This window comes from Chiloscyllium plagiosum, unplaced genomic scaffold (genome assembly GCF_037043375.1).
Source record: "Chiloscyllium plagiosum isolate Xiang-an unplaced genomic scaffold, Cpla_swu_hap1 HiC_scaffold_18, whole genome shotgun sequence".
Taxonomy (NCBI): domain Eukaryota; kingdom Metazoa; phylum Chordata; class Chondrichthyes; order Orectolobiformes; family Hemiscylliidae; genus Chiloscyllium; species Chiloscyllium plagiosum.
The window spans coordinates 61,319,872-62,473,304 of NW_028270156.1; the positions used below are offsets into that span (position 1 = coordinate 61,319,872).

Below are 1,153,433 nucleotides of genomic sequence, written 5' to 3' on the forward strand. Positions count from 1 at the left end.
ACGAGGGATGGCATGGCTAATGACTCGCCCTTGGTAAGATACGGTGAGAAATCTCACTGGCCCTGACGGGAAAATTCAATTTGTTAAAACAACACAACCTCCACTGAACCAGGAAAGGTAAGATTCAGCCCATGGTTTAAGGGTCTAAGGGAACTTGCAGGTGCCTCTTGACTTGTGCTGCAGATTCACTTTCTGGGGTCTGTGCGAGAAACAGAAGGTGATCTTTGAGGCTGAGAAATTCCCTGAGGTTAGAACTGAAACATTGATTTCTGATCATCTCAGTATTCTGCCTGGCTGGTTGCCAGATTTTTTTTATGCTTAGTCACAGATTTCCTGCATCTGCAGTATTTCATTTCTCACTGACTTACTGAACCACATTCAAGGCAGTTTTGTGAATACTCCAACTTGCTTTGATGCTATCAGCTTTGGAAAGGTTAAAAAAAATCAGCTCACGCTCCTGGTTCTAATGTCTACCAAGTGATCTCAGGTGTTAGCTTTGAGTAGAAGATCGAGTGTAGTATGCCATGTACCATTAAAGAGCAAGTGGTCGCGCTCTATGTAGGCTCAGATGGGCCATTGGGTGATGGGAGGATGATATGGGAAGATAGAGGGCCAAGGCAGAAGGAGGCAGAAGATGACAGTGAAGAAGGACACTCAAGAATTCAAGGTTTTCACTGTTAAATAGTGAATAGAAACATAGGAACTTGGAAGATAGGAGCAGGAGGAGGCCATTCGGCCCTTTATGCCTGCTCTGCCATTCATCACAATCATGGCCAATTGTCCAACTCAACAGCCTAATCCTGCTTTCTCCCCATAACCTTTCATCCCATTCGCCCCAAGGGCTATATCTAGCTGCTTAATGAATATATTCAATATTTTGGCATCAACTACTTCCTGTAGTAATGAATTCCACAAGCTCATCACTCTTTGGGTAGAGAAATGTCTCCTCATCTCTATCCTAAATGGTCCACCCCGAATCCTCAGATTGTGACCCCTGGTTCTGGACACACCCACCATCGGGAACATCCTCCCTAATCTACCCTGTTAGAATTTTTATGTCTCTATGGAGAACCTCCCTCATTCATCTGAACTCCAGCGAAAACAATCCTAACCTAGTCAATCGTTCCTCATGTGTCAGTCCTGCCATCCCTGGAATGCATTGCCTGAAAGGATGGTGGAAACAGATTTGCGTGTGACTTTCCCACTGGGTTTGAATCTATAATTGAAAATAAGAAAAAATACAGTTGGATATCACTTTACAAAGAGCCAGCACAAGCATAATTAGCTATCTTCCACACTGTAATTTTATGGTCAGCATGGCTACTTGCATGAAACGTAGTTTATTAAGAAATTGCCTGCCTTTTGACCAATTGAGCTCAAATTCAGACAGAGTGACTGATCAGGTTTCCCGCCCACAGCACATTGAAGATGCCAGCAAGTGCACACAGAGAGAAAATAACTCACCCCACAACAATTCACATTTATCTTGGGATTTTAACATCACAAAACATGCTTAGACACTTCACAGCTATGTAATCAAACAACACAAATTGAATGTTGAGTCAAAGAAGTTGGTTAAAGCCATAAGATTTAAGGAGTTTCCTAAAGAAGGTGCAAAAGCAGAGACATTTAAGGAAGGAATATTAATGTCTACAACTGAATAGCTGAAGGCTTTTGTGGTCTGCTTAATAAACAAAGTGAAAAATAGAAATGTTAAGCACCTGAAGCAAACAGAAAACATGCAGAGCAATTGAAATATGCAGCAGGTCAGTTTGCATCTGATTTCTCCACAACTGTTTTGGGTGTGACATTCATCATGCACACCCTGCTTCAGCCACCTGATTGACTTGCTGTGCAATTCATATTCTGCTTAATTTCAATCACTCTGCCTCATTGGCTGAAAAATAAAGATGAACTGTTGATCGTGGCGGGGTGGAATTTTAAAAGTACCAAAGAGCAGACAAAATTGTCTTTATAAAGCGGAGAATCTGGAGTATTCAAAGGCTTAATCCGGGTTAATCTGTTGCCGACTTGATGTATGTGTTTAGCATTTGCCTTACGTTCCGATATTCATTTTAAAGGATACTCTCAGAGTAAAATCACAGGGCTGAATTAGCTCTTACTTTCGGCCAATGGTGGAAGAAGACTCTTTGTAACAACAATGCTGATTTGTAATGAGTAGGTTTTACCCTCAAAGGAGAAGGAAGTTTTACTTCATTGTAAATTGTAAAGAAATGATTCATTCTTGAGATATGCATGTCACAAACAAGGCCAGCTTTTGTTGCTCACCCCAAGTTTGTTAGCTCAGTATTTTGACACAGCAACATTGAAGAAGCAGTGATATAAACTCAAAATGCTCAAAGTGTTGATTCTCCTGCTCCTCGGATGCTGCCTGACCAGCTGTGCACCACACTCCTCGACTCTGATCTCAAGCATCTACAGTCCTCACTTTCTCCCAGTGATATAAACCAACTGACTTGAAGATCAAAGACCCTGGAGTTGATGGTGACCCTATTTTTCTGCCTCCTTGTGCTTCATGTGGTCGGGGTTTCAGGTTTTGAACATGCAATCAGAAGTCTTGGCATGTTAGTGCATTGCAGACGGTAAAACAACATGCAATGCAGTTATAGTGCACTGGTGATAGAAAGAGCAGATGGATTTTAAGAACAGATACCTTGGTATATTTAATGGCTATTCTTATCTTTTGACTCCACGACTTATGATTCAAACCCATTGCTGACAACCTAAGAACAGAAATATGTGGCAGTTCCTTCAATTGCGAATTGAGATTGGGAGATTGGGATTGCTGCTGTAGCTTTTCTTTATCATGCTTCATCGCATTACTAGAGAGACCAACTTAAGAGGCACAATTTTTCCAAGCTTAGAGTCATGTGGGCAGACTCCCATTGTTGAAAGAAAAAGTCTCAATTTCCTCCTTCAGGTTTAAGTGGCGAATTCTGAACCTTGCTAATGAACAACGAGCACCTTTCCTGTGCATTGCATGTGTTTCAATTCAATGGCCGGTTTGAAAGTCAAAAAGGGCCAGTCCTTATTGACATCAAACAGGACTATGCTCAGTCAGGAGTTTTGCCATTGTCTAGAGTCATGTCCAGTTACAGTGAATGCTTTGGCCATGGTCAATCTATTGTTTGGTTATCTCACTGTCCGGAGATCAGAATCCTTGCTGTCTGGAGATTGAGGAATGGTCAGTCGCAAGACATGCTATTAGTTCTGCAATAGGGTGGTCACTTGAACATCTTAAGAAGCAATTAACACTGGTGTCACTGAGAAAGCAGTGCAGCACAGCATGACCAAGCTTACTGCTTTGGTTAGACATGGAACTTTCAGTGTCCTCAAACGAATAGTATTGGTCCACTCCAGTCATTTCATGGATCTTTTTCAGGGTGAGAAGCAATATGTTATCCTCCTGCTCCCACCCATCTTTATTCAGATCAGATGTTTGACGGTTTCTCCTCCAATGAGACAAAAGGAGGGATTGAGAAAGATAGAAGACATGAAAGTTGAAAGCAAGGAAGTTGGTGGCAAGGCAGGAACAAGGAGGCAATGAGATGTTTCCAGTAAGACATGCAGAGAGCATGTTAGTAATTTGGACAGATGAAATAGTTGAGGGCTTTTGAGTAAGGAATAGTGAGAGAGGGTAGACCATTAGTCTTTGTGATCTTACTGTGCAGTGGCAAGTGTAGAGTGGGTGTGAGGTAGCAGAGAGACAATGGTGGCACTGACCTGTGAGAGGTGCAGAAGTACAGTGATGTGATTCCTGCTTTTCTGGGTGTTTTGATTTGTCTGGGAAATGTCACTAACCTGCTATCTTGGTCCAGCCTAGCTGGGTCTGGTGAAGTGGCTTCATTTGCTGGTCTGCAGGACACCCCACAACACCATCCACCAGTACCTCCAGATCCCTGTGCAAAATGTGGGATGCAGTAATGTCATGGTTGTTTCCTGTCTGGCAGCATCTGTGGAATTGTGAAGCTGGGCTTTAAATATGACACCATTGGCATGCGTGTTAGACTTCCAAATCCATAATTTCTACCACGAAGAGGACAAATGCATGGGAACACCACCACCTCCAAAAGCTCTTCTATCCTGACATGGCATGGTGGCTCAGTGGTTAGCATTGTTGCCTCGCAGTGCCACAGACCAGGGTTCAATTTCAGTCTCAGGAGACTGTCTTTGGAATTTGCACATTCTCCCTGTATCTGTGTGGGTTTCTTTTGGGTACTCTTGTTTCCTCCCACAGTCCAGAGATGTGCAGGCTAGGTGGAAAATGCAAGGTTGTTAGGAGCAACATTCTTTGGAGGGTTGATGTGGACTCAATGGGCTGAATGGCCTGCTCCCACACAATAGTGATTCCATGAACCACTCTCAATGCTAACTTGTTACTATATCAACATTCCTTCACTGCTGCTCAGTCAACATCCAGGAATTACTTTCTTAATGGCACTTATGGGTGCAGTGATACAACACAGACTGTAATTCAAGAAGACAGCTCGCAGCCCCACCACCTTCTCAAGAACAATTAGGGATGGCCCAGCCAGCAGCACAACATCTGCCATACAATTGCATGAGCCCAGCGTTGAATTGGCAGTATATAATTAGTGGGCTGAAGAGCAGGTGATTGCTTAAGAAAAGTGATATCACCCAAAGCAGACCATCGACCACGAATCTCCCTGAAAACAGTACTTTGCCAAAGTAAGGGGAAAATTCATCCTCAGGTATCATAGTGGTCATTGAGATTCATACAATTTCATTGGTTTGTGCTTGTAAGTTAGTCTTTACCAAGGTAGAGTTTTATATCTGATGCCTAAAGAATGATATTATTTCGTGTAGCCTAAAGCACTCACTAATGTTTAGCAATGACTTTATAATGCTGAACATCAGCTATGGTGGGCATATAGTTATCAGGCTCATATATGAACAACTATTGGCACTTGAAAGCTGACTGTGCCTTTGGCACTATGTAGGTGGTACACACAATTGCTTTTTAAAAATTGTTTTACATGGCTTCCTGGTTAGACGAGGACTTATTGCTCTTTACTAATTGCTCTTGAGTCACAATCTTGAATCACCACAGTTTCCAGTGGTGTAGGTAGACCCATAATGATATTAGGCAATAAATTCCTAGATTTTGACCCAGTGACAATAACAAAACCTGATATAGTTCCAAGTTAGGATGGTGTGTGATGGAGGGGGACTTCCAGAAGGCAGTGTTTCCATGTACCTACTATTCTTGTCTTTCAAGGTGTTTGAGATTGTACGTTTGGAAGGCACTGTCTAAGTAGATTTTGAGAGTTCCTGTATAAAATCATAGAATCCCTAAATGTGGAAGCAGGCTATTCAGCCCACGGAGACCACACTGACCCTCCCAAGAGCATCCCACCCGAACCCCCTCCCCTACCCCATCCTTACAATCCTGTATTTCCCATGGTCAATCCACCCAGCCTGCAAATCTCTGGACACTATGTATGGGCAATTTAGCTTGGCCAATCCACCTAACCTGCACATCTTTGGACTGTGGGATGTTATAAATGATACACACTGCTGCTACTGTGGTGAAGAGAATAAAAGTTCAAGTATGGTGAATGGGTTGAAAATCAAAAACCTGCTTTGTCTGGATACCACAAAGTTTCTTGAATTGCAATTTTTGGAGTTGCACCAATCCACGCACCATCATGCTCATGACTTGCGCCTTATAGATAGTGGACCAGCTTTGGGGAGTGAGGAGGTGACTACTCACTGCAAGATGACTAGTATCTGACTTGCTCTTATAGCCACAATACTTATATAGCTAATCCATTTCAGCCCAGGATGGTGACTTTGGGAAGGAACTCAGCAACAGAAATTCAATTCAATGCCAAGAGGGGATGGTTGGATTTTCTCTTACTGGAGATAGCCATCGCCTAGCACTTGTCACTTACCTGCTTAAAGCTGGATATTGCCCAGGTCTTGCTGCATTTAGGCATGGACTGCTTCAGTATCTGAGGAGTCACAAATGGTACTGAGCATTGTACAATCATCAGTGAACAGTGATATATTTTGCCGGAGAGAATGAGGAGTGGCAACATAAACTAAAGGATGCAATTCAAAAGTGGGTGCAGAGACATCTGAGTGTACATGAATACAAATCTTTGAAGGAAACAGTGAATGTTGAGAAATGGTTGAAATAGCATAGGGAATGTTGGGCTGTAAAAACAAAGGCATTCAATACAAATGATTTGACAATGAAACTTTATAAAGCAATGGCTGGTCCTCAGCTGGAGTGTTGTAAGCAATTCTGGGCACCACACTTCAGGAAGAATTAAACAAAGTCATAAGTCACATGACACCAGGGCATGGGTTATAGTCCAACTGGTTTGTTTAAAATCACACGCTTTCAGAGCACCACTCCTTCGTCAGGTCAAGTCACCAAGCATGGCTTCAAAAGCTTTAAATAAACCTGTTGGACTATAACCTGGTGTCATGTTACTTCTGACTTTGTCCACCCCAGTCTAACACTGTCATGGTGCAAAATGCTTCTGGCATATTTCAGTTCTTTGGATGGATCAAAGGAGCTGGGTTCATTTTCACTGGACATGAAAAGGTTGAGAGATTTGACAGAGCTGTTTAAAAGCATGAGGAGTCCAGGACTGAGGAAACACGGAGAAACAGTTCCCCTTAGCAGAAGGAACAGCAACAGAGAAGTAATAGCAACATAAGGAATAATTTTTTCTTTTATATCCAGAAATATTCTTTCACACAGCTTAACTTTTTTTTCCTCATCTCTCAATTACCTGTGGTATTTCTTTTCAACTATTAACTACCACAGTAGTTGCTTTAATGCAGCGAGTAGTTAGGATCTGGAGTGGACTGCCTGAGAGAGATGGAGTCAATTGTATTTCCAAAAGGAGTTCAGATAAGCACCAGGAGGCTCTGAATTTTCAAGGCTGTGAGTAAAAGAGCCAGCAAATGATAGGAGTGAATGGTAATGTCACTAGAGTAGCAATCCAAACACCCCAGACCAATGTTCTGGGGTCAAGCGTTTGAATCTCACCATGGCTGCTGGTGAAATTTAAATGAAGAGCAGGTGTAATGGTTACCATGTAAGCACTGCATGTTGTCATAAAACCCTATCAGGTTCACTAATGTCCACAAGGAAGGAAATCTGCCATCCACACCTGATCTGGCCTACATGTGACTCCAGTCCCACAGCAAAATGGTTGACTCTTAACTGCTGTCTGGCACCAAGGCATGGCCACAAAATGTTGACTTAGCTAGAGTCTCTCACATCCTGCGAATGTACTAAAAAAAATCTCTTTGAATAAGTTGAATAACCTTGCTCCATGCTGTAACTATTCTATCAGTTCTTAGTTCAAGATCACTGTTTCTCAAAGATATGGTTTTGTTAATCTATTTCCATCTTAGCCAGATGGCTGGTACATCTTATTTTTATCTTGATTGTAATACACAAGCTTCTTCTATCTTGAATTTTTTTATAACGTTAAAATGGTTCCACAGATGGAATGCATTTAGTTTTCAGATGTGGAGTCATTAATAAGCTCATATTGCACAGTAGTAGAACAAGGTGGAGATGACTTGTGGTATTACCTATCTCATGTTTAATACTTAACTGTTTTCACGCCATCTACAGATTCACTAGAGGCGATAGTTGGTTTGAGAGCATTCACAGCGGCCAATGAGAAGGAGGTGCATTATACTTGCCTGAAGGAACAGTTAGGAGACCTGTGCCATTTTATAGTTAGGCTCCACTTACACTCATTCAGGGAGTTGCCAAGATGAAACATACTCCCCTTGGGTACTTACCAATGCGGGTCAGAAAATCTGGACGGGGGGGAAGGGGGTTTAAATTTACAAGGCTGAGCTGTAAAACATTGGGAGTGAAACAGAGTTTAAGTAATGTTCACCAGCACTTAATTATACATTTAATTTTGCTCGTAGCATGGTGGTGACACTGCCAAGGCTAATCCATAATTAGTGAAAGTGGTGATGAAATGCTGCCATCGTCAGAGTGTAAGGGGACCCACAGTGCTGTTCAGATGGGACATTCAGGATTTTGGTCCATCAGCTATGAAGGAAGAGCAATTAGGATGGTGTGTGCCTTAGATGAGAACTCACGGATTGTGGTGTTTCCAGGTATTTGCTGCCCTTATCTTTCTTGGTGGTATAAGTGACAGTTTTGTAAGTGGTATTAGAGGAAGCTTGATGAGTTACTACATCTACCTTGTATGCACTGTTGCTACTGTGCATCCATAATGAAGACAATGAATGTTGAAGGACATGGGGGCCAACCAAGTGGACTGCTTTGTCCTGGATGGTATCAAGCTTATTGAGTCTTGTTGGACAGCTCCAGCAAGCAAGTGAATCAGACTCCTGGCCTGTGCTTTATAAACGTTTGACAAGCTTTGGGAGGCAAGAAGTCAAGATTAGTGAATGTAATACAAATGAGCTTTGAAATACAAATGGATTTGAAAGTGTATTAAAGCAGCTTCTGTCTTTACTAGACTGTGGCTGAGGATCATCTCAGGAGAAAACCAACATAACTGCCCTTCTTCCAACCCCTCAGAAAGTCTACTACCCATGTCCAGTGAGCAGAAGCAAAAACTGGAGGAAATCTAGCTGTCAGAGACAGAAATGGTGCTAAGGGCCATCTGACTCGCTGACTAATATGTAAACAGATGTTTGCCAGAATCTAAAATAAGGAACCATGGAAACTGGTGGCAATGAAGTGACAAGTTAAGTACACAATACTTTGGTTGCATAGTGCTTGTTTTAGGTGCAAATGAAGAGTTAAGAATACAAAAGTCACTAACTCGGGCTGACTCTGATTTCTCAACATCTTCTTGAGATGTGTGTATCCCTGGCAAGGCTCACTTTTATTGCCCATCCCTAATTGGCCTTAAGAAAATGGTGGTGAGCCACTTATTTTTAATGTTTGCAGTCAAAATGCTACAAATGTGTCAAAATTGCTGTTAGGGAGCGAATTCAAGGAATGCATCCATTGACCATGAAGGAACAGTGATAAAGTTCAAAGTCAGAAGATAATAATTTGGAAAGAAACTTTCACCTCGTGGTATTTCCTACCACTGTTCACCTCGGTGGTAAATGCATCTGCCTGCAAAGCAGGTAAAGAACAAATACAAAACAGACAACACAACATTTCTACATACTCTATGCCATAGAGTCATACAGCACAGAAACAGATCCTTTGGTCCAATTCATCCATGTCGAACATAATCTCAAACTAAACTAGTCCCCCTGCCTGCTCCTATCCCTCCAAAGCTTCCCTATTCATGCACTTATTCAAAGATCTATTAAACCTTGTAATTGTGCCTACAACCACCACTTTCTCAGCAAGTTCATTCCACATACAAACCACCTTCTGACTAAAAAAATTTGCCCTTCATGTCTTTTTTTAACCGATCTCCTCTCACCTTAAGAATGTGCCCCCTTGTCTCAATATCTCCCATCCTAGGGAAAAGGCAACTATCATTGACTCTATCTATACCCCTCTGTTTTATAAATTTCTTTAAGGTCGTCTCTCAACCTCCTACGCTCTAGTGAAAAAAGTCCCAGCATATCCAATCTCTCTTTACAACTCAAACCTTCCATACCTGGCAGTATCCTGTTCATAAATCCAAGGCTGGCCTATCACAATGGTATACCACTGTGTCTTCTTCATCCGGCAATGGCACTTTCCAGATAATGTTTATAAGGTACTTCAAATTGTAATTATCCCTCACTGGGATAATGTGCTTGAAATCAGCCCTGTATTTCTGGAGTCATCATAAAAGTTAAAGATTTTGAAAATTACCAGAATTTCAGCTGCCAGACCCAGGTTGACAGAAAGAATGTCCTTTTATTAAAAATAGATAGACTCTAGCTACATATAAACAATTATGAAATGTCAACATGTAAACTCCACTAGTTAAAAATCTAACCACCTCCTTATAAACACACAGAAAGATGGCCACAGACAGGAATATGAAATGTGAGTGCGATGGGCAGAGGAAACGACTCAGAAGGCAGTTCAACGGTTTCTGTTCTCAGGGTTCACTGCGAGTCCTTTTTGGCTTGTCAGGACTTGCTACTCATTGATTCTCCTCCAGATATTTTCACTTGCTTACAGGTGTGGAGTGGCTGGTTCAGATTTATGAAGTTACTGGCTTACTAGGTAAGAGTCACAGCCCACACAAGCAGCTGACAGAAAGATAATAATTGGGCTTTGTCAGGATTAACGTGGATTTTACTGTAGAGGAAAGAAACAGCTCCTGCTCCTCTGGAGATCTGATGGTCTCCCCCTCAAACATTGACACTGCTGAATTGTTCAGTTACCTCCCAGCCAGTCACAAGGTTTTTGGCAGGCAGGAGGCCTTTGTCATCGATAAGTGGTTACTGGTCTACGGAACAATCAGCTACTTGTTACTGGCCGAAGCTGCATTGATACACACCCTTTGGCTCCAGCTCAATTGTAACCAGATTTACACTGCTGCTTAAACAAGCAGCTGTGTAAACAATACAATAGATGACAAGTGCTTTTGAAAAGTGCAGCAATCCTTCATCAATCCTTAGTTTTTGTTCTGAAAACAGTTCTGTTCTCATTTCAGCCTCTATCAAAAATACAGCAAAATGAAAACACGTGGTGTTTGCATGATGCCTCGGCTGGTTTTATTTTGCTTTCTAATATAAAAAATTTGATTTATTTGCATTTTAATGCCATTTACATTTGCGTTCGCATTTTTGAATTTTAAATTTTGAACCAGCGGCATACCAATTTTATGCTTATCTGAAAGATTTTAATATTTCACTTCTAGATCCTTCTATAGCTATGGTGGTATCTTTTTTAAAAAGCCACAACATGAGAGAAAGACTTCTTGGAGATTAATGGGTTTTTTTTGGTTCACATTGGCGAATTTTATGAGCAAACTGTTTTGCATTAAGTTTTGGTTTAGAATGTCTCGTGCTAATTTTTTCTTCCTTTTGATTAGAGGAGACACTCATAGTTGAGAAAAAAAATGTCTTATTTTAGTTTCAACTGGACAAATCTGCAGAGTTCTTGGCTAAAGATGGATTTGTCAACCAGCTACTCCTGAAAAAGGGAAAAGGTAGATTAGAGTTGTTAAAAATGTATTGTCTCTGTTTAGGGGGTTTAGGAAAAGCTCAGATCAGAGGTGTTTCGTTCAAACATTTAAGAAGTTATTTCAAACTGAGGAAGTTTAAACTCAGTGGTATAAAGGCTTTGTGAAGAACCTATCAGATTCTTAACCCTGGGAGTTGAAATCACTGTCAATATAACGCATTGAGGAATGATAGAGAAGGGAATTCTCACTGATGTGAGTATTGTAAGAGGGATTAATAGTATGTTCTTATCATGATTTGAAATCTTTACATATCATTACTTTGGTTTATTCTGTACTATCTTCATTTATTTTGAATAGTAAACTTCAGCATTATTTTTAAACCTAAATATGGGAGCATTATGAGTTTATTTTCTCATGAAATATAAATTTTTAAAAAATAAATTATGATCTATCAAGCTAAATTTAATTCGGCAATCTAACTCGTCCAGTAATACAACCAGCAGATATCAGAATAATTCTCTTGTTGATCCTTCTGCCACCAAGGGTTTTTTTTAGCAATAGTATTTACTGGTTCCATTAAACAGAACATAGTTATACTAACTGCTTAAGCATCTATTTTCAGAGAATGTGATGTCAAATTTATTTTGAGGATGTTCAGCTGGATGCTGTAAAAATCAATGTAACACACACATGCCAACATTAACAAATCGCAGACAGTGACATGTTCTTAATAACAGCAGCATCACTCCTTCATTGACTCTACAACTCATTCTCCTCAAATCTACCACCTCCAACTCACTAGCATCATAATTCTTACTCAACCTATACTTATTCCTCCAGGAAGGCTAGTGTCTATGGAACAGCACTTTGGAAATGAAACAACTTCACAGAGGCTGCTATCCTGACCCCAAGCCACCCTTTATTTACATGTGCACAGCACACTGGGATCCCTGATTGGCCTAGATTAACAACCCCAATCAAGGATCTCACAGTCAATAAGATCCATCTGGTTCCATTCACTCCAGGGAAGAAATATTACTCTTCAGAAGCAGAAAGAAATAGAAAGAGGGCAAGAACGTGTTTGTGGGGCTGTGATTGTATAGAATGGTGAGTCAGGCTTGAATTGCCGAATTCTGTTCTGTCCACTGACAACAAAGAAAAGGCTCTTGTATTTAACAATCAACCAGTTCCTTAAAGAAATGCATGGAAGTTCTGGTGCCCTGACATGTCTAACATTGTCACCTTGACCTTCTAACCAGCACTCTCGGTTGTAATTGCAACATTATGAAATTACCTTCTAAGTCACCTCTTCCTTAATTATTTACAAAAGTTGTGTCTTATCCCATTGCATATCATTAACAAACAAAAAAGAAATCTCACTGTACAAATATTATGCACAAGAGCACGTAACAGGTTTCAGTTTCAACTTAGAACTAAAGGCCATTCATTGATCCTCAGTGCCTTGTTCTCTGCCTAAAGCAGGTAAATGAGAAAAAAGGTTCTGTATAATACAAAGGTAGTTCTCCAATCTGCAATAACACACAGAGGAACATGCTCCTAACTAAACAGTGTCCCTACTCTAATGTTTGCTGGAGTTATCCAGAGTTTTCTTCTTCTACTCAATATATGAGTAGAACTTCCCTTAATACAGGTAGCTGCCACTCACCTCCCTGGCAGTGAATGGTATTGCAATGAACTGTTTCTGTGTGTACACATTTACCCGGGGGTAATGTTGCCCATAAGTACAGCCATCTCAAAACACCCTGCACCACATTTGTATCTAAGGAGGATTGGAAGACTATCGCCAGTAGCACTTCAATTTCCATATTGTCTCTCAGCATCTTCTGATTCTTCTCCTCTCGTCCCAGTGACTTACCAACTTTAAATAGAGCCAGCCTGTCTAATACCTCCTCTTTATCAATTTTTAACCCCTCCAGCATCCCAGTTACATTAATAATGACTTTCACAGTATCTGCTTCCATTGATCAGGACATGCCTTACACTTCAAGTCACGGGCTCAGCTGCAAGGATCTCAGAAGTGAGCTGCTTTGTTCAAATGAAGCATTGGATGATTATTTGGGTATGGGGAGATTGGCAAGAGTTAATGATGCTCATTTAATAAGCTGCTCTAGGCATAATGGCTGGAATTGCTTCCTTCTGCGCCGTAACATTCCTGCGATTCTATGATCTTTTCTTAAATGATATATTAGGTGCCATTGATCAAAACATAATTCTTGTGCTGGCTTCCTGCAGGATGCAATTGCAGATGAACAGTACAAGAAGGGATTTCGATGAGACCCTCAATGAAGCAGTATAAAGGAAGACACAGATAGTGATACACACTGAGATATCTGGAACATTGACAGGTCTGCCTGACAGCCTCCTATCAGAGTCAAGCATACCTGGTGATACAGCCATAATGCAGAGCTTCCTAGGAATAGAGTTAGCTACAAGAGTGGCATGAAGAGGCCCTTAAATGGTCATTAATTGACTACTTAAGGGTCTTAACTAGCATCGATGTTGATAAGTTGAGATTGAGCCTTGTCACCCTGAGCCTACCTTCTGTTTCAGTAGGAATACAGATGGTATCTTCCCTTTCCCAACCAATCTGATCATCTGCTCCTCCTCTACTTCTCAGGAGGAGACAATACTGCCCACTTAACTCAAGGCAAAACCAAACTGCTCCACAGCTCCCCTATCATTGATAAATTTGGCAGATATCACATACAGCATACTGTAGTTCTCAATTTAGCCTGAGTGCAATTCAAATTATGAACAATGATATTAAGTGTAAAAAAAAACTGGACACTCTAAAGAGACCTTAATCTAAGCTATGAACGCTTGATCCTCATATTTGCAGAATCAAAAATGTGTTTAATTCCGAGAGTTGGCATTTACCTCAAACATTTTGTTGCTGTCGAACAGATCCACCATAATACTTTGAGCACATAATACTTTGCCAGTTGTTTATGAAGAAAGGTGTTTAGTTTAAAACAAAAAGAAGCAATTGGTTTGAGTACAGGAGTTGGGAGGTCATGTTGCAGCTGTACAGGACATTGGTTAGGCCACTGTTGGAACATTGCGTGCAATTCTGCTCTCCTTCCTATTGGAAAAATGTTGTGAAACTTGAAAGAGTCCAGAAAAGATTAACAAGGATGTTGCCAGGGTTGGAGGATTTGAGCTATAGAGAGAGGCTGAACAGGCTGGGATTGTTTTCCCTGGAGTGTCGGAGGCTTGAGAGGTGACCTTAGGGGTTTACAAAATCATGAGGGGCGTGGATAGTGATAAATAGACAATGTCTTTTCCCTGGGGTGGAGGACTCCAGAGTTAGAGGGCATAGGTTTAGGGTGAGAGGGGAAAGATATAAAAGAGACCTGAGGGGCAACTTTTTCATGCAGAGGGTGATACGTGTATGGAATGAGCTGCCAGAGAAAGTGGTGGAGGCTGGTATAATTGCAACATTTAAAAGGCATTTGGATGGGTATATGAATAGGAAGGGTTTGGAGGGATATGGGGCGGGTGCTGGCAGGTGGGACTAGATTGGGATATCTGGTCGGCATGAACAGGTTTGATCGAAGGGTCTGTTTCCGAGTTGTACATCTCCATGACTCTATGACTCTATGGTGTTGAGGGGGTTGCAGTACTACACCTTCGAGAGATAATGATGCAATCAGACACCAGAGACCAGGCATCTAACTGACCCCTGACAGGAGAGAGGAATCTGTGCTGTCAGCAATCAGGGACTTTTTCCACCAACCCTGGAAGGTACAGGCATGTTGGAGACCCTCGTTGCCTAGAAACTGTAGCAGTGCCACAGCTCATTCAACCATCTGGCTGCCTCCATGGACAGGTTGGTAGCTGCTATGGAGAGTCAGGGGTCCAGCACCCTCAGGATCTGTAGCATCTGTGCACATCCTCCATCACGCCAGCCATTGGTGCCCAGATTAAGGGGATGCCGAAATGGGATAGGATCCTTACCAACTCTGGGTGCCTCACAAAGAGACAATGTGAAGAAGGAGACACACATCTCCCCACCCCCAACAAAATGCAGTGGCAGCTGACCCCGCCCCTCCCCCCCACATCCCTGCCCCCTCCTCTGACTCTTGGAAGCTTGGGCCAATGGCTCACTAGCCTCTGGCTGGAAGACCCTCAGCATGTCTGGGCCGACCAGACTCAAATGCCCCTCAAGTAAGCCTGAACTAATCTCCGGGACCAATAGGGTCCACTGCCGAACAGGGTCCCCTCACACCCCGGCCACAGAACCAGGGATTACACTAAGACATCATAGGAGGGAGAGAAATAGAAAACCTATTCACTTTGGGTATGCAGTGACAATGAACTGTATACGATTTCTCACATTTGTATAAATTTTATTATTTTGCCCCTGTATCTGTTTGTTTGTGTTTCTGTGTAACTCTGAATGCAACTGCCAGCAAACCTAACTTGCTGTCCACACAGGAAATGGCATGGGATTGATGTCTGTGTTGAGAGGCTGCTGCAGCTTCTCAAAGCAAGAGGACCCTGCAGACATCATCCCTTTATTTCCTTGGCCTCTGTATCCAAAAGTGTTGGTGTGATTGACTGGGTAGTGATATCCAGAGCTGGGCAGCTGTACAGCACACATTAAGCCAATGCATTAGGATCCCCGATGATTAGGGACCCACAGATCCATATGTTGTGCAGTTCTCTGGTCTTGTTTCCCTCTCAAGAGGCCTCACATCACAGATTGAAGCACTTACCCACCCACTCAGAGTGTGGATGCAGTTTTTTTCTCCCCATTGCTTTTCCAGCATACACTGAGCGACCTTTGGGCAGTGGCTTCCAACCTCCTCCTCTATGTGTTGGTGAGGCCCTGAACATCCAGATCCCCTTACTGATGGCCCTTTCCATGAACCCCATTGGTTTCCCATCTGTGCAGGTCCCCATCCCCATGAGCCTGCACCAACCCAGCTTTGTGCCTCAACCCTGGCACACTATGTGACTGTGCCCAGTGCGATTACTGTTCTGGACCAGACCGAACCACCTCCAAATATATTAAGAAGATAGCTTTGACCCTAAATTTTTCTTATTTTAAAGGTAAACATTAGATGTTACATTCCAGATGCAATTCGATTGGTTAAACTTTAAAAACACGCTTTACTTTTTATATGCAGGTAAAATGCAGACAAGATAAAAAATCAAAGTACTGGCTTAACTGTAACTCTATTGAAATGCTTAACAAAATAAAATGTATTAACTACTATTAAGTAACTGTACAATATCGTGATACCCCATGAACACACCCTTGGCAAAGGCAAATTCAGTAAAATAGATTGTCTCACATATAATTCTAGCTGTGAGAGGAGAACCTCAGCCTTTAGCTGTAACAGAGAGAGAAATAAGAGCTTCCACATCCAGCGTCAAGAGCCCATCAACTGCAGAAAGCTAAAACTAAAAACCCTAATTCTGTGGGAGCTTAACCCCACCCATTCAGGCTGCTTTTATTATTCCAACGTTTAAAAAAAACATTCAAGGCCTCACAAGCTGTTTACTCTGTTAGCTTTGAGCAGACTGCATGGCACATCTGTCTCAATGTCTCTTCATAAAAGAAAACAGGACAAACTGCATCTCTTAATGCCATAGTATCATTGCAGTCATACACCCTTGAAATCAGGGTGCTCCCATTGTAGCTGAACCCCTTCCCTCATGGCTTCATTCCCATCCACACTTTCACAAATACTATTATCTCCACTTTCATCTCTCTCATTTTCCCAAGTAGTCCTCAATCCAGATTCTCCTTCCTGTTGCACCTTAGCCGGTTGCCTGACCATGGTCAATCCCCTAGACTGGTATCAGAGGCTGCCCCTGACTTACTGTGCTGGGACCCACTGACTGACAGGTACCTCCATGGACTCTCGTGAGAACTACTGCTTTCAGTCTTGGAGTCACTGCGACTTGCTTGCTGCATAACAGTGGGTTTGCTGCATAAGCTGCTGACAGATAGTGCAGGTGTGAGATTGAGGCAGCACGGTGGATGGCTTCCTTTGACTGGCGAGCAGGGCAAATTGTCTCAATGTTTCACTGTGTTATTTGGCATGCATAGACATAGCACAGCAAAGCAAGGCAGAGATGATCTTTGCATGTTCCTCCTGCCCTGAGATGATGCTTGGCGCTGAGCAACATGGACACCCTTGGTGGCTAGTGGTGAATGCTGGAGGTCCCCGCTCTGACTTCCAAATCGAGAATTCTCAATGTCCAGTGCTTTGGTAAGAGAGGAAGTTGAGGCGAGCTGCAGAGGTAACAAAGCTTAATTAGCAACTCACTGTTGCCTCGTGAGAAACTTGGCAGGTCAGACATCATCCAAGGAGCAGGAGAGGCAATGTTTCGGGCATAAATCCTTCATCAGGAATGTGGATGAGGAGTGGAGCTGGGAGTTAAATAGGGGAGTGTGGGTGGGGCTGTTGAGGAAGGTGGGTGGGATGGCAATAGGTTGATGTATGGAGGAGGTGTCGAGGGTTGAGCAGATAGGTGGGAAGGAAGATGGACAGGTAGGATAGGTCAAGAGGATGGTGCTGAGTTGGAGGTTTGGATCTGGGATGAGGAGGAGGGAGGGGAGATTTGGAAACTGGTGAAGTCGATGTTGATGCTGTGCGGTTGGAGGGTCCAAAGGTGGAAGATCCCAAGATTCTTCCTCCAGTTGGTGGGGGTGGAGGCCCAGGATTTGCATATCCCTGGGGGAGTACGAGGGGGTTGAAGTGTTTGGTGACAGGACGATGGGGTGTTTGATACCTGTGTCCCAGAGATGTTCCCTGAAATGTTCCCAAGTTGGCATCCTGCATCCCCAACGTAGAGGAGACCACACTGAGAGCAACAGATGCAGTAAATGAGGTGGGGAGGATGTGCAGAAAAATCTCTGCCAAATCTGAAATGATCCTTTAGGGCCTTGGACTGCACCCCCACACCATTTATCTTCCAGCCCCCTTCCCCTTCACATTCCTGATGAAGCGCTTGTGCCTGAGGAGTCGACTCTCTTGCTCCTCAGATGCTGTCTGACCTGTTGTGCTTTTTCCAGCGTCACACTTTTCAACTCTCTATCTCCAGTATCTGCAGTCCTTGCTTTCTCCTTGCCTCAAATGCATAAAGGATGCAGCGAGATTTTCCCAACATTGAGATAGGCATCGCCAGACTTACAGCTGATTCTGCTGCCAATTTTGACATTGTCCACGTTGCTCAGATTCCACCCACACAAACTCTAGGTTATAATTGTTAATATTGTTGAAATGACTGAACAGAAACTAGTTACCTTAGCAACAAATTTATATTCAAGCACTTTACAGCACACAAACAGGTCATTTGGCTCAATAAGCCTAAACAATTATTTTTGCTCCTCATGAATTTCGTCCCACTCCATTTCATCTAATATCAAAAACATATCTTTCTATTTCTTTCAACATCATGTGCAAACCAAACATACCTATGCAGTTATGGAGCTCAATAAATTGTTCCGAATGCAACAGTGTCCCCCGTTGTATTTGTTTGGGGACTGCAGACTCTTACTCTTAGATAAGTACATCTCTGGACAAAATAATTGAATCCACATTTGAGTGAATCATGGCAGAAACTAGCACAAAGACCAGAATTTCCCAGGTTTAATTCTTGAGTTAACTGGCCACAAGTTGAAAATTATATACAATACCTCGAGGAGTCAAACTAACACTGGCCAGCCAGAACACAAACATAGGGGTTTGAATGGGAGGGATGAGCTAGGTTGTGAGCTGCCCTGTTGCAAAGTAGTCATGTCAACAATCAGACTCCCAGCCCATGTATTCACCTGGATTGATGTGAGGCACTTATAGGTAGCTGACACCATTCATTAGGAGTTACAAATCAGCAAAGTTCAAAATGTAAAGCAAAATTGCCAGTTATTTCTATTCGGAAAACTACTGGGCATTGTGATAAACCTGATAGCAACAGTAAGGGTGTCCTTTTAACTTGATGTCACATATGCACTTTTGAATGGGGAAATGTGTATGATGGTAGCCATATCATCTGTTTTAAACCATTGTTGTGTGCTTTATGTTGGTTTCTAAGGTTTAAACACAGAGTGAGGGCTGAGTATGTTTTCCTTGGACATTAGAAAAGTTTTTACATCTGATTGTTTCTTCACTCATTATAGTGTGAGCCTGCAGCAATAGAACGAGTGTTTTATATGAGTGCAGCACTCTGTAATTTGTGGCTTGTGCCTTTGCACTGCAGATCTTAGCAATGAAATAGCAGATGCCTGGGAACACTTTAATTAGCTGTAACACAATCAAGGCTTTCTGATCTTGTAAACAGTAAAGGGCTAAGCTTAGGTAATTTATACAGCCATCAGAAATCCTGGTCCCCATACCAATAATGTTCTCCCAGCCATCTATGACAAGTGTGAATCCCTGCATTTCATTTTTAAAAAGTAAAATTCATTCTCCGAGTTTGGGCGTTGCTGGCAGTATTCCTAATACAACAGAACAACTTGCTAGGCTGCTTCAGAGGGCTATTATGAGTTGATCACTGTTCGTATATAGGCTAGCCTAGTTCACAACCGCAAACTTGCTTCCGATAAAGAATGTTCGAGAAGCTTTAACAAACCATCTGAATTATATGTTATAGCTTCATAATCACTTTTATATTTACACTTACAGTTATACACTTTATATTTCCAGATTTTTTTTGAATCTCTAAAAGTTCGAGCATGCTAGTCCAACAACGTAATGACAATGTTAACATTTCCGTTCCATTAAAGTCGAGGACAGGTCAAAATAATTCAATTATATGATCAAAAGTAGTTTTCATCTGTACCCCAGGACTGGGTTACAATAAGAATCATAGAATCCATGCAATATGGAAACATGCCATTTAGCCCATCAAGTCCACACTCACCCTCTGGACAGCATCCCATCCAGACTCATGGATTTTCCACAGCAAATTCACCTAGCCTGCACATCATGGGTAATTAAGCATGGTCAATCCACATAACCTGCACATCTTTGGACTGTTGGAGGAAACTAGATAACCCAGAGGAGTCCCACATAGATACAGGGAGAATATGCAAACTCCACATAGACAGTCACCCAAGGCTAGAATTGAACCCAGTTACTTGGCACTATGAGGCAGCAGTGCTAACCACTGAGCCACTCATTTGATTGGGAATGAATGTTTATGATATAGCAAGTACTCAATTTGTGGCTGTGCCACAGAATAACGGATTCAAATCTGAGCACATAGGATAGTTCAGTGTAGTCCAAAGAAATATGCTCAAGATGTCATTCTTTAAAATGCATGTTACATTAAGGTTGGGTTTCTCTGTTCTTGAGAATCTAAAGTAGTTCTTTGATCTAGCAAAAAGGGGAAGGAAATTTTCTTAAAGTCCTCGTCAATAATCATCCTCTCAACCAACAACATTGCTTTTGTGGACCTAACCACATCAGAAGGCTGACATGTTATCTACAAAACAACAATGCCCGTGCTTCATAACTAGCACTTGGGGACAGCTAGAGGTTATGAAAGGGGGTATCTAAATGCAAGTTCATTGTTTCATCATGGACAAAACCTCACTTGGTCTTAAGGCATTCTTCCATACACTGTTTTTAACCAAACAATTCATTTTTTCTGGATTAACACCATTATTAACATACCAAACAAAGCATTGCAATTCACACAGTAGTTTCAGTCTTTCCCTGAATGCTTTTCTCCAGTCTGATTTGCTGTTGAGCATAATCCCAGGGCTGGGTTCAATCTGTCGGGATTTGTCTTCTGCGACAGATGTCAAATTTTAGTTTTTCAAAGTGACAATGTATGATCGGAAGATAAAGCCAATTCAAGCATAAATATGAAAATAAAAGATTACCAAATTCTCTTTCCTTGTGCAAGGGTGTGATTTGCATTTTGTGGCCACCTCTGGGATCATGAGAGCACTTGTATAAAGCACCAAGTTCCATGGAGATTCACTGGCAGGAGAACGAAGGAATACTGGGACCTTAATGGTCTCAAATAAAGATTTGCCACTGATTTTGATGGAGATTAATATTGGCACATTGTAAGAATAGTGTCGCATCTGATCTTGGGGCAGGTGGGTTAGGTTAAAATGACTTTCTATAGCCATGCTGTGGAGCAGCCTGCATTTTTTAAAGTCATGCATTGCACTAAAGAGTAAATTCATCAGGGAACAGAACACAGGAAGCTGCAATCATATTGAAAATTATAAGATGCAACTTGTTCCATAGTACTGCACTAATTGCCTGTAGCAGTGTAAAATATTATTTGGCATTGATGGATGGCAATTCGGGCCTCAGAAATAACAAGGAACAGGATTTTACATACAAGTGTATCAGTGGTATCATTGCTTTGATGCTGTGGAACAATATGTCCCATAGGGTATACAGAGTCCCTAGACAGGTCTGGCATGCGCTGTTTACTTTGATTTAGGTTCCAGAAGTAAAAACTCCATTGCTTGCATATGAGGAAGGGTTGGGGTGAAACACTCCCATGCACTGCAGTAATGGAGACATTAAGGTGAATGTAGCACTCATTTTCATTACAATAGGCACCTATAGGATTGCTGTTGGAGTAATTGTCAGTATCAAGTACGTGAGCACTGTCCCAGCTTTGTTCTGAAAACAAAACTGCTTGACTCAGGAGGAAACTGTATCAAATTCCCAAAGCACTAGCAACAATCATGGTGCACAAGAGAAGCATTCTTTGGCACTTCTACCTACCCCAATATTTCATGGTAGTCATGCATCAAAGAGTCAGAGAGGCATTAAAAAATATGACATTGAATGAGGCTATGTTGGCCCACCATGTCCTTGTTGGCCAAATAACAGCTATTCTGCTCAAATCTCACTGTCCAGTCTTTGGCTTATAGTTTTAAGAAGAAATGCACATTTCTATTGCATTTTACATGACCAGAGGGCATCACAAAGCACTTTACATTTTGATTTGACTTACAATTGACATTTGTACCTAAGAGGAGTGAAAAGTTTGGTTTTGCAGTGGTACAGGCAGGTCATAACATACAAAGATCATAGAGTGATAGAACAGAATGAGGAATACTAAGTTATTGCTACAAAGAAGGTGCACAAAAAGCAAAGTTAAAAATCACACAACACCAGGTTATAATCCAACAGGTTTAATTGGAAGCACACTAGCTTTCAGAGCGACGCTCCTTATCACCTGATGAAGGAGCGTCGCTCCGAAGCTAGTGTGCTTCCAATTAAACCTGTTGGATTATAACCTGGTGTTGTGTGATTTTTAACTTTGTACACCCCAGTCCAACACCGGCATCTCCAAATCACAAAAAGCAAGATCAACATTAAATTTAAAATTTGACAGGTCCATTCAGAAGTTTAATAACAGCGGGGAAGAAGCTGTTCTTGAACCTGTTGGTAATGTGTTTAAGCTTTTCTAACGGCCAGTTAAGTTGTTTTAAAATGTAATCACTATTGCAAGATAAGAAAGAACAGATTTCCATAAAGAGCAATGTGAAAGTGATCAGGTAATCTGTTTTTGTGAAGTTGATTGACATTCACCAGTCAGGCCAAAGGGCCTATCTCCATGCTGTAGGACTCGATGACTTTGTGACTCTCTCATTAGGCGATGGTACTTTGAGACCATGTCCATGCACTTTTAAATATATCATGAGTTTCCACGTCTCCTTAATTCCTCTCTCATCCAATTGCTTGAAATCTATCGACCCCACTATTTTTGGAAATAAGTCCTTCCTATCCATTTTAACAAGGTCTTTTGTAACGTCAGACATCTTAGTTCAATCTCTCCTCACCCTTTGCTGTTGCAAAGGAAATTACTTTGGAATTTGGAATCTTTCCTCAAAGCTGAAATCCTTCATTTCAGGCACATCCCTGTAAATCTCCTCTTCACTGCATACATATCCTTGCTGTAAGTGCTTACTCAATCTGTATTTAGTACTCTCGAGCTTTAGTCAAAGTGGTGTTCGATCCAGTTCTAGTATAACCTTCCTGATCTTCTGTCCTATTATTTGGTTAATAAAGAAAAATATCTTGTATGCCTTTCTTCAACATACCTACCTGTCTTGTCACCTTCAGGAATCTGTTGCCACACACTCGAAAGTCTCTCAGTTCCTCTACAATTCTCAGTATCCTATCATTTATTGGTCTAGATTTTCCAGTCAACAGTCATTTTCTGCACTCTGTCCATGGCGTGCATTTCAGCCAGGACTTCTAATCCTACTTACAGAAGTGAACCCGTGCAGCCTTTCCAGGGTAAAGCTGGTGAACATGGACATAGAGAGGGAAACATCCCCTTTTCACAACAAGAATGTACCATATTTCGGAAGGTTTTTAGAGGTATGGCATAACTCAGGAAGGGCAGTGAAGAAGTTTTAGAGTCATAGAGTCATAGACTTGTACAGCACAGAAACAGACCCTTTTGTCCAACTTGCCCATGCTGACCAGATTATCCAACCCAAATCTAGTTCCACCTGTCAGCACCTGGCCCAAACCCTCCAAACCCTTCCTATGCATTGACGCATCCAGATGCCTTTGAAATGTTGCAATTGTACTAGCCTCCACCACTACAGGAAAGCATACCAAATGCCTTCTTCACTATCCTATAAGTGGAAAGGAACATTGTTTATAGAGCCTCTCCTCATGGCATACAAAGTACCAGTCATGGATGTAGGGTTATGCAGACCTACCTTGGGGTCTGCTCTATAAAGAGCTCAGGTGATGAGTTCCAGCCAGGTCGGTTATTGTCTGTTACCAAGGGAAATCATGCTCAGAGAGGTCCACAGGGAAATTAATTAATGATTCTTTAAGGGTCTTGCAAGGGTTATCATAAGATTTCAAGTATTTCAGGAAGTGAGTGACTGAGTGGGTGGGCAAGTGAGCAGGTGAGTGAGTAGGTGAGTGAGTGGGAGAATGAATTATTGGGTTAGTGAATGAATTGGGTCAGAGCGGAGGATGCATCATTAAGGTTATGGTGATCAGGTCAGTTCTTGAGGTAATGTCTGACTTATACCAGAGATTAAACTGTGTAATTTTCCATAGCAAGCATTTAGTTAAATGCTATCCATCTAGCCCAAGTCTCCAGCAGTGAAATCAATGTAAAACACTTGCGTGTAGTGTCCCTGGTAAAGTGGATCAGAGCACCTCAGGGTTACATTTCCCAGCCCATTACAAGTGTGTGTAATAGGACTTCTGCAGAGTCCTCCCTCCTTTCTTCAATAGAGGTGTCATGTTAGCTACCTTCAGGTCCAACAGGACTTAGTGTATAGAGATTTTTGAACAATCACAATGAATAGATCTACTATCTCTGCTGCTGCTTCTTTTTAAAACTGTAAAATGCTGGCCATCAGGCATGGGAGATTGGTTGATGATTAGTTTCTTCCTTACTGTTTCTTTATTAATGTTAATTAATTCAATTTTTTCACTATGATTAAACTCGGGGTTCCCTATTATTTCAGTTAACGTATTTTGGTATTAACGTCTCTGCCATTCCTGTATTCACCATTATAATTTTGGTATTAACGTCTCTGCCATTCCCGTATTCACCATTATAATTTCTCCTTTCTCTCCGTCAAAGATACTTACATTTACATAAATTATCCTCCTTTTCCAAATATGTTGGAAGCTTGGCAATCATTTTGTTCAGTATTGTTTGCTATTTTACTTTCATATTCCATATCCTCCTTCTTTATCATTTTTTTTTATCAATCTTCCTTGGATTCTAATACTTTCCCAATCCTGAGACTTACTCTTTTTGGCAACATTATAAGGTTTGTTTCTAACTCGATCCTTAATGTTTTTAATTCGCAACAGATGGATAACTGCTCCCACAGAGTCTTTATTTCTATTTGAACTGTACATGTTGAGAATTATTATATGTTTCTTTAAATGTTCACCTTTGCTTCTCTACAGTCAAGCTTTTAATCTAATTTTCATTGTCAACCTACCCTAGTCCCACATCTCACCACTCCGCCTCCTTTTTAATTTGTCAGTCTTTTTGAAAGTTCAAGTACCCTGGAATATTGGCCACCATGTGACACATCTCAATTAGATCAAACCTACTTGTCCGTATTTGTGCCTCTAATATGTTTACCTTGGTACGAACATTTCAATCTTTAAAAAGTACACACCTTTAATTCCAACTTCTTGCCATTTTTCTCTTTGATCTTATTTTCTGATACACTATTACCACTAAATTCTATAACTCTTCTGGCTTATTTCCACTGAAATTGCTACACTGCTCTATAGTACTTAATTGCCTCTTTAGATTTATAAATTTTCCCTCGCTTGTTCTGCCCTTTCTGTTTGAAGTCTTACAAATAGCTCAGGTTACTCAATTCTTCAGACATTAGTCCCAGTCCATTTTAAGTGGAGCTATTCCAGCGAGCAAGCTCCTTCTTTACCCAGACTGTGTCAGTGTGCTATTAAGCTCTAACACTGTCTTTTATGGCAGTTTTTCAATCAATACTCTGATCTATTGGATCCTGTCTCAATTTGGTTGTGGTTTAGATAAAAGCCCAGTGGTGATGATCCTTAAGGTTCTGCTCATTGATTTGGATTGTAGTTTCTCAGCATTCTTAGTTCTCCCAATGTTGCTGGTTCCTATGTGATGATGTTTGCATCTTTTCTCACCTTTTCAGTTCTTTTCCAGTTGTTCAGAGATATCCTTAGCCCTTGCATGAGCACCCAACTTATCTTTCTGGATTCCCAATCACAGAGGCAGAGAATAAGTTCTGTCCCCCAATGATCGCCTGCCAATAATGCATTCTTTTTGACTGCCATCTTTACCATGATTCTGTGGTCACATTACCCATCTTCGCTGAAGTACACTGCACATACAGTAACAGTTCAAGAAAGCAGCTCACCATCACCTTCTCAAAGGTAACTAGTTAAGTATTTGCCTAGACAGTGATGGCTACATTCTGTAAGTAACAAACTAAAATTTCAGACAAAAAGTACCTGTCAGACCAGTTTAAAGCCTTCCATCCCTGCATCCTTAGTCCCTGTAGCTGGGTTTGCTTTAGAGTCTCTTCCTCCTGTCCTTAACCACTGATAAAATCGAAACTATCACAAAAACCTAAGAGATGTGATACATTGCGGCCAAAGTATCTGGTCAAAGTAACTCTCCCTCTCCTGACGTCCCACGGTGTCTGCTGCTCACATTCCAGCTCAACAACTCTGGCTGCAGTCCTTTGAGTTGCAGGTGTTTACTATGGATGTGGTTGCTCAGACTCTAACTAGGTTCCAGCAATGTTCACATCCTCTAGTTTTAACACACCGTTTGTTCTGCCAATCCTATTGACACTGTGTAATATATTTAATGGCTTCAGCTTTTTAAATTTATTTGACACACTTTGGTTTTATTAATTAATTGATTCTTTCTTGTTGAAGTTATTGACTTGGTAAGGCAATAGTAAGTTTCTATTCTTCACTTAAGCCACTCTGCTAGGTAAAAGAATGAAATACTAAGCAACCTAACTACATATTCTGGAATGTCACATCTTCATCGTGCTTTGACCTCTTTCAGTTCCATTTAGTTTGCATTCTCTCAGTGCCCAGAACTGTTGTTTTCAGCAAATAGATCATTACATTTAGATATCCTCCATACCTATCACTGAAGGAATGAACATTTTACTGCATTCAGCGCTGAAGGAATAATATCCTCATTGTTATGTTGCCAAATCATGTAATTTCTAACTACTTTACTGATAATGTAGAGAATAGTGCTTAAGTCCTAATGTGGCAGTTGTTAAAAAAAACATGGAAATACATTAAAAGTGTCAATGCAATTTTCAGCTCATCATAAAAGCTGACTGGGTCATGAAAGTCCTTTAGAGGAGGAAATCTCATTGCATATCTGATCTATCCCATAGATATTTCATCTCACAACAATTTGATTGACTCTGCCCTCAGTTGACAAAGGATGAGCAACAGCACATGCTAAAAATGATTTCGGAGTTCTTTAAAAATGCAGTTTCTTCAGGTGTTACGTAATTGTCAAATGTATGTTAACTTGGTACCACCTTCAGTCCATTTTATATTTCAAAATTCTGAATGTCAGTATAGAGTCATAGCTATATGCAGCACAGAAACAGACCCTTCAGTCCAACTCGTCCATGCTGACCAGATATCCTAAATTAATCTAGTTCCATTTACCAACATTTGGCCCATATCCCTCTAAACCCTTCCAATTTAAATACCTATCCAGATGTCTTTTAAATGTTGTCATTATAACCAGTCTCCACCACTTTCTCTGACAGCTTGTTCAATGCACACATCACTCTCTGCATGAAAAAGTTGCCCCTTACATCCATTTTAAATCTTTCCCCTCTCACTTAAATGTCTGCCCTCTAGTTTTGGACTCCTCTGTCCCAGGGAAAGGACTTTGTCTATTTATCCTATCCATGTCCCTCATGATTTTATAAACTTCTATAAGATCACCCCTCAGCCTCTGATGGTACAGGGAAAACAGCCCTAGCCTATTCAGCCTCTCCCTGTGGCTCAAATCTTCTGATCGTGGCAATATCCTTGCAAATCTTTTCTGAACATTTTCAAGTTTCACAACATTCTCTCTATAGCAGGGAGACCAGAATTGCACACAGTATTCCAATAGTAGCCTAACCAATGTCCTTTACAACTGCAACATGATCTCTCAACTCTTACATTCAATACACTGACCAATAAAGGCAAGCATACCAAACCACTTCTTCACACTCCTATCTAACTGCCGCTCCACTTTCAAGGAAATATGAACCTGCACTTCAAGGTCTCTTTATTCAGCAACATTCCCCAGGACCTTATCATTAAGTATATAAATCCTGCTCTGATTTGCCTTTCCAAAATGCAGCACCTCACACTTATCTAAATTAAACTCCATCTGCCACTCCTCAGCCCATTGCCCCATCTGATCAAGATCCTGTTGTACCCTGAAGTGACTTGCATGTAAGCATTCTCCCAAACCAGCTTTAATACTCTTGTCTCAATGTCAAAATGTTGTGGGTTCAAGAGGCTTGTACGTATTGTACAGTTTGTTTTTATATAATTAGTGCATTGCTGGTGTCGAATTGGTGGAGACACTGTCTCATGGTTGAACATTTAATCTGGCCACCTGTTCTGGTAGATGTGAAAGATTGCATAGCATAAAACTTTTTGAGTCAACTTTCACCCCTCAGTTAACACCTGTTTGTGAAATACTGCTGGGTGCAAATCATCTATTTTCCCCACCTAACAACAGTAATTACACTTCAAAAATGGTATTTTGGCTATGCATCATATTAGAACATTCTGAGTTCACAAAAGATACAATACAGTCAGCTCTTCTTCACCTACATGGAGCTTCCACAACCACTTTAGTGATAGCAGACTAAAGTGTGTGCAATTCAACCATAAAGGTCCGATTTTATATCTACCTGTCACTGTACTGGCAATGTCAACTTTAATTGAAATTCAACAGGTCAGTTTCATCTTAAGTAATTCCATTACCAAACTTATCAGGGTGACCTGGAGAGTCAGAAGAAAAGAAAAGTGAAATCTTTGGATAAAGTCCAGGTACACAAACTTCAAAGCAATATTAAGTATGATTTAATGGTCAATACAAAACTTGTTTCTTGGTTTTTTTAAATGCAAACTGAGGGACACAGTAGCAAGGAGAAAATGCCACAGCACCGAAGCTGAAATGTGAAACTGTGAAAGAAAACAGTATCTTGGAAAAAGAAAGCTGGGATTTTAAATAATCCAAAATAACAGACAGCACAGGTTCATTTGGAGTATTCACAGTCTTTTTCTCAGTCTGTTTGCAACTACGCGGATGGGCAAGAAGATGCACAGTGCACAGCACAAGTTCTGCAATATGAAGGAAAGTGGGTCAATCTCAAAACAGGCACACACTGTTTCAAACATATTGTGGTAAAAATCTCAAACTCTGTTACCGATTCTGTGGTTGTGGAACATTGGGAGATTTGAAGACAGATTTCTACAAGTGAAATGCATCAAGGGACATGAAGCCAATGCAGATAAATGGAGCGAGGTACAGATCATCTACCGTCAAATTAAATGATGAAATAAACTTAAGGGACCAAAGGCACTCCTATCCCTATACATGGTAAGATAGTGATGTAGTTGTAATATTTTTGGACAAATCATGCCAAGGCCCAGACTAATGTTTTGGAGACATACAACCAGTGAAAGTGAGACTCAATTGCAAATTCTGGAACTGAAACCTTGTCTCAGTGATAGTGACCACAAAAACTGCCATCAATTCTCACAAAAATCTATCTAGTTCTCTAATGCACTTTAGAGAAGGAAAAATATTGTCTTTACCTGGCTTATGTGTGACTCCAGAGTAGACAACAGGAGGCTGGAATAACACAGCAGGCTAGACAGCATTAAGAGGTGCAGAAGTCAATGTTTCAGGCATAGCCTTTCTTCAGGGCCTGAAGAAAGACTATATCCGAAAAGTTGAGTTCTCCACCTCCTGATGTTGCCCGGCTTGCTGTGTTCTTCCAGACTCCTGTTTGTCTCCTTCGGATTCCAACATCTGCAGTTTTTTTGTCGCTGTGTGTGACTCCAGACCCATAGTAATGTGGTTGATGACCAACTGATCCTGACATGACCGAGCAAGGCACTCAGTTTATGAGGGACAATGAGAGATGTGTTTTTAAAAAAAATGACACCCTTATCTCTTGAAACAATATGAAAAAACAATGGAAATAATGAAAATTTATAACCTCGTTCCTATATGATGAAACAAATCAATCGGCTAACATCTGGACAGGATTACTATGATGCAAGATTCAGAATACGAGATTCACAGCTAAGACAACATTAAAAATCACACAACACCAGGATCTAGTCCAATAGGTTTATTTGGAAGTCCAAGCTTTCAGAGCGCTGCTCCTTCGTCAGGTAACTGACTGGGTGATTTTTAATTTTGTCCACCCCAGTCCAACATGGCACCTCCACATCACAGCTAAAGACAAATAACCTGTCTGCGTATAGAGCTGTTATGGTTGGAAATGGTAGAAACATTGCCAACCTTTGTTTTTTGTCCCTCAGGTTATAGAAGAACACTGACTAAACTGAGTCCTTCAATTTCAGTAGTTCATTTTGAGATTCACTGACACTGAAATATCAGTGGCTCATCAAATGAAATTTTACCTGTACAAATCTCACCAGACCATGGTTATTACAGCCCAACTTTGACTGTCCAGAATTAAATTCAATGGGGAAAAAGAGACTCACTTATAGCCGGACTTCAAAATAAGATCCTGTTGACATTTCTTTTACTGTGGAACGCTTGCTGACAGATCAACTGTGCATCAGTCTTAGAAGAAAGAATAAGCATGATACTGGTATGTTGACAGTGAAGAACTATCAGCCTCAATTGCGAGGTGTTGTCACTCCAGATAGAGACCTTGCACTCTCTTCACTTGTGTTATTTAATCAGGTTATGTGTTTGGAGAAATAGCAATGGGTTATTTTTCCCTATGGAACAGAATTTAATCTGATAAAAGCACAGAAGCACTGATTAGAATGAAGTCAACTCCCTCTGACATTGTGGGACAAGCATTCCTCTGGTTACTTTGGAGCTTGAATTCTGCCCATGTCATGCTGGTGACATAGCCACATGCTGGACAAGGAACTTTGGGAATTTTGGCTTTATCACTTATTTCATGCTGATTTATGTAAGAGAGAGAAACAAAACGAGAGAGAGAGAAAACAGAAATAGAGAAATAAAATGCAGAAATAGAAAAGAAAAGAGAGAAAACACAGAAAAAGAGAGAAAAACAGAGAGTGATACAGAGATAAAGAAATAGAGATACAGAGAGACGGAAAGAGAGACAGAAAGAAAGAAAGATAAAAGAAAGAAAGAAAGAAAGAAGTTGGATTTATATAGAATGTTGAATGGCCTCAGGATTTGGAATGCTCTTTGCAACTCATGAAGTGTGGTAAAACACAATCAGTCTTATGATGGAGGAAATATAGCAGCCAATTTGAACATGATGAGATCCCATTTAAAATAATTCACAGACCACAGGGTGTCCATAGACACTTGCCCTGGGGCCTGCTAAAGAATCAGTAATATTGCTGGACATTTGCTGAGCATATTCAGCACAGTGACACAATGGTTAGCACTGCTGCCTCACAGCATCCGGGACCCGTGTTTGATTCCAATCTTGGGTGACTGTGTGGAGATTAAACATTCTCCCTGCATCTGAGCGAATGTCTGCTGAGTACTCTGGTTTCCACCCACAGTCCAAAGATATGCAGGTTAGGTGGATTGGCCATGCGAAATTGCCTTTGGTGTCCAGAGATGTGTAGACTAGGTTGATTAACAATGGTAAACAGGTATGTGGATCTGGGGAGGATGCTTCCTGGAGAGTCAGTGTAGGCTCGATAGGCCAAATGGCCTCTATCTGCGCTGTAATGATTCTATGTTTTGCAACAGTGATGGAGGGAAACCTAATAATAGCATGACCATTCTGCCCCAGAACTCAAAGGATTATATGGGACATTCAATACAGGAACTGACTATTCAGCTCAGGCAAAACATGTTTATGTCCCACTTGAGTTTCCTCACATTTCTTAATCGTGTAAATTTTCACTGTAACCAGCTTTTCCTTTCTTCACTAAATGCTGTCCAGCTCCTCCTTAAATAGATTTCTACAATTTGCTTCAATTACTAGTAGGAAGATCCATATTCAGTTGACTGTTAGTGAAGAATGCAGAGGGTTTTGCAATGCAGAGGGATGCCAACAGCAGGGCTCAATTTCCACCTTAGCTGAGGTTTCCATGAAGGACTCTCCATCTCAACTTCAGACCTCAGGTTTATAGACTATCAAATATTTCTCTGTAATGAGAGAGCAGCCCTACACTCCTCTGGGACAAAGGCACCTTTACCTTTTTATTATTTTCATCTGTATCCCTGTTAGCTGAGCTTTCGTATATTGGTATACCTTCCCACACAGGAAACATTCTCTCTTCACCCACTCTATCATAATGTCAATGGCTTTTCTTTGGTCACCCCTTGAGCCCATTTTACAACGAGAAAGAGACTTGGCCAGTTTTAAACAGGGTCAAGATTAGTGTGGTGCTGGAAAAGCACAGCAGATCAGGCAGCATCCGAGGAGCAGCGAAAGCAATGTTTTGGGCAAAAGCCCTTCATCAGTTTTAAAAAGGTTTAAATCTAAAGTAATGTATAAGGTCGACATGAAAGGACCCTCTATTGCTTTTACAGCTGGCTAACACGCAGAGTCATTGGCATACAGCATGGAAACAAATCCTTTGGTCCAACTAGTCCATGTCAAACATTATCCCAAACTAAACTGGTCCCACCTGCGTAATCCTGGCCCATATAGCTGTGAACCTTTCCTATTCATATACTTATCCAAATGTCTTTTAAACATTGTAATTGTAGCCACATCCATCACTTCCTCAGGATGTTCATTACACATGAGAGCTACCCTCTGTGTAAAAGATTTGCCCCTCATGCCTTTTTTAAATCTATTTCCTCTCACCTTAAGTATGTGCCCCAGCCTTGAAATCCCCCACCCTAGGGAAAACTACCATTAATTCTAACTATAACCGTCTTTATTTTATAAACTTCTATCAGGTTGCCTTTTAAACTTCCAAGCTCTAGTGGAAAAAGTCCTAGCCTATCCCGCCTTTATTTTTAGCACAACTTGTAATTAATTTCTATGTGGGATTGTGGTTAAGACAAGAGTTAAACAAATGATTGCCATCTGGAAGTGAGCATGAAGAATGTCCTGATGTAGGGCAGAATGCTCTCATCATATTTGCAGTGTTGAGTAGGCTGGGTGATCATCTAAGAGGGGAGCATACATGGATAAGCATTAAGTCTGGCATGAAGATTATCAGGTAGTGGGTGTTATAATATTGATAAGCCATAATTTGCGGATGACACTAAGGTAGGCAGAGTTGTAGATAGTGCCAAAGGATGTTGTGGATTTCAGAGGGACATAGATAAAATGCAGACCTGAGAAGTGGCAAATGGAGTTTAATGAGGAAAAGTGTGAGGTAGTTCACTTCAGAAGAAATAGCAACAATGCAGAGTATTGGGCTCATGGTAAAATGTTTGGCAGTGTAGATGAACAGAGAGATCTTGGTGTCCAGGTGCATAAATCCCTGAAAGTTGCCACCCAGGTTGATAGGATTGTTAGGGAGTCATATAGTGTGTTGGTGTTTATTGATGGGAGATTGAGAGCCATGAGGTCATGCTTCAGATGTACAAGACACTGGTAAGGCCACACGTGGAGTATTGCATGCAGTTCTGGCCACCATATTACAGGAAAGATGTGGAAGCTTTGGATAGTATTCAGAGGAGATTTACTAGGACGATGCCTGGTGTGGAAGGAAGGTCTTATGAGGAAAGACTGAGGGAACTGAGGCTGTTTTCATTGGAGAGAAGAAGGTTGAGACGTGAATTAATCGAGATGTATAAGATAATCAGAGGGTTAGATAGGGTGGACAGTGAGAGCATTTTTCCTTGGATGGTGAAAGCTAACACAAGGGGACATAGCTTTAAATTGAGGGGTGATAGATTTAGGACAGATATTAGGGGTAGTTTCTTTACACAGGGAGTAGCAGGGACGTGGAATGCACTGCCTGCAACAGTAGTAGACTCGCCGAAGTTAAGGGTATTTAAATAGGCATTGGACATACATATGAATAATAATAGAATGGTGTAGGTTAGTTGGGTATCAGATTAATTTCACAGGTCGGTGCAACATTGAGGGCTGAAGGGCCTGTGCTGCGCTGTAACGTTCTACGTTCTATGTTCAATAGTGTGCAAGTGCAAGAGTATAACTTCTGCTTTTTTTCACCCCTCTTTTGGCACACTGGTATTGACCCTACCCCTCACCTAGAAGGTCTTGGTTCAAGTGCCACCTGCTCCAGAGTTGTGTAACAACATCTCTGTACAGGCTGATTAGAAAAATAGGTTAAATTAAAAACAAACCTTCTGCTATTGGTTTGTTTAACAAGGATTGTGAAATCTTTGAGGAGAAAGTGAGGTCTGCAGATGCTGGAGATCAGAGCTGGAAATGTGTTGCTGGAAAAGCGCAGCAGGTCAGGCAGCATCCAGGGAACAGGAGAATCGACGTTTCGGGCATAAGCCCCTCTTCAGGAATGAAGAAAGTTTGTCCAGCAGGCTAAGATAAAAGATAGAGAGGAGGGACTTGGGGGAGGGGCGTCGGAAATGTGATAGGTGGAAAGAGGTCAAAGTGAGGGTGATAGGTCAGACTGGGGTGGGGGCGGAGAGGTCGGGAAGAAGATTGCAGGTTAGGGAGGCGGTGCTGAATTTGATGGATTTGACTGAGACAGGGTGGGGGGAGGGGAAATGAGGAAACTGGTGAAATCCGAGTTCATTCCTTGTGGTTGGAGGGTTCCTAGCCGGAAGATGAGGCGTTCTTCCTCCAACCGTCGTTTTGTTGTGGTCTAACGATGGAGGAGTCCAAAGACCTGCATATTCTTGGTGGAGTGGGAGGGGGAATTGAAATGTTGAGCTACAGGGTGGTTGGGTTGGTTGGTCCGGGTGTCCCAGAGGTGTTCTCTGAAACGCTCCGCAAGTAGCCGGCCTGTCTCCCCAATATAGAGGCGGCCACATCGGGTGCAGAGGATGCAATAGATGATATGTGTGGAGGTGCAGGTGAATCTGTGGCGGATATGGAAGTTTCCTTTGGGGCCTTGGAGGGAGGTGAGGGGGGAGGTGTGGGCGCAAGTCTTGCACCTCCTGCGGTTGCAGGGGAAGGTGCCGGGAGTGGAGGTTGGGTTGGTGAGGGGTGTGGATCTGACGAGGGAGTCACAGAGGGAGTGGTCTTTACGGAATGCTGATAGGGGAGGGGAGGGAAATATATCCTTGGTGGTGGGGTCCGTTTGGAGGTAGCGGAAATGACGGCGGATGATGCGCTGTACATGGAGATAGGTGGGGTGGTAGGTGAGGACCAGTGGGGTTCTGTCCTGGTGGCGGTTGGAGGGGCGGGGTTCAAGGGCGGAGGAGCGGGAAGTGGAAGAGATGCAGTGGAGGGCATCGTCGACCACGTCGGGGGGGAAATTGCGGTCCTTGAAGAAGGAGGCCATCTGGGTTGTGCATTTTTGGAACTGGTCCTCCTGGGAGCAGATGCGGCGGAGTCGAAGGAATTGGGAGAATGGGATGGCGTTTTTACAGGGGGCGGGGTGGGAGGAGGTGTAGTCCAGGTACCTGTGGGAGTCGGTCGGTTTGCAGTAGATGTCCGTGTTGATTCGGTCGCCTGAGATAGAAATAGAAAGGTCGAGGAAGGGGAGGGAGGAATCTGAGACTGTCCAGGTGAATTTGAGGTCGGGGTGGAAGGTGTTGGTGAAGTGGATGAACTGTTCAACCTCCTCGTGAAAGCACGAGGCGGCGCCGATACAGTCATCGATGTAGCGGAGGAAAAGGTGGGGGGTGGGGCCAGTGTAGTTGCGGAAGATGGATTGTTCCACATATCCTACGAAGAGGCAGGCATAGCTGAGGCCCATGCGGGTGCCCATGGCTACTCCTTTCGTTTGGAGGAAGTGGGAGGATTGGAAAGAAGGGCTTATGCCCGAAAGGATTGTGAAATGACTAAGAGAGAAACATCACTAACTATGTCTTCTTAAGCATCCCAATGTATCTCAAACAAGATTGTTGAATGTATTTAACGGTTATGCAGGATCCACTTTTGAATTTGTGGCAATGTTTGGAATTCTGTCCTTATCGAGGAGCATATGAAGAATCTGGAAACCATTCAGAAATGAGCACTGAAATGGACGTGCCAGAGTTGTTCCAATACAATCAAACAACTATTTGGTGAGGCAACTTTTAGAATACTGCATACTTCTATAGGAAGGATGTTGTTAAACTTGAGAGTTTGCAGAAAAGACTTATAAAGATGTTGCTGGGACTGAAGGTATAGGAAGAGGCTGAATAGGCTGGCGCTTTTTTCCCAGAGAATAAGAGGCCGAGGGATGACCTTATTGAGGTTTATGAAATCACGATGGGCATAGATAGGGGAAGTAGACAAGGTATTTTTCCTCGGGTAGGGGAGTCCAAAACTAGAAGACATACTTTTAAGGTGAGAGAAGGAAGATTTAAAAAGGACCTGAGTGGTAACTTTATCAGGCAGAGTGTAGTGCATGTATGGAATGAGCTGCCAGAAGAAGTGATGGAGTTTGATGTCATTGCAATATTTTAATGGCATCTGGATGGGTGCATGAATAGGAAGGGTTTAGAGGGATATAGGCCAAATGCTGGCAAATCGGACTAGATAAATTTAGGGTATCTGGTCGGCATGGACGAGTTGGACCAAAGGCTCTGTTTCTGTGCTGTATGACTCTATGACTCTATGCATTCCCTTGGCGAAAGCAAAATGAAAAGGTCCATCTGGACTTCAGTAGAAAACTATTGATTGCCACCTCCCATTGCCATTATTGCTGACCCCAACTACTTGAAAGTAAATGAACATTGGAATTAAGAAGAAAAGATACCATTCCACAAACAAGATACAATATGAATGGATTATGAGATCATTCAACCTCTATTTTATCAAACTTATATATAGTATATAAATGACTGGAAATTCAATCAAATCAACCTATGAACCATAAACTTAAACATAGATGTAAAGAGCAATAGATCTTGAAGTTTGCACATTCTCCCTTGTCTGCGTGGGTTTCCTCCAGGTGCTCCATTTTCCTCCCACAGGCCAAAAATGTGCAGGTTAGTTGAATTGGCCATGCTAAATTGTCCGTAGTGTTAGGTGAAGGGGTAAGTATGGGGGAATGGGTCTAGGTGGGTTGCTCTTTGGAGGGTCGGTGTGGACTTGTTGGGCCGAGGGGCCTGTTTCCACACTGTAGGTAATCTAATCTGATCTAATCTTTTATTTCACAGAATTGTTAAAGTGCAACAAGAGGTCATTCAGCCTCCGGTTCGATTATCGGGCATTAATCTCCTACCTTTCCTCCGTAATCCTGCACACTATTTCAAACCAAATATTCACCCAATGTCTGCTTGACTAGCTCAATGGAATGGACCTCCACCACATTTCCAGGCAATGCATTCTATACACTAACCAGTTGCTGTGTGAATAAATATTTTCTCACATGATCTCTGTTTCATTTGCATGTCACTTTAAATCTATGCCCTCATTTTCTTTCTTTTACGAGTGAAATCAGCTTCTCGTTATCTGCTCTATCTGGCCCCCTTCTCAATATTTTGAAAACTTCTATCAAATCCATTTCTGTAACATAACTTAAGGGGACCTGCAATTTGTAGTGTGTCATAATTATTCGAATGCTGAAATAGCTATAATTATGCAGTTTCTTTATTAGTTTACAGTTTTTTTTAAGAAAAGGTTGTTGTTACAATAGTATTAATGGCAATCATTTGTTTTGTTTATATTGTTGTGACCATTCAGCAACTGCCATCATAAGGACTTTTTGATAAACTAATATCTATCTATCCATCTATCTATCCTGATGAAGGGCTTTTGCCCGAAACGTCGATTTTGCCTGTCCTTGGATGCTGCCTGAACTGCTGAGCTCTTCCAGCACCACTGATCCAGAATCTGGTTTCCAGCATCTGCAGTCATTGTTTTTACCACCTATCTATCTACCTACCTACCTCTCTATCTATCATATATCTGTCTATGTATTTGTCTATGTGTCTATCTATCTGTCTACCTGCCGACTTCCTCATTCACTCACTCTCTGGATTTTAAAAAAGTTTCTTTTCACTTCCCTGTTTGATTTTTTTTATTATATTGTATGGATGGCCTCTCATTTAGTTGCTCCCCATGAGTGGTGAAGAACCAATCAAGCCCCAAGAATTTTGATCTCTATTTGAATACCTGCAGAAGTTTATCACAATTATGTTTACAGGGATTCATCTTGAATCTTCTTCTCCAAATACAATCTATATTTGGACTTGTGGGAGAATTTGAGTAACTGGCTTATATTCCTGCAAAGAGATCTACTGTATATACACTTCTCCTTCAGATACCAAACCCTTTTATTGTTGTGTGGAGTTTGAGAGACACTAATTGCCCAAGACAATATGTGACCTGCTTATTGTCAGGAGCTCACTGATAACCCCACCCTATATGGTTTTGTTCCACCGTTTAAATGTCTTTAAATACATTAGCTGAGTTCAAAGACTTTTTCACAATACAAAGCAGCTTTTCTAAAATCCCTTTTGTGAACATGAATGCTTCAGTGTTAACTCCTCATTCATAGTGAAGATTTTGAACAAACCTTTCATAATACATTTTAAATGAACATTGGTTCCTTGATTCACAAGTCACACTACAGAGTCTTTTTCAGAATATCTTATTTACTACAATTTGTGATTGTGGTTTAGCAGCTGCATTTTTAAACATTCTACGTTTTTTTATTATTTGATGTAGTTTATTTTTGTATGTTGTTATACTAAAGGCCTTTACACACTCAGTTGTCTCCAGGGCAACTGGGGATGGGCAATAAATACCAACCTTGCCAGTGACGTCTACATTCCCAGAATACACAGAGATAAGTTTCTATCTCTCTGTAAGATAAACTATTACACAGGACATGCTATTCCTAGTCACGATAAATTGAATTGTGCTCAGCCTGTACACTGAGAAAACCAAAGCAGTCTTTTCAGATCAGTTTATCATCACAGTTGAAGGAAAATGAGGCGCATATTGATCCAAGAACAGAACTGATGCACAAGAGAGGATATTTGATGTGAAACGATCATGTTTAAACATAAGTGGCCATATGTTGCAGTGAGATGAATGGTACAGGGTGTGGCTGGAGTCAGTTAGCTCAGTTGGCTGGAAAAGTGCTTTGTGCTACAAAGTGTTTCACATTGATTGATGGTGGTTTAACCTAAGGGTCTCCACTCTCTAAGTGGGAGAAGTCTATAGTCTATGCTGACATTACCTCTTCATGAGATAGCACTGCACCTTGCCTGAAGGGGATGACAGCCGTGTCCACTTGGTGTTGGAACTGATATGAAATGTGTCTGCTTTCTACATGCCATTACAGCTACACGGGGAATATATGCATTTAAACAGAAATTTATCATTGAGACCATGCCACACTAACATTTTCCAAGATCTTCATGGATCAAGCATAATCTGGTGCATGACGCATGACATTTACTGACACCCAAAGTGGGTGAGAAGGTGTTTATGACTGAGTAGGTACTTCTTTGACACATAATACTTGAAAAATACTTACTCCTCGGGAAATAAACCCAGACTAGAGAAAGGCTCTGAAAATGCAATCCATTGATTCTTCTGCAGTAGGCCATTATTGCAATGAAGAGTATGTAAACAGTAAAGGAAGATGATGTCACAGTTTTGAAGTAACTTCACAGAGACCGATATCCATCACCAAGTTACCCTTTATTTACATGTGAACTGTCCTTGACTTTAGTACTGCCTCATTCAGAGTCAGCTACCAGAGTGTGAGTACCTCTGACTTGTCCCTTTTTTATCAGTCAGCAGAAGCTCCCCGATTGGACCAGATTAACAGCCCCAATTAGGGAACTCATATTCTGTTGACCTCGTTACAATCACTCCAAGTTTATCTTCAAATTCTTGCTTTTTTGTTATGATCTGGATGCAGACTAATAACTTTTTAAAAAGATGTTTGAATGCACGGTGACCAGCATAAAGGAATTGCACAACAGAATTTCATGTTTTAAACCTTTTACTTAACAAACAGCTTTACACAAATCGACTAAGCATTATCTATTCAGCAGTTGATAAGCTAAAGGACAGAAATTATAGCATTGAGAGAATGTCTGCTTAACACCCCTAAAATACTCTCAGAATACATATGCAAAATATGCATTCACCATATGCTTGTCAGTACTGCCTGTAATGTCATTCCATTGTCATATTTACTGTGCTTATTTGGGTGCCACTATGTTTTTTTACTGGCAAAGTCATTTCACAAAAAGTGCCTGTGCAGATCCTCTGGTGTGCACAATGTGAATTTTTCGAGAGGTCAGGAGACACAGCCTAGCACTCATGAAAGCCTCAACATGAACATTAGCCACATGCCACATATACACTTTACAGAATGACCGCCACAGTAATAAACAATCCACAGTCAGTCCAAGCTTCCCATGGGGTTACTTCATCTCATTTTGCTGGCTCATAATGTTAAGCGCCATTGAACATACTTCTATAAGTTTTTGGACAATCCTCAAATTTGCATACATAGAATCAAATGCAATCAGACGATCTATCTTTTGCTGCTTTTGGTGTAAACATTGAGAAAACTTCTTCAGGCAGTGTCATGGGAACTTTTACATCCGCTGAAGAAGGCAAGGATGATCTAATATTAAAATCCTTTTGCTTAATAACATTTATATGGTACTACTGTGAAATGCTAATCCAGATCATGATTCAAGTCCACAATGAGAAGAGAGCATCCATTGATTTGACAGCAGTAGGACCTTGACACCCAATACTCGAGAAGGTCAACTTAAACATTATCAACATCATAATGAAGTTAGGTACTGTGAAGGACTACCAGACCAGTCAGAGGTTGAAAGTCTTGCAGAAGTTGCGGTGGCAATTTCATGTAGTGCTTTGCTCGTTTGGGCAATGGAATGCATGGGCATTAAGAACAAAGGATGGATGTTTCAATGAAGTTTACAACATTCAAACAGCAGACCTCCATGGTAACTGTTCTACTCTGAATTCAGTTGCAGAGGATAATCTGAGGAGGACAGCAGAAAAGCTTTAGGGATTTCCTCAAAACATCCCTAGAGAGATCAAAATCACTACCCACTCATGGGAGTTCATGGCTTGTAAGTGACAAAATGAAGAAACATCATTCAAGAAAGTGCTGAAACTTTCATCTAAGACATTTAATCACTAAGATATACCATCAGGAGAACTGAGAGGCAAAGACACAGCATTGGGGAAAGCACATAAACTTTCAAGCTTCATCAGACCCGCATTTATTAATAGAGTCATAGAGTCATAGAGATGTACAGCATGGAAACAGATCCTTCAGTCCAACCCGTTCATGCCGACCAGATATCCCAACCCAATCGAGTCTCACCTGCCAGCACCCAGCCCATATCCCTCCAAACACTTTCTATTCATACACCCATCCAAATGCCGCTTAAATGTTGCAATTGTACCAGCCTCCACCACTTCCTCTGGCAGCTCATTCCATATACGTACGACCCTCTGTGTGAAAATGTTGCCCCTTAGGTCTCTTTTCTATCTTTCCCCTCTCACCCTAAACCTATGCCCTCTAGTTCTGGACTCCCCGACCCCAGGGAAACGAATTTGGCAGACTCCACAGATTACACATTGCTCTTACCAAACTGCTCAGAACTCATTGAAAGTAGGAACAAAAGTGAGTACTATCTAAGATTGGTAATGTTGATACAGTCACTCGTAATGAGTGTAGACAAGTTTCTAAAGAGCCCGTGGTCTTTGACCATCTTTCCAATGAACCGTTTCCCTTTGTTTTCATCCACTAACAATAAGGCTACTCATGAAAAATGTATTCTTTTGTAACTGAAGTCAATTTGATTCTGTGAGAAGTTACATAGAAATTACAGCTCAACAACATGCATTCAGCCCAGCCAGGCCACGTTGATGTTTATCCTAAATAAAATGGTGAAGTCTTTATAACAGTGGCCCTGTCTTCAGGGGCTCAGCAATAAAAACAATTCACTTACCTGCTGTCCAAATACAAGGTCTGCTGATCATGATTTGAGATCTGTTTGTTCTTCATATGAAGAGACAGCCATTCTGTAGAAGGTGGTGGTGTCAACAAAAACATCTCCTTCAAGTAAGTTGTTGATAAAAAAGAATCAAGACCCTGGGGAACATGTGCATAGATTTAGCAATAAGACAGAAAACATGCTTTGGAGGAAGTTGCACATCCATTTCAGTGATTCACCAGACACACCTGAAGAGTCAGTCTCTTAACTGGAAGTCATAGGATGGAAACATCAAGTACTTCATTATTTCAAGAGATATTCCATTCTATTTGGTAAAGATTTCAATGTGCGAGACATTTACCCACCATTGTCCTTTTATTTTCATTTTTCCAAGCTGCATTTGTTTTGATCATTCCTCTAACTGCATTATCTCCATAAATACTGTAGTGAAAGATTAAACCATTTTTGATCAATGAATGTATGCTTTTATTTTTCAAATAAATGCTGGTATTCTAAATCTGCATTTCCCTTTCCGTGTTTTTTTTTTTCGGTGTCTTTCTGCCCAAATATATCACTGCTCATTCACTAGATACACAACATCTTGATTGGACTTCAAATTCACACCACCCGCAAAGATGAATTTGAGAGAACTACATGCAGCTCGTGGGATCTTAAATACATCTGACATTTCATCCAAGAAATGAAAACAAATAAATAAGGCTGTCATGATGAATTCTGTTCTGATGAAAGGTCTGTGGACATAAAATGTTAACTGTTTACTCTCCATAGATGCTGTCAGACATGCTGGGTTTCTCAAGAAATGCCTGTTTTTGTTTCAGATTTCCAGCATCTCCAGTTCTTTGTTTTATATGATTGCCATGAAGTATTAATGGATAAATCTAATGTCTGATTATTATTGTGAAACACACTGGGGTAATTGGAAAACTTATCTAACACACTGAAATTTTAGAATATGCTGTGTATAGTTGGAAATCATGGTGAAAGCAAGTTCAATGTAACTTTCAAAATGGAATTTGTACAAGCAGGTGAATAGAAAAGCCATTTGACTGACTATGGCAAATGTGATAGCTTGTTCAAAGATCTGGAACAGGTATGTTGGTCTGAGTGGCCTATTTCTTGATTCTACAGTTAAATGGGGCACAAACTAAAGCTTTTAGAAAAGGAATGTCCTCAGTTTGAAATCCTGCTTCTTCTCACCTTAGCCAGAGAGGCAATACGCATGTTCTCAGTATCTTTGTGTTTGAAAAAGGCACTTCTTTCCCACAACCAGGGAATTTGCTGGCAGGAACATGTGTGGACTTGGGGTGAGGACACGATATGCAGCCACTTTTAGAGTACTGTGTACAATTCTAAAAATCACACAACACCAGGTTATAGTCCAACAGGTTTATTTGGAAGCTCTAGCTTTTGAGGCACTGCTCCTTCAGCAGGTGGTTGTCCATGACCTGATGAAAGAGAAGCAGTCCAAAAGTTAGTGCTTCCAAATAAACCTGTTGGACTATAACCTGGTGTTGTGTGATTTTTAACTTTGTACACTCCAGTACAACACTGGCACCTCCAAATCATGTGTACAGTTCTGGTTGCCCCTCTATAGGAAAGAAGTTGCTAAATGTGAGAGGGTGCAGAAACGATTAACAAGGATGTTGCAGGGACTAGAGGGCTTGGGTTGTAAGGAGAGACTGAATAGAGTGGGGCTATTTTCCAGGAGCATTGGAAGCTGTGGGGTGACTTTATAGAGGTTTATAAAATCACAAAGGGCATAGATAGGATCAACAGCTAAGGTCCTTTTTTTCCCAGGGTGGGGGAGTCCAATACTAGACGGCATAGTTTTAAAGTGAGAGAGGGAAGATTTAAAAAGGACCCGAGGGGCAACCTTTTTCATGCAGAGGGTGGTGCGTGTATGGAACCAGCTGCCAGAGGAAGTGGTGGAGGCTGGTACAATTACAACATTTAAAAGGCGTCTGGATGGGTACATGAATATGAAAGGTTTAGAGGGATATGGGCCAAGTACTGGCAACTGGGACTAGATTAATTTAGGATATCCGGTGGGTGTACATGAGTCGGACCCATGGGTCTGTTTCCATGCTATATAACTCTGTGTCTCGGCTCCTGGTTATTTCTCTTGCAGAACGATCCATTATTCCCTCTGCGAGCTGGCTACAGTTAGTAGTTTGTCAATATCAATGAGATTTATTTCATCTAACTACTATTTTCAGGTTCCTTCAATATCTCTTGTGCCCTCCCATTCAGTGATGCCACCTGCTTGTTCAGTGGGGGGAGGACATCTGGGTGGTCTGGACCATCAAATACCAAAACACCGGCACATTGAAGCTGGAGCGTGTCTTCATAAAATTCACAATTAACCGGAGTCTCCTTCTTAACCCCCTTTTTGTCGTTTGCAGTGATGGAGATAAATTGCGAACGAATTGATCTGTAACGATTTCAGGTCATTTGCTCTGTGGCAAGACTTAGTGTTCCGTGATCGTGCAGAGCCAGAGATAGTGCCGCTTGGAGCAGTCAGCCTAAAGCGCTATCCAGAGGCGCCCTTTCCAATTACATTGGATCCTACCCCAGCACCTTTCAAAAATGTGTCAGCACAGGGTTTCCGACAGCCCCGTTACCCGCTGCATCTTGACGCTTTTAGCTTTACATTACAGTTTGTAAAGGGAATTTGGAAAAGTAAAAGTGGTAAGCCCACCTTGAAAAACAGTAGACCCAGTGTGTGGCTTGCTTTTTTTTTCGAAGCTAAAAAAATTACACAACACCAGGTTATAGTCCAACAGTTTTATTTGGAAGCTCTAGCTTTCAGAGCGCTGCTCCTTCATCAGGTGACTCAGGAACGCATTTGTGGTTTCGTGAGCCCCACACTCTGTGCATATGATACTCCCCACAAACATTTTCGTGTTTGCTGCATTTTTTGTATCTCATTGGAACAGACTGGCAGATGTTGGAGATAATTTGCAAATTACATTGCCTATAAATATTGCCCAGTGTGTTTTACATCTTTAAATAAATTTCCGAGTGAATTAAAGGAAAAGGGTGGTTCATTTATTTTGATGGTCCACCTCTACCCCCCCCATGTCTTTCCATCGTGCCGACTCATACAGTCAACAAATGCGGCTGGCCAGTCATGGTAACACTGCAGGAGTCCCTGAAGGATGCTTCCTCAGCACAGCCTTTTTTTTTAACTGGGGGCAAGTCTGCTCACCGAGAATTACCCAGGGTTTATGTCCCGTTCGCAACGCTGCTGGTAATGCAGGCTCCCACCTCAACAGGAGCTAGACAACACTGACGCTTCAGTAGACGAAGGAACAGCTGAAATCTGCATCACACAAGGACGAAGTAATAACCATCTTGCACAAGGGATGGCCCCAGGCTGCCCCACAGTACCACCGTAACTGAGGTCACATCTTCAACACCTTGGTGCGGAGGAGAGAGGTGGTCACGATTGGCAGATCAACTCGACATCGAAAGAAGTCGACAGACTCTGGGAAATGTCTCACCTGATCCCTGCAGCTTTTCTTATCAAACCGAGAGTATGATTGCTCTTTGTGGGGGGTGTTGGGACGGGGGGGTGGTTGTGAAACAACATAGAAGACTCTCAATGCCATCCAGGAGAAAAAAATAATTTGGTTGATTGTTCTCTTATTTCCCCATAGGATGTTAGGCATCACTGGCAACGTCGGTATTTGCTGTCCCATTTCTAATTACCCTTGAACTTATTGGGTTGCAAGGTGCTTTCAGAGGGCAGTTAACGGTCTGATGTTACTGTGGATTTGGAATCACACCATAAGGTTGGCAGATTTCCTTCCCGAGAGGATGTTAGTGAACTAACTTGGCTTATCTGCTGCAGTGATAGTGTTCCTCCCTCAGAATCAAAACAGAACAGGCTGATTTTCATATTGACCCAGATTGGGTTTTAGCAACAATCACTTCACGCTTACCACACCAGGAGCGTTTTACTTCACTGAAATTAGTTAAAAGATGCTTCCATCGGATTTGAGCTTAGAAGCATTTGCCTAGGCCTCTCTTCACCAGCCCATTGACAAACCCACTGCGCTGCTATCTCCGTGGTAATATTCTCACGAGTTTCAGTATTGTTCCCCCTATCATTAGAGCTGAAAATGTGTTGCTGGAAAAGCGCAGCAGGTAAGGCAACACCCGAGGAGCAGGAGAATCGACGTTTCAGGCATAAGCCCTTCTTCAGGAATTAGGCCTATCTTCAGACGTCTACCACTGAGGGCAAGAACAGCAATGCATGGAATCACAATTAGCTCCCCCTCCATCACCCTGACATTGACATGAGCCACAATTTTTTTCGTTACTTTGTCAACCTTTTTAAATTCCGACAAAATAAGATGAAAATAAATAACTGCAGAAGGCAGGTTAAACTTGATGGGTAAACAAAGACAAAATATAAGGAGCAGGAGTACAGCATTCAGCCCCTTCAGCCTGCGCCATTCCAGCAGATCGTATTCGATCTTTAAATACTCAGATGCTGGAAATCTGAAATCAAATTGGAAAGTGCTGGAAATTGTCAGCAAGTGGGGGCCTAGAAGAGGTGAAGACTCATCATGTGTTCTTCCACTCAAGGCGTTACCATTTTTATCTGCTTTTCACCAGTGTTCCCTGTTACCGTTTACCTTCCCTTTTGTTCACCACCTCACTCATCCCCTTCTGTTCTGCACTTGCTTAAAGCTTGTGATTTCAAATAAACCTGTGCGGACTATAACCTGTTCTGGTGTGACTTCTGACCTTGTTTAAAATCTGTCAAACCTCGAACTTTTCCCAGCTCTGATGCAAATGCTGTTGACCTGAAACATTAACTCTTGTTTCTTTCTCAGCAGGTACTGCTGGACATTCCAACATTCCCTGTTTTGATTGGACATTTGAGCAGTACTGTTCCTTGAAGTCATCCCAGCAAGGATTGTCATAATCTGAGGAAGGGGCTACCCCCAGCTCCCCCCAACTCTCTGTGAAGACAGCTTTGTCGCGTTACCCGCACCCTGAGGACAAATCTTTCCAAACGTGACATTCTCCACCGTTCCTGAAGAGGTTCTCCACCTGCAGCAGTCACTGTTTATGCCCGCTCTGGCCCAGTTGACAGTTGTGGCCTTTGAGTCAGACTGTGTGCATTCCATTCTGCAAAAGTGGAACACAACTTCCGTGCAGTACTGACGAAACGCCGCATTGGCTCTCAGATAAGACATTAAATGAATGCCCCTAACTGGTCTCTCAGGTAATAGATCTAAATGAACTATTTTTGAAAATGACAGTGCGGCCACCCCATGCCATTTTCCATCCTTGAACCAGCAATGAGTAAAACATGACAACCTGGTCATTAGCAGGTTGCTGTCTGCTCCGTCGTTCCTGTATAACAAGAGTAATTACATTTCAACACCAAATGATTACGTGTAAAGCGCTTCCGGATAGCCTTATGAAAAGCGCTCTATAAATTATTTTCGTGTCAATGAAGGTAAGATCTCCCACAATGAATGAGAGATCAGTGAATGAGCCATCTTGCCCGCTGAACTTGATGTTAACCCAGACAGCAATCTTGAACTCCTCAACACTCTGAATGCCTTACTGAAGTTACAAAAGCACGTAAGGCTTTAGTCTAAAAAGACAAGTGCAATCGGAATTAGGTTAAAATTGAGTGCTTTAAATGAGATCCGGTTAAAACGGGAGCTACAGTTTGATCCCAATCCATAGGGAGCTGCAGTCATTCCTATATGGAGATGAGGCTGGCTGGTACTTGGCTGAAATTCCGCTTTTAAGGTAAAAGGAGACGAGGGGGAGCGGCGATTCAGCTGAACTCCTCCTGTTCTGTGTAATAAGTGAGCCTCCGAGGAAACGGGATTTTCCGCAACCGGACTTTTCAGGGACACGAATCCCACTGTTAATGACAGGAAAAATGCAAACAATCCCCTTGAAAGAAGGAAGTTGTCCCTTTGCGGTGTCACACTAATTTCAGGACCGAGTGGGAGAGTGGGGAGGGGAGGGGTAACTGGAGTGAAGATACCGGGGACCCTGTGTAGGCTGGTGGGTGGGTGGGTGTTGGACCTTAGTGACCGGGCAAATGCATTCTGAACGTTATCTGTATCACCAGAGACACCACAACAAAGCTCCGTCTGTCGAGGAGCTGTCATTTGCATATCTCTGCTTCCATATGAACCTTTTGTCACAATGTTTTGAATTCCTCGTGCTTACGATGTTCCGATAACACCGGCAAGAATTTTCCAAGTCGCCTCCCTTTTGGTTTTTGTTTCAGGTGAACGAGAAAGGGGGCAAGGCACACTCGGAGCGTAAAGTGGTTAGCGAGCACGCCCTCCGAGACTCTTGACAGATCTCTTTTTAAAGGGACGGTGCTCTCCTCGCTCTGGTTCGCGCTAGGGATTTTACTGCGGAACCTCCGGGCTACCTGGCCGACCTCCTAGTGTCCGGGCTCCGGTCCCCTTCCAGTGTGTCTTTTCTTCCCCCCCCCCCCCCTCCTTTTGACGGCTGTCTCCAGTTTCTCAAACCTCCCCGGGTACCATTACAATCGGAGACATGAAAGAAAGCCACGAGGTTCCGCCGGGTCACCTGTGGTTCGTGTTGCTTTGAGACAGAGTAGAGGTCTTGTTATTTTTTTTTGGAGGGGAGGTGAAGGTTGAGGTGACTACTGGGGGTGTTGGTGAGGGGAATTGATCCGGCCCCCATCGCCAGCACCCAGTCAGGCTGCGGTTGCTCTGGTAAGTGTTCGCTTGTGGTTTGAAAATTCTTGACGTTCTCTCTCTGACTGGGTTCCTCACCCTTAGGGAGGTGTGACAGCGAGGACTGTGTGTGTGAGTGAGAGAGAGAGAGAGAGAAAGGAAATGGGAGCTGAAACTTTCACACGCGCGGAGAGGAGGGTTTAGAGAAAGGGCCAGAAGATTCTCTCGACCCATCCTGACCACTTCCACCCTCCCTAGTCTCAGGCTGACGAGTAGACGGTCCACGGTTTCACTCCTGTCACCGTCAGTCTCAGACAGCGACAGCAGCTCCTCTCCCAGCTGTTCAGATCGCAGGAACGACACTCCCGTGTGCATCAAAGTTACTTAATTCACCAGCATTCGAAATGTTCCCTCCTCCCTATCCCCCGAACCCCAAAAAAGCCCAAATATCTAAATGGCCCTCCCGATCCATTGCAGGGAACCAGAAATCGTACACAATGTGAGATTTAAGTTTCGTTTTGCTCATAACTGCTTCCCCGAGAGTTGTGCGATTCAGATCTGGAAAGTGCACACCTCTGATCAAATCCCATTGTCTGCGTGTTTGTTTGGTAGCGTGTGTGCATGTGTGTGTGTGTCTGTACCTGATTGTTTCTACGTCTGTTTCTCTGTGTGTGTCTGTGTTCCCTTCTGGGTATGTAGCTGTATATTTCTCGCCGTGCGTGTCTCTCTGTGTGAGAGACGGTGTTTATCTCCCTGTGTGTACATCTCTGTGTCTGTGACTGCATGCGTTTCTCTCCACGTGTGTGTTTGAGTATGTGTGTCTGTGTTGCACTTGATTTAAAATCTCTTCCTTGGCCACAGTCTACGAGTGCTCTCCCAGGACTGACTCCACCTTATTCCCAGCAGCAGTACTAACCCACAACATCGCTGAGAAACACCTGTGCCTGTGCTGTTGCTTCAGAAGCTCCTTACTGCCCTGCTCGCTGGATCTGCAGTTTCTCAAAATTGCCTTAATTCTTTTTATTCACGTCCACATCTTAATTCTTCCCGATCACTGCTTTCTCGGTGTTATTTGCCTCCAGGCTCCGTACAAGATCAGAGATCTCAGAGCTGATGCCTCTTCGTCTCCGCGGTCATTTTGGTCTCTCTCTATCCCTGATGTGAACCTTCAGAGGTCCTGACTGTTCACTTGTCCGTACCGTGAAACTGCCTGGACCCATGTCCCCACTCTCCTCACTGTCCCTCTCCCTTTCTCTCTCCCTCTCTCAGTTGTGCTCGGTCTGAAGACCAGAAGCTCCAACACTGCCTGCTTGCGTTTCCCTCCGCACACCCATGTCCTCGGAAGTCAAGTCGCGATGGAGTGGCTCTGGTTCCCTGAAGAGCGGTTCGGCCCGCATATCGACCATGCTGGAGATGTCTGAGAACGCGGCCAGCGCGCAGTACGAGCCGGTCCCGCTGCCCTTGCAAAGAAGCAACAGTCCCGAGGGGAGTACCCACAATAACCCGCCGATCCAAGCCGCCGACAGCCAGCCGGAGGTGATCATTAACCCTGACCTTCCCCCGAAAGCTCTGTCCTTGCCTGCACACATGTCCTCTTACAGCGGCCGCAAACCACTCTTTTCCAAAGTCAACATTCAGGGGAGAACTTACAACTTCTTAGAACGTCCAACCGGCTGGAAATGTTTTATCTACCACTTCACAGTGTAAGTACTGTTTCCCATTGTCTTTCAGAACTGCCATATAATGTTTCTCTGCTCTGGTTTTAAGACCCCTCTGCTGGTATGGGATTATACCAGCATTCGATTTTGACCCGGTCTATGTTTAGAGCGGCGAGTTTGTATTTTGTTTTGTTGTGACATCTGTTTTGGAGTTGTGGGTGGTAGGAAGGAGGGTTGTTTAAATCTTGTTTGCGCTCGAACACTTTCTGAAGCAAAACAACAAAACAAGCTGTTGGTCTGTTTTCTAGGCCGTGTTGAGGTAGCACTGTTTGAAATTGCTCTCTCAGAAATTTCCGAACATGATTTGAGGTTAAAGCCGGGAGAGATTGAGAAATTGAGCAATGGTTTATTGGCAGACCTTTAAATAGCTAGAGGCGCGTTTCCCAGAATTGGTTTGGGATGGGGTCAGGAGTCTAAGTGTTGTCCTGGGAATGGTGGTGCCAGGAGCAAACCGTTTATGAACTGGCTTGAATCGGCTCAGCTTTACAGAATAAGCAGAATTCGTTAGTTTTATTTAGTCTTCTGAAATATATGCCAAGATATGCTCCATGGTGTGTAGCTCAGTGGTACAGAGCGCCTTAGAAACACAGGCTGTACTTTCACGATGATTTCAGAGGGGAATCCGTTTCTTAAATTGAACTCCACTCCAATAAATTTACAGACGTGACGGTGTTAGCTTCCAGAAAACAGCTAGCTTCAGATTCCCGCTGAACTGCTTCCCCCTCAACAGAACCTTCCAATTGTTTTCAGTCCAATATCAATCAACCCCCTTTCTGAAAATCCATAATGGATCTGCTCTCTCGGATCATTTCAATTCGTAGCGAGGTTGTTATGGACAGAATCTTTTTCTGTTTCCCATAGTTTTAATCTGGGTGATTTTATTATTCCTCTAGGTGATTTCATCTTGATAGGCAGAGTCGAAAGGGACACGGGGAGGGGTGGTGGGGTGGGTGGTTATGTGGCAAATTGAAAATGTTGAGCAGAAGTTTGCTCAAATTGCCTAAGTCTAGCCGGCGATGACAGAAATAACGGCGCACCTGTCTGTGCAGGTTAATGTGGTTTCGAGTTGACCACTCATGTCGTATTTTGTTCAGGATCACTCGACATCTCATCAATCCCGGAGCATCGATTCTAATACTGAGAAAAGCAACACCCTTTGTCGGAAAGATATTGTCAAAACAGACTCAATACTGAGACATGGAATATATGTTTGAAGTTTCATTTCTTGCGTTGCATGTTGAGATGTATATGGCATCGTTTCTTTTTTATGTTAGAAAGGTAAAATCAAGAAAGGATTACCATCCGGGGAGGTCAGTAAGGGTCTGAGTCGGTGTGGGAGAACTTTCTCTTCCCCAGTTCATGGAGAATGCAATATCAGGCGGCACATATATAAGACCAGCACAGCCAGGGAACAGCTCGAGCAAAACTTTCTGAAAATATGCTTTATTCATAACATTTGTGAAGGTACATTTCGGATCAAGCGTATAGGGAGTCAGCAATTTAGTTAATGTATAGTTCGTGACATCTGTATTTACATGGTTATTTGGATATATTCTGATAGATACGCAGCTTCAGGGTCTTGCATTGGCACCAGCTCCTGTGTGCTCCTGGGCAGGATACCCTGCCTTACAGAGATTCTAGAGATGAAACTTGACAAAAAGACGGAATCCGAGAGGGGCCTGAATGATGTGGTGAGAAATCTGAGAGAATACGCGTGAGACATCGGGCGATGTCCGTACTGTCTCAATGTCGGAATTTCCAGGCATGGAGATGAGGTTCTTACTGGTAGGCGGCGAGTTGTCTACGAAGGCGTTTTATTGCTCGGCCTCATGAGCTGCAAAGCTCACCTTGTGAATGTGCAACTCCATGCCCTACTGCTCACTCCGTGGAAATGGCATGTGGACAATTACTGACATGAAAGTCTGATGTGCTTGCTCCTCCAGGACCTCCTCCTGGACTCTCGGCAACAGCTTTTCAAGGCTCTCTCCATGCCCATCAGCCCCACACATACACCCTTCATCTATGGACACTGGCATCTGATCTGTGCCTGCCACCCCACATTATCATGGTACATTACAGATGCGTTTACAGTAAACGTCCTGCATTTCAGTGCTGCACCTCACCATGGCCTGGCACCTCTCATTAGAATATTGCAGGAAGGACATTTTATGTAGAGACAGGTACCCAGCCCATAGACTGGCATCTCAGGGCTGCTCACTTGCTCTGTCAGTGCCCACTCACTATGAGCCTTATCTGGATGCCCACAGCATCCCTGACTTGCCTCACTGTGCCCCTTTGCGCTTTGTGCCCCCAGCCAGCACGACAGGATTTCTATATTTCCTTGTTCTTTAGTTCTGACACAAGCCAGGAAGCTGTCAGCAGTCCTCAGTCAAATCATGGAGGCAGCCTTCAGTGAGCGGCAAAGATAGCCTACAATATCTGAACTTCCCTCCTGTGCAGGATTCCATCCAACAGGTCCCTGCCCTCACAACGGGCACCACTTCCCTCTTCTCTTCATGCCTGAAACAGATGTCAAGAACCATTCACAGTTCCAGACTGGCAGTGCTTGTCTGGGTGCACAATGGCTTTTTAAAGAAGGCACCAGCATCATTGAGCCCAGGATCTCCCTGGATACCTAAGGAGATGGAATCAGATTGGTATCAAATGAAAATTGGCACCATAGGGGCATGGTAGATGGATAATGAGGCAAGTTTACTAAAATGGCATGATAAAACATGTCAAGTGTAATGGAGAGAAAAACCATCCACGAAAAATTGACAAAACTTGACACTTTGCCAAAATATGACAAGATACAGCCTTGCAATTCTTTCCAGATCTGTTTTGCAAAGACACTGGAGAAGGAGGTTGGCGACAGTTCCCCCCCCCCCCCCCCCCCCCCCCTCCTCCGTCACAGCCACCATGTGAACAATGTGAAGAGATTCTGATTGTGGAGCGTGGATCTGCCCTTTACACCAACAATCAAACTACGCTTTGATATCTATTCAAAGTATTGGTGATGCTACAGTCTGCAAAATGATTTTGACAGCTTGTTCAAGGAACCAGGACCTCTGTGTTACCCAGAATAGTATGCAATTTTCTAGACATAGAGAAGCCGGCTTGGATAATGTGTAAGCAGAAGTTAGAGTTGGTTATGAGGGGAAAAGGAGTGTGATTTCTTTCTAATTTAATTGAATTAATTAGTTTGACTGGAGCTCCTATGGAACATAAATGCCAGTATATACCTGTTAGACTGAATGTGCTCATTCTGTGCTGTAAATCTATTCAATATTGTGCACTCAGTCTGATCCCTTAGTGCCATTCCAACCTGCCCATTAACTCTAACATTACAAAAGCCTTGACTTTGAAAACTTCAAAGCAATTGTGTTTTATATGTGTGTATGCATACCATGCCCACAAGCTCAGAAATATGATTCAGTCTCCATTACTCCCCATATCATGCAATAAACTGAAATCCAGTATTAGTGTGATTTTGTGCCACAATTCCATCTTCAGTTTAAATTATTGGAGACAGATCAGTCTTTCTCCTTACTTGTCACTGCCCAGGGGAACATCTGCCAACAACAGAAATGCCTCTGATGCATGTGTACCTGTTATGTAAGAGACCCCCATACCAGCAGAAAGTTGTGAAGAAAGCTAGTGCTAAGCTATGAGTGCTTTTAGACATGTCATACTCTCTATGCCATCCTTCAAACAGTAACATCTCACTTTATCTGTTGGCATCACACCCTTGCTAGTTAGAAACAAATTTATTGTCTCAAAGTGTACGAAGGAAATCTTTCCTCTTTCAGGTTCCAGTACGATCACAAACAGGGTGAATTGTGTGGTGCTATTTTTAAAAACAAAACCTATTTCAAGGAAACCCACGACAGACAGCCTTTATGAATATGACAATGTGCCAATCAGTACTTTGGATATATCATTATGCCTTTGATTAGAAATGTATATTTGAGCAATTGGCTGGGATTAAGTATTTTGATCAAGGTCAAGCCTGGAATATGCAGGCAAACACAGAATTTCTTTGTCACTGTTGGTAGTGATTCCAGATTCTTGAATAAACCTCCAAATTCTATGTCCATCAGCCAAAGCATTGTGAGACTTTATATAAAGTTATAGAATCATTCAGTACAGAAGAGGCCCTGCAGCCCATCAAGTTTGCAGCACAAAAAGTACACTACTAGCTACATTAGTCCCATTTTCCCACACTCAGCTCAGAACCTTGAATGTTATGACACTTCAAGTCCTTTTTAAAGGTTGTGAGGTTTCCCAATTCAACTATCATTCCAGGCAGTGCATTCTGGATACCCACCATCATTTGGTTGCAAAACAATTTTCTCAACTCTCCTCTAAACCGCCTGGCTTTCACTTTAAAAGTATTCCCTATCTTCTTGACCATTCAACTAAGGGGAATAGCTGTTTTCTATCATAAACATATACACCTGCATCAGGACCCTCCTCAACTTTCTCCTCTCTTCATAGCTGAAATGCTTCATTCCAGGCAACATCTTGGTAAATCTCTTCACTAGTGCAGTTAAAACCTTCCTATAGTGTGGAAATCAGAACTGCACAGCTATTGCCAATCAAAGTTCTGTATTGTTCCAGCCTCATCCCCCGGCTTTTATCATCTGCGGATTATATCTGCCATAAATGCTGTTGGTGTGAATCTTATCAGATCAAATGGATTGTTTGGAGAGACAGATAGAAGCGATGAGGAATTTGCAACAACAACAGTATGTGATGGATGGCAGTTACAGGAAGGGGGGAAAGTCTCAGATACAGCCACATGGATGGGTTAACTCCAGGAAAGGTAAGAGAGGTAGGCAGTTAGTGCAGGAGTCGTTTGTGGATATACGCATTTCAAACAGGTATGCTGTTTTGGAAAATGTAAGGGGTGATGGATTCTCAGGGGAATGTAGCACGAACAGCCAAGTTTCTGGTATTGAGACTGGCTCTAATGCAACAAGGGGTACGTTGGGTTCCAAGAGATCAATTGTGTTCGGGGATTCTGTAGTCAGAGGTACAGACAGACGTTTCTGTGGCCAGCAGAGAAAAAGCAGAATGGTGTGTTGTTTCCCTGGTGCCAGGATCAAGGATGTCTCAGAGAGGGTGCAGAATGTTCTCACAGGGGAGAGGGGCCAGCAGGAGGTCATTGTCCACATTGGAACCAACGACATAGGAAGGGAAAAAGTTGAGATTCTGAAGGGAGATTACAGAGAGTTAGGCAGAAATTTAAAAAGGAGGTCCTCCAGTATTATCTGGATTACTCCAGATGGCTGGAAAATGGGAAGCCTTCAGAAATGAGATAACGAGAATCCAGAGAAAGTATATTCCTGTTAGGGTAAAAGGAAAGGCTGGTAGGTATAGGGAATGCTGAATGACTAAAGAAATTGAGGGTTTGGTTAAGAAAAATAAGGAAGCATATGTCAGGTATAGACAGGGTAGATCGAATGAATCCTTCGAAGAGTATAAAGGCAGCAGGAGTATACTTAAGAGGGAAATCAGGTGGGCAAAAAGGGGACATATTTGCTTTGGCAAATAGAATTAAGGAGAATCCAAAGAGTTTTTACAAAAATTTAAGACAAAGGGTCTGTTTCCATGCTGTACATCCCTATGACTCTATCACTCTATGACAAAAGGGTAACGAGGGAGAGAATAGGGCCCCTCAAGGATCAGCAAGGCAGCCTTTATGTGGGGCTTCAGAAAATGGGGGAGATACTAAATGAGCATTCTGCATCAGTATTTACTGTGGAAAAGGATATGGAAGATATATACTGTAGGGAAATAAATGGTGACATATTACAGAGGAGGAAGTGCTGAATGTCTTGAAACGGGTAAAGGTGGATAAATCCCCAGGACCTGATCAGGTGTACCCTAGAAATCTGTGGGAAGCTAGAGAAGTGATTGCTGGGCCTCTTGCTGAGATATTTGTATCATCAATAGTCACAGATGAGGTGCCGGAAGACTGTAGGTTGGCTAACGTGGTGCCACTGTTTAAGAAGGGTGGTAAGGACAAGCCAGGGAACTATAGACCAGTAAGCCTGATGTCAGTCGTGGGAAAGTTGTTGGAGAGAATCCTGAGAGACAGGATGCACATGTATTTGGAAAGGCAAGGACTGATTAGGGATAGTCAATATGGCTTTGTACGTGGGAAATCATGTCTCACAAACTTGATTGAGTTTTTTGAAGAAGTAACAAAGAGGATTGATGAGGGCAGAGCAGTAGATGTGATCTATATGAACTTCAGTAAGGCGTTCGACAAGTTTCCCCATGGGAGACTGATTAGCAAGGTTAGATCTCACGGAATACAGGGAGAACTAGCCATTTGGATACAGTATTGGCAGAGGGTGGTGGTGGAGGGTTGTTTTTCAGACTGGAGGCCTGTGACCAGTGGAGTGCCACAAGGATCGGTGCTGGGTCCTCTACCTTTTGTCATTTACATAAATGATTTGGATGCGAGCATAAGAGGTACAGTTAGTAAGTTTGCAGATAACATCAAAATTGGAGGTGTAGTGGACAACGAAGAGGGTTACCTCAGACTACAATAGGATCTTGACCAGATGGACCAATGGTCTGAGAAGTGGCAGATGGAGTTTAATTCAGATAAATGCGATGTGCTGCATTTTGGGAAAGCAAATCTTAGCAGGACTTATACACTTAATGGTAAGGTCTTTGGGAGTGTTGCTGAACAAAGAGACCTTGGAGTGCAGGTTCATAGCTCCTTGAAAGTGGAGTCACAGGTAGATAGGATAATGAAAAAGGCGTTTGGTATGCTTTCCTTTATTGGTCAGAGTATTGAGTACAGGAGTTGGGAGGTCATATTGTGGCTGTACAGGACATTGGTTAGGCCACTGTTGGAATATTGCATGCATTTCTGGTCTCCTTCCTATCGGAAAGTTGTTGTGAAACTTGAAAGGGTTCAGAAAAGATTTACAAGTATGTTGCCAGGGTTGAGGGATTTGAGCTATAGGGAGAGGCTGAACAGGCTGGGGCTGTTTTCCCTGAAGTATTTGGAGGCTGAGGGGTGACCTTATAGAGGTTTACAAAATAATGAGGGGCATGGATAGGGTAAATAGGCAAAGCCTTTCCCTGGAGTCGGGGAGTCCAGAACTAGAGGGAATAAGTTTAGGGTGAGAGGGGAAAGATATAAAAGTGACCTACGTGGCAACTTTTTCACACAGAGTGTGGTATGTGTATGGAATGAGCTGTCAGAGGAAGTGGTGGAGGCTGGTACAATGGCAACATTTAAGAGGCATTTGGATGGGTATATGAATAGGAAGGGTTTGGAGGGATATGAGCCGGGTGCTGGCAGGTGGGACTAGATTGGGTTGGGATATCTGGTTGGTATGGATGGGTTGGACTGAAGGGTCTGTTTCCATGCTGCATATCTCTATGACTTTATCTATGTCTCAACTGATAAAGCCATGGTGTGGAGGTGCTGGTGTTGGACTGGTGCAGACAAAGTCAGAAGTCACATGACACCAGGTGATAGTCCAACAGGTTTGTTCGAAATCACAAGCTTTCAGGGCCCTGTGCCTTCATCAGGTGGAGTCACTGGTGTTGTGTGACTTCTGACTTCAACTGTTAAAAATAAGCATCCTATATACCTTCTTGACCTGTCCTGTCACTTTCAGGGATCTGTGGACAGGCACCCCAAGATCCCTCTGTTCCTCTGAGCTTCCTCATGCCCTGTCATTCATTGAGTATTTCTTTGTCTTTCTGGTGCATTTTGACTTGGCGTTTGGCTGTAAGAGCTGTCACACTCAACGCAATCCCGTTGTCACCAACACAGATAGCTTTCAGTTGGCTCGCTCTATAACACTGAGCCTGACAGCTGAGCATTTGGGTCTCTCTCTTTAACTTGTGGAGCACAATAATCTTGTCTGATACTCCAGCACAGTACTGAGTTGGGTGCTGCCATGGGGATGTGAAACCTGTTCCGTTTGCTCTCTCAGATGAACCTGAAAGTTCCCAAGACACTGACTGGAAGAGGAACAGGGGAATAAACCAGGTGTCACAACCAATCCAGCATCATGAAAAATATTATCCAATGATTAGCACATCACTGCTGGTGGGAGCTTGCTGTGCTGTTTTTCATACATCACAGCAGGAGCACTCAATCACTCCAAAAAAGAAGATATGAAATACATTGGACATCAAACGTTAACATTGATTCTCCCTCCACAGATCTGGCCAGACCTGCTAAGTTTCCCAGCACTTTCTATTTTTATTGCAAGTCTTTTTACATCGTTAGCAGCACCTCTCTGCCCACTCAAAGGATATCGGAGACTAGAATCATACAGAAGTACAACATGGAAACAGACCCTTTGGTCCAACCCCTTCATGCTGACCAGATATCCTAATCCAATCTAGTCCCATTTGCCAGCACTTGGTCCATATCCCTCTCAACCCTTCCAATTCATGTTCCCATCGAGATGCCTTTTAAATGCTGTAATTGTACCAGCCTCCACCACTTCCTCTGAGGAGTATGCCTTGCTAATGTGTCCTAACTAGAAGCCAAGAGGCAGTTAAATCATCCCTGTAAAGTTCTATTTGTGTCTTTAATCTGCTGTTAATGGCTGTGTGTTAAACTGTGTAATCTCAGGTATATCAGGTGCTGACTTTGTGGTTTTTCTGGGGCAGGTGTAGGGGGGCACGGGGGTCGGGTTGGGTGGTGTGGATGCTGTGTCAGGTCAAGGCGATGAGCTCTGCCTCAAGGGGGAACAAAACAAAAGAGTTGACCAATCTCATTGATCGACTCGAATGGGCTTCACCAGCTCAATGTTGAAGAGCAGCCGTTGGGAATGGCAGCCCTCGCACCCAGAGCATGCGATCTGCTAAATAAGAGAAACGACTGCAAGCTGGAACAACTGGGAACGCGAAACAACAGAAAACAAGGAAATGTGTCTGTCAGCCTCTGACAGAACTGATCAGCTACCTTGCTGTGTGCCCATCCCAGGATCGACTCCAAGTCGATCGATCGAGAAACACTCAGGGAGTGGACTGCGGCTGGTGTGCAGCTTGGGGAAGATGGAGGGAAAGCGAGAGTAGAGCTGGCTTCTTTTTTTGGTGGAGTTTGTACTTTATAGCGACATTGTTTTGACTGCTGATAGGTAAAAAGCTGAGTGTAGAGCAGACGTGTCCAAATGCCAAAATAAAGCAAAAAATATGCAAGGTAAAAGGAGTTAATAAAGAGCCAAGTGAAGAAACAAAAGATAGAGCCAGAGGTAGTGTGATCACTATTCCTCTACGTTGTACACTACTTGGAAGGAACAATGAAGGTAGAAAGGGCATATAATGTACTCTGGGTGGAGAACATCAATGCCCCTATTGCCAGACTCAGTGATGTCACTACCAGCTTTGTGCTAAAGGGCATATCTGCCAGACTGGTGAGGGATGAGAGAACCAACATGAGGGACAAATCCACTTGAACTTGCTCCCAGTAAGCTCCACATCACAGATGTATCTGGCCATGAGAACATTGGATAGCAGTAACCACCTGCACAGGCCTTGTGGAGGCAAAGTCACATCTTCACAATGAAGAAATGTCCACCCTGCGCTACTAGCAAGGTACTAGCGAGAGCTTGCGCTCCAGAAATAGCTGCACCCCCAGTGAAACTGTTCCTGTGCAGCTGCAATGCATGGTTTTTACCCAACCGTGTGAAAACCTGCCTGTCTAACCATGTCTGATCCCCCCAAAAAAAGGAAAATCCAATCTGGATGATTACCGCTGTCAGTTGACTTGTTATCACCAGCAAAGTGATGGTACAAGTCACTGGCAGTGCAGTGATGAATCAGGTTCACCCCATAACTTGCTTTTGCCATGCTCAGTCTGGGTTCCATCAGGATCATGTGGCTTCAGATTTCATTACAGTCTCAGTCCAAAGGTGAACAAAAACGTTGAACTGCAGAAATGGAGTGAGGTTGACTGCCCTTGACATCATTTGAACGAGGGTGATATCAAGGAGACCAAGCAAAACTAGAGTCAGTGGGAGTCTTGGGAAACCTTTCTGCTGACTGGAGTCATACCTGTCACAGGGGAAAGTGATTGCGGTTTGAAGTCAGTCATCTAAGTCTCAGAACATCTCTGCAAGAGTTCCTCAGGATAGTGTCTTAGGCCCAACCATCTTCAACTGCTGCACATTTTATCACTTTATTTCTGATTGAGAGTAGACTGAAGGGGCACTTTTTGGCTGGGCTGGATTTATCCTCGTTGTGAGCAGCATTGCTCAGTGGATGCCAGTGTTGTAGCTGTACTGGAATAGCTTGACTAGGGGCATGGCAAGTTCTGGAGGATGGGGAGATTTGTGGAGCCTCTTCTTGCATTGAGTTGTTTAATTGTCCATTACAAGTCATGACTGGATGTGATGGATTGCAGGGCTTAGATCTCATCTGTTCATTATGGAGTCATTGAGCCCTGTCCATCACTTGCTGTTTGGTGTACAAATAACCCTGTTTTGCAGATTCACCAGGTTGACTTCATTATCAGGTATGCCTAGTGCTGTTCCTGGCATGCCCTCCTGAACATTCCATTGATTCAGTGGTGATCAACTAGCTTGAAGGTAATGGCTGATGAGTGGATATGTTGAGCCATGAGGTTACAGATTATGTTGGGAGTACAATTCTGCTGTTGATGATGGTCCACAGTATCTCATCAATGCCCAGTCTTATCCCAAGTGATAGTGATAGTGATAGTACTATACAACGTGTTGTATGGTATTCTCTGTGTGAAGGCAGAACTTCATCGCCCCTAGGACTATACAGTAGTCATTCTTACTGATCGTGCCATGGACTGATGCATCTGCAGAAGGCAGATTGGTGAGGATGTGGCCAAATACCCTGCTCCCACTTGTTGGTTCCCTCACCACCTACCGCAGACGCTATCTAGTAACGATGTCTTTTTGTTGGCCAACTTGATCAGTACTGCTGCTATCAAGCCTCTCTTGGTGATGGACATTGAAGTACCCCATCCACAGTGCATTTTCCCCCCTTGCTACCTCAGTGCTTCCTCCAAGTGATGTCTAACATGGGAAGAAATGATTAATCAGCTGAGGAAAGGTTGTACGTGGTAATGTGCAGAAGGTTTCCTTGCCCGTGCTTGACCTGATGCCATGAAACTTTATAGGGTCTGGAGTCAATGTTGATGACTCCCAGCGCAGCTCCTCCCTTACTGTATACCACTGTGCTACCAGCTCTCCTGCTGCCAGTAGGGACAGGACAAACTAGGAACAGTGATGGTGGAATCTGGGACATTGAATGGTATGATTCCATGAGCATGACTGTGTCAGGCTATTGCTTGACTAGTCTGTGAGACAGCTGTTTCAATTTTGGCACTGGCTCCCAGATATGAGTACGGAGAATATTGCCAAGTTGGTAGGGCTGTGTTTACCTTCACCATTTCCAGTGTCTAGGTCGAGGCCAGGGGGTCTATCTGATTTAATTCCTTTTTAAAAATATTTTAGTGAGTGATACAACTGAATGGCTTGCTACGGCATTTCAAAGTTTAGTAAAGAGTCAACCACATTGCAGTGGAACTGGAGTCCCATGTAGGCCAAAACAGCAGGTTTCCTTCCCTAAAGGATATTAATAAATTAGATGGATTTTTTTATAATAACTGCTTCACAGTTAACAATAGAATTTGAATTCCAGATTTTATTGTATTGTGTTGGGATTTGGACCCGGGTCCCCAGAACACTGTTTTTTCTCTGGATAAACAGTCCAGTATCTACACTGTCACCATCCATCCAACTATGTTGTCACCCCCGGGTAAAATCATTGACAACAAACTTAACTGGGCCAACATTGGCTACAAAAGCAAGTCAGAGGCTGGGATTTCTGTGATGCGTAACTCATCTCCCCAATCCCCACAGCCTGTCCACCATCTGCAAAACGCAAGTCAGTAGGGTGATGGAATATTTCCAACTTGCTACAATAGGTGCAGATCCATCTCAAGAAGTTCAACACCATCCAGGACAAAGCAGCACACTTATTTAGCAACCCGCCCACAACATTTACCATTGTCTCCTTTCACCTCTTTTGCACTGGTGTATGCAAAGTGTACCTGCAGCAAGTCACTAAGACAGTTTGGACAGCATTTTCCAAACTTTTGACCCTTGCCACCAGGAATGAAAAGAGCAGTAGATGCATGGGAATACCACCACGAGCCTGTTCTCTCCCAAGCCGATATACCATCCTTACTTTGGAGAATTTCACTGTTTCTTCATTGTCTTCAACTTAAAATCTAATAACTCCCTTCCTAACTGTGGGAGTACTGATGCAAGATGGATTGCAGCAATTGATACCAGCAGCTTATTGCCACCTTTTCAAAGGCAGTTTGGGATGAGTAACAATACTGGCAGTGACAGCTATTCATTTCACAGGAAATAATTAAACGTATTTATCCTTTTACCTCTCATATCCCTCCATTATCTAAATTCTTCATGCTTCACCATGTTCTGAATTGTTGAAGTCTCATAAGATCAGATCATGGAGTCAAAGCCAAGTAGAATTCAGGAAAGATCTCATGAAAACAGCCCCAAGTGCTGTAGCTGCTGCCGCTGCCGAGTGAGCAGGAATTCAGAAAATAATGGACATTGATGGACGTGCAACACTTTCTTGAAGGGGATGGGGTGTTCTTGACTTAAGTGATCAATTTGCAGAGAATAGACATCAGAGGCTTTCACTCTCACCCATGTGTTATGCGCTATGAATAGTGCACATGCCAAGAACTGCAGAATTGAAATTCTTGCCCAGTCTTGCATTCAAATCATAGGCTAATTGCTCTACATTTGTATGACACACCAGTGCATGCACAGACTGTAGTCTTCTGTACAGTAGTACAGGATCTATTTGTCTTGTCAGTGTCTCAATTCTTACCCAACCATTCCAGCCCACAAAATGTCTGGAGGGTGCAAAAATAACTTTTCTCACTAACCTGTCTTAACTATAAGATAGTGACTAATAAATGGATCAAGCTCATTTGAAAAAAAGCAGCATATGAGCAGAAAGGCCTGTTCTTTTGCTGTAAGTTATATGGTTCCCCCTTTGTCTGATGGCACAGAATGCTACTGGTGCAGTTACACAATTTTGGGCAGACAACAGCATTACCATTCTTGGTTTGTCCTGTCCCACCAGCAGGACAGGCCCAGTAGACATGGTGACATAGTAACATACTGTCAGGAAGGAGCTGCCCTGGCAGTCTTCACCATCGGGTCCAGATCCCATTTAGTTCTGTAGCTTCAGGCCAAACTCATTGTCATTGTAATGCACCAAAGAGCAACCACAATCTTTCAAACCCTGCAACTTCAGGACCAAGCCCATGGTAAAGTTCAGACATCAGGTCATTCTGGTTGGGATGCTTTGGCCAAGGTTGGCTTGGGCTATTGGACCCCAGAAACAGACAGGCAGGTAAAGCCAATAACTGCTTGTGCTCCACTGTGCCAACACCTATCCCAACAAGCTTATAAATTATTTCACTTAATAATACTGCACAGCAGCTTTAAGAAAAATGATGTTTGGCTCTCGGGCACCATTTTTGGATCACTGACTTTGTAATTCTGGAGGTACGATAAAATGACATGGAGCATTTCCCACAAACGCGGGCAAGATGTGGCTCTGAAGTGATCATGACAAAAAGCCTCAGCTGGTGGTAAGGCATGACTCTCAAAAGAGTCATCCTATTGCCCAGGCCTTTATGGCAGCACAGTAGCTCAGTGGTTAATGCTGCTGCCTTACAGTGCCAGTGACCTGGGTTCGATTCCGTCCTTAGGTGACTGTTTCTGTGGATTTTGCATCATCTCCCTGTGTCTGTGCAGGTTTCCTCCCACAGTCCAAAGGTGTGCAAGTTAGGTGGAATGGCCATGTTAAATTACCCATAGTATCCAGGGATGTGTATCAGCCATGGGAAATGCAGGGATAGGGTAATGGCGTGGGTCTGGGTGTGGTGTGGCTCTTTGGAAGGTCAGTATGGACTTGGGCTGAATTGCCTGTTTCTATGCTGTAGGGATTCTACATGTATGGAGGGTAGAAGCAGAAGTGCTTCGGTACCTCACTATCTGCCTGTACTTTTTATAATCATTCTTGGGATGTGGGTGTTGTTGGCCCCTAATTGACCAGAGAGAAATTATAGGTCAACCACATTGCTGTGAGTCTAGAGTCACATGTAGACCAAACTGGGTAAAGATGGCTGATTCCTTCACTAAAGTGCATGAGCGAATCAGAATGAGTTTGTACAGCTCTTGATTTAGAACACAGAAAAGTACAGCACAGAACAGGCCCTTAGGCCCACAATATTGTGCCGAGGTTTAATCTTAATTGTAAAATATAATAACTTAATCTACACGCCCTTCAACTCACTGCTATCCATGTGCAGATTTCAGATTTCAATTGAACTCAGGTTCCACCAGTTGCCGTGGCAGGATTCAAACCTGGGTCACCAATGCATTAGTTGGGCCTCTGGTTTAATGGTCTGCTGAAAGTAACAGTAGGCCATCACCTCCCTCAGTTAATGCCCTTCCCACCTTCATGCTCAGCACCAGCCAGGCCATGGTTTAGAAAAGGATGAGAAGGCATTGGGCCTAAAATGATGATGGCAAAGCAACAAATGGGTTGTGAAGGGAGCTGACAAAGCACAACAGGCCAGAGATGGAAAGTTCAGATTGCTCAGTGTGTTGACGAACTGGGTGAGAGATAGTGAAGTCAAGATGATGGTGGTATTGGTGTAATGAAAATAATATTAATTTGGATATGGTGATTGACTGATGTAAAACAAATAAAGACAAGCCTAATAGTTAAAAGTAGGGTTTTGGGCACTGTTGTAACACAGGAGTCCTAGGGGTTCAGGTACATAATTTCTTGAAGTTTGCATCATATATGTAAATTGGACATGCTAAGTTGTCCATAGTGTTCAGGGGTGTGTAGGTTAGGTGCATTAGTCAAGAATAAATATAGAATAATAGGGTAGGGAATTGTGTCTGGGTGGGTTACTCTTCGGAGGGTCGGTGTGGACTTGTTGGGCTGAAGGGTCTGTTTCCACACTGTAAGGGATTCTATGATTCTATATAGACAGGTGGATGAGAAAGCATTTAGCATGCTTGCTTTCATTGCTCAGATATTTGAATATAGGAGTTGCGACGTTTTGTTGAGGTTGTACAGAATGTTGATGAGGTTGCCTTGTTATAGGAAGGATATTATTAAGCTGGAAAGGGTTCAGGAGAGGTTTATCATCATGTTGCTGGGTATGGAGGGTTTGAGTGATAAGGAGAGGTTGGATAGGCTGGAGGTTGACAGATTACCTTATAAAGGTTTATAAAATAGTGAGGGGGCTGGCTAAGGTGTCATTTATGATGACATAAGGTGTCATCATAAGGTGACTAGCAGGTGTCTTTTCCCTAGGGTCGGAGATTACAAGATGAGGGGACATATTTTTAAGGTGAGACAAGAAAGACTTCAAGAAGACATTAGTGGCAATTTTTTTACACAGAGTGTAGTTTGTGTGTAAAATGAACTTCCAGAGGCTGCAATTACAACATTTAAAAGACGTTTAGATAAGTACATGAATAGGAAATATTTGGAGGGGTATGTGCCAAGTGCAGGCAGGTGGGACTAGTTTAGTTTGGGATTATGGTCAGTATGGACTAGTTGGACTGAAGCTGTCTCTATGACTGCGAGTTAATGTAGACAGCTATGCGTAAGGCAAAAGGGTGAATTAGATTTTGTGTGAGCTAACCTGCTTGAGGAATAGTTTAAATGATTTGAAGCTTAGAGAGGGTGGAAGGTATAAGATCAGCCATGAGTGTGTTGGAACAGTTGAATTTGGAACGAACAAAAGTGGCAATGAAGTTTTTAACAGTAGATGGGTGATGTGAGTTAGCCGACCTTTATCTTTGGAACAAGATACCAAAGGTGAGCAGGCTAATTGACTACTGGAGTCTTCACTATGAAAGAAATGCTTACATTTATATAGCATTCTTCATGGCCACCAACCACCCTAAAAGGTTGCACAGCCATAAAGGTATTTTAGAACTATATTCATTGTTGTATTGCAGGAAGCATAGCAGTCAATTTGTGCAAAGCATGCTCCCACAAGCCAAAAAAGACAATAGTCTAATAATCTGTTTTTGTGATGTTGATTGAGAATGCAAGAAGTAATCCCTTAGTTCTTCTGTAAAATAATGACATTGGATCTTTTATGTACATCTGGGAGGGCAGACAGGTACTCAAGTTGAAGGTTTCAACTAAAAAGCAGCAACCCCTCAATGCCACACAGGAGTGCTAGCCATGACGGGTATGGAAATCCTCAACTGAGATTTGACCTCACTACTTCATGACTTGAAGGCAAGTGAACTAGAGCTGACAGTGTGATAGCTTGTTCTTGTAGGGCCACACATACATAGTTCAGAAAGGAGTTTCAAGTTAGCAATCAGAAATGGGAACTATTTATTAGCCCTCAGCCGAGTAACGGTTTGACTTTTAACTGGTTGAACGATTTATGAATTGTTGCATATAGATGAAACCAAAAGATCTGTCAAGGGTCATCTTCCTTTCAGTTAAACCAACCAATAAGACCCTAGTTTGTAGTTTGACCACTTCCATTAAAGCATCAAGTTGTTTAGTGTCTGAGTTATTTTCACTGCCTTCAAGTTTTGACCTTTATACTCCACTTGCACAAAGCTCCAAGATTTTTTGAATCTTTAAACTGATCATCTTCTGATTTCAGTTCTCATTTGGAGTTTCCTATTTGTTCAGCTCTTTTTAAACTTCCTTGGTGCTACTTCTAGCTCATAGGTCAACAGGTCACATAGACTATTTATCACTTTGTAACTAATCTCTTTACAATTGATGTAAACCCTTTAAATCCCTTTTCAAATATTCTTAACGGCAATAAGAAATTCCACAGCCATTTTAAAGTTTTTCTCTTGCACTGCTTTCAGATCAAAGGTTGTCACAGTCCTAAATTCATTTCTAAATTAAATTAACCACAATTTCACAATAACTAAGACATTAAAAATATACATATTGATCGTTGGCTGTCAGCATTCATTCATTTGTAGCACTCAAGGTTCTGAGTTAGACAGTCAAGGGTTTAGGTTACACTTCTAAATCTGATGATTAATATTCTAAATCAAAATGTGGAGGGTTTGAGCTATAGTAAGAAAGTGAATAGCTGGGGAAATTTTCCCTGGAGTGTTGGAAGCTGAGCTTACAGAAGTTTATAAAATCATGTGGGGCATGGAAAGAGTGAATAGTCAAGGTAATTTCACTGGGGATGGGGGAATCCAAAACTGGAGGACATAGGTTTAAAACGTGAGGGGAAAGATTTAAAAGGGACCTGAGGGGCAACCTCTTCACACAAAGAGTGGTGCGTGTATGGAATGAATTGCCAGAAGAAGTGGTGGAGGCTGGTACAATTACAGCATTTAAAAGGCATATGAATAGGAAGTTTAGATTATATTCCCTACAGTGTGGAAACAGGCCCTTCGGCCCAACCAGTCCACACCGACCCACTGAAGAGTAGCACACCCAGATCCATTTCCCTTTGACTAGTGCACCTAACACTATGGGCAATTTAACATGGCCAATTTACCTAACCTGCACATCTTTGGACTGTGGGAGGAAACTGGAGCACCCAGAGGAAACCCACGCAGACACAGGGAGAATGTGCAACCTCCACACAGAGAGTCCCCCGAGGCTGGAATTGAATTTGGGACCCTAATGCTGTGAGGCAGCAGTGCTAACCACTGAGCCACCATGCCGGATATGGACTAAGTGCAGGCGAATGGGACTAGATTAATTTAGGATATCTGGCTATCATCGATGAGTTGATCTGAAGGATCTGTTTCCATGCTGTATATCTCTGTGACCCTATGACTGCTTCACTCCTTTGGAGTTGGAGGAGTTCTTCCAGGTATACTGTCAAGTAATGCTCTTTTCTACCTTCTCGAGGCACTATTTAAAAAGTCAGTTATCATGGCCAAACTTTATCCCTTAACCAACACTGTTAAACTAGACCACCTGGTCCTTTATTGCAGATCGTATGACTTCACTTTGCACGAAATGGCAGCCACCTTTCCCCACGTTATATGATGATACTGTTTTAATGATCATTGAAGGCTCATGAAGTGTGCTGTAGAAATGCAGGCCTTTGGGGGGGTTAATAACCATTCCTACAAATAGAACCAAATAAATTAAAAGAAAATACAAAATCCCTTCAGTCCCCTGGATAACAATACTCTTTCATGCCATAACCCAGGCTAACTGATGATTCAGGGTCAAGAATATGGTGCTGGAAAAGTGCAGCAGGTCAGGCAGCATCCGTGAAGCAGGAGAATCGACGTTTTGGGCAAAAGCTTCCTGATGAAGGGCTTTTGCTCGAAATGTCGATTCTCCTGCTCCTTGGATGCTGCCTGACCTGCTGCGCTTTTCCAGCACCACACTCTCGACTCTGATCTCCAGCATCTGCAGTCCTCACATTTAGTTTCCTTTAACTGATGATTCATTTCATTGTTGTTTGTAGAATGTCAGAAATGTAAAATACTGCACCATTATCTACATAACAAAAGTCATGGAACTTTAAAACTACTTGGTTGTATTCAAAGTGCTTTGTTGCATTATACTCATGTGTGATAATGAATGCAATTTTGAATGATTGATGCTTTAGTAGTATCTTGTCTGTCTCATTATACATTCATACTCCTTTAATTGCTCAGTAAATTTTATTTTATTTTGCTGATTAAACAACATATATACTGCGAAACCCAGATCATTTGACCCGAAGGATTCTTCAAGGGAATACTAAGGATTCATTTCTCATAGGTCTGAAACTTGCTGAGGCTGGTGTGGGATTACAGTCCGGGGGGGGAAGGGATATCTGTTGGCATGTCTTGTTAGTTTGACTCTCTCCCCTGTCATGTATCTTAAGAATGTTTTGTATTGTGAGTCATTGTATATGCAAGTGTATGAGGGCTCTGTTAGTGTGAGAGGTTATCTGGGGCCTTAGCAAACATTGGGATGAACAGACAATCTCTTTTGCCTATTGATATGCAAGGGTTGAAAGAAAAACAGTGGAATACTGAGAATGAGAGTGAAGTTGAGTGGGTGAATTCAATGCTGAATCAGGTGTAGGAAGCAAATTTAAAAAAAGAACAGAAGAGTAAGTATCTTAAAGGAAAGGTAAGAAACAAATAAAAATTAAGAACTTATAATTTTCAGATCTCCAACAACAATTCACTCTCTATTGGTAATTCAATTCAAACTGCACCCTATCTAGGTCAGAGAAGTTGATTAGGAATCATTAGTTATGATCAGGTCTTTAAAAGGACACATATTTTCACATACTCAACTTTCACTGGTGAGTTAATAGACAATGAATATGCAACATAATGAAACTTAAAGGAAATTAAGGGCAACTTGCAGTTTTGTAAAATGAATATTTAGAAATTTATGGTAATTCCAATTCACGAGGTATCACCTCATCACACCAAATTGCTGGACAATTTATCCATCCATGTCTGTGCATATTAAACTCATCAGTAATTATTGATATATTACATTAAGCCATTAGATGTCTTTACTTATTCATTTAACTGTATTGACACAGTTTTGTGTTGGATAACTGGTTAGAAAGGGAATATTATCAAGGGAACAGGATGTTGGTATCATGGACAAGATGAACTAGAAGGTGGAATGGAGGTAGAAGTGAAAAACTAGGGAAAGAGATAATACCCCTGAGCCTTTGCCACTCCAGGGGAAGACATCCCAGCCTATTCAGCCTCTCCTTATAACTCAAACCTTCCAGCCCTGGCAACATCCTTGTAAATTTTTTCTGTACCCTTTCTAGTCTAACAACATCCTTCCGATAGCATGGAAACCAGAATCACATGAAATATTCTCAAAGCAGCCTCACCAATATCTTGGACAGCCGCTAAAAGGAAGCTGCTGAGTAAGATAAGGGCCTGTGTGTAAGATGAAAGGTACTAACACGGATAGAGGATTGGCTGTCTGGCAGAAAGCAGAGTGGGGATAAAAGGCATTTTCTCAGGATGGCAGCGGTGACTAATAGTGTTCCACAAGGGTCAGTGTTGGAATCACAACTTTGCATCTGAGATATTAATGATCTGGATGAAGGAACTGAAGGCATTCTGGCTAATTTTGCAGATGATACAAAGATAGATGGATGCACAGGAAGTATTAAGGAGGCAGTTAGGCTGCAGAAGGATTTAGACAGGTTAAGACAGTGGGCAAAAAAGAGGCAGATGGAATACTCCACTTGCACAAAGCTCCAAGATCTTCTGAATCTTATGTCGATCATCTTCTGATTTCCACTCTCCTTTGGAGCTCTCTTGTTTTGTTTGGCTCTTTGGGAAAATCATGCATTTTGTTAAGAACAATAGAAGCACAGACTATTTTCTAGATGGGGAGAAAATTCAGAAATCTGAAGTTCAGAGGGACTTGGGAGTCCTTCTCCAGGATTCTCTTAAGATAAACTTGCAGGTTGAGTCAGTAGTTAGGAAGACAAATACAATGTTGGCATTATATAAAAGCAAGGATGCACTTCTGAGGCTTTATCAAGCTCTGGTTAGACCACATTTAGTGTTTTGTGAGCAATTTTAGGCCTCATACCTCAGGAAGGATGTACTGGCCCTGGTGTGGGTCCAGAGGACGTTCACGAGAATGATCTCAGGAATGAAAGGGTAAACATCAGAGGCCTCTGGATCTATACTCAATGGAATTTGGGAAATCTAATTGAAACTTACAAAACATTGAATGACCTGGACAGGTGGACATTGGGAAGATGTTTCCATTGTCAGGAGAGACTAGGTTCCGAGTGTATAGCCTTATAGTAAAGGGAGCTCCTTTAGGGAGATGAGGAGAAACTTCTTCAACCAGAGAGTGGTGAATCTATGGAATTCATTGCCACAAGGCTGTGGAGGTCAGGTTAATCGAGTATATTTAAGACACAGATAGATAGGTTCTTGATTGTCAAGGGAATCAAGAGTTACAGGGAGAAAGCAGGAGAATGGGGTTGAGAAACGTATCAGCCATGATTGAATGGTGGATCAGAATTCAATGAGCTGAATGGCCTTTTTTCTACTTCTAGGTTTTATGGTCTTATTAACATGACACTCCAACTCCTATACTCACTGCTCAAACAAGCTGCCAGAGGAAGTGGTAGAGCGAGGTACAATTAAAACATTTAAAAGACATTTGGACAGGTACAGGAATAGGAAAGGTTTCGAGGGATATGGGCCAAATGCAGGCAAATGGGACTGACTTTGGGAAACCTGGTCAACATTGATGACTTGGACCAAAGGTTCTGGTTCTGTGCTGGGTATGACTCTATGAGTCTATACCAAGGGCAGGGAAGGGAAAAATGTTCGAGGAGGTTTAGCCAGGAGGACCTGTTGGAAGTTGGGGACGTGGCAGTGGCAGTTAATTTGGTTTTAGTGACACAAGTTGGCCACTGTGTCCTTTCAAATCTGAATTCCTTGGACTAAAGGGAGCAAAGAGAGAGAGAGAGAGAGAGGGAGAGACAGAGAGAGAGAGAGAGAAGTCATACCAGGGGATCAGCCATGATGAGATAATGTAATGGTTTTGTCAGGACTGGGAGTTCAAAAATAGAGATGAGTTTAAAATCGCTGGTGAAACATATTACAGTCACAACATATTGGGATTCTACACTATATTTTCACATGAACTAATTCTCGTACAGTTGTCTTTGCTTGCTACAGCTTAAGGCAATTCAAAGACATTTCTTTGTTAACTATTTCATTCGTTCTTTCAAGCTTATGGTGTACTGCATAATTGGTTTTGTTTGATGCATCCTATGTGCTGCAAGTTGGAATGCTTATGAACAGTTCCCAAATGCTTTGTTAATGGATTATTATAAAAAGCTGCATCCAGGAGAGATTATGTACAATCAAAGATAATTGAGCAGAGGAGGAGTCCATTTGTGCTATCACACAGTGCTTGTGTTTCCACTCCACAGTGGAATAATCCTCTGTTATTGTTTGCTCCAGTTCTTTTCCAAAACTCTTTAATATTTTAGCAGTTCTTCTTGAGGATCTTGTCTCAACAAATGCACTGATGAAATGCAAAATCAGGAACAACTTGCCAGTGGAAAAGTAACCAGGAAGAGCATTTATACCATAAGTAACAGTTTGAGACCCTACAGTGGCATGGGACGCTTTCCGCCAAATATACAGCTCATTCCACAATGCTCTCTAGACAATGAGACAGAACTTACTCTAACATTTAAAAGGTTAAATTGTGACTGCAAGGTACATTGTAAAGTTTACTTTACACTAGTTATCAGGACTCCACAAGTTGAGAGAGACATTTTTATTCAGTAAGAATCAAGAATTATAGCAAAAAGTCAGGAAATAGATTTGTGGTTATCAGATTTGCCGTGATTTCATTGAATGAAGGAGCAGGCTCAGTGGGCTGAATAGTCTCTTACTGTTCCTACACTTTTATGATCTTATGGTCTGCACACCTTTTGTCTCATCTTTAATAGAGAGAAATGCCCTTGGTCCCTTGTAAACCATGGCTAATTGTAGTTGTAATAGGATGATTGGTTATACCCTGTCGTGAGGTGGGCATCACTGGCATGACAATTACTTGGAGATCTGCTTTGAACGTGAGATTCTGCAATGCACACAGTAACATTGAAAAGGAGCAATCAGTTCTGTCTGTTGTTTTATGTAAATGAGGTTAAAATGAGATTACAAAAACTCCACTGGCAATACCTGTCATTTCCACAGGCCTGATGTACAAATTAGGAGTTGATGAATTTGCTTCCTGGAATTGGTCTATGGTATTAATACAGATGGTCAGTGCCTCTAGGCTCAAGGTAGAGTCATTTATAGCCCACCCAGCTTTAGCTCTGGCTTAATGTCCAATCAAAAAGCCCTACATTAATACATCCCATACCAACTCCATTTCCAGAGTGGTGCAAGACTGCTGTTGTGTCATTCACTCAATGACAGATTATCTCACACTTGAGATTTTAGCTTAATTTGCATTGACGTTGAAAGGAGACATTGGAAATCAATTGCATAACAGCCTTACGTTGTGGACGTGTTTCCCACATGGTTTGGTAATTATGGTGAGCATGATTGGGAAATTGACTCCTGGTGGCACAGTGGTAGTGTCCCTACCCTCAAATGTGAGGCCCAGGTTCAAGTCCCACCTGTTCCAAATGTTTGTAATAACATCTCTGAACCGATTGATTAGGAAGAATAGGTTAACTTCCTGCAGCATCCTAAAGGAGCTTGTACTTTTCAAAGTTGGATAATATCATTAATAAAGGGTATGGAATAACAATGTCCATAGTATGAGAACATTTTAGTTTTAAAGTGCACATCCCCATTGCTTACAGTAGTCGTTTGGAACTAAAGTATTTCGATTGCCATACATACTGCTCAGTGACATCATGCAAACCTGTACCTTTGTAAAGTTTTTGGTCATTCGGACCAAATATATTTTTGATTAGGTTGGAGTGTGCGGATCAATTTACTGCCACAAAATGATTCAAATCAATTTTGCAGTTAAACCCTGTAGTGATGTACTTGAACTCATGTTCCTGACTTGATACCATGGTTGGGAAAAATTGGCGGAAGTACTTGTGTATTATGTATCAGGCAAATCCTCACTCGCTTATAAAGGGAACACTACAAAGGTTTTAATTTGTAGCCGGAAACATTTAAATAGGCTTAAGTAAAAAGGGTAATTGTACTTTTCTCCAGATACAAACAGCTCACTGGACACCTGCTATTTCCCTACATAGCTGGTTAAATTCAATAGACTGTTAATTATATCATTGTAATTCACAGTATTTATGGAGGCAAATGGTTAGAATTAGCTACCCAGTTTAATTGTGGGGAATTGCATTTGACAGTGCAACAATATTCTACTTTTGTCCCATTCATCTTATTTTCAAACAACAATGACACAAAAGAATTTCCAAGATGTTTTGTAGAAACTCCAGTCAACCAGGATTTCTGCTGGGTTTTTCTTGACGTCTTGTGAAAATCTGTACGAGTGGGCCTTCCAAAGGTACCAGGCGAATGCTTGATGATACCATTTCTCCTGGCAGAGTGGAGTGCTCAACCACTCTTCCACCAAATTTACAGCAGGAGCTGAAAAACCTGACTTGGAAATTCACTCCTTTACTCTTCAATTGAATCTTAGTTCCGAAGTCTTCTTTCTGTAGTTAGCACTCCCCCACCCACCTTGTTAAGCATTCTGAAAATTTGGGTGTGAGGAAGGTTAGACGAGAGCATGTTGGTATCTCGACTGAGCTTAACTGTGTACATTGAGTTATGTAGCTGCTTCTGATTTCACAGATCATGAGACAGATGCCTAAGTAGGTTTGTGTTATCAACATAGTCACAAGATTGAATCACTGCCAACCAGACATTTGCTGCTGGATGGTTTTGTGCTTTGTATTCTCTTTTATAACAGCATGTGGATAGAGATAAATTGCTATCGGTAGAAGGGTAATAAAGGTGGCTGTGTGTTATTTCTAAGCAATGGCTTAAGATTGATGAGCTAGGTCCCTGGGCTGAGATTGTTCAGTTTGGACAAAGGTTGAAGAAGTTGGGCCTGTTATCTTTGAAGAGGAGAAGGCTAAGAGGAGAGACATTAGTTTTCAAAATCATGAGGATCAGGGCAACGTGGAAAGGGAGAAACCATTCATACTTATGAATAGATTGAATACCAGTTTTTAAATGCTTTTGTGAAAGAAGTAAATAGGAGGTGGAAAAAGACATGGAATAGGCTCTGGAACACTTTGGCTGGAAGGGGCTAATTTAGAACCCTTTTCAAAAAGCTCCCAGTGCTGGATAATTGCTGGTTGGAAGTTGAAAGTTCACAGGTAATTCCCACATAGTCAGTGTGTTGGGACTTCCAAAGGGTCCTGACAAGAATGTTTTAGGGGTATGTCAAATGAGGTGTTCAAGATGGCATTGGATTTTGTTTAAATGGAAACAATGGGCAGCATTACAGGAGATAAAAGGCAGGAGATTGACGCTAAATTGAATTTCTCAGTGTAGACACAATTCCAAACAAATCAACTTGGCTCCTTTTTTTTAAACTCCTAATAAAGCTCTATATTTTTGGCCTGGACTTATGAGCAAGATCTCTTTATAAATGTAGAGTATACCTGTTTTCTGAATTTTCAGGGAGTACAAACCTCACTCCCCCTTGTTCCATCATTAGTAGCTGCATCCTGTTAAATACATGGTTTATATATCCCAAAGGATGTTTGAAAAGCTATGGAGAGGAGAAAGATGTGTAAGGTATGTGGTGAGGGGTTAGGGTGGTAGGGGGTGGCTGAGGAATGGGATAGCAGATTATTTGATGAGAGATTAGGCTGGTTTGGGATGTATTCAGTTTGAGTTTGGGGTATACTCGAGTTGTAGAAGTAGTTGGTTATTGGGAGAATTTATTTGGTAGAGGCAAGGAACGTCTGGGTATTTGGTGGTGAGTGGGATGTGGTAGGCGGAAGGTCAGTTGCATAGTCACCTAGAAGTTAAAGTTTTATGCCTATAACATTTCCTGGATAACTGTCAAGGTAAGTGAGTCAGAACCCTCAAAATTCTCAACTCTAACTCAGAACCCTTTTCATAGGGTTCCCAGTGCTGGTAATCCATGTGAGACCCTAACCTGAAAAAGGGATGACTTTTGAATTCCTTCACCAACATTAATCTCACTAAAGGTTAGGGAAGTTCTCTTCCACTTCTGTTGACCAACACCATTTCCTTTCCTCTGGAAAACTCTACACTTTGTCAAATATCTAATTTCTAAACTGTAGGCCTCTGGAACTAACTCATAAGGGTAGTATTCTTTACTTCATCATAATCACTTGAGTTCTCTGCTGAAAGAATGGAAGTCCACCTCCAAAGAATTCCCTTCCTAATCACTTTATGGAGATCTCTTGCATCCAACTGAAAGGACAGGTGGGACCTGGGTATCTCCTGTGCTTTTATTTTAAAACCAAACGGTCTTACCTTCGCTGCTGCTCGCACTGTTGATTAGGGGGTTAGATAGGGTTGACAGTGTGAACCTTTTCCCGCGTATGAAGTCGGGTATTACAAGGGGGCATAGCTTTAAATTAAGGGGGGGTAGATATAGGACTGAAGTTAGGGGTAGGTTCTTCACTCAGCGAGTCGTAAGTTCATGGAATGCCCTGCCAGCAGCAGTGGTGGACTCTCCCTCTTTATGGGCATTTAAGCGGGCATTGGATAGGTATATGGAGGATAGTGGGTTAGTATAGGTTAGGTGGGCTTGGATCGGCGCAACATCGAGGGCCAAAGGGCCTGTACTGCGCTGTATTCTTCTATGTTCTATGTTCTATGTTTTATTTTGTAAGTAAATTCCCTTTCAGTAAAGCAACCTCTAAAACCCTCGAGGGGAAAGTGAGGACTGCAGATGCTGGAGATCAGAGCTGAAAATGTGTTGCTGGAAAAGCGCAGCAGATCAGGCAGCATCCAAGGAGCAGGAGAATCGACGTTTCGGGCATGAGCTCTTCTGCCCGAAACGTCGATTCTCCTGCTCCTTGGATGATGCCTGACCTGCTGCGCTTTTCCAGCAACACATTTTCAGCTTTAATCTCTAAAACCCTCAAATCTCTCTGCCTAAGACTAGATTTCAACTTGAGATCAAGGTATTTTCCAGTTGCATCATCCTAGGTGTAAATTTACTGCTGAAAGGAAGGAACTAAGGACCTATAATACATTTGTGCTCACTTTACTGAGAGCGAGGTTATATGTGTTTGTCTTCCATGTGTTTTTAAGCAGGTTTATGTTTTGTGTCACCAGCACTGCTGAACAAGTGAAACAATTTGGCCTCTTAGCTAATGTCTCAACTTGCTATCAGTTTATGCAGGCTATTTCTTTTAATAACAGAACAAGATTCTGTGCAGAGTTGGCACATGGTAACAAAAGGTGGATATCCCCGACCAGTGTTTTACTGGTGTCTTTGTTTGGAATTCATCCACCAGTCAGTCGTGTTTGAGGTACAGCATTGCTTAGCAAGGGGTCCGGGAAATCTTATCAAATTAACTCAGTGTTCAATTATGAAACATATGCACTGGCAGTGATCTGATGCTGATTAGGCTACAGCAGGGAGCTGAAAGGAATCCCAAAGGTGATGAAGTGTTTATATCAGCAGAATGGTTATTTCTGTGACACTGCATTTACAGCAGTGCAGTTAATTATTCTGTAATCTGTCTTGGCATATGTACCCATTTGTGGATTGAGAAGAATGGACCATGTTTATTAATGAGTGCTGCACTCTATCCATTAAGTTACATTTCCTTGCTCCTCATCTTTTCCTTTCCTTTAAATAACGATCTGATTAACTTTACAACGACTTTTAACACTCCGTACAAAGCTAAGAAATCCTTTACTCATTATCTAGCTTTTCATAGAATGGAATCCCTACTGTGTGGAAACAGGCCCTTCAGCCCAACAAGTCCACACCGACCCTTTGAAGGACAACCCACCCAGACCCATTCCCCTACATTTACCTCAGACTAATGCAACTAACCTACACATCCCTGAACACTGTGGGCAATTTAGCATGGCCAATCCACCTAATCTGCACACCTTTGGATTGTGGAAGGAAGCCCACACAGACACGGGGAGAAAGTGCAACCTCCACACAGAAAGTCATTCGAGGCAGGAATCGAACCCGGGCCTGTGAGGCAATAGTGCTAACCACTGAGTCACCATGCCACCCAGGTCAAAAGATAAATGAAAGAGGTTATATTGTAAAGCAGAAGCTCAAACTACTGGATATTGGTTCTCAACCTACACACCAAAATAGATGATGTTGTGTTTGATGACATATAATGTAATGACGCTGCTATACTGAACCCATTCCCTTACTCTATGAAGGAATAAATGAACAAAACTGCTTGTCCACTGGTTGCCTGGCTATGACCTTGCAGCTATAACTGAACAGTCAGGCTGATCAACTAAAAATAGTCCTGGCTTTTCTTCACTTGTGAGTGATACTGAATGCTCTCTCTCTGTCTGTTTCTTGCAAACTGTTTATTGCATGTTAAGCCAAGTTGGTGTATGCCTGAAAACCAGTTTCAGAGCTGGCCTATGTTCGGCATTGAAGTGCCTGGCCAGCAAGGTCACCTGTACGATGCAGCAAGTGTTTTGGGCCATGTTTTGGCCTTGAGGTTGTGGCAGTCAAAGGTGCTGAGCAGTAACTGAGGTAGTTGATTGCTGTGCCAATTGGTGTTTGAAGTGCTGGGTGGGATTGAATGACATGCAGACGTTTACTTTGCCACCTTTCTGCACTGGACTTTGGATAGTCGTTTTCACGTGGAAATGTTTTCAGGAAGAAATTGAGCGCAAGAGGAGCCAAGGTTGAAAAAGAGTCAGAGAGGAGGGGAGGCAAATCAGGTGTTGCTGAGCTTTGTTTTTCCTTTTGAAAGCTTGGAGGAGATAGGGAAAGGGAAAATGTGTGGAAGGCAAGCAGTGCCAGATTGCTGACTTCACGGAAAAAGAACATGTTGAAAAACGAGAATGGGCAATGTGTCTTGATTTAAAAGACAGTCTTGAGTTTAAAGATGAGAAAAAGTGCATGTGACAGTGCGCATGAAGTTTAGAAAGACAGAGAGAGGAAAGGTCAGAGGTCACAGAGTATGGTCACACTTAGGCTGTAAAAACATGATTTGGAGATGGGTGTTGGACTGGGGTTTACAAAGTTAAAATTCACACAACACCAGGTTATAGTCCAACAGGTTTAATTGGAAGCACTAACTTTCGGAGCACTGCTCCTTCATCAGGTGGTTGTGTGATGAAGGAGCGGCGCTCTGACAGCTAGTGCTTCCAATTAAACCTGTTGGACTATAACCTGGTGTTGTGTGAATTTTTACGCTGTAAAAACAAGCATGGTCCATTAGAAACTGGAGACTGGAGATGAGAGACACCTCCCTTTACAGCATATAAACAAAGCAATCCATCCTTTGTAAATAGAAATCATTTGCATCTGATTTCTGCACTTTGGAGAGAAAAATTGCAGAGGATTTATGCTAATCTGATGACAATGTTATGATGAACCCATTCGCTTACCCCATGAATGAATAAATTAACAAAAATGTTCATTGGTCTCTGTCTTTCACCTCTGCTTTTGGCTTACACCAAAGAACAGGAAACAAACTCTAGAACAAAAATAGAAATTACTGGAAAAACTCAGCAGGATGACTAGCAGCAATTGTGAAGAGAATAGAGAGTTAACATTACGGATCCAGTGACCCTTTATCAGAACAAACTCTGGGGCACCTTGAAAGATCCAGAGCTGGTGATGGTAAGTCAGGCAAAATAAACTTAGCTTATCTGCCCAAACTAAATTTTAAACAAACATTATGCCATGCTGATGTTGATGAAAGGACGAAGGATATTGACTGGAAGTCCTGACCTTGAGAAAGCTTTTGGTGATGAGGATTCCCTCCCTATAATGTGCAGTGGAGTTAAAGCCACAAGTAAATTAGCAACAAACCTACAAGCGAGGGTTTATTTAGTCCTTCCTCACAGCTCTGACATTTCTGAAATCGGGAATTAACTTTGCAGATTTTCTCTGCTTTCCATCCAACAGTTGGCTATCTCCTTTGAGATATGATGTGGAGGTGCTGGTGTTGACAAATTTAAAAATCTCACAACACCAGGTTATAGTCCAACAGGTTTATTTGGAAGCACTAGCTTTCGGAGATTTATAGCCTGGTGTGTGATTTTTAACTTTGTCCTTTGAGATGGACATTCAGTTTGCCACAAGGGTTGTGGAAAGGTGTTGTGATTTTACTATCTTCATGTCCCAATTAAAGGAATTAGGCAGACAGTACCACATTTGACAAGGACAAAGGTACAAACAAAGGCTACTTGCATTAGTTGGAGATTGCATATTTCTTATATTTCCCTTATAAATATTGGAGAAAGTAATCAATCACAATGATTGACGTTCAGTTTTCAGACTCCATTTCAAGTCCCTTCTTTCATTCTTTATTGACTGCCCAGTTACTGTGGTTGTGTATATTGCAAAGCCTGCACATTTTATTATATTGCCTTCTCTGCTGCCCCTCTGTTGGGGAGGTATAAATAAGGTTAGTCCAATAATGGCTTTTTGAAGTTGAGCTTATGCTCGTCTTGGTTAATCAGGAATGAAGGGCTTATGCACGAAACGCGATTCTCCTGCTCCTCGGATGCTGCCTGACCTGCTGAGCTTTTCCAGCGCCACACTTTTCAATTCTGACTGTTCAGCATCTGCAGTCCTCACTTTCTCTCAGGTACATTGTATTAATCTTGAATATATAAAATGTTTGGTAGCGGATGATTGGAGCCCTTTAGACCCCCTCCTATATTCTATTCTGAATCTGCCATTACGATTGGCTTCTGGTACAATTCCATCTAAGTGGCTAACTGGGAAGTGACTATGTGGCACCAACCAGTAGTACCGAGGGTAGTGAGTGGCACACAGCCTGTAATGTAAAAATGCGGCATCAGGATAAACCCAGAAGGAGAGGAACATGGTGCTGCATTGAATTCAGGTTCCTGTCACTCATAGCAATGGTGCAACCAATTGAGTCATTGGAGTCATACTGCGTGTGGTGCTGCAAAAGCACAGCAGATCAGGCAGTATCCGAGGAGCAGGAGAGTTGACGTTTTGGACATAAGCCCTTCGTCAGGGTTCCAACGCCGACATCAGGCTCACCGGTCTATAGTTCCCTGGCTTTTCCTTACCATCTTTCTTAAATAATGGCATGATGTTAGCCAACCTCCAATCTTCTGACACTTCACCTGTGACTATTGATGATCCAAATATCTCAGCAAAGAGCCCAGCTATCATTCCCTAGCTTTCCACAGAGTTTTGGTTACACCTGATCATGTCCTGGGGATTTATCCACTTATATGCGTTTCAAGACATCCAGCACTTTCTCCTCTGTAAAATGGATATTTTTCAAGATGTCACCATCTATTTCCCCATATTCTATACCTTCCATGTCCTTCTCCACAGTAAACATTGAAGCAAAGTATTTGTTTAGCATCTCACCCATCTCCTGCAGCTCCACACATAGGCTGCGTTGCTGATCTTTGAAGAGCCCTATTCTCTCTCTCGTTACTCTTTTGTCCTTAATGTATTTATAAAAACCCTTTAGATTCTGCTTAATCCTATTTGCCTTTCTCATGTCCCCTTTTTTTCCCTCTTACATATACTCCTACTGCCTTTATACTCTTCTAAGGACTCACTCCATCTCTGCTGTCTATACCTAACATACGCTTCCTTCTTTTTCTTTAACCAAATTTCTCTAGTCATCCAGCATTCTTTACACCTACCAGCCTTACTTTGCACTCTAACAGGAATGTACTTTCTCTGAACTCTCATTATTTCATTTTTAAAAGCTTCTCATTTACTGGCCGTCCCTTTACATGTGAACATCTTTTCAAAGTATTTGCCTAATACCATCAAAATTAGCCTTCCTCCAATTTAGAACTTCAACTTTTAGATCCAGTCTATCCTTTTCCATCATTATTTTAAAACAAATAGAATTATGGTCTCTTGAGACATCTTGCATAAATTAATTTTGGTATCTGTGTCCTCAATCACTTTCAGCATTCCTATCTCTGTCTTGACTCACAATGCAAATCTGTTACTTTGGAGATGTTTTTGCTCAGGAACTTGCATCCTGTTTACACAAAAAGGAAAACCACATGTCAAAAAGAATGTCATGTGATCTGGGCATAATCAATGGAGACTGAGAGTCTGAACACCTCTAAAGAGTGTGCCATTGTTCTCGGGTAACTTTAAACCACAGCCTCAACCCACCCAAGACACTCTTTTGTTTGTTAGCTCGAAATTTAAAAACTGCTCATTTCTTCACTGCATCATTTGCTTGCAATTGAGCCAGAAGTCTATTTAACCTCATTACTAGTGTCGTGGACTGAAGTGACCAGACACCTAAGTTGACCCGTCTGCCTGAATAAATAGAAGAACGCCACTACTTTTTTAAAAAAAAGATATAAATAAGGTGCAATTGAGGTTAAAACCTTTTTTAATGTGGCGAATGGTTAGGATCTGGGATGTACTGTCTGAGAGTGTGGTGACACTCGAAGCATTCAATAGGAAACCAGATAGTTATCTGTCAAGTAAGAATGTGCAGAGTGACAGGGAGATGGCACTAGAATGACACCAGATAAATTGTTCCATCGAAGAATTGATGCAGACACTGATGGGCCGAGTGGCCTCTGTCTACACTGTAACCACTCTGTGATGATGAGGTCGGGCCTCTCTGAAACAATTCCAAATCAGTTGTTGATGAAATCAGTGATGTCCAGCAGACGATGGCCTATCTGTTGAGAAATCAAATTGGTTGGTTCAATGTTGCACCGATTCACTGCCTTCCATGTAATGACACTTCCTAGGCTTAATTACACCCACATTTTCTTCTGTGAAAATAAAGCTAGCTTTTACGTCGCATCTTTCACAACTGTAGTGGGGTTAACATCAGAAACATACCCAATGATAAGGCGATAATCACACAGGTGGAGAGATTTGAAAAGGAGAATATAAGATCTAGCTGTAAGTGAAGAGTTTGTGTTAAAAAAAGGCCACTGTCTCAAACCGAATACGTTTGGAAGACCAAATAATTACAAGCCTAGATTAGACAGCCAAACAATAACAACCAGACATCTCAACACACTTTACTGTCAATGCAATATTTTCAAAGTCATAAAGCCATTGAGTCATACAGCACAGAAACAGACCTTTGCCGACCATAATCCCAAACTAAACTATTTCCACCGCTGTACTTGGCCCATATCCCTCCAGTCCTTTCTTATTCATGCACTTTTCCAAATGTCTTTTAAACATTGTAATTGTAACTGCATCCACCACTTCCTCTGGAAGTTCATTCCACACATGAACCATGCTGTGCTAAAAAAAATAGCTTCTGACATGTACTCACTAGCCTAATGCAGCAACCAATTTGCACACAGCAATCACCCAAAAGTAGTCAGTTTTACTGATATTGATGGAGGAACATATATTGGCCAGGGTACTGGGGTTAACCCCTCCTGCCCTAGTGCCATGGAATCATTTCACCCAGCCCAAGAGAGACTTCAGTTTAAGGTTTATCCAAAAGGTGGCAAGTCTAAAACTACTGGTCATGATTTTTGTACTTAGGTCTCGGAAAGAGACTTGAGCCTATAATTTTGTGACTCTACAGCAAATGTGCTTCGAACTGAGCAATGGCTATAATGCATTCAGATCAAAATTTCTTTCTTGATGCCCTTTATATTCTAGACCAGAATACTTGATAATTTGATGTTAAATCTGATTGGCCTGCTGTCTAAACAAATGATCAGAGGCCCCTGGCATGTATTCAAAAGTGAAATAATCATTGGGATGTACTCTACAGTGCCATTTGCTAGTATAAAGGCAGTATCTAAATGCAAATGATTGAGTCTGTTTATAAAATGTGTAGATATAGTCAACATGTGCTTTACCACTGGTTGAGCTGCTATTGTCAGTAACTACTTCCCAGACCATGGCACAGGCAGCATGGTGGCTCAGTAGTTAGCACTGCTGCTTCACAGGGCCAGGGACCCTGTTTGAATTCCACCCTCAGGCGACTCTCTGTGTGGAGTTTGCACATTCTCCCCGTGTCTGCATGGTTTCCTCCGGGTGCTCTGGTTTCCTTCCATAGACCATAGATGCGCAGATTAGGTGGATTGGCAATGTTAAATTGCCCCTAGTATCCAGAGATGTGCAGGCGAGGTAGGTTAGCCTTGGGAAATGCAAAGTTACAGGGATAGAGTGGGTGGGGGGAGGTCTGGATGGAATGCTCTTTGGAGAGTTGGTGTGGATTCAATGGGATGAATGGCTCGCTTTCACACTGTAGGGATCCTATGATTCTATAAATCAGGGTAAAATCAGACAGATTTCCTGCAAACTTCACTTCTACTGGAACTCAGCATTGTAGTATCTAGCTTTGCTGTGATTCTCTCAGTAGTTGAATAGCCACCTAAGTTGAAACTTTATTGCTGGAACAGCACAGCAGGTCAGGCAGCATCCAGGGAACAGGAGATTCGACGTTTCGGGCACAGGCCCTTCTTCAGGAATGAGCAGAGAGTGTTCAGCAGGAGAAGATAAAAGGTAGGGAGGAGGGACTTGGAGGAGGGGCGTTGGAAATGTGATAGGTGGAAAGAGGTCAAGGTGAGGGTGATAGGTCGGAGTAGGATGGAGGCGGAGAGGTCAAGAAGAAGACTGCAGGTCAGGAAGGCGGTGCCGGGCTGGAGGGATTCGGCTGAGACAAGGTGGGGGGAGGGGGGATGAAGAAACTGGTGAAGTCCAAGTTCATCCCCTGTGGTTGGAGGGTTCCCAGTCGGAAGATAAGACGCTCCTCCTCCGACCATCGCGTTGTTGTGGTTTGGCGGTGGATGAGTCCAATGACCTGCATATCCTCGGTGGAGTGGGAGGGGGAGTTGAAATGCTGTGCTACAGGGTGGTTGGGTTGGTTCGTCCGGGTGGCCCAGAGGTGCTCTCTGAATCGCTCCGCAAGTAGGCGGCCTGTCTCCCCAATATAGAGGCAGCATTTCAACTCCCCCTCCCACTCCACCGAGGATATGCAGGTCATTGGACTCATCCACCGCCAAACCACAACAACGCGACGGTCGGAGGAGGAGCGTCTTATCTTCCGACTGGGAACCCTCCAACCACAGGGGATGAACTTGGACTTCACCAGTTTCTTCATCCCCCCTCCCCCCCACCTTGTCTCAGCCGAATCCCTCCAGCCCGGCACCGCCTTCCTGACCTGCAGTCTTCTTCTTGACCTCTCCGCCTCCATCCTACTCCGACCTATCACCCTCACCTTGACCTCTTTCCACCTATCACATTTCCAACGCCCCTCCTCCAAGTCCCTCCTCCCTACCTTTTATCTTCTCCTGCTGAACACTCTCTGCTCATTCCTGAAGAAGGGCCTGTGCCCGAAACGTCGAATCTCCTGTTCCCTGGATGCTGCCTGACCTGCTGTACTGTTCCAGCAATAAAGTTTCAACTTTGATCTCCAGCATCTGCAGACCTCACTTTCTCCTCGAATAGCCACCTAATACTTACTATCAAGGACAATTTAGGTGAGTGCTGTCATAAGATTGTAATTCCCCAGCAACAAGTTAGGAAGGCAAGAGAAAAAGCCTTCAAAATATCTCTTCCTTCCGAAAAACAAATCAAGCAAAATGAACCATCCAAAGAGTTAATGTTTTTGACACTTCTTTGGAAGCCGGGTATGGAAGAAGAGTCATATTGGATCGGAAACGTTAACTCGACTCCTCCCTCCACATGCGCTGCCTGACCTGCTGAATCTCTCAGGCACTTTCAGATCTCCAACCTTTTGCTTTTATCTATAATATCTATCTTACAAAAGCCAGCTGTCCAGATGCCTTGCTGCCTTCCAGAGCATATTCATTCTTACATTTGGAAACTGCTCATATCCACATCTCCCTTCATTTCTCTCTCTCTCTCTCTCGATTATACTCTTTAAGGTGTTTAGCTGACAGTCACTTCCTGAAGCCTGTCTGTCTGTTTCTATGTTATCCACTGTTTTCCTCTTAATAGGAATGGGGCAGTTCTAGAGCAGGAACTGACAATACTATTTAGACTCAACTTTAAAAGGACTAGATTGTTCACCCATTTGTAGGGCCAAGAACCCTAGTTGATTTATATATTGTTCTGTGCTGCAGCTCATGTTGACTAAAATATCAACATTCCCCAAGTGCTGCAACTACCACAGGCCAATCTTAGTTGAATCAAATCAATATGGGGTTCAGGAAACAAATGGCCTCATTAAAAAATTCCCATTGGGTCAAAAAGGCAGAAAAGCCAATTGAATATTATTTTACTGAGATTTATGCAAGAGTAGGGAGGTTATGCTTTACTTTTACAGAATATTGTGAAGACTGCATATGGAGCACTTTGTTCATGACTGTTCACCATACCTTTGGAAGGATGTTAATGTGTTGGAAGCACTTCAGAGAGGGTTTACTAGACTAATACCTGGAATGAGTGTATTGCCTTATGAGGAAAGACTAGACAGGTTAGGCCTGTACTCTGTATTGTTTAAACGAGTCAGAGATGTCTGAATAAGATTCTGAGGAGGTCTGACCGGGTGCATGTTGAGAGGATGTTTCCTCTAGTAGGAGAGTCTAGAACCAAGGGTCCTAGTTTAAAAAATAGAGGATTGCCCATTTAAACTGTCATGAGGAAGCACTTCTTTCTCTCAGAGAGGTGCAAATCTTTGGAATGTCTTTTCTCTGGATACAGAATCTTCAAGTATTTTTAAGGTAGAGGTAGATAGATTCTTGATTACCCAAGTGGATGAAACATTATCGAGGATATGCAGGAATGTAAAGTTATAGAGTCATACAGCACAGAAACAGACCCTTCAGTCCAATGAGTCCATGCTGACTATAATCCCAAACTAAATCTGCCTGCACTTGGTCCACATCCTTCCAATCCTTTCTGATTCATGTACTTATCCAAATGTCTTTTAAACATTGTAACTGTGCCGAATCCATCATTTCCTCTTGAAGTTTATTCCCCGAAAGAACCACTCTCTGTGCAAAAAAAAGTTGCCCCTTTTGTCTTTTTAAATCTTTCTCCTCTTATCTTAAAAATGTGTCCCCTAGTCTTGAAACTTCCCACCATAGGGAAAAGACATCTGCCATTCACCTTATCTATAGCCCCTCAAGTTAAGGTTTAAGTCAGATCAGCCATGATCTTAATGAATGGCGGAGCAGGCTCAAAGGGCTGAGGGGCCTACTCTTCCACCTTGTTTGTATATTCAGTTGTCAATGTCGATGGGAATACAGCGGGGTGAGACTGTGCAATGGTATGCCCAGGGTAAATTGGAGTGTTGAAGTGTTGAGTGTAGTGTGACAACCAGCCTTACAGCGTAATTTGACACTGAGATGTAATATTGCCCAACCAGTTAATCAAGAACTCTTTACTCTATTACATTGACAGCACTGTTAAGCTTGCTGTGACCACATATCTGCTGCTATCTGTGACTTCTCTTCAGGTTTGTATGTTCTAATAAATTAAATGTGTCATCGTTCCCCAAACACCCCTGCCTATCCCAATGTTAAAACGAAACACCATTGGAAGTCCAGCAACCCCATTAAATGAAAATGACATTTGAATGAATCACCAGGAATCGAGTTATGATTTGGACATATTCCTGGAGGTGGGGCTATTTTCCCTGGAGTGTCATAAACTGAGATGTCTATAAATTATGAGCGGCATGGATAGGATGAACATTTCCCCAGGGCAGGGGAATCCAAACCTAGAGGCATGAGTTTAAAGTGAAAGGAGATAGATTTAAAAGAGACCTAAGGGGCAACATTTTCATGCAGAGGATGGTGATTGTATAGAATGAACTGCCAGAGGAAATGGTGGAAGGTGGTACAATTACTACATTACCACCTGATGAAGGAGCTTCCCTCTGAAAGCTAGTGCTTCCAATTAAACCTGTTGGACTATAACCTGATGTTGTGTGATTTTTAACTTTGTACACCCCAGTCCAACACCGGCATCTCCAAATCATAACATTTAAAAGGCATATGGATGGGTATATGAAAAGGAGGGGTTGAGAGGGCGATGGGCCAAATGCTGGCCAGTGGGACTAGATTAATTTAGGATATCTGGTCGGCATGGATGAGTTAGGTGGAAGAGTCTGTTTCCGTGTAGTACATCTCTATGACTCTATGTTAGCACATGATTGCCTTCTCCAACCAGTCAAGCAATCTTTCTTCCCATCGCCAATGGTTTTGCAAAGAGATCAAAGTGTTTTAAGAAAAAAAAACATTTTTTGCTTTGGTATGTGCTCTCTGTTGTCAGAAATATGAACGCCAATTGCTCTTTGATCTGTCAAACTGGTAAAACTGCACCACTTTCAGGCAAATTCAAGTCAGATGTGCGCTCTTCCAGCAAGAAGCAGCACAAGCCAGTTGCATCCAAATTGGCTAAAACAATCAAGTAAACTCATCAACCTGTGTCTGAGAGGAACTCCACCTTTTTTTCATTCTCAGATACACAGTAAGTTATACACAGTCAGTTATACTTGGAATCAGGTAAACGGGTCTAGTGCTTTAAGGATCTTAGAGCTGCCTGTGCATTAACCTGAACCTGATCAGTTAATTCTAATGGAACATGGTTTGTAATCATGATACTGATTTCAGTAAAATGAGAACAATCTCAGTCTAAAATAGCAGAGCCTCTGGTTAAAATACAATTATACTGGGTTAGTTTACTAGCTTAAGTTGCAGGATTTAATTAATCAATCAATTCATTCATTGATTATGGGGCTTTTTTTTCCAAGCAACATGTTTGGGGCCCAAAGATTGAATTGCTGTGTAACTTATCACCAAAAGTAAGAAATTAATCAGACATCAAGTTGAAAGCATGGAAATGTGCAACAATCCTATGACAATAAAAATATACAAACAAATTCAGAAGGTAACAGGGAATTGGTAGACATAACACTTCAAGAATCAATATTGAATTGAATTTACAAAGCAATTACAAAGCAATACCATTACCAATACAATTGCAATTCTTAGATAGAAAGCACTGAAGTAAGGAATAGGGCTACATTGGTACCTTTCCATCCTGCATCTTATATAAATAAATTTAGCTGGACCTCTGAGTTGCTTTGACTATTTTGGGTTTGGTAATGACAGCAGCAGGTCTGAAATGGAGCCATTTGCAGAAGAAATTTTCCAAACGTCATACAAATATTAACTCTGCATATTTGTAGGGTTGCTTTGTGACGTGGAGAATGTTGTCGTATGATTAGTTACTGACGATTGAAGGTTAATCTGAGCGCAAGGCAATGCATGCTTTCAAGCTGAATGTTTTTCATGTGTGAGGCCAAGATGCCACACAGACACTGAGGATTTGAGCGAGTGATGGATGTAGTCTGTGCGCATCAATAAAGGCTGATGAAGAGAAGTCTGAAAGGACTGAGAGATCAGATAATAAACATGATATTTGTTTATTTGCTTTTGTAGTATACTGTCCACTTGGCCAGCCCACTTCAAGTCAGCTTGTATGTGTATACCCAACATTCCAAGGCTTTCATCTCCTCCAGGGATCAATTGCATGATATAATGCAACAAACTATATTGCTTTGAGTTGAACTGAGAAGTACAACTTCTGCAAAGCCTGCCCCAACACAAATAACTCAAAATGTTGCATGACTGTGACAACATGCTTCACTTTAAGGAAGCACAGGGAAAAATCTGTGGTTGAAGACTGGCAAATTAATCCCCAGTATCTCAATAGGTTGTGCTTTCCCTCTCCTGTTAATCCACCACCTTAATATTGTGTGTGTTAGTAGTTTTTTCTCCTTCCCTTGCAGTTGCAGTTTCAGAGAAGTGTTTTGTTAAATCATAAACCTTATCTGATCTGTGTCTTTTACACACCATATTTCAGGAAGATCCCCCTGTTTCCATTGGGATGTAAATCTCCAACCCCCTGATGAAGTGGGAACTTTGTTTTTGATCTCCACTTAAGTCACTCTGAGCTGCACATGATTATGGAAAAAAAAAGAATGATTAGTCCAGATTAACTCAGTCCAATATAACCTCTTCTCCGCCACACAAACATATATGGCATCTGCCTTCTATGCCAGCTGCAATGTTAAAAGCTGTCTATTTATAAGCTTGAACGCCATCTTGCACAAATGTAGATACAGCAATCCTAAATTCTTGCTATATGAACAGACAGGCTCTTGATGTTGACTGACCAACCACTTAAAGATATCTGTGACCTAGCATGTGAATGTAAACATATCTTGCAACTGTGCCCAATGAGTGCCCTTGCAAAAGCTTCCATCACCAATGCATTTCACAGGCAAAGACAAACATTTGTTCAAAGCATTTCTGATAAGAGAGCAGAGAGTACATTTTGTGATATTCTGTTGGATTACTGAATAAACATCAGCTTTGGTTGTAAGATCTCGCCTTTTGATTCCCCGAGCATTAGATTGATCCTTTCTGTGCACAAATCCACATACAGCAAACTCTGTACTGATCTGTGTTTAGAATGATAGAATCGTAGAGAAAAACAGCATGGAAACATACCCTTTGGTCCAAATTGTCCATCCTGACCAGATATCTAAATTAATCTAGTTCCATTTGACAGCATTTGCCTCATATCCCTCTAAACCCTTCCTATTCATGTACCCATCAGATGCCTTTTAAATGTTGCAATTGTACTAGCCTCCACCACTTCTTCTGGCAACTCATTCCATACATGCACCCACTCTGTGTGAAAAAGTTGCCCCTTAGATCCCTTTTAAATCTTTCCCCTCTCACCTTAAACCTATGCCCTCTAGTTTTGGACTCCCCACCCCTGGGAAAAAACATTGCCTATTTACCTGAACCATGCCCCTCTTGATTTTATAAACCTTTACAAGGTTACCCCTCAGCCTCCAACACTCCAGGGAAAATAGCATCAGTTCTATTCAGCCCCTCCTAGCAACATCATTGCAAATCTTTTCTGAACACGTTCAAGTTCCACAAAATCCTCCCTATAGGATGGGAGACCAAAATTGTATTCATTATTCCAATAGTGGCCTAACCAATGTCCTGTACAACCACAACATGACCTCCCAACTCTGATACTCAATGCTCTGACCAATAAAGAACACCAAATGCGCTTCTTCACTATCCTATCTGCCTGTGACTCCGCTTTCAAGGAGCTATGAACCTGCACTCCAAGGTCTCTTTATTCAGCCACACTCCCCATGAAATTACCATTAAGTGTGTAAGTTTTGACCTGATTTGCCTTTCCAAAATGCAGCACCTCACATTTATCTAAATTAAACTCCATCTGCCACTCGTCAGCCCATTGGCCCATCTGATCAAGATCCTATTATACTCTGAGGTGACCTTCTTCACTGTCCACTACACCTCCAATTTTGGTGTCATCCACAAACTTTTAAACCATACCTCGTATGTTCACATCCAAATCATTAAATAAATGACGAAAAGTAGTGGACCCAGCATCAATCCTTGTGGTCGGTGGTCACAGGCCTCCAGTCTGAAAAGCAACCCTTCATCACCATCCTCTGTCTTCTACCTTCAAACCACTTCTGTCTCCAGATAGCTAGTTTTCCTTGTACTTAGCATGATATAACCTTTCTAAATTTTTCTGTACTATGAGGAACCTAGTTGAACATTTTATTGAAGTCCATGTAGAACATGTCCACCTCTCTGCCCTCATCAATCCACTTCATTATTTCTTCAAAAACTCAATCAAGTTAGGGAGACATGATTTCCCATGCATAACGCTATGTTGACTGTCTTTAATGAGTCCTTGATTTTCCAAATATATGTAAATCCTGTCCCTCAGGATTCCCTCCAACAATTTGCCCACCACTGATGTCAGGCTCCCCGCCTATAGTTCCCTGTCTTTTTCTTACCACCTTTCATAAATAGTGGTACCACATTAGCCAACTTCCAGTCTTACAGCCTGTGACTATCGCTGATCCAAATATCTCAGCAAGGGGCCCAGCAATCACTTCCGTGGCCTTCCACAGAGTTCTAGGGTACATCTGATCAGGTTCTGGGGATTTATGCACCATTATGCATTTCAAGATGTTCAGCACCTCCTCCTCTGTAATATGGTTATTTTAAAGATGTCGCAATTTATTTTCCTACATCCTCTACCTTCCATTACCTTGTCTGCAGTAAACACTGATGCAAAATACTTATTTAGTATCTCCATCTCCTGTGGTTCCACACATAGGCTGCTTTGCTGATCTTTAAGGGGCCCTATTCTCTCCCTAGTTACCCGTAGGTCCTTAATGTATTTATAGAATCCCTTTGGATTCTCCTTAACCCTATTTGCCAAAGCTATCTCATGTCCCTTTTTTCCCCTCCTGATTTCCCTCTTAAGTATATTCCTACTGCCTTTGTACTCTTCTAAGGATTCATTCGATCTCTGCTGTCTATTCCTGCCATTTGTTTCCTTCTTATTCTTGACCAAAACCTTAATTTCTCTAGTCATCCAGCATTCCCTATATCTACCAGCCTTGCCCTTTACCCTAACAGGAACATAATGTCTGTGGAATGTCATAATCTCATTTTTGAAGGTTTCCTATTTTCCAGCGTCCCGTTATTTGTGAACATCCGCACCCAATCAACTTTTCCAAGCACTTGCCTAATACCGTCAAAATTGGCTACCTCCCATTTTGAACTTCAACTTCAAAAGGTCTATCCTTTTCCAATCACTGTTTTAAAACTAATAGAATCATGGTCGCTGGATTCAACACTAAACACTCCTCCATATGGCTGGAAGTCAGAGGTATAAAGTCAATTGGCATATTCACTGGGGGAAAAGGCAAAAATGCCATCCACCAATTGGTCGTGTAGTGTCACAAACGTAGAGAGGGTGTGTATACTGATTTTAAACACAAATCTTGAGTTAGTTTTTGCAAAATAAACCCATTGAGCTGGAAATTTTACATAATAGAAAAATGTACCGAGGGGAAAGAACAGCTCCAAATAATTCTGGATGGAGGGTCCCTGTTGTAAAATATGTTTTAAACTTGGTACTTTACTTGGTACTCTTTCAAACGGCTGCTGCTTCAGGTGATGTCCTATTTATTTCAAGTCAGAATTGGCTCTAATAGATTGCAGCCTCAGAAAAGTGAAGATAGATTTATAGAGCCCAGGTAGCAATATGGTACAATGGCCACCACTTAGACCGTCCACCTGCTTATGTCAGCCAGATAACAATAAGCATTTGACACCATCGGCATCAAGTAGAAAGATACTACTTAAATTCTAATAACTGTGTTGACAATTTTGGTTGGTTTAATCACCGATTCTTACAAATACCACTGGAACAATTTTCACGTAAATAGTGCATAGAATGTGAGAAAACCTTCCAGGAGGACTTCACAGAGAGGTAACAGAACATTTGGCACCAATTTGCAAGGAAGATATTATCACAAATTCTTGGTCAAAGAGGGAAATTTTGAAGAGCAAATTAAAGTAATCTGATGTAACAAACTTCTTTTTCTGTGTCACGGTAAAGAAATCCTTTATCCACTTTTGAAAACGGCATTGATACTTGCAGGTCACCAGACAAACATTTCCTATTTGTGTTTCGAGATGTGATTTTTGTTTGAACTGCTGAAGGCGATTAATTGTGTGCAGGATATTTAATATGTATGGGCGGAAACCTTAGCTTTACATTAGGTCACAGGTAGCTCACTTTCAAATGAAATAATGCCTACAGAGGGGTCACAGGTGCCAGTATCATGAAGATATTGTACTCTTTTAGCCCTTTAATATATATGTCAAATGCTTCTAACCGTTTACTCACTGAATCCTTTGGAATGTATTCGAGCCTAAGGCTTAATGCTAACAACCTCTGGTGCCTCTGCTTTCTGCTAGGGAGAATCCAAATTCTGGAATTTCCTCACTGCACTACCTCACCTTCCTCTTTTGTGGAAACTTTTAGGAAATTGACCTAATACCTCCTTACATGGTTTAGTGTCACATTCTGTTTGAATAATGTTCATATGAAGTGCTTTGGAATTTTGTTTTTGTATTGGGGCACTATGTAAATATAAATTGTTGCAACATTCAGGGACACCTTGTTGTATTTGCTCCCTTCAGACTATCGGTAGCCATTTTTGGGAGGGTGGTTGGGGTTGGGGGGGCGGAACAATAACTTGTATTTATATAACACCCTTAACATAGTGAAACAGTTCAAGGCTCTTCACAGAAATTCTTTAGGAAAAACAATTACACAAGTTTAGAATTGAGTTACTGAAAGCTTCATAAAAGGAAATGCATTAAGGGTAATAAAAAACTTCATCAAAAAGAAAAGCTTTATGGTGCAATTGGGAACAGGTAGGGTAGATCGAGAGAAACTATTTCTGATGGGTAGGACTAGGGATGTAGTCTAAAAGTTAGAGTCAATAAAGGTGGTGCTGGAAAAGTACAGCATCGTGGAGCAGGAGAGTAATTCCTGATGGAGCGCTTATGCCTGAACCATCGACTCTCCTGCTCCTCGGATGCTGTCTGACTGGCTGAGCTTTTCCAGCCCCACTATTTTCGGCTCTGACTCTCCATCATCTGCAGTCCTCACTGTCAGAGCTGGAGTTCTGAGGAGTAAAATGAAGTAAGGTTTCTGAGCACAATGGGTAGGAAAGGTTTGAGTGTATCTTCTGAAAGTAAGTACTTTGTATGGCACCATGAGAGTTGACTTTGTATATTTTTCTCTGTACTTTGAGTACACCTAACAATAAAAACTTAATTCGAAGTTCTAATTCTAGCAACTAATGCTAAGTCAATTTTAAATTTTTAGTCTGGCATTGATAGATTTTTGATATCCACAGATGTTGAGAAGGCATAAGTAGTGGATTTCAGGTTAGCCATGCACTCATTCATTCGTGAAACAGACTGAAAGGACCAATTCTTTTGGGAGGGAGGTGGAGAGTTTAAGGGAGGGCCTTGGATCCAGGTAATTAAAGGCAGAGCTGTCAATGGTACAGGAGTTGTACAAGAAACTGAATTAGAGGAGCTCTGATCTCTCAGAGGGTTGTATTGTGGGAGCGTAGAGATATACATAAAGAGATTTGGACAGAAAGACAAGAATTAGAAAATAAAAGTCATGCTGAAATGGGAACTAATAAAGGCTAACAAGCACAAACGCTAGACTCAACCTATTTCCCTGCATCATAATAGATGAATTTGGACAGTGATTTTCAAGCTCTTGGTGGTATTTTGATGTGACCCTTGTGGATATGCCATGGACTTTGTTGGGCTTTATTCCAGTTAGTGATCCTATGTCTATACTAATATTAACTATTAATGTTAATTATTACCTTATTTCATTATTTTTCTACTTATTCTATGAAGGTAATGCTTAAATGTTTAAACTTACATATGACAATAAAATCCAAACCTGAATCTACTATCCTGCGGTGTTGTCAGTCCCTGCCCAACAGTAAATGTACACAGCCATTGTCTTGATAAACCAAATGTTGTATGAGCTGTAGTTGGCAAAGTCTATTTTACACCAGGCCATTACCCAGCTACAACAAGCTTCCTTAGACTGTCCTGAAGATAGACCCCACAATGCAAGCTATCACAGGTACCAATTGCATCCCCAAATCACCAGTTAAAAAGCTGCTACACTGGCAAAGTTACTTTTCATTGAATTATATCCAAAGAAAGAATATAAATTCTTAAACAATGCAGGCAAAAATTGTTTCACTCCATCTGGCGTCTGTCCTTCATTGGTTTCTCACTGAGTAGATGTGCGGTGGAATGGGCCTATGTTACTGAGAGTTTAGAAGGATGAGAGCTGGGGAACAGTGGCTCAGTGGTTAGCACTGCTACCTCACAGCGCCAAGGACCCAAGTTCGATTGCAGCCTCGGGCGACTGTGTTTGGAGTATGCACATTCTCCCTGTGTCTGCATGGATTTCTTCCCACAGCCCAAAGACGTGCAGGTTAAGTGAATCGGCCTTGCTAAATTGCCCATAGTGTTCGGGGATGTTCGGTTAAGTGCATTAGTCAGGGATAAATGTAGGAGAATGGATTACCCTTCAGAGGGTCGGTATGGAATTGTTGGGCTGAAAGGCCTGTTTCCACACTGTAGGGATTCTATGCTTTGAATTGAGTTTAACTAACACTGATCTTGCTTTCACCTCTGCTGGTGTACGCTCCAAGCTAGCCTTGGCAAGGTTTTTTCCTGAGTGCGTGTTGTAAGCAAGGTGCTTTTCAGCGTGGGTTGTCTCCTGTCGCAAGCCCACTCTGTGGATCGACCTCTGGGGGAAGAAGAAGGTGAAGAGCGGGATTGTGTTCACTGCACACTCAGCGTCGGAGTTCTCACATGCTCACTTCCTCTTTCACCTGCATGCACACTCTCACCCACTGTCACACTCTCCATTCCCCCCCACCCCACCTCGCCCTCCATCTGTCCCTCGTTCACTCCACACACTCACAGGACCAGAATGAGCGGTTGGATCTCAGACTAAGGGGTTGCACATTTAAGGCGGAGATGAGGAACAATTCCTTCTCTCAAAGGGTTATGAATCCACAGAATTCTTTATCACAGATGCCTGTCGAGGGAGGCTCATTATGTGTATGCAAGGCTGAGATTTTTAAACAGTAAGGGAATCTAAGATTATAGGGAAAAGGCACAAAAGTGAAATTAAGGATTATCAGATTGACCATGATCTCATTGAATAATGGAGCAGACACAATGGGCTGAAAGGTCTGCTTCTGATCCTATGTTTTAAGAACTTATCAACTCATTCTTTCACACATTCATTCCCACTCACACGCATACACGTGTTCTTATTCACTCGTGCTGCTTGCTCCCGTTCACTCACAGTCTCTCTCATTTATTCACTTACTCACGCACTTTTCATCCTTTCATCCTTTCATCACTCTCACTCTCACTCTCACTCTCACTCTCACTCTCACTCTCACTCTCACTCTCACTCTCACTCTCACTCTCACTCTCACTCTCACTCTCACTCTCACTCTCACTCTCACTCTCACTCTCACTCTCACTCTCACTCTCACTCTCACTCCCTTCCTCCCTTACACATTCAAAGCCCCAGCATAGATCCAGGCACCTGCCATCTTGACTGTCCCCTTCAGGATGTGGGTACTGTGTGGTAAGGTGAAAACCTTGTCCTCCCTAACACCTTCCCCAACTCCTCTTTTCTCCCCCACCCCACTCCCAGCTAACAGGCTGCTCTTCCTGATACACACACCTCAAGCTCAATAAGCTACGAACATAGCTTGCTGCTCTTTCAGTCACAGGTCATTCCCTTTCCATATTTGCTGCTAGCCAACCTATCAACAGCAAGTTGAGAGAGAAAAGTTGCCTCTGATTGGAGAAGTATTCCCCTGCAAGATCTTTAGTTCCATGTTCTGTATTTGGATTGGTTAATGCAGGCCAATAGGGACCCTTGTTTGGCCACACTATGGTCCCTGGGGGACACCAGTTGGACAAGCCTGATATAAAAGATCACATGGCACCATTAGGCAAGAAGAGCAGTGCAGTTCTCTCCCACGCCTCTGTCAATATTTACTTTCAATCGTTGTTTGCAAGGAACTGATTGTCTGGCCATTATTACATGGTAGCTAACTGTGTCTGAATTGGCTTTCAAGTTTAATACATTACTGTAGAGGCCACATTTATTACATAAATACTTAATTAACTGTAAAGCACTTTGAGAAGTCCTGAGATTGTGTAAAGAAGATGCAATTTTTATCTTTGTAATCAATGCAAGGTCAACAGCAAAATGTAGTATACAGGATACTTCTATATTGGAGCCTGCATACTCCCCAATGTTTCCATGCAGAAGTAATTCAGCTTTTAATAACATGAGCTTCTGTGTTTCTATTTTCAAAGTTTTTTCACCAAATTTATTGTATTCTAAGTTGGCTATGATTAATAAGTATGTTTTTTTGTCATTTTTAAGCGAGCAACTCTATTAGCGTCATAACACATCACTTGGGTATCATACTTATTCTTTATCAAACAGTAAATCATCACTTGCTATGTGCAATGCACTCAGGATGTATTAGGCATGTATATATGGCACATTTAACACTCATTGTCAACATACTTTACATGCAATATTTTGGCACGTTGGCTCAGTGGTTGGCACTGCTGTCTCACAGCACTAAGGATCCGGTTCGATTCCAGCCTCGGGCAACTGTCTGTGTGGAGTCTGAATGTTGTCTGTATGGGTTTTCTCTGGGTGCTCTTATTCCTCCCACAGTCCAAAGATGTACAGGTTAGGTGAACTGGCCATGCTAAATTGCCTGTAGTGTTCAGGGATGTGTAGGTTAGGTGCATTAGTCAGAGGTAAATGTAGAGTAATAAGATCGGGGAATGGGTCTGGGTGGATTACTCTTCGGAGGGTTGGTGTGGACCTGTTGGGCCAAATGGCCTGTTTCCACACTGTAGGGATTCTATAATTCCATGATATTCAGCATCTGCGGTTCTTTGTTTTATTTTACTGAACCAGCGAATTGCTTTCAGCTAATATTTTCTATACCTGAAGTTGCCAAGTTGCAAGGAAGATTTGTACCATAATATAGACTTAAAAAGTGACCTAATTCAGAATAACATGATAAAACGTATCAATTGAACCACCTTGAACTTAAGATTTTGCTCAAACTCTAGCTGGTTTGAAAAGCATGCAAGTGGATTTGATAACTTTTGTAGAGAAAAGTTCTGTCACTTGAGATCAGGTAACAACTACACTTAACTTTGCAACCCTATGCATTTCCATTGTCACTCATGTGACATGCTTTGTAAATTTGTCACAAAATACTTGTCCACACAAACATGAAGAAAATCATTAATACATTTCAGTGGCTCTCTCTTGTAAGTGACCAAGGAGCAGAAGGGAAGCCAAATGAATTAATAGAATGTATCTAGTTCCTCTCCTGCTAACATTGGCCTTATTGTTGTCAGCTCCCTGAGCCCAGAAACTCATTGGAAGCGTTAGAAAGCCTCACTTCAGAGGGACCAAAGTGTGTGCTTAACCACAATAGAATGAATATGAAAGGATTTACATACTAAAAGATAAGTGAACATTGTTTTTACAATGGAACTCTGAGTTTTCTGTGTAAAACTATGAAAATTAATGAGTTTTGAAAACATTTGTAGCTCAGGTTGAGGTTCTGGACGTAGGTTTGCTGGCTGAGCTGGAAAGTTTGTTTTCGGACGTTTCGCCACCATTTTGGATAACATCTTCAGTGAGCCTCTGAATGAAGCACTGGTGGTGTAGCCTACTTTCTATTTATATGTTTGGGATTCCTTGGGTTGGTGACATCATCTCCTGTGGTGACATCATTTCCTATGGTGATGTAATTTCCTGTTCTTTTTCTCAGGAGGTGGTAAATGGGATGGTGATGAAACGTCTGAAAACGAACCTTCCAGCACAGTGAGAAAACCTATATCCAGAACCATGAAAATTTAAGTAGACTATCAGTACCTAAACTCAAAGAATATTAATTTATACTCAAACATGTCTCTGTTGGAAGACAACACCCAATCCTGAATGTGGGCCTACAGCATGGTCAATCAGCAAATTTTTGAACATTTCAACTTGTGTTCAACTTTTGATTTTTCTTTAGCTAGACCTACAGAAAGATTTTGGCCATGTAAGGTCATTCTGTCATAGCATAATGGGAGTCTATTCAGTTATTGGGTGCTGCTAATGCCTCAGCTAAATGTCAAGAGGTTGACTGTAAATATCGAGAATGGTGAATGTGAACGCTTAATTTGTTCTCTAAGTAAAGAGAATATAGACCTCAATGACTTCATTAACCGTACATGCACCTGAAGGTTTATTTTGATATGGAAAGTATATTTTTGCGATAAATAAATACAGAAAGATGATGGAAAATCACCGAAGCCCTGCAAAGTTGGTTCTGCATAAATGGAGGAGGCTTATTGTGGATTTTAAAAAATGATAGTTATATTGCTGGAAGGAAATTTTTTTCAATCTTGTTGAAAGATCGGTTCTGTGCCAGTTGTCACTTGTACAGCTTTTACAAGAAAGAAGTATTTTATAAGAAAAACGTAATTACATTTAGTATTATTCCCACAGATGATGCTGTTTTTCAATTGGGCCAAATTCCTCCTTGGACTAATGAAAAAAAACAGTCAGCAGATTGGACAGCACTTAGCTTTTAATTCATTTTGTTTGTCAATGGGACATTTGAGCCAATCAGGATTTTCTGCCTTGCAGTGTTTGCCTCACCTTAAATTTTTATGCTCTGTGGATAGCTGCCAGATGCAAAAAAAAACATTAAACTTGGGTCATTCGGAAGAAGAAAGAAAATGAGAGTGTTTTACGTGGTTGTCTGCGATCAGGGCAAATAATGTGCTTCTCGCTGAGAAAAAGTGCCTGAGTAAATAAAGCTGTGAAAGTATGTCACAAATGGGACAAAGTAGGGCCAGGGATTTCCTTGACACTGCTCCCTTGCAGCCACTACAACACCAACTAATTTGCACTAAAAGCTCTTTATATGTACAGAGTGGCAATTTCTTCTGCAGTTAACGCTCGCCTCATGGGAACAGTCTTGAGTAAATTTCTAGCCTTGGGGTCCGTAGAACAGAAAATAATCATAGACCCCCCTCCGGTGCAGAAAGAGGCCATTCAGCCCATCGAGTCTGCACTGACCCTCAGAACAGCATCACACCTGAACCCAGCCCCTGACCCCATCCCCTGTAGCAGTAACCATGGCTAATCCACTTAGCCTGCACGTCCCTTAGATTGGAGTTGCCTCAATAAGAGTTGATTAAACAAGTGGAAATTGCTGTCTTTCACTAGTTTAAAACTCAGGGTTTCAGAACAGTAAGAAGCCAATTCATGAGTGATACTCATTCTCAAGCTCTGAATGATCAGCGTAAGGAGTAAATGTCCAAACATAGTCATGAAGATGAAAATCGAATGTCTAATGAAACAGGAATGGGAGTGGGGTGTTAAGATCTTTCTCAGGTGAATGTATTTAGGTGGGCCAAATGGTCTTCTTCATCCATTGCTGCATCATTGCCATGGAGAGTCCAAAGTTTCCAAATTGGCACAGTGAGGCCAACAGCCTCTATTTCAAAAGCAGGCCGGCCTACAGTGTCCATCCAATTTGGTTCCACTCTCCAGACAAATTCCAATAAACTTGTTAGGTATGACGACCTGCCTCTCAGAGACTCACGTTCACTTCCCCCACCCCTCCTCCCCAACCCCCACCACCACCACCACAGAGCTTCTGTCAGGTATGTACCTGCACATCAAGAGCATGCTGTCAGCCTTTCTGGTATTTGCTTTTGTGCATGGAATATGCATCAGACTGACTTTCCCCTGTCAATATTCAGTCTCTTTGTTGTCTGCAGCTGAGGGCCTTAGCCTAAATGCTTTAACTTTTCCCAAATCCAAATGCTGACCGTTAATTATTCAGTCGTGACTTTGAGATTGTCAGGTGCTGATGCACGAGGTGCCTATACAAACACGAGTTAGTGGCAGAGTTGATTATTTTTGTCAATAGAAAGCGGTAAGCACTTTCATTCAGAGTTATTAACGCTTACATGTCCTTCAGAGAAGAAAATGTTGCCTTTTCAGAGTACAATGGAGCACCTGTCTTTGACATAATGGATTATGCATGATCTGCTGGGAAATGAAGCCAGGTGGACCTTCTGATGATGACTGAAGCGGTTGGTGTGTGCAGACTGAGCAATCCCAGGGTGCTTTGATTTCAATGCTAATCTATTTGATTAAGTTGCTTGTTTCCTGGCCTTGACTGACAGTCCCAGTATTCAGCTCTGCCTATTGTCAAAAAGAAGGCTGCTTGTGGCAAAAGCTGCCCAGCAGTTTGTTTTAATCCCCAAGCCGACTCTTGACGCCTCCCACTCAGACTGTTTAAAATCGGAGTGCTGCTGCAGGCTTAGCAATCCTTTGCTGTTGTTCCAGTTTAATTGCTAGTTGCAGATGAAATCGTCCAATATCCTGTTTATTTCTTTTTCTGCTGACGCCACTAAAACTTGCTTCACTGCGGTCTGAGGGACTTCGCTGTTTGTACAAATCAGCTGCAACTTTTGTTTACATGAACAACTTAACTATATTTCAAAAAGTGCATAGTTATCATGAAACATGTGAAAGGCATTGTGTGCACACAGGATTTCTCTCCTGTCTTTATGATGGGGAAACTATCAGTGCTGCCCACCCCTATGTACCAGTAATTCACACATTTGTGGCATGGAGGGACAGAGTTTTGGGTGAGCGTGACTCGATTTGAAGGCAATTTTCTGTTCTTAAAGAGGATGTTCAGTTTGCCCATGGTGCATGCGTCTGTGTATGCATTCGAAGAAGCACAGTCAGAAAGAGTTTTGAAATGGCTCCAAGGTTTGCAAACAGCAAGGTGGAGATCCTATAGTGGTGCCCAGCAGGCTGACGAAGATCCTGTTACTGGCTGCTGGGAGAATCGAATCACGGTAAATGGCCTGGCAACAATAGCAGAGGAGATCCAGGTTTGTAGAAGTACATCATTTTGAACTGAGAACTGTGAAACTGAACCAGAAAAGATTTGCTCATCTGACCAGAGCTGATAAAGTAAAACTTTACATGCCTTCTTTAATTCTCTGCATAACCTTGCACTAAAAACGGCCCCATTCCCTTCACACTTCCCTTCAATCCTCCTTCAATTACAGTTGCATGCTATGCTCTCTGCTGCTATATCTGCATCCTCTGTGCTTGCTGCTGCCTCACTTTCCCACATCTGGCCCTTCTCTTACAATGCTGATACATACATCTCCACAATCCTTTGGCATGGAGGATACTAACACACTCTTTCTTTGTGCAAGTAAGAATGGTGATGATACAGAGGCACATTAGGGGAGGGGGGCTATCATTAACCCAAGAACTCATGAGAATGGAAGAGGTCATCATGGATATGGCAGCTGGAGCATTAGCCTGAAGCATACCAGGTGTTAAGTCCACAGTGAAGCAGCCCACAAGGTGTTTGATCATCAAACTTCACTTTTTCCATTAAACTCTCTCCCTTGTGCAGTCTGCTTGGCAATTTGGAGATGTATCAAACTGTAGTCAACTGCGAATGATGAACCTTACCATGGCCTTTGTGCCTTCTGCCCTAGTTCCATATGCACTTGCTTGCTCTCCAGAGCAGCCTCGGCTAAAGAAGAGGTCATTTCTTTCGAAGATACATTGTCATTCGCAATTACCCTTGCAAGCACCAGAAACTGGCAAACCATGTGTTTGCAAGTTCTGCAATGGGATAATCTTTATGGAAATGAGGAGCAAAGGCAGGGGTAGAGAACATTTCAGGAACCAGCTCTCCAGAGGCCAAGCCCATCCCCAATCCTGGGTAGAGATGAAGACAGCTCAAAACCATTGTATTAAAGGTGATCTAAAGCCATACAGCAGCCAATTACTCTGTGCATTGGATTTCTCGATAAATCATGTTAAACAGTTTGAGAGTACATCTCCAACCTGTATGAGTTCCACACATTTGGTGCCAAAAGACTGATTTTGGTCACCTCAATGCACAATTCAGCCAGCTCTTAATCATGGGGTTCTCAGTTTCCATTTTGATGTCTTTGATGGAAGCAAAGTGATCACCATCTTTAGTACTTTTGCTTTCATCATCCCTTGCAGTGAGTTGAGCATTGAAGAAAGGCTTGGGTCAGGTCTCAGAAACCCTTGCATCGCTCCAACACTTTGTTCTTTTATAAAGAAGCTGAAGTGCTGAAGAATGTCTCAGTCAAGTGGGAGTGACATAGTGGGAAAGGCACCCAGTGCCCTCTCTTGAAATGATATCATAACCTCTGCACAATCTTCCCACTGCTGCCTTAACCCATGTACTTATTGGTGCGAGAGAACTAGCTGGTCCACATGGCAGCTTGTAGCTTTGCATCCTCATCCGAATGCCATTGGATTTTCTGTGATGATCACTTCATGTACCTTCATTGGCTGTGTAACAGTCATCCACCTCTCATTACAACCAGGGATAGCACTGCATCAGAACAAAGTAAGAGGACATATATGGATTTTCCACTGCCCTTCCAATGATCAGTTGCAGAATATAATTAACTTTGTTAGAATTCTCGGGTATGCTGAAAGATTTTTTTTAATCTTTCCTTTAGCTTCAGTCAATAGTTGCACATTCATAAAACAGCTCCTATGCCTCTTGTTTAGTGTAGGAGTTTTCTATGACAGGCCTTTGAAGTCAAACAGTGACTATTGAAGGAAAAAGTAGCATCTCCATCAAACATTTGAAATCGATCTGTTGCGATAATTATGAAGCGGTCATACCTCAGATTCAATTAGCTCCAGTTGTAAGCCGTTATTCCATTTACTGGAATAAATAGAACTATTGAATATCTGAGAAGTATGTACACCCAACAAACAGCTGACTGGTGAAATGAATTTTGTGAGGACATTACAAAAAAACGTTTCCTCTAACATCAGCCCTTACTGCGGAACTAATTATGAAAGTAATCAATTAATGGGTGCAGCTTGAGTTGAGAAAGATTTGGGCATATAAACCAGGAGCCAGCTTCCAGATGCACTGCACTTCAGTATAGTTCTGAGGGAATAGTGTAATGTCAGATGAGGTATTAAACTAAAGTCCATTTCTAAACTCCGATCTCATGACACAATTCATAGATGAACAAAAGGATTTCAATAGTTTCTTAGCCCAGCATTCATCCCTCAAACAACATAATAAAAATCTGATTAATTGGTCCTTTCTTCATTGGTGTTTATGAGATCTTGCTTTGCGCAAATTGGTCTGCTTATTCTCTTTCGCAACAGTGAGTGCACTTTACAAGGTATTTAATAGCTTTGTAAAGTGCTCGAGGATATCCCAGGGATATGATGAGGCACTGTGCAAACTCAGTTTATGTGAATGACGAATATTTATTTGACTCGGGAAGACATACGTCCTGCTCGATATCATAATGATCTGATTATTCAAATGAAATAGTTGTCAATGAGAATATATATTTTGACTTCCCTTTCCATATTTAGACTGCAGAAAGTCTGCCAGCAATTAGTGGCAAGTAAGGATGACTCACCGATGCCTACTGATGAAAAAAAACCTTGGATATAGCACATCTGTGCAATTGCTCTCTGATGCCTAAAGACAAAAAGCAAAGCTCCAGCGTAACAAGCAACATTAAAATCCAAACCGGTTGCATTCCACAAATGATATTCCCATGGTCCCAGATGCACTGGAAATACAGTACTTAGTAGAATATGTGATCATCTATCACTTGTCTTATCTCTGTTTATTTAGCTAACTGTTAAAAATGTTATAAAATAAACTCAAAGACTAACTCAACACCAGCATTCCATCAGCATTTATTCCCTGTGTGGTGCTTTACAGATAGTGTGAGGGCTTGTTAGTCACATGTTCAGAAAGCATAAAAGAAAGGAGGTTTATCTTTTAACTATTTTAAAATGTGCCACTGCTTGACAAACGTAATTACATCACTTCATGCCCGGAATTGTATTCATAACAAAATTAACTTGCATTTAAATAGAGCCTCTGTCAGGCATTCCATGGTACGTGAGCAAAGGAAAAGTCTGCAGAAATTTCAATGGAGGAAGATGGCATTTGGCCAATCCTGCCTCTGCTGGTCTAGCTGCATGTCAGAGAACTTATGTCAAAACAACAATGTAGGAACAGATTATTCAGTCTAACCTACGTGTGCTGGTATTAATCATCAATGCAAGCAGTAGTCATAATCTCATGTCAGCTTTGTTCCTGTGTCCCTTTATTCCTTTTTTCATTTCACCATCTACTGAACCTATTCTTGAATATTGGCATGAACCAGGAATTTCCTGGAACGTGCTGTCACTGCAGTTGGGGGGCAAATAACTTTACTGGACACCGCTATTATGCTTGTAATTGGGGTTCCACTGCTCTTCCACAGAGGGGACAGTGCTGAAGAGGACACATTTACTGCCTGTCCCTAGTTGCCCTTGAGAAATGACAGGGAGCTAGCTTCCTCAACCACTGCAGGCCATATGATGTAGGTAGACCCACAATTCCATTAGGGAGGGAATTCCAGGATTTTGGCCTAGTCACACAGAAGAAACAACAGTATATTTTGAAGTCATGTTGATAAGTGGTTTGGAGAGGAACTTGCAGGTGATAGTGTTCTTATGTATCTGCTGCCTTTGTTCTTCCAGATGGGAATAGTTGTGGATTTGGAAGGTGCTGTCTAAGGATCTTTGGGAAATTTCTGCAGTGTAGCTTGTAGACGGTATGCATTATTGCAGTGAGTGTCAATGTTGGAATGATTGGATATTTGTGGAAGTGGTGCCAATCAAGTGAGCTGCTTTTTCCTAATGGTGTCAAGCTTCTTGAGTGTTGGTGGAGCTGCACATCCAAGCAAGTGGGGAGTACTGTATCACACTCTTGACTTGTGCCTTGTTGCAGATGGGCAGGCTTGGGAAAGTCCAGAGGTAAGTTATTCGCTTAAACATTCCTAGTCTCCGACCTGCTTTTGTTCCCGCTTTATTTATATGTTGAGTCCAGTTGAGTTTCTGGTCCATTAAACTCACCAGGGTGTGGAGTAATGGGGGATTCATTGATAATAATGTTATTGAAGGTCAAGCGATGCTGGTTAACTTGTCTTTTATTGGAGATGGTCATTGGCTGGCATTTGTGTGTCACGGATGTTATTCGCCACCTTTTAACCCAAGACAGGATATTACCTTGGCTTTATTGCACTTGAAGTTGGAATTATTCACTATCTGAGGAGTCGTGAATGATGCTTAACATTGTGCAATTATCGGCAAGCAACCCCATTTCTGAGCTTTTGATCAGGAGAAGCAGCTGAAGATGGTTGGACCTAGGACACGATCCTAAGAAACCCCCGCAACGATGTCTTGGAGCTGAGATGACTGACCTCCAACAACCACAACCATCTTTCTTTGTTCCAGGTATGACTTCAACCAGTGGAGAATTTCACTGCTGATTCCCATGAGCTCCATTTTTGCTAGGGCTCCCTGATGACACACTTGACCAACTGCAGCCTTGACGTGAAGGGCTGACACTCTCACCTCACCTCTGGAATTCAGCTCTTTTGTGTATGCTTTTGAAATTAGGCTATAATGAAGTCAGTAGCTGTGTAGTCCCTGGCAGAACTGTACAGGTTATTGCTGAATAGGTGCTGCTTGATAGCACTGTTGATGGCATCTTCCATCAGTTTATTGATGATTGAGAGTGGACTGACGGTTGGATTTGTCCTGTTTTTTGTATATCTGGACAATTTTCCACATCATAGGATTGAAGCCAGTGTTGTAACAGTTTGGCTATTGGACCAGCAAGTTCTGAAGCACAAGTCTTTTCTACTATTGCTGAAATGTTGTCAGGGCCCAAAGCCTTTGCACTATCCAATACATACCTTGATATCACATGGAGTGAATCGAATTAGCTGAAGACTGGTATCTGTATTGTTGGGGACTTCTGGAGGAGGCCAAGATGAATCATCCACTCGGCACTTCTGACTGAAGATTGTTGTGAATGCTTCCCCCTAATCTTTTCCACTGATGTGCTGGGCTCCATCATCATCGAGAATGGGGATAATTGTGGAGCCTCCTCCTGCAGTGAGTTGCTTAACCGTCCGACATTCACGACTGGATGTGGCAGAACTGCAGAGTGTAGACCTGATCTGTTGGTGGTGGAATCAATCTGCTCCGTCTATCAATTACTCTTTATGCTGTTTGGCATGCAAGTGGCCTTTTTTATAGCTTCAATAGGTTGACACCCTATTTTTAGGTATGGCCAGTTCTTGCTGGTGCCATTTCCTGTGCCTCAGTCAAGGCTGGATGGCCCGTGCAATTCATTTCAATTCTGCAGTGGAATATCACCCTGGATTTGAAGCTCAAATCTCCAGGTCACCTCTTCAATACAGAACCTTCTGAATCATAGCTGACACAGTGAAACGTGTAGTTGTGTATTGGCAGATTTTATTGTAGGTTCTCTGGACATTCCCTTTGGATATATCCTTTCGCAATAAGTGGAAACTCTGGGGTGTAATTATTACAATTTGCTTATATGCATCTCAGGTCCCTCTAGTGGTCAATTAAATTATGTGACATAATAACCGCAAAGGACTGCGGCTGCTGGAAATCAGAAACGCAAATGGAAATTGCTGGAAAAACTCAGCAGGTCTGGCAGCACCTGTGGAGTGAAAACAGAGTGAACATTTCGGGTCCAGTGAACCTTTTTCAGAACTGAGTGGAGTTGAGAAAAGGTTGGTATACGTGTTGAGGATAGGGTGGGGGGAGGTGTTGGTTAGGAGGGTGGGGTGGGGTGGGAGGGGAAGTGGTAAACAAAAAGTGGAGATGGAGCCCAGAGAGAGAGAGAGAAAACAACAGTTGGGTAGATAAGGGAATGGGTAAAAATCAGCCAGGGAACTGCTAGTGGGGGCCATTAGTGGCTGACAATGGGCTGTTTGTGATAGCAAGGTCTGGTGTGTGGGGTTTGGGATAAGGATATAGGAGAAGGTGCTCAGGCATTAAAAGGATTGAACTCGATATTAAATCCAGAAGGCTGAAGGGTTCCCAAGCAGAAAATGAGGTGCTGTTCTTCGAGCTTGCGCTGAGCTTCATTGGAGCACTGTAGCAAGCCCTAGGCCAGCTTGTCCAGCTTCCTTCTCAACCGCGCTTGACAGGGCCCTCAGCCATGTCCAACCCATCTCCTGCACCTCAGCCCTTATCCCCTCTCTTCCCTCCCACAACAGCAATAGGGTCTCTCTTGTCCTTACCTTCCATCCCACCAGCATCCACATCCAGAGCATTATTAGTTGCCACTTCCACCACCTCCTGCAGGATGCAACCATTGGACACATATCCCATCTCTTCCCTTGTCAGCCTTCCGCAAGGACTGTTTTCTCCTCCACAGCCCCACAGCACTTCCTTTGCAATCTGTCAGTTTACTTTCTCCTTCCTCAGTATCCAAGGTCCCACACAGAGTTTCCAGGTGAAGCAGTGCTTTATCTGCATTTCACTCAGTCTAGTCTATTATATTCACTGCTCACAATGTGCTCTCCTTTACATTGCAATGATAAATTGCAGACTAGGTGACTGCTTTGTAAAACACTCAAGTCCTATCCAAGAAAATAATCCAGGGCTTCCAGTTGCCTGCCATTTAAATGAAATTAAAAATCGCATAAAACTAGGTTATAGTCCAACAGGTTTATTTGGAACTGCTAGCTTTTGAGCATTGCTCCTTTGTCAGGTAAGTATCTCCAAAAGCTAGTGCTTCCAAATAAACCTGTTGGACTATAACCTGAGGTTGTGCAATTTTTCACACAACCTGTTCAGAGATATTAATAGCCCAGTCCAACGCAGGCACCTCCTCATGGCCATTTAAACACATCACCCTGTTCCTTGGCTAATGTCTCTGTCTTGGGCTTGCTGCAGTATTCCAGTGAAGTTCAGTGCAAGTTGCAAGAACAGAATCTTATTTTCCAAGGATAGCACGATGGTTCAGAGGTTAGCACTGCTGCCTCAGAATACCAGGGACTCGGGTCCAATCCCAGCCTTGGGCGACTATTTGTGTGGTGTTTGTACATTCTTCCCGTGTCTGCGTGGGTTTCCTCTGGGTGCTCCAGTTTCCTCCCACAGTCCAAGATGTGCAGGTTTCGTGAATTGGTCGAGCTAAATTGCCCCATAGTGTCCAGGGATGTGTAGGTTAGGTGCATTAATCAGGGGTAAATATAGAGTAATGAGAAATGGGTTTAAGTGGGAGACTCTTCGGAGGGTCAGAGTGGACTTGTTGGGCCGAAGGGCCTGTTTCCACACTATAGGTGATTCTCAAATTCACTTGGGAACTCTATAGCCTTTTGGACTCAATATCAAATTCAATAATTTTGGAGCTGAGCACTTTCTATGTCCTGACTCCAATTCCCGTACCCAGGCCTTGTCATCACATGGAGCTGCTACCACACACCACCCATTGTCAGTCACTAATGGTCCCCATTGGCAGCTATGCTGACCATTACCCACTCCTTTGCCCAACTGTTGTTCTCTCTCTCTGGGCTCCATCTTCACCTATCGTTTACTGCTTTCCCCCCTCCCCCCACCCCCATCTTCAGCAAATATACCAACTTTTCCACACTACAGTCAATTAAATTATATACTCTGATATATCAAAAAAGGACATTAAAGATTATTAAGAGAATGTACCAGAGGGATGGGTCTTGTGGCATGGTGGTAGTGCTTCTGCCTCTGAGCAAGAGGTGCTAGGTGTGTGTTCCACTTTTTCAGAGCTGTATGATAATGTTTCTGAATAGATTGGTTAAAAATGTATAAACATTTCTTAGTTTTAAGGCTCTTTTGGAACACTGGTAGTATTCCTTCCTCTCGACCAGGAGGCTCAGATTCAAGTCCCACCTGTTCAGGTATTTATTAACATCTCTGAACAGGTTGATTGGATCACTTCTTATTCAGTCAATCACAAGTTCAGGACACAATCTAATGGATAAACTTTATCATTCATTAGCAGAAAAAGCCTCTTCTGTTTTTAATGGATTCTTATAACAGTGTTGTCATCTGTTACCAAGTCTATTAGGTGCCTATTTTAGTTGTTTGTAATTTTCCCATAGCTGAAACTTTGGATTCACTTTCTGCATAATTCCATCAAGAACAGATATTTTGATTAGAATCCCTACAGTGTGAAAACAGGCCATTTGGCCCAACAGGTCCACACTGACCCTCCAAAGAGTAACCCACCCAGAGCCATTCTCCTACCCTATTGCCCTCCATTTACCCCTGACTAATGCACCTAACACCATGGGCAATTTAGCAAGGCCAATTCACCTGACCTGCGCATCTTTCGACCGTGGGAGGGAACTGCAGCACCTGGAGGAAACCCACCCAGGTACAGGAAGAATGTGCAAACTCCACACAGACAGTTGCCTGAGACTGGAATCGAACCCAGGTACCTGGTGCTGTGAGGCAGCAGTGCTACCCACTGAGCCACTGTGCTGCCCATATTTTATCCAGCTAGCAAGTGTAAGTGTAATTAATAACTGGGTTACCTTGTACTGCATTTAGGTTGTGTGGAATTTTCAAGGGAGCAAAGCATTTGAGAACTAAGTCAGCCTTCCTCTGATTTCATTGCTAGTTGTTGATCAAGCGATAGAATTGTTGTTCTATCTTCAGCTTCCATCGTTTCTTTCATGTGTGCTTTATCTTGTGTCTCGAAGCCATGGATCTCAAATCAAATCTTCAGGCATTGATTGGAAACTAGGTGCATGAATATTGGAACTATCCAATATTGTTCACAACAGTACATTATTCATCAGTAAATGCATTGGTTTTAAACCATCTCCTGCCTCTCGCCCCCTAAAGTATTTGATACTGAATCTTGCCTTGGTGAACTTCACAGTGTGGGAAGCTGTATTGGCTGTCACGTATGCACCAGATAAAATCAGCCGTTGGTCTGCCTGTCACTTAGTCCTGTGCTAGGCATTTTCCTTTCTGTTTGAGGTCAACTTTCTGTCAAAGTTGCAGTGAAAACAGTCGAGTTACCAACTAAGATTAAATATATTCTGCTGTGTTTCATTCACCTGGCATTGTCCCACGCTCCAGCCATTATTTAGCCTCTAAATCCATCCTTACAATGCACTTGCAGATCCCAGGCCAGTTAACTGGTAACCTGAGTTAGCAGTTGTCGGGAGTTGCTGAACACTGACTTTGAAATTATTGTTTCTTTTCCTTCCCTGCTGGTGGGGATTTACAACAAGACTGGGCTCTTTGTCTCCTGCTGGTTGGGATTGGTTAACTGCTGCCAGGAATCATTGTGAAACTATGTGGCGTGGTGGTTTAGGAGCACTGTGACAGTGCAGTATTGTGCCACCATGTTGTGATCACCATTGGCCACTGAGCGTCTTGCTGCTGATGACATGTTGAGAAACAAGTGTGTAGTTTACTGATTTGAAAGGGGTACTGTTTAAATTGCTGTTCCACCTGGAAACTATATCTGGGGTTTTGGATAGTGAGAATGGTGCAGGTGTAAGGACTGCTGTTGCATCTCTTGCACTCATACACGGGAAAGGTAGGGGCTATTGTGATGACTGTGGAGAGAACCAGGAAGGGTATTCTCCCTTAGGAATTTTGAATTTGGAAGTGAGGGAAAGATGCGTTTGGCGATGGCATCAGCTGGTTCAAATGGCAGGGTAGTTAGTTGAGTACAGAGGTTGGCGAGGGGGATTTTGAGAGTAAGGTCCTGAGAGGGGAGCAAGGATTTAGAATAGATGTCCTTGATTGAGTAGAGTAATAAGCTTCCAATTTCCACTCATCTAACCCCCCACCTACTGCATCTCTGAGTGTACCCTTTCCTTCATTGAGTATTCTGCCTGTATGTCTAGGGATAGACTTTCAACCAATATTCACAGTATGTCCACTGGTTCCAACAGCGCTGGGTTTCTTCACACTCCATTTCCTGTTAGGCTTCCATCCCATTCTTCCTCATTCTTCTTCATCCTATCACATGTGTTTTGATGATGCAACTTTTCAGATTATTGCTTCCAATATATTTCTTCAACTGGGTAACCCCTTTACTCTCATCTTCGAACTGAGCAATTTACAACCTTCTGAATGCAACAATCTTTGGCTTTAATCTCTACCCCCATTTTGTTTCCTGTACTTTTGCTTATTTTGACACTCTTTCTTGTTTCCTCTCTCATTCACTTCTTTCCGGTTTCAGGCCATAGATGTTCATCATTCTGCCATTCAGGTCTCCTGTCTATTCTACAGGTTCCATTACCATTCCCTCTGGAATGCATGGGCACATTTGTTTTTTAATCCGTTTTTGCTGCTACCTTGGCACAGACTGCCCTTTTATTCTTATTCTCACCCTCCTCTATTTTTTACTTGCTTAAATTCTAAAGCTTCTCCAGGTTTTCTCAGTTAAAATGTAAGGTCTTCAAGCTGAGGCCTCTCTCTCCACAGACCCGCTAAGAATGACTCGCATTTCTGTTTCCATTTCTGCATCTGTTGTATTTTGCTTTTCTATATATGCTAAAAAATCAATCACTCTGAGTGAGTATTACATGCATGAAAATGCCAGGCCAATGGCCAATGAAGTATTTATTAGAGTATCGTCTCAAAGAAGGGGTGAATTGGGAGCTGTTGTAACTTTCAGTGAAGCCTTATAGCCTGCATTGATTTTCGTGGTTAGCATCCAGCCAAGTTATATGGCTTTCTTATTTTCTTTACAGATTAGAGCCTTGGATGTAATCAAATACATTGTGCACATGATGTCATTGACATAATTGGAACCACAAAAGAAAACAAAAGGGTTGCAGCTGAATTATTCAACGAGGCATTTTGATCGTGTTGTAAACATGTTTGTGTTGGGTACAGGGTTAATGCTGTACTTAGAAGACTCCTCAAAGCCCAGAACTCAGAGGAATTTCCAATGCAAGTTTTTTAATGGGTAGGGAGAGGTTGAGGCACAGTGCTCTGGAGGTTTTGGGAATGTGAAGAGTGTGCTTTTGAGTATGAGGGAACTCAATCTGTGTTTGCCTAAGGTATAAACCTGTGATGAACACAAGAAAGTGTCAGCAACTGGCAATACAAGGAGCAGATGGCAACAGAAGAGGCTGATTACACAACAGCCTGCAGTCCTCCTAGGGAGCTCCATTATTTCACTAATGGCTCTGAGTCACAAAGGGACTAATTAATAATGAAACCATCAGGAGAGCCCAAATGCTGTCTGCTTCTTAAGGACAATAATAATACTTAATAAATTGTAAACTACATAGAAACAAAATGGCCCACACTGGGCACTTTTAATCACCTCCCAAAGCCTCTTATTCCACCTGGCTCATTTGACAGACCTTCCCATTTCATGTCTTCCTTATGAGCAGAAAGGCAGTTCAACAATCCACTATTCAAGTCTACTCCCCACCACCCCCTCATTTTCAATCTTAACATCAATGAAATAGTTTTTTGGAAGCTTTTTTCTATATATGCTGGCTGCTGTACTTCCAATGATACAGTAGTGGCAACGGTTGAAATGAACTTTATTGGCTGCAAAGCTCTTTAGGATTTGCTGAGGTCTTGAAAGGCACGATATAAATGAAAATCTTTCTTCTTTGTCAATGGTAAGGGGTTTGCCACCATCTGCATTCATATTTATAAATCCAGCAGATCTCCTGTCAAGAATGCAGTGCTGACTTTGATTTGTGGAGTGGGATTGTAACAGATGATGACTGGAATTCGTAATGAGACCATGCTGGAGGAAATAAAGGAAATAAACTAATTAGGAGATTGTACAAAGGGTTTAAAAGAACAGGAAACTACAAAACTGGAGATTGAAGATGAGAGCATATGTGGGATTGGTGGGAGGAGTACTCTCATCAGCACACATCCTATTGAACATAGAGCAGCATAGGGATAGGCCCTTTGTCCCAACATGTCTGTGTCGACCATGATGCCCTTCTAGATTAATCCCATCTGTCTGTACGTGGTCTGTTTTACTCTATTCACTGTATGTTCACGTGCCTGTTTCAATATCTTTTAAACAGTGCCGTTGTGTCTGCTTCTACCACCTCCTTTGGCAGCAGGTTCCAGGCACCCACATCCCTCTATGTAAAAAAACATGTCATGCACATCTCCCTTAAACTTTCTCCTTCTCATCTTAAATCTGGTGTACAAAGAGCTGGCAAAAATGTCATGTAACGTGATTTGGACCTGGCCAGCATGATGGTTCAGTAGTTAGCACTGCTGCCTCACAGCGTCGGAGACCAGGGTACGATTCTGACCTCAGGCGACTGTCTGTGTGTAGTTTGCACACTCTCCCCGTGTCTGCGTGGGTTTCCTCTGGGTGTTTCTGTTTCCTCCCATAGTCCAAAGATGTGCAGGTTAGCTGAATTGGCCATGATAAATTACCCATAGTGTTAACGTGCGTTAGTCAGAGGGAAATGGGTCTGGGTGAGTTACTCTTCAGAGGGTCGGTGTGGACTTATCGGGCCGAATGGCCTGTTTCCACACTGTAGGGAATTTAATAATAAAAAAACACTTGCCCTATCTCTGCTCCAAGACTGAACCAGCTTTCAGCCTCGGTATTGTATTTTACCCATATATTTGGTCCATCATCAATACTGAACTCCCACCTCCATAATATTGCTCGACTCCATCATCTGCTGATCTCCTCATCCTTGTTACTGTAACCTCTGGACTTGGCTATTCCAGTGCTGTCATAAATATTTGAGCTGATCTAAAACTCTGCTGTCCATATCCTAACTTACACCAAATTATGTTCACCCTTCACTGATCTACATTGCTTCTCTGTTTGGATTGACCTCAGTTTAATAATCCTATAACATTTGTCCTAGTTTTCAAATGATTTTGTGGCCTTGTCCCTCCCAATTTCTGTTACATCTTCCAAAATACCCACTCAATGATATATGAACTGTTTCAATTTTAGTCTTTTGAACACCATTAATTTTAATTGCTCCAACGCTGGAGACTATGCTTTCAGCTGAGTGGAGCCTCTGCTTTGGAATTCTGACACCAAAATCTTTTCACTTGTACATCACTGTCTTGCCCTCTGCATGCTTTTTAAAACCCCATTTCTTTGCCAATATTTCCTAATGTAGCAGGTCGTTCTGCTATAACACTCATTTAATCAACGCGAATTCATTGTAACGTGATTGACGAATTGTGGACACTGTTTCTACAGCCCGAACTTTTAAAATGCGTGTTGGCTGTAACTTGATTACATTGTCAACACTTTAAGCGCTTTTTCTAAAGCAAGATTTTTCTATAACATGGGCTTGTACAAGAATGCAACTGTCACGTTATGGAAGAACTGACTGTATCAACCTATTGTTATTGTTCCTATGAAGCAACTTGGAACATTTTAAAACATTAAAGGTATTATGTAAATGCATGATGTTGTTGTCTTGGCAGCCAATCACTGGGACTCAGGAGCTATATCTTAATCAAATGAACCGATGCAGTACTCACAAGGTGAGATGGGGAATGGGGATCAGGCAGGGTCGCCAATGGTGAACACATACTGGCCAACACACCTGCCCCTCAGCCACTTAAAGCTCCTCTGCCTTTTGCTTGGGAGGAAGTCCTGATCTGGAGAGCTACCAGCCAACCTACCAGCCCCAGCAGTTCCAGGTTCCCATGGTGACCACTTTTTGGATTTTAGGCAGTTTGTGAAGAAGCAGAGGTTATTGAAGCTGGAGGTGTTTGACCCAGTGACGCAGTATGTGGGGTGAAGAGTTGGATTTGAGAGACTGCTGGAGTTTCAATCAAAGGGATGTACAGCACAGAAAAAGACCATTCCATCCAATTTGTCCATGCTGACCTGATATCCTAACGTAATCTAGTCCCATTTGCCAGCATTTCGCCCATATCCCTCTAAACACTTCCTATTCATAAATCCATCCGGATGTATTAATTGAACCAGCCTCCACCATTTTTTCTGTCAGCTCAATCCTTACACACATCACCCTCTGTGTGAAAAAAATGCCCCTCGAGTCCCTTTTAAGTCTTTCCCCTCTCACTTTAAGGGATTGAAAATGGATAATGGTGGCTATGAACATTGGAAGGTTTCTATTGGCTGACGGAAATGTGTTGCTGGAGAAGCGCAGCAGGTCAGGCAGCATCTAGGGAACAGGAGAATCGACGTTTCGGGCATTAGCCCTTCTTCAGGAAGGGCTCATTCCTGAAGAAGGGCTAATGCCCGAAACGTCGATTCTCCTGTTCCCTAGATGCTGCCTGACCTGCTGCGCTTCTCCAGCAACACATTTCCATCTCTGATCTCCAGCATCTGCAGACCTCATTTTCTCTTCTATTGGCTGACGTCAGCTAAAAGCTGTTGGGCTCTGCACCAGGTTTGGGCCTTTTGCAGACATGGATAAACTTATGGTGGTGGGGGGACTGATTTTCACACTGCTTTTACTGAGCTTCCCCTCACCTTCAAACCGTGCCATGAGGGAACACTAAGTGTCTGGGAAACAACTGATACAAAAAAAACCCAGACCATTGAGCTCAACTTGTCCCTTGATGTTCAAGCTCTATTGAATCTCCTCTGACCCATTTTCTTATTCACTCGTGGGATGTAGGTGTTATTAGCTGGGCCAGCATTTATTGCCCATCCCTAGTTGCCCTTAAGAAAGTGGTTGTGAGCTGACCTCTTGAACAGCTACAGTCCATCTGCTGTAGGTTAACCCTTAGGGAGGAATTCCAGGATTTTGACTGAGTGACAATGAAGTAACTGTGATATATTTCCAAGTCAGGATGATAAGCAGCCTGAAGGGGAACTTGGAGGTGCTGACATGCCGACCAGATATATCATCCTTCTAGATGGATGTGGTCATGAGTTTGGATGGTGTTGTCTCAAGATCTTTGGTGATCTTCACCTCACCTTACCTTCCATTCCATGTGCATGTCTAGCTTCCTCTTGAACTGCATCAATGCTTATCCCCTTAAATATTCCATACACTGGAAAGTTCCACATTCTTACAACTCTGTGTGAAGTAGTTGATCCTGAATTCCCAGTTGGACTTATTGATGACTGTTGTACTTATGACACTTAGTTCTGTTCTTCCAAACTGTTTCATTACAATATATGATGTACTTGAAGGAAAATGCAGCAGCAGCTATTCTGGAAAAGTTAATGATTCTGTGGAAAGGGGAATAAAATTCAAGAATGGGATGGACCCTTTATAGGGAAATGGTAATGAACCAAAAGTTGCTTTCAGTGTTGAAGGATTGAGGGAATGGGATACGTCAACTGAGGTTCACAACATTTGCTAGCTGATTCCTGATAGAAATTACACATATGCCAAATCAGGGTAAGACTAGACACTTCTGTGGTGACCAGAGTCCATATTCAGAACCAAATAATAGCTTATAATTTGAAGGTGATTTCTACTGATGTAACTATGACCTAGAATATGCTGCAAAAGCCAAATATGGTGAATACCAGAAATCCCAAATTAAAAATCAACAAAAAATTAGAAATGCTAAACAGGCTAGACAGGAAACAAATAGAAGTAATGTTTCCATTTGTCTTTAAGAGCTCGGAGGAAAGATTATTGACCTGAAAAATTGGATGGAATCTTGTGGAGGCAACGGGGGCCCCAAGCACAGATTGGAGAGCCCCATGCCCCTTCTTTCCTGGAAGAGCTTGCTGTGTCATGAGCCCCTTAGGCACTTGACAGGTCAGCATCAGGATTTCCGCTGGGGTTAAGGTCTGAGAGTGAAAGTTCTTCCCGCTGAGAGCTGCTTCCCAATCATCGGCTGGCAGCTCAGCAGTGCCACCAGAGTGGCACTGGCTGCTGTAGGTATTACATCGGACTGAGGTTTCAGGCCGAGGAGGGATCCAGGCGTTTGAGTGATGGCAGCAGGAGGAGCATGGACCAGGCAGCAAAGGCAGAGGACATTGGTCGATCCCATTGGTCGGTCTCTCAATTAAGAATGAGGGACCTGCCTGTCAGTCCCCATGGGCACCAGGGTTCTATTTGACATGCTTCCCAAACATTGAGCCCTTTACTCTTCACTCGGCTGATACCAGTGGGCCGGTGCAATGTGACCTTTGACTGGGTACTGATTTCCTGCGTCAGGGCCTCAAATCATGGCAGGATTAGGTAGTAAATGCAGCGCCATATCTGGGCCAATGACTTAATTGGGGTGAAGAAGGGCTGTGGAGTGAGCCCCACCTCCAACCTGCACTCCTGATTAGATGCCCTCTTGTCACTGAACACCCCGTAGGGAAGGGCCTGTTAAATGATACAACTTGCCAGTATTTGCTGTTTTGCCCCAAGAGTATATCACTGCCAGGAGGGGAGAGTGAGGAGAGAATGTTCAGTGCTTTCTTTTTTTGTGGCTCACACCTTGTGGAAGCACCACAATAGAAGCCTGTCACCAATGGCAGCTGCGAGCTGTAAATGCCTGATCCAAACAATTGTTGCTGAAAGACACAACCTCAGCTGAACTATTATTTTGTTAAGATAAAGACCGGCAGTTCTGTTTATAGTGGACACATGTCAAACAACAAACTGACAGGATCATGACACAAACCAGCCTGCAGTTTAAACCTTTCTTTGTGTGACTTTCACTGATTGTCATGTAAGCGATATTAAGTAGATTTTGATCTGTATTCCTTCCACACAAAGCAGCAAGACTGAGTTAATAGACACCTCATCTGAAAAGAAAATGGTACATCGACAGTGTAACGTCTCCTCCACACTGTACACAAGTGTCAAATTAGATCAGACCTTCAAGTCTCTAGAGGTGGATTTGAATCCACAATTGTCAGGCTCAGAGTGACAAGAGTGTTGTCAACTAAACCATAGCTGACACCTAATACTCCGTGGGAAATATTCCTCCTGCTGAAACTGGTGAATGGGCACAAGGAAAGTAACTTAAAATAAGCAATAAGTCAGATATCAATTGTTATGATGACCATTCGTCATGTTGTGAATTAGATCTCCAGGTTTAGCTCAACAAACCTTTAAACAAACTAGTCCATTATAGTAAGATATGTTTTACATTTCTTTCTGAAAGGAATTATTAATTTGGCTGCAGGACAGAGTGGGGGTACAGGTTGGGGAAAAATAAAATAAAAATATAATAATGATGAAATATTTAAAAATAAGAAGAAACAGAGGGAAAGGAAGGAGGAAGAATGCCATTATAGTCTTAAGAATATTATTGTCCTCTGCATGGCTTTTGACATTTTGCTATGCGTGACAGTAAAGCATTTTGTTCCCACCAAACCTGACATAATTGAATGGAGTAATGACAACACATTTTGTAAATAGACACCAGGTTGTACAGTGTTTGAAAGAGAAAGACAAATTTGTGTATCTGTTTCCAATCAACAGTAGATTTTCAGATTTTGTTTCAAAATCCCATTATTTGCACTTTCTCCTTTTGTTTTTGTGAGAGTTGGAAAAGCTTCAAAAGATAATGTAAAAACCAGCAAATTAATTTATATTCCAATGAGGATGAAAAATTACAAAATGAAAGGTGCACCATCCATAGGAATTAAAGATAGCATCAAACTGAGCGACAAAGCATACAATTGCACAAAGGTGAGTGACAGATCAAAAGATCAGACGGAATATAAAAACTGCAAATAGTCATTAAACGATTCATAAGGAAGTAAAAATATAGGCTAAGAGAAAGCTAGCCAGAAATATGAAAACAGATATGAATAGTTTCCATTCACAGTTTGAAAACAAGAGTTAACAAACTCAGGATTGTACCTATAGAAAATGACTCTGTGAATGATTAAGAGAAAACGAGATAGTAATGTAATTTGAACAGGTATTTTGGACTGGTCTTCATGGTTGATGACCAGAGAGATAATGCAACATATCCACCACGCATACAGATATGATCAATGACATTAATAACGAGTAATTGAACTGTACAGGAGTGAAACAAAATCTTCGGTCCAACTCGCCATGCCGACCAGATATCCTAACCTAATCTAGTTCTATTTGCCAGCACTTGGCCCATATCCCTCTAAATCCTTCATATTTATATATATATCCTGATGCCTTTTAAATGTTGTAATTGTACCAGCCTCCACCACTTCCTCTGGCAGCTCATTCCATACATGCACCATTCTCTGCGTGAAAATATTGCCCATTAGGTCCCTTTTAACCTTTTCCTCTCTCACCCTAAACCTATGCCCTCTAGTGCTGGACTTTCCCACCCCAGGGAAAAGACCTTGTATGTTTACCCTATCAATGCCCCTTGTGATTTTATAAACCTCTATAATGTCACCCCTCAACGTCTGACGCTCCAGAGAAAACAGCCTCAGCCTATTCAACCTCCCTCTATAGCTCAAATCCTCCAACCCTGGCAACATCTTTGTAAATGTTTTCTGCACCCTTTCAAGTTTCACAACATCCTTCCAATAGGAAGGAGATCAAAATTGCACACAATATTCCAAAACTGGTTTAACCAATGTCCTGTACAGCCACAACATGACCTCCAAATTCCAATACCAATTTCTGATAATAAAGGAAAACATACTAAACGCCTTCTTCACTATCCTTTCTACCTGTGACTCCACTTTCAAGGAGCTATGAACCTGCACTCCAAGGTCTCTTTGTTCAGCAACACTTCCTAGGACCTTACCATTAAGTGTATAAGCCCTGCTCAGATTTGTCTTTCCAAAATGCAGCACCTCAAATTTATCTAAATTAAACTCCATCTGCCACTCCTCAGCCCATTGGCCGATCTGGTCAAGATCCCATTGCACTCTGAGGTAGACTTCTCCTTACAAATTTGTTCCCCAATTTCCCATTGACTATTGGGGGGGTGGAGGGGAGGGTCTATAATACCATCCCAATAAGGTGATCATCCCTTTCTTATTTTTCAAATAGCTTCCATGGATATATTTCCAGGAATACCCTCCCTAAGTGCAGCTATCCATTATCAAAAACGCCACTCTCCCTCCTCCCTTGCCTCACTTTTTATCCTTCCTGTAGCATTTGTATCCTGGAACATTATGCCACCAGTCTTGCCCATCCCAGAGCCTTGTTTCTGTAATTGCTATGATATCGCAGTCCCATGTTCCTAACCATGCCCTGAGTTCATCTACCTGCCCTGTTAGGCATCTTGCATTGAAATAAATGCAGTTTACTTTATCAGTCCTATCTAGTTCTCTGGCTTGTCCCTGCCTGCCCTGACTGTTTGACTCACCTTTGTTCTCAACTCTACTAGTCTCAGATTGATCTCTTTCCTCACTATCTCCCTGGGTAACCCCCTCACCCGCCCCCCGCCTTACTAGTTTAAATCCTCCTCAGCAGCTCTAATAAATCTCCCTGTCAGTATATTAGTCCCCTTCCAATTCAGGTGCAATCCATCCTTCTTGTACAGGTCAATTTTACCCCAGAAGAGATTCCAATAATTCAAAAATGTGAACACTTCTCCCCTGCACCAGCTCCTCAGCCACACACTTATCTGCTTTATCCTCCTATTCGTACCCTCACTAGCTCATAGCACCAGGAGTAATCCAGATATTGCTACTCCAGAGGACCTCCTTTTTAAATTCCTGCCTAACTTTCTATATTCTCTCTTCAAAATCTCATCCTTTTCCCTTCCTATGTTGTTAGTTGCAATGTGTACAGTGATCTCCTGTAGATCCCTCTCCCCTTTGAGAACATTCTGCACCCTCTCTGAGACATCTTCGATCCCGGGAAGCAACACACCATTCTGATTTTTCGCTGCTGGCACTGAAACGTCTGTCTGTGCCTCTGACCAAAGTCCCCTATCACAATCGATTGCCTGGAACCCAACGTATCCCTCCTTCCATTGGAGCCATTCTTGGTACCAGAAATTTGGCTGTTCGTGCTAAATTCCCCCGAGAGTCCATCACCCCCAACATTTTCCAAAACAGCATACTTGTTTGAGATGGGGAAAACCACAGGAGACTCCTGCACTGCCTACCTTTCCTGGAGTTAACACATCTACCTTCCTGTATCTGGGCTTTTCTCCCTTCCTATAACTGCAATCCATCACACTCCCAGCTCCTGTAAATTCCTTATTGCCTCTTACTACCATTCCAATTGATCCACGCGTTCTGATAGGATTCACAACCAAAGAAACTTCCTGCTGACGTACATGGAAGTAAATGGAAACTCTCCTTAAACTCCCACGTCCAACAGGAAGAGCACATTACTCTACTAAAGGCCATCATTGCTCCTTCATAGTCTACAGATCCAGAAAATAGCACTGTCTTATTGCTCTGAAAAAATACTGTTCCAGGCTAACTTAGTACTTATGGTTTATATTTTAAAAGTTTAATCGAGACAGATCTCAATAAAATGTAAAATCAAGAAAGAACCTACTCTACTCACAATGATAATTTTACAGCAAGTTTACACTTAAAAACTACATACTTATCTGCCCCTGGGCCATGAGCTCTCGCACACAGGTTGCTCCAAGGTCAGCTATGAATTTCACTGTTTTTCTTAGATGCGCCGCAATGTCCAGAGATACTTTTTCTATCTTTCTCCTTTTTAAAGTGCCATTGTTTTCCCCCAAAATTCCAAAACAATGCAACAGCATCAAAAACAGTAATTGCTGCTCCTGGAATTCAAGGAAATCACCTCCAACACCTAAAATGCCCCAAAAAATGAGCAGCTTTTGTAGCCACAGTTTTTTTCCTGTCCTCCATCTTGGATTACGCAGAATCCTTCTCTACCTGACTACAAGAAGACATTATAGAAGGCGACAAGTAGCCCATCCTGTCCAAGCAGGTTTCTGTGATGACAATTCACCCACTACTACTCATTCTGCCTCTCCCTGTATCCCTGAAGAATGTTGCCATTCTGTCTGAAATACTCAAAATGTGAGTTTTTCCTATGAATTATGACAATTTTCCACAGTGACAGAATATGTGGCCCATCTGTCAGCTAGTCATTTGATTCCTGAAATATTCTAGTTGGATTTTGATAGGGGACAGAATGTTATGTAAAATGCCAGCCATTGTTCTATAGACACTGATAAATATTGGGATCCCCGCTGTATGAAGTGACAAAAATCCAAATGAAATTCTGATGATATTAAGAGGAAGAACATGTATTTTATTTTGTGAACATCTCTGGGCTGAGTTTGAGTTTTTATTAACAACCATTTTGATCACACAGTGATAAAACTAAATTTGCACTGACATGTGAATTCTTTTGCCAAAAATAAAAACAATTTAGCTTTGGTTTGGATATGCGTGCATTTTTAATTCAATCATATACCATAGCCGTTTATAACATCCACAATATTTTTTGCTCATCCCTCTATGTCCAAGAGATGATGCCTTCTTGAACTGTAGTCCATGTGGTGCAGATGCACCTTTGGAAACAGATTCCAAGACTTTGATACAACTACACTGAAGAAATGGTGAGATAGCTCTAAGCTAACGTATTTTGTGACTTGAAAGGGAAATTACAAGTGACAATATTCCCATGAATCTACTGTCTTTGAAAGGTCAAAAATAGCTATGTCTTGAATGCTCTTCTTGAGATTTTCTCAATGCCTACTTTTTGAGTTTTGGGTCAACTTTTCAGTTTGCAGGGGCTACTTTTGCATTGTCAGTAACTCGTCTATTAGACAGTGAAATTACATGATAACAATACTTTCTGTATTTGTGTTGATGTATGGGATATTTGGATTTACACAGAAGCTGGATTGGAAAAACTTGTTGCTATATTAATTTTTTACAAACTCCCCGTTAAGCATAAAGTCACAACACACAGGGAAAAGATTAATTTCTTGGAGACCACAGATTTGAATTTGACATAGGATTAAGCCAAAACTCAACAACACAATTTTGTTTTACTACAAATAACTGACACACACTTCCACACATGAAAAGCCATCACCTTAAACATACCTTCTGCAGACTGCTGAGATCATAGCTGATGAACTTTATCATACAGACACAAAGCTGGAACATTTTTAACAGGCAGTTACAACTCTGTTTACTGCATGTCAGGTCTCAATCTCAGATTTATGTTTTACAATTGACACAGCTAGTCATTCATTAGTACAGAATTTGTGTGTTGCTGAAAAGGACACATTTACTGAAGTTTTGATCTTGCACTCATTAGGCTAACTCATAAGAAGTATCGAACTAAAGGGGAAATAACATTGATATTCGTAAAGAGGAGAGAACTGATTTAAAATCTGCCACAAATGTGATTTTTTCAACAAAAATCAATTGACACATCTTTCATTACAGTAGGACTCAGTATACTTTTTTTTCCCAGTATCGTAATTCCTGAACGTATGCAGGCTTAAATTAGAATTCTCCATTCATTTGCAAGAAATACAATGCCTTATTTAAAGTTTTCTTGAATCCCAACTGGCTGAGCATTCAGTTATTCACAGGTTGGAAACAGATCTCTCAGTTACAGCCTCTCTCTCCTCCCTTAGCAATGTCTTTGCTCTCCCTCCCTCTTGCAGCCTCGACCTCCCTCAACTTCCCTTGCAATCTTCTTGTCTTCCCACTTTCCATTGCAGCATCCTTGTCTATGCACTTCCTCTCAACCCCCTTGCAGCCCCCTAACACCCCCACCCCTCTTTCTCCACCCTCCCACAATTCTAACCATTCTCCAACCCTTCATTTCCCAGATAGATGCCAGCAGAGATCTGGCAAAAGGCACCTCTCCTAACCTCAAACAAAGGATGCTTCTGATCTCAGTCAGGCTATAAGTGCACCTGAACCTCGCCTCAGCAAAAACTGCTTCACCCTTTCTTCTTCCCCCTCCTTTCCCTCTCCTTCTCCCCGTCCTCTCTACAGCTTCCCTGATGATTCCCTCACTCCCAGCACTATCTGCTCACTGATCCTCCATTTGCAGGTTACTTGTCTCCCACGATTGCTGCTGATAAGTTAAATAGAGAGCCAGCCCGTGAATGGAGGAGGTAGATAGAGCTTTGAAAGTTTGGGAAGTTGAGGGTTATGAGGCGCTGGCAGGAAAGCCCTTGGGCCAGATTAGCCACCATCTTCTTGATTGGTGCACCAGACTTGAGGGGCTGAATGGTCTACTCCTGCTCCTATTTCTTATGTTCCCCACCATTTCCTGACTTTCAAATTTTCTCTGATTGATCAGTCCCGTGGAGTGAACATTCCCAGGCTGTTTGGGGAGTGCAGAGTTGGATTTTCCTGCTATCCATTTGTATTTTGAGAGTTGCTGCTTTAGCCCTCTAGTTCAGAAAACCACCTGCTCCAGGGCAAGAGTTGGCCCCTCTTCGCCTGTTCGTGGAGCTGCATTGTAACTTAGCAATTTACTTAAGTGTTCCATCCCTTTAAAAATAATAAAAGAGAGTGTGGACTGTGAGGAACCAGGTTTTCAACAAAGAAAGGATGTGCTGAATCTTGCAGCTTGGATTTAGCAAAAAGAAAATGTGTCAGTTTTTTGTTTGGAGGGACTTTCTCTGCGAGGCCTAATGAGTTTTCTCACAATCTTACTGATCCCTCTGTGTTAACTATCAACGTCCTGCCTGATTTCCACCCTGTTTACCAGGCACTGTTCCCAGAACAGGTCACTACTCAGTGACATCCTCAAATTCACCACATACCTACACCCGTGCCACATGAAAAACGTTGCCCTGCATCTAGGCAAGCCTGCAGATGCCATGCCTGGTTGCTAACATTTGTCCCAGACGTGGCAGCCAGGAGGAAATTGTTATCCTGCTGTGTGGGCTGGATGGGGTGGTGCAGAGATGGGACTTCAGGAGAGTGGGAGTGTGTGCTGCTTAACAGTCAGCCCTCTCATGATCTCAAAGTGGCCTCTTTCAGTTTGAGGTTGCTTTCCTATCTTTAACCTGTTACCATTTCATTGGCCCCACACAGAACTTTTAATGCCTGCGAACCACTGAATTTAAACCTACAATCTCTGGAGCAACCCTTTCTTAAGAAAAGAACATATTTTAGATTTAAGGGCTGAAAGTGTCCGGAGTATTGCAGAGTTCCAACCTGTTGGCATTACAAAAAGTGCCTTTATAAAAGAAGACATGGACAATGTAGCTGGCAAGTTGCATTCTGAATATCCTCCCCTCCCCTACACATTTTCAAACATTATATATTATCAAAGCTATTGATACATCTTACAATTTCCACATCCAGACAAATCCCTAAGAGCAAAATGTTTTTCCACCTTTGTTCTTAGTTGGCAGATATCAAGAGATTGGAAGATGCTGTCAAAGAAGTCTTGCCAAATTTCCGCAGTGTACCTTGCAGATAATATACACTTTAGTGATGGTGTACAAGTAGTCCAGGCAATAAATTCTTAAGATGGTGGATGAAGTTTCTATCAGGTGGGCTGCTTCATACTGTGTGATGTTGAACCTCTTAGATGTTGTTGGCACTGCACCCATCTAGGCAAACAGAAAGTACTCCATGACACTCCTGTCTTGCACATAATGTAAAGGGAGTTAAGAGGTCAGGCACTCAACGCAAGATGTAGCTTTTATAGCGAGCATTCTACAGTTAGCTTTAAGAAGCAGAGATGTGAGGGCAGATGGTCAAAGCAAATGTGGTAACCATCATCAATCACCCATGGCCTACAATTCAGCAATGACCCCAGGCCTCCAGGAGATGTCATAACATTGGCAACCACCACTTCCCCTATGGCACTGCAGTTCAATAGAACTACCAAACTGGCCAGCAGCTCTCATGGGGTGAAACTTTAACCTCTAGGGTCTTTGATCCTGTGGTGAAGGCTTATGGCTAGTCTGTTAAGTGCCTGTGTGGGACATGAATTTTCCAGAGGAAGGAAGATGAGCTTTGGGCAGCTGTCCAGTAAGCAATCAAGATCTTAGTCGACTTCATGAGATTCCATCCCCTGTTAATGAATAAATTTGTCTTATGGTGGAAAGGCAGTGTAACGAGCTAAGAAACCAAAGCCTGGAAAGCAGATTGTTGTGAACTCTTCAGTTCAAGTTAATGGGCTGGAAGGACATTTGTTTTCACTTATCTGGGACATGTTTATTGCTGGAAAACCTTGCTGATTCATCGTTGCCATAACTCTCAATTCCAAGAGGATGAAGCCTAACATTTATGGAAAAGAGTTGGAGCATATGAAATAGCCCCACGGAGGCCGGTCTCCCGTCATCAAGTCACTCTTTCTTTACACATTCAGAATACTTGACAATGTCTGGCTTCCTCAAAGGCAGCACTCAGAGTGAACAGAACCTCTGGCATTCCTATTAATTTTTTGTTTCTTTTTTTTTCTTTTTTTCTTCTTCTTTTTTTAACCCCACACTACCGCCTAAGTGCGGTAGTGCTTATTTTATCCCCAGCACCCATGGTGTGTGTGTGTCCAGGTGTGAGACACAGTGAAAGACACAAAGTGCACAAATCTTTATTCAAATTCCACCACCAGGAAGATAGGAAAACACCCAAGTGGCCAGTGACAAACACTGCCCTTCACATCAAAGGGCAATGCTGTGTGATCAAAACAGTGAGGGGGAGGGGAGGGACTAAATCAAAATAGAGTTGGAGGGAGAAATGATGCACTCCACTCCCTGCGGCGCCCACCTCTCCGGAATTCCTGTTAATATTTGTTAGCCAGGGCTCCCTGATTGGACCAGATTGACAAGGAACTCGCACTTCATGAGGTCCACCTGGCTGACTTTGTTATAATCACTATGGCATGGTTATGTGAAAATAAATAGTGGAACAGTTTAGCTGCAGGTGTAACACAAAGTCTGGCATGGACTGGAAATGTGTAATGAAAGGCGGTAAGTGCTGGAATAGAGAAGTTTTAGGTCAATGATCTTGCATTCAAGCTGGAAGGGTTTAGAGATATAATAGATTTTAAAGCAAATGTGCAGAGAGGGAGAGGGAATTTTTAAAAAAAGAAAGGTCTGTGTTTAGTGGAAATTGAGAGAGATTGCATGATAGTGTGTAAATCGAAGGGAGATGCTAATCAGGCATGTAAAGAAGCAAAAGGTGAGTCTACAAGAGCGTTAAATGGAAAATAATACTGATTACTATCAAATGCCATCAGATAAAGTGGGAGCAGACTTCCTATCATGGTTCTGGGAGGGGCAGGCAAGGGCAAAAAAGTGATAATGGGGTGGACATGGTTGAGTGCCTTGTCAACCATGATGGAGGGGAATCCTTGGATGATTAAGAAAATGAAAATGTTACTGGGTATGCTTGATGTGCAGCCGATGCAATAACATTTTCATTTTCTTAATCATCCAAGGCAAAAAGAATGATGAGTGATGACAGGATTTAGATCTTCAGAGATTTGCTGAATAATCTTTGAACTAGATTTCCAATCATCTTTTTTTAAAAGAAAGAAAGCCGTATGTTTCAAAGTGATGGTGATTTCAGACTTTGTATTGTTACAATGGAGATTAGCAGTACATTGTATATCAGAGCTGCGTGCATATTTGTTTCAAAGTAATAATTTATGGAGTTTGATTTTCTTGAGTCCAGACATTCTTAGCAGCTGGGAATATCACTCGTTGACTGTACGGATTCTTCAGCTCTCAATATGATGATGAGCCAGTCGAATTTCATGTCAGCTATAACTTAATGGTAGCATCTTTGTCTTTAATTCAGAAAAAGTGTTTGACATCTGTTGTAGAAATTTCACCAAAAAATGTAGCTCAGTGCAGTCCTGTGAGATTTCTATATTCTCTTAACTGAGATGTTAAATGAAGTCTTGAAGAAAAATAGTGAGTACTTTGTGATGACCTGATCAATATTTAGCCCTCAAGCAACATTGCTAAAACTTGTGTCCTAATCATTATCTAATTGCTTTTGGTGAGATTTTGTTGTGTCGCTATAGTTTCACCAGACCACGGGAGATGCTCTTGCATGAGAGAGAAGCGACTGGTGGTGACTTAACCTGAGGGCCACCAGACCTCAGGTGAGGAAAGAAGTTGAGAAGGAGAGTCCTTCATGGTAACCTTAAACTGGTGATGGGAATTGAACCCACACTGTTGGCATCACACTGCTCTTGGTGAGATTTTACTGTGTGCAAATTAGCTGCTGTATATCGCCAATGTTTTTATTGCTTCAGTGCCAGTTCACCCTTTACTCTATCACCAATTATTGGAAGATTCGGCTATCTCACTTTCTCGATCCAGCCATTGTTTCATCACTTCCATTCTCACTCTGAGCTTCAAACACGTATTAAAGCAAAGATCGATGTACCAAGTGGACATTGGAAGACCTTATAGCAAAGATGTGAAAGGGTTACTTTCCTGACAAAGCTCCAGACAAAAAAAAACAGTTTTTCTCTGTTCTAAGAAAGGCACTTTGGGACATTTTATTGTGTGAAGGACACAAAACTAACACAAAGCTCTGGTGCCCTTTGTTGCTGTTTAGTCTTTGACTCTCTTTTCACATTGGATTGCTAATTTGGTCACTGCCTGCAAATTTAATCAGATTGCACCAATTCTGAATGTGGCCTTTAATCTAATTTTGAAACAGTATATGTCCTAACTCCAGTGTCTTCGGACACTTCACTTTGTGATCCTCTAACCGGTAGCTGCGATCACACTGCTACGTCTGCAGGAAATACATGAATGGTATTCTCCATGAGTTTCAGAAAAAAGATAGATGGGAAGATTGTTCTGGAAGTGGAAAATAGGAGACATTTAGACGTGATATTCTGAGAAAGATTAACCTAGGTACAAATAATCTAACCATGAGGTGAAAGGGAGTCAGGCCTGAAGTGGGAATTAAACAATGGCTTTGTAAGGAAGAGGTTATAATTTATTCAGGACTTCATGTTTGAGGGCTGTTGGAGAGAGTGATCAAATCAACAGTGAACATGAAGAACTAAAACAGGAAATCGATAGCCTACATATGGAACTTGATACTATTTACATTTGAGAGAGATGTCAGTTATTATGCTGTATTTTGACTTCATTCGAGGAATAGCTTGTGTTAATATACACCCATTATCATAAGAAAGAAAACCTCAGAGTGCCAGTAATTGGAATGTTACCTGCCATTTATGCTCCATTTGACCAATGAGGCTCCATATCTCTTAATATCCTTCTCCACAGATACTGCCAGAGCCATTGAGTATTTCCAAAATGTTCTATTTTTATCTCTGATTTCCAGCATCTCAGGATTTCACTTTTCTACAATATTTTGGGGGTCTGTACACGCAGACCCTTAAATCTCTTTAGATCTCTAGCTTTTCATGATTTTAAAATAACTGCAAGCTGTACTTTTTTCGTTCAAAAGGGATTACTTCATGTATGCTTACGCTGGAATCTATCCATCAACTAAAAATTACAGAGACGGAGATAGATTATGCTCCCATCCACATTATTTACTCTGCCTCCATCCTACCATGCCTCCAATGACATACTCACTATGCCATTGCTAAACATAGGAATAGACACAGGCCATTTAGCCAATTGAGCCTGCTCTTATCTAGTTATTCATTAGATTGTGGTGATCTTCTCCTCAGCGAGTTTTGAGAAGATTTGGAGCTCAGGTTGAGGTTTTGGATGTAGGTTTGCTCGCTGGGCTGAAAGGTTCATTTCCAGACGTTACATTACCTTACTAGGCGACATCTTCAGTGGGCCTCATGTGAAGCAATGCTGAAAATTCCTGCTTTCTATTTATATGTTTGGGTTTCTTTGGGTTGCTGATGTCAGTTCCTGTGATGATGTTATAACATAGGGAATGACATCAGCAACCCAAAGAAACCCAAACATAGAAAGCAGGAATTTTCAGCATTGCTTCGCATGAGGCCCACTGAAGATGTCGCCTAGTAAGGTAACGAAAGTCTGGAAATGAACCTTTCAGCTCAGCTAGCAAACCTACATCCAAAGTCTTCTCCCCAATATGGCTTTCATATGCTATTTCCCTTAATGCCATTGGTCTCCAGAAATCCCGACTAATTTCTGTTGAACATGATCGATGATTGAGCCTTCGGGGTGAGAGAGTTCCAATGCTTCACAATGCTCTGAAATGATGGAATTCCCTTTTAAATGGCCTACCCCATAACCTGAGAGCCTTGGTTTGTGAATCACCAGCCAGTGGAAATATCCTATCTCTATACACCCTGTCACGCCTGTGTGCATGTTGTCAGTTTCAGTGAGTCACCTCTCATTCTTTGACACTCTAAGGAATACAGCCCTGGGTTCCTCTCGTCACAAGACAATTGTGCCTTTCCAGGCATTAATCTGCTGAAACAAAAACAGAAATTTCTGGAAAAATCAAAAGGACTGCAGATGCTGGAAATCAGACAGAAAAACAGAAATTGCTGGAAAAGAAAGCAGAGTTGATCTTTCGGGATCCAGTGACCCTGGCCACTGGTCCTGAAATGTTAATTCAGTGGAGAAGTGGCTGAATTAACATTTCAGGACCAGTGGCCAGGGTCACTGGATCCCGAAAGATCAACTCTGCTTTCTGTCTGTAGATGCTGCCTAACCTGCTGAGTTTTTCCAGCAATTTTTGTTTTTCTGTCTGATTTCCAGCATCTGCAGTCCTTTTGATATTTGCTAAATCTGTTGAAGGTCTATTGAACTCCCTCTATGACAAGTATACATGTCCCCACAGGGACACTTGTGATGTAGTGATGTGTCCTTACCTCTGAGCTGGAAGGCCACATGATAGGAAGGTGTATTATAACATTTGAATAGGATGATTAAAAATATCTCTCTCTCTTTTAAATAAGGATGGTAAAAATGTGCAGTGTTCCAGGTGTGGTCTCATCATGTCTGTGTACAGCTGCAGCTGGACATTGAGTCATTGAGATGTACAGCATAGAAACAGAGCCTTCGGTCCAACTCGTCCATGCCGACCAGATATCCCAACCCAATCTAGTCCCATTTTTTACTTTTGTCCAGCAATCTCATTAAAATGAATGGCAACATGCACTTGTTTTCATAATTGTTTGCAGCACCTGCATGCTAACTTTGAGTCGCTCACGAATGAGGACATCCTGATCCCGCTGGGGTCTATGAGTTATCAATAAATAATCGATCAATATTGAGATAGTCAAGGCCCAGCACAGTTCCTACTGCAAGATCATTCAACACTGCTTCCTATTTAAGTGCTTAGCCATTATTCATCCTCTCTGCCTTCTGCCACCTAACCGATTTCCGAATGAGGTCAATAATTCCCATTCAATTCCTTCAGCTGGAGCTTGCTTGGTACCTCAGACACACTGCAAATTGGAATCCTCTGTAGTCACAATAGGAAAACAATCAGAAATGAAGTTGGGTGAGGCCTTCAAAAGATTACCCCAACCCCCATTCCCTCAGACCATTTAAGCAATACGTTAAAGTTCCCAGCATTTCAGATACAGGAGATATTGATCAACTGTTAGATTTAATTTATAAATATAATTTAAAGAGAAAAAAGATCATGCCAAGTGTGAAAATTCAGGGACTTCTTTATTTGTTTGGAAATTTGCATTGTTTGTTTACCTGTGGCCTGTAAATTGTATGGGGTAGTGGTTAGTCTTATTGCCGATTGATATAACTATTGGCTTTAGCAAATACAACATGAATAGGAGATTACAGCCAGATTGGCTTGGAATATAGGATAATAAATATCTTGAAAAAATAACATTGGTACTTGGAGCTAGAGCTTCAGGTTGCTGGGGAGAATAAGAAGTTGAAGGATACCACCATTAGGAAGGTTGTACTGGAGAAAGTAATGGGGATGAAAGTTGTTGTTTGAAGGAGGTGACTATGAGCAAGTGAGAGAAAACTGAGAACTAAAGACCTGTTAGCCTGACATCAGTAGCTTGGGAAATCACTAGAATGTAATATGAAGAATGCGATAAATAGACAGTTGGTTGCTAATGGTTTGATTGGGAATAATCAGTTTGAATTTCTTAGCATGCTTTGAAGATATTACAAATAAAATTGACAAAGAGCAACCAATGGATGTTAATATACATAGATTTGCAGAAGGCTTTTGATAAAGTACACCACAGGAGGCGAGTCATTATAGATATCTCCCTACCACACAGATCCCTGTAAGTAAAGGCTTGGTAAAATAGCAAAATGTGACTGCGCTATATAAAAAAAAAGCATGACTGTCCATTGTTTCCTCTCTGATTGGTAAGGAACTGGCAAAGCAGCTGGAAATAGAAACGCAAGTGAGCCATCACCTTATTTAAAGGAAAAAGTGATGAGAACTTTGGATATGGAGTGGAAATTTTTTTCCAATTCATTCTTGAGATGTGGGTATCACTGACAAGGCCAGCATTTATTACCTGTGCCTAATTGCCCTTGAAGATGATGGTGAGCTGACTTCTCAAACTGCTGCAACTCCTGTGAGGAAAGTACACTCACAGTTCTGTAAGAAATCATGTCAGAAAGATTGAAATCTCTGATGCTCAATTCCGTATCGACTAATGGGATATAGGCATTAAAAGTAGTAGGGATATTAATTCATAAGTGACCTCCACTAGACAAGGGATCAAGTTGCATTTGTCTTTTGTGCAAACAAACTAAGTGTGATTGAATATTGTCCTTGTTTAAGTCCTTTTTCAATTGTGAATCCACATGTAATTGTAATAAGTAGATACTGAGGAAAACAATTTGCATGACGGCACCTTGTACTTGTTAACTGAATCCATTTACTACATATTATATGCCATTCTAATGACCTCCTAATTGCATTTTGAATGGCATTGCAGCATTACGTTTATCAATGTTCATCTGCTCCTCTGGCAGCAGAATGAGGGATAAGAGTGTTGGAGAAGAGAGGAAAGTTAATATTTCTAGATTGGGCTTTTTTAAAAAGAGGTCAATTGTTTGTTTGACTCTTGATCGCATTTGTCTTTCAGTTACACTGTGAAAAATCCAGTCATTGCATCGCAGAGTTCCAGTGTTCCAATGTTTATGAACAATGACCAGTCAAGTTTCCCCAATTTAATGTTCTAGAAGGGATTCCTCAATATGACACAAAAACAGATGAAAACAGTGTCGAGGATTAACACACAGAGTGTATGGCGGAATCTAGACAGGTTAAGTGAGTAGGCAAAAACTTGGCAGATGGAATGGAATGTGGGTAAATGTGAGGTTACACAGTTTGCCAGGAAGGATAGAGGAGCTGAATATTATTAATTGGAGAAAGAAATTGCAGAGAGCTACAGAACAGAGGTACTGAGGAGTCCACACACGAATCACAAAAAACCTAGCATACACGTTCAGTGTGTAATAGGAAAGTCAAATGACGTGTTGGCCTTTCTTTCAAAGGGGATGAAATATAAAATGATTGGCAGACATTGCTAAAGTCAATCAAGGCACTAGTCAGGCTGCATTTGGATTACTGTGAACAGTTCTGAGCCCCTTATCTATAGAAAGATACATGTGCATTGGAGGTTGTCCACAGAATATTGACCAGGTTGATACCAGGTACGAAGAGACTGTCTTATGAGGAGAGATTGAATAGACTGTGAGTTGTGAAAAAGGGTCACTGGACATGAAATGTTAACTCTGATTTCTGTCTACAGATGCTGCCATCTAAGTAATCTAATATAAGTAACCTAATCTAATCTGCTGAGATTTTACAGCAATTTCTGATTTTGTTTCTGAATACCAGCATTCACAGTCCTTTCAGCTTTTTTAATTTGAATAGAATAGGCCTGTACTTGTTGAAATACAGAAGAATGGGTTGCAGTCTTGTTCAAACATAAAAAGATTCTTAGCGGACTTGTCAGGACAGATGTGCAGAGGTTGCTTCCCCTTGTGGAAGACTAGAAGACCAGACGGCATAATCCTGCAGTAAGTGGTTACAGATTCAAGGTTAGAGATGAGAAGGATTTTTTCTGATGATTGTGAATCTATGGATATGGTTTACAGCAGAGAGCTACCGCAGAAACTGGTTCATTCTGTATATTCAAAGGCGAAATATATTTTTAATCAGTAAGGGGATCAAAAAGGCAAGAAAGTTGAATTGAAGATGATCATCAACTATGATCTCATTAGGCTGGGGCTGCTTTTCCTGGAGTGGTGGAGGCTGAGGGGGTGACCTTGTAGAAGTTTATAAAATCATGAAGACCATGGATTGGGTAAATAGACAAAGTCTTTTCCCTGGGGTAGGGCAGTCCAGAACTACAGGGCATGGGTTTATGGTGAGAGGGGAAAGATATAAAAGAGACCTAAGGGGCAACTTCTTCATGCACAGGATGGAAAGTGTGTGGAATGAGCTGCCAGAGGAAGTGCTGGAGACTGGTACAATTGCAACATTTGAAAGGCACCTGGATCGGTATATGAATAGGAAGGGTTTAGAGGAAAATGGGCTGGGTGCTGGCAAGTGGAACTAGATCAGGTTGGGATATCTGGTTGGCATGGACAAGTTGAACCGAAGAGTCTGTTTCCGAGCTGTACATCTCTCTGACTCTATGACTCTATGAATGGCAGAGCAGACACAATAGACTGAATGGCCTATTTTTGTCTTGTGCTTTTATGGTCTCAGTCTGTGAGCTCCCAGTTGAGGAGGAGCGAATTGTCTCTCCTGGGCTATTCACCTTCATCTTTGGCTGGTCACAATAAGGTTAGTTTTAAAATGACACCTTCCTTCCTAATTTTATAACTAAATTAACTTAAGTTATAAAAGGAGCCAATTTAATCACGCTTCTTTCAACTACAAAAAGTGAGAATATAGATTTCTAAATGTAGGAAGAAGAGCAACAGACATAAAAGCTCAGTCTAGCAAGATAAAATATTTTGAAAGAATGGATATGTATCTGGATAGTTTGTGAACGTCAGATATTTCAATGTTGTAGTCATTGCATGAAGATTACAAGCAGTATTGACATAGCTAGCTGGACTGCCAGTTTTGAGAATCCTGGCTTATAGGTCAATTCAAATTCCTTAGAGAGAGTGAGGACTGCAGATGCTGGAGATCCGGGTCAAAAAGTGTGATGTTGGAAAAGCACAGCAGGTCATCTGAGGAGCAGGAAAGTCGACATTTCGAGCATAAGCTTTTAATCAGGAATTGAGTTGGGGGCAAGGGGGCTGAGACATAAGGGAGAATATCACTGGGAATGCGATGGGTAGATGAAGGTGGGGGGGGTGATGGTGATAGGTCAGAGAGGAGGGTGGAGCCGATAGGTTGGAAGGAAGATGGATAGGTAGGACAGTTCAAGAGGCGGTGCTGAGTTTGAGGGCTGGATCTTGGATAAAGTGGGGGGAGGGGAGATCAGGAAACTGGTGAAATTGACATAGATCCCGTGTAGTTGAAGAGTCCGAAGGCAGAAGATGAGGCGTTCTTCCTCCAGGCATTGGGTGGCTAGAATTTGGCAATGGAGGAAGCCCAGAACTTTGTATGTCCTTGGTGGAGTGGGAGGGGGAGTTGAAATGTTCGGTCACAAGGTGTGGTGCGTGTGTCCTGGAGATTCTTTGAAACGTTCCGCAAATTGGCATCCTGTTTCCCCAATGTAAAAGAGACCACACCAAGAACAACAGAGACAGTAGAATTGAAACTCCTTGTCTGATTCCTTTTGACAGTGGCTTACTGGGTGGAAGTGAAAGAAAGAGAGAGCAGAAGTTATTTTGTTTACTTGGAGGACAGGGGCGTTTGAACAGCTGAACCAGTACGTTAAGTTACTAACATGCACTGAGTAGTGTGGAGGTTGTTGACCTTTTTTTTAATATTTGTGGAAGAGATAGCTTTCTGCTGAGACGAGGGAGCTAGTCAATCTCTTTGTTATTTTTTCCTGTTACATTTCTCTCTTTCTCTTTGAAGTTTCCCTGACACCATGCAGACAATGACTGGACTTACAACTGAAGTCACTGTGTTATAGCTGCAATAGACGTTAATTTGTAATTCCAAATTGTGTTTTGAAAAATAATTGAATATCAGTGGTACTTTCGGATTCTGATCTGTCATCATGACAAACCTTTATTGTTCAATCATTTGACACAGTTAAGCATAGAATTAGCTGAAGTCAGGGGTCACATAATGCATTATTCTTATCAGATAACACCCTTTATTTTCTTTAATTCATTTGATTAAGGTTGAATGTTGATCAACCCAACGTCTGCACTTACAACTCAGGTAAATATACCAGCACGGTGATGAGCTTGTAACCTTGCACCTTAGTGCAGTCTTTCACAGTATTCCCTTGGATATGTTCTTCCCCTTTTATTATTGCTAATTCTTAAAAGGTCATGTTTTCCTCCATTCCATAGCTCAAAGGTAGAGAACAAGAGAGAGTGTGCTATTGGTAGAAAACATGAAGGACTCAGATGTTTGCTCACCAGGGAATGAGAGAATTTTGAGCTCCATTATCCTGACCTTTGAAAGTGGCTGCCTGTGCATTGGATATTTGGTCCAGAGATATGAGCTGGATTACTACCCCTGGAAGACCTGAGGAGTTGGAAACCCCTTTGGGGTTGGCCAATTGAGTATTTAAAGGTTAAAACATGAAACATCCTTTCAGCCCTCACATCAGCTCCCGACTCACACACTCCAAATATAATCTCATGTTATGTCAGTGTACTGCAACCCGCCAACATCCTGTTATGACTGAGGTTGGAGGATCACATTGTCACTCTAATCCCATTAGTCTATCGGTACGACATAAATTAAAAATAATTTTTCCAGTTACCACCATGACCAACTCAATTTTATCAATAACAGGTTTTACATAACAAGATCTATCAACCAGGTGTCAAAATACTTATTCCTCTAAATATACTCATAACACATCTTTCCTTCTCTCTTTCGCATTTCTTTCTTTTTGATTCTTGTTTCATTTTCTCTTGCTGTTTTTCATTCTCTTGCTCTCTCCCGTGGTGTTGTGGGTGAGTATATTGCTTGGGTTTGAGAGGAGTGGAGAGTATGGTGGCTATGACTCACAGTTTGTACTACACCAGGTAGTTCTTTGATTTTAGAAAGAAGCAGAGCATGAGGAGTTCCAGGCTTGTCCTGCAGATTGTGCTAAACTACGCTGCATACCAACAGTAAATGTTTAAATTTTGTGTTTTGTTGCCGATTATATTAATAGTTCATAAAGTACAAATAGCCATCACCTATCAAAGCAATTCAGTTCTGACAAGCCTTAAATTACCCCATTCAGCTCATAATATTGGCCATGCTCCATTATTGATTACTCAGAATAGGAGCTTTTTTTGCTCATCATGTACCTCAACAAGTAATGTTGAGGAAAAAGGTAAAACATGGACAAGGGAACAATATTGGATTTAGTGCATCAGAAAGGGTTAGGTCAAACCAATCGCTCTAGACTCGAAATGTTAGCGTGCTCTCACCATGGATGCTGCCTGACCCCCTACAATTTCCGACATTTTTTGTTTTCAGGTTAGACCAAGTACAAAAAGGCATCAGCAACAAATTTGCATCAAAGTCCTTGCCTTGCTATGAGATCTGTCTGCTCTTTCAACATTCGCTTGAAATAAACTGGTTATTGCCCTTAATGAAATAGTAGGCAGAGGACATTAAAGGTCTGGGCTACAAATATGATTTCATTCCACCACTGAAAATAAATGTGATCCAAAGTTCCACAATGAAAGAAGGTTATCTTATGGCATTATGGGATGACGTCTGTCGGCATTTCAATTTTAGTGACTCGCTTCACATCTGCAAGAACTCTGAATTCTTCTTTTCTCCCTCTCTTATATGCCTCATTCATCTTTTTACCACTTTCTGCTTCTGTCATGTGAGTGACTTTCATGAGTAATTGTGCAACACTAATAGCATGGTCCGACTGTAGATATATTAGGTGCACATAAATTTAGAGTTCTCTTTCTTCTGCTGGATGCTGCTTACCCTCAAATGTATTGCATTCTCACTCCTGTGAGTCATTTCACCTTCCCCGAGTCAGATTTATTGACCGCAGTTAACATTCAGCAGTACTGTTGTTTAGATGAGAAATACTATGTACTTTGAAAGATTTAATCTTTTTTTTTATATCTGGACTGGACGGTTGCCTACTTAAGATGTCTGGTCAATGTGGTTCTGCTAATTGTCAGTATCCGAACAGCATTTAAATCTATAATTGTGTGAGTTGTTGAATTACATATTGCTCAAAATTCTCTGAAATTACTATTAAAAGAAGTGACCTCCACAGAGGTTAGAATGTCCTGAAAGGAATGGGGTTCATTGTTGACCTTTCTACAGAATGTCAGAAATAATTGATGATGGCTGACTGGGACATGAATAGAACAATCAGATGCTTTGTACTGAGATACCTTTTACTCCAATGTATTTTCTGACCCCTTTCATTCTATCTCTGGACCGTTGTGGCACATGCTTGACATGATTCTATAGAGGAACGGGTTCTCTGAAAAAACCCATCATGAGCTATCATTCGTTTTGGGAAATTCTGTTGCATACAAAGCTACGGTACAGAAGTTTGCGATCTCTTTCTTTCTTTCTTTCTGTCTCGCTCTTTGCCATTCTTTTGGTCCCTTTCCCTGAGAAGCGTGAATAACGTGGGTTAAAGAGCAGAATTTTCTCCACATGAATCAGAATCCCAAGGTGAGAGAATCAGAAGATCAGATTGTCTAGGGATCAGTTATTTTCCCTGAATTGGTCAATTTAATGACCAGGTGGTCCCATTAAGGATGTCGGGTTAGCTCTCCAAGCTGGAGAATTGAAAGGAGGCTCTCCAGTTCGGAAGAAGCTGTGGAGTCATTTGCAAACAAGTGAGGAAGATGATCAGCCAAGGTGGAAGGGTCCCCTCTCTATTTTCTTAGAGTGGACAGCCACCATTGTGGTGGGGGTAAATCCCTCCACAGAGTGAACTGTGGCTGTGGTTAAAGCCAGGCCGGAATAGAAGACCTCAAGTCTCCCTGGAGTTTTGGGTCCCTTGTCCGCAACCAGGAGGTCACCTGAAGGCAGGTACACGCTTCCCTTAAACCTCTGGAGGCCTGGGTGCTGATGGAAAAGTTCTGCTCATGGTGAATAGACCTGTTGCCCTTTTATCCTGTCCCTGGAGGAATGGTGCAGGAGCACCAGAGACCCAGGTAACCTGCACGGTATGAGTTTACACACCTCAGCCTCCTCCCGCCAAGCCTCCTCCATCCCTGTTGTGGTTTAAAAACTCAGCTGAAGTATGTACAATTACTGCAGCTGAATCCAGCAACTACCTTTCAAACTGTTCTAGGGGTGCCCTTGCACCAGCTTCAACACAGTCGGCCTAAGAAGGTTAATTAGTAATAAATGCTGGCATCCTCAGCAACTCCTGTATCCCAGGAAGGAATTTGAATAAAAGTTCCTTTCCTGATCTCAGACATCCCTTTACGGTCAATTAACTACTTCTGAATTACAGTTTCATTAGTAATGTCGGAAATTAGGGAGTCTAGTTGCACCCAGCAAAGTAATCGTGGAAATCGTAAGATAATGATCACATACAGGGTTTTAGTCACATCGATTGAATACTAGAGAGAACTCCAGGGATAATATTCCTGCTGTTCTTTTGAATATTGCCATGAGGTAGGGTTGGGGTTAAGATTTTCCTCCCCTGAAAAGATGACACCTTCAATGATGCAGTATTCCCAGAGTGCGTTAAAGTGTAAGTATTTTGTACTTAAACTCTGGAGTGGTGACTGAACATATGACTTTCCCACACACAGCAGGGAACTAAGCCAAAACTCTAGTCCTAAAAAGGTTGACCTCCCCCAGCTGAAATAGGATTTCCAAAACAAACACCCCAATGGGTTCCTCCCACAAGACACGTTTATTTTTCATTATGTAACATGCTGCAGAACACAAACTCTGTCATCAGTGCTTAAACAAGAGTAAAACTTCAACAAACAGGCAGGATTTGTAACTGCTAAAGCATGACACATGGTCATTGTTCAATAAACGATCGTGAATCATGCCAACTTTAATGCCATACATCTCTGTTTAGGATCCTTTTAATCTAATAAAATTAACAACGGAAATACGTGGTAATAAATGTCAAATTCAAAGAAGAAAAGTGCAAATTTAATTTAATGCTGATTTCTTTTTGTTTGCTTTTATCAAGAGGTTCCAACAAAGGCTCTCTATACAAAGAGTAGTGGAATCTGTGATAATCACAAAACCATTTTCCAAAGCAAAATTCACATTTTGACTGGCTTTGGAGTGATTTATGGCTTGATCTCCAACATATCTATTTGCGTGCCCTGCTCAACATCTTAATATGCAATAAAAACACTGATAAGTACCAGCATGCATTGGGAATAAGTAATGTGAGTAAGTACAAATGTAAATAAATCTATACTCAATTATGCTTCTGCCCTTTGGAGCTTTGGCAATGAGACTTGTGGAATATAACTTATCAGGATTGAACAGCAATGATAATATTGGTATGTACTATAAATTATGATTAGTATCATCAATTCTATTTTTAGTTGGGTCATTAAGATTATTCAGTTTTCTTGTTGTTCCCTGCCAGGGCCTGAAGTCTCTCAGTGAAACCTGGTGACATTCTACTTCTGTCGACAAACTGCTGTTACAAGCTGGGATGTGTAGCTTTGAAACATGGGAGTGCTGGGAGTGTTAGCAGCAGAATGTAAATGAATCAAAATTATAAGTTCACTTTCATTCAACTCTTTGGGTTTTAACAAGTTGGGCCATTGTAAAGCCAACAGTCAGAGGCGGAGGGGTGACCTTATAGAGGCTTATAAAATCATGAGGGGCATGGATTGGATGTATAGACAAAGTCTTTTCCCTGGGGTCGGGGAGTGCAGAGCTAGAGGGCATAGGTTTAGAGTGAGAGGGGAAAGACACAAAAGAGACCTAAGGGGCACATTTTTTCACACAGAGGGTGGTACGTGTTTGGAATGAGCTGCCAGAGGAAGTGGTGGAGGCTGGTACAATTGCAATATTTAAAAGGCATCAGGATGGGTATATGAATAGGAAGGGTTTGGAGGGATATGGACGAGGTGCTGGCAGGTCGGACTAGATTGGGTTAGGATATCTGGTCGGATGGACATGTTGAACCGAAGGGTTTGTTTCCATGCTGTACATCTCTATGACTCTATCCCCTCATTTGTGAGATGTGGGTTTTGCTACCTGGGCTAGCATTTACTGCTCACTCCTAATTTCCCTTGAGAAGCAGCCTTCTCAAGTAGGTAGGTAGGCCCACAATGACTTTACGGAGGGAATTCCTGGATTTTCACCCAGCAACACTGAATGAATGGCACTATATTTCCAAGTCAGGATGGTGAATGGCTTGGAGAGGAACTTGGTAGCAATTTTTTTTCCCCCTTTATTCTTTAACAGGATGAGGGCATCATTGGCTAGGCAGCATTTATTGCCCAGAGGGCAGTTGAGAGTCAACCACTTTGTTGTGGGTCTGGAGTCACATGTAAGGAGAGCAGTTTCCTTCCATTAGTGAACCAGATGGAATTTTCCCAACAATTGGCAATGGATTTTTTTTATAGTAGTCCTAATTCCAGATATTTATTGAATTCAAATTCCACCTTTTGCTATGGTGGGATTTGAACCCAGGTCCCTGGGACATTACTTGGGTCTCTCGATTAGCAGCCCAGTGATAATACCACTAGGCTATCACACTGAGTGGGCACCCTATTCTTTTTTGGCAGGCAGACCTTACATGGTAGTCTTTCCCCACCGCGCCTTGGTGGCAGCTGCCTCAAACTTCAGCGGGTCCCTCAGCACGTAGTCCTGGATCTTGGAATGTGCCAGTCCGCAACACTCAGTTGGGGTCAACTCCTTCAGCTGGAAGATCAACAGTTTTCGGACAGACCAAAGAGCATCTTTGACCGAGTTGATGATCCTCCAGGCACAGTTGATGTTCGTCTTGGTGTGCGTCCCAGGGAGCATACCGTAGAGCACAGAGTCCCGCATCACGGAGTTGCTCAGGACGAACCTCGACAAGCACCACTGCATTCCTCTCCAGACTTCCTCTGCATAGACACATTCCAGAAGGTGGTGTGTGACAGTCTCGTCCCCTCCACAGCCGCTTCGAGGGCAGCATGCGGTGGGGCAGAGAGTCCGGGCACGCATAAAGGATTTCACAGGCAGAGCCCTTCTCACCACCAGCCAAGCTTGTGCTTTTTAAATTTTTTTTATATTTCAAAAATATACTTTATTCATAAAATATTTTGATAATCTGTACAATTGGTCATGCCATACATACGTAAACATTCCATTTCTTGGCATACAGAGACAGAGTAATCATTCATATATACAGGTCTGTACAATTACTATCCACATATTTAGCAGGGGGTGCTTTTTATATAGTGGACAAGCTTTGTAAAGTCAGAAAGTGAGTTACTCAAAGGAGAATTCCCAGCCTCTGACCTGGTCTTGTGACCACAATATTTATATGGTTGGCCCAGTTTCATTTCTGGTCAATAGTAACACACAGAATGGTGATTGTGGAAGAATTCAATGATGGTAATGGCAATGCTTGGATTCTGTTTTGAGGAGATGGTCACTGTCCAACATTTATGTGGTGTGGATGTTACTATGCAAATCATTTTCAACAGGCTGACACCTCTGTTAAGAGTAGAATGGAATTTCAATGGGGGGTCTTAAAAATGATATTGAAGTGTCATATCCAAGTTATGGGGAAGCAAAATGATCTTCTTACATTCTAATAACTAGAGAAAGACAGATTAGCAACCTGTATTCTGCTGAAACACAGAAGTGTAGAATCATTTTGAAACCATGCAAAATTTAAATCTAATGTGTGAAACTGGTTAAGCAAAAGAAATGCAGAGCCTGTACAAAAATCGATGTTAAGCTTATCAAAACATGTTCATACAGCATGTGACCTGAGGTTGAGGGAGAGGAGATAATCAAATTATGGTTCAGATAAAAATCACTTTGTAAAACTAGACCTATCAGCTGCCCTTTGGCCAGTTGGATTTTAATCCTTATAAATTGATGACTGATTAAAGAAAGTACCAAGAAATAAGAAATTGTGCAAACAGATTTCTCATAGGAGAAACAATAAGATCTCATTTTAAGGAATCTCCTCCACAGGACAGTGGAGTCAGAATAGCCACTTCTTGAATTTTCACGAGAGTTTCAATGGCTTTCGCTGGCTGTGGCTCACGTTAATTCTTAGTATTTGTTCCATAAGCAATTACCACACTCAGTAGAAAATATTACACAAACTGAATAGCAAGGAGCTTTTCTCCAGAGTGGGAGCTGTCTGAAACTAGGGGACATATTTCTAAGGTGAGAGGAGATGTTTTTAAAAAAGACACGAGAGGCCACTTTTTTACACAGGGAGTTGTTTGTGTGTGTAATGAACTGCCAGAGGAAGTGGTGGGTGCGGGTACAGTTACATTTAAAAGACATTTGAATAAGTATGGATAGGAAAGGTTTGGAAGAATATGGGCCAAGTGCAGGTGGGGACTAGTTTAATTTGGAATCATGGTCATATGAACTAGTTGGACCGAAGGGTCTGTTTCTGTGCTGTATGACTCCATATGGCACTTTAGTTGACTTTAGGTGTGGATGGGCCTATATGTACCAATTCATTTCATTAATACCGTGCAGGCCACATTGGAAATGACTAGTGCATTGTGTGTATTATAAACTCAGATAAGCCTCAGAATGCTTCTAGTAGCGGCGTTATGAAGCCAAATGGATGTCTGATATGACAAGAATAATACAGGGGATTTAACATGTTTAATTATGATGTCTTGAATTCAGATGTTGGGAACACATGCATGTAACTGTCCATATTGACTTCCAAAAGAAATATAAAAGATAAAATCTTGTGTGATTATCCCATTTACAGAGACACTCTAGTGACTCAATCTGGTTATCATGGAACAGTTGCTAGCAAATTGACAGATGCACTTGTTCTCTATTGTCGAAAAATTAAGTGGATGGAAAAAAATGTGTCACTGGCAAAATCTTTTCTATCCAAAGGGATAATGGTCCACATGTTTATAATGATTCAGATCTGGTGTTTTTTCCATCACTGTAGAAAATAGGATGATGGAGAATTTAAGGCTGCCCTTGTCCCTGAATTAGTAATGATGCTTCCAAGTGAAGTGAACAGCTTTCTTGTGAAAACATTGAGAATAGGAGTTGGGATGTCATGTTGCGGCCGTACAAAACATTGGTGAGGCCGCTTTTGGAGTACTGCATGCAGTTCTGGTTGCCCTCTATAGGAAAGATATTAATAAATTGGAAAGAGTGCAGAAAAGACTTGCAAGAATGTTACCAGATCTGGAGAGTTTGAGTCATAATGAGAAGCTTGATAGGCTGGGACTTTTCTCCTTGGAGCATAGGAGGTCGAGGGGTCGCCTTTTAGAGGTTTACAAAATCATGAGGGGCTTTGAGAAAGTGAAAAGCAAAGACCTTTCCTCAAGGATGGGAAAGATTTAAAAAGGATCTGAGGGGCAACGTTTTCACACAGAGGGTGATGTGTTCGTGGAATGAAAGCCAGAGGAAGTGGTAGTTACAGGTACAGTTACAACATTTAAAAGATGTTTGGACAAGTACATGAACAGGAAAGGTTAAGAGGGATATCACCAAATGCAGGCAAATGCAATGAGTTAAGTTTGGGAAACCTGGTCAGCATGGATGAGTTGGAGCCAAGGCTATTTCCATGCTGTATGACTCCATGACTTTGAATATTTTCTCTCTCCTTTGAAAATGCTCTTTGTATCGTTTTCTGATTTCTGTATAAGGTAGCTTGGTAGAAATAGATAATTTTTTTTTAACCCAATGCATACTCACACTACTGGGTCAGAAGTTTGAATGTTTATCTTGAATGAAACATCTAGCCTGACACTTTATTGCAGAACCAAGAACTGCTGCACTGTTTTATAGTATCATGTCAGCCATGTGAAGCAGAACTTCTTGATACTTTGTCACAATTGAGCTTTTACTTCTTTTCTCGTCTTGTTTCCTTCCCATTTGTTTCAATTTTTTATTCATTGGACGAGGGCTCTTAATTCCAGATTTTTATAAAAATTGAATTCTGGGAATTCTGCAAAGTGCTTTGAGACGTTCTGTGACAGTGCAAGTTGCCTTTTGAATACAAGTTTATTTTTCTCCTTTCAGAGACTTTTTATTTTCAAATATTATGTTCAAACATCATTCTGAGTTGTCACTACTTGAAGGAATTTTCTGTCTGTGTGCACGTGTATGACTTTCAGTAACATTTTTCTCCCCTGGAAACATCTAGCCTGACACTATTGCAGAACCGAAAAATGCTGCACGGTCAGAGATATGATGTTTTGGTTCAGCCATGGCCCTGTCAGTTATCTCAAGTAAAAGTAAAAGATTCTATTGTACTGTTTGTGCTTTTCTTTAAAGGACAGTAGTTTGACCCATCTCCTGTCTAGTATTTGTCTTTCACTAACATAACTAAAACAAAGTTAAAAATCACACAGCACCAGGTTATAGTCCAACAAGTTTAATTGGAAGTACACTAGCTTTCGGAGCGACTCTCCTTCATCAGGTGTTGTGTGATTTTTAACTTTGTACACCCCAGTCCAACACCGGCATCTCCGAATCATAACTAAAACAGATTATGTGCTCATTGACACAGTACTTTTTATGGAAGCTTGCTTTGTATAAATTGACTACCATGCATCTTGCATTATGACAACAAAGACTACTCCTCAAGATTACTGTAAAGCAATAAATACAACTTCCTGTGGTTGTGAAAGGCACTATATAAATATAACTCTTTTTCAACTGCCTGAAGGCTGTGAGGAATTGATCTCCTGATACTGAAATTTTTTCAAAGGAATTTTTTGTTCGGGATCTGAATTGTGGTTGCTACAGATGAAGGCCAGCTTTGCTATGTAATGGAATAATTGACTGTCAGGTCAGCTATATCTCAAGCTGATGTTGCCCCAGCTAAAAAACAGAAAGTCTAACTCTGAATGGCATTGGTGTTATGTGCTGTAATCTTTTTATGATACATACCAGTCATTCTTTACTGTTATCATAGATGCCAACCCTAGGCTGCCTCTCCCCACTGTTGCACTTTAAAGTGTTCAGAGTTTCACTACTCCACCCATAGGTCCATTCCAAATGGTACTGATTCTCTGTTGGTCATTTGGACATTGGTCAATGATATAAATTGGACAATATTATTTCAGCTCTCACTCATACATCTCTCCTGACCTTTTTTTAATTTCCATTATTAAAGACTGGTATATTGTCTGTTTTATAATATCATGTCAGCCATTTGAAACAGAACTTCTCAATAATTTGTCACAATTGAGCTTTTACTTCTTTTTTCATCTTGTTTCCTTCCCATTTGTTTCAATCTTTTGTTCATTGGACAAGGGCACTTAATTCCAAATCTTTTTAAAAAAAATGAATTCTGAGAATTCTGCAAAGTGCTTTGGGACGCTTTATGACAGTGCAAGTTGCCTTTTGAATTCAAGTTTGTTTTTCTCCTTTCAGAGACTTCTTACTTTCAAATATTTTGTTCAAACATCATCAAGGAACTTTCTGTCTGAAGTATATGTGCACGTGTGTGACTGTTGGTGAGATTTTTATCCTCTAGTCTTTTAAAGGTTGTTTTTTTATTTTCATCAGCAACAGTAAATTAGATTAGATTAGATTAGATTACAGTGTGGAAACAGGCCCTTCGGCCCAACAAGTCCACACCGACCCGCCGAAGCGAAACCCACCCATACCCCTACATTTACCCCTTACCGAACACTATGGGCAATTTAGCATGGCCAATTCACCTGACCCTGCACATCTTTGGACTGTGGGAGGAAACCGGAGCACCCGGAGGAAACCCACGCAGACACGGGGAGAACGTGCAAACTCCATACAGTCAGTCGCCTGAGGCGGGAATTGAACCCGGGTTCAATTTAGTGGGCGGCACGGTGGCACAGTGGTTAGCACTGCTGCCTCACAGCGCCAGAGACCCGGGTTCAATTCCCGCCTCAGGCAACTGACTGTGTGGAGTTTGCACGTTCTCCCCATGTCTGCGTGGGTTTCCTCCGGGTGCTCCGGTTTCCTCCCACAGTCACAAAGATGTGCAGGGCCAGGTCAATTGGCCACGCTAAATTGCCCGTAGTGTTAGGTAAGGGGTAAATGTAGGGGTATGGGTGGGTTTCGCTGCGGCATGTCGGTGTGGACTTGTTGGGCCGAAGGGCCTGTTTCCACACTGTAATGTAATCTAATCTAATCTAATCAAATGTAATCTAATCTAAATAGAGCTGTAGAATACATGTACTCCATTTCCAAAGGAATCCACTTTTAGCAAGCTGTCTTATTCATAATTGAATTCCTACCAGTGGTGGGGACTGAACCTACATCTCCAGCACACTATCTGGTCCCTGGATTAAGAGTCCAGCAGAAATACCACTAGGCCATCAGCTTCCTCTGTTGCTCCATGTCAAAATATTAAAAATCACTTTGCCCAATCTTTTCTGAATTATATGAGGGTGAGCACATTCACTTTGCTGGATATTTAGTGTAACCTTCAACAGGATGTGCATTGATTCACTTTATGCCTAGAGGCTGGATTAAAGTAGTTCCTGGAACACCTATTGGTAACTTTCTCCAGCAGAACATCCTAGTTCTGAATGCTATAAATAACTGTGTTAAATACAGGGTTACTGTGGTGTGATTTGTGCCACGATATAAATAGCTATCCTGAAAGAAAATGTATCAGCATCATTTTCACTGTTCAAACAATTTAATGAAGCATAAACAGAGAGCAGCAGTATATTCACACAAGGCCTAGTCAATAAATAGTTGAAGTATTGGTGACTTGAATTAGAAATGTTTATTTTCTTCAAGAGCACTCATCCTCCAGTTGTTTTTTGTTATGATTTTTTATCATTCCATCACAACAGAATTTTCTCCATGGATATATTTGGCTCAGTAATTTAGGTTAGGTTAGATTCCCTACAGTGTGGAAACAGGCCCTTCGGCCCAACAGGTCCACACCGACCCTCCGAAGAGTAACCCACCCAGACCCATTTCCCTCTGACTAATGGACCTAACACTATGGGCACTTTAGCATGGCCAATTCACCTGACCTGCACATCTTTGGACTGTGGGAGGAAACCGGAGCACTCGGAGGAAACCCACGCAGACACGGGGAGAACATGCAAACTCCACACAGACAGTTGCCCGAGGCTGGAATTGACCCCGGTTCCCTGGCGCTGTGAGGCTGCAGTGCTAACCACTGAGCCACCATTCCGACCCTGATGAGTGTTCCTAACCATCCACTTGTCTGCATGAGCTAAAAACATTTATTTCATTGTGACTACTGTACAGTCTTGTTCCTTGACTTATTGTAGCTACAAGGCGGTAACCATGGTCAAAATGGTGTTATCTTGTGTGACCAAAGTCATTATACAGAATGTATTTCAGGAACAATACTCCAACTTCCACCCCACTGCCACAACCAACAAAATCCCCACCTCACAAGCCCCCCCACTCCTCCTACACACACACACACACACACCCTGCCCAGATCATTTTAATTTGACATAGTTTTGGTCTGCACTCATCATTGCAGGAATGAAAGGACAAAGTACAAAAGACAAATCAGGAGCACATGTATTCTGCAGCTCTATTTGCTACTGCTGAGGACTAAAATTACTGCTGACAGAAACAAAATACTTTTACAAGTACAAGACCAGGGGAGAAGAACCTCGTCTACAGTCACACACGTGCATACACATTTCAGACAGAAAGTTCCTTGAAGTAGTGACAACTCAGAATGAAGTTCAAATATAATATTCAAAGTTAAGAATTCTCTAAGAGGAGAAATATAGACTTGTTTTCAGAAGGCAACTTCCATCATCACAGAACACCCCAAAGCATTTTCCAACCAATTAAGTGCTTTTTGAGGTGTTGTCACTGTTGTGGATTTTCAGTTTCTAACCATGTAGTGCTCCTGCTGTATGGTACTGTACTGTTAACCTGGATTATGTCTTGTGGGCACTGGCATAGGACTTCAATCAGACAGCGGCAAAGTGCTGCCACTAAGGTTGACACTTGGGCCCTGCAGTAAGGGCTCAAACAATTTTTTGTTTCATAGAATCCCTAAAGTGTGGAAACAGGCCCTTTGGCTCAACAAGTCCACACCAACCCTCTGAAGAGTAACCTACCTATTCCTCTACATGCACCTAAACTATATGTCCCTGAACACTATGAGCAACTTAGCATGGCCAGTTCACCTAACCTGCACATTTTTTGACTGTGGGAGGAAACCAGAGCATCCAGACGAAATCCACGCAGACACAGGGAGTATGTGCAAACTCCATACAGACAGTCGCCTGAGTCTGAAACCAAACTTAGGTTCCTGGCTCTGTGAGACAGCAGTGCTAACCACTGAGCCACTGGATTCTTTGATTAGCTTTGATTGATTCAGTTCCAGTAACTTTTATTTATTCATAATCTTGTACTGTTTTTGGAACCTTTAAATAATTCCCACAAACCCCATGTTTTTCCCACAATCACCTCATATTCTTTCGCAAATAGGCAACAGTGCAGGATCAGCAAACATTGTTAGTGCTTGGGGTACTGAATTACTGTTTTGTTTCAATTAATATCCTTCAGTTTTCAGTGAGTTCCACACTCACTCTGCTAGGTTTATCTTCAGACTGATGACATTAATGATCATTTTCCTGAATCTACCTCCCCTAACATTCTACCAACACACTGTAACAAATCATCTTGATATAATTCAGAAGTCTTAACCTAACAGGACTTTGAGTTTATACCTGAAATACTGTGCAAATTCTTTTATCTTAAAGATGGATAGATATACGTTCCTTTCTAAGAGAGCATATCAAAGATTCGCTCAATTAACTCCTGGTGAGAGAGTTCTTGCCTGAAAAGAGTTTGAATAGAAAGGCCTCAAGTCTCTGTCTGGAGGTCACTTCATTGAAATGCGTAAAACTTAATTGAAAGGACAAATGCTGAGGTGCGTTTCACCATTACAGAGTATTGATAAAGAGTTGTAGTCTTGGGATATGAGGCCAATGAATTGGAATTTAATTGAGGAGCAACTTCTTTCTCTAGAAGGTTATGAATCTTTGGAATAGTAACTCCAAAACAGCTGTGGGGACTCAATTATTCAGTATACTCACAGATGGAAATCGATAAGGACACTCAAGAAATAAAGTACAAAAAGACAGCATAGTAGCCTCGTGGTTAGTGTTGCTAACTCACAGCACCAGGGATCCTGGTTCAATTCTAGCCTTAGGTGACTGTCTGTGCGGAGTTTGCACATTGTCCTTGTCTGTGTGGGTTTCCTCCCACAGTCCAAAGATGTGTAAGTTAGGTGAGTTGGCCTTGCTAAGTAGCCCATAGTGTTCAGGGATGTGCTGGCTAGGTGCATTAGTCAAGTGAAATGTAAAGGAATGGGTCTGAGTGGGATGCCCTTCGAAGAGTCAGTGTGGACCTGTTGGGCCAAATGGCCTGTTTCTGTGCTGTAGGGATTCTATTGTATGAAATATGAGCAGGAATAGGTCATTCAGCCCTTCAAGCCTGCTTCATTATGTTCATGGCCCTGAACTTCCGCATTCCTCTGGGACTGAGAATACCAGAGAAGATATTCCTCCTTATCTTGACCCTTAATTGTCTGCTCCTTATTCTGAAAGTGATTTCCCTGGTTATCTCCTAACCACCAAAGCCCCCTACTTCACAGCCAGGGAAACATCCTTTCCACATTAACTCTGTTATTCCCATAAACATTTTACAGGTCTGAATGAGCTCACCTCTCTTACTTCTAAACTCCAAGGATGTAGACTCCTAGGAAAATCCTTCCCTCCTAAGAATTAGTTAGGTGAACCATCATTGCACTCCCTCTATCACAAGTATACCTTTCCATGGGGTGAGGAGGCCAAAACTGCGTGCAATCCTTTCAGTTTGTTCTCACCAAACCTCTAGATAATTGCAGATTGACATCTTTACTTCTCTCCTTGAATCCTATTCTAATAAGCACCATTTGCTGCTTTAATTACTTGCCAAACCTGCATGTTAACTTTCACGAACAAGAGTGTCCTTGAATTCAGTCAAGTCCCCACCAAGTCTCTTTGAAGTTCAACACGTATGCGGAGAGATGGGAAAATGGAGTTGAGAGGCCATCAGATTTTTTGATGTGTGATGGGGGCAGGACCGAAGGTGAAAAGGCACAAATATTGGCATCAAGAGTGTAGCATGTCAAGGTAATAATGTGTTAGTTCCTCAGGATCATTTTTATTCCGGGATGGAGAGTAAACAGAATGGTGTGATGACACTGTTTAAGTCATTCAGCAGAATTCGACTAGAATTTTTCAATTGTCTTGTGCACTCCTTGACTGAGGCCAAAGCTGGAAATGTGTTGCTGGAAAAGCGCAGCAGGTCAGGCAGCATCCAGGGAACAGGAGAATCGACGTTTTGGGCATAAGCCCTTCTTCAGGATGCTGCCTGACCTGCTGCGCTTTTCCAGCAACACATTTCCAGCTCTGATCTCCAGCATCTGCAGACCTCACTTTCTCCTCCTTGACTGAGGCCAAGACCTGTTCTCCTGACAGGAGAAGCTCCATTATTAGGAATTTGCCTACCTTTCTGTAACTAGAATACTGATTGGTCATCCCTGCAGAAATCGCATTGAGCATTTGATATTGACGTGACTCAAAGGGTGAGCTTTCCCAACTACGTTGGGTTCCTGATGCCAGAACAATAGTTCCATACATTGTATGGAGGAATAAGCTTGAGAACCAATGTGGAGAGTGTGATGCAGGAAGAGCATAGAAGATCAGCCAGCATACCAGTAGCAGGAGAATGGATAAGCCCTTCATCTTTCCTGATGAAGGGCTTCTGCCCGAAACGTCCATTCTCCTGCTCTTCCGATGCTGCCTGACCAGCTGTGCTTTTCCAGCATCACACTCTCGACTCTGATCTCCAACATCTCCAGTCCTCACTTCCTTCTCCTTGAGAAACTGTGTGGCCGACTCTTGCATATGTATCCTATCTCAGTGCATTTCTTAACTATCAGCAGCTCCAATTTTAATTTTATGTTACCATGTATTTAACTACTCTACATTATTTTAAAGAAATTGACCTATATTCTTCCCAAGCATCAAATTAGTTTTTGTTTATGTCGTGTGTGTGTGTGTCTGTGCGCGCACTGGTGAACAACCACCTGATGAAGGAGCAGCACTCTAAAAGCTAGTGCTTCCAATTAAACCTGTTGAACTATAAACTGGTGTTGTGTGATTTTTAACTTTGTACACTCCAGTCCAACACCAGCACCTCCAAATCATGAAGTAGGTAGGACATGAACCCAGGCCTCCAGGCCCAGAACTAGGGCCTCTTCCACTAAACCACAAGACCCCTTAGTTTTAGCTGAATTGTAAGGCAGTGGTCACCCCTGTTGAAATCAGATTGGACGGACCTCTAGCTTGCAAGATAAACTCCAACCGTATTTTTGCTCACTGTGGTGTGAATGAAGCTTCTGAGAGTCTAAATGTGCAGCTCCGACGAGTTGACCCTTGCCCCCAAAGGTAGCTAACAGGAAAAACTGCTAACATTCTGACCATAAAGGCCAGAAGAAGAATTTAATTGCTGGAGAGTCTTCCCACCCTGTTAATGAAAAGGTCAGCGAGGAAATCGCCCCACACTGACCTACAGCTACTTAACACTCAGTCTGTCTGTCAGTGCTCTGGTTCCAGCAGAGCTGTGGCCACTGTTGGAATTCCATTCATTCTCAGTGAAGAAGGGTCAGTTGTTAGCGATGTCTTGGCTCATGGTGCAGCCAGGCCAAGAGGCTCTGAGGTCAGGGGTTAGAGGACCAGTTCAAAATGTGAAAAAGGTGGGTGTCGGGGAGGAACTCAATTGTAATGGGGCGGGGGATGTTCAAGTAGCAGTGACCATCCCCTTGTGGTGAAATCTTTCTGGAACATTCTTACACCTTCTCTGAAGCTCTACATTAGTTAAAAAAAAAAGAAAATTGATTCATTCAAGCCTGTGAAAAACTACATACTCATTCTCAAGAGCCTGTTTTATGTAGATAAAAGGAAATCATACATGCATCGCACCTTTTTTGTAAAAGCAAATTGTGGAGACAACTAAACATTTCTGAATCACCTTAGCAATGCCCTGACCAATCAGAATCAACAAGCCTTGTCTGAGAATTCAGATTGACAGTTAACTGTTGTTGCTGCTGCATCTCCATTGCCAATTATGACCCAACCAATCAGCATCCTTTTTTTTTAAAACGGCGTCCTTTCTTCAAAAATAAAACTAAGAACTGCAGATGCTGGAAACCTGAAACGAAAACAGAAACTCAGCAGGTCTGGCAGCATCTGTGGACAAAAAGCAGAGTTAATGTTTCACATCCAGTGATTCTTCTTTAGAAGTGATTACAGGTAGGAAAAGGTTGGTAAATATGCTGATGGTGAGTGTTGGGAGGAGGGCAGGGGGTAAAGGAGTAAGTGAATACGTAGAGATGGAGCCCAGAGACAGCGAAAGTGAAAATAAGGGATGGCTAGTGGTAAACCAGGCAGAAAGAAAAGCTGATAATGGAAACCATAAGTAGGTGAGATCACTGCATTCCCTGGTCAACATTTCTGTCTCTAACCTAGAGGAGTGCTGTTTAATATATCTCAAGCTGTTCTCTTTGTTTTATTTTTCAAAGGTAAAAAATAAGTAATGTACATCAGACACTGAGAGTGTTATTTGCTTAAAACTGGGCTTTTAAAAATAAAGAGCTGAAAATGTGTTGCTGGAAAAGCGCAGCAGGTCAGGCAGCATCCAGGGAACAGGAGAATCGACGTTTCGGGCATAAGCCCTTCTTCAGGAAGGGCTTCTTCAGATTCCTGAAGAAGGGCTTATGCCCGAAACGTCGATTCTCCTGTTCCCTGGATGCTGCCTGACCTGCTGCACTTTTCCAGCAACATATTTTCAGCTCTGATCTCCAGCATCTGCAGACCTCACTTTCTCCTTTTAAAAATAAAGGTTGCTGTTGCCTAATCAAGCATCCAAAATGGAGAGACAGTGACAATATTAATCATATTTTGTGCTGTGAATAGACATTATAACTTTCCAAAGGATTGCATTCAATTTAAGTTCAAAGGAAGTTGTTACAGCTATCCCAAGGATCGTGTCCCCCGGCTTTGGCTGTTAGATAACTATAGATGAAACAAACAGGCAAACTCACGAGAAATATTACTTCAAGCACACTCTTGACCCTGCAGTAAAGGGACATTCTTGGAAGATTTTGCATTCCATCGAATGCTGTCTTGTGAATGCTGTTGTGGTTATATGCTTTCTCCACACTAAAGGATACGCTAACAGTGTGACAAAGTCATCAAAGGGTATTCAAACTCTGCTTTGTTAGCAATGATCTAAAAGAGCTGTTCTAAGATGAAGAAAAAGAAACATAAATTGATTTTTGTTGGTCTGAAATTTCCAATGTCTTTAAACTGAATCATTGGATGAAACAACACAGCAGTAGTTGACCATCCACTCCATTGCACCCATTCTATTTTTGAAAGCCGAGTGATTAGTCTCTTATTCCTGCCCTTTTCGGTCAACCTTCCAAATTTTACTTTGAGTACATTTCCAGGTCCTTTTGAGTGTTACTACTGAATCTACTTCCACCACCTTTTCAGGTAGTGCATTCCAAATCATAAATTTGTTTAAAACAATGTCACATAATGTCTCTTTGTTTTATTGCCAATTATGTTAAATATGCATCCTTTCACTATGGCCACTCGTGCTAGTGGGGACAGTTTATTTTCATATACACTGTCAAAGCAATTCACAAGTTGATATTAACCTCCTGCTAACCTTTTCTGCTTTGCAAAGAACAACCTCAGTTTCTGTAATCTCTTCACATAACTGAAGTGTCAAATTTCTGCTTTAATTCTCATAAATCTCTACTGTTCCCTTTCCAGTGCATTGATTCCCTTCCTAAAGCAAGCCACCTTGAAGTGAACACTATCACTGAGGTCTAGCCAGGAAAATAGCAAAGCTGCTCTCTTCTCAATAGCAAACTGAGAAATAAGTATTTGTTCCTCATTGTGTCAGTCAGCTACCTAAAAGATTTTCACGTGGACCTCTCCATAAACCTATCTTTTCTAGTCTTCACTTTATTGGTTTGTGTCAAAGTTTACAATGCAAACTGCGAGGCCAACTGTTACAAGGTGGTTGCAGACCTGAACCCATCAGCTGGCTTTGTGGAGTGAATTTTGGAGCCATTCACCTGCTCATTCTAACTTCTGTTCTGGACCAGAGCCCATTGATTTATTTCTGCTGCTGCTTTCTAATTTATTTATCTTTACTCTTCTTAGATTCTCTTCAGTTGTGATGCTTGTTTTCACTTCTTTATTCTCATGAACTTTACCCTCCCAATTCCTGATCCAGTGCCTCAATACACCAGAAACCTGCTTCTTTGCCACTGCCCTGGGCTTGATTCCCTGTTAGGTAGGCTCACTGCTTCCCTACGTGCGTTCGTATCCTCTGATGGGCTTATTGAACAGGTGGCACTTGCTTATTACATGCAACAATTCTAATTGCTCCATCCTATATTCCCATTAACCTTTGTGCTCACTGCTTCTGCTGGGGCCTAATCCTGTCAACCTTTATCTTGTCTGACTTACTCTGTGAGTTGAACTGATTGATCCATTTGTATTGTTTTTCTGTGAAAAGGTAAAGTTGCCACAGTTTTACCAGACCCTTGGGCTGCTCTGTCATTAGAGACAGCCACCTAGTGGTGGTTTAACCTGGGGTGGGTCACCACACCTCAGGTGAGGGGACAGGTTGAGAAGGAGAGTCCTTTGTGGTAACCTCAATTTGTATGGGGATTGAACCCACACTGTTGGTGTCAGTGCATCACAACCAGCTCTCCAGCCAACAGAGCTAACCACCAATTGGGTAGGTAATGGCCTTGTGGTATTATCACCGGACTGTTAATCCTGCTGATGGATTTGCTGATATGGGAGCCTGCAAGATTCCCCAATAGTCTATCTCGCCGGTGGCTGGGCCAGATCTGATCGCAATTTCTGGGAAATGGCTAAGACTGAACGCAACTGGCCCATCCACCCCAACTGAAGCTACTCGGTCACTAGTTAAATATGGACACACTTCATCTCCAGTTCCCCAGGGCTTTCTTTCATCCCCAACCCCCATCACTGCCATCCTCACCACATGACCCCAGACTCCCCTGAACTCATGAGTTTTTGATCAGGGGACTGCTTGATGTCCCCTGGACCCATTGATGGTCCTGGAACTTGAGAGAGCTGCTAGCCAATCAGATTATGACCTTTCTGAGGCAAGACTTCTGCCTGAGTGAGGGGTGGAAAGACCACTTCTTGTCAATTAACTTCCTTCACATGTTAAAAGACAGTGGAGCATTCCTGATCACTGGCAAAATTCTCTGATAATCTTTAAGCCATTTTTTTTGAATAGCGCACGAGTTTTCGCTGGCTGTTTATTTAGTGTCTGTTGGTTCCTAGGGTGATTTTGTTTCTTTGAAGAATGTTATCATCATGGCCATTGTTGCTGCTAATTTAATGAGTTTGTTGGGGAATGCTTGAACTTTGGCACTGATTGTCATTCAGTTCCTTGCTCAGTGGAAAAATCAGATCTACTTCATCAACTGTCTGGTATAAAGGAAAATCTCTGATTGCATGTAAGTGTATGCGGTTGTGTTGTTAGATTTTGTTGTGCATCTTTACCATGAATTATTGAGGTGACAATGTTTCTACTCAGACATGCTGCCACATTGAGTGTGTTGAATGTTTGCACTCTCATTGAGTCTCCAAACTTCAGTTCTTGCAGCAATTTGACTGCTCCTTTCTCTCCTTTCATTTTGATCTTGGCACTGACTTCCATTATGATTTCTCACTGAGAAAGATTAGTTAGCTATTGGAAGAGTAGTCTGGATGTGACATGAGGAGAGAGTGAGGTCTGCAGATGCTGGCGATCAGAGCTGAAAATGTGTTGCTGGAAAAGCGCAGCAGGTCAGGCAGCATCCAGGGAACAGGAGAATCGACGTTTCGGGCATAAGCCCTTCTTCAGGACCTGCTACACTTTTCCAGCGACACATTTTCAGCTCTGGATGTGACATAACATGAGTAACAGTGGGTAATGACTTTCTATGTCTTCAATAGGTTTTTTCCCCTTTTTTTAAGTTTGCCTTGTGCATGTCTATGCTAGTTTATTTTATAACAATTTAATCTTTTGGCAATTTTCATTGCTTCTTTGATCTTTCAATTTGGCTGGGGGCAGCATAGGGATGATGCATTGTGCTGAATTTTCCAATTTTCACAAATGCCTGATTAATATTTTCCAAAATAATGAAAATATCTCCATTGAATTTGGCTGAAATGAATTATTTTTGTAATGTACAGTAATATAAAAGTTAACTTGGTTTATACATTTACTATTGCCAAACTTGGGCTATGAAGATATGTGTGGTCTTTGAGAAAATGTCTACACTCATGAAGGATACGTGCTGAGATCATCTCAATGCTATTCCCTTTACCTAGCTGACTACAGAACTGAACATATCAAACATTCATTGACATTGTCATTCTTCATTTTGACCGTACATATAGAAGAAGGTAAAGTTTGTTTAAATACTTGATATTGTGGCAACTTTGAACATGTTTTAATTCTAGTTAGAGCAGAATGAATCTTTCTATCATTATTAATAAATTGTGGTTACTTAATCCAAAAGGGAGAGAAAGTAAATATAGGACATGTGAATAGGCTAATGAGAATTGAGTGCATTTATACATCAAGAGGCTCTGTGGCTAGCACTGCTGCCTCACAGCCCCAGGAGCCTGGATTTGATTCCGGCCTTGGGTGACTGTGTGGAATTTGCATGTTCTCCCTGTGTCTTTGTAGGTTTCCTCCCAGAGTCCAAAGATGTGCAGGTTAGGTGGATTGGCCATCGTAAATGTAGACATAGGTTGTGTGGGATGCTCTTTGGAGGGTTAGTGCAGACTAAATGGGCTGAATGACCTCATTTGGCACTGTATGGATTCTATGATTTTCAAATCGCTTCATGTCCTTGCCCCTCCTTACCTCTGTAACCTTCTTAAACTGTTAGAGTAAAATAGATCTGAAAACAAACTGCCTCTACCCTTCCTGATGTGCAGTCCCCTGATCAGATACTGATTGTCTTAGAACAAGGGACTTTTGAGGTGACAAAAAGCCTGCATAGTTTGGCCAGTTGACATGATGCATTGCGCCAGACCCATTGGAACTGTGTTAATTCCAATGGATGTGGGATAAGGCCCTCAACAGTTCCTTAAAGTTTTCAACTGACGTCAAGGAGAGAATTTGACCATGTACTTTCCATACCAGAACTAAATGCTGCCTGACATGGGAAGGCTGTGGAGTTTGGGTAAAATGCCACACTGTCATTAAATGCCCTTCTTGCCACTAACCTCACCACTAACAGAAGAGAAAGTTCCATCCATATTGTGGGATGTACCACAGCCAACTTGCACATAGCAAAGTCCCCTTGACTGAAATGACATGGTGATAACTGGACCATTCATAAAGTAATACTTTGATAACCTTTTCTCCCTATAATTCTGTATGCAACCAAAATAAGTTTCGCTTTTACGATGAATTCAAAGGGTAGATAGAAAATTCATGATGAATGACTTAGAATTTGCAGATTGTTTTGCAGTCCTTTTAAAAATTAGGTTTGAAATGTTTGCAGATGCAGCTTTGACGGTCGATCTGAAATACTCTGAAACTTTGCCAATTAGCAAATATTGAGATAATTAAAAGGTGGTGATTAGATGGTTGTTAGTTCCTCAACAGAGTCTATGAAAAGCAAAGAAACAGTCACTCCAAGGTCAAAATAATCCAGTGATTCACATCAAGTGAACTTACTCTATTTATTATTCTTCACAAATCCTGCAACCTTTTAGGCTTATTCTGTCACATTAAGTTAGATTCTTAAATAGAGGCAAACATTTTCGCTAAATTGCAATACTATCAACACTTTAAGCCTGCATTGACTGGATGCCTGTTTCTAAAGAAAATCTACACTTGTGGCAGGTCAGTGCAAAAGGTTTATCTTTGCAGAGGTATACAACACAAGGTAACCTGAAAATTAGCCAACTGACAATGTTCATCTTCACCAAATCACCCATTTAACACACAGCAGGGACAGTAGTAGGCTCCTCTGTCACACAGTGAGATCTTCCATTGATGTAATAAGACTGAGAGAAGTCAACTGCACATTCCTTCCAACAAGCTACAAGTTCCACTTGAAGTGAATTAAATCCAAGATTGTTATAGGCCGACCCAGCTGGCGCTGTAAAGGTTGAGATGGGATTTTGCTTGTTTGATAGTGACTCTGACATCAATGTCAAAGACAGGTCCTGAATCTGCTGTCTGTTGGCAACTGTGAGCCAACAGTGAATTAAGGAAGGTGGGTGAGCTCTTGGTGCTGCAGGGTCAATGGGAGGCCCCCTTGCCTTCATCCAATCCTCGCATAGAGACAAAAGTCCTCCCTAAAGTCACAACTTCAGTTACAGATGCTCTCACAATGCACTGTGTTTCATCTAAAAACTCTCATCCAATTAATTGCCCCGTGTATTACTTCCAAACTCACCTTGTTAAACTCTGTTTGCTGTGTTGTTGGAATGGGCAATGGTTTGGACAGATTTCACAAAGATCAAAAAAAAGCATGAATTTAGAAACTATTCCACTTCACAAAGGGAGTGCACTGGAAATCAACTAAAATACCTTTCAAGGAAAGTACACATGATGGTGAGAGCATTTTCTTCCACTTGTAATGTGGAATGGTCTAAGCTTTCTTTCACTAGCTTTCAGAGGGACAAAATCAAGTTGCTGCACTCACGTTTTGCTCTGCTGTAACATCTAGTAAAGACCAGACCTTTCTTTTTTTGTGCAGTTGTAATTGTGGACTAAAATAGTAAAAAAAGATTGTTTCAAGGATTGCTGCACTTTTTAAAAACAAGGCACTCATTGTAAGTACTGTTTACACAGTTGCTCATTCAAGCAATAGAGGAAGCTAAATATAGACAACTGGGACCTCTGCATGAATGGAGTGACCATCAACCAGTAAGTGTAACTGACTGATCTGTGGATTAATGAACAGCTCTCAATAATAAAAGCCTTCCAACAATTACGTGATTGGTTTTCCAGGAGCTGAACAGGAGCTGGAAATGTTTGGGTAAAGCCATCAGATCTCTGCAAAGAAGGAAGTCTGAAGGAAGCCTAGTTATTTTTCTCTCAGCAGCTGTGGTAAACTGTGGATCTTAAACAGCAAGCTGGAGATATTATAAATGTGAACCAGGCACCCTACACCATCTGGAAACAAGTGAAGCTCTCTGGAGAAGCAGAATCCTCAAGTAATATATTCTGACAAGCCAAAAAGGCTATTTCAGCAAACTCTGTGAACAGGAATAATTGAATTGTCTTCTCAGTCCTTCCTTTGCCCATCATACCCTGTTCTTTCATGTCTATATGTGTGTGAAGAGGAGGTAATAAGAGGGTTAGCAGAGTTATTTGTCTATGGTTTACAATTGTTTATCTGTAGCTAGAACCTATTTATTTGAGGTAAATAGTTTTTGATAAATTTAGTCTGTATTTGATGACAACCTGGGACTAAAGGACAAGTAAATTGGGGAATATTGCATACTGTATAACATTTTGTGATGACACTGGGCATAGTGGGGCTTGATTTTCAGTGTTCTCCCTTCGAGAGGTGGAACAGTTTCTAAATTCATGCTTTATCCAGGTCTTTGTGAACAGCACGATTCAATGCTGAAAAGGTGGTTTTTTTTCAAATGTGCAGCTAAGTTATTAATCAAGCGAAGACTACCTTAAAGCACAAACTATTCAATTCATACTCTGCAGCTGTTATGGAATGCTTTGGTTCTGGTAGTTCATTGAATTTATGCCCTTGTTATTAGAATGGTTCCTACATTGTGCAAAAGCTGATAGTGAGTGGTTATGTTTTTGTTAAGTACCATTACAATCAGGGGGTTTTCTGTAGCTACTGTGATCGTCTATGATAACAACTGTGTTTGACACTTGTATGTTCCAAACAATGTTCACTGATAACACCCTTGCCTCAAAGTCAGAAGGTCTTTGGTTTTAAACCCTATTTCAAACAATTTAGCACAAAATCTAGGCAAGCACTCCAGTGCTGCACGAAGATTATATGCATTAGCATAGAATCCCTACAATGTAGAAGCAGTACATTCAGCCCAAATCAACCCTCCAAAGAGCATCCACCTCTCTACCCTATCCCTATAACCCTGCATTTCCCATGGTTAATCCATCTAGCCTGCACACTATGGGTGATTTGGCATAGCCAAACCACCTAACCCAAACATCTTAGGACTGTGGGAGGAAACCCCTGCAAACATGAAGAACATGCAAACTCAACGCAATCACCCAAGGCTGGAATTGAACCTGGGTTCCTGGCACTGAGGCAGCAGTGCTAACCACTGAGCCAACATGCCACATCATCAGTGTGATCTTTTGAAAAAGACATTAGATGGGATCCAAATTTAGCCTCATGAGCCGATGCAAAAGATCATACGAATCTCTTTGAAGAAGAGCAGAGAACATCTCCCAGACCCTCAGCCAACTGAAATGGTGGTGCTTACTGCTGATGGTGCAATGTTCAGTACTTTTCTCAACACCCCCGATACAGAAGCTATCTACTTTCATCCTAGACAACAATCGGACTGAGACTAGAAGTGACAAGTTATATTTGTGCCACACATATGCCAGGCAATGACCATTTCCAACAAAAAAGAATCAAACCATCATCCCTTGATGAATGGTGCTGAAGAAGGGTCACCGGACACAAAACACTAACTCTTGTTTCCCTCTCCATAGATGCTGCTAGACCTGGCTGAGTTTCCCCAGCATCCACCCTGTTTTGATTTACTGAGCTGAAGTCGGGAGTTAATTTCCAACCCCCTCCTCACCTTGTTTGAAACACAAGTACATCTTGATATTTCTGATAGTCTCTTCTCTTTTCAGCATTTGGAGATGCTGGTGTTGGACTGGGGTGTACAAGATTAAAAATCACACAACACCAGGTTTTAGTCCAACAGGTTTAATTGGAAGCACTAGCTTTCGGAGCACTGCTGCTTCATCAGGTGGTTGTGGAGTACACAATTGTAAGACACAGATTTTGTAGCAAAAGTTTACAGTGTGATGTAACTGAAATTATACATTGAAAAATACCTTGATTGTTTGTTAAGTCTATCATCTGTTAGAATGACCATGATAGTTTCACTTTTTTTATATGTAAATCACAAAACTTTTTTTAAAAGTTACATTCTCAGGTTAACTTTAGAAACTGGTGTCAGCTCAAATAATGTGTTGAAGGTGTTAGCCCCCTGTGTGCTGTTGTCTGTGCCATAATGTTTAGACTGATTCTAATCTAAAAAATGAATGAACAGAGTCTTACATGGATTATGTTTCAGTACCCATAGGGAGGGCCTCAATTGGAACCTTGGGTTCACTTCACACTACAGGTGACCACCATTGCACTATACACACAAACAGACACTCCACGCACTCATGCACACATACAGACACTCACACACTCCCACAGACACACACACTCCCACACTCACACATGCACCCTCTCACGACTTAGACCCCTTTACACTCTCACACAAACTCTCTCACAGACACTCACAACCCCCCACCCCAGACACTCACACACATATACACATATATGTTTGTGGGGTGAATTTGTACTTAGAGTTACATTGTACTTTGCTCAAAACTGCATGAATCCATGTAAGATTCAGTTAACTAATTTTTTAGATGAGACTCAATCTAAACATTATGGCACAGACAGCAGCACACAGTGGGTGAACATCTTCAGCATATTATCTCGGCTGACACCAGTTGTTGGATTTAAGTTCTTGGATCACTGGGGTATATTTTGTGGTAAACATAAATTCTACAAGAGAGACGGCTTGCACCTTAATAGGTTAGGGACCAGCATTCTGGCAGGCAGGTTTTCTACTGCAACACCGCTACATTTAAACTAAGTAGCGGGGGGGAGGGGACAAGCTGGATGTTTAAAAAGGAAATTGAAGGGAAAGTTAGAACAAGAGAAGTCAAGAAAGACAACTGTATTAATGAGGCAGAAAACTCGGAAAGGCATCATGCTGTAAGGTTGAGTGAAATAAGGGTTGATGGGAAGGGTGAGAGCAGTAACAAATTAAAAACACTATACATGAATGCACGAAGCATTAGACATAAGATGGATGAGCTTGAGGCTCTTTTGGAAATTGGCAGATACGATATTGTGGGGATAACTGAGACGTGGCTTCAAGTGGACTGGGCCTGGGAAATGAATATTCAAGGATACACATGCTATCGTAAGGACAGACTGACGGGCAGAGGGGGTGGGGTGGCCTTGTTGGTAAGGGACGATATTCAGTCCCTTGCGCGGGGGGGGACCTAGAGTCAGGAGATGTAGAGTCAGTGTGGATAGAGCTTCGAAATACTAAGGGTAAAAAGACCCTGTTGGGAGTCATCTACAGGCCCCCAAACAGTAGTCTGGATGTCGGATGTAAGTTAAATCAGGAGCTGAAATTGGCCTGTCGCAAAGATGTCACTACAATTGTTATGAGGGATTTTAACATGCAGGTAGACTTGGAGAATCAGGATGGTATTGGGCCTCAAGAAAGAGACTTTGTGGAGTGCCTCCGAGATGGATTCTTAGAGCAACTGGTGCTGGAGCCGACCAGGGAGAAGGCAATTCTGGATCTGGTATTGTGTAACGAACCAGAATTGGTCAGAGACCTCGAAGTGAAGGAGCCATTGGGAAGTAGTGACCATAATACAATAAGCTTCAATCTGCAATTTGAGAGGGAGAGGGTACAGTCGGAAGTGACAGTACTTCTGTTGAATAAAGGGAATTATGGAGCTATGAGGGAGGAGCTGGCCAAAGTTCAATGGTGCAATACCTTAGCAGGGATGACCGTGGAGGAACAATGGCGGATATTTCTGTGTATAATGCAGAATCAGTTCATTCCTAAAAGGAAGAAAGATCCCAGGAGGAGGCATGGGCGGCCGTGGCTGACAAGGGAAGTAAAGAAACATATAAAGTTAAAAGAGAAAAAGTATAACATAGCTAAGATAAGTGGGAAAACTGAGGACTGGGAAGCTTTTAAAGAGCAACAGAGGATTACTAAGAAGGAAATACGCAGAGGAAAAATGAGGTACGAAGATAAACTGGCCAAGAATATTAAGGAGGATAGTAAAAGCTTTTTTAGGTATGTGCAAGGCAAAAAAATGGTTAGGACAAAAATTGGGCCCTTGATGACAGATACAGGGGAATATATTACTAGGAACAAAGAAATGGCAGAGGAATTAAATGGGTACTTCAGATCTGTGTTCACTTGGCAAGACACAAGCAATCTCCCTGAGGTAACAGTGGCTGAAGGACCTGAACTGAAGGGAATTTATATTTGCCAGGATTTGGTGTTGGAGAGACTGTTAGGTCTGAAGGTTGATAAGTCTCCGGGGCCTGATGGTCTGCATCCCAGGGTACTGAAGGAGGTGGCTCGGGAAATCGTGGATGCGTTGGTGATTATTTTCCAGAGTTCAATAGATTCGGGGTCGGTTCCTGAGGATTGGAGGGTGGCTAATGTTATACCACTTTTTAAGAAAGGTGGGCGAGAGAAAGCAGGAAGTTATAGACCAGTTAGTCTGACCTCCGTGATGGGAAAGATGCTGGAGTCTATTATAAAGGATGAAATTACTGCACATCTGCATAGTAGTAACAGGATAGGACAGAGTCAGCATGGATTTAGGAAGGGGAAATCATGCTTGACTAATCATCTTGAATTTTTTGAGGATGTAACTATGAAGTTGGACGAGGGAAATCCAGTGTACCTGGACTTTCAGAAAGCTTTTGATAAAGTCCCACACAGGAGGTTAGTGAGTAAAATTAGGGTGCATGGTACTGGGGGCAAAGTACGAGATTGGATTGAAAATTGGTTGGCTAAAAGGAAACAAAGGGTAGTGATAAACGGCTCCATTTCGGGATGGCAGGCAGTGACCAGTGGGGTACCGCAGGGATCCGTGCTGGGACCACAGCTTTTTACAATATATGTTAATGATATAGAAGATGGTATCAGCAATAACATTAGCAAATTTGCTGATGATACAAAGCTGGGTGGCAGGGTGAAAAGTGATGAGGATGTTAGGAGATTACAGGGTGACCTGGACAAGTTAGGTGAGTGGGCAGATGCATGGCAGATGCAGTTTAATGTGGATAAATGTATGGTTATCCACTTTGGTAGCAAGAACAGGAAGGCAGACTACTACCTCAATTGAATCAATTTATGTAAAGGGGCAGTACAGAGAGATCTGGGTGTTCTTGTACACCAGTCCATGAAGGCAAGCATGCAGGTACAGCAGGTAGTGAAGAAGGCTAATAGCATGCTGGCCTTCATAACAAGAGGAACTGAGTATAGAAGCAAAGAGGTGCTTCTGCAGCTGTCCAGGGCCCTGGTGAGACCACACCTGGAGTACTGTGTGCAGTTCTGGTCTCCAAATTTGAGAAAAGACATTCTGGCTATTGAGGGAGTGCAGCGTAGGTTCACAAGGTCAATTCCTGGAATGGCAGGATTACCTTACACTGAAAGACTGAAGCGACTGGGCTTGTATTGAGAGGGGATCTGATTGAGACGTATAAGATTATGAAAGGATTGGACACTCTGGCAGTAGGAAACATATTTCCACTGATGGGTGAGTGCTGAACCACAGGACACAGCTTAAAAATACGGGGTATACCATTTAGGACAGAGCTCAGGAGAAACTTCTTCACCCAGAGAGTGGTGGCTGTGTTGAATGCTCTGCCCCAGAGGGCAGTGGAGGCCCACTCTCTGGATTCATTTAAGAAGGAGTTGGATAGAGCTCTCAAAGATAGTGGAATCAAGGGTTATGGAGATAAGGCAGGAACAGGATACTGATTAGGAATGATCAGCCATGATCATATTGAATGGCGGTGCAGGCTCGAAGGGCTGAATGGCCTACTCCTGCACCTATTGTCTATTGTCTATTGTCGATTGTTAAAGTTAATCTGAGAATGTAACTTTTAAAAAACCGTTTGTGACTTACATATGAAAGAAGTGAAACTAACGTGGTCATTCTAACAGATGAGAAACTTAACAAACGATTAGAGTATTTTTCAATGTATAATTTCAGTTACATCACATTTTTGCTATACATTCTGTGTCTTACAATTGTGTACTCCATAACCACCTGATGAAGGAGCAACACTCCGAAAGCTAGTGCTTCCAATTAAATCTGTTGGACTATAACCTAGTGTTGTGTGATTTTCTCTTTTTAGCAGTGGATACAACATCTCTCAATTTTTCTAGATTTCTTTCTTTGCGATATATAATCCAGAGATGTAGAATCATAGCTATTCCCACAACCTTTCACCATGGTCATCAATGCACTGGTGTTTATCAGTCAGTTATCCTTCTCATTGGTTGTGATGTGTTAACAAGCTAGCAATATTTAGCTGCAATCTTGCAAAGTATTTGTCAAAAGGCAGAGATCTTTTCTGGTTATCCTTTACAACCTTGCATGAGGACAAGTGTCTTTGTTAGATGGCGAAATTGAGATCGTCTACCGAAAGGTGGGGTTGTATCGTAAGTTACTGCCTGGTTACTGGCAACGATAAGTAGATAAATCATCCATTCTCAAATAGTGGCAATTAATACCTTTGAGCTTGTTCTGATCCCACACCAACGTTCAGGCAGAACCTTGTGTGTGTAACTGGAGGTCCCATCAAAGTTACCTCAGGAGTGCAGAAAAGTCCGGAGTACGTTTTGTTCACCCCTGATCATTTGAATGGGATGAAATTGGGACAAGGACCCTAATGGGCAGGCAATACACTCTTCATTATATTCCCAGCATTGGAAAGGACATCTCTCACTTCAGCCGCTGGCATTATTGCTTGCCTTTTGTTTTCATTGTGGTATTGGTGTTAACTGGAGAAAAATGAATCACATTTGTGTGGATCACATCATGCTGATAGAAGAACCTACACATGTTACATCAACAAAATAATGGTCTAACGTACACAGCATTCAAATGTACAAAGTCCATAACAAGTTTAAGTTGACAGTTACATTGCATTCTCACAGACGTTTTTGATCTGGACTGGAAACCTATTGGAGTTATTGGAGGATTATTGCACAGTACACATTAATGCTTGTGATATTGTGCTGTGTCTTTAAATAACCCTATTATCAAGGTGAAAGGGGTGTATGTTGTACTCTGCCCCATTATCAGCACAGTGTGCTTTATTGCCCTTTATTATTGAGTAGCTCATCAATGGATGCTGTTAAAGGTGTGGTGAGCTTCAGACCCATTTTCAACAGAATGGAAGACTTCAATTCCATTTGTACCGGGAGGCGGTTATTAAGCTGCATTTTATTTGTGTTTATAACAGAGTCAAGCCTATACCAGATGCTTTGGGGAATAAGAATTTGAGCAGTGGAAGCCTTGACAAGGGCAGCCCCTTGTGTTGAGCTAAACATTTCCTTTGGGTCTTTTTATTTAGGTTGAACCTATTATAAAAGCTTTACAGAACACACAGGGAATAAACTCGCACTCCAGAAAACATGTACTTTAGTCAAGGATATCTATTAACTGGCTTTTGTCTGTGTACAGCGATTATTAATTCCAAGAAAACAATCTCCTCAATATAGACTGGCTGGGATTGTGGTAAGATCCAAACACTTTCGGTATTTCTCTTGGGCTTTACCTATAGAGAGTAAACAATTCGGTGTGTTGTTTAAAGGGATATTGCGTTTATGAGAAATGTTTTGCCAATGCCTTTGTTTATTTACAAACACAGAAGGGAAAGATGTCCGTTCAAATGGAATATTGTGTCACTCATTCATAGCACTCTGCTGGACGTTCTGCAAAGGCTCTCTACCCAGTCCAGGCACAAAAGGTTTGCCAGACACTTTATCATGAAGGCAGCATCCCTTTAATGTGAATCCCAGAAGGCACAGTTAGCTATCTCTCGAGAATAGCTGCAACCAGTCGTGAAGGGAAAAGGGTTGTCAGTCTCCAGTGAGAATGAGTTCATAACAATGAGTCTCCTGATGATTCAACCTGTATGAGATGCCAAATACACAGAATTTTAGATCTTTTGAGTTGCACTACCATCTCATTTTAATTTGGTTTGAATTCACAGAACGCGGAGACCTTCTCGGAAGAAACAAAACGATAGAGTTTGCATTTATGTGGCACCTTTTGGAAACATTTTGAAAAGAACTCCACCTTAATGAATCCCTGTGTAGTGTCACAGGCATAGACTCACTTATCACTTAGCACAAATGGACAAACAGCACTGAGATGAATGTTAGTGCATTGATCAGGTTATCGGAGGGAAGGAGCATTTTCCAGAACGCAGGGGTGCTCCTTCTTAAAATAGTCAAAGAGTCATAGAGATATACAGCATGGAAATGGACCCTTTGGTCAAACTCTTCCATGCCGACCAGTTATTGTAAACTAATCTTGCAAATATCCCCCTAAACCCTTCCTAGGTGAAAGTGAGGACTGCAGATGCTGGAGATTACTTAGGACCAGTTCAGCCAAACGAATGAGTGTCTGTGGAAGTGTACTGGTGGGGATGTCAGGAGAGGAAGAAATGGAGGGCTTGGAGGCCCTGGTCATGGCAGATGGGGGTGTATAGGGCCTGGATGTCCATGGTAAAGGTGAGGTGTTGGGGACCAGGTAAACAAAAGTCTTCGAGAAGGTGGAGGGCATGGGTGGTGTCCCAAACGTATGTGGGGAGTTCCTGGACCAGGGGGCATAGGACAGTATTCCTGATGAAGGGCTTTTGCCCAAAATGTCTCCTGTTCCTTGGATGCTGCTTAACCTGCTGTGCTTTTCCATCACCACACTCCTTTTCTATTCATATACCCATCCAGATGGATTTTAAATGTTGCAATTGTCCCAACCTCCACCAATTTCTCTGGCAGCTGATTCCATTCTCCCAAAGGATTGTAAATCTGTGGAATTCGCTATCCCAAAGTGTGGTGGTTGCTGGGACAGTGAGTAAGTTTAAAGTGGAGTTACAATAGTGTTAAGGAATACTTAATATTCATGCAATAAGAACATGCTGATAATCCAAAAGATATCCAGAAGCCTTCCCCTAGTGCATAAAAATACATTAGGCAATATCAGCTAGGTTCAGTATATGTTATTAATATATATTTGAAAATATGAAAGAGGAGCACCTGAAGACAGTTCTTCCATTCAATAAAATCATGGATGACCTGTTTGTATGTTGCATTTCACACTTCTATCTATCAGTGATTTAAATCCTTGATTTACCTTCCTCTGTCTTAAAGTTATTCAAAGACCCTGCCTTCATCCCTTCTGAGGCAGAGAGTTCCAAAGGCACCACAACTTTCTGAGAGGAAAATATTCTCTCATCTCTGTTCTGAAGGAGCAACTTCCAATTTTAATACACTGCCCTCCCCTTCAGTTCTGGACCGACCACAAGAGCATACATCCTTCCTGCACTCAATCTTAACATGATGGTTCAAAGTTTCACACACTTCAATCACTCTTTTGAAGTCTACTGGAAATAAACCTGATCTTTCCAGCCTATCTTTGCAAGACCATGCTTCGAGTAACTTGAGGTTGTGAAAAGGGCTAGTTTATATGATGTATCTTACTGCATGAGAAAACTCTGAAATGCACCTGTAGGTCTTTGTTAGCTTAGTGGTCATGTCGCATTTTGATGCAATTTCATCAAGTCCGTTCTGTTCTGATATAACCTGATAATTTTATTCCTGTGCAATCCCACGTTATAAGAAATTTGCGACTGGGACTGAAACCAATGGGACTGGAATCATGTTGTAGTCAGTACAGATAAGGAAAGTTCATGTTCTACAAATAACGACCTAAATTCTTCAAACGCATTATAGCCAATGAGGGTTGAAGAAATGCACATTATAGCAGAACCGACTGTATAAGAGAAATATCAGTTTCCATGACAAAATCATACACCTGCCCATTATGTCCAACACAATATGATTTTCCAAGGGCAGTGCATTCTCCCAGTGGTCTGCTGGAATGATGGTTCAAACCAATGAATATTGAGGGTGTGAAATGTTTTTGTCACCTTGATTCAGGAAAGTCATTTATACAAATCATTTCTTCTGAGTCTTGAGATATTTTCAAAACTGGAATCAATGAAATGGGATATTTAAATTCCTTTTGGAGGGCAGGAATTTTCTTTTTAACAAACCTAGTTTGCAGCAGTTATGACAGTTCAGGATATACTTTGTTGTTAATAGCTTCTGGGACATAAGATAACAAGAAATAGGGGCAGGAGTAAATCATTTGGTCCATTGAACCTCTCCCACTATTCAATAAAATCATGCCATTAACTCCACTTCCCTATCTGTTTCACCGTAACCTTTGATTTGCATCTGATCAAAATCTGTCCAACTCTACCTTGAATGTATTCAACTATCCAATCTCCATTGTTCCATTTGGAAGAGAATTCCAAAGACTAACGATCTCCTGAGAGAAGAAGTTCCTTTTCATCATTGTCTTCTACAGGGGGCTCCTTTCTTTTTTGTGTGTTTCTTTAATTGAAAAAGATTTTTCTTCTTTACAAAATTATGAAATTACAGAAAGTATAACATTCCGAGAGGAAACGGCAATGACAATAAGCTAACTACTACCCTACAGAACATAATAACCCTACCACAATTCCACAAATAATTGAATGTAATAAATTCAATTAAGTCCAATTACACCACTCAGTGCAACCCCCCCAGAGCTCCCCATCATTGGGAGCATTAGTTAGCTTAGCTGTATCTTTTTGGAATTCTTCCTCAGAGGGCATGAGGCTTAACAAAAGCCCTAGTTAATATGGCGACAAACCTTCTTCTAGGTGGTTCAGAAAGGTCCACCATGTCTTGCGGAAAGGTTCTGTTTTCTGGTACACCATAATTGTAAGGAGATCCAGGGGGATGTGTTCCATAACTAATCTACATCTTCCCAGCAGGCCCAGAGGACTTTCCGAGGCCCAACTCATCAAAATGTTCTTCCTCACACAGTATTTAAGAATATTATCAGCTTTTTCCTATGCTCAACTAAGGAAGGCAAACTTTTCAGGCTCAGGAGAAGAGACACCAGATCTACCTTGACCTCAGCCCCCAGGATACATCCCATGACACTCACTATAGTGTCCCAATACTTGCAAAGCTCATGGCATGACCACAAATGGGTAGGAGTGACAATACCTACTCTGCATTTGGGGCACAATGGAGATGCTCCCTTTTTGAATTTCACAAGTCACTCTGGGGCCAGATGAGCTCTTTGAAGGACCCTCAGATGCATAGCATGTGTTCTGTTGTAGACCGGATCCTTTTCACATCCTCCCATATCTCTGATGAAATCTCCAATCCCAACTCTTGTTCCCAGACCCCACGGAGCTGCTCGATGTCTTTTGAGCCGCCACCTCCCAGTAAATGGAAATGGGTGTTAACCAGGAAAGTACCTGTAGCCTGAAGTACTCTCCTCTCTATGTCAGACCTATAAGGATCAATCAGAAGTGTGGCCTTTTTCTGGTTAAAGTCCCTGACCTGAAAGTAATGAAAGAGGTCCCTGCTGGGCAATTATTACTTGTGTTTAGATCAGAGTGGTGCTGGAAAAGCACAGCAGGTCAGGCAGCATCTGAGGAGCAGGAAAATGGACGTTTCGGGCAAAAGCCCTTCATCAGGAATCGAGGTATGCTGCTCAGGCTCCTTGGATGCTGCTGACCTGCTGTGCTTTTCCAGCACCACTCTGATCTAAACTGTGGTTTCCAGCATCTGTAGTCCTCACTTTTGCCTAATTATACTTGTGACTCATCTGATCGAAGGACATCATGACCCCCTCCTCAAATAAATCTCCCAGACAAGAGAATCCCCTGGACACCCATAACTTAAAACCGGAGTCCATCAACCCCGGCCGAAATCCTGGCATTCCTTCTACAAGAGTGAGAAAGGAGGTTTTAGATAAACAGCCTTTGTTTTGTCACATCGCTTTCCACTTTTCGCATTAACTATATTGATGACAATTGGGTTCTGACAATATTCTGTGACAGTCCTCATCTTATCCATGAATAACAGATTAATAAGGGGGCACTTCGCCTGGGTGGCCTCAATATCCAGCCAAATTGACCTCGGGTCCTCACAAGCCCAATCATTCACAAAGGGTAGCAAGGAGCTTATTTTATACCTCTTAATATTTGGAAAGTCTACCACACCCCCACACCATCCCCCTCATTCCCTGGGGAAGCTGCAATTTGACAAGCTTAATGAGAGGCCACCTGTGGTGTCAAGTAAAAGAACTGAGCCAATGTTGAGTCTCCGTAACGTTGAACTAGGCATCATCAGAGGGAGCATTCGCATGGGATATGGTAAGCGAGGAAGAACATTCATTTTAATAAGAGCTATTCGGCCTAACCAAGATATTAGAAGAACCTCCCAAAGTTGAAGATCCTGCCTTACCTTATCGAGCAAGTGCACATGTTAGCCTTATATAACTGGTCAAAGGTGGGGGTAATGAAAATGTCTAGGTACAGGAAACCTCCCTGTGACCACCTGAAAGGGAATCAGATTTCACCTTCAAGATTGGGTATTCCCCCAAGACCTCCCGCGGGCATGGCCTCTGACTTCATAAAATTAATCTTATATCCCGAGAAAGAACCAAATAACTTGATACATTGTATTAAATGAGGTACAGGCACTGTCAGGTTTGATAGGAAGAGAAGAACATCATCTGCGTAGAGTGGATCTTATGCAAACCTGAACCCATCTCTGGAGTTCCTATATGGGTCCCTCCGGATGGCCTCCACCAACGCCTCAATCACCAGTATTAACAACAGCAGTGAGAGGGACAACCTTGCCCGCTGCCTCTACCAAGACTATTAGATCTTATGCCATTAGTAAGGACCACTGCCATAGCATCACGATATAGCACTTCCACCCATCTAGCAAAGACTCTGCTGAGACCAAACCGCTCCAGAATGTTAAAAGGATATGGCCACTCCACCTGGTCAAATGCCTTCTCCGCACCAAGGGAGACGACCAAGCCCACAATTGACCTCTGCTGGCACATCTGGACCATGTTCAGTATGCTTCTAATGTTATTAGAGGAGCCACGACCCTTAACAAAACCTGACTGATTCACCTTTACAATAAAGGGCAACACATTCTCCAATCTCAACCCGAGTGTCTTAGATAAAATTTAAAAATCCGAGCTTAGCAGTGAAATGGGCCTGTACGAAGCACAGTCCTCCGCGTCCTTCCCTCTCTTGAGGATGAGAGAAATATTAGCTTCTCTCAGAGAGGGAAAGAGGCAGTCCTGACACTATGAATAATTGCACATGTCCAGCATTGGCCTGGTCAACATATTCATAAATTCCTTATAAAACTCACTTGGAAGGCCATCTGGGCTAGGTACCTGACCACTTTGGAGCTGTCTTACTGGCTCCTGTATCTCTTGCACTGTCAAGGGAGCATTCCAAAGGGACGCCTGCTCCGGAGTCACACCTGGAAGGTCCAGGCTCTTAAAGAAGGACTTCACCTTTGCCAACCAGTCCTCACAGCCCTCTGACTAATACAGTAAAATTTCCTAAAAGCCATATTAATCTTTTTGGAGTCACAACTAAGAATTCCAGTGCCCTCTCTGATACTTGTAATAGATTGGGGTGGGGGTGACCTCTTTCCTAGCCAAATAAGCCAGGTATTTACCTGGCCTATCCCCATACTCAAATAACCTTTGCTTTATGAAAATCTCTCTCTTCGCTGTTTGAGTAAACGCGGAATTCAGAGCAACCTGGAGAGCTGTGATTGGCTGTAACTTAATCATGGATAGCCTGTCAAAGTACACGGTTTCGGCTGCCTTCAGCCGGGCCTCAAGCAGACTTCGCTGCTCTCCCCTTTGTTGTTTTTGACTAGCTGAATAAGAGATGATCTACCCCTTATGTAGGCCTTGGCAATCTTTCAAAGCACAGATGGGTTGCTGGCTGTGCCTGAATCGATATCCAAGAACACTTTAAACTCCCGCGGGAATTACTCGATAGTCTTACTAACCTTAAGGAGAAAAGGATCCATGCGCCAATGCCACAAACCTACCCCATTAGCCCTAGTCTTAACCTCCAAATACACTGCTGCATGATCCCAACTATGTTCCCAACTTTACATACAGCACCTAATCCAAAAACAAACGATGGAGCAAGAAACAGATCAATCCTTGTGTAACACTTGTGCGGATTAGAGAAAAAGATAAAGTCCTTACCCGCCGGATGAAGACATCTCCATACATCCACCAACCGTGACTCCACCCATAAGTCCACCAATTGTTTAGATTGTGGGGAGATGCCCGAGAGACCCCTGGACATCCCAACCACTGTGGGATCCATGAGGTGATTAAAGTGTCCCCCTGTAATAGTATGGTGTGTCTCAAGGGCAATCAACCTAGAAAGTGCATCTGTCAGAAATTTAAGGGGGTGTGCTGGGGGACAGTAAACATTCAAAATACCATACTCCTCACCATGTATTAAAGCTTTGAGAATCACAAACCACCCATATTCATCCTTAATTTGATTGAACAACAAGAATGGGAGATTCTTCTGAATGAGTATAGCCACTCCCCTGCTTTTAGTGTTAAAAGATGAAAAGTAGCACCATATCAAACCCCACCCCCTCCACTGCATCTTTAGATGTTCTTTGTCATCAAGATGGGTTTCTTGTAACAGAATGGTATCCACCCTCTACTTCCTAAGACTTGAAAGTACTTTCTTTTTCTTAATCAGTGAGTGACTCCCCTTGATATTCCAGGTGCACCACAACTAGCCATAGTCATCTAAAACAGCCTATGAACCCAACTCACGATGCTCCGAGTGGAAACAGCTAAAGACTCATAGAGCCTGAACGTATCTATCAAAACTACCAAAGCAAAACTTTTAAAAGTTATAACTACAGTAAACCAATACAAAAACAGATAATAGGAGACTTTCCCCCTTGCCCATAGGGGGCACTCACACTACCCACACATACCTCCGTGGCTCCTGCTAGATGAAGCTGCACCCCAAACCCAGACGAAACAAGAGTTTTAAAAAAAAATACATAAACCTTATAAACACAGGAATTAAAAATGGGCATTTCACACATCACACCCATAAATCGATTTCCATTATTGCTGGAAAAAACAAGCTAAACAATCCAACAATGCTTCCCACCAAGAAAGTGAAAAGAAAGAAAAAAGAAATTAAAGGGACAAAACAAAGCGAAAGAAACAACAACAAAGGAGAACCATTATTGTCCATATTGCTTGAGCCAGTCAGTCTATTTTAAAGTGTCAAAAAGGTCTTTGCTTTCTCTGATGAATCAAAGACATGTACGGACCCTCTGTGGCTAAAATGGAGTACTGCTGGGTACTTTATACTGTATTGAACCCCTCAGCCTCTTCTTTATCTCATCAAAAGTCTTCCTCTTATGGATTACGGCCGCAGAAAAGTCTTGAAAAACATAATCTTCAATGCCTTGTAAATCAGGGCCTGTGGATCCTTTCCCGGTGTTCTGAAAGCTTCCAACACCTTTTGTTGTCCCTGTGGGACTGGAATCACACTAGGACTGGGCGGAGACACTGGTCTGACCACAGCCTACGTACTGTGATCCGGTGAACCTGATCGATCCACACCTGGCCTGCCTCGGCTACTTATCCTAGGAACTGCGGCAGCCATTGCACAAAAAAGCTGTCTGGCTGATCCCCTTCTTCTCGCTTCAGCAGTCCAATAACACGAATGTTCTTTCTTTGACCTCAATTTTTGAGGTCGTCAACCTACTCCACTAAGGCCCATACCTGCTTCTCCAGGGCCTGGATCCGTCCTGCTGAGGATTCAGGCGTGGTCTCCGATGCCTCTCGACATCCTCCACATGCTGCCTCAGGCACTGCATCTCCTGCTCATGCTTTTGTAGTGTGGCCAAGATCGGTTACAGCCTGGCCTGGGTCTCCTTCATCGCTGATTTGATCTTTTCTCGGAGTTTCACGAACTCCGAAGCCAGGCCTTGCTAAGCAGGTAAGTCCAGCAGGACTTCCACGGAGGTTGACGCTGCGGCCGCGGGTGCGCCCGTTGCTTCAGGGGACTGCCCTGCTTGTTGTCATCCACTCAGCCCTTTGCCTTTACACATCCTCCCAGTTCACTAAAAAGGATATATAACGATTCTAATTGCTTAAAATTACCAATTTTTCCCAGAGTAGATAAACTATGGAGGATGAAATCACCACTTTTCCTGGGTTATGGTGGAGAGCTCAGCAAGGCAGACCTGTTAGATCGCCACATCTTGAATCCTCTCCTTTATTTTTTTAAACTGAGCTCCCTAATTCTACATTTCCTGGTATCAGGAAGTGTTCTCTCAGTATCAACTCTGTCAAAACCATGCAGAATCTTATAGGCTTCAATAAGATATCTGGGACTGTGAAATGTGCCATTAAAATGAAATGATTTCGTTTTTGTTTTCTTACAGGGTGCAAACAAAAAAAATGAATCGGCCATATTGTCACACCTACTCAAATACGTACAGTGAAAACTTTACAAGTCGCTGTTTACAGTGCCATCTTGAGTACCTGGGTACGGATTCTTCAGTGCAAGCTCTTAGGAAAAATAATAGAAAAATAAAGACATTTTAAAAGTCCAGCATGATAGATCATAGGAATAAATTAGAAAAATAGAGAAATAAAAGGTTCTGAATAACAGTGCACACTGGCACCTTACCTCCAGTCCACGGTGAGGCCACACCAGGTCCAATCTGTTGCAATCTGATAGCTCAGTTATTTATATTAGCATGATTCAGAATTTTACGCAGGACTGGAGCAAATATTGCCTTTGAGTGGGAAATTTCCCCCTTGCGACATTAAACGGACTGGCACACAGTGTGCAGCACTCCCCAGTTATGTCTTTGACACTAAATGTCTACACAAAAGGCTAGTTTATAACACTCTCTTTCTCGAGAAAATGGTATGGTATCAGAATTAAATGGAGACTGACAGACCAATTTTAGTGGGCATCACAATGCCAATGTGCCTAGTTGCGGCTTTGGCTTCCCTTTCTCTACGATAACCTCAGGATCCTGGCTGTTAATTCTTGCTGTTTTGATCAGCCTTTGAAACACTTTATATTTGCCTTTCCGGAGATGGTGAGCTGCACTGGTGTGGGTACCTACACTTTGCTGCTGACATGAAATGTGACCTCTCCCTCAAAATGGATAGGTCTCCCTCAGAGTCATTGTGCAACCAATATGTCCAGGGTGCAGGTTACTCCTTAATAATTAAAATCACTTCAATGTCTGATTCTAGGCTTTTGAAAGCCAATAATTTCAAATGCCAAAATATAGTAATGAAGGTCAGCAGATGCAGTGTTGGGCCATTTGGCCCAACAAGTCCACACTGAACCTCTGAAGAGTATCCCACCCAGACCCATTCCCCTACCCTACATTTACCCCTAATTAATGCACCTAACCTACACATCCCTGAACACTGTGGGCAATTTAGAATGGCCAATTCGCCTCACCTATACAAGTTTAGACCGTGGGAGGAAACCCATGCAGACATGGGGAGAATGTGCAAACACCACACTGACAGTCGCCAAAGGCTGGATTCAAACCCAAGTCCCTGGCACTATGAGGCAGCAGTGCTAACAACTGAGCCACCATGCCACCCTTATTCATGCTTATTCATTTTTCTTCAAAGCATCTAGGGTTGTGTGATAGGCCATTATCATGTGCAAGTATGATGACAGATATCCTAACCCAACTTCTTGATCAGGCATTTTTAATTTAGAAATCACATGACTCCAGCTCCTGAATGAACACAAGTCCTTCTCTCTATCACCTCCTTGATGCCATAAGAATCTATTAACTTAGTAAACAGTTTGTTATTGTACAAGGCACTGAAAAGCATTAGTTTTGTCCACTGTTATTCAGTAGTTCTGGACTTGAATCCATTCAGTCTCCAGATTTACAAGAGACTATGGTCAATTCTTAGTGCCTAAATGTTTCAATTCCATAATAAATAACTGCCACATGTGCTTGGAAGCTGATGCCAGGAAATTACAGTAATAATTGCGCCTATGTGGAAGGGACAATGTGATATCTGCAACTAAATTGTTGGTTTTTATCTGGACTGCCATTTGGAATTTCAATCATCTTATTGAGGTAAAAGTTTATTGTGCACTTGACTAAATTCCACCAAAACAAAATCCCAGGGATATAAGTGTTGGAGCACCATTGGGTTAGGGGAATGGCAGGATGTCATATGGGTGATGGTGGTATATTTTGTTTGTTAGTTCATTGAGTTCTAACTGGTCTGAAGCTGTAGCATTTAGTATTGACCTGGCAATCACATGCACCTTAATGTTCCCATTAGATCCGCCACTCATACAAGGAATCAGATGTAATTTTTTTTAGTTTCCTTGATGTGGGTGGGAGGAGTGTGGCAATACTTAATTGGTATTTGGCATTTAAAACCATGTTTTACACAACGACAATGATCTAAATGTCACTGCATGGAAATATTCCTGAATTCAAGCTTTGTTCTCCATAATTTGCGGTGTTGCAATTTTGTTCAGTTCCTGAATATCAAACTACAGTGAAATGATCTTTTTTTTCATTGTCTTTAATCCTTTGCCCATTCTGAAGGTGGAGGGTGGGGACTGTGAAGAAACTGCGTTATGACTTTATCTGTAACCATTATCTTCTTGTGTTAGTAACTTAAGATCAGGCACCCGGTGGCAAATTGTTTTAATGATTTTGATCTACTGCCCCATTGTTTGCTAACAGGCCACGTGCTTGAAAGTGGTTCAGCCCAAATGCAATTTTTTGGGTCAAAGAGAGCAAGTTTTCTTAATTGAGCAATGGATAAATGGTATGAGTCACATGGATCGGGAAATTCTGAGATCCAGTTTGCTTTAAGTTAGTTTATGTGTCAGCCTTAGCTCTGTAGTAGCATTTTGGTGACCAAGCCAGGAGTTGTTCTTTAACCTACTCTCATGATTCACTCACTTAAGGTAAAATGGCAATGGTGCATTGAAGGAGAGCAGCACTGTCTGTAATGCTGATTTTGGATCAGAAATAAACTGGGAAACTGCCTGCCATCTTGTGTGGGAATATCAGATATTGTCAAGATCAGAGTGGTGCTGTAAAAGCACAGCAGGTCAGGCAGCATCTGAGGAGCAGGAAAATCAACTTTTCGAGCAGGAGGCCTTCATCAGAAATCATCAGGATTCCTGATGAAGGGCTCCTGCCCGAAACGTGCCATGCTTTTCCAGTATCATTCTAATCTTGACTCTGATCTCCAGCATCTGCAGTCCTCACTTTTGCCTATATCAGATATTGTGGCTGTCTTTCATCTGAGGAGTTGTACCAGTGTCAAAACCAATATTTATCCTTCAACAAGCATCATTAAAACAGATTGTATTGACATTCTCACATTGCTATTTGTGATGCCTTGCTACACACAAATTGGTGTTGTTTAAACAAAATCTTTTCTCTTTAGCTTCCTAGGGCTTCATTTCAAAACAGTCCATTTTATGTAAATCTCCCCTCACCCCTTTAAGATTTTCCCATGGCTGAGTGTTTTTTCCCATTAAATGACTTCCGAGCATTGTTGCAATGTTGATATTTAAATGCAAATTATTGCCAATGTTCATTAACCCAGCCATTATACTTGGAGTGTTTAGTAGAATGCAAACAGTGTGGAAACAGGCCCTTCAGCCCAACAAATCCACACCAACCCTTCAAAGAGTAAATCACCGAGACCCATTCCTCTGCCGTACTATCATAGGTACCCCTGACTAATGCACCTAATCTACACATCCCTGAACACAATGGGTAATTTAGTATGGCCAATTCAACTAACCTGCACATCTTTGGATTGTGGGAGGAAACCCACGTAGACACAGGGAGAATGTGCAAACTCCACACAGACAGTCGCCCGAGGCTGGGATTAAACCCACATTCCTCGCACTGCCAAGCGCAGTGCTAACCACTGAGCCACCGTGCCACCCCATTTTCAGAAATGCCCTTTATTTTCCCTTATTTTCAGAAATGTTACAGCTAATTTACTTCTAAGAGTGACTGGGTTGATCCAGGTTGAGGATAGATATTCCCTTTTTGCAGATGACGGTGAATTAACAGCCCAGCATTTTCAATAGATATAAAAATTGGGAGAGGCGTAATAATCAGCAGCACCTAATTTTCACAGTCGCAAAAAGCCCAAAGCTGTTCAGCTATATGTTCTGCTAAGAGCAAGAAGCAACACATCAACACAGTAATTTTGGAAACAAAATGTCAAACACCAATTTTTGTTCTAAGCCACTGAAGTCATGTTTGCACACACTTGATTGTGTGTCCTATTCAAAGTGAAATATTTTGGTGCCATAGGTTTTCTAGAATTGTATATAAAGAAGGAATCTAAACAGTGCCACTTCTGTGCCTTCACACTGTTGACAATCCATTTTACCACGTCTCCCAAAGTCATGATGCTGAAACATCAGGTGGTACAACATGGTTAGTAATAGAAGGAGGGCAGGTCAAGTCTGTTAAGTAACACGTGATTGTGCATCCTAAATCATGCATGGTTTGCTTGTTTATCCTATTTATTGTAAAAAGAAAGACTAAGGCTCTTCAACAGAAAACAACACGTGTAAGTCAAGCTTTCAGTCTACGTGAGTGCAATTGTGGAGAATTTAATAAACTCCTGTACCACTGCTGTTCAGAAGAAACAATTTTAATTGCAATAAGCCTAGAAACCAGAATGTTCTTGACTTCCTTATGATTGTGAAATGAATAAGAATATTCAATCCTAATGTTAATCTTGGTACTGGAATTTTTAAACATCATGGGCAGGAATTTTTTTGGATTGGGGCTTTGTTGGAAGGACTTTTAAAAATCACTGCTGGATCTGATTCTTGACTCTGTTTCCATTTCAGACAGCTTTTGTCAGCTTTAGGTAAGTGTATGGATAGCTTGCCTGTCACTACAGTCCTACCCTGTTGATTGCTTCATAGTAGTTGAACCCTTTTGATGGAACAATGCCCATTTTGGCTGTGAATGCCATCTTAGTGGTTGCCATCTTTGTAATATATTGCCTTATAAAGCTGTCACTCAATCACATACATTCAGATTATCAATGCCAAAAGCTCCAATTCACTTTGTATCTCTTAAACATGTACAAAGACGTATGTAAGTATTGGAAAAAATATTCTTCAAAGGAAGGTCAAGTTAATAAAGCTTTTAATAAACAAAACTAGCACTCCCCTACAAGTTCTCTCAACCAAGCTAATGGATTCAGTCCTGTAGACAATTTTCAGCAAAGCATTTGTTTTGAAAGATAGATGCTTAGCCATCAGTTAAAATTGCTTCTACTAATACAGTTGCCAGATTCCCTCATTTTAAGAAATAAAGCCTGGCTGAGCTTTAAGACTTACTAACAGAACTTGGTTCAGTTGGGGAACTTTCACTCAGTTGAAATGAGGAGTGTTAGCTTTGTGAGATTGATACCTAGTCTTTCCTTGAAAAGAATTTTCCATACCTGAGTATAATCGTACACATTTAAAGGTGTGAAGTGAATTAAAGTTTTTGGCATTGATATCCCTTAAAAGCAGTGTGTGATTAACACTTCCAAGAGATTGTAAAATGACCAGAGATTCACAATGCCCTTTTTGCTCATTGTGTCAATTTCAGGAACACCTCCAAGACTTGCCAATGCTTCATTTGTTCTGAATCTAATGGAAAGTGTAGGTGTTGAAAGGTATATGGAAATCTGTGGAAGGAGCATGGTAACTATGTGTGGGTGTGAAGGGGTATGGGGAATATGAGGGTTGGTGGTGGAGGTGTCATGGGGGAATGTTGTCCTCACCCCTCAAATGCTTCCATTGCTGCCAATGCTATTGGAGCTCACTCCAGACAGCCCACTTACCTGTTCCAAATGCTATCACTGAGCAAGCCAGCATTTGTTTATGCCATTCCAGTGAAGCTCAGTTGATAGTATTTGGATCTTTGAGTTAGAATGCAGTGGGTTTAAGACTGACTCCAGACCACTGAGGGACTATTGAGGCTGACACCTCATTGCAGCTCTTGAGTGCGATACCAATACTGTGTTTTGGATGAAATGTTAAATAAAGGCCTGTCTAACCCTTCAATTAGGGAAAAGGATTCAGATAAGCAGTTACCTGTATTGGACTACTTTGAAGAAGACTGGGGAGTATCTACAGCAGGTCAATATTTATTCCTTAATTGTGACTACTAAAAGTATTACCTCGTCATTATCATTGTGTTGTATGTGGGAGCTTGCAATGTTGGTCCCAATGTTTTGGATAGTTAGAAAAATAATGATATCTCATAAGAGCAAAATACTTTGGAACATCCTGAAGTTGTGGAATTCAGAATATAAATGGACATTCCTGTCTTTTTTTCACATGCTACACTTCTGATGCTTATAGAGAATCCTATATTCACAGTTATGGTTGATGGATCAGCATTGTGTTTGGGAAAGTTTTGACTAAGGGACCCAAACATACTATGCTGAGCTAACTCACTCTTATTCCACATGAGTTCTGAACTTGTAGTAAATGCTGACCTTGCAGACCCGTGACTGAATTGAACCAAAAGGTCCTCGTGGTTGGAAGATAATCTGATTTGAAGACAGGTCTCTAGATTGAAAGTGTGGTATGCTAAACCACTGGGTTCTGCAATCCCCTCGCAAAAAAGCACTTTGAGATTGAATAGGTAACATGGTTGTTTCCAAATGGTTGCAATTAATGTTGGGAGTTAAAGCTGGCATCTGCATAGCTCCAGCTGTTAGCGTCCTGAGACGATTTTCCTGAATGATTGTTCTGTTCTAATTATGCCACATGATAGAGCAAAACATTGCAGAGCTAAGTGAAAGTGTGGGTGTGTACTGACAATAGGTATATGCAGATGAAAGATATAAATGTCCATACTGTTGGCAGAAGTAGAGGGAGTGGTTCTTCTTCTTTCCTCCACAGTTTCTTTCTCGCCCTGGAGTAAAGCCAACATTATTTCCTTGTTTCAGCAAGGCTGAAGGTTTGCTGTGACTATTGGAAATTAGGTCAAAGAGCATCATATTTATTACTCATTCTTTTCATGTTCTTTGTGAGATATGATGCATCTGTAGTTTATTTAATGAAAGCGGCTGTATTTCACCGAAGAGGAAAAGCTGCAGATCTTGGGTGAAAGTTTGAAATGAGGTTCCCCTCCAGAACTTGGATATTAAGCCTAGGCTGACACTGAGGTAGTGCTGCATTGCCGGAGGTGCTATGCTTTAGGTACAGTATTAAACTGAGTTCTCCACTTCTTGTCCAGATAAATATTAAAATACTACAGCCCTGCCTAAATCAGAATGGGGAAATTAACTGTAGTCTTCCTAACATTAACCCTTTAACCAGTTGCAGTAGATTCGCTGAATTGCCACCTCTTCAGTGTCTGCTGATGGAAGGTCAGAATTAGCTGTTGTATTTATCCACACAACAGCACAGAAGTTTCGGATATTTTAATTGCTTTAAGATGTTCCTGAGAGATTTAAAAAGCCGCCACATCAATGCAAATCTCATTATCATTGCTCATTACTTTTTGCACCTTTAAAGTGATATTTTAATATTCATTTAAACAATAGGAGATATTTTCAGAATTGCCAGTCCAAAGAAAGTAGAGAGAATAGCTGGCTCTTTCAGATTTTGGTTACTTCAATGCAAAGAGAGAAAAAGAATGATGTCTCTTGGAGATTGTCTGTCTTTGTATTGTTCACATACATGTCCACCTGCCTGGGAGCCAATCAGAGAGCTGTTGTCATGCTGATGACTCCTGTCCCATACAACTGGTCCTAATTGAAAACCCAATCAGCAGTCTGTCTCCAGGCAAAGCTTGCCCTGAAAGCACCCCCAAGTATCATTGGCTCTCAAACATCTTCCTCCACTGGTTGAACAAAGGAACAGTGTAAACACAACTTGCAATGAGTTCCAGTAAGTTATCTTTAAAACTGTAGCAACGCCTTCTAAAATCCTTGGTTCAAGGTAGTCCCTTTCCCATTCTGTCAGTAATAAATAATACCACAGTTGTAAGTACTCCTTGGATTCAGGCAGTTTGTTTCAGCAGAATAGGAGAACTTCACGTAATTTGAGGTATCCTGATGCTGACAATGAATGTCAAAAATGGAAAGAAATCCATTTCTTCATTACATTATGTGCAAGTAGTCTTGGGCTCCGCTAAATGACTTCAAGATACAACACAATGTAGCCTTCCCAAGAGAACTTGGAAAATTTCCAGCCACTCCAACAATTAACACAGTAAAATCTATTTAATATTTGTGCCAATGTTACCTCCTATAATGTGATCTCCCAGTTGTTAGCCTTGGCACAGTTTATAGCTCTCTTGTTGCTCTCTCAGCTACATCCATAATTCAAGAACCTAAGTAAGTAATCAAAGCATGCACTAACAGGGCAGTACTGAAAGTGTGTAGAAGGTACTGTATTCCAGACAGAATATTAAAACATTACTTCACCTGCTATCCCAGGTGGACAAATAAGATCCCATGACACTATTTCCTATGTGGGCAGCATAATTTTTCCTTTTGTCCAAGCTAATATTTCATATCATTAACATGGATTATCGTGTTACTTGTCTCATTGATGTCTACAAGAATCTTGCTGTCTGCAAAATGGCTGCTGAATTTCATACACCACATCAGTGACTAAGTTTAAAAGTAGTTAATTGTCTGTAAATTTTTTTGAGATGTCTTGAGCTCATCAAAAGCCCAATGGAAACTCAATTTCCTGTGTCCGTTAGTAAAACTGATTGCACATCAAAAGCAATTCACTGTTCATGAAGCGCTTTGTGACATCTTGCTAAGGACCGAAATAGCACAGGATCTCTTTCTTCACTTGTATGTCTCATCAATTTCAATTCAGAAATAATTGGCATATTGATGAGATTTTCTTGCGCATGGAATTGGAGGCTGAAATGAAAATGATCACACTGTAGAAATGAAAAGATGTTGGAAAAGCCCAGGGTTCATGTGCTTTATTGAGACAGTTAAAAGGCTGAGGCAGAATGACACTAAATGGATTAAAGTCAATTGCTTTTGCCATATATCTACTGGCAAGGATCTCCAGAGATGTCATCCTTCAGGTTAACTTAATCCTTTAAATTGCAACTATTTGCTGGTTGAGTGCAGAATCAGAATTCCTACAGTGCGCGAGCAGGCCAATCAGCCCATTGGGTCCACACCCATGCAGACAATGTGCAAACTCCACACAGGCAGTCACCCAAGGGTGGGATTGAACCCAGATCCCTGGTGCTGTAAGGTAGCAATGCTAACCACTGAGCCACCATAACACCTCTGGAAAGTGCTTGATAATTATACAATAATATAAGAAACTGAAGGCTAATTAGACTGTGCAATTGCAAACTATTCCCTGGTCTCTCTCTTCTGAAAGCATGATTTGTGCATTGGTAGTGTCTCAGACATCCTCGATACATATCCAATTTCTGTATGTGAGATTAGATGCTAAGCAAGACCAGAAATTAAATTTAGGCTTTTTTGGCCTGTGTGGCTCAATAGCAGACTTTATGATACCTTTGAGCTAATGTTTCTGAATTATTAAAGTGAAACATAGATTGAAGTAAATAGGTCTTTAAAAATTCTTTTCTGAATATGACTTTGTGTTTAGTATCCTTTTCTTCCCACTGATACTGTACCAAATCACATTAAAGATTTTCATTCACATGTGGCATCCTCCTCCAGTGTGTGTTCATGTAGTTGAAGTTCAGTGCTCTCTCCACTTCAGTCATGTCGTTCGGTGGTTCCCAGTCTTGTTTATTTGAAGCTCCTGTGATTAACCTTTATTACTGGTGCTGTTATTGGTTAACTAGTTGAATGTTGAGTTGAGGCTTGTGGTCAGCCATGGAGAGGGAGGTTGTGGTATCATTGTAATATCACATGACCGGTAATTCAAGATTAATGTTCTAGGGGCATGGATTCAAATCTTGACCAGGGGTACATGGTGGAATTTGAATTCAATTCAAAATGAAAGCCTGTAATAAAAAGCTAGACATTGCTATAAAAAATGCAATGTCTTTTAGAGAAGGAGATCTGTTATCCTTAATTGGTCTGCTAAGGATTTGCAATCACATTTAGGCCAATGTGACTGACTAGGTCACTGGGCTTTTAGGGATGGGTAATAAATACTGACCTAGTCAGTGACACCTACATCCTGTGACGAATAAAACATGTTTAAAAAAAATTGAATGGGAGAGCAAGTCAAAGGGCTGAAAGGCCTTCTCCCATTTCTAATGTTCCTATAATTTTATTACACATACTCTTTTTTTTTATTGTCAAAGTTAGCAGAATCATTTTCAGGAAATTTCTTCTGTATTTTTTAAGTGGACTGGTGAAAATACTGTTTTCTGATTTGGTGACTACTGTTTTCATAAAGTGACTCTAAATATTACTATATCAGGACAGTTTTCCCAACTTCCAGCGATTTCAAGATCCCCAAAGCATAAAGTGTCTTGCTTGGTTTTCAAAATCCAACTATCGCCCAATTAACTGTAAAAGGAGTGAAAGATCTCAATTAGCAAGAAAAAAAGGAGAATGGCACCATTTTCTCTGTAACTGATGATCCGCCAATTAAAATGTTAGAAGACCGGGTTTTGGGATTAAAAAGTTTCAAGCATGAGTTATTAATTGGGAAATACCTTGTGGTGAAACACAGGCATTCTCCAGCTTTGCACTAATGTTATGATTTGAATTACACCACACAGATTAAACAGCGCAACACCATCAATTCTACAGAATTTCACAAGGAATTTTTTTGTCTGATCTAGCTTCACAATCCTAAAATGAGCATTTGTCAAAAATGCTGCTCACCATTCCACTTTGATGCTCTTTACAATGTATATCAAGTACTGTACTCCTCTCAATCAGTGAGTATTTATCAAGCAGCCAAGGACCAGATTAACAGGGCTTGTTCTCAATAAGCCATGTAAGTTTGTCTGCCAAGATGCAAAGTAACTGAGCTCAGGTAAATGTGGGCATTGAGCTGAAACTTAAATTGCTTTGACTTGTCGGATATTCCAGAGTATAACTGCCAGCCAGCACAGATTTACTAAAAACTAATCGAAGGAATGTGGAATAAACCATAGAAGAGAATTTCTCACGTTGTGCAGGTGATCATTTATCTAAATTGTCTCACTGCTAAGGTGATTTTGTTTGTAAAATGAGGTCTGAAAAGTCAATAGGGCAGCTGGTAACACAGAACTTGGGCTTTGTACAATAATCCAATATTATGTTACAACTGATGCAAGCCAGTAAAATTAGTATGAACGTACAGCAACCACTTGTAAGAGTCTGTCCTGTCTGTACCACACTCCTGACAAGGAAGAGATTTATTGTTTGTGCAGTTAGCCTACACAGATGAGATTAGTTCTGTAAAAGGACCACTGGATCTGAAACGTTTACACTGTTTTCCCTCCACAGTTGCTGCTAGACCCGCTGAGTTTTTTCCAGCAATTGATGTTTTGGTTTTAGCTGAGATTTGTCCTTGGATTGCTGGATGTTCTTCCAGGAATTCTTTTTTTTTCTGTTTTTGTTTTGTTGTGTTTCTATTTAAAACGCTTATTTGCAAAGTAGGTACCAAACTTGAATTGAATAAAACTGCACCTAAGGTTGACTTGCTGGAACAAGTCATTTATCTGCACTGCATCTCCAATGGCAGAAGAGTTCACCACCGATTCAATTTACATGCCATGACACTCTTTAGGAATGCTTATCTCTAGGACCCAGTTGTCTAAGCTATCCATTGTTGAATTTAAAAAAGGGACTGAAAATTGGTTTTGACATCCACCCATTTCAATTTGTCTTGGTTTAAACTCTGAGCTTCTATTTCGATTGATGTATGCTAACAAGGAAAGGTAAATGACTTTCTTGTTAGGTTTTTAATTCTCTGACAACACACTATGGTTTTCCATTTGGTTCTTTGATATGCATTTAATTGATTTGATTTAGTTTATTATTGTCACATGTGCTGAGATATAGTGAAAAGTATTGTTTTCTATGCTAAGCAGACAAATTACACCTTACATCAGGGTAATAGAACAGAATGCAGAATATAGTGTTTCAGCTGCAGAGATGGTGCAGAGAAAGATCAACTCTGATATATGAAAGGTCAGTTTTTAAGTCTGATTACAGCTGGGAAGAAGCTGCTCTTAAATCTGTTTGTACAAGTTTTCAAAGTTTTGTATCTTCTGCCCGATGGAAGAGAGTAGAAGAGAGGAGAGGTCTTTGATTATATTGGCTACTTACCCAAGGTAGCAGGAAGTGTAAACAGAGTCAATGAATGGAAGGCTGGTTGGCATGATGGATTGGGCTGCGTTCACAATTCCCTGTGATGTCTTGCAATGCAGTTGCCAAATCAAATTGTGATGTGTCCAAATAGGATGGTTTCTATGGTGCATCTATAAAAAATGGTAAGAGTCTTTGTGGGCATGCTGAATTTCCTTAGCTTTCTCAGAGATGTTGGTGCGCTTTCTTGACTGTAACATTGACGTGGATGGACCAAGATAGCTCGTTCATGATATTTACTCCAATAACATAAAGCTCTCACCCACCTCCACCTCAGCACCATTGATACAGACAGGTGCATGTCCTCCACTCTGCTTCCTAAAATCGATGACCAGCTCCTTTGTTTTGCTGATATTGGGGGAGAGATTGTTGTCTTTACACCATTCCACAAAGCAGTCTATCTCTTTCCTGTACTCTGTCTCGTCATTGTTTGGGATCTGACCCAATATGATGGTGTCATCAGCAAATTTGTAAATGGAGTTAGAGCTGAATTTGGCCACACAATCATGAATGTATAAGGAGTATAGTAAGGGACTGAGTAGACAGCCTTACAGGGCACCAGTGTTGAGGATTATTATTGAGGGGATGTTGTCTCCTGTCCTTACTGATTGCAGTCTGTGGGTCAGGAAGTCATCGATCTAGTGCAAAAGGGGGAGCAGAGTCCTGGGCCTCTGAGTTTGGAGATGGGTTTGTTTGGAATAATGACATTGAAGGTGGAGCCAACTTCAATAAATCAGAAACTGACATAGAAGGGCTTATGCCCGAAACATCGATTCTCCTGCTCCTTGGATGCTGCCTGACCTGCTGCGCTTTTCCAGCAACACATTTTTCAACTCTGAGCTCCAGCGTCTGCAGTCCTCACTTTCTCATAGGTGTCCTTGTGGTCCAGATGTTCCAGGGATGCATGTAGGGCCAGGAAGATGGCATTTGCTATGGACCTGTTGTGACAATAGGTGAGTTGTAGTGGGTTAAGTCAATCTGGGAGGCTGGAGTTGGTGTATGTCATTGATAACCTCTTAAAGCATCGCATAGCGATGGATGTCGGAGCTACTGGACGGTAGTCATTAAGGCATTTTGCCTGACATTTCTTTGGGACAAGGATGATAGTAGTTTTCTTGAAGCAGGTAGGAACCTCAGATTGGAATAAGGAAAGGTTAAAGGAGTCTGCAATTACTCCCACCAGCTGATCCACACAGGATCTGAATGAACGACTGAGGTCTCCATCAGGGACAGTCACTTTCAGTGGGTTCACTCTCAAGAAGGGCGATCTGATCTCTGCAGTGGTGGCTGTGGGTACAGGTGCACACGAGGCAAGGAATCCTCCATGGAATTCATAGAAGCCCTACAGGAAACAAGCCATTTGGTCCAACAAGTCCGCACCAACCCTCTGAAGAGTAACCCACCCAGACCCATTCCCCGAACCTATTGCTCTTTACTCCTGACTAATGCACCTAACCTTACAAATCCCTGAACACTATGGGCAATTTAGCATGGCCAATTCACCTAACCTGCATATCTTTGTGATTGTGGGAGGAAACCTGAGCACCCAGAGGGGACCCATGCAGACACAGGGAGAATATGCAAACTCCTCACAGATAGTCACCTGAAGCTGGAATCGAACCTGGGTCCCTGGCGCTGTGAGGTAGTGGTAACCACCGTGCTACTGTGCTGCCCACATTGTAACAATGGCTTTCTTAAGTTAAACACATGGGCTGTAATTTATTTCTGTGGACAAAAATAATAATATAAGTGAAAAGGTGATCTGGCTAGAAGGTGCTAATGCATTTAATTATTCAATCTGTTCATTTTATGTTAAATTGAACATACATTTTAACTTGCCAAATAGAAAGACTTATTTACATGTTAGGGTTGTTTAAAGACCTGTCAAATGCCAATCAACTGAAATGCTTTACACCTTATTCACAGTTGGATAAACAGTAAGATTGAGTAGGATTGAATGAGATTCCTAGGCAAACTTACTCTTTATCTGTGAGGTCTGTGTGATCTTACTCTGTGAGATTTCATAGGAAGGTAATGATTTCAAAGTTTTTAGCGGGAGCCTGGCTGAACTGAAGTGAACAGAAACTTTGAGCCTCCATTGACACCCCCAGTGAGATGAACGATGAGGGCTATGATAGTGCACTGGTAATTTCCCTAATCCTGGACCAAGAGTCCCATGTTCAGGTCCAACCTGCATTAGAGGCATATAATAACATCTCTGAGCAAGTTAGTTAGAAAATATCCGAAATTATTAGCAGAGGTGTTGTTGCACAGTGGGAGTGTCCCTTCTTCTGAGTTGGAAGACACAGTTCAAGTCTCACCTGCTCTAGTGGTTTGTCATAACATCCCTGAACAGGTTGACTAGCATATCTGAAGTTGTTGTTGGATTGCGAGTCATAGAGATGTACAGCACAGAAACAGTCCCTTCGGTCCAACTTATCCATGCCGACTAAATATCCTAAACTAATCTATTCCATTTGCTGGCACTTGGCCCATATCCCTGTAAACCCTTCCTATTCATATATGTTTGTAAGATGTAGATTAGATTAGATTCCCTACAGTATGGAAACAGGCCCTTTGGCCCAACAAGTCCACACCAAACCTCCGAAGAGTAACCCACCCAGACCCATTCCCCTACCCTATATTTACCCCTGACTAATGCATCTAACACTACTGGCAATTCAGCGTGGCCAAATCACTTGACAACCATCTTTGGATTGTGGGAGGAAGCCAGAGCACCCAGTGGAAATCCACGCAGACACAGGGAAAATGTGTAAACTCCACACAGATAGTCGCTTGAGGTGGGAATTGAACCTGGGTCCCTGGCACTGTGAGACAGCAGTGCTAACCACTGAGCCTGTGCTGGCCTCTCCCCCACCCCCCATCCCCCTGTACTTCTTTAAGTGAAGTTGACAACAACTCATAAACAGTGGGTCCAGTTCAGACTATCCCCATCTGTGTTTCTTTTTTGTGCTGGTGTAAAACACAGTAGCAGATGGTGGTTGACTAAAGGTGAAAGTGGGTTACTTCAAAAACAAATCAGACAGAAAACTATAGTCGTTGAAGTCAATGTAGAGAAATTATTGTACATCTTGGGGCTATGGTTATGATTTTTTGGAGGCTGAACAATATGACAAGTGGGGGAATGAAGAGGGTATTTGGACAACATTTACAGCCCTTCCAAATGGAAACTACCTGTGGATTTGAAGTGTTGCTTCTCATAGGAAGTAAAATCAGAAGTAGTTCAGGAGTTGGAAAAGGACACAGGTTTGGACTTTCTTCAGAGTTCTTGAATTAAAGCTATAAGAAGCATGATCTGTTGAATGTTTATAAGGAATGATCCAAATTTGATGAATTTTGGAAAACGGATGGAAGATTTACACAGATTTATATAAAACGTTGACAAACTTGAATTTGGGAACTGTGGACCATTACTTTGTTTCAAATTACTGGACTATGCAAAGGTGTCTCCACAAACAGCAACTATTTATAATTGGTGTTCTACCTTGGAGCAAACACTTAGTGAAACAGTCGAATTCTCCAGTCTTCATGAAAAAAAAGAGATATGTTAAGGTGTTAAAAAGGATAGAAGATTAAAAGATTTCCATATTTTGAAATATGTTGGTTGCAGACATTGATATAGTGGAAGGGTTAAAGGCAGTTGGAGTGAAGGTAAAAGCTCCTTTCCAAGATTCGGTCCTGAGGAAGGGTTTCATCCAAAACGTCGACTTCTGCACCTCCTGATGCTGTCTGGCTCACTGTGTTCTTCCAGCCTCCTGCCTGTCCCCTTTATAAGATTTGGCTTTTACAGCAGAAGAAAAAATTGGATCCCAAGAATATCAAAGGAAGAGTTAATAGATGAGATTCTAACTATCATTGCGCTGAACTCCCCAAATGGAAAGACAAGGCCCTCAAAATGCTACATGATGTTATTCTGAGGAGTAGAATGGAGCTCATGATAAATCTGAACAACGTTTACTGACTGCAAGGAGTGCTAGTACTATGATGTATGCTTTCGTCATAGCCTCATGTAACTCTTGCCATGTTTGATTGTGTGTAAACTTCTTCAGTATGTGGGATGGATTCGTTTTTAAATTATTCTTTAATTCCCTCATAGGACATGAACACTGCTGGCTGCACGAGCATTTTTATCTCATCTCTTGTTGCCCTTGAGAAGGTGGTGGTGAACTGCCTTCTTGAAATACTACAATCCGTTTGCTGTAGGTAGACTCCTGATGCTGTCAGGGAGGGAACTCCTTTAAACCCAATGGCACTAAAGGAATGGTGACATAGTCAGCATAGCGTGTAGCTGAGGGGGAACTAGCAGGTGGTGGTGTTGCCATGTATCTGCTGCCCGTGTCCCTCCACTTGGTAGTGGTTGTGGGTTTGGGAAGTGCTGTCTCGGGAGTCTTGGTGAATCTTTGAGTGTATCTTGTAGTTGGTACACACTGCTGTTACTGAGTGTTGGTGTTGGAGGGAGATGTTTGTGAATCAAACGAGCTGCTTTGAGTCATGCAGGCTGCATGCAGAAGTTGTAGAAATGCGGAGGCCACATAAAGTTCACATGCTGCCTGCCTCAACTGCAACAGCGATAATCAGATCACGAACCTACATCTGCAAATGAGCCTGATTGAACTTGCCCTCCTTTATCTCCATTTGCTCACCTTGCTTCCACATCACTTCATACCCTAACATAACAAAGACGTACCAATCTATGTTCTGAAATTTTCCATTGACCTTGCCTTTGGTACAGGGAGCTCCAGGTCACCACTGCCCTCAGTGTGATAACTGAATAGAGCAAATTAAAACTACACAAATTAACGTGACAGAAATTTCAGTGTATTTTGCCAAGGTTAAATTGACATTGCCGGCTTGTAGTTGAGAGAGCACGCAAATGAACTTTTGCCTGGGAGTGCTTGTCTCATAGAGATTGTTTTTGGAACCAACTTGAGCAGTTTTGGAGTCAATCCAAAGGCAGCATTGTCAGGTATTGAATTTAGATGTTAAAAAGACCAGCCAGTGGGTAAAGAGGAGCCAACAGACATCAACAGTGCCAGCAGTACCAAGGGAATAAAGGTCAGCACATAATGAGAGTGAAAAGACTGCCAAGCTGAGGAAAAATAATGACATCTTGGCAGCAGTGAGAAATAAGGCCACAGAATGGGCAATTTAGTGATAGGGTTGTTGGGGGTTATCGAACTAGCAGCTGTCAAATTAGACTAGATGTGGCCCATGCATTGACTATTATTGTGGACCAACAAACTAATATATTTCTCGTGAGGAATTTGGAAATTTTGATCATAATGTTATAGAATTGTGTTTTCCTTGCATGATCTATGCTTTCAGGAGTATTTTAAAATGTATTTTACCAACAAAAACAAATTAAGTTTGTTTGATTGTATGGTGTGGAATGGCATCTTAACACGGTGGCTCAGTCGTTAGCACTGTGCCTCACAGCGCCAAGGACCCAGGTTCAGTTCCTGCCTCGGGCAACTGCCTGTGTGGAGTTTGCACATTCTCCCTGTATCTATGTGGGTTTCCTCCGGGTGCTCCGGTTTCCTCCCACAGTCCAAAGATGTGCAGGTTAGGTGAATTGGCCATGCTAATTTGCCCGTAGTGTTAGGTGTGTTAGTCAGGGGTAAATGTAGTGGGGTGAGTTGCTCTTTGGAGGGTCGGTGTGGACTTGTTGGGCCAAAGGGCCTGTTTCCACACTGTAGGGAATCTAATCTAATCTACTTAGTTATCCAAATGACCCATGAAGTTAACTTTCCTGTGGCAGGGGGAGAGGAAGACTTGCCAAATAGATAAGTCCAATAATTCAATGGATTTAGAATGGAAGCTTCAATTCCTTAATAAAAACATATAAAGCAGCCTTTATAAAGAGAATATTAAAAACTTCCTCACTGCATGTTACGTTGTCAAATGAACAATTTTCATTGTTCTGTTGCTAGTGAAATAGGGTTATGTGCAATGAACCAAGAATGAAATAGTGTGTAGAAATGTTAATCAGGCTTTCTGATCAGACTCAGGAAGAATTCTAAACTACGTCCTTCAGCTGTCCCATGAAGTTATCTTTGTCAAACTACCCAGCCATGGAAAACCTTTCCATCAGGGTGAAGACATTCACACGGATTTCCCCCAGATCATCATTACTGCATCTATCATTAAAACCTATCCCTCCGACTGCATCCTTTTTCGTGCTGAGGGACGTTGAAAAAAGTCACATTTTCACACCAGACTGCCATTTATATTTTGCATCAGGTTCTAATTCCATAAACATGTCAGAGTGTGGGCACTAGATTGCTCATTGAGCTACTACATCCACACCAGGAACTTGCATTTATGTTGTCTTTGTAAAGAGAAAAGCGAAAATCGACAACTTTACAAAATGCCTGCAACGGCAAATTTCTTTCCAAGTCACACATCATTCAGGTTTGGAGGCATTTCACTGTTTCTTCACTGTCACTGTGTCAAATTCCTGGAACTTGCTCCTTAAAAGCATTGTGGATATAGCAGATCAAAAAGACTGCCCATCACTAGGGTGATTAGGGATGTGCAACAAATTCTGGCCTTGCCAGTGATGTCAACATTCTGTGAAAGAAAGGAAGAAAGCAGACATGAAGATGCCAGGTTTAAAGGTCACCGGAGTGTCTGAAATCTTGATTGAAGGGATGGACTTTAGCAAAGAATTCAAAATCAGAAAGAAGTCCATAATAGAATGAGAAGAACAGAATTCGAGAGATTGAGGAAGAAAACTTAAAGAGGAGAGCTGAATCAACTTGTGGTTCTGTCGCCAATTGTGAAGCAAAGGGAAGAGTTCCATTTACCACTGACCTCCTTCTGACCTAGAAAAATAAGTGTGCTATCAAATGGAACTTGAGCTGTTTGGGCATCTAACATGAACAGGATTCAAGATTTGGAGCTGCCGATGCTGGACAGGGGTGTACAAAATTAAAAATTACACAACACCAGGTTATAATCCAACAGGTTTATTTGGAAGCACTAGCTTTCAGAGCACTACTCCTTCATCAGGAGGATTCAAGACATTATGTATTATTTCTGTATTAGTTTCAGCTGCTTAATTGGAGACATGTGCTCTCTTTGTTCAATGGTGCTGTTCTATTTGTGACTAGAATGATATCTGAGCAATCTTAATTCTAGATCTCTCTTCCATTGTTTCCATGTCACTTTCAATGGATTGCAACATTATAGCATAAACAGTTTTTTGTGGCTCAAGTTTTAATTGCCTAACAGAAGAAAGATAAATCAGAGATTTGTTGACCACGCTTCATGTTCTATTGGGTTTCATTCTATTTTACGTGACCTACATAACTGTGTACTTGCTAGAAAATTTCTGTAACAGTGATTGAGAGATCTATGCCTCTGTGGTGTTTACTTCCATATAATTTGATAATAGTCTATTTTGGCCCATTTCCCAATTCAAAGTAATGTCTCAAGTAACATCTGAGGGCTTTAAAGAATTCACCAGGAATTTTGCGAGGTGCCCGATTGGAAAGAAAATGTACTTACTTTGATTGTCACTGTCTTTTGAGAGTAAAGTGAGAAGTTTCCATTTTCTGATGAAATCCTAGGTGTTGTTTGGTCAGGGGCAGTTAAATTGATACCAACCTTGATGTGTTATCTTACAATCTTTAGGCAAATCTAGATATTTGAGCACCCATCATAATGCTATAAATCCACCAGTTGTATGGTATGGAAAATGCCATTCATAGTTCATTGGCATTGTCCATAACTGTTTTTTCATAGCATATATAGTTTCAAATGTTCTTTGGACAGCCACCTGGAGATCCTGAGCAATAGCGATACATTGTTTGAATGTAGGCTAATCTTCAGCTTCACTGGAAGGTCATCAATCCTTGATTTCCTCCTTCTGCCGATGGCAATGAACAAAGATCCGAAGTCCAGCGTGAACAATAGTGACAGAAGACACTCCTTGTTGGATACAACACACTGATCTGAAAGAATACGTAAGGGACTTATTCTCTGCCTTGGAGGCTGTGGAAATGAAGACTATTTGGATCCACTTTCACAAAACTAGAGCAATCCCAGATGTATTCAACAAAACTTCCACTCAACCTTGTCATGTCTTTTTTCCATATGTGCTGAGACATTGATAAGAACCATTGAAAAATAAGTTATTTCATTAAATAAGATAAGCACAGTGCTTGAAGGCCATTGAGTCTTGAATGAATCCAACATGGTCCTGTGTGCAAGGTCCTTTTCCAGCCTAAAGCCTCCTGTTGCAACATTCAGTGTAAATTGGAAGCTGCCCGATTACTTAAACCTTTCCCTTTTTTAAAAGAGAGATGTGGACTGAACTAGGGCGTAAAGGCTAATCAGCATTAAATTTGTTATTCCCAGGGGAATCCTTCTCTATTGATATAATTCTATTCCGTAAAAGGAGGCCACTTAATCAATCATGCTTGTATTATCTCACTAAAACAGCTGCTCCCATAAAAACTATTCCCTAAGCCATTAAAGTTTTTGTTGTTTCAGGTATTTATTCATTTATTTTTTAAAACTATCATGGATTTTAATTCTGAGTCTTCCAGTTTGTTTGCTCTAAACCTTATCATTTAGTGTTGCATCTTAGCCTTTCTCGCAAGATATATCACTTTGTGTTCAATTGCATTAAATATCACATGACGGATATTGGCTCTATCTACCAACTTGTCTATGCCCTCCTGAAATTGCTTATTGCCCTAATGTTTCCCCTTTTTGTAACTGAAAGAAATGGGACAGCTGCATCAATTAAATCCACCAAAGATTTCAAGAGAAACTGCTGTTACCCACAGAGTGGTTAGAATGTGGACATTGCTATCAAGTGGGCTAGTTGGGATAAATAATATTTGGAGGGGCATGATGAACATATGTTTGCAGCAGAGATTGACTCGGTTCATCTGAAGCATAAGTTGTGCAGTGCAGAATTGTTTCTGTGCTGTAAAATAAGATGGCATTAACTTTGTTGGCGGGTTCAGCAATTTTACACTGATGTACAGTGCTGTTTGGCACCACACCTTGTTTTGATCACAGTAAACAAAGCATTCGGAAAGATGAATGAAATCACTAGAAAATAGTGAAAATGGGTAACACAGGGAACTATGAGGAGTTCAAGAAAGTGGGTCTGGGTGGCAGGTTATCCAAAAATAGCTGCAAAGAGCAATCATAAAGCCTTTGATGTCAATAAAGTGTTGTGCAGTTCACATTACTTTCCCTTGGCAAGTCGAAAATATGAGCGCAGCAGAAATGTTATCAGGAAGACGTTATGTTATCTCTATTGATTAGTGATAGCACTTTTGCCTCTGAGTCGGTAGATATGAGTCAAGTCAAGGGATTTGAATGCACAATCTAAACTGAGGAGGCCCTGAGCTGTTGGAGGTGCTGCTTTTCAAGTGAGATGTTCAAACAGTGTTCCACCTGTCATCATATTGTACGTCCAAAATCCCACAGCACAATTTTATAGAAGAACGTTTTCCTGGTGTCCAATCCAATGTTTATCCCTCAACCAACATCACTGAGACAAGCTAGTTTCTTTTAGGTTGTAATGTGGAATCAGGTTGGGTGTAACTAAGAAATAGCAAGGAAAAGAAGTTATGGATGGAAGTCTCTATAGGCTCTCAAAGTTATTTCATTGTCACACAAAGTATACGTCAGAAAATGATAGAGGCATTGATAAAGGGCACTGCAATTTTCATGAGTGATTTTAATCTGCGTATTGACTGGACAAATCAGATAGACATGGATAAACTTGAAAGACTTGTTTCTTAGAGCAGCATATTGCAGAAGCTGCCCAGAAACAGGCTGTTTTAGATCTAATAATGTATAATGAGGTAGGGGTAATCTGAGATCTTATAGTTAAGGATCCACTAGTTGATAAACTATTAGGGCTGAAGGCAGATAAATTGTCATGTTTGAGGGTTTGTATCTAAGGGTTTGGAAGGAAGTGTTGTGGGAGGATTCCAGTAGATTGGAAAATCATTGATATGATGCCTCTGCTCAAAAAGAAAAGGAGACAGAGAGCAGAAAACAATAGACCTGTTTGCCTAACATTTGATGTGAAAATGCTAGAGTCCGTTATGAAGGAAGAAATAACAAAACATATAGAAACATATAGCATAATGCAATCAAACAGAGTCAACATTGTTTTGGAAAGTGAAAACAAATTTGACAAATGTTTTGACAATTAGAGTCATAGAGTCATAGAGATGTACAGCACGGAAACAGATCTTTCGGTCCAACCCGTCCACGCCGACCAGATATCCCAACCCTATCTAGTCCCACCTGCCAGCACCCGGCCCATATCCCTCCAAACCCTTCCCATTCGTATACCCATCCAAATGCCTCTTATATGCTGCAATTGTACCAACCTCCACCAGTTCCTCTGGCAGCTCATTCCATACACGTATCACCCTCTGCATGAAAAAGTAGACCCTTAGGTCTCTTTTATATCTCTCCCCTCTCACCCTAAACCTATGCCCTCTAGTTCTGGAATCCCCCACCCCAGGGAAAAGACTTTTTCTATTTATCCTATCCATGCCCCTCATGATTTTGTAAATCTCTATAAGGTCATCCCTCATCCTCCGACGCTCCAGGGAAAACAGCCCCAGCCTGTTCAGCCTCTCTCTATAAGCTTAAATCCTCAAACCCTGGCAACATGCTTGTAAATCTTTTCTGAACTCTTTCCAGTTTCACAACATCTTTCCGCTAGGAAGGAGACCAGAATTGCACACAATATTCCAACAGTGGCCTAACCAATGTCCTATACAGCTTCAACATGACCTCCCAACTCCAGTACTCAATACACTGACCAATAAAGGAAAGCATATCAAACGCCTTCTTCACTATCCTATCTACCTGCAACTCCACTTTCAAGGAGCTATGAACCTGCACTCCAAGATCTTTGTTCAGCAACACTCCCTCGGGCCTTACCATTAAGTGTATAAGTCCTGCTAAGATTTGCTTTCCCAAAATGCAGCACCTCGCATTTATCTGAATTAAACTCATCTACCACTTCTCAGCCCATTACTACATCTCATCAAGATCCCATTATAATCTGAGGTAACTTTCTTCACTGTCCACTACACCTCCAATTTTGGTGTCATCTGCAAACTTACTTACTATATCTCTTATGCTCAAATATCTCATATATAAATGATGAAAAGCAGTGGACCCAGCACCGATCCTTGTGGCACTCCACTGGCCACAGGCCCCCAGTCTGAAAAACAACCCTCCACCACCACCCTCTGTCTTCTACCTTTGAGCCAGTTCCATATCCAAATAGCTAGTTCTCCCTGTATTCCATGAGATCTAACCTTGCTAACCAGTCCCCCATGGGGAACCTTGTCGAACGCCTTACTAAAGTCCATATAGATCACATCTACTGCTCTGCCTTCATCAATTCTCTTTGTTACTTCTCCAGAAAGCTTAATCAAGTTTGTGAGTCATGATTTCCTATGTGCAAAGCCATGTTGACTATCCCTTATCAGTCCTTGCCTTTTCAAACACATGTACAGCCTGTCCCTCAGGATTCCCTCCATCAACTTGCCCACCACCAATGTATGGCTCACTGGTCTATAGTTCCCTGTCTTGTCCTTACCACCTTTCTTAAACAGTGGCACCACATTAGCCAACCTCCAGTCTTCTGGCACCTCACAAGTGACTATCAATGATACAAATATTTCAGTAAGAGGCCCAGCAATCATTTCCCTAGCTTCCCACAGAGCTCTCGGGCACACGTGATCAGGTCCTGGGGATTTATCCACTTTTATGCATTTCAAGACATTCAGCATTTTCTCCTCTGTAATCTGGACATTTTCCAAGATGTCACCATCTATTTCCTTACATTCTATATATTCCATGTCCTTTTCCACAGTGAATACTGATGCAAAATACTTGTGTGGTATCTCCCTCATTTCCTGCAGGTCCACACAAAGGCTGCCTTGCTGATCTTTGAGGGGCCCTATTCTCTGCCTAGTTACCCTTTTGTCCTTAATGTATTTGTAAAAACCCTTTGGGGTTCTCCTTAACCTTCTTTGCCAAAGCTATTTCATGTCCCCTTTTTGCCCTCCTGATTTCCCTCTTAAGTATACGTTATTGTGGAAGATAGGAACTCTCATATTGGGAATAATTTATTAGCATGGATTGAGGATTGTTAACACACAGAAGACAGAGTCAGGATGAAAGGATCTTTTTCAGGTTAGAAGGATGTAACTAGTGAACACTGCAAGGATCAGTCTCTACGACTTCAATTGTTTACCATCTACATTAATAACTTGGGGGAAGGGCAGAGTGGAAAGCAGGCAAATTTGCTGATGATATAATAATATGTGGGAGGACGCATTGTGATGAGGACTCAAAGATTCTGGAAGTGGATATGGATAGGTTGGGTAAACGGATAGCATCTCGGCTGATGGAGTTTAATTCTGGAAAGTGTGAGGCTATGCGCTTCGGTAGGAAGAACCTAAAGTCTGACTAATGTTTAAATGGGCAGAGACTCCAAAAAAAGTCTAACACTGAGGGTGCTGGGTTTTCTTGTGTATAAAATCTGAAAAGTTAACATGCAGTTGCTTCAAGTAATTAAGAAGGCAAATAGAATTTTGGCCTTTATTGCTAAGTACTGGATTTTAAAAATAGGGAACTGTTTATTGTAGATTAATGTCACCGCTAGTCATTGCTGTTCTCTTATCACATGCATCCGATACCTCTTCTTGTATTCTTTTGTCCTAAGTATAGTTACTATTGGGTGGATTTGTAAACCACATCCACTCATTATTTCTTTTTCAACTATGCATCATCTCCAAATTGATTTTACATCCGAATGTTTTGAAACAAGGTCATTTCTAGTTATTGCACAAGTTTGATTAACAGTGCTATCTCTCCACCTTTGCAAGGTTTCCTATTCTTCTTGAATGTCATCTGCTCCTCAAGTTTTGGGATCCACTCCTTATCATCATGCACCCTTCCTTGTCTTCGTAACAGCTATAAGATGATTTTCATTAACTTCAACATGAGCTATCAATATGTCACGGTGGCTCAGTGGTTAGCACTGCTGCCTCACAGCACCAGGGACCCGGGTTTGATTCCCGGGTGACTGTCTGTGTGGACTTTGCACATTCTCGATATGTCTGTGTGGGTTTCCTCCAGGTGCTCCGGTTTCCTCCTGCAGTCCAAAGGTGTGCAGGTCAGGTGGATTGGCCATGCTAAATCACCCATAGCATTAGTTACATTAGTCATGGGGTAAGTGTATGGAAATGGGTCTGGGTGGGTTACTCTTTGGAGGGTCGGTGTGGACTTGTTGGGCCAAATGGCCTGTTTCCACACTGTAGGGACTCTAATCTACTATGGATGCTGGAAATCTGAAACTCAGCAGACTGGGCAGCACCTATGAAGAGGAAAAAGCAGAATTAATGTTATAGGTTTTCAAAGGAGAGTAGTATCAGACTTGAATTGTTTGCTCTGCCTCTGTTGCCAGACCAGAGTTTCTTCAGTAACTTAGATGCTTTTATTTCAGCTATCAGTTTATTTACTTTGTTACAAATGCTGTGTGTATTTATACACAGAGCCTTGAATTTTGTCCTTGTGTTAATCTTGGTCTTGATGGTCAGTGTATTCTTCAACTTTTTTCTTTCTGTGTTCCTTCCTGTCACTCTCTGACCCTCGTTTCCCACATACTGCTTTTCTCCCTTATCTCATCTCTACTTTTCAGTACTGTACACCACATCTTTCCTCATTTGATCCCTCACCCCTCTATTCACCTTAAGTCTTCTTTACTTGATGAGTATGTAATTTTCAAGAAAATTGGCCACAACACTCTCATTGGTATCACTCCCATTTTCCCTTGTATACGTACCAGGGACCAAAGGATAGGAACACATACTTATAGAACATAGAACGTAGAACAATACAGCACAGTACAGGCCCTTCGGCCCATGATGTTGTGCCAAGCATTCATCTTAATCTAAGATCAACCTAACCTACATACCCTTCAATTTACTGCCGTCCATGTGCTAGTCCAGCAGTTGCTTAAATGTCCCTAAAGTCTTTGACCCTACTACCACTGCTGGCAGTGTATTCCACACACCCACCACGCTCTGCATAAAGAACCTACCTCTGACATCTTCCTTATATCTTCCTCCAATAACCTTAAAATTATGACTCCTTGTGACAGTCATTTCTGCCCTGGGAAAAAGTCTCTGGCTATTCACTCTATCTATGCCGCTCATTAGCCTGTACACCTCTCTCAAGTCACTTCTCTTCCTTCTTCTCCCCAGTGTGAAAAGCCCTAGCTCTCTCAACCTCTCTTCATAAGACACGTCCTCCAATCCAGGCAGCATCCTGGTAAATCTGCTCTGCACCTTCTCTAAAGCATTTACATCTTTCTTATAATGTGGTGACCAGGACTGGACACAATATTCCAAATGTGGTCTAACCAGGGTTTAATACAGCTGCCGCAAAACCTTAAACTCAATCCCCTGTAAATAAAAGCCAAAACACCATATGCCTTCTTAACAACCCTATCAACTTGAGTGGCAACTTTGACGGATCTATGTACGTGGACCCCCAAGATCCCACTGTTTCACACTGCCAAGAATCCTGTCTTTAACCCTGTATTCAGCAAATGTTCAGCACCCTATGCCAATTTGCATGCTTCTCGGTAATAGTCCAGAGATTAATCTTTGAGTTTTTGTTCTTTTTGTAATTATATTCTCATACAATCAACGCTGAAACACATTTTCCTGGTTCCACCAATGTCACTGGTACCTGGATTAACCGTGACAATGGGATCCTACCCATTATACTTCAGACTCCTCTCCAGCCCTGAGCCGGTGTCCCAAACGCTGGCACTGGGCAAGCAAATAACCGCCTGGACTTGCACTTCTTGCTGCAAAGAATGGTGCCAATCCCCATCATTATTCAGTCCCCAACTATTACTATTTGTCCAACTCGAATGGCTTCTTCATGGTCACTTTGTTCATCCACCCTGCCATCTTATGTAAACAAGCTGAGACAGCTCCAAACTGACTGACCAATTGCACGCGCCATCACCCCTTACTTGCCTCACTCCCACTTGCCCCTCCTACTCCTGACTGCTGACCAAATCAGAAGACGTACTATAATAGGTGTGCCTGCCTCCTAGTCCAAACATCCCTTCCCTGCCCTGTCACAGTGCCTGTAGCGCAGCCTTTAGCTCAATGACATTGAGCTCAAGCTTTTCAAGCAGTAAAAATGCAGATGTGCTTGCCCTACAATCTAATAGTATCCAGGAGCTTTGACGTGCCGCAGTCTTGACGCATCACCTATCCTGCCACCCTTAATGAGCTTCAGTTAATTACTAAAGATAGTGCCCCACCCAGCACCAAACCCACAAAACAGCTGAAGCTGATGGTCAAGTGAAAATTTCAGAACTGGCATAGATTGTTTTGAGGAAAGCTGAAGAGCTGGAGACCGAAGGGCACTATGTGAAGTGACAGTACAGATCAGGCTTTTATCCATGGAGCATTGGAGGTGGAGGGCTGATCTTATAGAGGGTTTCCCTACATCTCTGCTTTAAACTATCTTGACACTAGACTCTGGAATTCCCTCTCGAAATGCTTGCACCTATACTTCTCTTTTAAAGCCATAGTGCTTTGACAAAGTTTATACTGACCTCAGGAGGATTGACATTTCTTTCATCTCAAAAATACACTTTATTCATAAAAAATATCTTTACAGTTCAGTTCTGTACAGTAGCGTAAAAAAGGAAACAAACAAACATTGGAATTTGACTCCATCCAAACAACCAAAGGCATCTCTTAGTTGAACCAGACTATATGTAAATACATTTGAGGCTCTTGGGGGGGCCTGGTAACTGCACAGGCACCCATTTATCTTCAACCAAAAGACCTCAGATAGTGGTCTTTCCTCACTGTGCCTTGGCAGCAGCTGCTCCATGCACGTAGACCTTGGATTGTACCAGTCTGCCACACTCGGCCAGGGCCAATTCCTTGTTCTGAAAGACAGGAGGACTGACAATCTTTTTGCTATTGTGTTACATCCAAGGGATCTCCTGACAATTCCATCAAATAGCCGGATGAATAGCAAGAGCACCTTTCTTGTGGGTGTGGGGTGGTGGAGGTGAAGTTGATCAGTAATGTACAATTCATGAGGCTCTTGGCAGGTTGAGTGTGTCTAGGCTTCCTGGCAGTTTGACATCTTTTCAAGTTAGCTGGAATTAAGGCAGGTTTCATTTTTATTTATTCATATCTACGTGCAAATAAATCTCTCTGCATGCAGGGAAGCTTAACTGCTGTTGACTGTGCTAGGAAAGGAGGGGGAGAAGGAAAGGGACATCTTTTTCTTAAGAAGTTGTGTTTTGAATAGAAGTGAAACGATTCAGAGAAAGAATGAATTCTAAGGAGTGATACGTCACACTGTGAGCTAACACTTAAAGCGCCTATTTTCTTTGTAATATTGTCAACAATTTGACTTCCTCAATGTTGGTGTCACTGCATTAAAAGATTGAGGATCTATTGCAACTTTAATTTACTTTTAGATTAGCAAATTGGAAAGAAGGTGCAATTATATTTATCCAGGTTGTAAAAACAGTGCAATTGTACTTTATTTCCTCATTATATTATGACCATATGATTAATAGAGGGAAGAATAATGTACTTTTTCTCCTTCTCAAAGATTAGGGGTTGTGTTGTGTCCAAAACCAATAGTATTCTATGTGATGAATCTAAAGTTATGTGTTTTTATTTTGCAACACAGCTAATTGTTTGCTTTCATTTTCCAGATTTCTTATCGTTCTGGTTTGTCTCATCTTCAGCGTCATGTCGACAATTGAGCAGTACCATTACTTTGCCAATAGAGCTCTTGTTTGGATGGTATGTAAACAAATGATCTGAACCTTTGAAAACATTGTTATCTCTCTGTGTGTACTGTGGAACTTTTCAGCATGTTTCCTGGATTGAGTGGCATTGCCATTGATTGGTCAGTATGTACATGGAAATCTTAGAGTCTTTAACCTGAATGATTTAAGTTGATCTAATATTTGAATTATGATGAAAACCATCCATTCCAGGTGTTGAACTTAAAGAACCAACTTCCCTGCTGTTCCTCCAATGACCTGTTGTGCATCTGTTTCTTGTGCAGTTTTGAAGACCTTGTAAAATCCAATCCAGGCCTTTGATTGATCTTTACATTTCCTTTCATTTTGGCCAGTCATCTCAAGTGCTCATTGAATGGGTCTGATAGTTCTCTGATTTAATTCCTTGCTTAATTGACTGCTTTCTTTTTTGATTCGTTCATGGAACGTAGAATCCCCTCAGTGTGGAAGCAGCTCACTTGGCCCATCGAGTCCACACTGACCCTCCAAAGAGAATGCCACCCAGTCACAACCCCCTATCCTATAACCCTGCATCACCTAGCCTGCACATCATGGGCAATTCAGCATGGGTAATTCACCTGACCTGCACATCTTCGGACTGTGGGAGGAAACCGGAGCACCTGGAGGGAACTTACACAGACACGGGGAGGATGTGCAAACTCCACACAGTCAGTCGCCTGAGGCGGGAATTGAACCCGGGTCTCTGGCGCTGTAAGGCAGCAGTGCTAACCACTGAGCCACCGAGTCGCTGGGCAGGCTGGAATTGAAGACCCATCTCCAATTGCTCAGAAAGCATTCAAGAGTCATCCACATTCCCAGAAGGACATTGGATGCCTTTAGCCATTCTTGATTGTCATAAAAACCCATTTGGTTCAATTATATCCTTTAGGGAAGGAAATCTGTCAACCTTATCTGGTCTGGCCTATGTGTGCCTTCACACCCAAGGTAATGTGGCTGACTTGTAAATGCTCTCTGAATAGTTAGGAATGGGCAATAAATGCTGGCCTAACCCCTGACATTGGCATCCCATGAATTAATTTTTATAAAAGCAGACATTTGAGCAGGAAGTTAAATGGGAGAACATTCCAAAGTTGCTTGAATACTGAGCCCTGAGTATCCCACACTTTTTAATTTAATGTCTTGTCAATTGATTCTGAATTTAAGTGCCTGTGAGATTACTCATATGAAATCTGAGATCTGGTAATGATGAAATACAGTCTGGAGGAAAAGGGATGAGATTGTAGTTTGAAGTTTGCTTTTCAAGATCAGTAATGTTGGTGGTAGGAACTCGGGAAATCTGGGTTATACAATCGGAGGAGTTTCAGAATAGACGAAGAGTATTCAGGCCTTGCTGTTTTTATCTGGTGTCACTCTCCCACATCAGGCCATGCAGAAGCAGATGGGGACAGGTGGAAATAAAGCAACAATATTTAAAAGAAGGAAGAAGATTTCCCTTAACTCAGCACTCACCACGAGTCATTGGGCAGCTAAGTTGTGGTAAATATCAGAAAAATTCAAATTGAAGGCTGAAAAACTGGCTGCAGGGATTTTTTTTCAAAGAACCTGAAGTTCTGCCTTGCGCACTCAGTTTACGTTTCAAAGATTTCCGTCCAACTTACTCAACCAGTTGGGTGAATACCTTGTGGGAAGAGGACAAAAAGAAGGATTGGACGGATGATGAAGGAATTTTTTGAATCAGTGCAACATTGAAATATGTCCTCTCACCGACGAGCTGCCACACTTTTTGTCTTGCACTGTGCTCTGGTTGAAGTAAATTTGGACAGTGGAAGTGGTGAGGGAGAGAAACCTGAAAGTGTTGGCTAATCACGCTCACTTAAAACGCTGCGCTAATCTCGTCCTCCTGTGTCAAACCAGTCCGTGTTAATCCTTTCTGCTGGGAGGTTTCCAAAATGTGGGTAAAAATGTTAAACGGTGTGTGACGTAGGAGCCCCAGGCCTGTGTGTGGTCATGGTTCAGTACAGCAGAGCTTTCAGCTATCTGTTCTGAGATAACCTAGGCTGCAGTGGTGACGGAGTAGAAATCTTGACATTAATTGAGGTTCGGTGAGATGAAGTTCGGGTTAAAACCGCTTGCGGGTCGCAAACTGCAGTCGGGAGTGTGGTCGGCTGCCAAGTGTGCCAACTGTTGGACTCTCTTGCTGACGCGCAATGTCATTTGTTTTGGGGGAGACATTTCCCAACCTGCTTTCCCAAGCCAACACCTCTCGCTCCTGGCTATCTCCGCGATTCAGGTTTTTCAATGTCACATTTTTCTTTAATTAAGTCCTGGTTTGGTTCCAGTGGCATCATGAGATGGCTTTCTCGTCAGACTCGCGTCATTTGTAATGATTCGGGGCTGTTGCCAGTACTGCGTTCCCATTCTAAGCCATGCTATTCACATGGCTCTGTAGGAATTGCCGGGGCAAACTGCACTGGCTGTTACATGCATGGGGGAACACTGGGGTAACAGCGCTGGTAAATTCTTGAGGCAGCTTTCCTTGATGTGTCTCTGTGCCTTCAGCCAGTGCAGAGTGTTAGATGACAACGATCCCTAATAAGTTGTCAAGTGATGTTGGAGGAGCAGAGACTGCTTCATGTCCTTTAAGTGTCTTCTCCCATGCAGTATTTTCACGACCATAATAAGACCTTGAAATCACTGCTGACTGTGACAGTGTCATTAGCAGATAGAATCCTGCTTAAGGCACACTCTTTTTAGTTTTAAAAGCTCCTTCTGATATAATCTTCCAGAACAATGCAAAGAAGCTACAAATAAAGTTTGATAACACTTAGCTTTTAAAAATTCTGTCTCTCAGCATCTGGTTATGTTTTGTTCAGTCATTCCAGTTGGTAATTCAAGAAAATACAAGTTTCAGTTCCATCTGTAATATACCCAGACTCCAATAGATGGCGGCGTTGCCTATATTTTTTCATCTTTTATCCAAACTTTATGGATGCTCAAGGATCCCAGCCACCTGGAAAACAATAATTTTAGGCTCTGGTCTCGAAATCCTGATTCCCAAATACTGAGCTGACACACGAGAGGCGATGATGAATTTTATCAGCTATGTCTAGCTTCACTGAGAGGGTCAGTGCATTGAGTCTAGGAGTTGGGTGGTCATTTTGTGGCTGTACAGGACATTGCTTAGGCCACTTTTGGAATACTGTGTTCAATTCTGGTCTTCCTCCTATTGGAAAGATGTTGAGAACCTTGAAAGGGTTCAGAAAAGATTTACAAGGATTTTGCCAGGGTTGGTGGGTTTGAGCTATCGGTAGCAGCTGAATAAGCTGGGGCTGTTTTCCCTGGAGCGTCAGAGGCTGAGGGGTGACCTTATAGAGATTTATAAAATCATGATGGGTATGGATAGGATAAATAGACAAGGTATTTTTCCCGGGGAGTCCGAAAGTGGAGGGCATAGGCTTAAAGTGAGAAGGGAAAGATTTAAAAGGGATCTAAGGAGCTACTTTTTCAAGCAGAGGGTGGTGTGTGTATGGAATGAGCTGCCAGAGGAAGTGGTGGTGGAGGCTGTTACAATTACAACATATGAAAGGCATCTGGATGGGTGATGAATAGGAAGGGTTTGGAGGGATATGGGCCAATTGCTGGCAGGTGGGACTAGATTTATTTAGGTCAGCATGAATGAGTTGGACCGGAGGGTCTGTTTCTATGCTGTATATCTCTATGACTCCATAAGGAAAACAGCACACGTTTTCCAGGAACCTGACGTTTGCCTTAAAATGGGGTGAGCTAGGGGAAGAAAGGGTTTTGCTTTGGGAGCTGGTTGGTGAGGACTTTGGTTTTCAGTTTGCTTAGTGAAGGGCCCATTTACTCCTATATTTTAGCAAAAAAGTTAACAATGGCTTGGAGCTCAGTGTCTGAGTCTGCACGTGTGTAATTATCATCCACATACTGAGGTTGAAGTGGTTTTGGATTGACAGTGGAGTAGGTTGAAGAGCTCCTTGCCTGTGGGTAATTTGCTGGAGGTAAGATCCAGGACTACAGTGAGAAAATTAGCAAAGAAAGTTGTTGCAATGACAAAGCACCTGTTTGAGCCCCAGTCTTTGCAGATTTGGGAATGAGCCTCCATGACCTGCCTCTGAGACAAATATCCATAACTCCATTTTCTCAATACTTCGTCCAGCTTGGTCTTGGTGTCACCCTGGTCCAGAATGAAGTAGATCAGACCTTTAATTGTCCTTGTTAAACTATGTCCCCTATCAGGCACTAATTGCACTATTTAACTCTCTGCCCCTTAAAGCTCTAATTGCCTCTCGTTAACTCTCATAATGCTCTCTTTCCATTCCTTAACCCTCTGCCCCACTGTGCTCTCTTTCCCCTCCTTAACTACATAATGCTCTCTTTCCCCTCCTTAATTCTGCACCCCACGATGCTCTATTTCCCCTCCTTAACTCGCTGTGCCATAATGCTCTATTTCCCCTCCTTAACACTCTGCCTCATAATGCTGTTTGCCCCTCCTTAACTCCCTACCCCCTATTTTGCTATAATTGACCCGTTTAACACTCTGCCACACCCCCTCCCTCATTATTGCTGTTTAACCCTGGGGCAGATGGGATCTGTGCTGAAATTCTGAGACACTGTGGAGGTTCGTTTCTATCATCGTGGTACATAACCCATATCCCTCACCTCAGAAGAAAGGCTCGTGCCAGAGAATCTGGGACAGCATTGTGCTTGTGACTAGATTGATGTTGGTGGGCCAGAGCGATTGTGGGAGCTGTCTCCTTCGCAAGGCTCCTCCTGAGCCAGCTCTTGCCAAAGGTCTAAGTGTAGTCTGCACCCATCGAGAGGCACTGCAATCTCGAGGGAAATCAAAGGAACAGCACCAGCCTCTATACGTGGCCGTTTTTAACCTCAGGAAAGCCTCATGTATTTAGCTCCCCTCATGAAACCTGTCAGCATCCTGCCAGCTATGGTCCTCAGTAACAAAACCTCTCAGACCCTTTAATCCAGGCAGCAATGAGATGAAGGATTGATTTTATATTTATTAATGCTGGTTGGAACATGATGGTTGGCCAGAATAACATTACAGTGCTTTGTTCTTCTTATTGACTGTGTTGTTGGATCTTTTTTATATCCAAACGGGGACTTTGTCTTATTGTCTCTGCCAATGACTGGCCTTTTTGACAGTGCTGCACTCCAGCAGTACAGCAGCAAAGTGGTAAATTAATTCCATGGTGAGGGTTGAACATACAACCTTCTGTCTCAGAGTTAAAAGCTTGGCCAAGTGAGCCTGTTAATAAGAACTACAACACGTGCGACGATTAATGGGAAGCCGGTATGGAAGTATCAGACAAAACTACACATTTCAGATTGGGGTTTAGGTTCCATGTTATGTTAGAGTCATAGAGATATACACCATGGAAACAGATCCTTTGGTCCAACTCGTCCATGCCAACCAGATGTCCTAAATTAATCTAGTCCCATTTGCCAGCATTTGGCCCATATCCCTCTCAACCCTTCCTATTCTTATAACCATTCCAGGTGCCTTTTAAATGTTGTAACTGTACCAGCCTCCATCACTTCCTCTGGCAGCTCATTCCATACACGTACCACCCTCTGCGTGAAAACGTTGCCCCATAGGTCCCTTTTATATTTTTCCCCTCTCACCCTAAACCTACACCCTCTAGTTCTGGATTTCCCTACCCCGGGAAAAGATCATGTCTATTTATCCTATCCATGCCTCTCATAATTTTGTAAACCTCTCTTAAGTCACCCCTCAGCCTCCGATGCTCCAGGGAAAACAGCCCCAGTCTATTCAGCTGCTCCCGATAGTTCAAACCCACCAACCCTGACAACATCCTTGTAAATCTTTTCTGAACCCTTTCAAGTTTCACAACATCCTTCTTATAGGAGGAAGACCAGAATTGCTCGCAATATTCCAATAGTGGCCTAACCAATGTCCTGTACAGCTACAACATGACCTCCCAACTCCTGTACTCAATACTCTGACCAATAAAGGAAAGCAAACCAAATGCCTTCTTCACTGTCCACATTCTGCTGGGTTTAATGAGGGGAAGTTCAGACAGGATCCTGACTCAGATTGCTCTTTAATGTCTAGCTCGTCGCTTATGTCAGGCCATTGTATATTAAAAAAAGCTGGAAATCCTGACAATGCTTGATAGTGTCCCTTTTGATCACTGTGATCCCTTGTCCTGCTTTCATATTTTAATTTCAATTCATGTCAGGGTTAACCTTTTCAGTACTGTCTTATCAGTGACTGCTGTCTTTAGTGTGGATATGATATGCAGGTTCTTTTGCTTTTCAGATCCCTGTCCAACTTACATGAATAAGTCACTCAGTCCTTCGAACCTGCTCCATCATTCGACAGTACCTGGTTTTAGATTAGATCTCTTACATTATGGAAACAGGCCCTTTGGCCCACCAAGTTCATACCACCCCTCCAAAGAGTAACCCACCCAGACTCATTCCCCTTCCCTATATTTACTCGTGACTAATGCACTCTAACGTAATGGGCAATTCACCTAACCTGCACATCTTTAGATTGTGGGAGGAAACCCACGCAGACGCGGGGAGAATGTGAAAACTCCACACAGATGGTTACCTGAAGTGGAATTCGAACCCAGGTCCCTGGTGCTGTGAGGCAGCAGTGCTAACCACTGCGCCACCATGCCACCACTTTTAATGTCAACTCAATGTTCCTGCATATGTCCAGTAATCCTTCACCCTTTTGGTGATCAAGAATCCATCTACCTCTACCTGAAAAATATTTTTAAGATTCTGCATCCACTTGAGGAAAAGACTCAGTCCTCTGAGAGAAACAAAATGTAACCTCTATCGTAAATGGATGACACACAATTTGCAAACTCTTTGTAGATTCTCTTACAAAGGAAACATCCTCCCCAAAGGCAGCCAGTCATTTACCTCAGGATTATGATAGGTTTTAATTAAGTTACCTCTGACTCTTCTAAACTCTACAGGACACAGACTAGCCTATTCAGAGAAGGTAATCCACTTATTCCAGGTATTAGTCTAGTAAACCCTCTCTGTTTCCACCACACTGGCAACCTTCTATAAGTACGGTGGCCAGTGTTTCTGAAGGGACTTCCTGTTCCTGGTCAAGGAAAGCCAATTAGGAGGGTGCCACGCAGTAGGATGGCCACACTGAGCTGAAACCTTTATCAGTGATGTTAAGCCACAGTAGCTGCTGAATGACCAGACCCACCATTCTAGGAAATGGGAGCAACAGGGCTCCACTCATTTACAAAACAAAAGTCCTTCACTTTTCACGATTTTAATCAACCTGTTGAGATGTGTTACAGTATATCTCGGGAGCACGTAAGACTTGCCGCTCCAGACATGGGGACTGCCATGAGAGCCCTAACTTATACCCACAGTCAAATCCTTTATTGGAAATATCTTCACCCATTTAGTCCAGTTATGTTCTTATTAACCTGTTCAGAGCTGTTATGACGCACTTCTGGAGCAGGTGGGATTTGAACCCAGGCCTCCTGGTTCAGAGATAGGAATACTACCATTGCGCTACAAAAATCCAATCTCATTGCTTCAACGTGCATGATCCTAATCTGCTTTACTATCAATCATCAATCAGTAATTAGCAGGAAACAAGGCCAGATGAAACAGTGGCTCAGTGGTGAGGCAGCAGTGCCAACAGCACCTGAGACCCAGGTTCGATTCCAGCCTCGGGCAACTATCTGTGTGGAGTTTGCACGTTCACCCCATGTCTGCATGAGTTTATTCCCACAGCCCAATGATGTGCAGATTAGGTAGATTGGCCATGCTAAATTGCCTGTAGTGCCCAGGGATGCGCAGGCCAGATGAATTACCCATGGGAAATATGGGGTGATGGGGTTAGGATGGGGGATGGCATCTGATTGGGATGCTGTTCAGAGGGTTGGTGCATGCCTGATAGGCCGAATATCATTGTGAGTCTACAATTGGTTCAATAGCAGATAGTTAAAGCTGTGTCAATCATTTGGGTTTAAACATTGATGTTTCCTGTATTACAGTGCTTTAAAAGCACTTGGTTTGGCTGTAATGCATTTTGAGACTTTTGGAGGTCACGAAAGGGGCTATATCTTTAGAATCATAGAATTCCTATAGTGTTGGAACAGGCCATTAGACCCAACAAGTTCACATCGGCCCTCTGAAGAATATCCCAACCAGACCCATTCCCCTACCCTATTACTTTACTTTTACCCCTGACTAATGCACCTAACCTACACATCCCTGACCACATTGGCAATTCAACATGGCCAATTCATCTAACCTGCACATCTTTGGATTGTGGGAGGAAACTAGAGCACCTGGAGGAAACCCACGCGGACACGGGGAGAATGTACAAACTCTACACAGACAGTCAGTCAAGGCTGGAATTGCACCCAAGTCCCTAATGCTGTGAGGCAGCAATGCTGACCCACTGGGCCACCATGCCACCTTGCATAAAGTTATGGCTTTGTTTTTACTTAGGCATGAGGGACATTGCTGGAGGTGAATGTTCTCGGTCCGCAGTTTGCACATTTCTTCTGTGTGTCACTTCACAAATGAAACGAATGCAGCAAATGAAGATAGTGCCGGTGGTGTGGAGAGCTGTGACCAGAGGCATTGCCTAGGAGAATGTGCAATATGGGTGCTGGCGATAAGCAGTTAGTTGTTTGTCAAACCCATGATCAGTCAGTTTTTTAGCTGGGCAGCATGAGTGGCTGGATGGGGCAGCTCCAGTAGTGCGTCGGCTGCTAAACATAGAGAAAATATGTTTCGGGTGCCCCCCCCCTCCCCCATTTGGCATAAAGGGTCACCTTGTGGATGGCAAACTGGAAACAAAGCATGAGAAGGGGCTTCAAACTCTGTCTGCCGCTCCCCTCACAGGATATTCCGAGTGGTGTTCCACAGGGAACAATGCCGGAACTACTGTCATTCACCACACGCACCCACATTTATTCCTGGCAGCTGCTATGTATCACTTGGCAGTGACTGTACTACACAGCGGAGGAGCATTGATAATGAACACAGCCCTGCCTAATACAGACCGGCAACTGAACTGCACTCCCTTTGTCCCAGCAAACTCTGGACAAATGACTACTCCCATCCAACCATGTTGCCTTGGTGCAATTAAGAGCCACATTTCCTTCCACATGGTCTCTCCCCTGCCTACTGATGGCTCTGATTCACACTGAGCTTTAGCCATCACCAGTTTCAGCGTAGTAACATCCTCTCAAGTGACTGAGTGTGCCAGACAGTGGGTCCTTCTGGTCTTCAAAGATTCATGCCGATCTAACCTCTGAGAAAGGAGAAAGAAGCTGCTTCTATCTGTACAGCAACATTTTTTGTCTGGTTTCCTGACTGAATTGTGATCAAAGTGTGGCAATTGGCATGGCTGCCAGCACAGAGCCCACAGCAGTGAGTGGACATAATTACTCCTGGATGAACATCCGTACTGCCCAGAGGTAAACCCTTTCTCACTCAAATGAGTTTCACAGCGTTCTCTTTTTGTTTATAAATTTAATTTCAAAGGAAAGCCCATGGCATCAACTCACTGATCTACAACACACTGCACCCTTTCTCAGTTGAAGAGGGAAGTATTGGAAACCACACATGGCTTCTTCCCCTTTGAGAGTGCAAGATCAGAGAATTTCATCTCTGAAGAAAATTGTGCAGAATTCAAAATCCCACCCCTTTCTTTGCAAGTGTGGAGTGTTTACTTAGTTTCAGTCAGTACTGAACCACCTCATTGGAGGCCTTAATGCAAGTGACGGGTGTTCCTTTGGCCTCTCACTCTCTCTCTCACACACACAAACTCACACATGCACTCACTCTCTCACACACACACATTCACTCTCCCACACACACTCTTACACACACACACACACTCTCTCTCTCTCACACACACAGACACACACTCACATTCACTCTCTCACACACACACATACACACACATTCACTCTCCCACACACACTCTTACACACACACACACACACACTCTCTCTCTCTCACACACACAGACACACACTCACATTCACTCTCTCATACACACACATTCACTCTCCCACACACACTTACACACACACACACACACTCTCTCTCTCTCACACACACACATTCACTCTCTCACATACACACAGACATATACACACACACACACTCTCTCACACACACACATGCACACACATTCACTGTCTCATATATACACACACACAAGTCAATCATTAAGCAATGCTTTCTGCAAATCACTGCACTCCATAGAACTCTGAGGCCTGTTGTCTTTTGTATCATGTTTGATTTTACATCTGACCTTAGCCAGCTGGAGTTCCATTGTTTTAAGTGCAACGGTGCATCTGATGTTACAAATCCAAATCAGCTGAGATGGGCGCAGCAGCTTTGGTTCCCAGGACAAACAATAACGGCATGAGTCTATCCTTCTGAGAAAGTTGCCAATTGATCACAGCTGAAGTGATGCTCTTTGATTTGAATCGGCGCTTTGGATGGCCCTGCCAGCTGTTGCCGATAGTGACCAGCCCACAGGTTGCTTCTGGGAAGCCAGAGGCTACATGTGGATTGGCTGCAGTAACCACTGGGGCCGGTAGCGCGTCTTAGTGGATTGTGATGTCACCGCAATCTGCGCTCTTTGACTCGCCTTGCTGAGGAGGCAAACTCCCTTCAACTGGTGCAACCATTACCAGGCAGAAGGGGAAGCAAGCATTGCATTTGCATAGCACCCTTCACATCATCCCAGTGTGCTTTACCAGCAATGTGTAGTGAACGTTGTAAGAAGACCTTAGAGTGCAGGTTCATAGCTCCTTGAAAGTAGAATTGCAGGTGGATAGGGTAGTGAAGAAGGCATTTGGTATGCTTCCCTTGATTGGTCCGAGTATTGTGTACAGGAGTTGGGAGGTCAAGTTGCGGCTGTACAGAACATTGGTTAGGCCACTTTTGAAATATTGCATGCAATTCTGGTCTCCTTCCTATCGGAAGGATGATGTGAAACTTGAAATGGTTCACAAAAGGTTTACAAGGATGTTGCCAGGGTTGAAGGATTTGAGCTGTTGGGTGAGGCTGAATAGGCTAGGGCTGTTTTCCCTGGAGCGTAGGAAGCTGAGGGGTGACCTTATAGAGGTTTATAAAATCTTGAGGGGCATGGATAGGGTAAATATACAAGGTCCCTTCCCTGGGGTAGGGGAGTCCAGAACGAGAGGGCATAGGTTTATGGTGAGAGGGGAAAGATATAAAATGGACCTAAGGGGCAACTTTTTCACACAGAGGATGGTACGTGTATGGAATGAGCTGCCAGAGGAAGTGGTGGAGGCTGGTACAATTACAACATTTAAAAGGCATCAGGATATGTATATGAATAGGAAGGATTTAGAGGGATATGGGCCAAGTTATGGCAAATAGAACTGAATTAGGTTAGGATATCTGGTCGGCATGGGCAAGTTGGACCGAAGATTCTGTTTCACTCCTGTACAGTTCTATTACTCTTTGACTAATGTCATTGACCATATCTGTATGTGTGGTGGATAAATTGCATTATCTCTCTGGTCATCAACCGTGAAGACCAGTCCAAAATACCTGTTCAAATTACATTTAAAAGGCATCTGGATGGGTATATGAATAGGAAGGGTTTGGAGGGATATGGGCTGGGTGCTGGCAGGTGGGACTAGATTAGGTTGGGATATCTGTTATCTGGTCAGCATGGATGAGTTGTACAACAGAATTTCAGTTTAGCAGTCCATCCGAAATGATAGTGCAACATTGCTTCCTGAGTACGCTGAAAGGTGATGATTGACTAGGTTGCTGGGATGGGATTTACAGCATGGGGCCCAGATTTTGGAACATTAGTCTCAGAAAGGGTACTCTTTTGCCACAGTTTTAATAAGAGACTTCTGGAATAAGTTCTCAGGCCAAGCAGTGAAGTGGTTAACTACAACTTAATCTGCTGAATGCAAAATAGCTGGTCTGTCAGGTAACCATTGGGTTAGCATCTTTTGTCTTTCTGTTTCTCTCACTTGCTCTCTATCTCAAGAGACGATGGATAAAACTGGAATCTGTTGTGTGGGACATGGAGCTGAGGTGAATGCAACAAAAGAGTTGACCCCAAGCGATAGCTTACCATCTAGTTTCATCTTGTTGGCTTAATTTTTATTTTGTTAATTTTTACAATTCCATCCTTCCTTCCTGACATAAAAGAAACTATCAAAACATTTTAATAGTTAATATAAAATGTGCTAAGTATAATAATAAGTGTAATATATTTTACTGGATAGTGACTCCAGGCAAAATGAGATGAAATTAAAAAAGGTTAACTATAAAATTTGAGTTGCCAATGTTCATTTTCTTTTTTTGTAGTTTACCTTTTCCCCGTTAGTGTTCAATAATTTTTTTCATGTGTGCTGATCTGTAACTTGCAAGGTTTTGTCAACCCATACATTGTTGTACTGGTACTAAAACAGAAATTGCTGGAAAAGCTCAGCAGGTCTGGCAGCAGCTGTGGAGAGTAAGCAGCGTTAACATTTCGGGTCCAGTGACCCTTCCTCAGAACTCGACACGAAACGTTAACTCGGCTTGCTGTCCCCAGATCCTGCCAGCTCTGCTGAGCTTTCTCAGCAATTTCTGCTCTTTTTTCTGATTTAGAGTTCTTTTGGATTTTTTATTGTACTGGCTACGCTGGCAGAGACCAGGATATAGAGTACCAGCTAATTATGTGGGATCTTTAGAAATGTATTGACAGGGAAATTGGGAAAGGAGGAGTAGAATTAGAATTAGAACTAGCTTTAGACCTTAAGACCATAAGACATAGGAGTGGAAGTAAGGCCATTTGGCCCATCTAGTGCACTCCGCCATTCAATCATGGCTGATGGGCATTTCAACTCCACTTACCCGCACTCTCCCTGGAGCTTTTAATTCCTTGCGAGATCAAGAATTTATCAATCTCTGCCTTGAAGACATTTAACATCCCAGCCTCCACTGCGCTCCTTGGCAATCGATTCCACAGGCCCACCACACTCTGACTGAAGAAATGTCTCCTCACTTCTGTTCTAAATTGACCCCCTCTGATTCAAACATTGACCGCCTCTAATTTAAAAATTTTTATTGTCACATGTACTCGCATGTGACAGTGAAAAGTTTACATGTTGCCACTTACGGCGCCATCTTAGGTACAATGGTACTTCGGTACAGATACTTAAGTGCAAATTCATAGGGAAGACAAATTAGAAAAGTAAAGAAATTAAGAAGTCTATCATCGCAGATTATAGGAATAAATTAGAAAAATGAAGAAATAAGAAGTTCAGATTAACAGTCCTTCCAATCCTGTCCACGCCAGCACCTAATGTCCAGGCTTCACCAGGCCTCCCCTCGAGGCTCTCATGGTTGGTCTTCAGTCACCTCGAGGCCAGAGGTCTGTGCTAAGGATACATCAGGCCAAACGACCACCACACCCGGCCAAGAGACCACCCCACCAGACCACTGAGAGACCGTCATGACAGGCTGAGAGACTGCCATGCTGTGTCCACGCTGAGGCAAGGAGTCCATGACATCGCCAAGAACAAAGAAGAAGAGACAAAGCATAAAAGAGGAAAGAAAAGAAATGGACGAAGTGGATGAGCTCCAGCTGAAGAGTCCTAATTTGCCGCCATCTTGGAGTTCAATAAGTAGGAATAATATTAACAGCTGTGCAAAAGCAAAATGAGTTTGGTGAGAGTAGGTAGAGTGGAAGAACAACACACTGATGATTATTCCAATGGTTTCGACAAAGTTGATGTTGATGTAATTGGGGAGGGAAAGGGATGTTTAAATAAATCCTACCTGAGGGAGAGATGTAATGAGAAATCTTAATTTGACTATAGTTATTTTTAATCAACTTGTTCAGACACATCTCTGGGGCAGGTGAGACTTGAACCCAGACCTCTTTAACCAGAGATAGGAACACTTCCACTGCATTTTGGGCAAAGTAGAACACTACCAAAAGCCAGGAATTTCTGGAATGTATTCAGGACAGTTTGCTACAGTTAACTGATGCAACATTGGGCAATACTGGATTTAATGCTGAGCAATTCATCAGAATCGGTCAGCAACCTTGCAAACTATGACCATTAATCGTTTAGTTTAGGATATCTGGTCAGCAGGTGAGTTGGACCAAAGGGTCTGTTTCCATGCTGTACAGCTCTATGATTCTTGGTGGTGCAAATTGCAGAGTGACAAGAAATACATTTACCACAGGAAACTGGACAGGTCTGTCAACACACAAACAGTGGAAATTATTCAAAGAAGTATTAGATTAGATTCCCTACAGTATGAAAAATGGCTTTTCGGCCCAACAAGTCCATACCGACCTTCCAAAGAATAACCTACCCAGACCCATTCCCCTGACTAATATACCTAACACAATAGGCAATTTAACATGGCCGATTCACCTGACCTGCACATCGTTTGGACTGCGTGAGGAAATCCACACAGACGCGGGGAGAATGTGCAAACTCCACACAGACAGTCCCCGAGACCGGAATCAAACCGGCATCCCTGGCACTGTGATGCAGCGGGGCTAATCACTGAGCCACCATGCAGCCCCTAGTATTTGGTATGACACAAAACCAGTATATTCCCCTAAAGGCAAAATGCTGTGCTGGTATAATGAAGTAACACTGGTCAATAAGTAAAGAAAGAAAGAATATTGAGCTGAAAGAAAAAAAGCCTTGCAGAGTGCAAGGAAATCTGGCAGACTGGAAGATTATTAAAAATATTACCGATACAAAGAAAGTAAATGAGGTGAAAAGGGACATTAAAAAAATCTAGCACGGGGATAGCAAAGCTCATATTCCAGCGCGTTAATGGGAGCAAATGAGAAAGTTACAAATACGACCCTCAAACTTTTTCAAAATTCTCCTGATTCAAGAATTGTGACATTGGATTTAAAAATGACAGCAACCACTATGCTCTTTGCAGAGGGACATAGATAGTTTAAGGGAGTGATCAAAGGTCTGGCAGATGGAGTACAATGTTAATAAATATGAAGTTATCCATTTCGGTAGGAGTAACAGTAAAAAGGAGTATTACTTGAATGGTAAGAAATTGCAGCATGCTGCTGTGCAGAGGGTCCTGGGTTCCCTTGTGCATGAATCACAGAAGGTTGGTCTGCAGGTGCAACAGGTAATGAAGAAGTCAAAGGGAATTGTGTCTTTCATTGCTCAAGGGATTAAGTTTAAAAGCAGAGAGGGTATGTTGCAGCTGTATATGGGGCTGATGAGGCCACGCCTGGGGTACTGCGTGCAGTTTTGGTCTCCTTACTTGAGAAAGGATGTACTGGCACTTGAGGGGGTGCAGAAGAGGTTCACTGAATTGACTCTGGAGTTGAGGGGTTTGGCTTATGAGGAGAGACTGAGTAGACTGGGATTCATTGGAATTTAAAAGAATGAGGAGGGATTTTGTAGAAACATATAAATTATGAAGGGAATAGAAAAGATGGAAGTAGAGAGGATGTTTCCACAGGCAGGTGAAACTAGGACAAGAGGGCATAGCCTCAAAATTAAGGGGACCAGATTTAGGACTGAATTGAGAAGGAACGTCTTCACCCAGAGGGTTGGGAATCTATGGAATTTCCTGCCCAGTGAAGCCAATGAGGTTACATCATTGAATGTTTTAAAGCTAAGATAGCTAATTTTTTGAACAGTAAAGGTAGTAAGGGTTACGGTGCGGGGGCAGATAAATGGAGCTGAGGCCATGATAAGATTAGCCATAATCTTATTGAATGACGGAGCAGACTCGAAGGGTCAGATGACCTACTCGTGCTCCTAGTTCTTATGTTCTGTAAAAGAGGAAGAGATGAACCCTAACTACAGAGTACTCACTTTTACATGAGTTGTAGGGAAGGTTTGTCATCAGATGTGGAGTGATGAGCAAAGTTGATCAGTTAGTCAACAGGGTTCAGTGCTGGATGAGTCATGAATAACTATTCTCATGCAGATATGGGGAGAATGTGCAAACTCCACAGAGACAGATGCCTGAGGCTGGAATCGAACCTGGGTCCCTCGCACTATGAGGCTGCAGTGCCAACCACTGAGCCACTGTGCCAATCTAACTGAAGTGTGAGAGGAGAGTGGAGACAGGAATGTCTCTGAGCAATGCCTGTCAGGAGTTTCAAAAGTATTTGATAAGGTTTTGCATGAGAGATTATTAATTGGAAAATCAATGCATAGATCAAGTATATCCTTGCAAGGTAGGTTAGATTTTGGTTGGGGAGATGGGAAGCAAAGGATTCATATTCTGAGTAACAAGTAACGTTCGTCAGAAAACTGTTGTGTAACCTATCAAAACATCCTCCACTTGGAGGAACTAGTCCAGTTTCCTTTTGTAGTAAATGCCGACTCACCTCAGAAACAGCCATGTCATCGCAAGATCGCTATTGCACCATGGATTGATGTATTTCCTGATGTCCTGACTCTATAAATGTGCCCACCACTCCCCTACAAGTTTAGCTCAAGTTAATTATCCATGTGAGCAGAAGCTAAATCGTTAATTATTTCCAATATCTCAGCCATGTCACCTACAAGTTTGCCCCTTTCCAATTATTAAACAAGCTCAAGGCCATCCTAATCAATAAGAGCTCCTTAAACTGGACATTGTCTCATTATTCCCCACCGTGTAAGGAGACTGAAATGGATAGCATACTCTTGTTATGGCTGGATCAGGGCCTTGTTTTAAAAAAAGGAACTGTGGAGGTGGGAGATATGAAACACAAACAGAAATTGCTGGAGAAACTCAACAGGTTTGGCAACATCTATGGAGAGGAAGCTGAGTTAATGTTTCGAGTCCAGTAACCAATAGGGGAAAGAAACCAAATACGTGGGAAAAAATGAAAATACTTCTGGGTTTTACTAAAGCCAAGCATGAATTTTAAACAATTGTACTTCAAACAATTGCATGAGTCGAACTTCAAACAATTGCAAGTTGCGAATAATACTGTTGAGTGATTCCTGGTGGCGATGCTGAGTTAGTGTACAGTACCAGTTTGAGATCGCCACCTTCGGGTCATTTATGATATTGCTGCTGATTTCATATCATTCACTTATCCATAAATGATGACCCATGACAGTTTTGGAATCATTATGAACTCAAAGGTAGCATCAATTGTTAATGTGCTTTTTATTAGGGTCTCAGAGTATTTGATACACATCTTTACAGGTTAACTTATGTCTCAGATATCTACTAATATCTACTTATTGAAGTAAAATATCAAGTATCCATTGAATTAATTGGTTTGGGACACTTTTTGGTGCTTAATAAAGCAATATATTTAAATAATTGGATATGGGTGCCACTAGCTAGGCCTGTATTTATTGCCCATCCCTAATTACCAAGAGAGCAGTTAAGAGGAACTAGTCCAGTTTCCTTTTGTAGTAAATGCCTAATCACCTCAGAAACAGCCATGTCATCACTGTTGGTCTGGAATCACATGTCAGTCAGACTAGGTAAGGATGGCAGGTTCCTTCCCTCAAGGGCATTAGTGAACTAGATGGGGTTTTCTGACAATCAATTCATGGTCATCATTAGTTCCAGATCTTTACTAAATTCAAATTCCACCATCTGCTAAGGCAGGATTTGAACCCCATGTCCACAGAACATTACTTGGATCCCTAGATTAACAGTCCAGTGATTAATACCCACAAGGCCAATGCCTCTCCCTGTTGTCAATAGCTGAAGGAGAGAAGTATACGGTAGTGGATGGGGGAGGAAGGGGTTTTGTGATTGAAACAGTGAGCAGGCTCAGTGTGGAAGAAGTGCTTCAATGCAGATGGATATGGAGTCCTGGAGAAACTCTCAGAACAGAATACAGTCCAAAACTTACATTTCTCAGCTCAGTCAAAAATTAGTGTGCAATTTCTCACTGGAATTATCAGTTGGGGAGTACTAATGACTTGTGGTAATGAGAGTATACATCTGGCTGCGATAAAGTGCTGTAAGACAGTATAAAAAGAACTTGGTTTGTACCAATACAACAATTTCCTGATTGAATTCACAATATCAGAGGCTACAAAGGCCAGTCGATGGATGGAAGGTTAAAATCTCCTTCAGGTCTAAGTCAGTTCAGTAGAAAGCAGTGTAGGCCGAGGACTGAGTTGCCAGTTCAGCTTTCTGTCTCACCTGGGGAATGGCATAATTAGAGTCGGGGAAGTTTTGGTGAGGACTCTAACTCTTAACTGACAAGTTATGAAAAGAATGTCAGTGAAGTAAAATGTGGTCATTAGGAAATTTGGTCTTCCAAAACAAAACTGAGGACTTCAAAAATTGTGAACGTGATAGAGCCATTTTGCCTCAAAGCTCCTTGTTGCCATGGGTCTGTGCTGTAATATAAACATGACTACAGTGTCCTCTTTTCTCTCAAAGTTGTTGTGACAATGCAGTGTTTGTGTGTTTTGAAGTAGCCTGTACAACACATGCAATCGTAGAATCAAGAATAACAGACTCTCAGAATGCTGGCATTGTGTGACGATACATGATCAAAGAGTATCTTCTACCAACCTGGTAGTCACATGAGACAATAAGAATGGAGTTACAGAAAGGATAAAGGAATCAGGGTATTTGGCCCAAACTGGTCTTTTTTAAAAAAAGTCTATTCCTTGTCAGGATCGAGATGCTGCTGACAATACCAGCATCTGCTGTCCATTCCTAATTGCCCTGAGCTGAGCGGCTTGCTGGGCCATTTATGAATCAACTACATTGTTGTTGACATCGAGTCGCATCATGGCCTGACCAGATAAGGTTGGCAAATTTCCTACCCTGTGTAAAGTTATTGAGCTAGACCCATTTTTACAGCAACCAATGATAGTCGTCATGATTACCATCACTGAGACTAGAGTTCATTTTCAGATTAATGAATGGAATTTGAACCCATTAGCTAGGCATTCTGGATTTCGAGTCAAGTGACCTTGTATTATGCCACTGTCTACATCACACTAGATGTTTCAAACACTCAGTGTAGTAGTAAATTAATTTTCTATGTAAAGGAGTTTCTGCTGAGTTTTTAATTGGGTTCATTAGTGACCAAATAAGATTAATGACTAATATGATAATGTAATATTATGGGCTGCACGTTGGCACAGTAGTTAGCACTGCTGCCTCACAGCGCCAGAGACCAGGGTTCAATTCCCGCCTCAGGCGACTGACTGTGTGGAGTTTGCACAATATCCCTGTGTCTGCGTGGGTTTCCTCCGGGTGCTCCGGTTTCCTCCCACAGTCCAAAAATGAGCAGGTTAGGTGAATTGGCCAAGCTACATTGCCCGTAGTGTTAGGTGAAGGGGTAAATGTAGGGGAATGGGTCTGGGTGGGTTGCGCTTTGGCGGGTCGGTGTGGACTTGTTGGGCCAAAGGGTCTGTTTCCACACTGTTAAAAAATCTAATCATAAAATATGGCAATGGCTGCCCACTAAGAGAAAATAAATTCAGTTTGAATGGTCAGCAACAATGACAAGATGAGTTGCACAGCACCGGGTTATAACCCATTATTTAAGATGTGGAGATGCCAGTACTGGACTGGACAAAGTCAGAAATCACACGATGCCAGGGTTTAGTCCAATAGGTTTATTCAAAATCACAAGTTTTCAGGGCACTGCTCCTTTTTCAGGTGAAGTGTCACTTGATGAAGGAGCAGTACTCTGAAAGCTTGTGATTTCGCATGATTTCCTGATGAAAGGCTTCTGCCCGAAATGTTGATTTTCCTGCTCCTCGGATGTTGTCTGACCTGCTGTGCTTTTCCAGCACCACTCTGATCTAAACTCTGGTTTCCAGCATCTGCAGTCCTCTCATTTGCCTATATATCTTGTACCTGTGCTCCTTTCTCCACCACCTGAAGTAGGGGGCAGCTCTGAAAGCTTGTAAATTCAAGTAAACCTGTTGGATTATAACTTGGTGTCGTGTGACTACTGATTTTGTCCACCACAGTCCAACACCAGCATCTTCACATTAGGATGAGATGCAGTATAGGAATCTCCTTTCTACACAGGTGCTGGTATGTTCAGCCTGTTACTCACGGACAGTTCATCATTTGAACGGGAGACTGGACAGACGTTCCGCTTCCACGTTTTGTTTGAATAACCAGTTAGCTCAACAAATCCTGCGGGATGACAAATGAATCGGTTCATTGGGTTGAGCTGGCATGGGGCAGCAAAAGCAATTTTACACAGTGATCGGAGAGGAATTGAGGACTGTGGAAATGCTGAACGCAGTATTTATCAATTGTTCAGTATTGCAACAACAAGAGAAGAGGCGTGAAACATCAAACAGATGCATTGGGTGAAAGTGAAATGAGAGCCAGAGAGTTAATATTCTAAGTGCACGGTGGCACAGTGGTTAGCACTGCTGCCTCACAGCGCCAGACACCCGGGTTCAATTCCCGCCTCAGGCGACTCTCTGTGTGGAGTTTGCATATTCTCCCTGTGTCTGCATGGGTTTCCTCCGGGTGCTCCGGTTTCCTCCCACAGTCCAAAAACGTGCAGGTTAGGTGAACTGGCCATGCTAAGTTGCCCTTAGTGTTAGGTGAAGGGGTAAATGTGGGGGAATGGGTCTGGGTGGGTTGCGCTTCGGCGGGTCGGTGTGGACTTGTTGAGCTGAAGGGCCTGTTTCCACACTGTAAGTAATCTAACTTAAATATACCAAAACACCATGGTATCATGATATGCTATCGGCCCTACTTTAACACAAGAAGGAGGATCTGCAAGGCAGGTGTCGCCTTTATGAGCAAAGGAAGAGAAATGGGCTGGTTTGGAGAGGAGGAGGAAAGCAGATGCATGTTTTCCAATCCCCAGGACAGGCCGACATGCCTCTCAGTCCCAGGAGTTTGTTTATGAAGTGCATTCACTGATGTTACGTATGCAAATACAGCAAGCCAATTTCCAGCACTGCAAGGAGATGAATGAGCAGTTCATTTCTGTTGGCTGAGGGAGCAATATTGGCGAGGACACAGGGAGCGAGAGCATTCAGAACTTGGAGGCCGTTCAGAGAGGTACCACAAAGCAGATCCCAAGAGCCTGTGAGATGAATTACGAGGAAAGACTGGACCAACTTGAACGTTTGAAAGGAGGCGACTGAGAACGTTCTAGAAGTATTTAAAGTACTAAACAATGTAAAAAAAAGCACAGTCTCAAAAATATACTTCAAGCTATTTATGAGGATAAGTTGAAAAAGTAAAGGTTGGTGATAATAAAACGCAGTGGTTTAAGATTAGATAATCTCCTCTCGGTTCTGAAGGTGTGGGAAAACTGTCAAAGAATTTGTCCTTCTTTCAGCTGCACATACTCTAGGTGGCACCATTTCTATTCCAGTTCGGTAAACGCCAGGGATTTTAATCAGGCAGCACGTTGATACTGTATTTGTCCTCTAGTTCGGCTCTTCCTATTCACAGGCTGTGACCCATAATGATTAACCTTGTGTTGAGAATAAAAGCGAAGGTTTGCCTCAATAAATTGAGCTCCAAAGCTCTCTCTATCACGTTTGGTCATGGCTGAAATCTGAATATTAGGGCAGAAATTGCTACAACATCTAACGGACTGTCTCTCTGGAGTCTTGGCACTGAGACTGTGACAAGATGTTTGCATTGCAGGTGCAGCATTACGGTTTGTCTGTGCACCGAGGTATTGCAGATCAATTGAATTACATAACGAACAGCACAGTCCATGGGAATCTGGGGAGTTTCATCCATATCCTCAATACTTATTAGAGTAACAGGAAAAGCAACTTTACACAAAGTTAACTGAGGGGACTTTGATAGAGCAATGGTAGGTCAGTGCATATATTGTTCACGTGATTTTTCTATTGCTGTATAATCATCAACTTGCAAAGTTTCATTGAGTTGATTTCACTGAGATTTCAATTTAAGAAAGATTGTCAGCACCAACAGAAATCTGGTCACATCACATTGCATATCTGGGTCAAAATCCTGGAAATGCCTCAGTAAGGGCACTGTGGGTCTATCTTCAGTATGTGGTTCAAGAAAGCAGGCCATCATCTTCTAAAGGGCATCTAGGGATGGGTAATAAATGCTGGCCCAGCCAACAATGTCCATGTCCCTGAGTGAATAAAACAATACAGTAAACATGTAGATATGAAGATTAATAGAGTTCCTGACTGTGCATATTACAGAGATTAGGGTATGTGTCACTGAGAGAGCTCCTATCAATTTTATCGATACCCAACACCATCTCTCTCAGCCCCTCCATTATTTCAGATTTATCACATTGCTGGTCCAACATGCAGGACAGGATGAGAAACATTGGAAAGACCAAAGTCATTGTCTTCAGTCCCTGCCACAAACTGCATTTCCAACCATCTCACTCATTGTCAACTCCCTAAGGTTGGACTGGCTGCAACTTCAGTGCTGAACTTGGTCCCTGCCCCTGAGGGGAGCTTTTGACTACATATCCATGTTATTACAAAGATTACCTAATTCCAACTCTGTAACATCAGTCAAGTTTGCAGGTCATTTGAGCCTCACCTCTTCTGCTGATTAAACCGCCGTCCACGCCTCTATTTTTCCTACATTAGATTGTTTGAATATATTTCCAGCCAACCTCTTATCTTCCATATCCTTGACCTCATCTGGAACACTGCTGCCCTTGCGCTAATTCTCGCCAATTCCTATTCACCCATCACTCCTCTTTCTTGTCATCAAATCCTCCACGACTTTTACCCTCTCTATCTGTGTTCATGCCCTGCAGTTCTACAATCCTTCAAGAACTCTGAGTTGCTTACATTCTGCACATGAATTAAGACCAGGAGTAGGCCATTCAGCCCTTGAGCCTGCTGTAAAAGATCATGGCTGATGGGGCGACACCACTTATTCCAGCTTACTCTCAATTAACCTCCTGATGTTTTGTCTCAAAATTCTAGCTGTCTTTGCCTTAAAAATATTCCTGGACTCTGCCTTCTCCATCTGTGGAGGATGAGTGTTTCAGAGACACATGATCTTTGTGAGAAACAAATTTTATTCTCATTTCTGTTATAAATGGGCAACCTCTAATTTTTAAGCTGACCCCTATTTCTTGATTCTCCCACAAGTGAAGACATCCTTTCTATACCAACATGTGAAGGCCCCTCAGGATCTTCTCCTGTCCTCTTTTTCATTGTGAATGAGCTGCCTTTACCCTATGTTCTGGAATTCCTCTTCAGAGCTCCAAGCCTCTCCGTCTGTCTCTAGCTTAAAATATTCTTTAAAACTTGTCACTTTGATTATGCCTTGCATTAATATCTGCTTGTGTGGTTCAGTGTCAAATTACATTTGCTGAGCTCCTGTAGTATAAGGGTTTTGTAAAATATTACAAATGTGAAATAAATATAAACTGAAGTTGCCTTTGTGTTACAGAAGTGAGGAGACGGGTCACTGACAGAACTGCGGTTTTGTAAATTTTATCTAGAATAGGAACATGTACACTCTTTGCATACTTAAGAATATTCATTATGTTGTGTTTGGTTGAATGGGGCTTCACTGCAACTGATCTAATCTCTCTATCTTCCATTCACAGCCAACATGATTAATAATGAAATCTCTGACCAATGACTGAATGTTCAGTCAATGGGTATCAATAGAGAGGAAAATTATAAACTCATCAAGGTGGTTGAGTTGGAAGATTTTCCATATTTTGTTTCTGTGATTCTATTATTTCAGGATGAATTAAGTGCAAAGTCATAGTCCTGAATTTCAATCTCAATGGCATGCTTTAATGTCAATCTTGGAGGAGCAGCTATCCACTACTTCACCAGGTATGTAGGTGAGTTTGATCTTAGAATAGGAAAAGAGATTGGCACAACATTGAGGGCTGAAGGGCCTATACTGTGCTGTACTCTTCTATGCTCTATGTAACGTATGCAGGCTATATTCCAAAGTAAAATCAGGATACAGGTGGATCTTGCTGTGAGGGGCCTAAAAATAAAATTGCTTGAAATATTTTGTATTTTTCTTTCTGATTTGAAGCATCCATATATTTTCCCTCTGTGTTAGAAGGGTAATCCTTAGACTAGGGCAAGAGGAGAGAGATTTAAAAAAAGACATAAGGAGCAAATTTTTATACAGAGTGGTTCATGTGTGGAAAGACCTTCCTGAGGAAGTGGTGGATGCTGGCACAGTTACAATGTTTAAGAGACACATTTATATAAGTGTTTTTTAAGGAAAGGTTTGGAGGGATATGGGCCAGGAGCAGGCAGATGGGACTAGCTTAGTTTGGAAATATGTTTGGCATGGATTGGTTGGATCCGTTTCCGTGGTGTATGACTCTATGATTATGAACTGGTCTATGCCAAGTTAAATCATTTTAACACAAAATGCCAGTCAGAGTGCGACAAATAGATTCAGAATCCAAGGTTGGGGACAGGAAGGGTGAAGGTTACTTGCGAACTGTGATCATCAACTCATGCTGGCAATGATGCGTGTATGGAGATTGAGTTAGGGTACAATTAGGCTCACTTATGACAAACTTCATCGGTTGCTTATCTTGCCAATGTTGACATTGTGACAGATTACCGATCCTGAAGAAATGCACTCCAGGAAATCAGAAATGGCAAGAAATGGATAAGAATGACATAAAAGTTACTTTTTTTAAAAAAAAGGATATAGGGATCCAAGGTTTTTGTCATATACACACATGCGATTAGCAAATGTTGCTATGATTAGAAGCAGGCAGTAATAAATTGGGACCCTGGGTTTCCTTAACTGTTGACATGAGGTGAAGACATTAAGCTGTCACCATTAAACACAGAAGGTCATTGGTTCAGGTCATTCTCTGTGCTGAGAAACATGTACTTAAACTGGTTGTGTTACTAAGGATGCTAATGTGGTGGTAGTGTGCCTGGTTAAGCACCTGGGGTTGGCTGAGGATGCTCTTTTGGTCACCTATCTCTTAACACCTGGGATATGTGCACATGTGAATATCATGTGAAGACATCTGACTGTAATGGTGTCAATGATAAAGTATCTTGCAGCAAGCCCCATTTCTTACCCTCTGCAGCTAGCCTCACACTCATAAGACATGTACCTGGATGAGGTGCCAGTTTAATCACATAGCTGCAGGAGTTGTAATAAAAAATCAATATTGGAAATGGCTTGATCCTAATTTACTCGTACTATCTTTCCAACACCAAATCCCCAGCAACATGGCAGAGTCCATTACATTAAACCAGTTAATTATTAGTTGTGGATGGTTTATAATTAAGAAAAATAGCATGATAATTTCTTCCATATTGCTTTGTACAGATAGTAATGAAAGACTTGAAGATGGCTATGTAGCAAGGTGGTCTCCGAGGCCAAAACATTTATAGTTAAGCAGTAATTTGTAAACGTCAAAAGGTTTATTTTGTGACACACAACATAAATATATATTTGAGTTGCTTCTTTTGTACATGGTCTAAATGTTTTCACCATTCTATTGCAAATTTTCATGCTAAGCCAGAAAACGTTCACTATAGACTACACATGGGCAAGTCTATATATTAATGAGGAATCTGTGATTAGGTTAATGCCTTGCATAAAGGTATTTGCTGTATTGCTTCACTATCTCAGTATGCAACCTCACATTTCGATGCTGTTTCATTGCAAATTATTGGGTTGGATGCTATTTTGCCAGTTCATTGAGATAGACAACTTGAGTTCAGAAGATGCTGTCATAGATGTATTTAGACTTGGTAAGATAGCATTGAATAGGAGATAGTGAGTCGGAAGTTCATCTTTGCAAATAAAGAAGATTTTGTACCATGCCTTTAATGTCCTTGGGATGCCCTAAAGGGTGTCAGACCCAATCAAATACTTTTGAAGTGTAGTCACTTCTGTAATGTAGAAAACATACAGACAGATTTTTCACATAAAAAGCTCTCACAAACAGCAAAGAGAAGATTGGGATTGAGGTTTGATTGCTGTGTACATTTTGGGAACACCCCAGACCTTCCTTCATATTAGTGCCACAAGGTCCTACGGGTTCCCTTGACAGAACAGATAAGGGCCTCAGTTTAAGAGCTATCTGTAAGAAAGGCAAAACTTGGTGGATATGTAAAGCAGACTCTAGATTTACAGGACAACTTTTGAGAAAAAAAAATTGCAGAAAATCTCTTGCATGAACTGAGTCTTTTGTCTTGTGCAGGTGAAGGAGTTGCCACATCTCGAGTTTCGAGCCACCTCTGTCTCTTCCCAGCCATTCCCCATCTGTGTCTGTCTAGGTTCCCTCTGCCTCTGGGGTTGGGGGGGGGGTCTGTCACCAGCACAGTGGCTGCAACCAGATGAGCAATGTTTAGCGTAATCTTGGTGCATTATTATAGAGTAAAATCTATATTGCAACTTGTCTTCTGGCTTTCAAATTGTGCAAAAAGAATGTGGAATCTGAGGACGTGAGTTTCTAGATGCTAAAATATCAAAATTCAACTTCAACGTGCACTCCCTGTTATTCTTCAGTGTTTTCGAGCGGCTTATTCCCAGCAGAGAAACTTTTTTTTTATAAAACTTGTTTGGGGAAAACTAGACTCCGCAGAGCAAAAATGAATTTGCAGCATATGCAAGATTTTTTTCTTTGGTCTCCAACCCCCTCTGTCTTTATGTGCCACGTTCATTAAAGATTAGAACACATTTTAAAGAGCTCCAAGGAATAATTTGGGGAATTCACACTCCCAGCGGAGAGCTTTGAGAGTTGGGAGTGCACTTGAGGAATCCGGACATGGAGCTCAGCTAAACCCCAGAGATTTTGATTTCACGGTTTCACAGTTTTCTCTGCAAACTCTGTCACATTTGGTACTGGGAAGAAAAGTCTGTGAAATCTGCAATCTATAGTTATTGCAACCTTTATACGATTTCCCATTTTCCTCTAAATGTACACCAGTAGCTACCTGAATTAAGTGCCTGTTCTTCACATCCGAATTTAAAGATGAGCGTCTTTCCTTTATGTAGCACCTTTTGTGATCACGGGATGTTCCAAAGTATTTTACAGCAATTGTGTACTTTTGAAGTAATGAGCTGCGAGAGGAGGTGGTGGAGGCTGTTACAATTACAATATTTAAGGGGCATCTGGATGGGAATTTGAAAAGGAAGAGTTTAAAGGGATATGGGCCAAATGCTAGCAAATGAGATCTAGATTAGGTTAGGATACCTGGTCGGCATGGACGAGTTGGATCGAAGGGTCTTTTACCATGCTGTACGTCTCTATGACTCTATGATTGTAAGTGGCAGGCAATTTTAGCGTAGCATAAGCAGCAGTGTGATAATCTGGTTGTAATGTGAAAGATAAAGATTGGCCTGTGCACAGTGGAAAGGTCCCTTATTCCTCTTTAAAATAGTGCAGTGAGTTCTTTTACAACTGCAAGAAGAGGCAAATGGCTTAACATCTCACCCTAAATCAGGCACCTCCATCAGTGCAGCATGCCCTCTGTATTGCACTGCATTGGCAGCATGTCTTCACTGTCTGGAGTGTCTGACTCAGAGGAGTGAGATCTGCCATTAGGCCATTGCTGGCAGAAGACTGAGACTCACTACACAGTTCAAACCTCATTGTTTTACTGAGAACGGATACCACAGACTTCCTCCAGGGATCAAATGTTTTCTAAGCAAAAAAAAAGACCCCAAGAACTGCGGATGCTAGAAATCAGAAGCAAAATCAGAAATTGCTGGAAAAGCTCAGCAGGTTGGGCAGCATCTGTGGAGAGAAATCAGAGATAATGTTTTGGGTGCAGTGACCCTTCTTCAAAACTCAGATGCTGTCTGACCTGCTGAGTTTTTCCAGCAATTTCTGATTTTATATCCAATGTTCTCTTCTTGATATTCCTACAGTTGGTGTCTCTACAAAGGTGGAAATCTGTATTAAGAAGCAATGTAAGGTCCATTAAAGAGCCATCTGAATGATTTCCATGGTTACAGAGTCAGTGTTGCAGAGGGATTTGAATTGAATTGTTCCACTGAGGTGTACTGTTTTGTGTGGATGATGTGAAGGGCTTCATGATAGGAAGGATATTATTAAGCTGGAGAGGGTTCAGAGGAGATTTACCAGGATCTTGCTGGATATGGAAGGTTTGAGTGACAAAGAAAGACTGGCTAGGCTTTTTTCACTGGGGTGTAGGAGGTTGAGAGATTACCTGCTCGAAGTTTATAAAATAATAAGGGGTATAGATTGGGTCAATGGTAGTTGTCTTTTCCCTAAAATGGGGATTTCAAGACCGGAGGGCACATTTTTAAGGTGAGAAGCGAGAGATTTAAAAAAAGATATGGGGGCAATTTTTTTAACGCAGAGGGTGGTTTGCAAGTGGAATGAACTTCCTGAGGAAATGGTGGATGTGGATACAATTTCAATGTTTAAAAGATATTTGGATAAGTACATGAACAGGAAAGGTTTGGAGAGATATGGGCCAGGAGCAGGCATGTGGGACTAGTTTAGTTTGGGATTATGTTCAGTTTAGACTGGTTGGACCGAAGGGTCCATTTCTGTGCTGTATGACTGTATGATTCTATGTACATATTTAAGATTCTTGTTTTATAGAGTAACACAACAATCAAGGGAAATGGAAAGAAATTAGCATTCCTTAAGGCAAAGGTTGGGGGGGGGTGAAGCGTGACAAGAAGTTAGTAGATTATTGGGCAAATGTGGACACTTCATCCTGTGAAAGTGGTAATGTTCTGTTGCTGACTCATTATCACCCTATTGGGGGCAAAGAAAGGTGTCCCAGTCTGATTTCTGAATATTCCTCAGATGTATGATTCTGTTTTAATATTGTGCCTCTGCTGAAGAGATCATGACTTTTTTAAAAAAGACTTTAACTGTGCTGAATCTGATATATATGGTTTGGAGTGGATCCATTCATTGTGTTTTCAAAATTCTTTTGCCAATGGAAGAGTTGACTTTGCACTTTTATCTCACACCTTTAGTGACCTCCTAAATCATTCATTGAATCACCATAATTTGGCTTTCCCTCCTGGCCCTTTAAGTAAGCTGGCTATGTGCAGTTGCAGTGAGGGATGGTGGGATTGGGGTTGAGGGTAGAATAATCAATCCCTCTGAGTGGTAAGGAGGAAACGTCCCTACTTTAGGGATAACCTCCATGACAATCATCCTCACAAGTCACATCCCAACAAGACTTCTGGGGGAGGTGGTTTCCAAGGGGAAACTGTTGCTATAGGTAAAAGGATCAATAACACAAAAGGACATGGATTTAAGATAAATGTCAAGAAAACACAAGAATCCAAATGAGGGTGTTTTTGTTTTTATAAAGCAGCCTGAAAGAACGGTGGAAGCAGATTCAATTATAATTTTCAAAACCCCATTGAACAGGACAGGTTGTAGTGCGATGGGGAAAAAGAGACTAATTGGATAGTTCTTTCAAGCAACCAATATGGGCACAATGGGGCAAATGGCCTTCTTATGTACTATATGATTTCATAGCACAGTCATAGATACATAGAAAGTAGGAGCAGGAGTAGGCCATTCGGCCCTTTGAGCGTACTCCACCATTCAACATGATCGTGGCTGATGATCCAGCAAAGTCCCCTGTTTCCATTTTCTTCCCACGCCCTTTGACCCCTTTAGCCCTAAGAACTATATCTAACTCCTTCTTAAAAGCATTAAATTGTTTTGTCCCAATCCACTTTCTGTGACAGAGACTTCCACAGGCTCTGGGTGAAGAAATTTCTCTTCCTCACAGTCCTAAGTGGCTTACCCCTTATCCTTCAACTATAACCTCTGGTTCCGGATTCGCTGGTCATTGGGAAGATCCTTCCTGTGTTCACCCTCTTTAGTCCTGTTGGAATTTAGTGGGTTTATGTGAGATCTCCTTCATTCTTTTTAACTGCAGTGAATATGGTCACATTGGAAAGGCACTTCTGAATTGTATCTCATGTCAAAGGTGGAATTGTTGCCAAGCTAAAGATGCAGTACGCACTAAACTATCCTTCCCAAAATGTTTCGTGATCTGGCTATTGAATTGTATCAGCCTAATCTAAAGCTAGTCACTGCCCTTCTGTTTCCTTCCCAATTACTCTTATCATTTGGATACGGAGGACGGAAGTCGATCAGATAGTACTGCAGGCTATGATTGAATTGCCTGTGTGTAATGTGGGGGTCAGTACAGAAATACAACTGATTTGTGTGTTATTGCGCATTTAAAATGGTAGGCCATTTGGAAGCCATTGCTGTATAGTGACAGAGTGTTAACTAGATGCATTATTTACTATGCTGCCAAGTGCAACACTGAAATTTGTGTTCATTAACTGTCCCTTCATGGTAAGAAGTTCTACCAGCCTCAGCTGCACATTTGATATACACCCATTACTAATTTGAACACAATTGGGGAAGTGTGGGAGCTGGAAATTTAAATAGCGGTTTAATGAAGACTAGATGAATAATGATGTTTTAACTGAGGGTATTATGAGGAGAGATTTGCAGGAAGGATGTATTGGTGTGCAGGGAGTCTGCACCTAACATCGCCCCTTTTAGCACAAATTCACTTGAAAGTTCCTAAATTGTTAGGAAAAGAAACCTCATTGAGAGATTGGCATTAAAGTTGTTCAGTGATTCGCCTGACATGGTGAGCAACACTTTAGAACAAAGTTTCCCTTTCTCAGGCAACTCCCACCTTCCAATGTGTACAGAAAGCCCACGTCACTGTCCTAGATCTTTCACCAAGCATCCATCACCCACCCAGACCAAAGATCAAGTCGCCATTGTCTTACAGACCATAGGGCTGATCTGACATTAGAGAGATACAACTGGTGGTGGTTTAACCTGAGGGTCATCATACCTCAGGGGAGAGGCTAAGAAGGAGAGTCCTTCATGGTAAACACAGCTGGTGTGGGGATTGAACCTACGCTGTTGGCATCACACCACTCTGCATACCAATCATCAAGCCAACAGAACTAAACAGACCCGAAGTGCACCAGACAGCCAGCCTGAACTGCTGCATGCTCTCTGCCCATGACACAGTCGCAGCATAAACACGCCTCTTCAAGAGCCCATGAAGATGTTCTGCCTACAGGAGCCATCCTTGTCCTGACACACCCACCCCTCCACCCATCTGCAGGCCATAGCCAAGTCTGGCAGCATGTTCCCAAGCTGCAGGCTGTCGGCCTAGTATTTTTCTCCAAGTGGTGCGTGGGATGTAAGACATTACTGAGCAGTGACCATTATGTGGGCAGGAATAAGCGCTAGCCTTGGCATGTGGACTGGAACTCAGCAGCTAAATATCCTCTGGTGCAGACCACGGGCAACGATCCCCCTGGGATCCCTCCTTGAGAATGCACTCTTAGAATCCACTACAGCAAGTACCATCAGCAGAATGTTAGAATTAGCTTTTCTATTTTTAAACTTATTGGAGGTTATTTCATTTACTGATGTTAAAATTTAGCCATTTAAGTTTTGTATGATACTGAGGGTACAAGTGCAATGTTTTATTTATTTTTTCTCTGCTAAGGTTGACCTTCTGAAACCTAACTCGAGGTTAAACATTGTTTCCTATGCTTCAAATAAAGTTTTTAATTTAACCTCATGACTTTCAGGAATGTAACGGAAAGTTTAAGCGATTAATATGCTGGTAGCAAAGATTAAAATCACTTCAAGCAGTACAACAGTGATGTATAACAAAAACACATAGAATAACTTGTGGGCTGCATCAGCAACTGAATTTGTAATGCTTTTTTTGCAATATTTCTCTATTCCATGCTTTTACCCATGAACTATGAGTGTGCTTGAAATTGTTTAATACTGATTAAATTCACCTGCAAAAAGCACATCAAGTACTTGACTGCAAGCATATTGAATTTTGAGTCCTGGATTATAATCAGATCAATTGATAAAGCTGCTGCCATTGTGCCAAGTAGAAGGGAGGAGGATGGAGAAGAGAGGGGTGTTGGTAGTATGGAGGAAATGAGTGCCCAGAGATGGGGAGTGGTCCTTTCAATCGAGGAAGTAGCATCAAAAGGTGGAGGAGGTACCAATGATTGAACCAATGGCATCTTCAAACTGATAGCAGTGATGTTTTTGTTATACAGAACAATTCAATGAAAAAGCATGGATGAACAGTCCATAACTTGACACCTAGGAGTGCAGTGAATGGGGGGAGAGGGGGGCTTATGTTTTGGTGGGAGGGTATCCAATTACAGGAGTTGCAATGATAGTAAACTGACCAAAATAGAACAGAATGGAATTCCTACAGTGTGGAAGGAGGCCATTGAGTCCACACCGACCCTCCTAAGAACATCCCAGCCAGACTCACCCCTTCTACTCTTTCCCTGTAACCCTGCATTTCACATGGCTAACTCACCTAACCTGCACATCCCTGCACACTATGGGCAGTTTAGCATGGCCAGTCCACTAACCTGCACATCTTTGGATTGTGGGAGGAAACCGGAGCACCGGGAGAAAACCCACGCAGACACGGAGAGAATGTGCAAACTCCACACAGACAATACTGTAACACTGGAGTGTTACAACTATCTAACACAGGTGAGCACCATCTCCATTTTCTCCCATTCGTACACACCCCAGTTTGGAGATATATATATATATACCATTCTGTTAATGCAGCTGGATCAAAATCTTGAAACTCCTTGGCCGACATCAAATCAGGAGGAGTTTTAGAAGATGAATTGCAGTACCCAGAAAAGACTGACTCACAAAGACACTAACGATAGGTTTTGTTAGACTTTATTGCTCATGTGTCAAGGTTGGGTTTTAGAACGTTCCACTGGATAATCATTCTAACCCATCAAAATCTTGAAATCAGCCATCTTTATCCCACACCCTACCTTCTGATCTCTACCTGAAGGGAAGTCCAGCCACAGTATTGCAATCTCCCTCACAGGAAGGCCTGAGGGAAGCATATTGGCAATCCATCCCATCTGGAATGGGTCTTGAACTCTGTGTCATTGGCACTAATCTGATCTCTCTGACTGTGCTGCCAACTAAACTAACCAGATTTCACACAGATTTAGATACGGGCAAATGAGTGGGCAAAAATTTGGCAATTAGAATAAAACGTAGAAAATGGTGATATTTTCCACCTTAGCAGGAAGAAAAAGTGGAGAATAACTGCAGAACTCTGAGGTACAGAGGGATCTTGGTGTTCTTAAGTGTGAGTCACAAAATGTCAGCATGCAAGTGCAGCAAGTACTTAAGAAGACTAAGGGAATGCTGTCCTTTATTACAAGCCCAACAAGTCCACATCAACCCTCCAAAGAGTACCCCACCCAGACCCTATTGCTCTACATTTACCCCTGACTATTGCACCCAACCTACACATCCCTGAGTACTATGGGCAATTTAGCATGGCCAATTCACCAAACCTGTATGTCTTTGGATTGTAGGAGGAAACCTGAGCACCTGGAGGAAACTCACGCAGACACGGGAGAATGTACAAACTCCACACAGTCACCAGAGGCTGGAATCAAGCCTGGGTCCCTGGTGCTGTGAGGCAGCAGTGTTAACCACTGAGCCACCATGCTGCCCTGAAGAATTGAACATAAAAATAAATATGTCATGCTTCAAGCTATTGAGTGACCACACGTTGAATACTTCTGGTCTCCATATTTAAGGAAGGATGTAATTGGGTTGTAAGCTGTTCAGGGCAGGTTTACTAGATTGAAACCTGGAATGATCAGGTTGTCTAATGAGAAAAGGTTGGACAGATTGAGCTTGTTTTCACTGGAGTTCAGAAGCATGAGGGGTGTCTTGAGGAAGCATTAAAATGGTTCTGACCAGAACTCATCCACTCTAATCTTGACCCTTTCTGTGACCCTTGACACAGAAAGGGTCAAGATTAGAGTGGATGAGTCCTGGATTAGAGGCTCTGCTTTAAAATAAGGTGGTCACCCTTTAAGGACAGAGTTGAAGAGAATTCATTTCTGAGATGTATGACTTTGGAGCCCTCTGCCTTAAAGGGTGATGGAAGTTGGGATCGATTAATATTTGTAAATGAAGGGTAGGTCGTTCTTATTAGATTTGGCAATCAAACAGCTTCAGAAGTAAGTGGAAATGTGGAGTTCAAAACATAAATAGATCGGCCATGATCTTACTGAGTTGATGGAGCAGTCTTGGCGGACTGATTGGTCTGCTCCTGCTCCTAATTCATATGTTTGCATCAATATTTCTAGCTCTTATCATTTACCACTGGTGTATTTTGGAAGGATTCAAAATTGATACTCTGCCTGTACTATGACCACACTTTCCTTGTCCATTACGTTCAGGAGTCATACAGTTCTCAGAGGTCAACAGCACAGCAAACAGCCCTTCAATATTTTGCGTGCACTGATCAAAAGCAAGCACCTAACTATTCTCATCCCATTTTCCAATACTTGGTTCATAACCTTGTGTGCATTGGCATTGCAACTGCACATCTAAATACCACTAAAATGTTATCAATGTTTCTGCCTCCACTACCCTGAGTTCCAGATTCCCATTGCCCTCTAAGTGAGGGGAAAGATATTCCTCACATTCCCTCTGAACTTCCTGCCCTTACCTGAAATCTACCAATTCCGTGGTCATTGATCACCATTCTGGTCGGCATGGACAGGTTAGACCAAAGGGTCTTTTTTCATGCTGTACATCTCTATGACTCTATGTGCAGGTCAGGTGAATTGGCTATGTTAAATTGTCCATAGTGTTAGGTGCATTAGTAAGAGGGGGGTGGTTTACTCTTCGGAGGGTCAGTGTGGACTTGTTGGGCCGAAGGGTCCGTTTCCACATTGTTGGCAATCTAATCTAAAAAAAATCTCCTGTGCATCCTCTCCAGTGCAATCACATCTCAACTTTAATATGGAATGGAGGTTTTGGCTCAGAGGCAGTGACAGTTCCGACATCATCACAAGACCTCCTCCAACCTATAGTATCACATTTTGTTAAAACTGTGATACTTCGCACACCAGGTTATCGTCCAACAGTTTTATTTGAAATCACAAGTTTTCAGAGTGGGGCAGAACCGAAGGGCATAGGTTTAGGGTGAGAGGAGAAAGGTATAAAAGGGACCTAAGGGGCAACTTTTTCCTGCAGAAGTGGTGAGTGTATGGAATGAGCTGCCAGAGGAAGTGGTGGAGGCTGGTACAGTTACAGCATTTAAAAGGCATCTGGGCAGGTAAGTGAATAGGAAAGGTTTAGAGGGATATGGGCTAAGTGCTGGCAAATGGGATTAGATTAGGTTCGGGTATCTGGTCGGCACGGACGAGTTGGACTGAAGGGTCTGTTTCCGTGCTGTACATCTCTAAGACTCAGAGCTCCGAAAGCTTGTGATCTCAAATAAACCGGTTGGACTATAACCTGGTGTCGTGTGACTTCTGACTTTGTCCATGGGCACTTCCATGTCAAGGTTACCACGGACACTTTAAAAAAAATGTTAAGTGTGCAAGTGATGTTTCTGGGGTGCAGTATTCAGTTAGTATGGGAGGGTAGCTCTCTGACACTGTTTTAGCATCCAAGCCTCATTGAAACCGTGTTTTGACTTTCTGGTGAGGTTGGTAATTACAGTATCCTTCATTAACAGACTGTGTGTCTCACTGAAAGGAAGAAGGTTCCTTTTGAAAAATCTTGCTGAGGCCATCCACGGAGACAAGCTGGAGGAGTTCAGATGGCTGGGCGTGTGTTTATAATGACAAAATGAAGGGGGAGGAAACGAAAGACGTTTGAACTATTATAACTTTTCATATCCTATTGAAGGTGTAAACTGGTTGAAACAGGTTTCAAAGGGAGGGAGGAGACAAAGGGTGGGGGGAAGGGGAGTCAATCATACTTATAAACTTCTCAGTGTGGTGACAGGTTGGATATGGTAGTAATTATCTGGCTTATAAAGAAGGAAAAAAAATGGGCGTAGCAAAGGCACAATAGGATGTGGATTTTAAACTTTTTAATGATACATGGCTCGGGGAGTCATGGGGATAATACACTGTGATATCAGTGGCCTGTCTGATGTAGTTTATTAAAGGGAAGCGCCACTGAACAGCAGTGTGACATCCCGCAACTTTTCAAGAAACCTATTTATATTATTTTCAAACGCAAGTTGCTGGAGGAAGTAAAACTCAAACTATCTTCTTCCCATTTCCAATCAGCAGCCCCTTCCCCGTGAATTTAAAATGTTAAAAATCACCCCTCACACTTTATCTTTGGTGTGTTGTGACTTCAGTGGTGTCTTTCTGATAAATTGATCAGCAATTTCACAAAGGTATAATTAGTCATTTTTGCTCAGAGCAAAGAGAAAGGGGGGGGGGGGGGAGAGGGGGAGGTGAAGGTGTCTTTTCCAGAGACAATGTGCTGTTGAAGGTCGCTCCCATTAACAGAGGGCTGACAGGCAGAAGATTAACTTTATTGCAGGGGTTAACTCTGATGTTTACGGTTAAATGTTCAGGAGGGTTTAATTAATCTCAGCCCTTTTTTTTGTTTTGGTTGAAACGGTGCTGGAGTCAGACTGGAGCTAGAAACGCAGTCGCAAACAAGTAGAGGATTTTTGCTCAAACCGGGAGGGTGACTGTACAAAGAGCTCAAGGAAACATTTCAGTTAAAGCGAACCTGCAGAAGAATTTCTGCTAATAAGCAGCATCTCAAACGGCAGAAATTGGGCAATTTGAATTGGCGACACCGAGATTTTGTGTCGCAGGGGGGGTTGCAGATAGTTTAAAACCCTCTTCGCTTTTTTTTTGGCTGGGAGCAGGCAAAACTCAAGCCTCCCACTTCTTTTTATTATGAGACAACAGCTGGTAACTACTCCCCTCTTCACTGCTGCAGGGTGGATGGGAAAGCTGGTCTCCACAGCAACCAGAAAGGCATTACAGCTGCTTCCCCCACCCCAAACACCCTCCCCTCACAAGCCTCATGTCTCTCCCGAGAGCCTGGCTGAAGACATCTGGTCAGTGCAGCCATTTCCCAAAGGAATCACTTAATTTCATCCAAGGCTGGCCATGGAATCTCTTGACTGAGCTATAACTGCGTGATGATGAATAGGAGAGGGCGAAGATGGCAGCTTCAGTGGTTTCAAAGGTCAGGGGTTATCAGTGATTTCGTGAAAAGAAACTAGTTACCCACTGTTTGGGAAGAAGGTCCAATGTGAGGCAGAAAACTCTGTTGTTAACAGGTAAAGACCCTGCTGTCAGACTGTCCCTTAGAATTGTGAAGTGCTAAAATTCAAATAGCAAACATTTACATAAAATCCAGATTTTAGAAAGTGTTTCTCCCCGAAGACTTCATTATAATTCTAAAATTTAAGGGTGACATATTTAGACAAAGAGAAATCCTGATGCTTTTCATTTATTTTTCCCCCTCGAATTCCATTTTCATATAAAATTTGACACACTCTGTGGCCTGTGTTTATTTTCGCTGTCACCCAGGACACAGTCTCTAGGAATTTCTGATTATCTGTTGGATTGTAAAGGAGGTTTGTTGGATCAAAAAAAAATCTCTCTGCACTGTTAATTTTAAAGCCCCATGTGAAAAGAATGGGAAAGCAAGGGTTTGAAATGTTCATGAGTCCTTCAGGACGAATCACACAAGGTATTGTGCCATAGAGTCATCCAACACGGAAACAGACCCTTTGGTCCAACTCGTGTATGCTGACCACGTTTCCCAAACTAAGCTAATCCCATTTGCCTACACGAGGTTGGTATCCTTTTAAACATTTCATGGAATCACAGAACCCGCGATGCGGATGCAGGCTATTCAGTCCATGGAGACCACACTAACCCTCTGAATAGCATCTCACCCAAGCCACCCCCTTATCCTGTCTCTGTAATGCTGCATTTCCCATGGTTAACCCACCTAGCCTACTCATCCCAGGACACTATGGGGCAATTTAGCATAGCCAGTCCACCTAACTTGCACATCTTTGGAGTGTGGGGGGAAACTGGAGCACCCGCAGACACGGGGAGAGCGTGCAAGCTTCTATTCTTGTACCTGTCCAAGTCTCTTTTAAATGTAACTGTACCTGCAACCAGTCTTTAGAGCAACATGCACTTCCATAGTGTCTTTGATGTAATAAAATGTCTCAAGGTATTATGCGGGAATATTATAAATCCAATTTGATACTGAACCACAAGTGTAGATTATTGCCAGGTCAAATGACCACAAGCTTGGTCAAGCACGGAAGTGGTCAAGGATTTCTTGGAGATGGAACGAGAGATGGAATGATAAAGAGACTTGGGGAAAGAGTTTCAGAACTCAGAGCCTGATAGCTGGAGGCATGTTGGATCAAGAGAAACCGGCAGTGCTGAAAATATCAGAGTTAGGGGAGGACAGCTAGCTCAGAGGATTGGAAGGCTGGAGGGGGGTGCAGAAGATTAGACCGGGAGAGCATAGAGATGTACAACACAGAAACAGACACTACGGTCCAACTTGTCCCTGCCGACCAGATATCCCAACCCAATCTAGTCCCACCTGCAGCATCCGGCCCATATCCCTCCAAACCCTTCCTATTCATTTACCCACCAGATGCCTTTTAAATATTGCAGCTGTACCAGTCTCCACCACTTCCTCTGGCAGCTCATTCCATACACGTACCACCCTCTGCATGAAAACGTTGTCCCTTAAGTCTTTTTTATATTTTCCTCTCTCACTCGAAACCTATGCCCACTAGTTCTGGACTCCCCCATCCCAGGGAAGAGACTTTGTCTATTTATCCTATCCATGCCCCTCATGATTTTATAAATCTCTATAAGGTCACCCCTCAGCCTCCAATGCTCCAGTAAAAAACATCCCCTGCCTATTCTCCCTATAGCTCTAAACCTGGCAACATCCTTGTAAATCTTTTCTGAACCATTTCAGGTTTCACAATATCTTTCTGGTAGGAAGGAGAGGACATGGAGGGATTTAAAAACAAGAGCATGGATTTGATTTGATTTGTCGTGGTCACATTTACCTAAGTACAATGAAAAGCTTTGTCTTATGAGCAGAACAGGCAGACCATAAGACATACAGATCATAGAGTGCTTAGATAGGGCGGGGCATACAAACAAGAGGGACCGTATTGTGTATTTACAAACGAGAGGGACCGTATTATGTATTTACAAATGAGAGGGACCGTATTGTTGAAGAGGAGAGTGTGAAACGGACTGGTAAGCTAGTAGAGATACTTGTTAGGAAGGAAGATGTGTTAGGCATTCTGAACAACTTGAGGATAGACAAGTCCCCCGGGCCTGACGGGATATATCCTAGGATTATGTGGGAAGCAAGAGAGGAAATTGCAGAGCCGTTGGCAATGATCTTTTCGTCTTCACTGTCAACGGGGGTGGTACCAGGGGACTGGAGAGTGGCGAATGTTGTGCCCCTGTTCAAAAAAAGGAATAGGGATAACCCCGGGAATTACAGGCCAGTTAGTCTTACTTTGGTGGTAGGCAAAGTAATGGAAAGGGTACTGAGGGATAGGATTTATGAGTATCTGGAAAGCCACTGCTTGATTAGGGACAGCCAGCACGGATTTGTGAAGGGTAGGTCTTGCCTTACAAGTCTTATTGAATTCTTTGAGGAGGTGACCAAGCATGTGGATGAGGGTAGAGCAGTGGATGTAGTGTACATGGATTTTAGTAAGGCATTTGATAAGGTTCCCCATGGTAGGCTTATGCGGAAAGACAGGAGGCATGGGATAGAGGGAAATTTGGCCAGTTGGATAGAGAACTGGCTAACCGGTCGAAGTCAGAGAGTGGTGGTAGATGGTAAATATTCAGCCTGGAGCCCAGTTACAAGTGGAGTTCCGCAGGGATCAGTTCTGGGTCCTCTGCTGTTTGTAATTTTTATTAATGACTTGGAAGAGGGAGTCGAAGGGTGGGTCAGTAAATTTGCAGATGATACGAAGATTGGTGGAGTTGTGGATAGTGAGGAGGGCTGTCGTCGGCTGCAAAGAGACTTAGATATGATGCAGAGCTGGGCTGAGGAGTGGCAGATGGAGTTCAACCCTGTCAAGTATGAGGTTGTCCACTTTGGAAGGACAAATAAGAATGCAGAATACAGGGTTAACAGTAGGGTTCTTAGTAAGGTGGAGGAGCAGAGGGATCTTGGGGTCTATGTTCATAGATCTTTGAAAGTTGCCACTCAGGTAGATAGAGTTTGTAAGAAGGCCTATGGTATATTAGCATTCATTAGCAGAGGGATTGAATTCAAGAGTCGTGAAGTGATATTGCAGCTGTACAGGATCTTGGTTAGGCCACATTTGGAGTACTGTGTGCAGTTCTGGTCGCCTCACTTTAGGAAAGATGTGGAAGCTCTGGAGAGGGTGCAGAGAAGATTTACCAGGATGTTGCCTGGAATGGAGAATAGGTCGTACGAGGATAGGTTGAGAGTGCTAGGCCTTTTCTCATTGGAACGGCGAAGGATGAGGGGTGACTTGATAGAGGTTTATAAGATGATCAGAGGAATAGATAGAGTAGACAGTCAGAAATTTTTTCCCCAGGTACAACAGAGTGTTACAAGGGGACATAAATTTAAGGTGAAGGGTGGAAGGTATAGGGGGGATGTCAGGGGTAGATTCTTTACCCAGAGAGTGGTGGGAGCATGGAATGTGCTGCCTGTGGGAGTGGCAGAGTCAGAATCATTGGCGACCTTTAAGCGGCAATTAGATAGGTACATGGATGGGTGCTTAAGCTAGGACAAATGTTTGGCACAACATCGTGGGCTGAAGGACCTGTTCTATGCTGTATTGTTCTATGTTCTATACAGGTTACACTGCATAAGGTGTGCACATAGCAAGACCTAAGATGTTGTTTAGGGTCCCAGTATGACCAAATGCATCAGGAGTTAACCCCACATTCTAGCTATGAGTTGGCCAACACCTCCTTCATGGTGTGTTGCCTTCCTATGTTAACTGTAAAGCAAAAAGACTCATTGCCCGATTCAACGATGTTTGATTATCTGTCAAACAGGCTATTCCCCCCTCTGATTTCAATAATTTTATATTTGGTAAGGAGAAATATTCAAGGGAAACAACAATAAAATCAAGATTTTTTTAGTGTCTTTAGGAATTTTCTCTGGAATTGCACATAGCAGTGTCCTGGAAATTCAGCTTGTGGAGACTCCAGGCCAATTCTGGAGATTGACTAACTAGAAGCCAATGTAGGTCAGTGAACACAGCTATTGGAATAATGGGTCTTGTTGTGAGTTAGAACTCAAGCAGCAATAGTTCTTTTTTCTCTTTAGTCTGAGCTTGTGTACAAAGGGTAGCATGTGAGACATCAGCTAGTGATAAGTTGGAATAATTAACTCCACAGGTCTCAAATGCATGGAGGAGTCTGACAGCAGCAAATGAGCTGAGGCAGGAGTGAAGTCATTGAACATAGGCAAGTGGAAATAGACAACCTTGTTGATGATTTGGATTTGTGATTGAAAGCTGATCTTCAGTTGGGGTAAGACCCTTGTTTCAGGGAGTAATATGCCTCAGCTGTAGACACTTGACAGAGACAGGGAAGGAGTTGGTGGCTCAGGAATAGATGAGGACTGAAGACAAGATCTTCCCAATGCTTAATTGTTGGAATTTTCTGGTCCAGCAGTTTGATCATCAAAAGACCTCAGATGAATTGAGATGTTGGGCTGATTTAAAGCTGGGTGTCGTCAGTGTTTAACTGGAAATGATGCTATGTTTCCAAATGATGTTGCCAGTCCTTGTCAAATGATTTTGGTGCTCCTCCAAGTAACATTAGACTTGCATCAAACAGCACCTCCAGAAGAGCAGAAGGGATTGGAAGATTGGGATCTATTTATTTTAAAAACACTAGAGATGTAAAGATTTTAATTGGACTCCATTAAAAACAAAAATTCCTTTCAAAAACCACATACTTAAAATAAATCTCCACAATTTACAAGCAAGCAGTGCAAAGACAATGAAGTGTAATGGCATGTGTTCTGTTTTACTTTTAGCATTTACTACATCCTCTGAACTTGTAAAACTCATGACATTAACAAGATACTACAATCTTCCTTGACAGTGGGGATGAGGCACATTTTCTCATCATTCAAATGGGGCAGGATCACTTGTTTCAGCCACACTCTCAGATCCCTTTGCCTGTTGAGACTTTAGCTCCTATGTTGCATGATTTTTCCACTTGTGTCATTCCCCTCAGGTCGACCTTGTCGGATCTTGTTGCAAAATTGATTTGATCAATTCACAATGGGGCCTTCAGTCTTTGCCATACAGAAAGACAATTGGTTTTTGAGCAATTTGTTACTGGCTTTTAGTGTTTTCAACTGGATATATATGTATGTATGCAGATAATCCTAAATAGTTCTAAATATTTTTAGTTATGTTATTTTGCTGAATATTTTTGCATCTTTAACTCAGTATTGTTTAACATTAGTGACGCTTGGTAAGACTAAATAACATTATTTAAAACTACAGTAGCAGTATTTTAGTATATACACACAAAAATACTGTACAGGAGTTTGATTCTGTGCTGGCTGTTTCTAGCAACAAATCACTTGGTTTCATTTCCCCACTCTTTCCATGTATCTTATCCTTCAAGTGTCTACCTAGCTCCCCTTTGGGAGCTGCCAATGAATCTGTATTCACCATGCAATTGAATTTAACATTCAAAATGCAAATTACATATTTTAAAAAGATATATTTCTAAATGCCTTTGCTTCTTTTGCAAACTGCCTTACATCCCTTCCCTGTGGTCATTCGGACAATGGAAGCAGTCTCTCTTTTATTTATGCTCGCTAAACCTTCACCAATTTTAAACACCTCGATCTGATTTCCTTTGAGCTCTCTGTTGAGGACCTCAAGTCTTTAGAGTGGCACCCAAACCTGTGAGCTTCAGATTAGCAATTCATTAGCATTTTATATAAGAGAAATCATTTCAACAATCAAAATTGTATAATTTTTAAATATATTAAAAGCCAGTCAGAAGCATGTAGGGAGGTTTACTACAATCAGGTAGAAAGCACCCAAAGGCAGACAGTACACCAGGTAGAACCTTTATACCTTTTAAGAATAATTGCACTGTGGGACCATTTCTGGATCCCAACTCTGCATTTGTTTGCAACACATCCAACGGCACAGTCTTCTGGTAGGCAACCTCCTGAATGGCAGTCTTTGTGTCCACCATTCAACTGAGAGCTCCCAATGTCATTAAATATCTACTCCACATTAAATTTCATCTTTCATCCCTTCCAAAAAAAAACACACTCGTTTGGAAAAGTGAATTCCATCGTTTTGAAGAGATAATGTGTGTGGGAGGTGATCCTAGAATTATTTGTCTGAGAAAACACTATGTTTAAAAACAAAACAAATGATTTAGGCTTGTATTTTATGCCTTTTAATTTGATGGATAATTGCAATATTACAGAGTGTGGACATAAATGAAAATTTACAGTCTGTTGGTCTGGATGCTATCATTTTGCAGCGCTGACAAAACTAAGCAGTTTCTTTTAAATATTTTATAATAGGATTTACTCGATTCACATAATTATTCCATCATCTTTGTACTAATGCATTTGAATACACATTTGGGTTTTAGTGAATTGAGTTGGGGGTGGTGGGGGAATTATGGGAAATTGCTAATTATTTTTGATGTCCAGGCTCCTGAGAATCCTTAGTTCTGCTGATTTTATTTTAATACAACGCTCTCCCTGTCTTAGTTTAAAACAGAATGTCAGTTCTGAAGATATAAAAACTTTGGGTGAAATTTAATGCTGTCCCTGTGGTGCGTTTGGAGTCGGGGCCATTTAATCAGTTGTGATGGTGGAAACTGGGTAAACTCCTTCCTTCCTGCCATTGCTTCAATTTCAGTCTGCGGCAACAAGGTAATTGATTCCCACTTACGGGTTTTATTCCACCATCTTTAGTATTCACACAGATGTGAGTAGGGAATGTTATAATATGATGCTCGAGTCCCACCCGTTAGTTTTGTTGGAGTTCCTACCGCTGACCCATGGCTGCCGTGGCAGAGATGAGTTTGGGTTCCCGATGGCATCTGTGTCAGGTACAGATTCATGGTGGCGAGAATGTGTTTGGACCTGGTAGGAGACCCTATGGCAGCGGCTGCATCGGTCAGGTGGATCCAAAGTAGATTTAGGGTGGGGGGTGAAGTCGGGTTGTGGTGCCCAGTGACATTGGTGCCCTCTGTATTGGCGAGGACTCCTAGAGGCAAGGGTGTTCCTGGAGGCCAGCTGCCATCTAAGACTGGCAACTTGCGTTCGGTGGAAGTGCCATGACGAAAGGAACTCAGTGCTTTTAGATGGCGCCAGAAAGTGGCAGCAATATGCCACACCTTTCACTGTATTTTGTAACAAAGTACACGTGATAATAAATCAAATCAAATCAGTACATTACGCAGAGGATTAAACCACTTCTTTCCCTTAGCAGCACTGATGAAATCCATGTGTTTCAGGCTAGAGTAATGGAGCAATGACAACAATAATATCAACAGTCAATCAGCAAAGGATTTTCGAAAGATGTTGTGAAACTTGAAAGGGTTCAGAAAAGATTTACAAGGAGGATTTGAGCTATAGGGAGAGGCTGAACAGGTTGGGGCTGTTTTCCCTGGAGCGTCGGAGGCTGAGGGGTGACCTTATAGAGGTTTACAAAATTATGAGGGGCATGGATAGGATAAATAGGCAAAGTCTTTTCCCTGGGGTTGGGGAGTCCAGAACTAGAGGGCATAGGTTAAGGTGAGAGGGGAAAGATATAAAAGAGACCTACAGGGCAACTTTTTCACGCAGAGGGTGGTATGTGTATGGAATGAGCTGCCAGAGGAAGTGGTGGAGGCTGGTACAATTGCAACATTTAAGAGGAATTTGGATGGGTATATGAATAGGAAGGGTTTGGAGGGATATAGGTCAGGTGCTGGCAGGTGGGATTAGATTGGGTTGGGATATCTGGTTGGCATGGATGGGTTGGACCGAAGGGTATGTTCCATGCTGTACATCTCTATGACTCTAAGATAAAGGATGCCCCAGAGGAAAAATAAACAAACAATAAACCAACATCAAGGTCAGTGATCTTCAAGCAAATGATTACCAATCTTCCTGGACTGAAATGAACTTCTAGCAGAACTTTCAAACCACCAGTTTGCTTAAATTTGTGAGATCAGAGGTTCAGTTGGAGAGGATGTGGGGAGGATGGTAATCCTGACATTGTTATTTATACCACTCTGTAAAGGGTTAACTGAGGGGAAAGAAACTTGGGAGTGGAAGATATTGGTTATGAATTTGAAATGGTTAATACAAGTCCTGGGCTCAATGTCTACCCATTCTAATATATAACACAGTTACTAGCCAGAACATGAGGCAGTTTGAACAGACTGAATGGTCTTGAAGTGATTGGAAAGAGGTCAGCCAGATGGATCTCATAGAATAGGAGTTCCCTGATTGGGGCTGTTAACCTGATCCCATCAAGGAGTCCTGACTGAGAGATATAACAGGAATGTAAGGGGTTCTGCTCACTTTGGGAGCTAGCTTTGAACTAGTTGGGTCAGTGTCATGTATTATACATGTGTAAATAAAGGGTGACTTGGTGATGGGATATCCACCTTCATTGGAGTTATTTCATATCTGTTGGACACAGTTCCTGTTAGAAATGCATGTGCCTTTTCTACCTCTTGTTAATAATAATTACTATGCTAAAGAGTTCATATAACTTGTATACGGTTAATGAGATGCAAGAAACTATCATTATTGTTAGCTATAATCTAAGATAAGAGTCCCTTCTACTGAATATTATTCATGGTCAATCTTCATCATAGACTGTTAAAAGGGCCCTTAGACTGGCATATGAAGGAGGATGGGGAGAGCACTCCAACAAAACAGTGAAAGGTGTTGCATATTGCTGCCACTCTCTGGTGCCATCTGAAAGCACCAAGTTCCTTTCGTCATGCCATTTCCACCGAATGAAAGTTGCCAGTTTTAAATGCCAGCTGGCCTCCAGGAACGCCCTTGCCTCTAGGAGTCCTCGCCAATACAGAGGGCACCAATGCCACTGGGCACCACAACCCGACTTCACCCCCCACCGTAAGTTCACTTTGGACCCACCTGACCGATGCAACCGCTGCCATGGGATCTCCTACCGGGTCCAAACACATTCTCGCCACCATGAATCTGTGCCGGACGCAGACGCCATCGGGAACCCAAACTCATCTCTGCCACGGCAGCTATGGATCAGCGCTAGGAATTGCCTCATGGATGCAGAAACGGCTGGGGAACCCAAACTGACCTCAGGAGCTGCTGCCTTGTGTCCACGCTGGGCCCGCTCACTGCCATCGACACCGTTACCACAACCGAGCTCTTCAAGAAGAAGCAAGTAAAGCAAAAAAGAAAAATACAAAAGAAAAAGAAAATGAGAAAAGAGGGAGGAAAAGAAGGGAAGAAAAAAAAACGGACAGAGCAGACCAGCCCTGGGCTCAGACGCCCTCCTCCACTGCCATCTTAGTAGAAGATGGACATACGACTGATCTCTGTCAAGACGATAGAGCCATTGGGTATCTGTGATTTTTGCTTCGTCTTAGGTTTAGTCATTAATCTTGGAAAGTCTATAAACTCACTCATTGGTTATATTTTCCCAGCTTAGTTGATAGTAGTTTTCTTTTGCAATTTCATCCGAGAATTGGAGAATGTTCGGGCAAAATACACATCTTTACTCAAGAATGAGCATTGATGGTTCTAAATGACATAGATGTTTTTGAACATCTGGTGTTCTTTACATTGTTGTGACATTTGTAACACTCCTTTAATCTTAGATGTCACTCCCTACACTGCATATCTCTGGATTCATAGGCTGTAGCTCTTTTCATTCATTCAGGGAAGGTGAGCATCTCTGATTGGGCCAGCATTTGATGCCCATCCTGAAGTACACTTGAGAAGGTGGTAGGAAGCTGCCTTCTTCAACTACTGCAATGCTTTTGGTGTAGGTAGACTCTCAATGTACTTAGGGAGGAAATTGCAGAATTTTGAAGCAGCAAAAGTGAAGGAACAGTGATATTATTCTAAGTCAGGAAGGTGAGTGACTTGGAGAGAAGCTTGAAAGTCGTGATGCCTCCATGTATCTGTTGCTTTGTCCTTCTGGATGGTACGGGCATCATTTTGGAAGTGGTGTATAAGCAGTCTTGCTAAATTCTTGCAGTGCATCTTGTAGATAGTAGTAATAGTGTGTACTGAGCGTCAGTGGCAGAGAAAGTGAATGTTTGAGGATATAATCCTAACCAATGCACCCCACATTCTCTTAAAGACACATTGACATTTTAATAAGACTTTATTGCCTCTAAATTGTTTGTTCTGGTTTTCTTCTGCTTTTTAAATACACTTGCAAACTTCTGTCATTGGATTTAACTTATGACCCCATTTGAACGTTTTTCCTTCTGGCTATTGTTACAGATTTTTGTGACTGCGGTACTGCTTTTACAGTCTCTCCAATCCTGGATTGTTTAAATCTGAAGTTTGGTCACTCACTTCTCATCAATTCCCAACTCAGCTTTACCCCTTCCAACCAAATGTGACTATCACTTGGCCATGCTGGCTCTTCCCTGATCTGACCTTTTCCTTCCAGCTCCAATTCAGCTATTTCTTCTAGCTGCTTTCTGTTGAAACAGTTTCAGAAGCTGATTGACGATGTGTTTCTTTCTTAAAAGGGCAATACTTAAATTAGCAATTCACTGTTCTGCTGAAATGTTCTCATTTTTTCTTTAAATTCTTTTGGATTCCCTCTCTTCATGTTGAGGGTCAGGTCTGCATCTCTGCGATCATGTTATAACATGACGTGATAACAACATTGGTGCTTATAGTAGTTGCCACTAGTTGTCCTCCCTATGCTGTTCTAAGGACTCTTCAATAGTCTGTGATAGAGGATGAACTACAAATAAGACTCGACAGAACAGGATCTTAGAATGTAGTTTATTACATCTCAGCATCTATATACAGGTTATATTAACTCTTAAAAGTTATTATCAACAATCAGCAGATAAGATTGCATTTCCATCAGGAGATTGTATCTGACTGTTTGCTCAAACTGCCTTATTATACAATATATCAGAATGATCCTGCTTAGCTCATGGATGAACCCTTTCATATCTGTTACTGTATACAACAGAGGGTTCAGCATGTGGGCAAATCAGAGAAAAAAGTTTGGTATATTTGCTTTTGTGAATGAGGGAATCTCTATCAGAGGCATCCATGGCTTTTTGAGAGAGTCTGCCTTGAAAAGCGAGTGTCTAGTTGCAGCCTCGCTGTTCATGGTGCCAGATCCCTTCCATACAGCCCCCACTCAATGATCTTTGCCTGTCATTATTGGCTCCAGCTCGATTTTAGGCCTTTATAGACTCTACGTTGGCCCTGCCAATCCACAAATAGGCTTTGCCTCTGTGGAAATGCTGCCTGGTCTATTGCTCACCAGCTCCCAGGTTGTGAAACTGGGTTTTTCTAGTGGAATGTGGTGTGGTGGAAAACACAGGAGGCAGATGCTTCAGAGGAACATGATAGCAAGTAAACTGAATATATGTACAGAAATGGAAAAAAAAAGCATGTTTCAAAACCTGATTATTATAGGTCAAAATCAGATGCCTGAGACTTGTCTGTTAACTTGAACCCCAGTCAACCCTTGCAGCCCAGATTTGATGCCACGAGTTTAAAATCACAGTGAGTAATTGCTAACTGATGGGTGACAGAGAAAAGAGAGAATGAGACACAGAGAGAGAGAGAGAGAAACTCGCTAATCCCAGACTCCTACTCTGCTTCCCTTCCCGAGGGATGCTCTGCACCATTGGCTCCAAAGCCCATGCCCCCTTATCCTAACCAAGATGGGACAGAGGGTTCCGATGACCTGGGGCTTACCCCTGGAGGTGGACGTAGGCTTGGAAACTTACGTCCAAAGTTCAGAGGGTTTTGGTCCAGGGTATATCCACAAGCTGATGGGGACTTTTGTCCCACCTTACACTTCTGAATGGCCTGCACCTTACGGCTGGCAGAACATCATCTCAGGGGTCCTTGATTCATGGAGAGGCCTGCGTCTTCCCAGTTACTGGCATGTAATGTAATAGGCCTTTCCCAATGTATTTGACGTGGAAAGAGCAGACAAGGGAGACCTCCATTGCACCCATTACATACTGTTTTTTTTTTAATCTGGTTTTCTCCATCTTTCTGTTCATATAATCGTAGAATCCTGACCGTGCAGAAAAGGGCCATTCGATCCATCAGGTCTGCACCGACCCTCCAAAAAGAATTCACCCAGACCCCTACCCTATTTCCCATGGCTAATCCATCTAGCCCACACATCTCTAGACACTATGGGGCAATTTGCAGGGCCAATTCCCCGAACCTACACGTCTTTGGACTGTGGGAGGAAGCTGGAAGAAACCCACACAGACACAGGGAGAACGTACAAACTCCACACAGACAGTCACCCAAGGCTGGAATTGAATCTGGGCCCTGGCACTGTGAGACAGCTGTGCTAACCACCGAGCCACCGTGCCACTCCCAAATCTCATCCCAACATCTCATCAATCCTGCATTTGAACTATTTCTCCAATTTTTTTCCTCTGCATATAATACCAACATTTTAAAAATCAATTTTGTTTTTTCTGCATCTGTTCCGTATGTGTGCAGGGGTTTTAAAAAAGGGGTTGACTTTCAACCAGTAGGTTTATGTCGTCAGTTCATAGTTTTGTTTACCTGCAGCCAGAATGTATTTTTGTGTAACAAACAATTGTTCTTGTGAAGTACAGGAATAGGGTCAGTCTTTTCTATGTACCTAATGCCATCATGAATGTAAAATTACATTTACGAGGGTGGTGGTGGAGACAAGATGGCGCTGAAGAGTGGCAACTTAGATCCAGCGGTGGTGGCATGGTGAAGGGGATTCATGCCTGGCCTCTAGGCCCATGGCTTAACAAGGACTGTAAAGGTGGATATATTTTCTCTATTTCTTCGTTTTTCTGCCTTTATCATTCTATGTTTTGGTTTATTTTTCTTTTGTTTAAGATGGCGCCAGAGAGTGGGGACACCACACAAGACCTTTTACTGTGTTTTTGTAATAGGATACACCTGACAGTAAAGAAATCAAATCAAACTGGGAACTTTTGTACGCTTTGACCAAATCGTTCACTATTGTGGAAACCCCAGAGGAAGTGGGCTCGCTAATCCACATACCGTCTCAATTGGGTTGTAACACCGTGGCGTTGAAGTGCATCGCAGTGACGTGACACATTATGTTGTTCGTCCAACATTGTGAATTCTGGAGAAATAGGCTGCAAGTTAGTTTCCATTAAACTTGCATTCCTCATCTGAGTTGCTGAACTGTTAGGGAGCCATTGAACGAGACCATGTTGTTTCCTCACCCCAGGACAGGTGAAAAAAATCTATCACTGATGGAGTTAAAGGGAAATCTTTCCTGGATTTCATAAAAATCATAGAAGTCCACACCAACCTTCTGAAGTGGAACCCACCCCGCCACCCCCCTACATATACCCCTGACTAAGAGTAGAGTAGAGAAGCTTTTTATTTTCCATTTCTACCATATACAACTGATACAATAAAAATGAGGCTGCGTTCCTTCAGGACTGAGGGTACTACATGGACAGCACAAACTACACGAACATACATGGCATAAATTGCATAAGAAGTGCAAAACACGCAAGTTGCAGTATAACAGAAGAATGATAAATAAGAGATATTTTTCTAGCAGCAATTCGAAGTCTTGCAAAGAATTTCAGATGGGATAGAGTCTGATCATACCGTGTTAAGGAGCCTGATAGCTTGGGGGAAGAAACTGTTGTGCAGTCTGGCTGTGAGAGACTGAATGCTCTGGTAATTTCTGCCAGATGGCAGGAGGAACAAGAGTTTGAGTGAGGGGTATGCGGGGTCTTCCACAATGCTCTTAGCCTTTTGGATGCAGCATGTGCTGTCAATGTCTGTAATGGAGGGAAGAGAGACCCCAATGACCTTCTCAGCTGTCCTCACTGTCCCTTATAGGGTCTTACGATCAGAGACGGTGCAATTCCCAAACCAGGCAGGGATGAAGCAGCTCAGGGCACTCTCAATGAGCCCATTGTCGAATGTGATGAGGATGGGGCGGGTGGGAGGTGGATTTTCCTCAGCCTGCGCAGAAAGTGCACTTAATGCGGTTAACCTAAAAACCCTGAGCACTATGGGCAATTTAGGTTGGCCAGTTCACCTAACCTGCACATCTTTGGATTGTGGGAGGAACCCCACACAGACACGGGGAGAGTGTCCAAACTTGACACACTTAGCTGAGGCTGCAGTTCAATGTGGGTCCCTGGCTCTGTGAGGCAGCAGTGCTAACCACTGAGACACCATGCATCCCCTTGTCTGTGCACCTAATTACTCTTCTCTTCTAGCTGCTGTCATCTGGAAACAACACCTTCCTATGATGTGTTAAGCACATTAAACATGCTGAGGCCCTTCACAAGAGCATTCTTAAATCACACCAAGCTATATAAGGAGATATTAAGGCAGATGACCAAAAGCGTGTTCAAAGAGGTAGCTTTTAAGGAGCATTTTGATAGGGGCAAGTGGTTCATGGAGGGAATTCCATGGCTGAAGGCCTTGGTTGCTTAAGATTAATGGTGTGGGCATCGCCAGAATTGTTGACAACAAACAGTTTGAAGAGCTGCAGGGTTTGACATTACGGAAATGAGTAAGATTTGAAAGCAAGGGTAGTAGTTTTAACATATCTTGGCCAGCAGCAAATATAGGTCAGTGAGGAGAAAGATAATTCAATAAATAGGCCTGGTGTTGTGAGCATTAGTGGGCGGTACAAAACTGGAGGCTGTCCAACAGAGAAGGTCAAAGTTAGAAAAGGCATGGATGAGATTTTCACCAGCAGATGAGCTCAGTCAGGCATGGAGACGGACAGAGTTAGGGAGGAGATTTTAGGTGGTCCTACTGATGGAGGGGACAGGTGGGCTGAAGTTTGTTACAGGATCAAATACAACATTAAAGTAGGAAACAGCCTGAATGAGTCTCAGTCAGTTCCATACAGTGGGTTATGGTTGGCAGTCAGGGAACAGAGTTTGCCAGGTACTAAAAGCAATGACTTTGGTCTTCTCAATCTTCAGTTGGAAGAAGCGTCTGATCACTCAGTACTGCCAGTGGCGAACTAGTCTGAGTATTTAGAGGCGATTGAGGGGTCAAGAGAGGTCTCAGTGAAGTAAAACTGGGCAACCTCAGCAATGATGCTGTGCCTTTGAATGGAGCCAGAACAGGACAGGATGCATATGAGAAATAGAATACTGCCAAATACTGTCTCTTGTGGGGGGTCACTGGAAGTCATGATGTGATAATGGGAAGAAAAGCTATTGCAGATGTTTCTCTGGCTCAGTTTGGGTGAGTGAGAATGAGCCTAGATGAGTATTATTCCATCCAAGTGAATTACAGTGAAAAGTTGTTGGTGGGGAGAAGATGGTTTGGTCAACTGTGCCAAAGATGACAGTCAGTTCGGGAAGGATAAGGCAGGATAGTTTACATTTTTCACCGTCACATAGGATGGCATTTGTGACTTTAGTACTGTTTTGCACGGGAATAGCGAAGGAAATTAGATGTCCTGTGTCTTAACCCACTTCTACATTATTGGCCTAGAATTAAACTGATCAGATTATCGTTCAATTAAGAGTTTACTGAGGAAATGTTACGGCCAAATCATAAAGCTTCAGTTTTCAGGATCGGATGCCAGCCGAGTCGCAGATTTCAGTTTACTTCGGAGTCCAAAAGAAAAATAAAAGGGAATCTCTGATCCCTCCAGCAGACAAGGGTAACAATGGTGTCTCACCCCCCCCCCGCTTAAGCAGCATTAATCTCCCTGCTGTTCTCCTGCTTGTACCTTCACTGCACCCAGTGCCGCAGAGCAGATTAAAAAAAAAGAAGGCGCCAGGAGCAATGGGTTTATGTAAAGCCATGGTGCTGCTAATTTGTTTTTCTGGTCAGAGCAACAGGTGCCCATGTTCCAGTCTGCTCCTCGACCAAGAGATTTATGAGCCCAGAATGTGCCCTATTCATCTCATTGCCTCCTAGGAGACAGATCCTTCCAAACATGTCATTAACTTGGATGGTTTAGGGGCAGGAATCAGTAGCTTGCCCGTCTCTAGTTAGCTACTGTAGTTGCAATTTTCCTTTATTTGTCTTATGCAGACCTTGCTGACATTCACTCTTTTGATACAAAATCTTTTGCACCGTAATGGTTTACATTTTATTTGTTTTCTTTTTGTCTGTGCAAGTACATGTTGTAAATTGCATTTCCACAATGCGTACCTCACACCCATTTGCTGTTGCTAGAGTTAAGAATGGCTACAGTTTAATACGGGTCCCTCCTCCTTCCTTGATGTTCTAACTACTGTATACAGATGAAGGTCAGCTCATTGGCATCCCCGTGTGTGAGTCTAGATTGCAAGTATTAAACAGTTTGGCTGTGTGACCACATCACAGCGCATCCTTGTACAATGTTCACTCCGAAGGTGTCATTACCAGGAATTGTGGCTGTTAATTTTTTTATTCTGCACTCACTGTCTCTCGAGGGATGCTGTGGATTCTTGCAATTTCTATTAACTTAATTTAAAAATTCAGTGAAGAGATCTTTTTCATGATGGCTCAGTCTATGATAATACATTGAATCGTTGAGCTAAATAAGATGTTGGGCTGGTCAATAAGCACTATCCATGGATAACTATATTCCTGCTTGACTGTTTCAGAATTGACAATATATTGCCGGAGTCATTTTTGCAAGTGTGAGTTGGAAACAGGGAGTTGCTCTCTTCCTGATATGTGGGGTCAGAGTGAACTGGAGGAGGAACTGTATCTCCTTAATCTTAACAAGTTATAGAATTAATAACTGAATAAAGAAATAACTTAGGGCAGTGAATTCAATGTCAAATTGTGTGAAAACAAAGAGATAAAGAGAGAGCAAGAGATTGGATGAAAAAAGAGCTAGAAGGAACAAGTTTCAAAAACCATTCCAGCATTAATTAAAACATGAATGCATGAAAGTTGTACTAAATATAAAATATAATAAATAATAATGTGAAGGTTCTCATGACTTTTTAAAATATTCTTTCTTGATGTCTCAATGGCAAGACCAGCATTTTTTGCCCATTTCTAATTGGCTTTGAACTAAGTGACTTTTCAAAGGGCAGTTGAGAATCAGCCACATTGCTGTAGATTTGGAGTCAAATCCAGGCTTTACTAAGCAAGGATGGTTCATTTCTTTCCCTGAAGGACATCAGTGAACAAGATGGGTTACAGCAATCTCTGATCTTTGCAATGGTCACGGTTACAGAGACAAGTATTTATATTCCAGATTTATTAATTGAATTTAAACTCTACCAGATGGCCTAGTCAGATTGCAAAGCATAAGCCTGGACCTCTGCATGCCATTACCACTACTCCATCATCACCCCCAGATTTATAAATGAAGGAATTTTCCCTGGTGTTCTAGCCAATATTAATCCTTTCACCAAATCATTAAATTAGAAATCCAGTCATTATTATTGTTGTTTGTGGGACAGGGCTATGTACTAATTGGTTACTGGATTTTCTACATTACAATAATGATTCTACTTCATTATCTAGATGCTAGATAAAAACAAGTTCTTCCTTTCTCACTGTTGACCTGAAACTAGGTTTTATTGGAATTAACCTTTCTGGAGCTATGTGGGAGATTCCTAAGGGAGGGGAAGGCTCTACTGTCTTGGCCAATCTAACTTTTATCATTGACTACCTGTGGGGTTTTCAGTCCAAATCTAAGTTAAGGCAAGAGTGGGTCATTTGGCCCCTCAAGCTTGCTATACCATTCAATGAGATCATGGTTACCCCCTTACACTTAGATTCCTAACTAGGGAAGAATCTATCTACTCATGTGTTTCAAATGAGCTCACCTCCACTGCAGTCCTGAGACGTGTTTTCCACTTTCTTTCCTCATTCTGCTCATCTCTGTCTTAAGTGGGTAACCCCAAATTCTTCAACTGTGTCCCCTACTTTTAGTCTCTCTCACAAGGTTAAATATCCGCACAGCATTTGCCTTGTCAAGTCCTCTTTGGATTTCGTATGTTTGATAAGATCATTCTTCAGTTTGAATTTTAGCAGCTTTTCTGATTATTGCAGTGGTATTTAGATACAGCTTAGATTCAATTTATTTTTATTATCCTTTATTATTAGTCATTTAGATTGCGGTTCCTGATTCAATGAGGGTGCAGTCAAAGTTGATGATTGTGCAGCTTACACCGTGTCAATCTTTATCTTCTTAGAGTCAGAGAGTCATAGAGGTGTACAGCACGGAAACAGACCCTTCAGTTCAACTCGTCCATGCTGACCAGATATCCCAACCAATCTAGTCCCATTTGCCAGCACTTGGCCCATATCCCACTAAACCCCTCCTATTCATGTACTCATCCAGATGCCTTGTAACTGTTGTAATGTACCAGCCTCCACTTCTTCTGGCAGCTCATTCCATACATGTACCACCCTCTGCGTGAAGAAGTTGCCCCTTAGGTCCCTTTTATATCTTTCCCCCTCACCTTAAACCTATACCCTCTAGTACTGGACTCCCACACCCCAGGGAAAAAAAACTTTGTCGATTTATCCTATCCACACCCCTCATGATTTTGTAAACCTCTATGAGGTCACCCTTCAGCCTCCAACGCTCCAGGAAAACAGGCCCAGCCTATTCAGTCTCTCCCAATAGCTCAAACCCTCCAACTCTGGCAACATCCTTGTAAATCTTTTCTGAACTCTTTCAAGTTTCAGAATTTTACCTTTTCCAGGATTTACCTTGCTAAAGGGTGTTTGTGAGTGAATCTGCGTTGTGGCATCAATGTAGGCTGCAGTTTGTGAGGAGGAGTGTGCTGATCTCCAGTCCGTAGGCTTGTCGCTTGGTAGTTCACATCTGAGAGTGCAGACTGACTTGCTGAGAGCCCTTGATCATGCTGCTGCTGTGACCTTTCACTAGAAGGCGTCAGAGAGCTGTTGAGGCTTGTTCTCTAACTGTGGAAACACTCTGGCTCAGACATGCCTGACAGCCTGCCTCACATCAGAGATGGAACACATATGGAATCAGAGGGTGTATTGGTGTCCTGTCATTACCTTGATGCCTTCTTGTTTTTCTGACAAATTGCACCACTGGGACTGATGGCTTTGTGTCATTTTAATTATACATCTATCTCGTATTCCCCAATATCTGAGGTACCACGACAGCTCTTTATCTCCAGGCTGTTGTTTTACTCTTCGCTCTATTTCACTGTTAATCTTTGATTTTGTCCTTTTTCCACTCACTTTTCCTCAATTTGTGATTGCTGTTTCTTATTCCGATGAGCTCTGAGTCACCGGCCTTCCAGTGCCTATTTGTTACGTGCATTGATTGACAGTGAGCACTTGATTTTAATTATAATTCCTCTGACAGAAATGCTAACGCACATATGCGCTGCGTAACAATGCTGTTGGATCGAATGGGTCAAATTTGGCAGATGTTGGATGTTACGGTGTGATGAGAACCCAAGCTGGTCTCATCAAAGGGTTAAATCTCCTTGTTCTGTCTAAGGATGCATGATTGACAATATGTACCCTTCGTCCTATTCTGTGACCTGGTTTTCCTGACTGTGTATGGTTCGTGTCAAACATGAGTGACTTGTTACCTGGTTTGACAGTGCACTTAACAATAGTTGACATCCAATCCACATGGGTGCCTGAACAGAGGCTACAAAATCCAATATTTATTTCTATTTAATTGAGAAAGAGAGATTTGTCATCCGATTAATTGACAAAATTTTATTGAATCAGCCATTCAGTAACATCCAATAGGTCTGATTATACAAACTCCATGTACAGGAACATAATGTGCCTTTAAGAATATCAGCAATAGGAGTAGTCCGCCCTTTTGAACCTGTTTCTTTATTTAATATGATCGGGGGTGATCTGATTGGGGTCTTCATGCCATTTTCCTGCCAGTTCCCCATGATGCTTGACTCCCTTAAAGATCTAAAATCTTTCCAATTTAGCCTTGAATATTTTCAATGACTTAGCCTCCACAGCTCTCTGATGCAGCGAATTCTAAAGATTATCAGCTCATTGAGCAAAGATGTTTCTCCATTTTTAATGGGAGACCTTTAGCATAAAGGTGTGCCAATTCCCCATAAGGGGAAACATTATCGCAGGATCTACCCTGTCAAGGCCCCTCAGTATCTTTTTGTTACGTTAAATCACTTCATGTTCTTTTACACTCTGATGAATGTATTCCCAAGCTGCTCAATATTCCTGTCACATTCTGTTTATTCTTTTCCATATTGATAGTCTACATTATTGCTTTTTGTACTTTGTCTTAAACTTTTGAACTTTTTTCCTCACCTGAACTCTCCTTCCCCCACTGTTTAGTGTAAAGTTCTCTTTGCAGGTCTAGTTATCCTATTTGTCAGCACACTAGTCTCAGTGTACCTTCTTTATTTCAGCCATTCATAATTGCACTGTTTTACCTTGTGTCAGGTATAAATGATGCTGAAGGCACATGATTCTCAGCCTTTCGAAAAGTCCTATATTGTGTGGCTACGGAATGGCATTTTGTTTTTTATTTTCCTTCACTGGCATTGAATACCTTGTAGGTCTTATGCTTAAACCGATGACAGTGATCACTATGAGCACCAAAACTCAGGTATGGCTAGCCCAAAGATGAATTTTTGCTTGGTCTGTATTCATCTTTTCCTTCCTTGTGGGGAGGTCACCTAGGGGTCAACGATGTGTTCTTGTGGCTGGAGAGGTGAGGCATGAGGAGGGGTGACTGATCAAATCTGTTTCCCAACCAACACTCCATTGGAAGAGCTTCTAAGAAGGGATTTGGCACAGTCCTCCATCTGGCCCTTCCCCAAGTCATTGGTCAGTGCTCACTCAATCAATTTGCATGACTGTGTTTTACCTCATGTTAAGGAAGGGAAAGTTCAGGCAGGGCTTTGGAGACAGCAGATGAGAGTCAAATTGGCTAAGGCACCTGTTTTGGAATTTAGAGGAAGATGTGCTGAGGACAGATTGCATAAAGTCTTGCATTTATGACTTTTGTTTATCATGACTATCCAACATCCCAAAGCATTTCCCAGTGAATTAAGTACTTTACGAGGTATAGTTGCTGTTATAACAAAGGGGATACGGTAGTCAGTACATGTTAAGAGAGGTCTCACAGCAGCATGTTGATAATAACCATACAATCTGTTTGTTTGGATGTTGGGTTGAGGGATAAATGTTGGTCAGGAGGGACACAAGGGATAATCTCTTGGTATTTGTCATGAAAGTGCTACAGGTCCCATTTGCACCCACCCAAGGAGATGGATAAGGCCTTGGTCTACCATTGCATTTAAAAGACAGTTTCTCTAACAGTGTAGTACACCCTTGGTGTTGCACAGGAATGGAAACCTTGATTGTTGTGATGAAGCTCTGGGTTGGACTTGAAGCTAGTGACTCTGAGGTGAGAGGGCTACCAATTGAACCAAGCAGGACTCAACAAAAAAAGCTTTGATTGCATTCCCTTGTGGGTAAAATATGAAGGGTGATTCAATTCTGCACTTCTCTTCCAGGTTGGAGAGTTTAGAACTTGGAATCATTAGCCTTAGAAGAAAGGGGTCAGCTATTTAGGATTGAGCTGAGGAGAAACTTCTTAAATGGTTATGAACCTGCAGAATCGCCCACCACTGAAATCTGTGGATGTTCAGCTATTGAGTGTGTTTACAAGTGAGAGAAATTGCAGAGCACTTCAAGACACCAAGGGGATCTAGGGCAAGGTAAGAAAGCAGAATTGAGGTTGGTGCGTGATCTTACTGAATGGGGGAGCAGGTTTGAGGGGTTATAAGGGCTACTCTTACTTCTCGCATTCTCCGGAATGTTTTGAGCGGTTCAAAATGATTCAGTACAGAGAAACTATTTCCTATGTTGGGTAAATCATAAATGCAGGGGTACAATCATAAATTTGGAATTCAATCATTTATGAGAGAAAAAACAACCTTTTCACGTCGAGGATAGCAGAAGTTGCAACTGCTCTTCCTCCACCACCCCGTCTCCCCCCACAAAAACAAAAGGCGGTAGGCGCTACAACAGTTAAAGCTCCCAAGACTGAGCCTGGTTGATTTTTTTTTGTGTAAGGACACCAACAGATTTGGAGAAAAGGCAATAATGGATTGGCCACTACCGAATGGCAGAACAGGCTTAAGGGGCTGAATGGCCTAATCCCTGTTCCTTACTTTCTCATGCTCTGTGTGATCAACTAATGTCCACTTTCACCCCATCACAAAATAGTGCAGGAGCAGGCCATTCCGCTCAGTTAATACATAGTGTTGACTGATCATAAGTTAAATGAAATCTGAGCACCCCATACTCAAGGAGCAAGAAATTAACTCCGTCAGTATAGCCAATGGAGAAAAATCTTTACCAAGTGAAAACCATGTAAAGTTCATAGAATGTATGCGAATAACATCTTGCATCAGCGGTGCACAATTCAGAAAGTGCTGCAGGGTTGTCCATACACCAAGCAGACCCTTCTAATGTTTCAAGAGAAGTCATTTACTTTCTGTAAACGTCTTGCCGATTAAAAGTGCATTAACTTTTCTCTTAAATCCTCGACTGGGACTAAGGATCCAGCACAGAATGGCTGACTAAGTGATCCTGCCTTTTCCCCGGTGGTGGTGGCTTCCTGTCTGTGTCAGTAAAGAATCCACAACTTCAACCACAGTATGGCAGGGCTAGAGGGCACGCCGAGTGTGAGCACTAATCACGCGCTGACGTTGACATTTTTCGCCAACTTGAACCGCCTGCTCTACTGAGAACTGTTAAGTGCTGGAACTGAAAGGCTCGGTTTCACTCAGTGTTGTTGCAGCTGTGCGCTGGAGCATGCCCGGAACTCCCCAGAGCCAGCCGAAGATGGAAAAACTTGTAACGTTTACTGACATGGGGGGGGTTTGAGTGTCCAGGCAGGCAGTTGTTTTCATAACTGCAGCTTAAGCAAACATGGCGACAGATTGTTTGCATGTAATTGTCCCAAAGCCTTCATGGACTGCAGTTGCTACCATCAGATCAATCCTGTTTGAAACCTTTCAAGACGTGAGCAAGATTTGAAAATGCCTGTGGGCCAGGCGGATTGAAATAATGTTTTTTTTTTAAAGCAATTCTGAGATACAGTTGGACGTGATTGCTTATTTTGTGCGTGCATGTATGTGCTTTCACTGACACCCGTAACCTACAAACCCTGGGTTCTTCCAGCCTCCCGTTTGTCTACTTGGGATTCCAGCTTCTGCATTTTTTTTAAACTCACTGTCCCAAGAATTTCCCCGTTACTCTAGTTTTGATTTTATTGTCATGTACTATGCATGTGTAAATAAAAGGTGACTTGGTGACAGGATACCAGCCTTCACAGAGTTATTCCAGAGACCAGTACTGTTTACCTCTTTAGGGGTACTGAACAAGACCAGCCTTCTCTTCTTCACCCTCAGAGCAACCCTATCAGTTACATTACCTCTATTCCTGATGAAGGGCTTTTGACCGAAACGTCGATTTTCCTGCTCCTCGGATGCTGCCTGACCTGCTGTGCCTTTCCAGCACCACTCTGATCTAAACTCTGGTTTCCAGCATCTGCAGTCCTCACTTTTGCCAACATTACGCAATAAGCCCATTCAAGAGTTCACTTGGAGCGTTTGGCCACATTGATGGCCATGACTCAGTATTAGGTTCAAGTCCCATCCCACTCAAGTGTGCGATTTAGTCTGACCCTTCAGCGCAGGATTCTAATGAGGGACTTGGGGGTAAATTATTGAACTTTGGCAGCAACGCAAGCTGGGTAAAAAGGAATTGGCGGCTTATTTTGTTTACTCCATCCAATTGGGAAAAGAATGCTGCAAAATTCAGTATAGGGCACCAGATTCAAACTCCCCAAAACCAAACATTGTATGCTGTTGTTTATCAGGTGAACTCTGTGATACATTTTGATATTTTGTGCATTTTTGTCATGCTGTAATGTAAAAGCTTACTTTGCTTTCTCTGTTGAAATGTAAGCAGTAGTGAGGTAGACCAATGTCAAGAGCTCAAACTGGATGGTAGCAAGATGAAGCTACATAGATAGAGAGATTCAATGAAAAATAATTCCAGACAAAAACAGGGAAAATTTGGAATTGAAACAGGTGTACTCATTCTCACTCTGTCTCACATACACTCTCTCGCTCTCACGCTCTTTCTCATGTATGCTCTCAGGCATTGTCTTTCTTGCTGTCTCTCGTGCTAACGCTCACTAATGCACAGTCTCCTTCATTCTCGTGTACTCTCTCCCGCACTCTCTTTCTCATGCACACTCTTCTTTGCTCTCTCTAATGCACACTTTCCCTTGTTCTCTCTCATGCATACTCTCTCTCGATCACATTCTCCTTTGCTCATTCTCATGCACTCTTCCTCACTCGCTCGTGCCCAATCTCTCACTCTCTCTCTCATTCATGCTCTCTCACACGCACACTGAGTCTCTCTCACACACAGTTTCTTGCTTTCTTTCATATATTTTCTTGCTCACTCTCACAGGCTAACCACCCGATGCCTTGTATAAAGCAACAGAACCAGCAACCAGCTAAGGTACAGAAATTGTACCCATGGCTGGCATACATTTGGAGACATCCCCTGCTAAGTGTGAGAAATGACCAGATGAATGTGGTCTTGTTTAGTGAAGTTGAGATTGGTAATCTGAATTGGAGGACCTGCTTTAAGGCATTGCCTTATGTGTCAAGGGACTGGGAGGAGAAGTTCTTCTTCAACTCAGTCCTAAATCTGTTCCCCTTTATTTTGAGGCTATGCCCTCAGTTCTAGTTTTACCCGCCAGTGAAAACAACCTCTCTGCTTCTATCTTATCTATTCTTTTCACAAATTTACGTTTCTATATGATCCCCCCTCATATTTATAAATTCCAATGAGTATAGTCCAAATCTACTCAGCCTCTCCTCATAAGCCAATCCTCTCAACTCTGTAGCACTGAGGAAGTGGGGAGTCTTCAGAGTAGTACTGAGGAAGTGGGGAGGCTGCAGAAGGATCTAGACAGTTTGGAGAAGTGGTCCAGGAAATGGCTGATAGAATTCAATGTGAGCAAATGCGACGTCTTGCACTTTGGAAAAAAGAATAGAAGCATGGATTACTTTCTAAACGGTGAGAAAATTCGTAAAGCCAAAGTACAGAGGGATCTGGGAGTGCTAGTTGAGGATTCTCTAAAGGTAAACATGCAGGTTGAGTCCGTGATTAAGAAAGCGAATGCAGTGTTGTCAATTATCTCAAGAGGGTTGGAATATAAAAGCACTGTTGTGCTACTGAGACTTTATAAAGCTCTGGTTAGGCCCCATTTGGAGTACTGTGTCCAGTTTTGGTCCCCACACCTCAGGAAGGACATACTGGCACTGGAGCGTGTCCAGCGGAGATTCACACGGATGATCCCTGGAATGGTAGGTCTAACATATGAGGAACGGCTGAGGATCCTGGGATTGTATTCATTGGAGTTTAGAAGATTAAGGGGAGATCTAATAGAAACTTACAAAATAATACATGGCTTGGAGAGGGTTGACGCTAGGAAATTGTTTCCGTTAGGTGAGGAGACGAGGACCCGTGGACACAGCCTTAGAATTAGGGGGGTAAATTCAGAACAGAAATGCGGAGACATTTCTTCAGCCAGAGAGAGTGGTGGGCCTGTGGAATTCATTGCCACAGAGTGCAGTGGAGGCTGGGATGCTAAATGTCTTCAGGGCAGAAATTGATAAATTCTTGATGTCACAAGGAATTAAGGGCTACAGGAAGAATGCGGGTAAGTGGAGTTGAAATGCCCATCAGCCATGATTGAATGGCGGAATGGACTCGATGGGCTGAATGGCCTTACTTCCGCTCCTATGTCTTATGGTCTTATGGTCTTATGGAATCAACCTAGTGAACCTCCTTTGTACCCCCTCCAGTGCCTGTAAATCCTTTCTCAAGTAAGGAGACCAAAACTGTACACAGTACTCATTGGTGGCCTCACCAGTACCCTATACAGCTGCAGTATAAACCTCCCTGCTTTAAATTCCATCCCTCTAGCAATGAAGGACATGGCAGCATGGTGGCTCAGTGGTTAGCAGTACTGCCTCACAGTACCAGGGATCCAAGTTCAATTCCAGGCTTGGGTGACTGTCTGTGTGGAGTTTTCACATTCTCCCCCTGTCTGCATGAGTTTCCTCCGGGCGCTCCGGTTTCCTCCCACAGTCCAAAGATTTGCAGGTTAAGTGAATTGGCCATGCTAAATTGCCTGTAGTAGGTTAGGTGCATTATCTTTGTCAGGGAAATGTCTTGGGCCTCTTCCACTGCCAAACTGTTACCACCCAACACCTGGAGGAGGAACACTTCATATTCTTCCTTGGGACCCTACAACCACACGGGATCAATGTGGATTTCAACAGCTTCCTCATTTCCCCTCCCACCACATTATCCCAATCCCAAGCCTCCAACTTGGCACCGCCCTCCTGACCTGTCCATTGCTCCCCTTCTAACCTATCACCTTCATCCACCTATTGTTTTCTCAGCTACCTTCTCTCTAACTCCACCCCCCCATCCCATTTATCTCTCAGCACCCCAGCCCACAAGCCTCATTCCTGATGAAGGGCTTATGCCCGAAACATCGATTCTCCTGCTCCTCGGATGCTGCCTGACCTGCAGCAGCACACTCACAACTCTGATCTCCAGCATCTGCGTTCCTCACTTTCTCCAGGTTAGGTGCATTAGTCAGGGGTAAATGTTTGGGGGAGTGGTGTTGTGAATGGGTCTGGGTGGGTTATTCTTTGGAGGGTTGGTGTGAACTTGTTAGGCTTAAGGGCTTGTTTCCACACTGTAGGGATTCTCTGAAATTCAATGAAAAAATATTCCATTTGCCTTCTTAGTTGCCAGTTGCACTGCATACTAACTTTCTGTGATTCATGTACAAGGACCCTCAGGTCCCTCTGCACAGCAGCATGCTGCAACTTTTCACCATTAAAATAGTGGTCCATTTTGTTATTATTCCTACTAAAATGGATGATCTCATATCTACCAACCTGCCGTTGAAGCAGTTGAGATTACCTCATTGAATGTTTTTAAGGCAACAATAGATTTTCAACAGTAAAGGAATTAAGGGTTATGCTGGGAGGGCGGGTAAGTGGAGCTAAGTCCATGAAAAGATGAGCCATGATCTTATAGAATGGTGGAGCAGGCCCAACAGGGCAGATAGCCCACTCAAGCTCCTATTTCTTATGTTCTTATAAAATAGAGGTCAAACTGCCCAAAATTGTACATGTACAGGTCCTGGAGACAGCATTAACAGCAAGGACTCTTACCTATCCATTTCGGAGGTATCTAAAGTTCATTGTGCTAACATTAATTGGATTTCCAATGATGTCGTCATGACTTCCAGTCGCAGCAACCATCTGTGTTCAATGTTACTGGAATCAGCCATTCGGGGCACTGTTTTCACTTTGCTGAAGCAGAGTCTTCCCACATGAACAAGAAGCTAGAATAGGGCCACAGTCCACATTGCCTGAGATGTTCAACTGATAAACCTATTGGTCAAGCACTTTTTTTTCATTCTTTATTATCTTTTCAAAGACAAATAATTCATGTATGTTGCTGGAGAGGTCAATACATAATTGCGCTTGTAATGCAACTGCCTTTCATTCATCTCCATCCATAAATCAGCACATGATCTTTCACTCTGCAATGTAAAAAGGAGAAAAATCTATTCCAGTATTAAGTACAGCCTGGCTTCTTTTGATGTCAGCCACAGTAGCACAGATTTTATTCATGAACCAGCTGGATCCTCTTGAGCTGAAAATATCAGACTGATTAAAGCAGTTTTGCTGCCAGGACATGGCTCAGGCAGTAACCTAGCATAATCTGAATGTCCCTTGTATCTTTTTAACAGTTGAGCAAAGTTCCTATCACATCGATAGTATCTGTTGATCGCTTTCCAGGGTTCCACATTAGGGGAGAGCGTAAGAACTAATTGCTATCTCTTGTGATGAACCTCTTCTGGTGGGTCATGTCCTAAAGAGTTGCATTTTGGCTTTTACCCCTGTGTCGACACCTACAATATCCTGGCGGAATTAATTTTGCATTAAGAGTCAGGAGGTTTCATGATGTGTTGATGGTTACTGAAATGTGTAAAACGGGTGTCCGAAAGCCTCCCCCGCCCCTGCACGAATGAGAACTCAGACTTGCAGTTGGCAATTCCTTTTCTAAAAAAAGTGTTTCGAAAGGTGCCAAGTCCTTTGGATCCACTTTAATCAGCGTGGCCAAGCGATCCCGGGTTTTGCTCATTCTGTCATGGAAGGAAGAGAGGAAAAGGGGAAAAGGAGTATGGGAATGAGAATGAGGAGGGAAAGCTCTGACGAGATACTGAAAGAGAACAGAAGAGTGTGACTTTCTCATTGTTAAGGGGACATCTCCAAATGTTTCAGTGTCGGCTTTTGAGTGTAGTCACTGTAATTATAATGGGAGTGGCAACAAATTTGCTCACAATGATCTCCCTCTGCAGCAAAGAGGTGGTGGCCAACGGCCTGGAGCAAAGATGGCTGCTGTTTGGAAACCAGTGGAACATAGTCAAACCATGTGGAAGCCCTTATAAAAAGAGTATAGTGTCTGTCTTTTTGGCCTTAGTTCTTATTTTCCAAGCTTATACTTATACTGAGGAGAAAGTGAGGACTGCAGATGCTGGAGATCAGAGCTGAAAATGTGTTGCTGGAAAAGCGCAGCAGGTCAGGCAGCATCCAAGGAGCAGAAGAATCGACGTTTCGGGTATGAGCCCTTCTTCAGCAATGAGGAAAGTGTGTCCAGCAGGCTAAGATAAAAGGTAGGGAGGAGAGACTTGGGGGAGGGGCGTTGGGAATGCGATAGGTGGAAGGAAGTCAAGGTGAGGGTGATAGGCTGGAGTGGGGGTGGGGGCGGAGAGGTCAGGAAGAAGATTGCAGGTTAGGAAGGCGGTGTTGAGTTCGAGGGATTTGACTGAGACAAGGTGGGGGGAGGGGAAATAAGGAAACTGGAGAAATCTGAGTTCATCCCTTGTGGTTGGAGGGTTCCTAGGCGGAAGATGAGGCGTTCTTCCTCCAACCGTCGTGTTGGAGAACGCCTCATCTTCCACCGAGGAACCCTCCAACCACTAGGGATGAACTCAGATTTCTCCAGTTTCCTCATTTCCCCTCCCCCCCACCTTGTCTCAGTCAAATCCCTCGAACTCAACACCGCCTTCCTAACCTGCAATCTTCTTCCTGACCTCTCCGCCCCCACCCCCACTCCAGCCTATCACCCTCACCTTGACTTCCTTCCACCTATCGCATTTCCAATGCCCCTCCCCCAAGTCCCTCCTCCCTACCTTTTATATTAGCCTGCTGGACACACTTTCCTCATTGCTGAAGAAGGGCTCATGCCCGAAACGTCGATTCTCCTGCTCCTTGGATGCTGCCTGACCTGCTGCGCTTTTCCAGCAACACATTTTCAGCTCTATACTTATACTGAGTACATGTATAATGTAGTGTAATTCTTTTTTTCTTTTTTTTTGTACCTAAGATTGTATCTAGGTACTTTGTACCTATAATGGCACATGTGTTGGTGACTTTTCACTATACTCCTGTTCTTTTGTAACTTGAGTACATGTGACAATAAATCTTCTAATTCTTCTAAATGACTGGATAATCTGTTTTCCTTTTGCAGTATTTATTGTATTTGCCAAGAAACCAGGCGAACTGCTCCTTGTTGGTTCTTTTAGGTGCAAGCCTGACTGTTAATGCCTCAACCAACAAAGGCAGCATTATCTCTGATAATGAAGTAATCCCTGAACACTACCCTGAACCTAGCTTATGTGCTCAAGTCTTCAGAGATGGGTTTGAAATCCTGTTCCAAAACAAGAGGGCTGCCACTGAACCAAACATCTGAACAAATTTGATCAAAAAACATGGAATCGAAAAAACAAAAGATTTTGGCAAAATAACAAACAAGAGAAGCATTAAAGAAAAAAAAAATGAAAACACAATTCCAAATGGGAACTAAGATCAACCTAAATAGTTAGGGAAAAGCAACTAGAAACGAGGTAACTCAAATGGCCTGGTAGCATCTCTGGAGAGAAAACACGGTTATTGTTTCGAGTCCAGTGACCTGTTGAGCCCAGTTCTAAAGAGGGTCACTGGACTCGAAAAGGTAACTGAGCTTTCTCTCCACAGACGCTGCCAGACTTGCTGAGTTTCTCTTGCACTTTGTTTTTGTTTGTTTCAGCTTCCAGTTGCCTGTCACTTTAACATACTAGGCAGAAGTGGGTACTGCAGATGCTAGAGATTAGAGTCAAGATTAGAGTGGTGCTGGAAAAGCACAGCAGGTCAGGCAGCATCTGAGGAGCACTTTAAGATACTACCCTGTTTCCTGGCCAACATCTCTGTCTCAAGCTTGCTGCAGTACTCCAGTGAAGTTCAGAGCAAGCTAGAAGAACAGCACCTCATTTTCCACTTGGGGACCCTGAAATCCTCCAGACTCAATATTGAGTTCAATACCTTTAGGGCCTGCACTCCCTTAGCCTTCTATCACACACACACCAGGCCTTGTTATCCTGTCATCTGCCAATACACACTACCTATTGTCATCAACTAACCTTCTCCATTAACAGTTATTCACTCTCCCAGCCAGATTATCGAATCCTTTGTCTAACTATTGCTCTGTCTCTTTGAGCTCTAAGGCTACCTATCGTTTACTCCTTACCTTGTCACCCGACAGTACCTTCTACATATAAACCAACATTTTCCAAAATACCATCAGTTCTGAGGAAAGGTCACTGGACCTGAAAAGTTAGCTTTGATTACTCTTCACAGATGCTGCCAGACCTGCTGAGCTTTTCCAACATCTTCTGTTTTTGTGACCAGAAAATTTTGTTTTTGATATTGGTTGTGAGATACAAATTGGCCAAGTCATCAGGAAGAACCCCACTTATGTTCAAATTAGTGCCGTGGATTCTCCCATATTCAACTGGATACAATAAGGCTGTAGGATTGGATTGAATTAAGGAGAGTATGCTATATGAATCATTCCGATCATCTCGCTTTTAACTCACACCATTGTAGATGAGGAGCCCAGGGAGATTTCTTGACTCTTGTTCAACTTAAAGCCTGATCTTCTAGCTTCACAAAGCAAAAACTTTGAATTGAGAGCAAGCCATTTCTTTTTCTGCTTTACATCGGTATGAGAAATAACCGACTTCGTGTGCTCTTCATATTCAAAATAAAATTTAAAAAACTTACAAGACTTTGGGGCAATGCTATATTTACTTTAGAAAATCAAAGACTATTACTCAAAGAACATTTATTTCAAAATGTGTTTCTTGTACTTCTCGCTCTTTTCTGTGGACATTTTTTGTGTGTCATCTGTAACATCACTTCAATGGTCACTATTGCATTTGCCACAACGGTGCAGTTTGTCAAATAAACCCATGTACACTTTAGGGACTTAGGTCAAGTTTTGATCTCAGCCACTTGGTCAGGCTTTGTTACACTGCAAATGTTTGCACGGTTTCTCAGGCAGCAGCACACCCTTTCTTGAGGCCTTGGCCTTTAATCCATGCCTCAGTGGTCACAGCTGGCAGGTCTGCTGTTATCGTATTCTCATGTGCTGTATTAAAATGTAGTTTCTACCTGACATTTAACCTTTTAATGTGGTGTTACTCTTGACTCAGTTGGCAGCACTCTCACCTCTAAGCCATAAGGGCATTTCAGGCTTAAAACCTCACATTAAGATTTGAGTGTGTTATCTTACAATAACAGCTTGCATTTATATACCATCCTCAATGTAGCTAAATATGCCAAGGTACCTCCCTTCATCAGTTATCAATCAAAATTTGACATCCACTCACTTAAGGAAATATTGGCTAGGTGATGAAAAGTTTGGTTAAAGCATTTTGAGGGATTTTTTAAAATGTTGAGGGAGAGGTAAAGAGACAGACATTTCGGGAGCTTAAGGGCCCACATAGCTGCTAAGAAACCAGAATTGGAAGAATGCTAAGCTCTCGACAGGCTATTGGACTGACGGAGATATCAGAGATAAGGAGGGGGTGAAACCCCCAAGCAGGGATTTGAAAACAAGATGAAAAATTATATATCAAGGCCCAGACAAATTGAAATGAAACTTTCACCACAGTAATGAAGCAGTGCCTGTGATTTGTTTAAGAGATTAAACTGCAGGGCTTTTCTGTCTTTGAGTGGATTTATATATTGTCCTAATGGATTGTTTGAACATATCATCTCACTATCCTGGTAAACACTTGTGCTTCAACTCCAATCGTGAAAAGCAAAGGAACTGATTCTTTACCTCAGTGCTGTTTAACAGGATCTATTGATGACAAAATCTACAATAAAACAATGAGCTTATTAGAAGTTTGTCATATAACCAAGGGTTGGAAGATAGGCTTTAAACATAAAGTTTTAGTCTCAGCAATGAGAAATTTTGTTTAATTCCCAACTTTCCATCATATATGAATTAGGAGCAGGAGTAAGCCACTCTGCCCCTCCATACTGCTCTACCATGCAAGAAAATCATTCCTTATCCGATTACTTTATACTCCTACCTAACCCTGATAACTTTCACCCGCTTGCTTACCAATAATCTATTTACCTCAGCTTTAACAAATATTCAAAGGCTCTACTTCCACCACATTTTATGGAAAAGAAAGCTTGTGACCCTTCGTGAGAATAAAAACATTGCCATCTCTCTCTTAAATGGCTGACAGCTTATTTTTAGACCGTGATCCCTAGTTCAAGATTCATCCATATGAGGAAACATTCAGCCTGTCAGGGTCCCTCAGGCTGATCATGATCTTCTATCTGAATTTAATGGATACAAGCCCAGCCTGTCCAACATTCCTCAGAAGACAACCCAATCCAGTCCAGGTATTCATCTAGAGTATCTTCTCTGAATTCTTGTCAATGCAGTTCCATCCTTACTTAACTAAGACTGATAGTGTACACAGTACTCGAGATGAGGTATCAGTAATCTGTAGTATAATTGAAATGTAACCTCCATGTTTATGCATTCAATTCCCCTTGCAAATAATGCTGACATTCTGTTAGCTTTCCTTATGACTTGCTGTACCTGCATGCTAACATTGTATGATTCATGAACTAGGACACCCAGATTCCTATGTATCTCTGAGCTCTGCAAACTCTCACCGTTTAAACAATATACTTTTTCCTGCCAAAATGGATAATTTCACATTTTCTCACATTATCCTCCATTTGCCATTTCTTTAACCATTTATTTAACCTGTCTGTATATTTTTCCTTACCTCCTTGTATTCTGCATACAATTAATCTTTCTCCTCATTTTGTGTCTTCAGGAAAAAGTATATATGCAGACACATATATATATATATATATATATACCTTCAGTCCCTTCATCCAAGTCATTTATATAATTGTCAAGTGTGGAAGTTCCTATGGCACAATACTTAGGACACCTTGTCACTAGAAACCATCCCATTTATTTTTTCTCTGTTTTTCATTAGATAGCCAAACTTCTAGCCATGTTTTTCTTTCATCCCTGTGCACCATAACCTTTTGATTTTCCAAATGCCTCTGAAAATCAAAGTACAGTGCTTTCACTGGTCCCCTTTGTCCACAGCAGGTTACTTCTTCAAAGAATTCTATGAAATTGGGTAAGCATGGAACAGAAATTTCCCTCTTTCAGTCAGCGTTTTGTAAAGTGAGATATAGGGTGCCTTGTCTGCCAGAGTTTCAGAGTGACGTTTCTCATGGAGTCTTCCACTCTTCATCTCCTTAGTTATGCAACCAAACTCGTGGTTGTCCTTCCTGGGAGTCACGCAACCAGAGACGGAAGTGCTTGCTGCTCCCAGGTTCCTTTGGGCACTCGTGCCATATTTAAGACCTGTCTGCATTACCACTTCAGACACAGTAAGCCCCTCACACTGTGATCTTCAAGCCGCAACTTTCAAGACATAGTCCAGAGGAAAGGCTTACATTACAGTCACGGTCAGCACATTGTCCTAGGTAATGGAGGATACCTGGTAGTGACCTTAGAGAGATGTTTTGTCCATTAAAGGCAGATTAGCTTTCTTTTCAATTTCTATAATGTTGTATGTACCTATATTGTTATGACCACAGGTTTCGCTGTCATTCAATATAAGTCATGATTTGGAGATGCCGGTGTTGGACGAGGGTGTACAAAGTTAAAAATCACACAACACCAGGTTATAGTCCAACAGGTTTAATTGGAAGCACTAGCTTTCGGAGCGAAGCTCCTTCATCAGGTGATTGAAGGAGCATTGCTCCGAAAGCTAGTGTGCTTCCAATTAAACCTGTTGGACTATAACCTGGTGTTGTGTGATTTTTAACTTAATTCAATATAAGTGTTGCATATAGCAGTCAATTCAAAGTTGTGTTATTGAACTAACCTTTTCATAAGTTTGTTTTCAGAATCAAACTGGTACTTGTGTTGTTTATTGATATTGTTTGATTCAAACCATTGAGCCATCCAAATAATTAAATCGTCTTTATGTTTTGTAGTGCAATAAACAGCATTGGACTGTCAGGAGTACAGAGTACATACCGTTTTAACCACAGGCGCTCTGTTATCATAGTTGTGCTGGTTTTGGAGAAGCTAATGTGATGGGAAGCATGATTTGACATGTTCCATAAGTTTACCAATAAAAATAATCGCAATGGCACAGCATCTCATAAAGCAAGGAAAACAGAAGAACCTCATTCCTGTTGTGCACTTCATCATGCAGAACAAACACTCAATTTGGCTTTTCTTTATCTGATGCATTGAGTCCAGTTTTAATGAAGTGAGCTATGCCCTTGGGCAGGTTTCTCTGTTCACTGTGTTATGACATTGTTAATATCTTTGTGAAGATTGCTGTTGCCTGACCTGGAAATTCATACAATTTCACCAGACTACATGTGTGCACACATTAATGAGTTTAGAAAGATGAGGATTGTTTTTACCAAGATCTTTAAAGTAATGAATGATTAAATAAAGTAAATACAGATAAAACTGTTTCCTCTAGTCGAGGAATTTTTCACATGGTGCATGATGTTGAAATGAAAAATAGACTTTTGAGCAGTAAAAATAGAAAGTGTATCTGAATGATTTGACTCATTAGCTCCCAGTTTATTTATGTTACCAGCGCTGCTTCACTTCCAAAGTGGTGCCTATGGCAAGCATACACTGTTCTGGTGTGAGCTGCATGGGATGTCATTTTGATAAGGGCACTAATGCACACACAGGGCTTGTCAACTGGAGGTGTGCAGGGTAGGTCAACAGTGACGTCAAGCAATGAATTGGTGGCAGCACTCCCATTATGAATTTCAGTCTTCCAACTCCAACGCCCTCTCTTTAACTTCATATGTGTTCAACAGGGAAAGGATCCAGCAGAATTCGCCCTCGCCCCCCCCCAACCTTGCAATCCAGAATAATACAGAGAATAAGCAGAGGTTGCACAGAGCCTAAAAAACTGCAGAGGCAGAGGATAAGGATGTGAGTTGGGTGAGGAATGCTTTCGGCTGAGGAAACCATAACAACCCAGAGGGTTCAGATAGGCATGTCCCTACCTTAACCTTAGCACAGAAAAAGTATCAGAAATTTCCAATTCACTAAGGTTATTCTTCATGAAACCTGCCACCTGCTACAACTGCAACATCAGTCTGAGAGCAGGGTGAGGGTGGCCTTGCTAATGGCTCTAAGCGTGACTGTGACTATGAATGTTTATTTCTCTGGCTCCTTTCGGGTTGGATTCTACATTATTTGCAACATCTGCCAGTTTGCCAGATCACTCTTACCCATGAGAGATGTCTGAGGCTCTGCATTTCCTGAAAGCTGAATAGGTTTAATTCTCTCTGGTTGGAGAGAAGGCTGAAAAAGCGAGTAGACGGTTTCACAAGATTGCAGGGTTCACCATGGTGCACCATGTCGTTGGCAGAACAGGCATGCATTTTGCAGGCACTAATTTCAACTCTGAGGTGTATGACAACTAAAAGGTAGTGTATTTCCTCTATGTCCTGTTGATAGGCACCCATTGACTACATAACATGCAGGGAAAATCTCTGTATCCTGGGTGCAGCCATGATGCCATTATGCTCTGCCAATCCACCCTACTCCCCACATTTGAGACACCATGATTAGCGTGAGAGTGGCTACCTGATGGAAACGGCTATCCTTAGACAACGTGACTCAGTAGACATGGACAATACACAGATAGCAGCACAATGTGATGTAGCTGACAATCAGCTTAAAAATGCTTCCAGTACCTGTAAAGCTGTGGAGGAACCCTGCTGCATTTGACAGAGCACATATCAAGATTCCCGTAGACGTGTTGAATGTTGCTGAAGTTGACATCAAAAGCACATAAATCTTGCCACCAGTGATAGAGTGACCAGTTAAGCATGAGGAGCAGAAAGGAAAGCTGCATTTCCTGACTAGGCTGTCTATGGTTAACATATTCGATTCCAGCAAGCTCATAAGGTCATAAGAAATACGCGCAAGAGCAGATCTAACACTCCCTCAAGCCTTTTCCACCACGCAATAAGATCATCATAGATCAAATAGTGGCTTTAACTCCATTTTTCCTGCATGCTCTCCATTACCCTTTCCTCTCTTGGGTTTGAATCTGTTCAATGACCCAGCCATCACTCCTTCTTTTAGAAGAGGATTTCCAGTTTCTTGACCACGCAAGGGAAGACATTCCTCCTCAACTCTGTCTAACCAGAAGACCTCCTATTCTGAGAGTGTCCTCTTCCTCCACAAGAGGAAACATCTTCTTGCTATCCATTCTACCAATTCCCCCAGGATATATTGATAAGATCACCTCTCATTCTTCGAAGTTCTGATGGATTAAAAACCTTCAACCTTTTTTCACAAGGTAAGCCATCCACCTCCGGAATGAGTCAAGTGAATTTGTGAACTGCCTCTAAAATAATTATATCTTTCTTTAAATAAGGAGTCATACTGCAGGGAAACAGACCATTTATCCAACTTGACCTGTGCACACCAGGGGCATATCATTCTGACCTAGTCCCATTTACCAGTATTTGACCCATATCCCTCTAAACCCTTCCTAGTCATTTACCAATTCAGGTGTTTAATTTAAATGTTGTAATTGTACCAGCCTCCACCACTACCTCCGGCAGCTCATTCTATACACACACCACCCTCTGTGTGAAAAAGGTACCCCTCAGGTCCTTATTAAATCTTTCCCCTCTCAGCTTAAACCTATGCCTTCTAGATTTGGACTCCCCTATCCTGGGAAAAAGACCTTGTCTATTTACCCTATCGATGCCCCACATGGTTTTATAAACCTCGCTAAAGTGACCCCTCAGTCTCTAATGCTTCAGGGAGAAAAGCCCCAGCCTATTCAGCCTCTCCTTATAACTCAAGCCCTCCAGTTGCAGGAACATCCTTGCAAATCCTTTCTGCACCCTTTCAAGTTTAACAACCTCCTTCCTATAGAAGGGTAATCAGAATGGTACGCAGTACTCCAAAAATGGCCTCACTAATGTTCTGTGCAGCTGCAACATGACATCCCAACTCCTGTACTCAATGCTCTGACCAATGAAGGCAAGTGTGCCAAACAGCTTCTTCACATCATGTCTACCTGTGACTCCACTTTCAAAGAACCAAGCACCTGTACCCCTAAGTCTCTTTGTTTGGCAACAGTCTCCATGGCCCTGTCATTACGTTTATAAGTCCTGCCCTGATTTGCCTTGCCAAAATGCAATACCTCACATTTATATAAATTAAACTTCATCTGCCATTCCTTGGCCAACTGCCCCTTCTGATCAAGATCCCGTTGTACTCTGAGATAATCTTCTTCACTGTCTGCCATCTATTTTGGTACCATCTTCCTATATTCACATCCAAATCACTTGAAAAACAGTGGACCCAGTACTAATCCTTGTGGCACACTGTTGGCCATGGGCCTCCAGTCTGAAAAAGCAACTCTCCACCACCACCCTCTGTCTCCGATCATCGAGTCAATTTTATACCCAATTGGCTAGCTCCCCCTGTATCCCATGTGATCTAAGCGAGCTTACCAGTGTACCATGCAGAACCTTGTCAAATGCTTTGCTGAATCCATACAGATTAATATCACATCACCTTAGCAGATCTACGGCCCCTGTTTTTCCCCGAGCTTACTATTATTCTGAAAGTTCACCAATTTTCAGGTGTTAATTATTAACATCAGACACATCAAACAAAAACTAGAAGGTGCTGGAGAAACTCAGCAGATCTGGAAGCAACTATAGAGAAAACAAAAGTGCCACAGTTTTGTGTTCAGTGTGAATTTTCTTCAAAATTCTGTCCTGCTCTTCAAGAAGTTGCCGTCCGAAAATTGTCTGTTGAAGTTGCAGTTCTTGAGTAGGGAACGGAGAAAGGCGTAAGGGTCAGGATATAATGGAGATGGAATGGGGAAATATGTATAAATGTGCTTGTTTCTGTCCTACTGCCGGCAATGCCTTTGGTCATGGACATGCCAGTGATGAACTGACCTCTTTACCACAGTTGTAATGAAATGCAACCATGCTTGTCCTCACTTGTTGTGCTGCTCCTTCCAATTATACACCCCACCTTGTTTTGCAAGCTAAGGGCAAGTGTGACTATGAGTGCAGTGCAATAAGGCTGGATGATGCAGTTAAGATGGTTAAACAGCTGGCAGTGTACACTGGCTGTGAGATGTGGATGTGAGACAGCGTTAATACATGCAAGTGCAAGGAAAGCTATATAAGGTATAAATTGTGATTAACAGAGATTTTCAAGTGAAAGGGATATGGTGGTGACTTTGGCACAGGAAGGAATCCGCTCATTAAGAGAGGGAGGAAAGAGTCGAGGGAGAAAAGGAGATGACCATATCTGTACAATCAGATGGCTCCTTCTTTCTATCCTCTGGGAAGAGAGCCTCCCTCCTCTAACTATCCAACATTAGATGCAGATTGACATCAATAAAATGAGGGGTAGCTGTGCCCTATGGCCCAGGCCTCCAGCACTGTTGTGCCATCTCATTTCCCCTGGTGCAGAGGAGAGCTTTAAGACAAACTGCGCGCATCTCTTCTCCGGAGAACCAGCCACCTCAGTCATGACTGCATTGGGTTGTCTAAATAAGTTCCACACTTCAGCTAATCTGCCTCTGTCCTCACCCTGACTGATTCTAAGTGGACAGAAGACCCTGCTCCATATTAGTTAAGAATTCAACACTGAGAAAGTGTGAACTTTAATTAGCTTCTCCCCAAAGGCAGGTTTCTGACCCCTCTTGTCTCCCTGAGCATTCCCACACCCTTTGTCTTGAGGTCCCCTCAGAATCACTTTGTGAATGACTTCCAGAACCTCCATCGGCCATATTTATGGTCCCGTAAATAGGTTTAACTTGTGCTCACTTCTTATGGTTTTCAGCTCCCGCTGAGACATGCAGCCTCTGGACAGCATGATTGTCACTTGCTGTACAATGCAATTGTTAACATTCGCCGACAACACAACGTCTGCATGCTGCTCACATTAGAACAAATAGACATGGGCCTGTGTAGGGCCCTGTCCAATTTTGCACCCTCATTATCACGCAACAGGTAATGGAAATCTGGGACTCTCATCCCTCAAAAGGCCAAGAATTTATAAGGATTGAGAGTGTTGAATTATTATGTAAGTCGATCGAGGAATATGGAAGAAAAGTCGGTAAATGGAATTAAGTTTTGGTTGGTTATGAACTGTAGAAGAGCTGAGTTTGAGACCTGAATGGCCTACGCTTGTTCCTATGATGTTGTTTCATACAGTAACCAAAGTAGTCCTTCTCTCTCCCTCTGTCAAACCACCTTCCCTGTAGTTACTGTTGCTAGAAGAGAGAACTGATTTGTTTTAGTGAGAGAAATGTTGTTTTGTATGTGTTTTTACTTTTATGCAGGATGTGGGCATCGCGGGCATGGCCAGCAATTTTTGCCCATCCCCAATTGCCCTTGAAGTGAATGACTTGCGACACATTTCCAAAGGACAGTGTGAAGAGTCAGCTACATTACTGAGTCCAGACTCACGTGGAGGCCAGAGCAGGTTAAGGAAAGCACATATTGTTACTGGAAGGGCATTAGTGAACCAGATGGCAATGGGGTTTAGCTTTAAGTTCTTCACCAGCTCCTGTTGGATTTTAATCCATGTCCCTTGAGAATTAGCTTAGTCTGCTCGATTATTCGCCATGTGACACTGCTACTGTGCCACCATCGTCCCCTTCTTTGTTTTAAACTTGCATTGTAGTTGACTGTTCTGTGGAGTAGAGGAATGAAATGGATGACTAGAAGGAGAAAAAGAATCATTGACTCTAATTAGGACACTCAGCTCTGATCTGATTTGTGAGTTTTACTTGCCTGTGGAGTAATGTTCCCGTTACGAAGAGATTTAAGTCCAATTAATAACATTCTGGAACCTTGGTATTCTTTTGTTTTTATTTTCATTAACGTTGCACTAGTTGTTGTCTAGAGCTGAATTATTGCATTCATTATGGAGAAAAAAAATCCATACTTTAGCTTATTTAACTCATATGAGCCGTCGCCAGAGATCCCAGATAAGGAATCTTGGCAGCACATGGCAATCTAGCCTTCTCATGCAAAGATAAAATCTCTCTCCTCAAGAGGCTAAAAAGCTTTGGAGTTGTTTTTCTATTAGTGTTCAAAACAGGTCTTTTCCTTAGCTTGATTTTCTGCCCCTCCCCGCTCCCTAAAGACTTAGTGCTAGCATTAATGTTCAGTGATCCACTCTTGAAATGACAGCACATTTATTTATGAGAGAATGGTCGGTTCCCTCCTTTTGGTTTTGCCATGCTGCATGTGTCGTGTTGCAGCCATTGGTTTTAAACGTCTGCAGACAATTATTGATTCCTCTTTTATAGTTTTTATTCCCTCAAATTTATTTTCCTTTTCATATGTGATCAATTAATATAACTTGCAGCTTTGGAATGATCTGAGCTTTTTAAAACCAGCTTTATTTCCCTTACCTCAGTAACGTGATCTGCTCTGGGTCAATCTTGGCAAGCTTTCTGGGCTGCAATGACAGTGTATTCATCAAACTGCAGAACTGCTTGGGCTCATGTAAGGACAGATGTAGAAACATTTTCCGATATCAGGCAGAAACTGGGGGCATGTTCTTGTTGCTAACGGATACCTGGATCAGTTTTGTACAGCTATGGAGAACAGCTTGTGCACTTTCACCTCTGACCTGTTGTGAATATCTAAGGTCTCGTCGGGGTCAGTGGTCCTCTATTTAAACATCAGACATGAATAATGGCGCCTGGCACTCAGCCAACTAGTCCGCTCCTTTAAGTCATTCTAATCTCCAGCAGGATTGATGGATACACACTCAGCTTGTCTGGATGTACAGTAAGGAATTCAAAGACAGTAACTATTGCCGCTTGTCTTGTGCTTTGTCTTGCTGACAGTGCACATTTACATATTTGACAATGCTTTAGTTTATGAGCTGTACATACACAATAAACAAAACTGAAAATGCTGTTCTTTCTACCACTATTCATTAAGATCTTTTGAGACGTTCTGGCAACTGATGAAGTTCTGTAGTGTGACAAAGCTTGTTCAAAACCTGAATTATTATTTTACAAAGAAAGGTTAACCTATAATCTGCCAGACAGAAAGAAATACATAATACAAAGGAGGCTTGAATGGGAAGAGTCCCCAGTGAATTCTAGTGTGAAAGGTGACCCGTTCCAGTTAAAGGGTTTCTTTATTAACTAATGAGGAAACTTCCATCTGCCCATGAATGCTAGTTAACTTGTCAATGAAATAAGAAAAATGTAAACTAGGCTTTTATACCAACTTCATGATGGATTTCATCAGCCTGAATATTATGCGCTGAAAAAGCATTTTCAAAGCTGTACACTTACATGTGCTAGCTGTACATGCACCTGATGCAGTGAAGTTAACAACTTTTTTCTCATCCGTGAGTCAGATCTACTTCAAAACTCTTGTGCCCACTGGACATTATGTCGCTTTGTCAACACTTTAATGAAGAAACAGAAACTGAAGCAAAATGATGGACAACTGAAATAGATGAGTTTTTTTTTTGCTAACATCGAGAAGCACAATGAAAAAGAATAAGATTTACTAGCCTTGCGATCTTAACGGTGTTCCTAGCCACCGATGCTATGGGGACCCTTCAACTGGTATTCCCAGTTGCAAGTACCCTGATGGCTCTCCTGTGATTTCCACCAACATGGTGGCCTTGTGATCTTTCTGTCGTTTCCATTGACCCAATTCTCTGGTGGCGTTCTGTGGTCGGCATCTTTCCCCCATCGAGCTGTAATGTTGGTCAGCTGCGATGCTCATGGAGAATGGTCGTGCATGCCAGTTTTCCCTGGGATTGCCAATTTCAGGGTCAATTAGGGATTATGGGCAAATTCCCAAAGCTGGAAGGCCAATAAAAACACTTCCAGCATGAAAGTGGTAGCAGGAAGGGTTAAGTAAGGGAAGCGGGTGCTTGAAACATCCTCTCTCCAACTTGGTTAAATTTGAACTGAGAAAATAGTGACATTTCCAGCCAGGCCACCACTGTGAACAGCTTGGTATTGGCCCTGCCCCCTTCTCAATCTGTTGTTGAAGCTAAACTCCACCGAAGGTCCTGCAGGAATCAGGTCTCCTTTAATTGGCTGTTTATAACACTTAATAGCTGGCCTGGGTTGAGATGACTCTGGGTCGAGGAAGAGTGATATTTTTAGCATCAACAACCCTAGCAGGAGGGCTAAAAGTCTAACCCTATTCCTCCTAACCACCAGAATCTCTCTGTTGCTTCTGGACATGGGCAAAAAGGCCTCTTCTATTTCAGGTGTCCATCATTCCGTTTCTGTTTCTTCCAAAAAGTCTTGTCAAAGCAAAGTAGTACCCATTGTGATGAGTGGGTATAAGAGTTTAAAGTAGATCTGACTCATGGGAGGAGAGCCATTTCACTTCATTTCAATTCACTATTTTAACAACCTGATGCCATTTGTATTTCTCAATGACAATCTGTCCCAGTGGGTAACACAATTTTCACAAAGAGTGAAACTATTCTGAGGACACCAGAGGAGTGGTGTTCAGATAGGGAAAAAGCATGGTTGTCAATTTGAATATTACAGTAATTTAAGACTTGCACCAGCACTGGAACTTGTGGTTTTAACTTGACTCCATACAGGAAACCTTGGTTGGATTTGAGCTGCGCTGTCAGATTCAAATGTAGTTTCACATAGTTTGTGTGGCATTGTGTGACCGGTTAGTCGATGGAGTTCCTGACTACCTGATTTTTTTATTTTGACTGCATCTTAGGAAAGTTCTAAAGGTGGAACAATGGTGTAAGTCAAGAATGAAAAGCAAGTGACCAATCCAAAGGCTTTCCAATATGGTCTTTAAAATAAGTGCACAATTAGTCCCAAATACTTGAGATGTCCAAAGCCTTTCCCCATTTAGAAAATAGTCTGTGCTTCTATTTTTCCAATGAAAGTGCACAACCTCACACTTGCCCATATTGTATTCTAGCTACCACTTCTGTGCCTATTCTCCTAGCCTGTCTGAATCTGTCTATGCTTCTTCACCACTACCTGCCTGTCCATCTATTTTGTGCCATCTGCAAGCTTATCAACAACGCTGTCAATTCTCTCATCCAGATCATTAACGTACAATGTGAATAGTTGTGGTCCTAACAAGGACCCCTGCAGAACTTCTCTCGTCACTGGTTGCCATCCTGAAAAAGATCCCATTATCCCTACTCTCTGCCTTCTGCCAATCAGCCAATCATCTATGTGTGCCAGTATCTTGACTCTAACGTCATGGGCTCTTATATTATTTAGCAGCCTACTGTGCAGCACTTTGTCAAAAGCCTTCTAGAAATCCAAATAGATCATGTCTATTCTGACTTATTCATTGCCTCCTCAAAGAATTCGAAGAGATTTTTCAGACATGACCTCCCCTTGACAAAGACATGCTGACTCAGCCCTATTTTACCATGCATTTCCAAGTACTCCACAGTCTATCAGTCCCTTTGTCATTTCTTTGTTCCCCATTCTTCAGCCTCACTTTCTAGCAGTCCAATATCCACTCTTGCTTCTTTCTTACCTTGTATATATCCAAAATTAGCTGTTGCAGTTTTCTTTCATATTGCTAGTTAACTTACTTTCATATTTCATCTTCTCCCCCTTACTGCTTTTTTAGTTGAGCTCTGCTGGTTTATAAAGGCTTCCCAATCCTCTGGCTTCACACTCAACTTCACCACATTATATGTTTTTTTTTGCTTTTATGCTGTCCCTGACTTCTCTTGTCAGTCATGGTTGCCTTGTCCTCCCCTTATCTGTTTCCTCTTCCTTGGGATGAATTTCTGCTGTGCCTCCTCAATTACTCCCCGAAACTCTTGCCATTGCTGCTCTCATTATTTTGCATGCAACTGAACCCCCCCCCCCCGCCCAACAAACACACACACACGCACACTTTAATTTAAAGACTCTATCCATAGGCCTAGTTATGCACTTCACCAGGACTCTGGTCCCAGTATGACTCAGGTGGAGGCCATCCCATTGGAACATCTCCCACCTTCCCCAAAATTGGTGCCAATGTCCCATGAATCTGAACCCATTTCTTCCACACCAATCTTTGAGCCACACTTTCACCTCTTGTATTTACTTGTGACTCAAGTTGCAATCTGGAGATTGTTACTTTTCTTCATTCTGCTTGTTAATTTAGCCCCTAGCTGCTCCGATTCCCTCAGCAGAATCTCTTTCTTCTTTCTACTGATGTCACTTAGATAAACTATGACAAATGGATCTTTCCCCTCCCACTCCAAGTTCCTCTGCAGCCCACATGCGGTATCCTGAACCTGGACACTAGGACAGGCAATACAGCTTTCGGGATTCTCATTCCCTGCCACAGAGAACATTAATGTCTTACTACACCATAGGGCTGCTCTCTCATTAGAGAGAGGCAACTGGAATTGTTTTAACCTGAGGGTCACCACAACTCAGGAGAGGAAAGAGGTTGAGGAGAAGTGTCCTTTATGGTAATCCCAACAGGTGCAGGAATTGAACCGCACTGTTGGTGTCACTCAGCATCACAAATCAGCCAGCCAGCTAACTGAGCTAAACCAACCTCCCTTAACATGCAGGTGCAGTTGGCAGTTCAGAAGCCAAATGCAATATCAGCATTCTTTTCAGGAGAACATTAGAGCAGGAATATACTGCTGAGGTTGTATGAGCTCTGGTCTGACTGCATCTGGAATATTGTGAGCAGTTCTGGGCCCCGTATCTAAGGAAGGATGTGCTGCCCTTTGAGGGGACCCAGAGGAGGTTTCACCGGAATGATCCTAGGGATGAAGGGCTTGTCATATGAGAGGTGGTTGAGGACTCTGGATATGTACTCAATGGAGTTTCAAAGGATAAGGGAAGATCCAATTGAAACTTACAGAATATTGAGAGGCCTGAATGGAGTGGATATGGAGAAGATGTTTCCGCTCGTAGGAGAAACCACAGTCTCAGAGTGCAAGGACGTCCCTTTAGAACTAAGAAGAGGAGAGGTTTCTTCAGCCAGAGGGTGGTTAATCTGTGGAACTCATTATTGCAGAGGGCTGCCGAGGCCAAGACAGAGATAGATAGGTTCTTGTTTAGTAAGGGGATCAAGGGTTACAGGGAGAAGGCAGGAGAATGGGATTGAGAAACATTTCAGCCATATTCAAATGGCTGAGCAGAATTAATAGGCTGAATGGCCAATACTGATGCTAAGTCTTATGGTCTCTTGTGCAAGGATATAAATCACACTCTCCATTCAACTGTCATACTTCTTAAACGGGAACTGACAAACTTGAGAGAGGTAGACAGGCTTATTTTATATTGTATTAAAGATAACAAGGAAGTAAGCATTGAAAATAGAATGGATTGTAAAACAGCAATTCAATCTAACAAGTCTACTTTTTATATCTATAGATCATCTGCACATTACCCATTCTGGGCCTCTTCTCATCCCTAATTTCTGAGGGAAGATTCTGACTAAACATTCTCTGATCTCTAAAGATCATTAAGCAGATCACCTGGCTATCACATAGTCCTTGTGTCGATCATTCGACTTTACTTTTCTAGTCAATTCATTTAACATTGTTGAAACTTTATTGCTGGAACAGCACAGCAGGTCAGGCAGCATCCAGGGAACAGGAGATTCGACGTTTCGGGCACAGGCCCTTCTTCAGGAACCCTTCTTCGGCCTGTGCCCGAAACGTCGAATCTCCTGTTCCCTGGATGCTGCCTGACCTGCTGTGCTGTTCCAGCAATAAAGTTTCAACTTTGATCTCCAGCATCTGCAGACCTCACTTTCTCCTCAATTCATTTAACATCCCTTGTCCACCTCCAAAGCATGTGCTCCTTCATTATAAAGTGCTGATTGTATAGCACAGCATCACTACAGCATTTCCTTCACTGCTGTAGATAAGTGTTTAGGTGTACGCAGGATCGTGTTCATACAAACAAAGGGTTTGGAGTCTCTGTTTCAGCACAGATGTTGTACCATTTTGGAATGGCTCTATCCATCAACTTCTCTCTTTCTTTGTTCCAACAGGAGATTGTATTAGTGGTATTTTTTGGAACGGAATACATCGTCCGACTGTGGTCAGCAGGCTGTCGCAGCAAATACGTTGGATTTTGGGGAAGGCTGCGCTTTGCCAGGAAACCAATCTCAATCATCGGTGAGTCACGTTACGGTAACAGCTTTTACACAAACTGTACACTCAGGGGTTAGTCCCCAGCACCTTTTAATGGCAATGATCTGTTCAGTGACTGATTAGCCTTTTGGAGAAAGAAAGATGTTGGGGAGCATTACACTGGGGCATATAATGACTGGTGCCCCAATATATTAAATTGCTAGTTAGACCACTGAAGTATTGTATTCAGTAGGCATTTCAGGAATGCTTATTTTATAAAGCATTTCTGAGATCCTGGGGTGGGTGCCAGGAAGACTTATTGAATGGGACAGAGGTTAAGTGACTTCAGTTATGTTGAAGGACTATTTAAGTTGGTATTGAGGCAGAGAAGGCCAAGGAGAAATTTAATTGTGAAAAATTTTGATAGAGCAACTAAGCAGAAAGGTTTTGCAGTGGCAGAAAGGTCTGTAACCAGAGGAGGCAATGGTCTAGTGGACTGTTAATCGCTGGACTGTTAATCCACAGACCCCAGGTCATGTTCCTGGGACCCAGGTTCGATTCCTGTCACAGCAGATGATGGAATTTGAATTCAACAAAAATCTGGAATTAAGAGTTTGACAATGGATTGTCGATTGTTGGAAAAACCCATCTGGTTCATTAATGTCCTTTCGGGAGGGAAACTGCCATCCTTACCTGGTCTGGCCTACATGTGACTCCAGACCAACAGCAATGTGGTTGACTCTTAACTGCAAATTAGGATGGGCAATAAATGCTGGCCTAGCCAGTAACACCCTCATCCCATGAATGAATAAAAAAAACATATATTCAAGATAATTCGCAAAAGGAGAGTGAGATGAGGAAATCATTTTTTATGCACTGAACTGTTAGGATTTAGAAAGAAAGAGTAGATTCAGCACTAACTTTCAGACGTGAATTGAATAAATACTCAGGAACTTTGCTCAGATGCAGGGAAGGAGGCTAACTAAATAGCTCTTTTGAAAAGCTAGAAAAGAGGTGATGGGCCACATAGCCTCATTCTGAGCTGTTTATTACATGATTCTGGTCATACAGAATGGAGGAGACTACTCAGCCCATCACACCTGTGCTGGTACTTTGAAAGAGCCCTCCAATTTCTTTAATTCTCCCCCCCCCCCCCCCAACCCCACTCTTTCTCCTTTACATATCCACGGTGTGCTTTTGTAAATCTGGTTCTAAGTTCTTTTCTGAGGGTGCAGTTATTTTCATTCAAGAAGGGCAACCCACTTTAACTCTGTGTCTGTGCATCTCTCGCATTTACCTTCAGTGTGATAGCAATAGGACATCTGGAGCGAACTCTGAGATATTTCAGATGAGGAGAGTAAGTGGTACTGAAAACCTTGACAAAAGGAAGAGGCAAAATCTTGTAATTAGGAGGAGTCACAAAATAAGATATCAATTCAGTCTATTGTGAATGTTTCCCACAGCAGAATGAATAATTGATGATGGCATGTAGACTGATGAGCCAGCATGAAGTGCCACTGCACAAGTACCTGTTCCATTTTAACAAATAATACATAATGTGAATCCTGAGTTTTTATAATCTCCCTGATTTTGTGCTTCTTCCTGGCAGATCTCATAGTAGTGGTGGCTTCAGTTATAGTCCTCTGTGTGGGATCAAATGGACAAGTCTTTGCAACATCAGCCATCAGGTAAGCAGAGTAAGCATGGATCTCTCTACCAACTGGGTTCAGGCATGGAACGCTGTTGCCGTTAATAGTGGTTTCAGCAAACTTATAAATAAGATTTGTTTCCCCCCACCTCCTACATACATAACATATGAATTTCCACCTATTTAAACAATTAATTTGTGATGTTTGGGTCAGGTAACCCACCAGCATCTGTGAGATCAAAACATTGCCCTGTGAAAAGCCACTTCTCCCATTTTGGGCTCACTCTTTGGAAGGTTTCTTTGATACCATCTTGTACTAGACTATGGGGCTTTCTCAGTCATACACCGTGGCGAGTGAAAGAAACCAGAGAGTGACTTACTACCAATGAGAATAGTCTGTCTTTATGGTATAAAGGAGTGTAACAGAGAGTGAGTCACTGTCTAAAGTCCTCTTGTGTCTTCACTTGCACTCTTCCTATTGTAAGCATCTGGTCTCAATAAGATGGTGTGGCTATGATCAGGATCTCCAACGCAAATGTAAACATGAAGCAACTTTTTGGATCTTCAGCTTGTACCTGGTTTCAGACTTTGGGCCAGAATTCTATGCCCCTCTTGGATTGGCAAGCAGGATTATAACATTGGGGGTCATTGCAGCAAGGCTGCAGTGAAACCCTGGATGTATCTGTAAGTCAGAGGCTCCATGTTGTTCATCTTTTTGAGAGGTTTGGGAGAAGTGGAATCTGCCTGACGACCCAACAGTGCCACCGTTCCTGCATTCCAGAAAACTCCAAAATCTAGAAATGACTTTGTCCCAAGTAATCTGGACTGAAGAGCTTGCAATCTGTTAGTAAAGATCATCCATGAAGCCGTCAGGTTGTCACAAAATGCCTAGCTGGTTCATTAATAGCTTTTAGCGCAGGAAACCTAAACATGATTCCACTACCCTGTCAATGCGATTGAGTATTAACAGCCTTCTGAAATAGGTTAGCGAGCCATTCAGTTGTTTGTGGACACCTTTACCATACTGACTGGAGAGGTTCAATAAGGTCTGTCACCAACAACAAGACATAAATGGCAGTGATGCCATTATCCTGATATCAACAAACCAAAAAGCTCCAGGGCTGTAGCCAAAACATTATTTTTTCTGTTCTGATTGTCTCCCCTTTATATGTCAGCTCGGAGTTTCATTGCCAGTAGCTAAAACCACAGGCACGAGCACCCGCTGACGCATTTAATGGAGCATTGTTTCCCCTTTTGTTCCAGGGGCATTCGTTTCCTGCAAATCCTTCGAATGCTACATGTCGATCGACAGGGAGGCACCTGGAGACTTTTGGGATCGGTTGTCTTTATCCATCGACAGGTGGGGTGATCTGACTCCACGTTCTGTGGGTCAACTTAAGTGCTGAGTCATAAAGACAGCTGGCTCCCATCAAAACCTTCATCTGGTTTAACCCTAGTGTGACAAGAACTTTCTTTAACATCCATCCTTTTTGTTTGATTCAGTTCTCAAGACTTATTTATTGTACCTATAGTTGGTAGCTGTTACATTCACTGCCAAATGCAATAATTTCAATTCGCAAGTTGTATTTTACCGTTGAGGTTGATTAATGTTTTGCAGTGAGGAAATGTTAATGAGCCAGAATTCACTGAGGTGAGGCATTGCAAGTCAAGTCTGTGGACAGTTAGACATTTTCATAGAAAATCAAAACAAAAAGAGGTAAAATGGCCCTTCAGGCCTACGCATTCATTCAATATAATCGTAATTGAGCATCCTAATCAGTACCCTATTCCCAATTTTGGCACATACCCTTTGATCCTTTTAGCCCGAAGAACTAAATTTAACTTACGAGCTCATTCAACTCCTTTAAGGGATAATAATTTGCCCTAAAAATTGGAAGTTCAAGCAGGTAATGGGATATCTGGGATCTGTTAAATGAATAACCAATTTCATTACCCAATGAGATTTTAAAATCAAAATTTTGCAATTAAATTGAGCCTTTACAAACCACTTGACTTCTTAAAGTATTTTCTTTACAATCGATGCAAGACTTTTAAAATGTAATCCCAATTGTAACGAAGGAATATATTGAGAAGTAAACAAGAGAAGCTGAGAAAGAGGGTCAATTTGAGGGGCTAAATTTAAGGTCAAATCAGATGCAGAAAGAGAAACTAAGAGAGGTTGAATTAAGAGAAAGCGTAAATTAGACTGAAGGGGCAAATAAGAAAAAAAAGTTCAGACTTGGCACTTCTAAATATCTCCAACAGTTCACAAACTGAAGGGATGAGCAGTCACATTCATAATTGTTCACTTTCTGAACCAGCGAGGTGGTTAACACACTATAATAGTTTCATATTGTCCAAATGGTACTAATGCAATTAATTACTAGACTTAACTTGCTGTGCCATGTTTAATGGGTAACTTTCATCCAAACCTAGCAACTCCTTGAATTATATGGTGAAGTGATAAATGTGATATTGTTAAGACAAAACTATAGAAGAGTGATACATATCAATCAATTTGTGATTTGCAATTCAGTACAAAATCTCATGTGGTAAAAACTCCCAACAGCACAGTACTCCCTCAGTTTAATACTGGCCTGCAGTGCTTTAGCTATTTTATAATGCTACCCTTGTACCTATCTTAACTGTTTTGGTGAAAATCACGTTAAGTTCAATAAAGAGAACAAATTTTATATTTGACCTTCCACGCCTGGGGTATGTGCATGCATGGGGGAAAGAAAAGTTAACATAAGACTGAAACAATCAGACAAACCAAAAATAAATAAATTAAAAATGAGCAGACATAATACGGTATGACATTGTGCAGTGTGTGGAAGAAACAGACAAGTTTATTATTTAATCATTGAACACAACAATGTGTATTTTGGAGATATTTGCCTTTTAAAGCATTTGCACAATTTTTAAACAATTTAATTTAAGCTCTGACTAAGACTGATAAGATTAAAGCCTCTTATTGTTATGACTTAGTACATTCTTAGGTCAATTTGTGGTCAGGATAAATTTGTAACACTCTTCGCAACTAAGTTGTAATTGTCAGTCCTCTTCCATGGATGTGAAGTGAAGAGGTGATTTAGTGGGTGAAGATGTTAATCTGTTGTACTGGGAGTACTGTTCTGAGATTGGAGATGATACAGGCTAATGGGCCAATCTAGAAGTAGCAATACTTTATATCTGAACTGAAGAAAATTGTTTCTGAATCTAGCTTCAAATAAAAGATTAGATTAGATTACTTACAGTGTGGAAACAGGCCCTTCGGCCCAACAAGTTCACACAGACCCGCGACCCACCCATTCCCCTACATTTACCCCTTTTACCTAACACTACGGGCAATATAGCATGGCCAATTCACCTGACCTGCACGTCTTTGGACTGTGGGAGGAAACCAGAGCACCCGGAGGAAACCCACGCAGACACAGGGAGAATGTGCAAACTCCACACAGTCAGTCGCCTGAGTCGGGAATTGAACCCGGGTCTCTGGCACTGTGAGGCAGCAATGCTAACCACTGTGCCACCGTGCTGCCCAAAGGTAGAAAATGCTTCCTAATAAATTTGGCTTTTATTCCTTTGCATATCAAAACACAATGAATGGATTGAGAGAATTGAAGTATTTAAAATATATTTGAATAACTAGATGCAGACAGTTAAAAATCACACAACAGGTTATAGTCCAACAAGTTTAATTGGAAGCACCCTAGCTTTCGGAGCGACACTCCTTCATCAGGTGATGGAGAAAGAGCGTCGCTCCGAAAGCTAGTGCTTCCAATTAAATCTGTTGGACTATAACCTGGTGTTGTGTGATTTTTAACTTTGTACACCCCGGTCCAACACCGGCATCTCCAAGTCGTAGATGCAGAGATGTTGTTTCCACTAGTGTGAAAATTAAAAAATAAAAGATTAAAGCTGATTAGGAGGGCAATGAAGGAAACGTTTTTTTACATAAGGAGCAGTAAAATCTTGAATTTTCTTCCCTCATAAAGTCATGGATGATGGTGACTCCCAATAGTTTGGTATATTGGGAAAGTTTTCAAGAGCATGTTGAGTAGATTTATGTTCAGGAAGAGAGCTAAAAGACATTTTGTCATTTATATATATGATTTGGATGTGAATATAGGAAGAACGGTTAGTACGTTTGTAGATGACATCAAAACAGGTGGTGTAGCGGACAGTGAGGAAAGTTATCTCAGAGTACAATAGCACCTTGTTCCGATGGGCCAAGGGGTGGAAGATGGAGCTTAATTTAGATATTAATTTAGATATTAGGTATTTTGGTAACTCAAATCAGGGCAGGATTTGTGCACTTCTTGGGGAATGTTGCTGAATAAAGAGAATGTATGGTGCAGGTTCATAGTTTTCTGAATGTAGAGTCACAGGGAGACGGGATGGTGAAGAGGCATTTGGTACAAATTGGTCAGTGCATTCAGTACAGGAGTTAGGAGGTCATGTTGTGGCTGTGCAGGATGTTGGTTAGACCACTTTTGGAATACTGTGTTCAATTCTCATCACCCTGCTTTTGGAAAGATGTTAATAAATTTGGAAGGGCATAGAAAAGATTTACAAGGATGTTGCCAGGGTTGGAGAGTTTGAGCTTTAAGGAGAGGCTGAATAGGCTGGGGCTATTTTCCCTGGAACGCCGGGGGCTGAGGGATGACCTTACGGAGATTTACAAAATCATGAGGGCTATGGATAGGATAAATAGACAAGGTCTTTTCCCTCGTGTGGAGGAATCGAAAACTATAGTACAATGGTTTAAGGTGAGAGGGGAAAGATATAAAAGGAACTTAAGGGGAAAATTTTTCACGCAGAGGGTGGTGCATGAATGGATTGGGCTGCCAGAGGAAGTGGTAGAGGTGGGTACAATTACAGCATTGGCAATTGGAGTCAAGATTAGTGTGGTGCTGGAAAAGCACAACAGGTCAGGCAGCATCCGAGGAACAAGAAAATCGACGTTTCAGGCAAAAGCCCTTCATCAGGACCTGATTTTCCAGCTCCTCGAATGACCTGCTGTGCTTTTCCAGCACCACTATAATCTTGACTATGATCTCCAGCATCTGCAGTCCTCACTTTCGCCGAGCATTGGCAATTGGATGGGTGCCTGAATAGGAAACATTTAGAGGGATATGGGTCAAATGCTGGTCAATGGAACTGGATTAATTTTGGATATCTGGTTGGCATGGACAAGTTGGACTGACGAGTCTGTTTCTGTGCTGAACACCTCTAATGTGTCTATGACATGGAGCTCAGGCAACTAAATGGAGTTGCAATGCAGATCAGCCAAGATCTCGATAAATGATGGAGCAGACTCTAGGGGTTGAATTGCTTTTGTGATAGTGTCATGCTCACAGCATCTTTCACCAGTAATAATAATGATTTGAAAATAACATTGAGTAGTAAATGTCTGCCTTTTAATTTTCTTACTTTATCTTTGATAGGAGCTGATTACAACTCTTTACATCGGGTTCCTGGGCCTGATCTTTTCTTCCTACTTTGTGTATCTGGCTGAAAAAGATGCTGTGGATGACAGTGGCTCCCAACAGTTTGGTAGTTATGCAGACGCCCTATGGTGGGGTGTGGTAAGTATCTTTAAGCTGTCCGCTGAACTGAGTCGTTTGGGAACTAGGGATTACTTTAGCAATCTGACGCGATAAGGAAATGGGTTGTAAAAGACTGTAATAGGGGCCAGGGATAATTAGTATCTGCTGTTTCCAGTTTGAAACACTCCTGTAATTTTCTGCTGAGCTACAACCCCTGTCTTCTCCTGTTACAATTTTCTGATTGATATCTGGGTAGGTTAATGAGAAACTTGTGCTGTCTGTTCCAACAAGACCTTATAGGGAACCCAGAGGTCTGCTTGGTGTATCGTGGCTCTGTAAGCAATGTTGCTCCCTGACTTACAGTGGCTGAAAGGTGGGATTCTTTCTCTTCACTATGACCAACTGAATTGGCACTGGAGTGAATGAGATCTGGCCCAGGGCTGTCTGACAGTGCAAAGCACTAAATGAATGTTACCTAAATCCCTGCCAAGTTCCTTTTCTGTGTACTGGATGCTTTCTAAATAAAAACTATATTTTTTTAAGGAAAAGTCATTAAACTGACTGCTGTGGAGAAGTAATGCTCCTTGGAACCATAGCAATTTACAACATAAATTGATGCCATTTGGCTCATCATGTTTGTGCTGATTTTTTCCTGAAGCAATGTAATAGTAAACCCACTATTGTGCTGTCTCCTTCAAGCCTTTATCTTCCTCTGCTTAAAATATTTATCCAATTCTCCTGCAACATACACAATTATCTCCGCTAATCACTCACTGTGGTAAACTATTCAATGTGCCAACTCTGAGTTAAAAAAGAATTCTCCGAACCTTTCTCCTTATTCACATAGTTAAATTGTCGAGCAATGACTGTGACTGCTCAATCAGGGGAAATAACATTTTTCTAATCCAATGAAAGCGCTTTAAATTAAGACTCGTCTATAAAATTTCCCATGAGCATTTTGTTTTACATTTCAAATGCTCCCAAGTATCTGTAGTCTTTCCTTAGAATAAGGGTTTCTAATTTCTTGAATTAGGATATTCTGGGGCTCAGTCTATAGCAATCCTGCCTTTGAAATACTCAGACCTGTTGGCCATAGTTGAGATGTACACACTGTGGTTTATCTACTTTTTGTAATTTACATAAATGATTTGGATGCGAGCATAAGAGGTACAGTTAGTAAGTTTGCAGATGACACCAAAATTGGAGGTGTAGTGGACAACAAAGAGGGTTACCTCAGATTACAACAGGATCTTGACCAGATGGGCCAATGGGCCGAGAAGTGGCAGATGGAGTTTAATTCAGATAAATGCGAAGTGCTGCATTTTGGGAAAGCAAATCTTCGCAGGACTTCTACACTTGATGGTAAGGTCCTAGGGAGTGTTGCTGAACAAAGAGACCTTGGACTGCAGGTTGATAGCTCCTTGAAAGTGGAGTCGCAGGTAGATAAGATAGTGAAGAAGGTGTTTGGTATGCTTTCCTTTATTGGTCAGAGTATTGAGTACAGGAGTTGGGAGGTCATGTTGAAGCTGTACAGGATATTGGTTAGGCCACTGTTGGAATATTGCATGCAATTCTGGTCTCCTTCCTATTGGAAAGATGTTGTGAAACTTGAAAGGGTTCAGAAAAGATTTACAAGGATGTTGCCAGGGTTGGAGGATTTGAGCTATAGGGAGAGGCTGAACAGGCTGGGGCTGTTTTCTCTGGAGCGTTGGAAGCTGAGGGGTGACCTTATAGAGGTTTACAAACTTATGAGGGGCGTGGATAGGGTAAATAGGCAAAGCCTTTTCCCTGGGGTTGGGGAGTCCAGAACTAAAGGGCATAGGTTGAGAGGCGAAAGATATAAAAGAGACCTACGTGGCAACTTTTTCACACAGAGGGTGGTACATGTATGGAATGAACTGCCAGAGGAAGTGGTGGAGGCTGGTACAATTGCAATATTTAAGAGGCATTTGGATGGTTATATGAATAGGAAGGGTTTGGAGGGATATGGGCCGGGTGCTGGCAGGCGGGACTAGATTGGGTTGGGATGTCTGGTCGGCATGGACAGGTTGGACCAAAGGGTCTGTTTTCATGCTGTACATCTCTATGACTCTATGACTCTAATCACCAGGCAGACCATACCAACATTTGACCACTATTTCCCAAAGTGTGTGGGTGAATATAAGAAACAGGCAGATGCTGGCATCATCTGTGAATCTCAGCCATGTGCGGCCCATCACCTGAGTTCTTCCTATGATGAAGTATCTATAATTGCAGACCGTTCTTCAACAGTGACCTCTGTATGAAGTTGTTGTCACGCCTTCACTCTTGGACAAGGTGATCCGTTTTCAAAACAACGTGAATCTCTACTTGGTTTTCTGTGTCTTTTCTTTTGCTAATCTCCAGCTCCATATCACAACTTGCTTATCTAAAGAATTGAGAATTCTCCTTTCAAATTCTTTTAATAAGGGTGTATGCTGACTGATATATCAAACTTAAATACTGTTTATGTTGTTACAATCCATTCCTTACCTTAACCCAATTGTTTCATGTCCTGTCCTAAATATTTACCCCTATACTTATAATTTGTAAAAATTGAAGCGAAATGCCTATGTAATTTTTTAATGATGAGGGAGAAGTGTAAATTGAATTCTTTGACTTTTCTCATCTCCTGTGTGTAAGTTTTGATTTTTCTCCCTTTTGTTTGTCTCTTTTGAAAGGCTATGATACATTCCCCTCTTTTTGTGAAGTCCTAGAGGAAATCAAGCCACGTCAGATTCTCTTTAGGAGTTAAAACAGATGAATGGTTTATTCATGCAGTTGAACCCAGGGAATAATGATCAACACACACACACACACACACACACACACAAGGAAAGGTAACTTGAGAGGTATGGGCATGAATTCAATGTCTGGAGAAACTACTATTCATAGGAACTCATGTTCACATGGCAATGGTTTCAGAATTATTTTTGAAGTTGACAAAGGTACAACATGATGATGTTCGTCAACCTTTTAGGCAAATTTAAGATTTCTTCCAGAAACCAAGGGCAGACCTTTTCCAGTTTCAGTTGTGGTTTTGCTGATTGCCTGGTCTGCCATGGTTCAGAGCTAGGTTCCTTCTAAACTATTTCTTTCCTGCGGCATGGACCTTCAAGTTTTGTGCATGGCAGCGACTTCCAGTGTGTGGCCACATGGCTCAGAGGGAACGCCGGCTTAGAGTCAGTTGCTTTGCACAATCCTCCGCTCTTCAACTCCTTTCGTTGTGCATTTGGGCTCGTTGGTGGTGTTCACATTAGAATGACATGGAAGGATCAACCAAACACCACTTCAGAGACTGCAAACCAGAAGCTGCCCCTCACACACTGATGCTGGACCATGAAGGTACAGAAAGGAATACTGGCACCCCACTTCTTGGATAGGGACATGGTGTTGCTGAGGCACAGGCTGGAGGACGGGAATTGAATGCTAAATGTCATGGTGGGCAATGGTACCAGAGTAAGCCAGATAGCAGCCAAGGTCAGTGTTGTGTCTCAGGATGAAGCAGAGTGCCCCTCAGTACAGGAAGGAGGTCAGTGATCTTCAATGTCTTCCAGATATGTGCACAAACCTGAACTCTATCGCTGAGGCATGAGCACTAAAAGGGGAGGATCTCAATGGGTTACCCCACAAGGGTAACTGCTAACATCTTCTCTCTGCTACCATGCACTCTCGGAACCACCACTCACTCTAACTCTGCCACTGTACATGCATCTCACCAAGCCTCATGGACCTCATCTCTCACTGTTGGATCAATTACATTCATGCACTGGCTCTCATTCACCTCGGTCTCCCAAGCTGCTAACTCTTTCTGACCTCTGGGATCTTCCTACTCACAGAGGACACCTCACCACCTCCACCCCTCTCCTGCTCATGCATCACCATCAACTGCTCTTTCACATTTCATTCAATACTGTACAGTTCCGCTCTTTCTTTCATTACAGGAAAAAAGGCCCATAACAAATCTGAGGGGACATGAACCTGTGAATTGGTGGCAGACATTAAGCTGCTTGCTCCCTGTGAGGAGTTAATTCTAGAATTATATAAAGAAGAACACAATTGCTCATGTGGATATAGGGAGACCTCAATGGGAAGCTAGCCCCATTAGCTCCATTGAGCTGTGCTGCTCTCCCATTACCACCAGCGCAAATTCATTCTTAATGTGCACAAGCTTTTAGACAACTAGTATTCTTTCTTTGCTTATGCACCCAATGAGCTTCCACAAAGAAGCGGCCAGCACTGGAGACCGTCAGCTCCATCTCCAACTTGAGGAGGAAGTCATGGACACTCGCCAGCAAGACCTTCCTCTCCACCAGCTCACACCCTTTCTCCTCAGTGGCTTCTCTTCCTAGATTAGAGCACAGTCTAGTGAACATATCACTAGCACACCTGGCCGAGAAAGTAACGTCCCTAGTTTCTGACTCTAGACACCTGCACCTGCTCAGCTCCATAAAAAAATGGTCCTGGCCATTGGTAACTTAATAAAAATGGTCAGGCAGGCAAAGGAGCAGCAAGCACATTCATTAGAAGTGGTTGATCAACTGGATTAAAGGATGAAGGAGTCCATCAATGTTAGCAGTACTGTGCTGGCTCTGACTTGAATGTGACTGGCTGTCTCCATGGGCAAATCGTCTCTGCAATGGAGAACCAGGTACAGCATACCCAGTGCTGAAAATGTGTTGCTGGAAAAGCGCAGCAGGTCAGGCAGCATCCAAGGAACAGGAGAATCGACGTTTCGGGAATTCCTGAAGAAGGGCTTATGCCCGAAACGTCGATTCTCCTGTTCCTTGGATGCTGCCTGACCTGCTGCGCTTTTCCAGCAACACATTTTCAGCTCTGACCTCCAGCATCTGCAGCCCTCACTTTCTCTCACAGCATACCCAGTGTCTATCAGATATGTGCACACACCTGAACTCGATCACTGTAGCCACGAATGCCTAACGGGGATGACCTGAAAGGACCTCAACCTCACTCCAGATTTCCCTTCTTCTCCAGAATTCAGGCACCCAAAGCAAGAGATGGGGCTACAGACATGAGCCTCAGAACCATCTTCTCTGGACAATCAAGAGATGTTTAGCCCCTGCCTGAGGGGACCTGACAGGCCAACTCCCCTGAGTAAAATTGGATGGTCCCCTTGATTGACGGTGATAGTGCCTCCTGACTGACCATACCTGACTCAACACCACTAAGGACTGTGCCACTTTGACTTTTACACATGGCCTTTTCCTTGAAGCATGTGCAGTGTGTTTTCCACATAATCTGCTGGCACATGCTGCAGCAGTAACATTAGTGCAGCATGATGCCACACAATGACCTGTCTACATCCTTGATGTTTCATGTCTCTCCACTATGACCAGCTCCCTGCCTGAGCCTCTGTACTCAAAAGCCATGCAAGCCAGAGAGACTGAATAGCCTGTAGCTGAGCAGGGAAGGGCCTGTGCACCAAGAAAGCAATGTGAATAGACAGACTGGCAGCCTCTATTTAAACTCAAGGTGAATGAGTGCTAAGAAAGCAAGCTAAAGGCCAGAAGGTGCATCTTGTCCAAATGCCATTTGGCAGGGGTGTAAAAGTCATGCGTTGAACTCCAAAGTACAATGGCGAAGTGCTGAAGTGTGGGAGTTGGTCTGAATGTGGGCGTGATTATGTGGTGAGGCTTGGTGGTTTGTCAATGCCAACCTTCATGGGTGAAGGGTCAAAGAGAATGATGTTCACAGAGATGCAGTGACAAGATGCTGAAGGTACATTGGATGATGGCAAGGACAAGCAATCGTGAGCTGTGGCCACCAAGTTTCCATTCTGATTGGAGGGTCCAGAATATGCAGCATTTAGTTTCTCAGGGAAAGAGAGGAGAACTGGAACACTGAAATACTGAACACTTAAAAAGAAATGCAATTTTGGATATTAATAAGATCTAAATATATGAAAATCAGGAAGCTGCCACTCAATACCAAGAGTCATAAGTATTTGAGGCTTGAGAGGAATATCCCAAAACATTTTCTTGACGTCAAGATTCTGATATTTTCATCCTCTGTATTTTCCCAACCTCATGCCATTGCTCGTGTCACACCAGGGAGGAGAAATTTCTAATCCAAGTTTTCGAGCAGGTTGAGACTTGAGGCAAATTTAGTTCGACATGGAATCTTTGATTTCCTTGCTTCCAACATTCTCCTTGATGCTAACATTTGGTTCTTATCTCAGTGAGCCAACGGTGTCTCAAGATTACAGTTAGTTTCAACAAAGGCTGGGGTGATATTTGTCCTGTATCTGATTCGGCAACAAATGGTCCTCGTCCTTCTAGCCAGGGGTCCAGTGCTCACCTTAGGAGATAAATGTGACTATTAACACCACAACAGGCATAATGTCTTTAAGCTTCAGTGACCCAGTGAAGATCCATAATTCCTTTATATGTGATAAATGGCAAGCCATTAGTGTCAATTCAAGCATAATGAGTTTCAGTAGTTCATCCTGTGTTCAGAACTGACTGGGGAGACACATTGTCTGCTGGTCTCTTCTGTTTGGGGACCAGAAGGTCTAAACTAGGGTGTGACATTCCAGGGGTACGATGTCTGAGCTCTGTCCTGGTAACTGGTAGTTTGACTTTTGCAGAAGTTATATCATGTGATTAAAAGCAGCCCTGCCTTTCTTTTAGTTTGGCCAAGTCCTTTTTCAAAATTAAACAAGCATAGCACTTAAAACAATTTACGATCTCTCCTCATGCCTATGATAAGCATCTCTTCTGCTCAATCCTTCATAGTTGAGTTTCCCCATCATGCTTGACTGGTCATATGTCCACTGAACAGTGCTTTTACATTAGTTATTTTATTTGACCTAAATTTTGCTTTCATGTTAGCTCATTCCAGCCGGTAGCTGGGTCTAATCATTTTTTTCAATTAATCTTAATTTTGAGGCTACTACAGCTGGAAGCCTCAAATTTTGAACGCTGACCTTGTCTTACACAAAGCCAATGTGACCAATGTATTTAATTGTTTGAAAGATACCAAAAAGTATGACACTCATCGACGCTATTGTTAATTAGCTTTAGATTTTCAGACTTTAGTGATGATTCTAAGCTACCCCTGCTTTGAAGCAAACTGGTGATGTACAGATTTCTTCTGTCCTGAAGAACTGCCCAAAAGCTTGCAATACTTTACTTTATAAGCTCGCTGCAATTGTTGAGAAATTTTACAGTGCTAAATTTCCACTTAAAATAAATGTACGAGAGGGAGGGGGAAATAATATTCAGAGAGAAAAAGTAACGTCAACTTGATATTCCAAAGCAAATTCTTTATTTCTCCACTTCTCTGCCTTTGTATTCTATGTGTTGGTTTATTTTTTCTGATGGTGCCAGAGAGTGGTGACACTATACAGCATTTTTCACTGTATTTTGTATCAAGATACACATGACACTGAATAAATCAAATCAAATAAATAAATACATCAAAACTGCCTGCATGGACAATCTTCACAGATCACTGGCAGGAGAAAAGGTTCAAAGCTTCCTCACTGCAATGAAAGTATTTCTAGATCTTAAATGCATGTTTGGATTCATTGTATCACCACTGAAGAAGGCACACTAACATCATTACAACCACACACAAGTGATTATGGCCCAGTTTCATTTTGCTATAATGGAGCGTGTGTCCACAGCAAAGAAATTGGAAATCACAAGTCCCAGACCTGAGCTGTCGTCTCTCACCTACATGGAGATAACTCGCAGTTTAAGTGTGCCTGGTTACTGGAGGTAGCTAGGAGAAAGTGAGGACTGCAGATGCTGGAGATCAGAGTTGAGAGTGTAGTGCTGGAAGAGCACAGCAGGTCAGGCAGCATCGGAGGAGCAGGAGAATCGATGTTTCGGAAATCAGCCCTTAATCAGGAGCCTTGATGAAGGTAGCTGACTGTTTCCATGATCAGCTGCCTTCCTTTAAATTGGAGTTTGAATCAATGGTTTGGGGGACCCAGAGTTTGGAATTTAGATCAGCTAAGATCAGTTCTGTTCTCAGTGAGATAGCTAAGGTGGTCTTTTTGTCAAGAGAAGTCAGGCATGGAGGCTGAAGGGCAAAGAGTGGGTGGTGGGTGCGAGTTGAAATAAGTTGCCTTTGCGTTATCATAAAGGCCATGAGGATGATTGAGGGTATAAGGGACTTGAAGGGCTGTGGGTGATGGGCAAAAGGGACAGGGTTGAATGGAGAAGCGTATGAACGACCATGCAGGATGGTCATAGAATGGGATAGTGAGTATGAAGTGTCATGTAGGTAAGTAAGTTACCATGCAAGAGGGACAGGTGGGCACCGGGTCATACATTGGCATGAGTGAGGCTTGGCTATCTTCAGGATCTAGTCACCTCCATCCGGGTTGTCTGGCCTCACTCCCAGCTACCTCCTCACCCTGCAATAATCCCAACTTGCACCCTCCAAGTCCCACGGAACTCTGGAAGTATGGCTGGTGATTTTTAAAGCTCAAGTGCTTTAAAGCACAAATGCCGGGAGTCAGGCGTTATGCAGTTTAAATAGTGCCAATGTTCACAGAAGCAGACAGTTTTATTGAAATGATATTGAGCTTTCTTTTGTTGATGTTACAGGGGGTTAATCTTCCTTTCACAACCATGAGAGATTCTCAGGACAATCAGAGCAGATTTTCACTTTTTGTAATTCAGTCATTTTGAGGAAAACAGCAATGCCAGTAAAACTTTGGGTTAAGCACACATTAAGGTGTTAGCAATGTGTGCTATTACATTTCCAACTTATAGCACCTTTATAAATAAAACTGCTTTACTGTTCGTCAGCACATACCCAGAACTCCCCTAACTGCTGACCAAAGCCAATTGTTCCTTCTCACACCATTAATTTGAGTTAGGTCTAAGACCTGTTTTAGACAGAAAGTTATAAACTATGTGCCTAGGATCATAACAACACCAGCACAGAAGGAGACTATACAGCCACTGTATCTGTGTCAGTACAGGCTGAGTACTGAAATTATGTACTCTGCTCTTCACCTTGTCACCTTTAATGCTTTCCTTCTTCAAGTGTTTATCTAATTCCCCCTGAATGCTGTGATTAATTTACGTATTCATTTACTTATTGTACTGTATTCTTTGTGTACAAAAAAAAGCTCTGCTAATCTTAATGTTTCTAGCATGGGGTTTATGTGCTTTGTTATGTATTTAATAAGTTTCTGAAAATAATATACTTCTTCTCTTCAACTATTTTGAAATGAAGACCATTTTTATAACTATGGCCACCAAGCCACTCCAGTCTCTGCCCACTACTTCAGCAAAATTAGTTCTTTCCTCACCACATTAAATCAATTTTGTATTTTTTAAAAATGCCTCCAATATACCCAATCTATTGTTAGTTATTTGATTTGATTTATTATTTTCATACACACCTAAGTACAGTGAAAAATTTTGTTTTGCGTGTAGTACAGCAAATCACAACATACAAAGACACAAAAATCATAGGGTGATTGAAGAGGGTGAGGAATACAGAGTTACAGTGTCAATTTTACAGACTTGGAATTGAGGTTTAAAAGTGCAGAATGATTCTAAGAAACGGAAGAATAAGATTTGCTGTAGAGAGCTCACAAAGAGTCATCATGTGTCAGCACAGATATGTAACATGTTCTGTCAAAGGGCTACTGTGAGCACCATCAAAGGGCTACAGTGATCCTGAAGTATCAATCTACAACAGAATGTATTCCATAGGTTGTACTAATTCAAGATGTTAGACTGCAACTTCATACCACTTTCTCACCTACCATTGGTAAAAATCACTTCAAATGTGGGCATTCTGTCAGTTGTGGTTGGTAAATGCAGATGTGGAGTTCCTATTTTGGGTTTTATTTTGCTGAGAGGCAGCGTAGTTGCTTGTGGCTTCCTTTTCAGATGGATTAGAATTCAAATTACTACCTGCTCTCTCGCTTTCACTACTTGAGTGTCTAACGTGCTTCCTATTTCTTCCACAGAATCAGTAATAGAATAGTTTGTTAAAGTCTGCATCGCAGTGAAAGGCTTGATTTAGTGATAAGGCCCCCAACTGTAATGTGTTCTTTTCCTTCCAATGAGAGAATCAGTGCAGTTTTGTAACAGGACACCTGTTTGCACTTCAAATGGAAACCAGGGGTGTATGTTGGTGAATTATTGATAAAGCTGTGTTATCTTTGAAGAAAGGACATCTGTGCACTGGTATCAGTCAGTGGCTCTGCCTCCAGGACTGAAAGCTGAAGCTTTTCCTTCAGATCAGTATCATGCTGTCGTGTGACTTCACATTTCTAATCCTTTCTATTTTTGTTCAGGCACATGCTCCCCAGCTGTGCTCCATTACATTGTTCCTCTAATCATTCACTGAATTAAGAAAAGAAAGGGAAGGAAAAAAAAGTATCTCTAACAAGGCTTTTACTTGTGTGAACTTGTTAAGTGTCTGATTTCAAACAAAAGAATATCTTTTTCTCTGCTTGGAATGAGAGCTGTACACCTCGGATATTGTTTCACTCTGTCTTCATACCTTTATGGTTGTGACCCCTTCCCTTTATGTTTTACTTTGCAATTAACTCCTAAAACGTAAAGCTCCCATAGACTACTCGGATATTGAACTTTTTATTTCAAAAGCTGACGTTTAAAGAATAAACAGCAATCACCAGTAACCAACGAACGATGCAGGCTGAGCCTAGTTATTCCAATGCAGCTGGGAATGTGCATGATTTCACTTCTTCTCAACAGCAACATTTTGGAATAGCGTTCAAGAACATTGGCTCACGTGTTTATGCACATAGATCTTTGAAGGTGGCAAGCCAAATTGCTGTTCAAAAACAGCACATGGAATCTTGTCTTTAGCAAAATGATGACGAGCATAAAAACAGAGAAGTTAAGAAGGTTAGTCTTATTCATTCACAGGATATGGGCATAGCTGGCTAGATTTATAGCTAGTACCTAATTGCCCAGAAGGCAGTTAAGAGTCAACCACAATGCTGTGGGTTTGGAGCACATTTTGGCCAGACCAGGTAAGGATGGCAGTTTCCTTCCCTAAAGGATGTTAATAAACTAGACGGGTTGTTCTAACAGTCACTGATGGTTATCATTGGCCCCTTAATTCCAGACTTTTATTGCTTTCAAATTCTACCATCTGCTATGGATTAGAACCCATGATCGAAGAATAACCTGGGTGTCTGGATTAATAGTCTATTGGCAATACCATAAGCCCATCACACTCGTTCCCCCCCATCCCGCCACTTTATAATTAAAGCTGCACGGTTCACTGAGTAGGCCTCAGCTGGAGTATTGTGTCCGGTTCCAGACACCACACCTTTGTGATAGATGTGAAAGCCTGAGACAAGATAGAGAGGACGTGTCGTAAAATGATAACAGAGCGTGGTTATGCAGAGATTGAAAAGCTAATAGTAGATTTGGCAGAATTACGCAAAATTATGAGAAGTTTGGATTGAGTAAATGAGGCGAGACTCAGAGGGGTTAGAAACAGATGGCCAGAGATTTAAGATAATGATCACAAAAAAGGCAAGATTTGACTTCGCAAGATGCTGTACTTTGAAGGACGGTGGTAATTGGATTCAGTAACACCTTTCAGAAGGGATTTGGATGTATACTTGGATAAAATTGCAAAGGTAAAAAGAAAGAGTTGGGAGGGGTTTAAGAATAATTGGATGGCCCTTCCAAAGAACTGTTGGATGCAGTGGTCTCCTTCTGTACTGCGCTTTTCAATGTATTTATGGAGAATATCTTAACTCCCCTGAAGCAGTTTGAGTTTGGATTTGGTGAGAAGTGAAAATGCTTAAAAAAGAAAGGAACCTCAATGTCAATCTATCTCAGTCATGCCCACTTGCAGTATTTCTTCATGTTTATTTCAGTTTTTAAGCATCTGCAATACTTTGCCTTTGTAGTGGCAACACCATGCAGCTCTCCTCTGATGATATCATCATCACATAGGATCAGAAACTCGCCTGTCTGTTATACACCCTATGCAATATTCAGTCACTCTGAGTTCGATGGTGCTGATTTTTGGTGCGTCATGTGATGATTGATTTGGCAAAGATGAGGAAAGTGATTTAAACTCAGTTAAGTTAATTCCACTGCCAAGATTTCAGTGTTTTGACACAGTAGCACTTCCCTTGAAAGCAATCTTAAAATTCACAAGCTGGTCTTTTCCTACACAGGTGACAGTCACAACAATCGGATATGGAGACAAGGTTCCCCAGACCTGGATCGGCAGGACAATTGCTTCATGTTTCTCCGTCTTTGCAATTTCATTTTTTGCACTTCCAGCTGTAAGTTTTTTTTTTAATCTAATTTTGTGGCATAGGAATTGATTGAAATTTTGACTTATTGCTTAGGTCAACCAGAATAAGAGTTACCATATGTATCGTCTCATTGTATGTAGTAATTCTTTCATAAGGGAATGTATTTAGTTGGAAAGCTTGTTATTGTGAGGAAGTGTCCAATGATTAACCTACCTAGGTTCATAAAGACACTCCAATAATCATCATTATTCCAATTGAGAAGCCGAGTCACTGGAAACATAGAACTGATCACTAGCATGCCATGTTGATACTCCCCTTTAGCATTCATTGAGGATAAAAAGGAATTATGTAGTCAACAGATACCTGGGTAATATGTTGGTACAGGCTGAATAGAATCCTGATGAGAAAGATATGTAGCAAAGTATATATCTGACTAAGACAATCAAATGAATCTGATTGGAATTCATTCATTTTAGTTTATACGTAAATCATTTCATTATATGTGACTTTAAAATAAATCTGTGCCATCTAATTATCATCTGTCTATTTTACCTTGGAAATCTGATGACTGACCTTGCTTTGCAATTGCTATATAGAAAGTGAAAGACCAGTGAAAGTCAATCAAGGATGTAGAAAACATTGGGGTATTTGGAACAGTAAGGATGAAGCCGCAATGGATAGTCTTTCAGACTTCCAGAGGGGTGATGCAGAATAATAGCAAGTCCAACTGTATTGGGTCACATAGGTTGATGTAGTGATTCCAGGAAAGAGATTGGCAAATATTGCAGTTTTCGGATATCAGGTCAGACAGCTTTTAATCAGACGTGGTAAATACTAACTATATATAGGCCAAGGCTTCATCTATGCCACGAGGCTACTAGAGAGAATGATCTCTAGTATCATGTGATTTTACATCAATTTCCAAAGAACGTTACCTTATTTACATATTCACATTGAAGCCTAATACTACAGCTGAGTCTGCTTCCATGCTCGACATCTCTATGACTCTATGACTCTATCAGTAGTGTAAAGTGACAACCTTTGGGAGAATTTATACAACAAATGACACCATTTTGAAAAGTGCAGGAAGTCCTCAGCGTCCATGTACTTGAAAGTGGAAGGGTCAGTTAGTAAGATCTTTAAAAATGAATCATATGGGTTCCTTGAGTTTATAAATAAGGAACAGATTGTTGAGGCAAAGAAAACATGCTAGAACTTTATAAATCCAACTCTGTTACCAAATTAGAATGGGGAATTCAGGAGAAAGTTATTTATCCAGTATAGTTAGCATGTGTGACTTAACCACTGTATGGAGTAGTTAACGCAAATACCATAAAATCATTTAAAGAGAAGTCAGATAGTAAATTGGACGGAAAGAAATAGATGGATCAACAGGTAGGTTAAGATAAAGAGCAATAGGAGGAGCTACTGGGGAACACAAGCATCTGTATTATCTATATCATCTGGGGCAGCATGGTGATTTCATGGTTAGTATTGTTGTCTCACAGTGCCAGGGACTCGGGTTCGATTCCGCCCACATGGCGACTGTCTAAATGGAGTTGGCACATTCTCCCCGCATCTGTGTGGGTTTCTTCCGAGTGCTCTGGTTTTCTCCTACGGTCCAAAGATGTGCAGGTTAGGTGGATTAGCCATGCTAAATTACTCATAGTATCCAGGGATGTGTAGGTCAGGAGAATTAGTGATTAGAACTGCAAGGTTACAGGGATTGGGGTGGGATGCTTTTCGGAGGATCGGTGTGGATTTGATGGACGAATGGCCTGCTTCCTCACTATAGGCATTTGATGAAGTGAAGTATTGAAGAGCTGTGTTGAATGGCCTGTTTCTGATGAAGGGTCAAAACATTCGCTGTGCTTTCTCTCCACAGATGCTTCCAGATATGCTGAGTTTCTCCATCAGTTTCAGTTTTGGACCTGTTTGTGTTGTACCTCCCTTTGAACTCTACGAGAGAAGCCAACACAACTGATATGTTTTAATTCTGTATCTCTTGTGTTGTTTCAGGGGATTTTGGGTTCAGGGTTTGCTCTAAAGGTTCAACAGAAACAACGCCAGAAGCATTTTAATCGTCAGATTCCAGCAGCTGCTTCTCTCATTCAGGTAGGTTGTGGTTTATTGACTAAGTTGCAAACTGAACAGAGTGACATATTGCAACAGTCAGGGAACCAATTGTGAATGGAATTTTACAGTCAAAAATCTACACTGGCATTGAATTTAGCCTCTTCAATTAACAATGCATTTGAATGTTTACTAGTGGGATTATTTTTCCATCGGCAGATCCAATTTCTTTCCAGAAACTTTAGAAATTGTAATTTTCTTTCTTAAAGTAAGTTGTTACAACCAGATATAATATGAAAATTACAACCATGACGTTGAAGAAAGGTCAAGACGATTCAATTTAATATTTCAAGAGCTATTCTATTGTTATAATGCAGAGCACAAACAATATGTGAGTATGTTGTAATCAACAGCAGTACATAAAACCAAAGTCATTTTGCAAGATAATAAATTTCAAGATGCATGAAGCTTGCCAGATGTACCTCCTTAATGCATCTCAGATGTCTTTCTTTTTAAATACTCCCATGACAGACTGTCCCCATTTCCTGACTGCTGCACACAAATATAGGGAAGGATTGGTGTGCAGAAAAGTAAAGAAATATTTGTGCTATTAGAGGTAGTGGCTCAGTACTTGTAGTACAATTCAAAAATTTCCTCGAGACATGTTCATGTACAAACGTATGATTATTCAGAATGTTCTGTGGAATATACTTCAGGGAAATTCACATACAGTCAGAGCTGCAGATAAAGGAAGAGGATGATAAGGAGATGGCATTCATTGGCATGAATACAAGAGCATATAATTTATTAAAGGAGGGATCAGAGGGGAAAGAAATGACCAAGAGGAAAAGCATAGGTACAGACGTGAAATGTAATAGCTAAAAATTATTTTAATTCTTTCACTGTAAGAAGTTGATCAAAGAAACAAGAAATTTAGGAGATACAGTTAAGACTGTATAATACAGTATTATTATTTATTAAGGACTAATAGATTCCTGCCCACTGTCCAAAAAAAACCAGCAGGTTTCCAATGCAATTTATTTCATTGGCCTTATGCCAAAGTTGTGATGAGAGTCTGGGAGAGCCCTTGTGAACTGTCAAGACAGATCCCCATGGGATTGGAGGGTAGTTATCCTAGAGTGCTAAAGGGGTCTAGGGAAGAGATTTATAAGGCAGTGATGACATCATCTTAGATAGGGGAGCCTTATTTAAAGCTTATATAAAACAGAAACAAGCACATAAGGACTCAATGGATAATGAAATGCAGACGTGAAGATTATCTGTACCAGAATAAAACAGTAAACAACAATCAAAACAGACACAAATTTTTGCCAAACAACCTTTTTTTACAATGGAGGTGATATCTCTATGGCCAACAGAAACCATTACAACACCTTGTACTTAGTATTTTAGAATTAATTTGAAACCAATCTGCATGGAAGTCTTTTAGTTAAGCTCAAAACTTTGGAGGTCAAGAGTAAATATTAGGAGTTGATAAGAAATCTTCTGATAGAATACCAAACATTTTTTCTGAAGAATGATGTTTCATTTTAGGTGGATAATATGACTATACTGAAGAAGAAGGTGTTCAGTAAAATGATTTCATTTTAGTGCTTAGCTCAAACAGACCATTTTGTCTGTTGTCAAGGCCCTAACCTGCAGTCATAGAGATGTTCAGTGCAGAAACAGACCCTTCTGTCCAACGTGTCCATGCCAACCATATATCCCAAATTAATCTGGTTCATTTGCCAGCACTTGGCCCACATCCCTCTAAACCCTTCCTATTCATAGTATGAGAGTCATAAACTTATGAAGCAGCTGTAGATATTCTAGAAAGATGGATAATGTCTATTTGGTGCTCATCATCTGATGTTCTTTAAGTCCCTACGCCACTCATTAAACTGTGAACAAAAAATTTGGTGAAGATCAATTTTAAAAAATCTCTGCCAGCCTTGATTGGTAGACCACACAATGTAACATTTGTTTGAGCAGGTTCAATAAAGGTATTTTGAATTCAAAGTGTTTGGGCACATTATAACACATCTCTGTAGCCATTTCACCCTGAGTGTAGATTAGATTACTTACAGTGTGGAAACAGGCCCTTCGGCCCAACAAGTCCACACTGACCTGCTGAAGTGCAAACCACCCAGGCCCATTCGCCTACATTTACCCCTTCACCTAACACTACGGGCAATTTAGCATGGCCAATTCACCTAACCTGCACATTTTTGCATTGTGGGAGGAAACCGAAGCACCTGGAGGAAACCCACGCAGATACAGGGAGAATGTGCAAACTCCACACAGAGTCGCCTGAGGCGGGAATTGAACCCAGGTCTCTGGCGCTGTGAGGCAACAGTGCTAACCACTGAGCCACTGTGTCTCCCTGAAAATGGATCTTGTGGTCCAGATATAGTGGCACTGCAAGACTCCAAAATTATTTTTAATCACCCTGTGTAGGCACGTTTTGGCAACTTCTAGGGCAGGTGTTACTTGAACCCAGACCTTCTGGCTCAGAGTTAGGGGCATGATCGTTGTGCCACATGTCAGTTGTTCAACATTTTTTTCTAAGGACTATTTGTTATGACTGCTCACCTGAGTTTCACAAGCTTCAATTATCTGAGCAACAGGATTCTGAGTTCACAGCCTGATTATCAAATCAGAGAAGTATTAAAAGATTGGAAGCATGAACAGACTGTTTGTTTGCTTTTAAATGAGATTAAGCATTTTAAATTACAAAGGTTTCACACTTTATGCAGGTTTGCATAGCGAGAGCTGTATGAGGTATTTAGAAGGTTATCTTATTTTTTCCCCACATGGTTCCTTATATCTGCCTATGGTGGATAGTGTGCAAATTGGCACTGAGAAGGTTTAGGTAGCGGCATGAATTTAGTGGGTGAGTGGTGAGAGTTAGAGCAACAAGGACAAAGGCCAAGAAAACTCAGATGCGCCTTCTTTCTCCAGCCTGCCTTCTTATTTGTGTGACCTTGTGTCCTCCTAGGATCGAGAGCATCACGGTGGCTCAGTGGTTAGCACTGCTGCCTCACAACGCCAGTCTTGGGCCACTGTCTTTGTGGAGTTTGCACATTCTCCCCGAGTCTGTGTGGGTTTCCTCTGGGTGCTCTGGTTTTCTCCCACAGTTGAAAGGTGTGCAGGTTAGGTGGATTGAGCCATGGTAAATTACCCATTTTGTCCAGGGATGTAAAGGTTAGGTGGATTTGCCATGGTAAATGCAGGGTTATAGAGATTGGATAGGGGAAGTGGGTCTGGGTGGGCTACTCTTCAGAGACTCGATGGGCCAAACAGCCTGCTTCCACACTGTAGGGATTCTATGATCTACTTCCAGGTTTGACAGTGGTCAACCTTACCTCACATCTCCTACCCCATCCATGCCAGAGCAAAAGCTTGTTAATTTGGGTTTTTTTTAACTAAGGTCGGTCTTGTGCATGTGAAATTATCTTGACTCATACTACCCACTTCAACAGCCTCAATCCAACTCAGAAATCCAATGTAACCCAAATTTGTATAGATTATTAAATAGAAAAAGACCGTGGAATGAAGAAAAAACTCAGTAGTAAAGTGACAAAATATGTATGTGGATAGAGCAATGAGTCATTGAAATTGGTTACAGATCAGACCAAAGTGGATCCCATACAATGAGAAATAGAATCTGCTTGAAACAGCCAAAGATAAAGTTAAAATAAACTTAAAATTCATTTAAGACTTCATACTGAGCATATTTATCAACTTTGAGCCTTGATATCAACAAATTGGTCGACTGCTGATTGTATAATTAAATACGAGGAAGAGAAATTTAAGGTCAAGCCATGCAGTGTTCTCAAGTAAAAGATCCATTTGTGAGCACTGAGGTACAAAGGGCAAAAAGCATAAGTTGGAGACACTGCAAAAGGGCCCACAAACCGGATTCCTTTGTTCGAGCTATCAAAAAAGGGAGGATCTCAGAATCTCAGTTTCTGAGCTTTAAATGGTAGAACTTGAGAAGGAAAGGGTAAATCCAGGCAGTTGCTCAAAATATATTGTAAGCATCTAATAAGAATTCACAGGTTCAAAATGGTGCCTTTTCAACTCTTTTGCTTCTGTTATATTGAATTTGTTGGTTTACACTGGAAGTAGGTGTTACCTATGAGATTCAGTAGACTTCCTTGGTCTCTTTCAACTTTGATGTTAGGTATTTCAACTCAATTCTTTGGAATGTGTAAATTTATGGTTGATATCAGGAAATGCTTCCCTCAAAGACTGGATCAATACACAGTGTGGAGTACTGAAAAGAATAATTGAGGCGAAAATCCTGAAATCATTTGTGGATGGATTGGATGCTGTAAAAGGGGAACATCAGATTCATCAGAGTTGAGGAATTGAAATGGGCTGAATGACTTTTTCTGATCTAAATCTATAAATGAGTTGGCATTAAGTCAGAAATATGTGTACTTTTATTTGATGTTTTGCTTTGTTTGGCAAAATCACAAGCTTAGTTACATGTTGAATTTATTTTTGACTCTTGACATTTCTCAATGAATTTGAACCTTTTGGGATTATTCACTAATTTAGTGGAGTTGGTGAACTTGTAAAACAAAGAGTTGGTGCTCAACTGTGCAAACTTATTTCTTCTTGCAAACTTTAAGCCACGCGATAGCGATTTGAACATTCTGAAGCTTTCAACAAATTGTGTCAAGTCAATTAAGCGCTTGAAAATCAGCTCTTGTCATAAGTAGGTGTACTGCAGGGTGTTTGCTCAATGATTAATTCACTAGAAATATTTAAGCTCTTCCAAAAAGACAATCGAAACAACTTTATAGTTTCATTCCTTTCAGACATCATGGAGATGCCATGCAGCAGAAAACTATGAATCTGCAACTTGGAAAATGTATGTCCGACAGCCAGTCAAAGCTTATGCTGCATCTCCAAGTCCAAAGACAAAGAAGTTACCGGTAATTACACTGTTTCCCTACCTCTCTCTTTTCTTCAAGTTTTCTCCACCTCTTTAATGCTTTTCTCTCTTTTTTGAATATGCACCAACTTTTCTTGAAATTCCAACACATTAATAGGCAGCTAGCTGTGGTTTTGACAAAATCAATCTTCATTTTGACCTCTGACGGTCTCATGTGAATGTGAACCTTGACCCTAGGTGTTCACCAATCATGTTGTTCGAACTTTGACATCCCTCTTGTCAACGGGCATTAATGTTTTACATAAGTAACTAACTGCTTGCACTTTCAGGGCAAGAAAAAGAAGCCCAAAATTGATAAAGATAATGGACTGAACTCTGAGAAGGCACTAAATGTGCCTAACATCACATATGACCATGTCGCTGACAAGGATGACCGAAAATCTGAAAACTCAAACATCGATGGATGTGATTCATCAGGTAGGAGAGAGAAATGAGTGACATTCAACAACACCTGCCCCATTGGCTGGTCGAACTAACCATTTCTTGTGTACAATAGGAAGACAGTCTGCTGCCACTTACCCAGTTGCACTGAAGGAAGTTATTTCAAAAGGAAATGTTAGTAGACCCTTTAGATTAGAGTTTCCTACAACATGGTTTAAAATCTCTTGTTGGATAATGGTATGCACAAATATAGAGCGAAGGGTAGAAATTGAGGTTTTGGTTGAGATGAGCCATTTTCTGGTCGAATGTTGCAACAGACTCAAGGATCTAATTAGTCCATCCAAGTCCCCAGTGTTGCTGTGTAAATAATTTGATTCAGAAAAAAATGTTGCTAGCATTTTGTTTAAACTCACAAACTTATGCGACCTTTTTGAACACCTGCTTGATCTATGCCTCTCAGTGCAGGTAAGTTATGACTCTCCTGAATGCAGCTCAATGACCATGAAAATTTGAAGCATTGTAGTAATTTAAAAGGTAAGATACGAGAGAACAATTTCTGTAATCAAATGACCAGGTTGCTAAAGTACAGTGAGGTCTCAAAGATGGTCTGAAAGCTAGGATTGCTGCTGTCGTTTTGCAATGTCTCTGAATATTTGTTGTCCTAACAAATTATGTTATAACATTGCAACCTTGAGTTCTTTACTATTATAAAGAAGGTACAGCAGTGCCCGAGAACACTTTTGAAATAAAAAGTGTTCCAAAATTTTCTTAAAATATTACAATCACATGTAACATGAGAACCTGTTTTTTAATTAAAAGGAACAGTGCAGCATTTGACCAATACAACATCCTTTGAACATCTGAGTAATGAGCTTATCTGGAAAATGTATCGAAGGAAATTGATAACTCTGCAAACAAAGCAAACATATGGCATGTTATAAACACAACTTGTCAAGTTTTTTTAAATTAACCTTGATAGTCATTAAATAAATGTAGGGTAAATAGATGGAGTTGAGAAGTAATACGATTACACTTGTACTTTCCACTGGGTTTAGCAAGTCTGAGAGAATGGAATAGATTGACAGCTTGGCAGGTAAAGATGGCACCGAGGAATAGACCATTCACTATTGGCATAATCTGATTTCCACTGCCATGGAAATGAAGATTTTCCTGTTTCTGCAATGGTCACTTGATCCTTAGCACTGATGCTATGCATGGGCAAGAAGTTGAAAATTGACCTTAATATATATGTCCTACAATTGTTTCACCTTAAATTAATATCATGAAGCAAAGGGATGCTGGGAATGAAAGGACAATGCAGAGGAGCAGGCTGTTGTTTCATTCTATTTGGCATGTTTTTAAGAAACAAATATTCCAAAATCAAGGAAGTTGTTTTTATTATCTAGGACAGCTCCACAAAATGAAAGTGATTCCTCTTTATTTGTTTTATGGAAACAAATAAATGTATTTCTTTTTCATGACTCTGGAAGTTATATTATTTGATACTACCACCGAAACATGGTAATGCATTCCCTTGAAGCTTCATTGTGTTAGATAAAACACTATTGTTTCCTGCAAAAACAGTGAACAATCTCATGCATTAAGAATGTGAATAATCTCACTTCATGCCCTTCATTTCTGGGATATGTTTTCATTATCATGGAGAATTCTGCAAGGTGTTCCAAAGGAATCCTCTGCAAGAACAATCCCACATGTCCTCACCTTTGTCCCCTTGAGGCTTGTTAATGCTGCATTTATTCACAATATGCTTGCAAATGCATTTTCCAGTTTGTAATCTGATTTGCATACACATTTATTGTCACTGTCAATATTTGATAATTTTTTTCAGTTTTTTTTTAACAATGACAAGAGGAAAATAGCATTATATATTGAAACCCATAATACTAAGCATTCAGGTTTTTAATTATTTTGGAGCGAGGAGACTGACTGTACTCATCTGCTAATTTCAATGGATATGGTGCTTGGTATGAGAAACCACCAGAACAAATTTCTCAACCCAATTCACTTCCAATTGATGTTGGAACAACATTTCTGAAATGTTAGTGATCCAGAATTGAATTAGGAAAATACTGTGCTGTAGGATGGCCAAGAAAACTAAAGTAAACAGGTAATGGTAATGTTGGCTTGTGGAAAGATTACGAAAATGACCCTTACTAAGTACAGTTTCATTAAATGTCGAATTCAGACAGATCATTTTGTGTTACAAATCTGGAATGTAGTTAGTTGAATCCTATGATTGTGTATCTAATTCAGTTACTATATGAGTGAAGATCACAGAACAAAACCCTAGGTAGCTTTATTTGGAGTATTCGCACAATATCAATATGTACTTTACTAGTTTTGATGTGAAAAGGTTCATCCAAGTGTAGAATGTGAGAGATTTTGTTTACGTGGAAATAATTTGTGTCTTGGGGCTGGTGGTATCTCACTTTGTGATAAATATGTGGAAACTGACATCTGATATTTAACTAATCGTCCAATCGAGAAAAGCAAAGTGCAGTGGAGTTGAATTTAAATTGAAGTCAAGTGAGAGTTAATTGGTTTGAGTTATATGATAACAGCTAAGATAGAAGGAAAGAGAATGGAAAAGGAAGAGGAGGAAAATGTGGCCTATGTTGCCACAATAGATTAAATAAGAGAGTAGACACAGTGGGGTGGGTGAATGAGTGGCTGTTGAGGAGAATAGATAAAGCAAGGGATAATAGAGAGACGGTGGACATGAATTGAACAAATTAACTGCAAACAAGTATGAATGAGGGAAATCAGCAAGGAATTAGAGATTACAGAAGGAGCAAAATGATTTTCAATCTCATCAAATTTAACCATATTGAAGATATTTTATCAGCACAATTTAAACTATGGTTAGCATTCACCTCATTATATATGTCTCTTTTTTTGTCTATTCCAAACATTGGGCTGAACCTTTGTTGTCTTCTTCATTAAAAAGAATTGTTGAGGTTGGAATACCTCAAGTGACTGTGAAACTGCAGATATGTTGTAATATTTTGAGCGTATGAAATTTTATACTATTTTCTCTGACTCTTTCTATCTTTCTCTGTCTATTTGACACCTTCGTCTGTAACCTCTCTCCCACTTCTGCAAGTATACAGGAAAAGCAAGGATGTTGAAAACAACTGGTAAGTTATTAGCTAGTGTGCACTGTGGTTGTAGATATGCTTGTGTTGTTTTTAATCTTGGACTTTTCAGTGATGTAGTTAATACTGTGAGTGATATTTCTTGTAACGATTGTCTTGGTGATTAGCTTAGAGTAGAACACTAGAAACCCGCACAATTTAGTCACCAAACTGTGAGTGAGGCATACGAAGCATGCTTTGGTTTGTAAATTAATTTGTGGTGTGATTTCTGTGTTTTGTTGTTGAGTACAAATATTGACTGCAGTAAAGGGCTACAATAAGGAGCTAATATATTTGGCAGAGTGGATGATATAGAACTGAATGTATATTCCGCTCAAAGTTGGAAAAGGCATTACTTAGTTAATATGCACTGCCCAAAACTGATGTCAGTATTTGCAATATTGTACTGTTTGTTTATTTTCCTTTAGAACGAGGAAATAATTCACTTCCCGATATGCTATTCAGTTTGGCGATGACACATTCGGATAGCCCCACCTTCTCTTAAGCCATAGAGTCATCCAAATTGGATATAGAATTCTGATGACATGGAAGAACAAAGTTCTTGTTCTCTTTTCATGGCTATCTTTCTTGATGGCTGGGTATTAAACTTGATACCTCAAATACCATTACATCAGTCAGAGATTAGATTCCGTACAGTATGGAAACAGGCCCTTCGGTCCAACAAGTCCACACCGATCCACTGAAGACTAACCCACCCAGACCCATTCCCCTACCCTATATTTACCCCTGGCTAATGCACCTAACACTATGGGCAATTTAGGGTGGCCAATTCACTTAATCTGCACATCTTTAGATTGTGGGAGGAAACCAGATCACCCAAAGGAAACCCACAAAGACACAGGGAGAATGTCCAAAATCCACACAGACGGTCGCCTGAGGCGGGAATCAACCCTCGGTCCCTTGCGCTGTGAGGCAGCGTTGCTAACCCCTGAGCCACTGTGCCATCTATTTGAACCACCGTGCTACCCATCTAAGCCATCGTGCCACCCAAGTCCTTTGGGTGAAACCAGGAAATACCAAAATTTGATAGAGGCCATCGTGAACAGATTGTGATTTTAAAATGACTCTCTTTAAAAAAGTTTCCAACCATAATTTCTTGCTTCTCCCTGCTAAAACTGCTTACAAGAGATGGATGGTGATGAGCCAGCATCACATCATCTTTGCCCCATCAATCACTTTGCAAAAGCTTCTCTCACCAATCAGGAGCACTTTGAAGACTGGTTCTTCTCTCTCCTTGCTGATCTTGGTTTATGAAATGGTGATTTCCCTCCTCTTTTTCCAAACTGACATCATTCTGAAAACTGTGCCATTGTTTTGTGACACTTGCCTGAGATTACTTACTGCAGGTGACCTTTGCTTAGTCATTCGCATGCAAAGACTTATTCCAAGGGCAATATGTATATGATTATTGAAAGCTTGAAGCATTGTATACTGTATCTGTGTGAAAAATGGGTTCAACCTGTTCAACCACAAGGAAAAGCTCCCATGTATTGATACTTGTTTCTTGATTTGCCTCTTTCCTTTATGCTGTCTCATTTCAAATTCTATAATGATAAGAGTCGAATGGATTGAGGTGCAAAAAAAGCATTTCCTTCTGGGCAGGTATGAAGAATCTCTTTTTATTCTTTCATCTTAAAAGTGATGCTGTCTTTTTTTTCTCTTCTTATTTCCTATCCTCTGATTCCGTCTCTGGCTGGTGGTCAAGTTCGCCAGCATTCTTGGGCTTCCTTTACTCCAACCTATTCCTTCAGCTTTCCTTCTCCTCAAGGTAATGACTGAGTTGGGTGAAATAATTTGATTTGATTTGTTTCCAATACAAACCTTAACCTTCACTGAATGTGGTCAATGCAATGTTCCCATTTCCTGAAAGATTAGCTTGTAACTGCTGCTGCAAGACCAAGATGCAGCTACAGCCCAAGACTTCCTGATGTAAAGAGTGATTGTCCCTACATAACACAAATGATATGGTAATGCTGAACAATAGTCCTGTTGGACTATAAAGTGGTGTTGTGTAATTTTGACTTTGGTTTACAAATGGAAGACTGAAGCTATTTGAGATTAAAGACTCCATTCATGTGATTAGAAATAAAAAAAATGATAAAGCATTATACCAGATTTGGAAGACACCCAAAGTTTTCAGATAGTGAAGTATTAATGCTTTCTATGTATATTTGACTATCGTTCACCACAAGCAAACATTATGGAGGGTTATTCAATGTCTCTCTATTGCATTGTCTAAGATGGGAAGGCTAGTCTGACCACTGGCAGAATTTCCTATTCTTTTTCATGAAGCAACATGGATTTATTTGTTTCTGCCTGGATCAGTGGACAATCTCATTCACATCGTAGCATCTCTCATATATAGTAACATACTAGAATGAAATTTTGCAGGTTCGCTTTATCCCATTGCCTTCTGACTAAGAGACTAAGTAACAAAAAAGTTAACAAGAACTTTTTAAGTGACATAGTTGAAAAGTTATGCTAAAATCTACATTGTTCATGCTATTGGCTACTTAATGCTGACATTTCCCAGGAATCTTGTTTGCGTTCACTGGAATGAAAGAGCGAGGAGAAATCAATGTATATTTTTGGAGCCTTTCTCCTTCCCTACCCCTCCTCCTACCCCAAAGAATGCAGAACGTAGACCACCAGGATACCCAGGTCCCTTTGCACATCAATGATTCCCAAACCATCACCAATGCCATTCTGCTTTGCATAACAATGGAGACAACTGCACACAAATCCACATTATGCTGGATCTGCCAAGAATCAACTCAACTTCGCTACATTGCCCTGAAGACACCTTACAACCTCCTGATCACTCACAATCCAACATAATTTTGTATCACTGGCAAACATAGAAATATTAATTTTGATTCCTCCACCCTAATGGTTGATACATATTACAAATAGCTGGGGTCCAAGCATGTGCCCACTTGCCATTGCTTTTCACTCTGAAAATGGCCCAATTACTCCTACTTTCTGTTTCCTGTCGGCTCCTCAATTCTTAGTCCATGTAAGTGTGTTATTGTCAATCCCGTTGATTTTGCACACTTAAACTCTGTAAGTGTCTTTTTACAGTACAGCTGGAGGAGTTCTCCTCTCCCAGCACCTCAAATGAATCCTCATCTACAATAAGCCAACTCGGCCAACTCTGATCTCTTCAAGTTTTCTTTCTTCCTCAATCTCTGGACCACCAAAAACGCCTCCCCACTGTGTCCCTTAGCAACCTGAGATATTTCCAGATGCTTGGACGTCAGTTCAAATGGTTGTTGGCTGTGGTTTTGTACCACAGGAGTGCTTGAGTTTTAACAGGCTAGTTTGGCAAACCTGGTTGGTTGTCAGATGGGAAACAGGATAGCGAAATGACAATGAGGTCCTGCCATTAAATTTGGCAAGTACCCATTATTTCCAACTGTCACTTGAAGGCACTTACTTTGTTGCATTTTGTTATCTAACAGAATAGCATACAGAGCCAGATAAACATTACAACACTGTTTTCATTTTATTGTGGAAATAATCTCTGATCGTGTTTTGGGGATCTTGGGGGGAGGGGGAGCAGCCATAAGTCGTGGTCCACATTAGCACCAATGACATAGGTTGGAAGAGAGATGGGGACTTGAGGCAGAAATTCAGGGAGCTCGGATAGAAGCTTAGGGCAAGGACAAACAGAGTTGTTTTCTCTGGTTTGCTGCCAGTGCCACATGCTAGTGAGGTGAGGAATAGGGAGAGAAAGGAGTTGAACACGTGGCTACAGGGATGGTGCAGGAGGGTGGGTTTTGGGTTTTTGGATAATTGGAGCTCTTTCTGGAATAGGTGGGACCTCTGCAAGCAGGATGGTCTTCATCTAAACAATATCTTGGGTGGGAAATTCACTAAAGCTATTAAACTAATACAGCAGGGGGATGGGAACCAAACTTGTAGGACAGGTACAGAAGAGGATGAGAGTAGGGAGTTTCAAAATCAAGTGTCTCACACTGGCAAGTGAGAACCTGGTTTGAAGTGTGTATACTTCAATGTGAGGAGCATCCGAAATAAAGTGAGTGAACTGGCAGTGTGGGTTGGTACCTGGGACTTCGATGTTGTGGCCATTACGGAGACATGGATCGAGCAGGGACAGGAATGGCTGTTGCAGGTTCCGGGATTCAGATGTTTCAGTAAGAACAGAGAAGATGGTAAAAGAGGAGGAGGTGTGGCATTGTTGATCAGGGACAATATTACAGTTGTAGAAAGGATGTTTGGGGACTCGTTAACTGAGGTAGTATGGGCTGAGGTTAGAAACAGGAAAGGAGAAGTCACCATGCTGGGAGTTTTATATCGGCCTCTGAATAGTCCCAGAGATGTAGAGGAAAGGATAGCAAAGATGATTCTTGATAGGAGTGAGAGAGGCAGGGTAGTTGTCATGGTGGACTTCAACTATCCAAATATTGTCTGGGAACACTACAGTACGAGTACTATAGATGGGTCAGTTTTTGTCCAGTGTGTGCAGGAGGGCTTCCTGACACAGTATGTAGACAGGCCTACAAGGAGTGAAGCCACTTTAGATTTAGTACTGGGTAACGAGCCTGGCCAGGTGTTAGATTTAGAAGTAGATGAGCACTTTGGAGACAGTGATCACAATTCTGTCAGGTTTACTTTCATGGAAAGGGATAGGTGTACTCCACCGAGCAAGAGTTACAGCTGGGGGAAGGGAAATTATGATGCAATTAGGAAAGATTTAGGAAGCGTAGAATGGGAAAGGAAACTGCAGGGGATGAGCACATTAAAAATGTGGAGCTTATTCAAGGAAAAGCTCCTGTGTGTCCTAGATAAGAATGTACCTGTCAGGCAGGGAGGAAGATATAGAACGCGTAAGCCGTGGTTTACTAAGGAAGTGGAATCCCTGGTCAAGAAGAAGGAGAAGGCTTATGTTCGGACAAAATGTGAAAACTCAGTTAAGGCGCTTGAGGGTTGCAAGGAAGTCAGGGAAGACCTAAAAAGAGAGCTCAGAAGAGCCAGGAGGAGACATGAGAAGTTGTTGGCGGATAGGATCAGGGTTAACCCTAAGGCTTTCCATAGGTATGTCAGGAATAAAAGAATGACGAGAGTTAAATTAGGGCCAATCAAGGATAATAGTGGGAAGTTGGGTGTGGAGTCAGAGGAGATAGGGGAAGCACTAAATAAATATTTTTTGACAGTGTTCACTATAGAAAATGAAAATGTTGGTGAGGAAGATACAGAGATACTTGCATCTAGACTAGAAGAGATTGAGCTTCACAAGGAAGAGGTATTAGTAATACTGCAGAGTGTGAAAATAGACAAGTCCCCTGGGCTGGATGGGATCTATCCTAGGATCCTCTGGAAAGCAAGGGAAGAGATTGCCGAGCCTTTGGCATTGATCTTCAAATCATCATTGTCTACAGGAATAGTGCCTGAGGACTGGAGGATAGCAAATGTGGTTCCCTTGTTCAAAAAGGGTAGTAAGACAACCCTGGTAATTACAGACCAGTGAGTCTCACTTCAGTTGTTGGTAAAGTGTTGGAAAAGGTTATAAGAGATAGGATTTATAACCATCTAGAAAAGAATAATCTGATCAGGGACAGTCAGCACGGTTTTGTGAAGGGTAGGTCGTGCCAAACGAATCTTATTGAGTTTTTTGACAAAGTGACCAAACAGGTAGATGAGAGTAAACCGATTGATGTGGAGTATCTGGATTTCAGCAAGGCGTTCAATAAGGTTCCCCACAGTAGACTATTATACAAAATGCGGAGGAATGGGATTGTGGGAGACATAGCAGTTTGGATCAGTAATTGGCTTGCTGAAAGAAAACAGAGGGTTGTCGTTGATGGAACATGTTCACCTTGGTGTCCAGTTACTAACGGCGTACCGCAAGGGTCAGTGTTGGGTCTGCCGCTGTTCGTCTCTTTTATAAATGACCTGGATGAGGGCTTAGAAGGGTGGGTTAGTAAATTTGTGGATGACACTAAGGTTGGTGGAGTTGTGGATAGTGATGAAGGATGTAGTAGGTTGCAGAGAGACATAGATAGGATGCAGAGCTGAGCTGAGAGGTGGCAAATGGAGTTTAATGTGGACAAGTGTGAGGTGATACACTTTGGACGGAGTAATTGGAATGCAAAGTACTGGGCTAATGGTAAGATTCTTGGGAGTGCAGATGAGCAGAGAGATCTCGGTGTCCATGTACATAGATCCCTGAAAGTTGCCACCCAGATTGACAGGGTTGTTAAGAAGGCATACAGTGTCTTGGCCATTATTAATAGAGGGATTGAGTTTCGGAACAAGGAGGTTATGCTGCAGCTGTAGAAAGCTCTGGTACGGCCGCACTTGGAGTATTGTGTACAGTTCTGGTCACCGCATTATAAGAAGGATGTGAAAGCTTTGGAAAGGGTGCAGAGGAGATTTACTAGGATGTTGCCTGGTATGGAAGGAATGTCTTTCAAGGAAAGGCTGAGGGCCTTGAGGTTGTTCTCATTAGAGCGAAGAAGGTTGAGAGGTGACTTAATAGAGACATACAAGATAATCAGATGGTTAGATAGGGAGGACAGGGAGAGCCTTTTCCAAGTATGGGGACGGCAAACACGAGGGGACACAACTTTAAAGTGAGGGGAGATAGGTATAAGACAGATGTCAGAGGTAGTTTCTTTACTCAGAGAGTAGTAAGAGTATGGAATGCTTTGCCTGCAACGGTAGTAGATTTGCCAAGTTTAAGTGCATTTAAGTTGTCATTGGACAGGCATATGGACTTACATGGAATAGTGTAGATGGGATGGGCTTCAGATTAGTATGACAGAGCGGCGCAACATCGAAGGCCAAAGGGCTTGTACTGAGCTGTAATGTTCTATGTTCTATGTAATCTCTGAAATAAAACATAGATGATCAGAATCCTGTGGCTTTGAAAATTGAACAGAGTTGCGCCATGAATAAAGTTGCTGCTGCAATTGGTAAGCCTGCACAATGAGACTGACCCTGACCTTGTTGAAAGGAATTTATGAAGGTGGAAGTAGTTGTCTCATATTGAGGTCATAAGGAGTACTCTGTATGTGATTAAAATTAATGGGAAGGTCCGGTCAGGTGAGTGCGCTGTCTGTGAAGTTGGCATATATAGTTCTGAATTTCTGTGATTTTTGTTTCTGTAAATATGCTCAGTATATTACAATGAAATAAGAAACAGTCTGTTGCTGGAACACTGTAGTTTGGTATTTTTTTGAAGTTTCATCAGAAGGTGGGAAGAACAATGTGACGTGCGTGTTCTGTGTCTGAATAGCAAATCCTAAGTGCAGAGCATTTGAATAAGTTCTACGGTCCGGGTAGGATAGCAGAGTTATATAACTGTGGAAATATTTTCTCCTCTTGCACAATCAACTTCAATCAAAAAATTGTGGCAGCATGTTTTCTTTAGGTATGAGTTTGAATGGCAGAGTAGAGAGTTACCAGACTGCAGAACAAGGGATGTAAATGTACTGTTCTACCATTGATCCAGGTAGATTTTGAGTTTGTATATTAGTGAATTGATGGCACATTTTACGTCTTTTCCCATTCTTATTTCACTGCATGTTTCCTGTGAGTTAGAAATGGGATGCAATATTGAGCCTTCCTTTGGGTGTCAATATTTTTGAACGAGATTTCCCTCTTTTGTGTGCCTGGTTTGAGCCTGCCAGCTGTATAACAAAGTCACTAAATCATTTTGTGAAGCAGTTTTCTCTCCACAGACATTGACTCAAACTGAGTAATGCTCCTTCACACCTACCATCCTCTGTTAATGCCAAGAGTACCCCCTTTCCGCCCATCCCCTAATCAACTCTCTTTTAGTTTTCAGCCTAATGTTGACGCTGTGGGTTGGAATATAACAAGCACTTCTGTCCTAGTCTCAACCTGATTTTCACACTCATTTGGGGTAAATTTTCTTTTTCCGCAACGACAAAATGGACAGTGGAAATATATCATAGTTGGTCCATTTTTCACCATCCTGAACATAACAATCTACCTCACCTTTTCCAGCTGTGATCACTGGAGGTTGGGAGAGGAAGTCTTAATTGAGTTTCATCCCTTTAATCTGAGGGTATAAAGATTACTGTTTTCCCTAATATTTGTTAACGGAGCAAAGACAAGGGTGTGAACTGTTTGCTTACCAAGTCAGTATAACTGTTTGGAGAAGCTTTGCTTTGCTTTGTAGAATGAAAAATGCATATTTCATTTTGTATGCACTCCATGAAACCTCATTTCAATCAGTCAAGGACATCCACTGTGTTCCAGTCTGATGAACCTCCCATCACTTTGGAATGGGGTGGTTGTGCTTGGGTGGACGGTGAAGTATTAAATAAGCTGCCCTGTGGATACATTAGGTTTCCCTTTTCAGTGTTGTGTGTTGGGCCATTATGTTTCCTTTAGCTAATGGTGACATTTCAGATTTATCTCCTCACCCACATGAGCCACAAAGGTTCATCAAACACTATATAGGACAAACAGGAAGACAGCTAACAATCCGCATACATGAACATCAACTAGCCACGAAACGACACGACCAGCTATCCTTAGTAGCCACACACGCAGACAACAAGCAACATGAATTCGACTACTATCATAGGGCAAGCCAGACAGAGAACAGCCAGGGAATTCCTAGAGGCATGGCATTCATCCACAAACTCCATCAACAAACACATCGACCTGGACCCAATATACCAACCACTACAGCGGACAGCTGAAACTGACAACCGGAAGCGGCAGGGACAGACCACTATAAACACCGGAGGAAACATCAAAGAAGCGCTTCGCAGGAGGCTCCCAAGCACTGATGATGTCGCCTAGCCAGGGGACGAAACATTTGCAACAAAAACTTCCAGCTCGGCGAACAGAACCACAACAACGAGCACCCGAGCTACAAATCTTCGCACAAACTCCAAAGATGTGCGGGTAAGGGTGAATTGGCCATACTAAATTGCCCCCATAGTGTTCAGGGATGTGTAGGTTAGGTGCATTAGTTAGGGGTAATAGGGTAGGGGAATGAGTCTGGGTGGGTTACTCTTCGGAGGGTCAGTGATAGTCACTCCCAGCTGTGTCGATGTTTGCAGTAGATAGCTTAATGCTCTAATGGGCAAAAGCAGCACCTCCTTAGTTAACTGAGCCTAGTTACAGTTCCTATGCTCAGTTCCTTCTATGGCTGCTACTGAGAGCATATGTTTGATTAACAATGATTAAGAGTTAGTTTGGGGAGGTGGGACTGTTAGTTGTAAGGTTATATGTGTATATGTTTGGAGAACAAGATTGGATTTGTCACCAAATAAGCTGCTCTCTCTCTCGCTGTCAAAGCTCATTTGTGAATGTCAAATTACGATGAAGATGCTAGAGGGTTGCCAGCACCTGTTACAAACTCTGACCAAACCACCAACTTTATATGATCTGGTTCGGGACCAATAACTTTTTTTTTAACTAGACAAAAGGTGAGGTCCAATGGACTTACCAGGAGAATAAAGCCACACGATTCCACAATTTTGAATAAACATGAGGACTTTACTATGCATGTTAGAACAGGCATACAATCCACAATATGTTTAAAAGTTACTCCTAGCACTCAGAATTAACATGTGATTAATCACTGTGATTGAATAACCCATAGGGCATATTATGCAACTTTCTTGAGCATTCATTATCCAGAACTGTTCAATGGCTGTAGGGCTTCCTAGAGTCTTCACTACGCAAAGCCAGTGTAGTTTCAGCAACACTGTTAATAGCAGCTCTGCTTACCATCAAGGTTTTGTCTTGCCTTTCCATTTCCAACTTACTGTGACCCCAGAATGCTCCATAGTGACCCATGAACCATCCTTTGTAACCTGTTGGAAACTTCACAATTAGTTCTGCCACAATGTCTACATTGCATGTAACTGATTTTGGATCAGCCAAATGTTGCAAGCCTTTTGTGGGATATAGGTGAATTGATGTTAATTCTGCAAATTATAAGTTCTGATACAGAGTAAATGAATTCACATTAGTCTATGATTGTTTCTCAGCTAAGAGCTAAGTTAGCAAAAATGGGAATTACATAGAGGAAGGACTTAGCATGAGACGTGATTACAGAACAATGGTAGAAATACAGGCACTAGATAAAATGCTGTGAAAAGAGGCCTTTATAAACATCTGTTTCCCACTTGTACAGAGACACAGGAACAAACCCCAATTAAAAGGGCTTAGTGATAAGATGCTGTGAGGGGCAGCGCAGATGGAGGGAGTAGATAATGGTAAGCAAAAGATGGGATGACATCAAACAACCTTATGGGAGGCAGAGATAGGCATTTGTCACTGACAAGACCGGATAAACAGAAGTTGTGGGATCAGTCTTAAGGAAATGAGTGACGTAAGCGGAGGAGAGAGCAAACAATGGAATAAGAAAAAATATGGGGATTCAAACTGTATAAATTTCGAGAGTTTGTTGGATTTGGTGTGTATTTGTCATTGTCTTACTTGGCATTAGACATTGCACCCACTTGCAAGTGTACAAATAAAGCGGCACTACTAGTTCAGATTTTTGGTCTTGGACTGAAATTATTGAAGTGAGTGAGCTTTTGTTTCTCACACTTTCGTGTGTTCTGTACCCCGAAATGTCCCCAGTCACACAGCTGCTAACTTGCTCAGTGCAAACAAAAGGGGTATATCTGGAGGATTTTGCTACAAAAATGTGAACCAATTAGGTGAGGAGAAGGGGAGTGTTTTTGGGAGCAAATAGCAACTGTTGTTGTATTCTGAAGTGCTTTATCAGACTGATGCTTGTTTTCTCAACCTTTATTTCTCACAGTGAAGAAATCCCTGGGAATGCTTGATGTGAACAGTGGAACCTTGTCGAGAGCAAACAGCTATGCAGATGATCTTGACCTTATCGAGGGAGAGCCAGTACTGGCTCCCATCACACACGTTTCTCAGTAAGTGGCAGTGCTCGGTTGCATTGAATTGATTCTGCTGTGAGTTTTGGGAATGCTTTCGGGACCTGCTGCAATAACTGGTGTGGAGTCTGTTCCAAACTGCAGAGATAGACCCAGAATGTTTTGAATGGTGCATCCAAGGGCAATGGGTCTGTTTTACACCATAAAAGCCCCTGAAATTTTCAGGTAGGGTGTTCCAGACAGTTTACTATTAAATGCATTGTTGAGATTGTTAATAACTTTATTTTTGCAAATTATGGGTGGATTCAATTTCCCCAACAATCTTTTAAGCATCACAAAAAATGCTGGCTTGGAATCAAAGTGGACCTTGTGTAACAACAGTAACCAAAGAGAAACACTTGCAAGTAAAATATCCTGAAATGCAAGAAATGGATGTATATTATTGGATCAGCAAGAATATAATGGGAACATTTCATAATAAAGCTCAAGGTGGATTCTTCCTGATCCTGGCCCTACCAAACCCCCTCCCACAAATGACTTGCCGAAATATAATTACTGAAAGGAAATTGGATGGGGAGGTGCACAAGCCCTTAAGGGAGATTTTCCAAGTTTCTTTCCTCCTTGGTTTGAAAATCCAGTGCATTTGCTCATGGCAGTGTGCCTCTCCCTACCCAATTTCCTTTTTACTGGCTACTGTTAGGCAAATCAGTGCATGTGGGCACAGGACCAGGAAAATCTACCCCTTCACATATCAAAGTTCTTACTCGTCAGTTCAGACACATAGGGAGTCATTTTAACCTTAACCCACCCAGCAGGGAGTTGACTAGATTGGATCAGATGCCCCTTTCATATTGCAGCTGATTTTACATTTCATTGACTTTGATGAAAAGTAATACCGAGCAGAATGTAAAACAGGCATCTGATGTGACCCGGTCAAATTCTCGGCCCCATAGCCAGATTAAAATTACTCCCCTTCAGAGTGTTATCAAGCTTGATCAGACGTAATGCTATCTTGTTGCTTTATTTTTTTTTGTTTGTTAATTATTAATAACCTTTGCAATTCTTGTTGAGCTGTTTGTGGTTTCTGTGGATTTAAATCCTCAAGTATCACACTGGGTGTGAGCTGCTCAATTAACCACAAAGTTGAAGCTGTCAGTGCAGATGGAAAGCTCAGTCAGTGGTGGGCTGGAACATAAGTTTGTGCCTATGAGTGTATTATAGAAGAACTTGAACTTTTATTGTTTGTTTGAAAGCAATTGCACATTAAAACAATCCCTTATGGATTGCTTGGGTCTCAATCGGATATTGTAGTGGCTTGGAGAAATTCAATTGAAAACATTGTGACTGGTGAGATACCATCGCTTCTCCTTCATTCTAGTTCTTAGTAACAACATGACTATATGTGGATTATAACCAATTATTATAGCTTTCTACTCATTGTAATCTTGAGAACGAGTGTTTCACTCAGATCAAGAATTTTCAAACAAGTAGGAAACTACCAACAAGTAGTTCCTTGTTGGTAGCTCTGGTTCTCTGTCTTTGTTGTGGCCTTTTCTCCAGGTAATTTGGGCCTTTAGTCTGACAGATTTGTTTTCATTGAATCAGTTAGTCCACAGTGAGTGTTTTCTCAAGGGGAAAAATTAGGATGTAGCTGAACTTTCTCCCTGAATTTCAAATTCAGAAAGAAATTAATCAATTCCAGGAACAAGAGATTTGCTCATGTATTGAATTCCCAAACATTCTGCCTTTGTATTAAAATGTAACGGAATGTTCCAAGTAACATGGAACTTAGTTTAGCTGTATCATATACAAATTGGATTATTTTGCTAATGCACCAGCACAGACTTCAAACGAGGGATAAAGAGTCTCCTGTAACCTGTAACCTTATCTCGTGAATTGGAGAGAAGGTTAGGGCATTCAAACAAAGTACTAAATTAACTGTTCTAAGACAACAGAATAAGGTCACAAGAGACCTTGAGTGATACATTGAATACAAAATTCTGTTATTTTGAGTACCACAAGCTAATGTAGCATTTCAGCTTTTTTGATGGTCATTTCATTGAACATCAGAGCATGTGCCACCGTTGTGGCCTCAAACTGAGAAGAGCAAAATATTCATGTAATCATTATTGGAACCTTTACTTTGTGAATCATAATTCCATTTTCGGGTGGGAGACAGCTGATATCTCCCAGCTCAACCTTCTGTGAAGACATGCCTTCTACTATGGAACAACAATGACAACTGCCCGAAAGACTAAGTCCCAGAACCAGAGAAGATGGGGCTACTTGACTTAAAACGGAGCCAAGAACAGGAGCAACAAGGGGTAAGTGTGAATTGTGTCAAGAAAGGAGAAACCAGTAAAGCGGTAAGTGAAGTCTGGAGGTCTTACAGTGGGAAAACAGATTCCATTGGTGAAAACCTGGGAACAAACAGAAAGGATTCACGTGGGAAGAAATAAAAGTGAAGGCTGGAGAAAATTAAGACAATGAAGAGGTCTTGTTGCACATTGGAAAGCATCTCTAGCTCTGAGTCAGAAGCTCTGGGTGCAAATACCACTTCTGGACATGATAACCATGGAAAGTGTGTCATTATGGGGATAAAGCAACTTTATTATTAATCTATAAAGTTTTCCAATACACCTATGGCAGATGCGAAGAGGAGAGATTCCTGGTCAGCTAGAACTATTGGTAGCTTCAGAACAACAACCTCCCCAGGTTCAAAAGTACACGCACAAGGTTCTTACTATCATTTGCTGTGATCTGTATTTTCCAACTATGTAGGTCCTTTAGGGAATTATGTGGTCTGGTTTGTATGAGGATAGCCACTTTCCACTCAAATGAGAAGAGTCTTGTAAATGAGCTGTAGTTTATTCCAACTCTGCAATAATTTACAGGTTGTAGGGTAGGCTGTTCATTACTGCAAGACTGTGTCTGGAGAACCCAGCCTTAGCTTTCACTTTCATTAGATCCTACTTTACTCTCCCATCATGTCCTCATGGTGCAGTCATGGGAGAAAATATCATCATTTCAGCCAACTGGTTGTCCCCTTTGTAGTGATTTCTATAATTCTGTGAAAGCTTTCCTTTTATCAAGTCTAAGTTCAGAGCGAGGCTTGGAAATGTTGATGCTGAGCCGAGCGACAAAGATTGTGCCCTCTGAGAACTGGTCCAGAAACTCAGCCCACTATCCTGGGTGAAGTCTCTCAGCTTGATTCATGTTGGTTCATCTGGGTTTTACTCCATATAGTTCAAGGAAAGATCAGCTCTTTAGGTGAGCTCAATAGAATTATGATCAGCTCTGACTGAGGTTCTCTGTTCACATTTTCCATGGAACCAAAGGAGTTAGTGGAAGAAATTGAGTCTATTAAAAATGGCATAAACATGGAGCAAGCCTCTCCACATAGTGCAGGGAGACTCTGGTTATGGTCTTACAGTGAATGTGTAGACAGGATTTGTAGACAGGAGCTTGTAGATAACTGACTAATTGTTCAATAGATTCAATTATCATTGTCATTTATGAAGGAAATCTGTGGGTTGCCACTTTGAGTTGCAAGCTGGAGCACAATTATCTGGAATTACATTATCGTGGCTACACTGGATGCAAAGTTCCTGCGTCTTTTGGCTTCCCTTTGCAAATTACTCCCCTACCATTGGATTCCCCACCCTTGATCTATCTCTTTGTTATCTTCAGTCCATGCTCCTTACCTGCTCAGTTCTTAGTGTTTTGTACATAGCAGCTGCTGATGTGAAACCATGAACACTTAACTACAGGGGACTGCATCTTTTATGAGGTTCAACCTTTATAAAGTCCAGTAACTTTGCCACCACATTTCTGTGCTCTGTTTGGAGGCAGGGAAGTGGTTGGCAGCAGGGCACTGCCCCCCCGTGGGAAAGGAAACTTGCTCAGTAACAGTGCTGTCCCACCCAATTTAAATGTCTTTGATGCGTATCTAAATCCATCCTGCACCCGCCCAGTAAAACGAATCAATGGGAAAAAAACAGGGACACATCCCTACTTTAAAAGAAAACCCAAAACATGAGAAGAAAAAGATTAGAGAAAAGTAACTTTCCCAAAGGGATTAAGTCAGTATTTATAACTTCAAACTGACGCATTCAAAAATAAAAATAAACTATGATGTAGAAGCAGTTTGAATGCGACTTTTAACTGGTAATTATGTTTCATGATATTTTCCATGTTTGGAGACTAATGTGGTGGGATGTTAAAGTGGCATGTTGAGTATTCTCTGTTCCTAAAAGAATGAAGTTGGTTTTGACAATATTTGCATGACAGTTCTGCAATGAGAGGCACATGCATGCATACATCAGACACACATATCTTAGGTATATGTAAAATGCATGCTCTTGTACAAGATGAAAATTCTGAAGGGTGAAGCAAAAGTGTTAAACTTTTTATTTTAATGGTATTTAAAGCTTTTCATTGGAGACAAATGTACTTGGCATGCAATCAGTCAACTTACCAGTGAACAAAAGAATTCTTCACTCAGTAAGTAGACATTCCTCATCAGGAAATCTGCACCCCTTGCTCGAGAGGGGAAAAGAAGCATGTTCATCTATTTTGGCTTCAAAGAGTCTTCAAAGGGTTCACTTAAAAGATGTTTAATTTTGAACAGTTGCATGCAATTTATTGATAATGAAAGCTGATGACATCATGTCCATGACATTGTGTTCAATTCCAGTTGACAAGTGGGTGCTAAGAACACACATGCGTTTTAACTAAGCTTACATTGCAATAAAACCAATTGATGTGTGATGTTGATACAGCAGTTTGCAGTCAAACTTTAATTCTGCCAGTACCCTTTCTAAGGTTTTCTGTAATGTCTCGTTTGGTTTCGTTAAAAAAATCTGATGCTTGTTTTCTGGTTCAGTGCACAATGGAGACAATGAAAAGCTCTACATAGTTTGATTTCTTGAATTTAAATCATTAAATGTACTTACAGTTGAGGGTGTTATTATAGTTAGTGAATGGCTATGTTTTTAACAATGCCCTGAAAGAATATTGGGTTAAGTTTGGTAACAGCATAACATAGCCATTCTTCTGTTAGGTTGAGTTTTAGATTGGTCAGCTTTAATGCTATGTTTGAACAGTTCTTGCTGTTTGAGTTTTTTGAACAAAATTTGATTCCACTGTCAAAGTAGAAGGTTAGTTGGGCTTGACACCAAAAATAGTCACTTGAAAACTTTACAGATGAATTATAGGGTTTACAAAACTCCAGTCTTTAATTGAATATCCCATTCCACTATATTTAAATACAGCATTTCTGAACCTCATCCTTACATTATTGGAGTTGACTTTATAGAAAGGCTAATCCATTTCCTTTGAGGCCTGGGAGAGAGAATAATAATTAACTCAAGCACTTTACTTGAGCTTTTTGTTCAGGTGACAGCAACGGTTGATTAGAGTACTGCAATTTCTGTGATGTACATGGACTTCCAAAAGGCATTTGATAAAGATCATTTCATAAACACAGCAGCAGAGTTGAAGTGCTTGGAATATTAAGGTCATGAGCAACATGGATGTTAAGTTAGATGAGTGGGTGTAAATGGAGGGGTGTGGTGGATACTTGGTTTTTGTATCAGAGGAAGGTGTGCAGTGGGGATCTCTGGAGTTGGTATGAAGACCATTGTTTTCTTGTTATGTTTTTATGACCTAAACTGAAGTACAGGAAGAATTTCACATTTGAAGGTGACACAACTTGGAATTGCTGGGAACTGAGAGAAAAATAATGATAGATGTCAAGGCCAGATGGCCAGGAAGGTAGAATGAGTAGATACCAGACTGAGATTTAATAGGGGATATTATAATGGGATCAATTTTGGAAGAAGGAATGAGCAGCGGTAATGTAAGTCTAAAACCAGTCTAAAGAGGGGGTGGGAACTGAAAGGTCTGCGGTTATGCATGCACAAATCATTGGAAGTGGCAGGACAGTTTGAGGTAAGGGGTTAGTCATATATGTACTGCATCTTTGCATTTCTAAATGAGATGCATCAATTACAAAATGCAGGAAAGCTTGTTATTAACCTTCGTAAAATGTTAATTTGGCTTCAGCAAGGAATTGAGTCCAATTCTGGGCACCACACTTTAGATAGGATAGGAAGGCTTGAGAGAGATTTTAAAATATATTTACAATTTTGTTTTATTTGCCCATTCCTAATTGTTCAGAGGGCAGATTAAGAGTCAACTACATTGCTTTGGGTCCGGAGTTGCAATGTAGGCCTGACCAGGTAAGGACAGCAATTTCCTTCCCAAAAGTGCATTCGAGGGTTTTTTCCAACTATTCTTTCATGGTTAATTTTAGACTCTTAATTCAATTTTTTCCCACCATCTGCCATAGCAGGTTTTGAGCCTGGGACCCCAGATCCTGGGTCTGCTGGATTACTAGCCCTGCAGCAACACGTCTAGTCCATCAGTTTCTCATTAATGTTTCTGGGGATTAGGAATTTCAGTTATGTGTCTGCATTAGTGAAACCAAAGTTGTTTTCCTTAAAAATGAAGGTTAAAAAGTATGTTTGATAAAGGTAATCAAGACTATAAAGGGTCTAGACGGAGTAGACCCTTTGGAAAGACATTAATTTAAGATGACTAACAAGCAAACTAATAGGAGGCACAGCAGCTCAGTGGTTAGCACTGCTGCCTCACAGTGCTAGGGTCCCAGGTTCAATCTCAACCTGGGGCGACTTGCTGTGTGGTTTGTACATTTGCTTTATGTCACCGTGGGTTTCCTTTAGGTGTTACGGTTTCCCCGCACAGTCCAAAGATGTGCAGGTTAGGTGGATTGGCTGTGCTAAATTGTCCACAGTGTCCAGGAATATACAGGTAAGGTGAGTTAATCTTTGGGCAGGGTTACAGGGATAGGGGAGTGAGATGGGTCAGTGTGGACTCAATAGGTTGAATGGCCTGCTTCCATGCTGTAGTGATTTTATGATGTAACAAGAGGGAGCAAAGTTTTAAACAGTGAGTGATCAGGAGCTGGGTTGCACTGCCTGAGAGTGTCGTGGATGCAAATTCAATTGTGGCTGTCAAAAGGGACTTGGATAAGCACTTGAAAAGAAAGCAATTTTCAGGCCTGTAGGAGAGGGTGAGGTATAGGTGAGATGCAGTGGGTTAAGTAGTCTCCTTCAGTTTTGTAAACATTCTATTGAACATTGCTGCACATGAGGAAACTAATAGCAGTATTAAGCGAAAGGATTGAAGGCATTTTCGAATGTGATAAATGGCAGACTGTCGAACAACATTCTCTTTTAAGATATAGGTATGCTTCATTAGCGAGGAATAAGATGTAAGCAGCACCTTGCAACTACACAGCTTCACAGGAATATTGCTGTCCAAAACTGTTTAATCGGATGATGAAGCATCTGTTTGTCTGTCACTAGATAGCTCTTCGCCTTGCAACTGGAGGGGGACAATGGCGAAGCAAAGATAGGAGCTTTAGCAATTTTTAGCAGAAATGTGATTGCTGGAAGGAGAATGTCATATGATGAACCAGGGTTGGTAACCCTAACTGCTGTGCCCCACATCATTTCCCACCAACTCCCCACTTCTCCAGGGGAGAAAATATTTCCTAGTAAAACTTTGGAAAGATGTAGGAAAATTATTGTGATAATAGCCATATCGAAGGTCATGAAAAAAGTCCCAGGCAACAAAGAAGTGACAGGTCAGAACGCTGAGGCTGCATAAATGTGAAGCGAAGTTGGTATATATTGTTTCTTTTATCAGGGTTTATTATACTGTAACCAAGAAAATGTAATGATGTTTGAGAGAGAGGTGACTTCCACTTAATTTGATGGACTTGTTTGGTTACTTTGTAGAGCGTAAGTACTAATCTGAAGTGCATCAGCATAAGAAAGATCCTGAACCTTTGAACTCAGGAATAAACAGCTTACCTAAATTAGTTTTAGGGTGGCACTTACAATGGGAATCCATTCAATACATATAGCACCTTTGGTGACATACTTTGAATATGGATGATGTCTTTTTAAATTGTATAGTCAAATATTCTGGTGCCACAGTCAAAATTTATGTTGAACTTCTGTATTATTTTATTTACTGGATGTTGCCATATCAACTTATTTTCCCCTCACCTGTGAGAACCAGTGCAGTTCCTTAAAGCATCTTCTCAAATCTGAGGCTTTTAAACACTGGAGGAATCCTGACTCTTTTTTAACTCTTTCCTTAGTGTCCTTTTAATGTTGGAAAACAGAAAGGGCACGGCTATGGTAAGGGACTAACAGACTGGACGTCACAAAGTCAAATTCTACTGGGCAGATTATGGGCTAGCAGTGAGAGGTAGCCATGAAAGCAGTTGGGTTATTGTAAGAATCCAACTACACCCCAAATCTCATCAGAAAACTGAACCTTCACACTTTTGACTGGCCTGATCTCATGTGACTAGAGTTCCAGACTACATGATTGCTTAATACCCTTAAAGTGACCAGAAACGCACAATAATCACTGCTTTCCTCATGTCACACATATTTCAAGATCAAATAATTTTGATATAAATTCGTTTTTAGTAATTGTAAGATGAATAATTGCAATGTAACCTAGCTATTGAGCTATGGCTGTTTCTAATAACTATAGAGTGGCATGTTTTATTCCTCCCTATGGTTGAATCTTACCAATGGAATTCGTTTATTCAAATTACTTAAACTAAGGATTATTAAATGCACTTGGTTAACAAAACCACTGGAAATGACTTAGAGTGTTGTCAGAATAACCTAAAGAATGGAATCACACCCAAACTAAAGCATTAACTAACTACATTTGAAACCGAAGGCATCTTTTCTGCCTGAATATTAATTCTGCTTCCTCTTCAGAAATGCCGTCAGACCTGCTGAGTCTTTCCAGCAATTTCTGCTTTTGTTTCTGATTTCCAGCATCTACATTTCTTACTGTTTCATCTTCTCTGCCTGTTTATCATGCAGTGGACATGGTTCAATCTGATTTTAAATTGCATGATTATTCCTACTCTTCTGTCTTTGTGCATATCAAGACATTATGTAAATTCTTCCCTGAACCTCTCCCCTCCAATTATGTTCGTGTGGACCAGATTATAAATAAAACCTCCTCTAATTCTTGATATCGTATAAAAATCTAATGAAAAGTTCATGTCAGTAATTTAAAGAATCACATAGTGTGAAGGGAATAAAAAAGATGTGAAGAGAATGGGCACTTGAATTTAATGTTTTATGGATTGGGAAGAGCCCTACAATCTTAAATTAACATTAACTCTGCTCTGTCAGTCACCCAGTGAATCCACAGCACGGGAGTCGTGCCATTTTCCCTCATGTGTTTGTAGAGTGACGTTATCAATCAGTTTCGCTCGGGCGCTTAGAAATGTGTACATACAGTCTGTTCTGATATAACGCGATAGTTCGGTTCCTGTGCAATCCTGCATTATAACAGAGTCGTAGCACCAGTTAGCCCAGTGGGATCAGAATCACATTGTAGCCAATACAGGTAAGAAAGTTTGCATTTTACAAATATTAGTCTAAATTCTTCAATCTCATTATAGCCAATTCGCGTTGAAGAAACATGCATTATAGCAGAACCAACCGTATCTGCATGCATATATTTGGTCAAGTTGCAACCTTCGCAAGTTAAGTCAGTGCAATGCTCTTTCAAGGCATGGTTCGACTAACAGCAGGAGCTAAGATGCAGGGAATGCAGCTCAATCTTGTGTAGGACTACTGTGTGGGCGGCACGGTGGCACAGTGGTTAGCACTGCTGCCTCACAGCGCCAGAGACCTGGGTTCAATTCCCGCCTCAGGCGACTGACTGTGTGGAGTTTGCACGTTCTCCCCGTGTCTGCGTGGGTTTCCTCTGGGTGCTCCGGTTTCCTCCCACAGTCCAAAGATGTGCAGGGTCAGGTGAATTGGCCATACTAAATTGCCCGTAGTGTTAGATAAGGGGTAAATGTAGGGGTATGGGTGGGTTTCACTTCGGCGGGTCGGTGTGGACTTGTTGGGTCGAAGGGCCTGTTTCCACACTGTAATCTAATCTAATGTAATCTAATCTAATCTAATCTAATCTAATCTCTGAGGACTAAAGAATGCTCGGAATACACACTGGGTCTGAAAGCATCGGCTACAGAGGAACAGATTTAATCATTCATCAGAGACCACAACCTGGATTTCACCTTGGGATTGGGAGGTAATGTCCACGTATCAATCCTGCAGCACATCAGCATCAGCAATACAACACAATGCATTCTGCAAATGTCAATCAATGGGAATGTGGCTGAGCAAGATGCAAACGAGGTGCCAATTGTGGCACACATGCAGGAAGTGAGTGCAGGCTGAAATAATGCAAGGTAAACAGAAGTTATTACATGGCTAATCATTGCCTTGCTGAATGGTGCAGGGAGGAGAAAGTGAGGGCTGCAGATGCTGGAGATCAGAGCTGAATTGTGTTGCTAGAAAAGCGCAGCAGGTGAGGCAGCATCCAAGGAACAGGAGAATCGACATTTCGGGCATAAGCCCTTCTTCAGTGAATGGTGCAGGGAATAAATCATTGCTCCATCACAGATAAGGTGCATAAAATTGGCCAAACCTTCACCAGGAAGGGAAGCAAAGCACCATGTTTCAATCATGCTATTTTTCACTCGCTTAGATGTACCAGAGGGGAAGGCCAGCAAAATAAAAGCCAGCAATACTTAGAAATGAATGTACTGGTCTTATTGCAGCTCTGTTTTGAGATATACAAGATGAGTCAGGCCTCTAAGTGTCACTCGCAGGTGTTACTGTTTTTTTACCTTTGAGGTGGAAAATGACTCAATGTCTAATATGTTTCAGCCAACGTGCACCAGATTGCTTTCAGCTCCCACTCCCCACTTTATAAAACCCTCTCCTTCGCCCCTCCCTGACTTGTTAGTAAATCCTCTCTATGAGCTGAGCAGACTGATGAGCGGGTTCTGGATTAGCTTCCCCCTCTGATCCTGCTTTGAAACTTGGAGCGTGTTTTGGAGACATCAGGACCCAGACACCATCCGGGAACGCATTCTTCAAAATGCACCAGCCCCAGTGCTAACCCTCCAAAGCATTTGGAAAATTGAGCTCTACTTTTCAGAAAGCGGGACTAACAAGATTTTGGCCCTTAATGTCAGCTGTTTCCCTTTCATTCCCTGTGTGGTGCTGGTCCCCATTTTAATTTCATTTTATGTTTCAATATTATTTCTGTTGCATCTGCAACTGTTAATTTTTTTATTTTGCTAATTTCTCTAATTTTTCTTTGACAATGACTGTACTTTTGCCCTGCCTTCACTCTATTGCTATATTCATTTCCTCATTGGATATGTGTGTATTATCTCAATTATCTTTTTAAGCACCTACTTTTTATTAAGCATTTTGCAGATCACTTAGCCCCTTGGCTCCCTTTCTCTGACTGCAGACATTCCATCCTAACTCTTGTTTTGCTATTTCTTACCTTTACTAAGGTGATTGTAGCCCTTAACTTGATAAAGGAAAAACATCCAAAACAGTATAATCTACCTTGCATCTCGATAGGGATACAATGATTGGAATATATTGAGTATTTTGGGATGTGGCCAAAAGGTTGAGGATCACAGTTCCTTTTGTCCTATTATTTCTGCTGAATGAAAAGCTATTGAAATCACCAGCTCTGTTTCTATTTTATGCTCTGTTTAGATACGCACAATGTATGCCCCTTGGGTACTGACAGCACTGTGGTGCAAATCATGATTCCTAAGATAGAGATTGTTTCCACGTTTTCTGATAATTTCCTCCACTCCCTTCAAATTGTAAGCACTTCCCCACAGAAGGCTTTTCCTCTGTCATGCTCTAGCCGGATCTCATGGGACGTTGGGTCAAGGTACTTAGTAAGAAGTGCAACCTCTTCAAACGTGAAACAGATGGAACTGCAACTATCTGCTGTAATAGTGTCTGGAAGATGAAAGTACACAGCCAAGTCTTCAGGAGTGGTCTGGTAATGAGATGAAAGATTCTGAACTACGCAGGTGCCCAGACATCTCTCCAGACCTCAGACTTGTGGTGTAAATGAACAAATACATTTCGCAGCTGGCTTCAGTTTTTATGTTGCAATTGGGATCTTCACTTCCTATTCAGGGTGTAGTTAACAAGTAGGTGATAGGTAACGAGTGCTAATGAGTCACGTTCTTGTCATCTCCAATTTTTTGCATCAATAGAGAAGATGGAAGCTTGGGAAAATGCCCTCACTGCCTGAGCAAGGGAACTGAGTAGGAAGGTGGATACCCTGAAGGTTGAGAAGATTGGAATTAGAAGGTGTAATGATCAAGCTAATTATCGTCCAATAGCTTTGGAAGAAAAATAATACAAGTGTGCAGGTTGAGGACATACATCAACAACAACATTTATTTACCACTATTAACATGATAAAACATCTCAAAACATTTACATGAGGTGTTATGCAACAAAACATGATGCTGACTCAGTTTGTTATGATCCCAGCCGTTGTTATTAGTAGGCAAGTCCGATCCCAGGCCGAAATCTGATCCAAGAGATGTTTTTGTTTTCTTTTGGTTTTAATGTGATAGTTTTTTTTTATTGAAACACAAACACATAATTCTGCAAAAATACAGAAGTTTATTACGTAAAATAAATGAAGAAAAATAAAGTAAGTTATCTTGTCGATGACACACAGTATTGCTACTGAGTGTTGGTACTGGAGAGAGTAGATGCTTGTGGATATGGTGCCAGTCCAGCAGAATATTTTGCCCTGGATGGTGTTAAACTTCAAGTGTTGTTGGAGCTGCATCCATCCAAGCAAGTGGGGAGTATTCCATCACACTCCTGACGTGCCAAATAGATGTTGTTGTCGAGAGTTTGGTGCTGGAAAAGTACAGCTGGTCAGGCAGCATCCAAGGAGCAGGAGAATCAATGTTTTGGGCGAAAGCCCTTTCCTGATGAAGGACTGATTTCCAGCATCTGCAGTCCTCACTTCCTCTTTATAGATGTTGGACAGGCTTTGGAGAGTCAGGAGGTGAGGTGTACGCTGCAGGATTTTTAGCCTCTGACCTGCTCTTGGAGTCTCAGTATTTATCTAGCTTTGAGGAGAAAGTGAGGTCTGCAGATGCTGGAGATCAGAGCTGAAAATGTGTTGCTGGAAAAGCGCAGCAGGTCAGGCAGCATCCAGGGAACAGGAGAATCGATGTTTCGGGCATAAGCCCTTCTTCAGGAAAGCCCTTTCCTGAAGAAGGGCTTATGCCCGAAACGTCGATTCTCCTGTTCCCTGGATGCTGCCTGACCTGCTGCGCTTTTCCAGCAACACATTTTCAGCATTTATCTAGCTTTGTCCGGTTCAGTTTCTCTTCAATGGTGACTCCCAGGATTTTAGTAGTGGGGGAATTCAATTGTAATAAGCCCACTGAATATCTAGTGATAATGGTTAGACTCGCTCTAGTTGGAGATGGTGATTTGCCTGGCATTTGTGTGGAGCTAATGTTGCTTGTCAGCTCAAAGCTGGATATTATCAAGGTCTTGCTGCATTAGCATATAGACTGCTTCAGTATCTGAGGAATCATGAGTGGTGCTGAACATCGGGGAGTCACCAGCAAACCTCCCCACTTCTGTCGTTATGTTGGAGGGAAGATCTTTGATGAAGCAGTCAAAAATGGTTGTACCAAGGACATGACCCTGAGGAATTCCTGCACTGATGTCCTGCACCTGAGATGACTGACCTCCAACAACTACAATCATCTTCCTTTGCACAAGGTATGACTCCAACCAAGGGAGAGTTTTCCTCCAATTTCCATTGACTCCACCTTTGCTCGGGCTCTCTAATGCTACACTCTATGACATGCGGCCTTAAAGTCAAAAGCAATCATTCTCATCTAACCTCTGGAACTCAGCTCTTTTATCCACGTTTAAACAAAGTCCGTAATGATGTCAGGAGCTGGTGGAACCCTAACTGAATGTAAGTGAACTAAGCAAGTACTGCCTGATAGTACAGTTGATGACATCTTCCATCACTTTACTGATGATATAGAGTGGACTGATAGTGCATTACTTGGCTGAGTTGGATTTGCTCAGCTTTTTGTATATGGAGCACATATCTAGAGTATTGTTAAGACCACATCTCACATACTGTGTAAAATTTTAGTCCCCTTATTTAAATCAGGATTTAAATTTATCAGTGGTAATGCAGCAGAGATTTACTAGATTGATATCAGAGATAGATAGCTTGTATTACGAGGGCAGGCTAGGCATGTTTCTGACAGAATTGAGAAGACTTATACAGTTGAAGTGTATAAGGTTCTGAATGATCTTGACAAAGTGGATGTGTTAAGTACATTTTCTGTCATGGGTCAGTCCAGAACTAGGGAACATTGTTTTAAATCCAGGGATTGCCCTTTTTTGGAGAGAGCTGAGGAGACTTTTTTTGTTTCTCTGAGGATTGTACAATTGTGGAACTCTCTGCCTGATGGTGGTGGAAGCAGGGTCATTGAACATGCTGAAGACAGAGGTGGATTGATTCCACTGCCCAACAAGGATCTTGGTTCAATAAAAACCGAAAAACTGTGGATGCTGTAAATCAGAAGCAAAAACAGAAATTGCTGGAAAAGCTCAGCAGGTCTGCCAGCATCTGAATGAGAGAAATCAGAGTTAATGTTTTGAGCCGAGTGACCCTTACTCAGACCCTGAGGCAGAATTTTACTTCATTAACTGTAGATAGGAATATGGAATTTGAAACACAAACATATCAACTATGATTTTATTGAGTATCAGAATGAAAGGCCGAAAAGTTTATTTCTGCTCCTGTTTTGTGTGTTTATGTGTAACCTAGTGTGATTGAGAGCAGCATTTAGTGGGGAATGTGAACTTGCAACATCCCGTCCACTGCTCTCCAGTGCCTTTATGTAGATGTGAGTGTCCTGCTATGTGGGACATGCACTATAGTAGCCAGTGGAGTGGAAGAGGAGGTGTGGCAGAGAAGACAAAACAATATAAAGGCAGCTTTCATGAGCATTAGCAGGCACAGTCAATGGTAAAGACAACGCTGCTTGACCTGCTAACCAACTCTTCTATAAATAACATGCTTACTTTGTAACCCGACGATTTCAAAAGTGAACAAAAAAGAAACTGCTTGATGTTACATTTCTCTATTACTGTAGTTTTTAAAATTTGTTTTTGTTTTGTGAGTGCCCGCTCCTGCCAGCTCCCTCGCGAGATTGCGCTCCAGCTGTGATTTGGCCCAGGACATGATTGATGTCAGTAATTAAAGTGCTTGATTTGTGATGCAGATTCAGTCTGTGCTACTTTGATCCTTTGATCTGATAATGAGGATCCTGCCTCTGAAGAACATTCTCCTGTTATTGTTTATTTTTCTGGATGTCACGCAAAGCCGGAGCTGGAGGATCCACAATTGCCAGCTTGCGTTGGACATAAACTTGTGTGACTCTCTGCAGACCTATCCTAACCCTTGTGATGTTCACTGGAGGGAACCTTTGAACAGAGGGAATTAGTTTGCATTGACATTATGAAACCGGTGGAGTAATGAAGAAACAGTGGGGAGTTGGGGTTAGCGACTGGTTAGTTTCTTGAGATGTTGGAAGACGGAGGCTGGGACAATTACAGCATTTAAAAGGCATCTGGATGGGTATATGAATAGGAAGGGTTTTGAGGGATAAGGGCCAAATGCGGGCAAATGGGACTAGATTAGTTCAGGATATCTGGTCAGTATGGACGAGTTGGACCGAAGGGTCTGTTTCCGTGCTGTACATCTCTATGATTATATGTTACATTTAACCAATGTGGGACTTTTCTGGTGACTAGGATTAGTTGCAAAATCTGACGTCCTGTCTGTTGTAGATTTATGACTTGGCACTGTCTCCTCAATTCCACTTGGAAGGAGTTAAGTCCAAGTCTTTTTCTGCTGGTCTTAAGTTTTGGGGTGGGGGTACTGGGACATGGGTGGAGAGTTTGAATTTTACTGTCCCTTACAACTGGAAAGCAAAACTGGTAAAACAGGCAGCTGGTACATTGGATGGAATGTAATGTAACTGATGCAGGTTTTTCCCACCCTTTGGAAACCAGAGTTGTATCTAAGAGGGAGGCCAGACCAAATTAAGTGTCTGCCAGTGGCCAGTGTTGGGCCCTCCCTGATATTTGAGACCCGGAGTGTGGAAAACCTACTGGTCAAACAGAGGCCTGGGTGGCTCTCCAATGCTGCCAGTACCATGGGGCCCACTGCAGCAGTGCTCTGGAAACCTCAGCATGGACCGGGTGACTAGGACGTTGGGCTGAGAGCTGTGAAGAGAGTGTACGATGATCAGAGGTGAGAGACGAGGGTGCCATAAAGTGGTTATTCCTCCACCCAACGTTGGGTTCCTCAAATGGGCACTGAATACCTGATGGCAAGGATCCCTCCCCAAAAGTAAGCCAATATTATTGGGTGGCATGGGAAAGCAATATCAACTGTGTGTGACCCCTGACCTCCCATTAACCTATGGTGGGCTCGAGTGTCAACTGGCTGATACCATCACACAAAGCAGGTGAGGCATTCTATGGGTCCCTTCCCAGTTCCCGCAAAAGGCTTTCTTACTGGTGATAGAGTGATATACAGCCTCTCCTGCTATTAATTGGCCTAGTCACCATGATATCCACACATAATTCTTTCCCAAATCCCTGACTGGCTGCAACAGTTAAAATGACACATTGATCTGATGGTCGGGTTGCTTGTTTGGATAGTTTCACAACGCTGCACAGCAGATTTTTCCATTTAATTCCCTGCTATCCAGTGCGATCTTCTCTCTTAATGGGCCTAAGATCCTTTCAAGTAAAGGGCTGACCATAGGTGGAGGAAGTGAAGATGAAACTTGATAGTTGTCCTGGATGCAGTTGATCTGATGGAGGAAGAAGGGACAGGATATGACACTTACCCAGAGGTTGTGTCCTTTGAAATAAAGTGCCTGCAAAAGATGAAACCAACGAAGGGCCCCACTCAAGAAGCTAGTGCCTATTTTCAGACATGGGTTGTGGCGCTTTAATTAAAAGCAGTGGTTCCCTTTGGATTGCTTAGTTGGTGAGTTCACAGGCTTTTGAGGAACAGGCCTCTGTTTAATGGCCCTATTTGTGACTAGTATCTGGAACACTCAGTGTCCAACCAATTATAGTTGTACTGCTAGGTTTGCCTGTTCTTCTGTGTGTCAAGGTTAATCTGTAAGCATTCTAAAGTTACGATCTTCATTGTAATTGGGAAAAAAAACCAAGGGCTGGATTATCAAACCCGCTGGTAGATCAAAATGGATAGGCACAAAATTCTGTGCACCCGACTTTCATGCAGAGTCTCCTTAGCAATCCCGAATCCGAAAAGCAGGATCAGGGTTGGGTAGGTGACAGTACTACCCTTCCACAAACAACAGTTGGCAGATTCAGCGTATGAATGGACTCTTCTGATCAACTGGAGGAGATCAGTCAGAAGTTTCAAGGCAGCCTCCAGGCTCCTGTGGACAATGGGGAAACAGTAGTTACCTATACATGGCAGCATGACAGCATTCAGAAAGGAGTCTCTCTTTTACTGTAAAGTTGATAAAATTGAATAAAGTTCCCCTCCACCTTTAGGCGCCACACACATAAAGGTTCAACCTCAGATCAGTGCCTATCTCACCAGCTACGACATTTGATTTCAATGTTGTACTGGTGAGAAATGGAATTGTAGCAACGATTATGATCCTGAACTCCAAAGCATCAAATGATGAGATCAAACTCTGTTGTGATACCTGAGGGCTACATTGCCAAATATGTGTGGGAAGAGGGAATGATGCATTGTAGAGAAATTCCTCCCACAGAACCATACGCAGCAAGAAGTTAATTCCTCATTACTTCAGCAGCAGCTCCTTGGCCACTTCATTGTAAAGGCCAACAGCAGTAATGTTTTGGCAATACCATCACCTTGATTTTCAACCACACTCCCCTATCTTTGAAGCTTGATGCCTCTGTGATGTCCCTACTGGGTCAATATCTTGGAATTCTTATCAAACGCCGTTGTGGAAGTACCATTACCACAGGGATTACAAAGGTTGGAGAAGACAGCCTACCATTGAGCCAAGTCTGGAAGTCAATAGGAATGAAAATTGCAAGAGATGTATAATGGGAGGCTGAATTGATGACACCCGTTTTGTGCACAGTAAGAATTATCCGCTTAGTCTGTACTGAGCCACAAACACTACTAAAATTCCACAGCTGATCTTTGATTTCTCCTGAATTAGGTGGACTGAATATTGAATGGAAAAAGACTGAATCAGATTATTTGTAACTGCAGATTTACAACTTACAATTGATATCATCGGTCTTTTTTTTCACTTAAATATAATTTACAACTTCATCTTAACATTCATCAGTCCTGCTTCAACGTTAACAATCACACTGACATTTATATGCAGTGTCTTTGATTTAAATAAAGATGTAAGATGTTTCAGAAGCAGTCCTACAAAAGGCTTAGTTAAAGAAATAGGAGACCTAAGGAGAGGAATGTTTCAGAGGTAGAGAGGGATTCAAACACATTGACAATTTGAAATTTGAGGCCTTGTGAGGGAGGCTGGGAGACAATGCTTTTCAGGTAAGAAACATTATCAAATACTTTTCAGAAGTCAAGCACCTCTGAGTTCCACATTCCCCTGTCACCAACCAACTCTGTTACATCCTCAGGATAAAGCCTCATATTGTTAGGCATTAGTAGCTATTATAGACATGCTTTCCATCATATGTTGTGGTTTTAACCCTGCTACATGCTACTGATTTGCTTCTGGTGTTGTGGACAGTTTAGTCATACATCTCTGGTTAGTGAGCTCTCCAGCAGTTTATAAATGCGACTGCTCACCTCTTCTCCTTCGAAGAAGCTAACTCTGGCAGGGAAGAGGCTGAGGAGGACAGTACTTCATGGTTAGCTCAGTTAGCTGAACAACTATTTTCTGATGCAGAGTGACACCAACAATGCGACTTCAATACTCATGTCTGCTGGGGTCACCATGAAAATCCTTCTCAATCTCTCCCCAGTAAACCATCACCAGTCATCTCTCTCTCTAATGAGAGAGCAGCCCAATAGTCCTCTGATGATATTACCTGAATGTGGTTTGTGGCTTGAGTGAAGAACAAATTGAAGTAGATAGCTCCAGAGTTGAGCTGTGACACATATCAGCTCCAGAAGATAAATAGCCTCCTTCTGCACTGAAATTTCATTGAGGGCTAATCATTCATTTAACAACTCATCCCACCATCTACATGCCTTTTCTTTTTATTAATTCATGGGATGTGATCATTACTGTCCACGACAGCATTTGTTGCCCAGAGGACAACTTTTAACTTTGAACTCCCTGAAGGACATTAGTGAACCAGGTAGGTTCTTCCTGACAATTGACAATGATTTCATGGTTATTTTTAGACTCCTAATTCCAGACATTTATTGAATTCAAATTCCACCACCTGCCCTGGTGGGATTTGAACCCGGGTTCCCAGAACATGACCTGTGTCTCTGGATTAATAGCCCAGTGATAATATCACTAATCACCCCTCACTGAAGCAGCTGAAACAAACCTGTGACTTACCAGCAGAGGGCACTGAATATACATTTTTGATCACATGTCGATCATGGCCACAAATCATTATCTTTTTGAATAGAAGTCACTCACGATCTGAAACATGTTGTGATTATTAACATTTCAGTGTGTGTCTATATTTGTGTGTAAGTAAGGCTGCACTTAGAAGAACTAGTATGATTGTCATCTTTCCCTCTGTTAGTAAAGTGTGACTAAACAAGTGTGTAGACAGCAGGGAAGCTGTAATGGTGCAGAGATAACAAACTTTTCTTCATACATTTTTGCTACTGTTCACAAACTCACTGCTGACTTCTTGAACTCGCAAACCAATCCCTAACGTCTCCCACTCACTCACTCACTCATTTACTCGCTTACTCACTCTCACTCACACACACACCCACCATATACACACACAAACACACACACCCTCCCCACCACCCCAAAACTCTGAGAGAATTGCTGTTAGACACTCGAATGAAGTACTGACCTTGCCTTTACAGTTGTGGACTACCAGTGTGAAGGGACAGAGCTTGATTTTAAAGGTTGACCATGGTCTTTGCAGTCATAAGTGCCATCTCATGTCATAGGTTCAGTAACTAGAGTGTAATAGCTGTCGAAGGATGTAGATGACTTAGACTAATTGCAATTTTTGAGAAGTTTGCAGAGATAATCAATGAGTGGCAGTTAAATTCTCTGCCCTTCCTAGTTTTTATTCTATCTACCAGCCATTTACTCACCACAGAACTCCAGCAGCTTTATTTATTCTGAAACGTTTACGTAGCAAAAATATCCAAAGGCACTTTACAGGCGAGTTATTGAACAAAACCTGACCCTGTCACATAACAAGGACATTAGAACAAGTGAGTAAATGTTTGGTCAAAGAGATGACCTTTTAAAGAGTGCTTAAAAGGAGCAAAGAGAGGCAGAGCGGTTTGTGGAGGGAATTCTAGAGCGAAGACAAGTCTGTCAGAAGTAGAGCAATTAAAGTCAGGGATGGTTTGTGTCCTAGTTTAGAGGAGTGCAGACACCTCAAATAATTGTGGGAGTATAGGAGATGGCAGAAATTGGGCCTAGAAGAGTTTGAAAGCAAGAATGAGCATTCTAACCAAGAGGTATTGCTTAAGTAAGTGCCAATATAAGAGTGACAAATGTTATGGACCAGGCTAGACCCCCATAAAGCATTTCACAAAAGTAGCTTCGACCCTAACGTTACAAGTTGCTTGAATCTGGTGTAACACAGATATCTCAGGAGTGATGTAACTGGTCAAACAACATAGTTTTAAACAAAACAGAGTTTATTCACAAGATTACCGAATGAAGCACGAACAGAAAAGAACAGAATACTGAATAACTTACCCTATCCGAAAACCCAACAGATTATTCCAACGTAATGATGCTGTTCCAAGTACGTGCAACAATCCCCAAAAGCACGCCTTGGCACAAAAGGTAAAATCAAACACAGGGTCTTCCAGGAAAGAAGTCAGGGAAAGGGAGGATCAGTCTGGACCTGCTTTGTTGGGTCCAGCAGCTTTTACAACTGGCTGAGAGGTGACCTTATGGAGGTTTATAAAATCATGAGGGCCATGGATAGATAAATAGACAAAGTCTCTTCCCAGGGTGGGGGAATCCAGAACTAGAGGGCATAGGTTTAGGGTAAGAGGGGATAGATATAAAAGAGACCTAAGGGGCAACCTTTTCACACAGAGGGTAGTACGTGTATGGAATGAGCTTCCAGAGGAAGTGGTGGAGACTGGTACAATTACAACATTTAAAAGGCATCTGGATGGGTATATGAATAGGAAGGGTTTGGAGGGATATGGGCCAGGTGCTGGCAGGTGGGACTAGATTGGGATGGGATATCTGGTCGGCATGGACGAGTTGGACCGAAGGGTCTGTTTACATGCTGCACACCTCTGACTCAATTACTGCTTTCAGTGATTAGCCAGACTGCCAAAAACCAAATCAAACCAGGGAGAACTGGCTGCACCCCTTTCATTGTGCGTGTTTTATTTTAAACATGAAAGTTTTTTTACTGAGGCAGTATCTGTTAGCTAGAATCAAATTGGTCCTAAAACCCATCCAAGCCCAGACTTTTCAGAAGCTGTGTTTTTTATGACGTCTAGAAAAATAAAAGCCAAGGACAACATAACCTTGTTAAAGAAGTAGCATCATCACACAGGTGACTAGGACTTGTGATGAGTTAGAAGACAGAATGCAATTGTGGGTCACCTCAAGATAATATATTATCAATGATGATACGTGTTCATTGCAGTAGTCAGGTCTGGTGGTAACAAAGGCTTGGATGAGGCTTTCTGCAGCAGATGAGCTGAGACACACGTGACTTGGGGTAATGTTACAGAGGCTGAGATAGTTGGTCTTCCTGACAGCACTCATACATGGCCATCTTATTATTGATAAAGGTTTCAAACAGCCTGAATCAGCCTCAAGTTGTTGTTGGGGGGGAAGGATGGATTCAAGGGAAGAGAGAATTCAGCAGGGACTGCAGAAAATGTCTTCTTTGTCTCAATAATTAGGTTGAGAAAATTTCTGCTCATCCAGTTTTGGAGATCCAATGAGTGGCCGGATGTCTGGGAACCACTGGAAATGTCCAAAGGTGTGGGCTGGGTACTTGCAGCAGAAATCATGAACTGAGGCATTGTGCTACATGCCAAGATCACGGAGGGGAATCATTGCTTTTGGAAGAGCATTATTAAATTGGAGAAGGTGCAGAAAAAATTTACCAGGATTGGAAGGTTTGAGTTATGAGGGAAGGCCAAATATGCTGGGACTTTTTTCCCTGAAATGTCGGAGGTTGAGGAGTAACCTTATTGAGATTTATAAAATACACGAGCGGCATAGATAAGGTGAATAGCAACTGACTTTTCCCCCTGGGGTGGGTGAGATCAAAAGTAGGGAGCATATTTTTAAGCTGAGAGAAGAAAGTTTTACAAGGAACTTGAGGGGCAACATATGTGGAATGAACTGCCAGAGGAAGTGATGGATGCAGATACAGTTGCTTCATCTAAAAAACATTTGGGTAGGTGCATGAATAGGAAAGTTTTAGAGGAATATGGACCAAATGTAGGCAAGTGGGACTAGTTTAATTTGGAAAACTTGGTCTCCATGGATGAGTTGGACCAAAGGGTCTGTTTCTATACTGAATGACTCTATGACTCTATAATTCACAAAGTATATATTTCGGCTAGGAGCTTGTGAAGGACAGATTCTTGGAGATATCAGATATAAAACAAAAACATTGCAAGTTGTTCTCTGGCTGGATGAGAGTTGAACCAAGCATGTTCCTCACACAGCTGAAGAATTGTGTAGAGCTGCTGCAGGAAGCTGGTCTGGTTAACCCTGTTAAAAGCTGCAGACAGGTCAAGAAGACCAAAACAAGAAGTTTATCAATGTCGCAACCAGGTAAGATTGTGGCTTTGATAGGAACTGTTTCTGTATGATGGCATTGGTGAAGCCTGGAGTGACTCAAGCACGGAGTTTGGGAAAGATGGGTGCAGGTTTGAGAGATGACCTCTTGTTCAAGAACTTTGCAAAGGAAAGTGAGACTAGAGATTATAATGGAGGGGTCAGGATTTCTTTTAAGGAGATGGTTGATAACAACAGACATGATGAAAAATGGGGCAGTGTTTGAGCAGAGCGGTTTGTTAAGAATATTCAGTAACATGGTGACCAAGAAGGAACATTGGTTGGTCAGCAGTTTAATGGGACAAGGGTGGGTTGTATGGAAAATATGAGCTCTGAGAGGCCTTGTGCAGACACAGGAGGAACGAGAGAAAATACAGCTCTTGGTTAAGTGGGACACTAGAGGAAGCTTGAACAGTTGGACTGAGAGAGAGGTGTAGAGGCAGCTGAATGGATGATTTCAACCTTAGAGACAAAGGCATCTCTGAGATCCTTGCACTTATTGATAAGGGTGGAGGAAGACAACTGCACAATGTGCTGCTCTATCAATTAAATCAATTCAATTATTGAAGTATGTCGAGAGGGAAGTTTGTGGTGTGTTCCCAATTGTAAAGCCATAGGGTGTTTCAAATGCTGTGTGACTCTTCGCTTCCATGCCAACTAAGTTTCCCAAACTAAATTAGTCCTATTTGCCTGTGTTTGGCACATATCCCTTAAAACCTTTCCAATTCATGTACCTGCCCAAATGTATTTGTTTGCTCTTCATCATATTAACTGGGTGCGCCCTACTCTACAAATGATTTCTCGGGATGACACTGGGATGAGATGCCTGCATTCAGCAACACTGACTGCTCCTGACTCTGATGTGTGTGTACATTAATGCTTGAAGTGGTCTGTTTGAGGAACCAGAGCTCAAGGCCGCCACCCTAATGCAGGAGTGAGTGCAGTAAATTTGAGACAAATCTGCAGAAAAAACAACAGGTGGATTAGGACACGAGGTAAATAAATGACAAACCTAAGCTTAACTCGGGAGTAGAATGAGATGGGTAGGAGATTAGCCTGCTTTTCCCATCAATGGCACCCTCTTTGCCTCATATCCAAGTCTACTCTTGTCTATATTGTTGGACAGAGATTGATTGCTTTAATCAGTCAACAACTCCATTTATTGTTGCACTAAGTGACTACAAGAAGGGAAAATAGATGAACCTCAATTATTTTCTTTCATTGGGCAGCTTTTTAAGCTGCCCAATCCCCCAAGCTACTATGAGATGCCTGTCAGTTGTACAGATGTAAATCTGGCAAAAATAAACTCCCTGCTAATGTACTCCTCAGCTCACTGTTTCAAATGATCAGTCTAATGCACAGAGGCAGCATGCTGCTTGTTCCAGCCAGTCAGCTGTGTGTGGCATGTTTGTATTTTGGCATGTTCTTGTTTAGATGAAGTTGCTGAATGAACGATCGAATGTGCTGAGATTTGCTCGGTTGCAGGGGAGGTGGGGAAGGGAGGTGCGTTTTTTAAAAAATCAGCAACACTGAAAATCTCAATCCTAGGAGAGCATTCGTTGGAAAACCTAAGGACGTGTTTCTCAGAAGAACTTGCCTGCAATCCTGGAAAGGTCAGGTGGTAGAAGTAATAGTCTTGGCATGGCTTTGAGCAGGCAGCCCTTGATATATTTCACTTTCGAATGGTTGTTAATCATCAGGCTGAAATGCCTGCTGTTCCTGTAAAATCAAATTAAAAGTGTGCCTGCTGATTACTCAGGAATTATCAAACCATCATATCTGAGCTCTTTAACGAGCAAAACATTTGCTTTTCCTTTCCTATTTTACTTTGACTTGATTCATCAGTTTGCTCTGCTCTTCTGAGGCTGCCTGTTTCACACCAGCTGTAGCCGTTCCATATGAAGGCCCACTGCATCATGTTACACCAATTCCCTCCTCCCAGATATTCCAGATATTAACCCTATTGCTCAGGTAGGGAGTGGGGAGGAAGCAGGGAGGGGAATGGAGTTCACTGTTCAGTGGCAGGATGCCTAAGATGGGCATGTCCCAAGCTGCTCCATTCAAGTACAACTTCAGTCAGAATGTGGTTGGCCTCACTACTCCCTGGTGTACTGTAAAAACAATGAAACAGGACCTGTACTTCAAACCAGATTCGAAAATAACCCTACCTCTCAAAGGCGCGCGCCCACAAGCCAAAGTAAAAAAGCCCATTTAATCTGGGCCAAGCCAGGTTCTTTCTGTAGTTGCAGTATCTGTTTATACAGGTGCTTGGAACTCATACTGCAGCAGCGCTGACTGAAAGTAGACCTCTGTTCAACAATATGGGTGCAATTATACATGCCACGTTTAGTTAGATTCGCCTATAGGGTGAGTTTCATGCCAGGCAATTTAGGCTGAAAGCAGAATTGCAACCTTTTTTAAAAAGAAATTCTCAATGTGTCCACTTCAATGCTTGAATGTCTCAAAGCCCTTATCCTTCTTAGGCAGCCACATGGCCTCATTTTGCTTCCTCGAACAGAATTCTCTCCAGCTCCTCACTCGTCCACATCCTATTTCTCACTATCCTTCTGGTTTGCTTTTACAATCACTAACCAGCTCAGCACAACGTTCCTCTTTGTAAATGGTTTTGTTCTGATTGTTCCCCACATGGTGAAGTCCCTGACAAACATCGCAGAGAAATAAAAACAGGAAGTGGATGGTTTATTACAACAGTGAGAGGGACAAACTGCGATATTCTCTTGATGAGATATTGGGGCGGAGGAGGCACAAGGATTCGTTGAGGGGGCTACAGCCTTAGGAAAACGTGAGGACTGCAGATGATGGAGATCAGAGTCGAGAGTGTGGTGCTGGAAAAGCGCAGCAGGTCAGGTAGCGTCTGAGGAGCAGGAGAATCAACGTTTCAGGCATAAGCCCTTCATCAGGAATGAGGGCTAGAGCCTTATCTCATTTATTAATCCATTTGGTTGGTTTCATGCATGCTTTCAAGTGTACCTCCAGCACCCCCATTGAGCTACCTTTGTCTTCAGATTTATTGTGGAGACTGAAACCATCATATTCAACACCAGCAAGAAGCCTTCATACCTCTGCCCCCATTGCTGACTCCCTCACTGACTGCTCATACAGGTCAGACTTGACAACGGGCAGCCTTGGTTTTGTGTTAGGCTCTGAGCTGAAATTGTACACCTCATCCATCCCCCTCATCCTGTACAGCTAGAGGTTAAAAGACATGGTGACTTTCTATTGGTCAGACAGTTATTATTGCAGCGTCGATGGGCATCATGCATGGGGACCCTGCAGAATCCCCCTTGTAGCACACTCCAGAAGAATTTCCTGGGGAATTATATTTTCCTCTGGGCAGTTCCTATATGCTAGAATCCCATTTGAATTGGAGACTTGAGATTGTTCCAACTAAATTAAGCAAAATAGTTACTCAGCCAAGTTAGGCTATTAAACATGTTGTCTAACCCCCTGTGTAAATTATTTGAGGAACTCCATACATAGTTCTCACACCCAAAAATTTACATCTTGTCACAACCACACTGAAAATTTGACCACACCCACCTCAACCCGTATGATTCCGAACATGACCCAACTCAAAAGCTCCAGTGGCTGGAGTTGACCTGCCAGCCCATTGGGACAAAACTTTCCCCACTACTCACCTGGATGCCCTCCCCCCATGACATGCACCATCATCTCTCAACTGACCCCACCACCCTTCCCACACACCTCCACTGGACTTAACAGCCCTGCCAGACCCAAACTAACACCTCCCCAAGATCTAACCTGACCTGAAATCATCCCTTCCTCCCCCTCCAATTCCCCATCCTTTCACTACTGACCCAAACTTACCCCACTCCCAGACCTGACACTCACCCTCACTGACCCCCACCAGAGATCCCCCACTCACTCTGATCTATCCCAAACACTGTATCTTTACCATGCCACCTTGCATTGTACCTACATGGTAATCTGCCTCTTTTTCACTTGGTGGCTTACCCCCTATTCATTTGGCTTGCTGCTCAACTGGCACCCTATTTAACTGGAAGCCTGGCATTCCATTCACCTAGCCCCAAGCTTCTGGCATTCTGCAATTTGTGGCCAATCCTTCTCCAGTCAACACCTTAGCATGCTACCTAGTTGGCACTCTACTAACCTTACACCTGATCCCTCTCACCCAATTAGCACCCTAACTTACCTGGTTCCTTATTCCCCCTACCCAGTTGGCACCCTTCTAACTTGGTACCTTATTCCCCCTACCCAGTTGGCACCCTACTAACCTGGCTCCTTACTCCCCCTACCTAATTGGCACCCTTCTAATCTGATACCTTCTTCCCCTACCCAGTTAACAACCTTTTAACCTGGCAGTATATTCCTCCCCTCCACTCGCCACCCATCTGGCACCCTACCTTGCCACCACCCTACACATTACAATTACCTTCCAGCATCTATCAAAGTGGCAATGAAGACCTATGGAATACAGTTGCCTGACTGCTATGGGAAGGTGGTGCCTGGTTTGCCCTCATAGTTCTGCACTTTATGTCAGATTGGAAATGCAGCTCTGCATTTCTGAGGGAGACCTGATTGGAATAATCTCCTCTCAGAAACATGGAGCTCCCTCTTTCTGATATTAAAAGAAATGTCAGAATAGCAATTTGCGAGACTGCCACTCCTTGAAAATTCCAGCCTATGGTTTGCCATTAATGGAGACGATGAATGGTTGGTTACCCGTACTGCTCAATCAGTGAAGTCTTTCTATAGCCTAGAGCCATTCTGGATGTGTGCCAGTCTCAAAAAAAGGCTTTTCCACAGGGAGTGGTCGACGCAGAGACTATTACACTTTGAAAGGAAATGTGGAGAACTCTTTCAAATAGATGAAAATGAAAGGGTATGTGAAGACAACAAGGTGGGAGGATTAGCTTTGCTTTACTCCAGAAAAGGGGACATGGGCCAACTGGTTTCTTCTGTATAAGATCCTTTAATTAAATTCATTTCTTCATCACCCATAGGTGGAGCAGTACACCACTGTTGAAACGTGTTACATTATGTACAGCGTTGGCTGCAGTTTTGGCTCAATGTAGTTCATTAATCAGTAATAATGCTATTTGGCCCACATAATTGTACAGACATGACAAGAATTTTATTGTTATTCTTTTTTCTGCGTGGAATGGTTTTAAATTTAAATGTATGCAATGGATCCTGTCACAATGTATACAGACAACAGCGAAAAAATTGTGGTATGCCCTTCCAATACCTTGCCCTATTGTCCACAGCTGTTCAAGGTGTCAGCCTTGACTGAGTGGTTCTTAATAACTGTCTCAGCATTAGTAGCTTCTGGGTTTCAGTCCCAATCGAACAACATCAGCATGTAATCCTCAGACAGTCATTGCAGTACACTATTGAGGGAATTTGCTTGGTTAGTCTTTTAGCTGGAATCTTAGACTATTTTTCCCCGCCAATGGATGTAAAAATCAAATCCCATAATGCTCTTAAAGAGGAGCAGGAGAATTCTCCTGCTGTCCTGACCTCCACTAATCCTTAAGCCAACATCTAAAACAAGTGCCAAGTCAATTAACTTATTGCTGTTTGTAGGGGGAGAGAGGAGGCTCTTGCTCTATGCAGATTGACTTGCATGTTCACTACAGCATGACCGTACTACATTTTAAAGTGTACTTCATTAGGTGTAAAGGAGTTGGACATGTTCTGAGGTTGTGGAGGTTGCTATATAAAGTTGTGTTCCTTTCTTCAAGTCGAAGGTAAATTGTATCCAGAAGACCCAAATGAAATTGTTGACTAGTAATCTGACTTGTTTCCTCCAGGTATCCCTGCCAATACTTTTGCCCCAGTAAACATTGCAAAGAGAAAGGATTATCTGATCATTTGTTACATTGCCTTTCAGAGTCATAGAGTCATAGAAATGTACAGCATGGAAATAGACCCTTCGGTCCAACCTGTCCATACCGACCAGATATCCCAACCCAATCTAGTCCCACCTGCCAGCACCCGGCCCATACCCCTCCAAACCCTTCTTATTTGTATACCCATCTAAATGCCTCTTAAATGTTGCAATTGTACCAGCCTCCACCACTTTCTCTGACAGCTCATTCCATACATGTACCACCTTCTATGTGAAAACGTTGCCCCTTAGGTCTTTTTTATATCTTTCCCCTCTCACCCTAAACCTATGCCCTCTAGTTCTGGACTCCCCGACCCCAGGGAAAAGACTTTGCCTATTTACCCTATCCATGCCCCTCATAATTTTGTAAACCTCTATAAGGTCACCCCTCAGCCTCCGAGGCTCTGGGGAAAACAGCCCCAGCCTGTTCAGCCTCTCCCTGTAGCTCAAATCCTCCAACCCTGGCAACATCCTTGTAAATCTTTTCTGAACCCTTTCAAGTTTCACAACATTTTTCCGATAGGACAGAGACTAGAATTGCACGCAATATTCCAACAGTGGCCTAACTAATGTCCTGTACAGCCACAACATGACCTCCCAACTCCTGTACTTAGTACTCTGACCAATAAAGGAAAGCATACCAAACGCCTTCTTCACTATCCTATCTACCTGCGACTCCACTTTCAAGGAGCTATGAACCTGCACTCCAAGGTCTCTTTGTTCAGCATCACTCCCTAGGACCTTACCATTAAGTGTATAAGTCCTGCTAAGATTTGCTTTCCCAAAATGCAGCACTCACATTTATCTGAATTAAACTCTATCTGCCACTTCTCAGCCCATTGGCCCATCTGGTCAAGATCCTGTTGTAATCTGAGGTAACCGTCTTCGCTGTCCACGACACCTCCAATTTTGGTGTCATCTGCAAACTTAGTAACTATACCTCTTATGCTCACATCCAAATCATTTATGTAAATGACAAAAAGTAGAGGATCCAGCACTGATCCTTGTGGCACTCCACTGGTCGCAGGACTCCAGCCTGAAAAACAACCCCCCAACACTACCCTCTGTCTTCTACCTTTGAGCCAGTTCTGTACCCAGATGGTTAGTTCTCCTTGTATTGCATGAGATCTAACCTTGCTAATCAGTCTTCCATGGGGAACCTTGTCGAATGCCTTACTGAAGTCCATATAGATCACATCCACTGCTCTGCCTTCATCAATCCTCTTTGTTACTTCTTCAAAAAGCTCAATCAAGTTTGTGAGACATGATTTCCCACGCGCAAAACCACATTGACTATCCCTAATCAGTCCTTGCCTTTCCAAATACTTGTACATCCTGTCCCTCAGGATTCCCTCCAATAACCTGCCCACCTGATGTCAGGTTCACTGGTCTATAGTTCCCTGGCTTGTCCTTACCACCCTTCTTAAACAGTGGCACCACGTTAGCCAACCTCCGGTCTTCCGGCACTTCACCTTTGACTATCGATAATACAAATATCTCAGCAAGAAGGCCAGCAATCACTTCTCTGGATTCCCACAGAGTTCTACGATACATCTGATCAGGTCCTGGGGATTTATCCACTTTTAACCGTTTCAAGACGTCCAGCACTTCCTCCCCTATAATATGGGCATTTTGCAACATGTCACCATCTATTTCCCTATGGTCCATATCGTCCATATCCTTTTCCACAGTAAATACTGATGCAAAATACTCATTTAGTATCGCCCCCATTTTCTGCGGCTCCAAAGGCTGCCTTGCTGATGTTTGAGGGGCCCTATTCTCTCCCTAGTTACCCATTTGTCCTTAATGTATTTGTAAAAACTCTTTAGATTCTCCTTAATTCTATTTGCCAAAGCTATCTCATGTCCCCTTGTTGCCCTCCTGATTTCCCTCTTAAGTATACTCCTACTTCCTTTATACTCTTCTAAGGATTCACTCAATCTATCCTGTCTTTACCTAACATATGCTTCCTTCTTTTTCTTAACCAAACCCTTAATTTCTTTAGTCATTCAGCATTCCCTATACCTACCAGCCTTCCCTTTCATCCTGACAGGAATATACTTTCTCTGGATTCTCGTTATCTCATTACTGAAGGCTTCCCATTTTCCAGCCGTCCCTTTACCTGTGAACATCTGCCCTCAATCAGCTTTCGAAAGTTCTTGCCTAATACCATCAAAATTGGCCTTTCTCCAATTTAGAACTTCAACTTTTAGATCTGGTCTATCCTTTTCCCTCACTATTTTAAATCTAGTTGAATTATGGTCACTGGCCCCAAAGTGCTCCCCCACTGACACCTCAGTCACCTGCCCTGCCTTATTTCCCAAGAGTAAGTCAAGTTTTGCACCTCCTCTAGTAGGTACATCCACATACTGAATCAGAAAATGATCTTGTACACACTTAACAAATTCTTCTCCATCTAAACCCTAAACACTATGGCAGTCCCAGTCTATGTTTGGAAAGTTGAAATACCCTACCATAGCCACCCTATTTTTCTTACAGATAGCTGAGATATCCTTACAAGTTTGTTTCTCAATTTCCTTCTGACTATTAGGGAGTCTATAATACAATCCCAATAAGGTGATCATCCCTTTCTTATTTCTCAGTTCCATCCAGATGACTTCCCTGGATGTATTTCTGGGAATATCCTCCCTCAGCACAGCTATAATGCTATCCCTTATCAAAAATGCCACCACCCCTCTACTCTTGCCTCGCTTTCTGTCCTTCCTGTAGCATTTGTATCCTGGAACATTAAGCTGCCAGTCCTGCCCATCCCTGAGCCATGTTTCTGTAACTGCTATGATATCCCAGTCCCATGTTCCTAACCATGCTCTGAGTTCATCTGCCTTCCCTGTTTTGGCCATCACCTCTCTGACATTTTGACAGTGACTACTCTTAAAAATACCTTGACTTAACGCACTTCACGCAATATGGTTGAGAAAAGATCTGCTCTAAAAGCAGATCTTTCTTTGCATTTTTGATTTCAGTAGTGTTGCTTTTTTCATACTATTTAGTTGGGGAAAGATTATCCATGATTGATGATGGCTAAATCATTGCTGGCACTTACCTAAGATTCACCATTTTTAAGCACAATAGCACTTGACAGCATATTCTTGAGATGTGGTTTGTGAAGGGTTAGCCACAGTGACCCAGACTTGAATTGAGAAAGTCCCCTTCAGGGAAAATCCTAGAGGCTGCACAAGGTAATACTGAAAGTGACTAGGACTGAAATTGAGATTAGCAAGGGTTAAAATGCTACACGCTGTCCATTAAACTTGGATAGGGAAGGGTGAAATTGCTCCATAATGACCCTTGGCACCATTCCTGCTAACGTTGAACTTTGGAAACTGACATAGAGAAAATTCTGGAGTTCAGGCAGGGTCAGTAGATCAGAAAGTGCACTCACTGTAACATTTGTGTAGGGTGACATCTGATAAACCCCTACCAGTTTTGTAACTCTGGTTGCAAATGCTCAGCATTTTTCCCATTTTTTCCAGCGAAATTAAAGTGGTCTGGAGGCACAAGATATAAACACAAAACTGCCTCACTGAGTGAGTTACAGAAAAGCAAATAGAACATAGCTTGCAATGAAGCAGTAATGCCATATGCCACTCAGCTGCTGTCTGGTTAAAAGTCTGCTGGCAATTTAGGGGTCTGGTTTATTGACTAATGGGAAATGGTTTACATTAGGATACACACCTAGAAATGTCTGTTGCTCATGCTAGTGGTTACATATTTAATGTAGTCGTATGACATTCATCTGTCTGCTATTTTGGCCGAAGCACAATCTGCTTAAAATTATTTACGATTCCTCCGTTGTTATCTCAAAGAATAACCGCTGGAGTTTACCCATAATTAAGTGGCTTGCTTATTGATTCTAAATGAAATAATGGACTTTATGAGACTGGCAGAAAGAATGATGCACTTTATTTTCAAAATTGCTCATTTTTAAGAGGAAAATGAATCTCACTACTCTTTTATTAAGTAATCCCCTGAGCATGGTGGCTGTGTCACATGATGTCTTACTGCGAGACAGGAAAATGCGTTTAAGAGGATAACAGGCAAGTGTTAAATTGAGAAACGTGAAGGTATTTACCTTTTGAAGAAGCAGGGAGAATTTATATAAAATTTTGCCTCGATGACTCACTGTGTATGGTGGAAGTGTTCGACTTGACAGGTCTATAACTGTCATGCATTCATCCTCCCTTCTCTCCTGTGCCAATGCCCTGCCATTTTTATTTTTTTATTGGGAGAGTTGAGAAATATGTGATTCACTGTTTGCTCACCTGTCTCATGTCAATGAAAAGATTTGTTAGCTTAGAGTAGAAATCGAGTGCGAGTGCACAAGCAGAAAGCTTTCAGAATGGAATAGAATGGAATCATCAATGGTTTGTCTTTGCGATCAGGTTCCTCTGTTGCAATCTTCGACTCATACTACCAACTTTCGAGATATCAGTAGAAAAGTCTGTAATCTAAATCAAGGTCTGACATAAATCCAAAAGAAAGTAATGCTTGGATTTAGTTCAAATGTTAGGTGTCCAGTGCGGAATGAAATGCTGGTGGAAACCAAACTGGGGTAGTTAGAAAACCAGAATAACTTCTCTGTTCTGACTCCATTCCCTTCCTACTGTGTTCAAAAATTTGTTTCCTTTTTTTTAAGGAGTGTAGGACAATTGTTAGAAGGAAGCATGGAAGAGGGTCTGATTCCCTCTTTGGATAATACCTGCCTAGAGCAAGATCCTAGGCGAGTAATAGTAGCTTTGTGACTCAAATTTCCTGATAGACCTGGAGCCTCCTGGGTCTCAGGGCTCCTTTGTGCAGAGTCAGGTCCTCCTTCTCCTCCTGAACTTAACCAGGCTCAACTGTTTCCTTGTAAGAGGGCATCCAGAACCACGTGGCTAACACAATTTTGCCAATATCCTGAAGAGCTTTGTTCTGTGCTGTAAACATAAAAGATTGCCTGTCCATAAGAATTTGTCTATGCTACCCTAGGTCTACTATCTAAAATGCATTCGAGCAGTCTTGGATCTACTTCTGATCTGTCCCTCCCTTGGTTAGTTCTAAAATTTTTGAGTGGTGTTGAATATCCTGCCGATAAAGTCTTGAGGAGTGTTGCCGAGCAAAGAAACCTTGGAGTGCAGGTTCATTGTTGCTTGAAAGCAAATTCAAAAGTTGACAGGGTAGTGAAAAAGACAATTGGTACATTTGCCTTTATTGGACAGAGCATTCAGTATAGGAGTTGGAAGGTCATGTTGTGTCTGTACAGGATATTGGTTAGGTAACTATTGGAATATTGCATTCAGTTCTGGTCTCCATGCTATAGAAAGCATGTTGTGAAACTTGCAAGAGTTCAGAAAATATTTACAAAGATGTTGCCAGAGTTTGAGGATTTGAGCTGCAGGGAGAGGCTGAATAGACTCTGGAGCATTGGAGGCTGAGGGGTTACCTTGTAGAAGTTTATAAAATCACGAAAGGCTTGGATAGGGTGAATAGTCAAGGACTTTTCCCTGGGATAGGGGAATCCAAAACTAGAGGGTTTAAGGTGAGAGGGAAAAGATTTCAATGGGGCCTAAGGGGCAACATTTTCATGCAGAAGGTGGTATGTGTATGGAATGAATTGTCAGAGGAAGTGGTGGAGGCTGATACAATTACAACATTTAAAATGTATCTGGATGAGTATATGAACAGGAAGGGTTTAGAGGGGTATGGGCCAAATGCTAGTAAATGGGACTAGATTAATTTAGAAGATCTGATTGGCATGGACGATTTGGACCAAAGTATCTGTTTCCATGCTGTACATCTCTATGACTCTGACTCTATTCTACAGCAGAATATATAGCATGCTACTCCATCGTAAACACAACTTGTTCAGATGCTTTTTGATTTAAATCGTGCATACTTAAAGACAAACTGGTGTTTTGTCTTTATCACCTGTGCTTATTTGATCATCTTTTTTGGTTTGATCAATTCAGTAATGGAGTCCCTCAAGTAATCTGTTGACTGGCCTTGCTGAGCAAGACAGGTGTGCGACACTTGATACAGCCCCGAAACATCACAGTGTGATTTGTAATAAAACAGGACCCTGAGAAATGCAGCAACAGCTTGCTGGCAATTGCTCCTGCTGATCAAGTGTTATGAGTGGATTTGGACCTGCTGTAAACATTGGATGGAAGCAATTCATTTCCCAATCTTTGCAATTCAGTCTGTTGAATCATTTGTTCTGTAGCTTCAGTAAAATCAAACTCATTGAAGATTCCTGATTAAAGCTGACATTTTACTTCAAAGTCACTGTGCGTCTACAGCATTCCACTGCTCCTTTTGCTCTGTACAGTAAGAACTGCAATGCAGCTCCAAAAGGTGAATGGTCTGCTGAAGCTAACTGGACTTTCAGTTAGAGGATAGCAACATAGAGGAACCACCAGAAGATACCTGGCACCTATACAGCAGGCATGTTTCTCAACAGACAGTGAATACACAGTGAGATGAAACCAGCAGGAGGGTGGAGTTAAACTGGTTGTGTTCTATGTATCTTTCTCTCTCTCTAGTGTCTCTCTCATATTGGCCAGCTGTGTTGTTTTGTTGCATTTTAGCCATTAGAGGACTGGATATTAGAAGATTTGATTGTCTCACGTACATTGCTAGCTTTCGTCTCTTGGTAGTCTTTAAGCTAAGCATTTAGTTTGTCCTTTTTGCCCCATGTCTAAATAGCAAGTTGAGTACAGCAAGGATTAGTTGCTTTTCGTTATGATGGCTTTATTTGAGCGTTTGTGATTCAGCTGCTGATGTGCAGCTCTGTTTGTGACAGTTGTAACGCTGGTGTTTTGACTCATCATAGTGGTCTGCTAGTGGTGGCAATTTCCATGGAGGTATCAGTACTGCTACTGGTGGCAGAACTTTGGATAGTCGACATGATTTGGACTGGGGTATTCTAAGTTAAAAATCGCACAACACCAGGTTATAGTCCAACAGGTATATTTGGAAGCACTAGCTTTCGGAGCGCTGCTTCTTCATCGTCATGGTGACTTTGTTGTAACTGGTAGCAGTTCCATGGGTAATGGTAGTGTTTCTGTCAGAGTTGACAAAATTCTCTGCTTTATTTCTGAATAAAAGAATTTGAAACCAAGGTAGCTTGTTCTATAAGCTTCCTGCATTAAAACCACGAAATAAGCTCAGAAGTTAGTAATCAATTCTCCCACTACTGAGCCAAACCATGCATTTATCCACAAGTTAATACCATTTTTCGCTTTTATTGCCCATAGATAATGGCACAATAGAGAGTGAGAGAGTTTCAGCTCATCAATCAGTGCTGGCTTCAATTATAAGATGATTAGTCAATGTTCAGAACAATCATCTCAAATCCGTATTTCACTTATTTTAAACTTGATGACTTATCATCACCTTGTCACCTCAGATTTTTAAAAACAGATTTGACTCCTCAATAATTGATACCACGTGCCAGACTTGGGTATCTAATGGATCAATTTTTCCACAAAAAGACATTGAACCAAAAAAAGTATTTTGTAAGAAACAAAGCAAGCTTAGAAAAGCTTAATGATTTGAAGTTAATACATGAATGAGCTACTTTTGATATTGTTTCTTAAATTGTAAACAATGAATAGTTCGCTCGCTTGTCTTGACTATCAGATGATATCAAATAAACATATGTTAAAATATTTCAGTCCTCTTTGGCTATGAATGGAGGGAGGGGAAATACAGAGGTAGCGATGCTTGTAGTCAAAATTTTGAAATTGAAAACAACAGCAATGACTCAGAGCAAGACATTGCAATTGCAGAAGGAGAGAGAGAGAAGTCAACTTAATTAAGTCAAATTAGACCGCTATTAATGTGGAAATGTGAGGTACATTCTTTATTTTGTATTAGCACAGAAAGTGAAGTTATATTCAATAAATTAACTGGATCCAATCCTATCAGTTTTTTCTGGAATGTCAACCTGAATCTGAAATAAAGCAGTTTGTCAGGTTGTAGCTGGTTTCATCTCTCTGTGTATTTGCATAGTCCCCCTTCGGAATCCGCCTTTAGAGCTATTAAAGAAGCATAAATGCGAAATGTCTGAATATCTGGTTAACTTACAAGAGAGTACTACCATTGCACACCCTGGGTTTTGCTGACCCACAAGTAGGTAGGTCAGGTTTAGAGGCGTATAGGCCAAACACAGGGAAATGGGACCAGCTCTAGTTTGGGAAACTTGGTTAGCATGGATGAGCTGGACGGAAGGGTCTGTTTCTGTGCTTCATCATTCCATGACTCTATGTTCAGGGAAGTGGTAACTAACTCCTAGAAAAGTATAATGTTCAGAGTGCATATGCATGCAGCAGAATACACTGAATCCAAACTGCTCATTAACTCTAGTGAAAATTTATAACAGGTTCTTGTATCTTTTTGCCAAAAGGTTATAATACTACATGTAGGTTTGCTCACTGAGCTGGAAGGTTCATTTTCAAATGTTTCATCACCATACTAGGCATGTCCAGACACCCTAGCTACTCTCCCCTACATCAAAGACATCTCAGAAATGATTGCCAGATGACTCAGACCCTTTGGCATCATGATAGCCCACAAACCCACCAACACACTAAAACAGCAGCTAATGAACTTGAAAGACTATACAGACAAGAAGCAAAACTAATGTCATTTACAAAATATCATGCAAGAACTGTAACAAACACTACATTGGACAAACAGGTAGAAAACTAGCCACTAAGATACATGAACATCAACTAGCCACAAAACGCCATGACCCACTCTCACTAGTATCCTTAAATACAGAAGGACACCACTTTGACTGGGACAACACATCCTTCCTAGGACAAGCCAAACAGAGGCACACACTAGAAGCATGGCATTCCAACCAGAACGCTATCAACAAACACGTTGACTTAGATCCCATTTACCACCCCCTGAGAATAAGAACAGAAAATGACATCACCATAGGAAATGATGTCACCACAGGAAATGACATCACCAACTCAAGAAAACTCAAACATATTAATAGAAAGCAGGCTATACCACCGGTGTTCATTCGGAGGCCCACTGAAGATGTTACCTAGTATGGTGACGAAACGTCTGAAAACGAACCTTGCAGCTCAGCGAGCAAACCTACATCCAGAACCTCAACCTAAGCTACAAACCTTCTCAAAACTTGCTAGATTATAATACTGTTTGAAATCTATATGCTTCAGAGTTGACATTATTATAACCCCTTTGTACTGTCTGTCTTGCTTTTAAATGTGCCTTAAGGTCTAAATCTTAGATCAACCTTTTGATGTAACATTTTTACTTTTACTTTTTAACTTTAACTCAAATAACTTTGCAAATGGTTTTCTGTCTTTTTTTTGTCTGCTGAAGGTTTCCAGAGAAAGTATTTGTAACATTAACAAAAGGTGTGAAGTTGTTTGCACAGAGGCTGATACCAATTCACAGTGTAGGGCTGTTAGTTGCAATTTATTGTATCTAGTGACTCTTCTGAAACTATAAGTGAGTAAATTTGTTGGGGTTTGGTACTGAGCCATACAAATGTGGAAAGGTCCTAATTTCAATCCCTGATCGTAACATAAGTTGTACAGATGGCTTCAGTATTTCTGAGTCAGGATGAGACGTGCCAGCCCAATGTCTTGTGCTTGTCATGATGTAACTAATACCATTGCAATGTGCACATACTGTATCAGTCACAATACTGATTCTACTCTAATAGCTACTGGAACAAAAAGTCAGGAATTTCATGAAAAGAAAGGAGAAAGTTGAAAATTGAATGTTGGGAGGTGGGGGGTTAAGATCGTTTGTGGGAGTATTAGTCGACAGTTATCTGCATCCACTTTCTAAATATAATGTTCTATCGTTAATTAATTGAAGAAAGCAGCAGAAATAGCAATGAGACATCACTGGTAGCTGAGCAATGCAGACTAATAAAGTCACAGGTTCGATAGCTATGGTATGTGCTGAGTAGGCTGATAAGCGTGGGCTGCATAAGTATCACGATGACTCAAAGCTTTGGAGATTTAGGATTCCTTGACTGTCATTTGTCTGAGAGTACACTTTCTTTGTTTACTAGCCAATGAAACTGAGAAACAATAATCAAATGACAAAGACTGACATTGTACTGATCTTAAACCTGTAAACTGAGAGTTTGTTTTTTTTAAAATTCTGCATTGGCCTTTACCAGTCAATTGCTGTTCATGCTTCAACTGACAAAAAGGAAGATAAAGGAACACTAAAATTCTTGTCGATATAAGTAATTTAACTAAAACAGTAAAAATTACACCGTGAGCTAGAATTTCATTTTCCTGATGTGCTTTTGAATATCTTTCAGTACATCATAATCAAAGTTTGGTTTGGGAAGTAATCCACTTCAGAAGTTCAGCTTGTGAATTTTATATACTCAGTTCTATAATCATTCCAATTGGTGCAAAATATTTTGAGGTATTAATCTGGTTGGCTGCACACTCAGATTTGTATCCAAATTGTTAACTCAAGTATCTTTCATATTAGTTGGTCAATGCTCCAGTCAAATAATGCCCAAACTGCTCAACCAGCAATGATTCTCACTTAGAAGCACAGACATTTGTGTAACACTCAAGGACAGATGAGAATTAATCTTCTGTGTCATGATAAATTCACCCTTTCCTTTCCACATATTGTGCTATGATGACATATCATCCGCTGTTTTGACTGTTAATATAAATCAGGTTTTAAGACATCCTGTTATGTCGACTCAGGGTTCTGTCTACACTGGCTATAACTCCATTTCTTGAGTTCAAAGAGTGCAGGTGTATTGACAACAGTGTCTCTCAAATGATTGTAAAAACAACAGACACTTGATCTAATCCTTCAATGTATTTCCTTCTGCACGTTTTGGTTACAATTGCATCAGTGATTCCAGCCATAACTACTGCACATATGGGAATTATCCCATTTACAGTGTTCAGACTAGTATAGCTTAGCCTAGCACATATTTATCCCTCAGCCAATGACACAAACATTGATATTAGGTCATTATCCTCACTATAGGTCCAACCTATGCATAAATTACCTACTTCACTTTATATGTTTAAAAAAATTTCACAGGCTTTAAAGCATTTTGCAACAAATGGAGATCATGAAAGGACAATCTCAATTCAAGTTCTTTTTGTTTCTTCTATTAAAACACAGATACTTTTCATTCATGCTTGAATTTGCACAAAACTTTTGCATTGCATTTGTGTTTAGCATTAAATTTGGGGTCAGTGCCACTCGAACTTGCATTGTCATTAGCCATGAATGAGTCTACACAGTTGTATTTTAAGTTCTTTATCGGTGAAAGACATAATCTACTCACTTACAGTATCAGAAGAGCAAGCACACAGATACAGGACAAAGGCAGTACCTGTGATTTAATATGCAATTTTCTTTTAAAAAGACCTTGAATGCCAAGGTGATGGCGCTACTGATGGTTGTTGGAGCTTGATGGAGTTCATTGCAGTTGACCATGATGTCATCCACTTTGAACCCAAGACAAATAACAGTACTTGTTCAAAACCTGTGTAAAGTTAAAAATCACACAACACCAACAGGTTTATTTGGAAGCACTAGCTTTCGGAGCGCTGCTCCTTCATCAGGTGGTTGTCCAGCCTGATGTCCAACAACGTCACCATGATGATGAAGGAGCAGCACTCCTAAAGCTAGTGCTTCCAATTAAATCTATTGAACTATAACCTGGTGTTGTGTGATTTTTAATTTTGTACACCCCAGTCCAACACCAGCATCTCCAAATCAAAACCTGTGTCTGTTGGGATATTTGTAGGGTTCAAAAATGAGATTGCTAAATTTTTGTTAACTGTATTAAAGGATATGAAGCAAAAAGCGTTTCAATTGAATTGCCGTCAGCCATAATTTATTCAAACGACAGACAATATTGAGGGACTGAAATACTTACTCCTGTTCCTACTGTTGCCATGTTCTTTTACTAGTCAGTCACTAACATTATAAAATAACTCGGGCTGTTTGTGAAGGTATACTGTGTTCACAAAGTTACTTGGTTAAGTACGTTACACAGTTACCATGTCATCATGACTGAAGCTCATCACCTTTTTCTGTTACCAATTATGTGCTAATTATGAAGTTGTGGTATCACATGTCTTGTGGTCTTGTTTACAAAGTCCAGCATGGCTTGTTGGTGTTCCACTTCCTGCTGTCTGAGCCGCTGTCTGGTTTCCTGGTGCACTGCAGATACCCACAATCAACTTCAAATCAAAATTGGTGGTTAGAAAACAAAACTGGAACTTAGAGGATTTCTGCGTAACACTGACGCACTTTCATGTTTTAAAACAAACCCCAGTAACCTCAACAAAACCAAGATTAAATTGCCAGCCTGATTGAATCTGCCAACAGGCAAATTATAAGGAATAAATAGAAGATATAAAACAGGAGAGGTAGCACCAGAATGAGTTTATGCAAAAGGCAGACTGACAAGGGAAAAAAATAGGAAAGAAATGCATTTTATGACCTCAACATCCCAAGTTTCTTTAGAACAAATGCAGTATTATTACCGTGTTGTGATATGGAATACAGAAAGCTTTCACATGGCAGTAGACAAAATGTTGGTGAGAATATATTTTGAATATTGTTACTTTCCAACTTTCTCTCCTTTGCTATATTGTTCACTGCTTGTAGGCACCACAGTCAAACACCCATTTTGACTAGACATGCCCAGCATGTGACCATTCCCTATCTATTTGACTGCAGGGGGCATAACTGTCACGTCCTACTTTATCTTCACTTGGCATCTAGTGAACAGTTAAGAGCTGAAATCATCACAGTAGCTAATGAGTAGCTTTAATGAATTTTTAATCTGGCACACTTTCCAGGTAGCTAATTTATAACTGCAACCCAGTAATGGAAAATACGCCTGACTGAGACGTTACGGAGTAATGTGCTGGCAATGCTGCCTCTATCTGAGTAAACTTGAGATTAAAACAACACTCTCAGACAATGCTATCGGTTTTCGCAGGCACTTGTGAAAGGGTCTAATGGTGAGTTGACTCCAGAATTCCAGAACGGTGCAGTAAAAGCAGGTTATCTGATAACATTAAGTATTACCTCACCACACTTGGCAAAATTCCTTCCAAGATGACCCTGTAACCTCCACATTCTAATTTAGTGAAGCACTACAGGGAAGTAGACTTTAAGCTGGATGCTGCTATCCAACTATCAAGAAGAAATGCCAAAAAAAAGTCAAACTTGTCAAAATACCAGTTACCTGGTAATGGGTGACACTAACATCTCAGTGCAGAACACCTTCATTGTATTTCCACAGGAAAGCTGCTGTGTATTCATTAATTTCCTCCTTTAGTTTTGGATTGGCTTTTGTAGCATCTCTGTGAAGTGTTCTGGGATGCTTTTCCTGCATCAAGGCACAGTCACTGAAATCTGTAGCCATGAAAAACGGGAGAAAATTCAGATAGATAAGAAAGTAATCTCAACTTGCTAGATAGGGAAGGAAATATTTTCATTCCCAAGCAACACCCTTCCCAGGTGCCATTCTGGGATTGGAACTAATGTTTCCAGGTTATTAAGCAAGTGTGTGTAGTATTAGTGCAGTTGGATAAAACATTACGCCATAATACTCTCAGAGTCAGTCAATAGGTTATCTATTGACTGACTCTGAGGCAAGTTCAATCTTACTCACTGTAAGATTTTAGCAGCTGCATGAGAAATTTTATTAAACATTTTAGCACTGACATAACCCTGTTTGCTGTGTATAATCATGTGGCATTTTGTTTAGGATTGATAAAGGCAGCAAACCCATTCTACTGCCTGAATCTGAATCAAATGAATTTGCCCCATTTGTTCTGATTTTTTTATTTTCTTTGTATAGGTAGTTCTCCTGTAATGCTGTAGCTGCAATTCAACGAAACTTTGCTTCATCAAAAATCACTTAACAGAAATAATCGGGCCTATGGGAAAAGTGGGGTTCGGGACAGACTAGGAAAACATATCACTCACAATCACTCAAAAATCACCCAAAAGCCTAACGCAAAGAATAGCACAGCCTGAATGAAGGTTTAAATCATATTTATTAATGAAACAAAAGTAAGTTTAACACAGTTCATTGAAAAAATATTGGTAATGCAAGGATAGAGGATCATCATCATCACCACATTCAGGTGCAGTTGTGTTTGCAGAGTGGTTGGCTGTGGTTGATTATCTTCTGACTGTTTCTTTGGGGTTGGTTTGAAAAAGACATCCAATTTTTTGCTGCTTTGCCCTTTCTCTTCTGTCTTGAAAAAGCTGTTCATAGGGTGAGAGAAGATATCTGACTGAATGTGGCAGAGAAGGAAAGTCAAGGAAACCAACCCTGCACTCCAATCCTGCTACCTCATCAAACATCCTGCCCCGTGTACTCAAAGATATCCCAGCTGAGAATCAGCTTGCTCAGTCACACAGAGGCCCCGTGACAGAAACTCGCAACTCTGAGAGATGTCATCATAAAATGGAGGACAGCCAACAATGACAAACTGTTTCATTTGTATCATCTCTGGTTCTTCTTTGTCCAATGGAAACAGTTATTCCTTCATTGCTAGAACAAAACCCATCATGACGTTTTTTAAAACTAATATTCAAGATCCTAGCCTTTCGGCTCTAAAGTAAATAACCCCAAATTCCTGTAACTGAGATATTCATCTTAAGGAGAAACTGATGCTGGAGCTGAGTCGAGAGTGTGGTGCTGGAAAAGCACAGCAAGTCAGCCAGCATCCAAGGAGCAGATGAATTGACATTTTGGGCATAAGCCTTCTTCAGGAATGAGGCTTGTGGGTTGGGGCTGAGAGATAAATGGGAGGGAGGTGGGGTTCGTGTGAAGATACCTGGGAAAGAGATAGGTGAATGATGGTGAGGGAGAAGGAGATAGGTCAGGGGGGGAGTGATGGACGGGTTTGGAGGATGGTGCTGAGTTGGAGGCTTGAGACTGGGATAATGTGGGGAGAGGGGAAATGAGGAAGCTCTTGAAATCCACATTTATACCGTGTGGTTGCAGGGTCCCTAGGCGGAACATGAGGCGTTCCTCCTCCAGTGGAGGTGGCTCAGGATCTGCATGTCCTTGATGGAGTGGGAGGGGGAGTTGAAGTGTTCAGCCACGGGGTGGTGGGGTTGGTGAGGTTGGTGTCCCAGAGTTGTTCTCTGAAATGATCTGCCAGAGACCACACCAGATACAATGGATGCAGTAAAATGACATTGGTAAAGGTACAGGTGAATCTCTGATGGATGTGGAAGGATCTCTTGGGGCCTTGGACGGAAATGAGGGGAGTGGTGGAGTGGTGTTGGCTCAGGTTTTGTATTTCCTGCGGTGTCAGGCAAAGGTGCCAGGAGTGGGGCGTGGGCTGGTGGGGGTTGTGGACCTGACGAGGGAGTCGCAGAGGGAATGGTCTTTCCAGAATGCTGATAGGGATGGGGATGGGGAATATATCTTTGGTGGTCGGGTCCGTTTGGAGGTGGCAGAAGTGGCAGAGGATGATGCATTGTTTGCGGAGGTTGGTGGGGTGGAAGGTGCAGACCAGGCGGAGGGGTTCTGCCTTTGTAGTGTTGGGAAGGGTGATGTTCAAGGGTGGTGGTGCATGAAGTGGAGGAGATGAGCTGGAGGGTAACGTCAACCACGTGGGAATGGAAATTGTGATCATGGAGGAAAGAGGCCATCTGGGATTTTCTGAGGTGGAATTGGTCATCCTGGGAACAGATGTGGTGGAGTGGGAGGATTTGGGAATAAGGGATGGCTTTTTCACAGGATGTAGGGTGGGAGGAGGTGTAGTCTAGGTCGCTGTGGGAGTCGATGGACTTTTGGTATATGTCTGTGGTTAGTCGGTCACCAGAGACAGTAATGGAGAGATCCAGGAAGGGGAGGGAGCTTTCTGAGATGGTCCAGGTGAATTTGAGATTGGGATAGAAGGTGTTGGTAAAGTTGATGAACTGCTCAACATCCCCGTGGGAGGACAAGGCGGAGTCGATGCAGTCATCATTGTAGCAGAGGAACAGGTGGGAGTTGGTGCTGGTGCAACTGCAGAAGATGGACTGTTCCACATATCTGACTTGATTCATATGTCTCCACGCCCTTTCTGAAATGTCGTGCCCTGAACTAGCTGCAAAGTTTTAGTGAGAACCGAATTAAAGTTTTCTTAAAGTTTGTCGTAGCTTTGCCACTTTTGTACTTTATGCCTTTTTAAACAATCCTCTTAATGTCTCTGGTTGCCTTAAAAGATATGTGAGTGTACAGCTCCAAATCTCTCCTTTTCTGAATCCCGTCTAAAATTTGTACTATTGAGCACATAATGCCTGACCTTATTATTCACTCATAAATGAAGCACTACAACATGGTATGGTTCCTGTTATGATGCTATTTGCAAGCATCTGTTGTAGGTTGGCAGGTGCTTCCTGAAGACATTGAATTCCTGATTGCAAAATTAAAAGGACAAAAAAATTGGTGGAGTTTCAATCAGTGCATTTTTCAGATTAGTTTTGCAATACATATCTGATTACGTGTGAAAATATGGGTTAGTGCTTTTGCATTCCGAGCAAATGGCTATAAAGCAGGAAATGTGTGAGAATGGTACCATAATTATTAACTTGGAGAAGTGGTGTAGCAGGAGGAATTTCCACAATAGGTTTTCATTATACTGTTGCAACAGAGATGGTAAGAACCTTTTTATAGTACCACTTCGAGAGAAAAAATTGAAGACAAAGGGGTCATTTCTCTGCACCCACAATCTCTATCCATACCTTCACATGGCTCCTACTTATGTCCACTCCACCATCAGCAGCTCCTTTAGCGATCCCTGTTCCACACTGAACCTTCTCCCTAAATCCTTTGTTGTTTGCTTCCCTTTCAACAAAACCTTTCCCAGAACTCTTCTGTTTGGGTTTGGCTTCTCTTTACTATCACATAGCATCTTCTGAAACACTGCTCCCTTTAGTTTTCCACCCGAACTTTCAACAAGCATAAGAAGCTCATGGAGCCTCTTTGCCACTGACACTGCTGTACAACTGCCTCTTCCATTTACTTTCATCATCCTAGCCCACCAAGGAAATGCTTCTAACTTACACTTCCTCATCCTTCTTGAACTGTCTGTAGACATTGATGCAAGTGACTGCACCTTGCTCCTTCAGTATATCTCCAACATCATCAATCTGGATCAGGCTGGCCTTGCCTACATCCATTCTTATTTACCTGGTTATGTGACAGTGACACCAAGCCGGAGAAGGACTTGTAATTGCTTTTCTTCCTCACCATTACATCTGGTGTCCCCCCGGATCTCTCCCTTTTCTCTCATATTTATTACCTATATGCTGCCTCTGAGCATCATCATGCAACGACACTACATTTGGTTTCATGTGTCTCGTGATAACATCCAAGTCTACCTCATCACATTTTGAACCCTGCACTGCCTCTAATTGATTAGATGCTTGCCTGATATCAGCAGTGAATGAGTAGTATTTTTGAGGAGACAGAAAGCAGAAGACATTATCTTGCGTCCTTACTTAGGGTCCATGCCGCCACAACTCTCCTTGGCCTGGTCTGAGGGCGAACTTGACCATTTGCACACTCTGTGTCATACTTAACATTGAAATGAGCCTCTGAAGACATAGCTACTTCAAGACCTCTAACTATATCTCTGTAATATCACCTTCTCTACTACTGCCTCATCTCACCCACAGAAACCTTCATATTTCGAAACTGTTCACAATACTATTCTCGAGCTTTCTGAAACCAGATTCTTAACAGGTACCTTCTTGTTTGAGTTCACCTAAAGCTTTGCCGCTCATAAGCTAAATCACAACAATCCCATTCACCCATCAAATTTCAGCTTGCTGAGCTACTTTAACTAGTGGTCTGACAGTGCCTCAATTTTAAATTCTCACCCTTGTTTCAAATCTCTCTCCAAGATCTCATCCCTTGCTGTTTTTTGTAACCTCCAGCAGCCCCATAACCCAACAAGATATCCAATCTTCCCCAGAAATAGAGTTACTATTTCAAACATTCTGGTTTGTGTCACTATTATTAGCATCCATGTTATTAGCTAGCCAGTGACGTCTGCAGCTGAATTTTACCAGGCACACATTAGAAGAGTCGGTTGCAAATCAACCAACATTAAAAAGGCTGTTCCTTTAATGTGGCTTGAATAAGCAGGGAGTGCAACCTTCACCCCTCATCGGAAATTACTTCAATCCACAGGAGCTGTTGACCAATTTACTTGACCGACAGCTGAGTGGTTCTAAGAGCTCCAGAACGCATACGATCAAGATCCCATCATACTATTAATTTTAAGGATCTGGCATGTGAATGTTCACTGCACTTATGAATGGAGACTTTATATTGTAGCAGTTTGACTGTTGGCTGGATGACCAGTTTGCGAAGCAAAGTAATGACAACCGCATAGCTTCAATTCCCGCACCAGCTGAGATTACAGTGAAGGGCTCTCTTTCTCAATCTCTCCCCTCTCATAAAGTGTGGTGACCCTCATGATAAACTATCACCAGTGGTTTGACTCCAGTGAGAGAGCAGCTCTATGGTCTGGTAAGGCTATGGTGATTTCACCGTTATCTTACGTTCTGACATGCGTACAAATCGACTTACGAATGTACTCAGGAACGAAGCCCATTAGTAACTGGGCACTGCTGGTACTGCAGCTAGTCAATAAGATTATCATTGGTGATCAGACTGATGTAAGTGCCAGGCTTTTTTGAATGGGGGTGGGAATTAGGTGGAAGGGATGGGAGAGTTCGATTTTGCAGGCCAAGTTGGGATTGACAAAAAAAGAGTATGTTTGTAGGGAGTGGGTGGCCCCAATATACTCAAGGCAACACCCTAAGGATGTCTTCCACATCTTTGCTGTCTTTCCACCATCTTTGGTGGAAAAAAAATGGCCATTCTCATCCTGCCTGCCTTTCAGGCCCGAGTATACTATTGAAATAGATACAGATTGAGGTCCTTAAGTGGCCATTGATTGGATGTTTAATTGGAATATGTTGTCCATTGCAGGGTGGCAGCTTAACCCTGTCACACAACATGCAGCCAACAAGTCAGAACCAAGTGCTTACTTCATGCTTCATCTAAATGTCACAATGCAACCCATGATGTTGGCATCCATTTTGGGCTTCAGTTCTTACTCAGCCATCTGATGCAAACCGGCCCGAGCCCATTAAGTGTAAAGGAAGGCGGTCAGCTGGCACTAGAAATGCTCCCAGAAGGGGTCCAGTGCCTGGACTTCTTTCCCTAAACCCCTCTCTCGACATTTTTTTAAAGATGCTCCTTAAAGTCCAGCTCGTTGATGAAGGTTATAGTTACGTGCCCTTCTGCAATCCCTAATGTATTTTGGCATCAAATCCTGTTTGATTGCTTTCCTATGAAGCCTGTTAGAATGTTTTGCTGTGCTTAAAAGCATTACTTAAATGCAAGTTGTTGTTGCATTACTTCTGGTATAACTTCTGCTTGCTGAGTATTTGATAGCTTTGCCTCGGTGAAACACATTGTGGAATATTTTGGTACGTCAAAAGTGATGTCTGAGTTGTGTGAATGTGAGCCTGCACTCCCCATCCCCTTTCTTCAGTCACTACAGCTTTTGAAAGAATATTCACATAAAACCAGGACGTTTCCTCCTCTCTCTCTCTCTCTCTGCTATTGAGTCTTTGGTTCAGCATGTCCCCAGTGGCGGTGAGTGATATTAGTGCATGCCCCCTGTGAGTGCAAGGCAGAAATGGGCACATGAATCAGATTCCACCGCAATCTTTGTCTCAACAAGCTAGTCTCACCGATGGCATCTGCATTTTACACAAGCTCTGGCCTGTCTGCATCAGATGGCTGAGCAAGAATTGAAATCCAAAATGAATGCCAACATCGCAGGGGCAGACTTGCATTGCATTGTAACTTTTGGATCAAGTGTGAAGCCAGCACTTGGCACCAGTTGGTTCTGGCTTGTTGGCTGCACGTTGTGTGACAGGGTTAAGCTGACACCCTGCAACGACAGCATATTCCAACCAAACGTTCTCCATGCCATCTCCCTCCCTCCACCCCAACCTTGACAACTTCCTGCACCACACTCTATTTCCCACCAGAAACATAATACTTGACGTTCAGCCAGTTAGTGTTCCATAAGCTAAACTGTCAGCAGCTGGGGCACAAAGGCTTTAATCATTGCGATGTTGGAGCATTCACTTCAACAGTCTTCGTGCCAGCTCCCAGCTGACCTTTCAGAATCAGAACAGGTCGTTTGGAGTCCAGAATTTGGAAGTTCCTGCCTTCCAGAACTTGTAAAAAATTTAGTTTACAAAGACAATTTTTAAAATCGACATACACGAAATGGCAAGACCATATACTTAGTTCCTCATCGTTTTTCAAAATCAAATTAAGAAGACGATGAGTCACCAAATTATTTTAAGATTTAAGATGTTGGATGGTTTTAAATTTCCTTCTGTGAGGTGAGTTTGGAGGCTATCATTTTTGAATTGGTTGGGAGGATGGTGGGAGGAGACACACATTCCCCCCCCCCCCAACCCCCCACCCACCCCCCACCCCCTCACCCGCCACTAAAATCATTTTTGGATGCTTTGCAATTTCGATATTTTTGGCCTGGGACATCCTGCCTTAATTTCTGGCTTCAGTTCTGACTCAGCGTTCCTTACTTGTGAAAGACCCTCAGTCATTTAAATTAAAGCAGTGGTTTTTGCGTGCAGATTGTTGTCAGTTGTCATTCCTGTGTTTGTTTTTATTTCTCGAATTTATAAGGCGACAGATAATGAATGGGTGGCCAAGCTCACACCAAACATTGTAAAATAAATCTCACCTTTTGAATTAAACTAGGTCTGCTGATATAAAAAAAGCAGTTGGCCTTCTCCAATGGATTAGCACACTTGTTCCAGGAGATAAGTCTCCCTTTGCTTAGGTTTAAATATGTGTTAAATTCATACATTCCTCAAGGGCTATTTTGATTAAAAGGTGAAAGCAGGCACTAAAGAGTGCTACACTGATAATGCCTGTCCTTTGAAAGTCTGCTTTTTGCATGCACCATGAGTCTTAATGGTTAATTATCATCATTCAAAGTTTCATGAAGGTGCTAAAACACACATCTGCACGTTTGGCATTCAAGTGCTGATGAAATGTGGATTTCCTGGTGTAGTACATCAAGATTCAAGTCTTTGGTTTTCTACTTTGGCAGAGGAAAGAAAAGAACAAAAAGAAACATTTCTTAAACAGTGAGAGGTAGGAAAGTGTAGATGTGAGTTGGATGTCGTTGTTAATAAATCAGTGCAGGTTGGCATGCAGGTGCAGCTAGCTAGTCAGAAGGCATCTGCGAGGTTCAACTTTGCTGCAAGAGGATTTAAGTGCATGAGCAGTGACGTCTTGCTTCAGTTTAGAAGATGTTAAAAATCACACACAACACCAGGTTATAGTCCAACAGGTGTGGATAAACTGCACCTGGATCACTGAGTACAGTTTTGGTCTCTTTATCTCAGGAAAAATATGATTACCAGAGAGTGTTATCCTACGAGGAGAGATTGGGCAAACGGGGCCTGTATCCTGCAGAGTTTCGAAGAATTGATCGCGTTGAAACCTGCAAAATACAGGGTAAATGGGGATGAAATGTTTCCTCTGGCTGGAGAGTTTAGAACAAGGAGGGCCACAATTTAAAACTAAGGGGTATGCTATTGAGGACTGAGATGAGGGGACATGTATGGACGGGTGATGAATTTGTAGAATTCTCTACCCCAGAGGGTTGTGGAAACTCAGTCTTTGAGTGTATTTAAGATAGAGGCTAATAAACTTTTGCCATGATATAAAGGGTTGTGGGAATAATATAGGTAAAATGCACTGAAGTGTTCAAGCAGCTATAATCATATGAAATGGTGGAGCAGGATTAATGGGCTGAATGGCCTACTCCTGTTTCCATGTTCATATAATCCAGCTAACATTTCTGCCAGGAGATTATTGAAAAACTATCCAACTTATTTCTTGCAACAGAGTTTGGGACCCTCCAGCATTGAGGGTGAGGATATTTGTGGAGTTTCATCCTCCAGTGAATTGTTTGATTGTCCACCATCATTCACGATTGGAGGTCGTAATCATTGATTGTAAAATGTCTTAACCCTGTCTCTCACTGGTTGCCTCTGCTGTTTGACAATCAAATAGTCCTGTTTTGTAGCTTCAGCTTATTTTAAATAGGCCCAGGTGCTACTCCTGGTATGCCCTCCTGCCCTCTTCACTGAACCAGGGTTGATCCCCTGGCTTGAATGGTAGACATAGGGATATAGTAGGCCACAAAGTTGCACATTAAATTGGAGTACAATCCTGCTGTTGTTCATGGCCCACAACACCTCATGAATGTCCAGTCTTGAGCTACTAGATCGCAAATCTGTCCCATTTAGCATAGTGATAGTGCCACACAACACAACGTAGGGTACCCTCAATTTGAAAATGAGATTTTGTCTCCACCAGGACTTTGAAGTGGTCACTCTTACTGATGCTGTCATGGTTGGGGACATCTGTTGTAGGCAGATTAGTGATGATGAGGCCAAGTATGTATTCCCCTCTTGTTGGTTCCCTCAGCATCTGTCATAGACCAAGTCTCATAACTGTGTCTTTCAAATGTGACCAGCTCAGTCAACATGAGGGTCCATGTTGAGGACTCCCAAGGCAACTCCCTCCCATCTCCATATCATTGTGATGCCACATCTACTGGACTTGTCAACACAGAATGTACCAAGGCGTGGTGATTGTGGTACATTATCTGTGAATGTTACTATGTTAGATTTTTGCTTGACAGGTCTGAGACAGCTCTTCCAATTTCAGTAATTGGTCCCAATTGGCAAGCAGGACTTTGTAGAGTCAACAGGCCTAACTTTTCTAGTGTCATTCCATTGCCATAGTTGATGCCAGGTGGTCCATCTGGTTTCATTCCTTTACTTGAGGCTTTTAGGTATAATTGAAGGGCATACATGTTGGACTCATGTTTAGGAGTCAACCATTTTACTGTGGCATGTAGGCCAGATGAAGTAAGGACAATAGTTTTCCTTCTTTAAAGTGCTTTAGTGAAACAGATAGGTTTTTACAACAACTGTTTCATGATCATCATTAGATTTATAATTCCAGATTTTGTTGAATTCAAATACTGTGGTGGGATTCGAACCTGAAAAACAAAACCAATATTTCAGACTCTGAATTGCTAGTCCAGCAACAATACCACTACACTAACACCTCCCTTCACTGATATTGTGTACTATCTGGCCACTTAAATGGCAATTAGCTTCTTAAGACCGTATGATGTTGGAGCAGAGTTAGACCATTTTGCCAGTTGAGTTTGTTCTGCCTTTCGACAGCTGATACATTTCTCAACTCTGTTCTCCTTTCATCTCCCCGCAACCTTTGATCCCATGACCAATCAAAAACTTATCTATCTCTATTTTAATAAACTCAAGCACTTGGTCTCCACAGCCGCCCTCTTGCTGAAATGATTCATGCTCATCTCAGTTCTAAACAGTTATCCATTCACACCAAGGCTGTGTCTTAGACTCTCCTACCAGTGGAAACATCTTCTCCATGTCAAGCCTATCTCGGCCTCTCAGTATTGTGTAAGTTTCTATAAGATCATCCCTCATCCTTATAATGTCCATTGAGTACAGAGGCAAAGTCCTCAACTGCTCATCTTATGATCCTCTTCAAGCTCCCGGTGTAAGCTTCAAACTCCTCCACCATGATTTTAGCTTTCATGTGCTAAAGTATTGCTGAAGCTTAAGATCCATCTGGTCACCTCAGAGACTCTTTAGCTTCCAAAATAACCGTGGAAAGTCACCTCTTACTCCAGCTCCTTATGAACGAATGCGTTCCACATGTATTTGCATCTGGTTCAGTGTAGATTGTTATTATGGAAGCACTTACTTAAGTTTTAATGAAGCTTTTGAATGAGTGTGAAAACCAAATGGTTCACTGATGTATGTTAGGGAAGGAAGATTCTGTCCTTATCCAGTTGGTCTATTCATGCCTTAACTCTCAACAACACTTGAGATGCTGACTGTTCTCTAAAGTAGCCACACAGAATTCTAACAGCACCTCCACAACAAAGACTGCAGTAGTTCAAGAAGCAGCATCTTCTCTGTAAATGCAAGCATATTGGCATTGTCATTCTCATCACAAAAATAATTTGATAAAATTGTATTGTTGGTCACGCATTATTGAATGGTTTTGACTTCGCAATGAAGTTAAGCACCTTAGGAACAATTTAAACTTGCCAATGCTGTAAAATGGGTAAGATAAAATTGATTGCATGTTATGCACTCCCTTTGGTTTTCCCTTTATTGACTTCAGTGGATAGGCAAATTGGGTATAATGTATAATGGCTGACTGACTGACTAAGCTAAACTGCAAAGGACCACATTGTAGTGCCATTCTAAATTGTTGACTTAGGGACCTTCAATTCCTTTCACCTCATTGTCAGATGGGCTTTTATTCAAGAATCAGGCTGTAAATTCTCTATTACTGCTTTGTTTGCCTGAAACAAAAGCAATGTGGGTTAGAATTTCTCCTGGAGTTCCCCAATCCTCACTTCAGTGGAATATTGGCATAAGCCCCAGAAAAACAACATAAAGTTACAAAAGGCAGTTGAGAAATGCTTCCTTGGAAATTATTAAGATTTCTCCTCATGCTACAGTTTTACTCAAGAAGTCGTAAAATGGCTGATGTCGATAAAGGAAATGGCGTGGAGAAGCTTGTTGCTCTGAATTTGTGACTAAAGCACATTCCACGGGAGAGATGAGCAACTTTTATCTCATAAGAAAAACTGCTGCTTGACTCAGGATGTCACAAAAGTTGAGAGAGAGATTTTGCAGGTGTTGAAATCCTGTATTTTAATGCACATAAAATATCACAACAAATCTTAAAATTAGGAAATCATGGGAAGCGCCTTTATTCAGAGAGTAGTGAGAGTGTTGTGTTGAACTGTCAGGCATGGATAATCTGATTCAGCACAACTTTTCTAAGGCAGAATCCAAATCTCAAAGCACCTTGTATGGCTTTCGCTTGATGATGTGGATGCATGTAGATGTGACTGAGGGAGCAACAAAGCTGAAGGCAAACACTGTTGTCCTGTTTGAAAAACAATTTAAAACTCTTAATAGTTTTGAAGAGTTGTATAGATACACCTATGGAAGCCAGGTTAATGTATGACAGAGAAAGGATCAAGGGTATATATTGATAAGGTTCTGCAAAGTAGGACCAGAGGATTGTAAATGCCAACTATAGACCAGTTAGACCAAGTGGTCTATTTCTGAGCCACACCTTCAATATAATTCTCTGTGGAAATATTTTAAAGTAGGGATGAAGCTGCAGGTCGTGGCTGCCAGAGTTTTATTGTGCACACAATGCCTTGCAGCCGGCAGAGGTTTCTGAACCTGTTTGTGTGCGTTCGACATTTTAAAATACATAAGTCGTCAAGTGGCTAACAGCTCTATCTCTCAACTGATTTCATAGCCACTCGTTTGTCTGCTGCCATACACACTGCCATTCACTTACCTAGTTTGATCTTCATCCTGGGAGAGGTGAAAGCTCCACAGTGCTAAAACAGAGAGATGTGTATTCATTCAGCAAACATTTATTGCTGCATGGGGATGTCCATTAAATTGAACCACTGTCAGCTTTGGGGTATTGGGCTCAATTTTGCCTCTACGATTTTCAAAAGATTGGAATACCACAGCCTGGGGAAACAGAGTGACTTGCAATCTAAACTTTCAGTTAGAATGGGGGAGAGACAGAGGTAGATAAAGTAAAAGCTGATCAATGTTGTTCGAAATGAGAAGATTTTAAGAAACCTTAATAGCATTGCTCCTTTGGAAGAATAATTGTGTACATTGTGAATAATTAAAAGTGCGAAAAATTGATTTGAGTATAGGACTATGCAGCTGAAGGGGGCATAGCAGAACTCTGTAAACCCAAAAAGAAGCAGAGAACAAGTCATGGTGCTAGAGAGATGGGGTTTATGATGAAGAAAAACAGAATGTAACAAGTTGCCTGACATGGCGAAAGAGAATGTCTGATTAGAAATCCTAGAAGGTGGGAGCAAAAGTGCACTGAGCAACTTTAACAAAAACAACTGCCTCCACAATTCTGCACCCCACCCCCAAAACAAAATCCCACCACTATTGCTTTTGAGTGACAAGGCAATATGTTGTGTGTTTTGTGGTTCCTGGCCATGATGGTGGCCCTGTCCTTACTTGAGGGTGTCACCTCCACAGGTGGCTGTTTCTGAAAAGTCTCCAAAGGAGTAGCAGCAGCTGCAGGTCGTGGGTGCCAGAGTTTTATTGTGCACACAATGCCTTGCAGCCGGCAGAGGTTTCTGAACCTGTTTGCGTGCATTCGACTTTTAAAATACATATGTCGTCAAGTGGCTAACAGCTCTATCTCTCAACTGATTTCATAGCCACTCATTTGTCGTTTGCCATACACACTGCTCTGTTTTAAGATGAGGTTATGACTGTTCCTTTTTCCTCTCTGCAAACTATTTGTTACTCTCTCTCTTTTCCTATTATAGTTTGAAAATGGATCTAAACTGTTGGTGTTTTTTTAATCAAAACTTGTAGGAATGGAGCGTTGATAACTTGATGTATAATTGGCAACCTTTCCGTAAACAAAACACCAAGAGTGACTTTGAGTCAGCCAAGTGATTGGAATATACAGCAGACATGTGTACATCAAAATAAAGTCACCATGGGGTGACTCTCTCAGTTGACTGGTGCTGGTTTAATCTGAGGGTCACCAGACCTCAGGTGAGGAAGAAGCAAGAGGACATCTAGAGATTCCGTAAACTAAGGATGATGGGAGAGACTGGAAACATGCTGGAAGGGATTTACTTATAAGAGGATTTTACAAGTGGCAAGAAACATTGGGAAGCAGGGGGGACGAGAAAGTTAGTTCTCAGGGGCAAGATGTAATGGCTGAGAATTAACCATATTACTAACTGTGAAGGGAGCACAGACGCACAGTTAGAAAGATTGTGTGCAGTGAAGGATGCATTTTGAGGCATACAGTTGGCAAAGATTGTTTTGGGATAGGGGCCAATGTGTTGGAATTTGTATATCAGCAGAAAAGTTCCAAATGCAATGTCCATCCACTGTTATTATCCTTTAATGAACTGAATCAACGGGAATTTTCAAACTTCCAGCATTTACAAATGAAACCCTGAAGGGAGATAATGTTGAGATTGGCCCAGGAATTGTAAATAATGTAGATTTGCATCATGATTATGGTAAACAGGCTTAGATATGTGTGCACGCTGATCAGGATGACTGATTTTGATTATGATTTTAACTTAATTTAATTACGATTTCAAATTATACATCCGCCAGTTTATAGAAGATTGCTCTTGCTCATTTTAAAAGCAATAAAAATGTCATTTTATATCCAGATCCAGGATATTGAATATGCAATGGAAAAGGGAAGAATTGCGGTTTGGACTCATTGAATGGCATGATGGTCCAAAAAAAACTCTTTTTAAAAAATTCATTCACAACATGTGGGTGTCGTTGGTCCGGCAAGTATTTATCACCTATCCTAACTACCCAGAGGGTGGTTGAGAGTCAACCACATGGCTGTGGGTCTGGAGTCAGGATGGCAGATTTCATTTCCCAAAGAACATCAGTAAATCATGATAGGGTTTTCTGACAAGCAACAAAGGACTTATGGTCATCATTTGACTCTTAATCCCAGATTTGTATTGAATTCAAATTCCACTAATCTGCCACAGCGAGATTTGAATTGGGCCCCCAGGACTTTACCTGGGTCTCTAGATTAATAATCTCGTGATAATAACACTAGGCCATCCCTCTCCTTTTTTGTGGTATTGTTAGAGACCTGGAAAGCTTGTCCGTTCAGAGTTGGGAGAAAATCCACCAGTGTGAACACTGAACAGACTCAAGGAGCAGCCATCCTCACAGGATGTCTAGTTATTGATCACAAAGGTAGCCCGCAGAATAGACAAAGTCATACCACAGAGTGTCAGAGTCACCCCTCCGCATTTCCCCAAATTACCTACTGAAAATGGATAAGGACAGAAGGGTCTGTGGCTTATGGAAGTTCCAACAATAGAAGGAATAGAAGGATAAGACCGGTCCACAATATACAATAGACAATAGGTGCCGGAGTAGGCCATTCAGCCCTTCAAGCCTGCACCACCATTCATTATGATCATGGCCAATTATCCACAATCAGTACCCTGTTCCTGCCTTATCCCCATAACCCTTGATTCCACTATCTTTAAGAAGGAAAATAGGTGTTTAATGATCTTATCAAGTCATGAATAGTGAGAGGAGTTAATAATGCTTTCTAAATGCCGTGTTACTAATTATGATTATCCGTTATATTTATGCATGATTTTAAACAACTAATACTGGACATTATGCAGTGCCAATTATGCCTTTGCCCTCATTTATGAAGGTTTTCAAATCCTGAGGCTGTAAAAGCAGGATCGATAAACTTTAAGGGTAGCCTTTCCTTAATGGATATGCAGGTTACTGATATTGACACCTTGAACACAAAATTGGAAATAGAAACCTCTGTGGTTTGGGCAGGCTTGGTTTTCGTTGCTCCACCATTAGTACTCCACCTAGATTCCTGATGAAGGCTTATCCCCAAAACGCTGATCCTCCTGCTCTTTGGTTGCTGTTTGACCTGCTGTGCATTTCCAGCATTGTACTCTCGACTCCACCATTAGTGGCCATGGTTTCCCTTGTCTGGGCCAAAAGCTGTGAAAGTCCCGCTGTAAACTTCTCTACTTCTCAACCTCTCCTTCTTAAAGTATGCTTAAAGCTTACCTCATTGCCCAAGCTTCTGTGTTCATCTGATCTAATATTCCTTTAGCGATGGTTTGATGTCAAATTTTGTTGGATAATGTTCCCACAAAGCAGCTTGGGTATTTTTACTACAATAAAGATGCTGCATAAATGCAAGTTGTTGATAATCTCTCTTGGTCCATATCCCTCGAAACCTTTCCTATCCATATATCCATCCAGATGTCTCTTAAATGTTGTAATTATACTAGCCTCCACCACTTCCTCTGGCAGCTCATTCCATACACGCAACATCCTCTACGTGAAAAAGTTGCCCCTTAGGTCCCTTTTAAATTTTTCCCCTCTCACCCTAAACCTAAGCCCTCCAGTTCTGGACTCCCTCACCTTAGGAAAAGGACCTTGTCTATTTACCCTACCCATGCTCCTCATGATTATATGAAGTGCTATATAGTCACCCCTCAGTCTCCGACGCTCCAGGGAAAACAGCTCCGATTTATTCAGCTTCTCTCTATTGGTCAAACCCTCCAACCCTGGCATGTCAGACAAGGAGCTAAGAACTGGAACACTTGTCACTCGATGTTGGTTTCAGGTCACAATGGATGATCTGTAGGAGTGATCCTGAATCTATATTCAGCTGGAAAGCATCAGAGATCCTGTGAGTAAAGTAAAAAAAGTTCATGATGGGCAAAGGGAAAATAAGCCGAGAAAGTTAGAAGTAGGTAGAGTTTTACTGTTTGGAGTGAACATTGTCTCCATTACAGGAAACACCACAAGGAGCAGCAAAATTAAAGGTCATGGAAATAATTTAACTGATAAGATCCCCTTCAGGTTGGATTACCAAGTGATTTTTCTCCACCATTTTACACTAGTCAAGTCCTTTAAATCCCAATCTAAAAGGAGGATGATGGCACTGCAACTATCTGATGTTATTGGTGAAGGTGACAAGTGTAAGAATCAATAATGCTCCATTCACTGGCTCCATTTGGTCCCCATTGTCACTCTCACAAGCGCAGGTACTCTGTTGGAGTCTTGAGGAAACACATTAATGCTGAAGAGGGTGGACTTCATCTCCAAAGTGCCACTCAGCAACCTGCAATTCTGAGATCAAACACAGTAGGAAGGAAGGGTATTTTAAAAATAAATGAAGCCTCCAAAGAAATTAGATTTAACTTGTCTGATGGTGCACTGATGATCACGAGTAAGCTGCATGTTGAGGAAGTTGAGTCCTTATCTACTGATGTTGTGGTTGCAATGCAAGAATCCCTGCACCTTGGGGTGAGTTTGCAGTTTTCTGTCATTTGTCAAGAGATGAAATTCTTAGCTGGCTTGATGCACCTGTGCATATTTGCTCAGCTTGTGTTTCAAGCTGTCCTCAGTGGCAGCTCTTGACGGAATAACCCCATGGATTAAATGTTAAATGCACTGATGACATTAACAGCCACTGGCAGGACAACACACATAGTGGCAGAGGCTATGAATCTGTTTTCAGCACAACTCTGTGGCACACTTTCTGTAAAGCAAAGCCTCCATTAGCACTGTTTCTCCATTGTATACAGGTATGAGCATTTCTGTCTGTTTACTCCAATCAGCACATTATTGGCATAAGGTTGCTGACAATCTGCAGAACACCTTCACCAACCTGGTCCTTCTCCCCTAAGCGACAAAGATAACGGAAAATTCCAAATAGGAAACCCATCAAGCCAAGCCTGAAAGGGCTAGAGCACCACAGAAAATTGCACCAAGAAATATATAAAAGTTGATGGCAGCAGAATTTTGTTTCACAAGAGGACAAAATCCATGGAGTCTTCAATCATCTAATGGAAAATCACACACGGGTTGAAACAAAAGCATTGCTGTATGACAGATCAAACTCCACTTGCTGCCTGATACCCTATCTCAGGGGAAGTCGAGATGAAGGTGGTTTTAGGTGGTTACCCTGCAAACTTGTATGTTTTCTATTTGACGTGTGTAGAGAGGTCTGCGTATTTATACAGCTGGCTAAGTAGAAATGGTTTGTCCTGGTAATCGTGCACTGCTACTTTAATGATTTTCAGTCAGGCATGACCTGCTGGAAGTCTGCATGGAAAAACTGAGGGTGCTTTTGAAAAGAACAAAAAAAAGATCAGATGTTTGTTATCATGAGAACATGTGTGGTGGGCACGATTCTGGACACTGCGTTTGATAGCTGTGCATAAATTACACTTAGATGTTGTTTGTTCTTTTTCACCAATACTCAAGCTACTGTTTTGAAAGTGGGAAAGATATTAATAGTTCTTCTGGGTGTTCAAACAAGTTGTTCTAATTGGAAGCCTGTCGAAATGTGACTACTTAGACCTTCTAATTGATGCCATATTTTCCAGGCTGAACATTTTGAGTGTTTATTAGTGCGTTTCGCCTAATGAATTTTCTTTGATGCCAGACTGCAGACTACCGTGGCAACGGAGATGCCAATGCCCCTCATACTTCTATGTGATGACTTCCTTTCAAAGACATAGTGCAAGTGCTGAAATTGAGCAAAGCTGAAATTGGCAAGGATGCCGAATCGCAGATTATGTTTGTGCACCAATTAGATGCCAGCGTGCCAAAAACCTGGGACTCATTTGCTCAAATATTCCTTACCATTAAGTGTGGAAAACAAGCCCTGGTCTTCCTGTGGTGATTTGTTTTGTTATACCATATTGACGCTAAAACAAACTGTTATTGAAAGATGATTTGCAGCAGCTCCACATGTTTGCTATTTATGCCAGTATAAACCTGGGTGGTTTGTACCATGCTTCTGCTCTACATTTTTAAAGAGTTGAGGCAGCATGTTTCCAAAGAAAAAACAATTACTTAGGTTTATAGTCTACTGTGGAAGCTGTTATGCTAGTCAGATTCTGTAGAGTTGTATAACTAACCGTCCCTCTCAATCCTAATAACTTTCTATCAGTTGATCATTCCTTCTAAGTAGTTTTCCATTGACCAAAGCTGTTTTATACATTTTGGAGGATCTTGGACACCAAGAACATCACAGAACCATGGTATAGAAGAAGGCCATTTGGCCCACCATGTCTGCACTGGCTCATTAAATGAGTGTCATTGCCTAGTACCATTCTTCTGCTTTTTCCACATACCCTTTCACATTGTTTTTCTTATCCAAGTAACCATCCAATGCTCTCGTGAATGCCTCGAATGAACTTGCCTCCCCATATACTCTTCTATGTAACTTCATCTCTTACCCCACTAGCATCCTTCAACTCTGAACTTTGACATATGTGACATGATGTATGCAGAAACAAGTCTATGTTAGCACATTTGTTCACACATATATTGATACTTTCTTTATTTATTCTTGGAATGTAAAAACTACCTGAAAGGCCCACATTCAGTGCCCATCTCTAATTGCCTTGAGAAGGTCCCTGTTTGTAAGTACCCTCACAGTGCTGTTACTCAAGGAAATCTTGGAATCTAACTGAGTGACAGTGAAGGAGTGGAGATATAATTCCTAGTCAGAGGAGGTGGTGAAGAAGTGGTTATTCAGAACCCCGCGATAGTGTTCTGAAGCTCATACGTTTGAATCCCCCAAAGCAGTTGGTGAAACTTGAATTTAATTGGAAGGAAAAATCGAGAATTGGAAAACAAACTAGCCTAATGGTGACCATGTAACCACTGTCGATCGTTGTGAAAACCCATCTGGTTCACGAAATCTTCAGCAAAGGAAATCTGCCGTCCTTACCTGGCCTGGCCTACACATGACTACAGAGCTGCAGCAATGTGGTTAACTCTTAACTGGCCTCTGGGTGATTAGGGATGGTCAATAAATATAACCAGCGGTGCCCATTTCCCGTGAATGGATAGAGTCAAGCTGGACTTGAATGGAAAACTGCTGTTGATGGCATTCCCATCCGTCTGCTGCCCTGTTCCTCTGAGGTGAGTGAGAGCAAAGGTTTGGATGGTGCCATGGTGGAAATTGTACACTCTAGTGTGTTGGTAGTGGAGGAAGTGAATGTTTAAATAATGGATGGTCACTATTTGGCATTTGCCCTGATGCCATGGGAGAATCCTTAAAAGCAGGGCAACCTCTTTGGATTGGTGTGAGGCCACCTGATACAATGAACCCCTCACATTGAGAAGGGGGGTACTGCGATATAAAAAATGTAACAGGCACGTACACGGCACAGCAACTATGTGCCTAAATGACCAGGTTATGTGGAAGGCTGTTTGCTTAGCACCTTTCTAATTTAGTGTAATCTGGGACTCCTGTGCAGTGCTGGCAAATCAGGCTTAGCCTCACAACATGTGTATCTCAGACAACAGCGGGTGGTGCTGAGTTTGCCTTTTTAACGTGTGAAGCCCTCAGAGTGTTTGATTTGACTAAAGTAGAGAATGGGGAAGGCAGTCTGTGAAATATGTTTGGATTCCCTTTATTTTCTCAAGAAGAGGTACAAGCTCTTAAAATTAACATTGTTCGATCCCCCTTTATGGAAAGGGCAAAAGTAGTGGAATTTTATGCAAACAGAATCGCCAACCTTTGTCTTGCGTCTCCCTCCCAGACTGCCCATTACCACCCAGGTTTGAAAGGCTTGCTTTCAGATGAAAATGGCAGCGACACTGGGCCACACAATAGAGCCATTTCACGCCTCATTTCATTATTTTAAAAAACTGATTGCAGTTGCATCCTTTTTCAGCCTCTAGGATTCTCAGCACACTCCGCAGAGCAGGCTCAGGGTTACAGGATAGGTTTGTTGTGGAGGGGTTAGAGGTGGGGATAGCAGGAGTGTGAAACTGCAAAACAAAAATGCTCTTGTGCACTGTAGGACAGGAGAGAGATAGGGAGAGTACTAAACCTGAGATTGCTAACGTGATTCGGAGATGCCGGTGTTGGACTGGGGTGTACAAAGTTAAAAATCACACAACACCAGGTTATAGTCCAACAGGTTTAATTGGAAGCACACTAGCTTTCGGAGCGACGCTCCTTCATCAGGTGATTGCTAACAGAATTTTTGTGTCACTCAGCAAAGGAGATCATTCGGTTCATAACACCGATGACGATGCCCCTGTAAAAGGCTCCAGGGTTTGGTTAGTTCAACCGGCTGGATTATGACACTGTGTGATGCCAACAGTTCAGAATCAAGTCCTGTATCAGCTGAAGTCACCACCTTCTAAACCTCACTGTTCGCCTGAGGCAAGGTGACCCTCACGTAAACTCAACATAAGCTATCCCACTTTCTAACGAGAGAGCAGCATCTGCTCCTCTGGGATTAGGGTGTCTTTCATTTTCAAGAAAGAGCAATCGAAATAGTCCCATTTCGCTGCATTGTGTGTGAGGAAGCAAAAGGTCCAGTCATTTTGAACACTTCATTACGTGCAGTCTGGGAAAGAGAAAGTAAAGAGGGCTGACAACGAGACAGGGAACTCAGACATGGATAAATGTACAAGGCTGAGATTGAATTGATGAACCTCAGCAACATGCACCCTCAGGATGTATGTAAAAAAGAAAGAGAGAAGAGAAAGCCACAAGACTGCAGGAGATGCATGTGGTGGGAGAGGGGAAAAGAGGCTGCTAGTTGATAAGGGAAATAGGTCAAAGGAGGCAGCCAGGTTCCAAAGAGTGACATGTGGAGAGAAGAGAGACAGATCCTAGGTATGGATCTTCATTCTCAGGAAGGTGAGGAAAGTGGAAGGAAACACACAATGTATTAATACAAGCCAATTGGGTATTGTTATCCTGGGGTTCTGCTTAATATCTCACACAGAAGAGGGACGCTGCCATAAAATCAATAGGAGTTGTTGCCATCAGCTCCTTCATATGTGAGAGACTGCAAGAAGGCCTGCCCCTTAATTTTCTTCAAGCTAATGCAGGAGTATTGTGGCTGAACAGATGAAAGATCCAGTGATGGTGGGAATTCCCTCAGGCACAGGTCTTCCAATCCTGCATTGCTGCACCTTTCTGCCCCTGTCTCACCATCGCCACCAATTTCAAGTGGAACTCTTACCAGGGAAAAGACCTGTATTAATTATCTGTACCCATAAATTTAGTCAGATACAGGCTTCTAAATGTAAAACATACAACTTAAAACTTACACTCAGTTAAATGGGAAAGGAAGATATTGACTTTTTTCCTTTATTTCTCCCCGGTACTCCTGAATTTCATACCTTTTGTTCAGGTATTGACCCATACATGCCAATGGAAGCCATTTTTCATGCCTCCATGAAGGTAACTGATTGAACACAGGTTGGGGCTCCAACCAGGGTCCTTTTCAATCCATCTGGTTCACATTTTGTACTTAATATGGAAGCTCAAACATTTTTAACAAAGGGATATGCATGTGTTGCATGCTCAATGGATGTTAAACCTCCCTCTATGCTGAATGAATGATTCCATTCTAAGCCGTGTTAATATTTTCCATTCAGGTTGCCCCAATCTGTCAGATTGGCAGAGACAGAGTAAATTACTATTTATGTTCATCTTTGCAATGAAAGATCCAGCATAGAGTCAAGAGAGTAATGCAGCATGGAAACAGACCCTTCGGTCCAACCACTCCATGCTGAACATAATGCCAAACTAAACTAGTCCCACCTGCCTGCTCCTGGCCCATATCCCTCCAAATCTTTCCTATTCATGTACTTATCCAAATGTCTTTTAAAAATTGTAACTGTGCCCACATCCATCACTTCCTCAGGAAGTTCATTCCACATGTGAACCACTCTCTGTGTAAAAAAATTTCCCCTCATGTCTTTTTAAAATCTGTCTCCCCTGACCTTAAAAATTTGCCAACTTGTCTTGAAATCTTCCATCCTAAGGAAAAGACATCTACTTATCTATACCCCTCATGATTTTATAAACTTCTATAAGGTCACCTCTCAACTTCCTATGTTCCAATGCAAAAAATGTCCCAGCCTATCCAGCATTTCTTTATAATTCAAACCTTCCACACCCAGCAACATCCTGGTAAATCATTTCTGGACTCTCTCCAGCTTAATAATACCCTTTCTATAACAGGACGACCAGAACTGCACACCATACTCCAGAAGAAGCTTCACCAATGTTCTGTACAGCCAAACATGATGTCCCAACTCTTGTCCTCAAAGGACTAAGCACCCTTGCAAAAATCCTACCTCATAATCTAGGTTGAATTTACTCACCTTTCTAAAGTTAAATCAAGTTTGGCCCCAGGGAAACAGTACTCAAAACTGTTTCATAAAGCAGCCATTCTAAAGATAATGCAGTTGCTACTTACATATTATGTGAGCTTAGATTTCGGAAGAAGTTGTACTTTTGTATTCAGTAAAATTGTTTATGGATTGCATAGGAATACCTCCTTGATTCAACATTGCCATTTGTAACGAGAAGCCCAGTTTTGAACTGTTAGGTTGATTCAGTCGAGCAAGCTGAATTGGTATCATCTGTAATTGCTAACTGGATAGATTAGGAGAAAGTGCATGATCTATCTTTTCTGTGAGATCCTGCATGTAAAATTGGAAATTGTTATTGAGTTTGATCATCGCTGTTTGTATATGGATGCTTAATGGAATAGAACTATGTGCGCAATACTTTTGTTGAGGGTGTGACAGATCAGCAATGGGTAAAGAACAGATCCGTACTGGGAATGCAGTGGATTGGGAGTGGGTATGAAATCCTGCTTTTATTGTCTTGAACGAGATTCTACTCATTCTGCGATTATAAGGTTGTGTGTGTTTAAACCTTGCGTGATCTTTAATTACTATTTCTTCTGCTTCTTGAAGAAAACAAAAAAAAAGATGAGTTATTGAAGTCAGCTGGAATGGACACCCAGGGCTACAGCCAGAATAAAGCAGAAGTGTGCAGTGGCTGATCTGAGTTGGGACCACCCAACTCTTTATGCTAAACTCTTTGCCCTTTGTTCACCAAGCTGAAAATGTGCGTCTCATATTTCACCTTTTAAGCCTCAAGATTGATTTAAATTATAGACTGGGTAACAACAGCAAATGGGATTTCTAAAGATAGCAGACATTCCATGGTCTAGTGAACTGCCTGAATATTAAGGCTGTGTTGAAATTAGAGTTTTGTTAATGCACCCATGTATGTAAATAAAAAAATAAAAGCTATGTTGAATACCCTGCGCTTGTTACCCACGTATGTAAACACAACTAAAAAGAGATGAAGGATACCTACAGGGAAGATTTTTTTAAAGGGTTGGATAGAAGCAACATTAATAAATAAAAGATGGAAAGCAGGTGAAAGATTAAGTATTTGTTTGCGTCGGGGGTTGGTGAGTATATTTAGGTGGCTAAGAATCGAGTAATTTTTTCTTTAATTTTAAGGAATCCTACATGGCTGTATAACAAATCTTTTAGATATTGTAATCTCCCTAATCAGCAAAGACAGTGGTTTTGCTTTACTATGGTCTTTGGGACCAATGGTTTTCTTTAAGTAAGTACGAATAATATAGGCAGAAGTCACACAACACCAGGTTACAGTCCAACAGGTTTATTTGAAATCACAAGCTTTCGGTGCATTGCTCCCTCATCAGGTGAAGACTTCATCTGATGAAGGAGCAGCGGTCTGAAAGCTTATGGTTTCAAATAAACCTGTTGGACTGTAACCTGGTGTTATATGACTTCAGTCTTTGTTCGCACCAGTTTAACACCGGCAACCCCTCATCATTACTATGTAACTCAGGTTATGGATTCTTGTTCTTAATCTCCATCTCTCCTATTCAAGAGTATTAGCTGGAGTAGTTAAAATGAAAAGCTTGGGAAAGTTAGATAAATACATGAGGGAGAAAGGAGAAAGAGGGTTGCATATTAGGACTTTTGCAGCCAAGACTGAATTTTGATTGAATTATTTGGAAGGTTACTCGTCACCAAATCTGACGATACTTGCTCCGTTAATGCACTACCTCACCCCTACGGCATGAGTGGTGTCTAATTTCCTGCCCTCGTCCCATATGCCTATGCCAGGACAGCTTGCCACTCGGTGGCTATCCAGACTGGCACCCCTTTTGTCTCCGTCTTCTCTGAAAGGCTGTAGGCTCCTGGATGAGCATTCCAAAGCTAGCCCTTCTTATCAAAGGACAGAGTCAGATCATGATGAAGAAAGGAAAGAGGGCACAACGATTGCCACCAACAGGGGGCCTAGTGGGACAGGTTGATGCCAAGGGGAGAGGTACTCATCCCAGAGCATCAGGGGAGGTGACCACACTGTTAGCCCCTACCAATTTGATCCAAGGTGCCCCCCAGGTCAGTGCCATCTCCAGGTTGCAGTGGAAGAACCCGCAGTGCCACAAGAGGTCAATGGCATTCTTCACTCTGCCAGGCTAAGTGATCCACTCTGCTCTGATCTTTGCTCACTGTCATTCACTGTATCTTTGCAAATGCACCAATTTCCCTTCCACCAAGGATGATGATTGCAAAACCTTCCCTCAGCCGTTCTATTCTCCCCACCCATCCCTTGCCCCACCGACCTCTCACACCACTAAACACCTGCCTGCCCTCAGTGCTGCCTCCTCTGTCCCTCTGTACACCTTTGCCCCATGTGCACATGTGCTAGAAGTCGTGGCACTCACTAACATCTCACACAACAACGCCCAACCCCCACCCCCTGAATACACGATAAGGCAGCCCTTAACAGGACAGAGCAAGGTCATGTGGCTGATGCCATTAACCCCGGCCATCAGCCTCATTCATTGCACACTACTTTGAACCAGTGACCCGCGGTGCTGTCGCTCTCTTGGGTCTTGCAGGTACTGCCAGCTTGCCACGATGTCTCTGGAGAAATACCCGGATTCTGCAGAAGCCACCTCCCTAACCACTGAGGGCAAGCACCTCATTGCCCAGGCTTGTCAAGGAGGAAACAGCCAGGCCACTGGCACTCGGAAGACTGCTGGAGGCCATGCCCCTGCTAAGCCCGGGGTGGGAGAGGGCAGAGCAGCAGTGGCGGATGGGACACAATTGCCCCCATGGCCAAGGAACTCTAGCAGCGCTATGAATGGTCTTGCTATCACCTTGGGTAGATTGGGAGGCTGCCATTGGACAGCCATGCCCAGAGCCCTCAGTGGCTGAAGATGTGCACACACAAACCTGCACTCCATTGCCCCAGCCATTGTTCCTCAGGACTGAAGCCATAGCCCCGGAGAACCCTTACCCCTGACCACAAGGAGGCAGGACAGTGACAGGAGGCACCTGGCTGGAGGAAGAACCACACACACAAACACACAAACACACAGTCACACGCATGCACACACGCAGACACACACACAGACATACACTAACACACACATACACACACGCAAACACACAGACATACACAGACACAAACACACATACACACACAGACATGCACACACACATACACAGACACACACATACACACATGCAGACACATACACATACACACACACACGCACACACACAGTCCTCCTTCCCCCCCTCCCAACCCCCCAGCCCTTCCTAGCCCTTGGAAATTCAGAGTCAGCAGTGTCAACTTACTTCTGGTGCGAAGATCCTCAACATGTCTGATGTGTGGACACAACTGCCCCAAGGTCACCCACCAAACATCCACGGGCAATGGAGACCACTGCTGAGCAGGCTCCCTCAATCTCAGCTGCAGAACAAGGGAATAAGCTAAGGCTAAGTACCGGGAGGAAGTAGAAGAACCTATTGTGGGCATTTTGGTGGCAGAGGGGGCAATAATTTGTATGTGACTTTCCCCATGTACAAAGGTTCATGTTCTAACAGCGTGCAGGCCGGAAACACATTATTGTCCAATCCAGCATCACTTCATGGCTACAGACAAGGTTCAATGGATTGGGGTCTGTGCTAGGAGCCTATTGCACCACTGAGAAGCAGAGGGAAGCAACATGTAATCATAGCATTGGGTCACGCTGACAATCTTGGTTGTCGCTGTTCACCTCCCTCTGTGCACAAAGGTATAGCTGTCAGCGAGTTGTATGTCAGTGGCTGTGTCAGAGAGGGTCAATGCTGCAAGATGGCCAGGGGTAGACTGTACAGCACATGCAGCTGTGAGGAACATTTTCTCCATTTAAAATCCCTGCCATCAGTGGTCACTTCAGACCCTCCCCACTAGTCAGGACACTTAGCCCTCCCACTCTGAGTGGGGCTGTAGCCATTTTTCTCCCCCTTGTGCACAGCATGATGGGAGGTAGCGAGCGCTCCTTTGCAGGTTTGGTGGAAGTTCTTAATTGGCCTCAAAGTGCAGGTTAGAGAGGAAATCAATGATTGCTGTCCAGGAACGCACCCCTCTTTGGACGTCAGGTGTCTGACTCTAGATATTTTTGATCAACCAGTTCAGAAATGTATGACACACCTTGCGAGCAAGCAGAACATGGGTCTTCTGGCTCAGAGACAGAGATCCTATGACAAGGTTTATAAAATAATGAGAGACATGGATAGAGTAAATAGACCCGAGACCTAAATTGCAGCGAATAGGATTGATTAACTCGGCTTTGAAACATCACATTTAGCCCTGCATAAAATGTTTGAATGCCACCTACTAGCCTGATTGTTTCCAGCATTAGATTTGTTCCTTGTGTGGGGGTGTAGGAAATACTACATCACAACTGTCTTAATAAATGATTTGGAGATGCCGGTGTTGGACTGGGGTGTACAAAGTTAAAAATCACACAACACCAGGTTATAGTCCAACAGGTTTAATTGGAAGCACTAGCTTTCGGATCACCTGATGACAATCACCTGAAGGAGTGTCGCTCCAAAAGCTAGTGCTTCCAATTAAACCTGTTGGACTATAACCTAGTGTTGTGTGATTTGTAACGTTTTAATAAATGACTTCTTAGATAGATTACTTACAGTGTGGAAACAGGCCCGCCGAAGCGCACCCACCCATACCCATTCCCCTACATTTAACACTGCACCTAACAATTTAACAATTCACCTAACTTGCACATTTTTGGACTGTGGGAGGAAACCGGAGCACCCGGAGGAAACCCACGCAGACGGGGAGAATGTGCAAACTCCACACAGTCAGTCACCTGAGGCGGGAATTGAACCCGGGTCTCTGGCGCTGTGAGGCAGCAGTGCTAACCACTGTGCCACCGTGCCGCCCACTTCCTTGGTGTATGAAAGACCTGTCCCATTACAAAGAGAATGAAGAGAACAGTTTCATGTCATGGTATTGTAGGCAAGTAATTTGGTGAGGCCAGCCTAGTTAATCACTAGAATGCAGCGATTCTAATACAAATTAACATCACACCCTGATTTGAAGCATTTAAACATCTACCCACTACTTTGAAGAAACTGATACGCCTTTAAATTAGCTACAGAATAAAACATTTACAGCTCGTTAGAGACTGTCTTTGATGTGAAAATTTTGGATTCCATCCTTAAACTTTGATCTTTTTTTAAACAAAGGCCTTTGGCATTTTCGGTGACAAATCCATTAAACTAGCTAGTTGCATTACTTGTATCAGTACACTCCTGTGTAAGGTGCTGGACCCTGATTTGGTGCCAAGAATCTGCCCCTTCATAAAGATGGCTTGTAAAACGTGTCCACAGACTGATGAAAGGAAAATGACGGAGGGTCATCCTGCACTTAGAGTCATAGAGTCATAGAGATGTACAGCATGGAAACAGACCCTTCAGTCCAACCCGTCCACACCGCCCAGATATCCCAACCCAATCTAGTCCCACCTGCCAGCACCCAGCCCATATCCCTTCAAACTCTTCCTATTCATATACCCATCCAAATGCCTCTTAAATGTTGCAAATGTACCAGCCACCACCACATCCTCTGGCAGCTCATTCCATACACGTACCATCCTCTGCGAGAAAAAGTTGCCCCTTAGGTCTCTTATATCTTTCCCCTCTCACCCTAAACCTATGCCCTCTAGTTCTGGACTCCCCGATCCCATGGAAAAGCCTTTGTCTATTTATCCTATCCATGCCCCTCATAATTTTGTAAACCTCTATAAGGTCACCTCTCAGCCTCCGACGCTCCAGGGAAAACAGCCCCAGCCTGTTCAGCCTCTCCCTATAGCTCAAATCCTCCAGCCCTGGCAACATCCTTGTAAATCTTTTCTGTAAATCTTTTGAGTGCGAAGGATTATCCATGATACTTAACAGGGTACTGCTGGGGCAAGATGGTACTACTGGATTCTAAAATGAGCAATGGCCCCAATTAGCATTTGTTCACAGCCTTTAACACAGTAAAGTTTCCAAAAGATTTCACAGTGGTGTTATAAAACAAAATTTGACACTGAAAAAGAGATATTAGGACAAAAGCTTGGTCTGAAAAGGATTTTAAAGAGAATCTTGAAGGAAGAGGTAGAAGTGGGGAGAGATTTAGAGAGGGGATTCATACCCAGGTGACTGAAGGAACAGTTGCCAGTAGTGATGCGATAAAGTACTAGGAAACAGAGCAACCTTGATTATCCGAACAACACAGGTGGGGAGTATTTTGTTCGGAAATCGAATGTGCGGACAATTGAATGGTCGGATAACCCAGTTTACCCAAACGTTGGGACCTTGAGATCTTGTTTGGATCACCTGAACTTCGAATAATCGATTTGCGGATAACTGCAGTTGTACTGTACACAAGAAGTTAGCTTGACCCTGCAACTTCTACTTTTGAGAAGTCCTTTCTCATTACCTCTGTTGAAGGCAAAAGTGGGCCAGTTTCCCTAATCTTTCCCATTTTTTCAATTGCCCATCACTGGGACGTTTATGAAGGCAGCTCGGAGTGTTCAATTCTTGTGGATTTGAGTTGCATTTAGCTTTGGTGTGGCAGTCAACACTTGTAGCTGAGTGGGGAGAAGGAAAGTAACAGCATTGAAAAATGCTGGGCAGAGAAAGGAAAGCTGGTCTCCCTAATCTGGCCCACATCCTTGATGCCTGGAGCATCGAAACAGAAGAAGGCCATTTCTCTCTATCAGTCAGCTCCTGCCATTCAATTAGGCGAGTGGTCTGCATCTTAACTCCATCTATTGCTTCCTGTAATACAATGTGACTGAAAAATACTTCCCAACCTCAGTCAACTGACATAACTGCAATAGATTTTGAGGGAGGGAGTTTCAGATTTGCACTACTTTTTTATGTAGATGTGCTTTCTGCTGCCATCCTTGAATAGCCATCTCTAATTTTAAGATAATGCCCCATTGCTCTAGACCCCTCGTAAACCCTGCAGGTCAGCAATTCTGCAGTGCCAAATTCAGATTTGGTGAGTGCACTTTATTGTACAGATCGTTTTGCTATAACGTGGCAGTTATGTTCCTCTGCAACCTCATGCTACAGAAAATTAAGCTATGAAAAACCTCTATCGGAAATCACGCTGTAGTAAATCGCTATTAGAAAATCACTAAACCCGTTCAGTAGAAAGTTTACGTTATTGAAACAACGTCTACAATTCGTCAATCATATTTTGGTCAGTTCACGCTGATGAAACTCACGTTATAGCAGATTGATCTGTGCAGTCAGTTCTGCTGTAACATGCATTTCTTCAACGTGAATTGGCTCTAACGCGACTGAAGAATTTAGACCACTATTTGTAGAACGTGAACTTTCCTTCCCTGTATTGGCTATAATCCAATTCCGGTCCCATTGGTTTAAATGGTGTTGCTATGACGTGATTTTCTTATGATGCAGGATCACTTGGGAATGGAACTATTGATCAGACCAGACTGTATGTATGTCTGATAGGATCAAAACGCAGTGCCATAAACAGTGTCGACTGTGGAGATGTCATGTACACTATTGATAGAACAGCTTCGAATTTTGAATGAGTCAGATCTTGCATCTAGACCTCATGAAAGTTTCTATAACAATCTCTATAATATCAATGTAATCTGTAACTAGTTCATAACTATATCCCGTTAACTGTTGAGAATATTATAGTTAAACCAAGGAGTAGTTTTCCTCTGCCACATTAGATCAAGCAGGCCCTGTAATTTCCTGCACTTAGAGGTTGATGACAGTAATCTTCATCTTAGACAGTAATTCATGTAATTTCATGAGTGGGCGTGTCCATTTCCTGGGCACCCTGAGTACCATGAGAGCACCCCTCTGTAAAGATGCTTTTAGGACGAAGTCGTGCAGATCAGACAAAACAAAAATCGATTAATTTGTTTTCCATAAAGAAAGGGGCGAGGATGGTATTGTTCATGTTTAACCTCCACGCCCTACCTTCAGCTCAGGTCTGCTTCCAGTAGTGACAGCCCTGACCCCAGCCCATTTCCTGTAGCCCACCATGAAGGTAGGGTAGGAAGGCAAGGCACAGGATTGCAACATCCGACAACCTAACTCCCATTTCTGAACTCCCAGGATGCAAAGCTTGCCCCTGGTCTATTTGCCACGTAATGCTTCATAATCTCTTTTGATGTGCCTGTTATGCTTAGTCCTATGAAATATCCCTCTCTTTTTGTTTCACTCTCTTCTCAATTTTGTTCTTGCTGTTTCTCTCCCTGACTGATTTTCTTATTTTCATTCCAGGGATGGATGGTGCATTGCTTTTTCAATAAATGGTCATTTCTGTCGTGACTGATATTAGTTGGGTAATCCCACAACTGCAGGCATATCAAAGGGCAAACTTGAAATGACCCTGAATCACATAAAACAGCTGTATGAAAATGCTGTAATGATTATTCCTGTTGGAGATAGTTGTTTGATTTGAAACATTCCTTTGACCTTCAGTTTGAATCTGGACAATGAAGCAGATTGTGACTTTCTCAAAGGAAGAACTTGTGTTCATTAAGTATCATTTGTGACCTCTGGGAGTCCCAAAACACACTGCATTTGATCAATTAATTTTATAATGCAATCATGTTGGAGGCAAGCATGGTGGCCAATTCATGCATGGCAAAATTCGATACAACACAAAGAAATAGCCTCTAATGTTATTAATTTGCTTGCAAATGTCATGATCAGGGTTTCTAACTCAAATTTAATATTTTGCTGGTGGTTCAATCACATACAGTTATCTCCACACGACTTGGGTCACGTGATACTAAATCGTATGACCTCCCATGAGACATGCTGCATAATATTCATGTTGTTGTATTGGTTGATTGCTTTTGTGCATGCTCTTGTGCCAACAGTACTTGTACAAGTTCAGAAAATCAGAGGGATCATCACATGCAGATAAAGAAAGTTCGCAGAATGAGGGGTGACCTTATGGAGGTTTATGAAATCATGAGGGTTTGGATAGGGTGAATAGCCAAGGTCTTTTTTTTTTCCCAGGGTAGGGGAGTCCTAAACTAGAGGACAGAGGTTTAAGGTGAGAGGGGGAAGATTTAAAAGAGACCTAAGTGGCGACATTTTCACACAGAGGCGGGGGTGCATGTCTGGAAAGAGCTGCCAGAGGAAGTGATGGAGGCTGGTACAATTACAACATTTAAAAGACATCGGGATGGGCATAGGAATAGGATGGGCTTAGAGAGATATGGGCCAAATGCTGGGAAATCGGATTAGATTAATTTTGGGTATCTGGTCAGCACAAATGATTTGGGCTGAAGGGTTTGTTTCTATGCTTTTCATCTTAAAGTCAATCAAAAGTGGGAAATTCCAAACAATGGAGATCCGAGGCATCAATTAGTTATGGTAGGCGGCATGCAATGAGGCTTTTTTTTTAAGCACAGGAAAAATGCACACAGGAGACAAAATATGTTGTTATATTAGGATTTCAAAAGGAAAAAGAAAGTTGACACAGCCGTTGATTCAATTGGAAGGCATTATGACCAGGATAGGAGGAGTGCAATTTTATTCTGTGGCCTCTCGACTTCACAGATCGCAATATCTGTTGAATTGGTTTCTCCAGTAACCCGTACGAGGCATCAAACTCTTCCTTTCTATTTGACTCAGAATAAAAACAACAACTAGGTTTCATTTAATAAATATAAAATTTTTGATTTATTATAAAACAAGATGCAAAACTCAGCAGCATGTGGTTTTTAACTTGAAAATATAAATGTTTATCCCTATTAATAATATTCAAGTGAAAGAAAAAAATATTCTCTCTCCAGTGATTCATTTTGGTGGAAAAATACTCTTTTTTTTGCCAATAAAGGTTACTTTGGAATTTCCCACTTTTGGTCAACTTAAGACTCATAGATCATAGAATCCCTACAGTGTGGAAACAGGCCATTTGGCCCAACAAGTCTACATCTACTTCAAACCCATTGACTCCCACAGCAACCTGGACTACACCTACTTCTATCCCCCCTCCTGTAACAACACTATCCCTTACTCCCAATTCCTCAGCCTCTGTCACATCAGCTCCCAGGAGGACCAATTCCACTCCAGGACATCCCAGATGGCCTCCTATTTCAAGTACCACAATTTCCTCTCTCATATGATCAACAATGCCTCCAGCGTATCTCCTCCACTTCCCACACCTCCTCTCTTGAACCCCACCCCAGAAACTGCACAAGGATAGAACCCTGCTGGTCCTCGCCTTTTACCCCATTAATCTCCGAATACAGTGCATTATCCTCTGCCATTTCCACCACCTACAGTCAGACCCCACCATCAGAGATATATTTCCCTCCCCACCTTTATCACCTTTGCACAGAGAGCATTCCCTCCACGACTCCCTCGTTAGGTCCACACCACCCACTAACCCATCCTCCACACCCGGCACCTTCCCTTGCCACCACAAGAGGTGTAAAACCTGTTCCCACATCACCCCCCTCACCTCCATCCAAGGTCCCAAAGGATCCTTCCACATTTGGCAGTTGCATATCACAATGTGCAACTTAACATGTCAACTGTACAAATGAATGGGTACACATGTCCCTTTATAAAGAAGAATTTCTATGCCTCTCTGCCTCTCTACCTTTTCTCCTTTAAGACTTCCTCAAAGCATTCTCTTAGGCCAAACATTTATTCACCCTTTGAAAATCTCTTACAGATCGCTGTCAGGTTTGTATCCTACAATGCTCATGAAGCTGTTTGGGTGGTTTTATAGTATTCAAGGCAATGTACATTTGTTGAGAGTTGCATTTTGTCCATGACACTGGGAGAGCTCATGTACTGTTCTTTGAACAATAATATGGCTTTTTTACACCCAACTGAGGGGACAGAAAGAACCTTGGTTTAATACCATATCTAAAAGACAGTCATCCTGAAAATGCAGCACACCCTTAGTACAATGCTGAAATGTTAAACTGTTATAAACTCAAATCGTGCAGGGGCTATTGAAAGAAGAATGATTTGTTCTTCTATAGCAGTTTCCCCAACAACAGGATTTGTTTCTCATTCATTGTGAATGAAATGAATGAACATTAGTTTCTAGGCCAGCTTTTATTGACAATCCTTCATTGTCCTTGAGAAGATGATGGTGAGTGGCCTTCCTGAATTCCTGTAGTCCTTGGGGTGTAGAGACATCTTCAATGCTGTTAAAGAGAGAGTTCCAGGGATTTGACCCAGTGACACTGAAGGAACGCTGATGCACTTCCATATCAAGATGGTGTGGGCTTGAAGGAGAACTTGCAGCTGGTGGTGTTCCTGTGTTTCTGTAGCTGTTGTTCTTCAAGATGGTTTTGGTTGGGTGATTGGAAGGTGCTGTTGGAGTTCTCTTGATGAATTTCTGCAGTGAATTTTGATATGCACTGCTACCATTGTATTATTGGTGACAAGGAATGAACGTTGAAGATGGTAGATGAGTTGCCAGTCAAGTGGGTTGCTTTGGACTTCTTTGGTGCCAAATTCAGTGTGTTGTTGCAGCTGCACCCATCAAGCAAATGGGGAGTATTCCATCACGCTCATGTCTTGTGCATTGAGAACAGGACATGAGCAATCATAAGGTGAGTTATCCAATTCTCAACCTCTGACCTGCTCTTGTAACCTTGGTTTATTATATTCTGGATTAGTGGTGCTGGAAGAGCACAGCATCCGAGGAGCAGTAAAATCGACGTTTCAGGCAAAAGCCCTTCATCAGGAATAAAGGCAGAGAGCCTGAAGAGTGGAGAGATAAGTGAGAGGAGGGTGGGGTTGGGGAGAAAGTAGCATAGAGGACAATAGGTGAGTGGGGGAGGGGATGAAGGTGATAGGTTGGGAGAGGAGGGTGGAGTGGATAGGTGGAAAAGAAGATAGGCAGGTAGGACAAGTCATGGGGACAGTGCTGAGCTGGAAGTTGGGAACTGCGATGAGGTGGGGAAAGGGGAAATGAGGAAACTGTTGAAGTCCACATTGATGCCCTGGGGTTGAAGTGTTCCGAGGCGGAAGATGCGGCGTTCTTCCTCCAGGCGTCTGGTGGTGAGGGAGCAGCGATGAAGGAGGCCCAGGACCTCCATGTCCTCGGCAGAGTGGGAGGGAGAGTTGAAATGTTGAGCTACAGGGCGGTGTGGTTGATTGGTGCAGGTGTCCCGGAGATGTTCCCTAAAGTGCTCTGCTAGGAGGTGTCTAGTCTCCCCAATGTAGAGGAGACCGCATCGGGAGCAACGGATACAATAAATGGTATTAGTGGATGTGCAGGTAAAACTTTGAATGTGGAAGGCTCCTTTAGGGCCTTGGATGGAGGTGAGGGAGGAGGTGTGGGCGCAGGTTTTGCAATTCCTGCGGTGGCAGGGGAAGGTGCCAAGATGGGAGGGTGAGTTGAAGGGGGGCGTGGACCTGACCAGGTAGTCACAGAGGGAACGGTCTTTGCTCCCGATGCGGTCTCCTCTACACTGGGGAGACTGGACGCCTTCTAGCAGAGCACTTTAGGGAACATCTCCGGGACACCCGCACCAATCAACCACATCGCCCTGTGGCCCAACATTTCAACTCTCCCTCCCACTCTGCCGAGGACATGGAGGTCCTGGGCCTCCTTCACCGCTGCTCCCTCACCACCAGATGCCTGGAGGAAGAACGCCGCATCTTCCGCCTCGGAACACTTCAACCCCAGGGCATCAATGTGGACTTCAACAGTTTCCTCATTTCCCCTTCCCCCACCTCACCGCAGTTCCCAACTTCCAGCTCAGCACAGTCCCCATGACTTTTCCACCTATCCACTCCACCCTCCACCCCCAACCTATCACCTTCATCCCCTCCCCACTCACCTATTGTACTCTATGCTACTTTCTCCCCACCCCCACCCTCCTCTCACTTATCTCTCTACTCTTCAGGCTCTCTGCCTGTATTCCTGATGAAGGGCTTTTGCCCGAAACGTCGATTTTACTGCTCCTCGGATGCTGCCCGAACTGTTGTGCTCTTCCAGCACCGCTAATCCAGAATCTGGTTTCCAGCATCTGCGGTCATTGTTTTTACCTACTTGGTTTATTATATGGCTGGTCCAGTCAGCTTCTGATCAAAGGTCAACCCGAGATGTTGATAATGGGGGATTTAGCAAAGATAGTTCCAATGGAGCAATGGTTAGATTCTGTTTCGTTTAGAGAAAGCTATCCCCTGGCACTTGTGTGGCGCAAATGCTCCTTGTCATTTATCAGCCTGAGCTGTTGGCCTGGTCTTGCTGCAGAGGAAAACATGCTGCTTTTAGTATCTGAGGGGTTGCAAGTGATGCTGAACAGTGTGCCATCATCAGTGATCATTCCCATTTTTGACCTTACAATGGAGGGAAGGTCACTAAAGCAGCTGAAAATTGTTGGGTCTAAGACACACACCCCCCCCCCCCCCCCCCCCCCCCCGAGGGATGGAGGATGCCCCAGAATGCTTTTTAGCTGACAACTGTTTTAAGCCTCCATTTTACTTTTGTAGTAAATACATCAAGGTATTAAGTTATTGCCTACCATATGGCCTGAATTTAGATGGCAGTTGGCATAAATCCTGGATAATTTAAAACAGTAAAATGATGGTGGCAGCCATTGGCAGAGGGAGCAAAGGATGATCGTGTAATGAGAATGTGAGGTCGAATACAAATAATGCTGCCTACACCTGTTGTATCAGACAGTTGGACTCAAAGGACTTGGCCTTCAGTCTGGTGTTTCAATCCCCCTTCCTGTTGTCAGGTTTCCCAGCGCAGTGTTTTTACAGGTGCCGATTATTTCTCAACCATTTAGCCTGCAGTTGGTACTGATTGTGTTGCGGACAAGAATACCTTTAACTGAGGCAGTTGCCTTTTCTTTTTCTCCCCCCATTGATTGTTGGCTGGTGACACATAGACTTGCTAATTACTTTGTGTGTGTGTGTGAAAAGCTTACCGCCAATTCTGCAGCATTTCTTTCTCCACCCACTGCCTTTGTGTGCGTTTTTTTTTATTTGACCAGTGACCTCTGAACCCACTCTGTTGACTCTGAAACCAAGAAAAAGCAATCAATCCCCTCCCTCTCTCAACACTCCCCCTGTCCTCACACCCCCACAGCATCCCCTGCCATCATCATGGATCTGCTTTTCCATTCTTTTCAACACACAGACCATCTGAAAGTAAAGATCATGTCTCCTCCCTGGCTGCTAAATTTCCTAGAGTTGGGCTGCGCAACTTTTAAATTAAGAAAACTGAGCTGGGAAAAATGTTTGACAAGGTGGTAGAAAGCATTCAGATCCCGTAACTTACATATGTCTGGTTTAAGTTAAAAATCACACAATGCCAGGTTGTAGTCCGACAGGTTTAATTGGAAGCACTAGCTTTCGGAGCGACGCTCCTTCATCAGGTGGTTAAGAAGCAGCACTCTGAACGCTAGTGCTTTCAAACAAACCTGTTGGACTATAACCAGGTGTTGTGTGATTTTTAACTTTGTCCACCCCAGTCCAACACCGGCTACTCCCAATCATGTGTTTTAGTAGTTGGTCATGAACCTCCATGTTTTATTGCACAATACTCTCTATCTGAATATGCTGGATAGATTGGGATGCAATAGAAATTAATTTTGTGTGGGTACAAATGACATAAGCATCGAAGGAGTATTTTTATGTAGAAGGCGAACATTTTGCTCAGGGCAGTAAGTATGGGGAAGACTGGAGGGTTTTGTTTAGTTTTCCCTGTGGAGAAACATATCCATGTAAGGAGATGGTTATGCAGGGATTGAATTTGCTCAGGCTGTACGTGGGGATTTCTCAGGGACTGAAACAGGGAGGATCCCAAGCAGCTGTTCAGATTGAGCTGTCACTCACATTGAGCACATATTTTGGCACTATCCTCCCCCTCCACCCCCACTCCCCCCCCACCTCTCCCCATCCACACCCAGTCTCCTGTGAGTTGTGACCAACTTCCATTTATGCTCAACACCTCTGCCACACAGATACACTTTATCTAAACATTGAAAGATATTTTGCATCAAGTAGCAGACCATCATCATCATGTTTATTTGTATTTTATTAATACAGCAGACTCCAACCCTTTAAAGTGTTGCTGATATGCATTTCAGTTTTATTTTCATTACGTGGCCCCTTCAAATCTTTTCGCATCACTGTGCTTTGGTGATATTTAACAGGGAACAAGACCTTTGCGGTCCCTTCAAGATTGCTGCACATTTCCACACATGCAGAACTTATTGGGAATTTTGGCTGTGGGATTCTGTGTTAAAAGAGCTGGGCTAAAGTAGCTACCACGATACTGCAACTCTCAGTGGCCCCTCAGCTAGAATTGGCCAACACATTCACCAAGGTCTATTTTTCTGATTGGTATTAGTTAAAACTACTGAAAATTAACAGAAAGGTGACAGCAGAATCTGATGCGGTTCGAAGTCAAATATCATTCCAGACGTCTATGTGAAATATAGTCACTTCGGGCAAGCTAAAAGAGAGGTGGTGCTGATGAAACTATTTTGACAGTCCAAATCAGCACATTAAGAAAAGCTAGAGGCCACAGGTTGTTTGCAGGGGGGTCGGAGTGATAATAAGAATTGAATTGTATCTCAAAAAGATTTTCTTTTAAGAAGTGATCTTACTGTATGTAACAGCTGCACGACTAGGGGCTGTTAAGTACTTAAGGCAATTTGTAAAGATAATGAGCCTGCTGAAAAGGGATTGTATGGACTGCTTTAAACTACACAAGTGACCCTTTGTTAGTCAACATGCTTAGCACCATTGTAAATTAATCCAAGCTTGAATCGCCTCCTGTGTTCCTCATAATAACATATTTTAGATTAAATGCATAAAACTTTGTTCAAAACGTAAATCCTAATTTAGTATTGTGTGCACTAAAGCAGAACGTGGGTGATTTGGCTGCTGCTTGCATTGTATTCGCGTATTCAGACTATGAGTATAAACGTCAGATTGTTGGGGATGTAAATCATTTCATACTGCGGCCTACAACTATTATGTTTGCTGATTAGCACAAGTGATTATTGAATTGCTTCAAGCAAAATATTCCTGGCTTCTGTCCTGGAACTGGTGACGACAGTTATTAACATTTTGGTTGTGTGTAATGCAGGGTTGTTGTGCCCAGTAGGATACAACATTCAAAGGTCTTTAAACACTTTGTCTATCAGCTTTTGTAAATTGTTTATTGTTTCTGGAGTTAGAAGAAACACCAATTTACAACAAGCCTTTTTTAAATGATTATAGGCTGTGCAACTGGCCCTCTTCAGACAATGGAAAGCAAAAACCTACAACAGAGATTAAGGACTGGGTGGGCTGCTACATATTGGTAGCAAGGCATGAGTATTGGGCAGGGGACGTATGACTGGACAAGGCTAGTGAGCAGTTGGGATTGTACAGGATACACACAACTCGAAACTGGTATCTGGAATTGTACTTCAGTATAAATACCACCATTTCTGAGCTACAATCAATTCTAAAGAAGGGTCACTGGACCCAAAATGTTGACTCTGCTTTCTCTCCACACATGCTGCCACACCAGTTGAGGTTCTCCAGTAATTGCTATTTTGGTTCAGTTTGCAGCATCTGCAATTCTTTGCTTTTTTGTCAGGATTTGTACTGCTCACTGGCAACATAGAGCCAGGCTTTGGAAGATATAACTTTTCTCTGGTAGCGAGTGTCTTGATTGGGTAGGGTATACAGTGGAACCTTGAATATCCGGCATTCGATTAACCAAATTTCGGATGATCCGAACAAGATCACAAAGTCCCAGAGTGTGGCTAACTATGTTATCTAGCACTGATCATCCGGCATTCGATTAACTGAACGAAATACTCCTCGCCTTTGTCCTTCGGAAAATTGAGGTTCTTCTGTATATGACAGTACAGGGGCAGTGAGGATAAGATTATGGGAAAGGCACTTGTGACTGTACACTGGCCGTGAGGAGGTGAGATATGCAATGGAGAGATAGGATTGGTAGAGTACAGTCAGTGGTACACAGACTAATTGTGTGATTACACTCTGTAAGTCAAAATTTGAGATTGAGCAGAGTGCAAAGCAGTGTACATAAGCAATGAGGAGTTGGGATTGAATTGTCTACATTGACTACTCACTGCTTGCGAACAGTCACATGTTGTCAGGCTGTATGTGACTCTGTGGAGTTTGGATTAGCAGGGAATGTTTGACTGGGTGCAGGCAACTGCATGTGACCTTATGCTGACGGGCAGGTTACTGTACACTGGCAGAAAACTGAGACTGGATGAGGTATATTGTTTCTTTATAACAATGAGGAGTCATGCTGGGCAGGGTCTGTACAGTTTTAAAATGTTAGTGAGAACTCGGAATAGGGCAGAGTGCATGCGACTGTGTACCAGGAGTCAACCGAATACTTTTCCTCGGACTCTAGAGATTTCTCAAAAGTTACTTTTTGATTTTCAGGGCTACATTTTCATTCTCATTAACTCCTTCATAAGGTAAGCTGCAGTCATTTATTAAGATTACCTTCTGTGTTTATGATGACATATGGAAGCAAAATTAGAAGAATTCACCGATATCCTCAATAGATATCAACCTGCCATTAATTTTTAACCACAACGGATAAGGAGGCTTAAACTTCCCAGACATCACAGTATTTCCCAGTCATATATATGCAAGAGAACTTATTTTTTAATACTGATATACACTTCATAAAGAATTCAACAGTTTGAAAGGAATTCATTGCTTTTAGCTTCAAGTTTCACAATTGCAGTTAGCCAAGCCTTCCTTTCACAGCTTGCCCCTGTTATGGACCAGACCAGCCCCCCTCAAAATGTTTTAAGAAGGTAGCCTAGACCCTATTTTTTCCTTATTTTAACAGTAAATGTGAGGTACGTGTTCCAGATGTGATGCAACTGTTCTAATTGCTTCATGTTAAACAAAACACAATTTATTTAAACAGTGTAGTCAAAATACAAACAAAAGAATGAGGAACTTAGAATAACCTAACTGTTGGAAAATTTAACTGAACAATACATACAGTACCTATTACTAATTAACTGCTCCAACATAGTCACATCCCATAAACACACCACTTGGCAAAAAGCTGAATTCAGACACAGATTTTCACGTGCAGCTCCCCAATCCAGAAGGAAACAACATCAAGAGAAATTTCAGAGAAAGTAACAGCTAGGAATCCTTTCCTGAATCTTCAACCCCTCTGGGACCAAACAGCTTCTGACTGCTACAGCTAAAACAAACTAGAAAGCCTGATCTGTGAGAACTGGCCACTCCCCTTCCATTGTTACAACTGTTTTTAAAAGAAAACCCTAAAGGTCTCCTAAACTATTGATTTAGGCTGTCTCTGGTAGCCACTTCACCCCCTCTGCCTTTACAACTCTCTTCAAAAACAAATCCAGGACAAAATAACCTTTTTAGAGTGACAGCATCATCACAGCCCCAAATCCTCATGTCAGCCAGTCATTTATCACCAGCCCCCACTGATGCCTCACCGTTTCTAGCCACCCACATCTCACATCGTTCAGCAAATCCTCGCTTCTACTGGCAATGCCTGACAGACTGGCAATTCCTGTCCAATTCCTGGGCTTACCCAGCAGCCCATTTCCCCATGGGCTTGCCCACATGTTCCCTGGCTATTTCCCTTCTGCTCTTGCTGCTGACATGCTCACTCATGAGCATGGGCATTTTGACCGTTGCTGTGTAAGAGGGTGAGGCATTAGTTGGGTGACCAGGGATGTGCCAGATTTGGGCAGAATATACACAATCCTATGCAAACATTGGGAAGTTTGAGATTGCATTTATTCCCTCTTCCCACACTGAAACACAAAGTGAATACTGAAATGCAAGTCATTGTCTGAATCCACCTTATGCTGAAAGCATGGACTGAAAAAGCATTCCTGATACTGTGGTGAAACTCGACCACTCTCAAGTCTGTGTGATTCAAGGAAGTTAAAATCATATTTGTGTATTTGCAAAGGAGAAGATTCCAGTTACGCTAAGACATTTAGGCACGGTGGCTCAGTGGTTAACACTGCTGCCTCACAGCACCAGGGACCCAGGATTTGAATCCACTTTCCGGTAACTGTCTACATGTAATTTGCATATTCTCCCCGTGTCTGCGTGGGTTTCCTCCAGGTGCTCCGGTTTCCTCCCACAGTCCAAAGATGTGCAGGTCAGATGAATTGGCCATGCTAAGTTGCTCCATAGTGTTCAGGGATCTGCATGGTAGATGAGTTCACCATGGGAAGTGCAGGACTGCAGGGATAGAGTAGGGGTGTGTGTCTGAATAGGATGTTCTTCAGAGGTCAGTGTAGACTCGATGGACCGAATGGCCTGCTTCTACACTATAGGGATTCTATGGTCTGATTTCAATAGTACTGAATTTACAACACATATTTATAGTTCTCAACTTCATGCAGGTCCCTTTTATCTCAACTCTCAGCCTTGTGACCACTAATTTCCATCGTGAAACACATCACTCTCTCTGGCCTTCGATTTCCCTTATCTCCTTGCTCCATGTGGCAATGAATATTGCGCTCACACAGTTCATTATTTTATGATGGGTGAATAAACATTCCCAAAAATGTCTTTGGCCAAATATCTTGTCATGTCTGGAAGAATTGAAGCATAAAGACAGCTCTTCTTTCGAGACTATCATACACTTTAATTTTAACTCCACGAAGATTAACTCTTTCACGCCTACTTCACTATTAATCCTGCAAGATGCTGTGACAAAATCTGATTGACATGTTGGTCGTGGAGTATCAGAATGTTAATTGAGCAGACCCCAGTTTGAACAGTGACTATTCTTAACAGAAAAACAAAAGGCATTTGTTGACCAAGATGGTAGCACAATGGCATTGGTTGATTGACAGTTGTATACGGGTGTGTAGTGACTTTGACAGTAATTTTCAATGAAACCTTTGTTTGAAAAATGTGTGGTGTAATCAGAGCTAGCGAAACAGTTTTCATTTTCTTATCAGAACTGTGCCTAGTAAAGTTGTCAGAGTAGAAGACATGATGCAGTTCCAAAAATAAAAGTTTTCTAAATCCAAAAGTTGAAAGTTTGAGTTTAACAAAATTGGATGCAGCTTTTTTTTGTTTCCAGACCTTACCATTCCTGCCCAGATTCAGTGCTTGTAATCTCTTCTGAGCTGATCTATTGATCCAACTTGCACCCTCTGAAGTTGACTGGTGGCAAGGGCTATGGCTTACCTCTTTCATGCACCACCTTTCAACAAAGAAGATGGATAGACAACTTTCGATACACATCCAGAAAGTAGGAAGTGCTCCTCAAAAGCACTCATCACTTCCAACACATTTCAAGGATGCTGGTGCTCTGTACACTATACACAGGTTCACACAAAGTCCCTTACTGATACCTGTTAAACCTACGTGCATTGTGGGCAGGGCACAGGGAACGGGGGGTACATCAGGGCTTGATAGCCACAGTACTGGGGGCCTGCTCTGCTCTGGTGCAGGGCTGGGAACCTGAGTCAGAAGCAGCTCCCGGGCCTCTAGTCCCTGTCACTGCCCCTGGTTCTGGTCAGTGAACATCCAAATCACCCACATAATGTCGGAAGGTCATGATCAGAAACTTTTCAAGCGTTTCACATCTGCAGGATGCAAACATAACCAGCCAGGTTCGACTCTTGTTCCTCCAGAGTGGGAAACAATAGCTGAATGGTATTGCCACTGGACTATTAATCCAGAGACCCCAGTAATGTTTCTGGTTTACTAATGTCCTTTAGGAAATGAAACTGTCATCCTTACCTGGTCTGTCCTACATGCGACTCCAGACCAACAGCAATGTGGTTGACTCTTAACTACCCTCTGAGTCATTAGGGGTGGGCAATTATTGCTTGTCTTGCCAGTAACACCCTTAACCCATAAATGAATAAAAAAAACACAATAGAACACAATGATTCAGATCAACATCCAAGATCTACTCTGCTTTGGACTCTTCCAAGTCCTACCACTGGTGATTGTACTGCCTAGGATCTTAGGTTTCCTGCTTAAGCTTCAGTACTTTTCTATCACCCTCTTGTCCTTGAAGACACTCCTTAAAACCTACCACTGTCCAAGTTTATAGGCCTCAGTCCTAATGTCACCAAGCTTATTTGATAGCATCCAAGGAGCAGTAAAATCGACGTTTCAGGCAAAAGCCCTTCATCAAGAATACAGTAGTCCTGATGAAGGGCTTTTGCCCGAAACATCAATTTTACTGCTGCTTGGATGCTGCCTGAACTGCTGTGCTTTTCCAGCACCACTCTAATCTAGACTCTAGTTTCCAGCATCTACAGTCATTGTTTTTACCAAGCTTATTTGATAGTTTGATAGTTTTTACCACATTGAAGACACCTTGTTTATGTTTGCTGTTACATTAAAGCTGCTCTTGGCACACTCGGTGCTGATACTGAGAGGAAATCAAAGTGCAAATAATGTTTTGCTCATCAGCGTTGCAACATTTCTCACTCATTCAAGACAAAAATACACAAACACAAAAATGAAGAAAAAATGTCATTTGAGATGGTTTAACTGTAGAAACATTGCTGCCTTGGATACTGGTGAAAATCTCTCACTGAGAATGATTCAGTTTGAAGGAAAAAAGTCTTTGAGCTTCAGGCTGAGGGAGAAGTCCACCTTTCATTGATATGAATGTATATGAAGGCAACATTGACTGCACTGATGCTTGACATATCAGAGCATTTGTCTGAGTCATTATCGATAAAAATATAATGTCAAATAAGGGGCTGAGCTATGGAGGGAAGAGCACTTTTACCCTCATTGTTTAGTGAATTGGAAATGGTTGGGGACAGTATGTTCAAGGAATTAGGATTAGCTTTATTGTCATGTGTTCTCAAATGTGTATGGTGAAATGTTAATAAGTCACCACTTGCACTGTCGTCTTAGGTACAAAGGTCCCTAGGTACACCTCCTTCAGTTACAAGATCTTAGAAAATAGAGAAATAAGATGTCCAGCATTGCAGCAAGAAGTCAAGGCTGCAATGCACTTCTGTTAATAAGCTAAATGAGGTCAGAATCTAAACCTGTGGAGAGAATCAGATAGAAAATGTGTTATGAAAAGGAAAACCTATAGTCAGCAATGGAACCAGTCACTCTTTAAGGTGGGCTTAAGTGATGTGTTGACTGTAACAAAGTTGGATTAAAAGAAGAAAGTAAGTCACCATTATGCCAGAAGACCAGAGGCTGCTCTCTCATTTGAGAGAGATGGCCGATGGTGAGCTGACCGTGAGGCGTCACCACGCCTCAGTAAGGTGCACGAAGGCAGAATCTTCACAGTGATCTCAGCTAGTACAAGGTCTGAAACCCTGCTGCTGGCATTAGTCTGCATCACAAACCAGGAACGTCATTGCCTCGCTGATCGTTAGAGCAGAACCAGCTTCCATTACTCTCAGGAGTGTTTGGGGCAGGGAGTAAACTAGAGACAGTGGGAGGTTAATTGACTGTTCAGTAAAAAGCGTGGGATATATTGAATAAACTGTTGGGGCCATCGTTATAAAACATGTGTGCAGACTTCCCTTTTTCTTTGAAAACACATTATTGTCTTTCCAGAGATTTCTTTTTGCCTTGGTCTCTTAACTGAAACACTGTGAGGTGAAATTTATTTAGCCTGAGGAAGCAAAATGGGAGATAATGAATCAGCAGCCCATTTCACATTTATACCACCCATTAAGGCTAAATTTACCAGTTTCATCTTTTGGACCCATGTATTTATTACTATTTACATAATTTCTAGCCCTTCATTCACCCAAGAAATGCCAAAAGACAGTCACTTAATTGCCATTCAAGTTTTTGTTCCAAATTCTATCCTCCACCCATTATTTTCAAATAGATCAAAGTTTCCCTCACCCTTTGTGTAATGGATAAATACATGAAAACCCCTCCATCGTGGGAATAGTTTCAACAGTCTTACATCTTCCCTGAGTTCTCTACAATTTATTTTTATACCTATTTTTGGTTGCCCATATTTGACTTGAGGTGTTGCTTCTGTTTCTGTTTCCACAGATGCTGCCAGATCCGCTGAGTATTTTAAGCACTTTCTGTTTTGATTGCAGATGTCCAGCATCCACAATATTTTGCTTTTATACCCAGAAAGATATTTGTGGAGTGTCAGTGGACTACTGTAATTGAATTGATATTTATCCAAAGGGTTCAGATGGTACGCATTTAAAGCTATATCATTACAGTAGGAACTAACTTCAAAAGCACTTAATTGACTGCAAAGTGCTTTGGGCTATCCTAAAGCAATGCAATTTATTTCTTTAATGTATACGTAGTATTGAATTAACTGGCTGTTACATAATTGAGAGGTACAGGTACAAAAATTTACATATGTTGTTGTGGAACTATGTGTTTGTTTAAAGTTGCAATTCAGTTGGGAGAGGATCAATAACTTGCACTGTGCTCTTTCTTTCTCTCTCTCTCTCTCTCTCTCTATTTTTATACATTCTGGCCCAGCTTTTACAGAGCAGTAACTAAATTAGAGAAAACTAATTCAGGCAGACCAAACTTGTACCACAATCTAAACCAGTTCTTCTTGGTTTATATCAAGCTTCCAAAGATTTACCCTTGCCCAGCCTTCCTTTAAAATGTATATTTATAGTCACACCATCTGGTTCCTGTGCACATGCTGACCTCAATCTGAGTAGTCAGGGTAGCATGTGCCAGTGTGTTGAGAGATTTCAGGGCATAGTGAAAGGCTCAATCTTCTGTGAGGAGAAAGTGAGGTCTGCAGATGCTGGAGATCAAAGTTGAAACTTTATTGCTGGAACAGCACAGCAGGTCAGGCAGCATCCAGGGAACAGGAGATTCGACGTTTCGGGCACAGGCCCTTCTTCAGGAATCAATCTTCTGTGAGGATTGTTTGCTGAGGATTCTCCATCGGCAATGGCCTAGTGCTATTATCACTAGACTTTGGATCCAGAGATCCCACTAATGTCCTGGGGACCCGTATTGTCATGGAAGATGTGGAGTTTGGATTCAGTTAGGAAGAAATTTTGGAATTAAGAGCCCAGTGATGACCACAGATCCATTAAAAACCGAAAGAGCTGGGGATGCTGTCAATCAGAAACAAAAACAGAAGTTGCTGGAAAAGCTCAGCAGGTCTGACGACGTCTGTGGAGAGAAATCAGAGTTAATGTGACCCTTCCTCAGAAGATTGGATCCATGAATCCATTGTTGATTGTCAGGAAAAACCCATCTGCTTCACTAATGTCTTTTCGGGATTGAAACTGCCATCCTTACCTGGTCTGGCCTACGCGTGACTCCAGACCAACAGCAATTTGGTTGATTCTCAACACCTGGGGACGGGTATTAAATTCTGGTCCGGCCAGTGACACCCACATTCTGTGAATGAACAAAACAAAAATCTGCATTACCAACCGCTAGATTACCTGGATTGTTCTCAAATTTCATTTTGCCTGGGATACTGGGATGAAGCTCAGATGGAGGAGCTGATTAACTGACTTGCTTTTCCAAGGAATATTAAGTACTTGATTTCAGGAAATGGTGGGCATTTCCCAATGGTCGCTTCACTCCCACCTCCCAAAATAAAAATCCTCAGATTTGAGCGTTGTTGAGTGATGTTGGATTTGCGAGTTATAATATCTAAGGTACCCCAAGCTGTTATTTGCCTTGGATGCTAACACAAAGTAGGCAGTAGCGAATTGACTGCCCATTTTGCAGCCCAGCCTGTTTCTTTTCCAGTTGACATGTCAATTAGGCAGACAGGTGTCCAAGACCGAGCTCACACCCTGAGGAGGAATTTATGCCACCTAAACACCCTCCCCGCCCCCAGGGAGTCAAGTAAATAGGGCATTAAAAACTGGATGTGCTGAAAAAACTCAGCATGTCTGGCAGCATCTTTACAGAGAAAAGCAGCACTGATGTTTTGAGTCTGATATGACTCCACTGAGGCTACCAGACAAGCTGCTGTTTTTATTTCAGTTCTCTACTAACCACAACATTTTAACTTGTTCTTTAAATATAGAATCCATACAGTATGGAAACAGGCCATCGAGTTCACAGTGACCCTCCAGAGAATACCCCATTCAGATCCACCCTCCTTCCCTGTAACCCTACATCTCCCATGGCTACCCTACCTCAGCTGCACACCCCTGACACTATGGGCAATTTAGCACATCCAATCCATCTAACCTGCACATCTTTTGGATTGTAAAAGGAAACCCACACAGACACAGGGAGAGTGTGCAAACTTCACACAGCCAGTCACCAGAGGGTGGGTGGAACCTGGTCCCTGGCACTGAGAGGCAGCAGTGCTAACCACTAAGCCACCATGCCACCCCAAAATGAAATAGGGTGTGTGCTCTGTCCAATACCTTGCTCACCCATCCTAAGCTCGTCCCCACAAGGTAAGTGGGAACCATAATTGGCAGCCCACATGTTAAAGCTAAATACATGGTTAAGGGTCACTTAGTTTGCTGCCAAGCCAGTTTAGCATGATGATGTACTGCCTTTGCTGTAATGTGGTTGCCATGGGCAGCTTTATAATTGTCTTTAAAGTTTAATGTTATAAGGGTGGAAAATAAAGGGGTACTGTCTCCGGAGAGGTACACCAGGGGCAGGACCACACCCTGCTATGCTCATCCCCTACTGATGATAGAACATAGAACAGAGAAAAGTACAGCACAGAACAGGCCCTTTGGCTCACGATGTTGTGCCAAGATTTAATCCAATGTAGAATATAATAACTTAACCTAAGCACCCCTTAACTCACTGCTATCCATGTGCATAACCAGCAGTCGCTTAAATGTCCCTAATGACTCTGCTTCCACCACCACAGCTGGCAACGCATTCCATGCATTCACAACTTTCTACATAAAGAATCTAATTCTGACATCTCCTCTATACCTTTCTCTTAATACCTTAAAACTATGACCCCTCGTACCATCAATCCTGCCCTGGGGAAAAGTCTCTGGCTATTGACTCTATCTATTCCTCTCATTATCTTGTATACCTTGATCAGATCTCCTGTCTTCCTCCTTCTCTCCAGAGAGAAAAGTCCAAGCTTATTCAACCTTTCTTCATAAGTCAAGCCCTCCAGTCCAGGCAGCATCCTGGTAAACCTTTTTTGCACCCTCTCCAAAGCCTCTATATCTTTCCTATAGTAGGGCGACCAGAACTGGACAGAATATTCCAAGTGTGGTCTCATCAGGGACTTGTAGAGCTGCAGCAAAACCTCACGGCTCTTAAACTTGATCCCCCTGTTAATGAAAGCCAAAACACCATTTGCTTTCTTAATAACCCTATCCACTTGGGTGGCAACTTTGAGGGATCTATGTACTTGCACACCCAGATCCCTCTGTTCCTCCACACTACCAAGAATCCTGTCTTTAATCCTATATTCAGCATTCAAGTTTGACCTTCCAAAATGCATCACTTCCCATTTATCCAGGTTGAACTCCATCTGCCATTTCTCAGCCCAGTTCTGCACCCTGTCTATGTCGCACTGCAACCTGCAGTAGTCCTCTATACTATCAATGACACCTCCAACCTTTGTGTCATCTGCAAATTTACTAACCCACCCCTCAACCTCCTCATCCAAGTCATTTATAAAAACTACAAAGAGCAGAGGCTCAAGAACAGAGCCCTACGGGACCCCACTCAATACTGTCCTCCAGGCTGAATACTTTCCATCCACAACCACTCTCTGCCTTCTGTCAGCCAGCCAATTTTGAATCCAGATAGCCAAATCTCCCTGTATCCCATACTTTCTGACTTTATGAATGAGCCAACAATGGGGAACCTTATCAAATGCCTTGCTGAAGTCCATGTACACCACATCCACTGCTCGACCGTTATTGACCTATCTTGACACCTCTTCAAAGAAATCAATAAGATTTGTGAGGCATGACCTGCTCCTCACAAAGCCATGCTGATTGCCTTTAATCACACTATGCTTTGCCAAATAGTCATAAATCCTATCCCTCAGAATTCTTTCCAAAACTTTGCTGACCACAGACGTAAGACTGACTGGTCTGTCATTGCCAGAGATTTCCTATTACCCTTCTTGAAAAGTGGAACAACATTCGCCTCCTTCCAATCCTTCGGTACGACACCTGTGGAGAGGGAGGATGCAAATATCCTCGCCAGCGGCTTAGCAACCTCCTTTCTCGCTTCCCGGAGCAGCTTAGGATAAATCTGGTCTGGCCCTGGGGACTTATCAATCTTAATGTTTTCCAAAATTTCTAGCACATCAATTCCATCAATCTTGATTTGGTCAAGACTGTATCCCAGCTCCTCTAAGTTTTCATTTACAACAAGTTCCCTTTCCTTGGTGAAGACCAAAGCAAAAAACTCATTTAGGGCTTCCCCTATCTGCTTAGACTCCACGCACAATTTCCCTCTGCTATTCCTGATCAGCCCTACCTTCTCCCTGATCATTCTCTTATTCCTCACGTATGAGTAAAATGCCTTTGGGTTCTCCCTAATCCTTGCCAAGCCTTTTTCATGCCCCCTCCTGTTTCTCCTCAGTCCATTTCTGAGTTCCTTTCTAGCAAGCCTGTAATCCTCTAAAGCTGTGCTAGATCCTTGCTTCCTCCACCTTACGTAAGCTGCCTTCTTTCTTTTGACAAGAAGTTCCTCTGTTCTCGTCATCCAAGGTTGCTTAATCTTATCCCTTCTTACCTGTCTCAGAGGAACAAATTTATGCATCACTCGCAACAACTGCTCGTTAAACAGTCTCCACAAGTCTGCTGTGCCCTTTCTGTGGAACAATTGCTCCCAGTCTGTACTTCCCAACTCCTGTCTGACAGCGTCGTAATTTCCTTTTCCCCAATTAAATATCTTCCTTCGGTAACTGCTCCTTTCACTCTCCAAGGCTATGCTAAATGTAAGGCAGTTGTGATCACTTTCACCAAAGTGCTCTCCCACTGTGAGATCTAACACCTGTCCTGGCTCGTTGCTGAGCACCAAATCCAAAATGGCCTCTTCCCTCATCAGTCTGTCTACATACTGAATAAGGAAACCCTCCTGAACACACCTGACAAAAACGGCTCCATCCAAACCATCTGCACTTAGGAGGTTCCAATCGATATTGGGAAAGTTGAAATCACCCATAACAACAACCCTGTTACTTTTGCATTTTTCCAGAATATGCCCGCCTATGAAATCTTCAATCTCTCTGCTGCTATTAGGTGGTCTGTAGAAAACCCCCAATGAGGTGCCTGCTCCCTTGCTGTTCCTAACTTCCACCCATACTGACTCAGTAGACAAACCTTCCTCAACAACCTTCGTTTCTGTAGCTGTGATGCACTCTCTGATTAGCAATGCTACACCCCCTCCTCTTTTTCCACCCTTCCTGTTCTTTTTAAACGTTCTAAACCCTGGAACATCAAGCACCCATTCCTGCCCCTGTGAAACCCACATCTCCGTTATGGGCACAACATCGTAGCCCCAAGAACCCTCTTCCATCTTCCTACACACCCATTCTCGAAAACTGACTCTCTCCCAACCCAGCCCATTCCCTAGGTTGACCTGTTCCCTCCCTCCGCTGCCTTCCAGGCCCAATGCCTTTGACCTACTCAACTTGACAATCCATTGGGCCTTCTTTATGTCCCTTCCTGCTGGTTCAGCAGCCCCACTGAGGGACAGAAGTCCCACTCGCTCCAAATTTAGCCCGTCCACAGAATGCTAGGGCCCGGCTGCAGGCTTCTTATTGATCGTTCGGCAACCCGAGGCAGTAGGTTTCATGCAATATCTCATAAAGATCCAACTCCTAAGTCTTCTTCGCAACTTGGGTGTTCTCCATTTTGTCACAAGCCTGAGGTGATGAGAGCTATCCTCTTTGTTGTGCCACTCTAAGTTGAGGTCAGAAATGATTCCTTCTCTCCCATCCTCATGATTTTTCCTTTTTACTGTATGGGTCAATCTGTGCCCTTGCCCAATAGGAGTGCAGCTAACTGCAGGATGGGAATGTGGAAATGACCATTTTCCCAAGTGTATTGATGCTGTAAAGAAAAAAATGGGACATTATACACTTTTGCCGGAAGAATAGAAGAGCTTGAGTATTATTAAGAAGGGGGAAGACTGTAGAAAGCTGTGGCATGGAGGATTTGGGGGTCCCTACAGTGTGGAAACAGGCCATTTGGTCCAACAAGTTCACACTGACCCTCTGAAGAGTAACCCACCCAGACCCATTCCCCTATCCTGTTGCTCCACATTTCCCCTGACTAACGCACCTAACCTACACATCCCTGAACACTATCAGCAATTGAGCACGGTCAGTTCACCTAACCTGCATGTCTTTGAACTGTGGGAGGAAACTGGAGCACCCAGAGGAAGCCCACACAGACATGGGGCGATGCAAACTCCACTCAGACAGTCGCTTGAAGCTGGAATCAAACCCGGGTCCCTGGCGCTGTGAGGCAGCAGTACTAACCACTGAGCCATAGTCCTCATGCTGAATCATATAAAGCCAACTTCCAAGTTCAGTGGGTAATGTTTTTTTTTAATTTACCCATGGGACATGGGCATCACTGGCCGGCCAGCACTTATTTCCCATCCATAGCTGCCCTTGAACTGAATGGCTATCTCAGCGGGCAGTTAAGAGTCAGCCACATTGCTGTGAGTCTGGAGTCACATTAGGCTGGACCCAGTAAAGATGACATATTTCTTTCCCTACAGGACATTAAGGAGAGAGATTTTTCTTTTTCCTGACAATCAGCAATGGATTCGTAGTCATCAGTAGATTCTTAATTAAAGACTTTTAAAAAAATTGATTTCAAATTCCACCACGTGCCATGGCAGGATTCAAGCCCAGGCCCCCCCGGAACATGAGCTGAATTTCTGGATTAATTATCTCGCAATAATACCACCAGGCCATTGTCGCCCCAGAAATAGGGAAGGGAAATGGAATGCTGTCTTTGTTTCAAAAGGAATGGCACATAAAAGCATGAACATCTTTGTTACAACTATCTAAAGCATTAGTCAGTCCACAGTTGGAATTCTGTACAGTTTTGGCCCCCCTATCTAAAGAAAGATACACTGGCATTGAAGGCAGTCCAGAGAAAATACTGCTGATCCCAGGTACGGAGAGATCCCATTGTGAGGAGACATTGAGTAGGTTGGGTTTGCACTCTTTAGCGTTTAGAAGAATGAGAGAAGATCTGAGTGAAGCATATAAGATTTTGAGGGGTTTGACAGGTTAGATACAGAGAAATTGTTTCATCTTGTGGGTGAGTCTAGGATCACAGCACTTAATCTCAGATTAAACAGTCACTCCTTTAAAATGGAATTAAGGAGGAATTTATTCTCTTTTAGTGGTAAATCTGAGCAATTCTTTACCACAGAAGACTATTGAGGCTGAATCATTGAAGATTAGATTACTTATAGTGTGGAGACAGGCCCTTCGGCCCAACAAGTCCACACCGACCCGCCGAAGCGCAACCCACCCATTCCCCTACATTTACCCCTTTACCTAATACTATGGGCAATTTAGAATGGCCAATTCACCTGACCCGCACATCTTTGGACTGTGGGAGGAAACCGGAGCACCCGGAGGAAACCCACACAGACATGGGGAGGATGTGCAATCTCCACACAGTCAGTCGCCTGAGTCGGGAATTGAACCCAGGTCTCTGGCACTGTGAGGCAGCAGTGCTAACCACTGTGCCACCGTGCCGCCTTGAAGATATTCAAGGCTGAGTTGGACAGAGTTTTCATCAGAGTGGGAATCGAGGGTTAATATGGTTAAGGCTAGAAAGCGCAGTTGATCAGCTGTGATCCTGTTGAATGGCAGAATGGACTCGATTGGCTGATGGTGTTACAGCAGAGGTGTGGAATTCCCTTACCAGCTTGGCAATGCAGTATCTTTCCAATTCCCACATCTCATGTCAGATGTGCTGTTTCATTGGGCTTTGTGCCAAAATTACACCAAAGTCACGCTGGAATATAAGAATAACTTTTACAGCAATTCAGCTGCAGGGTTTTGAGCAGTGAATGCGGTTAGCAATAATGTAATCACATCTGCATTTGAATTGGCCTTTTCTTTTTCACAATATTTTACTATCTATCTTCACTGATCATCTAGTGTTCTCTGAGGAGAAAGTGAGGTCTGCAGATGCTGGAGATCAGAGCTGGAAATGTGTTGCTGGAAAAGCGCAGCAGGTCAGGCAGCATCCAGCGAACAGGAGAATCGACGTTTCGGGCATAAGCCTGAAGAAGGGCTTATGCCCGAAACGTCGATTCTCCTGTTCCCTGGATGCTGCCTGACCTGCTGCGCTTTTCCAGCAACACATTTCCAGATCTAGTGTTCTCTGTTGTGCCCACACATTTAGATATAATTTGATGCCTCCTATTATTAGTTGGGAGAAGGTCTTTTGCAGAAACACCAAAACAGACTTTTTAAGAAGTAAAATAATTAGAGATTGGGATTTGTCCAAAGAACGACTATTAATACATGTTGTGTTTGATCTCCTACATAAACAGGAAAGGAATGCAAACAGTACTTGCTTCTGTCTCCTGTGTTCTTTCATTAATTGTACACTGGTCAGCCAATTCTGTGTCTCTGTCTATCTGTCTGTCTGTCTGTCTGTCTCACAATGTTAGTCCAGAGTCAGGAATTCACAATTACAAAATATCAATAAAGATGGTCCATTGCACAATTCCTTGTGTTTTTATTTGTTATTGAACTATTTCTCTGAAAAATGAAACTAGTATATACTTGCAACAGTTGAACAAAATTGAAATAACAATTAGGGCTATAAGCTTGGCAAAGTATGTAATTTGAATAACAGCAAATTAACTGGAATTTCAAGGAGAAAACAGTTTGGGTTGAAGGAGGGGATGCTTAGAGAGTGCAGAGGGAAATGACAGAGGATTTTCAATTTTGGCTCAGTAAACCAAAGTGGCATTTTTCCAACAATTTTTTGCCACGCAGTTGATTGCTTTTTAGGGAGAGGATGTTCTGAATGAACCTCTCTGGTTTTGCTCTCTTGAATTAACTGAAATGTTCAAGCTTCTTTTGAAGTGAATTTGCAATATTTATCCAGACAAATGTTTCAGTGAGGGGTTCAAATTTCAATTTCTTTGCCAGTTATGCTAAATCTCTGCCCTCCAGTTACTGGCCCTCCTTCCAGTTTCTCCTCAGTTGCTCTTTCAAATGCTGCATCAATCTGACCACCTCTATAAAAATTTCCTTTTAATATTTGACTAACCACAGTTTCCAGGTGCCGGGTGACACCACTTCTGCACCATTCCCAAGTTCTCTAAAGTGAGGTGCCTAGAACAGCTTGCAATACTGAAGCTGAATTGCAAAGGTTTTACTCAATTTTCTTGCTTCTTGGTTTACCGACGAAGGGATGTGTTTCTGGAGGGAGAAGTGATAGACGGATATGAGAGTAAATATTGCTAATGGATGAAATTGGTGCAGGACAGATCCTAAATTCTTAATATTCGCTCATCTTGCATGAAGCTCTGTATTAATGCATGTGTTTGGAAATTCTTCAATTTATTGAGCATTATTGTGATTTGCTTTTTAAAACAAACACTGGAGATAATTTTCACTTCTGGCAATAATGATAGAACAGTTGGATATTATTATATCAGTATATTGTATCAGTTGCATGACAATGTGATCTTTTGCTATAAATGTTGCAGCTTATGATCATGCTCGACTAGTTAGCTAATGATGGAGCAGTGCTCCGAAAGCTAGTACTTCCAAATAAACCTGTTTGTCTATAACCTGGTGCTGTGTGATTTTTAACTTTGTCCACCCCAGTCCAACACAAGCATTTCCACAACCTGGATATTGGATTGACCCCTGCTCTATATCTTTTCTTATTTACCATGCCCTTCTTCACCTCCAATGGAATCAGCACTGATTTATTATTACTTCACAGTAAGTTAACCAGGTTTGAGTTGACACATAACTATCCTCCCTCTTTGTTCCGTTCCTACTCACCGTATTGCTGCTGCTGCTGCTGCTGCTGCTGCTCCTGCTCCTAGCTTTGTAGAGAATGTTGTCCCGTTCCTAATTCCCCAGTCGTCTCACCTCCGTCCCAGCCTCATTCCAACTGAACCTCAGTCTCCATCTCTTTATCCAGCCCCATTATGTAGATATCTTCTAATTTCTCTGCTCAGGATTGTTATGACACACTTCTGGAGCAGGTGGGACTTGAACTTGGTTCAGAGGTAGGGACACTACCACTAAGCATTAAAGCCCTAAAGCCCCATTTTGTATTCCTGGCTGAGAGCCCAGGCAATTTTGAGATGGCATCTTTTATTAATAGCAACTAGTTTGTTTGGAAAAGCTTCATTGACAGCTCAGCTTATCTAACCTCCCACAACACCACAATTTAAGGAGGGTTAAGTGATTTCAAATGCCTTAGAGTCATAGAGGTGTACATCACGGAAACAGACCCTTTGGTCCAACTGTCCATGCCGACCCAGCTATCCCAACCCAATCTAGTCCCACCTGCCAGCAGCTGGCCCAAATCCCTTCAAACCCTTCCTATTTATATACCCATCTAGATGTTGCAATTGTACCAACATTTAAATGTTGCAATTGTACCAGCCTCCACCACTCCCTCTGGCAGCTCATTCCATACATGTACCACCCTCTGAGTGAAAAAGTTGCCCCATAGGTCTCTTCCATATCATTCCCCTCTCACCCTAAACCTGTGCCATCTAGTTCTGGACTCCCCACCCCAGGGAAAAAACTGTCTATTTTAAAACTTTAAAGAGACTACATGATTGGCACTTCCATTGTTCTCCAGAAAAAGACAATGAAAATTTTTGAATAAACTACTTTTCTGAAGCTATTTTCTACTACATACAACTGCTACTACAGAGTCCTTTACTTCAATACAGTGTAAATGGGTGAATGGACATGGAAGGGGCATACCTTAGCATGGCGAGCATGAAGAGGCCAGAGGGCCGCTTGGTAGGGTTTTTCTTGGACTGGAGAGCATACCTTGGGAGGCAGTTCAAATTACCTTTCAAAAGGTTCCCTTAGGTAGAATAAGGTTCACAACATCTCAGATGTGCCATGAAGCACAATCCTTTAATCACCTAATTTAACTTGTTGACCACTGCAAAGGAGTTGGCCATGTCTGTTTCTGAATTGGAGGTGACTGCGTCTGTGCTGTCAGGTGTGTGTTCACAGCCTGAACCTGCACATTTCAAACAAAATTGCTGAAAATTGCAAAGCTCACAAAGGGGTGGGTTAGGAGTCCCAGAACTGGGTGCCTGTCACTACTTTTAAGTGGCTCCCAATTTAACTGGCCTGGCCCATTGCCCAAAGTGAAGCTTTTGTAAAGATCTGTTTAGAGTATCTCATTCAGCTTCGGAAAGTCATCTGAAGCTCTTAGAGAGAGTGCAGTGACTTGCTACATTGGATCCAGGGACTAAGAGAATTTAGTTACGGGGTTAGGTTTGGAGAGGCGGGGATTCTTCCTTTTGGTGCAAAGAAGGTCAATGGAAGCTCTGACAGATTTTGGACAAGTTAAGACACGTACAAATGAGGTACACAAGGAATAGCAATTGCCATTAGGTGATGACACAAGGACTAGATTTAACGTGTTGGACAAAAGATATAAAGGAATGTGAGAAAGAGTTTTTTTTAATAAAGTACTGGAACTTACTGCCTTTGAAGGTGGCGGAAGTGAAGTTGTTCAGAGATATTATAAGGAATTTGGTTGAACACATGAGAGAATCATACTTGTAGGGCTATGATGATAAAGAAGGGGAAAGGGACTGACTCCATTGCTCTACGATGGGCTGAATGGTCACCTTCTGTGTAATAGTGGCATTTAGGCTAAGTGAGTAGTCATCTCACTGATCCTTTGTTTGCAAGCAGAGCCTATATTGAAGATTTTTTGAGAAAATATTCCAACATAATTGTCAAAATAGCTGCCCAGGGACTGTTAGAACCGTGATATATCTGGTTTATGGCAGCTTGCTTCAAGGAAGATTAAAGTCACAAGGAAAGTGATGGAGATATTCACAGACACAATGCAATTGCTGTGGGCCTCAGTCATGATGTGAGATGAGAGATAGTGGAGCACCCTCTTCAGTACAGAGGTCAGATAGAGGTATTCGAATTGAGCAGTTCTGAAGCAGCAACAGTTTCCAGTGGTGTTTGAACAAGTGACAATGTGGATTAAAGGAAGAGATTTGGGTCTTTTAAAAAATTGTATCAGAATAAGTAAGGACATAGTAAACCTTCCAGAAACAAGGAAGAAGTATAATCCATAAAATACTTCATAAACAAGTGGAATTGTTTTCATTGCTATCATATTTAAGGATGTGAGAGTGAGTTATAAAGCCATGTACCTTCTCAAGTGGACATGAACCTGAATGAGTCCGTCTTTCTGTCTGTGCAAACACAATAATTTCTCCTGTCCAACTGATGCAACTTTTGGTCTCTTTACACACTGTGTTCCTGACTGAGAGCCCTGACCCTGGCCGTATAATGACTTCGGATGCCCGAACAGTGCGAGCAAGTTGCAATCAATTATCCTTTGTTGCCGTCATGAACATTGTGCCCATTGCTGTGGAACAAGTGTTACAGGATAATCCATCATAACTGCTGCGCAGGTTCCTTGCAGGCATCAGAGGTCAGACTGAGAAGCACAATGAGGACTTGTTTAAGAAAACACACACACACACACACACACACACACACACACACACACACACAACCACAATTAGCTTGTTGGCGGAAGTCAAGGAGTCAAATTGAGAGAGAAAGAGAGTTTGTTTGGGACAACAGATGGAGGTGACAGGACAATGGATGACCAATGATTCTCAGGTTAAGGGATGAAACAGTCACAATGTGTAATAATACATTTACAACATTGAAATTCAAAGCACAATGAATTCTCCACTCCCCCTCATTCAGCACTCATTGAGAATTTGTGTGGTACTTAATGTTTCTTCTGCAGGTTCCAGCTTTAACTTCAACAGTTTGAAATTGACCATGATCACTGATATCTCTCTGATATTTCCTGCTTCCTTTGAAGACTTGATCCCATCGTAATTTCTATACTTCCGCCCCTCGCATTTTCTTTCCTCTGACCCTCCCTGAGGTGAGACAGTCCTCTTGTACCCACCACACTTTTGGATTAACAAATCATCTTCTACCATTAGCACCTCCTCCTTTTGCTTCTGACCCTAAACACTTCAACAATTGTCAGCTCAATTCTCCATGCCTCTCTACTCATTCTGTTTTTGACCTTCTATTATAGTTCACAAGCTCAGGACATCACAAAGAATAGGTATTTAAGACAAAGAATTAAGCTATTTGGCTTACCGTGCTGGTTACAACTGAAGAGTTAGCTAGTCCATTTCCATATTCCAAATATTGGTCTATAGTTTTGTAGATTACTGCATGTTTTTTACACAGAGGGTGGTTTGATTGTGGAATGAACTTTCTGAGGAAGTGGTCATTGCGGGCACATTTACAACGTTTGAAAGACATTTGGATGGATACATGAATAGGAAAGGTTTTGGAGGGATATGGGTCAGGAGCAGATAAGGAGTAGTTTAGTTTGGGATTAAGTTCGGCATAGACTGGTTGGATCGAGCGGTCTGTTTCCTTGCCGTATGACTCTGAATGAGGGATAGATGTCTCTGCCATGTAACCATCTCCTTTTCTTTGTTCGTTCTAGGCACATCAGTGTTTGGACATTGTAGTGATTGGACCTAGGTGGATGTTGTTGACTAGGAGATCATTAATTGGGGTTGTCAACCTGGGTCAATCAGGGAGTCCTGGCTGACAGATATAAACATGACATTCACAGTCTCCTCATTTCAGGGACTGATTCCAAGCTGGCAGGTCACAGCTAGTGTACAGTGCACATGTAAATAAAGGGTGACTTGGTGACAGGATACCAGTCTCTGTGCAGTTATTTCAGACATTGGACATTTTTTCCTCCTCCTCCCTTCCCCTTTGCTCTGTTCCTTTTTTTATGCTTTGTTCATCTGTAATACTTTCCAGTGCTGACCTATTTCTGAGAAAACAATTATCCTTTGACTTGACTTGCTGAGTGTTTCCAAACTTTATTTCATGTCAATATTCCAGTATCTGCAGTATTTTGCTTTCTTTTTAGGCTACATCCAAAGACTAGAAACATCCTCAGAGCTCCCTACATTTGAAGTGTGCTGAAAGCCCCATTAGTTTGCGAATGGAGTAGGAAATTCGTGGCAATTTTGTTTTGCTGACACCCAACAATAGGCATTTTGGAATGTAGGCCCTACTCGAAGGAGGATTATGGCAAACCATCTTTATGCACTTTGATTAAGAGTCGGCCATAATCACAACATGCCTGTTTTGAGGACTATGAAACATAGGCCATAACTGGAGGTCCAGAAAGTGGTATAGTCACCAATCTATTGTGAAAGCATGGGCTCTTGTGACACAGTGATAGTGTTGCTACTTCTGAGCCAGGAGGCCAGGTCCCGAGATGTGTAGTAACAACTCTGAACAGCTTGATTACAAAATATCTTTAAAATGCATTAAACTGAGAGATTCTCTCCTTTATGCTCACCAGGGGTCAGCCCACTGGTTTCCTATTGATTCCTGATAAAGCAACACCCTAATTTAAAAATTCTCATTCTTATTTTCAAAATTCCACCTCTTCCTATCCCTCCAGAACCATAATCCTCTAAAGTATCTGTGTTTTTTTAATTCTGGTCTTCTAAGCATGGCTGATTTTTAATGTTCCAGTATTGTTGCCCATGTCTTCAATTACTTAAGCCCTAAACCTACCTGTTTGACCGTGTCTTGTACCTGACCGTATCACTCATTAAATGACTCAGTCGCATCATTTGGCTGATTATGCTCTTGTGAACAACCTGGGGATGTTGTATTGATTTGATGAAGCTTTGCAGATTTGTTGCGTTGTTCAATTCTTGCAGTGTTGACCTGATTTCCACCTTCAAGCTATCAACCAAGATTCTGGTAAGATGGCAGTGGAGTAGGACTGCTGAGCCTGGGGCTTGTCCACTCTGTCCATGTTTCTTTTCACTTCTTTTCTTTTTATTCTCTCTACTCTCTTTTATTTCTCTTCTATTTTATTTTACTTACCTCTTGTTGAAGAACTCAGTCATGCCAACAGCATCAGCAGTGGCAAGTGGGTCCAGCAGTGTGGAAACGCATAAGCCCAGCAGCGTGGACTCGAATAGACCCCAGCACTGTGGAGTCGTGTAGACCTGGCAGTGTGGAGTCGAGTAGGCCTGGCAGTGTGGAGTCGACTAGGCCCCAGCACTGTGGAGTCGTGTAGACCTGGCAGTATGGATTCGAGTAGGCCCCAGCACTGTGGAGTCGAGTAGGCCTGGCAGTGTGGAGTCGAGTAGGCCTGGCAGTGTGGAGTCGACTAGGCCCCAGCACTGTGGAGTCGAGTAGGCCTGGCAGTGTGGAGTCGACTAGGCCCCAGCACTGTGGAGTCGAGTAGGCCTGGCAGTATGGATTCGAGTAGGCCCCAGCACTGTGGAGTCGAGTAGGCCTGGCAGTATGGATTTGAGTAGGCCTGGCAGTGTGGACTCAAGTAGGACAGTGTGGACAGCATAATGGTGAGGCTATTGATGAAGGCATGATGGCACCGAAAGGTGGCAACTTTCATTCTAGCGGCATGGCAAAGGGGACTCATAGCTGGCCACCCAGCCCATAGCCCATGACGCAGCACTTAGCAAGAAGGACTTTGTAAAAAGTGGACATTTTCTTCATTCCTTCATTTTCCTGACTTTATATTCTATGTTTTGGTTTATTTTTTCTGTATTTTAAGAGCGGTGACACTATACAACACTTGCTACTGTATTTTTTTAACACGATACACGTGACAATAAATAAATTAAATCAAATCAAACTCTAAACGTATGTTTTTGAGTAAGCATGAATTAAATCTCATTCTGATTGACAATGCAAGCATCGACATTGGAATTGTGCTACAGTAAAGTTCCTTCAATCTCAGTTCAATTCAGGTTTGCAATAATGCTTGGTTAAGGATTATTTCTTGATAAATCCTCAACCATATTCTTGTTGAATTGTTTCTAATTAAAAATCCCATACGAGTCTAGTCAAAATCATCTTAAGTAATGAATGTGACTTGCAATAAAGTGAGAAAACTGTAGCTTCAAATTAGAATAAGTTCTTTGTCTATGCCTCACCCTTCTTTTCCTCCTTTTAGCCTCCTTATACCATGGAATTTAACTTGAGTGTGGAAATAATAATTAACCGACTGCCAGGTCTCGGCCAATTCACAATCTGAGTCAGATTCATGGACTGAAACCCTGGGATTTCCCTGCCTGTCCATTTCCAGTCAAAACCTCTGCATCTTCTGAAGGCTTAGTGTGTCGGGAAATCACCTCCTTTTGAAGTGGCCAGAAATAAGGTGGCAGACCTAATCGCAATTCCTGGCAGCTTCCATAGAGTTATTTTTTGTTTATGTCTGCAATTTTGCAGGTCGCTGTTTAGAGGTTTTCTGCCCTCGCTATGGATTTTGCACTGTTTACAGCCAATGCACAGTGTTTGCATGTCAATACAGATGGTGACTGCCTCTGCAGAGGGGACTTCACACATCAGAAGAGATTTATGTGGCCCTTCCCCCAACCAGCTGAATATACCTTGCTGTTCCTTTCACTAAAGGTTGAGCTGAATCAATAGTTGGCCCACTCATTCTCCAATATAATACTACTGTGTTCTGATTTAATTCTCTCCCTTTGCTCTTTCCACAATTTGTCATTATTCCTTACGCGGTCTCCTGTGTTGTGTTGACCAGATAACACCTGCCACCTTAAAAGAAAGCAACGAGGTGGCGAATTTGAGGAAAGAAGGAAGAAACTTTACGATCTGCCTCACTGTTGGCATCCAAAAGCGTCTTTAATGCTTGCTTATGAGACCTGTTTTAAAGAGGTGCGTCATCTCCAATGCTGTGGATTGAGGCTGACACACCTGTTGGAAAATAAGCTCCTCTCCTTGTTGCTAGATCCTTCTGGCATTGGGCCGATCTCCGAGCTTCTAGGTTCTTCCACTTTGCTGCCCTCAACCTTTTAGGACAGTGCGCCTACAGCTTCAATAACATAATGCTACAACTTGCACTTCCCTGGAGAACTGAGGGTCACCGTTTAAGAATACTGGGTCGGCTATTTAGGGCTGAGATGAGGAGAAATTTCTTCCCCCCAAGATTGGTGAGCTGTGATTTCTTTGTCACAGAAAGCAGTTGAGGCCAAAGCATTGAATGTTTTTAAGAAGCAAATTGATATCATTCTGAGGTCTAAAGGGTTCAAAGGGTACAGGAAGAAAGCGGGAATGGGATACTGAGTTGGATGATTGTATTGAATGGCGGACTAGACTCAAAGTGCCGAATGGCCTATTCCTGCTTCCATTTTCTCAGCTTTTATGTTTCTCTCCCCAGGAAATGCCTGCCAGAGACCTCTTCAGTTGCTGATTGGCTTGTGGTGGGCCTTCCCCATAGGAGGAGAGACCCTCTTTGCCATTGCAATATTCTGGTCAGGGAAGGTACAGAAGCTGATCATTCACTCTGTGTTCCTGTCATTCTCCCATATCAAAAATGCTAATTAGTTGAACACAATTTGCCTTTAAAAAGATCTGTGCTACAATCATTCATTATCCCATATTCTTCCAAATTATTTCGTCTCAGAATAATGCCTGTAAAAGATCACCCACCAATGATGTTAGGGTGACTGTCCATAATTGCCAGTTCTAACTGTCTCTTCCTTTTTAAACATGATTGTAACATTTGCAATCCTGCAATCTTCTGGCACGATCCCATAAGGACAATCAGGTTATTATAGCAAAAACCTCAGAAATTTCTAGCTTTACTTCCCTCAAAAACTTAGGCTGCATCCTATCCAGACTGTGTGACATTTCTACTTTGTATGGCGACAGACTTTTCATTGCCATTTATTAAGTCATTTTTATTCTATGCCTTTTTTTTACTGCCTCCTCCTTTGACTTGGTAGCAGCCTTTTTTTTAATGAAGACAGATGCAAAATATATATTTAATACTGTAGTCATGCTATCTACCTCTGTAAGATTATCACCTTTTTGTGATCTAATCAACTCTACCCTTCCTTTGGCTACTCTTTTACAGATTTCCCTTGTGCGTAGGCAGTTGAGAAGCGATCTTATAGAGGTTTATAATATCATGAAGGGTATGGATAGAGTTAATGGTGGGGGCTTTTTGACTGGGAAGGGAGATTTCAAGACCAGGGGGCATATTTTAAGGTGAAAGGAGAGAGATTAAAAAAGACATGAAGGGCATTTTTTTTACACAAAGGGTGGTTTGCATGTGGAATCAACTTCCTAAGGAAGTGGTGGATGTGGCTACAGTTACAATGTTTAAAAGACATTTGGGTAAATACATGAGTAGGAAAGGTTTGGAGGCATATGGGCCATGAGCAGGCAGGTGTGACTAGTTTAGTTTGGGACTAAGTGAAAACCAAAAGAACTATGGATGCTGTTATTCAGAATTCGCTGGAAAAGCTCAGCAGGGCTGGCAGCATCTGTGAAGGGAAATCCGAGTTAATGCTTCAGGTCTGGTTCTGAGGGAGTGTCACTGGACCCAGAATGTTAACTACAGTTTCTCTTCACAGATGTACCCAGACTTGCTGAGCCTTTCCAGCAATTTCTAATTTAGTTTGGGATTGTGTTTTGGTTGGACTGGCTGGATCGAAGGGTCTGTTGCCATTCTGTATGACTCTGTGATCTGATTACAGCATTGTTCGCAAAAACAGAAACGAATCCATTCTAAAAAAATCACTGACTTTACCAAATGAATTATTCTGCTTTTCCGACTCTATATGAAAATTAAAATCTCTCATTATGAACTCACTGGGCAGTATTTTCCTGTGTTTTGGCAAAGTATCAAATTCAGGCAGTTTCATAGAGGATTTCCTTCCAAGCGTCCTGGTGACTTTTCTCTCTCAATTCCAACTTCTGACTGTTTACCTCATTCCACACACACTCTGCCTCTACAGTGCTGATTTTATACTGTCCTGCATTCATTAATGGCAGAAGTGCTCTCTGGTGCCAGGAGCTTACTATTGCCATTTTTAAACCCTAGTGGTGCACCATTTCAAACTTTGTAGGCTAGGCACTGCCCTTAATGTTGTACTACCCTGTCTTTCAAGTTGGGTACCAGCACTGTCTAGTGCCTCATCGGTAGAGATTAGAAACCTGCATCTAGGCAGGATTTGGTAATGATCAGATGCATACAAAAATTCTCTCGTGACTTACCAGCAGGATTCTCATCTAGATTTTAAGGGGAAAATTGAACTCTATTGCTCGGTGTGGAGAACCTTATTTTCTTTACTCTTGTTATATTTTTTAACATTGCCCATGTCATTCAAAAGCTTCAACAATGACACCCATTATGCCTGCCTTATTTCTTTGTAGCACCCTGCATATCTTTCTCCCGCCTACATCACTGCTATCAGGAGATCTGTAGGTAGTTCTTATCAGACCCCTTGCTGTTCCTCAAGTCTAACCCTTTCATTTCCCACTGCCTGGTCATCTTTCGGCCCAAAGCTTTCCCAAGTTCTCTACCTCCTCTAATTCCGGTGTCTTCCACATCTCTCATTTTAATAGACAACCCCCCCTCCTCACCATTGGTGAGCATGCCTTCTGCATCCAACAGCCTGAGCTCTGGAATTCCCCCCATCTCTCTGTCTCTGTTGCCTTCTTCAAAGTCCATCTGTTCAACCAAGTTTTTGGTGATCTGACCCAATATCTTGCTACATGGCTTGGAGACCCTGATTTTGCTTTATAATGCGTCAGAGATGCCTCGTAAGATTTTGTTACACTATATAAGTGCAGGTTGTTGTTGTTTCCTGAGATACCTACTTTCTATTGCAGTAATTTATTGCTGAAGCCCTCTCCACTCCTCAATTTCTCTTTTGTGGGGAATGTTACTGCAGCAAATAGAAAGAAGTGATATTAGTTGCCATTTTTACCCAAGGATCCCCTCCTTGTAACAGATAACACATGACATCATGTGAATGGCTCTATTCCTGGTGTCTGATCAATTAAAGCTCTTGTATTTACTGTGCAAAAAGATCGATGTTCGATCTTACATGAATAGGCATCTAACTTAATTCTGTTCTGGACTCTTGTTGCTGAGACTGGAACTCAGTGTTTTCAAGCCCCTTCATGTCATTGGTTTTCCCCATATCATTGCCTTCCTCCAGTCCTCTGAGATATTCACACATGTCCAATTCTGGACTCCTACACACCCTCTATTATTGACACACTGGGTCAGACCTCAACCCCCTTATTCAAGCCTTGTTATAAATATTTTGTTTCCCCATTTTACCAGTTACCTAAGTGCTTTTCTCCTCCCAGACATTTTCCCTCCATCAACACTGTCTCCTTGTTCTTGAACTGTGCCTTTTCTGCTGTCAGTTCATGTACATTGCAGAAGAGAGTTCTTCATGACTTTTGACAGCTGAAAGCCTCATGCACAGCCTCTGCATTTAACATCCATTTCACTGATGTCATTGTACATGTTAGGAAAAGCTAGGCTGTGAAAAGGAGATAAAAGGAAACCCTTTGACAATGGGATTGATGGGAATGATGTCACTCTTTCCCATCAAGTCAGGATGTGTCACTGTGGGGTTTTGACACCCTGCTCTATTTCTGGTACATGCGTATGTGTGGGTGAGTCATGTGAGAATCTTCGGAGATGACCTGAATAGGAGAAAAAGGCACCAAAGTCTTTTGTATGGGCGTTGACCCGATGATATCATCAAGATCTCTCAGACACTGCCTCATACTCTGTAACAAGTGGGCGCAAAACAGAAACAGGAAGGGAGCTGATGTCATGTTTGGCACTCAGTGTGTTTGATTATCGTTTGATAGCAGTTTTAGTCATCTTGGTATTACCTGAGGCTGCCTTACTGAGCAGGAGGATCGGTCGCTGAGGGACAAATTACAGATCCCATTGAAATCATAACACCTACTTATTTATTGGAGGATTGCAAATAACTAGTGTTATTGAGTGGGAGTGACAGTACACTGTCAATCACCTGACTGATGGTGGGGGTTGCCAAAATGGGTCTTGGCACACAGAGTTCAAAAGACAGGGAATGGATCTCTGGTCGTTAAACAGCAGCAGTAGCAAAAGGAGCACTTGCACCAGCAAGGAGGAGGCTGATGCTGCTGGGGCTCGCCAGAGCAATTCCCAATGTAGGGTAACTGGTCCTTGGTCTCCCCTTAATGCACAACGACCACTCTTGCCCTCTTACAAAGCATGCAATGACCCTGGACTGATTAGAATCAGGAGATAGGTGTATTTTGGACTGGCAGAGGTCCCATCCCCACCACTAGAAAATGCAGACTTTTATACTTGATAACTATTTGCTTCCATTCTACCAGTCTATGTTTTTGTCTCCAGTCTTGAATTGGATGCTGACCCCCTGGCAACTTATGCAAGTATGTTTGTGCTGGCGTTTACCTCTTATCCCCAGGATGTTGTAAATGCACTCTCTCAGTCCATCCTGAACTGAACCTCACAGGGGCCATTCTTTAGCTCCATTAGTTGTTCAGCTGATGAATGAAGAAAAATCTCAGGTCCAATCTCTGAGTTAGCCAGAACTCAGCCCTGGGGGACAGAAGAGGTGCTTCTGGGTTCGGGACTGGAAAAGGTGTCACGTTATTCACTGCTAGTGTTTACATAAAGAGCCTTACAGAAAAGGGCAAAATCTGGATACAAATCTGATCAGACACACTTGTGATTCATTCTTTTAGTAGAATAGCAGACTAGCATTTGCTATCCAGAGTCATGTGCACTTTGTGCTTCAGGCAAGTGACTGGAAGATACTCCTGAATAATTGTCCTTCACAAGAACAGGAAGTTGTGGAATACTCAGCTACAGGCAGCCAGTGTAGCGCTCACGCTGATGCCTGAGAGATACCAGTCAGACAGCATTGTGCTTAAAGAATTGTCTTCTTTAAGATTGCTTTAAAAACGTCACCTCACTGTTTAAAAATGAGCTGGGTTACAGCCACTGTTACTCTTACTAATCATAATCATCAATCCTAATGTTTCCCTGAGAGTCACATTTCTGAAACTGTCTAAAACTATTTAAATTATTATTATTTCGAGAATAATCTTTCTCGTTCACTGGTGTGTTGTTTCCTGAGGTGTCTGTGTATAATTTGTCTCTCCATCAAATTGTTCACAGTAAGATCTCAATCAGTAACATGATGATGTCCAAATTGATTGTTTTTATGGAGTCCTTTTTGGGATAAATGTTGGCCAGGGGTCAGTGAGGGGTGTCTGGTAGGTGGAAGGGGAGTATGGGGTACAGTGTGAAACTGTCACTATTCATTTTTGGATTTGTGTCATGACAGAGCGGACAGGGATCTCAGAGAAAGATCATTTCCAAAAGGTCAGCATTAGTATAGTGTTTCCTTAGAATTTCACTGGGCAGTCAGCTTAGTGAGGTGCTTGACTCCCTGTGGTAGAACCTGAACCCACAACATTTGACAGGCAAGAATTTCACCAGGCTGATGTTTAATCATAAAATAAACTCACTGAAGTGTTCAGCTGTGTATCATAACATGACCTTTCTAAGGGTTATCACTCACTGGTGAGATTGTCCCTTTAGACAACCCTATGAAATGAGGCATAGTTATGACTCTATGGAAATGAAAATCAGCAGAAATGCATAGCATGAAGCTAAAACTTTACACTGTGTTTGACAAAGTGAAAATAAATTCTCGTGTGTTAGTGTAGATAATAGAGTCATAGAGATGTACAGCACAGAAGCGGACCCTTTGGTCCAACTTGTCCATGGCAACAGATATCCTAAATTAATCTAGTCCCATTTGCCAGCATTTGGCCCATTGCCCTCCAAACCCTTCCTATTCCTATACGCAGCCTTTTAAATGTTGTAATTGTACCTGTCTCCACCACTTCCTTTGGTAGCTCATTCCATATTCCCTCTGCATGAAAAAGTTGTCCCTTATATCCCTTTGAAATCTTTCCCCTCTCACTTTAAACCTATGCCCTCTAGTTTTGGGCTTGCCTCCCCTGAGAAAAAGACCTTGGCTCTTCACCCTATCCATGCCCCTCATGATTTTATAAACCTCTATAAGGTCACCCCTCAGCCACCAACCTTCCAGGGTAAACAGCCCCAGCCTAGTCAGCCTCTCTGTATAGCTCAACCCCCCCTCAACCCTGGCAACGTCCTTGGAGATCTTTTCCAAACCCTTTCAAGTTTATTATCTTTCCTATGGCAGGAAAACCAGAAATGAATGGCATATTCCAAAAATGGTCTAACCAATGAATGAATTAGATTAACCTCTTTATCAAGGGTTAGTTAGAAAGTAATGCAGGGTAAGGCAGGAGATAGCAAACAAGATCGAGGTTTAGTCTGTTATTCAAGGTAGAGAAAGCCTTTGAAACAGGCGATTGAAGGTTTTAACTCAAGGGATCCATTTGGTTTAAATGCTTTTTGTATTCTTTCTCCACAAGCCAGTCCAACTGTGTCACTGTTTAGGCCCAAGCAATATTCTATCATGTGTTGGCATGTTCTGTGCAGTAATAAGTAAATGCAGCATTTTGTAGCTATCTGACAATTGAGTACTGGGTATGCTGAAGTTGCCTGAAGCCTTTTCATCTTCCATCAGGATATGTCAGTCAGATGAGTAGGGCTGAGTGGACCAGCAAATTAAAGAGCCTTTTTTTTAACCTGAGAAAGAAGGGGGCATTTGGTAGATTTTAGAGTAAGACTGAGAAATAGTTACCATGGCAACATTCACTAGAGACAACATCTGCTCGTTGTCTCCTTTTTTCCTTTTGTCAGGGTGACCAATGGGGGCTGAGCAACTCATGATGCTTATTTGTGATAATTTCAGCTTGAGTTTCCTGTAAAGGTAAATCCTTCACCACAGAGCAGAAGCAAACTTCAGCTTCGTTATTTTTTCCAACTGGAGACCTATCCACAGTGAATAGAACTGCACTGGGCCAGTAAACCTGTCCAAAAGTGTCAAAACTTTATTTTTAGTTCTGGTTTTCCATGGTTAGCCACTGTTTCTCAATTCCAGAGAATTACATGGAATATTCAGCCCAGAAATATGGTGTCCAACCCAACCAGCCTATCCTTGCATTTATGATCCACTAAAGCCTCTCCCTTCTTTCCCATTTACCTCTGAACAGTTTCATGCTCTCTCACAGTCATTCCCACACTTTGTTTTGGTCTTCTACAGCTATTCAGCTTGACAATTTTTGCATAATGATACATGCCAACCTTACCTCTCTCATGACCTCAAGTTTTGTAAGTAATTCTAATGACACATTAGGATTAGCAATCTCTCTGTAATTAGAATTTTTTTATTTCCCATTAATGTGATATAGAGTCATAGAGATGTACAGCACAGAAACAGACCCTTCGGTCCAACTAGTCCGTGCTGACCAGATATCCGAACCCAATCTAGTCCCACCTGCCAGCACCCGGCCCATATCCCTCCAAACCCTTCCTGTTCATTTACCCATCCAGATGCCTTTTAAATGTTGCAATTGTACCAGCCTCCACCATTTTCTCTAGCAGCTTATTCCATACACGTACCACTGTCTGCGTGAAAAAGTTGTACCTTAGGTCTCTTTTATATCTTTCCCCTCTCACCCTAAACCTATGTCCTCTAGTTCTGGACTCCCCCTCCCCAGGGAAGAGACTTTGTCTATTTACCCTATCCACGCACCCCATGATTTTATAAACCTCTATAAGGTCATCCGTCAGCCTCCAACGCTCCAGGGAAAACAGCCCCAGCCTATTCAACTTCTCCCTATAGCTCAAATCCTCCAACACTGGCAACAACCTTGTAAATCTTTTCTGAACCCTTTCAAGTTTCACAACATCCTCCCGATAGGAAGGAGACCAGAATTGCATGCAATATTCCAACAGTGGCCTAACCAATGTCCTGTGCAGGCAAAGGATGACCTCTCAACTCCTGTACTCAACACTCTGACCAATAAAGGAAATGATGAGACAAAATTAATTTTTGTTGGAGCATAAGCTTTTGAAGCCCCTCCTCCTGACCCCATTCCCACTCTCTGTCACTTAACAGTCCGTCTTTCTAATACTTCCTCCCACTCACTCACTCACTCACTCACTCACTCAACAGTCCCTCTTTCTAATACTCCTTCCCACTCTTTCAGACACTCAACAGTCCGTCTTTCTAATACTTCCTCCCACTCACTCACTCACTCAACAGTCCCTCTTTCTAATACTTCCTCCCACTCACTCACTCAACAGTCCCTCTTTCTAATACTTCCTCCCACTCACTCACTCAATAGTCCCTCTTGCCAACATTCTCACTAGATGAAGACACTTCGTCTGAATTTCCTGTTCGTCTATGTGATGGTGATTTTATCTGGATGACCTTTAAGGTTGCTCTACCCCATGGGTTGAAACCATTTCTGTTTCTAGTCCAAGTAAACCTCACAGAATTTGAAAGGTGTCTATTAGGTCACTGCCTTCAGCGATCTCTATTCAGGGGTAAAGAGAACCCTACCTTTCCTGGTAGGTATCATCTCAGTTCTGTTGTTATCCTGGCAAATCATCTTTATACCCTCTCCATACCCTTTTTTTATAGTGGTGATCAAAGCAGGACGTAGTACTTCCACTGTGCTCTGTCCTAGGTTTGGTATGTGTCTTTTTATAATTCAGTAATGTAATATCCGTGTCAATGGCCAGGCCAGTATTGGTATGGAGGTGCTGGGCCTCCTCTACCGGCGCTCCCTCACCACCAGACGCATGGAGGAAGAACGCCTCATCTTCCGCCTCGGAACACTTCAACCCCAGGGCAACAATGTGGACTTCAACAGCTTCCTCATTTCCCCTTCCCCCACCTCATCCTAGTTTCAAACCTCCAGCTCAACACTGTCCCCTTGTCTTGTCCGGACTTGTCCAACCTGCCCAGCTCCTTTTCCACCTATCCACTCCACCCTCTCCTCCCTGACCTATCACCTTCATCTCCTCCCCCACTGACCTATTGTACTCTATGCTACTCTCTCCCCACCCCCACCCTCCCCTAGCTTATCTCTCCACGCTTCAGGCTCTCTGCCTGTATTCCTGATGAAGGGCTTTTGCCCGAAACGTCGATTTTGCTGAAGCTCCTCGATGCTGCCTGAACTGCTGTGCTCTTCCAGCACCATTGATCCAGAGGCCAGTATTTATTGTCCATCCTTTATTAGGTTAAGAATCAACCACATCGGTGTGTATCTGGAGTTGCATATAGGCCAGACTTGGATGTCAACATTCTTTCCAAGAAGGATATTGAAGTGAGCCAGATGGATTCTTAGAACAAATAACAATGACTGTATAGTCGACTAGCCCTTACTTCCAGATTTAACTAAATTAAAACTGGTCGTCTGCATTGGTGGAATTTGAATCCATGTACCCATGAACATTGGTTTGTGTTCCTGCATTAATGATATTACCACTACCCACCACCTCCCTGCATAACTTTGCATAACCTTTCAACTTTCCGACTCTACCCTTCTTTCAATAAGACCTAGAGGTTTGCTTTTGTTTAACTTTTTATGAAAATGTCACAACATTTAACCATTTGCATTTTTCTACCTCCAGATTATTATGCTTCTTAACTCTCTTTAGATTCATAACCATAATGCTTGGCTTCCTGACATTTCTTAACATTTTTAGCATTGAACCATCTTACAACGGTAACCCCATGATACTGTTACCATCCTCAAACACAATGGAAGCAGTTTTGTAATGTACACACATTTGTTAAACTATATAAAAGACTATGCACAAAGGTAGAACATTGGGTCTGGAAATTAATTTGCAATCAGTCAAGCCAGCACGAAAGATGGTGGAATTTTAAACTCAAATTATGTTCAGTGCAGCTCAAGTTTCCTCAGTTTTTGCACTGGTTTAATAGTCATGATACTAAAGTTGCCCCTCCCTACAAAATAGAATTTATCCTACTTGCACATTTCAGCCACCTACGCCCATCAATAGATCTTCAAGGACAGTTTTTAAATTCCAGCTTGTTTTTAGCTGCATAAAAAATAGACATCTACTAAAATCTTTTAAATGATTTACTTTAACCAACAAAATATTTTAAAGGAAACTGTTACAATACATGCAAACGAGTAAATTCTTTTTTATTTTATATAAATCATTTTCACATTTTCCAAATCAGACAACTTACAGGTGGTGGACAAGACTCTCTGAACGGTGCTTTTTAATAATCCTCTGCTGTATTGATAGCATTGATCAGGTTATCACTGCTAAATTTATCAAAGATGTTTAAAATGACTTGTTCATGGGATGTGAGCCCACCTGAGTCCAGCATTTACTGCCCATTCCTCTAGTAGTGTTGAACCACCTTCTAGAAAGGCTGTTGTCAATGTGGTAAAGGAGAGAAGTCCAGGAGTTTGACCCAGAAATGAGGAAGAAACAGTGATATATTTGTAAGGGCAAGATTGTGTGTGTTTTGCTGGTGGTGTTGTTCGCATGCATCTGTTGTCCTTGTTTGTCTAGTTGATGGAGTTTGTAAATGTAGGAGGTTATTTCAAAGGAGCACTGGCTAATTGCTGCTGCTCATCTGAAAGATGGTACGCATTGCTCCAATTATGTGCAGGTGGTGGAGGAACTGAATGATCAAAGTCACAGAAGGGGTGTCGATCAAGTGGGCTGCATTGTTCTGAATGGTATCAAACTTCTTAAGTGTGGTTGGAGTTGCCTCATCCAGGCAAGTGGGAATTTTCCATAGACTCCTGACTTATATTTATAGATAGTGGACAGGCTTTGAGGAGTCAGAAAGTGAGGTATTTGCTGCAAAATGTCCAATCTCTGACTCACTCTTGCAGCCACAGTGAAAAGATGGCTGGGAAAGGGCTGCATGAGGAGTGAGGATAGGAAAAAGGCTCCAAGCTATGTTGGGGATGGAAAGGGATGAAGGAGGCTGCAAGAGCTGTGAGGCAAGAGACCACAGCTAGAAGATGTGAGTGGGGGTTGGGGAGGGGAGCTATGAGAGTTTTTTTAAAAATCTTATCAACCAGACAAATACTCAACTAACTATGATCCTAGAAAACCTCAAATCACTGAGGTAACGAATGTGGAATGTCTAGCTTATGGTTGCGTTCAGGAGCTACCACGCTTGGAAAAACTGTACTGGCTACTACTTTAATGAATACTGTCAATTAGTTAATTTAAGTCTGTGGTTGAGATTTGAAATGGGAGTGGTGGTAATTAACTGGTTAAAATGTTCCAACTTTGTGCACGTGTGATGGAACCACATTAGCTGTCACTTCTCCAGTCTGTGGAGGGTGTGTTTAGGATGTTGTTTTTATGTGTGTCAGACCTCAGTGTCCTTATGCATAGGTCCCTGAAAGTTGCCACCCAGGCTGATAGGGTTGTTAAGAAGGCATACGGTGTGCTAGCTTTTATTGGTAGAGGGGTTGAGTTTCAGAGTTTTGGAGTTTTGGTTGCAGCTGTACAAAACTCTGGTGCAGAGCACTTTGAGTATTGCATACAGTTCTGGTCACCAGTTATAGAAAGGATGTGAAAGCATTGGAAAGAGTTCAGAGGAGATTTACTTGGATGTTGCCTGGTATGCAGGGAAAGTCTTATGAGGAAAGGCTGAGGGGCTTGAGGCTGTTTTCGTTAGAGGGAAGAAGGCTAAGAGGTAACTTAGTAGAGGCATTAATGATGATCAGAGGATTAGATATGGTGGACAGTGAGATCCTTTTTCCTCGGACAGTGATGGCTAGCACAACAGGACATAGCTTTAAATTGAGGATTGATAGATATAGGACAGATGTCAGAGGTAGGTTCTTTGCTCAGAGAGTAGTAGGGGCATGGAATGCCCTGCTTGCAACAGTAGTAGATTCGTCAAACTTAAGGGCATTTAAATGGTCATTCGATAAACATATGGATGATAATGGAATAGTGTAGGTTGTATGGGCTTTAGATTGATTTCACAAGTCAGTGCAACATTGAGGGCCGAAGGGTCTGTACTGCACTGTAATGTTCTATGTTCTGGTTATTTAGAAGAAAAAAACAACTGTCCTATATCCATCATCCCTCAATGTAAAGCTATGTCCCCTTGTGCTAGCCATCATCACCCGAGGAAAAAGGCTCTCACTGTCCATCCTAGCTAACCCTCTAATCATCATGTATGTCTGTTATTTTCTAACAATTTAAATCCTGTGGTGTCAATAGAAAAGGGATGCTTTCCTTGCATGTTGAAGCTCTAAGTTTAACTGAGAGTTGAGAATTTTTGAGGATATTGATGATTTTTTTTCTAATTCTGTCCCAGAGTGAGTCCATCGTTGCTACATGACAGCATCACTGAGTAAATTAACAGTGAGAATGAAAAAGTAGCCTCTGATAATCAAAACAAAACCTCCTAAAAATGTGGCCGTTGAAAGTCAAAAAGTAGCCTTCAGAAACTGTATATCTTAGAAAGAAAAAGCATTTGACTTCTGACACAGATCCAATGGCCTCCATTCCCCTGCCTGTACTATTGCAGCCAAAGTTCCTCAATTTTTTATTTGTAGTTCTTTTTCTTCATCAACATGTTCAAAACACATCTCTGCTTTTTTATATATATATATATATATATATATGCAGATGAAACCAAGCATTTTCTTTTTTTCCCTATTAATTGTATCTCTGCTATTATTTACTCGTCTGAATACCAGACTCAGATAACTTTTTTTTGCAGTCAAATATTGGAAAGGTTGATGCTATCTCCTTTGCTTTCACATTCAATATCAATACCAATTTTTTGCCACAATCCTAGGATAACCAGACATCATAATCATCTTGTGCCGAACTTTATACACTACATCCTCTCATCCACATCCAGTTCTATAATCCTGTCTCCCAGTAGCCCTACATCAGTCCATAGCCTTATTGTGTCACTAAAGCACAGAAGGGCACCATTTGGAGAACAGAGTCCATACCAGTTTTCTGTAGAGCATCCAATTTGTCCAATTCTCCTATTCTCACCCTGGAAATTTCATTTCCGCAAATGTCCATCAAATTTAACTCCATAATCATAGATGGTCATAGCTTTCACCACCTAATAGGCAACATTTTCCAGGTCATTATCACTTGCTGGATGAAAAACATTATTCTCACATCACAGTATAACTCTTTCTCAAGGCTATAAATCTGCTCTGATGAAGAGTCATCTAGAATTGAAACATTAACTTGCTCTCTTTCCACAGATGCTGCCTGACCTGCTGTGATTTCCAGCATTGTTTGTTTTCAGCATAAATCTATGTCCCCTGGTTCTTGTACCATCAGCTAATGGAAACATGTTTTCTTTGCTGACGCTATAAAGTTGGGAAATGGAGTAAATTTTGTAGATACGAGCACAAGGTTACAAATTCTTATAAAGAGGCAAAGTGAGTGGGTGAAACTGTGGCAGATGGAGTTCAATACTGAGGAAAGCATGGTCACCCACTTTGGATTCTGTAGTATAAGACAGTTTGTACCTAAAAGGGCGAACTGACATCGTGAGGTAAGCTCTGCCCATCAGGATTTAAAGGACCGTTGTTGGGGAGATTAGGAACCAGCTCTAGTTCCACCTGTACACTGTGCTAAGTTCTTTTTATCTAAACAATAAGGTACATTTTCTCTTCAGTCTAGCCTGTGGCCTCACAAGAGGCTCTAATGTAAAGAAACTAGCTATTAAGTACTAGGTGATAAACATTTACCACAATGACACCAAAATTGGTGGTGTAGTGAACAGCCAAGAAAGTTACCTCAGAGTACATTGGTACCTTGATCAGATGGGCTGATGGACCAAGGACTGGCAGATGGAATTTAATTTAGATAAATGTGAGATGCTGCTTTTGGGTAAGGCAAACCAGGGCAGGGCTTGTGCACTAAATAGTAAGGTCCTGGGAAGTGTTGCCAAACAAGAGACTTTAGAGTGCAGGTTCATAGTTCCTTGAAGGTGGAGTCGCAAGTAGATTGAATAGTGAAGAAGGCATTTGGTATGCTTTCCTTCATTGGTCAATGCATTGAGTATTGGAGTTGGGAAGTCATGTTGCGGCTGTACAGGACATTGTTTAGGCCGCTTTTGGAATGCTGCATTCAACTCTGGTCTCCCAGGTATAGAAAAGATATTGTTTAACTTGAAAGGGTCCAGAAAAGATTTACAAAGATATTGCCAGGTTGGAGTGTTTGAGCGATACGGAGAGGCTGAATAGGCTGAAGGTATTTTCCCTGGAGTGCCAGAGGCTGACGGGTGATCTTATCGAAGTTTATAAAATCATGAGGGGTATGGATAGGGTGAACAGCCAAGGTCTTTTCCTTAGGATAGGTGAGTCCAAAACTAGGGGGCATAGGTTTAAGCTGAGAGGGCAAAGACATAAAGGGGGCCTAAGAAGCAATTTTTTTCGCACAAAAAAAATTCCATACATACAGGTGGCGCATGTATGGAATAAGCTGCCAGAGGAAGTGGTGGAGATAGGTACAATTATAACATTTAAAAGACATCTGGGGGGTTTATTAATAGGAAGGATTTAGAGGGATATTGGCCAAAAATGCTCGCAAATGTGACTAAATTAATAGAGAACATCTGCTCAGCATGGATGAGTTGGGCCAAAGGGTCTGTTTCTGTACTGTACATCTCTATGACTGTATGACAAGCCTCCCTTCATTCTCACTTGCTATTAGTTATGTGGATAATACCAATAGAAGGGCTTGTAACTATGAGTTGACCTAAGACAACCAGATGGTCTAGTTTTTTATGACCACAATACCAGATTCAAGAAAGACAAATTATTTCATTTTCTCAATGGGGAAAAGTGAAGAAATTGTAGAGGATCAAAGAATTGCAAGTGTCCGGGTACACACATCACTACACACCAGTATATCAGTATAAAAAGTAACCAACAATGCTCATCAAATCTTGGCTTTTTTCTCAAATGGAGGAGAAAGTGAGGACTGCAGATGCTGGAGATCAGAGCTGAAAATGTGTTGCTGGAGACAGGCCGCCTACTTGCGGAACGTTTCAGAGAACACCTCTGGGACACCCGGACTAACCAACCCAACCACCCTGTAGCTCAACACTTCAATTCCCCCTCCCACTCCACCAAGGACATGCAGGTCCTTGGACTTCTCCATCGCCAGACCATAGCAACACGACGGTTGGAGGAAGAGCACCTCAAAATCCGCCTAGGAACCCTCCAACCACAAGGGATGAACTCGGATTTCTCCAGTTTCCTCATTTCCCCTCCCCCCACCTTGTCTCAGTCAAATCCCTCAAACTCAGCACCGCCTTCCTAACCTGCAATCTTCTTCCTGACCTCTCCGCCCCCACCCCACTCCGGCCTATCACCCTCAGCTTGACCTCCTTCCACCTATCACATTTCCAAAGCCCCTCCCCCAAGTCCCTCCTCCCTACCTTTTATCTTAGCCTGCTGGACACACTTTCCCCATTCCTGAAGACGGGCTTATGCCAGAAACGTCGATTCTCCTGTTCCTTGGATGCTGCCTGACCTGCTGCACTTTTCCAGCAACACATTTTCAGCTTTTTTCTCAAATGGAAGAGGTCATCCTTCAGTTGTGCAAAGTTTTGGTCATATCTTAGCTTGTATCTCACTTTCAGTTCCATTCCAAACATCACGTATCAGGAAAGAGCTATTGACTTTTTGGACTCAGCACAGGCTCACCATATCCATGGGATATGAAGGGTTCAATTATGAAGACAGACTACGTACACATGGCTTGGGTGAGCTTTATTCTTGATGGTTAAGGTATTTTAAATGACAAAGAGACTTGATTAGATACAAAGAAACTAATTCCTCTGATAGGTTATTCCAGCACTATGGAGTAGACCTTAAACTTCACCTTGGGCGCATTCAGGCGTGAAGTCCAGAAGCATTTTTTTCTCCCCCATATTCAGCAACTCTCTTCCCTAAAAATTTTGGAATATTAGAATTAAGTGTTTTCAAGACTGAGCTTGGTAGAGTTTTGTGAAAATTATCAAGTTTTATAGGCTTTTCAAGATATTTAGGTTAAAGGCTATTGTAGAGGGTCCAAATGGTTTATGACTGTTCCTGTGATTGAATGTTCCCAAACCCCTCTGCCTCATCACCTTCCTTTAAGATGCTCCTTAAGACCCACTTGTCAAACAATCACTTAGTGATACCCCATTTTGGTGGCATCTGTTTCGGTGTGCTCACACCACTGTGAATCTTTTTAAAATATTAATAGTAAATATGAATCCAAGTTCTTGTTCTTGATCTGAATAATAGCTCCCATGGCTTAAAATCTAAACTATTTACTTCAAAATTTTCATAATTCTTCATTTTTGCCAAGTATGCATTTTTGCACATGCCATGATGAAGAATTACTGCTGGGAAGGAAGCCATTTCTCATTTTCCCCTCAGTATTAGTAACGACTTTGCCTGAAGTATGTTTCTTAACCCAATCCTTGCCAGGGTGTTACTCCTTTGTACACTAGCTTTTACATTTCTATTTCCCACCCTTTTGTATTACTTGGGAGAGACATTGTTAAATATCACACAACTCTGTGTTATAGTCCAAAGGTTTATTTGGAAGTTCAAGCTTTTGGAGCGCTGCTCCTTGTGTCATTTTTGACTTTGTCCACCCCACCCCGGCACCTCCACATCTTGAGAGACACATTGGTTATGCCACAATTGGAGTATTGCCATCTGCTATAGGAAGGATGTTGTGAAAACTTGAAAGAGTTCAGGTTAGTCTTATAAGGATGTTGCCAGGGTTGGAGGGTTTGAGCTGTAAGGAGAGGCTGAATAGACTGGGGCTATTTTTCCTGGACTGTCAGAGGCTGAGGGGTGAGCTTATCGAAGTTTAGAAAATCATGAGGGGTATAGATAGGGTAAATAGGCAAGGTCGTTTCCCAGGAGTAGGGGAGTCTAGAACTAGAGGGCGCAGGTTTAAGGTCAGAGGGGAAAGATTTAAAATGGACCTAAGGGACAACATTTTCACGCAGAGGGTGGTATGTGCATGGAATGAGCTGCCAGAGGAAGTGGTGGAGGCTGGTAAAATTACAATATTTAAAAGGCATCCGGATGGGTATATGAATAGGAAGGGTTTGGAGGGATATGTGCCAAATGCTGGCAAATGGGACGAGCTTAAATTAGGATATCTGGTCGGCATGGATGAGTTGGACCAAAAGGTCTGTTTCTGTGCTGTAAATCTCGACAAGTGTATGACTCTATAAGCGATTGCAGATCAGATGCCATTTACTGCTAGTTTTTACAGTAGAGGCAGTGTGAGTATCGTTGTTCCTGCCACCCTTGACTTCCATTATATGTCATGGCTATAACAGCTGATGGCTCAGGAGGCTTCCATCCAACCTTCCTTGACAGGAAACATTGAGGAAGATTGGGTCCTCCAGTCTTTTCTCTGGGTGTGGGGAGAAAGCAAAGATAAGCTGGAAGCATACATAGCAGCTGTATCCAAAATGAGGACCCTGGTTATTTGAACTACTGGCCGCCTTCAAACTTAACTGGCTGATCTTACCACAGCCGGAGTGCAAGAAATGCAGCAATTAATATGCGCAAAGCTAGATCCCACTAGCAGCAATGTGACAATAACCAGCTTATCTTTATTTTTGAAATATTGATTAATTAATTGAGAAAAATGTTGATTGCGTGATCTCCCGGAGCTCCCCTGCTCTTCGAAATAGTGTCATTTTGCACTCAGCCGACGTCAGATGTGACTTCAGTTTAACATTTCAGCCAAAACAAAAAGTATCTTTGACAGTGCAGCATTCTTTCAGTACGGCACTGACGTGACAGCTTAGATTTAGTGTTCAAGCCCCTGGAATGTGAATTGAGCACACATCCTGCCTCAGAGCTGATAGTCAATATCATGTGCACGTGGCTCAGAGATTAGCACTGCAGCTTCACAACGCCAGGGACGTGGGTTTGATTCCAGCCTCAGGTGACTGTCTGTGTGGAGTTTGCACATTCTCCCCATGTCTGCGTGGGTTTCCTTCAGGTGCTCCTGTTTCCTCCCACAGTCCAAAGGTATGCAGGTTAGGTGGATTGGACATGCTAAATTGCTCATAATGTTCAGGGATGTATGGGTTGGATGGATTAGCCATGGGAAATGCAGAGTTACAGGGATAGAGTAGCAGTGGGATGCTGTTTGGAGTGCCATGTGGACTCGATAGGCCAAATGGCCTGCTTTCACACTGTAGCGATTTATGACACTGAGTGGCACAGACTATCATTCAAAGTCATCAGCTACTGTGACCCCCAGGGAGGGGTGGATAGTGAATGGACTCTGTAACTTCAATGCATTGCACTACAGGCATGCCAAATATCGTGAGGGTGAAACCACTAGCAGGGTGATCAGCCCATGAAAGGGTTAACCACAAGCCACTTTGAAGCAGCTGATATTGTGCCTCAAGGTCCCGAGAAAAGCTGTGACTCAGTAAGAGCCTGGGGCTGGAAAGGCAAATAAAAGAGCCCCTTTTCTTTTCACAGAGGCACTCTCCGCAAATAGAATGTGCAGATTCTACGTTAGATCACCCATCGTCCTTGCAAATCCCAGCCAAGTTGCAACCATTTGGTTATTATTAGACCGTCTGTGATGAAGGAAACTCTCTTGTGCAATGAAAGCATGCTTTGAAGAGCTGAAGTGAAGTCGGAGTAAAATTGATCTTTTATCTGTTGTTAGTGTTTGGATCAATGCTGGTCTGCATAGTGGCACCACTGTACCCATCCATGTGGCTCTCTGCAGGGCACCATAATGTTTACTAATCTGGGACATGCAGACATCTAATGTATTCTGTGAATGCCAGACTGCCACAAAGCTGGGATTGTGACTATGTTTCTAGTTTACCCAGGTCACAATAGATTTGATTATTACTAAACCTGTTCAAACGAGGCCTTTTTGTTTAAAAAGGAGGAAAAGAAACTTTGATTTAATGCTTCAGCGCTTCTGAAGGACGACAAATGAACAAGTACGGAGAAGCTTGCGTTTCCTTGCCTGTGCCTTTTTTTCCCTCCAGATTTTAATTAATGGCCGTTTCAAGTTCTGACACACAGCACAGAAGCACAGGACAGAGTGAAATGCTGTGATTAATGACTCCCAGGAAGTTGGGAAATTTTACTGAAAAGGCCAACCTTAATTTTGAATAAATTGGATCAGTTAAGGAATCTTTTGTTGGAAGCGGGCCTCTTTTTGCTCCAACCAAATTGTGAATGGAAAGTTTTTTTTTCTTTGTTTAAAACAAGATGTAGCTAATTTAATCACATCTCTCATCTGCAGCCACTGTTTGCAAGGGGTATCAAATCTGTGATATCAGGTAGTTCTATCTTTGCCGCTGATCTAGAACGGATTCTTATCGGTTTCCTGTGCTTTCGTATTTGGCACCAAGACAGCTCACAGGTGTCTTTGCAAGACTGTACAAGGTGACATTTCTTATCATCTCCTGTAAACATTGAGCTTTTGTTCCAAATTTCTCCTCTAATTTCCATGGATAAGGCCTGATGACATATCCTTTTAGTGAAGCCTCCCAAGCAGGCCATGTCTTCCACCATTTGCCCTATTAATTTGTGGTAACAGTTGAGCACTTATCAATCTCTCACCTTGCTTTAACCTTTCACTCATTTAACGCTTTCTCCTTCTTTAAGCATCTCACCCTCCCACCTCCTCTCTCATCAAAAGTCATCACTCCCTCCTGTCCTTCTGAATATATTAAGACTGTACTCACTGAAAATTCTTCATTAGTTTCATCTTTCAGTCTGCCGCTTGGTGATTTCCACCTTCATCTCAACTCACCAGATCCTCTCTCCTTTGAGTTCACCGCCCTCTTATCCTCCCTAAATCTCTCCCTATCTGTAAGTTCCCCAACCTATATTTACAGCCTGCCTGTTGACTTGTGATCTCACGTACACTTGCATGTCCATCACATAAATCACAGATAAAACCACCTCTGATCACTGCCTTATATCATTTTGCACCTACCTCCCCCTTCCCTGCGCAATCCAACTTCCTTCCTTATCTGCCCCTTAGAAAAGAACCACTTCCAAGTCAATTATGGCAGCACTTTCAAAATTCTACCAGTCTAGCCTTTGGCCTTCCATTATTCACATTTTTGCAGCTATGATACAGAACAGAATCCTCACCTCCAGTCTTGATTCTCCTGTCTCCAATAAAACCATCACTCTCTCACATCTTGGTCATTCGCTTCAGAATGGTGTTTATCTCTGGTCATAGAGTCATACAGTGCGGAAGCAGACCCTTCAGTCCAACTGGTCCATGCTGACCCAGTCCCAAACTAAACTAATCCTACCCTCTTGCATTTGGCCCATATCCCTCCAAACATTTCTTATTCATGTACTTTTTCAAATGTCTTTAAATGCTGCAACTGTACCCACAACCACCACTTCCTCTGGAAGTTAATTCCACACACGAACCACTCTCTGTGTAAAATAAGTTGCCTTCATGTCTTTTTAAAATCTTTCTCCTCTCACCTTAAAGATATGCTCCATAGTATTGAAATTCCTCCCACCTTAGGTAAATGACATCTGCCATTTGGCTTATCCATACCCCTGATGATTTGATAAACCTGTATACACAAAGGATGGAGACTTGAAAGAAGATGGTAGACAATTGATTTCAATTGATGCCAGGACTGCTGCATTATATAAAGCTCTGCTCTCATCTGTTGAAATGGTTCACAATTCCAGGGTCATGCTGAAATGCAAAGATCACCCTCCCCCAACCCCAATACTCTTCTGTGCTGCAAACCCCATTCCTCTATCCCCTCTGATCTTACCTCCAACAATAAGTGATTAGCTTATGGACCTCTTTGTCATTACACAGGCATCTTTTCTTTTGTTCTCTTTCACTGGCCGACCTGGTCAGAGTATTCCAGCACGTCGCCCTGCCATGGCCCTGAACTCTCACTGTTTGTCGTATTGTCCAGAATTGAATTTTGTGCTTTTAGGTCATTGGCAAGCAACACCTGTTTCTTTGCATCAACCCCAATTCCATTGGTAGCACTCTTACCTCTAGGCGAGGAGATTGTGGTTTCAAGCTCTGCCCCAGAGAGTCGAGCATGTAATCTCAGCTGACGTCTCACTGCTTTATGAATGTGTGCTTTATTATCAGAGCTGTTGCATGAGATGGGCCAGCACTTGTTGTTCATTGTTAATTCTCCTTGAGAAGGTGGTGATAAGCAGCCTCTTGAACCACACTAGTCCATACACTGGAATTAGCTCTGGGAGTAAGGAAATTCCAGGATTTGGACCTAGCAACACTGGAGGAAAGGTAATTAAATTTCAAGTCATTGCTTGGAGGAGAACTTGCAGGCAATGGTGTTCCCATATATCTTCTACCTTTGTTCTTCTAGGTGGTAGGGGGTGCAGGTTTGAAAGGTGCAGTCTTAAGAAGATCTGGGGAGTAGTTGTAATGGATTTGGAGATTGTATGCATTCCTGATACTAAGCATGAATGATGGAGGAAATGAGTATTGATGGTGTTAGATAGAATGCCAGTCAAGTAGGCTGCTTTGTCCTGGATGGTGTTGACCTTCTTGAGTGTTGTTCGGGCTTCATTCAGACAAGTTTCAGATTGTCTCAGATTCAGAGAAGTGAAGAGTATTCGTTCACACTCCTAACTTGTGTCTAGCAGATAGTGTTTAGATCAGAGTGGTGCTGGAAAAGCACAGCAGGTCAGGCAGCATCCGAGGAGCAGGAGAATCGACGTTTCAGGCTAAAGCCCTTCACCAGGAATAGAGGCAGAAAACCTCCAGGGTGGAGAGATAAAGGCGGGGGGGGGGGGGCTTGTGTGCTGGGGAGAAGGTAGCAAAGAGTACAATAGGAGAATGGGGGTGGGGATGGAGGTGATAGGTCAGAGAGGAGGGTGGAGCGGATAGGTGGGAAGGGAGATTGGCAGGTAGGACAGGTCATGGGGACAGTGCTGAGCTGGAAGGTTGGAACTGGGGTAATGTGGGGGGAGGGAAAATGAGGAAACTGGTCAAGTCCACATTGATGCCCTGGGGTTGAAGTGTTCCGAGGCGGAAGATGAGGCGTTCTTCCTCCAGCCATCGGGTGGTGAGGAAGAGGTGGTGGAGGAGGCCCAGGACCTGCACTCGCCTCCAACACACTCCACCCACCTGGACACCCCATACTGGCCTATTACCCGCCCTTGACCTCTTCACTTCCAACTGCCGCCAAGACATTAACTGCCTCAAACTGTCTGCCCCCCTCCCTCTCTCCAACCTCTCACCCTCACAATGCACAGCCCTCCACTCCCTCTGCTCCATCAAACCAGCAGATAAAGGGGTTGCGGTGGCAGTCTGGCACACTGACGTCTACACCGCTGAAGCCAGACGCCAACTCGAAGACACCTCCTCCTACCGCCCCCTCGACCATGACCCACCCCCCCATCACCAGACCAACATCTCCCAGACCATACAGAACCTCATCAGCTCAGGAGATCTCCCACCCACAGCTTCCAACCTCATAGTCCGGGAACCCCGCACCACCCATTTCTAACTCCTTCCCAATTTCCACAAGCCTGACCACCCTGGCCGACCCATTGTCTCAGCCTGCTCCTGCCCCTCTGAACTCATCTCCACCTACCTCGACACTGTCCTATCCCCCCTAGTCCAGGAACTCCCCACATACGTTCGAGACACCACCCATGCCCTCCACCTCCTCCAAGACTTCTGTTTCCCCGGCCCCCAACGCCTCATCTTCACCATGGATATCCAATCCCTCTACAACTTCATCTGTCATGACCAGGGCCTCCAAGCCCTCCATTTCTTCTTCTCCCGATGTCCCCAACAGTACCTTTCCACTGACACTCTCATTCATTTGGCTGAACTGGTCCTCACCCTTAACAATTTCTCCTTCGAATCCTTCCACTTCCTCCAGACGAAAGGGGTAGCCATGAGCACCCATATGGGCCCCAGCTATGCCTGTCTCTTTGTTGGCTACGTAGAACGGTCCATCGTCTGTAGTTACACCTGCACCACTTGCCACCTCTTCTTCCGCTACATTGATGACTGCATCAACGCCACCTCGTGCTCCCGCGATGAGGTTGAGCAGTTCATCAACTTCACCAACACATTCCACCCCAATCTTAAATTCACCTGGACCATCTCTGACACCTCCCTCCCCTTCCTGGACCTCTCCAACTCTATCAAAGACGACCGACTTGACACTGACATTTTTTACAAACCCACCGGCTCCCACAGCTACCTGGATTACACCTCTTCCCATCCTATCTCCTGAAGAAATGCCATCCCATATTCCCAATTCCTCTGCCTCTGCCATATCTGCTCCCAGGAAGACCAGTTCCACCACAGAACACACCAGATGGCCTCCTTCTTCAGAGACCGCAATTTCCCTTCCCACGTGGTTGAAGATGCCCTCCAATGCATCTCATCCACATCCAACACCTCCGCCCTCAAACCCCACCCCTCCAACCGTAACAAGGACAGAACCCCCCAGTGCTCACCTTCCACCCTACCAACCTTTGCATAAACCGCATCATCCGCCGACATTTCCACCACCTCTAAACGGACCCCACCACCAGGGATATATTTCCCTCACCACCCCTTTCCGCCTTCTGCAAAGACCATTCCCTCCGTGACTATCTGGTCAGGTCCACGCCCCCCCTACAAACCACCCTCCCGTCCTGGCACCCTCCCCTGCCACTGCAGGAATTGCAAAACCTGCGCCCACACCTCCTTCTTCAGTACCATCCAAGGCCCCAAATGAGCCTTCCACATCTATCAAAGTTTCACCTGCACATCCACCAATGTCACTTATTGTATCCATTGCTCACGATGTGGTCTCCTCTACATTGGGGAGACTGGACGCCTCCTTGCAGAGCACTTCAGGGAACATCTCTGGGACACCCGCACCAATCATCCTCACCGCCCCATGGCCCAACATTTCAACTGCCCCTCCCACTCAGCCGAGGACATGCAGGTCCTGGGCCTCCTCCACTGCCGCTCCCTCACCACCCGACGCCTGGAGGAAGAACGCCTCATCTTCCACCTCGGAACACTTCAACCCCAGGGCATCAACGTGGACTTCACCAGTTTCCTCATTTCCCCTCCCCCCACATTACCCCAGTTCCAACCTTCCAGCTCAGCACCATTCCCATGACCTGTCCTACCTGCCAATCTCCCTGCCCACCTATCCATTCCACCCTCCCCTCTGACCTATCACCTCCATCCTCACCTCCATTCACCTATTGTACTCTTTGCTACCTTATTCCTGATGAAGGGCTTTTGCCCGAAACGTCGATTTTCCTGCTCCTCGGATGCTGCCTGACCTGCTGTGCTTTTCCAGCACCACTCTGATCTAAACTGTATTTTCCAACATCTGCAGCCCTCACCTTTGTCTAGCAGATGGTGGACAGGCTTTGGAGAAAGTAAGGACTGCAGATGCTGGAGATCAGAGTCAAAAAGTGTGGTGCTGGAAAAGCACAGCATTCCTAATGAAGGGCTTATGCCTGAAACTTCGACTCTCCTGCTCCTCGCATGCTGCCTGACCTGCTATGCTTTTCCAGTTCCACACTTTCTGACTCTGAGGCTTTGGAGAGTGAGGAGGAGACTTAGCTACCACTATTCTCAGCCTTTGACCTATTTTTGAAGACAAAGTGTTTATAAAGCCAGTCCAGTTCAGTTTCTAGTCAATGGTTACCCCCAGGGTGTTGCTAATGGGAGATTCAGTGACAGTAATGTGATTGATTGTCAAGAGGCAATGATTGAATTCCCTCGTGTTGGGAATGGTTGTTGCCTGGCAATGTGTGGCATGACTGTGACTTGATAACTATCAGCCCAGGCCTGAGTATTGTCCAGGTCTTGCTGCATTTGTACATGGTCTACTTCAGTATCTGAGGAGTTGAGAACAGTGCGATCATCAGTGAACATTCCTGATCTTGTGATACAGGAAGCTCATTGATGAAGCCATCAATGCACATTGGGCTAAGGATACTAACCTGAGAACTCCTGTAGCAATGTCTTGGAGCTGAGATGATAGACCTCTAACAAACCATCCATCTTAAATCCAGAGGAAGGTAGTTAAAACTAAGCACTAGAGGAAATTGTGCTTTTATGCAATCCCACCTTAGCTGATTTCAAGCCAGTTTTGGCCACGCCGAAGATCCTAAGAAAGGATGGGGAGAGAAATAGACAAATACTTGCCTGGACTAGCAGCAGAAAGCCACTTTACTTTAGAAACTGGAAGGAAGGTCTAAATCTCTGTTTCATTTTATTCAATCGATAGTATGTCTTTATTTTACTTTAGTGGAACTTGTGTTTTTAATAAAAATCTTGTCAAAGTGATTGGGAGAAAAACCTTTCAAGATCTCAGCGGCATTCGTAGAATCAGTAATGGGCAGCATTTCTTACAGGACCTTAGAGGGACTCTTTGGACCATTCTATTGTCATGCTTTGTCAGCTCCTTGAAGGAACACTCCAAGTTGTTCCCCTAATATTTCCTTTTCCAATATATATCCAATTCCTTTTTGCAAGTTACTGGAGAATCTGCTTTCAGGCAATGCATTCCACATCAGAACAACTTGTTTAAAATCTGCTCCACTCCCTTCTAATTCCTTTGCCAACAAACTTAAATCTCTGTCTTCTGTTTATCAATCCCTCCACCAGTGAAAACAATTTCTTCTTATTTATTGGATTCAAGCTCATCACAATGTGAAATCGTTGATAAGTGGAAGCCAGTGATAGTGAAGGAATTTGGGAGGTGGGATGGAGGTATGTTTGATGGGAGTTTCCTGGAGGAGTTCAGAGACACAGATTTTCTTGAGCTGTAATAAAAGATGAATTACACTTTTAATTTGCTTGGATGCATGTTACTGCTTCAACAGGATGGTCTCATGCCAAGAATTATCTTTAACTCGCAACTCTGACAAGGAAAAGTTATGTTTTTTTTATGCAGGATATTAACATTTAGATTGTGCATTGTGGGGATATTTTCTAGTCAGCTGGTTCAGAGATGTTAGGGCATGGCACTGGATCAGGTGGGACTTGAACCCAGGCCCCCTGGTAAGGACACTACCACTGCACCATAAGAGTCTTACACATTGTTGGTGTGCCTACACCAGCTGTTGATTACTGTGGCTCACCATTACCTTGTCAAGGTCTCAGTCAGGAAGGAATAACCACTGCTGGTTTTACTAGTGACACTCATGTCCAAACATTGATTATCAACACTGCGCATTCCACTTAAGTTCTACTGCTTTATTTAAGTATATTTAACTAGTCAATATTTAATACAATTAGCTGCTTTGACTTGATATTTACTTATAGATAGTTTAAAATCCTGAACTGAGATGTTTTCAGTCAAGATCTTAAGAGATATGGAGCCATGCAAGGTAAGTAGAATTGAGGGGCATATCAGCAATGATTTAATGGAAATGGTGAAGCAAGCTCTAAGAGTAATACATTTTAATTTGCATCGTACCTGATAATTACAGGATAGTCTTAATTCACATGTGGGCATCACTATCTGGCCAGAATTTATTGCCTGTCCCTAGTTGCCCTTAAGAAGGTGATGGTGAGCTGCCTTCTTGAACCGCTGCTGTCCACATGTTGTAGATTGAGGGTCATAATCGCTTGCTGTACTGTTGGAAGGGCATCAGCAAAATTTTCACAAAACAATCTCCCAGAGACAGCATTGTGATAATACAGAGCTTTATGACCTATTCCCATTCCTACAATGATTTGCAATATAGGATAAGAGCAAACATTTTGAACATTTGATATATCAGACCTTACCTACCCCATGGCCAGGATTTCAGTTTCAGTAATTCTGTGGGCTGATCTCCTCTTTTGCTTTATTTAGTTGATGGGAATGTTTGGTCTTTGATGAACATCCTCTACTTGGCTCTGTAATTTGGAGTAACGACCTGGTGCCAGCTAATCACTGGCTGAAGAGTAAATACCAATTTTCTTTCTCTCGCTTGTCGATTTATGAAAGGTGTTAAATTGTAACATTGCTGTTTAATTTCTGTCTGCTTGTATTTGTTGTTTCTGATAGTCATAAGTTCTCAAACCCATGAAGGAGCGAGTAAACTCTTTGTTTGTCCTTTGAAGGTTTTGCTATTCTTAAGTGTCACTGTGATGTGGAAAGCTCAACTGTTATCTGTCCAGCATGTGGAAATGCTGAGATTTAACCATGTTTTTACTGAATTCTCTGCTTGGGTAAAATCTTCAAAGACTGCTGTCCATTTTCAGTGCTGATTATTCAGTCAAAACATGGCATTGGAGCTAGGGTGTAATTAATCTGAATAACAGTGTGTTGTTGAGTTTTCCCACTTGAATGCTTGAATGATGAATCTTGACGTTACAGTCACTCAGCACCGTGGGCAGCATGGTGGCTCAGTGGTTAATACTGCTGCCTCACTGCACCGTGGACCCGATTCCAACCTCCTGTGATTGTCTGTGTAAAGTTTGCATGTTCTCCCCGTGTCTGAGTGGTTTTCCTCTGGGTGCTCCGGTTTCCTCTCACAGTCCAAAGATGCACACATTATGTGAATTGGCTCTACTGAAATTGTCTGTAATGTTCAGGGATGTGTAGGCTGGGTGGATTAGCCATGGGAAATGTGAACTTGGGGTTTATGGTAGGGTGTTAGGTCTGGGTGGGATGCTCTTCGGAGGTTTGGTGCAGCCTCCTTCCACATTGTAGAGGTTCTATGATAGGAAAAAGAAAGGAAAACAATACATTCATAGAGAACCTTCTTAACTTGATGTCCCAGAGTTTTCATATCTGATTACCTCCTTGTTGAGATGTAGTCACCATTGCTTTAGACAAACATAGCAGTCACGTCATACATAAACAATTATATAGCCAGCTAGTTAGTGTCTGAAATTTGTGTGGAATCTCTGCCACTATTTGCCAGATTTTTACAAGAAATGCACAGGAACATTTGACTCACATAATCAGGGTTTCTGGAATAGTACAGCAGAGTACCTCAGAAAGACCAAAAACATTCAACACCAAACAACTGTGATCAATGAGGGGTGAATATTGGCACAGATGTCAGGAGAATTTCTCAGCCCTTTATAACAGGGACAGCTGAACAACTAAAGGTTCAACATCACAACCAAATGAAAAGGGGGTGCTGATGAGATTGACTTCCTTTAGCCCACAGTTACTTCGTGTAAGACCATAAGACAAAGGAGTGGAAGCAAGGCCATTTGGCCTAACGAGTCCACTCTGCCATTTAATCATGGCTAATGGGTGTTTCAATTCCACTTACCCGCACTTTCCCCGTATCCCTTAATTCCTTGCGAGGTCAAGAATTTATCAATTTCTGCCTTGAAGACACCCAACGCCCTGGCCTCCACTGCGCTCCATGTCAATGAATTCCACAGGCCCACCACTCTCTGGCTGAAGAAATGTCTCCTTATTTCCATTATAAATTGACTCCCTCTGATTTTAAGGCTATGTCCATAGGTCCAAGTCTCCCCGCCTAACAACTTCCCAGCATCCACCCTTTCTAAGCCATGCATTATCTTGTAAGTTTCTATTAGATCTCCCCTCAACCTTCTAAACTCTAATGAATGCAATCCCAGGATCCTCAGCTGATCATCATATGTTAGGCCAACCATTCCAGGTATACATCTCCGTTGGACATGCTCCAGTGCAAGTATGTCCTTCCTGAGGTGTGGGGCCCAAAATTGGACCCAATATTCTAAATGGGGCCTAACTAGAGCTTTATAAAGTCTCAGAAGCACATTGCTGCTTTTATATTCCAACCCTCTTGAGATAAATGACAAGTGTAATACAACTCTCAATACTTTGTCGAGCTGTTTCATACAATATATTTCTGTTATGTGTCCAGTTCATTTTTTCCACCAATTACTAAGAGAAAAATATGAAATATTATCACCCTTTTATAACCTGCCCATTTGTTACAATTGCAGACCATGAACATAGAACAGTACAGCTCAGGATCAGGACTTTGCCCAGTTCTGCTGACCATGAAGCCATTCTAAACTAATCCAAGTTACCTGCACATGGTCTGTATTCCTGGTATTTCCTACCTGTGCATGTGGATGTACAAATGCCTCTTAAGCTATTGATCTGCTCCTATCATCTCCTTTGGCCATCAAAATTTAATTAACGGAAGATTTAAAATTCACAACTTACCTGTTGTCCATTTGCACCTTTGTAATAAGTAACTTGAGCGCCATTTTCTTGTGTGTGCCTTTGTCTTTTAAACCCACAGGTTGTATTTCAGCAGCTTCTCTGGAGTCCCTGTATCATTTTAAGTATAAAATCAAAAGTCATGGAGCCAAATAGCACAGAAACAGCCTTCGGTCCAACCAGTCCATACCGAACGTAATCCCAAACTATACTAGTCCCACCTGCCTGCTCTTGGCCCATATCCCTCCAAACATTTCCTATTCATTTTACTTAAAAGTGTTCAATATCCAGCAACCATTGATGGGTGTTGATCAGTTATAGAGAAATAATGAAGCACCGTAGACTTACCTCAAATCAGGAGGCAAATTCTAGCATGCCACTGCTGGGATCAGCGAGCTACAGATACTGGCTTCAGTCTAGGCCCTGACTAATCCAATCGTTAAATCAGTTAAAATATACAAATTTGGAGTGGGCAGAAAATAACATTTTCTTTACTTGCTTTGTCCTCATCATCCTTATCTTCGTCTGACTCTTCCTTTACCTTTCCTGTCACTACAGCTGAACACTCAGGAGTAGGTTTCTGTCCTTCCACAGAGTAGACTGCTGACTTTAGATTACAGTTGACACTGTTGTAATCTCTTTATTTTTGCTGAACCTCTACATTCACTCATTAGACAGCCGTCTGTTTCTGCTGCTTTTCTTTTACTAACATTATGCCATTCAGGACATCTTTTCTGCTATGACTGTTCGGAAAATTGCTGAACTGTACTGCTGCAGTTACAGATCTTTTTCTCCCTGAATGACCTGCTTCTGACTGCCTTTCTAAATTAGCTTGTTTATGTTTCTGTCTCTCTGTGTCATTGGACACCTTGCTCCTAGCTAACTGGCCATTCTTTTCTCTCTCCTATCCTTATTTCTCATGCACAGAATTATTCACTTCAGGCATTTCAAAGACCTAATTTAAGTGCATGCAAACAAGCTGCCACATAACCTGTCACTACTCACAGAAGTTGTACATGAAATTAGTGCTGTTCCCTTTGTAATGCACACAATCCAAAAGTATTCTTCCACAAGTTATTCTTCCACAAGTTATTCTTCTACATTACAACCTAAATCTACAAATACAAATATCAGCAGGACCCCACGCATCTTCTTCACACAATTTCTGCCACCTCAAAAATCCAGGTGCCTTGGGAGAGCTTGTCCATTAGAACCTAGTGGTCCCAACCTCAAAATGGTCTCATCATTACAGCAGTAGACAAACGAGAGAGACTAAGTGGACATGATCCCACATTTGACAGTGTAATCTATGCCGATACTTTGAGTGCAGTACTGAGGAAGTGCTGCAGTCTTGAATGTACCATCTTTCAGATGAGACATTCAACAGAGGCCAAATCTGCCCTCTTGGGTGAACCTCACTTTCCTTCTTTAAGTCACACCTTCGTACCTACCTCATTTACCAAGCTTTTGGTCATCTGCCTTAATAGACCCTTAATAGCCTAAGTGAGAAAGATTAGTTTGATTATGCCCCTGTGAAAGACTACAACATCGCTGTTGATGTTGTAGTCTATTGATTCAAAATGAGCAGAGACATTCTAGCCAATATTCACCTCAACCATTATCAATGAAATTAATTAACTGGTTAACGTCACATTGCTCTTTGAAGGGTCTTGCTGTATACAAATTGACTGCCATATTTCCCATAGTGACCAGCCTTCAAATGGCCTCAGGGACATCCCAAGTCATGAAAGGTGTTAATGCATTTTTTTTTCTTTTTTATCATTGCAATCACAAAGATATCAAGCTACTTCATATTTACAAAAGCTTTCAATGATTGGCTTTACTGGATCCAATGTGTATTGTCTTCTTTTAAAAAGTGGCCTGATATGAATCCCATTCCCCATAAGCTGCTTGACAGATGGATTAGTCAAACTTTTTTAAGGCCCATTTTTATAGGAGAGGAAATGTTTTTAGCTTTTAAATGCAGTGAAAAACAGCAGCATTGTGTGGCAGTATTAAAACATCAGCAACAGCGATCTGCAAGATGTCCACAACATCTCTGTACAAAGAAAATCTTGGGTGTTTGGTGAGAGAGAAGTGGGACAATAAAGCTCCCTTTGTTTCCGAGATAGAATGAGTTTGACCTTTGACCCCACAGTTGAAATTTTGGATAGCTTAAAAAAAATAAAATAAGATAACTGCTGCATTTGCCCTGGGGCTTTTGAATGTAGATCTCCATCACTGCCCTATAATATGCTGTAAGTTATCTCAATAATTCTTATTTTGGCATTTTTCATTAGTCTTGAAACAACCCCCAAACCACTGGTGACCCACCAACCCAACAGCAGCAAGTGCTGGAATTAAGCAGCGTGCTTAAATATATGACAGCCAATATTCTCTTCACAGCACCATTACACTCAAGCTGTTGAAAAGTAGATGAGGGAGATGGTATGTATAGTAATGTGAGATTTACATTCTTCGAAGTGAGGACCAACAAGTTAATTGAACATAACAGTGTACAGAAGGAGACTAACTTTACGAAGAACAAAGATGCAATTCCCCTTTACTTTACATCTCTCCCTGTTCCTCAAGTTCTTTAACAGCACATCCGTTTTACCATGATCATTTGGCACTTTTATTACCCAAACTTCCTGCAATACTCTTTTGCATCAGGGACTAATCTCCAACAGCATCCTCCGTTGTCTTGGAGAAGTTGGTGGATGTATTTGTCATTCTCATAGAGAACTAGTGCATTGGTGGAGCTGAACAATAGCTTCTCGCAATAGCTTGTCTTTGGGCTGTGACTTCTAAAGGTTTGAATCTACCTGCAGTCATAACAAATCAAGACCAAAAAGAATTGATTCAAAGGGAGGATTCAGATTATCCCAGTCTCTTAAAAAGGAAGACCCGCAAGTGATTTTATTTTTATTATTTACTCATGGGAAGTGCGCATTTCTGGCCAGGCCAGCATTTTTGCCCATCCCTAATGGCTCAGTGAGCTCTCAGGAGTCAGCCACATTGCTGTGGGTCTGGAGTCATATGTAGGTGAGACCAGGTACAGCTGACAGATTCCTTTCCCTAAAAGATATTAGTGAACGAGATGGGTCTTTCCAACAATGGTTGCGTGGTCATCATTTGACTCTTAGCTCCAGGTTCTTTATTGAAATCCAGTTCAACTTTCTGCCAAGTTGGGATTTGAACGCAGGTCCCTCGAATCCTAACTGAGTTTCTGGATTCATAGTCTAATGGTAGGTACCACTCTCCAGGATCACCTTCTCCAAATGCTTTGTTGTCTGATCTAGAGATGAATGCAATGGACCAAAATAAAAGATGACCTGAAGACAATGCAGGAGGCAAGGAGGCGAAAACCTCTCAATTACTTGTAGAGCAGGAATTTCTTTTTCCGTAGGCAGTGCAGTGAGAGGGTGCTGAGCTTCATGACACTGTACCAGGCTTTATAGCACTGTACCATCACATACAACTGTGCAAACAGCCAAAGCAGAATCAATAGGAAATTCTTGTGTGGTATTCGGATTTGCAGACCTACTTTAAGGGGCAACCTCTTTCTGCAGGTGCTCTTTGTCATTAATAAAGAACAAAGTTTCTTGTTCTCCCGCCCAGAAATTCTCTTGAACTACATTAACTGTAACAGAGGAGTTTTTTTTCAGTTCGTCATTCACCAGGGAGTTCTGAACATTTGTTATAAATCTTCTGCAAGCTTCTCATTTTAAGCCTGCAAGGCTTGATTGCTTTGACTGCTAACAGCTGGAGTTTCAGTTCAGTAGTCTCACTGAGTGAGTTCGACCGTGCCAATTCTTAGCTGTTCAAGCTCGTTCTGATGTCCGACTTTAAACTGCGCCAAGGTATTCTGTAACTCCATGAGCTCAGTTGTCTGCTCCTGTAGGCTTTGGCTGAAAAAATACTCCAGTTTTAGAGGGGGCATGGTGATTCAATGCTTAGCACTGCTGCCTCGCCAGCACCAGGAACGGGGGTTCAATTCCACCCCCCATTCTCCCCGTGTCTGTTCAGGTTTCCTCCAGATGCTCTGCTCCTCCGCCCACCTCCCCCCACCCCCACCCCCACCTCCCCCTACCATAGTCCAAAGATGTGCAGGTTAGGTGGAGTGGCCATGCTAAATTGCTTATAGTATCCAGGGATGTGTAAGCTAGGTGGATTGGCCAAGATGAAATGTGGGGATGGGTGTGGGTGGGATGGGATGCGATGCTCTTTGAGGGGTCGGTGTGAGCTTGTTGGGCCTGATCGGACACTGTAGGGATTCTAAACTCCTTCTATGACTTGCTGATGGGCTTCACTAGGATCTTGCAGTTATCATCTATACAGATTAATACTTTGAATGTTAACATAATTCCCTTTGGAGTTAAAGTTTTTCTTTGGTTATTAATTGTTTGAAATTGTTGCAAACTCTTCTCAATGGGCCTTTGCAGAGAATGGAACACTTTTTCTCAACATATCAACCTCATGTTAATGTTTGGTATGGGCAATTGTGGCGATGTGTTAAGTGCAGTTATCTGCTGCCTGAACTGATGTAGTACCTTGCACTCTGATTGAGGATTCTGGTTTGGGACTCTAGGATCTCTTCCATGCATTATTAAAGGCCTGTTTCTAACTCCATAACTCGGGATAGCTCTGTGCGGTCAATTTAATGGCGACAAAAAGTTTTGAAACTTGCTTTGATCAGTGATTGAACAAAGTGTAAGGTAAGTTTGTATGACCCAGCTGTGGTCTGGCTTCTGACTGTGGATGCAACTTCCTCATCGAACGGTGACTGCAGTTGTTGTTGATGCATCTCCTCGATAGGATCTGTGCAGAAGTAGACAACTTTGCTCCATCAGTAAACGCTTCAATACAAATCCAGTTCTCTTCCGAAGAGAGAGCTGGATTTTCAGAAACAGTGTTCCCTTGAATGTAAAGACACAGGAAATTCTGAAGTGTCAGGTTCCAGGAGATGAATGAGATCTATGCTGGTTTCCTTCTTAGTAATTATATTCTGAAAGAGGAAACTATTGTTCAGAATGACGTCTGGTGTCTGGTCACCTCCTCCTTTATGTCTTTTCTGTTCTGAGAGCAAGTAAGATCTGACCCTCTATTGCAATGCTAGGATTGGAGTGCCCTCTGTGTCTGTCAACCAAAGAATGCCTGAAGCTATATGTTCTTCGTATACCTCCATGTAATAAAGAACTGCAATGATTAGGAATCGCATTCAAGATTTCGGTAATCTCTTTCTCTATGTAGCATAGTTTAGCAGGTGTCAGGACTCTTACTCTGATTCTTGCATATCTCGAGGCCCAAAATTTAATGGAGGATCCCCTTTTTCAACCATGGCATGGTGTCCAGAAGAATCAGTACATCTCGCCCTCTATCTAATTTTAAATCAAAGTTTAAAATAAGTGATCGGGAAATGAATGTTTCAGTGTTCGGCTTGTGGGTCTGTGCCATCAGAGGAATGAAATTTCTTCTGTGGGCCTTCGGTATTCCAGACGAAGAGCTCAACTTCCTTTATGTCCAACACAACCGGGATTTCCTCAGACTGCTGTGATCCATGCTTAACTTTTTGTGCTGCCCTTACAGCCTTAGCCCAGTGTCTGATTTTGCACTTGTGAATCTTTGCAATGGATTAGCTTGGATGCTCTCTGGCGGAACTCCTTTGTATCTTAGACATTGTCCTGTTCCTTTGTGCTTTTGAGGTTGCTGTCGAGGTATTTTCTGAGTGTTCATTTCATTGCTAATCAGGTACTCTGTGGTAAAGCTTCTCCTATGCTTTCTCCAGTTTGTGGGTTGTCTTTGTCATTCCATGGTTTCACTATCCTGATAGAAAAGGCATAATTTCATTTATTCTATACTCCGTCAGGTCTTTAGCCCCATTCCACTGCCCTGGGATTGCTAAGATCTTTTTTTGAAAGGATGAATTTGACCTTGCAATTGTAATAGGCGTAAGCTCAGAACTGCCGGGGAAATAAATTGGGTACGGATATTCATGGACCTTGCCATCCATCTGTTGTAGGAAGATGCTGAAACAAATAAAGCAGCTACAGTCTTCACAGTACATTAGTGGCTGAACCCCGATCCATAACAGTAACACCTCCAGACAGGACCATCAATAGTCAAAATTAGAGTGGTCAGGCAGCATCTGAGGGGGCAGGAAAATTGACGTTTCGGGCAGGAGCCCTTCATCAGGCATACACGCTGTCCTCATCATCTCCCATCTCCTCACCCCAAAGATTTCAGCTTATCCACAGGCCTGCATTCTATCTAGCAACAAGTCCCATTCACCCATCATGTCTGTCCTTTCCACATGATTCTGTAACAGCCTATTTCTAAAATTTACATAGTCTTATTGAAAATCCCTTTTATGGACCAGGTCCTCCCTTTCTCTGTAACTTTTCTCAGTGCTAAAACCCAAAGGCCTCTGTTGCTTTCACTGACTTTGTATATCATGCTTTCAAAACCTTCAGGTTTCCTTTACCACACCGTTCGATCATCTCGGCCTTTCATCCCTCCACCTACCTGTTCATTCTTTAGGAACCCCAAAGAAGGCAACCTCTGACCAAGCTTTTGACAATATTTTAGAGTCATAGAGTCAGACAGCATGGAAACAGACCCTTCAGTCCAACTAGTCACACTGACCATACTCCCAAATGTCCCAATATTTTCTTGGTTTGGCGTTAATTTGCTTATTGGCTGATTTGTTTCTGTTTAACTCCTTTTAATAGAATTGGAACAACACAGAAAAGAATAGCAGGGACCCTGTGTAAATGCACACAGCCGCACAACTTCAGAAGCCCTTTCTCCTGTGAGTTAATAGTTGACCATTGCGGTCTCTTTTGGTCTCCAACCAGACCCATTACACACTCTTTCCCTGTTACTCTATTCTTGCACCAGTTCTGCAGTTGGTGACCAGTTTCATTTTATTCCATCCTGGTTTTTTTCCCCTTGACTGACTAGCCTTTTACCCAGTGACAAGGGAGTCTGAAGAAGACCACATTCTAATCTGACCCTTGATGTCATTGATCGATCAAGTACAGCATTTTATATGAAGATTATAACCTTTGCATTGTGCAAGTTGGTTGAAGCAGGCATGGTTGTGGGGGAGACCCAGAGAATTAGGCTAGAATACATGATTCTTATTCCACCTGTCACAAGAAGTTTCACCAATTTATTTCTGTGTATGGAAAAAGCCCAACATGGAATCTGATCTGGCAGTGGCATGTCAATTAGGTACATTAATGAACCATTTAAAGTTAGCCTTGAGGCAGCTAGAATTTATTAGTGGGTCAGGGATTTAGGAGGATTCATGGGCCCTCTTGGGGTGCAGTGTTAGTGTCTCTGCCCTGGACTGAGGGGCCTGGGGCTCAAATCCCCCCTGCTCCAGACGTGTCTGATAACACCTCTGATCAGGTTGATGTTCAGGAAAAATAGGTTAAACTAATGAAGAAGATTCACTAGGGCCTGTCAGGAATTGCCATTGACCAATTAAGGGAAGCACCCTGTTTCCAATCGAGGATCAAGAAGGGATTGTAGGAGACGATGTCATTGAAGGCCATCCCCACTCCCTGTGCACACATTGGCAATGCTGGTAATGGAGAGCGGTTGGCTTCTGAATGGCCGACAGCTCTCTGAGCTGAAATTCAGACCAAATGCAGACTAAATCTGATCTGCTGTACAGGCGAGTGCCTGCTACTTCTCATTGCTTAGTAGCTTCTGGAGAAAAGAAGCATAGCTTTCCCATTAGTTCTCTTTTGTCTCCCACCATCAGTAGGGAATGGGTGGATGCAGAGTGGCAACCCAATGCATGGAAATAAATTCCACCAGCCCACTGATTCAATTTATCAAAGGAAAATACCTCTGGTTGCTAATAAAGCAAGTGGCCAAGCAGGCAAATGCAGTTAATTGATTAATTATTTGACTGGTTCAATATAAAGGGGTCAAAGATGGGACTGGTGCATAGAGGAATCTTTATGACTGAGTAGTTTATAAACTTTATTCACAAAGGAAAATCTCTCATTTTTTTGTTTCATCAGTTGGTTTGGACTCAAGTTTGACATGAGTAACAGAGGAAGGTTGCCTAAAAGTGAAGATTGTAAGGTTAGAGTTGTTTTCAGACAAAAGATTGTAATTTGAGTTACTTTTAAGTGTGGCTGAAATCAAGTGTAAAGTATTGAGAGACAATTGCCCACGGATGTTCTCTGAAATTGAACCTGTTGATAGATGGAAGAATGAAATGGAGCTATGGGTATAGGTTACATTAATCAAGGATATAAAGTAAGTAACTGCACTGAAAGTGATTCAGGGGAGATTTACTAAATTGATTTCAGAAATGAGTGGATTGTCTTCTGAGGTTAATAATTACACAACGCCAGGTTACAGTCCAACAGGTTTAATTGGAAGCTCTAGCTTTCGGAGTGCTGACCCTTCACCTAATGAAGGGTCTGAAAGCTAGTGCTTCCAAATGTTGTGTGATTTTTTAACTTTGTCCACCCCTGTCCAACACCGGCACCTCCAAGTCTTATGAGGATGGGTTGGACAGAGTTTGTTTCCACTGGAGTTTAGAAGAGTGAGTGGGTGGTAATTTGATTGAAGGGTATAAGATGCTGAAAGGTCGAGATCAAATTGAAGTGGAAAGAATGTTCCCTCTTGTAGGTCAGTCCAGAGCTGGGAGACATTCTTTGAAATGTAAGGGTCACTTTTTCAGGACAGAGGTGAGATTTCTTTTCTCTGAGGGTTGTGCAACTTTGGAACATTGCCTCAGAAGGAGGTGGAAGCAAGAGAATTGAATATTCTAAAGACAGAGGTTCTTGTTAGGCAAGGAGATCAAGGGTTACAAGAGGTAGATAGGGAACGTGGATTTGAAGCACAAACATGTCAGCCATGTTGGCAATGCAGGCTGAAGGGGCCGAATGGTCTACCTGTGTTTTGTAACTTTGTACACTCGTAAAACAAAGTTTTGGCTTTGGCAGTGTTGCGAGAAGTGGAATCAGATATAAAATATTCTTGGGGTTAACGTCTGAAGAACTGAGCACTGAGAAGGTTTGGATAATCTATCAGTATTTAGGAACAAGAATGGTAATCTGTTAGTTATGTGCAATACATGTCCATGCTTTGATAACTTTAGAAAACCAGACTGCTGTTCCATCAAACAATATATAATGGAACTGGAATAGATGATATTCAAGATTGAAAGATCTCATTTTGGAGATTCCTAACTCAGGGCTTGCCTTTAAATAATTGGATCAAACTAAAGTGCTGATCAGACCTTTGTTGTTAATTGTAGCTATACATTCAGAAAACAAAATCCTTTTGGAACAGAAGTCAGAAACCTTTAAAATGATTTTCTAGTAAAACATTCATTCCCAGTGGCCTTTGTGCCTCAGTTGAGACATTGAGCAGAAACACAGAATGGAGGTTTCGAAGGTAGCACCATGTGAGATTGCCCTGATACAGGCCACAGGCTGTACAAAAGGAGTGAGGAATGAGATACCGCAGGCAATTCAAGCAAACAATAGGAATTTGGGAATTATAACAGAACAATGAACTCCGGGAATGCCTGGGGAATGGTTAACTCATGTTTTCAATGTGACTATGAATACCATTATACAACGAGTTAACTAAAATGGAATAACAGTTTCAAAATTATGCACGAGGTAGGAAGGAGAAGATAGTGATTCTGATCAGGCAGAGGGAAGTGTACTGACTAAAAGAAATTTCAACCAAGTAATTATTGGGTGTTCAATTAGCTGGAAGGTTGATCTGTGAAGAGGCAATGCCAAAGTGCAGATTCAGTTCCTACACCAGCTCTGGTTAGTATGAAGGTGTTCCATTCTATCAACCTTGCCCCTCACGCAAGGTGTGATGACCCTCAGGCTAAACTGCCATCACTTGTCTTTCTACAATGAGAAAGTGATCCTCTAGGACTATGGTGAGTTTACCTTCTTTACCCTTTGGGAATCAGGGGATAGGAGTTTTAAAGGAGTTTCAAAGTATATCGAAAGTCTGCCATTCATCATCTCAAATGTTCAAAATCTTACTAAAGCAGGCAGGAATAAGAGACAGTGAATATATTAAATTTATAGAAGAGATCACATAGGATAACATAGGAGGACACCAGCATAGCTTATAGTAATTAATAACCCAAAGAACTGCAGATGCTGTAAATCAGAGGCAAAAGTAGAAATTGCTGGAAAAGCTGAGCAAGTCTGGCAGCATCTGTGGAGAGAAATCAGAGTTAACATTAACTCTGATTTCTCTCCATAGCCTATAGTGAGTCTCCCATTAGGAAGAGACTTTAACAAAGTTTTAGCAATTCAGTTGAAGTTATGCATGGAGGGAAAAACTTCTATTTAACACTTTATAGACATGGCAACTTTAGTCAGTCTGCTATAAAACATAATAAAACGAAGAGAATAATAGTGCTGAAGTTAAGGGAGAAATTTAAGGTTTGTGTAAAGTTTGTGTAAACATACTCACAAGCATAATAAGGGAGAAATTGATTGGAACCAGATCGAGGGCACAAGCTAAACTCTTACCTGATGAAGTGGGTGAATTTGCTAATGAAAAATTTAGGGATATGTCTGAAAATATGAACATTGTGGCAATGAACGTAACAGTGGAAAGTGCCACTAGTAGTGGGGTAGTGAAAGAAATCCCAAACTAATGGATAAGGCACTGAATAAAATCTTAGTAGACCAACCAAGTTGTAAAATAACATTTACCCTGATGTGAGCTGGACATGGGAAGAAATCACTGCAAATAGTTGAAGACAGTAGGCCATTTCAATTTTGGGAGAAATCCAGAGATTCCCTTGGTGATGAGTGATCATTCCTTGCCTTGAAAATGGCTACAATTAGCTGCACTTATCTGAGCACTTGAATGTCCTGCATTAGGAAGAGGAAATAATCAAGACTGCAGTTTCAGACAAAATTCAGGGAAACCTATGGATTGTATAAAGGCAGCAGAAATAAATTTTCATTTGGGGACATGTTACAAAAGAGAAGGGCAAAAAAAAGCATAGAAAGGTCTGAGCAAGATTACAGGCAGCGAGGATGGGGAAAAAAACCAGTAATTTTAGACCATGGTAATAAACAATCAGGGTGCATTCTGAATTAGCACTGATTCCACCTTTACAGAAAATGACGAGGCACCATGCACTTTATAAACACAATTGTTGGACAATGGTGCATACCAGATTATAGCAGATGAAGGCCAAATGCAGGAGATGCAGGATCAAGGCTGTTTGCTCTAGTGAACAACTACTGGAAATTGGTACTGAAGCAACATATACGCCAGAAGAAACCAATGGATGAGGAGATATTACCATAATAGGGAGAGCAATTATAGAAGAGATGCCACAATTATAGAGAGAAATACAAACATTGGCACTATCCATGGATTGGCAACATTAGGTAAAAATGTGGAAGACCAGGGCAATGCTGTATGAGCCCTGAAAGTGGGCACACAAGAGAACATGACTGTGGAGAAAAATTGCAAACTCAGACGGAATTCTGATTGTAAGAGAGGGAGACCTTAGAGCAGTAGTTTAGAATGAGATAGAAAGTCAAATAAAGGTAGTTTGACAAGGACCATGAAACAGGTTGTGAACACCATGAGAACTGGAAACCCATATGATTGAGAGGTTTTAGTGCCTCCAAACAAATTGAAACATAAATAATAAAGGGTGCCAAAAAAAAAACCATTGCAGACCTGGAAACAATTTAGTCTATGTGCTGAGATACCAGATAGGGACACCAGCCTTATCGTACAGATAGATTTATCCAAACTAGTGGTTTGTAATTTCAAAGACAAATTTGGTGATTAATATGCTAGAGTAGATTTCCCCAGCTGCAGGAAAAATGATCCTGATAATCTCCTTGGCACTTTTAACAACATACTCCTGTAAATCTAAGTCAATCAATGTGAAAGCTGCATTCTTTGGAGAGGCAAAAATTTCAAGGGGAGCTACTTTTGAAGGAAGCAGTTAATGTAGAAGGGAAGTTATGGAAGTTAAACAAGATCATTTATGGGTTGCAGCAAGGGTTTAGGTGGCAGTTAGATCTGCCTTGCAGAAAGTTGGTTTTAATAACCTTAAAACATATCCAGAAATATTCCACTAGTATCACAAAGGTAAACTGCCAGGCACATTCATGAGGCATTAAAAGAAGAAAACACGACAGAAACTCAGCAGATCTGGCAACATCTATGGAGAGAGAAAGGGAGTTAACATTTTGAGTCTTGTACGACTGCCCTTCGGAACTCCTTCAGTTCTGAAGAAAATCTGGATCAGTCTCGACACATTAAGTCTTTTTGTCTCTCCATAGATGTTGCCAGACCTACTGAGCTTTTTCAGCGCTCTCTGCTTTTGTTTCAGATTTTCAGTAGGTACTGAATTTTGCTCTAATTTGAGTTTTATTATGCATGGCGAAGATTTTCTGTTGAGATGCAGTTTGAACTGAACTTGAGCTCTGCGTGACAGATAAAATGGAAAAGGAATTTAAGATTTGAATTTGCGCTTCAGGAACTTTTAAACATATAGGTTGGACATAATGCAGAATAAATCAGAAGTTCCTTTGAATCAACAGTCTTATTTGGACAGTGTTGATTGCACCCTGATAAGTCAGACTTGATCTCACAGAAAGACAATTATGCATCCATGGTAAAAAACAGACCAGTTTAGAATTTGGTTTGACAGTAAACTGGTTCTGCAGTCAGACTAGACCTAATGCTAGTTATAACTTGTTGGAAGTGTGTGATGAGATGTAGTATTGTTGAGGAATTCATGATTTAAAATGAAACATTGAATAAACCACATTTAAAAAAATTGCACGCACAAGTTCCTAACCTTGGGTGATCCAGAAGATATGAAGCTAGTTCACTTTAGCAACACATCACATGCTAATTTTCCAGATGGTTATTCTAAAATGACAGGTTTAATCATATTTTTTGTTGACGTAGGTATAATAAATGTTGTCCATTGGCCTGGAAAGCTAAGAAAATAAAAAAGGTAGTCACACATGAAATATTGACTCTTGTATCTCTGAAGTTACATGGATATATTTAGACCATAAGACCACATGATATTGGAGTGGAAGTAGGCCATTCAGCCCATCAAGTATGCTCCACCATTCAATCTTGGCTGATATGTATCTCAACCCCATTCTCCTGCCTTCTCCCCATAATCTTTGACCCCCTTCCCAACCACGTACCTATATATCTCTGTCTTGAGGACACAATGACTTGGCCTCTAGAGCCTTCTGCGGAAACAAGTTCCATGTATTCACCCTCTGGCTGAAGAAATTCCTCTTCATCTCAGTTCCAAATGGTCAACCCTTCACTCTGAGGCTGTGCCATCAGATCCTAGTCTCTCCCATTAATGAAAACATCTTCTCCTTGTCTGCTGAATGCAGGCCTCTGTTCTAAAAGAGGTCTGCACTACATCCAATCTGAGAAAAGTTTGTCGAAAGAATGTTAGGTCAATAATTGTCATCTTCGGGACAGTGGACATTTGATGAAGTGTCCTTGATAAAAGGATGAGGATTGTCCATGTTTACATAAAGCAAATGTTGGGAAGAAAAGAGATTTTCAAAATGAAGTGAATTAACACAAGTCACCAGTTGTTTTCACAAAACAAGGTACCTGAACCAATAAATTGTTGGAGATCCACAGAGAGGGGTGCATGTTAATTTCAGAGTTCTAAGTGTCAGAATAAGTGTGACTAAATCTAAAACCGTTTTGGGGGAGAATGAAAGGCTGACTGAATCATATCAAACATGGAAAACAAAGTTGTGATGTGTTGCATAAGAAGTTAAAATATATTCTATGAAAAACTTTACTATGCCTAATTTTCATCCTATTTCATTCTATTTCATACATTTAAGGGGAAGAATGGAGTCTGATATTACAAATGGTTAAGCAGGTGATTGGGGTACATTGTTGAATGGGTAGATATGAACAGTGAACAGGTGGGATTGGCATCTGTAGAAACTATGAGGCTGGCTAATTAATAAACTCCCTCCGCAAAGAACGGTGTCTGTTTCACTGCCTGGTTTGGATTTTAATTGACATTAGTTACTGTTAAGAAGGACTGTTTGCTGAGGAGATTTAAAGGCTGCTCTTTCTCGAGTATTATTGCCAAGAATTTTCAGCATGTTAAGGGTTGACTCCACAATAGTGCATGCTTGCATCATGGACTGAGGCCTGAGTACATAAAATCTCCAGTTCATATTTTTTCAAGGGTTTATTGAGGCCAAATAGCATGCTTCGATTTTATTAAACCTCCTTGTTTAGGAATGTTTGGCTGCATTTCTGAGCATCTTTGGGCTTCCTGGAGAAGATCTTGAGAACTTAGTTTTTGCTGCCATATTTTAAGTTGCATTGTCGTACCACCAGTCAAATTGTGGTCTCTGGAGCGGGAAACCTTAGTTGTCACCAGCATAGGATGTTCATTGGACCTTCCAATCAGTTATATCATTGGGCAGTGTAGAAGTTGGTTCTTTGAAGCAGCCATTCCCCTGAGCTTTTACCACACCCCTTGATGATTCCAATTTGCTTTTGAATCTGTGTCCACCACTCTTCCAGGCAGTGCATTCCACTTCACAACCACTGGCTGCATATTGAAAAAAAAGATATCCTTGATAGTTTTGCCAATGATCTTAGATCTTTGTCCTTTTGCCAGTTATGGATTTGGAGGAGGGTGGGGAAAGTTATGGCAGATGTGCACATGCCTGAGGCATGATACATAAATGCAATGCTTACTTCATGCTCTGTGTAATTATTGTCAGGTATTAAAACAGACAGACTAATATGATGTAGAAATCATCAGTGAACAAACCATTAGTCAGTAACATACCAAGCTTTGAAAATGGTTGTAACATTTTATTTGTTTCACAGCTTCAAAAGAAAACACTTCATGTCGAAAAAAATTCCATCGGATAAAGATCCGAGTTCTAGCTGCGAGTCTTTCTTTCTGGCAAAGTCACAGTTGGAGTCTTGGAAGTTTGCGTATTATATGGACAACATCTTGTCCCAAAAGATACATTTTGAGACTGTGGACTGTGTAACCATGGCAACAGCAGATTTAGCTGATTTGTCCAAAGTGACTGGTACATTCCAAGAAACTTAAAAAGGCAACTTTCTGCAAAGGATATATTAACTTTGTGTGGAGTGATGCCATTTCTCCTGTACTGTTTGGTGATTTGCTCATACCTTTCCTGCTGTAGTGAATTTTCACTTTAAATTAATTCAGAATCATGGTTCGTCCTGGTGGTGTTAGACTTTTATTCACCCAGTGTGACAATCAACAGTGCATTGTCATGTTCTGCAACATACAGTTCATCATTCAATGGTGTTTAGTTATTAGGGATGAGTTATTTTAACCCAATATGGCAGTGAAATAATAAGGAGCTTTCAGTTCACAGGAGATCTTGGTTAATGTATGAGAAGTCAAGCCATTTACATGGGATAAAGGTTGAGGTAAAAGCCCCACACATAACAATGAGCCCTGGCACAATTGATATTGCCTGTTTCAAGTTTGTTGGCAGAAAATCTAAGTGTCTATCAGTTTTACTGTTGGAAAAACTAGCCATACTTTTATTCTGCAGAAGTTAGTCAGGATTGATTTCTGTGCCAAAACACTGGTGTCTGTGGAAATGGGAGAGCTGTTTATCAGGGAGATGTGAAATGGTGAAAATTGTTAGGGGACTTGAATGACAGTGGGACAACTTGTGAGGAAGAGAAGTAGAATTTTGATGACAGAAACTGCTTTTGAAATAAGGTCCTAAAATCTTTATTTTTAGGGAGTACAGCACACCAAAACATAGGAAGCGGAACAAATTAGAGCACTGGCCGTGATCCAAACTCCAGGCGCAGAACAGAGTCTTGTGCTGGCATCAGCTGTACTGGACAATATCCTATCTAATTGGGCTTGATTTGGGAATAGGCATGAGGACATACACCTGGTTAACAAAGATGTGCAGAATAGTCATGAATTTTGGGTTAATAACAGCTCCGTTTCTACCTTGCATTAGTGATCTGTTTCTAAATAACGATTTAAGTTTGAATTTTTCCTATTTTTTAGAACTTGTGGAGGCAGTTTTCTGCTTCACTCTGACATAAACTTATGTTGTATAAGCCCAGAGTTTAGGTCCTAATTGAGTTCAAGCTGGAGTAGAGTGAGTCTCTGCCCTACCAGAATCCTGCGTTTCTGCTTTGTCAGGCTAACTCTAGTTTCAGGCTATGTTTTTAACCGTAACTGCAGCATCGATACTGCAACTTAGCACAATTCTGCAACTGTGATGTGAACAGGTCTTAGAATGACCAGCCTTCCCACCATCCTCCTCACCATCAATGCCAGAAAGAAAAGCCCCTGTACCATCCTGTTTTATGTTCTGTGTCGATAAATTGCTCAGCTGCTGCTGTTTGTGATGGCTTGCACAGATATGTCAAACTGTTTGTTTCTGCAAAGAACCCTACGCCCTTTCCGTTGATTTGCTGGCCTGGATTAGCCAAATCTTCTTAGCCAAGCAGAAATAACTCACTGTCCTACAATTAGCTCTTTCCATTGTTTACTCTCTCACCCATTAAACATTCATGATTGGAGTGGGTAGGAGGCAATGATGGGTTTTTCTGCAGATTGCAGATAGTATGCGTGATACGATAGGCAAAGGAGATTCCCTGTCGAGATACTTAAGGTTCAAGCTTTGTTTGTTTATTGCTGTGTTTATGATGTAGGGATTGTCTTTATGAAAATGCTATTCGGGGGTACAAATTAACAATCCCTTCTGGTCCTGGGGCAAAAGTAGAAAATGCCAGCATAGACTCACTGTTAACATTATCAGCAGATCATAATTAAGCTAGTTTATTTTCATGCAGAGTTATTTGTGCTGTCATCTTTAATGTTAACAAGAATGGAAAATTTTCATATATACAATTCCATTCATGACTAGCAGATGCACAAAAGTACTTTACAGCTAACAAACTACTTTTTGATGTGAAGAAAGAAGCACACTTTACATGCAGCAAACAGAGATATGATAATCACCAGCTAATCTGTTTCTGTGTTTAAGGAATAAATAATGGCCACATTAACTCTTGCACTTCAAAGTACTGATTTATTCATGTCAATCTGAGAGGGCAGATGGGATTTGATTTAATGTCTCATTCCACAGGACTGTACCACACTCCCTCAGCACTGCACAGTAGCATTGACTTTGATTTATGTGCGCATCCTGAAATCTACTGAGCCACAGTGACCAATATACCTTTTGCTTAAATTGTCAACAGGACACACTCCCACCCCATTCCCAGCTGTATGTCTCTGTTAAGATTAGAGTCCAAAAGACTTCAACCCATTGTGAAAACATTGTTTTTTTCATTCGGTGCCATGTGAGGATTTTTTTGTTGAATGTTGGATTTTCCAAGCAACAGCTACAAATTAGCAGTAAAATTTTCACCTGATTAAAAGAAAAAGATACATTGTCATTTATTGCCTATCAGCCACATTTTGAATAAATTATTTTCAGTGGTTGATCTCTCACCTAACTCCTGCTGACACTGGGAGGCTAAAGGCAGTGGTGTCAGCTTTGGCTCAGTTGGTAGCCCTCTTGACTGTGAGTTCAAATCCCAATCTGGAGACTTGAAGTTAAAAGTGGAGGTGAGCACTCCAGTGCAGTATTAGGGCAATATCAATCTGTTGGATAGCTTGACTTTTAATTAGATTTTAAGGTAAGGCCTTGTCTATGCTTGCAGGTGACTATAAAATATCCCATGAATGAATTTAAAGGTATCCTGCCAAAGTTATCAACCAACATCACGAAACCAGATTGCCTTATCATTGTCACCTTGCTTTTCGTGGTTGTCATGTTTTCTTCACTGCAACAGCTAACATTATCAACGTAAATTTTAAAGGTTCTAAATTGCACTGCCTGGTTGACATCATGGACAAGATTAAACTTCCTGCATCTAAACTTTGAGGGGAATGAAGCCATGCTATTCAGTTTTTGGCTTGGAGCTTCACCTCGTAAGCTTGATTTTCCCGCTGCCCGCACTCCTCCAGTTGCAATCTGAGGTTCCAGTTGACAATGCACATTCTTGCTGTTTCACTTACAACATCTCCTGGGCATCCAAACAACTTCAAACCAGTCACTACGGCTGCCAGCTATTATCTCCAAAGCATTGCCTGCTTCTGATCTGAGCTCACCTCCACTATCACTAAAATCCTGAACAATTAGTTGAAATTTACTGGAGGAGTTCTTCATCTGAATATGTTGAAGTTCTATTTTCTGCCCCTCTCCCCAAACTCTTTTAAAGATTGGTTTTTCAAACCTTTGTCCACTTTCTTCACAGCAACTTTGACAAATTCTGTTCCTATCTCAATTTGTAGGACAGGCATTCTTTCAACCTCTTGTTTCATTTTTATGATGATAAATTTAAATTAATGTCCTCAAGAGTTTACTCCAATTGACCAGATCAAATTCCTTGATAATTTTGTTCACCATGATTTTTTTTTCCCATCCTCCAAATATTCCTCTGCCATTTTCCTTCTATTTTTAAAAGAGGATTCCTTCATTTACCTAATGTGGATCAGAGGTGGTGGATAACCAGATCATCATTAATTGCCCATTCCCTAATTATCTCTGAGAAAGGGATTCTTGAATGCTGTACCATGAGTTGAAGGTTAAACCATAATGTGATTGGTTGAGCCATGCATGGTTTTGACTGAAAGATGATAAAGGAACATTGATATATTTCCAAACTGAGACATTGTGTGATTTGGAGGAACACTGGGAAGGAATGATGTTTCCATGCATCTGCTGTTTTGTCCTCCTTGGTGGTAGAAGTCATGACTGGTGAACGAGTGAGTATTCAAGTTGGCAGAAAGGGTGCCAATTAAGTAAGGCTTATGTTCAGTAGTATGTTTCTTGAGTCTAATTGGGATAGAGCTCATCTAGGCAAATGGGGAGGATTGTCTGACACTCCAGAATTGTGGAAGGTAATGGGAAGTCAGGATCTGAGTCACTCACCATAGTGGCCAAATAGTTCTTTATCATACTCGGTTAGACTGTCTATTATTATCACTCTGCTCATGTTTTCAATTTGTTTCAGTGTTAGTTTCTTTCCTTGTCCCTCTATATCCAGTGAGCTATTTGTGGATCAATGATTTCTACTTTTCTTTCAGCCGTTATCTTTCTGTCTATTTCTGAGAGTCATAGAGTCATAGAGATGTACAGCATGGAAACAGACCCTTCGGTCCAATCTGTTCACGCCGACCAGATATCCCAACCCAATCTAGTCCCACCTGCCATCACCCAGCCCATATCCCTCCAAACCCTTCCTATTCATATACCCATCCAAATGCCTCTTAAATGTTGCAATTATACCAGCTTCCACCACATCCTCTGGCAGCTCATTCCATATACGTACCACCCTCTGCGTGAAAACGTTGCCCCTTAGGTCTCTTTTATATCTTTCCCCTCTCACCCTAAACCTATGCCCTCTAGTTCTGGACTCCCCGATCCCAGGGAAAAAACTTTGTCTATTTATCCTATCCATGCCCCTCATAATTTTGTAAATCTCTATGAGGTCACCCCTTAGCTTCCGACGCTCCAGAGAAAACAGCCCCAGCCTGTTCAGCCTCTCCCTACAGCTCAAATCCTCCAACCCTGGCAACATCCTTGTAAATCTTTTCTGAACCCTTTCAAGTTTCACAACATTTTTCCGATAGGAAGGAGACCAGAATTGCATGCAATATTCCAACAGTGGCCTAACTAATATCCTGTACAGCTGCACATGACCTCCCAACTCCTGTACTCAATACTCTGACCAATGAAGGAAAGCATACCAAATGCCTTCTTCACTATCCTATCTACCTGTGACTCCACTTTCAAGGAGCTATGAACCTGCACTCCAAGGTCTCTTTGTTCAGCAACACTCCCTAGGACCTTACCATTAAGTGTATAAGTCCTGCTAAGATTTGCTTTCCCAAAATGCAGCACCTCGCATTTATCTGAGTTAAACTCATCTACCACTTCTCAGCCCATTGCTACATCTCATCAAGATCCCATTATAATCTGAGGTAACTTTCTTCACTGTCCACTACACCTCCAATTTTGATGTCATCTGCAAACTTACTAACTGTACCTCTTATGCTCGCATCCAAATCATTTATGTAAATGACAAAAAGTAGAGGACCCAGCACCGATCCTTGTGGCACTCCACTGGTCACAGGCCTCCAGTCTGAAAAACAACCCCCCAACACCACCCTCTGTTTCTACCTTTGAACCAGTTCTGTATCCAAATGGCTAGTTCTCCCTTTATTCCATGATATCTAACCTTGCTAATCAGTCTCCCATGGGGAACCTTGTTGAACGCCTTACTGAAGTCCATATGGATCACATCTACTGCTCTGCCCTCATCAATCTTCTTTGTTACTTCTTCAAAAAACTCAATCAAGTTTGTGAGACATGACTTCCCATGCACAAAGCCATTTTGACTATCCCTAATCAGTCCTTGCCTTTCCAAATACATGGACATCCTGTCCCTCAGGATTCCCTCCAACAACTTGCCCACCACTGAGGTCAGGCTGACCAATCTGTAGTTCCATGACTTGTCTTTACCGCCCTTCTTAAACAGTGGCACCATGTTTGCCAATCTCCAGTCTTCAGGCACCTCACCTGTGACTATTGATGATACAAATATCTCAGCAAGAGGCCCAGCAATCACTTCTCTAGCTTCCCACAGAGTTCTCAGGTACACCTGATCAGATCCTGGGGATTTACCCACCTTTAACCATTTCAAGACATCCAGCACTTCTCTGTAATCTGGACATTTTGCAAGATGTCACCATCTATTTTGCTACTTTTTATATCTTCCATGTCCTTTTCCACAGTAAATACTGCAAAATATTCATTTAGTATCTCCCCGATTTTCTGTGGCTCCACACAAAGTCCGCCTTGCTGATCTTTGAGGGGCCCTATTCTCTCCCTAGTTACCCTTTTGTCCTTAATATATTTGTAAAAACCCTTTGGATTCTCCTTAATTCTATTTGCCAATGCTATCTCATGTCCCCTTTTTGCCCTCCTGATTTCCCTCTTAAGTATACTCCTTCCTTTATACTCTTCTAAGGATTCACTCGATCTATCCTGTCTATACCTGACATATGCTTCCTTCTTTTTCTTAACCAAACCCTCAATTTCTTTAGTCATCCAGCATTCCCTATACCTACCAGCTTTCCCTTTCTCTGGAATCTTGTTATCTCATTTCTGAAGGCTTCCCATTTTCCAGCCGTCTCTTTACCTGCAAACATCTGGCTCCAATCAGCTTTCAAAAGTTTTGCCTAATACCGTCAAAATTGGCCTTTCTCCAATTTAGAACTTCAACTTTTAGATCTGGTCTGTCCTTTTCCATCACGATTTCAAACGAATAGAATTATGGTCGCTGGCCCCAAAGTGCTCCCCCACTGACACCTCAGTCACCTGCCCTGCCTTATTTCCCAAGAGTAGGTCAACTTTTGCACCTTCTCTAGTCGGTACATCCACATACTGAATCAGAAAATTATCTTGTATACACTTAACAAATTCTGGATTAGTGGTGCTGGAAGAGCACAGCAGTTCAGGCAGCATCCAAGGAGCTTCGAAATTGACGTTTCGGGCAAAAGCCCTTCATCAGGAATAAAGGCAGTGAGCCTGGAGCGTGGAGAGATAAGCCAGAGGAGGGTGGGGAGAAAGTAACAAATTCCTCTCCATCTAAACCTTTAACACTATGGCAGTCCCAGTCAATGTTTGGAAAGTTAAAATCCCCGACCATAACTACCCTATTATTCTTACAGATAGCTGAGATCTCCTTACAAGTCTGTTTCTCAATTTCCCTTGACTATTGGGGGGTCTATAATACAATCCTAATAAGGTGATCATCCCTTTCTTATTTCTCAGTTCCACCCAAATAACTTCCCTGGATGTATTTCCGGGAATATCCTCCCTCAGCACAGCTGTAATGCTATCCCTTATCAAAAATGCCACACCCCCTCCTCTCTTGCCTCCCTTTCTATCCTTCCTGCAGCATTTGTATCCTGGAACATTAAGCTGCCAGTCCTGCCCATCCCTGAGCCATGTTTCTGTAATTGCTATGATAACCCAGTCCTAACTCTCTTTCTGTTCGACTATCTTTCTGAGTGTGGTGCTGGAAAAGCACAGCAGGTCAGGCAGCATCCGAGAAGCAGGAGAATCGACATTTCGGGCATAAGCTCTCCATCAGGAATTGATGATGAAGGGCTTATACCCATAACGTCAATTCTCCTGCTCCTCGGTTGCTGCCTGACCTGCTGTGCTTTTCCAGCACCACAGTCTTGACTCTGATCTCAAACATCTACAGTCCTCACTTTTCACCTACTATCATTCTGCTTCACTTTTCATGACTCTCTGATTCTAAAATACTATTCAGAACCTCTTCACAAAGTGGCTGAGAAATGCACTGGACCAGACATGTTTCATTGAGAAACTCCAGGTGTGACACATCATATTGGAGCATCATGCAATGCTTTTCCCTGTAATTTCAGAAACATAGAAACATGGTGCAGAAGTAGACCATTCAGCCCTTCGAGCCTGCTCTGTCATTCATTGTGATCATAGCTGATTGCCTATCCCAATGCCATCATCCTGCTTTCTCACTTGGTGCTTTCAAATCAAAAACTTGATTAATCTCTTTCTTCAATATACTCTGTGCATTGGCCTTCTGTGGCAGGGAATTCCATAGGTTCACTCCCCTTCGATGAAGAAATCTTTTCACACCTCAGTCCCAAATGGTCTATCCCATATCCTAAGACTGTGTGCCCTTGTTCTAGAGTCCCCCAAACAGGGAAAACATCCTTCCTGTGTCCAGTCTGTACAGCCGTATTAGAATTTTTTACGTTTAGCGACTACAGGCCTAGTTGAACCAATCTATCCTTGAAGGACAGCCTGGTACCGGCCTACTGAAACATGCCGCACTCCCTCTGTGGCAAGGATGTACTTTATTTAGAAGGGAGACTAAAACAGCACACAGTATTCCAGGTGTGGTTTTACCAAGGCCCAGTATAACTGCAGTAAGACATCCCTACTTCTAAACTCAAATCTTCTTGCCATGAAGGCCAATGTACCATTTAGCTTCCCAATTGCTCACTGTACCTGCTTGTTGACTTTCATTCACTACAGAGCAATGAAACCCAGATCCCTTTGTACATTCACACTTCCTAACATATCTTCATTTGAATAATAATCTTCCTCTCTGCTTTTCACATCAAAGTGTATAACTTGACTTTTAGCTACATTATACTCCATCTGCCATGTTTTTGCCCATTCACTTGCCTTGTCTAAGTCACTTGAAGCCTTTTTGCATCCTCCTCATGTCTCAGTTTCTATGTTCTCTATAACTTTATTCCCATACTCTATTTTCCCCTGTTCATCAACTTGTTTGGCTTTTTATGCTGAATTCTAAAATGCTCCCAATCCCAGAGTTTGCTGCTCTTTCTGACTATTTTGTATGTGTCATTCTGGAAAAATACTATCCCTAATTTATTTTGTAAGCTGTGATTGGGCCAACTTTCCTCTCTTACTATATAGAAAGGCAGTTTTCCAGTGCTTCACACTAATTACATGGAGAGAAATTCACAAAGAAATTAAATAGAAATATTTTGTCACAGCCATGTTTCTAGACTAAAGTTGGAAAAGGTCAGCAAATTTATTAAAATGAAAAGCAGGAACCTTATTAATTAATTTTATCGAGTCAGCATTTTGAATTGAGAGAATTATGTCAGTAACAGTGCTCCATTATTTCGCACATGGAGCCTGTCAGACCCCACTTGATGTAGATCAAAGCGCTGCTTAGAGGATTAAATAAATTCTAACCAGAGCCTAAGGAGAATGGTTGCAATTGTCTCTCTGCTGTGTCATTAGAGATGCGTTCTGTGGATTATTGCTGGCGTAGCAATGATCAAAGACAGGCTGACTGTGTCCAGACTATGTCTTGTAGTCAGCGTGTGTTTGGATCCAAAGTGAGAGTCACTGAGGAGCCGAACCTGACGCCAAGTTATTGTTGTCCATTTATCCTGATACTGAGAGTGGATGTGGGGAAGAGTGGAAGACAGAGTGAGAGAGAGAGAGAGAGAGAAAGTGGGGCTATTGTGAGTGGATAAAGGGGCAGGAGAAGAATGAGTAGGTGGTGAATAATAAATTTGCGGTAAAGTAGATGGATGTGGTGAAGTTGGGAGGATCGTCTGTTAAGGAAAATGGAGACAGTAGGATTCTGAGAGAGGTCATGTCACTGCAGAGGATATGAGTAACTATCTGTGTGGAGTTTATATGTTCTCCCTGTGTCTGCGTGGGTTTCCTCACACAGTTCAAAGGTGTACAGGTTTGGTGGATTGGCCATGCTAAATTGCCCTGTAATGTTCGTGGATGTGCAGGCTAGGTGGGTTAGCCATGGTAAAATGAGGGGATGCGGGGATGGGGAGTGGGGATCTGGGTCTGGGTGGGATTCTCTTTGCAGGGTCGGTGTGGACTCAATGAGCTGAATGGCCTCTTTCCACTGAAGGATGCTATGGTACAGTGAGAGATGTGGACACCGTGAGGAAGATAGTGTTGACAGTGAACAGATCCTGTAACTTGGATAAAGTTGGGAATAAAAACAGTAATTTATACTTCTGCTGCACCATTCATAACCTCAAGATGTCCCAAAGCCCTTTACAGTCAATGTATTGCTTTGGATGTTGTCTCTATTCTATGGCAACATAATATAAATGTCAGCTATAAACATTGGAACCCTTTGAGATTCAAAGTGAGATCAAATAACACAATGTTTTACCACAAACACTCTTTGGCAAATTCTTTCCTTTGCTGCTATCATGTGGCTTTAGGTAATCTAAAGAGGGTGCGTTGCAAGCAGGAACTGATGGAAAGCCCTTCAGCCTTGCTCACCTGAGATCCAACACAAAACACCAAGTCCTCATCAGAAATTTACCGTACATAGATGATGTCACACTACCATTTCATACTGAGGAACACCTTCTGCAGCAAACAGACTGGCGCTCTCATGCCTATAAAGAGTTTGACCATCAGTGTCAGAAAGACCAATGTTGTGGCCTGGGATGTCAACGCTGATAGATGGCGGTTTTGTCAGCGTGACACTGGAGGTTGTTGATAGGTTCACATGTCTGGACTTCACAATTTCCAGCTCTCTGTAGCTGGAAGCTGATATCAATACATCCCAAAAGTACAACTGTTCTGCCTAAGCTGAGTAAGAGAGTGTTCAACAACAACAACCTGACAACACCAATCTACCAATCTGAAAGTCAATCAATTCAGCATCTTCGGTACATTCCTCTGTATAGTACCACATGCTAGACAGGAGAAACACCTGAATAGTTTCGACCTTCACTGCCTTAGATATATCCTTGACACCTTCTGGCAGGGAAAAAAATTACCAATTCAGAGATGCTGGAGGAATTAATTCCATCAGCGTACACTCATTGCTAACCAACTCAGTTATATTCAGCAGATGGATGAAAGGCCCATGAACTTGAAGTCCTTCTGAATAATGGTTGGGTCACAACCTCCTTGGCATCCATGTTTCCATTATCCAGACCCCTGCAAGCAGATAATGAAGATGGCAGGTCTTATCATGACCGGGAGATAGTCGCAGGTGACCTCTGGAGGCATCCGGCTTGGGAGAGATGAGCAGCATTGCTGCTGGCTGCAGTGAGGGCCTGGAGAAAACTGAGGACAGCCAATCCTGCACTTTCTCAGCCCATTGTCATCTTCAGCAGAAACTGTGGCAAAAACTGCCCTGACAGAGTTGCTCGACACACTGCAAACCTTCACTATGCAAGAAGCAAGACAGTCACTCTCCACAAGGCAGCCAATTGCTACGTAGAAACTTCCTGAAAAGAATTTCGATTAAATAAATAACCAAGTAAAGTTCCAAAGGATCTTGTACATCTACTTGAGAGGGCAGTCAAAATGTGTGCCATTGGAAAAAGCTCAGCAGGTTAGGCAGCATCCGAGGAGCAGAAGAGGTGACATTTCGGGCATAGCCCTTTATCAGGAGTGAAGGACTTATCCCCAAAACGTTGATTCTCCGGCTTCTCAGTTGCTGCCTGATCTGCTGTGCTTTTTCCAGCACCACGCTTTTCAACTCTGATTCTCTAGTATCTGCAGTCCTCACTTTCTCCTACTTGAGAAGCTAGTTAGGTCTCACCCAAACAATAGCAATTGCATTAGTACAGCATTCCCTTAATGCCAACATACTCTTTTGTTATTTTGAGGTGATTTGTTTAAATATATTGCTCTTTTGTCTTGCATTTACACTCTCACGTAAAGGACTCAGGTTCTTTGTAGATTATAAGGGAACTCTCAATTCGCCACTTGGTTCACAGAGAACATTTCTCGGTATTACAATACACTGTTTACTCTAATTATCTGCTTAAATTAATGGACAGGGCTAGAAGATAGGTATAAACTGGTCATTTTTAGATTGTTAGCCTGTAACTAACAGGGCACCACAAAGATTACTGCTTGGGTCTGGACTAATTACAATTTATATCAGTGACTTAAATGAGCAGGCTGAGTGTAATGCATCTCAGTTTCTTAACAATTCAAAGCTAAGTGGGAAAGTAAACTATGAGGAGGATGCAAAGAAGCTTCAAAGGAATGGAAGAAAGTTGTCAGTTTTTCCTTACTTTAGTTCTAGTCACTTTCTTGAGGGCAGCTGGGGATAGACACAAATGCTGGACTTGACAGCAAAGCTCAAATCCAATAAACAAATAAAAAAGGAAACCACCAACTGAGACACAGCCAATACTTAAAATAAATAAGCAATCTCCCATAACAGTCAATGAATTCATTTAAACTTGAATACTGGGCAGTCATCTTATTGACAGGCCTGATGGTAATCATTGATAGTTTTGTGAACAGCAAGGGTACGTCAAGATATGCCATAGCATGATACAGAACATTTGAACCTGATACATACATATTCAGCTTCCTTTCAGTTTCAGCAGAGTGACAGTAATCGTCAGCAGCAGTGGGACAGACAGGAATTGGACTGCATTGGTTCACCACCTGGCCTCGGCTACACTACACAATATCTCCTTTTGTCTCTACTGACGATCATCACCCTCTCTATTCCAGGAATTTCTCCTCTCTACTGCAAAAACAACAGAATGATTTGGCATTGATCTGTTAAATCAAGTCATTCCACCAAAATTACCCTTTCTGCAAATATTCCTGTCCAACCATTTTAAACAGCAAAATTCACCTGATGCCAGACAAGGGGTGACCTTGCAGAACAAGGTCAGATGAGATTCTCGCTTTATAGCCTTGCTACTCACTCTTGGGGACCATGATATTAAATGGCTAATTTTCCAAAATTGACTGCTTCTTAGCAAGAAGGTTAAGGTGTGAACCTCACTGAAAAAACCTCATGTCGTAAGACCATCAACTTTCATGCATGAAAATTATCTTATTGGTTATTAAAATTTGAATAGATATATCTCATTTGGTAATTACCCTGTGTTGTGTGATGCTTAACCGTAAGACAAGAAAAATACCACCATTTATTTTCTGATCTGTGCTGAGTTAGGCGATCTGGGTTAGTCAGGTAGTTTGCATCTCTGAAGTGTGATTTGAACTACCTCAAGCATAGAATGGAGTCAAGATTAGATTGTACAGAAACACCTCAAAACTATATACACTGATTTAAAAATCACACAACACCAGGTTATAGTCCAACAAGTTTAATTGGAAGCACACCAGCTTTCGGAGCGACGCACCAAAGGAGCGTCGCTCCGAAAGCTAGTGTGCTTCCAATTAAACCTGTTGGACTATAACCTGGTGTTGTATGATTTTTAACTTTGTACACCCCAGTCCAACACCGGCATCTCCAAATCATATTCACTGATGGTAGCTACACTCATGAAAAGGAGGTCAGAACTGCCTGTAGAATCCATAATACTAGAGACTCCTTTAACAAAAGGGGATAAGAAGTCTCCTCTGAAGTATTGTGTCTGGTTCCAGTCACCTGGTTATAGGATGGATATTATTAAGCAGGAGAGATTTACCAGGATGTTGCTGGCAAAGGAGGATTTGACTTATAAGGAGAGGCTAGATAAGCTGGGACATTTTTCACTGGAGCGTAGGAGGTTGAGAAGTGACCTTGTAGAGGTTTATAAAGTAATGAAGGGTATAGATAAATTGAATGGCTGGTAATTTTTTTCCCGAGGGTGGGGGATTTAAAGATTGGGGGAATTTTTTTAAGGTGAGAGGAGAAAAATTTAAAAAAGTCATGAGGGGCAATTTTTTTTTACACAGAGAGTGGTTCGTGTGCAGAACAAACCTCCAGAGGAAGTGATGGATGCGGGTACAGTTACTAAGTTTAAAAGATAGTTAGATAAGTACATGAATAGGAAGGGATTGGAGAGATAAGGGACAAATACCAGCAGCTGGGATTAGTCTAGTTTGAGATTATGGTCAGCATGGACTGGTTGGACCATACTGTATGACTCTATGACTAAAACTCTTAAGAGAAAAAGGAAATGAGGATCTTGATAACAATAAAGATTTGCCATGGAAGATGCAAACGCATCAACTTAGAACTTAAGTTGAACCTTTAAGAGTGTGAAAAGCACCACGTTGCTTCACAGGAGTTATCTGCCAAATCGTGGCACTGTGGCATAGAAGAAGGCAGTAAAACAGGTGACCTAGCTTGGTCAAATTGGACTATTTAAGGAATGCCACTAAGGAGGAGAGAAGTGGAAAGGCAAGGAATTGTAGAATAGTGGGCTGAGGCAACTGGAGTTTAATGGTCGATTAAAGATTAAAGTTTGAGTATTGCAAAAACCCAATGGCAAATGTGATCATGGATTGATTACCAGCCCTATATATTGCAGAGGCAACCATTTACTTGTTGGCTCCTTGGATAACAGAGAGCAGCCATCTTTACACAACACGCATCTTTACATTTACATTTTAGTTGAGATGAATGATTGCAATGTCTTCAATAAAGACGTTTATCAATGGGGATAACTCCGTTCATTTTCTGAGTCTTCAATCGATTGTTTGCAAGTTAGTAACGGTGAAACAGAAATGTGACATACTATCTTGAAATTCTGATGAATGCATCATCCCACCCCGTGTTCCTGTCTGCAGTGTCCAGAAAGTGTCCCATTGAAGCATTGACTTGAGTGACAGTTGTTTGCACTTCCTACGAGTTACATGATAGCTGTCTGTACACTCGTAAGTTTGCTGCAGGTAGAATAATAAAGAATGAATAGTTCAAACATAGAAAATAAATATATCCCACAAAGTTAGAAGGATAGTCAGGTCAGATGTCTTGCTTGAAGTGTTTATTGTTGCGTGTAATCGAAATGTTTTAAATGATTTGGTCTCACCCAGTCTCCAAAATAACAGGAAATTGGATTGGTTTGTGAAGGTCAGAGGTTAAGGGTATCAGGAGAAAAGCAAAGTGTGACAGCCTCCATCTCCCTTTACCTCTGACCTACAGAAAGCGTTCTGGCTTCCTGTTCTGAGTAGTTGTGAATCTTTCTTTTTAATGAATGGAGTTGAATTCCTGCTTTCCAGGGGCGAAAATGCAGAAATCAGATTGAAAGCATTCTTACATTATCTGTGCTGTCACTGGATCCAACGAGAGAGCCTCCAGTCCATAATTTCTTCCAGGGAGTAGGCAGAAGGGATGGGTGTAAAGAATATAACTGCCTTAAAATGCCTGAGGAGCAAATAAAATAATGTTTGAGAAAACCATTGTGTTGGAACCAGGAAGAAAGAAACAATATCATGCTTGCAGGTGGTTTACGAGAGGCAGACGGCGTGACTTATTATGTGTTTTTATTATTAATTCATGGGATTTGGGCATTGTTGATTGTACTTATATTTAGTGCCCAACCCTAGTTCAGTCAAGAGTCAATTATTTAAGTCTGGAGAAACATGTAGGTCAAACCAGGTAAGGATGGCAAATTTCCTGCACTAAAGGATATTAGAGTACACACTGGTTTTTAGTTAACAATAATTAACAATGATTACATGGTTCATAAAACATAGGAGCAGAAATTAAGCCATTTAGTCCATCGGGTCTGCTCCACCATTAAATCATGGCTAAGCTTCTCAATCCCATTCTCCCACCTTCTCCCCATAACCCTTGATCCCCTTGACAATCAAGAACTTATCTATCTCCATCTTAAATATACTCTATGACCTGGCCACCACAGCTTTCTGTGACAGTGAATTCCATAAATTCCCCACTCTCTGGCTGAAGACATTTCTCGTTATCTCCGTTCTAAAAGGTTTTCCCTTTACTCTAAGGCTGTGCCCTCAGGTCCTAGTCTCTCCTACCAATGAAAACATTTTCCCAACATCTACTCTGTCCAGGCCATTCAGTATTCTGTAAGTTTCAATTAGATCCCCCCTCATCCTTATAAACTCCATCGAGTATAGTCCCAGAGTCCTCAAATATTCCTCATGTATTAAGCTTTTCATTCCTGGGACCATTCTCGTGAACCTCCTTTGAACCCACTCTAGGGCAAGTGCATCCTTTCTGAGATATGAGGCCCAAAACTGTGTACAATAGTCCAAATGTGGTCCGACTAGATTCTCCCTTCTCTCCCTCCTTCCTCTTCCTCCTCTCCCTTCTCCCTCTGCCTCCTCTCAATGAGAGCAGTTTTATCTGTCATTAGCCTTGTGTTTTGGGTTACTAGTCCAGTAGCATTACCATGATGCCACCACCTCCCTCACTGTAAGTGTGAGAAAAATGGATGGAATTATGATTTTAATGAAGGTTTAGGGAATCCAAAAGAAGCTCAACATGTTGCAGACTGAGTGTTGCCTGAAAGGAGAGTTTGAACACAGCTTCCAAATGTGAACTTAATGGGGGTATGTAAAAAGTAAACTTTTGTAGGACAGGAGGAAAGGAAGGTGGTGTCAGGGGATTGAATAGACCTTTGTAGAAAACCAACTCAGGATATAGTCATATTCTTTTCTGTACATTTCTGTTGTCATAAATAAAACAATCCTTCACCTGAAAGGATGTCACTGGCTCTGAGAATGGAGTTAATCTGACAAGTGCTGACTCCCATAGCTATTTTTACCACATCTCCTTCGATAAGGATTCCACTCCATTGTCCACGTTTTTCCATCTCCTTGTTACCTATTCTATCCCAGACCAGATATTCCAACGTGTCTTTCATATCCTCAACTGTGGATTCCACTCCACCATGTACTTCTGTTCTTATCGTTTCATTCTCTCCCAACATTCCAACATTTCACCTCCCATGACACCAGGCACCAAGTTCAATTGATCATCCTCCAGCAGTTCATCCTCTTGCAGCACAATGCAACCACCATTAACACCACCCCCCCCCCCTCCCCCGCTCCCCCTTTTCAGTATTCTAAGTTGGAGTTCTCTTTGTGACATCATTTCCATTATCTGAGCCACTATCTTCCTTTCCTATGGCACCTTCACAAGCAATTGTCGGAGGAGCTTTTTCCAACCTGTTATCCTCCTCCCATCCAGCTTCCAGGACCCCAAAGATTTACTACAATGGAGACAAGAACTTACTTGCTCTTACACTGACTTTCTGTCCTTGCCCTGCTGCCAGTTCCAGCAAAATCATTCAGCCACTCATCTTCCAGTTCAGTGCTTTACCTCCTTCAGGAGCCAACATTGGTTCAACAACATCAGATCATAATCTCTACCTCCAGTTTCAGTTACGTTCATGTTGTTTTCTTTCAGGTGGCTACTGTTCTGCCATTCTCACCTCCTCTGGATATAGACTGTGTCTCTTTAATTTAAAACCTCTGATCTATCTAACGTTCCTCAGATTGATGAAACATCTGAAACTTGGGGCTGAATTATACAGGGTGTTGGATTCCATGTTCCACCTAGCTGTATGCCATCCCTGCCCCAGGGGGGAAGTCAGCTAAAGGGATCATTTGCTGCCCCTTAGCCATTTAATAGTCAATTGGTCATTAATAGACTGTTGGTGGGGTCTACTGCTCTCCAGATCATAGAGAGTTAGGAGGTCATGTTGTGGCTATACAGGACATTGGTTAGGCCACTGTTGGAGTATTGCATGCAGTTCTGGTCTCCTTCCTATTGGAAAGATGCTGTGAGACTTGAAATGGTTCAGAAAAGATTTACAAGGATGTTGCCAGGGTTGGAGGATTTGAGCTATAGGGAGAGGCTGAACAGGCTGGGGCCATTTTCCCTGGAGCATCGGAGGCTAATGGGTGATGTTATAGGCAACTTTTTCACGCAGAGAGTGGTATATGTATGGAATGAGCTGCCAGAGGAAGTGGTGGAGGCTGGTACAATTGCAACATTTGCAAGGGTCTGTGAATAGGAAAGATTTGGAGGGATATGGGCTGGGATATCTGGTTGGCACGGACGGGTTGGACCAAAGGGTCTGTTTCCGTGCTATACATCTCTATGACTCTAAGAGAGTGACAAAACAACAGCAGGAGACTCTCCCGTGATTTGGGACAGCGATACGTGGCAATGAATTCATGATTTTCTTTTGGTGTATGGGGTCTCTGTGGTGGCTAACACACTTTGGAAGAGTGGGGACATGGAAAGGAGACACCCACCTGCCTGGCACCATTCCTACGCAGGGAAACCTACTGGACTGCCCGCTTTAACATGGACTTCTTTTATCCTGTTGTGAGAGATGAAGTGAATATCACCGGCAAAGCCAGGCCAGCCCCCTGAATGTCCTAGAACTGAATGGCTTGCTAGGTCATTTCAGAGGATAGCTATGAGTCAATCACTTTGCTACATGTTTAGCTCAGTTGGCTGGACAGTTGGTTTGTGAAGCAGCGTGACATTCAGGTTTAAACCACTACCAGCCGTCTCTCTCTAATGAGAGAGCAGCCTATGGTCTTGTAAAACAACAGTGACACAATGTCAGAAGCCAGGCAAGGTTGGCAAATTTCTTTTCCTAAACAGCATTAGTCAACTGGATGTGATTTTACAATAATTAATAATGCTGGCATTACCAATAGCTAGCTTTCAATTCTAGAATTATTAATTGTATTCAAACTTCACCAGCTCCCTTGGTGGGATTTGAACTGATGTCCCCAAAAGCATTAACCTGGCCGTCTGAATTACTAAGCCCTTGCTGCTACCATGATGCCATTGTTCCCCTCCCCTTTTCCCACTGATAAGTCTTGACTGTGGTGGGATGAAGCCTTTAAGTGAGAATTAATTGTCCCTTTTAAAAGCCTGCCTTCCTCACTGGTGAATGTGCAGATTGATGCCACATCCACAGTTGGTTAAATTGTAGTAGGGCAGGGACAAGAAGGTAGAATTTCCCAAAGATCACCCTTCAAACTTGCTGGTGCCAGGGTTGGTGGGGTGGTGAATGTAACCTAACCCGAAACCTATCGTTTTGTCTCTCTCCATGGATTCTGTCTGATCTAAATACTTGCAGCCTATTCTATTTGTAACGCGTGAAATAAGTCAGACTGAGGCTGGCAAGTGAGCTACAATTGGCTTCTGTGCTCTTAGATAGAGAAGGACAAAATCTGGTGGGTAGCACACATGGGTAGGTGTTGAGTGAAAGCAGAAAAGCCTCAATGTTTTTCTCTTTCAACAGCAACATCATTACCTTTGCATGTTGATGAACCAAGTGCTTTTTGAGTACTGTGGGCACTGGGTGCTCCTGCCATGACCAGCCCGCATGGAGCTAGTTAATATGCTTGGTAGAGTGAGGGGGAAGGGAGAAAAGTAACAGGAAAATGGGCCTTCCTCAAGCTGTATTACAGGAAAGGCAATGTATTTTTCTTGCTCACGGCAGCATTAATGTTTATTGCAGTCAGTATCTTCATTCATATCTGAACTTCCATCTGCGCAAGGCACAATGGAAAAGCAGTCTGAAGTGATCGCCAGCTGTCCTTCACTGCAAACTGTTTCCTGATTTCTCCAAGTCCCCTGATTGAGGCAACCGTTCTATTATTCTCCCCAAAAGCAAAAACAAAGCCTCTTCTCTTGTGTATTTAGCTACATGAGGTCTCATGATAACTCCATCATAAAGATTGTATTCCTGTTGAGTGATGATGGTTGCTGCCAATTAAATCTTCTCTTACACTTACTAAGCTTATATACCCCCTCAACATCTTAAACCCTCTTTCAGGTTGTTTAAATAAACCTGACCTTGTAATCTATGGAACGAATACTGTAAAAGCTCTGAAATCGTTTCAGAGAAAATGTATTTTTTCAAAACGTGAGTGACATTAAGTCAGAAATTAAAAGGAGTGAATGAGAGTTTATTACAGCCTTTTCTTATCAAAGCTGCCCGGAAGGCAATGTCCTCTCTCTCTCTCTCTTACACTATGCTTCCAACCAAAGCACCTCATAAATATGGGCTTATTCCAAGAATAGTCAAAGCAAATATTTGTGATTGCAAATTATATTACTTGAGAAAATAACGTAAGCATTCTTTTGTTTGCATCCAAGAGCCAAAAGCTCTTGGAGCAGTAACTGTGGTTCCGATAACTCCATATCACTGGAATCAGTGGGACACACGCCTCTCAACAGACATCACAAGATCCCGAAGTGGAGAGACTGGGCATGAATGTCTGTCTCAGTTGACATTCACTGCTTGGAAATGCATTTCCTTTAAATTTTGTCCTATTTCGGTCATTGGAAAGGGGATGTGAAAGTTCAGCGATGAAGGATGTGAAGTGGTTACGTCTGACAATTTTCTTCACCCCATGTGTGACCTGCTGAAACTGGAGTGGGGGTGGGGCAGTGGGAGCCATTGAGTCTGACTGAAACAAACCATTCAGGAGTCTTTCTGAATTGAAGTTTAACTCACTCTTTATGTGAGTTTAATGTTTGAAATGGACACCTGTTTGGAATCAGTCCAAGGGAATCCGTAATCTAACCTCTTACTCTTCTGGCATTCTTCACCTCTTCTTTATCTCGTTACATTTCTCTGATTTAAAATCCTCATTCTCTACTGCCCAGCCAAACGACAGAATAGTTTTCACAGGAAGCTATCTTCATTACTTCCCTCTCCCAGCATCTACACCATGCAACTTAAAATCCGAGGTGGTTTCAAATCATCATGCCCTCCCTTTCTCTTTTGAGTTCACTCATGTCTTATCTCGATTTCTCCCTCCAGGTAAACTCAATCGATATCATGGCTGCCTCCTTGACATGTCAAGTGGCATCAATCGCAGTCATTGTCATCTCTGATCACTCCTTCATTTCATAGAATCCCTATCGTATGCACTGACCCTCTGAAGGGCATCCCAGTCAGACCCACTCCAGTTCCCGTAACCCCGCATTTTCCATGGCTAGCCTACACAGTCCTGGTCACTACTGGACAAATGACCGTGGCCAGTCTACCTAACCTGCGCATCTTTGGACTGTGGGAGGAAACCAGAGCACCTAGAGGAAACCTGCACAAACACAGGGAGAATGTGCAAACTCCACACAGAAGAGGCAGGAATCAAACCTGGATCCAGGACACTGTGAGGAAGCAGTGCTAACCACTGTGCCACCTCTATCACTCTTGACCAACATCCACCTTCCTCTCCAAATCCTATTTTGTTCTGTACCTGCCTCAGAAAGAAAGCTTTTCCTAAATCAGTCAAAATGCTAAGTGTCTAACTTTTGATCTACCATTCCTCACTAATTAGGCAGTAACCATTCTAGGATAAGCTAACCAGAGACACACCAGAGAGTTCTTGGAAGCCGGGTTTTCAACCAAAAAGACCATCAACAAACACATTGCTTTAGACGCAGTGTACAAACCGCTGCAGAGAACACCCGGAAGTGACATCACCCCAACAGACTGGACCCACATAAAAACCAAGCGGGAGAGAACAACAGCGCTTCACGGAACTCACAAAGATGATGTTACCCAGCATGGCAACAAAATATCTGCACGATAACCCAGCAGCGTGATGAGCTAACCAACTACCTCATCCACAACCCAATCTACAGATCTTCACGAAAACCTTAAAGGCAATAACCATTCTGCTCAGTGATACCCTCACCGTCAGTCTACCATTCCATCTCCAAGCTCGCTTTCCCTTCCAAAGCCTTTGAATGTTGCCTTCCAAATTCATAACTATCTTATTTGGAACCACATGTCTGATCTTCGGAAAGCACAGAGCCAAAAGAGCCCCTTATCAAAGTCATATATATCTTATATGCCTGTGACAAAGATAAGCTACCCCCCTTGTCTTTCTTAATGTGCCTGTGGCATTCTGTGTGCTTGAATGCCAGCCTCTTTGATATTTCTAATCAATTTGTTCAGATATGTTATATGTTACATCTCAGGAGTAGATCAAACTTGAAACTGGGCCTCCTGACTCTGAGGTAGGGACACTACCACTGTGCCACAAGAGCCCTCAAGGTCAGCCTCTTACAATGCCCCACCAATGTGGTGCAGCAAGATGAGGCTGTGTTCACCTTGTTCCAATTTTATCCAGAGAAAGTGAGGTCTGCAGATGCTGGAGATCAGAGATGGAAATGTGTTGCTGGAAAAGCGCAGCAGGTCAGGCAGAATCCCTAGATGCTGCCTGACCTGCTGCGCTTTTTCAGCAACACATTTCCATCTCCAATTTTATCCATCTAATCATAGACTGAGGATTGCTATCGAGGACATCTCTTCTCATCCCTGCACCGCCCTCTCTAATCCCAAAGAATCTGTCTTGGATTCCTCATGCTATCAGTGGCATAATGTCATATGACCATCATTCTCAACCTCTCCACTGTTTCTCAGTTGTTGGATTGCATACCATTACTGTCCCCAGACAGGAGTTGTATTCCATTATAATATATTCCAATACACTCCTGACTGGCTTGCTACTTCCCCACTTCATAAACCTCAGGTCATCCAGAACTTTGTTGACAGTACCTTAGCTTGCACCATGTTCCATTCATTTATCATTTATATGCTAGCTGACCTGCTTTGGCTGCTGCCATTTATGTTGATTTCAGAATTGTTTTCAAATCCCTCCTGGGCCAGTACCCTCCCCACTTCTACAAACTCTTTCAACCCTACAGCCCTCCACGGTCTCTCTGCTCCTCTTGCTGGCTGCTTTGACAGTACTCAGTCCCCTATTGATTGCCATACCTTCAGTTCTGGAATTCCATCCTTAAACCTTAGCTCAACTCAACACAATTACAAAGCTTTGCTCATCCAACCTCGTACCATGATGTACTGTGGACATTTTACTGTGATAAAATCCTTGTCGAAATAAAAGTTGTTTTTGTTGTTCTTGATTGGAAGTCAATTGATGCCGAAGTCTCTTCAAGATTGAGGCTATTGGTCGAGATGTAAGGTTGACTGTAATTGGTGCTGATATCCAACTGAAAAGTGATCAGTACTCACCTCCATCTGTGTAACGCTGCCTTATAAATCTTTCTCATTTCTGGCTTATAGCATTTTAATTAATGCTATAATTATCACAAAGAGAAGGCTCACCAGCTGAACAGATTTAAGGAAAATATTAACAACTACGGCATATCAAAAAAATAGCAATGGCCCCAAAACCGATCCTTGTGGCACACCACTGGTCACAGACCTCCAGTCTGAAAAGCAACCCTCCACCACCACCCTCTGTCTTCTACCTTCTGAATCCAAATGGCTTGTTCTCCCTGTATTCCATGAGATCTAACTCTGCTAACCAAACTGCTTATTGTTATTTATATAAATGATTTGGATGTGAATGTAGGAGGTATATTTAGTAAGCTTGCAGATGACACCAAAATTGGAGGTGTAGTGGACAGCGAAGAGGTTACCTCAAAGTACAACAAGATCTTGATCAGCTGGGCCAATGGGCTGAGGAGTGGCAGATGGAGTTTAACTTAGATAGATATGAGGTGCTGCATTTTGGAAAAGCAAATCAGAGCGGGACTTATACACTTAATGGTAAGGTTGTGGGGAGTGTTGCTGAACAAAGGGACCTTGGGGTGCAGGTTCATAGTTCCTTGAAAGTAGAGTCGCAGGTAGATAGGATAATGAAGAAGGTGCTTGGTATGCTTTCATTCATTGGTCAGAGCAATAAGTATTGGGGTTGGGAGGTCATGTTGCGGCTGAACAGGACACTGGTTCAGCCAATTGTGTGCAATTCTGGTCTCCTTCCTATCAGAAAGATGTTGTGAAACTTGAAAGGGTTCAGAAAGGATTTACAAGGTTGTTGTCAGGGTTGGAGGATTTGAGCTATAGGGAGAGGCTGAATAGGCTGGGGCTGTTTTCCCTGGAGTGTCAGAGGCTGAGGGGATGATCTTATTGAGGTTTACAAAATCATGAAGGGCATGGATAGGATAAATAGACAAGGTCATTTTCCTGGGGTGGGGGAGACCAGAACTAGAGGACATAGGTTTATGGTGAGAGGGCAAAGATATAAAAGAGACCTAAGGGGCAACATTTTCACACAGAGGTTGATGTATGTGTGGAATGAGCTACCAGAGGAAGTAGTGGAGGCTGGTATAATAACAATATTTAAAAAGCATCTGGATGGGTATACAAATAGGAAAGGTTTAGAGGGATATGGGTCAGATACTGGCAAATGGGATGAGATTAGGTTGGGATATCTGGTTGGCATGGATGAGTTGGACCGAAGGGTCTGTTTCCGTGCTGTACATCTCTATGACTCTGTAACTCTATCACAGTGTTTGAAAAATAATATACGAGACACCAAGAGGTGATATGTCACATCGTAGTTCATTCTCATGTCCTGCTCCATGATGAAGCAGTTTCGAAATTTACTATCTCAGCTGCTCCCAGAAATCCATCTTTCATGTAATTTTACAGAGCTAACTCGTTCTCTGTTGTGAGTGACATGACCTTTGATCTTGAGGCTTTAGAAGATTATAAACGTTTATGAGAGATCAGTGAAATGGAATCTTTGTTGTGGCTGGCCTGATTATAATGCTGTAAAATGCATAGCTGAAGTGTACACTGTGAGGCAGGGTGTCATACTGACCCTTAATGACCTGCTTTGCTTCAGAAGATCGCACTTATGCAAGCGTGTGGCAAAACAAAGAGATTTTTGATTAAAAGAAAGCACATGGGCCTCTTGAACTCATCTGAGACCACCCGTTATATGTTAATGAAGACTATTCAAGAGCATTGTGTCAGTAAATAACTACACCCTAATGTTTTATATTGATTGCATTCAATGGTGTTGCTCTCTCAAAGTAGGCAATGCCATCAACCGTTATCAAAAAATGTTCTGTGGCTGGTACTGAGAAGAGAGCTAGTTGGACACAAATTGGTATGTTTTTTCAAATTTTCCAGACATAAAATGGGTACAAAGTATACCAATTTAGCAGTGGAAACAGCCTTAACCAATTTGCACAGGCATTCGTCCAACTGCGAGATTTGTGTGGCCTTTTCTTTTGCTGTTCCCTTTGCTTACTGTTTCTTTGCTAGTTTTGTATGCTTGCTGCCAGTGGCCTGTTAATTCCATGGGCTTAAATTTTCCCAATAAGACGATTAAGTACTTTATCAAATATTCTTTTAAAGGTCATATAAACAGCAGAGCATTGCCATGTGAGGCATAGAGCATTCCTCAAGCTGCCTAAGGAAGTTGCCCTTTGAAAGACGAGACTCAGATGAACTATTGCCCTCCAGGCAGCCAGCATTCTGTGGCCCATGAACAGCAAGGTGTGTAGAGAACTATAGAACCTTTCAGAATGAGAGGCCTATTCAGCCCCTTGTATCTATACCAGCTTTTCCTCCATGACCTCATGTTCCTTTTCTTTTCAAATGTACACCTAGTTCTCTGATGATTGCTGTTAACATTGCTGCCACCAGCTTTCAGAACAGAGCTTCGCTGATTGTAACAACATACTATGTGGAGTTAACTTTTCTTCAAACCCCTTATGGTACGTTAAATTTGTGTCCTCTGAGCACTGATCTTCCTGACAGTGAGAACGCTTTCCCCTTATTTATTCTATTGAAAGCAAGTGTGGGGGTACCTTGGACTTGAACCAGAGACCTGCTGATCCATTCTGCCACTGAACTAAACTCCCACACCCAAGAGTGGTGAAGTGTCACCAGGAGCTATATTCTACAGAATGATCAAAAGCCCGATTTTCAAATGAGAGCAGCGAGGTGCAGTGGCATGACTCATTCTGTGCCAACAAGTTTTTTTTTTCAAAAGCATTGAATGTAGTGCAAACTCTGCAGATTATTAAATCCATTAAAAACAAGAGATTAAATCTCTGGAACAAGGAACCTTGCAGGGAAGGAGAGGGAGAGGGAGGAGTTGCTGGCATATCCTTGGCTTCAGCTCTTGTTATCTTCAGGCAGAGAGATTAATTTGATTTCCACTAAAGCCACTATTCATTTTCCTGGTTGCATTGCTGGGGGTGAAGTCCATCGCTTGCCATCTGTTGTGACCCTACTAAAATTAACTAATCATACGACTTGCTTTTTTGCTGATTTGTAAGAGTCCAGCTTGGCTTCCCTATCACGTTCCCAGATCCCCTCCCCATCAATAACTCTCCACCACACCCCAATTAAAGGAATTGCTTCCGACTGCTGACGTCTAGACAAAACACAATCTGAATCCAAGAGTCACATTTTGGACAAACGAAAGAGTAAACGCATTGCCTGTAAATTTGTCTGCACTAGCCTGGCTCTGAAATTTAGTTTGGACACTTGGCCGGATACAGAATTACTGTTTGACAAATGCAGTTTTCAGAATACACTGAAGATTCAATGTATTGCTAGTTGGAAAAGGGAATTGATGTTTTCAATTGCTGGAGTTAAACTGGCCGAGAAACTTGTGAGACCTTCCTTTTCTTTGTAAAATTTCCACCTGGATGTTTGCATCATTCCAGCTGGTTAGCCCCAGTACTGGGTATTGGTAACATCATAGAGGTGTGAAGGAAAATAGTGTTATCAATGCTTTTTAGGAGTCACATGGCAAATATTGGTTCCAATAATGGAGATCTCTAGGGAGCATGAATGGAGAGAAAGGAGTTCAATCTGGTTCCTTATCCATTTTTTTCAGATAATCATGGCCAGTGTAAAGACAGTATCTTTTTTATTTTGCTGTATTTTCGATTGTGAACTGAAATGGGAAAAGGAATGTTTTTGAACAAAAGATTATGGAAGCAATTGCTGCATTTTCAGCAATGAAGTTACTGAAACTCATTGTAAGCATTATTCACACCGCTCTTTGGAATGGATCAGCACCAAGGGGTGTGTTTAAAGTGAGATTTAACAGGCAATAAGCTATTGATTGATTTGTGGAGTTGTGACCAGTGTGGGCAACAACCACACTAACCCATCAGCCTAGTGGGAACTATCTGATTGGCTCCTGAGTAGATGACCAGCTTTTGGGTATGCATGATACTGGCAGAAGCCTTTGGGCTGCTGCAAAGGACAGTGTGTTTCTCTCCAGTAATGTACCTGTAGAAAACCAGTTTATTTTCCCTTATCAGTTGCCATAAGCTGTGGTCTTTCACCAGTAACTAAGGGAATTGCAGTCGGTGTACTAATTGCCTGTGTCTCCTATGAAGAAGTGAAAAGGAGCCTGAGAAAAGAGATTGAAGAATGGAAAATCCTGGCAAGCAAAAGGGTCATTTTAGTGAACCCTGTGAACTAGACCTAGTGAACTGCTGCCTCAGATTCTTCACCTGCCCCTCCACAACACCCAATGATTTCTATATATGTGGGTAGGGATACTTTGGGGGGAGGTTTAGAGTTTTAACTTACAGAGTTATATGTTGAGAGTTCATAGTTGTTTAGCTGTAGTTAGATTTTATTTATTGGGTGGGGTGCATGTAACATTTGGGGGTTGGGGGAGGGGCTGCAGAGGGACTGTTGATTGATTAGATTAGATTAGTTTCCCTACAGTATGGAAACAGGCCCTTCAGCCCAAGTCCACACACCGACCCACTGAAGAGTATCCCACCCAGACCTATTCCCCTACCCCCTATATTTTACCCTGACTAATGCACCTATCACTATGGACAATTTAGCACGGCCAATTCACCTGACCTGCACATCTTTTGGATTTGTGGGAGGAAGCTGGAGCACCGAGAGGAAACCCACGCAGACACGGGGAGAATGTGCAAACGCCATATAGTCACCCAAGGCTGTGAGGCAGCAGTGCTAACCACTGAGCCACCATGCCACCCCTCCTAGATTGTCCTGGATCCTCCAAAAACAAAAGACCAACTTCTTAAAAAGCAACCATGGAGAACAATCATAAGGGAATTGCATTTTTTTAAAAAATTTGAACACTTTTACTGGTGACAAATAAAGAATGGGGGTCAGGAGGGAGGGGAAGCAGGTTATTCAACAATTCAGACAATTGGAGGCAGGATGTTCTATGATAAAATACATCCAATTAGAGGTAGCAGCTGTAAGAGGAGGGGATCTATCTGCCCGCTGTCCATTATTTTTCTCAAATGTGATTGCTGGGTCACTGCATGGGCTACTTTGCCCTTTGCTCTAAGTATCTGACTGTGCATTTAGCCACAATGTGACTGCCTGCTTCTGAACCCCTGCCAAAGTGGAACCAAGGGCTGTTTGTCATGTCTTACCCTAAATGAAGTGTAAAAATTCTCTGATTTTGCACCTTGACTACTAAACAAGTGGCAAATACATTACAAACCAGCAGTGTGTACTGACAACAGGAGACATACAACTTTCTGTTCTGCTCCGTTCTGTGAGTATTGTGTACGTCTGCAGTGGTACAGTAAACTATTCAGCTGCTGCACAAATGCACAATGCCCAATGGCGCAGGTTTACTTCTCATGCATTGGTCTGGGTCTGACTGTGTTGACCCTACCCTGTCTTGCTTAATGGCATTCAGTATGATGGAACATGGATAGAGTGACTATTCAGCTTTGGGTGCAAGCTGGCTAAGTTTAATGGTCACCTCATCTAAAAGACACACTCAGTGTGCATTGCAGAGGCAGATATTTCCTTCACTCATTTAATCTCTGCTTCACTGACTTTGCAACACGTGCCAGCATATTGCGCTAACTGCCACCCAAGCAAACATTGCTCCATTCAGACCAAGGATTCAAACTGGACCCATTTAATTCTTGGTGATTCAATGCTCCAAGTGCATGACACACCTCCCCATTGAGTTATTTGTTATTTCTTCTTGATTCCAGTTAAGCCTAACATGAATTGAAATCTCTGGTAGTTTGCAGACAGGATGGGGGGTTACTTGACTGATTGGGTGAAGGCTTTGTGTCAGGGCATTCCACAACTGAACTATCATTCTTTGCCATGTGACCATGTGGATGTGTCAAACAGAGGCTGGGCTGATAGCAAGAAGGAGAGATCTTTGACTTTAGCAGATGGTGTACAATGGGTGATATTGGAATAAATGCGCATCTCTCCTCTGTAAAGGAAGTCCACATAACGGGTGGCTGATTCATTATCTACTATACCTTTAGCAAAAGTCAAAATTACTGGTTTTGATTTGTCACAGATGAGGTAAAAGGCAGAGGGGATCCTGAATACCTTGTGGTCATAGTGTCTGGAGACTTCTCTGAATTGGCCACTCGCCCTTTCTTGACACGCACTTCTGGTGTGACAGTTCAAGAAGAGCAGAAAGTATGTATTTCCCATTCTAGACACTGATGAATAACTGGGAAATTGTAGACTTTATAAATATATAGTAGTATCCAACAGTAGAGGGCTCAATAATCAATTCACAAAAAAGAAGTAGGATTTCCAATTCTTCCAAATAGCTCAGCCAACGTACAAATTTAACAAATCCTAAAGACTAGCAAACATCATTCATTAGTCAGTACAAACTCAATTGCTTTCAGCCAGTTGATGGTAAGAATATTAGACCAGGGTTCTTGCTCCTGACTGTAATCCTGTTACATCTGCTGGAAGTAGGTCAATAGGAGCATCAATGCTGTGATATGCCCAGGCTGGGCCTTTTTTCCTGGAGCATCAGAGGCTGAAGGGGTCACTTGAGAGAGGTTTATAAAATCATGAGAGGCATGGATAAGGTGAATAGCCAAGGTCTTTTTCCCAGGGTGGGGCAATTCCAAATTAGAGGGCATAGGTTTAAGGTGATGGGGGAAAGATTTAAAAGGGACCTGAGGGGCAACTTTTTTGTTCACAGATGTGTGTCTGGAATGAGCTGCAAAAGGAGATGGTGGAAGCTGGTACGATTAACAAGATTTAAAGGGCGCCTGGATGGATACATGAATAGGAAGGGTTTAGAGGAATATGGGCCAAGTGCTGGCAAATGGGACTTGATTAATTTAGGATATCTGGTCGGCACGAATGAGTTGGACCAAAAGGTTTGTTTCCGGTGTAACTCTATCTGACTTCCAAAAGGAGTTTGACAACATGTGTAATATCAGTCATGGAAATTATAGACAACAAAGTAAGATCTCAGAGAGTGGAATTGCTTCTGAAATGATAGGCAAATACAAATCCCATACCTTTGGAAAACGTATTGTCAGGAAGAATATTAAAAAAGTCAAATATTTCTCCTAAATTTAGCATTTTGGGCATTTTACACATCTAGCCTTCTCTTAGTGTTTTAAACACAGCACAAGTGTATTCTTTCAAGTCGGATCTGTGTGCGTTTTTTTCATATTAAGTACGTTTTATTGAATGGTAGGAAATTGAATGGACAGTATAGATTGGGCATAATGCCAAGTGACAGGGAACAGATGGTGACCTTGATGGTCACGGAGCTAAGAAGAGAGAAACAACTCAGGAAATACATACCATTTAGGATTCTCACATGGGCAGTCATAAGGAACTCCGAACAGTGCCTGTAAAAGCAGGAAATCAAGGTACAATCACAAGATCTGTTTGCATATAGTGATGGTATCAAGAGAGTGGGAGAATTGTGGAACTGATTTCAGACTCTGAAATGAACCTTAGGTATAACTCATGCCATTTGTGCAGAGTTAACATTGGGATGTTAAGATGTTTCTGTCAATGAATGCGAGATGGTCTGCCTAAGATCTACTGAAAGTTGTGTTGTACAATTTGGACCATCGGAGGCTGAGGGGGTGACCTTTTAAAGAGGTTTGTAAAATCATGAAGGGCATGGATAGGGTGAAGAGCCATGGTCTTTTTCACAGGGTAGAGGAGCCAAAAATTAGGTTTAAAGTGAGGGGGGAAAGATCTAAAAGGGAGCTAACGGGCAACTTTCTCATGCAGAGGTGGTAAAGGTATGGAATGGGCTACGAGGAGATGGTGGAGGCTGGAACAATTGCAACATTTAAAAGGGATCTGCTGGGTATATGAATAGGAATGGTTTAGAGGGATATGGGCCAAATGCTGGCAAATGGGACGAGATTAATTTAGGATATCTGATCAGCATGGACGAGTTAGACTGAAGGGTCTGTTTCCATGCTATACAATCCTATAACTCATCATGTGAGATGAACCATTGATCCAATGCCAAGACTCATGTTCTTGCATGTTTTTTCAGAAACTATAATGCCAGAGTGGCATTAATACTTTACTGGCATTAATAGTTAGCCTCAATGCATTTTTCACCCCATTAATGCATGTTCTACTTACAAGTACCTTACAAGGTTAGCGCTGCTGCCTCACAGCGCCAGAGACCCGGGTTCAATTCCCGCATCAGGCAACTGACTGTGTGGAGTTTGCACGTTCTCCCCGTGTCTGCGTGAGTTTCCTCCGGGTGCTCCGGTTTCCTCCCACCATCCAAAGATGTGCAGGGTCAGGTGAATTGGCCATACTAAATTGCCTGTAATGTTAGGTAAGGGGTAAATATAGGGGTATGGGTGGGTTTCGCTTCGGTGGGTCGGTGTGGACTTGTTGGGCCGAAGGGCCTGTTTCCGCACTGTAATCTAATCTAATCTAAATCTAAACTCAGGCAAGGAACCTCCTTCAAGCAGAACTCTTACCCAGGGAAGTAGTTTCTCATGCCACAAGGTTCTTCACTCTTTCCTTTTGCTTTCATCACAATTCCACAGCAGAGTTTAAGAGCTCAGTTTCTGACAGTGTTGTGATTTGTTGAATGAGGTGCCGCCACATGACAGTTAGTGTTAAGTTCCTCCCAAGCAATTTGTCTCCTTTTTAAATAGGTCTTCACAGATTCTTTAAGACACTGATCTGTCCTCCTTGAAATCCCCTTCTGCCTTCTTTAGGTTATGAAAGAAGGATTTGCTTTGGCAATTGATTATTTGGTAAATGGATGTGGTACCTAGCTGAATGGACCAACGATCATGGCTGTGATGATGGAAGAATTGGCTTCAGTGAGAATGTTAGAGTTTGTTTAGTTGACTTTTCAGAAGATTTTGGGGTCCATGAATAATTCGAGACAGAGATGGAGCAATCATTCCTTTGACGCCAAATGAATAAGAATAGTTTCCAACAACATCCATATTGCATCCATTGAAAAAAACATTGGGCTCTCTTTTCCAATTTCAAATCCACACAAATCTTTAGTAACAGCTGCTTTCTTTCAGTTTCTGTGAATTCAGCTCCACAATTCTTCCTCTCACTGATGCAGTTAAATGATACCAGAAGATCTTTAGACTGTATCTTGATTTCCTGTCCTGAATTGAATTAACTTTGTCACATGTACTCAAATGAGTACATTACAGCATCATCTTAGGCTGTGCTATTTGCATATCTGCCATTGTTTCCTTCTGTGAATGACTGTCAGATTGAATCTCTTTGATAGTTCTGTCTGTCAAGGAATTTCTTGACGTGACTGGTGTTACTCATACTTTTGAAATGCATAAATAAGGGGAATTAAATTTTCACATTGAGATTCAGCATCAGTTCTATTATTCCTCAAAACATTTATCCCATTCACTTTGCTTCAGTTTTTAAGAAGCGTAGTCTCATTTTAGAAACTGACCACAAAACACCATAATTCTGTCTCTATATGAACTTCAGAAATGCAAGCACTTCCAAATATACGAACATACAAAAAGTGATGAATAAGAGAAACCTCCTGGTCTGTCCAATCATGGCCATAGACTTGGAATAATGCTTATCTCATCCAAAGTCCATGCAATCTCCATGGGGGGATGATAAATCAGATGAAAGAGCCATTAGGGAGAGAATATCTTGAAAATTCTACCCTAAACCCCATTAGGCAATCAAAACTCAGGCTTTGAACTTGATGCGGAATCTAGGCCAACCAACCCCTCGCCATGGCCCAGTTGGTAGTACTCATGCCTCCGAGTCATAAGGATACATATTCAAGTCCACCTTCTATGTTTGCATTAAACACAAGGCTGACAATCTAGTACCAAGGGGATGCTGCATGTTGTGGGTGCTGTCTTTCAATTGAGACTTTAGCCTGCCTGTTAAGATAAGACATAACATATCCCATGGCACTACTTTGAAGAAGATCAAGGGAGACATTCCTAGCATTAGACAACAGCGGAGCCTGGGAGAAGGGGATGGCTCATGATACTAACCACCAGGGCTTGTGCCTTCAGAAAGGCTCAGAATCAGGCAGCACTGATGGCTCTGCAACCAATCAGAGCAAGGTTTGGCTCATACATGATAGAGACAGTATCTATGAGCAGTTACTCCTTCAGTCAGAGATTCTGTTTTTTCGTGCTCCTCCAATCACATACCGTTTCTATTCTGTATTGGCTGCTGATAGGTTCACTAATGAGCCTATTATCAGCAAACATGGAAGAGCACCACCATGTAATTGGAGGAGCAGCTGGTATTATAAGTGTCTGTGCAAGTCAATGGCAAGTCACTGGGCCTACCATTAGCCAGGTCTTAGGGGAATTGTAACTGGGAACTAAGCTTGAGTGACCTTGCTGCTGAAACCTGGGCCTTACCAATGCTGTTGGGAGCCAGGTCTAAGGATTTCTGTTGATGGATTCAGGGGTTGCTGGGAGATGCAGGTGGTGGGGAAGGAAGAGGCTGAAAGGAAATGACGGGGTCGGGGGGGGGAGGGTGGTGTTGAAGGTGGAAGGATGAGATTGCAAGGGGATTGGAAAGGAGGACTTGGAAATAAATATGAAACTGCAAGTGAGTTTTGGAAGGAGGAGCTTACAGGTGGAACTGGTAGGGAAATTGCAACAGGGGGTCATGGGAATGAGGAGGCAGTGAAGATAACTGTTTGGGAAGAGGGTGAAAGGGAGGAGTCAGCAAATGGATAGGAGGGAAGGAGGCTGCAAAGAAGAGAGAACAGTTTTAAATATGTTACTAGAATAATACACAACTAATTCGGAACCTTGAAAACTTGAAATAATTGCACTAATGAATCCCTTGCCAATGAATGTGGTAGCTCTGGTTTAAGACTGTAAATAATGGTGAGTTACAAGATGGGGAAAATATAGTGGATGCAATTATAATGAACAACATAACAATGGTTAACTTTAAATCTGAAATCCAGATATGAGATGTACTAAAAAGAGTAATAGTTGTCTATTTAAACTATTTAAAATATTGCAGCTTTGTGCAGAAACATTGGAAATGTATCAACTGTGATCTCACTAGTTTGTAAAAGTTGTGTTTAGGATTTTATTTTGTATAGAAGTGTCTGTTGGTTATTTTGAGAAAACATGTTTTTCCAAACTTATGTACAGTGTCTTGTGTCATTTTAAAAACTGGGTTGTTTAGTAAATTGAGCAATTATTGTATGTTATGATTTATAGAATCATAGAGATGTACAGCATGGAACCAGACCCTTCGGTCCAAATCGTCCATGCCGACCAGATATCCCAACCCAGTCTAGTCCCACATGCCAGCACCTGGCCCATGACTCTCCAAACCCTTCCTATTCATATACCCAACCAGGTGCCTTTTAAATGTTGCAATTGTACTAGCCTCCACCACTTCCTCTGGCAGCCTATTCCACCCTTGCACCACCCTCTGCATGAAAAAGTTGTCCCTTAGGTCTCTTTTATCTCTTTCCCCTCTCACCCTAAACCTATGTTGTCTAGTTCTGGAGTCCCCCATCTCAGGGAAAGGACCTTGTATATTTATCCTATCTGTGCCCCTCATGATTTTATAAGCCTCTATAAAGTCACCCCTCAGCCTCCGACGCAGCAGGGAAAACAGCCCCAGCCTATTCCACCTCTCCCTGTAGCTCAAATCCTCCAACCCTGGCAACATCCTTGTAAATCTTTTCTGAACCCTTTCAAGTTTCACAACATCCTTCCAATAGGAAGGAGACCAGAACTTGAGGTTAAGTGAAGGGTTGATACAGAAGCTAATATTCCTATGAGACTGCTTCACATAATAAATGTGTTAGTGAAAATGTAGACATTACTCCAGAAAATTAAAAAGTAACTGTCAAGATCCTTCTCAAAAAAGTATTTTGACAAAGGGCCATGATACAAGGAGTGGAACTATTTACCTGATATGAACAACCAAGTTGTGTGCATTTGCCAGACAAAGTCATAGTTAGAAATTGTAAGCACATGATATAAAAGCAAAAACGTTTTGATGAATCTGTAAGATTTGATTTTACTGCAGCTACAGTTTCCAATTTTGAGCACCAGGAGGAGGTGAAGACTTTGTAGGAACTTTAGAAACAATATATACTAGAGGGGATCCAGGGTTAATGAAGCTAGGTTATTCTCCTTAGGACAAATAAGCCTGAGGGAATTGATGGAGATGGATAACATTATTAAAGATTTAGGTAGAACAAATAGGAAATATTTCCAGTTTTTTTAAGGATTAATAGTAAAATGCCCAGGTTTAATTTTACAAACTAATTGGCAAAGGTATTTGAGACTACATGAGAAAAACGCTTGTACAAGGAATGAGATTAGGATTTAGAATGTACTCTCTCCCTGATATTGTGATAGATACCAATTAGGGTTCGAATGGAAACTGGATAAGTAATTGGAGAAAACTTTGTGTTTGGAGGTGGTTGGACTGATTCCATTTTGCTTGGAAAGAACAGACGTAGATTAGTGGGCTGAACCACCTATGTCCATGTCACACCATTCTGTTCTATAGGATCCAAAGTGCATTGTAATTTCTCTACCCAGTCCTGGTCAATAGATGACCACCATTAACAACACAAAAGCAGATTGTTAATTCTCACCACATTACATTTTGTTAGTATTTGTATCTGTAAATTGCTGTCCCATTTCCGAGATTGGTAATTTATGAAGTATTCATGAATTGTCTGTTACAAAGAGACAATTAGTTATATACTTTATGGGCACGACTCTGCTAGTGTGGACAAGGCCTCAATGCACTACAATAGCCAGTATGAAGATTGAACCATGCTATTGACATTGTTTCCTTCCCCACCTTGGCCAACCAAGCTAACGTCCTTTAAAAAGCACTTTGCCAACTATATTCAGTGGTCATGAAACATACTATATAAATGCAAATCTTTCATTTTGCTTCTTAGATGAGTTAAACTCCACTCCTGCCAGAAATAGGTTGAGCTGACACTTAAGGGAATGCCTCCTCAGGCATTCTCTTTTACCTTTAAGGGTATAACTGCACCTTGGCAACAGAAATTCAAAATAATTTCTATTTCCTTGGAGTCCTTACTTGGATAAAGTAGAGATTTTAAACCAATACAGTATTTGCTCAAACGGCCCATGGAAATGATTGGTATCTGTGGGTTGGGCGAGGAGTTTGGTGTTCTGTAATGTAGCATTCTTGAAACAAAACACAAATCACTTACATCTGAAAAACTAGGTATATCACTCTGTCTTGAAACTGGTTCTCGATCCCAAATCTATTCCACTGATTCCTGATGTCACAGAATCATAGAGATGTATATTATGGAAACAGACCCTTCAGTCCAACTTGTCCATGCTGACCAGATATCCTAAATAATCTAGTCCCATTTGCCAGCATTTGGCCCATATCCCTCTAAACCCTTCCTATTCATATACCCATCCAAATGCCATTTAAATGTAATTTTACCAGCCTCCACCACTTTCTCTGGCAGCACCATTACATGCACCACCCTCTGTGTGAAAAAGTTGCCCCTTATGTCCCTTTTAAATCTTTCCCCTCTCACCCTAAACCTATGCCTTCTAGTTCTGGACTCCCCAAACCAAGGAAAAGTCTATTTATCCTACCCATTACCCTGATGATTTTGCAAACCTCTAAAAGGTCATCCCTCAGCCTCTGACGCTCCAGGGAAAATGGCCCAGCCGATTCAGCCTCTCCCTGTAGTTCAAACCCTCCAACCCTGGCAACAACCTTGTAAATCTTTACTGAACTCTTTCAAGTTTCACAACATCCTTCCTGTGGTAACTTTCTGTTCTCGACTGGGTTAATGCTGAAAACAGCTCACAGATTTCACCTACTCCCCACATCAGTTTCAGCATCACTAGCCTGTCCTGTAAGTGAACCACACCTTCTTTACAATTGGGTGTTTTCCTTTATTGTCCAAAGTCTAGTCATATAATAGTGCCACCTTGGGTTCAGGGAAAAAAAGAGAACTCCTGGTATAAAATGGATGATGTCATCTTCTTCTTGTTCTTCACTCCTCCCATCTTTCAGAATACAAACTGATCAGTGCACTAATAAGGTGAAGCCCATGATAAACCAAGATTGTTTTGTTACCCAAATAACAAGTAAGAGAATAGTAAATGCACTGCTTATCAATCTAAGTTAACTTGCTCCCTGTTCCATTGAGAATAACATAACACACTTCAGTCTAGTATTTGGCTAAAATACATTTCTGGCTAGAATATCCTTTTAATTAATGAGCACACAAAATGAAAGGATTTCTTTCAATCCCATATTCAGTTTCCTTATGAGGATTTGACAGAGTGCCTGAGGGTTATTTTAACCTTGAGCAGGATCTTATGGTCCTCCTGAGAGCAGGCAGTTAAAATGCAGAATCCTGATCATGGGATGAACTTCTTTGATTGCGATCTCGAAACAGTCTGGGTTACCCAATGGCAAATGAAGGGAAGCAAATTTGCATGTTCAATAATAGGTCAGCTCACGAGAATTAAGCTCCCTTCCCAATTCAGTTCTGCTCAAGTGAGCAGATTCACGGCTGCATAATGGAGGTGTGCAATAGGCAAGGTGCAAGGTAGCCCTCTTTCAGGACTTTGGAGTGGGTAGCATCAGTTTTGCCATCTTTGGACAATGTTTGGCTTTGCCATGCAATGGCTTGAGATTATGTCAATGACACTTGGGAGATGACTGAGGTAGTGAGACTGGAGTTTAATAGGAACAACACAAGGAGGGATGGAATTCTGTTTGACGCAAGGTGAAAGCTGGGTTACCAAGGAAGGAGTAAGGAATTGTATGTGTATGTGTGTGGTGCAGTTTAAACTGGAAAGAATTTTGCTGGTGAATGTGAGTGAGTATTGTATCTAATGGATGGGGTTATTGGTCTCAACAGTGGGCTCCCAGAATGAATTAATTATACTAGGATGCGGCTCATATGGTAACAATGATAGAGTGGTATGCAGTGGGGTCAGAGGCATTGATGGGAAGTGGGTGGTTTCATTGGAAAGGGGTCTCTAAAACTGATGGAACTAGTGACTTCAATAGTGGAAGAGCTAAGAGAGTGGGAAAGGGAATGGTGATGGGTGCTGACTCAGGAAGGAGTACAGGAATGAGGATCACTCTTCGAAGGGGCTGTAGTGTAACAGTGATTTCCAGATGAAAGAGTGGAGGGAGATGGTTAAAGATAACAAGGAGAAATTGATGGGTGACAGAGGGAGGACTGACAGTGGTGGAATTCATTCTCAAAGTGATGGCACTGTTATACCTTGCTGCAGATAAGAACATGATTCCTCACTAATGGTGAGCAGTCAAATTGGGGAGAGGGTCTTTGTGGATAGGAGCAGTTGCTCTAATCCTCCTGGGACTGAGTAAGGCCAAATCTGCTTAGCAATAAGTCAACTGCATGAGAGCCGTCCTTGGGTGTGTTAACCTTTCCACAGTGAAGCACAAAGAGCAACATTGTTGCCCCACAAAACACATGCAAAGCCATGAGCTGCATCAAAGTTTCCATTGAAGAGCATCTACAGATGCAAAGAGGTGGCTGAACAGATTGATCTCTGCCATGTGATCACATCTGTCAGCTCTTCATGAGGCTGTGAGAAGTGAACACTACCCTTCTATTGGGTACGGTGTGCCAAAGTGTCACTGAACCATTGGGTCACTTTCTGTCTCACCTGTAACATCTCCAGAGTGGCAAGCAGATGTCATATGCCAGGCTTGCAGCAAGTGAGTGGCTATTTGGGTGCCTTTTAATTACAGCACCAGAACCTTTGGACCTTGAAAAAGTAACAGCAGGTTCAAGGAGCCTGCAGTCTCTAGTTGGTGCAAGCCTCTCTGCGTTAATCTCACATAGCATAGGACATAGGACATAGAACAGTACAGAAAGAACTGGCCCTTCAGTCCATGTTGTTGTTCCGAGCATGACGCCAGGTTAAACTAATCCCTTCTGCTGCCCTTCTAAGGACACTTAAGTGACTCTTTGATAGACACATGGATGATAGTAAAATGAAGGGTATGTAGGTTAGTTTGACCTTAGAGAGGGATAATAGGTCAGCACAACATTGAGGGCCGAAAAGCCTGTATTGTGCTGTACTGTTCTATGTTCTATGCTGCCATAGTCCATGTCCCTCCATTCCATGCTTATTCATGTGCTTAGCTAAAAACCACTTAAGCACCCCTGTCATGTCTGCCTCCACCATTACCCCTGTCAGTGCATTCCAGATCCCTACCCCACTCTGTGTAAAAAACAAGATTTTGCCGTTTTAACCTTTCTCCCTCTTATCTTAAATGTATGCCCTCTGGCATTGCAACTCTGGGAAAAAGATCCTGACTGTCGCACCTATTTATGCCTTTCAGAATTTTATAAACTCCTGTCAGGTCACTGTGTGAGAGAAGCCAACCTGCCCTCAAGTGGAAGTGAAGGTTACTCTCATGCCCAATGCCAAACTTAATTTCCACAGCAGAAGATGCCTCCCTTTGTTCACGATCATGCAAAAAATGGCTGAGAGCAAATCAATAGCCCATTATACCATGCGCACGGTTTTCATTTGCACTGAAGTCTTTCAGCTTTGAGGCAGGGACCGGAGCCATGAAAATGAGACCTTGTTGTTGAAGTCTCTTGGCCTCGATATTTTTGTTTGACACCTTTCCTGAGCCCTGGCTGCAATGCTTCTGTCGCACTATCCCATTAATGCCCCAAAATCCCTCAGAAATGAGATGGTTGATTGAACACTCAAAGGGAAAATATGACACTGTCCCATCTTCAGATTTGGAGGAAATGGAACTGCGCTACTTTTTTTTAATGTGTGTCTCATCCACACTTTAGGTTGAGAAATGCTCGGAAATGATTTGAAACTTTAACATCTAAGGTGTGTGGAAGGAAACTAAAAACTAAAACGTTTCTTCAGTCTAATTTTAAATAGTTTGGATGTGCTGAAATACCTTGGGCTATTTCATTACATTAAAGCTGCCATATAAATGTAAGTCATTAAATGAGCATAAATAGTATGTGTCACACACACACGAGCCATTTGGTGAGGGATAGAAATGGGCCCAATCTTTGCATATCTTTCACAAGCTTTTATTTACAAGTTACATATCACCTAGGTGCGACTTCCATCTCGACCACCACAGTTTCAGTCTGCATCTCTTTACAGATGCACAATTGAATCCACAGTCAATGTTCAATGCATGCATTTCATTAAACATTATTAATAACTATTAACACTGCTGACCTGTTAAACCAAGTAGGTCTTTTCTGTATCTGAACATTCAATGTAGATTGATGTGATAACACATTATCAGTGGAAAAGATTGTTTGTCTAGTGCCTGTTATGCAGACTGTGTCAGTTCCCTGGTTGTGGGTAGACAGTGTTGTGTGTCTCTAACTGAACTGCACACAGAACTGCCTGCCTGACAGAATCAACAGAAATCTGTGTGATGTAATACTATGCAAATAAACATTTCTCCCATTTGCTATTAACTTTTCATTCCTGTCTCCACTGGGGGAAAAGAAACTGGAAGGGAGGCTGCAAATGAGCTTAAGAACATCTAGCAAAGGCATTCATTACTTTAAGGTTCCTTTAAAATAGAGACAATCCCACAGCATCCTCAACAAACTCTCCTAGTACATGGAGAGGAGAAAGTAAAACACTCTGTTCCTTATGAAGTTTGTGGGCAGATATCCAATGAAAAATAATCCAGTTGTCACTACCAGTTCAATGAATAAGTTGGAATGTTTAAAAATATGTGCCTGCAAGCAAAATGCATTTGTTTATCATCAACCTTTTGACTTCACACACAATAGAAAGTTGGAAATGAGCCCGGTTTTCATATGCTGGATGAAGGCAAAATCCCTATCGATAGCTTCTACTGAGTTTTCTGGGTGTGAATGATAATAACCTCTTGGGTTGTTGTTTTCTTTTACCAAGGGCAAAGGCAATTCATGGTTCTTATTTCTGATGTTGTGAGACAAGCTTAACTGTCTTGGAGTCGCACACAAGCATTGTATTTAATATCTTGTTTTCAGCAGTAAATTTGCAACATGGTAACATTGCAGGTTGCCCTGTAATTTATATTTTGAAGAATTATTTCTAGGTATCTAGTTATGCATTGACATTCTTCGTTAGCAGTTGGTCTGATGTTGGGAGATTGGCTCAAGGATGTTTGTTGAAAAGGACGATGGGTACTTCATATCATAGAATCCCTACAGTGTGGAAACAGGCCATTTGGCCCAACAAGTCCACACCTACTGTCTGAAGAGTAACCTACCCAGATCCATTCTCCTACCCTATTACTCTACAATTCGCCTGACTAATGCACCTAAATTACATATCCCTAGGCACTATGGGCAATTTAGCATGGCCACTTCAACTAACCTGTACATCTTTGGACAGTGGGAGGAAACCAGAACACCCAGAGGAAGACCACGCAGACACAGGGAGAATGTGCAAACTCCAAACAGACAGTCGCCCAATCACCAGATTAAAAAAGATAAAACTGTTGGGAACGTGTTTCAAAGGGCACTCGGGTAACAGAGATATCCGGCAAATCCTAGTAATCTGCACAAGAAAGTAAACCCGGTGTGTGGCCAAGTGATGGGACAACAACATTAATCAAACCTTGTTTGGGTCTCAAAGTGGACCTGGTTCAGAAGAGGCAGCATTGATCTTCTGGTCACTCCAGAGCACTGCAGAATGCCTGATAAGAGGATGGATCAAAATGTCAGAAGGTCATTTTTACTGCCACTTTGTATGGCATATTTTAGATGTAAATGGATTGCCATCAGATAGTGCAATTCTTTAATCAGACTACATTTGAGGCTTACATACTTAAGTCTGCACTGTCGTCGCCAAATAGGTGCAATTAAACTCTAACCCAGTTAAAAAGGTCAACAAAAGATTCCCTGAATGCTGCAATACAATCATGGTCACAGGAATCAGAACAATCTGCAAAATCCATGATCATGAAACTGACTAATCACCGAACAATGTCAAAGCTGCCAGTAACCTCCACTGTAATGACCATAACATTCAACAGTTTGCTCTTCATGAGCGATACAGGGCATAGTCTTATGGAATTCTGGGCAATGTGGATTATGACAAGATTTGTGAAAGACTCGGACTGGATGTCTCGTGAGGCTATCTTAATGTCGGGATCCTGTTGCTGAAAGGTTTATGTATTTGCCAAGCATTGTGGTGAGTTTCTGATTAGGTAACGGTGAGTTCAGCGGGATTTAGCTTATCAATGCTGCAACTTGCTTCCCATCTTACCAACTGTGCCAAACAAACTGTAATTGAGAATTCTCAGTGTGTTGGTCAGAGCAGGAAGCTGGCAACTTTGGCTTTGGACGCTATTGGCCTCCATGTTGACCTTATAGCCATAATATTTATATGGCTGGCCCAGTTCAATTTCAGTCAATGATACCCTCCAGAATTTTGATAGTGGTGTTCAGAAAGGATGATGCCATTGAATGTCAAAGGGCTTTGCTTAGATTTCCTCTTGATGGAGATGGTCTTGTGTGTTGTGAATGTTTCTTGCTACTTATCAGCCCATGCCTGGTGTCCATGCCTTGCTGCATATGGACATAGGCTGCTTCAGTAGCTGAGGAGTCCTGAATGGTGCTAAACATGCTGAAATAATCAGTGAACATTTTCACTTCTGGCTGTATGATGGACAAAAGTTTTTGAGGAAGCAGCTGAAGATGATTAGGCTAAAGACACTATTGTGAGGAATTTGTGTAGTGATTTCCTGAGCCTGAGATGATTGACTTCCACAAGCAACAATCCTTTGTGCTGGTTAGGACTCCAACCTGTGGACAGTATTTCTGTTGATTTCCACTGACTCCAGTTTTGCTAGGGCTCCTCGATGATTAGTCAAAAGCTGCCTTGATGTCAAGGACACTCACTTCCATCCCACCTCTGAAGTTCACCTCTTCTGCCACTGTTTGGATCCAAGCCATAATGAGGTCAGAGACTGTGTGGCCCTCACAGAACCTGAACTGAGCATTAGTGAACAGCTTATTACTGAGCAAGTGCAACTTGGTAGTACTGATCATTAGGTATAGGAGTGGAAGCTGGTCATTTGGTCCATTGAGTTTTCAATGAGATTATGGCTAATCTGATAGTCCTTAAACTCACTTCCCCCTTACCCCATAGCCGTTGATTCCTTTACAGATTAAAAATCTATTTCAGACTTGAGTATAAACAATGACTCTGTCTCAACAACTCTCTGCAGAAAATAATTCCATAGATTCATTGCCATCTAAGAGAAGAAAGTCCTCCTAATCTCGACTTTAAATGCGTGACCCCTTATTCTGTGGTGATGCCCTTTGGTCCTAGACTCCCACAAAAGGCGAAACAACCCTTCTGCACCTATGCCCTGTCAAGCCTCCTGAGAATCTTGCATGGTTTAAGATTCACGCTTTATTGTCACATGCACTCAAGTACAGAGGTACAGGAGTACAGTGAAAAGAGTACTATGTCACTATACACAGCACGAAAATACCTATTTAGATAAAAGTAGTAACATAGAGAAACAAAGTTAAAAGTAAATCGTTAGTGTAGTTCTTAGTATAAGTAGAACCTAAGTTTGGGCGGGGGGGGGGGGGGGGGGCGACATGGTGGATCAGTGGTTAGCACTGCTACCTCACAGCATCAGGGAGCCAGGATCGATTCCAGCCTAGGGCGACCGTCTGTGTGGCATTTGCACATTCTCCTCGCGTCTGCGTGGGTTTCCTCCAGGTGCTTTTGTTTCCTCCCACAGCTAAAGATGTACAGGTCAGGTGAATTGGCCACACTAAATTACCCATAGTGTTGAGGGATGAGTAGGGTAGGTGCATTAGTCAGGGGTAAATATAGGATAACAGGATAGTGGAATGGGTCTGGGTGGGTTGCTCTTTAGAGCGTCAGTGTGGACTTGTTGGGTGAAAGGGCCTGTTTCCGTACTGTAGGAATTCTATGATTCTAGAAAAATAAAGAAGTACAGTTAAGCATTAACATCACAGTCCTTCCTAGTGGAAAAATACAGGAATAAAGGTAAAAGTTCAACAGTCTTTCTGAAGTGCACTCCCTACAAGGGCTCAGTCTCCTCCATTTTGGCCCACTCTCCAGGAAACCTTGACCTTCCTGCTCTCAACACCACAGATGCCAGGGGACCTTATTGAATGGTCGCTACATTCCACTAAACTTTAATGAGTACTGACTGACCCAACCTACTCAAGCTCCCCTCATAATAAAATCCCTTCATACCTGGGATCAACTTAGTGAACCTTTTTTGGATCGCCTGCAAGGCCAATCTATCCTGGGTGAGGGGATCAAAACAGTTCACAGTATTTTAGATGTGGTCCGACGAGTGGATTCCATTGATTTAGCACCACCTCCCTGTTTTATACGCTATTTCCTTTGAAATGAAGGTGAATAAGTTCAATGATCCCTCCCATCACTCTGCTACTGATTGAAAGTAGACTGACAAGGCAGTAATTTGCTTTGATGGATTTGACCTGCTTTTATGGACAACACATCCCTGGGCAAATTTCCAAGTTGTTGGGTAGAGGCCAGTGGAATAGTCGGACCAAATCTCCCTGGGCATAGCCTAACATCCTGGAGTTTCTCCTCTTCCACCAAAAATAAGTAATTGTGGTTTCCAATGGGAAACCTGTTGGCCTAACAAGTAGAAAAAGTGGGAATGTCAAAACATTGGCATGACTATTCCACAACCACCTAATAGAAACAAAAACGGCTTGAGAATTAGCTCAAGGTGTTTTTATTAATCTTACTGTAGGCCACTTTAATTGCTCTTCCATGAACAGCACGCCTTAGAAGTCACGTTATTTATGTCCTACCATCAGGAAATTGTGTGGAAATCTAAATGACATCATGGGGCTTAAATTTGTTAAATTTAGTTAACATAAGGAAACATAGAAAATTTTACAGCACTGAAGGATACCCTTGCCTATCTGTACATGATGTACAGATGGGTAGTTTTGGCATCAGTAGAAAGTTTGAACAGAATATGCCACAAAGTGCTGGGAGATCAGACTAAATAGACCACTGCTTACTCTGTCAACCATTAGTACCTAAGTTACACCTATTAACTAAGCATGTCCCATTGACAATTCGCCTCAGTGAGTGTCCTGAAAGCAAACTTCTCAACTGGACCATTTTAAAGCTAAATGTATGTCTCCAAATGTCATTCATTGTTCCTGTGAGCCCTTTTGGACTACTTAATTTATAAAAGGTGAAGGAAATGAAGTCTGAATGTTTTTCTTCCAATTTGCTATTTAAGTAACCTTTAGGTTCTTACTCTGACTAAACAAAATATTACTGTGTTTATTTTGTTATATCCGCCCCTGTCAATTTATATTTCGCAGTTGATTTTTAAAAACCAAGTCACAAATTGTTAAAATAATGAGTACAAAGGCCTCCCTGGAAAGGGACATTAAAAAGCAGGAATGTTGTTTCTCTGGAATATCTGGACGGGGGTATTTTTAACCACTGCCAGTCAGCTTTATGGGATGTGAGATGCGTCACTTTTCGTTTTAATGTTTTCTTTCACTGATCTTACTGTTGACATGGCAACACTGGAGTTAAGTAAATGAGAGGTCAGAGGTTTGAGTGTTTTAGTCTGCTTGGCTGGCCAGTTGGGAGCCGTGCGTTACAGTATCATGTCAAACCGGGCTCCACTCAAAGAACGAATAGGGTATATGTCATTCCCTTTGTTTGTTTCCACCTCTCCATACCCCAGCCCTTAAGAGGGTGACATTTGAAGTGGTAAAGATGGAAGTCTTACATGTTTCAGCAGTCCATAGAAATGGCTTGTGGTTTGGGATTTGTGTTAAAGTGACGCTCAGACCAATTTTATGGCGAGTTTTAGCAGGGGAACTGGGGGTGGTGCGGTTTGAAGAGAGGGAAATAGTCAAGTCAGTTTATGTTGCAGCAAGTTTATAATTACTTTTCTTTTAATGGTGCTGCCTGTGGCTTATTATAATATCTACAACAGTCACTTTTACAATTTTGAGGGTACAGCTCCTTCAGAAAAGTCAAGTTAGTTTTCCTCATATAAGTTTGACCAATTGTTACATAATTTCAAAGTGCTGAGAGATAGCAGCTAGTGCATCATTAGTGTTATGCATAGCCACATCTCAGTACTTATTTGAATCCCTTTCCCAGAAGAGGGAGAATATATTTTCTGCCAATTAATTTATTGAAAGAAAAGGGTTTGGGTTTGCATAGTAACCAATGAGTATCCTATTGTGCTTTGCACGTAACTGAGTACCTTCGCTGTCACTATATAATGTACACAACAGGGCAACTAATTTGTGTGCAGCAAGGACCCACAAAGAGCAATGTGATGAAGACAAGGTACAGGTAGTTCTGGGATAATGCACGTTTTGGCTGTGCGATTTGGCTATAACATCGTTGAAGAATTAGGGAACGGTATTTTCGAGAACACTTAACCCTGTTCGCAATAACATGATTCCAATGGGGATCGGATCGCTTGCTTTGTTCTGCGCATGCACTGATGTCTGCGCCAGAGTCTCTGCGCCGTTCTGCATGTGCACGATGACAGTGCCAGTCTTCATGCTGTTCCACATAGGCGTCGATGTCAGCTGCCAACAGAGCAGCATTCTGTGAGAGGTATTGTACAGAGAGCAGCTTTCTTACATTGTTTAAATACACTGTGTTAACTTTACTTTTGTTTCATTAATAAATATGACTTCAACTTTCATTCAGGCTGTGCTGTACTTTGTAATAGACTTTTGGATGATTTTTGAGCGATCATGAATGATACTTTTTACTGGTCTGCCCCAACCCCACTTTTCCCATAGGCCCCATTAAGTGCTTTTCTATTAAGCAAGGTTTCGCTGGAAAGCAACTGCGGCATTATAGGAGAATTACCTGTATGCAGTTGCAAAGATGTTAGCTGAGGGATGTGCGGGTTAGGTGAATTGGCCATGCTAAATTGCCCATAGTGTTGAGGGATGTGTAGATTAGGTGGATTAGTCAGGGGTACATGTGGAGCAACAGGGTAGGGTCTGGGTGGGTTACTCTTCAGAGGGTTGGTATGGACTTGTTGGGCCAAATGGTCTGTTTCCACACTGTAGGGATTCTATGGTTAGATATTGACCAGGACACATCCCTATACTTGAAAGTAGTACCATAGAGTCTATTGCATCCACTTGAGAAGTAATCAGAGATTCAGTTTTGTGTCTCATCCAAATATATAGTATTTATAATCATGCCACCTTCTTTCAATACATGGCAGCCGAATGTAAGTTGGATTTAACCCAAAACTACTTAAGTCAAATATGAAGGTGCTGCTAATACAGCACAGCTAACATATACCTAAAGTTAATATCTTTATAAAGTAGCTTTCCATGCTTAATTCACACACCTACATTCCCACTGTAGTTAGGTAAGGAGAAAACTATGCTTGGACGACTTTTAAAAAGTATTCATTTTCTCTGATCTACACCCCGCTCAGAAGGGAACGATCAAAAACCAAAATTGCTTTCTTAGAAATGTTTTATTCCTGCAAGTGGCAAGGGGTTAAGTTTATGATTTACTTTGATCATGGGAGGAAGTGGTGGCGGTGGAGAGGCGGGGGGAGGTGGTGGTGCTCTCTTTGAAGTAAGCTCTTTTGTATTTAACGTAATACAATATTCATTGTCCTGCAGACTGCTTAGTTTCAACAGGTGGCAGTGTTCACAATATGTGGCTTCAGGGAAACTTGGATTCCCCCCCACCCCCACCCCTCAATATACGGTTGATCTTTTAGAACAGCTTCTCTATCCTGGAGGGGAGACGGAATAGCCTGTTTATTAAGAGAGTGAACAAAGTGAATTAACAGAGTATATTTCAAAAATGTCAAAACCAAGCTCAAGAATGTAACAGAAATTAGGAAGGGTGGCTAAATGTGCTGAAAATCCAAATGGTTCAATGAATCTGGATCCAATTGCAGTCCAGTGGGACTAGGGTGTGGACTGCAGTTAAAAATCAATACTAACATAGAGCTCCTTGATATGTTTTCACATTAACTGTAATGATAATTTTATGCTTTGCACTCAGGTGGAGGTGTATTATGAAATACATCCATTATAAGGCAACTATATCTCTGTGTATATACACGCACTCGTCCTGGCCAGCTTTCTGCTGTCTGCATTTCAGATCAGCAGTTGTATCTCACCATTGAATTAACCAGAGGAATTATTCTGAGTAGAAATGTTGGATGTGAACATTTATATGTACAATGTCAAGGTTCACTTTTTGAAACATAGTCAGTTTGTATTATAGGGAATCATTAATTGTTATAGAAATCTGAGGCAGACCTAAAAAAAAGTCAGTAGTTAGCACTGCTGCCTCACAGCACCAGGGACCCAGGTTTGATTCCACCCTCGGGCAACTGTCTGCGTGGAGTTTGCACATTCTCCCTGTGCCTGCGTGGGTTTCCTCCTGGTGTTCTGATTTCGTCCCACACTCCAAAGATATGCAGGTTAGGTGGATTGGCCATGCCAAATTGTCCCATAGTGTCCAGGGATGTTGAGGCGAGGCAGAGTAACTATGAGAAATGCAGGGTTACAGGGAGAGGGTAGGCTGCTGGATATGGGTGGGATCCCCCTTTGAGGATTGATCTGGACTCAATGGGCCAAATGGTCTCTTTCTGCATTGTATTTAATGATACTATACGTCAGATGGAGAACTGTTTCTAAATGAGCTACAACTCACATGAATCCCAATGGTTGGTTCCCACTCCTGAAGGCAGTATTTTAAATGGGCCTCATAGGTGCTGACTGCACTCTGTGAATGTTCCCCTTCCCCAACTTATTCAAGTGAAGTCACGAATATGTGATAATTGGCGATAATGAGCACAGTCAGTGACTATAGGCGTACTGCAGCTAAGACTAGTCCCATGTCCTTAGCTAATGTTCTCTCAGTCTCCAACATGTTAAACTGGATTACAATCTGCCAGACAACCTTGACCAATTTGTACCCTTAGCATTGCGGTGAGCATCAAGATCAATAGTGGTGCCCTTCCGCTCACCGTCACCCCATAACATAACCAGCTACCATCAGTCACAGACTTGGACCTTCCTTGTTCTTTGTAATGACATGAAAAGCAAGTTGAAACTTAGAGATATGCAATTCAGTTAATATCTGTAAGACCGGCTAGCATTTCATAATCCAATTGTCAGAACCGATCTACAACTGGTGCATTCCATTGTCTTTTCTCTGTACAGAGGTTAACTGGCCTATTTTGTATTTTGGTAAAAGCATAATACAGTGGATGCTGAAGTTCTGAAATAAAAGTATAAATGGCTAGAGAAACTCAGCAAATCCGGCAGCATCTGTGGAGAGAGAAAAACAGAATTAACGTTTCAATCTGACTTTTTTTGGTACCTGGAACTTATTTTGTCTTTTGCTTGTCTTCGGGGCTTTTATTTTCAGATTCCCAGAATTAACTATTAATTTTACTGGGACAGTAGCATCCCAGTCAAACGGCAAAGGAACCCTGGTCAGTTCTTCATTAACCTTGAATCGATATAACTCCAAAACCAAACTCAAGAATGTAACAGAAATTCCTTGTCAGTAAATGTGTTTCTTAATCAGTCAGAAATATTAACTGAACATGTTAGGAAGCCTTAGAATATTTAGCTTATTGCCATATCCTTGAATTTTGTATTTGGATTTGGTAAAAGAACATCTTGTTACCTAAAGTAACACATTGGCGGGAAGACTCCCCCAAGTCGCCAAATGGAACATTAGTTGGTGGACTCATTTACCTGTTTACTATTCTGATTGGATTGCCAGGCACAATGTGAGAAGTGCATTTATGTATTTTCTGAGACCAACAATCCATGGAAAGATTGATAATTACACTTATTTCTAAGCATAACAATGAGGGTATTGATTGCTGGGAATCGACAATAATGAATTTCAATTCCTGGGCAGTACAATGACAGAGCAGTATGCTCTTCTACTAATGAATGCATCCAAAAGAACAAAGACTCTAAAAACCAGAATTTTGCAATTCTGTTCTGCCACTTTTCAAATTGTTATTCATTCATATCTGGACATGTCCGGCTGGGACAGCATTTATTGCCCATCCCTACTGGCCCTTGTCCTTCCAGATAGGAATGAAAGAATCCCTACAGTGTGGAAGCAGGTCATTCAGCCAATCAAGTCCACACCGACCCTCCGAAGAGCATCCCACACAGACCCAACCCCCTATTCAATCCCTGAAACCCTGCATTTCCCATGGCTAATCCACCTAACCTGCATATCTTTGGACTGAGGGAGGAAACAAGATCTCCTGGGGGCAATTCACACAGACACAGGGAGAATGTGCAAACTCCACACAGACAGTCACCTGAGGCAGGAATCAAACCTTGGCGCTGGGAGGCAGCAGTGCTAACCACTGAGCCATCACAAAAATTGTGGATTTCGAAGATTATTATTATAGATAATTATGCTACTGGTATTATCAGCCAGATAGTAAAGTTCAAAACTGTACACAGCTCTTTATCTTCATTTTATAGGAAGACAATTGAAATGACTAGGTTTTCTTTCATTTTTCTTTGTGCAAAAGCTGCAATATTAATCATTATCAAAATTATCAGTGTGACCATCAATTTTCACAGCATGAAGGACAATCTAATACTTCATCTCTCACAGCAAGTTTTGGCAGAAAGATGGTACCCCTTTAAATGATGGATTACCAAGGCTTTCTGGAATCATGTAACTGGGATTAAGAGCTCACTAGGCTTTTGCAATACGATTGCCTGTAGTGTGGCTTTTATAGGGAGCATGTGCTGTTACTCAAAAACTAAGACAAGGTTGGTGTGACTGGACAGATCTACCCTATTAAGGGCTGTTCAGTGGGAAAACTGATATGCATTGTGTTTATGACTTTGGTTTTGCCCTCAATAGAAACTGAAGACTCCAGATTTGTAAATGGAGCAGTTTTGTGTTCACTGATTACATGTTCATGTTAGCCTTTATTGACAATATGATATTAGTTTTCTGCTTTGCGGTCAGTGGGTCCTGCCATACAATGCCTTATGGGATGACATAATGCAGATCAAGCTATAGTCTGTCTAAATGATGCCTGCAGTTAGAAAGTTCAGGGAGGCTGATGAGTCATGTGCAATCTGGCAGAGGAAACTGAGTTTTGGAAAAAATAACATTAAACCGTGTTTGAATTCAAAAAGAAGGTGGCTGCAAAAAAGAATGAGAACAAATTTGATCAGAAGAGGGATTTGGCTTTGGTCCAGCTCTTGTGTCTTTACTCTTTATTCTCTACCTCTGCATGTGTCATTTCCTCTGCTTCACATTTTGTGGCTTAATCTGCTTCACTTTCTCTGTATCTTATGATTGATCTGCCTTGGTCTCTCTTTCACCACTTGCTCTCCATACCTGCCACCCTGCTTCAAGATTGTGTTCCCTTTCCCTCTTTTGTTCTGTTTCGGTGCTTCCCCCGTCTCTGTGTTTCTGTCGATTTCAGGTCTCAGTGTGTCTCTGTCTGTTTTTCTGTATGTGTTTCCTTGTCACAGCATATCTATGTTTCCAAGTCACTTTCCTTATTTGTCTTTGTGTCTGGCTCTGCCTCTTACCCTCTCTTGTCAATGCGTTTTGTTATGCTTCAGTACTCTTCTTATCATCATCTCCTGTTTCTGTGACCATTTCACTTGCCTGCCTGCTTGGTACTTTTCTGTCATTCTCCATTTTTTTTCTTTTTTTCTGTCTCTCCACATCCTTCTCGGCATTCCTGCTTTGTGCTCGCTCTCATTCATGCTTTCTTTCCCGGTTCTATTTCTAGCCAAGCAAACGCTGTTACTAAAAGCACGAACTCAGGAGAGAAAGAAAAGAAATTAGTCCCAGTGTTGTGTCAGACATAACACTGTTGTTTTCAGTGTAATAACGTTTTAAGTTACCCAGTGTTTGGCTTTGACTATTTATTACCAGCATTTGGATATTTCTGTAATTAATCCAACTGTCTCAGCAGCAGTGAGAACTCCGAGGGACTATCGAGTTTCCCATGCCAGCAGTTGTTCATGAACTGCAAAACAAGCCCGAAGTTCGCGGTTTCAGTCTGCAGTTGCCTTTCCACAGAAGATACAATCGCTTGCTTTGCAAACACACGGCGTTTTTTTTTCCCCTTGAGGCTTTAAGGCAGTTTGACTTGTTTTATGGAAACGTCAGTGAAAAGATAGTGCGGTAAATTTGGGAAGGTTAAAAGAAAAAACACCGATTTGCAAAAACAAAACTGCACAATATGCTCACATCCTATTTGTTTTTAAACTCTCTGCAGCAATGGCTTTGACTGCCACTAGTTAAAGGAGCTGGGACATAGATTTGGCCAGAGAACTTTTTAATTGAATGAATTGCTAAAATTTCAGCTGTGGAATCGATTTTTCTAGCTCCTTCAATAAAGCGTTGTGGTTTATGTATCTGTTGTATGAAGTAATCCACTGCAATGTAGATCCATATCTGATCGACAGTAACCCTATATAAGATTGTCCACTTACCCATTAGTGATTTCTATATCAAGATGCCTGCATTGCAGAAAACAATGTTCGGAATCCACTCAGCCTAGGATGGTGTAGGAGGCTAAGATTCATTCCTTTAATTTATTACAACATCTGCTATATTCCCAGTAAGTAAAAAATTTAAAGGTCCCAACTTTGAAACCTATTGAAAGAGGCATTTAAGGTAAATGGGTGACAGGTTAGGATGGCAGGTGAGTGACAGAATAGGGTGCCAGGTGGGTAATGGGAGAGAATGCCAGAAAGGTGACAGGGTTGGTGACAGGTGAGTCGAGAGTAGGGAGACAGATAGGTGCTAGCTGAATGATTGGGGTGGGAAGCCAACCGGGCGAGGATGCCGGGTGTGTGTGGAGGCAGGATGGCAGGTGGTTCGGGGATAGTGTACAAGGTTAGGGGCTAAAGGTGGAAGGTGAATGGGTGAGGCGTTAGGATGCCAGGTAGTCAATTGGTTAAGGAAGGCAGATGGTTAAAAGGGTGGACTGACAGGTTAAGGTGGAAGGTGGAAATCAAAGAGGTGTGAGGGGCCACATGAGTGTTCCCAATGACCAGAGAGTCCAGAGCCAGGGGACACAGTCTTACGATATTGGGGAGGCCATTTAAGACTGAGATGAGGAGAAATTTCTTCACCCAGAGAGTGGTGAGCCTGTGGAATTCTCTGCCACAGAAAGTGGTTGGGGACAAAACATTGAATGTTTTCAAAAAGGAGCTAGACATAGGGGTCTTGGGACTAAAGGGGTCAAAGAAAATGGGAGTACGATACAGAGTTGGATGATCAGGCACAATCATACTAAATGATGAAGCAGGCTTAAAGGCCAAGTGGCTTCTATTTTCTATGTTTCTATGGAAAGGGTTATGGTAGCAAGTGTGGACGAGGGAATAGAGTGCCAGGTAAGTAAGTAGAGCAGCACATGGATGAGGGGAAAGGGTGAAAGGTAGGTGAGGGGGTTCGCACCAAATCAGTAGTTGAGAGAGTGGCATGGCAGACATGTTAAAATTGTTCATGGGATGTTGGTAACACTGGCTAGGCCAACATTTCTTATCCATCCCTAATTGGCCAGAAGGCAGTTAAGAGTCAAAACACATTGCTTTACGTCTGGATTTTTTCTGGGCTATTATGACAATTGTGCAATGGGATAACTTGGAAATTAGAATCATAGAATCCTTACAGTGCAGAAACAGGCCCTTCAGCCCAACAAGTCCACACCGACCTGCCGAAGAGTAACCCACCCAGACCCATTCCCCTATCCTATATTCACACCTGACGAATGTACTTAACCTATACATCCCTGAACACTGTGGCCAATTCACCTAACCTGTACATCTTTGGACTGTGGGAGGAAACTAGAGCACCTGGAGGAAATCCACGCAGAAACAGGGAGAATGTGCAAACTCCACACAGTCGCCCGAGGCTGGAATCAAATCCGGGTTCCTTGCACTGTGAGGCAGCAGTGCTAACCACAAAGCCACCGTACCACCCCAATTCTAGTTCTTAATTCCAAAATGGATATTCTATCGGCAGGAAGAAAATCAGTACAACATTTTTATTAATAAATTTGTTTCTTTAACATTAGTTATCTTTACAATTATTAAAGTTTTGTCGTGTTTTGTTGATTGAAAACAAGCTACCTTGTAACAGTTGGTGTGAATTGGACAATCTGAGCTAATTTCCCCATTTCCATAACTTTGGATTTAGAACATGTAGGTGTGAACTTTAGTTGGCCTTCTTCCTCAAGATTTCTTCATGGGACATCTCATCTACAACCACTTTGCCCAGTCAAATAGTTTTTAACCCCAATTTTGAATGTTTTGTAACTGATTACTGAATATGCTCAAAGAAAATAAAAAAAAACACAGTTCCCATTTGATTTTTTTGTATCTGTGTTCCTGGTAGCTGCAGTTTAAGAAGTTAATATTTAATTCCTAAGTCGGAGGCTGAGGGGGGACTTTATAGAGGTTTATAAAATCATAGGGGCATGGATAGGATAAATAGACAAAGTCTTTTCCCTGGAATGGGGGAGTCCAGAACTAGAGGGCATAGGTTTAGGATGAGAGGGGAAAGATATAAAAGAGACCTAAGAGGCAACTTTTTCACATAGAGGGTGGTACGTGTATGAAATAAGCTGCCAGAGGAAATGGTGGAGGCTGGTACAATTGCAATATTTAAGAGGCATCTGGATGGGTGGACAAGTTGGACCAAAGGGTCTGTTTCTGTGCTGTACATCTCTATGACTCTATATGACTCTATGTGACTCTAAGCCATGGCAATCCTGGGGAAATGATAACCATAAAGGATTCACTGCTGTCTCAGTGACCCTTTCGATCGAGAAGGCTAAACAGTCCAAATCAGGAAGAGCCTGGATTTGGTGTCCAGTCTGGTTCATCTATGAGCTATAGTGCTACATATACCTCAACTTTCCAGAGTCTCCCTTATTCATTATTATTCCTGCAGGATAATGTAAGAATGTGAAGAGAAGACAGACATGGGCTAGCTTGTGAGGTTCAAGATTAATATTGTCCCGATTGTGGAAGCCCATCTAAGACACATCTGGACTAAAATGTGAAAGTTAGACACTTGAATGACATGGTGTGAGTGATGCCCATGATATAATATTCCAACAACAAATCAGCATTGTTAAGTAAAGAGGGAGAAGGGGATCGAAACAGATAAGGTTAGTGTGACAACAGCAAAGACACTATTCAATCAGCACAAAGGTGCAAAATAAGACATATACTGTCTGCCTTTTAACCTGGTTATTGGTTTCTGAGGTTTAGGCCATGAAGTTCCGCTATGTTGTCTATGTTTATGGGCAAAACATTGCTACGGTTTTTCATTTCCTTCTCTAGGATGACCAAGATAACTCTCCCATTATTCCCAACTGTCATCGAGAGTATTGGAGGGATTTACAGGCCGTTCATTAAGTGGTTTAACCATATTAAGATCACACCGTCCATGGCCCGGTTTGGAACCACAAACCGAAGCTTCTGGTCCAAATTGCTGCCACACTGTCGCTAGTCCTCCCTAGAAGGAATATATTAATAGATTAAAAAGGAGCAAAAGAAATCTTTTAAGTCAGGCTCAGAGAGTAATGAAAGTTCATTGTTTTTCTTCACTTTTTCCTGTTTCATTCTAAAACAATCCTGTTCTGTTTGCAGGTTGAGGGAGTCCCACAGGGTTACCATCAAGGTAATTCGCAGGATGCAGTATTTCGTAGCAAAGAAGAAATTTCAGGTGAGTCCTCAATGGCGGAAGGGGAAAGAGTAAAAGGAGTTTCTCTTTGTTTCTTTGAGACCACCTAATAATATTTTGGCAGGGGTAGTTCTCTTCTGTGATGACTGCAAGCTACGCCCTCTATTCTCTGGGCTCCACAATGAGGTCGACGTCTCATTGAGGAAGGGTAGACTGCAAAGAACAGAGACTGCTGTAATTTGGCCCGGCTGAATGTAATTTATTCCTCTTTCTGCCAACGACCTTGACTCTTCAACTTCAGCACCTATATCATTTTCCACTAACACATTCCAGTAACTTTTCACCAACACTAGAGTTGCTTCCATCCCTCGTGTGAAGTTATTTGATTACAGGATAAGAAAGCAGTCTAAGCTTTTCTTTTCTCTCTGTATTTTAACTAATGCTTTTTTAAGCACACAGAACAGAAACGATTGCTGAATATGCTGTTAGCCTTCAGTATTAAGCATTGCACCCTTTTGTCTTGTTCATTTCACTCTTTATTAAATTATTTTCTCTGTTCTGTTTCTTCTTTCTGTGGCTGAAAGAAGGATAAAGGAAACACCATGTTCTCATAAGCCAACCAACTCTGAACGTGTCGGCACAAGGGAGATTCTTGAAGACTTTCTGTTTGATATCCATCATCACCTCACACCACCGTACCCCCATCCTCACACCCTGGCCCCTCTCCCACACCCTATGACTACTCAGTGTTTCCACATGGTAACATGGATTACTCTGTTCCTTAGACCTCAAGGATGCTTAACGCTATCCTCACCCTGTGACACCAGATACTACACAACACATGCAGTGCTGTGAGCTGTTCCACCCTAGGAAGGATATATTGGTTAGGGAGGGAGTGCAGTGTAGATTTCCTGCAACACTGTCTGGTCTCTCAGCGTTATATTACCAGGAGAGATTACAGAAACTAGGGTTGCCTTCCCTAACATTTAAAAGGTGAGTTGATCAAAGTTTTCAAGATATTAAGGGAAACAGATGGAATAGTTCGATATTATTTCTGCTCGTTGGGGACTATGTGGTATACTCTAAAGATTAGAGCCAGACCTTTCTGGAATAAAAATGAGGAAACAGTCGAGCACACACAGGCTAGTAGATATGTAATGTAAATAGCTACTGATGCTATGTCATCTGTTAATTTTGCATCTGAAATCAATCAATCTTTGCTGAGAATAGATCTAACCTAAATAAAGTAGGTAAAAACAAGGAAACCTAAATAAAGTAAAAGCAAAGGTTGACAAGGCTGAACTGTAATGAACGATGGGGTTTATTTAAAGAAGAATTTATTTGGGCATTGTCAAATTATGTTCCCAGGAGGGGGGGAAGCTCAGGCAAATGAAACCAGAGTTCCCTGCATGTTAGAAAAGTCAGGGAAAGATTAAACAGAAGAATAAGTACACAACAGATGTCAGTTGGATACAATTGAGACCAGGGCTTAGTATAAAACCTTGACAGAGAAATTCAAAAAGCACATAAAAGAAACAAAGAGTGAGAATGAGATAAGGCTGGCAACTAATGTAAAAGAGAATCCAAAATTCTTCTGAGGACATATAAACAGTCAAAGGGAGATAGAAGGATGACTGTGATAGTGAAGGTCGAGGAAAGAGATTTACGTGTGTGGGAAAAGAACATAGCTAGGGTTTTTGATGAACACTTCCAAGCTATAATTACCTGAGGTAGATAATGCTGTTCAGGTCATGGAGAAATATTTATCAGTTCAGACAGTTGAAGGGTTTAAAATTGAAATGGGAGAGACGTAGGAAAGGTTGACTGCATTTAAATATGATAAGGTACCAGCACCTTATGAGATGAATCCAAGCATAGTTGGGGGAGTGTGGGTGGAATTTGCAGAGTCACTGGCCATAATTTTCCAATCCTCCTTAGATAGAAGGGTGGTGCTGGGGGCTAGAGAATTGCAATTCATGCACCATTGTTGAAAAAAATATGTGTAAAGGTGATCAGACACTTTAACCTCACTTATGGGAAGTATTTAGAAACAATGATTCAGGATAAAATGAACAGTCACTTGGGTTAATTAAAGAAAACCAGTTGATCTTAAGGGTGAGCTGATGGGAGAGTGATAATGTTGCTGAGTGATGAATCCAGAAGTCCCGCTTAATGCTATGGGTACATGGTTTTGAATAACAATTCTGGAATGGAAAGCAACTTCAGCAATACTGACCTTGAAACTTATTGTCATAAAAACCCATGTGGCTCCTTCATGTTCTTAAGGGAAGAACATCTACCTCCCTTCCCTAGTCTGGCCAATATGCAGGCAGAAAGAGAGTTTAGATAAAGTTATTTCTCACAGGGCCTCTGCCTCTCACCCCACAATGTACAACCTTCCACTTGCAACAGAAACAGAAATTGCTGGAGAAATTCAGCAGGTCTAGCAGCATCTGTGGAGAGAAATCAGAGTTAATGTTGTTAGTCTAGTAACCCTTCTTCAGAACTTCCATTTGCAGTGAGTTTTCCCCTTCACCCTACAGCCTTTCCCACCCTCCACCCCTGGCCCAGCAACCTTCCTCCCTGCAGCATCTCGTCCCCACCCCCAACAGACTCTCTCCCCTGTCCGCTCAACCTCTGAGCTCCCGTTGACTCTACCCCACGTCCAATTTCTGCAGACTTTCTCCCCCAGCCTTGCTGCCTCTTCACCCCCCCCCCCCCCCCCCCCCCACCGTGAAATAACATTCTGAAGAACTGATTATTTGTTCATTAGAGAAAGCCTACAGGAATCATAGAATCGTACAGTGTGGAAGCAGGCCATCTAGCCCATCCAGTCCACAAAAACAAGTTACAGCACATAGGGATTTGGTGGGCCTTCATGTGTACATCTCAATTAAACTTAATCTACAAATTCAGCAGGTAATAAGAGAGGCACATGTAATGTTGACCTTAGGACAATGAGAATGGAGTATAAAAATAGAGAGGTCTTGCTAAAACTATCCAAGGTACTATTTCAATGAACAGTTTTGGGCCTCTTATCTAACAAAGGTATGTTGGCATTGGAGGAGATACAAAGAAGGTTCACTAAGGTGATACTAGGTATCCCTCCTATTTATCTCTCACCACCAACTCTCCCCCCCCCCCCACCCCACTACCCCCCCACCCCAAACATTTCTGATGAAGGGCTTATGTCCGAAACATCGACTATTCTGCTTCTTGGATGCTACCTGACCTGCTGTGCTTTTCCAGCACCGCACTTTTCAACTCTGACTCTCCAGCATCTGCAGACCTCGCTTTCTCTCTGATACCGGGTTTGGAAAGATTAGCTTGTGAGGATAGGTTAAGTCAGTTGAGCCTCTGCTAATTGGAGTTTTGGAGAGTGAGAGGTGACCTTATTAAGTTTCCCCTACTGGGACAGTCTCGGACCAGAAGGCATACTCTTAGAATAAGGGATGGCACAGTTGAGTCAGAACGTAGTGAATCTGTGGAATTCATTATTACAGAGGGCTGTTGAGCTTGGACATTAAGTATATTCAAGGCTGAGGCAGACAGAGTCTCAATGAGTAAAGGAATCAGGGGCTATGGGGAAAAGGTAGATTAGTGGAATTGAGGGTTCTCAGATCAGCCATGATCTCATTGGATGGCAGAGCAGACTCTCTGGGTTGAATAGCCTAGTTATTCTCCTAAACCTTATGCTCTTGTAGCATCCTGACTTGAAACTTTACTGCTGTTTGTTTACTGTCACTGATACTAAATTCTCTAACAGTACTGCAGGTGTACTTACCTCACGTGGACCATTGCAGTTCAAGAAGTCAACTCAATACTGCTTTCTTCAGGCAATTAGTGATGGACAATAAATGCTAGCTTTGCCAATTATGCTCAGGTCACCATGCATGAATTTAAAGCAAAATACAGTGATGAACCATATCTGCATACTATTGAAAGAGATGGGGAGTGGGGGAGGAACATTTCTTGTGATCTGTGCTGCCCCTATATCATGATTTGACATGGGCTATTAGAGACAGCCTGGGAACTTTTGATGACATCATTCCCATTTCTCACATCACTGGAGCAGAACTTTTAAGACATCAGGTCTGAAGAATGATGTTTGCTTGCAGACTGCAGCTAATCAAACATTCCGGACAATCAAAGAGACTAAGAAATGTGCAGATCTCTACCTGTAACACTCATACTGTGACACAGTTCAACAGGGTACACTTTTGCAACGCTTAAGCTGTTGAGCTGAGGGTTTCTCACTGCTGATAAAGGTGCTGAGGTCAAGCTTACACACACATATTGTGTTAGTGCTTGAGTTTTGGGGATTGATCATGGTGCATTGACATCTCCCCTATGTTCTCAGCAACAGCTTTGACTCGGGAAAAGTTACTGGACCTGCACAAACGTTCATTTTCCTTGCATTTGATGCATGAAATTCCTCAGAACTCTATTAAGTAGTCACAACTGGTTGATAATGGATGGTTTGATAGTAATAACAAATACATCCATTAACTGCTGGAAAAAGTGGACCATTTCAAACGAGATTTCAGAAATCCACACTTGCATTCATCCATGTCATTTCAATAGGGGTGAGATTAGTTTAGGATGATTGCACAGTTTGTCATGTGAAGGGGCAGCACTGTTTTATGCTACACTGGGCTTCTCTCCTATTGAGTTCAGTAAAACACTGTACTGAAATGGGGATCCCAATTCAGTATCACTTATTTTGTTTATCGTGATCACTTGCACCCCTCAGTGCATGTTGGCATGGAGCTGGAACAAACTCTTACACAATACTTCAGTACCCATTTTCTTTTGTTACTTCCTAACACCAGCATTCAGTTCCCTCAGTCTGCAACACATACTGGGAGAAATGCATCAGACTCTCGTGTTGCTTTGCCTTACTATTCTAAAAATATTTGTTTTGGTTTGCAGCAAGCCAGGAAGCCTTACGATGTTAGAGATGTGATCGAGCAGTATTCTCAGGGTCATCTCAACTTGATGGTGCGAATCAAGGAATTGCAAAGAAGGTATTTATCTCTAATTGCTTCACAATGGGCAGCCTGAGAATTGAATATAAAATGCAGAGTACCATTCATGATATCAAAACACAAGAGCTAGGGACTGCAATCCTGACCATCGACTCACTAATGTTGGATTTGCACCCCGTAAGATCTTACTCAACTGACAATGCTTTCTGCTAAACTGAATAGATTTAAATTAACAGTCTACTCGTGGTTCATTAGTGCAAATCCTGCATGATAAGGGCTCTATGGTGATTGCAGAGGTGCTTAGAAATTGTGAGGGTGGCATTTGAAAAGCCAAAAGCGGCTCAAGTTTGTGCCAGCAATCTGTGTGTAAGGATGGGTCACGCAGGAAGAGGAAAACAAAATGCTGGAAATGTTCAGCAGTTCAGATGGCATCTGTGAAGAAAGGGCTACAGAGTTTCACGGAGTCGGGGTTGCCAATTGGCTGATTGACTGGTGTATGTTGCAAAGTGATGCCAACAGCGCAGGTTCAATTCCAGTACCAGCGGAGGTCACCATGACACTCCTACCTTCTCAAAGGTTAAACTCTGTCTGACAGAGCAATCCTAGGGTCCTCTGGAACTATGGTGACTTTACCTTACCACGATACAGGTTTAGAAAAAAACTAGGTTGGCTTATGGTTACTATGGTGTTCTATTAAAGGAAAACACACGCCCGTTTCATGGATTGTTCTTTGTGGAAATGGTAGTCCTACTGGAAGGGATGTTTTCTCAGCTACTCTCCTCCATGCTGCCTTCGAGGTTATTGCATCCTTGGTAATATCAATGATTGAACTGTTCTGGATGGCGAAGTTTTGCAGGGTAACAATATTGGTAACAATCATTGATCTAGACCATATTTCAAGGCCTCCTCTATTCTACCAAAACACTGGATAGTCCTGTCAAGGACCAGTTGGATAGAAAATAGGAGCAGGAGTAGGCCATGAGAACTAACTTGTGGCTTATTGTTGTGTACCTCAGCTCATGTACAGATCAACTCTGGTCTAATTCAATGAAGAAACAGGTTCAAGGGGCTGACTGACCTACTCTTGTTCCTGTGCTCCTTTGAAAAGCTTTTTCATACTGCAGGCACCAAAATGAAGGACTTCTGCAAGATTTACAGCCAGCCAGTATGCCTCTACTATTTTAGTTTCCGTCCACCTTTCTATGGAAACTTGGTCTTCAATCATTTTATTGCCCTGATTAGATGTAATTACAGATTGGCATTTGATTTTTTTCCTATGGTATTTGCATTGAAGCAATTGTAACCTGCTCCCAGGGCCTTATTTCTCAGCTTAATGCTATGTCTAGTGCAGAGATCATTGGAATCCACCTAATACTCTATCCTTCCCTCAGAGAAACCATCTCTGTTTTGCAACTGAATAATTGTGAAGGCGCTCAGATTAATATTTTGCAGCTTCCATCTTATCATTACTCGACTGGGCTAAATTATCCTCCTAATTTCTCCCTCCCAACACTCCAGGACAATTTCTGGCCAGGATTGTCTGATTTAAGATATTTAAGGGTGTGGCGGCTATCTGATTGAAATCGTACTTTCAATTTAACTAAAAGTCAACTGTAATCATCGGACCTGAAAAACGTGTGCCCACAGATGCAGACAGAAATTTGCTAGATCAGATCTGTGCGTCATATCTAAGTCTTTTTTAAAGTTTTGTAGAATGTCTCAAAGAAACCCATTATTGTTTGATAGATGTCTCGGGGCATCGAGACTTGATTTCTAGCAAAAATATTCATGTTGCTCTGTCCCACAATTGGCAGCTAATTGCTGGCATGGCTGTTATATTGCTGCAGATGCCAGGACTAAAAATATGGAGATGTCAGTTCAAGCCCCACCACATCAGTTGGGGAATTTAAATTTAGTTAATGAAATAAATCTGGAATAAAATGCTATGAGTAACCACTGAACTTTCCTTTCATCGTAAAGATCTCAATTGGTTCGCAATTATGGATTAGGGAAGGGAATCTGTTATTCCTGCTTGGTCTGGTCTCTGTGTAATTCCAACGACCAGCAACATCATTGATTGGCTTCTGAAATGGGTTACGGCCCCCTCATTATATTGAAAAATGGTACAATGGACTGCAGTAGTTCAACAAGGTGGCCACTGCTCCAAGGGCAATGAATACTGGCCTTGACAATGTTGCACAAATCTTATGATTTAATGCTGGTGAGTGCACAAACAGATGTAGGGAAACCCTGGAAGGGTGGTATTCTTACAGGATTTTCCGTCCAGACTACAGTGACCAAAAAGATATTTCCTTCTCCCACGCCTGTCAGTTTTCTGCAGGGACCGTTAACTCTGTGATTCCCTCGTCAACTCTATAACCCCCACCAACTTCTCCACCACACCCGGTACCTTTCCTTGCTACCGCAAGAGGTGCAACACCTGCCTCCCCTCTCACCTCTGTCCAAGGTCCCAAACAATCTTCCAGATTGGGTGGTGATTCAACTGCACTTCATCCAACCTTATCCACTGTTTTTGTTGTTCCCGATGTGGTCTCCTCTGTACTGGGGAGACCAAACACAGACCTGGGAACCGGTTTGCTGAGTATCTGTGCTCTGCATGTATCAGCCAACCCAACCTTCTGGTTGCTATCCATTTTAATCCCCCTTTCCCACCCCCACCCCTGGCGACATGTCCATCCTTGGCCTCCTCCATTGTCAGAGTGAGGCCAAATGGAAACCGGAAGGACAACACCTTATGTTTCGTCTGGGAAACTTATGGCCCAATGGCCCCAGTATTGACTTCATCAGCTTCAAAATCCTCCCAGCCTTATCCCTTGTCTAACCCTCCCAATTCTCCTCACTTCCCTGACCTGTCCTAACCTATCCATCTTCCTACTCACCTATTCACCACAGCCTTCCCACTGACCAAACAAAACAGCCCCCTTCCTGCATTGACCTATCACCATCCCACCTACTCTTCCCCCCAGGTCCCCCAGCCCCTCCCTCGATTTACCTCTGGGTTTTTCCCTCCACCTCCTGATGCGGGGTTTTGGCCCAAAACGTTGACTTTCCTGCCCCTCAGATGCTGTCTGACCTGTTGTGTTCTTCCAGCATCATATCTTTTGTGCAGAAATTTACGGTTTCCTTTTCCCTCCCCAGACCTCGGCTGTTCCCATCAAGGATTTTAAAATCAGCTTGAACGTTTGTCAAATGCCAAGTTTGTAAGATGCTGCTTCTCAGTTCTTCCCTTGCACTCAGTTTGCTGTTCTTTGATGTGCAGAGGACATGTTAGGAGGAAGAGAGTGCGTAAGAGTTCACATATAGAAAGACAGAATCCCTAGCTCTGATCTGTGTCCACATTCTAAAAAGGAGAAATACACTTGATGGATGCAGTTCCATGGGGAAGGAGGGTGTCATGAGAACTGACAAATTCAACCAGTATGCTATCTCTGCACAACAAGAGTGGAATGGGGTGATTCCCATTGAATTTAATGCTTCAATAGTTGCAACTCACATTTGAGTTCTTATTCAATGAGAAAAAATGAAACTTGACCGATCAGTTCTCTATGCGAACTTGTCGGAATCCCACAGGGTCAGTGGTAACACTCTCTCCATCGGAATCAGATGGTCATGGATAAAGCACCATCCCAGAGACTTGAGCACATCGGCTAACCATCACTGAGGGAGGGTTGTATTCCTGGAGATGAGATCCTCGGGTGTCTTGTATTTTGTTGAAAAGCTGTGGAGGGCTTCGAGCTGGGCTTTTTGGTTAGGGAGAGGCTTGCTGCATGATCAGACACTTCGAAGGGCAGCAGAGCTATCGCAATTGGTTCCCCAGATGCAGAATTCCCACCCAAGGTTGGCACTCTTGCACAAAGCACCACCACCACCACAAAGACCGTGCCAGCTGTCAGGACATGAGTGCTAAGATCTTGAATGAATACTTTTTGGGGAGGGGGTGCTCTTGGTTTGGCGGGGGAGAGAGGCAGAATTTCGGAACCTACGTCAGAGGCTTGACTCTGAGTAGTCATCCATCCGCCCTATCTGAAGCACAAATTAGTCCGGATCAAGCAGCCCAAACTACCACCCCCCCCCCCCCCCCCCCCCCCCCCCCCCCAACCCTTAAAAAACTGCCAACCCCCTTGCACTAGTTTTTGAGTCAGGCAGATTGACTTTCTCATGCCACCTTGGATAATTACTGTCCATTGATAAGGAGGTCATTACTTACTTCCAATTTTCAGCAGGGAAGGAAGGTCAAACCTGTTCGCTCCTGCTCAGAATGTGCTTCAAATGGAGGTGCAAACACTGTGTCAAAATAAAACTACCTTCCCTCTTCCTGGCCCATCACCTCTGGGACTGGAAGGTTATACACAGTGTGTTTTGAACCATATGTTCAATTGAGTTTCTCCTAGCTGAACATAAAATATCTGGTGAACTATTCCCTGTTGCCTTGATCAAGATGTGTCCCTTAATCAACAAATTATTTGGTCATTTTATTGTTTGGAACATTGTTGTATGCAAACCACCTGCTGTATTTCCCTCAAGTACTAAAGTGACTAGACGACAGCAAGTATTTCATTGGTTGCAAAGATCTTTGCAATGTTCAGAGGGTGTGGGAAAAAAAAAAAGCAGGTTCTGTCTTTCTTTTGCTGTTCTTCATGCCTGACAGAGAGTTGTGGGAGGACCACTAGCAAGTTAATCCTTACATTGACAAAAAGCCTCACTAAATGCCATTGTGATTGAACAACTCTGTACGAACTGAATTTTCTTGCAGTCGGCTAATCACTGTTTCATACTGTAACTCCTGGTGAGGCAATCTCACAGGAAAGGCCAGCTATGTGAGGTCCCATAGCTCTGTTGTTTTAAATTTGGTCATAGTTTGGGATTTGTTTCTGATTTCCGAAGTGATAAATGCAACTAGCAACTCGAGCAAATTGGTAACATATGTTTCACTTGTGCCTCTCATTTCATTGTACATAGATATTGAAAAGGCGAAGAAAAACAAAACAGTGCTACAAGTTCTTGGCATGCTGTTTTTGCAGTGGGTGCCACTCCAGGCTTTACATTATTAGAATGGCTCCCACAGATAGTGAAACAAAGCAGAATCAAGAAACAGGGAAGTAAAATTGTTGGAAAGTGCTGGGGAGTTTCCGTGCTGAGTGCTAATTGAGACCGAATGGAATTAGAGATCTCGTCCAGTAACATATTGTATTTTAAGGGCTGTTAAAGACAGGTGAAGTACATAAGGGTGACCTGATATATCTTGAATTTGTATCTGTAGTAGTGTGCAGGTGAAGAGGATGGCATGGTTCTTATTTTTTTGCAAGCTGGTGTACTTCTTTTCAAGCTACACCATTGGCGATCAGTGAGGCAAAGAGGAGAGCCCAAGTGTGCGAGACCCCAGTAGCTAACAGTACACAGACTCTCCTCTGCTGTGCTTCCATATGGCAACACCCAGAAACCAGGTCCTTCACCGCCTCAGGTTAAAGCTTTTGAGAGCAACCTGGAGGATGTTTGGCCACCAGATTGTAGTCCGACATTGCAGTGGACACGCCCTGACACTCCTGAACCAAATTCCCAGCCATGTTCTGCCTTGTGGATACCTGGGAGAGTTGATGTGGATCCTGACCAAAGATCTGAAGTGGAGCCCAAAGGCTCCAGCACCTCCTGCAGCCAAGCCAGTTCCAGAAGTAGTGTTCAGCAAACCTTTGGGAGTCCACCAGAGAGGTCAAGATGGGAATCTGATATTTGGACAAAGGACTCTGGGAACTTTGCTCGGGCTTATGATTTGGAGAGGACACTCCAGTATTGCTAAACACAAGAGTTGACCATCAAGTTGCAAACCATCATCTTATGAGATGAATGACCACCAGACACAGCAAGAAGAAAGACTAATTGGAAAACAAAATTTAGCAGAATTGGTCAGGAGGAGACAGGACCTAAAATGGGTTTCATTCCTGACATTTACATGCAATGTAGAACTACCAGCATAGTCAGCACCTAGCTCACAAATTACTTGATTGTAAAGTAACTCAAGGTCAACAATGTTATGACCATGTCTCCAGGCAAAGTTCTCCAATTTGTTACTGATCCAGACAGAATGCCTCAAATCGTTAATCTTGTGGGTGAGAAAGGGTGGGCTAGTTCCTCTTGGTTATCCACCTGCTCCCTCAGTTAGCTGTAACAAAGTCTGTTTGAAAATGATTCCTTCTCTTGTGGACATGTTGCTTTCAGACCTAGATGAACTTGTGGGTTAAAGAAAGCCAATTTAACTAGGCCTTCTTCAATTGACAAAGAGTTGCTTTATTAAATGCTAAACCTGAGAAAAAATAGTAACCCCACACACGCATATCAGCTAGCTGAACATTGCTGCCATTACATTAAATATTCTAAGTAGTGTTCATCTTGATAATTGAATTCTTGATATCAAGAATCTTGACTTTGTAATTGATTAAGATTCTTTTGTCCTAATTCCTTTTGGAATTGCCTGACCAATGGCACCCCAAGTGAGAGTAGGGTTTTCCCCATTCTGTTATCTGCAGATGAGGGGTGTTTAAATGGCTGTTTCTCAGAGCTGTGACTTTCAGAACACACTAGTCTGCACACCACGACATCGAGGCTGCTGCCTTCCATTTTGAGCTCCTTTTAATGTGTCTTTCTGAAAGGCAAGAATACACAAGTTCTGTAAGAGGGGGCTTTCTGTTGTGAGGGAGGAGATAGTCCACCTCATCATTATCTCTTCCTATTACATTTTTGTCTCTGAAGTTTTTCTGTCATGATACAGGTACAACATTAAATGGGCTCTACATAGATTTTTTTTTGACAATGGCTTCCAGTTATTGACTTCTTTTAAAACACAAACCTTTTGATTTAACTCTGCGCAAGTTACTGGGGATTCGAATCCTTTGTCATAATAAGACCAATCTCATGGGCTACGGGGCTGCAGTGTTACCTGACTTTGTTTTGGAGAAATGGTCAATGTACAGCAGAAGTCTCAAATTCTTAGCAAAATATCAGCTGTGATGATTCTTTCAAAATTGTGTTAATCCACTGGCAGGACAGGAGCTCAGATATCAGTGTCTTCTCTTAGGCTAACATCTTCAAGATCAAAGCACAATTTGCAGTCAGTCAGCTTCACTGGATGGACCACATCATCCACATTCCTGACCAAACCTTCCAAACCAAGCTCTCTATTCTGAAAAATGTCTCAGGAAGTGGTTACCAGGACAACGGAGGAAAAGGATACCCTCAAAGCACGCATTAAAAAAAAGTACAATATTTCTACCAGCCCACGATAATTACTAGCACAGGAACCTCTCTCACTCCAAAGTGGAGGAGTAGCATCCGTGAAAGTGTCAGCCATTTTGAGAGTCTTGACAGGCCCAGGTGGGATGATGTGCTAACAGCAGAAGGAACATGCAAAACTCATGCCTCTCATCTTTCTACTTCTTCAAATGTTACTTTCAGGGAAGGATGTGTGGATCCAGAATTGGACTATTTGGTCACACCAATGCCCACAATACTCAAATGCAAGAAAATAATCCTCGATCCTGAGGGATTGTCTGAAAAGAAGACTAAAAGAAATATAAATACATTTACTGCTATTATGTGTACAAATCATTGAAATGGGAGGGGCTTCTGCTCATCACAATGACTGGTCAGGAATAGTACGAACAATGAGAAAGCTAGGAAGCGAGCTACCAACACTCCAACCTGTTCCACAGTATTTCACAGAAAGGTACTTCATTTCAAGAGGAATTTAAAGGGTGCCAAATATGCGCCATGAGGGTGATGGCTTGTTCTTACTTTATAGCAATTCTCAATACCCAGTTCACCCTCATCCTGCTTGCTGGCATGAGCAAGCTGCAGATGGTGTTATCATGGACCCATTGCTTTCAAACCCATCCCATGGATCAGCCTTCCCCTTCTGATACTCTGCTTTCGAACCTTCCGAGCTGCAGCAGCCCAAGGGCCAGAGGGATAGACACCATCCTCCTGATGAAGCGGTTTCATCTCTTGATATCTGATGCCAGATGCCACAGCTCTATCATAACCTGCTCAGTTGGGTCATAGATTCACCGGCTCTGCTCCCTCTTATTAGGTATTGCTTTATCCTGCATGAATAAGGGAAGAATGTCAGCGATTATTGGGCACTGTGATTGTAATAACATGAGACACATCTGAATAACCAGAGGAATGTGGAGACAGCAAGAGGTAGCTTTCAGGCTGCCCATATTAGTAGATATGTGAAGGTGAGATGGAGGATCTGGATGTTCGGCCTGAGTACCAGGGCATGCTTGTGGACATGTGGTGCATTGAGTAGTGAGAGCTGATGACATGGTGAATTGTCATGAGAAGATGCATTCACTGTTCATGACCACCCAGGCAGGGCTATTAGTCTTTCTTGAGCATTGTTGCCAGGTCCTCGGTGACCTGTGTGATGACATGTTCCCAATGGTTTCCGAGCACACACCCCCATGGACTATGACATCTTTCATTTCCTCCCTGTCCATTCTCCTACAGTTTACAGTATTGAAAGACTACATTGGCGCAGTGTTACATCCAGTTTCCTGTGGCACCCAGGTCTTTTATTTTAAAAGCTCTTCCTTTGTGATTGACATCATTTGCCATTTATATCAGCTAAGTACCAATTAAAATGCTCGCGATGTGTGAAGGCCACTGGTTTTCCTCTGCTTGAATCCAAACTGTAAATGAGCAAACTCCTCTTAAGTGGGCCACATGACAGATATTATGGGATGCACAGGAGAGAACGTTAAGAGAGTCTGCGATTTAGTGGGCAGAAGAATGCCTCACCATACGACAGTGCCCAAAATACACATTATGTACACTGAAGTGGCTGAGCAATTTCAGTTTTAGGCATGTTCTACATTGTGTGCCCTGGCCCCTGTCGTTCAACTTGGATTTTATTTATTGAGAAATTCATCGGTTGTTCGGTAGCACAGGAAAGTTGAAAAGAGTTAAAAACAAAGGAAGGGAGAACAGGATAAACCCCAAAGGGAAATAAATCATCAATGGAGAAGGTTGATTTCAGAAGCATAGACATTTATTGTAAGGAAAACTTGAAGAACTAGAGAGTACCTTTCTTCTGTGGAAATGCTAGGAAAATTAGGCCTACTATTCCAATCTCCATCTCACACTCTCCTCAGCCTTTGTCCTGTCGACACCACTGTAGGCACTACAAGTGCTAGAAGCCAGAAAATTGGTCTGCAGTTCCAATATTCCACCTTTATACCTTGAAGACTGAAATCCTACAAGGCGATATAGTTTGAAATGGTATGAGACCTGGGATAGTTTCAGGAAATTCTTTGAATTGAAGAAGGCAGGGTAAACGCTTCAATTATTTCTTTCCATTCTTGCCTCACTGTTTAGCCCTTGTATTTGAGAAATGAATTGCGGTTGTAATTTTGGGGTATTTTTGCCACTGAAAGGTCCCTTGCCACCTTTTCTGATTCTGCAGGGTGATTCCTACTGCAGTAGGGTCAAACAGTTTCTTTCATTATTCTGGTCAGTTCCCTCACATTCTTACGGGAATCCAGAAGTTTACCCAGCAAATCAGAAAACACACTGCAGACCCAAGGATGGGCCACGATTGTCCAAAGATGGTGTTTGTAGAAGACCAGCCTGTGCCAAAAAAGCAGAGTCCAACTGAGAGTGCCATCGCTTTTGAAGCTCCCAGATGAGATGGGTTATTGCAAGAAATGAAATAAGCTTTCTTTCAAAAGTTGCTATTTCTGCTGACTCAACCCTCAGAAATATCTTCACCCCAGAGCTGATTTCCCTGTAACTTTAGAATGTTGAGCACCAGTGCCTACATTAAGTTGGATCTTCACAATATATGTCACAAATAAATCTGGTGCAAACTTGCTTGTACTAGGAACCAAACTTCTACACTTAAGTCTAACGTTCCTGTAGTTCCAGACCCATACATTAGAAGAGAATTTGACACTGGACCGTGGGACTGAATCAACAATGAGTAAACAAGATGGCGGCACACAAGTAAAACTTCTCACCCATTGCCACTTCCTTGCCCATTCTGAGCCAACTGCTTAGAGAGCTGTTACTAGATGGGCACCAGTGCCACTTTGTACCTGGCAGGGTGAGGTGATGAAGGGCAGTTGAACACTAGTCCATCAAAACTTTGAGTCTGTGATGTTAGCCAAAGAAGGACTAATGATGATTGTGAAGAATATTAAGCAGTAATAAAGAGCAAGAGCATCAAGTAAGACATTGAAAAATTTGAATCTATCAGTCTTTGCACATGTGTTTTCTGTTGCCAGGCAGTGGAGCTGTTTCACTGTAAAGAATATTGCTGGTATTGCAAATCATATTCATCCTAACAGCAGTGCTGATGAGGTTAGGCCAATTTTGGTGCTTGTCTCCTTATGCTATACTAATGGTGTTTACTCTCCCCACATATTCCAAAACCACTTAGGAAATCCAATATCTTTTTGAGTATGTCTGGCCAGGTCTGAGAAACTGAATGGAACATCAATGGATTCTTCCTGCATGAATTAGATTTGGAAGAGATTGTGTAAATTGACAATATGCGAAGCAGTGCAGAGAGCTACATTTTAGAAAAGGGGTGTTGAGACTTCCATTGGACTTCTGGATCATAAATCTGAGCTTCTGTTGGGTTTGTTTACAGCGAGATTTCACAGAATTTGTTCAGAGCAACGCAGATGATTGCGAAAAGTTCAAGCACAGATTATGTCGAGTGTAAATTGAGTTTCTCCAATAATTTGCGCTCTTTTGAGAAAACAAACCATGCAGCAATCCCTGCAGCAAAATTGGCCAGCCCCTGCTCCACACCCCACTCTGAACTCCAAGCGCTGAGCATTGGTGATTCGCAGTAATAATGGTGAATTGCCACTTAGAAGAAAGCTCTCAATATCAGTTAGTTCTTCTGAGCACAAGGGACTGAATTGCTGATAACTCTGAAGATGCAGCATGTCATAGAGTCATACAAAACCCCGCACCTACTCTTCTGATCCTGCCACCACCAATACCACCCCCCCATCCCCTACCCAACATCCCACCATCCCGCTAAAATTACACAAGGGTTAAAGAGGCTTTGGGTGACTGCCTGCCCTCGGACCAATTGAAACTCTGAAGTGACCGAGGTCCCATTTATATCTTTCTCCTCTCATCCATGTCCTCTACCCTAGGAAAAAGACCTTGGCTATTCACCCTATCCATGCCCCTTATGATTTTATAAACCTCTGTAAGGTCATTCCTCAGCTTCCGATGCTCCAAGGAAAATCACCCTAGCCTATTCAGCATCTCCCTACAGCTCCAGCCTTCCAATGCCCACAGCCTCCTTGTAAATATTTTCTGAACTCTTTCAAGTTTCACACCATCCTTCCTATAGCAGGAGACCAGAATTGAATGCAGTATTCCAAAAGTGGCCTCACCAGGGTCCTCTACAGCCGTAACATGACCTAACAACTCAAATATTCAAGACACTGATGAATGAAGGCAAATGGCCAAATGCCCTCTTCACCACCCTGTCTGCCTTCACCTCCACTTTCAAGGAATTATGCTCTGCACCCCTAGGTCCCTCTGTTTAGCAACACTCCCCTGGGCCCTACCATTAACTGTATAAGTCCTGCCAGATCCTTACCAAAATGCAATACCTTACATTTATCAAAATTAAACTCCATCTGCCACCCCTCGGCCCATTGGCTCAGCTGATCAAGAGATAAACCATACTCACTGTCCACTACACCTCCAGTTTTGGTGTCATCTGCAAACTTACTAACCAACCCTCCTATATTCACATCCAAATCATTTGTATAAATAATGAAAAAGGCAAGTTGGACGAAAGGGTCTGTTTCTGTGCTATATATAACTCTATGACTCTGTGTCCCTGGTTTTAGACTCCACAACCACAGGTAACATCCTCCTGAGTCGAGTCTGTCCAGCCTTGGTAGAAGCTTATATGTTTCAATCAGGCACCTTCCTACCCTTTTAAACTCTAGTGAGAAAAAGCCCAGCCAAACCAATCTCTGTTCATATGACCGTCCTCCCATCCATGGTGTCAACCTAGTGAACCTCCGCTGTTCTCCCTCTGTGGCATGCATGTTCTTTTTGAGGTTGCACACAAAACCCCAGGTGAAGTCTTGCCAAAGCCCAGTAAACTACCATAAGATTCCCCTATTTCTGAACTGGGATAGGCTCTCATTGAAGGCCAATATGCCACTTGCCTTGCTAATTGTTTGCTGCGCCGGCCTGTCTACTTGCTTTGACTGGTTTTTATAAAGATACCCAGAGCCCTCTGTACATCCGTACTTACCAAAATATCACTATTTAAATAATACTCATTCTTTTTGGTTTTCACACCATATAACTTCACCTTTTGCCACAGTGTACTGCATTTGCCATGTGCTTGCCCAATCACTCAACTTGTCTAAATCACCTTGCAGCCTCCTTACACCCTCATCACAGCTCACATCGAGTTTTTGTCAACAGAAAACTAGGAAATGTTGCATTTGGTTCCCTCATCCAAGTCATTTATATTTATTATAAATAACTGTGGCCCAAGCACTACCAAGCACTAATCCTTGTGGTAACCATACTCGTCATTACCTATTGGTCAGGAAACAATCCATTTATTCCTACTGTCTGTTTCCAGTCTATAAACCAATTTTCAATCCATGCCGTTACATTATCCCCTATCCCATGTGCTTTAACATTACCCACTAACCTCGTATTGAGGGACCTTAGCAAAACCTTTCTGAAAATCTAAATACATCAAACCCACTGGTTCTCCCTTATCTATTCTACTAGTTACATCCTCAAAAAACTCCAGTAGGTTTATTCACCCAGGGTTTCCCTTTCATAAATCCAAGATGGCTTGGGCCAATCACATTAATGCTTTCTAAATGTTCTGTTCTCACATCTCTTGTATATTTTTCTGCCTGTGAGCTTCTTACCTTTCTGAATTTTATTTCTATCCTTGTTTCTCCTTCCTCCATCTCCCTTGCTCAGGTTCCTATCCCCCTACCATTCCAGTTTAAGGCCTTCTGACAGCATAACCCCTCACCCCTTCCCAGGGATTGCCCGCTTGGTGTCTGAGTCTGGACAACTTTTTGTTGGGTCGCATAAAGTCCTGTCTGATTGGCTGGCAGCTCCCTGAAGTGGGACTTCCACCATAGGTAGAAAGGAGTACTTGCAGTCATGTCATGGTGCTTAGTGTCAAGTACCTGTGGAGGCAAGTTAGCCCCTCTGACTTTTCATCTGGAAGGGTGGGTATGCATGTGAGGTGACTGCAGAGCTCCTGTTAAATCTAGGCCCACACACTTAAAAGCTTTTGGCTATCATAGTTTGATAATTTATTAAGCAATAGAAGAATACGGATCATTGAAATGAAGACAGTTTTAGTATAGAAGGGCAAAATTTATCAGCATTGGCTTGGAAGGCCGAAGGGCCTGTTCCTGTGCTGTATTGTTCTTTGTTCTGACTGAACACTACCCCAAAATAATTAGCAAATGGTTCTGCATGGTTTCCTAAAAGCCATTTGCATTTATTTCAATTCATTTAACTCATGAGAGGTCGAATAGAGTTTGAAATACTTTGCTTTGTGGTAAATGCATTTTAGTTCCATTAATCAAATTGTGCACAAGTTGCCACTCTGGAGTATGTCAATAATACTGAGGCATTTTTAAAAATGTATGTCTTAAAACACTGCCGATTGCACTGGATAGTGGCAGATCATCTGTCCTGTGAAGTCACAGGATGTTTCTTTTTGTGGTCTATGGTCTGGATCCTGGGATCACAGCCTAAACAGAAAGGGGTCTTCCATTTAAAGAGTGATAAGAGGAAAGTGTTCTTTCAGAAGGGTGATCTTGGAAATTCTCCTCCCTAAAGGTCCATTCAATATATTCAAGGTTTAGTTGGAAAAATGTATTTGGTATATGAGGAAGAATGGAGCAGCAAAATGGAGTTAAGGCTATAATTACATTAGCGTTAGCTTGATGGGTGAATGCCTTGTCCTGCTTCAATTTCTTATATTTTTAAGTGGCTTGCAAATTGTTTAAAAGGGAAAAAAAAAGTCTGAGAGGCAAAAACACCTTAAAACTAGCATAAATTTGGAGTTGCATCCGAATCATTACCAAATGGGGCGGTATGGTGGCTCAGTGACTAGCATTGCTGCCTCACAGCACCAGGGACCCAGGTTCGATTCCAGCCTTGGGCGACTGCCTGTTTGGAGTTTGCATATTCTCCCTGTGTCTGCGTGGGTGTGCTCTGGTTTTCTCCCACAGTCCAAAGATGTGCAGGTCAGGTGAATTGGCCATGCTAAATTGCCCCACAGAATTAGGTGCATTAGTCAGAGGGAAATGGGTCTGGGTGGGTTTCTCTTCGGAGGGTCGGTGTGGACGCGTTGGGCCGAAGGGCCTGTTTCCACACCATAGGTAACCTAATCCAAAAGGAAAATCCGATCCGAATGTATCTGTTTCTTATTAATATTGTATCTCTTAACTTAAAATCATGTAAAATAATACGTATGCAACTCTTATTTGTTTGCTGAATTAATTGTTAATTCTATTTTTATCTTATTTCCTAGACTAGACCAGTCCTTAGGAAAACCAACCATGTTCCTCTCTGTCTCAGGTAACTTTACTAACCAGTTAATATAATCTGACAAATGGGTTCAAACTGATCTCCAGTGTGGAAAGGTTTTATGCCTCACCCTCATTCAATGTCTCAGGGTTACGTAAGTGACCAGATAAGGCATACAGGGCAGAGAGCTCTCACATTGCATTACAGTCTGCTGGTTTAGCTGATCACAGCCGAGACACAACATACTGACTGCAATAATTTACATTTACAGAAGGTTGTTAACATCCTTCTTGTCTGCTCTGCCCGAAGGCAGGTCCTTGACTTTTTGTCTACTGATGATTCATCTGGGGTTAGTTTTCTTGGCAACTTCTGTGTTCGTGGTAGTTTGCCAATCGCCTTCTACTCACAGGGGCAGGGCAAGGAGGCAGGCTCCAGGCCTACCTCAACTGGAATGAAAATCAAACCCATGCTCTTGGCGCTAATATGAACCACATGTTAATCATCGAGCCAACTGAGCTAACGACTCCCCAACCCCCTTCACATAACACAATGTCCTAGAGTGCCTCACAGTGATGAAAGAAAATAACAATGCACCAAACAATGGTGGAAGTAGTATTAGAAGCAGAAGGTGAAAGTCCTAGTCATAAAGTCATAGAGATTTACAGCACAGAAACAGACTCTTCGGTCCAACTTGCCCATGCTGACCAGATATCCCAACCTAATCTAGTCCCATTTGCCAGCACTTGGTCAATTTCCCTCTAAACCCTTCCTATTCATATACCCATCCAGATGCCTTTTAAATGCTGTAATTGTACCAGCCTCCACCACTTCCTCTGGCAGCTCATTCCATACACGCACAACACTCTGCATGAAAAAGTTGCCCCTTAGGTCCCTTTCAAATCTTTCCCTTCTCACCCTTAACTTTTGCCCTCTAGTTCTGGACTCCCCCTCCCTGGGGAAAATACCTTGTCTATTTAAATATCCATGCCCCTCATGATTTTAAATAGAAGGTAGGTTTTAAGGAGGCTTTTGAGAAATGGAAGTGGGATAGTGTAGTGATTGGATTGAAGTTGGCTAGGTGGATCTTGTTGAGTATGAGATCCCTGATTGGGATTATTGATTTGGACCAATGAGGGAGCCCAGGCTGACAGATTAAAAGCTGGAGTCTCCGAGTGTCTCCTCGCTTTCGGGACGGGCTATGAGCTGGCTGGTCAGAGTCCACGCATAGTGCACATGTAAATAAAAGGTGACTTGGTGATAGGATACCAGCCTCTGTGCAATTATTTAGATAGCTAGGAATGGAGGGGCTTGAAGAGGCACTACCACAGAGTAGGGTCAAGGCAGCTGAAGATGCAGGGAGTGAACAGCCCATGGTGGGAAGGAAGCATGACGTAGTGCAGAATGGAGGACAGACAACAAAGTTTTAGTTGGGTTGCAATAACCGAAGACACTATAGAATCCCTACAGTGTGGAAACAGGCCCTTCAGCCCAACAAGTCCACACTGACCCTCTGAAGAGTATCCCACCCAGACTCATTCTCCTATATTTACCCCTGACTAATGCACCTAACCTACACATCCCTGAACACAGTGAGCAATTTAGCATGGCCAATTCACCTAACCTGCACATCTTTGGATTGTGGGAGGAAAGCAGAGCAACCAGAGGAAACCCACACCGACAAGGGGAAAATGTGCAAACTCCACACAGATGGTCACCTGAGGCTGGAATCGAACCCAGGTCCCTGGCGCTAAGAGGCGGCAGTGCTAACCCCTGAGCCACCATGCCGCCCCAGATAGGATGGTTTCTCAATCATTGAGGAAGAATTGTGCTGCTGTCTCTTGAGACTGCTAGATGTAAAGAAAGTACTAAATGCCTCCCGTGGTCCAGAATGGGCTGGAAACTGAGGTGGGGATTATTTTCTTCCTTTGCTGTAGAGTGCTTTTAGTGGGGTCTCCAGTAGAGAGAAGAGAAAGCAATTGGCAGGGGCTTTTTGTTTAAGCTTGAAATCTTGGGTCCGGCGAGAATTCAGAACAGGACGGGGTGAGCTAGCAGGTGTGGAGTGTAGGTGATGATCCAGGGAACACTGTTGGGACATGCTTGGAGACTGGAAGTTGCTATGACCAGGCTTGGCTGTCGTCCTATACAAGACCAAATTGTATCAGCATTCAGTTCTGTATGATAATTGTTGTTTGGGTGGTGTATCAGAAGTGGAATCAGATGTCAGCCAATAGACCACGCTGTCAGGAAGGGAAGAGAGGTGAAAATAGCTGTGATTGAAAGGAGAGGAATGGAAAGGAGCCTCCAGTCCACAGTTTAAATTTGGGGTGGAATCTAGTAGAGGTTGACTAAGCAAAAAATGTGACTTTGGGCTGTACAGTGCCTGCCCAAGATCCTTGAACTTGTTGTACTGATGTAGACAGAACGCAGGACCTACTGGCACTGACCTAACAGTTTCATTTAGACAAGGTCCAGAAAAGCTGCATTGAAAATGGTCCACGATTACAGTTCAAAGTGTGTGTTATGAGGATGCAGAAATGTAGAAAAACTGTTTTAGCGTCAGGTCTGTGCTGCACTTGGCCCTTCAGTCCAATTTTGACATTGCATGCAAAATATGGAGAATACATTATCCCCCAGCACTGACTCCTTTCTCCACTGAATATGACAGAAAGAAATTCTCAGATAGGATATTCACTCAAGCCACTTAAGTATGTTTTTATTCCTGATATGCCTTGTTTAGCTCAAAATTAGACAGTATTTGGTTGACCTTATCAAGAACAAAATGCAGATTTAATTCATTTCTCGAGGGTAAATAGACAGTTTTACATCTTACCCAGTTCTTTCTTTATTAAAAGGTTAAAAACATGCATCAATTATAAAACCAAAGATGTAGCAACCCATTGCAGCCTGAAAGCTAATCTCATTTGCAATAAGGGCCATTTGGTCTGGAAGAAAGATCATTTCAAATGTGAATTTGGTACTTTAATGAGCTTTGCGGTGCTTTTGATACCGCTTATTTTTGTCAGTCCTAAAAATATTTAAACAAGTGTATCATAGCCATTTTCTGTAAAATCATTTTAAATATACAGCCACAAATAATGAGCTAATCCTCCTTCTCATGGTGTATTTCAGAAAAAAGCCAGGACAGGGGAAAGAACACAATCGGGGCAAGACTTAATAGAGTAGAGGAGAAGGTAAGACTGCTTTACAGTTCACACTGCACGAGGTTGTAAACACAGATCTGGCTGCTTGAGTTTGTGAAATCTTGATGCCGAACAGGAATTGCAGTTTTACGGGCATTCTGATGAATTTGACAAGGGTGCGCACATCCAGTTTGCTTCAATGTTTATACGGGGTATGGGAGTTTACAAAAGGACTATTGTGACAGTGCAGCATCCACATTCAACTCTCCTGTGGGCCTAATTGCAGCCTGGTGAAATAGGAAAGGAGAGAAACAAAGCAAGCCATTGCTGTATCCCTTGCCCTTCCAAGCGAGTGAATCATTATTGCATGCCCCACTCTCTCAGCCACAGTTGCTTGCATCACCCGAACGAGGAACTTGATCGTCTCACATTGATTCCAAAAAGATGCCTTGAAAGTCCTTCCGTGTATAGGCTTCAGCAATCTGAAACAATGAAATTTGAAATGTGTGGTGATTGTTATAATGGCTGTGCCGGTGTAATGAGTTTACCAGGGGAACGTGAATTGTTTGCACCACATTATGGCATGTTGGACGTGAGTATGGGCAGTGTTTGCTGGGACTCCAGGCTGTCTTCTCCTGCTCCTGTAGACTTTGGCAGCTTTGTGCAATATGGCTCTTTTATATGTCAATCATCTAATGTTCGCTGACTCACAACCGAGCAATGCTTACAAGAGGGCAGGAAGTATAGAATAATGAGTGACGGATATGTCAAATTTATTGCAAGGTTATAATCCTAGCTTGGGATGCAGCTGATCAGGAAGTGTAGCACCTGTCCACATACTGAGCCAGAAATACGAGACAAGGATTTGATTTAGCTGTTGACCTATGTTTGCACGTTTCGCTTCAGCAACCAAGATAGAGGATAACAAAAATAAATAGATTTGTGCTCTGGACTATTAGTTCTATATTCGAGAGTGTGGTGCTGGAAAAGCACAGCAGGTCAGGCAACATCTGAGGAACAGGAGAATCGACGTTTTGGGTATAAGCCCTTCATAAGCTCTTTTCTGGTGCAGTGTTTACACCGGAAATGTCGACTCCCCTGCTCCTCGGATGCTGCCTGACTGGCTGTGTGTTTCCAGAACCACACTCTCAACTCTGATCTCCAGCATCTGCAGTCCTCACTTTCTCCTATTAGCCCTATTGTTAACGTGGAGGAATCTTTCAGAATCACAGGTCATTATCAAAGTCTCAAGAAGAGCAGACAGCACAGCAGGTTGTTAAATGAAATAGTCCTCTCGATTCCATCCATTGGAAATTAGTGGAAAGAAAATTGTTTGCAGAAAATTGAAGAAAATTGACAGGTAGCACTGACCTGATTGTGCGATTGCAGCACCCATTGTATTCAAGATGCTGCTTGGGCGCTTTGCAAAGTTTTGGCTCGATCATCAGGGCTTACTCATAAAGAATGAGAACTGGGATGGTTAGCAGCCCGACATTGTGCGGTCAGAGTGGGTTAACAGTTCGAGGAGAGTTGTTTACAATCTTAAGAACAATCAATACAGAGCATCAGTTATTCAATGCAGATCTTGACCTGTGTAACAAGACTACATGTTTTCATTCCTTTTTGTTTAAAATTGTGGAGATGTTTCATGAAATGCAAAATAAAGAGTTGCATGTTACATCATTTTGCTTTGCAGTTTGAAAATCTTTAGACTTCGATACATTTCCGTCAGTGTCCTTTGAGTACATGCTACCACTTTATTGTTATCAGATGTGACTTCAAAGACTAGAAATTTTCAGTACAGACTTGGGGACTTCCAGCTCTACAGAATCTCAGTTCTAAAAAGAAATCACAATTATTGTTCTCCCTGCCATTTCTCAGAATGTCAAAGCTTTGTGGTTCCAAACTGTGTTTGTGGGTGAATTCCAAAGTCAGTGGAAATTCCCCCAAGTATGCTGCCCCTGTATTCATTAACCAGTTTCCCCTCATTTGGACTGCACTGAGTCTCACTGAATATGCACCTAACAACCATCATCGGAGTCTAAATTGCAGTTTGTTGTGCTTTCATATTTTCATCCTTTGCTGTCCCTATTGACATTTGTGTGTGCATGTCTGAGTGCGGGCTGTGTTAAGTATCCCCCGAACAAGTTTGCCTACTTTTCCAAACAAACACTTAATGCAAGAAAACATTGAAATCTGGAAATAAGGCAGAACCTTCCATCATGCAGTCTACATTCCTTGTCAGGTATGGAAGGTGCTTCCACTTGGTTGTGAGACTTCACTCGTGTATTGTCATCCTCGGTTTATTACGTATCCATGCGCTAGTAGTTGTGGTGAGGGTAGGCAGGAGGTCCTGGTGCCTACGGTTAACTCTTGGAGTCAGTGGGTCCAGTGCCATATTTAAATGGTGCCCAGACAGCAGCTCACTCACAGCGAACCAAAAGCATCACATTTGCCTGTGTTTGCCACTATCTTCCCTCACCCAACCTCGCCCCTCTCCCACCACCACCATATCCAAAGGTATGACAGACATGACAGGCGATGGCCTCTCATAAAGCGTTGCCCAACAGCAGACAGAAGTGCAGGGTTCACTTCTCCCAGCATCTAGGGAACAGGAGAATCGACGTTTCGGGCATTAGCCCTTCTTCAGGAAATGAGGAAAGTTGGTCCAGCAGGCTAAGATAAAAGATAGGGAGGAGGGACTTGGGGGAGGGGCGTCGGAAATGTGATAGGTGGAAAGAGGTCAAGGTGAGGGTGATAGGTCAGACTGGGGTGGGGGCGGAGAGGTCGGGAAGAAGATTGCAGGTTAGGAAGGCGGTGCTGAATTTGATGGATTTGACTGAGACAGGCTGGGGGGAGGGGAAATGAGGAAACTGGTGAAATCCGAGTTCATCCCTTGTGGTTGGAGGGTTCCTAGCCGGAAGATGAGGCGTTCTTCCTCCAACCGTCGTTTCGCTGTGGTCTGACGATGGAGGAGTCCAAAGACCTGCATATCCTTGGTGGAGTGGGAGGGGGAATTGAAATGTTGAGCTACAGGGTGGTTGGGTTGGTTGGTCCGGGTGTCCCAGAGGTGTTCCCTGAAACGCTCCGCAAGTAGGCGGCCCGTCTCCCCAATATAGAGGAGGCCACATCGGGTGCAAAGGATGCAATAGATGATATGTGTGGAGGTACAGGTGAATCTGTGGCGGATATGGAAGTTTCCTTTGGGGCCTTGGAGGGAGGTGAGGGGGGAGGTGTGGGCGCAAGTCTTGCACCTCCTGCAGTTGCAGGGGAAGGTGCCGGGAGTGGAGGTTGGGTTGGTGGGGGGTGTGGATCTGATGAGGGAGTCACGGAGGGAGTGGTCTTTACGGAATGCTGATAGGGGAGGGGAGGGAAATATATCCTTGGTGGTGGGGTCCGTTTGGAGGTGGCGGAAATGGCGGCGGATGATGCGCTGTACATGGAGGTTAGTGGGGTGGTAGGTGAGGACCAGTGGGGTTCTGTCCTGGTGGCGGTTGGAGGGGCGGGGTTCAAGGGCGGAGGATCGGGAAGTGGAAGAGATGGGGTGGAGGGCATCGTCGACCACGTTGGGGGGGAAATTGCGGTCCTTGAAGAAGGAGGCCATCTGGGATGTGCGTTTTCCGGCTAGGAACCCTCCAACCACAAGGGATGAACTCGGATTTCACCAGTTTCCTCATTTCCCCTCCCCCCAGCCTGTCTCAGTCAAATCCATCAAATTCAGCACCGCCTTCCTAACCTGCAATCTTCTTCCCGACCTCTCCGCCCCCACCCCAGTCTGACCTATCACCCTCACCTTGACCTCTTTCCACCTATCACATTTCCGACGCCCCTCCCCCAAGTCCCTCCTCCCTATCTTTTATCTTAGCCTGCTGGACCAACTTTCCTCATTTCCTGAAGAAGGGCTAATGCCCGAAACGTTGATTCTCCTGTTCCCTAGATGCTGCCTGACCTGCTGCGCTTTTCCAGCAACACATTTCCATCTCTGATCTCCAGCATCTGCAGACCTCACTTTCTCCTCACTTCTCCCAGCCACCTGTATGCATGAGGTGCTCGTTGTGATCCAATGGCAAGGAGAGATCTGCTTTGCACTTTCTTTGCAGCTCTCCCACTTGCACCACCCAAAATCTCTGCCTCATGGCAACTCCAGATGCCATTCATTATCATCTTCACTGTGGCTCCTGATCTTGCAGGGATCTCAATGTTACGGGGTCTGGGTCATGAAGCAACATTGTTGTCTTGTTTGCGTCACCATAGAGAGATGAACACACCTGAGAATGGTGCTCATGCAGTTAACTCATTGTCACATGGTCCTTGGAGAACCTCTAAGCCTCCTATTGTTGTGGAATTCCCAGTGAGGCCATCCATGCACTCTGTCTGAGTCTGCAACTCCCACACATTGTGCCTGTCTTGCCACTATTACACTATTACAGCCACTCCCTAACACTCTCAGTATAGTCCTTTCGACCCAACCATTGACACTACTGACCCTGCTGGTTAAGAACAATAATCGAGCACCATAGAAACATAGAAAGTAGATGCGGAACTAGGTCTTACAGCTGTTTGAGCGTACTATGGCATTCATTACTATCATCCAACCTGTTCTGCTTTTCTTCTGTGTCCTTTGATCCCTTTTGCCCCGAGTGCAATGTTGTGGCCTCAACTGCTTTCTGTGGTTAATGAATTCCACTGGCTCAGTGTTCGCTGAGTGTCTCTGAAACCTTTCCTGTCTGTAGATGCACCATTCAAATTCAGATACAACCTTTTAACCCTATTCTGGTTATCCTTCCTACCCTTGGTCAGCCTCTATCCCCTGCACCCTTTACAATCCATCCTCCATGCCCACTAGATTGTCTGTCATTACATCACATCGATGACACTGCAGAAAGAGCACAATGCAGTGACCACTCACTCCAAAGTCCTGGACAATGACTACCAGGCATGGTTCTGAAGGCCCAGTACTGCTTATTTGCATAACAGGAACTTTATTCTGGTAAGCTGGCCTTCTCATGAGGATATATGACACATAAATACATGCGTTTACCCTGCCTCAACCCATCTTTAATGTTTGGAGAATTTAATTACAAAAAAAAAGTTATCCTAACATCAGGATTCTGAATTTTGCCCATTCAAGCAGTTAAGTTCCCTCATTTGTCTTGCTTCCTGCTCCCAGGATCCACCCTTTAAAATCTTAAACACAGGGGGCACATTGTGATTTATGCCCTTGAGTAAGTAATCCAGTTAGTCCCACTCCTTTACTGTATCCCCATCAGCCCTCCAACTTCCCTTTAAATCAATTCATTCTTGGAGATCTCCATTTCAGGCGGTGCCTTCCACACCATAGCACCCAGTTACATGAAAATAAAATTGGACTCACTTCCCACACATTTGCAATTATTTGAAAAGTAACGATACCAATGAAAGTCAAATGGAAGCTCCCTTACCCTTGCAATACAGTCAGTTCTTCTATTACGCAATGGCTGCATTGTTGTGCAACCCAGTGTTATATAAAAATCATGCTTTAGAAATGGTGTTTAAAGTGTTGCGATGCAATCGCATTACAGCCAATACACGTTTTAAAAGTTTGCACTTTAGTAACAGTGTCCACCAATCTGTCAATCGCATTATAGCGAATTTGCATTAACAAAACGCATGTTATAGCAGAAGTATTGGTGTCATTTAGTGCCACCCATAAAGATCACACAAGAAGCACGTAATGAAGAAAGTCCCACCAAGGTCACAGGCTTCAGTGTGTGGAAGAGACTTATCACATGCAATGCGTAGATGAGAAAGGGGACTTAGTTGCATGGGGCTCCACCAGGAACGTAATAATATTCTGTACAATCTCATGCAGTTGTTTACTGTTGGATTCTTGAAAGCACCATAAGTTTTAAGGATGTCATGTATATGAAGACATTATTGGAGAGGTGTCACCTATATGAGAGCACTATTTCACATAACCCCTTTCAGTGTTTCTGAATAAAGCATGTAATTTTCCTTTTGAAACAGTTACCTGTAGAAAAGTATAATTGGATAGACAACAGAGATCTTGTCCATCTGGTTTTATCAGGAAATATCCTTTATTGACAAGGTGCTTTGAAGTATTTATTCTGTACTATTAGAGTTGCGATATGTAGAGTGTAGGAAATGCACAAATTTGGCTTTCTGTCTTTGAGCACAACTATGCTTTTTTATTGTTCTGACGTGTTTATTGTCCTTCTATCTCTATATCTTTTTTCCTTTCTCCACATGCCACCTCTCTCACTGACTATTCATGTCCCCTCTCTCTTTTTCTCTGGCCTCCTGACATGTCATAGGAGGGATCTCTTTTCTCCGATAGATATCAGCAGGTGCACTGCTCTTTCTGCCCGAGGTTTGACATCAGCCCAGCAGCTCTAGGAATATTGCAGATTTTGTTTTCAATTTGAAATGAAAAATAAAGCAAAGCACAAAGTGATGGAGAAGTCTGGGGAAGTTGTTCTTGTGAGAATCTCTGTGCAGATTCTAGTCCTCCATTACTGTGCATTGTTGATTTAGATGCTCAATCATCGTTGTAAATCTTCTGATTATGACTGTGCAAGTAAACACACAATTGTTGTCTTTATTCTTTACTACATGCAACTACTTCCTCGTACAGTGAGATATTAGAAGAAAAACTTCAATTTTTTTTCCACTTCTTCCTGTACATTCTGCATGAGAAACCTATTCAGAAATTTGGTCAGTTGTAAGTCACTTGTCTGGAGAGTTTCCTTGTTCGGTTAATAGGCTCCCCTTTGTTTTTTCCTGTGAAACTGTTATTGTCTAGCCCTTAACTTACCAAATACTAATACATTCTTACTGCATAAAGCTGTGTTGATCTCTATCTCCATTGTGTAATAGTAGACTGATATTTTAAGAACAGATGATGCAATGGTTGCTCATGGTCAGAATTGTGCAGTGTAACATGACGAGATGATCAGTATGTTATGAATGACATGTTGCAAATCCATAGGACATTTTTTTTGAGGAGCAGCCTCACGTAGTCTCTTATCATTGATGCTCACGTGAGCAGCACCCTTGTGTGATTGACACCATCAGAAGGAAGTTGTGAAATTTGAAAGGATTCAGAAAAGATTTACAAGGCTGTTGCCAGGATTGGAAGGTTTGAGCTATCGGGAGAGGCTGAATAGGCTGGGGCTGTTTTCCCTGGAGCATCAGGGGCTGAAGGGTGATCCTCAGGTTTATAAATTCATGAGGGGCTTGGATAGGATAAATAGACAAGGTCTTTTCCCTGGAGATAGGGGAGTCCAGAACTAGAGGGCCTGGGTTTAGGGTGATAGGGGAAAGATTTAAAAGGGACCCTAAGGGGCAACTTTTTCATGCAGAGGATGGTGCATGTATGGAATGAGCTGCCAGAGGAAGTGGTGGAGGCTGGTACAATTACAACATTTAAAAGACATCTGGATGGAAAAAATGAATAGGAAGGGTTTAGACGGATTTGGGTCAAGTGCTGACAAATGGGACTAGATTAGATTAGGATATCTGGCCAGCATGGACAAGTTAGACTGAAGGGTCTGTTTCCATGCTGTACATCTCTATGTCTTTATGATTCCATGTAGAATGGGCAGTCTATCCTCCAGCAGTGTGCTGAAGTGAACAATTTGTCCATCACATCACATAACAATTTGAAAATCTTTATTTAAAAACTTCCATCTCAGAGTACTTTTGTAGCTAGTAAAGAAAATTGAAGACACATACAAATGTTGGAGTACAAATGCTCCACATGCATTCACAGTACTGTCCTGAAGATTTAATCCATCATACCTGAAGACTGCAAAGCAATCTGAAATGATTGGTAATCCTAGTTGAGCAGCACATCATTACCACTGTTCAAAGATATGGATTAATTCGTAAGCAATAACACAACGTAGCGCTGGATGAATGCCTATCTTCGAACAGCATTATGATATGTGTATGGTTATTGATTTTACATGGGAAGTGGTGTCTGTGTAGGAGGTCACACATCTATCAGCCAAGAAAACCTGTAATAGAGTGTAAAAACCTCTTTGAAAGCCATGTACAGCAAACATTTTGTTAACCGACATTTATGAGATCAGGAGTGAGCCAATCGATCAACTATTCCAGTTGGTCAAGAGGTCCACATAATCAATGTCAAAACACACAGTAAGTAATACAAACATAATGCAGGGGGTATATGCATCACTGTTATACTTTATTTACAATCTAAATCATGTAAATTATAACATAACACCAGACAGTCTTCTCACTTACACACTCAGCTGACTACTTGGACTTTGTGGACTTCACAATAATACCATAAACGTCCGGTATTTGAGGTATATAATTTTTGCTAGTTTGTCAACAGTGCCAGTCCATAAGGTGCCGGTTAAAACAAAGTTTGCTGCAGTTAATTTTTCAGCTTAAGTCCAAGCTCAGTTCAAAGTGAATACTGTGGCCCACTGCATTCCAGATTGAGCAAAGGCCACTGTTTCCCTTTTCCTCCAGCACACTCTGCCTGGGTCAAATGGAGGCTCAATTTTGCATTGCTCTGAGTTTGAGTCTTCCTCTTAAAACAAATCAATGAACTGAATTTTTCAACAGACTGAGTTTTTAACATGTAGTAGCGCACACTTGGAGTCGTTAATGAGATGATGGCCTTTCTATACTAACAATCCACATTTAACATGGACATTTAGCATGCCGAGACTGCCTGCCTGCCTCCCTAACCTGGCAATCTGGATCAGGATTCATTTTTGTCATGGTCGCACCTGCCAGTGCTCCTCTGCTGGCAGAAGTGGTTTCCTTCTCTGCAGGAATCCTCATGGCAGTAGGAACAAACATGGCAATCTAGAAAGCCAGCCAATGTTGACCAAAGGCCTTGAGAAACAGATCAACCTCAAAAAACTGATACCTCAAGAATGGACTGGATTATAAACCTACGATTGGAGAATGAGATGGAATATGTTAAGGACCAGAACAAACCTCGTCAAAACATATCAAGGAAATAACCTAGACCCAGCTTTTATCTAAGTTAAAGACAAAGTGTACTTTGTTCTAAATGTGATTTGATTGGTCCACCACTAAGCTTTAAGAATAAAGTACACTTTATTCTTACAACACAGTTAAAATACAAACAAAAAAAATGAATTGGCATAACTTTATCTCTTTGAAAATACTTAACAAAATAATATATTATTTAAAAACTAATCCTCAACTGTACCAATATAGCAACATCCCATAAACACACCCTTGGAAAAGGCAAAACAAATTTCTCTCATGTGCTATCTCCACCAGTACAGGAGAAAGTAACGCTGAAAGAAACAACCTCGCAGCAGAGACAGAGAGAGAACCCATCACCTTGGTCAGTAGCAGTAGAAACTTTCTCACTAAAGCAAAACTAAAACCCTGGTTCTGTGAGAGCCTGACCCCGCCCATTCATGCTTCCTCTGTCTAATTTAAAAAAACTCACTCAGGGAGCTCAAAGCAGTTTGCCCACTGCTTCTGCAGCAGACATTGCCGCACCACTGTGGAACCACCTTTCTCCAATAGAAATAGCACAGATTAAATCTCTTTTAAAGTCCAGTACTGTCACAAATAGCACGGTTTGGCTTTGGCAAAGTGTAGTGCCTTAGCGAAGTAAGATGATTTGTTAAAAGTCCAAACAGGTCTTAGATGTTAAAGCTAAAATCAATCAGCAACTATTAACAGCTATTTAAGGCGTATTAACTGTGAAGTTGAATCTTATATATATAGAACCATTATTTAAATGTAAGAATTTCTAACATATCCTGAATTGGTATTTTGATTTTTGCATTTCTTCCCGCAAAATTTCATGATTATACTTCTGTTTATCCAGCACAAATGAAGGAATGCCGCACATAACTAACTACAGCTTAAGTTACAAGGCTGTGTAATCGGTTTATAAACAGGACTTGTATTGTCAGTTTTTTTTTCCTGGGATCTTGGCTGGTGAGGTGCTGATTCAGCTAGTTTACATCTCAATGTCAGCCAACAAGGTAGTTTTCTACAAAGCCACATATGTCTCTGTAGCTCAGTACGTGAAATAACATCATTCTCTCTCACTCATTTTTAAATAGCAACAAACACAGCTCCCAGTAACAGAATATCTGTTATCTCACCAATCACAAAAGCAAAAGATGCCTCCAGTTAAACTGAACTAAAGGATCATGGGTATTCTCCAGATATTTATTAATTTGTGAAAACAACATAATGAAGATTTATAAAACAACACCTTTACCAAATTGGTGCACAGTCTTGACTTTTTGTAGAGTGCATTTCACTATAGTACATCCATGTAAAAGGTTCAATCCAAGGGGCAATTTTCACTGGGCTGGATGTAAAACTGACCTTACACCCCATCCAATATTACTCCTCATTGACTTCAATCCAAAGTAAATTCATTTTCTTTGCAAAACAACAGATTGAGCCATGCCCACCCACTACCCATCTATCAAGTTGAGTTAAAAATATCCCCATTGCTTATTTTTAAAAATCTTTCAAATTTTCAATGTTCAATGTATACTTGCAATGTTCTGCATGTATTCCACCTTTGTTCAGTTCATTTCGAGACCATCCCCACCCCCTAACCACTGAGGCTTTACCTTCTGTTAAACAGATATCTCTTTCCTATAATTACCTTTATTTAACCTTTTCCTAAACAGCCCTCTTCCTCAGGTGCCTTTGATTCCTTGTTTGCTATTCTTTACAGTTGTACATTGTAAGGTGCTGACTGGCAATTATGCCTCTAACCTCACTTCGGAGATTTGCAAATAGAATCAAGGCTTGACTCTTCATTGCATAATTGAGGTGCTGTCTTTCAGATGTGATGTGAAACTACCCTTTCAAGTGCATATGGTGCCGCTTAAAGAAGGACAATGACGTTCTCCCAGTATCCTGACCAACTTTCATTCTTTAACCAACACTGCAGTTTGTAGGCAGTGGTGCCAGCCATGAAACCTGCCTCTAAAGCAATAAAAAAAATCTGTGCATGAGAAGGGATCTAACTTGTTAGCTGGACTTGTGTTGAGTGAGCTGGAATGGGAGTCCTGCTTTTCTTCACCCACAGCTGGGGTCAATTGCCTCTAGCACTAGGCCACCACAGTTAACTGAGTTCACATCACTGACTTCTTACTCTGGATTTTGAAGTCTTAATTATTAGGCAACCACCTGATGAAGGAGCAGTGTTCCAAAAGTTGGTGCTTCCAAATAAACCTGTTGGAGTATAACCTGATGTTGTGTGATTTTTAACTTTGCACACCCCAGTCCAACACTGGCACCTCCAAATCATGGTGATTAGGTTAATAAAAATGAGGATTTGCTCTGTAAGTGACCTCAAACATGTCCTTCCTCTTTGTCAATGGGATACTCAGTCTCTCATTGTCATGCCACATGCTGCTTCCTTATGCTCTGTATCTCAAAGCTGTGGATAAATAGTGGAAACAGAAATGCTTTGTCAGATTCTACATATTAATTTGTTGATTTGCCAGACATTGAAGTAAATACTACTTTTACACTGCAATGTTTGTGCCAATAAGTGACACCCACTCCAGAAGCCAAATGAAAATAAAACCCTGTTAATCTGCCTCCATGAAGTGACTCACTGCAGGTCTGAATGAGTGTTTTCAGACTTGGGAAAGGGACCTTTGCAGTTATTGAAGTACTCCCTGGAAAGTGCTTAGACAAAAACAGTGCCAGCCAAACTTTATACTTAGTAGTGGAAGAATCTGTAAGTAACATTCAGCGGAAACAAGCAGATTCTAAGTTAACTAATGGAGAAAAGAACAGAAACTAAATGCAAACTGAATAGAAATTTAATCATCTTGGACTCTCAGTTTGAAAAGCTGAAGAAGAGTTACACCCGAAATGTTGACTTGTCCACCTCCTGACGCTGCCTGGTTTGCTGTGTTCTTCAGCCCCATGCTTGTCTACTTTGTTTTCCAGCATCCACAGCTTTTTTGGCACCATTCACAACCGTCAAGCAAGAGTAATATTCAGCAATACCAAGCTTCTAAAGGAGAGCTCTGCTCATGGGGGCATAGCTTCATGACCATGGATCATAACCCCAAATAGAACATAGAACACAGAAAAGTACAGCACAGAACAGGCCCTTTGGCCCACGATGTTGTGCCAAGGATTAATCCGAATGCAAAATAAAATAACTTAACCTATGCATCCCTCAATTCACTGCTGTCCATGTGCATGTCCTTCAGTCGCTTAAATATCCCTCATGACTCTGCTTCCACCACCACCACTGGCAATGCATTCCATGCATTCACAACTCTCTGTGGAAAGAACCTTCCTCTGACGTCCCCTCTACCTTTCTCCTAATATCTTAAAACTATGACCCCTCGTGCCAGTCAATCCTGCCCTAGGGAAATGTCTCTGGCTATTGACTCTATCCATGCCTCTCATTATCTTGTATACCGTAATCAGGTCACCTCTCTTCCTCCTTCTCTTTAGAGAGAAAAGTCCAAGCTTAGTCAACCTCTCTTCATAAGGCAAGCCCTCCAGTCCAGGCAGCATCCAGGTAAACTTTCTTTGCACCTTCTCCAAAGCCTCTGTATCTTTCCTATAGTAGGGCAATCAGAACTGAACACAATATTCCAAGTGTGTCTCACCAGCGACTTATGGAGCTGTAGCAAAACCTCACGGCTCTTAAACTCGATCCCCCTGTTAATGAAAGCCAAAGCACCATATACTTTCTTAACAACCCTATCCACTTGGGTGGCAACTTTGAGGGATCGATGTACTTGCACACCCAGATCCCTCTGTTCCTCCACACTGCCAAGAATCCTGTCTTTAATCCTATATTCAGCATTCGAGTTTGACCTTCCAAAATGCATCACTTCGCAGTCTGAACAACAAAATGATTCTCTCTCATCCTGGAATGCTGGAATTCGGTCACAATCAAAAACAATCTGAACAAGTGAATCTCAACCAATTTGTGACACAAAGAACCTTGAAAGTTAAAACTGAAAGAAGTGCGGATGCTGTACATCAGAAATAAAAACAGGAATTGCCAGAAAAGCTCAGCAGGTCTGGCAGCACCTGTGGAAAGAAATCAGAGTTAAGCTTTCGGGTTGAGTGTCCCTTCCATCTTGAAAGTAACTGTTCAACTGTGACATTAACATTGTTGGTAACCCCCATAGCAACACCTGCAGAGTTCCACTATTTAACGTTCACAAACAATCTTGATACTGATCTGTCGATCTCTTTTTAAAAAGTTCACCTTTTTAGACTTGCACACAGATTAGAAATAAAAAGTATGTATATTGTGTGACTGATCCTTCCCCTATTTAGTCATGAATGAACTCGCTTTCTATTAACTCAAAAAAGCCTGGTTAAATTGGCTCCTTTAACAGCAGGAGAAAGTGAGGACTGCAGATGCTGGAGATCAGAGCTGAAAATGTGTTGCTGGAAAAGCGCAGCAGGTCAGGCAGCATCCAAGGAGCCCTTCCTGAAGAAGGGCTCATGCCCGAAACGGCGATTCTCCTGCTCCTTGGATGCTGCCTGACCTGCTGCGCTTTTCCAGCAACACATTTTCAGCTCCTTTCAACAGCATAAATTCATTTGAGTCTGGGAGGAAGGCATCCGCATGGGATAGCAGACATTCTTAATTTAAGATTGGTATGAGCAACCGAGGGATAGGAAAATAAAACCAGGGAGCTAGTTCCTCCTGCCTCCACCCAAGGGCTTAACAATTTTGGGTAAACTTAACAAACTGGGAAACCTCCTCTGGGATCTGGGTGAAACAATGCTGACTGGAGCTGTCATTTGTGGTTCTCAGTGAGCTGCAACTAGTGAGCTTCATACTTTGGCTGTTAGATTGCCATTGTTCAATTTGGTATCACGTGGTCTCCATAGATAAAGTGCTCAGATAAATGTAATTCAAGATAATGAAATGGAAAATGTGTCAAAGCTTTTCAGTGTTCTGCTTCAGCCACAGGATGATGCTCTGTAATGTAGACACTATTCTGATCGTATGTTATGATAAGGGGGCCTGCTCCCATTCTCTCTGTCTTTAGGAGTCTGACAGCTGATTAACACAGAGCCCCAACCATTCCTTTGACTTTTCTTTCCTCCTATTCTGAACGCACAGCCTGGAATTTTCTCGAGCCTTTCAGTGCACGTCCACTGTCAATCACACATGGCCCCAAGCTCTCTAGGCCTGGTTCTTTGGTTGCAGATATTATTAAGGTGGAAGCTTAGCTCAAATCAAATCAAGTTCTGTAAAGGAAGAGTCAGACATGACTGGCCCCAGAATGGAGACTATATGTGGCAACACGCTGAGAGAGAGAGAGGTTTCCTGGTTGGTGGATGCGTGGGCTCAGCACAGAACTGAATGACTTCTAAACCTTCATTCCTTACCTGTTGCTCAATGGGATTGGACATAATACACCTGATCCTGGTAGGCCTCAAATTTTAAGCATCTGCCTTAGTAATCTCAAGATCACTGTCCCAGCAGCAACTTTTCTGTCTCCTTTTCATGGCTGCCTCCTGAAGTAGTTTCTGTCATGTAAGGACCTGTCAGAAAGTATGGCTTTTAGAGAATAGGGTCAGGCTGGAACATTCGGATCAGACTGAGCTTCAAGACTGAGGAGCACTGCTGCCCCGACTCTTGTTCTCTTGCCGTCATTTGGTTCAGCATCCCTGTGGTGCTTCCTGTACTTGCACCCCACCACCACCGATCCTTCGCCCCACCCCGTCAACTTTGAATCTTTGGTTGACAACAATTATTCATCAGGGAGATGTGTTTCACTGTCATTGTATCTTTCCAAGTTCACATCCACTCCCCCCCCCCCCTCAGAGGGCAGAAGAGTCCTTATGTTAACATGTCATCAGATGTCTGACAGAGCAGGTTCGTTCAGCTAATACCAGGTATGAAGGGACTGCCTCACGAGGAGATATTGATTAGACTGGGCCATACTCATTGGAATATACAAGAATGAGAGTCAACCTTATTAAAAACAGACTTGTAGGGACTTGACAGTGTAGATGCAATGAGTCTCGGACCCAAGAGTTTAATCTCAGAATAGGGAGTCATAAATTTTAGACAGGGATGAGGAGGAATTTCTTCTCTGAAGGTAACAAGTCTGTGGAATTATTTACCTTAGGGCTGTGAGGCCAGGTCATTACATATATTCAAGCCTGAGATACACATATTTTTAATTAGTAAGGGAATCGATGTTGATGAGGAAAAGGCAGAGAAGTGGAGTTGATGGTTATTATATCAGCCATGATTTGAGTGAATGGCAGTGGATTTAATGGGCTGAGTAACTTACTTCTACTGCTATATCTTATGGTCTTATAAAATCCAGTCAGAGTTTGTGCTTGCGTCACTGGGATGTGCCTTACACCCCAGTCTTCTGACACCAAGGCAAAATTGCAACCACTGAACCTTTGCAGATAATTTTGCCAACCAAGCTCATGCTTCAGCTGTAGCAAATAAAGATCTGCATATTCTTCTTGTGGTGAAAAAGTATTTGTGTAAGCATTTACTGTATGGTGTTATCTGTTCAAATCATGCATGATTATTCCAATAATTGTCTCCTTTGAATTTTCAAAGCATCATTGTGATAAGTTTACATATTTAAAACAAAATCAATCACTTAAGTATTGGAATACAGAGTAAAATCTCAAAAACTTGTAGATGACACCAAACTTGGAGACATGGTGAACAACGAGAGTAAGAGAGACCCCCTGAAGTGCATTGTAATTATTTCCTTCCATCAAAGGGTCCGCTAGCATTCTGGTAACTTGTTGTATTAATTAATCGAAGAGTTGATCTTTTGTTTGATCACCCCCATCCAATTTCTTCTTCTTTGAATCTGTGGCTGACTTCGTCATGTCTCAGTGAAGTGCCCGGAGACATTTCTCCTATATTAAATGCACCAGCAGAATGTAAGTTGATGCTTTGTGACAGTTCTTGAAGAGAATCTGCAGTAGATTTGAACGTTGTAAGGTGAAGTGGCAAGTAAGGAAGCTGTAATAAAAGCATAAATTGAGAGGTTGCAATGCTGTGTGAGAACGAGGTAAACATTAGATGAAGTGACAGGAGTTCACATCTCCTGCTATTCAACACTTGCATTAACACTAGCATCAATGCTGCATTGAGGCAGTCTGAAATTTATCCAGTAAGCGACTCAGCAGTTTGGATCACAAAAGCCCCAAGTTCTGCTGAAACTGTTGGTTTTATTTGGGGTGTTTGCAGGGAATATCCGGTTAGCTTCAACAGTTCTGATTATGGAAAAAGGCTTTTGCCCAGATTACTATTTGGTAATCTTTGTTAGAAGTGGAAGTAAATGCTGAGTGACTGAGGATAGGGTGAAGCTTGTGATCCTTTGTTGAATTACCAGCAGCAATCCAGTCAATGGCGACATCAAAAGGTACTGCTTCTAGAAAGAAAGACCTTGTGTTTACATCGAGAATTTCAGATTTCTGAGAGTCCTTTACAGCCAATAAACTGAACTGAATGTTGTACTCTGAATAAAATGGCACCCAAATTCAGAGTCATACAGATGTACAGCACAGAAACAGACCCTTTGTTCCAACTCGTCCATGTTGACCAGGTATCCTAACCTAATCTAGTCCCATTTGCCAGCACTTAGCTCACATCCCTCGAAACTCTTCCTATTCATACACCCATCCAGATGCTCTTTAAATGTTGTATTTGTACCAGCCTCCACCACTTCCTCTGGCAGCTCATTCCATACACGCACCACCCTCTGTGTGAAAACGTTACCCCTTAGGTCCCTTTTAAATCTGTCCCCTCTCACCTTAACTCTATGCCCTCTTGTTTTGAACTCTCCTACCCCAGGGAAAAGACTCTGACTATTCACCCTATCCATGCCCCTCATGATTTTACAAGCTTCTGTGAGTTCACCCTTCAGCCTTCAATGCTCCAGGAAAATGGCGCCAGTCTATTCAGCCTCTCCCTATAGCTTAAACCCTCCAATCCTGTACATAGTAAGATCCCATGTACAACTACGTGTTAATGACCATTTCATCTACATTAATAATATTGGTTGAGAGTTAAATATTGGTTTTGACGCTGGGGTGAACACTCCTGATCTTCTTTGAATAGTGCCGTGAGATCTTTCATATCTATCTGATAGAGCAGATGGGGACCTCACTTTAATAGCTCAGCTGAAATGGCATGAACTCCCATTTATCCTTTACAATAAACGCAAAGAGAGTAAGCTTCTAATCTTTGATGTTTTCATCTGATCAAGGTCCCTCCATCTTGGTTTGAGCTAAATTTTAAGATAGACTACTAAGTAACTGAAAACTGATTGCCTCTCCTAATCTGTGCACCCTGGATTAAATACAAGGTTGGAAAATGAGAAAAGAAATCAGGAAAAATGAAAACCACATGAAAATGACTGTGTGCGCACTAGATGTTGCAATCAAATGCTGATTTTGGGTTGCCTTGCTGTCCTGTCGCATACAGTTTTAAATTAGTGTGTGAGAAGTGGAAAGTAGTTGTCCGTTTTATCTGGACCCAGAAGAGTTAATATTTCTGAGCAATTCTTCAATGAACTGCTGCATTGTTAAATAATTAATTGGTCATGTTGTTGTGTTGCATCTGTGCTTAATGGTCTCTCGCTGCAGTTAACACATTAGGCTAAGTCCACAAGCACAATTTAATCACTCCAAAAGTAACTTAAGAAAAACATTTAAACCAAAAACATGTGTAACATATCTGCTCATCTTCTAAGGAAAGCACCCATGTCTCATACTTAGATTGAGCTAAAGGCAGTATATCTGATCAGAAAGACTCGCATGGTTTACACCTCACCCTGCCCATGGCTTCTTTGACATTGTTCATGCTTTTCAAAAGGCCGTAAGACATGGGAGCAGAATTCAGCTATTCGGCCCAGCAACTGTGCTCTACCTTTCAATGAGATCATGACTGATCTGAAAAAATCTCAACTCCACCTTCCTGCCTAATCCCTATAACCCTTGATTCCCTTACAAAATCTGTCGAACTAGCCTTACATTTACGTACAGACCCAACCTCAACAGCCCCCTGTGGTAAAGAATTCCACAGAAACACCGTACTTCGAGATGAGAATCTAACTGGATGACTGCTTACTCCTCTCCCACATGGGAATACCACCTCTCCACTACCTACCCTGTCAAGCCTCCTCAGCTCCTAAGAATTTTGTATGTTTCAATCAGGTTATCTCTCATTCTGTACTCCAGTGAGAACAAGCCCAGCCTAACCAGGCTCTTCTCATCAGAAAATTCCTCCATACCCGGGGTCAACGGAGTGAACCTTCTCTGGACTGCCTCCAATGTCTATATATCTTAGATATGGGGACCAAAACTGTTCACAGTATTCCAGGTTGTATCTAACCAGTCACTTGGTATAATTTTAGCAAGGCTTCACTATTTCATACTCCATTCCCCTTGGGCTAAAGGCTAACCTTCCATTTGCCTTCCCTGTTACCTGTTGAACTTGTTTTCCTGGTTTTCCTGCATTTTTCACATTGCAGTCCATCTGACAAGTGTGTTCCCAATCCATATATCCCCCCGCAGACGTGTTGTGTCGTCCTCACCAATTGCTTCCCTCCTTCTTTTTTGGTTTCCTCTACAAGCTTGGTGACCCTACCTTCTTTTCCCTCATCCAAGTCATTCGTAAACATTTTAAATAATTATGGCACCAGCTCTGATCGCTGTGGTTCTCCACTAATTACAGGTTGCCATCCTCAAAATGCCCCACTTGTCTTGCTCTTTCTATCTGCTTCCAAGGATATTGACTTCCGTTGGGCTGTAATTCCATGGGTGGTAATCAGACTCTCGATTCAATGGAACCTCAGATTGCATCAGGCAGAGAGTTCACAAAGGGAAGCTGCAACAACATTTTCCTGAATTGAACAAGAGCTTTATTTCCCAAACTCAGAGACCCTCATGCCAGTTTTAGGTTAAGGTTTAGAATGAATCTAGCATCTAATGTGCTAAATGATTTGCCTCCAAACAGACTCAGAAAATTTACCCTGTGCCTGAACAGTGAGGTCCTCGGTCCTCTTGATTTTGGGTCAAGGTCAATTCGCACCGAGCTGTTGACAAAGCAACATTAGAAATTAGGCTGTTCGTGTAGGTAAATAAGGAATGGATGAGCAATATAGTTTTGGTTGAGGGTTGAGCAGAGGGGGAGCAAGGGTACCAGTCGGTAGATGAAGGGAAGGTCCACTTTTCCATAAGGACATGATGAGCACACCCACTCAGGTAACTCTAAAGTTTTACCACCTGCCAGTGCAACATCATACCCTGGGAGCCCAACCCAAGACAAGTGAATCCCTGAGGCAATGAAAAATCAGCCACAGATCCTGCAAGTCAGAATCCTACTTGGGATAAATCACATGAGTTTGTAACTCATTCCTGGGGCAAGACACATCTATTTTGGCCGATATGGTGAGTACCACATTTCTGGTCAGAAATGTACGCACCATTCCCACTTCCCATGTTTGAAATGTAATAATCTAGTTAGCATTTTGAAACATACACTGTACTGTCGAACTTATAGTCAACAGTCTTTACAGTCAGGCTCTGGAACTGCCTAGCATTTTCTTTTGACAACTTCAACTCACTAATCCACTAATAATGTTAATAAAACCAATACGGCGTGCAATTTCATTGGTTTAATTTTACAACCCTTACAAATAATTTCAATTAAAACAGCATGTTGAGTTGTTACTTCTCTCCTTCACCACCCTCCCCCATGCTCCCACCAGCACATTGTTGTTGTGAATTTGCAGTTATTTTAAACAAAGGTGGTGGTCCTTTGTTTAACCGGCAAGGCCACTGGCAGGAGCACGTATCACTCGGTCACTTATTCTCCACACTGGTCATTTAATATTGTCAGACACAACGTTTAAACTGGGTGTTTATTTGCAGCTGGATGTGGTTCCCACTTGCAACATGGCATTTCACTGTGCTGAGGCTGACTCTGGACCGGGTAGTTCATTGCAATGGTCTAAGGCTACGACTGATTCCATGTCAGCTCTGATGAACAGTCATCTAGACCCGAAACATTAGCTTTCTCTCTCCAAGGGTGCTGCCTGACCCGCTGTGATCTCCAGTATTATTTGTTTTCATTCCAGGTTCCAGCATCGGCATTGATGCTAGGCCTCCTTATCCTCTCTGCCCATCCCTGATGGTTCCCTCATGTCTCCAATGCTAACTTATGCTCCCATGTTCATCACAGGGGCTTTTTGTTTCCCCAAATGCTAACCTATGCACCCCACCTACCACCATTGCCCTCCCTCCTCCATATAAACTCACTTACTATCTGTCATGGGCTAACTGCGGGAGCCGTGCTGACACAAAGTGAAGTCATGCTTCTTGATGATAACACTACTTAAAAAATACACACATTGATTTTTGTTTTAGAAAGTTCATTGAAAATCCTCAACTGATCTCTTGTACAAACAAACATTTGTACCCTTATGGTTTTTGACAGCTTTGCCAGATCCAGAGGGTCTGTAATGTTTGAAATGTGATTTAGCTGTTTTGATTTACATGGTTAGAACAAGCATTGCTTGGGATTTTTTTTGTGGGGATCTGCTAATAGCACTGGGACTAGCTCTGGACTAGGGGTTTCTTTGTACAGAGGTAGGGCTCTCTAGATTAATATGGTTTTCTTTTCTTGTTTCAAACTGGATAGACTGAGCATTATCTTATGTTGAATTGTTACTGGTACTGACTGTGTCTCATTAACATGGCGTTAAGAACAGATGTTCCTTCAGAACTGTGATCCCACAGAATAACTCAATCATTCTTTTGATGTGGCTTACAGGGTGGAATGGTGAGCATTTGCACCATTAATTACTGCGACTAATGATATGTTTAACCATCCCTTAATATTTGCAAGCATGTCTGCCGAGCAGAGAGTTGGACATCCTCTTATCAGCTGCTGTCACTGCCTCTATTTCTTTCATGTAATTAATATGAGTAGCTTGACTCTGGGTTTATGAAATAATCAAACTGTGTAAAAGAGGATCTAGAAATCATCATTCATTTCCCAGGACTACTTAATTATTGTCATCTTAATGAAAGAAGAGTTGATCATTTTACTTCTGTTGGAGGCAGGGGGGGTTAATGGAGAAAGAACAAGTAAACCATGCTACCATGATATTTTTTGAGTGCAATTTTTCTCAACACATGCTGAGTTTGTAAATTAATACAGCCGCAAGCTTCATAAACCACTTTGTCATGGTCAGGGACCTTTAATGTGCAAGAAAACCAATGTTCAGACTTGTGCATCTGCACCCTTTTCCACACACAAAGGGCCTCTTCAATTCCCTGAGCTGAGAGCAATGTAAGTGACTGGGACAAACCTGGCTGCACCCTTCCAACAGTCTCGCAGTCGCACTCAGCACAGTGTGGCTGTGACAAGGTCTATGTTATATGAGCAGAAATGGTTGTTACCGTTTCCAAGTACAAAACATAAAAATGCAATTTTATCAGGTTATACAGTGATTAAGCATTAAAGAAATTGAATAACTCCCCCCACAGATCTTAGCTCAGTGAACCCTTGGAAATGCTTTGAATGGAATCATTAATCTCACGGGGTGGAAGCTTAAGCTTCAGACAGAGTAGATGTGTGGAAATTCCTAATTGTGTATTATTCTGATTGAGTGGATTCTCACAGAAAGTCAGGGGCAGCAGATTACACTTTCTCCATCTGACATATTTAAAATGGTTTCAATTTTCCTCGTGGTGCTCTCCAGTTCTCTGTCTCTGTCTCTGTCTCTCTCTCTCTCCCTCACTCACTCACACACACAATCACACATGAATCAGCAGCACAGATTTCCACAAGTGGAAATAAACACATGCTTTTTGATGCTTGACGGGTGAAAACAAAAGCACTCAAAGTGAGTGTCTTTTGATAGCACCTGTCACAGACCCCAGGATGTCCCAAAAAGGTTTACAAGCCAATGAAGTATTGGTGAAGTAATAGTCTATGTTGTAACAGGAAAATGTGTCAGTCCATTGCAACAAACAGCAGTGAGGCCAGCTCATGTTTTTAACTGCTGTTCATGAGATACTTCTTGGCTGGAACACTGAAAGAACTGCTCCATTTTTCATTGATAATTTACACGCACATGAGGGAGCAGACAGAGCCTTGACTTTACATTCTAGCACCATCATGGAAAACACAGACATGGTGGGTGAAAGGTGTTGTTCCTGCGCTGTACTATATTCTATCTTCAATGTCTCAGGCTTGAACCTCTTAACTGTGAAACAAGAGGGCTACACCTTGAAGGTATAATATTCATATACTTCATGAGAACAGCTTTCTCTCTCTCTCTCTCTCTCTCTGCCACTATAGTTTTACTGCAAGTTTGACCGAGTTCCAGTTACAGTGATGGGGCATGAGCTAATATCGTGTCAGAGAAAATGTTAAATAGAATGCTGGCCGCTAACCTTTCAGATTGTTGATAGGATGTGGAAGGACAACTGAAGAGGGGAAGATTAATGCTCTTTAGGTGATGACTTTATGTCACAACCATTGACTTTGAAATATTGATCCTCTACAGATACAACGTGTCCTGCTTACAGTGTTTCCAGCCTTTGCCATTTCAGTTCAGATTTACAGCATCCATTGAATTTTGCTTTTTAATTCATAGACTATTTTTAAAAATCATTCACAAGGCAAAGCACTAGGAGTGAAATCATCGCCCAACCACTTTTTGTGGGGAAAGTGACAGGCAGCTGTAGTAACTTTTCCATCCATCCAAAGCGAAAGGAAAGAAAAGAAAATTTGCTGAATGCTTCTTTCACAAAGCTATAGACAACAGAATTTAAATTTGACGCTTCAAAAAGTCAGCTGCAACTCAAGGCTAGCTCAACAGGCAATATTATGCAGTGCACTCTACTCTCCAAGCCCGATAAGTGGGCCGCACATTGTAATGATTATTCAAAGGGCCTGGGCAATCTGACTCAGTTGAGCCTATGCGCAGGTGACAGGCAGAGAAAGGGGGAGAGAGGGAGAGAGAGAGAGAGAGACTCCAGCACTGAGGCTTCTGGAACCATCCATCAGAGCCACTCATCCACGTGGGTAAGCCGCTAAAAGGAAAACAATAGTGTTATGTAACTGGCTTCAAGTGACACAGCCTATACTCATGAACAAGGGATACATCACAGGAGGCAAGAGCTGCTTAGGCATCCATTTTGCAGATAAAGACCTTTCTGTGACTATTCAAACCACTTTGTACTTTCGAAAGGGATTTCCTTTAGCAGTGTCTGAACACTGAATGCACAGAGGCTGAAGGACTGAGCAGAGGGACCCTATCCACCATCCCCCCCCTCCCCCCATCTACTGCACCCCCATCGCTTTATGGTCCACTTCAAAGATTAACCAGTATATGATTAGAACATCAAGAGAAATCCCTGCAAATGCTGGTGCAATGATACAGAAGGATCAGGATAAAACTGTTTGAAGCCTTCAGATAATAATAGGATCAGTGACTGCAACACTGAATTTGATGGCACCATTTAAAAATGTCTTGCGCAGAAGAAACCAGAGGAAAATAGTCCCCAGCACACCACCACCACCACCGCCTCCCCCCCACCCCCCACAAAGATTGTATAGGTTGATGGGAATTGCATTCTGTGCCTGGTGGGGAAAATGCCAAGTTTCTCCGAGATAGTTTATTCAGTAATGTAGAATTACGAAATACTGTTCAATCCTATCCTCGTGGGGCTGACCATGCAGTTTATTTGGCAAAGGTGAGTGGTGTGAGGTTTGGAGGTTTGCACTGCTTGGTTGTATAACCTGGTTTGGCACTGTTTCTGATTTCTGTCTCTCACTGCCTTGTTTCCACCCACCATATCTCCCTCTCTGGCGAGTTTTTTGTTGAGAGAGTGTGTGTGTGTGTGTAAGCATTTTCTCCTTGTGTGTGAGTGAATGCACTTTCTCTGTCTCTACCTTGCAATTTCTGTTCATCTAATAAAAACAGAAAATGGTTGGCATACATTGCGACTCAGTAAAGTGAGTGATGGGCTAATGTTAGCAACAGTGACATTTCTTTAGATTGCACTCTCTCACTCTTTTATACTTTCTCCTTCTTTGCTATTGTCTTTTTCTTTGCAAAATAAGGGCTGTTTCCCTTTTTGATAATACACTGTCTTTTTTTATTATTAATTGGGAGTCAAGCTTCTCCCTTGGTCAGATCCTACACTTACTCCAAAACCCCTCATGAAGCAACTGAGTGTAAAAACCCAGCATTGTGCGTGCAGCAGAGAGCAGTAATCCATGTCCGGCATGGCTGCTTGTTCAGCGCCTGCTTCTCAAATACTTTGTTTTTGTTTAAAGTTTGGAACCGGGCCAGTCACTGAATGGCTTCAAGTTTCACCAACACTTGCAGAGGCATCCAGGACTTAAAGCTAAAGCAAAAGAAGGCAAACAGGGGAACGAAAGCGAACATTTAGAAAACTAACAGCAGTGTGTCTGAGCACAACACTACCTCAAACCTAGAAGATGCAGCCTCTATAATTTCCTTGGGCACCCAACATTTAATTGTTCTTTGATTCTTATCCATGTGACTTATGAGATTTGTTAGGATCTATCCCAAAGTGTGGTGGTTCCCACTGTGAGGATGGTTCCTCTCGGAAGTCTAAAAACTAAACAGCACCTGTAAAATTATCGGCGCCAGGCCTCCCGATTTCTAAACTTCCCTGTCCTCGAACCAGCTTAGACCTTGCAGGCAACCGTGTGCCCTGTCTGCCAGGCACTGACTGCTTTCAAAACCACACCAGTATGCTTGCTGAGCATCGATGGATTGCTCAGGCATTCTTTCATTCTCAAACTGATGTTCTGTCTTCTTTGTAAACAAAAATAAATGAGTACCACAATGTGACACAAGGGCTTTCAATCTCTTCGTTCGCTGCTGGGAACGTTTGGGTTCAGCACTTGGGTTTCACGGAGTGGCTCAGAATGTGAGACCCAGGGAGCTGTGCTTCAAAGTCTAATACCTCCAAGCAGGTCACGTCGTGATGGGCTGAATGGCCTCTTTCTCTCCCACCCGTGGTGAATTTCTGTGATCTCTTGCAACCCCCTCTGACTGCCCTCAAGTCCCCACTCCAGAGCTTCAGCCACATGCTGACATCCCAGTGTGGTGTTGAGGGTGTGCCTTTTATCTTTCAGAATGAAAGGTTAAGCCAACGTTTATACCAGGCCCCCCGGTTAGGCGGGCATAAAAATCCTCCATTACTAAATCAGGGTGGCATGGTGGCTCAGTGGTTAGCACTGCTATCTCACAGCACCAGATTCGATCCCAGCCTCGGGCAACTGTCTGTGTGGAGTTCGCACATTCTCCCTGTGTCTGTGTGGGTTTCCTCTGGGTGCTCCAGTTTCCTCTGACAGTCCAAAGATGTGCAGTATAGGTGAATTGGCCATGCTAAATTGCCCATAGTGTTCAGGGATGTAGGGGTTAGGTGCATTAGTCAGGGGTAAATGTAGAGTAATACAGTTGGGGGAATGGGTCTGGGTGGGTTACTCTTCGGAGGGTCAGTGTGGACTTGTTGGGTCTCATGGCTTGTGAGACTCAGGTGTGGACTTGTTGAGTCTAATGGCCTGTTTCCACACTGTAGGGATTCTATGCTTCTCCTCAGCGTCCTGACCAATTAGGATCCTTCAGTAGACATCATTAAAAGTGGATCCTATGATCATTGCCATTGTGCGATTTTGCTGTGACTCCTACATCTTTTTTTTGGCCTGGGTATTACACAGACTGACAATCATCATCAGACTGCCACTGTATTCAATCTAAAACCTGTCTCTACACTGCTCCTGCTGGGTCTCCCTCAGTCAGCTTTCCCCAGAACTCAAATCCCATGGTGAACACCATTGCGGCGCCATAGCATTAAGGGGAAACCGGGACTTGCTGCTTTTTTGTTTCAAATGCACTATTTGCTTTGCAGTAAGATTCAACATCCAGTGTAAATGTGAGTGAATTGGTGAACGGATGAGTGAGTGTGGTAGGCAAAGGTGATGGATGGGTGAAGTTGGCAGGTGAGTCAGATGGCATGCAAGTAGGGTTGTAGATGTGACAGCTACAGCTGTAGCTTAGGGTGGTCAGGCTGAGTTGAGGATTCAGGTTGGGGGGGAATTGTGGGGTAGTCAGTTCAGGAGATGGTGCATAATCGGAGGGAGGGAGTGTGGGTGTTGAAATGTATCAATGAAGGTAGTTGTGTGGGTGTGAAGGGAGTCAGGAGGTATTCTAGGTATTGGAGGAGGGCTGTACCTGAGTGATTGGGAGGGACATTTCGAGGTTCATTCAGAGTGAATGGGAGTGTCAGATGTTAGTATCTACCTAGAGCTTTCAAGCTATCTTACACTTCCTGTGTAACTATCCAAGTAAGTCAATCAGAGCTGTCTGAAGTCTTTGGTTGGAATATTCGTGGAGGGGCTCTGGAATCAGGAGAATTGCCCACTGGAAGGTCAAACTTCCCAGGCAATTCCCACAGAAGTCAATGTGCCAGGATGTCTGCAGGGTCCCAATCAGCTTGTGCATCAGGGTTGTCAAGATTTAGGTCATTATAAATACCCTTATTTTACCTTGTTCTCTCTGAGGCAGAAATGATTTTATCGGTAAAAAACAAATTTACTGTTTTCGCTTCTGCTTATTATCTGTTGGGATGTGGCACTGTCAGGGACAGAAGATTCTGTGGAGCAGGAAAGGGGAGCCTGGTCTAACCCATTTATCTGGCAAGGTAGAAATGGGTGGGAGAACAAGAAATATTAACAGGTCAGAGAGATCGGAGCAAAATAAATTAAGTTTATTCTACAATTAGTCCATAAGTCCACTAAATCTCATTCTTGTAAGGTTCAGGTGTGGAATTTTATTTTTGATGCCACTTGCTCAGTTATATCCTCATTGGCATCTTTTCTTTTCAGTAGACTTGAGTTAATTTTCAGTTTCAGTTAATTTTCTCTATTCTCAATCCATCTCTAAATCCAGGAATTAATTTGTTTTCAATTATACACGTTGCTCGCTAAGTACCACTAGGATACGGAATTAATCGGAGGAATCATTAACCATTTATTCTACGGTCCTGGTAATTGAGTGTTGCATATTAAAGCAAAGTCCCCGTTCTGTTCTCCACCCACTTGACCTCTCACCTAACCCCCGATTATAGTAAGAGAAAGCAGTCCTGTCATACAGTCATGGTAGGGGAGAGGCTAGAGGTGATGCTGGAGCTGTGCCAACGCACGTTCTGTGCCGCTGCAACTCTTGGTAAGCTGGCCCTACTTTCTTCCAATCCTATTCACCCATGACGAGTTCTTTAATAGCTGGATTGCTGGATCAGCGCAAAGTGCCACATAGAATTAGTGGGAGTGTGCACGGGAGCGGTGCTTCCAAAAGGCTGCACTAAATATTCAAGGCAATGAGTTTGATTTGCAACCTTTGACACTGACAACCAGAGAACAGCCACAGTTGTATGTTTGCTTTTAACACTAGCTTCCCTCTTAATAAACTGCTCTAATTCATGTCAACTTTCTAACTGTACGTACATATTTCTTCTTACTGTTCTCCCCTCACTTTGCTCATCTTTTCCCTCTTTCTGATTTTCCCTTTCCTTCTCCTTCATACTTCTAATTTTGTTTGTCATCTTGTTCATGTCCCCCCTGAGCATTCAGACTTTGTAAATAAAATTGTCAAAAAGCTTCAAATTCACCTCCGGGAAACTTTAAGCAATGAGAAACAAGACAACAAAGTGCTTGGACGAGGAGTATTATATAACTTTATATTTCTTTCCCCTTTGTGTCCATGGAGAAACAGATTAACTAGATTAGAAACTAGTGATGTGTTTCAGTCCTGTATATGGATCCTTGCGTGTACAAAATGGCTATGACATTCACCGACATTGCAACAGCAACTGGATATCAAAACGATTCATTTATATGGAGCCACTTTGGCATCTCTAAGAGATGTGATAAATTGCTATAATAGTGTAAGTTCTTTGACCTAACATTCATTTACTCCTGCTACAGAAGTTAGCATAAGTATCTTTAAAATTGACTTAATGGGTCTTGCATGATAGAATTGGCTTCCAGCTTAATTAAGTGATAAATTATTTACATTGAATTTTGGTCATTTGTTGTAAAGTAGCCAAACAGAAGAAGCCTACAGTCAGGGACAGGGAGAGAATCATGGACTGTAATGGTGTTCCTCCTTCTCAGCTCCTTATACCCACCCTGCCCTCACTTTTAACCTTCAACAGCTCGTGTTGGATCCTAGAGAATAGGATAACGGAACAAACATTTATTCGGAGATGTGATGATGTAGTAACAATGCCTTTTGTATTTGAGTTGACCAATGGTGTATTTGAACTCCCACAGAAGCAGAATAATAAGAATTCATCAATATACTGAACGATTAAATCTCTTTCACACTAAAGCCACAGCATTCAGGGAAAACATGACTTTCCTAAACGTGACAGTATTCCAACTGGCACAAGACAACAGACATAAATTAGCAACAAAAGCTTTTTTTTCAAATAACACTTCTGCACACAGAATACCATCACCCTAAACATACCTTTCACAGATGCAAAAGGTCACAGTTAATGTGTTTCATTATATATGCACAAAGTTGGAGACATCTTCGGTAGGCAGTTGCTATTCTATCAACTGCATCTCTGTCATAATTGCAGGTTTACATTTGACAATTGATAGTGTTCAGCACAATTGCCATCTGCTATATTTTATCTTGATAAAGTAACTTCTAAAATTATATCACCTTAAGTTAGAGATTCCACATTAAGTTTCAAGGAACTCCTTAACTCAGTGATTTCAATTTTTCCTGGCCCCTAATAAGTTGAGTATTCCTTTGTTGGCAGGTTTAAAGCTGTGTTATCTCATTCAGAGCCTCTTTCTTCTCCCCTTATCTTGCAACCTCCTCCTTTCACGCCTCACAACTACCCTTTGCTGCCTCCTCTTTCCAGTTCCCCACCACCAACAGCAGCCACCAGACTTGGTTAAAGGAGACCCCCAGAGACTCAGATGTGCCCTCTATAGCGTACGCCCAGCTCAGTGCACCTTTCAGACCCAGACCCGGCTCATTCCACACCTCATCTTATCACCCAGGCCCAGATGACTCAATGCACTCTCCAACCCCTGGATACAAATCAATACAACCATCCCATTTGCTTCCCCACCCTTGAGGCCCAGACCCAGCTCATTGCACACTTCTGTGGCCTATCTGGCCTGATGCAACATCCCCACCAATAGCATCTCATCCCCTTCCTAAATGGCTGAATGCACCACCCCTCCTCCACACCTAAATATGCTGCAGAATAAGTAGTTAGCCTCATTCTAAAATTCAAATGAGCAATGCTGCTGACTACAAGTAGATTAGTTGTTTGTTCTATCGCCACTAAAACCAGAGAGGAGAATGGTTGAAGACCCAAGGGACTCCTGTATCAGGTTTTTTACACTCTATCCTCTGTCACAACAGCCATTTTGCTGCAGGTCTGGCATAACATGTGGGACACGCTGAGTAAAGGAGAAAAGAGTTCTTTCAATACTAGATGTGAGTGAACTAAAGGGTTTACATCACAATCTGCAGAGAATTGTGAACACAATCCAGTCCATCACACTAGCCATCCTTCCATCCATTGATTCCATCTACACTTCTCACTGCCTCGGGAAGGCAGCCAACAGCTGCCTTCCCATCCCACCCATCCCACCCCGGTTATGATCTCTTCCAACCTCTTCCATCGGGCAGAAGATACAACAGCTTAAACACATGTACAAACAGATTCAAGAACAGCTTCTTCTCCGCCGTTATTAGACTTCTGAATGGAGCTCTCAAATTTCAAATTTAATGTTGACCTCACTCTTTGTTCAGCTTCTCTGTCACTGGAACACTGTATTCCTCACTCTGTTCTATTTGCACTTTGTATGGTATGATCTGCCTGTACTACATGCAAAACCAAACTTTTCATTGCACCTAGGTACATGTGACAAGAACATCTCAAACAATCTTTCATGGTCATGTTATCGTTGGAGGCTTCCTTATGCAATAATTCATTTGATTAATAAATTGAATTCAAATCTCCCAGCTCCCAAAGTGAGATCATGAAGTCATGTACGGAGATCATTAATCCAGGCACTGGAGTTTGCTGATCCAGTTACTGAGCCCATTGTTAGGAATAAACAGCGTTTGATTAATGAGCTGAGTAGGCCCCTTCTTTGCAGTAAGCTTCTGTGATTGGCTTCACTATAAGAGATGATTGCTGATTCCTGTGCTTTGTTCCTAACCTGAGGGTAACATTACATCTGGATCAGTCCAGTGCATAGTCGTCTTCCTTCCTGAATGGGTGGCCAGTACAGTTGGTGCTGTTGTTGACAGCTATGTTGAAAGATTGACAATCTCAATGTAACCATTGTGTGTTCTTTTAAATGATGACCAGCACGTAATCTCATTTTTTTTCTGTTTTTGCTTATCTCCGCTGGGATTTAACAGAAAATTAAATGTGATATTAATGACTCTTGCATGATATCTAAAACCGGCTTTGGGAGCTTTGAATTCTGTCTAAACTTATTTCTTCTGAAGAGATATTCATTTTTAGCAACTTTTATACGGGTGATGCGTTGGTTCACATGCCATCTGAATGCTGGCTCTAAGCATTTGAACTGTTGAAACTGAGACTCTTTGCCCCTGTGCCAGATAGACTCTGCGAGAGTGCAGAGGGAGAATGGATGAGAATGAAGTTGGCCTACAGCAGACATTATCGCAAATTGTCAGTCCTTTTCCACTTGCCAGCTTTTCTTGCTTATCACTCAGGACAAATCACACCTACCTCCTTATGTTTCCAGCAATGTGATTGACTCTCAACTGCCCAGTGAAATGGTCTAGGTAAGCCATTCAGTTCAAGGGCAGCTAAGGGTGGGCCAGTCACGTCCCATGAGTGAATGAGAAAGAAAGTACAACAAGTGCCAGGTTTTACAGGATAAATGCTGGAAAACAAATAATGGATGGCAATCTTCCGGAAACTAGGCAGCATCATATAATGATTACAGCATTGAGGGAAGACATTTAGCATTGATGGAAGAGCAACTCCACTAGTCCCACTCCCCCACCACATCCTTGTAGCCTTGTGATGTTCCTCACTTTAGACAAGTGTCCAATTTTCTATTGAAGGTCTCAGTTGAATTAAGTTAAAAATCACACAACACCAGGTTATGGTCCAACAGGTTTATTTGGAAGCACTAGCTTTCGAAGCACTGCTTCTACATCAGGTGGCACTCCAAAAGCTAGTGCTTCCAAATAAACCTGTTGGACTGTAACCTAGTGTTGTGTGATTTTTAACTTTGTCCTCCCCAGTCCAACATCAGCACCTCCAAATCAATTGAATCTGTCCTCGCCATGTGCTCAGGCAGATCTGAAACATGCATGTGTAAAAATCTATAAGGTTTTCCTCAGTTCCCTGGTGCTTCTTCAAATCACCTGCATCAAATTTTCTCGACATTAGGTGAAAACCACTTTTTGTCAAAATGTCAGAAGCAAGAGAGATATTGTTCTGATGCCTCAGTAAATTTATCCCCAGCAATGCAAAACATGCAAGGCATCAGCCATGGTTCAGCGTGGGGGAGCATTGTCTCGGGATCTAAAGGCCTGAGTTTATATCCTACTTCACTGATGTAAGCACAAAATCTAGACTGATGTTGCAGTACAGTCTGACAGCCCATTGCCATGCAGATGAAGACTGAGCGGCAGCCTGGGCTACTTAATGGTGATTGATACCTGTGAAATGTTAAACCAGAATGAGTCAGCATCCTGCTGTAGTTAACAAATTAACAGGAAAGGAGAGAGATGGTTTAAGAAAGAAAGGTTGGTAGAAATAAAGCTAAATAATCCTCAACCATTTCAGAACCTGGTCAGTTTTATTATTTTTTTCTGAAATGTTTCCTCTTATTCTTTCTTTCCCCATCATTTTTTTCTCACAATCTTCATCTCGTTCCCTGAAAGCTCCAGCTATTTCTGAGGTCCTGCAACTGTGTCCAGTACAGGAGCATCCTGGGACTTACATTAGGGATCACTCTCCTTAATTATCCACAGTCAATATATTTGGGCAGGCGATGGCCTGGTTATTATTATCGCTGGACTGTTAATCCAGAGATTCAGATACTGTTCTGGGGACCAAGGTTCAAATCCCACCATGGCAGATAGTGTAACTGAAATTCAATTAAAAAAATCTGGAATTAAGTGTCTAATGACGACCACAGATCCATTGTCGATTGTTGGAAAAACCCATCTGGTTCACCAATGTCCTATAGGGAAAGAAACTGCCATCTTTAGTTGGTCTGACCTACATGTGACTCCAGACCCACAGGAATGCAGTTGACTCTTAACTGCCCTCTGGGTAATTAGGGATGGGCAATAAATGCTGCCTAGCCAGCGATGCCCTCATACCATGAATGAATAAAGAAAAAATATAAGGCTTGGTTGTCTACATCAGGCATGAAAATTCTCCGGAGCTCACATATGCATTCACGAGGGGGCTGATGTTTTTACCAATTCGGTAAAGTTATGTTCAAACATGGAGACTGTAAGGAATCTGTACATTAAAATACTTGGAATCTCTGGGATCTGAGCACACCTACAAAGATGAAGTCTGTATGGAATCTGTTGTCAAATATATTTTGGCAAGAATGCTATCAAAATCCTGTCTAGTGGTCTGCATGAGGACAATAAGTCAGTCTGGGGAGTTTAGTAGAATTACTCCACAGTTTTAACAGCTTAGTGACATAAAGAATGGGTTCTGAATGCACTCTATCTCACTATGGTATGACATGCCTTTAAGAAAGATTTCTGACTGTGTTGACAGCTTCCATTTATTTTATCTGGAAACACAAGTAACTTGTAGTGATTCATTCCTGCACTGTTCATTTTCTCGTGATTACATTTAGTCACGGAAGCAGGAGGAGCTTAACTGTAAAGCACTGGCAGCCTCTGCCTGACTCTTTTGGGAAACCAGATGGTCGATGCCACATGCAATTCATGTCAGGACTAGTCAAAGCCTCACAAGATCTCTGCTAAAACAGTTGGTTTTGAACTTGCAGCAGTTTCCATCTGCCATTGAAGTAAATGGGGAGAAAAGAGAGAGGGAAGATTTGCCGAGCACGGGTGTCTGTGCTCAGGAGATTTACGACTGATGCCATTTCTGAGTCTGTCACCCCTGGGTAAGATCAGGTTACTGAACAACAGAAAGCGAGAAGAAATTCCAGCGAACTTAATCTGTGAAATAATCCATTGGCAAAGCTGTGTACATACACACATACAGATCCAGCACCAGCTATTCCAACCTTACTAGATGTGAGGTAAATTTTGTTAACGGCAGTGATGTTTAAACCTTCACAAACGTTCAATAACGAACATTCATGCATACTTAAACTCTGAGGCACTTGCACATAGGCATGCATACACAAATACAGACATGCATAGAGATTATATGGAGAAATATATAGAAGATATACATTCACATATGGATATTCACACACATACAAATAGACAGATGCAGACAAATAAAAGTGCATTCACACAAACACAAAGACATTTTTATACATAGACTCATGGACAAACTCACACACATGGAGAGATACATAGTTATACATACAGTTATCCACATACAAGAAAAATGCATGCACACACTCATCCTGACAAATATATACACTCACAAATGCATGCACACATTTATTTGCACACACATACATACACACTTTGCGCCCAACAGTAAACACACAGACATGTATGAAAGGCAAAGAGCCATTTGCACGTTATCCTGGAGGTAGAGGTGAATTTAATTATTTTTCTTGTCCTTTTTTTCTGTTTTTCCCCCTTTTAAAAATGGGTGATAGTGTTTTTTTCCCCTCAAACCCTGTTTCAGAAGTCCAATTTAAAATGCCCGACAGCAAATTCTTTCGGATTAAAACAAAGTAGAGTTTATTACAACATTCAAAACTACAGAAATTGGTTCATGACACACTCCAAGAGAGAAGAAAAAAATGAAAGGAAAAGAGGTTATAAATTACTGAAAAATCAAAAGATATCAGAATTAGTTGATGGAAGTTAAAAGTGCAGGAACTCAATGCCCAGTTGAGGTTCTTTCCTGGCTGTACACACAGGAATCTCTCTTTCGCTGGAGCTCAGACATAGCCTGATTGTTGGTGAAGATGTAGTATGTGCAAACTGGAAATTGGTTCACTTCACAGCTAGCACACAGGTGTCTTTCCAGAAAATAGACTTTTGTGAGGTACTGTGATCAGAGCCAGGTATTTAGCTAAGCTATTCCAACGAGCCACCACACACTGCAGCACAGACGAACTTCGGAAAACAGAGGAGAACCACCTATACAATGTATTCAAGAAGAACGGATACTCAAAAAATACAGTGCGCAGATTCCTCAAGAACAAACCACGACAAGCAGACCAAACACAGCCAGAAACCCTAACCACCTTATCATACATCAAAGAAGTTTCGGAAATGACAGCCAGACTACTAAGACCCCTCGGAATCCTAGTAGCACACAAACCCACCAACACTCTCAAACAAAAACTAACAAACTTAAAAGACCCAGTACAACCCATGGACAAAGCCAACGTTATCTACAAAATTCCATACAAGGACTACCACAAACACTACGTAGGACAAACAGGAAGAAAGTTAGCCACCAGGATACACGAACACCAGCTAGCCACAAAAAGACATGACTCTGTCTCCCTCGTAGCCATACACACAGATGGAAAAAAAGCACCTTTCAACTGGGACAACACATCTATCCTGGGACATGCTAAGCAAAAACATGCCAGAGAATTCCTAGAGGCCTGGCACTCCAACCACAATGCCATAAACAAACACATAGATCTAGATGCCATCTATCAACCCCTCAGAAAACGAACAGGAAATGACATCACCACAAACCCCAGGAACCCCATCCAGGAGAAAGATGTAAATAGAAAGGAGGACACAACAGCTTCGCTTCACTTGGAGTTCGCCACTCATGATGTTACCTAGCCAGGTAATGAAATGTCTGGATATCAAACCTACAGCTCAGCGAGCAAACCTACACCCTAAATTTAGCTAAGCCTGGAAGTGTTTACGATGATACAACCGGATGAATGAAAAGTCAAAGGTGTTTGATTAAAAGTGATTTTAAACAAACGAATAGTTTCAGGCATGAAGCAAACAAGGCAGTTTTGATGTTCCCTCATTCACAAACATCATATGTAGAAGATGACTATGCAGAAACTTGAACAATCGTGGGTTACAGTTTTTCAGAACTGGCTGATATACACACCTTGTTTATTGGTCCTTTCAGTTGGGTTGGCTATAATGGTCATACAATGCAAGGTACATCACTTTCCAGAACCATTATGTGAGGGTTGGTTGTCTGGTTACTGCAGGGTAGAACTTTGAGAAATTGTGGTCAATTGGCATCACGTGATCAAAGGTGTTCATGTCAGTCCAGTAAAGTGTTAATATTTAAGAAAATTTAAGGAATAGGATATTGTTATAAAGAACACCTGAGCATTACAATACATAGAATACACATACAGACATACACATAGGTACACTGAAATGGAGACAGACTTGCACAGACTACAGATCCACATGTACAAATGCACAAATAAGGATACATACATAGGTGCTCACATAAGAGATACATGAACGCCCACACAGATATATAGAATCTGATACATGACTTACACCAGCAAAAATGCTGACATAAGTGCATGCATGCAAGTGAATGTACCTACAACTATACATTCACACAGATCCATGTTCGCAAACATATGTATATGCACACATGCCGATACACATGCACGCAAATGCACATGTGTATACTTCAGATAAGGCAAACATGTAAGGGTGTCGAGATTTACTGATACGGGATCATAAATTCAACAATAATGTCTTGCCCTGTGTTTTGGGTCAATCCTCTACCTGTCCTGACAGACATAGCCTCAACTAGGCAGCGACAGAGACTGCAACGTCTGGCTTCTGTGTTTAGGGCTCAAGAGCGGGAGATGCAGTCAAGGGACTTGTTGCTGACTACTGCCCAGTGACCTTTACTGGATGAGTGATTATGTTGATGTATCAGCTGAGGTCTTGATGAAGCATAGTTGTATTCCACCACTATATGTGGAATCATGTTCATCAAGTATCAGCCAGCTGTCCAGAGGGAGGAGAAAATGGAGGGGAGTCAAATGCCAAAAGGTATTGGAAAGAAAGAGATTTTTTTAACACACATAAGATTTACAGAAAGATGAATGAGGTCCAGCAGTCAGGAATAATGTATACATTCAGCAAATTTCATTATATTCCAAAAGTGTTTCACAACCAATAATTGAAATGTACTTTTAAAATGTAGTCTATGTTGTTGTGTAGGTTAATACATCAGTAAAACCACACAAACACTGCCTTATAAACAGGAATGAAGTGAGTAGCTAGATTATCAATTTTGTCTGCAAGATATATTTTGCCTAGAAAACTGAATTCCCATGTTTATCCATCAATATTGCAATGGGATCTTTTATATCTGACTGAGAGGACAGATCCGGCCTTGGTTTAATATCTCATGTAAACAAAAGTGAGTACAGCACTTCCTCAGCAATGAATTGAAGTATGAGTCTGGATTGTGTTTTTGAGCCTCCAGTGTGGGGCTGGAACCCACATCTTCAGGACTGTCAAGTGAGAGCTATACCAACTGAGTAAAAGCCTGACACCAAATTCCACTTTGCACGATGGATACCTGCGAAAAGTCAAAAGCAGTCTCCAATACATATCACATGTAGTTGTAATAGCTTATTTCAAGTTTATTTTTAGGGAAAACAAATTTAAAAACAATGCGACTAGTGGCTAGCTCCTGCTGATATTTAGTATGAGTCCTCTGTTAAAATCACACCAGTCATTAGTTGAAATGCTATAACCCCATTTTCTCTCTTCTGGATCCTGGAGGACCTATTGAGGTAAGTTTCCAGTTTTTCATGGTGCAGATACTCGTGGACATCTGAAATCTGGAACGAAAAGAACTTCCATTTCTATATCGCTGTATCCAAATGATTTTTGGCTGATCTCACAGCCAATCATTATTGATTAAAATATAGTTGCTGGATCAAAACCAGAAAGCCAGTAGGCCCAGCAAAGACCCACATGCAAGAAGTAAGATAAATGATCAATTATTTGTTCATTGAGAGATGAATGTTACCTAAGAGAGACTAACAGAACTATTGCCTGGGATTGTTTTGCATCTACTGCATCAGACAGGGCAGCTAGTTGAGTTGTAAACTGTAAGGAACCATCTGAGATAGTGCAACCCTACAGGGAATTCCCAACCTCTGAAAGTGATGGTGTAGAGTACAGAAGGTGAGTCCACCTATGGAGAAGCCAAAAGCAAGTGACCATTATCATTAGAGTAACTAATGAATACAAAAAGGAAATCCTTCTCTACATAGAGACCAGTGAAAGTATGAAGCTCACCACAACAGGGAATGGGTTGAAGTGAATCTTATGTGGAAACAGTGAAAAGAATAGCTTAAATGACAGATGCAATATAATGTGGATAAATGTGAGGTTATCCACTTTGGTGGTGAAAACAGGAAGGCAGATTATTATCTGAATGGGGATAGGTTGGAAAAAGGGGAAGGGCAACAAGGTCGGTGTCCTTGTAGACCAGTCACTGAAAATAAGCGTGCAATTGTGGCAGACAGTGAAGAAGGCAAATAGTACCTGACCTTCATAGCGAGAGGATTCAAGTACAGGAATGGGGACGTCTTTCTGCAACTGATCAACCACACCTCGAGCATTGTGTGCAACCTTGGTCTCCATATCTGAGGAAAGATGTTCTGGCTGTGAAGAGAGTACAACAAAAGTTTACCAGACTGAACCCTGGGTTGGAAGTTGACATATAAAGAGTGACTGAATCAGTTATGCCCATTATAAGAATGATTCAGGATCTGATAGAAACCTATAAAACCCTAACAGGATTAGACAGAGTAAATGGGGAAAGGATATTTCTAATGACCCAGGAGTCCAAAACCAGAGGTCACCGTCTAAGGATAGGCCATTTGGGACTGTGTTGAGGATAAATGTCTTCATTAAGGAGTAGTGCACCTGTGAAATTCTGTGCCCCAGAAATCAGCCAAGGCCAAAACATTGTTTTCAAGAAGGAGTTAGATATATTTGTGGGTGGCACGGTGGCACAGTGGTTAGCACTGTTGCCTCACAGCGCCAGAGACCCAGGTTCAATTCCCGCCTCAGGCAACTGACTGTGTGGAGTTTGCACGTTCTCCCCGTGTCTGCGTGGGTTTCCTCCGGGTGCTCCGGTTTCCTCCCACAGTCCAAAGATGTGCAGGTCAGGTGAATTGGACATGCTAAATTGCACGTAGTGTTAGGTATAGGGGTAAATGTAGGGGTATGGGTGGGTTGCGCTTTGGCGGGTCGGTGTGGACTTGTTGGGCCGAAGGGCCTGTTTCCACACTGTAATGTAATCTAATCTAAAATCTAAAATTTCTTAGGGCTAAAGGGATCAAAAGGCATGGAGAGAAAGCAGGAACAGGGTTCTGAATTGGATGACCAGCTATGATCATATTGTGTGGCAGAGTTGTCAAATGGCCAAAAGGCCTACTCCTACTCTTACTCTTAATTTAAACGAAGCAAGGTCACCAAAAAAAAATGGAAGGATCATCTCTTTTAGTAATATTCCTGCTTAAGGCATAAATATTAACCAGGCAATGATGGGAGGAGACTTGCGTGAATCCACCCAGAAGGAAATGAGCAGCAGAGGCATGTTCCCCTCCAAGCCACACATCATCCTGACTTGGAAATATATCACTGTTCATTCACTGTTGCTGGGTCAAAATTACAGAATCCCCTCCCTAAAAGCACTGTGGGTGTACCTATATCCCAAGGACAGCAGCACTTTAAGGCAGCAGCTCACCATCACTACTTTCTCCATGACAATTAGCAATGTGAAATGAATGCTGGCTCAGACAACAAAGGCCACATCTCATGAATTTAAACTTTTTTCTTAAAAACACAGGCATCGATCTGTCGGGCTGATTGGTCTATTCTTCTGCTATGAGTTTACATCTTAGAATCATTGAATGGTTTCAGTTTTTCAACTCTACGGTGCAAGAACAATTTAGCTAGTCCCACTCCCTGTCCTCTTCCGTGGTCACCATGAACTTGTTTGTCCCCTTCAGATTCTTATCTAATTCCTTTTTGAAAGCTATGAGTGAATCTCTTAGCTGAAGCATTTCAGGTCCAAACTGTTTGCATTAAAAAAAAGAAAATTTCTTCATGTCAGTTTTAACTACTCTGCCAATCACATGCAGTTAATGTCCTCCGGCCAGCATGGTGGCTCAGTGGTTAGTACTGCTGCCTCACAGCACCACGGACTCGGGTTCAAATCCACTCATGATCTCCTATATCTGCATGCGTTTCCTCCAAGTGCTCCGGATTTCATTCCACAGTCCACAGATGTGCAAGTTAAATGGATTGGCCATGTTAAATTACCACATAGTGTCCAGGGTGGACACTAGGTGGATTAGCAGGCTAGGTAAGTTAGCCATGGGAAAGGGTTACAGGGACAGGGTAGGGGGACTGAGACTGGGTGGGATGCTCTCCGGAGGGTGAGTGAGGGCTGAAGAGCCTGCTTCTACACTGTAGAGTTTCTATGGTTCTTCACCCATTTGCCAATTGGGACACGTTTTGCGTATCTCCTCCGAAAGGCCTCTCGTCATTTCAAAAGCTCGATTAAGTCTTCTCTCAGTCTCTCCCTTCCAAAGGAGAACAGCTCAAATCTATCCAGGTGTCCAAGCCCACCTCTCCTCTGAGAGATACTTGGGTGGCTCTGAGAAAAGTCTCTCTGTTCAGATGGTTTTAATGCCTTTCTTTGTGGATGTTACTTTAAGGTTTGCTGCATTCAGCTTTTTTCTGATACGAGGCATCCTTCCAGCCTAAATTCTAGCAGATTAGAAGATGAAGTTTGGAAGTTTTTTGAATATACTTAAGGATTGCAACCCTGGCACCTTCTCCGGATTTTCTCCAAATGTCTGTTTTCTTCAGACATTTAATCCGGAAATTTTTCATTCCACTTTCAGTCCCCTGCTTATAAAGCAGATGCAGTGCCCTGATATAATGGAGCTTTTCCTGCTGATTTCCCTAAACTGCAAGATTCTGAGTCCTGTTTGCCCACTATCGGGAGCATGCCGTGACACGATTGTGCATGGTACACCACTACCAAGAAGGGAGAAATTGCAATTCTAGTACATGGCTTCTACCTGTCGCAGCATGGCATGAAGAGAGTTTGACATTGTCTGTGTTTGCATCTGCAAAGAAACATTCCAGATCACGGGAGAAAAAATTGTCAATGCTGGGAGACAGGGTGAGAAATTTTATAAAGTAGGCAAAGATTACTGCTTTCTCTCCCTGAAATGTAGGGAAGAATTGAAAAATGTTTGACTGTATTGATTGTCAATTCCTTGTAAGAACCCAGGCTGGGATTAGGTTGCTCCTTTAATCTGTAATTGTCAGCAAGTGAATGGGTAATTACATGGGACTCTGCGTGATTGTGAATTGTTTGTTGGCCCAGTGTCGCTGGGTAATTGACTTCGAGAGTGGGGTGTACTCATGTGTGAAGCATATTGCAGGACTTTTGTCACACAAGTGAATGCAGATAGAGGAAAGGGTCGCATTCATGAGGCCTCTATCTGTGACCTTACAGGATTTTACAAAGATGGCAAACTCCAGTGGCAAATATTTAAAATGATTCAAACTTATAGTTTAGTTTAGGTGCCTGCACAACCCCATGCTTAATGAAGTCATCCATGATATCTTACAAAGTGATGCATTGCTTAATCATCTGAAAATAGCACAAGAATCAACTTGAGATTTTAATAAAAGCTGACAATTGCTTTTTAACAACTTAGTAAACAGGGAATTTAATGCCAAGTATTTTCTCAACCTTGGTTATGCTGAACAATAGATTATTAACAGAGTGGATAATTGGAAGACTGTGCTATACCAAATTACATTTCTGATCACTGATTAATAAGACATCTTTGATATACATTTGATCTGCATACTTAGAACCACAAAGTATTTGCTCACGAAGGAAGTGAGCAAGTCGATGTTTCCTGGTTGTCCTGCTCAAACATGTTGTCACCCACCTCTGGAGTGATAGGACTGAAACCCCAAGCTACCGGTCAAGAATCGTGGATACTACCACTGCATTACAAGGGCCGTTAGGAAGTGAATAAGTAGAGTCGTCTTCAGCTGCTTCGTCAATGGCATTCCTTCTGTCATAATGACAGAATTGGGGATGTTTGCTGAGGACTGCACAACATTCAGCATCATTCACAACTCCTCAGTTTGTTAGAGTTTTGATAAGTAAGGGGGAAAATGGTTATCCGGGTAGGCATGAATGTAGATTTGTGGTTATGAACAGAGCGGCCATGATCTTCTTGACTGGCTCAAGGGACTGAATGACCTAATCCAGATCTTTGTTTGTAAGTTTATATATGTCCATATGCGGCAAGACTTGGAACACAATCAGATTTGGGCTGATAAGGGGCAGTAATACTTGCATCACACAAGTGCCAAGCAGTGACCATCTCCTGCAAGAGAGGATCTCAGCATCACCTCTTGACATCTGACAGAATTGCAGTTGATAAATCCCACACCATTAACATCCTGGCATTACTAATGAGCATAAACTGAACTAGACTAGCCATATATATAGCAGCATCCAAGGAGCAGGAGAATCGACGTTTCGGGCGTAAGCCCTTCTTCAGGAAGGGCTTATACCTGAAACGTCGATTCTCCTGCTCCTTGGATGCTGCCTGACCTGCTGTGCTTTTCCAGCAACACATTTTTCAGCTCTGATCTCCAGCATCTGCAGTCCTCACTTTCTCCTAGCCATATAAATACTAATGGCTACAATAACAGATCAGAATCTTGCAGCAAGTTACCCACTACCTGACTCCCCACAGAATGTCTGCCGTTAACAAGGTGCACATCAAGAATGTCATAGAATACTCCCCACTTGACTAGATGAGTGTGGTTCAAACAAGAACAATAAAGCTGAATAGTCAGGAATAAGATGTCAAATTCATTAGTATTCCATCGAGCACCTTAAAACGTTTACTCTGTCTATCACTAGCACACAGCAGAGCTATACTATGTATTGCAATTCTGTTTTCCTTTGACATAACCTTCCAAATTCATGACCTGTACCACTTAGAAGTACAAGGGCATGAAAATATCACTATGTGCAAGTTTCCCTCCAAGCCACAAACATCATTCTAACTTGGCTATCCCTTCATTGTTACAAGGACAAAACTCTGGAGCTCTCTTCCCAGCAGCACTGTGGGTATACCTAAACCAGGTGAACTGGAGGGCAACTCACCAACATCTTTTTTAATTGCAGTAGTTACAATTGAGAAATAAATGCTACCATGTTTTTTTTTAATGTAAAGGACTGCATGAAGTACAATTGCTCGTGTTGTGTGTAAGTTGTTTTCTACTGCAGTTTGTATACATGCTGCCAATGTCAGCAGTTTCTATTGAACAACATGCGGTTAGTTGTAGACATAACTTGTGCAACAGGTTACCAACTTATGAATAAGCATTTTCAGGGTGTATTGGCTTATTACTGAGAAACACCAGTTCTGTTATAAAACCTGTCATTGTTATCAAGTCTATTTATGCAGTACAAATACAGTTGTTTTTTAATGGGAAATGCAAGCATGTTATACCTAGGTGAAGAACAGAATGGTTCCTTTCTTTTCCTACTCCTTTTTTTGAACGTGAAAGGCTTCAGAAAAGATTTACAAGGATGTTGTCAAGGTTGGAATGTTTGAGCCAAAGGGAGAGGCTGAATTGTCTAGGGCTATTTTCCCTGCTGCATCGGAGGATGAGGGGTGAACTTGTAGAAATTTATAAAATTATGAGGGGCTTGGATAGGGTGAATAGTTAAGGTCTTTGCCCCAGAGTAGGGCGGGGGTTCCAAAACTAGACTGTCTAGGATTAAGCTGAGAGGAAAGATTTAAAATGGATCAAAGTGTCAACTATTTCACACAGAGTGTGCTGCATGTATGAAATGAGCTGCCAGAGGAAGTGGTGGAGGCTGGTACAATTACAACATTTAAAAAACATCTGGATGGGTGTATGAATAGGAAGGGTTTAGAGGAATATGGGTCAAGTGCTGGCAAATGGGACTTGATTAGGTTGGGATATCTGGTCAGCATGGACAAGTTGGACATTAGGGTCTGTTTCCATGCTGTACATCTCCTTGATGCTATGACTATAATAGGTTTTTAATTTTAAAAAAATGTTTGCCAAGTCAGTCAATATTTAGCTGCAACTGTGAAGGACACAGACTGGTTTCCTTGTACATTTGCTCAAAGAAGACTATGGTATTTATTGTACTTAACACCTTTGCTAAATTTAAAATAAAAGGCTACTAGTCTCACACACATGCTTTCAAGGATTCATATATGAACACATATGTGAATTACAAAGTGAGTGGACAGATTAAGTAGTTTGTAAAAGTCAAAAGAAACCAAGTTTGATAGATTGATGCCTTGCATGGCTTTAGACTGCGCTTAAGAATCTATCTAAACTCTGTGTCAGGACGTTTTAAATATATGGACAGATGGTTTCTATTTGGTTTCCCTGAATCAGCAGTTGCTGAGTTGATTTTTAGATTCTGCCTGTGGGGTAGCTGATCAAACAATAGGCAAGGCACAAGCCTGCAGACGGGTAGTGGGAGGGGCGGTGCCCACGAAGAAATCCTGGCTGTGTGTTCTCTTACTGGTTTGGAGGAGTAGTTCTTTTTCAAACACAAAGGGAAATTAGTTGTCCATCAAATGATATCCCTTCACCAACTGAGCAGTTAACTAAACATGTTAACATAATGAGTTGATTCCAGGTCCATTGTTCAGATAAGGTTAAATTATTGCTGCTCAGGGTCCAGAGTGATTGTGCAAAGACTTTTTCCACACCCAGTGTTGACTGGCTGTTTTGTGAATGGGTAAGGACATGGTATCATTTGTAGTCCTCTAAGGTTATTGTCTCTTCTAGACCGTCTGTGACTCCATCTTTAATAATTTTGAATTCTTTAATAGTGTGGCAATGCAAATGTTTAAGTCATTTCTAAGAGATGCTGCTGTTTTTGATGTTTTAAAGGGCAATCAGAAATTTCAGGTGAATAAAACAGAGGCAAATGGGACTAGTTCAGTGTGGTCAGCATGGACGAGTTGGACTGAAGGGTCAGTTTCCGTGCTGTATGACTCCATGACTCAAATAGATAAATAATCATTTCTAATGCAAAGCATTATAACAGTGAGGGAGACAGGAAGAGGCCATAGAAAGTAATCACCATGTTTCCATATATGAATCAAGTCACTGAGAAATCCACATAGGCATTGTGTGAAATGCACACGCTGGTCTGAATGTAAAGGCTACATCATTGGCCAGAAACCACATATCAATTTAACACCATTTATTAGATTATGGAAACGAGTTTTCTGCAGTGCAACTCTTGATGGGGTTTTGAAAGATATTGATGAGAAGATAGACTTAGCAAGTCACTCCCCACTGTTCCCTGAGTGTTTAAAATGGGTCAAGCCTGAAATGAGATTAGCTTTTTGCTGTTCGTTTATTAATTCAGGTTATCGGGATCATAGTGGAAACCAAGTTTAGCTTGGACTATGGCATTATGTCTAGATGTCACAAAGGGTAATTTGGATTTTCACACCCCTTTCGGTAAGTGCGAAGTCCTCATGCAAGCAAAACTCATGGCGTATAAGACACATGTACAACTGGTTCTCTATTTCCAAACAGCAATGCGTGCAATTTAGTATCTATTTCCAGCTCATCAGGCAAGATATTGATCAATTAGTGACAGAGGAAATTCTGCTTCAAGATAGGAAAGATCTGATCTACACTGAGCTCTCAATGAAAACCCGGGAAAGGAAGTAGATCTCTTCACCAAAGGAGCAGACAATGGCTTCTATTAAACCGTGAGTGAACAAGCTACAAAAAGAAGATGCAGTTTCATGTTCATTTCTAATTTTCTAAATTACAAGGAGCTTAACTGTGTTTTCATTATCTTTTCACCCTCCTCTTCTATTTTCCAGTTGTTTTTGCCTCCTGCAGGAGGTTATAAGACTGCTGGTTAGGGAGGTGAAATGTGGAAGAGATTGGCAAGGGGAGAGAGAGTGGTTGTCATGCCTCAGACATTCTAACTGTCAGACAAAACTTGCTTTCGAGCTGGTCATTCCTAAACAGGCGTTCATATTGCAACTTTTGGAAATGACTCCCAAAGTGGGTGACATGGTGGTTCAGTAGTTAGAGCTGCTGCCTTGTAGTGCCAGGGACCCAGGTTTGATTCCACTCTCAGGCAACTGTTCATGTGGAGTTTGCACATTCTCCCCATATTTTTGTGAGGTTGGTCCAAAGACATGCAGGTTAGGTGGATTAGCCATGCTAAATTGCCCACCGTGTCCAGACTGAGTTGATTCGCCTTGGGAAATGCAGAGTTGTAGGGCAGGAGGGTGGTTCTGGGTGGGATGTTCCTGAGAGGGTCAGTGTGGACGTGATGGGCCGAATGGCTTGCTTCCACACTGTAGAGATTTGCTTCTAACCTTTATCTCCTAGAGAATAGCAGGCAATGTTACTTTCGTGTATTCTACTCTCCACATTTTAAGACCAGATGGCTTCCCCCACATTCCAGACAAGAGAGATGGTAACCAGTGTGCATTACCACTGGAACACTTGGCAAGTAGCTCCCCACTCTTCACTGAGTGTTTAAAATGGGTCAAGCCTGAAATGAGATTGGCTCTTTGCTGTTGGTTTATTAATTCAGGTTCATGTTGTTAATAAAAGGTATAGTGTAACGGTGGAGAGAATTTATCAAGATAAATGCAGCGTGTGTAATGAACATTGTTGTGATAACATCACATGGTATCAGTTCTTGTTTGAATAGCCTACAATTCAGCATTAGTGGGGGAGGGGAATTAATAATCTCTCCTGAACACACGTCGTTGTTATTTATTAAAGGACAGAGATACAGAAAGCTTAGCGTAGTTTCAAGTATAAATCATTTCTGGAGGTCTTCAATCAATCTACTCACTTGTAGTCTATCATGGACTCTGATCCACTGCTACTTGACCTTTCATTGACGTAGAATCTGATTGACTGGAAAGAATAGCTATTTCTTTTTACAACAAATGAGATTAAAAGGGTTTATTCGACAGAAGTGTTTACAGTTGTGAAGGGACGGGATTGAATAGATGTAAACATTTACTGTTCCCAGTGATTGGAGGGGTTTGGAGCGACTGGGCAAAGATACAAGATTAAATGTACAGTACAAAGTTTCAGTATGCAAGCAGGAGAGGTTAACACTATGTTAGATCGTGATTGAATGGAATTGAAGGGAGCTGAAGAGATACCAGGACAAAGCAGACACATGAAATTAGGTCTGCTGCTTGGATGGCAACAGTGAACCAGTTATGTCACAGACTTCTTTATGAGAAAATGTCAAATTTTTTTCTATTTTTACGATAAAGGCCAGCATTTGTTACTCATCCTTAACTGGTTTTGAAGTGAATGGTTTCTTAGGCCATTTCAGAGGGCAGTTAAAAGTTAACCACATTGCTACAAGTCTGGAGTCATGTGCAGACCAGACCAGACAAGGACATCAGATTTCCTTCCCTCAAGGTGTTTGGGTTTTTAGCATTTTCATGCTCACCATTACCAAGACTCTCTTAATATCCCAGGCTCACTTAAGTGCCATCAGTTGTAATGGTACGATCTGAACATGTATTCTGGGGCATTGATAATCCAATGGCATTCTCACGGTCCAGAGCTCTGTTGCTAACTCCAGTTAATTCAACAATAGCTTGATCTAAAGTAGAGACAGCATAGAGCCTTAAGCTGACAACCCTATTTTCAGGTGCTCACCACCTCCTCTCCCCACCACCACCACCGCACCCACTGCCCCACCTCTCACATCCACCCACCCCCACTCCCCACACATTCCCAGTCAGACCTGCTTTGCCTTTTCCCAAGAGCCTTGCGAGATGTAAGAGTTCATGAATGGTGCGTTAAATGAGAGGGGAGGACTGCAGGGCGAGGCCTCTTAATCTGAGGCTCCAGGTAAAGCAATGCCTTGCAAAACAGATACTTTGTCGACTCCAAAATGTACATGTGTCAGGTCATGACCTCAAATTGACCAGGTTTGTGACCTGTTCCGGAGGTTGCGCGACTTTCCTTGAAGAACATGTTTGAAGCAACTCGTCGTAAATCTTCCAGAGTTTTTTTCCACATCTGGGAATAATTTACTGCCCTTGTTACACATGATTCCAGTAAAATATCCTAATTGCCTATCTCAGCACAAAGTGTACAAAAACACAGACAATCATTTCATTTTAAACAGTGGAATTCTTCATAAATTAGAAAAATTAGTACACTGTGCGTTATTTATAGAGGCTTGGGCAGCCATTGAATCCTTTGGAAGATGTTACAAATTTTTTCCATTCGTATTGTCTTGCCATCTCAAGCTCACCTGCAGCTGCTGTGTCTTCACCAGTATCACTTAGAATATTATTTCTGGAAAGATTTTGGATAGCTCTCCTTCTTAATTTGTCTCTCCTCCTTGATTTGCCTCTCCTCCTTTGAAGGGAAGCCCCAGCCTTCCCTTTGTGCGTCCAAATGCCACTGGTGGGGTTGAGATTGGGAGCTTGTTCCTCCCGATCCACAGTCACCACCCAACATTCCAAAGGTAGACAATCAATGTGGCTCCATTGGGAGTGAGATGGCGTGGGTTCATATCTTACTTGTCAGACCTGAGCATGCCATTTATGCTGACACTCCTATGCTAATCCTGAGGGAATGCTCACAGTTGGGGATACCACCTTTTGGATTGGCCATCAAAGTGAGGTGTCATCTGCTCCCCTCAGAGAGACTTAAAAAAGATGGCGTGGCTCTAATTTGAAAGGCAATCGACTTTTTCCTGGTGTACTTCAAACCAAAATTCAGCAAGCAAATTATTTGATCACTCAAATCATATCATTTGTAAACCCTCGATATGCTCAAAATGCTTGTGTTTCCTACAATATAAAAATGACTCTACTTCCATTGGGCGATACAGTGACTCAATGGTTAGCACTGCTGCCTCACAGTACTAGGGGTCCAGATTCGATTACAGTCTTGGGTGACCTGTTTGGGTGGAGTTTGCACAAACCCCAGTGTCTGTGTGGGTTTCCTCTGGGTGGTCTGGTTTCCTTCCACAATCCAAAAATGTGCAGGTTAGGTGAATTGGCCACATTAAGTTGCGCATAGTCTCCAAGGATGTGTAAGCTGGGTGCCTTATTCATGGGGAATGGGTCTGGGTGGGATACTCTTCAAAGGTTCAGTGTGAACGTGTTAGGCCAAATGGCCTGTTTCCACACTGTAGGAATACTATGAAAATTGTATTTTTAAAATCATAAAATATGCACAAGCAAGGCTTTCTTTGCTTTCTGTTATCTTTCCTTTATCCGAACGTTTAAAATACTGGCTGTTGTGCAAATGGGTTCAGGTGTAGGGTTGAATAGATAACCTTCTTTGGAGTTAGTTTGTTATAATTACATGCTCCTTACCTCCCAGTAACCAATCACTTTCCCAATTATGCAGGATGCGATGCTTATATTGCAGACCCTTGATTTCCTAACCTAGACCGCTAATTTGGACCACAGGGGCCAGAGATGCTCCTGGTCACCTTAGCAGGATTCAGTATCAACAGAAACAAGAGGAAATATAGGTACAGCTCTAAGCTTCTTGCTGAGGAAGTCAGTGGAAAAGGTCTCAGGAACGGAAGAAAGACTTTCAAGGAAGAAAGAACGTTCATCTTCAATTTTCCGATATCTGTACCTGCCACAGTTCCTCTTGAGTTCCAGGGACAGACATTGGCCAATGTTCTCTGGATTCCTCAATTGATATGCAGGTTCCTCAATGAAGTGCAATAAGGAAGGCATGGTATAAGGTTAGGATAGGCATCTCATAACTCTTTAAATGTCACCTGCTGGAGATAAAGATGAAATGTGGCCTCTATCCTTGTAAACTGTCCTGAAGCCTACAAGAATGAGCCACCCAGGACGATAACCATAAGACAAAGTGATTTTTTTTTTGTTTGAACCCTAACATTAACTAGTTTTAAAGATATTGGTGATGGGGCAAAGAACCATATGGATGGGTAGGATAATTGGAAGTGAGAGATTATGTGAGTTGGCAATCCCAGTTCATTAGTTGTTGTTACTTTACAGTCCAGTGATTCACTGATGGATTAAACAGAAGTCATTGGAAGCCATAACTCAATGAGCCTTGAATGGACTTTATCCCCCTGACAAGCAGTTGCTATGTTTCCATATATCTTTATTCCTTGAGATATCAACCTCTGATTTTCAAGTTGTTTCTTAACAAAAGGAATATTAGGTAAGGACAATTTTGAGACAAAAAAAAAGGCATCAGTAACACAAAATGGATGGCATCCATTGATTGCTCATAAAAAGACCATGGGCATTGAAGAATCATGATATGCAAGGGGGTGAAAAGTTATTGGGGATAGGCAGGAAAGTGGAGTGAGCAGATCAGCCATGATCGAACTGTGGGGCAGATTCGAGGGGCAGAGTGGCCTATTCCTATCTCATATGCTTGTAACTTGATGTTGGACATGGTGGTTAATAGGTGCAGCGTGATGTGGCCCAAATTGCGCTGCGATTTCCACTCCAGGGTCTTTCACTTCAAACTTGATGGTCAGAATTTTTCCCAGAGGTGGTGGTCCCATCCACTGGCTGGAACATTAAGGACCAGTCGGCCTCTTGCAGCCCTGGAGTTACCAGCAGATTTACCATTGCCAGGGCCCTGACTGCATGGGCCATTAACTTCCATCCCTATCTGGTAAGATGCGCAGTCCCCAAGACTAGCCAGTCAATTAGAGGTGGCCACTGCTAGGGGAAGGGGCCAGTGGAATTGGCTAGATTATGAGTAAAATGGGGCAGCCTTGTCAGGGCCTAGCAAGGGTGGGGGGAGCAGGCCTGCAGGTGTTGATGTCTGTGTGGTTGGGATCCTGGCTGGTGGGGAGGCAAGGGGGTGTAGTTTGGGGCTGTATTCAACATTGGGGCTGGGAATGTGCAGGAGAGAGGGCCTTCATTAGGTATAGGGTGCCTAGGCCGCAGCCAGGATTTGACCAGTGACTCCAGGAGGATTGGCCACTTCAGGGCCTCACTTGGCTTAAAGGGAAGTGCCACTTGACACCCGAGGAAGATTCACCACGTGGTGTGGTAAAAGAGTGTGTAAAATTCCAGCCAATATTTCTGAGCAGGAAATATCACATTTGAATAGGCAAAAATGTCTTTGGAAGGAGTGGAACAACAGAGCAGTTTGGGAACAAACAAATGCGGCAGTTGAGACAACTGCCAGGTTATTCTTCCAGCTGTGTTTCATACATACTCACAAAATGAACTGTCACATATTGCTCCAGGGAAGTGCACTCTAACACCTTGCTGTGATTCAGGTTGCTGGGGCTCTGTCAGTGATGCCCAACGAAAAATCAAAGTGTTCCCTATTCCATAAGTGTAATCCTCTCTGCATCCACAGGAAGCTGGCATTTAGAATTGCCATTCAGAATTCATCGTTCATGACTAATTGTCAAGTCTCACTGTGAACAGAATGGTGTCTCTGAAAGATGTAAGCCCTCACTGTAAACAAATATGACACATGGTCTCAGTCTGAAATGTAACGTCTGCTTGCTTTCTGCAACCTCTTGCCATGTGTGGAACCTTTCGGTGAGTTGAAGGCTGATGTTGTGAGGTGTTCAAATGTGACTGTGTGTCCTCAGTGACTACTTTACTCGCAAGCGTTGGGAATGATGTCATGTTCCCTTTGGACTAACATTGTTTGTCAAACGTGTCTTGAAACCCAATCTCAGAAGATATCACCGGCTGGCACCTACTAAGGTGACTGTAAGGCAACTACTAAAGCAATATTTAGTGATGGACTATTTGTTGCTTGGCACCTCAAAGGAGTAGCTGACATCCTAGGCCCTTTAAAAACTACCAGAGAGAGGATACGCCTGCTTTTTGGTTAGATTTTAGCTTAATTCATGATTTGAAAGAACGCTATTTAAATTTTGTATGTCAACTAAACTCCCAAAACCTTTATCTTTTCAGCCTGGTTTGCATTTGAGCTTTCACTTTATAGGTCTGCGGAGGTAATGCACTGAACCATAGTATCTGCATTTTCATCACTGACTGACTTGTGAGAAAGCAATTTCACTATGGTACCCTTCCTGCAACCTGACATTTTGGCCAATGCACACTCATACCACTGTGAAGTCACTACATCACGATAAAGAGAATGGATATGTCCATGTCTGACGATTTCATGATATAACCTTACCACTAATGTCCTTAGGTGCTAGTGGGGGATGTCATGCAGTGAGGTATGCCCTAGAAAGGAAGCTAATCATAGTTACAAGTGTAACAGCCCATGTCATCTGAATGAATTATGTATTTTTGGAAGGCTCAACAAAACTCAGGGATGAGTTCAGAAATGCATACAGGTGCTGCCAAGATCATCAGCAGAAAATGCTGCTACCTTCAGGTCCTTGTGACATTCCCTTTACTTCCTCCCTTGTGCTAACTGGTTACATCAGCCGTAAAACACTCCCAAATCTTCTCCCATCCAAATCCTGAGTGGAGGGAGAAAACTGCAAATGGTTGTGCTGTTTACTTCAAGATGGGTGGCCAATCTCCATGCCATAACCTCAGAGGCTGACACAGTAACATCATATTACTAACTACTGTCACCACACCTATTTTACGTTTGCATGGGGGGGTGGGGAAAGAGGGCAGCGCAGGTGGAGACTGATTTTCAGACAGAAAGTCCAAATCTTAAAAATCTCGAATGGCTAGGAGACTGTCCTTTCACCTCTCAGTCTGAGCAACTGAGAGATTTAACTTGTGCTCCAATAGGCTTTGGATGGATGGGTTAATTTTCTTCCATAACTGTTCTTAAAGTATGAATACATCTTTAAGAAGCAAACTTGTTTCTTTTATTTTTATAATAATGACTGAAATGCTGCAAAAATTTAGTAACTGGTGTGCTTTTTAATGATACTCACTTGTTCTTCAAGTGTTCTTCAACTGTGCCTTCGTGGATGGCACAGTGGCTCAACGGTTAGCACTGCTGCCTCATCTTTGAGCCAGGAGCCTGGGTTCAATTCTAGCCTCGGGTGACTGTCTGTGTACAGTTTGCACATTCCACATGGGTTTCCTCTCACAGTCCACAGATGTGCAGGTTAGGTACATTGGCCATGCTAAATTGCCCCATCATGTCCAGGCTAGGTAGATTAGACATGGGAAATGTAGGGTACAGGGATTGGCTGGGGTCTGGGGGGAATGCTCTTTGGTGGGTTGCTGCAGCCTCGATGGGCTGAATGGCTTCTTTCGCACTTTAGGGATTCTATGATTCTCTCATTGAATGCCTTCCATCTGATGTTTGTCCACATTGCAAAATCCTTTTTGAAAGTATAGGCCAGATGCAGAAAATAAAATGTGCAGCATAAGCCACCTTCACATGATAGGTATCCCTTACAATAAATCTAATCCAACTTGTAAACCTATTTTAATACAAAAGTAAGTAATGTTGGAGTGATAGTCATGCTTTGGTTTGCTTTTGCCTCACTAAGCATGTGATGCAATCAACCTCCAGATATTTGGCTTTGTGTACTATATCATAGGCTTCACATGAATCAATAGTGTGACCTTCTGCTGTCCACCCTTTGTCATGGAACAGAGCATTCTGATCCACTGCAGTCAGAGTTAAGGGCTCTGTGACCTTTATTTTTTAATGTAGTTGATTTTTTTTCACACATTGAACAGATCAGTATGTAGCAAAATTGTCCAGAAGTACTGACAAGGCTGCACAAACTGATTAAAACTCTGAAATGAATAGTTTAATATGAAAATCTTACTACTTTCAATGGAACAAACCAATGTTCCACTCACTGTGCTTGAGGTAGTAGTATTCAATCCTCTCAGTCAGAAGGTTGAAGGTTCAAGTCCTACTTTACGACTTCAGCACGATGATCTATGCCAAGATTCTGATGCAATACTGAGGCAGCTTGACTGCTCCATCTTTTGGAGTGACCTCTTATTCAAACTAGGCCTTGTCAGCCCTATTAAATAAATGTAAAAGATGCCAGATAACTACTTTAAGAAGAATGGGGAAAGTCTTCCCTAGTGTCTTGGCCAATGTTTATGCTTCAAGACATATCATAAAAACAGATTTTCAGGTCATTTATCAGATTGTTGACCGTGGGCGATTGCGATGTACAAATTAGCTGCTGTGCTTTCTATAGTGCAATAGTGCCTTAATTGACAGTAAACTACTTTGGAGCATATGGTGGTCACATGACCTTGGATCATAGACCTGAATCACTGATAGCTATATTGAACTTGTAATAGCAATGCATGAATCTTGTTTTCTAAAAAGGGGAGATCCAGCCAAAATGTAACCGCAGAAATAAATTAATTGGCGAGAGAGAGAGAGAGAGAGAGAGAGAGAGGAACCTGGAATGTCACACCTGATGGTATCAAGGAAGCTTCAAAAGAAAATAAAAGCACAACTAAACTAATCTTTTATGAGTATGTTAGACTGTGAACATGATTGAGCAATCTGGGCAAGAGGAATGTTTGCGTTTTGCCATTGCAAGAATGTACAAGGACAGGGGTTAAAAGCCAGTTTTGACACTGATTTATATGTGCTAGTGGATTAAAGTGAGCCAGACTGCTGACTTTCCCATGTATTAGCCTGGATCTGAGTGCTAGTATGCAATGGAAGTCAAGGGAAAAAAGCATTCACTCGTCACCACTCGATCACTCTTGTTCCGAGTGCTGGTCTCCAAGCAAAGTGAAAAGAAATAAGGACTCTCTCACTCTCTGCTGGAAGAAAGGTAGCAAACCAGTCAGAAGGGATTAGACCAAAAGTATTTCAGCTAAACTGCAAAGCTAAAAGTCTCAAACCGACTGCTCAATTATCAATGTTTCACTTCACAAATGAAGCATAGACTGATCTGTATATGTTATAACTTTGATCTTTTATTAGATTCACCCTTTAATGTATAAACTGTGTGCTGTGTTGGTATCTCTTTTTGGGTTTAGTAAGTAATAAACTCACTCTTCAGTTAACTCAAGAAAGCATGGTTAAATGGTGCAATTTTAAAAGGGAAATTAATTTGATCAGTTAAAAAGGCATCTAAAAAGAGGGCATCATTTTGAATTAACCTTGTTACAAACAACCAAGAGAACAGGTTTAGTAAAGAAGGGGAACCAGTTTTAACTTCCTCACTTGGGATAGTTTGGGGGTACCCCTGTCTTAAACCATATTAAATTGGGGAACTTTGCCAAGAATTTGGTCATGAATCCTACAATCCCCATAGCATAAAAAGAGGCCATTTGACCCACCAAGTTTGCAACAACCCTGCAAAGAGCATCGTACCTAAACCTAGTCCCCTACCTTATTTCCATAGCCCTGTATTTCCCATGGCTAATCCACCTAGCCTGCACACTATGGGCAATTTAGCATGACCAATCCAATTGACCTGCATATCTTTGGACCAGAGCACCCAGAGGAAACCCACGCAGACGCAGGGAGAGCATGGAAGCTCCATACATACGGTCACCCAAAGCTGGAATCGAACCCAGATCCCAGGTGCTGTGAGGCAGCAGTGCTAATCATTGAACCACCATTCCATATAGGCTATGTAAATGCAGCTCTTTCTTTCCTCTTGAATAAGCAACTAACCTAACTGGGTGTCTGGGTGCACTCTTGTCTTTGAGTCAGTAGGTCTCAGCTTCTAGCTCCACATTTTGGCAAATAACACAGGTTGATATGCCAGTGTAGTACCAAGGTTGTGTGCTGCACTTTGTTAAGTGCCATGATGTAGAGGTGCCAGTGTTGGACAAAGTTAATAGTCACATGACACTAGGTTATAGTCTAACAGGTTTATTGGAAATCACAAGCTTTCATCACAGCCTCTTCACCTGATGAAGGGGCAGCTGTCTGAAAGCTTGTGATTTCTAATAAACCCGTTGGACTACAACCTGGCGTCATGTGACTTCTGACTTTCTAAGTGAAATTTTCCAGATGAGAAATTTAAATGAGCTGTCATACTCCACCTTGTGTTGATATGAGAGATGCTCCAACACTCAAAAATGAGCCTGGGAATTCTTCCTCAAGTCTTGGCCAACATTTATCCCCAAACTCTAGGTCGAGGCAATGTCTTCAGTTACCAACCATTAGGCAACATGTTTAATTGTTGCATCTTCAGCTGCTACTCTTTCAGAGATTGGCTGTGTCAGCATAAGCCACAAGTTCAAATCTGGACCCTTACTGGGTGGTGAGTCTCAATGTCCCATTTGGCAGAAACAGACGGGACTGAACTGTGGGAGCTTTAAGTGTGCTTGTTTCGCTTGTTGTATCTGAACTGCGATTTGTATAACCAGTCAGATATATGAATAATACAATACCATTTTCAGTCTCTGTTAGTAATTTCTTTTTATTCCATTCAATCATGTAAAATAATTATGTTACAGCATTTAAGTTAAATCTGCAGAACACCATAACATGGTGAAAACAAATGTCAGTGGTGCTCTGGTTACATTGAAGAGAACTGAAAAGCTGAACCCAAGGTCAGCATTTATTGATGCAGTTCAGGATTTTCCAGCCTCATAGTCATGCAAGGAGTCCAGTTGCTGTTACAGCACAGTATGTGAATTATTAATCTCTACTAAACCCCAGTCCCCTTGGGAAACAGTGAAAAGGGATAAGTAGAATTCGGAAACATGCCTGTATTGCTGCAAGGAACCATTTCTTTGCCAGAGTATTAGATCAAGTGTAGGTTTCAGTGTGTCAGGGAATGTAATTTTCTGGAATCACAGTTTTATACGTGAACTCCTAAATTCTGTGTTTCTGTTCTGAATGCCTTTTTCTAGTTTTGGGGGATACAGACTGTTGGGGATTCCCATTATTGTCTGTTTGACATGGCCAGTGTTACTGTTGTCATACGTGACCAAAGTGCTTTAACCCATTGAGTTCATCACCACAGGCACACAGTAAATCTTGCAACTGTCCAGTGTCGCAATTACCTCCTCTTTTACAATAACTGTAATAGAGTCATCTCCTCTGGTGTGGGAAAAAATTAAGGTATTCATTCAGTACTTCAGCCGTGCTCTCTTCCTGAAAACATGAATCCCTTTTTGATCCCTGATCCACTTCATATCTTAATCCGAAAAGCAGGCTTTATTTAATATTGCTTGCCAGTCCCTTCCCATACTCTCACCTCTGTCAAATTTCCCAGCTCCCTTAATCTAAAAGAGGAATTCATCTCAGTCCCTATTATCAGTCCAGGTATGGCACCATGACCTTTAGCTGTTCCCCTTTTTCTGCTCACCGCACTCAGTAACACCCTTAACCCTAGCACCAGGGAGGCAACAGACAATCCTGGATTCACATCTGCAGGTGCAGATTTACCTATTTGTTGTCCTAAATGGGAGAATTCCCCCTTTACTGCTGCTTTCCTGACCTCAGCCCTCGCAATTGAGCCAGCCATGGTGTCAATCCCCGCACCCCCATCAACAAGCTAAACTGTCTCCCTCGTCAGTATCCCGAACTGAATTGGGAGTCCAGCACTGACTCCTCTTTGACTCTCCGATGATCATCCATCCCTGCTGTGCCTGCATTCACTGGCTTAGTCACGCAGAGGCCCAAGCTAATGTGCTGGGGACACCAGTCCAAATCCCACCAAGACCGATATGTGACTCCAGACCCACAGCAATGTGGTCGACTCTTAAAAGGCCTCCAAACTGTCTTAGCAAGTTGTTCAGCTGAAGGACAGTTAGGGATGGCAACAAATACTGGCATTGCTAGAAAGTTCTACACCCCATGAAAGATTATATCCAAGTAGCTCTCAGTCTGGCAGATGTACTGCAGATACTAAAAGCATGGAGCCTGAGGATCTGCACGTTCACACATGGGGAAGCTTCCTGGAGGTCCATCATTGAGCAGGATATGCACTGCACAGGACTGACCGACTCTGATATGCTTCTATTTAGAAGACAAGTTAAACTTAATGGACATGAGGAACTGTTAAAGTCTTCTGTCAAAGTATCGCCAGTTACTCACAAGTCAGTACTTTACCTTGTGCTGACCATACTTAGAGATTTTTCTAGTTTGCTCATTTGTTTTATTTACTCATTGCACATGGGTGTGCTGGGTCAGCCAACATTTATTGCCCACTCCTAGCTGCCCTTGAAACGGTAATGGTGAACTGTTTCTTGTACCACTGCAGTCCATTTCCTATGGGTAGACCCACCATATCATTAGGCAAAGAATTCAAAGATTTTGAAAGGAACGGCGATTTATTTCCACGACAGAATCCTGCCTAGCTTGGAGGGGAACTTAAAGATAGAGGTGTTGCCATGTATCTGCTGCCCTTGTCCTTCAAGGTGGTAGCGATCATGGGTCTGGAAGGTGCTGCCTAAGGAACCTTAGTGAATTTCTGCAGTGAATCTTGTAGATGGCACAAAGCACTTCTACCGAAGGCTGATAGTAGAGAAGTGTAGATATGGTGCCAATAATGTGGGCTGCTTTGTCTTAGATGATGTCAAGCTTCTTTAGTGTGGTTGGAGCTCACTCATCCAGGCAAGTGAGAAATATTCTGATGCACCACCCTAAACTCCATGAGTAACTTACCTTCGAGCTCTCCTAACTAACCAACCACCTACCTGCTGTCCTGTTGCTCCAACTATTGTGGACCTCCAAAGTCTCACAGCAGCGACGACAGAAACCAGAAGTCAAAGCATTAGCAATGTGCATTTAGTCCTTCCAAGTGGCTGCATGGCTACACAGCTCAGTGGGAACGTTGGTTCCATGAAGTTACTCCTTGATTGATTTCTGATTAGATTAGATTGCCTACAGTGTGGAAACAGGCTCTTCGGCCCCACAAGTCCACACCGACCCTCCAAAGAGTAACCCACCCAGACTCATTTCCCTCTGACTAATGCACCTAACACTATGGACAATTTAGCATGGCCAATTCACCTAACCTGCACATCTTTGGATTGTGGGAGGAAATCGGAGCACCCGGAGAAAACCCATGCAGACACAGGGAGAATGTGCAAACTCCACACAGATAGTCGCCCGAGGCTGAAATCAAACCTGGGTCCCTGGTGCTGTGAGGCAGCAGTGCTAACCACTGAGCCACTGTGCACTCCTGCAGTGGTTCTTTTTCTGTCTCCCACTGACATCCTGCTGCTGTTGTATCCTGTTAGTCACAAGAACCATTTTTTTGTCTGGTTCAGTCTTCTGATTGCCAACTATTACAGGTTGGTCTTGGCTACTGATTTTCCTGAATCTTTTGGTCGTTTTTGTGATAAATTGTGATGCTGCAGTGTCACATTCGCTTTAATGTAATCTTCCCATGGGTTCAATCTGGTGAACAGAGAGAACGGGACCTTTCTGTTGTGAGCTCTGAGGACAGCAGTTTGCCTTGTATTGTGTTCTTACTGAACTACTTGCAAGGTGGCCACCTTCAGTGAGTGCCTTGTGGCAAAGGTCACATAGCACAGCAAGCCAGGAATGACAGGGTAGATTTTCCAAGCTAAGATCCCCTTTTTTGTGCCAAAATGAACAAATTTCCACACACTATCATTTACACTGAGTTACCAAGCTGCTGACTATGTAACCAATTACTCCAATGCATTGGAATCCTATTCACAATCCTAGTTAGTCTCTCCTTCGTCAGGCTTTTAACATGTATGGGGACACAGAAACCCATGTGTTGCTAGCATTTGCTCATTTTCAAACAATCTTGGCACAGCCTGCTGTTGCTGTGGACACCTTTTTCCTTTTAATTACTTTGGCTGTGTCCAGAAAGGAAAAAAAATCACACAACACCAGGTTATAGTCCAACAGGTTTAATTGGAAGCACACTAGCTTTCGGAGCATCGCTCCTTCATCACTATCATCTAATGAAGGAGCGATGCTCCGAAAGCTAGTGCTTCCAATTAAACCTGTTGGACTATAACTTGGTGTTGTGTGATTTTTAACTTTGCACATCGCAGTCCAACACCGGCATCTCCAAATCCAGAAAGGAAGTATTTTTAATTTTATTCTTTTTATTTTGTGGCATGGTGTTTTCTTTAGGCCCTGCAATGAGTCCCTCTCTGTCTCTCGCATTCAGTTTGTCAGCTTCTGTGGCCTACAAATTACTGTAAATCTCTTCTGGCCCATCTCAGATTGCTAGTCCGTACATTTGGGGTTTTGTTGAGTTCATTGGCGTAATCATCATGTCTTCCATCAGCTGTCCCAGATCTCCAGTTTTGTCATTGCCTTGAGCCCATCTGACAGGGCTGCACAAACTGGTTGACACTTTATATTTGTTCAATGTTCTTGTCCTGCTGTCTTTATCACAAAAGTTACAAGTCATTTTTCTCCTGCAGACTTGACGTCGTTCAGCTTGCTCCAAGTTGTTGACTGGATTATCTGAGTTGTTGTCTGACAGAGGTAGATAGGATAGTGAAGAAGGCGTTTGGTATGCTTTCCTTTATTGGTCAGAGTATTGAGTACAGGAGTTGGGAGGTCATGCTGCAACTGTACAGGACATTGGTTAGGCCACTGTTGGAATATTGCGTGCAATTCTGGTCTCCTTCCTATCGGAAAGATGTAAAACTTGAAAGGGTTCAAAAAAGATTTACAAAGATGTTGCCAGGATTGGAGCATTTGAGCTATAGGGAGAGGCTGAACAGGCTGGGGCTGTTTTCCCTGGAGCGTCGGAGGTTGAGGGGTGATCTTATAGAGGTTTACAAAATTATGAGGGGCATGGATAGGGTAAATCGGCAAAGTTTTTTCCTTGGGGTCTAGAACTAGAGGGCATAGGTTTAGGGTGAGAGGGGAAAGATATAAAAGAGATCTAAGGGGCAATATTTTCACACAGAGGGTGGTACGGGTATGGAATGAGCTGCCAGAGGATGTGGCGGAGGCTGGTACAATTGCAACATTTAAGAGGCATTTGGATGGGTATATGAATGGGAAGGGTTTGAGGGATATGGGCCAGGTGCTGGCAGGTGGGACTAGATTGAGTTGGGATGGACAGGGTGGACCGAAGGGTCTGTTTCCATGCTATATATCTCTATGGCTCTATGATTCTATAACTGCTACCCACACTTGATTTATCTAAATCTTCCTCTGCCATTTCAGTACTAATCATCTCTATCTGGGCTTTATAGGTTTGATTGTCTTCTGCCTTGCTAAACACATGTTTGAAAGTGAGTTCCGCTTCATGCAGATGAAGCACACTTTTATTCTTCAAGCCGGGTGTGCCTTCTTCTGTTTCATGTGATTTGACCTGCACAATATTTGCAGCATGTCCTTCGGCCTTGATCTTTCTGGCTCTTCTCTGGATACTTGTTTTGTTTCTCTACATGAATTTACTCAAAAGCTCTAGACTGCTTTCTCCACACGGCGGACAGGCCTGAGCTTCTTACCAAATTGCACACATTGTGGACAAACCTGTCTACTCTCTCAGCTGTTGATTTGCAAACTCAGAGCTCCTGCACATGTTTGTAACTTCTTCCAGAGTCAAATTCTCTGAGTTTGTGGGATCACTTGGACATGTCGAAGAGAATTCTGCTTTGGATTTGATCATACTTCAGGTGCCCAAATGCACAAGATTCTGTGAGCTGTGTTAATGTCGCCACATGTCTACCAATGAGTTTATTTTCACCATGACTTCTAATGGTGAACAGACATGTTTTGCATGTTAGTTTCCAAGCTTTCAAAATTTTGGCATTCTATTTTTGCCATTCTTCAGAAAGATTTAGGGCGGAATACACTTTGTACCAGTGTCTCTCCAAAAGTAAGACAGGGAAGCCTCGATTATCCAAACATCAATTATCAGAATTTCGGATTATGTGAACAAGATCTCAAGGTTCCGATGCTTGGGTAAACTGTATTTTCCAAACAAAATACTCCCTGCCCATGTCTTTCGGATAATCGAGGTTGTTCTGTAAAGATGCAGCTACCCATAGCTACATTATGTTAATCAAGTATGTCATAATCACATCATTTTGTGATTGCAAATAGAAAAATTACTTTTTTTCTGCTTTATATCAGCTTCTCATTTTGACTGTTGCCAAGAGAGGAAGATTTGTAGACATTACCTTGCCCAATGCTTTCAACCATGAGAAAAGCAAATTACTGCGGATGCTGGAATCTGAAACCAAAAGAGAAAATGCTGGAAAATCTCAGCAGGTCTGGCAGCATCTGTAAGAAAAGAAAAGAGCTGACATTTTGAGTCGTGACCTTTCAACCGTGAACTGCCTCTTTATTCTCTGTAGCTTTAAGCAGTGTTGAACATTCCTTCAGTCCTCTTTTAGTAGCTGTGCTTCTACACATTTCTTCTACAACATAAAATCTCAATTCCCCTGACATCATTTCACAGGATTGCAGTCTGGCTTATACTGTGTACTCTCTGTAAGATGATTGCCTGTAATGAGTGTTTCATGTCACAGGTAACATGGCAATAGCAAGCCTAAAAGCACTCTTGTGCAATTTCCATCTAAACATTTTCGAACTAATGTGTTTCAGGCTGCTTTTGGTGACTTTCCCCATTTCCCTAGAAAGGGAATGGAATGCCTCTTTAAAAATAAATATATCAACAGAAGTTTCAGTCAATGAATTGCGCAGAGCTTGCCAGAATGTGGTCAGAAAACCAAGCTGGAGATGTCAGGAGACAAGCCTGGGCTTGCCCTGGTGTGATGCGTGAGTCACACATCAGGCTTGTGACTTCTGTTGTTGTTATTGGTCTGCACCACTCATATAGAAAGTAGAAAATCTGTGCCTGCACTTGCATTTGAAGTAAGTTTCAATCACTGATTTGTTTTAAAGAGTTGTTTGAGCCGAAACAAGTTAATTTGAGCTCATTGCATTGCACTGCATTATCATTCTGACTCCATGTTCCGTTGGTCATAAGTAGACATAAAGACACAAGAGTAGACAGACGTAAAAAAAATCACTTTGTTCAGTTCTCTTATTTTGTGGAAATTTAGGGCCAGATATTCCACTAAAGTGAAATGTAAAAAAAAATTTTCATTTAGATGCCACTTTCCTCGTTACTCGAATGTTATTAAACTATTCCTATTCCTTACACATCACTCATCATTGCTGATGGAAAAGTGGAGGAGCCTAAATTGGGTGTGACTTCCTGGTGGAATTGTGTCACTTGTTAGTTTAATATTTTGGTACTGACATCACCAGACACTGCATGAGGCAAGAAAGTGGGATTGCACCAACTTGTGAAACATTTGTCTATTATGTCCAAACATCTGATGAATGTGATTGCAAACAGACTTAATAAGGACTTAATGGCTGGAAAATTTAGAGTTTCTCCTGGTTTCCTGGAATTGGAAGCACATTAGAACACCCTCCCTATTTACACATCTATTGAAAATTTCCATCATACTTCGGTGAGGTACTGCCAATAGACTGGATACAAGTCTGAGGATCTGCTGATCATTTAATACAGGATTGCATGACAATGTGGTTAGATTTTAAATGCACCTCTCAGACTGATCCTGGGATTGTGACCTGGCCACCCACTCCAGAACCACAGGAGCTTTCCTTATATTGTTTATAAAGATTGGACTGCTTCTGGAAAAGGTGATGGAACTATGATGTTAGTGTTATACATGCAAATCGAATGCAGATCTTCTTCGCTGCTGGGTCCTAAGTTTACATGCAACTCTAACTGCTGATTGAAAGTTTCCTCACTCAACCCAGGTCCATGAAATTAGTCCATCTGGGTCATTTTAACCTAAATCATAGCAATACTCAAGTAGACCACAACGATGGCCAAGTCAGATCTGGACAAATTGTATTGATAGTGAAGAGATTATGTTTTTATTTCTAATCCATGTTCATCCTGGGAGTGCTTAATACTTACCTTTTGTAGGAAGAATTGTGACATTTTGCTTTCCCCAAGTTGGAGATCAGTATCTGACTTCCTGGTACCAGACGAGTGTACAACTTTAAACTAGTCAAGAGGGTGGCGGTGTAGTTATTTGTCATTGAGTGCCCTTTGAGGTGGAATCACAAAGTGGTAAAGATTAACCATTAGATTACTTTACAGTGTGGAAACAAGCCCTTCGACCCAACAAGTCCACACCGACCCGCCGAAGCGCAACCCACCCATACCCCTCCATTTACCCCTTACCTAACACTACGGACAATTTAGCATGGCCAATTCACCTGGCCTGCTCATCTTTGGACTGTGGGAGGAAACCGGAGCACCCGGAGGAAACCCACGCAGACACGGGGAGAATGTGCAAACTCCACATAGTCAGTCGCCTGAGGCGGGAATTGAACCCGGGTCTCTGGCGCTGTGAGGCAGCAGTATTAACCACGGTGGCACAGTGGTTAGCACTACTGCCTCACAGCGCCAGAGACCCGGGTTCAATTCCCACCTCAGGCAACTCTGTGGACTTGTTGGGCCGAAGGGCCTGTTTCCACACTGTAAAGTAATCTAATCTAACCAGAATTGTAAATGGCAAATAGTTGGTTTATTTCAGTCTGGCTGCTATTGTTTTCCTTTTACATGAAAGTTAATTAGACTTTGAAAAATATTCAGTCTAGTATTTGGGGTTTCTTGTTGTACTCATGACATATCAAATGATGCTTTTTCAATTCTGTGAGATCAATCTCTTCAATTTGATCTTACAGGGATGTTGTCCACAGGATTAGCATTATTTGACTAAGATGCTTTGCTGGAGTCCTACTGCACATTTGCAGTGCTTTGATCAAAGTTAATTTGATGGAACAGTATCAATTTCCAAGCATTATCTTTTCCCCACAGGTTCATGCTTCCATGCGAGTAAACCTTCACAGCTGAATATCGTGCTCATACATATACACCTAGACCTGTACAGGACTCAACAGTTTATCAACTTTCCAAACAAAACATTCTTGCAGTTTTGGTAATATTCTGGGAACCCAGAGACCTAGCTTCAAGTCCCATCTTCCCCAAAGGTATATCATAACGTATCTGAACAAGTTAGCTAAAAATAATTTGAAATGCTATGAAGACATTTTTTTCAAATTAAATACTTTTCTCACTTAGCAAATATTCTACACTTGATAGTCATTGAAGAAAGAAACCAGGGTTTCTTTCTCTACTTCATGTAGATTTATTCATAGATTGAATCATTAGAGATGTATAACTCCTGATATTTTCCAACTAACCTGTCCAGCGACGTTGTGACATACCACGAGAACAACTTGATCCCAGGCCTCCTGGCTCAAGGGTGGGTGCATTACCACTGCACCACAAAAACCCCTGATACATAACTCCTAGTTTAACTCAACTTCATATCAATGAGTGCCTCCCCACATGTGACCCAGATATTTTCCAGCCAACCTACTCAGAGTTGCCATGATACACCTCTGGAGCAGGTGGGATTTGAACCCAGGCCTCCTGGCTTATACGTAGGGCAATTATCATGGTGCCACAAGGGCCTTTATGTGTGCTCTATCAAGTAGCCATGCTATTAAAATCTCCATCTGTATGTGCTAGACTTCAAATGATATATTTAACTAATATCCTTTGTGAATACCGGTAGCATCTTAACCTCTGGTCCTGAAGGTCTGGGTTTAAGTTCCACTTGCCACAGTGTTGTGAACAAACAGATTGAGGAAAGAAAATCTAATTTTCAGGGGTTGTCTGGTACAGTGGTAGATTCCTTATTTCTGTAGGCCAAAGACTTCAGGTTCAATTCCCATTCATCACGAAGCTATGAAACACAAGTGAACAAATTGACCTAATTCTTTTTGCTGTTGTGAAATGTTATATATCCATACAGAACTTTGTGGGCAGCTACACGGGTGTGCACCGATAATGAATTTGCAATTTTATTCTCTTCTGTTTCCCCTGAACACTTCTTGCAATGATACTGTTCACATTCACCTTCCAATATTTAACCCAAATGACCATTATCATGTGTCAGGCTAAACTATTAAGGTTAGCTAAAGTCAAGTCTGGTTCTATCCTCACCTAGTTCAAGGCGCTCTGACACTACCTGAGCCAAGACTTTTGTGTCCAATTGTAATACCCCATTTGGCATTTAGACAGAGTTCTGCAGCCAATTCCCATTTCCTCTTTCATGTATTTGAAGTTGGATTGACAATAACTTTAAAAAATGCAGAAATGAGATCAGAACAAGAGCTGTAGTCTTGAGCCAGGACTCATCTGAAAACGTTGAATCATTTGCCTCTTTTCACATCTACTGAGAGGAATGTAGAAAGGTGGGATATTTATCGGTGTAATTCATTGTCTGTAGGTGGAGTGGTTTGAGTGCCTGGGTGTTTTCTCCAGCAGCAGAAAGGTCAACTAGACTGATTGCTGGATTTCCCACTTCAACCCTTCAACTATGACCAATGATAACACTTTGTTTTTGCTACTCTACAAAGCAGACTGAACAATGATTGATCAAACCTACCTAGAAGTGGAAAAGGATTAGTTGAGTGTTTACAGGTATACATTAAACTTTTGGGGACTCTTCTAGCAATCCTAGTATCCCCACCTTCAGACCAGGAACCCTAACATTAACCTGGTTTAAAGTTTCATTTATTCCAAAGGTGCATCATAACGTATCTGAACACGTTGATTCGAAAATATTTTAAAAAGGACTGAGGAGCAGGGAGTTCCTCTGGCATAATGGTAGTGTCCCTATCTCTGGGCCAGAAGAAGTGGATTCAAGTCCCACTTGTTCCAAATGTGTTTAATAACATATCTGAACAGGTTGACTAAAAAATATGCAGGACTTAGGACTAGGAATAGTCCATGCATTCCACAGAGATTGGTATCCCATCACCAAGTCACCCTTTATTTACATGTGGAGAGTTTTTGACACTGTTCCAGCTTCCTCACAGCCAGCTCTCAGAGTGAGCAGAACCTCTGACACTCCTGTTTACATTTGTCAGCCAGGGCTCCCTGATTGGACCAGGTTAACAGCCCCAATCAGGGCATTGATATTCTGTGAGGTCCACCTGGCTGGCTTCATTACAATCACTACAATTCCTATGATCTTACTCCACTATTCATTAGGATCACGGATGATCTGTTATGGTCTCGACTCCACAGCCCACTAGCTCCCAACTGTCACATTGTCCATCAAAAACCTATTGATGAGGAATTGGGTCATCCTGTTGTAGCTGTACAAGACATTGATAAGGTCACAGTTGGAATACTGCATTAAGCATTGGTTGCCCTACTATAGAAAATATATTATTAAACTAGAAAGAGTACAGAAATGATTTACTAGGATGCTTCATAGACTAGAAGGTTTGAGTTATTCGGAGACACTGGAAAGGCTGGGGCTTTTTTCCCTGGAGCATAGGAGACTGAGGGATGATCCTAAAGAGCTTTATAAAATCATGAGAGGCATAGCTAAGGTGGATAGCCAACAGCTTTTCCCTATGATAGGGAAGTCTAAAACTAGAGGGCATAGGTTTAAGGTGAGAGGAGAGAGATACGAAAGGGTCCAGAGGGACAATTTTTTCACACAGAGAGTGGTGAGTGTTTGGAATGAGCTGCCAGTGGTAGTGGTAGAGGTGAGTACAATTTCATCATTTAAGAAACATTTAGATTGGAATGTGGATGAAATATTTATGAAGGGATATGGACCAAATGCAAGCAAATGGGACAAGATTAATTGTGGAAACTGGACAGCATGGGCAAATTGAGCTGAAGGGCCTGTCTCATGGTATAACATCAATGACTCCATGATGCTATGAAGGATGAATTGGAGTTTGTGTTAGTCTATGGTGTGGTGTCGCATCTGCTGACATCCTCAGCTCTCAAACCTTTGTAACTGCCTCTCTTCCTTCAAGATGTTTCTTAAAGCCTCTCTTGGACCAAATTCTTGGCATCTATCCCAACATCTGCTTATGTGGCTTGGTGTCAAATTCTGTTCAATAATGTTCCTGCTGAATGGTCTTGGAACATTTTACTACATAAAGAATACTCTTATCACTGCAAGTGGTCACAAATTCGATAATTTGTTTTTGTTATTTCCATAGTTGTTCATGAATGTTTAAAATCAACCAATTGAGCATCAGGCTCCTTGGTGTGGGTTTGAAGATTTGATGTAGCATTGTACAGATGTTTGCAGGCAAACTGCAGTGACATGAATATTTAGTCAGGAAAGGCTCCCAAGAATTATTGTACGTAGCCCGACTTGCAGAGAACAACCTGCTGATACCTTGCAACAAGACCCAAGGCAGGTCATTCCTATCGCTCACTTACTGCACTTACACTGTGGGTAAATAAATTATCCTTGACCCTGAACTTTGGTGGAACTGGCTGTCCTCCAGTTAAACTCTGTCTTCCAGTAACCTGGCTCAGGACTGTGTTTTCTTAACCTCTTGTTATTTTATTTCATCCAATGAGACTAATATGATCACTGAGTGTATATAGTGAGTTGTTATGGTATTTTCATAAAAACCAAGAGTACATTCCATAATTTTCTTCGTCTCTCCTCTGCATTAAAAATAAATGAGTTGTCTTGGAAGCTAAACTATACACATGATTCCAATGTCACTGAGTTCTGTGTGAGATGCAATCAGCAGTAAAACATGGATTCCTGAGGCTTCAGTGATCACAGTGATGGATGGGATGCCTGGGATAGCAGTTCCAGAGGTCTCCTACTCATAGCTTAGAAGTCCTATTGTGAGTTCTGGGGGTATATGGCGAGGAGATCATTCCTCAAGGAAAGGAGACCAACTTCCTAAGGCCAGCTGAGCATGGATGGAAATGGCCGAGACAGTCCAGGGGAGTGTGCAACCTGAAAAGACTTTGCCAGGAAGGTGCAGGAGCTGAGTGTGGGCACTGTGGAGTAGGGGAAGAAGAAAGGCTGAGAGCAGAATATTTTCAGCTGCCAATCCCACATTATGACACAGCATTTCTCATATCTCACTGCTTTTATTTCATTCTCCCCTCCTTATATTCTCATCTGGATAGCCAACTCTCCTCCTCACACCTGCACCTTCCACAAATGTTGTCTTCCCCTCTTCTACACACAAGTTATGCTTTTTAAACATTTCTGCTTTTTCTCCTTATAGAAGAAGTGAATATATAACTTGGGAAAAAGGCAGGGAGCTGGCAGATAGATGGGTCAGTGCCCCTCCACTGATAGGTACCTTGATGATCCAGTGGGAAATAAGTCTTGTTCCAGGGTGCTCCAAATGTCAGCGACAATGATATTCTGGCATATTGAGAACGCTGTTCCTCATCCTGTAGCATTGTTGTGGAGTAGATGTGTACTGTACATTGATTGGTGTGGTGTCATGAGTTTTCTTTGAGGCTGGCGCATGACTGGTGCCCATGTCTGTGGACATAGGCTGCATGGGTCTGGTGCCCATGGAGTGTACCCTCAAATGTTTGGTGTTCAGTGTGCAGGTCCTTTGGGCCAGGTGGTGAGCTGAAGTCATCAGGTGGCCACTCTGTTTGCCCTGTTGAGAATTCTCATGTCTAGTTTGCTGGGAAGTCAGTGCATCTACCATGTCAGTTGGTGTGCGCGAACCCTCCACACCGTTCGGCTGAGAGGAGATACTGATGGGGCATGATTTGGGATTCCTGGCCAATTTTCACTGTCCCAGGGTAAGAGCACCCTGCACCCCTGAGCTTTGCATTACTGCAAGGCATCTCGTAGCTGCTTCACCCCAACCTCCTGCAATTTTCACAGTGTTGGACCATTTCCCCGTGACTTGTAATTCATGACTTCTCAGAGGAGTCATAAACCATAGTAAGGATACAACTACTTTTTGAAAGGTGAGTCTACATGTTCTTAACAGTTCCCCATGATTCTTCATGCTCCCTTTATTCCGATTTAGTGCAAACTCATAACCCCCACTGACCCCATCACCCCTTATACTCTTCATTCTAATTTGATACTAAATTATACACATGTCTCTAGTTCCTTCCCAAAGCCACTCATATTGTCAATGCCAACTCAATGGCTCATTTTACAAACATAAACTCAGCAAGGGCTTCTGTTTGAGCACTGAATTGTTGACTGTGCTTGATTGACATTGTTATTGTAAATTGTTCTTTCTGTGATCTGTTCTGTCAATGTCTCAAAGTTATTTTGGACACAGTTATCAGGAATGAAATGGTTTAGTCCTCTGTTATTTGGTACGTTATCAGTCTGTCTGATTGACATAGTTATAGGGTTGTAGGAATAGCAGCCATTCTTTAAAGGAAGACTTGTGAATAATATTTTTTTCCCTTTGTCAGCACTTCCACACTTGCTATTTTTATTAGATGGCTCATTGATTATCTGCACAGTGCCCACTGGGTGATTGGTCATGGAAGGGGCAGTGAGTTGGCATGGACAATGAAGTGCCATAGTGGGGGGAATGAGTTGACTTTGAGAATCTGAGGGACCATGGGGCTATTTAGGGGGTACAATATGGAATTAAGTTGGCATGGAACATGATGTGCCTTTGGGCTCTTGGGGGGGTGGGGAGGGGGTGGTCATGAGTTGGCAAGGATAGGGGAGTCACAAGTTTTGTTTTGCATTGGTGTCAACTGGTATGAATACTTGTGGAAGGTATAATGGGCCAATAGGATGTGAGGGCTGAAGGGTCTAGAATTTTATAAAGCAGCTGAGTAAGAGGCTCCAGAGAAGTGAAATGGGCTTTTCAGGTAGCCCACCTCAGGACCGGTCCATTCATGTGGTTGCTTACTCTCAGCTTCCAGGATTGGCAGGCCTGACTACACACCACATGCTCTCTCTAGGTCCAGGTTCAGCAAGTCGTGAGATTTACTGGCTGGATCTACGCACCTCGAGCCAATATCCGGCCCATATAATGACACAGGAGGCTATTCCACCCGCCATGCTTGAGACAGCTCTTTGGGCATAATGTCAATCCTGATGAAGGGTTTATGCTCGAAACATCGACTTTCCTAATCCTTGGATGCTGCCTGACATGTTGTGCTTTTCCAGCACCACACTTTTGGACTCTGACTCTCCAGCATCTGCAGTCCTCACTTTCTTCCATTCAATTAACTCCACAGATTTGCTCTTTCCTCACAAACTGTAAAAGAGAAAAGAAAGCCAATCTCTCGAACATTTATCCAAAGTTTTGTTTTGTGGGCGTGATTCTGCTTCCACCACCCTGTTCAGGCAGTGCCCCCCTTGAAAACAAGGTCTCTGATCCTACCTTTGGAAAATGATTGCGAGACAGACAGATTGGCAAACTGGCACACCAGGCTGTCCAGGGATGTGAATCTGTGTCTGCCTGCCTTTATGTGCAATCCATTCAGCCCATTGAGCCTGTTCTGCCAGTTAGGTCATGGCTTATTTGTCTCTCAAATCCATTTACTCACGTTGAACCAAATCTCTTGATATCCCTTAATAAAAATAATCTGCCAACCCTATCTTGAATATTTTTAATTCACCCAGCAGCTGCAAACTTTTTTTTTTTACCCTTGGTGCACCTGGGCCTTTTAGAAATATGTTTCTGATTTTACTCCTTCGAGTCTACAGGGGAAACCTTTCCAGCTGGAATCATCTTCAGCACTTGCCTCTGGATCTTTTTGAAGGGGATAATATTCTCACTGTGATTAACTGGCCAAAACTGCATACAGGATTCCAACTGGGGTCTGACCAGTGCCAGTAGCAACACTACAACCTCTTTTGATCTGCGCTCCTATTCCTCACATGTTCTGCAGGATCCTGAGCCCCATCCAGTTTCAATTCATAGGAAATTCTATATTTTATCTTTTTTCTTATGTGAGTTCACAGCTTGGCTGAGTGATTGGAATATTCAACAAAAAAGCCACGGCCTCTGTGTTGAAGATTTGCTTGGCCTTCAATTGTGGTGCAGTGGGTAAAACAAAATGCAAATATTTGGAAGCATTTCATACAAATATATTGAACTGGTTAGCGTTTTTACATAAAAGTAATTGCATTCTGAGTACAAGGTTCAATTTCCAAATTTTCATTGGAAATACAACTCATGAAGAGAGATAAAATAAAAAGCCAACTTGTTAGTGCTGGTTTTACCCGATTGAATGTAATTCGCATTTATTCCATTGTGTTAGGGTCAAACCTTCATGCATAGCATTTAGAGGTGCGAAGTATTTTCTACAAGCACGAAGGGTATGGTATTTTTCAAAGCGGATTTGTTCTAATTGATGCAGAAATTCTAGATACATTTGCATTTTTGCCTGCTGGGGCGGCACGGTGGCTCAGTGGTTAGCACTGCAGCCTCACGGCGCCAGAGACCCAGGTTCAATTCCCGCCTCAGGCGACTGACTGTGTGGAGTTTTCACATTCTCCCCGTGTCTGTGTGGGTTTCCTCCCACAGTCCAAAGATGTGCAGGTCAGGTGAATTGGCCATGCTAAATTGCCCATAGTCAGAGGGGAAGTGGGTCTGGGTGGGTTGCTGGTTGGGCCGAAGGGCCTGTTTCCACACTGTAGGGAATCTAATCAAACCAGATTAAGATGGCTCAGGAATTGCTTGCTGTTGGCCAGAAGATGAGAGTCTTGAAAGGAGCAGGATGAAAGCCTGATTCCATTTAACCTCTCAGAGCCATTCATTATTCTTAAGATATTGAATTAAATCTGTTTCAAATGTATTGGTTGCTTAGTAAAAACCCAAGAGATGTTTGCGAAAAAAACCAGTGAGGATTGTGCACAATACCAGATGGCTGTTCGAGTCATAAAGTCCTACAGCAGAAAACAGACCCTTTAGTCCAACTAGTGCACACCAACCAGAATTCCAAACTAAACTAGTCCCACTTGGCCCATTTCCCTCCAAACCTATCCTCTTCATGGACTTATCTGAATGTTGTAACTGTACCTGCATCCACTGGAAGTTCATTCCATGCACAGACCGCCCTCTGTGTAAAAGAGTTGCACCTCAGGTCCCTTTTCATTCTTTCTACTCTCACCTTAAAAATATGCCCCTTAGGTCTGAACTCCCTAACCCTAGGGAAAGGATCCTCATCATGATTTGGATGCAAGCATAAGAGGTACAGTTAGTAAGTTTGCAGATGACACCAAAATTGGAGGTGTAGTGGACAGCAAAGAGGGTTACCTCAGATTACAACAGGATCTGGAGCAGATGGGCCAATGGGCTGAGAAGCAGCAGATGGAGTTTAATTCAGATAAATGCAAGGTGCTGTATTTTGGGAAAGCAAATTTTAGCAGGACTTATACACTTAATGGTAAGGTCCTCGGGAGTGTTGCTGAACAAAGAGACCTTGGAGTGCAGGTTGATAGCTCCTTGAAAGTGGAGTCGCAGGTAGATAGGATAGTGAAGAAAACGTTTGGTATGCTTTCCTTTATTGGTCAGAGTATTGAGTACAGGTATTGGGAGGTCGTGTTGCGGCTGTACAGGACATTGGTTAGGCCACTGTTGGAATATTGCATGCAATTTTGGTCTTCTTCCTATCAGAAAGCTGTTGTGAAACTTGAAAGGATTCAGAAAAGATTTACAGGGATGTTGCCAGGGTTGGAGGATTTGAGCTATAGGGAGAGGCTGAACAGGCTGGGGCTGTTTTCTCTGGAGCGTCGGAAGCTGAGGGGTGACCTTATAGAGGTTTAGAAAATTATGAGGGGCAAGGATAGGGTAGGCAAAGTCTTTTCCCTGGGGTTGGGGAGCCCAGAACTAGAGAGCATAGGTTTAGGGTGAGAGGGGAAGATATAAAAGAGACCTACGGGGCAACTTTTTCACGCAGAGGGTGATATGTGTATGGAATGAGCTGCCAGAGGAAGTAGTGGAGGCTGGTACAATTGCAACATTTAAGAGGCATTTGGATGGGTATATGATTAGGAAGGGTTTGGAGGGATATGGGCTGGGTGTTGGCAGGTCGGACTAGATCGGGTTGGGATACCTGGTCGGCATGGACGGGTTAGAAGGGTCTGTTTCCGTTCTGTACATCTCTATGACTCTATGACTCTATTCACCTTGTTTCATGGTTTTGTAAACCTCAATAAGGTCACCCCTGAACCTCCTACGCTCCAGTGAAAAAAAGTCCCAGCCTTTCCAGCCAATTGTTATATCTCAAACCCTCCCCCTCCCAATCCCAGCAAGTTTTACAAGTTCCTCAACCATTCAATGTACCAAAAATAAACTTGCAAGAGACTGCAGCATGCCAGGTAATGATTTCTTTTTGTTTAGAAGCAGTTATAGATGTTCGTTGAACTCTACCACATGAGGTCCATAAATACCAATGACAGAGTTGCCAGAAGGAAACAGCAAAATCTTAACAGGGCTTGTCACTGCCTGTGGAGGTTACAAATAAAATGAAGTGCAATGGCCACCCTATACATATCCCCAAAGTGTGCTCTATGCTGCTGCAGAGAAGGATGCCCCATTTACAGGCAACTGATTCAAGTTTCTTTTAGCACTGCCTAATGCAATATTGAATACAATTGACAATGAAGTCCAACTATTGGCTCCAGTGGTCCAGCACACCATTTGGAGCAGAGTTTTCGAAGCCTGAGATCTCAAATCCCCCAGCACTAAGCGCATGGTCTGCAGAGCTCTCATGGTCCCAATCCTCCTGAATGCATCAGAAACATGGACCAGCCAGCTCAGATCACTGGCGAGTTATCACCAGTGCCATCTTCACTAAATCCTGAAAATCCACTGGCAGGATAGGTGTCCCAATGTGGATGTCCTCTCCCCCAGTATTGAAGCACTGGTCATGTATGACCAGCTGTGATAGGGGGATCACATTATCCGCATGCCGGCCACAAGATTCCCCAAAAAAGTGCTCTACTCCAAGCTGTGCAATAGTAAGCTATCACTAGGAGGGCAGAGGAAACTCGACAAGGTCTCATGCAACATCCCCACTGATCTGTGGGAATCGCTCACACTAGAACACACAAGTTGAAGAAGCATCATCTGCGAAGGTGCCTACTGTTAACCCCTCCCCCCACCCCATCCACCTTCAAACATGTGGAGCCAGCGGAGGCCAATCACAAACAGCAGAAAGGGCACGCAGAATCCAGAGTGTCCCACTTGTCTAATACTGCCTGCAACGGATTCTGTGGATCCAAGATTGGACTACTCAACCACCACAGAACCCAGCCCGCAGAGTGAAAGCAAGTCATGCTTGACCCTGAGGGACTGCCGGAGAGAAGATTTAATGCTAGGAAATTAGACAATCCAGATTCAATTGTCAGACAAGCGGACCAGTAGATGAATCCTGTGACTTACCTTCTTGCTCTGGCTAGGGATGTGAAAATGCCTTTGTTCCTTATTCCCAGCCAATCATGTGTGTCATAAAATGCATGTATGTGTGCATATTTATTAGCATTAGCTGAGAAAAGAAACAATTACAGAATTGATGTTTTCCATATACTACTATAGGAAAGATACAGAGGCTTTGGGGAGGATGCAAAGAAGGCTTACCAGGATACTGCCTGGACTGGAGAGCTTGCCTTATGAAGAAAGGTTGACTAAGCTCGGACTTTTCTCTCTGGAGAGAAAGAGGAAGAGAGGTGACCTGATCGAAGTATATAAAGTACTGAGAGGCATGGATAGAGTTAATAGCCAGAGACTTTTCCCCATGGTAGGATTGAGTGGCACAAGGGATCATAGTTTTAAGATATTAGGAGAAAGGTATAGAGGGAACGTCAGAGGAAGGTTCTTTACGCAGAGAGTTGTGAATGCATGGAATGCATTGCCAGTGGTGGTGGTGGAAGCAGAGTCATGAGGGACATTTAAGCGACTGCAGGACATGCACATGGACAGCAGTGAACTGAGGGTGTGTAGGTTAGGTTATTTTATTTTACATTAGGATTAATCCTTGGCACAACATCGTGGGCCGAAGGGCCTGTTCTGTGCTGTACTTTTCTATGTTCTATGTAAGAGCTGAGGTGAAATATTTTTTTCTTAGAGGTTGTGAGTCTTTCGAATGCTCTTTGTGATAGTGGGAGCTGAGTCCTTGAAGAATGTAAAGGCAGAGGTAGATTAATTCTTGCTGACCAAAGCAGAGAAAGGTTATTGGGATAGGCAGGAATGAGGTTACAGTCAGAGCAGCCATGATTTTCTTGGAACAGACTCAAGGGGCTGAATGGCCTGACCTGCTCCTAGTTTATGTGTACAAGAATACATGTCATTCCTCTGTTGAAAATTACGTGCATCTGCTTCAATAACCATAAGACCATAAGACATAGGAGTGGAAGTAAGGCCATTCGGCCCATCGAGTCCACTCCGCCATTCAATCATGGCTGATGCGCATTTCAGCTCCACTTACCAGCGTTCTCCCTGTAGCCCTTAATTCCTCTAGACAACAAGAATCTATCAATCTCGGCCTTGAAGACATTTAGCGTCCCGGCTTCCACTGCACTCCGCGGCAATGAATTCCACAGGCCCACCACTCTCTGGCTGAAGAAATGTCTCCGCATTTCTGTTCTGAAATGACCCCCTCTAATTCTAAGGCTGTGTCCACGGGTCCTAGTCTCCTCGTTTAACTGAAACAATTTCCTAGCATCCACCTTTTCCAAGCCATGTATTATTTTGTACGTCTCTATTAAGTCTCCCCTTAATCTTCTAAACTCCAACGAATACAATCCCAGTATCCTCAGCCGTTCCTCATATGTTAGACCTGTCATTCCAGGGATCATCCGTGTGAATCTCCACTGGACACATTCCAGTGCCAGTATGTCCTTCCTGAGGTGAAATTTTCAGACTCTTGGCCAGCCCAAACTATGCAAGATGCATCCATTATAATGAGGGCTGTGCTGGAAGGGACACACAACCACACTTAGATAATCCACACGCTGAGAATGCAACAGTGTTATTCACAATGTAGTTTACATTTGGCCTTCCTGTCAGTCAGAAGAAGAAGGAGGAGAAAACATAATGTAGGTGCCATGGCCTCACCCATTAATTGAAGAATCAAAAAAAGCTCTACTTCATGTCCATGCCCATCATATTAAGTGCCAAACCAACACCTAAGTGACCAACTGCAGATCTTCTCTGGAATGGACTTTAGGGGCAGAAATTCTGGTCTCTTAGAGCTGCCAGCAAATTACAGACTGGCAGTCATTCATTACCATCAGCACCACCATAAGAAGGTTGGTTTCTGCTGGCAATGGGTTCTCAGAAACCCAAGGTCATGAGGTGCCCTGTCTACAGGTGAATGACAGTGTGGTCACAGGGAAGGGCATGCTGACTGGTAACATTAGAACTGCAGGGATAAGTTGGAATGAATCTGTAAAAGTTTTTCTTAAATTTACTTGCAGCACGATTAAACATTTTCCAACATCCCGATTGCTCCTCAGTATTTATTATAGTGAATAGGTCTAGTATTACAGTCTTGCTATAACTGACGTACCGTGAGTCTGGTTTGAATACTGCTCCTTACCCCTTTCTCTTCCTCTAGATTTTGTCCCACTGGTCAGTTCAAATAGGGATTGATAAATCCTTGATTTTCTCCTGGTCTGAGTAAGCCTTGTGTGTTTTGTTTTAAACACCAGGAGCAATGGAGATATCTTATTTTACCAACAGAGAGGTTGGGCTGTAGGTTGAACAGAGATACGTGTTGGAACTATCCTACATTTAGCATCTTTGAGCCAGTTTTCAGCTAGACTTTGGAATTTCAGTGTAGGGAAAACTACAAAACTTTGAGTGACCATCTTTTTTTTTATTTGACAGGTATTACATCCTTAAGCACTTCCTTCAACTCCCTTCCGTGATAAATGCATACCTCCATGTTTGTAATGAAAACTACCTTACTTTTGCCAGGTTGTAATTACATATTCCTGCCACTAGTGGTCCTGTAGTGCCTTGTTTATTTTTTGTCCCTCCAACTCTTCCCACTCTAATGCTCCAACAGCTCTTAACGGTGACATTCTCAATTCTAAGTCAGGGTTGAAATATTGCTCATGACAGTCCCAGTGAGTGGAGGTTTCTGATCTTAATTCCAGGAAGTTATGCAGTGCAGATATTTGTGTCTTGTGGATGTTAGTCACTCACTAATTACAGGGGTGTGTAAAATGTATTAAACCCTCCTGTCTTACAGGACAAATCACCATGTTGATTCTATAATAATAGTTATGGTCACGGTATGAGTTTTCATGCAACAGTGTGTCAAGCTGTAAGTGAGCCATGAATCTTTATATCACTTTATGCGGCTGTCCCAAGAGAATACCCATATGTTACAGTAAATAATATTATGTTTACAACACACATATATTAAACAGCAAAACATGCAGCAATTTGAGAGTCAGGTTTGTAAAGTTGATGTATCAACTCTACTTTCCGGGATCCCAAATTAATTTGCGATTTAATTATAATAACATCCATTTAAGTATTTTCTCAAAATAAGGATAGAGTATATAATTTTTAAAACGGATGTGGCTTTAGGCTGCAGTCTTGGTCTATTTGTCCCCTGCTCTCTAATCCCATTTCACCTGCACACCACACTTTGTCTGAACTTCTCGTGTGCGCTGACTAGTAATTTTAGAAAGGCTCAGATGAACAGTCGCCTCTGCCATCCCACAAAGAAATTGATAGCTTGTGTGTTGTCCTTTCCTTCCCATGAAAATTGCAGACTTTAACATAGTTCTAAAGCCCACTTAAAAGATCAGAAGCTGCACTTCCAAGGACATCATTTTATTTTTAAGAACAAAAATGTAGCATTTGTAAAGATTCTCAAAGTCTTGACATCCACACCCTTGTTGTCTACAAAGTTAATGATTCCTGCTCTTCTGGGTAAGCTCACGTCATCCTGTTTCCTCTGTATCCTTCAACATAAACAAGACTCTGATGCCCATTTCATATTCTCCTTTCTAAAGACAGACAATCTTTCTACTCCTCAAATATTGGTCTCTTCTACATTCTCCTTTCTTCATCCCAACTATGGTGAGTCTACCTTTAGCTTGCATATAGAGGTGTTAATTTCCAAAATGTTCTTTGTAAATCGAACCACTCCCTTCTTTAAGACCCTTTAAATACAATGGTCCACCCAATTTTAATATTTTCTACTTTTACTGGAGTACAAGATTTGGGTGGTCATTTTGCGGCTGTACAGGACATTGGTTAGGCCACTATTGGAACACTGCGTTCAGTTCTGATCTTCCTCCTATTGGAAGGATGTTGTGAAAGTTGAAAGGGTGCAGAAAAGATTTACAAGGATGTTGCCAGGGTTGAAGGGCTTGAGCTGTAGGAGAGGCTGAATAGGCTGGGGCTATTTTCCCTGGAGCATCGGAAGCTGAGGGGTGGCCTTATAGAGGTTTATAAATCATGAGGTGCATAGATAGAATGAATAGCCATTCTAGTCCAAGACTAGAGGGCATAGGTTTAAGGTGAGAGGAAACAGATATAAAAGGGATCTGAGGGGCAAGTTTTCCATACAGAAGGTAGTGCGTGTATGGAATGAGCTGCCAGAGGAAGTGTTGGAGGCTAGTACAATTGCAACATTTAAAAAGCATTTGGTTGGGTATATGAATAGGAAAGGTTTAGAGGGATATGGGCCAAATGTTGGCAAATAGGACTTGATTAATTTAGGATATCTGGTCAGCATGGATGAGTTGGATCAAAGGGTCTGTTTCCATGGTGTACAACTCAATGACTCTACTCAAAACTCATTTGTTGGTTGCGTTGTCTCATTGTTAAAGTCGCTATATGTACGCAGAATGATGTTGACAATCATAGATACTTACATCACAGAAGAATGTTCAGTCTGTCACAACTTTACTAGGTCTTTGAAAGGGCAGTCCCATTTAATTCCACACTCCACACTTTTTCCCAATTCCACTGCATATCTCTTGAAGCATAGATTTGCCTTTTAAGAGTTCCTGTGAAATTTAATGTCCCCATTGTTTCAAGTAATGGCTTCCAGATCTTCACATCCCACGGTGTGAAGCAATTTCTCCTCCATTTCCCCTCTAGTCCGTTTGCTAATTATTTTAAATTTCTGATCTCTGGTTTCCTACGCACTCTTGTCATAATAAATAGTTCCTCTGTTGAAACCCTTCACCCTTTAGAAAAATTCCCTCCAGTTCACTAATGTTCTTCAGGGAAGAAAATACAATCTACATATGATTGCAGGTCCACACCGATGTGATTGAGTCATAACTGCTCCCTGTAATGGCTTGGCAAGACACCCACCTCAACGGCGATTAGAAATGGACAAAAATACTGCCATGCCAGAATGCCTACTTCCCAGGAAAACTAAATTCTAAGTTATTTTAGTTCAACAAAAAGAAATGTCCCTGGGTGACCTACCTGCATCTTTTACTCCAGTTAGGAAAACATCCATTCTTCACTAATCTCTGCCTCCTATTTCTCAACCAATTATGTACCCACGTTATCACTGTATCGCGTGCTTTGCTTTTCTGAATAAGACTGTTTTGAAGTACAATCTTGATTTTCTTTCCTCCCCCCCCTCTTTTTGAGTGTTATTTTCATGCTGTTTCATTTACGAGATAAGCTGTACACATTCTAATAGTTCATGAATTAGAGTCTCTTTCACTGCTTGGCCAGATTATCTGTGCACATTGAAGTTACAGGGAGTATTAAAGGCCTAATATTTGCAAACTGATTTGTTGTTTAAAATGCTTTGAAGGTTCACTGTCCCATTGTGAGATCCTTGTAGTGGAGCCAAGTCTGGTTAGTGATTGTCCTGATCACATCAATCATAACTGATAAGCCTTAATAAATAGTGATTGTTGCACTAAAGTAAGAATATGCACTCACTAGTAGAGGAAGAAAAATGAGCCCACTTACTGGAAAACCTCCAAATAATTGTGGTTTGGGATAGTGCAGGGAAAATTTAGGAGGGAGTGAGACAGAATCTGAGAAATGCTGTTTATTTAAATTTTAATTGGGCTAGAGGATGTTCAAGGAGACTTTGTTTTGCTTCTGCGCTCTAAGTAGCAATAAATTATGGCATTTAACCAACGTCACTTGCATTCTCCAGCCTTAGTTCCCAGACAGACCTTCATTTAAATCACTGCCTCACTCAGTCCAGTGAAATTAGCCATCAGTCTCAAAGGTCACCCTAAGTCAGGGGTGTTGAGCCAATTAGTTAATAATTCTTAAGGTAGTCATCCTCAGGGCTTCCACATTCCCCCCCCCCCCCCCCCGGTCTCAAAATGCTCCTGCCCCACGATGGACAGATGAGCTCCTGCAACACTCAATCCCCACTCAATCCCAGACATCCTCCCATCAAAATCTAGAGTTGAGAGATCCACGATGACCATGAATCCATTTTCAATTGTCAGGAGAAACCCTTCCGGTTTGCTACTGTACTTTAGGGAAGGAAACAGCCATTCCTACCCGGTCTGGCCTACACGTGACTCCAGGCCCACAGCAAATGTAATTGACACTTCACTGTCCTCTGGGGATTAAACCATAAGACATAGGAGCAGAAATTAGGCCACTCGGCCCATCGAGTCTGTTCCGCCATTCAATCTTGGCTGATAGGTTTTTCAAACCCATTCTCCAGCTTTCTCCCTATAACCCTTGATCCCCCCTTGGCAATCAAGAACTTGTCTATCTCTGTTTTAAATTTAGGGATGGGCAATAAATGCTGGCCTCACCAGTGATGCTCACATCCCTGAGATGAATTTTAAAAAAAAACTCTGAGCATCCTTGCCCCCGTCCACGCCTGGGATTTTTGTGACCCTCTCCCTCTCGTCCCAACGTCTGACTGAGCAATTGAGCATTTAACCAATTTTCTGAAAAAGAAAGACGTTGAATTCAAATGGAAGTAAGCCATTCTTGGAAGGAAAGAAAGGAAGAATTTGAGATGTGATTTGTGTTGGTGGAGATGAACAAAAATAGATGGTGCTGGAGTAATGTTTGTGAAACAGTTCGACATAAGTTGTTGCCCTCAATGCTGCAGATACTGACAGAATGCAAATGCAAGTGCACACATAACAAAATAAACCTGTTGAGTACCTCCCCCCCCATCCCCCCACCCATGAGTCTGGCGAAGAGCAATGGAAAAAGACAGAAGAGAGAGAAAAAAAACGAGAGAGAGAGAAATTATCTGCAGACTGGTGTTGTAATGGAAAAAATGTTGTGGACAGCCTCGTCTTAAACACTGTGATCCAGACCCTGCGTGCAAGCTGCTCTTTCCAGCCTAAGCTCTCAGAGACAGAAAAACACACAGCCAACCCTCACACCACAAGTGAAACCACAGAGCTGGGGTTACAGCCTTATAGTCAGCTGCAGTTCAGCTGACCAAAACAACATGTGCTGACTGTCAAGAGAATGCAGAGGGAGTGGGGGAAGGGGCAGGAAGAGAAAGTTTCATCGTTTCTTTTTGTCTTAGAATCCTCTCTTAAGTGAGAGAGGTTATCAACCACTCCCCCCAACCAAAACTCCCATAACCCCAGGGTGGGTCAGCACTCTATGTGCAAGTCATCCCAGTCCAGGTTGTCTGTTTAGTTGCCATGCACTATTCATCCTGTTAGAAATTGTCACCCTCCCCCCCCCCCCCCCCCCGCCCCAGCCACCCCACACCACCCCCTTCCACCCCCCAGCTTTTTTCTTTAATTAAAGTGTGGTCACAAGCTGCTCTAAAAGTGACACGACCTCACCTCACCAGTGAGCGACCCCTGTGTCAAGTGCCAGGCAGGTTTTATCAGTCACATTCCCGGGGGTAGCAATGTCGTTCTTCCCCCATCCGCCCCTCCCAACGCTCTCCCAAAGGTACCAACCACAGTCAGACGTTGGCTCACGATCAGCCTAGGCTGCTTGAGGTCGTCAGACCAAGGAAAATGAGTGACTTCTTCTTCATCTTCCTGATGTCACGGGGAGGCTAGAACGGTGTCGGTGGGCTCTCCTGACATTGTAGGCCGAATGCGTGGATCTTCTGGAATTGGCGACAATGTGCCAGCTGCAGTGACAAAGGATTGAGAACTCCCAGCAGCGGTAGGCCTGGAGTGAGGACCTTGCAAATTCCTAGAGCTATCTTCGGCGCCCAACCATTGAGGATGAACTCTGTTTCAGTGCTTTCTTTTCACTCTCTTGGACAACAAAATGGCACCATATTGTGGCGTCGGATCACTTTACACCGTATCTCACAGCATATATGTGGCCACCCACTCCATTTTATTCATAGGGAGGGGCCAACCTACCTTCCCCACTATATCCAAAAAGGAGAAAACCCATTGGAATGAATGTTTGACCCACCTGTTTCCACTGGATCACATGGATATTAAAGGTCCCATGATCCTATATAGCCGGCAGCAGAGACTTCTTCTGGTAACCTGGGTGACATTGCTCCCTCATTCGTTCGACAACACCAAAAACAGATTGACCAGCCGTTCATTTTGTCACTGTTTGTATCCACAAGCTACTTCTTGCTGTGCTCGAAATGACTGCATCACTGACACAAGAGACATAACTACACTTCAAAAGCATTAATTGCATTTGGGACACTTCTGAGAGATGCCATACCACTCAATGTCAGAAACAATCAATTTGTGGATGAGTGCACGCATTTGTATTTTGTGTGTGTGTCTGTGCAAAATTGGTTCATTAGGCCTGGTGGGTAGGATGAAGCTTTTAAGTGATTGTGAACGGCCATGACTTGGCCGTGGGTTGAAAAGGTCGCTTGCCCTCCCAGAACGTCATTCCTGAGGTGGCAGGAAGGGGGCTGGTAAATCCCAAGTGCCAACCTACCTTCCCCATCCCATTGATAGAGGAGGGAAAAAAACCCACCTTAAATCATAGGTCAGAGACCCATTCAAGCTGCTTTCAGGATGACAACAAGCGCGCACTTATTTTTAAAAAAAATAATTTGAAGCGACACATTTCCACTGCACCTTTCATTCCAAAATACTTTGGAGGTAGTGAAGTAATTTGAATTCAATAGATGGCTGCAACATTTAAATTCAAAATGTGGTTTCCATTGCAAATGTACAGTTTGCCTATTCATTGAAACAAACCTCCAATTCGCAGAATTCCCTGCAATGCAGGGAGAGGCTATTCAGCCAATCACATTTGCACCAGCTCTCTTAAAGGGCACGCTACCCTATCCCCACAAGGTAAAATCAAGGGCTGCAGATGCTGGAAACGAGAGTCTAGATTAGAGTGGTGCTGGAAAAACACAGTAGGTCAGGCAGCATCAGAGGAGCAGGACCACAACCCTCCATTTCCCATGGGTAAACCACCTAAATTGCACATCTTTGGACTATTGAAGGAAACCAGAGCACCTGGAGAAAACCCATGAAGACATGGGAAGAATGTGCAAATCCACACAGACAGTCACCTAAGGCTGGAATCAAACCTGGGTCCCTGGCGCTGTGAGGCAGCAGCGCTAACCCCTGAGCCACTGTGTCACCTTAATCAGCTTCTGACAGTGGATATTACCTGTCATTGCCTGCTGATTAAATTATAAAGCTCCACTCTTAGTCTCATAGGAATTTAGTGCAAAGGGTTGTCTACTATTGATTTGGGGCAATTTTTTCTAACGCTAATATTTGTGAGCTGCAAAGCACCCTGTGGGTGTGTTCCAAATCCATGTTCAGTATTGTGTGCCCCCAGACGATTTTCAGACTGTGACATGTTCTAATATCTCTCTGGGTCTGTGCATGTGTAAATTCTGAAAACCCAATGCAGCTTGCCAATTATTCAAATGTCTTTTTTTTATCTATGGCATCAGTTTGATTCTGTGGTAAGAATTTTGTTCTGAGTCAGCAACTTGTGAGGTTAATCCTCCAGAAAATTAATAAAAGAACCAGGGGTGGTTGGAGAAGAACTCTTTATATGTAACAAGTTGGTTTTTGAAGTCATCTAAAACTTTAATGCTCATGTTCTAACTGGTACCAAGTCCCATTTACACATCACCCCTACACTGGTTTCTGAATAACCTTGGTTTTAAAGCTCCTATCAATATTTTCAAACCCCGCAGAGGGACTCTCCCAATCACCAGTCCTACAATCCACCCAGATGTCTGCACTCTGCCAATTCTGGGTTGCTGCACATTCTGAATTTTTGGTTCTGGGCCACCCAAGCAGGAATCCCATCCCTGAACTTTGCCATAATCCCACCCTTCTCTTGTCTCCTAAGATTCCCAAAAAACCACTTCAATAAAGCTGCTGATCACTTGACTTTTGGTGTCAAATTTTGAAAGCTCCTCTCAAGTGTAGTTTAACTACGGCAGAGGTGTGGTATAAGTATAAATTGTTATAGCTGTTGTTATTGGGATCTGGCGTATACTGTAGATTCAAATATAGCAACATTCAAAAAGAAAATAAATTACAGGACGACGGAGAAATAGTGAGAGGAATGGGATTAAATAAGTAGCTCTTTCAAAGAGTCTGATGAGCCAAACCCCTTCTGTGATGTATGGTTTTGTGATCCCCCCCCAGATCTATCATGCAGATTGGAAAAGACTGAGGCTGGATTGTATGAACTAGGCTGAGGGAGGGCCAAGGCAGTTTGTGCAAGATGTTGAGGGTAGGTAGTTATATCATTTGCATTGCTCTCCCATCACCATTAGCAATTTTGTAGCAATGCCGAAAATGGTGGATGGTTCAACAACCCAGAGACCATCTGAGGCCCTGAAGTGGCATTGCTTTGGCCCACAGTGGTGGCTGGGGCACTCTGCCACATAGGGGAAACTATGCAGATTCAGGAAAGGAGGGATTCCAATCAACCTTTAGCTAAGGATGAGGAAGTCCAAGTGCTAAGAGCAACCCTCACCCCCTGACACAGGCTTTGTTCTCTCCAGCCACTGCCCCATTTCCTCCCTGGAGTGGACCTGACTGGCCCCAGTGACCATGACCTTGCTTACCTCGGCTCAAGGGCATAGAGAAGGGTTTCTCCAGGCATGGTGCAGTCCCAACAGTGGCCACTGACCCCAGTGGCACTGCTGAGACCGACCCGGGATGTTCAGAAGGAACTTAAGTAGACTGGGGACAAAAATACGAGATGAAGAATGAAAGCTTTGATGTTAAGCTCTCAGAGCATTTCAAGAGGGTCAGTTGGTAAAAGTAGGCAACACACCTCCTCCAGGATAATCTTCAACACCAGTGCCCCACAAGGCTGCAGAGTCAGCACCCCCGCTCCCCCACTACATTCCTTATACACATACAACTGTGTGGCCAGATTCCACCCCATCTCCACTTACAAGTTCGCTGACGATGCCACAGTTGTCGGTCAGATCTTGAACAACGACAAGACAGAATATAGCAAGGAGATAGAGTACTTAACAGCATGGTGTAAATGCAACAGTCTCTCGATCAATGTAGCAAAGTAAAGGAGCAGGTCATTGACTTGAGGAAGCAGAATGGAGGGCATGTCCCTGTCTGCATCACTGGTGCTGAGGTCGAGATGGTCGAAAGCGTCAAGTTCCTGGGAGTGACAATCACCAACAATCCGCCCTGGTCGACCCACATCAGCACCTCTCTCTGCACCTTCTCACCAGCTGTAACACTCCATCCTGCACTCTGCTCTGTTACCCAAATGAACATGCATACTATGATCTCCCTGAAAACACTTTTCACTGTAACTCGGTACATGTGACAGCAATAAATCAAATCTAAGCTAATAGCTGCTGCAACTGACCCAAAGGAGACCTGCTGACTGCCTTGTCAGCTCCCCTCCGATGTCTTTGCATGGTCTACCATATAAAAGGCATCAATCTAGCGAGGGTCTCCTGCACAGTCACAAATGCAACCTCCTCAGCCTAACCTGATGGAGTTGTTTGTGTCCCTACTGGATAAGGTCAGGGATGACAAACCCTCTTCTTCCCTATTGGTGAGTAATGGCAATCTCCCTCCACTCCCCCACCCCTGAGGGGAGGGAGACCAAAGCCCCTTGGGTCCCTTCTCACTTACCATCCATGGCTCCAGTGATGGAGTGAAGGGCCCATGTCAAAACCAGCAGGTTCTGATAGTTCAAGCTTTCCAAGGTGGCTGCCTCCTGTTGCTGCTGGAGCCAGGGCATCAGAGAGAACTTGGGCAGACTCCTCTGCCCTTCACTGTGTTCTCCACATGATCTCTGGCACCGCTGCTAGACGTTCCCCTGCTTGCCTCTCCATCTCCCATCAGCTCATTAACAGCTGAACAGAGACTCCTCAAGTGTACTGGCCTCAGTAGAAGTCTGATGTCCATCAGCACTCCGGGTCTATGAGACCTTGGTTGTTTCTTCCGCTTGCAGATGTGAGCCTATGACACTGTGTGACCCCTGGCCTTGTCTGCATTTGTGAGGTGCTGCGTTGGACGAATGAGTTAAGAGATGCTCCTGGGTTGCTATGATTGAGGTGTGGGTCCCCTCTAAACACAAGATTTCCATTCCTTGTCTCTTAAAGGGATAGGAACCCTGACAGCAGGCAGCAAATTGCTTTATGCACCATTAAATCTAGCTGGCACTCCCAGAAACAACTGATGCAGTAAGTCGCCTCTGCTTTACTGACCCATTGTTAAAAATCACACAACACCAGGTTACAGTCCAACAGGTTTATTTGGAAGCACTAGCTTTCGGAGCACTGCTCCCTCATCAGGTGGTTGGCAACTACCTGATGAAGGAGCAGTGCTCTGAAAGCTAGTGCTTCCAAATAAACCTGCTGGACTATAACCTGGTGTTGTGTGATTTTTAACTTTGTACACTCCAGTCTAACACCGGTATCTCCAAATTATTACTGACCCGTGGCTGCAAAGCATTTTAGGATGATGTCAGAGCTGGATAGGTGTGCTATTTATACAAGTTCTTTCTTTAACAAAACTTCCTTAGCAACTTCCTCTCACATGACTCCATTTTCCTTTCATTGGTAAGCTGGGTTGATCAGCTAATACATATTTGAAACGGTTAAGGTGGAGACTGGTGCTTTGATTTTCTGAACACCCTTCCTAATTCCTTCTCGAAATCCAGCCTTGTAAAACAGCGTTTGTGCATTGGTTTGTCTGAATCATGGACAAAACTTTGATTCAACCTGATCAAGCAAACTGTGGCACGAATGCCTGTCTGAAAAACCCTTGCTTATATTTTGATAGATATGTCTTTCATGTTGTTTCATATCATTCATAATTCAAGACAAATTGTGATATTTTCATACATGGGATAATAGCCATTATATAAGTGGAAAAGTTATTCAGTGGTCTTAAAACTGTTGCACTCTTCATTTTTAATAAGTTTCTTTTTCACCTCTGCCTCTTTTCATCCTCTTCAACCTTGCTGTGCTCCCACATTCCATCCATTGCCTGGATCCTCAGCTCCTCATCTCCCAACAGCAGTGCAAGGGCTTTCCTTTTGGAAAACAGTCCAGTTCCCCAGTGACAGCAGAACTAATGAATCAGAAATGTCATAACATGTTAATGCTGAAGGGTTCAATTACTTCAAATGGCCATGCGTGACAGAAGCGATCAATACTGTTTACTTGGCTCCCGCACGCTATGCAAACTGCCGCGGACTATATCTGCAGCCTTTGGCACACGAACCTGGCAAAAAAACATGGGGTGCAGTCTCTACAGTTTCAACAGGTGGTCAGGTGCAGTGTTGTCAACTGTTGCCAGATCATTTGCAGACAACTGGCAGCTTACGCCTCATACAACCACAAACCGTGCCTTTCTTGTGTTTCTGTACAACGTGCAAAAGCGACCAATGATCATAATCAAGCAAAACACAAACCTACAGCCAAAGAAGAAATGATGGGGAAGGTGACTGAAAGCTTGACCAAAAGCCGTGGATTTTAAGAGAGGTCTTAAAATGGAAGAAAGAGATAGAATCCCTACAGTCTGGAAGTAGGCCCTTCAGCCAGTGAGTCCACACTAACCCTTTGATGAACATCCCACCCAGGCCCACCCCATCCCTGCATTTCCCATGGCTAACCGACCCAGCCTACACCTCCCTGCACACTAACAGCAATTTAGCATGGTCAATCCACCTAACCCACACGTCTTTGGAAGAAGCCAGAGCGCCTGGAGAAAATTAACGCAGACACTGGGAGAATGCACTGACTTCACACAAATAGTGTGAAGTGGGATCAAAGCCGGATCCTTGGTACTATGAGATAGCAGTGCTAACCACTGAGCCACCATATTATATATATATATATATATATAAAATATATATGTAGGGCAGGAATTTCAGAGCATGGCTTCAAGCTGACTGAAGATATGGCAGAAATGTTCAGGTGCACATGAAGCAAGTTTTATCTTTATTTAGTATCATCCCTTCTTCAGCCTGACACTTGAATAAATCACAGCTAGAATTCCAGCTTACTCACTTCAAGGCCGTGTGATGCACTCTGGCAGTTGGATGCTGACAACGCTTTCTTGATATTTAAAGAATTAATTAAACTTTTCTAAAACAGACATATAATGAAATCAGCAGAGGCGGCTGTTTTTCATTTGTTGCCATTTACTTTTGGCAATGTACGCATTCAAATGAATAGTGCACTGTTGTGCAGTGATCCTTTTGCTTTGCTGGGTTTGACAGAGCTCTTGGGGAGCTAGTCCCCCTTGGCAGCAGAGGGTTTTGGGGGCATGGAGATTTTCTGACAGTTTGGAACAATTGGAGCTTTCAATTTTCTCATTTTAAGTTAATGTCAAGCCATCTCATGAATCAATCAACCAGCGTACTGCTGTGTGAGCTTCATATGGAGTAAAACATAGGCGTGCGCTGCAATACAGTGACATCTTTGAGATGCTATGAAACCACAAAACTTAGTCTGAATTCTGAGCGGGGGAGGCAGGGGGTCCCACTGCCATGGCCGAAAGAGGAGGTGCTTGTGGGCAGCAGGACCTCAGCCACATCCTGCCAGCAGCAGGCAATCACATGGCTGCTTTCCCTAGTCAGGAGAGTGGTCTCTCTCCTCCAACAGCTGTGTCCCAATCTGATGGCCAGCAGCGCCACCATCAACCCTGGCCATTGCTGGCACTGCACCTGGCAGATTGATAGGTGTGTGCTCTCAAATTCATTGAAATGGGATCTTTGGGGCAGTGGGGCCGATCCTGGCAAATCATCACCAGCTGGTGATGCCAGTGTGCTGAGGTGACCATTGGCACTGGGAGCGGGCTGGCACGGCCTCCATGAGCACCTAGAAACATGCTCCCAAATGCACTCTCACACCCTGCAACAGAGATAGGAAATAGCCTTTAGGTGGCCATTTACGCGACTCAGTTGGGTTCTGTACAGGGTGGGCTTTCAAAGGTGAATGGCCAGGCCGTGGGAAATGATGGACAGTTTCCTGCATCACCATGCTAGCCCCTGTCACCAGCTCATCCCCAGAGGGTTTGTGGTGTCTATCACTGCAGCCAGCACCATCAGTGATTTGAAACAATCTCTTCGATGTTTAAAGTCATTTCATTTTCATTACTATTCTATGAGGAAAGCTTAGTTTGGTTCGGACAGATGGCAGGTTTGTACAGTTACTCTCCCTGACTTACACTAAAGGAAAGAAGGAGCTTCTTGGTATTTTTATAGCACCTTTCAGAACTTTGGGACATCACAACGTGCTTTACAGCTAATCAAGTAAACTGCTTCCAAGTATTGTGGCATAGACTAGGATCATTCTACCCTGTGGCATATCCTCCTGCTGAAGTGAATGCACCAGTTAGGTGGTAACAGGCCTTGTTCCATATTAAATACTGCTGTGCCTGTACAGACATGTAAATAATCAGTGTACCATGTATGGGGAAGAACTGCTTACAGATAGCAATAACATTGTTACTGGGAACATTGTGACCGGCAGTGTGTAAAAAATGGCTTTGAACACAATGGTGAACTGTAGATAGACTAACCGCATCAGGGTAAAGTATACACTGGGCTTGAATACAAGGCTGCACACATTGCACCTGTAGTTAGGAGATAGTAAGGACTGCAGATAGTAGAATTGAGAGTCAATAGATGTGAAGCTGGAAGAGCGAGTCAGACGGCATTTAAGAGGCAAGAAAGTCAACATTTCGGGCCGAAAAGAGTAACTTTGGCCTGATGAAAGGTTTTGGCCCGAAATGTTGACTTTCCTGCCCCTCGGATGCCATCTGACCTGCTGTGCTCCTCCAGCTTCACATCTATTAACCCCCCATGTACCCATGACATTCCACCAAAACCAAGGCTGGGAGAGGAGGACTCTCAACTCCACCCTATTACGCTCAGATACAAATGCCATGTGGCATTGGTCCATGGCTTTTACTGTGACTGGGGGAAAGATATCAGACACCCTTAATGAAAAGTTGGCAGTGGATGTCGGTGAGAATATAAAAGATCGCCTGGTACCATTCAAAGAAGAGTAGGGGTGTTCTCTCTAGCACCCTAGCCAACACTAATCCCTCAACCAACTTCGCCAAAGGATGGTCATTTATTTTGTTGCTGTTTGTGGGACCTTGCTGTGCAAACAGTGGCTGCCATCTTGTTTGTGTTACAATAGTGATTACTCTCCAAAAGAAACAAAACGTTGGTTGCAAAGTGATGTTGCAAATCCTGAGGCAGTGAAAGGAGCTAGGTAAATGCAAGCCTATTTCTTCAACAGGCTAAAACCTTGCTCCTGAGTTGCCCAACAATCTCACCAAGTTTCATCATGAAGCCAGGCTTTAAACATCTAATCCGACTTCCCAGCTCATGGCCCTCACATCTAGCATTGCCAGGAGCATGTTTCTGATGATGTCTGTCTTCTAATTTGCACAGCATATATAGAATAATAGACTTGGTCATCAAGCAGATTATTCATCATTCTGAAGTAGTACAATGCATTGAAAGTGATCAGCACCAGCTATCTTGAAGTATCCAGTGACACCATTGTGTTGGTGACTGTGGTGGAGTGGAAACTACAGAAAGTCTCACTTCAAGCAGGCTGTTTTGCAGTAAATAAAAAGCTATTTTGTCACAAACAGTCCCTTTAAAACAGATCCTTTTAAAAAGAGTTTCAAGAAGCAACAGCAAATAACATGACTGAAACTAAAGCCAATCCTCCTGACAGAATTCTGCATGAAAATGCACTGAATGGAAAACAGATATGTACAAATTATGATTGGAAAACCGATCTCAGTCACTGACAGTGAGTAGTCTCCAAGTCTGATTGATGGGGAAATTCTCCAGTCATTTAAAAAAACCGATGAGGTGTATTTTGAGTCATAGAGCTGTACAGCACAGAACAGATCCTCTGATCCAACTAGTCCATGCTGACCAGATATGCTAACCTAATCTAGGCCCATTTGCCAACACTTGGCCCATATCCCTATAAAGCCTACCTATTCATATACTCATCTGGATGCCTTTTAAATGTTGTAATTGTATCAGCTTCCACCACTTCCTCTGTAAGCTCATTCCATATACATGGACCACCCTCTGCATGAAAAGGTTGCCCCTTGGGTCCCTTTTAAACCTTTCCCCTCTCACCCTAACCCGATGCCCTCTAGTTCTGAACTCCCCCATTCCAGGAAAAATACCTTGTCTATTTATTTTTTGTCAGCTGATTTATGTGGTGGAGCTGGGGAGGTATTGGACTGGGGGCTGTTCACACACATTGGGCTAAATTTTACATGGGGGAACTGGCCCTGCTCACAGGCTGGAAATTAGAAGCAGGTGTGTCTATGCCAGCCCCCCAAACCACTACCAGATCTCACAGTCATTGGTCAGCTAATGGCTTGAGGTAGTAATTTCCAGAAGAAAGAGTAAAGAGCTCACCTTCAAATCATTGGGCCAGAAGACCTCCAATCCCAGGAGCAACCAACGACAGCCTCCAGGTCACACTTGGGACTGCAGACTATCCCTGAGCAAAGTCACCATAGTCCCAGAGGGCAATACTCTCTTACTCGAAGCAGACAACTGGTGGTGATTGAAGCTGAGGGAGGCACAGGGAGGCACAAAGTTGAGGAGGCAGGGACATCTGTAGTAACCTCAGCCAGTGCAGGAATTGAGCCCACGCTGTTGGTATCACTCCGTATTGCAAACCAGCTATCAAGCCAAACATGCTAACCAACCCCTGACACCAAAGTATGACTTCAGTGGGATGTGGTTTCAGTGGAATATGATTACAGTGGGGTGTGATTTCAATGGGGTGTGATTTCAATAGCAGGCTGTGATTTGAATGGGATATGATTTCAATGGGGTATGATTTCAGAGGGGTGTGATTTCATTGGGGTTTGACTTCAGTGGGGTGTGATTTCAATGGTGTGTGATTTCAGAATTGCGTGTGATTTCAGTAGTGGGGTGTGATTTGAGTGGGGTGTGATTTCAATGCGTATGGTTTCAGTAGTGGGGTGTGATTTTGGTGGGGTATGGTTTGAATGGGGTGTGATTTCAATGGGGTTTGATTTTAATGGGGTATGATTTCAGTAATGGGGCGTGATTTCGGTGGGGTGTGATTTGAATGGAGTGTGATTTCAATGGGATATGGTTTCAGTGGGATGTGAATTCAGTGGGTTATGGTTTCAGTGGGATGTGAATTCAGTGGGGTATAGTATCAGTGGCATGTGATTTCATTGGGGTATGGTTCCAGTGGGGTGTGATTTTAGTGGGGTGTGATTTTAGTGGGATGTGATTTCAGTGGGGTGTGATTTCAGTAGTGGCATGTGATTTCAGTAGTGGGACATGATTTCTGTGGGATATGGTGTGATTTCAATGGGATATGATTTCAGTGGAATGTGATTTCAGTGGGGTATGGTTTCAATGGGATGTGAATTCAGTGGGGTATAGTTTCAGTAGAATGTGATTTCAGTAGTGGGGTATGATTTCAGTACTGGGTTATGGTTTGAATGGAGTGTGATTTCAATGGGATATGATTTCAGTGGGGTGTGATTTCAGTGGGAAATGATTTCAGTGGGGTATGATTTCAGTAGTGGGGTGTGATTTCAGTAGTGGGGTGTGATTTCGGTGGGGTATGGTTTGAATGGTGTGATTTCAATGGGATATGATTTCAGTGGAATGTGATTTCAGTGGGATATGGTTTCAGTGGGATGTGATTTCTGTGGGGTATGATTTCAATAATGGGATGTGATTTCAGTAGTGGGGCATGATTTCAGTAGTGGGGTGTGATTTGAATGGAGTGGTATGGTTTGAATGGTGTGATTTCAGTGGGATATGGTTTTAGTGGAATGTGATTTCAGTGGGATATGGTTTCAGTGGAATGTGATTTCAGTGGGGTATGGTTTCAGTGGGATGTGATTTCAGCGAGGTGTGATTTCAGTAGTGGAGTGTAATTTCTGTGGGGTATGGTTTCCATGGAGTGTGATTTCAGTGGGGTATAGTTTCAGTGGGACGTGATTTCAGTGGAGTATAGTTTCAGTGAGATGTGATTTCAGTGGGGTGTGATTCAGTTGTGTACGATTTCAGTTATGGGCTGTGATTCAGTGGGGTGTGCTTTCTTGGGCCAGTTAGAAAGGCCACAGAAGATGGAGTGGTGAGAGGGAGGGAATGCTCAGGAGTCTTGGGGAAGAACAGTAGGGAGGTACAGTTCTGGGGCAGGGATAACCATTTGCACTGGGGTGCGTGGGGCCCTCCAGAAGAGGGACTCATCATTACCTCTCCCCGAGGCTATAGCCAAGTCCCAGGGTTCATTTGGCTGTCACCCTGACACAGAGAAAATGCAAGCAGCGATGGGAGAAGACCACTCAATTGATCCCCGTGCAGGCGAGCTGTCCTCCACCTACCCCAGCACAGATACAACCATTTTCCCAACCAGCAGACTGCTCCTCCTGTGAATGGAGGGTGTTGGTAGCTTAAACCTCTAGCCATGAGTTCTGAGGATGGTTCCTCATATAATCAGCTAAAGGTAGAGTGCTATCTCTATGCCTGAAATATGACAGCAGGAATTCAACCATCAACTTCTAGGAGTACCACACCTTCCTCATTCCACAAATAAACCTGGAGGTTAAAATAACTGCTGTTACGTCAGTTAAGAGTTCTACCAAAGAAAGGGGAGTTAGTTGAATGTTTGGTGCAAACAGGAGCAAGATCTGAATCAGAGCAAATGGATTGAGCAATCAAATGTCGTGCGAAATCTTCATAAACTGCTTAATCCTATCATACATTACAATAGTGACTGCATCTCCATCAGAGTTTACTGTGCTCTTGTCGTAAAGGCACTCTTTAACAACTGGGGCTTGTTTCTGTAACTGACCATGCACATACAGTACCAGTGCAGCCAGGTCATCCAGAGTCTGTTTATTGGTCTCATACAATTGGGAGAATATTCCTGAAAGGGACTAAAGTCCATGAGGAAATTATGCGTGAACTACGGAAGAACAGCCTTAATGGGCCGAATGACCGCTCCTTGTTCCACACCCGTTGTTTTACATCACTTCTTGCTCATATGGGTCTTTGTTATTGAGAGTCACTGAATAAATATGAATCTGTGTTCTGCCTTCTCATCAACAAATGCTGGCTCCAGCCTTTCTGCACTAATTGGTAAAACCTGTCCCATGTTCATTTCTTCCTTCCGAAATCTTAATTTCCCTGCCCTCAGCACCAACTTGGAACCTGCAGGCCATTTCCTCCTTTTGTTCAGGTGAACTGCAGCAGGCCTGTCGAGGTGGGGGCGGGCTACTTTTTCATTGTATTTTTGCAAAGGAACAGTGAGATTCTTATGGCCTTATCAGCAATTCAGTGCATTGGATGCATAAGATCTGGGTGTCAAGTTTTCCTGCTCCCAGAGTGGTGGTTGTTTGGGATGGAGGTTGGGGGGAGGGGGTGGAAGTAGTGTTTGTTTTGCCAGCTCTCCTCAAAATCTGAATCACTCTGCACGGTTCTGCCCCTTATTTTTCCCTTTCCCTAGCCTGATACCACATGTGACAGGGAATGTCTAGGATCAGGAATTACTGATGCAAGTGTCAGAAACTGAGGTTATTGTCGTCTGGGGGAGGTCACATGGTAAAGGAAGTGATGGATGGTCCTATTCAGGACGATTTTGGAAACAATGGAGGCAAATTCTAATTCCATAATAGTTGTGGTGGAATCTGTGAAAACTGAGTTCAGTGACAATACATGAGGCAGATGGATCACGTCGGTTTAGCTGCGATTTTGTTTTTATTTGGTTCAGTTGCAAAACAGTGGAGATTAGTTTTGCTTTCCACTCCAGATTTTCCTTTAAAGTCAGTTCACAAATTCTCCAGCAGCAATAGAAGGGTTTGAAGAGGCATTTTCCAAGCCTATTGGGGGGATAAGGGTGTGGTAGCAGGGGTCTCACCCAGCAAGAGCTACTGACTGACCAAAGCACAGCAGGTTAAGCTCAGCAGCGCCACAGAGGAAGTTGTGGCTACTGGCAGAAGAGCACGCTAAGGGCCCCTAGAGTCGCTGAGAACGCACAAAAGAAGGAAGTGATTTGTGGAGCAAGGGTTGGGAGGTTACTCATGTTAGATGTCAAGAGGAGAAACTGGAGGGGTGCAGTGTGGGCAAAGAGATTGCTCCCAGCATGGGGAGGTGTTGGCATAGTGGTAATATCACCAGGCTATTAATCTAAAGATCCAGGTAATATTGTGAGGACTTGCGTACAAATCCCACTATGCTTGCAGATGGTGAAGTCTCAATTCAATAAAAATCTGGAATTAAGAGTCTAACGATGGCTATGAATCCATCTGTTTTAGTTTGGAAAACCCATCTGGTTCACTAATGCCCTTCAGGGAGGTTGGTTTAGCTCAGATGGCTGGATGGTTGGTTTGTGAAGCAACATGATGCCAACAATGTGGGTTCAAATCCCATCACTGACAGAGGTTGCCATGTAGGACTCTTCTTCTCAACCTCTCCCCTTGCCTGAGGCATGGTGACCCTCAGGATAAATCACCACCAATCGTCTCTCTGATGAGATAGACAGCACTGTGGTCTGGTGGTATGTCATGTTGAGTTTCTGTTTAATATTAACCTTCAGGCCGATCTAGTGGGGGATTCAGTGATGGTAACTTGATTGAATATCAAGGGGAGGTGGCTAGATTGTTTCTTATTAAGGACGCCATGGCACATTGTTGTGTCACAGTGCCATGGTCCCAGGTTCAATTCCACCCTTGGGTTACTGTCTGTGTGGACTTTGCACATTCTTCCTGTGTCTGTGTGGGTTGCCTCCAACAGTCCAAAGATGTGCAGGCTAGGTGGATCAGCCATGATTAATTCAGGATTATGTGGGGATGGTTGGTGTGGACCCCAAGGGCCAAAAGGCCTGCTTCCACACTGTGGGATTCTATGATGAAGGCAACTACCATCCTTACCTAGTCTAGCCTACATGACTCCAGATCCACAGCAATGTGGTTGACTCTTAACACTCATCTAGGCATTTAGGGATGGGCAATAAATGCTGGTCTCACCAACAATGCTCACATTCTTTGAACATTTTCATTAAAAAAAAAACAATATCCAGTCCATCAATCAGGAACTTCACAAGAATTTAATTCTGATGGATTCAGGAAGGCAGTGGCCTTTGGGTATGACACCACCTCGCCTTTAAATTGCCCTTCCTGCCTCCAAGTTCACCACTCCCTGTCACAGTAGACAATTCAAATGTCATTTGGAAGATCCTGACATAGGCCAACTGAGGGAGAGATGCCAAGCACTGGGCATGTTGAACTATCAATCGTTGCCAGGCAGGTAGCTTCCAAAGTATTTACCGCAGTATTTGGCATGCTCGGTGGTAGACAAGAATGCGTCAGGTCGTTCAGTCGACATGCTAACTTCCAATTTTGCTGCTAGTCCTGTCTCCTAACCTGCATCCAGAGAAACTTGGCTCCTTCCGTTCTGCACATTTTAATGGAAATCAATCTCAGCCTTGCCCTCCAACCTTCCCACAAATCTCCTCTGTTAGAATTACCATCTTTCGGGTGAGACATTGTGTAGACAGCCCTCTAGCTCTTGCTCAGGTGGATGTGAAAGGTTACTTGTCATTATTCAAGAAAAGTCCTGAAATTTCAGGGAATCATTCACGTGTTCCTGAGTGACCAAGGGGCCCAGCAATTTCCCAACATCAGATATGAAGCTAACTGGTTTTGAATTGTCTGGTCTCCCCCGCTCACCTTTCTTAAATTGCAAATGGAGTGTGCAATTTTCCAACCTAAATGGATGTTTTCAAATTGTGAGAAACTTGGAAGATTGTGGTAGGGCATTTGCAACATCAACCACAATTTCCTTCTGGGATAAAATCCATCTGGCACAGGAATTTTGGCATTATTTTCTTAATAATTTTGCTTCCATTAAATTTGCTGAGGCCTTATTCCTGTTTCAGTAATAATTTTCATGACACATCAGCACATTGATCTCTTCCTCCATTGTCAATTCCTCACCTTCTTTTCATTATTAACATATGGAGTTTTCAAGGGTTGCACATTGTATATGGCCACCCTCCTGTTATAATTGTTATTTTAGAGCGTTGATATATCTAGGAGCAGGAGTAAGTCATTAACACCTTGAGCCCACTCTACCATTCCACGAGATCATGGCAGATCTCCTGAATGTCATTTTCCTGCATATCCTCCTGTCCCTTGATGCTGATAAAATATGGAGATGTATTGATCTCAATCTTGAACATACTCAACAACTGTCCTCCACAGCTCTCTGGGGCAGAGAATTTCAAAGGTTTGATGCCCTTTAAGTGAAGAAATTCCTCCTCCAGTCCGAAATGGCTTGACCCTTACTTTGGGTCAGTGTCCCCTGGTTCTTGACCCCACAACTAGATCCTTCCTGCACCTACCCTGGTGATACTCTAGACAGTATACACTCAGTTTATTTTATCCTTCCACACAGGATAATCCCTCCAGCCCAGAAGTTGCCCAGTTGAGCCTTTTTTCCATTCCCTCCAATGCAGTATACCTTTCCTCTGGGGTAAGGAGACCAAAATTGCACACAGTATAGCCAAGTTTGGTCTCTCTAAGATTCCATATAATGTGATAAGATATGTTTGCCTCCATATTCAAGCCCTCGTGTAATTGAGGCCAACACAATATCAGAGAGTCATTGAGAGTCATAGAGATTTACAGCACGGAAACACACCCTTCCGTCCAACTCGTCAATACTGACTAGATATCCTAACCTATTCCAATCCCTTTTGCTAGCACTTGGCCCATATCCCTCTAAACCCTTCCTATTCATATACCCATCCAGATGCCTTTTAAATGCTGAACTTGTACCAGCCTCCACCACTTCCTCTGGCAGCTTATTCCATACACACACCACCCTCTGCATGAAAAGTTGCCCCTTAGGTCCCTTTTATATCTTTCCCCTCTCACCGTAAACTTATGCCCTCTAGTTTTTGACTCCCCCCAGCCCAGGGTAAAAAAACCTTGCCTATTTATCTGATCCATGCCCCTCATGATTTTATAAACCTTTATAAGGTCATACCTCAGCCTCCAACGCTCCAGGAAAAACAGTCCCAGCCTGTTCAGCCTCTCCCTATCACTCAAATCCTTAAACCCTGGCAACATCCTTGTATGTCTTTTCTGAGTTTCACAACATCCTTCTGATAGTAAGGAGGCCAGAATTGCACACAATATTCTAACAGTGGCCTAACCAATATCCTGTACAGCCGCAACATGACCTCCCAATTCCTGTACTCAATACTCTGACCAATAAAGGAAAGCGTACCAAACGCCTTCTTCACTATCCTATCTACCTGCGACTCCACTTTCAAGAAACTATGAACCTGCACTCCAAGGTCTCTTTGTTCAGCAACACTCTCCATTTTGTGTATAAATCCTGATCTGATTTCCTTTCCAAAATGCAGCACCTCACATTTATCTAAATTAAACTCCTCAGCCCATTGGCCCAACTGATCAAGATCCCGTTGTACATTGAGGTAACCTTCTTTGCTGTCCACCACTTGTCCAATTCTGGTGTCATCTGCAAACTTATCAGTCCTCTTAACTACATGTTAACTTTCAGAGACTCCAAGTGCACAAGGATGCTTTGAACCTTCTGACATTCAACACTTCCCAGCTGCTCACCACCAAAGAAATATGCTGTCTTTCTGTTATTTTTTACATACCAAAGTGGATAACCTCACACTTCTCCTAGCTGTATTCCTTTTGCCATGTTTTTTTTCCCACTCTTGTGACAATTTCCAAATCCCCTTGAAGCCTTTTGGAAGCCTCCTCACGACTGAGTCCCATTGAGCAGTGTGCCATCAGCAAATTTGGAAATATAACATGTAATTCTCATATTCAAATAATTTTGAACCATTGTGCATAGCCAAGGCCCAATCACCAATCCTTGTGGTACCCCACTAATCACAGCCTGCAGAGCTGTGAATTATTCCTGCTCCCTGTTTCCTGTCTGTTAACTACTTCTCAATTTCTAATGTAGATTTTGCTATCCCTTGCAAATTCCATTTCATATTTCCCCACTTTGTACTTGTTTAGTCATCCATTCTTGTTCATTGTATCTTACCCATTCTGCAGATACTGTGCTTTTTATGTTTTTGTTTCATGTTTGTATGTTTTTGTTTTTATGTCACCTTTATTTTCTTTGTTGTTTGTGACTGTCTTCTTTTTTTAGCAGGTTGAGTTTTCGCTTCTTCGGATTCTGGATTCTGAAACCTGTTCACTTCTTTATTGAACACCCACTGATCATTTTGCCGATTAACAAATTTGTCCACTTGACAACAGAGAGTCTCTGGTTTACCCCATGGAAGTAAGCCATATCTTGACTCAGAATCAAGAATTTACCTCTCTCCCCTCAGTCCCCTGGTATGCTTTTGCACTCTTCTATTGAGTGCCACCTTGTTCTGTAAGACCAGAGGGCAAGCATCAGTGACTGTGTAGCACAATGTTTAAAGGATTTGCCGGATAAATAGCTGGAGGTAGGGAATAGTGAGTCTGAGGCTAGCAACCTTGGGAGCATTATGTGTGTGAATGAGAAACCACCTGGATGTTAGACATGTGTACTGATTGCCAGGGATTGCTGACAAGTGAATGATGGAGGTCTGGGAATTGGGAGAGGTGAGCGGGGTGAGTCGAAGATGTCATCTGAAGACAAATTCATTGATCTTGACCACTGACATGATGTCATCGGGCTACAGTCAGATGGTTGAGGTGAGACCCCAGAAAGTAAACTTACTGGCCACCTGCATCCACCCCCTTCAAAGAGCGGGCATTGAGAAACTCCTGGTACTTATGAATCCATTTCATCTCTTCTCCTCACCACCTCCACCATTAATGCCTCCAGCGTATTACCTGTCACTCGGGAAGGGGTTCTCTGTCCTAATGCCACATTTTCTGTGTCTTAAACTGCAGCAACATTAACCCTCAAGAAGACGAGTAGACCGCCTTTAAGTGCAGGAGGTTAGCTACACCACAACCTCTCAGTGGAACGTTGTTCAGAGCCTTGCTGACTAGATGGAGCTCACAGCATTCAGAAGCAGCCAGCAGTGCAGCAATGCTCTGCCCTACATTACGTTCATGGGGGCCACCCACCCTCCTCAATAGAACCAGAACGTGCAGACCGTGAATCATAACCGCACACTTGAAACCGGGACAAGACCATTTTTAGCGCATTATCTAGCTATTAGTGCAAACCTGCTATGTACAAGTTGGATGCCATGGCTCCTACACTTCAACAAGTGACTACAATTCAAAAGTACTTTGTTGCTGTAAAGTTCAGTGGCGTACCCGTCAGTCATGAAAGGGGCTGTATAAATTGACTTTTCTTGCAAACCTTTCAGCTACACCCTGTTAAACAGGAGTAAATCCTTCAAGCCCTTTGTAGATATTAACTGATACAAAAATGTGCAGATAAAAACATCTTCCACACAGAAGGAAGCAGCTCGGCGTTCAGTCGCAGTGGGCTTCTTTTGGCTCTGTGGTTGTAGCTTCAAGTGAGCTGGAGAGAGCGCACAGTTGGTGCTTGCAGAACTGGCTGTAGAAGGGCCTGGGGTTTGCACGTGCTCTCCTCCTCTAAAGGTTTTCATGTGCTGGGGGAAGGGAAGGGAAGCGACTGAATGGGAGATTTTCATCTTAACTGAGATCACTCCCCAGGCTGCTTGTGGTCAGTGCAACATGTACGAACAGTGCTCTTTTTTAAACCTGTTCTGCAAATGATCCACGAAATGGGACAGGCCCAACACCTCATTAAAAAACTGAAATTAACCATAAAGTTCATTAAAAAGAATGTGCCCAGCATCATTATTAGTTAAATTAACTCAAAGGCAAAATATTGATTATAATTACTTGTCACGACGGTTATACACAAGGATTAAGAGGTGGTGAGGTAGCACAACAGTTTTAACTAAGTTCTTTGAACAAAGTGGGGCGTTGTGAACCCCATTGAGACAGGGGCATTGGAATTTCAGAATTATGTTCCAAAAAATAGTGAGAAATCTGCATGTGCGCTTAGGAAGCAGCGAAGGCAGACAACAAATTTCTACAGAGCTCCTCCTGTTAAAGAAGACATCCTTATAAAAAGGAATAGGAAGGAATGATCAGAATTAGCTCAAGATATCTGCTCAGCCAGGAGATCTGAGTCAGATGTTTATCGGTTAATGCACCCTCTCCAGAGATTTGAACTCGCAATGTTAGACTGATGGAGCGTCAGAATTGTTAAGGGATGCTAAATTGAGGTCCCATTAACTGATCAGGTGAATGTAAATGATCCAACGGAATGATTCAAAGAAATAGAAGGAGTTAAAGCAATGCAACCCGGGGAGCTTTGGTTGAGTGCAGTCAGTATAAAAAAGTCTACAAGTGATCCTACTCCACACCGTAACCTCTTGTACCTTGCTTAACACCACATTCATCCATCTAACAGAATAATGGAGTAGGAAAGGTTTCTCTTTCACGACATTCCTCATGACTTGTGAGGAGCCATTACACAAGTGACCTGTTCTAGCTGTCTATGCAGGCTACTTTTAGTAGGACTCTGTGGCAGGAGGCCAGTCCTACTGTCTGACAGTTGGTACTGTAGACTGTTCCTTCAGATACAGGCAATGTTGCACAGGCTTTCATCAGGGTCTGTTACTGAGTGACCTCTCTGATGTAATGGGTTTCTACAGTGAAACTCAGCAGGTCTAAAAAAAATCGACAACTGTTACCAGTTGTGTTTGTGTGAGGAAGGGGGCTGGGGAGAGGGGGCAGTGTTAGGAAAAAGGTGAGAAAAAACCAAAAATATTTCACGGCATAGTGACAGGGACCAATAAGCACGGCAGATTTTGTCTTACAAACATGTTGGAACTTGTGTTCCATGTTTCACTCCAGACCCACGAGGAGCTAATTAAAAAAATGAAACTGACAGGGAACAATTGAATAAGTTCAGTGAACTCCACACTGACTTGAATGGTGTTGACTTTGTCCATGAAAGGCTGCTCTTAAGAACTCAAGGCCACTTCAGTTTCAACAGTGGCTTGACTAATTGAAGAGTGCCCAGCTTTAAATTCCTCCAGACATTTGTGTGTTTTGTTTTTGAGTGATATTCCTGAGAAACACACTCTATTTTTGGCGGGGTAAGTTTCCCAGCTGGAAATCAGGCACGGGTGTTATTTGTGGGGATGTTTGTTTCATGTAGTGTTTTGACGGAAAGCGTTTTGGCTTCAGACAGGGCCTTGGGACCTACAGCAGCTGTGCCATTGCTCACTAGACGCACAGGCTGCTGGTGTGCATGCCCGAGAGCAGGGGTATGCCAAGGAATTTCAATCTGAGCAAAGTGAAAGAATTCTAAGCAGGCTTCATTGGACCAGAGATTTGGCTGCCGTCAATCTCCAATCCACCGACTCAGCCTGAAAACCTTCTGCAAGACTGCAGTGACTGGCTGTGTTATGGCCATGCCCTTTCATAGCTGAGTGGTCTCTAACACTGATGCAGTGGAATTGGAACAGGACCCTTTCAAAAACAAATGTTCACCATGAGCAGTTTATATAGAAAGCAAGAAAGAAAGAGCTTGCATTTCTGTGACACCCTTCCTGATTTTAGGATACCCAAAGTACTTTACAACCAGTGCGCTATTTTTCAATTCATTCACGGGATGAGGCTGTCACTGGCTGGGCCAGCATTTACTGCCCAGAGGGCAGTTAAGCGTCCACCACATTATCATGGGTTTGTAGTCATGTGTCAGTTCAACCAGGTAGGGATAACAGTTTCCTTCCCTGGCTGAGTTTTCACACCAGTCGACAATGGATTTGTGGTCATCATTAGACTTGTAATTCCATGTCTTTTTTTCTTTTATTCAATTCAAATTCCATTACCTGCTTTGGTGGGATTTGAATCCAGGTCCCAGAACATATCCTGGGTCTCTGGATTAACCATCCAGTGACGAGACCAGTAGGCCATCGCCGCCTTCCCCCACCCCACTTTATTTCTCAGATACATATAAAATGGACTCAATGTCCCTTTAATTATAGCAAGTGCCTTTAACACTATTTTTTCTACAGTTGAATTGAATTGAATTTATTGTCACGTGTACCGAGGCACAGTGAAAAGCTTTGTCTTGCGAGCAACACAGGCAGATCACAGAGTTAAATAGCATAGATAAGTAAATAATAGGTAAACAGCGGCAAAAACAAAAACACAGGTATAGGTAAATGTTCTATTAAGTTTAAAGAGTGTAGAACGATTGTAAGACATAGGAAACTTAGATCTGCATGCAGGAGCTTGCAAGGAGTTGACCATATCGGGCGCCATGTTGCAAAGGGGTTTGTTTACTTATAAATAGTCAAACCATGACCATACGTATTTTACAGCTAATCTGTGCAGGCCAAGATCCCACAAGCAGTAATATAGTAAAGAACAGATAATCTCATTTTGCTGTTTGAAAACACTGATTACTAATTAAATACTAAGGAATCAATGGCATTAAGTCAATCTATATGCATTTTCTCATTGGGACATAAGATAAAACTGATATGTTGTGTTTTCAAGATCTGTGTCATATGCACACCACAAGTGAACTTACACTAAATAAAGCTTTTGTCAACATGGCAAATCCAGTAGTAAATTAATTCACCTCGTGAATCACGGCTACAGAGCATCAGTTCACAATATGAGCTGTTCCTACAAACTAACAAATTTTTCTTGGTTGCACTTCCATCCACACCATCATTCTAATCAGATATTCCATCCCTCAGACCATCCCTTTGCATAAGACCATAAGACATAGGAGCAGAAATTAGGACATTTGGCCCATTGAGTCTGCTCTGCCATTCAATCATGGCTGATACTTCTCTCAACCCCATTCTCCTGCCTTTTCTCCATAATCTTTGATCCATTTAACAATCAAGAACAATCAACAATCAACAATCATCTATCTCAGTCTTAAATATACTCAATGAGCTGGCCTCCACAGCCTTCGGTGACAACGAATTCCATAGGCTTAAGATGTTTCTCCTTATCTCCATTCCAAAGAGTCTTCCCTCTACTCTAAGGCTGTGTCCTCAGGTCCTAGTCTCTCCCGCTAATGGAAACATCATCCAACATCCACTCCATCCAGGCCTTTCAATATTCTGTAAGTTTCAATTAGATTCCCCCATCCTTCTAAATTCCATCAAGTATAGTCCCAGAGTCTTCAAACGTTCCTCATATGTTCAGCCTTTCATTCCTGGGATAATTCTTGCGAACCTGCTCTGGACCTGCTCCAGGGCCAGTACATCCTTCCTGGGGCTCAAACTTGCTCACAATGCTGTAAAAGTGAATAAGAGGAAGCAAATACCACTCTGTAACTAGAAACCAAAAGGTGCGCTTGAGTTTTGAAGAGTCTAAACCATGGATCTTCCTTAATTTACCCTTCCCCTTTTGTCAGGGACCTCTCTTGTGTCTCTCCATTTCTTGAGGCTGAGAGTAAGGTCAGTGTCTTGCAATAAGACACTGGGAAACCTGAAGGTTGAATTTCAACCCTACCACTGATGCGCAGAGATTGTGCAGTGGGAGTTCAGTAAAGGGCAGTGCCATTCTGACCAGAGCTCTTTCCTCAATATAATTTTTACAGCAGTATCACGGCCAGTATTACAGCCTAGGCAGGTCAGTGTCTCATTGGAATGTTAAAAATCACATTACATCATGGCCATGTAATGATAATTGAATTTGAATGCTGGGTCGCAAGGTTATGCACAGCACCAATCTCACACAGGGAAGTTGCTGCAGTGTAGCTTCAGAGCCACAACACTGACATTCTAGTTAATAGAATCAAACAGCACAGAGCTTCTGAAGAAGGGTCACTGCACCTGAAACATTAACTGTGCTTTCTCTACACAGATGCTGCCAGAGCTGCTGAGATTTTCCAGCAATTTCTGTTTTTGATTCAGATTTCCAGCATCCACAGTTCTTTCAAGTTTATTTTTAGCACAGAACCAGGAGCCAGTCAGTTCATCATGCCAATACCAAGACATTTTAACGAGGTCTCACCACCATGCTCTTTCTTAGAGTCATAGTCATAGAGTCATGCAGCACAGAAACAGACCCTTTGGTCCAATCAGTCCATGCCAAACATAATCCCATAATCTAAACTAGTCCCATCGGCTTCTCCTGGCCCAGAATCCATCCAAACCTTTCCTATTCATGTACTTATGTAAGTGTCTTTCAAACATTGTAATGATGCCCACATCCGCCACTTCCTGAGGAACTTCTTTCCACAAGCGAACGATCTTCAAAACGTTGGCCTCGTATCTTTTTTAAAATCTCTCTCCTCTCATCTTAAAAGTATACACCCAAGTCTTGAACTCCCCCATCCCAGGGAAAAGACCCTTGCTACTCACCTTATTTATGCCCCTCATGATTTTGTAAAACTCTACAAGGCCACCCCTCAACCTTCTACACTCCGGTGAACAAAGTCCCAGTCTATCCATCCTACTTTTATAAATCAAACTCTCCGTTCCTGGAAATAACCTGGTAAATCTTTTCTGAACCCTCTCCAATTTAAAATAAGCCTTCTTGCAACAGGGTGACCAGAACTGGACACAATAGACCAGAAGAGATCTCATCAGTATTCTATACAACCTCATCCTAATGTCCCAACTCCTGCATTTAAAGGTCTGTGCAATGAAGGCAAGTGTGCTAAATGCCTTCTTAACCACCCTATCTACCTATAATGTACCTGAATCCTTAGGTCTCTCTGTTCTACAACACCGTCCAGGGAGCCTTACCATTAATTGTATAAGTGCCGTCCCTGTTTGTTTTACCAAAATACAATATTTTGCATTTATCCAAATTAATCTCCATTTGCCAATCCTCAAGCCATTTCCAATTTTTGTAATCTTATATAACTTTCTTCACTGTCCACTACATCACCAATTTTGGTGTTATCCATAAACTTACTAACCATGCATCCTATATTCTCATCCAAATCGTTCATATAAATGACAAACAACAGTGCACCCAGTACTGATCTTTAAAGACTCCTGATGATTGAAGAAGAGGATTAGCCGTATACTTTCAAGATTAGAGTGGTGCTGGGAAAGCACAGTAGGTCAGGCAACATCCGAGTAGCAGGAAAATCGATGTTTCGGGCAGGAGTCCTTCATCAAGAATGACAGTCATTCCTGATGAAGGGCTTTTGCCTGAAATGTCAATTTTCCTGCTTCTCGAATACTGCCTGACCTGCTGTGCCTTTCCAGCACCACTTTAATCTTGACTCTAATCTCCAGCATCTGCAGTCCTCACTTTCACTTAGCCATATACTCTACCTGGAGTAGCCCAGATGTGATTTTTTTGGGCCTCCTCTCCATAATCTTGTGGTGCCTTCGTAGAGTTGTGACTTCATCGAAATCCTTTCTTCCTGGCATGTCTCAGTTCCTTTCTTCTCTATCGCTTGTCACTATACTTCTAATGGCTGCTTTGCTGGTAGGCCTCTCTCATTCATACACATTTTAATTCTCATTCTTTGCCCACAGCCTTTTAACTTCTCTCTCACTTTTGAAAGCTATTTATCTGTCAATCCTTTCTTGTCTTCTGTGTCTGTATCTCTCCCCTCACCAGATGGACAAAAACAGGCCATTCCATAGCAAGTACACCTCACACAAACCTCTTCCTATTTTACTTCATCTCCGCCAGCAGCACATTCTTCTATTGCTTTCTGCTTCATGTGTTTAACTGGCTTTCCCTTAAATGCCAATCACCTCGACTGCTCCTTCTGGTAATGACTTTACCATTCTTACTAATTTAAATGCAAAAAGACCCTTCTGATGTCCTAATTGGATTGATATGATTCTGTTGTGTGGACAAGCTTTAACTTTGGTCTTGTACAGAACTCGAAATATTTTCTTGGCAACTACACTGACAAATTTGCTTATTATCTTAAGGGCCTGTCATATGTCATCCTTGTTATCGAAGGAAAAGCAGCTAATCTTTTTCAGATTTTCCTGATAAGTATACCTCTCAATTGTTGTCTCATTCTTATGATTTTCTTTTACCCTAACCAATGTCTCCACATTCATTTTGTAACATAGAGACCAGAACGGTGGCACAGTGGTTAGCACTGCTGCCTCACAGCGCCAGAGACCCGGGTTCAATTCCCGACTCAGGCGACTGACTGTGTGGAGTTTGCACATTCTCCCTGTGTCTGCGTGGGTTTCCTCCGGGTGCTCCGGTTTCCTCCCACAGTCCAAAGATGTGCACGTCAGATGAATTGACCATGCTAAATTGCCCGTAGTGGTAGGTAAAGGGGTAAATGTACGGGAATGGGTGGGTTACGCTTTGGCGGGTCGGTGTGGACTTGTTGGGCCGAAGGGCCTGTTTCCACACTGTAAGTAATCTAATGTAAGTAATGTAATCTAACAGAGTCCACTACTCCAAGTACAATCTAATTAAAATCAATTAGGAATATGAAATAACTTCTTTTCAGTTCTACACAACTTGAAGTGGATGCCAGGCTTGTTTTATTTTTTTTTATAAACTGCCTTTGAAATCCTTTCTAACTATTTTTAGTGATCTTTATCTCTACATTTCTTAGTTCCTCTCAGACCTGCTAAGACATTAATAGCTAATGTTTTATAGTTACGTTAAGAACCAGTTTGAGTTACTCAGTTAGAACAGTGAAGTTCTTTGATAATTGTTAGCAGTCAAATACACTTGTTTGACTGACACCTATTCTCTGAAACATTCTGCAAATGAAACAAAAATATGTTCAAGCCTTGCATCTTTTTTCAGTTAGAGTCAGGGGGTCTGAGGGATGTACATTAGAGAAACAGACCCTTCAGTCCAACTCATCCATGCCGCCCAGATATCCTAACCTGATCGAGTCCCATTTGACAGCATTTGACCCATATCCCTCTAAGTCCTTTCTATTCATATACCCATCCAGATGCCTTTTAAATGTTGCAATTGTACCAGCCTCCATCACTTCCTCTGGCAGCTCATTCCATACACGCACTACTCTCTGTATGAAAAAGTTATCCCTTAGGTCCTTTTTAAATTTTACCCCTCTCACCATAAACCTATGCTCTCTAGTTCTAGACTCCCCCACCCCTGGGAAAAGACCTTGGCTATTTATCCTATCCATGCTCCTCATGATTTTATAACCCCTATAAGGTCACCCCTTGGCCTCTGACAATCCAGGGAAAACAGCCTCAGCCTATTTAGCCTCTCCCTCAGTTAGGAACTTGTGGAGCCTATAGTTTTACCATTGTTGTTTTTATTGCAACACCTCAGCCAGTCCGAGTTGACTTTCCAACCAATCAGCATCTTTTTCTCATCTACTTTTAAAAAGGTGTGATGATTTTAAAATTTTTGCATTTGTCCTGATGAGGGCAAGGTGACAGGTTTCAGGAAATGACTTTCTTTTCAGCAATATTTAAGGGTGAAAATTTGTGTGGTAAACTCACTATCCAGCGCTTTATGAGGCTGGTGTAGATATGGAGATTAGCATAGATTCTGTGCATGTTATGTAAATATTCCTGTGTGTTAAACACTAATTAATTTTAGTAGTTACCCAGCTAAAAATCAAAGAGGGAAAGACTGGCTCTCAAAATATGTTTCTATATCACATTCAACCCTGATTTGGGTTCCAAAGGGCATTGAAATTTTTCAGGAACATTTCCGATACTTTGCCCTTATGATTAAAAGCTTAAAAGACCTGGCATGCAGCACAAGACCCTCTGATTTCTTGTTTAGTGGCAACAGTAAATGCAGCGATGGACACAGCTACAGCTGGCAGAAGATGATCCATTATGGTGGGCACCATGGTTTATTCATCGAGTTGCTCACTTTGACCATGTCAGGCAGAACAATATTGAATTTTGCACAAACACGACAGAAAGATTGGAGCTAGCTGTATGTCCAATAGTCTTGTTCAATGGACTGGGCCCTCAAAGTGACCATCAAATTATGCTGTAACAGACTTACTAATCAACCCAGTCATTTGGCTCTGTTGCTCTGCCCAAGCGCCATTGCAATTTTGCCTGTTGATTTGCCATGTTAAGACCCTCGCTTGCAAAACATGATTTGGATTGAGCGACATTTGAGTTCTGTGATCCACTAACCAGATTAAAGAGTTAAGATTTGTCCATAACATTTGAACCAAAACCTGCAACCCATTCTAAAAGATGAAAGAATTAACAGCAATCTGTGTTTGTTCAATATATCATTTCAGCTGCATGACACTGTAATCTTTTGCTATAAATTCTGTGTCTTATGATCCTATTCCACAGCTACCTAATGAAGGAGCAGCACTCCAAAAGCTAGTACTTCCAAGTAAACCTGTTGAACTATAACTCGGTGTTGTATGACTTTTAACCTTGTCCACCCCAGTCCAACACCGGCTCTTCCACATCACTGTTTTGAGTGGCATTGTGGAGAATTTGTGCCAATTCGCCAGGGTAATACCAAAGCGAATGAAACGCCCCAAACCACTTCACAGGGACATTATGAAACAAAATAAGGCACCAAGTCACAAAAAGCGATGTTAAGCCAGATGATAAAATGTTTGGTCTGTGTTTTAAGGAGTGTTTTATTGCAAGAAAACAAGATAGAGCAGCGGTAGGAATAATTCCAGCCCTTGGTGCCTCAGCAGCTAAAAGCATGGCCACTGATGTTGAGCAAGTCAAGTTGGAAATGCTCAAGAGGCCGTGGTTGTGGGAAAGGAGAAGATTTCAGAAATAGGAAGGGGTGACAACAATTGGCAAAGTCATAGAGGGATTGGAAAAGAAGGGTGAGAGTTTAAATGCAGAGTCTGTTTCACTGGGAGTCAGTATACTTCAGCAAATACATACAAATGGAAGCGTCCTAAGAACACACGCAATTTCTTTACTTGTGGGATTATTTTTTCCCCTGGCTGTTCCCAATGCTAATCTGGTGTTCAATCGTCAATTCCTGGATATTTTAGGCCAACTTTGGAGGATTCGCAATTACCTTTCCCCCCCCACTTCCCACTTCCCTTTCTTCCTGTAATAATGAACTGGATGTTATTTCTTTCTGCCAAACATGGAACTGCTTTTAATCATCTGCCTGGTATGACAGGATTGAGAATGCTGAGTAAGCACTCTTTTCCCGCATTGTGAGTCTGTTGTAAAAGAGTGGAATCTGACATACTTGGGGACCTTGCGTGGAAGTAAAATCTATCAGTCATCACTGAGCCAACAAGTCTGCTCGTGCCCTATCAACACTCCCTGATATTGGCTTCTGGAGTAGACATTCTAAACACAGACGGCACTCACTGTTACTGCACTATGTGGTTACAGCTGTCACATTGACAGTAGCTCTTAGTTTAAATGCTGAACTCGGCTGTTGCACTGCACACTGGATAAAGCAAACCAAGCATAAGCTGATTTTCCTGCACACTTCTTGTGCTGTATACCCTTCTCTGAGACTGGTCTTTATTTATTATAGACGTTTGCAGGATCTTGCATGCCTGTCCTAGCAGCTGCCTATAATGCCAAGTCTTCAGCTGCCTAGTCCCTGAGCTTTGCTACTCCTTCCCTAACACTCTTCGTCTCTTTCCTCTCTCAATACATTACTTAAAACCAATTTATTTGGCTAGCATTTTGATTTGATTTATTATTGTCGCCTGTACTGAGATACAGTGAAGTTGTGCTTTCCAGACAAATCATACCTTACATAAATACATCAGGGTAATAGAACAGAATGCAGAATATGGCGTTCCAGCTATAGAGAAGGTGCAGAGAAAGATCAACTCTAATGTCCAAAAGTCTGATAACAACATGGAATAAGCTGTCCTTTAATCTGTTGGTACATGTTTTCAAACTTTTGTTTCTTCTGCCCAATGGAAGCAGGTGGAAGAGAGTATAACCGGGGTGGGAGGGGTCTGTGGTTATGTTGGCTGCTCTCTTAAGGCAGCGGGAAGTGTACAAGGAAGTGTAGCTATTTTTCTGGAACCAGGAGTTGTAGTTGTATAGCCATGCCCAGCTAGGATTACCTCCCCTGTTGATCCAGCTGAGATTGGCTGAGAGCTCATGGCCTGGCTACGATTGGCTGAGTGCCTTTGGCCAGCTGTGATTGGCTGAGTGCTTTTGGCCTGGCTGTGATTGGCTGAGTGCTGTTGGCCCAGCTGTGATTGGCTGAGTGCTTTTGGCCGGCTACGATTGGCTGAGTGCCCTTGGCTAGTTGCAATTGTCTCAGTCCTTTTGGCCCAGCTGTGATTGGCTATCATCTTGACCCTGTTACTATATCCTCTTTGCCTAACAGCTAATGACTAAAACGTCTTGGCTGCGCTGCCATTAGCTTCATCTTCCAGCAGAACTACTATCGACTGAGCCTCCCAGTCGACACAACTGGCAGCTCCATAACCACCTCCTGTTATATTTACCTCCTGTCCCAGGATATGGTTTCCTGGCACAATTACTGTAAGCTCTGTCTCCCTGCCCAGCTGTTGTTTGATCCTGTTTCTGAGGATACACTGGCACACCTGACCTTCTACCTGGCCCTTGGAAATGAAGTGAGCAAAGTAATCTTGAATGGCTGAGAATTAACATTCTGCTTCACTGACTGCAAACCACATACATGTTCACAAAACAAAGCATTGCAAATGCTCAACATATAGTGCAGATGTAAGGAGGCACAGCAGGTTAACAGGCCTGTTTCAGATTCTTTGGCACCCTGACATTGAATAGCATGATTCTGTTCATGGATAATACTCAAAATGTTATCGATGCTTTTTCCTTATACAAACTCCGATAGTATTAGGTATTTCCTGTACCTAATTGCGAAGAATTAAAATGTTTTGAAAGGTTTGTTATTGTAGTGTTGACAGGGAAGCTAGACAGTACATGAGGTGGTTATTGGGTGAGCTGAAATAAAGTGAGTCAAGTCATGGTGTGCAGCACTAAAACTGGCACAGATTTGATAAGTCTTTTGAAGGGCTGTCAATTCTGTAGGATATCTGGGTCTGCAAAAGGCTTGATGGCTGGATTTAAATGTGTCTGCCATGATCAGAGGGAAGCTGCCAGGTTAGTTGATTGCATTAATCCTCTCCAGTGGCAGGCCTATTAGAGCTGAATAAAATAGGAGAGGACTGAGGCAGGCGGCTGGGGAGATACAGAGTAGCCTGCACTGCACACTTATATGAGGAATTATTTTAACACCATGAATGATAAGAGCAACTGATGCGTTGGAGGTTTGCAGGTTCCTCTCAAAATCACATACAACCCTGACACAGGGGCTGTATCACTCTTTCTTCACTGAGCCTGGGTCAAAATCTTGGAAGTCAATTCACCGTGGAGTGGCACGGTGGCTCAGTGGTTAGCACTGCTGCCTCACAGCACCTGGGTCCCACGTTTCAATTCAGTCTCGGGCGACTGTCTGTGTGGAGTGTGCATGTTCTCCCTGTGTCTGTATGGGTTTCCTCCGGGTGCTCCGGTTTCCTCCCACAGTCCAAAGATGTGCAGGTCAGGTGAGCTAAATTTCCCATAGTTTCAGGTACATTAGTCAGAGGGAAATGGGTCTGGGTGGGTTACTCTTCGGAGGGTCGGTGTGGACTTGTTGGGCCGAAGGGCCTGTTTCCACACTGTAGGGAATCTAATCTAATCAATTCAATTCAGTCTCTTCTTAAAAGCATTGTGTATGTACCAACATCAGTAAGCAAAGAAGGTGGCTCACTACACCCTTGTGGAGGGCAGTGCATAACAATAATCTCACATTTCACAAACATAGTAAAACCTCACTTTAAGCAGGGGCACCGTTAGTATTTATTGCCCATCCCCGGGTAACTCCTTTGAGAAGTCAGGAAGTGAGTCACAGAATTCTCAGCCACAGTATGTAGGTGGCTGGGCCAGCTCAGTTGCTAGGCAGTGATAACCTCCAGGATGTTGATAGTGGGGGGACTTCAGCAATGGTCACACCACTGAAGGTCAAGGGGTGACAGATAGATTCTCTCTCTTGTCAGAGATGATGTGGATGTGCTGATGTTGGAACGGGATGGATAAAGTTAAAAGTCCTGTTGGATGATCATACCATTTATGTGGAACAAATGTTACATGACATTTATCTGCACAGGCCCATATGATGAACATGAACTGCTTCATTATGTGCGAACAGTGCTGAACATTATGTAATAATCAGTGACCATCTCCACTTCCAACAGTTTACTTGATAAAGCAGCTGAAGATGGTTGGGTCTGAAATATTATCCTGAAGAACTCTTACAGTGATGTCCTACTGTGAGATGTTTGACCTCCAACAACCACAGCCATCTTTCTTTGTGCTAAGTATCATTTCCAACCAGCAGAGAGTTTTGCCACTGATTCCCATTGACTCTTGTTTAGCTGGAGCTCCACAAATGCTGCAGCCTATCAAATGCAGCGTTGACGTCAAGGACAGCCGCTCTCGTTTCCTCTCTTGAATTCAGTTCTTTTGTCCATAGTTGGATCAGGACTCTAACAAGATCAGGAACTAAGTGAACCTGGCAAAACCCAAACTGCGCATGAGTGAGCAAGTTATTATTAAGCAAGAGTCACTCGTTGGAGTGATGACAATACTTTCCATCACTTGGCTGGTTGGAGTAGACTGATGGGATTATAATTGGGTGGGTTGGATTTGTACAGCTTTTTGTGTGCAAGAAATACCTGAATAATTTTCCACGTTATTGGGGAGATACCAACGTTGAGGTTGCACTAGAACAGCTTGACAAGTTCTGGAACACACATCTTGTCTTCAGTATTGCAAAAAACATATTGTGAGGGCCCAAACTCTTCGCAGTATCCAGCGCCTTCAACCAGTTCTTCATATCATGTGGAGTGAATCGAATTGGTTGAAGACTGGCATCTGTTTATGCTGGGGAGCACTGGAGGAGGCTGAAATGGAACGTCAACATCAATCTTCTGGCTGAAGATTGTTGCAAATTCTGGGGGGGCTGAAGATATTTGTGAGTCAGTTGAACCGAAGGGTCTGTTTCCATGCTGTACATCTCTATGACTCTATGACACTAAGTCTGAAGCGCTCAGACATGATCCATTGATAATGGGATTTCTTAGGTCTGTCTGTCACTAACTGCTGAGTATACAAGTAGTCCTGTGTTGTAGCTTCACCAGGTTGACACCTCATCTTTAGGTCTACCTCGTGCTGTTCCTGGCATGCCCTCCTGCACTCTTCATTAGTCCATTGGGAGGAATTCAGTTATCCACTGGAGCCCTAACCATTAGGTACAAGGAATCCAGATAGCCTTCCCTTCTTTTTGTCTTTCTTGAGAAACTCTTCACGCACGCAGGTAGACATATGCGGGAGAGGGAAAACCAGCACCACAAAATAAACCTGCATTTATTTAGCACCTTCTGATGCAGTAAAATGCCCTGAGGAATTTCCCAAGAGCTTTATAAAGTAATTTAACACTGAACCAAGAATGAATAGAGAGGTGTTGGGAGACACATCAGATGGCTGAAGATGCAACTCCAACAGTGGGACAGTTAAAGTGGGGAATGGTGTGATGCTTTCCCAGGTATCATTGGTCTGAATTTTTATCAGAATTGATTCTGATGTCCCCCTCATCCCATCCCTCCTTGCTGTAGTTACAGGTCTGTCCTTCCGCCTCACATTCTGCCTACTGAATCCCACCTCCCAACTCTACAAATTAAATACAGGGGACACTAGATAACCAGCCAACTTAGTGCTTCATTCTCACTTGCCTAGTTCATATCACTCCTTGGAATTAGTAGCCAATTTTTTTCACAGTGTGGTTGGAGAGAGTTGACGGGGTAAAACGTGTTAACCCTTTCTTGTGTTATGTGGCCGTGACCTTCCCTTAACCCCTATATCTCACTCTACCCGTATCAGAATGCCCAGCCATGTTTATTTTATTTCTATGCAAAGCAACTTGCCAGAATTCAGTGAGCAGCTGGCGTGATGGTATTGGCATGCGCAGGACATGTGCAAAGTAGGATGTGGTTTTAGCAGATCAAGAACACACAGTCCTCCCCTTCAAACAGGAAGCTGCACAATGTTCTTTCGTTGTGACTGCGGCGAGAGAAAAAAATAAGCTCCCGTCGCTTAGATCACGTAACCAAGCATTTGAAAGAGACAAGAAAGGTTTGTTTGTGCTGGGGTCTGATAACACTGCGGGATGCCAGGGACAGAGAGAGAGAGAGAGAAGTAAAACCCTCAAAATGCACTACCCAGTCAAAATGCATCTCCACCAATCTTGTATGTGAATAAATACCAAGTGGTTGAGGGAGGAAGTGAAGGAGTATTTTAGACATTGAAGTATAGCCATTTCAGCACTGTTCATAGGCATGTTACAGCTTTCATCTAGTGAGTTTTCTCCACATCTGATATATATTTGCCAATTTCGTTGATAAATTGATTCTTCGCTTTGGGCAAGACAAATCCTCAGTCTTTCTCCTTCCCACTCCTGTCAGCCAGCCAACTCTCTCCAGCCTCGACCAGACTGAGACTGATCTCCTCCCTTGTCCTGATGCACCTGCTCGCTGCTCACCCACTCACCGCCTTCACCCACAAAACCTTTGCTGTAAGCAGTGGCCCAGGACAGGGGTAGTGAGAAGGGAGAAGCCAGCAAGAGGAGCTACTGTTGGGAGAGTGGGGAGTGGAAGCAGGCGATGGGAGCAAGGCTCTGATTGTGGAGCAGGCCATTCCAAAGTGGTAAAAACAAGGACTGCAGATGCTGGAAACCAGAGTCTAAACTAGAGTGGTGCTGGAAAAGCACAGCAGGTCACGCAGCATCCAAGGAGCAGGAAAATCGACTTTTGCCCGATTTTCCTGCTCCTCGGATGCTGCCTGACCTGCTGTGCTTTTCCAGCACCACCCCACGCTCCGAAGTGGTGCCAGTCAGGTCACTTGTGCTCTGTTGACTCCAATGCAAAGCAGTTGTGAAATGGAAATCCTGCAGTGCATCATTGTGCCCATGAATATGCTTGAATTTCAACCCCTCCCCACACCAAAATATTAGTTACTCCAGGGGGTTCTTCCACCTCTCATTCCTCCTACACCACTGTATCCCATTTCCCAACTCTACAAGCTAGAAAGAGGAAAACACCATTCGCAGCAAATCCAGGACTGGCCAGGTTTGTGCTTCATTAGCATACGTCCAGTTTGTAGGGAATCGAAAAGACGATTTTGGTATTGTCGGATTGGAGAGGGTTAAAGGGGTAAAACTTGTTAACCCCTTTTTGTGTCGTGTGACAGTGACCTTCCCTCAACCTCCCCCTTCACACTCTGCTCATATAAAGATGCCTAACTGTGTATATTATTTCATTACTTACTGTACACGCATATGTATAAGTCAACCCCCTATTATTTTCTAAAATAGTTGAGCCGAGAAAAATGGACTTTTACACAAGTAAAAAGGATAACTGTTCTGAGTTGTGCAGCGTGCCCTCTTTTATTTGGAAAGGCTTGGTTTAGCCTGCTTTTGTTCAAGAAGCGCAATAATCGATAAAATCTTGCATTTACGTAGATCTTTGTGCATTGAAAAATGTTCCAAAATGTCCCATTGAGACGCTAAAACAAAAACCGTGCACTTTTAATCAACTTGTATCTTTAATTAAAGGGACATGGTTCATTGTAGAAAAGCTTTAGCGGGTTTCGTCTTTTCCCTGAATTTGCAAACAATCTGGTGTAATTTGCATAATGTCAATGCATGAGAGCGCAGGGTGTAACATGATGCCATAATGACACTGTAATTATGCAAATTAATTCATTAGATGGTTTTGTTTGCAAACATAGAAAGAAGTTTGCTAAGCCCTTTCCCATGAAGACAATGGCCCTTTAAAGACTTCTCCAGTGCCCCCACCAGAGAGCGGGGTACCAGCTTCACCTGAACAAGCAAACTCTGGTCTGAATGGCTTGGCCACTGGGTGGGGGGAAACGCAAGGATCTGCTGCTGTTTTTGTACTACAATGTCAATAATAATTCCAGCTGTATGTAAAAGCTCAGACAAGCTGAACTGGGCATTTTGGAAATGTGTTTTCCTGGCATGTAATTAAACTATTAAAAGCCTCACAAATATATAGTCAGCAGATTACTGTTTACATTCAAACTATTCTGGTCTTTCAGATTTGCCCATTGGATGCAATGGTTTGTATTGTTTGCAGTAAATAGTTTGTATACTGGCTGACTGACAGTGCAGACACTGTGAAAGGGCCTGTATGCCGTTACTGTCAGGGCTGCACAGAGCACATAATGTTCCATCTCTACGGCATCTCTCGTCTGCTTCCTGTGTTTACATGGCTTTAGAGCATGAGTGAGTGAACTGAAGAGAATCATATTCAGGTGGGGCATTTTCAATTGAGTGGCAAAGAGCAAAAAGCAGTCTTCAGTCTCAGGAATATTAGAGTTCACAGCATGTACACTCTCACAATCATGCAGACACACACACACACACACAATCTCTCACAATGCCATACTCACGCAATCCTGCACACACACACACCATGTCTCTCACACACACAATGTCTCTCACACACACAATGTCTCACACACACACCCGCTCTCACTCTTACACACTCTGCCACTTGCACACACACATTCTCTCTCATTCTCACCCACTCTGCCACTCACACACACACTCTCACACTCGGCCACTCTCTCTCTCACACACACACACTCACACACTCTCACACACTCTCCCACTTTCACACACAAACACTTCTGCCACTCTCACACACTAGGAGAAAGTGAGGACTGCAGATGCTGGAGTACCAGAGTTGAAAAATGTGATGCTGGGAAAGCACAGCAGGCCAGGCAGCATCCGAGGAGCAAGAGAATTGACGTTTCAGGCATAAGCCCTTCTTCAGGAATGAGGCTGGTGTGCCCAGCGGGCTGAGATAAAATGTAGGGGGGAGGGATTTTGGGGGGAGGGACGCTGGGAATACGATAGGTAGAAGGAGGTGAGGGTGAGGGTGATAGGCCGGAGAGGGGGTGGGGGCGGAGAGGTCAGGAGGAAGATTGCAGGTCAAGAAGGCAGTGCTGAGTCTGAGGGTTGGGACTGAGATAAGGAGGGGGGAGGGGAAATGAGGAAGCTGGAGAAATCTACATTCATCCCGTGTGGTTGGAGGGTTCCTAGGCGGAAGATGAGGCGCTCTTCCTCCAGGCGTCGTGTGGCCAGGGTCTGGCGATGGAGGAGGCCAAGGACCTGCATGTCATTGGCAGAGTGGGAGGGGGAGTTAAAGTATTCCCAGCGACCCTCCCCCAAATTCCTGCCCCCCTATCTTTTATCTCAGCCTGCTTGGCACACCAGCCTCATTCCTGAAGAAGGGCTTATGCCCGAAACGTCGATTCTCCTGCTCCTCGGATGCTGCCTGGCCTGCTGTGTTTTTCCAGCACCACACTCTCACACACTGTCCCACTCTCTCTCTCTCTCTCTCTCTCTCTCTCTCACACACACACACACACACACACACACCCACAGTCTCACACACTCTGCCACTCTCACACACTCTCCCACACTCACACACTCTCCCATTCTCACATACTCCCCCACTCTCTCACACTCTGCCACTCTGTCATACACACAAACACTCACCCACTCTCACACTCTCCCGCTCTCTCTCACACACACACACTCTCTCTCACTCTGCCACTTTCTCATACACACACAAACACACTCTCCCACTCTCATGTTCTGCTACTCTCTCTCTCTCACTCACACCCACACACATATACACACACACACACTCTCACACACACTGCCACTCACACACACTGCCACTCTCACACACACACATACTCTCCCATTCTCTCACATACTCTCACACAGTCACATTCTGACACTCTCACACACTTTCCCACACTCACACTCTCCCACTCTCTCACACTCGCCCACTCTCTCTCACACAGATGCTCATACACACTGCCACTCTCACACATTCTCCCACTCTCACACACTCTCCCACACTCACACACTCTCCCATTCTCTCACACTCTCCCACACTCTCACACAGACACACACATACTCTGCCACTCTCACACATTTCCCCACTCTCACACATTTCCCCACTCTCACACACTCTCCCACACTCACACACTCTCCCATCCTCTCACACATTCTCCCACTCTCGCACACTCTCCCACTCTCACACACACACTTTCCCACTCTGCCACTTGCTCACACACACACACACTCTCCCACTCTCACACACACTCTCCCACTCTCTCACACTTCCACTCTCTCACACTCTGCCACTCACACAAACACACAATCACACTCTGTCTCTCACTCTGCCACTCTCTCACATTCACCCACTCTCATACACTCTCCCACACTCACACACTCTCCCATTCTCTCCCACACTCACACACACTCCCACACTCTCACACTCTGCCACTCTCTCACACATATTCACACACTCTCCCATTCTCTCCCACACTCACACACACTCCCACACTCTCACACTCTGCCACTCTCTCACACATATTCACACACTCTCCCACTCTCTCTCACGCACACACGCACTCTTCCACTCTCTCACAATCTGGTACTCTCTCTTTCTCTCACACTCACACCCACACACACACATACACACACCCACTCACACACACTCTCACATACTCTCCCACTCTCACACACTGCCACTCTTTCTATCTCAAACACACACTCTCCCACTCTCACACACTCTGCCATTCTCACACACTCTCCCACACACACACACACGTTTTCCCACTCTCTCACACTCTCACTCTCTCACACAGGCACACATACACACACACACACTGCCACTCTCACACACACTCTCCCACACTTTCTCACACCCTCACACACTCTCTCTCCCTCGCTCTGCCTCCCTCACACACACAATCTCACATGTGTACACACACTCACAAGCACAAAATCCCATCCAACACCATTAGTTGAGAACATAGAACATAGAAAAGTACAGCATAGAACAGGCCTTTTAGCCCACGATGTAGTGCCGAGGTTTAATCCTAATGTGAAATATAGTAACTTAATCTACGCACCCTTCAACTCACTGCTATCCATATGCATGTCCAGCAGTCGCTTAAATGTCAACCCTGCCTCTACAAGGGGTAATGTTTTGGAGGGGGAGTATTGGTTGCCAAACTTGTTTCTATTTGCTTTGGGGATTGCAGAGCACTGTGCTTCATCCTCGTGGAAACACCGTTATGTGAACAGGACTGCATAAATGTGAACTGTTCAGACATCATGCAGCAAGGGAGGCAATGTACAATTTCATAAGTAATCTCACCCTAATCTCACCCTTACCAACTTCCCTTTCCAGAATTTAACGTAAGACTACGTGTTAGTACAACAGTATGTTCCATGAGCACGGAATGCCAACCACAGGTGAAATGCCCTCTCCCAAGGTGAGTTTAGTGACAGGAGAGTGGGGCATTAAACCAGGTAGAAACAGAACAGCCTGCTCCTGGAGGGTCTTTCCACCAACAGTCAATTCAGACCCAATTGCTGCTCACTTAGGGCCCCACCAGCAACTGCTACTGCGATCCAAACAGGCAGGAATCCGACCAAAAAAAATAACACTTGTCAGGGTTGTTTGTGGGCTCCCTGGGTGGGGGAGTAATTGGCTGAAGGTAAAGTCACCACTGGTGGGGAAAATGAATTTGAGGAGTTGGAAGAATTAAGCATTCAGTGAGGGGTAACTTAAGTGATTAAGAGATTGAGGTCCTTAAATGCAAACAAGAGAATAACTCATTAAAATCTCTTAAAATGTGGCAGAGCACACCACCAGGCACAGAATTGAAAGGACGTTGTAATAACTACAATGTTGCCAGTTACTTAAATTTACGATTTCCAACCCGTTGGATAATTCCAGTTAAGGATTCCAAATCCAGAAATTCTGGGAGATAGGAACATAGGAACAGAAGGACACCATCCAACCCGTCAAACTTATTCTGCTGTTAAGCAAGACCGTGGCCTGACTGCCCTTTGGGGCCCATAACTTTGCTTAATAAAAAAAATCTATCTCAGACTTAAAACTAACAACTAGTCCAGATGCATTGCATTTGTGGAAGAGAGTTCCAAACCTTTACCATCCTTTGTGTGTAGAAATGCTTCATCATATCTCTCCCGAATGGACTGGCCCTAAATCTATGCCCTCTAGTTCTAGAATCCCCAAGTAGTGGAAATGGTTTATCTTTATATACCCGTCTTTTCTTGTTAATATCTTGAAGATTTCAATTAGATCACCCCTTAACCTTTAAATTTCTAGAATGAACAGGTCAAATATGTGTAATCACACTTTTCTTTCTGTTGTTCCTCAATGTGATTGAAATTAGATTATTTAATTTAAAATTCCATATCGCAGTAACTCTCTGATCATCAGAATGTCTGAGACATTGGGGTTATGCCCTGTGAACAAACTATCAATAGTTATTAGCAGTCCTCAAATGGGAGAAAGCTAGGTAGATCATTCCCATCAAATGCATGAGCAGTGCTTCCATCTCATCCAATTTAAACACTTCTGATGAGGTAAGATAAACCAGATACATTCAAAGATTTTAAAAATCCTTACTGTCGACTGGATAATGCATCTCCAACACTCCATAAACTATTCAATCACTTTTGCTTAACTTTATCACTATAATCTCAGCTAATCATTCAACATTTCAAAGGGTTTCTTTCGTTAGCATGAAATTCCGATGCATATCTATTGCAATAGCATTATGAAATGTGAGCTAATGCTTCTGATGTTGCATTAGTCAAGTTGCAGAATGCAATTCCTTGATGTAAGGATAAGCTCGTCCAACAGGAGGACTGACTCATGTACTGTAGCAGAGTAGCTTTGATGGTTATCAGGACTAACACTTTTCAAATATGGAACCCCTGGAGCTGGACTGAAAATGGAAAGTGGAAGATGATCAGATTTTAAAAGTATTGTTAGGTGCAAGTAATCCTGATCCTAAAGATCCTAAAATGGTGATGAACCTTAGAAATTACAGTGCAGAAAGATGACTTCTGGATCATCTGGTCTGTACTGGCTTTTATATTCCAGCCTGCTCCTTCATCCTATTTCATCTCACCTTCTGAGCATAACCCTTTCCCCACAGGTACTTGTCTAGCTTCCCCTTAAATACATCTCTGCTCACTACCTCAATAATTTCCATGTAATACTCAAAGTTGGAGAGACCAAGAGTAAAGAAAACACAAGGGCCTGCAAGAGCAAATTCTGTGCTGTGTTACTAATACTTACCTAGGAAAAGAGATTACAGTAAGGCTAGCACACTTATTTATGGGTCAGGTACATTCTGATGCCAAACAAATCATTTTCGAGCCACATGTGACTTCGAACAGCCAAGCAGCATCAGCTCTTAAAAAAAGTAAATTCCCAGACTGCAAACCACACAACTGTACCAGGTGCCACAGAAATGTACTGGTCTCCTATCAAAATAATAATTCAATCTTTCAACTGTTTTTGCTCTTATGTGTATACCATGTATCCTTGAGTAATATCTAATCTCATGTAGAAGTCCTCTCTGATAATAGGACAAAAAGTCTTAAATTTCTGAAAGCATTTTGTACAAATTGACCCAAGGATGGAAGAACAGTGTGTTTCTTCATGCTTTTGGTGCACAACAAAATAATGTAAAAATGAGTTGCAATCAGTAATTATAATTTTCTGCTGTATTAATTATAGTACCAATGCAATTAAATCACCTCCACATGTTGGTTATCCTCTGGTATTCCATAATGTTTCTAATGTAGCTATTTGAGATGAGAAATACTATCCGTTGTGAATCTATTCAAGCAGGATACCAGCGAAACAACAGCAAACATTACCTCCATTCTAAACCAGCTAATGGTGTGATAAATATTATGATCCTGCTGCTAATTTCAATTACTGTCATAGAGTCATAGAGATTTACAGCACGGAAACAGACACTTCGGTCCAACTCTTCCATGCTGACCAGATATCCCAACCTAATCTAGTCCCACATGCCAGCACCCAGCCCATATCCCTCCAAACCCTTCCTATTCATATACCATCCAGATGCCTTTTAAATGTTGCAATTGTATTAGCCTCTACCACTTCCTCTAGCAGCTCATTCCATACACGTACCACTCTCTGCATGAAAAAGTTGCCCCTTAGGTCCCTTTTATATCTTTCCCCTCTCACCCTAAACCCAGGCCCCCTAGTTCTGGACTCCCCCACCCTAGGGAAAAGACCTTGTATATTTATCCTATCCATGCCCGTCATGATTTTATAAACCTCTATAAGGTCACCCCTCAACCTCTGACGCTCTGGGGAAAATAGCCTCAGCCATTTTCAGCCTCTCCCTATTGCTCAAATCCTCCAACCCTGGCAACATTCTTGTAAATCCTTTCTGAACTTTTTCAAGTTTCACAACATCCTTCTGATAGGCACGCAATATTCCAAAAGTGGCCTAACCAATGTCCTGTACAGTGCAACATGACCTCCCAACTCCTGTATTCAACACTCTGACTGATAAAGAAAAGCATACCAAATGCTATCCTATCTACCTGTGACTCTATTTTCAAGGACTATGAACCTGCATTCCAAGGTCTCTTTGTTCAGCAACACTGCCTAGGACCTTAGCATTAAGTATATAATTCCTGCTAAGATTTGCTTTCCCAAAATGCAGCACCTCACATTTATCTAAATTAAAGTCCATCTACCATTCCTCAGCACATTGATATTATCCAGCAATTTCTTGATATTATCCAGCAATTCTAAAATCACTATATTTCTAAAGGGATATCTCATTAGTGGTGGCTTAACCTGGGCGTCACCACACCTCAGGTGAGGGAATTGGTTGAGAAGGAGAGTGCTTCATGGTAACTTCAGTCAGTGTGGCAATTGAATCCATGCTGTTTCATCACTCTGTGTCACAAGCCAGCTGTCCTACCAGTTGAGCTAACTATTTTCCTTCAGCTAACTGTTTTCCTCCACTGCACTAGACCAGTCAGGTCCTGTAGATTCCAACACTTAGAGTGGGTGGTGGCAGCCACCTTCATCATGAGCTGTGGTATAGTGAGCTGGCAAGTCTCAGGGAAGAACACTGGAGATTAGTGACTTTCTGCCCAGTTTCGAGGGCTCTGACCAGCTCTCTGACCATCTGATGTATCACTGAAGACCATTGAGGGGCAAGATGATGGGAGAGGATGGTCCTGCAGTTAACATAAAATAAATTATGGAAATTTTAACTCCTTGAACATATGATTGTGTAAGACTCGATCCCCTAAGTTTTGACTAGCAATTTGGTTTAAGGAGCTCAACTTGTATATAGCTATGTACAATATTTGATGCAATTGAATCAGAGGACAGATAAGAGTCAATCAGGTTAGCATGGCCTGCAGTCTCGCTTAGTCACTCTGAGTAGCTTTCCTTGCCTCAAGCACCTTAAGGAATCAGTTGGGTTTTTATTGTTGAAACTTTATTGCTGGAACAGCACAGCAGGTCAGGCAGCATCCAGGGAACAGGAGATTCGACGTTTCGGGCACAGGCCCTTCTTCAGGAATGAGCAGAGAGTGTTCAGCAGGAGAAGATAAAAAGCAGAGAGTGTTCAGCAGTTTTTATGGCAACCTGACAGTTCCATCATAATTTCTTTGGACGTCAAGTTTCAGATTATATTTAAAACTGAATTCAAATTCTCAACCTGCCCAAGTGGAATTTGACTCTTATTGTCTGAATCATTATTGTAAAAAGGGTCCACATACAAACAGTGATAAGGAGGAGACAGAATAATAAAGGATACTGTGAGAAGATAGCTGTGCTTGTACAAATGGGAGGCTAGTGAAGAATGTCACATGGAAGAAAGTTACAATGTAACATAGTGGGTCAAAGACTACTGTGTGAAGGTGACAGAACTTGCACGCCATGGGAAACAAGGGAAGACTATTCATGTAAAAGTTCTTGGATCCATTATGAGCAAACAAAGTTATCATGCTCATTTAATATAACATTATTTGGTATTGTTCTCATCTGCGATACACTGTTTAAAAGTTAATTACTCTCTCTTAAAAGTTTACGGAGGGGTTTCTCTTCTTCTCTCACCTATCCTTCTCCATTAGCAGTAATCTGCTTAGTGATTACTGTCCAGCCTGTGAATGTTGGCCCAGGTCTTGTTTTTCCATATGTGAGATTAACCTGGAAGAGCATGTCAGAGAATGAGCAATCACTTCTTCTTGATCCTATGGACAAATGCTTCTTATAATATTGTAAATAACTATATAGATAATGAAATACATTCGAAGTGTCCAAAGTTAAAAATCACACAACACCAGGTTATAGTCCAACAGGTTTATTTGGAAACACTAGCTTTCGGAGCACTGCTCCTTCACCAGGTGGTTGTGAAGCAGGACCATAAGACACAGAATTTATGGTAAAAGATTACAATGTCATGCAGAGTCTGTCTCTAGCCTCACACTTTTAATGCATTGTCTGAGCTGAGATGTCACCTTTTGTTATAAAACCTTAAGTTATCTTGAGAATGTGACTTAAAAGAAATTCTGGGATTTACGTATTAAAGAACAAAAACCAGTAAACCCTTTCAAAAAGATGAAAGACTTAACAGCAATCTAGATTTGTTCAATATATCATTTCAGCTGCATGACTCTGTAATCTTTTGCTATAAATTCTGTGTTTTACGGTCCTGCTTCACAACCACCTGATGAAGGAGCAGAGTTTTGAAAGCTCGTGCTTCCAAGTAAACCTATTGGACTATAACCTGGTGTTGTATGATTTTTAACTTTGTCCACTCCAGTCCAACACCAGTTCCTCCAAATCATTAGATGTGTCATCATTGTAGCCAAAGTGCACATAGCGAACTTTCAGAAAAAGCGATGTGGTCATGACCAGATGAGCTGTTTTCCTGGAACTTTGGTTGAGGAATAAATATTGACAAGGACAGTAGAAAGAGCTCTCCTCCTTTTCAAAATAATCTGTGTCATTCTGTACCTTTCCTTAAGATGGCACATATGAACAAGGTTTGACATCCCATTTGAAAGACTCCACTTCCAACACTTCCTCAGTACTGCATTGCTAGATTTGTGGCAAACAGGAAGACCCAAATTCACAACCACCAGGCACTGGTGTGTCAAGTGTGACTCGGTTAGCAGCTCTCTGCTTCTGAGTCTCATGGCTCCAGGTCTAATTCCGATTGAAAGACTGAAGTTCTGAGTGAGTGTTGCACTCTTGGAAATACTGTGTTTTGGATGAGATGTTAAGCTGATGGTCCATCTGTCTGCTCAGGTGGATGCAAAAGAATACTGTAGCCTTGTGTTAAAGAAGAGCTAAGAGATTGTCCCTTCTGTTTTTGGCAATATTTATCCTTTAATCAACATCACAGAAGCGGGCTATTTCATTATTGTCTCATTGAACACAGAATAAAGAACAAAGAAAGTTACAGCACAGGAACAGGTCCTTCGGCCCTCCAAGCCTGCGCTGATCCAGATCCTCTGTCTAAACCTGTCACCTATTTTTCAAGGATCTGTATCCCTCTGCTCCCTATGCATTCATCTATCTGCCTAGATACATCTTAAATGACTTGGAAAACTGCTGGCAATATGTCCCTGGCTACTTCATGAGAGAAGGTTGTATCCAATGCTTAATATCATGCTCTGTCTTGACCACCTCCACTGGCAACACATTCCAAGTACCCACCATCCTCTGCATTATTTATTTCATGTAATGGTGGGCTTTCTCTGCTACAACAATGACTACACTCAGGAGGACATCATTGGCTGTGAAATGCTTTGAAATGTCCAGTGGTTATGAAAAGTGCCGTAAGAATGCAAGTCAGTTTGAAAGGCTAGAACGCCACTGAGCCATGGCTGCTGTCTGGGTTCCACATGAAGGATGCAGATTCCCCCAAACTTGGAGTGAGACTTGGAAAACTGCTGGCAATACGTCCCTGGCTACTTCATGAGAGGAGCTTGGATCCAGTGCTTAAACAGTCACTGGAGTTCTGTCTTTTGACAGATCTTTCAAGAGAATAATTACAGCATTTTCTTATAAGTGAGGCATATCACAGGGAACAGAAGTATAACGTGCAACACAAAAGTCAAACTTTATCTAGTTGCCATTGTAAATCGATCATTATCCACAACAATGGGGATTATTGAAGGATTACAGTACAATACAATTCAATGCAGCACAGGGATAGACCCTTCAGCCCACCAACTTCTAAACCTTATTTAGACCAACTACTTATTGCCCATGAGTGGTTTCTAAGCTTCTGTTCACCTCCTGTTTGTGTGTCTGTCAAGATATGCCTTAAATGTTGCTAGCATAGCTGCTTCCCCCACCTGTACTGGCAGTGTGTTCCAGGCACTCACCACCCTCTGTGTGAAACATTTTCTCCACACTTCTCCCTTAAACTTTCCCCCCTCACCTCGGATCTGTGCCCTCTTGGAGTTGAGCTTTCCAACCTGGGATTATTTTAAAATAACTGTGTGTGGTGCCACATTCCCTCATGTGGGTAAGAAGGTAAATTCAGGTTGAGCCTCCAATTCGTTTGATGGTATCCTTCCGCAGTGAACACCTTCCTGCCTTTCCATTATAGGATCCAGCTACTTGTGAAATAAATGCAGCCTCCTTGTCTCGATTACTTTACCTGACAACTCAATCCAGCTGCTGACTACTCTGAATATTGAAGTGTTTCCTGACACCTGTTCCAAAGTTGCCTTTATAACCCCTGAACCTGAAATCTTTTATCCCTTGACCTATGCCCAATTGAAACATTTTGTTCTGGGATCGCTTCCTCTGTTCAGTATCTTCCTTACAATCTGTGCATCTCTGTTCAACATTCCCTGAGATACTTTCCAATCTCAGGGCTGCTCACTCACCATCCAGAAAATTCCTTTTAGTAGGGATATGATGAATCACAGGCACTGTTTAAACCTGAAGTATCTTGACCTAAACAGAATGTGGGGATTTTAGGCCAGAAGCATGTTCAGTGCAACTATAAATTCTTTCCTTCTTTTATTTAATTGGATCCCAGTGGTTCAAGGGAACTTAAATGTTATTGGCTCCCAATCAACTGTCTTATCAGAGCCAAGGTTTGTAGAAACAACAGGGGGAATCGAGTTTAAGAGCCGTGAGGTTTTGCTACAGCACTACAAGTCTCTGGTGAGACCACACTTGGAATATTGTGTCCAGTTCTGGTCACCCGACTGTAGGAAAGATACAGAGTCCTTGGAGAGGGTGCAAAGAAGGTTTACCAGGATGCTGCCTGGACTGGAGGGCTTGACTTATGGAGAGAGGTTAACTAACCTCAGACATTTCTCTCTAGAGAGAAGGAGGAAGAGAGGAGACCTGACCGAGGTATACAAAATAATGAGAGGAATAGGTAGAGTCAATAGCCAGAGACTTTTCCCCAGGGCAGGATTGACGGTTGCGAGGGGTCATACTTTTAAGATATGGGGAAAGGCATAAAGGAGACATCAAAGATAGGTTCTTTACGCAAAGAGTTGTGAGTGTATGAAATGCGTTGCCAGCGGTGGTGGTGGAAGCAGAGTCATTAGGAACATTTAAGTGACTGCTGGACATGCAAATGGATAGCAGTGAGTTGCAGGATGCGTAGGTTAAGTTATTATTTTTTACATTAGGATTAAACCTTGGCACAACATCGTGGGCCAAAGGACCTGTTCTGTGCTGTACTTTTCTATGTTCAATAACAGTAGGAAATTCAACTCTTCAAACCTTTTCCTACATTCACTTGATCATGCATTTCATCTCCATTCACCCCACTCTGGTTTCGCATCGCTTGATAACCTTTACCTAAGAATATTCTAGCATTCACAATGTTGAAATGGTGGACTGACTTAGATTCATCACCGTTCTTTAAATGAAGAACCAATTCCTGGCATCAACTCTAAATTGCTTGACGAAAGCAAAAATTGCTGGAGAAACTCAACAGGTCTGGCAGCATCCGAGTAGAGAGAAACAGCATTAACGTTGACTCTGCTTTCTCTCCATAGATGTTGACAGACCTGCCGAGTTTCTCCGGCTGTTTCTGTTTTTGTTTCAGATTTCCAGCATCCGCAGTTTGGTTTTATCTAGTTGTATGGCCTAACTACAACTTATGCACCCCAAATACTCAGGCAGCGTGAGCAGAAAATCCGTATGCTGTGTGCCATGACATAGTTTCTGCAAAGGTAGTGGGTAAAGGTGGTTCAGTCCAGTTCCTGTGGTGACACCTCTTCCCAGATGGTGTTGTGCAGATTTGTGGGCGGCTGATTAACTGACATGTACCTCTGCTTTGTTCCAATCATGGCTGTGCAATGCTTTCAGAGGTTTTTCCAAGAAAGTATACTGGGGTGATTGATAACACACAGCCAATGACTCTCTCCATTGGCCACGAGACATGGCACAGGATATAGAAGCTGACCTCTCAATGTGCTGTGCCTTCTGTTTCAGCAATACAGTGACAATCATCGATAACAATTGGAGCCATCCTAGACCTAGAACCTATGACCATGGAACAGGACAGAGAACAGCCCCTTTTGCAAATATCTCATCCATAACACCATAAGACATAGGAGCCAAAATTAGGCCATTCAGCCCATTGATTCTATTCTGCCATTCAATCATGGTTGATAAGTTTCTCACCCCCATTTTCCCGCTTTCTCCCTGTAAGCCTTGATACTCAAGAACCTATCTATCTCAGTCTTATATATAATCAATGACTTGGTCTCCACAGCCTTCTGTGGCAATGAATTCCATAGGTTCACCACTCTCTGGCAGAAGACATTTCTCCTTATCTCCATTCTAAAAGATCTTCCCCTTTACTTTAAGGCTATGCCTTTGGGTCCTAGGCTCTCTTACCAATGGAAACATAAGACCATATGACATAGGAGTGAAAGTAAGGCCATTCGGCCCATCAAGTCCACTTTGCTTGTCTTCTTCTCATCTTCCCAACATCCACTCTATCCAGGCCTGTGAGTTTCAATCAGATCCCTCCTCATCCTTCTAAACTCCATCAAGTATAGCCCAGAGTCCTCAAATGTTCCTCATATGTTAAACTTTTCATTCCTGGGACCATTCCCGTGATCCTCCTCTGAACCCACTGCAGGACCAGTACATCTTTCCTGAGATATAGGGCCCAAAACTGCACACGGTACTCTAAATGTGGCCTGACCAGAGCCTTTTAGAGCCTCAGAAGTACATTCCTGCTTTTATATTCAAGTCCTCTCAAAATAAATGGCAACATTGCATTTGCCTTCCTAACTACTGACTCAACCTGCAAGTTTACTTTGAGAGAATCCTGGACTAGAACTCCCAACTCTCTTTGCACTTCAGACGTCTGAATTTTCTCCCCATCTAGAAAATAGTCTATGCTTCTATTCTTATTACCAAAGTACATGACCTCATACCTTCCCACATTGTACTCTACCTGTCACTTCCTTGCCCACTCTCCTAACCTGTCCAAATCCTTCCGCAGCCTCCCCACCTCCTCAATACTATCAGTCCCTCTACCTATCTTTGTATCATTTGCAAACTTAGCCAGAATCCCCTCAGTTGCTTCACCTAGATCGTTAGTATATAAACTGAAAAGTTGTGGACCCAACACTGACCCAGCACTAACCTCAATCAGCTACTTTTAAATAGAGGTCACAGAGAAACATAGGCACATATAATATTAATATTGAACTTTGACCAATGGATTGAAATCTTCAAGGAGAAAGTGAGGTCTGCAGATGCTGGAGATCAGAGCTGAAAATGTGTTGCTGGAACAGCGCAGCAGGTCAGGCAGCATCCAGGGAACAGGAGAATCGACGTTTCGGGCATAAGCCCTTCTTCAGGAATGCCCGAAACGTCGATTCTCCTGTTCCCTGGATGCTGCCTGACCTGCTGCGCTGTTCCAGCAACACATTTTCAGCAATGGATTCAAATGTCTACTGAGAATTTCTGAAGACCCTTCTTACTTTTTGCACCCATCGTCCTCCCCAGATTTTGATAATCTCGCTTAATTGTTGCCTTCCCGTGAAAGTTTGCCTGTGTGTAATTTTACATTCCTGCTGTTGGAGCAATGCATGCACTTATTGCAAGCTGCTTCAATAGTTGGTCAAATGTACTTACCTCAGAAAATTGTGAATAAACTTCTGTTGGAACAGTTTTAAAGTCCACCACCGCCCATTTGGCTATAAACCGCAGACGAAAACCTCGACTAGTGGCTCTCAGTTCCTCATTAAAGAAAGTAAACATGCATTTTGACTCAACTTTGACACACCTTTACTATCCTAACGGTGTGTTTTTGATTTGGAATATACATTTTTCAGTGTTTGGGAAGTAAATCCGAAAATCCTTGGAAAATTAAACTCCCCATGGCAAGCATAGGTTCTGACACATATCTTTATCCCCCTCTCTTTATCAACAGTAAAACTAACCATGTCCTAAAAGTTAAAATTTTGAGTTTAACCTATGTTAGCCACTTATTCTAATTCCTGCCAAAAATCAGAATAAGACTTCTGCTGAATTAACAGCAGGGGTTTGGACTATCAATATTGGGGAACTTGTGTGCCATTCCAGGACATGAGAGAAGTGGCTTAATTCTGAATACTTTCTTTCCACTCAGATGATAATCTGTTCACATTGCTTCACATTATTGCACACATTATATTCTGCTTTCCCGGTTTCCCCCAAAATGAACTTCCTGCCATTGAATCACTGCCATCTACACCCTGAGCTGACTCCCAGAATTTTCTGTACGATGTTGGCACAGTTTCAGCCAATTGTGATGGGAACTTTTCCAAGAGTAGGATCTGGCCAGGTGGAGACTGATGAACTGGCCTATTTCTAGTGTTTAACACACAGTGCCAAGAGACTGTCAGAATGCAGTTCATTTGAAGTGAGGCTAGCCCATCTCTCTGTGGAACAGTGCTGTTATTTATAATCTGTTTAGATGGTCAAGTGAAGTGGAAGGTACTTCTTTCTGTGTTGGGTCTCAAGTACGGATGAGCCTGAGATAACCTCTTTAACAAAGCTAGACCTCGTTTTTACAGTAACAATTGGTAACAAGTGAATGTGGGCGTGCATGAATGTGAGAGTTGTGTCTGCAGAAAATGACAAGTGAAAGCTGACTAAAGTTGCAGTGCCTCAAGAGAAAGAGGAAGGTACCGATTGGTGATTGGGTGCAGTGGATATGCAACTTGTTGAATTCACATATTTCTGCAATAAAAAATGTAACTCGAGATCCCCTCAAGTTGCAGCACAATTGTCCAGGGATATGTAACCTACTCCACATCTTCAGCTCATGCGCTGCTGCAACTGCTCATAAGGAAGGTGTTTTACAGAAAACCTTCTCCAATCCATTCTTGCAGACTTCACCTCCTTTTACCTTGTTATAAGTTACAGTTTATATGTAACACCCAAGTTTCCATTCTTACTGTGTGAGAGGGAGTTTATCAAGTTGTTTTAGCATCACAGTCAAGGTCAATCCTCCATTTGCCTTATGTTCTAATGCATACGCACTTGAACAGGAATCATTGAATAATGATTAGGGTCCTAATCCGATTGAATTTTTCTCCCTATTCCTTAACTCAAGGCACTATTGTCATCATTTTGGACCATTCTTATTGTCAGTTACATTTTTAAAATTCATTCATGGGATGAGGGTGTCGCTGACTATACCGGCATTTATTGCCCAGAGGGCAGTTAAGAGTCAACCATGTGTCACATGTAGGCCAGACCAGGTAAGGATGGCAGTTTCCTTCCCCAAAGGCATGCATTAATGGACCAGATGGGTTCTTCCCCAACAATCAGGAATGGATTCATGGTCATCATTAAACTCTTAATTCCAGATTTCTCACTGAATTCAAAATCCACCAACTGCTGTGGTGGGATTTGAACCCAAGTCCCCAGAATATAAACTGGTTCGCCAGTTTAACAGTCCAGCGATAATACCTCTAGGCCACTGCCTCCCCATTCATGTTCCAATTGTTCTCCAAGTGTGTCTAGCCAACTCAGCAGAGGCTGTAATATATTTTGAAACTACCTAATCCTTGGGGCTTAGTTTATCAGCGGACAGTAGATTTTGCAAAGTGAGCTCTTGTTTTTCTGCTACTCAGACCTTTCCTCCAATATTCACCAAGTGCTTTTATCAATCAGATTGTGATGGCCCCAATTCGGTGAGTAATCTGAATTTCTGTCACAGCAGCAGATATGATGATTTTGGAGATGGACCTATAACAAGGATACATCTTATTGAATTGTGGTGTTTTTCAATGATGTGGCTTATGTTTGGTGCGTTGGACCCTCAGTGTTTGTAAAACTAATCAGGACGCAGATTCCAACATTTGTATATTGCATTTGCATTTATATGCTGCCTTTCAAAGCTACAGGATGTCACAAAGTGCTTTCCAGCCAATAAAGGATGCATATTGGCTGAGAGACCAGGGTGAATTCCCCTGCTTTTTGAATAATGTCATGGGAAAGTTTATAGCCATGGAGCAGATAGGGCCTTTGCACCTATACTTGAATCCTCTTATAATAATAGCTGTTGTCTTCTTAATTGCCGCTGTACCTATATGTTAACTTTCAGTAATACATGATTCAAGTCCCTTTAAAGTCCAACACTGGCCAATATCTCACCATAGAAGTAGCATGCTGTACTTCTGTAGTTCACATGCCTACATGGATAAACGTCACCCTATTCTACAACTATTCCACCTGACAAACATTTGTCCCCGACCTAACCTTCCCAAATTCCTTTGAGTTATCTTTGCACCCTGTTCTAATTTCCATCTAGTTTCCTGTCATCTGCAAACTTGGAAGTTTTACATTTAATCTCTACGTCCAAGTTGTTGATATAGATTTTGAATACGTTGGGCCCCGCACTGATCCTTGCAGTAAGTACCCTGCTGCCTGACAACTGAAAACGACCCCTTCATTCTTATTCTCGATTTCTTTCCACTAACGAGGTTTCTCCATTCCAGTATATTTCCCCCACCATCACATGGGCTCTAATTTGTTTATCACCTTCATGTGTGACCTTTATGAAAAGCCTTCTGAAAATCTAACTAACCACACCCAATAGTTCCCCTTTATCTATTCTGCTAGTTCCATCCTCGAAACCTTCTATATACTCATCAAGCATGATTTCCCTGTAATGATTCCATTTTGGCTCTGCTCAACCTGCCTGTTTTGTACTAAGTGTCCCGTTATTGCATCCTTTATTACAGATTCTAACTTGAGCAGTAGCACAATATAGAGTGCTCCATATGCACATTAACTACCTGCAGTTGATGGACAGGCATCAAGAGAGGCAGTCACTGACTTATAGAGTCATAGAGTTATACAGCATTGGAACAGACCCTTCAGTCCAACTCATCTGCTCTGACCAAACATCCTAAATTAATCTAGTCCCATTTGCCAGCATTTGGCCCATATCCCTCTAAACCCTTCCTATTCATGTACCCATCCAGATTACTTTTAAATGCTGTAATTGTACTGGACTTCACTTCCTCTCACAGCATAGTTCATGCATGTACCACCCTCTGAGTGAAACATTTGTCCTTTAGGTCGCTTTTAAATCTCTCCCACTCTAAACCTATGCCCTCTTGTTCCAGACTCCCCTATTCTGGGAAAAAGACCTGGTCTATTTATCCTATCCATGCCCCTCGTGATTTTATAAGCCTCTATAAGGTCACCCCTCAGCCTCTGATGCTCCAGGGAAAAGAGCCCCAGCCTATTCAGCCTCTCCTTATAACTGAAATCTTCTAATTCCAGGAACATCTTTTCTGAACCCTTTCATGTTTAACAATATAATTTCTACAGCAGCAGACCAGAACTGTACACAGTACTCTAAATGTGGCCTCACCAATGCCCTGTGCAGCTGCAAAATGACATCCAACTCCTATTGGAGTGTGTGTCTGTCTGTCTCTCTCTCCTTCTCTCTCTCTCGCACACATACACACACGCACTCAACTCCTATACTCAATGCACTGACTAATAAAGGCAAACACCTTCTCCATAACCCAGTCTGCCTGCGACTTCACTTTCAAGGAACTATGCACCTGAACTCCAAGGTCTCTTCATCCGGCAACATTCCCCAGGGACCTAACATTAACTGCCCGCATTTGCCTGACCACAATGCAACACCTTACACTGTGTGCTGTCCCTCAGGATGACATACAATCCCGTGGACTGAAGTTCAACTCCATTGCAGCGGCTCCCTCCAGGTCCTGAATGGGGACATGTGCTGTCTCCCAGGTAGTCCCATATCAATGCTTACATGCTTAGAGCTCCCTTGGATCAGCTTGCAACATTCATCAACCAGTTCCATTCCCACCAATGTTTTGTTCACTTTGGACCACAGAAAGGCTTCTCATGAAGTTCTCATTATTCCCACATTCAAGGCCCGAGCCTGACAGTCATGATGAATCCTGGCTATAGGGGTTATCCACTGAAATCATGGTCACTGACACCTGGTCTGGTCCAGTCTGGAACCCGTAATCCCAAGCTGAGGAGGAGTACAGTGCTTGCCATGGCTCTACAAGAACAGCAATTGATCAGGCGTGTTAATGATGAGGTAGCCATGCCTGGACCAGAGAGTCTCAATCTGTTACGTAAGTTGCAACTTTGTGCAGCTGAGGAGTGTAGATCTGTCAGCTACTAAATGGAGGAGGCAAAATTCTCATTGGTTGAGGATGATGAGGTAGATATAGATGAGCCTGAATGCATTGGTATTGAGGCTTCTGTCTCAAATACCGAGTCCATGACACGAGAGAGGCCTGTGAGTCTCTCATTCTGAATAGGTTCCTGCTGGAATAACATCCTTGAAATCCACAATGTTCTAGGCATAACACAAAACCCCAACTTGTGCATCTCTAGCCAACATGCTGAGTTACCTTCGAGAACTTCCTAAGCTCTACCACTTCAAAGTGCAAGGCTGGGCTATATAGGGGAACTATCTGCAAGATCCCCACACTCCAGCCTGGCTTGGAAAGGTCTTGCTGACCTTATGTTGTCACAGAGTTAAGACCCTGGAAGTCTCTTCCGAGCAACAGTGTCGGAAATGCAGCTGCTCAAAAGGGTGGTATTGCACCACCCAAGCCATTACAAATAAAGTGAGCCGATGGGAATTGTGAGGGTTTTGAGCGCACGAATGAGAAATTTTAAATCGAGGTGCTGCTAGACAAAGAGTCAGCATTGGTCAGTGTGAGCAAAGGTTGCACTGCACGGTTTAAGATGCTGTACAGCAAGTGGAGTTTTGAATGAGCTTCACGCTGTCCAGAACTGGGACTGAAGAAAGTGAAAAAGAGAGTAGAAGAACTGAAGGGAATGAATTAGGCAGTGGATTTACCTTTTTTATATATAAATGTGGTAGGCAGTTGAAGGAATAATGGGTTACTGTGATGTTTGTGGGTTAGAAATGAATCATGAAACCTGGGCAAGAGTTGTGGTTGCGCACCAGTCCCGTAGGGGAGTATTATCCTATGGCTCAGTGGGCAGTAAACACAGATTCTACTATTATTTTGCTGACCCACATTTCACTTCCCTTTCTATCCAACTTTCGAGACAGAACACGTTGTGTTTTGTTAGGCTCGCACCCGTTTTGGGAAGAGAACAGACCTCCTTCCCAGGCATACAACGTTTGGATATTGTCCAAGTCCCATGTGATGTCTGAACTTGTTGATTGACGTGCCATGTTTATAGAAATCAATTATCCAATTACTTCAGTGTTGACTGTTGTGGAGCACACTAATGTCCATCGCTGCTTTAATTGTTTGTTTGTTGCACAAATTCTCATGAGAAAGTCTGTGCCTAGTAGGCTGCGTACTGGCGGACGTTAACATAGATTTCACATTTCATGAAAATATAACCAACTCTTATATTCAAGAGAAAGCTGCAGGTGGAACCCCTTTGACAAACTCAGGGCTGCTTTCCAAAGCAATCAAAAGAGAAAATGGTACAACACCCTCATTACAATCCATTATGCCCTCGCAACAATGTGTCCCCTGTACTTGTCTAGAGAAAGAAAAACTTGGGACTGGATGTATTGTGAGATCAAGCACTGACCTTTCTTCATCAGACCATGGCTTTGATTCCAGCTCAAACATAGGAAATGAAGCCCAGCCTTCTGATGGAGGAGCTGGTTGGTGCAACCTGCTATACAGCATTGCCCTTTCACCCTTGAAATCCGACAAAGGCTTCATTTTCTTTGTATGGCGCCCAGAATAAAACACATGGCCCTTTGCCAATGCACCAGTGTAAAGCTGGCTGATAGATGGCGCAATTGGCACTGAACAGACACAATCTGTGAAAATCCCCAAGGAGAGATCCTTCTGAGAGGGAAAAAATGTTTTTCCAAGAATTGGATTACAATAAATGTAGATGAGGAGCTAAATGAATATAGAAGTCATTCTGCATTGAATTGGAACTGTTCTAAGCAGAATTCGGACTGAAAGTGCTTTATGTTTTGAGTGGGTGTAAGTAAGAGAAATGTTCCATTCCTATGACTGATAACCTTTGCTTTGATAAGTGCAAAAACACACAAGAGCAAATAAAAATAGATACCATGAACCTCATTCAGCTCACCAGAAAAGCTATTGGTTGAGTGGGTGGGAGATAAGGTCACTGCTGGAAGAACACATACCTGAACCCATGCAAATAGCTGAGAAATAAGCATTAAGAATCAACTGAAAAGCACAAGGGAGGTTTGAGCGCATCTCTCAGGAGCAGATTCACCACGGGTCCTCAACATAATAAGATTCTAGACTGAATAATCTGAGAGAGGTGTTGAACTGAGACGATCAGTTTGCCAGAAAGAATATTCTAGACCCACTTAGCACCTTTGGCACCTAACAGCCCAAGTGTTAGTGAAGCTATTTAGACCAATGGCCCTTGGCCAAGTAGTAACACCCTGGTCCATGAGTTAAAAAACCCTGGGCCTCACCCCCTACGCTTGAGCATCAGAACTAAGTTGACAACCCAAAGAAGCACTGAGGGTGTGCTACACTCTCAAAGGTGTCATCCCTCAGATCAGAGATTAAAACAAGCCTGCGTCTAGTGGATGGAAAGATAACATGGTGCTATTTACAGAAGAGTAGGCAGTGTCTCCTAGATGTCCTTGACTTACATTTACCCTCCACCTGTTAGACTTAAAACAAATTAGCTGGTCATTATCCCTTTATTGGGGGAGCTTGCTGTATGTATCGTTGCTGGTATTTTTCCCCCATTTCAACAATGAGTGCCCTCCAAAGGACCTTGAAGTGAAAAATACTTTGAGAAATCCTGAGATTGAAATGGTATTGCTAGTGGTATTGTCACAAGACAAGCAATTCAGTTAATGTCTTGGGGACTCAGGTTTGAATCCCACCATTACAGACAGTGGCATTTGAATCCAATAAAAATCTAGAATTGAAAATCTAATGATGATTGTCATAAAAGCCCATCATAAAACCTCATCTTTACCTGGTCTGGCCTACCAGCAGACTCACAGAAGAGTAGTTGACTATTAACTGCCCCATGAAATGTCCCCAGCAAGCGACTCAGGAAATCACTAGAAAGGGAAAAAAAAAGATTGAAACTGGATAGACCATTTGGCATCAACAGGAAATGACAATGTCAATCCTGCAAAGTTCTCCTTGCTAACATTTGAATTTGGAGAGCTGTTTCACAGTCCAGTTGAGCAATAGCCAAATGTAGTTATATTCGCAAATTCATGGAATGCATACCAACACTTGACATCCAAGACAACTCCATCAACATTCCTGTTTATGCCCTGTTCCACCAGCAGCAAAGATACAGCAGAGGTGACAGCACTGTGGTAGGCAGTCAGGAGAGAGCAGCCCTTGCAGTCCTCAACATTGATTCTGGAAGTCTCAGGAGTTTAGGTCAAATGTGGGCAAAGATATCAGTTGAATACCACACACACAATCAGCAGTTGCTCTCCCCACCCCATTTCAGGTGATGAGTCAGTGCTCCTCCATGTTGAATAGTACTTGGAGGAAGCACTGAGGGTACAGAACCTCAATGTCCATCACCAAGAGTGGCTCAACAGCGCCATTACTGGCAGGGTTGGCCAGGGTCTCAAGGGCATAGCGGCTGGTGAGGGAAGCAACAAGAGGCAAACATACTTGATCTCATCCTTGCCAGTCTGCCAGCTGCATCTGTCCCATCTTCAAGTTGAGAATACCCTCCATTGTGTTGTGTAGCACTGTCAGCTTGTTACACGGGATAAACCCTGAAAAGGTTCAGCATCTCAAGAGTGGGCATCCATGAGATGCTGTGGGCCATCAGCAGCAGCAGCCAAATCACACTCCAACACAACCAGCAACCTTGTTGCCCAGCAAATCCCCCAATCTGCCATTACTGTCAGGTCAGAGAATCAACCGTGATTCAATAAATAGTCCAGGAGCTGCACCAGGCATGTGGAAAAATGAGGTGTCAGCCTGTTGCACCTACCAGACAAGACTGCTTGCATGCCAAACAGCACATGCAGCAAGTGACAGACAGAGCTAAGTGATCCCACAACCAACAGATCAGATCTAAACTCTGCAGTACTGCTACATCCAGTCTCGAATGGTGCTGGACAATTAAACAGCAAACTGAAGGGGGCTCCACAAATATCCCCATCTCAGTGAAGGGAGTACCCAGCGCACCAGTGCAAAAGACAAGGTTGAAGCATTCACAGCAATCTTCAGCCAGAAACACCAAGTGGATCATCCATCTCCGAAGATCCCCAGCCTCAATGCCACAGACGACAGTCTGCAGTCAATTTCAATTCATTCCATTTGATAGCAAGAAATGATTGAAGGCACTGGATACTGCAAAGGCTGTGGGTCCTGACAATATTGCTGAGGTAGCACTGAAGACTTGTGCTCCGGAACCTGCCTACATCCCTCACCAAGCTGCTCCAGTACAGCTACAATATTCTGCCAATGTGAAAAATTGCCCAGGTATTTTCTTTAGACAAATTAAAAAGACAAATCTAGCCCAATTAATGACTATTCATCAGTCTACTCTCAATCATCAGTGATGGCAAGTGTCCATCAAGTAACACTTCCTGAGCAATAATCTGCTCACTGACACTTAGTTTAGGTCCTGCCGGGGCTACTCAGCTCCTAACTTGACTACACCTTGGGTCAAAGCTTGGCAAAGGAGCAAAATTCCAGTAGTGAAGTGAAAGTGAGAACCCTGGAGCCACATTTGACTGAGTGCAGCATCAAAGAGCGCCAGCAAAACCTGGAGTCAATGGAAATCAGGGGACAACTCTCCACTAGTTTGAATCATACCTGGCACAAAGGAAAATGATGGTAGTTGTTAGAAGTTAGTCATTTTAGTTTCAGAACATCTGTGCAGGGAATCCTCAAGACAGTGTCCTCGGCCTAACCATCTTCAGTTGCTTCAGCAATGACCTTCGTTTCCTTCATAAGATCAGGAGTGAAGATGTTTACTGATGACTGCACAATGTTCAGTACTACTTGTGGCTTTTCAGATACTGAAATGTCTCTCTCCAAACACAGCAATACTTGGAAAGTATTCAGGTTTGAAAAGTAGCAAATAACATTTGTGCCACATAAGTGCCCGGGCGATGACCATCTCCAACACGAGAGGACCTAACCATTGCCACAGAAATGTAATTGCATTATCATCACTGAAGCTTCCACTATCACCAACCTGAAGGTCACCATTGACTAGAAACTGAATTAGACTAACCTGTCCACTATCAAGAAGGCACAGAAGGAGTGGGGTGGAACATTCCCACTTGTCTGGATGAGTGCAACTTCAATAACACTCAAGAAGCTTGACACCATCCAGGACAAAACAACTCATTTGATTGGCACCACATTCACAAGCATCCTTTCCCTCCATCACTGATGCTCAGTGGTAGCAGTATTTACCACCTTTAGCATTGTTTGCATGGCCCCTTCTGGACCCCTCCAATCGAAAAGGACAAGGGGAGCCGATATATTGGGAATACAGCCATCTGTAAACGTCCCTCCTGACTCACCATCCATTAGTGTTACTCAGTCAAAATCGTGGACATTCCACCGTAATAACATTGTGAGTACACCAATAGCTAATGGACTGCAGCAGTTCAAGTAGGCAGCTCAATACCACCTTCTCATGGGCAACTAGGGATGGACAATAAAAGCTGGCCCAGCCAATGACAGCAACACCCCAAGAATGAATTTTTTAAAAAAATTCTAAATATACATTTTGTTTTTCTTTTACAAGAGAAAGAGGCATTGGTAGGTGCAGAGAAATGCCCTTTGCTTAATTGGGTCACAGTGAGGGATGACTGAAAACAAGAGGTTGGGGGGTGGGGGATGAGAAACTCTACAAACTCCCAAAGGCATAAAGGTGCTAAAATAAAAAAAAGTTTTGTGTTTACAGTTGTGACAACTCAAACTGCAAGCTTTGCCTACTAGGAGTGAGGCATTTTGACTTTAAACACAAAAGCAGAGAGTTTTATTGCTTGGCAAGGAAAACAGCCAAAAAGCCAAGGAGAAGAATATATATTTTGGTATTCTGAGTCTGTTGGAATGCTGAGTTGTTGTTAAAATTCTGTTTTGAAAGGAGAAAAGCCAAGAAACTCTCTTACAGGAAATGATAAATGGAGCCTCTGGGCTACAGTGTCGAGTGGTCTGTACACTGGGAACTGCTGTCTCAGTCGATTGCTCTCAGTGGTCTGCCACATACAAAGACAAGGGTGGGGGCAGGGCGGATTACACTGTCCCAATGTTGCCAGACTGTAGTACACTGTGTGATCTTTTCTCTGGCCAGACTCCTTTCTGCTGGCCCTGTGCAACTGTAAACAAGAGGATGTAAAATAAACGTTCAAACCCTGAATCATCTCTGTCTCAACTTTACATGCAGTTTCGGCATCAGAGGCAGGACTGCAGCACAGAACACTTGGGCAGAAGTTTTCTTTTTAAAAAAGAAAGTTTGCCACTTAGTTAAAATAGGCTGGCTCTCAGGTTTTGCTGACGAGAGGAATGCCTGAGCCACACATTTTCAAAACAATGCTCTGGCTCATTGCAAACTTACTTGCAAGATTGACTGGGTTGTAGGTGGCCATGTCAGTGGCAAGTGGCTATATCACTTGCTCATCACACAGTGGAGTTGGTCACTGTTCCCAAATTCATAACCTTGGGTGGGGAAAATCAGGAATGCACCAAATCAAACACAAACCCCTTCAGTTTCTCCAACCCATGCTCCTGGACAGCAAGGACTCTGACTAAAAATGACTTGAAAGTGTGCCTGCCATTCTAGACTTTGTGGGGCTACCTGTTCATGTCAGATTTGAGACCCAAGGAAAAGCCATGTGTCTCCCAGCAGGTTACAAACTGTAATCCAGATGAAGGATAAAATATGAGCCAATCCTTACACACTACTATATTTATTTGCAGTTACATTACATGCATACACCGCATAATCCAATAAGCACAGTGGCATTTGCAGTGGAGAAGTTGGAAGGGTTACAACAGCTTTACAGGGCAGCCTACAGCTGGCACTGTATCCAGGGATGACTGAGAAGCCTGCCCCTCTTGCTCTGGTCAACATCAGATGTCTGTCGGCATCTAAACTGCCCACTGGAATTTTTGGGAATTTGGACAGGTCAGGCCAAGGGAAACACCTTGCAGGCCAGATCTGCAGTTTTTAAGATCCCCACCCCCACCCCTCCATTCTTGACCACTCATTGGGCTAAAACTCCAGCCCAAGGTTTCTGAGCTGCAGACACAAGCCGATATATGATATGCTTTCATTATAATGCAGAGGTTATTATGAAGACTTGGCTTAAACATGTTCAGGAATAGGAACTAAACATTCCTGGCTACAATGTATTCAGGAGGGATAAGGAAGAAAAAAAAGGCAAGGTATTGATCAAGGATAATATTACAGCATTACAGAAGAACGAGAGGCTAGAGGGTTCAAAGAATGAACCTGGTTGGTTTGTGTTAAGTTGTAGAAAAGGAGCCGTTATTTTGCTGGCAGCTTAATGTGGATTCCCAAATATTAAGGGGTAGAGGAGCAAATATGTAATCAATTCTATGAGAAATGTAAAAATAATAGAGCCATCAAATAGTGTAAATTACCCTGATATAGATTGAGGAAAATAAAGTTAATCAGGAGTGTAAATAATTCCTAAATCACATATGGAAGAACATTCTTATTCAATGTATTTATTAGAAAGGGAGTAGAGCCAAATTTTGTTCTGGGCAATGAAGTCTGGGGTCCCTTGGAGTGTGTTACAAATGGAGGCCATGCAAGTGATTATAATTGAAATAACTGCACAAAGGTCATCACCAAGTCACCCTTATTTACATGTGCACAGTACATGGGCTCTGACCAGTGAGCTCAGAGCCAGTCCCGAGAATGAGGAGACTCTGAATCTCCTGGTTTTTTTTTTCTTTTCTTTTTTTTTCTTTTTTCCCTTTCTTTTTTAACCCCCACACTACCACCTAAGTGCGGTAGTGCTTATTTTAAATCTCCTGTTTATATCTGTCAGTCAGGGCTCCCTGATTGGTCCGGGATAACAACCCCAATCAGGGCTCCCTGATTGGCCCGGGATAACAACCCCAGTCAGGGAACTCATAGTCAATGAGCTCCATTTGGCCCCAACTATACAACAGTATAATTGAATTTGAAGTAGTTGAGGAAGAAACAAAAAAACGGCAAAGATGAGATAGCCAACTAGAATACAGCCAATTTCAAAAAGATACCTGGCATAGAGTTTACTGATATAATGATTACCTGGAAAGCAGGGAATGCACAGTACAGATTGTTCAAGTAAGGGATCATTCTGGCCTTCTGGGCGTTTCCGGTCACCATCACTCCTCCATCAGCCGCACGGCTCAACCCAAAGCTGTCCTGTCTGCCTCCTCATTTTTCCTCCTTCACTTAAAGCTACAGAGTAGAGGGACTTGGAAGTCATTGTCCAAGAATTATAAAATTCTAGTAGCTAAAGTTCAGCCCGTAAACAGGAAGGTGACTGGAATGTTGGCCTGTATATTAAAGGGGATGGAGTATAAAAATAGGGAAGTTTTGCAAAACCTATCCAAGGTACTCATCGACCACAGCTGCAATACCTTGAACAATGTTGGGACCCTTATCTACGTAAGATATAAAGTCATTGGAGGCAGTCCAGAGGGTTTGCTGCACAGATACCAGTTATGGAGGGACTGTCTTATGAGGGGAGGATGAGTAGGTTAGGCGTACACTTATTGAAGTTTGGAAGAATATATTATTGAAACGTACACGATTCTTTGAACACTTGAGATGGCATCTCTTCAACTGCATGTACCCATGATTCTATAATTGCCTTGCTAAATCTCACCGTGTCTCTGACACTCTCTCTGCATGATACCCATGCTGACTATCCAAAGCAATGCATAAGTTCATAAGTTGCATGCTTTGAATTTCACACTCATGGACTACTGAACTCTAAATTAACTAGCGGCAGCTGATTATTTAAATGGCAAGCTGCCTCAATGGATTGTGCATGCATGAAGCATTCCGTGAAAATGGGAAGTGCTTGTGCCTGGGGCCAGAATGTTAGAGATTTCTCAAAAGACAGTAAGGACTGCAGATGCTGGAAGCCAAAGTCAATCGATGTGAAGCTGGAAAAGCACAGCAGGTCAGACAGCATCCAAGGAGCAGGAAAGTCAATGCTTTGAGCCGAAACGTTAACATTCCTGCTCCTTGGATACTGTCTGACCTGCTGTGCCTTTCCAGCTTCATACCTGTAGGAGATATCCAGTTGTTCCACCAATTTTACCGTGATGACAAAGCTCTCCATGGTGGTGGAAATCCAGGCCTAAAGGATTTACTCTGACACTACTTTTTTAAAAAATGTGCGACATAAATAGAACTTTCTTTATTGGAGGCTGAAATTGGTTTTCTGAGAATCCTGTAAAACAAACAGTATCATAGAGCCAGGTGCATATTGGGAAACATTTAGGATGCACAATGGCAAAGGCTACTTTGATGGACTTGGGAAGTGTATTCCTGCTCCTCATGGCTCACAAATGGTGCTGGAAAAGGCTCTGGATTCCATTTTTCCCCTGAGAAACCCAGTTAGCAACAGTCAATTTTAAAACAAGCTCCCGGTGTATCCATCTCTTCAGCTGCTTGTGCCCTAGATTCTGTAATTGCCTTGCTAAATCTCACTGTGTCTCTGACACTCTCTCGGCTTTAAGTTGCTCACTAGAACCTATTCCCTTAACCGAGGTTCTGTTCAGTCATTGTATATCATCTTGCGTGGCTTGATGTCAAATTATCTTTGAAGCATTCTGGCATGTTTTACTGTGTTAAAAGGAGCTATGCAAATGCAAGTTGTTGTTGACACCTCTGTCAGCTTTCAAAGTGTGGTCAAACAGTTCATTGACCTCACATCCGCTTCAGGTGCTTCTTGATAATTCCACCACATTGTTTGACTTGGGAACGTTTATTTTCCCTGTAACTCCATTTGATTAGCACAATGCCTTTAAAACAAAAAATAAACAAGGCTTCATTTTTAATGCACTTTCAAACTGAATGCAGAACTGGCCTGTAGTACAGCTCCATTTAACACATACTGGACGAAAGCCTGAGAAAGTGCTAATTATAGCTCAAGAAAAAGTTTTAAAGACTTCATAAATCTGCAGAATCTGCAAAGCATTCCCCAGGCCTAAATCAGATTCAAGGAGAAAGTGAGGACTGCAGATGCTGGAGATCAGAGCTGAAAAATGTGTTGCTGGAAAAGTGCAGCAGGTCAGGCAGCATCCAAGGAACAGGAGAATCGACGTTTCGGGCATAAGCCCTGCTTGGCATCCTGAAGAAGGGCTTATGCCCGAAACGTCGATTCTCCTGTTCCTTGGATGCTGCCTGACCTGCTGCGCTTTTCCAGCAACACATTTTCAGCTCTAAATCAGATTCAATCCATTTAAAGTCGATGGAAAGGGAAAAGAGGAAATGAGACTTCAAATGAACTCACAGAGGCAGAATTAAAGCTAAGGCAGTTTGCTTTTCTCTGATAAAATATGAATGCGATGTTACATAGACACACTGTTTATGACACACTCGAAAGATATGAACCCATGGGGCACTGATTATCAAAACTTCCTGATCCATAATCACTGAACTGAAATTGCTGGATTGGCAATAGGAGAGAAGGTTCCTTTCCAGTCGAGAATGTCTGCTGACACCTCTAAAGTGCATATGTGCACAACACACACACTCGGTAACCCCACCAGCACTTCTGGTAACATCTTTCTGTCTTGGTTTGGAGATGTCGGTGTTGGACCTGGGTGTACAAAGTTAAAAATCACACAACACCAGGTTGTAGTCCAACAGGTTTATTTGGAAGCGCTAGCTTTCGGAGCGCTGGTGGTCAACCACCTAATGAAGGACCAGCGCTCCGAAAGCCAGTGCTTCCACGTAAACCTGTTGGACAATAACCTGGTGTTATATGATCTCTAACTTTGCACATCTTTCTGCCTTGTTTGGGATGCCATGTTGAGTTTGTACGAGATGTTGGTGAAGCCACTTTTGGAGCACTGTTATTGGAAGGACATTATTAAATTACAGAGGATGCAGAAAAGATTTACAAGGATGTTACCAGGACTGGGGAGGCTTGTGTTATAAGGAGAGGCTGGATAGGCTGGGGCTTTTTTCACTGGAGGTTGAAGGGTGACCTTATAGAGGTATATAAAATCAATGAGGGGCATAGATAAGGTGAATAGCAAAGATCTTTTCCCCAGGTAGGAAAATTCAAAAATTAGAGGTGCCGTGGTTGCTCAGTGGTTCTTGCTGCTTTACAGCACTAAGGATCCAGGTTCGATTCCAGTGACTGTGTGGATTTTGCACATTCTTCCCATGTCTGTGTGAGTTTCTTCCCACAGTCCATAGTGTCCAGGCAGACCAAATGGATTAGCCATGGAAGACTACAGGGGTAGACTTATAGGTCAAGGTGGGTGTGGACTCGATAGGCCGAATGGCCTGCTTATGCACTGTAGGGTTTTTATGATTCCAGAGAGCATAATTTTCAGGTGCAAGGAGAAAGATTTAAAAGGGACCTGAGGGGCAACGTTTTCACACAGAGGTTGGTTCATATGTGGAATGAACTGCCTGAGGAGATGGTAGATGCAGGGACAGTTACAACATTTATAAAACATTTGGAGAGGTTCATGAACCCAGGTTGCAACCAAGCTGAGGGAAGGCTGCAATACTGGTAGATCCCAAGCCACAAATTTGAAAAAGAGTAATGGAATTTCTTCCTGCTCATTTACATTCACGTTAAAACTGACAACAGCAAAAGTCAGAGGATCAGCTTCCAACCTCATGGTTAGGAGCCTGTTATGCACTCGCTGGCTTTGGTGTTTCCTACTTTGTAACAGTGCAACACTGCAAGAGTGCATCATTGGTTGTACCGTGATGGAGATGTTTGAGGCTGTGGAAGATGCTGTGAAAATGCCGAGGACAGAACCTTTTCATCGGAGACAAGGCACAACCAATCCCTCACAGTATCTCTGTGTCCAGCCACCAGTGAAGTACAATCCTGCACTATCTAGGCGGGGACAGGCATAATTAACCTGGAGATAGACCTACCCATCCAATGAGTTGGCCTTTGGGGGAGTAAGAATGGGAACAGGACACCAGCGAAGTGACCACATTCTGGAGCTCACAAAATACTTCAGGGTGTGGTCTTCAAAAAAAAAACTGCGCTGATTTTGATCGACAGAGCAAATGGAGATCCAGGTCCTGGGATTGGATTAGAAGTGAGTTAGTTTCATGACAGCAGGAGCTTTTCTTTGGTTATTTTGTTGCTGCCACCCCTGTTCCTGGGCCAAGTTGGAGCTGGTCAGCTTCAAAGAGCTCCCAATAACCACCCATTCCCATGAAAATGACAGAAAGTCCTAACACAAGCTGTTAATGAGCTCCTCAGTGACCTCAACACACCCACGTAACCATGCAGATGACTTCATTTTGCCACTCATTGCCTTGCTCCAACCTCAGTACAGTGGGGAATGGAGTTGGCTGGTGAGTGCACAGGCCTCATTAAATTTTGAGGTCCTGCCTCTGTCCTGTCCAGTTCAGGATGGAAAGATCTGGACCATACACTCGCGTTTCCCCACCCTACCCGTCCCGAAAAATCTTCCGTTTCTTACCATCATTTGAGTTTTGATGCATTACTTGACTACAGATTCTAGCAGAGCTGGGCCTGACATCTACATAAGCAGGAGTCAGGGACGCGTGATAGGAATAATAAGTGCTTTCACTGCTTTTATTCCAACTTATTGCCTTCCATAAAATCCTGCTGCTGCAGCCAATCATGCCACATTTTTACAGTTGGGCTGACTCACCCAGAGGCCAGGGTTTAACTCAGCAACTTCTTCAGCTTGATGACTCAGCAACACTGTCTGATTGTGAGAGTATAGAATATGACAATGAGTAATATTTCAAAGTCGAATATTTTTATGTGAAAATGAAATTTGAGTGGTTTCTATAATTGGTGCTTAAGGAAGGTGATGGCTTAATGGTATTATTGCTGGACTATTAATCCAGAGATCTGGGAACCTGGGTTCAAATGGCAGATGGTGGAATTTGAATTCAGCAACAACATCGAGAATTAAGTGTCTAATAATGACCGTGAAACTGTTATCAATTATCTGATAAAATCCATCTGGTTCATTAATGTACTTTAGGGAAGAAAACTGCCATCTAAACCTTGTCTGGTCTCTATGTGACTCCAAACCCACAGCAATGTGGTTGATGCTTAATTGCCTTCCGTGTAAATTGGGATGGGCAATAATTGCAGGCCTAGCCAGCAACGCCAACATCCCATGAATGGATTTGCTGTTGTCTCGATCATTACATTTGAGATCAATTAAGTAATATAATCATCACTCATTTGCAAGGTGTGTCTGAGTCATGAGCATTACTGAATAAGATCACTCATCTCAAACCAGAACAGCAGACACCCACTTGCAGGTTATTGCATTGATTGCATGTTAGTCTAGCTCCAAATCCTTAGTCGATCAAATTACCAGAGACATGGTCTTCTTGTCAGAGATGGTTTAACTATCTCTCAACAGGTCCATTGGCCTACCTCCTATGCACCTGCACTCCACAGGTGAATAAGCCACCTAATATCCACACTCCCCTCCACCACCCCACAGTTGGAGGGGTGTGGGATGGTGCAGGGGAGCGTGGATGTTAGGTGGCTTATTCACCTGTGAGGCAATTGAGACCCTTAGGTGCGCACTAAAAACCTCATGTCATTGCTGCTGAAGTTGAACTGCAGAAGGGCTCCGCACCAAGCCTGGCAGCTTCATGGGGAACTGGAGGGGACTTTTGGGGAGTCTCTGCACAACGAATCTCTCTCCTACACCACCGTTCCCAAACCCTATGGAGAGCTCTGCAAAGGCACAGCCACCTCCAGACCCCCTTCCCACTCCGGTCTTTCTACCCTGGTCTCCCAGCCTTCCCAAACCCCTAACCAGAACTTGGGAGCCTGGCTACTGCTCCTGGTTCCACTGTCAGAACAGGAGAGCTGTGCTCATTGACAATGCTGCTTCAAGCCAATCAATGGCCCATCATGTGCTAAATGGTTGGGGGCAGGCAACTGAAGGAGAGCCAGGCTCCCCGTTGACTATTTAGCGTGGGCTTTGGGGCATGAGCTGCAGTGCCTAATTAAGTTCAGCCTTAAAATTTACCCTGAACCCCATCATCGATCACCAAGGTCCTATACCAGGCAGATATCAATGTATCTGGGGAAGTACAGTCAGGATGACTACCCTTCAGATTTTTCTGCTGATTTATAACTGGAATTGTTGGCTTGAACAGTGGGACGAAATAAGGTGGCTTATGTTCATCTAGCTCTTTCAAGAGGTCAGGATATTCTGAATCACTTTACTGATAGTCAGGTACTTTTAGTCATATTCCTTGCTGTCAAATTTCAGGAACCAGCTATTCCTCAGATCATTTCATTTCACGCTATTATAATCCTTACAGAACTGCTCTGCACTTTTCCCACAGTGTATTTTGAATTCCTTCATCAACTAGTTGAATTCCTGTGCAACACCGTGGGCGGCACGTGGCACAGTGGTTAGCACTGCTGCCTCACAGCGCCAGAGACCCGGGTTCAATTCCCGACTCAGGCGACTGACTGTGTGGAGTTTGCACATTCTCCCCGTGTCTGCGTGGGTTTCCTCCGGGTGCTCCGGTTTCCTCCCTCAGTCCAAAGATGTGCAGGTCAGGTGAATTGGCCATGCTAAATTGCCCGTAGTGTTAGGTAAAAGGGGTAAATGTAGGGGAATGGGTGGGTTGCACTTCGGCGGGTCGGTGTGGACTTGTTGGGCTGAAGGGCCTGTTTCCACACTGTAAGTAATCTAATCTAAAAAAAAACTAGCAGTTGTGTTTGTTCCAAGGGCAGATAACATGAAAGTCATGTTAATCCACTTTCAGACAACCCTGGATTGAATCACCTGAAATAGTATTACAATGGGCCTTAGTGCCATTGACCAAATGACCAGTGTTCTATTATCCAAGGAAAGTTACCCACAATTTGTAACTGCTCCATAGGACACTGGCAGCTTTCTTTTATGGGTTCCACTCTGTGTCAATGCCATACTGACAACACCAGGACTGGGCAGCTCTCAGCTAAGACTGTACATTGATTTTTTAAAAAAAATCTAACATTCATTGTGTCTTCTCTTAATTACATCACTGTGGAATATCTCATGTTCCATGAAACCTCATCGGCTATGTCTGAACTTGCAGCAAGTCACAATCTCCTGTCACCCAATCCTCAATGGCTGACATTGGTTGCTGGTGAAGCAACCCACTGATTTTAAAATTCTCGTCCTTCTTTTCACATCCACTCTCAGGCCTTCATGGAGCTGTACTTTCCTCCAGCTCCACCAGCTCTCTGAGATAACTGCTTTTGTCTCATCCTGGCCCTGTGTACAGGCCCAAATTGTGAAACTCCACCATTGTGTGCTGCAGTTTCAGTTTCACTTGCCTCAGGAATGCTTTGCTCCTTTAAGATGCTTCTTAAAACCTATCAACTTGAACAAGCTTTTTTGGCCAGACTACTGAATATCTCCACATTTGTGTCAGTTTGTTTCACAATATCCCCGAGCAGCACCTTGAGATGTTTCATTCCATTGAAACTGCTGTATTAAGAAAAATAAACATATGGCAGGGACGGGGTGGCAGGACAGGTGCTGTGTCACAGCTCCAACATGTGGGGGCTCCTGTGTAAGCTGAATTAAATGACTATGTCCCCTTTAGACATTCGATTCAACAATGCTTTCTTCTGAAACAGAACATAAGCACTGTTGCCTGTCTGTGTACCACCTCGATGCTATAGGTGTCAACATGAACCACAACTGGATCCTCGCCCTCCCACTCCAAGCGCCGGTCCAGTCCCCGAACACACGTTTGATCCCTTAGATTAAAAAAAAGAACTGCACATGCAGGAAATCTGAAACAAAACCAGAAATTGCTGGAGAAACTCTGACAGTATCTGTGGAGAGAAAGCAGATGTTTCAGGACACTTCTGTAGAAGGGTCACTGGATTCAAAACATTAACTCAGATTGCTCTCCACAAATGCCGATGAGTGTCTTGAGTTTCTGTTTTTGTTTCTGAATCCTGGCATGCGTCTTCTTGAGTTAAAATCTTGGTTGGATGGAAGAATGTCTATGTCCTTCTTATTTTATCCCCTATAATCACTACATTCCTTTTTGCTATCCTCCCCCCAACACTTGAATAGTTTTCAGCACCACAGTGCTATGGTAAATCAGCTCATCTACCCTCATTCCCATCCAAACAAGCAGAAAGTACCTTACATCTGCTGGACATTTCCAAAGGCTAAGGATCCTGCTCTCTGGATCCACTTGCAGTCACACCTCTGACCACTAATCAATCTAGAAGACTTTATCTTAAGTGATGTGACGGCTCCCTGGTACAAAATATCCAGGGAAACTTCCACCTCCCTTTGCGCGGCAGTATCTACAGCTTGGCATCCAGCTCACTAGCTCTGAACTGAAACAATTTGTGCCATAAACACTTAGTACAGTCGTGTTTGCTCAGAATCTTACAGGCATCCAGGAGCCCCCACATGTTGATGGAGCTGCAGCACAGCACCCATCCTGCCACCTTGTCCCTACCATATGTTTATTTTTCTTAATTAACTTCTTAAATTTTTCATTCAAATATTTTTGTTATATATTTTACTTTTTGTCCACTTTTTATACATTTTATTCAGACTACCACAATTGAACAGACACCACCATGACCTGATGTTCCCTCATTCAATTAGGTAAAGGGAGAAAACTGGAACTGGAACTCAAAGAGATTGTAGATTGGTACTTTGTCAATTTATTCACAGAAAAGAGAGGGAAACTGCAAATGGGCCCACCGATAAACTGGCTGTAATCCAGTTTGTTGATTGGAGAAAGTGTAAATGGGACCCACAGAGAGGTTGTCTTCAGTATTGACGAGCATTACGTCAATTTTTGAATAGGAAAAAGAAATTGGATTAAGACAAAAGCATCAATATAATCTGGCACTCAGTGAGATTACTTATTAAAAAAGCATGTCACCTTATATGTCCTAAGGGTGTGACATATGCCATATTTTGCTTTACAACACCTCTATGCTTCTCAGCCATGCTTTTCCGTTATAATGGACTAACTTCCAAATTTCAAACATGGCTCGATCTGATCTACATCACTACTTTACACTGAGTCTGTAAACATTTCAGATTTGATGAATCCTGAGCCTTCTTTGTAACAATAATCTCAGATTATTAAGTATCCTGTGTGATTTCTAGAATGCTCCCTGACTTCAACATCTAGCCTCTACCCCATTCTATAAAGAGACAAATGACGAGTTCCAACGCCAGAGCACAGTTTTGAACATCTGAAAAGTATTTTCCCCAAGTCAGAGCAAATTGCAGACAGCAGGATCAGTGCTCAGTTCTGGGTCAAGTGACAGAGCCTGACCATTCCTGTTAAGTTGTCTTTCAACATCCATATCCATGTGTCTAAATTTAATTGCTAATTACCGACGAGTGGCTTCTAACATTGCAGAGGTTGCAAGCTCAGTTTCATGTGCACTTTATTCCCATAATCCTACACTTTGTGTAGTTCTTCAGTACAGAGGAACAATAAAGAGATAACATGTGAATAGACAACTGAATATTGCATGGTGCAGGATAAACTTGAGCATTTTTTATATATGAGAGAGGGAGGGAAGTATTACAATGCATGTTAATTCTGGGTTCCATTTTACCTCAGCTGTACCTATCCAGATAGAGTACCACGTGCTTGAAATTTATAAATAGAAGACAATATTTCTTTATAATCTACTTATATTCAAAGAAATATTGTTATTTTTCTGCCCTTTATGATTGAAAGCTCCTTGACTAAAGTTTTGACCTTACTAAGTTGAGAGATCCACATGCACAAACATGATTTTATTTTTCACTTTGAGGATAGTTTATTTGTATTAATCACTCCTCTGCATGAGTACACATCTTAATATTTTCCTATGCAATTGTCAACCATGTGCCTTAGATGCAATTTGAGAAAAACATGTCCAAATGAATCGTTGTGTGTGTGTGTGTCTCCATGTTCCACTCCAGCCATTGTTTTGGCATCTCTGAGTGGGAACACCAATTTGCCTTGCATTATGTGAGGCCTTGTGCAATGAGCATGCATCCAGTGAGAACGTGGTCTATTTCACATCGCTATCTGAAACAGAAGAGACCTTTAATACACAAATGTAGACTGGGACAGTTTCATTCATTAAATAAACTGATTGAATCGAATTGTGGGTTAGATTCATACCACTGACTCTGAAAGAGATGATGGTGCACTTCAAAACAAGGCTATACAATTTGAATTAGATTGGTTTTCAGTTGGCTTCATCAAGTGATCTGTGGATCCAAGGCATTGGATCTGTGGTTCTGTGCAGGCATATCTTGGAAAGGCCAAGCAGTTATAAACAAGACAAGCCCAAACAAGCACAATAAATATAAAGTAATAGAGTCGTACAGCACACAAATAGACCCTTCAGTCCAACGTATCAATGCTGACCAAGTTTCCAAACTTGACCAAACTAAACTAGTCCCATTTTCCAGCATTTAGCTTATATCCTTTTTAAACCTTCTCTATTCATGTACCTGGATTCAAGTTGTCTGAGTCAGTCATGTCCCCTGTGACTTTCTAACTCAAAGGCAGGAGTGCTACTAATGAGTGGGAAAACAACCAGCTTTCAACAGAGCCACTCAGAAAGAAGTCGCAGGAAGGAGAAAGAGCCCTCCTCTGGCAAATAAACATTTTTCATATCCAGTCAGTTATCAAGTTGGAAACAACTCTTGATGCTAGGTAGACACTGGAGCTAAAGAGCAGTTCTTTTGTAAAACCTCATGATGTGAAGATGATCAATCTAGCAAAGGATTCTGAGACAAATCTGACATGCCACTTCAAAGAGTGAAAGTCTCCATCCAGTGCATGGGCCAGAAGCTATTGCCTTGGTGTGACCAGCCACCAGTTACAGCGACTGCATGCTTTTAACTTCCACACAACTGGATATGGTCTGAGCATGTCACCAGTGAAGCAGCCAAGGCTTGAGGAGTACACCGACCCATCTCGGCAGCTCAACAAATGTTCTCTTTCGCTTTACTGCCAGGCTCCCTCATGCCATAAATAACAATTTGTGTGATTATACAGGAACCTGCATAGGAAACGTATTGTGACAGTCTGTCATGAACTGGGTGAGGGGAGGCCTGTTCTCATGACATGTCAGCCTCCTTCCCTCACTTGTCCTCCATGACTGGAGGGCTCACCACCACAGGGTGTCACGAGGTGAATACTACCTGAAGAGGCCACTCACTGTAAAGTCCAGCAAGTCAAACATCTCACCTGCTTTGTGCCTCTTCAATGGCAAAGGGTGTCTGAAGGCCCATATTTCACTCTCTTTCAGAACACAATTGATAAATGAATCCTGATTCTGACAAGCCAGCATTTTAATGAGCACCTGTGACATACAAACACATGCAAAAGAGCTCCCCACCTTTTACCATCAAACTCGTCGAAGTTCTGAGAATTATAAACTTTCATCCCTTTCAAGTGGCACTTTCAAGTGGCATGCTGGTCAATTACCATCCCTCAAGCAATATCACACAAACAGAAAGATGGTCATTAGTTCAGTGATGCTTGTAAGACTTGTGGTATGCGAATTGGCTGCCGCATTGCATCATTAACCACACATCAAAAGTATGAGGAGTAACTTTGAGACATTCTGATCGATTGTACAGAAGTGCAAGCTTTATATTTCTGTTGAGAAATCATGATGATCAATGGTTAAGGAAATGTAATGTTTCTCCATTTGCTACTGGAGAGAACTGAACTGTTTTAGGGACTATGTGTGTATATAAAGACATTTTATACATAAAGTATGTTTTTGAATTGAAAAAAAGGTGAAGGAAATGTATTGTGCAATGGCATAGGAAACAGATCAGAGTGAAACGTTTTAATCAAATCATTATTCTTCATCAGGAGCACAGGTTAGGTAAACACTAATGCCAGATGTTAACCTCATCATGTTCAACAAAGGCAATATAAAAGGTGCTATAAATATTGGTAAATGCAAATTTACTCCAACCCCATTTGCATGCCAGATGTAGCCTCAGATCGTATGAAGGAAGCAGGATACAGTAATGTGTCTGTGGCTTTGTCGATAACTTATTAATAGAGTGCTTTCAACACAATAAAATATTCCATTGCGCTTCACAGGAGCACAATGAAATAAAATGGGATGCTGAGTCACAAGATATTCAGTCAGATGGCACACAGCTTAGTCAAAGAGAGGGATTTTTAGAGCCTCTCAAAGGAGGAAAGTAAGGTAAAAATGGAGAGAGGGGTTGAGAGAGAGTTTCAGAGCCACTGAAGGTAAGGCCAGCAATGGTAGAAAATTTGGAATGCTCATGAAAACCAGGATTAAGGAGCACTGATTAAGGGGCTGGAGCAGATTTCAAAGATAGTGTGGACAAAGCCACTGGAGAGAGTTGGAAATAGGTTGGCCAAAACAGAAGTGATATATGACCAGGCCTTTGTGCAAGTTACGGTGCGTTGGGGTTTTGGATGACCTCAAGTTTACTGAGATGTGGGTGGTCTGCCAAGATGTGTTGGAATAGGCAAGTCTAGAGATTGGATAAAAAGGATATGAGTTATTGTTTCAGCAATAGATAAGCTGAAATGGGAATAGAGCAAGGGCAGCACAGTGGCTCAGTGGTTAGCGTTGCTGCTTCACAGCATTAGGGACCCCGGTTCAATCCCAGCCTTGTGTAACTGTCCAAGTGGAACTTGCGTGTTCTCCCTGTGTCTGCACGGGTTTCCATCAGGTGCTCCTGTTCCTTCTTATAGTTCAAAAATGTGCAGGTTAGGTGGACTGGGCATGCTAAATTGCCCTGTAGTGTCCAGGGATGTGTAGGCTAAGTGGATCAGCCATGATAAATGTGGGGTTATGGAGATGAGAATGTACTGGGTGGGTTGGGTTCAGAGGTTAAGTGCAAACTCAGTTGCCTGAATGGACTCTCTCTGCACTGCAGGGATTCTATGATTCAAAAATTGACAGTCTTAGTGGTGATGTAATATATGGTTATAAGTTTTCCCGTCATCTGTCTGTCTCTCTATATCATGAGGTTTTGGTAAAATGTGCAGGACCAAGAAGTACAAGTATGAATTAAATTGTACTTGGCTGAAATTTAAGGCCTGGAGTTCCCCAACACTCTGCTACACCTACATGCTGCTAGTTAATTGCCAACAAAACTGGTGGAAAATTGCAGATGGATAAGAGAGAGAAGTTGGGCTTCCAGCAGACAGCAAGTAAGAAGCTAAGGTTTTGTGTCAGTCTTGTTAGTGGGAAGAAGAGCAATTCAAGTGAAAGGTCATGACGTTGCCCATGAAGCCTGGAGGAAATCTCCTGTTTTGTGGAGCCTGGAAAAGGAATTTCTAGATTTGACTCTGAGAACCTCTTCCCTGCATAGTCCAACTTGAACCCAACAAGAAACCCATCCAAGGATATCATTTTGTGTGGTGGCTAATAATGACTTGGAATCAGCGCTTCCAAAGGTAATGAAAGCAGAAACAATGAATGATTTTAAAAGGAAGTTAGATGGACAATTGAAATAAGTTAACCTGTGGAGCTATGAAGATGAGATGAGCACTCCACGGAGAGCTGGCACAAACCCGATAGACTAAATGGTCAATCTTCCATGCTGTAAGTGACTCTTATAATTACAGGTCAGCCATTTCAATATTTATGTCAGAAAATACATTGCCACACAAAGAATAATATAAATCGAATTACTCTTCTTCCAAATCGTTTGATGAGGCTCAGTCAATTGAAAATGTCAAAACTAACCTTTTGGTTTGTTAACTAAGGGCATTAAGGAATATGGAACCAGGGTAGGTCATTGGAGTTAAGACACAGATTAGCTGTTATCTAATTAAGTAGCAGAATAGTCACAAGTGGCTCATTAGCTTACTCCTGTTCTATTCTTGCCAATCAGGACTCAATTTAATTGCAGTTATTGATGTATTATGAACCCAAGTGCTTAAAGTCACAAAACATTGGCTTGCTGTGGGTAGCTACATCAATTATTCCAAAAGTGTTGAGATCGTAATATGTGGCATCAAGATGTAAGGACCTGTTTGTTAAAACTGCCCAGCACAGGCTGGATTTTACATATTCTGGTAGAGTGGTGGAAGGGAATGGAAGTGTTTAATCCTTTCACTCTAGCCTTCTCCATATCTCCACCCCAATACTTTTCCCATGTGATTACTGAAAAATAGCATTAGCAATGAGAAATTGCAGTCAATTGAATCTTTATTTCTTTTTCCAAAATGTCGGGTGGACTTTTCATTTCAGCAGCTAGTTGTCTTCTGTATTTTAGGAATCTGGTGTAATGACATCAGATTGCTGATCCAATGTCAGTGTGCTCTATTTCATTTCTTCCCAGATGTGAGGCTGGCATGGTAAACCCAGCCCATGTGTGATCTGGGTATGTAGGTCTAAGATCAATCTCTTTGTCAATATTCAGCCTGAATTTTATTCTTCAATTGAATCGATTGGGCATCTGAATGATACAAGCGTCTTCTCTATTAATTGTATTAGTTAAATACACATTGCAGTCAATAATGTATTTTGATGCATGTGACAAGCTGCTGTGCCAGGAACTGATTTGAAATTGGTATTGCAAGATAGCTCTTGGGCACCCTCCATACTGTTGGGAATCTGTTCCTTGCCTCACTCAGTAGTGAGATGTATTACAGACTGTTCCTTGCAAAGGTTGGACACTGATTTATGGAGGCCTGGCACTGGTGCTCTGTCAGTTGGGATAAAAAACAACACACTTAGGATTTACTTTAGGAGGAATATCCCAAGGACTGACTCTGGCTGTTAAAGTGTATGGACTCAGTGTGAATAGAAGAGCGCGTGTTTTTGCATTGGGGGGAGCTTAACACCACCAGCTTATATTTCACTAACACACAGTTAAAGTGTTCTACTCAGTGTCAAGTAATTAAAACACCAGCAAGGTCATGGAAAACACTGAAAAGCTGCACCTCTCTCTAATAAAACGCAAGGTTATTTTAACCGTTTTTTAAGGTACTACTTTAAGTAATCCAAATAGGCCAATTGCCTATACACTCTAGCCTCTGTTTAATGCCGCAGAGGCAAGAGTGTGCAACAGGCTCAAGAGCAGGTCACTTGTTTATCCTGTTGGTGAAAGATTGGTGTGTGTACTTTCAAGCACAGAGAAGGAATTGAGAAGACAAAAAGAAAAGAAATGGGCTTAGAGTGAGGTTATATTTTTCTCTGTGAAAATTAAAAGAAAAATGGTTGTACTGAAGTATTATTAGAAACTAAAAACATAAACTGTGTTCTTTCTTGATCGAAGGCCCAAGTTCAAATCCAACCTATTTTTAATGTTTAAATCAGTTGTAAATGTGTAATAGTCACAAAACCATATAAAGGGGACAGGTCTACCCCTCTTCTCTGTCCTCTTTCTCCCTGCAACTTCATCTGTTTCCTCTCTTCATTTTTCGCTTTACTATCCCTATTTGTTTATCTCCCTCACCATTTCCCTCTATCTTTTCTTTGTCAAAGCTTGTGAGGTGGTGATTAGTTGGGATGGTGGAGGAGAAGGGGTGGAATGAATGAACCACAGCATCCCTTGTACTCTCTGATATGTGAGGGTAAATCCTCTTGGTTAGACTTTATTCAATTTTGTTTTTAGTCAGTTGTGGAGTGACCCAGTCAGAAACATTAATCAGTATCAAAAAAAGTCTTAAATTTGATCCTCAAGCTAAATGCAGCACATCAGCTCCTCTCTATGACAGCAGGAAGGCTGAAGAGAGCCTCTGTCTACTCAAATTCTCTAAGCCCTGCTGATTGTCAAACTCACTCTGAAGTTTTTGCCTTTATTAAGAATTTGGTTTCCACAAACCTACAAAGATTTCAACAAAGAATGAATTTAACAGCAGAAATTAGGTTATCATTCTAGCCTGTATTGTTGAAAGGGTGAATCAGCCTTTCTGTAAGAATGCATACTTAGGCACTGTTGACTATTGTTACATAGCTGGATTTGGTTGCATTACTGATGAGCCAATAGATTAGCCAAACATTAAATGGGACCTGGCTAACCCTGAATTCACACGTCAAAGTTTATCAACATCCCTTTATCACTACTGCATGTGCTATCATGTGACCCTGTCTGTCAAGATGTCAAGTGAATGTGGGTAAATTGTGGCCAGGCTTTTGAAGAGGACAATTCATGTGGTGTGAAATACCCCAGTTTGTAAAGTTCGCAAAACAGAAGCCAGCTGAGCAGGACAAACACCAAATAAATCATGAAAGAAACACAGAAGTGCTTTATTCATATAGCGTCAAAATATTTGCTTCATGCAACCCTTTTCCAAATGATTTAAATGAATTGGAAAGAAGTCTAAAGAATATCATCCTGCAGTGGACTGCTTGATTATTACAATGATTTCCAACTAATTATTCAAGAGGAAAGGTTATGTAATGACTAGGCTATTTGATATTGCGGAACTTTGAATGATGGACCTCACTTTCCAATAAATATTTGTCAACTGGCTCTGGCCATTGGCTGTCTATAGAACTTTGCTGTGTGCAACACTGTTCCTACAACAGTGATCACTTTCAAGAGTATATCATTTGATTAAAATGCTTTCAGAGTTTCTGCGATTGCAAGTAGTACTATTGAAACTAATTATTGTCTTTCCAATATCTGCTTAAAAACATGCTACATAGAATGGAATAATTAATGTAGCCAACAAAATAATTCCTACATCCTCTGAATCCCACTCCTCCCTGCTCATCCTGTTCGCTCCCACCCGTTCCCCTAGTCCCATATACCCTCCCCATGCCAGCTGATTTACTGTCTATGACTCTTCATGCACCCCACCAATGCCAGCATAACCCATTTAGATACCTCGTCACTGTCAGCTATGAGCATAATTCAAAATACCTTGGAAATGGACATTAAAAAGATAAAAATTTCTAAGAGTTTAATAAAGTTGGCATTCAAACATACTACCTACGGAGGAAAAGGAGCACTTCAAAAAAAATAATTTCACAAAGCCATTTAAGTCATCAATCTGTTGTAAAACTAAACTAACAGTCAGTAACTACGTCAAAGACATGTCACTCTTTAATAGCTTCTTAAAAATTCACAAGCAAATGTGAATGTAGTCCCCTGCTGAAATAAGTCATTATGTAGATTTTGAGACTCAGCCAAGCATTCATTATAGATTGTGCTGCAAAAGCAAACTATGACTAATGTTAAAAAAAATGGAGTCTGCTGAAACTGTAGGGACAAAGAAGTGATTTTTTTTAGGTTACACCAGACAACCATTCCAAAGACTTTTTCCGTTGAGATGAAAGCTGCTGATTTTGTTTTGTTTCAATGTAAAAGGGTTCTTGGAAATTATTTTAAATTAGTACACTAGAGATCACAAATTACATTCTCTTCTATTTAAAATGCATAAGTGCATTAGGATGAAACGTAATCTAATGCCCCTCAATATTCACACAATACTGGTCAATTTATTTATGAACTTCCTTCCCAGGAAGATTAGTGACTGCTGTTAAAACACATCTACATAACAATACAGCATCTAATAGTAATATTTTCTATTATCAAAATATTTAACAGCAAGACACTTTTTAATTCTTCAATTGGTTTTCCCTAGGGGTCACAAACCTCAAATCAGGCAGGGGTTTTGTGGCTTTCAAAACTTTAATCAGAAGTCACACAACACCAGGTTATAGTCCAACAGATTTATTTGAAATCACAAGCTTTCAAAGTGCTGCTCCTTTGAACCTGGTGTTGTGTGTCCTCTGACTTTGTCAGCCCCAATCCAATGCCAGCACCTCCACTCCAAAACATTATACCAGTATACAAAAATAGCAGGGCTGCGAGAGAAGTTCAAATGTGGAGGATCATAGTCCATGAAACAGCTGCATAGAAATGGTGCAGGGTCAGGAAGACATTATAAACTTACATTTCCCAAAAGAAAACCACTACATTTTGTCCTGAACCTATTCCCATATCCATAAGGACTCAAAATCCACCCCACTATATAAATAGTTGAATGTGCTTGTTCTTTACCTGACAGCAATTAATTTTTAATTGACCTCAGAAAAACAAAGCTTTTATTCCTTATAATTTAAAGCAACACCAAGTTGAATATAACTGCATTACAGCAGCAAGGTAATTAAACAACTAAGTGATCAACAGATTTTTCTTCCATAGGAAATTAATCAAAACTAACCACTGCAGGATGTGGCCAGAAGTAGAACAAACCATATATATATACATATATATATGTATATATATACTGTACATACATATTTAATCTAGTGTTAAATAAAGCCAGAATACAAACTTGTAGGATGCGAAGCATCCAACAGTTTGGGCATCAGATTTACTGCAGGCAACTCTGTTTACCAATTCAGAACTTTGGCGCTGCATTGTGGGAGAAAAAGGCCAATTATGATGGCAAGTCTGAACTTTTGCCACCGTATTCAACAGAAACCGGCTCAGTCTGGTTCTTTGCACTCATAAACAGCATATGATTGCCATGTTTTTGCAAACAGTATAATGCAGTTTTTATCATTATTTAGAAGATGCTTTTTGCTGGAAGGAATCCTCTAACCAAAAACAGTCTGTAAAGATCAATACAGCTTCACCCTGTATTCTTACATACAAATTTATCACAAATGGTCTGTTTACAAAACTGCAGGGACATGCAATGTTCTTCAAATGAAAGAATGCTCTATTCAGTGAAGGTGAAGGCTACTCTGTTTATTAGCCAATGAATTCAGCTAAATTTTTAAGGTTCACTGTTTAATAATAACCATAAAATTTATTTCAGCATAAACTCTTGCTCGTTTTAATAAAGCTGTCACATGCTGTATATCATGTTGTTAATATTATATCCATACAAAACTCAAAGGCATACTGTATATTGTTACTTTACAACAGTGACTACGTTTTAAAATTGGCTGTAAAACCCTTGGCCATCTTGAGGTCATAAAGTCGCTCTCTAAACATAAATTTTATTTTCAAGTGGTTCTCTTGATGACTATGTTTATTTAAAAGTGCATATAAGTTTAATAAATGGTGTGTTTTCATATATTAAACACAAAAGTATCAGTGCAATTAGTATTTAGTGTTTTGCTGATGAAATCAGCTTAAGTTCCAAAGAAGGAATATCTCGTTTTCATTTTCAGATGTTACCCAGTTCAACAGCTTTAGATCAGGGTCTAGATAAGACCCACAGTCTAGTTATTAAACATGTTTTGGCAGTGTGTTATGAGCCAGCCTGGCATTTAGTTGCCCCAAGAAAGTGATGGAAACCTCAATCTTGAAGTGTTAATAGTAGTTTGATATCATTGAATTGTTTTCTATGCAGTCCATTAGAAGGAGGACAAATCTGTTATGAACTATTACAACCCCATTAATCTGCTCTGAATTATTAATAAAATGTTGGACATTGTCATTGACAGTAATGTTATCATACCTTTGTTACTTTGAGTTCTGCCTGGATCCAAACCTCATTTCAAACCTTAATCCAAACATGCACAAAAGAACTGAAGTCCCAATGTGTGGTAAGAGTAAATGCCTTTGCCTTTAACATTTGACTGAGTGTGGCATTAAAGGGCTCTTGGAAATTAAACTCAATGGGAGTCAAGGAAAGCCCTCCACTGCCTGAATCACAGCCAGTACAAAGGAAGATGTGGTTGTTTGAAGTCAATCATCTCAGTGCCAGTACAATGCTGCAGGAGTTCTTAATGTAGTGAACCAGGCACAACCTTGAGCTGTATCATCAATGGCCTCCAACTTCAAGTCAGAAGTGGGGACATTCACTGATGATTGTAGTATTCAGTTCTATTGCAAGTTCCTCGATGCTGAAACAGTCCATGATGCAGCAACAACAGACAATCTTCAGTTTCCAGTATTCTCTGAGAGAGCAGTTAACATCTCAAATAAAATCCTAGGAACTTTGCATGTGAACAAAGAATGTCAAAGATAAATTTTCTTGTTCAGTGTGAACAAATGGTAAACAACGGATATTTTGTTAGGACATTGTGTGGTTATATTAATTGAAAAACAAATGGATGTCTCATGTTGTTCCAGTTGATGACAGGAGCTGTTTGCTGTTCACTAGGTCTTCAGAAGTCCCTTAATTGAAGCCATTCAGCCATGCTGTTTGGTAAGTGCAGAATCTTAGCCAAACCTGAGACTTTGAAATAGGGAATTCTGTTAGCTTTTGATTGTTATTAGCTCAACTGTAATGATAGTTTAAGAGGAGCATATTGTGCACCAGAGTGTATGAACTAGCCATGCTGGGTTCTCAAGATCTTTGACGGTGAGGGTGGAAAAAAATATTGTATGAGGTACCAATTATAACACACGTTTTGTTAACACGAATTCGCTCTAACACAATTGACAAATTGTGTTATGCACTTTGACACTGTTTCTAAAGCGTGAAGTTTTAGAGTGTGCATTGGTAACGTGATTCTGGCCCCATTTAGTTTTAATGGTGCTGCCATTAGGCAGTTTTCTTGTAAAAGGGGATTGCACAAGAACGGAGCCACCATGCTATAGCAAAACGAACTGTAATTGGATCCTTTTTGAAATACTGATTAGGTTCAAGAACCAATCAGATCAGCTATGTGTGAGGAGCCAAACTGAGTGAAATGCATAGTGTTGGGAGTGTAGCAATGGGAGTCAGTATGGCATGGAAGCCCTGAGAGTTCATAAAAAGAGGAAGTAGGAACAGAGGGAACTAAAGTTCCTGACAGATTTTCAACATTGGAAGTAAGCAAGAATTGAACAGCATAAGCAAGACAATGTTTTAGGGCAGCAAGTGTTTGCATTAAGGAGAACAGAGAAGTTATCCAGACTATGAGGGAATGATAGAATTTACTACAAGGACCATCGGTAATCCCCCTTTGTATGTTGTTTCCCATGTGCCAAGCTCTGGGACTTGTCTGTTGGGTGGATAAAATGCACGAGAGGATTTTGGCTCATATCAGAGCCATATGTATTCTATTTGTTTTAGAAACAGTTCAGTGAAGGTTCACTCAAACCATTTCTGGATTGAGGGGTTTATCCTCTGATGAAAAACTGAACATGTTGGGTCTGTCTCAATTAGAGTTTAGAAGAATGAGAAGCAGTCTTAATGAAGCATATAAGGTGCTGAGGGGACTTGATAACATGGATCCTGAAAGGATGTTTTCCCTTGTGGGATAGACTAGAAGTAAAGGACACAGTTTAAAAATAAAGGATCTCCCTTTTAAGACAGTAATGAAGAGACATCATGAATCTGTGGCACTCTCTTTCCCAGACAGTGGTGCTCATTTAATATTGTTAAAGCAAGTCAAAGCAATCAAGGCCAGATAGGAGTGTGGAGTTGAGACCACAATCAAACCAGCCACCATCTAATTTGAATGGTGGAGCAGTCTCAAGGGACCAAAGGGCCTATTTATGCTCCTAACACACATGCTCCATCAGTAAGGGAGGAACTCAGTTTGTATTGGGGCCAGATGTAGGTAATGAGCAACAAAGGTCCTAAAATGGACTTCAGATGCTAAACAAAAGAGTGAAGGACTAATAGATTGGTAATCACAGGACTTATTGCTAAAGCCATGTGTTGTATACATAAAGGGAAGATAGATCCAGTGGGTAAATATATTTAGCAGAAGGGTTGGCCAGAAGGCTGGATTGCAATGCAGAGTGATGCCAACAGCATGGGTTCAATTGCCACACCAGTCAATGTTACCTTGAAGGACTTTCCTTCTCAACGTCTCCCCTCACTTCAGGCATGGTGACCCTCAGAATAAAATACCACCATATATCCCCAATTTGAAGAGCAGCCCTATGGTCCTGTAGGAGGTGATGACTTCATTTGTAACAGTGAGTCCTAATTGACTACTTCTGAGGAATCCGAACCTACTATGAGAGCAGCCTTTGCCTACCCTGAAATAAAATGTAGGCTGGATTTAGTCTAGAGGTGGAAGAGATACTAGAATGAACCAATTATTAGAATGGAGTCAGGGTAATAAAGTAAGAAAAAGCAAGGAATGCTATCATATGTATTGACATGAATGGAAAAACAGGAGTTCAGAACTAGAGGGCATAGGTTTAGGGTGAGAGGGGATAATGTAAAAGAGACCTACGGAGCAACTTTTTCACACAGAGGGTGGTACGTGTATGGAATGAGCTGCCAGAGAAAGTGGTGGAGGCTGGTAGAATTGCAACATTTAAGAGGCATCTGGATGGGTATATGAATAGGAAGGGTTTGGAGGGATATGGGCCGGGTGCTGGCAGGTGGAACTAGATTGAGTTGGGGTAGCTGGTCAGCATGGACGGGTTGGACCGAAGAGTCTGTTTCCATGCTGTACATCTCTATGTGTCTATGAATGATTTAGAAGTGATTTTAAAAGGGATCTAATATTATAAAGGAAAGCAAAATCTGCCTTATGAAGGCCAAGCAGACAAATCTACAAGACTGTGTTTAATTCAGAAAAGAAAGGAAGAAAATGTTATTTCCTTGGGAAGGGTTCCTGCCAAACATGTCTTTTTTTCTTATCTGGAAGATAAAGGAAACAAAGTTAGTCATAGTACATTATAGTGGCCCACCAAATTAAGTGCAGAGGTTATAGGAGTATGAAAATCACAAGATGAGGTTTCAGTTCTAATTACAATCTTTTGGACTTAGAAAACACTTATGAGGGCAATCTATATGTGTTACATATCCAGGTAACCTAGTTCCTCCCCTCCAAGCTACGAATTAAAAACCTTTCCTGATCTCATGTCAGAATATATGGGTCAAAGTAAGCACAGAACAGAGATTTTAACTGCACTGTGTGTGTTTTTAAACTGTCTGTGTTCAGTAATTATATTCATCGGGATGATCACTAAAACTGCAAAAGTAATAATATGTAGGGTGAAATCTTCCCAGTCCCTGAAGAAAGTATACCACAGTGAGAAAGTTGGAAAATTTGTGTGAGATGGCTAACACAGAACCTATCGGCAGAAAGTCCCATTTTCCACGCAAGGGTTGAATGCCGGAGTAAACTTGTTAGTGCATACATTAGCATCCCTTTATTAGTTGATTCCACCACATTGACATACAGTTTCCCATTTTCCTGTCTGCTGGCAACAGTTCCCAACATGAAAGCCTAGCAACACCAGCTCGCTGCTTGCTCCCCTGGCCTCCATCTTGGAGACGGGGTTGGGGGAGGGTGTGAGGTTGTGCACCAATATTTCTGGGCACTCTTCATGGACAGTCACCCATTGCACCCCTCGTTCACAGACCATATGTACCTGCTTCACTCACATCATCATGGCACAACTCTAATCCATTTGCAGTAATTTTCTATCTGTGAATGATGTTCTTTGGAGCACATATATCTTTCATTGAAATGCTGCTGTCAGGATGCCTTGCACACAAGGACAGGTACACATTTCCTGGATTGGGCCGAGCTGCATTTCAGGGAAGGCATGCCTTATTTTGCATTTTTGCAGTTCGGCCCCCCAGTCTGAATTTAAAGACCCACAGTATGTATATTGTGGCTTGCCATCTTGTGCAGTCACAAAGTGTGGCAACTTGTCATGGTTGCAATGGTCGGTCAAGGGTCTGGACCTGGTGTTGTACATCACTGTACTATGTCAATATCTCATCTGCACTATGTGCCAACCATGTCCGTGGAAAACACACTACATGTGCTTCAACTAAATGGCCATGCCTTGAAGTTTAAGGGGAGTAGTTCATAGTTAGGTCAAGGGAGACAGACCTTCACACACTTCTGCAGATGCACCACTGAAAGCACAACAGTCTCTAACACAACTGCTCTGCCCAGGACTGTAAGAAACCACAGAAGGTGGTGTGCACAGCCCAGACCATCATGGAAGCCAACCTTCCAGCCATAGGCTCCATTTACATTTCTCATTGCTGCAGAAAGACAGCTCACACTATCAAATACTCCTCCCAGCCAGGGAATACCCTCTTCCAACCTCTTCCGTCAGGCAGAGGATACAGATGCTTGAACACATGCACCAACAGGTTCAAGAACAGTTTCTTCCCTGCCATTATTAGACTGATGAATGGACGCTCTAACTTCAAATAATGTTGATCTTGTTAATGCTGGTTTTGCTTTGCCTACCTCGTGTGCAGTGTAACGTATGCCTCACACTGTCTAAGCACCCTATGATCTGGATGTCCTTGTTTGCTATGATTTACCTGTACTGCTCGCATTACAACGCTTTTCACTGTACTTAGGTACATGTGACTACAATAAATCAAGTCTCCAAATTCTTTTGTTTGTGGGGGGAGTCCCAGCACAGTAAGTCAAGGGCAGCCTCCAATATCAGTTCAGTGCCTTGGCCATGATCCATCTAGCAGTAGAGGTGATCAGAATCAAGGTGTCTTTACTTATACAGTCTGAGGAATGAACCACAAACATCCCTAGATTCTGATGACCTGTCTGGGGAGCAAAGGTAAGTTAGTCTGAGAACTGAACAGAGATCAGTTAAAGGTTTGGACACTTATCAATCAGGGATGTCCATCTAAGTGAGCCAATGAGATGGGCCATGGTCATTCCTGAGATTTGTCCTTTTAGGTTGGGGTTATCAAGGTTTTTAGATTAGATTACTTACAGAGTGGAAACAGACCCTTCGGCCCAACAAGTCCACACCGACCCGCCGAAGCGTAACCCACCCAGACCCATTCCTCTACATTTACCCCTTCACCTAACAGTACGGGCAATTTAGCATGGCCAATTCACCTAACCTGCACATTTTTGGATTGTGGAGGAAACCGGAGGTTCTTGCTGCTGTGGGAGAGAAGCCGGGGAACTCAATTGTGAGGTTTAGAAGCTGCACGCTGGGATCAATGTTCCCTCTAATGTTTCCACCTGTGGAGCTCTGAGACTGGTGCAGAGCTTTTAGAAGTGAAAATTATGCAGCAGCATGACAGTCAATGTGCACTGAGACCATCAGTGGTTACACAGCTTAGAATAACATTATTCGGGAGGTATAGTGATAATAAGGGGAGGACCATGGCGGGGGGGGGACCATGGCGGGGGTGGGGGGGGGGGGGTTGGTGAAGCATTGATGGGGTAATGTGGGGATGGGGGCAGGGATTTATTGACAATCAGTATTATGATTGGATGGGGGAGGTGGAGACAACGGACTAGTATATCTGGCATTGTGACTCTATAAGCCTGGGGATTGGTGAAGGGCAAAGCAGGGAGATAAAGATTTAGAGAGACGAGTTGGGTGAGATCATGAGGAAGTTTGTATCTGATGAAGTTGATGAGGAAGGCTAACACGAAGGGAATGTGTACATTGGAAGAGGGATGGAAGGGGAGATAGTCATCAAGGAAAGAGGCTGAACCTGCAACTGAGAATAAAGTAGGACCACAGTTTCCAGTCGATGTGCTGCAAGTAGCAAGCATACAAATGGAGCTGAAAATGGCTGTCACCACATGGGAAGTGGGCAGGGTAAGTGAGGGAGGGATCTTCACTCTCTAGTAAGCTGAAGCCCAACAAAGAAAATACCACCATGCACAGACACCTTTACAGTACTGGTGACAGACAGCAGTGGGCACTACATGCTGTATGCGAACCTTAGGCATTAACCGACTTTGTGGAATATAAATCCTGGTCCTAAACACTCCTGAACACACCATGCACCAACAGGAATCTATGTCAGTAATGGCTATAATGCAGAAGCGATGTATTTTCACCTTGAAGTTATCGTCTGGTGGCCTTGAGGGTTTGTATATCCAGAGGCCCCAGACATTGTGAATGTGTCCTGCCCAGAGGCAGGTCTACACCCTCCTTAGATTGAACTCCCACAGGCCGGAGGGTGGTAGGTAACATGCAGGTGAAAGGTCAGGCCACTGCTGGAGCCTACCAAGAGGAGATTTTAGAGGGGCCTGTATGTAGTTCCTCCTAAAGTGGGTGCCCCCTAGAACCATCCTGCCTCCTCATAAGGAAGGGGCACTTGGGCACACTTTCTCCTGTCACCAGCAACAAGATGGATGGATTTCAGGTCTGTTCACCTCCATGGCTGACTCTGAATGTGCCAACTCTTCATGGCACCGCCAACCTCTCGGTGAGGTCAGCCAGATGGTCACATTGCCAGAGACAGCTTATGCCCGAAATGTCGATTCTCCTGTTCCTTGGATGCTGCCTGACCTGCTGCACTTTTCCAGCAACACATTTTCAGCTAGAGACAGTATGACGCCAACAATGTTGCTGTAACCTTTGTATTCATTGGGTCCAGTGCCACTACGAAATCTGCCTGTTGCTTCTGTGTCTGTTTGTGCAAAGTTGTTAATTGCTGATACCAAAGGCTCCTCTCCTGCCTGGGTCTGAGCAGGTGCCTGATCTCTGATATTCCTCTGAATGCCAATGACCTAGGGCATTTCCCCTTGGACTAGCTATGGAGATGCGGTAGTGCTGTGTGCCCATAAGTAACCTCTTGACCATACTGATTCCACTAATATCTACAGGAGTCAAAAAGACTTGCCAGTGAGGGGTAGAGGCTTGGAAATATTAACAATACATTCGCAGTAGTGGTAGTTGGAAAGTAATGCAGCAATGGTCAATGCTGCTTACTCAGTTGCCAGGATATGAGGATTTTGGCATCTCCACAGGACTGGTCCCATTTTTTGCCTGCTACAGACAGGGTTCTCTCTTCAGAGGGTGTGAGGAAAGATCTTAAGTTGTTGTGTTTGGAACTATATTCTCTTGCTTAAATTTTCTTCAAAATTAACACTTTTCTGAATTGGTAATGTGAATGCCGCTGATTACATGATGCCCGTTGACCACAATTTCTGCAAAGTTCTGTCCAGCAGTAGCCACAGGACAGAAGCTTACAACGTCTTCCTGGATGGTGGTGTTCCTTGCATTGAAAGAACATTCCAGTCAAGCCATCACCAAGTATTAGTTGACGAGATGTTTACCTCAATGAGTTCTGAACACAATTGCAATTTTCTGATCAAAATCTATTCTGTCTTGACTTGGTGCAAATTACTCCACACTCCTCTGTCCAAAAACATTGTCTTAGCGAGGCCACCAAATCCATCTTGTTAGCCAAGTCTCTCTGCCCAAAGCCCTAGCCACAAAGCTGAAATTACTGGGTTTTTTAAATTGCATTTAACTATACAGTTTTGTCTTTTATTGATCAGTCTGCTTGGAAGATCAAAAGAGTAAGCAGTCCCAGGCTTTGCTAAAAGCCTTCTTCTGAATTCTGAAAGTCTTTCATTTCTCTCAGGACTGGAAACTGGTGGCTTTACTAAGTTACCACTTTTTAATTATTTTGATCACCAAAAAAGACAGCAGAGTTGAGAGAACGATCAGAAAATGGCCGTGTTCTTCCCTCTGACCAACCCATCCTCCCAGCTACCAACCAAATTCATACCTGCCATCGACCAACCAGGTCATATCCTCTGCCCGTGTTCACTGATCCCTACCTCATCACTCCGCCTCTCTCCCCACCCAAATCCTTCCCCCATCCCCCACTCCCCTTTATCTGCAGCTCCCCCCACACCCACCCCCAGTTCTGAAGAAGGGTTACACCCGAAACGTGGACTTCTCCGCCTCCTGATGATCCCTGGCTTCCAGCCCCCTGCTTGTCTACCCCCTATTGAAATTGAAGTTATAGTCGTTTTTGTGATACCATTCTGTTCATGGAGGTGATTTGAAAGTTGCCTGTCTCCTCAGTGAGACTCCTAATACAACACTGCTCTCAGTTTTGCTGATTTGGAGACGCCAGGGTGTACAAAGTTAAAAATCACACAACACCAGGTTATGGTCCAACAGGTTTATTTGGAAGCACTAGCTTTCGGAGCGCTGCTCCTTCATCAGGTGGTTGTCACCTGATGAACCACCTGATGAAGGAGCAGCGCTCCGGAAGCTAGTGCTTCCAAATAAACCTGTTGGACTATAACCTGGTGTTGTGTGATTTTTAACTCAATTTTGCTGTCTATGTATCAAGGAAGGTGTTGAGTCCGTTGAGTATTTTGTACGTCAAATAAATGCAGAAAGAACATATGTTCCTATGTGTGTAGCATTTTTAAAATGTCTAAATTTTAGACATTTAAAATGCTTTAAAATGTCTAAATTTAAGTTAAAATGTCTTTAAAATACTTTGCACTCTAGCTTCCAACTCTTTCAACAGTGTGGTTTAGTCTGTCTCCACTTGCACCTTGGTGTGGACTCAGTCAAACACAATGATTATCTACAGCAAATCGACAAAGTGGAGGGGCACAACTGGAGGATTTAATAGCGATCACTAATGTGTTCTATGGAAGCAGAATACTGTGGATGCTGGAAATCAGAAACAGAAACAGAAAGTGCTGGAGAAACTCAGCAGGTCTGGCAGCATCTGTGGAGAGAGAGAGAGAGAGAGAGACAGAGTTAATGTTTCAAGACATAATTGACCCCAGTCCTGCTTTCCTTTCTGTAACACCCCACAAATTAAGATTAGGGGCAGGAATATTGGCCCCATGATAGCATATCTGGAGTGAATAAATTAGAGTGAATGTATGTCTAATGTGAATAACATACACGGGTGAGTGTGATAAGCAGGTGTCCCGTGAACTTGCTCTGGGTAGACAAAGAGGTTACCAATGAGCACAAAATTCAATAACAGGAGAATCTGCACCTGTAATGTTTGAACATTCCAGTGCAGTGACCTGCCATATAGTATAGACTTGTGAAATACGAGAACAAACTCGGGAAGGTACAGAGTCAGACTTGTGGGCACAGACTGAATGTTGCTTTTCAGGGCTTGCTCTGATTGAAATCCAAGCTCCATCATTGACTACAATGGAGCTTCTGCTCAGTTTGGGAGGAGAAAAAAAAACTTAAAACATTCAATGAAAAGACAGCCTTCCCAACCCCCTAATAAAAACGTTTTGGTAAAAATCCAATGCCTAAACATTTATCCTGTGTACTTTTCATTTCTACTGTTGAAAACTAATCACGGCCTTGGAAAGTGTAGAAACATTACAATTGCAGTACCATTTTGCTAAATAGTATTACTTGTTTCACAGTGGGTTATTATTTGGTTGTTGGGTGTTACCTACGGCTGAGGGCTAGCACTCTTGCATCTGAGTCAGAAGGTCTTAGGTCCCACTCCAGAAATTTGAGTATGGAATCTGGAGTGGCATTCAAGTTGGTTCAATTCCTATGTTAGCTGAGGATACCGTGAAGGATTCTCCTTCTTAACCACCCCCCAGGGGTAAACGATGACCAGTTGTCTCTCTGCAATGAGAGAGCAGCCCTTTGGTCTGGTAGGACGATGGCGACTTTACTGAGGGGATGACATCTTATCAGAACTACAATTCTGAGATGCGATGTTCAACCTGAGCATCAGTCTATTCTGTCAGGTGGATGTAAAAGGTGTGCCTGGGAGTTAGCAATGCTGCCTGTCACAAAGTCACTTACTCAGGGAATCAACTGTTTGAAGAAGAGCCAAGAGGATTTTGCCAGTGTCCTGTTAACATTTGAAGCCTTGCTGTGCTGACCATTGTGGTGACTATCTGGCAAGTGTAAACTACCAGTGGGTAATTTCCCTGTTACCCAAACCTCTGAAAATGTCATTGGGTTGAAGTCAGAAATATTGGACAGTTCCAAATTACCTAACCGGAACACAATCCAGAAAATGTTAGACAAAAAAAAGTCCTTGCTTAACTCTCGGGTAACTGTTTAACTGCCTCCTTCCCAATCACTCTCACTCCAACAACTCCCTCCTTGAGCTCGCAACTATACACCACTTCTTGACTCCACGTCAATCCTACCTGACCCAACCACGCTGCCTAGCTCAACACTTGACCACTCCAAGATGGTGACAGAGTAGAATACTCCTGTCAGAGCTCTTCTGCTCGCCAGTGTCTTTCCCTTTTCCTTCTTTTTATTCTCCTCTTTGTAGCTTTTCTTTTCCTTGCCCTCCCCCCACCCCCCCCCCCCCCCACCCCACTGCCCTATCTGGAGAGTGGAGTCGAGGAGGGGAGCGAGAGGACAGTGGACCATGTCCCAATGCAGAGTGCAGCGAGCACAGGCCAAGTTCAAGGTTTGTGTAAAGACTTCTTCAACCACTGGGATTAATGACAGCCCATAAACTAACAGCCACGTTCAGACAAAAACTCACCGGAACAAAAGACCCTGTACCCATCATGTGCAAGACTAATGCAATTTACATGATTCCATGCAAAAACTGCACGCAACACTATATAGGACAAACAGGCAGACAACTAGCAATCCACATCCACGAACACCAACTGGCCACTAAACGCCATGATCAGCTGTTCTTGACAGCGTTAATCATAAATTCGACAACAGAGGCATAGAAGCCTTGTCCAGTATTGCCCTCACCTGACGGGCACATGAGTCATAGAGATATACAGTGCAGGAACAGACCCTTCAGTCCAACTAGTCCAAGCCAACCAAACATCCTAACCTAATCTAGTCACATTTGCCAGCACTTAGCCCATATCCCTCTAAACCCTTCCTATTCATATAGCCATCAAGATGCCTTTTAAATGCTGTAATTGTACCAGCCTCCACCACTTCCTCTGGCAATTCATTCCATGCACGCACCACTCTCTGTGTGAAAAAGTTGCCCTGAAGGTCTGTTTTATATCCTTCCCCTCTCACCATAAACTTATGCCGTCTAGGTTTGGACTCACCCACCCCAGGGAAAAGACTTGGGCTATTCATCCTATCCATGCCTCTCATGATTTTATAAACCTCTATAAGGTCATCCCACAGCCTCCAACGCTTCAGGGAAAACAGCCCCAGCCTACTCAGCCTATCCCTCTAGCTCAAATCCTCCAAGCCTGGCAACATCCTTGTAAATCTTTTGTGAACCCTTTCAAGTTTCACAATATCCTTCTGATGGGACAACATCCATCGACACCCCCTGTGGGTAATTGCAGGTACACTCGGCCATTGATTTGTCAGTGCACTGGATGGATAGCGATGAGGAACAGAAAGTTTTGGACAGTTTTTCCTTTTCCCCATGCAAGAGTTGTTGAAGTCAGTCATAGCATTCCATAAATGACAGCTGCAGAGCCGGGCTTGCCAATAAGGAGAGAATAAGAGTCTTTCGGGAACCAAATAGGTTCAGTTTTCCAAGTCTGCAGTTCCAGTGATAAGCCATACTGTTCGACACCTCTTATTGGGTAATTGCAGGTACACTCAGCAATTGAATTGAACAGCCTGAAAGCTGCAGGTAGGCTCTTCCGGCCCTATTCATTTGCGCAGTTAGCAAGATTCCCTATAAAATTGTCACTTATTGAAGCAACAATTCCTGTCCAGTAAAGTTAGGAGTCCCATTTTCACACAATTCCCATTGCAACATCGACATAGAATATCACCATTAAACTGTTGACAGTTCATACATGACAGCCTGTTATTCAAAAGAAAGCAGCAGGAGTAAGGATTTGCACCTGGTTCCAGGCCTTGGTTTAGCTGGTAATTAAAGTTGCTTGCAAGCTTCGGCCTGTAGCAGAGGCAGAATGCTAATCCTCTGGGCACACCTGGCCAAACAATGCTGACTTCCCCCACCTCCATCATTGCAAAATTAGCTGCCTATTGACTCCCTTGATTGCATAGAAACCTATTTTCTCAAAGTAAAATAAATTACCTGGGCAGGTTACAGGGGGGAAAAGACTGGGTCATGAGGTAAAATGTGTTGCCAGATGTAATTTGTACATATCTAGGGAAGATTTAGCAGAAAAGTGTTTGACCGTAGTAAGGGTAAAAAAAAAGATGTTTCCATTGAAAGTTTATTTCACTGCTCAATGTATGAGAATAACTGGCCTTTTATACACCACTATCAGTCAGTAAAACATCTCAAGGTGTTTCACAGCAGTGTTAGTAAACAGATTGTAACATAGCTATATAAAGAGATATTAAAAGAGGTGACCAAAAGCTTAGAGAAAGAAATAGGATTGAAAGAAGGTTTCGTTAATGATACAAAGGGCAAGAAAATTCGAGAAATTAAAGCCTAAGAGCAGTTCACATGTCTGTGCAAAATGGCTGATTTCAACTTCTTATCCCACTCTGTACCTTGAGTTTTGTGTTGGTTCTAACATGCTGCCTGCAATTAATTGGCTCTTTGTCTCGGTCTAATATCTTTAACTGCTCGTCATCCTGCATGGTCTGCATCTAAACAAACACGTAGCAGCTGCCTTTTTGGTTTATTTTCCTTTCCTGTGTGCCTCGTCCTGCACCTGAACAGTGTAATCTTGAGGATCTGACTCTGGCTATTTTTAACTCTCCGTACATAATGCCAAAAGAGCTGCTGAGACACTTCCTTTCATTGGGGATTCTTATCTGAGCTTCACTGATTTGATATCACTCTGGAATGTTGCTTACTACTTCTCCCACTTCTGTGGCACTATCAGTGCATCGCTGCATGAGACATATTTAAGCAGCTACCGAGAACCATTGAAGAATAACTAAGTGCTTTCCAGCCATCTATGTACTTTTAAAGTATGATTGCTTTCATAATGTGATATCATCATATTCCTGATGAAGGGCTTATGCCCAAAACATTGATTCTCCTACTCCTTGGATGCTGCCTGACCTGCTGTGCTTTTCCAGTGCCAGTGCTATCTCAATTGCTATCATAATGTAGGCAAACATGGCAACCAGTTTATGTACAGCATGTCCAAAAAATTGCAATGGGGTTAATAACACAGGTAATTGGTTCAGAGATGTTGATTGATGGCAATGTCTTAACTAGGACACTGGAAGAACACTTTTAACTTTGTCAAAGTCAGTCATTGTGGTTGGATGAACAATCCGGTGGCACTATTTGAATTAAGTCTGAATAGTCTTGTGCCACCCCATTTTTAAACCGATGGGAATTAGCCTCAGATTAACATCTCAATCAATAAGCACTCACCAGCATTGTACTCCTCAGTAGTGCATTGATTAATTGGTGCAGGTAATGTAAAATTGTTGTGTCTGTACAATATTAAACTGACTGTGCCCAAACAGATTTATCTTTTGGCTGTGTGAAGATAAAGGCAGTATTTCACCATTACTTCCAACAGTCATGAATCAAAATAGCTCTTGAGAGGATTGTGCACAAGTAAGAACCATCGGGATTCTGGTAGAATGACAGCCCAGACTGCCTTGAATAAGAAGGAGGAGCCTCAACTTTAACCTATCCTGCCTGTTTGAAGCAGAGAGTGTTCAGGTGGGGCGCCCCTTTTACAGCCTTTCATATTCCTGAAGTCAAACCAGGTGGACTAGGTTACAATTGGGTCTAGAACCCAAGCTGATTTTGCAAAGGAGTTTGGTGCAGTGGTCACACAAGGCAGGTCTCCCTCTCTCACTGAGCACAAACCATACCATTCAGTGTCGGAAGGGAACTTGACAGGACTTATTCAAGTGGACTCTCAGTGCACTGAGCTCTAGTTCAGCCAAGAGTGAATAAGCAAGACCACAGCCCAAGTGCTGACCCAAGCTCGCTTCTGAGACTGGAGAGTGTTTTTGTTTTGGAGAGTGACAGTGATATTCTGCATTTCCCGCCCTCTGATCATAAGATTCAGATTTGGCTGGTCCAAGAATCCTGACCAAAGCCCAAAGACCCAGGTTTCTACAGCCAATACCTTCTCCTCCATCCTGACCACCCATCCCACCTTTTCTCGGTCATCTATTAGTCAGTTGAGAGAAAGGAAGACCAGAAACTCACAATGTCATACTATTAGTATTGCAACATTTATCAGGCCTTAATTTAAGGCCTCCAAGTTTCTACACACTATGTATCTCTCCACGGTGATCACATGGCTTTTTGTGGGAGCTCACTGTGTGTAAATTGGCCGCTGTGCTTCCTACGCAACAACACGGCACTTCAAAAAAATAGTTCACTTGTGTTTAAAGAGCATTGTGACATCCTGAGGTTGGAAGAGGTGCTGCATAAGTGCGCATCTCGCTCTTTTTGAAATATGCCAACACTGACTGATATTAAAAATGCCAGCTAACTTCCAACGCATACTTTGTGTTTCTATTTGCAAAGCTCCTACTGATTGATTGTGTCTCCTCTCTCCAAACAGGTCGTGGACATGGATCAGAAGTTAAATACCATTACGGGTATGTTGCAGCTTTTGGTTGCCAACCAGCAAGAACAGTCCCGCCCTCAGGCTGACCCTCAGGCAGAGAGATCCACGATACAAGCTGTTGCATCAACTCACATTTCCTTGCCCAGCTACGAGCAGTTGACCGTGCATAGGAAAGACCAAGACAACGTGGCCTGATCTCTGATCCTCTACTTTCTGAAATTTAGTAGCGTTGAAGAGATTGGAAGAGACCTGTTCAATATTGTAAGATAGCCCTCAAGGTCGCACGCACAACTGGCACAAACCACAGGAAGGGCTGAACATTTACTGAAGAAGTCTGTGAAACTTGAAAGCACCCACCATTAGACTGTGTATGTTTTCACAGCCCAGGCATCCCTTCCCATTCCGGTTTGCGGATCTCACCAGTTTTGCAAAGGAAGAGTACGTCATACCACTCTGCCAAGCTTCAGAAATCTCCTGACTACATTTCAACTCTCCTTTGGCTGTTTTCGTTCAGGCAAATGTGACGATTGTGCTTGGACTGCCTGAAAGATAAGAGGAAAAGACCAATAGCACACAGCGTTAACACAAATTGTAATCCTTTTTAGAGTAGACATGATGTTTTAAATTGCAAAAATCACTATGGTGTATGATTGAGAAGCATTTGAAGCTCAAAGTCAGTGTATTGCACGCACTCTTCTCCCACCTTCTCAGTGGCAGCCTAAGATGTATTTAATTATAAACAAAGAGACCCCTCCAGTCTCTCTTTCACATCTGATCTGGGCAGCATACTAAGCATAAGGGTGACATCCAGGAAAAATCGATCTGGGGTCAGTTGCCCACGGCACAATGGGTCAGTGTCCACCAACTAGTTCCCAAAGTCTTTTATCCCAGTTTGTTCCAGGATTAGTATTTTCTTCAGGACTGGAATGTGCATACTTCCTCATTAGCTGAAGTCCTCCACACTTGGGTTCACTCAAATTACTACACTTGGGTTTTCCTTCCCCATTTTATTTTTGAATGCCTTCAGGCGAGTGGGGCTGATACAGCCTCAGCTACACTTCTCCTTTTAACTGGAACAATGGGGATGGCCATGACTTCCCCTGTCACTGTCAGTATGACTTGGTGATTGACAAGTGAGCTCGGGGCAGCCACTGACTTGTTTGTTTTACCCTAACTTCCCCTTTCCAATGATTCTCAGGAGTTGGCAGGCCAACATACTACTGCAAACAATGTTTGACTTCCCTCTACAAATGAAGCAAAGTGTGGCTAGGGGTTTAACTGTCGTCCCTTTGCAGGATTTAAAAGAAAATTGCTTGGGAAATTTTGACTGTGGCAATAGTGTGAAGCCGCAAGAGTGTAGGATTTTACATCCCAATTTTTTACGGAGCTCTTGGGAGAACAACTGGGAATGATTCATTGGTTTATCAGCTGATTAAATTTCCCCAGTCCCTCCCAACTTTCAGTCAACATTCCTTTCCACAACTAGCGCGTGCGGTTTTAATGTGCGTCAGTCATTAGGCAATTCGATGGAATGGAGGCAAGGACCAGAAGAAACATTCAGCTGAGCTTCAAACCTCAGGGATCGATTTCACCTTCTTCACTTTAAGTGAAAAGCAGGCAGAAGCATTCTCCATAATCTCTGCCAGCTCACTGCCAGGGGAGGGGATGTGAGAAAGTTCCAACATAGATGGAGTTGGCAATTCCGACACACCAATCCAGTCAACGTGTTGAAATTTCAAATCACCTTCCCGGTTTACTGGCTGTCCAAATGAGTGACTTGTATCGCTGACCAACATCTGAGCTAAGGCAAAGGCCCACAGATTTATTCATCAAAAGGTAATCACTAATCTGTCGGGTGCTGACCCCAGTCATTCCAGTCAGGATCTCAAGTGGTGGGGGCAATGGGAGGAGGAGAGGCGTGAGATGTGAAATGGAAGTGACCTGCTATAAATCCTAAACTTGAAATAAATAAAAACAGAAAATGCTAGAAATACTCAGCAAAGCTGGCACCATCGGTAGAGGGAGAGAGAGACACAAAGTTTTTCTGCCAGCAAAACACCGACTCTCTGTCCCTTTTGTGTCCGTGGCAAGAAAGATTGAGCAGGATGTGTAATGGGTGACCACTTTGCTGCTCCCCATTTTGTGCCTCCTCCCCCACTGAAGTTTATCCTAATGGTCATATGGTATTGGATCAGACAACGCAGGAAGATATAAAACTTGGTCAGTAAAAACACAAAAGCATTCCAAATGCTGTAAAAAAATAGAATTTGCTGGAAAGGCTCAGCAGGTCTGGCAGCATCAGTTCCGAGGAAGGGTCATTCGCCCTAAAGCTTTAACTCTGATTTCCCTCCACAGATGCTGCTGGACCAGCTGAGCTTTTCCAGCAAATTCTATTTTTCTTTTTGTCTGTAAAACTCAGTGCTCAGTCTGCATTGACCCTGAACTGAAGCCAGCAGTTAGGAGGTAGTGTGACCATTTGCTTCCAAACCCGAGAGTTAGAAAGAGATTTGGGAGGAGAATCAATGGTGATTGTTTAACCTGTTCTGGGAAGGGCTCCGTGAAATCAGGATTGATCTGAATTGCAATGCACTCAATTGCCAGCTAAGAGTTAAAACAAAGTTTACTGCTTACCCCAGTGGTATGGAGCTACTCCTCTGGTACCTGTTGACCTTGCCACTTTGGGCAGCAGTCAAAAATATAACACCTCGACCCAAGTTGGCAGACATTTGATAATTATATGCATCATGACATCATGTCATCCAATGCACTTATCACCAATTGTGCCTTTATGACATTAGGCTCTGGGACATGCTATGCATTCTATAAGAAACAGGTAAGGAGTTGACAATTTAAACTTGAGGCACTTTGTGAATAAGATTAAAGTTTGGAGGAAAACATGCTTTGGGTTGCATCCAGCCGAGTCACTCCCGTCTCGGGCGAGCAAGCACCACATTCCTGATCGGCCGAGCATCATTGTGCAATGCCAGAATTCCAGAAAAGTGGAAGATCTGACCCCTCTCTCCACAATTGTTCACATTTATAACTGGAACTCTTCTAGTTTAACACACCCAGCAGTGCTGGATCGGGAGGTGGTGAGTGCAGGGAGTTTGGACAAAGTCTAGTGGACGGATTACTGTGATCTTCTGTTACTCAGAATTTTTTTTGTCTTCCGTTTTCAGAAGAAGCCATGCATATTTTATTCTATCCTAACTTCCTGCTTTCCCTTCATCTTTTCCTCGTGGGACCTTGCACATAGCCACTTTATTGTTATATTTGTTTGACACTTGCCGGATGTGTTGACACTCATTGGTTTTGTTTGCCAGTTGATAGACCTAGTCAAAAGTTTTAATTGTACTGTAGCCATTGAAACAAGGATGCATGCCATTGACCCACTGCCCCTTATCACTTGCTCACCCTTCCCCTCCCAATCTGGCAGCAATGGAGAGACATGAAATCTCCACTTTATAATAAAAAGATTCAAATAAACTAGCGTTGAGATCGAATACAGGGCAGACCTCAACGAAAACCTTCTGATGTGCCAGCCCACGTTTGCTCCCATTTTAAGTGATGGAAAAGGAGCCAAGTCAAGTTGAAGTCACTATGTCAAATATTAATATTGTTCAAAGGATCAGCCATCCAAGAAACTAATGATATCGTAAAATGCTAGGGAATTTCAGTGAAGTCCAGTTCATCTCAAAACTATAAGCGATGCCATGACAATTGCACAAAGCACTATACCTAATAGTTTTCTTTTTAAGAATGAAGTCACTTGGTGCCTGCCAGGGGTACAATTCTATGTACAAAGATCTATTTACAGTTGGATAATAGGAAAACCAACATGTCAATCAACAAAATGAAGAATTCTTTTATCTGTATATATAAAGACATAGATTATATATAGTAGATTTTCTACTGATATTTACAACCTGGGGTTTCATATAAATTTTATAAATTTTCCTTCTCAAATGAGGTTGATTCAATTAAAAACATTGCTGTAATAATGTAGAATGGGTTGATAGATCATTTCCTCCTCAACAAACTTTCTCCTTCTCACTCTCTCCCTTGTCTTATCATGTAAATGTTTTCTTTCTCCCTCACAACTCTTTATCTCCTTTTATCTTCCCTTCACCCCTCTGTTCCCATCCTCATTTCCCATTCTATCTATTATTCCCTCCTCTCTACATTGTCCCCTCTTTCTTTCCATCCTTGTAGCAGTTTTCTGTTTCCCTTCCCTTTCTTTTCTCCTTCCTGTCTCTTTTTCACATTAGGGAGAAAGTGAGGTCTGCAGATGCTGGAGATCAGAGCTGAAAATGTGTTGCTGGGAAAGCGCAGCAGGTCAGGCAGCATCCAGGGAACAGGAGAATCGACGTTTCGGGCATAAGCCCTTCTTCAGGCCCTCCTGAAGAAGGGCTTATGCCCGAAACGTTGATTCTCCTGTTCCCTGGATGCTGCCTGACCTGCTGCGCTTTTCCAGCAACACATTTTCAGCTCTTTTTCACATTACCCTCTCTCGCTTTTCACCTCCTTGCTTTGCAATTCCCACCTTTCCTCTTCACTCTTCTTTGGATCTCTCGTAACTTTTCTGTCTTGTAATGGGGCACTGTAACAGCGATTTGTTAGACATTTTTTTATTTGCTTTCTTCATTTCAATCCAGTTCGAATGGGCTGCTCAGCAATATTCCAATACAACTATGAAACAAATCAGCTGGGACTCATGCTGTGATTTATAAGGTCAATTTTATAATGGTACCTTTTTTAACTCAGATATTATGTAAATTTAAAGATGCCAGTTTGGTATCATGCCTTAATAAAACCAAAAATCTCAGATATGTGTAGCCTGATTTTTCACAATAGATCACATGAAATCTGTCAGAAGGCATCCACTTATTTGACTTACATTCTGTCAATGTCACACTAAATTATTAACGGCAGAGAATTATTTTTATACTTAATTTGCAAAATATTGTTCAGCATAGTCATCCCCAAATTAAAGCTTGTTTGCTTTAAATAAATAAAACTCACACTTAATTGTTTGATTCAGTTGATCAATCTTACGCTTTACCCCATCTGTCCTTTTTGTCATTGAAGTGGGTGGAATTTTCATCCTCTTTGAGACTAAGTGTGAATGTAAGTATAAAACTGGGAGATAGTTCTGCTTGGGAGTGGGTTGGCCTTTCCTGTGTGATTATGTCCTTCTCAGATCATTATGTAAAATGCCTTATTCTCTCTTCAGGAAGTCCTGAAGTCCATGAGAATTTTGTGCCATTTACATAAAAGATACCCCAACTTTCTGCAAGCAAGGATCATCACTCAGTCTCTGCTCATCGCCCACACTGCCTGTCAGAGACCAGGCAAATCTCCCTCAAGTTTCTCCTGAAGGTTGTCCATGAGAGAAAGGAATTTATTTTCCCAATGGATGGCAACAAGGGGTCAGTCCAACCTACCCAGGCAGGGGTAGTGGCAGAGATCAGTGCCCATGTGCAGCTCAAGGAAATCTGGCTCCAATGCTGCAAGAGAATGCCAGGGTGTGTACCAGAGTCTTCTGCTAAGGATGCCCATCCAGAGGACTGCCACACAGAAGGTTGGGTATTAGGATTCTCCACCAGATGCCTTGTGTGCAGTCAATGTCTTGGTACTTTGTTGACACTACCAATGTTGCTGCTGTGGTATTGCCTTTGACTTATCCATCAGCATCCGCAGTTAAAACATAAAAGGAGCTAAACACACACAGGGGTTGCATCACCCAACAACTCTTATACCATCAGTACACAGACTTTTCATTATAAGTAGGAAACTGCGCACATCCAAGAGCATTTCACCAACATTTCTCATGGGATAAGCACACAGCCACAAATGCTGTCCTTTTGAGTTGAGCAGCTGTTGAGTTGAACCCCACTTGCAGTCAGGTGTCACTCGGTGTTGCTATCTCATTTGGGCAGGCTTGCCCAACCAATCGGCAGCATGAACACTAATGTTTAACAACAAGCCAGACTGCATGTGATTGAGTCTTTGTGTCTTTACCCCAAAATAATATGGAAACATAGAACATAGGAATAGACCATTTGGCTTTAGAGCCTGGTCTGCCATTCAATATGATTATCCTACTCAGAATCCTGTTCCTACTTACTCCCACACCACTTTATCCCATTAGCCTTAAGAACTATATCTAACTCCTCTTGAAAACATTCAGTGTTTTGTCTCGAAACAATTTCTGAGGCAGAAAATTCCACGGGCTCACTACTCCCTGAGTGAAGATATTTCTCCTCAACTTAGTTATAAATGGTCTACTCTATATCCATACACTATGATCACAGGTTCTGGCCTCCCTAGTAATCGAGAAAATCAGATGTTTACCCTGAATTTGATAGCTTTTTATGACATTTCCCCTTATTCTTTCAAACTCCATGGGACCTAACCCATCCAGTCTCTCTTCCTACACTAGACCTGCCATGCCAAGAATCAATTTGGTTTGTGGTACTCTGTCCATAGCCCCTCGAACATCCTTCATCAGACAAGGAGACCAAAATTGCACACAATACCCCAGCTGTGGTCTCACCAAGGCTCTGTACAATTACAGCAAGATATTTCTGCTCCACTATTCGAATCCTCTTGCCATGAAGGCTAACATACCATTTGCCTTCTTCGCCATCTGCTGCAGCTTCATGCTTTCTTTCAGCGATTGGTGTACAAGGACACCAGATCTTGTAGCACTCTCCCTATCTATAGCCATTCCTGTTTTGTTGACCAAGTGGATGACCTCACATTTATCCACAATATACTTCTTCTACCATGCATTTGAACAGGAGCAGGGATGTGTTGTTGCAGTTATACATAGCCTGGGTGAGGCCATACCTCTGCATGCAGATGTGGTCTCCTTTCCTGAGGAAGGATACTGTTGCTCTCAAGGGATTGCAGCAAAGGTTTACCAGGCTGATTCATATGAGGAGAGATTGACTAGGTTAGGATTGTTTTCGTGGAAATCCAGACAAATGAGGGGGGAATTCTCAGAGAAACTTATTAAATTCTAACAGGACTATACAGGGTAGACACAGGAAGGTGTTCATGATAGTGGTTGTATCCAGAACCAAGGGTCACAGTCTGAGGATTCAGGGTAGACCATTTAGGATGGAGGTGAGGAGACATTTTTTCACCCAAAGAGTGGTGAACCTGTGGAATTCATGACCACAGGAAGTAGTTGATGGCAAGATATAGCATGCGGGGCAAAAGGGATCATAAGTTATGGGAAGAAAGCAGGATCAGGCTTTTGAGTTGGATGATTAGCCATTGTCATGATGACGATGGAGCAGGCTCGAAGGGCTGAATGGCCTTCTCCTGCTCCTATCTTCTATGTATCTGTGTTTTAGAATGTTGAAATCATACTGAAATCTCCTTGCATCCTCCTCACAGCTCACCATCCCACCCAACTTAGTGTTAATTGCAAACTTGGAGATATGATACTGAATTCCCTCTTATCAGTCATGATTACAGATTGTGAATATTATGGGTTTCAAAGTAAAATATTTGTACAAAGAAACACTTAGTTATGAAGGGTCCAAGTAACTGAAGAAGTTTGTACTGACTGAGTCTTGAAGGAAGGGGCCTATCCACCAGATACACAGCTTATATACAGTAAATAGTTAAGTTTGAGAATACAAATTTCTCATTTTTAGATAAGAAGATTGATCCATGGACATAATTCCAGTGGACTAGGATATTAATGAGTACTCATATGCTTACAAATGCAAAAACAGATTCTCAAATATGAATGCTGGGAAATCCAACCCATCTGAAACATCATGAGAACTTAATGGCAAATAGACTATTTTATCACAGCGTATGGTCTTGCACTCATCAGGCTAATTTGTAAGAAATACCAATGCCTATGTCATTGGTTCTGTAGTCAGAATATACAACTGAATGACTTCAATCCCTCTTGAAATGTATCTGATCGCAATCAAATATGAGTTACCATTGAAGATAACTACATCCATCCCCTAAACTCCCAGTCATCTAGTTGGAAATGTAATTGTGTGGTTAATGTACTGCACATATTTTGCAATTTAGAAATCATTTCTTCAAAGTTCTTTGAAGTTTCTGACCACTACATGGATGATTCTGCATCTGCTCTGAATTTTGTGACCCCCTTGTGGCCTGGATGAAACTAGGAGAGAAACAAGGGTAATTCCCTTTTTTGGCATAATATTGTCAATAATAATAACGTCATTCAATATTCGGAGGAAGTTTTCATGACTAAACCACTGAGAAATTATTCTGGCCAAACTTTTGTGCAATGTTTTGTTTAGATTAGATTACCGACAGTGTGGAAACAAGCCATTTGGCCCAACAAGTCCACAACGACCCTCCGAAGAGTAACCCACCCATTTCCCTCTGACTAATGCGCCTAACACTATGGGCAATTTAGCATAGCCAATTCATTTAATGTGCACATCTTTGGACTGTAGGAGGAAACCCACGCAGGCATTGGGAGAATGTGCAAACTCCACAATGTTGTCAAACACCAGATGCATTCCTAGTCTTGTACCTGCGCATTGTCCTGCAGTAGACTGTGAGAATAGCTCAATCGTTTCAAGTGAGTTAGCATGGTGTTGTGCCACCAGTCTTGAGAGTGGAACTGCTGCTGTTTGTAACTTATCCTGTACATATACCACTCATAAGCAAATCTCATCAACCTTCACCACCATTTCTGTATTCTTGGCGACTTCCTCCTCATTATGGAAGGAAATCTAAACATTTGTGGTCTGTCTCTGTAGACAATGTCAGACCAACGGTCCAATCTGAGAGATTTCCATCAGCCCATTTTACTGAGACAGCCTCATTTTGCTTTGACTGCACAATGTGGTCCTGGTGCAGAAGGCCCATAATAAACCAGTCATCTGGCAGTTCTTGAAAAGCATTCCTGCTGAGCCTACAGCTGAGACATATGCTGCCAGTGGTAATGAAGGATAATGATGTTCTAAGACATCTGGTGAAATCAGCATTTCCTTGATGGTTTGATATGGCTATTTCTGATGTGTATTCCAGCACCATTCTTCAGCTTTCCTCAGGAGCTGCCTTAAAGACCAATATCAGAATGATTAGCCATTCTGAGGAATCATTGAATATCTTGGGGTCGAATTAGAAATTCATTGCCCTTATCTTTTAAGGGTCTGATATTATGCCCATGCTATTAACAATATGCCCTAAGAAGCAAACTGACGTTTTGAAGAATTCACATTTCTCATTAAATGTCAGGCTCTCTTCCTGTAAATGATTCAAAAGCTCTCTAACTTCCAGGTCATGTTCCTCAACACATTCACCGTGTACTAAGATGATGCCCATATGGCATATTATGTCATTAAGCCCTTGACGTGTATTCCTGCAGGAGCACTTTTCAGTGCTAATTAGAGGCTGCCATCAAATACAACCTGCCTATCACACAAATTAGTAGCATGTTAAATGAATTTCAGTGCCAGTGTGATGCCAGGTATGTAGGTGAATGACTGGCAGATCATATCAAACAGCATATCTCTTGGGCTGTTCACAACAAGCAAGGTATTTACTATAGCCAATCAGCCAAATCCTGCAAAACTCATATTAGAATGTTCAACATTAAATGTGATTCTGAAATTGGATAGCATTTGCTACATAATCCTGAATGTGGAGAGAATTATGCTAACAACCAATTTAGGATTGTCAGATGTGTCACAGTGTGGAGTACTTGCATGTGCTGGAAATTAAGTATATTAGTAAACAAGACCGTATTGTTTGCAGACAGAAAGAACATGTAGACACATTTCATCTGGTTCATCTCAATGACACAGAGAACAGTTATTTAAGACTCATTTCTCAGGACAATATCTTAATCAAACAGAGTTAACCTGCTTGGTTTAAAATTTAAACAAGTTTGACAGTTAGTTGTCAGCCATTGTGTAACTGGTGTATTCCCCATAGCAACATTTCCACTATTCAAAGTCCTTCTACCAACCAATCATTCCTCTTCTAATAGAGCATAAATGTTGTTTTCTCTTTACATCGCTATTTCTCAAGAATAGACCTAATGAGTGGTAGACAGCAACTATGACAAAATGTATTTTTTTCAACAACTCGTTAAACTCTGTTTATTATTATTATTATTAATAGCAAAATGTAACACTCAACTTCACAGTAGAGACAGAACATTTACTCAGTGTAACTGTACAGACACTATGGGGAGAATTTTCTCAGGGAAGTGCATGTGGACACGATGCAGGCAAGTTAAAGTTGAATCAAGGTATCAACATCATCCAATGCACTTCCAGATTACATTGAGGCAAGACTGAAGGTGAGCTGGAAGCCATTTTGGATCTGCGAGATAAGTGTTTAAGATACTTTAAAAGTCAACTGTTTAACTTTCAATTCTGGCTTTCTTGGCCAGTACACTTGTTTCCCAACCTGTTAAAAACTCAACAGGGTCACCAAAGTGAATTCACAGTGGGAAGAGATTTTTCAGTGGAACTAACAACCTGGGAAAACTTTGATCAGTGAAAATGAAGAGCTTGAACCATAGTGTTTGAAAAACTGCTGTTCAAAGTATTTGCTGTCAGGAAGTGTCACCGTTGGCCAACAGACAATTTCCAACTTCTTGGAAAGCACTTGAACTGTCTAGATCTTTTATTTATTTTTCCACGGATTGAGAGAATTGCTGGCTTGGGCAACATTTGCTGCTTATTGCTAATTGCCCTTGAATTGAAGGGTTCGTAGGCGATTTTGTAGGTCAATTAAAACTCCACATTGCTGGATCACATCAAGTCCAGTCTGGGTAAGGACTGCCAATTCTTTTCTGTAAAGGCACAAGTGAACCAGATGGGTTTTAATGATAATCAGCAGTAGTTTCATTGTCACCATTAATGAGACTAATTTTCAATTACAAACCTTATTCATTGAATTTAAACTCTCCCAGCTGCTATGGTGGGATTTGAACCTCTGTCCCTCAAGATGGAATCTGGATTTGTTAGTACAGTGCCATCAGAAGGACTTTAGTATGCATGGACCCTTAAGCTATTGAGGTAGGTCGATATACTTGCCTTGGTTAACTGAGGCATAGTCTAAGAGCAGGGAGGTTATCTGGAACTCTATAAAGTGTTGGTTGAACTACAGCTAGAGTATTGTGTGTAGTTCTGCAATCCATATTGTAGTAGGAATGTGGGAACACTGAAGAGGGTGCAGAGGAGATTTACCAGGATGTTGCCTGGGCTGGAGGAGAGGATATTTGAAGGAGAACATGATGGATATGTATAAGATTACGAAGGGCATAGCTCAGGTGTGCAGAAGAGACTTTCCCCTGATGGCGGTATCCATGACCTGGGGGCCATAGAATTAAGGTAAGGGGCAGGAAGCTTAGAGGAGATATGAGGAAAGTCGTCTTTACCCAGACAGTGGTGGGAAGCTGGAACTCACTGGTTATAAAGGTAATAGAGGCTGAAACTCTCAAGTATTTAGATGTGCTGTTGTGAATGTAAAGGTATGCAGGGCTATGGGCCAAATGCTGGAAAATGGGATTAGCATAGTTATATTTGTTTTTGATGAATGCAGATACTGTAGATTTCTTTCATGCTACAACATTACCACACTATCACTGTGTCACCACTTCACTCCCCTTCAGCTGTACTTATCTGCTGCTACATCTCTGGAGTCATGGCCAATTGTACAGGCACCCCCTTGCATCTCTACCAAGGGGTAAGAGGAACACCACCATCGAAAGCAGCAGCTTCTCCTCAGCCACATAACCCTTCACAGGACTTCCTAAACCTGTCTAAGCAACTCCCAGCTGTAGCTGCCTCTATAGTCCACCAGGTGGGCATGTATTAACAGTGAGTCATTCCTGTTCCTCCTCTCCCCAGGGTTTATGCTGCTCAAGGACAAGAGCAATCTCATTCTAAAGAGTAGCTACATTCTTGAAAACTATTACTTAGTACAAAATAGTCTGCATCAAAGCAGCTTTTCCCATTTAAATGGTGTAATATTAGATGTGTTCCCAACCCAAAATTTTCATTGCCCATTTGGGAAATATACTTTGATTCATAAGCCAGAAACAGCTAAAACACAAAGTACTTGATGCACGGATCAAAAAGACATGACCCTCCTTACATACAGATAAGGAAAAGACACCACTTTGACTGGGACAACACATCCATCCTAGGACAAGCCAAACAGAGACTTGCTAGAAGCATAGAGTTCCAGTTGGAATGCTATCACCAAACATATCGAGTTAGACCCCATCTACCACCCCCTGAGAAAAGGAACAGGAAGTGACATCACCAACCCAAAGAAACCCAAACATATAAATAGAAGGCTGGAATTTTCAGCATTGCTTCCCTTGAGGCCCACTGATGATGCTACCTAGTAGGGTAAGGAAATATCTGGAAACAAACCTTCCAGCTCCGTAAGCAAACCTACATCCAAAACCTCAACCTGAGCTACAAATCTTCTCACAACTTGCTAAAATCATAAAAATAATTAACACTCACTCCAAATGAGGCAGGAAGGAGTTACTGGGAGACTGAAGACTTTTCTGACTTCAGTCTCTTCTGACTTTTTGATTCAAAGAATGTCCTGATGATATTGTTAAACCTTGAGGGAGGCTTGCTTGCACTCAATGGAGGGAGGAATAGGAGACCATGAGGTGGGGAGGAGAATTTGAACAAGATTTGAAGCCAAAGAGAGGAAGTTAGAAAAGTATGTATCCACAATGGGTTGTGTGGAGAAGGGAGCAGGACACTATTAATGAATTGTCACTGTGAGGCGTGGGTGTGGGAGGGCAATACGCTGATGGTGAGTGTGGCTGTTCAGATGGGGATAGGACTCCACGCCTGCAGAGTGCAATGAGCAGAGTTATAAAGTGTGGTCTACTGAGGGGCTGCATAGCAGAATGCTCAGCAAGCCAGTTTGATAGGCTCAGTTACTGAATGTAACCTACCCTGCTCTCATGGAGTCCTGGTGCACAGACTGCAATGGCTACATTCCTACTATTCACTACTTCAGCCACCTCCTTTAATGCCCTCCTGAGGCTGACCTTTTAGCCTGAAAACCATTCCTTTGATAGTGGACATTTCATCCCATCCATCCTCCTGGATAACACAGGGAGACAGGGTACTAATGTCTTGGCTCAGGCAAAGAGATCCGGTGGAGCTGAGCCTTCTTAACATACAACTAAACCCATCATTCCAGCAGGAACCTGTACCCTCCACAAAATTCCGACCATGACTTGTAGTCACTGTCCAAACACTTTCAACTGACCTTTCAATGAGTCGGCGAGTGAGTTTCGCGGCATTCAGTTCATCAGGAGCCATGAACTCCCTCTCAATCATCCCTTTTCATCGTAACTGAGATGTGAGGCACAATTCTCGGGCGATTGCATGGCCAGAGAGGTGGAAGTGCTCACCACTGGTTTACTCATCCCTTGTGTCCTGTCTGAAGCTCGGCTGCACACCACTTCAGACACTTCCCGCCAGGAACCACCTCTCAAACTGCAATGCTTGAGAGTGACAATCTCAAAGTGAAGACAACCTCAATCCCCGCTTTCAGGACAGGATCTGGCAGTCTGGTTGGATAGAAGGGCAGTTTTTCTCTTCCTGACCTCACTCTGTTTGAAGAGATGATTCTCAAATTAACTGGATGAAAGCACAATGATTTCCCATTCCCCATCATTGCATGAAGCAATCTAGAAAACTCCATTGTGCTGTGATGCACTGCCTTCTCTTTAACACCAGTTCTAGCTCATAACAAGAAATGTCTGAAAGCATTGGATACTGAAAAGGTTCACTGCTACAAAAATATTCCATCAATGGTACTGAGGAATTTGCCACACCTACTTTGCAAACTGTTCCAGTATAGTCACAACACTGGCATCAACCCAACAATGTGGAAATTTGCCTGTATATGATTTGTACATAAAAGGTAGTACAAATCCAATTCAGTTAATTGCCTCCCCATCAGTCTACTTCAACCATCAGTAAAGTGATGGAAGGTGCCATGAGCAAGGCTATCAAGTGACAATCGGCTCAGTGATGCCCAGTTTGGGTTCCGCCAGGGTCACTCAGCTTCTGACCTCATTACAGCCTTGGCTCAAACATGCACAAAAGAGCCGAATTCCAGAGGTGAGGTGAGAGTGATTACCTTTGACATCAAGGCTGCATTCGACCAAGTGTAGCAACATGGTGCCCTAGCAGAATCGGAGTCGATGGGAATCAGGTGAAACCTCTCCACTGGAACACAGGAAGATGGCTGTGGTTGTGTGAGGCCATTCATCTTAGCTCCAGGATGTCTCTGCAGGTGTTTCCTAAGGGTGGATATTTTCCCAATAAACACAATGGTGTACCTGGAGCAGGTGGAATTTGACCAAGAGCCTCCTGGTCCAGAAGTGGGAACATAAACACTAGAGGCCCTTATAATGCAGTGGTAAAGGGTTGTGTCCTAGGCAGAGACATTTACAATTGCCTTATCAATGGTCTTCCCTCCAGCATTAGGTCAGTCATGGGGATGCTTATTGATAGTTGTATAATGTTCAGGATCATTCACAACTCCCCCCACAGCAGTCAATGTCCAAATTCAGCCATAACTGGACAACATCCACACATGGACTGACAAAACATTCATCCCATAAGGCAATAACCACCTTCAAGAGAGAATTTAACCATTATCCCTTGAATTTAAATAGAATTGCCATTAATGAGTGGCCTCTCTTTGCCATTGACCAGAAACTCAACTTGACTCACCATATAAATACTATGGTTCCACGAGTAGGTGAGATACTTGGAATGTTGCAGTGAATAACCCACTTTCTGGCACTCCAAAGTCTGCACAATGCGCAAGTCAGGAATGTGATGAAATAGTCCACATTTACTTGGATGGGTATAGCTCCAACAACACTGAAGAAGCTTGATATCATCCAGGACAAAGCAGTTGCTTAATTGTACCACATCCATGTACATTCAATCATCCTAACATGGACACTCAGCAGCAGCAATGTACCATCTCCAAGAACCACATTCTATTCGTCATCTTACTCACTTGCTGCATCTGCATGGTAGAATACAGTGACGTTTTATCGAGGATACCTTTGTATATCTATGCTTTCTAATCTCATACCATTTAATAAATGTTCTGTGCATCTTTTTCTTCCAGCAAAATAGATTAACTCTCATTTTTAGACTTGTTAAGACATGGGATAAACCCCTCTGCTAATTTAAACCAGCAACATAGAAAGGATTCACCCCATACTGTAATCTGTTAAAATTTGAGAGGCTAGGAACTATCTCAGAGGTCACTATTTAATGTAAAAATTAACAACTTTTTTAAGTCCAACAGAGAATATTAAAACCAACAACTATTTACAACTCCTTTCTCTTAAACCTATCTTTTACCTCCCACTCTACAATACTAGTCCAATTTTTTTTAAAAATCAAGATTAAGATTTACAAAACAAACACGTTTCAAAACCAGTCAACTTTGTTGATTCTCCTTTGTAGATTTTCCTCTATATTCTCTCCAGGTTGGTTCTGCTGTGCAGACTTCCCACAGACCTGTACCTTTCAGAGACCTCTTCAGCTAGCAGTCTACATTTGTTGGTCTTTGGCAGTTCTCCCCCCAACTGTTCAAAATGTTCAGTTTTACACCCAAAACATAATTGGTTTTAATATTATCAAAATAATAAATTCAAATACAATTGGATTTTTGTATCTTGGGGCATAATTTTAAACTGGCTGAACTTGCATTTGTATTGGTTTCATGGCAACCCATCTGCTGCTATTTGTTTCAACCAGGTGTTACATTTTTACCTTGTTCAGGTCACTCTGAGCTTTGTCAGTCCTTGCTAGCTTTTCAACTCTTTAAAGGTACAGTATACCTCTACACCTTCATAACATATTCTATCTGCCATGTTCTTGCCCACTCACTAAGCCTGTCCAAATCCTCTTGAAGCTACTCTATCCTGACACAGTACATTCCCATCCAGTTTTGTGCCATTCATATAGTCAGAAATATTAAATTAGATTCCACATCCAATCATTGATATATCTTGTGAGCAACTGGGGCCCAATTATCAATTCTCATGATATCCCATTCGTCACAGCCTGACAATGGTAGAATGACCTGTTTATTTCAATTCTGTTTTTGTTCTGTCAGCCATATATTACTGGGCCTGATACTACAGGGATGGAGGAGGAGAGACCAGTAAAATAGCAGGGAGCTATATTGGAATTATCTCCAAGGCACTGTCCCACTGCCAGGAAGTTTCCAAGTGGGCAGGATGTGGATTGAGAGGTGGAACCTGCACAATTAAGTGCCCAATTAGATGCTATTTTGCATGTTTATCAATGGCAGGTGGTTTTCTCCTCCAGCCCACAGAACACACCGCCTAAAGCCTCCTAAATGTTAACTTCTCTACCTGTCCCTAGCAAAGTGCCCTGGTTTTTTTTATTTTTTTTTTGGACCAAACTCAGCAGTGCCCACATCTCCATCAGGAATCTGCCCACTTTTCCTAATTGGTTGGTGACCCTCAGGCAGCTGATTGAGAAATAACTGCAATACATTCACTGATTGGGTCCTACTATCAGTTTGTCGGGGCTCAAGAGCCACTCATCACCTTGGCTTTGCAATCCTGTAGCTTGCAATAAATTCGGACCATACGGTCTGAGTCTTCTTGCATAGCTAACAATATCAATTCTGTTTTATTGAGTTACACATTCAAAACGTATTACAACCAGACAGTAGGTTGGCCATGAGCTCCCCACTGAGGCACTTAGCATTCATGTCCGTGCAACTACAATCACTGTCGCACTCTGGTTGCAGTCGATGTCTCTACTGCAGTCCCTGTAACAGTTACTATCACAGACATTGTCACAATTGCAGTCATAATCACTGTCCCAGTCACAGCGACTATCACAGTCCCTGACACAGTTATTGTCTTAGACATTGTCACAGTCACCTTCATGGCTACTGTCATATTCATTCCCATGGTCACTACTATAGTCACTGTCAAAGTCATGGTCCCTCTCAATATCCCAGACAGCATTTTAATCACTGTCATAGCAACTGTCCATATCATCACTGTCATAGCAACTGTCCGTATCATCACTGCCACAGTCACAACTGATGTTCCAATCACTGCCATTGTTGTAGTCACTGTTATATTTACTGTAACAGTCACAATCATAGACAATGTGACATCCACAGTAAACAAAACAACTGCTGCCACACTCACTGCAGCCACCACTGTTTCAATCACAGCCACCACTACAGTCATCGGCCTCGTCCTTATCAGAGTCACAATTCCAGTAATTATCCTAAAAATATTCACTCTCATAATCACTGCCACAATCATTGTTGCAAACTGTCTTAGTCATTAAAATCATTTATCATAGCTATTGTCATAGGCTCTATTGTGATTATTGTTATTGTTGCTGTCACAGTCGCTGTTCTAATCATTGTCAAAGTAACTGCCACACTTACTTACTATCAAAGTCATAGTATTTGTCAGAATTATAGTTACAACTACTGAAGTTACTTTCACAACCAGTCAAAATCACTCATAGTCAGTTACTGTAATAATCATTGCCAATGTCACTTTCAGTCATTTTATTTGCAAAAATATATTTTAGTCATAAGTTATCTATTAGTATATTTCAATACAGCTCAATTTGGATATTACAGAAAATACAATTTTTTAAAAGTCACATTTTTCATTTGCGCATTGTCACAGTTAGTATACAAACACAAAAACAGAACATTTACTAAATATGATCAGAAATTATTTACTTTCTAATGAAAGCTGTAAGCGTTTTTATAAGCCCCTCTGTTATGGGCAAAATTACTTAGATGCTGGCCTTTCCCCAGTGAGCCTTAGTAGTAGCTACCCTAAGGTTCAGTCTGTCCCTCAGCACGTGGTCCTGGTTTTGGAATGTGCCAGTCTGTGACACTCAGTGGAGAACAGCTCTTTACGCTAGAAGACCGGCAAGTTTCGGGCAGGCCAAAGAACATCTTTCATCAAGATGATAGTCCTCCAGACACAGTTGATGTTTGTCTCCGTTTGTCCCAGTGAACAGGGTCCAGAATCATGGAACTGCTCAGGATGAATCTCAACAAAACCACTGCATCTCTCTCGAGATATTCTTTGCAAAAGCTTGTTCCAGAAGGAGCTGTGTGACCGTCTCCTCACCCACCCATCAGCTGCTTTGAGGACAGCATGCTGAGGACATAGGAAGAGCAGGAATGCATGAAGTATCTAACAGGCAGTGCCTTCTTACCACCAGCTAAGCCACACCTTGGTGCTTACTGGAAAGTTCTGGTCATGAGGCATTCTGCCAAATGATTTTTACAGTCTGCTCATGGAACCAAGCAACAGGATCACCCTTCTCTGTTTCCTCCAAGGCTTCAAATACATAATATGGAGAAATTCACCAAAACTCCTTCGACAGCATCTTCCAAACCCATAACCACTTCCATCTAGAAGGACTAGGGTAGCAGATATATGGGAACACCACCACCTGCAGGTTCCCCTACAAGCCACTCACTATCCTGACTTGGAACTACATCACTATTCCTTCACTATTGGGTCAAATTCCTGGAATTCCCTCCCTCAGGGCATTGTGCGTCAACCTAGCAACACATGGACTGTAGCAGTTCAAGAAGACAGCTCACCACCACCTTCTCAAAGGCAACTAGGGATGGATAATAAATGCTGACTTAGCCAGCGATGCTCACATCCCACAAGCGTTTTTTTTTTTGTTTTTTTTTAAAAAATGCTGACTACTGGCTGCTGAACCTATGGTCAAAGGTGTTTTTTAACTTGAAAAGCATTTCCACAAGGGATGGATAGTACAAAACAGTCCAGCCCCATCGAGTCTTACACGCAGCATGGCCAGGCAGGCTCACCCTCTGTATCACAAGTCAGGATGTAATGACACTTGATAGTTGCATACCAAGGGTCTACGCAGAGCCTAATGCTACTGAATACAAAGTGGACCATCTGGATGAGGGCAGTATTGAGTACATTCTCTATCTGAAGATTTGTATATGGTGTCCCTGTGGATGCTATCCATCTTGAAGTGGCAGATCCTTGGGTGCCCGCTGAGGTACGGGCTTAGGGAATGGGCGAGCCCAATGCCGCATGTAGCGACACCAAGAGCACCTGACAACCAGGCTTTTGGAGTGTGGGGCAGAGCTCCCACATGCCCAGATTCTGTGTCACCTCGACAAGACGTTCCTCCCACATTGTAGTGCATGCCCCTGCCCCTCTAAATCATGTGCCTGGTGCCTTCAGGTCATCTGTCCTGATGGTGAAGGCGATGAGAGGTCAGCCCAGTCCCCAAAGTGAGCCTTAGTCTTGCCTTGATTTACTTTAGCTCCCACGGCCAGCTTGAACTGGTTGCAGATGTTCATGAGTCTGTGCACTGACAGCAGATCCAAGCTGAAAAACAATGACATCATCCATGTCCTGGGAGGCTTTGACCTGCATGCCTTCGCTGCCAGAAATAATGACCCTTCTCAAATTCACATGCTTCCAGGTGGAGTCAGCAAAAGACTCTGTGCAACAGACAATCTTTTTCTGTGTTATGGATCTTTGACTGCATGAATCCAGGTTTGATTGAGAAAGCTTTCTCATTCCCAAATATCAGTTGAGACTGCACTACTGATGTTTGTATAGAGCAGTCAGATCCAATTGTGGATTCCGACAGTTATCCTGATGGTGTGAGACTCTGAGATCTTCCTGCTCAGTACAGCACAGATCTGAAGTGAATCGCTGGCCCCAGAGCAGACATGACCCAGTGAGTGACGAACTTGGCCAAAGTTTTGCCATCTACTTTCAGCAGTGAGATTAGTTGCCTGTTCCTAACTTCCGCCCTCTCCCTCTTACGCTTGTAGTTAAGGGTAAGAAGGCTCTTCCTCGTGGTTTCACATATGCTATTATCAGTGGTTCAGCTCCTGTTTTTTGTCAGTCATTGGCACAGACACACACATTATCTTAGTCATTGTCAGCATTACCGCAGTTATCCTTACATCACTGTCACAGTCCCAGTAAATGTTACAATCACAGTTGCTATCACATTGATTATCACTGTTATAGTTATTGTCAAAGTCACCATTTGTAGATGACGTAACAGTCGCAATGACAGCCATAGAATTAGACATTAGAAAGCAGATCCTTTGGTCCAACTTGTGCGCACTGACCAGACATCCTAAACTGATCTAGTCCCTTTTGCCATGCTACCATCATGATTGTCACAGGCACTGTTGCCATCCCTATCATTGTCGCAGTTGCAGTCACAGGCACTACAGTTGTCATAATTACTGTAGCAGTCCTTAACACATTCACAGACCTATCCATCGATATTGTTGGAGTCATTATGTTCTGAATGGTCACTGAACTTGAAATATTAACTGTTTCTCTCTCCACAGAGGCTACCAGGCCAGCTGAGTTTCTCCAGCATTGCTGCTTTTGTTTGTTTTGGAGGGTCATTGTCACTGTCTCTGCCATGGTCAGTCACTGTCATAAACACGGTAATTGTCCTACTCACTGACATGGTTATAGTCACTGACCTATTCACTGTAGCAGTTATTGTAAGTGCTGATTGACCTTAGTCACACTCAGTCAGTGTTACAATCCCTATCATAGTAACTGAGACAGTCTCTGTCATAGTCCCTGCCATAAGTACTATTGCAGTCACTGTCACTGTCACTATTTTAATTACTGTCAAACCACAGCTGTCATAGTCAGAGGTGCTGTTAGATTCATTGTCATAATCACTGTCACTGCCTTTGTTGTAATCTCTTTCTTAGTCATAGTTGGTCACTTACAAGAGTCATTGTATTGCTAAAGTCGTACACACTGCGGTCAATGTAGCAGTCACTATCATCATTGAGAAAGTTAATATCTTAATCACTTTTGTAGTCACTGTTATAGATTGTTAGTGTTATAGCTGAAAATGTGTCGCTGGAAAAGCGCAGCAGGTCAGGCAGCATCCAAGGAGCATGGTCCATCCTTGGTTCATGCCTGAAACGTCGATTCTCCTGCTCCATGGATGCTGCCTGACCTGCTGCGCTTTTCCAGCAACACATTTTCAGCTCTGATCTCCAGCATCTGCAGTCCTCCCTTTCTCCTGTTAGTGTAATAGTCATGTTTACAGTCATTGTTCCTCTCTGTGAAAATCAATGTTGCAGTTAAATTTGTCATCACTGTAGTAATTAGTTTCACTGACAATGTCACAGACACCATTACAATTGTAGTCACAGTACCTATTGCAGACACCAATATGTTCAGTATGACAGCAACTGACATTGCTGTTGCAATTACTGTTATAGTCACTTTCATTGTCATACTTACTTACAGTCATAGTCACTGTCACATTTACTGACAGTTTGCTGCAGTTGCCATCCCTATCATTGTCACAGTTGCTGTCATATTAAATGTCTTATTCACTATCACAGTCTGCTCAGTTATCACCTTCAAAACCGACAACCACTTCCATCTAGGAGGATCAGGGCAGAAGATACATGGGAATACCATCACCTGCGAGATCCCATCCAAACCACTCACCATCCTGACTTGGTAATATGTCACTGTTCCTTCAGTGTTGCTGAGTCAAAATCCTGGAACTCCCTTCCCTCAGCGCATTATGGATCTACCTACATCACATGAACTACAGCAGTTCAAGAAGGCAGCTCACCATCACTAAGGTACTTAGGGATGGGCAATAAATGCTGTCCAGCCAACAATGCTCACACCACACAAATAAATAAAATACAGGCCTGTCATTTACTGCCTTTGCACTCCCTCCCTTTGTGAATGAAAGAGTTACATTTGTAATTTTTCAATTTAATGGAACTGTTTTGAGTCTAAATGTTAAATGAACAGTTTGCATTTGTTTTAACAAAACTGGAGGATGCTGCCCAACACATTAATAAGGAAGAAGTCTTAGATGGACTATTGGCACTAAAAGCTGACAAGCAACTAGGATCAGATGAGATTCACAAGAATTTTGAAGGAATTGTGGGTAGAAATTGGGAGGGCACTGGCCATAACCTTTCAATCTTCACTAGATCCAGGTGTAGGAAGACTGGTGATTTGCAAATATTACAGCCTTGTTTAAGAAAGGTAGTAAGGTTAATCCCAGCAACAGTCCACTCTGTTTAACTTTGGTGGAGAATCTCCTAGAAACAAGGGAAGAAGCATCATGGATGTCTAAAGAGGAAATCATGTTTCATCGACTAAACGATGTTGTCACTTTGAAAAGATTATTTTGTCCTTGTTTTTTTTTTTCAAGAGGTTGGAAGGGCAGAGGCACCAAAATGTCTACTTTAACAATGACAGGGGAGTGGCCAGTTCTCCCAGTTCAGGGTACTTCTAGTTTGGTTTAGTTGTAACAGTGAGAAGCTGCTTGTTTAGATGTAGCAGAACCTGCTGCAATACAGAAAGGTTCCAAGCTTCAGCAGATGATTCCTAGCTGACATTTCTCTCTGAAATCTCTCCTGCCTGCAGGAACTTTTGCTTGAATTTACCTATTGCAAAGGGTTTTGTTTATGGGATGTTACGGGAATTGAAATAGCTCCTTAAGTTGCTATTGTGGGTCAGTTAATTATTGGAAACTTAAGTTATTCTAAGTTCTGTTTTCTTTTTGTTCATGTTTTAACTGTAGTCATAAAATCGTAGAATCTCTACAGTGTGGAAGTAGGCCGTTACAACGACCCTCTGAAGAATAGCCCACCCAGACCCATTCCTCTCCCCATTACCCTATATTTACCCTTGGCTAATTCACCTAACCTATAGATCCCTGAACACTATGGGTAATTTAGCGTGGCCAATTCACCTAACCTGCACATCTTTGGACTGTGGGAGGAAACCCTTGCAGGAATTTGACTAGCTGTACCATGGGGAGAATGTGCAAACTCCATACAGACAGTTACCTGAGGCTGGAATCGAACCTGGATCCCTGGTGCTGTGAGGCAGGAGTGCTAACCACTGAGCTACTGTGCCACCCATGGTGTAAGCACCATGATTTTTATTAGTAGATTCTGTTTTACTTAAAGCTGAATGGTTGGTTTGATCAGTTGCACCACATCTGGAATATCCACTTCACATCTGCCTTTTATAATAAGGAAAGTTAGGGTTTGGTCTACATTCTTAAAATATTTTAAGGGGTCTGATCTATTCCATTACACAACTTACTGGAGTTTTTAGAGGCGGTAATAGGAAGGCTTCCTGAAGGTATTGCTGTTGATGTGGTGTACATGCCTTTCAAGAAGATGTTTGATACAGTGCCACACAATAGGCTTATGAATCATAGAATCGTATGTAAAGATGAGGTTTTTCAGCCCATCAAATCTGTGCCACCAAAAGTATACTACTCCCTAAACTAGTTCCATTTTCCCATATCAGGCCTATAGTCTTGATTGGTTTGAACTTCAAGTGCTCATCCAAATACATTTTTAAAGTTTGAGGTTTCCTGCCTCACTAGCAGCACATTTCAAACCCCTGCCGCCCTCTGGGTAAAAGACGTTTTTCCTCATATACCCTCTACATCTCCCGACTTTCACTTTAAATTATGCCCCTTTGTTATTGAGCCTTCAAGTAAAGGGGACAGTTGTTTCCTATTTACCCTGAACATGCCCCTCATAATCTTAGAGACTCTATCAGGTCAGCTCAAGGAAAATGACCTGAGCTTATCCAGCCTCTCTTCATAGCTGAAACCTTCCACCTCAGGCAACATCCTGGTGAACCTCCTTTGCAACCACCCCGGTACAATCACATCTTTAGTGTTGTGTGATGACCAAAATTGCAGACAGTATTCCAGCTGTGGCCTAACCAAAGTCCTGTACAGCTCCAATGTGACATCCCTACTCTTATAATCTATCCCATGATTGATAATGGCAAGTGACCCATTTGTCGTCTTAACTATCATATTCAGGGACAAGCATCCCAAGACTCCTCCATGCTTCCTAGTATCCTGCCATTCTTTGTCTTGCCTTGTTCCTTCTTCCAAAGTGCACCACCTCCCATTTATCAGGGTTAAATTCATCATGGATAAGTTGGACCTGAGGGTCTTTTTCTGTGCTGTATGACTCTATCGGCCCAACTGACCATGCAGTTCAAATCCTCCTGTAGTCTAACACCTTCCTCCTCACTGCTTACCAGCAAACCAATCTTTGTGTTATCCGCAAATTTACTTAACATCATTTGTACATTATCATCCACATCATTCATCAATATTACAAACAATAAGGCACTCAGCACTCATCCATGTGGTACACCACTAAACACCAGGGCTCCAGTCACACAAACAGCCTTCTACCACCACCCTCTGTCTTCTGTCACTAAGCCAGTTTCGGATCCATTTTGCCAAGTTACCCTGGATTCCATGTGCTTTTACCTTCTTCATCATTTTCCCATGTGGGGCCTTGTCAAAGACCTTGTTGAAATCCTTATAAACTAACTCAACTGCTCTACCCTCATCCAAACAATCGGTCACTTCGTCTTAAAGTTCCACTGGATTTGGTCCTCATTGACAAAGCATCAAACAAAGTCAAGATAACTATTCCTGATCAAACCGTGGCGATTACTTTTCTCCTTCACTATTTTCTCCAATAGTTTCCTGCCCACTAAGGGTTAGACTCATTGGACTACAGTGCCGTTATCTCTACCATCCTTGTAATGTGAAAACACACTAACTGTCCTCCAGTCCTCTGGCACTTTCCGGTCGCCTGAGATGGTTTAAAAATTTGGGCCAGGACTCTAATTTCTTCCCTCATCTCCCGCAACAACCTGGGATATAACTCACCCAGACCTGTGGATTTGTCCACTTTTAAACCTGCTAAAACCTCCAATACCTCCTCACTTCTCATATCAAATGTTCAAGTTTGAACCCATCCAGGACAAAGCAGCCCACTTGTTTGGCACCAGTGTGTTGCATCCACAAGTTGTACCACAGAAATTCACCAAGGCTCCTTAGACAGCACCTTCACAACTGCTACCATCTAGAAGGACAAGAGCAGCAAATACGTGGAAATGCCACCATATACAAGTTCCCCTCCAAGCCACTCGTCATCCTGCCTTGGGAATATCATCATTCCTTCAGTGTTGCTGGGTTGAAATTCTGGAATTCCCTCCTTAATGTCATTAGGGTCAACCCACCGTACATGGTCCGCAGTGGTTCAAGTATGCTTACTACCAACTTCCTAAGGGCTACTCTGGGCAGGCGATAAAGGTGGGTGCAATCAGCAACAACCCATGAATGAATTTTTGAGAATGTTACTGTTGCAATCACTGTTGCAGTTAGTGCCAAAGTCATCCTGACTATCAAAGTTACTGTCACAGTCATGGCAATCATTGTCACAGTTATTGTGATAATCTCTGGTGGTTTTTTTCCCCATCCCTTTCTCATAGTCACTGTCACAGTTACTATCGTATTCAGCAGGGCAGTCCTATCAGAGGTGACGGCATAGTGGAATACAACTGGGGAGATGTTGCCCTCTGAGCCCTCAACATTGACTCCAGACCCCATGGAATCTATTTGGATCAGATCAAAGCTGAAAACTGTAGCAGTCACTGTCACACTCAAAGTCACTGTCCCAAACACTGTCTTTGTCACTGTTATCATAGTACAGCCATGCTCGCTCTTGCAGTCATTATTGTTGCGCCTCACTGGGGCAGTGCACTAGAAATGAAGCCCCACCATTCCCCGAGTCATCAAATGATTTAGAAAGTACACAGAATTCCCTACGTCCTCTGTCTATTAGACCCATATGAAACACAGGCCAAATTTGTATAATAACAAGAACTATACAAATACGTTGATTCGAAATCAACAACTTCAAAAAAAAATCATTAGTTAAAATTCTAACCCAGGTATAGATTTCCCCCCCCCCCCCCAAACACACACACAGACAAACACACGGATGTGATGGGTCAGAGGAAAGACTGGGAAGGCAATTCTGTGGACCCTATTCACAGGGTTTGCTGAAATGATTCTTTTGTTGATCAGAACACCGCTACTTGATCTTCCTTTTCCAGATACTTTCACTTGATTGAAGGAGGTACAGGGTGACTGGTTCATATTTGTAACGATCTCTTGAGTTTTTCATTCAAAGTCATGGCTTACAGCATCTGTTGAGGAGAAATAAACATTCAAGATTGTGAAGCTTTTCACTGCAGAATGGAAGGTCTTTGTCATTAAGTACTAGTTACCATTTCACAGGTCAATCATTTACTGTTGCCAGCCCAATCTCCATTCTACATGGCCCCCTGGCTTCAGCTCCCCTCACTTCAGCTAACCAGACTTTCCCTGCTACTTTTTAGGTATGTGAAAGGCAAAAAAATGGTTAAGACTAAAATTGGGCCCTTGAAAACAGAAACAGGGGAATATATTACGGGGAACAAAGAAATGGAAGAAGAATTGAATTGGTACTTCAGATCTGTGTTCACTGGGGAAGACACAAGCAATCTCCCTGAGGTAACAGTGGCTGGAGGACCTGAACTTAAGGGAATTTATATTTGTCAGGATTTGGTGTTGGAGAGACTGTTAGGTCTGAAGGTTGATAAGTCCCCGGGGCCTGATGGTCTACAGCCCAGGGTACTGAAGGAGATGGCTTGAGAAATCATGGATGCATTGGTGATTATTTTCCAGAGTTCGATAGATTCGGGATCAGTTCCTGCAGATTGGAAGGTGGCTAATGTTGTACCACTTTTTTTAAGAAAGGTGGGAGAGAGAAAGCAGGAAATGATAGACCAGTTAGTCTGACCTCAGTGGTGGGAAAGATGCTGGAGTCTATTATAAAGGATGAAATTACGACACATCTGGATAGTAGTAACAGGATAGGTCAGAGTCAGCATGGATTTCTGAAGGGGAAATCATGCTTGACTAATCTTCTTGAATTTTTTGAGGATGTAACTCTGAAGATGGACAAGGGAGATCCAGTAGATGTAGTGTACCTGGACTTTCAGAAAGCTTTTGATGAAGTCCCACATAGGAGGTTAGTGAGCAAAATTAGGACGCATGGTATTCGGGGCAAAGTACTAACTTGGATTGAAAGTTGGTTGGCTGACAGGAAACAAAGAGTAGTGATAAACGGCTCCATTTCGGAATGGCAGGCAGTGACCAGTGGTGTACCACAGGGATCAATGCTGGGATCGCAGCTTTTTACAATATATATATATTAATGATATAGAAGATGTAATTAGTAATAACATTAGCAAATTTGCTGATGATATGAAGTTGGGTGACAGGGTGAAATGTGAGGAGGATGTTAAGAGATTACAGGGTGACCTGGACAGGTTAGGTGAGTGGTCAGAAGCATGGCAGATGCAGTTTAATGTGGATAAATGTATGGTTATCCACTTTGGTGGCAAGAACAGGAAGGCAGATTACTATCTAAATGGGATCAATTTAGGTAAAGGGGCAGTACAAAGAGATCTGTGTGTTCTTGTACACCAGTCAATGAAGGTAAGCATGCAAGTACAGCAGGTAGTGAAGAAGGCTAATAGCATGCTGGCCTTCATAACAAGAGGGATTGAGTATAGAAGCAAAGAGGTTCTTCTGCAGCTGTACAGGGCCCTGGTGAGACCACACCTGAAGTATTGTGTGCAGTTCTAGTCTCCAAATTTGAGGAAAGACATTCTGGCTATTGAGGGAGTGCAGCATAGGTTCACGAGGTCAATTCCTGGAATGGCAAGACTACCTTACGCTGAAAGACTGGAGCGACTGGGCTTGTATACCCTTGAGTTTAGAAGACTGAGAGGGGATATAATTGAGACATATAAGATTATTAAAGGATTGGACACTCTGGAGGCAGGAAACATGTTTCCGCAGTTGGGTGAGTGCTGAACCAGAGGAGACAGCTTAAAAATACGGGGTAGACCATTTAGGACAGAGATAAGGAGAAATTTCTTCACCCAGAGAGTGGTGGCTGTGTGGAATGCTCTGCCCCAGAGGGCAGTGGAGGCCCAGTCTCTGGATTAATTTAAGAAAGAGTTGGATAGAGCTCTCAAGGATAGTGGAATCAAGAGTTATGGAGATAAGGCAGGAACAGGATACTGATTAAGGATGATCAGCCATGATCATATTGAATGGTGGTGCAGGCTCAAAGGGCAGAATGGCCTACTCCTGCACCTATTGTCTATTGATCCAACAGCTGTGCAAACAGCACTTACAGTGGGTGGCTGGTAACTTGCTTTTTTAAAAAGTGCAGTAATCCTTCAATTATTCTTCATTTTGAAACAGTTCTTTTCCCATTCCAATGCACAATCAAAAATACAGAAAAATTAAACTATTTGGTCATTATACTATTGTAAGTTTTGTATCAATCACTATTGCATATTAGAATAGAATCCCTACAGTTTGGAAACAGGCCCTTCAGCCCAACATGCCCACACTGACCCACCAAAATGTAACCCACCCACACCCAGACCCATTCCCTTCCACTTACCCCTGACTAATTATAAATATTTGCCATTTTCATTGTTACAGTCGCTGTTGTAGCCACTGCCATCACTGTCACAGTCACTTTCACATCTTTTTCATAGTCACTGGTCCATGTATTTTCATACTCACTGTCACCATTACTGCGACATTCACTCTGACGATCACTGTCACAATCACTGACATAGTCACTATCACTGTCACAGTTACTGTCATTGGTATAACCATTGACATTGTTGCATGCACCTTCACAGTCTTTGTTACAGTTGCTTTGCTATCACTGTCACAAATGCTGTCACAGTCCTTCTCACAGTCACAGTTAGCACAATCATATTTGAGTTCATTATTACAATCATTGCCATATCTCTGTCTTAGTCACAGGGGGATTAATGGTCACATTTGCAGTCACTGTCTTTCATAGTCGTTTTTATAGTCGTTGTCTCCGTCACTGTTGTAACCCTGTCATCATTTTTACAATTTAAGTTACAGTTACCTTCATCATTGTGGTATCCCTGTTGCAGTCTCTGACAGCACTATTGTAGTCTCTGTAACAGTAACGTCACTGTCACAGTCCTTATCACAATTACCGTCAAATTATTGTTGCAGTTAATGTTGTAGACTGCATCAGTTACTGACAAACTTTGTCACGGTTGTAGTCTCTATACATTTATGCACATTATTAATTTCTTCATCTAAAAAGTTTAGCATTAAACCTGTGTCTTCACACAGTGGGAATCTGCTGGAATTCACTGCATGGTTTAATGTTAATGCTTTACAGTGAAATATTGACCTTTGTTTACCAAATACATCATTCATTACAGTACAATACATTAGGTGTTTATTTTTAATTAGTATAAGTATTTAACTTATACATCAATGCATCACATCATATTTATTGTCTTTCCCTGTACAACATATATTCTCTCTCCACTGCCCAACACCCCACCTCCCATACTCCCGCCAAACTCTTGCACACTTTCCATTTTGTTCGTGATCAGGTATTGTTCGTGTAAATCCTCCCCATATATTTTATGAGTGCCTTCAGTCTAAAGGAACAGATGGTGTCCTGTTCTGTCTTCTGAAGCGATTTGCAACCTACATTCCATCACTTGATGCTGACAGATAACTGAGTTATACAGCACACGACCATCTGGTGTATGACACATCTTATGTCTTCCAGACAATACTCCATCAAACCTTCTCAGGGGAGAGGTTAGTCTCTATGGCGACGGCAGCATGTGCAGCTCCAGGCCTTATTCAGGCACAAGCCTCCTCGCTTCTTCCCTTTTCTTCCTCTGCCATTGTTGTCGGTAGGTTCTTAGCTGCATGGCTACTCAGCTGCTGACAATATCCGCAAATGTTTTGTCCTTGGTCTAGTTGCCATTGTCTGCAAACTTTACTCCATTATTTGTACTTTCAATATCCAATGGCTGACTGGAGCATCTGCTCTGGCTTGACGCAGCAAGTTCACTTTAGCTCCTGGGCCTTGACTACTCTTGCTCATTGACATGCTTCAGTGAGTCTGCTGAATAACTCTGTTTGTGTCAGGGTTCGGTCCGTTCTCTTTTTTTCTTTTTGGCCAGGCTTTGCGAATATTGTTTCTGCTTCTCCATTATCACTCAGGGTGTTTTGCTGATGGTACGGAAAGGAGGATCCTTCCAAACCCTGCAGCTTTGGGCTTCCTTCAGAGTTCTGCAGTAACGAGAACTCGAATGTGTTTTTCAATTTCCTGCCGCCCCAGCACTTTTCAAGGGCTCCAGACTGCTGACAGCAACGTACACACTCACTCCATGACTTTAATCCCTCTGCTCCTCTTTAGCTTCCCAGCTTTCTCTTGATGTTTTCTCTTCCCCCTTTCATCTCACAAACCTTGTGCTGCGTCAAAGGTCTGCTGAGAAAATGAACTGGATTAGTGAGGGGGCTGTGGACTTTACAGATGGCCAAAATCAGGCATACAGCAAATGAGCTGACCAAACAAACAGCGTCCATCAGCCGAACACTTCACAGTCAGGTATCAGTGAGAGAATGGTCAAAATCATATGTTCCAAGCTACTTTAATTGAGAATTACCAAGCATTTACTGCTCCCACTGTTCTTGCCAGATTTCTTCAAGACCTTCAACTCACTCTAGCAAGTCACATATCACGGGGTGGCATGGTGGCTCGGTGGTTAGCACTGCTGCCTCACAGCGCCAGGGACCTGGTTTCGATCCCTGCTTCAGGTGACTGTCTGTGTGGAGTTTGCATGTTCTGCGTAGGTTTCCTCTGAGTGTTCCAGTTTCCTCCCACAATCCAGAGATGTGCAGGTCAGGTGAACTGGCCGTGCTAAATTGCCCATCGTGTTAGGTGCATTAGTCGGGGGGTAAACGTAGGGTAAGGGAATGGGTGGGTTACTCTTCGGAGGCTCGGTGTGGTCTTGTTGGGCCAAATGGCCTATCTCCATACTGTAGGGAATCTAATCTAATCTAATCAGAGGGAAAAATCTTGCCTTCTCTTCAGCTCTTTCCCCATCATCTTCCCTTGGAGGTCGCTGAAATGTAGTTCCTCCTGCATCACAAACAATTGAAGCCAGGTCAGTCGGAGCCAGCTCCCAGGTTGTGTGACTACAGGGTGGATCAGAACCAAACCTGGACATGTCTTCATCCGGCAGGGGGTGAGCTTTCCAGTAAGATGAATGGGTAGCAACCGTATGTTGAAGCCCATTATGTTTATGTTCTCCCTGCGATCAGTGGCATGAAGCCTCAGCTGCTGACCTATCCAGTTCTGGACATGATAAGCTAGTCCTGCCAGCTGAGTGTTCAGAGCTACATAAATGCCAATGCAGGTCAACAGGACACAGATCTCCCCATTTCAAACTGACAAGTCTGTTCACTGAGTGTTATTCAAGTGTCAAGATGATTCTCAGGGAAATATGTTTTTCCCAGATTCTGCAACTAGTCAGTTAATTATGTGATGGATCGTTTACAAAGTAAGCCATTGCAGTCATCTACCTCGAGTTACCTCCTAACTAGAACCCTATTTACAATATTACTGTGACATCTCATTGAATCATAACGTCACTCAGCACTGAAACAGACCCTTCAGTCCAACCAGTCCACATCAACCATGTACCCGAACTAGACTAGTCCCACCTGCCTGCATTTGGCCCATATCCCTCCAAACCTTTCTTATTCACAAACTCATTCAACAGTCCTTTAAATATTGTATCTGTACTTACATCCATCATTTTCCCTGGCCACACGTGAAAATGTGCGGAATGAACTGCCTGAGAAAGTGTGTAAAAACGTGGCCCCTCCTGTCCTTTTTAAATCTTTCTCCTCTCACCTTTAAACTTTTGAACTCTCCTACCCTAGGGAGAAGACCCTTGTCATTCACCTTATTTGTGCCTCTCATGATTTTATAAACCTCAAGAAGGTCACTCCTCAACTCCTGCAGTCCAGTGAAAAATGTCTCAGTCTTTCCAATCTATTTTTATATCTCAAACCCTCCATTCCCAGCAACACCCTAGTAATTTTTTTTCTGAACCAAAATGTCTCATGCCAGACATTTTAATAACCAGTGCATCATGACTTGTAGGCACTGGATTTCACAGCTCTACCTCTGCCCTTACTCAATGGATGCATTTTGGGAGAAGTTCAGATTTTAACTAAGTATTCAACGGTAAATCTAAGTATCAATGTTTAAAGATTAGAGTGGTAATGGGAACACCCAGCCTCACAACTTGCTTGCAATTTTAAGAGTGTTTTTCTATTATTTCTGTCAATCCTACATCTTCATAACATCCCCTACTAACCTCCCACTCCCTCCATCCTTACCCAAAACGATGATCTGTTGCCTTCTGTTAGTCCTTTGCTCCATGAGAATGATCCAGTGAGGTCATCCTTAATTCACTCCCCAGTCACTCTGGATGATTTCTATTCTGATTAAAAAGCTGTAAACATACCTCTACATCTGAGCATTTTGACTCTATGTTCCAGCACTAGCTCTTTAGTAAAGTAAAACGACATGCTCTTTCCTGACATCTCAGCAAGCAACTTCCTCAAACAAGGTTCTGGAACATTATGATCTGTATTGAGTTCATTAATGTCAGCCAGGATAACAACAAGGATTACAATTGGTCTCAGTGGAGCCTGGATGAGAGACCAAAACATCAACAATCATGGCTGTGATCCAAGAATTCCCCCACCCCATAAATTAATTTGTTCTGTACATTGGATGAAAGAAGAATTGGACTTTTCTCTGATATTTTTGACGACTGACTATTTGCCTACGTTCCCTGATTTGTATGGAAGCACTTATCTGAAATGTACTATCTCATTTTCGAATAGAACAACTTCAAAAAAAGTTTATAGTTGCAACTAAAAATGTTGTCCATGCTCTGGACACTTCAACTGTTCTGCACATTGAAAACTCTTAGATCAGAGCGGAACTTCTTGGGTTGCCGCATGGTTTTCTGCCACGAGTCTTGTTGTGAGTCTTTGCTGAAGGGGTAGCTTCTAGGTGTGTTCCAGAATGTTCTGTGGCCTTTAGCTAATAAGGTAATGAGTCGAGTTCAAAACATCCTATGGGGATGCGCCAACATCCCTTACTGTTACCATGGTGGGGAGGTTTAAAATGCATGGCCTCAGGCACTTGCTGGATGTCAAGGTGCCAGGAAGTCTGATCAACACTTCTCCAACACTCAACCTTTATGACATCTTTGACCTTGGTTTCCACTGTCCTCTCTTGCTGCTTAATTTAGTCTTGCCAATTTTCAGCAAGGCTTGATTTCTCCAGTTGTGAATTAATTTAGAATGTCCAATTTTGGGATGGTGGTCACTTGACCTTGTTGATCCCTTGAAGCGTCTAGTGGAAATTAGATCACAGGCTCAGACGAGACTCTCATGCAGGCACATGTTGAGTCAGACAGATAGGCTAACTTAATAACATAAATCTGTCAGTCATGGCTTCTGTCCCTTGATGACCCTGGAAATTATGACATTGATAAATCACTTGATTTCAGTCCTGGACTGATACCAGGAACCAATAATAAGTGTGTCCTTAGTATTTAACCTGTCTTTCCACTTTGCTATACAAGGCAGGATTTGTTCCCTCCTGTACTTGCTTTAAGTCAGCACCACTGCTTTAAGCCTGTGCCAGACCTCTTTGGTTCACAGTAATGGCGTCTCTTCATTCTGGAATTGGGGGAGGGGGCCACCATGATTGTCCTTGTCGCCATCCTGGGCTGAAAATGTGTTGCTGGAAAAGCGCAGCAGGTCAGGCAGCATCCAGGGAACAGGAGAATCGACGTTTCGGGCATAAGCCCTTCTTCAGGATGGGCTTACGCCATCCTACCTAGTTAATTCATCTGTCCTTCCATTCACAGTTGGGGTCGTTTAGTGGTGGGATCTAACCTTAATGATGCCATACTTGCAGTCTTAGATGGTTTAGTGAATAGATTTTGATCAGGGAGCAGATGGGTGTTGGTTGCCCAACTGAGGAGATGAATCCTTTTAGCTTCCCATAGTGGCTAAGGAAGTCAGTTAAACCATTACAAACATATATGTTGTTTGGGTGTATATCTGCTGGTGGGGGATATACATGCTGTCTGCGTGCTCTCCCTTTCACTGCCTACGCTTATTTAATCCCCTCCATGTGATCTACCCTGTTGTATCCTACAGCAGCTAGGTTTGCAGTTCCCCTCCTCCACATTCACAGGGTTGGGGAAGGCAGAATGGATCGCAGGGCTCAAGCACATTAATATTAATTTTACCTTCCTGATGTCATCAAGCCCTTGGAAAATCCTCTGTTGGTGGGTGCTGTTGAGGAACATACGAGGGGTCAGCTGTAAATTCAAATGCAACAATCTGTCTTGCTACTTCCATTAATTGTGCCACTGTAGATGGGGTTGTGTAAATGACTGGATTATTGTTCTGGCCTTCCTGATGGGTTGTGGTCAATGTCTCATTGGGACAGGGTAAGATCCTGGGGGTACTGAAAGATCTATTCCCTCTGGAAAGGAAGGTGGAAGTCCCCAATCCTTGCTGCCCTCAGTGTATCTCCAGGATTATTCTTCCATTCTCCCCAGACTATCCCATAATCGTTGTCCCTATCTGATTCGGTTGCTCCAAATGTACATATCGTTCCCATTTGCACAAAAAGTTGGGACTTTAATTTTCCAGTTTCATGCTAACATTTTTAATGGTTCACATCATGGGCTCTGTTTTCTTTGCCTTATTTTGCAGTTTTAGTGTAGTTAGGCTACTGAAGACACCTGTGAACTGTGTCTGCAGGTGGCTGGCAAAATGCTCTCTCTTTCACTGGGGCAGGACACTGAACACAACTTGGAGGTGTTTGTATTTCTCAGTCAGCTCGTCCACAGAGCTTGCACCATTCACTGTCCCTGCGCTGTGCGTTCTGGTGTGCTCTATCGCACTGGGTCTGAAACTGTCCCAAGTGTACCAGGCTCGCCTGCTTTCTCTGCACCTGATCTGATGCTTTGACTCTTTCTTTCTCCAGTTCCTGCTTCACTTCCTCTAACTCCTTACTGAGCTTCACTATCTCCCATTCTCTACCTCTCAGCTGCTCCATGCAGTTGGCTATGGCAATAGCCTTGCTGCGTGTTAATGCCCACTTCCCTTTAGCTTTGCACACCACCTGACAGCATTTCTGTCCCGTCAATCCTGGCTTTGTTCACTGCACTGGTCGACCCACCTGGGCCACATCTTATTTAGGTGCTTTTTCATTTGCTCATAGAGTCATAGGGATGTACAGCATGGAAAAGACCCTTTGGCCCAAATCATCCATGCTGCGTGTTTCTCAAACTGAACTAGTCCCATTTGCCTGCATTTGGCCCATATCATGCTAAACCTTTCCTATATTGTACCTGTCCATATGCCTTTTAAATGTTGTAACTGTACCCAACTCGACCATTCTCCTCCTCCTCCTCTTGGTACTGTGCCATTTTTCCTATTGTTTCTTTTCAATTTACTGCTCTCTCACACTCTCTTTTCTCTTTCTCTCTCTCGTTGAGTCACTGACCAAATGTTAGCTGATTTTTCACTTCTCTCAGAGCCTAGGTCCCTGAACTTTTTCACTCTCTCTTACCTCATGGGTTATCGACTCTACTCTGGCACCCTGTATCATTATGGGTCCCCAAAGTCAATACCTGGCCTCTCATTATCACGTGGGAGCTCAGATCCTGTACTTTGCTCCTTGCTCCTGTTTTCTGTGGGTCTCTGACCCTCTACTAGTTTCTGTTAGGATTCCTTTTCTGTGGGTGTCTAACCTGCACTAACACTGGCTGTTTTCTCCTCCTCATGTTCCAAGTATTTGGTTTATGGTCCAATCACTGATCAGAAACCTTCACCCTCTTTCACCCACTTGAATTCTGGCTGTCACATAGGGAAGCTGCCCTCTTAAGTCAGGCCCAGGTTGAGTGTCCAAGAGTTCCATGTTGGTGGGGTTCAACTTTGAAGGTTATACATACAGCCTAATCAAAGCCCACCCAGGGACGCCAACATTGTCTGTGCTTTGGGCACTTTGATGAGCTTAGACAGACAAAGGGATGCAGAATTCAAATTGTCATTCAACTCCATTTTATTAACTAGATATTCCTTTTTATAAGCACCATGTGAGCATTTCCCAAGTTCCCACACTCTATGTAGCTCTATCCACCTGAGAAGGACATTACCCACAATGATCGACGTTGGTCTGGGCCATTGGAATCTCCTTCCTCTCTGACAAAGGGCTGGCTCTCTTCCACAAAGGTGGTGAGTCTCAGGGATCAGGGATGATCTACTCCTGGGTTTTCTTGTTTGCCACACAGTCTTCTGCCATGACTTTTACTGTGAGTCTTCACTAAGGGGTTGGTATCCAGCTGTGGGTTTTTGTCCGCCCCCACCCTCCTTCCTACTCCAGACCTTTCAGAATGCTCTGTGGCCTTTGGCCAATGAGGTCATGAGCTGGGTTCAAAGTATCCAATGGGGTCAGGCCAACATCATTCACTGTTACCATGCTGGGGAGGGGTAAAGTGCACGGCCTCAGACACTACCTTGAAGAAATGTTGCCAGAAAGTCTGATCGATACTTCTACAGTACAAGACGCTAGGGCTGGTTGTAACCGGCTCCCCTGAACACTTATGATCTCTATGATCTTGGTTTCCACTGTTCTCTGTACCCAATAGCTGGTGGCTGCTGTCTTAGTTTGGCCATTTTTTTTTGTCAGGTCCAATTTCTCCAGTTGGGATCAATTTAGAATGTCCAATTTAGGCCCATGATCACTTGACCACAAAATAAGAAGATCAAAGACAGTAAAGAATTATGATATGAACAATCATTTTTAAAAATTTCCTTAGGTTATACGTGATTCAGCACTAATAAGCAATTCATAAATAAGTACTGACATTTATCTAGTAACTTAAACAACCACAGAATGTCTCAAAGGGTCTCAAATTAAAGCTCAATTGAAGTCATTATAAACAAAGGAATTACTGCAGGTAATTTGCATACAGCAAGGTCCCAAAAAGAACAATGTAATATTAACTAGATAATCTCTTGCAGTGCAGCTGGTTGAGTTGTATGTGTTAGGCTGGAGAACCAACCCTTCCCACTGTTCTTCAAAATAGTGCCATGGGAAACTTTACCTCTGAGAGGACACTTTGTTTTTTGTTTGACATCTCATCTGGGAAAACATTGGTGATAATGTAGTGCTCATATAGTATGTGTTGGTTAGCTTAGTTGGCTGGTTTGTAATGTCAGGTGTCAACAACAGAACACGTTCAATTCCTGCACGGGCTGATATTACCATGAAGCATTCTCCTTCTCAAACTCTCCACTCAGCTATGATGTGGTGACTCCCAGGTCAAACCACTGCCAATTGCCTCTCTCTAATGACAGAGGTGGGACTACGGTGACTTTACCTTTAGTCACACAGTACTGCAATGAGTTTCAGCTTAGGTTGGACATTTCCCAACAAAGGAACATGAATCCACAATATTTGGACTTTAAATCAAGTCAATTGATAAACAGGCCCCACTTTATTGTAAGGTTTTGTTTTTAAAAAATCCTGCTCTGTTTGTGAACGCTGAGAATACTGACAGCAGGAGGAATTTCTTCAGCTAGAGGGTGGTGAATATGTGGAATTTATCGCCACCGATGGTTGTGGAGGCCAAGTCCTTGAGTGTATTTAAGACAGAGATAGATAGGTTCTTGATTAGTGAGAGGATCAAAGGTTATGGGGAGAAGGCAGGAGAATGAGATTGAGAAGCCTATCAGCCATGATCGAGTGGTGGAGCAGACTTGATGGGCTGAATGATCTAATTCTGCTCCTATGTCTAATATGATACCTGCCTTTATATTTTGGATGCTCCTGAGACAGAAAGGCTTAGTGAGAGATAGCTTCCAAAAACACTGGTCTGAAGAAGTTCATGGAGTATAAAGTCACATTGACTGATAGGACAAAAATTGCAATAGCAGATCGATCAACAATGTAACACACCGAACAAATTTTATTTTCCATTGATTTTGTATTTTGTGCTGCTAAGCATGAACAGGCTTTGATGGACACAAGCCAGTCTGTTGAAGTATAACACTGTGCACTTATTATTTTTATAGAGAAATGTTATATTGATTGAATTACTGAATCTGACCAATGTCTCTCTGTTCACTTACCTTACTGTGGACGGACGGATGGACACACTCACACACACCAAATCGCAATGGGTCTTTATGTTACAACTGCAGATCCAAATGCCAAATTAATATGGAGCAACATTTTCCAGCTCCCAGAAAAATTAAATGCACAGACTGCTTCCAGGAATGGTTGAAGCTGATGAACCTAAGAAAATATCTCCAGAAAACCTGAGCTCCTAATGCTCCCCTGGAGGAAAAGGGAGAATATTCCAGGGAGAATGCACTGAGGAAATAAGCCGAAATAATTAACCCTGAGAGTAAGTGAGTGCACAGAATGCAGGCTGGCACACGGACCTGTGCTTCCAATAGTGATTCACACTTCAGAACTTCAGTCTACAGAGTAAGCTGAGAGTGTTCCAGCTAATTTGCCTCAGATGTACCGGTTGGGGATGGAATCGATTAGCAAGTGTAATCCGACAATCTCGTTCTGGGTAATATTATATACTTGCAATTGGTGCCTCAGACGATTGCTGTGTACCTTGTAAAATTAACCAGATCAAATCTGTTAAATATCACCGGTTTAGTAAAAACAGCAGGTGAACACAATTCTGTACGTTCATCAAAAGGAACCACAGTATTTTAAAATCTTCAGTTATTTCCTCTCTCTGTCACTGGCAAATTAAGATAAAGTTTTGCAGGTTAGCTAAACATTCTCATCGAAATCCTGAATGCCTAAACTATCTGAAGCATTTACCTTAAAATGAGCCTAAGGATCAGGTAATTTACTCCACTTACTCTTAATGTACTGTACACTTATGTCAACACAGCCTCTACATACCATGAACACTTCTTTATAGCTCTTTAGAATTGCATTAATTGCATTTTAATGAACCAGTTTCATTTAAGCTCCTTCTGTTATTCTTGGCTGCTGGAAGGCTGTCGTTCAGGGAACAAATGTATCTGCCCATCTGCTGGCTGAGATTATGGAGCGTGAGCGCTGTATGATTACGATCAAAGTGCTCTGCAGCAGCTACACTCCACATTTGGCTATTCTACAGCAGTCATTTGACGCATTTATTTCATTCCCGATTCACATGTACCTCAGTCTGAGGAGGAGTTTACGCCAAAATAGTTCCAGTCTAGGCATGCAGTTTTCTTTTCAGAAAATCGCCCAAAACCAGTCAAATACAAGACCTGGAGTGGTACAAATATGGGGATTTGGTGAAAGAAATTTCGGAATTTTTTCAATTTCGTAAAACATTATCATTTTGTTTTCCTTCCTGTTAGCGGTGTTTCAGAGCTGAGACTCCCACTTCTGAGTCGAAAGCTGTGGGTTTACAGCTCGGTAAGGAAACCTGAGCACAAAGTCTCGGCTGACACTTCAGCACAGCATTAAGGGAGTGCTGCACTGTCAGAAGTGCCAAGACATGTGGATGTCATTCAAATGACTGGAGCCCCAGTCATTATTTACCCTGTAACCAAAGGTCACTAAAATGTCTGACCGTTGTCACATTGCAGCTGGTGGGAGCTTGCTGTGCCTGAAATGGCTATGTTTCCAGTGACTGTAACTTAAAAATGGCTCTAATGCACATTGAGGTATTCCAAAGTCATAAAAACAAACATTTGTTTCCCTCCCAAGTGGTTCTGATACCTAGTTAATAAATAGTAAATGAGATGTACTGACATTAAATGTTCCCCAAGCACTTGGAGGAAAGGGGAAATTGAAACTGCTGGAAATCAAGTAAAATTCTACAACCCTATTATAAAACCTAGTCCGAGCATGAGGTTGAGTTCTGCACTGATCACCAATACTAAGCCCTATGTGTTCCTGAATCAAGTATTTTTGCAGCTGTTTCAGAAGAGGTGAATCATTGTATTGGAACTGTATATCAGGGTGCTTTACAGAAAGTGATGGTACTGGTGCATACAGAAGAGGGACGTTATTGACCCAAGCAAAAAGTAAACAATCAGAAATAACCTCAAGTTAGGGTAAATTCTGAGCTGAACTATGTATTTAATCTACTTACTGGTGGTGGTATGCCAAGCATGCTATACTTGGTTATTGATGTTTTCTCAGTCGTCAAACTGCCTGGCTTAACTAAATGTATTTTTATCAACAAAGTGGAATCTTAACTTATCTAAAGAAAATACAAAAGGAGTGACACATTTTCTACTCCACCCACGTTTGCCCTTCTCCACCCACTGCAATTTCATCCGATGTTTATCATGTGCCTTTTATTGCTCAGTCCTTTGAGTATAGGAGTCGGGAAGTCATGTTGAGGTTGTCTAGGACATTAGTAAGGCCTCTTCTGGAATACTGTGCCACTTCTGGTCACCCAGTTATAGGAAGGATATTATTATTCTGGACAGGGTTCCGAAGTGATTTACCAGAATGTTCTTAGTGCGGAAGGTTTGAGTTATAAAGTAAGGCTGGACAGACTAGAATTTTTTCATTGGAGAATGGGAGGTTCAGAGGCGACCCGACAGAAGGTTATAAAATAATGAAGGGTATAGACAGAGCTGATAGTAGTTGTCCTTTCCCTAGGATGGGTGATTTTGAGATTAAGGGGCACATTTTTAAGGTGAGAGGAGAGAAATTTAAAAAAGACATAAGGTGCAATTTGTTTATACAAAGGGTGGTTCATGTCTGGAATGAGCTTCCTAAGGAAGTGATGCAAAATTACAACATTTAAAAGACATTTGGATAAGTACATTAATAGGAAAGGTTTGGAAGGATATGGGCCAAAAGGAGGCAGGTGGGACTAGTTTAGTTTGGGATTATGGACTGGTTGGACCGAAGGGTTGTTTCCATGTTGTATGTCTGTATGACTACAACTCTGTCACAACCTCATGCCCTCTGCACTACATTACCCAAACCCATTTGTATTTCCAAGCTTTTCACACATAGGCCAGATGCGCTTCACCTGCTGGCCCATTTGGATCAAACAATTCATAGTGGGCCATGTGGGTCTGTTTAAGCCCCCAATAGCAGTACCTTCAGGCTGATGTCTGAAAGCAGCTACCTCCCACCATCCGACCCTGACCCTCTTCCTTCTCAGCTTCATAAGTAGGTGCCCATGGCTCCAATAGGTGGCAGCTTGATCTTGCTCATATCTTCTGGGTGGCACTGGATAGCCAGTTCAGGGCCCGCTTCTACCTAGTACTCCTCCAATCGTGGCAATCTATCATAAAACAGAAGCATTGGAGGACCCTGCTTAAACCTAATATGTCCCTCGCCATTCCATAGTGCCCAGTTATCCCTCAGGTGGATATTCTAGGATAACAAGATTCCTCCCACTTTTCTCCCTCTGTTTTTGTCCGGGTAATTATGAGCTCCCAGGGCTGCATGGCTGTGGTATGTCCTTTACTCAAGAAGTAAGTTTTGGGGGAGTCAATGGTTGCATTTCCAAAATATGAAGGAGATGTTAGAAAACTGGAGGAGAAGTCAAGACCTAGCATTCTGACTAAGCTCTCAAGGCTGCATTGGCAGCCTTATGGGAATGAGCTACATTTTTCCCTGGGAATGTTTCCCACAGATCTGAAGGTGCCCATGAAGCAGAGAAGTGAAAGAACATTTTTTTTTCTTTACTTTTCGGGGGTGGGGGGGAGGGTTCAGAGAGGGGAGGAGTTATCAATATTTATAGAGATAATTTGAGAAGTGTCACCTGACCCTTCAAATAAAGGCAACCTGAAATTTACTTGTGAAACTTGCATACATAGTGCCATTAAATGAGTCTTGTTGCAGAGTGCCCCTACCTTTTGAGCTCGAAGCTCTGGGTTCAAGTCCTATGTCAAGACTTGATGGTATGGTCTCTGGATGCTTTCATAACATGGCCAAACAGTTCAACAATCAGCCTGTATATCCTTCTAGTACCTCTTGTGGTATTTGTAGGAGCAGACAAATTGTCCTTGTTAGTCATCCTGCAAAAGGCACTGGCAAACCAATACAGTGCTTACCATTAAGCACGGACCCATCTAATGGAAGTCTATGGTTTCCAATGTGCCATAGGGCATGGTACTTAAAGAGAAGATCATAGAATGGTGCAAAATATAATATACTTACTCAATTAAACCCCTTCATCTTTTTGAACACCTCGAATGAATTCCCTCTTAATTCGGCCCACTGTAGGGAGAACAATCCCATCTTCTGCAGACTCTTTGTGCAATTGACCTAGCAACATTTCTACTGCACCATCTTGATCTTGATAAGGAGATGCCCAGAATTGTGCAGATTTACACCATCTAGATCTAACTAGTGTTGTAGAAAGGTTCAGCATCACCTATTTGTTTTTGTACTCTTTAGTTACAAAGGTAAGGCTCTTGGTTTCAAACAACTTTACAACTTATCATGCCAACTTCAAAACTATGTACTTACACCCTCTCTTCAAAATTGTCAGAAACTGAAGACCTGAATGTTAGAGTCATAGAGTGGTACAACACAGAAGCAGACCCTTTGGTCCAACTTGTCCATGTCAACCAGATATCCTAAATTAAACTAGTCCCATTTGCCAGCACTTGGCCTATATCCCTGTAAATCCTTCCTATTCATGTACGCATCCAGATGCCATTTAAATGTTGTAATTGTACCAGCCTCCACCATTTCCTCTAGCAGCTCATTTCATACACGCTCCACTCTTTGCATAAAAGAGTTACCTCTTATGTCCCTTTTAAATCTTTCCCCTCTCACTCTATGCCCTCTAGTTATGGACTCACCCAACCCTAGGCAAAAAACCTTGACTGTTCACACTCTCCATGCCCCTCATGATTTTATAAACCTCTATAATATCACCTCTCAGCCTCCAACAATCCAGGGAAACCAGCTCCAGGCTATTCATCCTCTCCCTGTAGCTTAAACCATCTAACCCTAGCAACATCCTTGTAAATCTTTTCTGAACCCTTTCAAGTTTCACAACATCTTTGCTATAGGAGGGAAACCAGAATTACACACAATATTCCAAATGTAGCCTAACCAAAGTCCTGTACAGCTGCAACATGACCTCTCAACTCCTATACTCAGTGCTCTGACTAATAATGGAAAGCATACTAACTGCCTTCTTCACTATCCTATCTACCTGAGACTCTATTTTCAAGTAACTGTGGAGCTGCACCCAAGGTCTCTTAGTTCAGCAACACTCCACAGACCCTTACCATGAAGTGTAGAGGTCCTACCCTGATTTGCCTTTCCAAAATGCAGCACCTCACATTTATCTAAATTAAACTCCATCTGCCACTCCTTGGCCCATTGGCCCCTCTGAACCTTCTTCACTGTTCACTACACCTTTTTTGGTGTCATCTGCAAACTTACTAACTATATCTCCTATGTTCACATCCAAATCATTTACATAAATGAAAAAAAGCAGTGGACCCAGCACCCATCCTTGTGCTCCATTGCTGATCACAGGCCTCCAGTCTGAAAAGCAACCCTCCCCCACCACCCCTATGTTTTTACCTTTGAGCAGATTCTGTATCCAAATGGCTAGTTCTCACCTGAATTCCATAAGATCTAACCTTGCTAACCAATCTACCACGAGGAACCTTGTTGAACATCTTACTGAAGTCTATATAGATCACGTCTACCACTCTGACCTCATCGTTGCTGTTTGTTAATTCTTCAAAAAACTCAATCAAGTTAGTGAAACATGACTTCCCATGCACGAAGCCATGTTGACTATCCCTAATCAGTCCTTGCCTAACCAAATATATGTAAATCCTGTCCCTCAGTATTCTTTCCAACAACTTGTCCATCACCAATGTCAGGCTCACTGGTCTATAGTTCCCTGGCTTTTCCTTATCATCTTTCTTAAATAGTGGCACTACATTGGCCAACCTCCAGCCTTCTGGCACATCACCTTTGGCTATCAATGATACAAATATCTCAGCAAGGGACCCAGCAATCACTTCCCTAGCTTCCTGCAGAGTTCGCAGGTACACCTGATCAGGTCCTGGGATTTATACACTTTTTATTCATTTCAAGACATCCAGCATCCTCTCCACTCTAATATGGACATTTATCAAGATGTCACCACCTTTTTCCTCACATTCTGTACCTTCCATATCCTCTTTCACAGTAAATACTGATGCAAAATGTTCATTTAGTATCTCCCCCATCTCCTGCGGTTCCACACATAGGCTGCCTTGCTGATCTTTGAGTGGTCCTATTCTCTCCCTAGTTACCCTTTTGTCCGTAATGTATTTTAAAATTCTTTTGTTTTCTCCTTAACCTTATTTGCCAAAGATATCTCATGTCCTCTTTTTTGCCCTCCTGTTTTCCCTCTTAAGTATACTCCAACTGTCTCTATACCCTTCTAAGGATTCACTAGATCTCTGTTGTCTATACCTAACATATCCTTTCTTCTTCTTCTTGACCAAAACCTCAATTTCTTTAGTCATTCAGCATTCCCTACACCTACCAGCCTTGCCTTTCACCCTAATAGGAACATATTGTCTCTGGACTCTTGTTATCTCACTTTTGAAGACTTCCCATTTTCCAGCCATCCCTTGACCTGTGAACATCCACATCCAATCAATTTTTGAAAGTTCTTGCCTAATAAAAATTGGCCTTCCTCCAATTTAGAGCTTAAACTGTTAGATCTTGTCTATCCTTTTCCTCCACTATCTTGATACTAATAGAATTATGGTCACTGGTCCCAAAGTGCTTCCCCATTGACACCTCAGTCACTTGCCCTGCCTTATTTCCCAAGAGTAGGTCAAGTTTTGCACCTTCTCTGGTAGGTACATCCACAAACTGAATAAGAAAATTTTATTGTACACTCTTAATAAATTACTCTCCATCTAAACTGTTAACACTATGGCAATCCCAGTCTATGTTTGGAAGGTTAAAATCTCCTACCATCACCACCCTATTATTCTTACAAAGAGATCTCCTTACAAATTTGTTTCTCAATTTCTCACTGAATTTGGGGAGTCTATAGTACAATCCCAATAAGGTGATCATCCCTTTCTTATTTCTCAGTTCCATCCAAATAATTTCCTTAAGTACAGCCATAATCATTGAATCATAGAATCCCTACAGTGTGGAAACAGGCCCTTCGACCCAAGTCCACACTGACCCTCCAAAGAGCAGCCCACCCAGACCAATTTCACTACACTATACTTATGCACCCAACCTACACATCAGTGAAAACTATGGACAATTTAGCATGGTCAATCCACCCAAACCTGCGCATCTTTGGATTGTGGGAGAAAACCGGAGCACATGGAGGAAACCCATGAAGACATAGGGAGAATGTGCAAGCTCTACACAGACCGTTGCCTGAGGCTGGAATCAAACCTGGGTTGCTGGCGCTGTGAGGCAGCAACGCTAACCACTGAAACACCGTGCCATCCCCATGTAATGTTATCCCTTAACAAAATGCTACTCCCCTCCTCTCTTGCCCCCTTTCTATCCTTCCTATAGCGTTTTTATCCTGGAATATTAAGTACCAGTCCTGTCCCATGTCTCTGTAATTGCTATGATATCCCAGTCCCATGTTCCTAACCATGCCCTGAGTTCATCTGCCTTCCCTGTTAGGCCTCATGCATTGAAATAAATGCCATTTGATTTACTTCCTTCTCTGCTTTGTTCCTGCCTGTCCTGACTATTTCACTAGCTTCTTTTCCCAACTGTACCAGTCTCAAACTGATCTCTTCCCTCACTATCACCCTGAGTCCCACTCTGCCCCTCCCACCTTACTCGTTTAAATCCTCCCAAGCAGCTGAAGCAAATCTTGCTCCCTGTATATTAGTCCCCTTCCAATTTGGGTGCAATCTGTCTTTCCTGTACAGTTTACTTCCACCCAGAACAGATTCCAATGATCCAAAAATGTGAACCCTTCTCCCCTGCATCAGCTCCTCAGCCATGCATTCATCTGCTCTATCCTCCTATTCCTACCCTCACTAGCTTGTAGCACTGGGAGTAATCCAGATATTACTACCCTCAGGGACCTCCTTTTTAAAATTCCTTGCTTGCCTTCAGATACAGCATGTTCAGAGCCTTTACTAGACCCACAATAGAACCATGTCAGTTCTAACAGATTCAGCAGGCCAAAGAGACGCACAATTATTAAAATTACTAGAGTATCCTGGGAAGGAGAAATGGCAGCTTATCATGGGTGTGACTGAAGGAGGAGCCCATCCTCCACCCACTCCCAGGTTAACATGTCTGATGTTAATCGAATGGAATAGAAATTGGTCAGATTGCCCCAAATGACACCCCACATTTGGGGTAAAAATAAAACTGGGAAATCTTGTAAGATACAAATCAAATTTGCTTTGTGGCTGCAGGGGTGATGATTCATAACAAGCTTGTGCCCATCAAGGGGTAGATCACTAAAATGGAAAATTGATCAGCCAACCTCACCCCGATGGTCGTGGCACATTATTCCTGTGCATCCACACTCTGATGTGTCAGCAGTGCCGCTGGACATCAGGGATGGGATTTTTGGTTCCTACTCGGAGTCTCAGGGTCAGAGCCTGTGATGGCCCTTACCTCAAATTGTGTCAGGAATAATCACCGTTTTGTAATTCATTTGAGGGATGTGGGTATTGCTGACGAGGCCGGCATTTATTGCCCCATCCCTGGTTACTGTTGAGAATCTAATCTAATCTAATCTAATCTTGTTGAGGCTGCACTCAGCCAGGCAAGTGGGAAATGTCCTATTGCACCTCTGACTTGCATCTTGTAGATGGTGAACAGGCCTTTAGGAATCAGGAGATGAGTTACTTAGTGCTGGATTCCGAGCTTCTGATCAGTTTGGTAGCCCCAGTATTTATATGGCTAGTCTAGTTTCTGGTCAGTGGTAACCCCAGGATGTGGCTAGTGGGAGATTCAGTGTTGGTGATGCCACTGGATGTAAAGGAAAGATGTTTGGATTCACTCTTGTTGGAGATAGTCATTGCCTGGCACTTGTGAGGTGTGAATGTTACTTGCCACTTGTCAACCCAAACTTGGATATTGTCCATGGTTTGCTGCATTCGGACATGGTCTGCTTCAGTATCTGAGGAGTCAATTGACAATTAGTGGCCTGAAGAGACGCTCTTGTCCAATTAGGGATGTCAGGTGGTGTCTCAAAGCTGGTGGGACAATAGAAGGAGATGCTGCCTGTCATTACAGATAAGGGAGGGACTGAGTGTGAACACTCTGAGGTATTCTCTCAGCAGTTTCTAAAATCTATAGATTTAAAAATGACCACAACAGCTGGTGTTCTCTCTTTCTGCCTCCAGCTATTCAGTTATTTTGCTATTCACCTAAACATGGCCAGGCACAAGTAATGGACACCAGGGCACACAACATGAAAAGATTGTAGGGAACATGGACATCTGTATCACCTGTGTCCTACAACAGAAAGTTTCCAACCATCATGTGGGCAACTTTAACAGTGCCCGCAGCATTCAATATTGTGAGAAAATTGGAGCTGGCTGTACGTTTCTGCAATTGACCTCTTGTCGAATCCAAGCTCACCTTCATTCTACTGCGATGGACAAGCTGTGTGGCTGTCAACTTCTTCCTTTATAACCCAGTATATGTCCCGCAGAAAAACCTTCATCTTAGAGTGTCCTGCTTTCAGGTACCAAAGGAAAACCTGCCTTCTGGCTGGCCACAGCTACTCAAAGAGGCAGTGAAGACAGCAATAACACGGCAGTGTTTCAGAGAGCCCCTCGCCTGATCTGCCATTCATGTCGACTAGCTCCAATTAGAATCGCAGAATACCTACAGTGTGGAAACAGGCCCTTCAGCCCAACAAGTCCACACCAACCCTCCAAAGAATATCCCACCCAAACCGATTCCTCTACATTTACCCCTAACTGATACATCCCTGAACACTTTGGGCAATTTAGCATGGTCAATTCACCTGACCTGCACAACTTTGGATTTTGGGAGGAAACCAGAGCATGTGAAACCGGAGAATGTGCAAACTCCACACAGACAGTCACCGAAGTCTGGCATTGAACCTGGGTCCCTGGTGCTGTGAGGGAGTAGTGCTAACCACTGAGCCACCATGTTGCACCATTCTCATACTGCACCGATTTTTGGATGTACAGATGATGAGTCACCAGGCGTGACTGAGCTGCAAATGGGCTGAGGTTAAGGGATGGTCAATTTGCCCAAGATTCCGAAGAGGGGCTGAATTTTGGGGTCACACCCCAGGCCCTAGGCGTTGTCATGGATCTGGCACAGAACCAAGGTGTTAACTGAACTGTCAATCTGGGTGACAGGACTGCATACCCAAATGACGTGACAGAAACTGGCTCCAAATGTAATGGAGAGCAATTCCTGTGCTCAGGTTGGAAGTCAACTTGCATACCTCTTTAAGAAAGCATTTGCGTTTCCGTCACTCTTGTACAAAAATAAAAGACATTTCAAACTCCAGGGAGAAGATTCCTCCACCATCACACATCAGTGGAAGCTGAGGTCTGAGATTCCAGTCCCTCTGTGCTTGAGAGTATAGGATGACAGGATGGACATTTCCCATACTACTACTCCCACTCCCTTTCATTGTGGGTTCCTAAGTCTCCTCCCAATGGAAACCCAGATCTGCAAGACCACATTGCAGCTCAGTTGGTCACTGCCACTTTAAATTCTGGATTCTGAATTTCCAGCCTGATGCTCTGCCTTGTGCAGTGTCAGCTCAGCCAGATTTTACACAGAGCACATGGTTCCAAGTTTGATCCTGTGCCCTGTCACTCCTGCAAATTAGGTGTCTCACACTGATTCAATAAAATGGCATATAAGTCACTAGCATTCATGAGGTGAGTTATTAAAGCACAAAGGACATCTGAGTTTCAATGAATCAGGGATACAGAATTAAATTGCACTGAATTGCAATTCTATAAGTGGAGGAAAAAGTTAAATATGTGTGCTCCCCCAATGCTAATGGGTGAGATCGCCAATTTGGTACTGTCTCTTCTCTGACTTCATCACTTAGTTTCCCCTCTGTTGGAAGTCTGACTGGCAGCGTCCCACATAATTCAACTTGCCTGACCGCCATCTTATCCACTGTGCAATAATCCACAAAACCCAACCTGTGACATGGTATCACATGGGAAGGGCATCAAATGGATTGGCACATGACCAAGCCAGGGCAAGGAACAGTGGGGCTCCAAATTGTCAGAGGATACTGTGCAGAGCAAACCTCTGTAGCTCTGCTCCATTGCCCTGTGTGCCACAGGCCCAGAGGCACTGCCACCCTTGCCGCCATGCCACTTGCAATCTTTGGGAAGACATGTTGCCTGCACCTCTACTCTTGATGTGAGGATGCAACGGGCAAGAAAAAAAGACCAGACAGCACTTTCTGACGCTGTACATTATAAGGTATAAGGAGAACTCCTATTCAATGTGTCTCTGTGAAAACAAGAAAAAATGCAGCTGTATGCACTAATGCCAATGAATGATGTTGCCCAGATCATGTAGGTGGTGGCTGGGGATTAAATTCATTGAATTCGAGTTAAATTATATGCGGATGGGCAATTAAACATATGAACTGCCCACTGACAATGGGTGAATTTCCCCTTTTGTTAGCTTCCTGCTTCTAACTTAATCACTTACAGTTTTCCCGCCGCCAGGAAGCAAGAGAGACCTGCAAAGTGGCTATTTGAAGTAAACTAGAAATGTTTGGTTTGATTTTTTTTTGTAGCTCCCCACGCTAAAGAACGAATCAGTCTAAACTCAAGTTCTGTTCCCTCTTTGTGTTATAATAAGCTCCTGTTATTGCTGTTTGGCTTTCCCTTGTGCACCTGGGTAGATGCAGTCATGCTTTGTCCTAACAGCATCTTTGCCTAACTAAACAGCCCTGACCAGCAACAAAGCTTTCAATGGCTTTGCTTGTATGGACAGTGACCTCAGCGTGACCTTGAGTTGTGAGTTAAGGATCAAATTACAAGTCCTCATCTATCCGTCTGCATGAGGTCTTTAAGCTTCAAAAGGAAAACGTAGCCTGTTTTAGCAGGTGAAAGCCCGCGTATCTTCACTAAAAGAAATTAATGACCTCTTCTGCACTTGGCTGTCACAATAATGTCCCCAGGCTCCTCATTTCAGGGAGACACCTGTTCCAGCAGCATGTCTGCAGTAACTAAGAAAATAAACTCCAAGTAATGATTGAACAGATAAGTCCTTAAAACACTTTAACTCTGAAATGACGCCATGCGGTGTTAGTGCACTCATTGAGTTAATGCTTCTCTCAAATTAGCAGGCAAAGGAATTTGATACAGATGCATGAAATCATCCCTCGACTGTGCTGGAAGTTTAAAGTTCTGATGATAGTGTTAAATAGGCAATATAGAATTTGCCGTTCATTATATATCAGTCCTGGTTTTCCTTTTCCATTGATTCATTGTCAGTGAGAGGAGGGTTTTGTGGCACAGTCGGAAATTTCGGGTTGGGGGTTTCCCTCCAAGAAGGTCATCTTCCCCAAAAGGCACCCTGCACCGGCCAGACTGTGCGAGCCTCATTACTAAGTTAAAAATCACACAACACCAGGTTATAGTCCAACAGGTTTAATTGGAAGCACTAGCTTTCGCAGCGAAACTCCTTCATCAGGTGATCACTATCACCTGATGAAGGAGCAGCGCTCCGAAAGCTCGTGTGCTTCCAATTAAACCTGTTGGACTATAACCTGGTGTTGTGTGATTTTTAAATTTGTACACCCCAATCTCTCATTATTGCTAGGGATGGACAATAAATGATGGCCCAAGTCAGCAATGCACACAGTGAAGATTTTAAAAATGTGCTCTCATAGCATGGCTAAACAAGTTGACTGTTGTAAATCCTTCCAAATATGCTTCGCGGCAAGATTAGAAGAATTCCCTGGTCAGCTATCCTGCAGAAAGCAGTGGCAAAACAGCACAGACCAATCCCCTCAGAAATGTGGGGTGGGATAGCAGACTGACTGTGTGTCTGAAGCTCTTTGCAAAGTTGGTTCAGAATGACCATCCTTTGGCTCTTTGTCTTTCTTTTAATCAATTCTATTAATGACCTGTGAATGTTTTCCTCTTCCATCTTTATTTTGTACAATTAGTGAATTGTTTTTCTTTGGTATGATCATAGCCATGTAATAATGATTAAAGGGCTACTCACACACTTTCATTTCATCAGTAATTAATAGAAAAGTTGAATTGCTAAGACCTACTGTCTCAATGTAAGGGAACAAGGTGCTGATACGGCAACAAAGCACATTTTGTGAATTTGCACAGTATCTGTCAGAGCCTAATTTAGAGTGTATCATCATTGCTGGTGACAGTAATATGGAGTTAGCCTGCATATGGATACGTTGAGAAATCAGGCGTAGATCCTAATTGCAGGCATCTTATCTGCAATGCACCCTGCACTAGAGAGTGAGCACCTCATTGTATCATTTTAACAATTTAACAATATATGCTTATCAGCACGTTAGCAATTTCTTGAGTTTTCCTGGGAATTTGCTAAGTATTACAGTATTTTCAAACATCAAAACTCATCCCTAGCTGGGTGCTGGTAGGGAGTCAAAACTGAAAAGGAAATGAATATTAGTAGGGGATTCATGGCTTTTTTTTTCCATCCAGTCACTTGTTTTGCACATTTTGTGACAATTCTGCTTGAAACATTGCCGCACTCATTGTTGTTCACTCAGGAAAACCATTGTTTTTGTGTTATTTCCAAAAACAGTAGAGGAAGAAGGGAATCTCATCAGATAATTGAGATGGAATACAGACAGCTGATTGTAACCACAAGCACTGAATTTCAGTCAGAGGCATGCGACCATTATATATTTGACCAAAAAAAAGTAGAATGGTGTAATATCTTGGAACTTAATCTCCAGGCAATCATTGTCACAGGGACAGCACTGCTCGTGGCTGTATGGCATCACTATTCTGACCTTACATGCTTTAGGATCCTGCCAATCTTCCATGGAGATCAATTTACAACTCACAACTGCAGTACAGAGGTGCTTGAACAGAGCAAACAATGCTTGGAAGGGTAGTCAATCTGTACCAACACTGCAAGTAAAGAAATTAGATGGATCTGGTGGAGATGTAAATCAAAGATTGTACCTGCTGTTTGTAAAAAAAAATAGGGGCAATGATTATGATCTGAAATTGTTGAATTTGATGTTGAGAGTCTGTACACTGTTAAGAGGCTGCAAAATGACAAATTGAAAGCTGAGTTGCTGTTATGCAAGCTTCTATTGAGCTTCATCATTACAAGATGTAGGGGCCCAAGGATAGAGACTTTAACTTTCCTGATATTGATTGGGAAAGCTATAGCTCAAGTTCGTTAGATGGGTCAGTGTTTGTTCAATGTGTGCAGGAGAGTTTCCTGACACAATATGTAGACAGGCCAACAAGAGGTGAGGCCATACTGGATTTGGTTCTGGGTAACGAACCAGGCCAGGTGTTAGAATTAGAGGTAGGTGAGCACTTTGGGGATAGTGACCATAATTCGGTGATTTTTACACTCGTGATGGAGAGGGATAAGTGTGTACTACAGGGCAAGAATTATAGCTGGGGTAAGGGAAATTATGATGCGGTGAGGCATGACTTAGGATGTGTGGCTTGGAAAAGTAGACTCCAAGGCAAGAGTGTAAATGATATGTGGAACTTGTTCAAGGGGCAACTATTGAGTGTCCTTGATAATTATGTACCTGTCAGGCAGGTAGGAAAGGGTCGTGCGAGGGAGCCGTGGTTTAATAAGGAATTGGAATCCCTTGTTAAATGGAAGAGGGCGGCCTATCTCAAGATGAGACGTGAAGGTTCAATTGGGGCGATTGAGAGTTATAGGGTAGCCAGGAAGGACCTGAAGAGAGAGCTAAAAGCAGCAAGGAGGGGACACGAAAGGTCCTTAGTAGATAGGATTAGGGAAAACCCTAAGGCTTTCTATAGGTATGTTAGGAATAAAAGAATGACTAGGGTAGGAATAGGTCCAGTCAAGGATAGTAGGGGGAAGTTGCGTGTGGAGGCGGAAGAGATTGGGGAGACACTGAATGAATACTTTTCTTCAGTATTCACTCAGGAACAGGGCATTGTTGTCGATGAGAATACTGAGGCACAAATAAGTAGAATGGATGGCTTTGAGGTATGTAGAGAAGAGGTGTTGGAAATCCTGGAAAAGGTGAAAATAGATAAGTCCCCTGGGCCTGATGGCATTTATCCTAGGATTCTCTGGGAAGCAAGGGAGGAGATTGCAGAGCCATTGGCCTTGATTTTTATGTCCTCTTTGTCTACAGGAGTAGTGCCAGAAGACTGGAGGATAGCAAATGTGGTTCCCTTGTTCAAAAAGGGGAGTAGGGATAGCCCTAGTAACTATAGGCCGGTGAGTCTCACTTCTGTTGTGGGCAAAGTCTTAGAGAGAATTGTAAGGGATAGGATTTATGCACATCTAGATAGGAATAATGTGATCAAGGATAGTCAGCATGGTTTTGTGAAGGGCAAGTCATGCCTCACAAACCTTATTGAATTCTTTGAAAAGGTGACGAAGGAGGTTGATGAGGGGAAAGCGGTAGATGTGGTATATATGGATTTTAGTAAGGCGTTCGATAAGGTTCCCCATGGTAGGCTACTGCAGAAAATACGGAGATATGGCATTGAGGGTGAGTTGGAGGTTTGGATTAGGAATTGGCTGGATGGAAGAAGACAGAGGGTAGTAGTTGATGGCAAAGTTTCTTCATGGAGTGCCGTCACTAGCGGTGTTCCGCAAGGATCTGTTTTGGGACCATTGCTGTTTGTCATTTTTATAAATGACCTGGAAGAGGGGTTAGAAGGTTGGGTGAGCAAGTTTGCGGATGACACGAAAGTCGGAGGAGTTGTTGACAGTGAGGAAGCATGTGGCAGGTTACAGCAGGATATAGAGAAGCTGCAGAGCTGGGCAGAAAGGTGGCAGATGGAATTCAATGTAGCTAAGTGCGAGGTGATTCACTTTGGGAAGAATAACAAAAAGATGGGGTACTGGGCTAATGGTCGGATACTTGGTAGTGTGGATGAGCAGAGGGATCTTGGTGTCCATGTACACAGATCTCTGAAAGTTGCCACCCAGGTAAATAGTGCGGTGAGGAAGGCATATGGCGTACTGGCTTTTATTGGTAGAGGAATTGAGTTCCGGAGTCCTGAGGTCATGATGCAGTTGTATAAGACTCTGGTACGGCCGCATCTGGAATATTGTGTGCAGTTTTGGTCGCCATACTATAGGAAGGATGTGGAGGCATTGGAACGGGTGCAGAGGAGGTTTACCAGGATGTTGCCTGGTATGAAAGGAAAATCGTATGAGGAAAGACTGAGGCACTTGGGGCTGTTTTCACTAGAGAAAAGAAGGTTTAGGGGTGACTTGATTGAGGTGTACAAGATGATTAGGGGGTTAGATAGGGTCGACAGTATGAACCTTTTCCCGCGTATTGAGTCGGGTATTACAAGGGGGCATAGCTTTAAATTAAGGGGGGGTAGATATAGGACTGATGTTAGGGGTAGGTTCTTCACTCAGCGAGTCGTTAGTTCATGGAATGCCCTGCCAGTAACAGTGGTGGACTCTCCCTCTTTATGGGCATTTAAGAGGGCATTGGATAGGTATATGGAGGATAGTGGGTTAGTGTAGTTTAGGTGGGCTTGGATCGGCGCAACATCGAGGGCCCAAGGGCCTGTACTGCGCTGTATTCTTCTATGTTCTATGTTCTATGTTCTAAGTCAGAGTGGCTTAGAGACTTAACATAGCAAATGATCAGAAGCTGAGCATCATACTTGCAGACTAAATAGAGTGTTCAGCAAAGCAACCATCAATCTGTTTGGGCTCTCCACATTTTTATAATGCTTTTCATGACCTCAGGATGTTTTGAAATGCTTTCCAAATGATGAAGTACTATGTTAATATAGGAAACTGGCAATCAAGTTGTGCTCGGCCATTTCTGACAAAGAGTGGTGGATAGGACCATCAAATTTGTTTTTAAGTGATGTTGATTGAGGGATAAATAGGAACAGGACACTGCGAAGAACTCTATATTAATGTTTCAGCATGCAGCGTAGCCAAATAAGTTTCTATAGTGGCTCAATGTGGAATGTGATTCACATTCTCAGTTTGGACCAGATTTAAATCAAAATTCCAAATGTGTATCCCCTTCCAAAATCCCTTTGCTTTGTAGACATGAGCTTTATAGGAAATGGAGATATTCTCCTGAGCTAGAAATTTAAATTTAGTCTGGATTAAATGGTGTTCCTAAATATCTCTGCTGAAGTGCATCATTGCGCTAGACATTATAACTTCCAGGTACTTCAGTAAACTTAACAAAAACTGCATTTGACATGTAGACATGTCATGATGTTCTGAGAATAGACCTCTGTCTTGGTTTGAAATGCAAATGTGTGCATTCATTTATCTAAAGTCATGCTGGTTTGACATCTGTGTTGAAACCTTATGTGTATTCTTGCAGATGATGTTGTGGACGTCTGAGCTTCTGTACTGAATTTTAATAGTACCATCTGGTACATTTGTAGGTTGGTGTTCTTCCATTAACTGTTTGAAGTTCAGAGCAGTTAGTTCCTTGCAACAGCCCAAGCATGCACTGATCTATTGCCAAGGATGTCCTGCACTTTGTATCATTATCTCACTATGTCATATCCTCATTAAAGGAATTTTCTCCTGTTAGTCTGATGGTAATGGAGATCAAAGAAGTGTATTTTGGAACTGATGCATGAGCAGAAAGCTTTGGTGACCATCTGTAAAATCAACTAACTTCTTGACCAGTTCTTCTTTTAATCAAATTGGGTTTTGAATTTCAGTTATGTCTGTTTTCAACAGGGGAGTGACCCAAATAGATTGACGCTTTGATGAACTTAAAATGTTGTATTCACAATAGCATTGCCTTGTGTTAGTATAGTATTTTGCCTTACCTTGGTACAATAGGCTGCAGTGTGTTTTAATATGTTCTGTAATTTGTAAATAAATATTATAATTGTAACCCATATTAGTCTTGTCTTCCATGCAGTATTTCCGCTTTTAGTACTGACTGGAGGCTAATGACTGTTCAGTTGGCAGTTTTACTGTAATTAAAGTAATTGCACATCCTGGGATATGCAGCACAGACTTGCATCAGGAGGAGACAAGAATAGCTAGTAAGGAGCATATTATTGCCATTATCAGGTGAAACCATTTCAAAACTCTGAATTATAATATCTGTGATTGGATTCACCATTAGTGCAATATATTTTCTACATTTTGAGGTCTATTTTCTCACTGAAGAGAGGTGCACGGTTTAAAAAAGTATTCAATTAATTTATACCTAGCTTCCTCTCTCTGTTAGCTAGTTGAAAAAAAAACATAAATCATAAGTAAACCTTTTCGTACAACTATGAATCTTCGGTGACGCTTCTCATTAACATTTTAAAAAATGTCTTCCTAGGCCTGCTTGTTCAATATTTCTCATTACAGTACTTCATTTGGTTTTCTATCCTATTTTTCTACTTGTCTCCTACTTGTCCTGTTCCACTCAGTCTCCCAGTTTGGCTGCCACCTCAATGTCTGTATGTATCTCTCCTTTTTTCTCATTCATTCTGTTGATTTGAGTCAGCCTTCTCTCATGGTTTCCATTTTGTATCCCAAATTCTATGTATCTCGATTTATTACCCATAAGCCTCTCACATACTCACATTTCCTTTCTCTCTGTATAACTCTGCTTTTCAGTAAGAATTAAAACAGAATCAGACTATGAAGTAACTAAGGACATTTCTCCCCAGCATATAGCCACATCTGTCACCTCAGCCAGCTTCCTAATCTACAAACTAGCCCCTCTAAAGTCTGACCTCCATGCAAATATTTCAGTCATGTCATGGAAAGTAGCAATAGACCAAAGGTGTCTGGGAGGGTGTGGGCGAGAGTAAAGGGCTGAGATGGAGCAGCGAGTGCAACAGAGTGCCTGGTCCTGAGCTGTCATGACCTTTTCCCAAGAACAAATAGTCTCCTTACTGTTGTCATGCTAGATCCAAAGGCATTGTTGTAATTACTGAAACAGAGATGGGGAGTTGCAGGGAACAAAATGGGTTAAACCTATTGTTGTGTAAGTGGGTTTTGAAGTTCAAAAGCGAGTTCACTCCAGAGCCAATATGTCCCAGACTTGAATGGAGTGTAACTACAAGACAAGGTTCACTTGACATGTCAAAGAAAGATATCTGCCACTCCATTTAAGCTAATAAAGTGTCTCAGTGGAAATGTCATTAGATTGAGTAATCCAGAGGTCCAGGCAAATGCTTTGATGATAAATACAAAACAAAACTGGAAAATTTGGCAGGTCTGGCAGCATCTGTGGAGGGGGAGAGAGAGAGAGAGTTAATTTTCGAGTCCAGTGTGGCTCTTCTTCAGACTTGAGTTCCAATTCGACCATCTCAACTGGTGGAATTTAAATTCTGTTAATAAAAATCTGGAATTGAAAGCTAGTCTCGACAATGATGACCATTGCTATCATCAATTATCATGAAAACACATCTAGTGTTCTTCGGAGAAGGAAATTTGTGATCCTTACCCATCTAGTCACATGAATTCTGATATCACTCATCTTTATTTATTTCGTTTTTATCTCATGCACCCAAAGCAGCTTTTGCTTTCTTGAATCAGTTTGATTGCAGCAGTAACAAATTAAACCAAGAAGCAAGGAATCAAAAGGATGGTCGAGGCAGAATAATTATGGAGCAGTTTCTAGATTTATATAAATCAAAAGATCATCTTTGGGTTTCTTCCCATAACTCAATCCTGCTCCTTCTGACAACAGCTTTGTAGCTTACTAAAAGCCTGTACTGTTCTCTAAAGAAACTCGTGGTCGTAATTGGAAATAAATTATGCTTTACATCATGCACTGAAACAAAGTAGTTTTCTCAGTAACACTAAATATCAATGATCAGAACTCATATTGATTTGCCAAATTGGTCAGATTGTGAATATGTCACCTTCAAGTGCACACATCTCTTGCTGCTTGGAATTTTTCTACATTTAATTCCATGCTGATTTTTATCAACAGATATCAGTGGGAAGATTCAAACTGAATATTGGAGATGTTGGACTACATTAAGCAGGCTGTCTGCCGAAGTCTTGGATTATTTCCAACTATACCATGTGAAAAGAAAGAAACACTCATTCAGAAGACATTTTCACAACCTTAGGGCATCCGATGCACTTTGCAGCCAATTAAATATTTTTATTATAGTGTAGCCAGCTACTTTCTACACATCAAGATCCCACAAATCATACAACATGGATCGGCAGACAATCTGTTTTTAAGTATTTGTTAAAGGTCAACAATTGACCAGGACTTTCTGAGATATTTGCTGCTCTTCATTAAAAAAGTGTCTCAGGTTCACTGCTGAGGACTACCACTGAACAAAAGCTGAGACCAAAACCACACAGGAAAGTAAGACACACTGACAAACATCCAAAACTGTGACCTCTATCACTTTGAAGGACAAGAACAGCAGATGAATGGGAACACCATGCCTGCAAGTTCCCCTCCAAGGCCACCCACCAAGCTGTATTGCTGTCCCTTCACTGGTGCTAGGTCAAAACCCTAGAACATCCTTAGTGACAACAGTGAGTGCACCAACACCACACCAACTGCTGCAGTTCAAACAGCAGCTCACCACTACCTTCCCAAGGACAATTAAGTATGAGCAAATAATGCTAGCCTAGCCGGCAATACACAAATCTCATAAAAGAAATACACACATCCTTCTTTTAAGTCAGCCTGCTTAATGTTGTCTTGTTTTAAAGTCATGTTTTTTATGGTCTGATTTGCTGAGTTACACACCATTGAGAATCATCACATTGGCATCATAGTGCTTTCTGTACACCACTGTGCAGCGACTTATTTAAGGCTGATTGAATGTCAGGTCATCGAAACATAGAAAATAGGAGCTGGTGAAGGTCATTTGATCTTTTGATGAGCCTTTTCCACAAAACATGACAAGCATGGCTGATCAACCAATTGAATAGCTAGTTCCTGCTTTTCCCTCATTCTTTAATTCCTTTAGCCCCAAGAACATAAGACATCGAAGTGGAGTAGGCTATCTGGCCATTCTAGCCTGCTCCACCATTCAAAAGGTCATGCCTGATCTTTTTGTGGATTCAGCTCCACTTACCCACTCACTCACTATAACCCTTAATTCTGCTACTGTTCAAAAATCTATCTATCTTTGCCTTAAAAACATTCAACTGCTTCACTAGACAGGGAATTTCACAGATTTCCACCCTTTGGGTGAAGAGCTTTCTCCTTACTTCAGTCCTAAACCTACTCCCCCTTAATTTGAGGCTATGCCCCCACTTTTCATTTCACCCGCAAATGGAAACAACCTCTCTGCTTCTATCTTTTCTATTCCCTTCATAATTTTATATGTTTCTATAAGATTCCCCCCTCATTCAATGAGTATAGTCCCAGTCTACTCAATCTCTCCTCATAAGCCAACCCCCTCAACTCCGGAATCAACCTAGTGAACCCCCTCTGCACCCCCTCCAGTGCCAGTAAATCCTTTCTCAAGTAAGGAGACTAAATATGTACATAGTACTGCAGGTGTGGCCTCACCTGTGTCCTATACAGCTGCAAGACAACCTCCCTGTTTTTAAACTCCATCCTCTAGCAATGAAGGACAATATTTCATTCTGCTGCACCTGCAAACCAACTTTTTTGTGATTCATTAAAAGTTCAGATACATTGATGTGGATCTGGTCAAAATGGGTAAGGATGGCAAATTTCCTTCCCCGTTGATGAATCAGATGAGCTTTTACCACAATGAATTAAGGCATCATGTTCATCATTGCTGAACTTGGCTTTATATTCCAGATTTTTAAACCATATTCCGATTCCAGCACATTTCATCGGGATATGAACCCATGCATCCACAGCACTGACTTGGGCTTCTGAATTGCCAGTGCAGTGATACTGCCACCACACTACCATCTCCATCCAATTTTTTCTTGAAATCATACAATGTTTGACCAACTGCTTTTTGTGGTAGTTAATTCCAAAGGCTCACCACTCTCTAGGTCTTGTAATCCAATCAGTTCCATTGTGCAGTATTCACGGGAATTTTCTTTTGTGTGTGAAAAAAGCCTGAAGCAAAGTTGTTATTAAAATAAGGCTGCGTTTTGTTGACTGCAAGCAAGGCATTGAAGGCTGACCTGCTCATTGAAGGCTTTCCATAAACATCAGATTCAGTCAGGAGCTCAAGCATAGCCCTCACTGATTTCTGCAGCAGGTTAGGCAGCAGGAGCAAAAGATCCTCCAAATCCAATTGCAAGAAAGACTGTGGAATCTCAACCAAGGTACCAAGTGTTGATGCCTTAAATCACTCAAAGCCATTGAAACTGAAAGACTTTAAGAATCTCTGCAGAGGTCAAATATTTCACCCGCCTGACCATAATGGGAGAAATTTGATTTAGGAAGACACCAAACACAGACTTTGTTGGAACATACAAAAACTCAATCAAAGTGATAGGCAGAATGCAAAAACCTGATGAAGGGCTTATGCCCAAAACATCGATTCTCCTGCTCCTCGGATGCAGCCTAACCAGCTGTGCTTTTCCAGCACCACACTCTTCGACTCAGAATTGCAAAAACCTCCAAGCAACTCAACGAACTGGCCTTCCCTCCCCAAGCAACACCTGCCCATATGTAATAGTTTAAAGGATTTATCACACATCTGAGAACCCATTGAATTGCAGTGCAAGCAAGGCATCCTAGACCCCAGGGACTGCGTAATTTTGCCAGAGAATATAATGGAAATTGAATTTGTACAGAATTTATTTTGAAATTGAATAATTTCTATTATTTTGCTTGTTCTTACAGCCAGGAATGCACAGTGCATATTTGGTGCAGTACTTCAACTTGTAATTGTGTTTCCTTTTTGGTTACAGCATTATGTATGGGAGTTGGGAGGTCATTTTGCAGCAGTACAGGACATTGGTTAGGTCACTTTTGAAATATTGTGTGCAATTATGGTCTCCCTCCTGTAGGAAGGATGTTTGAAACTCGAAAGGGTTCAGAAAAAATTTATAGTGATGTTGCCATGATTGAGAGCGTATTGCTGGGAAAGCACAGCAGGTCAGTCAGCATCCAAGGAGAAGGAGAATCAAATTTTCTGATGAAGGGCTTATGCCTGAAACAGCAATTCTCCTGCTCCTCGGATGCTGCCTGACCTGCTGTGCTTTTCCAGCAACACACGCTCGACTCTGATCTCCAGCATCTGCAGTTCTCACTTTCTCCCTGTTGCCAGGGTTGGAAGGTTTGAGCTATGGGGAGAGGCTGAATAGGATGGGGCTGTTTTCTCTGGAGTATCAGAGGCTGAGGGGTGAACTTATAGAAGTTTACAAAATCATAAGGGGCATGAATAGGTACAAGGTCTTTTCCCTGGGGTGAGGGAGTCCAGAATTAGAGGGCATAGGTTTAGGGTGAGAAAGGAAAAAATTAAAAGGGAGGTAAGGGGCAGCTTTTCACGCAGAGGATGGTGCATGTATGGAATGAGCTGCCAGAGGAAGTGGTGAAGGCTGGTACAATTACAACATTTAAGAGGCATCTGGATTGGTATATGAATAGGAAGAAGTTAGAGGGATATGGGACAAGTGCTGGCAAATGAGACTAGATTAGGTTGGGATATCTGGTGAGCATGGACTAGTTGGACCGAAGGGTTTGTTTCCATGCTGTACATCTCTATGATTCCATGTCAAAAGCCACCTAAGATCACCTTTACCATTGATTCTTATGAGAACTGATGATTCATTGAAACAGTCCTCTTACTTAAAGTTACAATTTTCATTAAGGTAATCAACATTTTTCAGTGAGGACTGATTGTAGATGCAATTTGGAGCATTTTATTATGGGGGTGGGAGATCGTGGGCTGCTGGAGTCACCTTTCACACCTTAAATAAATCACTTCACCCAATGAATAATGCATGCTTGGGTGGCTGTTCAGCTCAGTTGGCTGCACAATTGGTTAGTGTTGCAGAACAGTGTCAATTCCCACACTGGTTGAGGTCATGATGAATCTGCTATCTTCTCAACCTCAGCCCTCATTTCAACTTCAGTGACCCTTAGCATGAGGAGTTGAATTTTATTTAAATGGAGAAAGACTGCAGAAAGCCAACAGAGAGATTTGGGAATCTGTGTCCATGAATCACAAAACATGAGCATCCAAATTCATTGGGAAATAGGCAAGGCCAATGGAATGTTGGCCTTTAATTCAAAGGGAATAGATTATGAATTTTTTTTGCAAAAACTATGCAACAGCGAGAATACTATGAACAGTTCTTGGCCCTTATCTCAGAATAGATAAATTGATATTGGAGGCAGTCAAGAGAGGGTTCCCTAGACTGATATCAGGTATGGAGAGAGCTGGAATTAAGGGACCTCAGTCAGGTATGAGAGGTTGAGTAGTTCAGGCCTGCAATCATTAGAATTTAGAAGAATGAAAGGCAAACTTATTGCAATATACCAGATTCTTATGGGATTTGACAGGGTAGATGTGGAAAGGTTGTTTCCCTTTGTGGGCGAGTATATGACCAGATGGCATGATCACAGAATAAGACTTCATCCATCTACCACAGAAGGAATTTCTTCTCTCATAGAGTAGTGAAGCTGAAAAATTCTTTACTGCAGAGGGCTGTTGAGGCTAGGACATTGAGTATATTGCAAGCTGAGATTGACAGAAATGTAATCAGTAAGTGAATCATGGGGAAAGGGCAAGAAAGTGCAGTTAAGGATTATCAGATCAACCATGATCTCACTGAATGGCACAGTAAACATGATGGGCTGAATGGCCTACTTCTGCTCCAATGTTTTATTATTCCCATCTGCCCCTCATGAGCATCATAATCATAAAACATGCAAATAGTGCCGTTGAAATAATTACAAGTACTTTACTGCTGACTTCAATTGTAGAAGTATCTGCTTCTGTATCTGCTTTGAGTGGTGAGTATGCTGTACCCTGGTACCAACAACTTCCCGTCTGAAATGATATGTGCAGGCAGGTTAAATCCACATGCCAGATGTACACTTGGCACAGCAGTCGAACATCCTCAGACGTTCAGCCATGTATATGGTTGGCAAAGTCTTCCCTGGCAATTCTACATTGGAGCTGTTCTGTGGGCCAAGTTATGGGGTGGCATGGTGGCTCAGTGGTTAGCACTGCTGCCTCACAGCACCAAGGACCTGGGTTCAATTCCTGTCTTGGGTGACTGTCTGTGTGGAGTTTGCACATTCTCCCTGTGTCTGTGTGGGTTTCCTCTGGGTGCTCTGGTTTCCTCCCACAATCCAAAAATGTGCAGGTTAGATGAATTGGCCATGCTAATATGAGATGCATTAGTCAGGGGTAAATGTGGGGAATGGGTCTGGGTGGGTCACTCATCGGAGGGTCAATGTCGACTTGTTGGGTCGAAGGGCCTGTTTCCATACGATAGATAATCAATCTAAGTTTGTGAGAAGATTTGTAGCTCGGGTGCTCATTGTTGTGGTTCTGGTCGCCGAGCTGGGAATTTGTGTTGCAGACGTTTCGTCCCCTGTCTAGGTGACATCCTCAGTGTTTGGGAGCCTCCTGTGAAGCACTTCTGTGTTGTTTCCTTCGGCATTTATAGTGGTTTGTCTCTGCCGCTTCCGGTTGTCAGTTCCAGCTGTCCGCTGCAGTGGTCGGTATATTGGGTCCAGGTCGATGTGTTTGTTGATAGAATCTATGGATGAGTGCCATGCCTCTAGGAATTCCCTGGCTGTTCTCTGTTTGGCTTGTCCTATAATAGTAGTGTTGTCCAAGTCGAACTCATGTTGCTTGTCATCTGTGTGTGTGGCTACTAAGGATAGCTGGTCATGTTGTTTCGTGTTCATGGATACGGATCGTTAGCTGTCTACCTGTTTGTCTTATGTAGTGTTTTGTGCAGTCCTTGCGTGGGATTTTGTACACTATGTTGATTTTGCTTTCGCAGAGTATTGGGTCTGTTGTCCTGGTGAGTTGTCTGAGAGTGGCTGTTGGTTTGTGTGCTGTTATGAGTCCTAGTGGTCATAGTAGTCTGGCTATCAGTTCAGAAATGTTCTTGATGTATGGTAACGTGACTAGTCCTTTAGGTTGTGGCATGTCCTCATTCCGTTGTCTTTCCCTTAGGCATCTGTTGATGAAATTGCGGGGGTATCCGTTTTTGGCGAATACATTGTAGAGGTGTTCTGCTTCCTCTTTTTGCAGTTCAGGTGTGCTGCAGTGTATTGTGGCCCTTTTGAACAGTGTCTTGATGCAACTTCTTTTGTGTGTTTTGGGATGATTGCTTTCGTAGTTGAGGACTTGGTCTGTGTGTGTGACTTTCCTGTATACCTTTGTGGTGAATTCTCCGTTCAGTGTTCTCTGTACCATCACGTCTAGGAATGGAAGTTGGTTGTCCTTTTCTTCCTCTCTCATGAATCTGATTCCTGTGAGTGTGGCGTTGATGAATCCGGTGTGTGTTCTCTATTTCTGTGTTTTTAATGATTTACAAAGGTGTCATCCACATATCTGACCCAGAGTTTGGGTTGAATTTGCGGTAACACTGTTTGTTCTAATCTTTGCATTACAGCTTCTGCTATGAGTCCAGAAATGGGTGAGCCCATGGGTGTGCCGTTGATTTGTTCATATATTTGGTTGTTGAATGTGAAGTGTGTTGTGAGGCACAGGTCCAGTAGTTTGAGTATGCAGTCTTTGTTGATAGGTTTCCCATCTTGTTGTCTGTTCTGTATGTCCAGCAGGTTGGCTATTGTTTCTCGAGCTAGGGTTTTGTCGATAGAGGTGAATAGTGTCGTTTCGTCGAATGAGACCATAGTTTCTTCTTTGTCTATGTGTATATTTCTGATGATGTCCAAGAATTCCTGTGTTGACTGTATAGAGTGTCTGGATCCACTGATCAGGTGTTTCAGTTTCTGTTATAGATCTAACCTTAAAATTCAGTCTCCACAGGTTCCTTGGAAAGAGACGGTGCTCTCAGTTTGAACCAATTGCTTCAAGAAGCCATACAGAGGTGACCTGAAAAGCGAGTGTTAGTGAAACAGATTATCGAAGCAGATTGTATTTGTTTGCTAAAACAAAAAAAAAGTCCCCCTCGCCTACCTCTCACTGATGTTCTCCTCAAGTATCAAGCTCAGGTTGAAAGGCTCCCCGGATGGGGAGGAAAGGGGAGTGTGTTTGGACAAATCTTTGGATCAAGGTTTCACGAGTCAGGTCCTCGTCTGTTGGGAAAGAAAGCAGCCACGTGTTTCTTGTCACTCAGCCTTCTGCCTGGGCGCTTTGACTGAATGGGCCATCACTGTTGGCACCGGGGACGCTTGCAGGAAACAAACATTCAACAAACTCCTTATACCTGGAAGCAACTAACCAGTTCAAAACAAAATCAAGCCCAACCGTTTTCAGGATGGCAGCGGCTAAACTGCCACTTTACATCGTACTCACCGGGGCTCGAAGGCCCATTTGAGGGTTTGTCCTAGTGTGTGGCCAGAGCGAGAACATTGCAACAGCAACTTGCATTTATATAGTGCCTTCTGAGTGTAAAACGACTCAGAACCACCCGGCTCCTTAACGAATATGTAAAAGGTGACCTAATATCCATTCAAAAAAATGTAGATTGAAGGCACATCTTGAAAGTCCGGAGAGGAATGGAGGCCGAATGGTTAGGTAGGAAGGGAGTTGAAACTTCAAAGTAGGCAAATGTTTTATTTCTGGTCGAATACTCAAAATTCTGGAAGTGTTGTAAGCTGTGAGGAGGACAGTACTAAAACCTCAAAAAGAAACTCTAAAGTTGTCAGATAGGTGGTAGGTGAAGTTCAATTTGAAGAAGCGAAGGGTGATAAATTTTGGTAAGAAAACAGGGTTAGAAATAGACGGTAGAAACCAAAGATTTCCAGTGACAGAAAGGCTTGGTGTACATGGGCACACGGGTTAGCAGAGAACAGTAAAGCATTTGACAACCATACAACCGCAAGGAGGTGATGTTGAACTTGTATAACATGCTAATTAGATGTCAGCTAGATCTAGGAAGCACACAAAGAATACAAAATAAGGTTTGCAAGATTGGTTCAAGTGATGAGGAACTTCAGTGGTGAAGCCAGACTGGAAAAGCTGAGACTGTTCTTCCTGAGAAGGTTAAGAGGAGATCTGTTTGAAGTATTCAAAATCAGGAGAGGTCCAGTGAATTGGGGGAAAGGGGTACAGATTTGACATAATTGGCAAAAGAAACAAAAGTGACATCAGAAAAAACTTATTCGTACATGGTTAAGGTTTGGAATGCAGTTCCCAAGGATAGTAAGGGCGGGTTCAATCAGGACTTTCAAGACGGGGAGAGGTTTGATGGTTGGAACAGTGTGCAGGGTTGGGGGTGGAAGAATATCATAAGGTGAGCTTATTTGGAAAGCAGGCCAGACGTGATGGACCAAGTAGTCTCCTGCAAAGCAGCAGTTCTATGAAACAAAACAGAATTTGCTGGAAAAGCTCAGCAGGTCTGACAACATCTGCGGAGAGAAATCAAGAGTTAACATTTCATGTCCATTGACCCTTCTTCACAATTCTGTGAAGTGTGGAGGAGAACTGTGGAATATACTAGTAGCAGAACGTGACTTTGTGTTGTCCTTACTGATTACTCAACTTCCCTCTCTCCCCACGAGAGGACTTTCTTCGCTTTTCTCTGCAGTTATGCCGAGAGAATATTGGTGCTCCGCCATTAACAAAATGCGGCTGTTCCTCACCATAACTTCCAAAGGTCATCGGCCGTAAATGTGAGGAAATTTGGCTAGAAGGGCACATTGGAACAAGGTGGTTCTGAAATAAAGAGGGAGAAATTGCTGGAGAAACTCAGCAGGTCTGTGGAGAGAGAAACTCAAGAGTTAACACTTCCGGTCTGTGATGAATAATCTTTTAAAGTGTGTCGAAAAGGAGAGGTGATGTGTAGGTACCAGTGTGGACAAAGTTGTTTTAAAAAATCACACAACACCAGGTTATAGTCCAACAGGTTTACTTGGAAGTACCACCTCTCAGTTCCCTGACGAAGGGGCAGCGCTCCGAAAGCTAGTGCTTCCAAAAAGCCTGTTGGATTACAACCTGATGTTGCGTGATTTTTAACTGAAAAGGAGAGATGGAGAGGAAAATGTTTTCTAAGATGTTAGGTACAGCTTGCCGGCGAGCTGGTTAATATGTATTAAATTCTTTCCTAATTGAGCTAGCTTGATTCTGCCCTGCCTTGGGGGTGGGGAGGGATTTGATTGATCGATGGTGCCGGTTAGTGTCCCAACTTCTCCCCACCCCGCGGCGCTTCTGCGCTGTGGTGAGGAGTTGCTGGGGGTTTATCTCTTTCTACACTGTCCGTCCCGCCTTCCGCGCTCTACTGGAAGACCTGAAGCGGGGGGGGGGGGGGGGTAGTTTTCCCGCGCAAAGCTGAGGCGTGGTCCGTCAACGTTAACCAAATTCCCAGTCCTTCCAAATGAGAGAGGCAGGTGGGATCTGCCACACACACAAAAAAAAATGAAATGAAAAATAAACAATATCCAGAGGTTGGTGCCGACTGACCGGGCAATGCCTCAGGTCCTTGAACAAACCTCTTTGTTTCAATCCACCGCCAACGTCTCTGATGTGTTTCAAATGAGCTAATGATTCAAGTCAGACGGGACGATTGGGAGAATCTGCAAGTCTGCTTTTATTCTGATGGGGGGGGGGGGGGGGAATGTTGCATTTTCTCGCCGGAACTCTCGCCCTCCCAAATATTGCATGACTGCAATGATACCTATAAAGATGTAGAAGACACGGCGACTGAGTTGAGTTTTGGCTGATCTTATTTATTGAAAGAGGTGATTTATCACCGTGACTCCCACCTCCCCGCTGTCCCTCAGGAAACAGCAGCGACTGTGTTCGGGGTGGGGGGAATGCATCGCAGGGCAGGCGCTGAGCGGCCGCGGCTACTGCTCCTAGCTTCCTTCGTGTGGTTGTCGGGACCCTGGGCTACATAATGGGAGTATGTGAGAAGGCAGACGGCACTCATTAGTGCTCGCGTTCAGATGGAGGCCGATCGGGCTGATTGCGAGCCCCGGGACGGTAGCGCTTTAATTCGGGGACAATGGCTTATTTACAGGTCAATAGTGTGGCACGCTCACTCCACTCCTCAGTCTAAACGCGCCATGAAGCTCCCTTTTGTTATTCACCCGCAAACGTCGCCTGCTTCGAAACAAACCCTGGTACCAGATGCCCTGTAAAAATGCTAATTGTCTTAGTTTTTTTTCTCTCTCTCTGGAATTAAATTCTATTGCTTTGCAGATGGGACGAGGAGTGTGTGTGTGTGTGTATGTGTGTCGTTTTAAGCTGAGGCGAGGTCCACAGTGTTAAATATGGTGAATCAACTTTTGTCATGATTAGTGTGGATCTGATTTCGCCACCCTGGCTGAGTCAGTAATAATATTCGCCGCGTTATGGGTATAGAAAAAAATGTCTGTCGGTTCATGCAGGGGTCATCTTTAGTGAAACCACAAAAGACGATATTTGGGCTCTCTGGTGTTTACTGGGTATAGGTGTCATTTTAGAAAAATCATAATTCTCTGGGCAGACATCAATAATCCGCGTTACAATGGACCCGTGCTGTGTGCAGTAGATGGAATGGCCCAAGATGATACGATTTTGAACAGGACCAGGATTATGAAGTGAAACGGGACAAGGTTCAAATTAACGGTTTGGCGTTTTCAGTACTTTGAATGAGACCCGAGTCCGTATAGCATTGGCATTGTTTACAATACATTCAATGGAAGGGCGCGGCGTACCTCAATTGCCCCTTATCTCAAAGGGACCTGACTCATATCTACAGCATACAGGGGCGTGTGTGGGGGGAGACTGGTTAGAGAGACGTACTGGGGGCTTTTTAGGTTTTCCGTTTCTGGCAGTGCGCCGTTGTAACAAGACCCGTCCAGCTCCTCAGTGAGATTAACAGGATTTTTTCTGTCTCTCAAAAGAAAGCTCGCTAGCATCAGGGGAAAAAAATGAAGATCTCGTTTCTGTACATACCAAAAATGAGCTGTAATCCAGCTCCCTGTGAAAACAAAAGTCAACAACAAAACATTGGTTAAGTCAGTTGATTACCCCTCTTACGCTGCTTCTCAGGGAAAAGGCACAGATTTTAGTTTGTCGTTGATCCAACGAGTTCTCATTTAACGGTGCCCAGTGATGTTGACATTACACCGACTACAGAAACATACCGTTTTCGCGCGAAAACACGAATGAATCGGTTTAATTTCGGGTTCCAGTTCATTTTCCCGAAAAAAAATGGTATGAATGAATGGTGGAAGAAGCAACATTTTCTTTTACAGCTAGGGATTTATTTCAGAACTGCAACCGCAATAAGTATTATAAAACAGCGGTGATAATCTTCTTATGGAAGAGCTGAAACCTTTACCCGCACAATGGCAGCAGATTGGGTTACGCAGACCACACAGTTATTTCGAGATTTTGCCTTTATACCAACCAAGCAGCTTAAGAGTGATGTATGCCTGGTGGGTAATAAGTAGAGCACAAACATATCAACTTTTTAGCAACCGCTAAGTCACACGGCCTCGGATAAAGCGGCCCAGTATGCTGGCTGTTGGTCTAGACACAAAGACTGCCGCCACTTTATTAAATGGGTGCGATTTCTCTTGATATGTTTGATGAGCAATACGAAGGCCTCTCTTGTGAGGATCAGGCATGCCGAACAACATGCCCAGACGCAAGTATTGCCTCTGCGTTAAATCGAAATGCACACGCGGAACATGCCTAGGTGACACAGCACAGGTCAATGAGTAATAAGCAAACGGAAGCAACGGCTAGTGATACATGCATGATACACAGTTCTGTTGCGTCGGCAGTCACTTACCCAATGTATCTGGTGTGGTTGTTTTTTGATCCGTCAGATGTATGGATTCTGAAACCACCCACCCAACCCATCAAAGGGCGTCACCTCAATAGATTTAACTTCATCCATTGCCTTGTGTATGAAATGCACTAGAATCATAGGTTCTCGTGTTACAATCAATATTTGGGCACTTTATGTAAATCCCCCAGTTGATAGAGTCCCAGTGGATTTTCTTAATCCTCGCGTTCTGATTAAAATGCATTGGTCAAGTAGCAAGATTCACTTACAACCCCTTAAAATCAGACCCATTGTCTATAAAGCTGTCTATATTGTTTATAAAGCTGTCTATATTGTTAATAAATCTGTTCATAATGTCTATAAAGCTATCTATTCTGTTTATAAAGCTGTCTACAAAAGCAAGTTGCATCATGCGGCTGATTAGTACACAAATCTGTTGACATCAGCCATTGCTATAACCTCAAAATCAAATACAGTATAGTGGAAGTTCCCCTCTACCCAACCGGAGTGGATAATCAGTGTATCTGGAAAATAAAGATGTTGCTAAAGTATTTTTAAAAAATAATACTTTAGACTGATCGGTTTTGAGTTATTTACACACACTATAAATATACATGCGTAGCTGTGCTTTGTATGTGATATAACGGAATGATAATTGGGATTTTCAGAGACGTGCTGACGGACGATAGCTGAATCTGTTTCAGTAGAGTGTATGTGAAGCGAATTAATTTGGGGAAAGCCATCCTGGTCATGTTCCATAGCTTTGACTCCATTGAGGGTTGGTCAGGGTTTTTGGAGCATTGATTGGAACTTATATGGCTTATGTCCAATCGTTCATGTAACGTTTTAAAATACCTTAATCAAACCTTTGTATTTTCTACGGTGCGGTGTGTGACGTTATTTACCTCATCCACTTCATTCAATTACCCTAAAATCATAGGCACATATGGGCTCGGTTTATAATTAGCTGGGTATCTCTCCTGGTTAGATTATTTCCCCTCCCTCTCTCTCTCTTATTCGCTTCTATATAAAGCAGCCAAACAAAGTTCCAATTGTCCTTGATGCAAGACATTATCGCCCCGAATAAATGGATCTCGACTATGTCTACACGGATTTGCCATATGGCTACAAACCTCGTGAATAATAGAGGCCCAGTGTGCTTTGTGTTTGTAATGAGAACAAGACTCCTGTACTGTTACTGCAAAAAAAAGTAGCGAAAACACACAAAAAAAACTGTGCAACAACCATCTACAACCTGGGCCACGACGAATCAAGGGGATACATCAGTTCATGTTACACAGTCGCGCACACATATATATAAATATGTATATGTTAATCATATAGAATTTAGATTTTGGGCAGGGCAGTCGATGAGCGAGTCATTGTGATTTCGACCAGGCTATTTTAGTTGCAGGCTGCTACACAATGGTGCGTAAGACACCTGCTTCCATTCTCGCAGGAGTGAGCCTATAAATCGGCCTCCATACAGCTGCCTTTCCTGGGGCCATTGTTATTATTGTTTAACATGGTCACTGAAGTACAAAGCCCATCCCCCGCCCCTCCTCGGGAAATATTGCTATAGCACGTCGCATTGTGCGGGTTTCAGTCTCTCAAATGCTCAATAAGTTGACAAGCCATAATTCTGTCATTCAATGTCACCAGTGTTGAAATTGGCGAGCCGTTTATTCTTTGGAATATGAACTTCCATGTTAACGCTACCTGACCCGCTGGTCTGTTGCCCAACATTTTCCGATTTCATTTCAGCTGGGCGCCTCTCTGCAGTGTTTTTGACTTTGGTTTTACCATTTTTTTTTTGTGAACTACAGCTTCTGACTATATGCGTTTTTGGTTCTGCTTGCTTTCGAGACAGTGGTCGGTATTTGCGCCGAGATAAGAGATTTACAGAAACGGCATGTGTCTTCGGATTTACACTTTCCGTTTCACCGAAACGCATCGATCACAGCGCGCACCGGGGGGAAAACCCTCCAATCTGTAAATCACAGCGCTCAGATGCTGTGAATCTCACCAAAACCCATACAGTTCGTGATAACGGGATCAATCAATCGTTTGTGTGCATCCAGTCCCCTCCACAATGCCCGTCTCGGGCGGAGACCAGAAATCAAGAAAGGCTTGGCTGCAGCGCCCGCTATTTCATGGGAGGATGGTTACAAGTCCAATGGTTCGAAGCTGGAGACTTTAAATAATTTGCATGTCCCCTTTCTCCAAACCGACTTTCCAAATCCCAATCCTTCCAATTAATTAGATTGTGTCGTACTGAACACTGGGCTGATGAAAGCCAATCTGTTATTTTGTACTACTGGCAACTGAGACTGGACAGAAAACAACCCTTCCCCCCTCTCAACACATCCCAGAAAGAAAAAGGGTCAGCTGTAATTTTTTTAAAAAAGGAATATTGCTCCCATTTAAAAAAAAACACGTAGATTGGCATTGAATCTTACTTCCTTCGTTGATTTACTGGATTACATTGAAATGCATCACTTACTAGCGAGCATTCTCGTCCAAGACACACGTTTCTTAGCTAATCCATCGAAATACAATGGACGCGCTGCCTTTCTGGTTGGCGTGAAAGTTACAGAGGCCATCAATCCGAAAGGCACCCCCACCCCCCCTTGTGTTATTGTTGAAAGAGTGAAATGAAGGCGGCGGGAATTCGGTTGGCTTTTGAATAGCATCGATGAGGAGCAGGTGTTTAGAAGAACCCCAGGCATATTTAGTGTAACGGTGACTCCGTGATGGCCAGGCCAGGCGTCAGTCACCCCCGCGTCATTCCGTATTTGATCAGCAGGATTCATTAGGATGTTTGACCATCGCGTCCTGCCTCACTCAATTTACTCCCCCCACCCCACCCTTCTCGAAATAAGGCATGTCACATTTAGAAAAAATGCGACTTGCATCCGAATTAGCGTTTACTTTGCCATATTTAGGTCACTTGGACAGCCAAATACCTTAACCAAGAATGCACAGGTGCTAAAAGTTGTGGTACATACTGTCACTTCAGGAGGAGAGAGTGATGAGGTAGACAGAGGGTCAATATTTGTTGGGAAACCAGTTAGAGAATTTCCATGCACGACCTTGCCTTATTGTCACCATTCAGAATCAGGGTATAGATAAAGGAGACTCAAAACTTATTTAATTAAACGATATTCGTTTATTCAGCGGAAACAAGAAATGCACTTTTTGCAATCCAAAACTTTTACCAACACAAACGTGGCAGTGGTACATTAAACGGCTCAGAACCAAAGAAAACAAAACATGGGATCTATGCTCACCTTCAAGTAACCTAAATATTTTAGATACAAACAAAATGTGAACGCAAGGCACGCACTAAAAAAATAAAAAATATTTACATATTTTGTAAATAAAGCGAGTCAAGATTACTCTTTTAGCTCCCTTTGTTAGGGGACAATTGGGTGTCACAACTGGTCCAAACCATTCTTAACATAAATAGGAAATATAAGTTAGTATAAGCCTTTGTATTTTACAAATATACATCTGGAGTCGTACTGAAATATATCAGAATTACTTTAGAACTTTTTTTGCCCGTAATATACTCATTGTGAAACGTTTACACTTTGGATAGTGTAGACACACAATGCAAAATAAAAGTTGAAATTGCACGCTGTGTTCTGCTGCAGTGGGAGCGCCACTGGAGGTTGGGTTGCTACATGTACTGTGTATTCATTTCGTATACATATATTAAGAAAAAGAAAATCGAAAAGACGGCGAATCCCCTTCGCTCTCCGGAATCAGTGTCCTTTGCTTTTTGCTCAGTCCGTGGAGTAGTCAAGATGGTGATCGTCGTTGTCAGCCGCTTCTTTCATTGAAAAGAGAGTTAAAAAAAAAAGAGTGCAAATATCTATAAGATTGGGGCGGGGGATATGTGTGAGAGAGAGAGGAAAAAAGGTCAGTCAGTAGTCAGATTGTGAAGCAAACTATAGCATTTGTTAATGACACAAGTAAATCAAAGCCATCAAACCCCATCCTCCACCCTCCCAGCAGTGAGTCAGCTCAAATCTGACCACAGCGTGACGTCTACACCCCTCCCCCACCCCCCCGCAGACTGACGTCACCGTGTCCCGGGGAGAAATTACCAGCTTTCAACAAAAAGTTGGTAAAATCCCGACTGTCATAGACCGCGGGCATTCAGGTAACAAAGCTCTCAAAAAAAAACCCAAAAAGCTCCGAACCTATTCCATGTCGCTCAGTCCCATCCTCTCAAAGTCAACAGTTCTGCAGTAGTTTTACAACAAAAAGAGTCAGTGTTGAACAAAAAAATGTGTATGGGGGGGGGGGGTGGTGACCCCGCCTGCTCGCTCCAGTTCTCCAAATATTAGTCACGGGATAATGACAGCTCTAACCTCGCCCCAAAACCCTGACGTAAACCACGGAGCGAGTTGTTTACTACTCAAACCTACTATGAGTCGTTACTCATGCCCCAACACGGTCGCTGTCCTCTCTCCTCGTCTCTTCTCCCGCCCGCCCCCCCCCAAAAGTCCAGCATTTCAACTCACTTTGTTTTGTCCGTCTGGGTTTTGCCCCTTCCTTCTCTTTTATCGTATTCTCTTCCGCGGAGTCTGTTCCCCGGGCACCCCCGAGAGACACGCGTTCTCACTGGAAGCTTTCGATCCGACTGTCTTCTTTCGCTTGGTGAAAAAGTCTAGCCAAACAAAATATACTTTCAAAATCAATAAACATTAAACCTTTCGTCTTTAAAGTAACGAAAACCGTGCGCACCAACTTCAAAGTAGGGATAACCTCTTCATAGGGGAGGATAAATAGCTGTACAAGTTTTTCATGAGGTGGTAAAAGTCTCTCCAGTCGGTCTTGCTGGATTGCATTGTTTTGTCCCAAAAGGGGAGAGTTGCTGTGCAAGCATTTCTGAGAGGGCGAGATCACTACTACACGACAACAAACCAATGCAACAGCAACCACTAGGAACGATTGCAATCGCAAGGCATTGCAAACAAAAAAAAACACCACCTCGCTTTTCTTTTTAAAAAGAAAGGAGTTTTAGTTTTGATGAGAGAACAGTTGCAGGATGCCACTTGTCTCACCTGTGATTCGTGCCGTGGAGCTCCTTTTGCGCGAACAAGGCGCTCTGCCCGCTTTGATTCCTGAGTGCAAGTTATCCGAGCGGTTCTCCTGGTTGGTCTCACTGCCTTCCAGCCCCGACAAGCGGTGGGCCAGGCCGGGTGAGTCCGCACCGCCGTCGAGGGCAGCGGCAGGATCGCTGGTGCCGCCCCAGCCCGAGTGACAGGACTCCGGCACGGGGCACGGGAGCCGCAGCCTGCCCCGGTGGACGCTCTCGCGGTAGAAAGCGGGCACGTCCTCGCCGCCTTCTTCCTCCCACTCGTAGTCGCCCCCCAGCAGCGGGGTGTCGGCGGCGAAGTTGAAGTTCCACCGCCTGCGGTCCCGCTCGCTGATCTCCCGCAGCTTGCTCTTCGTCTCCCGCCGCAGCTCGTCGTGGTCGATGGGGCCGAAGAGGCTCCGGCACACCGCCGTCCTGGCGTGCAGGGGGTAGGTCCTCCGGGCCGCCATCCACTCCAGGCAGCCGCCGGGGAGCTGCTGTTGCTGCACGCTAGACATGACCCTCTCTCTCTCTCTCTGTGCGAGAGAGGAAAAAGTAGCAATTGCAACGGGAAAGGTAGGGAGTGGAGGAAGCAGTGCTGCAAACTGTAGGGAAGAGGTAGGCAATGAAGAAAAGCAAAGCTCTGGAGCAGGATTGTCTTTTTTTTCCCCTTCCCCCCCCCACCTTCCTCTTTTACTCGGATGCAGCTAATTACTACGGCGCCGCGTTTGCAATGTTTTTGCCCGGCGCCTCCCCGATGTTATTTAAGCAGCTCTCCGGGGGTGGGCTGGTCCATTCACGTCGAGCGTGCCCACCGATAACCCCGCCCCCCCCACCCTCGCCCAATGCCTTCATTCACTCGCCGGCGGGCCACGCCCCCTACTCCCCACGCGCGGGGTGTCCCCGCACTCCCCATCGCAGCTCCATTGGACCGCCCCGACCGTCGCTCAGAGTGATTGGCAGCTCGCCCGCCCCTTCTTTGTTTACGCCCGGGGATCTACGGCACTATGGCAGAGAAAGTCTGCTGAGTGTGTGCACATAGAGGAAGGAGGCAAGACAGCGCGCTGGCTTTTAAACGTCTCTCTCGCTCTCTCACACACACACAAGAATAACAACCCCACAGCTGCAAACCCATTAAAAGCAGGTTGTTTTTATTTTCTTTTTGCCTTTAAAAATCTCGCAGTAAAGATGCACAGAAAATCCACCCCGCACTCGAATCCTGTGCATATCTAATATAGTCTCCCAAAAGTTACTTGGTAATGTATTATAACGCGCAGGAATGTTTTTAACCCTTACATCACCTGCGTTGGGTGGAGCCTGCAGAGAGGTGCACACGGACTTTTAAAGACTGTTTACCAAATTCGTTGCTCTTCAAAACATATTTTAGAGTGTTCTGCTTAATTATAGTTTTAGTTTCGACCGACAAAACATGTTCTTGTGGGGTCTGTTTGCTATGCAAATAGGACCTTCAGCTAAAGTAAACAGATTTGGGAAAACATGTTCCTCTGTTCTACTGTTCCAACTGTAAAACATGATTTGGAGATGCCGGTGTTGGACTGGGGTGTACAAAGTTAAAAATCACACAACACCAGGTTATAGTCCAACAGGTTTAATTGGAAGCACTAGCTTTCGGAGCACTGCTCCTTCATCAGGTGGTTGTCCCAGGTGATTGGACATCAGGTTGGACAACCACCTGATGAAGGAGCGGTGCTCCGAAAGCTAGTGCTTTCAATTAAACCTGTTGGACTATAACCTGGTGGTGTGTGATTTTTAACTGTAAAACACACGCGCACAGATTGCATACATTCAGCTGTTGCGGTCGAGTTCCTCATTCTGTCGTGTGCTGATTTTGTCCACAAACTTCCAAGAGTTATTTACAACGTACCGCATCTTCCCGCTGGGGAACGTTCAGTCCCATTAACTGGCGACTTTCTGAGGTATAACACCTCAACATGGAGAAGTTCACTTCAGCCCCGGACTGGGGAAACTTGACAGATTAGCCATCTCGGCTTGTCTGCCCCCTGTGGAGAGTGCAGTTTCACATCACGGTTTCAGGGTCGTCCTGACTACAAAGAAACCCAAACGCCGACTGTTGTGTGTGTGTGTTTTAAAACCCTTGCGCACACAAAACAGAATCTTGAAAAATACAAACGTTCGTGATGTAGCGTTCTGGGCGAGAGAAAGGGGGAGAACTTTCCCTTACCCAATCCCGTAATAATCGAGTCTCTGCCCTGTATCCAGGAGGCAGACACCGAACCTAACCCCACCTTCGTTAGCAAATACAACTACATTGTCTGATGCAATATTCCCAACAACTCCACAGAATCCGGAAATAAAGGAACAGGGGTTTGGAAATTTGCATATGTTATTTTACAAAGCACACCCAATCACCGGGCGACTCATTATTTAGAAAGATAAAAACCTAACGTGGAATATTGTTCATGACAGCTCTGACCGACTGGGGTTTGGAAACAGCAACTCCAATGAGAATTTAATTCACATAAAAAACAAACAGACCGCACACGTTCGCTCGGTTAGACTTCATTACTAGTCCATAGAGTTCGGCTGAAATGCAGTGAAATCGTTGCTTAATCATTGTGTCATTGAAAGCCGCAATATCTCCTGCGGTCTTGTAACAAAGTTCAAGTTGTCACTCAGCAAACTCTTACAACGTAATAGTAATTGCTCGAAAAATACCTGACTACTCCCTGTTAATAAACATGACTTGCCTCCCCCCCCAACCCCTCTCCAAAGAAAATACACTCGCAGACATGGAAATATTTTTCCCGATTTCAAAAGCGTGATTCACACATCACTACTAACATGAAAGTAGGACATAACAACGGTTCGAGGTGGGTGGAGGCGAAAGCAGATTAAACACTCCTTTCAACATTAAAAGCTACCTTCTCTCGCCTTTGGAGTACTTTTGAAAATATAATTTACTTTTTCTGGAAGGTAGACGATCACTCATCAATTCAAATGGGTCCTCCTAGTTTTATGTCATCGCCAATGAGTTGAATTCTGCCTTAGGTTTGGACTTGAGATTTTCTAAAGGGTAATCTCATGTCTGGTTTCTCATGACTACTACGATCAGGGTTCAGTGAAAATGGCACACTGGTTAAACTAGCCAGACAGAAAGAGGTGTGGGTGTAAGTCTTTACCTCATACATGAGTTTAACAAACTCATACACTGTTTAAAGCTGTGGCTGGAATTTAAACGTTTTAAATGGGCATGAAACGTGATCATACAAATACAAAGAAAAGTGTTCAGTCATTCATTAATAAAAACGCTGAAATACTTTATTCATGTAGTGTGGGGGCGACCAGTGTAGGCTCCAAGTTATTTCTTAAAAAGACAACCTTTGCTCCAAGAATTCAGATACCGAATATGGAATAAACCATTTCTCAAAGTACAGCATCGGCCCAGAGTGGCTGCTGTTTGACAACAGGAATGGATTGATGGGGAATGCTTTGATAAAGGTTTGATAATAGTTATGTAAATGCCAGAGACCACATCGCATTCCAGTCGTTTTTGTAATACCGGAGTCTGCCCCACGCTACGAAAATGCACACGGAGTACATTCAGAAACATCATTTATAGGTAACAAGTCTTTCCATTCTAATAGCATCTCAGCCTGAAAATATGCATTTTAGGTTTCGCGTCGCCCAGATCTAGTTGGTGGGCGAGTCGATATAAGTGACATACAATGGCCCAACAGAAGAAATTACAGATTTAAAATTAATTTTACACTGAAGTCTCAGCTTTATAAAGCACAGACTTATGAGACTTCTTGCGTTTAATGGGGAAACTATATTGCATGTAGAGGAGAGGATGACCTAAATTGTGCCAATATTGAGTGAGAGGGCATTACAGTGTGAAGGCTGCTGTCCAAGGTGTCAGCTGTGCTGGAGCGTTTTCACCTCTCAGTCAGAAGATTCAGGGTTGATCTGTCAGCCTTGCTGTCTAGAATAGAGATAAAGCCAGGAATCTTGTCTTAGTTGTCCGCAGTCCTCTGACTATCAAGGGAGATTGCCTTCAGTCATGGATTCCCCATAAAGAGAATAAAGGACAGCCTCCTATAACAGTTCAGGGGCTTGGATATAGTCAGTCAGCTCTTCAGCGAGAGTCAGTGTTCTCACTACACAAGAGGTTGAGGACTCATTCTGTCCTACTTGGGTTATTTCCTCCTGGAATGAGAGACAGGGAGCTACTAAGGGATATGGAAGTGGGTTGCACAGCTGTTATTTTTGGCGCAGGAGGGGAGATGGCCCAAGCAAGTGAGGAGGCATCAGAAAGGGTCTGCAGGGTTAGTAGACCCTGGGATTGGGGTCAGTGAGAGAAGGTGAGGAATATTGTTGCAAATAACAGTCAGAATGGCAGAGCATAAGCCTTGGTTGGAGATGGGTTCAGTAGCAGAAATGGAGAGATTGTGAATTAACACAGAGAAGATGGTTCCACTATGTGGAGAAGGTCATTGGCTCTCTTCCTCCTTTGCTGTGCATTCCTCTAGAGGACTGAGACTGTACCAGGTGGGGTGGCAACCTTAGACCATGGTCTGATGTCATGACCTCCACTGCTGATCCTGGGGTTAGTAGAGGTCCAGCCTCTGTACCACCCCATCCACCAGAGCCTCTGGGTCCCTGCCTGTAAATTCGGACACCAATGTTCCCATCTCTGTCATGCCCAGGGCAAAGATCACAAACCATGTCGGGCAGCTCTGGACTGACAGTGCATCCATTTAGAGGTGGCATCAACAACAGGGTTATTGGTTCAGTTCAAAATATACCAACAATGGCAATTAGTTCTGCATCTAGAGAGTGGTGAAATGGAGCTCCAAATATATTTCATGTGCAGGTCCTAACTAATATATATTAGTACATTACGTGGATTACCCAAAACCTGCATTTCATTTTGCTCCTTTCTTGGTTTCTTTCCTTTATCCAAAGATGTCTTTCTTTTGACAAACTAATGTCAGCCTGTAAGCTTTGTACAGAAACTTTTAATCATTCATGAGGTGTGGGCATTTCAGTATTTAAACACTGCCCTGCCCCCTGACCTGTGTCTGGGTTAACATCCCTATTGTCTTTGAGAATATGGCAGTGGTGGAAACATTTCATTAGATTACAGTCTGTAGCTCACTTCAAGATGGTTCTGAAGAAGTCATGCCAGAGTCGAAACATTAACCCTGTTTATCTTTCATCAGAAACTGCCAGACTTGCTGAGTTTCTCCAGCATTCTCTGTGTTTCTTCTAGAGTCATAGAGATGTACAGCATGGAAACAGACCCTTTGGTCCAACTCGTCCATGCTGACCAGATATCCAACCCAATCTAGTCCCATTTGCCCGCATTTGGCCCATATCCTTCTAAACCCTTCCAATTCATACCTCTCCAGATGTCTTTTAAACGCTGTAATTGTACCAGCCTCCAGCACTTCCTCTGGCAGCTCATTCCAAACACACACCACCCTCTGCATGAAAAAGTTGGCCCTTCGGCCCCTTTTAAATCTTTCTCCTCCCACTTTAATCTGATGGCCTCTAGTTTTGGACTCCCCTTCTCTAGGGAAAAGACCTTGTCTATTCACCCTATCCATGCCCCTCATGATTTTATAAACATCTATAAGGATACGCCTCCGACATTCCAGGGAAAATAGCCCCAGCCTTTTCAGCCTCTCCTCATAGCTCAAACCCTCTAGCCCTGGCAACATCCTTGTAAATCTTTTCTGAACCTTTTCAAGTTTAACAACCTCTTTCCTGTAGCAGGGAGTTCTACATTTATAAACCTATTTGCATAACTTTATTATGTCTTGACCTACAAATCACTCCCATGCATCCATTGTTCACTGTGTAGCCTATTGGATCCTATTGACTAAATTTCAATATGTAACTGATTCAAAAATTCTTCACTAAGTGGCAGTAATTTTATGAATTTATGAACATTTACTGGGTAATTGGAAAACATACTATCATTTCAGCTTGAAAAATAAAATCTGTACTGCATGAGATTTTCTGATATACAATGGAGATGGGAGACATAGTCTAAAACAATTCTACATTATACATGTAAAACAACCAATCACCTGCAACTCACTCCCATCCATTCAGTGTTCTGCAGTGAAACCCTCCCTCAAATGATATGTTGGCCATTACAGATAGAAGGATTTGAGTTCAGAAGTAGGAATGTCTTACTGAAATTATTCTGGGTCTTGGTGAGACCACACCTGGAGTATTATGCACAGTTTTGGCCTCCCTACCTAAGACAAAATACACTTGCCATAGAGGGAGTGCAGCAAAAGAACACCAGCTAATATAGGGATGGCAGGACTGTCTTATGAGGAGAGATGAATTTGATTGGGCCTATATTCACCAGAGCTCGACAGACTAGATACATGATGGATGTTTCCCCTAGTTATGGAGTCTAGAACGAGGAGTCATAGTCTCAGGACAGACGATAGGCCATTTAAGATGAAGATGAAGGAACACTTCTTCACTCAGAGGATGGTCAACTTGTGGAATTTGCTACCACAGAAGGCTCTGGAGGCCAACTCATTGAGCCTTTTAAAGAAAGAGGTTGATATTTTTAAAATAGTAATGGGGTATGGAGAGAAAGAGGGAATATGACATTGAGATGGAAGATCAGCCATGATTATATGGAAAGAAGGAGCAGGCTTGAAGGGCCAAATGGCCTAGTCCTGCTCCTAGTCTTCTCATCTACACAGTGACCATGAATACACAAGCGAGGTTCCACACAAACAAAAATAACAGCACACAGTCCTGATTCTCCACGTAGTCAGACTCTTTTCCAACAGCCCTTGACAGGACAACTTCCTCCAGTTGATTGCGGAATGAAGCCTTAGTATTTCCAGCAAATTCCACTGTTTCCCTGGATATGGTTTTAGGCTGAGCTAGACTATTCAGATCCTCTGATCTTATTGACTCCTTTATTGGTCTGAGTATTGAGTACAGGAGTTGGGAGGTCATGTTGCGGCTGTACGGGACATTGGGGTTAGAACACTGTTGGAATATTGCATGCAATTCTGGTCTCCTTCCAATCGGAAAGATGTTGTGAAACTTGAAAGGGTTCAGAAAAGATTTACAAGGATGTTGCTAGGATTGGAGGATTTGAGCTATCGGGAGAGGTTGATTAGGCTAGGATGTTTTCGCTGGAGCGTTGGAGGCTGAGGGGTGACATTACAGAGGTTTAGAAAATCATGAGTGGCATGGATAGGATAAATAGACAAAGTCTTTTCCCTGGGGTGGGGGAGTCCAGAACTAGAGGGCATAGGTTTAGGGTGAGAGGGGAAAGATATAAAAGAGATCTAAAGGGCAACTTTTTCACGCAGAGGGTGGTACATGTATGGAATGAGCTGCCAGAGGAAGTGGTGGAGATTATTACAATTGCAACATTTAAGAGGCATTTGGATGGGTATATGAATAGAAAGGGTTTGGAGGGATATGAGCCGCGTGCTGGCAGTTGGGACTAGATTGGGTTGGGATATCTGGTCGGCATGGACAGGTTGGACCGAAGGGTCTGTTTCCATGCTGTACATCTTTATGACTCTGAGCTAAGTTTCCATCGCGATCACTGAGAGGGCATCGGAGGATTTCCATCTTTGCAACATCACCTGTTTCCAGTGCAGCTTTATCTGCTATCGAATCCCTCACCCTTCCTATCCTGAACCTCCTTATTACATTGCTATCATTCTCTCTTTCTTTCCCACTTGTTTCTTTACTTTGCTTCCTCTCAGGAAATTCCAGCAACATCTCTCTGCCTCTTTAACTGCACCTGACTACCACTTCGGGAGCGTTATTACTGTTGCTGAATATCAGGCATGATTGTTCTTTGCAACCCTGTTTGAAGTTGCACTCACCTCTTTTTATCAATATGAACTTTGCCAGGAAGGAACAGCTTTGCATTCCTCTTTTCAATTAATTGATAAAGATGGCACTGGTTTGCCGAGAGTCAATATATTATCCAATCTTTCCCCATGTGCCAACTCCAACACTTTGACCAATAAATATTGACTGTGAGAGCTGAAACCCTTAGCCAGCTCCAGACCTGACTGTTTCAATGCTTTCCAGGGCAGTCTCCAATCTGTTACTCTCCAGGAAAAGAACCTCAGATCATCTAAAACTCTGATGCCCCAACCTGCATTATCCTATGCTCACTGAAATCTCCCGACATTGCCTCAACATTTTCATTCTTGCGTTCAAACCCCTTCATGACCAGAGCCTCCCTATGCTTATATCAAAATTATCCTTTGGCTCCATTTTTGATGCCAGCGTCCTCAATTGTGCAGGTATTAGATTTTTAGGTTTAGATTTATTGGCACATGTATATAAAAATATAGCAGCAAGTGTTTTATCGTGTGCAAAACACAAAGTGTTGCCATGCTCCAACACCATTTTCAAATGCTGAATATGATGCAAGATTTTACTGCAACAAAGTTTGTCTTCTCCTCTTCATCTTGTTACCCTCCGCTACTCCTCCATTCACTGCTTGACATCAGCCGGGGTCTCTGTAATGGGTTCCGAGGTCTCAGTTACCGGCCCTGCCTCCACTGTCACCGCCATTCCCTCAACCACCAGATCCAAGCTGGAGCCATGGGCCTGGTCTCATACCTCCTTTTCCTTTTCTAACACTCCTCCAGATGCTGCCGCTGGTCTTCAGTCACCCAGGGTCCTGGCTCTGGGCTCCTCCATCGCCAACACTGAAGCCTCTGCAATGTCAGCACCACAACCTGAGCTGGCCATGGGGAGTCAGGGGGCAGAGTTACGGGTGTGAAAGCCAGCAATCTTGACGGTTGTGTGCACATCTGTTTGGAAGCTCATCTTGGGGTCAAAGGTTAAAGGTCAGGCATTTCTTTGAAATGCCTCTTTATCCATCCAGCTTCCTTTCAAATCTTCCTGCTTCTTTGACCAAGTTTTTCTTCATCCCATCTTAAAGTCTGCCTTTGGCTGAGCATTAATTTTTGTCTAATTTTAATTTCTATTTGATTCTGTGAAAAACCTAAGAATTTTCTTTTGTTAAAGCTACTATGCAAATGCAAGTTTTTATCATATTTGATGTTCTCCATTTGATGCATGTCTGTGACTCACTGTTTAGTCCATTATTTTATATTTAAAATAAGTGACTGTCTCAATTAAATTGCAGCCAGTATTTTGCTCATAGGTATCTGCTACTCCATTTATAAACCTCCATTGAACTCCTTCAATGCATTCTGGCATTCAAATCACTCTCAGGTATTGCATTCTATGTGCAAACCATCTGAACTCCTTGATTAGATTCCAACCTGTAAATCACTCCTTGTATATTCCTTATGCTGTGTCGGAATCATTCAAATTAGATCCCAGCCTGTATCCTGCTCAGGGTGTTCATTATTCCATATCTTGACTGGAATATTTTATATAACTAAAAAAACAAGGCATTCATTCAGTGTGCATTATATCCACAGCACACAGTGAAACTGATTGGTTTAATGATAAGTAAATGCAGAGTGACTCAATCCTATGTGAGTGAATTATTTGCCCAGCACTAAAATTTGGTTTAACTTTTGGCAAATCACCAAGTCCTATTGTGTGATTCGTCACAATCTATTAAAATTGCCCTGACAAGGATGCCACACCCCTTTGTTTTTGCTAGTATTCAATTGTGCATTGTATATGTGGCTGCAATTTCTTAATGAAAAAGGTTTTTAAAAGTTACAAAGAATTACGTTAGTATCAGTGATTAAAGTCCTGCAACACCCATGATTCTATGACCTTTCCTCAATCAAGAATGCTTCTATAGCAGGATTGACCGAACATGTATTTCTTGATATGCACAAAAACAATGTTTCTGAAAATCATGGTTCATGTAATAATTTCCAGTATATTCTCAATAAAACTCTCTCTCTGGAAAATCACTTCCAAGAATTCTGGAACAGTTTCATAGGAAATGAAGAAGGTGGTGTAGTGGATTCAGTTAAACGGTGCCAAATCCTTCATTTTAGCTTTAATGAGGAAAGCAGCAAGAAAGTTTGGAATATAGATCACCACGTTCTGCTTCAATGAAGATAAAATAATTTTTAATCCTTCTCGCATTTTTTGCCAACTTACACAATTTTTTGGAAAACAAGTTCAAGATAACTAAGAAAACTCAAGTCGAAGCAGCATTTTTGACCACCATGCAATGTCACAGCGCCATCATCTGGTGATATGTCTTTAACCCAATGCAGAGAAATATCAACTAGTTAAATTTACTCACATTTATTGAAACATAGAAAAGGCGATGATAGGACTAAGGTGTTTGTTTTGTCGATTTGAAATAACACAATTAATCCCACATCTCTACTCTTTCTGCACAGACCACAAAACTTTGTCCTTAAAATGACCTATCCAATTCCATTTGAAAGTTATTATTGAATACCCTTCCAATGCCCTTTAAGACAATAAGGTGTAGGACAGAAGTAGGCCATTTGGCCCAAGGTGTATGCTCCACCATTCAATGAGGTCATGACTGATCTGATAATCCTCAACTCATTTTCCTGCCTTGTCAACCATAACTTTGATCCCTTACAAAATAGAATTCTATATCAGCCTTGTATATACTCAATGACCCAGTCTTGACAGCCCTCTGTGGTTAAAAGAAAAAGTCCACAGATTCACAGAGAGAAGAAAAAATTCTCATCTCAATCTTAAATGGGTGACCCCTTATGTTGTGTTTATGCCGTCTGGTCCCAGACACTTCGTCACGAGGAAACAACCTCTCCATATCAACCTCATCAAGTCCCCTAAGAATCTTACATGTTTCAATAAGATCTCCTCTCACTCTTTTAATCTCCAATGAGTACAAGCCTGCCTACTTGACCTTCCCTCATAAGAAAATCCCTCCAAACATAGGATCAACCTTGTGGACCTTCTCTGGAAAGCCTTCGATGTAAATATTTGTTTCCTTTAATAAGGGGACTAAAACTTCACATTATTCCAGGTGTGCTCTGACTAGTGTTTTGTATAGTTTTAGCAAGACTTCCCAAACTTTCTACTCAACTTCTTTCAAAATAAAGGCCAAATTTCCATTTGCCTTCCCTATTACCCATTGAACTTTTGTGATTCATGCACGACGACCCCCAAATTCCATTGTGGTACAGCTTTCTGCAGTCTTTCCCCATTTCAGTAATATTCAGCTCTTCTATTTTATGAGGTGCATAGCTTCACATGTTCTGACGTTATACGCCATCTGCCAAATTTCTGATTGCTCACCTTATCTGCCTATATCCTTTCTTCAGTCATCCTTACTCTTGCCTTCCCATCTAAGTGCAAACTTGGCAGTACAACATTCACTTCTGTCATTAATATGTATTGTATTAATTGTGATCTCAGCACTGATCCCTATGGCACTCTACTAGTTAAAGGTTGCCTCCCTTAAAATGGCGCTTTATCTGTTCTACTCTTAGTTAGCAAATCCTCTCTCTCTGCTGGATCAACATCTTGAGCTGCTATCTTATTAAAGAGCCTTATGTGTAATATTTTATCAAATACTTTTTGGAAACAATACATCTTTATCTAGCTTGCTTGTTAACTCACAAAGATTTGAAATAACTTTATAACACATGATTTTCCATACATAAACCACGTTGACAGTGCACAAATATAGTACAAGCTTTTAAATATTCTGCTATTAAATCCTTTATATAATAAACACCTACATTTTCCACAATGACAGGTGTGAAGTTATAGTTTATTTGTCTCCCTCCCTTTTTGAATAAGGCTGTTCCAGCAGGTATTTTTGAATCCTTTGGGACTTTTCCAGAACCTATGGATTTTTGGAAGGCAACTAGTAGTGTATCCTTTTTCATTGCAACTACTTTCTTTAAAATTCTCGACATTGCATTCCAGGCTATTCAATGCCAATGGAAAAAAAAACAACTTCCTGTCTCTGTTTGCTTTACCAATAGCTTTAAAGATGTATCCTCTGGAACCAACTATTCTTCCAACAGAAGCGGTTTCTGGTGTGAGGGCCTCCCAGCCTGGTGTAGCAATCTGTCATGGCAGCATCCCTGTGTGGCATCCTCTCAGCCCAGGGTGGCGATCTGCAGCAGTCTCCCATGATCCTCGAGGTGAAGCCCTGAGCGGCCTAGAGCCAGGACAGACTGGTGGCTAGGCACCAAGCTTGGTATGGGTTGGAAAACTGCTGTTCTGACTTTCATTTCTGCAATGCTGCACATTTTATTTCTCTATTTTCTAAGGAAGCTGTGCCTTCGTGCCTTGTACCTAAGATGGCGCTGTCATTGGTGACAAATCAACTTTTCACTGTACACATTGAGCGTATGAGATAAAAAAGCTAATTCTGCTTTTTGATAATAAAACTAAAGCAAATTGGAATTCTTCTTGCATACCCCATCAAAATCCTACATTATTTTGAAGAGTTCTGTCATTACACCCACCACAATCCCTGACGAAAACTTTAAACATTTCTGGTCTAAGGGGAGCAATCTTGGTTTTTGTAGTGTCTCGCAGAAGTCCTTCATCCTTAGACTATTCCAGTAAATCTCCTTAGCAACTTCACATTTATAATTTAATTTTAAAAATTTGGAATTTTAAAAAAAAACCTATTCTAATGGTCACCATGTAACTGCTTGTCATAAAAAGGCCACCTAGTCCACTACTGCCCATGAGGGAAGGAAATCTGCAATCATTACCTGGTCTGGTGTATATGTGACACCAAACCTACAGCAATGTTGTTGACAGTTAACTGCCGTCTGAGCAATTAGGGATGGGGAGTAAATGCTGGCCTAGCCACTCATGAACAAATAAAGTAAATAAATCTGTGAAGAAAGGGTGTTCTCACTATTGGCCAGAATGGAGGCCTAACCAGCATTTTATAAAAGCTGAAAAATGTGTTGCTGGAAAAGCGCAGCAGGTCAGGCAGCATCCAAGGAGCAGGAGAATCGACGTTTCGGGCATAAGCCTTTCTTCAGGAATGAGGAAGATGTGCCAAGCAGGCTAAGATAAAAGGTAGGGAGGAGGGACTTGGGGGAGGGGCGTTGGGAATACGATAGGTGGAAGGAGGTTAAGGTGAGGGTGATAAGGTGAGGACAATAGGCCGGAGTGGGGGTGGGGGCGGAGAGGTCAGGAAGAAGATTGCAGGTTAGGAAAGTGGTGCTGAGTTCGAGGGTTGGGACTGAGACAAGGTGGCGGGGAGGGGAAATGAGGAAACTGGAGAAATCTGAGTTCATCCCTTGTGGTTGGAGGGTTCCTCGGCGGAAGATGAGGCGCTCTTCCTCCAGCCGTCGTGTTGCTATGGTCTGGCGATGGAGGACTCCAAGGATCTGCATGTCCTTGGTGGAGTGGGAAGGGGAGTTAAATTGTTCAGCCACAGGGTGGTTGGGTTGGTTAGTATGGGTGTCCCAGAGGTGTTCTCTGAAACGTTCCACAAGTAGGCGGCCTGTCTCCCCAATGTAGAGGTGGCCACATTGGGTGCAGCAGATGCAGTAAATGATGTGTGTGAAGGTGCAGGTGAATTTATGACAGATAGGGAAGGATCCCTTGGGGCCTTGGAGGGAAGTGAGGGGGGAGGTGTGGGCGCAAGTTTTGCATTTCTTGCGGTTGCAGGGGAAGGTGCCGGGAGTGGAGGTTGGGTTGGTGGGGGGTATGGACCTGACGAGGGAGTCACGGAGGGAGTGGTCTTTCCAGAATGCTGATAGGGGAGGTGAGGGAAATAAATCCTTGGTGGTGGGGTCTGTTTGGAGGTGGCGGAAATGACAAAGGATGATATGATGTATCTGGAGGTTGGTGGGGTGGTAGGTGAGGACCAATGGGGTTCTGTCCTGGTGGCAATTGGAGGGGCAGGATTCAAGGGCGGAGGAGCGGGAAGTGGAGGAGATGTGGTGGAGAGCATCGTCAACCACGTCTGAGGGGAAATTGCGGTCTTTGAAGAAGGACGCCATCTGGGTTGTTCGGTATTGGAATTGGTCCTCCTGGGAGCAGATGCGGCGGAGGCGAAGGAATTGGGAATATGGGATGGCGTTTTTACAGGGGGCAGGGTGGGAAGAGGTGTAATCTAGGTAGCTATGGGAATCGGTCGGTTTATAGTAAATGTCCATGTTGAGTCAGTCGCCCAAGATAGAAATGGAGAGGTCTAGGAAGGGGAGGGTCTGAGATGGTCCAGGTAAATTTGAGGTCGGGGTGGAAGGTGTTAGTAAAGTGGATGAACTGTTCAACCTCCTCGTGGGAGCACGAGGTAGTGCCGATAACAGTCATTGATGTAGCGGAGGAAAAGGTGGGGGGTGGTGCCAGTGTAACTGCGGAAGATGGACTGTTCCACATATCCGACGTTTATAAAAGTTTGACATAAAAGTCTTTCATTGGAGAAAAGGAGGAGGAGAGGGGACCTAATTGAGGTATACAAGATAATGAGAGGCATAGATAGAGTCGATAGCCAGAGACTATTTCCCAGGGCAGAAATGACTAACACGAGGGGTCATAGTTTTAAGCTGGTTGGAGGAAAGTATAGAGGGGATGTCAGAGGTGGGTTCTTACACAGAGAGTTGTGAGAGCATGGAATGCGTTGCCAGCAGCAGTTGTGGAAGCAAGGTCATTGGGGATATTTAAGAGCTGAAAATGTGTTGCTGGAAAAGCGCAGCAGGTCAGGCAGCATCCAGGGAACAGGAGAATCAACGTTTCGGGCATAAGCCCTTCTTCAGGAATGAGGAAAGTGTGTCCAGCAGGCTAAGATAAAAGGTAGGGAGGAGGGACTTGGGGGAGGGGCGTCAGAAATGCGATAGGTGGAAAGAGGTCAAGGTGAGGGTGATAGGTCAGACTGGGGTGGGGGCGGAGAGGTCAGGAAGAAGATTGCAGGTTAGGAAGGCGGTGCTGAATTCGATGGATTTGATTGAGACAAGGTGGGGGGAGGGGAAATGAGGAAACTGGTGAAATCCGAGTTCATCCCTTGTGGTTGGAGGGTTCCTAGGTGGAAGATGAGGCGCTCTTCCTCCAACCGTCGTGTTGTTGTGGTCTGGTGATGGAGGAGTCCAAAGACCTGCATATCCTTGGTGGAGTGGGAGGGGGAGTTGAAGTGTTGAACCACAGGGTGGTTGGGTTGGTTAGTCCAGGTGTCCCAGAGGTGTTCTCTGAAATGCTCCGCAAGTAGGCGGCCTGTCTCCCCAATATAGAGGAGGCCACATTGGGTGCAGAGGATGCAATAGATGATGTGTGTGGAGGTGCAGGTGAATTTGTGGCGGATATGGAAGTTTCCTTTGGGGCCTTGGAGGGAGGTGAGGGGGGAGGTGTGGGCGCAAGTCTTGCACCTCCTGCGGTTGCAGGGGAAGGTGCCGGGAGTGGAGGTTGGGTTGGTGGGGGGTGTGGATCTGACGAGGGAGTCACGGAGGGACTGGTCTTTACGGAATGTTGATAGGGGAGGGGAGGGAAATATATCCTTGGTGGTGGGGTCTGTTTGGAGGTGGCGGAAATGACGGCGGATGATACGCTGTACATGGAGATTGGTGGGGTGGTAGGTGAGGACCAGTGGGGTTCTGTCCTGGTGGCGGTTTGGGGGGCGGGGCTCAAGGGCGGAGGAGCGGGAAGTGGAAGAGATGCGGTGGAGGGCATCGTCGACCACGTCGGGGGGGAAATTGCGGTCCTTGAAGAAGGAGGCCATCTGGGTTGTACGTTTTTGGAACTGGTCCTCCTGGGAGCAGATGCGGCGGAGACGAAGGAATTGGGAGAATGGGATGGTGTTTTTACAGGGGGCAGGAGGTGTAGTCCAGGTAGCTGTGGGAGTCGGTCGGTTTGTAGTAGATGTCCGTGTTGATTCGGTCGCCTAAGATAGAGATAGAAAGGTCTTCCACTTCCCGCTCCTCCGCCCTTGAGCCCCGCCCCTCCAACCGCCACTAGGACAGAACCCCACTGGTCCTCACCTACCACCCCACCAATCTCCATGTACAGCGTATCATCCGCCGTCATTTCCGCCACCTCTAAACGGACCCCACCACCAAGGATATATTTCCCTCCCCTCCCCTATCAGCATTCCATAAAGACCACTCCCTCCGTGACTCCCTCGTCAGATCCACACCCCCCACCAACCCAACCTCCACTCCCGGCACCTTCCCCTGCAACCGCAGGAGGTGCAAGACTTGTGCCCACACCTCCCCCCTCACCTCCCTCTAAGGCCACAAATTCACCTGCACCTCCACACACATCATCTATTGCATCCTCTGCACCTGATGTGGCCTCCTCTATATTGGTGAGACAGGCCGCCTACTTGCGGAGCGTTTCAGAGAACATCTCTGGGACACCCGGACAAACCAACCCAACCACCCTGTGGCTCAACACTTCAACTCCCCCTCCCACTCCACCAAGGTATTGCAGGTCTTTGGACTCCTCCATCGCCAGACCACAACAACACGACGGTTGGAGGAAGAGCGCCTCATCTTCCGCCTAGGAACCCTCCAACCACAAGGGATGAACTCGGATTTCTCCAGTTTCCTCATTTCCCCTCCCCCCACCTTGTCTCAGTCAAATCCATCGAACTCAGCACCACCTTCCTAACCTGCAATCTTCTTCCTGACCTCTCCGCCCCCACCCCAGTCTGACCTATCACCCTCACCTTGACCTCTTTCCACCTATCACATTTCTGACGCCCCTCCCCCAAGTCCCTCCTCCCTACCTTTTATCTTAGCCTGCTGGACACACTTTCCTCATTCCTGAAGAAGGGCATATGCCCGAAACGTCGATTCTCCTGTTCTCTGGATGCTGCCTGACCTGCTGCGCTTTTCCAGCAACACATTTTCAGCTCTGATCTCCAGCATCTGCAGTCCTCACTTTCTCCCTTATGTTTACAACAGCAGACAATGGTTTCTGGGGTTATCTTTGGACTGGCTTATTTATATCTTTAGGGTTTTTAAATTTGTTTTTTGATCTTTTGATTTTCTGTAAGTGAGCAATTCACCTCATGGCAGTTTACCATTCATTCTGCCTATTAAAACTGGATGTGTCTGGTTTGAGGATCTTTAGGTGCAAGTTTTAAAGATTTTAAAAATGATTATAAAAATTTTAAACATGTATGATTATGCAATTACTACTTATTTAAATTGTTTCAGACTGACTTGTTTTGGGGGGTTTAAACTTCCCTGTTCATCAGCCAGCTATACCATGAAATTGCAGCAAGTTCTACTGTATGGTCTGGGTCTCTCCCTCGCTTCCACATCGTAATGAGCCTCCAACATGAGTCATGCAAGTGCCTGTACTTAAAACTGCAACTTTTCCAGGCACTTACCCCAAACCATGCAACGCAAGAAAATGCCACCTTCCTGCTATTTTCCAATTCACCAGCAGTGGGCGCAGTGTCCCCAGTTATCTTAAAAAATACAACTGGAGAGGAAAACCTACCATATTCAATTCATGATTTGGACCACCTGATGAAGGGGCAGTGCTGCGAAAGCTAGTGCTCCCAAATTAACCTGTTGGATTATAACCTGGTGTTGTGTGATTTTTAACTATATTCAATTCAACATTCACTGAAAAGGGAGTTGCATTATGAATATTGTATTAATTTTTAAATAAGCGATTAATTAATTTCATAAGGTGTAAAAGTAAAGCAGTATCATTACACTGGCTTCATCTCATGAGCTGAAGATGATCACTATAACTGCCCAAACTATCCAACCCCAGCCCCACCATTGAGCCCATTATATAATTAAGAAGCTACATATTCCCCAGAGACTTCACTGTAATTCTTGATTATCCAGCTTATTATTTAAACATTCTGTGATAAACATACTGGTGTACAGCTGTCAAATGATGGTATGGTATTAAAATGGACATCAGAACTGGAAATCCAAACCTAGTGAATAGCTTGGGTAGACTGATGAAAACCTACCCAAGTTACACTGGCAGTGCAGACGTGTCTTCAGCAAGAGAGCGGGCAGTGCAGAGGGAATACAGAGTCTGGCTTTGGGATGGCTGTGAGCACGTGAGGTAACATATTGCAGGCAAAAGTGAGAGTTGATGAGCATGAGCTTTGGTGGGAGGTGGGGACAGGAGCAGAGATAGAGGGAGAGTGAGCAATCGGGGGCAAGAAGTTGGCGCTTACATTGGAGGTCTGGAGAAGGACATTACATTTGCCGGGCATTCCTCCAGCTGGCTGGGACTCATTGACCCCAGGTGGCAACCTCGGAGAAGGCTGGCACGGCCCCCACTGCTGGGGGAGAAGGAAGTCCACATTAGCACCACCCCATCCAGCAGGACCTCCTGCCCACACAACAGGGCACTGATGGAATGAGCTGCCAGAGGAAATGGTGGATGCTGGTACGGTTACAACATTTAACAAGCACCTGGATGGGTACTTGAATAAGAAGGGTTTAGAGGGATATAGGCCAAATGCTGACAAATGGGACTAGATTTATTTAGGATATCTGGTTGGCATGAATTGAATTGAATTGAATTGAATTGAATTGAATTGAATTGAATTGAATTTATTGTCACGTGTGCCGAGGCACAGTAAAAAGCTTTGTCTTGCGAGCAATACAGGCAGATCACAGTAGCGTAGATAAGTAAATAATAGGTAAACAGCGGCAAAAACAAAAACACAGGTACAGGCGAATGCTAAGGGTTTGTGAGTCCATTCAGTATTCTAACAACAGTAGGGTAGAAACTGTTTTGAAACTGGCTGGTGCATGTGTTCAGGCTTCTGTACCTTCTCCCTGATGGTAGAGGTTGTAGAAAAACATAGCAACAGACCATAGCAACATGACAGTTGGAGGAAGAGCGCCTCATCTTCCGCCTAGGAATCCTCCAACCACAAGGGATGAACTCAGATTTCTCCAGTTTCCTCATTTCCCTCCCTCCACCTTGTCTCAGTGAAATCCCTCGAACTCAGCACCGCCTTCCTAACCTGCAATCTTCTTCCTGACCTCTCCACCCCCACCCCCACTCCGGCCTATCACCCTCACCTTGACCTCCTTCCACCTATCGCATTTCCAACGCCCCTCCCCCAAGTCCCTCCTCCCTACCTTTTATCTTAGCCTGCTGGACACACTTTCCTCATTCCTGAAGAAGGGCTCATGCCCGAAACGTCGATTCTCCTGCTTCTTGGATGCTGCCTGACTTGCTGTGCTTTTCCAGCAACACATTTTCAGCTCTGATCTCCAGCATCTGCAGTCCTCACTTTCTCCTCCTTGTAGAAAAACATTGCCAGGGTGGGATGGATCTTTGAGAATGCTGATGGCCTTTCCTCGACAGCGGGCCTGGTAGATGGATTCTATAGATGGGAGGTTGGCCTTTCTGATTGTCCGGGCAGAGTTCACCACTCTCTGTAACCGTCTCCGATCTTGACTGGTACAGTTGCCATACCAGGTAGTGATACATCCAGACAGAATGCTCTCGATGGCACACCTATTAAAGTTGGCAAGGGTATTCGCCGTCATGCCAAATTTCCTCAGCTGCCTGAGACAGAAGAGACGTTGTTAGGCCTTTGTAACCAGTGCATCTACATGAAGAGTTCAAGAAAGCTTGTTGTGGATGACCACTCCCAGGAGCTTGACACTCTCCACTCATTCCACCTCTGTGCTGTTGATGTGTAGGGGTTCATGAGTAACATCCCACCAAAAGTCAATAATGAGTTCCTTGGTTTTGCCGGCATTGAGAGCTAAGTTGTTCTCAGTGCACCATTTTTTCCAGGTCTTCCACCTCCCGTCTGTAGTCTGTTTTGTTGCCACCTGAGATTCGAACGACTATGGTGATGTCGTCAGCAAACTTGTAAATGGAATTAGTCTGGTATTTGGCGACACAGTCATGGGTATACAGTGAGTACATTAGGGGGCTGAGTAAGCACCCTTGGGAGTTCAAATTATGAGTGTTAGGGAGGATGAAATATTGTCCCCAATCTTCACTGATTGTGGCCTGTGGGTCAGGAAACTGAAGATCCAGCTACAGAGAGTGGGACAAGTTGGACCGAAGGGTCTGCTTCCATGCTATACATCTCAGTGACTCTATGATTTTCTTTTGTCTACTGTGTCTGAGGCAGATATCAGGAAGCATTCAGGGCAGCTCTAGACTGATAGCACTTGTGCGCAATGGACTTTTAAAGATGGCGCCGGCAGAAGGAATGCTGAATTTCGATCGGTAGCCACTGAGTGGCGAGTTGTCTGGGAATGTCGCATGCTAGGATGAGGCTGGGATGGGACATGAGGGGCCTCATGGGGGCGCTGCGGGCAATTAATGAGACAATCTCGTATGATATGGCAAGAAAACTCATTGGAGTAGAAAAAATACTCTCCAAAAAACTCAGCATAATTCAGATTTATCCGGAAAATGTATGATCCATCTTTATGTATCTAGAAACGAGGTAAGGCAGGAATGTGGTTTAGTGATGTCAATTGAAGATAAATATTGACATTTCACATAATATCCCTGCCATTCTATAAATTAGTCCCATGCTTTTTTCACATTCATCTGTGAAACTGTCAATTTAATGCCTCATGGCACATCCAGCAATACAGTAGTTCTTCATAATTATAGAATGCCAAATGTGATAGCCATGCAAATCTCCCCTGGAGTGGGGCTCAAATTCATAACTCTCTAACACAGAGGTGCCACCCCACTGATCCATGATTGACATCTGCCAGAAATCATTTCACCACAATCAGATAATGGAAAACAGCAATTGTTGAAGATACAATAACAAATAAAAGTACAGCTTACAAAAAAAACAAAGAGAGAGAGAGAGAGAGAAGCAAACAGGCAGAAGTTCGAACATTTTCAGCCCCACACACACTCAAACTCAAATGTTGCATTCACTCATTTGGTGGAAGAGTATGCCATTCGGTTTGGGGAGTCAGCTGTCAAGAAAAAAGCCTCGCACTTATCCAGCTATCTTTGCAACCACTAGGTGTCTCCAAGTGGTGTACATTAATGAAGTACTTTTGGAAGTGTTCTTTGTTCAACTTTTGAGGCAAAGAGGGCTTTGTTCAGTATCCAAAATATCTGCTGGCTCAGGGTTGCCTCCCTGTCTCTGATGTGTGCTTGCTTTTGAGGGAGGCTGCACCATTGTTATGTATGAGACACAGCACTGAATATGCACATTACAAAATCATATTGCTGTTCATGAGGTTATGATCTGATCAACTGTTTATGTGCTGTTCAGGGAGAGATAAGCATATGGCCGTGACACCTGGGATACTTTAATACACTCCTTCAAGAAAATGCCCCTTCTCTCCCCTGAAGCAGGCAGGTGGGGTCTTGGCTTGATACGTGATGTGAAAGTTGGCATCCAACAGTAGAGCACTGCTGCTGCAATGTACCAGAGTATCAGCCTCAATTTTGGCAACTGTTGCTGTCTTGCCCAATCAAAGGGGGCTATACTCTTATTAGAGAGAAGCAACTGGTGGTGATTTAACCTGAGGGCCACCAGACCTCAGGCAAGGGAAGAGGTTGAGAGGAAGAGACCTTCATGGTAACCTCAAACCAGTGATGGGAATTGAACCCACACTGTTAGCATCAACTTCTCTACAAGCCAACAATCCAGCCAACTGAGCTAAAGCAATTCCCTGTGTTAATTAAGTGGGACTTGAACCATAAACCTTCTAATTTAGAAGGTGCAAATTTTGCAAACAGCACTTTAAAAGTCAGAAGCCAGAACAGAAGACAATAAAGTGGAATGTCAAGCCAGCTGGGTGATTGTAGTACACTAGTTCATGCTGGCCTGAAACTTGAGCCAAATTTGACATCAGACCTTAATGAATGAAAACACCACATTGCAGGGGCTAATGCAGTTAAGCAGCTGGGGCATAATGAGATTTTAAAAAATTATTCATTGATGGAGGTGGATGTGGCTGGTGAAGCCAGTATTTGTTGCTCATTTATGAACAAACAGTCATTGAATTGATGAACAATTTGGTCCAATGACAATGTTGGTGAGGTTGTGGGTTATTGGAGAGGGGATGCAGGAATTGAAGGTGTCTGAGTGAAGGGAAGCCAGTTTGGAATAACAATCCCTGAGTATCTATTGCTGACCATGTTTGGGTTCCCTCCGTGCTGTACTCATCTTGCGTTTCTGAAAACACTTAACTTCGTGAAATCCTTTGCGACAGTCACTGGGAAATTCAGATCCCTTTTTTTAAAAAAGCATCAGGCTCTTTGAATTTGCAAAAAAGGAGTGAGATGTCATATGCTGAAGGATCTGTCTTCAAGATTTCTATAGCAACCTCTTGCTCACAGGCAAGGGATGAACAGAGATGGCACAGAACGGAGCAAGCTGTGGGAGGTTTGAGGTGGTAAATGTTTAGGGTGTTAAGGAAGCAATTCTCTTCACCAAACCTCAGCTAGCAGCAGTGTGGCAGGCCCTTTTACTTCTCTCTGCTTTCACTGAAATCTGCAGCTGATGCAGCTCCCAATGCATCCTCAGAGCAGGGCGAAGGCAGCATTATTAGGAAATTATGAGCCTTTATGTGCCTGCCTGGTCGATGTCTTGCAGCCTGATACACCAGCTGTTTTTGTGCCACTACAACAGTGAGATTGGCTAAAGCTTAAAACTCCCCGAACTTGACCGCTTGCGTGAGACCACTTTTTTTTAATATTCAGGCTAGGTTTGCAGCCTCGATGGCTCTCATTCCACTGCTTTCACTAGAGTTACCTTGGAATCTGTCTGGCATCCTGCGGATGGGATAGATGCCATTTCCCTTCCGGTGCAGCATCGGGGAAACTTGGTAGCTCACTTCTGGGGGATTTCTTCCAGCAGCTGCTCTAGCCAAAATGTGTCTCACCTCCAAGAGGGGCTGGCCAGTTGAAGCACTTCATGGTTAATTGCATGCACCCAGCTCAGGGGTACAGGCTGTAAACTGTGCACTTAGCACTACAATCACTTAAAACTGTAGGCAGACCATTGTAGGGACCAAGGCCCATCTCACATTGTGATCCTTTCCCCCACCCCGTACCCCTGTTTTTGAGGAGCTGTCAAGTTTCATGACCTTGTTGTTTCTCCCCATGTTTCTGTAACTTAAGACGTTAAGGGACTTACCACTACATTTTTTGTTTTGCTGATCATTTCCATTAGCAACAATACACACACCAGAACTCAAGCCATGATCCCACTCCCCGTCACACCTGTATCCCACCCTTTGCCTTCCGATTCTGCACATTATGGACTGGAACTAAGCCAAGCTGTTTCTATGGGCTGGTTCTCGATATATGACATAAATAGGTTGTAGTGTTGCAAGGCTCTGTTATACATGGTGACAAATTGTACGAATCACACGCCCATTATACCAATGAAACAGCACACACCTATAAAAGACATGAACTCAAACAACACAATTTTCTGTACTTTAAAAGCGTAAGGAAAAGCAGGTCACAGCTACCAGACCTTCCACAGCTCCATGAGTAAGTAAATCAGATATTTTTTAAGATGATGTTGTTATGGAGATTTGACTGGAAAACCTTATGTACATACATCACTGAACTTCAAAGATGGTTCATATTGTGAACTGTTTTCGGGTGTTTTAGGGTGAGGTGTTGCGAGATAGTTACATTGATACTATGCTGCCTTATTTGACTATGGGAAACTCTTATGACCATAGTCCACATGCAAACAAATGAATTCTCTTTATTACAGTAGCAGGGCAGATGTGCCCTCTAGATTTATAAATGACAATGTTCTGAGGAAAGGTCACTGGACCCCAAAACGTTAACTCTAATTTCTCTCCACAGGTGCTGAGCTTTTCCAGCATTTTCTGCTTTTAAGATTTATCTTGGGGTTTGTTATTGAGGACAGGATTTGCGCACTGCTCACATAATGTCTGCAACAGATTTTGCTTCCCGGCAGCAACAATCCCGTTCCTCAGTGAGCATAGAACAATCCAGTTTGTGCATTATAGCTTCAATGTGTCGTACCCACCATGACCAGTCACACAGACTCAGTGCAGTTCTGTCAATATGCACAGTGGCAGATTGCTTTATGCTGTTGGTTTCGTATAGCGGGCTGGCATGTGTTGACTTAGCTGTTCTCTCCAAGTGCAGCTGTTTGAGTGTCACAATGAGCGAAGGTGTGGAAGAATCAACCTACTCTCTGACCCTGACATGATTTACTGTACATGATTGGATGTGGGATGAAGCAGGGATTGGAATACTGCAGGATAACTAGCACTTTTGTCATTATACTGCAACAGCAAAGGAGAGAAATATGGTTGGGGGTGGGGATGGGAGAAAGAGTTTGGAAATGAACAGTGCTAAATCAGCACATGATAAAGAGGATTACAGTTTAATGTTTTGGACTATTTGATGGTTTAAAAATCGAAAGCTTTGGTAGTGAAACTCCATCTTTATAAAGCAATAAGTTAAAGCTTTGAAAAGTGACATTTCTCTTTAGAAAGGATAAAATTTGTAACAAGAGGGTGCGTCTGTGACTCACCATTTTAGAGGAAAAAGGGATATATCAATGACACCACCTAACAAGGGCCCTTCCCTGCTATGTTACTGGCGAAATAATTGGCCTCTCCCTGCCTGTAAGGAACTGTGACTTCAGGCTTGATCAAGGTGGATGCCTCCACTTGACAGAGGATTACAGTCAGAAGATTACCCTTGCTGCAAAAGCTCTGACAGTTATTTCCACTTGCAATGTGGTGGCCATAAATGCAGATGCTGGGTGAGGGCAGCTGAACCGGTCGGTGTCTGGCTTTAGATACCGAATTTCTTCACTGGACTTTCCACTGAACACTTGATCAAGTGTTGTTTTCGGTTCATGAAATTCCAACCTCCCCCCACCCCAGAAGTAAAACCAATGGACTCTTTGTTCCATGAGCAGGGGCAGTAGTGGCATAATGAGAAAGTCACTGGATTAGTAATTGAGATGACGGGGTTTGTGAGCTGAATCCTACCTGGCAGATGGTGAAATCGGAATTCAATTTCATAAAAATCTGGAATAAAAGAAATTCGCCTAAAAACAACAATGCAGTCATTGTCGATTGTTGTAACAACCCATCTGGTTCACTAAATACTCTTTAGGGAAGGAAATCTGCCATCCTTTCCTGGTCTGGCCTACATGTGATTCCCATACCCAACCTGGTTGATTCTCAACTTTTCTCTGAATTATAGATGGACAATAACTCCAGCTGCAATCATAATCCAATGGATTAAAAAAAGTCCTGCTGTTACTGAGATGGTGTGAGAGTTGAATGGATGTATCCGGAACAGTGTTGTCATTAGAGTTCCCAACCCGCGCTAGATTGGCCTGGAGTCTACAGAAATCTCCTGGCCACTGTAGTATCCAAGGTCAAAAATCATTGATGCAACAAATTGTTCCATTTGCACTAACATATTTATTTATTTCAAGTATCTTATGCTTGGGAATAAAAGGCTGTTTGGGTGACAGTCGGGAAAATATAATCAGGTAATGGACAGCCTGTTCCCTTCCCCAGTGCATTGTGAAAGTGTTGCACTTTTGTGTCCAGCAGGCAATGTGTGAGCACAAGGGTGGGGTAGTAGAAACTGGAGTGCACGACCCCCATGCCTTCATTTGCAAATAAACAGAGCAAGGGAACCTGCTCAAACAGACCAACAAAGCAGTTTTAAACTCATTGCAGTGTAGCATTGTTCTTGCCATTCAAACTGTCGGACTGAAAATAAGGTCTAAATTAATTACCTGGAAGCAGCTACTGTAAAGACAGCTGCCACAATATAAATAGGGTGACTTTTTATTGCATGTAGGTAGAACCACAGAATCCACTTCTGAAAGGGTTCAGTTGTATAATTATGTGGGCTTAATTGCAAGGCAATGCTGAATTCTGTATCATTTGACAACAATGGGAGCAGTCTATTCAAGCATGTTGGATTATGTCAATTGGGTTCAATCTTATTATCAGGATGCATTCAGTGACATAGTGAGAAGTAAGCATTGGTGTTCATGTTATGTCTAGAATGTGGAGTTTGTAGTGCCGATATTTTGCATGGTGCGGTTCAACATGATTAGATTTTATGATTAGGCTTGAAAATAATAATAATGTTGATCTTCCCATTACACAACTGGAGGAAATGTTTATTCACTTAGTAGTCATACAGCTGAGGAAAGTGATGGAAGCTACAATTGTCATTGGGCTAAAAATACACTGTAGTGGATGTCACTGAGGGACTGCAAGCAGATAAGAGAAGGAGAGGCAATGCTGGGTGCAGAACGTTGGAGGGAGACAAGGGATGGAGTTGGCATAGGTAAAAACAATGACTGCAGATGCTGGAAAGCAGAGTGGTCAATGATATCATGCACCGTGTAGAGATTGAACATCCAACCTTTTGTCACAATAAGGAGAATCTGAGCAGAATGGGTTGGAATCCAGTGACAAGTGCAGTGAGTCCCAGCTCATCTCAGTCCAACATTTATACTTTTCACAAGTGGTGTGGCAAGATTCTCGCTCAGGATCAGCGAGGCACCAATTCACTAGGATTAACGCTTGCTAAATGCCTTGTTAATGTCACGAATCACTTCACTAATGTTCAGCTTCCCGTCTCACCAAACCCGCTAGCTATCGAGAAAACTCAACAAGGAAACCAAAGGGTGTACCTGGTGGATTCAGTTCACCGCTTATTCAGAACAATCTCTTTTTTGCCCCTTCAACCAGAGCTACCCAGGCTGTCTTGCCATGCTGCCTCGAGCTGATAAAGAAAGCTTGTCATAATTGTCAATAGGCCTGACTTTACTCAGTGGGTTCCTGCCAGAGTAACTCAAGTGCACCCTCAGTTACCAGTCCAAGGTCTTGGCCATGGTTAGTTAGATGTTTGGGATGGTCAGGAACTCTTTCCTCAATACGTCTGGAGTCTTTCTGTCTATGGTAAGCTGCTTTCCTCATGGAATGAGAGAGACGAAGTTATTACAGGAGATGGAAATTGGTTGCTTGGTATTATTGTTGGAGATGTGTCACGAATGATTGAATGGACAGCACAGAGGGAATGCAGGATTGGAGTGTCATGGAAACCCACCATGCCAGGGCGGAGGGCGGATAGACAATTAATGACACAAGTTTGGTCGGATGTGCTCAGAAAACTTGCTGGGCCTTGTGATGGCAATCCCTCAAAAAATCTTCATGCAACTCAGAATTAGCCCGAAAGAAACTGGAAGTTTCTATCCAATGTCATTGTGTGCCGGCAGCATTGTGCTGTTGCAGATAAACGTTCTGGTGTCAGTCTCAAGTCTCACCATTTGTTTAAAAAGTTTGTTAAATTCATGTTATAAGACAGAGTGGTCCCTAAAGAAATAGTGCCTGTAAAACATTGAACAAGCATACAAACTTGTACACCCATAAAGACTTTGAAGTTGCTTTATATATGGTTTGCAGTCAGTGAACAATTACTGGCAGATGCGAATAATTGTTTGGTTTTAACCATGCTCAGGATTGGAGGTTAAAATGGCTTTTTTCTTTAATTTGCCTTATCAAAAATATTTCACATTTATTTTCAGTTTTCGAGAGAGTTTGTTTGCAATATATTTGCACATAGCATTACATAGGAAACACAGTGTAAAACAGCCCAGAAGGTCCAAACAATCCATGCTTGTGTTTATATTCCTCGTGAATCTCCTTCCATCCTTGTTCATCTGGGTCTATCATTGTAACTCTATCCCATTCTGCTTTAAATTCTTAACAACTTCCCTTTATTTGCTTTAATCACTCCCAGTGGTAGTATGCCCATCAGTCTTTAGGTGAATAAGTGTCTTCTCAATTTCCTGTTTTTTCATTCATTCATGGGATGTGGCCATCACTGACCGGCCAACATATGTTGCCTGTCATTAGTTGCCTTTGAGAAGGTGGTGGTGCACTGCCTTCTTGGACTGCTGCAGTCCACCTGTTGTGAGTTGACCTGTTCAGGAGGCAATTCCAGGATTTTGACTGAGCAGCGATATATTTCCAAGTCAGGATAGTGAGTGGCTTTGAGGACAACTTACAAGTGATGGTTGCCCATGTATCTGCTGTGCCTGTTCTTCTAGATGGAAGCAGTTGTGTGTTCAGAGGTGCTGTCTGATATTCCTTGGTGAATTTCTGTAATGCATCTTGTAGATAGCTGCTACTGAATGTCAGTGGTGGAGGGAGTGGATTACATTCCTTGGGAACTGATGTCATACTGATGGACTCCAGTTATGCTCTTCACGGTAAGAAATATTCTCCCTGTATCCACTTACTTGGAGTTTTATTTGCATTTTTAAAGACCTCTATGAGGTTACCCCTCAGCATTTTCTTTAAAAAAAACTAGCCTTTCAATACTTTCCTGATACATGTACCCAGATATTTTGGATAGTAATATTGTAGTCTGTGCTGTACCCCCTCTAGTTCCTCTTTATTCCCTTTGTGGTATAGCAATCAACTAAATGCAGTGCTCTTGAATGTGGTTCAACAAGTTTTATTACAAGTTCAGGATAAGATTCCTATTTTCTAATATTAATCTTCTGGTAACAAAGCCTAGTTCTTGACTAAGTTTTAATTATTGCTTTGCTAAACTGTGAGATAATTTTTAATTACTGTTGAATTTGTACTCTGTTTGTTCCCTCACTTCACCTAGACTTGCATCATTTAATAATAAGAACCCTTCCCTATTCTTTCAAACAAAATATATTCAAATTTGACACTTGTGTTGAACTTCATTTACCAATTATTGGCCCATTCTGCAAATTTGCAAACATAAATGTTGCAGAATTCCTCAATGTTGTTACCTCCTATTTAGTGTTATCTGCAAATAGATACATTTTGAGTCTTTGATTCCAATGTTCAAATCTTTAATGTAAGTGTTGAGCAGCAGAGGTCCCTGCATCAATACCTGCAGATCACCTTTCTGTCTTGCACCACTCTCAACAGATGCTGTTTACTCCACACTCAGCTTTCTGTCCTGAAGCCAGGTACTAATCCATACAGCCACACATCTCCTCACTCAACATTCTCTGATCCTATTCTTTATTCTAACAGGGCGCACCTTAATGAAGGCCTTTTAAAAATGTAGATCAATTACATCTATTGCATTACCATAGTCTACGCTCTTTGTTATCTCCTCAAAAGAAAAATCAATAAGGTTGGTTGAAGAGGTTTTTTCTCCTTTATAATTATATGCTGACTATTAATTCGTATATTTGTAGTTTCCAGATGTTCTTCTAGTCTCTCCTATCCTACTATCTATGCTAGGGTGTACAATTCCCTGAACATATTTTATACACATATGCACCTTTTACTATTGAATTATGTGTAGTAATGCATCTGCTATATCTTCCCTAGATCCTTTTGAAAAACATAAGTGCACTCATCTAGATGAGGGGCTTAAAACCCTTTGCAATTGTTTCATTTGTTCAAAAATCTCATTTTTAATTTTAAACGCGTTTATCACATTGCTCTTCTCATCATTCAATACCATCTTTGTTTTTATTACGATCTATTAGGTGGATGGAATTTAAAGTAGCCGACAGGGGTCTTAGGCTGTCATGAATTTTCCACATCGACTTAATTGGAGCAGAAATGGAAAGGTGAAGTGGTCTCCTTTTATTGAGACTCTATTTGCCACTCCCCTATTTGATTAAATGCCTCATTGTCACCAAATCTACTTTGGAAGAAGGTATTAAGTTCTGCCAATTGTTATAGGATACAGAGGAGCCCTACAGAATACCAAGGGGCAGGTTACTTCCAGTTAATCTATCGTCCCTGGCCTAGATCACCAAGTCATTAGGTTAACAGGTACCACCACAAATATTAGGAGACATCCAAGGAGGTTATCCCTTGTCTTCATTAAGGAGGTACTCTTGCAACTTTACTATCACCTGCAGACTGACCAGTGCAAGGTTGAAGATGGTTCCGGTTGTCTTGGTAAAAGTAATTTCTATCTTTAACTTTTTTCACTGACTCCTTTCCGAATGATCTCAAGTGGAATTCATCAAATTAACCAGTTTGTAGTTTACTGCCTCCAATAAATTTACTTGGTTGAAGTAATTCTTCCACTTGACACTCAAATGCCTGTTCAAGTCTTACTTCAGATTCTTGAGGGTATTATCTACTTTATGTAATTTAGGGAGTGCCGTGTTAATCCTATCTTCCCACCTCTCAGATGACATGTTAAAGTGAGGCCCTGTCTGCGATCTCAGTTAGATTTTATATTGACTAGTCATTCTTGCGAATGTGGGTATCATTGGTGAGGTCAGCTTTTAACACCATTTCCTAGATACCTTGAACAACTGAGGGGCTGGATGGGCCATTTCAGAGGATAGATGATGCAGGACTGGTACCACATATAAGCCGGTCAAATAGATAGGCTTTCTTCCCTATGAGATGTCAGTGGGAATGAAAATAAAAAGATAAATAGACAGCCTAGATGCTGCACAATCTGTTGAATATTTCCAGAATTTTTAGATCTTATTGAAAGTTTGTCATTTTAATCACTCCTGTTTCTTAAAACTCTCATAGTAGTCTTTGAACCGAACAAGCCAGAAGCTAGGAATTGCATGGCAAGCAACTCACCTCCTAACTTCCCAAAACCTGTCCACTATCCGCGAGGCACAAATTAGGAGAGTGATGGAATACTTTCCTCTGGCCTCCAACAACACTCTAAAATCTTGATACCTTCCAGGTCAAAGTAGCCACTTAATTGGCACTTTATCTACCACCCTAAGCGTTTACTCCTTTCACCAATGAAACACCGTGGCAGCAGCATAGTGTATTATCCAGAACATCCACTTCATCAAGGTTTCTTCAGTAGCACCATCCAAACCAGCAACCTCTACCACCTACATTGACAAGGACAGCAGAAACATTATGATACCACCAGATTCCCTCCGACTTCCCCTTCAAACCACATATCCTGATTTGCAACTATATTCCAAGATCAGGAGTCCATTAACTTAAGCACTACATCACCATAATCAAGATCCATGGCAGTATCAAATTTATTTTCAAACCAACATACTTAATAACAAAAAACTTTACTGCCCAGTTATTTCATTGTTATTTGTGAAATTTCAGTGCGGCATTCACTTGCTGTACAACAGGGATTATTGAACATTATTTTATTTTCTGTAAATTCCTGTATAAAATACATAGTATAAACATAATCTTTCTTTAATGACCATGACTATTTTTGATGGAAAACTATAAGCTCTCAGCTGCAGGACAAGGCTGTGAAATTTCAAAGGGATTTTTCCATATGAATATGATTATCAATGGAATCCATAAGGTTATGTGGGATTCTTTAACCATTCATGTTGGTATTTATAAATAGAGTTGTATTCCATTCAATTAATCAACAGGTAGTATGTAGCTATAATGTAGGTTGATGAAATATACCCCAAAGTTGGATAATACATCAAGATTCGACAGATGATTACCTCAAAGGCAAAGCTGATCCTCTTGAACTGCAGTTCATGATGCGAGTGGACTCTACAAGTTGTTGTCAATATCAAATAGTTGTGGCAGAAAACACTGAATTCTGCTGTCATTACTGCTGCAACGGACGAGCCCAAAATTCTTGGGGTGGCACGGTGACTCAGCAGTTAGCACCGCTGCCTCACAGCACCAGGGTCCCAGGTTAGATTCCAGCCTCAGGCAACTGTCTGTGTGGAGTTTGCACGTTCTCCCCGTGTCTGCATGGGTTTCCTCTGCGTGCTCCGGTTTCCTCCCATAAGCCCAAAGATGTGCAGGTCAGATGAATTGGCCATGCTAAATTGCCCATAGTGTTAGGTGCATTAGCCAGAGGGAAATGGGATTGGGTGGGTTACTCTTCGGAGGGTCGGTGTGGACTTGTTGGGCCGAAGGGCCTGTTTCTACACTGTAGGAAATCTAATCAAATCAATGAATTCCATGGCAGTTCAAGGAGGACGCAAGGTAATTGAATGTTGTGTTTCTTTTTCCATTCCCCCTGCCATTGTATCACCTCATGGTCTTGTTAATCTCCATTTAAGGATTTCACACCGCTGTATTCCTATTTTATTTCCATTCACTGCAATCACATGTTTTTCATTTATCACATCAACACTGCGTGCCCTTTACATGTTTCCTCAAGGAGCAGTCAAAAGCATCAACTAACCATGTACAAATTGGAGGATCAATGAGCTGATGAGTTCTGACCGAGTACTGATGAGGCTTCTGCCTAACATAATGTTAGGGATTGTGCTTTCAATAGCAGAACATCTCATAAAAATGTCAGAGGCATGCAAAGAATGTAGGCGATCTGTTTTCCATGCACGTAACATTTGTTGGAACTTCACTTGTCAGTAGAGGGAGTTTGAAGACAATTTATTTATCGAAGTAGGACCATTTTAATTACACTGCATGTTTCCTTACGGCTAAAGCATTTATGATATTGTTAGGCAGATTTAGTTTCTTAGTGCATTTTGTAAAATGCCATTTCATTTCCTATCTGATAAACTGACTGTTTCTGAGCTCTGGCAATTTTAAGGATGCTACAGTTTCTTTCAGTAATACTGAGACAAAGGTGCAACATCATAAAAAAAATTCTAGACAACTTTTTTTCTTGAGTTCTGTTCCATTGAGTTTGAAAGTTCAGCGCACCTTGACTATAAGGTTGCTCTGGTGCGACATTGAGGCTGTTTCTCGGTGTACATTTTTGCCAAGGCACTGATTTTTCTTCTGCATCCATTCTATTTAACTTGCTCATGCCCGGCCAAAAGAAGGCAGGATTTTGCTCTCCCCCAAAGGCACGTTAACCTCACTGCTCTCGGTTTGCCTGAAAATGTTTCCAGGAGGTGGGAAATGTATCGGGCCGACTGTTCCCCCTTGGGCATGTTGACCTGCAGTAGTATGTTACCAGAATGATGGGAGGTCCATTGTCATGCAGAAAGCTTTAGCTGCACGTGCTGGTGTCAGGCAAAATGTGGGAGATGCTTTTCCAGCCTCCAGGATTATTGGATGTTTCCTCTCCAACTGCATTGTACTTCAGGTTGTCAGCATGCCTGTAGAGGCAGACGTGACCACCATGAACAATGACACTGCTGGGACTACAGAATTCCCTGTCATTCTTGCGGCTACCAGCTCTTTAGGGCTGGCCTTCCTCCTGAGAGGCTCACCTTAAAGCCAACAACACTGCGCCCAGCATTCATTTACTCTGTGTGTGTGTGTTGGGGGGGGTCAACTTTCTTCAGCTCTCTAGCTGGCTAGATGATTATCATATGGGTCCTGTAAAACCAAGCCTACAGTCTCCAATTCCAAAAGTTATTGCACACAAGTCCAAAATCAAGACTGAATCCTAGTGTTTTTGCTGCCCAGCTCTAGTCTGTGGTGCATCCTTTTTCTTTCAGGCAGATCGAAGGTAGTGAATTCTATGTGCCTTTGGGAGACTGCAAAATCCTGCCATATTTTTGCAGAACGTGAGCTGGTTACATGTAATTGGTGCAGAGTAGAGACTGTACCTCATCAAAAATGTATATAGACATTCAGGCTCAATGGTTTTCTTAATTATCTTTCAATAGCCATCCCTGGCCACCCTTGAGAAGGTGATGATGAACTACTGCATCATCATGGTGCTCTCAAAGAAGCTCCAGGTTATTAACCTAGCAACAATGAAGGAATGATGAGGAATTCCATTCAGGATAGTGATTGATCTAATGGGGAACTTGCAGGAGATCGTGGTATTTCCATGCATCTGATGCACTTGTGCTGAAGTGGAAGAGATCATGGGTTTAGAAGGTGCTATCAAAAGAACATTGGTGAGTCATTGCATTAAATCTTGTAGGTGTGTCAGAGTTGAAAAGAATGAATGTTGAAGCTGGTGGATACAGCAGTGATGAAGTAGGCTGCTCTGCCCTTCATGGAGTCTAGCTTATTTGTTCTGGATGGTGTCAAACTTTTTGAATGTTGTTGGAGATCCAATCATCCAGGCATTTGGAAGGTTTTCCATAACAGTCCTGACTTGAACTTGGAGGATGGTCATCAGGCTTTGGGGAGCCAAGTTACTCATTGCAGAATTCCCACCATCCAAGCTGCTCTCGAAGCCACAGTATTTGCATTGTTTCTAATCAATGGTAACTCTCAGCATGTCACTGCTAAGGTATCCATTCATGGTAATGCCATTGAATGTCAAGTGGTTGGGCTTTCTGCATGACAATGGACCTCTCATCATTCTGGTAACATACTACTGCAGGTCAACATGCCCAAGGATGTACAGTCTGTCCAATACGTTTCCCATCTTACTAGAGATAGTTATAACCTGGCAATTGTCTGGTACAAATGTTACTTGACACTTAACAGTCCAAGTCTGGACATGTCATGCTATTTGTGGACAAAGAGTCCAAAGAGTCATGAATTGTGTTGAATGTTTAAGCAATCTCCCGAAAAAATTTCCAGGAGATGGGAAATGTATAGGGCCGACTGTTTTTCTACTAGGTATAGTTATAACTAGTTAAGAGTGTTCCCTGTGATACGCATTGACTTAAATTCTGTGAGAGCTCCTTGATTCCACAACCAGTCAAATATTATCTTGACAATGAAAGTGGTTACTTTCCTATTACCTTAAGTTTAGTTTGCTTGTCCACAGATCAAGACTGCAATGAGGTCAGGAGCTAAGTGGCTCTGTCTGAACTCAAATCGAGGATCAGCGAGCAGGTTGTTACCTCATTAATGTGGGTTGATAGCACTGTTGACAGAATCTTCCATCACTTTGTGGTGATTCAGTGTAGACTGACGGGGCAGGAATCGGAGAAATTGGATTTGCCCTCCTTCTTGGGACAAGTCAAACTTTGGCAATTTTCCACATTGTTGGGTGGATGCCAATATTGCAGATGTACTGTAGCCAGTTGACTAGGAGAACCAACTCATTCTGAAAAGGTACATCTGGGATACTGTCAGGGCTCAAAGACCTGAAGAAGACATTATTGCAAAAGCTTACAATCTGACCATGATGATTGACCCATACGCCTTGATTTTCTCTGCAACAGTGCACGGTGCACCTGGAAAACCCGTCAGTGCCTTGAATATTCTTTGCTGATGCTTCAGAAATTTCCATATCATCAATAGTCAATAAGGCTGACTGAGAAGATATTGGAGTGTCCCTTTCTCCATCATTTGTTCTTGTTCATTTGGGAAGTATGAGATATCAGGTGAAAGCCTCGATCTTAGTGAATGGCGAAGCAGGTTTGTGGGACCTAAGATATATGTGGCTGCATGATATTTGAATCTTTCAACAAGTGGTCAGGCAAACCAGAACTCTCTTGAGCTACAGCACTTCTTCCTCTGCTGTTACAGTTTAGAGTTTGTTGACAGAGAATGGGTGAAATGGGTATTATTTTTTTTCTTATTTCTATGAGTACTTCCTGTTCTATGTCTCTCCCTGGTACACTCCTGTCTTTCCTGAAAAGAGGAAAAGGAGAGATCTCTGAGAGGAAGGGAATGTGTTGAACAGATGCATGGATAATGCTGAGGGTGACTATGAAGAAGAGGACTGACTTTGCATTGGAATGAGGGTAAATGTTAGCGATTCACATGCTGATGTGGGAGTGAAGAAATTCAAACAGAGAAATGGGTGCAATTGCATAATAAGAACTTGAGAGGAGTTTTAATTTAGATAAATGTGCGGTGCTGCATTTTGGGAAAGCAAATCTTAACAGCACTTATACACTTAATGGTAAGGTCCTAGGGAGTGTTGTTGAACAAAGAGACCTTGCAGTGCAGGTTCATATCTCCTTGAAAGTGGAGTCACAGGTAGATAGGATAGTGAAGAAGGCATTTGGTATGCTTTCTGTTATTGGTCAGAGTATTGAGTACAGGAGTTGGGAGGTCATGTTGCAGCTATACAGGACACTGATTAGGCCACTGTTAGAATATTGCGTGCAATTCTGGTCTCCTTCTATCAGAAAGATGTTGTGAAATTTGAAAGGGTTCAGAAATGATTTACAAGGATGTTGCCAGGGTTTAGAGGATTTGAGCTACAGGGAGAGGTTGAATAGGCTAGGCTGTTTTCCCTGGAGCGTCGGAGGCTAAGGGGTGACCTTACAGAGGTTTAGAAAATCATGAGGGCATGGATAGGATAAATAGATAAAGTCTTTTCCCTGGGGTGGGGGAGTCCAGAACTGGAGGACATAGGTTTAGGGTGAGAGGGGAAAGATATAAAAGAGAACTAAGGGGCAACTTTTACATGCAGAGGGTGGTACGTGTATGGAATGAGCTGCCAGAGGAAGTGGTGAAGGCTAGTACAGTTGCAACATTTAAAACGCATCTGGAGGGGTATATGAGTAGGCAGGGTTTGGAGGGATATGGGCCGGGTGCTGGCAGATGGGACTAGTTTGAGTTGGGATATCTGGTCGGCAAGGACGAGTCGGACCGAAGGGTCTTTTTCCATGCTGTACGAGTCCATGTGTGCTGTATAGGAATGGGCTTTAGACGACAATATGAGGGGCACTACAGTAGGACATAGTTGAATGTGCTACTGCCTTCAGCTTTCCTGCCCTGGTTAACTCATTAAATTGTTTTCAGCAATCTGGAACTATACATCTACAGTTTGCCTCCTGTCATAGAATGATTAGAACACAGAAGGAGACCATCCAACCCATTATGGTTGTGCAGTCTCTCTGCAATAGTTTATCCCCTTCCTCCATTGTTCCCTTGAAACCCTCATTTTTTTCTCTCTAGGAGCATACCCAATTCCTTATTCAAACCATGATTATATCTACCTTCACAGATCTACAGTCTGTGCATTCCAGATCCCAACCATTCACTGTGTACAAAGGTTTTTCCTATGTTGCTCTTGGCTCTTTTTGCAAACCCTTTGTGGCACGGTGGCTCAGTGGTTAGCACTGCTGCCTCACAATGCCAGGGACCCTGGTTCGATTCCTGCCTAGGGTGACTATCTGTGTAGAGTTGATACATTTCCCCCATATCTGTGTGGGTTTCCTCCAGGTGCTCTGGTTTCCTCGCACAATCCAAAGATGTGCAGATCAAGTGAATTGGCCATGCTAAATGGCCCATAGTGTTCAGGGATGTTTAGGTTAGGTGCAATAGTCAGGGTTAAATGTAGGGTAAGGGAATGGATCTGGATGGGTTGCTCTTTAGAGGGTCGGTGTGGACTTGTTGGGCTTCCATACTGTAGGGAATCTAGTCTAATCTTAAATTGGTGTCCTCTGGAGCTTGACCATCCACCAATGAGAACAGTTTCTCCTCAGCTATTCTGTTCTACAGCCTACACAATTTACAACACTTTGATCAAGTTCCTCTTAACTTCTTCCTCTCAGGGAAAACCTAGTTTTTCCCCAAATATTCCAGATATATTCTAGTAAAATTATCAGACATGATTCCCTTTCATTTCTGCTTCATCATATAATGCATTTCTAAATGCTCTGCTTTGCATCCTTTATAATAGACTCTAACATTTTCCCATTAGTTTCCATTCCTGCATGAAGTAAATTCTTCTAAAGAGTTCAAACATGTCAGGTTTTCTGCCTACTTTCCCTCTCTGTCTATTTCTTGCTTTCTTAATTAAATCTTTGCTTCCTTAGTATTTGTCATTTTGGATCTGATTTGATCTGTCTGATTCCCTGGTCTAACTAATTCACCTTCTCTTCTGTGATTGCACAGTGGCAAATGCTACTGGACTCATGACCCAGACCGTTGGTTTGAGAGCGAAGTTTGAAACCCCACCAGGGTAATTAATTATTATTTAATTAATAATTCTGAAATTGAATGCTAATTTCAGTTATGGCAAACATGACAAGTAAAATAATTTGTCATAAAACCCGTATAGTTTAATAATGCCCTTTAGGAAAGAAAATCTGCCATCATTTTCTGGTTTAGATTAGATTAGATTAGATTAGATTACTTTACAGTGTGGAAACAGGCCCTTCGGCCCAACAAGTCCACACCGACCCGCGGAAGCGCAAACCACCCATACCCCTACATTTACCCCTTACCTAACATTACGGGCAATTTAACATGGCCAATTCACCTAACCTGCACATCTTTGTGACTGTGGGAGGAAACCGGAGCTCCCGGAGGAAACCCACGCAGACACGGGGAGAACGCGCAAACTCCATACAGTCAGTCGCCTGAGGCGGGAATTGAACCCGGGTCTCTGGCGCTGCGAGGCAGCAGTGCTAACCACTGTGCCACCATGCCGTGCTCTGCCCTATCTGTGACTCCAGACCCTCAGCAATGTGAATTACTCTTAACTGCCCTCTGAAATGACCTAGTAAGCCAGATTGTTAAAGGGCAATTACAGATGCACAACAAATGCTAGTCCTGCTATTGATAGCCACATCCCACAAGATGTGGTTCTCATCTCGTAAGGAGACAGACATTGATTCTGCCATTTGCTAAGGCCCCAGTTACCAAGTTGCTTTGCAAAAAAAATTGCAAGTGAATTGATCTATACCCAGACAGTAGTGTGCATGATTTAAATACAGCTAACCATTCATTACACTCAGACACAACATTTTTCAGGAAGCTAAGAATTAACAGTATAAATTGTTAATGCAATACTGTCATTTTAAGTTGCAGCAACCTTTTTTCAACAGAACATTTGAAGTTAATGACATGAAAATGTTAAAAGTTAGCAACACATTTTCCTTTCGATAATCATTACTATTTTTCTTTGTGAACAATATTGAACAGAGTACTGAAATCAATCTTTCAAAGTAGTTATCATTCTTCCTAAGGTTTAGAAAAGGCTCTTGAGATCAATCCGCCCTGTTTTTTAAACCATGAGCACAATGGAATTATTGTGATTGTAATGAGAGAATTGTGGCACCAATTTTGCAATTTTTTTAGGTACATAAAATTTGCACTTTCACTTAGAAAGAGAACTACTGTACAAATAACTGTTACTCGACAATTAGTGTGTCAATTGTTATGTAGTTTGTTGCTCACAGTAAATAGGCTCACTGAGGCAAAAACTAAGAAAATTGGAAAGAGATATCTGGATTAAGAGCTACCGGGTGCTAAACACTCCTGGAAAGGATGAAAGCTGGTCGATGACAGCACCAGAAATACTGCCCAAGAGCTGTGATCTTATATTACCCTTGGTCCTAACAGATAATTCTTCCTTCAGTCCTCCAAAGAGGGTGATGAAATAACACTACAGAAAGCAAAAATGCTGCAGTTTTCGGAAATTTAAAATCAATAAGTTTAACAGCAGCTGTGGAAAAGAGAACCAGAATTAAAACTTTTCAAGCCAATAAATTCAGGAGGTGGCGGTGGAGTGGTAATATCATTGGATTAGCCCTTCAAAGAAACAAATTAATGCTGTGGGAAACGCAAGTTCAAATCTCACCAAGGCAGCTGGTGGAATGGAAATTCGATATTTAAAAAAAGAAAATTGGACTTGAAAACTAGACAGCTTATTGTTTATAAATCGATTTATGAACTTCCTGTCGGGAAGGATATTCTTACGTAGTCTCCCATCAAACTCTGATGACTCTCCTCACAAGCAAACCACCCGGTCCAAGGGATGGGCAATAAAAGTCTGGCCATTGCATTCCATTACATTACACATTCCACGTAAGGTCTTTTTTAAAAGCAAAAAAAAGTCTGACGCGTTGAATGTGAAGAGGCCACTGAGTACCTTCCCCCGCAAGGCTGAGAGTGAGTCACCTGAGGAAGGTGGGGTTAGGGCGGGTTTGCTCCAGCCCTTTTTTTTTCCTTTTCCTGATGTCACCTTGGCCTCGCCCCACGAAGAGTTGCCGAGTGACAGTGTGAGTAAGTAAGTGAGTGAGTGTGTAGGTGAGGGAGAATCTTACTTTCGGATTGTATGGACTAATTTAACGCGCACACCTCTGTGGCTCACTTCTGAGAGTTAACGAAGAAGCAGGAGTACGTTGTGAAGATGAACATGACGCAAGAGAGTTATTTCCTCAAGTCGGCCTTGCCCACGGACGCCCCGATGTCCACCTTGGCCATGCCCTCGGACACCCAGCTCGACCACAGGGACGGCTCCCAGCAGAAGAGCATGAGGGTCCAGGAGCAGGTCCGCACTATGCTCAAGAGTAGCAGCAGTAGCCGGGCCGGCTCAGTCTGTGGAGGTAAACACACACACTCTCTCTGCTTCTGTGTGCTTGTTTAATTGTTTGCAAAAATAAAACTTGTGATTGGCATCTTTCTCCGCTGTCACCCTTAGATACTTAAGTATTCGTCCCACAACTGTTTCTTTCCAGTCATGGTCTTAAAAAAAGAGAGTTTGATGTTCCGATGGTGTTGCATTTGCAATGTGTGTCCTTGCTTGCACGTACTGAGTCGTAGAGAATATTTGAATCTCTGGGTTTAATTTTTTTTTCAAAAATATATTAACACGCTATATCCCAAGGGAATGCTCTCTCTTTTATCCGAAACCGAGCTCAGTAAATCCCCTCAAACCGTGCATGATCTGTATACTGACAGTAGGGAAATTTTGGGTGTGCCTCGCTGTGTAAAGTTCAGGATTGTGGGCAGATCTCATCTTGTACACAGAGGTGTCACTTGCAGGTTGTCCACCTTACCCTTTTGTTGGCAAACATTTAGTCATAACTATTTGTTCCAGATACTCTGTTTGAAATTCATATGGTAACTACATTCAATTTTCTTTCTACTTTTCATATGATCTGAACTGCTTTCTGACTTCTGCATGATAACCACAGTATGGACCCCATGTACTTTACATATGTGGAAGAACATTGCAGAACTGAATAAGAGGTGCTAAACTTGAGTCCTCATTTATATAGATCAGTCACGTTTGTCTAACCTTGTTCACCAGTTCCTTCTCAAACAGAAACTGCCCCTTAGACATTTTTATATTTGTTAATTCAATAGATTAACAAAACTGACCAAAGAAAATTAATCTCCTTTAATAATGATGAAAACAATAGGTCCCTGTAAATTTTCTGTCACTTCTGCGGAGGGAGCAAATGCCTTGACCTTTTCTTGACAGTGTAAACTCAATTTGAAATTACAGTTGGAAAAATGCAGAGCAATGCTACTTTATGGTGTGAGGCACGTTTCAACTTATGAATGAATAGAAACAAAGAGCTGGAAGAGAACAGTGAGGGCTGTTCCATTATAGTCAGAGAGGAACTTATGAATTGTCGAGATCAACAGCTGACATCAAATATTAAAATATGTGATAAAACAATAGCTACCATGTCAAGGTTATGCTCCTGGCCATGAAATTTTCATTCTCTCCAGTTCACGCTAGAGATCTTAAATACCTATTACGATCTCAACAATGCAAAATTAAACTTGCGGTAAGCCATTTAAGTGTTGAAAATTGTATAACATGCCATTTGTCAAAGAGCATTTTGGAATTCTGATGAATCCCATACGCCTGAGATTTGCTGTAACTTTATGATGTAATTCGAAGCTCCTAAAATTTTAAAGTTTTTGATGCATTTATGTATAAAGTATGGGAAAAGATTTTTCTCAAAACTCATGTGGAATCAATAATTACAGATGGCTTTTCATGCATTGTTTGTGTAACCTCATTATTCAGTTCCTGTCAGAATCTCTAAAGTTTTCATGATATAACCATTTGTTTTCTTCATGTGAAGACTGGTGAGCTGTTCTGGTTGTGATGCAACACTCACCTCTCCAGTTTCCTTTAAAATATGTTGGAGATACTAAGAAGAATATAGTAAATAACTTGTTGAAACAAAAACAAATTACTTGAACTCGAAAAATATCAGAAAGTTTGGTTTGTGGAGATGAGATTTTTTTCAAACTGAGCACTCTCCTAGGGTAGAGTGTGTTAATATCTCTATCAGGGATTATTCTACTAATGGTGTAATATTGCTGGTGTTCTCTAAATTTTCTGTCGCTTCCAAAAACTGTGGCATCATTTTCGGCAGTCTTAATGTCAAGGGGCCTGTGATATTCAGAGTTCAAGTTTTAGAATCTCACTTTCTGAATAAAATGTCTAGCTCCATTTTATTTCTATTGAATAAGAGACAAATATTCGTGAAATGGTTCAGTTACTTGTCCAATTTATTAACTGCAATCTGGAGCATGGCTGGAAAAAGTGTCTTACTTACTTGCTGCCTACTCTATCCATCAAATTAAATTTAGTGCCCCCATTGCGCAAATTCCCAGTACTAAACTGTGAGCTCTCACATTACCACTCCTTCCACATTATTTCAAAAATATTTTATTACAGTTCATTAGAAGACAGTTCCTGAATATCTGAGGTGTTAATACTTGAAGAAACATTCCACAGTTAATAGCTTTAAATTAGTTCCCTACCCAACAATGCCTGGTGAACTTTTAGCTGCCTCATTCAGATTTTTTTGCTGTGTCGCGACTCCAGTTCGGCTTCACTCACTGCAACTGTTCTCAGATCCTTAGTTAGCAGTTCAAGATCTGTCTCAAATACATCAGCGCTTTGTATGGCCTTCATTACCTTATTGTCCTTTTCTTATTACAAGGTTTATATCTTCATTATTCATGACTTTCATAAAGGAAATATGAGAACAGTTCTCTCCAAGCTGAGTTCGAACTGCAACTTTGAAGCAAAAGATGCTTTCTGTAGCAGCAATGGAAGAATGTTTCTCATAGCTTAGTATTTTGACACAGTGGTTGATTGAACTTTTGAATCAAAGTCCATGGTCACAGTGTGAATTCCTGTGAAATTTCAGGACTTTCTAATGTTAAAATGCATTTTGCAATTTAGAAGTTGCACTGTTCGGTTTCTTCTCGTGAGTACAAGTTAATGTTTAGTTAACCAATGGTGACCATGTCTATTTGTCGTGAAAATTCATCTAGTTCAATAATGTCGTTTGGAGAAGGGAATCTGTTGTCCTTATCCAATCTGGCCTATATGTGACTCCTGACCCAGAGCAACTCTTAGAAACCTGGAAAGCCAATTGAATCAAAGGCAACTTGGGATAGATCACAAATGGTGTCCTTGTCAGCGATATCCATATTCCAAATATGAATAAAACAAATTACTTTTTATTGATCATATAAGATTGCTGTTTGTGCTGAAGCTAGTAAAAATAACTGTTAATTTCAGTAGCTCGTAAGTCACTATAAAACTCAGATTTATCAAGAATATCGATACTGTTCCTTATCCCACTTAAATTTCTAGTCAAAAAGTACAAGAGAAATCTTGCCATCTCATATATGATCTATGTATTCAGTTTAGCTTTCATTCTTGATCAATCTTTACTCTATATTTTCCTCCTTCGGGTGTAATACTGTGGATTATGTACAATTTCTCCTCTCTCAATCCCTGTTATAGTTAAATGCTTTCTAATTCCAATTCTAACATATCTCTGGCAAATCTAAACTGTTCTCGCTACCCTTCCTCCAACAATCTACAATGCTTGCTTTGGAAAAGAAAAGAAAGAGCTCATAGTTTAGCACTGGGAATTTGCGCAATGGTGGCACTAAATTTAATTTGATGGATAGAGTAGGCAGCAAATAAGCAAGACACTTTTTCTAGCCATGCTTCAGATCTCAGTTTAATAAATTGGACAGGTGACTGAACCATTTCATGAATATTTGTTTAATCATCTTTTTAAAAAAAAATCTACAATGATGTTTGAGTTTGCATGGGATGCCACAACAGAGTGTACTTTTAAAATTTAGTAATGTTAAGCTCAGTTGGTTGGAGTTTAGTTCAAACTGTAGTAAGTCTCATTGGTGGAGAAAGTGAGGACTGCAGATGCTGGAGATCAGAGCTGAAAATGTGTTGCTGGAAAAGCGCAGCAGGTCAGGCAGCATCCAAGGAACAGGAGAATCGACGTTTCGGGCATAAGCCTGAAGACGGGCTTATGCCCGAAACGTCGCTTCTCCTGTTCCTTGGATGCTGCCTGACCTGCTGCGCTTTTCCAGCAACACATTTTCAGCTAAGTCTCATTGGTGTAGATGAGGTCAAGCTATAGAAATGCAACAACAGTTTCACGCTTGTTGCCTCTATGACAACATTTTTTTTTCTTTTAGTTTGTACTTGAGCATCATTTCCAAGTCTAATAATGAAACTAAGATTTAGTTTGTCTGCATGTGAGTACAAGGTGTACTTTTCTAATCCAGCACTCCCTGTGATCTGCGCCATTATTATTCCACATTTTCTGAAGAAGACGCATTTTGCAGTGCAACAAAGATGATATTTAGATGCTGAACTATTTTTGGACATTTGTTATCGACAATTACTGTCAAGAGGTCCTTGATTAGTATTTTGGAAAGAATTTAACCTCCGAGTAATAGTTTGTTTACTACCTCATTCCTGGAAAAAGTAGCTCTCTCCACTCTGAAGAATATATAGCACAATCTGTGACCAGCTTTCATAGAGATATGCAGCATGCAAACAAACCCTTTGGTCCAACCCGTCCATATGTAGCTCAGGAAATGGACCTCAGACAGGCTCAAGACAAACATATGTATTCTTGAGTTGCTAGATAATGCTGAAAGTATGTTGATTCCCTGTGGTGCTTGAGGCAACTAAAGACTTGAGAAAGGAAAGCTTGCAGGTCTGAATGAGTGTTGACAAAGATGCACCAATTGTGAATCAACTAACTGATGAAGAGTTTGTGCCAATGATACTGCAGGGTGAAATAAAAATGAACGACATTCATGGTAAAACCAAAGTTGCAGTACAAAATTTTCATCAATAAATGCATTTAGTTGGCCACAGATCTGATATATGTATTGGAGCAAAGAAGATCTCTTTCTGAGAAAGAGGTCAGATCTGTGCATATGATGCAAGGGAGACTCACTAAAGAAAGACAAACATCAGGCTGCAAGTTTGGTTCAAGCAAGAAGAACAGGCAGGTGATCCTCAGTCCTTGTATAAAGTGCCTGTCCAACTGCTCTAACTCCAAGTACATTGAGTGTCCCCAGAAACTCTCTTAACGGGAATGCTGTTGTCTGAGTCAGCCCGTTCAGTGAAGAGAAGCAGAATGGGATTGTTTTTAAAACTCCATTGTTGACCCTGAAATGTGACCACCTGTTTCTGGCAAGGCCCAGTCCTGAGGCTGCCAGATTAAGAAGGCACAAACTGAACAATGATCCCTGCTGTGCTTTGATTCATTTACAAGATTGCTACAGCTTTTTTGTAATAGTAATCATAATTTCCATGCACTTAGCATGGATGTAGACCCATTAAAGTTAGGTTGGTTTGACGTAGACTGCGACTAAATTTTATAAATGTTTAATATTCATTGTAACTACTTTTTGATTTTTTTTGTTCTGTTGTAATCTTTAATTTTGGAGGAGCATGGTATGGAAGAGATACTGAGTGAGCAGTAATTGGTTTTGAAATTCCATAAATTGGTGTTGAAGGGATTGACGTATAGACAAGAGGATCAATGGTTTGGAAATCTGATCTGTGTTGCAATTAGCGAATGTCGGGTGAGTGTCCTGCCCTAAGGTGAGGAAAGAAAACATAAGATTCAGGCGTTGTGCTTCTAGTTGCAGCAATGCATGTCGTTATGGGCAAGGACAGTCTTAGCATCTACTGAGATGCTGCTTGTTGTAGAATGGTCCACAGATGTTCAGATACTTGTGGTATGGTGGTAGTGTCCCTACTTCTGAGCTCGATCCCACCTGCTCCAGGCCTGTGTCATAACATCTAGGCACAGGCAAATTAGATAATATCTTGAATTTCTATGCACTGTCCCGATCTCCTGTCGGGAATTTACAGATGTTATGCAGCAGCTGTTTAGATCATTCCTGCTGAAGTTTTTCAGCAGGAGATTGGGATCGTTGTGCAAGTCATTGGCCTCAGTGTCTGATCGCTTTTGTTGAAGAGTGGTTATTTCAGCCAAGTACCTGGCGCCTTCACTCGATAATCATATCAATAACCCAGCAAGGGATGAGAAATTGGGAAGGAATGTTTTCTTAATGTAATTAAGAATTTTCCCTTTTTGTGTGTTACCACAGATTCTTTTGGAGTGAGATATCCAGTGGCAACTATGCCAAGCTTCGCCTCCAAGTCTCAAGCCTTTGTAACTGAGAGAAAGTACTCTGTGAGTATACGGCCCCCAGTGTTGTAGTTTATCTCTGCTGTTATAGTTTCACGAACAGCTCAAACATGACTAGGATCGCAACTGAGCCATTATGTGGGTGTAATGATCCTTCGCGGGGGTTGTGGGGGGAGGTAGCAGTCATGTTTCTGCTTCCTCATTTGGGTAGGGTTTTATTTCCTGCAGCAAAAAATATCCATGGCAATAAAAGCAAGGATCTTGGAATACATAATTCCAAACATTGCCCTTCAATCATTTGGAGACCAGACACTGCAGTCCCTTCAGGAATTGTAGCATTTTTGTATAATGCAAATTTACAAGGATGTTGCCAGGGTTTGAAGGTTTGAGCTGTAGGGAGAGGCTGAATAGGCTGGGTTATTTTCTGTGGAGTGTTGGAGGCTGAGGGCTGACCTTTATAGAGGTTTATATAATAAATGAGGGGTGTTGTTAGAGTGAATAGTTAAGGTCCTTTTCCCAGGGTGTGGGAGTCCGAAACTAGAGGGCATAAGTTTAAGGTGAGAAGGGAAACTTTAAAAGGGACTTAAGAGGCAACTTTTTCATGCGGACGATGCTGTGTGGCTGGAATGAGCTGCCGGAGGAAGTGGTGGAGGCTGGTACAATTACAACATTTAAAAGGTACCTGGATGGGTATATATGAATAGGAAGGGTTTAGAGGGATATGGGCCAAATATTGGTAAATGGGACTAGATTTATTTAGGAAATCTGGTTGGCATGGATGAGTTGGACGAAAGGGTCTGTTTCCATGCTGTTCTACTCCGACTCTATTTGCATTCAACACGTTTACATAATAGGAAATACTTTGTGCTCCAAAATATGTTTGAAGTTTAATTTGTATTTTCAGATTTGAGCTTAATAAAGAGTAGAGTTAGTGTTTGTTGCAGAACATTACAGCATTCTAATATGCTATGGATTCCAAAATGTCAGAACAATTATGGATGTAGGAGATTTCTGCACCTATTTTCAGAAGTTGAAAATGAATTTGAAATGTATTGAAATGAAGTGAAGATCAACCATGATCCAGTTGAATGATTTCAAGGAACTTTGCCCTGTTCCTATGTTCGTTAATTAGTCACTTGCAGCAAGGAACAATGCTCAGAGTGCACTGATTTGGAAATCAAAAGCTGGAGTAACTAATGTTTTCATATATGGCTTGACAATGAGAAGTCTTTCTGGAAATATTGCTCCTTGACTGAAGGTGCAGTTTGGTGATCGGCACTAAAGCTTGTGATTTCTGCACACTAAATATGGGAAGAATATAAACTCAAATCCATTGAGCTTTTGCCAGGGATTAAAGTTGACAGTTCTGAAGACAATCTGAAAAGTAACTACTTTTTTTTCCCCAGAGGCTGGGAAAGATAAACAATAAACTAGTTGTCATTGTAAAGACCCATGATAGATTGATTGTACTGGTTGGTGGCAAATTTATGACAAATAATCTCAAAATTAGACAGGAGATTTGAAAAGTTTCTTTACAATTCGAACCATCCTCCATGTACATCCTCTGCCTCAAACTATTGTGTTTTTTAGAAAAAAGGGAGTTAAGTTGCTTATTGGAAAAGGGAAATAGTGAATGAGTGAGATTATTTTATAGAGAACTACTTGGTGTAAATGTGAACCAAAGAGCATGTTTTTGTGCTTAACAAATGAGATACAATTGCTAGTCAGTGGTCCTGATATTGTGCAGGTGGACCACTGGCAGAGAATAGGGCAGGGCAGTACTGTGATGCATACTGCAGTCAAGTAGCTGCCAACATTCACTGGCTGAAAAATTGCTTCCAACTTCATAGATTTGCCAACAACTGTAAAACCAAAGCCCTACGTGATTCAGTACTTATGTTGAGCAGTTGAAGTCAGTGGAGTTGAGGAACATATTAAACATCTGGACTTCATAATTGAACTGTTTCGAGTTTGCTTTCGTGGTGCTGTGCTTAATAGGTTTCAGAGTTATTGGTTTTCTCCCCCAGACTGCCAAGCCATCGATGTACAAACAGGGGACGAGTCGAAACTGGTCGTCTCGTTCAGCCGTGGGGGATTACTCCTTCAAAGGGGCAACCACAGGAGATCAATATGTCAGGCAAAGGGAGGAGATGATCTCTCATTACAGACCCATTTCAATTCATCAGACGTCTTCAAGACCACAGTCCTTCCATCAGTCCACAACGTACAGATATGTCAACCAAGGACTAATGGATCAGCAGGACATTGACAACTTGTCACTACACTCAATGCAGCTGCCTGGTAAACATGCTGAGATCATGAGGAAGAAGCCTTGGTCTGGAGCACAAATGAATGGACAGGCCGTTTACCAAAGAGTAGACGATGGAGAGACCAGCATGATGTCAGATCAGGTTGATAATGGCTATTCATCCTCACGTGGCCGCAATAGCTATAGCACCAACACCTACAATATGAGCCACGTGACCAGTAAATCTCCAGTCAAGCAAATGGGTAATTTGAGCCTGCCTAGATCCTTAAGTGGATCAGTAGGTATGGCTGGTTACGCAGTGGAAGGGATGGAGGAGATGTCTGACCGTCGACAAATCAGACCCCCAGCTCAGCGCACCTTGCAGAGAGTCCAGCAAAGCAGCAAAGTAGCTCGAGGAAGAACCGCTTCAGGTTCCTACTCAACAGTGCAAATGGCACACGCTCCATCGCTTCGCAGTTTGGGCAGATTGGAGGGCAGTATGCGGGAATTGGGAGACCTCCAAGCGCAGGAGTTAGAAGCGACGAGGCTTGATGGATTTCAAATGGCGCAGCTGACGCAGTAAGTCTGCAATTGACCTTGTAAGCGAAGCTGTATTAGCAAGGTTTTCAATTCACTTTGTACGCGAGTGGGGCATTTTTAATCTTTGTTGTTGACTCGCAAGAAACTCAGAAAAACTCTGGATAGAATCTCTAGAGAGAGGGAGAGAAAGACTCGATTTTAGAGATTGATATTGTTTCATCAGAACAAATTTCTAGTTGGCCCATTAGTTGTAAATTGGGAGGGGAATCTATTATTTAGAATTTCCCAGATTCTATAAATAGACCTTTTAAAACTTTTAGGTTGCTTGCATGGCATTTTGGGGATTTTAGTTCTTCTAAGTGGCCCTATCAAAGCTTTTTTATTTGATTGATTTCACAGTCCAATCAATGTCACTGTCTGTTACCTTTATCACTGAATATTTCAATTCTTCTTAATACAGTCAGAGTATTCCCTCATTTTAACAAGCCGAGATGCTAATCCTCAGTAAAAATATTTTTTTAAAAATGAAGCACAATAAATAATTTCTTAGAACAAAGACCTTTGTGATTTTTTGGGGGGAAAAAAACGGGGAAAAAAAGCCTTGAAGGAACAAAAGAATCTGGAAATCTTGGACAAGAAGTTGGACAAGAAACATGAACAAATTACATAGTTCTGTACTAATAATGTATCTACTGTGAAACCAATAAGAGGAACAGGGTGTAAGAATTAGGATGCGAGAGAACGCATTCAGATTGTCCAGAATTTTCAAGAGTGTTATTCACCGAGAAGAAAGGGATTGTGTTTAATTTCATGTGTTTCTGAATCCAAATGTATTGTGATGCCACCCACCTCGTAAAGCCATTTTTGAGTTAGTGATGCCATTACAGCACACCCACAAATAAAGTCACAACACAGAGAGGCCATTTGGCTCTCTAAAACTGGTCATTAATAAAACAACTTATTTAACTGCTCAGTTACATAGCAAGCTGGTCAGTCCTGGATTTAATTGAGCTGTGCTGAGTAAATTTTTTTTTGGAGACCTGCAATTAGCCACGTCACCTATAGCCTATCAAAAGGCCATGATTGGTAGACATTCTCTGGGAGAAAGCACTCTTGTGTGAATGCTCCATGTGGAGAGAATCTAGCTTTGCTATGATCCTCTCCACGAAAAATAGCTTTGTAACCTGCATCGTTTGGACTTGCACCGGGAGGCCCCGCAGGAGGCGCAGGTTCAAATCCCAGCGAATGCATGGCAGATTTCACTTTCCATTCTTGCCACACACTGTATTTGTTCTTGTAGCGCAGAGGTAGAGTCCAGGCCTCTGGGACAGGAGACTTGGGTTCAATTCCCACCTACTCCAGAGGTGTCCAAATAACATTGCTGAACAGGTTGGTTAGGAAAATACCCAGTGATAGGTGTGCAAAAACCATCTGTCCCAGGCCGGGACTAGCCTTTGTACGTTCTACAGTAAGTGATGCTCCTTTCCAGTCCGGCTTCCTCAGTTATTATAGGTAGTTTTGTAAGTTATGGAATGTTTGAACTTTGCACTCTTGCTCCTGGGTCTACTTGCCTTGCGCCCCAGCTTGGAAATGTAGACAATCCACCTCACGGAATTTTCCCATCCGCTTATTATTTTAATGAGTTGAAAGTTTTCTACAACCATTGACGCCCAGTATCCCATTCCGCACAGCTCAAGAGCAACCTTTCAAAATCTAGCCCGTAACTCCTTGTTTGCCGCTAATATGTTTCGGCAGATGTGTTTAGAAACCTGAACTCGATATCGTTCTCTCTAGTTCTGATGGTTTGGACCTGCCGACTGCTGTCAACCTTCTGAGCTCTCCTGACGTTAAGAATCAAGTGATTGGAGCTGGATATATCCAACATGAATGCTACCATGATGCGGGTGCTAAAGAGCAAGTAAGAATTGGTGACTATGGCGAATCAGTGAAATGCTTTGAGTATTTTCCTTTAAGTTCCTGTCGCTTATCACTCTTTATTCTGAAATTCTTTTAAATTGAAGTATTGCTGTAGACATTCTGTTACATGTAGCAATATGTCACTTGTGTTATCTGTGTGAGTGCTATTCTAGCCTCTTGCAGATCCTTGATTTTTAATTACTCCACCATAAGTCATCAGCTGCCAAGGCCCTAAGCTCTGGGATTTGTCCCTGAACTCCTGCAATTCACCTTGCTTCTTAAAGATATTCCTTTTAAATCTACCTCTCTGATCAAGCTTTTAACTATCTTCCCAAATATCTCCAGTGAGGCTCAGTATCAGGATATATTTGATAACGCTTCTGTGAAAACCCTTGTGATATGTTGCTTTATTAGAGACAGTATATGGGAATGAATTGTTGGGTGTAACATTCACATATCCCCTTGTTATTTGAACAGGCTATTTGCAAACATATACCCCACCAATCCTCCAAAGGTGTGTTGAGAAAATACCTGGCAAGACATGTCCAGATATAAGTTGGTATAAGTTTCGTAACAAATGAACTTGCAGAACAACATTATTATTATTATTATAGTATAGAAACATAATGTAAAATAATGAAAACGTCACACCTCTATGCTAATAAGTCATGCTTTATGAAACAAAATAATCTTTATCTCCTTCAGCATCTCCTAAATTTCTGAGTCTGGCCAGAGTTCTTAGCTAAACCTTTTCTGTCAAAGGAAGCCCAACTTTATGTTGTGATTTTTGCTGATCCTGACTGACTGCCTTTGGTCTTAATCATCTGATATTCAGAGCCAGGCTAGAAGACCTCAGTGCCCAGAAAAATTAGCAGACAGATTAGAACATTGCTTATTGTTATAGATCTATGGCAGAATGTTACCAAAGCTTAAATAAAAATGAGAGAAACTCAGCAGCTCTGACAGCATCTTCAGGGAGAGAAACAGACTTAACATTTTGAGTCCAATAAGACTTTTCTCGAGTCCTTTAGTTGGTAAAGACGAGTTAGAGGGTTGTAATGACCAAGCCCGGTATTACAAGTGCTAACATTGGATAGTTTTCCCTTATTAGGCTTATAATTTGAAGGCCATCTCGAAGCTTGCGAACCTCTTCAATCACGATGCGTTGGAAGTGCAACAGAGTGCGACAGCAGCAATGCGCAACCTGATCTATAACAACACCATGAACAAACAGGAGCTGGTCAAGCAGAATGGAATCCCCAAGATGATGCAGGCAATCAAAAGCATTGATGAAGAACTGAAGGCCAACATCACCGGTAAGTTTAATTCCACCCTTTTATAAGTTAGTTCGGTCCTTGAGCCTGTGAGTGATGGTATGGTAACTTGTTGAGTATACTGCAACAAAGACCAAAGTACAAATTTGTATTTCCATCTAAACCCATCACGGGTCTGAACGAACCTACCTGGAAGGACATTAAATTTATTTGGGTATTTTACTCTTTACCCATCTTCAGATGTCATTAGATAGCAATGGTGAACCAATCCAAGGATTGAAAATAGCTTTATTAAAAAAAACCCTCATATTTCATGTGTTTTTTTTTCTGGCTGTGAGCTAGAGCCATTAATCAAAATTGCATTCACATTAATTAAGTAGTAATTAAATTTGCATGTTACCTCATGGTCCTGCTGTGCCAATTTGCAAACCTGTAAGCCAGCCTAATTTATTGCGGTTTATGGTGTAATGTACCTTTTTTTTGACTTCAGGAATATAAACTGGGAATGCTGAAAATGACAAGATAACCTCTTCTGAGTGCTTTCCTTTTAAACCTTGTATTTTATATGGATAAATTGTGCGCTTTATTTCGTTTACAGTTCTGCGTGTCAGAACCCGTCATCCCCTAGTCTGTAATGTGTAACCACACCATAATAAGCACTCCTCCCCCACCGCTCCCCACCAACTCCCAGCACCGCCATCATCTCCAATCTGTTGCTGTCCCTGCTGACATTCACTGTAAGTTCATCTTCAACAACTACTTCTGAAGAAGATTCATATGCAGACTTGAAATATTAATTTTCTTTCTCCACTGATGCTGCCAGACCTGCTGAGTTTCTCCAGCATCCTCTGTTTGTTTCAGACTTCCAGCACCTGCAGTTCTTTGTTTTTATTCAACAATTGTGGGTGGCACGGTGGCACAGTGGTTAGCACTGCTGCCTCACAGCGCTAGAGACCCGGGTTCAATTCCCGCCTCAGGCGACTGACTGTGTGGAGTTTGCACGTTCTCCCCGTGTCTGCGTGGGTTTCCTCCGGGTGCTCCGGTTTCCTCCCACAGTCCAAAGATGTGCAGGTCAGATGAATTGGCCATGCTAAATTGTCCGTAGTGTTAGGTAAGGGGTAAATGTAGGGGTATGGGTGGGTTGCGCTTCGGCGGGGCGGTGTGGACTTGTTGGGCCGAAGGGCCTGTTTCCACACTGTAAGTAATCTAAACTACATTCCAGACTATAACAGTACTGCATCAGTGTTCCTTACTTAACATGTAAATACACTTTTCCACCTTCCAATCTCTTCCCTAATCACTAACTATAGCCCCACAAGTCTGTAACTCAACCCCCCCTTGTTTGTGTCTATAACTCCACCCCCACCAAACGCCTCTTAGCCAGTAAGTACTTACCATCAATCCCTCTACTCTCCCACAGTCCAAAAATATGCAGGTTAGGTGAATTGGCCATGCTAAATTGCCTGTAGTGTTAGGTGAAGGGGTAAATATAGGGCAATGGGTCTGGGTGTGTTGCGCTTCGGAGGGTTGGTGTGGACTTGTTGGGCCGTAGGGCCTGTTTCCACACTGTAAGTAATCTAATCTAATCTAATTGTAACTGCAATTGCCCATCTACTCCAGCCTTTTACCCAAACCACAATTAGTGACCTCGAGTCTAACTATACCTCTGCCAAATACTCATCTCTCTAGTTTGTATTCTTACAGTCTCCCCTTCTTTACAGCTAGTTAAATCTCTACTTACTTCTGTGATGTGTAACTTTCCTTTCGTTATTTCCCTTTCTAACCTTCATCATTCTGTGATTTTCCTTTTTCTCTCGTCTTCCTTCTTTCTTTTATCTTTTTTTCTGTCTCTCTCTCTCTCTCTCTTTCTCTCTCTCTCTCTCTCTCTCTCTCTCTCTCTCTGTGTCTCCGTGTCTCTCCCCCCTCCCCCTCGCTGTCTCTCCCCCCTCCCCCTCGCTGTCTCTCCCCCCTTCCCCTCGCTGTCTCTCCCCCCCCTCCCCCTCGCTGTCTCTCCCCCCTCCCCCTCGCTGTCTCTCCCCCCTCCCCCTCGCTGTCTCTCCCCCCTCCCCCTCGCTGTCTCTCCTCCCTCCCTCTCGCTGTCTCTATCTGTATCTGTATCTCTGTCTCTGTGTTTCTGTCTCTCTCTCTCTCTCTCTCTGTGTCTCTGTATATATCCCTGTGTGTGTATGTGTCTCTCTCTGTCTCTGTGTCTCTCTCTGTCTCTCTGTATATATCCCTCTGTGTGTGTGTATGTCTGTCTTTGTCTCAGTCTCTCTCTCTCTCTCTCTCTCTATCTCTTTCTGTCTCTGTGTGTCTGTCTCCTTGTGTGTGTGTGTGTGTGTGTCTCTCTCTCTGTCTCTCTCTCTGTCTCTGTCTCTGTCTCTGTCTCTGTCTCTGTCTCTGTCTCTGTCTCTGTCTCTCTCTCTGTCTCTGTCTCTGTCTCTCTCTCTGTCTCTCTCTCTCTCTCTCTCTCTCTCTCTCTCTTTCTGTAATGTGACCGTAACCACCTTAATTGTTAATTGTGGTGATAGTAACAGCAGTGTTCAGTATCATACTGTTAGAAGTGTACCTTTTGCCAACAATGGATTAAATTTCTTCAAAGCTAAAACAACACTGCTCTGTGTGCATGACAAATATCCTGAGTTCAGCAATTATGCCTTGGGCTGGAGTTGTACTGGATAAGCTCTGAACTTTCACTGGCATTGCTTCTTGAAGCAGTGCCCTGATGCCTGACTGCTTCATTGAGGGTTCTTGTAGTCTGGTGAGGGGTACTGCTGCTTCTGCTCGAAGGCGTGTTAGCACAAAAGTGGCAGCCTCCCCCTGTCCATTTGTTCTGTGGGTGATCTTTTGGACTGGCTGAGAAGGCAGGTTCAAAGAAAACAGATGGACACAGCTAAGATTCCTGCTACAAAGTGCTGCAGTCACAACACGGCAATGCTTTCTGAAGGTCATGTGGAGTGTTAGCAAGATAACCGACCAAACGCTGGATGGATTTGGCTTCAGACCAGTTAATGCAGTCATACCTTGGAGTTTTCTGGTGTGTAAAATACCAGAGAGAATGTATTGCTGGGGGTTGGAGCGAATGAAAAGAATCCAGGATTGCTTAACGTTCAAGAGGAATGTTAAAAGAACCAAATATGTAATTTGAGGAAGCTTCTGTCTGAGTGATGATGTCAAGCGAAAGAACAGTCCAAAAAATAACCTCCTTATTGATACCAGAGTTTGCAGACTTACCAAGCTGACGGAATGTGAGCATCCTCACCATGCTCTAATTTCAAACATCACTCTCTGTCAGAGCCGCTACTAAACGGACAACTTGAGTCTGGTCGGAGCTGGTTTCAGCTGGGCCTGAATTTAGTGTGTTACACTTGACCACTGCATTTCACATGAGATGTGAGAACCTTTGAGGAGATCATAGCAGCAATGGAGAAACCTGGGTGCAGAGCTTGCCAAACTCTGCTCAGCGTGTCGCTAATCCTGAGCCGTCAGAGACCTCCACAAAGGTGGTCAATCTGGAATGGCAACAGAAGGAGAATAAGGTTCTGCCCTTACTTGCAGAGGTGATGTGTGCCTTTTGAAAAGAGAGAGAGAGCAAGATATTGGAGACTTCCATATCAAACATGAGAAGCCTCAGGCCTATACTCTGATGCTCAGTTCCTATGGAAAGAGTGAGTCACCACAGACCAGACAGAAAACAGAGGCCACGTTTGCCTTGATCCACCCTGCGCAGGGTAGAGACGACCCTCCCTGTGGCTGTTCAGTGGCTCACTGAAATGCTGTCCAGCTTCTCGCTGGCATGGGATTGTCGGTGAGGCCTTGAGAGGGAAGGTGGTGAAAGGGCATATGGAGTGGGCATGCTGCTAAAAGGCCCTCCCATCCTGCACTTCCAATCTTCTCAGGAGATCCCTATCCTCTGGAAACCTATGCTGTATGGAGTGATGCGCGTCTCTGATCCTGAATCACACCTACAGTAACTTTGCACCAACGTGGATTCTGTTTTATTGTAGCTCTCCATGAGCAATGCGGCTTCTTACAGGTGTCAAGAGCCATGTGCTTGGACAATAACCCTTGACTTTAAGAGACTGACTCTACTAGGAGTTGCAAAGACCCTTCCTGTGGTCACAATCCAACTGAAGATGGAAGGAGATTCTTTTGTCTTGACAAAGTCTGCTGGTTGATCAGAGGTCACTTGGATTATCATGTGTTCAATCTATGACTCTGAACGTGATGGGAATTCAACCATTCCAAGCCCTGTCTGCTCTGTCTGGCCTTGACATTAACAGTTACCTTAGAGAGATACTTGTGCAAAGCAGATTGAAATCTGACAGCTAGCAATCCCTTCAGATGAAAATCACGACTGTTGCGATCTTGGCAGCCAATGGCAAGATGTGTCCTCTGGGTGCAGTGGGATAGAGACCTAGTTCCAAAAGAACCCAAATGTTGCCCATGATCTTCCCTGAAACACTCAGACATTGCTCGTCCATTATCTTGAGAAAGCTGATTCCTATCCACCCCTCCCCCACCCACCCCAATATAAAAGCCGAATATGTTGATCCTGGCAATCTGAAATCAAATGGGAGATGCTGGAGAGCTCAGCGTTATGTAGAGAGAGATACTGAGTTAACATTTTTGAGTTCGATATGATCTCTTCAGAACCTGACTCTGTATATTGATTGGTTGATTGATTGATTAATTGTGACGTGTATCGAAGTACAGTGAAAAACCTTGTTTACAAGCAGTACAGGCAGACCATAGTAAGCAAGGATTTGCAAACCAAAAAATCTTAAACTGAGGCATACAGGTGTGCACTCAACGTGATCCACATTAGCACGGTCAGCATTATTTGAGGCTAGAGAATCCATTCATCAGTCTAATAATGGCTGGAAGAGTATGTGTGTGCGTGTGTGTGTGTGTGTGTGTGTGTGTGTTCGTTCGTTCGTTCAGGCTTCATTATCTTCCACCTGATGGAAGAGGTTATAGGAGAGCATTACTGGGGAGCAATGGGTCTTTGATGATGATGGCAGCCTTTCTGCGGTAGTGAGTCATGTAAGTGGACTGCATGGACATTGGCTTCCATGATGGTCTGGGCTGTGCACACCACCTTCTGTAGTTTCTTTCAGTCCTAGGCAGAGCAGTTTCCATACCAGGCCAGGATGCACCCAGGCAGTGTGTTTTCTATGGTGCACCTGAAGAAGTTGGTGAGGGTCCTTATGGACATACCAATCTTCCTCAGCTTCCTGAGGAGGAAGACGCTGTTCCTATCTCGCTGCCTAACTTGCTGAGCTTCTCCAACAATTTTGCTTTGTGACCTCCAGTTCAGGGTCTCCCTCCCCTTGAGTTGGAGTTGTTTCCAGCCTTTTTGCAGTGCGGAGTAGTATGTTTCTGAATCTCTTGCTCTGCATCGGAGCTTCAATGGAGTGCTACATAGTTCCCGTGATGAAATGAAGACCGATAATTGGAACGTACATGTCAGTCTTAGTGACATCCAATGTAACAATCATAACGTCCAAAGTATTGAAAGCTCTAAACATGTTCTCTGAGTAACAGCCTGTCAAATAGGTAGCGGTGGCTCAGTGGTTAACACTGCTACCTCACAGTGCCAAGGACTCAGGTTCAATTCCAGCCTCGGACAGGTGTCTGTGTGGAGTTTGCACATTTTTTCCTGTGTCTGCGTGGGATTGCTCCGGTTTCCTCCCACAGTCCAAAGATGTGCAGGTTAGGTGAATTGGCCATGCTAAATTGCCCATAGTGCCCATGGATGTGTTGGTTAGGTTCATTAGTCAGGGGAAATGTAGGGGAATGGGTCTGGGTAGATTACTCTTCAGAGGGTCAGTGTGGACTTGTTGGGCTGAAGGGCCTGTTTCCACACAGTAAGGATTCTAGATACAAGGAACATTGCAGAATTGGTCTTTAACCTCCTTCCAGCCTGACTTTGGTAGAGCAATGTCTTCCCACTCTGCTCTCATGGTCCACCCCCCACAAATCCTGGCATGTTTCGCACAGTTTGTGAAACCCATAAGCTGTGTTTAAAGTCTGAATTGACTGCATCTTAGAATAATTGAATTAGAGATCTTGCAGATTCACTAGGGCTTCCTGTGCATTTCTGAACATGCCCAACCAAGGCCAGAAGTCAGCAGGACTAAGTCAGACTTTTGACACGTTGGCCCTCCTTTTTGACAGATAAAACTCTGCCTGTTTTTGTATCCCAAATCCTGACTCAAATATACCTGAGTGACCTATCGTATAGTTGTTATTAATATAGATCTGATAAAATGTCTAGACTGGAATTGAACCATGCCCAGAGCAGACAGGAACCATCTATACCGGTGAGGTTCAGAAATACTGAATGTGGTCAGGAATTTGTTTATTGTAATTTAAGATTGACCTCATGCGGGCCCGACAGGAACAACCAAAGGGCTGGATATGGCCCGCGGGCCGTAAAATGCCCAGGTCTGCTCTAAACCTTTCCTATTCATGTACCCATCCAGATGCCTTTTAAATGTTGTAATTGTACCAGCCTCCTCCACTTCCTCTGGCAGCTCATTCCATACATGTTCATGTGTGAAAAAGTTGCCCCTTAGGTCACTTTTAAATCTTCCCCCTCTCACCCTAAACCTATGCCCTTTAGTTCTGCACTCCCCCACCCCAGGGAAATGACCTTGTTTATTTATCCTATCCATGCCCCTCGTAATTTTGTAAACCTCTATAAGGTCACCCCTCAGCCTTCGACGCTCCAGGGAAAACAGCCCCAGCCTATTCAGCCTTTCCCTATAGCTCAAATCCTTCCGTAAAATTGCTCATTGAGGATATATTAGTAGACTTTGAACACAACACTGAAACTACATTCATCTCCTTCGTCCCTGGGTGGGGTGTCACAAAGAAAGGCGAATTTGATTTTAATCTCCTCGTCGGTTTAATGCCAGGTGAGTCACCAATAATCTTAGGCTGCATCTGAAAGAGAGAAATGCTTGATTGTGTGGATGGTTCGTGCCTCATTGTGAGATATAATTTATAAGGCTTTGAAACTGGAAGGGAGAAACCAGGTTGAGCAGAAAAATGAGTCAGCGTTGAGGTTTGGAGATTAAGAGCTCCATCTAAGTTTAAGAGTGATTTTGTTTTGAGAAAATCTGCTGTAGTTTCCCTTTTCTGGTTTATGTAACTGAATTTACATTACTGCTTTGTCATCACAATTCTGCATAAACGCATCCTTCTCAGGTTGTCTCTGGTTAACAGTTATATCAGCTCTTCTTTTGATTCTCCCACCATATGTTACCTCGAGCTTTCAAGTAGCACCTCTGCTGCTGAGCAGCTAATTCTACAGATCAGAGATCCAAGTTTAACACTTTCAATCTATTGGACTTGGTGCCACCCTGCAAGCTTCTTGCCTACTGAGACATCATAGTAACCTGTGGACCTTGCTGTAATTGTATGAATGGTATTAGGGGTTTGCATTATCAATCCAATATAATGGGGGAGGTGACAGCTTAGTGGTATTATCACTGGACTGTTAATCCAGAGACTCCGGTAATGTTCTGGGAAGCTGAGTTCAAATCCCACTACGGCAGATGGTGGAATTTGAATTCTATGAATATCTGCAATTAGGAATCTAGTGATGACCATGAATCAATTGTCAGGAAAAGCCCATTTGATTCACTAATATCCTTTAGGGAAGGAAACTGCCATTTATCTGGTCTGGCCTATATGTGACTCCAAATCCACAGCAATTAACAATTAGGGATGAGCAGGAAATGCTGCCCTAATTCCCACAAATTAATAAAAATGCAACCAAAATGGCATAGCATTGGATTTACATGAGGGAGTGTTCATACTCCATTTTTCCTCTCCCCCAACCTTCATTTATTAATCTGTTGTCAGTTGGCCACTAAGAACTAGAGCTGGAAATGTGTTGCTGGAAAAGCGCAGCAGGTCAGGCAGCATCCAGGAAACAGGAGAATCGACATTTCGGGCATAAGCCCTTCTTCAGGAATGAGGAAAGTGTGTCCAGCAGGCTAAGATAAAAGGTAGGGAGGAGGGACTTGGGGGAGGGGCGTCGGAAATGTGATAGGTGGAAAGAGGTCAAGGTGAGGGTGATAGGTCAGACTGGGGTGGGGGCTGGAGAGGTCGGGAAGAAGATCTCAGGTTAGGAAGGCGGTGCTGAATTTGATGGATTTGACTGAGACAGGGTGGGGGGAGGGGAAATGAGGAAACTGGTGAAATCCGAGTTCATCCCTTGTGGTTGGAGGGTTCCTAGCCGGAAGATGAGGCGTTCTTCCTCCAACCGTCGTTTTGTTGTGGTCTGACGATGGAGGAGTCCAAAGACCTGCATATCCTTGGTGGAGTGGGAGGGGGAATTGAAATGTTGAGCTACAGGGTGGTTGGGTTGGTTGGTCCGGTGTCCCAGAGGTGTTCTCTGAAACGCTCCGCAAGTAGCCGGCCTGTCTCCCCAATATAGAGGATGCAATAGATGATATGTGTGGAGGTGCAGGTGAATCTGTGGCGGATATGGAAGTTTCCTTTGGGGCCTTGGAGGGAGGTGAGGGGGGAGGTGTGGGCGCAAGTCTTGCACCTCCTGCGGTTGCAGGGGAAGGTGCCGGGAGTGGAGGTTGGGTTGGTGGGGGGTGTGGATCTGACGAGGGAGTCACTGAGGGAGTGGTCTTTACGGAATGCTGATAGGGGAGGGGAGGGAAATATATCCTTGGTGGTGGGGTCCGTTTGGAGGTAGCGGAAATGACGGCGGATGATGCGCTGTACATGGAGATTGGTGGGGTGGTAGGTGAGGACCAGTGGGGTTCTGTCCTGGTGGCGGTTGGATAGGCGGTGTTCAAGGGCGGAGGAGCGGGAAGTGGAAGAATTGCGGTAGAGGGCATCGTCGACCACGTCGGGGGGGAAATTGCGGTCCTTGAAGAAGGAGGCCATCTGGGTTGTGCGTTTTTGGAACTGGTCCTCCCGGGAGCAGATGTGGCGGAGTCGAAGGAATTGGGAGAATGGGATAGCGTTTTTACAGGGGGCAGGATGGGAGGAGTTGTAGTCCAGGTAGCTGTGGGAGTCGGTCGGTTTGTAGTAGATGTCCGTGTTGATTCGGTCGCCTGAGATAGAAATAGAAAGGTCGAGGAAGGGGAGGGAGGAATCTGAGACTGTCCAGGTGAATTTGAGGTCGGGGTGGAAGGTGTTGGTGAAGTGGATGAACTGTTCAACTTCCTCGTGGGAGCACGAGGTGGCGCCGATACAGTCATCGATGTAGCGGAGGAAAAGGTGGGGGGTGGGGCCAGTGTAGTTGCGGAAGATGGATTGTTCCACATATCCTACGAAGAGGCAGGCATAGCTGGGGCCCATGCGGGTGCCCATGGCTACTCCTTTCATTTGGAGGAAGTGGGAGGATTGGAAAGAGAAGTTGTTCAGGGTGAGGAACTCTGAACAACTCTGAACACCCTGAACAACTTCTCTTTCCAATCCTCCCACTTCCTCCAAACGAAAGGAGTAGCCATGGGCACCCGCATGGGCCCCAGCTATGCCTGCCTCTTCGTAGGATATGTGGAACAATCCATCTTCCGCAACTACACTGGCCCCACCCCCCACCTTTTCCTCCGCTACATCGATGACTGTATCGGCGCCGCCTCGTGCTCCCACGAGGAAGTTGAACAGTTCATCCACTTCACCAACACCTTCCACCCCGACCTCAAAGTCACCTGGACAGTCTCAGATTCCTCCCTCCCCTTCCTCGACCTTTCTATTTCTATCTCAGGCGACTGAATCAACACGGACATCTACTACAAACCGACCGACTCACACAGCTACCTGGACTACACCTCCTCCCATCCTGCCCCCTGTAAAAACGCCATCCCATTCTCCCAATTCCTTCGACTCCGCCGCATCTGCTCCCAGGAGGACCAGTTCCAAAAACGCACAACCCAGATGGCCTCCTTCTTCAAGGACCGCAATTTCCCCCCCGACGTGGTCGACGATGCCCTCCACCGCAATTCTTCCACTTCCCGCTCCTCCACCCTTGAACCCCGCCCCTCCAACCGCCACCAGGACAGAACCCCACTGGTCCTCACCTACCACCCCACCAATCTCCATGTACAGCGCATCATCCGCCGTCATTTCCGCCACCTCCAAACGGACCCACCACCAAGGATATATTTCCCTCCCCTCCCCTATCAGCATTCTGTAAAGACCACTTCCTCTGTGACTCCCTCGTCAGATCCACACCCCCCACCAACCCAACCTCCACTCCCGGCACCTTCCCCTGCAACCGCAGGAGGTGCAAGACTTGCGCCCGCACCTCCCCCCTCACCTCCCTCCAAGGCCCCAAAGGAAACTTCCATATCCGCCATAGATTCACCTGCACCTCCACACATATCATCTATTTCATCCTCTGCACCCGATGTGGCCTCCTCTATATTGGGGAGACAGGCCGGCTACTTGCGGAGCGTTTCAGAGAACACCTCTGGGACACCCGGACCAACCAACCCAATCACCCTGTAGCTCAACATTTCAATTCCCCCTCCCACTCCACCAAGGATATGCAGGTCTTTGGACTCCTCCATCGTCAGACCACAACAAAACGACGGTTGGAGGAAGAACGCCTCATCTTCCGGCTAGGAACCCTCCAACCACAAGGGATGAACTCGGATTTCACCAGTTTCCTCATTTCCCCTCCCCCCACCCTGTCTCAGTCAAATCCATCAAATTCAGCACCACCTTCCTAACCTGAGATCTTCTTCCCGACCTCTCCGCCCCCACCCCAGTCTGACCTATCACCCTCACCTTGACCTCCTTCTACCTATCACATTTCCGATGCCCCTCCCCCAAGTCCCTCCTCCCTACCTTTTATCTTAGCCTGCTGGACAAACTTTCCTCATTCCTGAAGAAGGGCTTACGCCCGAAATGTCGATTCTCCTGTTCCCTGGATGCTGCCTGACCTGCTGCGCTTTTCTAGCAACACATTTCCAGCTCTGATCTCCAGAATCTGCAGACCTCCCTTTCTCCACTAAGAACTAGATTTTCATGTCAGAGGTAGGGATTAAAGCATTGTAGGCTCGTCCAGTCTTCAGGAGCCCATCACAAGGTTGTTGGGAAGTGGGATCTCCTTAGGAGAAGAAACCACTTTTGTCAGGGGCAGGTCTGTTGTCTCGGATGGTAGACTTGAGGTGGGACGATCCTGCTAAAGAGCCAAGTTCAGCTGCCATTCTCCTTTGGTTCTCTGAAGGGATTGTGAAAATTCGATCACAATAGATACCCACCCAAAATTTGACCCTTTGCTGGAGTTGCCTCCATACCTCTAATCCCTCCTATTCTGACTCCCCTTGATCTTAACCTCCCTCCAAATGGCACAATAAAGTTCTGAAAATCCTCTGCTTTATTTCGTAGAAATCATAGAATCCAAACAATGTGGAAACAGGCCATTTGGCCCAACTGGCCCACACCGACCCTCTGAAGAGCATTTCACTCTGACCCCATCTTTGCCCTGTATTTCCCATGGCTAACCCACCTAGCCTGTACATCCCTCAAACACTACGGGCAATTTAGCACGGCCAATTCACCTAACCTGCACATCTTTGGACCGGGTCAAAGAGCTGGAAAAGCACAGCCAGTCAGACAGCATCTGAAGAGCAGGAGAGTCAACGTTAGCTTCTCCTGGTCTTTGGACCCACCCAGACACCACCAGCCATGTGGCTGCTCCAGCAGTCCGCTGTGTCTGGGCAGTTCCAGAGGCTGGGAGAAGCTAACATCAACTCTCCTGCTGCTCAGATGCTGCCTGACCTGCTGTGCTTTTCCAGCACCACACTCTTCGACTTTGATCTCCAGCATCTGCAGTCCTCGCTTTCTCCATCTTTGGACTGTGAGAGGAAACCAGAGCACCCGGAGGAAACCTCTACAAACACACACAGACATTTGCCCGAGGCCGGAATTGAATCCGTGTCCCTGCTGCTGTGAGGCAGTAGTGTGAGCCACTGTGCTGCCCTTTGTCTGGCAGTATCCTGGCCTTCTCACCATATATTAGTCTGTTCCCTACCGCTTCTCAATCATAGTGGTTCCTGACGCCTGGCTGCCCTTGTGAAAATCCTAAAGGTCTGAGGCTTCGCCTTTTAATAGGGGCACGTGGACCTTCTGCACCCTCATATTTCCTGCACCCTCCCAAAATGGCCACTGGCGATAACTGAGGCAAGGAATTTGTCCACACCAGTTGACAATCAGTTTTTGGGCACTGCCACCTCTATTTGATTCATTTCAGGATTCATGTATTCTTAGGAATGGATACATGTGCAATTTTATTATACAATTTGACATCTTTTAGTACTTAGAATCCCTACAGTGTGGAAACAGGCTCTTCAGCCCCACAAGTCCTCACTGTCCCTCTGAAGAGTAACCACCCAGACCCTTTGCCCTCCCTATAATTCTGTATTTACCCCTGACTAATACATCTCACCTTCACATCCCTATGGGCAATTTGGCATGGGCAATTTGGCATAGCCAATCTACAGTCAACTGCACATCCCTAGACACTATAGTCAATCTGGAGGAGAAAGTGAGGATTGTAGATGCTGGAGATCAGAGTCGAAGAGTGTGGTGCTGGAAAAGCACAGCTGGTCAGGCAGCATCCGAGCAGCAGGAGAGTCAACCCCATCAGGAATGAACTCATTCCTGATGAAGAGCCCATGCTTGAAACATCGACCCTCCTGCCCCCCCCACCCCGGAAGCTGGCCAACCGGCTGCGCCCCTCCAACACTACAGTCCTTGACTACAGCCAATCCACGCTGTCCTACACATCTTTGGACTGTGGGAGGAAACCGGAGCACAGGGACGAAACCCACGCAGACACTGGGAGAATGTACAAACTTCACACAGTCAGTCGCCCGAGGGTGGAATCAAACCCAGGTCCCTGGTGCTGTGAGACAGCAGTGCTTGATTCAATATATTTTCTAACTGTCAAGGCAGCTGTTTTATTACAAGTGTTTCTCAGTATACCACTTACTCTCCAGTGTGTGCTTTAATTGTTTTAATTAAATCCATACATTGCCAGAAATAAAATGTCAGTTCACAGTAGGTTTGGATTTTTCTGAGAAATCTACTGGAAATATAGGATTAGTGCCAATTAAAAACATAAACTGTAACACGAAGATAATTCATAATTTGTACATACCCATATTGACTACTCAATCATGGTTTGATATTTTGTTCTCCCATTTTATATTTTCCATTTCAAAAAGCTGTTGGTAGAGGCAAACATTTTGATGTGGAAGTACGGATGCTAGGATAAGTTCAAATATAAAAATGTCCTTTGGCGCTGACATGAAGAGGTTACCTCCTGTGACCTTCAAAATGTAACTTTTTCTCGATGCACCATCTAGGACTCGTGGATTAGACTGCATTTATTGAGTATATTTAAGATGGAGATAGATAGGTTCTTGATTGTAAAGGGAATAAAGGGTTACGGGGAGAGAGTGGGAGAATGGGGTTGAGAACCTTATCAGCCACGATTGAATGGTGGGGCAGACTCGTTCGGCTGAATGGCCTACTTTCTGCTCCTATGTCTTATTAAACGCGTTTCTGACTCTGATGTTATCTTGAAGTGAAATGTTAAATTTGTTCCTCTCTGCAAATACTGACTGATCTGCTGAGTATTTTCAGCATTTTAACATTTCTGTTTCAGACTCCCAGCACCTGCAGTGTTTTCCTTCTTTATAGTCACTTGCTCAAATGGTACATTCCTTCTGGTTGTTCCATGAGGAAGTGAACGGAGATAATACATATCTTCTAATCAACCAGCTTAGAGATGTTTATACACACCTTTGCAGCAGGCAGGTCTTGACTAGAAACAGTTGTGTTCTATTTTGCCTTTAAACCTCTTACTCAGAGTTGTTCAGGACAAATCCTGTGTTGTTTTATAATGCTCATACATTACTGTGTCATTTTAAAAAAAAAGGTAATCTCAATGTCATAATATGAGCAAGGTGTGGTTCACATACTGGTTTCTAAAGCATCAAAGGGTGTGTGTGACTCAATAACTCCTGTGCTGTTTTAAATATGTAGTTTAATGTGGAGTTACTGCTGCTAGGATCCACCACACAGCATGAATAGGACCAACTCATAGAAGCACAGCAGGAAGGGGTACTACGCTATTAGTGCAGTGTTTCACAAGAATCTTTACAAGGGACTTGTGTTAATAAACCTAGTTATATTAGTGTGGTTTGTTTTGAAGGGAGCTGGGTTAAACACAAGGCTACCATTTGATATTAATTTGAATATGAACTGGTCATCTGATGCCTCTTTTAACATTTCTCTGTCACATTGTGTTTATAGATTTCAGATATGAATGTCAACATTAATAATTCACAATTCATGAACAGATACCAATGCTGTGTGTCTACTTTTGTCATTTGTGTAATGCTTACATATAGTTGCATTTGCTACAATGATCAATCTGGGGGTAGAATAGTACTTCAGTTATTTGATGGGTTGAGGTATAAGTTGAGTTGCCGCAACAGTGCCGGGTATCCCCAGAGAGACAGATAGTGTCTATCAGTCCAGTGGAGGCCTTCTGGAACCAGTGGACACCAGAGAGGACTGGAATGCGTTAACAATCCTGTCAATGTCAACTTATTCAATTCCTTTGACCTTTTCGGGTTGTTTTGTATTATAGATACAAAAATGCCTGCTTAACCTGATACAGGTACGACAAAAGAATTATGACTAGGATTTGAAGCCCATGTGGCTCACTCCGTAGAACATCAGACTTCTAATCTGAGATTACATGTCTCAAATCAAGGTTCAGAGACTGCTTGTAAAATTTGAGTCCACAATTCTTTTATTTCCTGTGATTGTTTGAAATTCCTGAGCAACTCGTACGGTGGCTCAGTGGTTAGCATTGCTGCCTCACACCAGGGTCCCAGGTTCGGTTCCAGACTCAGGTGACTCTCTGTGTGGAGTTTGCACATTCTCCCAGTGTCTCCGTGGGTTTCCTCCCACAGTTCAAAGATGTGGGGGTCAGGTGAATTGGCCATGCTAAGTTGCCCATACTGCTAGGTGCATTAGTCAGAGGGAAATGGGTCTGGGTGGGTTCCTCTTTGGAGGGTCGGTGTGGACTGGTTGGGCCGAAGGGCCTATTTCTACACTGTAGGGAATCTAATCTAACTCGTGCTGACCTGTACAGAACGTTTTGTTTTTTTGCAACAAAAGTATGAGCTGACTTGTCTAATAGACAACTGAAGTTCCGCCTCTAAAACACAGAACAAAAATGCTCATTAAAAATAGAATCCCTAAGTGTGGAAGCAGGCCATTCAGTCCATCAAGTCTGCACTGACCTTCCGAAGAACATCCCAACCTGGCCCACCCCCCTACCCTAAGCCTATAACCCTGCAGGATTTAGACTATGGGAGGAAAGTGGAGCACCCAGAGGAAACCCACGCAGACACTGGAAGATTGTGCAGACTCCGCACAGCCCTGGGGTGGTCCATGGTGTTGTCAGGCAGCAATGCTAACCACGGGACAACCTTCCCATAAAATTCTTAAAAAGTTCTTCCATTGTAACTCCTCTACTTAGTATCTATTGATTCATATCCTTACCTTAGGAAGGCTATTTCACTTACCTTAATTTACCCATCTCTGCAGTATCCTGTTAGACTATCCCATTGTTAACTAACCAATGCAGTGTGTTTACCTCCTTTACCTGACATCCAAACCCTTTGTAGAAGGAATCTCTGGATGTCAAACATATTCTGTCAGGCCAAGTTGGAATGTTTGGAGAATGATCAGAAAACTGGAAAGCTGTTTGATTGGGCACAAGTTAAGCGGATGTTATGAGTCTTGGCATTATTGTAGATAATGATGAGGCTAGTTGTGACTTCAGGGTGGCACACAGGGGATTGTCAAACGTGAAAGTGGAACTCAATGTAGGGGGTATGAACAGAGGCACTTTGTGAGGACTAATGCATTGAACTCTGCTTTCGTCTCTGTTTAGGAATCCTGTGGAATTTGTCTTCCAATGAGAATCTGAAGAACACTCTTGCCCACGATACATTAGAGAGAATCACTGAAGAGATCCTTGCCCCATCCTCGGGCTGGAGTAGTAGTGTGAATGTCAAGCCATTAGCTTCAGAGGATGAGGTCTTCTACAATGCCACTGGCTACATTCGGTACTGCTTCACCTTTTGCATTTCTGCCTGAATATTTTGTGTAATCTTGTTACAACTTTCACTGCTGGCATAAGTCGTTTTTATGTGTAAATCAATCACTTAAATTTGAACACTTTTATATCACTGCAAGTGAAGTCAGAAACAGTTAACGTTTCAGAAGAGGAGTCATTACCAGACTTGAAATGTTAACTCTTTGACTCTCCAAAGATGCTGCCAGACCACCTGAGTTTCTACAGCACTTTGAAAAATAAACTGAATGAGTTAGAAGCATTGCCAATGCAGAATTTAAATCCCACTGTCCTTCCTGCAATTGAGGTTAGAGTCTTTCTGACAACTTGTTGAAGAACCGAAGCCAAGTTGCATGGATCAGGAGGACATGTACCTTTAGTAATGGATAAGATGGGGTCAACGTGCCACGGGCAGCATTGTTGCCTCATAGCGCCAGGGACCCTGGTTTGATTCCACTGTCAGTTGATTGTGAAGAGTTTGCGCATTCTGCCTGTGTCTGTGTGGGTTTCCTCCAGGTGTTCCAGTTTCCTCCCACAGTTGAAAGATATGCAGGTTAGGTGGATTGGCTATGCTAAATCCCATAGTGTCCAGGGATGTGAAGTCGAGAGTTGGTATGGACTTGATGGGCTGAATGGCCTGCTCCCACATTATAAGGATTCGATGAACTTGGATTGATTTAACATTACAATACAATCAATGGATGAACTTAAACAGCTTAAGATGAACAGTCCTGTACTACAAACTATTACGGGAATTCCATTGAGAACAACTATGGAGAAATAAAAATGATAACTTCACTGCCAAGCTACCATTTTGCAAAAAATACTTCTGTATTATAATAAGAACAATGAGCTACTGAGTTCTTTTTTAAAATAAAAATATTACACGATGTGGATCTGGATGAGTACTGTGGCACTAATGGCCTTCCCAAGGACTAGTTCAGCCGATGCACTTTTTTCAATATTGTTTCTCTCCCATTATTTACTTCAATGTGAACGATGCTCTTATTGTTCATCTCCTATTTTGTACAGAAATCTGAGCTCAGGAAAAGAAGAAACACGTCAGAAAATGCGGGAATGTAAAGGTTTAGTGGACTCTCTGGTCTACTACATCCAGCAATCTCTGGATCATAATGCAGCCAGCAAGGTAAGGATCTTCTTGATTGCAATTAGGCAAGAATACAATAAACAGAAGCAGTAGCTATCTTTAGGATGCATCCAATTGGGGCCAAACTTAAGTCCCCTTTTCTAGTGAATTCAAACCCGCTTCACTTGTCTACTGTTCATGCTTGTGGTTGAGAAATTGAGAGTAACAATATAAATGAAACCATCCCCATGAGAGAGTTTCCCAGAGAATGGAAGGATGAAGACTTTCTCAAATTTCAAGGCTGGCCATCAATCCCAATCTGCTCACAATTTATATGGAGTGGGAGAGCCCTGGGGAGAGGTGTCCGCACTCGCTCCAATCGGCCACTTAATGATTGGATTCTGCCCACTTTCTGAGCAGATGCCTAGCAGATTGTCCTACTTGAGCCTCAGGCAAGGAGGTGGTGAGGCACCTCTCAGAAAGGTCACTTTTCCCCCTTTAGACACCTCCCAAGGTCTGACCCTTGCAGGTCCTTTACCGCCTGGACAGCAAGACCCACTTTGAGGCTCATTACCTGCCAACCCACTTGGCTGATCCAGGCCATTAGTCCCAGTGTTCCCCAATATTCCTATTGCTGGCCAGTCAGATAATGTTTCCTGAGGCAGGGCTTCCATGTGTGAGGTGGGGAAGTCCAGTCTCCAGCCAATTAATACTATTCGGTGGGGATGAAGTGCAGCTACTGCCATTACTATTGAACAAACTGCATATGTCTGGTTTGCTGTTTCAGCACTTCCATTCCACCTTTCCCTGTGTTTTGTGGAACTGCTGTGTATTGTAGTTGTCAGACATTTACTGGATGTACATTTTGTACTTGCTGGAGCTATTTGTGGTATTTCTTCTTTCCAGTGTGACTACTCAGTGTTCAAGTGGGCTTTGTGTGTTATTAGCAATCAGGTCTGAAGGAGCTGCCTGCTTTGAATGATTAGCCAGTTGAAACATTATCCCATTGCTCAGTCTACGGTATTAATCAGTAACTACATCCCTGTTGATGAGTAACTAGGTTTAAAAAACTGAGAGGCATGTTTTTTTTTCAGAAATACAGAGATCTACAAATCTGAACTGAAGAAGCGTAGTTTTTGTTTAACTTGTAATCTCTAGCCCAGCTGGAGAACCGGTGGATTGTTAGGGTGTGAGTTTGTAGCAAGAAAAGATTGTTTTAAAAATTCCCAAATCAAAGAATTTATTAAATTGCCATCTGTAAAACATTGTGTACCTATAAAGTTCCAATTTATTGAAAAACAAACTGTATTCTTTGACCTTGGATAATGAATGCTGTGTTGATCACGTAATTGAAAATGACAGGCTTTTCTGAGAAAGCTGTGCTTCCCATAGTTCCTACTGAAACTAGTTTCTCCCCAGTCAAGTACTGAGGCACTGTTAAAAATGATCAGGAATAATACAATTGGGGAATCTTGCCTTAAATAAAACAGTACAGCACAGGAACTGACCCCTCCATAACTGGGCTGCCATCTGCCTGCCCTTGATCCATATGCCTCTATTCTCTGCCTGTTCACATGTCTGTCCAAATGCCTTTAAACTTTGCCCATGTTTCTGCTTTTGCCACATCCTCCTGGCAGTGCATTCCAGGCATCTACCACTGGCTTTGTAAAAACAAAGCTTTCCTCTCATATCTCTTTTTAGACTTTTATTCCTCTCACCAGTTAACCCTATTTCCGCCCTGGGAAAGAGACTCTGACTATCTACCTTATCCATGCCTCTGAGGTATTTTTAGTTTTTGAAAACATGCATACAAGTTTCATTCCTTCAAATTGCAACATTAGTATTTAACACAGAAGAGTACAGCACAGCGCAGGCCCTTGGGCCCTCGATGATGTGCCAACCATTTATCCTACTCTAAGATCTAACTAACCTACGTACTCTTCATTTTGCTATCATCCGTGTTTCTATCCAAGAGTTGTTTAACTGTCCCGAATGTCTCTGACTCTACTATCACCATTGGCAGTGCATTCCACACACCCACCACTTTCTGTGTAAAAGAACCGACCTCTGACCTCTCCCCTAAACCTTCCTCCAATCAGCTTAAAATTATGCCCCCTCGTGATAGTCATTGCCGCCCTGGGGAAAAGTCTCTGGCTATCCACTCTATCTATGCCTCTCGCCATCTTGTACATCTCTATAAAGTCACCTCTCATCCTCCTTCGCTAACATTGCCCTGAATTGCACTGATACCCATATTGTAAGTCATAGAATTTATTAGGAGTTTTTAGGAAGACAGTATCATCTTTTAGAGAAGGATTATACAAGTGAGCGTTTACCCTATACACTAGCCCATGCACATGACGAGAAATAGGAATACAGCACATCATCCTATACAGATCGAGTTTTAGATTAGCTTGGAGAGAGACACGATTGGATTCAATCTATTTTATCTGTTGATGATCCAATTCATTAGAAACTAAGTTTGATTGGGAGTCCAGCTGCTTGATGTGTGTATGTAGTTGGGGGTCTGAAGACATTAGTAGTAGTCACTATCCTTTCCCTGGGTGAAATCTCTCGGCTGAATTTCTTGCTGTCACTCAGTAAGCATGATGATGACCAGGGTCTTGTCTCATTCTGAGAGAGGCACCTGGTGGGGTTACAGACTGAGGTTTTTCAGTTCTCTCTGGAAGACAGTGATTGTCTTCAGACAGGGAGCTAATAATATTATGAAAGACCTTTCCCTCTGTTTGTAAACATAGATAACTAGTTGAGGAGCTGAGAAAGAACAGATGTTAACTATACAACAGGCAGCATTGTTTCCAGCTCTTCATGGTAAGTTGCATTTGTCATTTAAGCAAATATTTGAAAGCTGTATCACTATATAGACATAAATCCGATTTGACTTAATATTTCTGCCGTTCCTCCTCTATCTCAACAGAGTGTAGAGAATTCAGCCTGCGTCCTGCGCAACTTGTCCTACCGGCTGTACGAAGAAATACCATCCTTTTATCAGAACCGATTGGAGGGCCCTGGCAGGAATGACAGAAATGTGAAGAAAGATGATGTTGTGGGATGTTTCACTCCTCAGAGTCGGAAGGTTAAAGAGGTGAGGGAATTGCATTTCCTATATCGTAGAGGTGAACAGACATTGTCTGGTGTACACAGTCTTTCACTAAAATATAATTCAATACTCTCTCCTTCAGAACTATTTGCTTCCCACAAGACTTGATGGTGGCAGAGAGGTTGGAGTGGGCAGGGGTATTATTCACAATTTATTTTCAGTTGCTGCACAGTACACAAAATACTAACAAGTTTATCAAAAGCCATTTTTGTTTCACTTAGCACACAAGAGGAACCTGGATTCATCTGACTATATTAGCAGGAGGCTGTCATACATTTGATGCCTCCATATTTTTATTTGTATAATGGTGAGCAGAGAGTTCCCCCACCCACACCAAGAGTAACTTCTGCTAAGTTTTACTGTTATGGTTTTTAAAACAAAAAAAAAACGAGCTAAGTGTTAGACTGAAACATGCCCAAGTTACTCATAAACGATGTAATCTTGTTTTCTTAGATCAATACAGATTCAACAATATTTTCAGAAGTTACAAAAGATCCCAAAGGAATGGAGTGGCTATGGAATCCCGCTATTGTCCGAGTCTACAGCGGGCTCCTGGACAAGAGTGAGGCCAATCAGCAAACCGCTGAAGCTGCCTTGGGGGCACTACAAAATATTACAGCAGGGGACTTCAGGGTAAGTTGCATCCATGGCGTTCCCATTTAGCAGCAAACCATTTGTTCTTTGATGGTGTGGCCATCATTTATTGGACTGTTGCTAATGATGTGGTCGTCTTGAACCGCTGCAGTCCATGTAATGTCGTGCTAATATGTAGGGCCTTTCAGTTTTCTGACTTAGAACCATATTGGCTCTCCTTCATTGTCACTGTCAGAACGAGGAAGGACTTGGAGAAGAACATGCAGCCAGTGATGTTCTCACGCATCTCTAGCTTTGTTCTACCACTAAGTGGTAGAAGCCAGTGGTTCAGAAGGTGTTGTCAAAGCAGCCATTAGTGAGTTGCTCCAATGCATTTTGTAAATGGTAGATACTCTTGTTGCTATGCACTGGCGAAAGTAGTGAACATTTAAGGTGGTGGATGGATTGATAAAGTAGGTTGAATTTATCCTGCCTGAGCTACTTGAATGTTTTGGAGCTGCACTCGCCCAAAGTGGATAGTATTCCACCACATAGTGGTGACTAGTACTTTGTAAATGGTGGAACAGGCTGCGAAGACTCAGCAGGAGAGATCCTTACTTCAGAATTTACCTCTGATCTTCTCTTGTAGCCATGTATTTGATTGACAGTCAACCACTTCATGATACCATGTGGAGTGAATTGAATTTGGCTCAAGGGTGGGACTTGAGGTGCAGGGGAATTCAGAAGGAGGCTGAGGTAGATGTCCATCTCTATGCTGTTGGCTGAAATAACACGTACAAGCGCTCTAACCTTGCCTTGTGCAGTGATGTGTTGGGTTCCCATGACTGAGAATAAAGATTCTGTGGAGCCACTGTTCCTCCTTTAATTGTTCATCACCATTCCCAACAAGACATGACAGGATTGCAGAGCTTTGATCTGAGTGTTTGCTTGCAGGATTGCTTGGCTCTGTTACGACTTACTAATATGCTGCTGAATATGCATTTGGTCCTGTTTCGTAACCTCGGTTGGTACTCATAGAATTTTAGAAAATCTACTGCATAGTAGCAGGCCATTCAGTCTGTCACATCTGTGCCAGTTAAGTGAAATCTCCCCAGCCCAATGATGCCTTCCTATGTTAAATCTGTGGTTCTACAGGTCACAGTCCTTCAAGTGGACTTTCAAGTGCCTTTGAAAAATGGTGCAAATTTCAGCCTCTACCCTTTTTTTTCAGGCAGTGACATTAGATTGCTACCACGTTCTGGTTAACAAATATTTCCTCATCCCTCCTTTAATGCTTCTATAAATTACGTCTCCTGTGCTAAAGTAAATAGAGTAAATAAGAAAACAATCTATGGGCCCTCATTACTTTATAGATGTCAACTTTTTAATTGCAACATTTAAGAGCATTTGGATGGGTACATGAATAGGAAGGGTTTGGAGGGATATGGGCCGGGTGCTGGCAGGTGGCACTAGATTGGGTTGGGATATCTGGTCGGCATGGACGGGTTGAACTGAAGGGTCTGTTCCCGTGCTGTACATCTCTAAGTCTCTAATTTAGACACTCCTCTAGTTCCTTTGTCCAAGGAAAACAAAGCCATCTTATCAAATCTTTTGCAATTTCAGTCAGGCAATAGCCTCATAAATCTCCTCTGCTCCCTCCCCAGCACAGTCATGGCTTTCCTGTAATCCAGTGACTAGGAATATACGTAGTGTTTGAGCTGTGGTTTAATTATTGTTATATGCAGGAGTAAGTGAGGACTGCAGATCAGAGTCGAGAGTGTGGTGCTGGAAAAGCACAGCCGGTGTATGCAGTTCTAGCCAAACATCCCTCATCTTGTATGCTGTGCCTCAGCTAATAAATGAATCATTTTTACTGTTTCCTTATAAATTTCAGTGCTACAACTTTGGTTTAACAATCAAACCTTATTTAGTTTAAAAAATATATTTATTGACCTGTCTTACCCTTAAGGACCTGCAGTCATAAAATCCAAGGACCTTCTATTCCCCTACATTACTCCATATCCTCCCATTTGTCCTATATTTCCTGGTCTTGTGCTATCCAAAATGCATTACCTCTCACTTCTCCATTTTTCATTCTTCTGCTAACCTGATCAAGCCTTTTTCCATCTTGAAGTCTAAAACTGCCCTCTTCACTGTTGTATTCACACATTTTTTTAAAGGTGGCCCTGTATTTTCATCTAAATGATTAATATAAACTACAGATTTACTTCTCTTATCCAGCATTCTGTGTGCGGTCTGGCAGCCACGGTAGTTCAGGTTTAAGGCATTCCCCCTGTCTACAATTCAATATTGACGTTCATTTTATAAAGACAGCACTAACTGGCCTTACTGCTGGTTACAAACAAGGTTTGTCAGTCAATGTCCTGACTGTCTTCTTTGCACTCTCCAAGCTATAGTAGTGGTATTTTGAAACATTTCCTCAAATTCATCTCTTCAACACTGACACCTCATTTCAATTGGAATGTTAGTGGCCAAGTCTAACATGGCCAGAAAAAGCAGAAGATCAGGCCACATACTGGGCATCGGTCTTAGTGTGAGGGCACTGACTAGGCTGGAAGATCAGGAGATGGGTGAATTGGACACACTGACTGCTGTCTTGTCCAGGAAATTGGCTACTCCAACAAAGGCCTGAGGCTGACAGAGATACAACCTGCACACAAAACAAGGAACTGAATATTAAGCTCAATGGAGCCAATTGCTAACAGATCATTGTGGCAAAAAATAACCTGTCAACTATAATGTTTACTTTGTAAGTTTGCAGCAAGTCAGTCAGAAACCAAGCTGTATGATATACTCAAATTCTCTTGCAATAAAGGCTACGTACAAATAAGTCTTGCTTTAATTGCATAGACCATTGACGAGATTGCACCTGGAGTATTGTGTGCAGTTCTGACCACCTTACCAAAGGAAAAATATTCTTGTCATAGAGGGAGCATAGTAGAGGCTCACAAACACATTCCTGAGAGGATGGAACTGTCCCATGAGGAGAGATTGAGGAGACTAGGCCTGTATTCTCTAGAGTTTTGAATAAAGCCTCCTAGAAACCTACAAAATTCTTATTGGGGTTGATATTAGACTCAAAGATCATTTCTTCTCCCCATGGGGCCTTGAAGCGGGGGCTGTGGTCTCTAAAACATTTACAACAGAGATGAGGAGGAACTTCCACCCTGAGAAAGTGTTGAATCATTGGAATTCTCTACTGCGGAGGGCTGTGTAAACTCAATCAGTTTCAAAGCTGGGATAGTAGATTTCTAGTTGCTGGTGACGTTAAGGGATATGGGGTAGTGTGGGTTTAGAGTTGAGTTAGGTGATTAGCCATGATCCAAGATGGTAGAGGAGGCTTGAGGGACTGAATGGCCTATTCCTGCTGCTATGTTCAAACTCTGAGCCCAATTTGGATCCAAGTACCCATTCTCCCAGCATATGGAACCTTGTCAAAGGCCTGACTAAAATCTACGTAGATCACATCCACTGGCCCTGCCCTCACCAATCCAAATTTCCAGAAAACACAGATCAAGTTAGCCGGATATGATCTGCCTTTAAGAAATCCATGTTGACTTTCCTTGATTTATCTGTGCCTTTCTAAGTGAAGCTTTCTACTATGCCTGGGCATTCATGCCAATCATTTGCTCACAGCCAGAGTCAAGCTCACTGACCTATGATTACTCCGATGAGTTCTTCCTCCTTTTTAAAATAGTACAGCATTGGCAGTCTTCCAATCCTCTTGCATCGCTATAACTGGGGGAGTTGAAATCTGATTATACAGATATCATGCTCAAAAAAAATGTCGCTGCTCTTGACACAGACATCAGTTTGTTTTTAGAAAAATTGAAACATGTAACTATTTTCATTTGGTGTGTCATATTGTGGTCAGTCCATCACTTTCCCCCATGTAACCACAAACCTGTTAATTGAATGTTGCGTATATTGGAGCATGACCAATGGAAATATACCATTCTAATCTTTTAAGAAAATATTTATTCTTCCTTGGATGTCTGCGTGGCAAAGCCAGCATTTGTTGCTCATCATAAATTATCTAATTTCCCTTGAGTTGATTACCTTGCCAGACCATGTCAGAGTGCAGTTAAGAGTCAACCACATGGGCTTGATCAGGTCGAAATGGCAGATCTACTTCTCCAAAGAGTATTAGTAAAACAGATTAGTTTGCATTACATCAATCATCAATAATTTGATGGAACAAAAACAGGAGTTGCTGGAGAAATTCAGCAAGTCTGGCAGCATCAGTGGGAGAAAGCAGAGTTAACATTATCCTCCTTCAGAGCTTATTGAAGCTGGGAAAAGGTAGGTGAATATGCTGAAGATTGGGTGGGAGCAAGCGGAAGGGGTAAACAATAGGTGGTGCTGGAGCCCAAGAGAGAGAGAGAGAGGGAGAGAGAACAGCAGATGAACAGACAGAGGAATGCAGCTGCTAATCAACAGCTGCTAATGGAGACCATTAGTGGCTGACAATGGGTGGTTTATGGTAGCAGCCCAAGTGATGACATGGCCTGGTGTGTGGAGTTGGGGGAAGGACATGGAAGAGGGTGCTTAGGCTCTAAAGTTATTGAACTTGACATTGAACTGCTAATAGTCCCCATGAGAACCAGTATGTACTGTCAGACAAAGGTACATATTTATCAATTGCACATAGATTTTCCTTTAGAATATAAGACTACTTTTTGATTAGATTAGATTATTTACAGTGTGGAAACAGGCCCTTTGGCCCAACAAGTCCACACCGACCCTCCGAAGAGAAACCCACCCAGACCCATTCCTCTACATCTAACACTATGGGCAAGTTAGCATGGCCAATTGACCTAACCTGCACATTTTTGGACTATGGGAGGAAACCGGAGCACTCGGAGAAAACCCACGCAGACACTGGGAGCATGTGCAAACTCCACACAGACAGTTGCCTGAGGTGGGATTTGAACCCAGATCTCTGACGCTGTGAGGCAGCAGTGCTGACCACTGTGCCACCGTTCTGCCCAGATATGGTTTGTAATTCTTTCCAGCAGTTTGCAATTTGATGTGCATGACACAAGTTCTCTACAAAATGCTAGTCTCTAGTTGAGATATTACCTTCCCAATGTTTCTGTTGGCTCTTAGCTCAGTTGACTGGTTCAATTCCCACACTGGCTGAGGTTACCATGAAGGTTCAACCTTCTCAAACTTGCCCCTTACCTGAGGTCTGTTGACTTTCTGGGTAAACTCCCCTCTCGTCTTCTCTCAAATGAGAGAGCAGCCCTATGGTCCTCTGAGACTATGTGAACTTCAGTTAATTTTGAAGTGACTTTATTGCCTGAACATTGATTTGAACATCTGTGTATGCTCACTCATAAATTTTTCATGATCTATAAAGGCCATTTTTCTTCTCTGTTGTAGGTGCTTGAAACGCATAACTATTTTCTTGTCTTGTCCTGTGCTCCACCCAACGATGCTGGCTAAATGTATCATTATAGAGGTTAATTTGATGCTGAACATTAATGTGCCTTCTGTTACTTCATTCTTTTTTATGGCTTTCTTTACTTCCTTCTTCCTAAGCTGTTAATGTACCTTTACCCGAACTGTTAATCGTGTGTTACAAGATTTGAAAAAAAACAGATGAAAGATTCTTTTCTGAGTTCGGAGAGTTATTTTGCCTAATTTGAATAGACCATGGCTCCTTCAGCCTCCAGAGTGTGATTATGTTTGTGTCCCTATCTTTTATTCAGTGGGCCTCTGTGATAAGTCGAATAGCAATGGATCAGGACAGAACATGGTACACTCTCATGAGTTATTTGAAGAGCAACAATGACAATGTGCTAAAGTCATTGACTGGTCTGCTTCGAAATCTTACAGTTCATGCAAGGAACAAGGAAGATATTGGTGAGTAACCACATAACCGCCAATGGAAATCATTGTTCATTTGGATAAATAAGAGCATTTGATAATCTATCCAATAGCTCCAATATCAATGAGCAAGTTATCAATTTTGATACTGTGCCTGAGCTTCAGCAGATTGGTTTCCGTTTGCTGAAAGTGGTTTGGAGCCAGCAGGAGAAAGGAAGATAAATGTTACTCTTACTCAAGATGAATGAAAGGCAGACTGAGGCAAACATGACAAGTTATGTCAGCTATATGAACCTTTTCCTGATTAGAAATATGGTAGGTTATCATTTGGAAGATTTATCTGAGAACGTTGCAAGGTATCAAATCTTTTCACCCACCCCACTCCCTCCCATTATATTGTTTTATAATATCTCTCTCAGTGTGCAGAACATAGTTTCCAGTGACCACCCCCATGAGATGTGTAGGCCATCTGTGCCTCAAGTGCAATTCAAATGCAAATGTTACATCTTCAGTTTCCACTATCTGAATGATGGATCATTGCAATTATAAATTGATTTTAAAAAGAACTTTCAAGTTATGTCTTTTCCTCTCCATAGCAATCAAGATCATTGGACCTCTCCTGCAAAAGTTGCCAGAGGAAAGCAGTTCCTCTTCACCATCAAACGAGGTGGCAGCTAACATTTGCACGATACTTAACAATCTGGTGGTGGAGACCATTGAAGCTCCAAGACAAATTGTAAACCATAATGGATTAAGGAAACTCATGAACATCAAGCACAGAAGAGATATGTAAGTGGGTCACTTGCTGTGAAAATGTGAAGAATGAGTTTGTGGAACACGTACAAGATATTTTTATAGATCAGTCAATATTTATTTATTTATACGGGGATGTACTGGTACTGGCTCGGCCAGCATTTATTGTCCATCTCTAATTACCCATGAAGATTGTAGAGAGTCGTGCTCTCTTGAACTGCTGCAGTCCACTTGGTATTGATACAGTGCTGTTCGAGGTGGAGTTGCAGGGTTTTGACCAGTGACAGTCAAGTTGGTATGTTTTCAAGTGATGAGTGGCTTGAATCTTGATCAGATGGGCAAGTGGGCCAAGGAGTGGTAGATGGAGTTTAATTTAGATAAATGTGAGATGCAGCATTTTGGGAAAGCAAATCTTAGCAGGACTTATACACTTAATGGTAAGGCCCTAGGAAGTGTTGCTGAACAAAGGGACCTTGGAGTGTAGGTTCATAGCTCCTAACAAACTGCAACTCTACTTACAAGGATAGTGAAGAAGGCATTTGTTATGCTTTCCGTTATTGGTCAGAGTATTGAATTCAGGAATTGGGAGGTAATGTTGCAGCTGAACAGGATATTGGTTAGGCCACTTTTGGAATATTGCGTGAATTCTGATCTGCTTCCTAGCAGAAGGATGTTGTGAAACTTGAAAGAGTTCAGAAAAGATTTACAAGGATGTTGCCAGGGTTGGAGGATCTGAGCTACAGGGAGAGGTTGAATAGGCCCTGGAGCGTCGGAGGCTGAGGGGTGACATTATGGAGGTTTACAAAATCTTGAGGGGCATGAATAGGATAAATAGACCAGGTCTTTTCCCTGGGATGGGAGAATCCAGAACTAGAAGGCATAAGTTTAGGGTGAGAGGAGAAAGATATAAAACAGACCTAAGGGACAATGTTTTCACACAGAGGGTGGTACGTGTATGGAATAAGCTGCCAGAGGAAGTGGTGGAGGCAAGTACAATTGCACCATTTAAAAAGCACTTGGATGGGTATATGAATAGGAATGGTTTGAAGGGATATGGGCCGGGTACTGGCAGGTGGGACTAGACTGGGTTGTGATATCTGGTCGTCATGGACAAGTTGGACCGAAGGGTCTCTCTCTGTGCTGTACATCTCTATGACTCTAAGAGGAACTTGCAGGTTGTGGTGTTTCCAAGTATTTGCTGCCCTTCACATTCAAGGTAGTGGTGGTTGTGGGATGCTTCAAAGGAGCCCTTGGTAAGTATGATGAATATTTCTTAATTCATTCAAAGGATGAGGACATCGCTGGCTAGCCCAGCATTTATTGTCCATCACCTAATTGGCCAGAGGGCAGTTAAGAGTCAACCACATTGCTGTGGGCCTGGAGTCGCATGTAGGTCAGACAAGGTAAGGATGGCAGTTCCCTTCCCTAAAGGGTATTAGTGCCCCAGATGGGTTTTTCTGATGATTGACTGGTCATCATTAGGCTCTTCATTCTGGTATTTTCCACTGAATTCAAATTTCACCATCTGACCGGAATTCGAACCTGGGTTCCTGTAACGTTGCCGGAATCTCTGGATTAACAGTCCAGCAGTAATACCATTAGGTCATCATCTCTCCTGAATTGACTAGTGAACAAACTATTTTGGATGTACTAAGAGTTCATTTACATGCTTATTGTATAAGATGCTATGGGTGGCATGGTGGCTCAGTGGTCCAGGCACCTGGGTTCGATTCCAACCTCGGGCGACTGTCTGTGTGGCATTTGCACTTCCATTTTGTGTCTGCGTGGGTTTCCTCTCACAGACCAAAGGTGTGCAGGTTGGGTGGGTCACGATTACAATTCCATGAGGTGTCACCGAGATGGGGATGTTCTTTGGTGGGCTAGTGCAGAGTCAGTGGGCCGAATGGCCTCTTTCTGCTCCGTAGGGATTCTATAGAAGAGTTTATATAATAATTTACTGTTGCGTTTTACAATGACTTTTACATCCAAACCTTGGGCCTTCGCTCTAAACAAAAAAAACTAACTCAACGAGATGCAAGTTGATAAATTGGGAAACTATATTAAAACTACATTAAAACTATGTAAGAAAAGGCAAGCAATGGTTAGCATTTAAAGAGTTAATAAATAATTTGCTATGAACATGTATTCATTTAAGATGCAAAGACTGCATGGAAAGCATAAGTCAATTGATGTTAATGAGAGGAGTTAAAGATAGTATAGATCAAACAGAAAGGCTTATAATGTTGTCAAAAAGAATAGTAAGTCCAAGGATAGGAAGCTTGTTTTGGTAAAGCAAGAAGAAAGACAATATGCGAGCGTAAATGGTGGCTCGTGGTTAGCACTGCTGCCTCACAGCACCAGGGTCCCAGGTTTGATTCCAGGCGATTGTCTGTGTGGAGTTTGCACATTCTCCCCGTGTCTGTGTGGGTTTCCTCCCACACTCCAAAGATGTGTAGATTATGGTGAATTGGCCATGCTAAATTGCCCATAGTGTTAGGTGCATTAGTCAGAGGGAAATGTGTCTGGTTGGGTTACTCTTCGGAGTGTCGGTGTGGACTGGTTGGGCCAAGGGCCTATTTCCAAACTGTAGGTAATCTAATCTCAACCTTTCATAAGAACATAAGATGAACGTACTTTCTATATGTATATGCTCAAGAAGAGATTGGTGAAAGTGAACCTGGGCCCATTAGTGGCCAAGCCAGAAGAATTTACAGTGGAGAATAAGAAAGTAGCAGGGACCTTTAGACAGGTACTTTGTCTGAGTTCACAGTTTAAGACAAAAAGCAATCGTGAAATAATGGAGAGTCAAGTGTCTGGTGAGAATGAAAATGTTAGTGTAAAGAAGGAAATAGTATGGGAGAAATTATCGAGATGAAGTGACGCTAAATCCAGTGGACCTGATGACTGACATCCTGGGGTTTTAAAAGAGAGACCTGTAGAGATAGTGGGTGTTATTGGTTTTCATCTTTGAGAATTCTGAATTGGAAGGTAGTAAGTCTATAACCCAGCTGTTTAACAAAGGAGGGAGAGGGGAAACTGGGGACAGGTAGGCCGGTTAACCTAATCTCATTATAAGGCATGTAGAAAATCATGGTAAGATTGAGCAGAGTCAGCACAGGTTTATGAGGGGATATTATTTTTGATGAATTGAATATATGATGAATTTTTTTTGAGGATGCTACTGATGTGGTTGAGCCAGGGGATTGAGCATAATTGGACTTCCAAAAAACATTTGATTCAGTCCCATGCAGGAGTTGACAACACTAAAATTAGGAGGTTTTGGGATTGGAAGTAATAAATTTGCAAGACTTAAAGTTTGGCTAATGAGCCAAACAAGCACAGAGTAGGAACAAATGGGACATTTTTGGGTTACCAGCATGTAACTAGTGGGATAAGAATCACGTACTTTGACCTCATTACTTTATAAGCTGTATTATCAATATACACTCAGTCCCCTTAACTGAGTTTGCTGAAAGTAAACAGTGAGGATGATACAAAGCACTGAACAGCTCTTTTGAGGCTGTGTGAGCACCACTGCGGATGGAATGCAATAAACTGAAGTGTAAAGTTACCTATAATAAAACTAAATTACTGCAGATGTTGAAGCTCTGCAATAAAAACAAAGTGCCGGTTCACACTCAGCAGGTTGGCAGCTTCTATGGAGAGAGAAACAGAGTTAATGTATCACGTCCAATATGAGTCATTTTCAGGACAGAGTTCTAATACAGGGCTGTATTACAAGGACAAATTGAATGAATAGACCTCAATTTCAACATTCCCTTGAATTTAGAAGAACAAGAGGTGATACAAATGAGACACCAATTTGTTAAGGAGATGGTATTGTGCAAAGACCCTACATTAACTTTGCAATGATGTCACAGACTTGCACATTGCTGGGTATAAATGCCACAATGTGGGAGGGGTTAGCACACACTGGCAGTCATGTTCTGTAAGGCACACCAGAGTCTGACTGTTTGGAAGATTCCCAGAAAGCACATGGATCAACACTCAAAGATGGATCAGTGAAAACTTATGGTGTGGCATAAAAACATATGACAAAAGACCAGGCCGGACAGATGTTGAGAAGATATGTCTGTTAGTGGGGGGACTCTGGAACTAGGAGACAGAAGAAGGGGACACTTACTTAAAACTGAAATGAGAAGAATTTCTTCTCAGAAGGTAATGAATATCTGAAATTGTCTACTCCATAAAGTCATGGAGGCGTGATCACTGAAAGTATTTAAAGAGGAGGAAATATTGGGAACTTGGTGGCTTAGCTGTGAGCTAACATAGAAGAGGAGTTGAGGCCTGGGTTGGATCAGCCATGACCTTGCTGAATGTCAAAGTGGGCTTGAGGAACCAAATGGCCTACTCCTGTTCAGAGTTCTTTTATTCTTAAGTTGCTTCTCTAGGCTGGGGAATCTAGAATGTTCAGCTTCTGAAAGGTATTGGCTGACTGGAACCGAGATATGAAATTTCTTCAATCAAAGGGCTATGGATTTTTGGAGTTGTAGCCCTCATAGTTGTGGATGCTCAGTTGAGTGTGTTTAAGACCAAAACAAAATAGATTTTTGGATACCAAGAGATAGAGGGGGGTGGAGCAGACTGCAAGGACCAAATAATCTACTCTCGTTTTTGTTTTATTTGTTGAGTTCCTCTTCATTTTGAGAATACCAACCAGTGCATATACTTCAATTTTCCCATGAGTGAATCAACCTTAAATCAGAACCTCCTGATCTGTTAGTAATCAGCAGCTTGAAAGATATGCAGATTAAAGGTGAGATTACATTAAATTTCTCAATCTCATTTTAAACAAGCCCAATTGTCCTACTTTCTCTTCAGGGTGCACAGTTTTGCGTGCACATAGAGCTATACAGCACAGTAACAGACCCTTCGGTCCAACTCGTCCATGCTGACCAGATATCCTAAATTAATCTAGTCCCATTTGCCAGCATTTGGCCCATATCCCTCTTAACCTTTTCTATTCATTTACCCATCCAAATGCCTTTTTAAAAGTTGCAATTGTACCAGCCTCTGGCAGCTCATTCCATACACGCATCACCATCTGTGTGGAATAATTGCCCCTTAGGTGCCTTTTAAATTTTTCCCCTCTCACCCGAAACCTATACCCTCTAGTTCTGGATTTTTCCCCCACTCCAGGGAAAAGACCTTGTCTATTTACCCTATCCATGCCCCTCATGATTTTATAAACCTCTATAAGGTCACCCCTCAGCCCTTAACACTCCAGGGAAAACTGCCCCAACCTATTCAGCCTTGTACCATCTAACTCTGTGGGAAGCTAGGGAAGTGATTGCTGGTCCCCTTGCTGAGATATTTGTATCATCAATAGTCACAGGTGAGGTGCCAGAAGACTGGAGGTTGGCTAACGTGGTACCCCTACTTAAGAAAGGTGGTAAGGAAAAGCCTGGGAGCTATTGACGGGTGAGCAAAATACCGATGGCAAGTTGTTGGAGTGAATCCTGTGGGACAGGATGTATGTGTATTTTGGTAGGCAAGGACTGATAAGGGATAGTCAACATGGCTTTGTGCATGGAAAATCACATCTCGAGTGACACATTAAGATGACGAGAGAGGCTCGGCCACCACACGAGGCTACTGGCTCAAGAACTTCCTTGATGTAATTGGGGAACCTGAAGACAATTGCAAACTGAAATCCTATTGTTTCCATGCTTTGGTGTCTCATTGATTGAGAGGGTATTCTGTGGTCAGCATTTATTTCATTGGGCACTTAGACAAAATAAGCTTGCACAATGATAAGAGTAATAAAAATAAATATGAATTTTGGCTAGCCCAGTTCATGTCTGCCTGCTTTTTGTTTTCAGTGAAGCTGAGAAAGCGGTAAAAGCTGCCTCCAGTCTTTTGGGAAATATGTGGTATTACAAGTCCTTGCATCGCGACTACAAGTCAGTAAGTATTAATGTGATTAAAACTAACAACTACACCCAGACCAGTTCGACCAGCTCTGTTACTTCACTAAGTATTTGCTGACAACAACAATCAGAGTGTTAATGGTAGATCTTTGCTTTGAAACAGTATCATGTGCCCATGCATAATGATTTCCAATTGGTCTTAAAAGGGCTACTGACCCTATTCACTTGAGATCAAAGATGATAAATCTACTCCAAGTCTGCTCCAGGCTTCATTTTTGTCAAACTGGGCCCTCCCCAAGTCGTACAACGCTCTGACAACTCCTTGCTTTTTTTAAAACTAATTCTGGCTTTTTGTGCATCAACTACTTCACTCTACCATTTGACCTTTTTAGATCTCTAATTATCTGGCTAATGCTCTTCTCTTCTGCTTCCTACTTACTCTCTAAAACTTTGTAGCCAAAGCTTATCATCATTTGTTCTAATATTCTCCTCCTTTCTCAGTTTTGATTACGTCCCCGTGATGTACCTTCCGGCACTTTACTGCTTTAATGTTCCAAATGAATGCAGGTTGCCAACAGATACTGAGAGTCTCCTTTAAAGCCGTGTTGAACAAGAGACTTTTAGCCTATTGGCTGCTTTATTTTTTCAGGAATGAATTATTTATTTTGGTTTCACTGGAAGTTCAAAATGCATAAAGGAAGGCTTTTGTGGTGATGGAGGAGCACTAATTTAAGAGCCGAACCTTGTGAATACATCCAACAGACCTGTTAATGGCCCACCGACAACGATCCACTGAGCAAGACGAATCAAATGCGTGCAATAATTTTAAATGTCTGTCTGCCATTTTGTAGCTCTGAGCATCAGAAAGAACACTGCATCTGGTTGAATGCATTTTGAAACTGTTCTCCTGGTGCACAGCCTCTTCCTCTTTATTGGATCAAGAAGTGCAATCTGAGCGCAGTTGAGGGTTATCAGATCATGGCTGATGACCATGGTGGCCCAGGGGTCAGAACGTGGCTCACCAAGCCTCATCCAGGACACTCATACAGAGCTGGCAAATGGATTGGAGATTTTGCTGAACAGCTGCCCACACAAACACTGGCCATTTCTGGCTTGTTTTGGCTGCTGATTTGCTCCAAGTGGTTGGAAGAGCAGCGAACGGTGAAGATCCGTGACTTCTCTTGAGTTTCTGCAGAGCCCTTAGTCTTTCCACAGTGGGTCATGCTTTTTCTCCAGTGCAGGCATTGCTCCCTGAGATGGCAGCCTACCTAGGGAAGCCACTAGGATGAGCAGTGGCTGCAAACACATGTAGTGTCATAGAGTTGTCCAGCATGTAAACAGACTCTTCGGTCCAAATCGTTCATGCCGATCAGATATCCAAATCTGATCTAGTCCCATTTGCCAGCATTTGGCCCTTTATCCCTCTAATTCATAAACTCATCCAGATGCCTTTTGCATTTTGTAATTGTACCAGCCTCCACAACTCATAATACCCACTCACGATGGGTAGCTTGTGGGTTGAACCATGTACACAGAGGAATGCATCCTTGTGCCTTCACACCAGCCCAAAGTTGGTAAAATGTCCAAATCTCGAGCCCCAGCAGTGAGGCAGGGCAGGAGTATTAGGGAGAGGAGTGAGGGAGTGGATCAATGTGGAAAGGTGGGAGGCTACGTGTGATCCTGAGACTGTATGAGAGATGCACACACACACACATACACAACCTAACCCAAGAACAACTTGGGCTGAGAGTGCATATTCATGTCATTTCTGCTGAGGCCACCTCAGCAGATGAACCACTGGAGACAAATGGGAAAGTCGGTGTTAGTTAAACCCCAAATCTAAGCTTTTCCTCAGTCCCTGTCTGCCTGGTGATCAGTGTTGTACAAAGTTCAACCTGTTCTGCTGATGTCTCACTGTGGGTGGAGACGAGGAGTTTTACTCTTGCTTTCAGAGGGAGCAGATGGATCTGTACCAGCTCTCATAAGGTTCCAGTAATGACATCTGGCCAAATGGAGTTGTACTTATTGCTATCTTGCAATAAGTGTTTTTGTTATCTAAGAACAGTATAATAACTAAATTTCTATGGTATTGTATGATCTACAACTTATGGCTAGATATGCCCAAGATAAAACAAAGGCAAACAACGATTGGTATTTGTGTATTATTTGAAGTGACCCTCACCCAGTACACATACTGGTAGAGTTAACAAATATCACAAGGTACTCTGGTCACCTGGGATAATACCACAAGCAGGATTTAGGGTCTCGTCTGCCTCTTTCTCCTTAAGTGAAAAGATTTAGTTATAACAAGGATAGAGACCCCCGGCCCTCACATGTCACCCCACTAATCTTCAAATCCAGCACATTATCCACCACCATTTCCACCAGCTGCAGTCTGACCCCATTCCAAAAAGATATTTCCCTCCCCACCCCTATCCGCTTTCCGCAGGGACCGTTCCCTCTGCGACTCCCTCATTAGGTCCAGACTCCCCACCAACCTCTCCTCCACACCTGGCACCTTTCCCTGTGGCTGCAGGAGGTGCAAAGCCTGCCCTCTCAGCTCCCCTCCACCTCCGTCCAAGGCCCCAAACAATCATTCCAGGTCCAGCATTTCCTATAACCTGACTTATTGCATACGTGGCTCCCAATTTGGTCTAGTCTACACTGGGGAACAAATCTGGTCTATACGCTCCAATCAACTCCACCTTCCAGTGGCCAACTTTTTCAACTCCCTTGACGACATGTCCACGCTGAGCCGCTACCACCATCAAAATAAGGCTACATGCAAACTGAAGGAAGTACACCTTATCTTCTGCCTTGGGAACCTAGAATCATACGGCCTTAACATAGAATTCACCAGCTTTCAAACCTCTCCGGCCCCCACCCCATCCCACTTCTAGCTCTCCCCCTCCTCTCCACCCAAGTGACCTGACCTAACCTGTCCATCTTCTTTCCCACCTTTCCGTTCTACCCTTCCCACTGACCTATCCCAATCACCTCCTACCTGCATCACGTAGCACCATCCCATCCACCTTTCCTCCAGTCCCACCACCCCATTTGTTTCTCAGTCTCTTCCCCCCCCCCCCCACTTTCCTTCATCCCGATGAAAGGTCCTGACCTGAAATGTCAATTCTCCTGCTCCTCTGATGCTGCTTGACCTGCTATGTTTTTTTCCCAGCTCCACACTTTATCGACTCTGACTTTCCAGCATCTGCAGTCCTCACTATCTCCTAGTTCTGCTGCTTGGCATGTTTAAATTGTTATTTTCATCAGTCTCTCACCTTTTCAAATTGTCAATGTATTGTGTTGTTTTTTTTTGAAATTCATATTAATGCTAGACGTTTCTGAGATTTGCTCATCAACCCATTGAGTTGGGGGTGTGGGAAAGAAAAGTTGAAACATGGTCTCTCACGCAAACAAGATTAGACAACTTTGCTATTGATTTAGGTTCTTCCCCTAGGTGTGGTGTACTTGCTTCTTGGTATGATGTAGTGCTGAATGATGCAGTCTACACAGGTCTTAGGCTTCTGCTGTCAAGGTGAATTCAAGTAGATGTAGGGATGCTATAGATTGCCTTAATATGAAGGAAAATAAAATAAGCGAGATGAGATTTACATTTTTGGGTCCCTTGATCAAATGGCATAATGATACTCACTAGTCAGCTACAAACATACAGATGGACAGAGCTTCAGAGTGACCATGCATATTTCAGTGTAAGTCAGGAGAGGAATTAAAGGTGAGAAAATTGGCAGGAGAAATAAGACTATTTGTAGTTCCTAATACTGTTTATTTCCAACAATAAACACGAGGAATGGCATTTACTTGTTCAATTCAGAAGTTGTCAAAGGCATTATTGGAGCATAAATTCACAAGTTAGCCAATACGTCAGTGACCAGGGGAGCTATAAAGCTGCTCAGCATTTGCAAAATGTAGCAAGAAGCACAATGGACTGTGAACAATCTAATCATAGAATGGATACCAGACAGCACCTCAAAGAGCATAGAGGAAAATTAGAAAGATAAATCCACGACGCATTCTGTGATATGTTGCGGTGAGGAGTTCCAGACTGTCAAGTTGACCTATCCACCCAGCAAGGCCTATTGTATGCTGATCCGACAGAGCGGGGTATTTGGAAGCTTCTGAATGCAATCCCGTGCTGCAATATGTTGATTTCTTTTAAGCTTATTTTTCCATTAACTTCAGCATCTTAATTTTCTGTGAACCTCTGCTCAATTGTTGAGATTTACAAATTTAAAAGAAAGCTCGCTCGGAATTTCTTGCCAGCAAGCTCCCAGCCGTGTGCCCAATACTGCCTCCTGGGGGCTTTTAGATTTGGCACAACGCAGTGACTGTGGGTTGCGAATGCTAATTGGCAAGCGTGAGCACTTCTCCATGGCACAGAACTTTGAGCTGTGTGTCACAGCAATTGCTTAACAATAAATCACAAAATGTCCCAAGTTTGTGCAACAGGCAGCTCCCAAAAATATTTTTATTTTTGTTTTGAGGCAGTACTGAGGTTCTTCACTGTAAATGGAATGAAAATGGGCTATTCATAATCCTCCACCTCCCATTTCCCTCCCTATTCAAGATACTTGGTCTAACCTGATAGATAAATGACACTGCTAACGGTAGAGAGAGAGGCAATTTGAGTTTCTTTCATTTTCCTCCCCTCTTGTCTGTAGGCAAAGATAATTTTTAAATTTCCTTCTCTTCCCTTTGAAATAGAGTGTGGCTTGCTTTCCCCAAACACTGTTCTGTGAAATCCATTTTTTTTTTCATGATTTGGAGATGCCGGTGTTGGACTGGGGTGTACAAAGTTAAAAATGATACAACACCAGGTTATAGTCCAACAGGTTTAATTGGAAGCACAGTAGCTTTCGGAACGCCGTTCCTTCATCAGGTGACTATCACCTGATGAAGGAGCGTCGCTCCGAAAGCTAGTGTGCTTCCAATTAAACCTGTTGGACTATAACCTGGTGTTGTGTCACTTTTAAGTTTTTTTTTCAAATGACACTCAACAAACTCCCTTTGGGGTTTAAAGCAGAACTTTGGTTTATTCGTGCATTCGAACCCAGGGATGACTATAATCTCTCTCACTCTCACTTGATTTCTCACTTGTTCTCACGTGCGAAAGAAAAGTAAAAGGAGAGGAATATTAAGACTAACTTGTACATCAAAGATACATTCTTTGATTTGTGTCTTAAGTGCAGAAAGTGAGTGTCCAGTGAAGGGCACTTGTTTCTGTGGGAGCTTGGGTTCAGGTGGGTGTAATTGGCTGACATTACACAATTCCTTTTGATAGAGTAGAGTAGATTTTATTTGTCATTTCTACCATATATAACTGATACAGTTAAAAACGAAACAGCATTCCTCCAGGACCAAGGTGCTACATGGACAGCACAAACTACACGATCATACAAAGGGTGGTATAAAGTGCATAAGAAGTGCATAATTAATAGACATTGTAGCAGCAATTCGAAGTCATGCAAAGAATTTCGGATAGAAAAAGAGTCCGATCATACCGTGTTAAGGAGCCTGATGGCTTGGAGGAAGTAACGGTCACACAGTCTGGCTGTGAGAGACCAACTGTTCTGGTATCATCTGCCAGATGGCAGGAGGGAGAAAAGTTTGAGTGAGGGGTGTGTGGCGTCTTCTACAATGCTGTTAGCCTTTCGGATGCAGCGTGTGCTGTTGATGTCTATAATGGAGGGGAGAGAGACATCTTAGCTGTCCTCACGATCTGAGACAGTGCAATTCCTGATCCAAGCAATGATGCAGCTGCTCATGGTTGTAGAGCATGCAGCAAAATGATAGTGATAAGAGGATCTTCTAGAGCACTAGGCTTTGAAACAGTATTAACTTGAATTTAGCTCAATCTAGATAAATGCAAAATACTGCAAATTCTGGCAATCTGAAATCAAAAGAAACAACGTGCTGGAGAAACTCAGCAGGTCTGGCAGCATCAATGGAGAGAAAACCACCATTCACATTTTGAGTCCAGTAAAATCTCTGTCTCAACATTAACTCTGTTTCTCTTAGCCTTTCATAGATGCTCCAGAGCTGCTGAGTTTCTCCAGTAATTTCTGTTTTGATCTAGCTCCGCCTGGAGAATGGTTTCCTACAAGGGTCTTGCAGGCAATTTCAATGTTAACAAGCAAACTAGATCCTTATCCATCTGTGATGATGACCAGAGACACAATTTCTACCAGCCTGATGTAATGGAGCCCAGAAATTACAGTAAACCTCTCGAGGCTGAGTGACAGGCTCATATAAGGATTTGAATTTCAATTTAGCAATTGATTCCTATCTCTCTCGCCACAAGTCCTGTATTCACCTTGGGACATAAATGGGATTATTAGCATCTCCACAAACATAGTTAAATATTTTCTGATCAAAACCCATCGATTATTGTACGAAGTAAATTGGGAGTGGTTTGTGTCCCTTGAAGCATAATGAGTTTCAATAGTTTTCCTTTATTCTCCGTCCCTGTGGGGAGATGCAGTGGCTTCCATTCCTCGAAGCTGGACGAAAGTGAGGACTTGAGATCATAATCAAGATTAGAGTGGTGCTGGAAAAGCGCAGCAGGTCAGGCAGCATCCGAGTAGCAGGAAAACCGATGTTTTGGGCAAAAGCCCTTCATCTAGGAGGCCCTAGAACAGGGGTTCTTAACCAGTGATCTATAAATCCACTAAAGAATTTTTCAAGTGGTCTTTCCTTCCAGTTGCTTTATATGCTGATCATCAACGATATTGCTGTCAATGCCACAGTTCCTCATACTAATTGTCTTCGTATGGTGGATGTGGTGTTTAAAAGATTAGGAACCCTGTCGAGAATGAATGTCTCAGACGGTATTTTAGTCTGTGTATATAGAAGTTGTGAGGAAGTTTATTTGTCCAAAGACGCCTTGCTGCCTGAGTAGGAGAATGACTAAACTGGTGGTCAGCACTACTTTACCTTTCAACACGCCATGAGAGACTCTTCAGGGTGCAGATAATGTCACTTTTGTAACTGACTTAGTAAAATAAAATGTTCAATTTGTGGGCGGCACAGTGGTTAGCACTGCTGCCTCACAGCGCCAGAGACCCGGGTTCAATTCCCACCTCAGGCGATTGACTGTGTGGAGTTTGCACATTCTTCCCGTGTCTGCATGGGTTTTCTCCGGGTGCTCCGGTTTCCCCTCTCAGTCCAAAAATGTGCAGGTCAGGTGAAGTGGCCATGTAAATTGCCCGTAGTGTTAGGTAAATGTAGGGGAATGGGTCTGGGTGGGTTGCGCTTCGGCGGGTCGGCGTGGACTTGTTGGGCCGAAGGGCCTGTTTACACACTGTAAGTAATCTAATCTAATTCCTGAAAGTGCCAGAGCATTGTCAATGGAATCAGCAAGCATTTTGCTCGGATGATTTTGAAATGTTTCATTTAATTCTTAACACTACTTTAAAGTCCATGAATTCATTTGTCAGTCAGTTCATAATATGGTTGTAGATTGCTTGGGTTTAAATAAGGACAGCATCCAGGGAATTAGGAGGACAACTTGATGTTCATTAGCATGTAAGCTATTTGAATGCAAAAATATATAGCACCTGAAATAATGGCTTCACTTTTCCTGCCATCTATGTAGCAGTCAGTGGTCATATGTTACAGGTTAAAACCATTTCAAAACTTTTAAAGCCACAGAACACCACCTCAAACAATGAGACCTCCTTTTACCTTGTACCGTTCAGCTATTAATGTTGAATGTTTGATTGGACTGGTTTACTGTTCATACCCAAGAAGGATAATCCTAATATATCATTCTGAGAGTTGTTACGATAACGTTTGTAGATGGTATACATTGCTAACCGTGCACTATTGGTAGAGACCATGGATGTTGAAGGTGGTGGATGAGTTACCAGTCACAAAAGCTTCTTTCATGCAGAGGATGTTGAGTTTCTTGCCAGCTGGAGATTCAGACATCCAGACAAGTGGAGTGTATTCTATCACACTCTTGACTTGTACATTTTAAGATTGCTGGACTAAGCGTGGGGAGTCTGAAGATGAGTTGCATGCTGCAGTATTGCCAGTTTTTTACCTGCTTTTGTAACCATTGGAACTTGCACAAAGCTTGAGCTCCAGCATCTGGTCAGATCCAGATCTTGAATAGGAACACAGGTCCAAGAGAAGGAAGCAGCAGGAAGAATAAGATTTGGCGAGATGGTCAGAAAAGAGGAAAGAGAGTTTGACACAAAAAGACAGTTTAAATTGTAGATCAGAAAGCAGGGTAGACCACACCAAAATGGGGAAGAATGACCTAATTAACAGTCAGGAAATGGTCTTAAATACTTTTGCAGTGTTTCAGGGGCCTGTAATCTCATTGAACAAGGGACTTACTCTACCTGCTATCTGTCTGACCTCCAATCCATCCGGCCTACTCTAATCTCATATAACCTCTTCTCCTGTGTTGTCCACCTGACAGAATACCTCAACTTACTTCCAGCTGGTGAGCTCTTTGTTAGTTCTTCTGAACATTTGAATATTATTCTTACACCTATTTGCAAGTTGGGAAAATTGAACATTTTTGGACTTTGTCATCTTACAGTTAGAACAAGGGAATCGCAACAGCTTGGAAAACATGTTTATTCAGGTTTCCAAAGTGCTGTGGAGGGGATCTGTTTCTGTGCTGAACAAGTCTGAACTTTTACCAGATTCCTTGCGTGACAACAAAATTTTCATTTCTGTCGAACAAGTCCTCCTCTGTTTGTTTAATTTGGCAGATTTTTGATCTGAACACTTTCTTTTCAAAACAGTGACATTTATCCAATAGAAATGAAAAGGTTTGAACTGGAGAAGAGAATAGATATTCTCTGAAAATTTGTTGTAAGCCTGCAGGTGAAAACTTGTCATCTGAAATTTGAAGACAATTTAACCATCTTACCACATGCAGTAGGGAGGCAGTATTCTGAAGTATGTCATTTAAAACTAAAAGCTGAACAGATTGCATTGAACAGTTCATCATAGTCAAAGGCATAGAAATCTCCTGTGGAATCCTGGCTTTGGTGAAATGTTGGAATGACCTTTCAATTCACTGTGTATTTTATCTTGTTTATTTTGTGAATTCTTTCTGGAAGACCAAGGTTACCATCTGTGTAAAATGGAATAGAATCAATACTGAGCCCACCAATCCTCTGTTTTCCAGTTAACTGTCAAAATTAACATCCAAAATTAATATTGAATTAATACCCATTCCATTAATGCCCAAACTCCTGCTGTTTACATCCCATTGAGTTGCAAGTTGCCCTCACCCATCACTGCTTCTCTTCCTGGTGTTCCCATCACATTTAACATTAGCATCCTCCTGTTATCCTCGCACCCCTCATGCACACAGACACATGCACCCCTCCAACCCACTGTTGTTGGCCAAGTTTCCAATATACACCCTACCATGTGAAATGGAATTCTTATAACCTCTCTGCTGCATCTCCTTTAAAGCTGTCTTTAAAATGAGACTACTTTGGCTCGGTGTCCCATTTTAGCTCGATTATGCCACTTCACAGGACTTTATAGCATGTTCTTGGAGGTACTTGGATGGTTTACTGTTTTTTGTTTTAAAAGTCAAAACAGTTTCTTCACGGAAGATTTTAGATCTGCTGAACTCAGTACGCTTTCCTTTTTTTCTTTCTGCAGCGAGGTTACCACAAAGATGCTTTTATGTCCAACTAAGGTCAAATCTGCTACTACACGCTACAATCAAAACTACAGACAGCTGGATCCTACTGAATGCTCCTCCCCAGGAAGGATAATTTAATCTCTATCTATTCCATTTTCCTTTTGTATTTGTTGTAAACTGCTCTCGGGTTGATGGAGACCTGCCTCCCTAGGTCTGGATCTTCTAAAACTACGTTAGGACGGACCATCACCACAAGGAGCGTAGATGTTCAATGACTCTGTGAAACTTGTATGTGCTACCGAAAGTTTGTATAATACTAGATTTTTTTTTGTGTCTATACTGTCCTTCGAAATGTAGCAGCAATCCAGATTTTAACTTTTCAAAGTAATACAAAGATTTTAATAATTTAATTGTAATCTCAAGTTCCTGTTTCAACTCCTCACAGTCTGATACTGCAATAAGTTGTGCGACTTAATAGGATCTTGATTGATATGGGCCAAATTGTTTAGCAACTGAATTGAAATGAGCATACCTAAAAGATATAAAATCATATAACTTCCAAAGTGTCCAATCTACGTCTCCTACATTTGATTATACAACTATGCACTCAGCTGTTGATAAATTTATTTGCTGTGCTCTCTTCCTCCCACCTGTTTGTTTAAAAAGTAGATTTATGATCTATCTGAGAAATTAGGTAATATGGAATGGGCCCTAATGGAGTCAGCAAGCTAGAGTTAATGAGAAGAGGCAATGCTAAAAGGCCAATATTAACAAGGTTCATGTGCTAACATAATAAAGGGTAATGATAAATTCTTGGAGCAATCTGTATGATTTAATTTACAATTAATTGATTTAGATAAGATGGGTAATAAATCCTGGTCCAGCCAGCAACACCCATAGACCATGAGTGTTTTTTTTAAAAACAGAGCAAATTGGCAGGACTTCAATTATATCAATTCTGACACTGGTCTTTAACTAGGAGATTACAGGAGAGCAGCAGAACACTTTTCAGATCTTATGAACTGAAAGTATTCACGCTACAGTTGCTGAACAAAGAATCTTTGGGTCTGAAATAGTGTGATCACACATTGGAACAGAGAAACAAAAAATTTGGGGTGTTATAGAAGGTTTGGTGGTGGTTTTCCAATGTACATAATGTTTAGATATAATATTCTGGGAATGGGATTTTAAATATAATTGTTTATTATCACTTTGAGTATAGTAAATCACAAACAATTAAAAATAAGCTTCTAAAAGAATGTTTGTTTATTTTAGTATGTACAATCTGTACATAGAATGTATATCTGTGTAATAATGTCTCCCTCCCACTGCCTTCCAGAAAGTCCATGGAAAACTTGCTAGGTTTTTTTGTAGTTTAACAACTGCAGCAGGAACTTGAAATACCTAATCCCATAGCGACTTGCAACTTTCCAAAAAGGTCATTGGCTTGGAGGAAAACCCAAGTCTGCTTTGCCAGTGGCAGATGTTCCACATCTGCTGTCAGGCACAGCAGGACCTAACACTGAGGCTGGGAAATGAGGAGACACCAACTGAGCACAAGGTAGCAAAGGTAGGCCAGGGCCTGGTAGAGTGAAACCAGATCTGGAGGAAAATAGATGTGAGTGGAAACTGGTGCGGACTGTGGAGTTAGACAATGAGGACTGGAACAGTCAGCAGGCGTGTTTACATTAGAATGGTGCTGGAAGAGCAGAGCAGGTCAGGCAGCATCCGAGGAGCAGGAAAATCGACGTTTCGGGCAAAAGCCCTTCATCAAATTCCTGATGAAAGGCTTTTGCCCGAAACGTCGACTTTCCTGCTCCTCGGATGCTGCCTGACCTGCTGTCCTTTTCCATTCTAATCTTGACTCTAATCTCCAGCATCTGCAGTACCCACTTCAGCCTAGGAGTGTTTACAGTCAGGCTGAGGAGTGGCATAACAGGGCTTGGTCTATAGTAATTGTGACAAGTTATATGATTCCTATAGACTGAGCAGATTACTAGCAGAAACATTTGTCAATTGTGCATATTTTCTAGATGGCCAGAAAATGACCATCTAAATGAGAGATGGTGATAAGACAAGAAGTGAACAATTCTAATACCATAGATGATTGGGTAAATAATTCTATTCTCTGCAAATGTCAGTATTTTTATAAAGAAACTGTGGTTGCCCTCATTTTATCTGTTAAGCGCCAACTTACTTTGCTTTTATAAAATTGTACTGATGCTTGCTTTATCATCAGCTCAAAAAACAAATAAAGTTTTTTTTATTTAATCAAAAGTTCCACTTTTATTTGTTCATGGGAAGTGTCGAGGCAAGCATTCATTGCCTACTCTCATTGCCTTCTGAGATGGTAATGAGCAGCTTTCTTGGGCCACTGTAGTCCAAGTGGTGAGACAGGGGGCTAGCGACCATAATTCTCTTAGATTTAAAATAGTGATGGAAGAGGACAGACTAGATCCAAAAGTTGAAGTTCTAAATTTGAGAAAGGTCAATTTCGATGGTATTAGGCAAGAACTTTCAAAAGCTGATTGGGGGCAAATGTTTGCAGGTAAAGGGATGGCTGGAAAATGGGAAGCCTTCAGAAATGAGATAACGAGAGCCCAGAGAAAGTATATTCCTGTTAGGGTGAAAAGAAAGGCTGGTAGGTATAGGGAATGCTGAATGACTAAAGAAATTGAGAGTTTGGTTAAGAAAAAGAAGGAAGCATATGTCATATATACATAGGATAGATCAAGTGAATCCTTAGAAGAGTATAAAAGCAGTCGGAGTATACTTAAGACGGAAATCAGGAGGGCAAAAAGGGGACATGTGATAGCTTTGGCACATAGAACTAAGGAGAATCCAAAGGGATTTTACAAATACATTAAGGATAAAAGGGTAACTAGGGAGAGAGTAGGGCCAGTCAAAGATCAGCAAGGCAGCCTTTGTGTGGAGCTGCAGAAAATGGGGGAGATACTACACGAGTACTTACTGTGGAAAAGGACATGGAAGATATAGAATGTAGGGAAATAGATGGTGACATCTTGAAAAATGTCCATATTTCCATTTTTTTGCTGGATGTCTTGAAATGCATGAAGGTGGATAAATCCCCAGGACCTGATCAGGTGTACCTGAGAACTCTGTGAGAAGCTAGAGAGATGATTGCTGGGCCTCTTGTTGAGATATTTGTATCATCAATAGTCACAGGTTAGGTGCCTGAAGACTGGAGGTTGGCTAACATGGTGCCACTGTTTCAGAAGGGTGGTAAGGACAAGCCAGGGAATTATAGATCAGTGAGCCTGACATTTGGTGGTGGGCAAGTTGTTGGAAAACTTGATTGAGTTTTTTAGAGAAGTAACAAAGAGGATTGATGAGGGCAGAGTGGTAGATGTGATCTATATGGACTTCAGTAAGGCGTTTGACAAGGTTCCCCATGGGAGACTGGTGAGCAAGATTAGATCTCACTGAATACAGGGAGAAGTAGCCATTTGGATACAGAACTGGCTCAAAGGTAGAAGACAGAGGGTGGTGATGGAGGGTTGTTTTTCAGACTGGAGGCCTGTGACCAGTGGAGTGCCACAAGGATCGGTGCTGGGTCCGTTACTTTTTGTCATTTGCATAAATGATTTGAATGTGTGCATAAGAGGTATAGTTTGTAAGTTTGCAGATGACACCAAAATTGGAGATGTAGTGGACAATGAAGAGGGTTACCTCGGATTACAACAAGATTTGGACCAGATGGGCCAATGGGCTGAGAAGTGGCAGATGGAGTTTAATTTAGATAAATGTGAGGTACTGCGTTTTGGGAAAGCAAATCTTAGCAGGACTTATGCACTTAATGGTAAGGTCTTAGGGGGTGTTGCTGAACAAAGAGAACTTGGAGTGCAGATTCATAGCTCCTTAAAAGTAGAGTCGCAGGTAGATAGGATCGTGAAGAAGGCGTTTGGTATGCTTTCCTTTATTGGTCAGAGTATTGCGTACAGAAGTTGGGAGATCATGTTGCGGCTGTACAGGACATTGGTTAGACCACTGTTGGAATATTGCGTGCAATTCTGATCTCGTTGCTATTGAAATGATGTTGTGAAACTTGAAAGGGTTCAGAAAAGATTTACAAGGATGTTGCCATGGTTGGAGGATTTGAGCTATAGGGAGAGGCTGAATAGGCTGGGGCTGTTTTCCCTGGAGCTTCGGAGGCTGAGGGGTGAGTTTATAGAGGTTGACAAAATTGAGGGGCATGGATAGGATAAATGGACAAAGTGTTTTCCCTGGGTTGTGGAAGTCCAGAACTAGAGGGCATAGGTTTAGGGTGAGAGGGGAAGATCTAAAAGTGACCTGAAGGGCAATATTTTCACGCAGAGGGTGGTCTGTGTATGGAATGAGCTGCCAGAGGAAGTGGCGGAGGCTGGTACAATTGCAACATTTAAAAGGCATTTGGATGGGTATATGAATAGGAAGGGTTTGGAGGGATATGGCCAGATGCTGGCAGGTGGGTCTAGATTGGGTTGGGGTATCTGGCCGGCATGGACGGGTTGGACCATAGGGTCTGTTTCCATACTGTACATCTCTGTGACTCTAAGTTAAACTAGAATTTTGACACTGTAGCAGTGAAGGAAGTGATATGGTCCCAAAGCAGAACGGTTTGTTGTTCAAAGGTAAACTGTTAGGTGGTGCTGCTCCAGGTGATAGAGGTTGCAGGTGTTGTTGAAAGAGCCTTGGTGAGTTGTTACAGTGCATCTCACAGAGTGTACTGTGCCATCAACTCATGGTAAGAATAAACGTTTAAAGTGTATGATGTGTCAATCAAGCAGGCTGCTCTATCTTGGCTGGTGTCGAGCTTCAAGCTGCCCTTACCCAGGTCAGTGGGGAGTATTGCATCACACTCCTGACTTGTGCATTATAAGTGGTGGACAGAGGTTGAGGAGTGAGGGGATGGGTTACTAGGATGTTGACTGAGAAGAATGAATAGTGGTTATCCTGTTGAATGACAAAGGGAGACTATTAAATTTTCTCTTGTTGGAGATGGTTAATGCTTGATATTTGATGTGGATGTAACTTGCTATTGATCAGTCCAAGCCTGAATATTGTCCAGTTCTTGCTGCGTAGGGGGCACAGTCTGCTTCATTATCTGGGGAAGTGTGAATGGGATAGAACACTGGAATTAGCAGTAAGCATCCTCACCCCTGATCTTTATGATGGAGGAAAGGCCAGTGAAGCAATTAAAGATGGTTAGTTCTGGACACTGCATCAAGGAACTCTTAAAGTTATGAGACTGAGACTATTGCCTTCAAATCTTATCACCTTCCTTTTTATCAGGTAAGTGTGGAGCTTTTCTGCTCTTGGTGCACATGACGTACCTGGCCAATCTTCCATATTGTTGGGCAGATGCTAAATGCCAGGCTGACATAGCTAGACCTGGGAGCAGCTGTTATAGCTGAGATCTTATTGATGCTTAAACTCTTTGCTGTAGTCTCATGCAATCAGACATTTCTTGGTATCACATGGCTGATGACTGATATCTGTGACCTGGGCACCTCAGGAGGTAATTATGGTTGAAGAAATGAGAAAACACTTCAGCTTTGTCTTTTCCACTGTTATCCAGGGCTTCCCCATTATTATAAATGGGAATGAACACGGACATACTCCTTGATTAGTTGGTAAATTGATCACTGCCATTCATAACTAGATACATCAGGATGGCAAAGATTTGATCTGATTCATTGCTTGCAGGATTGCTTGACTTTGACGTTGTATGTTTGTAATTCCATATTGAAACTTCACTAGGTCTGGATTTCATTTTAAGGTATGCCTTGTCGTTCTCGTGCTATCTTCTCCAACACAGTTCACTGAGCAACGGTTGATCCTATTACTGTGGGTTATGCTAGATTATAAAGTTACAGATCGTGATCGAATACAACTCTGCTGATGATGATGATCCATTGCTCCTCAAGAGTGCCTTGTTTTGAGCTACAAAATCAGTTCTGAATCTAGCCCATTTTACACAATGGTAGTGCTAGACAACTTGATGGTTGGTTTCCTCAGTACGAAGATGGGATTTCATCAAAATCATGGCAGTGTGACATGGCAATGTTTCTGCACTTCTGTGACAAATCGTTGACAATGATTGCACTGAGTAATGACTTCAGTTTTGTCCTTAGGACTTTCTAGAATCTATCTTTGATTTAAGTGACGAGCCAGTTGGAACTTGCCAAATCATAGTCTGCCAAGTATTACATATACATTTACATTTTAATACTGCTGCAATCACTCTTCATCTACTTAGACTAGAAATATTGATGTTCTCACTCAATGAATATTATACATGTGCTCCTATCTTTTCAATCATCTTAAATTAGCTCAATCTGCCATCATGACTTGCATCAAATGTTGTTCATCCATCACTCCTCTGTTGACCTATAAGGGTTCCTGGTCTGCCAATGCCTCAAATATCATATTCTCAACCTAGTTCTCAAACTCCTCCATCCAGTTCCACAACTCCTGAGATCTCTGATCCTCAATTCTAGCCTCGTGCAAATTCTCAATTTTTAATCCCATTAGAGGAGTTTGAGCTTGTAACTGCATACTCCCTAACCCTCTATCCCTCCCTGTAAACTTCTGGCCCTCTCTCTACAAGACCATAAGAAATACAAACAAGAGTCAGCCATTTTGCCCCACCATTCAACAGGATTATGGTTGATCCAACATTCCTCATGTCATTTTCCTGCATTTTCCCCATAACCCTTAATTTTCTAACTGATCATGAAACTGTCTATCTCAGTTTTAAATATATTTGAGCATTCTACCCACTTGGCTCTCAATGGCAAGGAGTTCCAAAGACACTCAACTCTCCAAGAGAAGAAATTCCTCTTCATTTTAGTCTTAAATTGCCATTTTATTCTGAGGCGATGCCCTCTGGTCCTAGACTCTCCAATGAGGGGAAACATCCTCTCAGTCATTAACCTGTCAAGCCCATTACAAGTTCTATATGTTTTAATGAGATCACCTCTCATTCTTCTAAACCTCAATGAGTAGAGTCCTAACCTGTTTAGATTTTGCTCACAAGACAATCCACTGAAACCAAGGAACATTCTAGAGAGCTTTTCAGAACTGCCTCCATTGAAACCATAGATAATTTCCTAAACAAAGGGACCAAAATTGCTCATAGTACTTCAGATGTGGTCTCACCAGCACCTTGTGCAGTAAGACTTCCCTACTCTTATATTCCAAACCCCTCGAAATAAGCACCAATATTCCATTAGCCTTCCTGATTACCTGCTGCACCTATGTTCTAGCTTTGTGTTTTGTGCGCAGCTTTCTGCAGCTTTCTGCGGTGTTTGTTCATTTAAATAATATTTTGTTCTCCCTTCCAAAATACACATCCTTGCGTTTTCCCGCGTTATATTCCATTTGCCAATTTTATGCCCATTTACTTTACCCATCAATGTCTCTCTCTAATTTGTTTGTATCCCTTTTGCCAATTGCCTTTCCACCTATTTTTGTGTCATCTGCAAATTTGGCTACAGTACATTCACTTCCTTCCTCCAAGTCATTAACATATATTGTAACCAGTTGCAATCCCAGCACTTTGATCTGTGGAGCCCCATTGGTGATCAGTTGCCAACCTGAAAAAGAACCCTTTACCTCCACTCGCTGTTTCCTTCCCGGTGAGCCAATTCTCTATCCACACTAATGTACTATCTCCAGCAGCATAGGCTCTTAGATTATGACTTAGTCTTTTGTGAGGACTCTTGTCAAAACCCTTCTGGAAGTCCAAATGCAATACTTCTACTGGTTCTCCTTTATTCACTCTGGTTGAGATTTGCTTGAAAAACTCTAATATATTAGTCCAATGCAATTTCTTTTTCATGAAGCCATGCTGACTCTGCTTGGTTAGCTTCTAATTTCCCAAATATGCTTCATTAATAAATGGTTCAAACATTTATCCAACAATATGTGTTAGGCTAATTGGCCAATAGTTACTTGCTTTTTGCCTCCCTCCCTTTTTGAATAGGGGTGTCACATTAGTTTTCCAATCCTATGATACTTCTCCCAAATTGAATGATTTTTGGTAAATTGCAACCAATCTATCTCTATAGCTACTTAGTTTATGATCCCAAGATGCGAGCCATCAGGGCCAGGGGTCTTACCTGCCTTAAGCTCTATTAGTTGTCCAATATTACCTCTCTAGTAATGGCGATGGTATTTAATTCCTCCCAATATTCTTTAAGGTTAAATGGGATGTTTGAAGTATCTTCTAATCTAAAGAGTGACGCAAAATATCTTTTGATCTCCCCTGATATTTCCTTATTCCCATAACTATCCCCCTCGATCTATTTCCTAAGAGGCTGATGTTCTCTTTGGCCTCTTCCTTCCTTTTTAAATATATTTAAAGGAGCTCTAATTGTTGGTTTGTTTGTATCTTCCTTATTAGTTTGCCCTTGCAGTTATTTCGCCCTGTTACGTTTTTATTCCTCATTTGTTGAATTTTGAATTTATATCAATTTGAGGTTATCACTGACTTTTTACCATCCTATGTGCTTTTTCTTTCAACTTTATAATCTCCTTAACTTTCTTGGCTAGCCATGGTTGGTTTATCCCTCTTTTAGAAACATTCCATCTTACTGGGATGTATTTTTGCTGCGAGTCATGAATTACGTCCTTAAATGTCTACCATTGCTGGCTCACTGTCACTCCTGCTAATCTATCTGCCCAGTTCACTTCAGCCTATTTCTTTGTAATTCTTTTTATACAGTTGTGGATTGTAGGTTTCACTGGCTGGGCCAGCATTTATTGCCCATCCCTTGTTGCCCTTGAGAAGGTGCTGGTGAGCTGCCATCTTGAACTGCTGCAGTCCATGTGTTGTGAGTAAATCCACAATGCCATCAGTGAGGGATTTCAGAATTTTGACCCAGCGACACTGAAAGAATGGGGATATGTTTGCAAGTCAGGATGACTTGGAGGGGAACTTGCAGGTGGTGGTGTCCCCATGTCCCTGCTGCACTTGTTTTTCTTGATGAAAGTAGTCGTGGATTTGGAAGATGCTGTCTGAGGATTGGGGGTGGGGATGGGATGTGAACAGATGTGCTCGTTGAGCCAGCTGCTTTGTCCTGGATGGTGTCAAGCTTCTTAAACACTGTTAGAGTTGAATCCATCCAGCCAGGTGGGGAGTATTCCACCAAACCTCTGACTTGTTGCCTTGTCAATGGTGGACAGGCTTTGTGGAGTCAGTGGGTGAGTTTCTCATTGTATTATTCCTATTCCATTTAAGTTAAACACAATGATTTCTGATCCATGTTTCCCACACAAATCAAATGTTCTATCATGTTATGATCACTACTTCCCAGGGCATCTTTTACTCTGAGGTCATTTATTCAACTTGCCTCATTATCCGTTACTAGATCCAGCATACCCTGTTTCCTGGTTATCTCTCTGAATCTGTCTCGCTCTCTCTAAACCTCTGTCTCTGTCTGTTTTTCTCTCTTTTTCTCTCCCTCTAAACCTCTGTCTCTTTCTACCCACCTCTCCTTTAGGGCACCCCATAGAAACCTACCTCTGACCATGCTGTTAGCCATCTGCTCTAATATCTCCTTACGTGAATTAATGTCAAGGTTTGTTTGACAATGTCCCTGTGAAGTGTCATAAAGATGTGGGTTATGGTGTACTGAAGAATGCAGCACACTTTTATGACAGCATTCAGTGTCTACATATGCACATTACAATCGCAAGCACTAGTGCCTGGCTTCTCATTTCATTCAGGTGGAGTCAGTTCCCCTTATTCAGACAAATCTTGTTCCAGAACTGGTGCACATATTTTCAGCTACTTAATCCTCTCATTCTTACTTTGTTTTTGAGCATATAATATTCCATCGATGACTAACTTTTTAAGCTGCTTTTGTTTTTGCTCCTGAAGAATCCTTCACCTGTTCTGCCAATATAGCTTGTTGCAATATAATCTACTTCAACCAGCACAAAAAAATCTGCTTTGCTCCAGGTGAATTCCAAGGGCTGAGTTTTCACTCCCAAGCACAAAGTTGGGCCAATTCCCAAATCTGACTGACCAGAACATGTCCTACACAGTTGTTTCTTTGATCAAAGGGGCTTGGTGTTAACTGGAGTTGGACTATCTTTGTAAACAGCCCTTAAACCTTCAACGTTCAATCTTCCTCACTCACCTACACACTCCCCACTTCCCAACTTATGCCAGCCACACACTTCCTGTCATATCTTTAATGCCAATACATGTATCTCTACACACGTTTTGGTGCCTCATTTCTTCCATACCAACTTATGACTATCCACTCATACCCATACATTAGTCCTTTATATCCCTTATGCAGCTTAGATGTTTCTGGTATGTTGATATGACTTTACACTAAAACCAGATGGTTTTTCTGACAATCCATTATGGTTTCATGATCACCATTACACCCTTAACTCCAGATATTTTAATTGAATTCAAAATCGACCGTTTGGAACAAGGGGAGCATAGCCTCAAAATAAGGGGGAGCAGATTTAGGAATGAGTTGAGGAGGAACTTCTTCACCCAAAGGTTTGTGAATCTGTAGAATTCCCCACCCAGTGAAGTAGATGAAGCTACCTTGTTGAATGTGTTTAAGGCAAAGATAGACAGGTTTTGAACTGTAAAGGAATTAAGGGTTATGATGAGCGGGCGGGTAAGTGGAGCTGAGTGCATGCAAAAGATAAACCATGATCTTATTGAATGGCGGGTAGGCTCAATGGGCCAAATAGCCTACTTCTACTGCTATCTCATCTTCTTATGTTCAAATACCACGGATTCTGTAATAATAGATTAGCAATAATACCACTGGGCTACCTCCTCACCTCTGCTTTATCATTTACAGACTTCCGTGGAGTAAGCTTTAGTTTTATTGATTGTCCCACTCCTATCCCCTTTTGCCTTGCTCTGGCATCTCTTCTGTTACTTAATTAGTCCTGTCCACCACAATCACCGAACTTCCCTTGTGTTCTTTCATTCTGTCCTCCTTGTCTAACACCAGCAAAACGTGCTCCCAGTCATTCCCTTCACTGACACCATCCCTGGCTCTGTACTTGCTTAAAATTTGTTTAAACCTCTAGCTTATTCCAGTTCTGAGGAAGCACCATTTGCCTGAACCATCAACATTGTCAGCCTCATCACAGATGCTGCCAAGACCAGCTGAATATTTACAGCATTTTCTATTTTTAGTTTTGATTGCTTAATGTGTTTGATGAGCCAAGTTGGTCTATCTTATTTGGTACTACCTTATGTTCTTATTCCTGAATGATCTGAGGGTGGAAATATTTGCTGATTGGGACAGCCCCTGCCATTGCTTCTGCAAGACTCTGAGGACAGTTCCTTTACATCAAAGGGAACCTTCTTTAGAGGCAAACTTCAAGAAGTTCAATTTTAAAAGGAGCTCTGCATCCCACTCGGATATTTGATCAGGTTTTCCAACACAGCATAGCAGTGGATATGGTCGAGCTTTCACAATGAAACGATTAGATAAATCAAGAGAGAGGACCGAATTTGTCTGTTGCCTCATACCACACAATGGTTGCAAGCAGCTCACAAATTGTGAACCCCAGCAGCCACCTAAACAACACATGCCAAGTTTTGCCCCTACACACAAAAAACTGTGGGTGAAACAAAAGCAGAAATTACTGGTGAAACTCAGCAGGTCTGGCAGCATCTGTGGAGAGAAAGCAGTGTTAGCCTTTCTGAAAGAAGGGTCACTGGTTGTGGTTCTGTTCGCCGAGCTGGGAATTTGTGTTGCAGACGTTTCGTCCCCTGTCTAGGTGACATCCTCAGTGCTTGGGAGCCTCCTGTGAAGCGCTTCTGTGATCTTTCCTCCGGCATTTATAGTGGTTTGAATCTGTCGTTTCAAATGCTGGAGGAAAGATCACAGAAGCGCTTCACAGGAGGCACCCAAGCACTGAGGATGTCACCTAGACAGGGGACGAAATGTCTGCAACACAAATTCCCAGCTCGGCGAACAGAACCACAACAACGAGCACCCGAGCTACAAATCTTTTCACAAACTTTGAAGGGTCACTGGGCTTGAAATGTTAACTCTGATTTCTCCACATAAATACTGACAGACCTACTGAGTTACTCCACCAATTTCTGTTTCTGCTTTCATTTTCACCCCTGTTGTTTCTGGAGCAGTGTGAGCAGGATCATATTAAAGTGGTGTCACTTGACTTAAGGCAAGCAAGAACCAGGTTTTCCCTGTTTAATCCTAGGTATTGAGATTGAGTAGTGACACAGTGGTACTACAGTGGAGGGTTGTGTTCAAGTGTCTTCTACTCCAGAGCTGAAATCACAATACAGCTTAACAGTTTGAATGGAAACAGATTTGGCCTCTCAAAGGTTATATGGATCAATCTCAATTATAAGATGCCGGAAATACAGAAAACTTGTGTCATCTATGGAAATTGTGCGAATATGAAAATGTTTTGGAAAGAATTCAAAACCTCACCTGGGAAATAATTGGGAAGCCAGAACTCATGAGCTGCTCCCATATAATGATAGGTAAATTGATGTGACTCAGTTTGCCATACATCTGGGTCGACTGGATTATACTCTTGAGACTTTGAAACAAATTAGTCTTCAGGCACAATGATACCCACCCACTCCTAAGGAAGGTATTTCACCAATATCAAGATATATCCATTCAGGATAGTCATGGTTTATTTACAATCACGTTTTGTGATTCATTCATGGCTCGGGCAGCTTTTGTGGCCATCACTAACTGCCTTCAAGAAGGAGGTGGTGAGCTGTCTTCTTGAGATCCTACAGTCTACAATATGTACACTCACAATGCAGTTACAGAGGGAGTTGCAGGATGTAAACCCAGTGACAATGAAGTAATGGTGATACATTTCCAAGTCAGGACGATGTGAGGCTTGAAGGGGGTACTTGCAGGAAGTGATGTCCCTAAACCACTTCTATCCTTCCAGGTGACAGTGGTTACAGTTTGTAAACTGCTGTTGAAGGGGTTTATTGGTGAATTATTGATGTGGCGTTTTGGAGATGGGACACACTGAGAGTCTTAGAGTCATAGAAATGGGCATCACGGAAACAGACCCTGCGGTCCAACTCGTCCATGCTGACCAGATAGCCTAACCTAATCTAGTCCCATTGGCCAGCACTTGGCCCCATATCCCCCTCAACCCTTCCTATTCATATACCCATCCAAATGCCTTTTAAATGCTGTAATTGTACCAGCGTCCACTACTTCCTCTGGCAGCTCATTCCATACACGGACTACCCTCTGCGTGAAAAAGCTGCCCTTAGGTCCCTTTTAAATGTTTCCCCCCTCACCCTTAACCTATACCCTGTAGTTGAGGACTCCTCCACCCCACGGTGGATCTATTTATCTGATCCATGCCCCTCATGATTTTATAAACCTTTATAAGGTTTATAAACACTCCAGGTAAAACAGCCCCAGCCTATTTAGTCTCTCCGCATAGCTCAAACCCTCCAACCCTGGCAACATCCTTGTAATTCGTTTCTGAACCCTTTCAAGTTTCACAACATCTTTCCAATAGGAGGGAGACCAGAACCAATGTCCTGTACAGCCGCAACATGACCTGCCAACTCCTATACTCAATGTTCTGACCAATAAAGGAAAGCAAACCAAATGTCTTCTTCATTATCCTATTTACCTGCGACTCCACTTTCAAGGAGCTGAACCTGCACTCCAAGGTCTCTTTGTTCAGCAACTCTCCCCAGGACCTTATCATTCAGTAGATAAGTCTTGCTCTGATTTGCCTTCCCAAAATGCACCTCTGCCACCTGAGCTAGAAGTAGGGGGAGCAGGAATTTGATGTGGTTGAGGGATGGCCATCGGGCCGATTGCTTTGTCCTGGATAGTGTTGAGTTTCATGAATATTGTTGTCAGTGCAATCACCCAGGCACACAGCTGGCTTGTGCATTGGAGTTGGTGGTCAGGTTTTGGGAGTCAGTTGATTTTTTTTGTGCAGTACTTCCAGATTTTGTTCTATTTTTAGAGGAACTATATTTATTTGACTGGCTGGCTTGCCAAGTACAGCTTCTGGAGAAAATGGTAATCCCCAAAAGGTTGATAGTGGAGGATTGGAGATGCTGTGGCCATGGAGAGTCAAACAAAGATGGATAGATTCATGTTTGTTGGAAATGTGTTCATTTCCTGGCACTTGTGTGACGTAAATGTCACTTTTCACTTATCAGCCCAATCCTGAATGGCTGTCTTCCAACATTTAGACACAAGATGATAAGTTAGATGGATTTGCCATGGGGAATGCAGTGTTACAGGGAAAGGATCGTGGGATGGGTCTGCGTTAAATGCTTTTCGGAGGGTTGGTTTGGACTCGATGGGTCGAATGGCCTGTTTCATCACTGTAGAGATTCTATGATTCCAAAAGTAGGAGCAGGATTCAAGCCCATTAGGTCTGCTCCAGATTGCTTCAGTATCTGAGGAGTCGTGTATGGTGGTGAGCATCACCACTTCTGATCTTATAACGGTGGATAGATCATTGATGAAGTGGCTGAATATTTATCGGCCTCAGAAACTATGCTGAGGAACTCATGCAGTGATAATATGGAACTCAATTTATTGGCTTTCTACAATCGCAATGATCTTTCTTTGTGCTCATAATCAACAATCAGCAGATTTTTTGTCAGCAGATTTTTTTTTCCCCACGATTCACACTGACTTCAATTTTGTTCGGTCTCCTTGGTGCTAGACCCAGTCGAATGTCCCTTGTGTAATGTTCAGCCATTCTAATCTCTCCTGTTTGAGCACTTATGTACATGTATTGAAGGATGCTATATCCAGGCCTGGAGTGCCACTGATCTTGGTGGAACAGTAAAGCAAACTTAGTGAGCAAGTAGTTGTTGAGCAAAGGTCGCTAGATTGTACTGTCCACGACACTGTTCATCATTGTGCTAATGGCCGAGAGTAGCCTGACTATCTCATAATTACTATTTCTCAGAGGGCTTATGTTTTGAAGGTTTGTGGACAATAAAAAAAACACCAGTTTAGTGGAAATATATTGAGTAGTTTCTTTAAGAAATGATGATTGAAATGTCACTGTGGAAATTATTTTTAATAAAGTCTCCTAGAAACCACATGACTGGTACAGTTAGTAAGCTTGCAGATGACACCAAAATTGGAGGTGTAGTGAACAGCAAAGAAGGTTACCTCAGATTACAACAGGATCTGGACCAGATGGGCCAATGGGCTGAGAAGTGACAGATGGAGTTTAATTCAGATAAATGCGAGATGCTGCATTTTGGGAAAGCAGATCTTAGCAGGACTTATACACTTACTGGTAAGGTCTTAGGGGGTGTTGCTGAACAAAGAGACCTTGGAGTGCAGGTTCATAGCTCCTTGAAAGTGGAGTCGCAGGTAGATAGGATAGTGAAGAAGGCGTTTGGTATGCTTTCTTTTATTGGTCAGAGCATTGAGTACTGGAGTTGGGAGTCATGTTGCGGCTGTACAGGACATTGGTTAGGCCACTGTTGGAATATTGTGTGCAATTCTGGTCTCATTCCTATCGGAAAGGTGTTGTGAAACTCGAAAGGGTTCAGAAAGGATTTACTAGGGTTTTGCCAGGATTGGAGGATTTGAGCTATAGGGAAAGGTTGAACAGGCTGGGCTGTTTTCCCTGGAGCGTCGGAGACTGAGGGGTGACCTTATAGAGGTTTACAAAATTGTGAGGGGAAGGAATAGGGCAAACAGGCAAAGTCTTTTCCCTGGGGTCAGGGAGTCCAGAACTAGAGGGCATAGGTTTAGGGTGAGAGTGGAAAGATATAAAAGAGACCTAAGGGGCAATTTTTTCACACAGAGTGTGGTACATGTATGGAATGAGCTGCCAGAGGAAATAGTGGAAGCTTGTACAATTGCAACATTTAAGAGGCATTTGGATGGGTATATGAATAGGAAGGGTTTGGAAGGATATGGGTCGGGTGCTGGCAGGCGGCACTAGATTGGGTTGGGATATCTGGTCTGCATGGACGGGTTGGACTGAAGGGCCTGTTTCCATGCTGTACATCTCTATGACTCTATGACTCTATGACTGCTTGCTTTGCTATAGACCCTGCTGAGGCTGATTAAATAGTGTCTGGGTGGAGAGTTCTTATTTTTATCTAATGTTTAACTGAGGGGGCGGTGGTAGGTGGGGGCAAGAAGTCTGCAATGAAGGGCAACCCAATTGATCTCTCCCATTTCTGAAAAGAAAATTCTCTTAGAGTCATAGAGTATGTACAGCACAGAAACAGACCCTTCGATCCAACTCGGCCATGCCGACCAGAAAACCCAGCCCATCACCTAGTCCCACCTGCCAGCACCCAGCCCCTATCCCTCCAAACCCTTGTATTCATATACCCATCCAGATGCTTTTTAAATGTTGCAATTGTACCAGCCTCCACCACTTCCTCTGGCAGCTCATTCCATACACATACCACCCTCTGCATGAAAATGTTGCCCCTTAAGTCTCTTTTATTTCTTTCCCCTCTCGCTCTAAACCTATACACTCTAGTTCTGGACTCCCCCACCCCAGGAAAAGACCAGGGTAAAAGTCTAAACGCATGCCCCTCATGATTTTATAAACCTCTATAGGGTCAGCCCTTAGCCTCCAAAGCTCCAGGGAAAACAGCCCCAGCTTGTTCAACCTTTTCCTATAGCTCAAATCCTCCAACCCTGGCAACATCCTTGTAAATCTTTTTTTGAACCCTTCCAAGTTTCACAACATCTTTCCAATAGGAAGGAGACCAGAATTGCATGCAATATTCCAACAGTGGTCTAACCAATGTCTTGTATTGCCGCAAAATGACCTCCCAATTTCTGTACCCAATATTCCAACCAATAAAGGAAACGCCTTCTTCACTATCCTATCTACCTGCAGCTCTACTTTCAAGGAGCTATGAACCTGCACTCACTTTGTTCAGCAACACTCCCTAGGACCTTACCATTAAGTGTATAAGTCCTGCTAAGATTTGCTTTCCCAAAATGTAGCACCTCACATTTATCTGAATTAAACTCCATCTGCCACTTCTCAGCTCATTGGCCCATCTGATCAAGATCTTGTTGTATTCTGAGGTAACCTTCATGTTCAGTTCTGGGTGAAACCTTTATGTTCCTCTGAATTAATGAGTGCTGGAACTTCTCAATATTGAATATCTGAGCAAGCTGTGTCTGCAAAGATAGAAAAGGCATTCCTGCGCAATTAGTTGCTTGTCTATACCTGCCAGAATATCTGAGCAATAGACTCCACCACATTCTACACTTTATCCTTTTGCCTTCAAGAATACCCATTTGCCAAAACATTTTTATTGGAATGACATTCTTTATCGTGGAATTCATTATTTTTCTCTATTTCACTGAAGAGAATGTGTGCATGTGTGTTCTGGCGATATTAAGAGGGATACATTTTCACACTTCTATACTGCTTACTGTTGATAATAACCAATATTTATTGAATAAGTTTTGTTTTGATAATAAATCCATAATTGTGCCTTTTAAAAAAACCTGGTTTCAATATAAATAAAATTTTAATTGGCCTTCTAACTGGAAGTACAATCTTTTTATGTTGTGACTAGCATTCTATCTAATTTTCTTTCTGGCTGCATGGACCACCAATATCCACGTGTGACAGAGACTTCGGAACCGGATGTCAGTGCTGCAATTGGTGACCACCATTTGAGTGACTGTATTTGTACATACCATGCAGCTTAGAGGGAGTCTTGGCTGTTCCCTGGAGATTGTGGGATTAGAATGATTGTGTACCCTTTGGGTGTAACAATGGTAATTGACCAGATTTGATCTGTCCTACTTTTTAGAGACGGAACACACTGGGCAGTTCTCCACATTGTGAGGTTATAGTAACTCACCTCATTCCTCACTGGATCAATCCATTCAATTCAGTGTTTCATAGCATGAAATCATTCTGGGAATGGATCAGACAGGGTTTGGCATTTAATTTGAGCAAAATTACATTTCCTTGCCCTTCATGTGTGATATACTTCCATATATTACTCATGAAGCTGTTAATATGAATCGTTGCAATTTAGTTCCTGGAAGTGATCACCCCAAAGTACATCCTGCAGTCAGTCATCATTTAAAAGATCATTAAGATTTAAAGACCTGTCCTTTTACGCAGTACAGCCTACATCCATGCTCTGTCCCTCACACAATACTAAGTGCATCTTTAGTTTCATGAAAGGAATATAGCCCATTCTCTACCACATGCTGTTCCCTAACTCATTAATCAATGTACTGTAACTCTGTACTCTCATTCAGAACTGGTGCTTGTTTATACAGCTGACATCTGGCATCATTCTGTATCTGGTCTCATTAAAATCTATACCTCAGCACCATTTGCCACCAACTCCTATGCATGGTAGCGGTACACAATTTTCACTGTTTGTTGTATTGAATACATATGACAATAAATGATGCAGTTCAATCCAATTCCTCTGCTTCAGTCCTGCCTGGATCAGTCTACCATTGAGTATTGTGTCTCTTCACACCTTAAATTCTTACACCTCACCACTATACACTGTTAATTATAATTTTATTGCCTATATTCCATTGGCAACCTGGCCCTCCAGTGCTATCAGCCTACATCCAATCAACATTCAATGGATTGTTCTTTTAGAGGGTGTGGAGGTGCCAGTATTGAACTGAGGTGGACAAAGTCACAAGTCACACGACACCAGGTTGTAGTCCAACAGGTTTATTTGGAAGTACAAGCTTTCGGAGCGCTGCTCCTTCACCAGGTGGAATAAGATCATAGGACACAGAACTTATAGCAAAAATTATGGCATCATATATTGATGCGATACATTGAGCAAACCGAGATTGCTGTTAATTCTTTCATCTTTTAGAATGGATTGCAGGTTTTGATTCATTAATATGTAAATCCCATAAGTTCTTTCAAGTCACATTCCTGAGATAATTTAAGATTTAATTTAAAAAAGGTGAAATCTCAGCTCAAACAATACATTAAAGGTGTGAGGTTAGAGTCTGTATGTATTCCAGTCTTGAGTCAGCCTGGTTCTATTTCCAAAGTAGGAATTTCTACAACATCACATGGATTATAAAAAAAGATTGTCGGCCTATAGATTGTGTGCTTTTTGAACAAAATAGAATGTATCTGCAAATACAATTCTGAAAATGCAAATTTGCCCCATAGACTTATATGTGTGTATGCGGGCATGTGAGGGGGAGAGAGAGAGAGTGTGAGAGAGAGTGAGAGTGTGTGTGTGTTTGTGTGTGTGTGTGTTTGATAAAGTGTGTGCCTTGGATGTGACCTCAGATCTTCGGGTGACCATGCTCCAAGGCGGACTTCAGGATATGTAACAACGCGGAGTGGCCAAGCAGAGGTTGATAGCCAAGTTTGGTACCCACGAGGATGGCCTCAACCAGGACCTTGGATTCATGTCGCACTACAGATGACCCCAGTACACTACACACACACACAGGCACACACAAATAAGCACACATATACACACACACTCTTATATACTCACACACCCATGCAGACCCTCTCAGGCACGCACACACACACGCACACACACCATACTCGCACCCATGCGCACACCTTCTCACAGGCATATTCTCCATCACACTCACGTACACATACTCACACTCTCTCTGTCCCTCACATACACACGCACACACCTACATGTCTAGGGGGTGAATTTGCATTTGCAAAATTGCATTTGCATATGCATTCTATTTTGTTCAAAAAGCACACAATCTGTAGCAATCTTTTTTTTATAATCCATGTGATATTTTAGAAATTCCTACTTTGAAAATAGAATCAGTTTGACTTAAGATTGGAATACAGACAGACTAACCTCACACCTTTAATGCATTGTTTGAGTTGAGATGTCCCTTTTTTTTATAAAACCTTAAATTATCTCGAGAATGTGACTTGAAGGAACTTCTGGGATTTACATATTAATGAATTGAAACTTGCAACTCAATCTAAAAGATGAAAGACTTAACAGCAATCTATGTTTGTTCTATATATCGCATCAGTGTATGACACAAGGAAATTCTGTATCCTATGATCCTGCTCCACTAGCTACCTGACGAAGGAGCAGCGCTCTGAAAGCTTGCACTCCAAATAAATCTGTTGGACTATGACCTGGTGTTATGTAATTTTTATCTTTTAGAGGAGACAGCCTAAATCCGATATGTAATCATTTAGCTGTCATTTACATGGTATACGTAAGCTGGCCGAATCTTGTCAATGGTTTCCTGGAGCCTAGCACTCTGCCCTCACTCTCAGCATTGAGAGTGGTGCCCTCCCCTTCTCACTGACTGGAAAGCAAATAGGTTTTGTTTTGCAGGATTGCTCACTTGACAGTCACAAAATAGCGAATCCATTCATTATCAGCTGTGGATCAGTACCAGCACTCTTGCTTCCATGTTAAATGATTTAAATCCATCAGACGTTGCTCTAACACATCAGTGGACTATTGCTTTGGATGAGATCCTAACTACCGTTGCAGGTAAAAGATCCATGTTATTACTTGAAAATTCTCCCTATGGTTAAACAGGTGATCTGGCCAGTCCTTTATTATGAAAGCTCTGATACCTTGCTGGGCCCAAATTGTCCACTGCCTTTTTGACATTGAAAAGGCCCCAGGAAAATTACTCATTGTAACGGAGGCCACTTTTCGAGTCACATAGGACCAGAGCACAGAGAAAAGGCCTTTCAGCCCATCAAGTCTGCACCAGTCAACATGATCACCGAACTATTCTAATCTAACTTCTGGCACGAGGGCCGTAAACATATATACCTTGGCATTATTTGTACTTTTGATTTCACTGAATAGCCAGGTGCCTGTAGGCCTTTTGGTCACATTAACATAGACTGATCTGCCTTTCTCACCTTGATAGCAGCTCCTTACACCCATGATTAATTTAATCCATGATTCTGCCAGTGATGTGTGATCTGGATTAAGCAGTGCAAATCTAGATAGCTTTGGCAAATAGAATTAAGGAGAATCCAAAGGATTTTTACAAATACATTAAGGACAAAAGGCTAACTAGGGACAGAATAGAGACCCTCAAAAATCAGCAAGGCGGCCTTTGTGTGGAGCTGCAGGAGATGAGAGAGATACTAAACAAGTATTTTGCATTAGTACTTACAGTGGAATAGGATATGGGAGATATAGAATGTAGGGAAATAGACGATGACACCTTGAAACATGTTCATATTACAGAGGAGGAGGTGCTAGATGTCTTGAAATGCATAAAAGTGGATAAATCTCTAGGACCTGATCAGGTGTACCCGAGACCTCTGTGGGAAGCTCGGGAAGTGATTACTGGGCCTCTTACTGTGATATTTGGATCATCAATAGTCACAGGTAAAGTGCCGGAAGACTGGAGGTTGGCTAACGTGGTGTCACTGTTTCAGAAGGGTGGTAATGACAAGCCAGGGAACTATAGACCAGTGAGCCTGACCTCAGTGGTGGGCAAGTTGTTGGAGGGAATCCTGAGGGACAGGATGTACATGTATTTGGAAAGGCAAGGACTGATTAGGGATAGTCAACATGGCTTTGTGGGTGGGAAAATTATGTCTCAAAAACTTGATTGAGTTTTTTGAAAGAGTAACAAAGAGGATTGATGAGGGCAGAGCGGTGGACATGATCTATATGGACTTCAGTAAGGCGTTTGACAAAGTTCCCCATGGGAGACTGGTTAGCAAGATTAGATCTCATGGGATACAAGGAGAATGAGCCATTTGGATACAGAACTAGCTCAAAGGTAGAAGACAGAGGGTGGCGGAGGAGGGTTGCTTTTCAGACTGGAGGCCTGTGACCAATGGAGTGCCACAGGATTAGTGCTGGGTGCACTGCTTTTCATCATTTATATAAATGATTTGGATGTGAGCATAGGAGGCATGGTTAGTAAGTTTGCAGATGACACCAAAATTGGAGGTGTAGTGGACAACGAAGAAGGTTACCTCAGATTACAACGGGATCTTGATGAGATGGGCCAATGGGCTGAGAAGTGGCAGATGAAGTTTAATTTAGATAAATGTTTGGTACTGCGTTTTGGGAAAGCAAATCTTAGCAGGACTTATACATTTACTGGTAAGGTCTTAGGGGGTGTTGCTGAACAAAGAGACCTTGGAGTGCAGGTTCATAGCTCCTTGAAAGTGGAGTCACAGGTAGATAGGATGGTGAAGATGGCGTTTGGTATGCTTTCTTTTATTGGTCAGAGTATTGAGTACAGGAGGTCATGTTGCAGCTGTACAGGACATTGGTCAGGCCACTGTTGGAATATTGTATGCAGTTCTGGTCTCCTTCCTATCAGAATGATGTTGTGAAACTTGAAAGGGTTCAGAAAAGATTTACAAGGATGTTGCTAGGGTTGGAGGATTTGAGCTATAGGGAGAGGATGAACAGGCTGGGGCTGTTTTCCCTGGAGCTTCAGAGGCTGAGGGGTGACCTTATAGAGGTTTATAAAATCATGAGCAGTGTGGATAGGATAAATAGGCAAAGGCTTTTCCCTGGGGTGGGGGAGTCCAGAACTGAAGGGTATAGGTTTAGGGTGAGAGGGAAAAGATATAAAAGAGGCCTAAGGGTCATCTTTTTCATGCAGAATGTGGTATGTGTTTGGAATGAGCTGCCAGAGGAAGTGGTGGAGGCGAGTACAATTGCAACAGTTAAAAGGCATCTGCTTGGGTATATGAATAGGAAGGGTTTGGAGGGATATGGGCCAGGTGCTGGCACATGAGACTAGATTGGGTTGGGATATCTGGTTGGCATGGATGAGTTGGACTATAAGGTCTGTTTCTCTATGACACTATGACTCTATGAGGTTATGTTGCTCTTATTAATCTGAGGCAAAAGAACATTAAAGTAATAGTAGCAGAGAGGTTTGTTTGTGGGCTTTAGCTTAAAGGAGCACACTTCAAAAATGCTATAATTTGGAGGAGCCAGTGTTGGATTGTGGTGGATAAAGTTAAAAATTACACAACACCAGGTTATAGTCATAGAGTCGTAGAGATGTACAGCATGGAAACAGATCCTTCGGTCCAACCCATCCATGAGCCAGTTCTGTATCCAAATGGCTAGTTCTCCCTGTATTCCATGAGATCTAACCTTGCTAATCAGTCTCCCATGGGGAACCTTGTCGAACGCCTTACTGAAGTCCACATAGATCACATCTACTGCTCTGCCCTCATCAATCCTCTTTGTTACTTCTTCAAAAAGCTCAATCAAGTTTGTGAGACATGATTTCCCACACACAAAGCCATGTTGACTATCCCTAATCAATCCTTGCCTTTCCAAATACATGTACATCCTGTCCCTCAGGGTTCCTTCCAACAACTTGCCCACCACTGAGGTCAGGCTCACTGGTCTATAGTTCCCTGGCTTGTCATTACCACCCTCCTTAAACAGTGGCACCATGTTTGCCAACCTCCAGTCTTCCGGCACCTCACCTGTGACTATTGATGATACAAATATCTCAGCAAGAGGCCCAGCAATCACTTCTGTAGCTTCCCACAGAGTTCTCAGGTACACCTGACCAGGTCCTGGGGATATATCCACCTTTACTCGTTTCAAGACATCCAGCACTTCCTCCTCTGTAATCTGGACATTTTGCAAGATGTCACCATCTATTTCCCTACAGTCTTTATCCTTTTCCACAGTCTATATCCTTTTCCGATATCTTTTCCACAGTAAATACTGATGCAAAATACGCATTTAGTATCTCCCCCATTTTCTGCGGCTCCACACAAAGGCTGCCTTGCTGATCTTTGAGGGGCCCTATTCTCTCCCTAGTTACCTTTTTGTCCTTAATGTATTTGTAAAAACCTTTCGGATTCTCCTTAATTCTATTTGCCAATGCTATCTCATGTCCCCTTTTTGCCCTCCTGATTTCCCTCTTACGTGTACCCCTACTGCCTTTATACTCTTCTAAGGATTCACTTGATCTTTGAGGGGCCCTAGCCATTTGGATACAGAACTGGCTCATGGATGGGTTGGACCGAAGGATCTGTTTCCATGCTGTACATTTCTACGACTCTATGACTATAACCTGGTGTTGTGTAATTTTTAACTTTATCCACCACAATCCAACACTGGCTCCTCCAAATTATAACATTTTTGAAGTGTGCTCCTTTAAGCTAAAGCCCACAAACAAACCTCTCTGCTACTATTACTTTAATGTTCTTTTGCCTTTATACTCTTCTAAGGATTCACTTGATCTATCCTGTCTTTACCTTACATATGCTTCCTTCTTTTTCTTAACCAAACCCTCAATTTCTTTAGTCATCCAGCATTCCCTATACCTACCAGCCTTTCCTTTCACCCGAACAGGAATATACCTTCTCTGGATTCTCATTATCTCATTTCTGAAGGCTTCCCATTTTCCAGCCATCCCTTTACCTGCGAACATCTGCCCCCAATTAGCTTTTGAAAGTTCTTGCCTAATACCATCAAAATTGGCCTTTCTCCAATTTAGAACTTCAACTTTTAGAATTGGTCTATCCTTTTCCATTATTATTTTAAATCTAGTAGAATTATGGTCGCTAGACCCAAAGTGCTCCCCCACTGACCCCTCAGCCACCTGCCCTGCCTTATTTCCCAAGAGTAGGTCAAGTTTTGCACTGTTTCTAGTAGGTACATCCACATACTGAATCAGAAAATTGTCTTGTACGCACTTAACAAATTCCTCTCCATCTCAACCTTTAACACTATGGCAGTCTCAGTCTATGTTTGGAAAGTTAAAATCCCCTGCCATAACCACCCTATTATTCTTACAGATAGCTGAGATCTCCTTACAAGTTTGTTTCTCAATTTCCCTCTGACTATTAGGGGGTCTATAATACAATCCCAATAAGGTGATCATCCCTTTCTTATTTCTCAGTTCCAACAGGTTTATTTGGAAGCACTGGCTTTCAAAGCACTCCTTCTTCATCAGGTGAAGCAGGACCATAAGACACAGAACTTATAGCAAAAGATTACAGTGATACAATAATACATTATACAAACCTGCATTGTTAAGTCTTTCAACTTTTGGAATGAATTTGCTGGTTTCGGTTCTTTAATATGTAAATCCCAGAACTTCTTCGAGGTCACATTATCAAGATAATTTAAGGTTTTATAACAAAAGGTGACATCTCAACTCAGACAATGCCTTTAAGGTGTGGGTTAGAGACTGTCTGTAGCTCAGTCTTGAGTCAGACTGGTTCTATTTCCAAAGTGGAATTTACAAATATCACAAGGATTGACTGCCTGCACTGACTGCCTGCAGATTCTGCATTTTTTGAGCAAAACAGAATGAATCTGCAAATATAATTCTGCAAATACAAATTCACCTCATAAATTTATATGGGTGTGCAGGAGAGAGAGAGATAGAGTGAGTGTGTGCGTGTGAGTGTTAGTACACATGAGAGTGTGTGTTTGCATGTGTGCAAGCTTGGTAAAGTGTGTGTGTGTGTGATGGGGTATAAGCCAGTGAGGGGGTTGCGCGAGGATGTGAGTGTGGGAGGTGTATGTGTGTGCGTATGAGAGAAAGCTTGTGTATGAGAGGGTCTGCATGAGTGTGTGAGTACATAAGAGTGTGTGTATGTGTGGGAGAGAGTGTATAGTGCAGTGGGGTCAACTGTAGCATGACATAAACCCAAGGTCCCGGTTGAAGCCATGCCTATGGGTACCGAACTTGGCTATCAGCCTCTGCTTAGTCACTCTGCGTTGTTGCCTGTCCCAAAGTCTGCCTTCAAAGATGGTCACCCAAAGGTCTGACTTTGAATGTCCCTGACCACTGAAGTGTTTCCCGACTGAGAGGAAACACTCCTGCCTGGTGATTGTTGTGTGGTGTCCATTCATCTGTTGTCATAGCATCTGCTTGGTCTTGCCAATGTACCATGCTTCAGGGCATTCTTGCCTGAGATAGACAACATAGGCCAGGTCACATGAGCACATGTCACATACCACCCACAATGTATGTAGCAGGTATTCATGTGACTCCGCCTATGTTGTCTATCTTATTCACTGCAAGCAAGGATGCCCCAAGGCATGGTACATTGATGTGACCAAGCAGACGCTATGACAACAGACAAATGGACACTGCACAACAATCACCAGGCAGGAGTGTTCCCTTCCAGTCAGAGAGAACATTTCAGCAGCCCGGAACATTCAGCCTCGGACCTTCAGGTGACCATCCTCCATGGTGGACTTCGGGACAGGTAACAACACAAAGTGGCCAAGCAGAGGCTGATAGCCAAGCTCAGTACCCATGAGGATGGCCTCAACTGGGACCTTGGGTACATGTCATCGTACAGGTGACCCTACTGCACTTTCCCCTCTCTCACACACACTCTTACATACTCACACTCACGCAGACCGTCTCTCATACACAAGCTCTCTCTCATATGCACACACATACACTTGCAACACTCACCCTCTCACAGCTCTCTCTCATACTCACACACACACTTTAGCAAGCTTGCACACATGCAAACACATACTCTCTCATGTGTACTAACACTCACATGCAGACACTCACTCTGTCTCTCTCTCTCCTGCACATGCACACACATATAAGTTTGTGGGTGAATTTGTATTTGCAGAATTATATTTGCAGATTCATTCTATTTTGCTCAAAAATGCAAAATCTGGAAGCAGTCAATGCAGGCAGTCAATCCATATAGTACTTGTAAATTCCACTTTGGAAATAGATCCAGCCTGACTCAAGACTGAGGTACAGACAGTCTCTAACCCACACCTTTAAGGCATTGTTTGAGTTGGGATGTCACCTTTTGTCATAAAACCTTAAATTATCTCTAGAATGTGACTTAGAAGTTCTGGGGCTTACCTGATAAAGAACGGAAACCAGCAAATCCATTCTAAAAGATGAAAGACTCAACAATCTAGATTTGTTCAATGTATTATTGTATCACTGTAATCTTTTGCTATAAATTCTGTGTCTTATGATCCTGCTCCACAGCTACCTGATGAAGGAGCAGCACTCTGAAAGGTAGTGCTTGCAAATAAATCTGTTGGGACTATAACCTGGTGTTGTGTGATATTTTAACTAAAAAATGTTATATCGAGTTCTATCTCCGAATATTTAGCATCAATTCGTTTTTAAAACGTTATTGCAGGGGGATCCAAGATGGCGGCGACCCAGCAAGTCTGAGTCTATAGTGCCCCTCCCAAGACTTGGGCAAAATGGGTCACCCGCCTCCACCACACTTACCAAATAATTCAAAATAGTTTTTACTTAATGTAATTTGTTGCTCAGTACTAAATTTAAACAGTCTAGTCTCCTGTAAAAATGACTAGGGGGAAAGGAGCCCGCAGCTCTCAGCAGGCAGGGGCCCCTCCTCCACCCTCCCCAGCTGCAGCAGAGGCACCGCAGCCGCCCCGGGGGACTTACCTACGGTGGCGAGCCTCGTGGAAATAATCTCTAAACTCGATGTGAAGATCGACGCCTTCATCAAAGAGTCCCGGAGCAGATGGGACTCACTCTCGGCCGCTCTGCAAAAGCACGACCGAGACATCAAGGAAATTGAGCGCCGAGTCGGAGGGACGGAGCTAAAGGCCGCGACTTCCGAGACTATAGCAGAATTGGCCGTGGATCGGGTCCGGTCTTGAACAGCGAGTCCGGACCTTAGAGAAACATATCGACGACCTTGATTCTCGAGGCCATCGAAAAAATATTCGTTTGCCGGCCTTCCCGAATGGGAAGAGGAAGGCCAGCTTACAGTGTTCCTCGAGCAGTGGCATCTGCTGTTAAATCTGGAGGCTGGATCAGGATGGGTAAGGGTGGAATGGGCCTACCGGGTTGCAATACGTGGGCCCAGCTCGAACCAGTGCCCCCTGCCCGGTCCTGTTCCAGCTGCAGAGCTATAAGGAGAGGCAGATGCTTTTAGAAGCTTCCAGAAATCTTGGGAAAGATCCCCAAACCATGATTTATAAAGGATCCAAGATTATATTATTCCAGGACTTTTCCCCAGCTCTGGTCCGAAAGAGGAAGGCGTTTGATGAAGCGAAGAAGTGTTTAAGGGACTTAAATATTCAGTACTCCTTACGCTACCCAGCGACGCTATGCTTTAACCATGAAGGGTCCGTGTATAACTTTGGATCGCCGGAAAAGACCAAGGAATTTTTGGACTCTCTTAGATAAATTGTAAGAGTAAATTGATGTTGTTTTGCTCTCACCCCCAGTCCGGTTTGCATCCCTTTTTTTTATATTAATCCCTTTTTTTGTACCTTACTGTTTAATATTATCTTCGGGGGGTGGGGAGAGGGATTTATTTATTTGTTCTCTACTTAGCAATTTTCTCCCCCTTTTTTATATATATATAGGCCGAGGGGTCTAGTTAATGTTGGTGGGAGGAGATGGTTACCTTATCCTATTTTATTTCTGTCTTTAGGAGCGGGGTTGTTTTCCCCTGTTATTTTGTATTATTATATTTAATTATTACTGTTGAGCTGTAATTTTATAGTTATATACATTTATACATGGTATTAACATACTAAATATATCCAGGTGTTGGTGTGGGTGGGTGGGGTGGGGGGGGGGGTAGGGTGCTCACTGTTAACTCTAGCTCTGTAGTATATTTGAATTTTCTTCATCCTATCGAGGGGCGCCTGGGTCAAGGGTGGAGCACTGGTTGGGAGAGGATATGATGGACTTTTGGAAAGGAAGTGATACCCCCTGGGAACAAGGGGTAAAATCTCTATTTAAATACTTTTTTTTTATTTAGAGATAGTTTTTTTATTATGTTGATGTGAGTGTATTAAAGAGCCTTTATTTTTGTGAATTTTATATGCTCTATGCTCGGGACGTTCTGGATAGGGTTTCCCCTCCTGAGGGGTCTCGGATTTGCCCAGATGATTATGGTTGATCAGTCGGTTAAGTGGTGTACCTGGAATGTCAAGGGGAGTAATTCGCCAGTCAAAAGGAAGAAAATATTATCAAACCTCAAGAAAGAAAGGATTGATATAGCTCTCCTACAGGAGACACACTTATTAGATTAAGAACACTTGAAATTACGACAGGGTGGTTTTGATTAGGCCTTTTTCTCTTCTTTCAGCTCAAAAAGCAGGGGAGCTGTTACTCTTATTCGGAAAAATTTCCCTTTCAAAATCCTAAATCAGATAAAAGATGAATCTGGACAATATATTCTGATTAAAGCCCTTAGAAATGGAGAGGAATATGGGATCTTAAATTTGTTTTGTCTCCCAGCATATCCTTTTAAATTTATAACGGAAGCCTTCTCAAAATTGATGGCTCTCGGTGCTCGTCATACAATTATAGGGGGAGATTTTAATTGTATTATGGATCCGGAAATAGATAGGATTCCCAAGAGTACTACAGTAGTATCACCCAGATCTAGACAATTGGTGGATCTGAATAAAGAATTAGGATTAGTAGATGTATGGAGATGCCTTCATCCACAGGGCAGAGATTTTTCTTTTTACTCCAATCCACATAAATGTCACACCAGAATCGATATGTTTTTGCCCCCTCGATTTTTAAAAATTCCATATCATCCTGTAAAATAGGCAGTATAGCAATTTCCGTTCACGCTGCTATATATATGGAAATCAAGGCGAGGAACAATGAGACATCCCCCCCGGCATTGGCGTATGGACCCCTTCCTGATGAAAGATAGTAAATTTTTAAAGTACTTCTCTCAAGAATTTTAAACTTTTTTAGAAATTAATTCAGGTACGGCTAGCAACCCATCAATGATGTGGGAGACCATCAAAGCTTACGCGCAAGGTTTGATCATCTCATACTCAGCAACCCAGAAAAAATTAAAGGGAGAACAACAGCGTCTGCTCGAAGCTCGCTTCAAAGCGGCTGAAACAGCATACGCTGACAGACGTTCTATTATCAAATTACAAAGGATTACGGCCCTTAGGACAGCTCTAAACACTACGCTTACCCAAATGGCTAAGAGGGAAATATTATTTGCAAAACAAAAGTTATATGAATTTGGCAATAAACCTGGTAGATACTTAGCATTTCTCGCAAAGAAAAAGAAGGCCCCTCAAACTATCACGTCTATCAAGGAAAGTACGGGTATTCTGACTCATGATCATAAAAGGATTAACGCAATCTTTAGAAAATTTTATTCTGATTTATATAAATCACAGGATTGCAAAGACGGGACTAGGAGGATGCAGTCATTTTTTAAAAACCTGACCTTTCCAGACCTAACTCCGGAACAGGTATCGGTCTTGAATGTTCCCCTAACAATCAAAGAAATACTTGACGCAATCAGGCAACTTCAGAGCGGTAAGGCGTCTGGCCCTGATGGCTTTCAAGCAGAATTTTATAAAGAATTTACAGGAATATTGGCTGGTCCACTTATGGACATGTATAACTACTCATACAGTCAGGGCTGTCTCCCGCCTTTGCTGAAAGAGGCAAATATCTCTCTTATCCTCAAAAAAGGAAAGGACCCAGAAGGTTGTGCTGGAAAACAGATTCTGGAAGAGCACAGCAGATCAGGCAGCATCTGAGGAGCAGTAAAATCAACGTTTTGGGCAAAAGCCCTTCATCAGGAATACAGGCAGAGAGACTGAAGGGTGGAGAGATAAGTGAGAGGAGGGTGGGGGTGGGGAGAAAGTCGATTCTTGTAGAGAGAGAAGGAAAACTTCTTCAAGGCAGGCATACTTGCAAGAGGATTCGCAGTAGGGTTAAAATCAACTAGGTAAAAACAATGACTGCAGATGCTGGAAACCAGATTCTGGATTAGTGGTGCTGGAAGAGCACAGCAGTTCAGGCAGCTGCTCCTCGGATGCTGCCTGAACTGCTGTGCTCTTCCAGCACCACTAATCCAGAACCAGAAGATTGCGCGTCATACAGACCAATATCCTTGCTAAATGTAGATTTTAAAATCCTCTCTAAAATGTTAGCATTGAGGCTAGAAAGGGTATTGCCACATATCATAAAGGAGGATCAGACAGGGTTTATTAAGGGCTGTAGATCATCCAATAATGTTAGAAGGGTTTTGAATGTGATTCAAGCCTGCCATCAGGGAAAGATACCAGGAGTAGTAGTCTCATTAGATATGGAAAAGGCATTCGTTAGGATTGAATGGTCATATTTATTTTACACATTAGAAAGGTTTGGCGTTGGAAAGGTGTTTACCAAATGGGTCTCAACACTGTATAGTGATCCCAAAGCAGTTGTAATTACCAATGGATTAGACTCGGATAGCTTCAGTGTGGATAGGGACTGCCGTCAGGGATGTCCTCTTTCGCCATTGCTATTTATGCTAATAATTGAGCCACTAGCAGAAGCTATACGGGCTGACCCTAATATAACGGCCCCGAGGATTGGTACAGGTAAACATAAAATTACCCTTTATGCAGATGATGTTCTTCTATTTCTCAGTAATCCTCTGATGTCCGTACCTCGCCTAATCAAAGTTATTAATACATTTAGTGTATTTTCAGGCTATAAAATTAATTTCTCAAAATCGGAGGCTATGCCAATGGGTGGCCTTGCTAGTATATCCCACTTAGTGGACGGATCCCACTTTCCCTTTTGGTGGTCCCTGGAGGGTTTCTTATATTTAGGCATTTTTATTACCCCAGTATTTGGTCAGTTATAAAAGGCTAACTTTGTGCATTTACTGGAAAGGATAAGGTAGGACCTCCAGCGATGGGGAGACCTTCCAATTTCCTGTTGAGGTAGAATAGCACTAATTAAAATGAATGTCCTGCCCTGTCTCCTATACCCTATGAGAATGCTTCCGGTGATGCTGCCGAGGCTGGCACTACGTAGATTATATGGCTGGTTGGGTTCCTTTATCTGGAATCATAGATGGCCCCTCATTAAGCTGAAGAAGCTACAGCTTCCACAGGCAAGGGAAGGATTGGATTTCCCAGATTTCAGGAAATATCAGTTAAGTTCCCTATTAAGTTACATAGGTTTTGTCTGACCCACAATCAATCTGGCTGGACATCAAGGCTTCTCAAGTAAAATGCCCACTGATTAACCTCTTATTTTCAGACAAGAGGAAATCCATCACGGATCACTGTAAAAACCCTATAATACTAAACACAATTAAAGCTTGGAATATAATGCGGCAAAATGAGGGCAACTCACATAAAACATCCCCCTATGCTCCGATAGTGGGAGCATGAGGATTTCAACCGGGGCTTACAGATGCCACTTTCAAACTCTGGAGATCCAGGGGTATCTCATGTTTAAGGGGTCTGTTTAAAGGAAGGGTCCTGATGTCTTTTGAACAGCTGCGTCAGAAATTTGGATTACCTAATGGAGACCTCTTTCGATACTTCCAAATTCGAGATTACATACAGAAGAAGACTAGTTATTAGCTAGTCTTTATAAATCAGATAGATAGCATAGAGTGCTTTGACCAATGGGGGTATCTTCCGTCAGCACTATTTCTCATTTATTACATGATGAAATATCGGGAGATATGGACAATCTGCTTAAAACATGGGATCAGGATTTGGGACTGGAAATCCTGAACTTACCCTCCCTGGATATGCACGGGAAGAGATTATTTTCTATTCTCTCTTTCTGTGCAAAGAAAAATATTTTGGTAAACTGGGTGGCTGAGGACCCCCCCCCTGGACTTTCGAATTGGCACAGATTAATCATGGAATGTATTCTCCTTGACTTCCTTACAAATATAGTGCACCAAAAGACCGCATTATTCCATAATATATGGCAGCCCTTCTTGAATTATATAGATACAGATATTTTGGCCATCCTAACAAGGGCTTTTATTTAATTGAGATGGCGAACCTGGCTGGTCCAGGGCCTCCTGGGAGAGGAATCCCGCACGAGTATGGGTTTTGTTATGATTTGATGTCAATACATTCCGAGCATGTATCTCACTACTCAATTTCTGTGTTGTCTGTCAGGTTTTTTTTCTCTTCTTTGAATAATGTAAGAGACTTAATTATACACTCTGGTTAGTTGTAGGTTAGATTAGTAGTTAGTTGAGTTTTGTTCTTTTGTTCTATCTTTTTTTATTTGATAAATTTTGGTTATTATTTATTTAAGATTTAATTGTATATCAATGTTTATACTTGGGTTTTTTTATTTGTAAACTTGTAAAAATGTTCAATTTTCAATAAAAATATCTATTAAAAAAAACGTTATTGCGTAACACGGTAAAGCCTGACTTTTGTGACTGATCAGTGTTTATCAGTGTTAACTTCAGACATACCCAGACTTGCTCGATCGTGTAACGCTGAATACTGCCTGCCACTCCCACGGCTACTAGAATAACCCTGCATCTGTTTGCCATCAAGCTGACACTCCCTTTTCGTTGCCATGGTCCCCAACTACATGCCCTGAGGGCTGAAATTCATACAAAATCTTCACGTTTTACGTTAAGGGAGTTTTGCAACTTACTCAGATTGAAAGAAAAGTGTTCACTCCCAGTCTCACAGCGGGAGAGGGGAAACATCTGTATATTGAACAGATTGTTCACTTTCGTTTTGTTAAATAAATGATAAGGTATATGCGCCTGGCTTTCATTATTCTCATTTCACTACATGATTCATACTTTTGAAGATGAACTTAAAATGCCTGTTCTATAGACTGATTGCTTCCTCAGTAGTTGAAGTTCAGTTCACTTCACTTGTTTCTTGAAGAACTGATAACAGACAAAACTCATGCCCACCCAGAGCAAATCTTCACCATTTCTGTGCTCTGTCCCCGTAAAATGATAATACTGAAGACAGAATTAAAATCCACACAGGAACATCTGTTTCGACTTCAATTATTAACTACAACAGGAGGTCCACCCAATGAGAATGCAGATGTCCCAGGCTTTCGAAGGGAAAATGTTTGTTGTGTTTTAACTGGCTGTGCGAGCTCAGCATAGTTACCGTTGCCAACTTATGTTTCAAATTCAAGTAAATTCACGAACAAGTTGTCGCCAGGGTAACGCACTTTGTTCAGCAGTTTATTGTATTTGCATGTAGAGGGCACTGCAATTTCGCAACTGCTGATTCACCGATATCACAGCCTTGGGTGTAATGCAGAATAATTATTGTGGTTTTTCAATAAGTACCGAGGAAGCAAAGTGGAAACACGTTTGTAAAAGTGCCACTTGTACATGTAAGTTCTCCCAGAAGCCAAGTTTAGCAATCTCTCAGGATGTTCTGCTTTCCAATAAACCTGTAGACATCGAACGTGACAAATGGCTGCCACTATACACTGCAACTCCACAACCCAGCTGGGCTCTGACTCCAATCTCACCTTCCCCATCTGCAGAAAATAAACAGGACTAAAATTCTAGAGTCTGACAACCCTGTGTCCGTGAATCTCAGCCATTGAGGCTCAGAGACCGAAGAACCACTGATAACATCTCCCACTACCACGTATTTCAACTGAAAAATAATAGAAAGTGAAAATAAAATGGGCAGTTTCAACTGCTAAAGGCAATTAAAAGCGAATTTGCCGCTAATTTAATCAGAATTATGGATTCGAAGAGGTTCCCTGCTATTGTTGACATTAATCAACTTTTTTTTATTTGGAGATGTCGGTGTTGGACTGTGGTGGACAAAGTTAAAAATCAAAAAAACACCAGGTTACAGTCCAACAGGTTTATTTGGAGGCACCAATTTTCGGAGCACCGCTCCTTCATCAGGTGGTTGGCATATCTTGTACATTACAATATATCAGTGATTCTATTTCAAAAGCACTCTATTGAGTATGACGAACGATGTAATGTCTCGAGTATGTGAGAGGCGCTGAGGCAATTAATCTTTCTTAAATATCTGCTTTCTGAGTTTCATATGCACTCTGGGCATCATATATTTGAACCAGGTGTATTTTTGGTCTGTACTAGTCTATGATTGGAATTTCTTATTACTATAAGATGTAGGAGGAGAAGTAGGCTATTCTGCCCATCAAATCTGTTTCACCATTGGCTGATCTGATTACTGTTATTTGTAAACACACAGTAGCTGTTAATGATAGTTTCCAAGAGCTTCCACTTGGAGCTGGAAAAGATAGATTTTGCTCAGGTTGACAAGGTCAATTAATGTGGCTTTTAGTTTGACTCTTAGTCATAGAGTCATTCTTCAATGACTGAGCATATAATATCTTAACTGGTTCAACGTTTAAACCTGCATTTTGAACCATAAAAGGATTTCAGGTCAGTTCTTCAAATATTGAAACAAAACGCTGGAAATACTCAACAGATCAGGCAGCATCTGTGGATGGAAAATCATAAAGGTCATGAGTTTTTGAGGAGTCTTGCTGAGTCGTTTGAATTTTATGCATTTAGTACACACCAGTGCTGCTCTGTATTGGCAGCAGAAGGAGCCAATGTTGTAGGTTTCAGATGGAGTGTCAATCAATGGGCTGCTTCATCCTGGATGAATTCCACAGAGTAGTTGGAGCTGTGTTCATCCAGGCAGTTTCACATCACACTCCTGATGTGGGGGTCTTGTAGATGATGGACAAGCTATAGACAGCCAGGAGGTAAAAACCTCATAGTCCGGGAACCCCGCACTGCCCGGTTCTACCTCCTTCCCAACATCCACAAGCCTGACCACCCTGGCCGACCCATTGTCTCAGCATGCTCCTGCCCCACTGAACTCATCTCTACCTATCTCGACACTGTCCTATTCCCCCCTCGTCCAGGAACTCCCCACATACGTTCGAGACACCACCCACGCCCTCCACCTCCTCCAAGACTTCCGTTTCCCCGGCCCCCAACGCCTCATCTTCACCATGGATATCCAATCCCTCTCCACCTCCATCTGCCATAACCAGGGCCTCCAAGCCCTCCGTTTTTCCTCTCCAGACGTTCCCAACAGTACCCCTCCACCGACACTCTCATTCGTTTGGCCGAACTGGTCCTCACCCTTAACAATTTCTCCTTTGAATCCTCCCACTTCCTCCAGACCAAAGGGGTAGCCATGGGCACATGTATGGGCCCCAGCTATGCCTGTCTCTTTGTTGGCTACGTAGAGCAGTTGATCTTCCGTAATTACACCGGCACCACTCCCCACCTCTTCCTCCGCTACATTGATGACTGCATTGGCGCCACCTCGTGCTCCCGCGAGGAGGTTGAGCAATTCATCAACTTCACCAACACATTCCACCCTGACCTTAAATTTACCTGGACCATCTCTGACACCTCCCTCCCCTTCCTGGACCTCTCCATCTCCATCAGTGACGACCGACTTGACACTGACATTTTCTACAAACCCACCGACTCCCACAGCTACCTGGATTACACCTCTTCCCACCCTACCTCTTGCAAAAATGCCATCCTGTATTCCCAATTCCTCTGCCTCCGCCGTATCTGCTCCCAGGAGGAGCAGTTCCACCATAGAACACACCAGATGGCCTCCTTCTTTAGAGACCACAATTTCCCTTCCCACGTGGTTAAAGATGCCCTCCAACGCATCTCGTCCACATCCCGCACCTCCGCCCTCAGACCCCACCCCTCCAGCCGTAACAAGGACAGAACGCCCCTGGTGCTCACCTTCCACCCTACCAACCTTCGCATAAACCAAATCATCCGCCGACATTTCCGCCACCTCCAAACAGATCCCACCACCAGGGATATATTTCCCTCCCCACCCCTCTCCGCCTTCCGCAAAGACCGTTCCCTCCTTGACTACCTGGTCAGGTCCACGCCCCCCTACAACCCACCCTCCCATCCTGACACTTTCCCCTGCCACCGCAGGAACTGTAAAACCTGTGCCCACACCTCCTCCCTCACCTCCATCCAAGGCCCTAAAGGAGCCTTCCACATCCATCAAAGTTTTACCTGCACATCCTCCAATATCATTTATTGTATCCGTTGCTCCCGATGCGGTCTCCTCTACATTGGGGAGACTGGGCGCCTCCTAGCAGAGCGCTTTAGGGAACATCTCTGAGACACCTGAACCAATCAACCAAACCGCCCCGTGGCTCAACATTTCAACTCCCCCTCCCACTCTGCCGAGGATATGGAGGTGCTGGGCCTCCTCCACCACCGCTCCCTCACCACCAGACGCATGGAAGAAGAATGCCTCATCTTCTGCCTCGGAACACTTCAACCCCAGGGTATCAATGTGGATTTCAACAGCTTCCTCATTTCCCCTTCCCCCACCTCATCCTAGTTTCTAACCTCCAGCAACACTGTCCCCCTTGACTTGTCCGGACTTGTCCGACCTGCCCAGCTCCTTTTCCACCTATCCACTCCACCCTCTCCTCCCTGACCTATCACCTTCATCTCCTCCCCCACTGACCTATTGTACTCTATGCTACTCTATCCCCACCCCCACCCTCCTCTAGCTTATCTCTCCACGCTTCAGGCTCTCTGCCTTTATTCCTGATGAAGGGCTTTTGCCCGAAACGTCGATTTCGAAGCTCTCGGATGCTGCCTGAACTGCTGTGCTCTTCCAGCACCACTGATCCAGAATATAGACAGCCAGGAGGTGAGTTGGTCATCACAGAATTCCCAACCTCTGATTCGCTATTGTGGTTGTTGTATTTGTATGGCTGATTCAATTCAGTTTCTGGTATGTTGTATTCCCCAGAATGTTGATAATTGGGAATTCAGCTTTGGAACATTAAGGAGAGATGGTTAGATGCTCCTGCTCTGAGGCCTTTTGTACCTGCCTGAACATTGCATGGATTTTGGTCATATCTTTTTGAACATGGACACAGGTCTTGTTGCACATGGACACAGACTGCTTCAGTATCTGAGGCTTCAGTATCTGACAGGAGGAGGGTCAGTAATGAAGCAGCTGCAAATGACTGGGCCTAGAACACTTGCCTGAGGAACTCCTGCAGAGATGTCTGGGAATGAGTTGATTAACCTCCAAAACCAATAACCTTCATCTTCTGCCTGGTAGGATGCCAAACAATGAAGAGTTTCCCCCTGATTCCCATTGACACTAGTTTTGCAATGGTTCCTTGATACCACATTCAATCAAATGATTTGACAAAGCCAGGCACTCTAACCTTAGCTCTGGCATTCAACTCTTTTGTCCATGTTTGAACCAAGACTGTAATGAGGGCAGAAACTGAATGGCTGTAGCAGAACCCAAATTGAGCGTCAGTGAGCAGTTTAATGCTGAAAAGCTGCCACTTAGTAACAACCCCTTCCTTCACTTTACTGAAGATCGAGTGTAGATTGATGGGGTGATAGTTGACCGAATTATATTTGTTCTGCTTTTTGTGTACAGGAGTTATCCTATTGTCAGGTAAACACCAGTATCATAACTGCACTGGAATGGTTTGTTTAAGGGTATGGCTTGTTCTGGAACACAAATGCTGACCTGCCTTAAACTTTGAGTTGCCCCCTTCTCAATTACAATCCCCTCTGCATTGCAGTGTGCTGCCTCCAATCCCCATTATTAGCTTCCCCAGCTCCAGCAGAAATGGCCCCTAATAATCCCTTCTTGACTTTTAGTGGATGGACATGCAAGATTGATGATAGACCACCCTCTTGAGAGAGTTTGACCTGAACGATGAGTGACCAGAGCCCTGATTGATCTCTGGTCTGTCTTCCCATGACTCCCTGCATTGGTTGCACTGAACCCACAGAACAGACTGTGACCCATTCTCTGCACGGTCGAGGTATGGAACCCCTTACCACCTAAGCATTTAACTGACTGTGCCCAAACTGACATCCGATGCTGACTTTTACTTTCTCTGTTGGAAGCCTCTGACTGAAAGGTGTCCCCTTCAGATTGACTGAGGACTATCCATAGGCTTTGTGATGTGGCTACTGTATCCCAATCTTGAGCCATACTGATTCTATTTCCAAAGTAGGAATTTATAAAATGTTACATGGATTGACTGCTTGCATTCACTGCCTGCAGATTGTGTGCTTTTTCAACAAAATAGATACAGACAGAATCTAAGCTCACACCTTTAATGCATTGTCTGAGCTGAGATGTCACTTTTTTTAGATAAAACCTTAAGTTATTTCGAGAATGTGACTAAAAAGAAGTTCTAGGATTTACATATTAATGAACCAAAACCTGCAACCCATTCTAAAAGATGAAAGACTTAACAGCAATCTTGATTTGTTCAATATATTGTTTCAGTTGCATCATACTGAGACCTTTTGTAATAAATTCTGTGTCTTATTATCCTGCTGTACAGCTACCTGATGAAGGAGCAGCGCTACAAAAGCTAGTGCTTCCAAATAAACCTCTTGGACCATAACCTGGTGCTGTGTGATTTTTAACTTTGTCCACCCCAGTCCGACACCGGCACCTCCAGATCATTTTATTCCATTATTTCAAAACAACAGGCGTCCTTCATCACATTAACCTTCAGACAACTGAATTTGACCTGAAATCTATTAAATACAACAAATTTAAATGGATATTATTCTAACATGCTTTTTTAAAAAAGGAAGAAACTGCATTTATCTTTCTTAATGCATCAGCCATTCTAAAGGATATCACAACCAATGGATTAGATTAGATTAGACAATAGACAATAGACAATAGGTGCAGGAGTAGGCCATTTAGCCCTTCGAGCCTGCACCGCCATTCAATATAATCATGGCTGATCATTCCTAATCAGTATCCTGTTCCTGCCTTATCTCCATAACCCTTGATTCCACTATCTTTGAGAGCTCTATCCAACTCTTTCTTAAATGAATCCAGAGAGTGGGCCTCCACTGCCCTCTGGGGCAGAGCATTCCACACAGCCACCACTCTCTGGGTGAAGAAGTTTCTCCTGAGCTCTGTCCTAAATGGTCTACCCCGTATTTTTAAGCTGTGTCCTCTGGTTCGGCACTCACCCATCAGTGGAAATATGTTTACTACTGCCAGAGTGTCCAATCCTTTCATAATCTTATACGTCTCAATCAGATCCCCTCTCAATCTTCGAAACTCAAGGGTATACAAGCCCAGTCGCTTCAGGATTTCAGTGTAAGGTAATCCTGCCATTCCAGGAACTGACCTCGTGAACCTACGCTGCACTCCCTCAATAGCCAGAATGTCTTTTCTCAAACTTGGAGACCAGAACTGCACACAGTACTCCAGGTGTGGTCTCACCAGGGCCCTATACAGCTGCGAGAGGCACCTCTTTGCTTCTATACTCAATTCCTCTTGTTATGAAGGCCAGCATGCTATTAGCCTTCTTCACTACCTGCTGTACCTGCATGCTTGCCTTCATTGACTGGTGTACAAGAACACCCAGATCTCTCTGTACTGCCCCTTTACATAAATTGATTCCATTGAGGTAGTAGTCTGCCTTCCTGTTCTTCCTACCAAAGTGGATAACCATGCATTTATCCACATTAAACTGCATCTGCCATGCATCTTCCCACTCACCTAACTTGTCCAGGTCACCCTGTAATCTCCTAACATCCTCATCACATTTCACCCTGCCACCCAGCTTTGTATCATCAGCAAATTTGCTAATGTTATTGCTGATACCATCTTCTATATCATTAACATATATTGTAAAAAGCTGCGGTCCCAGCACGGATCCCTGCGGTATCCCACTGGTCACTGCCTGCCATTCCGAAATGGAGCCGTTTATCACTACCCTTTGTTTCCTATTCGCCAACAAATTTTCAATCCAATCTAGTACTTTGCCCCCAATACCATGCGCCCTAATTTTACTCACTAACCTCCTGTGTGGGACTTTATCAAAAGCTTTCTGAAAGTCCAGGTACACTACATCTACTGGATTTCCCTCGTCCAACTGCATAGTTACATCCTCAAAAAATTCAAGAAGATTAGTCAAGCATGATTTCCCCTTCATAAATCCATGCTGACTCTGCCCTATCCTGTTACTACTATCCAGATGTGCAGTAATTTCATCCTTAATAATAGACTCCAGCATCTTTCCCACCACTGAGGTCAGACTAACTGGTCTATAATTTCCTGTTTTCTCTCGCCCACCTTTCTTAAAAAGTGGTATAACATTAGCCACCCTCCAATCCTCAGGAACCGACCCCGAATCTATTGAACTCTGGAAAATAATCACCAACGCATCCACGATTTCCCGAGCCACCTCCTTCAGTATCCTGGGATGCAGACCATCAGGCCCCGGAGACTTATCAACCTTCAGACCTAACAGTCTCTCCAACACCAAATCCTGGCAAATATAAATTCCCTTCAGTTCAGGTCCTTCAGCCACTGTTACCTCAGGGAGATTGCTTGTGTCTTCCCCAGTGAACACAGATCGGAAGTACCCATTTAATTCCTCTGCCATTTCTTTGTTCCTAGTAATATATTCCCCTGTTTCTGTCTTCAAGGGCCCAATTTTTGTCCTAACCATTTTTTTCCCTTGCACATACCTAAAAAAGCTTTTACTATCCTCCTTAATATTCTTGGCCAGTTTACCTTCGTACCTCATTTTTCCTCTGCGTATTTCCTTCTTAGTAATCCTCTGTTGCTCTTTAAAAGCTTCCCAGTCCTCAGTGTTCCCACTTATCTTAGCTATGTTATACTTTTTCTCTTTTAACTTTATATGTTTCTTTACTTCCCTCGTCAGCCACGGCCTCCCATGCCTCCTCCTGGGATCTTTCTTCTTTTTAGGAATGAACTGATCCTGCAACTTCTGTATTATACACAGAAATATCCGCCACTGTTCCTCCACGGTCATCCCTGCTAAGGTATTGCACCATTGAACTTTGGCCAGCTCCTCCCTCATAGCTCCATAGTTCCCTTTATTCAACAGAAGTACTGTCACTTCCGACTGTACCCTCTCCCTCTCAAATTGCAGATTAGATTCCCTATAGTATGGAAACAAGCCCTTCGGCCTAACAAGTCCACGCCAACCCTCCACAGAGCACCCCACCCATTCTCCTACATTTACCCCTAACACTACGGGCAATTTAGCATGGCCAATTCACCTAACCTGCACATCTTTGGACTGTGGGAGGAAACCGGAGTACCCGGAGGAAACCCACGCAGACACAGGGACAATGTGCAAACTCCACACAGTCACCCGTGGCTGGAATTGAACCTGGGACCTTGGTGCTGTGAGGCAACAGTGCTAACCACTGAGCCACCAAAAACATTGCGGGTGCTGGAAATCAGAAACAAAAAATGGAAATTACAGGAAAACGTCAGGGCTGACAGGTTACTTTTATAGTTTAATCCCACTGATTGTGTTATATATTATTGTGCAAACAGTGACTGACCATAACATAGATTTTGGGTTGTTTGAAACTGTTGGTAGGCATAGAATCTTGTTATTTGCTTTTGAATAATTTCAGGAAAGTTTGTAGCCATGAAAGGTTCCTGGTTTAACATAACTTCTGACAATGCATCTAACTCTAGGTAGTTTAATGAGTCCGATGAAATATTATTGTACATTATGGCCTCAGGCCTATTATGCAATCTAAACAAGCTAACCCCTGGTTTACAGGGGAAAAAAATTGACATAACTTGATAAACCTGTTTCTTCTAAGTTGAAATGTTTGACTTGTTTCTGCTGTCTAAATTATCCTTTTTTCCTAAAAGAAAAGGTTTAAAATTGAAAGAAACCAATTAATAAAGCCGCACATGTGTAGGTGACATTCCATGTGTTTTATGCCTCATAGAAGTTTCACAGTCAAATGTAATTGTGAGAGATGTACATTTGATTTGCATTATCCCTGGTTAAACTTATATGTCTGACAATCTTGTTCCAGTGCATTAGTCCTTCTAAGGTCATTAAAATAGCAACTGAAGACACTGGAAGTGCATCAGAGCCTGTACGATTTATATTAAACCATAAGATACAGGAACAAGAGTAGGCCATCAGTCCCTCAAGCATTCTCTGCCATTCGATAGGACCATAGCTGATTTGGAGCTCTTCATATTCACTGCCCTGCATATTCCTCAAAACCTGTGAGTCTACAATTGATCAAGAATCTATCTCATTCTTAAGTCTGCCCCACAGCTCACTGTGGTAAGGAGCTCCAAAGACTCTCAACCCTCTGAGAGAAGAAATTCCTTATGCTCATCTTAAATTAGCACCATTTTTATTCTGAGACTATGCCCTCTGGTCCTAGATTCTTCCACAAGGGGAAACCTCCTCTCAGTATTTAACCTGTCAAATCCTTTAAGAATCCTATATGTTTCAATGACATCATCATCTCTCATTCATCGAAATTCCAGTGAGTAGAGTCCCAACCTGTTTACCCTTTGCTCATAAGGCAATCCCTCCATACCGGAGACCATCCTAATAAATCTTCTCTGAACTGCCTCCAATGAAATAATATCTTCCCTTAAATATGGAGACCAAAACTGCTCACAGTACTCCAGATGTGGTCTCACCAGCACCTTGTACAGTTACAGTAAGACTTCCCTACTCTCTACTCCAACCCCCCTTGAAATAAGAGCCACCATTCCACTCATCTTCCTGATTACCTGCTGCAACTGTGTGCTCACTTTCTGTGTTTCATGTATAGATACCCTCAAGTCGCTTTGTGTTGCAGCTTTCTGCAGTTTTTCTTCCATTATAAACAATCTGATTATTGTTCTTCCTTCCAAAATGAAAATTTTTGTGTTTTCCCATATTATACTCCATGTGCCAACTTTTCGCGCACTTATTTAGCCAACCAAAACCTTTCTGGAAACGATTTATAACCCCCTTGCATTACCGACTCTTACCAGGTTTAACATTATTAAGACAGTCAGAGAATAGATATGATGTCTCATAAAGCTTTTAGATTCTGCAAAATACTGTACACTGCTGTATTGGCTGCTGTTGCTGTTATTTTTTTCTTCTAACAGATTTATTTTAGAGTAGGTCTTCTTTGAAAATCTGGGCATTTGCAGGCAAACTCTTGATATTTCCATGATTTGGAGATGCCGGTGTTGGACTGGGGTGTACAAAGTTAAAAATCACACAACACCAGGTTATAGTCCAACAGGTTTAATTGGAAGCACACTAGCTTTCGGAGCGATGCTCCTTCATCAGGTGATAGTCACCTGACTATCACCTGATGAAGGAGCAGCGCTTCGAAAGCTAGTGTGCTTCCAATTAAACCTGTTGGACTATAACCTGGTGTTGTGTGATTTTTAACTTTGATATTTCCAGCAAGTTATATATAGCCCAATAGGTTATCTTCAAAGTAAAATTGTTATCATACAGAGGGAGGATATCTTGGAACATATCAAATCAGGGCTCATTTTCAGGTGTGACCCATAAGAAGGAACACTATAGAAATTTCTGAGTAATATCCAAAACCATGAACGCTCTCATGACATTCCCTCACACAGCAATGATGACTCTTGCTGTGGCTGGATCCAGTGGTAACTGTTCCAGTCAACCAGTGAGGGGAATATCAGGATCAGAACAGGTTCTCAGTAATGTGAGCAGTTAGTATCCAAGTTATACTGAAAGGACAGTTTAGTGAAGTCCTCCATGCAATGGGATGAGGGGTGATCATGGACGACGTGTCCAGTGTGTACAGTACAAATCACATTGTGCAAACAGGGTAGGAGATTACAAGTTAGTACAATCTTGTTTTCCCCACTCCTTCCGACACCCACATCACCTAATAAGGGCAGCATTACATGTAAGAGCATGTTGGCAAAGACTTTCTGCTCAAGTTGAGAGGACATCAACATCCTGCCCTTGTGCAGCCTATGGGACTTTAGATTGTCGTTGTGAATTGTGACCTGCAGCTGATGTTTTTCAAGCTGCCTGGGATCATCTCTGCTTCACAGAGATGACTGTCCTTCATCTGTAACGAGCAATCACATTAAGATTGCTTGTGACCAGGATTTAAGTTTCGCTGAGATGGATGCGGCATGCGTTTCACCTTTAGCGCAGTTCCCACCTCCATTGCACGTTTGCATTTTGGCTGAGAATCCAGTCAAAGTCAGGATGAGTGTGACCTTGGATAATATCCCCTCCTGAGTAGCCTGTGTCCCATTGGGCACTATCATCTCCCAACCTTAAATATTGAGTGTATTCCTCTCTTCATGGATGTTCTCACCTCTGTATCCTAGCATGCTGCCTTCAAGCCCTACAGTTGACTTCCAAAGCTTCTCTACTATGGCAGTGGCCCCTTACTTTCACTGAACAGAACCTCAGTACAGAACAAGGCCCACTCCACTCTCTGCCTTTTGAGTGACAGCCCTGAATGAGTGACCAGATCACTGATCCCTGTGCAGCTCCTTGACTGACTAACTTCAAGTGCCCAGACTAGCTGCAATGGAATTGCAGGGCTGACTGTGGCCCACAGCCTGAACATGTAGTGATTTAGACCCTCTGATACCGAACACCTCAAGTTGCCAACTGACTGTGATGAGATTGGATGCTGCTCTTGACTGATTGTGTCAGGACCCCCATCCGATGATAGTCTTAATCAAGAATTACTTCACTTAGGCTTTGAGACATGGCCACTTGGTTGAAGCACATGCAACGTGTTTACTGTGTAAGCCCCTGGCACATGCTGCAGGTGTGACATTAACATAGTATGGTGTCGTATAACATTTTTATCCCTTTCACCAAAAGGCCAGGCAGGGTGGACATGCTGCCAAATAGTGGTAGAGTGAGTGCTCACTAAAAAAGCAAGCTTCTTAGCCCTGAAGTACACCTTGTTCTAATGATTGGTGGTGTCTGTCCCTGTACAAAAAATGACCTGGCAGTCAATTACAATGCAAGGTGTCCACGCATTCTCAAGTGCAGTATGGAAGTGGAGATCTGTACTTGCTGTGCGTGAGTTGGAGATTAGATTAGATTCCCTACAGTGTGGAAACAGGTCCTTCAGCCCAACCAGTCCACACTGACACTCTGAAGAGTAACCCACCCAGACCCATTTCCCTCTGACTAATGCACCTAACACTATGGACAATTTAGCATGGCCAATCTATCTAACCTGCACATCTTTGGACTGTGGGAGGAAACCGGAGCACCCGGAGGAAACCCATGCAGACACGGGGACAATGTGTAAACTCCGCACAGACAGTTGCCCAAGGCTGGAATCAAACCCAGGTCCCTGGTGCTGTGAGGCTGCAGTGCTAACCACTGAGCCACCGTGCTGCCTTGAGCCATGATAATGTAGTGAAGCTCAGGTGTGTGGACAGGGACTGCAGGCAGTAGCTCCCCATAGAGTGTGCCCTGAGATGTTGGGGAGAATGAAGACCCAGTAGAGCAAGCGTCAGACTAGACTTTCCTCCTGGGAATCATCTTGTTTCTATAGGAAATTGCATATGCATGAGGTGAGATTAGATATCAGTGAGATGTAAGTTTCATGCAAATAGTCCTGGCACTGCCTGTGAGCAAAGTTCTCATTTGCAGAGGGTGGAAAAGTAGACTTTTCATTTCTTGATGTCAAGAATCTAATTTTTCCAATCTCGCCATATTCTTCCGATCGACTCACCATTCCCCTTGTCATTCAGGAGACATTTCACCCTTCCTGCCTGTACTGTTTGTTTGTGGCCGATGAAACACTGTACATCTCTTCAGTCATGTTTAGGGTTTCTGGTCTGAGCTTTCAGCTGGCTTCTGCTGAGGTGAATGTCCTTAGCGTTGTGTGTAATACCTGGAATTCCAATCCTGCAGTCTTACCATTGCATTGGGCTCTCAGACTGAACTGTCCTCTTAGAGTGAGGGCATTCCATTGCAGAGATTCAGCTTTATCTTTGAAGATTTGACTTTTGGATAATTTTACACAGGTCTGCGAAGTTTATAATGCTGCAGGAAGCAGCGATGTAAAGTGTCAATTATACATTCTTCTAATGCTCTCGCTCAGTTGTCTTGCTTGCATAGTTACAAGCCATTTTTACTCCTTTAGACATTGACAACCTGCTCTAGCTTGTAAAAGATATTATCCAAATCTTCATCGGACACGTTTAGTACCACTGGTGCATTTATCAGGATTGTCATTTGTAAGGCAATTGTTTCTATAGGCAGTATAGGTTTTTTATTTGCCTTCCTTGTTAAACATAGTATGAAAAATCATTCAGCTTCTTACAGTTAAAACACTTTCTCCCCCCTGTTAGAGCTGTTTTCTTTAGTTTTACGTGATAATTTTTAGCAATATTCGGAACTTATCCTTCAACATGGATCTTTGCTCAGTCCACAAATCAAAATTAATCATTAATTTCATTCAGAAGAGTGGGAAGTGAAAAACAAAGCCTTTATTCACTGTGTAGAGAGAATAGACGAATAAAGAACATGATAATATTGGTGCATTTTGCTAAAGGTCAACATTCTCACAAACATTACAAGGTAATTTTTGGTTGGTGGTAATATTCTAGGTCAACAGTGCTCAAAGGGACAAAGCCAACATTTGAGTATGTATTTCTACCTTTTGGTCTGCATCTGAAGGAAGATGCAATGTGAACAATCAAATGGCAGTCTGCTCTCTTGCCAATGGAAAGAAGAAAATGCATTTCAAGACAACAATTCTATAAGTACAAAAGAATGTGTTAAGAAAGATCTTGGAGATGTTGGAGAGAAGGGTACATGATCAAATATTTGGACAATTTCTGGTATGATTCAGCCCAAAGTCTTGTCTTTGATGAGTTTCATGGAAGCTTTCAATCTGTGAGCAATCTAGAATTTTCACCCACGATCTTCCCAACCTCATCTCATTTCCTATGCACCGTACCCACGTGGAAATCCATTCAGAGTTGTAATGGTGTACAGCATGGAAACAGGCCCTTCAGCCCAACTTGCCTATGCTGCCCAGTTTTCACAGTTCAAAACTTCCACTCGCCACAGGCCAGTGCTGGGACCAGCCAGGATCCCTGGTGTTGGCACTGTCTTCAAAGCCCAACAGCGCGCCTGGTCCTTAGCTGCCCTTGCATGGTTTGTTTCATTTGCCTTGGGCATGTGAGACAGAGAGTAATTGACACCCCGCTCTATAGGCAGTACCTGGAGGTCTTGCTAGGTGGGAAGTGGTTATATGCGGCTTCTGCCCATTGAGCATGCCCTGAGATATTGGGGACTGAAGAACATGTGAAGGCACAAGCAGCCAACTGGGGTCACTGGGTTCTGGCTTCGTGTTGGGAATTATCACTGTTTGGTTGTATTGGCCCCAGCTATGACTGTCTCTTTGTTGGCTACATAGAACAGTCGATCTTCTGTAATTACACCGGCACCACTCCCCACCTCTTCCTCCGCTACATTGATGACTGCATTGGCGCCAACTCATGCTCCCGCGAGGAGGTTGAGCAATTCATCAACTTCACCAACACCTTCCACCCTGACCTTAAATTTACCTGGACCATCTCTGACACCTCCCTCCCCTTCCTGGACCTCTCCATCTCCATCAGTGACGACCGACTTGACACTGACATTTTTTACAAACCCACCGACTCCCACAGCTACCTGGATTACACCTCTTCCCACCCTACCTCTTGCAAAAATGCCATCCCATATTCCCAATTCCTCCGCCTCCGCCGTATCTGCTCCCAGGAGGACCAGTTCCACCATAGAACACACCAGATGGCCTCCTTCTTTAGAGACCGCAATTTCCCTTCCCACGTTGTTAAAGATGCCCTCCAACGCATCTCGTCCACATCCCGCACCTCCGCCCTCAGACCCCACTCCTCCAACCGTAACAAGGACAGAACGTCCCTGGTGCTCACCTTCCACCCTACCAACCTTCGCATAAACCAAATCATCTGCCGACATTTCCGCCACTTCCAAATAGGCCCCACCACCAGGGATATATTTCCCTCCCCACCCCTTTCTGCCTTCCGCAAAGACCGTTCCCTCCGTGACTACCTGGTCAGGTCCACGCCTCCCTACAACTCACCCTCCCATCCTGGCACCTTACCCCTGCCACTGCAGGAACTGCAAAACCTGCGCCCACACCTCCTCCCTCACCTCCATCCAAGGCCCTAAAGGAGCCTTCCACATCCATCAAAGGTTTATCTGCACATCCACTAATACCATTTATTGCATCCGTTGCTCCCGATGCGGTCTCCTCTACACTGGGGAGACTGGACGCCTTCTCGCAGAACGCTTTAGATAACATCTCTGGGACACCCGCACCAATCAACCACACTGCCCTGTGGCCCAACATTTCAACTCCCCCTCCCACTCTGCCGAGGACATGGAGGTCCTGGGCCTCCTTCACCGCCGCTCCCTCACCACCAGACACCTGGAGGAAGAACGCCTCATCTTCCGCTTCGGAACACTTCAACCCCAGGGCATCAATGTGGACTTCAACAATTTCCTCATTTCCCCTTCCCCCACCTCACCCTAGTTCCAAACTTCCAGCTCAGCATTGTCCCCATGACTTGTCCTACCTGCCTATCTTCTTTTCCAACTATCCACTCCACCCTCCCCCCTACCCCCCCGACTTATCACCTTCATCCCCTCCCCCACTCACCTATTGTACTCTACGCTACTTTCTCCCCACCCCACCCTCCTCTAGCTTATCTCTCCACGCTTCAGGCTCTCTGCCTGTATTCCTGATGAAGGACTTTTGCCCGAAAAGTCGATTTTGCTGCTCCTCAGATGCTGCCTGAACTGCTGTCCTCTTCCAGCACCACTAATCCAACCACAGTCTGGTTTCTATCCAGTGAGTGAGAGATTGGGAAACTAGACATCAATGAAGTGAGATGATGTAATAATGATGATGTAAATGCAAAGAGGCCTCTCACTGCTCCCCAACATCTCAGCATCTCAACTTGCCATTCAGTATTAGTTAGAAAATAGGATTTAGTGAAAGCAGACTAATCTTACACAATTCTCCTAGCTTTCTTGCCAATGCCTATCATCCAGTGCCTGGGAAAATGTATCAATGGTACTTTAAAATCTTCATTTTTATTACATGCTTTTAACTCACTGCATTCCTTCTCCAGAGCTCTGTTGACTGAAAAATAGAGACCAATGAGCATATTTATACATTATGTTGAAATATGTAGATATCGCAGCTTAATGGATAGTCACATTATTCATCTCTTTTCCTTGATCACAATAACAATTTGCAATTACTTATTGTCTTTAACATGAAGGAATGTTACAGAGTACTTCACAAAAATGTATTCAGACAAACACTGACCAGACATCAAAGAAAGTTGAAGGCAAAAATAGCACTTAAGGAGTATCTTAAAAAGGGAAAGAACAGGGAGATGAAGGGTTTAACAACAATATTCCAGAATTGGAAGTCTCGACAGCTGAAGCTGCCTTTGGATGAAAGAGGTTAAGGAGGGCAGATTTGGAGCAATGCACATTTCACATTGCAACTTGTGTTTCTACCATTATATCCTGGAGTCCCTATTAGTTACAGCCCTATCAGGGTGACATCAACAGTGTGGGTTCAATTCTGCCCGGCTAAGGTTATCATGAAAGACCCTCCTTTTACCTAAGGTGTGGTGACCCTCAGGTTAAACCACCACCAGTTGTCTCTCTGTAATGAGAGTGCAGCCCTACAATCTGGCTGGATTAGGATGATTTTACCCCTAAAGACCTGCACAGTCTTGTTTTCTATTTCTCTACCTCTGAACAGAATTTGATGCCGTGACGTACTTGATTTTTATCTATGTGACATTCCATGAATTAGATTACTAGATTAGATTACCTACAGTGTGGAAACAGGCCCATCTGCCCAACAAGTCCACACCGACCCACCGAAGCACAACCCACCCATTCCCCTACGGGCAATTTAGCATGGCCAATTCATCTGACCTGCACATCTTTGTGACTGTGGGAGGAAACCGAAGCACCCGGAGGAAACCCACGCAGACACGGGGAGAACGTGCAAACGTCCACACAGTCAGTCGCCTGAGTCGGGAATTGAACCCGGGTCTCTGGCGCTGTGAGGCAGCAGTGCTAACCACTGTGCCACCGTGCCGCCCACAAATCTACGTTAACAAATATTTTTATAGAAGTGCTGTGTTTCTGATACTTTCAAGATGTTATGCAAATGAAGATGAGCTCTGAGCCAGTGACAATATCTACAGGTTGATTGTATTCAGGTCTCAGGAATAGAAAATATTTTTGACACGACAGAAAATATTTCCTACTGCCTTTGAGGGACCCCAACAGTAACCTGTGTCAAATTTAAGACTGTAAATTTGAGGTTAGTAATTTTGAAGATTGCTGTCTGTTTTACAGCTGTATCACAGAGTCCAGACCTAGAAGGCATAGATTTAGGGTGAGTGGGGAAAGATTTAAAAGGGACCTAATGGGCAATCTTTTCACACAAAACGTGGTGCAAGTATGGAATGAACTGCCAGAGGAAGTGGTGGAGGCTGGTACAATTACAACATTTAAGAGGCATCTGGATTGGTATATGAATAGGAAGAATTTAGAGGGATATGGGCCAAGTGCTGGCAAATGGGACTAGATTAATTTAGGATATCTGGTCGGCATGGACGAGTTGGTCCGAAGGGTTTGTTTCCGTGCTGTACATCTCGATGACTCGATAGCTTGGCAATTAATTACCTTCTAAATAAACTAATTTCTCATGAGCAATCTATATAAAATGTATGTTTTTTTAAAATCGTTGTTAGAATATAGACATTAGTAAAGGCAGCGTTTGTTGTCCCTTCCTTACTGCCCTTCAGAAAGTAGTCGTGAGCTTTCTCTTGAAGACCTGGTGTTCTTGGGCTGATGTGTAAATAGTGCAAAGACTTTAATGAGAGAAGCAAATTATGTCCACATATAATGTGCAGCTTGGAGAGAAGGCAAGAGATAGTAATGTTCCCAGACATTTGCTGCTCTTGAGTTGAAGTTAGGAGTTTGCGAGGTATTTCACATTGCCACACTTTCGTGTCTGTGAAAGGCAATCTCAGGTTTGAACCATGATTCACCTTTAGTGAATTAATCCACACAGAGAAGCCGTCATGAAAGCCACACCTACAAACTGTCACACAGGATCGTTTTACCTATGCCCTGTTTAAAGTTGTGACGATAGTGTTAGTCACTGCTAAACCCACCCTCATGAGTCACTTATTCACAAATGCAATCATTTCTGGTGCTAAGTTTGGCTTAAAACTGTTAAATTTGCCAAACCATGTTGTATTCTATAACGCTATTTGATAGATCATCAACTGGGTCAAAAAGACAATTTTAACATGAAACTTTTTTGGTTGCTTTTAAAAATCCAGTTGACCATGGAATCATAGAAAGATGTTGTGCAGAAGGAAAGCATTGAGCCCATCATGCAGTGCTCTTTGATAGAGCTATTTAATGAGTCCCACTCCCCTGATAGGACCCATACTCTTCCCATCCTCACACCCCCAAAAGGTCCAAATTTCCTTTTAAAAGTTATTACTGAATCTGCTTCTACTGCCTTTCAGGAAGGTTATTTCAAATCACCATAACTATTTGTGTTTAAAAAAAAGTTTCCTTGTATTGCCTCTGGATCTATTGTCATATATCTGTTTCCTCTCTTGCCAACCTTTGTCACTTATTCACTCTATCAAGCTTCCACTGTTGTTATTGAGGCCCTGCACTTATTTGAAGTCCCTAATCACTGGCATCATTCTGGCAAGCCTCTTCTTCATTGTCTATAGTCTTGATGTCCTTTTTCAAACATAATCCCCACAAAATTAACCACACTGCTTCAGCTGAATCCTATTCCTATTCCTATTTTAGAAAGGTTCACAATAACCTTCCTTGCTCTTGCGCTTTATGCCTTTTTGTTTTCATAACAACAAGGATCACATTAATTTCTAACAGCCTTATCCTTGTCCTGCTGCCTTGGAAGATTCCTGCACATATACTCCCTCTCTGTTCTTTCCTTTAGAATTGTGTCATTTAGTTTCCACCTGATTTTCTTGCTTTGTTTTTAGCTGAGAAGATCACGTGGAGGGAATTGAACAAACATCAGCATATTCGCAGCTAATTAGCAAAAAAAGTAATTGCCTTTACTTGGACTATCAGAAAAAAACTAAGAACACATAGAACTGTCGAATTTAAACTCGGAAATATGTAGATAATGTTTTTGGGCATCGTTAGCAGCTCCAGAGTTTGGAGGGGAAAATGTGTTTTTTTGTAAAAAAAGAGTTCAAATGGAGAAAAATGTTTGACTTTGAAAAAAACAGCTACTTAAACATTTATTTAATAACATAACAATATGGGAAATGGAGCGGGCTATTTACTCTTTGGAGTCTGTTACACCATTCCACCCTTTGGTCAGATTGTTACTGATTTCTGACTGATTTCCACATACCCATTTTTGTCCTAAATTCCCTTTGGACATCTTAAAGTCAACAATTGATCAAGCATCAATGTGCTATTTGAAGAAGGAAGTTCCTGCCTTGTGTGTGGAAGTGTGGTCTAATTTGACTCCTGATTCTAATCTTAATGGTCTGCTCCAGATCCTGAACAGATCAATAATTTGTCAATGAGTTTCAACCTTAGTTAGCAGACTGACATGGTGGACTTTGCCAAGTGCACTCTGAATAAAAATATTAATGGAAGAAGAAGAGCACCGGATTCTAGGAACATCACCACCTGCAGTGTCCTCTCCAAGTCACACAGTCATCCTGATTTGGAACTGTATCACTAGTCCTTTGCTTTCCGCAGTATAACATCCTGGAGCTCACTTCCTAAGAATGCCCTTACACTCCAATGACTGCAGCAGTTTTTAGGTTCTTTTCCCGAGGTTTCACACACGATATGCAATTCGCACTCAACAACTTCTGCAAAAAGGTAACGTTTATTAAAGCTTGTACAAGCTAGGTGACCCCCTTTGACCCTCTTCACGGGCATGCGAAGTCGAGTCAAAGAGGCCCTGAACAAAGAGAACATCCCCTTTGTACAGATCAGTTGTTCATGCTCACAGATACTCTGGCCACTTCCCACAGTCACATGCTGCTCAAGACAACTCCCAGCCATTCCCTCACATCACATGTTACCCCAGGTACAATGGTAGGATGAGATCATCCTCAGAGATAATGCAAATATAAATGCCGTAATCCTGGGGAATCGTTATGCAAACAACACCCTGACTCAGTTATTCCCCAAGACAATGCAGGTGCGACATACCTAGCTTCAGTGGATGGCTAGAAAGCATTTCTGAATGGAAGAGATTGAATGATAGTTTGATTTGATAATAATACATATAATATAGAACAATAAAGTGCAGAACAGGCCCTTCAGCCCTCGATGTTGCATCGACCTGTGAACTAATCTAAGCCCATCCCCCTACACTATCCCATCATCATCCATATGCTTACCCAAGGATTGTTTAAATCTCACTAATGTGGCTGAGTTAACTACATTGGCAGGCAGGGCTTTCCACACCCTTACCACTCTCTGAGTAAAGAACCTGCCTCTGACATCTGACTTAAATCTATCATCCCTCAATTTGTAGCTATGCCGTCTCGTACAAGCTGACGTCATCATCCTAGGAAAAAGACTTTCACTGTCTACCCTATCTAATCCTCTGATCATCTTGTATGTCTCTATCAAATCCCCTCTTAGCCTTCTTCTTTCCAATGAGAACAGACCCAAGTCACTCAGCCTTTCCTCATAAGACCTTCGGTCTAGACCAGGCAACATCCTGGTAAATCTCCTTTGCAACTTTTCCAATGCTTCCATTTCCTTTCCTGTAATGGGGCGACTAGAATTGTACACAATGTTCCAAGTGTGACTGCACTAGCATTTTGTATAGTTGCAGTATGACATTACAGCTTTGGAGCTCAATCCCTCTACCAATAAAACCTAACAGACTGTATGACTTCTTAACAGCACTATCAACCTGGGTGGCAACTTTCAGGGATCTATGTATATGGACTCCAAGACCCCTCTGCACATCCACAGTACCAAGAATCTTTCCATTGACCCAACATTCTGCCTTCCTGTTATTCTTCCCAAAGTGAATCACCTCACATTTATCTGCATTGAACTCCATTTGCCACCTCTCAGCCCAATTCTGCAGTTTATCCAAAACCCCGACAACCTGCAACGTTCTTCCACACTGTCCACTATTCCACCGAATTTAGTGTCATTTGCAAACTTACTAACCCATCCACCTATGCCTGCGTCTAAGTCATTTATAAAAATGATAAACAGCAGTGGTCCCAAAACAGACCCTTGTGGCACATCACTAGTAACTGGACTCCAGGCTGAATATTTTCCATCAACCACCACTCGCTGCCTTCTTTTGGAAAGCCAGTTTCTAATCCAAACTGCTAAGCCACCCTCAAGTCCATGCCTCTGCATTTTCTCCAACAGCCTACTATGTGGAACCTTATCAAAGGCCTTATGAAGTCCATGTACACCATGTCAACTACCCGACCCTCATCTACATGCTTGGTCACATTCTCAAAACACTCAATGAGGTTTGTGAGACATGACCTGCCCTTAACGAAACCATGTTGACTATCTGCAATCAAATTGTTGTTTGCTAGATGATTATAAATCCTATCTCTCATAATCATTTCCAAAACTTTTCGTACAACAGACGTAAGGCTCACTGGTCTATAATTACCTGGGTCATCTCTACTGCCCTTCTTGAACAAGGGCACATTTGCAATCCTTCAGTCCTCTGGTACTAAACTTGTGGACAATGACGACTCAAGCATCAAAGCCAAACACCTCCCTGGCTTCCCAAGGAATCCTTGGATAAATCCCCTCTGGCCCAGGACACTTATCCACTTTCATTCCTCCTAGAATTGAAAATACCTCTTCCTTACTAACCTCAATCCTTTCTGGTCTAATATCTCGTATCTCATTCTTCTCCTCTACAACATTTTCCTTTTCCTGAGTGAAAACCGATAAGAAATATTTGCTTAGCACCTCTCCGATCTCCACAGGGTCCATACACAACTTCCTACTTCTGTCTTTGACTGGCCCTATTCCTACCCTAGTCATCCTTTTATTCCTCACATATCTATAGGAAGCTTTATGGTTTTGCTTTGTTCTACCTGCTAAAGACTGCTCATTTCCTCTCTTTGCTCTTCTTAAGTAGGGGGAGTAGTAGCAAATGATTGTCTAAATGGGATGGGAGTCATCCGCATTCCTGCATGAATGTCATCCCCACCCATTTCCAGAATGTTCACTCAGTGCAGTTTAACTCTTTAATATTATGTTAATGTCCAGAGAGATATTCCCATTTAATCTTGTATCATTACAAGTTTATCACTACCCCCTCTGGGGCAATGCAGGTTGAGCATACATTCAGGCTTAGCCAGGGATGCCTAAATTCACGGAAAGACAAAAACAAAATTGGCAATATCACCAGTTTGGAAAAACATCAAATTTGTTTTGACCAGTGGAGGAATGGGACTAGAACCAACCTTCTTTGTAACACTAGGGATGACACCAGTCAGTGTAGTGGAGATTTTCCCTGGTTCCCATTGCTAGGGCTTCTTATTGCCACACTCTGTCAAATGTGGCCTTGATGTCAAGGGCCATTAGCTCTCACCTCACCTTTGTAGTTCAGTTGCTTTGTCCATGCTTCATCCAATTTTGCATTAAAGTCAGGAGCTGAACAACCCTGGTGAAACACAAAGTGAGTGGCAGGGTATTGATGAGTATGTGCCATTTGATTGCTTTGTTGATGACCCCTTCCATGAATTAGTTTTCTGCTGGTTGATAATAGACTGATGCCATGGTAATTGGCCGAGTTGGATTTGCCCAGCTTCTTGTGATGAGAACATACTTGGAGAATTTTCCACATTGCTTGTGTAGTGCCAGTGCTGTGGCTGTACTGGACTGGCTAGACTAGGAGGACTCTATGCTACTTTCTCCCTACCCCACCCTCCTCTCACTTATCTCTCCACCCTTCAGGTTCTCTGCCTGTATTCCTGATGAAGGGCATTTGCCGGAAACGTTGATTTTACTGCTCTTTGGATGCCACCTGAACTGCTGTGCTTTTCCAGCACCACTCTAATCTTGACTCTGGTTTCCAGCATCTGCAGTCATTGTTTTTACCTAGACTAGGACAGCTATTCCTGGAGCACAAATCATCAGTACAGTTGCCAGAGTGTTGTTGGAACCAAAAAAGTGCAGATGCTGGAATCCAAGGTAGACAAGCAGGAGGCTGGAAGAACACAGCAAGCCAGGCAGCATCAGGAGGAGGTGAAGTCAACATTTCAAGTGTAATCCTTCTTCAGGACTGCGGGTGGGTGTAAAGGGGAGCTGAAGTTAAAGGGGGGTGTGGGTGGTGGAGAGGCAGGGTTGGGGGGGGGGGGATAGGTGAACACAGGTAAAGGGTACAGCCTGATTGGTTGATGGGAGGAATGATTCCGGTTGGTAGTTGGAAGGAAGGGTCAGTAGGAAGAATGGAAGTGGGGGAGGGTCTGGGAAGGGAGTCGGCGATGAGAAGGGAGGTCATTTGAAATTGGAAAACTCAATGTTGAGTCCTCCGGACTGCAGGCTGCCCAGGCAGAAGATAAGGTGTTCCTCCAATTTGCGGTCTGATTCACTGTGGCATTGGAGAAGGCAAAGGATGGTCATATGAGAAAGGGAGTGGGAAGAAGAATTACAACGGGCGGTGACTGGGAGTTGGTCAGACCCTATGGGCCCAGCTGAGATGCTCGGTGAAACGTGCCCGGAGTTTACGTTTGGTCTCATTGATGTAGAGAGAGGATGAGAACATACTTGGATAATTTTCCACATTGCCTGTGTAATGCCAATGCTGTAGCTGTAATGGACTGGGTAGGCTAGGTGGATGGCTATTTCTGGGGCACAAATCGTCAGTGCGATCATCGGAATGTTGTCAGAGGCAAAAAAAACTGCAGATGCTGGAAACCAAGATCGACAAGTACGAGGCTAGAAGAACACAGTAAGCATTAGGAGGTGGAGAAGTCGATGTTTCAGGTGTAACCCTTCTTCAGGACTGGGGGTGAGTGTAAAGGATGTTGTCAGGGCCCGTTGCCTTCAATGTTTCTTGATATCACATGGAGTGAATCAAATTGGTTAAATGTTGGCATTTAGGATGCTTGGTTTCTGAGGGGGAGGCCATGATGCTTCATCTACTCACCAGAGCTCAGGTGTGATCCATTGGCTACGGAATTGCTTTGCTCTGTCTATCACATTCTCCTTCCTCTACTTGACAGAGTCATAAAGTCATGGAGATGTACAGCATAGAAACAGACCCTTCGATCCAACCTGTCTATGCCGACCAGATATCCCAACCCAATCTAGTTCCATCTGCCAGCACCTGGCCCACATCCCTCCAAACCCTTCCTATTCATATACCCATCCAAATGCTTCTTAAATGTTGCAATTGTACCAGCCTCCACCACATCCTCTGGCAGCTCATTCCATACACGTACCACCCTCTGCGTGAAAAAGTTGCCCCTTAGATCTCTTTTATATCTTTCCCCTCTCATTCTACTTCTGGATTCCCTAACCCCAGCGAAAATACTTTGCCTATTTATCCTATCCATGCCCCTCATAATTTTGTAAACCTCTATAAGGTCACCCCTCAGCCTCTGACGCTCCAGGGAGAAAAGCCCCAGCCTGTTCAGCCTCTCCCTGTAGTTCAAATCCTCCAACCCTGGCGACATCCTTGTAAATCTTTTCTGAACCCTTTCAGGTTTCACAACATCTTTCCGATAGGAAGGAGACCAAAATTGCACGCAATATTCCAACAGTGGCCTAACCAATGTCTTGTACAGCCGCAACATGACCTCCCAACTCCTGTACTCAATACTCTTACCAATAAAGGAAAGCATACCAAACGCCTTCTTCATTATCCTATCTACCTGCGACTCCACTTTCAAGGAGCTATGAACCTGCACTCCAAGGTCTCTTTGTTCAGCAACACTCCCTAGGACCTTACCATTAAGTGTATAAGTCCTGCTAAGATTTGCTTTCCCAAAATGCAGCACCTCACATTTATCTAAATTAAGCTCCATCTACCACTTCTCAGCCCATTGGCCCATCTGGTACAGTTCCTGTTGTAATCTGAGGTAACCCTCATTGCTGTCCACTACACCTCCAATTTTGGTGTCATCTGCAAACTTACTAACTGTACCTCTTGTGCTCACATCCAAATCGTTTATGTAAATGACAAAAAGTAGAGGACACAGCACCGGTCCTTGTGGCACTCCGCTGGTCACAGGCCTCCAGTCTGAAAAACAACCTTCCACCACCATCCTCTGTCTTCTACCTCTGAGCCAGTTCTGCATCTTGCAATTAAATCAGGGGCCCCACTTTATTGCTGACCATCCTCTCTAATATAACCTTAAAAATATTGTGTTGACTTTAATATTTATTTTCTAGAATCCCTGCAGCATGGAAACAGGCCCTTTGACCCTACAAGTTCACAGTCACTCATTCCCCATTTCCCCACACAACACTATGGGTAATTTTGCATGGCCAATTCACCTAACCTGGAAACATTTGGATTGTGGGAGGAACCCCATGCAGACACGAGGAAAACATACAAATTCCACACAGACAGTCACCCAAGGCTGGAATTGAACCTGGGTCCCTGGCACCATGAGACCACAGTGCTAACCACTGAGCCACCATGCCACCCTATTAGTAGCTCTGAACATGGTTTGTCACCCTTTTGGTGATTCTAACTTTCCAATTTGCCTGGATCCATGCTTTATTTTGCACTTTTCTATTTTTCTTTGTGTTGTGTAATGTTTACTTCATATACCAATGACTATATGAACATGATGGTTAATTTTACTTTTTGTTTTAAAGAACTGTAGCAGAACGGGAATTGACAAAACTGTGTCCAGGGATCAGGTGACTTATTTCATGGATTCTACAAGGGCTGGCTCACATCTGCATGTATCTCTGGAAAGTAAACTAAACATAAATAACCTTTTGAAACATCTTCCAGTGAAGAAATATTAGGATCCAGCAGATGACTGGCAGAAAATATGATGTACTCAAATACAATGGTTACCACATATTTGCAAACTTGAAGTCCAAAGAAAGGGATATGAAGAAGCCTCTTTATTACAAGGAAGTGTGAATGGAGGTCATTAGTTTCCATTGGGGGAATTTTGCTTTTGGATATAGATTATGTGGTCACATGACAGAGACCCCCACCTGTGAGAGCTGAGTTTCTTTATTCTAAGAACAGCCCAGAAAATTCAAAGTGGGCTGTGAAGATTGGCAGGAAGACGTCCTATCCGAAATAGAAAAGAACTCTGTCCCAAAAAATGTCAGGTAGGTGGAGGGGCATAGCTTGGCATGGTGAGTATGGGTAAAATCTTTTGTACTTGCCTTTCAAAAGCTTCTGTCACCCACACTATAGTTCATGATATACCTGAGGGGCAGCAGTCATGATTCCCTGAAAAATCGGCCTGACTCCATGAAAATGACAGGCGACTAGGATGCACTTAACCCCCACAGTGGAGTTAACCCAAGTCAGGAGTTCAGAACTCTTGGATTCAAGTCTTGGCTGTGGGCAGCACGATGGCTTAGTGGTGAGCACAGCTGTCTTACCTATGTAGAATCCAGGAAGTAAGTCGCCTGATCCCTGGACACAGTTTTGTCAATTCCCGTTCTGCTACAGTTCTTTAAAACAAAAAGTTCGATTGGGTTCGATTCCAGCCTCGGGCCACTGTCTCAGTGGAGTTTGCACATTATTTTCTGTGCCTCTGGGTGCTCCGGTTTCCTCCCACATTCCAGAGGTGTGCAGATTAAGTGGATTGGCTGTGCTCTGGAATGTCCAGGGATGTGCAGGCTAAATGGATTAGCCATGGGAAATGCAGAGTTACAGGGATAGGGTAATGGGGGGTGTACGTCTGGGTGGGATGCTGCTCGAAAGGGCAGTGTGAACTCGATGGACTGAATGGCCTGCTTCCACACTTGTAGGGATTTTATGATTCTATGGAGTCTCTTCAACTTTGTGAAAATCTTGCATTGGATGGTCTTGTGTTGTTTCTCGGCTGTTTTTGCCATTGCTATGGAGGATTTTAAAAATCGCCATGGTGATTTTTATCCCCGAATCTATACACTTAAAACAAATCATATTGATAAAACACAACAGAGTTTGTCAGTATTTAGAAAACAAACACTTGTTAACAATTTTGGCTGAAGTTCCCCTGGGCTTCCAATAATTCTATTTAAATTGTCGATTTTCAGCATTTGTATGTTCTTTTCCGGCTTGAAACTCTTCCTTTTCAGCATTGTGCATAAGCCAAACCTCAGAAGGGCTTCAGTTGCTGAACCGAAGTGGAATTGCTAATTCTTGAAGATAAGTTCACATTTCTGCTCTACATTTGGGGTAACTGTCTGATGTAAGATTCTGCACCCTGAGATAGCCCCTCCCTACATCACAGAGAAAATTGTTTTTCTCCATCTTGTTGCAAATTATTTTAAAGACTTCATTCCCAGTACCTTCATTCTGCAATTATCAAGAAGCATGAGAAGATCAAGTTGGCATTAAAATTAGTAGAGAATGCAAACAGGCTGTCACTAAGGGCTTAGAATATTGACAATCTGCATAAATCATAGGTGGTTGACATTTGTTCAGTTTCTCCTATCTTGCTTAGCAAGCAATTATGTAAGTTAGAACAGTGACTGCATTTGTACATAATAGAAGCATGTTCAGTTCTTTCCAGCCTGCTTGGTCATTTGATAAGAATGTGGCTGATCTGACTGAAGTTTCGACTCAACTTTCCCATCTGTGCCTTTAACACCCTTGTTTGTCAAGAACCTGTCTACTGCTGCTTTAAAAGTATTCATTGCTCCTGCCTTCATTACTCTCTTGTGAAGAGAGTTCAAAGTCTCAAGAATCTCTCAGAGAAAAGCTTTCTGCTGATTTCTGTCTTGAATGGGTGATCCCTTCATTTTAATTGGTTCTAATCTCTCCCACTGGGTCTTTCAGGATCTGCCCTGTCAATGCCTCTCAGGATCATATACATTTCATTAGGATCACTATTCATTTTTCTAAATATCAGATGGCCCAGCCCGTGTAACTTTTTTGCACAAGGTAACCCATCCGCCCTCATCCCAGTTAACAATTGAGTGAAGGAGCGGGAAAATTGACGTTTCGGGCAAAAGCCCTTCTATTCCTGATGAAGGGCTTTTGCCTGAAATGTCAATTTTCCTGCTCCTCGGATGCTGCCTGACCTGCTGTGCTTTTCCAGCACCATTCTGATCTAAACTCTGGTTTCCGGCATCTGCAGTCCTCACTTTTGCCGAAATGAGTGAAGGAGCAGATTACTGCAGATACTGGAATCTGAACTGAAAACAAAAAAAATGCTGGAGATCACAGATCACAGCAGGTCGGGCAGCATCCATGGAGAGACAGCAAGCTACCGTTTCGAGTCTAGGTAAAAACTGAAAGGACTGCGGATGCTGTAAATCAGCAATAAAAACAGAACTTGCTAGAAAAGCTCAGCAGGTCGCGCAAAATCTGTGCAGGGAAATCAAAGTTAACGTTTCTGAGGAAGGGTCACCGGACCTGAAACATTAACTCTGATTTCTCTGCATAGATGCTGCCCGAGCTGCTGAGCTTTTCTAGAAACTTCTGTTTTCGAGTCTGGATGACTGCCCATCAGAGCTGACATGAAGTGTGGACGGAACTGCATTTTTGCAACAGATGGGGGTAGGGAAAGCTGGGGATGGAGGTGGCGTGCTGTGGGAGAAAGGGGGCTGATAGTGCAGATTAAGAGATTGGCACGTGAGAATGGCAGAACGACGGTGTGTCTAACTGGCAGACTGGAGAACAGACAGTCCCACTGGGCTGGGGGTGGGAGGTGGGGTGGGAAGGGGAGACAGGACATGGTGGCAGAGAATATAACCAGTAAAGCTGAAAGGAAGGGAAGGAATGGGAATGGGTTCACAATCTGAAAGTGTTGCACTCAATTTTAAGTCCAGGAGGTTGCAAAGTGCTTAGTGTTTTGGCTCATCATATTTTCACCTGTTCCCTGAGCATTTTGACCTTGTGCCTTTTCCCTGTAACCCTGAATACTTTCTATTTAAATAACCACCTAACACTCTCTCGAATGCTTCAGTTGAACCTGCCTCCACCACAAGCAGTGCATTCTGTATCGCAAAGGCTTGCTTTGTAAAAGCTTCTACTCGCCTTGCATTTCCTTCTTTTGCAAAACAATTTAAAGTCTCTCCCCCGAACCTACACCTCTCCAAGGTAAACAGTTGTTAATTTCTCCAATCTATCCTCAAACTCCAGTTTCTTATCCCTGGAACCATTCTTGTAAACCTCTTCTACACCGTCTTCAGTGTATTCACTTTGCTTTGCCTTCTGGTGCTCAGAAATGTATGCAAGGCTCCAGTTGAGGTTTAACTAATGTATCCTTAATAAGTTCAGCAAAACATGCAAGCTCTCATACCCAATTCCCCTACTGATGAAGCCTAGAACACCATATGCTATTTTAACAGCTCTGTTTACGTATCCTCCTAGCTTTAATGAACTGTGCACATATAACACCCGGGTCTCTGCTCCTGCGCACCCTTAAGAATAGTACCTTTTATTTATACCAACTGTCCATGTTCTTTGCATTGAAATGTCCTATCTCTCTATTCTCTGCATTGAACTCTCTGCATTTAACTCTCAGCCCCCTTGACACCAACCCCCCTCACCACACACACACACACACACACACACACTCCTGATGAAGGGCTTTTGCCCAAAGCATTGACATTGCTCTCAATGTGGTCTCTTCTACATTGGGGAGACAGGACACCAAATTGCGGAACATTTCAGAGAACATCTCTGGGACACACACACCAAACAACCCGACTGCCCTGTGGCCAACCACTTCAACTCCCTCTCCCACTCCACCAAGGACATGCAAGTCTTGGGCCTCCTCCACCACCAAATCCTAGCCACCTGACGCCTGGAGGAAGAACGCCTCATCTTCCAACTTCGGATCCTCCAACCACATGGCATCAATGTCGATGTCACCAGTTTCCTCATCTCTCCTCCCCCCACCTCATCCCAGTTCCAACCCTCCAACTCAGCAGCGTCCTCTTGAACTGTCTTACTTGTCCTACCTATCCGTTGCATCTTCCGCTCCAACCTACCACCATCACTCCCCACCTTCACGTACCTATTGCCTTCCAAGCTACCTTACCCCCAGCCCCACCCTCCTATTTATCTCTCAAGCCCCCTTGGGCTGTTTCCACACTGTAGGGTTTCTATACAATACCTTTTATTTATCAATTGAACAAAGAACCATACAGCACAGAAACAGACTATTCGGTCCAACAAGACTGCGTTGACACATAAAGACTTTCTAAACTTAAAAATCTTTTGCCTTTACACAGTCTATAACCCTCTACTTGTTGCCTGTTCATGGATCTGTCAAGATGCCTCTTAAACATTGCTATTGAATCTGCTTCTATTGCCTCCTTTGGCAATGCATTCCAGGCACTTATACTCTCTGTGTAAACAAAAAAAACCTTGTCCCTTGCATCTCCTTTAAACTTTCCTCTTTTATCTTAAATCTCTGTCCTTCATAATTGACATTTCTACCCTGGAAAATGAATCCGACTATCTATGCCTCTTAAACTTTAATGAACTTCTATTGGGTCACTACTCAGCCTCTACTGTTCAAAGGAAAACAAACCAAATTCTTCCTGTCTCTCTTTATAGCTAATACACTGCAATCCAGGCAACATCCTAGTATACCTTTTCTGTATCCTCTCTGAAGCCTCCACATTCTTCTGGTAGTGTGGCGACTGGAACTGTACACAATATTCTAAATGTGTCCTAAATAAGGTTCTATACAGCTACATGATGGCTTGCCATGTACCCCGAATGATGAAGGCAAGTATACCATATGCCTTCGTGATCACCTCAGTCACTTGTGTTAACACTTTCAGGCGATTGTGAACCTGTATGCCTAGATCCCTCTGTATGTTAATGCTTCTAAGGGTTCTGCCATTTACTGTATATTTCCCTTCGGCATTAAACCTTCCAAAATCTAAAGACAAGTATACAATTGCAAATCCTTCTAGTGATTGAGTTTCCCTCCTCTTCACCCATGGACTGTGCGGTATCTGCCTCACAGATAAAGGCAGATGTGCTTTCCTAATCACCTCATGCCAACTTTTAAATGATTCATTTACCAGGGAGCTCTGATTTTTCTGCATCTCAGAGTTCTGCCATCGCTTTCCATTTAAATAACATACTGCTGTTTTTTATTCTTCCTGTCAATCTGGATAATTTCACATTTTCTGAATGTGAGCCTATCTTGACACATCCATAGTAAAGTGCTATATAATACCAAGCCTTTTTATAAGAAGGATAAGATTTCACAATCTTCATACTGTGGAATGATTGCATATATAGCTGAGTTGGAATCTCTCATTCATCTCTGTCAAGTTACCTGTCACTAAACACTGCAGGTTAATTCAGGAATAATTTTCACTTTTACCTCAGTTTTAAAGCCTCAGCAGTCACTACGTCAGGAGAGATGGAAAGAAATTGTCTATGTAATGAATCTGAAACTTCAAGTAGGCAGTGGGCAATGTCCAAGAGTGAAGTGAATTACAGCCTTGCTAGTTTTAACCCTTTAATATTTTTTAAACTCGGGTTAATCTTTTGACTGGAACTAGAAAGTCTGTCTTCCGAATGTGTGCAGGGCGGATTAGGTTGGAATTTAACCAGACTGCAAAATTGCACAATATTTCTTTCCCTACAATGCCTGTCTTCCTTTTGATATGAAGATAACATTTGAGTTAACTTGCCCTCTACACTGAGTGAAAGTGACTTCAAATGATGGTTTCCCTTGTCATTGTGTTGATGGGAAAAACATAAGCAGTAAAGCACATCTTCAAGTTGGTCTGAAGAGATTCAGAAACGATTTTCAGCTACATTGCAATGAGTAGACCCTTTTCATCTTGCCGAGATTGATCTCTGATCTGGGAACAGAAACCATCATGCCTGTACAGCACCCCTGAATATTTGATTTGGGTTTGGTGTCTGTTATGTAACAAAGGCTGTGAACCGTCACAAGCTTGGTGCTCCTTCTGTATTGTAATTCAGCTCTTTCATCACTCTCACAGCAGAAACAGAGTGTCTATTGCCATGCTCACGATAACGGTCTGAGCAATCACTCATCAGGGTTTATTTAAACCATTACAAGTTATGATGTAGATATTACAGCAAAGCACCAGATTTTTATCTGTGCAGCTTGCAAACGCAAAGCAGAGTAACTGGCAGGCTCAACTGCAGCACTGTGTACACAATGCACAAAAAACCCTTAGAAAGAGACCCTTAAAGGTGAGGTATGCATACATTATCTATTACAGAAAGAGACACTAAGTGAATTGCTTGTTGGGAGAGCTGGTACAGCACTGATGGGACAAATGGACTCCTTTTCATTCTGTGAATACACCACATACATCTGCACCATTATAGAAAAAAAATCTTGTTGTAGTCTACAGATTGCATATGTTAACATTTCATGAAATTCAAGTTGTCACCATAGTCTTACCAGGGCTACAGTCTCATTGGAGAGAGATGACGGGTGATGGTTTAGTCTGAGGGGCCACATACCTCAGGCGAGGGGAGAGGTTGAGAAGGGGAGTCCTTCATGGTGACCTCAGTCACTGTGGGAATTGAACCTGCAATATTGGCATCACATTGCTCTGCAAACCAGCCCTCCGGCAATCAATTGAACTATTAGACCCCAATTAGTTTGGGAACAGGGGAAGTCAACTTCTGGGGAAACCAACTAACTCCCATTGAAGTAATGGATGAAACAAGATTTTAATGCATAAGAAACCTCCAGTCCATCCCCTCTTGGACAAAATGGAAGTGGCTTTTAATTCCTTCCAAACAAAATCTAAAAATCTTCCAATCGATGTTAAAACATTTAGTTTATTATTCATTCATGTGGGTGTTGCGAGCTGTGCCTGTATTTATTGTCTATTCCTAGTTGCCCTTAAGAAAATGGTGGTGAGCTGCCATCTTGAACCATATTTGTTGTAGGTACACCTGGAAAGTCATTAGGGAGGGAGTAATGCTCTTGAGTCACTCTGGGTGTTGGACATGGAAATCCTCCACCCAGAGGATATTCTAGATGTTTGTCACCCTCTGTATTTTCTATAAGTGGTGCTCAACATGGAGGCATACTGACTTATTTAGCTGAGGGAGCATGGTATGTGGTAATCAGCAGGAGGTTTCCTTGCCTGTGTTTCACCTGATGACTTCAAACCTCATGGGGATTAGAGACAATGCTGAAGACTCTTGGGGCAACTCCCCTCCCTCCTGTATATCATTGTGTATAGTCAGTGGGACAGGACTTACCTAGAGATGTGGATTGATGTTGTCTGCAAAATTTGAGTGTAAAGATATGACTTGCTGAGGATGGATATGTCAGGCTGTTGCTTGACTACTTTGTAAAACAGCTGCAATTCTAGCACTAGCCCCCAGATGGCAGTAGGAGTACTTCACAAGGCCAAGGGGCTGTTGTCATTCCCAGTGCCTTGGTCAGTGTCAGCTGTTCATCCGGCTTAAGTTTTATTTCGAGACTTTCTAACAATTAATGCAACTGTGTGATTTGCTTGACCATCTCAGAGGGCAATTCAGCGTCACCTGTATTGCTGTATGTTTTCAGTCACATGTAGGTCAGAAAAGCTAAAGACGGGGGTGGGGGGGAAGAGGGAGAAAGAGCAAATGGGCAGGTTTGGAGGAAGAGATACTGAGACAGCAGCGTGATTAGAACAGAGAGAATGGCTGGGAAACCAGAGCATGCAACAGAAATGGGAAGAAAGAGCAAACTCCACACAGACAGTTGCCTGAGGTTGGAATCAAACCTAGGTCCCTGGTATTGTGAGGCAGCAGTGCTAGCCACTGAACTACTGCACTGCCAGCCAAAAAGAATTAAAAGTGTTTGTTGTGACCGACCCAGGAGGTTGCAACAAGGGGAGGTGCAATTCACCTCTCCTCACCCGGTCATAAAAAATTATTCAGAATAAACTATCTGAGTGTTGTGTTAATTACGCGTAACCATGAATTTCACAACTCCTGACAAATCCATTTGGAACAGATAGATAAATATCTGTATTGGAAGCAGAACAAGAATGCTTTGATAGATCAGTACATTCATATGTCACAGCATACAAATCCACATTTTTGTATATCTGCTTAATATGGTTATGTTGCATAATTAATAATATGCAAAGCATAAACACTTGGGCAACTAGCAAGATTTTAGTCAATGGCATGAAGTTTATCGTGTAGAATGGGTGGAGCAGGAGGCTCATCTGATTGATCCTCTGCCAACAGTTCTGATTGTACATTTTCAGTTGCACGTCAGAGTTACAATTTCTGTGACTTTCATTAGTTCTTGCTTTTTGTGTCTTTCCTTCCTCCCAGCCATCCCCAGTGTGTGCTATTACAAAACAACTGGATTGTTGCTGGCCACTCCCAGAAACTAGCTGGAAAGACTTGTCAATGTGCTATTCTGTGCAATGCTGCCTTTCTTGCAGGTGTGGGGAGTAGGTGAGCAGGTAGCAGTGATCATTCATCACATATAATCTCCCGCTCGACTTGCATGACAGGACTTGCACTGCATCCATCAGAGTAAGTTTCCCATGTCAGCAATTCACATAGAGGCATCTTGTCGGAGTTCTTCAAGTCTCATTGTTTGGAGGATTACACTGAACCTTCAGGGGCTGGATGCCTTATGAGGATGGGTTATGAGGAGACATTGGGGCCAGTTAGATCAGTTGGCTGGATGGCTGAGGTGCGATGAAGAGTTCAATTCTACTACTGGCTGAGGTCAATTTAAGGGTCTTGTCTCCTCAATGTCTCCCTTTGCCTGAGATGTGGCGACCCTCATGTTAAATCACCATCAATCACCTTTCTTTCTAAAGGTGAGCAGCCCTATGGGACTATGGTGACTGCTTCATTGGGTCAGCACAGTGGCTCAGTGGTGAGCACAGCGCCACGGACCCGGGTTCGATTCCAGCCTCAGGTGATTTTCTGGATGGAGTTTGTAGATTCTCGCAATGTCTGCTTGGGTTTCCTCTGGGTGCTCTGGTTTCCTCCCACAGTCCAAAGATGTGAAGGTTAGGTGGATTGGCCATGCTATATTGCCCCATAGTATCAAAGGATGTGAAGCCTAGGTGGGTTATCCATGGGGAAGGTGGGGTTATGGTGGGTCTGGGTGGGATGCTCTTCAGAGGTTGGTATGGGCTCATTGGGCTGAATGGGCTGTAAGGATTCTATGGTTACCTGCTTGTAACTGACTGACTGGACCCACTACAGCTCTTAAGCAGTTTGGTATAAGAGAAGAGGAGGTTTTTAGTGGATTTAAAAGTAGACAAATCCCCAGCTCCAAATGAATTGTAATCCAGGTGTTGTGGAAGTCAAAGGAGGAAATTACAGGGACCTCGACCCAAATGTTTAAATCTTCTATGGCCACAGGAGAGGTAAGGGGACTGGAGGATAGCTAATGTGATCCCAATTTAAAAGAGGGATGATAGACATAGCCTCAATGGGAAGGAAGCTATTCTGTATAAAATAGTGAAGGAGGAAATTATTATACATTTCAAGGGACACAGTTTGATCAGGGATTGCCAGCATGATTTTGTCAGAGGGAGGTCATGCCAGCCAATCTGGTAGAATTTTTTGCGGAGGTGACACAATGTTTGGATGAGGGTAGGGCAGTTGATGTAGTTTGTATGGATTTCAGCAAAAGCATTTGGCAAAGTCTAACTTGGGAAACTGATAAAGAAGCTCATGGGAGCTAGGGTAACTTGGCAATATAAATCCAAAGTTGGTTTAGTTACACGAGACAGAGGGTAGAAGGCTGTTTGTGTAACTGGAGCCCAGTGTGCAGTGGTGTACCACGGGGATCAGTGCCTGGGTCCCTTATTGTTTATAATATTGATAAATGGTGTGGTTGAGAATGTGGGAGGAAAGGTAAATAAATCTGTGGATGGCAGTAAGATAGTGGGATGATTGATAGTGAGGAGGAAGGTGTTAGGTTACAGGAGGATATAAACAGAGTGGTCAGATGGACAGATTGGTGGCAGATGGAATTTAATCCTGGTAAATGTGAGATGATGCATTTTTGGAACAAGGAACAAGACATGGGAGTCCTTCATGAATGACAGGACACTAGGATGCACAGAGGAACATAAGGATCTCGGGGTGCCTGTCCACAGATCTCTGAAGGGACAGGACAGGTTAATAGAGTATTTAAGAAAGTATGCAGGATGCTAGACTTTATCAGTCGAGGCATAGATTACAAGAGCAGGGAGATTATGTTGGAGCTGTACAGAACTTGGGTTAGACCCACAGCTGGAGTACTGTGTGCAATTCTGCTCACCCACACTACAGGAAGGATGTGATTTCACTGGAGGGGACGCAAAGGAGATTCACCAGGATGTTAGAGTCATAGAGATTACGGCATGAAACAGACCCTTCAATCCAAATAGTCCATGCCAACCATTTATCCTGTTAATCTAGTCCCATTTGCCAGCACTTAGCCCATATCCCTCTAAATCTTTCTTATCCACATACCCACACAACTGCCTTTTAAAAGTTGTAACTGTACCAGCCTCCATCACTTTCTCTGACAGTTCATTCCGTACACGCACCACCCTCTGCCTGAAAAAGTTGCCCCTTAGGTCCCTTTTAAATTTTTCCCCTCTCACCCTAAACCTATGCCGTCTAGTTTTGAACTCCCCTACCGGGGGGAAAGGACCTTGTCTATTTACCCTAACCATGCCCTTCATGATTTTATAAACCTCTATAAGGGCACCCCTCAGTCTCCAATGCTCCAGGGAAAACAGCCCCAGCCTTATCAGCATCTCCCTTTCGCTCAAACCCTCCAACCCTGGCAACATCCTTGCAAATCTTTTCTGAACCCTTTCAAGTTTAATAACATCTTTCCTATAGAGGGAGAGCAGAATTGAACGCAGTATTTCAAAAGTGGCCTAACTCATGTCCTGTACATCCCAACTCCTGTACTCTGTGCACTGACCAATAAAGGCAAGCATGCCAAATGCTGCCTTCACCACCTGCGATGGAGCATTTTGTCTATGAAGAGAGAATTGATTAGCAGCCCAGTGGTCCTCTGGGAGTATGGTGTCTGTACTTACTAGGATGCAAGGACTACCTTCTGTGATCTTTGCTGATGAACTCCATTACGCAATCCTCTGACTGAGGCTGAGTGTAGGGACACTCTGAGAGGGTTGGTCTAGCTCAGCTGGCTGGATTGTGATGCAGAGTGAAGCCAATAGCATGGGCTCAATCTCTTCCTCTCCCGTTCACCTGAGGTTTGGTGACCTTCAGCTGAAACCACCAGCAGTTGTCTCTCTCTCTCTCTCTCTCTCTCCCCCAGGAGAGAGCAGCACAATGAACTAGTTACTTTGCTTTAGACACACTGCCATCCATCCTTCCACCATGGCCATTTTGGAGCCGACAGTCAGAAGGTGAGGATAACGCTTGGATCTGGGGGAGCCTTGCAGTACACATAGAGTGCCACATAATTCTAGCATGTGGAACTGGAGCAGGCAACAAGAGGACATAATGGACAGGTAGAGCTGGGAGAGCAACAGCAGCCTTCTGAGGAGGCGATAAGGGCATTAAACAGCAGGAGAACCACCTTCTGCATGAGAAAGCATCACAGCATCGAGCCTGACTGGATTTAACTGGCACACAGTAGATGAGAGCTGAGTGCAGTGGTCATTTGATAACATTAGATTTGTTGTTGTTTGAAAGACCGGCAGTTTCTGTCTCTTCCCAGAGGCAAAGGCAGGTTCTGGTTGTTTGTCGTCCACTTTAGCTGAATAAAGATGAGTATTTTCCAATGTTTGAAGGCTTCCCAAAATGCCATTGCCTCATTAAACAAGGAGAAGGTGTTGAGCACCACTGGGCATTGAGGAAGGAGCAGCACTCCCTTCGACAGGGTTCTAAGCTGGAATGAGGTAACCTGTGTAGCCTGGTTCTCAAATAGTAATATATTTACAAATGTGCACCTGTAATTGCAATAAAGTGTCAGCTGGACCACATCCAGACAGAAGATAGAGCTGGAACAAGCATGGTGCCACAGGGATGTGGTGCATAAAGTTAGTCGAGAAATAGTGTGAGAAATCTCGTTCGGGCTCAAACAAAGAGGAAACCCTCTCTGAACCCTGACAAAATTGGATACGTAGTCAATTTCTGGGTGAAATCCAGCCTTGGTGGTCTTACCTTTTTGAGATGCAGTCATTCCTACAATGCAGGGAAATGGCACAGCAATGAATTTCCACACACATTTACAACTGTCCATACAGTCTAACTTTAACTTTGTCGGTCCAGAGAGAAACTTTGGTCAGGAAATTGAGAAAAACGTTTGCACACGTTCATGGGAACTTTGGCCTGAACGCTCAAAGCAAACGGGGACTTGATGAAATGTTTCTTTCAAAACCCGACACCTCTGGCAGTGCAACAATTCCCCCGGTATTAAGGTGTCAGCCCAATCCTGTGGTCAATATACACTGGAGCGTGATCACAGACCTGGAGTTACAGTTCTGTCACACACAGGGTCCGAGACATTGTCATGGAGCTACCTCAGGCATTACAGTGTAACCACACCTTCCTTTCACACTCTGCCATCATCTCAGTTGATGGGGCATAATTATTTCCCAAGTGCCCTATCACTCCGACTGATCCCGGGATCTAATTACCATCCTACTAACAACTTGGATACCATGCCAGAACTGCAACCTGCCACCATCGTGGGTTCTGGATAATACTCCCTCAGATAATAGAGCATAACCACAGCTCCATTCCCTGCTAAGACATTGGGTCTGGGTCGAGGTTAAATTCTTCTACCGTGTAAAATAGCAGACCTAGTGTGCCAGCCCATCACCATGTAAGGTGTAGGATTGTCATCTCCTCAAGGTGCTACTGCACAGAGCTTTGACAAAGGCTCAGTTAGACTCGAAACGTCAGCTCTTTTCTCTCCTTACAGATGCTGCCAGACCTGCTGAGATTTTCCAGCATTTTCTCTCTTGGGGGAAAAAAACAACCTGTTTTCAAAAAAAGCAAGTAACAGCTAGAAATGATCATACTGATCCTTATTTCTGAAGTATACAAATCAAGTCGGTCCTTTGTGTCTCGTTCGCCAGTTTTACTGGGGGCTTTCAAACAGAGCCTTATCAATCAACAGTGGAGGGAGCAATGGCGATAATGTCATGACAGTATCGTTGTTGCTTCCTTTTAATGATACACATTCTGTATATTCGGGCTGAGATTTGATCTTCTGATCAACGCTAATCCCATAATAAATCACATTGCCTGATATTATCTCACTCCTGCTTGTGGGCGATTGTACAGTGCGAAGTGGCTGCTGCATTCACTTGGCGCCGCATGAAAGACTGCTTCATCAGCTGTAAAGCATTTTGTGACTTCCTGAGCTTGTGAGAGCTGCTCTGTAAACATAAGTCAACTTCTGAAAAAAATTCCCTTCGCCACAAATGTAAGAGTGAACTCTGCCTGGCAATCAGTCAGCTGTAGTTTTAGTTTGAGGTGGAGTTCCATCTCAGCAATTCAGTCAGCTTGAACCATTGGTGACAGAATTGACTCATTGTGCTCAAAAATCATAATGGAAAAAGCATTGTATTTACCTGCAGGCTTATGCTAATCCTTGGGAGTGTCACATAGTGCAGCACAGTACTCAATTGTTGGATAATTGTATGCCTCTTAGATTAAGTGATCTGATACGTGAGTGTGAATCTGAGGAGCTCAGTGCTTTAATATAGAAACCAGGAGCACTCCCCTCCAACTCACTGAGAGCCCCTCTTCTTATCTAAACCATGTAAAGAAATTGCTTTGCAGCAATTGTTTCTTTTTTGCTCAATAACTGGCAATTCTGGAGCCAACAGTGTTACAGCGGCAGCAGCATTACAGAAATAGCAGCAGATTTTGTTAGAATCCTATTTCTGAGTCAGCAATAAATGACTACATTGTGAGAACAAATTTAAAAAGTACTTACACCAATTATTTCAGCAAGTTGATGTCTTTTTGACCCCCTTGACAATACTGATCCTCAAATACCACACTCTCTGATACACCATCCAATAGTCATCCTTCAAAAGCAACTTCTAGAGTATTCAACTACAGGGCACATCTGTACTGAGTCCCACGTTACCCTTGCCACTTACCAACAGATGGACAGCAGTCCAGCCAGAAATGTAATAAACTCAACTAGAATATCAATTATTTCAGCACATAGTAGGAATTGAACAAAGGAAAGTACAGCACAGGACCTTTGGCCCATTGAGGCCATGCTGATACATAATGCCTTTCTAAACTAAAACCCTCTTGTCGCTGCCCAGTCCATATCCCTCTATTCTGGATTAGTGGTGCTGGAAGAGCACAGCAGTTCAGGCAGCATCCGCTCCTTGGGTGCTGCCTGAACTGCTGTGCTCTTCCAGCACCACTAATCCAGAATCTGGTTTCCAGCATCTGCAGCCATTGTTTTTACCTCATATCCCTCTATTCCCTGACTATTCATGGATCTGTCACAATGCCTCTTAAATGCTGCTATTATATCTGCCAACACCTCTGGCAACGCATTCCAGGCACTTACTGCTTTCTGTGTCAGCAAACAAACTTGCTTTGTCACATCTCCTTTAAACTTACCCCATTTCACTTTATACCTATTTCCCCAGTAATTGACACTTCTGCTCTGGGAAAAAGACTCCAACTATACATTCTATACCTGCCTCTCATCATTTTGTAAACTCTTTAAATAAATTCTCCTATACTGTAGAAACAGGTCGTTCGGCCCAACAAGTTCACACCAACCCTCTGAAGTGAAACCCATTCCCCCACCCTGTTACTCTACATTTACCCCTGACTAATACACCTAACCTGCACATCTTTGGACTGTGGGAGGAAACCCACACGGATACAGGGAGAATGTGTAAACTCCACACAGGTAGTCACCCAAGGCAGGAATCAAACCTGGATCCCTGGTACTGTGAGGTAGCAGTGCTAACCACTGAGCCACTGTGCCGCCCCAAACCAGGTGACCCTTCATCTGTCATTCAAGTGAAATCAAGTCAGGTTTGTCCAATCTTTCCTCCTAGCTTCCTCCCCCCTTCAATCCAGGCAACATCCTGGAAAACATTTTCTGTACCCTCTCTGAAGCCTCCGAATCCTTCTGATTGTATGGTGACCAGAAATGTACACGATATTCCAAATGTGGCCTAACTAAAGTTCTATACAGCTGCAAAATGGCTTGCCACCTTTTATACTCTGTCCCAACAGAGGAAGGCAAGCATGCTGTATGCCATCTTGACCACCTTATCCACTTGTGTTGCCACAAGGACCTCACTCACTTCCTCCAGCTCCATGCAAAAATTCCCTCCATTGTCCTTGATTCGACCTACCCTTTATCTTAGCTACTATCCTTATATAGGTATGACAAGCCTTAGCATTTTCCTTAATCCTATTTGCCAAAGATTCTTTCCGGCCCCTTTTAGCCTGCCTAATTCCTTGCTTGAGTTCCTTCCTGCTCTCTTTGTATTTTTCGATAGCTCTGTCTGTCTTCAGTTTCCCAAGACTTACATATGCCTAATCTTCCTTTTTGACTGAGCTCTCAAATTCTCTTGTCAGCCAAGGTTCCTGAATGTTGCTATCCTTATCCTTCATTTTGATAGGAACATGCTGGTTTTGAACTCCTCATCAACTGGCCTTTAGAAGATTCCCATGGGCCAGATGTGGATTTAGCCTCAAGCAGCTCCTTAATCTACATTCTCCAGTTCCTGCTTAATATTGTGGTGGGTATCCTTTCCCCAGTTTAGTGCTTTCACCCAAAAGCTACTCTTAACCTTATCCATAAGAAACTTAAAACTCACAGGATTATGGTCACTGTTGCCGAGATGTTCCCCAACTGAAACTTCTAACGCCTGGCGGAGTTCATTCTCCAATACCAGGTCTAGTACGGCCCCCACACTGAAGCTCAGTCTTCCTGCTCTGGAAGGTTCAGTAGCCAATGTCTTTACTAACTGAGCCTTTGGTGAGCTGAACTCGTTTAAACAATGGTTGTGGAGTCAGACTTTAGTTATTCCACTATTGTAAGTGTCACAATTACCACAGTCACAGAATTGTCATGCTGAGAAAGATTAATTGAAACTAAACCATTTGTGGAAGAGAAGGTTGATTGATTATGTAACAGTGGTCCATCAAGAGAAGAAACTGAACTGAACCTTAGCGATGCCAGGTTAAAATTGGAGGCAGTGGTGTAGTGCTAATGTTAGTGGACTCACAATCTAGAGCCCCAGGTTAATGTTCTGAGAGCGTGGGTTCAAATCATACCATGGCAGGTGGTGAATTTTGAAGTCAATTTATAAGCAAACTCTGTAATAAAAAGTTAGCTATTTACAAGCATGTAACCATTATCAATTGTTGAAATGAACCAAATGGGCTTCTCATGCCCTGTAGGGAGGGAAATCAGCCAGTCTTACCTGGTCCAACCTCTATGTAACTATCCACAATGATGTTTGATTGACTCTTAACTATCCTTTGGGCAATAAGGGTTGGGCAATAAATTCTGGTCTAGCCAGTAATACCCAAATCCTGTGAATGAACACAATAATTAGGTTCTCTCGGACTAAGCCCCATTCTCTGCAACTAGATCCTCAGTTTCCTGACCCACAGGCCACAATCAGTGAAGATTGGGGATAATATTTCATCATCACTAACACTCAACACTGGAGCACCTCAGGAGTGTGTACTCAGCCCCCTACTGTACTCATTGTATACCCATGACTGCATCGCCAAATACCAGACTAATGCCATTTACACGTTCGCTGATGACACCACCATAGTCGGTCGAATCTCAGATGGCGAAGAAACAGACCATAGAGGGGAGGTGGAAGACCTGGAAAAATGGTGCACTGAGAACAACCTAGCTCTCAATGCCAGCAAAACCAAGGAACAGATTATTGACTTTCGGCAGGATGTTACTCATGCTTCCCCTACACATCAACAGCACAGAGGTGGAACGAGTGGAGAATGTCAAGCTCCCGGGAGTGGTCATCCACAACAAGCTTTCTTGAACTTTTAATGTGGACACACTGGTTACAAATGCCCAACAATGTCTCTTCTTCCTCAGACAGCTGAGGAAATTTGGCATGACAGCAAATACCCTTGCCAACTTTTATAGGTGCGCCATCGAGAGTATTCTGTCTGGATGTATCACTACCTGATATGGCAACTATACCATTCAAGATCAAAGATGGTTACAGAGAGTGGTGAACTCAGCCCGGACAATCACAAAGGCCAACCTTCCATCTATAGAATCCGTCTACCAGGCCCACTGTTCAGGAAAGGCCGCCAGCATTCTCAAAGATCCATCCCACCCTGGGCAATGTTTTTCTACAACCTCTATCATCAGAGTACAGAAGCCTGAATGCTTTTTAAATGTTGCAATTGTACCAGCCTCCACCACTTTCTCTGGCAGCTCCTTCCATACATGTACCACCCTCTGCGTGAAAAGGTTGCCCCTTAGGTGCCTTTTATATCTTTCCCCTCTCACCCTAAATCTATGCCCTTTAGTTCTGGAATCCCTGACCCCAGGGAAAAGACTTTGTCTGTTTATCCTATCCACGCCCCTCATAATTTTGTAAACCTCTAAAGGTTAGCATCAGCCTCCGACGCTCCAGGGAAAACAGCCCCAGCCTGTTCAGCCTCTCCCTGTAGCTCAAATCCTCCAACCCTGGCAACATCCTTGTAAATCTTTTCTGAACCCTTTCAAGTTTCACATCTTTCTGATAGAAAGGAGACCAGAATTGCACGCAATATTTCAACAGTGGCCTAAACAGCCACAACATGACCTCCCAACTCCTGTACTCAACACTCTGACCAACAAAAGAAAGCATACCAAACGCCTTCTTCACTATCCTATCTACCTGCGACTCCACTTTCAAGGAGCTATGAACCTGCACTACAAGGTCTCTTTGTTCAGCAACATCTCCCTAGGATCTTACCATTAAGTGTATAAGTCCTGCTAAGATTTGCTTTCCCAAAATGCAGCACCTCGCATTTATCTGAATTAAACTCCATCTGCCACTTCTCAGCCCATTAGCCTATCTGATCAAAAGCCTATAGTAATCTGAGGTAACCTTTTTCGCTGTCCACTACGCCTCCAATTTTGGTGTCATCTGCAAACTTACTACATGTACCTCTTATGCTCGCATCCAAATCATTTATGTAAATGACAAAAAGTAGAGGACCCAGCACCGATCCTTGTGGTATTCCACTAGTCTCAGGCCTTCAGTCTGAAAAACAACCCTCCATCACCACCACCCTCTGTCTTCTACCTTTGAGCCAGTTCTGTATCCAAATGGCTAATTCTCCTTTTATTCCATGAGATCTAACCTTGCTAATCAGTCTCCCATGGGGAACCTTGTCGAACGCCTTACATGGGGAACCTTGTCAAACGTATAGATCACATCTACCACTCTGCTCTCATCAATCCTCTTTGTTACTCCTTCAAAAAACTCAATCAAGTTTGTGAGACATGATTTTCCCACCCACAAAGCCGTGTTGACTATCCCTAATCGGTCCTTGCCTTTCCAAATACATGTACATCCTGTCCCTCAGGATTCCCTCCAACAACTTGTCCACCACCGAGGTCAGGCTCAATGGTCTATAGTTCCCAGGCTTGTCATTACCACCCTTCTTAAACAGTGGCACGACGTTAACCAACCTCCAGTCTTCCGGCACCTCACCTGTGACTATTGATGATACAAATATCTTAGCAAGAGGCCCAGCAATCACTTCTCTATCTTCCCACAGAGCTCTAGGGTACACCCGATCAGGTCCTGGGGATTTATCCACCTTTATGCGTTTCAAGATGTCCAGCACTTGAAATCTGGACATTTTGCAAGATGTTACCATCTATTTTGCTACTTTCTATATCTTCCATATCCTTTTCCACAGTAAATACTGATGCAAAATACTCGTTTAGTATCTCCCCCATTTTCTGCAGCTCCACACAAAGGCTTAATTGCGGATCTTTGAGGGGCCTTATTCTCTCTCTAGTTATCATTTTGTCCTTAAAGTATTTGTAAAAACCCTTTGGATTCTCCTTAACTCTACTTGCTAAAGGTATTTCATGTCCCCTTTTTGCCCTCCTGATTTCCCTCTTACGTGTACCCCTACTGCCTTTATACTCTTCTAAGGATTCACTTGATCTATCCTGTCTTTACCTTACATATGCTTCCTTCTTTTTCTTAACCAAACCCTCAATTTCTTTAGTCATCCAGCATTCCCTATACCTAGCAGCCTTTCCTTTCACCCGAACAGGAATATACCATCAACAAACACATCGACCTGGACCCAACATACCGGCCACTACAGCGGACAGCTGAAACTGACAACCGGAAGCGGCAGGGACAGGCCAGTATAAATGCCGGAGGAAACACCACAGAAGCGCTTCACAGGAGGCTCCCAAGCACTGAGGATGTCACCTAGACAGGGGACGAAACGTTTGCAACAAAGACTTCTAGCTCGGCGAACAGAACCACAGCAAGAATATACCTTCTCTGGATTCTCATTATCTCATTTCTGAAGGCTTCCCATTTTCCAGCCGTCCCTTTACCTGCGAACATCTGCCCCCAATTAGCTTTTGAAAGTTCTTGCCTAATACCATCAAAATTGGCCTTTCTCCAATTTAGAACTTCAACTTTTAGATCTGGTCTATCCTTTTCCATCACTATTTTAAATCTAATGGAATTATGGTCGCTGGCCATAAAGTGCTAACCCACTGACACCTCAGTCAGCTGCCCTGCCTTATTTCCCAAGAGTAGGTCAAGTTTTGCACCTTCTCTAGTAGGTACATCTGTATACTGAGTCAGAAAATTTCTTGTTCACACTTAACAAATTCCTCTCCATCTAAACCCTTAACACTATGGCAGTCCCAGTCAATTTTTGTAATGTTAAAACCGCCTACCATAACCACTCTATTATTCTTACAGGTAGCTGAGATCTCCTTACAAGTTTGTTTCTCAATTTCCTTCTGACTATTAGAGGGTCTATAATACAATCCCAATAAGGTGATCATCCCTTTCTTATTTCTCAGTTCCACCCAAATAACTTCCCTGGATGTATTTCCAGGAATAACCTCCCGCAGCACAGCTATAATGCTATCCCTTATCAAAAATGCCACTCCCCCTCCTCTTCTGCCTCCCTTTAGCATTTGTATCCTGGAACATTAAGCTGCCAGTCCTGCCCATCCCTGAGCCATGTTTCTGTAACTGCTATGATATCCCAGTCCCATGTTCCTAACCATGCCCTGAGTTCATCTGTCTTCCCTGTTAGGCCCCTTGCATTGAAATAAATGCAGTTTAATTTATTAGTCCTACCTTGTCCCTGCCTGCCCTGACTGTTTGACTCACTTCTGTTCTCAGCTGTACCAATCTCTGATTGATCTCTTTCCTCACTATCTCCTTGGGTTCCCCCACCCCCACCACCTTACTAGTTTAAATCCTCCGAGCATCTCGAGCAAATCTCCCTGCCAGTATATTAGTCCCTTTCTACTTTAAGTACAATCTGTCCTTCTTGTACAGGTCACTTCTACCCCAAAAGAGATTCCAATGATCCAAAAATGTGAATCCTTCTCCCATACACCAGCTCCTCAGCCATGCATTTGTCTACTTTGTCTCCTATTCCTGTCCTCACTAGCTTGTAGCACCGGGAGTAATCCAGATATTACTACTCTCGAGAACTTTCTTTTTAAATTCCTGCGTAACTCTCTGTAATCTCCCTTCAGAATCTCAACCTTTTTCCTTCCTATGTCATTGGTTCCAATGTGGACAATGACCTCCTGCTGGCCCCTCTCCCCCATGAGAACATTCTGCACCCTCTCTGAGACATCCTTGATCCTGGCACCAAGGAAGCCACACCATTCTGCTTTGTCGCTGCTGGCCACAGAAACATCTGTCTGTATGTCGGACTAGACAGTCCCCTAACACAATTGATCTCTTGGAACCCGACATACCCCTCATTCCATTAGAGCCAGTCTCAATACCAGAAATGTAGTTGTTTGTGTTACATTCCCCTGAGAATCCATCAACCCCTAAATTTTCCAAAACCACATTCTTGTTTGAAATGAGTATAGCCACAGCAGGCTCCTGCACTAGCTGCCTACCTCTTTTACCCTTCCTGAAGTTAACCCATCTATGTGACTGTATCTGAGATACTTCCCCTTCCTGTAACTGCCATCCATCACATACTGCTGCTGTTGCATATTCCTCATTGATTCTAACGTCTCTCCAACCGATCCATTCAATCTGATAAGATTCGCAACCAACAGCATTTATTGCAGATATAATCCACAGTAACCACAGTAACCACTGTGCCACCGTGTGGGCGGCACGGTGGCACAGTGGTTAGCACTGTTGCCTCACAGTGCCAGAGACCCGGGTTCAATTCCCGCCTCAGGCGACTGACTGTGTGGAGTTTGCACATTCTCCCCGTGTCTGCGTGGGTTTCCTCCAGGTGCTCCGGTTTCCTCCCACAGTCCAAAGATGTGCAGGTCAGGTGAATTGGCCATGCTAAATTGCCCGTAGTATTAGGTAAGGGGTAAATGTAGGGGTATGGGTGGTTTGCGCTTCGGCGGGTCGGTGTGGACTTGTTGGCCTGTTTCCACACTGTAAAGTAATCTAATCTAATCTAACCCTTAAACTCTCTTTAAACTCCCACATCTGACAAGAAGCGCATATCACTCTGCTGAAGGCCATTTTTGCTCCTTCACAATCTACAGATCCAGAAAATAACACCATCTTATTCCTCTACAAAACACTGTCCCAGGTTAAATTAATAGTTATGACTTATATTTTAAGTGGTTGAGAAGGAGTATCCTTCAGGGTAACTTCAGCCAGTGTGGGGATGGAACCCATTCTGTTGACTTCACCCTTCAGTGTATAAGTCCTGCTCTGATTTGCTTTTCCAAAATACAACATCTCACATTTATCTAAATTAAACTCCATCTTGATGGGAAGGACTTTACATGGTAGTGCAGCAGACTCTCTGTACCACATTGAGTGCCAACCTAATTATTGTGTTCATTCACAGGTTTTGGGCATCACTGGCTAGACCAGAATTTATTGCCTAACTCTTATTTCCCAAAGGACAGTTAAGAGCCAATCAAACATTGATGTGGATAGTCACATAGAGATTGGACCAGGTAAGAATGGCTGATTTCCCTCTCTACAGGGCATGAGAAACCCTTTTGGCTTTGCAAACCAACCATCCAGCCAACTGAGCTAGACCCACCCCTGCTGCCAGGTATATCAAGCTGGTGTCCCCCAAGTGAGTCCCTGGGGGTGGCAAGACTGGCATCCTTTATGTCCCCATCTCGGTCCAATGAAAGACCATCTGCCAATAATGGACTGCAGGAACATGAAGGGGACTCACCAGCTCCTTTTCAAGGGCAGCTCAGGATGTGCAGTAGATGCAGGTTCGTAAGTAATGGCTGCATGTCACACAAAATGTGAAAGAAGATGGTGTTGTCTCTCAGAGGAGAGGTTAATCCTGCACTCTCAGGTGAATGCCTACATTCTCATGGTGCCATTTTGAGAAAGGAGCTGGAAATTGACCTGTTTGTTCCAATCTCAATTAGTTGGATGGCTGCTTTGCGATGCACAGTTTTGTTAACAACACGGATTCAATTCCCATCCAGCCTTCTCAACCTTGTCCCTCATGTGAGGCATGGTGACCCCCAAGTTAAACTCCCAACTGGTTGTCTTTCTCAGATTACAGCAGCTTTTATGGTCCTCTGGAACTTTTATGACTTTACCTTTAGCCCTTACTAAACACCAGTGAAACAGATCATCTGGTTATTGTCACATTGTTATTTATTGCTGTTTACAGATTGGCTCATAATTGCCCCTCCATTGCAGAAGTGGCAAAACTTAATACCTTTAAAGAACAGGCCTGTTTGGAAAGTGCTTTGAGACTTAAGGTTGCGTAAGGTGCTGTTAGTCTTACTCTGTTAATATCTTGAGGTGTGTAGGTGTGTTCATGGACTGGAGAGAGCATGGGTTTGTGAAGGGCAAGTCATGCTTTTCCATGTGTAAATGAGCAGATAGATAAAGAGTCCATAAATGACATGGTGTCTGTGGACTTTCAGTCAGCATTTGATAAGGAGAAATGGTAGAAAATTTCAGGAATATGATAGAAGAAGAGTGTAAAAGATATCCCGAGGATATGGATACATTATTAAAATGGGCTGATGGCTGGTGATTCAATTTCATTTGAGGTAATATATTTTATGAGTGAAACAAGTGATGGGAATGTATACTTAATGGAAAGACACTGAAGAGAATGAATGATTTGGAGATGCTGGTGTTGGACTAGGGTGTACAAAGTTATAAATCACACAACATCAGGTTATATCCAACAGGTTTAATTGGAAGCACTAGCTTCCATATGAAAGAAGTGAAACTATCATAGTCATTCTAACAGATGAGAGATTTAACAAACAATCAAGGTATTTTTAAAAGTATAATTTCAGTTACATCACACTGTAAACTTTTGCTATAAATTCAGTGTCTTACATTTGTGTCCTCCACAACCACCTGATGAAGGAGCGATGCTCCGAAAGCTAGTGCTTCCAATTAAACCTGTTGGACTACTACCTGGTGTTGTGCGATTTGTAACTCCAAATACACAAGTTGAGTATATTAGCAGCAAGAGGATAAATTGATTAAAGGTGAACGACCAAAGTGGCAAATTATGTTTGGAGCTGGAAGGTGTGGATGATTTGAAGGATTTACATCTGTAATCATGATAAGGAAGAACAATGTAGATATAGAAATCAAAGAAAGGGACTGGTGATATGTTTGAGCCAATTATAATTGAAAGGAGGAGGTATAAGCAAGCTTAGAATTGGATAAGTCCCCAGGCCTTGCTCAGATGTATCCAAGCTATTGTAGGAGGCAAAAGAAGAGATTTCAGGGACCTGATGTAAATTTTCAAATCTTCACTGGATGCAGGAGAGGTGCCAGAGAACTGGAGGACAGCTAAGGTGGTAACATTATTCAAGAAGGGTGGTTGGGATGAACCAGGGAACTACAAGCCAATAAGTCCACCATCATGGGAGGGAAATAATTGGAAAAAGTTTCGCAGGGGTAACAGAATTAATTTCTGCTTCGAGAGGGAAGGATTAATCAAAGATAGTCAGCGTGATTTTGCCCAGGGGAGATCATGTCTGACAGGTTTGATGGAGTTTTTTGAGGATGGGTGAATGAGGGTGGTGTAGTGATTGTAGTCTACATGGACTTCAGTAAGACATTTGAAAAGGTTTCGCATGTGAAGAAGGTAAGAACCCATGATATGCAGGGCAATCTGGAAAATTGGATCCAAAATTGGCCTAGCGGCAGGGGGTTAAAGGTTTTTTTTGTGTTTAGGAGCTTGCCTGGTGGTGTACCTCAGGGTTTGGTGCTGAGTTCATCATTGTTTGTCTTGTGCAGTTAATGACCTCGGCCTGAATGTAGGAGGTCTGTTCAGTAATTTCACAGATGACATGAAAGCTGGTGATGTGTGCGAAGAATTAAAAGGAAAGCATTGGACTACAATGCGATAATGACGGGCCGATCAAATGGTCAGAACTCTGGTGAGTAGAACTTAATCCTGAAAAGTTCAATTTTGGGAAGACTAACAAGGCAACTGAGTGTACGATGAATGAACAAGAACAAAGAACAATCCAGCACAGGAACAGGCCCTTCGGCCCACCAAGCCTGCACCAACACCTTCTGTCCTTCCATACTAAAACTGTCTTCGCTTACAGGATCTGTATCCCTCTATTCTCACATATATTCGACCAGGTATTTCTTGAATGTTGCCATTGTGTCTGCTTCCACCACCTCCTCTGGCAGCGTGTTCCAGGCAATCACCACTTTTTGTGAAAAAAATGGCAGGACATTTGGAAGTATCCAAGAATCAGAGGGACCTTGGTCCATATGTTCATAAACCCTTGAAGGCAACAGAACAGATGGATAAGATGGGTATAAGGCATATGGGATTTGAGTTGAGACATTGACTATAGGAGAATATGATGAAGTTCTATAAGATGTTAGTTAGCCCAAAGCTGGAGTACTATGTGCATGTCTGTTTGCCATGTGATAATAAGCATATAGAGAGGGTGCAGAGGAGGTTCATCAAGATGTTGCCTGGGCTGGAGCATTTTAGCTATGAAGATAGACTAGATGGACTGGGTCTAAAGGGCACTGAGGGGCAAGTGTCACAGGTATACAAAATTGAAGGGCATAGGTAGGGTAGGTAGGAAGGAATGTTTCGCTTCAGTATAGGGACCAGGTCACACAGCTTTAAGATACATGGCAGGAGGTTCATAGGGCATTTAAGACACTTTTTTTTTCACCAGAGGGTGGTGGTCATCTGGATCCTGCTGCCTAATAGGGTAGTAAAGACAGGAACCATCACAACATTTAAGAAGTATTTAAACTGATCCCTTGCAGCACAATAGCTTGCAAGACAATGGGCCACGTTCTGGAAAATGGGACTAGAGTAGACAGGTGCTTGATTATTGGCTTAGAATGGATGGGCCAGAGGGCTTCTTTCTATACTGCAAAACGTGAAGACTGTATGTGCTCTGAGCTTGTAGAGAGTGAATAGTCTACAATTAATGCTACATCTAATGCTCAACATTTCGTAAATGAGAGGAAGAGATGTTTACGTCCACAGTGTTTGAGAGGTTGCGCGGACCTGTGCATTGTTTTGATAAGCTGCTCGGTCTGATCCACTATGTCAAAAAGCAGCCTAAACCATTCAAGCACATCAGGTGGAGAAAAATAACAGGAATCCACAGGAAGGCCAGTAAGATAAGTAAGGCCAAAGGGCAAGTTGCAAATATTGCAGAAGTCAGCAAATAAAACAAAAAAAAACATGTTCAGCATGGGGTAAGCAATGTTTTAGAAAGGTTAAAAACAATTATTTCTTGCAAATGTTTAGCCGGGATGAAGACAAACAAGCCTATGAAGGGTACCCAGACAATTGTTGACACAAAGATGTTGGACAGTGAATGTGACAAATCAAGCCTGGAACTTGGTAGATATGGGAAGATTCAGATAATTTACCGTGTAGCTGTTTGCAATATCAAATCTAAAGGAGAAAAGTGTTTGCAATGAGGGCTTCAGAAGATACCCGAACTAATTAGGCATGTGCCGATGTGTCCGAAACATTAAGAGCTTTGCAGATCTTTAAGTTATACCAGACAGCAATGCAAACTCTCAAAGATACAGTTGAGGCTCTGGGATGGAAAGATTCTTGTCCCAAGTGGAAAAAGTACTCTGGAAGCCCACGGTTATGACAAGAAACAAGACTTAGAGTTTCAAATGTTACTCAAAGCAAAAGCATCTTGTCTCAGCAGAAGCAAGTTGAAAGCTCAGGGTAGAAATTCTAAATATGAATCTCTTCTGACACAACATTCAGCACATCACATCGACTGACGAACGGACAACCAAAACAGCATCGGACAAAGAGAATCCGACTGCAGGACAGCAAAAGAAAACTTGACTAAAATAAAACCAAGGACTATGAATGCTGGGGATCTGAAACAGAAATAGAAGTTGCTGGAGAAATTCAACAGGTCTGGCAGCATTTGTGGGAAGACAGCAGAGTGAATGTTTCAATTCGAGTGACTCTTTATCAGAGCACTTGATGCTGCAATCATGTAACAAAAATACTGTCTTGCCAGGCACACTTAATCCAATGAAGGAAGTCAGCAGAGGGAAGACTTTGAAATGGAGCCAGAGAGCACATCATTCAAACCAGCATTCATGGACTAAAAAGCCAATAACCTATGTGTACCATCACAAGATACAAACACTAGTAAGACAATCGGTGTAGAGGTTGATGAGAATAACAAACTGTGAATGTATGAAAACAGTGTGCACAGCAGGTAACCTGAGGAATGCTCAATGGAGATGATAATGCATGCCATTTTCTTGTATAAAAACAGGAATGTCTGGGATGGAAATGCAATACTGTACTCATCAGTAGTCATTGAGAGCTCTGCCGTGAGGCACACTCACAGCAGGCATGCATCTTACAAGCAGTTCAATAAAGACACAGTACAAGCAATATCACACTTAATTAAACTAGTAGCGGCATTCTGCCCCCACTGAGGTCCCTTTAAGTAGAAATCCGCTCATTGACAGGAGTGGCTTGCCACCATACCTGCATTCTGTACCTGGGAAACCCAGAAGCTAGATGGTATTGACATTAGTGATGTTAAACCAAACATTGAGGGAAGTCTGCATCTCTAACAATGGCTGCCTAACTCAAAGCCAATTCAGGCTGTGAGCAGTTTGCTTTGGTCAACTCTCTGGTCTAGATTAAGTGTCATCATCTGTTGACTAAGAGAAGCAAGTTCAGGATTTGTTGTCTAACCTTAATTACCCTTGAGCTTAGTGGTTTTCAAGACAGCAGTTAAGAGTCATTTGCATTTGGATTAGATTAGATTCCCTATAGTGTGCAAACAGGCCCTTCAGCCCAATCAGTCCACACTGACCCTCCGGAGGGTAACCCACCCAGACATTTCCCTCTGACTAATGCACTTAATACTATGGGCAATTTAGCATGGCCAATTCACCTAACCTGCACATCTTTGGACTGTGGGAGGAAACCGGAGTACCCAGAGGAAACCCACGCTGACACGGGGAGAATGTGCAAACTCCACACAGACAGTCACCCGAGGTTGGAATCAAGCCAAGGACCCTGGAGCTGTGAGGCAGCAGTGCTAACCACTGAGCCACCATGCCGCCCTGTGTATTTATAGTCACATTGAGGCCAGGCCAGGTAAGAAGGGATTAGATTCATAAAATTATTTCCTTCTTTAATGGATATCAGTGAATTAGATTGTTTACAATAATTGAAGATAGTCATCATTACTGAGACTAGCTTCACATTCCAGATTTATTTGTGAATTTACGTTTCATCATAAACCGAAGTCATCAGAGCTAGACATCTGGGTTAGTAGTCCAGTTAAGTTACCATTATATCACTACCTCCCACATTAGATTTCAAAAACATTCTCTTAAGTCTGTAACATTTTAGTTAATATATATTCCACATTAATTGGTTGTACAAAATGCCACAGTGCCTCAAAATAGGACAAGTACTTTCTTGCAAATAAAATCAGATTTATCCCTCAGAAACTTCCCAAAAGCCCTTTTCTTTCCCTTTCTCTAGTCTCTACAGCTGAATTGCTAACTGTGGCTGGTGATGTCCTTTTGACTCTACTGAGAATTTCAAGAATTTCTACTATTTTTATTGGATGGGCAAGAGATGTACTTAACTACACGGGCAATCTGTAAAATATCAAGCGTAAAAGATAACTGTAGGGCCCTGTTCCAGAAGGGGATTAGTTGTGCTGTTGTGATTATGCTTATGGACATACTGCACTGGCCCCTTAAGGAAGAAAATTATCTTGTGAATATTTCCTTTCATTGCTTTGTTATTCGATTTTAAGGCATCCATCTTATCCAAGTAACAATAGTCACTGATCAGTTAACTGATCGTCAGTGTGGAAAGCTCCTTTGGTGTAACATTCACATTTTGCAAAGGACGCAAAGGCTCAGTTTTCCGCTTTTCTCTTGCCAGTGTGTTCTCAAGTGAGAATTTGTGGCAACTGTTCATCATGGCCCCTTTGCCTTTGCAGTCTCCTGCTCTTCATCTCATTAATTCTGCAACAGTCCTCTTCAGCACTTCTCTCATGAAGTCACACGGCAGGATAGGGAGAAATGTTCTCTGCTGCCGGATCTTTGTGACGTTCACACCATGGGTACCATATTCGAACCCCTTCTGGCTCTGTGAGTCAGGAGCTAATCCTTCACACTGTGGTCCTGCATGTCATTCTGAAGATGACGGCCCATTGGTTGCTCCTTGGTTTACTGGAGGTGCTGATGGTTGGAGTGGTAGAGAAGAGGGCTGTGTTTTGTCCTGGTGACTATCCAAGGAGGACTGGCTACCAAACTCTTCCTGACTAGAATAGCAGCTCAGGTCAGCGCAGTATCCCAGTAAAATGCACAGCATTGCAGAGAAAGGTTTAATAATCCTCTCAAGAGTAAAGGCCAGCATTTTTTCTTTGCTGCAATCTCACCCTCACAAGTTCAGCAATCACTCTATAACTCTGTCACTGTGCATATCTCTCACCAAGGCTCATGGACTACAACTGCATCACATCCATTCAACAGCGCTCTCTCTCTCTCTCTCTCTCTCTCTCACCTCGTCTGTCCAAATACTACTTGCCTTTTGCACTTCCTCAGGATGTTCATCAGCATCACAGTTAATCCCCTTCTGGAGCAGGGCCCTAGAGTTCTCTTTCATGCTTGATGTTTTACAGATTGCCCTTGTAATGCTTGACATCTCTTGTCCGCCCAATAAAAACAGTTGGAAATTCTTGAAATTCTCAGCAGAGTCAAAAGGATGTCACGCTACAGTTAGCCATTCTGTCACAGGGATTGAAGGAAGGGGAAGAAAATGGATTTTGGATAGTTTCTGAGGTACAGCACATTACCTGACTTGTTCCTAAATCCCCCATCTACAGCCATCACACTCAGTCCCTACCTTTGTCTGAAGAAGTGACCCACCAGCCAGACGGGGGTCTCCACAGCATTCCGACTGACTTCCCTGTAATCCCCTGACAGGTTACACTTGACCTTCTGGACCAGAATTGGACAAGGCCTCTGCATGGCTGTAGCAGCACCTCCTGGCTAACTTGCTGCTTGCCTCTCTGTGCCTTCAGGAACTGTGTCCTCATTGCAATGTCCCTGCATCCTCCAGACACTGCATCCTCCCCCGTGGGCCCTCTGTCCAGGCAAGTCAGCAATGGCTAACCATAGTCTCTCTTTGATGCCTCTAAGTACAGGTCCTCATTGATGTTCCCACATGGCTGCTTGGCTGAAGCACATGCGTGTGTTTTCTATACAAGTTGCTGGCACAAGTCGGTGTGATGTTGACAAACCACAATGCCACAAAGCAATATGTCCATTCCTTTGACTGCTGAGTGCACTGAACTGTGGACTTTCCCAGTATGCTTAAAAAAAATGCATTAGCAGAGGCTGGAGGCCTGCCAATGACCACAAAGTCAGTGAGTGCTAAGAAACTAAAAGCCATAAGAGCATCCTGTATAGATGCATAGGACACATGTATGGTCCAACCTTTAAAGCTTTTAGGAGAGTTATGCAAGTTGTACGTGTCTCTGAGCTAAAACATCAAACCCTGAAGGCCTGAAGTGGTGGGAGTCGATGTGAGAGCAAGTGTAATGATCTGGCAAGCCTGGTGATTTGCCATTGCTGACTTGCCTGGACAGAGGGCCCACGGGGGAGGATGCAGTGTCTGGAGGATGCAGGGACATTGCAATGAGGACACAGTTCCTGAAGGCACAGAGAGGCAAGCAGCAAGTTTCAGCCACCCAGATAATCACTGACTATGAGATTTGGAACCGGCTTTGTCTAGGGAGGGAGGAGAATCACTAGCTGCATAGAAATGAAACAAGTTGGGCTACTGATGAGAATGCAAATGCATGGTCGTCGCTGCTCAGTAGTGAAATTCTGAACTCACTGTTTCAAATTTAAGGGGAAAATTGGAAACTTCTGTTTTGTGTCGAAATTTTTCATTTTTTCATATTTGCCCACATTTCCAGCCATTGTCCATCCTTCTCAAGGGAGTGGAAAATTCCACGCAGTATGTGACCATGTCAGTCACTTTGCAACATATGTGCATGCTGGTGAAAATGCTTCCCTCACTGTCTTCCTTCACATTAAAAGGTTCTCATACAAAGTCGGAGAAACCATTCTGAATGCTATTATTAACCATTTAACTAATTGGAGTGAAATTTGCCATAACACAATGTTATGAAACCATTTATTTTTAAAAAGTCCCTTCATGTGACAGCAATGATATAATGCAAGCACTCTTGTCCCTGAATCAAAAGGCTGAGGAATCCTTGTAAAAGAAATATCAATGAGGGGGCATAAGTGTGATGTGCAAGGGATGCGGGGGATAAAAATCTTTTTCACGAAACGGAATGCAATGCGTGGAAATATGGCGGAAGCAGGTTCAAGAAGATAGTGGATAGTTATTTGGATTGGAATGGAATGCAAGGATAAGGGGAAAAGGCAGGAGACTGACAACCAGTAATAGAACCAGAACTAGCACAATGGGCTGAATCACCTAAGTCTGCAGCATAATAATGAATAATCATTTCACACCAGAGACTTATAATTGCTGCAAGGATTGAAGTGCTGTCATTGGGTTAAAAGGCCAAACCCAAAACCCATTTACTTGCTAAGGTATATGCAAAAAAGTCTCAAGCAATGTCAGAAGAAGGATATGGGACTTTGCCCAGTAGCCTGGACAATTGTTATTGACTGTCATGCTGTTCTGTAATATAGCAAAAGTTTCAAAAATAATTGGTGCGCCAAGGCGATGTGATGGGCAAGTATTTTTTCAATCATCAAGCAGGATCCTTTTCAATCCCAGCTACCTCACCAGGCTTTGAGCAACATTCAGCTAGTATTAAAGAATCTTTGCAAAGGGTCAAGGTTGACTGTTGGAAATCCCTGACTTGCGACTAACCAAAACGGCGAAGCTCATTTGAGAAAGCACCCAGCACATACAGAGACATAGGAAGGACAAGTATCGTTAGAGTCGAACCATCTGAAAGAATGCGGAAGCCTCCAAATACTTCACCTATCCAGCCCCCTCCAGCTCCATGTCCACATTTGAATGTCCACATTCCAAACCCATCAACCCGGAGTAGTAGCAATTCATGAAAAGACAAAGTTCTCTGGGAATTGGCCACTTTCGAGAAACCTTTCACGAAGTGAATTTTAAATTAGACTGTGAACAGCTGAATTACATGTTCATATTGGATACTACAGTTCAGAAGCTTATTATCTCACTCTGGCTGCCAACCTCACTCCTGGAATCTTCTCTGCATTTGGACGGTCAACAATTGCACTTGGTGCACACTGGTAAATCTCAAGAGACCTTCTGTGATCTAGTATATCCCAGAACTTTGTGGGAAGTTAGGGAGGAATTTGCGGGGCTCCTTGCAGAAATATTTGTATTGTCTACAAATATGGGTGAGATGCTGAATGACTGGAAATTGGCTAATGTTGTGCCTTTTGGTTAAGAAGGGATGTAAGGGGTAGCCTGAGAACTATAGGCCTGTGAGTCTGACTTTGATGATGGGTAGGTTGTTCTGAAAGGTAGACTTATACGCATTTGGTGAGGCAAGGAATGATTAGGGATAGTTAGCATGGTTTTGTGTGCGGGAAATCAAACTTGATTGAGTTTTTTGAGAAAGTAGCCAAGAAGATTGATGAGAGTAGAGTGGTAGACATTGTTTATTTGGGCTTTAGTGAAGTCTTTGACAAGGTTCCAAGTGGTGGACTACTAAGTAAAGTTAGATCATGTGGGATTTAAGGTAAGCTTGCCAATTTGATACTCAATTGGCTTAAAGGCTGGAGACGAAGGGTGATGGTGGAGAATTGTTTTTCAGATGGAGGCTTGTGATCAATGGTGTTCCACAGGGATTGGTGCTGACTCCACTCCATGAGAATATAGGAGGTATGGTTAGTAAGTTTGTGGATGACACCAAAATTGGTGGCATAGTGGACAGTGAAGAAGGTTATCTAGGAATACAGTGAGATCTTGATCAATTGGGTCAATGGGCTGAGGAGTGGCGAATGGTGTTTCATTTGGGTAAATATGAAGTATTATATTTTGGTAAAACAAACAAAGACAAGACTCATACAATAAAAGGTGTTGTAGTGTTGGGCAGTGTTGTAGAACAGAGAAACCTAGGGGTTCAGGTACATAATTCTTTGACACTTGCAGCACATTTAAATAGGGTGTTTAAAAAGGTGTTTAGCATACTTGCCTTTATTGCTCAGATCTTTGAGTATAGGAGTTGGGATGTTACGTTGAGGTAGTACAGCATGTTGGTGCAGCCTCTTCTGGAGTACCGTGTCCAGTTCTGGTCGCCCCATTATAGGAAAGATACTATTAAGCTGGAGAGTGTTCAGAAAAGATCTACCAGGATGTTGCCACAAATGCAAGGTTTGAATTATATGCAGAGGTGAGGAGTTTTTTTTCCTGGAGTGCAGGTGGTTGAGGGGTGATTTTATAGACTTTATAAAATTATCATGGGTACAGATAAGGTGACTGGCAGGTGTCTTTTCCCTAGGGTGGGGGATTTCAAGACTAGGAGGCAAATTTGTAAGGTGAGAGGAGAAAGATTTAAAGAAAAGACATGAGGGGCATTTTTGTTACACAGAGTGGTTCGTGTGTGGAATGAACCTCCTGAAGAAGTGATGGATACGGGTACAGTTACCACATTTACAAGATGTTTAATTAAGTACATGAATAGGAAAGGTTTGGAGTGATATGGGCCAGGAGCAGGCAGGTGGCACTAGTTTAGTTTGTGCTTATGTTCGACATGGTCTGTTTGAACCGAAGGGTGTGTTTTTGTTCTGTATGACTCTGATGTTATGGCTCTATGCACAGTGGGCTGGACTGTGAAGTGGAGACAGAATAATATTTTTCAGTTTTATAAGTTTACTAAGCTCTGGTTTCTTATTTGATGTGCTGTCTGGAAACAGGGCGATAATTGTTTAGTTTTGATTTCTAAAAAAAGAAAGCACTCGCTGCTCCCAAAACTGGGCTTGATTAAAACCACCGGACAACAGCTCACCGGTTAGTAATTCGAACCTGCTGACATTGCACTGATTTGCTTCAGAAGAAAACATGGTTGTGTTTGGCTTGGCAGCTGCTGTTGGTGAGCCTGTACTCTTTACACTACAACTTCCTGAACACACACAGTGAGACAAACATGCTGTAACGCTCTCTACAGATCAAACCCATACCTTCCAGTTTGTAACTATTGGGTTAAGATCAGCCGAGGCCGACTGTGGGGAGGTAGCTGTACTTTTGTTTTTACTTGAAAACCTGGTTTACGTTCTCTCCTGGAGAGTCCTGCCACACAACCAGCAAGCATTCCATGCCCAAAATATGGGACACATTGTTTCAGGACACCATTGTTCACTGGACAGAGATTTTCAGTGCTTTTTTACTACCACATTTAGCTACAGTAGCTAATATTGCAGACTGTAGATTAATATTCCCCACCAATCTTTTGAATGTTCTGGTTCCTAATGCAGATACTGGCCACTGACATGTTCTCCCTTGAATGGTCATTCATGACAAGCAGAGCCATTTCATTAGCATTGAGGCTGTCCCTGTGGACTGTTTAATTGTCTACTTCTCTCCTCACCCATGCATTTGTTGGGGATAGCAGTGCTCACTGGTAATTTCCCTGGAGAAGCCTATTTCCTATCGAGAACAGCTAACATCGCAGGGTCCAAATGCTGAATTTGTCATCGGTATGCATACCGTATTAAACATGTACAGAGCTAATGTGGGGGGTTGGGAGAGGGAGATTGGCGAGGGAGGAAGGAAACGTGTCTTTAACACGAGCCACCCAGTTCAGCCACAGTGACTGACAAATGATATTGTTACTTACAGTGGGCAGTGGCACCGGGCCAAGGGTCTAGCAGCATCAAGGAAGGCCACAGATGTTTTGACAGGAAGTGTGTCTGCCTAGAAACCCATCAGGTTAAATAACAACATGCTTCAACTTTAACGCAGTGAAAGGAGGCAATTGGGATAACAGCATTATTAAACATTTAAAGAAAATGAGAAAACTTTATGAGGATGCTCACACAAGGCTCACTATGGACTGCAGTACCTCTGGGCCTCATGAATTGTTCAGTCTGACCTGGAGGTACGTTTCACACATTGCATTCCAATCAGAATCTGTATATGTAAACATCAACAGCATTGTGGCGTGTTCTCCAATTCTACCCCAAATGAGTCAGTCTCTTCATTCACACTTCTACTAGTTTTGTACTCGAAAATGTCCTCCTTTTGACAGTCTCCCATAAACTCAAATATATCTAAACCCCAGCTGAGGCAATGGGCCAACAAAAGCACCCCCACTCCCTACTCCTCCCCATTCCCCTCCACAGAATGAAAAGCCAGGGAAAGTGAACAAAAAACGTGGAAATAAACATACTGGCTCTCCATTCTCAAGTATGTGAGTGGGCAAGTATATCGAATGGGTGGCACGGTGGCCCAGTGGTTAGCACTGCTGCTGCACAGTGCTAGGGACGTGGGTTTGATTCCAACCTCAGACGACTGTCTGTGTGGAGCTTATACATTCTCCTCGTGTCTGTGTGGATTTCCTCCCACAGTCCAAACATGTGCAGGTTAGGTGGAATGGCCACGCTAAAGTGTTCAGAGATGTGCAGGTTAGGTGCATTAGTCAGGGGTAAATGTAGGGGAATGGGTCTGCGTGGGTTACTCTTTGGAGGGTTCGTATGGACTTGTTAGGCCAATAATACTTCTTTCCACACTGTAGGTATTCTATGATCAAATGTTATACTTTTTTCTGTTCCTTCTGGGCCATCACCTCTTTTTGAAAAGGTTAGTTAAATTAAGTGGCACTTAGGCACTGAACTGGATGGTGGTCAGAGTGCCTCTGAATCAGCAAGCCCTGAGGCAGATATCCTGCCAATCGAGAGTTGGCAGAGGTCAGTCAAAGTCCAGTAGTTGTACTGGATGGCACTAAAGTGGTGACTGTAGCGAGGGTGATCCCACCTCTTCCCCTTATTCCTCTCATATCATTTCTCTCCTTCACCACAACCATGGTGTGGGAGAAGCAAGAGAGAGAGAGAGAGTGAGAGGCAAAAGAGGAAACTGTGCACTGAAAATATCTGAATGGAGAAAGTGAGGCCAGAACAAAGGAGAGAGAAGCTGTAGTGATGGGTGAGGAAACTATGTAAATGTAGAGAGAAAGGGGAAAGAAAGAAACAAAAGAACAGCAAAGGAAATGAACATAAATGAAGGAGTTTCTGTTTTTGAAATGGTCTCTTTCAGTTCCTAACCTACAGTGGCCAGAGGGACTAAACTTTTGAGAATGGAGCTCAGCTCAATATATTCCGCAAACACCGATCAGGATCATCCCAGAGGAGAGGTTGGGGTTTGGGAGAACTGGGGAAGTCTTGACATGGAAGACTTTTTTTTTACAGGTGGCCAACAGACTTGGTTAGGGATGTCTCTAGTGATATTGCCTGGAGGAAGCGATGTAGAGTAGGCAGGTGGGGATGGGGGAAGGTTGCTATGGATAGGATTTCCATCCTTTCCCTCGGAGGCCTGACTGTTTTGCAGCTTCAACAGCACCACAGAGCTCGGTGGGCAACAGGGAAAACAGGAGCAGGAGGCTTGCATTTTGGGTCTGCTTCATGGGGCAAGGTGACAGAGAGCTCTTTCCTTTGCTATGGTCAAGCAGATAGGTCCCGTCCAAAGAGTGACAGCCTTGCCAAGGGGTTCAGGTTCCAATACTTCTACCACTCCACGGGAGTCCACAGGGGGCTGCTGACAACTGGGGCCTGTAGAGGCAGCTGGCAGGCCCAGGAAAATGGTCCTTCATTTGGTTTTTCCATTGCCTATTTGGTCATCTATCTCCAGGAGATTTGTAAGTGGACCTCTACCATTCCCATCATTAGGAAAGTTCCCTGGTGGAATGCAGTAGGGTCCAATTAGCTGACAATGCACCAGGTCATAGAGTTATACAGCGTGGAATCAGACCAACCAGTCCATGCCGAGCATAATCCCAAACTAAATTAGTCCCACTTGCCTGCTCTTGGCCCAAATCCCTCCAAACCTTCCTTATTCATGGACTTATCCAAATGTCTTTTAAACATTGTACCTGTACCCATATCCACCACTTCCTGAGGAAGTCCATTCCACATGTGAACCACCCTCTGTGTACAAACTTTACCCCTTGTCTTTTTTAAATCTATCTCCTCTCACCTTTAAATTGTGGCCCATCCTAGGGAAAAGACAGCTACCATTATCTTTCCCCTTCATTATTTTATAAACTTCTACAATGTCGTCTCTCTACCCCCTACACGCCAGTGAAAAAAGTCGCAGCCTATCCAGCCTTTCTTTATAACTCAAACCTCCCATACCCGGCAATGTCCTGACAAACCTCTTCTGAACCCTCTCCAGCTTGATATCCTTCCTATAACTGGGCAACCAAAACTGGACACAATACTCCAGAGCAGGCCTCACCAATGTCCTGTATGACCTCAACATGACTTCTCAACTGCTAAACTCAAAGGTCTGAGCAATGAAGGCAAGTGTGTGAAATGCTTTTTAACCACCCTGCCTATAAGAGGTGCAACCTTCAAGGAATTATGTACCTGAACCCCGAGGTCCCTCTGTTCTATAGCACTACTCAGGGCCCTACTGCTAATTGTATAAGCCCTGCCCCTGTTTCTTGTATCAAAATGCAATACCTCGCATTTATCCAGATCGAACCCCATCTGCTATTTTTCAGCTCATTGACCCATTTGATCAACATACTTAGAAAACCTTCTTCACTGTCTACTATACTCACCAATTTTGGTGTCATCCACCAACTTACTAACCATGCCTTCTATACTCTCATCCAAATCATTTCTATAAATGACAAACAAAAGAGGACCCTGTGGACCACCACTGGTCACAGGCCTTCAGTCTGAAAAACAACCCTCCACCACCACTCTGTCGCCTGCCATTAAGCCAGTTATGCATCCAGTTGGCAAGTTCACCCTGAATTCCTTATTAATCAGTTTACTATGTGGAACCTTGTTGAAGGCCTTACTAAAGTCTTGGTATGGGTGGAACCCACAAAAAAAAGCCTCTTGGACAAACAGGGAGGCACTACATCATGACCATAACTTCCCCCTCTCTCCCTCCTCTCTTAAATAGTGGGGTTACATTTGCAGCTTTCAATCTGCAGGAACATTCTGTAGAATTTTGAGTGATTGCCTATTGTCTCTAGCTACTTTTTTACAACCCTCTGGGATGTGGATGAGTTCCTGGAGATTTGGCAGGAGGTGGGGCTTGCAGGGACTGTTGTTCAAGGTAAGAAAATGAGGGTCATAGGGTTCTGTGTAAAGATGGGCCCATCTCAGAGAACCCAGCTGGCAAAGTGCTTACAGGGCTTGAGATCATCTACACCATTTGAATGGCTCTCCACCAATCTCCAACAATGTCCGTTACAGTGCATAGGAGCAAGGAATTTCCTCATGGCATTGGGGGCCAACCTGCAGCACATGGACTGTCATGGTTTGAGGCACAGCTCACTACCACCTTCTCAATGGCAACTAGGGACAGGCAGTAAATACAAGCCCAGCCACTAACACCTATGTTCCATGAATACAAAAACAAGGAAACAGGTTCAGCCATATCCCATAGGGTGGTGAACATTTTTATTCAGTCACAGGATGTGGGCACCATAGAGTCATACAGCACGGAAACAGACCCTTCGGTCCAACTCGTCTGTGCCGACCAGACATCCTAAATTGGTCCAGTCCTATGTGCCAGCACTCGGCCCATATCCACCTCAACCCTTCCTATTCATGCACCCATCCAGTTGCCTTTTAAATGGGTAATTGTACTCATCTCTACCACTTCCTCTTCCGTACACACACACCATTCTCTGTGTGAAAAGGTTTCCCCTCAGGTCTCTTTTTTAAAACTTTCCCCTCTCACCTTAAACCTATTGCCCTCTAGTTTTGGACTCCCCTCCCCTGGGAAAATGACCTTGGTTATTCACCCTATCCATGCCCCTCATGATTTTATAAACCTCTCTGAGGTCATCCCTCAGCCTCTGACTATGAGAGTGAAATGATGTCTGACGAACCTGCTAGTGATTTTCCAGGATGTTACTAGATTAAGGGGAACCAGTGACACGGTGTATTTGGATTTTCTGAGCGCTTTCTATATGGCCTGAACTTTGGAGATTGCTAAGTAAAATTTAGAGTGCGTAGGACAGGTGAAAATACATTGGATGGATTAGGGATTGGCTAATGGAAAAAAATTGAGAATCAAAATAAATGGATCGTTTTCGGTTGGCAGGCTGTGGGGCACTGCAAGGCTGCTTCTGAGCTTGGCTCCTTGCCCATCTCTGATCTGGGCACAGTAGCTCGGACAACCGCCCCCCCCCCCCCCAACCTAATCTGAACACTGGGGTCCTGCCCCTCACCTGATCACAATGGGCATGCCTCTGCCCTTTGACCTGAGCATTGTGGCACTTTCCCTGACCAAACGGATCCCTTGAGCCCCAGGCCCTGATGTATACCTCCCCCGTTCCTGGCCTTGTTTGGGGCCCAACTGTTCTCCGTCCTCATGGGACTGATGTAAAAAGACGTCCTGGGAGTTTGGATGGGCTGAATGCAGGGTCAAGAACAGTTGGCCTAGAATGTGGTTAACAGTGAGATTGACAACATTGGTAGGAGGAACAGAAGTACAGATTGTTAAGAGATTAGGATTGACGTGCAAAAGCACATGGGTGCCTTGTTCAAATCTTGCTAAAGCTAACATGCACAGTGCAGTCAGAGGTTAAGAAGGAAAACAGCATTTTGGCCTTTATGACAAGACTATTGGAGTTCAAGAGCAAAGACGTCTTGCTTCAGTTGTACAGAGCCTTGATGAAACCACACCTGGAGCATCGTGTGCAGTTTTCATCCCTTTATCTAAGAAAGGAAAGATTTTCTGTGGACAGGAGGGAGCAGAGGTCAGAATGGTAATTTCGGGTATTTTGAAACTGTCTGATGAGAACAGATTGAGGAGACTCGGCCTGTATTCAATAAAGGCGAAAGTGAGGACTGCAGATGCCGAGATCAGAGTCTAGATTAGAGTAGTGCTGGTAAATCACAGCAGGTCAGGCAGCATCCGAGGAGCAGGAAAATTGACGTTTCGGGCAAAAGAATTCCTGATAAAGGGCTTTTGCCCGAAACGTCAATTTTCCTGCTCCTTGGATGTTGCCTGACCTGCAGTGCTTTACCAGCACCACTGTAATCTAGACTGTATTCAATAAAGCCCAGAAGAAGAAGTGATTGCATTGTAACTTGCAAACTTCTGAAAAAGCTAGACAGGGAAGACTCAGGATGTTACCCTGCAGTCGAGAGGGGGCGGAAGGAAGGGGTGTTTTAAAGCCAGGGAACAGAGTCTTAAGAAGCAAGTCATTTAGGAAGGGAGTGAAGAGAAATATCTTCAAACAGAGATTACTGAATCAATGGATTCATTGGATTGAATCTTTATCTCAAAGAACTGTGGAAGTTGAGTCACGCAGTATGTTCAAGACAGAGATTGAGAGATCTTTAGCCATTAATGGTATCAAAGAATATGGGGTTAGCAGAAGATAGGATCTTTTGAGATAGATGGTCAACCATCATCATGGAAGGGATGCGAAGTTGTAGTGGTATTATTACTGGACTGTTCATCCAGAGACCCAGGTTCATCCAGAGACCCATCATGGCAGATGGTAGAATTTGAATTCAGTAAAAAAAAAACTGGCATTAAGAGTCTTATGATGACAATGCAACCATTGTTGGGAAAAAAAACCCACCTGGTTCACTAATGCCCTTTAGGGAAGGGAACTGCCATGCTTACCTGGTCGGAGCTACATGTGACTCCAGACCGACAGCAATCTGGTGGATTCTCAAACTGCCCTCTGGGCAGTGAGGGATGGGCAATAGATGTTGACCCAGCCAGTGACACCAACATCCCATGAACGAATAATAGCTCAGGTTGTTGAATTGTCAACTCTTGCTCCTATGGTCATAGTTGCCTGTTTTTTTTTAGGTTAGACTACCTACAGTGTGGAAACAGTCCCTTAGGCCCAACAAGTCCACACCGGCCCTCAGAAAGTAACCCACCCAGATCCATTTCCCTCTGACCAGTGTACCTAGCACTATGGGCAATTTAGCATGGCCAATTCACCTAACCTGCATATCTTTGGACCGTGGGAGGAAACCGGAGCACCCAGAGGAAACCCACGCAGACACGAGGAGAATGTGCAAACTCCACACAGACAGTTGCCCAAGGCTGGAATCGAACCTGGGTCCCCTGGTGCTGTGAGGCAGCAGTGCTAACCACTGAGCCACCGTGCCGCCCCTGTCACCTTTTTGATATTACAAGTGTGAATCCATCGTGGGATAGTCATGTCACAAAACAGCTGACTGAAATTCATCTCCAGCCTGATTAAGTTAGCCTAACTCCATAAAATTCCATGCCGGCCCCCGCCACCCCTCCCCAAATGTGGCATTTTACTGCCCCTTCCCACCTCCTTACCATCTAACCACGAACCGATAACATTTAAACTCATGACATTTTGTTCAAATGTATTATTTTAAGTGTGAGTTGACTCAAGTGGGGCACAGACGTCTGGCCACGTTGTGAACTTTGCTGGTCTCTGCAGGGGACAGGACAGTGCGGTTAGTGCACCTATCCTGGACTACTTACGTTACACCAACATCTCTGATGTGAACACAGAGTGCTGGTGCCACATGCTGGCCAGGTCAGGTATGTGCAACTTTTAAAGAGAGATTCTGAGACTGCTTTACCAAATTGTCAAAGAATGTGATAATTGTGGCTAAGAATTTATATCATGTAGGAGTATAGTTACGCTAATGTGATAGGTAAGTAAACAGACCAAACATTCTGAGAATTTAGGTCAAATCACACCACAGGCCATTTGGTGTAAGTAGCAAATATATTGAGGGGATTCTGACAGACAGGATCTACATGCATTTGGAAAAGCAAGGACTCCTTTGGAATAGTCAGCATGGCTTTGTGTATGGGAAGGTAAAAACAATGACTGCAGATGCTGGAAACCAGATTCTGGATTAGTGGTGCTGGAAGAGCACAGCAGTTCAGGCAGCATCCAAGGAGCACCACTAATCCAGAATTTGTGTATGGGAAATCGTGTCTTATGAATTTGATTGACCTTTTTGAAGGGTATCAAGAAAGTAAATGAGGACAGTGCAGTAGACATTGTCTACATGGACTTCAGCAAGGTCTTTGACAAGATATTGCAAGGTTAAATCTCATGGGATCCAGGGAGAACTAGCCAGTTGGAATTAGTGTGGAATCCACTATTATTTGTCATTTATATAAATGATTTGGATGAGAATTTGGGAGGTGTGGTTAGCAAGTTTGCAGATGGCACCAAGATTGACAGTGAAGAAGGCTATCTGGGAATACAACGAGATCTTGATCAACTGGGTCAGTGGGCTGAGGAATGGCAGACGGAGTTTAATTTAGATAAATGAGAGGTATTGATTTTGGTAGGTCAGACCATGGCGGGACTTATACAGTCAATGGTAAGGCTTGGGGAGTGAGAAAGAACAAAAAGATCTAGGAGTACAGGTTCATAGCTCCATGCAAAGTGAAGAAGGCTTTCAGCATGCTCGCTCTCATCAGTTGGAGCACTGAGTATGGGAGTTGGGATGTCTTGTACAAGACCTTGGTGAGGCCACATTTGGAGTACTGTGTGCAGTTCTGATCACAATATTATTAACCTAGAAAGAGAGCAGAAAAGCTTTGCTAGGATGCTACATGGACTGGAAGGTTTGAGTTATAAGGAGAGGTTGGATAGACTGTGACTTATTTCCCTGAGACTGAGGGGAATACTTATAGAGATCTACAAAATCATGAGAGGCATAGATAATCAACAGCCTTTCACCATGGTAGGGAACTCTCAAACTAGAGGGCACAGGGGAGAAAGGAGAGATACAAAAGGATCCAGGGGGGCAAGTTTTTTCACGCAGAGCATGAGAATGGGCACCCAGAGGTAATGGTGGAGATGAATATAATTTCATAATTTAAGAAACATTTGGGCAGGTGCATGGATGGGATAGGTATGGAGGGATATGGACCAGTTTAATTGTGAAAACTGGGCGCCATGGACAAGTTGGGCTGAAGGACCTGTTTCTGTATTGTAAACCTCTATGATTCTAAGAACTATAAGTAATAAATGATCCAGGAGCAGTTGAATTTATCATAAAGTTTCAACTGGTTAGCTCACGTCCTTTAGGATGATAACCTAGCATTGTTATTCAGGTTAGTCCAAATGTGACTCAAATACTACATCAAAATCCCAACAGCATTTGACTGGTCTGGACTTTGTGGGGCTAAAGAGTGTCTTGTTCACCATTTGGAGAGTTGGCGGGGAGCCACTGCCACATCTATGGGAGAGAATCAAAAGGCACTTAAGTGGTCACCTTTGACTCTTTCCCCTGCGATTGAGGACCCCTAAAGCAGATGCCCCAACCCCTGAGGGCTGGTGGTGATGCATTTAGTGTCACCACCAGTGGGGGTGGAAGCTGAGGGCAGCCCCTGTACCCATCAGCAATGTCATTCACACTCAGAGTGAACGAGGACAGATCAGGATAATGATGAGAATGTCAGGGATCAGGGGGCACATGGGTAGGAGACCAGGGCAGGACTCAGCATTCGGCAATCCTCCCTCTCTTTTTTGCTGGTTCCACTGGTGAAGCACAGAGTACCTCATAACAATCCCATTCAGGAGGCAGCCTTGGGGTATGGAAAAGCTGTGAGGGCCATCCCTGGTGGATCCTGAGGCAGCACAAAACTGTGGCAGCCTCCAGGATAAGGAATGTCAAGTAGCTCATTAATGAGCTGAATTGACATCCACTGGTGGCAGCCATCTTGGTCTCTCCTGCCCACCATCTTAATCCAGGGTGGTTCCCCCACCAATAGCGATTCTTTGATCATTGAGTGGGCCTGACCCACCCTGGAAACTTTCATTAAATCTGGGCTAAGTCCAAAACAGAGACTTATTTGGTCTCAGACTACGTTCATAGACATATTAACTCACAGCCTCCTCAACCCAAAGTAGATGTCTCTTGCCTTCCCCATGAACAATGGTAATAAATGTCACTTGTAACTTCTGAACTAAGATAGTGATTTCACCGTGTTATTGTGAACATTGCCAGTCAACATAAAATGCTGGCTATTGGGTGGCATGGTGGCTCAGTGGTTAGCACTACTGCCTCACAGCGGCAGGGGCCCAAGTTCGATTCCAGCCTCGAGCGACTGTGTGGTGTTTGCACATTCTTCCCGTGTCTGTGTGGGTTTCCTCCCACAGTCCAAAGCTGTGCAGGTTAGGTGAATTGGCCATGCTAAATTGCCCATCGTGTTCAGGAATGTGTCGGTGAGGTGCATTGTTCAAGGGTAAATATAGGATAGTAGGGAAGGGGAATGAGTTTGGGTGGGTTACTCTTTGGAGGGTCAGTGTGGATTTGTTGGGTCAAAGGCTCTGTTTCCACACTGTTGGGATTCTATGATGCTATTGGAGACACTGGCATTTCACCCCTGGGAATAGAATGAAAGTCTGGAGGAAATAGTGGTTGCAAAGGAGGTCAGAGTTGCATGTATAATTGGAAAAGATTTCACAGTTGAGGCCATTCGGAAATTGGTGGATTTGTACACAAAAATGTAACATGCAGAGAGATACTGGAATCCAGAGACTCCAGGATTAGTCAGTGATCAAGGCCTGTGGCAAGATTTGAATGGGGTATTGGAGATTTTGGATGAGGTGATTAATGATGCTATGGAGGTCCTGGAAGTCACAACAATGTGAATGGGAGTGTCAGAAGTAATATTTTGAAGATGACCTTGGTTAATTAAAAAAAATGGGATTTGTAACTTGTCTCATGCAGTTGGATTTGACACATGGAGAAGGAGGTGGGGATGGGTCAAATTATGGTCTAATGTTTTTGGGGTGGGGGTGCGGGAGCTGGCTTTGCCTTTTACTGATGCACAAGTCATTGCAACACGATGGGAGCTGAGGAGAGGTTGGACTGAGTGTCACCACATTGTATGTGGAAGGCTATCGATGCCACCAAAGGGCAGCACAATTGAAACTGAGGGGGCAGGCTTACCTCGCGCCTCATGGCCATTCTGTGATCTATATTCATGCCGTTCTTGGCTGAACAAGGGAAATAGTGCAGATTATCTGGAAGCTACTCTGACACCTTCTCAGACCCAGCTAGTCGAGAAAGTCACACCCACTCAGCCTGGTGAAAATGCCACTGGACTGACACGGTGTAAACCAATATTATAATATCAGGAGGCAGTAATGTTGAGTACCTCACAAGTATGAACTGCTTTCTGTTAATGAGTAGGGTTAAAATCCACCCATTTAATCCTTCTTGTAGGGAATATCCACCACTAGCTCAGCATGGCGAGTTTAGGTTGGCAGAATTAAGCTCTTTGAACCCACAATTACAGGATAGGCATAAGCTAATTTAAGCTGAAAATGTGTTGCTGGAAAAGCGCAGCAGGTCAGGCAGCATCCAGGGAACAGGAGAATCGACGTTTCGGGCATTAGCCCTTCTTCATTCCTGAAGAAGGGCTTATGCCCGAAACGTCGATACTCCTGTTCCCTGGATGCTGCCTGACCTGCTGCGCTTTTCCAGCAACACATTTTCAGCTCTGATCTCCAGCATCTGCAGTCCTCACTTTCTCCTCATAAGCTAACTTAAACCATGTCTGGCTAATTTATTTGTTTTTTGAGGAAGTCTCAACCAGAGTGGGAACCAATAGATGTGTTGTATTTGGACTTCCAGAAGGTGTTCGACAAGGTATCTCGCAAAAAGTCATAAGTACCCACAGTGTTGGAGGTCACATCTTGGCATGGATAGAGAATTGGCTATTGGGCAGGAAAGAGTGTTTGGATTCTTTTTCAGGTTGGCAACATATACCAGTGGGGCTCCACAGGGATTAGTGCTGGGACTGCAGCAGTTTACAATATATATTTCTGACTTCGAGGAAGCAATTGAATATATTGTCGCCAAATTTGCAGACAACACAAAAATAATCGGGAAGGCAGGTTGCGAAAGAGATACAAAGTTTGCAAAGAGTCATTGATAGGTTAAGAGAGTGGGCAAAATGCAGTATAATATGGGAAAATGCAAAGTCATTCATTTTGGAAAGGAGAACAAAAGAACAGAATATTATTTAAATGGAGAAAAATTGCAGAAAGCCACAAGACAAAGGGACAGGGGTGGGGTGGGAAACTTGAGCACACAACACAGAAAGCTAACACACAGGTTCAGCAGGTCATCAGGAAGGCTAATGGAATGTTAACCCTTGTTTCAAGCAGATTGGAGTATAAGAGTAGGGAAGTCTTATTGCAACTGCTGATGAAATCACATTTGGAGTACAGTGAGCAGATTTGGTCCCCTTCATTTAAGGAAAGACATCATTTCATTGGAAGCAGTTGAGAGAAAGTTCATAAGGATGATCCCTGGTAAAGATGGATTGTCTTGTGAGTAAAGGCTAAACAGGTTGGGACTCTACTCACTGGGATTTAGAAGAATGAGAGGTGATCTTATTGAAACATACAGGATTCTTAAGGGTCTTGACAGGGTAATGACTGAGATATTTCCCCTTGAGAGGAGAGTCTAGAACCAGAAGGCATAGTCTCAGAATTAAGAGTGCCAATTTAAGACTGAGGTGAGGAGGAATTTCTTCCCTGAGGCTTCAGCACACCTTGCCACAAAGAGCTGTGGGGCAGAGTCCTCGTGTATATTTAAGGCTGAGCTAGAAGGAGTCAAAAGTTATGGGGAATACGCAGCAAAGTGGACCTGAGGAGGTAGGATTAGCTACCTTAATAGGTCTAGCTTTCCAGATGTCATATGTTGGCTAGACTAGGCAGTCAATTCATCAACTGAACTCTGACATACAGCCGACCTGCATCAATGAAACATTGAGTCATTGATAACCAGAGTTCAGGGCCAGCATACTCCTGTTAGTGTGAAGGACAAGGCTGGTAGGAGTGGGGAGCACTGAATGACTTGAGATATTAAGGTTCTGGTCAAGAAAAAGAGGGAGGCATAAGCCAGGTATGCACAGCTGGGATCAAGTGAATCCCTTTATGAATATAGGACATGTAGGAGTACACTTAAGAGGAACATCTGGAGGGCAAAAAGGGGACATGAGATAGCTTTGGCAGATGAGATTAAGGAGAATACAAAGAGATTCTACAAATACATTGGGGGCAAAATAGAGATTTAATAGAGACATACAAGATGATCAGAGGATTAGATAGGGTGGACAGTGACAGTCTTTTTCCTAGGATGATGATGTCAGCTTGTATGAGGGGGCTTAGCTGCAAATTGAAGGGTGATAGATTTAAGACAGGTGTCAGAGGTAGATTCTTTACTCAGAGAGTGGTAAGGGCGTGGAATGCCCTGTCTGCTAATGTAGTTAATTCAGCCACATTAGGGATATTTAAACAGTCCTTGGATAAGCATTTGGATAATGATTGGATGGTGTAGGGAGATGGGCTTAGATTAGTTCACAGGTTGGCACAATATCGAGTGCCGAAGGGCCTGTTTTGCGCTATGTTCTAAAAGAGTAACTAGGGAGAGAATAGGGACCCTTAAAGATCAATGAGGCTATCTATGAATGGAACTACAAGAGATCCGAAAACAGATGTTTCTCATCAGTATTTACAGTGGGTAAAGACATGGAAGCTAGGGAACTCAGGAAAGAAATAGTGATGATTTGAAAAGAATCTTCATTACAAGAGTGGAGGTGCTGGAGGTCTTAAAATGCATAAAGGTAGATAAATCCCCAAGACCTGATCAAGTGGATTACAGGATATTGTGGGAAGGCTAGTGAAGAAATTTCAGGGCCCCGAGCAGAGATATTTGTATCATCGACAACCACGGGTGAGCTGCCAGAAGCCTGGATGTTGACAAATGCCTTTATTTAAGAAAGACCGCAAGAAAAAGCCAGCGGACTAAAGAACGGCGAGCCTGACAGCAGAAGTGGATAAGTTGTTGGAGAGGATTCTGAGGCAGGATCTCCATGCATTTGGAAAGGTAAAGATCTCCTCTTCCGTCCCACCCATCCGCTCCACCCACCCACTGACCTATTACAATAATCCCCTATTTGCATCTATCTATTATTCTCCCAGCTACCTTCCCCCCACCCCCACCCTGCTGTTTATCTCTCAACCCCCTTCCACCCCCCACATTCCTGATGAAGGGCTTATGCCCAAAACATTGACTCTCCTGCTCCTCGGATGCTGCCTGACCTACTGTGCTTTTCCAGCGCCACACTTTTCAACTCTGACTCTCCAGCATCTGCAGTCCTCACTTTCTCCTGATTAGGGATAGCATGGCTTTCTGTGTGGGAATCACTAACTTGATTTGACTTTTTGAAGAGATGACAAAGAAGATGGATGAAGACAGAACAGTAGATGCTGTCTACATGGACTTTAGCAAGGCTGTTGACAAGGTATCGTATGGTAGACTTGTGAGTAACTTTACATCACTTGGGAAGGGGAGCGAGCCATTTTGAGACTAAATTTGGCTTGAGGGTAGGAGGCAGAGGGTTGTTTTTCAGACTGGAGATCTGTGACCAGACATACGTCACAAGGATCAGTGCTGTTTATCATGTATATAAATGATTTGAATGAGAACATGGAATGCATGGTTAATAAGTTTGAGGCCGACACCAGAGTTGGTCATATAGTGGGCAGTGAAGAAAGTTTTCTACAGTGGGATCTTGATCAATTGGGCCTGTGGGCTGAGGAATGGCAGATGGAGCTTAATTTAGATAAATGTGAGGTGTTGCATTTTAGTAAGACAGACCAGGGCAGGACTTGCAGTTAATGGTAGGGCCTAGAGGAGTAGTGTCGAACTGAGAGACCTAGGGGTGCAGGTACATAGTTGCTTGAAAGTGGTGTCACAGGTCGACAGGGTGGATTAGGTTACATTTGGCATACCTACCTTTACCGATCAAATCAGTGAGTACAGGGGTTGGAATGTCATGTTACAGCTGTACTGGACACTGGTAAAACCACAGTTGCATTACTGTATACAATTCTGGTCACCCTGTTACAGGAAGGATGTTATTAAACTGGAGAGGGTTCAATAAAGATTTACAAGGATATTACCGAGACTAGAAGGTTTGAGTTACAAGGAGAGAGTGGATAGGCTAGGACATTTTTTCCTGAAGCGTAGGAGGGTGAGAGATTACCTTACAGAGTTTTATAAAATCATGAGGGGCACTCAAAAGCTGAATGGGAAAGGTCTTTTCCTCAGGGGAGTGGAGTACAAAACCAGAGGGCGTAAGTTTAAGGTGAGAGGGGAAAGATTGAAAAGGTTCTCAAGGGTGGTGCGTGTATGGAAATGAGCTGCCAGAGGAAGTGGTGGAGGCGGGTACAATTACAGCATTTGGTCAGGTTCGTGGATAGGAAAGGTTTAGCGGGATATGGGCCAAACACAGTCAAATGGCACTACTTCAGTTTAGGAATCCTGGTCGGCATGGACAAGTTGGACCGAAGGGCCTGCTTCCATGCTGGATGACTCTGAGTTGTATTCAGAGAGCTGACTTTGGCTCTGAGTTCGCAACATATGCAGCTGTGCCATCTCAAAGCTCCCTTGACCCCATGGAGGATGGTCAACAATTGACTTTCTGAACGGGAATGAAGACAGACGGCAAGTTCGTAAAAGGCATGTTTACTTTTCAATTTTATTCAAAACTAGTTCCACATACACAGGCCAATTTTAGTGTCCTATCAACACCTGACTATAATCAGCACCTAGGAGCATCAAGCTCAACATCCAGATGCATGGGGAAGCCCAACAATCTTTCTTAAGACTAGCCGTCAGCCATTTAAAAACAAAGACTAAAAAGAGACTTCTTTCAAATTCAACATTGTCAATTATGTAATCCGATTACAATTTGTCACTGACTATTTGCCAGTGACAACAGACAGAGATATTTTACCAATTCAATTGGAGGACTGTTATCTGAATAAATAATGTTTTTAATAAAAAATCCTTCTTCCAGAATACTTAATAACAAAAGCAATTCTGCCGCCTGGAGTATTTTTGTAAACAATAAATCCTCCTGATGATGATGATATCAAACAGCAACATTCCTAACTAGCAGTGTGGATTAAAACTGATTTTCCATTTTATAAGTTCAGAACACATCATTCTAAGAACATCCTAAAAGGTACCATCAATTCTCAATGCAACTAGTGTAACATTTAGTCTCAATGATTCGGTTTAAATATTAATTAAGGTTCAATTCCATAAATTAGTTCCGGAAACTTCAAATTCCCCTCAACACCCTGTACCTCTACTCCATGTTTGATTTTCAAGGTGTTTTAAAAAAAAATGAGACAAAGTTGCTTTCTGTAAGATTGGTCATAATCAAGTGAGATGGTGTTTCACAGAAGAAGCTGTGATACTGTCTTTAAAATCATCGTGCAGAACTGATCTAGCTTTTGAACAAAAAGTCCTTGGCATCAGTCCTTTGCTTGAGTTTACTCTTTCCTTGCATGTCACAGCAGATAACAGCTCAATGGGTATGATTACCAATACATGCGTTCAGTAACATGTATGTGTACCCTTGTTGGGGACTGATGATTCAGCTTGGCTTTTGTAATCACCAAAATGGGGATCCCTCTCCAGACCAGGGGCCTCCCTCAGAATAAGGCTTCATTAGGTCAGACCTGAAGTGGCTAGCTTCACTGAGTACATGTATTACCTTCTGAAGGTCAGATAAACCAACCGCCAATGCATCTGAATGGGATCCAGAAAGCCTAGGACAGTTTGTGTCACTGTTGCTTGACTGAATATTCCCAACAAGCTTGGTCCAAGAAGTAATGATGTGTGAGAGTGAGCATGTGGCGTCTGTGTATTCTTTTTATGGTGAGCATGTGCTCAAAGGCCAGTGATGGTTCCCTTGAGCTGGAGAGGGATGTCATTTGCTCAGAGGAGGAACCAGCTGCATACACTTGTAATCCAATATATTATGCACCAAAAGGAAACCCTGGATAGATAAACCAATATTCTGGTGCTTGTGACCAATGGAAAAAAAACAGCAACAACTGACTGGATCACAGAGCTGGATCAAGAGGATCAAACTTGCAACAAGGAGGCATACCAGGATGTCTAAGGATATGTCGCAATTCAAAAAGATTCCAATATACAAACTCCTAATCCTTGCCTCTATTCTTCCTGGCTTCTGTCCAGTTCTTTACTGGTTGAGGAATAACCAAAACACAAGGCTTCTGGGAACGCCGAGAAGAGAAAACAAACAGCGGGGTTTGGAGAGAGAAATTCCATGTGGGGTCAAAAAGGAGAAACACGGTCTTCAATAGGGAATGCTCCTACATGGCTCAGTAATTGGCTGGTTTGCCGATGGAGCATATGTCTGCTGGTTTATGTCCTTTTTCTTAAAGTGCATAGACAAAGTTTCAACCCTCGTTCGGTTCCTTTGTGGTTTTCTTGGCCTGAGAATCCCACATCCCTCGCTTGGAGTGAAAATAATGGTAGAAGTTCCTGAGGCGCAATCGTTCAACCTCCAGGCCGCTCTGAAGAACCCTGGGAGATGGAAACACAAAGGGTTTCATTATGTCTTTGGAATTAATCTGTCTCATTGTTGCTCATTTGCAGACAATGAATTCTTTTAAATCGCACTGCTCCCTAAAATGCTGTCACCATTGCCTCAGTTTTAAAATGTCCTATCTTAGTGCATTATCTTGAGATTATACTCTCTAGATTCTTTTCTTTTGGTGAAGGGTCTACTCTACATGCTCCATCTTCTGCAGCCTCTGCTCATGCTCTCTCCTCCCATCGTTTGTAGTTTTACGCTCTCCTGCTGCCTTTCTGCCTGCCTTGGTCACCATTCTTCCCTCTTGTCTCATATTTGCTTTCAGTCTCAGAGTCAATCCTGATCCTCATACACACACACTCTCGGCCACATTTAAAGCATATTCACTCTTTCTGACCAATGTTGGTGCCCACTCTTGCTCACTGTTACTCTGGACATTCGCTGGCCCACAATTCTTGACCTAGGCCCATGTCATTAGCTTCATTCACTCCATCTGTGTCTCTTCCCAGATGCTGTTAGTTCTTTATCCCCCTGTGGACAATACTGCCCCCTTTCCATGTTTTAATGCCAATACGTATCCCCAAAAAAAACACTTTCTCTCTAGGCACTACTTATCCACCCTCCCTCTCTCTTCCGATGCTGCTGGCATACACACTCTCTTTCTCCCTCTGGAGAATGATGCTTCTCTTGTTGCTTCTGCCGACGGGCTCAAGTCGCCGAGTAACAAAGCAAATCGTCATAGGAACAGTGAGAAAGGAGACGGCTATTTATCTCTTCAATCCTGTTATGTTGACAATGAGATCCTGGCTGATCTGTGAGCTCGTTCCCTATACTTGCCTTGGCCCCACGGCCCTTTGAAATCTTTAAACAAAAATCTAGCCATCTCAGATTTAAAATTAACCATCACTGCAAAATCAACTTCCACTTGCATATGAAAATTCCAATCTTATCCCAAAGTTTTCATGAGAAACAGCTTCTCGGTTTCAGACCTGAGTGACTTGGCTCTAACCATATGGCAGTGCCCAATCAGTAGAAATAGGTTAATATCTTGAAACACTGATCAGGTCACCTCTCCAATTTCTGATGAATGTAACCTGTTTTATACACTTGTGAATTTGCAGTCCTCGTGACTTTGCCTCTGGTAAATCTATAATACATTCCTTGTGATACCAAGATATCCTTTTATAAGAGTTGCGCCCCAGAACTAAACACTGCATTCTAGTTTCAGGGCTTTGCAGATCTGTAGCATTATATCTAACCTGTTGTGTTCTAATTTCTAGATTAAAAAAAGGTCAACATTCCTAAATTTCTGCAGTTCTCCACTTTTACTAGCTCTTTGCCACTAAAAATATCCCATTGGATCACTTATTTAGGTCTGTATATGCTCTCCCACTTAGTGTCATACAGTATAGAAACAGACCCTTTGTTCATGCTGACCAGATGTCCCAATCTGACCTATTCCCATTTGCCAGCACTTGGCCCACATCCCTCTAAACCCTTCCTATTCATATACCCATCCAGATGCCCTATAAATGCTGTAATTATACCAGCCTCCATCACTTCCTAAGGCAGCTCATTCCATACATGCACCACCCTCTGCGTGAAAAAATAACCCCTCAGGTTCCTTTTATGTCCTTTCCCCTCTCACCCTAAATCTATGCCCTCTAGTTCTGCATTCCCCCACCCCAGGGAAAATACCTTGTCTTTTCACCCTATCACGCTCATTATTTTGTAAACCTCTACCAGGTCACCCCTCAGCCTCTGATGCTCTGGGGTAAAAAAGTGCCAATCTATTTGGCCTCTCCCTATAACTCAAGCCCTCCAATCCCAGAAACATCCTTGCAAATCTTTTCTGCACCCTGTCAAGTTTCACAACATCCCTCCAGTAGAATGGTGACCATAATTGTACGCAGTATTCTAAAGGTAGCCTCCCCAATGTCCAGTGCTGCCGCAACAAGACCTCCCGCATTTGCCTGTGTTAAAAGTTTATTGCCATAAATTATCCCATTCACTTAATTTATCAATTTTTTTTTGTAATTTTAATATTTCCATCTACACTGCCACTATTTATTGCAATATTGCCAAACTTGGATATGTGGCTTTATCTAAGCAGTTAATAAATATTGTGAAAAGTTGAGACAGATGTTGTTGGACTGTTTTAATCACTTTCCAATCAGTTAGAGTGTCTGCCCATTATCCCAACTCTGGTTCCCGCCTCTCAGTTAGTTTCTTAATGAGGTCAATAATATTTCTTCAAATGAGAGTTTCACCTTTAGCAAACAGACTTTTGGACTTTATTGAATGCCCTCTGAAAGTCCACTTAATATCCACGTGCATTCTCCTGCCCACTACTTTATGACTGTGAAAATGCCTGTCTCAATCAGTGGTGAAGCTATGGAAGATTATTCTTCAAACACTCACTTGGCTTTAGAGTTAGATCCCTAGAAAGGGACAATTTGTTCTATTGAGTTTGAACGGCAATGGCACAAACCAATAAAAAGTGAAAATTATCAAATCTCAGCACAAAATGGAAGAAGCAAACCCATTTTCTCCTCCAATGTTACCTGTCCAGTAGCTCCCAATCCTCTCCACCCCATCGATCTCGGAACTCCTCAGTGTTCATTCCTCCAATCTTGTCGAAATCGCTTTTAAAGATACCAAACAGCCCAAATCCATTTACTTCCCAGTACCCTTGAGGATATATTGGAAGAAAAGAAAGAGTCAGTGTATCGGACACTCACCTTTGTAAACACAAACTGCTCAAAGAAAACCCATGAACCCATAACTATAACTGGTACACTATCAGCAGAGGACTTCAGGCCTGGCTGATCCTAGTCCGCCAGTGCCCTCGGTCAACCAGGTGGCAGCATGTGAGCAATAAGAACTCTTTCCTATATTCAATCATGGGACGTGGGCATCCCTGGATGGCCAGCATTTATCGCCCAACCTAGTTGTGCTTAAAGGTGGTGGCGAGCTGCCTTCTTGTACCACTGCAGTCCCTGTTATCCCTATATGTCAAGTAGACCTTCTATTTTTGTTTATTCCCTTGAAGGTTTAGACAACAATAAAGATTCTACAAATGCCTTTAGCCCCATGATGCCTCACTCATCCTGTGTGGAAACCAAGGCCAAAGTGATCCTGCCCTACCCCAGTAACAACATAAGCACCTTTAAACAGAAGTCATTGGATGGCCATCAACACGGGTATCTTCAATCATCACCACCTGCCCCCACCACCAATATAGATGAGGAAATCAGAGCAGGATCCACTTCATTTTGTTGGGCTGGGTGTCACATCAGGCCTTTCCCATTGGGTTACGACTGGATAAACATTCTCAAAGCTCATTGCTGGAGACTTCGTTTCAAGCTTTGAAAATAACTGAACTCATGCCATTCCCCCTTACATCTTCAGTCATTACCACAGGCATAAAGGTTAGATGACACCAAATGGAGATCACGAGGCAACACAGCAATGAAATCAGTCAGTTAATTGGAAAAGTACGTGAAGGAATTCTTCCCCACGGCTGTGTCTAATCCTGTGACACTGAAAGAGCTTCAGAAAAATGGGCCTTTCATTTCAGCAATGTCTTCTGCCAACCTGCAATTAAAGCCACGAGGAGACCCCTGATCTGTCTGGTAATTCGAGAGTTGCAGGTCGCAACAGGAAGATGGGAAAGTGTAGGGCAATAATCAGTGATCCTGTAAAACTGTTGCCTCACTGTAACGTGTAATGTAACAATTCTGCAGCTGGAATAAACACTACGTTACAAAGTGGCAGATCAAAGGATCATCAATCAACTATATCAACTTCTGTCGCTGGTGAACAATACTCTTGCTTTAGCAGAAATATTCCAAATTTGAAACATTACACTCAATCTAATAGGTGGGCTTAATGTGTCCTTGGGCTAATTTCCAGCATCATCCCTCAATAGTGGCATGATCAGTAAGCTAGGCCAGCTCTGTTTGCCACACATTCAGTTCCTATGGAGGCAAGATGCCTAATTACAGCAAGAACACAAACACATTCATGTATTATTATGGGTTGGTAAAAGGATAACCATAAGGGCTGTTATGATCACTAGGCCATTTAATAAGTTGAGTCATGGAGGATTTCCACCAGCCTGGTCCTGATTGACTGCGAATGTGGTCACCACAATCAGTCCCAGAAAATATGGCATGGCTGGGATATTGTAAGAGTAAAACTAAGTCTCTTGATAGGAGCAAGTGGAAGACTGCAGCTGCTGGAGATCAGAGTTAAGAGTGTAGTACTGGAAAAACACAGCAGGTTAGGCTGCATCCGAGGAGCAGGAGAATTGACGTTTCGTGCATAAGCTCTTCATCAGGATGGTTGGAGTTTGATGAAGGGCTTATGCCCGAAATGTCGACTCTCTTGCTTCTTGGATGCTGCCTGACCTGCTGTGCTTTTCCAGCACTACACTTTCAACTAAGTCTCTTGATAGACCCTGAACTGGTCAAACTTTCTGCTAGGGAAACTGTTTTAAGAAATGCTCCCCAGTGTAATTCAAGTAGAGATCACAGGACCTTCCACACCTAATTGCTTCTTACATTACATTACATTACATTACATTACATTGTGGAAACAGGCCCTTCGGCCCAAAAAGTCCACACCGACCTGCCGGAGCGAAACCCACCCATACCCCTACATTTACCCCTTACCTAACACTACGGGCAATTTAGTATGGCCAATTCACCTGACCCTGCACATCTTTGGACTGTGGGAGGAAACCGGAGTACCCGGAGGAAACCCATGCAGACACGGGGAGAACGTGCAAACTCCACACAGTCAGTCGCCTGAGGCGGGAATTGAACCCGGGTCTCTGGTGCTGTGAGGCAGCAGTGCTAACCACTGTGCCACCGTGCCGCCCACTAAGGAAATAAGTCCAGAATTTTAACCTGTACTGGCCTACCCATGATTCTGAAGCAAAATATGCTCAGTGTCCAAATTAAAGTAAAATGTGTTCTCCAACCGTATGCTAATCACCACGTACTGCTTAAGACTGAAGGAGGGCTACTTGCCAGGATATCACTTACCATCAGGCTCAACAGGGGAGCTGCCACAGCCCAGTCTCATCACAATAGGGGCATATGCCAGTTTCCCTTCTATACAATGCTTTCTAATATTGTCAATGATGCTGATAGGGAAATGGATGTGCAGGTCACACAGGAAGAGAATTGTGTGGCTGTCCTGAAATTAGGAAACAGAAACAATGGTCACATTAATTATAGGAGAAAGTGAGGTCTGCAGATGCTGGAGATCAAAGTTGAAACTTTATTGCTGGAACAGCACAGCAGGTCAGGCAGCATCCAGGGAACAGGAGATTCGACGTTTCGGGCACAGGCCCTTCTTCATTCCTGAAGAAGGGCCTGTGCCCGAAACGTCGAATCTCCTGTTCCCTGGATGCTGCCTGACCTGCTGTGCTGTTCCAGCAATAAAGTTTCAACTCACATTAATTATAAGAAAGTAGAAATAAGACGAAAGTATAAAATATCGTAAATTCTTCCTTGGCTAAAAGCAGTCATTTATCCCTAACACGGCTGACAAAATGACAGCTTCAGCAGCTTCTGGTATGTGGAATAAAGAGCAAAGCCACAGCTCAGTGGCGGGGGACGCTCATTTTGGAGTTAAAGGATTGAGACCTGAGCACAAAATCCAGACTGAAACCTCAGTGCAATTCTGGGGCAATGATGCACTGTTGAAGGCTTGTCCCCATTACCCAATTCAACATCTAGCCTTCACACCCTAAAACAGATGATCTGGTAGTTTATTGCATGGTTATTTGTGGGAGTTTGCTCTGCAAAAACAGACTGCTGTGTTTCCAACACTACTTAACTTCAAACTTAACTTCATTGGCTGAAAAGTGATTTGGAACACCGTTAAGTTATGAAGAGTGCTACAAAAATGCAGGTCTTTCCTTCTTTAAAGTAAGGCAAAAGATGAGGCATGTATTCAATTATGGTAAAAATGAAAACTGCTGTAGAAGATAAATCTTATTTCATGTCAGAATGAAATTATTAAATGTCTCCTGTTTTTTCTTAAAACCTCATATGTTGTGAACTCCTCACTCACCAAAGACCTACAATTTTGTTTTGGCTCTGCCACCTTAAACCATAAAACCATAAGATATAGGAGCAAAGGTAGGCCATTCAGCCCACTGAATGAGACTATACCTAATCTGATAATCCTCAACTCCATTTTCCTGCCTTTTGCCCAGAAGCCCCTACTAATAAAAATCACTTTATCTCAACCTCTGATATTACTGAAGAATCCAGCCTTGACAGTCTTCTGCAGTAAAGATTCACTCCCCTCAAAGAAGAAATTCCTCTTCATTTCTGACCTAACTAGGTGACCCTCACTCTGTGATTATGCCCTCTGGTCCTAGACTTTCCCAGAAGGGAAACAATCTCTCTGCATCTACCCTGTCAAGCCCTTTGAGGATCTTATCTTTCAATAAGTCTCTTCTCATTTTCCTAAGTACTCCAGTGAGTACAAGCCAAGCCTACTCAACCTCTCCTCATAAGAAAATACCTCCAAACCAAGGTTAACATTGTGAACCTTCTCCAGACTGTCTCCAATGCCAGAATATCTTTCCTTTAATAAGGTTATGAAAAGCTGTTCACAGTATTCCATACGTGGTCTAACTTGTGCCTAGTATAGTTTTTAGCAAGGCATCCCTATTTTTAGACTCCAGTCCCTTTAAAATCATAGAGTCATACAGAACAGAAACAGACCCTTCAGTCCAACCAGTCCATGTCGACACTAATCCCAAACTAAACTAGTCTCACTTGCCTGCACTTGGCCCATATCCCTCCAAATATTTCTTATTGATATACTTATCTAAATGTCTTTTAAACGTTGTAACTGTATCCACATCCACCACTTCTTCTGGATGTTCCTCATACCTCCTTGAATGTGATGAGGGTGACTCCATAGGATGGTAATGCATTATTTACATGTATACGTCAAAGCAGGTAGTCAACAGACTACTTAGCTGTACAGAAGGTCCTTGGAATATTGGACATATCCTCAGTGAACATTCACACATTTATTTTCAATCAGGGTCACTGGTGCACTAATCGAGGAGAGCAGTCCAAATTGATCCTCTCTCCCCCTCCCTTCCATATCTAATTGTTTCTTAACTAAGTCCAGAGTTCTTCTAGTGTGTACTGGCCTACCCAGTATTTTGAAGGAGTGCACACTCAGTGTCCAAATTAAAGTAAAATATGATCTCCAACCATATGATGATAACCATTAACTGCTGTGAAGTCTTAAGATGGAAAGAGGGCTATCAGCCAGACTATCACCTCCCAGCAGAAGTCACACGGCATCAGGTTATAGTTCAACACGTCTATTTGAAATGACAAGCTTTCAGAGCGTTGCTCCTCCATTGTGATTTCAAATAAACCCGTTGGACTATAACCTGGGTGTTGTGTGACTTCTGTTGTGTGATTTCCACCCCAGTCCAACACCAGCACCTCCACACCAAGATTTCCCATCAGGTTTAAAAGGGGAGTTGCCACAGCACAGTCTGTTGCAAAGCTGGCTTTAGTACCCACTGCTAACTCATCATAACGCAGGAATTGAATGTGGTAACTTTTGATATTATATGGTGCAGTTGATGCAATATTTTTGACTTTTATTAAACAAGTCCTATTGAGCTATGACGAATGATAAATATCAATTGGCTAATTACAGCCCATCCATCTAGAGTTAACCTGCAGTGCTCCCATCACAACTTTCAACTTTTTCTTAACTACTTGTGTCCATCAACTTCAAAGTACATTTTACATACTTTCCAATGTGAAGAATTTGGTGTCTGTCTTTTGTCCGAACCTGTCATTCATAATCTGAAGTAGCCGTTCAGGTTTATGTTTGCTACTCTATGTATCTCTACAAGATTATCTCCTCTCCAGACCAAAATAGAAAGCAAACACAAAGGTCCAACTTTGCACAAAGGCTGCAGTATTATCAAAAGGCGCCGTTTCCTGAAGGTTGAAATGGTAAAGAAGTTTGTGAAAACCATTGAGAATTGACATTTGCCCATCATTCTGCAGTGGTGTATTTTCCCCTTTAAGAGAGAGAGAAAAGGCACATGGATGTAGAGACTGGTATAGTTAACCTTTTTAGTTCATTTCCTGAATCACAGATTTTTGAAATATTTTTGCTGTTATAGACATTATAAATGAGAGATCACAAACGGACATGTGAATAAATGCACACTATCCTTTGCAGACTAAATCGATGGAAAGAGGATATTGAATAATTTTCCAGTGGTAACTGAAGAAGCAATGGTTTATAACACAATACAGGAGCATTTGTGCTCACTGTCATTGGATAGCTTAATTTATAACAATTATTATTCATAACTAAACAACATCTTGTGAACAGTAAAGGTCTGTTTAAAAACTTGTTAATCTAGTCAAAAAAAATGAAAATAATGCATTTTAGTTTTCTGAAAAGTCTCAGAAGTTTGATGTTGATTTTGTGCTTTAAGAAAGAGAATATTATAGTGACTGCAATCCAGGAGTTTTATGTACTTATCAAAATGAAGATTGTAAAACTAAAGGAGAAAGTAGCAGAATAACGGGCAGCACGGTGGCTCAGTGGTTAGCACTGCTGCCTCACAGCACCAGGATCCCAGCTTTGATTCCAGCCTTGGGCGACTATCTGTGTGGAGTTTGCACATTCTCCCCGTGTCTGCGTGGGTTTCGTCCAGGTGCTCTGGTCTCCTCCCACAATCCAAAGAAGTGCAGGTCAGGTAAAAATTGGCCATGCTAAATTGCCCATAGTGTTAGGTGCATTAGTCAGAGGGAAATGGGACTAGGTGGGTTACTCTTTGGAGGATGAGTGTGGACTTGTTGGACCGAAGGGCCTGTTTCCACCCTGTAGGGAATCTAATCTAAAAAAAATGCATCTGCAATGTTATTCTGTGTGAGAACTCTAGTTGTACAGTTAGTCTACAACTGAAAAACTCAGTAGAGAATCAGTGCTGAGGTGTGGAAATTGTGTGCAAAATCATCCCTGGGTGGGGAGACTAACTTCAGTTTTAGGTGAAGTAGGCTTCACAGGAGGTTCCCAAGCACTGAGGATGTCACCTAGACAGGGGACGAAACGTCTGCAACACAAATTCCCAGCTTGGCGAACAGAACCACAACGAAGTAGACCTATAGAACTATTTGATAGTGATGACAGTTACAGTATTTTCCCAGATGACCACTTGTGATAACTTGTAGCTTTTACTGCCTCTCTTAAAAGTTTGCAGTACTGGAAGAAGATAGTTTGAGGCAGTTCACTGTCATCAATCTTCCTTTGACTTGGGCCATCTCATGATTAGTGGTAAAGGATACACCGCCATAGAGCATCTAAAACAGAAACAGTATTCTTAAGACAACAAGAAGGTGTATTGCATGATGACAATAATATGGCTCCATTTAGTCAAATATAATTACTAGGACTCTACAGAGCTGATGCAAATATATTACTCCTTCTAAAAGGCAAGGTGGAACTCCTTAGGTAGAATCTTCCCAGGCCTGAAGGCTGTGGACATTGGTGAGAAAGTTGGGAAAATTGTGTGAGATGGCCAGAGAGCAAAAGCTCAACTTTCCAACCAAGTGTTGAACAGCGAGATGAGAGTCTCACTGGTGAGTGACGAGTGGCCCATTTGCATGTATTAGCCTCTCACTATTGCCATGTCTCCCCTCATTACTCCTCTACTGCCCATTCTCCCATCTTCTGGATAAAAACACGACAGTGATAATTGCCAAAATGAAAAGCAGAGAGGTAATCTGCTGACTCCAGTCAGTCAGTTGGGGAGCTGCACAGAGATTAGTCACTCATCAGTTGGGACTGTTTCTCCAGATTGGTCACAGAATAGGTCGTGGTCAGTTCCAGCTCATTGAAATTCAATGGGGGCTATCAAGGGACCTCTTGAGAATTTAAATTGGGAAATCAGTGGCAGCGAGCTGGGATGCAGAAGAGACCAAAGTTATGAATAGGGGATGGCTGGCACATAATGCGGGGAAATGATAGTGTATTGGAGAACATGGGCCACTGTGGGCAAGAGAGATGACTGATAGATACCACCAGTGGTGGTATCTATCTGAATGGGAGACTCTGCAGTATGGCATTGGGCATGACTGAACTGCAAAGCTTCGACTCAGGTAATGTTGAGAGTTGAACACAAGTCCAAATGGCATGTGGGAACATGCCAGGAAGTGCCAGGCAGGAGAAATCATGGAGGCTGTGGCGGGGGATTGGGGAGCTCCTTGAATACCAGGCTGACCCTGAGACTTACTGCGCCTGGGACAACCTTTATTGGTTTGTGGTTGTTCTCCTACTATGTGCATGAACAACTCTGGACTGCCAATGCTTGACCAGGGCACCAGAGTTTTTGGAATATTATAGCAGTGGTGGGTACTTCATGTGTGAATATGATAGGCAGGTGGCATGGGGTGTGGTCCTTAAGTAATGACGCGACTTTGGGACGATAGGCTTCACATTGAGAAATCTTCCATAAAACTCACACCAAAAAAAAAGTGGCCAGTTTCTGGAAAGATTCAGCCCCCTATCTCCATCCATAGACTGTGTATTATTTGGTGAAAACAATGTAACATGAACCCATTCAGAATACATTAGCTTGGGTCTTCGAAGAATAGTAGTTTTCTGGCTTGACGACAATTGACCTCAGCAGAGAGCTGGGAATCATTTCTCTGCTGGAAGAGTTTTTATTCCTCAGACAGCCTTCATGACGTACATCTTTTTTTTTGTCGGTGTTGCTCCATTGACTCATCTGAAGGAACTGTAATTTCATCAGTTTCCTTCCTGGAAGGCAGCTGCTCTGTTGAATCAATGCTTTCTTCCTTGTAGTGACCTGAATTCCTCGACCAGGCAATTATTTCCTAATTGAAAGAGGTAAACTCTTATGTGGCAGTACCTTGGATGCCTAGACTAAGTATTCTCTTCTCCTTGACTCTGTTCTGGATCTGAAGATGGTGGACTAATTCCCATTGAGTCATATGCAGGTCATCTCTCTCAAGCTGTTGATTATATCACTTCTAAATTCTGGGAAAAGAACTTGTTTTCTTGCAATTTAACTTCTGAGAGTCAAAACATCAACTGTTGGATGTCAAGGCTGTATTAGTCCTCTTAGGCCTATATATTCTCCTCAAGGCATGGTAGTGCCAGGAATACTTCAGGAATAGACAAACCTTCCAACACGCCTGACGCATTTTGATTACCATACTCTGCATTAGGAATCAATGTTCAGGCATTGTCAGAAATTTGCAGTAACCCAACAGGTTTCTCACTATCATAATTCTGCATGATCAATCACTGAGTTATCTCAGGTGACAAAACGTCAACTAAGAATAGAATGAGCCACCAAACAGGAAAATCATAATATTTCTCATCGGACTTCTAAATGACAGCACACCCAACCACTGTTCCAAGTTTTTCCAGCACAATAGTTGTAATGTAATATGTCATTAAAGTTGAAGTATGAGATGGCATTCCCATGTTAAAAGTCATTGTTGATACTTAAAACTCCAATGGAAAAGTCATCATCAATGGAATGTGATAATTCACCGCACAGCCATGGTAATGCGGGGAACAGATTATCTGTGCTGAACTCTGCCTGCTTTCATTTAGAGAATTATAGGCAGACTTCCTCAGGGGAATGGTGGGGTCTCTTGCGGCACAGAGGTAGAGTTCATACCTCTGGACCAGGAGGCCTGGATTAAAGTTCTACCAGCTCCAGAGGTATGTAATAAAATCGCTGAATCGGCTGGTAAGAAAATATTTACTTCATGAGAATGGTCAGCTGACTGGCAAGCCTTTCACAATAGTAGTTGAGATTCCAAATCTGGTCATTGAATCTGCTGAATTATTAATTACTGACAATCATACCCGCATCATTCCCAGTGATCTGCAAGAGAAGTCATAGAGTCATACAGCACAGAAAAAGACCCTTCAGTCCAACCGGTCCATGCTGAACATAATCCCAAACTAAACTAGTCCCATCTGCCTGCTCATGGCTCAAATCCCTCCAAATCGTTCCTTCTCATGTACTTATCCAAGTGTCTTTTAAATGTTGTAACTGTACCCACAGCCATCACTTTCTCTGGAAGTTCATTCCACCCATTCTCTGTGTAAAGAATGTGACCCTCATGTCTTTTTTTAAATCGTTCTGCCCTCACCTTAAAAATATGCCCCCTAGTCTTGAAATCCCCTATCCTATGGAAAAGACACCTGCCATTAACCCCATCAAAACACTTCATGATTTTATAGACCTCCATCTCGTCACTTCGCAATGTCCTCCACTCGAGTGAGAAAAGTCCCAGTCTATCAAATCGTTCTTTATAACTCAAACCTTCTGGTAAATCACACCTAAACCCTCTCCAGCTTAATAATGTCCTGACTGGAACAGGGTGACCAGATTCTTTGCGGATAAAATGTTGTTGGACAGCCTTTTCATGAGAAGAGCATCATGGGACATTTTGATGATGGTGCATCATAACTGCACCACCTTCAGAATGAAAACGTACTAATCACAGCTAAAGCAGAAGATTAAACAAAGAGCTAAACTTTGTAGTATTTACCAGAAGTTGTATTTATCTGAAACTGAAAAATCAAGAACAAAGCCCAGGTTTGAATCTCGGACTAGCAGTATCGCAAAAATCAGAATCTTGCCAAATTGAGCTTTAAATGTGTTTAAATTGTAGAAAGGCAATAACTAAGGGCGTTTTATGAGTCTGAGAGAGAAAGAATTACAATAGGAGGCTTGTTTCAATCACTTTTTCCATTTAAACACTTCTGATTAAAGCTCAAATGGTTTGGAAAAAAAATTATGATTAATTAAGTACATCTTCAGTTGCTACCTCTCTATCTAGATTAGATTAGATTACTTACAGTGTGGATACAGGCCCTTCGGCCCAACAATTCCACACCTACCCGCCAAAGCTCAACCCACCCAGACCCATTCCCCTACATTTACCCCTTCACCTACCACTATGGGCAATTTATCTATTTCTGTTAGGTTTTTTAAAGTATTTTTGTTTTAATTAATCTCATTGGGAGCCTGAGTCGAGTTACTCAGTCAAAGGAATATGTCGGAGTTGAATTAATATCAGTACTAATTGTCTGAGCCACTTCAGTTAGCAGAATTAGTAATCTTTATATAACAGGCCAGTGACTGCATGTTAGCGCCCAGGGTAAACATTTATCAGTAGCAATGAAGGGCTTCTGATTTATTTTCACATCAATATTACACGCACATGATGAAACACTGCAATTTGGGAATTGTGCAATTCTTCACTAAGCTACCAGAGGGAGCACTTTTCAATGACTCCATTTCAAGTTTGAAAAACACATCAAGCTGGTCACCTTCTTCCTCTCCAGTTAAAGCTGGCTTATATCTATCAACTTGTGATATCAAAATATGGAAAGGTAATGATATATTTCACTGCCTTTGAAGTTGTTTGCACACACTTTTCAAGGTTCTCTGTTCCTTTCTCTCAGTTTCATCCAATTTCATGCTCACACTGCCTCACGATTGAATCAAATTACTTTCCACCTTCGCTCAAGGTGAGATGGATTTTAGATTTATGTTTAGTGGTGGAGCTTAATTCACCCCTGCCATCAGCGACAATAGCTGTGTAAGTTTGTGACACTTTCTAAGGCTGAACTAGACTGTTCACAAACTTGGTTTCCCATCTGGCCCTCAGCTGAGTTTGTGATCTCTTCTCCTGCCTCAACTCATTCACACCTTTCTTCCCTCCAGACTCAACTACTCTTCTGCTGGTCTCTATGAACCTCAACATCCCCAAAGTTCTGTGGCCTTTAACTTTGCCCACAAAAAAAAATGTACATTTTCACTTTAAAATGCTCTTCCTTGTTTTCATATCCAATCTCTGTAATCTGTTCTAGCACTAACCCTCCAAGTTGTCTCTCTGCATCTTTAATTATTCTTCCGGTGGCTTCTTCCAAGATGGCAGCGGAGTAGGACTCCTGAGCTATTTTGCTCTGTCTGTTTCTTCCTAGCTGTTTCATTTCACTTTTCTTTCTTGTTTTATCTCCCATCCTCGAGCAGCATTGGAGATGTCAGGGGTGAAAACCAGTGTGAACCTGGACCCCCGGCCTCAGGGTAGACCCGAACTCCCTGCCTCAGTGCGGACCCAGACCCCTGACATCAGTGCGGACCCGGACCCCTGACCTCAGCATGGAGAGGAGACCCCCGGCCTCAGTGCGGACCCAGACCGCCAGCCTCAGCGTGGACCCAGACCCCCGACAGCAGTGCGGACCCAGACCCCCGGCCTTAGCGCAGACCCAGACCCCCGACATCAGTGCGGACCCAGACCCCCAACATCAGTGCGGACCCTGACCCCCGACATCAGTGCGGACCCTGACCCCCGACATCAATGCAGACCCAGAACCTCGGCCTCAGTGTGGACCCAGACCGCCAACCTCAGCGTGGACACAGACCTCCAGCCTCAGCATGGACCCAGGCCCCCGGCCTCAGTGCGGACCCAGACCCTCAGCCTCAGCATGGACCCAGACCCCTGGCCTCAGTGCGGACCCGGACCCCCGGCCTCAGCATGGACCCAGACCCCCAGCCTCAGCGTAGACCCAGACCCCCGACATCAGTGCGGATCCAGATCCCCGGCCTCAGCATAGACTCCCGGCCTCAGCATGGACCCAGACCCCCGGCCTCAGTGTGGACCCAGACCCCCGGCCTCAGTGCGGACCTGGGCCCCTGGACCCAGCGTGGACCCGGAACCTGGCCTCAGCATAGACCCAGACCCCCGGCCTCAGTGTGGACCTGGACCCCAGCGTCAGTGCAGATCCGGATCCCCAGCATCAGTGCGGACCTGGACCCCCGGCCTCATTGTGGATCCGGACCCCCGGCCTCAGTGTGGACCTGGACCCCCGGCCTCAGTGTGGACCCGGACCCCGGCCTCAGTGTGGACCCAGACCCCAGCGTCAGTGCAGACCCGGATCCCCGGCCTCAGTGTGGACCCGGATCCTCGGCCTCAGTGTGGACCCAGACCCCCGGCCTCAGCATGGTCCCGGACCCCAGCGTCAGTGCAGACCCGGATCCCCGGCCTCAGTGCGGACCTGGGACCCTGGACCCAGCGTGGACACGGACACCGGCCTCAGCGTGTACCCGGACCCCAGCGTCAGTGTGGACACGGACTCTCGGCCTCAGTGTGGACCCGGACCCCCGGCCTCAGTGTGGACCCGGACCCCAGCGTCAGTGCAGACCCGGATCCCCATCCTCAGTGTGGACCCGGACCCCTGGCCTCAGTGTGGACCCGGACCCCCGGCCTCAGTGTGGACCCAGACCCCCGGCCTCAGCGTGGTCCCGGACCCCAGCGTCAGTGCAGACCCGGATCCCCGGCCTCAGTGCGGACCTGGATCCCCGGCCTCAGTGCGGACCTGGGACCCTGGACCCAGCGTGGACCCGGACCCCGGCATCAGCGTGGACCCGGACCCCAGCGTCAGTGTGGACTCGGACTCTCGGTCTCAGTGTGGACCCGGACCCCCGGCCTCAGTGTGGACCCGGACCCCCGGCCTCAGTGTGGACTCGGACTCCCGGCCTCAGTGCGGACCCGGACCCCTGGCCTCAGTGTGGTCCCGGACCCCAGCGTCAGTGCAGATCTGGATCCCCGGCCTCAGTGTGGATCCAGAACCCCGGCCTCAGTGTGGACTCGGACTCCCGGCCTCAGTGTGGATCCGACCCCTGGCCTCAGTGTGGTCCCGGACCCCAGCGTCAGTGCAGATCCGGATCCCCGGCCTCAGTGTGGATCCAGAACCCCGGCCTCAGGGTGGACCCGGACTCCCGGCCTCAAGGTGGACCCAGACCCCCGGCCTCAGGGTAGACATGGACTCCCGGCCTCAGGGTAGTCACGGACTCCCGGCCTCAGCATGGACCTGGACCCCCGGCCTCAGGGTAGACATGGACACCCGGCTTCAGTGTGAACCTGGACCCCCGGCCTTAGCGTGAACTCAGACTCCCAGCCTCAGCATGGACTCAGACCCCTGGCCTCAGCATGGCCCTGGAAGCTCGGTCTCAGGGTGGACTTGAACTTCTAGGCCTTGAGGTGGTGTATGGTGCATTCTGGTTTGGGAGGACTGTTGTTCTGGACTCTTATTCCTCTATGTTTTCTAATATTTTGCTTGACTATTTATTTTTTCTACTTTTTCTCCCTAAGAATTTGTACTTAATAATCTGTACCTCAGTACCTAAGATGGTGCCGTAAGGGGCGACTTATAAATATTTCATTGTACCTGTGAGTACATGTGACAATAAAGCTGATTCTAAATTCTGCCCTCTTGTGCATCTCCAGTTTTGATCAATCCATCTTGAGTTAACGATGGTTTATTCATGAAGAGATGTTGTCTAGGTGAGCGACTTTAGCAGCAACATAAAAACTATTGCACATACGCTACACAATAATAAAAAAAGAGCAGTCCAGGCAGTTATAACCTCAGCATTTCAAACTCCTGTCTTTCTCTATACTTTTTGTTATTCAGCAACTTTGCTACATTTAGACAATGGTCACTAGTGTTTAACTGCAGCACTGGTTGACCTATAAAAACATCTTACTGGTTTACAGCTAGGCAAGGAATGGGCTAATGAAAGAGCTTGTATTTGTATAGGAAGCTCAGGATAAAAATGTTATAACTCACAAAGCACTTCTGAAATATATCTGCTGTTTAAATATTAGGCAATGCATCACAGCAATGTGGTGATAGGGAAATAATCTGCTGTAATGACGTTGGTTGAGAGATAATCATTCAAAGATTCTCCTGCTCTGCAAATAGTGCTGCAGGATCTTTTACAGCCACTTGAGAAGAAAAAAATTCCCTTCGTACCTGATTGGATTGTGTGCTGAAGGACTGGAGTGGGATTAAACCCACAACTTGTTGACTCAGAACTAACAACTGAGTCACAGCTCACACTGAAGCAATGTAAGATGTTTGCTCCTGCCCTGTGTTGGATTAAGTCCAGGGCAAACCAAACACATAGAAGCCTCTCTCTCTGCTGTATGTGACAGGCTGGAAGTGGAATATGTTTGCGGGGTTTCAACTAAAATGCGAGTGCTCCATTCTTGTTACAGAAAACGTGCTTCAATTCAGTGAAGAACATACACGTGTGCAAGCGCTGTGTGAAAGAGCTTGTTTTTAAAATTCTTTAATAGGACGTGGGCATTACCAGCAAGGTCACCATTTGCTGCCCACCACTAACTGCCCTCAGGCAGCCCGTCAGTGTAGGTATATCGAGAGCGCTGCAGGAAAGGGATTGCCAGGAACTTGTTCCTTCAAAAGAGACAGTGATGTATTTCTAATTTCAACTTCCACTCTCAGTCACTTGGATGGCAAGTGGCTTAGAGTGGAACTTGTAGGTGGTGGTAGTCTCACATATCTGCTGCTTTTGTTCCTTCCAGGTGTTGGATATTGTAGGTTTAGAATGCACTGTTGAATGAATCACGGTGAGCTGCAACAGTGCATCTTGTAGATGTTACATATTTACATGCTAATCTATGTTTGTGTTTATCAAATGCCTTCTGAAAGTCCAAGTAAACCACATCCACTGGCTCCCCCTTATCAATTCTACCAGTTACATATTTGAAATAAATCCAGTAAATTTATCAAGTAGTGTTTCCCTTTTTTACATTTTTGGTGACACTTACTTCCTTTGCATTAACTTCTCTCCCTCTCAGTTTCATGCTGTCTGTAAGTTTTGAAATGATGCTCCTGATTGCTGATTCCAACTGATTTTGAGTGAATGGTGAACAATAATGGTCCCAGCACTGAGTTTTGGTTTGCAACATCACCTCCTATCATTTTGGTTATCTCTATGTCATCTATATAACTCATTCCCTGATTCAACATATTCTGATCTTAATCATGATTCTTCAATGTGGTGCCTTTATCAAAAACCTTTGAAAATCCAAGTACGTTACATCGACTGTATCTCCTTTTTTGCTGATTTATGCACAACACCATGATTCTGCCAGCTATATCGCATGCTTCATCTGCACCACTAAGCTTCGGTAGTGGAGGAAGTAAATGTTTGTGGATGTGGCGCCAATCAAGTGGGCTGCTTTGTGCTGGATGCTGCTGAGCCTCTTGAACCTTGTCGAAGTTGTATTCATCCAGGCCAGTGCAGAGTGTTCCAAGACTCTCCTGAATTGTGCGTTGTGGATGGCTTTGGGGAGTGAGGTGGTAAGATAGTTGCTGCGAAATTCACACCTGTTGTTGTAGCCACTGTAGCTATATGGTCAGTCCAGTTCAGTTCCAGGTCAACGGTAACCCCAAGGATGTTGACAGTCAGGGATTCAGTGATAGTAATGCCACTGAACGTCAAAGGGCAATGGTTAGAATTGATAAGGGGGAGCCAGTGGATGTGGTTTACTTGGACTTTCAGAAGGCATTTGATAAACACCAACATAGATTAGCATGTAAATATGTAACATCTACAAGATGCACTGTTGCAGCTCACCGTGATTCATTCAACAATGCATTCTAAACCTACAATATCCAACACCTGGAAGGAACAAAGCAGCAGATATGTGAGACTACCACCACCTACAAGTTCCACTCTAAGCCACTTGCCATCCAAGTGACTGAGAGTGGAAGTTGAAATTAGAAATACATCACTGTCTCTTTTGAAGGAACAAGTTGGCACTTACCTGGCACTTTGTGGTTCGTATGTGACTAGCTGTTTATCAGTCCAGACCTGAATACTAACCAGGAGGAAGTCAGGACTACAGATGCTTGTGATCAGAGTTGAGAGAGTGCTGCTGGAAAAGCACAGCAGTTCAGGCAGTATCCAGGAATGATGAAAGGCTTATGCCCGAAATGTTGATTCTTCTGCTCCTTGGATGCTGCCTGACCTGCTGTGCTTTTCCAGCAGCACTCTCTTGACTCTGAATATTATCCAGGGCTTGTTGCAAATGAATGCTGACTACTTTTGTATCTGAGGAGTTGATAATTGTGGTGGTGGTGAACATCATGGAATCATTAGTGAATTCTGTATTGAGACTGGAGATAAACAGCTCAGTTGGAGAGTGGTGAATCCTAAAGATACCTTTCCATCCCAGAAAAAAAATCCTGTTTTTAAGAATCCATTAGCAACTACTCTGGGATCCATCACATAATGTCATCCAATTGGAATATATCTGCTTAGATAACATAAGTGACGGTTAATGACTGACCAAATGTCAGTGAGGTGAGAGTTGGATGGTCTTGCATGTTAGTTAGAGGTACTCTTCTTGGGGTTTGAACACAAGAAGCAGATGCAGCATCAGTCAGTTGGCAGAAACAGCAGCAGCAAAAGAAGTACATCACAGTGGTGCGGATGAAGGCCTGAGATATAGCTGGCAGAATCATGGTGTTGTGCATAAATCATTAAAAAGGGAGATACAGTCGATGTAATGTACTTGGATTTTCAAAGGCCTTTGATAAAGGCTCCACACTGTAGAATCATGATTAAGTTCAGAATGTGCTGAATCAGGGAATGAGTTGTATAGATGGCAAGGCCAAGTCATGGGGATAACCAATAGTGATGTAGACTAACAAAAACGATAGGAGGCGGTGTTGCAAAACAAAACTCAGTGCTGGGACCATTGTTGTTCACCATTCACTCAAAATCAGTTGGAATCAGCAATCAGGAGCATCATTTCAAAACTTACAGACAGCATGAAACTGAGTGGGAAAGTAGTTAATGCTAAGGAAGTCAGAGTCAGCAGAAATTTATGAAGGGGAAATACTGCCTAATAAATTTATTGGATTTCTTTCAAATATGTAACTGGTAGAATTGATAAGGGGGAGTCAGTGTATGTGGTTTACTTGGACTTACAGAATGCATTTGGTAAAGATCGACATAGATTGGATGTAAATTGCATAGGATTGAGGGTAGTATACTGACATGGATAGAGAATTGGTTGACAGATAGGGAACAGACAGTAGGAATAAATGAGTTTGTTTCCAAGTCACAGGCAATGACTAGTGGGGTACTGCTGGATCAGTGCTAAGTATTAATGATTTAATTGAGGGAACTACATGTAATATCTGTAAATTTGCATTCACTGGGTGGTAGGTTGAACTGCAAGGAGGATGCAGAGATACTTCAGTGTTTGCGATTTTTAAGAAGATTCATGGCTCAGATTGAGGTTTAGGTTGTAAGTTTGCTCGCTGAGCTGGTAGGTTTGTTCTCAGATGTTTTGTCACCATACTAGCTAACATCATCAGTGAGCCTCCGGTGAAGCGCTGGTGTTCTGTCCCGCTTTCTATTTGTGTGTCTTGGTCTGTTGTGGTGGGTGATATAATTTCCAGTTCTTTTTCTCAGAGGTTGGTAAATGGGGTCCAAATCGCTGTGTTTATTGATGGAGTTCCGGTTTGGATGCCAGGCCTCTGGGAATTCCCGTGTGTGTCTCTGTTTAGCCTGTCCTAGGATGGAAGTGTTGTCCCAGTCAAAGTGGTGTCTTTCTTTGTCTGTATGTAAGGATACTAGTGATAGTAGGTCATGTTGTTTGGTGGTCAGTTGGTATTCATGTATCCTGGTGGGACAGAACACCAACGCTTCACCAGAGGCTCACTGATGATGTTACTTAGCATGGTAATGAAACGTCTGAAAATGAACCTTCCAGTTCAGTGAGCAAACTTACAACTGTGCTTCAGTGTGATTTGGAGGCTGAGTGAGTGAGCAAGTGCATGAGAAATTAAATATTATGTGCATAAATGTGAGCACTTCAGCAAAAACAGGAAGGCAGATTATTACCTGAATGGTGATAGATTGGGAAAGGGGGAGCTGCAATAAGATCCGAGAGTCCTTGTATACCAATTGCTGAAAGTAAGCATGAAGGTACAGCAGACACTGAAGAAAGCAAACATTTGACAGCCTTCCTTGTAAAAGGATTCATGTGCAGGACCGTGAATGTCTTTACTGCATTTGCACAGGGATTTGATGGCACCATACCTGGAATCATGTGTGCAGCTTTTGTGTCCTTATCTGAGGGAAGGTGTTCTGGCTATGGAGTGAGTGCAATAAACCTTTACCAGACTGACATAGGAGCAAATTACTACAGATGCTGGAATCTGCACTGAAAACAACAAATGTTGGAGATCACAGCGGGTCAGGAAACATCCATGGAGGAAGAGCAAGTTAATGTTTCGAGTTCAGATGGCTCTTCATCAGAGCTTACCAGAATGATTCGTGGGATGCAGGACTGACACATGTAAAGTGATTGGATCAGGTAGAAACATATTTAATAAAGTTTAGAAGAATACAGAGAATCTTATAGAAACTAACTAATAATATTTTAACAGGATTAGACAGGGGAAATACAGGAAGGATATTCCAATGACTAGAGAGACCAGAACCAGAGGTCACAGGTTAAAGATACAAGTTCGGCCATTTAGGATTGAGGAATAGAATGACAAGCTTGAGGGTGTTTTTTTTTTAGTCGGAAAGAGGAGGCCACATCTTCCTTTGAAGGTAAGAGTCCAAATAATTGGCCAAGTAATTGGCTGCTCACCTCTGGTGAAAACGTCCTGTGGCTGGAGGATATCATTGGACTTTACTTTGGACCACTGCTGCTACTATTTTGCAATGTTTCCGCACCGCACCGGACCCCCCACCCCCAACCCCGACCTCCAAACCTGGGTTATCCCAGCCATCTGAAATAGTGTGATGATTGAAGACAGGAAAGTATGATGAAGAAGCTGGAAGAATGAAAAAATAGGAAGGAAGCAAAGACTCCGAAAGGAAGCACTTATACCAAAAAAAGCAAGAGGCATAACTGTCAACAGCACATGCCATATACTAAAGAAATACAAGTAAATGATCTAGAAAATACAGGGGAAACTGACAAATACAAGGACAGATGGATCACCATCCGTGAACACTTTTCCATTATTCATTGATGAACAAAGGAAATTTTCAGCCATTCAAGCCATACAGCTAGTGCTGGGAACAAATCTACCATGCAGAAGAGAGTGATCTGCATTTCATTAAGTGTTTGATCTGGTTAGTTCTTTGTTTAAAGATCCTAATTTTGTAATCTTAAGTATTTCTAGATGAATTGGATGAGATGGACTGAACAGCTGAGGTTACAACTTTAGTGGTAAATTTGATGGCTGAAGGGCCTCTTCTGTACTGTATGAGTTTATGAACTTGCTGTTATAGATATATATCATACTGATTCTAGAATGTTTCTGATAGACTACAAATGGAAATTATGGTTTTGTCCTTGGCTCATGAGTATATCCAGCTCTTAATGCAAAGTAATAATAGAACATCCCCATTTTCCCCCAAGTCAGATTACTAAGTGTGAAACCTATAAACAAGAATTTAAAATATTTGAGAGTTTAAGAGTCTGTATTATGTACTGGTGATACGAGAATCCCTTCAGAACCTGTTATCTTAACAATTCAGAGGTTTGGACTTCACACTCGGATGTTTTGAACTTGTAGGTGTGTTAGAATCTTTCCTGTTGTTAGCAGGTTGACTGTCTGTCTGGTCTTCTGTATCTTCATTTTCCAAGCTTCATTCTATGAATATTTTGTGCACAGTGGAAATATTGTACAATTCCTTGAGTTGGCTCCTATTTCTCCTCAATAATGTTCCATTGGATGTTGTGAATTCGTAGAATTTAGTCTCATTGTACATTTTGGAAATGTGTAAGATATATTACTCTGACCTCCTGTCCTATGGACAGGGTTTGAGGAGAGGCAGGATAGGACGGGATGTTTTTCACCGGAGCATAGGAGGTTGAGGGGTAACCTTGCAGAGGTTTATAAAATCACAAGGGGTATACATGAGGTGAATAGTAAAGATCTTTTCCCTAAGGTAAGGAAGTTCAAAACAAAGGGACAAAATTTTAAAGTGTGAGGAGAAAGATTTAAAAAGGACATAAGAGGCAATTTTTCCACACAGACAGTGGTTTGTATGTGGAATGAACTTCCAAGGAAGTGGTAGATGGCAGGTACAGTTACAACATTTTAAAAGATATTTGGACAGGTATATGAATGGGAAAGGTTTAGAGGGATATGGGCCAAAAGCAGACAAATGGGACTAGTTTAGTTTGTGAAAATTGGTCGGCACGGGTGAGTTGGACTGTAAAGTCTGTTCCCGTACTGTATGAATTACAACGAGGAACTTTGAAGCTGAACACAATAGGTGACTGAGCAGAATTTCCACATCCAGCTCCTTACTTGTAGAGGACAGCACTCAGTCAAAGAAGTGATTCGCTCAGTCATGGCTTGGGGCTGACGTGGCTGAGAATGCAAGGAGCAAATCATCTTAAAGGGGCACAACCTTGATGAGAAAGAGCTTTGGGGGATGGAGAAGGAGCAGGTGAACCATACAGCACTCAGCACAAGAATAGCATGCGCAAGTGTCACATGGTGGCTAATGATGTTTTGTGTACACAACCTCATAAAGGCAAGTATCCCAAATGCTAAAATGTAATTGGTTCCAAAAGGAGAACAAACTGTGGTAACTAGCCTTGATTCCCAAGTTCTCGTGGTCTGCTTCGAATAAAACTCTTTACATCACTTTCTCTCTTTCTCTTCAAATGGCAGCAAAGTTTTTAATTGCTCTCCCATGCTCACTGGATCAGCCCCTCATATGACAGATTACAACCCTCCCTCCCTTGCTGCTTTTCCAATCTCAGATTCTCTCAGTGTAGAGGCTGGAGCAGCGAGCATGGATGTGGTGAATCTGAACTGTTCAGTTCTGAAGACTCGAAACATTAACTCTGCTTTCTCTCCACAGATGCTGCCAGACCTGCAGAGTTTTTCCAGCAACTTCTGTTTTTGGTTTAGATTTCCTGCATTCACAGTTCTTTGCATTTGTTTTTGTTTAGGGGTGAATCTGTGAGCAGTGAGCAGGGGACAGGCAGAATGTGATTGGAGGAGCAGAAAAAAGAAAGAATGTGATTGGAGGAGCAGTAAAGAGAAAGAATATGATTGGAGGGGCAGTGAGCAGGAAGAGACAGAAGGTGATTGGAGGAGCAGTGAGCAGAGGAGAGACAGAAGATGATTGGAGGAGCAGTGCGCAGGGGAGAGACAGAAGGTGATTGGAGGAGCAATGAGCAGGGGAGAGACAGAAGATGATTGGAGGAGCAGTGAGCGGGGGAGAGACAGAAGGTGATTGGAGGAGCAGTGAGCGGGGAAGAGGCAGAAGGTGATTGGAGGAGCAGTGAGCAGAGGAGAGACAGAAGGTGATTGGAGGAGCAGTGAGCGGGGGAGAGACAGAAGGTGATTGGAGGAGCAGTGAGCGGGGAAGAGGCAGAAGGTGATTGGAGGAGCAGTGAGCAGAGGAGAGACAGAAGGTGATTGGAGGAGCAGTGAGCGGGGGAGAGACAGAAGGTGATTGGAGGAGCAGTGAGCAGAGGAGAGACAGAAGGTGATTGGAGGAGCAGTGAGCAGGGGAGAGACAGAAGATGATTGGAGGAGCAGTGAGCGGGGAAGAGGCAGAAGGTGATTGGAGGAGCAGTGAGCAGGGGAGAGACAGAAGATGATTGGAGGAGCAGTGAGTGGGGGAGAGACAGAAAGTGATTGGAGGAGCAATAAGCAGGGGAGAGACAGAAGATGATTGGAGGAGCAGTGAGTGAGGGAGAGACAGAAGGTGATTGGAGCAGCAGTGAGAGACAGAAGGTGATTGGAGCACCAGTGAGTAGAGGGAGAGACAGAAGGTGATTGGAGGAGCAGTGAGTAGGGGGAGAGACAGAAGTTGATTGGAGCAGCAGTGAGTATGGGATTCTATCTTGCTCATTCTCACCCAATCAAACTTTGCATTCCTCCTGTCCACAACATACACAGCTGCATGTGTGCAGGCCTATTTGTGTCACGAAGGAGCTATGATGTAAAGTGATATTGTAAGAAGGTGAACTTTGTCAAAATTTCGTCCCTTTGTCATTTTGTGAGTCACTTGAAACATTTTCAGAGTGAGTTTGCCCATCGCCACTGTTTATTTTAACTCAGCTTGACACACTTACCTAGTACCCGATTCCATGGAAGGCCCGCTGGCAGCCTACTGATTGCCTGATTAGCTCACTATTCCCCAAGGAGCTGGAGCTGATGGCCAAGATTCTCTCATTGCCTCTCTGAAACTCCACCTCAAATGCCATAAGTTTATCTTCATGGGTTACCACCAGTTTTATCAGAAAGCCCACTTTGGTGCCACAACAATAAGGATCAATGATGTAACTGCTTGGCCTACCCATCAAATCCATCCTTGGTTATCATTATTTCCTCTGATCCAACTGCCTCTTAAATACACCTGATATTTTGCCTGTAAGACACATGAGCACTTTGGCTATCACTCAGGCTGGAGGTATCGTTGGTATCAGTCCTGAAGTCACAGTTTAACAGTTTGATAATTTGTCCCTTTCTCCTGATACATAGCTTACTGCTCAGATTCACTTTCTCTATTTGTTTCCGTATCCTTATGGAACTGACAGGTTCTTTCTTCCATGAGGAATCACTGCATTGTACACAACACAATATGAAATTTTAGGTCTGTCATATGTTTGACAGCAGTATACCATTTTGATCAGGTGACACATACTATGTAAGTTGAAGAAAAACCAACCTACATTTGCAAACAATATGTTAGATATCTAATGTAAACTGCAGTTTGTCAATGGGGAAAGAAACACTGACAACTGACAAGAGGCTTCCGATGTCCAGTGTATTTCCATTGAAGACTAGGATGCCTGGTCAAGATAATGCATGGAGAAGTGTGACACATCTAGTTCATTAAATCTTGTTCTTAGTTAAATGTGTACACTCACCTCGATAGCGTCTGCTCCTGCCTGAAGTCCCGCTGAACGTTCAAAACTCCCTGTTCGTTTCAAATACTGATACCTAAAAAGTAGTTCAGAAACAAAAATTGTCAGGTAATTTATTTACATTAAGGGATCCCCTTCATTTGAAAACCCTCTTATGCCTTTCAACTTTACAGACTCACAGGTTGAATTTTACCTGGATTTACCTGGTAAACCTGATCAACCGAAGTAACTAACTTTAACAGAACAAACAGGGCTAAATATCACTTTTGTTTTGGCTGTGCACCAGTTTCTCACCATGAGGCCTCACCAAGTAACTACCAACTCCATCCCTACCTTGTCCCCCGTGCCTAAGTCTAGTCCTGGCTTACCCATGTGCCATCCTCAGTACAGGGTATCACTGCTGGAATTGACTGACGTTCCTGTCGCTGGCACAATCTTTCAAAGGCCGTTATACACCGTGCACTGTATGGTTCCTGACATTTGGCCTCCTCATGGGAAAGTTGGTGTTCTGCTTTGCGGACAGGGATCTGCAGGTCTTGATGGTTAGGATGGTGCAGACAAAGGACTTCTTCTCCACCCACATACACGCCCCCCCAAAAAAACCCAGCAATGGAGGCCAGGGATAGACCATGCCAATCTTGACTGGATTTCCCACCCATGTAAGTGCAACCTGGGCTGATTGGAGGGATGCCGAACACCACACAACAAAGGTGAATGGCGTTCTTCACTTCGCTAATGTAAATGCAACCATCTTCTCTCTGAATATCGCACCTCCACTCTCTCTCTGCTCCTGCACCCACATCACGTCCAACCCCCACTCTCACTATTACCTGCAATACCTTTCCTCACATGCTCTCACGCATCCCAAGCCCTGACAGCACCAACGCTGCATGCCCTTTGCACTGCCTACTCACTTGCTTGGGATACTTGCCCACTTGCACCAACAGTCATAGCTGTACCACCCACTTTCATTGCTCTTGATACTTGCCTCTATCACATTGGAGTCAAGATAGCTGAGGGGCTGTCTGATACTTGGCTTCAAACCCATCATGGGAATAGCATTCTGACTCTACCTGAACTGAGTGGCTGACTGACCATGTCCTTGCCTGTGGACTGGTATCAGAGGCTGCTCTTGACTTACTGTGCCAGCATCCTGAGTGGTAGCTATCCCACTTGACTGAGGTTTGTGTCTGTGCTAGCCAGCACAGTAATGTGAGTCTGGTGTCTCTGGCAAATCTCAAAAAGCCAATGCAAGGCAGGGTTGTCATGACTATCTGGGTAGGCTCAGAGTGAGTCAGCATTTGTAAAAGCAAGCGAAGAGCCCAGAGATGCAGCCTGGCCCAGCCCATGAGCTGTGTGCATATCCCTGAGTTCACAGTGTCCTTGCTGCAGCATTCCAACAATAGTTGATATTGGGTTTTCTCACCAAGCAGCTCTGCAATATGGAAAGCTTTATTAATCTTTACTGTAACATATAAAAGCTCCAGCTATTTGCTGACCGAGTTTTTCAGAGAAGGAAGCAGAGCCTACACCCTGCCTTACATAAATTGATTGCACCGTCAAATGGATCATGTAGTAATTAGACTCCAAAATGTATAAAATGTTATAGCATAAACTATTTGCAGATTCTTCAAATAACTGAGGAGTTACTTCTATTCTTCCAATTACTTGGGCAGCATGGTGGCTCAGTGGTTAGCACTACTGCCTCCCAGCACCAGGGACCTGGGTTCCATTCCACTCTTGGGTGACTGCCTGTGTGGAGTTTGCACATTCTCTCTGTGTCTGTGTAGGTCCACTCTGGTCTCCTCCCACAGTCCAAAGACGTGCAGGTTAGGTGACTTGATTATGCTAAATTACTCATGATGTGGATTAGCAATGGGAAATGTGGGGTGGGTCTTGGGGGGGGGGGGGGAGGAGGGAATGCTCTTTGGAGGGTCAGTGTGAACTCAATGGGGTGAATGGCCTGCTTCCACCCTGTAGGGATTCTACCATATTCACATTGTCAAATAGGGACATTGATTCAGTATTAGTTTTAGTGCAGTGGTCATGGGCAGTAGAACATCACAAATTACACTGAGAGAGGGTTTAGCAGCATAAGTGGGGCAACATTGGCAACAGACTGACAAACCAACTGGAAGCACATAGTGGGTGAAAAGCTAGTAACATGCTAGGTTGAGTGATTCTTTTTGATTCAATGATTGCACTCAAATGTAGAAGGTGTCAGAAATCCTGTTATCTGGCATTATTATGTGTAATTTGTGGCTATTATTCCCTTAGAAGCTGACAAGAGTTATTAAAATGTACTCAGGCGTTTTTAGACTACAGGGGAAAGAGATATAAACCAAAGAGGTAAACTAATAATCAAGCCACCTCTCTTAGACTGATGTCAATGTTCTGGAGCTGAATTTCAGATAGAACCAATTATCTTCATCATACTCTAGCACCAAGCCACATTTTCTCACTGCCATGCTAACCTCAGTAATGTTCGCTCCATCCCTCCTGCATCACTTCAATTTCTTACACATATTGTCAACTGGGATTGTTTCGCTCAGTTGGCTGGATTGTTGGTGCAGAGCAGTGTGATGTTCACAGCGTGGGTTCAATCCCCATCGCTGGTTTGAGGTTATCGTGAAGTATTCTCCTTCTCAACTTAAATCACCACCAGACGTTTCTCTTTCTAATAAGAGAGCAGTCCCTATGCGCTGGTAAGACTAAGGCAACACAACAACTATGATATCAAGTCTCTCCTCAATTCCTCTCCAAATGGTCTTTAATGCTAGAAATCCAGCTGTTTCAAGAACCAAGCTAGATCTGATTAAGGCCCACTGATTGTTTGAAATCTTTAGCAATAATCTAAGCTACATTTAATCTTCTTGGTTTTAGGTACACGAACGTAAAGGCTGTTCAGTTGGATTTGTTCCATTTTCTACTGTTGAATTTTAATTCCTTAAACAAAATATTATACAATAAAACACAAAAAGCATAAATTGGGTATTTGTAACTTTCTAAATCATTTTTGTTTGTATGCTTGGCCACAAAGTTTCAAAATGTTCGTGCTCAAGTTAGCCTGGTGTCAACAAAGCAAAACTACCAAGACATTAGTAATTGTTAAGGCAGTCTCAAGCTGGAGAGGCTTTAAAGGTTTTCCAAGGCTAGATCTTCAAAAGGAAAGAATTGGTGACCCACATTGTTACCTGTTTAGAATTGTAGAGTCATACAGCACAGAAACAGACCCTTCAGTCCAACCAGTCCATGCTGAACATAATCCCAAACTAAACTCGTCCTACCTGCCTGCTCCTGGCTCATATCTCTCCAAACTTTTCCTATTCATGTACTTATCCAAATGTCTTTTAAATGTTGTAATTGTCCCCACATCCACCACTTCCTCAGGAAGTTCAATCCACACATGTAAAAAAACCTGCCCCTTGTCTTTTTAAAATCTCTCTCCTCTCACCTTAAAAATGTGCCCCTTAGTCTTGAAATCTCTAGAATAATTACTTTGTCTGTTTAGAAGGTTGATGAACCACCTGATGAAGGAGCAGCGCTCTGAAAGCTAATGCTTCCAAATAAACCTGTTGGACTATAATCTGGTGTTGTGTGATTTGTAACTTTATTCTTGACAAGATTGTCTAACAAAGCAGATCTAATAAAGCTCTGACATGTCCAGCATTCTCATAACTGAGTTTATAACAGGACAGATTTCAGTCTAACAACAGAGCAGAGGACAACTTTACCAGTATCAATACATTCTGCTCCAATGTGTTTACTAATCATTGGTACAACACAAAACTCTGCACGATGATATGTCCAAAAGCTTAAATACAAAGCTGGCTGCTATCCTTCTGTTTTCATATGCAAATAATCATTTGGGAGCTTGTGGGATAAAATTTGTTTCACAACAATTGAGCTGAAAATGTGTTGCTGGAAAAGCGCAGCAGGTCAGGTAGCATCCAAGGAGCAGGAGAATCGACGTTTCAGGCATGAGCCCTTCTTCAGGAATGCTCTGATCTCCAGCATCTGCAGTCCTCACTTTCTCCTTCACAACAATTGACCCAACTTTTACGCAAAGTGTGTTTTCATTTCAGCACAGAATGAATAACCAATTATGTCTGTTTAATTGTGGTGGAATTAAATTACCTTAACTCGAACCTAATGAGTAAGATTTTTAATTTCCATCAAAATGAATAGTTCTCCTCTTAGAAGGTGCATACACTTCATGCGCCAGATTAGGTCCATGACAGCAACATGCAATGTATGAGGTCGTTCACAAGTCTTTGGGAATGTTTCTGAATTGAGAGAATGAAGAGTTTAATTTCTGACTCAATGTTAGCACTTGGATTTGATGTCCCAACATGTGGCACCATATATTCGAATGTTCAATTTTTTACATGACTAATTCCCAATAGTAGCATGCAACTGACAAATGCCAAACAACCACACACTGATCCTCTCCCAGGACTCAAATTCTCGGAATTCGAACTCCTAGCATCTTGCCTTCCTCTGACCAACCCTTTAAAACCCATCTGATTACAATGGTTCAATTTAACTCATTGCCTTTACACCTTCTGACTTTACAGCTTAACGGGCTTTCCCTGGATTGGTCAAGGTAAACAAGTAACTCAGCTGATGAAAAAGACCAGGGAATCTCCTTGGCTCCCTGCCAGATGATTGGTGCACAAAATCAGCAGACCTTGACAGACCTTGAGAGATAACATTGGAAAAGAAATGATGTATTTATTCTTCCTTTCCCCTGACAAGTAGATTGAATATTGGACTTGATCCTACTGCCATCCACAGTTGAATTGGCTGAAGATGATTACAGTTTAGGCTGAGACAGAAAAATGAAACTTCAATGAGCTACCTGAATAGGCAGCTGGTACTTGGGGATACTTGAGTATCTCGAGTGTAGGAGGCTGAGGCATCACCTTATAGAGGTTTATAAAATCACTAGGGAACATGGATAGAGTGAATAGCCAAGGTCTTTTTTTCCCCCAGTGTAGGCAGGTTCAAAACTAGAGGATATAGATTTACGGTGAGAGAGGAAAGAGATCAAAGGGACCTAAAGGGTAACTTTTTCACGCAGTAGATGGTGCATGTATGGAATGAGCTGCCAGAAGAGGTGGTGGAGGCTGGTATAATTACGACATGTAAAAGACATCTTTATGGATATAGGAATAGGAAGCGTTTAGAGGGACATGGAACAAATGTTTGCAAATGGTGCTAGGTCAGATTAGGAGGTCTGGTTGCCACATACATGTTGGACTGAAGAGTCTGTCTCTGTGCTGTATGACTCTAGAGAGGAAATTGGTAGTAGAGGAGAACAAACACGCAATTCATAAATTACTTTAACCTCACCAATGTTCCTGTTCCAACTCTATATTTTTCTCTCTCACTCACAATCGTGCAATAAATTGATATCCTCATTACAAGCATGACTTCTGTGGTGTATTCAACAATTAAGTGTAAATGATAACTAAAAATAAGGACACTGAGTGAAAAAAATAGAATCATAGAATCTCAACAGTGCAGAAAGAGGCCATTTGGCCCATGGAGTCTTCACTGACCTAGATATGGGGAGAACATGCAAACCCCACACGGTCAGTTACTCAAGGCTGGAATTGAATCCCTGACATTGTCAGACAGCAGTGCTAACCACTGTACCACCTCTTATAGCTTATGTCTAATCTAGGCTTGAAGGCTGTGATGGCAGCTAGAATGTCTTTATACAATTTTCTCCAGCAACACATAGCAAAGATGCTCATGTAAGCAAACTCCGAAAGCCTTACACAACACAAAATCAATTCCAGATTAATGACAAGTGATAGATGCTGAATGTACAAACATGGCAGAGTAATCTGCCTGATATGTAAACTGTCGTTTCCATTTTAGATCACAGTTAGGATCACAAAGGCAGACAATAGCTAATGATTAAGGTGAGAGATATCATTCCACATTGGAGCCTCAATAATACAATCAAATCAAACTCATTATCTTTGATGCTACTGCAGGGGAGAAAATTGAATTGCACTGATGGAGTTCCAATCACCCAGGCTTTAGTAACAATCCTGTAAGATTGTGCTGTACAAACATCTAAACCCTCAAATATATCCCGCTGAAAGAGTGCTGAAAATGACCAGCAAAAATGTACATCATATTTGAGAAGGCTAAAGCTGCACTAAGGAGGTCATTACACATCAAGTTCATTTGATGAGAGGAAAAGCAATAACAGAAGATGAATACAACACAAAATACTTCACAATGAGGTAATCAGATAAAAAAAGGTTATTGTAAATTCAGGAATGGATAGCTACCATTAAGCTGCCAGAAATAAAGTAGAAAGGAATTCGGTAAACTAAAAAGTAAAATGTTAAGAGTTACATTTCAGTGCTGGTTCTTGATCAGTGAAATGCCCTTATATTTGGTTACGCCTCCGTGCAGTTAAATGTATTCCAGATATTGCATCACCTGAATCAGGGACATACATAGGTCCAAATATCACACCTCCTATATTAAGAACTTATAATAACTATATCCCCAAAACAGCTTCATCAGTGACTGTATTGCCATTTTATTTATGCACATCAGATATTACATCTTCCCCTTTTGATCAATATAATTGCCAATCATTCGACATATTGCATACATTTCCTTTATGTAGCACAGTTATGTAACAATCTTTCAGTGAAACCTGTATGTAAACATTCATAATGGGGAAATCCCATGTCAACAATTTTTGGTCACTGTTGTCCAGTTTGCATATTATTGTGTTTTTAAATTCAATTTTTCTATTTTTGTTTTGTCAGTTTTCACTTGTTTTGTATTTCAGTGATATCTTTATTTTAGAGCCCTCCCAACTCACCCTGAGCTACCAGATTCTTATGTTGGATCTTCCATTATGCCCTCCTTTTTCCCATCCTTCTTCCTTCCATTTCAAGGTAACAGTCATTGAATCCACACTGTGTGTAAGCAGGCCATTCAGCCCATCAAGTTCACACCAACTCTTCAAAGAGCATCCCACCCAGGCCCACCCCCTAACCCTATCCCCATAAGTCGAGAGTGTGGTGCTGGGAAAGCACAGCAAGTCAGGCAGCATCGGAGGAACAGGAAAATTGATATTTCGGGCATAAGCCCTTCCTGCCTGAAACATCGATTCTCCAGCTTCTCGGATGCTGCCTGACCTGCTGTGCTATTCCAGCACCACACTCTTGACTCTGATCTCCAGCACCTGAAATCCTCACTTTCTACCCCCATCGCCATAACCCTACACTTCCCAAGGCTAGCCCACTTATACTACACATTCCTGAACATGACGGGCAGTTTAGCATGGCGCAATCCACCTAACTTGCACATCTTTGGACTGTGGGAGGAAACCCACACTGACACGGGGAGAATGTGCAAACTCCATCCAGACAGTCACCTGAAGGTGGAATCAAACCTGGGTCCCTGGCCCTGTGAGGGAGCAGTGCTAACCACTGTGCCACGATGCAGCCAAGTCAGCGAAATGAATAATCAATCTTAGGCTCCTGTCTAATATCTGCCCAATAAAATGGCATTGGAGTCAACACTTTCTTACTCTGAGATGAGGGGCAGTTTTGGATTTCATATTTTTGTTTGTAGTGCCCAGGCCTAGATGTTGCCAGTTTTGGTCCCACATCCCACTATGTTGCGATGCAACACTACAACTTTCCACATACCTTTTTATTTTCTGCAGCCCTCCTGTTGCAGACTAAACCACCAACAATTCTCAAGTATTTTTTGTGATTGTATGATGCAAATAAATCATTTAAACCTTTGGTGTCAAAAAAAAACCAGACATCTCTTTTCACTTCAAGGTCCTCTTGATTGCGCAATGAAATTCAGCACAGGGGTCTATACATCTAAAGTGATTCTACAAAATCAGGATCATAACAACTAAAACAAATGGCTACATGAATAGGAAGGGTTTAGAGGGATATGGGCCAAGTGCTGGCAAATGGGACTGGATTAGTTTAGGATATATAGTATATGGACTTCAGCAAGGCATTTGGTAAGGTTTCCCATGGTAGGCTCATTCATAAAGTCAGGAAGTATGGGATACAGGGAGATTTGGCTATCTGGATTCAGAATTGGTTGGCTGACAGAAGGCAGAGAATAGTTGCAGATGGAAAGTATTCAGCCTGGAGGTCAGTGTTGAGTGGGGTCCCGCAGGGCTCTGTTCTTGGGTCTCTGCTCTTTGTAGGTTTAATAAATGACTTGGACGAGGAGGTTGAGGAGTGGGTTAGTAAATTTTGCAGATGACACAAAGGTTGGAGGAGTCATCGATAGTATCGAGGGCTACTGCAGGCTGCAGCGCAACATAGGCAGGGTGCAGAGCTGGGCTGAGAAATGGCAGATGGAGTTCAACCTGGATAAATGCGAAGTGATGCATTTTGGAAGGTTGAACTCGAATGCTGAATATAGGATTAAAGACAGGATTCTTGATAGTGTGAAGGAACAGAGGGATCTGGGTGTGCAAGTACATAGATCCCTCAAAGTTGCCTTTAAGAGCCGTGAGATTTTACTACAGCTCTACAAGTCCCTGGTGAGACCACACTTGGAATATTGTGTCCAGATCTGGTCGCCCTACTATAGGAATGATACAGAGATTTTGGAGAGGGTGCAAAGAAGGTTTACCAGGATGCTGCCTGGACTGGAGGGCTTGCCTTATGAAGAAAGGTTGAAAAGGCTCAGACTTTTCTCTCTGGAGAGAAGGAGGAAGAGAGGAGACCTGATCGAGGTATACATGATATTGAGAGGAATAGATAGAGTCAATAGCCAGAGACTTTTCCCCAAGGCAGGTACGAGGGGTCATAGTTTTAAGATATTAGGGGAAAGGTATAGAGGAGACATCAGAGGCAGGTTCTTTACGCAGAGAGTTGTGAATGCATGGAAAGCGTTTCCAGCAGTGGCGGTGGAAGCAGAATCATTAGGGACATTTAAGCGATTGCTGAACATGCACATGGATAGCAATGAGTTGAGGGATGCGTAGGTTAAGTTATTATATTTTACATTAGGATTAAACCTCGGCACAACATCGTGGGCCAAAGGGCCTGTTCTGTGTTATACTTTTCTCTGTTCTATGTTCTATGATATCTGGTTGGCATGGACGAGTTGCACTGAACGGTCTGCTTCTGTGCTGTACATTTCTATGACTCTATAACTTACTCATAAAAAGTGTATTTAATATGAGAAACATAATTTTAAAAACGGACATCTGATTAAAGAAGTAGATATTTGAAGAGATGCGCAAAAACCTGGCCTAGTAGGTGTGCTTTAATGGTGAGAGGGAGGCTGAAAGGTGGTGGAGTTTAGGGAGGATATTTTAGAACATGTCTCCTTGCAGTGGGATGATATTGAGAGGAATGACAAGCAGACAGGAACTGAAAGAACAAAGAGTTTGAGGAGACACCATTTTGTGCACAAAACATCAAATGGTCATCTGACATATATCTTGGATGTAGGCTTGCACAAGCTTAGCTTGAGAACACACACATCCTTCCTGTCACTGTTTGTGTACTTGCCATTTGTCTTATCCTGTACCAAACCTTGCTCTTCTTCACCCAGGGTGCTTGCTGATTGACTTCCAGTCATCCAGTTTAAAAATTCACATTTTCATGTTCAAATCACTCCATAGACTTATTCATTTTGTCTTTAGGATCTTCCAGCCCTATATCTTTCAGTGGGTGGTGAGTATTTGGATTTCTCTATTCCAAATGTTATGAAAGCTCAGTCACTAAGTAAGCTCCATACAGAGATTGATAGATTTTTAGTTATTAAAGAAATAAAGGGATATGTGATAGTGTGATAATCTGACATCGAGGTGGATAATTAGACCATGATGCAGAATGGTGGAGTTAGCTCAATGGTTTGAATAGCTTACGCCTGTCCTAATTCCGAAGTGGGAGAACTCTACATCTAACTAATTCTTCAGCTTCCCAAAATCCTCTCCTTCCACAATCAGTAGTCAAAGCCTTGAATCACCCTGGGATTTTCTGTCAAATAATGACAGAAAGGATATGTGTGTTCTCAATCTGAACCTGTGCCAGAGGATCTCTGATCTCTTTAAAACTGTCTCCTTGACCAAGCTCTTAAGCATCCCTTCTAACTTCTGCCTTTTTGACTCAAACTTATTCTTTGTTTCTTTATATTCATATGAAAGATCTCTTGGAACATTTTTTTCTATGTTCATAGTCTGAGATGAATGCTTGTGTTTATTGCAGTTATTTAAGGTAATATGTAAACAAATCATTAACTGGCCTATACATGCTTTGTTTATTATCATGCAAAGAGAACCTATTCTTCCTAAGAGGGAGTTTGACATGATGTTCTTTCTATGAATGAACCAGATTTGATCAACATAACGAGACCTTGGCATAATTGGCAGAAACTTGCAGTTCACGTGCAGTATATTTTGTTTTAACAATCTGAATACCAAAAGCAAATCAGTCATTGCCTGGCTCATGTTAGTGGCTGGATTGAAAGGAGAGTCTTGGAGATGCTGAAGGTTTTCCTGGAGAATATAATCGGGAATGTGGTCAGAGGGATTAGATTAGATTACATTACAGTGTGGAAACAGGCCCTTCGGCCCAACAAGTCCACACCGACCCGCCGAAGCGAAACCCATACCCCTACATTTACCCCTTACCTAACACCACGGGCAATTTAGCATGGCCAATTCACCTGACCCTGCACATCTTTGGACTGTGGGAGGAAACCGGAGCACCCGGAGGAAACCCACGCAGACACGGGGAGAACGTGCAAACTCCACACAGTCAGTCGCCTGAGGCGGGAATTGAACCCGGGTCTCAGGCGCTGTGAGGCAGCAGTGCTAACCACTGTGCCACCATACTGCTGTTTGTTCATGTTCTATCTCAAGTTGTATCTTCAAACAGTATTTATGTACATGATATATATGATGATTTTGTAGTGGACCTCCCTGTTCTAAGCTACCTTCCGGCAGAGTCTCTGTCACACTGTGATATTGCTACTTCACTGCACAGCTCAGAGGCTTTTCTGAATATTCCTTTGATCCTTTGTCTACAACTACTAATAATGAAGCATTAAGATTATAATCTGTACCGAGTTGCTGGTCAATCAACTTAATCCTTTCACAAACCTCAAAATCAAGGCTGGTAAGAGATGGGCAGTGGAACTGCTGTTAACTATGTTTGATGATGGAAAAGTACTGGGGTCATTTGAGGATCTTTTACTCCTGCATGTATTCGGTTTATTTGGTCAATAACAAGGAGACTTTTCTGAAAGATAACCCTGCAGGTTTGCAACTCAGCTACCCTTCAACCTTGCTGGTGCAAGATTCTGGGAAATGAATCATGAATAGAACTGGCATTTTAACTTGCTATTCAAGTTAACTCAGTTACATCTGCCAAACATCTCAAGGCACAAGGAAGCAATTGAAGTTTTCGTTTTAAAATTTATTGTGTGTTACTGAAACAAGTTTAACGGCTGGGTTGCTTCACAACTGACACTCATGTCATAAGGCTGCAGCAATTAGATGGTTTATTATTAATGTGAAAGCCATCACACACTAATAAGTTCAGATAAAAGATCAGCTATAATTAAACTGAATGGCGGAGTACGTTCAAAGGGCCAAATGCCTACTCCTGCTCCTATTCCTTAAAATTTTATGTTAGCTACCGAAAGGAAAAGGTAATTATCATGATTTTTGGAAATAAAGTATTAAATAGAATTGTAATTTCAATGGTAAAGGTTCAATGACTTGTGACACAATTCATATTATTTCTTCAAACTTTTGTTGAGTCCACCAATGGTATACAATCTCACAATTATCACGCTAGTTATTTTGAGTCAGCCAACAGAGGGCCTATTTTCCAAATCATTGCAGCAATTAAACTGACTAAATCAATGAGTGTAGAAAAAAAGTCAACATAACATGCACCAACCAACCCAGCACGGCCTTGCACTGGTCACATGGCCATAGCATGTGGCAATATGTATTTCATTATTTACCCCCTTGGTCATCATTAAACTTAGGAAGGAAACTGACAAAGTCCATTTTAATTCATAGGGCTGATCACTGGTGACTAGTGCTAAAGCTTCTTTTGATATGGGGGCATGATTATCTCACAAAGTATCAGGCATTCCAGTTTAAGAGGTGATGCGTTTTTAATTTGTGCAATGACGGAAACTGCTTCTATCAAATGCATCAGCAGGCTAGTTATCCAGGCTATTACTAAGATTGAAATGACCCATGATTCCTAAGTGAAAAACCAACAACCAAGACAGGCCCGGTTGAATTCGCCAACATGAATCTTACTGTACCGAGGCAGTTTGCTGTTCTTCAAAGTTTGTTCCACATCCATGTCACTACTGTCAAAGTCAATGATGATAATGTTGAAGCTTTCATCCCTTGTTGCATGGTAGAGGTCTTCCATATCCATAATGAACTGCTGCACCCACCGGGCCTGGTTCTTTACTATACAGTCAAAAAATAAAGAAAGAATGATTGTTGATCACTTGCCCAATTGGCAGATAGGACCTTTTCACTTCTCTTCACTCCTCTCCGAGATCGTAAGTTATATCAAGTAAGAAATAGGCCAATTTTAGCTGATTATTCCCAAAAAGGAGCCCTCCTACCTAAGTTTTGTTTATGCTAAACTTCCCAGTGGTTTATTCAATGTTCTGATTACTTCATATGATCTTCTTTCCTACACTAATTCAAACTATGCATCCTATTCAAATTTCAGTCGGCGTAAGGATTTTCTTTTTAATATTGTTTTATATATCGCACCATCAGATTACATCTTTTCAAGGTTAAGAAGAACCGGTTTCCCCAGTCATGACTCAGTTTGGTCACACTGGAAATGATCTCAATTCTTTATTCCATATAATTTTCATAAATTCAATATCCCCCCTTGTGTCTTTCACTGATGTATAGAAGAACTGGGAAGTTTAACACAAACAAAACTGTTCGGTTAAACAGGCACAACTAATTGAGGGTTAGTATTCGTTTGCACCTGACCCAAGGATTTCCCAAAGTAGAAGCACCTTCTTCTAAAGTAGGTAGAGCATGTGACAAATACTTGGAGGCGATGGCCTATTGGTATTGTCGCGAGACTCTTAGTCCAGAAACTCAGTTTATGCTCTGGAGACCCAGGTTCAAATCCTCCATGGCAAATGATGGAATTTGAATTGAGTAAAGATTCTGGAATTAGATGTCTAAGGTGACCATAAAACCATTGCCAATTGTCAGGAAAAACCCATCTGGTTCACTCATGTCCTTTAGGGAAGGAAATCTGCCATCCTTACCTGGTCTGGCCTGCATGCAACTCCAGATCCATAGCACTGTGGTTGACTCTTAACTGGGATAAGGTGAGGGGAGGGGAGATCAGGAAACAGGTGAAATCCACATTGATCCCGTGTGGTCGGAAGGTCCCAAGAGGGAAGAAGAGGTGTTCTTCCTCCAGATATCGGGTGTCTAGAATTTGGCAGAGGACACTGCGATTGGAAAGGTGGGATTCAAGGGTGGAGGTATGGGAAAAGGAGGAGATATGCTGGAGGGCATTGTTGATCATAGTTAAAAATCACACAACACCAGGTTATAATCCAACAGGTTTAATTGGAAGCACACTAGCTTTCGGAGCGACGCTCCTTCATCAGGTGATTGTGGAGCGTCGCTCCGAAGGCTAGTGTGCTTCCAATTAAACCTGTTGGACTATAACCTGGTGTTGTGTGATTTTTAACTTTGTACACCCCAGTCCAACACCGGCATCTCCGAATCATTGTTGATCATGTGGGAGGTGAGACTGTGATCCTCAACCTGGATCCATGCAAATCCTGGGCCTCCTCCACCACCAAATTCTAGCCACCCAACACCTGGAGGAAGAACATCTCATTTTCCACCTTGGGACCCTCCAACCACATGGGATCAATGTCAATTTCACCTGTTTCCTCATCTCCCCTCCCCCCACCTTATCCCAGATCCAACCCTCCAACTTGGCACCACCCTCTTAAATGGTCCTACCTGTCCATCTTCCTTCCCATCTATCTGCTCCACCCTCCACTCCGATCTATCACCATTAACCCCTGCCTTCATCTACGTATCGCATTCCCAGCTACTTTGCCCCTGCCACACCCCCTTCCCATTTATCTCTCAGCCCCGTGGCACCCTAGCACCTCCACCCCACATTCCTGATGAAGAGCTTATGTTTATGCTTGAAACGTCGACTCGCCTGCTCCTTGGATGCTACCTGACCTGCTGTGCTTTTCCAGCACCGCACGTTTGGACTCTGATCTCCAGCATCTGCAGTCCTCACCTTCTCCTCCACTGAACCATAACCCTCAAGCCTGTTTCAATGGAGAGTGCAGGAGGACATGGCAGGCACAGTACCAATCATACCTAAAAACAAGGTGTTTACCTGGTGAAACTGCCAAACAAGGGCTATTTATGACCCAGTCAGCCTGAATAAGAAGTGATAAACATCGATGCTACAATCAACAGACCAGATCTAAGCACTATAATTCTACCACATCCAGTTGTGAATGGTGGTGGAAAATTAAACACAATAGGAGGAAACTCCACAAATATCCCCATCCTCAATGATGGGGGAGCTCAGGACATCAAAGTAAAAGATAAGGTTGAAGCACTTGGAACAACTTTCGGCCAGAAGTGCCGAGTGGATGATCCATTTCAGCCTCTTCCAGATATCTTCAGCACCACAGATACCAGTCTTCAGCCAATTCAATTCATTCAATGTAATATCAAGGAATGTTTGGAGGCACCGGATACTGGGCCCCAACAACAGTCCGGGAATATCACTGAAGACTTGTGCTCCAGAACTTGTTAAGACCTGACCAGATGTCGACCTGAAAATATGGGAACTTGTCCAGTTATGGAGAACAGAACCAACTCAGTTAATTACAATCCCACCAGTCTACTCTCAATTGTCATTAAAGTGTTGAAAATGTCATCAACAGCACCATCAGGCAGCAGCTGCTTTGCAATAAACTGCTCACTGACGTCCAGTTTGGGTTTCTCCCTGATGACTTAGTGCTGTCTAATTAATGCTGGCCCAGCCAGCAATGTCAACATTGCCATGAATGAAGAACAGTAAAGATCCTGGTGGGACCATCAGCTTGGACTACCATTGAGCCCTTACTGGCAAGCAGCAAGTTTGGCTTCAACGTGACTGAGCTCCCAGAGCCTTGCAATTCTTTTGCAGTCCTCAGTGCATTGCAGGCATTCACTGCTGGAACAGAAAATCTGGGTCATTGCTTTTACTACTGAAGCTTAAGTTTTTCAGCACTGTACTACTGATAATTTGGCATGTTGTTCACTCAGAACTGAATACTCCCAACATAAAGTAACTTTAATGAAAACATGTTTTGCATTTTTGCTTTAATAGTGGAGTACAGGAGATGATTCGGATTTTTACCCATAGCCTGACATGACAGGTTGTCAGGGAGTTTCAGAACTGAATCTGTCCAAACAGGAGAGAGATCATTGTGGAAGGTAGAGAGATTAGGGGCTGTGTTCCTTGGAGGGACAGAGCACAGGCTGAGGGTGAAATGAAACAAGTAAACAATAAAAGAATAATTTGGTATTGGTGCATAGGTTTAAGGAGGACGTCAATGGCAGTAATGGCTTCAAGTCCCTTTTGAAGTTGGGGCAGGTGAAGATGAAAGGAATTTTGAAATATGACCGAGAGATGTTTAATAAAAAGCCCCTGTCTAAGGCTGAGAGAAGCCTACAGACTGGTAGGTAAACATGCCAGATTTAGGTTAACACCAAGAAGGGAACTATAACATAGGTTGCAAACTCACTGCAAAGAAGATAATGTAGTTCACCATTTTGCATCAGTATACAAATCCAGCAACTGAAATGCAAATGACAGTTGAACAGTCTAAACTTCCTCAACTGAGTATTAAATGCAGCTGTACAATCTATTTTTATCAAATTTCATACTATGTTATTACAATTACTCTCAATATATGTTTTCATAGTTAGAGGGTTGTTGTGATTCTCAATATAAATGAAAAGGTAAAAATATGTAAGTGATCTCCATTTGCTTCACTGATTTAACTTTGATCCACCATATTGACCCCTGTTCTTGTGAAGCAGTATACTGATAACCTTATTGTACAACAGTTACTTAATGGTATTTGCCATTCCTGCTGCTTTTCTCATTGTACGTCAGATGGTATGCCGTTTTAATAGGACAAAGTGTTAGAACATGTAAAATGCATGTTTTTTCTCAGCTGTGAAGATGGACCTATGATACTTTAAGGCCACACCACCTGCATGTTCAGTACAGTCAGACCCACATCAATTAACAGTTACCTGCTGTGAGCAGAATGGAAATTGTGTATAAATGCTAGGCTTCAAGAGCTGGTTCTCTGTTTTATAAAGAGGTTGTTTTTCAAGCAATGTTGTGTCAGTAGACCAGCAGATGTGTACTAAAGGAAGGTCTAATGTGTATTTATAAAATATATACACGCATTATTATGGTGTTTGTCCATTTTTATGATATATGAAATTTTGGAGTATTTTGAAAATTGGATTCTGCAATTCTGTTAATTTATTCTATGCAAAATTCTATGGACCTGCTATCTCACATATGCCGTGAGTAATATGTGCTTCACTTTCGTTCTTTACTGCTTACAAATGGAGGATATGCTGTGCCAGTTATAGATAACTATGTGGAGTTAAGCTGTCCTGGGGAGGAATGGGAATTGGAATATGATGTTTTAATTTTGCACTGTACCTGAATGACTTTGTCCTCCAGAGGCATTAACAAACCCACAAAAATTCATTGAGAAAAAGCAGACAGGCATTCTCTTAAGAAATGGTTTGAATAAAGGAAGTCGCAGTCGAGAGACAGCTGAGAACTTGCAGTTGAAACAGTGTTTGCCAATGACCACTTGGTGCCTCAAGCTTGTTTTACAAACACACAAATTGAACAGGAGTCCCTCAGCCTGTTTCGCCATTTAATAAGATCAAAGCTGATCTGACTGTCACTCTACCCTGATAACTTCCCGTAAAAAAAATGCATCAATTTTTGCCTTAAAAATATTCAAAGATTCTGCTTCCACCACCTTTAAAAAAAAAGTTCCAAAGACTCATAAGCCCCTGAGAAAATTGTACCTCATCTCTGTTGTAAACGGACAATCGCTGATTCTTAAACAGCGAACCCTACCTTTAGATTCTGCCAAAAGAGGAAATATCCTCTCCACATCGACCCAGTCAAGCTCTCTCAGCGTCTTGCATGTTTCAATCAAGTTACCGTTTACTCTTCTTAACACCAGCGGACACAAGTTGAGCTTGTCCAACCTTTCTACCTAGGCCAGGCCTCGCATTCCAGGTATTAGTCTCGGAAATCTTTCCTGACGTGCTGTCAACACATTTATATCCATCCTTAAGAAAGGAAGTCAATACTGTACACAGCACTCCAGATATGGCCTCACCAGTGCCCTGTATAATTCATGTGTAACCTCCATGGTTTTGCAGTTAGTTCCTCTCACAAAATATTATAACATCCTATTAGCTTTCCTAATTACAGGCTGCACCTGCATATTAACCTTTTGCCATCCATGCACTAGGACACTTAGATCTCTTTGCATTCTCTTTGTTTCCAGGGAATAAAGTGCAACAACTGTTGTAATATAGAAAACATTATTCCTCACCTGGAACTACAAAATGTACCATGACATCTGGTCTCACATGTAGTCCTACAGGTTGGCAGAGGAGAGGCTTGTGGTAGGGAACATTCAGCTGAGTGGGCTCCTTATCTTGCAGTTGTGCAGTCGCTTCAATTCCATCATCTTGTTTGGTTCTGTGCAGCAAGAGGTAGATGTAATCTGTCAAACGGACCACTTTTCTGCCTTTCTCCATCAGCTCCAGTTCAATAAGGTATCTGTTTCCACGAGCTGAATCCCTTCGCTTCTCCACATTAACAATCCGCAGAAGTGTGTAAACTCTGTTGAAAGAGGAAGAAAGACCACATGACACAAGAGATTGGGGTTGTACAGGACATTGGTGAGGCGTCTTCTAGAGTACGGTGTCCAGGTCTGGTCACCCAGTTATAGGAAGGATATCATCAAGTTAGAGAAGGTTCAGAAGAGATTTGCCAGAATGTTACCGGTATGAAAGGTTTAGGTTATAAAGAAAGGCCAGATTGGCTGGGCTCTTTTTGACTGGAGCATAGAAGGTTGGGATTGAGAAGGTTGAGGCTCATGATTTTATAAACCTTATAGAGGTTTATAAAATCATGAGCCATATAAATAGGATTAATGGAGGTGTCTGTTCTCTCAGATGGGGGATTTCAAGATTAGGGGCCATATTTTTAAGATGAGGAAGTGGTGGCTGTGGGCACAGTTACAATGTTTAAAAGACATTTAGGTAAGTATATGAATAGGAAGTGTATGGAGGGATATGAATCAGGAGTAGGTAGGTGGGACTAGTTTAGTTTGGGATTATGTTCCACATGGAGTGGTTGGACCAAAGAGTCTGCTTCTGTGCCAAATGACTCTATGTACAGAACATATGGTATCCAAACCTGGTGCTTGCAATTGTAGAACAGTCACCAGTAGTTCCAATGGGGAATTCAGCAGAATCTCCTTCACTCAAAGTGATCAGAATGTGGAACTGAAGTGAGGAGCATAGATGCAGTTAAGGGAAAGTTATAGAATTATATGACAAAGTAGAGAAGAGAAAGGCATGATGATAGGGTTAGGTAAGGTTGGGTCGGTGAATCTTGAGTGCAGTGTAAATGCCAGTATCAACCAGTAGGGCTGAATGGCCTGATACTGCATGATAAGTTCAATGCAATTCCATGTTTCATTTCAAATGAATTCGCCAAATTTATCAAAATATTTGCATCCAATTAGCTTTCAACTAGTGCCCAGTAGGGTGGGGCTTAACGTAATAAAGTGAATTTTAAAAAAATGTTCTTGTATGTATAGCAGGTTTCTCCTTTAAATAAGAAACCCAAGTGAAACTTCAAGGTCTACAATGTTAGAGATGAGCAAGACAGGAAATTAAATGTGTCAAGAAGAAGCAGATAATTAATTGAAAGTAAGCAAAGAGTAAAGAAGGTTATGATCGACATAGTTTTGTGGTTCAGGGAAAGAAAGTCAGGATGGGAAACAATGGGAGTCAATTGAACTTGATGTGATAGTGTAGAATTGGTGTTACTGCATCAAGTCCAAATGTTCTATATTAATTACATGTAATATATATTATTGTATAATTATATATAATGTACATTACATATATTAAGAAGGCATTTAGCATGCTTGCCTTCATTGCTCAGACCTTTGAGTAAAGGAGTTGGGATGTCATGTTGAGGTTGTACAGGACATTGGTGAGGCCTCTTCTGGAATACTGCATACAGTTCTGGTTGCCCTGTTACAGAAAGAATATTCCTAAGCTGGACAAGGTTCAGAAGTGATTTACCAAGGTGTTGCTGGGAATGGAGGGTTTGAGCTAGAAGGAAAGGCTTGATAGACTGAGACTTTTGCACTCAAGTGTAAGAGATTGAGGGGTGAACTTATAGAGGTTTATAAACTCATGAGGGGTATAGATAAAGTGATTAGCAGGCGTTTTTTTCTTTAGGGTGGGAAAGTTTCAAGATAAGGGGCTATATTTTGTTGATGAGAGGAGAGAAATTTGAAAAAGAAGTAAGGGGCAACTTTTTTACAGAGTGGTTTGTGTGTGGAATGAACTTCCAAAGAAAGTGATGGCTGCGGATACAGGTAAAATGTTTAAAAGACATTTAGATAAGTACATAAATAAGAAATGTTTGGAGGGATATGGTTCAAGCGCAGGCTGGTGGGTCTAGTTTAGTTTGGGATTATGGTCGGCATGGACTGGTTGGACCGTAGGGTCTATTTCTGTGCTGCATGAATCTAAGTGTCAGTTTTACCTCCCTTCTGATTTTTTTTCCCACTGAGGTCAATTCGTATTCCATGATGTCTACTGGAGCCAGCATCTCCAAATTCCTCACCATTAACACCCAGGGCTTTGGGGATGCAAGCGTGGTGACTCCAACAACAGAGCAGGGATTGAATGCGCAGCAACACACAGTTCACCTTAAGAATGCTCAAAGTCTCTCCTCTATCTACCATGCTCAAGCAGGAATGCGAAGGAGAATGCACTTGATTGGGTGCAGCTACAATGTTTAAGAAATTCAACAGCATATAGAGTACGCTATTTCATTGCTGCTCTCAGGCTCAATATGCAGCTCTTCACCACTAGGGCACTGTATGTGCAAATGAGAAACTGCAACAAATTATCAACGTTACTTTGCCAGTGTGACAAAAGCTGGTCTCAGAAGAGGTTATGTTTTAAATGGTGTCTTTTCATCCAAGCTAGCCTGGAGTGATGTGACCTCTGACCAGTTACAATAAGCCCATGTAAAATGACTGTCATGTGGATGAAGCCCAGATCAAACCTTATAAAAAACAAGCTTCCAATTATTAACGTGTAAAGGAATGGGCATGTGGTCTTAACGCTGCCAGAATTCCTGACACACAGATGCTAGAGAGAGAGAGGGTTGCAGTGATAGAGAGGAAAAGGAGGTGAATGCAGGGGTTAGGGAGAGGAGACAGGAACATAGCTTTTGCTTTGGGCAGCAGAAGGAAAACCTTTTTTCTCTTAGCCATTGGGCATGATGTTGGTGGGAGCTCATTCTCTGGTTGAAGAATGAGGACCTGTGGAGATGAAAGGATACTGGAGAATTAGTCCAAATGTGGCCTGGAGGGGATCTTGCAGCTAGAAGTTAGTTCAGGGATTCATCAGAAGATCAATGGAAACCACTTTCAACAGCCACTAGATGTTAGAATTTGGTGAAATGAGGAGAAACAAGCCTATTGGAAATTGGATGCAACTTTGGACTGGTTCCTGTGAAGTCTGAATTCTGTGGAAATTCCAGTGTAATGTACAAATGTGGTATTTTAAATTGTGTTAAAAAGTATAAGAGGATGTCTTTTCTGTAGTTTAGTCAATGTTAATTTTAGTTTGTCACAGTAAAAGTCTTAAAATGTGAAAATTTTGTAATATGATCCTTTGAGTTGGTCACTGGGAATTCATCGCTTTTTTACAAAAAGAGATCACTTCTTTGAGGATTATAATAAATTGGCTACTTAAGAGTCATAAAGAATTGGAACAGACTCTTCGGTCCAATTAGTCCACACTGACCATATTCCCAAACTAACCTAGTCCCACTTGCCTGCATTTGGCCCACATCCCCCCAAACCTTTCCAAATCATGTACTTATCCAAATGTTTTTTTTAAATGTTGTAACTGTACCTGCATCCAACACTTCCTCTGGCAGTTTATTCCATGTACTAACCACGCTGTGTAAAGAAAGTTGCCCCTTATGTCTTTTGCAAAACTTTCTTCTCTTACCTTAAAATTATGTCCCCTTGTTTTGAACTTCCTTACCCTAGGGAAAAAACTCTTGCTAATCACCTTATTTATGCCACTCACGACACTTGTCCGGGTTGGAGTTAAGAGGCTAAAAACTAGTTGCAGAATTTGAATAAATTCAGGAATTGCTCCTGTTATATAATTTGAAAATTTGCATGGTGCTTAAGTGCTTCTGGAAAGATGTAACCTTTTGACAGACGCTTTCCAACAGTGTCACAACAGTAGCAGAGCAGTTAGGAGTGGATTTAAAAGTAGGGGATAAAAATGCAGTAACTGTCAAGTGTTGCCAAACACCTGAACCTTGACAAAGAACAGAGTGATCTTAATGTCATTTATGTTGAACGGGCCAGAATTCAACTGTATATGAGGCAGCTTGAACTGAAAAGAGAAAAGAGATCACTTGAATTTGACTTCCAAAGAGCAAATGCACAGAAAAATCTTTGAAACAAAAACGGGAAGTGCTAGAAAAACTCAGCAGATCTGGCATCATCTGTGGTGGGAAAGCAGAGTTTCGGGTCCAGTGAGGAAGAGAAAGGGAGTTGAGCAAACAGAAGGACTTCAAAGGCTTCACGACTCAATATTGAGTTCAAGAATTTTGGGGCCTGAACACCTTCTTCCATGTCTTTCCAACTCCAACCCCCCACCAAACACCCCAGACCTTTATGTTACATGGAACTATTTTCAGCACAGCCAACCATGGTCCCAAGTAACAGATTTCCTCCTTTCCGATTGTCCATCACAAACAGAAGCATACTTAAGATTTGGAGATGCTGGTGTTGGACTGGGGTGTACAAAGTTAAAAATCACACAACACCAGGTTATAGTCCAACAGGTTTAATTGGAAGCACACTAGCTTTCTGAGCGACGCTCCTTCATCATACTGAGATAGGTTCTTGAGTATCAAGGTGATGAAGGGTTACAGGGAGAAAGTGGGAAAATGGGGATGAGGGTGGTAGAGACTGAAACCTTCATAATATTTAAGAAGTATTTATGTGTGCACTTGCGATGCCAATGCATTCAAGTCAATGGACCAATCGCTGAACAATGATATTAGATTAGTTAGGTGTTTATTCATTGACTGCACAGACTCCATGGGCCAAAGAGCCTTTTTCTGTGCTGTAGACCTCCATGATTCCAAGTGTACTTGTCTCTTTTTAACCTACAGTCTAGTGCTTATCATATAGTGAAAACTGCTGTTCCTAATTCATATGTGTTAGTGTCAGATGCGTACAGACAAAGGTTAAAAAATCTAATGAGGAATAAGAACCAGACTTCAATGGAAAAGGAAATGATATGTTTTAGGTGGTGTAGGTCTACAAATAATACCCAAAGAGAGGTAATGTTTAGGCAAAGATGTTAAACAAAACCTCTTTAGGAGTAACCTGGAAAACTATAAGGCTTCTAAGATGAAAAGTGGTTGTGATAATGTCTGATGCTATTTTTGTTTGCAAACCCTCACAGAAACTGGACAGGCCTTAATAGAACATTGGTAATGATGAGGAAGTGTGGCTCTGCGGGGGTTGTTGTATATATGAGTGCAAGAATTTGGCAGGAAATGTAAAGAAATGAAAGGTGCCCTAACACTCTGCTGTGTGACTTCCAGCCATGCCAATACAATGCTGTGTCCCCGCTCTCTGCTGGTGACTTCATCTACTGCTATCAGAGTTTGTAACCTGGCAGAATCTCCTTGTGTTCTTACACTATTCCTTCCTTTGAGGCAACATAGTACAGTGCATATGATGAGAAAAACAAGCAGTGGGTATGGGGAGAAAAGGGGAACATTGATTTCAGAAAAGCAACTGATTCTATGTGTGCACGTGGAGAGATGGAAATGTTGACTGTCCTGTTGGAGGAGAAGTTTGGAAATTGGCAGAATGGAAGGATTGACCCTGCTGTAGTGAAAATGTGCCAAAGCTGTACAGGAAAAAGAGAGAGTTGTGGAATGATGTCTCAACTTGGAAGCTATGGAGTTGCTGCCAACTTTGGCCAAACTCATTCTGAGAGGGAACATCACGTGCCTCCAATAACTGCATTATATCAAATAGCATTTTTCAATGATGTTCGATATTTGGCTCAGCACTGCTGCCTCACAGGTTCAATTCCAGCCTCGGGTGACTGTATGGAGTTTGCACATTCTCCCCATGTCTGTGTGGGTTTCCTCTGGGTGCTCCAGTTTCCTCCCACAGTCCAAAGATGTGCAGGTCAGGTGAATTGGCCATGCTAATTTGCCCATAGTGTTAGGTGCATGAGTCAGAGGGACATGGATCTGGGTGGGTTACTCTTCGGAGTGTCAGTGTGGACTGGTTGGGTCGAAGGGCCTGTTTCCACAATGTAGGGAATCTAGTCTAATCTGAAAACAAACTGAAAATATTTTTGTGCCTCTCTGATGTTCCTTCTGAGTTGCTCGCAACATTAATTTTTAAATTCTGAAGATTCTGAGACAACCCAGGAGGAGGTTGGAAGGGTGTGTGTGTGTGTGTGTGGGCGGGGGGGGGGGGGGGAATGTGGAGTGGTTAGCCACCCTAAGCACTCGTGAAGTTTATTGTTTCTTTAAGTTCTTGCAGTGCACCTTAGTCCTTAGAATAACGAGTCTGGCATTGACCTGCTTAGTAGGACTCTGGCCATTGGCTACTAACATGCTATTGGATGACAGGAAGTAAAACACAACCATCCTGTTTATGAGCACCTGCAAAGGGGCAGTGGTATGTGTGGGAGAAGGATCTAGATAACGGCATTTTGCCTCTTGCTTCAATACTTTTCACAGTCTTTTGCCCTTTGGAGAATAACTTGGAATATTGAAAGGATTCACAACCTAATAGGCCACATCCTGATTGCGGTCACCTTTCAAGTCTTGTGGTGGAACTTGGACACAGAACCTTCTGGCTCAGAGGCAGGAGTGCTACCAACCGACGGCCAAAGTTTTTCACTAACTGTCTTTGAATGATGTGCCTCCCATTTAAAGGATGTCTTTCAGTGCCAATCACATTGGTTGAAGTGCCATCTTTGCAATTGCCAAGTTGCATTCAAATGAAGTTTGAATATGAAAATTAACTAAGCCTCTGACCAATGTCACCGTGCAAGTAGAGCAGACACCCTTTCGACAGTCAGTATATCCATTTTCAGACATTGGCTCTTCAGAGTCTCTGAGCATCAGGCAATCACCTCTCTAAAGGAGAACACTTGAAGAATTGAATTTTCTCCCATTTTGTCCTCCCAACTAATTGAATGATTTTACTTTTAATTTAGAGATAATTGTTGATGATATTTTCACTGGGAAGCTGTACAGGTATGATTTGAAGATATTACTACCATTGAGTTTTAGGAAGCTGAACAAACATACGTGGTTGATGTTGAAAAAGTTTTAAGGTTATGTATATGTATTCTCTGTTGATGCTGAAAAGAAATGCTCCAACAATCGTCTTACAATTGTCTCAATATTTCCTTGCTAAACTTAGGTTAGCATCAATCCACTATTAAACAGTATGACGCCACATTGTTTAGCATAAGGTAAACACATAAATTAATTTTACAAAAAAAACCAAAAGATGCTGAAGTCAGAAATCAAAACAGAAATTGCTGGAAAAACTTTAGCAGGTCTGGCAGCATTTATGGAGAAAACTCAAGAGTTAATGCCTCAGGTCACATGACCATTTTTCAATTCTATTACATACATTTGTTTTATTGTTTTGTGTCAGTTCCTACAAAGGGCATGGCTCCCATTTCAGAAGTTGACCTTTCACACCTTGTTGCTAAAATAAGCATCCAACACAAAGGCATGAGAGTGTGTTTTCCAGGAGCTTTTCCCCCCTTTCTCTCCAACTTCCTTCACATCATTAATCCTCCAGCACTCATTTTACTAGTACTCTAGGAGGATGGTGTATTCCTTGGTGAAGGGGTGGGGGAACAATGTTCGAAAGGGGATAAGTACTGATCCAGTTGGGGAATTCAAAGACAGAAGTTCATTTGCATCACCCTCTTACAGTCTAAGCTCCAGGACAAAGTGCAGATCCATTGCACTCCTACATCTCCCATCTAGCCCAACAATAAATTGCAAAAATGGCCTTTCATCACTCCGACATGTAAGTATTACCAATTCGATTCCTAGTGCCTAGAACATCAATCCATGGCATATTATTTTCCTCAGCAGTAAGACCATTTGTATTGCTGCACTTGGAGATCAGAGAAAGGCAGGAAAATAAATTCCATCAGGATTAAGGTACATTGGGGCGGCACGGTGGCTCAGTGGTTAGCACTGCTGCCTCAGGGACCTGGGTTCAATTCCAGCCTTGGGTGACTGTGTGGAGTTAGCACATTCTCCCCGTGTCTGCATGGGTTTCCTCTGGGTGCACTGGTTTCCTCCCACAGTCCAAAGATGTTCAGGTTAGATGGATTAGCATGGGAAATGTAGGGTTACGGGGATGGGATGGGTATGGGTGGGATGCTCTTCAGAGGGTCAGCGCAGACGTGATGACCAGCTTCCATACTTTAGGGATTCTATGATTCTACATTTTTAGCAACAGAACTAGGATTATCATTTGGCAACCTTTAAGGAGAGCTGAAAATGTGTTGCTGGAAAAGCGCAGCAGGTCAGGCAGTATCCAAGGAGCAGGAGAATCGACATTTCGGGCATAAGCCCTCCTTCATTCCTGAAGAAGGGCTTATGCCCGAAACGTCGGTTCTCCTGCTCCTTGGATGCTGCCTGACCTGCTGCGCTTTTCCAGCAACACATTTTCAGCTCTGATCTCCAGCATCTGCAGTCCTCACTTTCTCCTCGAAAACCTTTAAGGAGACCATGGCAAGAAAGAACAAGACTTTCCAACACATAAGATGTACATCAGAGCAGTCTGAAAATATTTACCCGCCATTTTTCTCATTCAGCTTCTCCATGTACTGGGCGAGAACGTCCACCACCTCACTCTCGCTCAGTTGCAGGTTGCCTGAAACGTTGCACCGGAGGTCATTCCAGTCCGACCGCAGGAGCTCAAAATCCATGGCGCTGACGCTGAACGTCCGTTGCCAGTTTATGGTCTCCTCTGTCCAGCCTCTCTGTGGCTCAGGATCCTCATAACTGTAATCTGACATTCCATCGTCGGTCACCTCAAACTGGTCGGTATAGGTTTGTTGTGACTCACTCAGATCGTCAGGCTTCCAGTAGGGCGTCTCTTCAGCACCGTCGCCAACAGCAATGCCGGGTGATTTGGGATCCTTTCCTTCATCATGAAGCGCGGCCTCTTCCTTGCCCAAGACCTCCTCACTCAGAAGGTGGATTTCGGGTGTTGCCACTACGCTGTCTCTGTTCCTGTCACCCTGAGGCTGCTCCAGATTTTCTTGCAGTGCCTTCCAGTTTCTCTTTTGGGTGGTTGAACTGCGGAGTGCGCCATTATTGGTATCTGGCACCTCCCCCTCCTCCTGCGAGGTGTTGCTATTGAACCAAAAGATTTTATTCCTGAGGTACGGTGTTGTTTTTCTCCCCCTTGACATCGAGACCATTTTCCTCTCCGTACCTGTGTCTGGCAGTCCCACGATCTTTGTGCTGGGAAGAACGTTCATTCCGGGGAACAACTCCTTGGTCTTCTCAGCCTGCAATGTCCTTTTCTTTTTCTCCTGGGGCCTGGTCACGTAGATTTTGTTCTGCAGCTTCTTGGGCTCGCCAAATCTTTTTTTATGGAGCCCAGCATGAGCCGAGTTACTCAAAAACTGCTTGGTTTTGCTGGGGACGAAAGGGATAGAAATCTGGGGCTGCAAGTTGAGCACGCTCCCTTTCCCCAGCTTGGACAGAGCTGACTGGTTGGCCGGCTTCTTACTCAACTCTTCCGGGATGAACTTTGCCCAGGTCAGGGACCTGCTCCGCCTGCTGCTTAGCTTGTGAAAGATGCCCGTTTCCTGACTGTCGTAGGCAGCCGCAGATGGGGGCACATTATCTCCCTGAGGAATTGGATTGAAGGCCTTCTTTTGCAATTGCACAGCATGATGCTTTCTGGACGTCGACCTTTTCTTATGGCCGAACGCGTCATCATCAAGGCCATTCCTGTTTTCCGCTGCCAACGGCAAAAGTTTCCCCTCGGCAGTCACTTGGTCCTGAGCGAGGCTGCCATTTTCACGATCTTTCACATTAATCTTGCCCCACTTTACCTGACTATCACTGAGTATGGATTCAGTGTCTATGCCTTCCGATTCTTCTGGGAAATCTATAGAACCCAAATTACAGAGAGAAAAAGAAAATGACTGTTTGGAAGTGATAGAGCAGTACCACAATATAAAAGAACTGGATTCAAAATTACATTTGCATCCATTTCCAGACATCCAAGTCATGGATTGCAATTGCGCTGTCTCCTACTTTGAACAGTTTAAGTGAACAGCTCAGGGCAGCCTATGCTATGGGTTGACCACACTCTTGACACGAAGCCTAACAATGTTCTAAGGCACTGTCCAGTAAGTCCTCAGCTCCAAAAGGCAGTCTTTCTTTTTAAAGGGAAGCTGCACTGAAGGAAAGTCAGTGCTACCATTGGAAAAGGAGTTAATGGAACAGGGAGAGAGAGAGAGAGAGAGAGAGTTCCCCATTTTTCTTTCTTCTGTTATTCATTCATGGGATGAGGGCATCATTAGCTGGGCAAGCATTTATTGCCTATCCCTGATTGCCCAGAGAAGGTCAGTGACTGTGCATAGTGTTTGGGTGGGATGTCTGCCAGTGGAGGCAGTGAAAGGTGGGTGTGAGGAGTGAGACCAGTAGAGTCTCTGAAACGCAGGGATTTAGGGAAGGGAACTGCCATCCTTACCCAGTCTGGCCTACATGTGACTCCAGGCCCACAGCAACCTTTCACTGCCTCCATGTACCACTAGCAGACAAACACTCAAACACTATGCACAGTCACTGACCTTTTGTGGGCTGGAGTCACATGTAGGCCCAACTGGGTAAGGATGGCAGTTCCCTTCCCTAAAGGGCATTAGTCAACCAGATGGGTTTTTTAGACAATTGACAATGGATCCATGGTCATCACTAGACTCTGAATTCCAGATACTTACTGAATTCAAACTCCCCCAGCTGGACATTGTCTGGGTCTCTGGATGTGATTTTGCTGGCTTTAGTCATGCAGGGTGATGGTAGAAGAGAGGTCGTGTTCTTGGAGGAAGCCAAAAATCTACAAAGGGGAACACTTTCAAAGTGAGTGGAAACTGGCGCCGAAAGTGTAGAACCCCAGAAGCATGGACATGAGGATTAGGCTGCAAGGCTGGAAAAAATTTAATGATCTCCCCATAGTCAATGAATGCACCTTCAAAGGGAATTTCAAATCCACCCCACCACTGACTGCCAGCTTGCTTAATTCACCACCATCCCCATCTGTCATTCACCAGCAGTTCGAAGCATTCAGGACTCACCCCTGCATTTCAGAGACTCTACTGGTCCCACACCTCACACCCACTTTTCACTGCCTCCACGTACCACTGGCAGACACCTTACCCAAACACCATGCACAGTCACTGACCTTCTGCCCTCTCATGCGAGGAGAGGTGTCATAAGAACAAAGGTGCATTGGTGGAGGCCAGGGACACAGTCAGCTTGACAGGAGACAGGTTTCTCTGTATAGCAGCTATGCTGTGGCACAGCCCTTATCATCCAGCAACACTGATATAACCCAGTGTAAGTTCCTGCAACTCAGTTCCCAGCTCAATCCCCCTCTGTTACCTGACGTGATGAGCTAGCTGTGCTGTGCCTCAGACTCTCTTGCCCTTCCCTGACGTCGACGTTTCCGGTCTGATTTTCTATTTTCAGGTTCACACGAACTGCCTTGTGCGCAGCAGCAGGAGGAGGAGGACAGAGAGCAGCGGCCCCTGAATGATGAAGGCCTAGTCTCATCACTTGCAGCTCCCAGTTCAGACAGCGGCTTTGCTGAACCTTTAGAAACTTGCGTGGAGTCCAGCCCTGCACATGATGGGTCACTACACCTGTGGGGAACGGATAGTGAGCACATCAGCTCCCCAGGGAGAGAGGTTAGGGACAGCTCTGACTGAGACAGAGCCCAGGTGAGGACTCTGGTGGGACAGCCCATGTGGAGAATGCACAGCGAAACATTTGAGGCAGAAGCAGGACTGCCAGGCAGCTTTCTATCAGTACAAAGGAAAATGGAGGCATCTGGATCCACTGTGGCACATGGAATAGCTAGAGCTTGGAACTCATCCTTTCCTGCATAGAAGTGATGGCCAACTCTGTACATAACTGGGCACAATGCAACAGCCCTAATGTATAGTGCAGCACAGCCAGAGGCCACCCAATGGCTCAGCACTGCAGCAGAAGGGCAGACTGGGGCCTCAGCTTCCACACTTGCTGTTACCCACACTCGGGTTACTGCCACCACTGACGTGGAGCACCCACCTGGAGCCCTTTCTCGGGGGGCGGGGGGGGCAGCATTTCTGCCAATGACCCTCTTGTCAACCAGTCAGCCCGGGCTGCAGATGCTGTCCGACTTACTGCTTACCTACTGAGGCAAAGTCCTCAGCACCCAGAGCTGGTCAAGGGCTCCTGCAAGGAGTGAAAGTCAGTGGTCACGCTGAGAGAGCACTGCTTGAAAGCACTAGGACAGGCAGGAAATTACTCCCAAACAGGCGCTAGGGAAACGTACTAGGAGAATCATTCACTTCATTTGGACAAACGAACATGTCTTTGGATAAGAATATTACAGAGAGTTTGCTGCTGCCTGCCTTCATTGACCTTCTTGGCCAAGCGGACGCTATAAGGGAGATTCCCAGATTAATGGTGAGGGGAAGTGTAGAGGAACAATGAGGCTAAAAGAATCTAGTTTAATGGAAGCAGAGGTTGAGCAAGAGCCTCTAGCACACTGAATACAGCATATGTCACCAACGCCTCTTCCTTCGCCCAGGGTTGCTTCTGTGCTCCTGTGGTGATGGCTGCCCCTTCATGATGCAATGGAGTGAAGGACTGAGCAGCCTACCAGACACTTGGAGATATTGTCAGACATGTACTGCAGGGATCCCTCAGAGCCATCCTGGCACAAGAAGTTGCTCAACAACATGCAAATCAGCTGCATTAAGGTGTTTTTTAATTTTTTTTTTTAATTAGATTAGATTAGATTAGATTACAGTGTGGAAACAGGCCCTTCGGCCCAACAAGTCCACACCGACCCGCCGAAGCGAAACCCACCCATACCCCTACATTTACCCCTTACCTAACACTACAGGCAATTTAGTATGGCCAATTTACCTGACCCTGCACATCTTTGGATGGTGGGAGGAAACCGGAGCACCCGGAGGAAACCCACGCAGACACGGGGAGAACGTGCAAACTCCACACAGTCAGTCGCCTGAGGCGGGAATTGAACCCGGGTCTCTGGCGCTGTGAGGCAGCAGTGCTAACCACTGTGCCACCGTGCCGCCCACACGGGCGGTGTTTCTGATGGGTCTCAGTTTTGCCCATTGCTATTGGCTAGTAGAGGGAAAACATGAGCACTGTGCAGAGTGGGTTGGGATGGGAGAATAGGTGGGGGGGGGGGCCTTATTATTCATCCTCAAACAACTTGTTCTTGGAGAAGCCATTAGAGTGAGAACTACAGACTTCCTCAGATTGAAGATATTATAGATGTCACTATTATAGCAGTTATTCAGGATGTGGTGTACTGTGCATGACTGCATACCAACTACACATTAGTAGAGCGATAACTCTTGAGGTTTCCATACCTCTACCCAAAGGAGCATGTCCATGTAACCAATGGTTCAGTTCACCATCAGCAATGTGGTAAATTCACATAGAGTCATAGAGATGTACAGCATGGAAACAGACTCTTCTTCCAACTCATCCAAGCTGACCAGATATCCTAAACAAATCCAGTGCCATTTGCCAGCACTTGGCCCATATCGCTCTGAACCCTTCCTATTCAAATACCCATCAAGATGCTTTTTAAATGTTATAATTCTACCAGCCTCCACCAATTCCTCTGGCAGCTCATTCCATACATGCACCACCCTCTGCGTGAAAACGTTGCCCCTTAGGTCCCTTTAAATCTTTGCCCTCTCACCCTACTTACATTGTGTCTCTCCTGTTGTCTCCTGGATATGTCAATAGGTGGGATACTTGGAGATGTTGCCCACTTCTTGTCGACATGAAAGTTGTGGTGGGTAAAGCTTTCTGTGGAGGGCACTGCTCCTCTGCCCGATTTGCAGAGCATTCACACTGTGTTGCTGTAGTGTTTGTAATGAGATCAGCCAGGTGGACCTCATAGAATAGGAGTTCTCTGATTGGGGCAGTTAATTCTGTCCAATCAGGGAGCCCGGGCTGACAGATATAAACAGGAGGGTCAGAAGTTTGGCTCACTCTGAGAGCTGGCTCTGAGGGAGCTGGATCAGTATCAAGGACTCTCCATGTGTAAATAAAGGGTCACAGGTTATTTTAGCTACATTAATTGGTCATCTTATAGACCTTGATGCTGTAACAACAATTCCCAAACACCTTGCAGACTACAGGTGACAAACTCCTCTGTCCTTCCTGAATGGATGCATAAACTCATCGACAAATCTCTGAAAACAATCTCCAGGACTTCCACCCCAACTTTCCAACAGCAGAATTAAGGAGAGGACACCTTGCTTGCATCTGGATAACTGGCCCCTTAAAGAACGCCAGTCACAGGGATTGCACATAAATGCATGCTCAGCTTTTCCAGATCAGCACAGGTATCCTTCATGAGCTGTAGTAAAAGTGGCTGGAAAACCATATTATTTTGTGGCTTTGCAGTTTCTATAGTGCTGTAATCAGTGATGGTACGGTGCCCACTTTGGTGGGGCATCTCTCTTTTGCATCCAGTTGTATGTAAAAACAGTGGGCATGATTTTACCATGGGTTTTAGGACCCCAGTAATGGTTGTAGATGGGGGATAATTCAGCCATTTTTTTTCTTGCCCATTTCAATGGCTGATCATTCTGGCAGAATAAGAAATGCTCTTTAAACAAGAAAACACTTTGAAATTATGTGAGTTCTGTGAATAAGTTAAACCATAATAAGTTTAAGAGACTGAGTCACAAGGATATCAAGTAAGTTTTAGCTGGTTTATAAATACTGAAATGCTTGCTAACAAATATTAATGAGGTTGCGTTATCACAACAATGCCAATTTGCCTTTCAGTATTTGCTTTTACGTTTTTTTGGTTTACTTTTTCTTTCTGGTGAAGTTTGGAGTTATTTGATTTTTTTATAACTCAATATGAACCATTTTCCAATTAGTCATCAAATGAGAGAGCAGCTACAACGCAGAAGAAGCAACTCACCCCGTCCTATGTATTTCTCTCCCTTTTCTTTGTAGTTTTTCACTCTTCGGGTATTTACCCAAGTCTCTTTCAAAGGCTGCAAATGAATCTGCCCCCAACACTATTTTTTCTAGATTTTCCACATGTTGCTGATGGCTATTTTGCCAATTATTTTAATTCGGTATATTGTGGTTCACATTTTTCCACGAACAGCAACAGTTTCTTCCTACCTACTCTGTTTAGAACTCTCAGGATTTTAAATGCCTGGATTAAATTTCCTCCCAACTTTCCATTACCTAAAAAGAACAACCCAGCTTGTCCAATCTATCCATGTAGAGCAAGTCCTCATTCTCAAAACCGCAAACCCTTCAAAACCGCAGTGCACAGAATGGGACACAATACTTCAGCTGAAGTACATTCATAATTCCATTTATATTTAAGATAACTTCCTGGCTTTTAATTACATTCTATCTCTATTCGTAAATCCGAGATCCTGTTTCTCCCATTTATCTTGACCAGCTGTGAATCCTGAAATTTAATTTTGAGGTTCTTCACAGATGACTGTATTTGAATTTGCAGATATCTCTCTATTGAAAGCATTTAGACTTTATATCTGAATTATGTTGGGGGCATTACAGAGAGACTTCTATTCTGTATTTGACCTAGGCTCTGTATAGTTTCATGCAAATGGTATATGATGCCACCAACAATGGACACGTGTCAATTAATTCAAAGTGTCTCTCCTTTTGAGAGCAGACCAAAGAAGCATATCCAGTATTCCTTGTGTTTACTTTGACGTTAGCTTAAGAAGTACATTGCAGGAGAAAGGAATCCAAGAATTTGTGGATAGGAATTGAAGTGGGAGAATACTCATGTGAAGCATAAACATCAGCATTGACCCGTTGGCTGCCATACATTCTACTCAGTTCTGAATAACCACTGGCTTACCCTCTGGATTGTCAAACATGAATGGCTTGTCTTCCTCTTCATCCATCTTCATGTACTTGTAAAATCCAAATCTATTGGGAGAGAAAGGACAGAAGTTTTCAATCAAAGTGTAGAGTCATAGAGATGTACAGCATGGAAACAGACCCTTCAGTCCAACCTGTCCATGCCGATGAGATATCCCAACCCAATCTAGTCCCACCTGCCAGCACCCGGCCCATATCCCTCCAAACCCTTCCTATCCATAGACCCATCCAAATGCCTTTTAAATGTTGCAATTGTACCAGCCGCCACCACTTTCTCTGACAGCTCATTCCATACATGTACCACCCTCTGTTTGAAAAAGTTGTCCCTTAGGTCTCTTTTATATCTTCCCCTCTCACCCTAAACCTATGCCCTCTAGTTCTGGGCTCCCCAACCCCAGGGAAAAGACTTTGTCTATTTATCCTATCCATGCCCCTCATGATTTTGTAAACCTCTATAAGGTCACCCCTCAACCTCCAACGCTCCAGGGAAAACAGCCCCAGCCTGTTCAGCCTCTCCCTGTAGCTCAAATCCTCCAACCCTGGCAACATCCTTGTAAATCTTTTCTGAACCCTTTCAAGTTTCACAACATCTTTCTGATAGGAAGGAAACCAGAATTGCATGCAATATTCCAACAGTGGCCTAACCAATGTCCTGTACAGCCACAACATGACCTCAATACACCTGTACTCAATACTCTGACCAATAAAGGAAAGCATACTAAATGCCTTCTTCACTATCCTATCTACCTGTGACTCCACTTTCAAGGAGCTATGAACTTGCACTCCAAGGTCTGAGTTACAAAGCTTCAGTTGCTTGTGATGCATATTCAATTGTGGAAAGAAATATATTTAAGGGACTAATCTCAAAAATGTCAATATAACTGTGATGTGGTGGATAAGAATGAAGGAACCTTGATAAGAGGAGAAATATTTCAACTTACTCTCTCTTGCAACATACCTACAGAACTTCATTTACACTTAGATCCTGCCACTATTTCATATCAAAGTTGCTACCATGTTGTTGAGACGATGACTGACAATGAAGAGGAAATATATTTATGTACAGTAAATAAATTCATTCACAGTGTTTCAAAAAATAAATCCATACATCCATAATCTAATTAGCTATCCTAACGCTGCTGATTATTGATAAGAAATCTGTAATGCAAGTCACAGACCAGTGAGAAAGCGAGAGATATGCAAACAAATTTAATCATCACTCTGTCCCCAAGTGAAAATCTTACACATTTATAGCTAATTATAAAATTTAATCTTCACTATTTTAATTTGCAGAAATGTTCAATTACGTTATGAGTTTCTGAGTGCCTTTGTTTGCATTTTTAGCTGTAGGATTTGAAGCAAAGATGAGGTTTTGATATTACTTTCCTCAGGCAATTGTTTGATGGGAACTCCAGAATATACTTTGTGTATTTAATATACGCCAGTTTAAGTATAACATAGGAAAAACAGGTTGCAAAGTCTGATGGGGATAGGAGCACTCAGTAGAATATGGCTTGTGTGGCAATGTTTTCTGTTGACACATCGCTGACAACATTACTAACCAAACACCCATACATCATAATTCAGAAAGGTTTCTGGGGAATGAAATGAACTTTTTTTTTATTTGAAGAGAAACAGACAGGCCTTGGCTTTCCAAAATGCCCTCCATCCTCTTGTTGGGCTGTCAGGCAGAGGAACAGATCATGGAATTATAGAATCCCTCCAGTGTAGAAGCAGGCTATTCATCCCATTGAATCCACACTGACCCTCTGAAGTGCATTCCACACAGACCCATCCTATCCGTGTAACCCTGAATTTCTCATGACTAATCCACCTGGCCTGCACATCCCTGGACACTATGGGCAATTTAACATGGCCCAATCCACCGAACCTGCACAACCGCAGACTGTGAGAGGAATCAGGAGCACCCGGAGCAAACCCAGGCAGACACGGGAGAGTATGCAAAATCCACATAGACAGTCGCCCAAGGCTGGAATTGAACCCGGGCCCCTGGTGCTGTGAGGCAGCAGTGTTAACCACTGAGCCGCTCCCAAAACTGACTTCATCCCAGATGAGTACTCGGAAGTGTGGTCCATGGCATCCCAGCCTTCCTGCCAATTTCTGAGGGCCAGTTTAGTTACAAAAGAAACATATGGGTATTAACTGCACGCAAATAAAGGAACCACGGCTTCTACCATATCTATTCTATTGACTCTTGTTTGAAACAGGCATCGGGGTAGCTGAAGGAGTGGTTGTGGCTAAAAGTTCACAATGCAGCTACAGTTCTTTTTATACTGGTTGGGAGGCATCTTTAAAGATGGAGCTGCTCAGGAGTCGACCAAAGAAGTAGAAAGCACGTAGGCTGTGAAGTCAAGGTTACATTGGTTTTATTTTAGAATTTACTCACAGCCCAATTAAATACCAAAATCTACTCCAAAGGAGGACAGTTAGCAACTCAAATTATAAGGCCCTTAGTGATTTTATTAAAGGGTATCAGATTAATTGACACAAGCAGCACAAAAGCAGCAAAGACAGAATATTTTATGCATTTAAAGCAAAATAGAATGGGCTTGCGAACAACCTGAATTCCAGTTCAATGGATTAATCCTCAACTTTGCCTCAAAGCCAAATAATTCTTCCTATTCAATGCTTTATAAAATAAATACATGCTTTTCTGTTGCACTGTTGTTTCAATCTAATGCCTCTTGCATTCTCTTTTTTAAACTTCACTAATGGGTCCTTACTTTTCCAAATACAAAGGGCTCTCCCGGTAGAAACACTTATTCTCTGTTTCCATATGAGTGAGCCTGGTGAAGTCATTTGGATAGACATAGGACAAGTAGACCTGCAAGAGAACACAAACAACATGGTGAGGAGTGTATTCATCCCTGGGATCGGTCAGGAAAACAATGTCTTCCAACTGCACACAATGGGAAAAGTGGAAATCTGTTTCTAAAACATTCTGGCTGTGAAGTTCTGTGAAGGTCTGACTGCAGTAACTCTGGTGGAATCTTCCCTGGAAACGGTGGTAGATTTGATTATGTCAAGGCTCTGGTCGCCTTTCACCATTTCTATTGTAAGAAGACTGGAACAGCCTCTGGGAAAGTATTGTTATAAATGGAGGGCTTTTCTAATTGACGTCACTGTCAGAATTCAAAGACTTTATATTTCAACTTCCCTGCCTGTGTTCACTATGACAACTTGCCTTTACATTGAAGAACAGAATTGAATTTCTGTGGCTCATATCGTTGCTTCAGAATGTCCCAAAGCAAATAAAGTTAGTTTTGAAGCCATTGAAGTAGCATAGGGATTAAGTGACCAATTTGCCCACACCAAGGTTATATAAATAGCAAGGAATAATTACTAAATCTAGTTTTAGAGATGAGGGTTGAGGGATAAATATCAGCCGGGACTCTGGGGAGAAATGTTTGTTCTTTTTTAAACAGTACCATGGGGTCTTGCAAGATGGGGCTTAGTCTCATTCAAAAGATAGCCGCTTCAGCAGTGCTGTCAGTATTGCACTCCTCAGTACTCTACTGGGATACCAGCCGAGATTACGTGTTAGTCTCGGGAATGCAGCTTGAACACACAGTTCTCTCAGTTTGCTGCAGGAATGCTACCATCAAGCCACGGCTGGCATCTTACATTAAACCAACTGTGGAGGCTCAGCTCCGATTCCTCGAATATTTCCCGCTTGCTACTACACATGGCTTTAGAACCTGAAGAGTCAAAGTTCAATTTCTCATCGTTTTCACACCGATTGCCATTATTCTCAGGATGTGAGGTCACACAGCTATAAAACGGTTCATTGAGAATTTAAAGCTATTCATTTTCAACTGAGTGAGCAAAAATTGAGCTCTTCGAAGCCATGAAGGGTTATGATCAAGATGAATAGTGGTAGCTTGTTTCCATTGGTCTGCGAGTATCATAGAATCATATGGTGCAGAAGAGGTCCTTTGGCCTAGTGAGTCTGTACTGCCAAAGTTACACTACTTCTTACACTAGTCCTACTTTCCTGCACTTGGCGGATAACCTTAGATGTGCTCTTGAAGTGTCATCACATTCAAGCACTTATTAAAGTTTGTGAGGTTTTCCACCTCAACTAACTTCCCAGGCTGTGCATTCCAGACTCCCACCATCCTCTGACCGGAAAAGGTTTTTTCACCTTAAAATTACGCTCCCTTGTTATTGACCTTTCACCTAAAGTGAATAGCTGCTTTCTATCCACTCTGCCCATGCCCGTTATAATCTTATACACCTCACTCAAGTCCTCCCTCAACCTTCTCTGCCCCAAAGAAAACAACCTGAGTTTATCCAAGCCTCTATTCATAGCTGAAACACTCCGTCCCAGGCAACATCCTGGTCAATCTTCTCTGCAACCAGTCAAGTGTAATCACATTCTTCCTCCAGTACGGTGACCAGAACTGCACATAGTACTCCAGCTGGGGCCTAACCAGGAAGGGTCCTGATCAAAAACGTCGACTTTCCTGCTCCTCCAATGCTGTCTGACCTACTGCGTTTTTTCAGCTCAACATTTTATTGACTCCAACATGATCTCCCTGCTTTTATAATCTATGCCACAACTGATAAAGGCAAATGTCCTAGATGCCTTCTTTACTACCCTATTAACCTATCCTGTCATGTTCAGGGATCTTTCAATAAGCACCCCAAGATGACTGTGTTCCTCTGAGCTTCGTAGTGTCTTGCCATTCATTGAATATTCCCTTGTTGTGTTCCTTCTTCCAAAATGTCTTGCCCCACGTTGCTCAGGATTAAATTCCATTTGCCACTGATCTGCCCACCTGACCAAGCCGTTTATATCTTGCTGTTACCAAACAGCTTCCTCCTCACTGACCACCACCCAGACAATCTTTGTGTCATCCGCAAACCAACTCATCATTCCCCCTCCCCAACATTCTCATCCTCGTCATTTATGAATATCACAAACAATGAGAAACTCAATATTGTTCCCTGTGGTATGCCACTGCACACCGGGCTCCAATTACATAAACAGGAGTAAAGTCACCATCGTTTTAAGAGACATCTCTCATTGGACCTCGCATGTTTAACCGGAGGGTCACGGCGCCTCAGGCAAGATCCAAGGTTGAAAAGGAGAGTCTCCCATGGTAACTTCAGTTGGTGTGGGAATTGAACCTACGCTGTTGGCATCACTCTGCATCACAAACCAGCAATTCAGCCAGCTAACCAACACCCTAATCAATTGAATATTAGTACATAATGAGTTAAACAGGTTAGAAAAACATTGTATAAAAGACGGCTATTGTATCGCATTCCATTTCACAAACTAATGTTGCACGGGCTCCATAACTTCCTTTAAAAACAAATTTGGTGTTCTCAACAAAGAAAAACATGGAGGTTAGCAGCAAACTGGAATTTAGTTCACAAGAAAAAAGCTACCAGCATAGACTTGATGGACCAAACGGTCTCAGTGTAATGGTTTACAATTCTTACTCACAAGAGATGTCCATTATAAAACTCCGATTTGGGTTTTATGGGGCTTGTCTTCACCAGTTGTTGACACGCTGAGGACATCCTTAACAGGCTGAGGGTCAGTTCTGTGCACCTCTAGCTAGGTTTGTCAGCCACTCTTGCAGTCCCAGTGTTGGCAGAACTCAATAGTTCCTGCTGCTGGAGCTTCTCGTAGTTGGACAAAGAAGTATCACAGATATGACAGTCCTGTGCCTTTTTCATCGGGAGGGATTGGGCATGTTGAGGGCAAGGGGGTATGGTCGGGGGGAAATGTGCTACTGACACATGCAGTACACCTCCCTAAAAGAATGCATCACCACTTTCTTCCCAGCCTTTCATCAACTAGAATGGAGAAAATGTTCTTCCCATTCCACTGCTTGGAGTATTATGGCAATAGAAGCAGATTAAGGGCATTAAGTGGAAAACAGCTGGCCGCTTACTGGGCTTGAGGTGACTGGGAGCCTTACTCATCAGCCGCACCTCATGGGGATTGGGTCGAGATTTGCGGGAAGGTGATGGGCTTGCTACCCGAGCAAAAACCCGCCTGGCAGGTTATCGTAAACTTGAAATCTTTTTTTATTCAATTTATTTGTAAAAATAATTATCTTCGATGAGTGACACAAACTAATGAAATTTGTCCACAGTGCTACATGCTTCTTAGCTGCGCAGAAATTGCCAACAAATAGCAGTGTCTCTATTGGCACCAGTTTATCAACTAATGAGCTGGAGGTGAGGCAAGATTTATGGCAGGGCTGAAACAAAGTCTATTTACTCAGCAAATAGAATCTATTTAAAGCAGTGCAAGGCCAGTAAACTGTCTAGACTGTCTGTCTATTTTAGAAGAGTTCCTGCAAAATGCAGCCAACAGAACTCATAGCCAAAACTGCAGCATCTCACCCCGACTAAAGCAAGCGAATTCTCCAGCAAAATGTCACAAATGATGGATGGATACATACAAGTTGCGTAATATGAAGTGTGCCTGGAAGCTCTATATCAGTCACTCACAGATGTGCTGGAGTGAGTAATTAAATCATCTCATTCTGCTTGGGAATAGTGCTGTCAGTGTTCTAGCATCCTTCAAAACAGGAAGAAAGGACACCCACTTGGACTGACAATTAGATTGGGATGAATAGGAATAATCAACTACCAATAGGCAAGGCCTCTGCTCAGAAGGCATTTAAAACAGCTCACTTTGGGAGGTGTTGGGTGGAGCCGTTGTACGTAGAACAAAGCTGCTACAAAATCCTGAATCATTGCACCTAGACCTTCAGCTGACAGGATATAGAGGCAACAATGATCATTTAAGGCACCCAGGGATTTAAATTATGAGGACAAGTTAACAACATCAGAGTTGTATCCTTTGAAAACGAGTTGAGCTGGAGGCAAGCACACTGAACCTTTCCAGACAATGATGGCAAATGCACAAGGTCAAGGCAGGCAAAATGTCAATTATATTTTACATGAATTACGCATGAGGAGATCGGGATGAAAAGGAAAGTCAGGTAAAAAGAGAGTATTGAAATCTATTAACTAAAGGACATTGAAGCTACAGGTATAAATGGATTGAGCGGTTAATTAGTCACTGAGTGTCTGGAGAAAGACATTTAAAGGGTAATGTAAAATGTCCCAAGGGGCTCTACAGGAATATAATCAGATAAAAATTGACACGGAGATGAGGAAAAAGCCAATGAAGGATGATTGAATATTGGTCATTATCCAAACAACTGGAATACAAAGGGTGAAAGTTTTATTACTGTTGCAGAACTCTGGTTAAATTCCATCAGTAGGACTGCATTTGTTTGTACAGAGCACGCCTCATGAAGGATACTATTAGATTCAGACTGGTTTCACCGAGTGATACCTAGGCGAAAGGGATTAGATGATGAGGACAGGTTGCACAAGCTAAGTTCATTTTTCTTCAATACAGAAGATCTAAAGGAGGCATTTAAATCTTTTGAGAGGTTAGAGAGAAAGAAATTCCATTTTTTGGTGGGAGAGTCTAGAATAAACGGGATTAACTTTAAAATTAAAAGCCAGGCCATTCAGATGTCAGGAAGCACATCATCATACAAAAGCAAATGGAAATCTGAGTCTTTCATTTCCAAAAAGTTCTGAGATTGGGTCATTAAAAAAAAAATTTTTAGATCTATGAATCAGTTTTTGTTAGATAAGAGCTTTATGAACTTGGGATGAAGTCGCTAGATTGAGTCACAATGAAGGGCTATCATGATTAACTGAATGGCAGAACAGGTTTGGATGATTAATGACTCACTCCCTTGTCTAATGTTTCTTCCTAGGTTCTAGCAGGAGGAATTACAATATGAGACCCTTCCAACAAGTAGGTTTTCACCTGAAAGAAATGCAAACAGGAAGGTAGAGGGAGGAATCTGAGAGTTTACAGTTTTAATGGCTGAAGGATTGTCTTCCCCTTCACTCAGCAAAGAACGTGATTGATGCCCAAGAGGATGGAACTAGAAGAAATTCAATACTAATGGGGAAGGATGAAGATGCCAAACAGTATCTTTGCAATTGGGTCAATTGTATTTTTTACGTATCAAATGTTGGAAATTATTATTCGAAGCACATCAGAAACAATAATGGAAGAGAACATTCCACAATGAAATTTAATGCTTTTCTGAATTTTCTTTCCTTATTTTCCCTATGCAGCCAAAACAGCCTCTACTCTTCTTGCAACATCATTGTCATGAGAAAAAATATAATTGTACCATCGCCTTCCTTAAAATCATTCCTTTCCAGACCCTTACAAATTTAGGATTTCATCAGTCTTCTTAGACAGTCCCTTGGACTTAAGAATGACTTGCTTTCACTCTGGTTCAACTGATCCTGACCTGACTGCTAAGTCCAATTCACTGATCTGCAGATTTGCTGCACGCAGGTCAGGTGTTATCTGTAGGGCCAGGCAGATGACACATTTGCAGGTTTGTGTGCTTTTTCCAGTACCTTCGGCTTAGCCTGTACGTGTTCCCAATTCCATCTCTTGATGTGCTCAGTGCCTTACTGAACGAACCTCCTATATTTCAGATGGTCACATGCCAAGGCCTTCTATTGGTCAGTGGGACATGATTGAGAAATTCCCAGACCATCCCTACTGTTCCATTCATCCTCTTTCAATGAACTGATTGTAAAAACAACACAACTAAGAATTCCCTGATTGAATGTTTCATTTATTTTATTAATTTTTAAAAGCATTTTGGTGTCTATTTTACACTGCTGACGTGGAGATGAGCAGCTACTGTCACACTACAGTGTTACAGCAATCACTGTAAGAATTCAAAAGCCCTGGTCCAATCACTTCTAATGACTCAGCATTGTCATGATCTCAAAAAGGTTACTTTGATTATGTGGGATCATTAGGCTTTATTATACGTTTAACAGTGCACTGCCAGAGGGGGGCAGTAATGACTGTAACATGGAGAATAAATTAGTTATAGCTTTAATAGCAATGAATACTACACCAACTGCAGTGATTATTCCTCTATGCCCTGCAGTAAAACTCCAGCGCTGTCACAATTTAAAGTACAATAAAATCGTTAGTTAAATGGATGTAAAGAAAAGTTTGAATATATAATAAAAAGGTAGGTTCTGTTGGGAGAGCTTAGTGTCAAAGCTGTAGGAAGGACAGGGATGTAACAATTCAGTAGATTCTATTCATTTTGGCACCTGCATTTATCCAAAGAAACTGGAATGACCTATGAGTGAAACATTTCAGCAAGGTCTGTTCATACCGCAATAAATCCAGAACAGTTAGATTATGCTTCCACTTTGTGCCAAAACCCATTTAATAGAACAGTTTCACGTAGATTAAAATTACTATTGTGATACAAAGTACTAGTGTCTCCCTATGGCAGTAATTTTTAAAGGACACAAACTTATATTAAAAATAAAAATTGGTATGGTTGGACAGTCCAAACAAAGGAATCCCGATTATCCGAATGACACGAGCCGGGAGTATTTTGTTCGGATAATCAAATGTTTGGATAATCGAATGCCAGATAACACTGTTGAGCCAAGTATCGGGGCCTTGTGATCTTGTTTGAATAATCCGAAATTCAAATAATCGAATTCTGGATAATTGAAGTCCCTCTGTATATGACAGAAACGTGAGCTGCATAGAATTTTACACATATAAAACAGTGGCATATACGTTTGGCAACACAAATTTTTTTTTACAAATATGGACCTTTCAAAGTCAAATCTCCAGTGAAGTATTGAAGGAGTGCAACATTCTCAGAGGTGCATTCCTTCAATCATGTGACTTGGATCTCCAATGAAAGAGTAAGCTTTATTTGAAATGTAAACTGTTCAGGAAAACGCAAATGTGCTACTTTTGGGCCCAATGCGGAGGGGGAGTAGTGTAGACACCATATTAGTGGGCGTTTGGAATTTCAGTTGAATGGGACTCATAGGCAGCTAAATTGATCCTGAATTAGCACACACTTTTATTTGCTCTTGTCAAACTGACATAGCCTCTCATTGACTGTGACTTATCAGCTGGTAGTTTGCTTTTGATGGTAGCCTGTGACTTTTATGGTCATAACCTTTCCCTTACACACTGCAGGTAGAGAAATACATTGTCTAATTTCCCTCTTATATCACTGCATTAAATATAAACAAGCCTATGCATGAAAACTTTTACACTTTCATTATGAACTGGATGCTTGATCCACCTTTTATGTCATTGTTTTCTTGTCCCTCTTACTATTTTTCTCAGTAAACATGCATCTCTCCTCTCCCATTTACACACACATGTAATTATACACAGACATGGTTACAATATCCTCTTTAAAATATTTTCTTATTAGTCAGCTACAAGGGTGGTTTAATCAAAACAAAAACAACAAGCTGTTTAGAAAATAAGTATTCACCGAGGAATAACAAGTCACAGCTAACAGTGTGAAAGTTTACATTTATCTTATCCTTCTCGCCTAAACTAAAGTACGTAGACCAAGTCCACTTTTAAACCAGCAGTTTTAAGGATGCAAAATGCAGGGTTAAATGTTAATATTTGAGGCTTTTTTCATGGATATCTATATAAAATGTCATGTTTTAATCAAAAGGACAAATTGCAATTTATTTCAAGACCAGCACCTTATCTACAATATCAAAACCTTTACCATCTGTTGAGGTCCAGATGTTTATAATGGTAATTAAGAAATATAGAGCTGAGGAAAATACTTAATTAATTTATATCTTTCTATCTTGCTTTTCCAATAACTGACACCATATTTAAAGTTTCATAAAGGTTTCATTTATCTAAATACTTTCAAATTCTGCTCATTTATTCAGAACCACCGACTGCTCTAAACTTCTATAATACAGAAGAACTTCTGCAATTTGTCCCACAGTTACATTTGATAAAGGAGAAAATGTTTCTTAAATGTGGTAATTTACATCGATCCCCTGTAAAGATTAGCTCAAATAGTATACGTTGTGTCCTGTTCTGGTGATGTTATACAAAACAAACTTAGTTAAAATTACGCTAAATGATTCCAAGTGGCGATCACTGGAATATTATTGGTATCCTGCAAATGCTTTAAAAGTGTTAATCATTGGAAAATTCTCAATATCGACAAAATATTCATACAATCATATATTTTGAATGAACATTTATTAGATCTTGAACAATAGTCTACCTTAACATTTTCACAACAGTTAGTTAATAAATATATCACTGTCTTTAAACAGATATAGTTTACAAGTCCATATTTTAACCATCAGTTTTATGGATGCAAAATGCATTTTGCTCAAGTTGAATAATACGTTGGATGCAGATTGATGCATTTAGATTCAAGCGGCTGAAGTTTCCCAACATTGCCAGGTTCAAGGATTGGCATCAATTCTGGGTACCAACCTCATGCAATGTCACTGCACAATGCCTGGCAGAATTTAGCAGGAGGCAAGCAATTAGCGTCTTACCTTTGGGATGAATATTTAAGGAGAGTCAAGGCGTTCAGAAGGCAGGAGCTTGTCAGTCAACGTGTTTGCATACAGAGTGTATCATTACCATGAGTGGACTCGTGAAGATCAACATCAAGGGCAGTCAGTCTGAAAATTCAGCGCACCGCCCTCCCAGGTTCTGTTGGAGTAGGTGAGTACCTGGAAGGTGGTGTTATTTCCACATGGTGGCAGTAGGAAGCCTGCCATCCCCTTATGATAAATTGCCAGTGTGCCCATCTCCAAGACAAAATCCTACACATCATCTTTTTGATCACCAGCAGATTTAACTCAGAAATAAAACATGATTTTCTTACTGTCCCCTCAATAGCATTTAAGGCAATGTTTGCTCTGACTTTTGCAAGACTTAAGAAGTTCAGAGGCGAGTGATTCGATGGATTACCAAATTTACGGAAGTCGTACTGAAACTGGTTTTTCACAAGCAGGGAAAACATTGAAATGGAAGTTAGAAGGCTAAGAAAGGTTAAGTGCTTATTTTAACTATAACTGCAATGTATATTGCGGCTGATGGATTAATAGCTTGAGTACAGAGAAAGAGAGGGCACAGTATAATTGTACAAGGAAAAAACACATTTCTACGGCTCCTTATCATGTCCTTAGGCTGTCCCAAAATGCATCACAGCCAGTTAATTGCTTTATAAAGTGCAGCCAGTATTGTAATGAAGCAAACCCAGGAGACAATGTGGATATAGCAAGGTTTCACAAACAGAATCTGTTTCTGATGGTGTTGATGTGGGTAGATGTAAATGATCCCATGGATCTATTCTGGAAGATGAACAGGCTACTTATTCCTGAGGTCCTGGCCAATGTCTATCCTTCAACTGATGTCACAGAAAAAACCCCAGATTATCACAATGATATTTAAGGTTAGGATTTGGTGCAGTGCTAATATTCTGGATGCAAGTTTGCTCGCTGAGCTGGAAGGTTTGTTTTCAGATGTTTCATCACCATACTAGGCAACATCATCAGTGAGCCTCTGGTGAAGCACTGATGGCATGGCCGGCTTTTTATTTATGTGTTTAGGTTTCCTTGGTTTTGTGATGTCATTTCCTGTTCTTTTGTTAAGAACAGGAAATGATATCACCACTGGAAATGATGTCACCAAAGGAAATGATATCACTAATACGAAGAAACCTAAACACCTAAATAAAAAGCTGGCCGTACCATCAGTACTTCACTGGAGGCTCAATGATGATGTTCACTGACAAATGTGTTGCTGGAAAAGCACAGCAGGTCAGGCAGCATCCAAGGAGCAGGAGAATCGATGTTTCAGGCATAAGCCCTTATTCAGGAATTCCTGAAGAATGGCTTATGCCAGAAACGTTGATTCTCCTGCTCCTTGGATGCTGCCTGACCTGCTGTGTTTTTCCAGCAACACATTTTTCAGCTCTGATCTCCAGCATCTGCAGTCCTCACTTTCTCCTCACTGATGATGTTGCCAATAATGGTGATGAAACGTCTAAAAACAGACCTTCCAGCTCAGTGAGCAAACTTACATGCAGAACCCCAACCTGAGCTACAAATCTTCTCAAAACTTGGTAGTGCTAATATCACTGGATAAGTAATTCAGTTAGGAGAAAGTGAGGACTGCAGACGCTGGAAATCAGAGTCGAAAAGGGTGGTGCTGGAAAAGCACAGCAGGTCAGGCAGCATCCGAGCAGCCGGAGGAATTCAGAACCCCTGGTTTATGGTATACAGACATAGATTCAAATCCCAACACAGCCGATGGTGAAATTTGACTTCAACAAAGTTTGTAATTAAAAGCTAAGTTTAGTAGTGACTATGTAATCACTGTCAATTGCTGTTAAAGAAAAATCCATCGCGTTCACTAATGTCCTTTACCTTTGCAATTACTTGCCCTACATGTGACTCCAGTTTTTCGAAAAGTGGTTGACTCCAGCTGCTGCCCTTTGAAGTGGGCTGGACAGTAAATCAGCTCAAAGGCAATTTAGGATAAGTAACAAAAGCTGGCCTTGCCAGTGATGCCCATGGCTCACGTAAAATAAAAACGAGTTGTGGAGAATTCTTTGTTTAAACAGTATCATGGGTTCTAACAGATTCATCTGAGAGGCGAATCTGTGAACTTTGATTGGAGAGGCTCTGTCAAGGAAAATACACCAGATAATAACAATTGACAGTTAACTGCCAGATCCGATGATATTCACTGCTGTGGGTACTACTGTCAAGCCGAAATGCCATTCCGCTTAACATACAAAGGTTAAAAGGTGAATGAATTTCAGTGCTGGTGTGATCCCAGGTATATAGGCTGGATGTCCCAAAGACTGTCAGATCATATCAAACAGCATATCCCTCTGATTGTGCATAACAAGCAAGTTATTGACCATACCCAACCAGCCAATGCTCGCAAAATTCACAAAACAGTATTCAATATTAGTTGTGTTTCCACAATTAGACAACATTTTTTGGTTAATCCTGAATGTGCAAGCTGACGACCAATTTAGGATTGTGGAGTGGTGCACTGGCACCTAATGAAAGCTACATGCATCAATCCACAGGGTGCAGCTCTATGCAAATGGGTGGTAACAAAGAGCAGTTCAGCATTGGAAAAGGCCCTTCGAGCCTGCACTGACATGACATCTATCTAAACTAAAACCCTTTTGTCTCTATGTGGTCCATATCCCTCCATTCCCTGCCAAGTTATGATGCCTCTTAAACATTGCTATTGTATCTGTTTCTACCACCTCTTCAAGTAGCCCATTCCAGACACTTATAACTCTCTGTGTAAAAAAAACTTGCCTCTCACATCTCCTTTAAACTCATCCCTTTTCACCTTAAACCTATATCCCCTACCCTGGGAAAAAGAGTCTGACTATCCATTCTATTCATGTCTCTCATAATTTTGAAAATTTCTATCAGGTCTATGACCTTCAACAGAGAGAAAAAAAATCAAATTTTTCTAATCTCTCCTCATAGTTAATACCTTCCAAACCAGGCAACATCCTTTTCTGTACCCTCTCCAAAGCCTCCTGTGTGTCCAGAACTGTATGCAATTTTCCAAATGTGGCCCAACTAACACTCTAGACAGCTGCAACACAATATTTATATCCTATGCCAAAACAAGTGGTGCTAGAAAAGCACAGCAGGCCAGGCAGCATCTGAGGAGCAGGAAAATTGATGTTTCAGGCATAAACCCCAACCAATGAAGGCAAGCATGCCATACACCTTCGTGACCATCTCATTCACTTGTGTTGCCACTTTCAGGGAATTGTGGGCCTGTATGCATATATCCCTGTGTTAATGCTTGCTACTTACTGTATGCTTCCTTCTGGCGTGAGTCCTTCCAAAGTGCCTCACCTCACACTTGTCCCAATTAAATTCCATCTGCCATTTCTCAGTCTGAGTTTCCAGTCTATCTATATCCTACTGTAGCCTCTGGCAATCTTCCTCATGATATACAGCTTTCTTAATCATTGTGTCATCTGCAAATGTACTAATCAGGCACTTACATTCTCCTGTAAATTTTTTATATATATATTACAAACAACAGGGGTTCCAGCGGAACACCACTGCTCACAAAACTTCAGTCAGAAAAACATCTTTCTACTGCTAGGATCTTCTGTGACCAAGGCAGGCATCCTTGCAAGAGGATTCGCAGTAGGGTTAAAATCAACGAGGTAAAAACCCAGCTCTGTATCCATCTTACCAGCTCACTGCAGATCTCATGTGACTTCTCCTTTTGTATCTGCCTGCCATGAGGGAGCTTGACAAAGATCTTGCTAAAGTCCATAAAGACAAAATCTACTGCATTGTCCTCATCAATCATCTTTATCATTTCCTCAAAAAACTCAAAGTTTGTGAATCACGATCTCTCCCACACAAATCCATGTGACCCATCGCTAATAAGTCCATATTTTTCCAAATGTAAGTAAAAGAAAGTGCACATATTGCACCTGTTTCAACTCAACAAAATTGGTGACAGCATTATGCTGTACCATTTCTTTGGGCAATTACTTTTAACAAATTGGAGTCAACCTGCCTAGTTTAAAATTTGAACAAAGTTTGGTACTTAATTGTCAATGATCATTAACTGGTGCATTCTCTATGACAAAGCTTCCACCAATCAGACTCTACTTGCCAACCAATCATCAATATCCTCTTACATCGTAAACTGATCATAGAATCCCGACAGTGTGAAAACAGGCCCTCCGGCTCTATAAGTCCACACTGATACTCCGAAGAGTAACCCTATCCAGTTCCATTTCCCTACCCTATTACTCTACATTTACCCCTGAGTAATGCATCTAACCTACACATCCCAGAACACTATGGGCAATTTATTATGGCCAATCCGACTAACCTGCACATCTTTGGATTGTGGGAGGAAACCGGAGCACCCAGGAAAACGCAGACACGGGGAGAATGTGCAAAGTCCACACAGACAGTCACCTGAGGCTGGAATCGAACCCGTGTCCCTGGTGCTGTGAGGCAGCAGCGCTAACTATTGACCCACCATGCCACCCTACATTACATAGTATTTCCCTCAAACTGGCATTCTTGTGAATTGTCCTGATTACTGCAAGATGAAAATTTTTGATAAAATCGACCCCTTTCAGTAATTAAGCAGAGGTTGGTTTGCATCTTTACATACAACTCCATTGTTGCATCAGGCAAGTGTGAGCTAGGTTTAATTTCTGCCTGTTCCAATGCAGCTAATTTGGCTTGGTAACCAGTGATAGCATTTGGTTAGGCTATTGTGAGAAGTTCAAAGGTGAGCTAGAGGTAAATCAAGAAAACTTTAGCCATTATTGGCAGATCTCACATTAACTTTCTGATGTTGACATTCATGTGTGAGCCATGGCTCCAGTTGGTAGCAATAACCTCTGAGTCACAAAGTCACAGGCTCAAGCGACCTGGGGTGGGGTGGGGGAATACGGGAGCAGGGAGATTGTTTATAGGAGCACTGCACTGCTCCTGCTGCCATATTTTGGAGGCCCCATTTTCCTGTTCGGGTGGATGCCAAAGATTCCACGCCACTATTGCAAAGAAAAGCACGGGAGTTCTTCCTGGTGTCCTGGCCAATCTTTCGTTTACATTCAATCACTATTTTTAGGGAAAAAATATGGATTATCTTGTCACTATGACATTGCTGTTAGTGGGAGGTTTCTTTGTGAAAATTGGCTGCTGCTTTCCCACATTTTGAAATACCTACATTTCAAACATAGTTCATTGGTTATAAAGTGCAAGATACTCAAGATCATGAAAGTAGCAAGGCAGACCGACAACAATGATCTCATGTTCACCTTCATATGTAACTTTTATCCTTGCTTTAATTTTTAGTTTCATCGCTTGTTATTGAGGTGACTTTCAGTGGTAGTAATTAATTCATGTTTTAATTGTGTAATGAATGAAGCTTTTATTTTAAAGCATAAAGCTGTGCTGCTGCCTGTTTTTAAGAGTGAAATACTCAAAACTAAAAGCAGGCTACAAAGGAGCTTGTACAAGGAATCCTCTCTGGAAATGCCTGGTGTGATTGTGTCACTTTGTTCATTAGAGATTTGCTGCATTGAAATCATACTCCCTTCTTTAGACCGTTGACCGCATATAGCAAGCAAGTTGAACTGGAATCAATCTGTCTACTATACTGTATTGAGATTTCAAGCACAATTAATCTTTCCTCAAACTATTTCACTGAAGACGTACACATCTCCATTTCACACTCCAGCACCCAAATGAAAGCAGCTTATAAAACAAACTTAAATGTTTTTTGAAGAATTTTCAGATATGAAGGATTCTTTATAGATGCCATTTTTATTTATTAATTTTTCTCTCCTTACTCGCCTGGTACCCTCTGCTCCACTTGCACTCCCCCATCTCCTTCAAAGTGTTTGACATTCACTGCCTTCCCAAAACACTGTCCATAGGACCAGACAATGGAGTAGAAGTAGGCCATTCAGCCCATCAAGTCTGCCATTTAATGATATCATGGCTGATCTGTTGATCCTCTACTCCACTTTCCTGCTTTTTCCCCATACCCTCCATTCCCTTACTGATTAAAAATGTGTCTGTCTCAGTCTTGAACATACTTAAAGCCTCAACCTCAACAGTCCTCTTCAATAAAGAATTCCAGAAATTCAGTACCTTCACAGAGAAGAAATTCCTCTTCATCTCTGCCTTAAATGTGCGACTCCTTACTGCTGGCATGAAATTGCAATTCGCACAATGCTTGGCCTCTGTATTGTTCAGGGTCTTCCAACCCATTCCCGCCATTTGGCAGCTGAAAAATTCAACCCCAGATGTCTACCTTAAGCTGGTCTGGTCAAACTGGCTAGTTATTCTGAAGCTATCCCTGGTTAGGGACTCTGTCAATGGTCAACAGTAATGTGTTATTCGAGATTGACAACTTCCTTTAAGTTTGGTTTTACAGATTGTGTTCTTTTCGATAAACTGAAGGGAATAATTAGGTCGATGTCTGTTGTAACTCAATAGTTTGCGCGTCCTATCATTCATTCAGTTACTGCTTAATAAATCAACCCAATAGTTAACAATCTAATTGATCCTTTGATGGAGTGTTTACTTCTCTGTCAGTCCCAGTTAGCATCTGCATATTCATTGTTCCAAAAGGCACAGGTTTGCTGGTTGATCTCTCAGTTCATTACAATTACAAAGAATTGGTGCAAACATGGATCTGCTCTGGTTCATTAAAAAAAGTCTGAAACCAAGAAACAAATCTAGCCCAAAAGTCCAAAGATGGAATATGAGAAAAAAGCATGGGACATATAAATTTGACAATGTGGTTACAAGTAGGACAATCAAAGCCAAAAACCTGCAATTTCCTTTTTGAAAATAAATAAGAAGAATTGCAGAAATTGCTCCCAAAATCACAACACCACATACTATATACAAAAACAAAATGACTGATTCCATCATGATCAACATTCTGAGTGGTTATTTGTGAGCTCTTCCCATTCCGACATGATAGAGCCCTCAGAACCATTCTGAAAGAAGGAAAAAAATAATCCTCTGCGGGGATTTTATGTCAGGGTTGACTTTGACTCCAATCTCGTCAGAAGTAGTCTGAACCAATTGCATTTTTCACAACTGGATGTCTGTACCCAATTGCAGCAATGGCCTATATTTATATAGTACTATAAACTTTTTTAAAAATCCCAAAGTAACTCATGGTATTGTAATAAGGCATCAATTCTATGCTTAGTCGATGAAGGAATGGCCAAAAGCCTCATCTGAGACATGGACTTTTAGGAGCATCTTTGGGTGGCACTGTGGCTCAGTGGTTAAGCACTGCTGCCTCACAGCGCCAGGGACACGGGTTCAATTTCAGCCTCGGGCGACTGTCTGTTTGCAATTTGCACATTCTCTCTATGTCTGTGCGGGTTTCCTCCAAGTGCTCCGGTTTCCAAAATATGCAGGATAGGTGGATTGACCATGCTAAATTGCCCTTTGGTATCGAGGGATGTGTAGGCTAGGTGGGTTAGCCATGCAGTGTTACGTGGTAGGGTGGGGGTTCGGGATGCTTTAAGAGGGTTGGTATGCACTCGATGGGCCGAATGGCCTGCATCCATACTTAGGGATTCTATGAGTGTCTCTGAAGATAACAATATTTATGAGGAAATTCCAGAACATAGGTCCCAGAAGGCTGAAGACAAACCCATCAACTACAAAGGGAAGGCCAGCATCAGAGGGAAATGGAGTTTTTCCAGAGTGGTGATTTGAAACAACTGGGAGGCAATCAGAAAAAGAGAGAAAAATATACCTGACAATGAAGTTATACTATCTCACTTCTGAGCTTCCCCAAGTGCCCTGGCCTAAATTCAGGATCAGCAGAGGGCCAGGAGCGCATCTCTCATCTTCCCTATCGTCCAGAACATGTGATGCTCAAGACAAATTTTAGATGGGCAGAGAGAAGTCGTTACAAAGACCTCAAAATCCAGTCTGTCACTCATGTCATACAACATGCTTTATTGTTTTGGCCATTTCTTGATTTCTGTGTATCGGCAAGAGAGTGTCAAAGGCTGTTCCTCAGATTCACCATCACTCGCTTTTGCATTTGAAAGCAGCATTCTTGCGGTATGACAGGTTACTCGAAATACACAAAGCAAACCTTTCCCGCTTGTCATTCACAAGACATACAGGTAAATCAATTACCTAAACAACTCATTAAATGATCCTGATTTTAAATTCACATCATGTTATATTGTGCAAGTATTTATTCATCAGAATAATATAAATGCATTTCCTCCTGACAGCTCACACCACAGTGGCAGATCGATAAATGAAACAGGCATGGAGGTACTGGGTAGATAATGATTTAACATTTACAAATCAATACAGTGAGTGCTGTAAGAAGAATCTGCAAATGGGCATTGATACCTTGAGATATCATTAAACATTGTGGACGACTAGAGTATTTGGTCTGTTTTGTTACTGCTTGACCAAATCAAATTGTCCATCAGTCACAAGTTGACAAAATACTTTCATTTATCATTGCTTAACTGAGCAAGATTTATCCAAGTAAATAGCTATCAGACTGCCTGAATGTGCCTTTTAAGTGTTGACATTGTCATCAGCATTCTTGTGTCCTCACAGTTGTTATTAGTTTCCAGCCATCACTAACTTCAATAGAAACTAGAGAGATGTCAGTGCTCTGTATGTGTGACTAAAACAGTACATATATAAAATTGCCATCTTTGCACTAATGACCTTTGCTATAACCATTATTCACAACACTGTTTCCATCCAGCTGAATGAAATTTATGGATCGCAGATCCCTGCTTTTCATGAAGGAACACTCTGAATGATCATCCTTGCCTCCGTTCAAGACCAAAGCCACAAGATTTCAAGATAATAAACAGCAGTAACAGAAGCTAAATGGATGTGTTGTTGTTTCTGTATCATCATGCTCTTCCCTTAGGGAATAGTGTGAAGCAATAGAAGGGTTTGCAGGTTGATTAACAGTCTGATAGACTGTGACGTGCTCATTCTTCTAACAGGATTTGTGTGGTAGATAAGAAGTCATTCTTATCAACTGACAAACTATCGTGCCAGCCAAACAGCGAAAAGATTCACAGCCTGATTAACAGACCATCACCTTCCATGGCCATGACCATCTTTATGCCTGCTGATAGGTTAATCAGTCCCGTGTGGCAGCAACAGAGCATAAATCTCAGGAACTAATTCAAATTTTCCATATAGTCCTGGTCTAGCCCTGCTTACAGTTCCGTGCATAATCCTGTTCATTATGTTATGAGACCGAGTGAAAATGCAGCAAAAAGGCAACTAAACTGAAAGTTGGGATTAGAAACCTAGACATGGACAAGCTGCAGAAGTGAATATATTTAGTCCAAAGAAGAGAAACTTAGAGGATCACCTAATGGAAGTAGTCCTAAATGCTGATGATAAATGAAAGTATTTTGTCAACTTGTAACTGATGAACAATTTGATTTGGTCAAGCAGTAACAAAACAGACCAAATATTCTAGTCGTCCACAATGTTTAACGATATCTCAAGGTATCAATGCCCATTTGCAGGTTCTTCTTACAGCACTCACCTCTAAAGGGTGTCAATAAGATAAACACTGATAGGTTAATTATTATTATAGATGCTACAGTAACACACTATAGGTTTCATATATAATTGAATGAATTTAATGACTTTGGAAATAAAATGATGAAGTATGGAATGGGCTAGCAGAAGAAGGCAGCCATTGTGTTAAATGATACGAAGTTGGATAAGTTCCTGGAGAAAAATTATTAGAGGGTTTGAGAGGCATCAAGAAATATGATGTTTTCTAGACACTGCGACTGGCCTGATAAACTGTCACAAATTTTTCTGCCCTGCACATTCTTGAGAGAGAAATCTGAATATTTCTCAGGTATAATCTGAGAGATGGCTGCAATCACAGAATCAGGAGCAGCAGTTTGGAGAAACTGGAAGCAGGAGGACATTGTGGCGATATCAGAATCAGTGTATTCAGAGAAACCAGGCAACAACATGGCATAAAGGAAGCAGGAACAGGAGGAGGCATGGACATGAGAAATAACAGAGTCTGTGGAAGGTTGTTTCATTATGAAAGATAAAGGTGTCCAAGGAGAACACTGAAAATAAAATAAACTTTTCAAGTTGTTTCAGATTACATGGTGAACAATTCCCAGCTCTATCCAAATGCCAGTTAGATCATAGAATCCCTCCATTGTGGAAGTAGACCATTCAGTTTATTGAATCGACACCAATCCTCTGAAAAGTAATCCTACCCAGACCCATTTCCCATGCTAATCCTTCTAGCCTGCGCATCCCTAGGCACTATAGGCAATTTAGCATGGCCAATCCACCTAAGCTGCACACCTTTCGACTGTGGGGGGGGGAAACCGGAGCACCCAAAGGAAACCCACGCAGACATGGGAAGAATGTGCAAACACCACCTGAGGGTAGAATCAAACCTGGCTCCATTATGCTGTGAGGCAGCAGTGCTGACCACTGAGCCATTGGGCCACCCAGGTCTCTTATCTGTAACCTGAAAACATTATAGATCCTGTCTGGAATTTTTGTGAAGTACATATTCACTTTCTTCTTACTTTCCATCCCATATTCATCATCACTGGATACTTGTACAATTTCAGTAATATGATTCCCATGTACCTGATAAATGGCAAGTAACATTCACATTACACAGTGTCACAGAATCGTCATCACCAATAATAGAGAAAGCTTACTCACCTCCCTTAAAAACTCAGTGAGATTACCTGAGGATGGCACAGTGGCTCAGTGGTTAGCACTGTTGCCTCACTGCGCCAGGTATCCATGTTCGATTCCAACCTCAGGCGACTGTCTGCGTGGAGTTTGCACATCTTCCCTGTGTCTGCATGGGTTTCCTCCCACAATCCAAAGATGTGCAGGTTAGGTGAATTGGCCATGCTAAATTGCCCATAGTGTTCAGGGATGTGCAGGTTAGGTGCCTTAGTCGGGGACAAATGTAGAGTAATAGGGTAGGCGAATGGGTCTGGGTGGGTTACTTTTCAGGGGGTCAGTGTGGATTTGTTGGGCCAAATGGACTGTTTTCACACTGTACGGATTCTATGATGCTCCTAATATGGCTGATTCAATACCCCAGGGTTTACCTTTGACCAAAAATTCAAAGACGTAAGAGCCATAGGCATTAAAGCAGATCAGAGGCTTGATATTCTGTGGTCAGTGGCTTCCAGTTTGACTCCCCAAAGCCTCTCCAGCATCTACAAGGGACAAGTCAGTAGTGTGATGGTGTGCTCTACACTTGTACGGATAGTGCATTTACAACAATACTAAAAAAAAAGGGGACGGTTGTGGTTCTATGTTAATGCAAACTTACCAGTCTCACACTAGGACTGGTAAACTATTTGCAGGTTATATTTATTGGAAGAAATATTACAGAATTATTCAGCAGACAGATTCACTATAAAGATTCAGCAAATACTATTACAGGAAATGAGGAGGAATTGCTTGCCCTGGGGTTAGGGAATCTGTGGAATTCTTCACCACAGAGAACTGTTGAGTTCGTGTCTTTAAGGTGAAGACAGATTTTTAATCAATAAGGGGATCAAGGGTTATAGGAACAAAGCAGGAAATTGGAGTTAAGGATTATCAGAGCAGCTTTGATCTCACTGAATGCAAGGGCAGACTTGATGGGCCAACTGGCTGACTTGTGTTCCGACATCTTAGGCTCTTTAGGTATCATAGAGGCATAGAGATGTACAGCATGCAAATAGACCCTTCGGTCCAACCTATCCATGACATCGCAACCCAAACTAGTCCCACCTGCCAGCACCCGGCCCATATCCCTCCAAACCCTTCCTATTCATATACCCATCCAAATGCCTCTTAAATGTTGCATCATGAATCCTGTTTGCAGGAGGCACCCCTTGCCTCCCAGCAGCCATCTCTATATGGCCCAAAAGCTGTGCACTTTGATGGAGTGGAAGGCTTCAGTGTTGACAAATGCAGCAGGTTCGTGATGGGGCAGTCTCTAAGTAATATGGGTTCAGTTGAAAGCACTCTTGCCTATGAGGAAAGCCTAAGTGGAGAATCCCACTGCTCGATGCTCCTCCCATGAGAGAAGGATATAAAAGAGCTGTGTTCTGGATAAAATGGCATTAGTCACATCCCAGAGTCAGTTATCTGTCAGGGATTGGGAGAGGCCATGCAAGTACCCAGTCTTTGTTCAATTCCATTTTTAGAAGTTATTTTTGAATAATTTAAAGACTGTGTTTTTTTATTTTTGTGCTGTGAAATGGAAGAAGAAAGAACTGTTTCAAAACAGGGTTGTAAAGGATTGCTGCATGCTCTGAAAAGCAAGTAACCTGATCCTTGTGGCAAGCATCATGTGAACGAGGAATAATTAGAGTCATATAGATGTACAGCACAGAAACAGACCATTCAGTCCAACTCGTCCATGCTAACCACATATCCTAATCTAATCTAGTCCCATTTGACAGCACTTGGACCATATCCCTCTCAACCCTTCCTATTCATATAACCACCCAGATACCCTTTAAATGCTATAATTGTACCAGCCTCCACCACTTCCTCTGGCAGCCCATTCCATACACGCACCACCCTCTGCGTGAGAAAGTTGCCCCTTAGGTCCCTTTTATATCTTTCCCCTCTCACTTTGACCCCATGCCCTCTAGTTCTGGATTCCCCCATCCCAGGGAAAAGACTTTGTTCTTTCCATACCCCTCATGATTTTATAAACCTCGAATTGTGAGGAATTTCTCCTCTCATAAGGTCTTAAATGTTTGGAATTCTCTTCCACAGCGGATAATTGAAATGTTTCCAGATGAATTGGAGAGTTCTGTGCTTTGATGCAACTGGGTGGCAACAAGAAGTTCATTCTTCTATGGACTGCTGCCAGTTATCAATGACAAGAGTCTTTTGCCTGTCAATAACACATGATTAGTTCTCAAGTAACTGAAGAGCTTGGGTTAGGAACGTGATGGAGAAAAGTGTTTTGATCTCCATCACAGGAGCTGTCTCTTCATTTACTGCAGTCATAAACCATTTAAACCCAAAGAGAACTAGCTCATCTTTCCTTCATCACATGCTGTAAGCTAGAACTTTTAATTGATAAGTCAGTGACCTTATAGAACTGCCCAAACCACCCATGTCTCCTGCAAAGCACTGGAAGTATCCAAAGAAAGATGACTGAGCAGCAACATACTAATCAGCCTAAGGATCACGTCAGCAACCTCTGAATAGGGACCAGTGAATTATCTTCCAAGTTTATCTTCGTCAATAACCTATTATTATGTGTGTGTGTGTATTTATAAGGGAATTAGAGTTTTAATTTGAATGTCATATGCCAATGGTTTATAATTGATTACCTGTAATAAATAGTAATTCTTGTAAGTATGGAAACCTGGTCTGTGCCTTCTATCAACCTGGATCTGGAAATCAGACTTGCCTTGTGTTCCCTGTGCCCTCCCATAGATATTAGCTCCTTATGTTTGGTGTTGACCCCCTTCCCAGCTATTGTCCTCTTTGTGTCCCAGCATACTGGCTCCAATCCCCTTACTTGAGTTTACCAATTATGCCAGCTCAGAATAGACTGTCTCCTAATAACCCCTCCCCATTCCACTCCCCACTGACATTTACAGACCAAAATCCCAGGATTGACTGTGGCCCACTCTTGGACTGATTTGTGAGGACAGCCATAGCTGAGAACAGCCCAGCCCTGACCGATATGTGTGCAACTCCTTGACTTATTGGTAATCCCTGGACTGATAATAAATTGAAGTGCACAACTGACTGAGTTCCAAGCACCAAAATGGAGGGGCACAAATCCCCAAACCATGACTGAGCGTGGCACCCCACTTTGACTGCCCGTAGTCCCCCTTGACTCTTCGAAGGACTACTTTCCTCAGCCTTTCATGCATGGTCATTTGGTTGAAGTAATGCAGTGTGTTTGGTACAGAACATATCTGCCCCCATGACTGTTTGTTGTTGGCATGCTAGCCAAGCTGCCTGGCTTTCTGTCTGTGCTAAAGGGCAAGGCCAAGGCAGGACTGTTGTCAGCCGATAGGTTGTACAGAAAACGGTAAGGAGTTAAAAGGCAAGGAGAGGGCAAATTAAGCACAAAGTGAATCAGTACAAAGAAAACAAGCTAAGGGCTCTGATTCCGATGCATGAGATGGGCGTGTGCCCCTACACTGGCACCAGCATTGAAATGTAGGATGTCTAAGTGCAATGGTGAAGGGTTAAACTGTACTTAAAGCGACTTCAAGATATGCCAGAATGACGTGGTGAGGCTGGTGTTTTGCCAATGCCAATAACTGTGGGTGCTGTCTTTTGGTGGTGGTGTTGACTACTCATGGAGTGTGCCCTGAGATGTTCGGGAATAATGACCAACATCAAGAAATGGAGAAGGTACCAGTCAGCTGCAGCACTCTGACTTTCAGGTTCTTCACTGGCACCTGGGAGAACAACCACCTCCATTTAATGAGGGAGGATTAGCCGGAAGGGATGTGCAAACAAAGAAATAGGCTCCTCGCCACTTCCTCATGAGAGTCTCATGCACCACTGAAACCTTAAGGGGCAAGTCAGACTTCTCAGCCTGGAGAATCTCAATTTCTCATTCTCACCATATTTTCCCAAATTTCTCGTGATTCAAATGGTGGGAAAATTTCCGCCAAGGAATTCCCAATCGCCAAGACTGAAGTCTGCCATCAACTTGAAATTTTATTCTTTCAGCTTCCCTATGAGTTGAAATGGTTTTAAATTGTTATCCATAATAATATATGGGCCATGTCCTCAGAAACCTATTAAAAACCTCCTCCTCATTCACACCCCCCACACTCCCTTCCCCCCTCTGCCCATCCCACTCCACTTTGCCCCACCCCCCCATAACCCCTTGCTGTGTTAGGTTGATAAACATGCTCCTCGGATGCTGCCTGACCTGCTGTGCTTTTCCAGCACCACACTCTTGACTCTAATCCACAGTCCTCACTTTCACTTGATAAGCATCCTGTGTAGTGGTTTTTCATACCTTGAGAGTTTGAGACATCCAAGGTGTAACAAGTCGCAAGACTGTATGCTCATTTTAAGACATGATTTGGAGATGCCAGTGTTGGACTGGGCTGTATAAACCTAAAAGTCACACAACACCAGGTTATAGTCTAACAGGTTTAATTGGAAGCACTAGCTTTCGGAGCGCCGCTCCTTCATCAGGTGGTTGTGATGAAGGTGCCGAACAGACCGGCTAAGAGATGGGCTGGTCCAACATTGATACATGTAACAATTAGCTGTTAAATGGATACCTAAATTTTAGTTGCTGTTTTGACAACAATTCAAATTTAACCAATTAATTTAAATTATACTCAGGATACTTAAAACCTGGTTTGAATTTACTGTATTGACAGCATTGGACCAGTGAGAGGGTACGATGTTGCCGGTATAACACCAGGGCATATTGAAAATTTGGTCAGAGCAACTGCCACTAAACAGTAGAACAACTGCCTTCGAGCCAGAGAGCTAACTGCCCATCTAACATCTTGCTCTCAAAGAAATAAGAAGGCACTCTCTATTAAAAGGTATCTTTTCCTGTAAAAATATTCACAGTAAATAGAAAGAAGATGACCCAAGGGGATTAGCAGATGGAAGATTGAAGACAGCGGAGAAGACAGAGACTGTGTGGACTTGAGATAATGTAATGTTTAACAGTTGTGTTATTGAAGCAGCATTTTTGTAGAGTTGGGGTCAAATAGTAATTAGTTAAGAAAAGGGCAGCTTGGATTTGTTAATAGTTTTGTTTAGTTTTCACTATTAAAATTAGAAAAATAAATTGTTATTTTTCTTAAAACAGTGGAAATTCAGAGTTCTCTTTCACTCACTCACACTTTTAGCAGATTATGATTTGGAGATGCCGGTGTTGGACTGGGGTGTACAAAGTTAAAAATCACACAACACCAGGTTATAGCCCAACAGGTTTAATTGGAAGCACACTAGCTTTCAGAATGATGCTCTGAAAGTTAGTGCGCTTCCAATTAAACCTGTTGGACTATAACCTGGTGTTGTGTGATTTTCAACTTTTAGCAGATTAGGAGGTGAGGCGAGCTTTTATTGGTATTTGGTTTTAATTAACAGATGGGTTCGACGTCTGTGTTGTAACAAAGATCTTTGTGTTTGGAGGTGAGGCCATCACAATAGAATGGAATTGTTGATGGGAGCCATTTCACCTTTATCTAATACCCATTGAGTTTCCTTGCTTCTTGTATCCTACTGAAACCTGGAGGAGATAATTGGTTTGTAAACTCCATTGCTTGGAGACTTTGATTCATCCTTAAACAATGAGTTGTATGAATTTCACAAGTGGCTGTGAGGCTCCTTCATTCAGGCATTGGCTGCAGATTCTATTGTTTACAGCTCAGATGCTGGAAGTCACAGAGTCCAAAGCAGAAACTCTACTCCAGTTCCCCAATACAGATAAATATCTCAAATCTGGAATAGTCTGACACTTCTATAATATTCCATGCATCAATTTTAATTGCGCAGAACTAAAAATAAACTTACCTGGATAATTCAGGCCGTGTTCACCCATACTACTTATGGGTTTCATTGCTTTGCACACAGATCTCTCCTGCACTCCAAGCGACCCATGACCTGAACTAAATGTAGCTCAAACTGTCAGATCCAAATTTGGGATGGCCTCAGTCCAGTGGTTGCTGATTTTGAGACACTGCCTGCATGTCTTTCTGTATAAAATTCCCTAATATGGCTAGGATGTTACTCCATTTTGTAAAAAAAGGGTATATTCACTAGTGTCCACAAAAGGGCTGTGCCTGCGGTGTGAAACTGTTGCACAGAGTTGTTACACCTCTCAGAAACATTCATCACACTAAAACATCATATTACTCTAAAATCACTGTAGAGAAAAACTGGCCACAATTACTTGTTTGAAGTCAGGTCTTTTCCAATCGATGATGTGCAGTCCAAAGCCAAATGTTGACAGAAAGAAAGTGTCCTTTTGGAGACTGAAAATGATTATTTGAAAGGTGAAGGCCTTTTTCTCAGTGATATAATTGATCTTTGCAATTGGAATTTAGATTACATGAACATAATGAGCAAGGTTTCAGTCACAAATTCCAGCCTGCACTATGGTCCGCTTCTGGAGTTTCTTACTTTCTCTATTACAGGAACTGGATGTTAGGACTGGCAATCACAATTTCAATCTAAATTGATGTAAATCAGGATAAAATCTTAGTTGAACGTTTATTTTCTAAATATTTGTGCTTAAAAATAGCAACTTAATTTCCCTGAAGCCAATGCTGGAAAGCATCAGCCCAGTTTCAAAATTTCTTGGATGGATATAGAGGTGGAGAAAATAAATATGAATACAGTAGCGCCTCGACTTACGAACTTAATCCGTTCCAGGACCCGGATGAAACCACAGGCTTTTTGCGTTCGTACCTTTGTTCATACCTTGAATTTCATTCATACGTTGAAGCAAACCTTTACGTACAATCCTGTTCGTAAACCGATTTGTTCGTGAGCGGGGTCGTTCATATGTCAAGGTGCTACTGTATTTAGGTTGCCAACTCATAGCCTAGACTGGGGTTCATCAAAGTGGGGGTCTGGACTCTACGTCTGCTCATGTTGAAAGTTTGGGCTCATTTTGAAATTTCTGCATCAGCAATGGAGATCTGACAATACTTACTCTCTAACAGACCTCCATATCCATCCCAACTACGTTCACCTTGCCATCCCCATTCTCTCAGTTCAGAGGAGTCATGGCAATTTTCAAGCCTCGAAATGGAGTTCAGTGGATTTAAATATTTGATAGCAATGGCTGACACTGACACTTTAATATAGGGTTGATGTTCTGTGCTTAATTAGAAATGCCATTACTCAAACTTTGGGTGTGACATTTATTTTTGGAGGCATTACAACATGGACAACAGCAAACTGGAAATATTTTACTTTTCACAATGGAAAGTAATATTGACTGCAAGGTAATACATGCTCAATTTTACCCTTTGGCATTCCCAAAAGACAAATACCACCTCCATGAAATGGAAGCCCTATATCCCTCCTCCAGTGACACAAATTTTGGAAAGGTGTGTAAATTATGTGACGGTTAATGCTAAACTTCAGGGGGACATTGCCTGGTGGAATGGGCAGAGGCACTATGGAAGAATGAGAAGTTTAAACTGACTAGATAAGGAGAAACTGTTCCTTTTGCCACGAACCACAGGATACCACCAGTTTCCTCCCACAGTCCAACATGTGTAGGTTAGGTGGGTTGGTCATGCTAAATTGGCTGGTAGTGTTCAAGGATGTGCAGGCTAGATGGATTAGTCACGGTAAAAACTACATGCGAGGTTACGGCAATGGTGTGGATCTGGATGGCTTGCTCTTTGGAGGGTCGGTGGAGACCTAATGGGCTGAATGGCCTCTTTCTGCACTGGAGGGATTCCATGATTCGATATTATTTTGAGGTGACTGGCAAAAGAACCAAAAATGACATCATAATGCTATTTTTTAATGTAGAGAATGCTTAGGATTTGGAATGCATGTCGGAGGCGGTGGAGGAGAAATATTCATAATAATATATAGCGCAATGGGAAAGGGTGGGGAGTGGGTTGAGTTGAATCACTCTTGGAAAGAGCCAATGTGGATTTACGGAACTGATTGGTTTATGTCTATGCTGGGACTATTTTGTGATTCTAGTTGGATCTTTAAGGTTCTTTGAGGCTGTCTGTAGACAAAGAGTGTCCTCCTAGGCTAATAATTCTTCTAAAACCTCTTCTTAACACCACCAAAAACAGGCAGATAGCTCCATCATGCTGCTATTTGTTGGACCTTGCTGTCTCAAAATGGCAGCTTCATTCATCAGCAAAACAAGAATTCATTGCAGTTGGAAGCACAGCGTAGAATCATACAGCACAGAAACAGGCTCTTCAGCCCAACCCATCCATGCTGACCAGGTTTCCTGAACTGCACTAGTCCCATATCCCTCTAAACTTTACCTATCCGTGTACCTGAAATCAATGCAACTGAAGTTATAGACTCATAGAATCCCCAGAGAGTGGAAAGAGGCCATTCAGCCCATCAAGTTTTCACTGACCCCCTGGAGGGCATCCCACACAGACGCAACCCCCTACCCTATCCTCGCAGCCTTGCGTCTATCATGGTTAATCTACTTAATCTGTGCATCATTGAACTGTGGGAGCACCCAGAGGAAACCCACACAAACACAGGGAGAATGTGCAAACTCCACACAGACAGTACCCGAGGATGGAATCAAAACCAGGTCCCTGGAGCTGTGAGGCAGTAGTGCTAACCACTGAGCCACTGTACCACCCAAAGCAAGACAATCAATCCATCATACTGATATACCTTCCACAACTGTAAATAGATGTGTGCATGAAAGAAGTTATACCAGGAAAAATAAATTATGAATCTATGTTCCTCTAAAACTTCATAAAAGGATTAGGCTTTAAACAATGAAATGTGTTCTAAAATACTTTTAGTTCAATTCAGTAAAGGACGGGATTAATGTTCGCGTGAGCCAGGACAGAGAAACAGAAAATGGACAAAAAACTTACAAACTGCAGTCCTTGATATCGGGCGATGGGAAAATCCTTCACAATGTAAGTTGGTGAGTATGCACAAGGCGGAAGGACGTGTTGCACTCTCAATGGATCAATCGGTGGAGCTAGAGAGGGAAAGAAAGCCCCACCTAGATTAGAAAGCACCGTAAATAAATAAAGACCAGCAACTTCACAGCAGTGACAATAAATACTGTCTGATGTAGCTAATTGCATTTCTGATCAACAAATAAAAGAATGACGGAGCATGTGTTCTCAATCCATACATCACATGAAACTGCATACTTACTTTGGCCTAGTCACAAAGGCTGAAATGAATTATAATGTAGTTGAAGATGTCAGATATATTTAACTGTGGAAACTGCAGTTAATTGCGCAGAGCAGGGAACTGGCACATTGATCAGTTCAATCATTTGGAATAATCAATCCAAGCCAGTCAAAGTAAACAAGATGACCAATAATGGGTATCTTTAACAGACCACACAAAGGTAAAGGTCAGACAGCATCTAAATGCAGCCTGAATGGAGAGCAGGCACAGGGCTGACATGACTCATCTGAGTCAATAATCTCAGTAAACTGTCAGATAAAGTACACAACTAACAGACAAAAACTGAAGAGCCACACTAAGCTGTGTTGTTGCTGATAAATTTGTGGTTTGTGTACAAAATTAAGAAGAAAGACTGCAAAGTGTTGCACTGACTGGTGCTACATGCTAAGCAATTGTACAACAGAAGCACATTGACCCGTTGTCTTGTATACAGCATTTCCTACTAAACTGAGTGCACATTGCCAAATTCACACCTTTGGCTTGTGGACAGTTCCCAATTATGCTTCGCTGTCTTGGATAAGTAGTCCCCTCTGAGGTTTAGTGAGTCAATAGTAGGTTTGTTTTCCTTCAATCATTGGTGTGGCAGCGGTATAAATAAATGAGTGAAAATAGACCATATTGTTGAAACCTTTCATCTTGCACTCATCAGAACATTTCACAAAAATACAAATTCAAGGGAAAAAACATTTATATTCCATGAGAGGAGAGTAAAGGTTGATTAGCAAAGTGGACTCTGATTGGCTGAAGTGGTGCCATGTGGATAGGCACCCATTAATGCTAATTGACAGTTAAAAGCTGGGCTTATTAAATTTAATTTATGTTAACAAAGCCTGGCAAAAAAAAAGTTAAGACAAAATGTACCTTCTTACAGCAATATTCAAGTTCTGTATGACCAAATGACTCAGTCAGGTAGAGTTGCCTTAGAACATGGAACATTACAGTGCAATACAGGCTCTTCGGCCCCTAATACATGAAACCAATCTGAAGACCATCTAACCTACACTTTTCCATTCTCATCCATATGCCTATCCAATGACCATTTAAATGCCTTTAAAGTTGACAAGTCTACTACTGTTGCAGGCAGTGCATTCCATGTCCCGACTACTCTCTGAGTAAAGAAACTACCTCTGACATCTGTGCTATATCTTTCACCCCTCAATTTAAAGCCACTTCCCCTCATGCTAGCCATCACCGTCCAAGGAAAAAGGCTCTCACTGTCCACCCTATCTAACCCTCTGATTATCTTATATGTCTCAATTAGGTCACCTCTCAACCTCCTCTAACAAAAACAGCCTCAAGTCCCTCAGCCTTTCCTCATAAGACCTTCCCTCCACACCAGGCAACATCCTAGTAAATCTCTGAACCCTTTACAAAGCTTCCACATCCTTCCTATAATGCGGTGACCAGAACTGTACGCAATAAGTTCAGACAGTCAGTTTAATTGGATCAAGTAAGTTTGTAAAGGAAGTCAGGTCTCCCACTGTCCTGTTCACGGCATAAATGAAGACAAAATTAATGCTAGTCCTACCAATGCAGGAGGGTTCTTGTGGGGCAGCAGTAGCATCCCCATCTCTGAGCCAGGGGTCCTGAGTTCAAGTCCACCTGTTCTGGAGATAGGTGTCATAACATCTCTGAACAGGTTGATGAGAAAGTATCAGAACATTGAAAAGCCTATCTGGTGCCTCCAGAGGGTACTGCTGAACAGGTGTCACGTTAGCTGCATCCAGACAATCAAAGTTCACTTCATTAACACGTTTGTAGAAGAGTTGCAAATGTTACACCCCTCTGTTTTAAAGAGGAGAGATGGATAAATCCTGTGATTACAACTTAACAGGACCACTGGAAAAAACAACTACAAATAGATTCTTATTGTTATGTCAAATGCCCCAACAGCAGGGCAGGTAGTGCCTGGACCTCCACTTGGAAGTGGGATGGCTGGCTACATGCAGTCAAAAGTTGTCCAGAGGTAGGTGGGGGCGGGAGCACAAGAGATTGACGTCCCCGCTGTTGCCTCACAGCATTTAATCCGGGGCACCATGTTTAAAAGGCAGCTGTACAGACAGACAGACAGACACTCCTGCTAATTCAGCAGCATCAGTCTGGTAGTGCGACCGGATGTATTGAAAGTTGTACTGCTGCACCACACAGCTGAGTTGATCCCTGGAAACTGTGGCCGCAACTGTCTGCTTTTTGTGAAGCATGTTTCAGAGTAAAGAAGAAGTAGTCGTCCCATGGTTTATGTCTCCCTGAAGGTTAACCTTGATGTCGTGGTGCCCAGCAATAGCAGCAAAAGGTGCTTCTTCGTGACTGACGTGTCCAGGAGAGATATTTAAAAATTCATTCAGGGTGTGTGGCCTGGGCCAGCATTTATTGCCAATCCTGAATTGCCCTTGCAAGGGTGATGGTGAGCTGATTTCTTGAACAGCTGCAGTCCATTTCATGCAGTTCCTCCATAAGTGCTGTCAAGGAGGCTGCTTTGACCCAGTGATACTGTGATGTATTTCCAAGTCAGTGTGGTGAGTGGCTTGGGAGGAAACTTGCAATTTGTGGTGTTCCCATTCATCTGCTGTCCTTGTCCTTCAAGAGAGAAGTGGTCATGGGTTTGGAAGGTGCTGTCTGATGAGCCTTGGTGAATTTCTGCAGTACATCTTGTAGATGGTGCACACTGCTGCTACTGAGCATCAGTGGTGGAGGGAGTGAATGTTGTGGATATGGTGCCAATCAAGTGGGCTGCTTTGTCCTGGATGGTGTCAAGTTCCTTGAGTGTTGTTGGAGTTGCACCCATTCAAACAAGTGGGGAATATTCCCATCACACTCCTGACTTATGACTTGTAGATGATAGCTGGCTTTGGGGAGTCATGAGAAAAGTTATTTACTGCCTACCTCTCACCTGCTTTTGTCGTGATAGTACTTATAAAACTAATCCCATTCAGTTTCTGGTCAATGGTAACCCCCAGGATGTTGATAGTGAGGAACTCAACTATGGTAATGCCATTGAATATCAAGGAGTGATTGCTAGATTCTCTTTCGTTGGAGGTGTTCATAGCCTGGCATTTGTGTGGCATGAAAATTACTTGCTACTTGTCAGCCCAAGTCTGGATATTGCTCAGATCTTGCTGCATTTGGTCATACACTGCTTCAGTGTCTGAAGAGTTGCAAATGGTGCTGAACATTGTACAATCATTGATGAACATCCTCACTTCTGACCTTATGATGGAGTGAAGGATCATTGATGTAGCAGCTGCAGGTGGTTCAGCCTTGGGCACTCCCCTGAGGAACTCCTGCAGAGATGGCTGAAGTTTATCATAAGATAGAACCCCTACAGTGTGGTAGCAGCAACTTGGCCCAACAAGTCCACACCAACCCAATTCCCCTACCCTATTTGTCTACATTTCCCCTTACTAATACCGCTAACCTACACATCCCTGAACACTATGCGCAATTTAGCATGGTCAATTCATCTCATCTGTGCGGGAGGTAACCTACGCAGATATGAGAAAAATATGCAAACTCCACATAAACTGTCACCCGAGGCTGGAATCGAACCCAGGTCCCTGGTGCTCCACCTCTTTGCACCTCTGACCTCCACTTAATCCCTTGCGCTCTCCACTACGGGACCTCTCGGTCAAGAGACTCATCTGCCGCAGGTCTGAACTCTACCTCTCAGCTTGATGACTCAACACTTAGAATCATAGAATTATACAGTAAAGAGGCCCTTCAGCCCATCAAGTGTGTCCTGCCAAAACTACAATAAACTGACACAAGTCCCACTTTCCAGCCATGGTGTTAAACGTTATGACATTTCAAGTGCAAATCCATGCACTTTTTTTAAAGGTTGTGAGGTTTCCTACCTGAACTAACTTTCCAGGCAGTGCATTCCAGCCTTCCAGAACAAAAGGGTTTCTTTCTCAAATCCCCTTGAAACCACCTGCCTTTCACTTTAAAATTGCACCCCCTTATTATTCAACTGAGGGGAACAGCTGCTGTCTATCCACCCGGCCTATGCCCCTCCTAATCTTAGGCACCTCTAGCAGGTCCGCCCTAAACATTTTCTGCTCCAAAGAAAACAACTCGAGTTTATCCAGCCTCTCTTCGTAGCTGAAATGCTCCATCCCAGGCAACATCTCTGTGAATCTCTTCCGCATCCTCTCCAAGTGCAATCATATCCTTGAAGGACACATTCTCTACACACAGATAGTCAACCTGGTGGGAATAGTTTCACGATTAGGCTTCGGGTGACTATTTGGTGAACACGTCACAGCACTAACAGAGGGTGTGACAGCCATGGTCCCTGACAGTCTGAGTTTCACACCGATGACATGCCTCTGAACGGGCCACAAGAAAAGCGACAGAAATGCAAAGAGGTGCAGTGGAACATCTGTCACAAGCTCTGTGCGGTTTTAAACAAATAGTGGAGGAGTTCATCTAAACTATGGGGTGGCACGGTGGCTCAGAGGTTAGCACCAGGGTCTCAGGTTCGATTCCGACCTCAGGCGACTGACTGTGTGGAGTTTGCACATTCTCCCTGTGTCTGTGCGGGTTTCCTCTGGGTGCTCCAGTTTCCTCCCAGTCCAAAGATGCGCAGTTCTGGTGAATTGGCCATGCTATATTGCCCATAGTGTTAGGTGCATTAGTCAGAGGGAAATGGGTCTGGGTGGGTTACTCTTCGGAGGGTTGGTGTATACTTGTTGGGCCGAAGGGCCTGTTTCCACACTGTAGAGAATCTAATCTATGGGGTCTTCCATGATCAGGTTGGCAACCGTTGCGGAGACTCAGGTCCAGCAGAACTTATAGTGGCTGCTGGATGTCACTTAGATCGGTATCTTGTCACTTTAGCCTTGGATATTGTACACCATTGGTGAAAGAGGTACATTCTACTTCTCAAGTAGGAGAGGCGAGATCATGCAGCAACAGGGAGGGAAAGCAGTCCAATACGTGAAGCCAACAGGAGTACAAATACATCTGCTCAGGACACCCTTAAGCAGGCCCCTTACCAGCAAAGGACGTACCTGGAAATGGGGCGTAACAGATCCACCTCAGTTTCTGGTTTTGAGGTGGATAGGAGAGGCACCAAAGATATAGGAATAAAACAAAAACTCCTTCCAATGGCACTAATGTGGCACAGGTGCCCAATCATTCCGTGATATTGCAGGTTTGCCTTTAAATATCAAGTTTTGGGCACTTTATTATTCTGTGCTGAATGATCGTATTATTGGGACTTTTGAAACCACATGATGGCTCTTAAGGGCTTAGTACCTCTTTTAAATAATTAATGCCTGGCATGTGGGTTATCGAGATCCTACCTACTGTGGAGCCTCAGATGTTGTGACAAATTTGAGCTGCTTGGAATATGATGGTCTCCAAGTTTGTTGACCATTATAAGCTGGCAGAATTGGAACAGATAAAACAAGCATCTCTTCTCTCAGTGAGTCAAGAGTCTTTGGAACATTCTTTATCAAAAGTTGGTGGAAGTAGAGTCCTTGAGTATTTTAAATGGAGATGCAGATTAGTTCTTCATAAGCAAGTGGGTGACAGATTGTTTAGGTTAGACAGGATGGGTAAAGAATGACAGATTTCCTCCTACTGATAACACCATGGACGTAACTCTTTGAGGCGTACTGGTATACTGGCCATGAGGCATAACACAATTCAAAGAATCATTTAAAGCACAGATGGAGAAGGTGGTGGTGCTTTGGTAATGTTACCAGACTGGCAATCTAGACGCCCAGGCCAATGTTCTGGAGACATGCATTCAAATCCCACCACGTCAGATGGTGAAATTTGAGTTCAATAAAATCTTCAATTAAAAGCAACAGCAATCACTTAACCACTGTCCTTTAACAAAACATCGGCTCACTAATTTCTTTCTTCTAAAGGAGGAAATCTGTCATTCTTACCTGGTCTGGCCTACATTTGATTGTCCTCTGGGCAGTTAGGAATGGCCAATAAATACTGGCCTCGTCAACCTTCCCTACACTCCATAAATGAAGAAAGAGAAATGGAGGATCTTTGGCCTAGCAAAACCAAGTTGTCTTCATTTTACCTCACTGTAAAGAGCAAAATATATTCTACACTCGAGAAAAAAAATCTTCTTCACTGCAATTTGAAATATGAGATGGTTATTTTATATTTTTGAGCACCTGCTTAGAGAAACCTGCTAATTATTTTTGATCAAAATTTTAGACAGTGAATGGTTGAAAGCAGACGTTTTAATGACAATGAGTCAAAGTTGCAATTATATTTAAATTATATGGTTCACTGACAGCTTTTAGTTTAGATATGTTTTTATTTTGATTCCTATTAAGTTATCCTCTGATGTTTCTATTGCATTTGAGTGTTAAATTAGCAGTGTAGGAGTTATTCAAGAATGTTATACTGATAAATGTAAGACATTGTAGAGATGATTTAATGAGTAATGTGGAAATATTACTATACGCTACAATTGAAAAGCTTTGATGAAATATTAAATGTGGCTGAATCTTAACACCAACAGTACTGAAATGGTTCATGTCATTTGTCTGGATATGGCAGATAAGGGGAAATGAATGCCCTGCTTTATGGACAAGGACCTTCAGGTCCTGCTGGATAGGGGGATGGAGAGTGACTGGCAGAGGAGACCACAAGTCACTTCCAAGTCATTGCCGTCAGAGCTACCTGGAGGAACGCCCAGCAGTGTAGGAAGAAGGTCAATGACCTTCTCCACCTCACCAGGAGAGGTCCTACCATCTCTCTGCTATCTCAAACTCACTTTCTTTCTCTCTCTCTCTCTCTCTCTGTTGCTGTGTACACCTTCCACCAAGCCTAATGCTCTACCACTCCCACCTTCACATGCAACATCTTCCCTTACTCCCTCTCACCCACTGAACTGTCCCAAACTGTTAACTCTGCATGGTCTCTGTGCTGCCCACTCCCTATTCACTCGGGACTCCTCACAACCTTCTGCCCACCTGCACCAGCATTCATAACTGTGCTTCTCACTCAATCCCTCCCTTTCTCTCATTCCGGGAGAAAACAGCCCACAGTGAGATGGAAAGAGCCAAGGAGGGTGATGGAGTGCCTGACCTTTGCTCGACACCTCACCCTAATAAGGAGGATATCCTGACCTTGTGATGGATTAAGTGGGAAGCAAGTTAGCCAAGGGAATATAAAATGGGAAGATGCAACATTGTTAATTTTGGAGGGGAGAACAGAATTTTATTTAAATGGAGAAACACTGCAGAAAGCTGCAAGTCAAAGGGACTTGGGGGAACTTGTGTACTAGTGCACAGGGCCAGCAGCTACTCAGGAAGGCTAATGGAATGTTGACCCTTATTTCAAGCGGATTGGAGTATAAGAGTAGGAAAGTCTTACAACAACTGTACAAGATGCCGTTGAGACCACATCTGGAGTACTATGAGCAGTTTTGGTCCCTTTATTTAAGGCGAGATTTCATTTCATAAGAGGCTGTCCAGAGAACGTTGACTAGAGTGGTCCCTGGTATTGATGGATTGTCTTATGAGCAAAGGCTAAACAGCTTGGGATTCTACTCACTGGAGTTTAGCAGAATGAGAGGTGATCTCACTGAAACATATAGGATTCTTAAGGGTCTTGACAGGGTCAATGCTGAGAGGATGCTTCCCCTCATGGGAGAGTCTAGGACCAGATGGCAGACTCTTAGCATAAAGGGGTACCAACTTAAGACTGAAATGAGGAGGAATTTATTTTCTCAGAGGGTTGAGTGCCTTTGGAACTCCTTGCCATTGAGAGGTGTGGCAAGGCTGAGTCCTTGTGTACATTTAAAGCTGAGGTTGATTCTTGCTCAGTAGGGAAATGAAGTCTTATGGGGAAAGGGCAGGAAAGAGGACATGAGCAGTGTTGGATCAACCAGGATCCTACAGAACGGTGGAGCAGGCTCAAAGGGCAGAATGGCCTACTTGCATTCCTACTCACTATGGTCTTGACTGACCTGAGTAGCTGAATGACCATGCACCGACCAATAGGCTGATATTGCATTGATTGATTTACTGTGACTGGACCCCCTGTCTGAAGTGTATCTCTCGATCTGGCTGAGAACTACTCCCCTTAAACATTGAAACATGGCTATTTGCTTGAAGCACCACAGATGCCACCGGCAGAGTGCCATACAACAATAGACCTACCTCTCTGACTGATGACTGCTGAAAACCATGACATGCCTCCTAGCTTTGTGTATGCGCTAAAAGGCAAGTCCAAGTTGGCAGAACTTGCCCCTGCTAGCTCTGGATAAGCGCTGAAAGGGAAGGAAAAGCAAAGCAAGGCAGGGGTGCTGTGAGCATCCTGATGTATGGTAAGGAAGCAAGGAAGTGGCTGTGAGATGCAGTTTGTTCTAGTCTGTGAGCTGGGCATCCGTCCCTGTGCACAAAATGCCCTTGCATTTCAGTAATAGTTGTCCTTGCACTCCAAAGTGCAGAACTGCCCTGTAAGTGGACCAGCCATGGGTCATGAAAATGTGGAAAGGCTTGCACATATCAGATGCCAGGGTCCGTGGATGGAGTGTGCCTGTGGCCATTGCTCATGACATATACCCTGAGACATCGGTGCCCAGTGTCCAAGATGGTGGTCTGGAGAATTAGTGGTTAAATAGAGTCTTTCATGTTGAGAGTACCCGGCATCTAGTTTCTCTCCAATGGATGGCAACATGTGAACGTGCGTGTCGATGAGATGTGATTAGATAGTAATGAGGGTGATGATGAGCATTAATCCCTGTTAATAAGGCACTTGCTGCTCTCTAGCAAGAATCTTACCTCGACTTCTGGAATTTAGTTGGAAATGTCACTTGTTGCTCCCAATGTTGAGAAATGCCCTCGCTTGACATCTCACTCAAGTTGGCGAAAATGGGTACTGCAGATGCTGGAGATTAGACAATAGACAATAGGTGCAGGAGTAGGCCATTCAGCCCTTTGAGCCAGCACCACCATTCATTATGATCATGGCTGATCATCCACAATCCTGCCTTATCCCCATAATCCTTGATTCCACTATCTCTAAGAGCTCTACCCATCCCTTTCTTGAATATATCCAGAGACTTGGCCTCCAGTGCCTTCTAGGCCAGAGCATTCCATACACCCACCACTCTCTGGGTGAAGAAGTTTCTCCTCAACTCTGTTCTAAGTGGCCTACTCCTTATTTTTAAACTGTGTCCTCTGGTTCTGGCCTCACCCATCAGCAGAAACAAGCTTCCTGTCTCCAGAGTGTCCAATCCATTAATAATTTTATACATGTCAATCAGATACCCTCTCATCCTTCTAAACTCAAGTGTATACAAGCCCAGTCGCTCCAATCTCTCACCATATGATAGTCCCGCCATTCTGGGAATTGACCTCGTGAACCTACACTGCACTCCCTCAATAGCCAGAATGTCCTTCCTCAAATTTGGAGACCAAAACTGCACACAATACTCCAGGTGCGGTCTCACCAGGGCCCTGTACAGCTGCAGAAGGACCTCTTTGCTCCTATACTCAATTCTTCTTGTTATGAAGGCCAGCATGCCATTAGCTTTCTTCACTGCCTGCCGTACCTGCATGCTTGCTTTCATTGACTGAAGTATAAGAACACCTGGACTGATGTACACCTAGAACACCTTTACCTAACTTGACTCCATTTAGATAGTAATCTGCCTTCCTATTCTTGCCACCAAAGTGGATAGTCACACATTTATCCACATTAAACTGCATCTGCCATGCATCAGTCCACTCATCTAGCCTGTCCAAGTCACCCTGTATTCTCATAACATCCTCCTCACATTTCACCCTGCCACCCAGCTTTGTGTCATCAACACATTTGCTAATATTACTTTCAAAGCCTTCATCTATATCATTGATGCATATTGTAAACAGCTGCGGTCCCAGCACCGAACCTTGTGGTACCGCACTAGTTACCGCCTGCTATTCCGAAAGGGACCCGTTTATCACTATTCTTTGCTTCCTGTCAGTCAGCCAATTTTCAATCCAAGTCAAAACCTTGGCCCCAATACCATGTGCTCTAATTTTGCTCACTAACAACACGGGCTATGAAGTGTGAAGTGTGGCCAAATTGAGTCAAGATTAGAGTAGTGCTGGAAAAGCACAGCAGGTCAGGCAGCATCTGAGGAGCAGGGAAATCAACATTTAAGGCAAAAGCCCTTCATCATGGTTTTTACCCAAAACGTCCTCAGATGCTGCCTGACCTGTGCTTTTCCAGCACTACTCTAATCTCACTCAATTTGGCCACACTTCACACTTCATAGCAAGTGTTGTTCAGGGCCTGGGAAGATTCCACCCTCTCTTCTTCTCTTCTCAAAAGCCAGACTTGCTGAGGTTTTCCAGCATTTTCAGTTTTTATTTCCAATTTTCATCATTCACAGTAATTCTGCTCTTGCTTATCCATTTTAGCATGTAAGGTGTATGACTGCGTTTTACACTGAACAATGTAACATTGAGTATTTCAGTCAATAATTTGGATGGTATTAGTGAGTATTACAGTGAGCAGTGTAAGATGCATTAGAGAATGTTGGATGAGTTGTGTTAGATCCCTTAAAGAACGTTACAGTGAGTAATGTCGGATATATTAGAGAGTGCTACTGAAGTGTACAATAAATATATTGTAGATTTTATAGTGAGCATTGTAGTACATGAGAGCATGCAGTAATCAGTATACAGGACAATCTTGGTTATTCAAACGTCAATTATCCGAATTTCAGATTATCCGAACAAGACCTCAAGGTCCTGTAAAAACATTATCCATGATCCGAACAAAATACTCCCCGCCTCTCTCATTCGGATAATCGAGGTTGTTCTGTATTAGAGATTTAAGTGGGCAGTGTAAGGCTTATTAGAGAAAACTACAGCAAGGATGCAAGATACACTAGGCTGTGTTACAATGAGCATCAGCAGTAATGCAAACATTTAGTGCCCCATCCGTAATTGTCCTGAAGATGGTGGCGGCTGCCTTTTAAGCTGCCATAGTACCTGGGCTCTAGGCACAACCATTGTGTTGCTAATGGGAGTTAGTTTAGGTTTTTGACCCACTGGGTACGAAGAATCAATGATATTACTCCAGGTCAGAAAGGTGTCTGGGTGAGAAGGAGACTTACAGGTGGCAATGGTCCTATGTATCCGCTGTCCCTGTCCTAAGCCTAAACCTTCAAGGTATAAAGAATAGGGAGATTGGGAAGTATTATCAAAGAACAAGTTGCTGCACTGGATGATTGTAGATGGTACACACTACTGCTGCCATGCATCCAGTAGTGGAGGAAATTCACCACATGGACTTATATATGTATAAGTGAGAGGAAAAGTGTGCGCGTGGAGGAGTGGTGGGGCGAAGTGAGTGTGTGCGAGAAGTTGTGTGCATGTGTACTTGTGGGGTCAGCTGTCATGTGACATGAACCCATGATCCCGGATGGCCTCAACCAGGATCTTGGGTTCTTGTTACACTACAGGTGACCCCATAAGTACAAATACAGACATACTCTCAAACATGATCACACTCACATACTCCCTCTCTCATACACATGCTGTCTCTCTCTCTCACACACACACTCACACACACACACACACACCATCTCATAGGCATATACTCTCTCACTTGCACACAAACTCTATCAAGGATATAGACACATATGCTCACACACACTCTTTCCCTCTCCCTCACACGCATACACACATATGCACATACACATGTAAGTCTATGGGGTGAATGAGCATTTGCAGATTTGTATTTGCAGATACATTATATTTTGTTCAAAAAGCACCTAATCTGGAGACAGTCAGTCAATGTGATATTTTATAAATTCCTACTTTGGAAATAGAACCAATCTGACTCAAGGTTGGGATACAGACAGATTCTAACCTCACACCTTTAATGCATTGTCTGAACTGAGTGTCACTTTTTTCTATATACTGATAAAACCTTAAGTTATCTTGGGCTGTGACTTGAAAGAAATTCTCTGATTTACATATTAATCAACTGAAACCTGCACTCTCATTCTAAGTGACTAAAGACTTAACAATCTAGGTTTGTTCAATACGTTGCATCAGTAGTATGACACTTTGATTTTTACTATGACCCTGCCCCACTCGCTACCTGATAAAGGAGCAATGTGCCGAAAGCTTTTACTTTCGAATAAACCTGTTGGACTATATCCTGGTGTTGTGTGATTTTTAATTTGTCCACCCCAGTCCAACACCGACACCTCCACATCCTGATAACAGAAAGTTAAATGACTTTGGAGAAAGGTTTCGGGTGGATCAGAGATGTTGTTTATGGCCCTCTGTTGATGAAAATCTTCAATTTGAAAAGACAATGGGGCCTCTGTTTCTGGCCTTGATTTTCTGTATCCACACACTTAGGTGGTCAGAAGGAAGAAAAATTGTGAGCATGGTCTGAGAGTGTTACGAAGAAGGACAAGGGTCTTTCAGTATTAGAGTGATCAGCACAAGATATATCAGAGAGTGTAGTAGTGATCCGAGCAGGGTATGTCAGAGAGTGCTGCAGTAAGCATGTATGATGTCTAACAGTGTGTTGATGGGATGATTCAGATCACATCAGGCAGTAACACAGAGAGGGGTGTGTGACATTCAGTGAACTGAGCAGTTGGTGCATTTTTAAACAAAGCACACTAGCTGGAAGTGGAGACTCTTGTGTTATGACTCCTGTGTTATAGATTTTATGAGTTCTGTCTAGATCTTTTAATATACCTCTACAAATATAATATCACTGATTATATATTATTCATGAACTATTTTTAGCACCAGAGGACTTAGCAGCTCTTATTCGAGCTATTTATGGCTGTGCTTAGTGTCATTATGCACAATATAAAGGAAGTCTTCGCTTGGTAGCAGTTATTTACTGTAATATCTTGAGTAGATCCTCTCAATCTGCCATTTCTCATTAGAAACATGCTCAGGTTTTGACATCTAACAGATGTAAAGTAGTTTGTGATTTTGGTGGGTTCAAAGGACAACAGGCTGCTGACATAAGCATTTATCCATGATCAACAATGGTATAATTTTTAAGACGGTGATCTCCTTCACTCAAAATCACTTTCAATATGAGAATTCATTTCTTAACAACGAATAATCGCAAGGCTGTCCAAAATGATTTCAACAAAGACAACTGAACCTGCAGAATGCATATTCAGGACTGTTCGCAAAACTTTCTTTTGCAGTCGTAGGACTCAGTTGGCTGGTTAGCTCAGTTGGCTGGATGGCTGGTTTGTAACACAGCGTGCATTCTATTCCTGCACTGGCTTAGGTTACAATGAAGGACTCTCCTTCTCAATCTCTCCCCTCACCTGAGACATGTTGACCCTCACGTTAAACCACCACCAGCGCCTCTCCCTCTCTAATGAGAGAGCAGTCCTCTGGTCTAGTAAGTGCATAACAAACTTATGCTTGCCTTTATTAGCCCTGGGAAAATTGAACAATTTCTATTTTGCTGACGCCAGGTTAATGTCACCATTTTTGTTTCTTTGCACTAGACATATCGTTCTGTTCACTGTCATCGGTCATATCCAATAGGCAACCTCATTCATCATGCTCTGGAGTGTGCTTTCTGTGGTCCGATAAGCAATAGTATTCCTGAGTGATGTGGGCAGCCCACCTTTGTTTTGTAGACTGGCTACTGATGCCACCTCATCATTTCAATTTTAGAAGACTCACTAAAAGCATGGAATGGAGATGATACACAACTTCTGCGAATAATTAACTCTACACAGAATAAAGAAATGTAGGTCTCACAGTGAGAAATGCTAAATTGTTAAACTCTCCTGCAGTGAAGGCAATAAATATGCAGCTTACAAAACCTCTGACTCCCCTCCCCACACTAAGCTCCTCAAACTAGCTCTCACACACCCATTCAGAACATAACAAATACAGCAACACCAACAACTTCTATTTACGTAGCACCTTTCATGTACTTCACAGGAGCATTACAAAGTAAGTCTGACACCAAATCACTTCAGGAGATATTAGTGTAGATGAACAAAGCTATGTTTAAGAAGCTCTGACAGAGGAAAGTGAGGATGAGGATTATTGCATTGAGTCTTAGGTAGGGAATACTAGATGTAAGGGCCTCAGCAGCTGAAGGCAGGACAACATAAATTATATCAGGGATTCTTCAGAGGTCAATAGTAGAGAGCACAAATATCCTGGAGGGTTGTGAGGTTGGAGGTAATTACAGAGATAAGGAGAGGCAAAAGTCACTGTGGTTTCTGAATGGAAAAGTTTAAACCAAAGCATTGCTTAAACAGAAGTCAGTGTAGATCAATGAGAACAGTGTAATATCAGAATGGGTCAGAACTGAATTAGGACAAGGTCTGCAGAGTTTTACATAGTCTCAAGATTAAAGCAGTGGATTTGGGAGGGAACAGTACATTGAAGGGCAGTGGTGAAGAATGGGGGTTTGGCTGGAGCTAGAGGTACCTCTTGTCACCCAGCAGCCATCCACTGTGAAGGTGTGGAGGCATTCAGAACTAAGGCAGCTGAGGGTGGCAGAGGATAACAGCATCATGACAGCTCCCTGGAAACTTTGCAGGATCCTCTTATGGTGGTTGCATACCAGCTGCAAGTCAAAGCAATTAGCAAATAGACTTGGCCAGTGCACAGGGACCTTGATCACCAAATGGATCCAGTCATTCAACACCCTAAACCTGAGGAAATCCAGTCTTCAAAACAAAGCCTTCAGACTTCCAGGCTTGACTGGCTGCATCCTTTTTGACTTGATGGGATGTTCTTCATTACAAAGCATTTGTGGCCCGGCTAATACAGCTGTGGGCTCCTGAATGTCCACCACTTGGAGTAGTACAGCAGGCAGCTCGCTAACACATTCTCCTGGACAATTAGGGATGGGCAATAAATGATGCTCATATCCCATGAATGAATTTAAAAATAAAAGTTGTCTTCCACGAGGGCGCACACATTAGCGAATATCTGACCAACAAAATCTCCAAGATAACTGCTGCAAGAAGTTGCTTTCCTCAGCATTCGCCTCACCCTGTGACTGGCCCATTCACTGTCAGCTCTCCCTTTATACTATTACACCTCTAATGCTTATTGAAAATTTACCCACTTTTCTGAAATAGTCTGAATTACTGTGGTAAGGAGTAATCATTTTTAAATTCAGTCTTTAGCTAGCAAAACAGAGAGAAGTGAGGAAAAAATGACAACTAGTCATCAAAATCTATCAGAAAAGCAGTTGTAAAATGTCTAAATGGGTTCCAATCCATATCTAACGACACAGAAAATGTAAACAGAACTCACTCAGAAAGAAGGTGTCCCTGGGATCTGGTTTGAGCATATCAGCCGCATGTAACTCTCGGCGTACTATCTTGTTACCTCCAGCATGACTTGCATGGGTTTGTGGGATATGATCAACACTGTTCATCTTCAATGACGATTCATCTATGATTAAAAAATGAATTTGCACACTCAGTATGCACAGCTGGAAAAACAATATAGTATTAAGGACATGGGAAGCAGAAGTTATCAGCAATTAGCAAACACATAATTGTGCTGCAGACTTGTCAATCATAAAGAAATATTTCATTTTAATTTGATCTGATTTATTATTGCCACATGTACCAAGATTCAGTGAAAAGTGTTGTATTGCATGCTAACCAGACAATCATATCTTACATAAGTACATCAGGGCAATAGAACAGAATGCAGAACATAATATTACAGCTACAGAGAAAGTGCAGAGAGAGGTCAACTCTGACATATGAGAGGTCCAGTGAGGAAGGAGCTGTTCTTGAATCTGTTGGTATATGTTTGCAAACTTTTGTATCTTTTTATTGTGGAAGGTGGCGGACAGAGTATAACCAGGGTGGGAGGGGTGTTTGATTATGTTGGTTGCTTTCCCAAAGCAGCGGGAGGTGTAGATGGAGTCAATGGAAGGAGGTTTGGTTTTTGTAATGGACTTGGCTGCATTCACAACTTTCTGTAGCTTCTTGTGGTCTTGGGCAGAGCAGTTGCCAGACCAAGCTGTGATGCACCCGGATATTATGCTTTCTATGGTGCGTCTATAAAAATTGGTAAGAGTCTTTGCGGACATGCTGAATTTCCTGAGCCTTCTGAGGAAGTCGAGGGGTTGGTGTGCTTTCTTGACTGTACCATCGACATGGATGGACCAGGATAGACCGTTGGTGATATTTACTCCTAGGAGCTTGAAGCTCTTGACCATCTCCACCTCAGCACCATTGATACAGACAGGAGTGTGTCCTGCCCTCCTTCCTGCTTCCTGAAGTCGATGACCAGCTCCTTTGGTTTGCTGACATTGAGGGAGAAATTGGTCTTTGCACCAGACCACAAAGCAGTCTAGCTCCTTCCTGTACTCGGGTCTCCTCGCTGCTTCAGATCCGACCCACTATGGCGATGTCATCAGCAAATTTGTAAATGGAGTTAGAATTGGATTTGCTCATACAGCTGTGAGTACATAAGGAGTACAGTAAACATAAATTTGTCCTTTTGAGTACCTGCCATACATAGAGAAAGATCAAAGCTGTTTGCTATCATTTAAGGGTCTCTGTTTAAGTTGTGAATAGAAAGCAGAAATCATCAGCAGTATTTTGTTCAGAGGCTCAGTGAAGATGTTACCTAATATGCTGATGAAACGTCTGAAAATGAACCTTCCAGCTCAGCGAGCAAACCTACATCCAGTTCTGATCAGTGCTTAATTCTCTTTTCTCTTCTTTCCCGCTGGCAAGGATAGTGAGGTGTAGTTCCACAGGCTTCTGCAGTTCTTTGTGAAATGGGTCAACAGCATCATGACTTGCTCACACCCAATACTAATGCAGGAGGGCACCCCAACACACTCGATTCTCTGATCATTCAAAGCAAAACTGAGAGTGACTGAGAAGTTATCAGGTGAGGGAATGGTGACTTCTATTCTGGTCAAAATGACAGGCATTCATTGTGGCGATTGGCTGTTGTTTGGTGATTGGGATAGGTAGGTTTTGGATGGTAAAGAAATTTTAATTTTTATTCACTCACCAAACAACCAGTCTGGTTTACTGATGTACATTTCAAATGATGTCAATGTGTAGTAGTTGGAGGTTCAGAGCAGGCTGAAGGAATGAGAGTGCTTCAAGGAGGGTGGTGAACATGCTGCAGACATGCTGACTGCCGGTGGTAAAGCATGGTTTGGCAGGAGATGTGTTGGTGTAAGCTGTGATTGAGATGGTCAGGTTGAAGTAGTTGGTGATCCTGGAAAGCCAGAGATTGAGGAGCTGGAGAGTTCACTACATTACTAGGTGTCTTGCAGGATAGCTAGCTTGGACCAGAGCAAATACTCTTGCTACATCAGGCTCACAAACAATGCTCTAAAAAGTTTACCCTACTGATCCCATACTCCTCACATCCTTTTACCTGCTTGACTTCCTAATTAAGGCCAGGAAATTCTGGACAACATCAGTTAAATATAAATAGCGTGCTGAAGTGAAGAAACACAGCCCTCTTTGGATTTTTTCTTGGTGATCAACACACCATATAATGATCAACTGGTAAACTCAGTTAAAACTGGAGGTGGGCTGATTCAATTACCAATTTTTCATTTGATGTTTTAAAAATGTTAACTTATCCCACAATCCAAACCCTTCGGTTTCTGTGGTAAAAATTACTTACCTTGGTTTTACAGCCCATGGACTAAGTATTTTGCCCCCCTGAGATTGTCCAGCCCCAGTGTAGAATTGAGACTGAAAGTTGGTGTCTTAATGGCTGCGCATCACATCATGCCATTCATTTTTATTTAGTTTACCATTGATAGAGAGTTTGATTGGCTTTTAGCGACAGCAAAAAATGGGGTGCAACAGGAAAGCATCTATCAGGGCTTTTTACTGAATTAATTAACAGATTATATTATTAACAGATGTAATGATGGACAGCACTTGAAATGTAATCTTTGGACATATGCTGAGACTGGGAAATGTTACTTTATGCCGGAGTTGCATTTATAACTGTGTTGAAATGTCAGCCTAGCTGTTGCCTGAGCTGCAGCCAGAGAGACACAATGTGAGAGATTATATTTCCTGTTGGGACAGGGACTAACTCATTTCTAAAGCAGAAACAGAATCCTCTCACGTACCTCCAAAAGTCTTTAACTTGGATTTCCTCATTTACCAGTGATAGGCCCATTATTCAATCAAGTGCAATGATATAAAATTTGACACAAATAAAACACAATACAATCCATGGTTTTAACTGTACATCTTTGCATGTAGTCGAGAATGTGGTGCTGAAAAAGCACAGCAGGTCAGGCAGCATCCGAGGAGCAGGCGAATCAGGATTCCTGATGAAGGGCTTATGCCCGAAACGTCAATTCTCCTGCTCCTCGGATGCTGCCTGACCTGCTGTACTTTTCCAGCACCACTCTAATCTTGACTCTGATCTCCAGCATCTGCAGGCCTCACTTTCTCCATCTTTACATGTACCATGATTTAACACAATATGTGCAGTCAAAACCATCAAAGAATAAAATTCCTGTTTCTGTAAGTATAAAATAATAGTAAAAACATCAACTAATCATCCGGTAGACAAAAAAATACTGATTTGAAAAGATATAACACATATGCATAAAGCAGTAAAAAGCACTGACAACACACAATTAGTCCTATCCAATTAATGTGATCCAATAAAAAAAGCATATTGATGTCAGGGGTCGGTTAGCTCAGTTGGCTGGACAGCTGGTTTTACCATTAGTGTAAGATACTCAGCTCAATGTGACTGATGTGTAAATTTTAAACAGAATTCAGAAAAATGATATATTCCAAAACATCAGACGGTGAAGGGGAGAACTGGAGCCAATCTTTACATTCTTTTATAAGCATTTTATTTGCAGAGATAAACACACCCGTGCACTGCTTAACAAAACAACCACACTTCCAGTCTATTTGTATTTATAGGAGCACTCAGGCATCTTCAGTGAATGCTCATCACTTGCACATAATGAAACAAAATTAACGAATAATAATCAGATTTTCTTGTCCATCTTTAGTTCAAGACAACAATATATTAAACCAATTATCAAAACAAAGAGCTCCATATTTAGTACAAAATATTCTTTTGTGAGATGTCCTTCCTCTTGCAACAATTTCTTCATACATGCATTCCCTGTTGCAAAAACCACCTGTCAGTGCATGACTTGCACCCTCTCAGATCATATTAGAAATTTTGGGGAGGAATGTGGGCAACAGAGAGATGTGTAGCACATTAGGCAAGGCCCATTTTGGAGGAGATCATCTCACTCTGTCTTCTATACTTTTGACAAGTGGGGTGGTAAGATTCTCGTTAGGCAGGGAATTAATGCTTGTTAAACACAACTCGCCTCATTGGTATTCACAATCCCATTTTTCCAAACTCACCAAATGAGGTGGACGGTGGGAGAATTCAAGTCACAGGTAAGTATAGAATCCCTAGTGTGTGGAAGCAGGCCATTTGGCCCATCATGTCCACAGTGACCCTCCAAAGAGCATCCCACCCAGAACCACCCACCTACCCTATTCCTGTAACCCTGCATTTCCCATGGCCAATCCACCTAACCTACACATCACTGGACACAATGGGTAGTTTAGCATGACCAATCCACCTAACCTACACATACTGGACACAATAGGTAGCTTAGCATGCCCAATCCAAGTAACATACACATCACCGGACACAATGGGTAGTTTAGCATGGCCAATCCACCTAATCTGCACATCTTTGGACTGTGAGAGGAAACTGGAGCACCCAGAAAACATTGGTAGAATGTGCAAACTCTACATAGACAGTCACCCAGGAATTGAACCCAGGTTGCTGGCAGCAGTGCTAACCACTGAGCAATTGTGCCAATCAGTTAAGGAAACAGTTCACTGTTTGCTCCAAATACTTCCATGCTGCCTCTGACCAAACTGCAGCCCAGGGCACAACCCATGGGCACCAACCATCCCCCATGAACATCAGCACACACCATCTGTCAGCCCATTTCCTGTACTCCTGCTATTCACTGACAGTGTGACATGGAAGCATACCCTTGCATTGCAGGGAGCATCAGCAGTCTGCACTGAAAGGGTGCAGCAGAAATACCTTGCACACAAGGAGAAGCCCTCAGTTCACCCCCTGGACTTGGCTGCATTTCAGGCATGCTCGCTTGCTCTTTCAGAGCTTGCTCACGAAGCACCTACCAGATTGCTTGCAGAATTCCTGCCTTGTCTTGTCACGTCAATTAGCACAGTCACACAACCAGGCAGGTAACCTTGTTGCTCTCCTTGGCTTAGACGGTTTGCATCCTGTTATGTGACAGTGTGCTATGTCAACCTCACACCTCCTCCATTTGCCAACTACGTACACAGCAAAGACAGCTTGTGCAAACTGTCAGTGATCAGGAGCACCCTGGCTTCGAGAAGCAGGAGCGGGCAGTGAATGACCAACCCAGACATGGTCACCTTGTACAGCAGGGTTTGGCTGGGAAACCTAGGCAGGTGGAGGTGGATGTCAGCCTTGGTGGAAGTGTGAAGCCTATGGGATTGACAGGTACATGCTGCTAGGAAGAGGAATGTAGATATTTGGGAAGCTCACCCTCAGGGTCAGCTGGGAGCTGGGAGCTGCTGGGGGCTGGTGGGAATCGCTGACTGTTGCCTTCCATGATGCTAGAAATTGAAAGTGCACAGTGAGTCGGGGGGGGGGGGGGTGTTAAGAAAATGGCTGTGACAATTCTCAGAGTGGGTGGGGTGTGGGGTGAGTGCCTCGGTGGGAGGATGGCTGCAACACACACCTTTCATTGGGCTTTTAAAGGGGTCATGCAGAAGTCACAGGCAATCCCCATAGGTTCCAATCCTACTCCCGGGCAGTGTGACAGCATTGGCACCTCCCTGGCACAGCCACTGCTGGTGAACTCTTTGGCCACTACACCCAAGCACACAGAGGGAGCTAGACACGAGGGATCATTACCCAGGAGGGTCCAAGGTGTTAGTAGCACACAGTGTTGTGTGGACGCATTGTTTGCCGGCTGTTGTAATCTGCTCTCGGTGCAAACCTCAATCTCTGAAGTCTCTTTGTGGCCATGAACTGCTGCTGGATGGGGTGAGAATGGAATTAAGTGCCTGGCCAGAGAGACTCACAAGCAGATCAATGGAAGTTGATCTGACACGGCACAGTGGCTCAGTGGCTAGCCCTGCTGCCTCACAGTGCCAGGTACCTGGGTTTGATTCCAGCCTCGGTCGACTGTCTGTGTGAGTTTGCACATTCTCCCTGCGTCTGCGTGGGTTTCCTCCGGTTTTCTCCCACAGTCCAGGGATGTGGAGATTAGGTGGATTGGCCACGCTAAATTGCCCATAGTGTTCAGGGACGTGCAAGTGAGGTGGGTTAGCTGTGGGAAATGGAGCATGACAGGGGGCGAGTCTGGGTGGGATGCTCTTCAGAGAGTTAGTATGGACTTGTTGGGCCAAATGGCCTGTTCCCATACGGTAGGACAAATCTTCAACGTGCGATGAACAAGAAAGCCTTCTTCACCCGTGTCACCAAATTACCCTCAACGAGTTTTCTTTTCTCTCCCCCTTACACTACATCTAAGTGCACTCCTGGTTCTGCAGCCGGCATTGATAGAGGCTTCTCTGGTGCAGAGGCCATTGACCATGGAGGTTTGGTTTGGTGACCCTGGGAGGGGGTGGCTTCTGAATGGACGAGCCAGGCATCCCCAGAAGCAAGTTGACCTTCCTCATTTTGGATTTCCAAAGGTCAGAGGTGGGAAGGCAGGGTGGAGTGTCCCGGGTGGCCAACGGGCTTGTGTGTGGTTTCTCCTCTGACTGGGTTCCTCCTGGCACCATCCTGTCTCCTTGTGAGGGGGGGGGCGGCACGTCTGGTCTAGGGTCAAGGGCTTCCCTTGTTGACATGCCAGTGGGTAGGGCAATGGAGTACGGGTGTTGGGTATCGCCAGCAGCTTAGGGTACTGGCCCAGGCTTCCAATGCCAGCCACCAACTTGTCAACGGAGCAGACTGTTGTTTGATGTGTTGTGTTGATTCTCAGAAAGGAGGGCTTTTGCATTCCAAAGCTCCTTGCCGCTCCTCCTTGGGCATTTGCCTGAAAACACTCAGAGGTGAGAGCACAGGGGCATCTCATGCCCAGTGCCTGGTCTCTGGCAATCCTGTGAGTGCCAACGGTCTGGACTGTTTCTGCATTGGCCAGCTGTAGGTGAGTGGCAATGAGGCAGCACACCAGCTGTATACCCACACTCTCTAACTCAACAATTCCCACCGAAGGGTCAGGGTCGGAGCTGATGGGAGCTGCAGGGGGATCCCCTGACACCTCGGTAGTCTCGTCCTCAGTGGGCCAGGAGGGCAGTTCTTCCATGGCCTGCCATTTCTTCACAGGGTGTGATAGCAACGCTTGCAGAACCTGCTCGACAAATTCTGGCAGCCAGGGGTTAGAGGTGGTGTGCAATACTTAAGAGTGACAACGGGGTTTTAAAGGGGCAGTGAAAGTGCCAAGCAGGACAGTACTCACTCATTAGACATGAGTGTTTCTGCATGCCCTCAAGAACAGGCCCAGTCTTCTCCTGAGAGGACCAGGATTTTCCAGACCCAGGGCACAGGAAGCTGATGTCAGTAACCTCCACCACTTCCTGTGACCATACTGTGGCTTCACGATATATATTTTTTCCTTTTTTTTAATGAAGAGAGGTTGAAACAGAGGTCATGAGTGGTCTGTTCAAAGCCAATAAACTAAGCAGGCCTTGGGGTTTTTTATTAATTAAAAATGTTGAAACAATAAAAGCAGCATAAATGGGTGGAGTCAGGCTCCCACAGAACAAGGATTTTAGTTTAGCTTTCAGCAGTTACTGGGTTCTTCAGGCTGATTGTCGAAGCTGCTATATATTTCTCTCTGTTACAGCTAAAAAAGCTAGGGTTCTCTTCCTGCTGCCAGAATCACATGTGAGACAATCTATTTTACTGACAGTGTCTTTGCCAAGGGTGTGTTTATGGGATGTTACTATATTGGAACAGTTGCTTTTTAACAGTTAAATAATCTATTGTTCTGTTAAGTTTTGCAGTAGGATTAAGTTATTCCAATGCTTCCATCTTTTGATTGCATTTTAACTGTACAGTAAAAATAAAGTGTGTTTTGCTTAAAGCCGAATAGTGTAACCAATCAAAATACATCTGGATCGTAGCACCTTACACCTGTCAGTTAGTAAGAAAAAGTTAGGGTGGAGGTTATCTCGATTTACTGAAAGGGGGTTTGATCTGGTCCAAATCCACAATCGTGCAGGGTCCCTCTCTTGACACTGATATACAATGAAAAAAGGAGGTACAGTGATGGTGAAGGGAGTAAGATGACAGGTGGGTGCCACATTGGTTAGCACAGCTGCATGTGGGGCAAAGAGGTAAGGTGAAGTGGAGGACTAAGGAGGTAGCATTGAGGGCATGCAGAGCTATTGGCGTGGGAGGTTGAGTGGGGAGAGGGGCTGTTGGAAGGTGTCTCAGGCAACATTGCGAGGGGTAGGGACTGACTCTCGGTGGAAGGTGTATGCAGTAGCAAAGATAGAGAGAATGTGACATGGCAGAGAGCAAGTATGGCATTTAGCAGAATGGAGGGCATTAGGCATTGTTGCAGCATTGTTGGCCATTCCACTACATCCTTGTGCTGGCACTGACTTGGGCAGTGGCCTTAGTCCAGGCTGCAGGATCTGGTGCTGTGGCCTCCTGTAGCAGTTTTCCAGAAACAGAAATCCTCTTCTCTGTACCACACCATCAACCAGAGCCTCAGGGTCCCTGTCAAAGAATCCCGATGTGTCATGTTGCAACTCTGTCCGTGACTAGCCGGGTAGTTTAGGAATGCCAGCGCACATCCTGGTGTACTGTGGCATTGTAAAGATAGCATGGGTGCAAAGGTATTTCAGCGATGATTCACTGAGCGGCAAGTTGTTCCGGGAGTGATGTGTGGTAAGATGGGGCAGAGAACGGACATGCAAGGTGCCATCAGACTGACCATTCACACTTATTTAAACAAGCTGTAGGCTTTCCTGCATGGCCCACCAAGATGTCACATCCTTCCAGGATACATTACCCAGGAAGACTCATGATAGTGTGTGGATGTGTCAGCTTTACTATGTGTGTCATAATCACTCGCACAATCTCTATCCAGTCCTTGATTTACCATATTCTTTTCCTTAGGGCTTTCATCACAAAACAGACTGGCATTGAGGTAAAAGATGTCTTGTTTACTTCTATCAGCTGCTCAGAGGACAAGAATTTGCAATTAAGTCCGATGATAAGGCAATGATTCTGAATGGCTTGATTGCCCATGTTTGACAATTACTGTCTTACCATCAGAGCCTTTGGCCAGACTAGAATTTGGCAGCCTTTTTATGATGCTCTCTTCTATAACATTTGCTACATCTGTTGAATTGAAATGGTCTTATACAATACCTCAGTGCTTTCAAACTTTTCTTCAACTTTTCGGTCCCGATGGAAAGCTGCCCAATTGCACGCAATGATCAAATCTACAGAAAAATTGCAACAACTTCGAAAGCAGAAGTACCACACAGCACAGAAGGCTTCCTCGGACTTTGCTGTTTCACCAATTAAAGGGTCCATTCACACCAACGTTCTGGAGTGAATCATTAGCATGCAGCTCCGATGCCAGGATTGGTAACTTGCAGTCTGAAGCTGCTCAACTGAAGTTTTATGCAGTCTTCCACTGGTCACATGATTTCTTCCACAGAGTCCACTGCGAGCAAAGAGCTTTCAGCAGCCATGGTCATGACCATGATGTTTCCACAGACGTCTGAACTAAAACGTTGGACAATTCCCCTCCATAATCAACCACTAACTCAGTTGGCATCCCACATTCAGTCACTATCCATATTATGATATGTATGTACCTATCAGGCAGGAAAGAAATGGTCGTGTGAGGGAGCCTTGGTTGACGAGAGAGGTTGAATGTCTGGTAAAGAGGAAGAAGGAGGCTTACATAAGGTTGAGGAAACAGGATTCAGACAGAGCAGTGGAGGGATACAGGATAGCCAGAAGGGACCTGAAGAAAGGGATTAGGAGAGCTAAGAGCGGGCATGAAAAATCGTTGGCGGATAGGATCAAGGATAACCCCAAGGCATTTTATGCGTATGTGAGAAACCTGAGAATGACGAGAACAAGGGTAGGTCCGATCAAGGGCAGTAGTGGGAGACTGTGTATTGAGTCGGAAGAGATAGGAGAGGTCTTGAACAAGTACTTCTCTTCAGTATTTACGAACGAGAGGGACCGTATTGTAGAAGAGGAGAGTGTGAAATGGACTGGTAAGCTAGAAGAGATACCTGTTAGGAAGGAAGATGTGTTGGACATTTTGACCAACTTGAGGATAGACAAGTCCCCCGGGCCTGACGGGATATATCCTAGGATTATGTGGGAAGCAAGAGAGGAAATTGCAGTACCGTTGGCAATGATCTTCTCGTCTTCACTGGCAACGGGGGTGGTACCAGGGGACTGGAGAGTAGCGAATGTTGTGCCCCTGTTCAAAAAAGGGAATAGGGATAACCCCGGGAATTACAGGCCTGTTAGTCTTACTTCTGTGGTAGGCAAAGTAATGGAAAGGGTACTGAGGGATAGGATTTATGAGTATCTGGAAAGACACTGCTTGATTAGGGACAGCCAGCACGGATTTGTGAAGGGTAGGTCTTGCCTTACAAGTCTTATTGAATTCTTCGAGGAGGTGACCAAGCATGTGGATGAGGGTAGAGCAGTGGATGTAGTGTACATGGATTTTAGTAAGGCATTTGATAAGGTTCCCCATGGTAGGCTTATGCGGAAAGTCAGGAGGCATGGGATAGAGGGAAATTTGGCCAATTGGATAGAAAACTGGCTAACCGGTCGAAGGCAGAGAGTGGTGGTAGATAGTAAATATTCAGCCTGGAGCCCAGTTACAAGTGGAGTTCCGCAGGGATCAGTTCTGGGTCCTCTGCTGTTTGTAATTTTTATTAATGACTTAGATGAGGGAGTCGAAGGGTGGGTCAGTAAATTTGCAGATGATACGAAGATAGGTGGAGTTGTGGACAGTGAGGAGGGCTGTTGTCGGCTGCAGAGGGACTTAGATATGATGCAGAGCTGGGCTGAGGAGTGGCAGATGGAGTTCAACCCTGCCAAGTGTGAGGTTGTCCATTTTGGAAGAACAAATAAGAATGCGGAATACAGGGTTAATGGTAGGGTTCTTAGTCAGGTGGAGGAACAGAGGGATCTTGGGGTCTATGTACATAGATCTTTGAAGGTTGCCACTCAGGTGGATAGAGCTTGTAAGAAGGCCTATGGAGTATTATCATTCATTAGCAGAGGGATTGAATTCAAGAGTCGTGAAGTGATGTTGCAGCTGTACAGGACTTTGGTTAGGCCACAGTTGGAGTACTGTGTGCAGTTCTGGTCGCCTCACTTTAGGAAAGATGTGGAAGCTTTGGAGAGGGTGCAGAGAAGATTTACCAGGATGTTGCCTGGAATGGAGAGGAAGTCGTACGAGGATAGGTTGAGAGTTCTCGGCCTTTTCTCGTTGGAACGGCGAAGGATGAGGGGTGACTTGATAGAGGTTTATAAGATGATCAGAGGAATAGATAGAGTAGACAGTCAGAAACTTTTTCCCCGGGTACATCAGAGTGTTACAAGGGGACATAAATTTAAGGTGAAGGGTGGAAGGTATAGGGGAGATGTCAGGGGTGGGTTCTTTACCCAGAGAGTGGTGGGGGCATGGAATGCGCTGCCCGTGGGAGTGGTAGAGTCGGAATCATTGGCGACCTTTAAGCGGCATTTGGATAGGTACATGGATGGGTACTTAATCTAGGTTAGAAGTTCTGCACAACATCGTGGGCCGAAGGGCCTGTTCTGTGCTGTATTGTTCTATGTTCTATGTTCTATATCCAGTTCTTTGTGAATTTTTAAATCCTTTTGAGCTACATATTACTGTAGAAAAGCTAAATCTGTTGTCAGGTCTTTGAAATGTAGACAGAATATATTTGCACCTTTGTCCCATATTGTAAACTCATTAAAATCACTCAAATGCTTGCCGGAGAAGATGGTGGCATCATCAGACACTATTTTACAGATTGGACAATTCTCATTGATCTACTTTATAAGCCTCATATACTTTTCATCCACGAAAACTGCATCGTTTTTTGCCACATTTGACCACTGACTATAAAGTTGAGTAAATTTTCCATGTAGCTTTAACAGAACTGTTTTTCTTTCTCTCGCACACATTCTTATTATCTGTGAAACATATGAGATTTTGTTAAGGGGATGCAATACCATCCTGACTGAGTAAACTCCAGATGAAAATGCTCTAAATCACGTTTCATTTGTACCTGTTTATTGATTTACTCAACAGCATAGACATCTCAGTGGAGACTACATCGATAAGTATTGTTAACACTTATAAAATGGCTTAGGTCAGGTGTTTTATCTGTGTGTTGTCATTGCCAAATCTAAAGCAGACAAATATTTATTCCTGAACCTTGCAATGACCGACAATGCTTAGACAATCAAGATAATATTGTAACTAATCAGTCCAATGTATGAAAGAAGTGGAAGCATTATTGAGTTGTGCACAATTCAAGGACTCTTTGATTAAAATAATCATCATAGCAATAAAACTCATTGTGATCAGTATAATAGTCGTTGCTATCGCCATCCTTTCCCTCAGACTGTCTTCAGTATGAGATATTTGTAGGGGAGGACGAAATCAGTAAAATTTCTCTCCAACCCATTCACTTTAGTGATTGAAACTAACTGAAGACACCATCCTCACAGGAAGATGATGTTTGAAATTTGTTATGTATCAGATTAACTTCTCTCAGCTGAGCAAATCTTTGCAGTCTGATTCAGAAGCAATAGGTATATATGTTCAGCTGGTAATTTTAAAGAAATGTTAAAAGAATGGCTATGTTAAATTATTTAATTATCGAATGAATCACCCCAAAATGACCAATTTAAAGGCACAAACCTTAGTTGACTTGCAGCATGTTTGCCTCTGCAGTCGAAAACTGTAGCTTTAAGTCCCTCACCTGAGTCTAGAACATATGCAGCATTGAGGGATTGACATGGTGCATTCTGACAAGTGATTGGATGTAATGTTAAACTGAAGACCTGTCTGTTCTCTGGAGTGAACATAAAACAATTCCATGTGAAAAAGAGCAGGAGAGTTCTCCTGATGGTCTGGTCACTATTTACTGTAAACAACCAAACCGAAAACATTCTGCTTCACGCACATTGGCAAATATTTTCAGTGTGACATGAGAACTTTTAGATTAGTGAAAATGAAATAGCTACAAGGCCTGATCCTTTCACTACACAATTAATCAGTGACTGGGAAACATGTGGAGATCCACTGCTTTGATGGCTAACACATACTTATTCATGTGGAACCCTTCCCCATGAGGATTTATTGACTTCTTTTGATGTCTGTCCTATGACAGCTTAGGTGAAGGTCAGTCATCTAAATGATATTATCGAATTTGCCACCAGATGGCAGCAACATGAAAAGCAAATAACATTAAAAATAACCATTAAACTCATACATATCAGATAATTACTGTTTCAGGCATAATAGCCATTGCAAATTTGAGTCGATATCTCTTGCAATGTGTATTTTGCTATTGTGCCAAGGGAAATTAAAAGCTTTGATGAGGGGTTTGGTGGGCAGGAGCATCCAAAGGATATACCTTACAAAGTAGTCAGTCGATCAAGTTCGGGTTAGCCTGGCAATGACACCAAAGGATGGCAAGCAACAGTACCCTCTGGTTAACGGCAGGACTAGAAAGATTGCTTTAACTCACTTCATTTCAGAAACACTGCCGGCTAGGTGATACAATGGCTCAGTGGTTAGCACTGCTACCTCAGACCCCTTGGATGTCTGTCTGTGTGAAGATTGCACATTCTCCCCGTGTCTGCGCGAGTTTCCTCCAGTTTCCTCCCACAATTCAAAGATGTCCAGATTAGATGGACTGGCCATGCCAAACTGCCCATAGTGTCCAGGATGTGCTGGCTAGGAAGGTCAGCCAAGGGAAATGTGGGGTTACGGGGATGGGGTAGGGGGAAGGTCTGGTTGGGATGCTCTTTGGAGGTATGGTCACGATGGGCCAAATGGCCTGCTTTCACACTGCAGGGATTCTATGATTCTGATTTTCTGAACGTGTTTGCAAGGTACAATGAGAAAATCATCTACAATGGCCAAGTCTTTTGCCCAAGACCCTTACATGGAGTAGGCAACAGGTGCAGAGTAAACCTGATACAAAGAATGGATTTGGATGTTTAGCATATCAAGACAGGTAGATGACATTACAAGCTATCTTGTGCAAGTTTTTCACCGCACTGAAAGCTGATTCTGTCATATAGCTGATAGGAAACATCCCATACTGTCCACCTAACTATAGTTTGGATCTGTGCATAACCGTTGTTTAATGACTAACCCATGACAATCCTCCTTGTAGGCTGAGTATGATGGAGAATATTTTAGTTTTGTAAGAAATGAAGAAATGTGTTGTTTTTAAAGGGGTATATGAGAGGTCTAGGCAAGTATTAGGGAAATGCATCTTTACTTTTAATGCGGATTAAAAGTACTAACTTTAATGTAGAATTATTAAAGAAATGTTTAAAACAGTACTTTCAGGAAAAAACTAAGATTGCTGAAACATATAAGCGAGGCACTAAAAGATACATTGTTAAGATGTATGTTCAAGAATGGAATGTACCTATGAACAATGAAAGATGTTACAAAATAGAGGGGAACATGTCATCCTTATGTCAGCACATACAAGGGGGAAAATTGCCAACTTGGAAAGAAGGGGCAATTGGTGTGGAGTATAGATGAGCAGAGATGGATTGGTAAGAAAGATTGGTCAATGTAGGGATTGGGAGAGGTGACCTCACGTAACTCAAAAAGTATAACTGTGTAGTACTTTGAAATCTCTTCACTTCAGTTGCTTTCTGAGCAATTGGAGTCCTTACTTGCAAATTCGTAATAAAATTGTCTTGTTTCCAGTTTTGGTGGTCTCATCTAAATTTTATTGAATTTTATTTCTAACAGATTTGGAGGCTCGTTCCGGGATCCCAAGCTCTGGTCGCTCGGCATTCTTGGAGAAACGGAGAAGGTGCTCCTCGCTGATTTCGGCAATCTCTAGTTTCCCTTTGTTGCCGAGACGGCTTTGGGCGAGCGTGATCCGGACTGGGAGACCCTGGAAACAAGACGGGCAGACGCGGTGGGTTCGGTCGGGTGACTCTTGTGTGCACAAGACCTGGGTAAGAAAGGTCTTAAAAGATTTATCCGGGCGACCGGTGTAGGCAGCGGTATTTGCTGCCATTCGGATATATCCGGGGATCCGGGGTGCTGCTGACTGGAATAGGCTAATCCAGTCAGCCAGGGTGGGTAGCCATTGATACTGTTGCCAGGTGGATGTATCTGGGTGGCTGGCAGTGGTAGTTGCTGCCAGTTGGATATATCCGGGGATCTGGGGAACCGGGGTTCCGGTTGACCGGGGTTGGTAGCGGTGGTTGCTGCCAGGTGGATAAACCCGGGAGACCGGCAGCGGTATTTGCTGCCGGGTGGATGTGTCCACGTATCCAGTGCCAATTGGATATATCCGGGAAACCGGGTTTCTGGGTGACCGGGTTAGGTGAACCCGATCAACCAGGGTAGGTAGCAGTTGTCACGGTTGCCAGGTGGATATATCCGGGGTATTGCCGCGGGATAAGGGCGCGCGAATTTGACCAGGTAACTCTTTTGCACAGACCAAGGTAAGAAAAGGGACCTTTAAGTATTGCCTTGGTGGTCGGGGACATACGAGAAGTACGGGTAATTGGCAACTCTTAAATTAAAGTGTTTAATTGGCTAAGATTAATCTGATGAGTAAGGTGTCTACCTGATTTGATCACCCCGACTTAGACCGGTTGTTAAGAGGGGAAATCCCCCACGCGAAGGTCAGGACCCTGAAGTGGGTCCGGAAGAAGGTGACACCAGACCTCAGTAAGGTTAACTAAGTTACATAAAGAAACGGCTGATCATAGAAATGGGGAATAAAAATAGTGATTTAAGTTTAGAAGGGGTCATGAGAGGGATGTCCAAGGAACACATCCCAATGGACAGTCCTTTAGGAAAAATGTTAAGAGATTGGAAGTACAATCCTCGAACGCGAGGAAAGGATAAAAAACAAATGATAAAATGTCAATGAAAAACAGCCTTACAGTCAGGAGGAATCAGATTATGCTTCATGTCAGAAGGGCTAGTAGCTGAAGGGCTACTGAGGGTGCACTTCATAACTAACTTATGGCCAGCTGCCCAGAAAAATATTCAAAAGCTAGAGGAGTCGTTGCGGGAAACTCAAAGTGTCTGTGAGACATGGTGTCTGTGTGTGTGTGAGAGAGAGAGAGAGAGAGAGAGAGAGAGAGAGAAAAGAGCTGTACAGCTAGTAGAAAGTTTAACCCTTTGTGATTCAGTGTGAATGCACATTTGTTTGTTGGTGATTGAATGTTCCCTGGAGCTTGAGATCCGAGACTGTTTTGAATCTGATTTCTATTATGGAAATTTTAACATGATTTCTTTTAAGGTTAAGGATTTTGCAAGATTATGAAATAAAATGTTCTTTTTACAGGTCATGACTGCTTTACTATCAGTTTCTAACTAATCTCTTTTATCCTTACATAAAAGCGATTTATGAAGGACAGTTGAAGTTTTAACTTGAATAGACAAATCCTTTTAAGGCAGCTCTGGTTATTTCACGACCTATAGCATTGTAATTGAGCAATGACTGGTCAGGACGACTTGGGAGGACTAGTTTTGGATTTGGATCAGGGGACTGGAACCGGTGATTGTGGTAGATTTCAGGGTTGGGAACTGTGTGCATTTTGCATTTTGAATATTAAACACTGAATAAATGAATTTATAATATATAAATATATATTTACAAGTAAGATTCCAAAATGTATAGTTAGGAACAGGCTTTAAAGAAAAGCAAGCATAAATTGATAAATTAGATTACTTACAGTGTGGAAACAGGCCCTTCGGCCCAACAAGTCAACACCGACCCGCCGAAGCGCAACCCACCCATTTCCCTTTATTTACCTCTTTACCTAACACTACGGGCAATTTAGCATGGCCAATTCACCTGACCTGCACATCTTTGGACTGTGGGAGGAAACCGGAGCACCTGGAGGAAACCCACACAGACACGGGGAGAATGTGCAAATTCCACACAGTCAGTCACCTGAGTCGGGAATTGAACCCGGGTCTCTGGCGCTGTGAGGCAGCAGTGCTAACCACTGTGCCACCGTGCCGCCCACAAATTGTATTTGAGGTTACAGGGAGCAAGCAATATTGCAATATTTCTTTAAAAATCAAGGTCTAAACAAAACATTGGGTGACGAGGAATGGCCAGGAGGTTGCCCTAAAACTATTCAGTTGGTTAAATCGGCTCAGCAATTGATCTGGCAACGTAACATGAGAAGCAGAAACAGAAGGCAAAAATAATGATAAGCCACGGTTAATGAGGTAATAAAGAAAAGGATAAAACCAAATGGATAAGGAAACCGAAATGGTGGCAGGCAGCATATTGAAAATAAAGTGAGGAAAAAGGATCGGGGAGGAGATGTTAAGGGGTTTGGTAGACAGGAACAAGGATGAAAGTGGAAATCCCCACAGGCGGGATGTTATTACTGCGGAAAAAAACAGGACATTTTAAAAGACAATGTCCAAGGTTAGGACGACAAAGAGAAGTGGTACCATTGATGATTTTTGATGAAGATTAGGGGAGTCAGGGGTTCCCTCCTCCTGAGACCCACCGGGAACCCTTGATAAATTTAAAGGTGGGACCTGAAGAAGAGTAAACAGTGGTTTTAGTGGATACGAGAGCAGCACGATCATCCCTAAGCTTTAGACCTAGCGGTGTTAAGTTAACTAACAAAGGTCTCAAGGTTTCTGTAGTAAAAGGCAAAGAATTCTTAAATCAGAATGCAGGACAATGGCTCACAGACTCTAGGATCTTGAAATATGAGACAATGTTAATAGAACGGGATGACCTTGTGTTAGTCACAGACAGTTGCTTGAATCCAGCTGCATTTCTGTGGTGGAGAGAGGGGGATGGCCCCTGCCAACCCAGAACATGACTGCCTTGATATTACTGAATATCAGACTAAAGTGCGAATGAACTTAAGAGACGTACCGTTGCATGCGGGAGCTCGGTTGTTTATCGACGGGTCCTCCCGGCTGATTGAGGGTAAAAAGCACAATGAATATACTGTAGTAGACGGGATAGAGGGAAGCATTATCGAGGCTGAAAGACTGCCTAACGGCTGGTCAGAGTTCAATGATAAGCTTTTAACGAACTATACTGTGGCGCTCGGCTCTTCTTTGCCTATTCTTAGGAATAAAGGCCTGTTGGTACAGACACCGCCAATCGAGTTTGCAGTACATCGAATACAACCGGGTGATTGGGTCCTGATCCAGGCCTGGAAAGATACCAAACTGGACCGGAGCTGGGAGGGACCATTCGTAACCCTCCTAACTACTGAAACAGCTATTCGGACTGCTGAGAAAGGGTGGAGTCATCACACTCGCGTTAAAGGTCCTGGGAACACTCCAAAGGCGGAGTGGCACGCTCATCCTACAGACAACCCTCTGAAACTTAAGCTGAGAAAGAATGAACTGAGGCAAAAGACTCTTAACGTTTACTGATATATATATATATATAGTTATTGATTGTAAGGGCTGTGTGGACTCACCTCTCCCTGACACCTAAAAGGTTAAGACAGGACGATAGGCAGGGTTCAGAGATGGGTAGATACTGGTTTAGTATTGTAATGTTAGTAGTACTAACTATTCAAGGAAGCGGGAAAAATCATTTCACTATGCTGTGCCAGAATTATGCTGAACAAGAGGGACTTGCCGACTGTTAGGTCTGTGCAGGGGTCCCACACCATGGCGAATCTGGAATCCCCACCTCAGTAATACCGCTCACTAAAAAGAAGTATACAATGTACAATAATTTGATGTGGGTTCAAATAATACAAAATGGAGATCTGAAAGGAGCAAATATAATTTTGCGGGATGGTTCCCAAGGCCAGCCCCGAAAAATCAGGGCGCTATTGATAGTCTTAGAATTTCCCCACCGAAAGGAGCAGTGAATACCACCTGTTTCTGTAATCAGAATGATGCTGCACCTTTCCAACTAGGAAAATCATCTTGTGTCCACACCAGTCAAGCCACTGCTATGACCACTCCCCGAATATTAAATGGAACACATTGGGTATGCAGTCTGAAGGCCTATCCATTTATTCCTGGGGAAAAATATGTTCGTGTGACCAGAAAGATTGGAGTGGCTGCTGTTACCTCGCTTATATAGTCCCTCACCTCCGAATAGAAAAGCATGAGCCCAACCTGAGAAAGGAGGGGGGGGATAAGACGTAAGACCCGAGAGGCCTCTGAAGGAGATCGTCTACTGTGGACACAACTCCCAAATTACGGCACTACAAGGGCAGGGGTGGAAATACAGAAACTGGCGGCCACCCTTGAAAATTTAATTAATGATACCATCGGCGCAATGGGGGAAACTCAATCCCAAATATCGGTCATAACCACTGAAATGATTGCCACGAGACTAACAGCTTTACAAAATCAAATGGCTTTAGACTATCTTTTGGCCGAAAAAGGGGGAACCTGTGCTCTGATTGGTAAAGAATGTTGCACCTTCATCCTAGACACCTCTTCCATAGTGGAAGATAAGGCAGAAATAGTAAAGAAAAAGATAAGCAATATAAGAGAAATTGGGGATAAACTCTGAAAAGATGAAGGATGGGGATGGGGCAATTGGGGACTGACTGGTTTGGGAAAATGGTTAGTGAATTTAGGCATTTATGTGCTACTAATAATTGTAGGTTTACTGATAGGGTTTAATGTGTTAAAATGGATAATGACTAAGTTAGTAATGTCTTTGGGAGGACAACAACCAATAATAGTCATGACAATAACTCAAGCGCAAGAAAGAGAGTGTGGTAGGCTACTCCAAGAGTTTGAGAAAAGGCAGACTTAGGAGGATAGAAATGACAAGATTGTGAACCTCGGCACTATAGGGTGAAAAGAGGGCAGAAAATAAAATTTGAAAAACAACAATTGTTTAAAAAAGAAATGGGGGAATTGTAAGAAATGAAGAAATGTGTTGTTTTGTGTTGTCAAGGGGGTATATGAGAAGTCGAGGCAAGTATTAGGGAAATGCATCTTTACTTTTAATGCGGATTAAAAGTACTAACTTTAATGTAGAATTATTAAAGAAATGTTTAAAACAGTACTTTCAGCAAAAAACTAAGATTGCTGAAACATATAAGCGAGGCACTAAAAGATACATTGTTAAGATGTATGTTCAAGAATGGAATGTACCTATGAACAATGAAAGATGTTACAAAATAGAGGGGAACATGTCATCCTTATGTCAGCACACACAAGGGGGAACATTGCCAACTTGGAAAGAAGGGGCAATGGGTGTGGAGTATAGATGAGCAGAGATGGGGTGGTAAGAAAGATTGGGTAATGTAGGGATTGGGAGAGGTGACCTCATGTAACTCAAAAAGTATAACTGTGTAGTACTTTGAAATCTCTTCACTTCAGTTGCTTTCTGAGCAATTGCAGTCCTTACTTGCAAGTTCGTAATAAAATTGTCTTGTTTCCAGTTTTGGTGGTCTCATCTAAATTTTATTGAATTTTGTTTCTAACAGATTTCAGGTGACTCCAGGGAGGCCCATTTGGGAATGGAACTCTGGAACTGAATTGCAAATTCAATAGTAAACCACATTTGGTTTGCTGAACTCCAGCCAACATTCAAACTAATCTCCCATAGCAGCAGGATTTGGAAAGATAAAGCTGTCAGTGCACAGTATCAGAAAGTCAGAGAAGGCAATGCTGGAACACATTTAGCTTGTTAGACTCCAGCAGTATTAGGAAATTCCTAAATTATGATCCCGTCATCCCCATGTTTCTGTACATAGATAAGCAGAAGTGTCCTACTTGGCAGAATGTGTGCATTCCCTAACGTGAAAAAGAATGCTGTCATTTCACAATTATGTGGAATTCTCAATAGCTCAGTTTGTGGCAACTGACATCAGACAAAAAAATAAATCATGTCAAACTGTCTTTGTATAAACCAGTGCACTTCACCAATTTTGACATTGTTTCGCTTGGAATTCAATTTTTTTTGAGAGCACTGGAAAACTAGCTGTAATATATATCCATTTTGTTTTCATTATTCATTCACAAAATGTGGGCCAGATTTATTGCCCACCCCTAATTGCCTTTAAGATAATGGTACTGAGCTGCCTGTTCCAGCTGCTAAATCCATGTGATGTCGGGACACCCATAGTGCCATTACGGAGTGAGTTCCAAGATTTTGTTCAGCAACAATGAAGAAATGGTAATACCTTCCAGGTCAAGATGGTGAGTGGCTTGGAGGAGAATTAACAAGTAGTGGTTTTCCCATGAATATGCTGCCCTTTTCCTTCAAGATAATAAAAGTTGCAGGATTGAAGGTGTTGTCAAAGGTCCCTTCGTGAATTATTACTTCTGGGTGATAGGCCATTCTGCATCGGTTATGGAAGGGGCAGATGCTGAAGATGGCATTCCTATCAAATGGCTGAATAGTCTTGGATGGTGTTGGACTTCTTGAGTGTTGTTGGAATCGTGCTTATCATGGGAAGTGGAAAGCATTCCTTCACACTTCTGACCTGAGCCTTGGAGATGGTGGAGAAGAAAATGTGTTGCTGGAAAAGCGCAGCAGGTCAGGCAGCATCCAGGGAACAGGAGAATCGACGTTTCGGGCATAAGCCCTTCTTCAGGACTACTGCACTTTTCCAGCAACACATTTTCAGCTCTGATCTCCAGCATCTGCAGACCTCACTTTCTCCTCAAAGATGGTGGAGAAGCACTGGGGAGTCAGGAGGTGAGTCATCCATTACAGCATACCTGGCCTTTGACCTCCTCTTGTAGCCTCACAGTATTTATTTGTCTTGTCACAATTTACTTTCTGGTCCAAGACGTTAATAGTGGGGGATTCAGTGATGGTAGTGCTATGTATGTTAAGGATTATCACTTGCTGAGGTAGTTAATGCCTACCATCTGTCTGTGCGAACATTACTTGGCCTTATGATGGAGGATAGATCACTGATGAAGCTGCTGAAGATAGATAGGCCTAAGAAACTAGTAGTCTGAGGAACTCTAGCAGTAAAGTCCTGTGGCTGAGATGACTGACCTCCAACATGCAAAATCATTTTCCTTTGTGCCAGGTATGACTCCAACCAGCAGGGTTTTTCCCTGCCATTCATAGTAGAGTTTCTAAGAGCAGTTGAAGTTGCAATTTGAAGGGGCCTGAGTTCGAGTGAGTTTGAGAACTTTGCTTTAGAAGTGGGTGGCATGGTGGCACAGTGGTTAGCACTGCTGCCTCACAGCGCCAGAGACCCGGGTTCAATTCCCACCTCAGGTGACTGACTGTATGGAGTTTGCACATTCTCCCCGTGTCTGCGTGGGTTTCCTCCCAAAGTCCAAAGATGTGCAGGTCAGATGAATTGGCCATGCTAATTGCTCGTAGTGTTAGGTGAAGGGGCTGCACTTCGGCGGGTCGGTGTGGACTTGTCGGGCCGAAGGACCTGTTTCCACACTGTAATCTAATGACAATAGAATCCCTACAGTGTGGAAACAAGCCCTTTGGCCTAACAAGTCCACACCAACCCTCCGAAGAGTAACCTACCCAGACCCATTCCCCTACTACTCTACCCCAGACTAATGCGCCTAACCGACATATCCCTGAACACTATGGGCAATTTAGCATGGCCAATTCACCCAACCTGCACACCTTTGGATTGTGGGAAGAAAGCGGAGCACCTGGAGGAAACATACGCAGGCACAGAGAGAATGTGCAAACCCCACACAGACAGTCAGCCAAGATTGGAATCGAACCTGGGTCCCTGGCGCTGCGAGGCAGCAGTGCTAACTACTCAGCCACCATGTTGCTTTGTTCTGATTTGAATCCAATCCAAATTTATGGAGTGAAAGGCAACTCTCCATTACCTGATAGAATTGGACTTGAAATTAGATTGGGTCAGCATTAACTTGGTTCCAATGGTGTATGGCTCTATGGTATAGAATTGCCATAATTTAGGCCACAATTAGCAATCACTCTCAGTCAGGTTATGAAGATGGACCATGTAACGAATGTTATAAATGTCAGAGTGCTCTTCTAAAAATGCAGTGAATGATTCACTTTCCATCTGTGTGAGACCCTATTTGCGTTTAATGCTAACCTGGCTACTGAGGTAAACAAAGCTTTTGATAATACTGAAGTCGATTCTCTTGGTGAGTGTAAAAATGAGGGGACAAAATGGCACAAAATACAATATAATGGCTCAATATTGGTGCAAGGTAATGCTTCTCTAATCAGAATGTTACCCCACAGAAGTCTCTCCATTAATGCTTCATCTTGAACTCACCACACAGGAGCCATAAGAATGACCCAGATCACTAGAGAAAAGAACCAATAGGAACATTAGGAATTAGAAGAAAGAGGCCATTTTGGGCCTGTTCCATCATTCAATTGTATTGTAACTGTTCTGTCTCATCACTATTTTCACACATCAGCCCTGTAATCTCATTAATATCCAGAAACCTATCAGTGTCAGCCTTGACCCATCCTTTCTGGTTGGATGTATTCCAGCAGCATCTCCCATCTTCAACAGCTCTACCCAATCAAATAGCATTTTTCCCACCTCCAGTACTTTAATAGCTAATAAGAAAGTATTTGATGAAAAGGAAACAACTGTTTGTTTTAGGCTCGCTAAAACCTTCTCAAGTCAGTGTCCAATCTCTAATTTGAGCAGACTCCAATCCTGGAGGACTGACGACCCTAAGAATCCATGCCAAAGATTTCCAAATGATTCGGAGATGCCGGTGTTGGACAGGGGTGTACAAAGTTAAAAATCACACAACACCAAGTTATAGTCCAACAGGTTTAATTGGAAGCACACTAGCTTTTGGAGCGACGCTCCTTCATCAGGTGAACCACCGCACAACAATCACCTGATGAAGGAGCGTCGCTCCGAAAGCTAGTGTGCTTCCAATTAAACCTGTTGGACTATAACCTGGTGTTGTGTGATTTTTAACTTTAAAGATTTCCAAGAAACACAGTGATCAATTTATCCAAAGCTAACAAGACAGAAAGTTCTGCTCATTAATTTAAACTCAATTACTATTTGAAAGAAAAGTCCAGCCTTAAGTATTCACTTGCATTGCTATTCTAGCATTGACTACATCTTCAGTTGTTTCTGTTTTGATTTTAGGTTTTGAACAATTGACATATTTTCTTCTAATCTGAAGGTTAATTGCTTCCACTCATCACCACGGCAACAGCTGTGATGTTGCATTGATTAAATAAGCGATTCTTGCATAACCCTCCAATATTGCTCCCAGGCTATCCCAGAGGTGAAAGTTCATTAATTACAGAACAAGAATAGAATCTAATCACAAAAGGTAATAAAAGACAGCCACCTTTCAAATCGGGTAGTAGCCACTCGGAGCTAACGGGTAGACTAGGCTTGCAAATCGTAAGGGTCCTCAATCCAATGCTCTCACATATTTACCAGTAGGCAGCAAGTGTTTGTACTTAAAGGTGTCTCCAGTGTTATTAGTCACAGGCTCCCTCTGGGATCAATAGCTTGCCCACTACATTTCTGCATGTGCTTTCCCAGCCGTTATCAACAACGGACTGTGACACAAGGAGAGGATTGTTAATTACAAACATCTTGTCTATCGAGCGCCAATCTGAGAACTCGAAGCAAAACCTATTAATAATAACACCATCAGCTGCTGTATTTAAGTTTTCGATCTATAATATCTATTAAAGCCTACAATATTAGAAAAGGGTGACATGATAGACTGTCAAGATTCATAAGCTAACAATAAGTGGATGAAACATGATTTCCTACTTAGCAGTAAGTTCCTTCAACAAGGTCTCAATTCATCAAACATCACAACCACCTGATGAAGGAACAGCGCTCCGAAAGCTAGTGCTTCCAAAAACACTTGTTGGACTATAACCTGGTTTTTAAATTCATCAAACATATAGCTTACATTTTTTTTAATAAGTAAAGCTCTCCCAGTGTGCAATATATTTCCAATAGAGAGCCAAGCCAGACAGATAAGCACAATTCCAAGTTCAGAACCAGGACTGACTTCACTAATCTCAGGTGGGTTGTCAGTACAGGTACTTGTGTGAACTCACATGGACAGATTTTCATGACAGACACAGGAAAAGAAATTTCCTGGCTTCTCTCAGACCCAGCTCCGCGGAGATGGTTCCTGCATGGATGATTTTTGCTCCAAGGGGACTGGGACATGATCGGGTTGGGCCTGTCACTTTAATAGGAGAAAGTGAGGACTGCAGATGCTGGAGATCAGAGCTGGAAAATGTGTTGCTGGAAAAGCGCAGCAGGTCAGGCAGCATCAAAGGAGCAGGAGAATCGACATTTCGGGCATAAGCCCTTCTTCAGGAATGAGGAGGGTGTGCCAAGCAGGCTAAGATAAAAGGTAGGGAGGAGGGACTTGGGGGAGGGGCGTTGGGAATGCGATAGGTGGAAGGAGGTTACGGTGAGGGTGATAGGCTGGAGAGGGGTTGGGGGCAGAGAGGTCGGGAAGAAGATTGCAGGTCAAGAAGGTGGTGCTGAGTCTGAGGGTTGGGACTGAGATAAGGTGGGGGGAGGGGAAATGAGGAAGCTGGAGAAATCTGCATTCATCCCTTGTGGTTGTTGGGTTCCTAGGCAGAAGTTGAGGAGGACAAGGACCTGCATGTCCTCGGTGGAATGGGGGGGGGACTTAAAGTGTTCAGCCACGGGGTGGTTGGGTTGGTTGGTGCGGGTGTCCCAGAGGTGTTCTCTGAAACATTCCGCAATTAGGCAGCCTGTCTCCCCAATGTAGAGGAGGCCACATCGGGTGCAGCGGATGCAGTAAATGATGTGTGTAGAGGTGCAGGTGAATTTGTGACGGATATGGAAGGATCTCTTGGGGCCTTGGAGGGAAGTAAGGGGGGAGGTGTGGGCGCAAGTTTTGCATTTCTTGCAGTTGCAGGGGAAGGTGCCGGGAGTGGAGGTTGGGTTGGTGGGGGGTTTGGACCTGACAAGGGAGTCGCAGAGGGAGTGGTCTTTTCGGAACGCTGATAGAGGAGGTGAGGGAAAGATATCCTTGGTGGTGGGGTCTGTTTGGAGGTGGCGGAAATGACAAAGGATGATACGATGTATCTGGAGGTTGGTGGGGTGGTAGGTGAGGACCAGTGGGGTTCTGTCCTGGTGGCGATTGGAGGGGCAGGATTCAAGGGCGGAGGAGCGGGAAGTGGAGGAGATGCGGTGGAAGGCATCGTTGATCACGTCTGAGGGGAAATTGCGGTCTATGAAGAAGGAGGCCATCTGGGTTGTACGGTATTGGAATTGGTCCTCCTGGGAGCAGATGCGGCGGAGGCGAAGGAATTGGGAATATGGGATGGCGTTTTTACAGGGGGCAGGGTGGGAGGAGGTGTAATCTAGGTAGCTGTGGGAGTCAGTCGGTTTATAATAAACATCCGTGTTGAGTCGGTCGTTCAAGATAGAAATGGAGAGGTCTAGGAAAGGGAGGAAGGAGTCTGAGACAGTCCAGGCAAATTTGAGGTAGGGGTGGAAGGTGTTAGTAAAGTGGATGAACTGTTCAACCTCATTGTAGGAGCACGAGGTAGCGCCAATACAGTCATCGATGTAGCGGAGGAAAAGGTGAGGGGTGGTGCCAGTGTAGCTGTGGAAGATGGACTGTTCCACATATCCGATGAAGAAGCAGGTATAGCTGGGGCCCATGCCGGTGCCCATGGCTACTCCTTTGGTTTGGAGGAAGTGGGAGGATTGGAAGGAGAAGTTGTTCAGAGTGAGGACCAGTTCAGTCAGTCGAAGGAGGGTGTCAGTGGAAGGGTACTGGTTGGTTCGGCGGGAAAGGAAGAAGCGGAGGGCTTTGAGGCCTTCGTGATGGGAGATGGAGGTGTATAGGGACTGGATGTCCATGGTGAAGATAAGGCATTGGGAGCCGGGGAAGCGAAAATCATGGAGGAGGTGGAGGGCGTGAGTGGTGTCCGGAACGTAGGTGGGGAGTTCTTGGACTAAGAGGGACAGGACTGTGTCAAGGTATGCGGAGATGAGTTCGGTGGGGCAGGAGCAGGCTGAGACAATGGGTCGGCCGGGGCAGTCAGGTTTGTGGATTTTAGGCAGGAGGTAGAAACGGGCGGTGCGGGGTTGTGGGACTATGAGGTTGGAGGCGGTGATGAGGTTATGGATAGTCTGGGAGATGATGGTTTGGTGGTGGGAGGTGGGGTCATGGTCAAGGGGGCAGTAGGATGAGGTGTCTGCGAGCTGGCGTTTAGCCTCAGCAATGTAAAGATCGGTGCGCCAAACTACCACCGCACCTCCTTTATATGCCAGAGTGATAGTAAGGTTGGGTTGGAGCGGAGGGAGTGGAGGGCTGCATGTTGCGAGGGTGAGAGGTTGGAGTGGGTGAGAGGGGTGGACAAGTTGAGGCGGTCAATGTCGCGGCGGCAGTTGGCTATGAAGAGATCAAGGGTGGGTAGGAGGCCAGCACGGGGTGTCCAGATGGATGGGGTGTGTTGGAGGCGGGAGAAGGGGTCGTCAGAGGGTGGGCGAGAATCCTGGTTGGAGAAGTAAGCGCGGAGGCGAAGGCGGCAGAAGAATTGTTCGATGTCTCGCCGTGTGTTGAACTCGTTAATCCGGGAGCATAGGGGAATGAAGGTGAGGCCTCTGCTGAGGACTGATCTTCCATCCTCTGAGAGGGGTAGGTCTGGAGGGATGGTGAAAATACGGCAGGGCTGGGAGCTAGGACCTAGGACCTGGTGTGGGACTGGAGCTGGGAGTGGGGGCGGGTTAGGCGTGGGAGCGGAGATCGATGTGGGGGCGGGGTTAGGCATGGGGGCGGAGATCGGCGTGGAGGCGCAGTTAGGCATGGGGCGGAGATCGGTGTGGGGGCAGGGTTAGGCATGGGTGCGGAGATGGGCGTGGGGGCGGAGATCGGTGTGGGTCGGGGATCGGTGTGAGGGCGGGGATTGGTGTGGGGGCGGGGTTCGGCGCAGGGGTGGAGATCGGCGCGGGGGCGGAGACGCATGCGGCATGGTCATTGTGCAGGCGCGTGACGTCACTGGAGGCGGACGTAGATGCGGCGATGGCAACTCTGGGGGCAGACGTGGCTGTGGCGAGTGCAGAAACGATGTTGTTCCCGGTGGTTGTGGACTCCGCGGAGGCCGTGAATCTGTCACCGATGGTCTTCCTGGCGATCGTGGAGGCAGTTGTCTGGGCGGCGATCGCTGAGGCTGCAGATTTCTCCAGCTTCCTCATTTCCCCTCCCCCCATCTTTTCTCAGTCCCAACCCTCGGACTCAGCACCGCCTTCTTGACCTGCAATCTTCTTTCCGATCTCTCCGCCCCCAACCCCTCTCCAGCCTATCACCCTCACCTTAACCTCCTTCCATTTATCGCATTCCCTACGCCCCTCCCCCAAGCCCCTCCTCCCTACCTTTTATCTTAGCCTGCTTGGCACACCCTCCTCATTCCTGAAGGAGGGCTTATGCCCGAAATGTCGATTCTCCTGTTCCTTTGATGCTGCCTGACCTGCTGCGCTTTTCCAGCAACACATTTTTCAGCTCTGTCACTTTAAGAGGCTGCCATAGAGATGGTTGCCAAGAGGAGCTGGTCAGAAGGCCTGTCTCGGTGATCTGAGACCCTGGTGCAGTTTTAGAAAAAGCTGTCAGGCCCTCATTCCCCAGCTACACCACCTATTCCCTGTTTCTCCCCCATACCCACCCTCATATCCCCATGCCATCTGCATTTAATCTTGTACCACTTATACCATCTCTGTTGTCACTTAATTTGACCATGCCTTCTCAATTGTCACTCATTTAGTATCCACTGCAGGCAGACCACAGGAGACACATGGAGATGAAAAGAAACTAACCATCTAATAGAGATACAAAATTGATACAGAACAAAAATAAATCGCATTCATGAAACCCATTTTAGGTATTAAGAACCCTCAAGTTCTAAAACAAGCAAACCTCCAACTGATAACCAAATCAGTAACAGCTAATCCTTCAAAAACCTTTTAAGATTTTCAATTAGAAGGTGAACTCAGCTTCCCCTGTCCCCCACCTTCACCCACGTTGTGAGGTGTGCTTTGGAGATTTACTCAGTCAAATGGTCAAAAAGCACTTAGCTCTAATAACAGCCATTGGTGCTGAAACTGTAGGAGCTGATGGTATTTTTAGAGTCATAGAGATGTACAGCACTGAAACAGGCCCTTTGCTCGAACTCGTCCATGCCGACCAGATATTCCAAACTAATCTAGTCCAAATACAGCTCAAGATTGTTGGAACTCGTCACAGTCATGAAAATGTTAATAAGATTCTCACCTGATAAAATCCAGTTATTAACTAACACTTCAAGGCACTGCTCATTGGAGGGAGAGAATTCTTTTTCAATAATGTGTTAAGCTAAGTATGACATAAATGTAACACAAACCTTTCTTGATTGTGCTATAAACAGAAGCGGCAGGAGGTATTTGGCATTTCTTAAAAATTCAACTAACCTCATGGCATAAATTTGGTCACACAGATTTCAAAGGTCGAGGAACAAGTCATCTGAATGATTTAGAACTTCTGATGTATGCATTACTCAGAATTAATTTTCTTAGACTAATTCAATTACATATTACAAAAGAGACTTGATTTGGCAGGAAAATGCCTGGTTTTAGCACACTTGCAAGAAATGGGCACATAGCCTTCTCCTTACATTCAAAATATAGAAGTATCAAATGTAAATAGATGATAAAATGAATGATAAATGTTATAAGTGGATCATTCTTTCATGCAGCCTATGCCTAACAACAGGTCCTTGGCTCATTGTCTGCTAATTTTGTCAGTGGTAGTTGGTCACTGCCTTTTTGATTCAGAGGCAGGGCAAGGAGGCAAGCATTCATCTACCTCAGCCAGAATAGGGATCCAACCCATACCATTGGCACTATTCTAGACAACATGCCAGCCATGAAGCCAACTGAGTCAAGAGTGTGTTGCTGGAAAAGCACAGCATGTCAGACAGTGTCCGAGGAGCAGGAGAATCGATGTTTCGGGCAAAAGCCCTTCATCAGGAAAGAGGCTTGTGAGTCGAGGGGGTGGAGAGATAAATGGGAGGGGGTGGGCCTGGGGGGGGAGGTAGCTGAGAGTCCGATAGGTAGATGGAGGTAAGGGTAATGGTGATAAGTCGGAGGTGAGGGTGGAGTAAGCCAATTGAGCTTATTAGCCCCAGTATGAGGTAGGAAAAGAAAGATATTGACTTCAGACACCCCCCCCCCTCACCTCCCAAGCTCTGAATTATTTATGTGGCTGTGGTGTTTACATTAGTCAACAGTGTCAGGTTTGCACCAGTATGAGTCCAGCTGCATAGGTCTGAACGTGACACTGAAAAACATCTCATCAAACCAATACTTCAATAAATCTGGCATTCTCAAGCCATTAAAACTCTCAGAACACGCAGTTGAGAATCGCAGTCGGGCACGCCCCAAGTAAAATTGTGGGAATTTTGGACACGTTTCACAGCTAGCCTCAGAAGAGGCAACATATTATTGAAAGCTGTAGTATTGAAGATTTTTAGGACATTAAGGGAAATACTGTACTCAAGTGCCAATTTTATTGTCCATATTAAAGTCTGTCATCAGAACATTACATAATGTAGTTTCAGAATACCTTTTAAAGAAATTCTGGCATATGAATTCTGACTGCATTGCAATGAGGCAATTGAAGCAGTGCCACTTTGCAAATCCGGGAGAGAAAAAAATATTTCACACATCTAAGACAGCTCTACAGATTTGGTGCATGTTTCCAGTATCCTAGGATTTCTCAAATTGGGCACAGAGCACAAGAGCAAGCAAGTTATGTTACACGTTTGTTTAAAAACTGATCCAGCCTCAATTGGAATACTGCATCAAATTCAAGGCGTCAATTCAAGAAAGACGTGAAAGCATTAGAGAGAATGCAATAAAGTTTTACCAGAAGGGGTTCAGGGATAAAGAAATTCAGTTACACTGAAAAATTGGAGAAGTTATGAGTGCTTTTCTTGGAGAATGTTGGAATGAATTTGACAGAGGTATTCA

General features: G+C 42.6%; 4 protein-coding genes and 1 long non-coding RNA gene across 9 annotated transcripts in view; 3 read left to right on the plus strand and 2 right to left on the minus strand.

The window, feature by feature from the left end:
- The first annotated feature begins 46,887 nt into the window (after positions 1-46,887).
- LOC122557942 (potassium voltage-gated channel subfamily KQT member 1) lies at positions 46,888-739,991 on the plus strand. Of its 3 annotated transcripts, none has more exons than XM_043706180.2 (19): positions 46,888-48,538; positions 49,769-50,202; positions 206,424-206,514; positions 289,968-290,094; positions 291,659-291,737; positions 292,961-293,057; positions 297,148-297,288; positions 309,431-309,541; positions 311,534-311,629; positions 316,417-316,533; positions 316,823-316,970; positions 320,066-320,092; positions 321,816-321,878; positions 330,894-331,017; positions 535,001-535,076; positions 539,967-540,061; positions 554,607-554,653; positions 557,732-557,793; positions 735,643-739,991. In XM_043706180.2, exons 2-19 carry the CDS (start codon positions 49,832-49,834, stop codon positions 735,841-735,843), a joined length of 2,073 nt encoding a protein of 690 aa, XP_043562115.1. In that variant the 5' UTR covers positions 46,888-48,538; positions 49,769-49,831; the 3' UTR covers positions 735,844-739,991. The 3 variants fall into 3 exon arrangements, with proteins under 3 accessions (XP_043562115.1, XP_043562119.1, XP_043562117.1); XM_043706182.2 differs by lacking the exon at positions 46,888-48,538 and adding an exon at positions 48,860-48,998; XM_043706184.2 differs by lacking the exons at positions 320,066-320,092; positions 321,816-321,878.
- Positions 101,839-105,151, plus strand: LOC148146991 (uncharacterized). The gene is made up of 2 exons (XR_015760030.1): positions 101,839-102,320; positions 104,839-105,151. It is a non-coding gene; the product is annotated as an uncharacterized LOC148146991 (long non-coding RNA).
- A 68,667-nt stretch (positions 739,992-808,658) lies between the features above and the next one.
- Positions 808,659-811,330, minus strand: cdkn1cb (cyclin dependent kinase inhibitor 1Cb). Its single transcript, XM_043706191.2, has 3 exons — positions 810,588-811,330; positions 810,045-810,190; positions 808,659-809,389 (listed from the first exon to the last, which is right to left on the minus strand). The coding sequence occupies exons 1-2, from the start codon at positions 811,117-811,119 to the stop codon at positions 810,084-810,086; spliced, it is 639 nt and encodes a 212-aa protein (XP_043562126.1). The 5' UTR covers positions 811,120-811,330; the 3' UTR covers positions 808,659-809,389; positions 810,045-810,083.
- Positions 811,331-850,211: 38,881 nt separating this feature from the next.
- LOC122557944 (plakophilin-3-like) lies at positions 850,212-906,744 on the plus strand. The gene is made up of 13 exons (XM_043706192.2): positions 850,212-850,541; positions 856,366-856,451; positions 858,434-859,233; positions 860,989-861,112; positions 862,223-862,427; positions 878,347-878,521; positions 879,562-879,676; positions 882,555-882,722; positions 883,191-883,370; positions 889,046-889,199; positions 889,760-889,952; positions 895,760-895,844; positions 905,465-906,744. The coding sequence occupies exons 1-13, from the start codon at positions 850,346-850,348 to the stop codon at positions 905,498-905,500; spliced, it is 2,517 nt and encodes an 838-aa protein (XP_043562127.1). The 5' UTR covers positions 850,212-850,345; the 3' UTR covers positions 905,501-906,744.
- Positions 906,745-1,014,545: 107,801 nt separating this feature from the next.
- The window catches only part of LOC122557945 (N-acetyl-beta-glucosaminyl-glycoprotein 4-beta-N-acetylgalactosaminyltransferase 1-like), a 727,525-nt gene continuing 588,637 nt past the window's right edge, over positions 1,014,546-1,153,433 (minus strand). For all 3 annotated transcript variants that reach the window (XM_043706193.2, XM_043706196.2, XM_087996738.1), the window contains 11 exons: positions 1,122,504-1,122,644; positions 1,106,916-1,107,025; positions 1,078,644-1,078,744; positions 1,075,877-1,075,947; positions 1,068,538-1,069,867; positions 1,059,935-1,060,227; positions 1,054,574-1,054,727; positions 1,042,259-1,042,331; positions 1,021,490-1,021,643; positions 1,019,003-1,019,129; positions 1,014,546-1,016,428 (listed from right to left, as the gene is read on the minus strand). In XM_043706193.2, coding sequence (XP_043562128.2) covers positions 1,016,302-1,016,428; positions 1,019,003-1,019,129; positions 1,021,490-1,021,643; positions 1,042,259-1,042,331; positions 1,054,574-1,054,727; positions 1,059,935-1,060,227; positions 1,068,538-1,069,867; positions 1,075,877-1,075,947; positions 1,078,644-1,078,744; positions 1,106,916-1,107,025; positions 1,122,504-1,122,644 — 2,681 coding nt within the window. In that variant the 3' untranslated portion in view covers positions 1,014,546-1,016,301. The remainder of the gene's footprint in view (positions 1,016,429-1,019,002; positions 1,019,130-1,021,489; positions 1,021,644-1,042,258; positions 1,042,332-1,054,573; positions 1,054,728-1,059,934; positions 1,060,228-1,068,537; positions 1,069,868-1,075,876; positions 1,075,948-1,078,643; positions 1,078,745-1,106,915; positions 1,107,026-1,122,503; positions 1,122,645-1,153,433) is intronic.

What these genes read in the sequence shown, in the direction of transcription:
- LOC122557942 (XM_043706180.2), top strand. Translation starts at nt 49,832, where the DNA reads ATGTCCTCGGAAGTCAAGTCGCGATGGAGTGGCTCTGGTTCCCTGAAG. An exon ending in GAAACCAATCTCAATCATCG is followed by an intron (nt 290,095 to 291,658) that starts GTGAGTCACGTT and finishes TCTTCCTGGCAG; the next exon opens with ATCTCATAGTAGTGGTGGCT. An exon ending in TTTGCAACATCAGCCATCAG is followed by an intron (nt 291,738 to 292,960) that starts GTAAGCAGAGTA and finishes CTTTTGTTCCAG; the next exon opens with GGGCATTCGTTTCCTGCAAA.
- cdkn1cb (XM_043706191.2), bottom strand. Translation starts at nt 811,119, where the DNA reads ATGTCTAGCGTGCAGCAACAGCAGCTCCCCGGCGGCTGCCTGGAGTGG. An exon ending in CTCCACGGCACGAATCACAG is followed by an intron (nt 810,191 to 810,587) that starts GTGAGACAAGTG and finishes TTGTTTGGCTAG; the next exon opens with ACTTTTTCACCAAGCGAAAG.
- LOC122557944 (XM_043706192.2), top strand. Translation starts at nt 850,346, where the DNA reads ATGAACATGACGCAAGAGAGTTATTTCCTCAAGTCGGCCTTGCCCACG. An exon ending in ATCAAGCACAGAAGAGATAT is followed by an intron (nt 889,953 to 895,759) that starts GTAAGTGGGTCA and finishes TTTTGTTTTCAG; the next exon opens with TGAAGCTGAGAAAGCGGTAA. An exon ending in TGCATCGCGACTACAAGTCA is followed by an intron (nt 895,845 to 905,464) that starts GTAAGTATTAAT and finishes TTCTTTCTGCAG; the next exon opens with CGAGGTTACCACAAAGATGC.